The following is a 1,000,885-nucleotide window of genomic DNA, read 5'->3' on the forward strand; positions in this document are numbered from 1 at the left end:
ATAAAACCATGTGAACATTTGAACAAAGCATCGCACTGTAAGCATTTTACTTATGAGCCTATTTTTACATGCTGCAGTTAAAGCACTTTCTCCAAAAAAAACCACTGGACCACAGACTCTCTGTGCATGTGTCTATCTATCTATCTGTCTGTCTATCTGTTGCCTACTGGCAAGTAGCATTCCAGATTAACCTAATTTAGTGTAATTAAGGCCATTTAAATTTGTTTAAGGTAGCTGATTTGATGTAATTCATCTATTAGCTCTGCATATTAGCTTAACAGTCTCACCTAAATTATAAATCATCAGAAGTATGCACAATGTGTCAGCTTTGTTTGGTTGCAGAATGCAGTTAAACATTCTGATTAATACATTATGATAATCATTGCGTGTGTGCTAAGCAGTCAGCTATGTAATATTACAGAGGGAAGCCTCAGGGATTTAGTCAGCAGATGATTCCTTTTGTGTGCGTTTAAAAAATTTTTCCTGGTTTTCCCTCTGTGACAAAATACAGTGATGTTCAAGAAAATAGCGGGTAAGCCATTTCACTCATGAACTGCTTGAGAATATTGGGAGCTGTCCAGAGTTGTCCTTTGTTATTCTGAGGATGAAGTCTAAATGATATTTAAATGGTACATAGCAATTTAAATGATAAAAAGGTTACATTTGGACTTTTTTATTTTATTTTGATGGCTACACATTTGGTATTTACTTTTGACCAAAACCTACAAATAATGACAACTAAATAAGACATGTCTCAAGATGGTTTTTCTAAAATACAATTCCAATATTAACCCCTCTGAGCTAATCTGTTAACCAAAAGACCAGCGATATGATGACACAGGAATCTAATTTTTATAATGAAATGCAGTCACCAGCCATTTTATTATTGTAAAAATGGTAAATGGCCTGCATTTGTATAGCGCTTTACTCAGTCCCTAAGGACCCCAAAGCGCTTTACACTACATTCAGTCATTCACACACTGGCAATGGCAAGCTACATTGTAGTCACAGCTGCCCTGGGGCGCACTGACAGAGGCGAGGCTGCCGGACACTGGCGCCACCGGGCCCTCTGACCACCACCAGTAGGCAAACATGGGGTTAGTATCTTGCCCAAGGATATTTGACATGCAGCCAGGAGGCAGCCTGGAATCGAACCACCGACCTTCTGATTAGTGGCTGACCTGCTCTGCCACCTGAGCTACAGCCACCTACACACACAACTTGGTAGCAACAGGTTGGACCCCCTTTAATTCTTCATGGCATAGATTCAACAAGGTACTGAAAATATTCCTCTGAGAATATTGACCCACCACCTGGGTCTGCCAGTCCAGGGGTACTGCCCCTGATCTCCATGCAACATTGCCATTCAGTCCTTATATGACCGTTGCAAGAGCTTGGTCCGCATAGCCAGCAATAAGTCAGACTCATTCCTGATAGGTGATGGGCTCCGCCAGGGCTGCCCTTTGTCACCGATTCTGTTCATAATTTTTATGGACAGAATTTCTAGGTGTAGCCAAGTGGCGGAAGGCTTTCACTTTGGTGGTCTCAGGATCTCAACTCTGCTTTTCGCAGATGATGTGGTCCTGTTGGCTTTATTGGGTGATGGGCTACAGCTCGCCTTGGAACGGTTCACAGCCGAGTGTGAAGCGGTGGGAATGAGGATCAGCACCTCCAAATCTGAGGCCATGGTCCTCAGCCGGAAAAGGGTGGAATGCCCACTCCGGGTCGGGGATGAGTTCCTGCCCCAAGTGGAGGAGTTTAAGTATGTCAGGGTCTTGTTCACGATTGATGGGAGAAGGGAGCCGGAGATCGACAGACGGATTGGTGCAGCGGCTACAGTGATGTGGACGCTGTACCGGTCTGTTGTGGTGAAGAGAGAGCTGAGTGTAAAAGCGAAACTCTCAATTTACCGGTCGATCTACGCCCCTACCCTCACCTATGGTCACGACCTGTGGGTAGTGACCGAAAGAACGAGATCGTGAATACAAGCGGCAGAAATGGGTTTCCTGCGAAGGGTGTCTGGCCTCTCCCTTAGAGATAGGGTGAGAAGTTCGGCCATTCGGGAGGGGCTCAGAGTAGAGCCGCTGCTCCTCCACATCGAAAGGAGCCAGTTGAGGTGGTTCAGGCATCTGACAAGGATGCCCCCTAAGGGGGACTTCTGGGCGAGGTTTTACGGGCATGTCCCACCAGAAGGAGGCCCCGGGGCAGACCCAGAACACGCTGGAGAGATTATATCTCTCGACTGGCCTGGGAATGCCTTGATGTTCCCCCGGATAAGCTGGAGGAGGTGTCTGGGGAGAGGGAGGTCTGGGCTTCTTTGCTTGGGCTGCTGCGCCGGATAAGCGGAAGAAAATGGATGGATGGATGGATGGATGGATGGATGGACATTCTTTTTCCTTTTTTTTTTTTGCCTGTCCCATTTGGTTCTTTAGCTGTCAGAATTGTTGTCTGAAGACCAACAAGGATACCCAATGGATTTACTTTGACAAATGGATCATCACGGCCTTGCCAGCTGTGCCAGAGTGAACCGAGCTGCAGGCTCAGATGCCGGAGGCCCAAGGGCCCCCTTTGCCCCGGAAGAGGCCTGACCGAGCAACAGGCACCAGGCCCCGCCAAGTAGTCACCGGGAGTGAGCTGGTACATACCTGAGCGCCCAGCCCCGGACACCAAGAACCACCAACGCACCAACCCCTGAGGGCATCAGTTACCAGCAGGGAGTGTGGTGAGGGGAGATAGGCCTTTGGAGGGCCTGGGAGTTCCCAGAGAGGTGGAGTGTAAGACCCGACCTGACATATAGACACAGACAAACAGGCACACACAGAAACAAACAAGCATTCCCACCCTAATGCACCCATATACAAATACTCAGCACTGACCCAACGTAGGGATAGACATACATGGACACTGTACACACAATCACACTCCCCAAACAAACTCTATACCCCGGGTCCAGGTACCCTCGCCCCTGGAGGGGGAAACGGCACCTAGACCCAGGAGATGTTACCCTTTTCCCCGGGGTGGAGGCAAGCAGACTGCCCCAGGCTCCGCAGCAGCAGGGAGGCCCCGCATCCCAGATCCCAATCGGATGGCCAACTCCTCCCCTGCACCCTGGTGACACACCCGCACCCCAAGGCCCTACTTGTGTGGGTGGGTGTGTTGGAGTGAGAAGAGGGAGGCAGCCGGGGATGGGGAGGAAAAGAAGGGAGGAGCAAGATGCCCCTCCAAAAAACCCCAAATCCAAACCGTGGCTCCGCTCCAGTGAAAACAGCGCTCTGCTCCTGATTTGGGTTTGACACAATAATCCAGCATCTACTGAAGCCCAGCCACACTGTTAAGTAGAGAGGCTCCTGATGAAGGCAACCAGTTACAGCTGGTGACGGCAAAACCTGAGCTAGGCTTCAGCGCAGGAACTCCTTTCAGCCTGACGGTGCCTGTAAACTGGCCTTCTGGATACACACATACGCACACACAAACACATGCACACACACACACACACACACACACACACACACACACACACGGGAGCAGAGCGCTGTTTTCACTGGAGTGGAGCCATGGTTTGGATTTGGGGGTTTTTGGAGTTTTTGTCATTCACCTTTAACCTCCTAGGAACTGTCGTCCACATATGTGGATATCACATTTTGGGTTGTCTAGACCAAAATGCTACATTTTGCTCTACAAGGGCCTGATATCCACGTACGAGGACATTATGCTGCCACTGTTCTATTGAAATTTTAAACAAATATCCTCATAAGTGGATCTCATTTTTCTCAGAAACAAAAATTAGGTTAAAAAAATAAAAATCTGGTAATTCTTTGTTTTTACATTCATCAGGTGCCAAGCAGCCCAAATATCAAAGAGAAATTTAAAATGCATACCATGGAAGAGTTCGGGTCTTAGCAGGTTAATGGACACTTGCACTGTGTGGGATTTTGGCAGAATCACCATGGGAGCCACAGTGCGAGGACTGTCACCATTGGCTTTTGTTTTGTGTTTCTCATCACTGTAATTAAACTCACTGTCTGCATCGTAAGAGCCCTGCGTTTGGGTCCTACTTCAGCCAGACCCTGACAGGTGTGTGCCTTTTTAAATCATGTCCAATCAACCGACTTTATCACAGGTGAACTCAAATCGAGCTGTAGAAACATCTGACAGATGATCAGTGGATGTACCTGACCTCAAACTGTTTTAACTTTGTTATTATGATGTGTTGTGTGTTGAATTTTGAGGTGAAAAATGAATGTAATCCATTTTGGAATAATGCTGTAACACAACAAAATATGGACTAATTTTTACCTTTGGTTAGTTGGCTCATTTACCTACCTTGTCTGAGGTTAATATCCTTTATCGTTAGTTGTTATTTTGTCTCATAGTGACACTTTAATGTTACACCAATATAATGGATGTATATATACAGTTTAAATATAAATCATGTAAACAAGCCACACTGTGTACCAAGGAAAAACATAACACTGTATAGAAGCCAAAGTTTATAGCCCTAAGTATAGAAGATAGTATTTCTAGCTCACCACTCATGTGCAAAACTAATTAATAATTTCTCAGCTGATGTCCTCCATGAGAGACATCAGAGGATTGAATCACGTCACTGGGTCTCTCTTGCGTGGATATTTCTGCCAGCACAGTTAAGCAAGGCTTTCCCAAAGACCTCTAGGCATTTCTGTGTTTGATGAGATTCTGTTAACGAAGCAGCTGTGAAGCAAAGAAATGGAGACTGCAGACAGACTGCAGCAGTATGAACCTTGTTAAATAGGGAGAAATGATGAATAATGTGACATATATTTTACATGTTAGATTAGTCAACTGTACATCAACAATAAGAGAGAGCAGAAATGCTTTAATCCATATAATTTCAGCTATCAGTCACAAGGAATCCTGTTTTATCTTTTCCCACAACATTGCTTGAAGTTGCTTCACAACTGATGATCTGCATCATTCAATACAAAATACATTCAATGCAGAGTGGCCTTTGAAGACACAAATCACAATTTTGTGGTGACTGTGGCTCAGGAAGGTTAGGGGTTTGATCCCTGACTGCTTCAGTCTACAAGTATCCTTGGGCAAGATACTGAACCCCAAGTAGCCCTAAATTCATCTGCGTTAGAATGTATGTGAATGTTAGACATAAAGTAGTTAGGTGTAGAAAAAAATACTTGTATGTGTTGCATATGTATACGTGGGTGAATGGGGCATGTTGTATAAAGCCCTTTAACTGCTCAAATAGAAGAAGAAGTACTGTTTAAGAAGCAGTCCATTTACAGTTTTCTGTGGGTTTGTCTATGCACTACCAACTCCTTTCACATTTATAGATTTATGATCCATTGAGAAATATCGATTATTTCTTGTTTAAAAAGTGACCTGTTGCTGAAGGTAATGCTGAGCATCAAAAACAGCTAGTAACTGATTATGAATGAGATCGCTTTATGTGAACCAATGAGAGATTGAAACATTTTGCTGTGCTGAAAATATCAAACAGTGAAGCTTGCAGCACTTTGCTATCGTAAAAAAAGAAAGAAAGAAAGAAAGAATTAAAGAGATTTTGATTGTGATCACATGCGATTACAAAAAACTAATAGTTATACAATATTCTCCTGCTTCTTGTTTCTGCTGTCCTTTTCAGCTCAAACTGTTCTTTACAGCCACTAATATTTGTGACTTAAATTCTGAGATCTTATTCAAATGAACTTGGATGGGATTAAAATTGAAAAGCTTCAATTCCCACATGGCTGACATTACAAGCAACAAATAATGAAGAGTGCAAAGTTAGAAGTCACAGCATACAAACAACAGATGTAACAAGTCCCAGTGTCCCCAGAACAGGCATAAGCAAGCTGGTAAGCTAGATCTGGCCTGCTAACATTTCTTTCTTACCCAAGCTTAGCATGGTTTGTATAACTCCTGAAAATATATGCACAATTAAAACCACTAAAATCAATGAAGAAAATATGAATATTTTGATAAATGAATATCCTTCATAATCTTGCATCTAAGAAGAGAAGGAACATAAGGTCACACTAGTATGTGTGACCTTATGTTCCTTATGTTCCAAATGTTGAAGGCATTAAATACGATATAAACAGACTCAATTTAAAAAAACAACTGAATTTTCACATGAACGCGATGGCTAGCAGACATTTTAAGAATAAAAAGTTTGACTCAAAGATCATGATAAAATGAATGGGCGTGAATGGATGAAATGAATTTTATTCACAATCTCTTCCAACTCACACAGATGACACAGTCTGCCCTCCTCTGGGACTTAATGGAAGCGTCCAGTTTCCACAGCTAGAGGCAGGATGCCAGGTTTTAGCTGAGCACAAACAGACCACTGAGCTCTGCCCAGGTTCAGGGTGACATATTGCTCAGGATGGTAAATGTGTGGAATAAACACAATATGTTCTCAGTTTGCTTGGTATTTCTTCTGAACATCTTTCTTAATAAACACTACAAATACTGCTAATATGAATCCCTTTCACTTCTATAGCTACTGAAGCAACCCCAATAAAACCTTTGCTTAGTGAGTAACTTTATTATCATGCAGTAAATAACAACAGTAAGTCACCCTTCATATGGTTCCCAGATCACTGTATACAAACTCAAAGTTTGTTCAGCTATCACCTTCCAGCTGCAAGGATCTTTACAGAGCTAACCCTTAACAAAAACAAACAAATAAACAAAAAACCAAAACATTATACACCCATAAAAACAGTTACAAACCAAGGTAAAGCCTAAATATTTAAAATGACCCACTGAAATGCAATTTGTTGTCTAAAATGCATGATCTGACCCATTTACTAGCAGGAAGTAAACTGTTAAATTATTTACATGAAATCCAAAGAGTGTAGGGGAAAGCACAGGCAGTCTTTACTCATTAATTTGCTTGATAGCTTTTGCAGCTTTATAAAGTATCCAATCAATACCAGATTTCTGTAGATTGAATGTCATGATTTACACTGTCAATAACCTTCAAATCCATAAAGCAAAAAGTCAAAGTCCCTTCCTGCATTCTTGCATGAATGATTGTGCAGAGTATAAACTGATGAGAGGTAACAGTACACTACCTGCTTAAGACTGTGTTGTCTAGCATCAGTTAATGCATGCAGAAAAATGTGAATAGGTTGGAAATTATTCTGGGAAAAAGCTCAGCCGCAGTGTTCAAACGACCAAATGAATGAGAGAAAAGATTGTTGCTTTGCCAAACTCCCAAGTTACAGACAGCCCTGATGGCAATACCAGTGCTAGTTAGCATTTCTATCTGTCCCTTTCCAAAACTGATGATACAATTTAAGGAAAGAAAGAAAACAAAACATAATAAAAGTGCATCTTTTTATGTTTGTTACTCTGATAGGTTAAATTTAAAATGTTTATTCTATAAATCAATGTACCAAGAAAAAAAAGACACATTTTTAAAGGCAATTTAATTTATATAAAAAAATGAAAAGAAAATTAAAATTAAAATTGCATCAAATATGTGTACTCAACAATCTAACTACAATGTAAAACCTGAACTGTTGTCATAATCTCTATTAATTTAACTGTAATAAGAAAGAATAAAAGTCGACTCACTCTCTTCTGCTTATCCAGTTTAGTTGTTGCTGGAGACTATCTCAGCTGCCACAGCGTGGTGATACACCCTGAACAGATCACCAGTCTGTCCAAGGCCAACAAAGAGAGACAGACAACCATTCATGCTCACACCTATGGGCAATTTCACTCGCTGGGCCCATGTCCTCATTTTAGGTTTGACAGTGTTTTAGTAGATGAAGGTGTACGGCTTAAACATAGAGCTGCGATTTGGGAAAGGCCTCAAAGGGGAGCTCCTGGGCCTGGCAGATCCCAAAGAAGGCATCCCTTAGAAGCAGAAATGACTCTGCGTTATGAAGGTCAAAGACCTCTGCAGTAATAATAATACAATCACATGACCCCCTATGAGCAAGCACTTTGGCGACAGTGGAAAAGAAAAACTCCCTTTAAACAGGAAGAAATCTCAGGCAGTACCAGTCTCAGGGTGGGGCAGCCATCTGCCGCGACTGGTTGGGGTGAGAAAAGGAAAACAAAACAAAACACATTTGCGGAGAGAGCAAACGCCAAGTGACATCACCACCCAAAGGAGAGGAATATAACTGGTAGGCAGGCTAGCGAAGATAAACAGCCCATAAGGTGGTCAAGGATTCCATAGAGTGGAGTGGAAAATTAGGAAGGAACGGCGGGAGAAGAGATCAAGGGAAATTCGAACAATGAAAAACCTTAATAGATGAATGAGGGGAATCCTTAGTCAGGTAGCGATGTGGCTCGACTCTGAACTGAGCTCTGACAGTGACGCATGCCGGGATTTTAAGACGGCTCATAAAAGCTTATGTAAGTTGGATGGAGAGGGGGTGTCTAGCTGGTTAATTCACTTTGGGTAAGGTAGTGATAATTACTGTGCCGATTTCTGAAACGAACAGAGGTGATGGTGAGCAGTTTTGGAAGGGTTGGTTGAATTGAAAGACTGATTAGAGGAGAAACGCCTTTTATAATGATAACCCCCAAAACCGGCAGACAACAGATTATGATTCCACCAAACCTCATAGAACACGTGTCAAACTGCTAATGTGCTAATGTGGCTGTAATTAAGGAATTTAATTTAAGATGGCACTCCGAGACAAAACATCAGGATAAGCTGAAAACCTTAAATGCAGAGCAGAAGCTACAGAAAGTAGAAGAGGTAAAGAAGAATCTAACATTTCAGCAGACATTTGTCACCAGAGCAAAATCACAAATGAAGCGGTTGTGAAAGCAAGTTTTATTGTAGCAGAGGAGATAGCCAAATCAGCCCAGCCATTTACAGAGGGAGAGTTTCTGAAGAGCTGCATGATGAAGGTGTGTTATACCTATACCCCAGTGTACACATGCGAATGCTTTGGGAAAGGGAAACCACCACAGGTGCCTAGCCTCCCACAAACGGCCGGACCTTCTCCAAAGAAAAGGACAAAAGAATTACGCAAAACATACAACTCAAATAAACAACAAACACGGACTCCATCCTAGAGTCTCCTTTAAACACACTTTAAAACATCACCATCAAGCGTAAAATACCATCACACTAGGGGCAAATAAATGCCAACCCTAGTTAGGTATAAGCCCAATTATGGATGGATGGATAGTAAAAAACAATTAGCTAATGTTGTTCAAAAGACTAGTGTCATCTCACTTTGGTTATGTAAATATAATATGGCCACTATTAAATTTATTATTATATTAATTATTTTTATTTATAATAGCATAAAACTCAATCTCTGAACTCAAATACTGAGCTTCAGTAAAGATTCAAGTTGCATTTATTTATATTTCCTATCACTTTATATCTTCACTCAAGGACAAGTATCTTTTACAGTGTATTTATAGTTGTATTATATATAAGAGACAAATATTGTTCTTTTAATATGTTGGCATTACATAAAATTTGTCTGAATGCTTACATTCTGTGATAATTGTTTTAGATAAAATGAAGAGTAGACTAATATAATAAATATTCCTTTATTGGGTGAAAAAATCATACCATGTCATAACTGCTTTAAGTCATACAGAATAGATATCAGAGCCTTATACAGGCTGACTTCTGCTAAATGGGCAGAAATGATACAAACACATAACAGCCTTATAAAATATGATGCAACACTATAGATCAACTTACTCAAAATATATAGAGCATATAAACATTTACAGCAATATGATGCAACAAACACAGCAGTACTCCAAAATACTCCATGCTTCATATAACTGAAAAAAAAATATGGACATTTATTTTCAGGTAGACTCTGCTGCTAATACATACATACTTTAAGTTTCTGAATATAAAACTTTTTATTGCCTTTCATAGTGTTTAACTTAAAGGCCCTGAGTACTGAAAACACTTGAATGGAAAAAATATTTTAACATTACCTAATAAGACTGATTCAAGACAAATAGTTATTTTAAATTTTTCTAGCAGTCCTTCACAAAGAGGGAACAGTCTGTCTATTCTCTCCATCTCTCAGCTGGTGCTGGCCCTTCCTCAGACACTGCTGAGTTTGTCCTGGTGTATCATCAGGGGTGCAAAACCTCACAGATGATGTGCAGCAGTGGTTTCTTCAGTCCGTCCTCACTCTGGACACTTGCAGTTCTCGCACATGGAAATCAAATGTGTGATAAGCTGCAGGATTCAAACACAAGTTCCACTTATAAATACATTTTCATGCTTTTATTAAACAATCCGATAGAAAGAAAAAGAGAGAGTACAGGACAGACAGAAAAGTGATGGGTGGTATACACTATTACAAAACTGCAAAGGAGAAGGAGTCTTTTCTGTTTGTGAATTAGCAGTACTAAATAAGTAGAGTTCCCAGCTGGTACAGTGGCCAAGTTTGATTCCTATGAATAAAGCACCTTTCTTTTAGCTTAACGAGTGAACCGTCACCTTTAATAAATGTTGAAGTCCGTTTGGCCACCGAACAGAGGCCGCAAAATAACCAAGCTAACATTAACAGTGCAGTGAATCCTACTTGTGCTGTGATATTCAGGACTGAAAACCAGGCAGCATTCACATACTTTCATCTTGTTCTGTCTGTAGATATATTACTAACTTTAATTATCCATGAAATTGTCACAGTTCATGTTTTAAAGTAAAGGCTTTAAAACTAAGTAGAACCTGAACCGCGTTAAGTACTAACATCACTAAAATCAGATTACTTTACCAACATGTGGCCAACAGTGATCTTTTAATGTTCTTCGTTATTAAAACGTTTGTATCACCGCATAAATAAGTGACATAAAAGTCAGTACAGTGGTCCCTCACTATGGCGCGGTTCACTTTACACGGCCTCGCTCTTTCGCTGATTTTTTTTTTTGCAGGCTTTTTTTTTTGTCTTTGTTAACAGCGCATTGTGTTCTGCATCCTGATCGGCTGTAGATCATTGTCAATCAATCTCCGCCGTGCTGTGTCTCCTGTACAGTACAGAATGCATTCAGCTTATCAAATTTACATAAATCTTCGATCTATCGCAGTGTGACTCTGAAGTGCTGTACTGTATGTTTTATAAGTTTTCTCCCCAACAAACACAACAATGTCGACGAAACGTTTTGCACCATCAAAGACACCTGCGGTAGCATCCAAAAGGCAGATGAAGATGCTAACCATCGCACAAAAAGTTGGACTTCTGGACATGCTAAAGGAAGGTAGAAGTTACCGTATTTTTCAGACCATAAGCCGCATCAGATTATAAGGCGCATTAAGCGAAATAAAACAGTCAGATAAGTCAAACTTTACTCAGCTCATTCTTCTAGCTCCCTGTACTTCCGTACCATTGATTCATTAATGTTGCTCAAATAGCTGCTATATTCCCATGTTCTGGACCTGAAAATAGGGTTTGATCTTTGGTTTCATTCTATAATACTGGACACATTTTTCTACTAAGGTTTGAACTTTGAGGGTGTTTAAACAAGAGAGAAAAGTGTGAAAATGTTCATGCCTGTCTGAGAAAAGTGTATAAAGTGTGTACTGAGGGGGTTTACAGCCTTAAAACATTTATAATAATTGTAAAAAGTAAAGTTGGCTACTTCGCAGATTTCACCTATCTTTGGTTATTTTTTGAACGTAACTCCCGCGATAAATGAGGGACCACTGTACTTTTAAAAGTTTACTCTTTGGCTGCCCCACTTGAGCCATTCCCCATTTTTTCTAAAAAAAAAACCCCAAAATGCGGCACTATGAATCCTGGGATAGGTTGGGCCACGAAGGATACACCTGACCAATCCTTCAAATCCAGGGAAAAGGAGGACGCATTTGTGGGCCGCATTTGGAGCAGCCTTCATTGCCTGGCTTTGACGTAATCGGCCTTTAAGTGGGCCCTCCGAAGGTTGTGGCCTATGAATTGGGACACAGCTTTTATCTCCAATTAGAATCACTAATCACTAAGTGCATGTCTTTTGGCTGTGAGGGGAAGGTGGAGTACCCAGATGGTGCATTTGAACCCAGGACCTTCTTACTGTAACAGTGCTAACCATCACACTGTAGCCTGGAGATATTTAAAGGGGCTAAGTTTTATTTCTAATGTACATGTACATCTATATATGACTAGTTCTATTTGTTCATTTTTGTATATCCATATTAGTGGAAATTAAGTTTGTTGTTAAGGTGCTTTTATTTTGGAAGAAGAGGTCAAATGGAAGAGGAAGCAGAGACAGCAGGCCGCAAAAAAGGAGAGAGAGAGCGAGGAAAGAGCGGAGCCACGAGGGACCGGAGTGAGATGGAAGAGCCTGTGGTTGGATGCCACTAGCATCAACTAGGACACTTGTGAGGGACAGTGAGGATAACCCATCTCACGTCTACAGCTAAGGAACAGAATAAGGCAGAATGTGAGTTAGTGCAGCTTGGACTACCTTTGTATTTTTGCCCAGTAAACCAGTTAGCGGCTAGCTGGCTAGGGTAACCTAACCTACCGCTGTTGACATCATCCTTTGCAGTAAGATCGTAACGTGCTGTGTTTCATTTGAGAGAATACAACCCTGTCACAATTTACTCATGCTAAAGTAATTTTTGTTTGGATTTATCTTCAGGCAATGTTGAACCGGAGGTATTTCAGTAGGGAAAGCAATAATGATGGTCAAAGATGCAGATAGAATACTGGTATAATTTATAGAGGCTACTGCAAACTATAACATAAGTGAAATAAGCTGTTGAACTCTGTTGAGTTATCACAAGTGTTTTAGTGAGCAAGCTGCTCTCATAAAGTGAAGACTTGTTCGCTGCGCGTCTGCTCTGGACCAGAACTCTTTTTGCCCTCTAATGATGAGAAGAGCAGAGGATGTTTAAAAAGCAAACCCTGCCAAGTGAACCCACATAAAATATTTAATTATTTTAATTCCCACCTCTGTATGAGCAACCCATTACCTTCAGTTATGGGGCAGAACATGAGGTTTTATGAGCGTAAGGCCAGAAGCAGCAGATATATGCAGAAGTGCGTGTTTCATATGAGGAGGCCAGCTCTAATAAAGAACTACAGAACTACAATAAAGAATTTCAGTGACTCTGGCCAATTGCACGTGTTTTCACGTCGAGCTATAGGTGGCCCATGATGAATTGGATGAGATGGTGGAGTAAGTTATCACCCAACTCTTGCAAGCTCAGTTAGTAAACTGCTCGCATAAACTGTGCATACAACATACAGACACATATGGCGTAATAAGTGCTCAGTAAAAGACTATTAAATATTAGAATTTCACCTACCAAACTGATTTATTCTGTACAAAGCAACAATATTATTATTAGATGTTACATTTAAAATGCTCTGAAAGGCACCAACTGCCCAAATATGGTGGAAAGATTCAGATCATTAACTCACATCAGCAGGGGTGAGGCCAGCAGACATTTATCCATTGCAGCTGCCTCCGTTAGGATACCACTTTTCTTTTTTAAATCATGGCTCTAAATACCCCTTTTCATGCTGCAAAGTTGGAAATTTTAACATGGAACTCTATGAAAAATGGACTCACTTTTAGGGCTAGCCCAACATGGCAATTTGATTGTGTTTTTGTGTTTAAAAAAGTTGATTGAGGCTAGGATTTAAAACTGTTGGATTATATTCATGTTAGGGTTAGGGTTAGTATATTCAAGAGAAGGTCATCTACTTATTGAAAGGTTGGTGGTTTGATCCCTAGCTGTTTGAGTCTGCGTGCCCTGTATCCTTGGGCAAGACACTGAAGGACACAACTTTGTGTTCACCAGTGGAAAAAAAAATCAGTTTCATCAAGTCCCTTTTTATTTTTTGTATTTGTATTTTTTTATTTTTTGGAAGGTGTCTCATAATTTTTCTTAACATACTCGGATTTTTTGACTTAAGGACCTGAAATCTACACAGATTATTTTTCCTGCTTTACAAACCTCTCGAAAGCTGAATGTGACACTTAAATGGGTGATTAAGACGGATGTGTTTGGAGCAACGTGTATACATTTAAATAACATTCAGCGCTAGATATTGAAGTTATAGGAGGATCAGCGTCACTACATCTCCTAAAGCTCAATTATTTTTCAGCCGCCTCTCTCACACACTGAACCCTGTCTCTCACCCTCATTTCTTCTGTCCATCATTCAGCACCTATGCGTCATCCTCTCTTTCTTTGAAATTCAGCTCACAGGCAGTCCATGTCAAAATGACTTATCATACATGATAACTAATATTGGATGCATAATTAACTGGAATTCATATGTTTTCGCACTATTTTTAAGTAAAAATTGTGTTTGAAGCTTCACACCAGCTACATTTCACATGATGCATATCAATTTTCAAACATCTGCTACGTGCAGACACCTGTGAACACTGGCTGCATGGACAGAAATATAGAACAAACCATTCTGTCTACTTTAAAATGAGTAAGCATCACCTTTGTGTTCTTCCTACTAATAAGTGCAAGAAATCTGGCCTGTAGGGTGGTGGCCACTAATAAGTACAAAGTAACAAAATCCAGTGACATTGTACACTCTTTCTTTACCCTGAAATGTGTGGACTGAGTGAAAAGGAGGCTTTTGCTGTCAGTGTGAACAAGAGAACAAGAGAAAATCTGCGTCACAGTGATGCAGCACTTCTGTAAACTTATTTAAGCCTTCATTTGAGTCAGAAAGAAAGACATAAAAAGACAAAAAAACAACTGTGGGTTGATTAGGAAGCTTGAATTCTGTATAATACTTTAAGACAGAAAACAGAAGATTTGCTTTAGTAAATTGATAGTTTAGCACTTTGACAAACTCTTCACTCTCTAGATTTGATGATCAGCACCATGTCTATACACCAAAAATTAAACCAAAGGCAGGAGCTGATTAGCTTAACTTAGAATGAAAGCTGTTAACAGGGGAAAGGGCTAGCCAAACACGTGTCCAAACACGAGCTAGCAGCACTATTAAAGCTCACGAATTAACATGTTAAATAATCTGTTTAATGTGTTCACAACCGTGATCTGTTCCCATCAGTTTGACACTGCCAAGCAAACACACCACAGGAAGTCACAATAATCAGCCAAGAACTTGTTGCCACATGTTACTCACAGTGAAACCCTGGCTTTTCATTTTCACATTTCCCTTTGTAGATTAATCCAACACATTCTCACAATTCCCAGTTGCTCGCATATCATACTTAGTCAGGATGTTTTAGCACCGTTTCAATGCACGGGTATCCCATTTACAATTACATATTGATAGACTGTAGTATGTGGCTGGATGAGGACATATAGAAAGCGCTCACAGATGCTATTCCCATCCAGACAGGATGGGAATAGCATGGACCACACTACTTTCAGAATGCATTATCTTGTTTAGGACCACCCCTTTTTCTACTTTGACTTCACAGTCACTGTTTGGTTACGTTTAAGAAAAGAGGTTAAAATACACGTTAGACCCACAAAGCATCTGCAAAAAGTTTTATCATTAACAGAGCTTATATCGCCCAGCTCTACATTAACATGGTGTTGACTATATCCACAGTACCAACAGAAAACCTGTGGCTACAATCTCATTGCATCTGTCTCAAAAGTCAGTCTATCCACTATTCTTTGAGCATTCCTGTTTTCACTCTTAACCTCCTAGTACCTGGCATCCACATATGTGGACATCACATTTTGGGTTGTCTAGACCACAACACCAAATTTTGCTCTACAAGGGCCTGATATCCTCTTCTCAGAAACTACATCAGGTAAAAAGATAATTCTTTGTTTTTACATTCATCAGGTCCCGATCAGCCCAAATAGCAGAGAGAAATTAAAAATGCATGCCATGAAAGAGTTCGGGTCTTAGGAGGTTAATGCTAAGTTGGGCTACAGCCTTAGTCACACAGGTCTAGAAATCGGTTGGCCATTTCCTGGTTGCCAGCAAAAATGTGTATTGATTGACCAGTTGGCAAGTTGCTTGAAGTTGCTGGCTGTCAGTCAGTGAAATCAGACACAAAGACGATTCTGCACCAAAAACCTCCTTGTGATTATTTTTGTTACTAGTAGATTGCCACAGTTACCTTTAGTTTACATGGAAGTTGCTGACTTGTCTCCAAACACTTGCCACCTGACTGCCCCTTCCCCAGCCTACTTCTTCTGGAAGCTTCTGTCACGGCGGGGTGCGCCGATGTGTGCGGAAACAGGGCCAAAAAAAAACCAAAATGTCCATCAAAATCACAGGAGCGCAGGGAACAGTTCATGACTCCTCAGGGGGCCGACCCGGAGGGTGATGGTCCAGAAAGTCATAGTCCATGTGATCAGGGGGCCGGCCCGGGGGGTGACGGTCCAGAAAGCCATAGTTCATGTGATCAGGGGGCCGTCCGTGCGGACGGCAACGGCGGCGACACGGAAACGGTTCAGGGGGCCGACCTCGACGGCGGTGACGTGGAAACAGTTCAGGGGGCCGGCCGTGCGGAAGGCGACGGGGCGGAAACAGTTCAGGGGGCCGGCCGTGCGGAAGGCGACGGCGTGGAAACAGTTCAGGGGGCCGGCCGTGCGGGTGGCAACGGCGATCCGGGGGCCGACCACGCGGAAGGCAGCGGCGGCGACGAAGGAGACCACGGAGCAGTTCAGGGGGCCGGCCGCGCGGAAGGCAGCGGCGGCTCCCAAGTGTCAGGCGTACCGGCCGAGGCTTGGAGGGCACAGGACCAGGCGACGCTGAAGCAGAGGCCGGCCCAGGCGACGCTGAAGCAGAGGCAGAGGCCGGACCAGGCGTAGCAGAAGCAGAGGCAGAGGCCGGACCAGGCGTAGCAGAAGCTGAGACCGGACCAGGCGTAGCAGAAGCAGAGGCTGGACCAGACGAGGACGAAGACTCGGATGAAGCCGGACCAGACGAGGACGAAGACTCGGATGCAGCCGGACCAGGTGATGACGAAGACTCGGATGAAGCCGGACCAGGTGACGACGAGGTGGCCGCAGGTGGCGGCTGAACGGTCCCCTCGGACCCTCCAGCTGACGAGGCATGAGGCTGGACGGGCTCCTCGGGCCCTCCAGCTGACGAGGCAGGTTGCTTTTCAAGTTGCAGCAACACACAGTCTATAGTGGGTGAAATGAGTTCGTATGAGTTCTCAGACTGAGGTGTGGCAGAACCAGGTGAGGCGTCGTCCTCAGGCTGAGGCGTAGAAGCAGCAAGCAGTAGCGCAGCAGGTGGTGGTCCTGCAGGCGGCGGCACGGGAGCCGCAGGAGGTGGCGCTGCAGCCACAGGTGGTGAAGCAGAAGGTGGCCAGACGGGCTCCTCAGGCCCTCCAGCTGACGAAGCATGAGGCTGAACGGGCTCCTCGGGCCCGCCAGCTGACGTGGCGTGAGGCTGGACGGGCTCCTCGGCAGTGGCGTGTCTAGAAAATTTTTGTTGGGGGGGGCCAGGTAGGGGCACAGATTTGGAGAAGGGTGGCAGATTTAATTGGCAGATAATGTTTAAAAAAAAAAATTCTACCAACCATTAACCATAATTCAATAATCCTATAAACCTAATAACCAAATGCACTTTTAACTCTTATTAGAATGAGATTTTAACCACTACGGTGCAAAGTTTTTAGATACTGCGTTGATAAAGTACAAGAGATACAATCAGTGCTTTGTCAGTGTTTACTCAGCATTCAAGGACATCAATATTTGCATAGTATTTTTACTGACATATAGTGCACATATGTTTTGGGCAAAAACATTTTTGAATATTAAAATACGAACATTTGTAACAAACAATTGACAAATTAGCCAATTCCAATGTAAAACTTTCTCTGCCTGTTAAAAAAAGAAGATAATCTTCTCACAAACTGGTGTTTGATTTTGAAACAGGAAAAAAGTGGAGAAACAACTGAAAAGACTAACATTTGAATAAAACCTGAAAGCAAGTAAATACTTTCTATGCTGCCTTATGGTAAACTTTGGTAATATTGATAAAGAACAGCACTGGCTGATGATGAAATACAGTCAGCTGGCATGGTGACACTGCCAGTATAACCTGCAGGGCTGGACTGGGACAGAAAATCGGGCATTTTGACTACTGACCGGCCCACCAGGTAGTAAAGCCATAAAGACTTTGAATGAAAACAAACGCTGTGGTGACAGTGATGTACAGTCTTTTTGGTATATGTATGATTTCTATACATTTTACGTCAGATAAAAACTTTGGTTGTAAGATTTAGATAATTATTTAATAAAAGCTAGATATTTAAATTGAGAATAAGAAAGAAAAGTATGTCTTTGTGCCCCCTTTCCCTGTTAATGCCCTACCTGGCCCCCTGGCAAAACTTTGCTAGACCCGCCCCTGCACAGTTACCAGCTGTCAGCTACTTAGAAAAGGATCCTGGTGTTATTTGTCTCTCAGAAACAGTTCATAACTTCCCTTCAACTCATTCATGTCACCTAAAAGGTAAACCTGTTTCTCCATCACCTGTTCAGCTCTGATGATTCAGTAAGGACATCTCCTGGTTTCATGTTTCCCTCTCACCACATATACAAACAGACATCATGACCAGCAGCTTTACAGCTGTGGCTCCAGCAAACATCAGCTGATACTAGAAATTAATATTAAATAAATTCTAACAACAGCTGATCAAGCTTAAACGTGCTGCTGTTGTTTAGCGCAACATCTGCTGGTTTCCTGTTTCTGGCGCAAAGTGGGCGATAAATAAACAAGAGAGAAAAGCTGATCAGCTGATCATTGATCAGTTTCATGATTGAAGTAGCAACAGGAGAGGCAGGGGAGAGAATGAGAGAAGAGGCAGCTGTGCAGCGTAAAGACAGAATAAATCCAGCTTTGTGTCTTTTTCCATCCTAGCTGAAGTTCGGGACAAACTGCGTCTCTTCTCAGCTCAATACAAAACGTGTAATATTTTCTCTGAATGAGGGACCATTCCATTTTTTTAAGGAGCCGTTGGCAACTCTACTAACTAACCTTATGAATAAAATAAAGTTCACTATCAGTAACATCATAGCAACCGAACAGCTGTATAAAAACTCCGTCAAGCTGGCTAGAACGCAGTATGAGTTATTGCAACTGACAGTAAAAAGTCAGCACAACGAAAATAAACTCCACCTAAACTTGGTTTATATCTGACCCAGATAGACTGCAGGTCATGACTTCTTACCTGAAGTTCAGTTCACCTGACACTCGGACTGGTGGCTGCCTCGGGGCTCTCCTCCTGCCTCCCCTTCCCTCATCCACCTACTGCCTCTGTGTAAGCCCCGCCATAGCCACCACCAAACAACGGAGTTATTTCTACACATCGACCTGCATCTGGCCAATCCACCACCTCTCATTGTTCATGCCGTTACAAAAAAAATAAAAAAATAAGTCAAATAAGCCCGATGGCCAGTCCAGCTATGTTAACCTGCAACCAAATCTGCAGCTCCATACAGCAATGTTACGACTTAGATTACATCTTATAACTCATAACTCTTATGTTAGCTCCCCTCAGTAGTATACTGTCAGAAATATTCGACGGCTGCAATAATTCTTTAACACGCCACTGGGCCACTTCGAGTATTTGGTTATGCCATTCGGCTTAACTAACGCCCCTGCGGTTTTTCAGACGCTAGTGAATGATGTGCTCCGAGACTTCCTGAACGTGTTTGTTTTTGTATACTTGGATGACATCCTCGTTTTTTCCAGGACCATGGAGGAGCATCACGTTCACGTCCGGAGCGTCCTGCAACGGTTACTGGAAAACAGACTGTTTGTCAAAGCAGAAAAATGCAAGTTTCACGCCTCATCGGTTTCCTTTTTGGGCTATGTCTTAGCAGGAGGACAGGTGAAGACGGACCCAGCTAAGATCAAGGCGGTTCTGGAGTGGCCAGTCCCGGATTCGCGGAAGAAGCTCCAATGCTTTCTCGGGTTCGCGAACTTCTACCGACGTTTCATTCGAAACTACAGCCACGTCGCCGCGCCTCTCACTCGCCTCACTTCTCCTAAGGTACCTTTCACCTGGCCCCTGGAGGCCCACACAGCGTTCACCAAATTGAAGGCATTGTTCACTACAGCGCCCATTCTGCTCCACCCCGACACCACCAAACAATTCATCGTCGAGGTGGACGCGTCCGACACCGGAGTCGGGGCTGTTCTCTCTCAGCGGTCTGGACCTCAAGGTAAGCTCCAGCCGTGCGCCTACTTCTCTCGCCGGCTCACCCCTACTGAAAGAAATTATGACGTAGGCGATAAGGAGCTCTTGGCCATAAAACTCGCCTTGGAGGAGTGGCGCCACTGGCTGGAGGGAGCCGAGCAGCCTTTTCTCATATGGACGGACCATAAGAATCTAATTTATCTTAGGACTGCTAAAAGGTTAAACTCTCGCCAAGCCCGCTGGTCCCTGTTTTTTTACACGCTTTAACTTCACTCTCTCGTATCGCCCAGGTTCACGGAATGCCAAGCCAGATGCGCTCTCCCGCCAGTACTCCCCAGACACGGAGACATCGTCACCAACCACCATTCTCCCCCCAACCTGTGTGGTGGGCGCCCTCTCCTGGGATGTTGAGGAGGTTATCCGCCAGGCCCTCCCGGGAGACCCTGACCCGGGTACCGGACCCCCCGGACGGCGTTTTGTCCCCGCTGCTGCCCGCGGAGCGGTAATCCATTGGGTCCACACTGCACGTTTTTCGTGTCACCCTGGCGTGAGCAGAACTATTGGTCTTCTCAAACGGCATTTCTGGTGGAAGACTTTACGACAAGATGCGAGGGAGTACGTGGCTGGCCGCCAAAAACATTCCGCTGCGTGTGTCCTCCTGGAAGCTGGCCCCCCGCTTCATTGGCCCGTATGAAGTTGATGCGGTTGTTAACCCGGCGGCAGTTCGGCTCAAGCTCCCTACTTCCTGGCGCATACATCCCACGTTCCACGTTTCCCAGGTCAAACCCGTCCGCCGCAGCCCATTGTGCCCTCCGTCCGAGCCCCCTCCTCCCGCCCGGCTTGTCGCCGGTCACCCGGCCTATGCGGTCCGGCGCATCGTGGCTGAGCGCCAGCGTGGGCGTGGGTGGCAGTTCCTGGTGGACTGGGTGGGGTACGGTCCCGAGGACCACCTCTGGGTTCCGCGTTCCTTCATTCTGGACCCGTCCCTCATCGCTGATTTCCGCGCTTCTCTCCGCAGGCCGCAGGCCGGTCGGTCGCCTGGGGGCGACCCTTGAGGGGGGGGGCACTGTCATGGTCTGTGGAATGCGTGATGCTCGGGTAGCCACACCCCCGGGCTGGGCCATCACTAGCACACCTGCTCTCCATCCCGGTGATTACACGGAGATCCACTTAATCCGGCGCTGACGGATGCTCCACGCCAGTCCGTAGTCATCCCCACAGTGGTAACCAGACTTCCACGAAAAGTGTGCATTCTCTTCTGCTTGGAACTTTGTTTAACCTGCCTACTTCTGTCCAGATTTCTACTCGGCGTCTGCTACCTGCCTGTCCTCCAGCTCAACTGGATCTCGCGGCGCTCACCTGGCCCACTCGCCATTCCACGGACTTCCTGCCCCCACGGACTGCCACACTTCCCTCCAGAGCTCCCACGGTTCCGTTCTATCGTAAGCCCCTACTCTAACTCAGTCCTGATATGTTCTCCCCGCTTCCTGGCTCCCTAGTAATCATCTCCCCTTTCTATTGCAGCCCCCCGCCGTCCCGATCCCGGCTTCCTCGTGTCATTGTTTCCCCGGATTTTTAGTTTCTGTTTTGCTCTCTACTTTCCCCGGGTCGCCTTTCGTTGTTTTAATAAAGTGTCTTTTTGTTAGCTCGGAGTCTGCGCCTGGATCCTTTCGTGCCCGCGCACCACGGCGCATGACAAAACCTACACCATCCTCCCTATTCTGGTATTTTAAAGAGTACTTAGCATAAATATTAAGCAACCTAACTAATAGGGTTCCAACTCCCAGCAACAACAAAAATAAATAAAAAATGGGGAACCACCCCAACTTTGGGTGTCAGATAATTATTTATTAAAAGCTAGACATTTTAAATGAGAATAAGAAAGAAAAGTATGTCTTTGTGCCCCCTTTTCCCTGTTAATGCCCTATCGGCCCCCCTGGCTAAACTTTGCTAGATCCGCCCCTGCACAGTTACCAGCCGTCAGCTGCGTAGAAAAGGATCGTGGTGTAGAAAGTAATAATAAATAAATTCTAACAACAGCTTATCAAGCTTAAACGTGCTGCTGTTGTTCAGCCGCTGGTTTCCTCTTTCTGGCGCGAAGTGGGCCAAAAACAAACAAAAGAGACGGACTCGTGACAGAAAAGCCGATCAGCTGATCATTAAGCAGTTTCATGATTGAAGTAGCAGCAAGAAGAGGCAGTCGCTTGTTAAGCTTAATGCAGGAATGCTTTACAAACATTCAGAGATGGACTTACACACTTGCTTTACTTCTCTCGGGGATAACTTTGTCGGAGATGAAATGCCGGGTTGCTAGCGAAGCTCCAAATGCTATCCAGACCACCGACAGGTCCTGCATGCCACAGCCGCTCTATCACGTGATGCATACTGCTCCGACGTGCTAACGTTCTGAGGTGAGTTACGGCGTGTTGCAAGTTTTGTGAGGTGCTTTCGTGATATTTAATGGATCGGATTACATTTTTTATTTTTCTCCGATATCCGATCCAGTAATTTAGGTCAGTATCGGACCGATACCGATACGTAATATCGGATCAGTCCATCTCTACTACTGTCTACTGAAATTTACCTACAACCATAGGGTGGACTAAAAAGAGAAAATATCCAGTGATCGACAGTTCTCTGGGTGAAAATACTTGAGTCTCAATTTCTGCTGCAACGTTTAGATGGTACGGTCAGAATTTGGTGAAAACAACATGAAAGCAGCCTGACCCCTGAATCAAAGGTTCAGGCTGCTGGTGGTATAATGGTATGGGGTATGGCAAACTTCGGCATCCTTAGTAACGATTAAGCATTATTTAAAATGCCAAAACATGTCTAAACTCACCTTAACCCAGCTTTTTCAACAGCAAAAACCTGATATACGTAAGGTGTACCAAGGGGCAGGGTTACGCTTTACAAGTTAAAATAATAGTTAATACTCACAAAGTTGAGAAGAGTGATAAAATGCTGAAAAAGCTTGAGCAACACAGTTATGCTTTTTCATTTAATTACAGATAAATAGATGACAAAAAATAGCCATAACTTAAATTGTTCTTTTAGAACAGACAGTTTGGCTTCATCAACTTACCTTGGAGATATCGCCATCGTGGCCTTCTAAGGTTGCAAGACACTGATGTGTTGCTGTACTGAACACTCTTGCTGTCCCTGAGAGTTTCAGGAAGAGAGAGAGTTTTCAGCACACAGGCACAGCTTACAAAATTATAAAAATGTTGCTTTTGTTGTGGAAAATCCAAATTTATACAACCAATAAAGCTTAGGTATTTGTAGAAATCTTTAAATGCAGAATCTTAAATTCTGCACAAGTAGTATATTTAGGGTACGTTTGTAATACCGTGCTAGTACAGTTTTACTCGGAATGTAATCTTTTGACTGAAGTGTTGTCTCACCATCAGCTGAGGCAGTAGCAATGAGTTGACCACTTAAATCAAAACACACATCCAACACCTCTTCTTTGTGTCCAGTGAGGGTGGCAACACACTTCCCACTGACAGTCTCCCAAACCTGCGAACACATTTACACATGTCAAAAAACAGAATTATACATGCACACAGGAGCGAACTACATAACTGGAGCATGCATTCATCATGGAGCATGGAAACACCAAACTCATGAAGTATGCATTTGTGAATGTAGCATTAAACTCTGAAGTGGCTTTATTATGGCCATCTCCCTCAGAGGAATGCAGCGAGGTGGATAATTCTCACTTGTGAGCGTGACTCATCTTGGTGTAATTAAGGAATTAGGATTTAATTTTTCTCCACAGACCTTAGACACAGGAGTTTGCGAGAGAGTGGGAAATTGAAGACGGTAAATACAAACAGACATGTTTTCAGCCTCTGACAAGAGATTTTGGGAACAAAAAAAAAAAGATATTTGGGCTTAATGATAGCTTACTTTGCAGGTTTTATCCATGGAACCAGTAACAATCAAGGAGCAATCCCAGTTAAACTGAGTATTGCTTATTTCTCCCATGTGACCAATGAGTGTGTGGACCCGTCTAGGGGAAAAAACAAGGAATTGAACAGCAATTAATCAGTCTCACAGCTTTGTAAGGCAGAATCGATAAGTGTTACATTCTCTGTGAAGTATAAATGATGACACATGCACAAATGGATGCATAATATTGATAACTTCTGACCTTCCTGAAGCAACATCCCATATAGTGACTGTGTGGTCGAAGGAACCGGTGACAAGTTGACTACCCACTGTGTTAAAGCACAGCGAGAGGACCTCTGCGGTGTGACCCTGAAAGGAGATGGCATTATCTCTCACTGTCTTATTTCGTTTCTCCCTCACAGCCACTCACATTATGGATGAAAAAGTGCATCATAAAATGCAAATATTTACCAACCACAACAGTGTGGCTTATACAGCTGATTATTTTCACCGTGTGTGTGTGTGTGTGTGTGTGTCCCTGCAGAAAAGTGGGGCTGTTGTCCTAGAAGGAACTACATCAAAGGCAGCTTTAAGAACTTTGGCAGGTGTTTATGTCTTACTGTCCTTGGATGGATTTGTCCCAACAGTGCAAAGTACAGCCTCCAAACTTTAGAAGTGTGTATTTAAGATCAGAATGAGTTTGAAGGTAAGTGTGGTCCAATTCATAAGTGGTGGCTCGCACCCACTTTGATCACCTGTCCCTCATTTATTTTACTTTTTAGGGCTCATTTGAGGTATTTTGTGCATAATGTTTAATGTTTTCAAAGGCGTGTGCAGTCTGGCAACTAAATGGTGTCATAGCTAGTGTGAGCCCCCCCACATTATAGTCTCCTGAATTTGTTAACATAAATACACAGGTTAGCCTTACCGGTAGATTTATAAAATTGAAGTTAACTTAAAAAAAAAAAGAACAGATTAAAGAATCTGCACTCAGTTGACTGCATTACTGATTCTTCATGGTGTGAGAAGCTAAGTGAATTGAGAGGGGCAGAGAGTTGCTCCTTGCTGACACAGATTCAGCAAGTCACACTATAAACCCACGTGCAGTCTGCACATTAAAGAGGTCTCACTACTCCCCTTAGAGAGGGCTATCAGTGCCTTCTTAAAGAGTTTGTCACATTCCTATCAAATGTTGGTCATCAAGAGCACTTGACAGCATTCATGTCACTTTCACAAGTGACTAAAAAGTTAATGAATCATCATTAATGAATGAATGTGGGTCACAACACCAGGATAAGAAGAGCAAGAAAAGCAATGGGACAGAGTTTGAGGAAAGGGTATCTCACAGTCAGTGTGGCCACTTCCTCCCCACTCTCCACATCCCACAGCTTGGCAGTGGTGTCCATACTGCTTGTGGCGACCAGCGTACTCTGGGGGTTGAATGCAAGACACACCTACAAAATTTTTTTACTTAGGTTGTATTGTATTCTGTAGCAAAGCTGAATAGTATATGGCATATGAACTGCTCTAAACTCTCGATTTGAAACAGTTGTTTCTATTCTTGGCTTGATATGGCAATTTACTGAATATGGTCATCTCACCCATATGCTTACAGCAGCCCAACCCAACCTCTTGTTTGTGAGTCAATCACAGCCAATCAGAAAAAAAAAGCTCATTTAGAGAGCAGATGGACTTAATGGGAGTAAAATATCTTGCCTCAGACAGAAGATGAAACAAGCTGCCCAAGGCTCAGTCTTAGATAAATGGAGATTACTTGTAAATCATGCAAAGCTACTATGAGTCCAAGAATAAAAATGTAGACAGTAAATAAAATTATAGGTCCTGTTAAAGTACTAAACACAATACCATAGCAGAACCTTGTAGTTTAAATGCTCACATAGCTTAAATACTGACTTGTGTTTCAAATATGAATCAGCAATCAACCAAAAACTAACACAAATGAAATTCATTTAAAACAAATCATTATACATACTATTTCTCCCATGTGTCCCCGATAAGTATGAAAACATTTGCCAGTCTCGGCACACCACAGTTTGCAGGTCTTATCAAAAGAGCCAGTCGCAATCTTGTCTCTAAGTTTAATAGAGAGAAAATAAAGCAATGAAACATTCATTTTTAAGATGAAACACTGATGTGAATCTTCAATTGAGCAATGCGACCCTCCCATGTTATAAAGGTTTTCCTAAAACAGCTCATTACCCATAAGGGTTGTTGAACGCAATTGCATACACCACGTTTCTGTGACCCTCTAGCACGTGCAGCTCTGTGCCTGAGGCTGTGTCCCAGACTCTACATGTCCTGTCGTAACTCCCAGTTATAAACCTGCAGTGTGAGAGAAAAGGGGGAATTGCACAAACTGTAATTTCTCCTAAACAACAAAGTGGCAGGTTACTCAGTGTTAAAAACTCACCTTGACCCAGATTTGTCAAAGGCAACATTTGTCAGTGGCAATATGTGTGCCTTGAGCTCCTGGAAAAAAAATTGAAACTGGTCTGAAAAATCCAATTTAGTTATTGACTACATTCATCTACATTCATCTTTAAAATTACCCATGTAACTTCTGTATGTATAATTCATTTGACTATAATGTAATGTGAAGGCTTCTTCCTCCTGGCCCACCACTGGTGGAATAACTTTCTGCTCTCATTAAGAACAGAAAGGTCTCCCAATTTTTAGATGCAGGCAAAATAAATTCAGTAACCTCTGATCTCCAGCAATGCAACTGACCCTGACTTCCATTTAACTCCCCTAATACATGCGCATGAAGCACTAGCGACTTAGTAACCCGATCACTGCTGCTTTCTAGTGCCTCTCTAAAACAGTAGTTACCAATTTCACAAATCACATTCCACATATGTAAATAGCATCTGCTAATCGCCGAGCTAATGGATTGTGCCCGTTTATTCATGCTGCAAAAATGTTACTGTTCCAACAGTCTGTGTGGAATAAAAGCATTAATATCATAACTCAATAAGCAACACGTGTGCCATGTTTCACAGACAAAATAAACTTTAGTTCATAAAACCATTCTTTCATTAAAATCAAGGTTACAAGGAGCACCAAATAACTTTCAACAATGTGAGGGAAATAGATAAATGTCTTCACTAGCAGGAATTCCTTGTAAGCGTCATGTCTACATGTTGATTTATTTACTGCTGTTTTGTGTCTGACCTTGGAGAAACAGAACCTGTGATGGTCCTGCTGGGTCTGTTTCTTCTGAAGTCGAATAACCAGCTGTTTGACCTGATCAGCCTGAGCCTTTGTGACCAGAGGCTCTGATTGTCTGATTTCTTCCACCAACTCATCTGGATTTGTTCTACAATTTTAAAACATAAAATGTGATAAGTCTTTTTGTAATTTTAGGTAGCTTGATGGCAAAAGAGAGAAAAAAAATGTAAAAAAAAACAAAAAACAAAAACAAACCAAAAAAACCCAAGACATTAGGAACAGAAAAGGGAAAGAAAATGGAAACAGAAAGGGGGTTTAGGATAACAAATACAGCTTAACAAAGATTACATTTACTCTACAATTTCACCAAAGTATGTTTAATGTGTGTTAAAATATCACTCCCCGTGTTGTCAGATTTACACCCTTGTGACTGCCAGTAAGAGCTGAAATGAGTAATGTTGGTATTCCTAAAGTAAATGGGTCATTTAAAAGAAATCTCTAGTCTAATGTAATGCCACATTAAGGAATTGCAACTCCTCCACAGTCCAACTTCATAATAAATGCAACATGGTTACAAAGTGTTTTTAAATAGGGTTTTAGTCTGCAGAAAGTCGTTTTTTTAGTGGTAATGTAACCGTAGGTTGTAACAGTTTGTTATTGACATTATCTTCAGTGCTGAGATCACACACACACACACACACACACACACACACACACACGCAGAGAGAGAGATCCTAACAGGTACAACTCACGCACTCTGGAGTCAAATCCAAAAGATCTATTGATTTGGTCCTCAGAAATCCTCCTTTCTCGTATTCAAGGATTATACCTGACAGCATAAAAAAATGAAAAATAAAAGAATTAAAGAGAGGCTGACATTACAACACCTGGGTTCTAGTTAACTTAACCTGTTATGTCTTATAATGACAAACTATCTAACCCTTCTGCCGATTTGAGTTTGAAAAGCGTTAGCTAACTAGCTAATGTCAGACAAACTTTAGGCCATAACGATTTAATATGAAGGTTAGGCACAGTCATATGACCTCCATGAGAAGCAACATTTTAGATAGGACTACAAACATAACTTGTATTACCTGGCGGATAATATCTGAGGAGAAACCGCTTGAGTTTCATTATGACTTCTAATAAGGTCCTATCACATCACATAGAAACAAACCGTTGTTATGGCGACCGGACTCGCGTCCGTTGTATCAGGCATGCGTACCGCGCATGCCTAATACAAGCCTTAAGTGTTATTTTTTTTCCTTGGTATTCTAATTTCACCGAAGTTTACTAAACTCAACAAACTTAATATTACTTACCGGGACATTTATTCTGTCCTCATTTTCTTTCACCGAAAAATTGTTTCCTGTAGTGCCGTGTTTCGTGCTTGGCTCTCCTACCTTTGCTAACGTGATGCACATAGCGCAGAAGCCGATGCTGCATTCACTTACACTCGGATATCTGAGCGTCACCATGAAAACATAATCGGACATTTGATATTTGATTGAATTTTATTGTTTTGCCTTTGGGGTGGCACCTGGGGTGGCCAGTCTGGTTGGGGGGGTGGCCTGTGCCCCCCCAGGCCACCCCGCTGGACACGCCATTGCTCCTCGGGCCCGCCAGCTGACGTGGCGTGAGGCTGGACGGGCTCCTCGGGCCCCCCAGCAGACGTGGCTTGAGGCCGGAAGGGCTCCTCGGGCCCCCAGCAGACGTGGCTTGAGGCCGGAAGGGCTCCTCGGGCCCCCCAGCAGACGTGGCTTGAGGCCGGAAGGGCTCCTCGGGCCCTCCAGCAGACGTGGCATGAGGCTGGTGCGGTTCTCCTGAACCCCCAGCAGACGTGGCTTGAGGCCGGAAGGGCTCCTCGGGCCCCCCAGCAGACGTGGCTTGAGGCCGGAAGGGCTCCTCGGGCCCCCCAGCAGACGTGGCATGAGGTCGGAAGGGCTCCTCGGGCCCTCCAGCAGACGTGGCATGAGGCTGGTGCGGTTCTCCTGAACCCCCAGCTGACGAGGCGTGAGGCTGGACGGGCTCCTCGGGCCCTCCAGCTGACGTGGCATGAGGCTGGATGGGCTCCTCGGGCCCTCCAGCTGACGAGGCATGAGGCTGGATGGGCTCCCCGGGCCCTCCAGCTGACGAGGCATGAGGCTGGTGTGGTTCTCCTGAATCTTCAGCAGACGAAACATGAGGCTGGCTGGATTCTCCTGAACCTCCAGCAGACGAAGCATGAAGCTGGCTGGATTCTCCTGAACCTCCAGCAGACGAAGCATGAAGCTGGCTGGGTTCTCCTGAACCTCCAGCAAACGAAACATGAGGCTGGCTGGGTTCTCCTGAACCTCCAGCAGACGAAACATGAGGCTGGCTGGATTCTCCTGAACCTCCAGCAGACGAAGCATGAAGCTGGCTGGGTTCTCCTGAACCTCCAGCAGACAGAACATGAAGCTGGCTGGGTTCTCCTGAACCTCCAGCAAATGAAGCATGAAGCTGGCTGGGTTCTCCTGAACCTCCAGCAGACGAAACATGAGGCCGGACGGGCTCCCCGGGCCCTCCGGCTGACACTGAAATTGGCTGCACCAGCTGTACCTCCGTCTCCGGCTCCAAACCGGCCTGGATAGCAGTCCCACAGCAGCTTAGCTGAGCCTGATGGCTAGCTTTTCCAGGGCAAACAGTCTCTGTATAGCCGGGCTCATTAACCGGAAAAGTAGTGTCAATTTCAACAACTTCCTGAGAGAAAACATGAGGAGCCAAAATGTAATCACTCACTTGCGTTTGTGATACGGAGCATCGGTGGCGCGCACGCCGCTTTTTCTTAGGAGTGGAAGACGGCGGAGCGATGGGTGGAAGTCCCTGGTAACTCCGAGGTCCCCCGAGAGCCAGTCGAGTTCCCCGGAAAGAGTGCTCGTGCTCCGGAATGAGCCACGGCTTCCACCGGAGCTCCTCCTCCAAGAGAGCGCAGAATATAGACTGGCGCTCGTCGTCGTCCAAGTCTATGGTGTGCGGCGCTTCCTCGCGCTGAACTGTGACAGGAGTATGGCGAGACTGTGATGAGGGCGTGGAAACTGGTGAGCTGAGAGGTGGTGACGCTGCGGCGAATCTCAGCGAACCGACACGAACACACTCAGGTTCCGGAGGCAGCAATGGAGATGACTGATTGTGGGGTTGTTGTGACTGGTGGGTGCTGGAAGCCATTTCCTGACTCGACAGTCCCTGAGCCTGCAGCATCTCCTTTATCCTCGTAAAGGCATCAACTATGGCAGGTGAGTCCGGGAGCTGGAGAAGGCGGGGATCCCTCTCCATAATAGCTTCAGCAACGTTAATCATTACCAGCTTGCTCTTCAAATCGGGCGCTGTAAAGATGCGGTCGAGGATCGCTTGGATCCGAGCAGTCTCCTCCAGACACTCGGTGAGAGCAGAATCCGCTGGGTCCATGACTGGTCAGTTCGTTCTGTCACGGCGGGGTGCGCCGATGTGTGCGGAAACAGGACCCAAAAGCAGATGATGACGAGGAATAGTAATGATTAACAGAAAAGTGAATCTTTATTGCGATGACGGCAGGAAATGAACCAAGAGACCAAAGCAAACAGGCAAAACACTAAGAAACAAAACACTAAGCTGGCAAAACACTAAGAAACAAAACACTAAAGGTACTAAGACCAAAAACTATAACTATGACTGAGGTGGAAAATAAACAGGCTAAGGCTAAGACTATGACTATGACTGTAACTCTGGTGAGATAAACAGACGAACTGACAATGGCATGAAGAAAACAAAAGGCTTAAATACAGACATGAGGTGATCAGGGGAAGTGGCGACACATGGGGGAAAACAGCTGACAGACATAAACCTAATGACAGGACCAGGAGAGGAAAGCTAAATACAATGAACAAAGAACACATGACATTGTCAGAATAAAACAGGAAATGACAACACAACTTAACAGACCTAATACGTGATGAAATAAATAGAAAACCCCAAAACATAGAAAACCCAGGAACAATAACTGCCTAAACTAAAGGCAAATAGGAAATAACACAAACTAATAACATATCAAAAAATACAAAGAAAACTCAGAGTGCTGGGTCGGAGACCCAGCCTGTGACAGCTTCTTCCTGTTGAAAGGGAGTTTGCCCATCCCACTGTTGCCAAGTGCTTGCTTATAGGGGGTCTTGTACTATTATTGTAGGGTTTTTGCTTTACAATACAAAACACCTTGAGGCGACTGTTGTGATTTGGTGCTATATAAATAAAACTAAATTGAACTGAAAAGCAGTCGTGCATAACTTTTATTTTGAAGGTTTCACTACAACTTGGCGAGTAGTTGGTGTCAATGCAAACTACAGGCAACAGTGGTAACCAAACTTGTCAGGGAATTTACATTTTTTCTACAGACAGGCGGTTGCCAGGGGATCACCAGCTGGTCTGTAGGCCTGTGAGAATGCAGCTATGTGGGATCTTCCCATGTGACAAAAAAGAGAAAAAAAAGTGGTATTTCCAAAAACTCCTTGAATCCCCAGAGCCTGGGATACACACCAGGCTACAAAATATCAATATGAAGGCCAGTGAACTTTTTCCTAAGAATACTTCTTCACAGGAGACATTTGGAGTTGCCACTGAATAAGAAGAAAGTGTCTTAAATTTTGTCAGGTGCCTGGTTCATTCCACACAAGCATTCTGAAACGAGTATTTTCAGTCATGCCTTTGCCTTTTCTCCCATGCCAAGTCAAAATAACTAATGAAAAACTAACATTTTACAGTTTACATTAAATACTGAAGTTAATCTGTAAAATATTTGGAAAGTTTTGCATAGTAGTAACACAACAGTTCTTACTGATAGCATTAATGATGCCGACTGGACTGTTAAACTGAGGCAGCTAAATGGAACAAACAGCTAAACTTACTTTGTGTTTTTCCAACCTTTTCTTAAAAAGAAAAAAGGTCTGCTATTTTGAAATCACGTTAAGATATATTCGGATGAAGTGGACTTTTTTCATTCAGTAAGAAATGAGTACAAAGTTCCCATAAATCCTATTAGGTATTTTAAGGGACCATTTTGTGTCTCTTTCTTATGGACATTATTTTCTTTCTTTCTTTCTATGCAATTTAAGAAAATTGCATAGACAACCTTTAAATGAGAGTGAAATATAAAAATAATCGTTTGTAAGCCCTCCTGGCTGAAGGATGAGTCCTAATATATTTGGTTTCTTTAGCTAAATAACAGGGACAGGAATAGCTTAAGTGTTATGAATGAAAATTCCACACTGTCTAAACTGTGGTGTGTCATACCCAAACAATGTCACTAGATGCTTCTAGCAGTGAAAATACAGTCAGCTATTAAGTGGGTGCCATAATTAACAGTACATTTATTGTACTATTCGGAAATAAAGACCTCGGGCCTTGGAGTAAACACAGGCATGGAAAGCGCTCCAACCCTAATGGTGTTAGGTGGAATATGGAAGGAATGCTTCATCTGTCTCCTCAGTCAGGTTGAAAGGAGGTATTTAAGTGTGTCTAACATTGTTTTGCATCCTGAATGAAACATTTCAGCGACATTTACGTTTATGTTATCCTCGCCGAGTACAGCCAGCACTGAACTGGTCTAACCCGGACTACTGATTAAGGAAAGGCATCCTTGGACTGGAAACTGATCTATGTAAGGAAGACATCCGCACATTTCAAAGGTTATTGGTCATCATGATGTTAAACATTTCAAGGAGGACTATTAATGAGGTGTTCAGGGAGGTAACAGTCCTTTCACATTGCAGCTGCATAACTTCGAGAGAGAGAGGGAGGAAGAGAGAAAGAGAAAAAAAAACTGTTTCCAAATTCAGTTTTATTCACAATGGTATCTCTCATTCCTTGTCTTCCTTTCTGGTTATGTTTTCTTTCTGTCCCTGCCTTCCTCCTCCCCTCCGTGTTATTCTCACCTCCAGCTCCCAAAACTGCAGCCTGGCTGACTCATCACTGGCCTTGCTATTAGGCTCCTGCCAACACTCACTGATTAAATCATAAAGGAAGAGAAAAATGAGCGTTATTGAACACACTGGGCCCTATGCATGTGCCAGTGATAAATAAAGAGAATACAGTAAACAAGGTAATAAAGCCAGCACAGGCAGTGGGGAGTGATATGTTTAAAGCATATTTGACAACTTAAATTCTCTCATGTCCGACCGGTACATAACACACATAACAGATGTACAGCGAGAGGATGGCAGAGTATAGACATGAGTTTCATCTGTGTTATTTAAACTGTGAGCTCTACAATTTAAGTTATAATAATATATTTATTTTCCATTAGAGGGCAGAAGAGTTCCAAAACGAGCTGAGAGACACAGAGACCTCAAAATGTTCTCACCTTGTAAATATGGCAAAGCGTAGCTGACTCATGTTGAAAGATTAGACATCTACCAAACACTGGACAACATTACGATCCCATCATAGTGCTTTTTCTGACTCGTGGCCTTCAAATGGAAACACAATTACTGATGTGACACCCCCTAGTGGCAGCGCACCTTAATTTGTAAAAAAAAAAATTTCATTTTTGGTATAGGTAAATAGTTAAAAGTTGTTGGGAATCTGTTTTGCAGCAGTATAGTTAAAGAGGAAGGAACGACTCTTTTTATGTATCAGATGAGGTTGTGTAATCTGCATTCACACGATGTCGGTTGCTACATCAGCCTCCAACAATTTAAGGAAGGATTACCACCTCTCTTGGTCTCAAAAAATATGTCTGTTAAACTATGGGATAAGTGAAACCTAGAAAACCTGATTTTGTGAAGGACTTTTTTTTTGTGTGTATTTTATTTTATTAATCTGTAAAATGTATGGATGGCAGAGGATAACACAGCATGCTAGTTCTGTTAGTTACCTTGTAAACATGAACTGTTCTCTGAAAATAAAGAATTAGAAAAAAGCACACAGATAATACAGATACAAATACAGAAATCTGTCAGTAAAAAAATAAATTAACATAATTTAACAAAACAAACAAAAAGGAAAAGCAGCACACGATAACAAATGACAAGTAGAGATTAGCTGAGGTGTATCCTGCAAGTGAAGTTCAACATAGCCAGGTTTTCTTTGAGTTAGCTGGCTTGAGAAAACCTAAACACCTCAGTCAGAGATAACAGATATCACAATGGTGGTTATCAGCTTTCTTTGTTAGTCCAGGCTTTCTGCTTCAGCTTCTGAATAAAATCTATCAATTAAGCATCACCTACTCCAATCAGAGACATTTTCAGATAAGGACAGGCTGGAGATGTATAAGCGCATAGAAAAATAGTTAAACAGTAAAATGTGATGCTGGTACTCCAAATAAAGCAATGCTGCAGAAAACAGTTAATTTTGGTAATTTGTTTCATTTATCTTACTAGCATAAGGCATGATCATTGGTAAAATAGATGCATTAATCTCACTTGGTGCTGCTGTTTAGTTCTAATGTGACAGCTTCACTTTCCAGCTCTGAAACTTCGAACGTGTTCACTTCTGACTCTGTCCCACAGCCTAATGAAGCAGATGTAGAAATCACATTATAGTGTGTCGCCAAATCATAGGGAAATTGATTTTACCGATTCAATCTTGTCAGTGATCAATAGCCTACAAATGCAACTAATTCATTTTTTTTTTCAGCTCTGTGTTCTATTAGCTGTAATTTCAGCAGTGTCAAAGAGACTTCGCATCAGATTGGCGCCGAGCACAACGCAATGGACAGTTTGTGATTCTGTAACTTTGCAGTAATGTCTCGTTCAGTGCACAGTAAACAAAAGCATAATGCTCCGGATCAGCATAGGTACTATAGTAATCTAGGTAGAAAGGTAAAAACACAAAACTCAGACTTTAAAACTTTGATTTTCAGGTCATTGTACCTTCCTAGCCTAATAATCTTGCTTCCTAATAGTTTAGGATTTAGAAGTGGTGAACATGAGATGATTTTCCTCTTTTTGCCCTTTCCCATATTAACTAAAAAACAGATGCTGTGATCAAATTATATCTTTTTATGTCTCTGGTGATTCATAAAGTGCATGCCTTCAAAACCATTTACTTTCAGTTCCACTTTCTCTCCGAAGACATCGCTCTAATGTTGCCTGACCTTCTTCTTTCCTCCTGTCTTCATAAATATAGCTGTCAAATCATCTTTTCTCCTCAAGACCAACATATATGAATATATCCTCAGGCCACTTGATGAATTCCTTCTGTTTTTTTAACTCCGGTTTGGTCTCTACCGATATTTAAAAAAAAATCTGGGTCTCCAGGAAATGCCAGTTTCTATCTCATAGACAAGAATCTGAAAATAACATAGAATCACGTCATGAGCCCGCTGAGTAAACATATTTCATAAAGACTTATTGAGACCTATGACGCCAGTGTGACGTAAACAGAGGGTGTGTCTCAAAGTGAGAGGCACTTTGATTCTGGGAACACCTCTGGCTCCTCACATCTTTGCGTCTCAGTTATGATCTGAGTAACATAATCAACAGCCCCAAAATAGCAGCTCCCACCTCTTTCCAGGGTATTCTGGAGCACTGATCCAACAACCTGCTTTAGCAGGATTTAGATACATTATTCTTCACGTCATCTGTGTGCTATGTTAAGGATATCTTTGCCGCAAGGAAACTGCACCTAACAGGTCGTCTCTTCCTGACACAAGACACTGACAAAGATCTTTTGGGCGTATAAACAGGGGCAGTTTATAATCAATCCTTCTACCTTTTGCAGTGACGTACCCATTTCATTATAAGGTGTGTGCAGTAAAGTAATCTGGTAGTCCGACGACGGAGAGTGAGTGCTGCTCTCTGTAATAAGGCAGTGGGGATGAGTCATCAGCGGAAGTGAAGCTGGGAAATAAGGAATGTGAAGACTGTGGCCTCTGGCTGAGATGAAAACCTCTGGTTCTAAAAGACAGACACACTTTACTCCTGTGCAGCAAATGTGACCCACAAAGTCCATATCAGTGAGTCTCTATTCACTTACAACAAGTCGATACAGTTAAAAGTCCACATGGGTCCGACAGTGTGTTCACTATTTCAGTGCTGTCTTTTAAATCATGGATGCAGAAGTGCAGATGACACTTTACTGACACTTATTTTTGCTGTTCATTGATAGGCTCTGTATGCTGTGTAGTTTTCAAAGATATAAATGGAAATAAAAACTGCCAGCACAGCTGATGTGAAGTGAAATTCTTTGTTATATTTTCCACTATTTGTTTTACCATTAGAAATTATTTTGATTGAACTCAAGGTGACAGGTACTATAATAAAGAAAATGAAACTGTGTAACAAATAAAATGTCACGTTACGAACATGGCCATCTTACATTTGAAGAAGCAAAACCAAATAAACTTGGATTCAGTATATAAAACATATGATTAAACACATGATTAAATAAATAAAATCAGGGCTTAAATTTTCATTTTACTGAAAAAAAAAGTCCCATAACTGAAACTGTATATACAGCTGATTTTCAGTTAAATTCTTTTAAAACAGTGGTTTGCACCCGATTGTTAATGACGTCAACATGCGTAGTGAAAATGGACTAATACATTAACATAATAATAATTAAAAATAATCATATTTTACAAATCACCAAGGTACACAAAAAGGTACAAGAAACAACTATGGATTAAAAACAAAGGTTAAAGGTGTGGTTAAAACCCAGTCATAGCTTTAATGGTGACCAGTGCCTCCTGGAGTTAACAATGGTAACGTAAGGAGCTAATTAATGTCTCTTTTCATCAGATGAGGCCGCCCACTAAACCAAGCCATAATCATCATGCTTGTTAAACTCCCATCTTACATGGGTTGTTGCATACTTATAAATGATATACACTGTATACATGCATTATACATTATTATATACATTAATTAAATTCTAAAGATACGGATTATGCCTACATGTACAAATTATTTCAGTGTTTCAACACACCTAGATATGTTGTAATTTGTTTTCTGGCAGATTTTCTCTGCATCCTTGTTACCATTAATACAACCCCTAAATAATTAGCTTTTCCTGTCCATCTTTGATGTTTTCATTATCCTTCATTTCTTACAATAATATGTAAATTCTCTGTCAGTCTGTGTGTTTGTTTGCTTCTTTGTCCAAAAATTCCCTCTAGACCATTGTGAGTTGAATGACCAAACTTGGCACACAGGCACATCTCAGATCCCTGATGGTTCATATCTATATCAGATGTTATGATATCATCGTGTTGCTTAGCAACCACCTAGCAACACCCATTTTAAACCTTTATGCATGTACAATACCTTAGGAAAGTATCCTATCATTTTAATTTCATGATTATAACATCATTTATATCCACAAAAGTTGAATGATACATGTCTGGCTTTACTTTTAATACAGAGATTAAGTATATAATTTTGCCAATAGCACACAGGGCATATATTTGTTGTAATAATTTATGGAGGCATTTTTTCCTAAATATACTTATTAACCTTTCAGAGATTACAAACAAGCATTATTTACTAACCGTACTACACTATTGTTTATGTAGTTTCAACAGATAAGCCAAGACAAAGTCATTGTGTTGTTAAATCCCATCTCATATGGCAATAACTACATGTAGACAGAAGCAGGTTTGTATTGTATTGTATAAAATATTTACAAAGCGAGTAAATCATTAACTAAATAAGCAATCTCTAAAACTGTAGAATATGTTTGTATAATCTGCATCTTTCTGTCCATTTTTGATCCTTGTATTATCCTGTTTAACTAATAGCCTTAAAAATAGTCTGAATAGTAGTTTGAGAAGTTTGACAAAAGCTGAAGTAACTACACCAATGAAAATGTATAGCTGTTCATCCAGAAGTGAAGCTCGACCTTAAGATTAGACCTTATGACCTTAAGCATAAAATTCACATTATTCTTTCATTCACTAATAAATTAGAATTTGCAGTACATACATAGACTTTCCCTCTAAAGCATTTTTGTGCACAGACATACCAGTTCTCTGACAAAATGTTGCTCCATTCATTCTCAATAGTGTGACGTCAGTCTCTAAACATGCCTGTGCTCTGTCTCGGAGTGACTTCAGTCGACACCACAGCCCCAGCGAATATAAATAAAATTGAACTGGTTCTTTTCATTCATCATGCTTGGAGTATCCATACTATGCACAGTATTTTGCCAATGAACAGGCTCCAAGTCCTGTGAATGTCATTTATAAGAAGAGAGTGAAATGATAAACAAAGAGTGGCCGGGGGTTCGCCCTCCAACCTTTCAACATGACGATCAAGGTAATGTGATAAAGGTTTACTATGAGGATAGAGGGCCTGGTGAGTCATAGGTCAACAGTAGGTGAGAACATCGCAAAACCTCGGGCGTTTAGGGAGATAATGAGGCCTCATGCATCTCCCAGCTGACCAACATTAAGAGTTATTACTTCCTATCCTGCTGTAGCTTCAAGCCTCTCGTTTCATTCACCGTCTTGGTGCAACTGCTGTAATTGCATACACGCGTGCAAAACGTGCATGTCATCAAAATCAAACACACATGCACCAGACTTCACACACAACCTGCTAAAACAGCCTGTAGTATTTACTTTGGTCTAATTTAATAAAGGGATTATTATTTTGTAACGTCAGTTCACTAAATCGCTCATGTCTCACGTTTATAAGCTTTATCCAAATGCAGGTCAAAGCAAAGCATGCTCTCGCGTTTCACAATCTGCCCTTCAGCCTGTTCGTTTTCACAGCTCCATGTGCTGCAAATAGTGTTTTAAAAAGATCTGAGCCAGAAGAACCTTCTGCTTATCTGTATCTGACATTATACCAGCAATTAAAGAAACATAGAAGACCAGTCAGTACATACGTCATTACTCTGATGTAAGTTGCATCCAAGGCCATCTTTGCAATGATGTGGTCCTTTAAAGGCGTCAGTGCACCACCCACTATTTCTTTGCTTCTGCTGCACTGCTGCAGCTCATATCATTTAGCATTTTATGAATATCACTTTTGTCTCAATTAGGAATACTGAGTCTTGTTTTGTGTTTTGTTTTTCATGATATCAGTGTCCTTAGAGTGTTTTAGTGGATTAGTGTTTTAGTTGTAGTGTTAGGTTTCAGTCTTTTACAGTAAAGGTCAAAGGCTGGTTAAAGTTAAATCAATTTCATGAATTATATTATAATGTTACATTTATCCATACTTTTGGAAATAATATTAATTTCTTTCCCTGTCTTTTTTATGCTATGTTTTATGCTATTTATATTCATTGGAGTTTTGTATTTATAGTGTAACTGAATGTTGTAAATCTTGCTTGTGTATTGTGAATGTAAGAACCCAACAAGGGACAAGAGTTGAAGTTCAGCAATAATTATAACCTCTATGAATTACATTTAAGAGTTTCACGCTCCACATCAGAACTGTGTTGAAATTCATTGTCCCTTTTAAATAATTAAATTTAAATTTGACCTTTTTGTACTTGGTTTATGCATCTTTCCTGACAGCTTGATCCATTCACTAGACAATTTGGGATATCTAAAAAGGGTGGAGTGATACATTAATCAGCTAATGCTGGCTTGCATGGTCAGCAAGGTGCATCCAGCAGGTAAATGGGTGCACCACACTGAGTTGTGCAGACACAGATGCTTGCTCATAAGAATCTATGTAGCAGAAATAGCAGAATTTCACTCACCAAAACTAGTACGCAAACTGCAAAAGGCACCAACACCACAAACATGGTCAAATAGTCCAGTTCAGTGACTCATATTAGCTGAAGTCAGCACTCACATAACACTCATAATATCCTGCATAACTTTAAGCACAAATACAAATAAATTGAGTGAGTGACATTAGATTTTCTGAACTGTGCAGCTGCAGTTCATGATTGTTGTTTCTTCCACCAGGTTGCAAATGTGTTTATTTCTCCTTTTAAAGTGGGCAATGTAGCATGGGGGCCAGCGTTGTGTGACTCACTTTTGCAGCCAGCCTCAAGTGGCGCCTCCAGAGCACTGCAGTTCACTTCTGACTTGGCTTCATTTTCTAGCCTGCTGCTTAAAGACATCACAAAGAAACAGCAGAAAAATACCACAAAAGAAATATGACCAGCAGTCGTAGGATGAGCACGCAGTCTTAGGTGGGAGTGGGTGTGCTTGACATTTAGTGAAGCTTGTAAAACAAAAAAAAAAGTTACTGGAAAGTCCTTACTTACTGAAACTCGTCTGGCTTACAGTTTTATTGAAGTCAGTGAAATGCTCCACCGAGCACACTCCACTGTGATGTGTCCTTTTGACCCCGCTGATGTAAGATATTTATGTGAGAGTCACACGGAGATATGTTTCCAACAATCAAAATATGTAAACTGCCATTTGCCATTGGTTTTGACTCCTGTTCCCACAGCAGTTCCTGACAAGTTTCAATATTTACATTTTTCTATGCCGTCAAAATGCAGCAGACTGAACAAAGGGAGGATGAATAGGGTGCAGAGCTCTTGCTTTGTTCTTCAAAGGGAAACAGTTCCTCATCCCCAAAATATCTGAAGCGCTGTCACATGGACTCAACGGAATTTGAAGCATTTACAGGCTCCATCTTGTAACTGTCAAAATGCTAAGTGTTGAGGGTAAGTGTCGTTATTGTTTTGGAATGCCTGTTCTGCCATCACTGTCTCTTCCTGTATTTTCATTTATGTAAAAAGTTCAATAAAATACATTCAGGTGAATGGTGCTGCTCTACTGATCTAATTTCATATCCAGTCATTTTATTCAAAACCTTCTGAAAGTGTATTTTAATAATTGTTTGGTGCCTGTCCTGGTTTGGTGAAAAATAAAAGCATCTTAGTTGATCTTGACGGAAAAACAGAGTCTGATGGTACTTGGGGGACTATTCAAGTGGCTGCAGGAAAAAAAAGAAAAATAAAATGCCTTGAAAAGAATAAATATAAAAAAAAATTTCAGCATATATGAAGCAGATTTGCCTGCAGGGAAACTGGATATCGTGGGTCACAGAGAATTGTGTAATACTGCTGGCAGGCTGAAGCAAAGGTTTTCGAGATTTCAAAATTGGTCTTACTTGATGGATGGTTGATAAATATTTAAGCAAGGGGTTTGTCTTTCCTCTTTTTGTAAGGCATGCCCTCCCACAAATATTATATTTCACAGGTCTTTCTCTAACTTTTGTAAAGTGTATCCACAGCCGGGAACTTCAGTCTTTTAGTAACAACTGTCACAACGACAGCGCAACTTTGTATATGTCACCACTGTTTGGTTGCTGGTCTTGTTATTATTATTATTATTATTATTATTATTATTATTATTATTATTATTATTATTAAAATATGTTATTTAAAAGCAAGCATAAATAAAACATTCTGTGAGGGATTTAAAAGGCACAGTTTAATAAACCTTGGTATTTTTTTTAACTTTTAATCATTTACTAATAAATTAATAAATGATATTTACCTACACCCACTTTATGCTGCATATGCACACAGATGTTTTCACCCCCAAACCACCACCATTTGCAAGCTACATGCAAAGCCAGTGGGGTCGCTCGGGTATAACTGTGTGACTTCATCATTCCATCACATCACATCACATCAAAGTAATACAGACATTTTTTTCTTTAGTTGCTGCAGAGGGCCAAAGTGAAAGCAGGTCTATGTAAAAGTTTTAGACTCACTAGAGGTTTTGGGTTTTTTGCACAGTACCATCAGGGAGGTCAGTGTGGTTCCCGATTAATTCTGCAGCATGACAACTACCCCAAACATGCAGCCAAAGTCATAAAAAACTGTCTTCATCCACAAGGAAAACAAATAGTCCTGCAGCAGATGGTATGGCCCCAAAGAGACCTGATTCTGAACATCACTGAGTGAGCCTGGGCTTGCATTAAGAGATAGAAATCCACAAACAGTGGCTAGTTGTCTTAATATTTTTTTGAAGAACTTGTGTGCAGATTATCTGGCAAACCGTGTGCAAATGTATTTTGTGTTTTATTTTATGTTTTTTTTTCTGTTTACTACCTATTGTATTATGTTAATAGATAAATAAAAACAATTGAAACTATTATTTTTGAAATCACAAAACTAATAGTTCCAGAAAGATTTTTAAAAACCCATAAAACATAAAACTTGGAACAAACATGTTTTACTCTTCAGTTGTGTGGAAAGCAACTAATACCTAACTCTAGATTTGTTTTCCTCTCCGTGCTTTGTTTTGATTAGTTGTGAATTTCCGTGCCTTATGGGTGTCCTGGTGGATGCTGATTCCTGGAGTGAAGTTTCAACAAGAAACAGGCCATGAGTGGAATCATGTCCAAAGGCTGAGGATCACATCCTCTTGCTACAGGGAGGTATGACCTAATCTCTGTGGGTTTACTACAGAGAAATTCCTTGGAAGTTGGGGGGCAGGACAGCAGAGACGAGGTGAGGTTCAGATATGAAGTTTGAGTTTGAGACACTGAAGGACTATTGTTGCATTAGAAATGTTAACTACACTTCCAGTTATCTTTTCAAACACCAAAAGAGAGTTTTGTTATAATATCCACAGGGGAAGAATGAATCAAACAACTCTCAAAAAATAAACTAAAATAATAGTCTTGGTGCAAGTTGCTGAAAAAAAAAACACACCCACACCCACCGAGGACAGTTAATTTACCTGAAGCCAACTACAACATGATAAATGTACTAAGAACAGAGTGATAACAGAAGCATGTTAAAATCACCAGTGTGCTCTGTGTCTTACTTCAGTCATTTATCCTTTCTTCGTCTCCTGATCAATTCTAAGTTACCATTAACAAGACTTAACACTTAAAAGCCTGTAAGTGAAATTTGGTATGAAAATTGAGACGAATCGAGATTAACACTGTAATTAAATGGTTTGCACTGGTGTTGTCAGCCTCTGGGGTTTCGCTTGTCTTTCACCAGTTTCACTCTGTGTGAGAAAAAAACTCCATCTATCTGACTATCTATCTACTCTAAGATGCATTTAAATATATATATATATATATATATATATATATATATATATATATATATATATACACAACTCATAATAAATACAAACTTAATTAATAAAGAGATGGATAAATGATTTTTATGTTCTGTACATTTATTTAAATAAAACATTTTTAAATAAATTAGTGTTGTGTTCATAAGTGAAATAGAATTTTTAATCCAGTCATTAATTTGCAGAATACAAATATAAAAACAAATGACTTCAAACAAATTCATCAATAAAATATGTTTTATATGATCCCCTTGGCATAACTCGGTCTCCATCACTAAAACTACATTTTATGTTGTGAAAGACATGTTATGTGATTAGATGTGCTGTGACTTTGTAAGCGAGGAGTTGTGTCGTGTGACGTGAATGAAAACCTTCCCTGATCTGTGTCACTGTTCGAATCAGTCTGCCTTTGCGTCATCTCTTTTCCAGCTCCACTCACAGCTTTATTCACTATTCTGTAGTATTAAAAGTAACCAAATATTTTCTTTAATTAGTACCTCATTATCAGTCCACAGTTATTCATCCAGCAATTGAAGACGTTTGTTTTTGTGGTAATAAAGAGTCAGTGTGTTAATGTGCCCTCCTACCATTCTAGACTATGACTCATATCTAATCCTCACTGCAGAGAGTTATATGTGAGGTGAATACTTATGAAGGCAACAATCCTAAACTTGTTTCTACACTTCAGCCTTGTAAACCTGTATGTCAGCAGCATGTACTGTTTGCCTTTCATATGTATATGGAAAAATGCGCACAATGCTACATATAACAGTTTAACGACACTGTCTTTAAAAGAAACAAAATCTGTTTAAAGAGAAATGAAATGGTTATTGGAAATGCTTTTTTTGGTCATGTCCATTTGGTTCTTATTTTTGCTGCATTTAAAATTGTATACTTACATAACTCCTTATGCACGGCAGGATTGTTAATATGAGGAACCATATTACATATTAATCTTATGTGTTTCTGGATTGCTAAGAAATATCTTAGTGCTTTATTTTTTTTTAAGCCTAAAAGTTATTGAGTGTGTTTTGAGAGGGGAGGGGGACTGTTAACTGACCAACTGAAATAACTGTCGTTTGACGTCATGATTTTATTTTTAGAAGGTAATATATGGGTGTGGAAGTGCCTTTTCATGTTAGAATGAAAATACAAACACGTAACATACACACGCTGATGTACCCATGTGCAGAGGGCAGACAGTGTGTGTGTGTGTGTGTGTGTGTGTGTGTGTGTGTGTGTGTGTGTGTGTGTGTATTTGGATGAGAGTTTTGCTGCTAATACCAGAAATATGTATTCACACCTGCTGATGAGCTATTTTTATTTGCACATGTACTGGTCTGCACTGGCTCAAAGGTTTGTGCTTGTGCTGTGTTTATTTGCGTAAGCCATGTCGAAACAATATAAGACCTAAACTTTGAATTGCATCAGATGAGGAAGGATTTCAGTTTAGTTTTTTTGCCTCTCACCTGAAATATCCTCACAGTGGGTGAAAGTATTAACTTGGATTGTTCAGGCTGAGTCCTAGTTTGCCACTGATATCCAGATCCCTGTGGTCACTTGGACATGTGCACTCTAACATGGTAAAAAAACAACAACAACAACAAACAGTAAAGGTAAAGTGTGTGCAACAAGAACAACTAAAAAAAATGTGGATGAAGGTGGACAGAATAATATTGGACAAATACTATAACTGTGTGAAAATTTAAATCAGCAAAATCAAAATATGGTATATATAAATGAGTAGAGAGTCAATAGAAGAAAAAAATGAAAATATACCTATCAATAAGGCTACAAATGAAATTTCAAATAGTTTATTTCAATGTATTTACTTTTTAAGTTGTTTTTTTGACAATTCAGGACATTTTTCATTGTTTCTTATGCATTTAGGATTTGATCAAATTGCCTTTCATTGAATGCTTTGAAGTAAGATATCTCAAGAATGAATTCTGAAATTTTAAAGATTTTTTTAAATGACACAGTCATAAAATAAAGTAGGTAAAATAAAATTTTAAAAAAAACTGTGTCCACAAACACAAGAAGGAAACTGAAAAAACCAATAATAATTTAACAATGTTAAATTATTATTGGTTTTACTTGGTTTTAAACTGTAAGGTTTTTGGAACTGTTCAGTCTAGGAATATTCATAACCTTAGTTTTAATAATTTTAATGTATTTAATAAAACCCTAAGCTAATATAGTCACTTTGATTTATAGCTGAGTTTAGTGGTTAAGAAAACATTTAAGCTGAAAAACAAGGACCCTTTAAATATATATTCTTCTTCTTGTTGTTGTACATTAAATTAATATTAATATTAAATCATGCAATATCCTCACAGTGGGTGAGGATATTGCATGATATACTTTGCCTCGTATCTTCAGACTTATCCAAACTGCCATTAAATTGTTTGTACTTCCATCCATCTTCATCCGAGGCCGGGTCGCGGGGGCAGCAGCCTAAGCAAAGAGGCCCAGACCTCCCTCTCCCCAGCCACCTCCTCCAGCTTATCCGGGGGGAATACCAAGGCGTTCCCAGGCCAGCAGAGAGATATAATCTCTCCAGCGTGTCCTGGGTCTGCCCCGGGGCCTCCTCCCGGTGGGACATGCCTGGAACACCTCACCCAGGAGGCGCCCAGGGGGCATCCTTGTCAGATGCCCGAACCACCTCAGCTGGCTCCTTTCGATGTGGAGCAGCAGCTGCTCTACTCTGAGCCCCTCCCGGATGGCCGAACTTCTCACCCTATCTCTAAGGGAGAGGCCAGCCACCCTTCGGAGGAAGCTCATTTCTGCCACTTGTATCCGCGATCTCGTTCTTTCGGTCACTACCCACAGCTTGTTTGTACTTAATAAAGTTAAATGTAATTAGTTAAATGTCAGCATAAACTACTTGTTTTTTGAATGATATAAAAGAAATTTAAATTTACAAATGTGACTATTTTTCAAATTGCATCAGTTTCCCCATAAATATTTAGGTAGTCATAGGCCTTTTTTAAAAAAAACAAACAAACAAACAAACTTATATACATCAACTTTAAAATGTTGTTTTGTTTTTCTCTACAGTAAAGTAGCAATTGTAAAGTAGGCTGCTTGACAGAATACCACAATTCAGTTTGTTTAAAGTATTTAGTCAGAAGATGTTTATATTTGGAACTTGGTCCAGTTAAACTCCCTACAAAGAAAAGCTTGTCAGGTTAATAGTTCTAAATTAAGACCTCAAATAGTTGGAGTGAGTAACTAGAAAAAGTTAATAGGATAAACCTACTTTTTGTTCCAGCACCTGCATTACTTAGCTACAAGCATGCTAGCAAGTCTAAAACTGTCCTAAAAACTGCAGCACCTAAATAAGCTAAATAAAATCTTGCTAGCCTCCTGCCTGTTTCTGCTCTAGGGATGGGTATCGAAACCCGGTTCTTGTTGAGAACCGGTTCCCACTGTTTCAATTCCTTGGAATTGTTTGCCATTTTTGCAAACGATTCCCTTATTGATTCCAGTCGCCCCGAATGACGTCACCACGTTGCGGAGCGTCATTTACCTGGCAGGAAACACGGCGCCTAAGCGGCTCAAACGCTCAAAAGTTTGGTTACACTTTACGAGAACGGATGACAACAGGGCAACTTGCAATACTTGAAAAGTAGAGATTTCATTTAAGGGAGGAAACACTACGAATATGCAAAAGCATTTGCTCACAAAACACACGATGACCTTAAACAAATGTCGTGTTTTTAATTCTGCTCCAGACTCATGAATCTCAACCCAGTAGCAGCGTTAACGTTTGCACGTCCTCTTCCGTTAATGCGGCAGGTAAATAATCAACTAACAGTGCATATTATGTTAGCGCGATCTGCCTTATTACAAAACCTGCCATTACTGTGCATTTAGGTGACCATGATGAGAGAGACAGACAGAGTCTGGCTCAGATGCTGGCAGTTCTCGCTGCAGTCTACTGTTAGCGTCTCCTTTCAGGCCAGGATAGACGAATGTCACCGAGCAGTGACTAAGTTTGTGGTCAAAGGCTTGAACCTATTTGCCACAGCAGATGCCCCCGATTTCACTTTGGTAAGTGAATGTGTTTAATTGTAGGCAGGGACATTACTGGATATTCTTGTGTAATTGCTACAGAATAATTTATGTTATACTTTGTTATTGCTACAGAAGAATATTTATTTTATTATTTTACATTTACAATTTTTTTTCCTGGGGACCCTGTGACACCCCATTGAAGAGCCATAGGCTGGACCTCTTAAGATCTCACTGTTGGGTTTGTAAGGTCATGTTACTCCTAAATTTCTATCTTGTTCAAAGAGAAGATATAAAACAAAGTTATAAGCGAATCGACCTTAGTGTTCTCCTTTTTTAAAAAGAATCGAAAATGGAATCGGAATCGTGAAAATCTTATCAATACCCATCCCTATTCTGCTCCTCAGTTCACTTGTCACCTGCCTGTTCCTGCCTCTGTGTTGGATAACCACAGGCCTGCTTGCAATGACCCTGACAGCCTCTAGCGACTTCTTGTTCCTGAGTGCCTCGTGCCTGCTTCCACCCTCAACGACTCCCACCCATCAACTATCCCAGGAACCCTGCTAGCACTTAAAATGACTCTCACAGCATCTGAATGACATTGAAGGTCTTGCTTTCTTCTGCTGTCTGTCATCTAGCTGCTGGTCCTTTTTCGAGCTCTTGATGCATTTAGCTGCCAGCCAACCAGTACTCGTAATCTGTTGGTCTGTCTGTCTCCAGCCTGAATCAGTTTCTATGCCGGACAGGATGCCTCTCTCTGGTTGGCCAGTGCAACAGCACACAATCAGTGAACTTCCTGGTCCACCTATGGGATTCCTTTCAGAGTAGCCCTCCAGAAGGTTATATAGCTTCCAGACTATAATCTGTTCAGATCCTCATTGATACTAGTCCCTAATGTCAAGGAAATCATTCTGCTCAACACAAAAGCCAATGGTGTGGCTAGTGGCCCAGCCCATGTCTGGTTCATGCTTCCTGATCAAGAGTCTACTGTCTCTCTTAGGCTACGTCCACATGTACACGGGTATTTTTGAAAACTGAGATTTTCCGTTTTCGTTTTAAAAAACTGACAAAGAGCGATTCAGAAGACCCTTATGAAAAGAATATCGAGGGAACAGTTTACCCTGCCCGGGATAGGGTTACCGGGGCCCTGCCCTGGAGCCAGGCCCGGGGAGGGTGCCCGAGGGCGAGCGTCTGGTGGCCGGGCCTTAGTCCATGGGGCCCGGCCGGGCACAGCCCGAAGAGGAGACATGGGCCCATCCTCCCGCAGGCCCACCACCCGCAGGAGGCGCCATAGGGGTCGGGTGCATTGTGTGCCGGGTGGTGGCCAGGAGCGGAGGCCCTGGCGGACTGACCCCCGGCTGCCAAGACTGGCAATAGGGACATGGAATGTCACCTCTCTGGTGGGGAAGGAGCCTGAGTTAGTGCGTGAGGTTGAGAGGTACCGGCTAGATATAGTCGGGCTCACCTCTACGCATGGCTTGGGCTCTGGAACCAGTCTCCTGGAGAGGGGCTGGACTCTGTCTCAGTCTGGAGTTGCCCCTGGTGAGAGGCGGCGGGCTGGGGTGGGTATTCTAATATCTCCTCGGCTTGCTGCCGGTACGTTGGGGTTTTTCCCGGTGGACGAGAGGGTTTGTTCCCTGCGCCTTAGGGTCAGGGAATGGGTCCTGACTGTCATCTGCGCTTATGCGCCGAGTGGCAGTTCGGAGTACCCAGCCTTCTTAGAGTCCCTGGGGAGGGTGCTGGAAGGTGCTCCACCTGGAGACTCTGTTGTCCTGCTGGGAGACTTCAATGCTCACGTGGGTAACGACAGCGAGACCTGGAGGGGCGTGATTGGGAGGAACGGCCTCCCTGATCTGAACCCGAGCGGTGCTTTGTTATTGGACTTCTGTGCTAATCACAGTTTGGCCATAACGAACACCCTGTTCGAACATAAGAGTGTCCATAAGTGCACGTGGCACCAGGACGCTCTAGGCCGTAGGTCGATGATCGATTTTGTAATCGTATCACCAGACCTGCGACCATATGTTCTGGACACTCGGGTAAAGAGAGGGGCTGAGCTGTCAACTGATCACCACCTGGTGGTGAGTTGGATCAGGTGGCGGGGGAGGACGCTGGACAGACCTGGTGCACCTAAACGCGTAGTGAGGGTGTGCTGGGAACGTCTAGCAGAGGCCCCAGTCCGCGAGATCTTCAACGCACACCTCCGGCAGAGCTTCAACAGCATTCCGAGGGAGACTGGGGACATTGAGTCCGAATGGACCATGTTCAGCGTCTCCATTGCCGAAGCTGCTGCATTGAGCTGCGGCTGCAAGGTGGTTGGTGCCTGCCGTGGTGGTAATCCCCGAACCAAATGGTGGACACCAGAGGTGAAGGGAGCCACCAGGCTGAAGAAGGAGTCCTATTGGGCTTGGTTAGCCTGTGGCACTCCGGAGGCAGCTAACAGGTATCGACAGGCCAAGCGGAATGCGGCTCGGGCAGTGGCTGAAGCAAAAACTCGGGTGTGGGAGGAGTTCGGAGAGGCCATGGAAAAAGACTTTCGGACTGTCTCGAAGAGATTCTGGCAAACCGTCAGGCGTCTCAGGAGGGGAAAGCGGTGCTCTACCTGCACTGTGTATAGTGCTGGCGGAGCGCTGCTGACGTCGACTGAGAAAATTGTCAGGCGATGGAAGGAATACTTCGAGGACCTCCTTAATCCCACTGACACGCCTTCCGAGGAGGAAGCAGAGTCTGGGGATGAGGGGAATGACCCGCCAATTTCCGGGGGCGAGGTCACTGAGGCAGTTAAACAACTCCTTGGTGGCAGAGCCCCTGGTGTTGATGAGGTCCGCCCCGAGTTCCTGAAGGCTCTGGACGTTGTAGGGCTGTCCTGGTTGACACGCCTCTGCAATGTTGCGTGGAGATCAGGGGCAGTACCTGTGGACTGGCAGACCGGGGTGGTGGTCCCCATCTTTAAGAAGGGGGACCGGAGGGTGTGTTCCAACTACAGGGGGATCACACTCCTCAGCCTCCCTGGGAAAGTCTATGCCAGGGTGCTGGAAAGGAGAGTTCGTCCGCTAGTCGAACCTCGGATACAGGAGGAACAATGCGGTTTTTGTCCTGGTCGCGGAACACTGGACCAGCTCTTTATCCTCTCCAGGATACTTGAGGGTGCATGGGAGTTTGCCCAACCAGTCTACATGTGTTTTGTGGACTTGGAGAAGGCATTCGACCGTGTCCCTCGGGGTGTCCTGTGGGAGGTGTTGCAGGAGTATGGGGTGTCTGGCCCATTGTTACGGGCCATTCGATCCCTGTACAACCGTTGCAAGAGCTTGGTTCGCATTGCCGGCAATAAGTCGGACTCGTTCCCGGTGGGTGATGGGCTCCGCCAGGGCTGCCCTTTGTCCGGTTCTGTTCATAATTTTTATGGACAGGATTTCTAGGCGCAGCCAAGTGGCGGAGGGCTTTCGCTTTGGTGGCCTCAGAATCTCATCTCTGATTTTTGCGGATGATGTGGTTCTGTTGGCTTCATCGGGTGAGGGCCTCCAGCTCGCACTGGAACGGTTCGCAGCCGAGTGTGAAGCAGCAGGAATGAGGATCAGCACCTCCAAATCTGAGGCCATGGTTCTCAGCCGAGTCGGGGATGAGTTCCTGCCCCAAGTGGAGGAGTTCAAGTATCTCGGGGTCTTGTTCGCGAGTGATGGGAGAAGGGAGCCTGAGATCGACAGACGGATTGGGGCTGCAGCTGCAGTAATGCAGACGCTGCACCGGTCCGTCGTGGTGAAGAGGGAGCTGAGTGTAAAAGCGAAGCTCTCAATTTACCGGTCGATCTACGTCCCTACCCTCACCTATGGCCACGAGCTGTGGGTAGTGACCAAAAGAACGAGATCGCGGATACAAGCGGCAGAAATGAGCTTCCTCCGAAGGGTGGCTGGCCTCTCCCTTAGAGATAGAGTGAGAAGTTCGGCCACCCGGGAGGGGCTCAGAGTAGAGCAGCTGCTGCTCCACATCGAAAGGAGCCAGCTGAGGTGGTTCGGGCATCTGACAAGGATGCCCCCTGGGCGCCTCCTGGGTGGAGGTGTCCCAGGCATGTCCCACCGGGAGGAGGCCCCGGGGCAGACCCAGGACACGCTGGAGAGATTATATCTCTCCGCTGGCCTGGGAACGCCTTGGTATTCCCCCCGGATAAGCTGGAGGAGGTGGCTGGGGAGAGGGAGGTCTGGGCCTCTTTGCTTAGGCTGCTGCCCCCGTGACCCGGCCTCGGATAAAGCGGATGAAGATGGATGGATGGATGGGTTTTAAAAAATAATCCCGTCCACATGTAAACGCAGAAATGAAGGAAAACGCTGCTGTTGTTCCTGTTGATGTTTCAGAACAGAAAAAACATAATTACTAAAACCAATATTTGTCATGTCTTTGTTTTTCATTAAAAGCTTCATGTCTGATAAAGGCAAAACAAAAAGAAATTATGAACCCATTTAATCCCAAATTTTTTCCTTAAGTGTATGCATTTTACTCCTTAGACTTCCCCTAAACACAATAGGTTTAATTTTTTGTTAATGTAATAGAGGGTTAAAATGGCAGCTATTGTTGCCGGTGGGGTTAGATGGGTTAATAAAGTAATTTTAGTTAAAAAGTGCAAATATGCATGAATGCTGGTCTTTGGAAACATGTGAATCTACGCGAATTTCCTCTGAAAATATCAGAGCTTTTCAGTCAGCAGGGGGAGAAAACACTTCATCCCACTCTCAGTATTTCAAATCTTGGTCTCACTCTTTCTCTCTCTCTCTCGCTCTCTCTCTCTCTCTCTGCCGACTGAGTCTCCCTCCCCCACTGTAGGCAACACCATGAGTCAGAGAATGGCACACTGGCATAAGTGCCATGGCCAGCTTCAAATATACTCAAAGATACACCTTGGACTTTTTTTCATTGTCCACATCCTGTGAAAATATGTCCTTCTTAAGCCTAAGTTACCTTGTTTGCAGGAAAAAGCTGGATGCCGTCAAAGTCTACGACAACAGCCTCGGGGACTTGATCAAGGCCACAAACTGAAAGATTTTCAGGTCAGATGAGCAATGTTTTGATTCTTTTGTTAAGTACTAAGAATCAAACAAGGGTCATATAGGTCACAGAGCTTACACATGTTTGCTTCTGAGTCTATTTACATCTCTGTGGACAGAGCAAAGTGACATATTACACAGATTACTGACTAAAATTAGTTACAACAGTGAAACAGGGATGGTTTGTCAACTAATTAAAGGTCGGGCTTAGTTAAAAGTCAGCTGAAAGTGAATATAATTAATTCTGACTAACTATGCGTCAATCCAAATATATTTTATTCATGGGAAGAAATGTGCTAAATTCTAAAATAGATGGATGCACCTGAACCTAATTACATGCCAAGCACTGAATAGTTTGGAACCAATTTCTAAACTGCTGCTGCAACTTCTGTGCAGTACTAACATGTTGCAAAAGAAGTAATACTATACAACATAATTTCTAGGTGATAATTAACACAAACCTGCTTTAAATTAATTTATCGCTTGCAACTCCTGGTCTGACTAAGGTATGGAGCATCACATTTAAACTAATAGATTTATGTTTTTGTATATTATATACACTTTGTCTCATTATTCCTATTGTAAGCCAGTTCTCTTTTACATAAAGGTTTGTCCCAGATTCTAACCATAATATATAACATGCACTTACCCCTCTCAAAGAGTATTCAGAAGTATCCTGGGAGGTCCAAAGGCTAAAGGCCAGGATGCAGCAACTGCAAAGACATTGCTGAGGTCAGGTTAGGTCAGTGGCAGGCCAGCACGCAGGGTAAAAAGGGAAAACAGAGGACACGCTTGGCAAGTTAATGAAGCCAACATTCATATTGCTTTGATGGTTCAAGGGTTTGCACTCATTAAAAACACCTAAAAGATTTCCCAGTACATGTCAGTTTTTTGTCATGGCCAGAAGTGATAGCTATGGTTGCTGCTGTCATTTGATATGTGTTAGTTTACAAATGAGCAGGGTTTTCATGTTTTTTTGTGGTTGCTCTTGGTCCCCCAGTGGGCCAGAGGCCATCACTATGAGCTCTCCAGGCACATCCATCATGGACTAGTGTCTCTAGCTGTCCTCAGATATTCACAAATGTACATAGGATGTGCTAGAAATCCATCATGAGCATCATTGGTATAGTTTATCATCACCAGCAGTTGTTTTAGTCACTGCCAAATGTCTTGATGCTGTTAATGATCTCAGGCCACCAAATCTGAATAACATTAAAGAGGAAGGTACTGAGGAAATTATGGATTTTCTCGCCAATCTGAACTGTAATGTTTTGCACCGCTTTCTTATTTACAGTGCTTCTAAAGGGGTTTTCAGAAAAGACATGGCATGTGCCAAGCAGTGTTAAGCACACTGACAAAAAAATCTGCTTTACCTCCATTTTGCCTGCCTTGCTAACAGCTGCCAGTGCTAGCGCTTTGCTTGGTACAATGCACGAAACTGGAAATAACAGGCGTCATAGTGCAAGGGTGCTGTTACTGTGCCCAATCTGAAAGAGTCTTTAGATGTTCAAAGATCTCTGTCCTGTTAGTGCTTTACCTCAAGATAATGAAGACTCTGGTGATAGTGATCAATGGGGGCTCGCTCTTCCCCATGTGGATGTTGAGGTCAAAGACTGCTGAAGTTTTGGCTCATTGAATTACAAGCAGAAAAATAGATTAGATTAGATTAGATAGAACTTTATTAATCCCTCGGGTGGGTTCCTCTGGGAAATTCGATTTCCAAAAAAGCACAGCACCGACAGAAGTTACAGAGTTACAGAATATTATATATATATATATATATATATATATACACACACACACACACACACACATATATATAAATACAGAGACAATATAAATAAAATATACGAAGGGGATAAATAGAATAAATAGGAATAAAAATAAAAATAAAAATACAAGTGAATTGCACATTTCAAGTATTGCAATCTTTAAAGCATTTTGGAGAATGAGAACAGTTTTAAAGAATTCTGGGAAATATCCTCATTTGCTTTATTGCTGTCTAAATATAAAACTACTGTTAGCATCTTACTTAGCTTAGTTTAGCATAAAGATGGGTGAAAAACTGTTCAAAAGTAACAAAATCTTCTTAGGAGCGCCAAGCAGTGATTCCAAAGTTTGTTGGGTCCCTTGGCAAAAAAATTCCAAGAGGCATCTCCAGCAGGTATTCATCATAATTATGTTATAAATAATCTGACACCAACAAAAAAATTGGGTACTCAACTTACATTGTGGCTAGCAGAGCTTGACACTTTGCTTGGTAGGTTAGTTAATGTTAAACATGAACATAAACAACAGAACATAGAATGCAAATTAAAAAATGGCATTATAGTTAGCCATTTATTAATATTCTCCACCCTCCACTGTCTAGCTTTTTTTCTTATTTGCACTCCGAGGGTGATATCTCCTCTATATTTCTATGGAGGGCTTCTTTTGTTGTCATTACATTTCTTTAAACTGGATCATGCTGACACTTACTGTGCGAGTGAGTGGAGTCAGGTGGTTAGGACCCTGTGAAGAGGTCAGTCACTCCTTGGGGCTTGGGGCACCAAACAGTTGCCTCCTTTTCCTGGTGGCAAGTGATGCCTCTGCCAGCACCACTCACTGATTAATACATTAGAAGTAATTTGTTTAATTTGTATTATAGACATTTTTTTTCATCACTGCAGGTCAAAAAAAATCATTTTTATCAATATGGTTTGGGTTTTTTTAGTTTTTTTTAGTTTATTGTTTGGTTTGGACTGAAGACTTGTTTAATTTTTTTAACTGGAAAACTTTACAAATGCTGAGAGAAATAGGAAAGGAAATTCTTGATGCCAGAATAGCAGTCTAACCTAACCTGCTGCCTACAGCTGCATAATTACGCTACAGATTTCCACATCTCTCTCTCTATAGATCTACCTATTAACAACATGGGATATAAAAAGTGGAAGATTTTATACAGACACAGGTAGATAAAATGAGAAAAAATTAATAAGGTAAGGAGTAGTTTAATATTTTTTAAATAGTAATACCAATAGATAGATATAAGGAGTGAAACATTTAAAAAGCAAAAAGGCTAATGTTAATTTTAAAAGGTAATGAAAGGCAATACATACAATAAAACACATGTTACAAAATGTTATTGTTATGTTCACTTATTATCAATATATAATCAGCTTATTTTGAGAACTGCAGTGACTTCTTTTTTCTCTATCTATAATACACAAAGGCACAGAAAGAGACACTTTCCAGATGAAGACCTGATCTTAACATCTGGGATCTGTGTATAGTATCCTGAGCATGTTTGCTGTGATTAGTTATTTGGTCAATAAGCATGAATATTAACGACGGCACAAGCTTACCAGATCATTTGACTTTTTTATGATGAATAAATGTATGAAACTAAAGCTATCTTCTGCTTTACTCTTATCAATAGCTGTTTGTTTGTTTTTTGTGATTTACATGAATTCAAAAACATATCAAAAATGTGAATATTGTTAGCATTGGGGAACAGCAATAAATGAAAGAGAAATGAGGCAGTTGTCATGTTAAAGAATGATAGATGGGAAAATACAATAGCTGAATGCACCTCATAACCAATCAGAAAGAAAGGGCAGATGAGTAGAATTTTTTTAAAGAAATGAGTCACGATTTGTATTCCTGTCTTCACCGTATATTGGGAAATGCACCCTAAATAACATAGAAGCTATATATAGCAAATGTGTAAATCGCATCACACACAGATACACACACACAGACAGACACGTTGTGCATTTTAATTGTCTCACCGTTTGAAGTAACTCAAAGTGAATATGTGATTTGTCAATTGATTCTTTTTCTCCCAGGCTATGAATAAAATGCTTTAATTATTGATGTACTGACGTCAGATGTTCGCTTGAATGTTGTATGTGGTGCAGACCTCTTTCTCCGGGCAAGCTACTTCCACCCACCCTGTTCTCAACCCAACAGCACCCCACCACCACCTCTGCCACCACCCCTCCCCAAGCAGACACCCTCATGCTCCCCCTAGCTGATGCCTCTACCTGGCAAGAGTGAAACTTGAACACGTTGCAGGCAGCTCACAGACAGGTGTCAACCAATGCAAAAAATTAAGTCAGCATCTCTATATCTGCCAGCCCTCCCCTGAATCTACTGCAGTCTTACCCACGAGGTGTGTGTGTGTGTGTGTGTGTGTGTGTGTGTGTGTGTGTGTGTGTGTGTGTGTGTGTGTGTGTGTGTGTGTGCCATGCAATCGGAGCACTGCTGCTCTGTAGAGCAACTGGTATATCTGGAAAACTGCATCCAAAAAGTGAAGGTGGACATGTGTGGAAATGCGGGGTGGGGAGGCTTAAAAAAAGCTATTGTAAAAGTTAAAAATAAGTAAATACATAAATAGATCCAGACGAAATTCTGACAGTTGCTGATGTCATAAATTAAGATCTCCGGCCCTTTTCCAAGTGTTTTTTCCTTCAGCAAAGAAACTCCAATGATTTAACTCGGCTGGCTTTCCACACACCATCGAAAAAAATAAACAGCAGTAGCTGTATCAATATTTTTTTTCTTTTCTGCCCTACAGTGTCAGTTGTATTTGTTTTTAAAAAAACAGTAAGTATACAGGCAAAATGTACACCCTTTAATTAAGAGAATTTATTTAAGGTGATTGTTGTGGACAAATGAAAGGGATTGGAGTTGAAACTATTTTTTTCCTCATCAAATAAATTATCTGATTTAGTAAACATAAGAAAAAGATATCCCATCATGCCTGAATTGACATCTTCAAAACAACAAAGTCCATATAAACAAAAAAACTGTATTAGATAAAAAACTAGAACTAGAATGTCTGTTATTTTATAATTTATTGATTATTGATTAATTGACTGAGAGTTTTAGCTTTGTTGTGACCTGGGACCTTTCTATGCCTGCCTGTTAAATAAAAGCAGCCATTGGAAAACGCAGTCGCTATTGCAATACAAGCATTGTCATTTGTACTCATTTACAGACATTTATTTATTGTATGATATTATTTTTGCTGTTAGCTTTCACATTGTGACCTTTACGTGTAACATCTTACGCGTTACATAACGTTAATGTTAATGTCAGAGAAAGGTTCTAGCTTAAATGCTACTGAATGAGCCTAGAGGCATTAATGATCTAATGTCTTGATGCATGCTCAATCATCCAGGTAAGTAAAGCTTCTGTTCATATGGACGTAGTTTTCAGTGGAAGAATAATGATCTAATGGTTTTTTGTTTGTTTGTTTGGGTTTTTTTTTTTTTGGGGGGGGGGGGGGGGGTTAAATCTATTTTTACATTTATTCTTACACTTTACCTCCACTCAGCGATCCCTCGCCAACTGCTGTTAAGAAAGCGCTCAAGAGGTTTGTATCTTTGTATCTGGGCAGTTCAACGAAAATATTTTAAGTGTTTTTCTGCAAGTGATGGGTGAATCATCCCAGCTCTGATGTAGCAGCTCCTGTTCATCACTAACAGTCTTTTTTCTGCTTTAATGAACTCCTTATAAGCATAAACCTTCACTGCAGAGCTACAAAAGCATTTGCTCTCTTAACCTGAACACTGTTAGGTCTGAAAGATATTACAGGCTGCTGGCCTGTTGTGCTGTTCTTTGTCTCGCAGTGCAGAGAAAAGGTGTGACTCACTGCGTTTCCACCACCGAACTGTGCTATTGTCTGAATATTATCAATACAAAGATATCACTTTCACATTGTCAAGATATCTAAAAGAAAAAGCAAATCCCTTTGTACACAGCACAGGATGACAAAGCCTGGAACTTCTCTTGAACGTCAACTCTTTTATTTATTATCCTGCATTTTTGACTATATATATAATTTTTATTTTTATTTTTATTTTTTATTTAAAGCTTTTATCATAATTAGAAATAAAACATTTCATGCTTGATGAGCACCCACCCCAAAGGTGTGGAGAGAGACAAAGATAGACAAGCATAGCTAGGACTGGCGTATGCCATGGATGTGAAGAGATCCTCCTGAGGAGGCGGAGGGATGGAGGGAGGCAGAGGCACATTGAAGCAGATGCAGAGAAATGTGAGAGGGTGTCAGTGAGACTGGTGATGACGCGCTCATGGCTGCGGAGAGCTGGCGAGGCCGCGGCCCTGGCTCTGACTCACCTCATCCCCACGGGGCCTCCTGGTTGACGTCACTCAGTGTGCGCTGTGGCATTTCTCTGCTTCAACTTCTTTGTGTGCAGCAGCCACACTTCAGCCTTTCTCACATCTGAGAGAGTCTGAAAATCTGCATTTGTCTATGTTTACAGCATCCATCTATCTATCTATTCATCTAGCTATCTATCTCTCTATCACTCTTTCTGTCTGTCTGTCTATCTATCTCTTTATCTATCTAAATACTCTACAAAAGCTTTTTATTTTGGGCAGTTTATTATCCGTTAGTAAAGCTGAAAAACAGTAGCACACAATAATTTATTAGCACCACTGATACTGCTACTTTTTACATATGCTAGAAATATTCAAGAGGCATCATAGGATTGTTGATATAACAGAAAGTCCTATTGGTAATCTCTTCCTACAATCTACAAACCATGTGAGTGTTCCTGGATACCTACTGCAGTGTTTTTTACTTTGAAAAGAGTAAAAAAGAAAAAAAAATCCTCACTAGGAGGAAGGTGGGGTGATGGAGACAACACCTGCTGTTTACTTTTGTTTTCACCTGCTGTTTGTTTATGATTAGACACAAAAATGACTTGGTTAAAACAATTTGACGACATGTCTGAAAGGAAATTGTTAAGGTTACTAATGTGCTGATTTCAGCCCCAATAATGTGGACCACATTGTACATGCACTGATTAACATGGGCGTTAAAGATCCGTTTACTTTAAAAAATAAGTATGGGCTATAATAACAGCATTTGTTTCATACAAACATCCATGTTTTCTCACTCCTGTCCTCCAGCATCGATCTACCTTTTTTTAACCCCCCTTATTAATCTCTCTCGCTCTCTTTCTTACCTTTTTAATAGTGGCATGGCCATCCTCTGGTTCGCACACGCTGCCGACTGACACACCTGCAACCAATCTCCACTCATCTCCTGCTCTTAAGCACCAGCTCATCATCTTGTTCTCCATCACATCGTTCCATCTACTTGTGTGAAAATCTCACTCACACTCACAGTTACACTTAGTAAAACTCTAGTTCTTGTTACCTCAATGATCCTGCCTCAGACTTACCTTTGTCTCTCGCTCTTTTCACTGTTGCAGAGCCTCCCCTTATATTTGAGCCGCCATCTCAGTTCTCAAAGGTGGCTTTTTGGAGTCACTCTCACATACCTGTAAAGTGCTTACCTGATGCTTACCGCATGTATGCGTTAATACATCTGCACTTTATATGCTAATTGTTTTCCAGTTGTCACATCCTCCTTTAAGGACAAAAACAAATAAGTGACAAGAAGAAATTAAGCTAAAATTGTGAGGCAAGCAATGTGGCCTTTGAATTGCTTTCAGGCTTGGCTAGGTTTCACTAATACTGTGTGAACATTGAGTTTCATTCTGTTAAGAAGAGCACACTGAATGCTCTTCTGGACCAGTTTTATGCATCCAAGTGAAACTATAGCATCATCATGAACTTCAAGCTGATTTATTAAATGAATGAGCCTCAGTTAAGCTGCATATGCTGTTGCCCTGAAGACAGAACAACAGCACCTTGGGTTTGTACAGCCACGGTGCTAAATTGCCTTGTGTCATTTTGACCATATACAATATAACAAGCAGGAAATTTTTTTATTTAAAACAAAATATACAGATAATTATCATCGGCATAGCAAGGGTATATATTTTCCTGAAGACTTTGTCGCCAAATCTGTACATTAAAAACAAGACGTGCAATTTTGGGGCCGTTACTCAACAAATCTGTATCCTAATGAGAACACACAAGATCTTTCTTTTGGTGTTTCAATTTTAATACAAAGCCGACAACACAAAGCATAGTTTAAAAACAGTCCAAAGGTACCTCAAAGGGATCGCCACACAGATTGTACTGTCGAAACATGTACAGGTAGAATTGGATGCTACAAATCACAGCTGTTGTTTCCTGCTATATATCGAGCTCTGGCTCATGGGCTCGGGTTGGTATACTCTTAGGTCTAACATCACTCTAGGCTCTTAGTTATTTTCGTGTTATTGTTGCATGTTGTTTGTGCAGATGTGTTAACTTTATAATGCAGCTGTTTCTGTCCTGGCCACATTTTGCACTTTTTCATCGCACTCTTGTTCTTTCCTGCAATAAAAATAAAAATAATGCCCATATATCCACTCCTCAAAAGTTCTAGACGACGCTGCATGTTTACTCCTCTCTACATATTAACTGAAATCAGCTGGTTGTAGTCTAAGCGTGCAAGAAAAAAAATGCATGTTTGATGTTTTTTTTCTTTCTTTCTGTCCTTATCTTGCAGATAAATAAATAAGCTTTGTTTGTAACTGTAATGTAATTACAGTAATTAGTACACGAGTACATTACATCACTGGATTACCAAGAAATGTGAAGTGATTTAGAAAATGTTACACCCAACATTGGGCATTTGTAAACTGAATTTAGTCAAATGAAGCATCAGCCCTTGTTAGACAAGAACATGCTTTTCCCCCAACAGTTCCCCTGGCAACCATGTTTTTACTGCTTTAAAGGTGCACAAGATAAAATTGTTGAAGGTGGGTGATGTGATTTCAAAATTGCCATCAGGTCCAAACTAAATTTTTTTCAGCCATGTTGATGTTGTGATAAATGACAAGTTTTTTGACTTGACCTGAGGTTTTGACTTTTCAGTGCACATGCAACCATCGCTGAATATTCAGAGTTGATACAAATTGCACTCGTGTCCTTGTTCATACAAACAGATGTAAAGTTAACACAGTAATATGAGACTTACAACATGTTTGATTTGAAGGTAAGGAAAAGCTTTATTTATTTTTTATTGTATGTAAGATTAAATTGAGCCTAACAAGTATATAATGTATTGCAGCTTTTCAGGCATGAGGCCACATAAGAATGAATAATTATGAAGGCTTTAAGATGCTGGAGCAGGTCATAATGGTAATTAATTTCAACATGTAGCGGTTGAACCTTTAGCTACAAATGTTGCACAAAACTAAATGTCATCCAGACAATTTGAAAAAGAAGAACACTGCAAGAGTCACTTCAACTTTAAACTTTTACAGGTAGTTCACTAACCTTTGTGAGTAGACACTTTTAGCTTTTTCATTTATGTATTGTTGTTTCTTTGGTGGTTTTTGTTTATTTGTTCACATGAAGGAAGTGTTTTGGGGAACAATCAGCTTGTTAAATCTGACATCATTAGTAATTTCTGGGTCCAGATGCTACTTTGGTTTCCAAAATCAAAGAAACAAAAAAGCACCACTGAGAGTCCAAATTATGTCAGCTCCAATAAAAAGATCCACGAAAAAGAGGACTAGGTTTAGCTGAGTTGGAAATTAGCAGGAGGTTAGCTCGCTAGTGTGGAAAAAAAAAAATGAACTTAGAACTTTTTGTCAGAGTTTCTACCAGAAAATGTGTCCGAAAGCTCCAGAAAAAAAATATTTACATTTTATTCACCAGCGCTAAGACAGAAAGACAGACAACCATTCATGCTTACATTCATATTTTGAGACAGTTTAGAATCACCAGTTAACTTAACGTGTTTGTCTTCGAACAGCAGGAGAAAGCTGGAGTGCCCAGTGATAACCAATGCAAAAGCTCCAGCCCAGATTCAAACTCAAGACCTACTTGTTGTGAGACAACAGTGCTAATCACCACATCACTGTGCTACCAGTACTAATAGTTGTGATATAAAATTAACTGTCATGCTCAACCTCACATAGGATTTATAATTGTTTTGTAATTGTTGATATTTTCTGTGAGGAAATTGACTTGAATGAACTGAGTTAATAGCTGCATGAAGTGTTCCATATTGAAGTATTGGCACACTGAAGGTTGAGATACTGAACCCCAAGTTGCCCCCAATATATCCATTGAAGTGTGAGAACATATGTGAATGTTAGATCAAGTGCTCTATGAATGAGTGGATGAGGTTTATATGAAAGCACTCTATAAGTACCAGTATTTATCATTTAAATTACCAAAATGTAATGAACCCTGAATTAACAAAGTGCTGTGTTTACATTGCTACAGCAGCACACTGATGATATACCCATAAAAAATTGGAGAGCACCCATTAAAGGCCTGAGTGAAGGTGTCCTGTGTTATGGAGTAATTTACACTTGCACAAACTCCATCATTTTAACCCCAGGGTGACTGTTCAGCGCGTAGCCTCGGTTTCTCTGTCAGTGTAGAAAGTGGTGCCTCAATAAGAGCCAAATGGACAACTGCTGGGAATATTGCAGGCTTGTAACCAGACAGGCAATTTTCCCTACGGTGGGATAATGGCAGAAAATGGGGGGGTGGAAAGATTTAGTCATATACTGTACACCTACTTGGAGGGTGGTGATTTTATTCCACTGCCACCATCCAATATATCGCCTCATTGGTGTTGATTACAGACAGTTCCTGGTTTCTATGGTTTCTAGGTTTTGCCATCTCACCTCCTACAACCTGATTTAAAGGTAGTTTGGGGGGGGGGGGGGGGGGGGGGGGTTGTTGTTTTCTTCCTTGCAGTGTGATTTTACCTCAGTCTTATTTTGTTATTTTACGGCAGTACAGAAAAAATGGCAGTTATTTTCCTGGAATGAAACACATTTCGGTGACAAGGTATGATCTAAATTTAGGACAAAGTGAACCATGTGTGTTTATGACGAATATAGATTCAAGTCAAGTTGATTCTACACATTTTTTAAAAAAAAATCATTCTCGTTTCACATCTTCGCTGGCATTCAGAGATGTAGCTCTGCATCTGGTTTTACTGTGTCTATAACAAAATCTGGTCTTGGGTCTTTGTATTCACACGTGGTGCTAATATGCATACACATTATCTCAGTTCTCTCCACACTGTGACTCAACATGTAAATTAGACCGGCAGAACTGGCAGTGTTATTAGCAAACATAGAGCATGAAGGTCAAGTTAACTGATGTGGGACAATCTTGAGGGACTATAATGGCCTGCAAGGGCGGGTGTCATGTGACAGACAGAGAGACAGCTGAAATCATCCCAAAACCACTTTTCAGTTTGCTAAAGTTACTAATCCTGAAACAAGGTGATCAATGGTTTGTTTGCACCAAAGTTAAATGTCCTCCAGAGTGTCAGCTGCACAAAAGACGAAGCATAATAAAATATCTGTTAAACCTTTCCTAAAAATCTCTATGATCCCTGGAATTGGTTATGTTCGGAGTCTTCTTAATTACTATATTTGAGTTTGACTTTGGGTTTTTTCCCCTTTTATTCCAGTGTTTGTAATTTAGATTTCTGTGTTATATTATGTTTTGGTTCTCTGTTAAGTTAGCCTCCCCTGTGTTCCTACGCTTCATGTTCAGTATGTCGTCTTCTCTGTGTGTTTGGTTGGTTTCCTTTTGCAGTTTCCTGCAAACGCTGTCACTTGTGCTTTACTTCCTCCCCTGTGATTGTCTGGATTACCTGAGTCTTGTTTCCCTAGCTGACTTCACTTCTCTAACCCTACTAGTACACACCCATGCTACTTTGTTGATTGGCCTGTTTAGGTGGTTGGCCATGAAAATAAAATGATACAATGATTAGATAAGGTGTTATAGATTCATAAGTACTAAAGCAATTCTTAGGTGTTTGCTAGAAAACATGATATCATAATCATAATCATAATCATAATATATGATATCGATTTTTTTTAAAACATGAAAAGGCCTAAAATATACTTGAGGGCCATATTTGGTTCCTCCTAATCGTGTATCAGGAGTTGGCAGACAAAGAAACAAACACACAGATAGACAAATGTGTATAAATAGTCCAATTATTTTTCTCAGTCTTTGTCATACCGTCTGTGTACTTCCTCCTTGTGCTCCTCATTTTATCTTGCTCCCTGTGAGAATTTGTTTTAGGTATCTGTTGCTTTCCATGTCGTTCCATGTCCAATGTCGTTAGAAAGCACTAAGTGTAGATAAAGTGCTTGTGAGAATGGGTGTGATTGGGTGAATGAGACATGTTGTATAGAGCGCTTTGAGTACTCCGTGAGAATAGAAAGCGCTATATTAGAATCAGTCCATTTACAACATAACAGAAACTTACATAATACCAAATACATCACAATCATCATCATTATTATTATTATTCTCAGGTTTGCTGTAAGACTGCTGCACTTAAATATCAAAATAGATGATAGAAATAAGGAGGTATGTCTTTGAAGGTTCTCAGTTATTCATGTCATCGTAGTCTAAGGAGCATGGAAGGAATAGCGTCTGGAATTCTTTACGTTTGCTTGAAGACTTTTCACCTCTCATCCAAGAAATTTCTTCAGTTCTAAGAGCAACTGGTGGAGAGTCCCAGATTTTAAGTCCTATGGGAGTGTCCCCAAGAGGGTCATTGACCCTCTATTGATCCTCTACACTTTGGCGACAGTGGGAAGGAAAAACTCCCTTTTAACAGGACGAAAACTCTGGCCGAACCAGGCTCAGGGAGGGGCAGCAATATGCCATGACCAGTTTAGGTGAGAGAATGAAGACAGGACAAAAGACGTGCTGTGCAAGAGAGCCAGAGATTAATAACAAGTATAATTCAACGCAGAGGTCTATTAACACATAGTGAGCGAGAAAGGTGACTGAAGAAGAAATACTCAATGCATCATGGGAATCCCCCAGCAGCCTACACCTATTGCAGCATAACTAAGGGAGGATTCAGGGTCACCTGATCCAGCTCTAACTACAGTATCTCACAAAAGTGAGTACACCCCTCACATTTTTGTAAATATTTTATTACCTTCCATTTGAGGATGCACAGATGCTCAATAGGGTTTGAGTTTGGAGACATGCTTGGCCAGTCCGGTATCTTTACCCTAAGTTTATTTAGCATTCACTGGTCTTTTTGGAGGTGTGTTTGGGGTTGTTATCATGTTGGAATACTGTCCTCTGGCCCAGTTTCTGAAGGGAGGGGATCATGCTCTGCTTTAGTATGTCACAGTATTTGTTGGCATTCATGGTTCCTTCAATTAACTGTAGTTCCCCAGTGCCAGCAGCACTCATGCAGCCCCAAACAATGACATCCCAACTCCATGCTTGACTGTAGGCAAGACACACTTGTCTTTGTACTCCTCACCTGGTTGCTGCAACACACACTTGACACCATTCGAACCAAATAAGTTTAATCTTGGTCTCATCAGACCACAGGTAATCCATGTCCTTAGTCTGCTTGTATTCAGCAAACTGTTTGTGGGTTTTCTTGTGCTTTATCTTTAGAATAGGCTCCTTCTGGGATGACAACCACTCAGACCAATTTGATGCAGTGGCTGACTGTGTCTGAGCACTGATGGGCTGACTCCCCACACCTTCAACCAATGCCAGCAATGCTGGCAGCAATCATGCATCTATTTTCAAAAGACTACCTCTGGTTATGACGCTAAGCATGTGCAGTCAGCTTCTTTGGTCGATTATGGCGAGGTTTGTTCTAAGTGGAACCTGTCCTGTTAAACTCCTGTATGGTCTTGGCCACCATGTTGCAGCTCAGTTTCAGGGTGTTGGCAATATTCTTCAAAGCTTTGTTAGCTTAGTGTCAAATAAGTTACAAACCGTAGGTAGATGTTGCAACTTTCTGTGCTTAGCCTTAAATAATCACCAGTGTTGGTTAGTTAACCTCTGAGTATAGGCTGTATGTAAAAGATGGGACAGTTGTCCACAGTCTAGAGGTCCAGTTAATGTTTGGAATTAGTGGAGATGAGGAATCTATGCATGCACTTAGGGGGTGGACTTCAAAGAAGTATAATAGGAATGGAACTCAGTGTCTCCAGCAGACATCGAGGTTTTACAGTCCCACAGGCCTAGAGACTAGTTGGTGGCCACCTAGCACCAACGAAGGAAACTGGTTGCAGTGTGGTTAGAGTGGGTTGGTTGCTGTCGCTAGGGGAAACTGGTCGCAAAGAGGTATATGGTGTTGCACCAAACTCCTCTTTGAGATTGCTTTTGTAGCTTGTAGACTGCTGATTTGTCTGCAAACACTCACCAACCTCACAGACCAATGGCCTTCAAAGAAAATTTGTGCCTTTTCAAATGTGTTGGTTTCATGAGTAAGCCACAACTTTTACTTTGAAGGCAAACAGCTTACACTTCTGGTTTGTGTTTCCAGCCACTCAGTTAGCACTTGTCTTTAGACAGATAAGTGTCTTCCATGCAAACTACAGGCTACGACAGTTTTTGGTGCCACATCGTCTTTGTGACCAGGTTCACCAAGTGACAGCCAACAACCTCCAGCACATCACTCGCCACGCAGGTGGTGAATACTGGAGTTTATACTATCACTGAAGTTGCATTTTAACATGAGAGACTGTGGTGATAGATGCTCAAGAGAGTACGGACTAGCATTTATATATCACTTTTCTAATCCTTCTGATCATGCAAAGCACTTTTAGACTCCAGGCCACACAGATCCATAAATTCATACAGTGCTTCATTTTCCACACTTTTATCTCTTTATCTACCTCACATCCATTTAGAGTCACCAATCACACTGCATGTCTTTGAACTGTGGGAAGAAACCTATGCAGGTACAGGGAGAACACGCAATAAGACACTGTGTTGCTGCAAGGTATCTAACCACTACACTATGGTCATGATGCGAAGTCTAGCTAAAATAAACTAATTGCTAAAAAAAACTGTAAATTATTTAGCTATTGATTAACATTATGCATGCTTTGCAAACATGTAAACATGTCAAAAAAGTTTTAAATATAAAAAGAACATGTGTATTTGTTGTATGTTACATATGCATTTGATGAATTTCATTTTAACTTTTCTTAGCAAACCTTTGTGATTAAGTTTTCCCTCCAGAAATTGAAGCCATAGAACACATACGGCTGAGGTTAAAAATCCTCTGTAACTATTATTATTACTATTAGCATTCACATCAATCCTGAGAATGAGTCCTTACAGCATCTTATATGAGAAATGAATCACTTCTAACATGTAAACTTTTAAAATGTGGCCCATCAATTTCAACCAAACATCTGCATTGTTTAAGACTTCTTTAATCCCATTTAGGATGACAGAAGTAAAAATCATTATACTGTAAAAAACCGGCAGGGGTTTTTATTATTATTATTTTTTAACATTAATAGGGACTTTGGACAGTACGACTGCGGCAGGGTTTGTTATAGCCAGACAGAAACAAGCAGGTGCAAAAATCCAATTGGCTGTTACAGGAGGCAAGAAAACTGGTGTTGTTGTCTCCTTCAGTTTGAGATTCTGGAGTATGTGAGCTGACATCAGGTCACTCTGTACACTACCTGACACAGCAAGTGGTAGTCTGGTGACAGGTGTAACATAATGAAGAGGCTGTGATCAGCTTACGCTCAAGAATGAACTACACACCAACCCAAAGGTGACAAATTTGAGTAAGTCTTAAAAAGGGTTTGTTTGTTTTTTTCAGTGCTGTGGTATAATCATTTGAGCTGAGTTTCAAAACTGAACCTTAGTGGTTGGATTTCCTTCCCACGAGACCTTCAGGGATTGTGTCAATCATGAAAATGATTAAAACAGTTTTGACCTTAGTATTTTGCCGTAAGAAAAATCTTGCAGCACGTGGAGCAGCAGAGATGGGCATGCAGTGAGAGTAAGACAGAGGAGTAAAAATGTAAACAGAGGATTCTGAGACTGTCTTAGCCTTCAATGCTGTGAAACACATACATTCTTCAGTCTGCTACACATGGAGCCACAGACCAACTTATCTCTCTCCTCACACTGAAAGGTAATGGTCACAGGGCCAAGATTACATCTCTCTGCCAGAGAAGGTCAAAAAACAAAAGCTACAATTAAAAAAAAAGCAATTCTTTCAGTCTTCATATATTTAGCCTTGTCTCTTTTGATTATGCCCCTCACAACGGTGGCAGCTGTGGAAAGAAAGCTTTCAAGTCGTTTTATCCGTGTCTCTTGAAAGTTGTGGAAGCATGAATGTTCACTTTGACTGAGGACACTCTTGCATTACAGGTGGCGCTAATGCAGTTTTTGGAAGTGATGTCTGTGTTGCCACAATACTGTTAGTGACAGATCCTGGACACAAAATTTTAATATCTGACTTATCTCTTTAAAAATATCTTTTCAGCATCAGAATGTTTGATATGTGACTTAAGGAAAATGTGTGCATTATATATGGCAGGACACCAAGGACCTGCTGTTAGTATGCTACAGCTATCTACTTGACAGTCAATTTATAGAGTCCAAGTCTTTAATAACATCATCACCTTACCATATATTTACTGTTATCTGAAGATACCGTTTCCATGGTAATGGAGAGTTTGCAGTCATAGATAACAGTAATTTGTAATTAGTGCTCCTGTCTATCAGTCTCTCCTGCACTCGGTAATAAACACCAAGTGATGAACTTCAACGAGTATTTTGTGCATTTACCTGCAATCACCCATCATGAAACTGCTCACACTCAGTCTCAAAAATAAACCGTCCATGAAAGTCCATGAAAACAGCAGATCTGAAATGATGAAAACTCACACTGTCTGAAGCATAAATTATAGGTTTATGAATGACTGCAAAATAACAAAGCAGAATATCGTTTTCTCTTATGTGAAACAACAAATACACAACAGCTGGTTACCATCAGATCAGGGGATTTTGTTCCAATCTTCTTTTGTCCCATTTTGGTGAGCCCTTTTGAAACTGTATCTTCAGTTTCCTGTTCTTATATAAAAGTGGCACATGATGTGGCCTTGTGCTCCTGTAGCCCTTCTGCTTCAAGGTTTGAGAGGTTCTGCATACCTCGGTTGTTACAAGTGCTTATTTGTGCTAATGTTGCATTCCTTTCAGCTCGAAGCAGCCTGGCTATTCTCCTCTGACCTCTGGGATCAACAATACTCAGACCAACCATTTGGGCACCAACAACTATGACACATTCAAACTCACTTAAATCACCTATCTTCTCCATTCTGATGCTCGGCTTGAACTTCAGCAGGGTGCTATTCCATGTGATTGGCTGGTTGGATATTTGCATTAATGAACATTTACATATATTTGCATGCTGCTAACGACCCCGCAAACTGCTAGTGAGTCCACATCTTTCATACTCCACACTTAAATGATGTGTTTTCCCTTTTTTTCAAAACTGCAGCTTTAAAGTCAGTGTTAAATGTTGAGCTACTTATCAGATGAATTAGAAAATATTTCAAGTTCATCTTAATTTTAGTCATGCATCTATTTTCATGACTGCTGTAGCTAGACTACTTGTGGTGAATATGATCCTCCTGTGATCTGCAGATGCAGAGGTAAGGTTACAATATGCTGAAAATAAGAACGCACACAATAACATGGCTTCGTACTGTGTACAGTGATAACAGAAGAAATGACTGCTTTAACCCTTGTATGGTGTTCGGGTCTGTGAGACCCGTGTTCAGTTTTTTTCAAAAGAAAAATTAAACAATTAATTATTTTTTCACGTGTAAATGTGTTGTGTCTTTCCACTCACTCCACTTGATTATAACTGATTTATTTATAACATTTTATATAAAAGAAAAACGAGAAGCACATTAATTCATAAATGTGATCTAACAAAGGTAAAGGGAAAAAATTAACCATGTTTGCTGTTCATATGTCTTGTAATTGGGATGAAGTAAACATCTGTTGAGTAATTTAACATAAAATTGTTTGATAGTGTTAATTTGGAAAGCCAAAACTCTAGCGGGTCCACCAGACCCATGAACACTGGCTGAGTAACAAAAATACGAACACCACACAAGGGTTAAAAGGGCAAGAAAACGTCAGAAAAAGACTACTATTATTACTGTTCAAGGAAAATGTTTACTCAGAAAAAAGTGCATCTCATCTCCCCTATCTGCTGCTTTCTTCATCCTTTTGCATTTATATGAACGCTGTCACGTGTCAGTGCGAAATGAAGTCGTGAGTCTAAGTTTCCTACCCGTGTTCACCTCCCGACACACGATCAACAGTTTGATTCAGTAAAGAGTTTTTGGCCATAAAATAGAAACAAAGTATTCACAAGCTCAAATGTTAGGACATGTTCAGTCAGCAGGGATGGTGTTTTGACATCCACTGATGTCAAAAGGGAGGGACAATCAAACTCACGATGCAGCATCATTTCATATTAGATTAAAACAGCATATAATTTTAGACACAGCTGAGTGTTACTTGCGCCATTTAGTTTCCAAGGTAACGAGAAGGGTATATTTAGAGAGCACTAAACTGAGACAGAAGAGAAAAAAAAAGGTGCTAATAATCTTGACGGAGCAATTACAATTAGTCAAAGTCAAATAGTAAAGATCAAAACACCTCATCTGCTTACAGTTGAAGGTGAGAGAATGCTCAAGAACAACCACCCAGCTCATTCAGCACCACTTCTGACACTTGCGTCATTCAGTATTTTGTGGCGTTACTGATTCATGTGGTACAGTAGAGGTCTCACTCAGCCAGGGAGGTTCAGGGAAAATACAGACGTCAATGAGAGAAGGTGGGGTTTTTCTTTTTGTTTGTTTGTTTGTTTTATATGTTGAGCTACTTAGCTACGGTGACTGTTTAACATGCTGTCAAACATGAGCAGTGTAAGAAAGTATATGCTGGATTAAAAAAATTGCCAAAACATAAGACCTTCCTTCACTTCAAACACAGCATGGGATCATTGCAGCACTGGTGGAATGAAAGGAATTGATCAATAAGGACAACAAATACAAAAACAGACAATAACTTTATTTGGGAATAAAACTTCAAAAATGGCCAGCTTCATACAAGTCTGTGCTGACTGTTTCATCTTCTATGTTAAGCACATTGAGTTTGTGTGTAATTAAACATGTTGTTTATGTGCCATTGCTACTGTTGTAGCTTCTGTTTGATCTTGGTAACATGCCTGCACCAAGAAGTATCATTTAATCTTATCCAGGTATAACTTCAAGGTGAACCCCGGGGTTTTTGTATCACTTCTTACAGAGGTATACCAGTGGTAACTTATGCTACAGACCTAACCTGCACAGAGCAGGTTCAGGTATGAAATCATCACCTACTCACCAATAACATCTCTAGAATATGGCGTCACCATTCATGGAAGATTTTGCAGCATTGTTGCTGCAGAACTTATGCATAGGTTTTCAAAATTTACAATTTACATTTGTATTTGAAGTTATGAAAATTATTCATTAAACATGTTTGTGGTTGTTACAGTAAAAAATATAGCTTTCTCTACTAGGATGTTATGTTTTTTGTCTGATTTTAGATCAAATGTGTTAATACAGTATGCATTAAAATGAAAAAATAAAGAAAAATTCAGACATGTGAGGTTGTGCTGAAAAGAATGATATAATATTGTAACTCAGTTACTAACTTAGTTACTTTTTTGAAGCGGTAACTAGTAACTATAACTAATTACTTTTTCAAAGTAACTTTCCCAAAACTGCTGGAACTGTTGTCCATTTTTGTTAACTTCCCTTGCCATCCATCCCCAAAAGTACTCAATTGGATTTATATCAGGGGAACACGCAGGATGGTCCAAAAGAGGGCATTGTGTACTGCAGCATTGTCCTGTTGAAAAACCCAATTGTTACCTTACAGACAAGGGCCTTCAGTCATGATGAGGGATGCTCTCTGCAACATCTGGACATAGCCAGCAGTCGTTTGACGCTCCTGCACCTCCTGAAGCTCCATTGTTCCACTGAAGGAAAAAGCACCCCAGACCATTATGGCGTCCCCTCAGGTGGGATCTGCTTGTCATGCCAGTAACATTGGAAATCAGCACCTTGAGGCAACTGTCGTTGTGATTTGGTGCTGTATCAATAAAATTGAATTGAATTGAGTTCTTTTAACTCTAAGTATCAGTAATGTGGTAACATCTGGACTGAAATGTTTACAGACAGCGTTTTAATCACGAGTTTAAATGCTGTAGGTTGCAGCCATTGCTCTAACACTGTAAAAATGTAACAGGGCTCAGTTGCTGGTTATAATACTCTGAGCTGCTTCAAGCTTTATTTGTGAAGAGCACATAGGCTTACAAAAAAACCTAGCTAGCTTGTACTGTAACGAGGTAACATTTTCATAAGCTAAGATTGTCTTAAAATAACGGGGCTACAAGCGGTGATTCTAGCGTTAGCCATGCTAGCACGTTAACTTGAACAGGTGGTCAGGCTGAGTCCCCAGGCCCACACTCGGTCCTTCAGCACTCCGTTTCACTGCAGAGCCCCTTCATTCTTCACATATCCATGTCGGGCAGAGTATAAATCTCGAGGCTGAATGGCCATTGTGCAAGCACCCACACTACTTAGTGGTGCAAAGCTATGAGCACAAACAGCAGTATATAAAATTCCAGGCAGCCAGCCTGTGTCTGTCCAACCAATCAGGGAGCTCCTTACATTGCGCTGTGTGGCTAATTTGCATTGCTTCAGGATTTTGGAAATGAGATAGCTAATCCAATAGCTAATCTGACAGCTAATCCAGTAGTTAATCTCAAAGCTAATTCAACAGTAGAGTTAGGTGGATCAATCCAAATATCGATGCACTGATACCAGCACTAGTATTGGTATCAGATAGATACTAGCACAATTGAATCGATACTTTGTTTTTATCCTTCAAGTTCAGTATGTAGCCCACTGTACTGTGTTAATTATATATTTGGAAAAAACAAACCTCAAACACGCACAATGAAAAATGTTTGAACCTTTTTGTGTGCTTTAGAGACAGAAATTTTTACATTCCTGGACTCCAAAAATCCAGTTTGAAACACATGAAAAGCTGAAAGATGTGTTTTGTTGTGTTAAATAATTATTGTGGAAAGTAACAATCAGAGTGATATAGTGGTGTTTAAAATGTGTTCAGGATTTGCAAATTGAATGGATGAATGTTGAAAGTTTTTGTTGAAATGTCCAGGCAAGTATATACATGTTAAATGACAACATATATGTGTTCAAATAGCGTCAATTAACATACAACTTCAGGTTTTTATTCCTATATAACAATTCTTCATAATTAAACAATAAGAATACCCATATGGAAAAGAAATAGAAAAGACTTATAAAAGACTTGCATAAGATTTGGCTTGCTTCATATAGTGAATCATATAAGGCTTATATCACCGGTCCCCAACCCCCGGGCCTCGGACCGGTACTGGTCCGTGAGTCGTTTGGTACCGGGCCGCGAGAGTTGAGGCTCAGGCGTGAAATGTATGGATTTCAGGGTTTTTATCGGTTTTCAGCGTTATTTTGTTATCGTTTTTATCGTTAACTCGGTTTTCCTGGGTCTTTTCACGTGTTATGAATAAATCTTTTTTTTTTCTTGGTACCGGTACTAGTTTTATTTTGTTGTATTTATCTGCGACACGTTAAAGGCCAGTCTGTGAAAATATTGTCGGACATAAACCGAAAACATAAACCAAGCATAAAATGCTGGTATTAGCTTATTCATGGTAGCAAGCTAGCCTGAAGCTAATATTTGCTAAATTTAGGGACACCTGTGTCCCTAAATTTAGTTGGAGGCCGGTGTTTTAGGAGCGGCAGAAGATCTCATCAACAGGCAGTGTTGGGGAGTAATGTAATACGTATTTAAAATACAAAATATGAGTAAATGTATTTGTTACAGTTACCGTTTAATAGGTGACATTTAGAATACAGTTACTTTGCTGAAATAAATCGATTATATGGCGGTATTTTCCTGTTTCATATGTTAGGCTATGGTCTCTCTATTTTTGGTAATTCCACGCCGGTGGAAACCCAAACAAAACACACAATAAGAGGATCTAATGCCTGTATCTTGCAGTGACATGGGCCGCGAGATATAATAATAATAATAATTTTTTAAAAATTATTATACAAAAATTATTTAATATGAAGGCAATAGGCAGAGTGTTACAGGCATAGCCCTAATGCATGTAGTAGCCTTATGGGCAGTGTAGTCCGTGCTGCAGGAAGAATGGACTGCCATACCCGTTATGTGTCTGTGAGCGAGGGAGGGAGAAAAAGGAGAGTGGAAAACTACAAGCTGTCACCGAGCAGAAACGGGAGCTGGAAGCATGTAAATATAATAATAACCACTGCAGCCAAGAAGAGTGCCTGACGAGCCCAGTTGTAAGTAAGCTATTAAGACTCGACTGTACACCGTGTTCGTGTTTTCCTCTGAAACAATAAGTTCCGTTGGAGCAGCCTTTCAACGCCTCTCTCTGTATGTCGCTAGCAAACTTGACCCAGACAACAAAGTAAAGCTAGTTTTCAGCTACGAGCCCGACACGAACCCGACATATTAGCCAGAGGTCCCTTTACTACGGTTTGGAGCTGCGGACCTGTTTTATATATGCGTGGAATAGTTTTCTATACAAGATCGCTGCAAAAAGTGCAGCCTAATGTCCACCCTACTGTTACTCATTTATATTAAGATTTAAACATCTAGTTGGTATTGGTATGGCGAGTAGCCTTCAGTAATAGTAATAGATCACACAGCAATAGTACATTCATGTAGTTGTAAACTATTCAGAATATGTTACTTCTGTAATCTTTAAAAGTAACCTTCCCAACACTGTCAACAGGTTAGCACCTCATACCACAGTGCAGCAAAGCAGTCTCATGAGCGCTAGGAAGGACAAGCCCAGAGCCCAAAACAGACAGTGCAGGAGATGACAAGGTTAGTAATTGTATGGTGAAAATTATACTTTTAGTTATCTTGATTGGCAAAAGAAAATTAAATACAAAATCTGCTTCTCACATATAGGGCATTTCCAAGATTTTTTTCAGACCTTCTTCCCTTTATTTCATTACAACAGTCCTGTGCCAGATGTTCTGTTGACCCACAGTGAGAGACATCATTTCAGAAACACCAGGAAGACTGAAACTCATCGCAGGGATCAAGCAGGGCTTGTGATCTTCACCAGCAGCTCCCTAACAAGAGGGATAAACCCAGCATTTCATGAACACTGATGGAGACCTTTGCTTTGTGTAATGTTAGAAGTACTCAGACAATCCTCAGAGGGTCTGGATTTTTACATAATATAATATCTTTAAGTCCTGTAGAAAGTTAAATATATGTTGTGCTCTCTGGTTACTCTGGTATGAATGACTCTGAATTACTTTATGATAAATAACACACTTTTGACAAAAAACAATGAAAGAATTCCAGATCCAGATTCCAGAAGTTTTTAGTTCAAAATACAAGTAACAACCTTTGACTTTAATCAGGTTTTATTTAATTGTGCTCTTCATGTAGCTGAGTACATTCAGTGGATTATAGATAATCTATATGGATATAATCTATATGGATTATAGACCCAGTTTTGAGATCCCTTCCCAGACGCCTTAACGCCCACTAACATCCTGGGCCATCTGACCTCAGGAAATCACATGACAGGGTGGGGCCAGGTTTCACAATGAGCTCACCCAAAACCCTGGCTGATTGGGACCTACACCCGCTTTCACACCTTGGCTCATGTGATCAGGGGGTCCTTTTTCCCTGTTTGGGGGGAAACTCCCACTGGGTTTAAATCTGGGACTCTCCACCATTTGACCCTTAGAACTGAAGAAGCTTCTCGGATGAGAGGTGAAACGTCTTCAAGCAACTCAAAGAAGTCCAGACGCTTTTCCTTCCAAGCTCCTTAGACTACGATGACCTGGATGACTGAGAACCTTCATACATGAAACTATGAACAACTATGAAACGCAGTGTGAAACTACGACAAAGACTATGAAGACTGTGGTGGCTGTGGTAAGTATAACAGACGACCTGACAATGAAACACAGAAAACAGAGGACTTAAATACACAGCAGGTGATCAGGAGAATTGAGAACACATGGGGAAACAGCTGACTGAAATTAAACAATAACATCACAAGTGAAACTAAACACAGTGACAAAAGAACACATGACTCTTTTAAAATAAAACCGGATAACATGGAAACGTAGACATGATAAACCTATTTTCTGCATATTCCAGGACAAAAAATTGTGTTTACACTCACTCTTTCAAATAGATGCAAATAAAACACAGCAAAAATAAAATAAAATCAAAGATTCAGCAGCACCAAGTCCTGTCGCTCTTAAGTCTATTTTCACCTGTTTGGCAGGAACTTTGCCCGGTGCCACAGCGGTCAGGTTTCTCTTTTAATTTCACATTCCCAAGGCAGCGTGCCAGGCGCTTGCTCAGATGTGAAGTTTAATTTATATGCTGGAATATGCAGAAAACAAATTTCTTCTAGAGAATGTTGCATAAAGTTAAAAGACTAAAACTAATAAAAACAATTTTTAAAAAGAGACTTTTTCATTTGACTCAATTTTATATGATGGATTACGCAGAAAAAAAATAGAATTGGGCTGAAAGGTCTATTTCTTTATAATGCATTCAGGTTGTGCATCATGGTTTTTAAAAAAAAATAAAACTAAGTAACTAATTACTTTTGAAAATAAGTAATCAGTAAGTAATGGGATTACTATATTGGAGAAGTAATCAGTAATTAGTAACTAATTTCTATTTCCAAGTAACTTGACCAACACTGTTTAAGCACAGAATTCTTTATAGCTTACTTACAACTGGACTACACTGCCCATGAGGCTACATTCTTTAGGGCTATGCCTGTAACACTCTGCCTATTGCCTTCATATTAAATAATTTTTTGAACAATAATTTTAAAAAATATTTCGTCACGTCCTTATGCGGGCCGCAAGTAGAGGTGACATAGGCCGCAAGATTGAGACACAGACATTAGAGCCTCTTAATGCGTGTTTTGTTTGAGTTTCCACCAGTGTGGAATTACCAAAAAAAGGACGGGACAGCCTAGCATATGAAACAGGGAAAGACCGCCGTGTAATCCCTTTATTTCAACAAAGTAACTGTATTCTGAATACCACCTTTTTAAACGGTAACTGTAACGCAATACAGTTACTCATATTTTGTATTTTAAATACGTAACGGTGGTACATGTATTACGTTACTCCCCAACACTGCCTGTTGATGAGATCTTCTGCCGCTCCTAAAACACCGGCCTCCAACATGTATTCCGTTACTCCCCAACATTGTGGGTAGTACATGACTCCGGTAAGGCAGACCGAGGTAACAACAGTTGACTAAAATATAAAGGCTAAGCACTTATCAAGTTCCCTCCACACGGTTTAAAAAGCGTCTTATTTTCTGTGACATCAAATGCGAAGATTACAAGATTACTTTTTTTTTTTTTTTTTTTTTTTTGAACTTTTAATTGCAAAGCAGGGAAACAGCAGTCACCAGCATATACACACACAGGACAAAGATGCATCTACATGTATAGCAGGACGTGGGAGGCAGAAAGAGAAAGCCAACAGCAATATTCATAAACAATGAAAAAGGTTAACAATCGTCCCTTTGTTGCCAGGCTAAATCCCGTAAGCCCGATTTCAACCTCTGAGCAGAAGGAGTGTTCAAGTGGGCCAAAAAAGGGTCCCATATGCGATAGAAAAGGAAAGGTTTGTCCTTAAGTGCTGTAGAGAAGGCTTCCATTGGCATGATACATATCACAGACTGTAGCCACTGGTTGACAGATGGGGCCTTATCAGAAATCCACAGTACCATAATGCACTTTCGAGCGTAGTGTAGCAGTATGTGAAGGAGATCTTTGCTGCGAAAGCCGGCAGGTAGCTCATCGTTCAGTCCTAACAGGCAAGTCCTTGGACCCAGATGCAGTCGGCAATTAAATATAGTACATAGCTTGTCTATGAGTGATCTCCAAAACTGTAGAATAACAGGGCAGCTCCACAGACAATGAAAAAAGGAACCAACAGCAGACTGACATTTGTTACAGAGATTAGGCAAAGCTGGAAACATTATGTGTCTCTTCTCGGGTGTAATATAAAGCCTATTTATAAGTTTAAACTGCCTTTCCCAAATAGAATTAGATGCCAAGGCTTTAAAAGGACGACAACACAACTCATCCCAAGCTTCAGCATCTATAGCGCCTACGTCTGATTCCCATTGGCCCTTGATTTTGTTAGAGTTATCCATTCTAAGATCAGACAGAATGTTATAAATCTTTTTAGTGATACATTTTAGTTGGGTAGTTTTTACCATGAGTGATTCTATAGGAGAAAGACCGAACCCTCCATTCAAATCCTTCAATTTAGAAGTAATATAGTGCTTTACCTGAAAGTACTTCAAAAAATCCTTATTGGTCAGACCAAACTTGCTTTTCAGTTGATTAAAAGTAAGAAGAGAGTTCTCATGAACAAGATCACCCACTGTATTAATCCCTTTTTGAGACCAGTCCTCAAAACCAGCCCGAAGACCAGGTAAGAAGTCAGGGTTTTCATGAATAGGAGTAAGAAGGGAGAAACAATTATAATATCCTTCCAGGCGCCTGACTTTGCGCCAAATAACGAGCATATTCTTTAGCACCATATTATCTTGTGTTAGAACTGTGGCTTTACCTGAGGAAATATATAGCAGGTTCCACAACGGAATGCCCTTTAAAGAAGCGGACTCAGCGCTGAGGTAAATAGAATCCGGATCGTCCATAAACCATTCTGTAAGAAATTTAAACTGTGCAGCCAAGAGGTATTGTGGGAAGGAGGGAGCGGCAAGACCACCTTTCTGAACAGGCAAACACAGAAAACTGTATCTCAGCCTAGGTCTTTTCTTACGCCATATAAAAGAAATAATTGAACCATTTAATTTTGACAAAACCTTTTTGGACAGAGCAAGCGGTAACATCTGGAATAAATACAAGAGGCGAGGGAGGATATTCATCTTGACCAGATGAATACGACCTAAGAGAGACAGAGGGAGGCTGCACCACCTACCCAAATCGCGATTGATGGTCTGAATTAAAGGGGTGTAGTTCAGACTATACATTTCTTTTAGATTCGGTGAAATCTTTACCCCTAAATAAGTGAAACCAGAGGGAGACCAACGAAAAGGCTGAGAAATGTTTGGATCAACCTCATTTAGAACAGAGAGGGGCATAGCCTCACTTTTAGAAAAATTGATCTTGTAGCCTGAGAAGGAGCTGTATTGGGAAATTAACGCAACTAATCTAGGAATTGAGTGAGCAGGAGAATTTAGAAAAATTAAGACGTCATCTGCATAAAGTGAAATCTTATGTTGAGAATTGTTCAAACAGAGTCCTTCAATAGCAGCATCCTTCCTAATGGCTGTGGCAAGGGGTTCCATAGCCAGGGCGAATAACAAAGGGCTCAGCGGACAGCCCTGCCGACTGCCACGTTCAATACTGAAATTGTCCGACCTATAACCATTGGTAATCACTGCCGAAAGAGGGGAAGTATAAAGGATCTGAATCCATTTAACGAAGTTGTCACCTAAACCAAATTCTTGAAGTGTGAAAAGAAGAAACGGCCATTCCAGACGACAAGATTACTTTTGATTGGATCACTTCCCCTAACTCCTCCCACCTTCCTAACAAGTTAATTAATTCTGATTGGACCTCGTCTCTCCAGAATATTTTCATCCATTTTTATTCATTTACCAAAGTGTTAATTAGGGATGGGTATCGTTTAGGTTTTATCCGATACCGGTGCCAAACCGGTACTTTTGAAATGGTGCCGGTGCTTAAACGGTGCTCAAACCGGTGCCTAAAGAATGAAGAACACACACTTTGTCCAAAAACCTCTCATGTTTAGCTGTTTTCCACTTTTTTTTGGTCATTTTAGCCTTTTTGCCAGGGTGAAGGGAGTATCTGCCATCAAACAGGAAGACAGCCGCATGCAACTACAACGGTGTTTGCTAATTCACCTTACGTTCATTAATTTAATAACATGGTTAGCCTACTCAGCGGAAATTACACACGAACAACATTAAGCTACTGACCCAGAGAAGAACGGCTGCTGCTGCCATCATCATCGGTCATCATTTCTGCTACACTGGCAGGGCTAGGGGCCAGGACTCTCCTCGTTGGGTTTTTGGGGGATGTCGCTAACTCCGGGTCCGATAACAGGCAACCCACCCGCAGTAAATGTGCTCGATGTGAGGTCTCGCAGCAAGCTATCAAATACGGTGCATTTCTCAGCTTTTAAAAAACGCTATGCGTCGCCAGGTGTTTCATCGGATTCGAGGTGTTACCTCCTTTGCACAGTATCACCTTAAAGCACTTGTTGCAGGCTGCTGAGTTTGCATCTTTTGCTGTGAAGTACAGCCAGACTTTTGACCGCTTCGCCTTGGGCATTTTTAATCTGTAGCACTGCTCTAAAAGAACGTACGTACCTGGGCCCGCCTACTACGCTAAGGTAAAATGATTGGTAAAATGATTGGCTGGAATCCAAAGTGTATGACATCTCAGGGAAAAAAAAGCACCGAAATAAAGCACCGAAATGTGCGCTGCTTTTTGGTCTGGTTACTACCGTTTATGTCAGAACCGGTGCCATCATGGCACCGGATACCGGTACCCATCCCTAGTGTCAATACATTTCATCACAGTTTTTGTCCTCGTGCATTAGTTTTTCTTTACTTGTTTTTGTCAGAAAAAAAACAGGTTGTTCACAACAACTAGGAATATGAAAACAACACTGGTAAACATTTGTTCCATTTAATTCAGAATTTTAACTGTAAATTAATTTTTTATGTTCCTTACAAAGCAAATAGGAAACAGTACAATCACCTCATGTCTAAAGTCCACTTAGTAGCTTACAGTAACACACTGATCTCCAGAGGTGGGACCAAGTCATTGTTTTGCAAGTCTCAAGTAAGTCTCAAGTCTTTATCCTCAAGTCTCAAGTCAAGTCTCAAGTAATGTCAGGCAAGTCAGAGTCGAGTCTCAAGTCACTGGTGTAAAAGTCCGAGTAAAGTCACAAGTCTGAAATTTTGAATTTCAAGTCCTTTCGAGTCTTTAAAAAAAAAACAAAAAAAAACGAAAAAATAATGTTGCAGTTATATGCTAAATGTAAATATTAGACCATGTAATTTTTTAATCTGTGTTTTTCTCAACACATGACAAAATAGTGAACTTAGAAAATATACACAAATTGTGAAATTGCACCTCTTTAAAATGCAGCTCAATTAAACCTAGCTCCAAGAATAATTTTCACCGACAGTTCTGAGATAAGCTGCATGTTATTCTTGGATGCGGTTGTAGGACCGGCTTTAAAATCGCATGACAAAAATATCATACATATTAAAAAAAACTGCATCACCAACGTAGCCTGGACAACATTTGCTAGTTAGATGAAGTCAGCTATCTCATTGTAGCATATTTATATGCATATTTATAATTATACGGTTCTTGGAGTGAGTGCATACACTCATGAAGTTTAGTAACTTCAGGTCACTGCAACAAGCCCAGGTACAGTTTACCAGTCTCACAAATCGTCTTCATAAATACACATTCGTTAACAGTTTATTAATAGGACCTTTGAGCTCAACGATAATTAATTAGTAGTGGAAATAATTTCTGGTACGCGTTACAGAAATGTAGCAGTGACAATAATACTGTATGCTGTAATCGTACTGGGCAATTAGTGATACAAAAAACCTGTTTTATCCTGTGAATAAAAGTATATGTTTTTGTCAATGTACCATAATAACAGAAGCGAAACACAATATTGTGTCAGGACAATTCACTATTTATGCACAATAAATAAAGGAGCATAGCGCGACAATTTCTGTTCAGCGCCAGACTTGCTTGTAACCTATATCACCAATTATGTTATGAAAATGACGTATTAACTACTAAAAAACACTGACCTTCGTGTAAATGCTTGGAGCAGACTAACCTGTGAGCTGGAGTGTTCTGGGACGTTATATTTGATCTTTGAATGGCTGCAATCCAGTCGCGTCTTTGTTACTTCGGAAACATGGCTTGAACAATTTCTCTTCAACGACGTAATCCGATAACAACCGATCTCTTTACCCGTCGGCTTCCCGTGGCTGTCATGCGACCGGCTATTGCAGTTAATAATACAACAGCTTCTTGACATTTTTGTGTTTCTTTTTATCGCTGTGTGACTGATTTCAATTGAAAGCCTGCGTGCGCTAGTACCTCTTGCCACGAGTTCCCAGAATCCTTTGCGGTTTTACCCCTGAATGACGTCACATTTTCAATCTCTATATAATATGCATGTTAAATTTTATATTTGGGGTAAAATATCAAGTCTTTTCAAGTAAACCGGTTCAAGTCCAATTCAAGTCCCAAGTCATTGGTGTAAAAGTCCAAGTCAAGTCACAAGTCTTAGAACATTTTTTCAAGTCAAGTCTAAAGTCATAAAATTAATGACTCGAGTCTGACTCGAGTCCAAGTCATGTGACTCGAGTCCACACCTCTGCTGATCTCTGCTGAGCTCCTTTGTTACAAAGTGATACCAAGTCTACTGAGATTTAACCCTGAGTCTTTGTAGAAGTTTAATGTTCAATGTAAAAAGCTCCAACTTTTTTTCTACAACTTCTATTGTCTTATATTTAATGTTCAATAGTTATCGTCTGAGTGCTGCCCTGAGTTTGGAGGAGCGTCCTCGAGGATTCTCCTTAACGTCGTCTTTTTCTGGAGTGATCACTTTTCTTCGCAGAGGAAGCCAATAGACACTTCTGTCACTTTTTTCATGCGATAGGTTTTCCTTCTTGGTACCTTGCTTCCTCTGGCTGAAGTGATCCAGATTAGACAAGTCATCTCCCCGGAGGAAACGTTTGACCAGTCTATCTTCTAGTGAATGAAAGGTGATAACACAGAGACGTCCGCTGGGTTTTAGCAACGTCTGGGCAGCACGCAGGCCAGCGTGAAGTTCATTCAGCTCATCATTCACAAAGATACGCAAGGCCTGGAAAGTCTTAGTGGCCACGTGTGCAGGTCTGTTGAGCCGGTCTTTACGTGCATAGAGAACTGCAGGAGGAAACGATCCTGGAAACAAGAATTGGTCAGAGTTAATCTTACAATTTTAATGGTCCAATAATGATTTATTATAGCATTATTGCATTTTAATTCCAAATAAAAACAGAACAAATTAAACTAATAGTCTTACTAATTTGGTGATAACTTAAAGGCAGAGTTACACTTCTATCCAGTAGAGGTGAGAATCACTATACATCCCACGATACGATATTATCACAATACTTAACGCACGATACGATATTATTGCAATTTTTTTTAAAATATTTTGCGATATTCAGATTCTGTACATAAAGGTAAACTTTATCAATATTCATTTTATCTAATATCAAAGTCTCACACTCAGTCTTTCTCTCATTTTAGTCAGTTTTATTGTTGACAAACTGAACAGCTTGTATTACAGTCTAGTCCAACTTAACTGAATGCAACCATCTGGTACAATTATAGCTATTCTGAACTATGCAATTTATGAAAACTATGCAGCCCATTTAGCAACTGAAGAACTTGAAAGTAAATTAAAACAAAATATAATTTTACATTAAATAAAAAAGTTTTAAACTTAATTAACATAAAACATGTCTTAAAGTAAAATAAGTAAACTGTCATGTTTATTACTGCCAAAAAAAAGTTAAACACATTTGGACAGTGAAGGAATGTCAGGATTCTTGCTCAGAAAAAGGATCAACATGCTCTGAGCACAAAAACCTTTTTTGTAACAAAATATCGATTTCTGCTGTCCCTGTATCGATACATTATTAGCAAACAAAATATCACGATACTACACAGAATCGATTTTTTCCCCCACCCCTACTATCCAGTCACAAAATTCACACATTTTTATGCAGTTGAGTCAACTCTTTTAGGAAATATTCCTGAAAGGTTATAACAATAAATGTTAAAAAAAAAATTTTTTTTATAATGACCAGTGGCAACCTTCAGAGCCATGCAGAAGTGGAAAACAATGCAGTTCCTCTAGGCCCCAATTGAGGCTACTTAGAGACTTACATGTCAAAATGCCTAATTTTACTGCATAAAGAAAAATCATATTGGTACAGATATAAAGAAAAATCTATATTTTAAAACAAAGGCACCTGCGGTTGCCTTTGACGGTGCAAAACATTTCGTAGACATTGGGGTGTGTGTGGGGGAGAAAACTTACATACAGTACAGCACTTTAGAGTTACACTGCTAGCGATCGAAGATTTATGTAAATTTGACAAGCTGAATGCACTCTGTAGCGTACAGGAGACACTGCACGAGACTGATTGACAATGGTCTTAAGCCAATCAGGAGAAAGGACAGAATGCGCTGTAAGAAAAATAAAAAGCATGCAAAATTGCACCAAAAAAATCTGTGAAACAGCGAGGCGGTGAAACGTGAACGAGGGACCACTGTATAGCGAGGGACCACTGTATTTTATTAGTACACCACTAAGCACCAAAAAAACATGTCTCTATGTGGCACCCATATAGTATATGAATGCAGCTGCTGACCAAGCTAGCTAACATTAGCTGATAATTTGGCAGTACAGGTCAACCGTCTGGACTGACCAGACTGGAGGACATGGTTTTGAAAATTTGTGAATGGTGTTAAACAGACGAGCAAAAAAATGCACATGGCAGCCAGTGCAACCCCACAGCCTCCTGGTTTGAAAATTATAGGCGCTTTATATTAGTTCTGGTGGATTATGCAACGTAATACATAATCCACCAGAACTGACCATTTATCAGTACATATCCATACAGCGCTGTACACAACGGTAGACTAGTGCGTAATAATCAAGCGAATAACGCAGAAAACAGAGATTTGAGATGGGAAACTGTTCCTTAGTACACTGAGAGAGAGAAAAACGTGTGCAGGAAGTGTGATTGTATTGTGGTGGAAGCAAAACAGTAAAGTAAGCAAGAATTCATGACGATGTTTTTCAAACGTGGAGCATAGTCTTTATGTTCTTTTGCTGCTGTTTCAGTGAATTATGTTCGGAGAGTGACAAAAGCTGCAAGTTTAGAATCTGTGAGATGTCGGCTTTCAGCACCGACGGGTGAACGACACTCGCTTTGTGTTTGCATCTTTGTGTGGAATCCGTTTACCTGCTCTCATTTGCTGTTTTAGCTGTTTGGTGGTTGCTGAAATAGTTTTGTGAACTCTAACCTGAGATTCTGGCATTTCTGCCTAAATACATTTATATTTAAAAATAGATTCAGGATTTAATGAGTCGATATTGCGCTATTCAAGCTAAAATCAGTTTGATTTGATATTTTAAACCCACCCTTATTAGTGACCAGTGGTTCTCAGTGGTCTTTAGGCCTGTGTGACTGGGAAGTTGAACAGACAAGAGAAATACTGACAAGTAAAGCAGATCAAGCATAGCATCTTAAAAACAGAGTGGGTTCATGCCATACTACTTATCTGCTAACACATTACCAATCTACACACTGATCGTTGTGACTTCAACAGCCCTAAGGTGTTATCCTTATGAGAATAACACTGGAAATGTTAAAATAACTCCCGGTATCCTCTCTCTTCAGGAAAATAAAAGAAACCCGTTGAATGAAAACATTTCCTAGAATAAAATAAATCAAGCTGCCGTAACATTTCTGCACTCCTGAATAATTTGCACCTGACATTCAGAGGAAGAAATCTTTTTCTTACAAAACTTCTTGTACCCCTTTAATTTATTTGAGCCTGTGGTCAAAATGCATGTGCCATACAGAGCATTGTAAACGGCAGACACTCACCAAATATTTAAAGTTTCCAGAGCAACTGCACTTACCAAACTGTGCACGAGTAACATATACAGGGTGCAGAATGCACAGAGCTAATGTGCAAATCAGTCATGTCAAATCAATCAAATCATGTGGGTATTAAAGCAAAAACTAAAAACTGATTATTTGCTGCATATTAAAGTTTCAAAATCTTTCTTTTTGCATTAAAACAAGTGAAGAGCTTTTAGTGCCTCTAACCAACCAAAACACAGAAGAGACAAGAACAATTAGACACTTACATAGACCAAAAAAGAAACCGCAATAAATAGAGAAGTGAGTGATGTGGCATTTCTCTCCTCCTGCACTGAACAGCCCAAGGTGTGACTCACACTGCAATCAATACAATGCCTGCACAGCAAGGACCAGCCCAGGGCTAGCCTCACCAAGCCATGTGCACCCTCTCTAATTCATCTTTCAAAAGGTCCTGAAGACAGATCCATTGAGAACAGAAGAGATTATGATGTGTACATGAAGGAGAATCAGGTAGTTAAGAGTGAACCAAAGCAATGTTAATGTTTTGGCAGATTTTAAATCAAACAATCAAAATGTGATTTAACTACAAATTATCGATTTTGATTTAAGAGGTTTATTAAAAGCATTGCATTAGGTTAAGAAATTATCATAGCCATTCTTATACACACTTTTATACACAGTGTTTTTTACAGTAAGCTGTTTATACAGTTTTGCAGCATTTGACTGAATCTGACCAGAGAGTGTAGCCCTCTACACACAGTTCATCCTGCCTCCTCTATCAGCAGTCACATTATCACTCGGTTTCATCGGCAGCCACACATGCCCGTGCTATAACATTGACTCCACCACGTTTGACAGATGATGTGATATGTTTCAGATCATGAGCTGCTCCTGTGGGAAACAAAGAGCGGGAGCGATTACGCCCTGTAGCCATGTCGCAGCTCCAATACGACGCAGCCACGCCCCGTTCATTCCCGGGCTTTAAATGTCACTTAATGTTTCTTCTATCAGCTTGTGCTGCTTAATGGCCAATTTATGCTCACCACATTGGTCGCTTTGTGCACTGACGTGATGTCATCACACAACCATATTTATACCTGTCATTACAGGAGCTTTGTCCATTTGCAATATTTTCTGTGAATCCCTGTGCTCTTACATATGTGTGTCATATCAATTCAATTCCATTCAACACAAATTAAATTTTAGATATACAGCACCAAATCACGATAACAGTTTTAGAAAGCATTTTTAAACCTCTGTCGTAAATACAACAACCAATCAACTCTCAATCTAAAATCTAAAAAACAAAAAGCTTGTTGGAAAAATAAGGTTTGTATATCAATTTATTAGTTAAAATAAATACATTTCTAATTCAAAATTTATAAAGCTGAAAAGATCTTATGGTTCTGTTTGAAAAAGGAGGCACCTTTGTTTTTGATTCTTTGATTCTTTTTGATTCTTTGTTTACCTATTGCTATAAAATTTCAGTAAATTAATGACTGAAAACAAATGAAAGTTAAAAACATTCTGCAGAACTTATTTGTTGTGTCCATGTAAAAAAACAAAAAAAACTTTAAATATATTTGTGTATTGCTGAGTAATGTCCCACATTATCCCTAAAAAAGAAAAGCATAAGCCCCTCGTCATTTATTCTGAAAATGATGCCGAGTATCACTGCCACAACTGGTCAGAGAGCTCCCCCTGGAACTTTCTTAAAAAAACCAGACCTCTTAGATTGTTCCCAATAAACACTGGTGGTAGCTCGCTTTGCTCTTCAAAAAGCATCAAACAGCTGCTCTTACTCACACCTGTTCTCCCAGGGTGACACTGACGCACATACTGCTCTGTGCAATAACTGTTGCAACGACATCTCTCCCATTCAGCATCTCAAATGTGGAGTCATAAGGCTTAAGAGGAAAAAAAAGGAAAAAAAACAATCATCGAAGACAAATAATCTAACCCCGGTTGTATGCAACTCGTGTGTCGTTTGTGAGTGCATGTGGGTGTTTGCATTTGTGTCAGGTGTATGTCTGTATTTGTGAGCAAAGAAAAGACTGGGAAAAAAGAGGGGGAAAGAAAACAAAAAAGGTAGGCAGTGTGGAAGGAGAGAGATGGGCTCCTGCATGTGAGTTAGGCATACATTTTATTCCAGCCATCTACAACTCAGTTTCTGCCTCATCTTTATCTCTCCAAGGATGGTGGAATAAAAACACCCAAAACAGAGGCAGAAGAGAGGATGATGACTGAGATCACAGTTCACATAATTTTCTGAGACACACACATCCCACTGGGAGACAGCCTTAATAACTCCACTCCTTTTTTATTTTCCCTTATAGCCTCCTGAATGCTGCAGGGAATTAATCAGGGTGGTGTCTATTTACCTGCAACCACACTGGCCAACTGCTGTGTCCGGGTGATGGGGCTGACACGGCGTGCCTCCACAATGGCTGAAGCTATTTTCCTGGCGTGTCTTTCTTCCCCATATGCAGTGAGGATGGATGCAAGAGCCTGTTGATCTAAGGTATTCACAACGTCAGCGGCGCAGGGCATGTCGGGGTACCTACGCACAAAAAGAAGCCCAATTAAGTCGCTTGACGTCATGTCCTTGCTGACAGTGGTGAATCCTGACAACTCTGAGCTACAGCTGAAAACCTTTATGACAGTCATGAATAGAATGATTGTGAGGGAAGGAAAAGAGAAAAGCAGCTTTTGCATCAGCTTGTAAAGGAGTTTCTTTGTGGATTATGCTGACATTTTAAAGTGATGCAGAAATGTTTCTGAAAATATTCGGGAAGGAATATGGATATTTCTATAAAATAATATATAAAAACTGACACATTTTAGATCGATAAATGTTAAACATACTTTGTCTGCAATTAGGTTTCAAATCACAATGTAGTACATTTTACTACTTGGGAAATACATACTTTATTGGATAAGACCAAAAGGGAGAAATTGATCTTTTGGTTTGGAAAATACAGTTGTGGTCAAACATTTACATACACTTGTAAAGAATATAATATAATGGCTCTACCGAGCGTCCCGTTATTTCTAAAACTCTGATTTTTCTCAGATAGAGTGATTGGAACAGATACTTCTTTGTCAGAAAAAACATTCATGAAGTTTTGGTTGTTCAATGACTTTATTATGGGTTAACAGAAAAAAGTGATGACATTTGCTGGGTCAAAAATATACATACAGCAACATGAATTAGCAATTTTGGTGACTTAGAAAGTTGTCAGCGAACTGAGCTTCATAGCATAGCCTCTTAACTTCTTGTGAGTGATTATGAGTGACTACAGCTGGTGACTTCTCTTAGACCAGTTAAATAGGGCTCATTGGATACAAACGCCCACAAACGCTACAATGGGAAAGTCAAAGGAGCTCAGCATGGATCTGAAAAAGCGAATTATTGACTTGAACAAGTCAGGAAAGTCACTTGGGGCCATTTCAAAGCAGCTGCATGTCCCAAGAGCAACAGTGCAAACAATTGTTTGTAAGTATAAAGTGCATGGCACTGTTTCGTCACTGCCAAGATCAGGAAGAAAATGCAAGCTATCACCTGCTGCTGAGAGAAAATTGGTCAGGGGGGTGAAGAGTCAACCAAGAATCACCAAAAAGCAGATCTGCCAAGAATTAGAAGCTGCTGGAACACAGGTGTCATTGTCCACAGTCAAACGTGTTTTGCATCTCCATGGACTGAGATACTGCCGTGTAAGAAGGAAGCCCTTGCTCCAAAAGCGGCACCTTAAGGCTCGACTGAAATTTGCTGCTGATCACATGAACAAAGATAAGACCTTCTGGAGGAAAGTTCTGTGGTCAGACAAAACAAAAATCTAGCTTTTTGGCCACAATGCCCAGCAATATGTTTGGAGGAGAAAAGGTGAGGCCTTTAACTCCAAGAACACCATGCCTACAATCAAGCATGGTGGTGGGAGTATTATGCTGTGGGGCTGTTTTGCTGCCAATGGAACTGGTGCTTTACAGAGAGTAAATGGGATAATGAAGAAGGAGGATTACCTTCACATTCTTCAACATAACCTAAAATCATCAGCACACAGGTTGGGTCTTGGGTGCAGTTGGGTGTTCCAACAGGACAATGACATCAAACGTGGTAAAGGAATGGCTAAATCAGGCTAGAATAAGGGTTTTAGAATGTCTTCTGAAAGGTTTAGGTCCCAGGCACATGGACGTAAACAGGTCGTATGGACGTAACAGGTCCTGGAGACAACAATTCACTGAGGAAAAATGGAAACATAAAATAACAGAGCTTTTCACCACTGTAGCCAACACATTTTAACACGTTTTTGTGTGCCTCTGTTCAGTTTCACTACAACTCAGAACGTAGCTACAGTAGTTTGTAAACAAAGTTTCCCATGGATACTAGAGCCAACCATGGTAATCAGTGCATAACCACAGCAATTGCACCATACATCTCATTGGGACAAATTTACCTTGTGACTGCCATCAACCACTCACCAATCAGTCAGGGAACTCAAATGTAGCTAGCCCAGTCGCTAAGTGTGACCGAGGTATTAGTACACTGATGCTGACATCTGTGGAAGAATTGAATGTACTGTGGGTTTTTTTATGTTAGCCCAATCACAATCTCAGTGAATGAGTTCCTTGCTGAGATTGTGTAACATGGGTATGTTAACGTCTACTAATTACAGTAAATTATCTAAAGGGTATAACTACAAAATTACCAAATTAAATCGCAATGCTAGCTCCCTTCTTACATATACCATCAGTTTACTTTTTGCCCTGTTACTGTGTACAAGTCCCGAGCACATCTAAGATAAACAATATAAAAAGAATAGAACTTTTGTAATGCAAAGTGCTTTCATGCCTGGCACAGCCAGTTTCATTGATCAGATTGGAGGGTTAGTTTTGCTTCACAAACACTCTGCAAATGTTCAATGTAGGAACAGGACAAAAGTTTTTTTGGTGAACGCTTTCTTTAACATAACCACTAGAGGTCGACTGAAAATGGGTTTGTTTTCATTGTTTAAAAAAAACAAACAAACATTTTTTCACGCCTTCAGGTCATCACTTATAGGAGAAACAAATAACATTAATTGGACCCATGCTGTTGGTAACCCATTTTAGGTACGCCTTTTTGTACTATCTGCACTTTCACATTATTACACTGATTAATACCGCACAAGCGCTTCTGATTATCCAGCATATCACAATAAGCCAACCAATGTATGTATCAAATCTTTTACCTGTCTCCATCCATTCTCATATCCAATGGTCCATCTTTGCTCAGGGAGAAGCCTCTTTCTGCCTCATCCATCTGCATGGAGGAACAGCCAGCATCCAACAGGACAGCATCAATGCTGCCTGGCTTAACGTTCATGTTTGACAGCAGGTCTTCAAGCTCACTGAACCGGCCAAGCATTGGTTTCACACGACCACTGAGAAAGAATTAGGGAACGAAATAGTGTATTTAGAGACAAAGACAACTGAAGACATGATGGCTATTAAAAGACTGGAGAATATGTTTCGGTTACATATAAAACATATGTAGTCGAAATCTAGAAAAAAATATTTTATAATGTAATACAAAGAGATTATATTTGTAACCAAAGAAAAAAATCCATAGTAAATTGAAGAAGACCTACCTTCACAAATGCTTATAATGTGGAGACAAATGAGTATTTCTAATACTATTGTGAAATGTGTTCCATATTTTACAAAAAGAAGTTGTATTACATCATTTTATATTCTAAAATGTGTCTATTAACTAGGGCTGCCACGATTAGTCGACTAGTCACGATTACATCGACTATCAAAATCGTCGACGACTGATTTAATAGTCGACGCGTCGTTTGAAGCTTTGTAAGCTCACAAAAGACGCAGGAATAAATAGTAGGATTTAAGAGTGCAATAACGGACTGAAACAGAAGATGGCAGCACTGCATGTACAAGGATGCCAGCTGCCGTTAAACCCCGAAGAAGAAGAAGCTGTGTCCCAGAATTCATAGCGCAGCCCAGCTCAGTTTACAACAATGGCGGCAGCTAGTTAGTTTTAATATTACTCTTATTATTCTTTCTGGGTCACAAAATAAACATTTAACATGTGTTCAGGCGAGAATGTAGCTGTGTAAACCTCAAATATCTGCTCAGTTTATCAAGACACCACATATTTTCAAAAATTTTCAGAGACGTCTGTTACCCACTAGCTCGATAGCTAGCCGGGGGCAAGGCTCACTAGAGCCCGTGAGAACACCGGACTCCCGGCAGATCATTTTCAAACCAACTGCAGTCTTTCGCTATTCAGGTTAAATATATATGTCACTTAGATAACTTCAAAATGTTATTGTTTGGCTTTTTTAGTATTTTATTTGTTCCTGAGTAAATCGGTTTGGCTGAGATTAAAGTTATAGTTTTTACACAGCTGAATAAACATCAAGAAGACAACTGATTATCAGAAGTGTGAGATGCTCGAGAATATACTCCGGTGTCCTGTTATATTTTAGATAGCAAGGAGTTTATTAAACTTCACCGAAACAATCTGCAAATTTCATTAAAATTTAATAAACTATCATCTTGTCTTTATTTTTAGTTAGCACATACCTTAAACACTTAAAACTGTAAGCTAATGATAGTTATATAAGAGCAGACACATGCTGGTGCAATAAGCTGTACGTTTTACGTCCAATGGATGCATGATCTGATTAGTCGACTAATCGCAAAAATATAGTACAAGTATACTACAAGTATACAGCAACTGTAACCCAAACCCTAAATTTAAACTATCAGCATTTAAAATTTTTGTTTTAATTCAACTGTTTTCCTAAATCTCAGCAAGCAGCGAACAACTAAATTCTTCATTCTGACTCCCATCAAAAACCATTGAAATCTTTTCCCCAAAAGTTCATTACTGCCTTCCAAAACTTAGGATTAAATTAGGTTTAGCACTAGGGTTGTAAATGTTATTTTTCCTTTCTTTTCTGATTTTGTTCGTTTTTGGGAGGTTTTGTCACACCGGTCAGAGGCTAGAGGTTGTACTTACCCTTAGTCTGGGCTACGACCAAAGTAACTGGCACAAACAAACACTGCTCTCTTTTTCTCACTTTATCAGACCTTAATGGCACAACTTCATCTGGTAAGAATGATTAACAAACGAATCTTGCAAATCTTTGGGGCATAAACATGAATACATAAAATCTTAAAACAACCCGCACACACAACATCTGGAGAGTGGTTGTTTTAAGCTGCCGAGTTCAAGAGGAGTATGACATACCAGCGAGTGACTGGCAACACATAAAAGCTTGAGTAGTTTTTTCGTGAACCTTTTAAAAAATGAATCAGTTATTTTTACCCCCTTGGAGGCCGACCGTCTTAGCTAGCCTACTGAGATCCTTCCCCTTGTCTGACAGAGGAGACTCTGTGTACCGACTTCCTCATGCACGAGTGGTAAGATGCTTAAGCCATCTTCATGCATTTTTCATGTGACCTTTTAACATTGTGTGAACAAAGATGATGGCAGAAAAGAGCAACAGGAGTTAGCATCTATACATTAGGGGCAAAAGGTCGTATGCAGCCTTCGTCAGCTCCCAGATATATGAAAATACATTTCTAGTGAAGTCATTACTCATCAAAAAAGCAACCAAAATGTCAGATTGTCCTTTCCAAATGACAAAAAAACAATTTTGTAGGTTGCAGAGTAACAGCAAAAAGCTAAGCAGCTCAAAATCTGAATTCATATGTTTCATACCACAAAAATGGAACGGCTGCTCCACTTCTCTAAATCTCAACCAATAGTTTAGAATCAACATACTGCAATTGTTGCAACTGCATCTCTCCTTCTTGATTTAATTCCTTTAATGGTTTACATTTCCTCAGTTTTATTTATTTATTACACTTGCCGCAGTTACATAAGCTACCAATGTCCATTTATTAATGTTTGGTTCAGACTACATACTGGAGGGCATCACTTGTAAAACAAATGAAATTATCTGGAAAACTTTGTAGTTACTGAACTTGGTCTGTTTGCCTTTCTCTATTCCTTAAAAGGTATTGAGTATGAGCATCTACTGGAAAAAAAACAAACATTTTGACAACTCAGAAGAGAGAATGTTGGAATTATTGGCCCTTAGCAATCACACTGCAATAATATTTCAGTGTTTCGATGGTTGGGATAGCGTCAATAAGCTACGCTGCCCAGATTCTTTTTTTTTTTTGACAAGCCTTAATGTTAGCTAGTGAAGCAAGCCTCTGCTCTTAAATGCATGCAAAGCACTTTCAAATGCCTTGTTAAATCTGATGTCTCACCCATCTTTGAAAAAAATCAGCAACCTGTGCACAAAGACTGAGTCACTGCTCTCAACACACGAACCTCCATCTGGAGAAGGATGGTTAATTTCAGTCTATGCCTGCCATGTGTAAGCTATACATCACAATAAGTGCTCACAGCTAATCAAAAACAACACGCTATTAATTTTTCCCGTCCCTCCATTTGTAAAGGACACATTTTCAACACGCATTGGTGCACTTAGGTATACATTTTAATCCACATAATAAAAATGCATGCTGATCAAAGCCTTGCAAGAGTGTTTTTTTGTCATTAGCTTCCCAACTGATGCTGCTGCTCTTTGGTTCCCTATAATTTTTATTCCATCCATCCATCCATTCGCTTCCGCTTATCCTTTTCAGGGTCGCGGGGGGCGCTGGAGCCTATCCCAGCTGTCATAGGGCGAAAGGCGGGGTACACCCTGGACAGGTCGCCAGTCTGTCGCAGGGCTAACACATAGGGACAGACAACCATTCACACTCACATTCACTCGCACATTCACACCTAGTGGCAATTTGGATTATCCAATTAACCTATCCCCACAAGCTGCATGTCTTTGGACGGTGGGAGGAAGCCGGAGTACCCGGAGAGAACCCACGCAAACACGGGGAGAACATGCAAACTCCACACAGAAAGACCCCGGCCTGATGGTGGAATTGAACTCAGGACCTTCTTGCTGTGAGGCAACAGTGCTAACCACCGTGCCACCGTGCTGCCCACCGTGCTATAATTTTTATTCATTTTAGTTAATTTGCTTGATGTTTCCGAGACAGTACTCTTACAACACCCATTCATTACCGTTTATAAAAACCAGTTTATTTTTAATGACGATGATTATTATCAAATTGTTAAACAATCAAATCGTTGGACTATTTTCTATACAGGATAATCCGAGAGTGTTGTAAAAGTATGTATCAATAACATTATTCAAAATCTACATTGATGCAGTCGTGGTATTAATGACAATAACAGAAAGTCTATATAAACAAAATGTAATTTGTTTTTGTCGCCAGCTCTGGGTGTGAGATTGTGAGGAGTGTCAATAATAAATCGGATACTGCCGTAATCTGTGTAGTAACTGTTTATGTTTGCATGTATAGTATTGATTGATTGATTGATTGCAGTATTTTCACTACTACTGATTGCTGCCTGTAAGCTAAATTGGCCCTGAGGGGGCAATAAACTCTAGTAAGATAGTTTACTCAATTAGAAACTTGCTCTTTTTAGGTACATTACAGACTCCACCTTCCTCAAGATTAACTAGGGGCATTAAAAGAAGGAACACAAATTGACAGGTCCTCTATTTCAAAACCCACTGAAGACAAAATGGCAAGGGAGCATCTCACCCACACAGTCAGGGCCTTTCTTTGCTTTGCTGTTGTTATTCACTATCCCGCACAGTGATTAATTTGTTGGAAAATCTATAGTAAAGGCTTTGTTGTTTTCCCCCATCACCTGCACAATCCCTTTTTTGTTCTGCCTCCTCAGTAGCACTCTACCCACCATCTCCAATTTCTACTTTTTTTTTTCATTATTTAAAGTTGCAGTGTAAATGATTTGGCAAGAGTTTCAAAACTCTTACAGTTAAGTTCAGTGGAGAACAATGTGGCACTGTTTCAAAGCTATTTGCTAAATTTATCTGCAAAGGCAGCATATTAGGTGGCTATTTTCTCCATATGTTTCTCCATATCTTTGAGTAACTACATTACAAAGTTACTTATCCATCCATCCATCTTTATTATTATTATTGTTACATATTATGTATGAGCAGTGACAAAGAAAGTAGTGGCTTAAAAATATTAATATAAGATCGCAACATTTACCCATGACAACTATATTTGACCTCGAGGTCAACATAACAAAATAATTTAGGCACATTTTATGTGACTATGTGACATGATTATGTAATTTGCTAATGACATGCAATTGTTTAATTGATCATCAGCAAGTGTGCACAGCTCTATACCAACAGAAGTTTTGGTAGTTTGCAGGTCTGGGGCATTCAGGTGTGTGTCAACACTAGAGCAGGGCGATATGACCAAAAATATTTATCACGATATGCATTTGAAAATTTGCGATAACGATATAACTGACGATATAATTGACACTAGACAAAATACTTTACAACTCCACAACTTTATTAGTGCAAAAAAAAAAACATCAATGTATTTTCACTTAAACAAGCAGCTGTTTTTTATGTGCATTAAAGTTATATAAAAATGTAACAGTGCAAATGCAAATGCCTTGCTGACAGTTTAACCAAAAGGCATTTCCAGTGGAAATTGGCCGACATATCCTCAGCATAACCATGTTTAATATCCACAAAACTTAAAAAGAGGTTATACACACACACAATACGGTAATATTATGTTGAAGCACAGTACGTATCACTCCGCGAGGCTCCTGCCTATGATAGCTGTAATGCTCTGACAATCCATCGAGCGGTGCGGCGTCGTAGGTTAGCAAAGTCGTACTAAAATATTTGACAGATTTTCGAGCGCCGTGTACCAAATAAAATTGTTTCAAGGTCAGTAAACACAACCAGAATTCATACATAAGGCACACGGGATTATAAGGGGCACTGTCGATTTTCAGAAAAATCAAAGGATTGATTTTAAGTGTGCAGTATTTCCAAAAAAACACGGTAATAACGACGGCCCGCTAGCATGCGCTACCAAAAATAGTGCTTTGTTGTGTATCTGACGGATGAAAGCTAAACCAGTGCCACACCACTGAAATTGCAACATTTTTACAAACCAATTCTGGTTCATCCGTTTCATTCAACAATCCGCTTTCGCCCTTCTCATTCTCCGTCGCCACCGCCATGCTTTTTCTGCCATGTGCGTATGAAAACAAAGGCACTGCGGATGCGCGTTTTACCCATATTCTATCGCGATATTTCATTTTCTTATCGTTGCCCAACATTATACCGGTATTACCGTGAACGGTATGATATGACCCAGCCCTAGTCAACACAATGCCAAAATCTTGCCCAGAGTGGACATCCCAGCAAATTCACACCAAGGCCAGTCAGTGCAGTGTTCAGAGAAAGTGCAAAAATCCAACAGCTACATCTAAGACTCTACAAGCCTTAGTTAGCATGTTAAAGTTCATGTCAGTAGAATTTGAACAACACTGAATAAGTATGGCTAGTTTGCTAGGGCTGCTAGTTTTTACAAAACTTTGACCTGAACAAACCACAAGGCATCTGGAACAATATCCTCACAGATGAGACATATGTAGACATAATGTACAGTGGCACATTTGCTGAAAACCAATCATGGCATATCAGCACCAACCACCATGCAGTCACTGAGTAGACCATGAAACCTTCTATACACCAAACTACATTCTAGACTCAAAATATGAGGCCATTTGAGAGCTTAACAGCGTCAACGCGTTTGCACAGTTAGCTCGTTAATGCGTTAGTGCCGTGCAGGATTTGCACGGGCCAATCCACGTTAACTCGCTAACGGGCATTTGCCGCGTTAATGCGGTTATGGCGTTAACATCGTATTAACGAGATTAATGCTGACAGAAAAAGAAAAAGTTAGGTTTTTTGACTTAAAACCCAAAAGTTAACATAACATAGCATAACCCTAAAAACATTTTTTCCCTCTAGGTTTTACCTCCGCATCACATGCTACTCAAGCCATGGCAATACAGAATTTACAACTCACTCTTGGGTGACTACACAATCAAGATTTCTGGCCTATCCCACCAGAGCATTTGAACAAATGTCATGCTAATTCACATTATGGTTACAGTAAGCCAATAAAAACAGTATACTTGCCTACATCTTTACTATAACAGTAGATGTGCCTGTCATCTGTGGTGGTAGACTTCCGCAGGCACAAGCATTCTCCACTGCAACCACTGAACATCCAAGGTATGGACATTGAGGCTGTGGACAGCTACAGGTACCTTGGTGTTCATCTGAACAACAGACTGGACTGGACTCATAACTCAGACGCCCTCTACAGGAAAGGGCAGAGCAGGCTGTACCTGCTGCGGAGACTCAGGTCGTTTGGAGTGGAGGGCCCACTCCTGAAGACCTTCTATGACTCTGTGGTGGCTTCTGCTATCTTTTATGGTGTGGTCTGCTGGGGCGGCAGCATCTCTGCCGGGGACAGGAAGAGACTGAACAGGCTGATCCGAAGGGCCAGCTCTGTTCTAGGATGCCCTCTGGACCCAGTGGAGGTGGTAAGTGACAGGAGAATGGCGGCTAAGCTGTCATCACTGTTGGACAACATCTCCCACCCCATGCAGCAGACTGTGACAGCACTGAGCAGCTCCTTCAGTGGGAGACTGCGGCACCCACGGTGTGGGACGGAGAGATTTCGCAGGTCTTTCCTCCCCACTGCTGTCAGACTCCACAATAAAGACTTTAACTGATCAAACACACACATCCACACATGTGCAATAACACTAAGTGCAATAATCTTTTCTGGCATCGTTGTATTTTTACTCAGTTGTATATAGCATTTGTATTCTATTTTTATCTTATTGTATATTTTATTCTATTCTATTCTACTGTATATAGTATTTTATTTTATTCTATTCTGTACAGTTGTGTACTGTATTTATTCTTATTGTATTCTAATTTTTGCTTCATGACTTTTGCACTGTCCACTTCCTGCTGTGACAAAACAAATTTCCCACGTGTGGGACTAATAAAGGTTATCTTATCTTATCTTATCACACAGTTGAAATTATAGTGAACTTTAACTGTGTAATTCCATCAGTGCAACAACAAAGTTGACTCATATGTTTCCCGGGCTGGCTATTGATTGGCTCTTTAGCTTTCTCTGGGTTTTATTATGTTATAATGTTTTGCACAAAGTATTGAGAGCTGCTGAAAACTGTCTGATGTAAGTGCAGTTATATGTCTCTACCTCCTGCAGCTTCTGCATCCTTTCCAGGTGAGTGGCACTTCATCTTAAGTGACCCATTTACCTTTGTAACAGCTACCATGATTTCAGGTAGAATTCTCTGAAAGATTGTCTTATTTTTGCCTTGCATTTTTTGAAAAAAAAAAAAAAAAAAAAAGGAAGAAGAAGAAGAAGAAGAAGAAGAAGAAGAAGAAGAAATAATAAATACTGGACTGCTTAATGACTGCATGCCTGTTTGGAAAATTTTCACTTTATTAATTTCACTTTGCAGCTTATGTAACTGCATTAAATTCAGTTATACTGTGAAATAACTTGCATCATCTTGTGCAGCAGCAGTGCTTCCTCTAATCCCTGGGGGGGGAAAGGCATGAACTAGATTAGAAATGTTGCAACTATTACCTAAGATGCATTTAAACCTAAGGTTTAACCTAAGTATGTATTCCCTGCCTCTCTCTATCTGTAAAGCAAAGTTGTGAAGAAGCAAAGCGTAAAGTAAAAGGATGACAGCAATGCTAACCTGCACAGTGATGTGCAACAACGTTCTGCATGATTTGATTAATGAAAAATGTGATTAATGGTTTCATAGAAAATAAAATAAACATGAAGTATTTATTTGGCCAGTAATTAACTCTTCCCACAAGAGTAAACTCAGTTTTTAATTGTTTTCTGTCTTTTATTAGGTTAAACGACTTGGTTATCAAACATAATTTGGTTAGTTAACAAAAATGAGCTATGGCTATATCCAGTGTTGGGGAGTAACGGAATACATGTACCGCCATTACGTATTTAAAATACAAAATATGAGTAACTGTATTCCGTTACAGTTACCATTTAAAAAGGTGGTATTTAGAATACAGTTACTTTGTTGAAATAAATGGAATACACTGCGGTACTTCCCTGTTTCATATTGTCGCGGGTCAGGACTGTTTGGGTTTTGTTTGACAGCTATGTTCTGTTGTTCCAGGCGGCAGCGTTGCGGTTGCCATGGTTACAGGGTGACGCTCTCTCTCTGCGTGTTTCTTGGGTGAGAGAGCGCCTTTTTGTTGTTGTTGTGCTAAGCTAATAGGCAGAATGCAGAATGTAGCATCATGGGCAGTGTAGTCCGTGCTGCAGGGAGAATGGACTGCCATACTCGTTATGTGTCTGTGAGCGCGAAAAGGGAGAAAAAGGGAAAGCACGAGCTGTCATCGAGCAAAAACGGGAGCTGGAAGCATGTAAATATAATAATAACCACTGCAGCCAAGAAGAGTGCCTGACGAGCCCAGTTGTAAGTAAGCTATTAAGACTCGACTGTACACTGTGTTCGTGTTTTCCTCCGAAACAATAAGTTCCGTTGGAGCAGCCTTTCAACGCCTCTCTCTGTCTCTCGTTAGCAAACTTGACCCAGACAACAAAGTAAAGCTATTTTTCGGCTACGAGCCCGACACGGAACCCGTATTAGTCAGAGGTCCCTTTACTACAGTTCGGAGCCGCGGACCTTCAGTAATAGTAATAAATCACACAGCAATAGTACATTCACGTTGTTGTAAAATGCATGATAATATGTTAAGTAATCCAAAGTATTCAGAATACGTTACTCTCATTGAGTAACGTAACGGAATACATTACAAAATACATTTTGGGGCATGTAATCTGTAATCTGTAGTGGAATACATTTTAAAAGTAACCTTCCCAACACTGGCTATATCCTATTCCATTGTATGTGTGTCAAGACAGCAAACTCTAACTGGAAAACTATGCTTTCTTTAACCCATTTCAATTTTCTGTGTGAGATAAAAAAAAAAAAAAACTACAAAGAAAACTTGACCTATTTAGTCTTGCTCCTTAAATTAGGGCAGAAAGCACAAAAGGTTGCAAATTGACAATAGGTCAAAAAGAGTGACATTCTCTCCCCCGAATGCAAATTCTACAAACGTTGTTCTCTTTTTAGTCCAGCCCCTAACTTTTTTAGACCGCTGCCCCTGCAACCAGGTCCAGGATAAGCAGCATGACATGGATGGATGGCTGGATTTTAAGGTGTCATTTTTTTAAAAAACTGTGTTTTATAATCAGTATACTCTAGGCCCACTAGGAGTGGATCTTTTTCTTTTTTCAAAAGAAGTATTTCAATGCCAGTGTTTCCTTTTAAGTTCAAGGTTTGTTTTCAATGCCAATTTTTAGTTTCTGCACCAAAATTGACCATCACTGTGCTGTTGTTCTTTAACGTGTTTTTATAAGCCAATGAAGGATTTAAAAATATGCAAAACAGTTACATAAGATTTCTAAATTATTAACTTCTTTATGTGGCTTAGACAGAGTTGGAGATATAAATGCCTTATGTAAGGTCTTATATTATTAAAGAGGACAAGTTTCAGTGGTGTATGTGCTGAGGTTCAAGTGGGCTCATAATTGCTTAAGAGATCTGAACTATTTATAGCTGTAGCATCGTACAATATTGACATGCCTTTGTTTTTTGTTATTCTGGCATCTCAGTGGATCAAGCTGAACCCATTATGCATCATTTTCAGTTCTATAGTAGTTTTGCATTATTGACAGTTCTAAAATTCTTTATTTATCTTATACATGGTTGTAGTTCATATCTTCTGGTAATTCTTTGCTTGAAACAAGCAGTTTAAGCGCCTCTCCTTTTAATAAGGGAACCATCCCTTTTACATTCTTATGAGTGGCTGCTGATTGTAAGCGAAAGGTTTGAAAAGTAAGTGGATGGGGTTGCTTTGTTCACTGCTAAACGCCTTGTGAAGATACATCCACTCACCGGCCACCTTATAAGCCCCACCTGTTCCAACTCATCGTTTATGTAAATATCTAGTCAGCAGTGTTGGGTAAGTTACTTTAAATTAGTAACTTAGTTACATTACTAGTTACTTCTATCAAAAGTAACTCAGTTGCTTCAAGTTACTCGTTACTTTCATTTATTTTCATTTATTTTTCATTTATTTATTTATTTCACACTTGGTACAACAATTCAAACAAACCAACCACACTTTCTATCAAAAAGCACTACAACCATGTGTGAAAAGGAGCAGGAAGAAGAAAATATTCTTATTAAACCCTGCCCCCTATCTACAATCCAATTTATATTACAAGTGGGCACCAAAAATCAGGGAACAAACTAACATTAACATTTATCTCTGGTCCTAACCCAAACCAAACAACAAATTTACAATCAGAATATACCACTCCACATAGTAACAAGGAGAAAAATAAAATTAAAATAAATAAAACAAAAAATTATAATGGATCCTTTTTCAATGAACTCCAATTTCATTCACATTCTTCATATTGAGTTATCGTTTTAAGCATGTACCACTTTTTAAAACAATGTAAATTTATACAATTCTTTCTTTTCAAAGTAACTAGTTACTAGGGAAAGTAACTTTGGTTTTTCTCAGAATTCTCTTGTTAATGTGTTGCTTCCGTAGCTGGATACCCAGCAAGAGTGCCAGTCTTCTAGCTTGCTTACTTGCCACAAGTGCACTGTGCCACCTACCAGTAGAAAAAAAAAAATAATGTGCACATTTCCACGAGAGAAATCCCACGCCTGGACCGTTGTTGACCGCCGCCATGATTCTAGCCTACGTCACAGCGTCAGGTGCGCTTTTTACATCCAACACAAAAACTGCAGTCGTGGTGCTTTCGATTGTACTCAGAACTCGGAAATTCTGCCTTCCGAATAGGAAGATGTAGGTAACACCAGACTGCAGATGAGCTGCATACAGGGCTGGACTGGGACAAAAAAATCGGCCCAGGCATTTTGACTAGAGACCGCCCACCATTATAGGAAAAGTCATAAAGCCTTTGAATGAAAACAAACGCTGTTGTGACAGTGATGTACACTGTTTTGATGGTATATATGTATCAATCTATCAATCGTTTGTTGTAAGATTCAGATAATTATTTTTTAAAAGCTAGATATTTTAAATGAGAATAAGAAAGAAAAGTATTTCCTTGTGCCCCCCTCTGATGCCCTACCTGGCCCCCCTGGCAAAACTTTGCTAGATCCGCCCCTGCACAGTTACCAGCTGTCAGCTACGTAGAAAAAGGATCCTGGTGTTATTTGTCTCTCAGAAACAGTTCATAACTTCCCTTCAACTCATTCATGTGACCTAAAAGATAAACCTGATTCTCCATCACCTGTTCAGCTCTCATGATTCAGTAAGGACATCTCCTGGTTTCATCTTCATGTTTCCCTCTTACCAGATAACCAAACCGACATCATGACCAGAAACTTTTACGGCTGTGGCTCCAGCAAACATCAGCTGATACTAAAAATGTATATTAAATAAATTCTAACAACAGCTGATAAAGCTTAAATGCACTGCTGTTGTTTAGCGCAACATCCGCTGGCTTCCTCTTTCTGGCGCAAAGTGGGCGATAAACAAACAAGAGAGAAAAGCTGATCATTGATCAGTTTCAACAGGAGAGGGAGGGGGAAAGAACGAGAGAAGAAGAAGCAGCTGTGCAGCTCCAACTTTGTGTCTTTTTCCATCCTAGCTGAAGTACGGGACAAACTGCGTTCCTTTTCACCTCAATACGAAACGCGTAATATTTTCTCTGAATACGAGATTCTGTTTTTTACGGGACGGTTGGCAACTCTACTAACTAACCTTATGAACAAAATAAAGTTCAACATCAACATTATAGCACCCATCCAGCTGTATAGAAACTCTGTCATGCTAGCTAGTACGCAGTACGGAAAAAGTCAGCATAACGAAAATAAACTCCACCGAAACTTGGCATATATCTGACCCAGATAGACTGCAGGTCATAACTTCTTACCTGAAGTTCAGTTCACCTGACACTCAGACCAGCGGCCGCCTCGGGTCTCTCCTCCTCCTGCCTCCCCTTTCCCTCATCCACCTGCTGGCCTCCACCACTTGCTAATGTTACTGAATCTGTGGAAGCTCCGCGATAGCCACCACACGAAGAAACGAGTAACAACCCCTATCTAAATCCCACTAATGCGTTCCTGATTTTGGCATAATAACTAGTTACCGTGCTCGTTACCACAATAATAACGTAGTTACTGTAACGCGTTACTTAATAACGCATTAGTCCCAACACTGCTAGTCAGTCAATCACATGTCAGCAATGTGAAGCATTTAGGCATGTAGCCATGGTCAAGTTGATTTGCTAAAGTTGCTGAGAATCAGAATGAAGAAGAAAGGTGACTGAAGTGACTCTGAAAATGGCATGGTTGCAAAACAGAGCTTGACAACAGATAACAGATAAACAGATAGTTCATGCCAGATGGCTGGTCTGAGTATTTTAGAAACTGCTGATCTACTGGAATGTTTTTTGCACATTCTACCACACAAACATCTCTAGAGTTCACACAAAATAGTCTGAAAAAAGGAAGGCAGCAGTAACTCAAATAACCACTTGTTACAAGGTATCCAGAAAAGCATCTCTGAATGTGCAAGACTGTGAACTTTGAGGCGGATGGGCTACAGCAGCAGAAGACCGTACTAAGGTTCACTCCAGTCAGTCTAAGCTTTCTGTTCTTAGCTAAGAGTCACTAAGACTCAGCAAAATTTGACAAGAGAAGATTGGAAAATTATTGCATAAACAACATAAAAGCATGGCTCCATCCTCGCTTGTGACAATGGCCGAGGCTGGTGCTGGTTATGTAATGGTGTGGAGGATATTTTCTTGGCACATTTTGAACCAACTAAGCATTGTTTCAACGCCTACCTGAGTATTGTTGCTGACCATGTCCATCTCTTTAGAATCATCCTGCATTAACCAGGACAATGCGTCACTTCCCAAAGCTCAAATCAACTCAAACTGGTAACCAAAACCTAAATGTTGTCCAAAAAATAGTGGCTGGTGATTGCATTTCACCTCCAGTCATACAGTAATAATATAACAAGTCAACTTTAATTAGAGTACAAAGAGTACAAACAAAATATGAATTGTCACTTTGTGTGTGTGTGTGTGTGGGGGGGGGGGGGGGGCGTTTGTTTTTTTGTTTTGTTTTGTCTTTTTTTTTGGGGGGGGGGGGGGGGGGGGGGCATTAGAGATGAACGAAGTTCGGCTTGTGCACTATTCCCCTCCAGTATCTCAGCTTTTTTCTTATCTCTCTCATTCTAATGACCGCAATATGAACCATATGGGGTTTTTGTTGAAGCTGAAACCTCATCTTCTATATTTTATCCTGCCAGGTCGCACTGCCCTGAGTGAATTTGCATCTGATCGCGCCTTTTCATTTCACCTTGTATCCATTCACACCATCTCCACGTCTTCCTTGTGTTCTGCCTGAACACAAATGGGTCTAGATTAAATCCCCTTTAAGATCTTTTCATGTTGTGTTTGACAAATATGCACATTTCAGTGAAGAAAACAAAAAAAGTCACGCTATGGTGAAGCTGAATTTGAATTACTTTTAGTTATCCACTTACTACTTTTATAAGCTCTAAAATGTTAGGGGTGATATTAAGAGCACCTTATGAGTGAGTCATTTCCTTTAATTAATTGAAAAAAAATAGGTATACTTTTCTAATATTATATTTAAGTTCTTTCATAAAATACTTTCTCAAAACGCTTTATACTGTATCCATCAAACTGTCAAAATAGGTGGCAATGATATTTTTCTTTCTGCCTTTTCTGAGGTCAGTACTGAATCTTTTTTTTCAGAAATCATTCCTTCACTAAATATTTAAGGCTACCATTGGTGAGGACATCAGCAGCCTTCACAGTAGCCTCAGTCTGAGCGCATGCTCATTCAGCATCATGCTGCTTCTTCACAAATCAAGCCTGAAATATTCCCTTGTGTTGACCTGCTCAGTTCCTTTACCTGCGTCACTGAAGCCTAAGACAAGATGGTGATTGATTGCTTTCAGCAGGGGACCGGTGATGGAAATATCTACAGTCCAGTGGAGGAAAAAACCGAAGAGGGATACAAACACAGAGAGGCTAGCCTTTAGAAATGACTCTTTTATTTTTAACTAAATTACCCCAGATGACCCAGAGATGGATATAAAAGACTTCTCTCTGACTTATTTATGTACTGTTAAAGCCACGGGAAAATATTGAATCGTGAAGTTTGTCCTGCCCCCCTGTTTCCCCACTTTAATTTCATCATCTTTACTTCCTGGCTGACAAGCTCATTTCTCCATAGTTAGGAAATGCGAACACGACATGAGTTTCTAAACATGGAAATCAGCACTTCCCTCCATGTTGTCTATGATGTACGACTGATTGATTGATTGAGGTTATCGCTCGGTTACAAAGAGAACTGCCGACGTGTGGGCTATACTGAGCAATGCAAACACTATTACACTTAGCTGGGAAGAGCAAAACAAGAGATGACATGCAAGAATGAAGAGAGAAATTAAAAAAGATTTTTTTGGAGCCAATTAACAGCCATTATTATTATTATCATTATTATTATTAGCAGTGATACCAAACATCTTCTTTGGCATGGTTTGCTGATGGAGGTAAAAGTAGGTCTTTGTGGCAGTCACTCCTTGTATATTATACTCTAACTAACATTTCTTATTATAAGTAGCCTGAGAACATTTACATCATTTACATTTTACAAACACTTGACCAAACCGACAGCTTGGGTAGCTTAGAAGGACGTAAATTCAAGTTTGTGCATTTTATGAATTGTGAAGTGTTTTGGTGAGTTGTATGCATTAAATGCATAGCACTGGTCCTTGCACTGTTGTAATGCAGGACTATTCTCCCAGTAAGCTCTGGTTGACTTCACCCATGAAAAAAAGCAACAAAAATGGCAAAATGCCTAGATGAAATCAATGTAGGTCTCCAAGGTGTTGCTATTTTTTTCAGTAATAAAATAAACCAAACAAAAGTCAGCATGTTTTATATTGGTTAAAAATTACACCTACGTGATGCTGTTGTGGGGAGTGGTCTGTGGCGCCGCTGCGGGGAAGCTGACAAAACAGAGCGGCATCAGCAATTACGCCTCACCTGCATTGAGGAATGAACTGGGTTCTATTGTTGTGTACCTGTGGCTGGCAGCTGCAAAGCTTCAGCTGGGTGTTAATCTCGAAATTTCTACTTTATTCCCAAAATGACAGTTAATATTCAAACTCAAACACCGAGCTGACAGCACAACTGAAGCGGCCTCTGCCAAATACAAAATGCTGTGTCTGTTTTTTGGACACTTTTTGTAGTTTTAACGACCAAAAGTAATACTGCCAATCTGTTACAACACTAACAAACAAAAATATCCTGTCTGTGTGTGGGTTTGTTTGTTCATATTCATTAATCCTAATTGAGGGAAAATGTTTCATGAATTGTCATTTTTTTTAACTTAAAGTCATATCACCCAGCCTTAGCTGTAGCTGAAAACATCTGCACCAACCAGTACTGTTGTAACTATTGTTAAAAATGGACGCCTCTTAAATGATTGATTTTAATTTTTCCCCCATTGCATTGAAAATTGTAAGTATTTTCCAGGGTATCTCTACCGTTTGAAATTCTAGTATTGTAAAAACCCTAAAGGAAAGTGCCAAATAATTCATCAACATGTTATTATAGGCTCACCTTTAATTGCAGATCTGACAAATCTCCAATGTAAAACCTTTAAATATAATTTCATTTCATGCAGTGGTCTTCAAACAAACAACAAGAGTAAGAAAGAGTGGAATAAGAGTGGAAAGGAAAAAATAAAAGAAGGATCGACTGAATAACAAAAGCAGAAAAGCGCTACAGCCTTAGAGGAGGGAAACTGTTCTTATGAAAACATTTTAAATAAGCCAAATAAAGACAGAGAGCCAATATGTGCAGGCAAACTCTAAGAAAATGGGCTTCATGTGTCAAAGCATTCAGAGCCTACTACCCATGATGTGACAGGCAACATGGCATTCGGTGTAAATCAACAAAGAGCACAGAGTATGCAAACAGTTCAGATCTCACTTCATATCAGTCAGTTTCACCATATATGTACATGTAAATCCAATGTTTGACTTTTCAATGACGTGCTGTGCCTTTTCAGATTTATAACATGTACTGTGGGCACAACTACTGCAGAGCTTCGAGCGGAGGGAAGTCATAGCAACAAGAAGAATGATGCAGAGAATAGCAAGGCTCAACATGCAGGAGACAAATCCCATTAAGTACACGGGTGAATATTATTCAGGGAAAAGAGATTTACCTTCATAAGCTGACGATTTTGAAATGTTTGGACTTGAAATTGTTCTCTTTGTGCTGTAAAACTGGGTTCAGACTGACACCGAAACTCAACAGTTTGCACTGAGGTTAGACTTTCCTCAAGAAACAGGAGTGCAGAGGAGAGAGAAAATCCTCTAACCCTGTTGTGTGGATGCACTGCGTGGGCTGCCAGGGTCTTTTACTCAGGCATCCAATAATATTGGTTAATTGCTAGATTTCTCTAGCCTCTCTCAACTTGCATCACGAGTAGGCGTGGAAGAGTTTACAGCAGGGGTATATTGCTGCTGACAGAATACAGTGTTCTCATTCACTCTCTCTCTCTCTTAATTGTCATTCCCCGCTCACAGGCACATTTCTCTGGCAGATTCCCTTGAGAGAGGTTTCCCCAGAATCTACGTAAAAGGATTCCTTCCCACGCCATGGTCTTAGGAACATCTTATTTTCATCCACCCGCGCTTTGCTCATGCACACACACACACTCCCTCTCACCCTGGCATTGTGTCCTTGTGTCTCCCTGCTCTCTCTTATATTTTCATTTTCTCTCTCTCTCTCTTGTTTTTTTTTGCCTCTCTCTCTCTCTCTCTCTCTCTCTCTCCATTTTTAACCCCCACACCCCCCACCAGTAACTTATAGATCCTCTGTGGGAGGTAGCATCTCCCTCACACAGCAGGCGTGGGCCCTTACTCTGACAAATTACATGCTGGGCCCACCAGCTTTGCGTGGGGGGAGAAAAGCTTTAAGTTAAGAAGAACGAATGGCTCTGATTGGACAGTGGAACTCAGGGGCTGTATCTTGGCAAGCAGTATTTGATCGGGCTCAGGGAAGAAGTGAGAAAGTACAGGGAGAGCTGCAACACCGTATATCAAACCCACAGTATCCTTTAAGAAATGACCACAAACCACACACACTGCTTAAAACTGTCAAGCTGTCAGCTATAACAACAAAAACTGATGGCCAAACATTAGCCATGATAAGGTATAAACATTTGTCTCAACAGTGTGTAGCTTGAAGCTTCAACTTTGGTCTAGTTGATTTTTCTCAATAAATCACTTACAAGTGTTCCTTGGCTAACTGCTGGGCCAGAGAAATTGCTGTGGGATCTCGATCTAAGGCCAGGACCGTGACTTCGGGAACTGTGCTCAGAATTGCTTTGGTATGACCACCACCTCCAAATGTCATGTCCAGCACCACCTACATGTGAGAAAGCACAAGAACAGTTCTCACAACATGACTCCATATACGTGAATCATCTTTTATCATCACAATGTTAGTTCATCATTTAAGTGTTTAACTCACGGTGGTGCACTGACATGTGTCATGCATAGGCACCCACATTTTCACACATTGTCACCTTCCATTTTAGTCTGTGACACCATCTAGATCTGTATGGTAAAAAGTTCTGATTGGGGGAACTCCCCAGCCTCTTTATCAAGTTTAAAGTCTATACCTCAAGAACTATGGTACCAACAACAATAGGTGAAAGAGTGTGTTTATCCACATAACTTTTGAAGCACTTACCTGATTTTTAAAAATGAGGTCCAGGTTTTATATCATCAAACACATTTTAATACTACACAAAGATTACCATGGTAAATACAAAATGCAGTTTTTTACATGATGATTTTATTAATTAATGGGGAAAAAGGTTAACCCAACCCACCTGGCTCTGTGTGAAAAAAGTAATTGTCCCCAAAACCTAATAATGGGTTGTGCTAACCTCAGAGGCAAGAACTGCAATCAAGGAGTTGTTCATAATGTGCAATGAGTCATTGAGTTTGGCCCCATTATCCTTGCAGAATTGTTTGAATTCTGGGTAGGGGGAGGGTTTTCGATTAGGAATGGGCTGTTTAAATCATGTCAAAACATCACAACTTGATATAAGTCTGGACTTTGACAAGGCCACTCCAAAAGACTTTATTTTGTGTTATTTTTCCATTGAGAGATGACTTGGTGGTATGTTTCCCTTCATTGTTCAGTTGCATAACCCAAGTGTGCTTGAGTTCAGGAAACAAACTGATAGCTGGACATTCAGGATTTTCTGGTAGAAAGCAAAATTCATGGTTCCATTAATTACAATAAATCGTCCAGGTCCTGAAGCAGTAAAGCAGTCCCAGACCACACTACCATGTTTGACTGTTCAAGTTTTGCCTCATTGTTCCCAAGAGTATTTTCCCAAAAGTTTTGGCGATTAACATTTGGTCAGAAGTGGATTTCTACTTGAAATGGTCTCATGAATGCCATTTTTACCCAGTCTCTTTCTTATTGCAGTATTATGAACACTACCTTAACTGAGGCCTCCAGTTTTTGTTGTTCTGGGCTCTTTTATGACCTCCTGAGTCATTGATGCACTCTTGGAGTAATTTGGTTGGCTCCTGGGAAAGTTCACCAGTCAAGTTTTCTCCATTTGTGTATAAGAGCTGGAGTTCCGAACCCTTAGGAATGACTTTGTAACTCTTTCCAGACTGATAGATGTCAGTGACTTTGGTCCTTTTTTAACATCTTTTACCCTTCACTTTGTCAGACAGGTTCTATTTAAGTGATTTCTTGATCCAACAGATCTGGCAGTAAGCAGGCATGGATGTGGCAAGAGAGATTGAACTCCATTTTACAAAAATGTGATTAGTCACAGTTAATTCATAACTACAGGGGTCAATTACGTTTCACATAGGACTAGTTTGGATAATCGTTTTACCTTAATAAATGAAATTATCATTTTAAAAGACTTAACAAAAAACAAGAAAACAGGAAGGGGGAAAATACCTTTTAACAGCACTGTATGAATGCATTATAGCTCAGACCAAGCCTTCAAAAGAATTCATTTGAATTTTTCACATTCAGTTCGGGGCAATCAAATTTAGCAATAAAGACGTTAAAAAGGAAGTGATTTCACGATCATTACAACACACTGAGGGGTGTTGTAATTAATAAAAAGTATTTTTATTTCATGGATTAACAACATTAAAGCTAAAATTTACATAAGCCGTAAGTTCAAGGTAAACATGCTCAGTATATACATATAAAACTAACATTTATCCAAGGTATCCTGTACCTGGACTTGTTTCAAAGTAAGGTTTGGCGATATGTAAAAGTTTTCCAACCGACAATCGTCAGTCCAATAAATGACGATAAAGGCATGTGCAGGCGCACATGGGTGGAGCAATGTAATCATGCGTGGATTTGTGCATTTAGAATTTATACATTTTGTTTGGAGGGAATATTTTACCTTCTTTTCTTGTTTGTTTCAGTATTAATATAGCTACTTTTCGGATTCTTCATTTATTTATTTATTTAAGAAGGCAGTTGCTGTTTGTTTCCCTCCCCACCATTGTGTTGTTGTTTTTTTATTTAAATAAAATGTTGTTGTTTTTTAACATAGGCTACTGCCTTTCTTTCTTTCTGTTATGAATTTGAGTAAATGAATCGCTGCATTTGGGTGCACTCTGAGGAGGGTGCATTTGTTTGCAGATGGAAGAGGGTGCCATTAAAGAGCCCTATTATTTTTTCCATTGACTGCTTCTCTTAGCTTCAACCAACATTATTAGCAAACATACTCATGGGCAAATAAATAAATCGCTCTTCTAAAAACAATCGGTGAAAGGCTCAGCCTATCGTAGATAGTCGATATATTCGTCCAGTCGCCCAACCCTTATTTTAAAGCCACAATTATAAAGGCCTATAAGTACCAAAGTACCTCCTGATCATAATGAAATAAATGTAATTTCAAAATGTCTCAAACTAAAGGGCAAAAGCTGGCCAAAAACCGAGACAGACTGCCCAATATTTTACCATATCTTAACCTTAATGTCGGCAAATATCTCTCCAAACTATGTCTGAAAAATGTAGCTTATTGAACAGTTCGTCATGTATACATTACAAATAAACAATACAATATTTCCCCCCAAACCTTCTGCAACTTTCTTGGCTGTGACAGGGAACCCACACTCAGTGCACCAACAAGCCTGGGAGCGCAACCTAGCCATTCAGCAGGCAAAATTTTTCTTTAGCACAGTCTTTAGCCTGTGGCAATAACGCTGTGTAAACTGGGATTGATTGACAATTTCTGGTAAACTTAGTGGAGCTTTTATTAGAAGTTTAATCATTATGAACGTGGCGGTTAGCACTGTCACCTCACATTAAGAAACTCCTGGGTTTGAATCAAGGCTGGGACCTTTCTGTGTGAAGTCTAGGGGTGGGGGAAAAAATCGATACTATGTAGTATCGTGATATTTTGTTTGCTAATAATGTATCAATACAGGGACAGCAGAAATCGATATTTTGTTACAAAAGAGGTTTTTGTGCTCAGAGCATGTTGATCCTTTTTCTGAACAAGAATCCTGACATTCCTTCACTGTCCAAATGTGTTTAACTTTTTTTTGGCAGCAATAAACATGACAGTTTACTTATTTTAATTTAAGACATGTTTTATTTTAATTAAGTTTAAAACTTTTTTATTTAATGTAAAATTATATTTTGTTTTAATTTACTTTCAAGTTCTTCAGTTGCTGAATGGGCTGCATAGTTTTCATAAATTGCATAGTTCAGAATAGCTATAATTGTACCAGATGGTTGCATTCAGTTAAGTTGGGACTAAACTGTAATACAAACGTTCAGTTTGTCAACAATAAAACTGACTGAAATGAGAGAAAGACTGAGTGTGAGACTTTGATATTAGATAAAATGAATATTGATAAAGTTTACCTTTATGTACAGAATCTGAATATCGCAAAATATTTTAAAATATTGCAATAATATCGTATCGTGCGTTAAGTATTGTGATAATATCGTATCGTGGGATGTATGGTGATTCACACCTCTAGTGAAGTCTGCATGCTCTCACTCCGTCTGCGTGTGTTCACTTTGGGCTCTTGATGTGAATGTGAGCGTGGATGGTTGTCTGTCCTGTGCCAGACTGGTGACCAGTCCAGGGTGTACCCCGCCTCTCACACCATGGCAGCTGACCCAGAAATGGATGGATGGATGGATGCTAATCCAGAAATTCCAGATGAAGATCTGGACTGCATAATGCATACATTTTATATAAATATATAAATATAATATATATGTTAATAAATAAATATAAATGTTACTTAAGTTTCACTGAAACCAATAGCTATTCTTTTGCTTTTAGTCCCAAATTCACACAGAATTATCACCTGACTTTGTAGTTTCAATCGGTTTTACAGAGGGCTTTTAGTCCACAGCATCTTTAGTCCACTGTTTTGCTTTGACGGCTCAAAACTTCCCTGAACTTTAGTTCACTCCCCCTGCAGGAAATCAGAGTCATTTTAAACAGCAGGAGGCAGTTGTTTTCAGCAACAAAGCTCTAATAAACTGGATGTGACGATGTGCTAATGCAAATGTATTCATGTTAGCCTTAGAGCCTAAATTATACTGTAAGAACTTTTTTGAGAAGCTTTTTGATACCTGCAGTGACAGAAATGCCTGAAAACAAATATAAACACTTCACCAAATCCCGTAATTCAAGGTAACTGAACCAAAATTAATGGAAGTGCTGTTATTATGTTAATGCACATGACCTTAATCCTCACACAACAGACTCTTTCATCATATAACCGCCTTGATGAAGAGAACACTCCCAAGTCGCTCCCATAGGAATCTTTCTCATCTCTACCAACCTTCTTATCAATCCAATTCAAGAGATTACCTGATTAAATAAAAACCATATATGTACTGTTTATCAGTGGTGAAGCAAACTTGACATGCATCATCATTTCAGAAGCTATAGACACATTCAGCCCCCAGTTTCCAGTTAAAAGGGTTACTCACTGTTTTGTCTGTCCTAAAGAGATCTTTACCTCAGTCTTTTTTTTTACTTATAAACCTCTTTGCTTTCTTTTCCCTTGATATTGCAGTGTTCTGCTGATAGACAATAATTGTGTCATACACACGCACACGCACACTAGTGCTCAGCATGCATGTACAAGACACCATCAGACAGGCCCTAATGGATCGTGTCTCATCATCAATTTAGTTGTGAAGTCATGGCCTTAACAGTCAGCTCAATCGCTGTTAGTGTGCTCTTTGTTTCAAGTGCAGCAGGGAAGCACTATAGTAATAAGGCTGCAGGAATCCCTGTAAACCAGAAGAGTCAAACTCAGTTCACGGGCTGCACGCAGGCCGATTCGATCTCCACCACTCCTTTACAGTATGCGCTGTTTTAACAAAATTAGGTGCAGTTTCAACAATATGTGCTATAATGCATCAGCAGGACACAGTGGTTTAACCACCTTTCTTTGGTGTGGTATGAAAAACTTCTTTGTCAGTAGGAAGACTGTAAAAGTGAGGATGATTCAGAACTCTGACTCGGATTAAATTAACAGTTCAGACAACCAATCTCATAATGTCATCCATTCTTAACAACGTATACCCTCCTTTCTGCAATTTTCACACTTTTCAGAGCCAGCCTGGGGACCAGATTGGACCTTTTGGCAGGGCAGAACTGCTGTGAAGTCAGCATACACTACCTGCAAACTGTTTCATCGACGAACAGTGTCTTTCAGTTCTTGATGTAAAGAAAGACCAAGTCAGAAAGATGAGAAAGTGAAAAAAACTATTGCCTTGATTTCATTGTGATGTTTCTCAGTTTTTTAGCACACAAGTTTCTGTTTGCTCCATAAACCAACTCTTATTCTATTTTACTTTTTTTTAAAGCACTGTAAGAGAAGACAAACGAAGGGAAAATGTGTTTGAACGTTTGTTAAAAATATTAATCATCGACTTCAAAATAATCTCATATGTGGATGTCAGTGTTTTTTTTTATTTTATTAATCAAGTATTGAGAGCGGGGCAGTCAGGAAATGTTTTACGCAGGATATATGTAACGCTTATCGACCATTCTGCGGGGTCTTTGCTGTTACCAGCTGTAACAACTGAATAAGACATGCAAAAAAAAAAGAAAAGTTTTCCTATCCAGACATTTTTCCTTATATATTCTTGACTGAGCCTGCTACAAAAAAAGGAAAAAAAGAAATCACAGCATGTTCAATCAGTCTGAATGGTCTGACACTGTCTGAATAATTCGCTAGATTATCTTTTACTTTTCATCTTCTACATGTCTGCTCTGTGATTTATTATAATGTCAGCAAATGGTCGGGAACAGATGTAAAAGGACACAAAAAGGAAATGCCAGCTATTTCCCACAAAAACATTAAACATGTCGATCGATAGTGACGTTGAAGGTGGGGTGTGTGCGTGCATGTGTGAGGGAAGAAGTGATCAATGGCGGTTCCCTCTCCTTTCCAGCGCACAGCAGCAGATGGGGAGGGGGTGTGGGCTAGTGGGATGAGTCACACGCATAATGAACTTGCCTGTTGTGCTATTCAATACAAAAAAGGAAAACGAAAACAGAAACACAAACAGCAAAAGTAGGCTGGCTTTTATCAAACAGTCGACACAAGCAAACGGGAGACAAACTGGTCCTCTGCTGGAGGGTGAGGCACTTGTCACAACAATCTTTTGTCACATCTTGAGGGAGCTGTGGCCGAAAGAACAAAGGTAACGCTGATCTATTTCACCAGTTCAAATGACAGACAGACAGCTGATGCTCAATATTCTTAGAGGCAGTTAGCTGGAAATGCAAATGCTGAGTATTAATTCTTGTTTGAATAACTACTGCACCAAGCACAGACACTCCATCTGTACAAGGTTCAGCGAAAGTTTCGCCTCCTTCACACACACGCACAAACACACGCATGCACAAACCAAATAAAGTAACCTAAAAATTGAGTGCATGTCCAAAGGGGAAAAAAAGGAAGCCTTATGTTTACAAGGTCATTTACAAGGTAAACTAAAAATCTGGTTCCTATGCTGGAGGATAACAAGCTTTTTCAAACGACCTGAATGCTGCTGCAAAAAAGAAAGAAGGGAAAAAAAACCTCCTCCCTCCCTTTAAAAAAGAAAAAGAAAAGCAAACCTGCTACTTCTGCCACCAGATGGACACAAGAACTTCTTGAAAAGATTTGGTGATAATAGGTTTGGCGTTTGAAATGATGATTAACACCAAACTTGGGAATGACTCATTCACAATATTTTATACCGAGGGGTTTTCAGCAAGGCTTTCACCTAGGCCATGCCTTTTGCAGAGAATGCGGCAGACTGGAATCAAACCAGAGCAAGACGCAGGTGATTCTCGGTAATGCAATGCAAAGAATGATCTTTAAAACAAAATTACTTACTCCAAGTCTGCGTTTTGTACTTCGTCTGGAGTGTGCAATATCTGCCTTTCCCAGCAGAGGGAACAGGAGAGTTAGGAGTGGCCGAGTGGTGCAGTCCAACAGTGAAGCAGCAAGGTGCTATAATGCAGGACACCTCAGCAGTCATCCCACAGCATTTTTAATGAGCACTTTTTTTCTCAAAGTAAAATGACAAATGCTTCATCAGTTCATATGTCAAATCAAAGAGAGATATTTTACATACATATCTAAAAAATAAAGCTTTTGCATCAAGCAAACAAAAAACAGCTCGTGCACCAGTATATGATATCCTGGCCATGTGGAAAAAATGGGCCTCATCTGGAGCTTTCTTATGGCTGAATTCATTAGGAAAAGACAAACAGGAACCTGAGAGAAGCCTGAGTACTCACCTAAATCCTACTTGTGACTCCCCAGCCCAGGTCAGTTACAGTGGGGGATCTAAAATGTCATTGAGGGGAGTTTTTTCAGATCTTGTTACACTAACACACAGACCATTTGGGAGACAGATACACAGGTACAGGATCGCTTTTCTTGTCGCGTCCGTTGCCATGGCAAGAGTGGAGGTAACCGGTTTGCATTTCTTTCTCTGTCACACAAAGTTCATGGCGAGACACAAGTGTGCCCAGTTTTAGCAGGTTTGCAGGATGAGAGCACAGAATGATTCGTGTGGAAACCCTGATATAATCAGTGGTAATAATGCGGGATTTGGTGGCTGTAGAGAATAGTCCGATAGCTACACATCTGGCCAATGTGAACTTGACTGGACATAAAATCTCACTGCTATGTTCCAACTGTATCTCACGCCCGAACCTCCGCAGCACAGCCTCAAACTGTCTGTTTCATTACTGCTTCCACACACGTTTTGACTTTAACTTCACCAGGTAGGAGGCAAATGTGTCCAACACAGATGGCCAGTGAAAGCAGACATGATATTATCTTGATGGTGATCACTCATGTCTGACACACATACATGACTCACCTACCTAAACTTAAAGTGGACTTAACATATGACAAGTGGACTGAGAGTGAGTAAAAAAAAAAATATATATATTTTTTTTTAAAGTGTGGGTGAATGAGTGAGCGAGTGAGAATGAACAAGTGATAGGGAAGCACAAAACTGTTGACAAAACTCTTTGCCAGAAGTCTCCTGCCTCTGCGTATGTTGAACTAATCTCTCTTTTGTTAAAGGAATGCTGCAAAGTTACAACAAATACTTTAATTCCTCATCTATTCAGCACCGCTTGCCCTCTTTTGGCACAAGTTTAAATAAATGTGCTCGAGGAGGTATTTGAGCTAGTTAAGACAAGACACGTCTATGCACGCAAAAACAGCAGTAGTTCATCTGCCAACAATAACACCCGTCTCAAGTTTGTAGGTCATTTATAGCCTGAGAATGAGCAAATCAGGTTAGAGGCACTTAGAAGACATCAAGAAGGCCAGACTTTTTCAGAAGTGCCTATGCAAGGTTAAGTATCCTTTTCAGAAACACAAATTAATGATGGGAATTTTGTAAAGAAAGGAGAAAAAAAAAAGTGGCACAGCAGGGGACAAACTTTGTCAAAACTCAGGCAAGGAAATTAACTCATGACGCTATTCCAGTGGCATGAGGTTTCGGTTTTGCTCTTACTTTTAAAGGATTAAAAGCTAAAATATAAACTATTACAGTTCTGTTTGCTCCATTCCCTTGCTTACATCTAGCATCTAAAAATGTGAGAGAAATTGGATCCTTAATGGATGACCTTTATGCACAGCTGTTCAAACCTGGTCTGGTCTAATCTATTGGCCAAACCCTCGGTCTTCCTGTGGTCCACTTCTGCCCAAAGTTAAACGTCAAAATGAATAAACAGATTATCTCCATTAAATCTTGCTGATAGTCCTGAAACAATGAATTCTACTTATCTAAATGTCATCATTTGTAAATGTCTAGATAGTATACAAATAATAGAAAATGACTAACAAGGTGAAGCGCATGTAGAAGTACTAAAGTACTTCTCATTTACATTTAAGAGACATTTAAGAGACATATCTTATTGTGACCATTATGACTATTCTAAATTCCAAAATGACTACATGGTGTGTTTTTAAATACACTGATTTGCTATTTGATTAGATACACCTCTATCTAGGAGAATGGTCAGCCTGCTTTGAGCTGATAGAAAGGCAACGGTAAAGAACTACTTATTACAAACTAGGTATGCAGAAGAACATCTCTGAGTACACAAACATCAAACCCATGGCTACAACAGCAGAAGACCACATCAGGTCCTGCAAGCTAACAACAGAAAATCGATGCTACTGATTTGTCCTGGCTCATCAAAACTGGACAATAGAAGATTGGAAAAAACATTACCTGGTCTGATGAGTCAATTTCTGCAGCCAGATTAAGATGGTAGAATTTAGTGTAAACAACATGACAAGGAAGGTCATTAATATATCCACCTTTGTATCAGTGATTCAGGCTGGTGGTGTAATGGTGTGGGACATATTTTCATGGCACACTTTGGTCCTGTTAATACCGACTGAACATAAAAAATACATCACAATCCAACTGAGTATTGCTGCTGACTATGTCCATTCCATTAGGACCATAGTGTCTGATTGCTGCTTCTAGCAGGATAGCGCAAAGCTCAAATCATCTCAAGCTGGTTTCCTGTACTCAAATGGCCTCCACAGACATTAGATCTAAGTCCAACAGAGCACCTGTGGGATGTGGTTGAGCAGGAGATTTGCATCAAATCTGTAGCAACTGTGTGATGCTGTCATGTCAATGTGAAGTAAAGTCTCTGAGCAAAGTTTCCCTGTTCAATCTATGCACAAAGAATTAAGGCAGTTCTACAAGAAAAAGAGGGCGCAACCCAGTACTAGTACAGTGTACTTATTGAAGTGGTTGGTGAGCATATTATCTGAATATAGTCAATCAATATTATTATTATTGACTCAAATTATAAAACAAACCCATAAATGGGAAAAAAAAGCACTAATAACAAGAATGTTTATTACATTTTCATAACTGTCACCATTCTACTTTTGTTTCCTCAGCACCAATCTGGATCCAATCAATAACAAAATACCGCTGAAAAGATTTGTGCAGAAGTTGCAACATCAACTCAAAGATATTCCCCTGGGACAAATGTTACTGGGAAAAAGAAGAGATGAAGAGTCACACAGTATCAGAGATTAGCATTACCCTGCACTGCACAGACACAGTGCTTGTGCTGTAGCATTCAGTGTCAGCCATGTATACTCAAAGTGAAGATAACTGAGTCAAAACCCACTATCAGAGTTTTAACATAAATAAAGTCTGAAAAAATAGCTTCACATGATAAATGTTGGACTTTTGTCAAATTCTTTCTTTCTTGGGAAAGTTGCCAACTAAGACATTAATAAAACAACATTCTTGGGTTGTTTTTTAAGCCAATTTTTTTTTTTTTTTTTTTTTTTATAGACATCCCTTTTTTGGAATAGCTGCTACAGGGCATGGCTATTGGTCTACAAATGTGTGTAGTTGTTAGTGCTGCACAAGGCAGAGGACATACTGGAAAACTATCTAAACAATTTCAGGAAGCTGGCTAGTCTGTTTGTCATAGTGTCTCCCCTCACCATATATAGCAAATTTTAGGCACAATCTGTCCCTGGATGGTTAAGTGGCTTTATGTTCTTCCTTATGTCACCTTGCTGTAAGGCTGGAAAACTGCCATTAATGTTCATAAAGCCATGAACACACAGCAGCTTATTTACGGAATCTGTAGAGAAAAATGAAATCCATGATACATTGACTCTGGAAAGTATTCACAGCGCTTCACTTATTCCACACTTTGTCATGTTACATTCTTATTCTAAAATGGATTCAATTCATTTTTCACCTCAAGATTATACACCCAATACCACACAGTGGCAAAGTTAATAAGGTTTGCTTGAGATTCTTGCAAATTTATTAAAAATTTAAAAATTAAAAATATAACCTGTACATAAGTGTTTGTACATACATACAGTCTTTGCTCAGTACTGTGTTTGGCTGCAATTACAGCCTCAAGTATTTTTTAAGTATGATGCTACAAGCTTGGCACACCTATTTTTGGGCAGTTTCTCCCATTCTTTTTTGCAGAACCTCTAAAGCTCCATCACATTGGATGGGGAGTGTCAAGCCATTTTCAGATCTCTAGAGATGTTCAATCGGGTTCAAGTCTGGGATCCGGCTGAGCCACTCAAGGATATTCATAGAGTGGTCCCTTTGTTATCTTGCCTGTGTGCTGTTGGAAGATGAACCTTTGCCTCAGTCAGAGGTCCAGAGAACTCTGGAGGAGGTTATCGTGGAGGATGTCTCTTTATGTTGCTGCATCTTTTCTTCAATCCTGACTCCCAGTTTCTGTTGCCAAAAAACCCACAGCACGATGCTGTCACCACCATGCTACACTGTAGGAATGATATTGGACAGGTGATGAGTGGTGCCTGGTTTCCTCAAGACATGACACTTGACATTCAGGCCAAAGAGTTCTGTGTTTCATCAGACCAGAGAGTTTTGGTAACCAAGCCGTCATGTGCTGTTTTCTCATTTTAATGCGTTTGTCTCCTTTCGCTTCTAAAGTACTTCGAATAGCTTGCCTTGCCTTTTACTGAGCACTGGCATCTATCTGGCCACTCTACCATACAGGCCTGATTGCTGGAGTAGTACAGTATTGTTGTTCTTTTGGAAGGTTCTCCTCTCTGCAATGACCAACACCGGAGCTCTGTCAGACTCCCTGACTAAGACCCTTCTATCACAATGGCTCAGATTGGCCAGGCAACCACATCTAGGACGATAACCGGTGGATCCAAACTTTCCAAACTCCCATCTACAAAAGTATGTCTCTACTCTTCTCCATATCCGTACCTCGATACAATCCTGTCATGCACCTGAGCACAATTCTTATGGCAAAGGCCGTGAATTTAATTAACTTTGCAACATGACAAAATGTGGAACAACTGAAGCACTGTGAATACTTTCCAAATGCACTATATTTATCAATATAAAATATTTTGATAAACACAGAATACAATATATTTATTAAGTTTAACATTATTCTTGCAGTTTTTACACTCACATCTTTGAGTTGGACACATAGAGCAACACACTGCACACTGTAATATACAATAAAATGCAGTCAAATACAAAGACGAAGCTGATGTAAACAATAGACCAGTTGCCTCCTAATAGTAATGTATGCTTACTTAAAATGGGATAATCATTCCGAGGAGGAGAGTGAAGCTGGTGGGCTGATAAAGTCAAGAAGAATAACACTGATCTGTACTTCTAGAAAAGTGCCCTCGCAAAAAATCTCTAGACCAATAATACTCTCAAATTTCAAAGTTTACAAACCAACAGAAGCAGCAGTTCTTTAGACATGTAAAGAGAAAAATCACACAATAATCTCAAATTTTCCATCAACTACAGCACAACTGCCAGGAACAGAAAATTCCCATCCAATATAAGACTTCAAAAAATTGAAAGTCTATATGTAATAAAAATTAAATAAAGTGAATATTTCATTTAATTAACAATTTAATTAGTTCATGGCAGCAGTGTACTCAAAAATTATGGGTGTCCCTGCAGCTTTCCTTCACCAAATAAACCATCTCTACATTTACTGTAACAGATCAATCATCATTAAAGTCAAAGCTAAACACACCAAATGATTATGTGGCTAATTTGCCAGTCAAAAAATAAGTTTGCAGGACAAAATTGAAAAGGAGATAAAATTGTCACAAATCAAATTAGAATTGACAAACTGTCAGAACCTTCTTGGAAAAAAACAGAAAGGGGCAACTCCTGGAAACATCCTGCAAACATCCTGCAAATGTATAACAAAAAAAAAAAATCAAAAACAAAACAAAAGAATAATTTGTTAGATTTTATAAGACACAAGCAAAACCATGTTTTTTTTTTTTGGAAGAAACCACTACATAACGTATGTCTCAGTCACAAAGCCCTAGACCCCCAGCAAATGTGTGCTTCCCAGCCAGTTGGTGAGTGGTTGACATAAGTTACTTGATGTCACCAGGGGAAACAGGTCACAAAGAGGATACCTTCACTGAAAACCTTGCGATGTTTCTGTGGTCACCAGTTATTGGCAAGGAAGACGCTGACTTTCGGCAAATACTTGGCATTTACTCTCCAAGCTGTAGTGAAACTTGAAAAAGTGCAACAGAAACTAACAACACAAATATTTCTGCCTTTGGAAAGGCAGAAATGGAAAGCATTCACCTTCAAAGTAAAATTTGCACTTTCTGAAAAGTGTTGGTAGCAGTGGTAAGGCACACCTTCTGGTTTGTATCACACTCAAGTTTCAGTACCACTTGGCAAGCAGTTGGCAAGTGTTTGCAGACAAGTTCATGTCTTCTATAATGACTCTAATGACTGTGGAAACCTGATAGCGAACAAAGCCATTACAAGGTTTTTGGTGCATTTATCTCTTTGTCACCAAGTTCATTCTAGTGACCACCTCTAGCAACCACTCGCCAGCAGTTCATGGAATACAAACCTTCCTCTAGTGCCTGGTAGTTACCAGGAGGGGTCACTGACTGGTCTCTAGATGTTCACTGTGACATCAAGCTACCATCAACAACCACTCACAACCGGTCAGAGAATGCACACTTTTCCCTGGCAACTGGTGGTTGTCAGATGGTCAACGACAGGTCTGTGTCACTTAAGTATTTGAGAAATTTATTGTCATATTACTGAATAACATTAACTTAATAACATTTATTTTTTAATTCATATGACTTTTAATTTTTTTCCCGTTACGATTCCAATAATGGGACCAGGGTTCATATGATTTTATGTGTCTTGAGTTCCATGATGATAATAAAATAATATTCTGATCAGTTGTGGTAAAGGTTCAGGAGTATTAATTGATCTTTGTGCTTCCTAACCATGTGGATATAATTTTTTTAAATTTTATTTTACATTGTCTTCATAACTTTGTCATGATCGCTGTCCAAGGTGCTGATCCTGGGACCACCAGGAACGTCCCCTAGTTCAGGTAAACTAAACAGGTGGCAAAAATTGCTGTCAAGAAAGCATAATTTAGTACATTTATAGAAGGCAGGGCTCCGAGAGGCTGAGGATGTATTTGGAAACAGTGTGCAGAATCCTAATTACCCGATGGTGTTATCACCCAAAACTGCACTGCAGCAGGCCATGAGCGCAGAGCTGGGATTAAGCGCGACTATTTAGGGTCACAGTCACTTTGACATCACGTTGCTTCTTTTTTGGATCTCATCTTTTGGGATTAATGGTTTTAACTAGAGTAGTTTTAAAGCTTCGTGTACAGCTGCCGATTTATGGAGGTTCTTGTAGTACTCTACCCACCTCGTCAAACACCATAACATTCCCAAAACCTGTCACAATCTCTTAATCTTCCCACTTTATTTGGTCTTCTTTCCCCCTCACTATTACTTTCACATAATTCATGCAGAGTCTGCCTTTGTTCTGTATGTACATTTGTTAAAATGTTCAATAAAAACTTGACTGCAAAGAGGAAAACCCCCAGTCCCTGTCCTCCTCTACATAAAGCTCATAAAGCCCATGTCAAGCATCCGCTCACTTCAAGGAGTCCCGAGACTGGCTCTTACACTACAGTTGTGCTGGGTAGCTCTCTGGAGAAATGGGGATAGCAGACACTTGTATCTTCTCTCAAACTATGAGACAATAACTCAATATTTACTGTACGTGGGCAACCCGGTGCAGCGATTAGTCTCTCTGTTGGGTTATATGCTGCTTATGTTTTGAAGAAGTAATCTGAAAGCAATTAAATTTTAAAAATGGCAAATTAATATAGCTTTTTTCCCAGTGTTTTTCAAATCAAAACATAGTTTTATATAAACATGTCTATGTTTATGAAGTAGCAATTTAAACTTTCATCCTGAAGCACAAGGAAATTTATTTATGGATTTTTGAGTCAAATTTTGTTGGCACAACATAAACAACATGTCCAGGATTCACAGGACTATTACGTGTATTTCAGAACAATCATATTATCATGCTACAATCTGTGTAATAAAATGATGTGAGCTGCATTGTTTCTTACCTCAAATGTTCTAGACCTTGCAAATAAAGTACATAAGGCATTGTGAGGATTTGATTTGGAGGCAGTGAGTGACAGCTGTGAAAAAAATGATTGGACACTGAAAAAAGTGGAAAGGGAGGGACCTCTACTGCGTGCATGAGTCATCACTCTCCACCCCCCACCTCACCCCCAGCCAAACTGTCTGTTTTTTGTTTTTTTTTCCCTGCAGGTTGGAGATTTACTGAGCAACATTTTCTCAGCTGGTAAGATTCATTTTTACATTAAATTTATGGCAGGTCTTATGCAAATTAGTGAGAACAACATTGTGGGTCAAAACTGAACATAACAAGCTCAAGCTAGTGTTTAAAAAATTACTTCAGTAAAACAGTGCAAAATCATACATAAGGAGATGTGTTTCTATTAGTTAAGTTAACAGAAACTGTTAATTCTCTAGCCAACTACTTATTCTTCTACACACTTAGCAGAGAGGCTCCATACAAAACAGGCTTACAGTCTACACAGACTATGGCCTTACTTCGGTGCCATGTAGCTATGGGAGAGAGTGTTCATAATAATTAAATTAAAGCTTCTCACAGTCTGGCAGGTCAGTTTTGGGTTGAAAAAAAGAGGGGCAAGAGGGTTGTAATGTGTAAAACACATTGTCACAACTCAGCTGTTATCTAAATATCCAAGAGGGCTATATCTCTATATAATTACACAGTTTTATCAACAAATTTTGTTGCTATTCATTTATTTTATGAGTGTGCAAAACTCTTGAGCCACCTCTCACTTCTTTATATTTCGCTAGGAAAATATAATGTTTGTTTGAAAGTTTGAGATCTTTGGATGTCGGCTGCCTTTTGTTCAATTCTCTCTCAATTTGATCCCAAAAAGCTTCAGTAATGAGGTCCAGGCTCTGGGGAGGCTTTAGGAATGACTTACAGCTACTCTTTTACTTTTACAGATGGATCACTTGAAGGTCCAGCTAGGTCTTTTCCAGATTTTTTCCTGCTTCTTAAGATCATGAGTTTCAGATACTCTTCATCTGCTGTAGGTAGTTTTTTAGGTCTACCACTTCTTTGTTTGTCCTCTACTTGTCCACTTTTTTCATTTTTTAAAGGACACACTGCACAACACGCTGAGATATGGCAGGTTTTCAGCTAATAGCTCTTTGGGAATCATCATGTAGGTGTAAAAATACTACATTTTAAGCCTTTCAAACTGATGTATTTGGCATTTTTCCTTGATTCAAATAAGGAAATGGGAACAAATTGGGTTTTTTCATTTGGTTTTGTTGTTCTTTGTTTTGTTTTTTGAGACAGGTCACCAGCAAGAAAGTGCCTAAAGACACAAATTAAAACTGTTTTGCTAAGTTGTCTGTTATGCGTAGACACAACATTGATTCATCACTTGAGTTAGGCACGTTTTCTATGCTTGAATGATTCACAGGTTAGTGTTAAGTGGCTTAACAAAAAACAACAACAACAACAACAACAACAAAAAAAACACTCCTCTGAAAATGATAAAACAGAAAGAGTGAAAAGGTAGCCAACGAAAAACTCTGAAAGACCTTCAGAAATCCTGGAGATAAGTTATACCTAGGGATGGGTATCGAAAACCGGTTCTTGTTGAGAACCGGTTCCCACTGTTTCAATTCCTTGGAATCGTTTGCCATTTTTGCAAACGATTCCCTTATCGATTCCAGTCGCCCCGAATGACGTCACCACGTTGCGGAGCGTCATTTACCTGGCAGGAAACATGGCGCCTAAGCGGCTCAAACGCTCAAAAGTTTGATTATACTTTATGAGAACCGATGACAACAGGGCAACTTGCAAAGTAGATATTTCATTTAAGGGAGGAAACACTACGAATATGCAAAAGCATTTGCTCACAAAACACGCGATGACACGCGTTTTTAATTCCGCTCCGGACTCGTGACTCTCAACCCAGCAGCAGCGCTAACGTTTGCACGTCCTCTCCCGTTAATGCGGCAGGTAAATAATCAACTAACAGTGCATATTATGTTAGCGCAATCTGCCTTATTACAAGACCTGCCATTACTGTACATGTAGGTGACCATGATGAGAGAGACAGACAGAGTCTGGCTGGCGCTCGCTGGCAGTTCTCGCTGCAGTCTACCGGTAGCGTCTCCTTTCAGGCCAGGATAGACTAATGTCACCGAGCAGTGTCTAAGTTTGTGGTCAAAGGCTTGCACCCATTTGCCACAGCAGATGCCCCCGATTTTTGGTAAGTGAATGTGTTTAATTGTAGGCAGGGACATTACTGGATATTCTTGTGTAATTGCCACAGAACAATTTATGTTATACTTTGTTATTGCTACAGAAGAATGTTGCAGCTTTAAGGCAGGGATGACTCCTGGAGTTGCTTTCTCACTGCATATGCTTTATTTCACAATCAGATCGATTCGATAACAAAAACATACAGCAGCTCCTCTCCTACTCCTAGCCCTTCGCTGCGGTGGAAAAAAGAACGACTTCAATCCCCTTCAAGGAACATACGTACAAAATAGTTTTCCTGATACACCAATGGGGCGTTCAATGCCATCTTGTAAATATGAGTACTCTGGCAGAGTAACAGTTCAAATGAAAAATACACCAGAACAAACAAGCAAACAAAAAAAGAAGTGTGGGGTACCTTTGAACCAATGAACAAAGTATAACAATTTATACTTTTTAACATAACCCGACCCCATCAATATGTGATATGTCTCACAAGAATATTTATTTTATTATTTTACATTTACAATTTTTTTTCCTGGGGACCCTGTGACACCCCATTGAAGAGCCGTAGGCTGGATCTCTCAAGATCTCACTGTTGGGTTTGTAAGGCCATGTTACTCCTAAATTTCTATCTTGTTCAAAGAGAAGATATAAAACAAAGCTCTGAGCTAATCGACCTTAGTGTTCTCCTTTTCTTAAAAAAAAAAAGAATCGATAAGAGAATCGATAAAGAATCGAATCGTTAAACAGAATCGAAAATGGAATCGGAATCGTTAAAATCTTATCAATACCCATCCCTAGTTATACCCATATCTATCTGCTGATGACGAACATTTCCCTGTGCTCATAAAAATCTGAATTTAGCATGTGTATTCACTAGGGATGCAACGATACTCATATCGATATTGAACCGTTCGATACAGTGCTTTCGGTTCGGTACGCATATGTATCGAACAATACAAAATTTGTAATTTATTTTATCAACTTTCCTTCTGACGATGCTGTCTGTGTTGAGCGCTCAGTGGATCTCCGCTCGACAGTGCAGCCTAGGCGGAGTAGTCAAACGCAGATTCACTGAGCGCAGGGCAAGCTAGCGAGACAGAAGTTAAGCTCTCCTTGCAACATGGCAAATTGAACCTCCCCCACCCTCAATCAGATGTGGCGTTTGGAATTATTTTGGTTTTCATGTGACGTATGACCCTGAAGGTAAGCGCGTCATGGACTAAAGTAAAACAGTATGTTGGATGTGCCACGCAATGCTCAATTACATTGGTGGGAACTAGTGTGTTAGTGCAGTTAGCCCGTTAACGTGTTGGCCGTCCAGCCCCATGCACGGGGCGATCCGCGATAGCTTGTTAACGGCGATTTGCCGTGTTGTGGCGTTAACGTCATTTCAACGAGATTAACGCTGACAGCACTAGTGGGAACAAAACGAATATGACTGCACATTTACACCGACATCATCCTAGTGCAAAGACAAGTGGAAGCAGACAAAAACAACAAGCACGCATGCTACAAACTTTACCCGAGTCATTTAGACAGCCGTTAGCACATGAGTCTCCTTATGGGGACCTGATATGTTTAATATGCTGCTGAGAATATACCCCAGAAGAAGCGTATAGTATAGCTTTTATTTTGGAAAGAGACATTTCTCTGTAATAAACTCTCTTTTCCAAAGATGAGTGATTCCTCAATCATATATATATATATATTTTTTTTATTACTTTGTTGTTTCAGCAACATTAAATTTAAAAACTGTACTTTTGAGTAAAAATATATATTTATAATTTTAATAAATGACAAATTAAAAAGGCATGAACATTTTTTTTGTATCGAAAAAATATCGAACCGTGACACCAAAGTATCGAACCGAACCGAACCGAACCGAACCGTGAATTTTGTGTATTGTTGCACCCCTAGTATTTACACATAGGTGTCATCACAACAGATTGAAAATTGAGCCTTGATCCAATACACAGCTTAAACAAAATGTGATTCAAAAACACAAATGCATTGAGAATTCACTCTCAGTGATGCAGGAGACATTTAGGCTACGTCCACATGTACCCGGGTATTTTTGAAAACGCAGATTTTTCTATGCGTTTGCACCTTTCGTCCACACGTAAACGGCGTTTTCGGTCACTGAAAACTGAGATTTTTAAAAACTCCGTCCAGGGTGGATATTTTTGAAAACGGCGTTTTTGCATTTACGTGTGGACGAGAAAAACGGAGAAAACGCAGCGTCAAAGGTGTGCGCATTTTTTGACGTCACACTGCGCCACATTATTGTTTCGGTGAAATGAATTTCTACAATACTGTTACTGTTAATTGTACTCTCTGCAGTGTTTAAATGCTTACATATACACACACAGTTACTGTCCCTCCACACATACGACTCAGTTCTGCTTCTATGCCCCATCCTTGTTTACTATTTCCCACCGAGACTTCTAGACTTCTGATTGGCCAACATTTCTACACGGTTAGGAATATATCGCCACCTGCTGCTTTGGCATGTTACTAGCATCGTTTTCCTTCATTTCTGCGTTTACGTGTGGACGGGATTATTTTTTAAAACAAAAACGGAAAATCTCCGTTTTCAAAATCAGGATCGCCAAATAGTAACTGTAATGGTTTTGTGCACAAAATGGAATAAATAAACCTAATCATGGTATTCATATAGAGATGGGTGAGGGCTACATCCATTTTGTGAACATTGCAATCAGACCAATCCTCTTGCAATAGCAGTTCTTGTGAATTGAGAACAGACATCCTATCATTGCATGAGCTTATAGATCCTTACCTGCATATACTAAAAATATGTAAACCAATTTCATAAAAATCAGACCAGTTTGGACTTCTCCAGTACTAAGAATCTGTGAATGAGATATACCAGCTATACCAAGTCTATATGTAAGATACTGCCATTGTGCTGCACTTTAGACAAGAAATCACAAAGCAGAGTATTGTGTACCTTTAGTATCAGCAGCAAATCTGTTATTGATACTGGAGTAAGCAAAAAATTATCGGCTATTATTAACTAAAAAGCCATGGCAATAGACAGTGCCAATGTTATGGCTAAATTTAGGTACCTACAACATCTATAAATAGGTTGTGGAAAGATAACCATGACAAGTAATATAAATCATCACTGAGTGTGGGCTGAAGAGGAGGGGCAAACCCTGGTCTAAAGTATCGACAGAAACATGCCTCCCTTTGAGTGTGCTCGCCTTGTGTGTCAGTCTATCTGTACATGTGTCACTGAGACTAAACACTGGCAGTCTGAGCTGAAAAAAAAGATGTCTTCTTTTTCTTGTCAGAATCAACTCAACTGAAAATGGAAACAGTTTTCAATCCTACTCTGACAAGCTTCTTTAGAGGTCATTCTCCTAGATTCTGGGGAATGTTGCCCATAAACACTGATTGTTAAGCAGTAAAATGTCTTCTAAGATATACAAACACACATGCACAAACATTCCGGTCAGAGGGCCCGGTGGCGCCTGTATCCGGCAGCCTCGCCTCTGTCAGTGCGCCCCAGGGCAGCTGTGGCTACAATGTAGCTTGCCATCGCCAGTGTGTGAATGTGTGTGTGAATGGGTGAATGACTGAATGTAGTGTAAAGCGCTTTGGGGTCCTATGGACTAGAAAAGCGCTATACAAATGCAGGCCATTTACCATTTACCATTCCAAACATCTTTTTCTGATTAAATTTTAATAATAGCAACGAAGCTATCTGCTAAAGCTGATATATTTACAGTATATGTGATAGGCCAGTATTGGCCCTTAATATTTGTAGACTATATATCAGTCTGATTTAAAATACAAAGAACAGACTGCTAACTTCTGCTGGATGGTAAATACAAAAAACCCTATAAAAAACAGAAACTGTAAATCTGTGTTTTGAAAGGAAATGCGAAATAAGGTCAAATCTGATGCCCTGGATCTATTCAAAATGATTATGTGCTTCATTGGTGCCTGCTCTGAAAGATTTTTCTTAAGTGTGACACCACCGTCAATGCAGTGTGCTAAGGAAACAATGCAAACTGCATAAAGCCCAAGAGTAAACACAAGTGGAACTGAAAAGAGGGGGTGAAATCATCTTAACTATATTCACAAAATGTAAAGAAGCATCAGGAAAGATGGCTATCTCTCCTGAAGGTGAATTTCCTAGCACTAAAGGAAGACAAAAGAAGAACAGGGCCAAGTCCATTAGGGAGTGCAAGGAAGAATTGAGCTAAATGAAGGCTACATGGTGGCAGGCTTGGTAATAGGGAAAAGACATCTAGAGGCGTTTATGAAGATGCTTACTGTAGTTTCAAGACTGGGTTGACAATGTATGAAATAAAAGGAACTAGGTAATAGGGTGGAGGAGGGCAGTGGAGGTAGCTTGATGGAAAGCTTTAGAAGGAAGCTTCATAGTGCAACACACAGATTTTTGATAAAGTTGCCCTGGGCTGTTCCACGACTGCTACTATAATCTGTCCACCAATGTTTGGTACCTTCCGTGCTTATTAAAAAGTGACAACACATTTCAATGCATTACCCTGAAAAAGTGACAACACATTTCAATGCATTACCCTGAAAAAGTGACAACACATGTGACTGGACAATCTGTATTAATTCATTATCAATTCACCATTATTCTGTTTGGGATGGTGCATTAAGCCTAAACGAATAAGTAGCAACAACACGCTCAACAACATGCCGGCTCATTCCGACCTTAGTCTTGTGAACTGGATGAATATGCTCAATAACATGTTGCTGTATTGATCTCATCTCCATTTCTGGTTATTCTGTGGCGATTTTTAGTGACTGTTTTACAGATTCATCCAAATCAGATATCTGAAACCACTCTATCATGGTAATAACACTTCACGCCTGACATATTTTTAATTATTTTGCTGTCTATACGGTCAAACTGTCTAAGCATATGGATATAAATGGCCAAAGTTCTGGGTGAGCTTTTGCCCTTCTGCCCCATGGGAGGTTACTGTCCTCCCTGAGCTTGCCTTATAATGCATGCATTACAGTTTGACAGGTGTACTGCTGCAGTCAAACTCCCCACCTTTCCGCAGAGCGTGATGTGCCCAGTGGGTGACACCAAAAGCTAGAAGCAGACTGGGGTTCCTGTCCCCACCTCATTGGGTTAGTGAAGAAATAACAAGGTAAAAAGAAAAGAAAGAGAAGGTAGAACAGTGGCGCAGTGGTTAGCACAGTAAGAAAGTCCTGAGTTCAAATCCACTGGCTGACTGGGGCGTGTATGGAGTTTCTTCTCCCAAAGTTAGTCCAGGGTGTATCCCACCTTTGGTTCTGTGACAGCTGGGATACGATCCAGCACCCCCGCAACCCTGAACTGGACAAGCAGTTAAGAAAATGGATGGATGCTTTAAATCTGAGGCATGTAAGTCTTTTGGGGGGTAGTGGTCAGCATCACAAACCATAAGCTGCCCAGAGGGTACGTGTATGCTGCTGCTGATATAGGGTAGAGATGGCACGATACCACTTTTTTATGTCCGATACCAATATCATAAATTTGGATATCTGCCGATACCGATATTAATCCGATATAGTGTGTTTTTTAATCAATAAAACTAACTAAGTTCACACTCAAGTTAAAAAAAAAATCAAAAAACACTAAAGCTATTCTGTTATACCTGTATGCAAAAAATACACTGCACCCAAAATATTTCATAGTTCAGCAACACTGATCAATCTAATAAACTTAAACCTACTCCATCCTCCCTATTCTGGTATTTTAAAGAGTAAGCACCCTAACTAATAGGGTTCTAAAACTCCCAGCAAAAAAAATAAATTAAAAAAAATAGGGAACCACCCTCCACCTCATGATGCTTAATTGACGTAATCAACTTTAATTTGATGCAGTGTGAAAAAAATGCACAGAAATCAATTATTTTTCAAGAATAATTAAATAGATTCAACATCTTTCTTCAACAGAATTGCAGACTGCACAGATGGTATCTTCCCAAAGGAAAAAGTACTATAGCTTACTAGGGTATATTAGACTTAACAGTTACTATATACAGTAATGGACTTCTATACATTTTACATCAGATTAAAACTTTGGGTGTAAGATTCGGATAATTATTTATTAAAAGCTAGACATTTTAAATGAGAATAAGAAAGAAAAGTATGTCTTTGTGCCCCCTTTTCCCTGTTCATGCCCTATCGGCCCCCCTGGCTAAACTTTGCTAGATCCACCCCTGCACAGTTACCAGCATCAGCTACGTAGAAAAGGATCCTGGTGTAGAAAGTAATATTAAATAAATTCTAACAACAGATTATCAAGGTTAAACTTGCTGCTGTTGTTCAGCCGCTGGTTTCCTCTTTCCGGCGCAAATAGGGCAATAAACAAACAAGAGAGATGGACTCGCGACAGAAAAGTCGATCAGCTGATCATTAAGCAGTTTCACGATTGAAGTAGCAGCAGGAGAGGGAGGGAGAGAGAAGAGGCAGTCACTCCATATATCGGTTGTTAAGCTTAACGCGGGAATGCTTTACAAACATTCAGAGATGAACTTACACACTTGCTTTACTTCTCTCTGGGATAACTTCATCGGAGATGAAATGCCGGTTTGCTAGCGAGGCTACAAATACACACAGCCGCTCTATCACGTGACGCATACTGCTGCGACGTGCTACGGTTCTGAGCAGAGTTACGCCATGTCGCAAGTTTTGTGAGGTGCTTTTTTGATATTTAATGGATCGGATTACATTTTTTATTTCTCTCCGATATCCGATCCAGTAATTTACGTCAGTATCGGACCGATACCGATACGTAATATCGGATCGGTCCATCTCTAATATAGGGATGCTGCGATTCACTACAACTGGGTGTGGTGCCAGTGTAAATACATTTCCTTCGGGTACACATCAGCAAAAGGTGAGGGGAAAGCATAACTGGCCTCTAAAGCATTAAATTTAGAAGTTGCCCAATGTCAAGAGGACAGGGCGAGACTTGTGGGACTTGATGTTCGAACTGATGCAGTAGTCCTCAGAAATGCCTTCCTACAAATATTTGAAATGTGCTCGCTGTTGTGTTCATTAAGTAGGTATTTTTAAAACTGTGGAGGTAGCTGTGGCGGGGAAGTTGTGTGAGCATAAGTGGGAAACCTCTGCTACTGGTTTAGGTCTGTAGTGTCATGTAGTGTCGAGCGGACATGGTCTTCCCTGCCAAATTAGTCAGGGAACAGGGTTTGCGAGGAGTAGGAGCACTCCAGCTGAGAACAACAGCACTTCATCTGGATGCTGTGGGAATATAGATAATGTTAGTTACACAGATAAGGTCACTGCAACTGACTTTTATCAGAAAAGGCACAACAGTAGTTTAATAAAGCTCATTTAAATGCAGGAACACATGCAGAGGAAGATCAGTAAAGGAGTACACAAAGAAAGCTGATTTAAATCATCCTCAGTTTGAATAGGCCACATGACCTAGGCTAATAATACTAACAGAGGGGATTCTACAACTACTGTCTTAACTATCAGCTTTCAGGTGAAGAGTAGAATTACCCCATTTAGGGTTCAAAATAGTTTGTCCAAATTACAGGAATTATGTCTGCACATTTTGAAGCCCTTACAAAATAAAAACGACGGGAACAACTTCATGTAAGACAGATTCAAAAAAAAAAAATCACAGTCAACAAAGAAAAGATAAATGAGCTAACCAAAGGCAAGCTATAATAATAGATTATAGATTCATGCTGAACATATTTAAAAGAAAGACCATTCAGATAATGTACTTGGACCTCACACAAACACCATATGAAGATGTGTTGCAGGAATGAGTCATCTCAATCCAGCTGTCCACAGGGCATGTATCTGATTTGCATACCCACACTCACACACCAGGAACAAATGTAAATATTGCAATAAAACCTGCTATAATAGCTTCAATTCGACATGAAGGAGAGTTTCCAGTGTATTTTTGCCAAGTTTAACAACATTTGATTCGTGTGAGTTATACAGTGTCAATAATTGTTATTAAAACTATATGCAAATACAACTCAGGAATTGATGTTGTAGCAGAGCACTCCCCTCCGATTTATGCTGCTGTTCTGCGATTTTACGTGTGCGTGAGTTGTTGGAAGATTTCTCTCACACACCTTCTGCCTCTCCCCTTTCCCTTCACCCACTTGTATCCACACATACATGCACACGCGCAGTTTAAATTGTCTTACCGTGGTAAAGCCAGTCAAATAATAATAAGGTCCAACAACTAGGAAAATTTTCACTTCGAAGGGAGTGTTCAGATTCAGGAGCATAGTGTGCCAAAAACTGTAAGATAGTTTTGTAAGCGATGCAGCAAAACTGGAAAAAAAAGAGCACTTAGATTTTGGAAGTTGGGAGGGGGAAGGTTTCATTAGTTAAGCTGTAACAGCGAGGCACACTAAAGAGTCTTCTTTATTTGTTTGTTTATTGTTGTTAAAGTGAACTGGCGGCTGAAGAATGTGTAAGATGAAAGGACGAAAACATGTCTACAGGACAGTGCGGTGCGGCACCCACAAAGGGGTTGTCTGCTCAGCAAGGCTGAACGATTTGGCGCTCTGTAGACTGAGGCACCCCATTTGGCTAATGAAGTCCCAGACTGTCTTCACACCACACCCCCACCCACCACTCCACTATGAAATGTTCTACTCATGAAAGTAATGAGGCAGGGAGGGAGAAAGACTCTTCTGGCCACTGATAACCTCAGACTAAACTTGCAACCTTACGAGACAAGGGCCTAATATCTGGCCGTCAATCAGCCCCAGCATCCCTGGCTGGAGTGTTTAATTACGAGGATCAATTATTTACCAGCCTCGTCTTTCACTACTCAGTGCTTCCAAAAAAGGAGTGTAAAGGAGAAAAAAAAGAAAAAAGAACACCAGCATGACCCAGAAGACACTGTGGCAGCAAATTAAGTACAGATAAAATGGTAAGCTGACTTTGTTGATGTTGTTTTTAAATGAATGACTAAATGGGCACAAGTGCTCGCAGATTAATACACACCCAACTACAGAAAGTGATAAGCTAAAAAAAAAAAAAAAAAAAGACAAAACTGCAGGGATACTGATAAAATGAACTTCTGACTAAAGTCAAGCAATGTCTTGAGCTAACTACTAGTCAAAGTCTTTTATAAAATTAATGAACCTTTAATAATATGTTTTGCATGTCCCAACTGTGTTCTAAGGCTAGTTACAAAAACAAAACAAAATTTAAAAAAAAAAACAACATTTTCACCGTCTAACTTGTCTGACTTGGTGTACTTCATATTTATGTTGACTGCAACAGCAACTTCAATGGTTTTAACAAGATCATATTACCCCTTGCTTGTATGCTTGTGTTGACAACAGCAGTTCACCTTGACAATGGACTGGATATACTGGATATATTTAAAAAAGAAATCGAAAGAGAGATTTCATATTAGTTTTAAAGTAAACTGTACTCTCTGTACTGTGGATTTGTCCACATGGGGATTTCTCTTTTTCCCTAAGGAGGTCCAGAATTCATCTGCAAGACTTTAAACTAATTTAGCGAGACAAGATCATATTAGCCTCAACTATGCCCTTCTTTCTAAGTTGGTACACTCAGTACCTAGTAAAAAAAAAAAGGATTGTGATCTATCATTACCTTAAACTACAATAAAGTATATACAGATCAGCCACAGATAATTAAAAAACTACTAACAGGTGAGGTGTATTAATAGTGTTTATCATTATAAGAGTCCTTGCATTTTTGCAGATGTTTGTTTGGGCACATACAATCATGCCACTCCCTGATGGGAACGCCCCCTCCCCCAAGCATACCGCAAAAACTGCACAGGACTTGATTTAAAGAACTCGACAAAGAGCCCAGGATCCAAATTCAGATTGCGATCTGACTTAGCATCCAAGGGATGCTCTAAAACACATTCACTTAATGTGTTTTAGAGCATTCACTGCCAATGTCCCACTGCCAGACACCGCAAGATACCCCAGAGGTGCTGTGTCCATGCCCCAACAGATTGGAGGTGTTTTTGGCAGCAAGACTTGGGACATACACAGTATTAAGCAGGTAGTTATTATTCTTAAGGCTGCTCAGTGCAAATTCTAAATGCCATCTGGTTTAAAAATTATAAATTAAATTAAGTTAAATTAATGCTGTTAAATGTCATTTAACAGCTTGTTTTTAATCACACAGGGGCACGCTATATTTTTTTCTGTGTTCTGTTGTTCTTCAGGGGCGATCGTGGCCCAAGAGTTGGGAGTTCGCCTTGTAATCGGAAGGTTGCCGGTTCGAGCCCCGGCTTGGACAGTCTCAGTCGTTGTGTCCTTGGGCAAGACACTTCACCTGTTGCCTACTGGTGGTGGTCAGAGGGCCCGGTGGCACCAGTGTCCGGCAGCCTCGCCTCTGTCAGGGTGGCTGTGGATACAATGTAGCTGCCATCACCAGTGTGTGAATGTGTGTGTGAATGGGTGGATGACTGGATGTGTAAAGCGCTTTGGGGTCCTTAGGGACTAGTAAAAGCACTATACAAATAAAGGCCATTTACCATTTTACCATTCATAAGAAACAGCTGGCAGTGTTTTGTGGTCACCTTTCCCAGAAAGGATTGCCTCTTCATGTGTCCGAATTCTAGCAAGCTCAATAACCCAAATAACAAAGTGAAAAACGCAGCACTCAACAAAGTCTGCAACGATTCAGCAACTTAACAGCCACAACACCTGTGGTTTGCCTGTTTTGTTGTATTTTTGTGCTACATTTCTATTGTCGTCATGAGTCTAGCCTAATCTGCGCTATTTATGGATCGCAAGCACCACATCGGTGGCCACCTGCTCTCTGCTCTTCTTTACAGTTACCCAGAATGGCTTAATGCACTTCTTTGGGACACTTAATCAAAGTTTTTATATTGATTATTTTTACTTATTGCTGCTGCCTTGGATTTGTAAAGTTGTAGGAGTATTAGTACTACAGCCATGTTACAGCTGAACAGAAACTGTCAATAGGATGATAATTGTGTTAACCTAAACCCACCACCACCTAAATCCCAACACGTTTGATACAGTTTGATATTTGACCCTTGCTATAGATGACAAAAGAATAATGTTATGCGATTTAGAGTTATTTTGTTGTGAAATGGTGCTCAATATTTAATTGATTGCTGAAGGACTGATATTGAGGCAAGGTTAACATGGCCTCGTTAATTCCACAAGGGGGAGTGTGTTGAGGCTGACATCTAAGAGTAGGCAGCTCGTTTCTCCTCCTACAGCAGCTCAGGGTTTTTCTCCTGGACTCTCAGCTGATGGCTCATTAATCTATTCTAGAGGAGGGCCCCTACGCAAACAGATAGCCTGCGCAAGTGTACAACTCCATCCTTTTAAACTTTTTTTTAACCACGTGAAAGCACTGTAACAAAGAAAAGTTTAAAAATGAGTACATTTGTTTTAATTAAATAAAATACAACTCCATCTCTGTCTGCACACAGTGGAGTTGAGTCACTCCAGCTCTCATCGGCGTCTCATGAAAAATCTGAGCAGTCATTCCCAACTCTTAGCTGCCAGAATCTCTATGATTGCAAATTGCCATGATAAACTCACTCAGCGCCGTCTCAGGAACAATACCGCAATCGCAGTTAGGGGTGTTCTTAGTGCCGAATTGTCGAGTCAGTTACACATTTAAAAAAAATAAACAAATCTGTGACTCTAAAGTAGGAAACACTAAGAAAACTGTACAAAAGTGAAGTAAATAATTTAGCCTGTGACACCGCTACCTCTCTCTGTCTCTGTAGTCAGAAGATAACAGACTATGCCCCGCCCACTGCATCGGCAACATCAGATTGGTATACGTCCCGCGCAATAGCTTATCAGCAGAAAACAAAGCAACAGAAAAGAAACATATGCAGTAAGCTAACAGAAAAGCGTTTTGAAGGTAAAGATGCACATGGCAAATATAATCCTCCATGCCGAAAGTTGCAATACTGCATTCTTATAACTTTCAGATCTTAGTAAGTACTCCGGAGGGTGCAGTAGGAGGAACAAGAGGAAGCTGAAGGCTAAACTTGAGCAGAAAAGCACGAGGGATGTTTCGAGTGGAAGGAAGAAAATCACTGGCCTCCACATCCCCCCCACCACTGTCAGTGATTTTGCCCTTCTTCTGGGCAGGTTAGGCATCAGCTGCAGAAAGTACATAATGGAAAAGGAGCGAAACCCGATAGTAACAGCACCTAGGTTCAGTTGACCTGTGCAGTTGTCTGTGATCCTGAGTCACATTTACAACCTGAGTCTGAAGTAGAGGAAAGTACAAGTGTTGTAAAATATTTCCTGTCTGGTTCCTGTAGTCCAAACCATCAGAACTTAATGAGCACCAATGATGATCAAGGTGCTGGAGAGACTAGTCTTAGCCCACCTGAGACCACAGGGAGACCCTCTGCAGTTAACAAATCAACATAATCTGGGAGTGGATGATGTAATCATCTACATTCTAGAGAGACTGCACTTCCGTAGATATTAACAGCTGCACTGTGAGAATCATTGTCTTTGAATTTTCACATCCATTTAACATGATCCAGCTGCTGCTTCTCAGGGAGGAAATGGAAAAAGTCAGCAAGCAAGTGAACTTGTCCACCATCTCATGGATTACTGCCTGACAGACAGGTAGGTATGTGACACTGGACAGTGCTCTGTCTGATTTGGTGCTGTGCAGGAGCTCCATAAGGGACTGTGTTGTCTCCTACACCTCAGACTTTCAGTACAACTCCAGGTCATGTCACCTACAGAAACACTCTGATGATTCTGCAGTGGTTGGATGTATTAGTGAAGGGCAGGAGGAGTACAGAGCACTAGTGGGTGAATTTGACAGGATGTTGATGTGGTGGAGGAGTACAAGTACCTGGGCGTCCATGACAACAGGCTAAACTAGAAAACACAAATACAAATTCTGTATACAACAAGGGAATGAGCAGGCTCCAATTCAAATCAACTCAAATATGGGATAAATAAAGTACTTCATATCAGCTGACCATCGTGTCTAATTACGTCAGAAACATTATATGGGAGAAACAAAAACACTCAAAGAATATTGAACACATATATCCCAGCCCTGCACCCCAAAGAGCCAGTTAACAGCCAAATCGGGAAACATACAGTCCCATTTTTTTGTTGCACTGAACCATGCACACACGGTGCATGGTTCAGTGCAAAGGTTTTTCTTAGCTTGCTGCATTCATAATGCAAATTAACATGGCATGGCATTGTTCAAATGTTTTGCTGGGTTGAGCCAATGATGTTGATTGGCGCCACTGGAAGTGATAAATAAAGTCAAGGAACTTGTGCGAATATAAAAACTTTTTAAAGTCAACTTTGGATAAAGTCATTAAACCTTTTAACCAGCTGTTATTAAATCTGACTGGTAGCTCCATATATGTAGTTAAAGTCATGGTCTCTATCTATTCAACTAGGTAGGGCCTTTAAAACATTGACCAAATAACTGACCAAAGCTAATACGAGCTAATAGCTAAGGCTAAGGCTATCGCTATAGCTTGCTGTCAGGCCATCTAGAGTGCCCTACCTAACTTTAAATAAATACATAAAAAAAATACAACTGAAATCTTTAACCTAACAGTTAAAATGTTAACTTACGTTAACCGTTGGCTACATAGCCACAGCTTAACAATCTTGTTTTCCCTGGCCATCACATCCCTCAGATACATCACATACCATATTTCAGATTTCTCTGGTGAAAAAAAAAAAAAATCAAATAACAGAATTAACATTTGTTAAAGGCCATTTTAATTTATCCTTAGTGTACACAAATAATCTATCTACTGAGATATTTCAGTCTATATCAAAGTGGAGGCCTGACACACCAATTTAAATATCCCTATAACAAAATAGTTAAAAAGGCAGAGAAAAGAAAATATCACCTTAGGTTTAGTCCTGTCCCAGCAAGCTGTTTCACACAGACCTGCATTAAACCAAGGAAGAAAAGCCATCATATGGGGCTTTGAAGGCAATTCATGGTGAGATAGAGTGTTCTTCATTAAGCAAGGATACAATTTCAGACAAGAAATATGACAAACTATCAATCAAGACCCAACAAGCATGATGGCCATTTGTAAAACTGAGAAAATAGAGCGCAGGCTACCACTGCAAATTAGATACCTGCATACAGATTTACAGCCAGACGTCCTGTGTGGGAGGCAGCAGGGCACTGAAAGCCTCCATTTACACACTTCAGTTTAACTGCAGTATTTGCTCTGATACCCATCATCGTGTAAGTCCTCCATTCATACAAACTCTTCTTCAGCCAACAAGAGCAATTACATATTAGTGATTATTTTTATAAAGCCCATTTAATCTTTAATCGTTTGGACATTTGTCTGCAATTAAGGGCAGGTTTTCCTCCTCAAAGCAACTGATCTGTTACTGACAACACCACACGCCCACTACAAATTTAAGCACTTAAATGGCAGCTCTGTCAGAGCCATGTCAGAATTCACATTTGATTCCCTGACAAGTTATAGTTATATTTTTGTAGTTATGCAGTTATATTTAGCCCTGTAGATATATGAATACGAATGACTATGAGTCAGCACTACGATAAGGTTGGTCTTTATCTACAGCAATGTTACAAGTTCATTTGTAACACTATGTTCTCACATGAAAGAACAAACATCTGCAGTGAAGGAACACTAAAGAAAGACTTCTGAAGGTAATCACACATCATTTCCACAGAACGTCACACCAAGTGAGGTCTACAGCACATACTGTACAAAAAAAAATAAAATCTATCAAACTGTTTTTAATAGCATCTGATTGGCAAGCTGTCTTGGGACAGTTGGCACATGGGCGGGTAGCGGAGGAGTTTAGAGGTGCTAAAGTTCAGGCAGGAGCGATGCAGCACCCTGTGTCCTGCCAACAGACTTACAGTGGCGCAATTCCTGACTAAGTTGTTGACCCATGGCCCCCACCTGCCTTGACCATCCATTATCTGAGGGGTGGAGGGGGCCATTACTTTTCCCTCCTTTCCTGCCTGCCACGCCAGAAGGCTTTTGACTCATGCCCATCTGTCCTGGTAGTACATACATTAAGTGAAAGCCAAGATACTGCCACCCTGTCCAACTCATGAATGCCTTTATAACAACAAGTTGTTATGTAGTGTGTGAACAGAATTTTACCTTAGCAACAAACACCTTTGTGAAGAGGATGGTTAATCAGGAAACAGGTCATTTCAATCCTCAAATCACAATGAGAAGAGACCTTTTTGTAAACCTCAGTAGCCGACACAATGCACGCAACAGCCTGCCAATAACTTGCTTTCAAAAGCTCTGACACACATAAGAAAATCAAAATTTGGGGACATGAGAAACACCTCTCAGTATGAGTTTGCATGCCTATGCTATTACCACAGCAACCGAGGCAGACCGGATAACAATCCCTGAAAACACAAATATGATCTAATCACTTGCAAATATTGTCGGCAGTCAGTCTGGAGATTCAATTTAGTCCTGCGTCAGATTTGCCTACAGTCTGAGCACATTCCAGGGCCTTTTTAATATGGAAATACACCAGGTAAAAAGGTTCAATTGGAAATAATGTTAATAAACACAAGTAAAAAGTCAACCCACTGCTACCTGAATGCCCGCCTAAAGCCCTCATTTTGTCCGAATGAATATTTGACATATTTCTAAAAGAATGGTTAAACAAACAGACATGAACTTTATTAAGGACACCAAAAATTGTACCTGAGCTGGTTGAATGTCTAAGTATTGAAGTACCTCTTTCAACATGACAGGCATGTGAGGAGGCTTTTCAGCTGAAACAGCAGACGGGTCTTCGGATCTGTCCTCATGACCTGGACCAGAAGATGCACCAACGAAACAGGAGTTCAATCTCGGCCTTAGCCTTCTCCATGCTCTCCGCGCAGCCAGATGTGTTTTTCGCATCATTGGGTAAGAGCGGACAGTCATGTGGAAAATCATGATCGTTATAATGATCTGTGGAGAAGTAAATTAGCAAAGTTACATGATGAGAAGAAAGATGGAAGGTTAAGCTAATCAAGAGGAACTTGGTGTGTAGTACTATTTTAAAGTTGACACTCCATCATCATGAAGCTGTGCTCTGGAGAAGCTTATAGTATACTCCGGGGTTTATCCAGTTTAACAGCTGCACTGAGACCAAACAGGTGGGAACAGGAACAATACAAAACTATGAATTAAAAGCTATCTTACGTTACTTGGAAGAGGAAAACATTACGGTTCTAAATTCAAGGCAGATGCAAAAACTGTTGACTGACTAAACCTTTCCAATAACACACTTCATTTTGAATATATTTAAAGATGTGGCCATGATTCTCAGTTCATGATTGCAGTAATATTGTGAAGCATTCTATACACGTCTATACATACTTTACAGCAGTGGTTCAGACACATGTGAATTCATGTGTGTGAAAAACCTGTATTCCATCTCACAGCAATATTTCTTTTTATTGTCAATTGACGGCGCTTTTTTATCTTGTGGACCTAGGAAAACACCTATTATTGTTATTATTATTATTATTATTATTGCAATGAGCTTCATTAGCAGGTATCTAAACTACATGACACCATGTTAGCACGAGTAAACTCCTCCAGGCAAATGACGTCCCCATTTCAGCTTCAGCCATAAGACATGAAGTTATCTCAATAGTTTCTATTTACAGTTTTTCCCTTTTTATGTAGGTGGTAGGCCATTTGCTCTGCTGACACTTGCCTGCCGGGACTCTATTCTTCACCTCTCTTGTGCACTTTCTATTGCCTTGATTTGCTGACCCAGGTATTGAAACTCATCTATCTTCACTAACTCTGTCCTTTGCTGCTTCACTGTTACACCTGTTTCCCTCTCATTCACACACGTAATCTGTCTTGCTTCACCTGACTTTCATTCCTCTTTTCTCTAGACCATACCTCCACCTCTCCAGGCTCTCTTCCACCTGTTCCCTACTCTTACCATAGATCACAGCGTCATCTGCAAACATCATAGGCCATGGAGACTACTGCCTGACCTCATCTGTCAATCTGTCCATCACCACTGCAAACAAAAAGGGGCTTAGAGTTGATCCCTGATGTAATCCCACCCCTACCTTGAACCCATCTGTCATTCCTATCACACACCTCACTATTGTCTGTCTGTCCTCAGATGCCTGTGATTATTTTGTATTTTATAGCCTACAACTACAATAAGAGTTGTATTGTAGGGAAAGACTGATGCAGATATTATTGTGTAGTTTAATAAGTAGGTCCTTTTTTCTCATGAACCCCCCCCCCCACACACACACACACACACCTACCTCTTCTTGCTGTTTACTAAACGTTAGCTGCTATCCTTCAAGCTAGGAGTAGGAAGGTCGTACTAACTTATCTGTAGGTTGTTAGAGGTTAGCAGTTCCCTTAAACAAACATGTGCCATCATTTATGGTGATATTTAGTAGCAACTCCCCACACAAAAACAGTATTTTGGTGTAAAGGTTAGCTATCTACCTAGCTAAAAACGCCTGAACATGGAGCAGATACAAAAAGGCATGCACGTGTTTGACGTGGCCATGACTGTAAAGCTATTATCTATTAAATTTTGAATGTTTAGCCCACCCTAATGCTCTGTAAAACGTGTATACAGGCTATGATATCAGCAGAGGCTGGACATGTTACATCTAAATAAAGCGATGCAGAGGATACCGTTGCTATGCCACCATGTTGGATGACCGCGCTTCATACCTACAGAGACTGTCAATAAAATATACTGAAAAGGACCCGACGGTGTAGTCAGGTCCATTTAATCAAGTTTCACAAATGTTGAGCCAGACAACCGTGCTTATGCACAGAAAGCGGCAGTAGCTTACCGTAGCACACCACGGAGTAGCGCCACCTTCCGCAGCGTGCACTGTGCGTCACCACGGCCCGCCTAGTGACGCGCCCCTCTCGACCTATCAGATGCCACAGAGGAAGACGACAGCTTTTTTGAAAATATTGGCGGCGGTTGTGCTAGCGACAAGGTTAGCGAGTTTATTCACTTAATTCGAGCTACTTTTAAACCGAGCGTTTGATCTGAAAGTGTCGCCTTAGTAGGGATATGGACGATAGTCGTTACTAACAAAAGGTAAGACCGAAGATTGCATCGGAGACGAAGTAATCAATGCCATCTTACTGTTAGTGACTGTACTACAGCTAGCTAGATGGCAGGGGCTGGCCAGTCCTGCTGTATTTACGTTGGCAGGATTGTCATCACATTGTAACGTGTGCTCGACTTCGACTGTTTATTCCATTTAATAGTACTGAGCTAGCTGTACCTGAAAATTGCGTGTTAATACATGTTAGACAGCATTTGATTATATTATGCTGTTATTAAAGTGAATCCCCGGTCCATATATATATATATATATATATAAATATAAATAACACCCAGCACGCCCCTGCGGGCGGTTTATCCTTCAAGCTCGGGGTCCTGCGCAGTATCTTAGCTGTTCCCAGGACAGAGACCTCCGATGTTATTCCCGGGATCTGCTGGAGCCACTCGCCTAGCTTGGCAGTCACCGCACCTAGTGCTCCGATTACCACGATATATATGTATGTGTGTGTGTATATATAGATATATATCTTTATTTTATTTTAATGTCACTGAAAAATGTCCATGAGTATCAGTCCCTGACCCAAAACGTTTAAAACACAAGTGTAGGTTTTTGTTGTATTATTTTTTTTTATTTAAAGATTATTGTTATTAGTTTTGTGAAAGTTTCAGTATCCTTATGTACAGTTGTGGTCAGAGGTTTAGATAGACTCATCATGTGCATGAATGCCATGGTAATTTCATGTCATGGTAATAAATCCTAAAAACACTGTACCAACCGTCAAGCATGGTAATGGTAGCAACATGCTCTGGGGCTTTTTTCACTCATAGTGATACTGGTACATTACACAAAGTGGAGAGAATAATGAAGAACAAGGACAACCTCCAAACAAATTCTTTAACTTTATCTCAAATAAACAGTTAGATGGTTGAAATATGGTCACAGTTGGGTGTTCCAGCAGGACACTGAGCCCAAGCACACATAAAAACTGCTTTTGGAATGGATAAAGCACTAAACAGTAAGCTTGTGGAATTGCCTACCCAAAGCCATTTCTGCCTAGAAGATTGATCAAATATTGAGCCAAAATTATGCCAGAGGCTTGTTGATGGCTACCAAAATCATCTAAGGTGCAACTTACTAAGGGACATTTTACCAAATATTAGTGTGGGGGTGTATTTATATATTTGAACCTGTATGTATATGTTTGACCCTGTTTGGATTCAAATAAATCCCAAATAAATTCAAACATGTGCACCCAATTCTTGTTTTTTTTAAGTAGGTAAAGATGTGTCCTGTACAATCATTTCACTCTAGAAAAAGAACAGTCATGATGAGTGTATGTAGACCTCTGACCACAAGCTTTGCACAGCTTTGACTTGCTCTGATTTCAAATGTTGAAACCTTGCTCTACACAGAGTGCATATTGCTTGTCTGGTAGTTAACAGACAAGAAATATTATAAATTACAGTGAGACCTGACCTTAGTCTGCACTTTGAGACGATGGAACTGGAAGTTCAAAAAAGCTAAAGTGTTTCCAGTTTTTAGGACTCATTCCTGTGGCATTCTGTATGAAAACACTTTTAGGCTGTTCGCTTACCATAAAACAAGTTCAACTCTGCCTTCAAAGTCCTCAGACCATGTTTGAATTTTATCAGCATATTTTCAAGATTGTGAAATCCAGTTAACATTTTATTTGTTTGTTGTCTTGTTTTGTAATGCTTCATTCCTTGCAGGGAAACCAAGATGGCGAGTGATGTGTGCAGCCATGTAAAGGTTGTTGTTCGAGTGAGGCCGGCCAATGACAGTGAAAAGCGCGAAAACTGTCGAAATGTGGTCCAGGTCGTCGATAACCACATGCTCATATTTGACCCCAAAGAAGAGGACTTGTCGTGCTTTGGGTCACAAAGAGTACGAAACAGAAACATCAATAAGAAGGCTAACAAAGACCTGAAGTTTGTTTTTGACCTAGTCTTCGACGAGAATGCTACACAAGTCGACATTTTTGAGAACACCACTAAAGGAGTGCTGGATGGGGTGATGAATGGATTCAACTGTACAGGTGACAAATTAATGAGTACAAGCTGCAGCTACAGTCTGTCTGAATTAGTCATGATGTCTGCCAATTATAAAAAGATGTGGAGCTGATTAACTCGTTCTGTAGTGTGCTAGTTATTTATCTGTCTGCAGCGACAAATTACCCTCACTGCTGTGAAGGGGATAGACCTTCAAAGATACGATTTTATTCCAGGGCTGGATAAATGGAGTGCAGAGTGTTATTCTTTACCATATATTTTGGTGCAATTGACTAAGCCAAAAAAAAAAAAAGAAAGAATTGTATTTATTTCTCTAATGTGAATTTAAAGCTTGAGAAAGTATTACTTTGTATAGTTCTGTACTGTGCATAAGTCTTAAACCACCTCTCATTCCCTTATGCTTTGCTAATATAATGGGAAATATTTGCAGTGATTTATCGAAGCATCTGTAAATATTTATAAAAAAAAACAGTATACCAAGTAAAAGTGGTCTTCAGGAATAGTTCTCCAGGCTTCTCAAAACACATTCTTTAGATGTTGGTAGATCAATCCCCGTCAAGGGGATCCTACACTGCTTTAATAATGTTGAGGTCCAGACTCTGGGGAGGCCAATCCATGACTGATCGTGTTCCATTGTGTGTTCTTAGATCCAGGTATACTTTTACTGAATTGACTGTAGGCTTGAGATTATTGTCATGCTGAAAAATGAAGTTGTTGCCAATGGAATGCTTTCCAGGTGGTTTTGCATAGTAGGTTGAAATTTGATGGTACTTTTCTGCGTTCATAATTCCATCACTTTTAACAAGATCCCCGGCACCACTGGCTGAAATGCAGCCCCAAACCATGAGACAGCCTCCAATGTGTTTTACAGATGGTTGTACATGCTCAGTGTTGTCAAAATGACAAAGTGCCTAAAGATGCCATCTATAACTGTGCAAAGTTCTCTCTTATGTGTTGAGAAAACACTGTTTCATCCCTTGGGTTAGGTGCTCTTTTTATGAATGAGTCATATAATCGGTGTTAAGTGGGTTAACAACAACAACAACAACAACAAAAAAAACATTCCTTGGAAAATTGTCAGCTGGAAGAACTGGACCAAAAATAAACGAAAAAGCAGTGAATGTCCAGAGAAAAACTGTGTTTGCTCAAGAACATATAAAAAAAACAATTACAAAATTTCTTCCTTGGAAGAAAAATTTTAAACATTGGAGGCTGGCTTGAGACTTTTAAATAGTGTAAGTTCAGTTCTCCTTTTGGATATACTTGATACTTCCATTGCTCACATTCCAAGTTTTTCACATTACATGTTTGGTTATGCTCTTTTCTAAGCAAGCTTTATGTTGAAACTGTTTTTGTAGAGTTTTCTGTAACTCTTAATTACTTTTTCACTTGCAGTGTTTGCCTATGGTGCTACCGGAGCAGGCAAGACACATACCATGTTAGGTTCACAAAATGACCCTGGGGTCATGTACCGCACAATGAAAGAGCTCTTCAAACGCATGGATGACGCCAAGGAGGAGAAGGAGTTTGCAGTTGCATTTTCATATCTTGAAGTGAGTATTGGATTCTTTATTTTTACCTTTATTTTTACTTTGCTTTGTTCTCCTTGTTGTTTATGGAATGTTGTTTCTTACGTTGTTTGTTTGTGCAACATCACTGTGTCAAGTCTGGATAGTCAGACTTGTACAGAAGACTTTAAGTTGTAAAATGTGTTCTCAACCTACACTGCTTGTATGTAAAGGTATCGCAGCAGGTACGCATTCATGATTTCTACACCTTGCAGTATCATTGTGTCTGCAAGCTTTTACCTGACCATACATTTTTGTCTTTGTGTGGTTTCATAGTGTTTTGTTGTATTTGCACGTGTTCACAGGTTTACAATGAACAGATCAGAGATTTGTTGGCTAATGCAGGACCTCTTGCAGTCAGGGAGGACAGTTCTAAAGGAGTGGTTGTACAAGGCCTCACACTGCATAAGGTCAGTACTACCATCTATTATTAAAATAAACACACACAAAAACACTTCCATGCATGCACTTCTGTTGAAAAATGCCCGTCCTTTTAAAAACATTAAAAAACTGCATGAAAGTGAGCAATATTTGGGTAAAAGCAGGTGGTGCTAGCTCATTGTATAATAAGCATGAAACCTGTGTAGCTCATCTTGGGCCAGGACACAGGAGCAGGTTGGAAAAAATAATTGTGTGGATGCTTTAAGCATCCACACTATTGAGTTCCTTCTTGGTGTTTCCGTACACTTTTCGCCGTGGATCTACTTCCACAATTTTTGTGCTATTTTCACCGTTCAAATTTTAAACTATTCTGTTATTTCTGCTAATGATGGCTATATCTTTTGGTATTTTTCACTATTATACTTTTTAAAATATTAAGCTTTTTTCCTTTAATTTGAAATGAATGGGAAACTTCTGCAATTCTGCTAAATTTTCTTGTTTTTGAAACTTAACTACTTCCTCATATTTTCACGTAGAACAACCATTCAAACTTTAAAATGTTCTCAAATTATTGGGCTATTCAGGTATAAATCAGCTTTTTCAAATCTTTTACCGCTTTACTTTTATCCCTCTTAAAGTTTTGAGTTGCAAAATTGTGATTTTTCACAAAATACATGCGTTGTTATGGTTGCTATGCTCTTGGCTTCCAGTGTGCCACTGAAGGTTTTGCAGTCTTCTCTTCATGTCTGAACAACTTCTTGCTACTTGCTCAATTTTCACTCAACTTCCAAAAATTATACATCAAAATGTAGGTATTTGTGCTGGCTTTCAGGAAATGTCACTATCATTGTTGTGGGACTTATAGAATTTTTGCAAATCTCCTCAGACCAACACAAAGTTGGAAAACTCTCCATAGAAAGTCAATGGAGAGTTTGTTCAAAATCACCGCTTGATTTCTGTAATGAGCGGCATATTCGAATCGTCATATCTCTTTAACGAAACAAAGTTAAGACATGAGGCTTGTCCCAGTATATCTTCAGACACTCCTGACGCTCACAATTCAAGAATTTCTTTCTCACCTATTACCGTTCTGAAATGAGTTAGACTTGTTTGAGGGTAGGAAATTCGTCCTTCGCTCAGATTTCTTCAGATTTCAAACTCTGGAAATGAACCACTTTTTTCTCTCGTCATAACTTTTTGTTGGATTTCCACAGAGACCTGAAAATTTCCATGACTGTTCACCAAAGCCTGCTGTCTCTTACGGTGAAAGAATGATATTGATACTCCAAATAGATTTAGAGTTAGAAAGCGTTGTTTGAGGGCAAGTCAAGGCAGTTTTTGCTTCGCCTCTACTCAGTTATGGTGCATTACAAGTCAAATATCTTTAATAATTCATATTTTAATGATAAATTGTCAACACTTGAAGATTACCCCATCTCTTCTGAACAAAACCGTGTAAGAATGACCGTTCTAGCCCCTACGGTTAGGAAATTATGGCCATTTGTTTGAGGGGAGTCCTCACTATGAGAAATAGACTGCAAAAATCCTGTGTCTCTCTGTGCTGCGTGCACCTGTTTTGGCGGGAAAAAGTACACAGCCTCTCTGATTGGTGGATTCAAATTCAGCAGGTCCCAGTCTGCTTGACTGAGCTGGAAACTTACACACACACAGGGAGAGAGATGTGTGTGTGTGTGTGTGTGTGTGTGTGTGTGTGTGACAGAGAGAGAGAGAGAGAGAGAGAGCCTTTTAATGGGATGATCTCATTGTGATATTTAGGCTGGTTGACTGAATTGAATTTTGTGTGTGTGTGTGTGTGTCTCTGTGCATGTGTGTTTCCTTATGTGTACATATTTGTGATTGTGTGGCTGTTATATATATTTTTTGCTGATTTTTTTCATTTAACAAGTATATTTGAGGGACCCTCAGCATGTTCAGCATTTTTTCAGCTGTCCATTTTGCTTTTCCAATTTTTCTGTTTAAGTTATTACTATTGTGCTAAATCATACTATTTCTGCTATTTTATAAGATTTGTGCTAAATATAGTATTTCTGCCAAATATAGTATTTCTGATTAATTATAGTTTTTCTACCAAATCATAGTACAGTATTTCTGCTTTTTATAGGATTTGTGCTTAATATAGTATTTCTGCTAAATTATAGTATTTCTGCTTTTTATAGTATTTGTGCTAAAACATAGTATTTCTACCAAATCATAGTACAGTATTTCTGCTTTTTATAGTATTTGTGCTAAAACATAGTATTTCTACTAAATGTAGTATTTATTCTTAATCATACTATTTCTATATTAGTGATGTGCGGATCGATCCTGAAATATCGATTCCTCCGATACCAGTCATTTATGTTCTAGAATCGATTCTCACATTAAAATATCGATATTTTAGTAATTTAGGGTAAATATCTAGTTTATCATCAACAGGAACACAGTGGAAAGAAACTATAACATTCGGATTATCTACATTTGAAGGAACTACTTCCTCTTCCGCCTTTCATAGTCATGTGCGAAATACGGCTGTATAAATGTCTCGCAGCCCCTTGGCGTGCGCACTTGCGCACTCAAAACAATGGCCAAACGCAAGCGAAGTCATGTGTGGACATATTTTACCTCCACAAACAGCCAAGACGCGGTTTGTGATGTATGTGGCAAGACAGTGAGGTGTTGTGGCAACACCTCAGAATTAATCATAACACAGAATATGATGAGGTCATGTCGAGGCGAACCGAGGAGAGGAGAGGGACAGGTGCTGCTAGGGCGAGACAGATGTCTCTCGCGGAGTCCTTTAGTGCTGCAGGCAGGCACTATCCAGGTACAGAGGAGGAAAATGCTGGGTACATAGGCTAGGTCGCATTAAAATATACAGAGTACTTGCAGTAAAACAGGCATTGTAGTCTTTAAAACATAAAAATTCAGTTGAAGATTATTTCATAGATAAGAGAAACGTTTTATAGATACTATTATTATCTATTAGCTTTATTATTATTTTCACTCAGTTTAATTTTTTTGGCTGAGTTATTTGAATATTTTAAAATGCAGGTATTGACAAACTTATTTATTCCTTTAATTATGTATTATACTGACAATTTCATTCACACAGCATTCTATGTAAAACAGCAAGTATATGTAAACTATCAATTCCTTTCCCCTTAGGCTATTTTAACAGACTGCATACATGACTCTAAAAAGATTAAACATTCAGTGCAGTATACCCCATCTTTTGTTTTGCCCTTTGTATTTTATTTTCTTTGTAGATGATTCCCCAAGAGCAGCAACACTCGCAAGATGCCTTGTAGAGATGATTGTGAAGGACCTCCAGCCTCTGTCCATAGTGGAGGACCAGGGTTTCCAGGGATTTGTGAGCGCTCTTGACTCAAAATATAAACTCCCAGGAAGAAAATCACTGACTGAGACTCATCTTGTAAATTTGTTTGATGAATGTAAAGGCAAAGTAAGAGCATCTTTGCGAAATGCTTCCAGTGTTGTTCTCACCACTGATATGTGGACCTCAGTGTCCACAGAGGCATATTTGACTGTAACATGCCATCTCATTGAAAACTGGCAAATGAGAGAATTTGTCCTGGAAACCCACTCTTTCCATGGGCAGCATACAGCAGATAATATCAGCTCAGCACTTAAGCAAATCACAGAAGAATGGGGCATAACTGAGAAGGTGGTTGCAGTTGTCACAGACAATGGTGCAAATATGGTTGCTGCAGTGCACAAAGCTGGATGGAGGCATTTTCCATGTTTTGCACACACACTGAATTTAGTTGTAAAGGACAGTGTAAAAGCTGTCCCAGAAGTGGTGCAGGTGCTGGAAAAATGCCATGCGATTGTGTCCTTTTTTCACCACAGCACAAAGGCTACTGAGAAGCTTAAGGATATTCAGCAACAATTGAAAGTGGCAGAGCACAAGCTAATTCAGTCAGTAGATACCCGCTGGAACTCTGTCTTTTACATGTTGGAGCAGCTCTGTGAGCAAAATGAAGCCGTGACCACAGGCCTCTGCCTTTTAGGAAAGAATCAACTATGCTTAAATGCGGGAGAATTATCCCTGATCAAGGAAACAGTTGTTGCACTACGGCCGTTTGAAGAAGTAACACAGGAAGTTTCATCTGAAAAACATGTTTCAGTCTCCAAAGTTATTCCACTTGTGTCACTCATTCACAGGGCTGTAGCAGCCTGTGAATATCAGGACAGCTCCCTTGCCACACAGCTGGCACAGCAATGCCAGCGCAGATTCAGGGGTATTCAGAGCATTCACTGTCTAGCTGCAAGTACATTTCTGGATGTTAGGTTAGGTTTAAACACCTTGGTTTTTGTGACAAAGACAATGTTGAAGTATTAAAGAAACATCTCCACACTGAAATGCAAGAAGTCTATCAGACAGGACAGTCTGCTCCCACTCTAACTGTAAGCTCAATGCCTGCTGTTAGCTCTGCCTCAGGGCCTTCTACTTCAGGGTCTATCCCAAGTCCTCCACCCGCAGGTCCAGCTGCAACAAAAGGAGGGATATGGACAGATTTTGACATGCAGGTTGTGTCAAGCCAACATCACCGGTCAGCTTCCAGTGATGTACTCATTGAAATACGCCGGTACTCAGAGGAAAAACTGATTCCCCGAGATAAGGATCCATTGGTTTGGTGGCAAGAGCATGAACAAACCTTCCCATCCCTAAGCAGACTTGCAGTGAGATACCTAGGAATCGTTGCTTCTTCTGTACCTGCAGAGAGAATCTTTTCAAAAGCAGGAGAGGTTGTGAGCAAAAAACGGAGCAGATTTAGAGGGAAAACTGTAAATATGCTGTTGTTCCTAAACAAAAACCTGTGAATAAGGGAAAGTGTTACTGTCAAATGTTTTTGTTGACATGTCCAGACAAGATAAACGTTAAATGACATGTTAAATTGTGTTGAATATTTTTGTTGACATGTCCAGACAAGATAAACGTTAAATGACATGTTAAATTGTGTTGAATATTTTTGTTGACATGTCCAGACAAGATAAACGTTAAATGACATGTTAAATTGTGTTGAATATTTTTGTTGACATGTCCAGACAAGATAAACGTTAAATGACATGTTAAATTGTGTTGAATATTTTTGTTGACATGTCCAGACAAGATAAACGTTAAATGACATGTTAAATTGTGTTGAATATTTTTGTTGACATGTCCAGACAAGATAAACGTTAAATGACATGTTAAATTGTGTTGAATATTTTTGTTGACATGTCCAGACAAGATAAACGTTAAATGACATGTTAAATTGTGTTGAATATTTTTGTTGACATGTCCAGACAAGATAAACGTTAAATGACATGTTAAATTGTGTTGAATATTTTTGTTGACATGTCCAGACAAGATAAACGTTAAATGACATGTTAAATTGTGTTGAATATTTTTGTTGACATGTCCAGACAAGATAAACGTTAAATGACATGTTAAATTGTGTTGAATATTTTTGTTGACATGTCCAGACAAGATAAACGTTAAATGACATGTTAAATTGTGTTGAATATTTTTGTTGACATGTCCAGACAAGATAAACGTTAAATGACATGTTAAATTGTGTTGAATATTTTTGTTGACATGTCCAGACAAGATAAACGTTAAATGACATGTTAAATTGTGTTGAATATTTTTGTTGACATGTCCAGACAAGATGAACGTTAAATGACATGTTAAATTGTGTTGAATATTTTTGTTGACATGTCCAGACAAGATAAACATTAAATGACATGTTAAATTGTGTTGAATATTTTTGTTGACATGTCCAGACAAGATAAACGTTAAATAACATGTTAAATGGCGTGTGTGTGTATGTGTATGTGTGTGGGTGACAGAGAGAGAGAGAGAGAGAGAAAGACTTTTAATGTGATGATCTCATTTTAAGATTCAAATTCAATATATTTAGGCTGGTTGACTGAATTGGATCTTGTGTGTGTCTCTCTCTGTGCATGTGTGTTTCCATATGTGTCCATATTTCTGATTGTGTGGCTGTTATATATATTTTTTGCCGATTTTTTTTCATTTAACAAGTATATTTGAGGGACCCTCAGCATGTTCAGCATTTTTTCAGCTGTCCATTTTGCTTTTCCAATTTTTCTGTTTAAGTTATTACCGTACTATTTCTGCTATTTTATAAGATTTGTGCTAAATATAGTATTTCTGCCAAGTATAGTATTTCTGATTAATTATAGTTTTTCTACCAAATCATAGTACAGTATTTCTGCTTTTTAAAGGATTTTTATAGGATATTTATATTGCTTAATATAGTATTTCTGCTTTTTATAAGATTTGTGCTTAATATAGGATTTGTGCTTTTTATAGGATTTGTGCTTAATATAGTATTTCTGCTTTTTATAGTATTTGTGCTAAAACATAGTATTTCTATTAAATGTAGTATTTATGCATAATCATACTATTTGTGCTTTTTATAGGATTTGTGCTTAATATAGTATTTCTGCTTTTTATAGTATTTGTGCTAAAACATAGTATTTCTACTAAATGTAGTATTTATGCTTAATCATACTATTTCTATATATTACTGCCAGGTCCCCAGGCAGCCAATCCTCTGTGAGGCCTGAGACATTCAAATTTACATATCAGGGCCTGCACGGCTTCCCAGCCAGCCAATCATATCTTAGGGATGAGACATTCAAATTTACAAATCAGGGCCTGGACTGCTTCCCAGCCAGCCAATCATATATGTGGGTTGAGGCCTTCAAATTTGCATATTGGGGCCTTCGTGGCTTCTAAGCCAACAAGTCATCCATGTCATATATCTCTAAAAATCCATATTTTAATGATAAATTGTCAACACTTGAAGATTCCCCCATCTCTTCTGAACAAAACCGTGTAAGAATGACCGTTCTAGCCCCTACGGTTAGGAAATTATGGTCATTTGTTTGAGGGGAGTCCTCACTATGAGAAATAGACTACAAAAATCCTGTCTGTGTGCCGCGTGTGTGCACCTGTTTTGGTGGGAAAAAGTACACAGCCTCTCTGATTGGTGGATTCAAATTTAGCTGCTCCCAGTCTGCTTGACTGACCTAGAAACTTGCTTCTCTCGCCGTGTGTGTTTGTGTGTGTGTGAGACACAGAGAGAGAGAGAGAGAGAAAGCCTTTTACAGTATTCTGCAAACTTTTATGATTTTACCAGCTTTTCTAATATGGACCTCACATTCTTGTTAACACTCCATGGCACAAATACTGTTCCCTTTAGGCTCTGTGTGTGTGTGTGTGTGTGTGTGTGTGTGTGTGTGTGTATCAATATTTCTCCCACTTTAAAGTATTACTCCTCCATAATTGTATTTCTGTTAAATCAAAGTACTTGTACTACATCTTAGTACTTCTGCTCAATCATAGTATTTCTGCTAAATCATAGTATTTTTGCCAAATCATGGTTTTTGTGCCAAATCATAACATTTGTGTTATGTTATAGTATTACTACTAAGTGGAGGAATTTCTGTCATGTTACAGTATATGTGCTGATTACAGTATTTCTGATAAATCATACTATTTCTACTATATTATATTTTTCTTTCTAAATATGGCATTTCTGCTATATAATTGTATTTCTGCTATGTTATAATATTTTTGCTAAACCAGAGTATTTGTGCTGAAACATAGTATTTCTGCCAAATGATAGTATTTCTGTCAAATTATAGTATTTGTGCTAAAACATAGTATTAATTTAAAATTACAATATTCATACTTCATCACAGTGTCTCTGGTAAATCACAGTATTTCTGCTATGTTGTACTATTTTTTTTTAACTCATGTTGCAGAAGAAGGAACTCACAGGGGATAAAGGCAGGGGAAAGCAAATCACGAAGCTAATTAAATGAATTGCCTCATTATTAAGACTGAGAAATAATGATATTGCACAGAAACACGTGGGAAAAAATGTAAATGTCTGAATAAAAGCATGTTTAGGTGTATGTTTTATTTTGTCAGGGGCAGATATGATGTATCACAGATTATCTTGCAGTATTAGACTGCGTTTCACTTAATTATCGTATCATGATTGCTGCTGTGCGAAATGTATTTTGATGGCAGTGCACTGCAAGTTATTTTTCCCTGTGTGGCGTCCTGTTTATGTTCACGTCTTTGTTTTTGTTTTTACTGACAGCCCAAATCTGCAGAGCAGATTCTCGAGGCTTTGGATTCTGGCAATCGAAACAGGACACAGCACCCGACTGATATGAACGCCACCTCTTCTCGTTCCCATGCTGTATTTCAGGTAAGCTAAATGACCAGAAATCATCAATAAATTAAGATATAAATACTAATGTTAAATATAAATAGAAAAGTTATGTTTTTTTAAAGACTCCTTATCGCTCCAATCATGTAACAGTGTATCAGACTTTAGTTTTTGATAACCTTGAATGAACTTTGTTCTATTGTTTTCCTCCAGATATATTTGAGACAGCAGGACAAAACTGCCAGCCTCAATCATAATGTATGTGTTGCCAAAATGAGCCTGATTGACTTGGCAGGCTCAGAGAGAGCCAGTGCCACCAACGCTAAAGGGGCACGCTTACGAGAAGGCGCTAACATCAACCGTTCACTCCTCGCCCTGGGAAATGTCATCAATGCTCTTGCTGACCCAAAGGTGAGTGAAAGTGAATGTACAAGGGACTACTTTACAATCACAGCTGTTTCTGAGAGCCATTTAAAACCTTTTAAAAAGCTTAAAAAAACTTAGTAACATTAAAAAAAACAATGAGTTGATAATATTGTTTCCTAACTGGCAAATAAAAGGTTTGGATGGTTACTATAAGGCAGCACCTGATGTTTTAAAACTGTAATATTGCAGTAAACAGAACCCTTAACTATAAGTATGCTCAACTCATTGTACACGTCTCGGCTTAAGCGGCTGCCATATTGCAGAGTACAAGGGTTGAATATGTTTGTTATAAAAGGAGACATTTTTGACCTCAATTCTCAAACCCAAAAATCTATACAGGCCATAAAACAGCCTTTTAATGCCAATTATATTAGATATTAGATTTAGGATTGTTTAATTTTTATTTTTTTTAAAGAAAATAATTTCCAAATTTTAAGATAAAGTATACATTTCTTATCTTACCTTACTAGCCTTTTAGGTTATATATATAGGCTCTATATATGTTTATTAACATTACTAATAGGGCTGGGCGATATATCGAGTTTTTTAAAAATATCGATATATTTTCATACGAGATATAAGATGTGACAATATTGTTTATATCGATATAGTATATGTTACGTTATAATTATACTTGTGGAGCCGCAAGTTTGCCTCTCTTTCGTCCACTTTTGTCTCTACGCAACGTTACTCGGCCTCGCCTCTAGTGATGGGATTTTTTTTTTAGAGAACCGGCTCTTTCGGCTCCGAACCGGCTCTTCAGGTTGTTTTGTTGCTTTAATTAATTTATTATTAACAACAATATAAAATTATGCACAAAAGGAATTACTAATGTAAAAAAAGAGTGGATTTATTTAGATATGTTTATATATAAATATATGCGGTGGCCCCAAGAGACAAAGCACGTACAAACTCCAAAACACATTTATTGCGTTAACTGAACTTCCAAAACAGAGCTACCTAGATCACTTATATTACACAATTGAAAGCATATGTATATTGTTTTCACGTTCTTCTGAGTTTTTACGTGTTTTGGAGTTTTTATGTGTTTTGTCTCTAGGGGCCAAAAGTAATTATACTTTTATTTATTCACTCCACATAAAATGTAATATTACAAAAAACAACTATTCACATTTCTATTACTATTTAAATTTTCAGCTTTTTCCTTTTAAACAAATTTAAAGTGAAATAACACAAAACACTGCAAACCACAACACAATTAAATATCATCCGCAACTGAAAATAGTTGTGGATCATCACTATACCTTTCTAATGCTGGGCAGACACTGTGCGATTTTTTTTTTTTTTTTCTTTCCCCAGTCGCGTGATTCAGCTCCTGCTCAAACTGTACGATTGACTCGCAGGGGTTAGAAGTTCATAGGTCACGATGCAGGGTCTCACACTATACGACCCGATGCTCTGATGCGACCTGAGTGCTCACACTGTGCGTACATAAAATGAAGGTTATAACAGAAATGCTGTCGCTCGCTCTCCCTCTCTGTCTTTCACTCACTCACACAGACACGCACACCACCACCATCAACTTTGCTAAATTGCTAATGAAAAACATTGATCAGGCAGCTGTGATTGAGCAGCAATGTAGATCCAACTATTTTCACGGTTGTTGTGGTCGTGATAATTTTGTGAGGCCACATCGAAAAGGCTCGGATGAGCTTTCCAAAGTTCTACAAGTTGTGCCTCCATCGCTTGTGTCCAGATCACACGCTGCACTGCTGTGCTGCGCCGTCTTTTTCACTGACATTTGTGTGAGAAACTGCGGTGACACGCTCCTCACAACCAAGCGATTGATGATCGGGAGCTGGTCGTGAGGTGTTAATCGCTTCTCGTTACCCCACGTATACTACACGACGCACAATGAAGGCTAAAATCGGGCCGATCGCCAAAACGGTCGCACGACTCAAAAATCGGCTCAAAATGGGCCAAAAATCGCACAGTGTAAGCCCAGCATAATGTGACGTTGTTGACCCTGGCTCTCTTTCTCTCTCTTTCCCTCCCGCTCTGTTCCTGTCAGTGTTGGATAAGTTACTTTAAAAAAGTAATTAATTACTTAAGTATGTTAAATACAAAAGTAATTAATTACTTAAGTATGTTAAATACAATATTGATTATCTAATTACTGTGTCTGAAAAGTAACTTAATTACTCAATAAGTAATTTAACTACCGTAATTGTCCAGCTATAAGCCGCTACTTTTTGCACAAGCTTTGAACCCTGCGGCTTTTAGTCAGGTGCAGCTTTTCTATGGATTTTCCATGATTTTTGTGATATCGTAAGACGATTTGTTTTGTTTGTTCCGCTGTTGTACGGCACTACGTTGCCTGGCGGAAGGATCGGGGTTCAAGAGTGGTATGTTAGTCACATGTCCGTCCGCCAGGCAACGTAGTGCCGTACGAAGTAGCGCGAAAAACAAACTTCAAAGTAGCGCTACACGTTCAGCGGGAGGCGTGGATGACGAGCGGCGATAAACTTGCGAAAAGCAAGTTATGCCCAACTCCACCGGTGGATTCTGACAGCGTGGAAAAGTGCGAAAACATCCACGATCACCAACGGATTTTGAAGGGCTGGACTGCTGCATGATGGAGAGGAGGACACCGCCACGGCCCTTCTGAGGGTGTTCGACTCTGACACTGACAACGAGGATTTCTTTGGTTTTGAAAGTGATAACGAAGGAGAGAAGCGGAGAGTGGATGACGAAGCCATCCTGAGCCTGTTCGTTTCCGACATTGGAGGAGAGGACTTTGGTGGTTTTAGAGCGCAGGAAGAAGAGAAAGATGGTGAATGACTGACTTTTCTTCTTGTTAAAGCTGTGTCACTGCACCTGAGCCTAAAAGGTAGTCCGAATCTATTTTTCTGGTGTGCTGTAGGTTACTGTTATGTACTACATGTGCAAATATGTACCCATAACTTGTTTTTCAAAATATTAATAAAAGGGGTGTGTCTCCAAACAGCCATCTCTTTCCCTTTGTGCACATTCTCTTACATATGATAAGTCAACATTGAAACACCTGCGGCTTTTAGTCAGGTGCGGCTAATGTATGTACAAAACAGGATTTTCCCCTGATTTTAGCTTGTGCGGCTAATATTCAGGTGCGCTTTGTAGTCCGGGAAATACGGTAAATACTTCTTAAAATCCCTATAAACCTTGAGTGGACAAACAATAGAAATTAAACTCTTTAAATAATACATTTTTTTTTTTTTTTTTAAAAACATACGAGTCAACATGAAATAGTTTAGCCTTTTAGCTTTCTGAATCATCTTTATTACATTCTATAAAAAAAAAACATTCTTTAATAATTACATTTTTTGGTAAGAAATGTAACTTTCTTTAGCAACATATCTGAATAACAAAAAAGCTTAACCTAACAAATGTTAAACATGACATGTATCACGCTGTAAACATTAAAATGTTTTAATTTTCAAAGCAATGAGTAACATATTCATACATAATGTATGTAATCATGTCATGTGTTTCAACAAAGTGAAGTTAACTCTGACCTTTGGTTAACAAACAGAATTCCTCTGAAACTTCCTCAAACCAATGAGCACCATATTTCCTGCATGCTGTATGCACTCACGTTTTCCAAAAACCTTTTTGTACTACTTAGTTGTCTCGTTTTTGAAAAACTTGTTTTATCTCATTAATGTAAGTCTCTCAAAGCGTTCACTTGACAGTCTGTTCCTTCTGGGTGTAAGCACAAGATTGCTGAGGCTAAAAAGCCTTTCTACTGGTGCGCTTGATGTTGTGGCTGTGTTGTACCTCAGTGAAATGTCCTTAATCCTGGGAAACTGGCTAAGAACACCCAGCTCAGACCCAGCAGATTTCAAATATTCCATCACCTCTGTTTCAGCAGAGTAGATACAGTCGCCCTCCTCAAATGAAAAAAAGTCATCAGTGGAGTCAGCAGGGTTCTTGTGATCTTGAGCAGGTTGTTGTCCTTCAAGAGACAACCCACGGCACTCTGTAGTAAGCATTGCCCTAACCATGTCTTTTTTCTCTTCTTCTCTGATCCAGCGTAACTTAAATTTAGGTAAAGTGACTGCAGCCAGGAGAGCTTCTTTATTGTCCATCATTGAGGAAAAGCGCACCTTGATCACCTATGAGACAAAAATACGTCAGACACTTCACATAAGAGCATGATAAATAAAACAAAAATTTATTTTAGGGTAAGGCCACATATATATAAAAAAAAAAACACCCAGCACGCCCCTGCGGGCGGTTTATCCTTCAAGCTCGGGTCCTCTACCAGAGGCCTGGGAGCTTGAGGGTCCTGCGCAGTATCTTAGCTGTTCCCAGGACTGCGCTCTTCTGGACAGAGATCTCCGATGTTGTTCCCGGGATCTGCTGGAGCCACTCGCCTAGCTTGGGAGTCACCGCACCTAGTGCTCCGATTACCACGGGGACCACCGTTACCTTCACCCTCCACATCCTCTCGAGCTCTTCTCTGAGCCCTTGGTATTTCTCCAGCTTCTCGTGTTCCTTCTTCCTGATATTGCTGTCATTCGGAACCGCTACATCGATCACTACGGCCGTCTTCTTCTGTTTGTCTACCACCACTATGTCCGGTTGGTTAGCCACCACCATTTTGTCCGTCTGTATCTGGAAGTCCCACAGGATCTTAGCTTGGTCATTCTCCACCACCCTTGGGGGCATCTCCCATTTTGACCTCGGGACTTCCAGGTTATACTCGGCACAGATGTTCCTGTACACTATGCCGGCCACTTGGTTATGGCGTTCCATGTATGCCTTGCCTGCTAGCATCTTGCACCCTGCTGTTATGTGCTGGATTGTCTCTGGGGCATCTTTACACAGCCTGCACCTGGGGTCTTGCCTGGTGTGATAGACCCCAGCCTCTATGGATCTTGTGCTCAGAGCTTGTTCTTGTGCTGCCATGATTAGTGCCTCTGTGCTGTCTTTCAGTCCAGCTTTGTCCAGCCACTGGTAGGATTTCTGGATATCAGCCACCTCCTCTATCTGCCGGTGGTACATACCGTGCAGGGGCCTGTCCTTCCATGATGGTTCCTCGTCTCCCTCCTCTTTCTTGGGTTTCTGCTGCCTGAGGTATTCACTGAGCACTCGGTCAGTTGGGGCCATCTTCCCAATGTATTCTTGGATGTTCGTTGTCTCATCCTGGACTGTGGTGCTGACACTCACCAGTCCCCGGCCCCCTTCCTTCCGCTTAGCGTACAGCCTCAGGGTGCTGGATTTGGGGTGAAACCCTCCATGCATGGTAAGGAGCTTTCTTGTCTTTATGTCAGTGGCTTCTATCTCCTCCTTTGGCCAGCCTATTACCCCAGCAGGGTACCTGATCACGGGCAGGGCGTACGTGTTGATGGCCCGGCTCTTGTTCTTACCATTCAGCTGACTCCTCAGGACTTGCCTGACCCTCTGCAGGTACTTGGTGGTTGCAGCTTTTCTAGCGGCCTCTTCATGGTTCCCATTCGCCTGTGGGATCCCCAAGTACTTGTAACTGTCCTCTATGTCTGCAATGTTGCCTTCTGGTAGTTCAATCCCCTCAGTTCTGACTACCTTCCCTCTCTTTGTTACCATCCGACTACACTTCTCCAGTCCGAACGACATTCCAATGTCATTGCTGTATAGCCTGGTAGTGTGGATCAGTGAATCGATGTCTCGTTCACTCTTGGCATACAGCTTGATGTCATCCATGTACAGGAGGTGGCTGACAACTGCTCCGTTCCGTAGTCTGTATCCGTAGCCAGTCTTGTTAATGATCTCACTGAGGGGGTTCAGGCCTATGCAGAACAGCAGTGGGGACAGAGCATCTCCTTGGTAGATCCCGCACTTGATGGTGACTTGTGCTATGGGCTTGGAGTTGGCCTCTAGTGTTGTACGCCACATCCCCATTGAGTTCCTGATGAAGGCTCTTAGGGTCGCATTGATCTTGTACAATTCTAGGCATTCCAGTATCCAGCTGTGGGGCATTGAGTCATAGGCCTTCTTGTAATCAATCCAGGCAGTGCACAGGTTGGTCAGTCTGGTCTTGCAGTCTCGGCTGATTGTTCTGTCTACCAGTAGCTGGTGTTTTGCGCCTCTGGTATTCTTGCCAATTCCTTTCTGTGTCCCGCTCATGTATTGACCCATGTGCCTGTTCATCTTATATATATATATATATATATATATATATATATATATATATATATATATATATATATATATATATATATATTTATTAGGGGTGCAACGATATTCGTAACGATATTGAACCGTTCGATACAGTGCTTTCGGTTCGGTACGCATATGTATCGAACAATACAATTTTTTTTCAATTTTTTTTTTTTTTTTTTCAATTTTTTTTCAATTTTTTTTTTTTTTTTTTTTTTTGTGTCCCGTTTGGATCTATAGCCATCAGAATTGTTGTCTTGAGGCCAAGAAAGATGCCAAGAGGATTTATTTTAAGTGGATCATCATATTGGTCCATTTGATTGACCTTTATTATAATTATGAATTTATTTTATTTTCAGTTGCAAACGGGACAGACATGACTGTGGGATAGGACAGGGGGAAAGAATGAAAGAAAGAGGGGGAGAGAAAGAAAGAAAACCAAAGGGGAGAAAAAAAAGAACAATACAAAATTTGTAATTTATTTTATCAACTTTCCTTCTGACGATGCTGTCTGTGTTGAGCGCTCAGTGAATCTGCATTTGACTACTCCGCCTAGGCTCGAGAGTGCAGCCTAGGCGGAGTAGTCGAACGCAGATTCACTGAGCACTCAACACAGACAGGATGGTCAGAAGGAAGAGCGCAGGGCAAGCTAGCGAGACAGAAGTGGACCTCCCCACCCTCATTCAGATCTGGCGTTTGGAATTATTTTGGTTTTCATGTGACGTATGACCCTGAAGGTAAGCGAGTCATGGACTAAAGTAAAACAGTATGTTGGATGTGCCATGCAATGCTCAATTACATGGGTGGGAGCTAGTGTGTTAGCGCAGTTAGCTCGTTAACGTGTTGGCCGTCTAGCCCCTCTGTATAGGGTAGCTCGTTAACGGAGATTTGCCGTGTTGTGGCGTTAAGGTTATTTCAACGAGATTAACCTGAAAGCACTAGTGGGAACACAACGAATATGACTGCACATTTACACCGACATCATCCTAGTGCAAAGACAAAAACAACAAGCATGCATGCTACAAACTTTAGCCGAGTCATTTAGACAGCTGTTAGCACAGGATTCTCCTTATGGAGACCTGATATGTTTAATATGCTGCTGAGAATATAGCCCAGAAGAAGCGGATAGTATAGCTTTTATTTTGGAAAGAGACATTTCTCTGTAATAAACTCTCTTTTCCAAAGATGAGTGATTCCTCAATCAGATACAGGGCTCGCAATATCGCTAGCCCGACGTCCCATGGCTATCTCTCCCCTGCCTGTCGGGCTATTGTAGGAAGGAAAAATATATGTCAATGCTTTTGCATTCTTTCAGAAATGTAGCTGGGTAATTATGTCATTGGGTGAGCCACTGTCAATATGTGACATATTGAAATCGTGTTTGAATTTGCGCTTGTTTTTTTGCTTTCACTTTGCAATCGTGCGAACTGTGTATAGAGAGCGACAGCACTGATCTGTGAGTGATGATAATTTGTGCACCAATTCCTCTGACATCGTCTTATTAATCGTTAGCTTACTATGCAAACATGACAAGTGAAATCTCCCGCAGCTTAAACATGTGAGAGGTTGATCGCGCAGAGAATCGCTGAGCTTATGTGAGTGCGGCAGGATATATATTTCACTACGATGACCTGGATGATTGAGAACCTTCACAGACAGATATATATTTTAGTTCTGCTGAGCCAAATAAGACAGGTCAGGGTGAAGAAGTGACAGCCAAAGAAAAGCTTACCACAAAACGGAGAAGTTATGACAAATCAGACTATAAGGCAAAAAGAAAGTGCAGCTTTATGGTTTCATGGACAAAAGAATTTCTGTGGCTGCAATATGACGAGCTAAAAAACAACACGCACAAGGGTTAGGGTTAAATTTAAAAACTGTACTTTTGTGTTAAAATATATATTAATAATTTTAATAAATGACAAATTAAAAAGGCATGAACATTTTTTTTTTGTATCGAAAAAATATCGAACCGTGACACCAAAGTATCGAACCGAACCGTGAATTTTGTGTATCGTTGCACCCCTAATATATATATATATATATATATATATATATATATATATATATATATATATATTGAAACAGTTACTATGAGTTTTTTCTTGAAAAAATTATCTACTAACTCTGAAGCAACAGAAGAACAGTTTGCTTTTGTCCACATTGCAGAACACTTTGAAGTTGCACTTCTGTAGATGAATTTTGCCTCATTTGCTTGAAGCCATTTCTCAACATCATGAAAAATTAAGTTCAGTGTGTATGATGCACACCTTAAGTGTGGAGGGAGAGAAAACTGTCCTTCAGATTCTGTGGAGAGGGTCTGCTCTTCATCTTCTTCGGATTCCTCATCAGAGTCTGATTTTTGGAACATTCTAAAAGCTTTGATAAAATTAGAGTCCAGTCCATAAGCCGAATGTACTTGCTCAATTTCATTGCAGATGACATCATATGTGTGTCTCCCTCAAACTCTTTTACATGCTAGCGCTGCATGTCCTCATACAAAAGTAGAAGGATCAATCCAATGTGCCCTCATTCCGAGAAAACTTTTGTTATGGTTGGTCCAAATGTCAGCAGTTTGGAAATATATTCCAAACTCTCGAATGTCCCTTTAAGCTCCATTTCCATGTTAGCATAACACTTATCTAAGTAAGTAGAAAACGTTTTTCGATCGGGCAGTGCTACTTTTTTGCCACACACAGGTATTTTGTTTAATATGCACCTAAAAGACGGAGACTCTACAGTACACAGCGGTAGCATCTCTTCTGCAATCTTTTTTTTTAAGCTCACCTTCAGACACTTTCTGTGCTGCTGAAGTAAAAAATTTTGCCTGCTTAGCAGGAGTTGCCGCGGTGTTATCCATGGATGATGAACAAGAATCACTCAGAAGGGTTTGTCTGTGCTGCCGTGTCAGGTGCTTCAGTAGATTACTCGTGCTATTGACAGCGGCCGATAGTTTTTTCTCCCCAGGACATAGTTTACATATTACTGTAATGTTCTTGTCTGCTTGTTTTAGAAAAGTGAAGTGACGTGAATATTTCCATTTCATACAGTGGGGCAAAAAAGTATTTAGTCAGCCACCGATTGTGCAAGTTCCCCCACTTAAAATGATGACAGAGGTCAGTAATTTGCACCAGAGGTACACTTCAACTGTGAGAGACAGAATGTGAAAAAAAAAATCCATGAATCCACATGGTAGGATTTGTAAAGAATTTATTCGTAAATCAGGGTGGAAAATAAGTATTTGGTCACCTCAAACAAGGAAAATCTCTGGCTCTCACAGACCTGTAACGTCTTCTGTAAGAAGCTTTTCTGTCCCCCACTCGTTACCTGTGTGAATGGCACCTGTTTGAACTCATCATCTGTATAAAAGACACCTGTCCACAGCCTCAAACAGTCAGACTCCAAACTCCGCCATGGCCAAGACCAAAGAGCTTTCGAAGGACACCAGGAAAAGTATTGTAGACCTGCACCAGACTGGGAAGAGTGAATCTACAATAGGCAAGCAGCTTGGTGTGAAAAAATCAACTGTGGGAGCAATCATCAGAAAATGGAAGACATACAAGACCACTGATAATCTCCCTCGATCTGGGGCTCCACACAAGATCTCATCCCGTGGGGTCAAAATGATCATGAGAACGGTGAGCAAAGATCCCAGAACCACACGGGGGGACCTGGTGAATGACCTGCAGAGAGCTGGGACCAAAGTAACAAAGGTCACCATCAGTAACACACTACAACGGCAGGGAATCAAATCCCGCAGTGCCAGACGTGTTCCGCTGCTGAAGCCAGTGCATGTCCAGGCCCGTCTGAAGTTTGCCAGAGAGCACATGGATGATACAGCAGAGGATTGGGAGAATGTCATGTGGTCAGATGAAACCAAAGTAGAACTTTTTGGTATAAACTCAACTCGTCGTGTTTGGAGGAAGAAGAATACTGAGTTGCATCCCAAGAACACCATACCTACTGTGAAGCATGGGGGTGGAAACATCATGCTATGGGGCTGTTTTTCTGCCAAGGGGACAGGACGACTGATCCGTGTTAAGGACAGAATGAATGGGGCCATGTACCGTGAGATTTTGAGTCAAAACCTCCTTCCATCAGTGAGAACTTTGAAGATGAAACGAGGCTGGGTCTTCCAACATGACAATGATCCAAAACACACCGCCTGGGCAACAAAGAAGCATTTGAAAGTCCTGGAGTGGCCTAGCCAGTCTCCAGACCTCAACCCCATAGAAAATCTGTGGCGGGAGTTGAAAGTCCGTGTTGCTCGGCGACAGCCCCAAAACATCACTGCTCTCGAGAAGATCTGCATGGAGGAATGGGCCAAAATACCAGCTACTGTGTGTGCAAACCTGGTAAAGACCTATAGTAAACGTTTGACCTCTGTTATTGCCAACAAAGGTTATGTTACAAAGTATTGAGTTGTATTTTTGTTATTGACCAAATACTTATTTTCCACCCTGATTTACGAATAAATTCTTTACAAATCCTACCATGTGGATTCATGGATTTTTTTTTTTTCACATTCTGTCTCTCACAGTTGAAGTGTACCTCTGGTGCAAATTACTGACCTCTGTCATCATTTTAGGTGGGGGAACTTGCACAATCGGTGGCTGACTAAATACTTTTTTGCCCCACTGTAAAACAGCCACTCGCTTCAGCCGAGTCCGACATCTTCTGCTTTAGAATACGACTATGCAGCAAACTGGCGCGAAATGACGTACAGCTGTAATACAGCGATGTTAAAGCGGCAGAGTTTACTTCTACGTTTAGAAGATAAATTATTGAAATTAAATAATGATTTTCAGCGAGTTTAATTATTTTACAATGTAACGCAAGTACATTGTAAGTAACTGTAATTAAAATACCTAAAAATGAACAGTAATCAGTTACTCTACTTTTTCAGTGGAAAATTAATTTAATTACAACGCGTTACACCCAACACTGGTTCCTGTGCTACTGCAAGTGTAACTACCGCCCCTCCCCCCTCTTCCCAGCGCAAAGCACAAGGCTCGCGTGCGGAGTGAAGCGGAAAAAAATTGTGAGAGAGAGGGTGAGAGAAAGAAAAGAAAAGAAAAACCCATGGCTCGCGATAAGGAGCCGGCTCTCATCGTTCACGTCAAAGATCCGGCTCCAAGAGCCATTTCGTTCGCGACCGACACATCACTATTTTCCGATGAGCTGTCATTAATCACAGGCTATAATGCTGCTGCTGGTACCTTTGTTTCAATAAATTCACGCTTCAAAATAAGAAGTCTCGGTAGCACTTGTTATATTCTTATTATGATGTCACACTATTAAGCATTAGAAAGGTATTAGTACGGTATTAACAAGTGCTTAATTCATCATTTATATATCATTACTCCTCCTTAGTATTCCATTTATAAATACAGATATGTTTATCCATCTGATACTGTTGCACCATGTACAGCTATCACTGCTACTATATCACTGCTAGTAATAATCATAAGCATAGTCATAATAATATATCTGTATTCACAAATGGCATACTGAGGAGGAGTAATGCTATTTAAATGATGAATTAACCACTTGCTAATACCTTAATAATGCTTAATAGTGTGGCATTATTTTAAAGTGTAAATTTATTGAAACAAGGTACCAGCAATACTATTACATCCAGTAACACAACATAAGTCAAATATAAGCACAAAAGTATTCTAAGTAGTGTTTTCCCTGCGAATTTGAAGCAAGTATAAAAGGACAACTTAACACTTGAGTTTAACAATAATTAGAGTAACTTAATAACCATGTAACTCTGGAGCTGAAGAATATTGTTGCATAATAAAACAGAAAATAATTTTCTACCTGGGATGTTGTCTCCAGGGTTGAGCTTTTTAACCAGCTGCTTAACGCCCTGCTTTTCCCACCATATAACTGCATTAGTAATTTCCATCCACCGTTTGCTCTTCCCGTTATATGCACTACAGCTAACGAGCCCTCGGGTGCAGTCATTTGTTTACATCTGGGTAGCACATCCCTACCTCTGAGTATCTCCTCTTTCAGAACCTGGTTGTACTGGACAGCATTTTTGTCTCAAGTGGTGAAACAAGTTTGCTGTTTCCACCTTTAGCAAGTATTGTGCTGCTTTGGAGGCTGTTGTAAAGGCATGGTGTTGCCATAGCAATGATATTGAGATATGGCATTTTTATATCGCATAAAGTTTATACTGGTATTACTGTGGACAATATAATATGCCACAGCCCATGGTGTAAGTATAAAGCTGTATGGGCCACATTGAATCCTAACTTTATTTGTTACAAATCAGTTTAATAGTAGCTTATTCTGACACTAAACAAAGAAATTAATACCGCCTAACAAATGGTGCATGTGGCGCAGGACACAGGATTGAGACCTTTGAGCTTGGGAAAGAGAGGAACTACTGAACAATTTTCAACTTAAGTGAGCTATACCAGCATTAACAATTATGCTTAGGATAGCATGCAAGCTAATGTTTTTTATTTGTTCGTTTTTACAGGCTTTTTTGTTATTTATAGTTTATGGGTGCTAAGTTTCCCTCTTCACTATAACAAAGTTAAGCATTATGTGTTCAGAGGCACAAAAAGTTGAAACGTTCACAAAACGACGTAGTTGGTGCAACAGTCACAGACGAACGTAACTAATGTTAAATGCTGTTTTAACTTACAGATAACACTAACCCATTGAAGTGTGTACAACTAAGTATATAGTGTACAAAATGAAGGTGTGCTAATAGACTTCTCTAAACTAGAACCACTAAGAGTATTTCATTAGTTTTGTTTAAAAATGTACAATTAATTTGTGAAACTGATATCTGGCAACTTTTTTTTTTTTTAATAGAAATTTTGTGCAAGCATTACATTTAACACTGGATCTACATCTCTTTGGTTTAGCATTTCAGAGGAATATACTGAGAAAACACATACTTTTTTTTTATGACTTACCACCTTTAGCGAGTATTGTGCCAGGTATAAAAAAACTGGTATAAAAAAGTTACATTAAGGAGTATTTATAAAAATGTCTTCATTTGGAAACCGTAAATACAAATAAATAATACAATACAATTCAGTATTTTAAACAATACTATAATAACTAGCAAGACTAAAAGAAAATGCAGTTTATGTCATGTATAGTTTACTTCAACAGTTTTACATTCTGAGTTGGCTCTATTGACTTCACTTACGTAATCATCAACAACAGACTCTACAACAGTGTTAACAGGTATATTTATTTATAATGTTTATTTATAAGGTTTATATGTAGATGTCTCCATAAATAGAAACGGATACAGTGAACATAAAATATATTTCAGAAGGTCAAACTTTTAACCTTATTATTCCTTTGCTGTTCTGTATTTATAAGTGAAAAAAATAATGTTAAGATTTTTGTGGTTGTAGGTACATAAAGTTAACCAATAGTCTCTATATGAAACAGAGTGCCTGTGAAGTACAGAGTCAACTGAGTATTTGGGTATTATTTCATTCCAGTTGCATACATTAACCTGTCAAGCAGTGTTCTCGTTTTACACACAGTCTCAAGGGACGAGGCGTAAGCAGGCCACATGCATTTAGGAAGCGCTGTGCAGATCTACCACAGCCATATTGAAATGTGATCCAACTTCAACAGGTTACTTCATACTTGAGTTAAAGCAGTGTCCTTTCATGGGCGCTGTCCAGTTAGAGTCATACCATCCCATAGAGCTGGGCGATAGAATGATAACGATATGTATCGCGATATAACTTTTACTCGATAGAGAAATTAAGCTATCGCGATAGACCTCGCCGCTCTTGTCCTCAAAAAAAAAAAAAAAAAAAAAAAAGGTCAGCCAATCCAAATTAAGTAGCGCAGAGCCGAACCAATCACAGCCGCAGCGTCACGTCGCGTGACTTGTTACGTACAGCACAAGTGCCAAGCCGCACGTGTGTTTGTTTGGGAAGCAGCCAGCGGGTAATGGAGCCAGCGCGTAATGGAGGAAATGAGTGTGCCGACTAGATAAATCAACCGAGCGTGACCGAAGAGAAAACAGATGATGGTTCCAATGCCGGAGAGATTGTCGAACGGAAGAGCCAAAGAAGGTCCGTAGTGTGAAGGTATTTCGGCTATTTCAAGTCTGACAAAAAACAGAGTAGCGTGCACTGTAAATTGTGCCGAAAGCAAGTCTGGAAATACAATAAACCGGTGCATGCATCACACTGTGCGCCACGTTATTGTTTCGGTGAAATTAATTTCTACAATACTGTTAATTCTACTCTCTGCAGTGTTTAAATGCTTACATATACACACAGTTACTGTCCCTCCACACATACGACTCGGTTCTGCTTCTATGCCCCAGCTTTGTTTACGTTTTCCCACCGAGGCTTCTAGACTTCTGATTGGCCAATATTTCTGCACGGTTAGGAATCTAGCGCCACCTGCTGCTTTGGCATGTTCATAGCAGCGTTTTCCTTCATTTCTCCCTTTGTGTGTGGACGGGATTATTTTTTAAAACGGAAACGGAAAATCTCCGTTTTCAAAAATACCCGTGTACGTGTGGACGTAGCCTCAGTCTCTGACTGGAAGCGCTAATTCGTCATTCGGCTTTTGTCAGACTAAAGTAACTGTTAAAACTGTTTGAAAAGCTCAGCTATACAACAAGGAGAGATTGAGAATTTCCTTTTAGTTCTCAGTTTATTTGATATTGACAAAAGTTAGTCAGTTTTGTCTGTTCTTCTGTAAAACAAACTAAGATTTATTTTTAGAATTAATATTTTGTTTCTAAGTGGAATTGACAATTTAGTCTGTTTCGTTTGTTCTATTTTGAAACTTAAACGCTTTAGTGGCTGCCTTTTGTGTAGTTTGCAATATTTGCCTTTATTTATCTGAAAAAGTCTCATGTTCCTTAAGTACATCTACCCTGTTGAACTTATTATGGGAAATAAATATTTAAATAAAAACAAGCTGCTGATTATTTCACATTTTACTTGTGAGCAACGGCACATTTAAATCTTACAAATATAGTTATTTGGCTTATATCGTGATAGATATCGTTATCGCCTGAAATGAAAAAAACATATCGTGATATGAAAAAATCTCATATCGCCCAGCTCTACCATCCCACCATTTTTGAGTGTTGCAGTCATGCCTACAATGCCCAGCATTCGTTTCACATCCTGTCGCCATGGTTATTGGTGTTTCACTGTCTGCTGCTGGCAGATCAAGAATTCATGTTGTGGCCATTGTTTACAGGAAAGAATGTCCTCACTTGTGTCTGGGATGACATGCCATTTGTTTGAGTGAGAAGAATGTGTGTACTTGCATTTGGGCTGCTCAGTGTGTCATCTTCATGCTATGTTGCACAGAGGTTTTTGTTGTAAGTTGTTTGCCCTAGGCAATGTCCGAAGTAATTCAGATACATTTTACGATGCACCCTACTCTCCAGCTTGGCCTTCTATCTACACAAGGCCACTGTTTCGTGGTCATGAAAAGGGGACTTTCTGAAACTGTTGTAGAATATGGATATATTTGAAAGTTCATTTCTCGTAGAAGGGCAAAGCTAGGCTTTATTAAAGTGTTGACATGAGCCAGTTAGGGTATGTTGTAGCGGGGTACCTTACTATCAACCCTAGCTTTTTTTTTCTTTTTTTTTTTTCTTTTTTATTACAGAGAAGGTGCATCCTTTGTCAATTTTTAGCTTTTAGATATAAGGATATAATCAAATATGATCTAGTAGGGTTGGGCCATATCTTACCATTCACGGTAATACCCGTATAATGTTAGGCAATGATAAGAAAATGAAATATTGCAATTAGAGCAGGGCGATATGGCCAAAAATATTTATCACGATATACATTTGAAAATTTGCGATAACGATATAACTGACGATATAATTGATGCGAGACAAAATACTCCACAACATTACTAGCGCAAAAAGACAACCTTCCATTAATTTTCACTTAAACAAGAAGCTGGTTTTTATGTACATTAAAGCTTTATAAAAATGTAACAGTGCAAATGCAAATTCCTTGCTGAAAGTTTAACCAAAAGGCATTTCCAGTAGAAATGGGCTGACATATCCTGAGCATAACCATATATAATATCCACTGAAGTTAAAAAGAGGTGCTTTGCAACATTAAACTGTAGTGTGCAGTGCGTATTTTTTGGACCATAAGGCACATTGAGCTAAACAAAGCTGTTAGATAAATCAAACTTTATTAAACTCATTCTTCTTGCTTCCTCCACTTCTGTACCATTGATTCATTGATGTTGAATTCTCTGGCAGCTGCTCTATTCTGTCTTGTCTTAATGTTGGTTTAAAATGGAGCACTGTAACAAAAAATAATTTCCCCCAGGGATCAATAAAGTATTCTGATTCTGATTCTGATTATTCCCATGTTGTTGCAGTATATTAATGACTAGCCTTGTATTGTGGATGGATTATCTCAGTTGTTCTCCTGACTGACGTTTGGTCCGTTTACAGCATCCTGCCATGCGATTGCATTTGTCTCTAACCATGAGGAACCTTAGTGTTCATCCTCCAGCTTCACTGTTTATGTTATGCTAACATAGCTGTGTCGCTAGCGATCACGTAGCACATCATTATATACCAGCTAGCCCAACTTCAGTAACCCTACAAACGTCACTGCTGTTTAGTTTCCTGCCTTCATTTATGTTGGAAGTGATAGCAGAGCTGTACGTTTGAATTTTTTCAGAAATCTCTCAGTCAGAACATGCTATATCATGCTTAGGTAACTAGCGAAACTAGCGAGCTAACTTCCGCTAGCTTCCTGCTAACTTCTAACTCCGTTAAATGTAATAAATTTTGTTTTCATGGATGCCTGGAAGTTAAACTGAATTGTTACACCTGGTAAAGCAGCAATGCTGATCGTTTTATTAAAGATGAAAGAATTTAGACAGTTAACTCTCAGTGATGCTGCAGTGTTTGTTTGACCTGAAGTGTACTGAGTTTAGGACCCAGATTACTCCCAGATTTAAGAGCATCTTAGTCCGACAAATACGACAATAACGACGGCCGCTTGCATGTTCTGCAAAAAAATGTGCTTTGTTGTGTATCTGACGGACAAACACCAAACCAGTTCCACATCACTGAAGTTAAACCATTTTTACAAACCAATTCTGGTTCATCTGTTTCACTCAACAATCGGCCATGTGCGTATGAAAACAAAGGCACTGCGCATGCGCGTTTTACTCATATTCTATCGCGATATTTCATTTTCCTATCGTTGCCTAACATTATACCGGTATTACCGTGAACGGTATAATATGGCCCAGCCCTAATTGCAATAGAATATGGGTAAAACGCGGATGCGCAGTGCCTTTGTTTTGATATGCACATGGTGGAAAAAGCATGGCGGCGACAGAGAATGAGAAGGGTGAAAGCGGATTGATGAATGAAGCAGATGAACCAGAATTGGTTTGTAAGAATGCTGCAACTTCAGTGGTGTGGAACTGGTTCGGCTTTCGTCCGTCAGATACACAACTGGCCATTAAGGTGTCGCAGTTAAATACAACAAAATAAAACCAGTACTGGTACCATAACAAAGAAGATTTATTCATAACACATGCGAAAAGACCCAGGGAAATCAAGTTAACGATTAAAAAAAAAAAAAACGCTAAAAACCCTGAAAACCATTAATTTCACACCCGAGCCTCAACTCTCACGGCCCGGTACCAAACAATTCCGGTCCGGGGGTTGGGGGCCGCTGAAGTAAAGCACGCCGCCACTGGACTCTATAGTGGTACAAATTTGATCTCTAGACTGATAGATAAGTAAATTACCAAATGTAAAATTGGTAAAGTTGACAAGGGATTATGCTGTGGGACAGGAACTGGGCTACGTCATTTCGTTGTAATGAAAGGAACTCGTAATGCTTCAGCACATCAAGACATTTTGGATAATTTCTTGTTCGCAACTTTATGGGAACTTTTCGGGGATGGTCCCTGTCTGTTTCAACATGACTGTGCACCAGTGTACAAAGCAAGGTCAATAAAGACATGGATGACTGACTTTGGTGTCGAAGAACTTGACTGCACAGAGTCCTGACCTCAACCTGCTAGAACACCTTTGAGATTAATAAGAGCGGAGGCATGCAACATCACTATCTCCCCTCACAGACGTACTTCTTGAAGAACAGTCCCGTAAATTCCCAATAAAAACATTTCTAAACCTTGTGGAAAACCTTCCCAGAAGAGTTGAAGCTGTAGCTGCAAAGATTAAGCCGACATATCATATTAAACCTTATGGATTAAGAATAGGATGTTACTCAAGTTCATATGCATGTAAAGGCAGACGAGGGAATACTTTTGGCAGTATAGTGTAGTTTAGCTTCTGCGACTCAGACACCTGTAGCAGCAATTGCTTGAAGTACTTGTTTTCTATATAAATTTATCGGTCTCACGTTATTTTGGAGGAATTTCGGTCCACTTGGCTTTTACGATGTCGCTTCAGTTTATTGAGGTTTGCAGACATTAATTTGTGCGCAACTCTCATAAGGTCAGTTTGGGCCAAGCTGTAGCTATTGGACAGGTGGCCTCACATTCGATTCAGGAATACTTTAGTTTATAGAAGTGTTCATGTTCGACTCAATGACTACAGAGCGCCCAGGTCTTGTGGCTACAAAACAATGCTGGACAGTTGGTATGAAATATTTGTGCTGATATGCCATGACTCTGTGTATTATGGCCAAACATTTCCACTTTAGTATAGTCTATTCAAAGCACATTGTTGCAGATGTCTTGCGCTGTGATCAGATGGGACTTTGCAAGCCTAATTGTGCTGCCACATTCTTTTTAGAGAGAAGATTCTTTCTCTTGGGAACTTTTCCAAATAAGCATTATTTTATTGTCTTTTTCAAATTGTACTGTCATGAATTTTAACATTTAACATGCATGTCAGGTCTCTGACCAGAGTTAACATGTCAAATGTGTGATTGGGAAATATCTTGAGTGTTTTCAGTGGAATGTTCGGAAATTCCCAGTTTGATTGGCAGCAACAGTTGCTTCTTTAATGTCATTATTGATTTTTTCCTCCTTGGCATTGTGTTAAGAAACACCTCACCTGCTAAGAAGACGTAAAACGTTTGCTTTTAGAGAGGTGCTCACATTTGCTGATGATCATTTAATCAAATGCATTGACTGGCAGCACCCAGCTGCTACTTACTGTTTTAATTCATACGGAAACTGTAAGGGTGGACTGTTTTTCGCGCACTGCTGCTGCATTTTCGTTTAGTTTTAAGTAAATAATGGTGAAGTGAATAATATGTCATGTGTTCTTGTTCATCTGAGGTTGTTATTAGCTAGTTTTAAGACCTAGCAAGAACCACATGATTTTTATTTAATTATGTGGCTGTACTTTTGTTGAACAATGACTATAATACCATTTTACCATTTTGTAGCACACCCAAGTGTAGTGGATGGGTAGCTCTCTATCAGAAGTGCAAAAAGTAACAGCTGCCCCCAGCTTTCTCTCCCAGCTCATGTCATTATTATGCACACATTACACTTTGCTTTGATACAACCTTTTTAACAGACCTCCACATATGGGATATGGATCGTCTCCACGTATCCCATGTAAGCAAACTTTTTCTTCAACTGTGTTTGTATGTGTTAAAGAAAAGAGATGGATCAATAGAGTGACTGGACCATGACTTTTTCTGAAGGATATTGTATTTTTAACAAGAAGAGCCTCGGCTAACTTTCCTGTTGTTTTGATATGTAAAAGGTGTTGGCTTGTTTCCAATCCTGCGAATGTGAATTTGGTGTTATTTCGTAGCTACTTGCAATGTTTAGATGAGTTCAGATTCTTATATTCACCTATAAGTTGTGGTGATCATTTTGCACAGACTTAATAATAATGAAATAATGAAATTAAAACAAACGGTTGGAGTTTGGCTGACATATTACCTTCTAGATACTGACTTTGGAACAACTTTGAACTCCTGATCTTATTAAAACGGTGATTTTGTTTCCCCCCCCAAAAGGCACGGTTATCCTGAAACTCCCAAGACCTGACATGAACAATGGCTGAATCCAGATGTTATCTTTTTTTTTCTTCCCAAAGAGAAGTGGAGGCACAGCTGTGGTCCCTAAAAGAGACCATTTTACACTCCTCTTGCTAACTCGTCTTTAATGTGACTTTCTGCAGTCCCAATGCTCACGAGACTCTGACTCACCTAAGCAGCTGTAGTTTATCTGCTGCCATTATTAAGACTTGAGCTATGTTCACAGACCAGCTGAGAAAGATTTCAAATCTAAAATGAACACTCCGTGCTGAATTTTGTTCCCTTTTAGGTTTATTGGTCCCCACCAGACAGTGAAATGTCAATAAGATTTTCTTGTGGCGGGTGTCCAGATGGAGATGCATCCTAGGGCAATTCCCATGAAGGGTTATTACTCTGCATAAAGTATAAATAAGGTTCAATCAGGTTTATTTTTTGTGTTGTTTTGTCTAATTAGTAAAAATCTCAATTCTGAGTTTGTTCCTTTTCTTTTTTTATTATCATTTTTTTAAGTAAGCACAAGCTTGGAGAGTTTCCTGTGTTTTCTGGATACTTGTCTATCTACATTATAAAGAAACCTAACCCTTTTTGTGCCAACCCTGATTTTTCTCATGTGTTTCAGAGTAAAAAGGCTCATATACCGTACAGAGACAGCAAGCTGACGCGGATACTTAAAGACTCCTTGGGAGGCAACTGCAGGACGGTTATGATTGCCAATGTTAGCCCCTCTTCCAAATCATATGATGACACCCATAATACCCTAAAGTATGCCAACAGGGCTAAGGAGATCAAGTCCTCGGTTAGTGTTCAAGTCATATTGTGTTATGGTCACCAGTTGTAATCCTAGCTGTGATTCTTGGACCATGAATATACAAAATGACATTATATTAGCCATCCGTTTTTCTCTCTACCTTTACCTTGACAGCTGAAGAGTAATGTTGTCAGCTTGGACAGTCACATTGGCCAGTATGCTGTGGTCTGTGAGAAGCAGCGGCAAGAGGTAAGACAAAATAACAAACAGGACAACTAATTACTTTGTATTTGGACAATCGGACATGGTCATGATAAGTCCTGACTGATATCAATGTTCTATTTAATCCCTAAAGATCATGCAGTTGAAGCAGAAACTAAAAGAATATGAGACGAAGAGCACGGGGGCTGGGGCTTTTAGCACAATCTCTTCCCAGAAGCAAGAAGAGTTCAAAAGGTAAGCAAGTCCATGAGCGTGACTCAGAGTGTAACTTGTTACTTTATGTGTCATAACCACTTTTATTGTAAAGCGTGTAACTGGAATGAAGACAATGATTCAGGCAGAGAGCTTGTGGCCTGCATTTGCTAATGTATCGGACAATAATGACGCATTATGTGGTTTTGTAAATGGTTCTGGCAGCTGTAGATCCATTAGATTCTATAAAGAAGTGGAACAGGGAACGTAAGGTGTAATTGGGTGTAGTGGGTCAGGTTGTATAATCAAGAATGATATCCCAATTTACAGCATTTTTAATGTGGCCCTTTGTCTTTGTTCATTGGCATTTGTGGTAGATTAAATATTATGAAATTAGCTTATAGCAATGAGCCTTTTATTAAATCTGCTCAGCAGCTTGAGAATATATTGAGCTGCTTGATTCAAGATTTATACTAAAACCATCACTTGATGGAATAAAATGAGGTCAGTGGCATAAATATGCTGTCTTGAATTGGTATGCATCGTACAAAGCCTTTATATGAGTTGCTAGATCTGCGTTATTTAATGTTTACATTCACTCAACTTTTAATCAGCGTTGGCTCCAAACTTATTGACAGCCTGTCAAAGAAGTCTCCAAGGAGGCATTCTGAAAACTTTGCAGACAGCACCCCACAATTCAAGAACCAACATGGCGTGTTATTTAAAAACAGCATGAGGATGTTCCAGTTTTTGTGTTTAACGAGTCTGGCTTTGAGTGTGGGCATATTTCAGTATCTTTGATCTAATGGCCAAATATAATAGCAGGCATGTTCAGCCATAACCCTGATGCCTTTGGCCTCTTTGAGTAGCTATGAAGTCTCCTCTGTGTTCAAAATGAAACCATTATTATAGACTTGTGAAATTTATTGCTCAGGACATGAGACTCATCACTGTTATTCTCCTATAGGGTGCAGTTCTAGTTTAAGAAGTCTTCTAGAAATGATGGTGCATGCTCGTTGTTATTTTATAATTTAATAAATAATAATAACATATTTTGTTTATTAGGCTATTAGGGTGGGCAGGTGTAGTGTATTCAGGTGGGTTTAGCTAATCTAGAGCTTTAAAAACAAAGCAAACCACCAAAAAACAACTTTAAATAGCACGCAGCATTGTTCAAAGATGAGGTATGAGTTAAGGTGACTACATCCCTACTAAATAGGCTATTAAATGACATGTAACGAGGATGGTCATTTCCACCTCCATGTGGGTTTTTTTTCCCTTGGACTCTACTAGAGTAGTTTTGCATCACCTACAGGCCTCCCTTTAAGCTCACTGTCTTCTGATTGGCTACTCCTGTCAAACAGAAGATTTTAACAATAGATAGGGATTCAGGTGCTCATAGTCAGGTAGGTGGGATGACCGTATGAAGGAAGCTCTTTTTGATGTCAGAAATATCCAGGAGTAGAAAAAATGTGAAACAAGTATTAGTCTGAAGCCTGAGCTTTTTATTAACGCAGGGATTGCTTGCACATGCACTGACTTTGGCCATCCACCATTAGCTCCACTTTAAAGACAGCCACTTTACAAAAGGTACCTTTGAACACCAGACCTCGGAATCACAGTTCTGCATGAACAGTCGAGCAGTTTTTATGTAGCTGTTGTCTTGCGGCCTGTTTTGCTCTGTGTATTTTCTGATAATTAATCTGGGGTTTTGTAGCCGATTAAGAAAAGTGGTGTTTAGTTGCAAGACATCACTGTCACCTTTCTCCAGTACTTCCGGAGGGTTTCTCAAGGCATTCCCAGTCCAAACAAGATTATCTAGAATTCCTAAAGCTTTGTTTGGGTTTGCCTTTGGATTTAATCGGAGACCCTAACAACCTCCACAGGCCCCTTTTTTAAGGAAAAGTGGCTGGTATTTAACTGCAGATGCATTCTGAATGTCTCCACCCCTCATCTCGTTCTTAAAGGAAGAACCATGTGACGAAAACTCCTTCTGGCACTTTGCATCTGTAATATCATTCATAGTGTCAGCACGTGGAGCTCCTGACAGTCAATTGCAAGACTCGTGTTACTTTATCTAACATACCAGTCTACCTGCCAGTCTCCCAAGCAAAATTCACCTCAGTGATAAACAAGAAGTAAAGATATTTGATTTCCTTCTTTTGGAGAGAAGCAAGTAGTTCCTAAATAAATTTGTGCTGTCTATCTTTTCCTAGCAGAGTGTAGAGGAACACACCCGAACTACTGTGAATGAAGCTAGTAAAATCCACATTTTAATTGTCTTTCAACGGTCACCAGTGACAATTTGTGAAATGATACAGGATGGATTTGTGACGGCACAAAGTCTATGAAGAGCTTGTCCTCAAGTTTTTCCTAAACATTATCCCAAAGCTTAAATGCACTCTTAAACCAGGAGTGGCACTTTTCATGTATCGCACATGAAAACTGTTGCTAAAATAGGAGCAAAGTGACTTTGTTTGGCCCAAGGCAATCCTACATGCTTTGTATGCCGACATAATGTTGGTGTGCAGTGGCAAACACCAGCTGCTGTTTATTTATTTGTATGTGCCTCCATGCGTATATAATCACACTTAGGCCTTTAACAGAGTTTTTGAAAGCTGACCTGTCCACAATGTACTGAAAACAAAGTGTGTGAGCCAATGATAGCAGTCCTGCTAAATTCCTAATGAAATGAGTCCAGCCCACCTTGTTTCCCTGATCATTTTTACTTTTAAGCAGCTTGTTTTTGTTACTCCCATGAAATGCTGTCCCTTGAAATCTGCGCTTAGGCCTCCTGGAAAACTGTTACTTCCTGGAAAACAGCGCGTCTTCAGTGATGACCTCATGCTGCACTAGTGGGTATAACAAGTCCCATTAAAAAAACATTCCGCCCAAATAGCCTTTTTTCCCTCCTCTTTACTGATATACCACTGGTTTAATTGTTGGGATTAAATGTGTAATGTATAGTGTAGGAAATGCATCAGAAAAAGACACAAATACACTTTCTCACAGCATTTAGAGAGAGTTCTTTATTTATTTTTATGGGCTTTTCCCCCCCTTTGGATTAAATCTGCAATATTGTACTAGCAGATACAAGCAAATTTAACATCTGCAACATTTCCTCGTGATTATTTACCTTTACTCATCCCTGAACTCAGTGCAAAGGATATGCATTTTAATAATAATAATAATAATAATAATAATAGTGATCGACAGTGTGACAGCAATTAACTGAACTTTCAAAAGAAAGCAGAATAAGTAAAGGGCCCACTTGGCTCTACATTTAAAGTAACTAACTAAATATTTGTTATTATGTGAATTATGATTATTTCTATGCAGACATTTTATCTGTCGGGATTTGAAACTTTTGGCACTGGACAGTTTTGTATTCTGAAACATGGATAAAATTACACAAATATGCAGTTAGTTGGTGTCTCCTGGGACCAAGTTATGCTAGCGCTGATTAAAATTGCTATAATCCACATTAGATAGATTTCTTCTTTAATCTTGAGTCTCGAATGACAGCCGTGCCTCCAAAGCCTTTTTTTTTTTTTTAATGAAATTATATATGCACATTTATTTATTTTAATTTGGAAAAAAAATTTCACATCATCACCATCATTACATCTAGTAATCTTTCAGGCATTAAGCGGCATCTGTTGGGGTACTTGAGTTAGGGGTAGGGAGGGGGGCAAGGAAAAGCTGAATGAGTCTCCCTCCCACACATTTCATTCACTGGCATCAGAATTCACAACTCGCACAGTGAGAGGCTCTGAATAGAGGCTGCACGCTTCTCACACTATTAAAAATTCAGCAGTCTAGCAAGGCCACGACGTCTCCTACGTCACTGGAGTTGCATTGAAGAGTGCAGTCACATTTCAGCGACAGCTCTCCAGCCTTATTTACCTGCATACCTCTGCTATCTCTCCTCCTGAACTAGACAGCCCTTTGAATCCAACCTGGACATCACCTCAGCTCTAGTCCAGGAAGAAGCTAAGAAGATCTTACGGTCGCAGTGCAAACAGAAGTGGCATGTTGTGAAAGTTAATGATTCGTGTTAACATTATAAGAGATGGCTGTCATCAGATCATATACTTTCATTTATTAGCTGTATTATTGCATTTGCTAATGTATCGGACAATAATGACGCAGATTAGATGTGTTGTGAAAATATTACATATCTCGTGGCCTTTTAAGGAGCTATTAGAAACTTTTAAGATCCTTTGGCACTGCAATGTATTGATAGATTGATAGATTTGCCCCTTTACATGTTGCACACACAGCAGCTATTAATCACATTTGGCTCCAAACCCTCTGGTGGTGTTGTTTTATTGCATTGGATTATACTAAGAAGTGTTTCTAATATTTTGCCCCCATTCATCTATGTGAATCGGAGGGAACCAAAGCAACTTGCAGTGTAATATTTTCCCAAAGCTGCAGCGCCACGGCCTCAAAAATCACGAGCGTCTCTTTGACATTACCAGCAAAACTGAAACCTTTTAGCTTCACACTTGCATTGCAAGCTGTTATCACTCCTGTTATTGATTTTTTTTTTTTTTTTTTTTTTTTTTTAAGGGCAAATCCACATTTGCCCATTAAAAGTATACATTACAAAGTATACACCTGCTCTGACTTTATGTAATTACACACCAAGTGGGTCAATTCATATTGCTTTTTTAAAAAAAAAAGTTTGGCATTTTAAGCTGAAGCTTCTAATGAAAAAGTCTCTGTCTCCAGGGTGTCAGAAACGCTGCGGCGAATCTTCTCGAGCCGAGCCCAAATCAGGCAAGAACAGCTGGATTTGGAGAGACAGCTGAAGGAGAATGAGCTGCGCCAGCGCTACAGTGAGGAGGACAACCTGCAGGTCCAATACCTCTGTGCCAAGGAAAAGACTGAGAAGGTAGCTGATGCTTACTCTGCTATCCACAGTTTTCATCATCCCTGCAGAAAAACAGCTGCTGACTCATCGTTTTACTTCTCCGCTCCCTGTAGTTGTCTCAGTCTCTCATTTACGCCACTACGGGAAAGGGTCACTGCTCATCAGTGCCTGGCTCTTTTCTGTCATGTGTGTGTGTACCAGTGTTATTCTCAGCTGTGATAGCATTTTAAATAGAAAAGAGAATTCTTAAGAAGTGTTTAGTACCACACCTGTGTACTTGACTATGTGCGTATGTTTTTAGTCTTTTATTTTATTCAAATTGTTGACCCAACTTGTTTCCGACATTGGCTCAAAACCAGAAAACCCCAAAAAAACAGCTTGTTCGCAGCTATAATTATTCAGACCACGAACACAGTTAATGGTGTGTAATTCTAATACGAGCACAACACAATCCATGTTACCGTTTGATGTGTTTTTCAACAGGCCACTTGTAAGCACGAGCGGAAGATTGCCAGCTTACGGACTCAGCAGCAACACATTTGCAAGCGTTTGAAGGAGGCAGAAACGCGTTTCCTGGAAAACGACGGCTGGCTTCACCGCGTCGAGAACGAGATTAGGTTGTTGAAGTCGAACGATCAAACCACAGAGGTGAGTTGAACTCGTTGGCCCGTTGTTTGTTTGTTTGTTTGTTTGTTTTTTTTTGGGGGGGGGGGGGTTGTTTTTTAACTGGCGGTACGAAAAGAGCAATTCACTGGCAAACATGAATCAACTTCTATCTTCCTTTAATTTGTTTATTTATTAAGTATTTCTGATCATTTTACGCAATCAAGATTGTTAATACTTGTCAGTCTTTGATCAGTAGAGCCAAATAGTAAGTAACACTACCTAATTACATAACTTGGAAGACAAGTGAGCACGATTATATGAAGAGAAAAACTTTACAATGTGGGTTACATCCGTCAAAACTCACTGCTTGGTGTTTTTTTGTTTGTTTATTTTGGAAGGTGGGCTGTGTCTCTACTGGTGTCGTGACTGTCTTTGTTTTCTTCCCATCTGTTCTCCCAGTAATTAGAACCGTGCTCATTTTATTTCTCTAGCTCACTCGTGGATCACTGAAGAGAATAAATCAATACCCTTTACTCATCCCTCACACAGCAGCCAGTTACCTAAAACCATGTCCATGTTATTTTTTTCTGCTTTATCCTTTCTTCCAGGAACTGACCCAGAACTATGACGCATCCACCCGGTCAAATGTTCTCTCTGCTGTTGTTTCGTAGTTTCTTTACGTCAGAGTTCCCTTTTTTTTCTTTTTCTTTTTTTATTCCCCATCTTTTTCCCCTCCCTTTCCTTACCCCGAGTTGACAGCTTTTCTGGTGAAACATGGATGAACTTTGTGTCTTTTCCCTAGTATCCTAACCCCTCTGCCATCTTTTTTTTTTCTTGGTTCTTCTTCTTTTTTCTTCTTCTAATTCTGCCCTCCAGAGTACTTATGTTAGAATGGCTTTTGACTTGTCACTTCTGCTGTCTGACCTCAATTCTCCCCTTGGTTTAGGTGTTAGAGAAGAAGCTACACTGCCACAGATTTGAGCTGCAGGTAAATGATCTCAAACAACACATCAAGCAGATGGTCAAGCTCACCAACCTGCAGGATCAGGAAAACAAGCGCATGCAAAAGTAGGTTGGGCCAGAGTGAATTCACTCTGAATTAAGTGAACTCTTACTGCGGCACACCCGGAGAAGTTTGAAAGATCGTTTTCCCGCTTCTTTTCAGAATGGTGAATATCTTGCTGCCAGCTTATAGTCGGCATTATTCTGCGCTGCGTGGAGCCGGGCTGACCACAGAAGCTGACGAGACGGACAACCAAGAACTCGAACACCTTGTGCTGAGGGAGAGGGGCGTGGTCTGGGCTGACCAGGAAGGGGCGGGGCCGCAGCAGAAAGGTGGAGGGATTTGTGTGGAGTCACAGGAGACAAATGAGGCAGGAAAAATTGGACTCCGCAGCGAGCTGGCACCTGTCCTCTCTTTCACACATCTGCAATACCACCAGAATAGCCCCTGCAGTAAGTCATCACACTTTTACCACCCTATTCACTCTTTGGCTACTAGGTTGCATACGTGAAGAGGAGGGCAAGTAATGCTAATGAACGTTAAATATGTTTGTTTTTAGTTCACCGGGGAATACAGAAATTATGAACAGCACAAAATCCAGTTGGAGAAATAAGGGGAGATACATTTACCCAGTTCTTCAGGTGTATTTGACAATCTCACTTCTACCAGAAGCAATCAAAGAGAGCAAGAGAGAAATAAAGAGAAGGGTTTTGATGCTAAATGAGCCTGTGTCAGTCATTTATGGGAGGAAAAGTTTTGTGTTATGAAAAGGAAGCTTCTAGGTTTTTTCATCCACATCTTGTTTGTAATTACCACAGCACCCCTTCAGTAAATCCATACAGGAGTTTTTTTTTTTTATGCCAGAAGAGTGTTGGGGTGTCTCAAGCTGGATTTACACTAATCAATCAAATAGCCAGTATCAGTTTATTGACTTAAGATACTAAGGTAAGTGCGGACATGTAACATCTGTGTGAAAGGTTTCCAGTTCAGTGCGTATCATTATACAGTGGGGCAAAAAAGTATTTAGTCAGCCACCGATTGTGCAAGTTCCCCCACTTAAAATGATGACAGAGGTCAGTAATTTGCACCAGAGGTACACTTCAACTGTGAGAGACAGAATGTGAAAAAAAAAATCCATGAATCCACATGGTAGGATTTGTAAAGAATTTATTCGTAAATCAGGGTGGAAAATAAGTATTTGGTCACCTCAAACAAGGAAATTCTCTGGCTCTCACAGACCTGTAACGTCTTCTGTAAGAAGCTTTTCTGTCCCCACTCGTTACCTGTATGAATGGCACCTGTTTGAACTCATCATCTGTATAAAAGACACCTGTCCACAGCCTCAAACAGTCAGACTCCAAACTCTGCCATGGCCAAGACCAAAGAGCTTTCGAAGGACACCAGGAAAAGTATTGTAGACCTGCACCAGACTGGGAAGAGTGAATCTACAATAGGCAAGCAGCTTGGTGTGAAAAAATCAACTGTGGGAGCAATCATCAGAAAATGGAAGACATACAAGACCACTGATAATCTCCCTCGATCTGGGGCTCCACGCAAGATCTCATCCCGTGGGGTCAAAATGATCATGAGAACGGTGAGCAAAGATCCCAGAACCACACGGGGGGACCTGGTGAATGACCTGCAGAGAGCTGGGACCAAAGTAACAAAGGTCACCATCAGTAACACACTACAACGGCAGGGAATCAAATCCCGCAGTGCCAGACGTGTTCCGCTGCTGAAGCCAGTGCATGTCCAGGCCCGTCTGAAGTTTGCCAGAGAGCACATGGATGATACAGCAGAGGATTGGGAGAATGTCATGTGGTCAGATGAAACCAAAGTAGAACTTTTGGTATAAACTCAACTCGTCGTGTTTGGAGGAAGAAGAATACTGAGTTGCATCCCAAGAACACCATACCTACTGTGAAGCATGGGGGTGGAAACATCATGCTATGGGGCTGTTTTTCTGCCAAGGGGACAGGACGACTGATCCGTGTTAAGGACAGAATGAATGGGGCCATGTATCGTGAGATTTTGAGCCAAAACCTCCTTCCATCAGTGAGAACTTTGAAGATGAAACGAGGCTGGGTCTTCCAACATGACAATGATCCAAAACACACCGCCCGGGCAACAAAGGAGTGGCTCCGTAAGAAGCATTTGAAAGTCCTGGAGTGGCCTAGCCAGTCTCCAGACCTCAACCCCATAGAAAATCTGTGGCGGGAGTTGAAAGTCCGTGTTGCTTGGCGACAGCCCCAAAACATCACTGCTCTCGAGAAGATCTGCATGGAGGAATGGGCCAAAATACCAGCTACTGTGTGTGCAAACCTGGTAAAGACCTATAGTAAACGTTTGACCTCTGTTATTGCCAACAAAGGTTATGTTACAAAGTATTGAGTTGTATTTTTGTTATTGACCAAATACTTATTTTCCACCCTGATTTACGAATAAATTCTTTACAAATCCTACCATGTGGATTCATGGATTTTTTTTTCACATTCTGTCTCTCACAGTTGAAGTGTACCTCTGGTGCAAATTACTGACCTCTGTCATCATTTTAGGTGGGGGAACTTGCACAATCGGTGGCTGACTAAATACTTTTTTGCCCCACTGTATGAATACTAACCTTTAAAGAATTCAGTATATTGTGATTTTTAACGTAACATTGTCATTATTTAGTGTAACACATTTTGAAAAGGGGATGTAAGGTTCACATATGTTAATGCTTATCCCGTACCTCCCCAGTTTGTCTTACAATTGAGCGTATCCAGTGTTCGGATCACAAGTTCTTCTGACACCAAGTCTACATGTGTGACACCTAGAAGCAAGTTTTTATTACAGCATCAAATATAAAAATTCAGTTGTGCTATAAGGTAGTTTGGTAAGGGGGAGTGTTTATGGCATTAGTCCAGGTCTATTGTGTGTGGCGGGACCCATGAGACGGCACAGTTCATTTTTAACTGTCATCTCTGCATGACCTAGCAGCACTGGGCCCTCGTGACATATAAGCCATGACAGACAGTGGAGCATGAACTGAAGCCGGCCAACAATATTCACTTACTTTGATGGTTGTCTGTTGTTTGTCATGCAGTAAATTTTGACTTGGCTGTCTGCGCCGCTGCTTGCATGTTCAGTATCGTATTACTTTTCGTTTTTGGTGACTTTTAATGAAATACGTCGACAGTAAAAGGAGGAATCCGATCACTCGTGAATAGCGGCGTTGCAGCCTCTCTTGGGTTATAGTTTCGGTTGTAAATGATTATTAGGTGTTTTTGTACACACGCCAAAACACTTGAAGTTGTTCTTTGGGGAATTCATTATGAATAAAAGTTGGAGGTTTATGCCGCTATTGTTTTCCTGACTTCACATCTCTGCCACATTCGTGCATCATGCATTGGCTTTGACAAAGTTGTTTTTTAAAATGTTGTTTGTCCTGCACATTTTACGTTAGCCAGATTGCCTTTTTTTTTTTTCTTCCATGATAGAATCACGATTTGTTACTGACTGAACATCTGCGCTGCCTTCCCAGAGAAAATTGGATAAGAAGCGCTCACAAATGTTTCACCTTCGTATTCTTCTTTGTCACGAATGCATTCAGTGAATCATCTCACTCAATTTTAAAATATATATCCATGTGATTTTACCAAAAAACTTGTGAAAATGTTACATTGTATGAAAGAAAATCTAAGAAAATTGATCCTGTAGTGTTTTAATGACACTTGAAAGTTTTATTCACAGGTTCAGAGAGGCACGCGAAAAGATTGTGCAATCCTTCTCCATCACCAAAAGGTAAGTCAGCTCTGCTCTCTGGTTAGTAATTACTCTAAAGTCCCTGCGTACTTGTTAATCCTACTCACTTTTAGTCATTCACCTATTTGTGCTCCCCCTCATCACCTTTTTACCATCAATTACTCAAACACAAATTAACAGACAGTTTTATGTATAACGGAAGCAGAAACCAGTTGGTAAAGTGTTTGTTTTTTTTAGGGTTTTTTTGTTGTTGTTTTTTTATTAATTACCATGTAAACTGGAAATTGATGTGTTCGCCTTCATTTCTACCTTGCTGTGTTTAGCTGTGAAGAACTTGTTCAGAGCCATAAAATACACAATAAAAATCAGACACGTAATATAATGTGATTTATAGTTGCGCCGCTGACCCTCTGTCCCGGCCAAAAGTTGAATAATGAAATGAGCTGAATGCTCGCAAGCTGTTTTCTAGAGGGAACTCTGTACATGCAGAGCCTTTAGGGGAAAGTCACACAAAAATCTTTGTGAAATATGGCTGTTCAAATTGCCTGTAATGATATTTACTGCAGGTGGTCTACATTTCATTGAAACTTATTGTGGGAAATGTTACGTCTGAAGAAAATACTTCTGCCAGATGACCAGAGTTTCTTGAATGGAAATGAAATATGGAGGCATCAGGGAGTTTGTCACCACCTCTATTAAATTTCCCTGCAATATATTGTAATAAGTGAGCTCTGATAGTGCACCGACTTGTTTTTCTGATATAAAAGGCTCCACTCTCTGCTTGGTCTGTCTGACCATGACTAGTCTTTATACTTTGCTGGTCAAACAAGGTTTTATTGTTCTTTTTTCCATTTGCTCTTATTAGTTCCACATAGCAGCACCTTTTCCTGTCTGCACACATGCTGCATTTGTTTGACTTAAATGGACAACCTTTGCCTTTTAATGCTTTGTTAGACACAACCAGAAAACTGTGGGTACATCTAATGGAAAAACTCCAATGGATACAGTTATCTTTCTTAATTGAGTATATAACGATGCACATAGCAATGAACAAAAAACAGGAATTTTAGGTACATTAAAGTATCTCGAACCACTAAAGTCACTAATCCGTCAGTGCATACTCGCCAGATCCTTTGGGGCGTGGCTTGTTCTGGTGCATTACACAAACGGCCGATGGGATCAGGGTTTCGGGAGTCCCAGAGAATACTTGGACACTGTGTTGCATGTCTTCGGCTTTTCCTGATGTGGCAGGCTGTATTATTTTCCAGTACGCAGCGGTCATCTGGGAGCGTCGCTGCAAAGGGAGGGGATTGAGCTGGGCCTGCGGCAGTGTTTGGTTTGATCCACTAAGTAGTAACCTCTGAGGCAGAAAATGTGAACAAGAACACAATCATAGTAACAGATACAGGAAGTTTTTAGACTTAACCTCGAGTACTGCAAGTTAGTAAAGTGGACGTCACTGCTGTGTTTGTGTCTTTCTGAAGAATTTTAGTAGTATCCAAGTAATGTTATGGCTTACATCCATCCACTAAAAGCAGCATCAACCCCAAAACCCAGGTTTCTCAGCAGGACATTGCTTTGCGAAGAGATGATCATTGGGCTCCACGTCACCTGCCAGTGGATTTAATGTTCTGACTGACAAGTAGAGGTGTGCATGCAAGCCTTTTTGAGACTAACCAACAGCTTGATTGGCACCACTCACATGACACATCATATGAGTGGTGTAATTTGGGTGCTTAGTAACTGCATCACTATTTTTCTTTCATTTGTATCATGTACAGTTTGCAATTTCATCTCAGTTCACTTGCACTTACTGACGCACACTTGCATCCTTCAAAAACAACTCTGCCCATCTTGGATTCAGTCCAGAGGCAATAGTCGTACATGCATGTCATATATGCACGCAGCACTCGTGTTATATACACACGAGTGCTGCACAAAAAGCATTTTTCCAGTTTACAGACATAATGATACAGAGATGAAATGGCACAGGTTTTTAAGTTAAGGTGGCTTATTTTTAGCATTCAGACAAAGTGCTCTGATCTTCTCATGGTGCTGTTTGTCAGTCCCTCACTGCTTCCTCGGCTCTTAATGGAAGTCACTGCAGCATGTTAAGAAAAATAGCTCCACCCTGCAGCTCGCAAAGCCAATCAAATTTCATCGGTTTTAGAGAGGGTTGTGGTTTCAAAGGAGCGTTAACTCTTTGTGGAGTGCTTTATAGCAGCAATTTACACAAACGTGATCACAGTAAAAGAGACTTTCAGCCTTTTACTGTTAATAATTATAAGACCACAGATGCATTTATTAATAGTTCTGTGATTTTTCATTCAGCTATCTCCCACTGCCTCCCACAGGCTGTTCTTTTTATATCTTTCTGTTCGATATTGTTTCTAAATTCTCCCATCTACTCTTTTTTTTTTTTTTTTTTTTTTTTTTTTTTTACCCCACCCGTTAGATCCTTTTTTCTTCAAACATCTTTCAGTGTGCCCCCTCCCTCCATTCTACCTTTCTTTCCCTCCTACCCTCAAATGTTTTTCTGTGTCTGTCTAGCATCTAACCCTCCCAATCCCTCTTGAGCTTCATTCATGAAAATGCAGATCCACAGCAGGGCAGGAAAAAACGTCAACAGACGTAAACTCCCCTGCTCCACCAACCAGAAAAGGCGCACTATAAAAAACAGGCAGCAGCAACCAGGCGACCCTAATTCAGTGCAGCCTCCACCAGAAATAGCAACTCATGCATGTATTAATCCCCTACAAGCCAAAAATATGTGATTGAAGGAACTCTGCTGCCATTTATTGCTGGGGACAACTTCAGCCACAGGAAAGGTCTATTTATCACCGTTTCCTCACTCTGTGTGGTGTCTGAAGTCTGACTCACATTTGCTAAATATTGCATTTGATATTTAGGGGAATGTATAAATCAGTCATTCACCTTTGCATTTAGTGTTCTCGTTTCCTTTATGTGCTGGCTTCTTTCCCTTTTAGCCTCCTCCCTCACCCCTACCACACTGCTACAGGAAATGCCATGAGTGTAACTACTGCTAATGGGATGCAGACACCTTGATTTAACCTCATTCTGCGATGGAGCCTGTAAAAGTTTTTGTTCTTGCTGCTGTGTTTAAATGCACCACTGTGACATGGATATACATCAATGTGACAAAAACGTGCTTCAGAAAATATCATCTGTATAAACATACTTGATATAAAATAATATACAACGGGGGGGGGGGGGTGACCATATTTGGATAAAAAGGTGGACATATGTTAATATTTAGTCGAATTCACATCAGCATTCATTTCAAGGTTGATTTTCACAGTGAATGAAATACTACACAATAATAGTTATTATAACAGCAAGTAACCCCCTGCAACAACTCACTAACTGGTCAGGGAATGCACTTTTTTCTCCCCAAACAGTCTCTAGGCCCGTATTGACTAAGGTTTTCAGAGTCACTCTTCCAGCGAACACCATCAGCCATCCTGGGAGGGCTAATTTCTGGTTGACATCTGGTCTCTAAACCCAATTGACCAGAATCTGACACATTTAACCCTTCGTATTAACTAAGCATCATACAGGCCGCTTCAACTGTTCACCCAAATTGTGTTTCAGTTGAGGTCATTGTCATACTTTCTGACAAGAATCGGTACTCCTCTTAGAGCATTGGTCAGGTTCTCTCACAAAATACTACACGTTTTCTCAGAATGTAACTTTAAATCAATTTGTTAAAAACAAAGCAGAACAACACCAGCAGTTGTAGCTACTGTTATGTGTTTAAGCTCCACGTTTTTAATAACAATGCACGCCTCAGTTTTGACTTTGTAGAGTTAATGTTTACAGGTTGGGAACTGTGCATAATGGCTCCAACACCAGTGATCACATTTTTAGTGTAACTTAAGGGAACGGTCTAATTTCTCTGTGACATTATTTAAATTGCACTCTTTAGCTCAGGGCTTACTCTTAAGCGCGTATAACTGATAGAGTATTGGGGACTGCATCATTTGGGAAGAAATGTGTTTACCGTTAAAGTGGTTTAATTTGCTTTCACTTCCAAGGCCCGCAGTTGTGAGGAACACGTTGATAAGAAAGGTCGAAATAATGTCAGCTTATTAGTTGTTGCCAATCATTTCTCAAGGACCAAATGTGGGGCAGGCCACAGGCTTGAATTATTGTCTAAGAAGTGATACAAAGGTCTATTGACAAAATAGTCAACAAACACAGTAATCGTCAAAGGTACACTCAGTTGCTAAGTGTCGATCAAGTCCATACGGGGGGAATAATCTTTCCGTGCGCTTCCACGTGTGGAAAATGGTCGAATGACGCTGCAAAATGTTCAGTTCTAAAATATAAATAACCTATTGCAGAGGTGGTTTTAATACTGTTAGCAAACATTGTAGTCACGGAATAAAATGGGGACATTGCTGACATACATCCTCTTCCATCATGTGACCGGCTGAAAACACATACGGCATCTGGAGCAATAAACTCTGGATACACAGTGTGTGCATAGGAAATGAATTCAGGAAACAGGAAGCAGTATACAGGGGCATTCCACTTTAATTTTTTCCACTTTCTCAGTCCAGGTTTGACCATCTGTGACTGTTCAAATATTAGTTTTTTTGATAAGAATCCGTATATGAAATGGGTTGGTCCTAACAGTCATTGAAATGTGTTGGTCTCAACAATTTTGAGAAATGCTTTGTACAAAATTTGACCAAATAAGCAACAAAGTTAAAGTTTATTTTAATTATATTCATTAAGAGTTCCAACAGTTTAAGAAAAAAAAAAATCAATCTGCTTTCAAAGGGCTGTGTGGGTGTGTTTTGATTAGCACTGACAGTGCCATGCATAAGCAACCAACCCGCAGTTTTCATCAGAATCTGATCAGATATTTGCTGAGTTGATAGATTGATGCAACACGCCTTTTTGTTTTCTTTACTGAGTCTGGGCGCTTTTAAAGATATCAAAAAAGATATCAGTAAAACAGAAAAAACAAATATATAAATAATTAGATTTGTTTTAAGAAAATGTTAGGCCCCTGATAAAAATAAGAGCAGCCATTATCTTTCCTGTTGGTGGGAATAATGTTGTTTATTATTGTGTCTTCTGATTTGGACTGATTTTACTGCTGCTGTTTGGTTTTCCAGGCAAAGGAAATCAAACAGATGTGGCACAGGAATCACTTCCCAGAATGCCCATCAGGAGAAATTTATCTGCGTTACTTCCACCGCAAAGCCCCCGCACAGTTGCTGCTAGCCAAGAATTTGAGGAGGACATGTTTCCTCTCCAGTGCACGCCAGAACCGTGTCAAAAAAACACCCAGGCCCAGCTGCTAGGCTCTTCCAGTGCCATGGATCCAAACATGACCTTTGAAGTTATAGACAATGAAGACCAAGCTGCAAGTAACGCAACCATCATAATAAGCAGCAGTAGTCCGTGTCAAGCATCAACGTCCACAGACGTCTCGGGTCAACCTAACAAAGCCATGGAGGGGAATCAGATGACCACCAAACGGTAAAATAAAAAAACAAAAAAAATTAATTTTAACGGCAAATGTTTGTTTCAGCTGTTATCTATGCTTTCAGTGAGTGTATCTTACAGTAGAGCTTAATTTTTTATTGTATAAGACAGCAAAACAACTTCAGCATTCGTGCTACGGCAACTCCCTGGTGCAACATTCAGGCACATTTCCACATTAGGTTTTTGCACAGTTTGCACACGATTTCTCTTGCTAGTCTTGAGTGAGAGCTGAAAAAATACTTGATCTATAACCCCTTTATTCATCCACCAAACAGGTTTTCTCAACACGAGCTGGTAATGTTACAAAAACAGAAGCAGAAGCACAGTGGGTTAAACTGTATGAGTCAGACTCTTAACAGAATTAGTTAAACAAATTACATTTTTAAAAGCTGGTTTACAAGTACTAATGCAGCCTTTTAATTCTTTCCACAAGATCTTTAAAATCATCCCCTAAATGTTTCAAAGCACACGGTAACTAAACCACCCACAACTGGTAAATCCTTCAGACTTTAATCAAAACAAGATAGAGAGTAGAGTTATTCTCACCAGCACCAAGTCTTCAGAGTGGAACATTGGGCAAAGAGGCTTAAGTCAACTGAGCTGAGCAGTGACCTTGTGTCTTCGGCTGGAAGTGCCAAACAAAATGAGAATCGTTCTTACTTGTTGGATAAATTTGTTCCTGACCAACCTCAAAAGCAAAACGCATCACCTCAAACAATGAAATGGCTCCACAAACAATCTGCCTGGTTTCAAAACATCTTCACTACAGCACAAATACACTGCATCATGACAAGCTGTTTTTTCCTCAAATAATAAATATCATATTGTGGGTGGCTGTAGCTCAGGTGGCAGAGCAGGTCAGCCACTAATCAGAAGGTCGGTGGTTCGATCCCAGGCTGCATCCTGGCTGCATGCCAAATATCCTTGGGCAAGATACTACCCCCGTGTTTGCCTACTGGTGGTGGTCAGAGGGCCCGGTGGCGCCTGTGTCCGGCAGCCTCGCCTCTGTCAGTGCGCCCCAGGGCAGCTGTGGCTACAATGTAGCTTGCCATCGCCAGTGTGTGAATGTGTGTGTGAATGGGTGAATGACTGAATGTAGTGTAAAGCGCTTTGGGGTCCTATGGACTAGAAAAGCGCTATACAAATGCAGGCCATTTACCATCATTGCTAATCCAGCCTTTAAGAGAGCACTTGCCCTCCAGCTGCTGCTAGATGGAGGAAAAAAGACCAGAGCTTTACGTATGGTTAATGCAACATCCACAATTAATTTGCCATATATGAACACCTTAATAAAAGCAGCGCATTCTGGTATGCATTAACACAACATCACAATCTTCCCCGCTGCAGACCTCGTCGTAAATTCACCCCAACGTCAGACTGTGCAGTCTTTAGTAAAATTGCTACATGTCAGACTCCACAGGCCTCAGTTAGCATGTTAGATGTTAAAGATCATAACAGTACAATTAGAAAAAGACTGAACAAATATTACTTGTTTGACCAGAACAAACCACAAGGCTTGTGGAACAATGTCCTTAGAACAGCTGAGACCAAAGTGGCGAACTTTGACCATTATGCAGAAAGCTATATTTGGTGAAAAACAAACACAGCATATTGGCACAGACACCTCGTACCAGCTGGCAAGCACAGAGGGGCGATGATTTGGGTTTGTTTTAAAGCCACACGACCTGTTCACCTTGCAGTCACTGAGTCAACCATGAACTTCGAAGTATTCTTGAGTCAAATGTAAGGACATCTATCTGTCAGCTAAAGCTTGGCCTAAACTGGGTTAAGCAACAGGACAATGATCCCAAGCACAACAGCAAATCTCCAGCAGAATGACTGAAAAGGAAAAATCACGGTGTCGCAATGGCCCAGTCAAAGTCCAGACCTCAACCTGAAATGATGCAGAAAGACCTTAAGAGAGCTGTGCATAAATGAAAATCTGCAAACCTCAATGAAATGAAGTGATGTCGTAAAGAAAAAGAAAGATCAGTTTGCCACAAGATTACAGAGTCCTGTTTAAAAAAAAAAAAAAGAGCCACACCCAACCAAAAATCATTGATTTACTGTTGAAAATGAGGTAGGATGCTCATTTTGCATAAGCCAACTTTTTGACAGCAAAGTTGGTATATCCAAATTCTGATTGCATGCACACCAGATATCAAGCTGAGAAATACACAACAAAAATTAAGATAGGTGAGGTGGATTTGAAGGGAAATGTGCCAAACAGCAGACTTGTCATGTAACATGAACCTTTGCTCTACAGACAACAGATCGCACCGCTCCAAGAAGCGAGACGCACCAACCCGACCTACATGAGTATGACGTCTGCTGCACAAGGGAAGCGAAAGTTTAACTGGTAATATACCTCTCTGTGTTTTTGGCCAATTAAGCTCTTAAAGCTGTTTAAAATGGCCACAAAAGTGACAACAGACATTTCTGACAGGACAGTGCTGAGTTTCTGGCCCTGATTACGTTTTCTGTTTTTCTTTTGTTTTTTTGTTTTTTTTGTGCTGTAGCAGCTTCAGAGAAGAGTTAACACATGCAGCAAAGCGCGTAAAGAAAGACTCCTTGGTGGCCCAGAGGCCACTCAGAGTGCATCGTTTTGTTGGTAAGTGTCAAAACAGGACATCCACAAACACACACTGTAAAGCCAGAACATTGAATGCCTGACCCAGCAAACGGTCACAGTGTATATTGACACCAGATATTGCTTTGAAAGACCAAACGCATTTATTGACTTGTGCATCTCTCTCATAACTCCAGAATTAATTCTGCTCTACATGTGAACCAGAAGGATGCTTTGATTTCATCACATTACATATGAATTTAGCGATCAGTAACCGAATGCTACTGAGATCCATCGGGAATAGAGGAGTACAGTTTTATTTATTCTTGACCATATCCTCTGTTTGGTGTTTCTTCCTCAGGTTCAGAGAACAAGCCTCGGAGAGTTGTGAGGAGCGCTTCTGAAGGATATCTTAACCTCATTGAACCGCAGAAACCCAAGTCCATTTTCTATAAAACATCTCAGCAGCTGAAACGAGTGGCTAAACGCATGTGAGGCAGCACTGAGCTCAAGTCATATCGCCTTTAAAAACACTTTCGACCCTGAACCTTTTCCATCCTCATTGGTGTTTTTAGAAGATCTTTTTTTTCTCCAAAGCTTAGAAGAAAGTGCTCAATCATGCAGAAATGCTAAATGTAATTGGATAAAAGTTCTACTGAGTTGCGTTTTATTTCCTTTCAGCCTTGCACTGAAGTGAACTTTCACTTGTACATAAGCATTGTATGGGCAGTTGTAGAACATTCAGATTATTCTTGATTTGTATTAGTTTGGAGCCTTTCTTTGTATTTTAACCTGTATTATTAAAGTTATGTTCACACTAACAGCAAAAAGAAAAAAAATGGATAAATCACTGTGTGTCCTGCAGATATTTTTGTACATTATGTACTTTGATCTATTTTCAAATGGTGATCAGCTTTTAGGTGACCACATTAACCAGGGCAGCTAATAACATCGAAACTGCTCGACTCTGAGCTGTTTGTGTTTCTTATTTTTATCCTGTACAGGTAATAACATGGGTTTATAGATATTTCATAATAAAAGTGCTTGTAAGAGAATCTGTGGTTTTTCAATAAAAAGATCCTTTTCATCAAAAAAAAGTAAAAAAGAAAGTAATATCTGCTTTTTGTGCCATTGATGCTGCGCGTGAATGTGGTTCTCAATGACGTTTCAGTTACAAGATGTTCCAACACTAAGTAAGTGACATCAGACGGCCTCAGAGAAGGTGAAAAATACAATGGCAGGCGAAATTGAACTGAGCTAGGAGTGAGTCACACATAACTCTTATTGTCTTCCTATAACATTCATATGCTTTTAGGAAAGAGATCGTGATTCCAGCGATGCTATCTTTACAGATGAAAGTACTTTGGTGTTGTGTTTGGGTGTTTTTTGCTCTGGTTTTTTGTTTTTGTTTTTTGTTCAATTGCCAAAAATATGTTTAAAAAGAACACATGGAAAAGGTGGAGACTGCCAGACCATTTACAATTGTCCTTCAAAGCGTAACACAATTGTCACATTGTTACTGTTTGGAAGTATTGGCTGTAAGGAGGAACAATGCACAAAGTTAGGCTGCACTCCAACACCAATGTAGGCAACTTAATTCAGGCTTCATACAAGTAAGGCAAATATGTCAAAGTGGCTCTCATATGGGGTTTAAGCACCACTCGCAGCAAGATAAGGCATTCAACCATATGCACAGAGAGCACAGAACGGCCCTAGCATGGATTTGAACAAGGGACCTTTGTGCTGTTAGGGTTAAATCACAGGATCAGAGAATTAAGTTTCCTTACCAAAGAGGTCTCTCTGGAGCATTTATAAATAAATAAATCTAACAGCTGCAAATAGGCATGTAAAGCAAAGCTGTCTGTAAATGTTGATATATGACTACTTTTTTCTTTCATATTTGGGCCATCAAGTTTTCTGCTTATGTCAATATAGCTGCTGATTTCCTTTATACTGAGCAAAAGATCCCCAGGTGGAGATACAAATCACTTTGGTGTTGCCTCATATATAAAAAAATAAAAGTCTTTTTCTTATACAGAAGGTATGTTAGAGTGATAGTGGTCAATAAAGGAATCGTGGTGGACTGCATTGAAAAGAAAACTACTTATCAGTTTACTGTCATGCACTAATTCATTGTAGGCCTCTCTTGTGAAACCAGCTCCCAGTTTGAATTCAGCACAGACACCCTCTCTACTTTTAGGATAAGACTTAAAACTACTTTTTTGATAATGCTAATAGATAAGGTGACCCTGAATTCTCCCTTAGTTACACTGTAATTGAAAATGCAATAGGTTTCTTCTTGACTCACTATGTTAGTGCTATCAGCATTAATCTCGTTAAAATGACGTTAACGCCATAACCGCATTAACATGGCAGATTTCCGTTAGCGAGTTCACGCGGATTGCCTCGTGTGTGGGGCTGCACGGCGTCAATGCGTTAGCGCTGTGCAGCGCCAATGCACTGTAGGCAATTTTCAACTTGGTTCTGTACTTGGTTATTTTCTCACTTTTTAAAATGATGCACATGTTTTGTGAAACCTGTGAAATCGTTTCCTAAATTGCTTGTGTTTTCTTTATTTGTGTCGAGCTCTTTTAAACAGCTACAACTAATGAATAAATTGTTTAGCTAAGAATAACAGATAAATGAGCTTAAATTCATTAAAAAAAAAAAAAACAAATGGCTGAAATAGATATGTAACAGAGAGACTCAGGATTAAAGTAAAAACGAAATAAGTATCCAACGTTTGCCACACCAGTTTTTTTAAGCTAAATACAGCATAGATATATATAGATATATATCTATATATATCTATTTTTTTTTAATTAAGAGACATACATTATAATATACTTGAGCATGGTCTTATAAGAAGCTACTTTTTTTTCTTTTTTTTTCTTTTTGGAAAGTACTGCTAAACGCCACTTTAAAGTTGTGCCTTGAAGATATTTTGGGCTTCCCTGTGTTACATTTTTAGACTGATGAAATGTGGTGAATCACTGGGAACAGGCTTCTGTTTGAAATCTATACTAAAAACCAAAGACAAAAAAAACTGCTGGATCTATTATGAGGGTGGGACCTCATTGCTCTGTCTGGAGAGAACTAGACTTGTCACTTTGAATTCAGTCTTGCAACTTCCAGTGGCACAGCATTCGGTGTGATCTTTATTTTTAGCTCAGGAGCTCAATGCATATATCAGCACTGTACTGCGCAAGCACTGACACCCTCTCATGCTCTCATTCACAAGAATCTCTTCATTGTGTGTGTGTGTGTGTGTGTGTGTGTGTGTGTGTGTGTGTGTGTGTGTGTGAGAGAGAGAGAGAGTGTGTGTGTGTGCGCACACAGGGAGGCAGGTTCTGGCTAAAGTTTATTAACTTTCTCTTAGCCAATGGGACGCCTTGTGCGTTTTTCCTGCTGACCAATGGGACAGATTGAGAGGTTGGAGGTGGGTGTTGCTTAGCAACTGCAGGTAGAATCTCAGATCATGTCGGACCCATTGTTTTATCTCGCCTCCCCGAGAGACATTACATGCTATGTGTTGTCATTTGTTAGTAAAAGACACCCCTGTGCAAATGCGTCACAAAGTTGTTAACTCTATTTTTGTTACTGTTAAACGAAGATGGCAGGGACTTTAATAGCATTTTGCCCTCAAGAAGGAGTGCTTTCGTTTCTTTTCTTTTCTTTCTTTCTTTCTTTCTTTCTTTCTTTCTTTCTTTCTTTCTTTTTTTTTTTGATTGATTGCCATCATGTTATCACCAGTACCTGTCTTAGTCTCATCACCAGACTGACTGGAGCACATACAGAGGAATTTAGATTTTACTCCTTTATTCATTGCTCCTCATTACAGGCATAATAACCTTCAGTGAACCTCATGCAGAGTCAGAGGTGAGTGATTAAAAGCAGACAACAGACAGGGCTGCTCAAAGCAAAGATGCTGGCTGTCCATGAAACATTTGCCTGTGAAGCATTTGCCACATTTAACCTGCTAACCCCCCCCCCCCCACACACACACACACACACACCATCTCACACACACAAATCACAATTGCATTTAATATGATCCTTAATACATTTTTGATTGGAAACCTTCTGTTTTGTGTGGCTGCCATTATATGAGCAGACCGCTCAGTATAAAAGCAAACCGTATGATCTCTCCTGCAATGTTCCTGACTCCCACAAGGCCGCACGTCACAGCTGTGAACTTTTCGCCCCCTGTCTAATTAGATGACCTGATATCTTAAAGCAATATGTCAGAGTGGAGCGCTGACCACCAGTGTCTGTCCTTTTTTGTTTTGTTTTTGTTTTTTTGGTTTTTTTTTTACCACTAATCTTTTTTTTGGCTTTTGTTTTTCCTCTGTTGGCCTTGAATCACATGGCTGTGACACCTGGGGGGGGCACAAGAAAAATCTGTGACCTCTTAGTCATATATAGCATAAAAGAAACTTTCATTCATTCAATTTTTTTCATTTCTTTTTTTGAGACAAAAACATAGCATAAGAAAAGCACCAAAGGTTTGCGTTTGCTCGTTGGCCCGTCCCGTGATGCCTAATGCAAATATTTAAATGGGGTTTATGGAAATTCCTGGGATGCACCCAGGTTTGGCATGTAAAACAGGGATGTGAACATGGTTGTTTACACCGTGCACATTTGTGTCCAGTAAATCCCACTGTGGGAAGCAAAGGAACAGAGATTTAACAACACAATAAACTCGCCTGTATTGTTTGTTGAAGTGTAGCACATTTGGAGACGTGCTTCGGTTTAAAAGGTGGTTTGGTGTAGTACTCTAGACAAGGTAAGAGTTTATAAATGTATTCATCAGGTGCTCTGAAAATTGTGAGTTTGATCATTTGTTTAGGTTGTTTATCCAAGACTGCACTCTGGCTACTCCAGTGTGAGCATTTAGTGCTCTTCTCTCTTTCATTTGAATGGGTCCTCTTGGTTTAATTGTAGGCACTATTGCACTATTTTAAAACATTTAAGGGACTAAGCAAGTTCATAAACGGAACATTGCGCTGGACACATTACAAAGTGCTGGGGTTTGAGAGCTGCTGATTTTGTTGACTTTGTAAAGCCTGTCGATTGATCATGTTGGAGCACAGAGAGGATGATGGTGATGGTGATAAGTGCAGCAGAGATTTATCTGATTTTATTTATATATGGTTATGTGTTTGTCATCCTCGCTGATCACCCAGCAGTTGCAGAACCGTTTCATTTCTGACTGCAGTTGATTCAGCCAGCATATTTTGCGAGGAAAAGAGAGAGAAAAAAGATGTGACAGCAAATATCTGGCTCTCTTTATCAATACACATCTGACTGTTGACAGGACCTTGTGCGGTGGTAATCGTGAGGGAAGGGGAGGGGAAGGATGGGTGAGATTTACAGTTTCCTTTACCAGGTAATGTCTCCTGTTGTGAAACAATGTGACAGAAAATCAGTACATCTGTGATGGCTCAGCAGTGTTCTTTGCCCCTCTACATTCTCCTCCAGGAGCTTATCCAAAGCTCACCTCAAATGTACTGTATGTAGCCTGTGGATGACTCATCCTCGGGAGAATGAGCTGCAAGGTGCAGGTAGCCTTGCAAATAAACATTTCACGATTTGCAGCGTCTTCTGAAGTACTTTGCTGACTTAAAGTCTGATCCTGCAGACTGCAAATACAAACTCTGACAAACCAATTCTGCTTCATTCTGTCTGTGAGGCACACCGTGTAAAATGTCCTGTGGTGTTGATGTGCCCCTTCAGTGTAACACATGTGACGTGTGCATCAGTGAAATCCTGACACACACACGCACAGAGTTGTGGATTTTTTTTTCTTTTTTTGCCATTTTGTTTATTGAAACAGAAAATTTGTCATCATTGCAGCAATTGCCATGGAGACAGGGTTTAAATCCCAAACCTAGTGGTTTTATACACTGCATGAGTGTATGCTCGTTACCGTTTACCGCAACTTCCAGGAAGACTGCACGCTGGGTGGATGGGTGACTCCGCCTCTTGTGGATGGTTGTGAAACATGCGTCCATTCAAATCATCTTCGATTCCCGGCAGCCTTTCACACACGCACTGTTCCCCTAAAACATGTAAAATTCTCCCTTGTTTATCGTTTACTTTGCAGCATCCTGTTTTTCTGGCATATTAGCGGATACGGTTCGTACCATAAAGTTTATCACTGATGACCAAGCAACGGGAGCCACTTTGCTGTGATTTAATTGTACTTTATACTTCACCTATGGTGAAATTGGATTGAAGTGGTTAGGGGGAAAGTTCTGGGTTCACCTGGAGTCTTTCTGTGTGCTTCTGTGGGTTTTTCCACCTCCCTGCTACAGGTCAACCATTCAGGTTAGATTAATTGGTGATGCTAAACTGGCTGTAGTTTTGCTTGTGTGTGTGTATTTTTTCCTGTGATAAGCTGGCACGCTATCCAAAGAGTATGCTGCTTTTCCCCCAGTGTTAGCTGGGATAGCTCCCAGTCAAGAAAATGGATGGCACGTGGCCTCTTCTTGGGGGTAAAATGAGAAGAACTGTGTTTTCTAACATTCTTGTTCAACTAAATTGACACTATATCCACTTTAAGATGTTTGTCACCAAATGAGTACTGTTATGGCGCGGCCAGACCACAACATAAAGGGTGATCCATCCCCGTCCAACCCCAAGCAGCACGTCACACACTTAATATTTCGTGACAGTGATTTATTTACAACGAGTGCAGTTAAAAAAAGGAAGGGAGCATACCATAACTTCAGGGTGAACCCAAGGCCAAAACAACAAACAAAATGTAGCCTATCTCAGGAAAAAACACAACTTACCTACTCAAAAGAACTAAACCAAACGACAATCACTTTCCTCCCTGCCTAACAAAAACAGGAGAAAACTGATCAAACAAAAAGGCGGTCCACCCCTACATGGTCTTACATTAACCAACATAGTACCATAGTGACACGGTGAACGGTCTGCCGTTTGGGTTGGGTCGAGGATGAATGACATGGCAGTCCCTGGCGGTCTCTTCTTATTCGCTGCCTCCCGGTCCTCAGCCAATCGGTGCGAGCCATCCACCCTGGATGCACCAACCACGGAGGAGCACCTGCGCACTCAAATTTACATATGATTGCGATCACAGTCGTAACAAGTACGTAAAGGGGTTATAACCTGGGCAAAGGGCATTAAAACATCGTTGACTGCTTTAGGCTTCATCCAGATTAGGTACAATTAATATTAGGCTGCGCCGTCAAAGAGTAAGAATGTGCCACCCAACAGCTAGACAGCATTCACTTTTAATGTTTTGGACCTGTCATGTTTATGAGCATGTTTGAAATGTTGATTCTAAAGCCAAGACCAGGTTTGCCATGTCTGATGGCAATAAAACAGAACAATAAGATGGAGTTAGTCTGCTATCAGTTTCCAGTTGACTGGGATCAAATTGTCTGTTTGTGATAATATTAGCTGTAAGAAATCAGTGAAAAGGTGTTGCCATCTGTTGTCATCTACATACGTATATAGAGTCTAGCCAGGACTTTATATTCCTCCAGAAATACTGATGTAGTTGCTGCAGGACAGCAATTTAACCGCAAATTGTCATAGGAGCTCAGAAACCTGGTTTATATAGGAATATAACCAGGACAAAACCGGTTTGCAACCGAATTGACTTCCCTGCTGCAAAGAGACGCATTGCAGACAATTTGTGCTCATTCGCGGAGACTGACTGTAACGTGTTGACAATCTGTTTGTATTTTTAAATCTGACTGCAATTATTTCCAAAAATTCACCCATCTGTCATGATTGTGTGACTAGGAATGACCCACGCAATCAAAATGGGATCAAAAGTGCTCACCAAATGTGAAAAAATTGAAAGCAATCACAGGACAGCCACCAATTTTTCTAAGCAGGCTGCCATCTTATTTTCACTCTAGTGTGACTGAGCTAATATTTACTGCATCTAGTACACACAATGTGGGCCTGACACTTTTATATTCTCATAAATTATCCTGTAAATTACAATGTAAAGTAAATATTTGAAGAAAAAGTCCTGCTAGCCATTTTTAATGCACTCCCAACCTGGAGCTGGGAAAGCCTGTATAGACCAGACAACTTTAATCTTAACCGAGAATCCCCCGTCTGAGTATCACCAGTAAACACTCAACAGCCACACTGCCCATTTAGTAAAAAATGTATGTGCTCACACAGGCTGGTTAAAACAAGCTTGTGTTAAGATTACACTGGCCTTCCCCCTGCAGGTAGTTCTTGCAGGGGGAAAGCCAGTAGCCTATAGTCTCAACACAACACCACGGGCCATTTACACTTCCTGACATCCTTTTTATCGAACAACGGAGCAACTTTTTATTTGGGTTTAATTGGTTTTGTTTCAAATAAAGTTAGAGCCACATCCATGTTACACCCACACAGGTGTTTTCACTTTCTTTGCCTGATTAGAACTCCTCTCAGGACTGTGTGGGTGTGTACAAACTGCTCGATTCACATTCGTATCACTCTACTGTTGGTTTCTTTGCACTTGTTATGTTAGTACAACTTAAAGCCTTTAACATCCTTATTACTCTCACACTTGTTTCTCCTTCAGTATTAGGGTGCACATGATTGTTGCAATGTTTTAATTATATTTCATCTGCAGTTCCTAGAAATACGGGACACATTATTGTTGGGAACATAATATCTCACCAGTCCAATCCCAAACGACAATCTGATTGTTATTTGGAGTAAACTGATGAAGGTTTTGTCAGGTTTATCTTTGGCTGGAGGGCTGCAACAAAATCATAGGCGCTTCCTTATTGAAATTTAAAGTTGTTATGTAAACAGCTAATAACAAATCTATAAATATATGTTTTAAAACAGTACCTCCTGCTGATGATTCCTATCTTCCTGAGGTCTTCATGCGAGAAACAAGATCAATATTGGTTTTGAAGCTTCAGTGCAAGCTTTTTCATGTTTTGTGTATTTTCTAAAGCCATAAGTTACCATGTTTGGATGAGAAGGTGGATTGCTAAGTGATCAGCTAACTAGCTGGCTTGGTTGGCAGCTGCTTGCATACACTGCATAGATGTGATCCACCTGCTAATTGGTGCTCGGGTAACAGGTTTGTAAAATAGAGGAACTTTGACTCACCACAAATGAAGCACAGATTTCTTGGATGTCTGTACCACATAGAAAGCGATAATATAAGTTAGGCAAATCTTTAAAGTGAACCAAAAGCACATTCACATACATGAGGTATAAAATAATTTAATCCACTCTGAGTTTTTATGAGATAGGGGCTGCCATTTTTATTGATTGTTTTTTTTTTTTTTTTGTGCAAAATGTAAAATTTCTGTAAAATGTGCTTTTTAATCCCGTTAGGTTGGTTCTAAGAGGACACGTTAGTCCTCTTAGAACCAGCCTAGTGGGAGGTAGAGGAACAGCGGTTTTGGGGACTTTTGGTTTCATTTTTGAGGTCTGAAGGTAACTTCTTGATCAATCTTTGTCAGTCCCCATAGACTGTTATGTTACAGAGTTAAATGTTAAATTAATTCAGAGACCTGTTTGTCTGTGTACACCTGTCCAGGCTGCACTCACTCTCATATCTTAAGGTTCAGAGAGTAGGATGATATGTAGTCATTTATACCAATGCTAGCTAATATTTTTAATATTACAGTGTGATGTGGTGTTGGTGTTGCATTGTGGAGATTTTGTGTTGTCAGAGGCTCCAAAATTTTCAAATTGTTTCTCCCTTTGTTTGTTTACATAGCATTACTTTAACACAAAGTCTGGGAACTGATCCAGAATATTGCCACACAATACACATGTAACCCAAAACCTATTGAACCTGTTAAGCAAATTATATTAATCCAAGCAAATGTGCACTTACCGAGTGGCTTTTACTAACCTGTTCTCACTACTAAACCTTGATCATGCTTTGGCAAGAACCATCACATTTTAACCCCATTTGGGTAAATGGAAGACTGTTGTGGTTAACAATAAAAAAAATGTTCAATTTAACCAATATCATGACCTCTTCGTAAACCTAACCAAAATGTTTTATTGCATAAACTTAACCAAGCAAGCATAAATGACAACAATGACAGACCAGCATTCTGGAAATCAGTGAAAGCTTATAAGACCATGCTGTTTATACTTTTATTTATTTGGAAGCATGAGTTTATTGTGAAGAAAAGTAAAAATTTAACAATCAGATTTTTCTTTACAGTTGCCTGCAGATCACATAAACCTTAGTCCTCACCTCCTGCATTAAACTTTTCTAACGGCCGTTATGGCAGTGGATGAAAAAAATGAACTGCTCATCAGAAACTACCCTCCTCTTCTAAATGAAAATAATATATAAATGCACCGGTTGTGCATAAAATGGGACTTCAGCAAAAATTTCAGAAATTTATGACAGGAGTTATTGTGTACCATAACTTACCGCCTTTGCATACCTTATTACTGCTATGGTTGCTCCAAGTGGATCAGCTTTACCCTGTTCACCTTAATGGTGGTGTGATGTGGTATTTATGTATATGGAAATGTTGTTGTCCGCTTGCTTTAGTTAGCTATTTTCCAGATATTTGAAGGCTGTGTTGCTTTGGGGTGGTTGTGGTGTTTCTCAAGCTCTGTCTGGATTGTTTTTGTAATTGTTACATGTGGACATGGCCACATGAATGCCAAGACCTGAAGCTTCCCAGAGTAATAGTTAATTGTACTGAATTGATCAGCACTATTTAGTATATCAGACCCTAGATTTAATAGCACAATGGGTGAAGTGTCACTCATGTTTTATAGGCTTCTTCACTGTCAAAAACTGTTCTCCAACTGACCCAAAGTTTTAGAAAAATGTTGTCGTTGGACTTAGCATTTAGCCAATTAAGGCTGCATTTCTGAATTAAATGGCACTAGCAGCAATCATAAAGTTAAATTCATGATCAGGTTTCCATGAAAGTGTAATGCCAGCCTTATCCACACCCTTTCAAATGAAGTGTTACCATGGATATAATTCTAGCTGTATGTGGGCTGGATTTCTGCAGACAGAGGTTAATTAAATTTTCTCCTGTCTACCTTCGCCTTTAATTTTAAAAAAAAAAATTGCATCTGCTTTGTAGAGATGAAAAATTCTTACTTAAAACCACCCCGCCATATCTCCTCCCACTTTCTGCACGTGTGCATGTGAGGTCTGAGAGGCGTACTTCACTACTGACACACACAGGGCTTCTCTGTCAGTTGACAGGAAGCTGCACTTCCAGGCCAAAGCGCCTGTTTGATAAATAACACGCGTGTCTCCGGGCGCACAATGTATCTCAAAGACTCTAAATGTGGCCCTCAGTCTTTGTCTCTCTGACACACATATTGCACAAAGCCACACACACACTCGTGCTTCTGCACTCTTTCATGCATACTGTGCACAAAAACACTAGGTCTCTCTTTCTTACCCTTTCTTTCTCTCTCTTTGCTGATTAGAAAACAATATCCAGCTTATAACTGCAAGTTAGGCAGACACCCACACTCATTTGCAGTGAAAGGCAAATGACCCTGATGATGAGTCATTGCATTCACTCAGATTTTTTTTTTTATTCAACACACTGAAGTGAAATCTCTTAAGGCAGAGTTAAACACTGGTCCTTGCCATTATTTTTCCGAGTGAACTCAGCTGTACTTTTGTGTTTTTCTCAAATATATTTACATGAGTAAAGGTCAACTAGAAATAGTACATAAAATCTTTAAATTTCAGTCCACTTTTTCCACCCATACACACACACACACACACACACGCACACACACATCTTATCTTTGTAAAATCATTAATCAGTGTTCCTCTAAAATGATTTTCCTGTCTTTGTACTGAAAGGAATCAGGAATTAGTTCGTTTCATGCATGTACAATAAAAAGAAAACTGCAAAGGCTTTGCTAGGAACTCTCGATAATTAAAGCAAATGTACTATTAGATTCAATTAAAGATTTAAAAATCTATTTTTTTTTTAGTAAATACAGTTTTGTGCAAAGATCTCAAGTCACTCCTCATTTCTTTATGTTTTCCTAGGAAAATTGGAAATAGTTGGAGTGAAAATGTACAAATGCACATGACAATACTGTATAATACGTGTAATTCTAACAAGCTTTAAAGTCAATATTTGGTATGACCACCTTTATTCTTCAACCCAACCTGAATTCTCTCTCTCAAACATTCAAATCTTTTCTTTGGATGTTGGCTGCATTTTGTTCTGTATATCAAGATGATCCCACACAGTTTCAATAATGTTGTAATCTCTGCACTGAGGAGGCCAATCCACGACTGGTAGTGCTCCATTGTGTGCTCTTCAAATCTATCTATCTAGCTTCTACTGCATTGGCAGTCTGTTTGGGATCACTGTCATGCTGAAAAATTCCAGATCTTGTGTGGCCTTTTCTCCCAGTTTCCCTTCCTCAAGAATGGCTTCTTGACAGCCACCCTTCCACTGAGACCATTTCTGATGAGGCTTCAGTAAACAGCATCAGGATCAACTGAAGGGCCTGATGAATCTCTCATGCCATAGATAGATTTTTTTCAGATACTGTTCATCAGCTGTAGATAGTAGTTTTTAGGCTTGCCACCTCTTCTTTAAACCTCCATTTGTCCAGTTTTCTAATGACAAATGGCTCTTTGGGAATCATCTTGTTGGGCAAAAATACTATATTGTGACTGTCAAACTGTGCTATCTTTTGCATTTTTTATGGATTCAGCTGAAGAAAATGGAATAAAATATGTGTTTTGTGATAGACTGAATGTAACAAAGTGCCTAAAGATATCATTTAAAATTGGTTCTTTGCTATGTCTCTTATGTGTATACACAATGCTGGTTCATCCCTTGAGTTAGGTGTCTTTTTATGGTTGAATGATTTATAGGTCAGTGTTAACAAAGCAACAAACAAAAAACACACAAAATAAATTCTTCTGAAAATGTCCAGGTACAAGAACTGGACTGAAAATGAGTGAAAAAGCAACCAGTCCAAAGAAGACCTTGAGAAAGCCTGAAGAACTAGTGCAAAAACATTGGAAAAATGAATTAGTATAAAGAAATAAGGGGTGACTCAAAACTTTTGCACAGTACTGTAAATCTTTGTTGTTAGATCTTAAAATAAAGCAACGTTTTTTAGGTTCAATCAAGATATATCAGTAACATTTCTACCAAAAAGTGATTTTTCCCTTTACTCTTTTTGTTTGTTTGTTTGTTTGTTTGTTTGTTTGTTTGTTTGTTTGTTTGTTTGTTTGTTTGTGTTCTTTTTAAACTATCTTCAAGGCAGGAAGAGGCAACACTCATTTGATCAGTATTTTGAAATACAAAGGTTACATACAAAGGTTTTATAAACATAACTTTAGGTTAACAGTGCAGCTTCTTCTGTCCAGTTAATTATCTGGATTACCTGGATGATACAGGGTGGTGTAAGACGTGGGTTTTAATTGAAGCACTGTAAGGAAAAAATAACATTTAGTTCATGAAAGACTGATGAAAGCAAGAAAGCAAGTTATAAATGATACACACGCACTCATCTCACTTCCTTCTTCTTATTTGTTAATAGCATGGAAATATTTTGTGAGCGATAAGAATTTATTTTGCAGGACTTTAATATCTGGCAGATGTTAGAAGAAATCAAACAAAGATTTGACGTGGCCATGCAGTCTGACCATAGTTTGTAAAAAAAAAAAAAAAGAAAAAAAAAAAAAGCCAGAATGAACCTGAGACTCATTTTTGGACATGAGGCCTGAGGGCTGCAAGTGTTATCTGGCTGCATCAAGTTTACTTTGTTTAAGGAAAGAAAGAATAGTGGAGTGTATGGGGGAGGGAGTGTAACGAGAGTAAAAGGGACTGAAAGGATTTTGATCCAGTGATATTATATATCTGTCCTGGTCAAGGGCACACAAAAGCACACAGCAAACCACCAGAGAGCAAAGCATGTCATCTGAATAGTATGTCTTCTTTGCGGTGTTGTACATCCAAAGGCTTTGTGCGCCTGAATTTGGTTGGTAGAAGACACAAAGGAGGCAGTTTGTTCGCCCCTGACAAGTGTGCTTTTATTTGTGTCGGCCCTTTGATGTATAGAGAAACTTTGGCTGGGATATCCCTCTCAGACAAATGCACAAGAAATCCCACTCCTTTGTATTATCCTTAACAATTCCCTCACCAGTCACTGCAAGGCTTTTATTCCCTTTAAGACCATTATTTTAAACTTTGTGCCTACTGTCTGTCTGTCAACTGTAATGGGGTATCTTGTCTGGCTTTGGGGGATGGATGGTGGGGAGTGGGACTTTGGGCATATATGCTTAGTTGCTGTGCTGTCAGGTCAGGGCGTCAGTTTAGCTTAGTAAAACAAACTGGAGCAGGTTGGTGCTATTTTGTCCGCTTTGTCACCATTTTAAACTTTACAAATATAATATGATGTTGTGCTTATTGCAGACACCGCACGTTAAAAACAAATAAAATCTCTAGATATTCAGTATTCTTCATAAACATAGACAGCCATTTACTCAGTATAAGCCTATTCTGGCAAGTCATCCAAGTACTAAGAAAGCAAACAACAGGCAAGATCTTTAATTGCATGACAAGTAGACAGATCCACTGATGAAGAGATATCACGGAAAGCTCCAGATCAGGTAGTGTATGGGCTTTGTGGAGCAAAAGGTGTTGTGCTCAAGGGTGAGCTATAAATCTCAAATGTTCTGAGGCTCTACCTTTAGAATAACAACCTGTTTAAGTAGCTGCTGCACATGTTGCTTGATGCTTAATCAGCGAGCATTGGCCTTAATTTGAGCTTGATTCAAATCTGAAAATGAGTCCAGACAAGGTGAAGAGAAAGCTCACGCGCTCACATCTGCAGCCGCAGCTTTTACACTGTTGTTACCAAACAGCTGGGACTTAAGTAACTCCACGCAGCCGCCCTTTGACGAGTCACTTTTGAAGCAGAGTGCAGCGTTGCTTTCCTACACAGCTTTTGTCAGTCAGTCCAGGGATTTGAACTGCCAGCCGTCCAAGTCACGAGCATCCACCTCCTCTGCAGGCTGCTGCTGTCTTTTATAGCAGACGACCAGTAAAAGAGCTAAAAACTCTTGACCCTTCCATTCCTGGGGGCGCCCACAAGTGCTTAAGCAGATAAAGATTATATTCATCGCATAGACATTTTAGTACGGGGGTCAGAAAAGGGCTTTTACATAAAAACAGATTGTTTTACAGAACGAATAATGCCGATGTGAGTTTAGACTGGTGGTACTGCTTATGTTGGCTTACGCTCAACTGTACTGTAAGGAACTGGTGGCTATACTGGAAACCTAAACAATGAAAAAAAAAAGGTTTTCTTTTCTTGCAAATAGAAGAGGATGCCTGTGAACTCAAAGTCGGACTCAGAAATCCATTACAAGGTCAACAGCCTGTGCTGCTTCAGTCCACCTCACCGGTGTCCGGTTGAATCACACAAAGTGAATATCTGAGAAGACAATCTACCTCCTACTTCCTGAGTATGTGTGCAATATTACTGTGGAATGACTTCTGTACATCTGTAACCTATAAAAATAACCACACACTTGATATTTTTATTTTATTCTTTTTTTTTGTCACTACCATCGTTTCCTTCCTTTTTTGTTACATTCCAGCATGTCTGACTACATATCGGCCATCAGGGTTAAATATTAATGACCGAACCTGCCAAATCCGCCTGAACATTCACAATACTTTTAATGCAGCTGCACTTATTTTACTGTGTCTCCTTTTTCTCATAGAGTTCAGAAGAGGAACCGAAGAAGCCAAGGCAGTCATGAAATGTGAACATCTGTGTCGACAAGTGTTACATGTATGCGCTGCATTGAAGGTCAGTGGCTCATACTTCCACTGTGCAATATCTGGCTGATCATAAAGGGGCTACCATTTGCAGGGTTGCCTTGCATGCAAAATTTCAGGTCACGACCACTGGGAGCCAATAATGCCTTTGGCTAAGCAACAAGATGCAAATATATCTATTCAAATTCGCACCACTCCATACACATTCAGGGCTTACACAAACACAGACGCACACACACACAATCTCATCTCAGTGCAACGAGCCCTCGTTTGATCCATGAATAAGTCACAGTCCTGGGGCAATATTTGATCTGAGACGACTTCAGATCCATATTTCTGTGTTCACTTTTCTTGTTGACCAAGAAAGGAGACTGAGCTTACACCTTCTAGATTATTTTAGTCATTTTCATTGTGCTCGCTGTAGTTCAGCAGCCTCTTAGTCCAGTGGCAGGCCCGGATTACACGTCTCACCCAGGGCAGGAATAAAGATAACAGCAGACAGGCAGCACCCTCCACTCCAGGCTGTTGAGCAGACGGAAGTTAGTCAGAGTTAAGACATCAGTGTACTTCTATGTCACACTCGGTGCTCCAGATTCCCCCTCCGCCTCCGCCTCCCCGAAGCCCTAAAGGCAGAGTTTACACAGTCACCTGGTGTTTAACTGGTCACAAGAAGATGGATGACAGTGTAGGCAGCAAAGCTAGATAGAAACCCCCTCAATGTCACAGCAGCTCATTCGGTTCAATTTCGGCCCCTGCTTAGCCACTGGGGCAACCCAGATATCATTCATTCTAACACTGTCCATCACACTATACATAGACCAGCGAAATTAGCACAAACGCAATGCTCGCTATCAGTGTGAAGTATGGTGGCAGTAGGGGCGATTATTTACGGGCTGCATTACTTTCTGAAGACCTGAGCTCTGAGTCATCGACCGAGCCTGATAATTAATTCCACGCGCTACAGAAATATTATGAAGCTGCACTACAGAATGACAGATGTACAGCATGAAGCACATTGTCAACAGGGTGACTGTATTAAGCTATTTTGACTGCTTCGTTATGAGATTGTGCGTTCCTGTAAAACAAATCCGTAGTTTTCATTTTTAATACTTGGCACTTTATTTTCCACAAGTTGTATTTTGTTTTCGGTAAACAGAGGAGACAGGAGATCCGGCGGTTTGATGTACTCATGTGTAATCAGACTATTTGTTGTTTTCTGTCTGCTCTTTGTTTGTCCCAGAGCTCAACTTCCTGTAGATACAAGAGGTAGAGATACACTGGGATCTGACAGTAAGAGATAACCTGCCATCAGCGAGCCGTCTATTTTTAACAGCAGGTACGAGTAACGCATGACGTGGGGCTCTTGTTATCAATATTTATGGGACAAAGATTAAGACAGAGTAATGATACACACAGCCCTGACTGGATCCATCCTCGCTTAATAGTTGTCATTACGGCGAGGGGGAGGAGGAAAGTGCTTATAGACTCAAAATTTTTAGGCTGGCACTCTGCATTTTAGTAATGATTCCAGAGACCACAATGGGCCCCAAATGTGATTAGCAGATGTCAACAGGGGTGTATGATGACTGCAGTGTTAAAATGGCTTTAACAATACTCCCCCCCCCCCCCCCCCCCCTTTCTTTTTTTTTGGTGATTAATTTTTCTACAGTTGTCATTTGAGGAGGTGGAGCTGAGAGTCATTTTCAGGCATTCACGGGCAGATTGTTGGAAGCTCCTTGGGAAAAAGGTTGGACAAAATCTTACACACAGTTACATCTTAAAAGCTGCGTGCAGCTCAGGAGGTTAAAAGACAGGTTTACAAAAATACAGAGCAACAACGACAACAACAAGTGGTAATGAGCCAATCACAAAAGAGATACCACGACTGCTTCTGCTATAATTGTGACATCCTACATCTTCTTTGCTGCATTGCCTGTATCCGATTAACACCAACACCTGTACCTCCTAACAGACCTCGAAAAGGCCGGAACAGTGCACATTCTTCCCCCGTGTTTATCCCGAGGTGCAGCCCGTTGGCCACACATTTTAATAACACTCCCTGTGCCAAAATATATTTCACTCAAACTCTTATAAGTTCCAAGAGTAAGCTCAAAAGAGGTGAAGTATCTTGGCAGACCATAGAGCAAAATGCCATGCAGTCATATGCAGCCCAGGGGATGAAGTGATTGATCTATGACCTCGGACTCGGATAAGATATTGTGCTGAAGAGTGCGGGGGAGGACACGGATAGTGGAAAAGGGACGAGCATGAGTCAGTAACAGAGTCTGCGAAAAGCTGTGGGAGCAGAGGAAGTGTTAACAACATCACAAGTAGGAGCAAGTCAAGTTACCACGTCAGGAAGCAAAAAGGCCTGAGAGTAGGATGATGGTAGGAGCCTGCGAGGTGATGGGGACACATACATCCTAATCATTTAATCATGTAAGGTGAAAAAGAAAAGAGGGGGAATTGTTCGTGCTGTCTTCACCCGGGCTGATATGTGTTACCTCTCTCTTCATGTCACTGCCTTTTATTAGTCGCCTGTAATGAGTAGCCCCCTGTGTGAAAAGCCTGCGAGGACCGAGTTCAAGGATAATAAGCTATGTGTGGCTCTTAAGTCCAGCACTGCTTGCCTGTTTGGTACACGGAGAACCACATCTTTCTTGCCCAGTAATAATTATGATTAAACACACATATATGTTTTTTATTTTTATCTAATTATGCCATCTTGTGTCTTTGAGGCAGAAATGTATTGACACAAACCACAAAAAAACTTCTCTTTTTTGTTTTGTTTTGTTTGTTTGTTTTTGGCCACTGCCTCTACAAGCAGGCTGACACAGTAGCTACATGCGTAGTCAGACCAGATTAGAATCAGCTGCGCTCGCCAAGAAAAGACTTTTTGAATGTGTCAGAAGTTTTGGTACAATATTGACAAGTGCCACTGACAACAGAGAAATGTGACTTCAGGTTCAATATTAAAATCAGTGCGTATTTTGGCACATGTACTCCCCTACGTGAAGGCGAACAGCAGTATCAGAGCAGCAGGTGTGGGTGGGATGGCATCCAGGTACCTGAAACACTTTGATGAGCAGCTTTTGTTTTTGTTTTTGTTTTTTTTTTTGGGGGGGGGGGGGGGGGGGGGGAATTTAATGCTTTTGTTGTTTGTTTCCAGAGAAAAGTCCAAAGATTTGTTAGATTGGTACTATTGTCTCTTTTTTTCTTTTTTTTCTTTTGAAGAAGCACGCCTACAGGTTCCAATAGCGCGCCACCCATGCAGCGTTATTTCCATAAGCTATGACCAAAAAAAAAAAAAAAAGACGAAAAAAAAGATCATAGCACAGAATGACACTTTTCTTACACACGCACTCAAAAAGTTTGGGATGTTGGCAAAGAGTCAGGCATCACCTATTACTCATGTTACTTAGTACATTTGGGGCTTCACTTGCAAGTACGGCGCTTCGTCACTGCATAACAATCAGATGGCTGAGTGTTGGCAGTGTAACTGATGGAATTTTACTGAAAACAGATTTCGCCTTTGAACTTCCAGATATTCCTGATCGAAAAGTATCATCCGTGACTTCACGCACTGTGGTCGCTTCTCTCGGTGTAATAACGCTTCCGGAGGACGTGGATTAACTTTTTTCACATTTATTTCTGTCCTGAAGGGGGGAAACGCAGCACTTCAGCAGAGTTTGACAGTGTAAGTATATATGTGTATATATATGTAAATATATATATGAGAGAGACGGAGTGTGGTCCAGCAGAAAAGGGGGAAGAAAGAAGGAAAGGGAGGAAGAAAAGGGCGGAGGGGGGTTTCGTTTTGAGCAGCAACAAGTTCCTCTAGAACTTGACAAGCAGACACCGGGGCGCTGTAAATGTCTATTTGTTTTGTGAGGGGGGGGGGGGGGGGGGGGGGGAGAAAGAAAGACAAAAAGCCCGCTGCGCATCGCCCGTAAGAACAATCTAAATGACCAGTTGTGCGTATGCGTAATAGGCCCATGGCCCTTCGCCAAAGAGGGAGTTAACAGTCTATTACACAAACACGTGAATCGAGAAATGTCTCAGAAGTTTTTATGTCTCTTTCGTTGTTCCTCGATGCGGATTTAAAGATTTGAGGCGGTGAACGAGGCGATCAGTCAGGAGCGAGTGCCCCCCATAAACTTGTATTGCCGTCGCTTATTTCAATCACGTAAGACCCCCTAATGGCGTTGTCCTGGCGAGGGTGTTACGTATATCTGTACAAGCTTTTCTGACAAGCCAGCCTTGTTGATATTTGTCTTTACTGTAGAGCCACCAAGGTGTTGCCTAACAGAGTTTAAGCACGCCGATATTGCAAAGGGTTATTAGATTCATAAGTCAGCGAAGTGGTGGGCGATCTACTGAGCACAGCAGAAGTTCTCATATGATGACTTCAAACAAGACACATTACCTACCAGCATCTGTTGGAGTGAGTGGATATTAAGACACTTCTATCTCCAGGACAGCGTAGGGGAAAATGGTAAGTAGCAATGGAAACACACAGCATATAAGGGATGATTACCAGCAAATAGTCGTGCTTGCTGTTTAGTCTGGCAACGCATTGCTGGAAGGGTTGGACTCTACTTGAGAAACTCAGTATCGAGACCCATGTCTGATGAGGCTGATGTTGACAAAGCCTGTGTGAGAAAGGATTGTGTGGCATTTCTCTGCTCAGGATATGCCGGTACAGTGAGAGGGGTAAGGAAATATTACATTGTGTCTGCGCGCTGTGTGTGGATGTGATGTGGGCTGTACAGGCTGCCTTGGAGGGCTGAGTGCTGGCAGAGAAGGGTTTATATTTTATGCATGCATTTATGTTGCCTTTTGCGAGCGGTGGCCATGCTTGTTTAAATAACATAAGCAACATGTGCCACTTGGCTGTCACACTTGTCATAAGCATGACATTAAGAACAATGGGGCACAGTATCAGCGCTGCCGGTTACAATTTGGCGTAAGAGTGTAGCCTTTCTGTGGCAAGCGAACTGAGCCGGCGTTTGTGGTGTATAGGTGCTGTTTATCTGGGAGGAAATGTCCGACCAAAATGTGATCAAATATTAAGAGGACTGGTTTGGCAAGGGGTGGGAAAATACACGTGACAAGACGCGAGGAAGCAAGCTGAGTAGGGGGGTGAAAAAGAGCTGTTTAAAGTGGGCACTCAAAAAAAAAAGTATATAGCTATTTTCTTGGCCCCTCATAGTTACCCTGGCTGTGTTATGCTTTCAGCACGTTGGACAGAGGCACCGGAGTCGTGCATGGACTAAAACGCCGAGTGGACGCCAACTCTCTTTCTCTCTTTTCCCAGCCCCCCTTTGCCAAACCTGGGATTGTTTTTTCAACTTTTGGTAAGCTTATTCTGAAGGAGCCTGTGATCTGTAAACGGAAAATAAACCGGATTCTAAAAAGAAAGAGAGGGAGAGAGCAAGAGAGAGAGAGAAAACATTTTAAAAAAGGGGGTAAAAGAAAAGCGCTTGCCATTAAAAGAGCTCGTGCTTCAGATGTGTTTTTTTTTTCTTTTTTTCCCCTTTTTTTTGTAGAGCACTGTGAAAGTTGAAATGTTAGGGCGTCTGGTCTTTTGCACATCACATTCTCGGTACCTATAAGCCCCCCCACACTGCGTTAAACTTTGGGACATGCAAGTCTTGGTCGCGGAGATCTAACCACGCACATAGTGGTTGTCAGCCCTTATAAAGGTAAGAGCACAATCCATTGTTTTTTGTGTGAATCCTTTCTTCCTGTCGGCTTTTTTCACGAGGCTTCGGCTGGCTTTTTTCCGAAATGAACTTAAAACTACAGCATGCAGCCCTTCGTCTTTTGCAGTGTGTTCATTGTGGACATGAATAACCGAAATAAGTCCGAAATGAAGCACGATCCAGGTGACCAAGACCCGGCGGAGCATATCCTTCTTTCTTTCTTTCTTTCTTTCTTAAAAAACAATCCTGAACTTATTGTTATTTTTAAGATTTTTTTCTTTTTTTAAATAAAATATAGGTGCGTGCACGTTCATGCGGGGAGCTTTGCGAAGCGTTTTTGGAGTTTCCGAACACTGCTGCAACACAATTTGCGTAATCGTTGCGTTGTGCCTAATCATGCTCCCAATATGGGACTTAAGACGCTGCAGTGATACTTTCAGCACGAACTGGAATACTGATGCTCGTGCACATCATAAAATATCTACCTATCTGTCTATCTGTGCTTATTTTTCTTGTTTGGTCTGCTGCATTCATGTTTTGTCTTGATGTCAAACCCTCCGGATTTTGTTATCGACCAAAAATAGCCCTACTCCCCCCCCCCCCCTCCCGCGCCAGCACCCCCCCTTTTCCCTCCATAGCCCCCCCTCCCGTCATCGCCATCAAATCACTTGTGTTTTTACTACGACCGCTCCACGGTTTCATTCATAAGGTGCTTTTCACTTCACCTGCTACCCTACCCCCCTCCTCCTCCCCTCCTCCTCCTCTTTGTCCGTACACGGCTCTGTGTCGACCTGTCAGACTGCAGGCTACGAATGAATAAAAATATTAGTGATAATAAAAGATAAATAAAGCCTTAAATGTAAGAAAAAAAGCGAAGGGCGGTGGGGGTAGAATAAATAATTCCTCGCCCCTTTTAGACTCGTGTGATTTGCTGCCAAAGCGAGGCTCATTTACTGTGTACAAATTGTTCGCTTTATTCTTGTGTGAAATTACAATAAAGATGGGCGTGGTCAAAGTCCATCCTCTGACAGATGTTATGGCTGAACGTTATGGTGAGAGATAAGATGGCTTGAGAGGAAATTGCTCGGGAAGCATCGCTTCTTTCTTTCGTTCTTTCTTTCTTTCTCGCTTGCTTTCTTTTCTTCTTCTTCTTCTTTTTGTGTAATTTAAAATTAAAGCAATCAGCATCACTCATCTCGCCTATTTGATTTACATGATCATCACCCAAAACTGCCCCGAGATTTTATTTCTGTGCCCTCCTGAAGGACTTGTAGCCTTAAAAAATTCGTCTCGCACCAATGCAGAAGCAGTGAATATTGTCTACCCCCCCCCCCCCCCCCCCGGCTCTCTCACTCACACCCCCTTTGGTCAAAGATTTAAGATTTCTGATCCAAGTCGAAGCAATTGCATGGCAAAACAACAGCATGGGAAGAGAAAAGCCCCAACGCCCACTGGCAGTCCTGTTTTAATCAAGACTTCTCGTGCAGGGGGCTGCGATTTCAAATAAATACTTCCAATATGAAAGTATCCAGTAAATCCCTAATTACATTTGAATTATGGGACACCCCCCTCCTTTTTTTCTTCTTCTTCTTCTGCTGGCGTTTTCCGTAATTTTAACCCAGCAATGTAATGCGCCCAGATCGGTTTCCGCATATTATGACCTATTACTCCTCATTTTATGAGACGCTGAAACCCAAATAGATCACATTACTTATTAGGCTAACCCGACATTCATAAAAATGCTCCTTTAATAAAGGCAGCGACGCGACTTTAATAGCCACATTCCAGGCATCAGTGCCACAAAACCCGCTGATTGCACAAATTACGACCAATCATTAATTTGCCGAACGAAACGAAAGGAAGGGTTCATTGGATGACAGATCGGGGGAATTGTGACAGTTTAAAGAAATTTTTGGCCTTATGTTTTTTTTAATTCACAGATGCTATCATTGTCTCACCTTTTTTCTTTTCTTTTCTTTTCTACTGCACCATCTTTTTTCCCCTCCGACTGCACTGTTTATAAACGTAAGCATTTTTTTCTATTTCTATTTTCTGGCCGTGGCTTTATTTTTATTTTCTAATTTATTTATGTTTTGTTTTTTTTTTCCATCGAGACGTGGGATTAGATGGTGTGGGCGTGGGCGTGTTGGGTGGAGGAGGAGGGATGAGCGGAGGCGGGTTAGGAGGGGTCTGTGGGGTGGCACGACACACTTTGTATGTATGAAGGTTTTTTTATAGCACTTTTCTGCAATGTACGTCAGCGGATCAGTCCATAAATGGGGCTGCGCGTGTTTGTGTGCGGGCGTGCGCCTGCGTGCGCTCGCGCCTGTGTGCGTGCGTCTCCGCGTGTGTTATCTTTACCGAGAATCTCCCCTCTCTCTCTGCACTCTCAGCTCTGCAGAGTTGGGGTGGGCGTCAAAAACAAACCTGATGGTAGGTTTCTTTGCAAAAAAAAATCCGATGAAATTCTTTCGGATGGGCCTTTTTTAAATTAAACGGGGAAAAAAGAAAAAGAAACGCCCTGGGTGGAAATAAAGATAGCATTATTAACGTGTTAGATTGTCTCGTGCAGCTACTATTTTTTTCTCCATCATGTAATTGTTGGTCTTTGTGTGTCGGTTTTTATATCCTTTTTTTTCTTTTTCTTTCTTGTTTTACCCCGACGCCATTAATTCTGCACTTTGTGGAAAAATCCGGATTTAAATGCCATTTTCCCTATATAGACATGGGCGACGTTTGTCCCCCAGTAAAACTCGGATTTCGGATTTTTTTCCACCCCCCGCTTTCATTCATGAAATGCAATCGCTTGATGTCTGATATAAATTATAAATAGGCTATTGATTATTATTTTTCTTTTATTGGGGGCAGGGGGTGTATAGATCTCGAAAATCTGGGTTCCGCAGAGAGGCGGACGTCACGATATATTTAGATTGAAAATTAATCATCTTAATCATTATGAAAATGTAGGCTACATCGCCCGCCGCCACCGTCGCTGTCCCCGCTGCTGCTCCTGCTTTAGTCACCACATCATCGTCATCTTCATCACTGGCACCTTCATCCAATTAAGAGGCTTGTTTAAACAAGTTCTGGCAGGAGGCGAAGCCTTGAACCTTTATTCCGAACATTTAATTACCAGTTATTCGTCATTCAGCAGCGTGACTGTGGTTTCGCAGCGATGAAGCCCACGATGAGTTATTAATACATAGTTGGAATATTCTTACTGTAAAGACATCTTATATGACGGACCACTGCGGGACAACAAGGATGCATGACGCGGCGTGACAGGAAATGCTCGACGATTCCGGCAAACCATTCACGTGTGTCTCCCAGCAGTATGTGAACATGCAGCACATCAGTGATTTCAGACAGCTTCCAGAAGCCATCAAAACAGCTTTTTTTTAATGCTGTTTCCTGAGTGCCAGTTAGACGGAAAGTGAGCCGGCTTTGGCCCGTAAGGTTGATTTAAAGTATCTAATTTCAGGCCTTTATTCTGAAAATTGCGTTTTTGCTTCCATATGGTGGCAGGAAATCGCTCTATAGCAAATCAAGGCAGGGTTTTAATTTTGTGCATCCTCTCTTGCTTAGCATTTTTTTAAATTCTGCTTTCTTTTTTAAAATAGAAAATATTTTATTATAAGCAGTGAAGCAAACATTAGTGATGGGGGAGTGTGGTGTTGGGGGGGCAGAAGGCAAGAAAACAGACAGAGGCTTCACAGGCTATGGAGTGACTTGCAGTCTGCCACTATAGAAATAATGTATCAGCTGAATGAGGGTGTGGGAAGGAGGAGTCTATAGGCCATATATGATCCTTAGAAACCCAGTCTGCTGTCTGCTTCATGATCACATTAAAGGTTATTGTCATCACAGGAGGGATGACATTAACTCCTCACACCAGCATCTGATTATTTCTTTTTCAAAAAAGGCCCTGCACTGACTTTATCAATTTAGAGTTTTCACTCAGCTCACTCCTCGTCTCCTTTGACGTCACACAACCTCCATCCAAAGAAATGTTTTCTCAGTTGCCTCCTTGAGGAGCAATGCAATTTCCCTTTGATCAAAATACCCTCATCGCCTTGCTTTATCCCCGGTGAAAATGACATTTCGCAAAAGTCATTTCGCCTGTGTTACATGGTCCCCTTCTCTCATGCAAGGAGGCATAATTCTACTTGTTAAGTGAAGCTTTCGGCAGTGTGGACCTGTCAGCATTCGTGTTGCATTTGGCGAGAGAAGCTTTGAAAGGTTATACAAGTGGGTCGTGTTGTCAGGTCTTGTGGTTGTTTCTTCTTCTTCTTCTTCTTCTTCTTCTTCTTCTTCCTGCAGCCCAAACAGCAAAAAGGGTCGTGAGCTGGGAAGATATAAGGAGAGAACTACCCAACTGCTACTTCAAATTACATGTGTTCGCCTGTCATTCTGATCACTAAAGCATATGAAAAGTTGCCATACGACATCAAAAGAAGATTTCATCTTCAGAGATCTCAAACCTCAACAAGATCCAATGATGGTTTAGTGGTTTTCAAATCGACCTCATGGGTGACTTGTATTAGGTCAACAATGTCATGCTTCAGTCTGGTCCTCAACTGGAGGAGTCAAAGGGCTTCTAATACTCCCCACTACCCCTTATTTCCTTGCAGATATTAGGCATTGTGTGGATTTCATTCAGAAATCCAGCCTCAAACACGTGCAAGCCATACAACTTCTCTTGATAAACCACCTTCAGTTGTGCTGTATTTGCAGAAATGAGAGAGACCATGTTGTTGTTTTTTGCTCCTCGAATGAGATGCCAGGTGATGTATTTATGAATTACTTGTTTGGAACAGCCCCCTTGTGCAGTGTGCATTTTTTTTATCCTCTTTGGAGTCATGTCGCTCAGTGATTGCTGATGCAACTCTTTGTCATCTAGAGTTTGCCCTCACCTCCTGTGAGCCTTCGGGGAGGGCTATATCTATCTTGGCATTTCCCTGGGTGTTGGAGGTGGGAGTGACTCATTAAGCAGGTGTGAGCATCCACTCCCATACAGCTACATGCCAAACATGAGCTCTCCAGTTCATAAGCTTGTGCAGGGAAGAATCATTATGGCAATATAGCCAACACATCACAATAAATCTTTGCACTGGACCGAGGCCAAGTCACAAGGATAATGAGCTTCTGTTTCTCCATTATGCTCGCTCTCGTATTCATCAGAGGTGGAATTTCCAAACGTTCATCACCCATTGAAAGGTTGTGCCTCGGCTGACATCTTCACTTGAATTCTGCCTCATTAAAGAAAGTGAACCAAGGGGAGAAACAATATCAAAATCAGCCTCGCAGTCCAAGATTTCCCTGTAAATATGATGTGGTTTGCTTAGGTTAACATTTTGGGAATAATAACCCATGAAAGCTGGTTACTACACTGCAGAGCACCTTGCAGGGGAGCCATCCATCTGTTGTAGAGATGGCTCACTTTAAAAGCAAGGAGGAGAACTGCTTTCAATAAGTTCTCATCTTTACCTCCCTCCTGTGCCTGTTAGCATCCAACACTGCCATTTTACAGCAGCTAAATTATAAGATGATAATCCTATACTGGATTTGGGTTTATTCTGTGTATATAGCATCAGAATTACAATCAAAATCTAGTTTATATAAGAAAATGAGAGGGTTCTTCATATGTTATATCAGGGATACTAACACAAGATGGATTAAATGATGCGAAAGGGGCACGCAAATGGCTCCTTCACACAAATACTTAAGCTTTCTTTGATATAACTTACCCAGTCTCGACACTATTTCGAGACCCGTAACAGAAAATGCTTATTTTTAATTTTTCCGATGTCTAATTTTACACAAATAGGCCATCTGTAAATGGCACGCAGTGTATCACGACTTGGTGGAGACGCGCTGTTACGCAAAACCTTCTAAAAAAAATGCCACCTCTTTTAGGCTGAGTACAAAAAAAATACGGAAGAAGGAGGCTTCCTTTGCAGGCTACGGCTTATGCAGATAAACAATAATAATACATAATGCACACTGAACGCGCATTAATAGTTCCGCCTCGGGGCTTTTTAAACAGGAGTTTGGATGCGACCAGGCAGTCAGCCAGCGGCAGGTCACATGTTGCAGCGTCATTCTGTAGTAAAGTTACTGTAGTTGCAAAGAGGCTCCTCATTTCAGCTCCAGAGGTCTCTCATCTCCGTGGTGGTGCTGCGGCGGCGGCGTCTCGGCATGCGACAACTTCAGTTTCAGGCGATCTCCAAAGGAGCCGTGCAGCCATGGGAGTGCATTACCTCAGCCATGCAATTTCCACTATCAATAATTTAATCTATTTGCTCCAAAGCTGAAGAGATATCCTGAAGCTTGTCGGGAGAGAGGAGTGTTTTTTTTGGGGGGGAAGGGGGGTCAGAAATACCGCTTAAGTAAATTACTCGGGGAGTTGTCCAAAACATCCCAGATGACACTACCGTCCTGTTGAATGGTCTGTTTTACGACTGGGCACTAAAAGGTATGTGTCTGCTTCTTTCTGATAACTTGTTTTAAGCACTTTCGCCGTGTTTGATGCTGCTAGTGGAAAAGACAGCTGGTGTGTGTGTGTGTGTGTGTGTGTGTGTGTGTGTGTGTGTGTGTGTGTGTGTGTGTGTGTGTGTGTGTGTGTGTAGGGGGGGGGGGGGTGGACTGGGTAGGGCGGGGGAGGGGGGGGGGGGGGTCTAAAAGTAGCTCGATCAAGCCCGGTTATCCTGCGAACAGACAGCGCAGCAGCCCGAGAGGGGATATGTGTAACCTTATCCTCGTGTTCATTAATAAAAAACGGAGTTATTATGTTGATTGGGTTTCCAGTGGGGAGCACGAGCTCAGCAGATGTAATCTCGAGAAGAAGAAGAAGAAGAAGAAGAAGAAGAAGAAGAAGGGGGGGAAAAGGTCTGTGGTTACATTATTGGAGCAGCCAGTGGTACATATAGGTAGGCATTTCTCCATAGCTAGCAAAGTGGAAGCCGTCCAGTGTGCATCTGTGTGGCTGTTTTTAAGGAAACTTTACGCACATAAATTGCTCAATAAACTCTCTCCTCCGGCTGTTTGTCTGCATTTGTTCGTCCAAGCTTGGACCCTCCTCCTTCTCCACCTCCTCCTCTGTGAGAAAAGAGACAGAAACACTCCAGACAGTTTTTGTTGTATTGTTGTTTTGTTGGAGGGAAAAAACTTTGATGAACTCATTAAGACTTTATAGGAAACCCGAGACCTAAACGCCTAGCTCGGTCGGCCAACACACACTGTTGGGTTTTTTGTTTTGTTTTTTGGCGGTGTGTGCTCGTGTTGAAAAAACCCAAAACCTCACAATAATTATGGATTCAAACAAAGTGGGAGGAAACTGGCTCATTTGCGATGTGAAAATATGTGGTTCAAGAAGTAATCTCAGATTAATAGATGGTTTAATGACGAATTTTTTTTTTTGATGAACCATTCTTGTAACTAAACAACATCCAACTTAACTTTATAGATGTCTTGTATGACTATGCCCTGGAAAAGACAATGTCTGTCCTATCTATCTATCTATCTATCTATCTATCTATCTATCTATCTATCTATCTATCTATCTATCTATCTATCTATCTATCTATCTATCTATCTATCTATCTATCATGGGGAGGAAGGAAAAACAGGAGAGAAAGGTGGAGAAAGGGTGGAAGAAAACGAGCTCAGACTATTTGACGGTCTCATATGCCATCTAGTGTACAAAGCTGGGCACAGCAGCGCTGTCAGTGTGCAGCCGCAGGTCTGTTGGTCATTCATGGGTTAAAATGAGGATTTCTTCGCTAAGCTTACAAGAACCTAAGCACATCAGTAAGGATTTCACCATGCTGTATGTTGCTGTTGTATCCTCTAAAGTGCCCACTGCTGCACGCAATGTGGGAGGGAGTTAACAGCTCTTTTGGGTAGCATAAATCACTCAGCAGGTATTTGAATGCTGGGCTTTCTGTGGCAGTGGCTGGGGTTGGCCTGGCGGCCAGGTATAATCCTCAGTGATGCTCATGTATTAGTAAAACGTGCTCTGATGCTGCATCAGATTGAAAACAGATCTCAGTTAGCAAGCTTCCACATGTGTCAGCCATTACTGCAGACAACACAATTAAGTCTAAATGCCTGTTTGTTTTTTTTCTTTAAGTGCTGCATTGTAGTGCACAAGGGGTCCTATGGTAGCCATTTTGATAATATTTGCTGTACTTTTCCTGCTCTCAAACGGAACATTTGGCTTTGTGTGTTATACTTATTGAGCGTGATAAAACATGTTGCCAGGTAAACCGTATTCTTGAGGAATTTAACAAAGATGGGTGCCTACGAGGGAGCAGAGACAGAGGCAGAGAACAAATGTTGCCATGGGGTCGCAGATTTCCATTCAAATGTGGTAACCACACTTCAGATCTCCTCTCTATATGTTTTTTTTTTTCCCCATGCAGTGGTTTATAAGATATCACGCCTGCCGTTAGTAAAGATGAACCCATAAAGTGTGCAGACATGTGCGTGGAGGCTGGGAACGTTACTGTAGTGTGTAATAACACTAGCCACGCTAGTCCTTTCATGCTTTAGGGAAACTTTTCAGCGTCTGTCAGAGGAGGCATTTATCACTTTAATCCCCACCTGGCACAAAGAATAACTGCAAGGGTAAGTTACATATCCCTGCCATACAGCCGTGCTCTCAAAGCAGATGAACAGGTGGTCATCTGGAGCTAAACAGAAGACAGAGTCCATACACTCACCTGCTGCTATTGTTCGGGGTGTTTCACGCTCTAGGCGTGCTGTCATGAATAAAGGCATGTTTGAGCAGCAGTTATTGTGGGCTTTATTTTCCCTCGTTCATGTTATTAGCTCAGTTCTCAGCATGTCATGTTTAGATGGCTGTGCATTCTTTAAACAGTCAGCTCAGAGGAAACTGCACCTTTCTCAAGCACAAGTTGCCACAAAGCTGAGAACTAGAAGCTCCAAAGGAGTGTGTGTGTGTGTGTGTGTGGGGGGGGGGGGGTCTTATTCTTCCATATGTAATCCATCCCTCGCTTTATTATTCATTGCTCATCCTGTTAATGCTCGGGCTGCTTTTTTATTAACTGTGAAATCCACATAAAATCTTCAGACACTGGATGTTGTCACATTTAGCCTCTCACAGATATAAGCCAGAGATCCTCCGCCGGTCCCACAGCAATTAAATGATTCATTGGCTTTATCGCATTTTAACAGGATGTTGATTGAGAGCATAAGCCATATTGATTGTACTGATGGAAACAGGAAATCAGCGAGATAGAAATAAAATCATCTGTTGTTCCCGGTGTGACGATACACGGGGGAATGGCTCTGCAATTGCACACTGTTGAGTGGCATTACCCCCAGCAACCTCTCCCCCCCTCTCCTCCACCCCACCCCTTCTCTCCATTCTCTCCCCTATGGAGACCTGGAAGAGACGTCATCTGTGGTTGTTATGCTGCGAAATGACGCTGGCACTCTCTCCACCCCCTGCTACTGCAATATTACCCCTGTGGTCTGTTACGGAAGATGCAGCACTCTTCGTCTGCACCATTTCCAGCATGAAGTTTGACGCCTAACAGTAATCAGCCCTCTGCCTTCATTTCCCTCTTGTGGAAGTGGAACCATTTGAGCGCGATGCTGATAATAATATCAGCCTAAATGCATCCTACACATAAAGCTCGTGACTGGCCTCGATCCCGTAAAAACCTACACGATTCTCAGTGCTGGGAAGCCTCGCAGATATCATTTCAGATATCATTAACCACAACCTTCACAAAACTGAAGGGTTAATGAGCCATAAATGGAATTTTGTTAACAATATCCGAGTTGACAATTAGCTCTTTATTCTTGGCTTTGTCCCCATTGTAGTTGGTAAGAGGAAAAATACCCACCCCACCACCAGCACCACCATCACCACCTCACTGCAAAACACATACAAGCCAGCCCCTCCCCATGCCCTCCCTCTAACACGCACACTCACACACTCCGGAGGAGCACGTCACTGAGCTCAGGGAATGAGTGGCTCATTAAGAAGAAGGATGTGATATTCTGAATAGAGACTGTGAGACTCCCAGCACGTCTATTTTTAGACGAGATATCTCTATGGCAGTCACCGTGGTGTCGGTTAATTGCAGCCACAGCCCCAGATACCAATTAAGAATGAAACGAATGCTTTTAAGGTGGGGTTTTGCTCCTCCTTATACTGTAAAGGTCCTTGTGTCCATTCTGTGAGTGGAGGCTGGAGCAGGGGCTCGCTCTCGCCGTGTTTTCCTGTGTCAGGCTTGGACATGCAGAGTGCAGTCAAAGCCTCGGCCGGGCTATTTTTAAATTAGCCCCTGTGGTAAGCAAGATCTAGATTTTTTTTTTTAAATTATGGGTGTTTTAAGATCTATGTCCTTTGGATTCATTGATTTGCTGTGAATCTTAGAGCTTCTCAGAGGTAAGGGACGCACACATGCTCAGGTAATTTTACAATATATATGTACAGTGTTTCAGTTTGGTTTTGCGTGTGCTTTGAGTTGTTCTCCAGAGCCTCGATAGCAGTGCTTTGCACGGCAGGATGTCAAATCATTCTGTCATTCAATTTCCTGTTAATTCATCCCGCAGTGCTCTCGCCTTCCACCTGCCGAAAACAAACAGTGTCCCTCAACAAACCCATAGTTCCCATTCATGACTACAAGGTGTAGTACTGACCAGTTTTTTTTTTGTTTTCTCTTTTTAATAAAGTAATACTGGAGCATCAGTGTTTGCCAGCGCTGACACAAACACACTGACTCTGTTAGGTAGTGCTGTCCACACCGGAGGTTCCCGAAGTGTTAATACCGGTGATTTGTTTGTACGGTAACGTCACGGTCGCGTATTCGTAACGCGGGTTGGGGGGGCGGGCATAAATCCATCCACAAGAATTCAACAACTACAGGATGAAGTGCAAGAATGAAAATCCTCAATTTCCTTACCCAAAAGCAGGGGGCACCTGTGAGCTTTTAGTACAGCCAAATAAAAAGAAAGAAAGAAAAAGAGCCAATTATTCCAACAGAAAGCCATGATTGGACTTTTAACAGACCAGTCAAAAAGCTGTTAGGATGTTTCCACATCTATTTGTGTAATCTTATCTTTTGTAATAAGCAGCCGCTTTGATGCTCAGCACAGCTTTTGTGCATTGCTGCCAACAAATAGAGATCTAAGCCAGACCTCACATAGGAACAGAATGATTACAGTTTGCAAACAATTTGAAAACACCGATGACACAGTGCCAATATCAGTTTAATAAAAACATGTTATGATTATTCCGAAGCTACTGGCTCCAGTTTTTTGGCTTGCAAAACAAAGAGTGGAGGGTGGAAATAGGAGGAGAGGCTTACATGGTGCATTATGGATCAAAAATAAGCTAACTTTGTTGAAGATGCTCTTTGACTGACCATCTCGTTCTCTCGCCCTCCCCCAACCCTCCTCTCTCCTCTTGTTTTCTTTCTGTGTCTCTCTCCCGTCCCTCCAGTTCCACCAGGTTAGAAGAGTGATGACCATCCTGTTCCTTACTATGGTTATTTCATACTTCAGTTGCATGAGAGCTGCGCCCCTGAGAGATGCCCCGGGCATGCGGGGCCATCGGACGGAAGGCTACTTGGGCGCTGCTGCAACGGCCGAAAGAGGCCACGGGACTCCCCAGAGCGGTGGAGGCCCAGGCCAGCGTGGGGAACTGCCCTCGCTCACAGACACGTTTGAGCAAGTGATAGAGGAGTTGCTGGAGGTGGAGGGCGAGGCGGCGCAGCTGGGACAGGGGGCCGATAAGAGCCAGGGAGGTGGTGGCCCATCCTCTGTGGTCACCACGGAGGCCAAGGATGTCGATCTGTACAACTCACGGGTGATGATCAGCAACCAAGTGCCTTTGGAGCCGCCGTTGCTCTTTCTCCTGGAGGAATACAAAAACTATCTGGATGCCGCTAATATGTCCATGAGGGTGCGGCGACACTCCGATCCCTCACGACGTGGAGAGCTCAGTGTGTGTGACAGTATTAGCCAGTGGGTGACAGCTGTGGATAAAAAGACTGCAATAGACATGTCCGGGCAGCAAGTTACCGTCATGGAAAAGGTCCCTGTCCCCAATGGCCAACTGAAGCAATACTTTTATGAGACCAAATGCAACCCCATGGGGTACACAAAGGAGGGCTGCAGAGGAATAGACAAGCGGCATTATAATTCCCAATGCAGGACAACCCAGTCCTACGTGCGAGCGCTTACCATGGATAGCAAAAAGAAGATTGGCTGGCGGTTTATAAGGATAGACACTTCATGTGTATGCACATTGACCATTAAAAGAGGGAGATAGTGTATAAAATGTATAGATTTTATTGAAGAGTTTAAAAAAGAGAATAAAGAGAAAATATCTATTTGTATATATACATAACAGGGTAAATTATTCCGTCAAATGAAAATTTTATGGACTGCATGTAAAAAAAGATGAAGTTTATACAGTAAAAGTGATACTACAGTCTATTTATTGAACATATTCATGACCTTGTAAACAATTAAAAAAAATCTGATCAGTCATTTGCGCCCAGTTTAAATTACTATATCACATTCCTCAAGACATTGTGATTTGTTTACGTTGCCAAGAATTAGAAAAGGAAGGAAAAAAAATTAACAGGCAAGAAATGAGCGACAAAGAGGGAGACAAAGAGGGAGACAAAGAGGGAGACAAAGAGGGAGACAGAGAGGGAGACAAAGAGGGAGACAGAGAGAGCGCGAGGACAGTTCCATCTTCAAAAGCTTGCATGCTGCTTCAATTGTAAATCGATAAATTCTCCACTTACAGAAAAAAAAGGATATGATGCTGACCAAAAAAAATTATTAAAAAAAACATTCCGTTTACATATTCAGCAGAAAACAATTTCCTCTCAAGTAATTTATCTGTTTACTGTTCTAAACTTCTCAAGGTAATGTTGGAATTACATACTATGTCAAGGTGCTGTTGTCAAAGCTTTGCTGTTTATTTTTTTATCCCCACCAGAGGACAAGATATATATATAAAAAATTATATAAATATATATATATATATAAAATTTATTCATTGACATGTTTCTGGGTTAATATTATTCATTTTGTATGTTGTGAAGTTGTTTGCAATATTAAACTGAAATATTTGAAGAAATAAAAATGACTATAGGCAACTGAAAAACAAAATCAATGTCGATAAAGTTTCAACGGTGCATTTTTAGGCAGAGTAAACTTTATTATACGGACAGTCTGCAGGCAAGGAGGGAGGAGGCACATATGCACACATGCATGCGCACAAACCGCCACACGTCCGAAGCATGAAAGAGCAGAAATTCAAATCCTGAGCAACAAGAAGTGATGTTTTAAGAGAAGAAAACGAGACCTTGCTTTGGGTCACTGAAAGATAACGAGTGTTAGAGTACAGAAAGCAGCTCCTGGTGTCATTCAGCTACTTCAGGAAGGAAAAGAAACTGGAGAAGGAGAGAGGAGGTGCCCCTAAACCGCTTCCTGCTCTCCACCAGCACATTTTTTCAAAACACATTTATGTGCTTTGGATCTTTAGTGTTCATACACAGGTGTTCAGAGCTTTTGCTCCAGCGGCATGTGTGATGTCGCACAATTACGAGACCCTATTAACACAAGAAAAGCGCCTACACGTTCAAGTGCAGACTAGTACAAGTGGGTACACTGCCTGAGCTTGACAGTGATGGATTCAACCACCCATACATTTGTGTACATTAAAAACGTACACCCAGTGTTTTGTTATTAGTGTGCTGTAATCCCAGCTTTAACTCCTCCACAATAGGACAATCACCACTGATTTTTTCTAGCTCTAAAGTCACTGCGATCAGAAGGAGAAGCCGATCTCCATAACTGGTTTGGCACCTGGGTTAAAAGAATCAACTTTCTCCCTCAGGCAGCTAATAACTCATTGCAATGCATGCCTGCCAAGTCTGGATTCCATAGCTTAAGGTTTTAGTGGGAATACAATAAAATATGTTCAGCGTCTCATCTTCGTTACATGAAACATTTCTAGAACATACTGCAAAAAGATTAAAAACAACAACAAGAAAATGAATATACAAAATTTCTTCAAAACACCAGCGATCCCTTATGAATGAACACAATCACCTCATTTTACCACGCCTCCATCAGCCTGAAGGTAAGTGCGAAGACAGCCAGATCTGAAGATGTTGAAGGAAGGATGGGCCAGCTTCTTCACTGCCCTGCTTGGACCCTTCACAGAAGGCTGATGATGATGCTGTGAGTTAATATCATAAATTAAAAAAAAGATACAGAGGTTTCTGCAACACAAACAGTGGGAAGACGAACAATATCATAAATGATCTGGTCTTCCAGAAAAATCCACCTGAATGACACTATCCCGTCCTCAGCACATAGGACAATGAATCAGCCATTCAACATTTTAGATAAGATGATAAGGATGTGTTTTGTTTATCATGAGCATGAGCCTTAGGCTATTATTTTTTACAAAGATCAAAAAAGTAATCTGCCAATTCAACATTTAATAAAAGAGTGCATAAAGGGAGGCAGGGTGAAGCCCATGGTGTTTTTCGGTGTGACCATAAATCAGGCATATGAGTGAATCCTACAGTATAATGTGGTATTACTTTGCTGTTGCTGAGGAAATAAAAACAAGAAGAAAAAATATTTTAGGAAAACGATGGGTCTACTGTGTTAAGAAAAGAACAAAAGCTGCTGCTCACCAAGTCTTTCCGTGTGTCTGCTTTATGCCACGCCCACATTTGTGATGTCACGTTAGGTATTTTTCATCACCTGTCAAAAGATTTGCGTTCATCGCCCACTGGGGTGTGGTCAGGAGTGAATCATGCTCGAAACTTTCAGGATACAGAGAAGCAGTGCAGCTGCAGTTTTCTGCATTTATGGAGGCTCAAAATGTGATGCAGCTCACCAGTAGGGGGTGGCAGAGAGAGCGCTCATATCAGACGTCAACAAAAAGCCAAATAAAGTTTCCTCTGGCTGGCCCTTGTTATGACAGTACATATTAATGTAATCGTCCTTTGAGCTATGTCTGTGGAGGCTGAGAGAAGCTGTTACATGGAGAGTTCTCCGCCCCTCAGGTTGGTAAATGGTGATATGGAATCTAGGTTTGGATTCTAGCCAACGAGACCTTCAGTGGGCTATATGCATGGCACAAAATATCCCTACTCTCATTGTCAGCATCAGCAGTAAACATAATAAAATCAAACCTCTGTGCTTAAAACTAAATATGGCATTACTAATATACAACATTTGAAGCTGCTATCTAAGGTGTACGTTTGGACGAATTAAAGAAAGGACATTTGTACACTAAAGCGAGGTGGAATATTGGTAAAGCTATGTGTCTTATGTATGTATGATATATCATAGTTTTACACGAGTAGTCGTCTAGTAAAAGGATAGGGTAACAAATACACACGCAGTGACTTTAGAATGTGACTGAACATTCCGAGTTCACAGTTTTACGAGGTTTCCCTGAATGCATCACGACACTGGCAGCTAGCCTAGCCGGCTAACTTGGCTAATCTGATTTATCGTCTCAGTTAAGCGCACATAACGCCAGCCAGGATTACCAAATTTAGTTTTCAGTATTTTTCCTTTTAGCTAACTATCTCCCTAACGCCAAACATCCTCCTAGTTCAATAATGGCATCGCTTGGGGAGCCCGTGCGATTGGAAAGAGGTGAAGTTAATTAGCTAGCTAGCTTTAGCTTAAAAATATTTGTTGTGATATGCGGGCGACATAAACCTAGCCTAGCTAGCATTAGCTCATTAAAGCAAGCGGTTTATTTTTTTGTCTGTGTACTCTGTTTTATGGTGGGATAACGATAGAATAGACATCTTGCGGTTAATTCTTGTATGATTATGTATATATAGTCACCCAGCTAAAGCAGCCACAGCTATTACGGCTACATTTTTGTACTTAGTACATTAGCCACCTAGCTAATATTAATGACAACAGACAGTGATTAGTCAATCTGGCTGGTTTGTTCACTGTATCTTACCATAAAAGAAAGAAGATTTTACAGTTACGCTGGTTGTATCATTATATTCATTTTTGTGACCTGTCTGTAAATAACAAGTTCTGGGTGTGTGTTGCTGAAATGTGCAGAGGAAGCCCAGATTTGTGTGATAGTTTAAACTTACGGGTTACACAAATACACACGTAAACCTTCACGATTAGAAATATTTAATAAAATTACAAATGCTTATGAATTCATTGCTATTAACGTAAGCTGTACATTCACAAAAACAAAATAAACAAAACAAAAACGTGATGCCTGGTGCCTTGAATTTACTTCATGTTACTCTGAGAGTTGCTTTATTATTGCATTATAGCGATTTGTACTAATTGTAGTATGTTCTGGTGACCGTGGGAGTCAAGCTTGTCCGGAGCATATCTATAATCAGAACAAATGTAGTGCAAGTAAATGTGCTCTGACACTGATGTGGGAAACTCTCACTGCCAATGCTAAAATCTACATTTGCAGGCCTCAGTAATGGTTATGTACATGTTCTTGTTGACAGATATCAACCGTGCTATTGAATTGCTTGATAAACTCCAGAGGACAGGGGAAGTGCCTCCCCAGAAGCTGCAGGCACTGCAGAGGGTCCTACAGAGTGAATTCTGTAATGCTGTCAGAGAAGTGAGTCTCTTTCGTCTTGTATCATTCACTTATCAAACACTTAATTAAGAGACATTAGTTCACAGTTTGGAGCTTAACCCTCTGCATCCCAATAGGATTCCCAATAGAATACTCCAGAATTAAGAAAAAGAGTGGAAGTCTGGTAAAAAAGTTAGTTTAAATTTAATGTCCAGCTATATATGACCATTTAAGATTTGTACATTTATGTTTTCAACATCTCTTTATCATTACTTCTTTGTCCTCCTCTTCTTCATCTGGCACATCCACCCCTCCTCTCTGCTCCCTAACCTCCAACTCATTCTCGTTTTCCTCACCTCACACCTCATCCCCGCAACTGAAATTGAGACTCTAACATAATAAAACATGCATAAACATACTTATTCGTTCCCGATAATATAACTAACTAAATAACTAAAAGTGTACTGCCACTTTGGGACAGCTGATAGCCAGACGGCTATAAGAACAAAAGCTAGTGTATACCAGATAACATTAAGCTAGAGAGTCTGAACAATCACATTTCCCTTTGATAAACATTTTCACATCATATAAGTCCCCTTTTACAAAGTTTTGCAGCCTCCTCGAAATTGATGTGATCGAATGCTGTAAATAGTGGACTGACAACCGACACTGTTTACAGATGTACGTCAGCCATAGTGTGAAATAAAATGTAAAATATTGCAAAATACTTAAATTGCACAGCCATTTCTTTTTTCCCCCAGATTTATTCAAATTTTTAAAGTATACTGTGTCCAAAAGTGTTTGTGACAGTAGTAGAAATATGCTGGCTGCCCACAGCTTTTATGGGTTATAGAAGATTAACCCTTTGGTTTGGTTTGAATTCTTTGTGTTCGCCGGTTGAAATACTGTCCACTAATATCTCCTCAGGTCTATGAGCATGTGTATGAAACGGTGGACATCAACAGCAGCCCCGAGGTCAGGGCCAATGCCACAGCAAAGGTAGACAGTTGTCAGTTACTGTCTGAATACAAGATTTGGTCTTTTTGTAATCTTAATTTCAGACATTTAATTTCTTAAAATGGGTAATTTTGTGCTTTGACTGCAGTACATACAGACGAGATATCTAAACACCACTTTCCTATTTGTAGGCTACAGTGGCAGCTTTTGCAGCAAGTGAGGGACACTCACATCCACGAGTTGTGGAACTGCCCAAGACAGAAGAAGGGTTGGGTTTCAATATAATGGGCGGAAAGGAGCAAAACTCACCAATTTACATCTCACGGATCATCCCAGGAGGCATCGCTGACCGACATGGAGGCCTGAAAAGAGGGGACCAGCTTCTCTCAGTGAATGGAGTGGTGTGTGTGTAATTCACAGCATGGTTTACATTTTAGACTGAGCCTGAGCAAATTCTCTATTTCAGATTTTATTTTATTTTTTTAAACAGACAGATATTAGAAATAATACATTCTTCAAAAAAAACGAATGCACAGCTAGATTTTGTTTCAGGATTTAAAAAAAAAGGAACTGCAATCACCGTGCAAAAATCTGGGTCCCATCTACTTGTAAAATCGTTGTTTATTAACTTGTTACACCATAATTTATTAATGAGAACTTTAAGGCAGGTCAACAACTCTCCCGCTCGTTAAACTCTTCTAGTAGTGCCTTAAAATTAAGCTTATTAAAGCCTAATAAACAGGGGAGTGCTATAAGAAGATATCAGCTTGTAGCTTGGAGTTGTTGGCAACAGTTTGTCCATCATAGGGACTGACAGGATTCAATCAGTGGAATTTGGATCAACAAAGAAAACCAAAAAAATCAATAAAATCCCCTTTGCTCACCTGTGCTTTTTTATTTTCAGACTATCATCATCATGTTGGTTCATTGTTAGCCATAGAGTCTGACAATGATGGCCATTTACCAGCTAAACCTTCTTCAGTAATCCATATTACCAGTGAGCTGTCAGAAAAAAACCTCAGAAACCCTGTGGAGTCTTTGGTGTCTTCTTGCCGCAATGGAAAAGCATTTCCTTATGTCAGTGACAGGAAGCTGTCAATTGTGTACGTTTAGAAATAATACTAATAATAATAATAATAATGATGGTAGTAATAGTACATTGATGTAAATAATGAAGGTGTCAGGTTCCTCTTGTAAAGCTCTGGAAATCTTAATGTGTTCAACATGTTTATTATGGCTTAAAGATGGACACAGTGAGTACTGATGGAACACTGAATGTAAACGTGCCATGCTATTGTCTGGAAGTGTAAATCTCAAAGTTCAGCCAATAGCAATCATCCAGTTGACTTTGTTTATTGCTCAGCTTGTTCCCTCATTAAAATTTCCAAATTGCAGGCTGTTTTATGTGAACAGCTGCTAGAGCTTATGTTGGAACTACATTCACTCCAGTACATATAAAACTCTTGTTTACTCCAAAAGTGGCCACATACCTCGTTGCTCTTGTGTTTAATAATTGGACCCAGTAGGTTAATCTGTAGAGATCATGGACTTTTATCTGTTCCTGGTGAAATCGTAAACTCAATTTCTTTTGCCTTCAGAGTGTGGAAGGAGAGCACCATGAGAAAGCTGTGGAACTCCTCAAAGCAGCTCAGGGCACAGTGAAGCTGGTAGTAAGGTACACCCCCAAAGTCCTAGAGGAAATGGAGTCACGCTTTGAGAAAATGAGGTCGGCGAAGCGCCGGCAACAGAACAACTTTCCCAAGTAGGATTTTCCCATGTTGATGCCCAGCTCCCGTGTCTCTCCTTCTTTAGCCTTCTGGCCATCTGTTCTGATCCCTTTCTCATCTCCCCGCCCCTGAAAAAAGAACAAAAAAAGAACACGCTCATGTTTAGTTTTAGCTCATACATACTGTATATTGCGCTTCTGCCCTTTTCTTTAGCATTTTGATATTCAGCATCGTGTATTGTACTAGACACTACAACTCTAGACGAACACTGGGAAGATCACGATTGTCAGTGTGTGTCACACCATGTGCATTATTTTTGAATTGACAATTTGAATGCAACTTCTGAGACAAACTATACAACTGCTTTGACTGAAAAGGTAGTGTTTTTCAGTGATTTATCAGAGCCACTACCAAGTGCCTCAGGGCAAACACATTTATCTTATGTACTGTTTTTTCGTTTCTCTTCTTTCTTTAGCCGTTTAAATTTCTGGAAATTAAACTATTGTGGCAGGAATTAATTCATGCTTTTCACCTGTTTTCTCAGAGACCGTAGCTTTAGAGGTGCTGACGACAGTCTAAATTAGTTAAAAAGTGATAAGTTGTTAGATTGGTATTATGGCTACCCTACAAAAAGTAGCAAAAGTGCTGGATTATGTTTGAGCGTTCTCTAGGCTTACCCTGCAAGACTTTAACATCATGCCACGCTATAAAAAGCTCCAGTAAGTGATGTAATGGGGTCTCAGCAACTTGTGAACTAAATAGCTGACACCACAAAGACTCGCACATTTATCAAAAAAAAAATAAACCCTCGAAACTCTGGAGTCAGTATGACATGAGATGAAAGTCAGTTATTTTGTTTTGACATAAATGAGGAATGTACTGTGTCACATTTTTACTCTGCCAGTGACAGAACTTGATAAGAAGTCAGTTATCCAGTGACCATCAGAATAAGATAAAATTAGGCATTTGTAAAATTCAGCTAGTCAGATGCCTACAGTCTCTGTAAGGCCCTGGTCATGCAAGCCTAGAAACCAAGCTGTGACCCCCTGGCAACCACCGATCATTAGGGAAAAATGTATATTATCCAGCCGATTGGAGATTGTTTGCTGGAGATTGCTGGCTATCTGTGAAATCGACTGCTACAGCCTCAGTCACAAAGGCTCAGAGGCTTGTTAGCAAATCCCTGGAAACCTCTGGTTGCCAGGGAAAATAAGTGTGCTCCCCAACCAGCTGGCAAGTAGTTGCTGCCAGCGACTACGTGAAATGATTAACAAAGAGGTTTGGTTGCTAGCTTATTGCTGTGGTTACTTACAGTTTGCATGGATAATACCAACTTAGCTCCAAATACTCGCCAACTGTTCACTGAGTGAAATTTCAAAAACTGTGACACAAACCAGAAGCTGATCCATTTGCGCCTTTTAAAACATGTTGACAGCAATAGTAAGACACAACTTTTACTTTGAAGGTGAAAGTTCTCCAAACTTGCACTCCCTCAAGTTTCACTATCGCTCAGTGAGTAATTGGCGAGTGTCTGAGATTTTTGGTGCAGCGCCCTCTTCGGAGCTCATTTCCCCCTGCTTGCAAGCAATCACCAACTAGTCAAGGAATACACGTTTTCCTCCTAGCAACCAGAGGACACCAAGGGGTTGCCAACCAGCCTCTAAGCCCGTGTGACCAAAACTTCAGTCACATTAATGCAGCATGTGAGTTTTGATCACTTGTTCAATGAATGAAATGTTAGTACACATACTGTATATAACCTCTACAGTGTTTGGTGTATTATGCTGTAAATGTGCTGCAGTGACATATATCTATTTGTAATCTTTCATCAGTTTTTTTTATTACATTTTGTAACTTAACATCTAGCAAGGGAGTCGTAAATCAAACATTCGCTTAACCTGACGTTTTTTTATTCACATATCGCATTCATGTTAAAGAACAAAAGACGATACAGGTGCTTGGGTAAGATCTATCGACAGCTACTTTTAAAAAAAACATTTTTGATGCTTGTAAAATGTTAATAAAATGTTAGTAAAGCCCATATTTCAATAATTTACAGCAATAATTTCAAACTTGGTCTTGCCTGCATGTTATTACCAATTCATTTTCCATTCATCTTTGCGCAAATAAGTTTTTTTCTTTTTTCTTTTTTAGGTGGGTTGGGCACAAATGTACTCATATATAATATACAAAATGCATATCATAAAAATGAGAAACACTTTATTACCAAATACTGCCAAACAATCAAGTTTGTTCTGATGTGAATTGTTAAGCAGGCAAATCACAAAACAGTCTTAATTGTCTACTGTATATTTTAATGTGTAGGCTGCCACAGTTACACTTATTCATGTTCCACATTTTATAGTTATGAAGTGGCTGCATGTTTAGCTACTGTGTTGATAGTCATCATAGGGAAATCTTCATTCAGCATCTCAGTCAAACAAGTCCACAAGTCTTGGTTTTCTCTTAAAAATAAAATGTATTGTTTAAATTAAAAAAATCAACTCACTAGATGTCTAATCATCCACCTTTTTTGGCAAAATGTCTACAGGACAGATTTAACTTCAAAGATTTATTCCTAGAGGTTTTTTGTTTGCAGGGTAGTTCTAATAATATGTGTACAGAATTATGGAAACCAGGCTTTTGCTGACTAAGCCATACTATTGTCCAGTCTCAGGATCAACACCTGGCATTATTGAGACAGGAAGGTAGTAACGTAACGGTAGTGATTCCTATCGGTGTAGATTAACCATCCGATGCCAAACTGTTCTTCAGAAGCGAACCGTTTTATCGAGAGGGAGTCTTATGAGCATGCCGCTGATTGGCGTGTGCGGGCACAATAGATGTGTGCTGTCTGGTTCTTGTGACCATGTCATCTGAAATGAGGTCACTTTGAGTTTCCGTTTGCCTGGTTAGCTGCTCCACAGCTGTTTGTATTTCCATCTGTTTCTTTTATTACTTTATCCACCGTCTCCTGGCGTACTCTGATGTTCCCCAAGTTACTAACAAATCATAAATGGGATGTTCAGAGGTCCATCGGTACTGTTTTTGGGAGGATAAAATCTAAAATCCGGCTTCTGAGCTTTTGGTAATCGATCCTTTAAGTTTTAAAAGACTCGTAAAAAGATTACTGTAGATTAAATCCGTTGAAATGAATCACTGGTTAAAAAGCAGTACCTTTTATTAGTTGAAAGTGGCGTGCTAGTGTTGATGATTTGAATGTCTCTGCACGTTTCCCTCACATCAACTTGCTCAGCTGTTGCTTTGATTAGCAGGTTTTTGTAAGTCAGTGAAAGGGGTCATCGACTCTCATCTGATCGTATGGTACTTAAATAATGCTTTAAATATCACAAGAAATGACGACACATGACGAGTACAGGTAAAATTTGGTGGGTGAATCCCCTGTAATCCATTTATCTTTATGAAGACAGCTGAGTTGAAGGTCAAAGTCTCAAGTAAAACGCGCTGCAAATATGGAATGCACATCAATTATCTATGCAAGGTCTTTAAAAAAAAACCTTTATTGGTGCAAAATAGTTGTCATTTTCCTCCAGAATGTTATTAAACTTACAACAATAAGGCTGTGTAGACGAATGTCTAATGAAATATGACATTCAGCAGGATTTTGAGAAGAGTTGCATGTAATTGGATGATCCTATGAGATGTTTACAAATTTTGGGAGGTTTTTTGTTTGTTTTTTTGATGTAACATACTGATTACCATGAAGGAGTCAAAGAAGGCAATTGGCAAAACTTTGGGAGATGGCTCTCTATTAAACATTCATAAGCAGTAGTTAACAGGCTATAATGTAGTTGTAAACTAAAAGTTGTCATCAATGTGATGTATTCTCAAATTGTGACAGGCAATAGAATAAAAATATTTAAAAACATTAGAAATGTTCTTACGTGTCCTTACAACTACAGTATAGTGTGGTTTTGTTGGTTACTTGTACACTGCTGTACACACTAAAATGCTAAATAGTGGGATTTAAATAAGCGTTCCTGAATAGTTTCACGTAACAGTTTATTTAAACTACATTGATTATGCTTTTGTTTGGAGGCAGAACATTTAGCACAGCAGTCGGGGTGTACATAAAAGACTTAATATGATGTATAGTTTGTCCCTTGATTGTGTTTTAACTAACATTAGCTAGCTAGATTCACTTCTCACGCACATACAAACATGTATAGTAAATCAGGAAAAAAATGTAATGAGACTTGGTATTGATATTGCACACTCTCCACTGAATGTCACTGACTATAGTCTGATTTTAGTTACAAACCTTTGGTGAGGTAAACCTTCAACTTTCTACCCGTTTTCATTGTGTATTGGTCAATAGAGTATTTTTTTATAATGGTTTTCTTTTTTTGATATTTTTCTCAATTTTTATAAGTGATTTTCCTAAAAAAAAATCAGATACCAGGAATGATTGGTACTTCCATTTTGACTGTGTACCAGGGCCATATCAGCGCAGCGTCTCTGAAAAGCGGGGCAGATGTGGGACAGATTAACTGTCACAGATCAGCTCCTCTTTTCTGAGCTCTGCACTGATCTCTCCTTTCTTTCTAGGACCGAGACCAAACTTAAAATGTTGATACTGTTTTAGTCGTTGCTTATTTATGATTGCCTGTAGATAGTGTTGTGTTATTTTATGTTCTCTAGTCTGTTTATCTAATTTACTGTGTTACATTGATGTGGAATGTAAAATGTTGTGATGTAGAACATAATAGTTGGACAGGAGGCTCAATAAACCGTGCTTAAGTTTATGACTTTTAAACGTGTTTTTCCACTATCTGTTACACGTTACATTCATTTTTAGAAAGAAAGACACATCTCTGTCACTCTTGTGGTACAAGGTAGGTGTCAAAAAGGTAAATCTATAAAGAAAAGAGTAGTATGGCAGCAGCGCAGCATGAAAAAGGTGGGTCATGTGATCAGAAATGGTAACATGGACCCTTCAGGGAATTCACAAGGCAAATTTGAAAGTGCTGTTGAGGGTGCTGGAGCCAGTTGCTAGTCTATTGCAGGCCTAGCAGAGAGAGAAAGACAGCCATTCACACTCCCATTTAAACTTTGGGCCAATTTAGTCATCAGTTAACCTAACATGCATGTCTTTGGAGCTGGAAGGCACAAAGAGAATGTGCAAGCTCCACGTAGAAATCTGTTCATCTCATCTGCAAATGATTTCTGCAATGCGGATACTTTCTAAGAGCAAAGACACAGGGAATAAGGAAAACTCTGGAAGATGAACTGATGGTTCCTGCTGTCAGAAGAGGTGCAGTCTCAGCAGGTTTTAGCTGCTTGTGTTCTGCTAACCCTGCATGCAAAATAGTACAAAAATAATGAAGCAAAAATAACATCATCTTCTTTCCGTTGCTCTCTTCAGGGGTCCGCCTCCATCTCACCCTATCAAACATCCTCCAGTCCACTGTGTGTCCTTCTTCACTGCATCCATGAACAATCCTCCTTTCCTGGTAGCTCCATCTTAAACATCCTCTGTCATTTCTTATCCTTTCCATTATGGTCACTCCCGTCTTTTTAACTCTGCCACCTCCAGCTTACCCTGCTGTTTTATTGTCAGTGCCACCATCTCCAAACCAAACCATACATCACAGCAGGTCTCATCTTATAAACTTTCACTTTTTCTGCTGTCCTTCTCTCACACTCACCCCTTTTCTACACCCTGCCTGCACTCTCCTCTTCACATCTCTTGTGCGATTAAAATCAATTTAATTAAATTTTATTTATATAGCACCAAATCCCAACAACAGTTGCCTTGAGGCGCTGTAAAGTAAAGATTCTACAATGATAGCTAGAGAGAAAACCACAGTAATCATAACCCCCCTATGAGCAGGCACTTTGGTGACAGTGGGAAGGAAAAACTCCCTTTTAACAATAAGAAACCTCCGGCAGAACCAGGCTAACATAAGGACGGCCATCTACAGTCTCCAGTGGAGGGTGAGGGGAGGAAGACAGGACAAAAAACACACTGTGGAAAAGAGGCCCTGTCCGTTGCTTCGGATGGCCCCTAGGTTTTCAAACTCAACTGAACTAATGCAGTTACACTGGTCTCATTAAGCATTTTTAGTTGATAAAACTAAGTATTTGAGGTATTTTTAATTTGGAAATTTAACCTCGTCTGCTTACTTGTTCACTAGATGGAAAAATGTCCATTGCATAAGCAAAAAAACTGTAAATAGAAAAGCACTGGCCTTTCTATCAGCTAAAAAGAAGAGACACTAATCAACCAGCATGAGTCAGTGTGGAGAACTGAACTATCAGTGGAGGAAGCAGCTGTGATTTCCCAGCTCAACAAAACAAATGTAGGCCTGGTGATCTTTATGGACCCTGGCAATATTTATGTTTTTTTTTATTGCATAGTTGTTGTTATTTCTCTCTTTTCTTTCACTCCAGGATGTTTAATTATTTTTTGAAACATGTAGCACTACTTGTTATGGCATAGAGGAAATGGTCAAATATTTGATTTCACATACTTCCAGATCATCACCAAAACTAAAAGGTAAGGAAACGTGGTCGGAGCATTATGGAAATACCCAAATGGATGTGAAAGTAGAACATAAAAATAAAATCACAACCATGACAATCATGAGTAAGTTCAGAATTCCATTTAAAACTGTATTAATCATTAGATGCATATAGAAAAATCAAGTAGCATAGAAACTGGAAATTCGTTGTCTGAATAAACGGCTTTCGTGTGAATGTGATTCATAAGCCTTTTTCACAGCAGCTATTTTGACTTCTCTAATATAACCAACTATGGCTCTATGCCACAAACATATAGACATACTATGTGGCAGGTTGAAATTAATTTCTGACGTCACACAATCACACAAAGAGAGACACGGCCATCAGGGGTAGAGCGAAATGCATAGGATAACAGAGGGGAACAAAGTAAAGGAACGAATGACATGACTGCGTGAAGGTCAGCAGTTCTTTTGTGTCCATCGTTTTCCTTTATATTCGAAACATATTCAATATGAGTCATCTCTGTGGGCTGATTGCTCCAGAGGGCGGAGGAGCTGACACTCATTGATATCCAGAGATATTTTCTGTTGGCTCCTTCCACAAAAAAGGAAAGATAAAGTACAAATCCATAAAACAAGTATTTCCTAAGGTTTTTTCAATGCAAAGATAAATTGTTAACATTCACAAATATCAAGGCTAATAATACACTATACAGACAAAGGTATTGGGCCACACTTCTTAATCTTTGAAATTTTAAAAGTAAACATTAAAAGGTTCTATTGGGGCTTGTAGTAAAAAGCACCTAAGCCACCAACACTCTGCAGACTCAGAAACTGCAGCGCTCCAAACCTCTGGCATTAACATCAACATGAAGACTGTGCACAGGTAGCTTTGAGGTACAAATCGCCATGAATGATGAAATCCAGAAATAAATGCTTACTCACTAAATGTTATACATCCAAGATCGTTTAAGACAACAGTCTGCCTATCTGACAAGTATCCCTCTCAGGTAACTCCTGCAAGTTTGCTGCTCTTGTCAGTATTAAGTAGTCTTTGCACCCCATCCAGACTGTATATGTCTGAGAGGAAGGAGGTCTGTAACAAGAGCTCGGGCCTGTTCTCCTGGAACCAAGCAGCGCACGTGACAGCGATTCATTAGAGCTGGTTGTTCACACTACAGCTTGAGAGCACAGCACAGCTGCTGCCTTCTCATGGCATTGACGCCATCCGTCGCAGGCTCTCATGTGTGGATGGTTCACTTCGTCTCTTCTGGCAACTGAAATCAATCACACCCAGGACCAAACGCAGCAGCAGCGGGGACAGAAGAAGAGGCAGGAAGCCAAACCGGACCAGGAGCCAAGTGAGCAGTAGCAGCAGACAAGGAGGAAGAAGCTGATTCATGTTCATATACAGTGTAACACACACTGAAATGGTTAGAGGAGAGCTGCTGCAGAGTCACGAAAGCACAAAGCTTCATGTGCAAAAAGATGCAGATGATTTATAGATATTATCTGATTATTATCTTATCTTATACATGAGTATTGACCCAAATAATGAGGTGGGGATGGACTTCTGCAAACAGCACCAGAAGAAGGCTGATAAAAGTCTCCTGGATGAGATACAAATATGGATTCCCAGTAACCTTTGTGGATCATTTAAGATTTTATTTACTTTTCCTGTTTAACTGGACAGAGTGCAAATTAAAAAACAAGCGAACTATAATTTAATGTTGCACTATGCTGAAATAAATCTCAGAGGTTCGTTCCCACCCATCTTGAAAAATCACAAGATTAAAATAATACATCTACATAAATGTCTTTACTGCTTTTCTTCTTGTTTAGTTCCTCACTATCTAACAGGGTTATGATTAGGCTTTACAAACGTCTCTAATACTGTATTATTAGTTAATTAGCAATTGATTACTATTATGCATTATATTAGGCACTATGTTAACAAAAAACAGCTGTGTTTTGCGACATTGATTTGTCCATATTGTAACCCTGGCTCACTGGAAGTTAGTTCCAAAGAAACTCGGCCCACAACTTGTAAACTTTTACATTTATTCACAGTTGGTCAAGTTTCATATATAATAATTTATAATCAAAGAAAAATGTCCACAGGATGTCCACTCTAGGCCTCCAAGTGTCCACAGCCAAACCACTCACATACTCAGTACAGGAGCCTCTCAAGGTTGCGGCTGGAGCCCTTCTCTTTACTCTACATACTCTGTATGCATATGACTGCACACCGCGTTGTAACACAAAACCCAACACTGAGTCCACAGACAATGCCATGGCGGGGCTGATCAGTGGAGGAGATGACTCTGCCTGCAGAGGTTCAGAAGATGACAGGCTGATGTGCTAAAAACAAGTTGGTTCTAAATACCAACAGGACCAGAGAGCTGATAATTGATTTCAGGAGAAGTCAGAATGGCCACTTACCACTGAACATACAGTGCTGTTCTCAGGAAACAGTCTGTGTTATGCTTATTTAATGAGGCGGTGCGTGTTGTGTGTCCATGTGAGGTCCCTGAAACCGGAGACTCTCTAGACGCCCTTATGTATACAGTGCTGTGAAAAAGTATTTGCCCTCTTCCTGATTTCTGTCTTTTTTTCATATTTGTTCACAACACATATATGGAAAAGGGTTGGAGAGAGTGTCAAGTTTCAGGGGCCTCACACAGACACACAACACACACTGCCTCGTCACAAAAAGTACAACATAGACTGTTTCCTGAGAACTCCTGAGAAATTAATTTTCAAGGAAGTGTAGTGTCACTTTTTTTTTTTACACAGCGACATTAAAGTAACCTTGATTCTTGTAAAAGTGACATTTCATCCAGCGCTTCATATCAATAAAGCATGTAGTTACAAGCTCCAAATCTTTTATACAGGATATGAGTACATCAGAGGGACAGCTTAGTTTGAACGGTTTGAAAGCAAAGTTAGAGAGACAAAGGATGTTGAATATGGAGATGCCAGTTAGGAGCAAAAGAGTAAGACCACAAAACTGATTCATAGAGTGAGAGATGGAGGACATGGAGAGGATTGGTATACCAGAGGAGGATGCAAGACATAAAGTGAAATTAAGGCAGATATTCAATCCACGGTGAATCCAAGATCAAATCCAATCCAAGAAGAAGAAGAAGAAGAATGTATTTTTTGTGTAATATTTCGCGTTAGGTAAAGTTTTTACACCGAGGTTGCAAACACACTCCTGAGCAGCAGGCCTCGCCTCGGTTCCTGCTTACTTTTAATGCTTTTACGAAGAAGAAAGGCTACTTTGCTTTTTTCCGGTGACGTAACTTCCTTTCTGTCCGTGCTAACTTCAGAGTGAACACGCGCTCTCCTATCTAGCTCAAGTAAGTTTGGTTTTAAAACATAAATAACGTATTAAACACTGAGAAAATAACTGAGCCACCCAGATAAGCATGTACACTTTCAGCCCAGGCATTTTAAGAATATTAAAGAGCGTTTAGCCAACATTAATTCCTTTCTTTGGCTCCCGGAGCTTACGCTAGGTTGGCTAATGGTAGCGGAGAGCCGCATGGGTGTTAAAATTATGCCGTGTTTTCCCACATTGTCGCATTTTTGAGGATTTATAGAGGTAGAGAAAACAGTATTTTAGTAGAAGCATATTCAATATTCGAAAATATGTAGTTTTTAGATGAGTGGACGATGGGTATCGGCTGTAAAGTAAAGCAGCGAACTTCTGTTTTACTGAAAATCGCCGTAATAACTCAGAAATGCGTTGGGATCACAGTCCTGTAGCTGTCTAAACCCAGGAAAAAACGGACCCCTAAAGGGGTCGACCCTACGTCTTTTGATGTTTTTTGTTTGTTTGGGGGTTTTTTTGTTAAATGATGCACTAACAAGGACAGCATTTAATATTCCCCTGCTTATAAACTGTAACATTTTCACATAAAAATCAGAGATTGAGCTTTTGAGGCATACCATAACTTTCTCCAGGCTTTGATTTTTATATAAAAATTTAGCATATGCTGATAATGAAGAAAAATTAACATGTTGTATGAGTTGTTGTGTTTCCACTTTTGTTAATGCAAAAACAGATTGTCTGAACTTTAGACATAACTCATTTTCCTGTGTCCATAAAAACATCCCGCATGGTTACTAATGTTTCCAGTAAACTTGGTGTTTCAGGATGCGTTACGTTGCTGCTTACCTGCTGGCTGCCCTCGGTGGCAATGAAAACCCTGATGCCAAGGACATCAAGAAGATCCTGGAGAGCGTTGGCATTGAAACCGATGACACACGCCTCGACAAGGTACACAGCCACCTGCTCCTGTTTGTGTTTTATTACTGTTGTGGCTTCAGTTTTTCCCGGCAGCTGGTTCCTACCTTTAGGTTATGTTTATAATTGCGTCTATCTTTCTCTCTCAACAGGTTATCAGTGAGCTGAAGGGCAAGAACGTGAATGACGTTATTACCACAGGTGAGTTTCCCACAGTTTCATTTATGTGTGTGTGAGACCATGATTAATTTTGGTTTACAATTTTGTTTGGCTGAAATGTTGTTAGGTCTGAAAGTTTAGAATTAAATGGCTTCAGGCAGTATTTTAATACTGACATGGACTCCCTGCAGGGGTCTGAACTAGTTTATGATGTTGGATACTGTGACTAGTGATAAACTCATTTGACGCACAGGGAAAACAGATTTAAGGGTAAAAAAAAAAAAAAGAGTTATTAAAAATATGAGTGAACTAAGCTCTCAATGCTGGATTCCTCCGTAATGGAGGATGGCACACTGTGTATGGACCACAGTTATACTGGAGAATTTGTTCATTGAAAATGGTTCATAAGGGTATTGTGTATAGACAAATTACTTATTGTATGCACAAATTATACTTCTTAATTAATTTTTATTAGTCATCTTACACACTCAGTGCAATAGGAGTAAAAAACAGAAACCCAGTAGCAAGTTTAAAAGACTAAAAAAAGAACTCATTACTAAACTACTACTAAAAAAGATACAGCGAAGAACAACAGAATGAAATATAAACGTCATAATGTAGAGTACTGCAGATGGGCAGAAAAGTGGCACAGTGTTAAAGGGTTAATATCAGTGCTACTGGTGCATGCAGCAAGTGATACTTGTAATGCAAAAACAATCCTAAAATACAGTTGGGATGGTGTGAGTGCAAGTTGCAAAACATCAATATTTGATTTTCTTATTTGGGTCTTCGTGATAGCTGATCTTGCACCCTATTTGTGGGCTGAAATAAAATATTTCCTGAGTGTGTCATGGTGCATTTGCTGTGATAATGAGTTTTCTTGCCATAGTTTCTATAAACCCGCAGGGCATGATATCTCACTGGACAAAGTGAATCGATTTGAATATAAGATAAGAAAAAAGTTGTATTTAATCAGATGTGTAAAGTCAGACCACATGTAATGATAACGGACCGTTTCTGACCTCTGTCTTGTTTCTGACTGCTGAGTGTCGATGTTATCACTTGTGCTTCATGTCTGCCAACTCGTGTCTCCTCAGGTTACGGTAAGCTGGCCAGCATGCCAGCAGGTGGTGCCGTAGCCGTTGCCAGCTCTGCAGCTGCTGGCTCGGGCGGAGCCGCAGCTCCTGCTGCAGGTGAGCATTGCAGCTTAGCACCTTGTTTGGCACCATCAATCATATTTGCCACTTTGTGATTTTGCCTTCACCTTGTATGCTTGTACGACTACATGGAGCCAAATAATGATCTGTTGACATGAAAGATGCATCTACACAAGTTAATCTACACAAAATCCGCACTATACTGGGTAAATACAGTGCAGGCATTTAAATTTATTCTACGGTTTTAAGTTGAATGGTTTTAGAAAAGAGGCTTTTTTTGTTTTTATATTAATACAGCAGCGTGTAAGAAACGCTCAACAAAAACTGGGAAATTCCAAAATAAAAATCAGTTGCATTTAAATATATTTTAAAACAACCGTTATATTAGGCAACCACGTGAGCAGGTTGCTGTGTCATGGTGATGACAGCAGGACGTGATGTCAAGTGCTTTTTGTTTTTCAGCTGAGGAGAAGAAAGAGGAGAAGAAGGAAGAGTCTGAGGAGTCCGATGACGACATGGGATTCGGCCTTTTCGATTAAACTCCTTGAACTGATCAATAAAGTTTTTACAAAATCCCTCTTATGCAGCTTTTCTCTTTACTTTAAAACTTGTGTGTGGGGGGGTTGTGTAATTTGACCTGATCGGGCCTATTCTTTGTTCGGGTATGTGATCTTATTCAGTTTAATGGAGAAAAAAAAACTGAAAAGGCCCTGGCTGATGAGATTGAGCCCAGTGTTCAGTAGATGGCGCTGTGGAGCCTTTGAGCGCTAAAGCAGACGACACCAAATCCTTCATTTTTGGGCTTTTGTTCAGCGGTTTGAATTATCCACGAGCTTAGACGCAGATATCCACACTTGACACCTGTGAGGCTAACACTTAAATTATTAACAGCTAGGGACAAAGTGTCACGTGACGGCGAACTGCTGCCGGCACGGCTGAAGCTGCACGTAGTCCTCTGTGCGTCAGCAGCAGTGAGCCTCAGAGGGGGAAAAGCAAAGTTGCAAAAAAAGAAGTATTAGTTTTGAGGAAAAGAAAGGATGCTGCTGCTTCAATTGCATAGCGTAAAGGTAAATAAGACAGTTGTGTAAACGATAAACGCTTCGCCGATTGAGTGTCGGCAGCCTGTCGCTATGACAACTTTACACATTAGTAAATATCTATTCGCATACATCTTAATGTTTTATAAAATACATATTTAACAAGTAAGAAGACTGTTTTGCAGTGCTTGATGTGAGTAAAACGTAAAACTACATGTATGTAAAATTCGAACGTTGGTCTAGAAATGATACTTTTATGGTTAATTCATTAGATTTTAGCAGGGAACAAACGGTTTTACAAAACAGCTCAGGTGTAATAAGCAATAATAAAATTAAAACAAACACTCTCCTGAAAGCATATATTATCAGCGTGTAAAGGTCAACACCCAGAATGTAAATTATTCACCACAGTATAAACCGCGCAGGCGTCCAGTATCAAGAGCGATTTTCTCTCATTATATGGGACCAAACATCACATGTTGTTTTTATTGACTGGGAGTTCTACTGAATGCCTCTTCCAAGTATCTAGGTTGACAAGGTGTCCTGCTTCACGTGGAGCTTAACAGCATTTTTATACCTTGAACCCTTGTCCCACATATTAGGACATTGCTCTATATTTGGCTCTTGTTTAAAAGAGACAGATAGCTCCCTAGAAAGATTTGGCTCAAATATGGATTCGTTCCTACTGAAAACTAAAGATCAAATGCTGAAATATTTGCTTCCTTGTAAAAAGCTTTAACATTTTAATTTAAAAACAATTACAGCACATTTGTTATTTTTTATGATCTGTGCCAAAATTTTAACCGAAACACCTTGTCCGTGTTTACTTTTCAAGTTAGATACATTAAAAAAAAATTCAAACAACCTCCAAACTTTAGAAATGGGTTCCAAGCAAACATACACTCAGTGGACAATTTGTTGGGTGCACCTGTTCAACAGCTTGATAATGTAAATACCTAAAATCAGCCAATCACACCGCAGCGGCTCAGTGCAAGTAGGTTTTTAAGGATGGTCACAATGACTTGCTAGTTCAAACCAGTTCAAACCAAGCTATCATCACAATGGGGGAAGAAAGATGATTCAAGTGACTCTGAACGTGGTTGCTGGTGTCAGATAGGCTGGTCTGAGTGTTTCAGAAACTGCTGATCTATTGGGATTTTCCCACACAAACATTTCTAGGGTTTACGGAGTATGAAAAAGAGAAATTATGCAGTTTCTCTGGATGAAAAGCCTTGTTGATGTCAGAGGAGAATTGCCAGACTTGCTTCAAACTCTGGAAAACAACAGTTACCGAAATAACCACTCATTACAACAAAGGTGTGCAGAAGAGCATAACACTGGATACACAAAACCTGAAGCAGTTACACAGCGGACGACCACACTGTGTGCTACTCTTGTCTGCAAAGAATGGGAAACGGAGGCTACAATTCACACAAACTCACCAAAATTGTACAACAAAAGACTGGATAAATGTTGATCTCATGAGTCTAAATTTCTGCTCCCACATTCAGAATCCTGATCAGAATTTGGTGTAAACAAGATGAAAATACTGATCCATACTGTCTTGGATCAGTGGTTCAGACTAGCGGTAGTGGTGAAAAGATGTGGGGATATTTTTCACCATGCTTTGAGCCCCTTAATATCAACTGGGCATTATTTAAACACCACAGCCCACCTGAGTACTGTTATTGACCATGTCCATCCATTTGTGACTACAATGCACTTATTTGTGGATAGCTACTTCCAGCAGAATAATGTGCCATATCACAAAGCTTGAATCATCCCAAACTGTTTTTTTGAAGATGACAATAAGTTCACTACACAAATGATCTCCATGGACACTAGATCTCAATCCAGTAGAGCACCTTTGGGGTGTGGTGGGTCAGGAAATGTACATCATGGAGCGAGTGTGTGATGCTGTCACATCAATATGAACCAAAATCTCTGAGGAGTGTTTATAGCACCTTGTTAAATCTAGGCGATGAAGAGTTTAGCTGGTCCAAACTTGTACTAGAAATTGTGAGTGTACTCTAGATCCCAGTTTGTTGGCATCTAAGTGAGGAAAACTACACACAATGCTCCAACAAATACAATACTTAGTATGTGCAAGTAGTGTTTATTTTTTTCTCTCATTAAAAACAAAAAGTGAAGAAACAAACAAAAACAACCCTAGGGAGAGCTGGTTGCCCCTTTGGGAAACCTTGCCTTGGTAATGACACAACAAGCCTACGCTATGGATTTTTACCAAGGCAACTCCTGTGCAGGGTGTCATAATGAACTTGTTAGTCATGTTCTGGTAAGTGATCATGAGACTGTTTCTTAACCTCCAATTTTCTGGAATGTTTTAATGACATAGTAAAAAAAAAATAAAAAAATAGATGAATCATTCCACGTGATCAAAGGTGAGTCAGCAGATCTTGTTACAAACCACAAACAGGACCAAAGACGTATGAACTAGTTAGTATTATCACTTCTAAGTTGACTTTGTTCACATGTGAATGAAAATGATGAAAAGGATGTTTTGAAATTAAACAAAATAAAGTCAAATAGGCTCACTAACACTGGGGTACGTGCTCTGATGTTCTGCCTCTTGGCCCCTCCCACACCCCCGCCAGGTGACGTCACTAAGTGCTAATCTACAGGCGCCTGAGTCGAAACATTCAGTCGTGTCTCTCGTTATCGGACAGTGAAGGTTACCTGCTTCAACAGTGCTTGAACGGCAACCTTTCAACTGTCTTTATACAGCACAGCACGGGACCAGTCGCTCCGATACATCGAGTGAATTTAAACTTGAAACATTAGCTAGCTTAGTCAGCCTTGAAAACCACCTAGCTCAGAAGCTAACTCTTTGTTTTGCTAACAACGCACTGCTTCGACCTCCTCTCAACAAGACCTGCCACTGAAATTTGGTAAGGAAACGTTCCCTATGTTTTCTTTTCTTATCGTTATGTTTGATTATAGATTCCAGGCTGCCATTGGCTTTGTAGTTTGATAATACTGGTTCGATTTATCCGCTTCAGGTCGCAGTCAGTGTGGGCCTGTACGCATTTGGCTGCCCAAGCTTTGCGCAGTGTTTTCAGCGCCATGTGTGGCTTCCTTCAAACACATCGTACTAAATAAATATTTACTTTATTTAAACAAGTCGAGCTTTAACCAGATTCATACTTTACGTTGTGACTTATGTAATTGTTAAGGCCTGTTTTAATGGTAAAGAGTGCAAAGTTTAGCAAATGTTTTCATGAAACTTTTTTTCCCCTGATTTTTGCCTTACGTAACGTACATGGCCTAGCCCAGTGATACTGTTTGATGAAAGAATAACGTTCGTCAAACATCAAAAATACTGAGCAACACAATCAGTATTACGCAGCTGTTATGAGGTGTGACACTTATAAGTCGAGCTATTGTCTGAGGTTCGTGGGCCAAACCCCAGAAATGTATTTAAACACAGTAAAAGGAGCCTATTTAAAAAAAAAAAAAATTAATCAGAACCTTTTCACTGCTCTTGAACTCGTCCTACTCTAATCACCTTTGCAATTAGTTACTGATATAATTGTGATTTTTATGTTTCAGAACCATGAGTTCCCAGGTCAGACAGAACTTCCACCAGGACTGCGAGGCTGCAGTCAACAGGCAGATCAACCTGGAGCTGTATGCCTCCTACGTCTACTTGTCTATGGTAAGAGCAATCCATGGTGCACGGTCAGATTAAAAAGGGTTATTGAAGGACAGCTCAGTGGAAAGTACCAGTCTGTAACATCTGGTGACATTTGGGTAATCGTGCTCAGAGAAAAGGGAAGTGTGAGTAGATTTTATTTATAATCAAGAAGTGATTTTAATTCCTTTTAACTAGGCTGCTATGTGGTATAAGTGCTGTGCTTGGTTTCAGTCCAGGTACAGCCATTGAGCTGAGAAAAAGGCAGGGGAAGTGGTTTCGGAGGTGTTGAAGCAGCCTACTGCCATTTAAAATGGATAAATAAATAACCCACTATCAGAGCAAGCTGCTTTTTAAACAGGATTAGTCAAATATAAGGGAGGTTTTTAAACTGAGGGGATATTAATGTTTAGGTATTGAATTAAAAAAAGTTGAAGTTCCTTTGAGTATGTATAAAGAACAGGCAGGCAACTATGGTTTCTGTCCTCTGTATGACAAGTCCTTTTTGTTTGTAATGGTTTTGGCAGGTAGATTTTAAAAACCTTACCTAAAGTTTACAAACTTTCTTCCTTACAGTCCTACTACTTTGATCGTGATGACCAGGCATTGCACAACTTTGCCAAGTTTTTCCATCATCAGTCGCATGAGGAGCGTGAGCACGCTGAGAAGCTAATGAAACTGCAGAACCAGAGGGGTGGAAGGATCTTCCTCCAAGACGTCAAGGTATGAGATTTGTGAAAACAAATGGACTGTAACTTATGTTAACTTCTGGCTGAGTGTGAGATTGTTCTGGGCTATCTTAAGCTTCACATAGGGACAGAGAGATACCAAGGGCGTGGGCGTGCAGAGTCTCTTATCGCTTTCGGGCGTGCAAACATGACCGCCAGAACTCGAGTGAAACGTTAAACCGCAAATCTGCTTTACATATTCAGGAAGCTTGTTTTTTAGGTCAGGTTGGTGAACGTTTATCTTTCATTAATAAATGTCTCACTTGTTTTTGGGTTTTGTTTTTTTATGATGCTTTAATTGCAGAAGCCAGACAGGGATGAGTGGGGCAGCGGTGTCGAGGCTCTTGAATGTGCCCTGCAGCTCGAGAAGAGCGTGAACCAGTCACTGCTGGATTTGCACAAACTCTGCTCTGAACACAATGACCCACATGTGAGTACTAAAATATGATGTGTATGTTACACAGCAAAGTGCAGTGAGAAGGAACACCAAAATTAAATTGTGAACACACGTAAGGCATGCTGATTGGTTGTACACCTGCAAATCTGGAAATCCATTTTATTTTTTGTGTAATATAAAAACATAGGTGACTCTGATGTGGCCTGTATGACATTTATTTTTAAAGTGTACGTATAATGCAGGAGATGTCTCTCCTTTCTTGGTTTTTTTGTTTGGTTTTTTTTGTTTTGGTGTCGTCTTATTAAACCAAACTGTCTCTTTCAGATGTGCGACTTCATTGAGAATCACTACCTGGATGAGCAGGTGAAGTCCATCAAAGAGCTGGCTGACTGGGTGACTAATCTGCGCCGCATGGGCGCTCCCCAGAATGGCATGGCAGAGTACCTGTTTGACAAACACACTCTTGGCAAAGAGAGCAGCTAAATCTCTCACACCACATTTACTACAGCTTATGTGTATTTGTATCTTGCTTCAAAATGAAAAGCCATCTGCATGTTGCTGGTTAGACCTTTAAAGTTATTACTCATGTTATTATTAGAAGCCCCTGTGAGTTTGTTCAAACCCTCCCTATATCTTGCATGTCTCTCTACAATTAGAAATGCTTGTCATTGCTACATATTTGCTGTATTTTAAAGCCTGGAGGTGTTACTCAGACCAAATAAACCAACCCTCTGGATTCTGAACAGTTTTTTGTCTTTCATGTTTCTGTGATGGTAAAAGTGCAAAAAAACCTGCCTACACCAAACATCAATCTGTTTCAGTTCCTTCTCCAGAGAAAATAAACTGCAGCTGATTGCCTTCAGATAAAAAATTCACACACGTTGGAGCTAAATGGCACAAATGTCAGGTCCGTTTAAATTTTTCAGCAACTGGTAGTTTAAAGTCTGGCAGCAATTCTTGTTTTAGCATAAACAAGCAAAATAGTCAGTTTAGCTGAACGTAAACAGTTTTCAGAAAGCCTCAATTCTCCTGAAACGTACCCACCAGAAATCCCAAATAAGCACCTTGATGTTATACTAATTGGCAGTTTGTTGTCCAAGTTTTTCAAATTTACGTTCTCAAGCTCCCTCAGTATTTTATTTTATTTTTTCCCTCAAAGTTTACGAAACTAATCTGGGGATTTCCAGCTTGAGCAAAGCTTGTACAGGAAATCAAGATGAAATGTCCGAGAGTCTATCTGCGTCATCAGCAGTTCCCTCTGTTTTGCAGTCGCATACATGTTTTCTTCCAAGGATACAGACTGTGCGCTCTGGTATTAATTGTGACTCCCTCCAGTGGTGAGTTACAGCCAGCAAGACTAACAACAGCGTTGGTGGCAAGAGTAAAGGTGTCAGCAAGGCGGAAGAATGCCTTACAAGCCGCCATAATGGAAAAAAACTGCAAGTTACTAAATGCAGGATAATGTATGCCAGGGAAATGTGTTAATTAGCCTAAATGAAATGAACGTATTTGGGCTTCACCTAAAACAAACTTAAGATTTATTTTTTTATGGCTTGATTTGCATCCATCCATTCGCTTCCGCTTATCCTTTTCAGGGTCGCGGGGGGCGCTGGAGCCTATCCCAGCTGTCATAGGGCGAGAGGCAGGGTACACCCTGGACAGGTCGCCAGTCTGTCGCAGGGCTAACACACAGGGACAGACAACCATTCACACTCACATTCACTCGCACATTCACACCTAGTGACAATTTGGATTAATCAATTAACCTATCCCCACAAGCTGCATGTCTTTGGACGGTGGGAGGAAGCCGGAGTACCCGGAGAGAACCCACGCAAACACGGGGAGAACATGCAAACTCCACACAGAAAGATCCCGGCCTGATGGTGGAATTGAACTCAGGACCTTCTTGCTGTGCGGCAACAGTGCTAACCACCGTGCTGCCTGGCTTGATTTGCATTTAAAAATATATTATCAACATATTTTATTCAGAACTAGTTCAAAATTTAAAGGGATTAAACAGTAATCAATGCATCAGAGTAGTCCAATTTAAACCATGTCAGTCAAAATGCAAAAGTGAATTCATGTTAGTGAGAAAATCAAACTTACTCCCACCTGAAGCTATCCTACTTTATATGCACCCATTGTGCAATTTATCAGGAAAACCTGTTCAGCTGCTTCCTACTGTAAATCTTACCAGCCAATCACGTGGCAGCAACTTATGTAGACATCGTCAAAATGACCTGAGGTTCAAACTGAGCGTCAGTGACTTTAAACATAATATGGTTGTTGGTGTTAGATGTGGTGGTCTGAGATTTTCAGGAGTTGATCTACTCAATTTTCTCTCAAGCTCTCTTTTCTTTAAAAGCATAATTGTCTTCATAGACGTTGATATTGATAGTCTGTGTTCTCTATTTATTTAGGTGCTAATTTTATCTTAGCGTTTTCCTCTTACATACTTTGTAAATGCACTTCTGTCTACTAGTGAAGTTAAGTAAAGTCTGGATATTTACATTACAACAAATCCTTTAACTATGAATGCTTTAAGAATTTTCTGTGGGTGAAAAAAGTCCTAATGCAAGAGTTCAAAGAAGAATGACCAGAGTGCTAAGGCTGCAATTCACAGGCTCACCAAAACTGGAAAAACATTGCCTTTCAATTTCTGCTTCAGTATTTAGATGGTAGGGTCAGTATTAGTTGTTCAGACTGCTGGTTTTGTAACAGTGATGGAGAGATTTTATTGGGACTCTTTTTACCAATTGAGCATCTTTTAAACACCAGTGTGCCATCGTCTGATGGCTGCTTACAGCAGGATATCTTACATGTCGCGAAGCTCAAATTATCGCAAATTGTTTTCTTGAACATCACAGTGAGCTGACTGTACTCAAATGGCCTCCAGAGTCACCATCCAGATCTCAGTCCAACAGAGCACCTTTTGGATGTGGTGGAATGAGAGATTGACGTTGTGGATGAGCTGACAAAAAATGCTATCATGTCAATATGGACCAAAATCTGTGACGAATGATTCCAGCACCTTGTTGAATTCATGCTCTGAACCCAAGAGGAAGTCCAACCCAGTGCTGTATCTAAGAAAGCCACCATTTACTGTATGTCACAAATTAGCAGATATGGGAAATATCAAATTTCTATCACAAACACTTTAGGGGAAGCTGTTAGAACAACACACCGCATACTAATACATCACATGTTAATGTACCACATACAACTTTATTCCATACAAAGAAGAACTGTTTTTCCAAAAGCAGAAGTGCTATAAGGATATCCCCGCTATCACTCTGATCATCAAACTGCCTGGAAAACTCTCAGTCAACAGCAGGATGTGATGTTTCACGCTTCTTCAAGCTCCACCAGCACACCGTCACAGTCTTTAGGATGGAGAAACATGACCGGTTTGCCGTGAGCACCTATCCGCGGCTCCGCCGAAAGCATTCTGATGTTCTTGGTTTTTAGGTCGGCTATCACAGCGCTAATGTCGTCTACCTGCAGTCATAGGGGGAACAAAACATTATTGTTCAATTCACTTGTTATCATTAGGGTTAAAAATGATCACAACTGAGTGTCAACTCTCATAACACTGCAAACTAACGCACAGGCCCCCCGTGCTGAGTCACATAATTTGGGACAAGCTGTTACTGGATTTATAGGACCAACAACAACACTGACATTTGTTGTCTGACATGAACACATAACACTAACAACAAACTCTACTACACTCACACAGGCCCTAGATAATTATTCCTAAATACTTTTTAAGCTTCGATACACGTAGTAATTATGATTTCTGCAAAAGCTGAACTGCTTTTTTAAAAAAAAAGTTATTTTACTTTATGTAATTTAGTAAATTCATAATATTACATTAGGCCATTCTCATGGTCAGTGATGACAATTATTTTTCAGTTTTTAGTGTTTGAAGATGTTCATTTTTAGATTAATTTGTTAGTTTCCGTCTTTTAAATTATTACCTTATGATGGGTATTTGTAAATTCAGAGTAGATCTTAAAATAAAAACACAAGCAAAGATAATCGTGTGGTCATCCCAGGTCATATCATATGTATTTATATGTACCAAATAGCCATACTACTACACCGGTTCACAACACAACAAATGCAACACAACAGTTTCTTATAAATACCATGTCACAGTCTGAAGGAAAGCATGTTTTCTTTGGGCCATTCTGACTCACAATCCTCATAAAACACGAGAGAAAGATTTTGCTGCAGCACATCCTCAGAGCAAAAGGAAAATGAATATGAACCAGAAGGCAAGGATTGTCTCATAAAACACTAGTGCAACTAATGCTTTAAACCAGTACACTCATTCATTATATACACGTCACAGTAGACGTAGACAAGAGGAAGTACGAAAATGAACAAATTCTGAATTCAGTCTCGTGAATTTGGGGTCACGTGAACAGATAAATGAAGCAGAGCCATGCAAAAATGTAATAAAAGCTCTCCCCTGTCATCGCCGTCTCACCTCGATACAAATGTGATGCATTCCTCCTGACTTGTTTTTCAACAAGAAGCCCGAGATGGGGCTCTTCTCTCCGAGAGGATGGAGCAGCTCCAGCTTGGTGTTGCCGAGCTCCACGAACACAGTGTAGACACCATGATCGGGCAGGGGCACCTTCTCACTCACCGTGGCCCCCAGCACGTCCCGATACAGCGCCGTGGCCTTCTCCATGTCGGGGACAGCGATGGCGATGTGGTTAAGCCTGCCCAGCTTCCACAGAGACGCGGGAACACCCTGATGGAGGGGCACCGTTGTTGAATGTGCCCTCCGGAGCGCGACGCGAGAGCATCTGGAAACACCCGCCGCTAAATATGAAATTAAAATACAAAGAGATCAGCTGTGTTTGTTGTTTCTACTCGAGTAGCTTTGATGTATGCTGTATATTCTGGACCAAGTCCCGAGTTACATTAATGATATTTAAATCCTATGCTTCCTGCACTCCCAAATCTGTTCTCCTTTGTGTGACTGACTGTTGGTTTTAGATCATATAAATAATAAATAGACCAATCTTTACCGTTTGGTGTTCTGTTTGATGCTTGCTGACTTAATGTAAACATGAATAACACTAATTTGTGAAAGAAAGACTTTTCAAATTAAAATGATTAGGCTTCCCTTCCTCCTACGACCAATCGACAGGGCAATTCCTTAAAGACGACTTTTTAAAGTAAAGTGCTCATACTGAGCATAAAATAATACCCTCATTTTGGCTTTTCTGCACCTTACCATTCATTCAACTCAATAAAGTGTTTCATACTTTCAAATGACTTTATTGAGTTATGTTGTAAAATAAACCTACCGTCTCCTTATGAAGACATAGTTTTTTACTGATGATACTTAGTTTTTTATTTTAAAGCTGAAGTATCAGGAGAACATATCAATAATCTTTGTTTTATTACTATAAGAGCAATCTTTTGTTTCCCAGGCCATAATCTTGTTTTTGCCTTCATTGGAGGTCATCTTTGAATTCTTCTCCTAGTCTCAGACAAGGCTTAATCCCTGTCTGGGAAACCTGCTGTTTATGTACTGAACATATACATATAATTAGGTTATTAGGTCAACCCTGTGTTTCAGAGAGTAAATAACAGTACCCATATAATTTTACACACATCTCCTTGCCATACAAAAATCTTGGAATAAAATGCTCCAGTGTGAAGTTACTTCATGGTATGGCTTTGGCTTAAGTTAGTAGTTAGGAAGTTAATAGGTACCTTGGCCAAGCATCTCTGTCTGTAAACGCAACAGCTTGAAGTGAATGATAAAACTTTGTAGGGGTGTAGCGTGGGGTCATGTTAACTTGGCTTACATCCACCAAGGTCAGCGTAATGATTTATTGGTCACAAATTCACAAAAAGCTTTGTAACTTAGAAACTATAATTCTTATGATTGTCCTGTGTATTGTAAACATGGAGAAAGCAGATTGTAAAGATTTCAAATGTGTCACCTTCAAGGTCAATTGATTGATCAATTGATAGCCTGATAGACTGAATTGATTGAGAGGTGATAACAACGCTATGTGGAGCTATTTTATTGGAAAACAAAAGTAAAAACTAGTTTGATCAAAGACTTTTTTCACCTGACATGTATTGCTAAACATTTTAGGAACCACTGAAATAAATGCTACACATGTACTATATCCACATAAAAAATGATACTCAAAATTATGCCAACTATATTCAAATGGGTTTCAAGGCGGCAAATAACAAAAGCCTTTTTGCTGCACTACAAACTTCCTAAAGTATATTTGAAAAGAACAAAGAAAATAACTGAATATAGAGAAAATACAATACTACTCCCTTAAAAGTAAATACTGTATACAGAGTGAGCTGCCTTGGCGGAGGTTTGCGCTTTTTGAGTGCTTCTGGTTCATGATGTAACGTAAACATTGTTTATGTTCGTCAACTTTGCGGGCTCGTTTGAGCTTCCGAAAAAAATTACAGCTCACTATAACGAAGCTTAGTATCATCGTTTATCGTTTGCAGAACAGTGAACTTAATAGCGAAAATTTCGAAGCTGAATAATTGTTGACACAGACCTGCAACCTTCAGCACGGCGGACGCCATGTTCGTTCCCCGGAACCAAGTGGCAGGTACAGAGCGGTTTCTCGGTGAGCCTGTTTACGTGCGACACAGACAGCCACACATGTGGGGACAATCATGGCTAGTGGAGATGTGCTCGGTGTTCTGGAAGAGTGTGTAAAGAAAATAAATGCCAACACAGCACAGCCAGAAAACTTCCTCGGGTAAGTGTTTGTTGTTTGCGTTGAGTAATTTTTTTTAAATCTTTTGAAGAAGCTGTTAAATATTTTTATAAATTCGCTCCAGCTAGCTGAAGCTAACTGTAGCGTTAGCACAGCATTAACACATTTACCTGACAACACGTTTATACGTCGAGGTTTTGGTAAGATATAAATGATTAGGCGAGTTTCTCCTTTTTGCTTCATGTAGAAACATTTAGTCGCTTTATGTTCCTAAAATCAGCTGGCTCACGCATTTGGGGATTGCTACACCTTTAAACAGATCTTCATGGTATGAGCGTATCCAACTGCAGTAACATTTATGCTCATAAAATAAAAGTTAGGTCATTACTGTAAGCTGTCTGTAGAGCTACGTAAAAAAAAAATAAAGAAAAGAAAACAAAGATGATGTGCTTGTAATAACTGACGTGTGTTAGACTACCAACTGCTGTGACACACCAGATGTTTATTCATTGCATATCATGTTTGTCAATCCTGATTTAGACTCAGAAAGTCCACACCTGTTAGAAAATGTAAAACTTCAAATGTCTTGAATGAAGTAAATATCTAGTACGGTATATGCATTTGTGCACACAAGTCTGTGTTACCGTATTTCAAATGGGGGTTAAGACCCCTCACCAAACGGGAGACAACTTGTATGAATAAAATGGTGGAGAAGCCCTACTGAATTTCCACAATCAGACAGGGAAGTTTTTCCCAACAGAACAGGACTGATTCCACAGGTTTGCCATAGACGGCACATCTCAAAGCCCAGTAGTCAAAAAAGGCCTGAGCTCTTGGTGCTGGAGCTGCTTAAGCAGTTTAACAAATAAGCACAATGCTGTTTTGGTGTGGGAGGCCTGGATCTCACACACACACACACACACACACAGAGCACAGCTTTTTCTTGAGGAGCCCAAAAGTCGGCGTAATACAGGAAAATTGTTAATCAATCCCAAATTGTGGCATTTCATTGCTTTTTGGAGTGGCAACTGTAGTAATTTATGTCGAATGCTACTGCTGCAGTCATAAAAATATGATTTTCTGTATCAAATTTTCACTTCATTCTGAGCTACTGAAACAAGAGAAGAAAATTGCTGAAAAGTGGCAAAACGTGCACTTCTAGACTGTATGTGGTATAGTAGTGATCTTAGAGCCAGCCCAAAACCACAGGCCACATCATCCCATGGCAACTAAATCAATAATTTGAAGGATGAAACAGTCCCATGGGGCAAGTTGCTGCCCCAAGTGGAAGAGTTTAAGCATGAATGAGGGGAGGAGGAGACTGGCAGATGGATTGAAGCGGCATCAGCAGTGATGCGGATAGTCTGTCGGTTTGTTGTGGTGAAGAGAGAGCTGAGCCTAAAAATGAAGTTTGGATTACCGATCGATTTACATTCCTGCCCTCACTTATGGTCACGAGCTCTGGGCAGTGACCGAAAGAACGAGGTCACGGATGTGATTGCACCCATCTGGATAAGCTGCAAGAGGTGGTGAGGGAAGTCTTCTCTGATTAGACTGCTGCCCCTGCGACCTGAACCCAGATAAGCGGTAGAAGATGTATGGATGAAATGTAGTGGTTTTGTTTTTGTACCAACACATTAACAAATAAACCACAGATTTTCATCCAATTCAGTTATTTAATAAAAACAACAACAACAAATTTCCCCCCCAATATCGCATCATAAGACATACCCGACTAATTCTGTGTCTTTTCATCTTTGCAGCCTTCAAGATGAAGTGGCAACAGACTTTACCTCCATCACTAAGACTCTGTATGACCTCCACAAAGCTCAGGAACCTGGACATTATACAGGAAGCCCGCTAGCTCAGCTGGTTGTGGAAAATTTTGATGAAGAACAGATTTGGCAGGAGCTAGAGCTGCAGAACAAAGCCGTACTGAAACACTTTAAAAACACCATAGACGAAGCTTTAGCAGATGAGACGTTAACTGTGCTGGAGGAAGAGGAGCAGGAAGAGAGTGGTCAAGAAGAAGAAGGAGCATCAGCAGATAATGATGACGATGAAGAAGAAGAGGAGGAGGAACAAGAATTGGAACCACCGAGACGGACAAAGAAAATGGCTGTGGAGGAAGACGATAACACAGAGGATGACTCTGATTTGGATTTTGATGTGGATGCTCTGGAGAAAAAAGAGAAACAGAAGAAGGATACAGGAAGGAAGGCATCCAAAGCAAAAGTGGTGCCCTCTGAGGTTGATGATAAGTTCTTTAAACTGTCAGAGATGGAGGCATTTTTGGATGATATGGACAAGCGCGAGGGAAAGGAGGATGAAGATGACGTAGACTATTTTCAGGATCTGCCCTCAGATGAGGATGATGATCTTGACCTAGAGCAAATCATTTCCACCAAAAAGCAAAAGAAAAATACTGTATGTAACTTATCACACATTTTCCACTCATTTTTTTTTGCCTCCCAATAGTTCAAACTACAGCAAATATGTTGATTGTTCTTTATACCGACAGGTGAAGAGCTCCAGGAATCTCAAGTACAAGGACTTCTTTGACGCCGTGGACAGCGAACCCGCTAAAACAGACGACCCGTCAGATGGAGAGGATGACAGCGTGGATGAAAGCCAGGAGGAAGGTGAAGAAGTAATAGATGACGACTATGATGGCGAAGAGGAGGGTGATGATGAGTAAGTGCAATCAAAAATTATAAAACTGCACGTTTTATAAGTTATGTGTGGGAGAAGTCAATTTCACCATGTTCGTGTCTGCACTTTGGCAGGGAAGAGGAGAGGGGTCAGTCTAGGTCGTCTCATAAGAAAGTGACCTTTAATCTCTCGGATGATGAAGACAGCGAGGGAGAGGATGTGGAGGACATTTTGGGAGGAAAAGCCAAAGGCTCAGCCAAGTCTGAAGCAAAATCATCGTTTGAGAAACGGCAAGAAAAGGTAAATGAAATGCAACTGAAACGAGGTTTTAGATGTCTCTGGTTTGATTAACATATCCAACACAGCAAGTTGGAGCAAGTTTTTTAATTTGATTCCAATTTATCCCTGTTTGACTTAAGAGGATGCAGCTGTAAGCCCTCCAGAATAATAAAAAGCAAAATAAAGTGTTAAATCACAAGAGGACTGAGGGTGTGCTCACACTAAGTGTGGTTGTCTTGTATCGTGCTTGCTCTTTCATGCACGTAAAACTCTTAAAAGTGCTCTTGTAGAGCACAGTTCATAATTCTAGGATGCATGTGTCCTCTCACATGTGTTATAGATGTATTTAAAAGGCCCCATTAAACTTGCATTCTTTTGAATGGCCCCCAGGTGGCATAGTTGTGGTTGCAGAAAGACTTAAAATCCTATTCAAGTCTACAAGTAAATGAACCTCTGTAAACACTTTGCTGATTAATTTTGGTCATTGTGTTTGTCAGAAAGGAGAATTATCCAGGTTATGCTCATTGGCTTGTGATTGACAGCTTATTAGGCGATTTACTTGTGGTTTCACAGTCAGATCCACCCCTCATCTCATCTGGTTTTAAAACACCGAGATGGCAAGGGTGAAAACTCTCATTTCGAGGTATCAGGAGTTCAGAAACCAGTGAATGATGATGTAGTAGTTGCATCCATCTGTATCAGGCCTGAGTTGAACTAAACAGTGGGGAGCAGCGATCACACTTGACGAATGAACTAGAATTTGGGGGTTTAGGCACGATACTGATTGCTTTGTGTGAGTACACTCTTTAAATCTGCCGGAGTGCTAATACCACTTTTTGTTTGTTTGTTTATTTGTTTTGAAATCATAAATTTCAGATTCTTGCACTATAGGTGATCCTATAGTGTAAATTTCCCAACGTATCACATTAGTGAACGGCGTCCTTCACTCTTGTTGGTAGTTGCTTCAGAGTGGAGATTAGTTTAACTCCTTACCTGCCTCCTTCGATTGAATGTCTCACCTGTACCTGAAGGAGCACAGATCATGGGTACCCAACATTGACCCAACAGGGCTGATTTTTAGTTCACTGTTTGTGACTGTGCAATCCTGCATTTGCTGTAACCTGCAGATGTCCCAGAAGATTGAAGAGCTAGAGAAAGCAGCTTTAGCAGAGAAACCCTGGCAGCTGTCCGGAGAAGTAACTGCACAGACCCGTCCTGAAAACAGCATGCTGGAGGAAGACGTGGCGTTTGAGCAGACGTCCAGGACGGGTTAGTGACCACCCAGCACCTCCCAAACTCCCACTCTGTTTGTGCATGCTTTAGTTTGAATAATTAATAGCAGCCTTATTATGTCAAATCATAGAGTAAAATTTCTCATTTGTTTTTTCAGCCCCTGCAATCACAGAAGAAACTACACTACAGCTGGAAGACATCATCAAACAGAGAATTAAAGACCAAGTTAGTAACAGTAACCAGTATTTTTTTATTATTATTATTCATTTTTTATATTATTATAATGAATAACCTAGTTACTTATACTTGTGTTTCTGGAAGGCTTTCGATGACGTGGTTCGCAAAGAGAAGCCTAAGGAGGAGGTGTTTGAGTACAAGAAGAGGCTCACGTTGGACCATGAGAAGAGCAAGCAGAGTTTAGCAGAAATCTATGAGCAAGAATATCTCAAGCAGAATCAGGTTTGACTTTTTTTCTTGTTTTCATTAGAACTTTGACACATATGAAGCATTTCCTCAAATATTCATTGTATTATTATTATCATCTTTTGTAATTTCAGCAAAAAACGGAGGAGGAGGAGAACCCAGCCCATGTAGAAATTCAGAAGCTTATGGACACACTCTTCCTAAAGTTAGATGCTCTTTCCAACTTCCACTTCACACCTAAGCCGGTGAGTTTTTCCTGCTAGCAGTGACTAAAACTAGATACTCTGCAGTTTCTCAGGTGCATGGTTCTTTAAAAACCTGTCCCAACGTGATTGTAGTCTTTAATTTAAGCTGTAATTATCGTTGGATAAACTGAATGTATATTTACACAGTGCTGTACTGTGAAAGGTAAAAGGTTTCTGATTCATTTTGTATTCATGTTTGCTTTTGTCCATAGCCCGTTCCTGAGGTCAAAGTGGTGTCTAATTTGCCATCCATTACAATGGAGGAGGTGGCTCCTGTCAGCACTAGTGATGCTACGCTACTCGCACCAGAAGAAATCAAGGTTAGTCTTCAATCCATGTACAGAAGTCCATTATTTTCATATGAGGATTTTGTCTAACAATCCTCTCCTCCAACCAAAGGAGAAGAACAAAGCGGGAGATTTGCTGGGAGCGACAGAGAAGACATCAACAGACAAGAAACGTGAGAGGCGCAACAAAAAGAAGGTTAAGCGATTGAAGATCAAAGAGAAGGAAAAGAAACAGAAACTTAAAGAGGCCAATAAAACAGAGGAGAACAAAAAGCCATCGAAGGCTCAAGTGACAGAAACCCTCAAGAAAGTCACAAAAGGAGGCAAAGCGACGATACTCAAGGTGAGTGCCTGATCTCGCTTCACTCTGCTGCTCTCGGTAGGAAGTCGTCATCAACCTGCTCAGAGTTCTGTCAGATCAACGTTATAAATGTTTGGAAGTGCTTTAAAGATGCACACAGGAGAAAGTAATCATTATTCATATGATACAACTAAGTCTAAATATCACTAAACACCAATGTGATGCTTTTTTTTTTTTTTTTTTTTTTAAACAAAGGAAATTAAAGGATTTTAAGTGTGCCTTCTAGTCAGAAAAATACGGTACTGAAAAAGTTATTGTGCTTAAGGTGCTTCGCTGACATCATCTGAGAGGTTCTACCCTTGACTACCTCAGATTGGTTTAGACCATGATTTGGGCTCAATGTTGTCTGCTGTTGGCCACACAGAGACTTTCAGAGATGTGGAGACTTTTTTTTTTTTTTTTTTTAGTAACTCGAACGCCTGGTCGCACCGGTGCGACCTAGGATGTTTTTTTTAGTCACACCATTGAGAAATTAGGTCACATTTGCGACCAAATTGGTCACACTCTACAGCCCTGTTTCATGTTGTTTATAACCAGCATCTGTGTGATGCAGCAGAAATCAAGACTCATCAGACGAGACAACATTTTTACAATGTTCTGTGGTTCAATTTTCTTGAGCCTCTGAAAACTGCAGCCTCAGTTTCATGTCCGTACCGGAGCAGCACCCAGTGTGATCTTCTGCTGCTTCAAAGTTCAACGAGTTGTGCGTTCAGAGATGCTCTTCTGCATACCTTAAGCCCCTTTTTCCATTAGTATCTACATGGATCGACTTGCCACTGTTCGCCACGACTTGATTGGGATCGACTGGTTTTCCAATACAATAGAGTACCACCTAATGTGTGTGGTCATTGTCATAGCAACATGGCCAAGCATCCCGTGATTAGTTTGAGACGTGAACCCTACAACAAAGGTGGATGTCGAGGCAAGAATATACCTGCTACTCGGTCTATGGCTTTCCGTCAGACTCGGGAGGCACCGGCATTATTTGTAGCCATTTCCCTCCTAGCTGGGTTTAAAAAATGGCAGTTTTGATTTTCATGAATGAGATAATCTAATGACTCATGGAGTGACCCCCTGACAGGCCAATCGGTGGCATGTAGTCTGACGACGTCACACTTAAACTGTGGCGAACTGTTGCGAGTCGATCTGAGTAGCTACCAGTGGAAACGGGGCTTTAGTGGTAGCGAGCAGTTCTGTGAGTTACTGTTGCCTTCCTACCAGTTCGTTATCCTCTTACATCAACATGCCATTTTCACACATGGAACTACTGCTGACTGGATATTTTGATCTTATTCGGACCATTCTCTGTAATACTAGACATTGTTTGGGGAAAATCCCAGTAGATCAGCAGCTTCAGAATATTCTCAGAGTCAACGACTGTGTCACGTTCAAAGTCACCGGTGTTCCTCATTCTGATGCACAGTTTGAACTTCAGCAGGTTGTGCTCTATGGATTAACTCATGTTTTAACTATGTAGTGCCATCACAGACTGGGTAATCTATTTTTAGCAAACAATTAGTCAGCCTTTTCCACTTCTCAGACACACCACACCTTTAAGGAAGGCTTTTGTTGTAAACATTACACAAATTCCTACTTTATGCTGCAGATGTTCCTGAGGTGACTTTACTAACCAAGTGTTCCTGTTTCAGGACGAGGGGAAGGACAAGGCTCTGCGGTCCTCTCAAGCGTTCTTCTCTCAGCTGCAGGACCAGGTCAAAAGTCAGATCAAAAGCGCAAAGGACCAGCCTTCAAAGAAGAAGAAGAAAAACAAAGAGGTTTCTGTTAGCAAACTCAAGTTATAATAGCTGTGATGGTTTGTTAGGGACTAGCAATGATTTATTGTATATATTTTTATGAAAATGCAAAATAAATGTTATGTCTGAAATTCTTGTAACATTTTGATTAAAAATAATCAGGATTACAGATGTGCTGGTGCTCTGTTTGGTTTTTGCTCATTTCCCATATCCCTCTGTATGAATAGAGACTCCACCACATGGCTTTAGACGGTCCTCTGAATATTAAGCCATTTTCTAAGGGAGTCTTATCTCTTTACACTCTTATAAAATGTAAGCTAGTGATCCTCTGAATCATTCTGGGCAGACAACAACTGGGTATTGTACTCACTCTGTAGTGTGGGAACTATGCAAATAATATAAAATAGCCTCTAAACCTTGAATAAAGTAGGTACTTCTCTCACTAATGCATATTAATTGATATCTTTTTGTAAAGACTGTATTTATAGATCAAAGACATGTAATTTCCCAGACTGGAAACGATCAATTTCACAGTGAAAAGCAGCTCATTTTATTTTATTTCAAAAGTGGAATTCAAGTACAGGGAGTGCAGAATTATTAGGCAAGTTGTATTTTTGAGGAATAATTTTATTATTGAACAACAACCATGTTCTCAATGAACCCAAAAAACTCATTAATATCAAAGCTGAATGTTTTTGGAAGTAGTTTTCAGTTTTAGCTATTTTAGGGGGATATCTGTGTGTGCAGGTGACTATTACTGTGCATAATTATTAGGCAACTTAACAAAAAACAAATATATACCCATTTCAATTATTTATTTTTACCAGTGACACCAATATAACATCTCCACATTCACAAATATACATTTCTGACATTCAAAAACAAAAACAAATCAGCGACCAATATAGCCGCCTTTCTTTGCAAGGACACTCAAAAGCCTGCCATCCATGGATTCTGTCAGTGTTTTGATCTGTTCACCATCAACATTGCGTGCAGCAGCAACCACAGCCTCCCAGACACTGTTCAGAGAGGTGTACTGTTTTCCCTCCTTGTAAATCTCACATTTGATGATGGACCACAGGTTCTCAATGGGGTTCAGATCAGGTGAACAAGGAGGCCATGTCATTAGTTTTTCTTCTTTTATACCCTTTCTTGCCAGCCACGCTGTGGAGTACTTGGACGCGTGTGATGGAGCATTGTCCTGCATGAAAATCATGTTTTTCTTGAAGGATGCAGACTTCTTCCTGTACCACTGCTTGAAGAAGGTGTCTTCCAGAAACTGGCAGTAGGACTGGGAGTTGAGCTTGACTCCATCCTCAACCCGAAAAGGCCCCACAAGCTCATCTTTGATGATACCAGCCCAAACCAGTACTCCACCTCCACCTTGCTGGCGTCTGAGTCGGACTGGAGCTCTCTGCCCTTTACCAATCCAGCCACGGGCCCATCCATCTGGCCCATCAAGACTCACTCTCATTTCATCAGTCCATAAAACTTTAGAAAAACCAGTCTCGAGATATTTCTTGGCCCAGTCTTGAAGTTTCAGCTTGTGTGTCTTGTTCAGTGGTGGTCGTCTTTCAACCTTTCTTACCTTGGCCATGTCTCTGAGTATTGCACACCTTGTGCTTTTGGGCACTCCAGTGATGTTGCAGCTCTGAAATATGGCCAAACTGGTGGCAAGTGGCATCTTGGCAGCTGCACGCTTGACTTTTCTCGGTTCATGGGCAGTTATTTGGCGCCTTGGTTTTTCCACACGCTTCTTGCGACCCTGTTGACTATTTTGAATGAAACACTTGATTGTTCGATGATCACGCTTCAGAATCTTTGCAATTTTGAGACTGCTGCATCCCTCTGCAAGATATCTCACTATTTTTGACTTTTCTGAGCCTGTCAAGTCCTTCTTTTGACCCATTTTGCCAAAGGAAAGGACGTTACCTAATAATTATGCAAACCTGATATAGGGTGTTGATGTCATTAGACCACACCCCTTCTCATTACAGAGATGCACATCCCCTAATATGCTTAATTGGTAGTAGGCTTTCGAGTCTATACAGCTTGGGGTAAGACAACATGCATGAAGAGGATGATGTGGACAAAATACTCATCCATCCATCCTCATCCGCTTTGTCCGGGGTCGGGTCGCGAGGGCAGCAGCCTAAGCAAAGAGGCCCAGACCTCCCTCTCCCCAGCCACCTCCTCCAGCTTATCCGGGGGAACACCAAGGCGTTCCCAGGCCAGCCGAGAGATATAATCTCTCCAGCGTGTCCTGGGTCTGCCCCGGGGCCTCCTCCCGGTGGGACATGCCTGGAACACCTCACCCAGGAGGCGCCCAGGGGGCATCCTTGTCAGATGCCCGAACCACCTCAGCTGGCTCCTTTCGATGTGGAGCAGCAGCTGCTCTACTCTGAGCCCCTCCCGGATGGCCGAACTTCTCACCCTATCTCTAAGGGAGAGGCCAGCCACCCTTCGGAGGAAGCTCATTTCTGCCGCTTGTATCCGCGATCTCGTTCTTTCGGTCACTACCCACAGCTCGTGGCCATAGGTGAGGGTAGGGACGTAGATCGACCGGTAAATTGAGAGCTTCGCTTTTACACTCAGCTCCCTCTTCACCACGACGGACCGGTGCAGCGTCCGCATTACTGCAGCTGCAGCCCCAATCCGTCTGTCGATCTCCGGCTCCCTTCTCCCATCACTCGCGAACAAGACCCCGAGATACTTGAACTCCTCCACTTGGGGCAGGAACTCATCCCCGACCCGGAGTGGGCACTCCACCCTTTTCCGGCTGAGAACCATGGCCTCAGATTTGGAGGTGCTGATCCTCATTCCCGCTGCTTCACACTCGGCTGCGAACCGTTCCAGTGCGAGCTGGAGGCCCTCACCCGATGAAGCCAACAGAACCACATCGTCTGCAAAAATCAGAGATGAGATTCTGAGGCCACCAAAGCGAAAGCCCTCCGCCACTTGGCTGCGCCTAGAAATCCTGTCCATAAAAATTATGAACAGAACCGGAGACAAAGGGCAGCCCTGGCGGAGCCCATCACCCACCGGGAACGAGTCCGACTTATTGCCGGCAATGCGAACCAAGCTCTTGCAACGGTTGTATAGGGATCGAATGGCCCGTAGCAATGGGCCAGACACCCCATATTCCCGCAACACCTCCCACAGGACACCCCGAGGGACACGGTCGAATGCCTTCTCCAAGTCCACAAAACACATGTAGACTGGTTGGGCAAACTCCCATGCACCCTCAAGTATCCTGGAGAGGATAAAGAGCTGGTCCAGTGTTCCGCGACCAGGACGAAAACCGCATTGTTCCTCCTGTATCCGAGGTTCGACTAACGGACGAACTCTCCTTTCCAGCACAAAATACTCATTTGCCTAATAATTCTGCACTCCCTGTATATTGATCATTTTAATTATTAACCAATCATGTCTGTAGATTAGTCTGTGTATTTTTTAACATGTTTGTAGTTGTTTCGGCTTCCCAGTTATTTCATTTAAATCTATGGTACAATGTTTACTTGGATACTTAATTTTGAGGTTTATTTCATTTAATTTATGCTGTGATAAACCACCTTTGTCCCCCCTAATTTTATCAACTGGGTTATCCCACAATTAAATTATTTCAAGCAAAGGAAAAAAACAAACAAACATTGTAATTAGCCTCCACCTAACTTAACCTCTGTTAACTATTAACTTTTGGAGTTTTCTGTGTTAGGTAGCATTTAAACTGATTGGTTTACCCTGTACTGTGGACAGCTGCGGTATTTCTAAAATAGCATGCAAACTGTTTTATTTATCTATAAGAAGAAGTATTAGGGCCATATTTAAAAAAAAAAAAAAAAAAGGAAAAAGTAACGTCATCGGCTGACAACTGGGTCACACCTGCACCTGTGATTGACGCTCCTTTGATTCGGACAGCAACCCCGCCCCTGGGTTATTCCCCATGACGTCACTGGAGATAATCACGGAAGTGAAGTGAGCGACGAAACAAGACTCAAATAAGTTGGTGTGTGCGCTCGACTCGTATTTACAGGTAAGCTTCTAGCTTTTTTTTTAACCTGTTAAACTATTTCGAAACTATCTGAATTCTTAAAGTCTTTCAGTGTATTTGACTTGGTTTTGTTGACGTTAAACGACGGAGCTAGGTCGGTAGCTAGCACAAACGATAACAGAAGACTGCTAACAAAGCAAAGGCTGTAGCTAGCAGATTTGTTCACACAAGCACCGGCTCGGGTTTTTAAAAATGAATGATTGTAATGTTAATGGATAAAACGGTACTGGACACGATAAGACGGTATCGTTTAAAGTAGCATGGTTGGCCTTCTTGTTACCTGTTCTCGGCGTCAAGCTAAAGCTAATGTTTTGAGTCGTTGGTAGTTTAATACTTTGTGTTGGTAACTAACTTATGTTTATTCCTGACCTTGTTTACGTGTGTGTTTGTGTTGTGTTTCGCGTGAATGTGCGGAGTCATTGTGTTACGATGGGTTGGTCATGCTCACATGATTGAGTGACTCACTGGATCAGAGATGGTAAGTTAGATGGGCTCCATAGGTCGTCTTCACTTATTTCCCCTCTCCTCTCTCCTGTCCAAAGGCTGTCCGTCATCATGCTGGGAGGAGGTTTCAAATCAGAGAGGCTGAGAGTCAATCTCCGACTGGTCATCAACCGACTCAAACTCCTTGAGAAAAAGAAAAGTGAGTCACTGTGCTGCTCTCCAATAGCTGAAGTGGCTCTTTATTTGTAAAGTAGTTCTAATGTTTTTTTTTCCTTTTCCCATATTGCCAAATTTAATATAAAGCTGAGCTTGCTCAGAAGGCCAGGAAAGAGATTGCAGATTACCTGTCATCAGGTAAGGATGAGCGGGCACGGATCCGTGTGGAGCACATCATCAGAGAGGACTATCTGGTTGAAGCCATGGAGATCTTAGAGCTTTACTGTGACCTGCTGTTGACTCGCTTTGGCCTCATTCAGTCCATGAAGTGAGTACTGAGCATTGTAAATTCCTTACCTTCAGTGTCCGTCCTCGTTAACACGGTTGCTGTTTATCCATTATTAGAGAACTAGATCCAGGCTTACAGGAAGCAGTGTCCACTCTCATCTGGGCAGCTCCTCGTCTGCAGTCAGAGGTGTCTGAGCTAAAAATTGTAAGTTCTATCTAAAAATTTGTCTCCAGTGATAATAAACACTTGGTATTTACATCTATTCCTTTCAAGTCAGTATTGACAATCTTGTTTCTAAAATCTTCTTTCAGGTGTCTGAACAGCTGTGTGCAAAATATAGCAAGGAGTACGGCAAGCTATGCAGGACAAACCAGATTGGCACAGTCAACGACAGGGTAATTTTTTTTCCCCAGTGACTGTCCACAAGCTTGTATAGGAATGTATGAACCTTTTGTCTAGTGTGCTCTTAGCGACATCTAATCAAATATCTGATTTCAGCTGATGCACAAACTGAGTGTTGAGGCTCCTCCCAAGATCTTGGTCGAGCGCTACTTGATAGAGATCGCAAAGAACTACAATGTCCCCTATGAACCTGACGCCATGGTCCGGGTAAGCAGCAAAGAATCTGTTGTTACTCAATGTGAAAGTTGGAAATTTTGCCCTCTGTTTGTTTATTTACCATCCGCTACTTCTCCGGATAGCCCGAGGTGTGTACTGGGGAGGAGGCAGACCTGATTGATGTCGACAATGACAGGAAGTTTGGAGGAGGAGGTGGTGGAGGATTCACAGCTCCTCTAGCTCCTGGAATCCATATGCCTATGCCCATGCCTATGGCTATGCCAATGCCAACAGCTTTCAACTATCCACCTCCCAATGGAGCTGTAAGAGTTTCCTTTTAAAGACGATGATTTAGTTGAATAATATTGTGTTGCTTTTTACTTTCTGTTACAGATTTAACGTGAACATTTCACTGATATTAAAACAAAAACACTTTTTTTAACTTTGCCTTGTAATGACATGCAGATAATGTTATGCTCATTTTCAGGATATTGCTACATGTGTATCTGGATGGAATTTTGTTTTTGGTTCTCAGAACATCTAAAGAAATTAGCAAATTGTTACTACTGGCAGTGACCCCTCAGCTTTTCATCCATTTCTGAAAGGCATAGATGGCATGGAGCATTTACAGCACTTGTTCTAAAAAAAAGTATATTTTGTTACATTTTAACAGTATGAAAAGTCCTTCACAGCTGCTTCTGACTTTTGAAGCATGTTGTTTTGAGGACAATTTAATGGCAGTAAGATCACCAGGATGAAATAGATTCTAGTTTGTTGTATTTACTCTGTATGAGAACTATACACTATATTGATAAAAGTACTGGGCTACCTACACCTATTGGAATCAATCAAGACCCATATCATGAAGCTCCTGGCACGCAGTTTTTGGGCTGATGTTAATGCCAGATGTTAGAACTCTATAGTTATTGAGTCAGCAGTCTTAGTGACTCATTTAACAGCCTGACTTGTTAACCTGGTAACATTGTATTACAGTACCTGTTCAGTGACAGTGAATGACCCATTCATTCATAAATGTTCACAAAAGGGGTATGGCCCAATACTTTTGACCTTGTAGTGTAATATGTACTACCTTCCTCAAACTTGTTTGACTTTTTTCTTTTTTTTTTCTTTTTTTCTTTTTTTTTTTTTTTGCTTACCCCCAGGAACCGTTTCATGCACCCGTTGGAACCTACAACAGCTTCCAGCCCCCCATGGGAGGAGGGCAGCCACCTCAGTTGCCCACTTCTCCCCCTACATACGAGTCTGTAAGTCTGTACGACTGAACCCTTCCCCTCCATCCATGCCCCCTTCATGTTTCCAAAGATGGACAGACGGACAGGGCAGGGAACCACTCAGGGAAGAACTGTTTATTCGGCTTGCTTACAGTTCTGCCTGTCCTCCATACTTTAACATTATTTCTCAGAGTAGGCCCAGATTCAGGTTCATCTGCACGGATGTAGGTAGCTTGAAATTGGCCAACTTTAACCTACTAACTATGACCTGATCAGCTTTTCTTAGCGGGACTGAAAGAAGCGATAACTGAGGCCCTTTACCAAAAATCATGTTTAGTGTTGCACACTAAAGGTGATGGTTTCCATTTTTCTTTTCTTTTTTGTTTTTTGGTTTGTTTTTGCATCTGCCTTTTATAAATGAAGTATTAATCAAAATCTTATTAATACTAACAAATATATGTATATATTTGTTTTTGTTTTTAAATATGGGGATGAGTTCATCACGAACACATTTGTTTGTTTCAGATTGACGACCTAACTGAAAAACCTTCTGTTCCTTCCCAGGGCGTAGGTGAGTTCTGTCAACAATCAGCAGCACTTAAATGATGAGAGGGGAATAGTTTGTTTTCTTATTGTCAGCGAATCAACTGAAATAACTATAACCCACATTGTGCCAGTTAGTCTTGAATAGCATTTAAATCTTTTAACTCTACCCACATGAAATAATTTTTTAAAACATTTCATATATATACGTAACTCTTTGACAAAATTATCTTGTAATTTATTGTGCAAATTGAGCATTATTAGCATGCCAGTGTGCTTGTTGGAAGCAGATTTGCTGCTTTGATGTGTATTTGCTGCAGAAGGATGGTGAGGCTCATACTAATGAAAGCAAAGGTTACAGAGTGCAGCTCACAGGTGGGGGAGGTCTGTGGAACAGACCTCGTTTGTTTATTTATTTTAATCTGTCTTGTTTGCAGTAGATTTTAACAAGGTGGGAAAATAAAGTAGGGTAGGACTTAAGTTATCCTTAAAATGCTCACCTGCCAAACATTTTCCTAAATAATTAATGCCTGTTACTCTCCAGGTCCCGCTCCTTCGGCTCAGATTTATGACAACAACGCTCTTCCAGAACTCCCATCTGTTCCTGACACACTCCCAACATCCTCCTTGGGCAGAAGCAACACCACCTCGGATGACATTGACTTTGATGATTTGACGCGGCGCTTTGAGGAGCTGAAGAAGAAGACCTAAATGCTTTAACCTGATATACATAAACAGGCCTGTGTCACCTACACAGCTCAGAACAGGAAATAGGAATTGTTCAAGGCTCTGAATCAGATTTGGGTAGCTCTCCTCCCTCTTTCTTGGTGAAGTAATTTTACACAAATATTAAACATACATGTAATCTATTACCTCATTTATATAGCTGTGACCAGCTAATGAGAGAGAGTACTTTTTAGCGCCACATGTTTTCATTTCTTCTATTTGGCACGTTGGATAAAATCTTAAACAATCATGCGGGTATTCACCCCTTCTCGCTCCTTATTTAAAATCGCACTGAAGTTTAACCTTTTCCATTTGTCTGTGTGGTAATTAATATGTTCACATTTAGATCTTAAGTGTTGATTTTTCTGAAGGTTTTGGGTTTGATTGATATTTATAGTACATGCCTTTATTCTACTTTGGACACACTGTCGCTGTGATCTTTGCCACTGTGTCGCTCAGTCCCGTCTCAGACCAGTTTGACAGGTATAGCGGGCTGCGCCACCTCTGTGGCGAACAAGCTTTTACGCATTAAAATCACCATTTAGTTTCCAAAGTGAGGCTCCAACAGTAGTGAGGTTTTTCTCAGCTGTACCGGGACACATAGAAGCCATATTTTCAGTGTGTTACGCAGTTTTTCTCACTGTGGGATTGTTAAATACTCATTATTACCGAGGTTCTCAAACTTCAAGGTGTATTTGTATCAGAAAAATAGTATGGTTTCAAACCTTTTCCGTTTGAGGGCGATGGGACACAGATGTAAAATGACAACATGTATGGAAATCTGTAATTTAATACACTTACAGCAATATAGGTAGACTTATGTACATGAATGATTTAACTGTATAGGAAAAGGAGTTTGGCAACCGGGAGTTGTTCAATATTTGACAAATCTGTTTTATATACACTATCTCCAAATAAAGTTTTCTTTTTGCCCTTTTGAATTTCAGTTTTACAAAATACCTGCACTTTTTTTTATGACTGAACAAACAAATTTGCAATTAAAATCCTGGCAGGCAAAAGCAGCCAGCCAGCAAACTGATTTGATTAGATGTAAAGTTTGAGAGCAGAGGAAAAAGTTCGTGCCATTGTGATCTTGTGCATGGGTCTTGTACTGTATGTTCACCACTCCATTTGCCTTACCTTTCACCTCTCATCTGAGGCCTTGCCAGTCTGTTTTAGGATTAAGCATCTGTTATCCACCAAGACTGGACACATAATGCGTTTTTCAGTTTCTAATTGACCTTATTTGCGTTACACTCCACAGATTCTGAGTTTTAATTTGCTTGATAGATTAAAAAAAATCTGTACAGGCATTAGAGGTAGATGTTTCTAATTATTGTAATAAGTGTAGTGAGAGGTTTTTGTTATTGTTCCTGTAACCTGACTACACCGGGCTCTGCTTGCATGGCAAATAGACGGTGGCCTTGAATAATATGACTCAGCGCTTTGAAAAGCTTCCCCACTGGGTTATACGTGCAGTTAATTAATAGTTTTACATGAGCTGGGAAAAAACAGAGAGATAATTAACCCTACAGAACTGTGATCTGCTCACTGTCTTTTATATGTTCGATTGTTCTTTCATGTTAAACTTTAAGACACAAAATAGTGTCTTGTTGCAAAAAATAGTTCCCCTCCCCCCAAACAATGTATACTACAATAACAATTTAATAAAAGACTATTTGGAACTGGAAAGCTTGTAAGGTCTGCACATAATTTTCCATCAGTTTTTCTTTTTAAAAACAACCTGTAATGCTCAATGGTAACCAGCAGAGGTCGCTAATATTAAGGGAAAGCTCTGAAAGGGAAATAATTTTTTCAATTATGTAAAACATACTGTGATTTAAGTTAATGTGAAACTAACCTCTTTACATAATGGATCCTTTCAGTTATCGCAACATAGTCTTGCATCAAGTCATAGTTGACTCATTTTCTGTTTGACACTTGTGATCAATACAGGTGTGAGTTAAGAGCGGCTCAATCATGTGAAAACTCATCCTGTTAAGTTTTAGTGATCATTTGGCTTTGGACAGTCTCCTCTTTGTTCTTTCTTTGAGTTTCTAAAAGTAGGATGAGAGGCAGAGCCTTCAGGTATCAGGCCTCACTCCAGCTCTCAGTTTGGATTTGGGGGAGAGATTAGGCTTAAAATTTTACTTTTTCCTAAAGCTCATGTTTTCTCTTTCATAGTTTGTTTTATCTGTGTCTCCCTATCATCTCCTTTTTTCCTTTTCTCTTTTCCCTCCCTGAGCCTGGTTATCCTGGATGTTTCTTCCTGTTGAAAGGGAGTTCTTCCTCCCCACTGTTGCCTAGTCCTAATTATAGGCTTGTTGTTGGTTTTCTATCTAATATTGTAGGATCTTTACTTTACAATATAAAATGCCTTGAGGTTGCTGTAGTTTTGAATTGGTATGAGATGAATTTCTTGAGTCTTGTAGTCTGTGGTCACACCGTTTTACACACTTGTGATAATATTTGTGTTTTTCTGTGTGATTGAGCCGACTGTTTTTTAAACTGGTGTCCAAAAAAGACTCGAGAGTTCTGTTTCCAAGGGTTGGGATGCTGTTGAGATGAGTAGATCCCAACAAACTAAATGCGGGAGTGTGTTTGTAAATAGTAAGTGGACTGCTTCTTATATAACACTTCACAATTCACACTCTGACGAACGCATCAGAAGCAACCTGGGGGTCAATGTTTTGGCCCACGATACTTTGGCATGTAGACTGGAGCAGCCAGCCACTGAACTCCCAACCTTTAGTGGACAATCTGCTCCACCTCCTGAGCCTCAGCCAGGGAAAATGTGGATGAACGTGTGTGGGAAGTACTAAAGCTGGGAGGTAGTTAATTTCTTTTTTTTATATTGAACTTATAAAATCATACATACAAAATTTGCAAGAGGTTTAGCAGTAATCATGCAAAGGTCTCAAATACCACCTTTTGGTTCCGCTTTCCAGGGTAATCTGGTGTGATAGTCTTTGTGCACTGATTATTTTACTAATGCAATGACTGTTAATTGTTATGTAAGCTGCTGGTCATCTCTGGGATTCACTAGGGATGCATACACAGATCAGCACATCTCTTTTTGACCTGAGTTCAATTTTATAAATCATTTAAACATTAAACATCAACTAAGCAACTGCAGATTTTACCAGAGAGCTGTTTATTGAAATTCACACATATAATACTACTGTATGACACCAGTGAATAAATTGTTTAAATCATTTGTGATTAAGCACAGAAGATCTAAGACAGGACAATCAGCTGTCTGAAGAACAGCTTGTATTCCCAAACCAAAAGCACAAACTTGAATGAGATCTGTTACATAAGCCTTTTAAACTGAGGACTGAATGAATCTCAAAGATGCAGCCAAGAGTGATAAAGAGGCATGAAACACACTTTCAGAATCAATTACAGTGACAGGAGTAAAATGAAAAATGTAATCAATTAATCATTAGCTCCCAGATGGGCAGCAACATAAAAGCACCTTCGCACTATTTCACACAACTTCATTTACAACTATTAACCGTTAGAATCATAGGGAAGCATTTAAACAGAAAGCTGTGTTAAAGTTACTTTGCAGGTTTTTTTCTGTTGAAATTTCTCTTCTATTTCTCCTGGATCACTACTTTATTGGATAAAAGACAGCTTTTTTCACACTCGATGATAATAGTTCTTAACGTGTTTACATATGTCTGAATCTGTATATGTGTTTTGCACTAGCATTAAATGAATGTATCAACTGTTTTTTTAAAAAGGAAAAAAAATCTCTTTTTCTCATACGTAATCCTGGTGAATTTCACATACAAGAACAGTTATTTAATTGCCCATTATTATGACTCACAACTTCAAAAAGATTCTCATAGGCACTGGAACCTCTGTACACATACAAAACACCATGACGTGTAATGCAACTCTATATCCAGAAAGTAAAACTTACAATAAGTGCAAAAGATTTCCTAAGAAGCGGGGGGCGGGGCATGTGTCGCAGCTGTGCATGTCAGAGGAGTCAGCTCATGTCGTCAAATGCAGTAACCTCACATTGTGTCCCTGCCGCTGTACTGTCTGCACTTTTCCTGTTGCTCTGTTAAATGGAGAAGACACAACTGTAAGACTCAAAGCACTTATCTTAAGCTCCGCAAAGGGTACATGGATACACAGATGCACGAGAGAAAGGTAACAGGAAAAGAAAAGGGTCAGTCCTTTATCGCAGTCAACAAAATTTTGGGTGTGTGTGATCTGCATGATTACATCAGAGCTCTCGGCAGCCAAGCTGAAAAAAGGGGAAAAGGCTTCCTTGGTCTGCTTCGTGAAATATGAATGAGACGGTTGCAGTAAATCTTTCCTGTGTGTTGAATAATATTTAGACACTATCTCAGGTTAATATGAATCCATATAATCTTTGCATGTTGGTAAATAAATTCTTCTAATTTGAAATATGAATGATTATTTTTACATGTACACGCAAAATAGGTTCATCCAACCTGTTTCATTTTCTGTGAATTAATGAAAACTTCATATTTTTTGATTTTAGGACAGCCTGGTGACCACCTATCTGACCCATTGTCCTCTGACAGGAGCTACAGGCCACAGGAATCATAATGCCAAGGCCATTTGGACTCTAAGTCAGTGCAAACATGTAAAATGAAATCAGTCCACCACAATTTTGCTTTTTGCAACAAATGCATCCTTGTTGCATCTACTAATTTTTATATATATTCATGAATCTAATTGTTTACATTCAGTTGTATAAGACTGATACATACACAGATGCATAGTGTTATAGTGGACAATATGTTAAGAACTTTAATGCACTAAACAATAGCAGCTCTCCTAACATCATTATATTTTAGTACGGTGACAATAAGGCTTTCTAATTTTTTTTATTTTAAAAAAAGTACTCCAAAAAGAAAAGATACTGATTATACGCTGCTGAGAAAAACGTCACAAGTAGCACAAAGAGGTCATTAAAGAGAGTAACAAAAGTGACTTGTTATTACTAATACTACTAATGATTATTATCAAAGAAAAAAATGTTTATTTAATTTTAATATCTATAGTAAATATCTATAAAATATTATAAAAATATTTATAAAAGAGAAAAAATGGGTACTTTTTTGTAAATATAAAAAAATTATTCAACAAAAACATCACATCACAGTATATACTTAAAGCTTTGCACTGACCTGTTCTGGCTGCACAGAGACTACAGAACAAGTTTTCTTACCTAACAGGACTTGCTCAACTTCTTCACTCTCGTCTACAGCTACAGGTTTGAGCAGCAGGGCGAAAATCACAGCAACGCCTATCACCTGTGAGAAAAAGCAGACCGCACAAGAAACGAATAGTGTTGCATACACGTTTGCAGAAATTTCAAAAACAGAAACAAACTATAACATTCTGTAGAAACCCAAGTATCTTCAAATACATACATCATCTCAGAGTGTGACATGCAGGAAACACTTCAGATTATCAGCCAAGCGAATTGACTTTAAAAAAAAAAGGATTTATTTTACCCACCTTTAGAGGCTGCAGAATAAAGATGCTTTCGAAAAGGGAGAGGCCCAGAGACATGACCCACTTGATGGACTTCTCCTTGCCGTACTGAAAGCCATACAACAAGGTGAAGAAAGTTGAAATGCCGCTGATGGACAGCAACAGGAACCAGCCTACAAACACAAACCACCATGGCAGCCAACAGCCCAGGATGGTCGTTGCCTTCTTCTTTGGCTTCTTCGCAGGAGGTGGGCTGGGTTGGGACGAGATGGACAGAAAAAACACACGCATGACGTACCAGTTCAGTATAATAGCACAAATAGCTCTGCAAATATTTTTGTCTCACTGGCAGTTGGAGTACTGACCAGTAGGCCAAGTGGCTGCTGAAGACCATCTCAGTCTTGTGAACCAGTGCGTTGGTGTAGTTGAGGGCCTGCTGGTACTGGTCTAGAGTCGCAAAGTATCTGAAATCCAGTTTCTCCAGGCACATCAGGAGATGACAGAGACTAGCTAGGAGAAACTTGCTGCAGTACACCAAGTGATGGTCGCTCTCACTCTCTCCTGAGAAAGATTTATATTCAAACATATACATAAGGTAGTTACATTTCTCTTGAAGTTACCTCTTTCTGAGAAGAAAGGTAACACTACTGTCACACTACACAAGGCAGAAAAGTGCTGCTGCTTGGCCTGATCAGACAGAGGAGAAGTTATTTGCCTAAAACTCAATTTGAATAGAAAGAAATAGGTCCTAGCAGTGTGCTACATGGAAATCTTTAAAAGACACGTCTGATGGTATTGATGTTTTTTTCCTGACAACATAAAAAAAAAAGAAAATAAGCCTTAAATACAAGCGTCATGTTTCTCAGCACTGTTGTTTCTTTGAGATAGGTCTTTGAGATAGTTTTTAGATTGTTTGAAATAACTGTTGATGGGGTGAGAGCAAGGAAATAAGCGTTCACTAGCCGTCTTATTGGTTCTTCTCAGTTAGAGTAGCAACAAACTGCTGTATTCATAAGCTTATGCATCTTATGTACTCTTTTATTAGTTTAAGATCACTAATAGTATGTTGCTTATGTGTATTCATGTTAATTTGAGTATATTATAAACATTTTATCTGTCTCTTTTTTCTTTCTTTTGCTGAGATTAAAGTGAATGAAATAAAACTACCTTGCATGTGCTGAATTAATTCATTCAACCTGTCCAAGGCCGAGAAGAGATCAACAACGGACTCCAGTCTGTGCATCTCTAACATCTTGTTTCTTGGGCTCTTGCTCGCCAAAGAAATGATCTGCTCTACATCCTGTTGCAGGGAAGAACAACAAGTACTAAATTATACATGAGCGGTGCACTGTTTCACTGCATAGATAAGTATGTAATAGTAAAGGAGAAACCAGAGCTACACGGACTATGACATGGACTATATTCAAAAAACATCTCAGGCTTGCAGGTTCTGTGATGAGTACGGGTCATCTGACAAATATAAACATGTAACGCACCCTCAGCACAGTCGGTATGTTGAGTATGGGGGGTTTCACGTTCTCCTCAGGGTCAGCTTTTTTAGATTTTGGAACTATGCGAGGTTTGATGCTTCGAAAGATTGTGATGATGAGGATGTTGATTGGGAACATGAGGAGACCGGACTGCACGCCCACCATGAGGTCCTGCCAGGTCATCTTCATTGAACCTGGACAGACACAACAAAGGACACGGTGATGATGATGTGAAGCAACTAATACAGCTCCAGCTAATAACACCCAAATAAACAGCTGCAAACAGTAATGCAATGTTTTACTGCAGGGTTCTTTCTCAGTTGATTTTAACAGAAAGCTGTGTGCGACTGTTTGCTCTCTGACCTCGTGGAATCAACTTTACATTATTTCAGTTTGAATATTGAATATCTATCCATACAATAGAAAGGTGTGACTAAAGGTCACATCAACAGAAGATCCAAGTGCAGAATGTAAAAACTCAATAACACGTAGATCTGCTAAGAAAGCACCAGTTTTAACAGTGTTTGGCCAGGTGGAGTTAGTAAGGTTCTGAGTTTGGTGCACATCTGGATGCAAATGTGTTGTAGGTAATTATTAAGAACCAGTCATGTTCACCTTCGGCATGCAGCCTTGCTCCTAGATACAATCGCTTGTGAGCAGTAATCCTTATCCAAACACTGCTAATATTAGCACAAAGAGCAGGTTCCCCTCCTGAATTAAACTTTGTTGTTTGATGCTAAGAAACAGATGTAATCAGTAATCAAACAATAATCTAAGACTTTGTAATCACCAATTGAAAAGAGTACTGTTGAGTTTGGATCCACAGGGATGTTCCAGAAGGCGATGTTGATGGCCATGGTACAGAGCAGAAGGCACATGCAGCAAGAAACCCTCTGGGCACGTGTGAACGGGCTGCGTGAGGGAGGATCCACGATGGACACCCAGATGTGTTCGTCTCTAAAACCAGTCGATGTCCTGGTCTGGAAAATGTTCCTGAGAGAGGACGGAGAATAAATAATCACTTAATTTAAGCGATGTGATGAGCAATTTATTTTCAGCAGTGTAAAGGGACTCTAACCTGAAGCTGGCAACCTCGTTGACTTTTGCAGCATTGAAGGTTTTTTTGGTCATGCCGTCTCCGCGCTCAGAACTCAGCCAGCATTCACAAAAGAAGTGCCACATGTGTCGCGTTTGGAGGTCCTGTACAGTCATTTTGTTTATGTACCTTTAAAGAAAAAATATACAGAAATGAAAGATGACACATTTAACATTTACCTAAGGAATTAAAATCATGGAAATAAAAAGCAACATTGCAAACTAGGAGCACCAAAACAGAAAAAAAAGAATTCAGTTATTTAACTCGCCATACCATGTGAAAGAAACACTCACCAGACGTCATTAGTAGAACCCAAATCTATATATTCATAGCCACACTGTAAATCATACCTTGCTTTATCATCTATTTTACTCTAAATAGAGTCACAGTTAACAAAATGAGCATTATATTGCATTAAAGGAGACTTGAAACGAATAAATAAACCCATCAGGAAGGTATTTAAAGGCATTTTTAAGCACCTTAATGCACTAGTCCCTTTTGACTAGTCCCTTACCTGTATAATACCAAATCAATCCAAGTATAAAAAAAACACACAGCTGTCTGTGTAGTATAGTAGTCTTTAAATAGTTGCCAACTTTTCAACACGTATGAGAGAAAACATTCTCATTTCTGATGAAAAGCACTTCATCCTGATCTGACGTAACGCCAAACGATCTACTTTTTGCTGCTCATGTCCTTACCACGATGGATGACCTCCAGAGTTGTCGTGCTGCAGCCTGATGGTCTGCACTTCACCCAGTGGGAAGGGTGTGGTCAGCACGAAATAATCAACAGATCCTCTCTCAAACACTGGCTTCTCTGGGTCTGTGAGAGTGTGTACGTTACTCTCTGCTTCTGAGCCAATCAGCTTCACTGTGACCTGCGGGAGAGCACAGCGTACCGGTGAAGTGACCCAGACTGTATATACAGGGAGTGCAGAATTATTAGGCAAATGAGTATTTTGTCCACATCATCCTCTTCATGCATGTTGTCTTACTGCAAGCTGTATAGGCTCGAAAGCCTACTACCAATTAAGCATATTAGGTGATGTGCGTCTCTGTAATGAGAAGGGGTGTGGTCTAATGACATCAACACCCTATATCAGGTGTGCATAATTATTAGGCAACGTCCTCGAACAATCAAGCGTTTCATTCAAAATAGTTAACAGGGTCGCAAGAAGCGTGTGGAAAAACCAAGGCGCCAAATAACTGCCCATGAACTGAGAAAAGTCAAGCGTGCAGTTGCCAAGGTGCCACTTGCCACCAGTTTGGCCATATTTCAGAGCTGCAACATCACTGGAGTGCCCAAAAGCACAAGGTGTGCAATACTCAGAGACATGGCCAAGGTAAGAAAGGCTGAAAGACGACCACCACTGAACAAGACACACAAGCTGAAACGTCAAGACTGGGCCAAGAAATATCTCAAGACTGGTTTTTCTAAGGTTTTATGGACTGATGAAATGAGAGTGAGTCTTGATGGGCCAGATGGATGGGCCCGTGGCTGGATTGGTAAAGGGCAGAGAGCTCCAGTCCGACTCAGACGCCAGCAAGGTGGATGTGGAGTACTGGTTTGGGCTGGTATCATCAAAGATGAGCTTGTGGGGCCTTTTCGGGTTGAGGATGGAGCCAAGCTCAACTCCCAGTCCTACTGCCAGTTTCTGGAAGACACCTTCTTCAAGCAGTGGTACAGGAAGAAGTCTGCATCCTTCAAGAAAAACATGATTTTCATGCAGGACAATGCTCCATCACACGCGTCCAAGTACTCCACAGCGTGGCTGGCAAGAAAGGGTATAAAAGAAGAAAAACTAATGACATGGCCACCTTGTTCACCTGATCTGAGCCCCATTGAGAACCTGTGGTCCATCATCAAATGTGAGATTTACAAGGAGGGAAAACAGTACACCTCTCTGAACAGTGTCTGGGAGGCTGTGGTTGCTGCTGCACGCAATGTTGATGGTGAACAGATCAAAACACTGACAGAATCCATGGATGGCAGGCTCTTGAGTGTCCTTGCAAAGAAAGGTGGCTATATTGGTCGCTGATTTGTTTTTGTTTTGTTTTTGAATGTCAGAAATGTATATTTGTGAATGTGGAGATGTTATATTGGTTTCACTGGTAAAAATAAATAACTGAAATGGGTATATATTTGTTTTTTGTTAAGTTGCCTAATAATTATGCACAGTAATAGTCACCTGCACACACAGATATCCCCCTAAAATAGCTAAAACTAAAAACAAACTAAAAACTACTTCCAAAAACATTCAGCTTTGATATTAATGAGTTTTTTGGGTTCATTGAGAACATGGTTGTTGTTCAATAATAAAATTATTCCTCAAAAATACAACTTGCCTAATAATTCTGCACTCCCTGTACTTGAAGGACCGCACTATTTTTGGCCTTGTGCAACAAACTGTGAAGACTTGACATAACCGGTGACCGAGGTTTCTAGAGGGATTTCATATGTAATTTCAAACCGGCTTCCATTAATTTAAGTACCTTCCCTCTTCTTGTAGATATAATATTAGTGCTTGACAAAATAATGTTAGGAAAACACAAGTTAACAATATTCTTTGACATGTAGTCCTTAGGAATTTCTTTCATACTTCTTCATTTATAGTTATCATAGTATTGTTGTTATAGTGAGTGACTCTGTCAACCTATCCAGTAATCCAGTGTCAGTGGGAAGTTGTGAGTTGGCTGTAAAATAGTCTTATTCATTAAAGACAGGTATGTCATCCTGTCTGAAAACAACACTAAGATGCCTGTCTGAGCGTTGAATCGGGTTTGTTTTCTGTAATCATCTCTTATCCGCAGTGATTGTGGTTTATAGTCTTCTACATGTAGTAAAATTTAAATGAGCCTATCCTTTAGGGAGGCGCCCATATTTACATAGTCCTTTTTCCGATGGCCGTGTTTGCTTCTTGTTTGCCTAAATGGAGCTTTTTTTTTCTTTTTAACAAATATATTGACTTGTTTTAAATGTAAATGTTCTTTATCAACTAAATTCCCACTATAAACTGAACTGAATCCACTGCCTGTCTGTAAGGTAGTGATTGTCAGTGCTGCATGATACTGCAAATTTTGGTATCAATCTGAAACCGTGTAAATACAGGGCCAGTATTGTGAAGATCGACACTTTGCAGGGGAAAGCAATGGGTCATGATGTATCAGATGAGTCATCATCAATTTGCAAATTCTAAACACATTTTAATGACCACTAAAAACTGTGATTTGTACTTTTCACAAAACTTAGTTAATGCAACAAAGCAATGCTTCTCAGCTTTTTGTGTATTTTGAAACTGCGACCTGGAATGTTGATGTGTCTCTAAAGCTATATTGTGCCATCAGCTACAAATAAAGACGTGACCATCAACACGAAAGGCTTCAGAGATTTTTAATAGAGCATGTTTGAGGTATATTTTTCATTAAAAGAATATTTAACACAGTTCAGTGGACTACATACTGAACTTAGAGGATACAAGCAAAGTATCAATCCTATTGTGATAGTATCAATAATACTAATACCAGCACTTGTATTAGTATTATTGATACTAAGCGCCTTGAGATGACTGTTGTTGTGATTTGGCACTATATAAATAAAACTGAGTTGAAATGATATTTTGATTGATCTGCCCATCTCTGCTGTCAGTGGAAAAAAGACTTACATTGGCACTGGTCCCAGCATTTCTGCGGCGTCCAGTTTGGATGCCGATCAGGTAGCTGTACTGTGCAGCTGGGTGATTGTCCTCCAAGAGTGTCATCTTTCTCTGATGGTTCAAAAACGTACAACATTGTGATGTTAAATAACATGAAAATATACATGCAAAAAAAGGCTGGATTTATGAAAACTGGCGGGAGACAGGCTGACCCTTGTGCGTGCCCTCCGGTCAGCATAGCAGGCCCACAGCAGTGTCATCAGGTAGAGTCCGAAAAATGCACACAGCAGGGCCAGCACCACATAGTTCTGATTCACAGTGGCAAACAGCTCTGCAGTGCGGGATATGTCGACGTAGTTTGGCATCACAAAGAAGGAGCTCCCAAAGATAGTGAGGTGATTACAGAGACACTGCGTTCGGTGTGGAGTGCTTTCTTTCCCCACCTGAGGAAAAACACAACACATGACTGACTGGTACTCACCTATGCTAGAATATTATAGTGCATGCAGAGCCAAATGATCAGATTTTATCCAGGGGAAAACATACCATACAGCCTTCAGTGCGCCATTCCTTTGCGTCTGTGTTCCAGTACAGGCACTTGCTCATAAAAGTGGTGATCTTCAGGTTCATGTCTGGCTGCCATTCAGAATCAGAAACTCTTGTATCAATATACCAAATCCCAGGAGTCTTTTGTAACATCTCTGGTGTTATCATCCAGCGAAATCCCTCTAAAGCAAAAAAGCAAAACCCCCCGAAAACAAAACTTAAATATACTGCATAAATAAGTGTTTTTGCTATGATCAGTACATATAAATAATACCAGAGCGAGGTGTGGCCATTCTAGTGACCTAATTTGACTTTGCTGACAGCTACCTGTGCGGTTCAGTACAGTTCTGTTGCTGTAGTTTGTGTTATTAGGAGGCAACCCATGAGACAAGAGGAGAACCAGTGACACATTCACATTGGGCTCCACGCCGAAGAAGATCGTCACATTAGGGTCTGAGACATTGAGTGTAGTCACCGATTTTGAGTTTTTCTCTAACACGACAGTAGTGTTGATCAGAGCTGCAGCATTTGGACGAGCCAAAAAGATCTGGTGAAAGGAAGGAAAGAATTTGTGGCATGAAGAAAAACATCTTATTTCAGTCTGGGTTTTAAAATTAAATATTCAGATGTTTTTGTTTTAAAGCAAGCTTCCTAGTATTAACCGACCCATCTTGATTCATATTTAATCGGTTATTTACTAGTTACATATTAGAAACGATTAAAACTATAAACCAGGCATCACTGAAAGCTTTACTGTACTTACACCTCCATTCTTCTAACTGTAGCTACACTAAGAATGTAAAAGTCACCTCCTGTGACAACTGACATTTGAAACAATTAGCAAATGAAGGAACTGCTGGTATTCCTTATTCAAAAATTAAATAAAACAAAAAAGTAAAACTATGACCTTAAATCATGTTATTTTAGTAAAGATAATTGACACTAATCACGATGTTTAAACAGTTAATTATTAACGTCATGTTATTGATGCATACGCATATAATTGATCTCATCTAAGTAATTGTGCCTTTGTGCTTCCAGTAGGTTATTGTGCACTTTCATACCTCCCGGTACTGATATTTTCAAAACTGACAATAAAACAAGATTTGCGATTAGATTTTTTTTCTTAATTTTTCTATAGCTGTGATGTCACTTTTGTAATTGCGTTGGGTGTGTTGACTGTGCGGAGAAATTTGATATTGGCAGGTGTGTTGGCAAAGAGGAGTTCAGGAAGACAGCATGTTTGGAGTACACTGAGGATGAAGGCTTGAAAAACAGTATGTAAGTTAAATGACTAAACATTATGAATTTTTGGACTTTGTATGTGATTATTTTGAACCGTTTTTATGTTGTTTGTTTTGTTTTGTGGCTTCATTGTCTGCGTAAGCATCTCAGCATGTTTATTATGTTTTGTCTAATTGTGTATTTATTTTTGTTTTTCTGTCTTTTTCTACTACAACTGCAAGACACTGCAATGTCAAAATGTCCACTGTATAATGAATAATGTCGACTGAGCTGTTCTCATACAGTAAGCAGTAAGTTGGCTGTACCTCCACCATCTCTGTCAGGTTTGCCACCTTAATGTCCTGCTTTCCATCACTAAGTGAAAGGCTGCACACACTCCCTGTTATGTTGTCTTCAGATGGATAGGGATTTTCATTGAACGTAGTCATCTAATAGTGACAAATGCTCAGTTAAACAGGCTGTGGATGTCAGCAAAGATAAAAACACTAATGATGATAACACACACACATACTCAGACCTGAGAGATGATGTTGTTGTACTTATTAAGCACTGGTCCAAGCACTGAATTTGAAGGGAGCTTAGCGGAACTGCCAACTTTTTCTGAACCCAGCACTGAATTGCCAATGTCAGCAGGTTTTTGTCTGATGGAGGGGAAAATTAATTTTATATGTAAAAGTTTTTAAAGCAGAGGCAAGTGACATTTTAAAGCAAAATACCCACGTTTTCTGATAAATGGTGCCCATTGGGTATTGCATGACAAATTCGTTCTCTCCTGATAGCAGGTTAGCAACTTTCGCAAAAATCTTAAAGACATCTCCAAACAAATCCTGGAGAAGAAAAAACATCATTCCAGTGTGAGAGCTGAAACAATAACAGAGACATTTATGTTGCTGGTGATGTAGTTACGTGAACTTACTTTAGGGTTTGGGTTGTTTTTAAGATCGCAGTTTTTCAGTGACAGACTCAGGATGGCACTGCTGCAGTTGAGGATGTGATTGAGTGTCTCGGTGTTGTTCAAAGCAAATGAGACGTTCAGTAACGCAACACTTTTCAACAAATTACTCACGAATGCTTCCTTTTGGAAGAAAAAGGAGGGAGAATTTAGCACAGCATGAATATAAAAACATGAGAATAAAACAGTAATGATGACAATATGGGCATATCAATGGAAATGTAGCAGCTCACAGAGCTGGAGGGAATTTGGGTGGAAAACCTGATAAGATATTTTATTACACCTCACCAAAAATCTCACTATGAAGGTAACCCTCTCACTTGCTGGAGAAATTGTGGAAATACAAATGCAAATCACTATCATATTTTCTGGGACTGTCATGTTATTAAAACTTATTGGAAGGGAATACATGCAGAAATACAAGAGACATTTGGAAGATATTTACCTTTGAAGACTAGAGGAAATATAAGTTATATTAATGGAAACAGAAACACACTCCCTACATGCCTTTTTTTTCCTTTGTATTTTTTATTTATTTTTCTGTTTTGCTTCTTTTTCTTTTTTCTTTCTTTTCTTTCTTCTTCTTTCATTCTTTTTGTATCGATATTTTAGTTGTTTAAATACAGAAAAAGGGAGGAGGATGTAGTAACAAATTGCTAAAGTTGATGGTATGGTACAGTGATTCCTAAATGTCAATTAAAAAAAATAACAGTACAAAACTAAAAACAGTAATGATGAAAGTGTTCTTGCTTTCGTAAATAAAGGTACCCACCCTGTTGCTATTTGTCGGTTCCCTTGGTGTCACGTCCATCGTATTTAGTACTCTGTCTGCATCCTGTCTCAGAAACAAGGGACAGCTTTTAACTCTGGGGTGCTTTTTTATAAAAAAAAAAAAATTGTAATTCAAAGCTCCTCATAATTTATAAAAAAAAATGTTGATATGTAAAATGATTTGTCTCACCTTGAGAAATACGTTAATGTTTGAGGTACGCAAAGCTGTTTCAAGGATTGTTTGGATCGTTGAACCGTCAAGGTTTGGAAGTAGACCCCTTTTGTGCCCTGGAATCAAAGAGTATGTGATGTTTAACAAGGTCCAGTAAAAAAAAGAAAAGAAAAGGGAAAAAATAAGCGATACAACACTAGATTTATGTCATTTAGGGTGTTGAATAAGAAGACACAAATAAAGTGCATTCTAACTTACGAAGTTTGGTTGCATGGCTGGAAATTTCGGTACACTACAAAGAAAACATGAACAAGGTGGACAATATGAAAGCTGAGTCTTGGAGGCTTGCATGGCTTATTACTGCCTGTGAAATTTATTTGTCTTACCTTTGTGTTTGAGGGAGACTGTAAACCTTTAAAACACAAAGTTATGTTATGAATGAAAGAGCACAAATGAAGAATGAAAACAAATCTGGTTAGGTTAAAGCTCGGATCAGAAAGCTTCACGTACTGTGGGTGCAGAGGAAGCCTCTTTTCTTTTTACAGTCAGACGTTACGAGCTGGAGAGGATTCAGCTTCATGTATGTGCATGAGGTGTTTTCTGTTGAAAAGAAATGGCATTAGGAAAGGTTAGTTTTTGAGACAAAGGTTTAACAACGAGACAACAACTAACAGGGCTGCAACTGTCAATACACGGTTAATTATTTACAAATCAATAATCTATAGGTAAAATGTAAACAGATGATCCCAGAAGCCACATAAAGCCATGTGTAAAGTCTTCTCATTTCTTGCTTTATGTAATTAAAAACACACATTTGAATGATCATAACACAGGTGGATGGAGCAGATTTTCCTTTTTGATCCTGGTAGTGTTGTGGGAATCTTATGAGGCAAACATCTCATCGTAGAGATAATCCTTCAGGTACGGAAACTTATTTCTGCCACCATAAGTTAAAATTTTGTATTATTATCTAAACATTTTGACCTAATAACTTGAAATTTCAAGCTGTTTTCTCAACGCTTGAGAAACACAAAAAGTTTTCTTTGTTACAGATGTGGAAACAAATTTCCATATTCTGGAGACATGGGTGTAAAGCATAAAATATATAATCAAGGAGAAGAGTTATCAGCACAGGTGTTCATTTAGTTTTGAAGGATTTCATTTCACAGAGATTTCCTTATACCTTCATTCCTTGTCTACATCTACTTTCACTTCTAGACAAGAGAATATGCGCTCTCCCACAGCTGGACAATATGCAACCAGGCTATCCTCGAACCCTCTGCAGAAGACCTGCGGTTAGCTCATCGAGCTTTATTCAGGCTCTACCAAGCCTGACTCGTCTCACCCTCCAAAGCAGGCCTCGCATAAAGACGCAAAGTAAAAAAAACCTTAACCTAATCCCTCACAGGAAGCAAATAGTGTTGGAAATCTTATTGGGTAATTTATTTATTGTGATCTGCAAGTTTGTCTTATTTTATGACATGAATCTTCTTTAAAAAGCAAAACAAAACAAAAACAAAACAAAGCATTTACACACCCAAGGGAACATATTCAAAAATATTTAAATTCAATTGGTGCTGGTGACATGACAAAAATTCAAATGAAACCCAGCCTTTTCTCAGCACACAAACGTCATCAACCTCTCTTACATTTATGTCAATTTATTGTAATGTATAATTATTTCTTCTTAACGATATAGTGACCTGAACTTACTTTCAGGTCCTGGTTGATTTGAAAATGGCAGTATTTCAGTGAGAGACTCATGATGACACTGCCACAGTTAGTGAAGAGATTTGAGGGTTGTTTAAAGCAAACAAGACATTCAGTCTCTTTTTTAAGATTATTTTTATGGCATTTTGATTTTTTAGATAGTGGAGCAGTGAAGACAGACAGGGAAGTTGAGTGAGAGAGAGAAGGACTTACTTGCTCACAGAGTGGGCTAAACTGACAATCGACATTCAGTATCTTATTGCTTGCCAACAAAACTATTGTGATTAAACCATTAGCAACCCCCCCCCCCTCCAAAAAACCCCCCCAAAAACCAAAAAAACCCAAAGCACTGGTGATTGATCAATTCAAACAGACAAGTATTACTTTTTTCTTTTCTTCTTTCCCAACGTCTGTCAGACATGCCTTCACTTGAAAACTCACAGGCCACAAAAGCACAATAACCTGTGCAACAGAAAATAAAATTACGGCACCAAAATGCATGTTGTGTTTGTGTATTTTACTTACTATCGGTGGATTTCCAGTTATCCTCTCCAACTGTCTTTTCAAGCCACCATGTGTGATTGAAGTTGGTGTTCCAGTCTTGAGTTATGTTGTCCAAGAAGATTTTGGTTGGGTTGTTCATCACCTTCAGGAGCTCTCCTCCTTGCTTTTCACAGCTGCTCCTAGCCTGGGAATAGGTTTTCGGTTCTCCAACAAACTCGAAACATACATTTCTGAAAACAAATTCACAGTTTGCCGTGAAGTTGTTTCCTGGACAGTTCTCGGTTCTTTCAGCTACACACAGAAATCCAGCTGAAATCCACACAAAGACAGCTGTCCGGAGTACCGTATCCATTGTTATTGTTCTGTGGAGAGCACGAGCGCTTAGTGCTGCTCGAACTGTGGCTGGAACAGATACTGAGCAAGGTCACTTCAATCCATCACATGAAAATCAGAGAGCTTTCTCCGGAGAAACCCTGCATATGTTCTTAATACATTAGGAAAATCACCCGAGACACTCAAACAAGATGCAAACTGAAGGAATCACTCGGTGTCATTAAAGGCCAGTCAGGCTGACCTTCTAAGAGTAAGGACAATTCCATTGTTTGATTTGCAGTTAACAGTAAAAACACTTTATTCCATTACAATGACATTTTTCCCCCAAAATAATTCTTGAATCAACGCTTGCCTGTCTTCGTGTTGACTTTTTGTGAGAAGCATCTTCTTATTAGTCGTTTGCATTTTCTTTTCTTTCTTTGTCTTCTTTTTGCTTTAGCTGTCCATTGTTATGATCCCTGTAGTCTACTGTTGTTCAGTATTACCCTGTTGTTACCAGAAGTTATGAAGTTTCATTCTCATATGCACAGTGGAGATAAACACAATGGTTTACAATGTACAGTGAAATTCTTATTTTGTCAGTCTCCCTTCACACAAAACAATTATAGCATTCTAATAAAATAACAATAAAGATCCAAGAAATTTACAAAGGAAAATGATTTATTACTTATGATAATGATTAATTAATTAATGATTTATTATTATTTATTACTATTAAATAATTTATTACTTATGCTTATAAGTAATAAATATGCAAAAAAATTTAAATGAGTTTAAAGAAATGCCTTGAGCTAGTCTGGAAATATATCTGTCCCAGCAACAGCAGAATATCAGAATCAGAATCAGAATCAGAATACTTTATTGATCCCTGGGGGAAATTATTTTTTGTTACAGTGCTCCATTTTAAACCAACATTAAGACAAGACAGACAATACGCTAACTAAGAATAGTACAATATATACATATATATACATACATACATACATACATAAGTCACTTATAAATAAATAGTTGGAAAAGAAACATGTGTAGTTGTAGCAGCAAACAGTGTGTTAAGTGGATGCGTTGTACAGGGAGATGGCCACAGGCAGGAATGATTTCCTGTGTCGTTCAGTGGTATATAATATAATAATTACAGTAGCAGTGAACAGTAGTGATGGGGTGGGAGAGGGTTGTGCTGACATATTCAGGAGTCTGATGGCCTGTGGATAGAAGTGAGAGTCTTTTAATCATTCATTTCAGCCTTCTGTACAGTTTACCTGAGGGCAAATGTGTGAACAGGCTGTGTTGTGGGTGAGTATTGTCTTAACAACCCTGCTACTGTAAAGTGATGTACTGTGCAGTTTTTTTACCACATGCTTTCCTGAACAGTGTACATCTGTAGAAGTTCCTGAGGACTTTGTGCAATTTTTTGTGTTTTTTTCAGTGGAAAAAAAATCACACTGATGGTGTAGAAGTCTGACAAAAACTGTATGTATCAAATATGATACACTAGGGGTTAAGAGGTTAATACTTAATCAGGTCTCTCTTCTTAAATTCCCTGCCTATTCCCTGTCTAAGGCATTATAGTTAACTAATACTAAACTAAAAAAATTACTTAATTAAATAAAAATAAAAATTTGACTTTTGAAAAAAATATATAAAATCAAAAGAGTTTGATGAATTTGGAAAACTAAAATTCAATTCAATTAAATTAAAATGAGGAAATATCCTGAGTTTTATTTCATGTTAGTCTGGTATTAATTTTATTACAGTACACCTAATGAGGCTTAGATGAACATGTTTATTAAGACTTTGTGTACAACAGACTTGAACTACTTTCAAGAAATTCTGTGTTTTTATTGTACTGCTTTTCCTAAGTCTTGTCCCCAACATATGCTCTCCATACAATAATAAAGCATAAAAATTAAATAAGATTAAAAAAATAATACTAAACTTTTTCACAACAATAAAAACTAAACTGAAATGAGAAAATCCACTCTGGAAACCAACTGACACTAGACTGAATAAAAAATAGAGGCTATTAAAAAAATAATTACCAAAAAAAACCTGTATTAAATCTAATACACACGTAATGTAGTGTAATGCACGTCAACTTTAATCACCCGTGGTATCTGAGAATGTCACTGTCCGCCCGCCCATGATTGAAATATCGCGAGATGATGTGCCGGAAGTTAACACCGCGTGGGTTTGTGTAACATGTTAGGAAATACATTCAATGCCCTTTATTGCGAAGGCAAAACTGCGTCTATGGCGGGATTGAAGGTAACGTCAGAGACCGTGGACAACAGAGTTTGTCTGGCAGGGTTTCAGCGTCGCAGCGATACTTGTGCTCCTGTTTGCTAGCTCGTTTTCTCTGCCTGAAAGTAATATTACTGTAAAACACTCCAGGTCGTCTCTTCTCGTTTTACTGCGTAAACACAGGCATGCAATGAATGAGTTGTTATTGGGTTTATTTGCATTTACTCTAAGAAAGCTGAACAAAGTCTGCTGTTTAAGTTTTTTAATGCGTATCTTGCATCTACTACTGACAGGGACCAAACCTGACCTCAAAAAGTAAAACTTTTATTTTATTTTATTTTTTTACTAATAATACTTTATTTTTTGTCCATTTGAAATGCATTTTCGTATTAAAACACACATGAGTGAGGTATGTGTTTGATACCACACATACTTTTATTTGTATTGTGTCTGTTTATTCAACCCCAGATTGTGTCATTGTAAACAGAGTGAGTAGTCGTATTGAACTCTTAGCAGTCTGGTCACATGATGTTTATCACCGTTCAACAGAAAAAGTTAAAAGAAGCCGTGAAGGTCATCAGCTCAGGTAGCCTCCTGTTCGCTTCCTACCTCACTGTGACTGGAGATGAGCGTTTCTATGCCAACCAGCTAATGCCCCTGCTGCAGAGGATTGTGGGGCCTGAGACAGCCCATGTGCTGGCAGTGAAGATGATAGGTTTGGGTCTGGTACCTCTGAACCGTTACCAGGACCCTGCGTCATTGGTAAGCATGTCACAGGGCTGTCTCCTCAGTGGGTTGCATGCGCTTCTGGACTTCTCTAAGGGTTTGTTCTGTTTGTCTGCAGGAAGTCAACGTCCTTGGGTTAAAGTTCAAAAACCCGATTGGGATTGCGGCCGGCTTCGACAAGCACGGAGAAGCCGTTGATGGCTTGTACAAACTGGGCTTTGGCTTTGTTGAGGTGGGGACAGTTACTCCCAAACCTCAGGAGGGGAACCCGAAGCCACGCGTGTTTCGCCTCACTGCAGATAATGCAATAATCAACAGGTGAGGTTGGAAGTGCTGCACCACAGTTGGTGCTTTAAAAGGCCTGTTTTATGTCTTTAGGTTGACATACTTAGCTGAAAGTAAAAAGTGATGGCTCATGGTTCTGTGTGTGTTTTATGTCTAATAACCTTATCTTTAGTTGTAAATAGTCTGTAATCGACAGGATTTATGAAGGAGTTTTACAATTTTTTGGATGAACATCTTTGTAGAACTGTTAAGTTTGTTAAGTTCTATTTGTTGTCATTCCTGATGCCCTTTTGGCTGGATTGCTCTTGAAAAAGAGATTTTAAATCTCAGTGAGACTTAATAAATAAAGAATATATTAAATCTCTTTGCCGAGCACTGATTGCAGCTTTTATCTTGTGACAGAAATGTCCTTTGTTGTTCAAAATGACAACATGTCGTTCATGAGCGATATGAGAGATCATTTGCAACTGTTTAAACACAGACAACACTGCCACTGAGGTTGTGGGCAGTATTCTCCTGAATGGTAGGTGTCGTAAATTGTCCAAAACCGCAGCATCAGTGTTGGTGTGTGACGTCACTTTTGGCGTGCGCTTACGACAATGATGACGACAACAGGTGTTGTGTTTTTGATGCTGTTTTTGGCCAGTCGTGTACCTCACCACAGCCATGTCGAAGACACGAGTGTATGTTCATGTTGGTTTTTACCGTCATGTCAGTGAGTTTCCCAAATTATTCAGAGGGCAATGATGCAACAGCTAGGAAAGAGAAAATCTTTTCTCTGCTTTTTTGACTTACATTAGTGCTGATGCTGAGGTTTTGTCTGTGTAGTGACACCTGTCATTCAGGACGATACAGCAGCAAGTATAGGACACTCAGCGCCAATATAAATAATATCACTGGCTTGTAAGTAACCTGTCGAACTCTTATGTAAATGCACATCACACTGACATCAGAGGTGGGAAGTAACAAAGTGCAAATACTTAAGTAGAATTTTCAGGTACCTGTACTGTACTTGAGTATTTATTTTTCAGACAACTTACAGCTTATGTGTAATTTGAATCACATATTGGATCTGTATTTGATGTGTTTTGCAGTAATTTGGTGAATTAAAGGTCTGTGTTGGACTGGGCCACAGTGGTGCTCATGCTCACATTTAGGTTACATAGCAGAGATTAAATTGCATTTACAATGAGGATACTTACATTAATTCACTGAATGAATTAAGCGAAGAAAGTCTGTACTTTTGCCACATCTGCTGTTCATATCCTTTAGTGCAGCGGTCCCCAACCTTTTTTGCGCCACAGACCAGTTTATGCCCGACAATATTTTCACGGACCGGCCTTTAAGGTGTCTTGGATAAATACAACAAAATAAAACTAGTACCAGTACCGAAAAAAAGAAGATTTATTCATAACACATGTGAAAAGACCCAGGAAAACCGAGTTAATGATAAAAACGATAACAAAATAATGCTGAAAACCGATAAAAACCCTGAAAACCATGCATTTCACACCTGAGCCTCAACTCTCGCGGCCCGGTGCCAAACGACTCACTGACCAGTACCAGTCCGAGGCCCAGGGGTTGAGGACCGCTGCTTTAGTGCATTTGCCAGCCTAATCCGGAAGCAGAGGATGTTTGCTTGTAGAAAATACTAGAAAGGTAGAATGATGTCAAAAAGTAAGCCAGATATTAGTTATACTGATACTTGCACTGGATGTTTGCAGGTCTGAGCATATACAACAAACAAGCATTAGTAATTCATCACTGGATTTTTTTGCATTAAATTACATGTTTCTGAGATGATTATAGGTTTTTCTTACATAGGTAGAGATTTCATGCACTCATGATTTCAAAGATGTTTAATATGATGTCGAAATGTCAAAGGTCAGCTTGACTGTCACATTATCATGTCTTGTACAAAATTACGTGCCATAACAAACCTATAGTTTTTTGACTGTATGTGACATTTGGTCAGTTAATTACATTCTTTACTAAACAGGGTGTGTGTGTGTGTGTGTGTGTGTGTGCGTGTGTGTGTGTGTGTGTGTGTGTGTGTGTGTGTGTGTGTGGACAGACATGATTTTAACCCTCTCCAGGCAGACGTTGCAGATTTGCAACAGTTAAGAACTGACAACCTGATTACCCCACATACTTATTTTATGAGTTTCTTTTACTCAGAAGTACCACTGCAGGACTTGGTTGTGCATTAGCAACAAAAAACTTAATTTGGGCCTGAGAGGGTTAAGCTTCAGTTTGTCTGTTGGTACGTGCATAGAGTTTAAGCCAATGTTTTAACAGGGTTTTTTTTACCCCCTCTGTGTGTAGATATGGATTCAACAGCTGTGGTCTGGCAGAAGTACACACGAGGCTGAAGGCCAGAGAAGAAACGCAGCAAGGGCGAAGTAAAGGTTAGCAGATTCTCTTTGTATTCTCTGAAGTACTGTAAATGTGGCACCAGAGATTACATAGTTCACTTTCATTTAGATCTTACATACTTTTGTTTTTTTGGTGGCTTGAGATGTGGGATGTCAGCATTAAATTATGTATAAGGTTAAATATGTTTTTAATGATCTTGACCTTTCCTCATCTTGTATTTTAATCACGCCTGCATACTTACTTAAATCTCATTTAGCACGTCAGCAGCTTGTGCCCCAGTTGAGTCATGTGCCTGATGATGCAACCTGTGTCTGTGTTTTCTGAACTTTCCTGTTTGTGTGTGTGTGCATGTTTGTTTATAGCTGGCCTTCCCCTCGGCATCAACCTGGGGAAGAACAAGCTGTCACAGGATGCGGGGACAGATTATCTGGAGGGCGTGAAAGTGCTGGGCCCGCTGGCCGACTACCTGGTGGTCAACGTTAGCAGCCCTAATACACCAGGTCTCCGGGATCTACAGGGCAAGGCTGAGCTTCGCCAGCTTCTGCACACAGTAGGACTACAGAAGTGATAATTGAATTGCAAACACTGAGAAGCACAAACAAATCCTCACCGGCATATTGGTGCAGTGATTAATGGACGCATGCCATGTAATACAGTTTATAAGACAATAACATTTCTAAGAAGCAGTTCTAACAAGCCTGAAGTTGATAATTTGGTATGATCACCTCTATTCTTCAACATAACCTGTCTATCTTTACTAACCTGTAGACTACACTCTTGAAAAGTGACGATGAGGATGCTATTCAAGGCTGAAGTTATAATCCACAACCTCACTGCTAGATGCCACTAGGTCATATGTGCTGCTCTTTTGACGTAACAGTTTGTAGTTTTTTGTAACTTGAACACAATGCTTTGAATCTGACCTGTAGCCATGTGCTAATTTTGCCTTTGTGTACTGAAAAATGGTTTCAACAGTGATTTGTTCAGCTGATATTTGTATAATCGATAGTATTTCTCCCGTGTTGGTTTTGCTTTAACTTCTACAGCTTCCCCAGCTGTAGTATTTCCCCCCCACACCCACCACCACCCTCCTCCACCCACACCCCTCCAGTGAGAAGCAAATGTTGTTTTCCCTTGCAGCAAAAGGGGAAAATAAGTCAAGGACAGGGTTAATGAATGTCACAGAACTGCGACATCTGTGATAAAAGCTTCATGCCCCATCAGCACCAATTTGAGTACTCATTGGCTTCACTGGTTCAGATTGGGTAGTGATGGGTAAGAATGGAATTTTAAAAAAGGCATTTTTATAAACTCCCCGTTAGGTTGACTGAAAATAATTAGAAAGGCATTCAAGTGGATTTGATGGGTATATGTTAGGTATTCAATGTAATAAAATCTGTAGCTCCAAAGTCTCTTTTCTGTACATCAGTTCTTGAACCATAGGCTGTATTTTTAGCCCTTCCTATTTCCAAGGCTTTAGATCTTATGCCACAGTAAACCATCTTTCTAACTAGTCTCTCTACCTCATCACTTGCACTATCTGCTCAGGTGCAGAAAGAACGTGATGCCCTGCAGGAACAGCGTAAACCTCCCGTCCTGGTGAAGATTGCTCCTGACCTAACTGCCCAAGACAAACAAGACATTGCTGATGTCGTCACTGAGGTGGGAATCATTGTTATGTCTAAAGTAAAACATGCTTTATCTAAAAACTAAAAAAAAAAAACAGCCTTAACTCTGCGTAAAGCTTCACATGGCTCCCTTCCTCCTCTGTGCTCGGGTAACCTTGTCACTACTTCAGTAGGTTTTTGTGCTCATTGGAGCGGTGAGGAGTTGCACTTTAGTAGATGTGACATTGAGGACGGAACAGAAAGCGAATCACACTTTGTCTCTTTCTTTGTCACTGAGTATTTCACATCAGAGGTCACTCGCATACATACATCAGTTCTGCTGCTGTAGGTGCCGCCACCTGTGACACCTACTTTCTATCTCTGCTTATGCTCTGTGTTTCCAGCTGGGAGTGGATGGTTTAATGGTGTCTAACACCACTGTGTCAAGGCCAGAGACACTTCAGGACCCAAATAAGTCTGAGGTTGGAGGGCTGAGTGGAGAACCTCTCAGAGACCTCTCTACTACAACTGTCAGAGAGATGTACAACCTCACCAAAGGTACGGAGTTATGTCCATCTCCCTCAGTATCGACTGTGCATATAAAGTAAATTTCCTGTATGTTGTTATTATTGTAGGTAAAATACCAATTATTGGGATTGGCGGTGTTGCTAGTGGGCAGGATGCAATGGATAAGATCCGTGCTGGTGCATCATTGGTTCAGCTCTACACTGCTTTGACCTATCAGGGTCCACCTGTAGTGATAAAGATAAAGCGAGAACTGGAACAGCTTCTTAAGTGAGTATGAAAATAACCATTAAGGCCGAGTTCTCAAGTGAAAGGTTTAAGAATTTTTCTGGTGTTTTTAATAGTTTATTTTAAGAGTTGTTCTTGTTTAGGACGCATTTTTCTTAGAACTATTGGATGTTGTTCCTACTGTTTATAAATTTTAATTTTAGTGTAGGGACACAAGAATTGTGACTGTCTGGGCTGATATGCAAGCTTGTAGAAACAGAATAGAGGCTTCAAGTACAACTTCACTTAGTTTGAAGGTGAACATAGAAGGAAAAATAAAAAATCTGAAGATGTTAAAGCTCCAGGAATGGTTGTAGTATGAAGAAACACAAACTTGTGTGTTCTGTATTAACACCAATGAAGATTGTATTCATACTATAAGTTTTGCTAAAGGTTTAAACTCTTTAGCCAATATCCATGTTGAAATAAGAGTTTGGCGATACTTTATCGTTCACTCCTCCCTGTGTGTTTTAAAACCTCTTCATCCCCCCCCTTTTTTAAAGCCAGTGTAAAGGTGTGTTAACATGATAACAGACATACAGCAGCCAGTAGATGACATCTTTTTTTGCCCACTAACTACTCTACTATGTAGCCAGGCTGATGTGATATACCGATATTTAGCTGCTAGGTCGGAGGATCCTTATTTATATATGATTGTTTAAAGTCTGAGACAGCAGCAATCACCAGCCCCCAAAAACTTCCCTTTCATTGCATTTTCAGAAGAACTTTTGTACATGCATACAGCAACCATTTAACCAGACTGTATCACTCCTCAGTTTTATCAGTACCTTTGTTGGCACACCTCAGCAAGGCATGAAACAGCTGTGCCTAAAATCTTATGTTATTACGGGATACAAATTTGGAGCACAGGCTTCCATCAGTTTATTCCGGTCCTTTTGCTTCTCAGGACAAATACTTATAACCTACACTGCTGTGTCTGCTTCCACAGAGATCAGGGTTTCAGCAGTGTGTCCGAGGCAGTTGGAGCTGATCACAGGCAGAGCAGATGAGTCGACTCCTAAGCAGAGCCCACATCGGGAGATGGGGGATTGCTAACGTAGCCAGCCGTGGCTCCTGAACTGGGGTGAATCCGGAGTATTTATTATCCGTCCATCTTAATTTCCAGGGTGGAGTACACATTATGGTCTGAAATCACAGTAAAAACCAGTAAGTGAGTAATGATCAGTGTTTTATGTTGTCGTAAGTATTAAGAACCTGAGATCTGTACCTTGATTTCAGACATTCAGACTTTGTTACAGTGTAACAGCAGTTGGTGTTTCTCACATGCAGGCCTAAACCTTTCAAGCCCCACAACTGATTTTTAATGATGCAAACTTTTCTTCAGTGTGAAGAAAATCATTGTTTGTGATGCAGAGTATATGACCTTGAAACATATTTGTAATGGTATTGTGTGAAAATAAAATCAAAGACTTTAAAGGCTCAGATACCATCAAGTCATTTATTTTGCTCTGAAACATCACAGGAGCATCCTTGAAGGACTTGAACTGTTTCATGGTGGAGCTTCAAGTTACAAAGAAGAATGCCCTGAACCTGACAACATGCACCAAGTAAAACGGATAGTTTTGTTATTCATTTCCCTGCTCAGAGAATGTCGTGATTTTACTTCTAAGTGCAAAACTAAAATATTCAGTAACCAATGAGCCACAAAGACCAGTATTCAGGAATTGCTGGGCTGATAAATTTTCAGAGCGCTTGTTTTGTTCTGGTGTATTCTGAATATGTGCTTTGAAACGTTTGCAGGTGACGCATTAGAAAGATTCTAGACTTATTTCTGATTCAGTGTGTAAAACGTACCTTTTTCACTTCAAAGATCAAAACCCAACTTGTGTTCTGAAAGGTAACCACTACTGAAAGCCCATGTTTATCACTATCCAGAGGATTCAATAAGCTGAATGTGTTGACTTCTCATGCTAACAAAAATGAAGTTTTACGTCATCTTAGAATCTGTTTTCAGTGCTGTGATGCTCCTCAAAGAATAAACATCTTTCAGTTTCCTTTAACAGCCTGCCTTTAGCCTTCAAGTAGATTAAATACATCACTACATTTTGCTGTGTGTGTGTGTGTGTGTGTGTGTGTGTGTGTGTGTGTGTGTGTGTGTGTGTGTGAGAGAGTGATGGGGATTGGAACTGACTTAATAAATTGTTTTGGCATGTTTTATATAAATGTGGAGATATAAAGGTCTTAATAATGGAATAATTCATGTGGAGTAGAAAAAAATGAAGGTGCAGCAACAACATAAAAGGTTCACTCTAGGAGGAACTGTGCATATATGTTCTATTATAGATCCATACATGAAGTGTTTCTTGTGATTGAAGTAGTTTCAGACATGAAAGGACTCTGAGTTTTCTGTGTTCTTGACAGCAACGCATGAAGCCCTTAAGTCATGCTCCTCTCAGCTGGACTCCCACTCCTCTCTGTTCTATTAGCGGTGTTGCATCATGGCCTCCCATTGGTGTCGGCTGCTGCTTTTATAGTTATTATTGGATTTCTCACTTATTGACACTTTGAGACGCCTTTCTATCCCGTCACAGTACTGCCTGTTAATCCCAGAATAGACGGCGGTCATTAGGTACAACCAGTGAAGCCAGAGAATCTGTGAGGATCAGCTGTGAGCTGCCAAGCGCCGCCTCCTTCCTTTCCTGAGGCTACTCTAGGTCCAGACTGGGTTTTATCCCATGTGTGGTGTTAGAGGGGCAGGAGAGGCGAATCCTAGCCTCCAGACAAGCAAAACTAAAACTGAGGGCCACTTACATGTACTCTTATAACTTTGATTGTAGCCAGGAGGCAGCACTTATCTGTCCCTGAGATGGTGTTTGTGCTGCGTTTTTTAAAATCTGAACACTAATAGGAAAGGCCAGGTACATCATCTTCAGCAAGGATTAACCAAATATTGTCTTTTGTAGATAGTGTTGTACACAAGGCCAATATGTGGATGTAGAGCGGAAGCATTTTTTTCTTCTACTCAATACTGCATGGATCGTACTATTCTCCGTGGAGGGCATGTCCTTGTAATAGGACAGCGAGGGAAAAAAGAAAATTGCTGAATGAAAAAACAGTCAATTAGCACAACGCGCTCATTCAGTCTTAAAATCTGTCTGCAAAAACGTTTAAAGCTCTGCTAATGCGGTAGGAAGCGTGGAAGAAGAGTTCCAAGGTTTATAATTTTGTGAAATTTCAGGGTTGCAGCTTTTTTTCACTGGTGTAGAAAGCAAATCATTGTTTTTGAATGAAGTGCCTAAATGTCAGATAATTATGAAAAATGCTCCAGAGCACAAAGTAGTTTTCACAAATTGGCTGTTTTACATGATTTGATCAAACCCAAAAGCAGCTAGCTGTGTGTAAAATGGCTAAATGTCACACGAGAAAAAAATGTCATTACAAAAAATGTTTTATGAACTGTTAAACGAGTTGCTTGAAACTTTGGTACAGGTTGGAATGGTCCCCAAAGATGATGGTGCCGGCTTTTATCACTATTTCTCCAGCATCATTGTGAAGTTTTGGTAAATGTCTCAAGTGTAGTAAACATTCAACTTCTACACATCGGGCTGATTGTCATTAACATCTGTGTGCTCAGAGTTGCTCAGATCTGCTGTAATGCTTCGTTACATAGATTCAACAAGCTCCCTCAGAGATTTTGTTCCACACTGGTGTGACTGGATCACACAGTTGCTGCAGATCTGTTAGCGGCATATCAGTGATACAAGTCTGCCATGGCATAACATCCCAAATTTGCTTTATTGGACTGAGATCTGGTGACTTTGGAGGTCATTTGAGTGAAGTGAACTCATAGTCATGTTAAAGAAACCAGTTTGAAGTGATTTGAGCTTGGTGACATGGTGTTTTATCCTTCTGGAAGTGGCCATCTAATGTTGAATTAAAGGAATAAACATGGTCAACAAATAAGGAACATGTTCTTCTCAAATCCTGCTGGTGATGTAATCTCAGTTGGATATTTGTATTGACATATTTTTAAGCTGAGCGTGACTTATCAAAGTTACATTTGCTGAAAGATTCACTGAAGGTTTACACATTTTATAGATATTAGTTGTTTATTATCTTTTGGCTAGTTTATTACCTTGTTAAATCATGCGCGTGTTGTTACATTGGTAGTCAATCCAGTCACAAGAGTATTTTCTAGAATATATATCTTTCAAATGAACAGAGACCAAATTAGCACTTATAGTACCAGTCATTTATGTTTTAGAGAAAAAGTAGAGTTAAAATCATTGCTGATTTTATCCACATCCACCGACTGAATTGAAATGAGTGCCTTTAATCTTAATATAAATATTAAAAATGAGTATTAGTATGTTGTAGGATGGTGTCTGATTCAGGAAAAGTCTCTGACCTATGTTATCCGCAGTATTTATTCATTACGCAGTTCTCGGTATAGGAAACATCTTTTTTGATGTCCACAGTGGGCACCAGCATTACCACACCCTCCTCGTCTTTCATACATCATTGCATTTCATGCAAACAAGAGCTTTGTAGAAAGATTGTTTCCAGGATTTTTACTTTTTTTGTTTTTATGGTGTGCCACAGGAGAAAATGCATATAAATACCAAATAAATGAACAATCAGACACTGCTGAGGAACATCTGCAAGGTGATGGAGATAAGAATTCCAATTTAGTGTAATTGGATACAAAACACATGTATTAAAAGAAGGGTGGAAAAGGAAGATGGTGGCGTGAGCACTTTAAGAACTTTGTTCATTTTGAACTTGAATGCTCCATGTTCGCACTGCAGCGTGACTGAAGAATAAAGACAAGTGTCCTTCTGCAGATGGCTGTTATGAAAGCTGGTGAAGCCTCTGGCTACAGGAAGTCACAGGTGTGGTGGAGGCAGAGAGAGCTATAAATCACACACCACCCTGCCCAAACCGATTACAGCTGATGGGAGGGTGTCTATACATACAAAAAAAAAAAAAACAACCCTAGAGAGGCAGGAGGGAGATACAGCCCTGTTAGATGATCTAATTTGCATGAAATGTATGTTATATGGGTGCTCTTTGCTTTGTACTACCAAAGTTATTTTGACACAGGTTTAGTATTTTTATATAAATATTATAGCCTGGAAAATGCCTTACAATAGCTTGCAATCAGCAGCAGTTTGACTTGAAAGTGTTATCATGCCAATATATGCCTATATATATATATATATATATATATATATATATATATATACAAAATCCCCACTCGCCCCTGCGGGCGGTCTCTCCTTTAAGCTTGGGTCCTTTACCAGAGGCCTGGGAGCTTCAGGGTGCTGCACAGTATCTTAGCTGTTCCCAGGACTGCGCTCTTCTGGACAGAGATCTCAGATGTTGTTCCTGGAATCTGCTGGAGCCACTCGCCTAGCTTGGGAGTCACCGCACCTAGTGCTCTGATTACCACTGGGACCACCGTTACCTTCACCCTCCACATCCTCTCGAGCTCTTCTCTGAGCCCTTGGTATTTCTCAAGCTTCTCGTGTTCCTTCTTTCTGATGATGCTGTCATTGGGAACCGCTACATCGATCACTACGGCGGTCTTCTTCTGTTTGTCTACCACCACTATGTCCGGTTGGTTAGCCACCACGATTTTGTCCGTCTGTATGTGGAAGTCTCACAGGATCTTAGCTCGGTCATTCTCCATCACCCTTTGGGGCGTCTCCCATTTTGACCTCGGGACTTCCAGGCCATATTTAGTACAGATGTTTCTCTATACTATGCCGGCCACTTGTTTATGGCGTTCCATGTATGCCTTGCCTGCTAGCATCTTGCACCCTGCTGTTATGTGCTGGATTGTTTCAGGGGCATCTTTACACAGCCTGCACCTGGGGTCTTGCCTGGTGTGATAGACCCCAGCCTCTATGGATCTTGTACTCAGAGCTTGTTCTTGTGCTGCCATGATTAGTGCCTCTGTGCTGTCTTTCAGTCCAGCTTTGTCCAACCACTGGTAGGATTTCTGGATATCAGCCACCCCCTCTGTATATATATGTGTGTGTGTGTGTGTGTGTGTATATATATATATATATATATATATATATCTGTGCCACAACTTTAATAGCACCAACCATTCCCATGTTATTACGGTGTTTCCATATAAATGGCCCACCCTGTATATTGTAATGATTCTGGGACTTTTGACCCAGTGTTTTGTGTTTTCTATTATTGTGATGTATTTTGGTTCTGGTTTTCTATTTCTTTGGGTTTTGGTTCTGTTCTTCGTCAGTTTAGTGTTTAGTCTTTTCTGCCTGTGTATTCCTGTGCCATGTCCGCATTTCTTAGTCTGTCTTTGCATGTGTGAGTTCCTGTTTTATTTTGTAAGTCTGTGTCTCTCATCAGTGTTTCTAGTTTCACTTCCCTTCTCTCATTATGTCCAATTATTCCCAGCCGTGCCTCCCTCCTGTTTCCCATTCCCTGATTGCCCTGTGTGTATTTAAGCCCTGTGTTTTCTTGTGTGGGTTGCTGGTTCATCTGCGTATCTTCTTCCGTTGTCTCTCCCTGCATCTACGTGTATCTACGTGTGTGTCTCTAGGTTTCTGGTTTGTTTTCCATGCTTAGTTTTTCCCAGTTTAGGTTTTACTGAGTTCTGTTTATGCCACCCTCGCCTTTTTGTATATTCACCCTCCATTAATAAAGCTCCCTCACTTCAATAATGTCTGCATCCTGGGTGCTTTAATAATTTACACACAGCTTGCCCCGCAATCCGGCAACAGTGGTCCCTGTGGTAATTGGAGCACTAGGTGCAGTGACTCCCAAGCTAGGCAAATGGCTTCAGCAGATCCCATGAACAACATCGGAGATCTCTGTCCAGAAGAGCACAGTCCTAGGAACAGCTAAGATACTGTGCAGCACCCTCAAGCTCCCAGGGCTTGGTAGATGCCAGGAGAACTTGTCTGACTGTGTTTGGTGGAGGGGAGATTATGGTGTTGGGGTGTTTTCCAGGAGCTGGGCTCGGCCTCTTAGTTACACTGAAACTCTTAATGCTTCAGCATACCAAAACATTTTGGAAAATGTTTTGGTATGCTGTTTGGTTGAGTTGGGGATCCCCAACTCAACCAAACAGAACACCTTTGGGAGGAATTAGAGCAGAAATTGTGAGCCAGACCTTCTCTTTCAACATAAATTACTGACCTCATGAATGTGCTTCTGGAAGAATGGTCAGAAATTCCCAGAAACACACTCCTAAACCTTGATATGGTTATAGCTGCAAAAGGTGAATTCAGATAATCCTGCTGCAATACAGTACATATATTGCTGCAATCTAAATAGAGTTAATTTGTTTACATTTCCTATTAATGACTGGTTCAATACACACAGAATATTGAAAGTATTAGGCAAAAGAGCAAATGACCCTGTTCCAATTTTTCCTAGCTTGTGTGACTTTTCTGCTTCTATTTTTAATCTTGTCCTACAGTTGGTTTACATAACTCCCACTTCCAAAACAGTAAGTAAACAGCCACTCTCTCTCAGCCATGCTGTATAGCCATATGGGACTTCAGTTCTCATTAGCCCAGGACAGCATAAAACAAGCTGGCTGAAAGGCATCAGAGATAACTGCCATTCAGTAAATACGCACACTAGGTGCACTGGAATCAATCAAAGTGAGAGATAGAGAAACTAACGGCAGTGTTTTATTGCAGTGTAACTAATAAAATTTCTATTTTTAAGCAGATGCGAACAATGATTAATATTTAAAAGGCATGAAACTTTTGAAGTTCATAGTGTACTTTTCACTTGAAAACTGATCACGTCATGAGCAGCAGATGTTGTCTTTTCATCGCACCTTTTTCAAACAGGGTAAAATCTCTGTGTTAAATATTACAGGGCACCCTCTCTGCACGAGGACAGGCTGCAGTGACAGGAACACTCAAGTTAAGTGCACTAGTGAGCTCACTGAGGAGACTGGATGAACTGTGCAGGTTTGTGTATTTATAGCTGACAACATAAGCGGGGAGTCCAGGAAGACTAAAGGTCTGTGCATACGTGCGCTGGCAGGTCAGCTCACCGGGGCCACGCTGTGATTATGGATGAATAATCTAGCTGACATATCAGCATGATGTGTGACTGAGCAGCATGGATGGGTGGTGATGGCGCTGGGGTTTTGTTTGGGCTCTTAAAGGATATTTTGCTCTTTTTGACCCTGCATGAATGATTACTTTAATAATGCCAACCTTACACTTTTCCAATTCTCCCTTCAAGCTGTATGCAGCACTTCACAAACATCACCAATAAACCAGTAAACAGGGAAGCTGTTCACTTTCCAGAGTATGTAAATTACATATGAGAGATGGCAGGCAATCAGATCTGGATAAGGACCAATTATCTCTCTGCAGCTGAGTGAATAGTTGAACTCCCAAACGTCACTATAGCAGTCTCCATGATAAGTGTACAGCCAGGTCTTCAGAATATTAACAGACCAGGTCAGGGACACGCTGACAGACAGTGGTGCATTGAACACCTTGCTGCAGGAAACTTTCTCACATGACTTTAACTGCTGCAAAGCATAGAGGGATACAGAGATGAGGGCAGTCCCAGTTGTTTTGTATCATCTTACAGATTAGTTTAATTCATGTGAACCCAGAGTGGACAGTGGCTTGCTGTTGCCCCTGCTGGATTAAGCACCGCTCCCACGCCCCCCTTCCATGTCACCCCTCTCAGCCATCTCTGCCTTTGCCCTTTCCTCTGTTGAGCCAAAAACAGACACCAGCCACAGGTGGTCTCTGTGCTTTATTGGTTCTGACACACATCTCTTGCCTTAAGAGCTTAGAGAGACAATTAAAAATTCATTAGGACACTGAAACGAGAGAGGGGGCAAAAATAAATAAATAAAAGAAACGGGACAAACAAAAATATATAACCTTGCTGTGGCTCTAAAGATCTCTGACCTACCATTTACAATATGTCTCGCTGGCGGTATTATTGTGCACGTCTGTGTGTGGTTTCGTTGTAGTGTAACTATAGAGATACAGCGCTTGTCTAAAACAAAAAAGAAGGTTGCCCTGGTGCTGCCCTTAGAGTCACGGGGGAAACGGACATTTTCTTTAATCTCTACTTGTTTCAAGCCGTTGATTAAAGTCTCTTCTGTGTTTAAGCAGTTCGTTTCTCACTTCTTCAGTCCATCAAAACAAAGGTGGGGAATATGACTCAAGTACACTATCGTCAGACATTTGAACACATTTAAATGATTCTGAATAACAAATATTTCCCTCATGTTTTTTTCTTTTACTTGCAAATTAGCCTTTACTGTCACTCTATAGCTTTTTTTTTAATAAGGAACTGAATTTGTTTTTCTCCTTGACGTATCCTTGTTATAACACACAACACCTTTCAGAATCAGAATCAGAATACTTTATTGATCCCTGGGGGAAATTATTTAAACCTATTCCTCCTGTTCCCGTGTAATCATTAAGTGTGCATATCCATGAGTGGTGATTATCAAGCTAGTGAGTCTTGAAGGGCTTCCATAGTCTTTTGTAAGTAATCAAGTAGAAATAAGACCAATGTACTTTTATTTGTTTTTTAAGAAGCATAATTACTGTGTACAGTGTGTTAAAGACATCATGTGGACTTTTAAGCCTACTAGCATGATGTTTTGAAAGATCTAGTTTCCTTTTTATTTGCATGAACACACAAACACTCAGGACTGTGAAGGTCCAGCAAAGACAGTGGAAAAAGAACAAGTAAGCAGCAGACGTTATAGCATAAAATCTTTTGTCAGGGACGATTTTACTATATGAAGAAAAGAAATAGAAAACATATTCAGGTAACAAGTCTTTTCATTGCTGTTGAAAATTAAAATGATATAAACTTATGGTACTGTAAAAAAAAGTATTTACCCCTCTTCTCCAGTTCTTATGGTTTTTTTTTTTTTTTCATATTTGTCACACTTACACATTTCACATCATTAAACAAATTTTAATTATCCAAACCTACCGAGCCCTGTTTGAAAAATAACCGTCCCTCAGCCTCCCGCTCCTTGTTGACTTATAAATAACAGTAATGTACTAAATTCAGATCCAGATAAATTCACACTGCAGTTCTATCATGTGATTACTTGTCTTACAAAGATTCTGAACGACAGGTGAATAGAAAGAAAAACAAAACAAAACATGAAACGTGACTTTTTCCTCCTGCACACTTCTGCTTCACACATGTCACAATCTGAAGAAACAGGTGACAAATGAAGTCACTGACATCTATCAATCTGGACAGGGTTACAGACTGGCTTTTGGACTACACAAAGCTTGTGTCCACAAAAGGTGAAAACTTGGAACTGTGGGGAACCTGCCCAGGAGTGGCCAGCCCACTGAAATTTTATGAGTTTTGGGAAGCAATGTAAACAATTTAGAAGGTTTGAGTCCCATTAAATCAGACATGTAATTAAAAACAGCATTTCATAAAAATAACATCACACAAACAGTCATGTGTCAATCATAGTGGTGGTAGTATGATGGTCTGCAGCTGCTTTGCCGCTTCAAGATGTGGACTTGCCGTAACTGATGGGATCATGAATTCTGCTGTCTACCAGAAACTCTGTCTGGGAATGAGTTAAACGTGAAAAAATCCTCGAGTGTGGCTGAATTAAAACAGTGCTGCACAGAAGAATGTGTGTGAATGTGTGGATGACTGGATATGTAAAGTGCTTTGGGGTCCTTAGGGACTAGTAAAGCGCTATATAAATACAGGCCATTTACCATTTACCATCAAGAATGGGGCAAAATTCCTCCACAGCGATGTGAAAGGCTCATTGCTGCCAAGGTTGGGAGAGCAGTTACTTTGGATAGCTTTTTCATCTCACTAAATTAAATCATCATTTAAAAAGGGAATTTTGTTTTTACTCAAGTAATCTTTGTCTAATATTAACATTTGTTTCATGAGCTGAAGTATGCAAAAAAAAAAAAAAAAAATCATGAAGGCAAATACTCCACGGCACTGATTTATGTCTGTAAGATTGACTTGACAAGCTGCAATAGTTCAAATATGTCTCAAAATGCCAGATGCAGCTTTAAACATGCCTCGTGCTTTGCAAAAGTGTGACTCACAAAATATAAAAAACAACAACAACAACTATAACAAACCCACCATTAATCCACCTGCAGCAAGTATGAAAGCATGCATGAATGATGCAGTGAGTCAGTGCTCTGCACAATGAACATGATTCACAGGACTGTTGTGAGGGTACAATGTACTGATTAATGAGTCCACAGCAGAAATACAGATCAAATTCATTTATTGTACTGATTATAAATGACATATGAGGCTACTGGCTGCTAGATGCCATTCCAGAGTACATGATTTGTTCTCTCTCTTTATTGTTTCTACCCATTCTCCCGATATCTGTCGGACAGCTTTGTGTTTTTCATCGTTGAACTCAATTACATGAGCAACCAAATGTCAGCTCATTTATCTTGTGGTGGGACTGGTGGTGGAGTAGACTTCTATCATGTCACTACTGATAGAAGTCTACTGCTCTACACTTCCGTCTCCACCCAAATGTCTTCCCACATTACAAGATTGCGCTTTAACCGTGTAAATGTAAAATATAAACTCTGTCCCCATCTACCCAAATGCACACACACGCAAAATACAATTTAGGTCACTCGGTTTTAGGATCCTCTTCTCTAGATGTAAAGATGCGAACTCGGTCTACCTAATTCTGCTTTCTCTCCTGTACACAGTCAAAGAGTCCTCCATGCTAAGTATCCAGGTGTCCCATAGCGTCACTGCCACTCCTTCTTCTTCACATTACATAATGTGACAGCCCTTCAATACTCAAGAGTAACTGTGGAGGTTGTGAATATCATCGCAGTAAACTGAGTGCATTACTGTCACACTGAAACCTATTAAAGTCACAAATGATGTGTTCACAAACACATTTATTGTTACCAAATCTGACGCAGTCACCACTGAGGAATTATGCACTACTCATACAAGTTTATAGTCTCAGTAGTGCAGTAGTAGTAGACAATTTGACCTTTACACTGAGCCCAAGATGATTGAAATGCTTTTGATTTGAAACCTTGCTGTGACAAATTTTTAAACTAGAAGATAATGATAGTTTTTCCTGGAAAATGTTTTTCATTCATTCATCCATTCTGTGAGATCTATGATTTAAATGAGTAGTTTGACAGTTTGCATCCATCCATCCATTCCGCTTATCCTTTTCAGGGTTGCGGGGGGTGCTGGAGCCTATCCCAGCTGTCTTAGGGCGAGAGGGATGGATGGATGGCTGGATGGATGGTTAGTTTGACAGTTTGGTAAGTACATTATTAATCTTCTTACTGAGAACTGAGAAAGGTAAAAATCCCGCAATTTGGTTTAACACAAACACTGGACGGCGGGGCAAACTGCTAAACTGGTCTGTCCAAAGGTAACACAATCCTTCCAGCCCCAATAAAGCTCATCCTAAAAATTATGTACAAATTTTGGGCAAGTTTTTAAAATTTGTGCGACTGTAAATGTTTTATAATATATACAATTGCATGTCTATGGTGTTTAATGGTGTTTGGTGTAAATAAATAAAAATAAAGTGTCTTTGATTTCATTTTTTATGGTTTAACCCTGTCATGCATGAATTATGACAACCTCAATCAGGACTTTTTTTTAAGTGTTTTTATTCATCTTTAGGCATGAAAAGATGAATAAAAATACGTAAGAAAAAATCCTGATTGAGGTTGTCATAATTCATCCATGACAGGGTTAAATAACAATATTTACAATGAAACACGGCATACATCTATAGTAACATTAAACGACCAGAGGGTGGCAGGGTATGGAGTGACACATCAGTGTCCAACGTAGTGGTCTATGTGCAAGTATACCATCAACACTGACACAAATACAAGAAAACAGTCTTTGAATAGCTGCTCACTGTAGCGACCACTATGCGTGAAAGGGTTAAATAAATAAAACATATTAATTGTGAGCTTTATATTTGCTGGCAGGTAAATTCTTATTTTATCTTACGTCGTCGTTTTCTAATATTTTCCCAGCTACATGATTGGCTTATCCTTTTGTCTTTTTTGCAGTTTTAAATCTTTTATCCAAATATGCAATCACAAGCTCCACAGATTCCTCCAGTTCCCTGATTTGGGAGGCTGATTTATTATGTAGTGTATTTTAGAACTTGTTTTCAGACTTACCTCTAAAATCTAACTTGCCTATCAGCCATTACAATGCGAGTGTCCATTTAAAACACATTAGCATCAATCAAATGTTTCTTAATATTGCCAAAAACAAACTTCCATGTACCATATGTCAGCATATTTGACATTAAAAACCAAGGTACTTGTGTGTGGAATACCAATTTCTTTTAAATTTCGTTGCTGTGGTAAAGGTGACCAGTGAGCTAATAAATGTACTTTCCAAATGTCAAACAATCACTTCATGGTAAGTTACAAAAAATGTTTTCACTCTTATGTCAATCGAACTGTTGGGTTGCTGTTTATGGATTCACAGAATAATCTGTAAACTGCTTACAGCAGCAATGGCAAGAATAACCTCCTCCCTGCATTCAAAGGGATCTCAGTTGTGACAGAATAGCTCAAATTAAGCTATTCTGTCAAGAAATAAATTAATGACATTTTATACTTCAAAATTCTCATTATTTATAAATATAATTAATTCGTACAATACAGAATTAAAATAAGTACACAAGAAACACATTATTTCATGTTATACATTGTATGTTATACCCTGAAAAGATAGACCGAGGGTCCGCTATATATCATAATGTTTTTATTCTACATCTCAAGTGGCTGGAGTCCCATTCATTTAGTCAGTACTGATTTAACCCTTGTATGGTGTTCGGGTCTGTGAGACCCGTGTTCAGTTTTTTTCAAAAGAAAAATTAAACAATTAATTATTTTTTCACGTGTAAATGTGTTGTGTCTTTCCACTCACTCCACTTGATTATAACTGATTTATTTATAACATTTTATATAAAAGAAAAACGAGAAGCACATTAATTCATAAATGTGATCTAACAAAGGTAAAGGGAAAAAATTAACCATGTTTGCTGTTCATATGTCTTGTAATTGGGATGAAGTAAACATCTGTTGAGTAATTTAACATAAAATTGTTTGATAGTGTTAATTTGGAAAGCCAAAACTCTAGCGGGTCCACCAGACCCATGAACACTGGCTGAGTAACAAAAATACGAACACCACACAAGGGTTAATAAATACACAGATCATTCTTTAATATGCAGACAAAATACAAAGCTAAAAATAAAAATCTGTCCAAAATAATATTTGTGTCCGACACCTGGCACAATGGAAATGGCTCATATAGCAACTGATAAAGTGCATTTCTGATACTTGAGGCAGACTGTTATCAAAATAAACTGAATTAATGGATTTTAAAAGTAACCTTAACTGTTTCCTATGAGGAGGCTGTAACATGATTTCTAATTACAAACAAACCCCATTATAAATTAACAGGTGACAAAAACACTGCTGTCATTAAAAAACAACACAAAAACAAACAAAAGATTAAAAAAAAGTTACAAATAAACTACTCATTATGCAGTTGTGGCTGTTGTGGCTCCTTGACATACTTTTTTCTCTGAAATTTGTGAAAGGCTCATTAAAGCCCTTTGAAAGCAAGGTTTAGATTTGGAGAGAGGAAACAAGGACACCCGGGGAGAGGATATGGATTTGTTGTGGCAGTAGACTCACTGCAAGGACTTGCTGTTGTGCAGTTAATGACCTTTTCAGTCACGATCCATAATATGTGGACAAACCTGAAAGCGTTTTTTAACTTTTTCAGAACTTTTTCATTTAAAGTTTTATGTGTTTCCATTTGAATGGCATTTACATTTGACTTATGGGAACTCTTGAGCCTCGGCTTTTTTGGAAACGTGTTAGGTGATGAAAACACCTCAAATTAGCTTAAACCAGGAAATGGCTTGGTCTAAAAACTGGATACAAAAACAAAACTCTCCGCCTACCAGCACCTCTAAACCTCACAAAGGTGTTACTAAATTGTTTCTTTGTTGACACCAATAATCGTCTAGAGTGGTTACTTGGCAACTGTTTATTTGTTGATTTATTTTTTACCCTGGACATGAACCACAGAAACTCACATTAAAAAAAAAAAGAAAGGTAAGGAAACTTTCTATGTGTTTATAGGCAGATTTCATCATGTTTGTATAAACCCAGTCCAAGAGACAACATATGGGGCTTAATAATGAAGGTAATGCTTAATGCCAAAAACTGCAGTTCTTCAAATGACCACTTGAGGCTGATTTAAAAAGCAAGTCAGTGGTAAAATGGTCAACATCTTAGCAGAAATAAATATGTTTACTACCTGTAAAAAAAAAGCGACTACAAAGACATGACTTATTATGCCCACAACACCACAACAACTTAAACATGATGTAATGTAGATATTTAGTTTTTTTTTAATAAAAAAAATAATAGGCCACCATTGTTATTTATGGTGCAGGTAGGCTAGATCAGCGGTCCCCAACCCTTTTTGCGCCACGGACCGGTTTATGCCCGACAATATTTTCATGGACCGGCCTTTAAGGTGTCGCAGATAAATACAACAAAATAAAACTAGTACCGGTACCGAAAAAAAGAAGATTTATTCATAACACACGTGAAAAGACCCAGGAAAACCGAGTAAACGATAAAAACGATAACAAAATAACGCTGAAAACCGATAAAAACCCTGAAAACTATACATTTCACACCTGAGCCTCAACTCTCGCGGCCCGGTACCAAACGACTCACGGACCGGTACCGGTCCGAGGCCCAGGGGTTGGGAACCGCTGGGCTAGATAGCACATCCCATTCAACTAAAATCTGAGAATGACATAACTGAACATGAAAAGACTGTTGGCATAACTCAGAATTAAAAAACAAAAAACGAGGATGACCTTCTCCCAGGTTGAGCAGGCAACCATGTGCTGAAAGGCTAAATGCATTTAACCAGATTTGACTTTGAACCGTGGCCCTTTGTGGAGTGTCTTCCACCACTCTCTCTTCCTGCTTTCTGTTTCCTCTTCACTAAAAAACCCCAACAATGAAGACGATCACAGAGCTGAAGAAGCAAGCATGGGACAAAATCCTTTTCTGTGCAGCCACTTGAGAGGTGTGAAAGGGGAGTGTATCAGGTTATGATAAAATGTCTTTCCTAACCTGTAATTTCAGCCTACCATCCACCTTTTCAATGTAGTCAATCTCTCCTCAAGACACTTTATGTTTATAGACTCTTAAACACACTTTGGTGCACTTTCAAAGGCAGCACCTGCCATAAGTTATATTTTGCTGCCTGCAGAGCATCTTTACATTTAATACTTTCTGTTCCCAGGCTATCTTAAAGTTATTTTCACTTTCACTTGCTGTCTGCATTTTTGGGGAGACAAATTATAGGTGCAGCTTTTGGTCTTAGCTTCTGCTTCTCACCAACAACAACAAAAAGTGTTTGTGAGCTCTAAATTAATCAAATGTGTTAGTACAGAAGTGTCAAGAACACAGCTCGGGGTCTTTTGGAAGTTGTCTTCATCCGCATGTGCCCGATCATTTCCCTTTCTCTTGCTATGGATGAGAAAACTGTGTAGATTAATATCTCTTTTCTTGTTTCCTTTAGACATTTCGTAGCGTTCATACATTATGTACTTGGTTGTGAGACTGATGTAATGAGTCGAACTCGTTTCCATCATCAATCCAGAGTGCATTGCACATGTAAAATAATCACAGCCTTTATAGGTCATAATATGGAATAACGTTGCTGCTTTTTTAATGGATGAAATTCATATGTTTTTAACATAATGCTTTAGCAAGAGAGATTATTGATGGCATATTAAGGACCACAAGTTGAAATAGGCAGGGTTCCTTTTTTCCTCTCTTTGAAAACAGGAAAGGGATGAGAATCTTTTCACAGAGTAAGCGAATAAACCCATTCTTCACCTTTCTCTACTTTTTAAACTATTCCAAGTCATACTTTGGGTCACAGCCACAACACAGATTTACGCGTCTCTTAGTTCTTCTCGCCATGCGGGGGGGATTGATCTCGTTGAAACAGCAGGGTCACACCCTTCCTGAAGCGGTGGTCCCTGACGCTGTAAATAATAACATTACAGCAACTGTTTCCTGTCAGAATCCAGAAGGCAAAAAAGGAGAAATTACACCAGGTGTATCCCACCACGTTCCCGAGCACAAACACTGCAATGGGCGTGAAGGATGCTGTAAAGGCAAATGTTAATATGCCAATTGTTTTGGCTGCTTTGATGTCTGAAAAAGAGGGCCTGTGAGGGCATCCTCCACCTCCTCCTCCTCCATCGCTCAGACTCCCCTCTGAGAGTAGTTTGCGTTTTTGGGAGTACCGCCGAATGCTAGTGAAAGACACGATATTAACAGCCAATGTGCCACCGAGCAGTGTGAAATCGAACGCTGGGAATAACAACAAGATGTTGGCATCAGGCGGGAGATGGCCTCCAAGCATGAGTGGGGTGTAGTTACACATGCGACTGCACTCATTGTACTCCAAAGTGAAGTTTCTGCTGAAGATGAGAGGCGCTAAAGCCAGCAGAAAGCTGGAAGCCCAGGAGAACAGGATGAGGAACAGAGTTCGTCTTCGGGTCACCAAGGCGTCCTTTTGGAGTGGCCACAGGATGGCCACACTGCGCTCCAAAGTCATTAGGAAAATGGTGCTGATGGAAACAAATGTGCATCCAGCAAACACTGGACCAATCAGCATGCAGGGCTGCCATGGGCTTACTAGTCCACCACGAGAAGAGGAGTTGGCAGGGGAAGTAGAAGTACCCTGATACCAAACAGGGGGCGTGGTGGTTACCATCAGAGAGATTTCAGTGTAGATGGAAAAAGGAACCACGAGGACACCGACCATCATATCTGCTATGGCCAGAGACACTGTCACAGAGAAGAAAGAAGAGGAAGATGTCATGTTGGATAGCTGTATTTAGTTTTCCTTATTATCATTTACTTAGCATTTTACCATTAATCACAAGAACTGCTTTATTTGCAGAATTTAAAAAACAACCTTTCTGATTTAGGTTTTCCATAAATTTAAATGAATCGGTTGTGCTGAATGAAACTATTTAATATAAGACATAATGTGGATTGCACAACACTGGTCACTATATTCTTCATTTCCAGTTAATACTTGTACAGCTGCTGTTATTGTGTATATATTTATTTATTTATTTATTTATATTTCTTCATACATTCTTATATAGTTCTATATTGTGTATTGTGTATTTTGTTGTACAGTTATTTTATTTTCAACTTTAATTTATATATTTTATCTTATTCTTCCCAGTTAAATTTACCCTTCATTCTAAATTGTGTTGTACAGTTATTTCATTTTTAACCTTAATTTATATTTTATTCCTTCCTAGTTAAATTTACCCTTTTTAATTTTTCATATTTATTTCCTATCTTATTCATAGCCTTTTTTTTTTTTTTTTTTTTTAGGTCACGAGCAGTTGTCTAAGCATTTCACTACATATCGTACTGTGTATGACTGTGTACGACTGTGTACGTGACAAATAAAATTTGAATTTGAATTTGAAGTTGATTTATAATACTTTATAATCCCTTCTGGTCACTGCCACCTTGTGAAAGGAATGCAATACTTATACATTATACATATAATACAATTTACAATATATTTATTGCTTAAAATTAAAGATTCTCTTATATCTCTCTAGACTGAAAAAAAGTCTTCTTTAATATTACTGCATTTTACAAACAGGAAATTAAATTTTACTAAGGAATTGTTTTTTGCGTTTCTTGAAATTAGAGCCCTACCAATATAATGTTGAGGGACGATATATTGCCCAGTAATATCTATGTGATATACCAGAGGATAAATTAAAATACAAAAGGAAAGAAGAGGTGGAACAAACTCTTATAATCTTGTTGTTAGTATTAAGGTTGCATAGTTTGTCCACCAGAGGGCACTCTACAACGTTCCTGCATGTGTTTGGAACCACACAAACACAACAGCCAGCAGATACAAGAAATGTAAACCAGTGATCTATGACTTAATGTAGCAATATGAACAGAATCGTTATATTATATTAGTAAGGAGTTATAAATAACTGCACATGACCAATGTCAGGTAAATCTGTTTATGTTTCCTGTGCCTGAAAGAAAAAAATATATCAGCTGATATCAGATTTCATATCAAATATCGGTAAATATCTGATGTTGGTCGGGCTCTACTGGAATCAATCCATGAAACTTGATTTACACTCTAGATGTACATGTTAAGATGTGGTGATAAAGCAGTTCAATTATTATTTTTTAATTCAATTCAATAAATGTTATTTATATAGCACAAAATTACAACAAAAGTTGTCTCAACACACAGTTCACAACATTTACCTTTCAGGTATCCCTGTGGTGTTCTCGACTGTCTGGTCTGCACAAACACTGTAAGTGTGACCACGTTCCCAACCACGATGGCAAATGCTAGGCTGACCATGAATGCCACTGCCAAGGTGCGATTGAGAACCCCACAGCAACACACGGTACATAGTGGGGCCAGTGAATGGCCTGACCCCAGTCCTGCCTGAGCAGCTGCAGTCAGGTTAAACGGACAGTCAGTGGTCACCAGCAAAGCTGCCGTACTCCCAGGAACACTGACGTTGGGAAGCAGAGCAGTCATGTCCCAGGTTAGACTGGTTTTAAGGCTTGTGATGCAGTGGTGGCGGGACCACTCAGGAGACCATGTCCTGGACTGGGAAACTCTCCTAATGGGAAAAAAATAGGTAAGCATTGAAAACCTTATATCACATAATAAGCACATTATGTCCAACAGTTAACAGTCATGGTATTTCTCTTTTTGATGGCCGAATTGAACCAATGTTTTTTTTTCTAATTCTCTATTTCTAAAAAGATTTTCTAAATGCAGTTGTTAAAAATCGCATTAAATTTGTTATTTCTCATGATTTCAATAGAAATTTTATTTTTTAACAAATGTCAGATAATTTTAGGTCGTTCATACCAGACACAATAGCACTTTTGCAGCACTCAAAATCACATCATTTAAAGCTTTGAATCGGTTACTGCAGTCAGTAGCAAACCTTTTAATATATATGTATCATCTGCAAATTTAGGGATGTTTGATTTTAACCTCTGAAAGCCACCATAAGACATAAGTGTGTATACTCTATATCTTTGCTGCCATTCAAACAGTGGCATTAAAACAGTTCTTACAAACATAGCTTTTAATATAAATTGAAGCATGTAATCCAATAATATGCTTGACTCAAAGGGTTTGAAGTGCTAAAAGTCTGTAGTATATGACATGTGTAGGGTAGAGAGGTTGTGCTTATGTTGCAGTACAGATATGTTACACTAAAGGCTGAATAAAAAATAGCCTTACAAATCATAGGTAGTCTTCTTTTTCTCCAGCTGGAGAGTATTGGCACTGAATTTATTACTTGTGTGTACCAGCTACGTGCTGTTTCTGTGCCCTAACACTGTTGGAAGCACCTCGATGCTGTCAGTTCCCATGCTGAAACTCTGAGTTCAGTACCAAATGTCTGTCTCAGCTGACAACTAAATACACGAGTCCTTCAATCATTTATGCTGTTCACTGGGCCAGAGAGCAGGAAGGTACGCACAGAGGACGAAACAAAAGGTAACAGGAGTGGACATATTCAGACCAGAGCAAAACCAAATCAAAGCCTGCATTTGCTGTGCAGCTTTGTGTGCAGAAACATGGTCAACAAAACATCACAGCTGTGGCTGAAGTCCTTTCACTAATATCAGCAGGGAATTAGAGGTTCTTGAGAAGCAAGGGAAACACTTGTGTATTTTTTCTGTGACTGGCTCATGGTTCAGGGTTGAATTAAGATCAGATATGAAAGACCCTCAAAGCTTGTCTGGAAACAAGGGCCAGATATAAAACAACCTGACGTTTTACTTGTTATTAGCAATTTAGTGAAGTGGGTTTGATCCTGGGCGGAGACAAAAAAAATTATATGATATCACGGAAACGATATCACGCTAAATATCTGCTAAACGAAACACGTGGTGACCCTTCGTGAATAAGGGATCAGCTGAACGTAGCTTTATGAACAGAAAAATAAATTTATATTTATAAAGCTGATAAGAAATTTCATCATTTTGAAATTTTGGTCACTTTGTTATTTGTTTTAATTAAGTGACTCTTACTGAGATGTAAGATTTTACAAACAATAAATTAGATTACACAGATGCACCTTTGGTACAAGTGACTTTGGTACAAGTGGTTGAACGTCTGGTGTCCTGGTGCAGCCACAACAACCTGGTGCTGAATGCCCAGAAGACAGTGGAGATTATTGTGGACTTCAGGAAGCACACAGCCCCACTCCCCCCCATCATCCTGACTGACACCCCCATCACCTCTGTGGACTCATTCCGCTTCCTGGGTACCACCATCACCCAGGACCTGAAGTGGGAGCCCACCATCACCTCCGTCATCAAGAAAGCCCAGCAGAGGATGTACTTCCTGAGGCAGCTGAAGAAATTCAACCTGCCAACACGGACGATGATGCAATTCTACACTGCAATCATCGAGTCCATCCTCACCTCCTCCATCACCGTGTGGTACGCTGGAGCCACTATCAGGGACAAACAGAGACTGCAGCGTGTTGTGCGCTCTGCTGAGAAGGTGATTGGCTGCAGACTCCCATCTTTGCAGGACCTGTACACCTCCAGGACATTGCGGCGTGCAGCTCGGATCTCAGCTGACCCTTCTCACCCTGGACACAGTCTGTTTGACCTGCTCCCCTCAGGCAGGAGGCTCTGGTCCATTCGCACCAGAACCTCTCGCCATAAGAACAGTTTCTTCCCCTCTGCTGTTGGACACATGAACAATAACCATATGACTGTTCCCGCCACTAACACATGACCCTACGCTGTGTTCACTGCATCATTCCATGTTTGGCACTGATCACCACCTGCACTCATGTATATATCTTTCAACGTAGCACTCTTAATTCTTACTCTCATGTATATATCTCATGTATAGCTCATGCACATATCTTTCTACGTAGCACTTTTAATTCTTATCCCTACTTTTATTTTTTCATGTCTATTTAAGTGCTATTTATGACACTATGTTTGCACTGAAGCACCGCAGCAATTTCCTAATGTTGTAAACCTGCTCAACATTTGGCAATAAACCCCTTTCTGATTCTGATTCTGATTCTGATTCAGTCTCCAGCATGTGTGGGTCAATCGTTTACTTGCTGGAAACACTTTTACTTCCTGCTAATGTTGATAAGGCCTGTCAGATTGCAAATGTCTAGATGTCAGTGGTGTGTTCACACTTATCATCTGAGTAAATTATAAACAGTGATCTCATTATTGGAGGTTTTCCATCCCTGGTTATCTTGAAACGAAAAAAAGACATTTGGTTGTCTGACATTTCTGTTTTTCATGTGACAAAAAGATTTTGGATCACTCCTAACGCCTTAATTTTAATTTGTTATGTTCTGTATTGGCTGCTTTATCTCATTTGCTTTTCAAAATACTAGAAATCCTAAGTATGTGATTACTTTTCATGTTTACCCATCGTTTGCGTATGCTTATGAAACAACGGGGCATGCTGTTCCTCATAGGTACAAATGAGCTTTCGTGGTTTTCTCACCTTTTCGCATTGTAAAATAAAGAGAAAGAGCTTTATTTGTCTTCTTGTACTTTCAAAGCAAGGCTTTCCTGTCAAGCTCTCGTCACTTCTGATATTTCTTCCTCTGAGCTCATCTCTTTCATGTCAACCCTGCCTCAAAAGACAATTACGAATCTTTCGTTTTCATGGTTATGTTGTGCTGAGAAATGCAATTGCTGCTTGGATTGTTTAGAGACATTTTTTCAGAGCAAACGATGTTCTACATTTATACGTCCTGGCCACAGCAGCAGTCATATGAATGCAAAGGATAGACATGTGAGTCCAAAGTGTGAAGAGCGAGCACACTCCTGTCTGTGATTAATTTTGGGCAACAATACCAACTCGGTCAGGGTGGTATTGTTGTATTGTTCAGTCTCTTTCTGCATAAAACTAGAGTGCAGTCTGATGTGTGCTGACAGTGTCTCAACACAAGCTTAAAAGTATGTTGAATACTTCAATATTAACATTGTTTGTCTTTATCCTAACAGAAACATAATCTGGTTGGCCCCATATGCCTCCATGAAAACATTATTGTTGTTACAAATTAGCTGCACATAAATAACAGCAGACACATCCAGTGCATATCTGTAATGTTTGTTTTTTGGTATCATGTTCCTGAGTTTCCCAAAGACCCCTCTGCTGCTCAAGCATGCTTAGGAAAATGCACAGCTGTGGCTCTCTGTGGAGTTCTGTTAAAATGAATTTTACATCCTCGCCGTCTCACAAGCCCCACTGTGGTGCATCTGAAAGCTAACAATGGAAAGTTGTCGTCAGTGAAACCCAAACTGTCATTTAGTTGGAGTCAAGTCTCTTTCAGCTGCGGTTCACAGCAAAAACCAAGGGGCAACTTCCAGGGTTTTAAAATTAGGACAATGGAGAAGTGTCATTAACTGCAGCTCCTTAAAGGAAGTCAGTCCTCCCAGACCTGCCATGATAAGATTACACTTTAGAGCAGAAATAAGCAGTCGATGGATGATTTTATCATTTTTCTGCTTTTTGTTGTTGTTGTTTTGCACACTTAACACTGAGCTACAGTATCGATCATTCAAATAAAAAAGGCACCTTACTCAAGTGATGAACCAGTGTTGTGTTTACACAAAACAGACAACTGAACCTATTTTAAATTGTGTCTTTATGCACTTTGTTAATTTTAAACTTTTGTTCACAGTGTCATTAATATATGCAGAGGAGCTCAGAGAGGTAAAACTGTGAGTGTTACAGTGAGCCATCTGTAAACACAGTGGAGGCTCTGTCACGGTTTGAGGCTGCACTTCAGGCAGTGGTGTTGGAGATCTTGTCAAAATTGATGGAACGTATTGTTGGATTTGTATCCAACATGCAATACTATCTGGAAAGCATCTGATTGACTACGATCAAAAACACACTGCTAGTGCAGGAAAAATATGCTTGGGCAGAAAAACACATCATTTAGGATGATCAGATTGGCCTCCTAAGAGCCTGGACCTCAGTATTATTGAACCAAAACAGAACAAGGCAGCCAACATCCAAGGAAGGGCTTTGAATGTTCTTCAAGAAGCCTGGAGAACTATTCCTGAAGACTACTTCAAGAAATTACAAGAACACTTACCCAGGGAAGTGTTGTAGAATAAATACTGATTTTCAAGCTTGTTAAAAATGTGCTAACTCATTTTCCAAGCCACGTATAAAGAAACTTGAGACGTTTTCACAGTGCTCTGTAGTCTATGCTGTATCGTGCCAAAAGAAAGATCTCATTTCATTGCTTCCACCCTTGTAAATTAGTTTTATTTAACACAAAATATGACATTTAAAGCTATAAACAATTATTTTTCTGTATTTTTATGACTTTATCAGCGGCCAGAATATTTCTATGTTTTGTTCTTTTCTTAAACAGATTTTTCCTCTTTTACAGATTATACTAGATTATAGTTTATAAGTCTCAGACCAAAAACTTAATATCCCTGTCATTTCAGTGCTGCAGTGGCCAAAGGCATTCATTTTATTAGCCAGATATGTTGAAAATCAATTCTGAGCTTCGAAGAATCGTTATCTGTTATTCAGTTCAGCAAAATTCAGATTGTGAGAAAATCCATCTGCCCTTTTGATTTTCTCTAAAGCTTGATATTTGCTCCCCCTCTGTGTCGGTAACACTGAGCTGCAGGCACAATGATAACTCAGCCTGAACAAGGCCAAGAGAGTGTTTAAAGAAGACTGTTTTCATTTTACAATTTATGAAAGCAGCTCTTGAAAATCTAAAATTCTTAAAATGGGTAGCAGCGAATGGTGAGGAATTATGACGTCAAGCATAGTTCAGCCTTTGACTGTGTTTCGTCTTTTTATGAGTGCATTCTTTTGTCTGTGAAAGATACAGTGTCATAGGGGTGTTTAAAAAAACTGATTCTAGTCTAAATTATATGCTCTTAAAATCAACAGGATTAGACAACTGCTTTCAAGTCAGAGTAATTATTTTACTTTAAATTTCCTGATGGTGCTGGTGGTAAAACAAAAGGAAAATTATTTAAGGGAGGATGGGAGATGAACCTCATTAAGGGGCTTTTTGCCCTTACCTTGAGTGAAGATGACAAGTGGAAGCCTTCCCTGTGGCAAGACCTCAGGCACAGTGAGACAAGCAGCTGACAGCAAAGACCGCACACACACACACACACACACACACACACACGCACGCACACACACACACACGCACGCACGCACGCACGCACGCACACACACACACACACACACACAACAAAATAGGCTGCATGATGATTTACATACGAGCTTTTTCACAACTTGAAATTTCAAGTCCTCAAGACAAAGGTCATTTATTTTTTATGTCTCAGTAGAAATCAGTTCTGGACCAAAGATCCAACATCTAAACTGCTTAACTATCAACAGTTACCCTGCGCATTTGTTTGTGGGCGTCACGACTGCTGTTTTTGTCGTCTTGTGCGACTGATGTGCTTTTCTTTCCTTTTATAAAAAGCCCTCCATTGCTGTGTCTTAAATCTGAGTAAGAGTGTAATAATTAGAGTGTGCAGATTCCTGCATGGGATTGGTGTGGATGTTTACAGCTCAAAGATGGCCGCCATCGAGAGAGGCTTTGTACACCTTTTCTGTTACCCACCACAGATTTACTGGATACTTTATTAGGTGCACTTTGCTGCTATTTCCCCACATTTTCTCCAACATAGTTCTATATTAGGTTCTTTATAGTTTGAGGAGATAACAAGAGGTGTACTGAAAAGTCTGATTTTAAATTTCCAATCAAATTCTCTCTACAATTGACTTCTTATTCCCTCTTGACAGGTTTTGCACAACTCTTCTCATATATTATCTGTGATTATAACATTTAATTCTAGTTCCCATCTCTCCTTAATATAGCCTGTGTTTTGGCATGACTCCTTTATAATCCTTTTGTAAATATGAGAAACATGTTTCTTAGCTGGGAGATGTTTTTCCATAATATTAATAAAGTATTCTTCTATGCTGTTAGGAGTTTTATTAATCTTTTTCTTTATGATTCAGGTATCTATAGCAGTCTTTAGGGGGGAGTTAGAATCGTTCCTGAAGTTCCTCTGTTCCCTGTCTTGTCATGGCACAGATTCAACAAGGTGCTGGAAACCTTGCTCAGTGATTTTGGTTCATATTGACAAGATAGCATCACACAGTTGCTCAATATACAATAATGCTTAGTTGTTACCAAGGGGCCCAAAGAGTGGCAAGAGAATATCCCCACACCATTACAATACCAGCCTGTCACTTCTCACCCTACTACCTGGTTTGCAGCAGAAGTTGAGACTTCTCAGACAACATTTTTCTATCTTCTGTTGTCCAATTTTGGTTGACCCATGGAAACTTTACTCTTAGTTTACTGTTTTCAGCAGACAGGAAAGGCAGCCGGTGTGCTGCTGAAGGTCATCTGCTTCAATATTTGACCTATCAAGCATTCAGAGATGCCTTTCTGCATACCTTGGTTGCAACAAGTGGTTATTTGAGTTACTGATGCCTTCCTATCATTTTGGAGCAGTCTGGTCATTCTCCTCTAACCTCTGGCATCTACAAGCCATTTTCACTCAAAGAACTCGATATTTTCTTTTTCAGACCATTCTCTGTTAGAGATAAGTGTGCAGAGAAAATCCCAGGAGATCAGTCGTTTCTGAAATACACAAACCAGCCCGTCTGAGACAATCAACCATTTGAGTTATTCTTGCCTTCCTATAAACTCAAAGTAGTCTAGCCATTCTCCTCTGACCTCAACCTGATTCAGACGATTCCCCATAAACCCTGGAGATGGTTGTGTATTTCAGTACATCAACAATGTCGGAAATACTCAGAACAGCCCATTTAACACGAACAACCATGCCACATTCGGCCATGTTTCATCTATTCTGATGCTCGGTTTAAACTTTAGCAGGCTGTCTTGTTCATGTCTACATACGTAAATGCATGGAGCTGCTGCTGATGTGAAAAGCTGATTAGATATTTGGATTACTTTATTGAGCAGTGGAGCAGGCATACTTAATAAAGTGGTTGCTGAGTGTATGTAGTGTGACTCTACTTCATAGAGTAGTTGGTGCTTTGTTCTCAGATCTATTTTCTTTGTCTGTTTTCTGATGCACACAATTTCACGAGTATGTTTTTACTTTTCTCCATTTTATATAAAAAAATCCTTCACATTTCATTTTTGCTTCTGAACATTTCTTACTCTACATTGTTTGCAGAACTCTTTAGTCAGGAAGGTTTTGATGACTCAGACTTTAAAGAGTGGTGAACTATTCAAGTTTTGAAAAATGTGAATGGGGTTTTGATTGTTGCAGCTGACTCAGGTACTATGTAAAATTCAGTAACTGCCAAATCGACTGAGAAAAACTGTAATGATCAGTTGAGCAGGTGACTGTATTTTGAACAGTTTTCTCAGGTTTTTGTGAATGAGAACGGCGTCACTGTCTTTTGGTTTGTTTCTTTTGCTAATACTATGTTGGTTGTGATTCGTTACATAGATATATGTTTATTTCATCTCCAGTTTTAATGAATCTTATCATTAATTACATCATATTAACTGCAAAAGTAGTTGCAGTGGCTGATAGGCACTCTGCCATGTCCACATTTTAGCACATAGCAAATAACAAATAAGTCTTCACATAATGACGATTAGTCATGCTCAGTCTCTGTCAACACTTCTTTAATTGATATAGACTTTGCAGGGCTGTCTACTGTGTAGTATGTTTTAAAAAAATATTTTCAAAAAATTCAATGTGCGTCATGTTTCTGAGGTATGAAAGTAGTAAATATATAAGCTACAGTATCAGTTCTTTGTGTGTATTCGAGTGAAATTCTCCTGTTTCTCACCTCTTTTGGTCTTCAGATCTTCCCCGATTTTATTTATTTATTTTTTTACTCAAGAAATAAATTGTTGAGTTAACAGCCATTTACAAGACTTGTTATCAGGTCTTTTTCTACAGGAATGTAGTGTTGACAACAGTGCAAACCGATATGAGGAATAACAGTGAAGATGATGGCCATTAGAATAAATAACTTTGGAAATAAAGATGCCTCTGAACCCTGTAAAGCCTGAACCATGAAATAATTGCCAGACACTCTAATTTTTTAATTTATTGACATTTCCGACAGATTTAAAAAAAGTTTGCGTTTGCATGTGTGAGTATTAATTGGATAGTTTTTGCTACATCTAACGTCTTTAGTTTTTTCTGGAAAAACTTTTTTCTGACTAAATAACTCTGACTTAATAAGTCATTTCTAATTATTTATTCGATTAAGTGTTCATTATTGGTTTCTAAACACATGCACAGATAAAACTACCCGAAAGAAGCTCCAGTAACAATGCTGTGCTATATGGAGTCCTTTGTGGTGGAATAGCTGCATTTAGGTTGTTGTTCTTGCATGCAGTGAACCTTCTTTGACAGGGCTGTGTCTCTGAGTGACAGATAATGTAGGAAGACCGTGGGGGCCCGGTCAGGGCTCTCGAGCCAGGTCGCCTAACGCACACAGGGGTCATCTGCAGTAATAAGTGGGTCAGAGTCGCCTGAGGCCGACTGCCACAGCACATGAGCAGAAATACAATTTTGTCTTCACATCTTGGCCTGTCATTCTGTCTGTGTTTGTTTCACTGTGTACAGCAAACACATCCAGGCACACATTTAAAAAGGGTTGTTTTATAACCCTGTTCACAAAAACAGGGTTATAAAAAAAGAAGTGGGGACACTATAAAATGTGAGAACCTTATTAAAGGTTTTACTTTATTTAAAATAGTACAAGACTAACATTTCTAATGTTTGAACGCAGAAGTTTTGTTGAATATGATGCCAGCAACGTCCAAAAATTGGATGGACAGGAACATCACAGGGTTAGGGTTCAAAGGATTTAAAGAGCATTTAAAGAACACCAGGTGAAGGCACTGCTGTGGCTCACCTGGTTGAGCTGACCACCCTCCTGACCATTCTAGGAAACCAGTGCCAGTCTCTCCAGTCAAAATATGAAAAAAAAAAAAGTGATTCATTTATAAAATTGACAAAGATCCATCTCATATCCTTTTGCCAGAGTATGAGCTGCTGTCCTCAGACTAATCTATTTAAGCTGTAAGCATCTAATTTCCCATCCACACCTGGGATGGTCTGAGCTTCTGCAGTGCATGGGCTCATCTGTGTAGGCACCATTATTGCTAAATGATGTTGCAGACTTTGGAGTAATGCATGATGCCATTTTACAAAATCTTTCAGGGAAGGACTCCTAATTTCACACACACAATGCCAAATCGCCTTCTGCATGTATTACAGCACCATGGCTCATCACAAAGAGTCTGCCTTCAGTCCAGAGTCGTCCCCAACTTAAAATTGCACATTATGAAATGATGAAAAAATGTGAGAAAGGAAGCCCTGGATTGTTTAGTAACTAAAATATCAACTAATAAAAGGAAAGGTGTTTATCTCTAGAGTTACAGCAGTCAGTATCCTCAGTTCCCAAATTGAAAAACAAGGAGGTGATGAAACGTGTGGTAAACATGGTCGTGTCCCAACATTTTTAAACATGTTGCTTTCATAATAAATGAAAGCAAGTGTTCAAAAAACAAAATAAAACAATTATCCTTGTACTATTTTCATTTAACTTTAGAGTCTGAATGATCAAATCACTGCAGTTCAGTTATATAGTTGTATGCAGTTTATAAAGCATTGAATTTTTTTTTAAATGAGTTCACATTTTTGCCTTTGTTCGTGTGTTTTTGACATCATTGGGAATATTTTTGCTCTTGTTCTGTCTGAAAAAACAAATCTCTGGCAGTGTTTGTTGTCACTTCAGTAGTTTCTCATTCTAGCTTTTCTTCTTTTTATTCCATTGCTTAAAATGTCTTAACATTACACTTAAAATGATGATCTGAACACTGAAAAAGCCCCTTTTTAACATATAAAGATACCCTATATGGAGAGATCATATAAGACATTCAGGGTGTACCCCCCTTTTTTATGGACTGCAACATCTGGAAATACTCTGGAAGTCCCTCAACCCTTTTTAAACCACTTAAATTAGGTTTTTCTTTTTCTGTGTGTGGTCTTTGCTGTGCATTTAGGGTAACAAATGAATACTTAGAGAGTACAAGAACAACAAGAAGAACAAAAATAGTTTAATAGGATTTTTAAATGATCCCAAACAAACTGAATAAAAGAAACTGTGCATCACAGACTTGACATTCTGGTATTTAACTGTAAAAACATATCAAACATTTGACAAATGTCCAGTTTACGCTTTTACATTTACACCCTTCTTCTCAGGTTTGTTTCCCGGGAGAAAAAAATAGAAATCAATAATTTATAAATTAAAACCTAAAAAGGGGCAGGGATAGCTCAGTAGGTAAAGTGGTCGCCCCATGATCGGAAGGTCGGCGGTTCGAATCCACTTAACGGCTACCCTGAGGTACCCCTGAGCAAGGTACCGTCCCTACACACTGCTCCCCGGGCGCCTGCTTAGTGGGCTGCCCACTGCTTCACTGAGTGAATGGGTCAAATGCAGAGAAAAACAAGTAATTTCCCCATGGGGATCAATAAAGTATCCATTATTATTATTATTATGTTTCTTTAAAATTACACTACAATTTCTAAAAGCTGTTTCTGTCAGTGATATCATGGTTCTCAAGGATTGCTATTGCCTTGTTTCCCAGTAATGGTATTTAATAATGAACTAAATACATTTGAAAAGTCCCATTCACCCACAAGATGATGAACTTTTTACATCAGAGCATGTGTTTCTGGACTTGTCCTTATATGTCTTTACATCCTGTCTGTCCCTATCGAAATTATGCACAGCTAACAGACATCACACCCACCTCTGGACTCAGCCAACAGCTGCTGCATGCCTGAATGGTCAGACACCAAGCATGATACACCTGACAGATTAGCAGGTTAGTATGAAGCGTTTTCCCCAATACAAAGCACTGAAGGTTTGATTAGGCTGACACTGCTAGCTTACACTGATTAAGATTTCTTAAAAAGCTTCCAACTGAAGAAATTTTCTTGTTTAATAAAACAGAAGAAAATAAAAACACTAAAAACAACTGTTGTGAAAAATATCATTGAAATTGAACGAGACACGTATCTGTGTGGCCGCAGAGACTACTCAATGTTTGTGTCCAATAACAACCAGCAAAGAAAAATGCAATGGGACTATTTAAAATATAAATATTTTGGTAAACTTAAAGTGAAAATATAAGTCTTATGCTTCAAATAATTATAGTATTTTTCTGAATGTTACACATTACAATTTAATTCTGTTAAGTGAGTAATTATGAGTTAATATTCAGAGCTAAATGCATACAGCGTGGGGATTTAGCCTTATATTATCAAGAAATTGTGTCAAAATAAAAGAGCTGCTGTCATTTAATCAAAACACAATTTACAAGAAATCTAATGAGACAATCTTACCGGCATTTCCTCAGAGCACTTGGCAAGACAGAGGTTGAAAATCCAGTATTTAGATGCTGACTTAGTGGAAATAAATTCCTGTTAAACACCGTCCAGTGGAGAAGAAAGTGGAGCTGTAGTCCTCATCATTCATTCTCCCGAGAAGCACACATTAAGCACAAAGCCTCTCACACACTCCGGCTCTCTGTCCATGTGATTCAGCCTCTCCCCTCTCCTTCCTCCCACTCTCTCTCCTTGCATTGAGCGCTTAATCTCCAGTCCCCACTACTTCACTGTTTCCCCTCTCTACAGCTTATCACATGCACACGGTCTTTCCCAGAGCTTCAAGGTAAAGTCCACAGCAGCACTTTGCTCCCTTTCTCTTTTTGTTTCCCTCCCATGTTTGGCCTCTCATGTGTCTCCCCCCACCCTCTCTCATCTTCTCTCTTTGGTCCTCGGTGCTCTGAACATCTGTCATGCTGTTGTGTCTCAGAGCTTCTGTTGCTGTTGAATTCTCACTTTCAGTCCACGCCTCATTATCTGCATAGACTCTTTGTCCTCAAGCTTATTGTAGTTTTCTTACATGCTTTCACTTTTGAACTTTTCACGTGCCTGTGCTGCTGAAAATCATCTCTAGCTCCATTTCAATGGCACCCATCGTTTGCCCCTAGTGGTCTGGGCCCATGTGCAAAGCTTGTCTAGCTTGAGGGTCACATCCATCCTCTGTTGTTTTCCTCAGGGAGAAAAGACTACAGCTTTCAAGTGAGACCTCCTACCTTCAAATATGATTGGAAACACTGAACATCAGGTTTAAGTACACAGCACTGATTTGTTCTTGCCTTAACAAAATCTCCACGAGACGGGCTGAAGTCATTCAACAGCAAATGCACTGAGATTGAAATGGAAATTGAAGCATTCGGCTGAAGAAATGTTGATGAGGCCTGAGGAATAAACAACAGTGTACGTGCTGAGCAGCTTTATGTAACTTAATCCTCAAGGGGTTTGTAAATCTGCCAAATAAATAGGACATATCCCATGTTATAGTCAGGGAGCTATAGCCTGGTTTCTGTTCTGGTTGATTACATTTGGAGGCCTACCAACCTGAGTGACAGGTCTTTTGATGGTACAGCACTGTCAGCTATACATACTGTATCTATTGCTGTGTGAAGCCTGCAGACAAACTGAATGGCTCAAGCTCTGGTGGGAGTCACACTGTGAATAATCCAACATAAAACATGCAGTATTAACCTGAATGAAGTTCCTATAAGATCAGGGACAACACATGTGTTAGTGATTTGTCAACCCTTCCTTTCCTTCTTTTTTACTTTGTTTCCACAATCAGAGGAGTCGCCCTCTGTTGGTCATCATAAAGAATGCAGGTTTAACTTCTGTCTGTGTACATTTTTCCTGCCATTCCCACATACTGGATTGATTCATAGCAACTTTACTCAACCTTGCCTTCCAGAGCAATGCCGCTAACAAAGCTGGGTAAAGAACAAACATTTGTGACATTTTCTGTCCCAGAAAAATATTTGCATGATCTGAGTAGTTTGCACCCACTGACACGGTGATGAGGTTGAAATGTGGACTTTCAGAGAACAGAAGGGCTTCCTAAATGAACAGCTCTGTGTCTGACCCAATTAAAAGTGCACTCGCCTGAGTGTCATCTCCTTAGCACCGCCGCCATAAAGTGACTTACCCTGACATTAGTGTTAGAGTTTTAGGGTTTTGCTACCAAGTTATGTTCTTAAACTGATTACCCTTAGGAAATGTTTCTCAGGGCTCCCTAGAAGTCAAATCTTCACACCCAATTAGACTATATTTTAAGTACAGAGCATGAATATTAAATCTATCTAGTCAGTTACTGATAGTTTTTAATGCATGACTGAGAATGAGAGCATAATGGCCTCCACACATTTTCTGTCAGTACTCATAAAAAAATGAACACAAAATAAAATGTGTCAGGCCAGCACAAGCTGCCAAAACAGCTTCCCTTCAGTTTGGCATTGATTCTGCAAGTCTGAACTTTACTGGAGGGAAGAATACGATTTGTCCATAAGCAGTTCCCTCAGTTGGTCTTTTGATGATCTATCGCAGTGGTCCAAAAATCCTCAATACGTGTTGCAAACACTATAACATACAAGACTAATTCTGTGTGGCATGTAAATAAAAGCGGAATCCAATGCAAATCTCATATTTTATTTACATATCAAACATTTTTTTTTAAAAAGTGTCATTTTAAGGAACATATTGAGTCTAATTTGAATTTGATGTCATTGACATGTCTCAAAAAACTTGGGACCGGGCCTGTTTACCACTGTGCAGCATTCCCTCTTCTTTTAACAGCAGCCCATAAATGTCAGGAAATTGAGGACAGCCTCGTCTGATATAGGATTCTAGTCCTGGGCCTTCTTTGCCATATTTTTGTTTGATGATGCTCCAAATTGTTTTCAGCTGGTGAAAGGTCTGGACTGCACGCAGGTCATGCTGTTGTAATAGATGCAGTATGTGGTTTACCATTGTCTTGCTGAAATATGCAACGCTTTCCCTTAAAAATAAATAGTGAGAGCATATGTTGCTGTAAAACCTGTATATACATTTCAATACTGATGGTGCCTTTTTCACATGTGCCAATACTGCCAATTCCAAACTAATACAGCCCCATACCATCAGTGATGCAGGCTTTTGAACCTAGCACTGTTAGTCCCTTTAGAGGGTCACATCTTCCATGTTTTCCAAAAATAAATACGAATTTTGTTTTATCTGACCACTGAACACTTTTCCACTTCAATTCAGTCCATTTTAGATGCGCTTTGGCCCAGTGAAGATCGTGGCAATTAAAACATATGTTCACATATGTCTTATTCCTTGTGTCATAGAGCTTTAACCTGCGTCTGTGGCTAGCATAGTTAACTGTGTTCCTGAGCACATGCAATGATTTCCATGACAGAACCATGACTATTTATAATGCCGTGCTGCCTGAGGGCCCAGAGATCATAGGCGTTCAGTATCGATTTTCGGCCTTGTCTCTTGTGCAGAGAGATTTCTCTCAGAGTCTTTTTATCTTATTGGGCCCTTTGCCCATCTTTACTTCTGAAAAACTCTGATTTCATTTTACACCGCATCGCAACATTTTAGGCATTAAGGCTGTATGATTCTTCCTCTTGATAGTTTCAACCTTGGTTAGACCACTCCCAATGCGAAATAAAGTTATAATCACTAATAAGAACATTGTAGTGAACACAGACGTGTTTTAATCGCACGTCTGAGTAACCTCTACACAGCCTCTGTTAAATAAATGCCCAAAGCCTCAATTCTGGACTTCCCACCATGAAACACATCTAAATTATTCCAGCACAAGGTAACTATTTACTTCCATGAATCTGATGAAATGCTGCGTTTTTGTTCCCTACAGACAAACCCATTCATCTGAACCTCGTTTTGTGTAATAACAAAATAAACAGAACACAGTGTTGCAAAATACTTCTCATCCACAAGTGATAGCAGTGTGTCAGAATCCGTCAGCACTGTTTATCTTTAGTAAACTATGAAGTAAATCTATGACCAAAGTACAAACTGTTATACTTTGCAAAATTAAAAAACACAGAATTACAAAACCTGCAGTTCGTTAGATCCACTGCTGAGCTAAAGTGTTAAAATACAAAAAATAAAAAAATAGACTAAACCAGCAGAAATTAACACGTTTTACCACTGTGCTATGGTATTTTGCCATTGTGCATTTTTATACTTAATTTAATTCAGTTTATTATACAACAAAATATATCATATATATTAACAAAAGATGGATATGCCCCAGATTGTATGCACCCTGACTCTAGTCTTTAGAGAGCGTCTGAATAGAGGAATAAAAGTCAGATTGCACAATTATTTATTTTAGATTTCAGGAATCGATGTTTTTGTTCTAAACAGAAATTTCCAGAGCAGAGGTGTTGCCTCTGAGCAGATATAAATACTCCCAGCAGAAAAATGCACAACACACTCGACAGAAGAGACTTAGCATTGTTGAAGAAGATGAATATGATCCACAGAATGGCGTAAGTTGGATTATTTTTTGGTTTTCATCAAATCTCTTAATAATTACAATCCATAAATCAAAGCATTGTTTTACCATGAAAGGTTTTCCATTCGTCATCTATCATTTCCTACATGCTGTAAATCCAATGCTGATATATCGATCTCAGTAATTAAATAACTGACTCCTTACAGTTTCTCATTCTATTTTTTTATCTGCTCCCAGCTCCACCGACCCACAGAAGCAGGGGCATTTAATTTTTATTCATCATTTCTCTCTCTTGTTGTCGTGTGAAGGTTTTCTCTGACTGTGGTCGTCCTGGCTGTGTGGGCCTGCCTGGCAGATGTGGCTCATGCTGAAGAAAGGATGAAAGCCTCTGTGTTAGGTAACACATACTCTTAATTCGAAATAAGCTTTTTACTTCAATATTTCATGTAACAAAAAGGTTTCTGCATGGTATAGTATTTGACCAGCCAAGCATTTAAAAAGCAGCCTTAAAAAGCAATGCTGCTTTGAGTCAAACTGAGACGTCAGCACGCTAACTGGCTCACCGTGACAGCTGATATTTAACAGATATGTTTATCATGTCATATCTTGCTTTATAAGTAAGCCAGTGATGTAAATATCCATGTAAGCATTCTAACAATTGACATTAATTAGCACTTACTACAAAAAGAAGTCATTCATTTTGCAGATTGTAGTAACTTGTTTTGAATGTCAGCAGAATAATCAGAGGTTATCACAGCTAAAGATCAGTCAGCCAGTATAGTAGGCTCAGTTGGCCTCGAAATAAGAAATAACAGCATAAAGTCAAATAATTCAAACAAGGATAGTTAAAAGTATTCAAGCATCATCAAGTTACCCTGAAAGCTGATTCTCTTATCTCAATGTTGCGTTTTCAGTTGGAGAAGCATTTCATCGCTTCTAAAAACCACAAGTTAAAAAAATCAAAATCAAAACGCTTGCAGTTTAAATATGGGTCTCAGTAAAGTTCAGTAAAGTTTAACCAAAACTAAACTAAAAACTACAACTATATGTCAAAAGACATTTTTGTTAATTACATATAAACATGACTTTTAAAAATAATTAACTGTAACTAACTGAACTGATTTTGTAAATTCGGAAACGTAACTAAAACAAAATGACAATATACAGGGAATACCCCTGTGATATTGTTGTGTACATGAAATTTTATGGTAATCCATTCCAGCTTTGTTCCGATAAATGAGTGTGGAACAAACCGTATTTTGACTTACTGCCATACTCTCAGATTACTGTGACATTTACCACTGCACTTCCTTCAGTATCAGCAGCAGCAGCCGCTTTTTCACTTCAACCACCCACAAAGTTCAAAGCTGTGAAAAAAACAGTTTTCACCAGCTGTGTCAAACGTAGAAGTGGGCTGTGAAAGGGCTCCAAATTATGCCAGTTGGGGGGGCTTGCAAATTACAGTAACAGCTGCAAAAAATTGTTTGTTGTTTTTAGACTTTTTTCCTATATTGTTGGTCTATTTTTGCAACCTAACACATTTGCATACCACAGTGTGGTGTGAGAGCTGCCAAAGTTGCTTTTTTTAAATGCAGGCTGTTCATCAATTCTGTAAATGGGTATACCATTCAATTTGATTACTGCAATAAAGCTCTTATACTTCTTTAAACTAAAAGGGAAGAATTTATAAATATCAGGTTATTAAATATGAGTTTAGTGGTCAAACCCACTTGAGATGAAATTGGGCTTCATGTATTCCTTGAACTAAAATGACTTTGACACCCTTGGGTTATAACGAAACCTCCTCTGCAGCTGCTGTTCAGACAGATAACTCCTGCATTAAATGACACGTGCTTTCCTGAGGGATCTGAGGACTGGTGACTTTTTTTCCCTTCATTTGGCTCTGAGGCTACTGCCTTTGAAAGGGAAATCTTCTGCTTCCCTGCTTCTCCCCAAACAGCTGATAAAAACTTTACAATAATCCAAACAATCAGTTTTTAGTGAAAGATAACTGAACCCACTGGAGACGTGATGAAAAAGACATTTTTAATAAGACAAAGGATGCTATTGTTTACTAAAAATATTAACATAATGAGACAAAGAAAACAAGAAATGTAGCACAGATACTAAATCCATTCATTGTTGCTGTGATGTGTTAAAATAATAAGTTGTTCATTTCTTGTAATACATTATGTGCTGTACTTAATACAATAAATGAACAAAATATTGGAACTCATTCTTGGTATATTAATTCTGCCAGAAGGATGTAAAATTAGAAGAAAATTGATGATAGTCTTTCAGTGCTGTACGGAGCTATCAATACATTAGTCAAAGCGGTCTTCATGATTATGTCAGCCACACAAAAGACTAGTGGATGAAAAGCACAGAGAACAGATTCCATATTTTGCTCCATGATACATTATTTAAAGTCTGTTGTTTTTGAAAAGGCTTTTTAGAGCAAGAAAGTGTCGTATTCAGATGGAAAAGCTCTGCTGAAAAAGCAGGAAGAGATAACAATATTCTTTAATGACTGAAGGGCACAAAGTAAAACGTGACAAGCCTGACATCAAGCAGGTCATGTTTTATTAATTAGGTTTAAGTTCTACTTGAGGGAAAATGGGAAAGAGCAAAAGTGCTGTTAACAAAGCAGAAATGCTCAAACTGACAAAGTGTCCTTAAGGTCTACGCCTAAAACAAACATGTTCTAAATATCCGTTTATGCAGGAGGTCTCATTAAGACAGAGAGAGAACAAATTAGAAAGCAGCAAAACAAGATGAGCGAGTCAAACATAACATTTGTGACAGTTTCAGGCAATGAAAAAATTGCAAGCTGTTTTTTAAAACAACAACAACAACAACAACAACAAATGAATTAGAATTTATGGGAATACCAAAAAATTTGTGCTTCATTAAAAAAGATAATAATTAAGATGACAATAAAAGTCATCTCAAAGCACTTTATACTATAAAATGAATGAAAACAAAGATACTACAGGACAACAAATCTATACTCTGTACTTGCATTTGACCAGATGCCATTGAATTGAATGGTTTACATTGTGTTTATGTGACAAAATTACATGGAAAATGTACATGTGATCACATTACTTAAAGTCAGCATTATGGGCATAAATGTTGTTTTTTGTGCAAATTATGTAGGGCTAAGAGTTGCAGCAAAGCACAGTAGTTTACTTTAAATGTTTAATTTCAACCAATTTGAATGGATGGATATATTTGAAAATTTGCGATGACGATATAACTGACGATGTAACTGATGCGAGACAAAATAGTTTACAGTGCAAAAACCCTCCATCAATGTATTTTCACTTAAACAAGCAGCAGTTTTTTATGTGCATTAAAGCTATATAAAAATGTAACAGTGCAAATGCCTTGCTGACAGTTTAACCAAAAGGCATTTGCAGTGGAATATATGGACATATCCTGAGCATAACCATGTATAATATCCACAAAAGTTAAAAAGAGGTGCTTTGCAACATGAAACTGCAGTGTGCCAAATAAATAAGTCAAATACGTATTTTTCAGATCATAAGGTGCACGGGATTATAAGGTGCATTAAGCAAAAATAAAGCAGTCAGATAAGTCTAACTTTATTCAACTCATTCTTCTTGCTTCCTCCACTTCTGCACCATTGACTCATTAATGCTGAATTTTCTCGCAGCTGCTCTGTTCCCAAGTTGTACTGCGTGACGCCTTGAGTTTAAAATCCGCTTAATACGCATGTCTCTTAACAGGTGCCATTTTGGGGTCCTTATACACACACAATACAGTAATATTATGTTGAAGCACAGTACGTATCACTCCGGGAGGCTCCTGACTACGGTAGCCGTAATGCTCCAACAGTCCATCAAGCATTGCGGGTTCGTAGCTTAGCAAAGTCGTACTAAAACATTTGACAGATTGCTGAGCGCCGTGTACCACATAAAATCGGTTTGAGGTCAGTAAGCACAACCAGAATTCATACATAAGGCACACGGGATTATAAGGTGCACTGTCGATTTTTGAGAGTGCCTTATAGTCGGACATCACAGGTAAAAAATGTATCCTTTTTTAACACAAAGTATTTTAAAGAGGTTGATAATGAGTTTAAACACTTTACTGAGCAGAATTAAAGTATGAGGTGCCGGTCGAGTATAACGTCTAATGTCCCAGTATGTGGATAAATGGTCTCCAGAGGTCAATAGTTTTTGTAAAATGTGGATGGCGAAGCTTTTTTGTGATGAACTAAATTGTGTAAACTTGAACTGTAGGCCAAGACAATATTTGACAGGATCGACAGGATTATAAATAAGAATGTCTGCGTTAACTTCCCAGCCTCCAGGACAGCATCTGTCCGCTCCAGGCGAATGGTTGGTGGGAAACTGGCTCCTCATGTGCCCTGGCAGGCCATGGTCTACATTGCTGAGAGCATGCTGGATGGAGGTTATGCAGGCGGTGCTCTCATCTCTGACCGCTGGGTGTTGACGGCTGGAAGAAACCTTTTTGTTAGGAAGAGTCGGGAGGACATTCAGGGACAGGAGCCTGTCATCCCTAAAGTGTACCTGGGAATTAGAAAAAAGGATGATGCTAAATCTTCCAATGAGGTTGCTGTTGAGAAGGTGAGGAAAGGAAACTGTTGTAGAGTCAAGAATTATATTATTTTACTATATGTTTGTTTTTCTTTTGTTTTCTTGTTCTGTCATTTCTATACACACCATGTTTTTAAGGTTCCACAAGTTTATAAAATAATCAAGTATGTGGATATCTTTTTCATTAAAGTCAAAGTTAAGTCATGAAAGGATTGCTTTTTAACACCACATAGTTGCTAGCATTTCTGAGCTTAAAGAAATTTGTTCAAACCTTCAGGGTGAGTGATGTGAATTCTACTGAATGAGACCAAATGATTCATGTGAAAATATATCACTTTTTATGAACTTCTTTGAAATCTGGCATACTTACGTGTCTTTAGACCTTAAAATTTATTATCAACGGGAAATTTGTCATCATTTTAATGGCTCTTACTTCATACTTCATTACACGTTTATTCTGTGTTAGGAAGCACTGCTTGAAAGTGAAAAAAAAATACAAAGCTAAATGCAACATCAAACTTAAGAACAAACTTTTGCATTTCCCTCCTGCAGGTTGTTCTCCATCCAGGCTTTCAGAATCAGTCTGACTGGAACAACGACCTGGCTCTGATCCAGCTGAAGCAGCCTGTCGTTATAAATGATAAAGTGACCCCCATCCCATTACCAGAGAGAGGCCAGGACCTGGCCAAGGCCGTGCGTGGGTCAGGAATTATCACTGGATGGGGCTGGGGACCCCTTCTCACCCCTTCTCCCTTTCTCAAACACATCGTAGTCCCACTGGCCAATCACTCTGAGTGTAGGGCTGAATATGAAAGTCTTGCACTCACGCCAACTGTAGATGATGACATGATCTGCACTGCTGCCACAGAATATCAGGAGAATGTCTGTTTTGGGGATGCAGGTGGCGCTCTGGCTGTCACAGATCCTGAAACTGGGGACATATATGCTGCAGGGATCCTTTCCTATGATAAATCCTGCACTAGGTACAAGCATGCAGTGTATATGAAGCTTTCCTCGTATTTGCCCTGGATCCACAGCATTATGAGAGGAGATACAGACACATCAACTGCTGTGCGCTTTGAAGCGATGTCTGCGATGTACAAAAGGCAGTAGTAATTCGGCTGTCCTTTAAGTGTTGAGGAGGTGTTTAATCTGTGATTTGTTTTTTTTTTTTAAGTGCTTGTGAAGTAACACCTGTTGTTTTGTATCATTTAAATCTGTGAAGAGAGGGAAAAATACACTGAATATTTTTTTTTTAAAAGAAGAAGAAGGAACAGACATTAAAATGTACCACAGTAAAAGCAATCTCTCTCCTTTCATCTTGGACAGTGATGTCATAAAGCTCCTCAAATAAAGGCTATCTCATCATCATCATCATCTCAACTGTCAATTAATATGTGTATCCATCATTTACATACTGCCTTCTTGCAACTCGCTGAAAGTTGCGCTTGTTTCATGCTCATAGGAAACGGCACCTTTCTCTGTCAAACCAGTGTGTTTATCTCCCGTTAAGACTCAAGCTAAAGCTAAAATGCTAGCAGATTTTTTTTCTGGTGGTTTGCACATGTTCCTTGTGGATAAAGCACTAGTATTTCACCGTTAACTAAGGAAAGACCAGTATACAAAGCAAGCTGCCAGTGTCTCAGCTTTTACTGCTCTGGGATCAGTTATGATTGCTGCTTCATATGGAAACACAATGACCATTAGCAAGTAAACAAGCTTCAGTGATATAGCATCGTAAACAAAGGAGTTTCATCTTGCTAACCACTTTGTCCAACATGTGCGATGTAAAATTTGAAAAAATTGTTAATAATTCATTTAATACATTAACAAAGAAAGCTCTGATGATGTGAGGTCTAATAAAATACAACAGCTCAGTTATCAAATTATGGAAGTGTTCACGTTATGTTGTGCCAAGGTTATAACAGAAATCCATCAGCTGCTATGGAGCTCTACTCAAAGACGGTATAATAAAGATGTGACATTAATATTACCCACTGCTATCTGACTCTTTATTTTGGGACCATATTTGGATGAGTGTTGTGCTCAGTTATTGGCTAGTTAGTGTTAAGAAAGAGACTCTAGACCTTCACTCATCAAAATGTAAGCATAAACTTATTCTTAAATGGGATTTCTTGTATTTGGCAATAACCAATACTACTAGAAGGCTAATCATATTAAGTCCTCCAAAAGCACAAGTTACTCAGTAACTCTAATTAATGGCCATACATCCACTGATACACATGCATATTGTAGCTGGCTGTGGGTAGTTTAAAGAAGGCTGACCTACTTTTGGAGCTGCAAGTGGCCATTTGAGAAACATTGGCATTGGCATAATTTTTTAGCCTTGGAGGTTCCCATTTGGCTCAATTTTACATTTTGAACTAACACTTGCAAGCGAAACACAACTCCACAACACTGGTGAGGAGTTCTGTCAAGGAAGAGAATGCTGCTGCTATTACAGCTCTAAAATGGTAAAACTGCTTCCTTTTAGCTAAGCTGTCAGTCTGAGACTTTTGGCTGGTTATGTGGTGAATAGATGTTGCCAATATCAACTAGTTATGAAATGATGTAAAAGGACAAATGGGTGCACAACCTTTGGACCAGTGACTATGCAAATATGGATGTAGCCACCAAGTCCTGCTGATCCATCTCAGCTTCTTAAAAAAAGAAATTATGAGCATGGGTCAGATTTGTTTGTGAAACCAATAACCTTTTATTGTCCTCCTTGATGTTTCTAAAAGGGCCATAATTTATGAAAGAAAAATTATGTTGTATTCAGAATGCTCCGTATCATCTTTTACTGACTTTCAAAAACTGAATTTTATTTTGTCTACTTTCCTTAAACACAATGATGTGAGACATCATTGCTGATACAGGTGTCAGATTAATAATGTGTCCTCATGAGGAACTGCTCTGCGCAGACGTGAAGTTTCCCTGTTGCCCATTCTGAAAAGAGACTTAAGAGCTTCAAAGGTTGAGACTACATTTCATCATGTGCAGTCATCAGCGTGAAAGCAAAAGTTAACAATAAATCAAAAGAAAATAACCCAATTCAGAATTTGAGGACTTTAAGTGTTGCCTCCACATTTTTTTTCTTTCACCTAGAGCAGCAAGACTTCAAAGATATTTTTGTCTGGCAGGTGTGTTCACTCTGCCACAAATCACGAACTGTCTCAACAACAAATGCCCTGAACAGTGATATGACGACAGCCGCCTGTCTAGTTGATTCAATGTGATAGCAAAGATAAAACAGAAGGAAAAATCAAAGTGTGGAGGAGAGATGATTGATTTTATACCTTGGAATCTTTTTCATTGTATTGTAAAGACAAACAAGTTTAGGTCAAGGAGACAGGCATAATGAGACTGATGGTCTTTATTACTATCATCTCAAATATATAAGTGAGTCATTTCATCTGCTTGCTATAGTCCCCAGCCTCCACGATGGAAACTGCTGCTGGCTTTTATAAAATTGCTCAAGAAATGAAATACTGTGATTCTCTTCCTTCTTCTCATTTCTTCCTCCATGCATTTCTAATTATGGTGATTTTCTTTAGTTACTTTATCTTAAAAAAGGAGGAGAGCAGGATTTTACCAGGAAAAAAAAGAAAAGAAAAACTTATAAATCAACCCAAGACAGTCAAAAATCATATTCTCTCCAACATTTCCAATAGAGGCATCCAGGAAGCGTGAAGTGATGCAAAAGTCAGTCTAATCTCCATGTTTTTTTTACCTTGTTTGTTACTTCCTGTTTTATTTTGATAGCCTGTCATCTAATATACCAATACATACATGTGTTGCCACACTGCCCTTATATCCTCCCATGTTTTTAAGCCCTCTGTTTGCTTCTGTTTTTTGTTGAGTTCCCCATCAAGCTATGCGTTTTCATTTAACAAATCCATTTGGGGCCTTTTCTGCTGAACACTTTGATGTCTAAACAGTTTGAAATCAAAGCAACAACTAAACTAACTCTTATGTTTTGGGTGCACAGATGTGACAGTGATTGCTCAGCACTGCTCTTCCTCTCTGGAATATCTTTTTATCCACTGCAAACCGTTTTATTCTCCGCGGGAGTTTGCTTCATTCATCCTGGCCGCTGTTTACATCCCGCCAGACGCAGATGCGCAGGCAGCTCAGTGCGCACTCGCGGAGCAGATTCTCCACACGGAGCGGACATTCCCGGACTCTTTCATCATTGCTCTTGGGGACTTTAACAAAGCCAATCTGAGCCATGAGCTTCCAAAATATAAGCAGTATATTAAATGCCCGACCAGAGAGGAGAGGACATTAGACCACTGTTACAGCACGATCAGCGGGGCCTATCGCGCGGTGCCCCGAGCTTGACTTTCTGACCACGTCATGATCCACCTAATCCCCGCGTACAGACAGAGGCTGAAGCTCTCCAAACCTGTCGTGAGGACTAAAAAACTGTGGAGCAACGAGGCTGTGGAGGAGCTTCGCACGTGTTTGGATACCACAGACTGGGACACATTGAAGGCTGCTTCTAACAGCTTGGACGAGTTTACGGACACTGTCACCTCCTATATCCACTTCTGTGAGGACAGCATTGTGCCATCACGCACCAGGGTGAGTTATAACAATGACAAACCCTGGTTTACTCCTAAACTCAAATAGCTGAGGCTGGAAAAGAGAAAGGCGTTCAGAAGCGGAGACAGGGACTGCTACAGAGAGGCCAAGTACAGGTTCACTAAAGAAGTGGACGTTGCTAAACATCAGCACTCTGAGAAGATGCAGCAGCAGATCTCAGAGAATGACTCGGCCTCTGTGTGGAAAGGTTTTAGGAATATCACAAACTACAAGCCTAAAACCCCCCACTCCACTGATGACTTGCTCTTAGCCAATACCCTTAACGACTTCTACTGCCGTTTTGACGAGCCATCAGGCAGCCTTCACACCTCCAACGGCCCCAACAATAGAGACACTTTGGACACTAATTCCCCCACCTCTCCCCCCTCCATAGAGCCATCACCACCTTCAAACCGTTCACCTACAACACCCCCCTCCTCACCCCACACAAAAGAGGATTTCACACCACCTCCTCCCACCACAACTCTTCATATTCATGAAGCAGATGTGAGGAAGCAGTTTAAGAACCTGAATGCTCGGAAAGCTCCCGGCCCAGACGGTGTGTCTCCTGCCACCCTCAGACACTGTGCAAACGAGCTGGCCCCAGTGTTTTCTGGCATTTTCAACTCCTCACTGCAGGCATGTCATGTGCCTGCCTGCTTCAAGTCCTCTACCATAATCCCTGTCCCCAAGAAACCTAGGATCACTGGACTAAATGACTACAGACCCGTGGCTCTGACATCTGTGGTCATGAAGTCTTTTGAGCGCCTAGTTCTCTCCCATCTCAGGACCCTCACGGCCCCCCTCCTGGACCCCCTGCAGTTTGCATACAGAGCCAACAGGTCTGTAGACGACGCCATCAACATGGCCCTACACTTCATCCTGCAGCATCTGGACTCCCCAGGAACCTACGCCAGGATCCTGTTTGTGGACTTCAGCTCTGCCTTCAACACCATCCTTCCAGACCATCTCCGAGACAAGCTTTCCCAGATGAATGTGCCTGATCCCATCTGCCGGTGGATCACTGACTTCCTGACTAACAGGAAGCAGCATGTGAGGCTGGGAAAGAATGTCTCGGACTCCCGGACCATCAGCACCGGCTCCCCTCAGGGCTGTGTTCTTTCTCCTCTGCTCTTCTCCCTGTACACCAACTGCTGCACCTCCACCCACCAGTCTGTCAAGCTAATCAAGTTTGCAGATGACACCACCGTTATTGGACTCATCTCGGACGGGGACGAGTCTGCCTACAGGAGGGAGGTTGAACGTCTGGTGTCCTGGTGCAGCCACAACAACCTGGTGCTGAATGCCCAGAAGACAGTGGAGATTATTGTGGACTTCAGGAAGCACACAGCCCCACTCCCCCCCATCATCCTGACTGACACCCCCATCACCTCTGTGGACTCATTCCGCTTCCTGGGTACCACCATCACCCAGGACCTGAAGTGGGAGCCCACCATCACCTCCGTCATCAAGAAAGCCCAGCAGAGGATGTACTTCCTGAGGCAGCTGAAGAAATTCAACCTGCCAACACGGATGATGATGCAGTTCTACACTGCAATCATCGAGTCCATCCTCACCTCCTCCATCACCGTGTGGTACGCTGGAGCCACTATCAGGGACAAACAGAGACTGCAGCGTGTTGTGCGCTCTGCTGAGAAGGTGATTGGCTGCAGACTCCCATCTTTGCAGGACCTGTACACCTCCAGGACATTGCGGCGTGCAGCTCGGATCTCAGCTGACCCTTCTCACCCTGGACTAGAGATGGCACGATACCACTTTTTTATGTCCGATACCGATACCGATATCATAAATTTGGATATCTGCCGATACCGATATGAATCCGATATAGTGTTTTTTAATCAACAAAACTGTTTTTTAAATATCTTGCTGCATTTTGTATAAGTTCATACTCAAGTTTAAAACAACAACTACACTAAAGCTATTCTGTTATACCTGTATGCAAAAAAAATATTTCATAGTTCAGCAATACTGATCAATCTAATAAACTTAAACCTACACCATCCTCCCTATTCTGGTATTTTAAAGAGTACTTAGCATAAATATTAAGCAACCTAACTAATAGGGTTCCAACTCCCAGCAACAACAAAAATAAATAAATAAAAAATAGGGAACCACCCCTCACGCTCCACCTCATGATGCTTAATCGACGTAATCAACCTTAATTTGATGCAGTGTGACAAAAAATGCACAGAAATCAATTATTTTTCAAGAAATATTAAATAGATTCAACATCTTTCTTCAACAAAATTGCAGACTGCACAGATGGTACCTTCCCAAAGGAAAAAGTACTATAGCTTACTAGGGTATATATATATATATTAGACTTAATAGTTACTATATACAGTAATTGACTTCTATTCATTTTACATCAAATTAAAACTTTGGGTGTCAGATAATTATTCATTAAAAGCTAGACATTTTAAATGAGAATAAGAAAGAAAAGTATGTCTTTGTGCCCCCTTTTCCCTGTTAATGCCCTATCGGCCCCCCTGGCTAAACTTTGCTAGATCCGCCTCTGCACAGTTACCAGCGTCAGCTACATAGAAAAAGATCCTGGAGTAGAAAGTAATATTAAATACATTCTAACAATAGCTGATCAAGCTTAAACGTGCTGCTGTTGTTCAGCCGCTGGTTTCCTCTTTCTGGTGCAAAGTGGGCCAAAAGCAAACTAGAGACACGGACTCGCGACAGAAAAGCCGATCAGCTGATCGTTAAGCAGTTTCATGATTGAAGTAGCAGCAGGAGAGGCAGTCGCTTGTTAAGCTTAACGCAGGAATGCTTTACAAACATTCAGAGATGGACTTACACACTTGCTTTACTTCTCTCGGGATAACTTTGTCGGAGATGAAATGCCGGGTTGCTAGCGAAGCTCCAAATGCTATCCAGACCACCGACAGGTCCTGCATGCCACAGCTGCTCTATCACGTGATGCATACTGCTCCGACGTGCTAACGTTCTGAGGTGAGTTACGGCGTGTTGCAAGTTTTGTGAGGTGCTTTCGTGATATTTAATGGATCGGATTACATTTTTTATTTTTCTCCGATATCCGATCCAGTAATTTAGGTCAGTATCGGACCGATACCGATACGTAATATCGGATCGGTCCATCTCTACCCTGGACACAGTCTGTTTGACCTGCTCCCCTCAGGCAGGAGGCTCTGGTCCATTCGCACCAGAACCTCTCGCCATAAGAACAGTTTCTTCCCCTCTGCTGTTGGACACATGAACAATAACCATATGACTGTACCCGCCACTAACACATGACCCTACGCTGTGTTCACTGCATCATTCCATGTTTGGCACTGATCACCACCTGCACTCATGTATATATCTTTCAACGTAGCACTCTTAATTCTTATTCTCATGTATATATCTCATGTATATCTCATGCACATATCTTTCCACGTAGCACTTTTAATTCTTATCCCTACTTTTATTTTTTTCCATGTCTATTTAAGTGCTATTTATGACACTATGTTTGCACTGAAGCACCGCAGCAATTTCCTAATGTTGTAAACCTGCTCAACATTTGGCAATAAACCCCATTCTGATTCTGATTCTGATTCTGTAGGAGGTGAAGACGTGGTACCAGGAGAGAACTCAAACTCTTTGGTACCTCTGCTCTAAAAGACTGCAGGTGATAGGAGGTTTAAACCAAACTGCCTCACTGTACCAACATACTGCCCCTGAAACGAGACATCAAAGATATTTATCCTTATTACTGACACCTACCATTCATCGTACCACAAATGTAAGGAGCTTCCCATGGCCAGGACTTTCCCTTGAAAGCTCACGATTAAGAGAAGAAAACATGAATTTACAGTCCTTTCTTTGGTGGTCTGACTGTTTTTATACTAATTCCACGTCTGTAAATCACTTCACGATCTTATAACAGCTCACTTGTCTGGCATGCTGACAGTCCTGGGCAGGAACAATAGAAAAAGAAGTTCTACCCCTTAAGCTGCTCGCTGAAGTGTGCGCAAAATCATTTAATGCTTTGACCTTTTTTTAGCTGAAATAAAAATCCAGAGAGTTAAAAAGTACTTTTTTTTTTTATCTGATCTGCAGCAGAGTGCAAGGAGTTCTTCTCCATGGCTGTTAAAATATTAATATCCCTGTCAAACACCATTACTCTCTACCAGTGTCAGGGAGTGCTCTGTCTGACTCCATCACCCCTGAAAGCACCAGCATAGGTCACAGCTGTAGAATTAACATGGACATTTTTTTTAAATGCATACTTACATTTTTGTTTAGTTTATACAATCATATGCATTAGTTCTTAAACTGAATTCAGTTTTTTTAACTGCATCTACAGCAGAAGTAGACTATCATTCATGTTAAAATATTCACTGCTCTCAACTGCCACTTTACTGAATATTTGTTACCCAAGTTCTGTAAAAACACCAAACTTTTAAAGATGAGACAAGATTTTGGAGGTTTATATGTCACATCTGATGAACTGTGGGGCATGAGGCCAAACGAAAAGAGGTGTCACACGTAAAATTCAGTTCAAAGTTTTAGCAGGTCCTGAACTCATATGGGTTCATCTTGACAGGAAGTCATTATTGTTGTCGTCTAGTCATTTTTATTCAAGCTCTTTATTCAGACTTCCCAACACAGCCCTGTTCCTGTAGTTCCCGTCCTGCTTATTTGTCACAACAAACAGGAACTCAGTTTCAAGGCAAATTTACTCTGTAAATTTAATCTTCATGGGAACGAATGGGTCTTTGTGACACCAGTTCTGCAAAATAAAGCTATTTTCTAAGTCAGTCAGTCAGTTAGAAGTGCGTTGTGTACTCAGCTGCTGGTTTGTGTACTCTGTTGTCGTGGGTAACTGGGAAACAGAATCCTTTTAGGCTTCACTGACCATTGCCATATTCACTGCACTGCACGTTTTTTGATAAGGCAATAATAGAGCAGGATTTTTTTTCCTGTCATTTGTTAATCATAGATAGCCTTATTCGTGGTAGACGTGCTTGCTTGGACACTTCCCTTCAGATTTTATCAGGAAATAATAGAGTCAGCCATCAAAACAACTGTAAGATTAAAATATAAACCAGTCTTTGTGCTGAAATGCCAGTATCTATCCTCCTGATTTCTCTTTTTTTCAGAATCATTAAAATCCATTAAAGAGTATCCATGTCTGTATTCAGTTTTTACATATATTCTTATACGTGATAATTATCATGCTTTACTGACACCTCGACTGAATTCATCAAATAGATATTTTAGTGCTGGAGTGATGTCATCTAGCCTGAATCTCTTAATAGAGCTGAGGTCAAAGGGGATCCGGCTTTTGCAGTTACAGCCACGAGACTGTGGAACAACCTTCCGCTCAATATTCATACTGAAAAGTCTCTACAGTCTTTTAAACTCTGTCTTAAAACTCTATTGCTTTGTAGTCAACCTTGTTGCTTTTAATTGTGCTATAGAGATCAAATTACCATGGGTAGCCCCTTTTTTAATGCGTTGATGATGCCTCTATTGAGTGGAGGAAAGTAACTACATATTTTCACTCAGGTACTGTAGTCAAATATTGTGACATTTATTCATGCTTGTATGTATTTATGTTTAAACATATGCCATTTTGAATGTAATAATCCAGATAACAATGTACCATAGGTTAAAGGTCATACAGCTAACATTTTTAAATCATAAAATAAACAAATTATTAAATAATATCAACAGTCCTGGCATTATGTCACTGGTGACATATGGATTGCTCTCATGTAAAAGCATTTAGGAAACAGGCTAAAAAATACAGTCATACTATGACAACAATGTAGTAATTTAGTCTACACTAAAACCGGTAATAGGAAGAATAAGTCAGGAAGAGGTCAGGAAGTCGTTTATTTACCAAACACAAAGTAACTCACCTGCACATCTGAGACTTGGTTCAGTTTACCACATCAACATGTGAGGCAGAATCCCCACTTCCACACTGCCAGAGTAGTACAGACCTTTCTGGATCAGGAGCACATCCAAATACTTCCTTGGCCAGGATTTACTCTCAGTAAGCCTCCTACTGAACATGCCTGGGAGATGCAGCGTCAACATGTTTAAAGAAAGCCACAACCAACCAGCATTGCACAGCCGCATGCTGCACTCCTCCAGGAATGGAGGCAAACTACTCAAAAACAGATGGTCCATCTCATAACATCCAGAGCAGGCCATAACTCATGTTAAACATCTTGTATATAAGTAGATTGTCTATAAATGTGTCTATAAAATCTTTGATCTAAGAACAAAATATAAATCTCAGAATGTGTGGGCTAATTACAGCTTACAGCAACCTTTGTATCAGCCAAACATCTTGTCCTTGCCAAAACACTCTGCCATCATCATTGATAATGATTAATATGAGGCTAAATGAAGAAAAATCCAATTTTTTAAAAGTCCTGCTGTGTTTAAACCGTTTAACACTGGCAGCAGCTTTACCCTTCAACCTCTTTGCCCTCAGCAGAGTCAGAGAGGGGTACGAGAGGTGTGAAGTGAATTCTCACATGACCAAAATGTGTGAGCCTGTGTGCACAACAACAGCTCGAGAGCTTCAATCACCGGTGTTTGCATGTGGGGCTGTGTATGGGGCTTTATCAGCAGCTGATATAGCAGCACATGTGTGCCCTTGTCAATTTGAATATTCAGGACGTTGTGACAAAAATCAAAATAATCAGTGACAGAAGGTGAAAGACGAAGAAGAGGCCAGCGTCTTTTATAAACAGAGGGAAATGTGTATCCCTAATAAATGGTAAAGATAAATCAATCCAAAATTTATTGAATGTTCTGCAAGACATATTTATCTCACAATCAAAGGCAGAAGGCCTAAGCATAGTTTTCTTTCTCTCATTTGGCTCACTTTCCAATAAACCTCCAACAAACCTTAACTGCATTCAGAAGTGATGATTCTTTCATTAGGGGGCTTTCACAGCTTCAAGGTTTTTCAAGCTTGAGTTTGAATGGTTTCTTTCAAATCAGGCCAGATGACGTCTCGATTTAAAGGTGCACGCACTCAATGAAGTAGCCAAAACGCAGATTCTTGCACACTAACTGTCATGATTCGGCTGTGTGGCAGGCAGGAGAGGACCCAAACGCACACTCACGGGGACACGAGGAATAAACTCAGAGAACACAGCTTTATTGCTGGAAAGGCAGATCACAGGTAATACGAAACTAAAGTGGGAAAAACTAAATATAAAGCGCCCCAAGAAACACAGGGAGAATCACACACAGCATGAGGGAGAACGCGACACCGAACTGAGGGAGATGCAGACATAAATACACAGAGGGTTAACGAGGGAAGTGGGAACACACGGGGAACACAGCTGACACAGATAACCATAACGAGACAGGGCAGGAATGAACACAACATGACGCATACTGACGAGAGACTGTCAAAGTAAAACAGGAAGTACACGGAGGTTCAGACAGGAGGAGAGAGAGCACGGGGAGAACACAGACATAACGGGCTGGGGAAAACATGGAATAAAACACAAGGAGAGACGAGGGCTCACAGATACACAGGGGCACACAGGAGGTAACCAAATAAGGAACATCTTAACTAAATAACCTAGGAACCAAGGCATAAATAGGGAACAAAACACAAAACACACAAAAACTAAGAATACTGGGCCAACATGGCCCAGGACCATGACATCAACATGAACTGCACAGACAATCACCTGTGAAATAAAAAGCACGCTCAGTGGCTGCTCATGTTAAGTGCTGTGAGTTTCAACATCACACACTTGTTACACAGACATAAATACATACAGACTAAAGAGACTGCTTAAAAAGTCTAAAGCGTGGTTGTGCTTCAAAAATTCAAATCCAAATCAAACAGATACCTGATGTTTGAATAAAATTACTTTTTTATGCATATAAATCTGCTTAAACAGAGGTGAGGTGTTTGAAGTAAAAGGACACACAAGGACGACTCAGGCATGGGGACAAAGAGCTTTATGTTAAACCCTGTCACCTGGACTTCTCCCTCTGCTCTTTGTTGTCATGGTTACGTAACTGTCAACTTCTTAGCCTGAAGTGTAAAGTGCCACTTGTTTTGAACCAAGGAAACAAAAATGACATGACACATTCAAGCATATAAGCTTTATTAATCTATTTATAACTTAAAAAGGAGAAAAAGAAGAAGAAGACAACCTCAAAAGCATCACTGTAGGTTTCACATGAACAACATAATTAAAGAATTCAAAACATAATTATCACAAAACAAGTGAAGGGTTAACATATACTGTAATCCACACATAAATGATTAACTAGTTTGAAAGGGAGCAGTTGATGTGATCTATACTCTCGTGGTCTGTAGGACCACTACTCCCACACAAACTCTAAAGTGCTGTTCTCCATCATCTTTGAGGTGAAGACGGTTTCAAATTTTCTACTGTCCTCCTCTGTGAACATGTTTTTCCAGTCTCCCACTTTACCTGCATTGCAAAAAGGAAAGACAGAGAGAAAAGTCAAAATGATCTTTTTTTTTTTGTCCTGTTTGGTTCCTTAGCCATCAAAACTGTTGTCTGAAGGCCAACAAAGACGTGATTTTCAAATATAAATCAGAAATGTATTTTAAAAAGGGATTTGGTTATAGTTTACTGGGTAGTACTGTGTTTTATATTAAAGAGTTATCATTCAGTTGAACCTTTATGTATGACAAGACTGAATAGGACTATTGAAGACTGAATAATTACCTCGTCATTTTATGCTACTAAAAAAGGGACAATTTCAAAAATTCAAATGTCTATAATTGAGTCATTAAATATTAATTGAATAGTTTCACAGCCAGAAGACCAAAGGTGATATTTCTGTATATCTCCTTCTAGATGGCGGTATTGTGAACAGGTTGCGGTTAGGCTGGGTGAAGTTGTTATTCAGTTGAAAGGAAATTAAAAACACTTAGACCGTTTAGTGTGAACAGGAACGGTGAACTGTGCAGCTAAACCAAACAGACAGTTTTTCTCTCATTACTTATTTTGAAGATAATTATCATGAAGATGAAATGATGCAAAAAGCAAAGCTACTGAGAACATAAATTTTCCTCCATTTCCTTTTATTTTCTTGAGACCTCTAAGATTCGTCTATCATGCCCTATGACACACTGATGAGAGCTCTCAATGTGTCATAGGTTACCAAAAGTCTGTCAGTAGATTATCAGCAAGTTGCATTTTTGCAGCTACTATTTTGGTCACATTAAGACACTCTCAGACATCTAATCTGCTTACAGTTCAGCAGAACTTGCCTTTTCTCATGAAGGAGCCCTTGCTGTGGTCCATTATTTCCTGAGGGACGAGAGTGTAGTTGATCATCTTGTTTTCCTTCATGCTGCTGAAGCTGCAGTGTTTCACGCAGTTGTTGACCTCGTCCTCCACCAGGGGACACTGAAGGAACGAGCTTATTTTCTTTATGGTGCCGTGCAGATCCTGGCAGCAGGAAGAAGAGTGCAATTTAAATTTCCTCACTTCACTGACATGAGAGACCTCCTTGAAATGCTAAATAATTATGTAATGAGCCATAGGGTTCAGTTTGAAGAAGTGTACTTCCACTTTTCAGACCTGCGTCTGACTTTGTGACCAGGGAACAAAGCAAATGAATATTTTACAGGGGATAGTGTGCTTAGCTGTGATGCAATAATTTACCAGCGACATTTCTTCATAGGTGATGTGAAGCAGATTGCTATTAATCTGACTGGTCCAGCCTTTAATGTGGTCAAACCAGGAACCGAAAGAAACTGAAACAAACAAGCGTGTGAAGAAATACTGCACATCTGATCAGATTGAAACTTGTAGCTGCACAATGATACAACAAGCAAAACAGTCACCCTCACCTGTTTCATCCAGGAATCGGTCCAAAAAATCTGGAAATGAATGAGGCTCAGGGAGGAAGTTGGCCATTTTGTGGAAGTGGTAAAAGGACACGACCACATCTTTAGGATTTCTGCTCACATAGATGACCTGTGACATGACATGTGTTGTTAAGTTTACTCACAGTTATGTCCATAAATATTTAGTTGATCCTTTTTGTGGTAATCTTTCCCTCTGTGCACAACCACAGAGGATTTTAAATCAGACTATGTGCTTTTACTCCAGGAGTTTCACAAAAGTTTTGCAATAACTGTAGAAATTTCAGAGACCTTTAAACATAGTCCCCCATTTTCAGAGATTTTAATTTAACTGGACAACTGACCCACAGTGTCATAGCTGGGTGTGGTCTCTTTACTTAATAAGAAATTATGCTTTGTCCTTTACGCTCAAGAAATCATCCCTAGACTTCTATCAGCAGTCAAGATTGTTAAGTAGAATTAGACGCTTTCCCACAATGGAAACAAAAACAGAAAACACAAATATTTATCAGTTAAATTCATGGCACCTAAAAGTCTGTCAAGTCTGGATGACAGTGCTTTCTCAGAAAAAGCTGTCAATCTTGAAATGTTTCTCTGTGATTTGTGTTTTTGCTTTAAAAGAAAAAATACACAATTACTGAGATACAGCTTAATAATGAGATTTACAGCAGAAAAATCAACTAGTTGTGTTATCTGACAGACAAAGTGTAAATAATACCATAACTAGTAAAAACAACAACAACAACAAATAAAAGTCAAAACTCAGCTTACTGTGTACATCAGTATAGGGTATCTGTCAAATCAGTATATAAACCAGCCAAACCAGTGGAGTTAAGTTAAGCTTCCACACTACAGTCAACTGGACACTCTGCCTGATCAGATAAAGAAGTGTTGTTTGTTGTTCGGATCTACCACAAAATAATTAATAATGTCCTGTAGGAATTATTTTTAAATGAATGCATGACATTACAAATTGGACATTATTTGGCTTGATAAATGTATTAACTTGTCTCATTGTGTTAAAAATACACATGCACATTTTAAAGATCTGATGCTGGCACGTTATGCTTTCAGTATTAGGTCTTAAATAGTCAGTAGAGTCAGTAGTTTTATAAATCCCCTTATTAGACTAGTTTGGTGCGGCAAACTGCTAACGTCAGCCAGGCTGCAGAGAGCAGGCATGGGCTCAGTGGGTAACAGCCTCCAACATTGGCGAATGTTTAGAATAAATCTATCAATTAAATGTGCACTTTAATGACCTTGGTTTTGGAGTGCTGGAGGGCAGGGCCCAGCAGGTGATGAGGCAAGTGTGTAGTGATGACTCGAGCTGTAGTAGGTAAGGCCTCCAGCAGAGCAGAGCTATAATAGTGCTCCAACCAAGGAGCTCTTTTCCAGTTTTCAACAGTCTGGGACAACCCTGGGTTCCCTCTGGTGCGTATGAGAGTCACAACTTCCTGTAGCCATGTGGTACCTGTTAAGAGGAATGAGTGAGAGGCATTGATGAGCCCACATTGATGAAATTCAGTCATATAAACCATAGAAAGTTACTCAAACTCAGCGAAATGCTTAAAATGAAAAGTAAGAAGTTATTATGTAAATTGCTAAACTCACCACAATCTATGTCACCATGTTTTCACTGAGTTGCTTAACATATGTGTGTGTGTGTGTGTGTGTGTGTGTGTGTGTGTGTGTGTGTGTGTGTGTGTGTATCTTTGGAAGTTTGTTCTCTCTTACCTGACTTTGGATAAGACACTATGAGAATATCCGTATCCAGAAATGGAAAGCTGACAGCATATTTCAAGGAATCCTGAGTGTGCAGGTGTCCAGGAAACGAAATGCCATGAAACATCTCTGTGACATCTAACCTGGCCATATCCACCTTCAACAAACTATTTACTGCTTTTGATATCCTTTCAGCTGCCTCTGCTCTAATCTCCTTTTTGTGATCTGCTCTGTAGCTCTGTCTGTCTGTAGCTCCGCCTGCCTCTCTGCCTCTATGCTCTCCTGTTGTGTGTCTTTCTTGTTGAGAACACACAGACAATGACCACACAGTCTGAAGCAGAAAGAGGAAACGCTAATTAACGTGTCACACAGACAGTGGGGGTTACTTGCAGTAATTTCCAAATATCGTATGCAGGTATTCACACTGAAAGAGGAAATAACAGCTAAGTCAGCAACGTGGGAAAATCTGTACATGTTAAAAAACAGAGACTGATGGGACAAAAGAAGAAAAGTAGTACAAGTGGTACATTTTCTCAATGACTGCTTTCAAAATGTACAATGGGTTTCTTTTATAGCTTTAAATGTATGAACTACTTGGACACAAAAGACTATATAGTATTACTCACCACTGAAAAACACTCCATAAGCTGCTATCAATGGCCTCCAGTCTTTCAGTCTCTCTCTCTCTCTGTCCCTCTCTGTTCCTCTCTCTCCCTCTCTGTTCCTCTCTCTCTCTCTCTCTCCCTCTTTGTGCTGACAATCAAGCCAAACACCAACATCATAAAATATACAGTTGAAACTAGATATTAAGTTAACAAATAAAAAACATATTTGTTAACTTTAAGAGTAAAGAGAGAAACTATCTGTATTTCTTAATTGTATTCCAAATGGAGCCACACACATTCTTTTCCTGGTGTTTTGGTTGACATCTCTTGATTTTCCCATGTCACAGAAACAGGCTCTGTGTTTTGCCTTATATCCACAGGTGTGCCACCAATTTACTCACATGGACTCTACTAACCTATCAGAAGCTTCTTAAAAATAAACTTAGTGTATATGTACTCCTAAATCTGATGAAAGTGATAAAAAATAGACAGCTCTGTCTCTCTTTATTCTGACATTTAACGAATTCAAAAGATATTTCAATATTTATTTATCCAAAACAAAACAAGTTTACTCTAAATTGATGTTGTACAGTAAAACAATGTTCTTGTGTTTTCCATAAAGTGTATGTAAATATCTGGTTTAAACTGTGAATATACTGCTGTGTGTTGAAATTCCTCTTGTTTTGCATAGAAATATACTGAACAACATACAAAGCATAATATATAAAATAACATCTACCAGAGTTTTTTCTTTGAAAGAAGCTCCTTATGTCCATTCTTGTATATCACTGCATTACTGAAACCGATTTATTTAGCCATGGAGGGAAACAACTGAAAATATGAAATAAACACACGTAAGCTAAGACTCTCTAAAGAAACAGCATTGTTGTTGTTCAGCTTTTCATTTCGCCATTTGTTGATTCACTTGAAGAGCAAGTAATGTAATATGGGTCAAGTGATCAGTTTGATATCAATCTGCTCTCTGGCAGGTAGCTCCAAGCCCTCCTGGGTTTTAAATGCACCTTAGAACACACATGCATCAACATTACAATGAGCGGGTGGAGGGAGGTTCGGAGTCTTCTCTCACCCCCGTTCTCTGCGACCTGCTGGAGCAGGGGGGCTAGGACTAGGAGGAGGAGTTGGCCGTCCGACTGCGGTCTGGAGTGTGGAGCCTTCCTGCTGCTGCGGAGTCGGGGCGGTCTGCCTCCCCCCACCGCAGGGAAAAGGGAAACACCACCTGGGTCTGGGTGCAGTTCCCCCCTCCAGGGGCGGGGGCACCTAGACCCGGTTTGTAGAGTACGCTTGGGGAGTGTGATCGTGTGTACAACGTCTCTTTATGTCTGTCTCCACGTTGGTTGAGTGTGGAGTAAGTGCATATGAGAGCATGAGGGTGGGAATGGATGTTTGTATCTGTGTGTGCCTGTATGTCTGTGTCTATATGTCAGGTTGGGTGTCAGGCGCCACCTCTCTGGGGACATCTCAGGCCCTCCAAGGTTTGGAGGCCTATCTCCCCCTACCACCACTTCCCCTGCCAGTGGCGGACCCCCTCAGACATCGGTGCGTTGGTGGTTCTTTGTGTCCGGGGATGGGCGTCCAGGTACACACCGGCTCACTCCTTGGCGGCCGCTTATCGGGGCCTGGAGCCTGGGGCTTGCTCGGGCCACTTCGGAGGTGGGGTGCCCCCGGCCTCTCGGCCTGGGGCTCGGTCACTCAGGCGCAGCTGGCTGCCGGCGGAGCTCACGGGCGCGTCACTGCGACTCCCCCTGGCTTCTGCTCCGCGGCTGCTGAGTGAGCCCTCATCTGGGACTCTCCTCAGCTCTTTCCGGGACAGTGGCGCAGCTGCCCCTCTGTTGGTCTTCCTTGGTCTCTTGTGTTCTGGGGGCCTCTGGATGTCTGGAGTTTTGATCTCCTCCACACCTGCTTCACGCCCTGGAGGACGGGGCTGTGGCCCCCCCACACCCTCTAGCAGATTATTACATGAAGGAACCTTTTAAAAAAACAAAAAACAAGCGCGTCCATGCTCACAGGTGTACACACGGGTGATCACACCCACAAACTACACCCTTTTTGGCTCCTACCTCAAAGCACACTGTGTTCTGTTGATCTTATGTGCTGCACAATAATGTTTAACATTTAGTATTTACTGTCATATTCCCATATATCATTGTGATGTTGTTTATTCTATTACTCTTGTTCTCTTCTGCTTGCTTTCTTTTTTCTTTCTCAGCAGGTGATCCAGGTGATTGATATATGCATTTTTTTTTCTCTGCCCGTTCTGTTGGTTTTTGTCTTTTGCCCTTCTCCCCCGTCCCTCTTCTCAGCTGTTTCTCTTTCCCTCTTTCTTTCTCCCCTTCTTTCCCCCAGTCAAGTCTGTCCCGTATTCAGTAAGTGAAAATAAAATAAACAATAAAAGGTGAATCAAATGGACCATTACGGCAAGGCTGGGATGGTCAGTTTGGTAAAGTAAATCCGTTGGGCATCTTTCTTTGCCTTTAGACAACAATTCTGAGGGCAAAAGAGCCAAACGGGACAGGCCAAAAAAAAAAAAAAAAAAAAAAAATCAAATAAACTGAGAACTAAAAGGAAATTCTCAATCTCTCCTTGTTGTATAGCTTAGTTTTTCAAACAGTTTTAACAGTTACTTTAGTCTGACAAAAGCCGAATGACGAATTAGCGCTTCCAGTCAGAGACTGAGGCTACGTCCACACGTACACGGGTATTTTTGAAAACGGAGATTTTCCGTTTTCGTTTTAAAAAATAATCCCGTCCACACATAAAGGCAGAAATGAAGGAAAACGCTGTTATGAACATGCCAAAGCAGCAGGTGGCGCTAGATTCCTAACCGTGCAGAAATGTTGGCCAATCAGAAGTCTAGAAGCCTCGGTGGGAAAAAGTAAACAAAGCTGGGGCATAGAAGCTAGTGATGGGATTTCCGGCTCTTTTTAGAGATCCGGCTCTTTCGGCTCCGAACCGGCTCTTCAGGTTGTTTTGTTGCTTTAATTAATTTATTATTAACAATAATATAAAATTATGCACAAAAGGAATTACTAACATAAAAACAAGTGGTTTTATTTATATATGTTTATATATAAATATATGCGGTGGCCCCTAGAGACAAAACACGTACAAACTCCAAAACACATTTCTAGCATGAACTGAACTTCCAAAGCAGAGCTACTAGATCACTTAAATTACACAATTGAAAGCATGTGTGTATTGTTTGTGTATTTATACACAGGCACTCATATATATATTCAAATAATTTTAAAAAAAAGTTCATTCACCTGTTATTACCACACACCAAATCCGGTTGTTGGTACTTGCTGGCTTGTGTAGCCACAAGATAACAAAGGCTCAACACTGCGCCCAGCATCCTGGAGCACTTCTGTTGTCTTTTGTACGTGTTTTGAGTTTTTATGTGCTTCTGAGTTTTTATATGCTTCTGAGTTTTTACGTGCTTCGGAGTTTGTACGTGTTTTTTACGAGTTTTTACGTGTTTTGGAGTTTGTACGTGTTTTTACGTGTTTTGGAGTTTGTACATGCTTCAGAGTTCGTACGTGATTTGAAGTTTGTATGTGCTTTGTCTCTAGGGGCCACCGTAAATATACTTTTATTTATTCACTCCACATAAAATGTAATAAATAAATCATATAATACAAAAATCAACTATTCACATTTCAAGTTTTAACTATTTAAATTTTCAGCTTTTTCCTTTCACAAATTTAAAATGAAAAGAACACAAAACACTGCAAACCACAACACAATTAAATATAAATTATAATATGAAAACTAAAAGAACATGCATATTCTCTGTCATATGGACCTGCATGAATAAACTTTCTCAATCCTTTATCATCTGCAACCGAAAATAGTTGTGGATGATTACTATACCTTTCTAATGTTGTTGTCCCTGCCTCTCTTTCTCTCTCTCTGGCTCTGTTCCTGTGCTACTGAGTGTAACTACCGCCCCTCCCCCCTCTGCCCAGCGTAAAGCACAAGGCTCGCGTGCAGAGTGAAGCGGAAAAAAAGTGCGAGAGAGAGGCTGAGAGAAAGAAAAAAAAAAAAACCCACGTGACGGCTCGCGATAAGGAGCCGGCCCGCGTCGTTCACGTCAAAGAGTCGGATCTAAGAGCCATTTCGTTCGCGAACGACCCATCACTAATAGAAGCAGAACCGAGTCGTATGTGTGGAGGGACAGTAACTGTGTGTATATATGTAAGCATTTAAACACTGCAGAGAGTACAATTAACAGAAACAGTATTGTAGAAATTCATTTCACCGAAACAATAACGTGGCGCACAGTGTGACGCATGCACCAGTTTATTGTATTTCCAGACTTGCTTTCGGCACAATTTACAGTGCACGCTACTCTGTTTTTTGTCAGACTTGAAATAGCCGAAATACCTTCACACTACGGAACTTCTATGGCTCTTCCGTTCAACAATCTCTCCGGCATTGGAACCATCATCTGTTTTCTCTTCGGTCACGCTCGGTTGATTTTTCTAGTCGGCACACTCATTTCCTCCATTACGCGCTGGCTCCATTACCCGCTGGCTGCTTCCCAAACAAACCCACGTGCGGCTTGGCACTTGTGCTGTACGTAACAAGTCACGCGACGTGACGCTGCGGCTGTGATTGGTTCGGCTCTGCGCTACTTAATTTAGATTGGCTGACCTTTTTTTTTTTTTTTTAAGAGGACGAGAGCGGCGAGGTCTATCGCGATAGCTTAATTTCTGTATCGAGTAAAAGTTATATCGCGATACATATCGTTATCGTTCTATCGCCCAGCTCTAGGCCAATATTATAGTATTGTCAGATTATTATTCTATATTGTGTATTTTGTTGTACAGTTATTTTATTTTCAACTTTAATTTATATATTTTATCTTATCCTTTCCCAGTTAAATTTACCCTTCATTCTAATTTGTGTTGTACAGTTATTTCATTTTTAACCATAATTTATATTTTATTCCTTCCTAGTTAAATTTACCCTTTGTAATTTTTCATATTTATTTCCTATCTTATTCATAGCCTTTTCCTTTTTTGTTTTCTTTAGGTCACGAGCAGTTGTCCAAGCATTTCACTACATATCGTACTGTGTATGACTGTGTACGTGACAAATAAAAAAATTTGAATTTGAATTTTATTATTTATATATATATATATATATATATATATATATATATATATATATATATATATATATATATATAACCAATAACCTGCCTCAGTACTACATGGAAGCTCCTGTCAGGCATCATATCGGCTAAGATGAACAGGCACATGGGTCAATACATGAGCGGGACACAGAAAGGAATTGGCAAGAATACCAGAGGCGCAAAACACCAGCTACTGGTAGACAGAACAATCAGCCGAGACTGCAAGACCAGACTGACCAACCTGTGCACTGCCTGGATTGATTACAAGAAGGCCTATGACTCAATGCCCCACAGCTGGATACTGGAATGCCTAGAATTGTACAAGATCAATGGGACCCTAAGAGCCTTCATCAGGAACTCAATGGGGATGTGGCGTACAACACTAGAGGCCAACTCCAAGCCCATAGCACAAGTCACCATCAAGTGCGGGATCTACCAAGGAGATGCTCTGTCCCCACTGCTGTTCTGCATAGGCCTGAACCCCCTCAGTGAGATCATTAACAAGACTGGCTACGGATACAGACTACGGAACGGAGCAGTTGTCAGCCACCTCCTGTACATGGATGACATCAAGCTGTATGCCAAGAGTGAACGAGACATCAATTCACTGATCCACACTACCAGGCTATACAGCAATGACATTGGAATGTCGTTCGGACTGGAGAAGTGTAGCCGGATGGTAACAAAGAGAGGGAAGGTAGTCAGAACTGAGGGGATTGAACTACCAGAAGGCAACATTGCAGACATAGAGGACAGTTACAAGTACTTGGGGATCCCGCAGGCGAATGGGAACCATGAAGAGGCCGCTAGAAAAGCTGCAACCACCAAGTACCTGCAGAGGGTCAGGCAAGTCCTGAGGAGTCAGCTGAATGGTAAGAACAAGATCCGGGCCATCAACACGTGATCAGGTACCCTGCTGGGGTAATAGGCTGGCCAAAGGAGGAGATAGAAGCCACTGACATAAAGACAAGAAAGCTCCTTACCATGCATGGAGGGTTTCACCCCAAGTCCAGCACCCTGAGGCTGTACGCTAAGCGGAAGGAAGGGGGCCGGGGACTGGTGAGTGTCAGCACCACAGTCCAGGATGAGACAACGAACATCCAAGAATACATTGGGAAGATGGCCCCAACTGACCGAGTGCTCAGTGAATACCTCAGGCAGCAGAAACCCAAGAAAGAGGAGGGAGACGAGGAACCATCATGGAAGGACAGGCCCCTACACGGTATGTACCACCGGCAGATAGAGGAGGTGGCTGATATCCAGAAATCCTACCAGTGGCTGGACAAAGCTGGACTGAAAGACAGCACAGAGGCACTAATCATGGCAGCACAAGAACAAGCTCTGAGCACAAGATCCATAGAGGCTGGGGTCTATCACACCAGGCAAGACCCCAGGTGCAGGCTGTGTAAAGATACCCCAGAGACAATCCAGCACATAACAGCAGGGTGCAAGATGCTAGCAGGCAAGGCATACATGGAACGCCATAACCAAGTGGCCGGCATAGTGTACAGGAACATCTGTGCCGAGTATAACCTGGAAGTCCTGAGGTCAAAATGGGAGATGCCCCCAAGGGTGGTGGAGAATGACCGAGCTAAGATCCTGTGGGACTTCCAGATACAGACGGACAAAATGGTGGTGGCTAACCAACCGGACATAGTGGTGGTAGACAAACAGAAGAAGACGGCCGTAGTGATCGATGTAGCGGTTCCGAATGACAGCAATATCAGGAAGAAGGAACACGAGAAGCTGGAGAAATACCAAGGGCTTAGAAAAGAGCTCGAGAGGATGTGGAGGGTGAAGGTAACGGTGGTCCCCGTGGTAATCGGAGCACTAGGTGCGGTGACTCCCAAGCTAGGCGAGTGGCTCCAGCAGATCCCGGGAACAACATCGGAGATCTCTGTCCAGAAGAGCGCAGTCCTGGGAACAGCTAAGATACTGCGCAGGACCCTCAATCTCCCAGGCCTCTGGTAGAGGACCCGAGCTTGAAGGATAAACCGCCCGCAGGGGCGTGCTGGGTGTTTATATATATATATATATATATATATATATATATATATATATATATATATATATATATATGAATGAATGAATGAATGTCTTTTATTCGAGCAACCAAATAATAAGGTTATTGTAATGTACAATTACACAAAAAAAGAAAAAACAAGTTTAGCTCGAAAAGGAGTGGGATGAAGACAAGCTTTTTAACTCCCACCCCTACATATATATATATATATATATATATATATATATATATATATATATATATATGACTTTCAGCTTGTTGTGTTTGTGGATATATGACTGACTTTAATTATTAAACATTCGCACATAAATAAGTGACGTCATATTCAGTACTTTTGACAGTTCACTCTTCGGCCGCTCCATCTTATTAATTCCACATACATAAATGTCAATTTCAAGACTCAACCCCATCATTTAATTTGGTTTTGATTGAAATTGAATATTACTTAAACTCTCTTAAATTAACTTCCAATATAAAAGGTTTATCATTGATTGAAATTCATTCAGAAATGTTTAACGAATGAGCTGTCACAACTTTCAAGTACAAAGTTGTTATGAAGTCTGTCACATCCTCCCCCCCCCCTTTTTTTTCTTTTTTCTTTTTTTATCCTTTATTTATTTATCCTTCTTATTTCATTGTACTGTATATTGTTACTCTTATTTGCCTTGTATGTCTACTGTACAAACTGAACTGGAATGATTGACTGTTCGCTTTATAAGTTCAATAAAGTTTGGAGAAAAAAAAACCCTCTTCGGCTGCTCCCTTCTGCCGTATTTTGCGGCAAAATTATCCACACCCACCACCGCGCTATGAATTGTGGGATATATGGGACCACGAAGCGTGCACCGGACCACGCTTGATATTTGGGGAAATCGACGGCGCATTTGGAGTATGCATTTGAAGTAGGGGAGACCGGGGATAGTTGTAACGTGGGTCAGTTGTAACACTTCCAATTTCTCCAATCAGGGCTAAGTTTCAAATGATGTGACTCATCCTGTGCATGCCCAACTCAGTTCTGCTATCACATGTGAAAAATCAGCACATTTTGTCAAACACAGACAATTTAACACGAAAAAAAGTAATTTGTATGGCAAAAAGTAAGTTTTTCTACTTTATTTCAATTTCTAATAGCATTATTTGCTTTTCAGTTAAACTCATCAAACTTAAATTGTGTTATTTGTATGTCTGTGGGGATATATTCTGTGTAGGTCTTTAGTGCTAATGTTTTAGCCGTTGCCTGTAATGTTAGCTAGTTCATGGCTATAGGAGTCTGGGTCAGTTGTAACAGCAACAGTCTGGGTTAGTTGTAACAATAATGCAGATGTTACAACTTACCGCACTATTACTTTAACTTATATTAAACAAGTTGGGGCAACGACATCAGCAGAGAGAGGTTCACTGGTTTCATTTGTACATGCGGTTAATGCCATTGGCAACACAATTCCTCCACTGTTTGTGTTCCCACACATACATTATGCAGACCACTGTGTCAGAGATGGACCAGTAGGAAGTACTGGTAGTGGAAATAAATCAGGATGGGTGCAAGAAACAGATTTCCTCATCTTTCTGAAGCACTTTGCAAACCACGCCAAGGTAAGCCATGATAAAAAGTAATGGAATTGCGATGCTGGTGAACAACTACATTTTTCCAGCTTCATTGTTATGTTCAAAATTGGTGCAAGAGTTGTAGGTTATAATGCCCACTGAGCCAATGAGGCCAACCTCGAGGAAGACCAACCAAAATTAATGAAATATTCAGTTGCAGAAAATTCCATAACTTGTCTTTTTTGGGGGGTTGGAATATGTTCAAAAGCTAGATTTCTGCATTCTGTCACACACACAAATAGCTACATAAATGGCTCTAAGTGCATTCATGTGTTGAATAAACAAAGATTACATGTTAATGTTTTGTTAGTACCCTTATTTCATTGTGTTACATTTCACCCCAGGATATGTTACAACTAACCCAGACTATGGGGTTAATTGTAACATTTCACTCTTTGTGTTTGAGGCCATACCATGCAATGGGTAATTGTGCTGCAGAGAAAATAGCTGCACTATTTAATAGCCGAGACATGTAGATACTTTGCATTACATTTTGAATCCACTACCTTAAAAGAGCTTCAATTTACAGACAGAAATGTCAAAAATGTTACAACTATCCCCGGTCTCCCCTACACGACAGCCGTCGTCGCGTGGCGGTGACCGCACTTAAAATGCGTACTTCAAGCGTGCAGACCCTGAATTGGGACACAGCCTCAGTTTACCTGCATGCATCCTCCTCCTCCTCACCTGTCAGCTGTTTAACACCTGCTGCTAATTCAAGAAACACGCCCACGTTACCTGGTGATAGTAACAGTTTAACTGGGCAGCCGGTGCTCGATATAACGCAATGTCGGCGCATTTTTCTGCACAAGATAAGTAAATATAGTTTTGTTTTTTTTCCGAGAGCACTTTATAGGCGAACCCACTTTATCAGCAGCTGATGTCCAATCACCGGCACACATCTTTGAAACCTCACCTGAGTTTCAGCTCTCAGTGGTTAAACACTGGCCTTAATTCACTCAGGTTTTGTTTGTCGCTGTTTTATTTACAACTGAGCAAATCGGTTTGGCTGAGGTTAAAGCTACGTTTCATAACTGCATAGTTTTACTGAAGTTTAATAGTTCACTGGCACATGTGTTAGACTGAACCGTTCGCTTTTCTTTATCTGGTGTGTTTTGGATTTAACAGTGAATTTTGAGACTAAACTGACCTTTAAAATGTTTTATACAAAGAGGAAAGAGAAGGCGCATTTCCACCGAGAGGAGCAGAGTTTGCAACAGCGTGTTCATCATGGAGAGTGCTGCACTTGTGTCAAGCCAGCCTCCAATTCGAGACTTGCAGTCAAGCCAGCCTCCAGTTTGTTTTACGTTCCCTGTGTATTCAAAGTATTACGGGAATGGATGTGGAAACCGGATTTCAAAATAAAAGCCAACTTCGAGTGAATTAACAGATATGTTAAGAACATAATAACATATAATTTAGGCTTTTTTGAAATATATTTTGAAATCACTGAAAGGTAGGTCAATTGTGGACAATTTGAAAAGGCTTTTACTTTGGAAGGCAAAATCAGAATGACTTGATATTAATATGGTATCACTGTGGGGCTGTATACTGTTGATCTGGAGTGGAATTACCCTGTGGAAACAGGAAATTTCCATTTTAGAGCATTTTGAAGGGGGGGGGGGGGGGTTGTTGGTGTTTCGGTCATGTTATGTTTAACTGTCAAAGGCTTGTTAGAAACTATGAAACACATCGTGCAGACTTCTGGATGTTTGAAGAAAACTAATACTGCTCATGAATGACACTAAAGGCAGGAAGGTGTCCTTTAAAACTAAACATGTTAATAGGACCTCCCTATTTATATCATAGTTTATGACAGCACGTGTATTTAAGTAATAGCCTACTGACTTCAGTGCAGTGGTGAACAGTCACACAGCTCACGTGGGTGTTAAGTGTGATACTCTTTAACTATAATTTATCCAAGTTAACGTCAGTTAACCTTCAGACAGTTCTTTTGCAATGACAACCATAAACACTCATGTCGCCGGTAGGTTTCTGCTGTGCCAGCTGTTTAGATTACAGCTGATTATGCAGTAACCATGGTAACCACGGACTCTGAGCGACTGGATCGATGCAGGTCAGACAACAATTTTACATGTATGATCTTAAAACAGGACACAGCCACTATACACCCTGAGCTCATATCAAATGTGAACACAGGCTGAGTCTATGTTTGACGTTGTTTTCTATCTAATCTTCCTCTCAAACATTTAAACAGCAGCGAGTCTGCAGCTGAGGGAACACAAACTCAAACTGTCAGAACAGATTTGCTCGTTTCTTGGATTCATTTGGTGATTTATTAAATGTATAACTGTTATTCTAATCTGCTGCTGAGTCTCTTACGCTGATGAAAACGCAGATGACACAGATCACGAACACCTGTTCAACCAATCACTTTCATTCCACTTTGATCTGCGACAAACGGATGCGTTCATCTCTGTTACAGTGTTGCGTTAGACTGCTATATTTTTTTTGTTCTTTATGCTGTAGATTTTCACGTCTCTGGAATAGTTGGCAGTAATAAGGATGATTTTCTGTAAAATCATTTTTGATATGACCCGTGAATTATACGTAGATGACAGTTAAATTACTCAGCCGGGAAACTCTGTGTTGACTCAGAGAGCTGAAGATATCGTGGACATGCTGACCTCGCTCCGTGGTGTACAGGTCCGTTTACCCTCATGATTAATATTCACAATTAAAATATTAGCCGAACATCATGAAGTCTGTATGTGTTTCATAGTGTCGAACAACCTTTGTACAGTTAAAGCCAGCAGTTACTACATGACGGAAACACCAACGTTATCTCTTTTCTGCGTTTATACGCAGGTCACGCTGATTACTGAACAAAAACCCAAAGATCAGCTGTTAATCGAATTTATTTGGCGACTGAAACACGTAGGACACATAAGAACATCAGGAAATAAAAAGCCGATAAATATAACGTCAGTAAAAGAAGTCAGTGTCAGCGGGGGTTATTACAGCTGTGTCCCGGGCCTGCGCTTTGTCGGTGGTAATTACAGCTCGATTGCTTGCGAGGCGAGGCGAGCGGGTCTATCGCTTCGCCGTGAGACTGGGCAGACATCTCCGAAATCATCGAAGCACTTTTGCAAAGAGGCTGTATCTTGACAAACCGACCAGACACATGAAGATTAAACCACTACATTCTAAAAAATATTAAAACGGTATTTGGTGACACACAAACAGGGTTTTTCAAAGTTCAGTTCTGTTAGTTTCCACATGCCGGTTGTTGTGTGCTAAAAACAATGGCCATCAGGCCAAAGCAATGGTTTTGACTCGATCAGCGGTAACCCCGCCCCCTGAGTTTGATGGGTGAGTTTGACAGATAAAATTATTTCATGGTGAGACCTGAAGGTGTCAACTGTGCCAAAATGAATTGATTAAATACACCATTAAATAATTATTTAAATGTGGCAATAATTAATTAATTAAATGTGTCAAAAACATTTTTTAATTATTTCCCATTTTAATTAATTATTTAATGGTGTATTTAATTAATTCATTATGGCAGTCCTGGCGTTTCATACCATACTAGAGGGACCGAATAGCTGAAGGCTCTCCCTCCCAATCTGCTTTTAGAAACTCTGCACACAAGCAGGCAGTCTGAGAGTAAAGTACTATTATGTCTTCAAGGTATAATAATGTGGAGAGATGGATTTTAAATTCCGTTCTGGATTCAGCGGTCAGCCAATGAAGAGAAGCTCACAAGGAAGCTCTTAATTTGTCTTAATTTGTTTGTTTTATTATTTATTTATTTATTTATAACTGAACTTTCAAATTCAATCAAGCCAATTTAGTAGTTCTTGTAACCTTTTATCCTTTTATTTATTCCGCATGCTGATGCAAAAAGACTGCTGTCAAAAGGTTTTGTTGCTCAAAATGTGCACAATAACGATGGAGAATTTTCAATTCAGATTTACTTTTATAGCGGGGAATCACAATAGTAGTTGCCTCAATGCGCTTTAAGATAAAGACCAGACAATAATACAGAGAAAACCCCACCAATTATATGATATGCTCTCTCTTTCTAGCCCCTGTCAGTATACTTGCTGCACCATTTTGGATCATCAAGAATCTATCTGTATTGCTCAAATGCAAGAAAGCAGTCCTACATATTTGTGTAATGTGCACACTACTGGAATCCCAGATTTCTCACAGTGTTAAAGGAGATAATGGTATCTAGAGTAAGCATTTGGTTAGATACAATGTTTCAAAGAAAATTTAAGCCAAATGTAGTAACCTCAGTTTTGTCTAAATTTAGTCATTTTTGTCTTTAAAATAAGCTTTTAGTTTAACTAATTGAATTTTGTTAAATAAAGCCGGGTCCTCTCCAGTTCAAGGGGCTTATTATAGACTCATTGAACAGCATTCATTATAGCTGACACCGACCCAGCGTTCAGTACCAAAAGACAATCTTTATAGTTAATTTCTGAAAAGTCTAAACACACATACACAAAGGACACAAGGAGTTAGACTGGGGCCGTATATGTTACACAGAGGTGTTATTTGGGTTTGGACAGAGACGAATAACAAAAACAGCTGAAGACTAGAAAAATTTGCATTTCCTGCGAAAATGCTGTGTGGATGCCTTAAGGGCTGAAGATATCTGCTGAAAAAAGCTGAAAAAGTTGGAAAAAAAAAAAAAAAGCAAAAAAATGTTGCTCTGAGCAGGATTCAAACCTGGCCCTTCTGGTACTCAAGGCAGGTTCTCATCTCACTTCGCCAACGTCTTTCTGACAAAGAATAGGTGGAGAGACTGACAATTGTGCTGAAATGAGCAGAAGAAGCTGAGAATTGTGCTGTTAAGAGGTGAATCAGAAGAATTTCTGCTGAAAAGAGTTTAATCAGCAGAATTTCTGCTGAAAAGAGTTGAATGAGCAGAATTCTGCTGAAAAGAGGTTTTTGCTGAAAGCAGCTGAAAAAGCTGGTATTTGTGCTGAAAACTGGTGAAAAAACTGAAAAATGTGCTGAAAAGGGGTGAAAAAGCTTAAATTTGTGTTGAAAAGAGTTAAAAAAGTTTAAGTGTTAACTGAAAGAAATGTTGCCATAAGCGGGATTTGAACCCGGGCCTCCCAGTCCGAGAACGGATGCTCATCTCACTGAGCTAAAACACAGCTCAACCCGGCAAGGAAAATCAGTGAGGCCACTGATAATATGCAAAAAAGGGCAAAAAATATTGAAAAGAAAAATCAATATCTCAAAAAGTATAGAAGTTATGAGCACCAAAAGTCATAGCCGGAAAGAGCAGAAAGAGCAGAATTTTTTAAGATTTGAACGGTGAAAATAGCACAAAAACTGTGGGAGTAGTTGAGTGCCAAAAAGTGTACGGAAGCAACTAGAATAAAGTATAAAGATTAAAGAGAAACAGGAACTCAATAGTGTGGATGCCTATTAAGGCATCCACACAATTAAGACACTCAAAGGGAAAAGTAAAACACCAATTGAAACCAGTTTTTTTTCTGCTGTCAAGCTTCAACAGTCGTGTGACCCCCTTATGACCAAACAACAACAGTGGGAAGAAACTCCTTTTTTACCCAAACGAATCCTTCACCAGTTATAGGCTCAGGAAGGGGTGGCCATTTGTTGAGGGTCAGGGGAGGAAGACAGGACAAAGACACACTGCGGAAGAGAGCCAGAGATTAATAAGCTACTGAGCTGCATTTATTATAGCTGGTGCTGTAAACTTACTCAGCACATAGGAGGAGCAAAGAGTAGTCCTGCAATAAAAGGTACTTCGAGGCAGCCTTTGTAGTGATTTGGCACCATATAAACAACTGAAAACAGAAAGAATCTGGAGCGAAAATCTGTAAAGATCCCAACAGACAAAGGACTGAAGGACATTTAAGTAAGAAATCTGCTCAAGGACTAAGATTAAGGTCAAAGAGAGGCTCAGCCACTGCAATTTTTGATTTAGTTATCAGGATAAAACCAGACAAACAAAGAGTAAGACAGGAATCTATTTAGTGCGTTTAAACTTTAGGAAATGCTGCACAGGGTAAATTTGGCTTCATGCTTGGTGCTCTGGATCACTTCCTGCGCCATCACCTTGGCTGTGGATCCCAACGATTACATGGCCAGAGCCTTGCAGTTAATGTCAGAGACGCCACTCATTGATGGGTAAGTGAAATTTTATTTGTTTATTTATTTATTTGTGATTAGTGTGTAAATATCTGCGATTGAAGTCTAATGCTGACCCAATAAAACAAGTTCACTTCTTTCCTGATGTGATCTTTCTCCTGTGCTTTGTTCCAGTCATAATGACTTGCCTTGGCAGCTTCGGTCACAATTCAACAATCAGCTGAACAAAGTGGATCTTAACACACTGGCAAACACTCACACCAACATCCCTAAGATCAAGGATGGACGACTGGGTGCTCAGGTACACACGATGGAAGAATTATTAAAGAAAAAACATAATTTCAGTGTCAATGTGCTCCTTATTCATGGGCTCCCACAGCTTATCTACAAACCTTCCTCACTGGAGACATCTCACAAAATAACATAACTGAATCAGACTGATCATTTTAAAAAGTCATGTTACACTCTCATTTTAAATATATTATTAGCAGAGAAGTCAGCCATTTCTTCAAGAGATTAAAAGCATCTCAAAAAATCTATATCTGTCAATACATTTTGTTTTTAATTGCAGTTGTACAGAGTTGTACAAGGAGTGCACAGGAGACGGAGTCCAAAACTAAAAGGCAAATATTGATAGTTAATTTCTAATCTCTAAAAAGTCTACACACAAAACACACACAGGACACCAGGAGGAAAACTGGGGCTGTACATGTTCACATTGACGGCTTTATTTGGGTTTGGACAGAGAAGGGTAACAAAAACAGCTGAACATAATTAAGATACTCACATGGAGAAATAAAACAAAACAATAAAATAATATAATAAAAATAAATCACTAATGGGAACCGTTTTTCGCAAAAGGAACAGAAGATGTTGAAACTACCATAACTGAAACAAATAGACACGAAATATGAAGCTAAAAACTAGTTATTACTTAAGTGATTAAGGAGGGAAACAAAAAACAGAAGGAAGGTGTTACACCATGTGGAGGGGAAGGAAACGGGGAAAACAAAGGGCACTTATATTGATACAGAGTGAAAGAGCTGGCACTCATTCCAAGAAAGCCCAGAAAATAAGAATCTAAATGAAAGATTCAATAATACTCCTTTCAGGCAACTATCACTAGAACGAAAATGAAATCAAGACAGGGATTCAGAAAAGCCAACAGAAGCCGAGCATTTGAAACACTCAAAAAATTAAAATCCCCCAAAACAATAAAAAAGAATTTTTTGGGGGGGGATTTGTTTTTTGTTTTATTTATTTTTTGTCATAGTTAATTTCTATTAAAGTTTCTTGAATGATGTCATGTGCATTGCGCAAGAGGTGTTGGCTACATGGGGCGTGATACAAACAGTCATTGCTAGGAAGACATGCATTCACTGACTGGGTGGTTGTGGTCTCGGGATGTTGCTGACTCAGAACGTACACAAGTCTGTCACTTCCATGCAAACTACAGAGGACCGCAGCAATATCATAGTGACCAAACCAATCACCAGGAAATTTTAACCTACTGGTTAGGATGTGCACACTTTTCCCTAGCAACAGGTGGTTACTGATCTGTAGGCTTGCGTGACTTGGGCTTTAGCAATCAATCACTTTCCCAGTGACAGTCATTAGCTTCCAGCAACCACTCACAATCAATGCCATGAAAAAGAAACACGCAGCCGCCTCCACCCACACCCACAAATTAAAATATGAATTAGCCACACCCTGCTGAATCAGAGAATCATGAGGGGGGCAAATACCTTTTTTACAGCATTGTGCATATGTGTTTGAGAGTATGATTGTATTTTATTCATCTTTGTTTAACTTTGAAAGTTAATTATACATAGTATAATCTTTGCTCTGGTCCTCAGTTTTGGGCAGCATACGTCCCCTGTGACACTCAGTACAAAGATGCTGTCAGACAAACGCTGGAGCAGATAGACGTGATTCACAGGATGTGTCAGAAATACCCTGAAATCTTCATGTTTGCCTCCAGTAGCCAAGGTGAGACACTGACTCCGACAGTTCATAGCTGTCCTTCTCCTGGTTGTATCACACATCAACTGTCATATCTGCACAGACATCTTGAAGGCCTTTAATATGAATAAGACCGCCAGTCTGATTGGGGTTGAGGGTGGTCACTCACTCGACAGCAGTCTGGGGACCCTGCGCACCATGTACCAGCTGGGGGTGCGCTACCTCACACTCACCCACTCCTGCAACACACCTTGGTAAGACCTCAAAGATCAATTAATTTGCTGTTACTTATATGAAGAAATCTGTTTGAATTTTCAGAAGAATACAAACAATGAGTAGGTTATTTTCATGTTTCTATTGATTGACTATAATGCTGCGCAAAAGTCTTGATAAACACATTGTTTCGTTATATTTTGCTAAGAAAATTGAAAATAGCCGTAGTGATTTGCAAGGCATGGATCGAGCCTGGTCACAGACAAAAATCAATCGCAATGACAAATTCAATCAACATCTTCACTGAAAAGTGTTTTTGAGAACTAGTCTGGAAAACTGAGCCTCTATATTTATATGACATGTGTTTTCCAGGCAGAAAATATAGTAGCTATTAGTTCTAGTTCTGTATTTTCAGCTGAGTTAAATATGCTCAGTCACATGCCTTCACTTCCCCATTCAGATGAATGTTTATCCAAATTACAACTACACAACATTAAACAGAAAATGCAGAGTTAGGGGCTGTGTCACTGTGTGACAGTTTCAATAATAAATTCATGTGAAAAAGAATCAAGAGACGTCTTATGTGAAGAATAACTTCCTCTGGATCGTGTTTGCACTGTTTCCATTCATTAACTGAGCCGACAGTAAGGTTCAGATGTTGCATTGGAGCTGTGGAGAGCACGGGGGATTCCTGCAGGCCCACTCAGGCAGCAGTATCACATTCACTGGCAGGTGAATCTGTACTGATATGCTTTACCTCAACAGTGACCCAACCAGGTGCAACCAGCAGCTGGTTAAATTTAGGAAACAGAAAGAGAATAGAATGCCTTTTGTGTCACGATACATGTGTACAGAGAATTTAGAATAGCCTTTATTGTCATTGTACAGAGTACAACGAAATTGGAGTGCCACTCCCTTGGTGCAAGTTTCAATAATAAATATAAATGTAAAATATAAAAAGTACACAAAAACAATCGTAAGTACTCAAACAATAGTATGTACAATATATACAGGATAGCAGCATTAATATAATGACAGTATGAATAGCAGCATAATATAATGACAGTGACGGTATGGAATAGGTTCAATTGTTTTTGTGCTTATTTACTACGGTGATAGCTCTGGGAAAGAAGCTATCCCTGAATCTGTTTGTCCTGGTTTTATGTGACCTATAACCGTCAGCCTGACGGTAATAGTTCAAACAGTTGGTTGCTGGGGTGAGAGTGGTCCTTGATGATATTGCCAGCTCTGCTGAGGTACTGAGAGTTTGCAGAGCATCTCCTACTCAGTGCAGCTCAGGATCCAGGATCCCCATGCTAAACAAATCAAGCTCTGGAATGGCGCGGTTACGTCTGCAGCTCGGACACAAGGATTTCACTACATGTTGTACTCTGTATGATTGTGTATGTGACAAATAAAGTTTGTTTGTTTTTGTAAAGGTTTTGTGCAGACATGCATGAAAGAAAGGGAGGTCTGCACCTCACCATGTGAACATCGGCCTCCAGGAAGATGTTAAACTATATTACTAAATTCTTTTACCAATTCTTTTATTTTTGTTTTTGTTTTTAGAATTGGGAAAACGGTGAACTTTATATAATCTGCTACGTCTGAAATCATGGAGAAAGACCTTAAAATATCTCTGTACATCTTCGCCTCTGTCAGTGCGCCACAGGGTGGCTGTGGCCACAATGTAGCTTGCCATCACCAGTGTGTGAATGTGTGTGTGAATGGGTGGATGACTGGATGTGTAAAGCGCTTTGGGGTCCTTAGGGACTAGTAAAGCTATACAAATACAGGCCATTTACCATCTTTCTCAATGTTTCATTAAATGTTAATGAACACTTCAGTTTACTTTAAATGAGTTCCAGATTGTTCGTTGTCTTAAGTTTTGCATGTTTACTAACACTTGCTTTTTCATTCACAGGGTAGATAACTGGCTCGTGGACACTGGATCAGAGCCATCGGAGCATAACGGCCTCTCTTCTTTTGGCAAAGTGAGTGATGCAAACGTGGGAAATCATTATTTCTGGGAGTACTATGTTACACATTAACATCTTTTGTGTAGCTTTATTCCTATTCCTCTTTTTTCATTTAACCTCCTAGGACCCTGTGTCCATATGTAGACATCACATTTTGGGTTATTTAGACTAAAATACTCAATTTTGCTCTACATGGGCCTGATATCCACTTACGAGGACATTATACTGCTACTGTTCTATCAAACTTTTAAACAAATATCCTCATATGTGGCTCTTATTTTTCTTAAAAACAAAAATAAGGTTAAAAAAAATCTGGTAATTCTTTGTTTTTTCATTCATCAGGCCCCAATATGCCCAAATATCAAAGAGAAATTAAAAATGCATGTCGTGAAAGAGTTCAGGTCTTAGGAGGTTAAAGCTGACCTTCTTGTGTATATGGTAAATCACTACTTTTCAAATGTTTAAGAATCTCTTTATGTTAACTATTTAAGAGGCCTTTTACACAAGAACTGGACTGAAAATAAGTGACAGCAGGCCTGAAGGAGAGATTTGAAGTTAAAATTGTTGTTTTATATGCAAGTGATCAGGAGAGAGCTACAACTCAGACTGCTGACAGCCATTTGTAAAAACCATGACCTCATTAACTCGGAAAAGAAGCATCAGAAAACACTGACAGAGCATCAATAAAAAAGTATTCCGTTATTATGTTTTATAGCTTAACGACATTAGCCCAAAGTTTCTTCTGAGGCACTTCAAAGAAAATAACATTTATTGCCAGAGGTTATATTGGTGGAATTGGTGTAAAAAAACTCTGCTGTTGATAACACGCACATGAGCTTAGTGAGGTGAGGTGGAGGGAGTGTTGGAGCTGTTTGTGATGGAGTTAGATAACGGCAGACTAATAAAAAAAAAATTGCTGACGCATGATTACATAAACAAATTAATGTGTTGTTGAATTTAAAAAAAAAAAAGCCTGAGAAAAGCTTTACAGATTTTCTTAAATCTTACCTCTTAGCATGTGTGCTACATAAAATAATACTTAAAAAGATCAAAGCTGAAACACTGGGCACATCCTCCCAACCCTCACTGAAACTAACTGAAACTAATATATAAATAAGGAGCAATCAGAAAATATAAAAACAATAACAACCACAGTGGTAACCAAAGTGCATTCACATTACAGCAAGTAATTGCGGAAATGAACCGCCTGGGGATGCTGATCGACCTGGCTCATGTTTCTGAGGAGGTGATGAACCAGGTGCTGACCCTGTCTAAAGCTCCGGTCATCTTCAGCCACTCCTCCGCATACGCCGTCTGTCCACATAAGAGGAACGTCCCAGATGACGTCCTGAGACGAGTGGTGAGTTCACGAGACACAACCGAAAGAAACAGCAGGTCAACCTAAAGGCTGAGGACCTCGTGAAGATCAGCAGTATATGAATAGTTCACATGGTTATTGTTTGATTCTCTCTCTTATTGCATCATCTTTGGTGTTTGCTCCTCAAATAGTTGAAACCATCTGAAAAGTGGGAGTAAAAGCAAGGAGTCACAATGCAAATAGAGGGTTTAAATTATAACAATATATTGTACTTTAACAAGTTAGCATCCACAACCTTTTGCCTGAAACTTTCACATCAAATTAATGGAGTGGAATAGGAATAATATTTAGCTCTTTCCAGCTCTTAGAAATAACACAAAACTGGGCCCAAGTGCACCACAGATGTTGTAAGTGATCTGGATGTGGGGGAGCAAAATGCATCAACAGATCACCTGATCACAGTAAAACACGCAGCCAGCTGATATTGAACTGCTGCTTGGGGTCTTAGATAACGCATCCATAAAAGCTCTTTATGCAACAGATGAGCTGCAAATGGCTGTAAATGGATCAAGTTAAATGATGCGTAATGACAACTTCCCTCCTAAAGTCAATAAAATAAGATAAAAGCAAGAAAGTTATTGTACAGCACTGTAAAATGATACACGTAAAGTTATAACCAGGAAACGTAGCAGAGGTCAGTGCACTCATGCGGATCATTGGGACGTGCATTTTGTGGCCCGGTTGATGCTTTTCTTGACTTTGTCATTCTCTGCAGTAGATCAGAGCCATTTAACACTAGTCTGTCTCTCCAGAATGAAACTAAAGGAATTGTGATGGTCAACTTCTACAATGACTATGTGACCTGCAGCAAGACGGCTAAATTGTCTGATGTCGCAGGTAAATTACTGCTGTGACCATGACATCTGCTGTAAACCAGTCAAACATTAACATTTATCTTTTCATTCTCAAAGCTATCTTCTGTCCATTCACTTCATTCTCAAGTTTGTTGCTTTCATTATAGATCATTTCGACCATATAAAGAAAGTGGCCGGGGCAGACATCATCGGCTTTGGTGGAGATTATGATGGCGTTCCCAGGTGTGTTCCCACATAAACTCGCTGAAATGTGAAGACATTGGCACACCGTGGAGAGATGCACCAAAGTTTTTTTTTTGCTAATAGCTCTTTGGGAATCACCTTGTTGGTGCAAAAACACTTTCTTCTCCTGTCAAACTATTATCTTGGGTATTTTTCAGAGATTCGTCTAAAGAAATTGGAACAAATGATGTTTTTGTGCTACTAACAAAGTCTTGTTTTTAAGTGTCTATACTGGTTCATCCTTTTACGTGCCTTTTATTCTTGAATGATTGAAAGGTCTGTGTTATACATGGCTTTTAAAAAAAAGCAAAGAATATTCATCTGAAAATGGTTAGGTACAAGGACTGGACTGAAGATGCATGGAAAAAGCAGCCAGTGTCCAAAGAAACACTTTGAAAAACATTCACAAAGCCTGGAGAACTACTGGTCAAGACCACTTTAAAATATTGCAAGAAAGTGTGAGTCGTTGGAAGGAAAATATGATGAAATGAGGAGTGGTTCAGGATTTTTCCACAGTACTGTAACTTTGCCCGTTGGGTAGTTAGACTCGTGTCATATTCAAAATTGTCTTGATGAAGAAAAAAAACCCACCAACACTTTTCTTTACATTTTGCTTCCAATGAGCTGGATTTTCTTGTAATTTTTCTTGATAAAAAAAAAAATTGTGTTTGTTTGTTTTAAATATAGTACTGCTTTTTGGAAGTGCTGTATAAAAAAAAATCCACTCAATTTTACATCACATGTAACTCGCTGGTTGTAAATTTGTCCTTTTAGAGTACCTGAGGGTTTGGAGGATGTGTCCAAGGTCCCCAATTTGGTGGCTGAACTGCTCAGGAGAGGATGGACTGATGAGGAAGTCAAAGCTGCTCTTGGAAATAACCTGCTCCGTGTCATGAGTGAGGTTGAGAAGGTAAGGAATAAATGCATGCACACAAACACACACAAGTAACCTAAACCTCGATGCACTTCATGGGTTCATGTATCATTTGGAGAGCTGTGTGAAGAAGCTTGGTCAAGTTGGTTGCACACGTTTGATTGATTGGCTTGTTCAGTGGTAAACATATTTACCTTAGATGCAAAAGATCTTCAGTTTGAAAGTAGAGGACAAAGCTAGCGTACTCCCAGTGCTGATCCCAAGCCTGGATAAATGTGAGGAGGAAGGGCACCTGGCCAAATCAAACATGCAGATCTGTTTCCCCTTGGGAAATTAGAGAGAGCAACCAAAAGTACCTGTTAAGACGTTTCCTCACTCCATCCATTTAAACCAGCGTGACAGAGATATCAGCCTCCTTATCTGAGGATCTGCAACGATAAGAAAGAATTAGATACTCAGCACACCTTAAAGCAATAAAATCTGATATAGCAGTTGTTTCCGGATTGTAATTCTGAGCTGGTTGATGAAGTGACTCTAGTAGATCTGTTATTCCATTAAAAACCACCAAATGAGTGTTTCCCACCTAACCCCTCAAAGTCAGGTTTTTATTCTCCACCAACTGTGAAATCATAAAATGGACATTTTCTTTGTTACAGGACCAAAAGTGCACAAGGTTGGGCTGAAATTTGGGTCCTTTTAAGTCACAGATTTTTCCACTATTTTTGAGCACCACAGAGACCAGCTGCATGACATCGTCAAGGCTGAAGAGAAAAAATCATTTCAACTAAATCAATTTTATACCAGCTGCAAATGTCTTAAAAACCAAAATCCATGATATCAAACTCTGACCATCAATATCATGGGATATATCATCAACTCAAGAGCAACACTCCTCCAAGTTAATGCCTGCAACAAAAGCTAGACTGGATGTTTATCTGTAACAACTTAAAACGGTGCATTACTGTGCACATTCAAGGGAAGTTGATCAGGAGTGAGTGAGTTCTTTGCATGTGTGAGGCCACTCAAAGACCTGCTGTGGGGATCCGAGTCATCATGTTGGTTTCCTCTAAAATGGCTCTGAATGCAAGGTGTTTAATAATAATTCCTCCAATCACATCCATCACAAAATGTTTTGCACTAGCTGGTTTCTGCAGGTTGTCTTGTGACAAATGTCCTTTGCGACAAGTAGCAATTCACAAAGTCATTACCTAACCGAAAACTTAGATGTTTACGGTTAGGTAATGACTTGTCGAATTATATCTGCATCTCAGCTGACTTTACAGCACCAGATAAGCATCTGCATAATGATGGGGGGGGGGGGTTATAACATTTAACTATTGTGAGTCATTGTTCCTCATCCCCAGAAACCACACCTTCTACCAGTTTCTCTGCATTATTATCGTTTTTCTTTGATCAAGTAGACTTAAATTTAACAGCACTATAGATAAACAGATGAACCCTCATGTGGATCACTGGGACATATGCCTGAATACAATCTCTAAGCTATCAATGATCATCTAAAGACCACTGAGCTTTTTTAAAATGTGTGTGTATAAGTAATGTTGGTGTTGACAGCTACTCCGTGGCTACATCAGGTTTTAAACAATGTCTTTGAATAGCAGATGGGCTCACAGTGAATACACCCCATTAGTGTTTTTGTCTCCTGCCTGACGATGTCATCTTTGTGTGTCAGGTCCGCGACAGCATGAGCAACGAGATCCCGGATGATGTTCCCATTCCAAACGAAGATGTGCAGAACCCGTGCAGAACAAGCTTCGGATACCCCAGCACTACCGGCTCCAACGGATCAGCCCAGTCGCTCAGTACACTGGCGCTTCTGATTACACTGGTTCTCCAGGCTTGGATTACATCAACTGTTTAATGGGTGACTGTAGAACCTACAGTATGTAAGTCCTGAGTTACATCCTGAACTGTAATGCTATACCGCTGAGAGAAACTACTGCACAACTTTCTCCCCTCATGCAGTTTTTAAAGCTTTAAGACTCAATTATATTAACTAAAATGGTATAAAAGATGGACAAACAAATTATGTTATTAAAGTTTATTTAAACCTGAGTCAGAGTTTCAATTCATCCATTTTATCTCATTTAAAACAAAAACAGTAGTAAAGGTGCCTTTTTATGGGCAGGACTGTAAACAGGGTTTTTTTTTCCTAGTTGAATAATGAAGTCACACAACTATAATCTGAGTAACACACCTGAACATTTTCACTCCAAGCAGTACATTTCTTTGTTTTGTAAAGTGAACAGGGCCATCTAGTGTTCAGAGAGAGAAACACCATCACTGAACATTTTTAAAACAAGTTTTGTCGATTTGAGTTTGCTTTACAGAGAAGTAAAAAAAGATTTAGATTATTTTCCTTAAAAAGTTAACACTCAGCTTTTGCACATTTTACTTTACAAAGAAACAATAAAACATTAGGTTTTAAAAGCTTACATCACCAACTGTAGTTCCAACACAAGCACCTTTGTTTGCTCACTGAAGGTAAAGTTATGTATTCACAAACAGTAAACTATCACACAACGACACTGACGGCTGAAGACATGATCTCATCTCACAGTTCGAACTAAAGGCTTTAAACACGTAAAACATCCGCACTAGTAAACATAAAAGAACATTAAACAAACCATTTTTTTAAAAAGAATGTAAATATATAGGTCTACTGGTTCCACAACGTTGTTGCGTTTTAGCTGAAGCATTCCAGACACAGACGCACTTTTCGCTCAGCAGCTGCTGTGGTTAGTGCATCTTGAAATTTAGCCACTTCCAGTTTTTAAGTAGAAAACAACAAGACAGTTTTTAATGCAATAGTTGGTAATAGATGTGGTTTATAGAAGGAGCATGAAGACAGAAAAACGTAATGGTAAAGAAATGGTTGTGTTTATCCACACTGATCACATCCTAACATCAGAAAAAGGACAAATGAAGCTTGTTAGTTGCACAGGAAACAAAAAGCCTTAAAAAAAAACAAAAAAAAACTAATTGATCATTTTTAGTACATCATCAGCGCCCCCTGCTGTGCTTCACGAGTATAGTCTTGGGTGTTCTGGTGATCTGTAGCTCACTCAGCGCTGCTATCTGCTGGTGAGTCAGGCAGACAGACTTAATGAAGAACTGTGTTACTGAGAAACGCAATCAAAGAGCTTTACATGACAGAGCTCCTCTGGTAACACTGGAGTGTGCCAGTTTGCTTTGAATGCCTACCACAGACATGAGCAGTGTGACCCCAGCTGCACTGGGAATGTACCAACATATTCCTACATCTCAAAAAAGGCTGACAAAACACAGCAAAAGGAGGCCATCGTCCCACAGCGGTGGACCAGATCCATGCATAGTAACAAAATGTAAAGAGACCAGATGGAAATATTGATGAAAACTGACAAAGTTGGAGCCATTGCTCTAAAGTGCATCCAGCTCTCCAGATGAGTTATGAAGAGCTAGTCACTGACCCTTGCACTGAAGGCTTATCATAGCCTGTCAGAGGTAACATTTCGGCTCCTCCCCTCAAGCTAGAGTGTAAAGAGGAGGAGAAGGGTTAAATTTAAGACACATCTCTCAGAGTTTCTGGTTCCTGTGTTTCATTGTTTGACAGCAGAGGGGGATGAGCAGGAACACCGATCCTGTAAGGCAAAGAATCTTTAGTCAACATCTTCCTGGTGGCAGACACCAGGAGGGAGTAGTTATCCGGGTTGTACTCCGACAAAGGGGCACGCGCGTGCAGTAGAGGGAGGCTGTCTCTGGTGGGCTGCGACAGGAAGAGGGGTGGTCGCCTCTGGTTCTCGCCGTCCTTCATGGAATCTGGGAGCGGTTTCCGTTTGCTTTCAGGTAGGAGCATTATGCAGAGGACGGAGAGGACAGCGAAGGAAGCGAAGACAACATGATGGAGGAAATAGCCACCATTGTTCTGGAGCTCCATCAGGGAGGAGGCGGCCCTGCCAACACAACCCAATGCCAGCACCAGGCCAAGGCAGCCACCTCTGGACGAGAGAGAGGAAGCACAGGAAAAGGAGAATAAATCACCAAGGTGAAAAGATCGCACGGTACTTTGTTTCAACCCATTTTTTTTTTCTTTGTACTTTAAAACTTCCTTTTGACTTTGCAGCAAATGGGATCAATACGTCCCATTTTCAGTTTAATCAAGAACAAAGAGACATTTACCGAACTACAGTTGGCATCACCTCACAGGTGAAGAATGCACTGAGCATGGCGAGAGCCTGAGAGAACAACAAACCCACAACGGAGAGCACCAGCACCAGGCCACCCTGCAGGTCTGTCAAACACAAACGTCAATAAAAGAGTCATTAAAACCAGAGAGTGAAAAACTTTCTGGGATGTGATCCAAAACTTTTTCAAGGAAACTCTGAAGGGAATTTACAGTAGATCTTATGGGCCTGTGTGGATGTTACATACATGGTGTAAGGGCCAGCAGCAGGAGTGAAGACAGTCCAGTGATGATGGCAGAGAGGAGAAGCATGCCACGTCGGCCAAAGTGATTGATGGACAAACACAGGAAGATGCAGGCGAGCGCTCCAGTTACCACCCGGAGGAAGTAGCTGAAGTAGAACTTATTGGAGAAAGTGTGCAGGTTTTTGGTGAAGCAGTACTGGATGCCTGTTCCAATGAATCTGGATGGCAAAGGAAAAAATAAAATAATCAGGTTGAAAGCGGGTACCTCAAATCCTAAAAATTACCCGTTAGGGAATATCTCAGTCCATCTAGCTCTGGACCTGTCGTGGCACTTGGTAATCAGTTTTGTGGTTTAAGCGCAGCAGATATTGAAAGCATGTTGTACATTTCCTGCCCTCATGGTTGATGCCATAGCAACACAAACAAAAACAAATGAATTGTTTCCCCTTTAATTTGACCTCTTCTGTAACAAAGTAACAAACCACTGATGTGTACAGCTGATGACAAAGTATTTCCCCCCTTCCTCATTTTTTACTTTGACATATTTCCAGGATTTCAAATTTTCAGGTCAAATTTTTTTTTATATTAGACGAAGACAACCCAACAAGGAGGAAAAAGCTAACAAAACATGCCTTTCCTGTGTGGAGAGTAGATGCCCTCCTTGCTAAATCATGAACTAACTCATACTTTGTTTTGGTTTAGAAAGCTTAGTTCAATTTCACCAGCCACACTCAGGTCTGATTACTGCCAGTTGGATCTCGACATCACTTAAACAGGAACTCGAGTCCTCATTTGAAGTTCAGAGTTCATGATTCAACAATAAGAAAGACTGGGCAAAACATGGCACCATGGGAGCGATCCAAGGAAAAAACCCACTACTGAACAAAAACACCACAAAAAGGTTTTTTCTCACTTCTCCTCAGTGTTAAGAAAAACTCAGTATCAGTTATCAAACACTCGCCTGCAGTTCTTGTTCGTTTTTGTTCAACCCACTGAATTAAAGCTGAACGTCTGCACTTCAACTCCATCTGAGTTGTTTCATTTAAAATGAATTCTGGTGATGCACAGAACCAAAACTGTCCAAATATTTATGGACTTCATTGTAGCGCCCCTGACTCGGGACCGCTGATTTCATGAAGAGAGGAAACTCACAAGGTGAAGCCGAGTATGAGGCAGTTCTTCCAGATGACGTGAGTCCGACGCAGCTCCAGAGCAGAGTGGTATCGTGGCTGACTGTCCTCGCCGTACACTGAATCAATCTCTGTAACCACAAACAGGGAAATCATTTAAACTGATGTCCCAACAAAGTTAAACCCCACTGAGTTTGATTTGGAAATACGTGTTGCTTCTACCAAGGAAATACCAGGGTTTAGAAATTGGTGAGGTCCAGATTTTTCTTCTCTTAATGCATCACGTTTAAGGTTTAGCGCCTGTGCTCCAACAACCAGGAGAAAACTGTACACGCCTACAGAGAAATCCTAGAGGTGTGTGTGTGTGTACCTGACAGCAGGGTTTCGCCAGGGTAGAGGTCGTCTTGTAGAAAAACACAATTTCTTTTAGAGAAATCCTGAAGGCTCCTCTTCGCTTGAGGAATCTGAACTGTGGCCAGCAGCCAGCGAGGAGACTCTGGAAATACCGATGCACAGCTGAAGGAAAAAAACAAACAAAAAAAACAGTTATTATCCATCACAAATATCAATAGCAAGTCAAAAGGCTTTGACATCTCAAACAGCAACATCATAAGTGCTTTAGTCACCATGTTATGGCCAAGTAAGTGAAAATCTGTATTAAAGTGTTTTTTTAAACTTGATCTTATGAGTGGGTAAAAATGAGAAATCATACGGTAGGCATACTCTGCTTTATAGACAAAATATAGACATTGGGGTCATTTTTCTTCCCCATTGACTTCTAAGCAGTGTACAAGGTAGGAGTTGCCCCCTGCTCGGCATTAGAGAAAAATGCATGTTTAAAGTTTTTTGCATTGGCTTCACTTTCCAGCCTGAAAGCTCCATCCATCTTTAAAATACAGTACACTGTTTACAGCTGGGAATTACAGACACGTTTATATACAGTTCCCCCCTCCACCTGAGGTTGGAGTGTAATTAGACAGATTTCAAGGACGTGTGCGGTCTACATCATGTGCTCAGAAATTCAATAAGACTTGAGATGATTCAATTATTGTATTTGTAGTTGGAAGCTGTTGCTGTGACAACAACATGGTGGAAGTGAAATAGTCTCCCTCTTCTGGGAGGAAATTTTTTTAAAATAATTAAAGAGCAGAAACAAGATCTAAACAATTTTGATGCCGTGTCTAAAATACTTTAATTTGCCTGCAGCATTTTGTATTGCTTGGAGTACTGACAGTTTTCCCCCCCAAATCTAAGCTGGTAAATATGGCATTTCAGCCATCTAGCCACGATGACACAAATGCATGAACAATTTTTAGCCCAGAGCACACCATGTTAGTTTTGTAGATTCCCCATGCAAAATAAAAATGACACAGCCTCTCCTGAGGCCTTTAAGCTGTTACCTGGCAATTTTTCAGAGCATCTGAGTGAATGATAACACTTGTTGTTATAGGGTCTCATGTAAAGACCGTTTGAGTGAGGACTGGGTGTTATCTACTAAAATATCCCAGATAACAATTAAACAAACATGGAGATTCTTGTGAACTGGGGTGTGGCTTGCTTGAAGAGGCCTGAGACAGGAACGAAGATCGCATTATGTTATGGCGTGAGGACGGCACATAGAGAACCGCTGGGGAAAAAAACAGCGTGTTTACCTGTGCGCCTCCAAAAACACTACCAGCTGACTCACCACCAATAGGACAGCAGAAGAACTAAAGGCAAAGTGGCCACCGCCTGGAGGACGGGCCAATCACGGGACAGAACCGCAATGCCTGGCAACAGCAGTTCTGCCAGCACGCCGAAGAAACCACTGACCATAGCAACCATCAGACGATGGGGAGGGTCGCAAAGCTCCAACCCTAAGGGGATAAGAAGAAGAAAAAAAGAAAGCATCAGAGCACAGCTGAAGGAAAGCAAACCTATTCATCCCGTTGCTATGGCAGCCACCTCGTGCCTAAAGCACACTGTAGCACATCCTCAAACTTCATGTCAGCACAGGTCATGTAGCATGTAAGGGTGAAAGCCCCGCCTACCTGCACCTCACTGTACAATACCTTGTGCAATACTTTTTGTAAATAGTCAACAGTGCAATAGACTCAATACTTGAAATGTGCAATTCACTTGTATTTTTATTCCTATTTATTCTATTTATCCCCTTTGTATATTTTATTTATATTTGTCTCTGTATTTGTGTGTAATGTGTAATATATATATATATATATATATATATATATAAATAAAAAACAGTTCTGTAACTGTAACTTCGGTCGTTGCTGTGCTTTTTTTGGAAGTCGAATTTCCCAGAGGAACCCACCCGAGGGATTAATAAAGTTCTATCTTATCTTACCTTCACCCCCTGTTTGGTTTAAGAGAAAAGGAAATGCCAAATGGAACAGCCAGGAAATTTAAAAGTCCCATTTTAGGTGATTTCAATAAGAATCAGTCTTGTTTTTCTAATTTAAAGTTAATTCCTCAACATCTGTCCTTTATTTAGTTTTTATTTACACTTATCACTTTCTAAATCTTTGATAGAGTCACCCACTCATCCAGGGTTCAATCGGTTTAACTCCTGTACCACCATTAAGACTGCTTTTAAACCCTCATAGGCAGAAAAGGAAGTGGCTTATCTCAAGTGACTCCTGCCATCAAAGACCTGACCTCCCAATAGGGGAGACCTGAAGTCCACCCTCGTGCAAAAACATGAAAACCAGCATTAAAACATAGAATCTGCTCTCAAATTGTCAAAATAAAATTTCAACATATTAAGTTTAAAAGAAAAAAAAAATTTATAAAGAAAGAAGGATGAAGTGGAACGGTTTTCAGTGTGGACGTGGTCGTTAGGGTAGTGAGGAGCTCACTTCCTGGTTGCCCTGCCTTCAGTCCTGTCCTGCTATTATATCCTCCTGCCTATAGCACCCCCCACAAAAAAAAAAAAAACCCAAACAAAAACAAAACATTTTCCCCTCTCAGCCTAACCCCACACAGCAACATAATCGGACAGTCCAAGAAAAGAAAAACAAACAAACAAACAAAAACAACGCCAAAACAAACCCTGGAGTGAATTTCGACCTGACCTTGCAGGAATGTGGGAGTACGCCTCCCACATTCCTCCCATTTCTCATATGCATCTACAATCTCCACCTTCGCTCACTGCGAATCACTACCAAGCAGAGAAGTTTTGCTGAATCTCCTGCTGAAGACTGAAAGCTGAGGACTTTTCATAGTGGGGTGGCTCACTTGTGCCGTTTGCCCCACAGAGAGAGGACAGCTGAAGTATGACCGACCTTCACACCTCTTAGCTCAGCTCCAGTCACCTGCCTGCTGTCAGTCACAGCCTGGTTTCTTTAGTTACCAATATAATATCCATCTCCAGTGTGCCTGCTACAAACAACTGAAGCTATAATTCTAATAACAGAAAAAAATTCCTGCTCCCCCCCAATAGTCTTGAATGGTAGCATATTTGTACACCTACCAGTCACTGGGTAAGCCTGTGACTGGTACTAGGGTTGCGCCCACTTTTGCCTTCAGGACTGTTTTAAGGCTTCATGACAGATTCAACAAGATGCTGGAAACATTTCTCAGAGACTTCGGTCCAGGCTGACATGATGGCATCACAGATACTGCAGATCCACCACATCCCAAAGGTACTCTGAGGCCATCCGAGTTCAGTGAACTCAGTCATGTTAAAGAACTGTAGTGACTGGACCAAGTGGACCACGGTCACTGCTCAGGTATTTATTACATATCGACATGTCTCTGTGCATTATCCCTTACACTGTCAACAAATCAACTTCGCTCATTCTGATTAATGACAGTCTCCTGCCACAGCCTGTGAGCAGGAGAAAGTCCACAACTAGCTGGTGAACACAGTAACATTTAACAACAAAAGAATCAACTAGATATGTAGGCAGGAGGAAAAGAGGAAGACCTCAAGAGGAGATTCATGAATGTAGTGAAGGAGGACATGCAGCAGCAGATCTGCTGTCGGCGACCTGAATGGAGCAGCCAAAAGAGGAAAAAAGAAAGGGAATTATGACCACAATACGTAATGTCTCTGCACGACTTGTATATTTTAGTCTCCTAATAAAATTATATGACCAGACAAATGTGGAAGTCTGTCTGACGGATGATGTGATTTCATGAAAGTTATTTAATTATTCCTCATGTTATCAGAGGCTTCATGATGGAAGCTGAACTGATTAGAGACACTTGGTGGTTATATTTATCTACAGCCTCTCTTTGCAAACTACACAGTTTAATGAATACGGATAATAGAAATGAGCAGTGATGCAAATGCTCCAAACAACTTTCACAATAAAATGCTGTCAAGTTTAGCATAGTTTGAAGCATGAACGCATCTTAACTAATTTGTCTGGAGAATCAAACATGAAGCACTGCAAACGGTGATCTATCAAAGATACTGCTTTAGACTGAAGGTGAGGAGATTTAGTTTAATGCAATGCTGCAGTATATCCTTTAATGCATGAATTTCAGACTTTACTATGAAAGTATCAAGTCTCATTTCAGGACTCTCCACAAATAAAGATAAGATGGGCAAGATTGACCTGCTTCTGTGGGGACAACAAGGGCTTCTATCTTTTCCACTGATAAGATTAGTTCAGCACAGCATGGTGTACAGATAATTAGCTGGGCAAATACATTAACATTATTTAACTTTTACACGACATCAGATTTTTCTCAATAGAAAGATATAGTATCAGGTATCATTGCAATCTCTTGTTCAATGATTTAAGAAGGAAAACAAAATAAAAGAGAGACAGCAAGCTGATTAGCACGCTTTAAAGTTGAAACCATAACCCCGGAGAGCATGTCAGGCTGAGGGATTTTCCCCTCAATGACACGGCACGCCATGACAGATGCACAGTAACGATCATGTGCCACTTGTTATTTACCCTCTGGCCTCTTATGTGTGTAAGTAAAATGTGAACATGTGACCAGTCCATAAAACCTTTTTCTACTTCAGTGAGAAAGCTCGACTGCCAGACATCAGCTTTAAAATGTGGATACAGATTACTTACGGGCGATGTAGGAGGACACAAACAGCCCAGCGAGTGAGGCGCCTTGAGACAGACGCAGCAGCAGAAACACCACCACACTCCTGGACAAACACAGAGCTACACCCAACAGACTGGACAGACCGACGGACAGGAGGAAACCTCGCCGACGACCCAACCTGAAGACACAGACGTAAAACATGCACGAGTGAAACTTCACAGCCTAAACAGTCAACACACACACAAAAATGATGATCTAATGCAACCGTTTTAAACACATTTATTCTGGTGTTTATGTTCTTCATATCTTATTTAGAGTTACATATCAACTGAGGTTATTACTCACCAGTCACACAGGGTGCCTAGAAATATGTATCCCAGAATCCATCCAGTCATGAAACAGATATGCTGCACGGGGATTTTCCAGTAGTCACTGCAGACCAGGTTCCACTGCAGGGGAGGAAAAAGCAGCACAAACACTGATGAATGTCATGAGTTTAAAAGGAAATGTGAGACAATAATTCAATATTTCAGTGCTCTAATGTCAGAGTTCTTGAACAACACTGTAGGTATACACGAAGACTTTTAGGTACACAAGTTTAACTGCTTGTTAGCACAAATATCTAAATCAGCCAATCACATGGCAGCAATCCATCGCATAGTCAAGTTCAGACTGAGCATCAGAATGAGAAAGGTAATTTAAGCAACTCTGAGCGTCCCATGGTCATTCCTGCCAGACAGGCTGGTCTGAGTGTTTTAGAAACGACTGATCTACTGGGATTGTTCCCACAATCATGTCTATGGTTTACAGAAAATAGTAAAAAAATAAAAAATAAAAATGTTCTGAGGCTGTGATGAGTCTTGATTTCTGTTGCAATATGATGGTAGGGTTTTTTTAAAGCATGAAAGCAAGGATCCGTCCAGCCCCTACGAGTTCAGACTGGTGATGGTGATGAAATGGTGTGGGGCACATTTGAGCTCTTATAATCAAGTGATCATGGTTTAAACGGCACAGCCTAAGTGAGTACTGTCGTTTACGTCCATCCGATAATGCACCATGCCACAAAAGTCAAATCGTCTCAAACTGGTTTCTTGTACATGACAGCGAGTTCACCGTGCTCAAAAGGCCTCCACAGTCACCAGATCTCAATCTGATGGAGGTTTTTGGGATGTGGTGGAACAGCAGATTCACATCATGGATGTGCAGCCATCACTTCACCTTGGACTAAAATCTCAAGGAGTGTTTCCACCACCTTGTCGAGGACAGATCAAGGCTAAAGGGGCCCAACGTGGTACTATGCATGATTATAAAGGTGCTCATGGGTCCTGACAGCGAGCCATTTTCTGGCTAACCGGGTCCATCTACTGTTTGTAGTGTTGGTGCCTTTTGAAAAGTTTGGTAATGATATTTAATGTGTAGTTAATTCTAGCAGCAGTCCTTCCAACATGTTTATGCTCCAGTTCTGATGAGCATTTGCAAGCCAGTTTTCCAGAGGTACTCCACATCCAGCTCCAAAATGGTGAGATTTTAAAAAATAAAAAAATAAAAAGTCAATTTCTTCATTTTAAATTGCAATTGGATGAAAAACAAGTGACCAACTAAAAAGGTAAGAAATCAAGCTAAACGCCTACACTGCAGAACCTCAGCACGAAAGGTTTCAGTCATACCAATGCAATTATACTTTATGTATAAAACATTCTATCAAAGACTTAAAAGGCACAAATTAGAGCTGCTCCCAACATGCTGCATACATCATAACCTGACTATGTAACATGCCGAGAATAGCAGTTGAGTCAAACGCACAGAGAGCCGTCTGTGGGGGAATCAGGAATGTAGATCATGTTGTTTGTAATCGAGTTAAGATGCCTGCTGACAGTGTTATTACATTAGAATAAAGTGCCAGCAGCTTTACGCCTGGTTAGTACCAGTCCCTGCCTGTAAGAAAGATTCTCATCTACTTTCCCTCCAGCCTCATCTCCTCTACTTTCCTACAGACACCAGTCATGTTTTCTGTATTTTACAGATTGATCCAGCCGCACAGTGTAAAGTCAAAGCATCAAAGGAAACAGTGAAGAAAGTGAGAAGAGCTCAGAAAGGAGCTAAATGAAAACGACTGACTACGTGAGGTCACTTTCCAATGTGCCGAGCACATTTTAGGGTTTGCCTAGGAGGTTCCTGGGGGGATCAAAATTGTAAATACGGCTGAGAGACTGGTAAGTGGCATCAAATTGCTAATACTTAAAGCTAATACAGAGACGATGCCTTCTGTCCCATCTCCTGGGACAGACTTCAGACCCCCACCCACACTTAACAAGTAGTTAAGAAATCTGATCATCTTGAGTATTTTTTCACTTAAATCAACAAGCCAACAAATATTGGTTCTTCTGATCAGTGCGTTTGTTGTTATTTTGAAAATAATGCAGTTTAGAAGTGGTACAAAGATGCGCTCAGGTGTGACCGGATCGCTTGACCAGCATCATGTGGAGTGAATCACATTTAAAACAGAGGCCAGGAGGGTCATTCAACTGAAGGTGATGGGACATTTGATCATTAACAGCTGTTCATTTTTGTTAATCTGTCAGCTGAGTAAGTGATACGGTTTTGTTGTAAACCAGTTTAATCAGGTTCCATGATTCATGGTTCCAGTTCAACGTTTCTTGCTCTTTAACAATAAGATCTTTAGGTGTGATCAAGTTTTTTGTAAATATTTGGTAAGGATTTACAAATTTCATGCAATGTCAGTGGTGTCCAATTGCACCTGGCCTTAGACTCATATGAGTAATTCTATGCAGACCCGCGATAAAGTGCACCCGTACCCCTTCCATAGAAATGAAGAGTCTACATAGCAACCAGGTGCTGATAATCAAATGCACTTGATTAACTGATCATCAGTAAGTGAGAGTTGTAGCAGTTGCAGGTCTGAAGCGTCAAAGTGTGCGTTAATATGATGCAACAATCTTCCCAGGAATGGACGTCCCAGCAAATTCACCAGAAGGTCTGACCATTCAATATTCAGAAGACTGAAAAACAAAACAGAAAAGCCCAAGAGCTACATCTGAGACTCTACAGGCCTCAGTTAACATGTTAATGTTAAATTTCATGACAGTACAGTTAGAAAAAGACTGAAGCAGCGTGGTTTGTTTGGAAGTGTTACCAGAAGAAAGTCTCTTTCGTCTAAACAATCAGCGCTGCACAGGTACCGCACAGGACGGGCACACGGCAGTCGACCATGAATTCCTCTGTGCACCAAAGTATTCTAGAGTCAAATGTGAGGCCATCAGTGCAAAAGCTAAAGCTTGAAGGAAACTGGGTCACGCAACAGGACAACTGAATGACTAAGACAAAAAAAAAAAAAAAGGAAAAGAATCAAGATCCAGTCAGAGTACAGACGTCAACTGTAAGAGAGCTGTGCATAACTGAACACCTACAAACCTCAATGAGCCAAAGTAACTCTGTAAGGAAGAGTGGGCCAAAATTCCCCCACAGTGATACGAGAGGCTGATGAAGTAATGCCTTTTTTGTATTACTTTGAGTTAAAGGTGGTTCCTCAAGCTACTGAATTATGAGGCACACATAGTTTTTCCTCTTCTGTTCTTTTTCACATGACTGTGTGAAATAGTAGTAGTGAAAACAGGGTACCAAATAAGATAAGATAGAACTTTATTAATCCCTCGGGTGGGTTCCTCTGGGAAATTCGGTTTCCAAAAGCACAGCACTGACAGAAGTTACAGTATGTTGTTTGTTTGTGTTTTTTTTTAATATATGTGTATATCTCTATATCCACACACACACCCACACACACACACACACACACACTTATAGCAATTTTAGATGAGCTTTATCTTGCCAAGTTAAAAAGAGGACTCTTCTATTAAAAGTAAAGCCATTATGTCAATATATGTGCTGAAACTAAGGTAATCGCAGCGGCACAAGCATTTTTTTTTCCCCCAAAGGAGGAATCCACAACACAGATAATTTCTATCAAGGTTTCAACCCTCTCCTGGAGTTTTTCAGTCAAAATAAAATTACATTTTGAGGGTATACGGGACACAATTGTCTCTCTTTGCTAATGTTTTTATTCCCACTGGGTCTTGTCGTTAGGATTTCCTACACAGACTTATTTTCCAATTGAACTTACCGTCACTTATTTCAAGCAATGACGACTGACGGCACATGAGAAGACAAAGAAGGAACAGTGATGTGAATTAGACATCTGATCCGATTTACTTAATCCAGGTTACTGGAGCAAACATGAACTGCTTGAACCTTTTGATCAGTCGGGTCTCCTCACCAACTTCCAGCTGCCTACAGAAGGTAAAAACTAAACTCCTCTCTGTGCATTATTTTATATAGGAATATCATCTGGTGCCATATTTGCTGCATGGTCATTTGAACAAACGCAAACTCATTTCAAAATATGCACTAAATAATCAGTGTGATTGCAAAAAAGTTGCATACAAATTAAGGGCCCTTTGGAAGCCTGGACCCTGCAGGGTAAGCTCCTCAAACATTAGTGGCCACAAACGTGAACATCCGTCTCTAAACTTGATAAAGTTGGTTTATAGAGGAGAGTGCTGGACAGCTATGGTTAGTGACTGTTATTCCACCCAGCGCCCGTGTTGTACTCTGCTCAGTTTTTCCGTTACTGGAGTGGTCCTTTGTCTTAGCGAATGACGACATGAGTGGAGGAAGCCGTTGTGTTCAGGGTCTCAGGAAGGAACTGGAGGGGGGGGGGGGGGGGGGGGGGGGGGGGGACGACTTCTAATTTCCCCACTGCCACAGTTTGTCATAGAGGCCTCATGATAAGGCACGATACACAGATGATAATCTGAGAACAAGCTCAGGGGCAATTACCCATAATGACTGTGTCCTGCTCGTATTACCCCCCCACATCAGCTGCTAACAGCCACAACTGTCCACATTTTGATATTTGTTTTAAGATACTACAGCACAAAACAGATGTAGTGTGATTGTGTAGGGGTGTAGCACAGAACTCTGTGGGCCCCTTTTCCTTCCCAGATCCATATCTGTCACGCATATGAGTGTTTTTTAACAAATGATTGAGCTGTAAACAACAATCTGTTCATTAGGATGCTAATAGTGAACTGTCCATGAACCACAGTTAGCTAAAACATCTATGACGTGTCCATACGTCTGCGCAGTTTGAAATCTCCCATGTCAACCCAGATGTCTTAACATATGGAAATCTGCAATTAAAATGAGTTTTTCCTTGGAGTACCAAGCTCTAGAGTGTGTTGTTTTCTTATTTTTTATTAAAGTATTTATAGTTCCCAGGACAAAAGAAAAAAAAAATGCAGTCCTAGTTTTGTAACACTTTTCTAAAATGCTATGTCTTCCCATCACCCTCGGGGTAACCTTCATTATCCTCTCTCCCTTTACTTCCTCATCACATCCTCTTGCTCACACAGGACTGACGTGAGCCTCACACAGTTTTCAACCTGCCTGTTGATAAGGCACCTCAGAGGTCAAGCCAGATCACCAAGATCGTACAGTAATACATTCTGTCAGAGGTGTCCTAAAATACAAACCACGTGTGCTGGGAATTTACCCAGTGGGCTTCACGCTAACACAGAAACAAACAAATTATAGGGCTTTGGCATCTCTCCGAGCTAGGAGACCTAGGTGAATTGCACCATACTGGAAGGGCATGTTTGCTCATTCTATGAAGCAGTGGATAAAGGGACTTGGTGCTGGTCTGGAAAGACTAACGCACACAGCTAAAAGGAAAGAAGTTTGTGCACCTGCACTCATCTGTAAATTAATCAGTTTGTGCAATTCTATTTTGAAATAATGTATTTGATTGGTACGTCATTTGTTCAACGTTAATGAGTCTCTGTGCACCTGAATGATTTTTCGTTGATTTAGGACGCATTACTGTGGTCCAGGTGTTCATTTAAGTTGTTTTGCATTTGTTTTAATGAAATTGTGCCTGTATATTATCATCATATCATTATGTAACACGAGGTTTGTTGGTGTTCCTCTGGTGAAGTTATACAGCAGGACATACAGCAGACAAGTCTGGATGATTTACAACAGATGAAAACATTTGAGAGTCATGCCAAAACATGGGTGTTGGCAGCCTGCCTCACAGTGCTTCAGCAGAAGTAGCAAAAGCTAAATGAATGTGTCCATTGTCATCCACCTACCTGCAAGCTTACGTTTAATTATTTTATTTAAAGCAGTGTCACTGTGGGATTTTAAGATGCCACGTCATCAGCTTGAAACAACGTAGCTTCCTCAAAGTGTCCTGCTTACCTCGTGGCACCCTGGTTGAGAACCACTCGTCCAACATACAAAGCTTCAAGCTGCTTCACATTAGTGTTGCTGAGCTCTATGAGCCATATGAGCTCAGCTTGTATTACATGATTTGTAAAAAGCACCGCCTGCTGCTGATGTGCTCTCTCCAGCTGTTTCTGAAATTAAGTAGTGCACGTTTCATGCTGTTAAATTGTGCTAGGACTCAATGGTGGTAAAGGAAGAAACTGGGACTGCTGTGGAGATCCACAGCAACATGTTTATAAAGAGGTCAAATTAATAATGAGCAGAAGTGAGTTCAGCTTCTAGTCCTCCACAACAGTCCCAGTTTCTCATGTGTGGGTCGTTCTGATAGATTTAGGATCACATTTGACATTAAGCTCAACGCCTTTAACAGAGGCTTACGAATTCTCCTTGGAAAAAACAAAACACCTTGACAGATAACCTTCTGTGCTGAGAAGGCCAGTCCCACTGTGGGGTGGACTAAAACTGTTTTGCAGCATTTCTAAGGGGGCGACAGTGCCATCTATAATCAAAGTTCAGTCATCCAACTGTTGAAAAATATTTATGTCGGAAATTACCCAGAAGTTACAGAAAAGGTAGGAAACTAATGCAGATGTTTATTTCAGGCTTGCAAGGACCCTGGGTTTTCCCATGTAGAAGGCCCCTTGTTCATGGTTTAGGGGTTTGTGAGGTCATGATGGGATTTTTATTTTTTATCTTTTGGGATGACTCCAAAAGCAGGAGAAAAGCTTAACCTCCTAGGACCTGGTATCCACATGTGTGGACATCACATTTTGGGTTGTCTAGACCAAAATACTAAATTTTGCTCTACAAGGGCCGGATATCCACTTATGAGGACATTATACTGCCACTGTTCCATCGAAATTTAAAACCAATGTCCTCATGTGGATCTCATTTTTCTCAGAAACAAAAATCGGGTTAAAACAAAAAACAAAAAAATCTGGTAATTCTTTGTTTTTACATTAATCAGGTCCCAATCAGCCCAATTAGCAAAGAGAAACTAAAAATGCATGCCATGAAAAAGTTCGGGTGTTAGGAGGTCAAAGTCAGAGTTCACGCGCTGGGTTAAAAGACAGTTAAACCCTGCTTAAAAGCAAAAGTGCATGTAGGACTGCATATTTGAGTGCCAACCTGCTTTCTTGGAGGCAAATTATCATTATACACTTCTTATATGAACTATGAAGCATTTGTTCCCTGGCTGGCTGGCCTCTCATCTTCGTTCCCGAGAAGCCACGGCAGATAAACGACAGTCAGTAAGATTCAAGCAAACAAGAAAGTGTTAACTGCTCAACTTGAGTCAATATTGACTGAAAGCTGCCCAACAGTCGTGTTCGTGACACAGCGTGCCTTTAAGCAGACAGAGCAGCTCAACGAAACAAGGCCAGAAACGAGCACGTGAAAGGAAACTGCTTCACCGGGTAAGAAAATGTAACCCAAACCCACAACCTGTTGTATCTCTGCCTCCTAACTCCCCCACAGATCTGTATATTAACACCAGGGCTAAACGTGCGTCTTACCTCAGTGACAAAGTTGCTCTGGAGGCCCGCTACATGAGAGTACTCCCACCCTGTGGTGCAGGGCACCCTCTCTCTGGGCGCGTTCTCGGAGAGGTCCGAGGAGTTGGGGGGGTACTTATAAAGTTCACAGTGGCTCCGACCGGAGCCGTTCACCCAGGGGATGGTGAGGTTGAGGTACCCTTGTGTGGAGAAGTTGCTTAGGAGGAACGCGGAGGGCAGCAGCGTCGGGTCTGGCTTGCAGTGGTACGAGTCCGGGATGAGTGTGTAAAACACGTCGCTGAACAGATTCAGCGTGACGGCGAAACTGGGGAACCAGCTGAACACGACCACGATTCGGTTATAGCGCCCATAGCCCCCGGTGTGAGGGAAAACCTTAGTTTCATAATCCATTTGAAGTCGACAGCTCGTGGTAACAGACGGTCCGAAGACTTTTACGCAGTGAGAGCGCACAGCCGCACGACGCTGAAGCAGGCAGGCAGGGGGCGGATCTTAGGGTCACACAGCCCCGGGGATCGACTTTTATGACACACCTGCTACTTGGAGACTGAGTGACTAATTTCAGGGTAATCCCCAGACAGCGGGAGTCCAGGGAGCTGTCAGTAACAGTCGATGCTTTTGATGTCTCCATGTGACTCACAGCTGGACTTGACATGAAGACAGCTACCCTGGTGGAAAGCTCACATTAATTTTCAAATTTAAACCTCTGTAATTTCATCGAAACGCTTAACTCACAGCTATTTTCAGGAATTTACTGTTTAATTTTACAGAGGTACATTTTACTCCACTTTGAAAATCTTGTTAAAACACATCAATATTTGTGCTATTTATACAATTTTACACAATATGGCTCCTCAACCACTTAGTGTATTATTATTACAAGTTAGACAGGACTGCATTGGAAGCGGGCTTATTTTTTCAGCCTGAACTTGCTGTGCAACAGTAGAACAGAATATATGTAATACTTTCAAACCTCAGTTAAAAAGATTGATAATTAGTTTTGCCAGCATTGGCTTTATTCTGCTGTTGCCATGTTGTTTCCCTGTTGTACAGGTTTTCTGGTAGTTTTTGAATGTATTTTTTTTCTGTTTTTATTTATTTATTTTTAAATAATATTGATATTATATATATTGTTTTGTTTTTAAAATCAGTTCTGAGATTTAAATTGACATATGGCTAAGTCAACTGCATTTACAGCAGTGCTTATTAATGTACACTTTCCCTGTTAAAAAGATTTATTTTTTTAAATAAAGAATATTTTATCTCTTATACAACAAGCAGTGTTTGTGACATCAAAGGAAAATGATTTGTTCTTACACAAAAACATAAGATTATGCTGGGTTACACAATGAACTGATTTAAAGTTTGTACGATCTGAAATGTTAATATTTCTTTGAACCCATAAAACACAAAACTGCACTTTGATGCCTGCAGTGTGAGGCACATTTAGAAATGCCTTGCACTTCTTAGATGGGATAAATTAACACAAACGTCATTGATCCTATAGTTGGGAAATTCTTCTTTTGTTACTTCAGTTGTTTACTGTTATCTGAACAGCAGGAGTAACATGTGGGAGAAACATCTGTATTGCTTTAGTCTGGTGACTCATAAGACAAACAGGCTTCTTTTGCCTTGTGACTGTGCAGCTCACCTTATCAGCTGCAATGAAATCCATAAATAGGTGAGGCAGTGTTATGTAATCTGTTAGCAGACAGAAGTCCTCTGGGCATGAGTTAAAGGAGGGCTGGTAATTAAGGTAAAAAAATCTGATTTACACAGAAATATTAAAGTTGACTCAGTGGACTCTTCCAGACTATGAGTTTAACTAAAGCACGAAATCCACCACTAGATAATTCAGACATTTAGATTGTGAAACGCTACAAAGATTGGACACCAAACACGTCATCCTGCTATCAATAGAAACACATCTTTGGAGTGAAGACGAGTGGCGTAACCAGGCCTTTTGGGTTGTTTGTGCAACTGCTCTGCCTTAAAGAAAACAGACATGCTTGTTACCTTAAACACTTTCCTGTTAAAATTTTTTTAATGGAAATTTAAAAACTGCCATTTTTTATATTTTTAAAAAACCTTTGTGATAATTTTAGTGTGCCATTATGCAAATATTATTCTGTACTTAGGAGGAGCTATTCAAATATGAAAGGATATTATTTCAGTATATTTCAATGTAAATGTTAAAAACTAGATGTGACAAACTATTTTAGTAAATAAAAGCTAATAAGTAAAAACTAAAAATTTTGTGATCTTGGAAATGTCATTATAATAAAAATGATATTATAGATATTATTTGACTTTAGCATTTGTTAATTTAGTAAAGATGAGGCTGATAAAGATGCAATCTGCCTGATGAAGCTTTGATGGACATATTTGACATTTTGCATGTCTCCAAGTCTGTGAGTGAACCGCACAGATTTTCCAAAATCCTGCCTCTGACATCCTCCACAGAATAATTAAATATATGAATTCAAATAATAATTAAAAGAACAATCTAACACTGAAAAATACTAAACTGACACTCATTGTTTTCAAAAAATAAAAACATGAACTGAAATAGTCCAAAATGAAACAAAAATACAAAAACAACAACACAAAACTACAATATCTCTGGGCAGCTCTATGAAAACACAAAAACCAAAATGCAGAGAACGGCTGGTAATATTTCAAAATTTTATTAACGAACATAATCTCTGAGGAACAACAGCAGTTCTCGCGCTCTCTGTACATGCAACTGTAGAAAATAACAATTTAGAATTTTTACTTTTCAGTTTTAGTCTCCCCCCCGTCCATACTCACTTTCAGTTTCTCTCTTTTTTGTTTTTGCTTTTTTATTAAATTTTTTGTGTCTTTTTTTCCACGTTTAATTTTTTTTGTCACTTTTTTCTTTTTTGCAGGAAATCAACAACAGCTAGAGGTGAAAGTACTGGATTTCTGTTACAGCACTGACGATAGCATCAACAAACCCATCGTGAACCAACCCTCCCCCCTTTAGCTGCTCCATCAATATGTACACAAATAAACTACATTGTACAAATAAAAAAAAGAAAAAAGAAAAAGAAAAAAAAAAGTTACATTGTTACATCATAATCACCTGCAGCGAGCGCGACACGGCCCGTTGCTGTTAGAACCCCACATTCTACGCAATTTTTCAGACTAGTACAAAGAGGAGGGTGCAAAACGTCCTGGGAGGTTTTATTTACAGAGCTATGTACAGTATGTCTCTTTCACACATTACAAGGAGGAAAATTTACACAGCGGAGACCAACTTCAACTCAAAACATACCACAGGTGCCAGAAAAAAAAAAAAACGAAAACAAAATAAATGATAATAAATAGGTTATTTCCCACCATTTAAAAGAGTAGTTCTCCATGCTTTTTATTAGTCATAATCCATTCTAAAAAATAAAATAAAAAGGAACAAAGAATTTAAAAAAACAAAAAGGCTTGAAATCGTGATTCTACATAATGAAACTAAATCATGTATATTTTTATGTCCAGTAAGAAAACACAACAAGTCTAAAAACAAACATTATGAGCGAATGTGAGTAGAGTAGAGGTAATATGTTGCTGACTGAGGTGGTGTCAGGCTAGCATCTGTATCACCACGGCCAAGAGCTCTACTATGCATCTGCTGTGTGTCTCTGTATCTTAGCCAAATATTCACGCCGGATGATCAAAGTGAATGGATGTGTGTTTGGTCTATTGCTCTGGGGAACGGAAGGGGGGAGGGAGATCACCTGTCGGCTGTGTCGACCATCACCATTTCAAGCCTTTGTAGGTTGTTAAACATACGAACGATGGCAGAAGTACGAACAAAGGCAGGGCTATGAAACTGTTTTTATGTTTTGTTTTCAAAAAAAAAAAGAAAAGAAAAAAAAAAGAAAGGTGCCACTCAAAACGGAAACGCTCTCGATGTGTTGTAAACAATAGTGAGAGGGTGTCGGTCAGGGCGTTGTAGCGGTATACATTCTGCTCAATAAGCAACGTGATTGACATGCCACTGGTTTTTATACAGAACAGAACCCCTCCCCCTCCCTCCCCCAAAGATAAAACACAACAACATTCAAAGCTACATACACTTTTTGCTAAAAAACACACAAGGATTCTTGAACAAAAGACACCCGCGACCCTCGTCCCCAAAACTGTAAGAAACCAACAGTAAAATAAAAACATGAGTTTTAAAAAACAATTTTTCCAGACTTTTTGTTTCCAAACATATACCAAACCAGGGTGTGTGTGTGTCTCAAAATTAAAAGAAAAAAAAATAATACCCAGGACAATACATCTAGCCACCTTGTCTGCACAGTGTAATAGCAACAACCATTGCACTTGACTAGACATACCATACACAGCTATGCTGACTGACAGTGTGTAAATAACTTAAAAGTTTAGGATCAGAATATTGCCATCAGGATACGTGAGCAGCTTTCACACACAAGACCGTGTGCGTGGGGCAGGTCGGGAAAGCTTTTCAAAACCCACTAAAAACAGAGAACCAATACAAGTCATCACAAATCAACGGTTCAATGGGATCCTTTAGTTTTTAAAAGTCAGTCTATTCAGCATTAACCTATTTCTTCCCCCCTCCACTGCTTCTGTTGACGTCTGTTCACTTTTTGGTTTGTTCTGAGAAGATTTGAGTCTGGTAACCTGTCTCCTCGGGCCTGACACAAGACACCACACAACTGAATAATAACAGGAAGTAACCGAAACATTTAAAATCCCTGACCACACTAGCCCCAGCCCCTTGTAGGATAAAAAATAAAAAAGGAGGACAACGTGACTTGGTTGTTGAGCCTATTCCCGTGATTTTAAGTGGGTGTTGTACTGGAGTCCTAACATGGAAATTAACACCTTTAAAATCTACTTTAAAAACACCCGTCTAAGTGGAAGGCCTCAGGTCTGCTGAGCCATGAATAAGTGTTTTTCTTTCTGACACACTGGCACCACCTAGTGAGTAAAAGTTGTAACAGCACCATGAAAATAAGCTGCTCACCAGTACTGTGACATAAGGGGCTGACAGACTGACAGTGTTTTTAGGAGTCTGTGAGGAATGAAAATGTCTCTGTGCCTGTTACAACTCTTCAGTCAGTTCAATGTGAAGTCAGACACTGGGAGGACAGGACGAGTAGTGAAGCGCTGAAAGACCCGTGTCTTGTTGGTTTTAGACGGTGACGTTGTGCGATGATTCATAAAAAAAAAAAGTCAAATTGTTTTCTTTAAATTAAAAACAAGCGAAATAATAATTTCAAACAGTTCTACACTCATATGGTTTTGCTTGTGAATGACATCTCTCTTCCATCCCACCCATATATATATATATATTTATTTATATACTTCTGTGTGACTTTGCCCAACAATGAGTACATTTTTTTTTTCACTGAAAAAGGCATTTTCTTGGTTCGAAAATTTTCAGATATAATTGTGTAGTAAAGCAATGAATAATAATCCTCTGTCTATTCTTTAAATAAATCCTCAACAACTATTCTGCTACATCTGAGGGGGCTGTATGGTTGTCGGCCCGTGAGAGGCCCATTTGAATGCAGAAGTGTTCTCTGTCAGCTGCTTGTGTTGCGGTGACTCGGGTCCAGGCGAGCCGCCTCACCTAACCCCGGATCGAGTCAAAAAATGGGATTATACAACTGTGCACTGGAGTCTTTCAATACTGACAGAATCGTGTACATGTTTTGGCCCATGGATATGAAGGGGGAAAGTGCTGCCCAAAAGTGAACTGTACATAAAAAGATAATTTTTATTTCTTTTATGTTTTTTTTTCTTTACACTTAACTGAGTGATATTACAGTACATAGGTTATTTACAACTGTGCAGTAATGTGTGGCAAAATAAATTATCTAGAAGGCAGCAAGAATACATTGGTTAACGAATATAAAAACTGTACATAATTTACGGAATACAACTTTTTTTCAGTTTTCTTTTGTTTGTTTTTTCCATTAAACTAATATTGGCTCTGTAGTGTTTCAAGTCACTTCCTCAGAAACAATGAAATGCCCAAGTAAAGAAATAGACAAAAACAATATTTCTCTCCTGCCAAAAACCACAATTTCTCAAATAGTCTCTTTGAATCTCAACATTCGTTGTGTTTGTTTCTTCTGTCCTGTGTGTGTGTGGTTTCTTTTTTTTTTTTTTTTTTTCCTTTTTTGCAGTCCATGGCGGTCTGATGTGTTTTGTGGTGGAACGAGCGGGATCACTGAGGAACACTCCGGTCTGTCCTCAGAGATCCGTTCATGTCCTCTTTTGTTAAGCCAGGCTGAGAGGCTGCACGAACGGTCTCTTCCTCTCAGACACTGGGCCCTGACGTGCACACACATCGTGACCCCCACCCTCTCTTGCTTTGTTCCAACCTGCTGCAGCCTTTGTTTCACTACTGTTTAGCCAAGCTCGGTGCAGTGTGAACAGAGAGGGCGTCCTCTGGGTATCTGGGTCTCATAGCCCTGAAAGTGGCTGCTTCTAACCTCCTGGATCAATTTAAGGATCCACACAATTCACCACGGCTCCACTGACTGCATCTGGGTCAGCGCTGGACTCTGTCAAGATCTCCTGGCCCATGTGGAGACTCGTGTCAAAAAGAAGGAGGCGTCTCCTCAGTCCTCCCCCAGGACAGGCACCACTCTGTTGGGAGAGCTCTTCTCTGGTAGATCCCACAGTAGCAGCGGTGGTGGTGGGTACTGAAGCAGGAACCACAAACGAATGCAGAAAATAAATCTGTCCTCCGTCTCACCAAAACTAAGCGATGAGGAGGTGTGTCCCAGTGCCAGAGCCTCAAAGCAAAAACTGTTTCTGCTTCTCTCGCTCTGATCAAACAAACGCATAAAAACTTTGAGGATGAAAGTGCAAGTTGTGTATTTTCTTTTCCCCCATTAAAAACATTTTTTTCTTTCTTCACGGAAGGGAATCGAGAGCAAGTTTTTCAGCTTTATTCTTTTTCTAGAGAATAAATTTTTTCCCCCTCTATGGTCCTCTCTCAAACTTGCTAGCCCTTTCCATTCGTTCGGTTCAACGAAGTCTCCTTGATAAGAAGTGATTGAGACTAAGTTTTCTCTCTGTGGGAAGCGGTATGTCACGCGGGCAGCAGGACAAAGTCGTCGTTGACATCGACCATTGGCACGTAGAAGGACGGCACTTCGTTGACGCACAGGGATTTGTGCCCCGCTGGGTCCAGTTCTTGGACTTTCAGCTGCCACTCCATTCTTTGCACCGCATTGAGAGCTGCTGCCTCGTGCTGCTGTCGCATCAACAAACACGTCTGGGGAAGGAAAAGCATAGCATGAATATAGTGACTATGCACACAGGTCATGGTTCTCATATGTAGAGATGTACCATTAAATATGTAATATCGGCATCAAGATGGCATTTAGCAAAGTCAGTGGTTGTTACTTTGTGCTTCTATTATCAGTTATTTTGTGCAAAGTGCCAGTATTTACCTTCATGCGGTCGTATTTATCATCCACGTCCTGGATCCAGGAAATGAACTGCCGCGCATTGAAGCGATCTCTCACAGATTTGTTCTCATCACCCTAAGAATGCAGAAAAAGTAAGAATGTGGACTAAGTAATGGACATAGAAATACTTAACACTTGTTTTTTTGAGATACTGATACATTTCCCACCTGGCTCTCCGATGGCATATTGTACACTTCAGAGTCCAACAGCATGGTGCAGGCGCTGAACGGCACAGCCTGATTGGCTATTGTCCTGGCTGCCCTGCAGTGGACCCTTAAAACCTCCTGTTCACATGAAACAATCAGCTTCTCCTGTGAACAGCAAGCACAACACAGAAAGAAATAAACATTGATGATATGAAGAGGAACATCATTGCGTCAAACAAATGGCTGTCATTCAAGTAAGTGAGATATATGAAACAGATTTGTTCACTTTGGCTTCACCAAGGCGTGGGGACTATGCCGATTTCACTTGCATTTCCATTTAAAAAAGGCTTTGATCTTTTATCAAAGAAGTGCTCCCAGCGTTTGGTGCACATGTGTATTGTTGATTGTATAAAAAGCAGGGAAGGAGTGAGGAATGAGTGAATTTAGGACAGTGAATGATCCTGAAGTATAAATGACACTTTCTTACCCGTTCTATGCTGTGTTGCAACCTAAGCTTGCCCCTTACTGCCTCTTGTTGCCTAAAGAGCTCCTTCAGAGGTTCTGACAGTGATGGAGGTGGAGCAATCTGATAAGCAAAACACAGCACAGCATTAATACCATTACATTGCAGGATAAGATTATTTTGAAATGGTGCAAAGACACCAGAACTTACCACAGGGATGTGCAACTTGCTGAGAGGCTTGCCATCGAGCAGGTAGGAGCCAGTGTAGGTTACATATTCAGCGTAACACTGTGGAGCCTGAGGCGTGATGTAGCAGAGAATCTTCCTCTTTTCCTCAATCTTCTTCCTAATCTGCAGATAGTCAAAGTACGGGTTGGAACGTTCGCTGCGGTAGGGTTCAATGTCGTCTAGCTTGATGGCATTGACCACTACAGCTAAAGTCTGCTGTATCATCTCCCTGGTCTGCTGCATGGCTGTATTTACCAGCTGAACCTGGACTTGCTGCCCTGTAGAACGTGGAAACTTCCTCTTCCGTGGGTGCTGGGTTTGAGATTCCTCTTCGTCGACAGGAAGAGGACGACCTTTTGTTGTCTTGCTGAGAACCACCGTAGAAGTCGTCACAGATACTGCTGGGGTCAAATTAGAAGCAGTAGACGGGACACTAAGCCCAGAGTCTTTCTCTTTCTTCAGAGCTGTAAAGGAAGATGCTGAGGTGGGTGTTGGGGTTCTAGTAGGAACTGGGTTAATGCTCACCACCGGACTGGTTGTCACTGAGGTGGCAGCGGTAGATGAGGTTATTATGCTAGAGGTAGGAGGGGTGGCAACGGCAAAAGCAGCAGCTGGATTGTTCTTGGCGCGATTTCGGGTCATCCTTTGCGGGATTTCATCCACCTTCTTGGGAACATCTACAGGGGTGGACACTGTGGTCAAGGTCACCAATGTTTGCTTGGATGTGTCCTGAGTGTCCTGTGGCTCCATGGAGGTGGAGAGGGTGACCACTTCTGGGATCTGAGGAAGAGGACTGCAGGACACAGGCTCTGGTACAGCCTCAGGCATCTCCTCCTGTCTCGTGTCCGGCTTGACAGCAGGCACAGAGTCCAGGGTTATATGCAATGACTCAGAGTGCGAATGCATCTGTATATGTGGTTGCTGACTGGCATCTGATTTTACAGATGTATACAACATGCTGGGATCAGACTCATCCGATCCCCCATAAGGTAGTTTTCTTTCCAAAATGCTGCTCTGTTGTTGGTTAAGTCCCACTGAGCTGTTGACAGGCACACTTTGAGGCTCGGGGTCCAATTCCTGCTGGAAAGGGGCACGTGGTGATGGCACAACAAAGTCCTGTCTAGCAGATTCCCCTAAGCCTAAGTCTCCAGCAGAGCGTGAGGTCTTTGCTAGGGTTGGCAGGTCTACTTCCATGATGTCCAGATCCTCTCTGTCTGTAATAGTGTGTCTAATGTGGGTCGACACACTCTTGTTGTGATCAGCAAGTTCAGGTTCCCCAGACTCAGCTTCTTCTGACTTGTCTGGCAGTGGAAGGTCAGGCAAGGAGAAAGGTCCCAGGTCGTCTTCATCAGCTGAAAATGGATCTTCCCAGGGAACCACAGGCTCAGGGCCCACAGCTGGAGCCATGTGAGTTTCAGCGGCAGCACTGAAACTGTGTGTGCTCTGTCTGCTGTCTGGTTCCACACATGTTGTCTCTGTCTCCACCTGGTGTCCCTCTTCGATGCTCGGCTTGTTGCAGTCTGGAAAGAAGGACTCCAGCCTATTGGAGGAAGAAGAGTTGTTTAAATAGTTGGGGTCCTCATCCATAGCAGTGTCTGGCCTCTCTGGAGAGGGTATATCAGCCACAGCCTCCTTCTGCTCATCAAAGTCCTCTGGGTCATCTTTGTGCCACCTGCTCCAGGTAGCATAAGGGGAAGTGACAGAGGGGTGTCCAGACAAGGGCTGCATGTCATTATCAGAATGGGAGTAAGGGCTGGTTATTTTGGAGACAGCAGCCTCTATTTCTCCATATGTCCTGTGGGGAGATTTCATATCCATGTCATTGTTCCAACCCATGTTGTGATCGAAACAGTTCTCTCCGTGGTCAGCTGCAGGATGTGTGGGGGACAGTTGGTGGACTTCTGGCTCATGCTGGTCTGGAGACTCTGCAGGCCAGCTCTTCTGCAAAGGATCCTCAACTTGAGGAGAAAACGAGCATGGCTCCCTTGTTTGGTCCGGCTCATCCACTGCACAGTGCTCTCCATCAAGTCTCTCATCCATGTCGCCCTCTTCCTCCTCCTCTTCCTCCTCCTCCTCCTCTTCTTCTTCTTCCTCTTCTTGTTCTTCTGTGACAGATGGAAGATTTGAGACGACCAGATTAGGCTCGCTGTGGTGGTGCTCCGTGATATCGTCGATATCCAAGGGTGGCAAGGCAGCTGGAGCTGGAGTTGGTGGTGCTGCAATGTCAAAGCATGGCTCCTGGGGGTCTGGCCTGTGAACTGGTGTCGACGGTTTGGGCAAGAAATTGTTGTACACACTTTCAGGAAGGTGTTCATTACCGTCGTTGCCAGCAAGAGTTGGTGTTGCTGCATCTGGTGTTTGATAGGATGGCTCTCGCCGAGGTGACGGTACCCTTATCGGAGGAAAATACGTAGACATCAACTCCAATCTATCCAGAGTTGCAGATTTGTCCTCGAGAGGCTGACAGGCAGACGTCTGATCAAATTCCGCCCCTGGATCATTCTGCTGTCGAAGAAACTTGTTTGCCTCTGCCTTGAACTCATCTTCTAGAGGGCGGCGGACATCAGAGGATGCAGAACGACTGACAAGGGGGAGCTGGAGGTTCTTCGCAGGGGTAGGACATGTGCCCTCCGGAAAAGTCTGGGGGTTAGAGTACCTGCTAGTGGACAAAGAGAAAAACAAAACATTAAGCCTCAGTCCAAAACAATCAAACTATAACATTAGTAACATGCAGTGTGTCTGAGTATTAAAATACCTTTCAAAGAAGGATGGGGAGCAGGCATTCATTGACATAGTCATTGCAGACGAGTTCTGACAGTCCAGCGGATCCAGCATAATGTCAGGGTAATCCTCTGCACTACAGGATGGTGTACGTGGAGTTTGCATTACGTCCTCGAAGCTGGGGCATGACATGACAGGTGTAGGTGTGGGAACACCAGTTGGCCTGCTTTGATCTGGCCTGGGAGAAGCAGGGAGGTTGTCCTTGATTTGGTGGCCAGGGAGCCAATCCTTTGAGTTCTGATTATCAGTAGGCTGGAACTTTCTGCCTGGAGACATCATTTGGGCCGGGAGACCAACATCCTTCAGCTTCTTCTCTTTAAGACCAGACTCAAGGCTGTTAGATTTCTTGGATGATAGCTCACTGCGGCTTTTCCGTATTTCCTCTGTAGACTTGGTTTTGTCTTTTAGTTTTGGGTCGCCAGACTTGGGTCTAAGCTTCTCCATCTGCTTCATTTTTTCTCTGTATTTCTTGAGCCGCTCTTCATTCTCTTGGTCTTTCTGACTCAACATCTGACCAAAACTTGTCATCTGAGAATCCCCATCAACCAACAGTTTTTCACGTGGTCGATTATCTTTCCTTGCATTGTCTTTGGGCTGAGAGAGCTTTTCATTTTCATCCTTAGCCTTAGATTTATTGTGGTCCAGTCTGTTGTCTTTGTCTAGCGTATCCCGATTTCTGTCTTTTTTCATATCAAATTTAGGACTGTCTTCCTTTGACCGGTCCTTCAGAACAGTGACCTGTGGGCTGTCTTTCAACCCTGACTTTGCGTCATCTTTGGAGTGTTTAAATGACCCAAAGCCATCGATATATTTATTCTTCTCTTCCTTAATTTTTTCTTTATGCTTTTCCTTTTTCTTTTTGTCTTTCATTCTGTCACTTATGACGCCAGTTCCTTTGTCTTTGTCCTTTTTGGACATCTCCTTCTCAAATTCTAATGTCTTATCGAAGTCGTCCTCTCCGTCTCCCTTACCTCCGTATGGGAATGTGTAAGGGTCTGCCTCTAGAGGCATAGGCTCTTTCTCAAAAGGCAGGCTCTCTCTGCGGCCGTAGGACTCTCTAATTTCTTCTGTTTTGTCACGTTTGTCTCCTTTGTCTTTTTTTGTCTTTTCCTTCTCCTTGTCATGGCTTTTCTTGGATGAGGACGAAGAGGAGTGCCGATGCCTCTCTTTCTCTCTGAACTTGTCTTGTGGCGTAGATATGGACAGGGAGTCTCTTCTGTCCTCGGCCATATCAGGCAGGCTGATTGAGTCATAGTAACTGGTGAGGACCGGATCGTGACCTCTGTCAGTGAAACTGTCGGAGGAGATTTCACTGTTCTTGTCATTGGAGTCATCCTTGTAGTCATTCATAGCCTCCTCCTCCAGTTTTTCTAAGAGAGACTTCTCATTCTCCCCGCTTCCTTTCGAGGGCTTTCTTTCCTTGGAATGGTCCTGCTTGTCTTTATATTTGCTCTTGGTTTTTTCCTCGCTCGTGTCCCTTTTGTCCAGAAGCTTCTGCTTGTTTTTCTTCTCTTGGTTTGAGTCCACTGACATCCTGTCTTTCCTCTCCTTATGTTTTGTATCTACCGGGTCTTTCCTGTCCTTGCCGTGTTTCTCCTGGGAGCCTTTCCTCTCTCTACCTGTGTCAAATGTGGCCTTATCCTTCTTCTTATCTTTGTGCTCTTTGTCTTTTGCCTTTTCTGTGTTATGTTTACTATCTGCAGAAGATTTTCTTTTTTCTGAAGGGAAGTGATCCAGCTCATCTTGATCGGGTGTCGAATCTTTTCTGATGGAATCAGACACCAGTACCCCACCGCTGTAGCTGTCGTCGTCATCATCGCTTTCATCAGTGAATATGTCGGCTATTTTGTACCACGTTTTCTCCCGGATCTTCTCGGTTTTTCTTTCCTCTTTCTTTACCTCCAAGAAATCTTTCTCCCGATCTGAATGTTTGTCTTGAGAGGCCTTCTCTTTCTTTTCCTTTGTCTGTTCTGAAGACATCTTTCGATCTTTGTCTTTGCCATGAGAGTCTTTATGTTTGTCTTTGGCCCCCTCCTTCTTGTCTTTGGTACTCCGGTCAGCATCTTTATCCTTGACAGTTTTTTCTGTGGAGCTTTTATCACTCTTGTCCTTCTCCTGATCAGCTCCTCTGTCTTTTGTTTTCTCTTTGTGCTTGTCAGCTTTTGTCTTTTCCCGTTTCTCCATTCCCTCACCCTTCTTTTCTTTCTCCTTCCCAGAGTGGTTCCTTTCTCTGATATCACACGATTTACTGACAGGATCAATGTCTTTGAAGAAAGTATCATTGCCATATTCATCTCTTATCGATTCCTGCTTGATTTTGATATCCTTTCTTTCTTTCATGAACTCATACGAGTCTTTACGGTCTCGACTGCTGTCCAGAGAATCCTTGTCTTTTTTGTCCTTGGCTGCCTCTGTGGACTCTTTCCTCTTCTTTTCTTTCTCAACTGAGTGGCTGGAGTTTAATTTTTGTTTTTCTGACCAGTCTTTCTTCTTTTCGTTTGTCTTTTCCGAAGGGTCCTTGTCTTTTTTCTTAGAAGTAGCCTCCTTTTCTGATCTCTTCTCATTGTGGTCTGATTTCTTGTCCTTGACTTTGTTTTCTTTCCTCCTCGTCTCCTCCTTAACAGTCTCAACAATAAGTTTAACAGAATTATTGGCTTTGTAGTCCTTGTACTCTTTGACAGGAGCATCCCAGCTGTCGTCACCATAGAGGGAGGAGTCAGAGGACATCTCAGAGCCCCATCTGTCATGATGGTCATCGGAGGCACTGAGTTTTGTGTCCTCCAAGTTGAGGAAACGATTAACGTCATAACTTTCGTACTCAGACTCCTCTTTCTGTACTTTGTCTTTTTTACACTTCTCCTTATCCTCCTTGGCATTTTTGTCCTTTTCCGCCTTCAGATGTTTTTCCTCTTTCTGCTCACTTTTCCTGTCTGTCTTTGAGGAGGACTTCTCCTTAGACTTTTTCTTTTTCTCCTCTTTGTGAGCTTTTTGTTTATCTTCCTTGGGTTTCTCCTTCTCTTTGACGTTCCTCTCCTTGTCAGATTTTATAGGCTTTTCCCTCTCCTCCTTATTTAACTTGTCCTTGCTGGAGTCCTTTGTTTTCTTGTTTTTCTCCTCTTTTGTTGTTCTGTGCAGGTCTTTTCCCGAGGACCAATCCTTATCCTCAGACTTTGTTTTCGAAAACCTGTCCTCCTTTTTCGAATGGTCTTTTTCATGTTTGGATAATTTGACTTTGCTCTCAGCTGGTGATTCTGACTCAACAATTAGGGACTTTTGCCTCGAATCATCAAAATCAAAAGAATAGCTCTTAACAAATTTCTCATTCATATCTTGATTAAGCACTAGACTAGGAGCTTTGTCCTTCTCCTTATTTTTGTGCTTGTGCTTCACTTTATGCTTTTTCACCACTTTGCCATCCACGTCAGTTTTGGAGATGGTGCTCTCTGTATTTTTGTAGAGCTCTGAGTTTTTCTTTTCCACAGTGTTACTGTGCACGTTGTTATTCTTCTTTTTGTTTTCCTGCGCTTTCCTCTTTACTTGTTTTATCGACTCCACGCAGGAATCTTCAGCTTCAGAGGAGTAGTCAGACCCACTGGACAGTCTAGTTCTGACCGAATCTGAGAGCGAACTGACGTCTGACCATGTGGGAGACGAGACGGTCTTCCAGTTATCCGTCCTCCACTGCTTTGGATGCTGTTCTGCTAAAGACGGCGTCTGTTTCTGAGAGTTCAAGTTTCCATGGGAGGAGGAGGAGGAGGAGGAGGAAGCATTAAAGCCTGGAGAGTCTTTCAGGTTTGCTGCAGAAGAGTCTTTTATGCTATTTGAGCCCTTATCGTCCTCACTCTCCAAATCCGCGCAATCGGAGTCAGACGTACAGAATTTGTCGTTGACTTTACCAAACCGGACTTCTTTACTGACACTATTTTTACTGTCCTTCTTTCGCTTCTTCTTGACTTTATTCTTGTCTTTTTGTTGTTTAGAGCTCATGCTGCCAGAGTCTCTAGTCTTAGTATTTGTTTGCTGGGCTTGTTGCCGTGGCGTAGGCGCTGGCGTGAAACACAACGTCCTATCATCCTCGTCTGAACTATTACTGTCAGAGATGATCCGCCTGCCAGGTTTCTTTGGTGTGAGCGAGTTGCTTTTGGAATAGGTTTTAACCTCCATCTTGGGTATAGAGATGAAGCTGTTGGTCTTGCTTACTGAGTCCTTGCGGAAGTCTTTTTTCAAGAGGTGTTTATCGTCTACGGGAGGGACGCGTTCCTCCTCGTCATCCTCATCAAATTCGTATTCATCTTTGACAGGTGTGGCGGCAGATTTAGGAGGGTCTGCGGTTTTCCCTTTTAACTTCGGGCCCTTCTCAACATCTGAGTCTGTGTTATTGCCATCAACAGAGCTGGACGGGGCAAACGAGGGGGCGTCTTCCTCCTCTGAAGATTCTGTAGAACATAAAGAGCACAAAGAGGACACAATTAATTTACTACTTATAGCCTCATGTATTTGAATAACTTTTGTAACAGTTGTGCAATTAGGTGACTCAAAGATTTAAGATTGAAAATGATACCTGATGAACTTTCTTCACTTGAGGTGTAAGTGCCTTTCCCCAGCAACAGATTGAGCATAGTTGGAGAGTTGGCAACCTTCAGTGGGGTTTCCCCTCTCCTGTTGCTTTGACGCGGGTCCCCTCCATACCGTAAAAGTAGCTTAACCACCTGAAAAGGATAAAACTTTAATGATTTTTTGCAATTTTAAAGGTAATATCAGCAACTTCTCAAGTGGTTCAAAGCTTAATAGGATAAAGAGTACAGAATTAATCTTCCACTTCAAAGTTGTTATTTAGTTACGACGAAGCTAGAGCGGGATTTTTGATGGACAGAACTTTTCCACACCAAAACCTCCAGACTTTACTGACAGCAGACTGGGTGATGTGGCGTCTCTGCAACCAATTTTAGTAAAATGCCAAAAGCCGTGTAGAGGTGAGAAAGTATGATGGTCTGAAGCTGCTTTCAGGCCAGGAGAATCAGAGTGAGACAAATTCTAACATCTGCAAAATAGCACCAAGTAAGGGGTGGTCTTCAAAATGTTTTCTCAGTGGGGTTGTCTAAAAAAGATTCTCAGATACTAATCAATACTAAATGTTTAATTGGATCAATTTGCGACAGCATTGATACCAACAGTGCCATCTTAACCTCACACAACACTGCTGCAGACAGGCAGGAACACTTTATTGACACTGGTGGTGATTAGTCTTGGATGTCAAAGATCAGCAGCAAAATTAATTTGATTATAAATCTGATTACACCATTACTTCCAGATGCTCCCTGTGGACACCTTTGTGGCCAAAAATGTCTCATTGACTTCTATTAAAACAACATCAACATCTCATTTCAATGCCATTACAGTATAAAACCATGCACGGCCAGCATTTGATTTTGAAGAAAAGTAGTGAGATTTGACATTTTTACTGTATTCCACTGGTGCGTGTACCTTTTTGCAATGAAGGTGTTGAAAGGGTAGAAAATTTGAGGACAGTTCAAGAAAAAAAGACTAGTGGTACGATTCAATTTAACCTGGTATTTAAACAAAACCACATCTAAACTCACTCTGTAGCCATCTTCTCACTTTTAAAACTCAGATTTTAATCTGACAAACTTGTTTTGATGGATCACAAATGGGCCACTGATCATTAATATTTTCATTCTTCTGAAGCCTGAAAACCTATTTTGTTCTTTACTATTAGCAACAATGACACACGACACCTTTGGCGGATTTATTTTTACCTTGAAATGTCCATTATTCGATGCATCATGTAGAGGGGTGTCATCATCCAGCCCCTTGGTGTTGACCTCTGCTCCGGCTGCCAGCAGCTGTTTCGCCACATCATAATACCCCCTGTTGCATGCTTCATGCAATGCAGTCCAGCCTGAACACAAGAAGAATTATAGTCAGAGAAGTGTAAACTCTAAATGAATCAATGGTACACTGCTACACACACAAAGCAAAGGCAAGCATAAAACAAAGATGCCCTTACCTGCAAAGTCTTTTACATTCACATCAGCTCCCTCGCTGATGAGCTCCTTGATGCGGCGTACCTCTCCACGGATTGCTGCTCTGTGCAGTCGAGTCTCTCCTCTCTCATTCCGTTTATTCACTTTGTCTTTGGTTTTAGATGCAGAGTTTGGCGTTCCCTTCTGACCCAGACTGGACTGTGACTGATGCTTTGGTGTTGTATCTGTAGGTAAGACATGCATATTTCACTTCAGTGCTGCAAGAGTCAGTCACACTCTTCTGGGAGAATTTACTCTAACTGTTTTTGTTTTGTTTACTACTTCTACTGTGAACAACAAGGTGCTATAACTGCTTACAGCCAGAAGGGGGCAATCCAACTCTAGCAATAAACAGCACAATTGCTGAACCTACTTTACTTGAGCTTATTTCATCACATTTACAAGATTAAATCCAATCCTTAATCACATTTACATTATTGAGTTTGTACAGCTATTGTCCCAAATGATATTTGAAACACACTCGCTTAATCTATGTCCATGCCCACAGGCAGGCAACAAAGAAATTAACATACAAATAAAAGCAGTTATAAGGTAGGATCAAACTAATTCAGTCTCAAATGTCAACAATGAGGGGAAAAAGTACAAACTTGTAACAATAGTTATATTTCACAAGTCTGAAAAACTTCCAGCTAAATTACTGTCGATCAAAAATAAAGTACAATTTTTGCAGAAATGGGAAGGTAGTAAACTTATAATAAGAAAAATAATCATCTAACACCAGAAAGGATAACTCAACACTTTCTCTGTTGTCATTTAGCCCAAATAGTGAGATTACGCCATCAGCTCCAGACGCAGTACAAACAGAAAAGCTGGTTTCATTTCCTTATGTACGGAATTTTATAAAAACAACTCCACTACTGTGGCGGCACGAATATGCAACCATTAAAGCAGCTAAAACAAAACACATATCACTGACATCAGAGGTTTAGATTCCAGCTAAGATGTGAAATAATTTTAACAAAGTGGTTCTGTTTAGAGGGACAGTATGACTGAGAAAATGCACAAAAACAATCAGCCCCAGCCTACAGCCCACCCTCACTGGTCTGCCATGCATGGATTCTACATATAAAGCTCCCGCCGATCCTTTTTTTCCCCCAATGTCGGCTGTCCGTCCACAGAAGACGTGGCCTAAATGATAAACACGCACCTGGACTGTTGACGGACTCCTCAGCTGTCATTTGCATGAGCAAGGCCACCTGCTGCCGCTCGGAGAGGGGGTACCCGGCCCGGATCCCTGGCATCCCCATTCCAAACGGCAAGCTTGCCTTCCGGGTGTTGGTGGGCTCTTTTTTAATGCGTTTCCGCTCTGGACCTGGTTTCTCTGTAACGAGAGAGGAGAGAAGCAAGGTTAATATCGCTGCATGTGCAAAAAGCTGCATGATCATTCATACACAGACACACACAAATCTAATCTACTGATCCATGTGGTCAGGGAGAGTAACGGGAGCCTTATTAGTGCTACAACAGTAGAAGACATTAACTGTTATGAATTGGCAATTTTTAAAAGAACACCAAAGGCTCACAGCAGTAACACCACTTTCAAATGTTTCTAAAAGACAGATTATTAAAGTTCATAAATCAATAAATAACTAGTAAACATTCACTATGACACATCTCCAAAGGTGTTTTATGACTTTCCAGATCAAGTATAGAGTACTGTAGATCAGCACTGAGTCCAAACAGCTTCTTTACTGTTGGCATCAATCAAGTAAGTGTCATGTATATGTGAGAACAGCTACTTTCATAAATGAAATTCAGACAATGTCAACATAATCTGACCGAGGGAATCAGATGTGGGCATTATCTGAAGTTGTCCTTTGTGACATGGTCAAACTGGAAATACCCTGCTTAGTTTTGGCAAGGACTGGCACCAGTGTACAGAAAGCAGGAGGCGGCACACACGACGCCCACACACTCCCATTGAATTCACTCTTTTAAAAAAAAGAAAAACTACCTGATCTATTCTCACAAGCACTAGACTGGTCAAGACTGGCTGCCAGGTAATTCTGAGGAAAGTTCAGGGCTGCACTGCTACGTGTGAATAGAGATTTACAGAGCGATAGAAGGTACTTTATTCTTCCCACAGGGAGGCATTTCTATATACCAGGGGCAATCTTTCAGTCACCAAATGAGCAACAACAACAAAAGCATTTTGTCAAACCAAAAAACAAAACCAAAAAAACAAAACCAAAAAGTATTAATTTTTATCAATAATCAATGGGTTTCTCCCTATTTATTTCACACATTTTATCCTCTTTTTGAATTTCCATAGCAAACCCTTTGCTACTTTCCATGACCTAAACGGGCCTCTGTGAAACAAAAACAAAAAGAAAACAAAGACTTGCTCGCTTACTGCATTCTGTAAATGCAGCCGTATGTGTGAGAGGTTTGTTGGCACCAGTGGGCGACTTTTGTGTTATTACCCAGCTGCCCTTAAAGAAGGGAGGGGCCAACAGGCAGTGTGTTTATGTCTGTCTGTCTCCAAGCCAATCAGCCAGAATGGACGAAAAAAGGAAAGAGGGTGTGACTTGGCACAACCATAGTTATTACGAAATAGCTGGTGTACATTTCAATTCAACATGGCCTTGCCAAGGTCACCACATGCCTGCCTGCCTGCCTGCCTGCCAGGATTACTGGAGACACAGTGCTACTGGACAAAAGCAGCTGCTCCACAAAGACACACCCAGCAATTATTTTCAGTGGCAACATACCATCTGATGACCCATACAGAGGGTAACGCTACACATGACTGCAGCGCTTCATTACCGAGGGGGTATCAAACCTCACAGTTATAATTCAAGCAACAATACAGGCCTCCGGTCATAGGGAGGAAGAAGCAAATTCAGACGTGCGTGTACAAAGACGCTGTGGACCAGTAGAAGGGTCTGAGTCTGATTTCTGAGCAACTTCTCTCACTCCCAGACTGGAAGCACTGCAGGCCACAAACACAAGTAAATAAGGCAAGAAGGAAGCATGGCAGCGCAGCCTTCCGGTGTCTAAAAACTTTCCAGGAAAATATTTTTCCACTCGCAAGTACAGGGCTGATGAACTTTCACTAACATCTGTGAATACTTAAAGCTAATGTACCCTCCACCCCTCTTTGATACAGTCTCACGTTCCCCAAAGCATTTGCCATTTAGACACATTCCTTCTGCTAAGCCTTTAACAGCAGGGACCACAGAAACAGCCCAAACATGTTTTTTTCAGCAGCAGAACAGAGAAAGAGCTAAGCTAGCTTTTCCAAGCTATGTTTATTAGACTGAGAAGCAGGAAGGCAGTTATTACCCAGCTGCACTTAAAGAGATCTGCTGCTAAACATACAAGACCCAAGTCTCTAATACAACCTTCATCACCAGTGGCAAAAAAACTGTCCTTCTGCGATACAGATCAGACTCTAGGCGACCACTCTAAACAGAAAAGAAGCACTTTCTATAAATCCATGCTGCATAATTATAATCAAATACAGCAGTTGCAGGAGGTATGATCACCATGTTAAAGGGAAAACTACAAAAGAAACACTAGCGAAGCAGCAATAATTATATTGTGAGAAATATGAGCATAAAAAATATGCTCTTTCCATTCATGAAGGAAGGAATGTGACTTTGCTTTCACTACATTTTTGTCTGGTTAATCATCGTGGGAATTTTAAGGAAAGATACGGATCAAAATATTTGAAGAAAAAAGCTCGGTAAAATGCAACTGTGTTAAATTATCACCACACAAATCAAATTAACATGTCACATGTGGATTTCTGAATTAAAGAAATTAAACACAGTATGTCTGTCTGCTGGATGTCTATTTAGGCAAAACTGCAGGGCTTTTATGTGGCTTAGTAAAATGATATTACTCAGCTTAAAGACAGGGTTGAAACCTTACTCTCCTCACTGCCTGAAACTTGACTAACAAGATAAAGGAGGAGGAGACTGAAAAAGGAAGGAAAGCTGGGTAGGGACTATCACCCCATGACTAGCCTGCCTACCTGAGCCAGGAGGGAGGGAACCACATCAAACACAAATGTCGGGATATAATGGGGGCAGATTCTGATATGGTAGACAGACAATATGACAGTGTGAGCTAACGCCAAAACAAAGAGACTGTCTGCTTCACTTAGCCAACAGACACCATGACAAGAAGAACCGCTCCAACCAGCCAGACCAAGTCTGACCGTAACGCGGGAGCATCGAGCAATGTTCTGTTTAACGACCCAAAAAGTCGCATAAACAGGAAGCTAAGGGAGAAGAGGCAGGAAGTGGCCAACAGGATGTTTTCTCAATGATTCGCACTGAGCAAGAGAAAGTCAGAAATGTATAGAAAGAACATCATGTGGTGCAGGACGCTCTGTTTGTCAAACAGATGCAGTCAGTGAGTGCGCCTTCTGTCTTTTGTTTTTACTCATAAACATCGTGAATCTGGGAAGATAATCTATGCGTTATAACCAATTAGCGAGAATACATGTGTGCACTGAGGATCCTTGCACACCACTATCTGTTTTTATGACCTGTCTCAGCCAAAGCTTCTCAGACATGGCAATAATTAATATCTTAGAATGCTGCCAAAGAGGACAAAATGACTCAGTTTGAAAAGAGTAAGGTGAGCTGAAATTTCAAAAACACAAACAGAACAGCTGATTGAGATAATGCCAACCACCCAGTCACATATCTGCGTCCTTTAAGTCTGCCCCTTTTTACATCCCCATCCCCAAAAAGGTAGTTGCTCCTTTTTTGCATCTGCCAGTAGCTGCGTATACTAATATCCCTTTTTCATTAAGACCTACTTGGCTTGACGTGACACAACTCAAGTCATGTAACTGATGCGCGTGGGGTAATTATAGCAACTCAGCCAAAAGTTGTTATTCTTATGTGACACAACACAACACAACACTGTAGGGCGTCGAGGTGATGGTATACCTGCCGCTCTGCCTACAGCTTTTTTCCCCCCAGACTCTGAGACCATGGTGTTGGGCTTAGTGCTGCCAATTCCCTCGTTGGGTTTAAAAAAAAAATTGCAGTTTTAATTTTTGTGAAGGAGTCGCTCTCATGTCATATTTTCACCTCAACTCAGATCGCCTGGAACCTGGGCTTAGTGCCTGGTACCAGACACTACCACCTAATGGAGCCAAGCCCAGCAGAGTAGGTACTAATTGAAAAGGGTTATAACTCAATGCCCAGACACAACCGTGTCAAGCACTTTTGTTGGTTACATCGTGGACTCTACAGAGGTTTACAGCAGAAGAAGAAATTAAACATCAGAAGATACAAATTGTTTTCCAGTAAAAAGAGCAGCAGCAGGAAGAAATTTGGTATTTTCCTGCCTGCCCGTTACAATCCACGAGATTGTAACGGGCAGAGAATCCACGAGAGACGTGTGCGGACTAACTGAAAGACGTAGGCGTAGCTGCAGCATTGTGCCCCCAAAACACACTGACAGACCCTGTGCTTAGTGGGTGTATTCACAAGAGCTCCACCCCCAAATGATGTCATATTTCAAATTGTTTGGAATAGAAGGTCTGTGTATTTACACAACGCTGAAAATGCCTGCAGTGAAAAGATATTCAACAGCAGCTGAGCCGTGAGGAAAGTTGATGTAAAACTGGGCTAACTGACAGAATGCCATCACACAGTATACTATCGAATGATATTAGCCAGATGGTAATGGTCAATACTGATGATTATAAAAGCAAAGAAGGGATGGGATACACATAAGACACACCGTGCCTGAATAAAAAAATAAACAAAGACACAAAAAAGACCCATACTGGGTGATATAATTTTGATTGGAATATAATAGAAGGGTATACTGTACGAATTTTAAAAAACGTATTAATCGTGCTCTCTAAACAGCTATATTTATCCGTCACCAGTGTGCAAGCCACAAAGGAAATGAGCATTGGAAGAGAGGCACAGATTAAGAAGGGTGGGGGGGGGGCTGTGACGTGTTCGAGGTGTAAAACTTTGCAGAGAGGTTAAAAACAGTCCCAGTAGGGTCAATTGAAAGGCCACAGACTACAAAACACACATATGTAGAAACGCCAATTTTCATGCAGGTGGAAGTCCAGGTTAACAACACACATTTTACTGCCCCCATATACTACCTGGGTAGCTACCGCTAACAAAAATAGGTCTGTCGCTATGACACAATGCAACCTAATAAACTTCTCACGTGACTGGAAAGCGTGCAATGCCAGGAGCCAGCTAATCTTCAAAGCTTGTACAGTGTGTAAATCTTAGAAACTAACACAATATAGCTCAGATCAGAGACAAAGAAAAGCAAGGCGCTGGAAGACAACATGAAACTATTAGTATACTAAAAGAATTTCCAGCTAATGTTCCCGTCTTTAGATTTCGCATCTCGTGTGATTGAGGTAGGGTGAAGATTATCTCAAGATAAAAAAAAACTAATGGATAAATAAAATGAATTCAGCAGAAGAGATTAGAATATTAATGCACAACAAGTAAACATTTGTGAAGAAGAACATGAAATAATCTTGCAACTTAAATGGAAGTGAAGAACACACATACACAAATGTCCAGAGATTTAAGACATATTACAGCCTCTCAAACTTTTTAATTTATTTATAATTTGCTTAAGTTGAGGAGTAATCACATACAACATTATGTGTTTACAAAATACTTGTCCAATCTTGCTAAACACATCCTCATGCCCTAACAGTCATCTGTTGCATACTTGTAGTTTTCCTCTTGTGTGTGGAGAGGAAAGGTTTTTTCCCCAAGTGTAAACACTGAACATGAACCAATTTAGCAACTCACCCAGTGCTGATGAAGACTGTTACCAAAGCCTCTAAGCTGGACCATTATCAACAAACTAAATCCTGAACCCTTAAAGCCCAAAGTCAAACAAGCGTGAGGACTAGTCCTTCTCTCCCTAATTAAAAGAAAACAGCTGGAGCCTTACCAAACCCAGGCCTGGTCAGGCTTGTATGTTGCCCAAATCCCCACTTAATTGGATCATGATTTTGTGTGGTCTTCCTCTCCTTTTAGACTATGATTGTAGGTACAAACTCCTTGATTCTCAAACAACCAGCTAATTCAAAGTTGGGAGCACTTTCACTTCACATAGGTCAAGCCCTGTTCGCACACCAGTGCTAACTACTCTCCGTTCTCTTTGATTTCCGCACTGAGTGCTCAGGTAGAGTAGAAAAGCGCTATATAAGAACCAGTTGAGTCTATACAAAGTCACAAGGTGATCGAGATGCAGAAACATGAGCGTAAACACACAGCAATACAGCCTTACCTGAGTCAGAATCTTTCTGGTCTCCATTTGCTCCAGCAGTGAAGGGCAGCTTCCTTTTAGAGGCCTTTTCTTTCATCTCTTTGACCCCATCATTGCGATCCAATTTGGGAGTCTTGTTTGATAACACCTTATCCTGTGAAAGCAACAAAACACTGGGGTGAGCAAGTGTCTTCATCAGAGCAGTGCACTTTATTTGTCTACCTTACTTTAAAGTCCTAGAAGCAATTCCTGACTCAGCTGCCACCTTGAAAACACCCTCAGGCACATTTTGAAGCATTAATTAAATTAACTTTAATTTCAATGGTCACCAGGAAATAACATCTGATAAAAGACTGCACAAGTTTGCTGACCGCAAACTCCGTTTATAAAAAGCTTTTCCCCCCTGGAGGTTATACATCTACCACCATATTTTTAAGTCGCCGTGTCCCTCTTTCATAATGTCTCTGGCTATACCTTCCTACTGAATTCACTGGCCTGACTCTTCTAGCTATTAAGAGCTTCTCAAAGCAAAAGTTTTTCCAGAGTTTCCTCCTAGATTCCTGGCCACAGTAAAAGAGCCAGGCACAGGGAGAGGAGGCTAAGCTGACGCCGGCTTGGCTCTGTGGTCTACAGCTGCTGGAAACAATCACAAACCCCTGTGTATCTGCTATCAACAGATGTAAATACTTATGTGTTTGCCCAGCTTAACTTAACGGTTGTTCTGTGTTTGGGTGCTCATGCAAACTAATTTATCCAGAATACCTTTTTTAAAAACAAACAAAAAGACCCCCACAGACCACAAACAGTGGAAGATGACATCATAAACAACTTGTAGACATCTTCATAATAGTTTCTTGTGTGGTAGCAGTAAATAATTATTCATTATTAAAGCTACTTTATGTTGGTCCCTTTCTTTAGGAGTCGCCACAGCTGATGGATGCACATATGTGATTTGGCACAGATTTTACGCTGGATGCCCTTCCTAATGCAGCCGTTTCATTTATCCAGGCTTGGGAATGGAACTGAAGCTGGGTTTGTATCTCTTACAATGAGCTACTAACAATTATTCATTATTAATTTATATACATTTTTAACTAGAATACACAGAATTCAACACAGAATTATTTTTAAAGAGGAAAGCAGTAGCTTCTCACTGAGCAAATATATGAAGTCAAAGCCATACGCTGCATTCCTAATTGCAATACATTAGGAATCAATTCAAAGTGGACACTTAGAGATATTTGTAGATGACAAAAACACAATATTAAAAGACAAGTGTTGCATCTGTGTAACAAAAAATGTTTTTAACGTGTCCCCCAGTAATGGACCTATTATGCTTGATATTTTGCGTGCTGATTTTGACATCACATAGTGTGTTGTGTGACACTTTGCAGCGCTTTGGCCATTTGTGCACCTCAAGATCTTTGTAACCTGGCACGTTGTGCCGTGGCTGCCGCAGCTGGGTTGAAGACACGAGTGTACGATTGTGTGGAAAAACCTTTGCAAAACAACACCCGACAAAGTCTTTGCTTCCGTGTTTTGACTACTTCTTCTGTGGCGATATTGTCTGAGTGGTGACACCTATCGCTCAGGAGAATACTGCAGTGGTTTCCTGCGCCTTAACGGTGGGTATAAATGTGAGTGACTGTGAGACAAGATTGGGGCCGTGATCATTGCGACCACTGTGGTGGGTTTATCAGGGATTTAAGTCATGACTCATGTATTTAGGTTTCTATATTTAATGTACTACATGCTTATGCTAAGGAGGTAGAGGAAGTCAGCTGCTGATTGGAAGGTTGGTGGTTCGATCCCTGGCTCCCCCAGTATGCATGCCAAATATCCTTGGGCAAGATACTAACCCCGACTTGCTCTCCAATGCATCCATCGGAGTATGAACACGTATGAAGGACAGTAATGCACTGACAGTATAGATTACAGTGCTTGGGTGAAAGGGTGTGTATGGGTGAATGCAGCGTGTTGTACAGAGCACTTTGAGTACTCCAGGAGAGTAGAAAAGCGCTATAAGAATCAGTCCATAAACAACAACAAAAATAAAATGAAACAAAAGAGAGCTGATACTGTTTATATGCTAAAAATGGGACATTGTTGTGGCATTAAAAGGATACCATGCTTTTAAAGGATCTTTTTTTTTTTTAATAAATGATATTACCTAAAAAGAAAAGTGTTTTTCATAATTACATTATTTGTCATGTAAGGTTCTGGTCGGTATCGTGAAAGTCTAAATGTACTCTCTTACAATACAGTAGTCAATACTGGAATTTCAGCAATGACTCCATGTATGATTCAGACGACACCATCATCGTTTGACGACTCCGTTAACTACACAGGTTTAAGGACTCATAACGTAAGATGCAAGACAGAGGTGAGATAACGTACAAACAGACGCTTTAATTCACCTAATTTCTCTGTCCTATCTTCAGTACCCTGCTCATCTATCTCTATCCTGAGGGCAGGTTTTCTATTATGTATCAACTCTTTGAACTCCTCCCCCTGCCCTGCCCCAGTCATAAGACCATGATGTCATGGTACAGTAGAGACAAACAGTGTAGCTACAATGAGCTGATCTTTCTGTCTGCCCGTCTGCATCCCCGCTCACTCCCACAAAGAGAGAACACACCATTTGAGCGAAATTATGATGCATACGTTTAAAGCTACAGTACATCTTAAGCATGGAAAACACTATGTGAATTATTTCTTAAAGCAAACAAACAAACAAAAGAACCATCATATAGCTCTGGTTAACTGGACTGGGGAAAAATGGTCAATTCACCAACTCAAATCTCTAAAGTTCAACCGGGTTGATTTTGGAGAATTAAGTGTAAGCAAAGCTTTGACAACTCAAGACTTTCCTCTGATCTGCCTTCACACGACACCCTGTTTGGTGGTCTCCTAGCAATGCGTGCTCTCTTCGTCTCACTCAGTTTTCCACCCACCCCTGTTCGGTTCTTTCCCTCCCTCCCTCCATACCAGAGTCTGATGCAATCCTTTGCAGAGGGTTGTAAATCCATGCCTGCATAAGCTGTACCTCTGCTTTCTACACCTCTCAGAGCTGCTGCTGGTAGCTGAACAGTTAGTACACACATGACATCATCAAGCTGCGCCCAAAACTTTGTTCCAACACAAACAGTGACGACAGTATCTGTGTCAAATTCAAGGTAGTGAATACGTCATAACTGGGCAATAAGGTGACACCAATTCAAAAGCACTTCAGACATGTGACTTAGGGCTTTTTAAGACAACAAACACTGAACCCAAGTCTATTATGCAATAGTCCATTATTTAATTAAGCATTTGTGCTGAAGTCAAATGCAAGAACTATAGTTTAATTAAAAGGAATCTCCGTCGAGCTGTTATCAATCATTAATAACTACAAGATACAACTGAGAGTAAGAAGATTACGCAAGTACAAAGACCTGCGCAGGTATGTTGTATTAAATAATAGCTCAGTCGAAGATGTGGCAAGAAGAAAACAAAATATAGCAAATATGCAGGACTGGTGGAATAAAGTATTCATACCACAATATATTGTATCATTTGTCTTGCAATACAGTACACATACCAAATGCAAATTTTTTATTAAAGTAAGCATGCAGTCTATATAGATTCCCCTACTAAATCACAACTTTACACCACTTATTGTGGCGACACTTATAAAATCTGTACAAGTCAAGTAAAGAGACATTAACCAACATCAACAAGAAAAAAGTCAGGGAGGGGGAATCACAACCTATCATGAGTTGATGACTAGTACATGCTGGTGCCCAAGCTACAGTATGGTTTGGTCTGTGATTTTAGTCTGTTGTTTGGTTGCCAAACCAAGTAACATGAGTGTAATGCTTTGTGGCTATAAATTAGATGTTACCGTTATGAAATTAAAAATAATGGGATACTTTTATTAGGTGTTACATATGATCTTAAAAAGGGTTGTTTTAGCCTGTTGGTAAGTGGTTACTAGGTAGCATGTTAATGTCATAATATGCAATAAAGAAATAACCACTGGCAGGGACCTGAGATAAACCATTTTCAACTTCAAGGCAAGTGAGTCAAGCAACTACTAATGAGAGTAAAACAAACTGGTGTTTAACATATGACCTGGTAGTAAAAACATATAGGGTTATCAAGGGAACTAAGCACCAATTTCAAAGTTTTAGTGAACAGTGTGGATGCAGATTAACGTTCATCTGTGTTGCAGGTTTCGTTGCTGAACTCCTGATTGTGCAAAAAAAGACAGACAGAGATTTGATGCCTTATAGTAAGCTTCCTACGCCTGATATATAGTAACACTTAAACATTTTAGGCAGTAAGCTAAAGTGAGTTTGAGAAAGAAATTTTATTTAATTTTATTTTTGTATTTTAAAAGGTACTCGTCAGGGAGGTTTTTCTTGAAAAACCTGCAACTGTTCCTCAGTGGATTTAGGACATCCCATTTATGTCATCCCAGACTGACTTTAGTGTTCTAACAAGCTCAAGATGTAAAACACTGCACTGATGGGAAAAGCCCAACCTAAAGAGCATCACCTTATTAACATACATTATAATGTATGTACAGAAAGGTTAGAGAGAAGTCTGAAGTCCAGAACTGCATCACATGCACACATGAACTTCTCAAATTAAAATTAAAAAAAAAATCTGCTTCATTCCCATTTTTCTGTTTGATTTAACTTTTGCACATACCAGTACTTATGCATTCATGTGATTTGAACATACCTATTTTGATAGCCCATGTTGTCAGAGAGGGGACAGTGCATAACTATGCACAGGTTTCACTTTTGCCCCATTTCCATGTCATGGAGTCAAATGACATTTGCAAAAAACAGAATAAAAACCAATCAGATATCTTACGTTCTTCTACAGTACCCTGGCTTTGGGTATCTGCTGATACCTAGTAGCGATCCAGTGAGTGTGTTGAATTATTACACTGTATTTTTATACTTGGGAAACAACTGGGGATCTATATGTGTAAGGCAACATCAGTCTTGAGTCAACGCTATCTTTTCCGACTTAGAAAAATTAAATGCAACAAATAAATACATCCGCAACTATAAATTAGCTGAATTGGCTGTTTTTAGTGAAATAACAAACAACAACAGTAAAACAGCAAAGAGATACAGTGGGGCAAAAAAGTATTTAGTCAGCCACCGATTGTGCAAGTTCCCCCACTTAAAATGATGACAGAGGTCAGTAATTTGCACCAGAGGTACACTTCAACTGTGAGAGACAGAATGTGAAAAAAAAAAATCCATGAATCCACATGGTAGGATTTGTAAAGAATTTATTCGTAAATCAGGGTGGAAAATAAGTATTTGGTCACCTCAAACAAGGAAAACCTCTGGCTCTCACAGACCTGTAACGTCGTCTGTAAAAAGCTTTTCTGTCCCCCACTCGTTACCTGTATGAATGGCACCTGTTTGAACTCATCATCTGTATAAAAGACACCTGTCCACAGCCTCAAACAGTCAGACTCCAAACTCCGCCATGGCCAAGACCAAAGAGCTTTCGAAGGACACCAGGAAAAGTATTGTAGACCTGCACCAGACTGGGAAGAGTGAATCTACAATAGGCAAGCAGCTTGGTGTGAAAAAAATCAACTGTGGGAGCAATCATCAGAAAATGGAAGACATACAAGACCACTGATAATCTCCCTCGATCTGGGGCTCCACGCAAGATCTCATCCCGTGGGGTCAAAATGATCATGAGAACGGTGAGCAAAGATCCCAGAACCACACGGGGGGACCTGGTGAATGACCTGCAGAGAGCTGGGACCAAAGTAACAAAGGTCACCATCAGTAACACACTACAACGGCAGGGAATCAAATCCCGCAGTGCCAGACGTGTTCCGCTGCTGAAGCCAGTGCATGTCCAGGCCCGTCTGAAGTTTGCCAGAGAGCACATGGATGATACAGCAGAGGATTGGGAGAATGTCATGTGGTCAGATGAAACCAAAGTAGAACTTTTGGTATAAACTCAACTCGTCGTGTTTGGAGGAAGAAGAATACTGAGTTGCATCCCAAGAACACCATACCTACTGTGAAGCATGGGGGTGGAAACATCATGCTATGGGGCTGTTTTTCTGCCAAGGGGACAGGACGACTGATCCGTGTTAAGGACAGAATGAATGGGGCCATGTATCGTGAGATTTTGAGCCAAAACCTCCTTCCATCAGTGAGAACTTTGAAGATGAAACGAGGCTGGGTCTTCCAACATGACAATGATCTAAAACACACCGCCCGGGCAACAAAGGAGTGGCTCCGTAAGAAGCATTTGAAAGTCCTGGAGTGGCCTAGCCAGTCTCCAGACCTCAACCCCATAGAAAATCTGTGGCGGGAGTTGAAAGTCCGTGTTGCTCGGCGACAGCCCCAAAACATCACTGCTCTCGAGAAGATCTGCATGGAGGAATGGGCCAAAATACCAGCTACTGTGTGTGCAAACCTGGTAAAGACCTATAGTAAACGTTTGACCTCTGTTATTGCCAACAAAGGTTATGTTACAAAGTATTGAGTTGTATTTTTGTTATTGACCAAATACTTATTTTCCACCCTGATTTACGAATAAATTCTTTACAAATCCTACCATGTGGATTCATGGATTTTTTTTTCACATTCTGTCTCTCACAGTTGAAGTGTACCTCTGGTGCAAATTACTGACCTCTGTCATCATTTTAGGTGGGGGAACTTGCACAATCGGTGGCTGACTAAATACTTTTTTGCCCCACTGTAAATCAAATGAAAAATAAAAATGTATTTGGGTCGTTCTTTTAAATTTTTTGCACTAATCTCATTAGGTTGCTGCATAATGCTCTTACAGCTGCACTGGTTGCTCGTCTTCCTGCACATACATGCGCTTACCATGAGGCTGACAGGATACGGCTTAAATGAAGCAATTTTTATGATGTCTCTTTGATTGAACTAAAGACAAGTTTTTAGCTGTATCAACTCACTTGACCCGTTTGTGGTTAACTAAAAAACTTTTGCAAACATTTATAAAAAACAAACAAACCCCAAAACAACAACAACTATTGGTGTAGCAAGTGTAAAATACTTCTAAACCATATTGCTTTGCTTTTAAATTCACTCTGGCTAGCAACCAACACGCTACAGCTGAGGTGTGGCAAAGCAAAGCCTGAACAAGACCACCAAAGATCACCAAAAACCAGTCTGAAATATGGGAACAGCACACCCCTAGAAACATACATCAATATTTATATTTCCATGGAATGAGCTGGGACAGAGCTTACCATACAATCAAATGTGCAAAGAAGAATCTTACTCTTTTTAATTATTTCATTTACACACTACATTCTACTCATTACTTTGGTTGTTAAACTAAAAGTAAATACCTATAAATTGCAGAGTGATGCAACACATACATTGCTCTACTCCACAGTACATTTGAGATGAGCTCTGTAAGCTGACAAGTCAGAACCTGCCTCCAGCTGGTCCACAGAGCCAATGCAAAGCATGGTGTGACTGGTAAACAACAACATTAGTTTGGGACAGAAATCTTTTTGATGTTGCGTAAGGAACTGTCAAGCTTACGGAGATAAACTGGTAATTACTAAATAACTAAACTGATGTGAGCGTCTCAGGTTTATGACCAAAAGGTCAGAAAGTGCTGTTTAAAGGGAGTAAATGATTTCTGCTGAAGACCACGTGTCTTTGTCATTCAGTTCAATGATGATCTAAACCCCAATCTAAAACTAATTTTGTCATTACTTTAACTCATGTTTCTCCAAGTGAAACAGGCTTTGTTGCTGTGCACTGTGTTTACTGTATGCTTTTCAATCTTACCTTTTTCCCACCTTGCTTTTCCACCATGTCGGTGTTGAGTGGGAAGTGGTCCAGCTGGGGGGTTTTAGAACCCCCACCTTTGGGCATCGTTCAGCTCTCCCCACGCCAAGCTTCATTCACGCTGCCATTGCATCGTCATCAACCGTCTGGAACAAAGAGAAAAACAAAATGGTGTGTGGATGGAGGGGAGGGGGAGTTTAGCACCTGACGTTTCATTGAAAACACATTTACACACTGCCAGACGATGCAGCCATTAGTGGTACATCAAGCACTCCACTTTCAACCATTACACCCCTGGCTCTGGAGGAAGAGCATTTAAAGAGGGAGGAGAGCTGCAGCTGTGGCAGGCAAAGGGCTTATCTGTTCACCAGGCAGAACCCAAAGAGCAGTAAGAGCCGCCTGAATACTTAAAAAAAGTTGTTAGAAATCTCTGTTAAGTGTAAACCCAATCAAAGTACAATTACTTTTAACAGAGGCATGCTATTCATATCAGCTACATCTTAAGTGCTGACATACTAGAATTTGGGAATGACAACAGGGCAGACTATGTCCAAGATATTGCATAATGCACATGTTGTGGGCCTTGGAACAGCTGAGGAATGTCTTTAGAAATTTAACCGGCACGTCTCAACAAAAACCCAAACAGCTACTTACCGCCAAAGCTAGCCAGCCCTTGTAATTGTGGGCTTTACCCTGTACTAATTTATGGCATCCTTGCCATAGTGACTAAGGAAGGTGATCCATTGTATTACAGCAACAACAACAAAAACAATCATCTCTGGTATAAGTGGTTTTATTGTAAATTCACAATAAACCATGAGAGTTCTGTACAGTTTATTGTCCTCTGTGTTCTTAGTGTCTACTTTGCCTTACGTGCAAGTACACAACAATATGTGCATTACTATCCACTGCCTTTCCTTCATGGCCGCCTGCTTCACAGGGCCATGAATTAATCATACATTCCTTTCCTCAATTCTCTCCTCTGTAATGTACTTTCTCTAAAGAGTGCGTCCAAATGTGATCATCCCTGTGACTGACTGAGTGAGTGAACAGATGAGGCCATGGCTGCATTATTTTTTCCCTCTACTTTGAGACACTGGCACTCCTATCTTCCCTGGCGCCACTTCCATCTCCACTCCACTCCCCTCCCCCCACCCTTCTTCCCTTCGCTCTGCAGTTATCCTATTCAAAGACTGCTATTTATATCCTTCCAGGCAAGTCAGTCAAGTCAAGACAGCCAGCCAGCCAACCAGATAGGCACACAACTGCAGTGGACGTGCTGACCCCCTTTACAGCTGTAAAGAATAAGACATGAGAAACACAGCAAACCACAGGCACCTTCCTCACAGTTCATTGTTAGTCCCTCTTTGCTACTGGTAGGCACTTGCTGCAATCTCCCTCAACTCCCACCTCTCACCACACCAAACAAAGTGACAGGAAGGTCGACCGCTCTCAGAAATAAACAAACACTGCAGCCACGCACAGACACACACATTAAACTGGGTCAGCGAGGCTTCTAGAACAATAATCTGCACTATTTTGGGACTACTATGATAGATGATAATAGCAACCGAGCATTTCGCTGATATGTGAAACACAAGAAAATGCTGTTTGCAAGCTTGCAGTCACACAAAGGCACACATGGAGAGGAAACCCTGTTCAAAACCAAGGGGCATCATTTCCTGTGTAATTTCATGCCAATAACAAGACACCCAATATCTGCTGACAGTGTGTCTGTGTTTCGCCGCTGAACAGTTGATTAATTTCATATGTCCATTTATGAGTGTACATACAAGATTTCTACAAAATGTCACTTTGGGATGTTTTACAACCAACAGACAAAGTCATTTTCTCCAAGAACAAACTGCAAATTCATTCAACATTACTAAAGAAAATGAGTGTTTGATTAACATTACACTATTTAGTTTAATTTCAGCCTTTATAAGATGATGTGTAATGGAAACCAGACATTACTAACTTGGCAACCACTGCAAAAACTACTCCCACTCAATTACTTGGTGGGTTTTATCTACATATTCAGAAATGTAAGTGATCATGAGCTTGCATATAGTGGGAGTGCGTTAAAGTGGTGCTGAATAGTAATCTAGGCCAGCGAACAAAACAACTTTCAGGTGTTAACGGTTGAAAAGAAGTTTAAGCATTTGCTATCTTTAAGGTGCCAGAAACATTGGTGACCCATAAGGAATGATCAGGATTTCTACATTGATTAGTCATAAAACGCGGCCTTCAAACCGGAGACAAATGCAATATGATAAAACACACTGAGAAATTCCACACGGTACACTTTTGTGCCACTGACTTTGCCTAAACCTACTTGGTGTCAGGTGTTCCAATTAAGGAGATGAGATTGTAAGTGTGGCTTAAGAGGTGTCACTCCCTATAAATAAAGGCATACAAAGTCTGATTACTGTCAAAGCCGTGTCTTTTCGAGAGAGATCAGTTGATGTGAACCATGGCAAGATTGCTACTACATTTTCAGGCTAGAAGCATTTACAAATGGCTAGAATTCAGGTCCACTACCTGGGAATGGGCGTCCTGTAAAGAGCACACCAAAAATAATCCCAAATTAGGTGAAAAAAGACCAAAAGGTAACAGCAGAACAACTGCACAAATCTCGACAACTTGTCCACAATAAGAAGAAACACTGAATAAGAATGGTGTTCATATCAGGACATCGCAGCACATCTGAAAAGACTCTCCAGATATTTCACAAGACTTGCTGGATAATGTTGCTAGATAATATTCTGTGGACATGTGAGATCAAAGTTAAACTTTCTGGCAAAAACCTAAGGGACTTCCAAACTGGAAGAAGAAATTTTTTTTTTTCAATGGAATGTCACGACACAAGACCATGACCTGAGTTTAAGGCAACGAAAGACAGGGTTACAGAGCACACAAGAAAGTTAATAATAAATTAAAAGGATAATTTTAGAACAAATCCCTTAGCTACTTGTGACATAACACGAAGAGGGCTGTTCAACCAAAACATCCCAGAATTATTAATTAACGCACTCGATTTGTAGTGAGGAACCGTCCTCACGTCTTCCTCATCTCTGTCCTGTTACTCATAAGTAGCTGCAGGATAATCTGAGGGTTTTTGTTGTGGCTGTATGAGTTACTAAATTCAACAGTTCATTTACATTTTCCAGCCTAGCTTTTGTTTGTGTTTTACAAAGTTTTGTCAAATGTGTTTGTTGTAACGGTGTCCCATTTCAATTCTCTTCTCTTCACAACTTTTGGGTTTGCAAAGTAGATATATAAAATATGCATTTCAGAGACAAATCATCTGTAGTTACATTTTTAATCAACGGGGCAATACATTTTAAGTTTATAAGCAACCAATTAACTGTTGCCTGCTGACTCGCTCCCTGACATCAGGGGTAGGGAGAAAGAAACAAAAAAAACACGCACTGCACTGTTGAGTTTTAATGTATTATGCATGACGTCAGCCAAGTTAGACGTGGCCATGGAGATAACTGCAGAAAGGAGTGGTGAGTGTTGAGCCAGAGAAGCAATCTCTTCTAAATGAAGGACAGGACCTGCCAGTACTACTCTCCAAGCTTCTCTCACCCCTGAATAAACACACACACCATTCTTTCTATGCCCCCTGTCCCTCTCTCTTCATCCTCCTGTAGCATCCTCTCTATCCCGAGCCACTCCCTCTGCGGTCAGATGGAGGCCAACACTTCAGCATATTGCAGCATACCATGTGCATACTTGCAGAAGCACTGGGACACATCACAAGCACACTTGCACTGGCATGAGGTCAACTTCAAGAGTTAGTTTACAATGGTTTCAAAGCCTACAAGGCAGATAAAATAGAAGAATGGACATAAATGCAGTAGCATTTAATAAAAGGGCACACAGCTGTGAATTTATTTCTTTTAAAGCACAAGGGACATTAGTGTGCCCGCTCATACAAAATTAATGTTCTATTTAAAGATAATGTGTACAGTGACGCACATGGAGTTTTCTTATCAAGCATATAAGAAGTGCCGTTATATAAATGAAAATGCTATTGCATATATCTGCTGCAATAAAACTGCAAAACACCTCAACCTCAAAGGCTCACAGACCAAACTCTACCATAGCCAGCACAACCAAGCAGCTGCTCTAATACAGACAGACAATTTTGATTATGTATGGGGAAAACAGAGACATAAAGACACAAACAACTATAGCAGAGGTACAGGTGCAGATTTGAAAAGCAATTGTTTGCCCCAGCCCCGCGCCACTCCCAACTCTCAATGTACACACAAAAACACACCTCAAATTTTCCACTCTGACAGCTGAACAGTGCAGCAGCTGCACACAGGGATGGGCATGTTGCTGTGTCTGCCTGTGCTCGTGTTTGTGTGCGTCGTGCGTGTATCGACCTCGCTGCATATTGCACAATCAGATACGAATCAGCACCGCGCACACAAACACACACACACAAACTGCCAAGCAGTCAACTCGTATCTTGATGTTGGCTAACAGATGTGCCATGACTTCTCCATTGTATCATAAATGGTGAAACAAGTGTTATGCAGGTCAAATGTCCTCATAGCAGAGATGCTCAGGAGTTGCAGTTGTGATTCTTTGCATTCTGGATCTAGAGCTCTAGTAAGATCAAGGCCTTTCAAGTGTACTCAACCAAAGACACCAGTTCAAAATAATGCCTAAGAACAGATACTGACACAGCCTTGATTTAGCATGACTCACCCCTAAATACTGTGATACGTTAGAGGATTACACAAACTGGTAAAGCAATACAAACTCCCTTTGGCAGAAATGTAATGGTGAAAAACATCTTTTAGCATCTATATTTAAAAGATAATAAAGATCTTAGTTGGGAGCACAAATCCTCATATCTCCTGCTAGGTTATCCATTTGACAATTCATGGTGAATTTACCAGTTACAATTCCACATAAAAAGTGCTGATGCAAAATACATTTTCAGCCCCAACCTATTTACCTCAAATACAGATTTCTCACCAGTAAAAAAGCCACAGAGTTTTTCCACACTTGGTAGTTATTGGAAAAAGCAGACCACTTAATTTTGAGTACAAGGAGAAAGCATCTATGTTTGTTTATAATGAAGAACTTTATTTTCTTATTAATTTTGAGGGTGCAATAGGAATTTAAGTTAAAATTTAACACCAAATAATCATATTTATTCTGCCTCGCTTCCCATTATTTAGATTTGATATATATTATTGTATTTTTATATATATATATATATATAATATTATTGATTATTGATTATAAAGCATTATAAAATCTTCAAATTATAGATAAAAAAACAAGCAAACCCCCCCCCCCTAAAAAACAAAACAAAACTGTACCAAATCATTGTGCCCTAGTTTATGTATGTGCTTACCCTGCAGTCTATTGACATGCTATGCAGCAGATAAATCTACAGAAAGACAGCAACAGCAGCAGCAGCAGCTAGCTAGCCTGTTTGGTGTGCAAATAAAACCAGCCTGGCTCGGCTGCTGTATCCTGGCAACCAAAGCCCAGCTTGGCTGCTCAGTCCCTGACCTGGGCCCATTCACTTCATTATAAACGTGTGTAGAGAAGAAGAGAATGACACATGAACACGCACACACGCGCACAATCGGGCGATCGTGGCTCAAGAGTTGGGAGTTCGTCTTGTAATCGGAAGGTTGCCGGTTCGAGCCCCGGCTTGGACAGTCTCGGTCGTTGTGTCCTTGGGCAAGACACTTCACCCGTTGCCTACTGGTGGTGGTCAGAGGGCCCGGTGGCGCCAGTGTCCGGCAGCCTCGCCTCTGTCAGTGCACCCCAGGGTGGCTGTGGCTACAATGTAGCTTGCCATCACCAGTGTGTGAATGTGTGTGTGAATGGGTGGATGACTGGATATGTAAAGCGCTTTGGGGTCCTTAGGGACTAGTAAAGCGCTATATAAATACAGGCCATTTACCATATGTGCTAATGCAAAAACAAGCACAGAGAGAAGATGCATTATGCGAAAAAAGAAAATACATGCCTACAAAAGACGCAGAATTACTTTGTGCATAGTGCTGTATTAAAGAACTGTGATTATCTCTGCTTCTGCGGGTGGAGGCCAAGCTTCTACAGTTTTATTAAAAAAGAAAAATAGAAAATCACACATGAGATATGCTAACTACTTTGCATTTTCAGCAAAAAAAAAAGTTTCTGGTAAAATACGACGTTATGAGATGTGAATCTTTTGTGCCTTCTCTACTTTAAAGTCAATGTTATGCTTAAATGCTGATTTGAGGATGACCACATCTGGATATGACAAAATATATCTGAAATGTGAGTGGGAGTGGTCCTATTATCTAGGAGGAGAGAGAGCCAGGGAGCAAGAGAGGAGTGAGATGTGGGGAGGAATCCAATCACTGTCTGATTTTCTATTCTGAGCACGTCCACTCTCCCTTACACCTCTCTGTTCCATCCAATAACAGCTCAGGGCTTGCTGCCTGCCTGCCAGTCTGGTAAATCACGCTGTCTTTGCCAGTGACCTCGCTAAGATAGTGGCAGGCCTGTATATATATGCAGCTCGGCTGCAGGAAAGGCCAGCGACAATCTAGTGCATTTTGGCTCTCTCCTCTCCAGTCCCTCAGCTTCATCAGTGCTCTGACTCATTCTCATTTCTTTCCTCTCACCTCTCTGAGTACTTCTCTCTCATCTGCCTTTCTCTCTATTTTCAACATCTCCCTTTCTCCCCCCCTCTCTAAAGCCTGACATTGCCACAGCAACGTGTGAGCACACATGCACACGCGCACACACACAGAAGGCCTGTTGCCTAGCAACTAACAAATGAGACAGATGCAGGCCTATCAGAAGCCAGTGAAAGAGCTGTGGACCGAGAGAGGAAGCCTATTGATAGAAGAGTGCCTCTGCATATCAACCTCAAGCAACGAGGTTTCAATCCCTCCCTGACCTTTGGATCCTCATTTGATCAAAAAGAGATGTTTCACTCAGACTGATATGTGCTAACCAATGCCTCTTCTAGCAATTACTTGTATATATTAGATATTAAATTAGATATTGTATATTACATTGACATTTGAACTAGGGCTGCAATGATTCGGCGCCATAATCCATGACGTGGACTATAAAAATTAGTTGACGCCGAATTTCATCGTCAACGCGTCATACTCTAAAACCACGTAAATGGATTTTTGTAACTGCAGTACACTACGGGAAACTATAGGGGGAGGATCGCCTTTGTCGTCTGCCAAGACTGCACTCAATAGTAACGAAGAAGAACGTAGCACGAACAGCAAACCGAGAGGATGTAAGAAAATTGAGATAAAAAAAAAACCGCGAAAGCATTTCACAGAAAACAAACAAAGCTAAATGCAGACAATGAAAGCAGAGCTTTGCGTCCATGACAGCTCTACTGCAGTCCACGAGCATTTAAAACGCCGGCACCTTGGAGCTGTGATGTTGACTCTGAATGGATCCGTTTTAGAGAGTTAAGTTCGTGTGTGGCCTTGATATCTTTTTCATCTTCATGTTTGTACAGTAATATTTATGTTAGCTCACTTGTCGGAAGCTTCTCAGGATGCTTGCTAAGCAGTTCAGCATTTCAGTTTTGTTAGCTAATGATTGAAATGCGATAGTTAAACAGGAGTAGCTACACTGCCTCCTGTTTTTTTTGTTGTCCACATGTCCTCTGCAATTGTGAATTCATCTGTAAACTTTGTTGACTTGTAATTTTGGACTGGAAAATAAAATCTTTTCGATTTAATTTGAAGCTTTATTTGAAATAATGGACATAAGCCATAAGCCATTTAGTTTCCCATTTCCACATTATTTTTGTGTCTAGATACTACTAGCAATTTAATTTGTATAACCTAACATTTTAATTAATTTCATTTTTATTCTGACAGTCCTATGGAGTAATGTTAAAAATACATTTGATTATTTTCAAATTCATACGTTTCCTAGGTCTTTATTCGTAATTTGCTGTGGGACAGAGCAGCAGGGTAATATTCACAAGTGGGCAGGCTTGAGCAGGTGATATACTGGACCCTAGAACAGGAGGTATGCGTGCAGGAAGATGAGATAAGAGTTACTGAAATAAGCATTGAATAATTGACCAATCAAAGAAAAATTAGGCCGATTAGCTGACTATCAAAATAATCGGTAGCTGCAGCCCTAGTTTGAACACTGCAAAATAGTCAGGAGAATAAAAGGGGGAGAAATAGGGAAAACATTAATGCATTACCTATCAATATACATTTGCAGATCTATCACAACAATGACAAACACCCACAAAAGTGGCACAAAATTATCAATATAGCATGGCATTATTTATTTTCACATGTCAAACCTCTGACTGAGAGGTTGTTAAGCAGGATGGATGGAAATACCAGTATGTTTGGGAATCTCATGCTCCCATTAAATGAGGCCAAAACAACAACAATCCATATTAAAGTCCTCCTACTTATCAAACTACTTACACTATGAAGACAATTTCACACACAACCAATATGAAGCAGCAAAATATTTACCACTTCAAGGTATATGTATATGGATGTCTGCTTGTGTGGAAGGGATTTTGTCTCCAGAGCGTAAACACTAGCCTCCGCATTGGGCATCCACACGCCATCTACACAGCTACATGCGTCCTCCAAGTGGGGTTGAAACCCCCCGCCAATGACGACAACAACAACAACAAAAAAAACCCCAACTAGACAATGCCCCACAGTCGTCTGTGTGTAAATAAAATCACAGTCTGATGCTACAACCATAGTGTAACAGTTCATTGAACTTAAAACTCAAGACAGCAGTGGTCAAATGTCAGATTTACAGTCCCGCATTGAAGTCTGTTTGCGTAGTACTCAGTCTATGGATAAAGAGGTGTTATGTAAATTCAACCAATGCAGAGGCTACCAAGAGTTTAGTGTGGAGCCCTGGAAAAAGCCAATGGTGTGTTGCTAAAAACCAATGATGGCATGTGTAGGTTTGGTCTGAATAGTTTTCTTGAACAAGACAGGGAAAGACCATAGATTGTACCACAAACGTTTATTTTGATAGTCGACTAGTCACCGATTTTTTTTGCGATTAGTCGACTAATCAGATCATCATCCATTGGACGTAAAACGTACAGCTTATTGCACCAGCAGCATCTGCTCTTATATAACTATCATTAGCTTACAGCTTTAAGTGTTTAAGGTATGTGCTAACTAAAAATAAAGACAAGATGATAGTTTATTAAATTTTAATGAAATTTGCAGATTGTTTTGGTGGAGTTTAAAAAACTCAGCCGTCTGCTCCTTGCTTTCTAAAATATAACGGGACACCGGAGGATATTCCCGAGCATCTCACACTTCTGATAATCAGTTGTCTGCTTGATGTTTATTCAGCTGTGTAAAAACTATAACTTTAATCTCAGCCAAACCGATTTACTCAGGAACAAATAAAAAAACTGAAAAAAGCCAAACAATAACATTTTAAGTTATCTAAGTGACTTATATATGTTTAACCTGAGTAGGGTTTGAAAACGATTTGCCGGGAGTCCGGTGTTCTCACCAGCTCCAGTGAGCCTTGAACCCCAGCTAGCTATCGAGCTGATGGGTAACAGACGTCTCCGAAAACGTCGGAGCGCTTTTGAAAATATGTGGTGGCAGATATTTGAAGTTTAAACAGCTACATTCTCGCTTGAAAATATGTTAAAAGTTTATTTTGTGACCCAGAAAGAGTAATATTAAAACTAACTAGCTTCCGCCATTCTTGGAAACTGAGCAGGGCCGCGCTATGAATTCTGGGATAGGTTGGGCCACGAAGTATACACCTGACCCATCTTTCAAATCTGGGGAAATAAAGGACGCATTTGTCGGAGACTTCGAATTTGGACAATCTTCATTGTGTCGCTGTAACATAATTGGCCTACAAATGCGGGCACAGGAGGATGCGGTTCCTGAATTTGGACACATCTACCATCTTCTGTTTCAGTCTGTTATTACACTCTTAAATCCTACTACTTATTCCTGCATCTTTTGGGATCTTACAAAGCTTCAAACGATGCGTCGACTACTAAATTAGTTGTTGACGATTTTGATAGTCGACGTAATCGTGGCAGCCCTACCATAGAGTACGCTACAAACTGGAAGAAATCACAATGGCTGTTTTAATTATATTATTTTGATATTACTTCTCTCAACTCCACTTTGTGAGAAAGATAGCAGAAACACAAGCAAGAGTAGCCCAGTATACCTGCTATTCCATGTTTTTGATGTTGAACATTTTAGATGTAGTCTTTGAGAAAGGTCTGTGAATTACCCATCAATGCCTGGACAATTGCACACACACAGACATACACGAGCCAACACAAGTGCTAAATATTTTACAATGTAAGCTTTCCCAGTTAACAATAATTCATGCAACACAGTCTGTCTTTCAAAACCAAATACAAACCCATTTATCTGCAGGGTTTGATTACTGGTCAAAAATGGGCCCTAATAAGAAAACCAAAAAAACCAAAACAAATTTACAACATTAAAGTATCAAGAAACACCTTTAATCTTTCAGAAATTCTGCTCCTGTATTGAATTCATACAACAGACTGACAGTATGCCAACTATACTGTCAGTTTGATTTCTATCAAATCTTTAATCTACTGGTGACCGCAACAAAGTTCACAGCAAAGTCAAGCTACGTCAGCTAGCAGTGTATGTACAGTATTCCTTGAATGAAGGTCACCCTATTCCTGAGCATGGAAATGAGGCAATGTTTCAGTTACAAACAAAGTAATGAGCAGCACAAGATTCAATAAAAACAGCATCTGATAAGCAGAAGTGTGTAGGCAGAATTAAAACAATATGTTAAGTGAAACTACTGTGCAACATATCACATGTAAACAAAAAAATCCTCACTGTGCTACGCAGAGCTATAGTAACATGAACACTGACTGAAAATAACACAAGAGATGCCAGTAAAACAGGAAACTATGACCAAGCAACTCCAAAGTCATATTCACGAGTGTAGTTTCTTTAGATTTAATTTAAAGCATCACAGCAAGCACCGGGGGTTAAGACCACATGCTGAAGTGCAGCCCCTCCCTCATACATAATGCACAGCGTTTTGCATTCCCTTCATCAGTTTAAAACTGCATGGGTTTAATGTACATTGCTTAGGGTGGTTACTTCATGTTAGGGATGCTCAATTTCTTTCTTTCTTTTTTTTTTTTAAGCACATGGAATGGTTTTCCTACACCACAGCATCAATAATAAATTGGCAACGTTGGTTGCGCGCGTTTCTCAAAGGAAACAACTTCTGCAAGTATCGTTTGAAGTATATGATTCCTGTTAAACTTATCATAAAACCACTAAAACCGAAGATTTGCTGCAGATGTGCTATAATGACGTGTAAATGCCAGCTTGGTTTAAAGTCAGATGAATTTAATGAAGTCTGCTTTCTAATGGATTTCCTGAGTATCCGTGTAGAAAAATGTTAATTAATCTTCTCTTACTCAAAGCAGTTTTACTACTAAATAACAAAAGGGCCAGGTCACATAACCTAGACTGCAAGGGAAAAAGAATAGTGACATTTTTATTCCAGCATTGATAAGATCAATGCAGACTTATTCTACGGTTCTCAATTTGTGTCCACGAAAAGCCACGACGGTACCACATAAAGTGTCCGCTGTTGATTATTTGTTAGCTTGGGCCATCTGGAAAATGAGGAAGGTGATGAGTGAGGTGTCCCAAGCCAGATTGGAACCCATGACATGATGGCTGTGCGATATAAAATTTAGCTCTAAGAGAAATGCAGCCACCAGGATTTATTCTTATAAAACGCGCAGCACATTAAGATGTGCGTGACTGAATTTATGTCTGCCGTGTGCCTGCGTGAGAGCACATGAATGAATGAGTGTATATGTACACAAGTAAGAGTGTACGATAGTAAAATGTGAGGCACGGTGACTGGATCTACATTAATTAAGGATTACGTGAGGAGGTAAAAATAAATGCAGAGGAGAGGGAGTGAGCCTGGATAGATAATGAACAGAGTGGGAGAAAGGAAAGGGAGGAGAGGCACAGAGGGGGGATATGACCTTTCCACAGATGAGCATCATTATGTCTCACACACACACACACACAAATGTATAAACTGTCATCTGAAAAGTGTTCCCAATTTAAAGCGGTCTGAATGCCGCAATGCAACTGTGATAAAATTATTGAAGAAGCAGCTACGGGGCAGATTACACAGACATGTGACTGTGTTTTTGGCAGCTACTGGATCTGCCTGCTGTAGGACTGTAGATGATTACAACAGTAACAGTTTCACTGCACGTTCTTTATTTTGTGCACTTGAGACGGTTTTTTGTTTGTTTTTTCCAAGTGTGCCTTTTTACATCACAACTTCACTGTTTCGTGTTTTCTTAACATAAAGTGCCAAAAGGAATCAATCTTCATTGATTTAAGTGAAATTAATTTTGTTTTCTACACTTGAACTGGACACCAGGGTTAAAATGTGTTTCTGTCACATGTAAAAATACTCCAACAAGCCTCTGTCAGCCGAGCAACAAACAACTGCAGAGTTCTCCCTCTAAACATGCATGCGCACATGCTTGTTTGTTGCAAAACGAATACAAAACCTCCTATTTGGCTTAATTTCTTTTTAAACCAAGCTGACGAAGGCTACAGCCTGAAACATGTAATTTTCATTCTGCTGCAATGCAATTTCTGAAGCATTATATACATTTGAGAGAGCTGACAATCTAATTAATATTTTTGGAGTATTTAGTGCGTCAGCACCTATTAGACTGTTTACTAATTTATTTTTAAAACCTAAAATAAGCTCCTACATGAAAAAAAAGCTGTGAATTGCTATTTAACTATCAAGTTACCAGAGTACACAGCCTGTATCGTGAGCTGCTAAAAAACTAATAAATCAAATATAGCTGGACAGCTTTTTTAATCTTACAAATTACTTTGGCACAAGAATTGAGGCTTTTCTTAGACATGGTTTGTTCCACAACATTTAACATCAACCATTCAATGCCAGGTCTCCACAGCATTAAATTCACAAGGTAATCATTTATCAAGATGTTCTCAAGCTGTGCTTAAACATCCAATATTGCACTGAAATAATCAGATGTTATGCTTTAGCTGCATATATTAGCAATTGAATGCAGCATTTTTCAGACCTACTCTTTAAAATATTAGCTTGTTAAAATAATGATCACTACCTCAACATGTCAGTTAAACTGTAAATTAGCTGCTTTGCTCTTCGGTGTATGTGGTGTATGCGTCCTTTCAGTTTTGGCACGCAGCAAGACAAGCAAACCTAAGCTTAAGAGCCAAAAGCTTAACTGCTACAGTACAGCTACCCCCGGTAAGTTTACATTATAGCCACCTGAAAAACACTAAAAAGATGCAGAGAATGGATTCTATGAGAAGTACATTTCTAATGGAACCAGAGCTTCTTGTGAAATAGGGTAACTGGGAGCGATGGTGACGCATTAATAGGCTTGTCTAAAATTCATCGGTGACTTGTCGTGCTTTGGTTTTGTGGTAAAGGTATGAGAGGTTATATAGTACTGGGATAAAAACCTTCTGACACAAAACGACTAATATATATCATAACTGTTTTTTTAACCAATGAGCTGTACTGTTTTCTACAGCGATCAGAAGGTGGACCACCATCCGACTTAGTACTCCATTTCCTCTGTCTTCATACGTACTAATAGAAAAGAGCAGAGACAGACAGCCCAACTTGATTCCCACAATGACAGAGGACAGTAGCAAAGCCGCAGACAAACAAGCACATACAGCTACAATAATAGCCGTTCCAAGTACAGCCCCACTGGCTAGGCCTAAGAATCATTCCTCAGATTCATAACACACACGTGGGTGCAGCGTAGCTGGGGACCAAACAGAATGCTAATGCTGTCCTGGTGCAGAGTGTTGGAGGGAGGCAGGATCCCAGATGAATTATAAATCACTGGGCAGGGCCGGATAGAGGGATGGAAGGATGGAGGGATGAAAGGCCTGCTACTGCAGAGCACAGCCAGCTGAGGGGTGGGGCGGTGCCTGCTTAAAGAGTGGGGAAGGAAACTGATGCCACAGTGAAGCAGTGGTGAGGGCATGTGCATATTCTTCATGAGTATGCTCAAAATCACAGCTTCTTATTATGCACATGCAGATTTTGCTGTGCAGCTTTGTACATCTGTTTACATTTGGATGAGAGTACTAGAACTAAAAAGTGTGGCCTATGCCACTTAAAACAATCTTTCATGGTACCCTACACTGTCATCATTCAGAGTTTTTCAAATAATGTAGTTAAGATAATATTTAAGAAGACATTTAAATTAAAAACTGTAGAACGCATTCTCTGGCTTCACATTTCAGTGTAAGCTTTTCTGTATTTTTCCCCCCACTCTCATCCAAATACCTAATTGTTCTGACAAAGCAAGACATAGTAGACGTCGTGAGTTTTCCTGTGATTTTATATGTAGGGAACTTAACATTTTGCAGGTTGTATTGACTTGTACACTTGTAACAGTAACAGCAGTGCAACTAAGGCATAGCCAATTGCAGTGTTCACTACAATGATAACATACTCTCTAAATAATTTACTTAATCCATGTAGGGCTGCTCGATTATGGCAAAAATGATAATCACGATTATTTTCACTGAAATTGAGATCACGATTATTTGACGATATTTATTTAACCCTTTAAGACCTACCATAGAACCAAGTCCGCGAGAGCTTATATTATTTTTTTACATGTTGTAGTGCCATTTGTGGGAGCATTTCAAGTTGCTATACATCAATACAACTATTATAGCCCATATTTTAATAATATGTATGTATTAAGTCCATAGTAACTACATTAATTGCAAAAAAGTGCAATAAACTAGAAAAAAATTGAAAATCGTTTTTGTTTTGTGTTTTTACATATATTTCTACTTGGAGAAATTTAAGAGGCTTATCCCTCAAAACTTTAAATACAAAAAAAGTTGCAAAAAATAGTTTACAACAACAGGAAATTTATTTTGAGTGTCTTCATAGTTTTATTTTGGAGATACAGCAATTTTTATATACTGCAGGAAAAACAAAAAAAAAAACAATCCTATGATGCAAATTTGCAAAGAAAACAGCAGGTGCATCAAAATAAACTATTCCCAGCAGGGCAATTCGAGTTCTAAGCATCACAGAAACTATTCAGAAAAGTCAAACATGACTTATAAAAACACCAGTATAGGCTTTTAAGGCCTACAAGTAAAAAAAACCTACATTTTCCGCGAAAATGACGTCACTTCCGGTTTCGGGCAGGAAATGCGATAGTTCGCGTTGACGTCTTTTTCAATGTGGGAAGTGTTACGAACAGCTGATCGGATCGGCAAAGCGTGTTTCTGGAATATTATGTTTTTGTTCCTGCAAGCGCTTTTTATGCAATTTTTGCAAAGCTTTATGTGGAAGGAAACCGTGACCGAGGACAAGCTGATGGCAAAAGATGTAAGTACAACTCCTCCGGTTTCATATGGAAAAAAATTTATTGCGCTAGCTTAGCAGTTCAGGTTCTACAGGGATTTAAAAATAGTTACACAAAACAGAGCGTGCTGCTCTGACCGGCTTTAAAGGGTTAACAATAACAATGTATTGAACAATGACTTTAAAAAATAATATAAAATAGTGTGCAAATACTGATAACAGTGCAAATGTTTGCAATATAAGAAATAAATGAAAAATGTAAACATCTATGTTTAGTGAACTTTGCAGTGTTGCTCTGTGGTGCAGCTACGACACCGTAGCAAAGTTTACACACTGTGTCTACTTGATCCACGTCTGACTCCGCGAACCCATAATGTTTCCACACTAGGGCTGCCACAAACGATTATTTTGATAGTCGACTAGTCACCGATTATTTTTGCGATTAGTCGACTAATCAGATCATCATCCATTGGACGTACAGCGTACAGCTTATTGCACCAGCAGCATCTGGTCTTATATAACTATCATTAGCTTACAGCTTGAAGTGTTTGTGCTAACTAAAAATAAAGACAAGATGGTAGTTTATTAATTTTTAATGAAATTTGCAGATTGTTTCGGTGAAGTTTAATAAACTCCTTGCTATCTAAAATATAACAGGACACCGGAGTATATTCTCCAGCGTCTCACACTTCTGATAATTAGCTGTCTGCTTGACAGTTTTAGCTGTGCAAAAACTATAACTTTAATCTCAGCCAAACCGATTTACTCAGGAACAAATAAAATACTAAAGAAAGCCAAACAATAACATTTTTAAGTTATCTAAGTGACTTATATATATGTTTAACCTGACTAGCGAAAGACGGCGGTGGGTTTGAAAACGATTTGCGGGGAGTCCGGTGTTCTCACGGCGCTAGTGACCTAGCCCCCGCCTAGCTAACGAGCTAGTGGGTAACAGACGTCTCCGAAAACGTCGGAGCGCTTTTGAAAATATGTGGTGTCCTGATAAACTGAGCAGATATTTGAGGTTTACACAGCTACATTCTCGCCTGAAAATATGTTAAACGTTTATTTTGTGACCCAGAAAGAATAATAAGAGTAAAGTTAAAACTAACTAGCTGCCGCCATTGTTGACAACTGCGCTGGGCTGCGCTATGAATTCTGGGACAGAGCTACTTCTTCTTCGGGGTTTAACGGCAGCTGGCATCCTTGTACATGCAGTGCTGCCATCTTCTGTTTCAGTCCGTTATTACACTCTTAAATCCTACTACTCATTCCTGCGTCCTTTGTGATCTTACAAAGCTTCAAACGATGTGTCGACTATTAAATTAGTCGTCGACGATTTTAATAGTCGACATAATCGTGACTAGTCGACTAATCGTGGCAGCCCTATTCCACACCACCGAAGTTTTTTTTTTATATCTCTTTTCAACCAACGGCAGTCACTCTTCTCTCCAAATAACTTCTGCTTAGCTTTCCGAGCTTCCCTCGGGTCCTCTTAATTGTTGTGACGCGTGTTCGAAATGCAGAGCGGTGCGCTCGATTTGCCACACGGAGCAGCGCGAGAGTAAAGCATGAGGGAGGGGCTAATAATCGGCTCAGTCATTTTTAATGATCGTTGAAAACCCAGATCGTAATCGTGATTAAAATTCGATTAATTGAGCAGCCCTAAATCCATGTTTAGTAAAGTTAGACAAAGAGGAAGCAAAAGCATCAATATACACACACATCCGTACAGCCTACTTATCAGCTCTTCAAACACTTTAAAAATACCTAAATGTCTCATTTTAAACAGCCTACGGACACATGGGAACACTGCAAGTACTATTTGCTATACATCTTCAAGCCTCAAGGCAGCACTGCATTAAAAACAGACAATTCAATAATAGGAATGGGCAGAACGTGGACTTCGAAGTAACTCTGAGACTTACAGTCAGTGAACAGAGTTTAATGTTTTATCCATAGAAACAAGTTAAAGCCCTGACAAATCAAAAATCTGAAATTATTTTCAAAAATTGGTGCATGTCGTGCCCATAGCACGAAAGAGAAGAGGGACCATCTGTCTCATTATCCATGCAAAGTTCAAAAGCCAGAATTCGTGATGGCATGGGGTGCACTAACGCACATGGCATGGGTAACTTGCACATCTGTAAAGGCTATATTAATGCTGAACAATACACACAAGGGTTAAACCGACATATGCTGCCATCCAGATGAAATCTCTTTCAGGGAAAGCTTTGCGAGAACACATTCAGCTACATTCCTCACGCCACAACCATTTATGCTTGTATACCATTAATTCTTGTTGTGGAACGTGAATGATTTCAATTCATTAGTTATAGAGCTGTTCATTTTAATAACACAGCTGTATGTATGTAATGCTGACTGATTGTGACTGCAGTACTGTCTAAATGCTTTATTTATTTATTATGTAAGTTTTTGTTTTTCATGAAGACCACCTTTTCATATTTTGTCTGCATCTTTTCTTTAACTGTTCAATCCTTTTCATCAACATTCGCTTTTGCATCAGTGTTAAATCCTTTTTTAACATAGAGGAAATGCAATCTATGTGCGAAGAGCAGTACAGATTTATCTGAAATAAGGTAATAGAGCAGGACGATATGACCAAAAATATTTATCACGATATACATTTGAAAATTTGCAATAACGATATAACTGACAATATAATTGAAACTAGATAATACTTTACAACTCCACAACTTTATTAGTGCAAACCCCCCCCCCGCTCCAAAAAAACATCAATGTATTTTCACTTAAACGAGCAGCTGTTTTTTATCTGCATTAAAGTTATATAAAAATTTAACAGCACAAATGCAAATTCCTTGCTGACAGTTTAACCAAAAGGCATTTCCAGTGGAAATTGGCCGACATATCCTCCGCATAACCATGTATAATATCCATAAAACTTAAAAAGAGGTTATACACACACAATACGGTAATATTATGTTGAAGCACAGTACGTATCACTCCGCGAGGCTCCTGCCTACAATAGCCGTAATGCTACGACAATCCATCAAGCGGTTTGGGTTTCCGACAGATTTCCGAGCGCCGTGTACCACATAAAATCGTTTCGAGGTCAGTAAACACAACCAGAATTCATACATAAGGCACACGGGATTATAAGGGGCACTGTCGGTTTCAGAAAAATCAAAGGATTGATTTTAAGTGTGCCATATTTTCCAGAAAACACGGTAATAACGACGGCCCGCTAGCATACGCTACCAAAAATAGTGCTTTGTTGTGTATCTGACGGACGAAAGCTAAACCAGTTCCACACCACTGAAGTTGCAGCATTTTTACAAACCAATTCTGGTTCATCTGTTTCATTCAAAGATCCACTTTCGCCCTTCTCATTCTCCGCCGCCGGCACGCTTTCTCCGCCATGTGCGTATGAAAACAAAGGCACTGCGCATGTGCGTTTTACCCATATTCTATCGTGATATTTCATTTTCCTATCATTGCCCGACATTAGACCAGTATTACCGTGAACAGTACGATATGGCCCAGCACTATAAGGTAATACTGATTAACTGTCTTTATTGATCTTGCTTATTGGCAAGTGTAGTCACACTCCTAAGGACTTAAACTATGGATACAATGACTGAATTACTTCAGTTGGCTCCTTTTCTTGATGGCAAAAAGTAGCAGCTCTACGATGTGGGGAGTGCCTGCTGGTTGGCAACTCTCATGTTTTAGTACTGGAGTTTGGTGCTCCATCAATAACTGAGTCACAAAATACCTTTACTACAAGACAACTGCCATAACACTATTAACATAACTACCCCTCCCCTTTTTGTTGCATTTTTAAATGTATTAATAGAAGATGTTTGACAATCAATTTTTTCGCCCTCCACTTGTGATGACACATCACAAGGTTCCTCCAGTCAAATACTCAATCCTATGATTCTCTTCTGTAATATTTATGTAGTACCAGTTCATGTAAGTGGTCTTGAGGTACTTTGTATTATTTAAAAAAAAAAACAAAGAAAACAAAACACTACAACAATAGGATGTTACCCTACAAGTAAGCACTCAATGTGCAGAACAGCACCTTGGCTAGGTAACTACAGCTCCTATTTACTAAAAAATTAGACCTTACTATTAAGCCAAAGAGCAAAAACACAACCAGCCGGATGCAGTTTTGAATCAGCATCTGTTTAGATCTTAGGGTAAGTGTGTGTGTGTGTGTGTGTGTGTGTGTGTGTGTGTGTGTGTGTGTGTGTGTGTGTGTGTGTGTGTGTGTGTGTGTGTGTATACATACGGGATCTCCATCTTTGGCCAGAACAGAAACTACAATAATTGAAAGAAGCACGCCTGGGGGAATTGTTCTTCCGGTGTTCACAAGGTATCACTTCTTCTCATCTAAGCTTGCACACAGATGTGCTCAAACACACGCGCACACACACTCTTCCAGAAAATAGTTATCAACATATGTATGCAATTTAGCCAATTATAGTTTTAGCTTAAAACCCTCTGGAGCCCTACCACAGCAGTAACACAAACTGCTTTCATATGAGAAGAGAAAAGACAATGAATAAAAATAAAAAAAACAGAAACCACACAGACACACACACACACACACACAGACACACACACACACACAGGTGAGGCATATATCATTAGAAAACAGCAGTGGTTTTCACTTCTTGGGCCATTTCCCTTTTCAATTCCCCATTTCATGAGGCCAAGTACGTACACATAACTTTGATAGAAATTTAAGCACCAATGTCATCCTTTAATGGTAATGTCACATGGTGTCAGCGCCTACTGTTTGCTCAGTGACGTGTTCTTTGTGCCGTTATAAGAAATTTATGATACCCCAGTTTTTAAAACCAATGCATATCATGCAGATTATGTGAAGGACATACCTGTATTTTATTGTGAAATTTCCCAAAAATTAATGGCACAAAAAAGGTACTGTATCTGTCAGGAATTTCATTAATTAGTCAATAAAACAACCTAGGTATTTCTTGTAGTAAAGTGTAATATCCATTTATTTCACCGCTCCCATATGAACAGATTATGTAATGCACTTGATTGCAAACAGAGTAATATCATGGAAATTCCAGATGGAGAGCAAACAAAATGCAACTCAGGTTAACTAGCGGTGCTCAAGCTCATGCTCTACTACTAACTCCAACATCAAAGAATGCACTGCAGCAAGTGTAACAGTCATCTTAGCTGTACAGAAATGTGGAAAATATGCTGAAAATAGCAATTGTTCACACTGGGGAGCAGGTTTCACCAACTCAAAAAGAAACTGCTTACAAACTAGCCACAAGGTTCATTTCTTCACGTAGATGGGGGAATGAAAGAGGTTTAATAACTGTTTTTTGGGCTGGATGTTACCCATGTCATCATTTTCACAGCACTTTTCATATACAGTACTTTTGCTAGGATATAAAACACACTTGAAGGCAATGCTTTTGGACAAATGTTTATGCTGGAATTTGGAAGATAACAGATAAAAAGTTAATAAGTTCAGTTTTTTCCCCTCTAATAGCTGTAGAGTATTCTGAGCCAAATAACTTAAGGTGCAGTCGACACGTGTGGCTGTAATCTAGTGTATGTCTGTTAAATGTGACAGCATTACAGACAGTATAGAAGATGGATCTCTGAAACATGCTAATGTGTTAAGCAAAGTAATATCTTCCCACCACGGTTTACCTCCTCTAATGTGTCAATCAGTGAAGCTTACAGAATATAGTACACAAAAGGTTTATCTGTTAAACGTTGTATGTCCATTTACATTACTTTGGCTAATTACTTCATAGTCTAGGCCGTTTACTTTTATTATTATCAAAGCATCCAACTGTCCTGAGCTGTTCTGCAAAATATCTCATTAATTTTTAACAGATTTTTATTGAGGAAATATAGAATGATTAATGATTAAAGATGATTAGTAATTGTTAACATGGTCCTTAACTGATTCAGTAAATGACTTACAGAGATAAAAGCAATTTTAAAAAAAACTCTGGGAAATACAGCTATCTGAACAAATTATCTGGAGAAAAGTATTTAGAAACTTAAGCGCAGTAGTGGGTGATGAAAGTTTGTCCTCTCTGTAGCAGTGATGAAGCTAAACAAGGAATATGACCACAAACAACACAAGGATGTTCTGTGGAAAATAAGGAGGCCAAGTGTAGAATGAGCGCTGAGGTTAAACTGGTTGGCACCCCCCCCCAAAAAAACCTCCCAGTGTGAAGAAAGGTTTGAGCAGTCATTTGATGGAAAAAATAGTATTGAAGACTGGACTGGCATTTAAATAACACTTTGCTGGTCTTTACGGACCACTGAAAACACTTTACACCTCAAGCCATATTATACCTTTTCCCCCACACACAAACAGACACACACACACACATCATTTAACCTGGAATCACAACATGGCCAATTCAGGATAACCAATTCATGGTTATGTCATTGGACTGTGAGAAGAAGCTGGAGCACCCAGATGTAAAACACGCAGCTATTAGAGTATAGTAGTGTTTTGTGTTTTTAACTCAATGGGCCAGAGGGAGCTCATATACAAACCAAACCAGTCAGAAGCTGTTGGGTGCTCTCATAAAGCTGGCAACAGAATCCTGATCTTCCTCACTTCACTCTCAGCCATCCCCCTACCCCCACGCTCCGAGGCTGGAATTTCCTGTTGATGGCCCAGTGCAAACGCCCACTCTCTTATGGAAAACTTACTTTGAAGATGAACAGGAGAGACAAATGAACGCAAAAAGTAAAGAATAGAAAACTGTGTTATAATAGTGCCTTCTGGGGGAAAAAAAGAAGAAAAAAAGCAGCTGGCGCACTTTTTATTTATCCATGTCAGAGAGTCAGGCTACTGCTAAAAATCACACATGAACACTGGTAAAGAACATACAAATAAAAGAAAATCAGAATCTGGTGACCATGTCATAGATGATACTGGCCAGAAAGTCTAAAGGTGGGCTGCAGAACAGAGGATTAAACCAACCTAAAAGCTAAAAGTTGTCCTAGTCTCGTCAAGTTTTCTGGTAATACTCATACAAGACGGGCTGCATGGAGGTCCTTGTGGTTGGGCAGTTCGTAAGACAAGGGGTGCATTGAGGTTAGGGAAAAAGGATAGATGATACAGGCTTGTGAATGTACAGCCCCAAAACCAAGCCGGGTTTCCTCCACAAAGCTTCCATTTTACCATGGCACCCCTCCCCCCCATCTTGCAAACAGATGCACATCCCTCCTCTGCCCTTTCCTTATTGTATATCCCTGCCAATTTAAACTGTCGCTCAGCTTAGTAATTTATGTTAAGGCATAACGCAGCAAACAACAGATGACTACTTTAAGAACCAGTATGTACACTAATAACTGCCAATCCTCCATGCATGTGATGTAATATTGTAGTGTTTTCAGGGAGCACTGCGGGGGGGAACCAGGGTTGCAGAGCATTGTATTTTTTTCCCTTCACCCCTCCTCCTGGTTTTGTTCGGTTGAGTGACTCATCAAAAAAAAGCTCCTGTACGCTCTTTTCCTCCCTCCAAGGTCTAGCCAATATGAAAGCACCACTGGAGATTGGAGGACAAAGGACACACATGTGACACACTAAGGCCTTTCGAGATCTGGGTCAGGAGCGTGAGTAGTCATCAAAGCCAAGCTCTCACTCTCTCTCTCTCTCTCACACACACACACACACACACACACACACACACACACACACACACACAGGTAATTCACAGTTGCAAAAAACTGTTAGTTAACGCCTGTGAACTATGATGACTTCTGTACTGATACCTCATAAAACATTGTCTGATTTTTTCTAATCATTGCTCTCTACATTCTGTCATATAAAGACACAATGTGACTACACTATTAACACACGCAGATGTATTTTGCGTGTCATTATTTAACACACTGCTTAAGTATTCAGGGTAGATGTGCAGGTGCAGTTTTGAATTTAGTAACCTGTAGAAACTCCAATGCAGCAGCAACCTCAAGACGTTTCCTGTAGCTACTTATGAGACTTGCACAACATTGAGTGATTACAAATGTGATTTAGATGACGATCAGACCATATTTTTTACCAGTATTTAATACACAAATCCAAGTAATTCCATAAATTTCAGCAACTAAAACTTAATCTCTCCTGCCACCTACAACTGAAAATGTTAAAGAGTACATTTTGGATGAAGCACACATATGAATGCATGAGTGCACACACATGTGCGCATGCACGTCGAAGGACCCCTGTGCTTAACATGGAGGGTTCTTCGGTGTCAGAGCATCGAAGCAGAAGGCAGCATTCATATGCAGATATCCTGCCATGTGTGCAAGGAGCACAGAAGAAAGGGCTTCCCTCCTTACCATAACGAGGCTGAACAATCCCTCATAAGGACAAGTAACATAGGCTCACACAAACAGTAAGCTTTCCAACCAACAGGTAGCAGGACAGAGGACAAGCAAAAGCAATCAGCCACAAACAGATGTGCAGTGTGCACTGGCCTAGATTTGACCCTAATGGATTGTTAACATAGTCACGCATGTCCTCAACGGGTCTGGGATTTAACAAAACAAAACAAAACAAAAAAAAAGAGTAAGGATATGCAATATTAATGTAATACAGTATGCCCTGAAGGTGGCTAGATGGTTAAATAGTATAAATTTAAAAAATAAAATGGTGAAACTTGGCCAATAGCATGAAAGAATACAAAGAAAGACAAGACAATGTCAACCTATCACTTTGACAGCTAACTTAAATCTGGAAATAGGCCTAAGCATTTTAATTCTGACGCAATACTAAATCTGCTTGCTGCAGCTGATGGATTCTGCATCTAGGTCACAGTCAATGCATTATACAGACAAGAACCGAGGCAAGCAGGATTGGGTGTTTTAATATGTACTTGCATAGACTTCTCTCTAGAAATCACTAACCCCCCCCCCCAATAAACAAACAAACAAAAAAAACGCAACAAAAAAGCTAGAATGCTAACAGAGAAAACAACAAAACAAGATCATCACCAATGATAACACTACGGAGATTTAAAAAAAAAAAAAAAAGAGAGAGAGAGAGAGAGAGAGAGGGAGAGAAAAACAATGTCAAACTTAGAACGGCCATCTGCAACTCGCCTGCCTGCACACTCTGTCAAACACACTTCTCTTACACAACCATGAACGTGAGAGGGCTCAAGATAGAGCTGAACTGAGCAGGGATCCGGCTTTTGAAGCATAAAGGAGTGAGTCATGATGACCTACATAGGCTGTGAGGAGAGTGAGAGAGAAAGAGAAGGAGGTGGGGGTGGGAGAGATTCCTTCCGCATATCAAAGTGTTTACTTGGTTCTGTATGCGCCTCTCTCTGGGAGGGAGGGAAGGGAAAAAAGAAAAGCAAGAGGGGGGTAAGATAACGCTAGGATGGAAAAGAAAATGAGAGGACAGGAAAGAGGGAGTTAAATAATACAATGGCTGCCACAATGTTATTGTCTCCCTTCATCTGTGCAACACACGACTTTGTTTTGGAAAGCCCAGAGAAGATATTTTTCCTAAATTTACCATTGAAGAGAAATATACAGAAAGCTGGACAAGCAAACACACAAATTTCATGCTGTACATCTTTATGGTGTGAATACACAGGGGAAAAAAATATATCAAATGGCAACCCAGCATGTATCTAATGCATGCTGGGACACAAGCGTTGTCTTACATGAAACTGATAAGCACCGAGATTTAGGGAAGTGCAGCTTCTTCATGATATCTCAGCTAGAAATTCACTACAACACCAAGGAGACCAGCCACATTCCTGGCTGATCAATAAGCACTGCAGAGAGATCCAGTTCCCTTTGAAGGCAAGCCATGGATCTGGTTTCCTAATCACCTCCACCACTGGACCCTGTTCCTCCTCCTCTTTTGTCCCTCCCACAGATTTTCCAATACAATGGAGCAGTTTTCACACTGCATGTGGGCCCGAGCTGGGTCAGCCTGTTTGGGAGAAGAGAAGGGGGAGCAGGCGCTTTACGGAGAGGCACAGAGGGAAGGCAAAGGAGAACAAGGAAAAATGGTAAGCACAGAGGCGAGGGCTATCACAGTCTGCATTATGTGTAGCCGATATATCTTTAAGATTATATATTATATGTCTGAGCCCCTTACTTCAAACTAGGTAGAATAAGCCTTTGGAGGTCTTAAAGCAGCTACACAATTATTACGCAATAATCATGCCTTAAAGTAACTTATTTTATATCTTAATAATAATATTATATATTGGAAGTAGTTAGTGAATTTAAGCAGCAGATATTTTAGTAAGTTTGGTTGTAAAATATTATAATTCATGGTTTGGGGAAACAAGATTAACTAGCTTTTAAATAAATACTTTGCTAGAGATTCATACAGACAAAGTACAATTTCAAGAACTCAATTACTGAAAGTGAAGGGAACAGTAGGTCTCCTCTCCCTCCGACATCTTTCTCCTTTCCCTTTCTGTTTTGTGCTGCATCACTGTTAAATGCGGCCATGGGAGCTCTGCCAAAGAGCTGTAAGACTGCCATCCGCAAGAGAATGGTTGCAACCAAAACAACCAGCTACGTCATCTGTCTGAACACATTTCCGTCCACTAGCCCTTTCTTTTTCTCTCTCTCTCTCTCACACACACACACGCACAACTGTTAATTATCTTGGGATATGTCTCTATTATGAATCCTGATAATATAAACTACAGAAATGTCTGCAAGTATGGAGATGGACAATAGCCTATCTTGGCTGGGGATGCTGTAAAACGGGTTGAAAACAGGGAGGAATGAAGAATGAGGTGTGTGTGCTTTCAGGGGGTGTCTTGGAGACGAGGAAGGGGGAGATGAGGTTAAGGAAAAGACAAGAGGACAGAAGGGGTAAATGGGAGGTGATGTAAGGAGGCGGGGAGACGCACTAAAAGGACTGGTGAATTATTGATGAGAGCCAGAAGGCTGGCCCTTAGTACTAATGTGCGCACACACACACACACACACACACACACACACACGCATTTACACAGAGCACGGATATTGTTTCACATTACATCAGCCATGCCTCCTCCCATCTCTTCCTCCTTTCTCCAGCCATCACAGACAACCTCATCCTCAATTTAGCCCTCTGTCCTCTTGTCCCTTTCCCTTAGCCTCTCTCCTGTCCTCCATCACACCACCCCCATTACAAACCCCTCCCCCACATACTGAATGCTATTGGACTTTATCTAAGCGATTACTTCTATTACGAAAATCATAAACCAAGCAAATGGTGTCTATCAATTAAAAATAATTCACACATGTGTGTCGATATCCACGGTACACACTTTGCAACGTGCAGACCTCAAGATCTGAGTTCATGTAGAGGCTAGGAGCCATGCAGAGTCCCCCCCTTAACAACTCTTACAGGCCAAGCACAATACAATGCTGCTGGACAAATCCATTCCTCACAGACACAAAGGGGGGGAGGGGGAGAGGACTGAACCAATCTGAGCACCACCCCTACTCCCAGCTCTCTGTGTCTCTGTGTACGTGAGAGAATTGAAAGAGAGGGAGAGTATGTCATGAGGCCTGCAGGAAATGTTGTGTCTGTGACTGGAAAGCGAAGGAAGGCGTAAGGCCATTTAAAGAGGTAAGGAGAAATGAAGAAAACAGGGGAAAATAAGGCGTGAGAAATGATAAGCCTTGTTTAGTCAGCTCCATTTTCTGTACTTGTCATAAAATGAAGGCAGTAGCCCCCCCCCCCCCCCCCCCACAGCGCGATGTAGTCGGAATATTAAAACTAGATCCCAGGAGAGCCGCAGTAATCGGCTCAGTCATTTAAGAGACCCCTCTATCTCAGTCTGCAAAGTACAAGACAAGAACATTTGTCATGTATGAATCATACTCTGCCAATAGTACAGAGGTACCAAAAAAGCAACAATTGCATTCACAATCTTGGAAAATCTGTATCCATGCAAAATGATGAGGTTAGGCACTTCAAAATATTAACTTTTAAACTGATAATGGCAGCTCTTACATTTATTATCATAATTTAATGACAGGAGTATTTTTATAAATAAAGAAAAAAAGGCAAATCCTAAATCATGTTAAAGTCCTGTCTTACAGAAATTTCTCAAAATTCTTCACGATGATTAATGTTATTGTTGTCAATATGCAAGCTAATGTAAGGCAGACAGGCAGTCTTTACTGCCTGTAAACATTCACAGCTGATACTGGCGCACAGGCATATATTTTAGGGTTTTGTATATGCACATGCAAATACAGCAGTGCATGCTGAACCAAAGAGAGCAAAGCTGAGCTGCATACAGAGCTGCCTAGCTCTGCTTCAATGTTGTTGTTGCCTGTGGAGCTCTGGTCTGCCCTTCCCCCACCCCACTGTCTCTTACTGCTTGCTCTCTCTCTCTCTCTCCGTCTCTTTCTTTCCCCTCCCCCTGACTGCGGCAGGCAGGCAAGCGGGGCAGATGGTATCCTAGCAAGCAGAATGACCCTGGTGTTCCTGCCCCTTGTTTTGATCCTGCAGTCCTGATTGTCCAAGCCTAATCCCACACTAGCCAGAACTGCTGGACCGATGCCAGCACTCTTATTAAGGACACAAAAGCTTTTCATTTCAGCTTGGGTGCTAGCTAGCTCATCAGCCTAGACCAGGGGTAGGCAACCTTTCTGATGATGAGTGCCATCTAAAATTTCCTCAGAAGTCAATGTGCCATATGATTGCATTAGCAATAAATTTAATAACGCTCTATATTAACAGTTACGCACTATATAGAACAACTTTATAGAATTATATTTGTTCGCAGATGTTGGCAGCTATCAGCGAATAGTTATCAGCTATTTTGAAACACTTTTTATCCATAACAGCAAATGAACTGTACAACAGAAAATGCAAATGCTATTTATGGTCTCCTCCCAACAATGATAAGAAAAATAAACTGGGCCAATATGGCATGTTTGTGAATACAGAGATACACATGTTAATGTGATCTCTGGTCTCCCACTCAGAGACGCAGGTCTCCGAGCGTCCAGCGTTCAGACGGCTACCTGAGGACACTCGTGAGAGAAAACCTGCTCACACAGATATGTAGAGCCAAATACTGTCAATAAGGCCTCTGCAATGTTCTGAAGACAGTTAAACATGTCAGGTAGTAATGTCCAGCAGGTGAAAATGCAAGCTCCATGAACACGCACAGCTGTGGATTCCAGCTGCGTCTCTAGTTCTAGCAAACTTTGACCCCCACTGAGTCGAGGTTTTCAGTTCAATCGGCTGCATTTCGATGTCCTCTGTGTCCAGCCAGTTAATGCGAGACCAACCCAGCTGCTCATTTAACCTTTCTGGTTTGATCAGAAAAGAAAACATTGGTCCATACACCTGAAAGCCCTGAAAACGCATTGTGAATTCTGTCTCGAGTCTACGGATGTATCCGTGTATTTCCGTGGTGCTGATGCTGTGCTGAGCGGAAAGCTCCTGAAGCATTTGAAGTGTTGGAATGTGGAAATTTCAACATCGCTTGAAAAAACTGCCAACTAGCAACCTAAACGAAAATAAACAACACCTAAACTTGGTTTATATATGACCCAGACGCACAGTACCTCTGTGTCGTCACTCAGCTACTTCCCCAACCTTATTACCCCCAACTTGTCTCTTGTATTGCTCACTGATGTATGCTTTAATTGGAAAAAGCCCATTTTGGTCTCAATGCCTTGTATCTTTCCGCATTTATGTTTGGCTTGCTTCAAGCCAAACCTTCATATCCATCTCACTGCTTCTCAAGTTTGTTTTCCTACGCATTTAGATAAGCATGCGAAAAAGCAATTCAATCGTAGACATTAGGGCCTGTGATAAATATTAGTATAATAGTTACAAACTATGACAGATAACACATTTGAACTCTGAGAAAGTGAATCTGAATAGCATTAGGTATTGAATGTAGTGTGACCATAATGCTTTAAGCATAAGTGTATCAAGGTACAAAACAAACCAGTGTAAACAAGGCAGAATAATGCTGTGATGATATGGAGTGAGAGCAAATATTTCATGGAAATATTTAATCAAAATGTGTGACTGGGACCAACCTGACATGTGATGTAGGAGGAGACTTTGTGATCTATTTGAGTGCAGGGTTTATGATGGGGGCAAAGTCATACTACAAGATAAATCATCTGTATCCACTGAGTTAAACAACTTCAAAGTCACCTTTTTAGCATGGCTCCTTTGACCAAAGGCAAAAAACTCCTTTCTACCACTTAATGTAAATGCCAAGCCCAGAATGAGTTTGCTTCATTTCTTCATACTGCACTCTCTCTCTGTAGTACACCCAGTGACAGTCACAACAAATTGCTTGAATACTGTTTATGTGCTTGATGAACATTCCCATTTCAAATTCCATAAAACGGAATGACTGGTTTTCTTCACATAAGCAGCAGGCAGACAGCCAAATTCAACACTGTTACACTCCTCTGTACACTTTGCATTCATGACTAAAAATAAGTGTGAGAGAGAGAGCGAGAGAGAGAGAGAACAACAACACACAAGCAGAACTAAGTCACAAGTATGGGATACAAAACTGCTTTTGCAAAAAAACAAAACAAATGAAAGTGTGAAGATAATAAAAGCAGCCATTAATTCAGTGCAGCTTCGGTGACAGTACTGCAGCTTGTTAAGGACCCGAATGTTTTTTTGCAGAGGGCTTAGCCGTGCACTGTGAAACACTTGCTCATTCTTGCTTCCTCCTCCACTCTCTCCTTTCCGTCTCTCTGAGCTAAAAATCAAAGATTATGACTGAGAATCCTACTGCACGTTGCCTAGCAACCTATACAAGAAAGCCACACTACATCAGATCACATGAGGGGCATGTGTATGTGCACGCACACCCACGTACGCAACAATATGGGGCTGATGCTTCCCTGGAGCAAGATAGAAAAACGACTGAAAAAAGAAGAAACACTTGAATATTTTCTATTTTGATAACAGAGTAAAAAGATAATTATATCTAGGTAAAGGGCAAAGATAATGCTTATTTTGGACTCTTCCAAATCTGCCTATGAAAAGTGGCAACCGCAGTTTTCAAGGCTGAGCTATTGTAAGTCCTTAGAAAATGCTGTTATTTGGCCCGGATAACTGTTGTACTAAAGCATGTTGCTAGGTGAACGACAACAGAGAGATATGGTGAGAACAGCACTGAGGAAGGCAGACCCTCATTAGTTTAAAGACGGGTCATAAAGAGGGGCAGCTTTACACTTTTACAGCTGGCATGTTTACCAACACAAAAAGGTTCAGTGCATAGTCCAGTTCAGCCATGCTCAGCTTCACCACATGTCATTTACATCCTTTCAATTTCAACTGTACACTTTCACACATAACCTTTCGGCTACAGTTTTGTTTTTTTTTCTTTCTCCCCCTCATCGCCTGCTGCCGGCAGACTTGCATTAGTGATTCTCTGAAAGCACGAGCAGGTTGACTCAATGCAGATGATGTCAGACAGCTCCAACTAGGCTAGCCAACCTTCTGTACTTAAGAATCCATCAGGCTAAGCGATCAATAGGAATAGGCCCCGGCTTTGTGCTGCAGCTGCCGCATTGCAATAAAACCCTCACCTGGCAAAAGCTAACACTGATAAAGAGGCCGTGTTGGATTACTGGAAAACCCTTTCCTCTATTCCCCTCACTTAGCTCACCTTAACTGTAAATTTCAGTCACCTGCTGCTCACCTATCTTGTACACACCACTTATCTACAATATACTACAGTCGTAGCAGAGAAAGAAGAAGCAGAGTTGTATTTGTGCATGTACTACATCTAAATTTCTTTTAACATTTCCTCATATTCCTCTTGATAAAGAGCTTTGAAAAATCACATATTAGCACTGTGCAACAAAAATAAGCTTCCTGATAATACAAATCAGGAGTGTGTGCATGTGTGTGTGAGTGTAACTGTCACCATCTATGTAAGCATCATCTTTATTACCAGCTATGATAGCACAGCGGATATTGTTTTCACCTTGTGAGTCTGTGGCTGAGAGAGATGAGGGCCTATAGACACATGCTATAGCGAGAACTACCACAAAGAAGGTTTGGTGTAGATTTCGTCAACAGATGCAGCCAAAAACAATTTACAAGCGCGCAGTTACGATCAAAAGGAAGGCAGAATATGAGTGTGGTCTGACCCGGTAATCGTTCTTACTTTATCACATGAGCACTAGGTACTCATGAGTCTGCAAAGATGGCCTCTAGTTTGCTTTTATCATTATTTATAAGTATTCTTGCTTTTAGCCAGCTTAAAGACCAATAGAAATTGAAATCTCTTTTTCAAGAATTACTTTGCCACGGGGGGAAATATTACTGCAATAAACAAACAACACAGACAGACAAATGCAACACACTACAAACACACACATTCATTTCATATGCACTGAAAGATCAAAGTCAAAAACTATTTAAGCGCAAATTTTTAGAGCAACCACATCACCAAAAGCAATTTTCTCTACGCCTTAACACAGACTTCGACTGCCCTATAATAACCAGCTTGAACAGTTTCAGGTCCTTATGTAAATTATTTAAAAGCTTTTTCGCATTTCATCCTGCTGTGCAAGACGACCAAGCAGGACAGTTCAGTCAAGCAATTTATCAGCGTCTGTTTTTATGAAGATTACCAAAGCAACAAAATTATGATAAATTTGAGTGAATGAAAAGTCAACATGACACAGAATTAGTTTTTCCCTGCATACATTCAAGAATTAGAAAAAAAAAAATCAAGGTACCTGTCATCTCAACACTGACAGGAAGGCCACTAAAGTCATTTCAAAGAAATTATTTTAAATTTTGGTTCAGTATAATTCTATAATAGCCTCAAAAGGAAGACAGCTACATTATCTATAGCTAGAGAAATATCTAAACAGAGCTCTTTGCATTAGTCTTTAGTTGAATTGTGGGAGAGCCAGGCCATGGCTATCAAACCAGTACTGAGTGCTGTCTCTCTAAGCCTTGCAGTTTTACCTTTTCCCTGTTTTCCTCTATTTGATTCCACGGCCTGTGACATCATCACCGCTCCAAAGAGCCGCTCTATATTTAGCTGCTCACACCCCTGCTGTGCCTCACTACTCTGTCAATGCCTCGGCCGAGCTTAAGCTCCCTCCCCTCTATGCCTGAAATCTTCCCTGTTAGCTGGAGAGGCTTGGTGCTTATTTTTCTCTAAAAGGGAATGGGGGTGGGGACAAGACTAGAGATGTGGAGAAAGGGCTAGAACGGGAGTGAAAGAAGATAAAGAGGAAGATGCTCACTGAGAAAGACAGAGGGGATGGGTTTAGAGGTACAAGCAGAATAGTGTGAATAGCCGTGCTGTAAATCAGCCCCTCCATAAAATCTCTGTGTGAGAACAGCTCACGTGTTGCCTCGTTCTGCCACGCTCTCACAATTGTGTGCTGGCACACTCACACACTTTATAAAAAAAGAAAAAGAAAACAAAAACAAAGCAACAACAACAAAAAGCCACACTGAGCTCTGCAATACTAGACTGCACTCTTCCACTCATTCTCAACAGTACACTGAAAGAGACAGTGTGTTTGAAAGGAGATGGGGGAGGTTGCAGTGAGGCTGTGACTGGCATTTCAAACATCCTCCCAGCACAAAATAACATCCTGGGAAGATAATCTGTGAGCGTGTGACAATTTATTCAGGCTCACGTTTCTGCAGAGTGTGAAAGCCACCGAGCGATACAGGGGAAGTGCAAGAGACCAATGACTGCTCGTTACGTCTGCCAAGCAACACCCAGCCAGTGGCTTCAGCAACCACACAGAAAGAGGACGACACTGCTTCATCTCATTTATTCTTCGATATTCGGCACCTCACTCAATAGCTTCAGCGCTGTGCAATTTTCAGCTCACTGCTTGTTTTGTTACACACATTGCTGCTCAATTCCTTGCTCTTTAGGCAGGGACTATACCCTGCTGCGGATGTAGACATGGACAGCTGCGGACACCGCGGACGAGTAGTCATTCCTGTTACACATTTTTCAAATCCCGGTAGAGGACGTATGTGGAGTTGGTGCATTGTAGTGTGGTGTCTTAAAGACCAAAAATGAATAAAGGCAAGCAAGCAGATACCACGTACAGCACTGCACATGACAACTGATGGGAAAAGTCACACCTGGACATAAGTGCACTGTCAAACGCTTGCGGGCCGGAAGTTTAATACTAACTGACAACAACCCTATTGAGAACGTTTTCAAGAACAGAAAATATTGGTACTCTTATATGGAGGGAAATCAGCTGGTCAGCAAGCATAGTCTACGCTCAAAACCTGTCAGCCATCCTTACTGACCACCATGATGATTCATTTATACAACTGCTGTGGGTCTGGGAGTGTTCAAACCCTGCCAATAAGAGTAAAATATCCTAGGTGGTATTAAGAAAATTCTTTTTGTGGATAAAAAGAGTGACTGGTTAAGTAATAGTAAATATGAGGTTTGACTCCCTAACACAAACATATCTTTTAGAGTGCAATACGACAAACTTCTGAATGCAATCAGCAATGCACACACGTATCATTTAATTGTTGTCCTGTCCAGTAACCCGTTAGCTGCTTTACATTCCTAGAATCACACTCATCCGCACATACACACACTATTCACCTCCTCAGTAATGTGGTAGTGATTGAAGTGGGAACGAGAGGCTGTACTAACAGGTGGGCACACATGCTGCTAGGGAGATTCATCAGATTATCCGACCAGCACTCAGAGCAGGCTTGCCTTGATACACTGTGTGTGTGTGTGTGTGTGTGTGTGTGTGTGTGTGTGTGTGTGTGTGTGTGTGTGTGTGTGTGTGTGTGTGTGTGTGTGTGTGTGTCCTCTCTACAGGACAGGTGAGGAGCAGATCTGCCTCATCTCATTCCTGCTCACGTACACATCTAGCTCCATTAAGACCCCACTCCCCCCTCAATCCATCCATCCGCCCACCCACTCGCTTACTCACATATACACAAACACATCTATACTCCTACTAGCTTTGTGAGGACCCTCATTCACATAATGCATTCCCTAGGCCCTTTTGCTAACCTTAGCCATCACAGATAAACCCATTTCTAACATCACCCCTCAAATCAAGTCTTATTTCTTATGTAGTCCTTCACAGCTGTGTTAAACAGGGAGGGTCATCCAAAATGTCTTCACTTTCCATAAATGTACTCACTCCCAAGTTATAAAACTCCCTCTCACAAAGACAGATGTGCAAGTACAGCCTCCCACTCCAATACAAGGCAGGTGGTTTTCACTTTGTTTCCTTCCAAGTGCACTAGTGTAAAGTTTTGCTTTTATACTACCTGTCTGTACACAAAGTGAATTTTCCTGTCTTTAAGGAAACCTGTGAACACTTTTCACCTGAATTTTCTCAAACAGTTTTATATTTTTATGTTACGTTTAGGGCATTATGAAATTAGTCACCTGCTCATTTTGCGCTGTGCATTGTAGACAATTTTTTGTGCCTGAACATGCACAAAACCCACACTATGACAAAGTGGAAATTTTTTGTCAAATTTATCAAATATTTAGATTAAAATAAAGTTGCTATGGTACTCGAGATTGTAGTCAGGTGCATCCTGCTAGCCTCAATTATCTCTGAAATAGAACATGATTGTAGTCCACTTGTGCCAAACTGAAATAATCCAAAATAGAATAAAAAGTGACATCCTTGCAAATAAAATACAGGTCGCACAACCCACACAGCAAGTCAAAAATTATCTATGATGTCCAAAAATTCTCTACAGGCCAACAAAATTATGGAAAGGCCTCTATCAGGGCACAGGTATCAAACTACTTCTATGTATTTGAGGGTTACCAAAAGCACAGTAGTTTCAATACTTCTGACTTGGAACCAGAAGATCTTTTCCTTGAGTTGGCTGTCAGTGACATGACCAGGATCAGAATGTGTAAATAATATTTCTGCATCTACAACAGATTACACAACACTAGAAAAACACGAGACTAGAGAATTGGGTAAAGAGTGCTCCTACATCAGTAGTGGTTTTCGATAGCCAAGGACCAAAAATATAAATAACTATTATTCATGCACAGGATGGGGATGTCTGTCATCTTCTCTGCTTCTAAACAAATGGTTTGCACTTAACTTTCAAATCCTTTCACAAAGTTGATAATTTCTCTATCCTTGACACAATGTTTGTGCATGTGTTGAGTCATATCTCTCAACGCATAAACCTCTATCTTGGGGAGAAAGGTTGTTTTTTTTCCTCTCTAAGCCAAACACATGCATCTCTGGCATATATAGACAAAGATTATTTCTCTGAACTTCTCAACAAACAGTAAAAAAGATGATCACTTGAGCTAATAAATAAAGGCACAAACTTGTCTAGCTATATTAGGAATGGCAACAATCCAGAACCCTGTAGAGACATATTATCTATAGCAGCTGCAGCTCAGGTCCAACTTGGAGTAATGTCAGTTTAATCCTACCAAAACAACAACAACACTTTGGCTTTGATTTGTAAGATTGTTTTTGTAATAGATTCATTTACCTGAACTTAAAATACACTTTTCTTAATCAACCAACCAATCAAAGGGCCAAAGAACAAAAAAAAAAATCCACACTGTATGCAGATCAGTCCTCTTTAAATGTATGGTCAGCCAAATCCCAAATGCTCATTCTGAGTCAGGATAACTCCTAACTGTGGAGTTAAAAACCACATTATCAAAACCTGGGTAAATTGTGCAGCTCTGCCTGCTAAATAAAAGAATACACACGATACATGATACACAATTAACCAGAGATGCATGTAGAGAAAACACTGCTGGTAAAGCATTGTCCTCTTTTGTCACTCAGGCATCTGTGACAGGTGCTGAGGATTTTTTCCAACACTATACAGGACCTCATTTCTCTGTAGCGTCAATATTGGCTGTGTGAGGCCCAGCCCTGGAAAGTTGGCAAAACCAGTGCCAACTGGGGCACAGGTGAACTGAGCATGAGGTCATAAACATTTGTGCAGGAAAAAAGAATCAAATAAAATGGCAGACCAATGATGAAACTTAACTGGTCTGAAAGAAAAACAATAGCCTGGTGTAACTGTGTAATACCTGCACCTTGGCTGAACTCAACTGTGTGGGAGGAAATGCACAGACAAACATAAGACTAGCAGCTTTCCCTTGTTAATTAATGACACAGTGTTGGCAACTATGTTACAAATGCCAAAACTTTGCATTTCACCTTGCTCTGAGCAAAAGATGAAACAATGTAACTCGGGGAGAGAAAGAAAGAAGAAAACGCACTTCTTATTTCAGCCTTTTTAGGTCCAGCCATATCACCCAATACTACAGGGGCAGACAAAATATGTTCATGTAATATACAACAGCGTGTGATCTACTTTACAGTTTCAGATATATACTTTAATTTGAAGTCTGCTTAATATTTTATATTTCCAGTTTAGCTGTTGGGAGTAACATTTTGATTTAGATGCTAGCCATCAACCCACTGCACTCAGTGTCACAGCCTTGGTAATCAAACATGAAGGTAAATCAAACACACTGAGTGAACGAACTTTAGACATAACGAAACAAACACAAAACTCATAATGGAAGCGTACACTTAACATTTAGGCAATCCTCTGACACGATAATCCTGGAACTTCCCTTCCCTTACACACCCTCTTTAGGACGTTACAATATGAATGGGAACTGGAGATTACTAAAGACAAGTAGGTGTTTGTACTGTTTGTTTATGCAGGGTATTCCCATGGTTCAGTGCTCAGTAACATTATGGCTGTTGTTAAAAGCAACAAACACAAAGGAAAATAATATGAAACATGCGGCCACTTCGCATAAACTTACACTGACTAAATTTGTACCAGAAGATCAGCTGGAATTACAAAAATACATCATGATAAGTTTAATGTGTTGTGCTGTGAACAAATTCAGATAAGAGGAGGTATACAATCAACACAGACACCAATGATTATTGTTAACTTTGGTACCTGAAAATGTAAAATATGGTTAGAAATTTATTTGTTATAGCGATGTTATGGACTTATGGCATTAAACCACGGCCATGATCATTTTACCTTTTGCTTAATTCATTATATTTGTTTAAAGACATTTGTGTAAAATGTTGTTAGTGTATGAATGACTGACCTGCAGTCAAAAACTATTTTGTGATGTCACAGTGACCTAAAACCAATCAGTTTGTCATTAAACCTGAGAGGATATTCCTGCCTCCAGTCCCTCCAGGTGTTCACGAAACATGTGACAGACAAAAAAGAGCAATGAGCCTGATGTTTGTCGACCAAAATCCAACTAGTTAATCTTCCAGTGAACGCTGTACCAAACTTGAAGCGAATAAGACCGAAGTATGGTAGTGAAACACACAAGGCTATGGACGAAAAATGCCAACAGATGCCAATATCAAGGATAAGGTGTCCCGATTGAACATAAAAGGGCTTTAAAGGGTTGATTTAATCTTATCATAATTTAAAACAAAAAAGTGACAGAGCACCCAGCTATGCTCAATACACAAATTCAGCAGCACCTGGGAAACATGGCGAATCACGTCAATAAAATAAACTGCTAGACACAAAGCAAAAGAAAGCAACATAAATAAGAGTGCCAAGTGGGGCAAAAAAGCAGCAGCAAGAACATACGATTCAGTAAATATCGATTTCTTTTATACACCAATCAGTTCTAAGTAGGTCTACTTATTCTTAGACCAAGAATGTGACAGCAAAGCTTTTGAAGGAGGGAAGATTGTAGTGGGAGCAGTGTGGTGTCAGGTGTGACTGTGTGGCAATGGCAAATGTTTTACATGGCTCACAGGTCAGACAGGAGGGCCTCTAAGCAGAATTTTGCTTAGGGGTCCTAGGAAGTCCGGGGCTGGCTCTGGGTCAAACATGTTATTGGTAAAATAATAGACTTGACTATAAGTAGAATAAGTATTCCCAGCGTTCTTTACCAAATACGGCAAGGGTAATAAAAACAATGTGGGAAGAAAACTTAAAAATAACTTAAAATCTCCTTAAAATAGTTTCAAACCCAGTGAACCCAGACAGCAGAAATATTTTCCATTATAAGAACAAGGTGCAGCCCTAATGGTTAAAAAATAAATTCTGTCTTTATCGTTTTCTGGAAATTGAGCACAGATCCATCCATTTCCACATCTGTCAAGTCACTTGTTTATTTATGTGAGAGCATACATTTCCTTCCAGGCTTTTTACTGTGTGTGACAGGCATGAGCAGAATAATTTACTGTTCCAGTTCTGGTATTCAGCCACATCAGGGGACACTGTGAGCAGCATCGATAACTACTGGATTCTGACAGAAAAGCAGCATAAATCCATACTTCAAATTGAAATGTCTATATCAGGCTGGAGTTGCGTGTCATTAGAGGCTTGAACTATAAAACACATCTGTAAAAAAAAAAAAAAAAAAGAAAGAAAGAAAAAAAAAAAGAGGAAATCTGAAGGACTTCTTAAAAAAAAACTGCAATAGGTACCAAACAAAGCTGATGTGATGACTTCCCCAAATATGATTAATAATCTAAAAATAAAATGAAAATAAAAACACTGCGTTTACGACACACTCACACACTCATGCTTCTATGACCAATCCAGTAGCATACAAACAGTTGTAATTCACCATTGTAAGAGGAAGGAACACTTGAACCCTTTTCACTAAATGAAACACAGAAAGAGAAAATAAAATGCAACATTTAATCAACTACTGACCAATCAAACTACAGACACCAACGCTCTGTTCATAATCATTCCCATTTATTTATACCGTGATGTTATTAATTACACAAATAATACATAAAAAGTTCTGTACCAGCAATACCAATTCAGAGCGAATCAGTGCATCATTATTTTTTGACACAAGAGCTCACTTTAAAAACAAAGCCTCTTCATGCTTCTTTGGCAAGATTATTCTACATTTACAACTAAATGCCCTTAGTCCTGTGTGACAAAGGAATATCTTTTCTTTATTTATTTTTTTACATTTCTGTCAGTGAAAAACAAAACTTCAGGACCACAAAGGAGCACTTCAAAGTCACCATAGATCTGAATCAACTCCTGTGAGACACAGTCATAACAGAAGTGCACGTCATAAGCTTTGCAATGTTGGCACTTTGTTGCTTTCAGCGCCAACACACAGATACAAACTACTGCACCAAGTGCGAAATTGGAGCTTTTACATTAGTATTTCCATACAACGGCATACAGGTTTCATATGAACATTAAAGTGCTACCTACAAAAAAGAAGCCATCTGAAATCAACATTATAGTCTGCAATGCAGTAGACTATACTATATTTATTTTCTTAGATACTTATATTATATACTATATTTTACATGGAGGGCACTATAGTCAAGATCACCGAGTACTAAAAATGATACCATGACATCAGCTAGAAAAACTACAGATTCAAACGCAGTTTCACCTTATTTAGACTTTGGTGACTCAGATGACATCCATGTATGGCAGTAGCTGGTGTGTCGTTTCAATTCTGCAGGGACTGAACATTTAAAGATATTTCAGCTCTTCATCGCACTTAAAACTGCTGTTACTTTTAGAATCAAGACATCCTTGTTTCCCCTGACACAAACAGGTTAAGTAATTAACAAAAATAAAACCAACCAAGCAAACAAAAACACTCGTATCGGTCATTTGTTATTCAAAACATCTGGATTGTTTCAGAATTTCATAACTGACACATTCACAAAAATTTGTGACAGTGCTCTTGTACACAAAAACCCCAAACAACTTCAAGTATGGTTTTCAAAACACTCCATGATGAGGTCATTTTAGCCCATTGGTAAGTGGCTTGCCAGGCAACACAATAGTGGTATAATGTATCATGCGTAATTCAACTTTCATGGACCAAAATGCTTTTATAAAGTGTAGGTGTACAAATGCAAACAATGGCTCATTTTATTCCATTACTATATGTCTGCTAGGCAACACTACGATATATCTAATATAGGTAAAAATGGTCAGGGGATAAGCTGAACCTGTGCATCAACTATGCTTGCTCAACTCTTCGTGGTCCAAGAGGAGGGGACACACGGACACACACAGCAGTTTTGTGCATGGGACTAAGAGATATAAAATAGCTATTGTTGTTGTGATTTTGTGCATATAATTCAACACTTGCCAGTCTACAAACACTGTGGTTAAAATGCAATGATTTTTTGCCATTTCAATGTCAATATCCATATAGCAGACTGTAGAATGCATGGTATTTAATTCTGGACCTGGAACAGCACAGCCATCTTCTGTGGTAAATTTCTAAGAATTAATACAATAGGCTTTGCAAATACATATGTAAATTTAGCTCAACTATTACTCAATTCACAATCTCAACTTTCCAGTTTCTGCTATGCAAAGGAGTTCAAAGAACAGTCCTCTGTTCTTTGAGGTCAACAATGTTGTTGTTGTTGATTTGCAGATCATCGCTAATGTCTCTTGAAAAGACATTACACATCTGTCAGTCATCCCCATCAGGTTTTGACAAGCTCATCTTCCTCTTTTCTTTTTTCAGCAGCAAAGACCTTTGTTTGTAAAAACTTGAATACTGCACAACTGGCTAAATTCACTAAGCGTCACCAGCTCTTTGCAATGGCATAATGGTACCTGGAAAAAAACATTAAAAAAAATGTGTACAGAGGTAGCAGCTTGGACTGTTCGTTATTTACATTATTTTATCATTTTCCTTCTCACTTAGGATTTAAGGGTACACAGCAGGTTATAGCTGACTGACAAAACCTTACATGTTCTGTGGCTGAGTAAGTTCTGTGATGTGGCCAGGAGCAACAGATAAAGGTGGAGGACAGAAAATAGACAGTAACCACACCTCTGATGTCTTATCTGAACACATCACTGTCACACGTATACACACACACACACACACACACACACACACACGGCACTAGCTCCTCATAAGCACACAAACCCTCTCAATGTGAGGGTGGATGAAGTGAGTCACTCTCCCTTCTGGCCATGGGGGGAGAAAACAAAACAAAAATCAAACAAAACGGCAATCTGTGGCTCAGACAAGGTTTTAACAAGTTTGCTTTCAATAGATACAAAATGTAAAATGTACTTCAAGAGCAAAGATAGGTCAATTTGTAGCTTTTGTAAATGTAACATCTGTTAAGTCGTGTTAATCAGCCTAAAGCTTTCTCATCAGACTAATCACTCTCAATTTCACATGTTCTATGATATTCAGCCCCAACTTTGCCTTTGACTGGCTAATCCTCATAGCTTGGTGAGGTTAGGGCTGAATAGATAGAGTGAGACAAAAATGTCAGGGTAAGAGCCAATCACAGGTAAAGTACGGGGATTTGGGAATATGAGCAGGAAATAAACAAATGAAAGTAATTGTGTTCGCTGTACGTAACACCAAAATGGATAAAGACACGACAAAGCCTATAATTGGAAGGTCTTTTGATCTTTCTGTCTTTTGACTCACCGTATTTTTAGTGTTTCATCATTTAAGGCACAATATTTTATAAACGCTAATCAAATTAATTCATTAAAAACAGAAGACTGAACAAAACTGTGTTTACATTGATTTACTAGCTTCACAAGATGGGTGCATTTAGCAGTTGAAGACAAGGAAGTATTAATGAGGTAACACATAATCACAGTCTTAGGGAAAAGGTGGCAGGACCAGAGGGATTATGTCCACGGGTTTGTGTAAATAATTTTTTAGTTGCCCTGAGCTGCAGTTCATTAAAACCAAAGGAATAGGCCATCGACTATCTTTGATAAACAGAGTGTTGGTTTCCCCAACAACACTTCTAAATATAACCCTCACAACTGGAGCAAATGTTGAATAATGAAGTGGAAAAGGAATACATTGCCGGGAAAAAAAAAAAATCAAACCCACAAATTTAAATGAAATAATTCACTTTTTCCCCTTTCAAGGGTCCCAGCCAAACACATGGAAACCTTAATATGCCATGTGACACACCTAAGATTCCCATGTTCTCCTTCTTTATTCATCCTTATACATCTGAAGTCTTGCTGTCAGACCTCAGAATTCAGGTTGGTAGGCAAACACACACACGCACACATACGACATAACATAAAGAAGAAAAAAAGAAATGGTGCCAAATAGCAAAAGTATAAATCATACTGGTCCTCTACGTCTCTAAAACACCTGATACATCAACATACACTACTTAATATTCTCCAACTCAAAGGGCATGGAGGCAAATGAAAAGAGGCACTCTCAAAGTTGGTAAATACTATCCAAAACAAGCAGTGTACCACACATACAGACACAAACTGACATAACTGGAAGGTCATCTTTGGAGGACCTACGCAAAAAAACACGTCTAATTAATCAGATGGCATTTCTATTAAAAAAAAAGAAAGGGAAAACATACACATATTCAAACCTACATATATATGCGCTTACACTACTACGAAAATAAATAAAACACTGAACAAAAGCAATACTAAGGCCCAACTGACTCTGACAGAGATTAAAAAAAAAATATCAGTAGTGTCACAAGATGAAAGAGGTACAAAATAACTTGCATGAACAGAAGAGTTTTGATGGCTGCTAAATAAAGAGATCAGTACACAACCCTTCTTTGGGTGAAACAAGTAAAATAGTATAAAAAGAAATATAAAGCACAGCTAGCAGTCTTGCAAAAGTCCTGAATATATCTTTTAGATCAGAGGTCAGGGCCTTAAAGACCATCCTTCCCAACCCCCACCACTCATGACCCCATAAAAAAAACAAAACAAAAAAACAAAAAAAAAAAAAAACCACTATAGACTTGATAGCTTTCAAACAAAAACCTCAGTGCTCCACCCCTTTTTCTAGTTGACCATGGGTCTCCTGCTCTCCTTCTGTTATGGTTATCTACATCTCTGAGAACAATAACATTGACTCAGTGAAGCCCAGAGAGAGCTGAAGAGGAAGGACCACAGATGTCTGTCCCGCCACCCACCCCCATGCCACACTCAGCTCTCGCTTCTATTGGTAGATGACAAAGGGGAGGAGAAAGGGGGAGGACACAGTGTAGCTTAACAAAGGTTGTTCTGGTGGCAAAAGGTGCGTAGTTGGTAGGCCTGCTAAAGGGGTACCAAAGCTATTGTTAACAAATGTGTTCCTTTAGAGAAAAAAATGACACTATGTTACAGAGAAGCCAAGATAATACTTAAGACAACTGTGTGTTGTCCTTCAAAACCTGTGGCACAGCTTGACAGGCAAAAAGACAAAGTCAACCAACCTGCCCAACCACTCCAACGTGACAAAAAGTGTTGGTGGCATGTTTTTAGATTCAATATGATACACACACACACACACACACACACACACACACACACACACACACACACACACACACACACACACACACACACACACACACACACACACACACACACACACACACACCCTACAAGAAAAAACATCTCTTTCACAGAGTGAGCTTCCCTCCTTATCAACAGGCAGATGTGGTATTGATCCTCCCCTGGGGTTTTCTATTTACAGTCCGCTGGTTAACACAGAGAGCAGGAAGGGAGTCTTCCAGAAACTTTACTCAGCAACCATCGATTTGCCATTAAACCAGGACCTCACATTCCTTCATCAAATTTGTGAGTCCAAAACAACTAAAACAGAGGGCATGTAGTCCCATATTTTGACATGACTTTATACCCTAAACACAATGGAGAGGGCAAAGTGAAAGGAAGTGTTTCCTGTTTTATCAAAACAACCTAAGGAACATTTTTAGTAACATGCTGCTGTTGGGAGTGTTTCTGGAACTAAAAGAAAATGAAAATGCTTTCAAAAACAATGTTTATTCTTCAGTTGACGTCACACACAGTGTAGTAAACAAAGCTTAAAATTTAAATCATATCGCAGTGTATGGATGTGTACAATAACAAATTACCAGTCTAAAGAGCAATAGTGAGTCTAATGGAACTGATAGTCTTTTCTGAATGTTTAATCTATGACCAACAACTGTCTATTTGCTTGGGTGTTACTACACAGGCAGAAAAAGCATTACATTGCTTGGTGCATATCAGTAGAAGTCTGCTTTTTTTAAATGACTATTTTGAGAGTATTTGTATTGATAGCTTATAATAAATTTTGGACATTTGCTGTAGATTTTGGAATAACTGTGGGAAAGTCGACAAAAACTCAGGTCACATGCAAACCCTCTATGGTTATGCTTGTAGACAAATTGGACAGGCCAATGCAGTATGGTCACACTGAAACCACTTTAAGGACATACTCCTGCTTACAAGTGCTGAACAAGTCAAGCTTACAGGAGATAGCGATGGATGCCTGTCTGCGGCAAATGGGTTTTTATACACAAGTGTCAGAAATTATATATTTGCAGGTGAAATCGCCATCAATGAAAGATGGCCTGAGCAATAACACAGACTAAAACAGTTGGAAGAGAGCCGAGGGATCTCACAAGTTATGATGACTTTATATCCCAGAAAAAGCAAAATAGTCCCAGGACAAACAAGCTAAGTGCTGGTTTGGCTGAGAAAGCAGACAGCAAAGTGCACCAGGGAGGGGAAAGAGCTGGAGGGAGACAGCAGTGGACCAACATGGAGGCAGGAGCCATGTGTTAGCACAGTTCATGACACACAAACTGTGTAACTAAAAGTCTGCAAAGGCACAGTCTCTCTTTTCGCTCTGATTTGTGTCCATCTTCTTTGCTTGCTGGTATTAGCATCAGTGTGCATCCCATCCCCCCGAACTCCATGCACACCCACAGTCAGCTACTCCGCTCCCTTCCTTCTGCTCTGCAGAGAGACGTGCAGGTTTGGCGAGGCCCAGAGGATGAAGTGGCGTGGGAAGGGTTAAGTCCAAACAGATCCATCTGCTTCCTCGTCTGTCCTCCTGGCTGGCTGCTGGCCCCAGCCAAGCTTTTACACAGTCTGAAGCCTGACGCAAAGCATACACAAACAGACACAACTGGACTGCACACATCAAAAGCCACCATGCTGACAGGTATGAGTATTTTTGCAAAGCACTTTGTGATTTACAGGGGGAAATGTTTTCCAGATAGCAATAAACAAGATACTAATGCTCTTTTTTCTGTCCCTTTTTATTCAACATTTGAGAATATCTTTAGTTTCACTAAATTCACTTAGAACATACGAAAAGACAGCTACAAGAAAAACTCCAGACCTATTTACTATATTTTTATAACTATATTTTAAAAATGTTTAATGTTTAGAACAGTAAAGTTAGCCTGTCACAGAATGTTCATCGTTATTAAATGGGCATTTTTGCCCATTTTGGTTGGACTCAAACCTGGTGCCCCCTGCATTTCAGCCATATAGCATTTGTCTTCCGCTCAATCACTGAACTAAACTAGTGGCCTGAATTTTTATCTAAGAAGTGATTCTGAGGACCATGTTTGATATCTGTCCTTGGCTGAGAAGTTAGTTATAAAGGCCAGCATTTTATTTTTTCTTTCACGGTGCTGTCAGTAAAGTATCTACAATGATACACCCACTCAGAAGCCTTGAAGCTAAAGAAGCCTTTCTAAAACATCTCCAACAATATTCAAAACACAGCACAGTGAAGCTAAGGACGTTAATGTGAACTAGATGAATGGTCAGTCACACAGAGCTCATGATTATAATCACAATTAGAGTGCACGTAAACGCTGACCCCCATTTTTTTGTAACCACAAGTGAAAACTAGGGGGTGTTTAGTGTCAACAATAACACTAAACACCAAAAGCACAGAAAGAGTCAATATAAAGCAAGAAGGCTGAAGTAGAGAAATAAGCTTAGTAGAGAAGCATAAAAAAATCTCCACCTATAAAAACTCTTTCAGTTGTGTTCATGTTCGGACCCGTCCATGCCACATACACAGCCGAACAGCTGCAGGAAATCAAAGGCAGAGACAGAAAGGAAGGGGACACCCGTGTGCACTGCTGCACGCACCCTTATAAAAAGGATGCGTTGTCACTGAGAGGGACAGGCTGTCTGATGAAGGAACACCTGGCTAGGGAGAGGCCCAAACCTGCAGAACCTTCGCAGTCTTGCTGCATTTGCACTGAAACAACACAACAATAGAGGGCTACTCCTGTGCAGTATACTATTCTGCATTTGCAAAGGTGAAGTTAACACAGAAGGACTCTGTTTAGGCTGTTGACACTGAGGTGTGGGAGAGTGAATAGGAGAAAAGACAAGAGAGAGATAGAGAGAGGGGCGTGCAGACTTACACTGTGTCAGACAACAAGGTCAGCCCATCCCCGGAGAGGTGTTGGCTTTCTAACAGAGCATAGCTACTTGAAACCAAGGTCACTGCTCTGTGGCTGTGAGAGGGACTGGAGAGAGTGGGGCCAGACAGGGACAGCTTTGCCACATATGTTGTGCGGCCTCAGTGAGTGAGTAACTGGGATTTCGTAGGTCTGTTTGTGTGTGAGCATGGCTTGAATGGATGAAATTCAGATCAGTGGCAGAAAATAAATAAATAAAAGAACAAATAACATATCTACACCCACTCAGGGCTAAATTTCCTGAAACCAGATGCTTTTCTGACATAAACAAATCAGAACACAGTCCATTATCGGTGCTATTATGGCTAGAAACTGTAGAGTACGGATCTTAGCCGCTCTCTGCACTCATTCAACATTTAATGGCCCTTTGCTTGCCTTTTTTTTTTTTTAAACTGCTGTTCTAGGAGAGGAGATTTACCGAGTAGCACAGATTCTAAACACAGTAAAACATATGGTTAAGTTTTGCAATTTATACCAACTCTTAATCCAGGTTAAGCCATTACAACTGACACAGAAGCATGAAACTGAAAACAAGACAACATGAATCGCTTTGTTATCTTTCCACTGTCCTCACTTTCAATAATAAATAATAAGGGTTATTTCTGCTCACAATGGGCGTTTGGAGGGTGACCATGCATATCTGCATGATTAGTCCACGCCATTAAGGAAATGTGTCTGTGTTACCCGACATAAAAGCAGTTGATGCTTTTTCCTGTTCTGCCATTTAGTAAGTACTTTTTAAGTATATTAAATCCCACTTACAAAAAGCTTCCTTTTGGTGGAAAACCAAAAACCTCTTTTTTAGCACCAATTTTGAAGTTCGCTTAACCAATTATACAAACAATGTTGGCACGCGACAGCATGTGTCATTGCTTGTGCTCTTGTCAGTAAGATCTAAGACAACATTTGAGAGCTTGAAAATATGAATACGATTTAGGCTTGCACACACTATCACCACCACCCAGCATTTCTATTTATGCACAACAGCCACAGGGGCTGAAAGAGGGTTATTGGATGGACAAACAAAACCAAACTGTGTAGGGAAGGGAGGACTACTTCAATGTTATCTTATCCTCCCCCACCTTGGACAACGGCCTAGCAGCTCTAAAATTAGCCGTCACATCTAAACACAGTCTTTGGTGTAGCAGCTACTCTTTGATGGGAACTTGGCTCATGGCTGACACACTGAAAGCGCACTCAAGCCTGTCTCAAAATGTAGAGATGAAGCCGAGATAGTACACAAATAAAAACCAGACGAGCATAGCCCTCTCAATTTTTACAAATAATCTAGAAGAATATGGAGGAAGTTATTATTTTAACTGATTTCCCCTTAAAGAAAGGATGTAATGTAACAATTGTAATTTTACAAAATGACAAGCATCTTCTAACAATAAATAAATCCAACAATAATTATACTGCCACATGACAAAAATGAAAGTGAGCTGCTATGATGTGATGTTTAAGATCAGTTCGAAAAACAAGAAGTGAAAGAAGAAAATGTGACTCAGCAAGGAGACTTTGTTTTTTTAAATACAGGGTTCCGGCTGATGATAGAATAAGTAGCTGGCAATTCATAGACCACCAACATCATGAAGCAGCAGTGAGCCTAAATCAGTCTAACCATCAGGTACACTTCCTCTTTGTGCGTGCGTGTATTAACATGTACTTTAGCTTGAGGAAAACACTGCCTGAGAAACAACCATGACCTCCCAGCAAGAGCAGATTTAAGTTTTTTTTTGTTTTTTTAAATAGATGAAAGCAGACCAACATCCTGTGTTCATAGCTATGCAGTGATACCACTATTTTGTGTGTTTTTAAGCAAATATAGGAGCGGGATTAGATATAAATGCTATGTTTACAGTATTGAATGCGTTGGCCACTCACACTCTCTCTCGGTGTATAACATTTTGTATACGCATGCATTCTTTAACAAATATATACAATAAAAAGACAGAGAGAAAACCCTAAAGAACAATAAATTAGAGAAATGTCCAATCTGATTGCACACAAATGCAGTATGAAATATACCAGCATGCAGTGATGAGGGGCCAAGCAGTTCAGCAGGTTACAGTCACCATGGCAACCAGATCTGAATTGTGTTAAAAGCGCTGAAAAGAAAAAAGTATTTATTTCCCCTTTTTGCAGTACCCCTTGGTCATTCCTAATGGAAGGGTGTTTTTGTTTTGTTTTTTTTTGGGGGGGGGGGGGGGGCAGGGTGCCTGTGGTCTGTGAAAATAACCCAATCACCCAATTGTAAAGTCAAGGTGGCATGTTATCAAACATAAGACCACATTGCTCTTGTAGCTTCCAACAGAGTTCAAATACAGAGTTGTAGAATTTCATTTTAACAAAAAAAAAACAACTGTGTCAATTTTTCTGTGAGTATTGAAAAAGAAAAAACAAAACAAAAACAAAAACTGGACTACATGTTGATTTAATACCTTCCAAAATGGCTGAAATTGGTGCCACGAGCTGATGTGAATTCTGCTTTCCTAGGAATTCATAAGAGTCCTTTTTTGATAACCAAGTGTAATTGCACGTGGTTTGAAAATCACACGCATAAATGAACACAAAATAAAAACCTACTGGCATAGCTAGACTGCTTGATATAGTGACACAAAAATTAAGTTAGAAATTATGAAAAAAAAAACAAGAAAACAAAAACGATGATCTATGAAAAGAAGTAGTAACAGTTGAACTTCTTCACCCCCAATTATGTGTTGGTTCGCAAATATGGTGTCAACTGTCTCTAAAGACGTGCTATTAAATTCTTACAAACAGAATAAATGGATTTGCAATGTCCATGGCTTCTAAGAGTCAATCATGTTCTGCCAAATTACTTAAACCACTTTTCACCACTGAAACAATCTGTTAACTATCCCAAATTCATGGCAGAAAAAACAGCAGTAATAAGGAGCAAGCTCAATGCTGCAAGATGTGTTTATGTGCCTTCCGCCATGCGATGCTTTGTATTCTTTTCACTCTCACGCCTACGAGTTACTTCCACTCACTCATAGTGCTAAATGGTCTGAACCTTCGTTACACGGAGAAGACTGGCCTCCCACTCACTACCCACTAGAAATGGCATTCTGCCACATGGGGAAGAGGGTGTCTGTGTGAGTGTGCTAAAAAAGCACAGGACAATGACACAAAAACAATAAGGGAGTAGTTAAACTCTCTCACAGCCTGTCATCCTTGAAATATTTCACATCAAATGCAAGTCAAAGTCCAACACACTGATATGGAGCCGCTGGGTAGGAAGCTAAGCTTAGTACTGCATTCCCCCTCTTCCCATTTTCCTGAATCTCAACAATCTATAGCGGACCTCAAATTCCTATGCCTAAGATGTGAGCTCTCTGCCATTCAGTGTGGCTATTAGCGTATTTCTCCAAACTCTATACCACAGTGCTTTGCCTGTTCCCTGTAAACAGGCTCCTTCTATACAGCATCAGTATGCAGTTTGCTTCAGGGGGAGGAGGAGCAGTAGCACAGGAGAGGAAAAGGGAAGGCTGGGAAAACAAAGCCTCTATGGTCCTCTCTCCAGCCGGGCCATGCCGAGCCGCAGTAGCGGGGGCGAGTTATGTAATGTGACTGGCAGGGCCCACTTCCCTGTTCAGAGCTGCCGCTCACACTAATCCCCACTGAGGAACAAGCCCTGCTTTGGAGAAGGAAGAGGAGATAGAAGGGGAGTTGTGAGGGAGCCAGTGGAGGAGGTGTGATTACAAGAATTTTTCCCTTTCATCTGCACCAAATCGAACACCCAGACATCTCCCCTCTCAGCTCCTCTTTTGAAAGATAAAAGAATTATATCAGCACTGCTGATGGCTGGCTACAGCATAGACTGAGACAGAAGCCATGCAGTAAAGACACGTTCCCATCACTTAGGAATCTTTCTGATGACTAATTTATCAGTTGTTTAAAGCAGAGAAAGACTAAAAACAAGAAAACATTTGAAACAGGATACAATCATGTGCTACATGTGAATTTAGAATCTTTCGATAGTCAAATCATATTTTAAATGCTGCAGATCTGTGTGGTTCTTCCTGTCCACACAGAACGTGGTTAATGGCAACCTACTGGCCAGAGACCATAAAGTCAAACCTGACTTCAGGCGACAAAAGGCATATCAAAGAATGCCTCTGATAATGGTTAATCAGTAATCAAATCTGGAACTGCCACTGGATAGACATGACAAGTCTATCACTTCATATGTGGGTGGGGCTTCAGCTACACCACTTCGGATTAATTTATCTAGTGTGCCAGCAGCCTTTCGTTGTTACAGGTTAGTGTCCACACTGCCTGTGCAGAATACTGCTACGCATGTGTCAGTTTACTCGGACACAGCCAATATACAACCGCTCATTTTCTACAACAAAGTGCTGCAGAACTGGCTGCTTCACTCAGCTGTCATCTGCTTACTTTTCACCTTGCTTGTTTACAATTTCCAGACATAGAAGGAAAGAGGGGCGCAGCCGTCTGTTGAGGCTGCTAGTGGTGGGTGGCATCAACCAACAGAAAACTGGAATTGCATATAATAAAAACAAACAAACAAACAAACAGAAAATTGGATTAACTAGCTGGTATTTCTGGTGGTTACTAGTGAGGACAGACAAATGGTGGTCATAGTTCATACGCTCATAAACGTAGTTCTACAAACATATTAGTTAAACATTTCTGTCAAAACGCAGTATGGATGCTGATTAATAAAGAAGTCAGCGCAGGGGCTTTGGTGCACCGTAGTAGAACCTCTTCTTTCAGTCATGATATGAAAAATCTGTGCTCGCTATGCAACCCATTCAGCTACACAATCTTGATCAGGAATCTCTACTTCAGGCCGAGAAAAATGAATGTGAGAAAAGATAACGCTAAAATGATGTCTGTACCATATGTACGAGCAGATCACTGTTAACCCCACATAAAACTCACGCAGACAACTCATGCAGACATGACACCAAAACAGTCATGTTGGTAATAATAAACACACAGGGCAGAGAAAGGAACAAGTAATCACCAGGAACCTCAGTCAATTCTGCTAACCACGGAGACCAGGTGGAGGATTTAAAGCGGTTAAAAATAAAAGTCTGATTCTGATTTACTGAGCTGCTTGCCTGGAAACCATGTGACCAGCATCACATGAGGAGAGGGAGGAGGAGAGTGGCAACACACACACACACACACACACACACACACACACACACACACACACACACACACACACACACACACACACACACACACACACACACACACAGCTCCACTCCTGGTACGATAATAAGCTTTGTGATCAGTTTCCTTGGTTTCCACTGACAGTAAGCAGATATAGGCAGCTCGGAGAGGTAAACAGAAGCTGCTCTTGCTAGTGCACGGCCACAGGCGCAGGGACGCGAGAGAGGCGGATGGGGAGGAAACAGAGAGAGATGAATTTGTGCAGAAGAGGTGCATAGGCAGCCTCGCAGCTGTTGGGTGTCGGGCAGTGCAGACAGTCCAGACGCTGAACCTTCAGCAGCTGAGTTAAAAAAACAAAACCAACTATTTTTTGCCCTTTCATTTCAATCTCATCTGTGAATTATATTTAACTGCTACCAACTTTACTGCATTTCCTGCCACAAGGCAGTGCGTGTTTGTTGATAGAAGTACAGTAAAATGGGTTGTGCTCTCAGCTACTCGCATTAATCTAACATAAAGATGTGTTTGTGCGTGTGCAATGCATGTGTGAGTGAGACAGATAGAGGGTAACGGAGGGCTTTTGTTGGACACATGCTAGTTCTGCACTACATGAGCTGTGACCTACTTTTTTACAGTCTCACACACACACACAGCCTTTGACAATGGGACAGGAAAGCAGAGGTTAGGCTTGCACTAAGCCCTATTCTTAATACATGCATTCCAATGGATAGAGCTCAGGGGCTGCTGAGCTTTCAGCCTGCCTGTTGGTACAAGCATCTCCTGCACAGTCTCATGCATGCCTAACAATACAGAGTAAATCCAACTACTTGTAGCATTTAGGCACATATGTGCATGTAAAGGGTCTAATGATAAGTAGAAAAAAAGAGCATTTTATAACTGATATATATTTGCAGCCAAAGTGAAAATTCTGAATAACAAAGTTTGCTTTCTAAAAATAAAACAAACCATTGGTAAGTATATAAGCTGCACTGCAACAAAACATGTTTGCCCTCATAGAAACACTTAACACAATTGTGATGTTTATTTCAATTTAGTCAGTAACGCATTAAAACATACCATATGATGATGCCATAGCACCAGTGGAGCTTTGATAGGCTTCAGGGGAAATAAAAAACTGCAAATCCCATGAAAATGACATCTTTTCCTATTTTTGTAGTTAGCGGTGAGCATGAAACCACATGGAGGTTCATGCTAGGGCTGCTCGATTATGGCAAAAATGATAATCACGATTATTTTCACTGAAATTGAGATCACGATTATTTGACGATATTTATTTAACCCTTTAAGACCTACTATAGAACCGAGTCCACCAGAGCTTATATTTTTTTTTTTACATGCTGTAGTGCCATTTGTGGGAGCATTTCAAGTTGCTATACATCAATACAACTGTTATAGCCCATATTTTAATAATATGTATGCATTAAGTCCATAGTAATTACATAAATTGCAAAAAAGTGCAATAAACTACAAAAAAAATTGAAAATCGCTTTTGTTTTGTTTACATATATTTCTACTTGGAGAAATTTAAGAGGCTTATCCCTCAAAACTTTAAATACAATAAAGTTGCAAAAAATAGTTTCCCACCACAGGAAATTTATTTTGAGTGTCTTCATAGTTTTATTTTGGAGATACAGCAATTTTTATATACTGCAGGAAAAACAAAAAACAATCCTATGATGCAAATTTGCAAAGAAAACAGCATGTGCATCATTTCACTGTGGGAAGTGTTACGAACAGCTGATGGATCGGCAAAGCGTGTTTCTGGAATATTATGTTTTTGTTCCTGCAAGCGCTTTTTATGCAATTTTTGCAAAGCTATATGTGGAACGAAACCGTGACCGAGGACAAGCTGATGGCATCAGATGTAAGTACAACTCCTCCGGTTTCATATGCAAAACAAATTATTGCGCTAGCTTACACAGTTCAGGTTCTACAGGGATTTAAAAATAGTTACGCAAAACGGAGCGTGCTGCTCTGACCGGCTTTAAAGGGTTAACAATGACTTTAAAAAATAATATAAAATAGTGTGCAACACCACTGAAGTTTTTTTTTTTTTAAACTCTCTTTTCAACCAACGGCAGTCACTCTCCAAATAACTTCTGCTTAGCTTTCCGGGCTTCCCTCGGGTCCTCTTAATCAGCGGTCTCCAACCTTTTTTGCGCCACGGACGGTTTATGCCCGACAATATTTTCACGGACCGGCCTTTAAGGTGTCGCGGATAAATTAGGGAGGGGCTAATAATCGGCTCAGTCATTTTTAATGATCGTTGAAAGCCCAGATCGTAATCGTGATTAAAATTCGATTAATTGAGCAGCCCTAGTTCATGCTGACAACTTGATGCCGTATATGCCAATGTAGGAGGTGCTCTGAACAGCTGATCAGATCGATAAACTGTTTGGATTATGTTTTTGTTGTTCCATGCACTTTTTATGTGATTTTTGCAAACCCAAATTAGGAGGGCGATATGACCAAAAATATTTATCACGATATACATTTGAAAATTTGCGATAACGATATAACTGACGATATAATTGACACTAGACAAGATACTTTACAACTCCACAACTTTATTCGTGCAAAACAAATATTAAAAAAAAATCGAGGTGTTTTCACTTAAACGAGCAGCTGTTTTTATCTGCATTAAAGTTATATAAAAATTTAACAGCACAAATGCAAATTCCTTGCTGACAGTTTAACCAAAAGGCATTTCCAGTGGAAATTGGCCGACATATCCTCAGCATAACCATGTATAATATCCACAAAACTTAAAAAGAGGTTATACACACACAATACCGTAATACTATGCTGAAGCACAGTACGTATCACTCCGCGAGGCTCCTGCCGATGATAGCCGCAACACTCCGACAATCCATCAAGCGGTGCGGCTTCGTAGCTTAGCAAAGTTCTACTAAAACATTTGACAGATTTTCGAGCGCCGTGTACCACAGAAAATCGTTTCGAGGTCAGTAAACACAACCAGAACTCATACATAGGGCACACGGGATTATAAGGGGCACTGTCGATTTTCAGAAAAATCAAAGGATTGATTTTAAGTGTGCTGTATTTTCCAAACAACACGGTAATAACGACGGCCCGCTAGCATGCTCTACCAAAAATAGTGCTTTGTTGTGTATCTGATGGACAAAAGCTAAACCAGTTCCACACCACTGAAGTTGCAGCATTTTTACAAACCAAGTGTGGGTCATCCGTTTCATTCAACAATCCGCTTTCGCCCTTCTTATTCCCTGTCGCCGGCACGCTTTTTCCGCCATGTGCGTATGAAAACAAAGGCACTGTGCATGCGTGTTTTACCCATATTCTATCGTGATATTTCATTTTCCTATCATTGCCCGACATTAGACCAGTATTACCGTGAACGGTATGATATGGCCCAGCCCTACCCCCAAATGGAAGAAAACAGTGGTCTGGGACATGTTAAATCCGGTATATCCAAGTCCAATTCGTCTGGTTTTAGATGCCAAAAGAATTATTACTCTAGCTTATTTGGTTATACCTGGATTTCAAAATGGATGTTTGATAGTAAAGGGCATGTTGGGAATAACACGGAGAGACTGTCACACCGCACCAGAGCTGGAGTTATCCATTTTTTCATTTTTCTTTAATAGAAACTGGTTTTACACAAGATCATATCAAACAAGTTTACTTGCAAAATATCCAAATCTAATTCTTGGGGGGCTCTACAAATATATCACAATGAAATTAGTCAAGAACTTCAGGAAAACAAGCTATGAATATAGGGTCACCTAAACTAAAGAGAGGTCAATTCAGAGCTAACTCTTCAATCCATAGCAAACACCTGAAAACTTCTCCATGTGAATATCATTTGATTCCTGTGCTCTCCTCGTAAAGAATGTCTTTGCACACAACATGCATCCCAATCCCAAAAAGCCCTCAAAAGAAACAAACAGCCATAAAACATCTTTTTAAGAAGAAACTTCTCGCTAGTAGAGGTTCAGTGAAAGAGGCCTAAAAAGACCAAGTAAAAAATTATTTGTGTCAACATACCGATTCCATGGCTGTAGGAGAATGTCAGTGGGCTAAAATCCAAATAGAAAATACACCTGCTGCTGCAGAATCCACGAATTCTGAAAAAGGATAAAAAAAAATATATATATATATATATATATAATATATATAAAATTATTGAACAGAAAAACACAAACAGTCTCACATTTTTATGCAACACATTCAGATGGACGGAGAGGGTAAAATTTATCCTCAAAGGATCTCTTAGTTATTTAACTGAGAAAAGCAGTGAAGCATTTTGTCCCCACATTTGCTCCTCCAACTAAACACTAGATACTCCCATCTTTGTCCTATCAAAAACATGTTACCTCATGTACTTCAAAGTGATTTCAATATGTTACAAAGATAAACTTTTCCTTATCCTTAACCTTCCGCGCCTGGACATGTCATGTCCACGCAATTTGAATTTCCATGCACCAGTATCCTTTTTATGACTGTATGGTTTGCAAGTCTGGAAAAAAAAAATTCAACCTCTGAACAACAAGTGACTATATGAAATACGTCAGAGACAGGTCAACGAGTAATGGCATAAAGAGAAATCCTGAAGTCAGTGTACTGCTGTTGGCCCTGCCCCCAGTCCAACCACACAATGAGGACAAGGGTTTATCAGGATTTAGGCAGCGGGACATGGGAGGGTATTTAACAGGGGCCCAGTGTTGGGTTTGGCATTCCGGTGATTTTGGGACAAAACTCCAATCTGAACCCACACGTATTACATCATTTCATATGCTTTAATGCATTATAACAGGGCTAAAGGGAAAAATTCAATAGCATCTTGTTTTCAGTTTTAGCACAGGCAGGGTGGCAAGTGTGAATGCAAGACAGGATTAAGGTCAGACCTCCCTAGGAGGGCCTGAGTGGTAAGGAGGATGATGGTTAGATGTGCATTTGTGTTTGTACTGGAGTGGAACCTGTGGGGGCTTTCCCAGTGGGAAGTACAGGATTGATGGATTGTTACAATCCAGACAGGGAGTACAACACCACCCTCCCAGAGTTTGTAATACAGGATAAGGACAATCCATTTTATTGATCCCAAAAAAACAAAACAAAACAAAAAAAACAACCCGCCAACAAAAAACCAACTGACAAAGACCATAACGATGAAACCAAAGCCAACTTTGGTAGATAAGGTTAATCGGTCGAGTCACATTATAGTGCTTAACACACCATATTACTAAGAGTAAAAGTGTTTGAAATTTAACAACTGTTATCTGTACAATATAGTAAAACACTGCATTGTGTCACTCCAGAGACAATGAAAATATGTTCCCTTATTGTTAAAAAATAAATTAAAAAATAAAAATAATATCCCCATTCCTTTCCCCTTCAGCATGACAACTCAGACCAGCTATTTGTACTGTTTGACCAAGTCAGACAACGTGTTGCACAAACAACTTGTTTTGAGCGTGATTCAACCACTACTACCTTCTCCAGAGACCTTTGTAAGATTTGAGATTTTTTGTCAGCTTTCTACAAAATGCTTCTGGACATGCATATTTTATTCTGCTTAGCCTGTATTGCAGAGTATGTCAAAGAGAGCAGTGTTTTATATTTTAATTATACTCTGTTAAACAGAAAAAAAAAGACAGCCGACCTGTCCCTTTGCACAAATTCTTTTAGAAGAAACTGCTAAGGAAATACAAGTGACATAAGAAGTTCAACTATGGTGCAGAACAGATGACAGATATCCATCTTCAGGGAGATAGTCAAACAGGTGCCAATGAAATAAGCAAGAAAGAAAAATGGATCATCATCTTTGTGCACAGCCTATGAAATCAGCTCACATGAAATCTGCGGTGAGAATCACAAAATATGTGTGCATTGCTCAGGGAACAAAAGCCAACTAACACCAAGGTGGAACGGTTGTTTACCTACTGGAACCGACAAACTTCTTACTGATGCTTTCGTCTTAGATAAAGAGCGTTGACTAAGCTACACCAGGAGAGCATGAGAGAGTGACGCATATGTGCTGCACACGCACAAAATCTACTGAACAGGCAAATTTAGACAAAACATTAACCCGACTGACATGAGTCCCATAAAAGCCTAACTTTTGACTGTAGAAGTCTCCAAACGCTGACACGTTTCTATGTTTTCTATACAACTGTGTAAGATTTGTTTCTATACTAATACAGGTCAACAGGTTGAAACACCTGCTTAAAGTGTGGCTCCACTTAACTCCTCTTCGTAAAAAGCCTCGCCTTCAAACTATGCAGAGCTGACTTCAAACATTTAACATGATCATGCATAATTAGAAGACATTTCTAGCTCTGCATCACCATGACAACAGGTCTGCATATTCACTTCTGCATCTTCACTGTCACCATTATCAAGCTGCTGAAATATCAGCAGTGTTTTTCAGATTGCTTCACCAACTTTATTGCAGCACTGCAGGTCACATGTCAGCGAGGAACAGAAGAATATGTGAGGCACGGTGCAATAAGCTACAACATGTGTGCACTTCTAGAAGCCTTTCTAAATCCTGCTCCAAGGTGAGCGAGCTAGTGAGACCAGCCCTGGTTTTAATGGTGACCTTCAACAAGAATCAGAGCCCGTCTTTGATGCTGACAGACTATGACTGATGAAAGAGATAAATCTCTTCACTGGAGCTTGGAGAATAGAACTGCGCCTAGACTGACTCAAACATTTGGTTGCAGCAAAAGAAAGAAAGAAAAAAAGACAGAGGTATAGTTTAGAGAGCTTTACTTACCTAACCATCTCATCAGCTGTATCAACACTGCAAATGTCCTGCCGTTTAAACTTAAGACTAGACTCACTGTGTGCAGTGAGGACAGAGACCAACAGTTCCATGTGAATGACCACTAATGGCACCTGAAGTGCGTGTTCTCTTTGTGTAAAGAGAAAGGCCTTCTCTGGATGTTTTGGGATTATGTAGGACAGGCAAGATTTAACACAGGTTTCAGGGCACAGATATCTTTTTGCTTCACTTTCTGCAAACCTGAATCACTACTTGTTTTCCATCAGAAGTCTGGACCATAAAACACAAACTCAACAGTGCTCCCCAAGGCTATAACGCACCTCTTCAGTCAGCTCTGTGTCTGGCTGTCCTATCATAGAGCAGATCAGAGGCAGCTGAAAGTCAACCTGGAACAACAGCTCAGGCCCTTGTCTGATTTCATAAAGAGTGTCACAGGCCACATAGGCATCGTGCAAGGGCATTCAGACCAGAAATACTGCAGGACTTTACCGAGGTAAGAGACTGAAACAAAAAGTTGTGTTTTTCTTTGATATCACAGATGCTGTACTGCAAAAACTAGAAATAATGAACACATGGAATGGGGTGAACCAATGCTAGTGCATCTGACAAAAAAAACAGACATCTCAAGAGCTATGTATGGAGACTTAGATCATCAGAGACAAAGAAATAACCAAAAAGCAGTATGCAAATTAGGGCTGGGCCATATTATACCGTTCACGGTAATACCGGTATAATGTTAGGCAACGATAGGAAAATGAAATATCGCGATAGAATGGGAGTAAAACGCGCATGCGCAGTGCCTTTGTTTTCATACGCACATGGCCGATTGTTGAGTGAAACAGATGAACCAGAATTGGTTTGTAAAAATGGTGCAACTTCCGTGATGTGGAACTGGTTTGGTGTTTGTCCGTCAGATACACAACAAAGCACATTTTTTTGCAGAACATGCAAGCGGCCGTTGTCATTGTCATATTTGTCGGACTAAGATGCTCTTAAATCTGGGAGTAATCTGGGTCCTAAACTCCGTATGCTTCAGGTCAAACAACACTGCAGCATCACTTAGAGTTAAAAACTGTCTAAATTCTTTCATCTTTAATAAAACGATCAGCATTGCTGCTTTACCAGGTGTAACTATAAAGTTTAACTTCCAGGCATCCATGAAAACAAAAGTTATTACATTTAACGGAGTTAGAAGTTAGCAGGAAGCTAGCGGAAGTTAGCTCGCTAGTTTCGCTAGTTACCTAAGCATGATATTGCATGTTCTGACTGAGAGATTTCTGAAAAAAATCAAACGTACAGCTCTGCTATCACTTCCAACATAAATGAAGACAGGAAACTAAACAGCAGTGACGTTTGTAGGGTTACTGAAGTTGGGCTAGCTGGTATATAATGATGTGCTACGTGATCGCTAGCGACACAGCTATGTTAGCATAACATAAACAGTGAAGCTGGAGGACGAACACTAACACTTTTCCACTTATAAAAGTTAACGTGAAGGTTCTTCATGGTTAGAGACAAATGCAATCGCATGGCAGGATGCTGTAAACGGACCAAACTTCAGTCAGGAGAACAACTGAGATAATCCATCCACAATACGAGGTTAGTCATTAATATACTGCAACAACATGGGAATAGAGCAGCTGCCAGAGAATTCAACATTAATGAATCAATGGTACAGAAGTGGAGGAAGCAAGAAGAATGAGTTTAATAAAGTTTGATTTATCTGACTGCTTTGTTTCGCTTAATGTGCCTTATAATCCCGTGCACCTTATGGTCCGAAAAATGCGTACTGCACACTGCAGTTTAATGTTGCAAAGCACCTATTTTTAACTTCAGTGGATATTATATATGGTTATGCTCAGGATATGTCAGCCCATTTCTACTGGAAATGCCTTTTGGTTAAACTTTCAGCAAGGAATTTGCATTTGCACTGTTACATTTTTATAAAGCTTTAATGTACATAAAAACCAGCTTCTTGTTTAAGTGAAAATAAATGGAAGGTTGTCTTTTTGCGCTAGTAATGTTGTGGAGTTGTATTTTGTCTCGCATCAATTATATCGTCGGTTATATCGTTATCGCAAATTTTCAAATGTATATCGTGATAAATATTTTTGGCCATATCGCCCTGCTCTAATGCAAATAGTATTGCACCTCAAATGCACAGAAGCAGCTCAAATTCAGGCATCGAGATCTGGATTTAAAAAAAAAAAAAACCAAAAAAAAACAATGAATTTCTCAACTTTATATTAACAACATATCGTTAAAATGTTCTAATGTGAACAATTTGGGAACATATCATTTATGGAAGTGGTATAGACTGGGGGTGCACATAAGTGGTCCACAGGTGCGCATTTGCTGTCAAAATAAAAGACGCGCACCAAATAAGAAGTTGCAACGCGCGTTTGCATACATATAAAAGGCACTGTTTTTGTCCGCTAAAGTGGGATTTTCACGGCATATTCTGCACCACATCTCTGTGTGTTCATCATTGGTTTGAAGCCAGCTCACCTCCTGCAACCATACACGCTCCTTCTGACATTTCTTTGGAGGTGGAGGAACACCAAAGTAATTGCTTAAAGGAGCTTGCTTCTTTGACATCTTTAAGAGTTCTAAACAAATGTCTGTCCTCTAGGGCTGCCACAAACGATTATTTTGATAGTCGACTAGTCACCGATTATTTATGCGATTAGTCGACTAATCAGATCATCATCCACTGGACGTAAAACTACAGCTTATTGCACCAGCAGCATCTGCTCTTATATAACTATCGTTAGCTTACAGCTTTAAGCTTTTAAGGTGCTAACTAAAAATAAAGACAAGATGATAGTTTATTCAATTTTAATGAAATTTGCAGATTGTTTCGGTAAAGTTTAATAAACTCCTTGCTATCTAAAATATAACAGGACACCGGAGTATATTCTCCAGCATCTCACACTTCTGATAATCAGCTGTCTGCTTGACGTTTATTCAGCTGTGTAAAAACTATAACTTTAATCTCAGCCAAACCGATTTACTCAGGAACAAATAAAATACAAAAAAAAAAAAAAAAAAGCCAAACAACAACATTTTTAATTTATCTAAGTGACTCATATATATTTAACCTGAGTCGCGAAAGACGGCGGTGAGTTTGAAAACAATTTGCCGGGAGTCCGGTGTTCTCACGGCGCTAGTGACCTAGCCCCCGGCTAGCTATCAAGCTAGTGGGTAACAGACGTCTCCGAAAACGTCGGAGCGCTTTTGAAAATATGTGGTGTCCTGATAAACTGAGCCGATATTTGAGGTTTACACAGCTACATTCTCGCCTGAAAATATGTTAAACGTTTATTTTGTGACCCAGAAAGAATAATAAGAGTAATATTAAAACTAACTAGCTACCGCCATTGTTGGAAACTAAGCTGGGCCGCGCTATGAATTCTGGGACACAGCTGCTTCTTCTTCTTCGGGGTTTAACGGCAGCTGGCATCCTTGTACATGCTGTGCTGCCATCTTCTGTTTCAGTCCGTTATTACACTCTTAAATCCTGCTATTATTCCTGCGTCTTTTGCGATCTTACAAAGCTTCAAACGACACGTCGACTATTAAATCAGTCGTCGACGATTTTGATAGTCGACGTAATCGTGACTGGTCGACAAATCGTGGCAGCCCTACTGTCCTCCTCCAGAAAATCTTATGTACGCAAATATACGTTGCAACTTCTTATCTGGTGCGCGTCTTTAATTTTGACAGCGAATGCGCACCTGCTGACCACTTATGTGCATCCCTGGGTATAGAGACCTGCACATCAAAACAACTCCAGCACAATGGCCAACAAACAACAGGTCAGTTCGTCCATCTGTCATTTCATGTCTCAAAAAAAGAGAACTCTACGAACAATTTTTGGATATATGCGATCAATATTTCAATCACTAAAAACAGCAAGGTCCTTCCAGAGTAGAGCAGGGCGATATGACCAAAAATATTTATCACGATATGCATTTGAAAATTTGCGATAATGATATAACTGACGATATAATTGACACTAGACAAAACACTTTACAACTCCACAACTTTATTAGTGTAAAGCCCCCCACCATCAATGTATTTTCACTTAAACGAGCAGCTGTTTTTATCTGCATTAAAGTTATATAAAAATTTAACAGCACAAATGCAAATTCCTTGCTGACAGTTTAACCAAAAGGCATTTCCAGTGGAAACTGGCCGACATATCCTCAGCATAACCATGTATAATATCCACAAAACTTAAAAAAAGGTTATACACACACACACACACACAATACGGTAATATTATCACTCCCCCAGGCTCCTGCCTACGATAGCCGTAATGCTCCGACAATCCATCAAGCGGTGCGGCTTTGTGGCTTAGCAAAGTCGTACTAAAACATTTGACAGATTTTCGAGCGCCGTGTACCACATAAAATCGTTTCGAGGTCAGTAAACACAACCAGAACTCATACATAGGGCACACGGGATTATAAGGGGCACTGTCGATTTTCAGAAAAATCAAAGGATTGATTTTAAGTGTGCTGTATTTTCCAAAAAACACGGTAATAACGACGGCCCGCTAGCATGCGCTACCAAAAATAGTGCTTTGTTGTGTATCTGACGGACAAACTCTAAACCAGTTCCACACCACTGAAGTTGCAGCATTTTTACAAACCAATTCTGGTTCATCCATTTCATTCACCGATCCGCTTTCGCCCTTCTCATTCTCCGTCGCCGGCACGCTTTTTCCACCATGTGCATATGAAAACAAAGGCACTGCACATGTGCGTTTTACCCATATTCTATCGTGATATTTCATTTTCTTATCGTTGCCCAACATTATACCGGTATTACCATGAACGGCCTCTGGAATATGGCCCAGCACTATTCCAGAGGGTCACTTATTTACATACGTCTTGTGGATAATCACTCCACTTACACTAGAACCGTTATGGCTAAGCCAACATTAGGTAGGTACTTTACATAGATTCATGTGAGGTTATTTTCAGGATCACTGCAGAGAGAATAGCAGAGCAGTAGAGACAAATGGTAAATGGTCTGTATATAAGCAGTAATATTAGACTAACTACCCTATGTTGTAAATCTAATTAAACCTTATTTTCAGTTGTCCCCAAAATATTCTTGCAGCTTTAGATGATCCACCATTCACGAAGAAGGAGGGTTCATAAGGGTGGGTTAGCTTTTAGCTGCAATACTGCAGGGAGCTGTGATCAAACTAAATGGCAAGTCATTAGTACATTTAACTGAAAGTACTAAGTACTATGATTAAGCATCATGTATATAAATATTTTTTAAATCAAAGCCACAATTAGATGAGCCTCTTCACTTAGTAACCTAATATAGTTTTACCTGTTCAACAGACATCTGCTCACGTACATCCACAAATTCCACACTGTACAAAGTTCAGGAAAAGGGTAAAAAAAACCCCCAACAAACTCTGTCACCCTCTCACCCACTGTGTCTGCTGTTTCGTCTGTGGCACATAGGGCTGCCACGATTAGTCGACTAGTCACGATTACGTCGACTATCAAAATCGTCGACGACTAATTTAATAGTCGACGCGTCGTTTGAAGCTTTGTAAGATCCCAAAAGACGCAGGAATTAGTAGGATTTAAGAGTGTAATAACGGACTGAAACAGAAGATGGCAGCACTGCATGTACAAGGATGCCAGCTGCCGTTAAACCCCGAAGAAGAAGAAGCTCTGTCCCAGAATTCATAGCGCGGCCCAGCCCAGTTTCCAACAATGGCGGCAGCTAGTTAGTTTTAATGTTACTCTTATTATTCTTTCTGGGTCACAAAATAAACGTTTTAACATATTTTCAGGCGAGAATGTAGCTGTGTAAACCTCAAATATCTGCTCAGTTTATCAAGACACCACATATTTTCAAAAGCGCTCCGACGTTTTCGGAGACATCTGTTACCCACTAGCTCGATAGCGAGCCGGGGGCGAGGCTCACTAGCGCCGTGAGAACACCGGACTCCCGGCAGATCGTTTTCAAACCCACTGCCGTCTTTCGCTACTCAGGTTAAATATATATAAGTCGCTTAGATAACTTAAAATGTTATTGTTTGGCTTTTTTTAGTATTTTATTTGTTCCTGAGTAAATCGGTTTGGCTGAGATTAAAGTTATAGTTCTTACACAGCTGAATAAACGTCAAGCAGACAGCTGATTATCAGAAGTGTGAGATGCTGGAAAATTTACTCCGGTGTCCCGTTATATTTTAGATAGCAAGGAGTTGATTAAACTTCACCGAAACAATCTGCAGATTTCATTAAAATTGAATAAACTATCATCTTGTCTTTATTTTTAGTTAGCACAGACCTTAAACACTTAAAGCTGTAAGCTAATGATAGTTATATAAGAGCAGATGCTGCTGGTGCAATAAGCTGTAGTTTTACGTCCAATGGATGATGATCTGATTAGTCGACTAATCGCAAAAATAATCGGTGACTAGTCGACTATCAAAATAATCGTTTGTGGCAGCCCTAGTGGCACACAATTACTGTTTCACGGGTGGATAAAGCCACAGTAATTGAATGTTACATTAAATTGCAACCCACCCTACCCTGATTCCCAGTCACAGCCACCAATCCTTAATGACTTTTCTGGTGGAAACCCTGGAATAACTATCTGCAACCACCATTTTGCCGAAACACACCTGATAAAAAAAAAAAACAATTAAAAAAAAAAAATTGGCTTGTACTGAAATAAAGTCTTGCTTTGCCCTTGAGGTGGGGGTCCCCATATGGACGTAACATCACATGTAAACCATTAATAGCATCTGAAGGGTGCCTGGTGTTGATGATAAACCCGTGGTTATATCGAGTTTGAGATAAACAATATGAAGCAACAGCAGCTCAGCAGAACAGCCCGGGTTCAGCCTGCAGTATGTCAAAGGATCAGGTATCAGGCCTTATTGTAATATTTTAACTAATTAGATTCAGTCATCTGCTCCTCTATGCGCAAGCACTGGAGGGGAAACCTGATACTGGAGGGTGTGGGTAGACAGCTGTGGGGAGGGAGGATGGGCCAAGGGGAGGAGAGAGAAAAAGAGATGCACACCGCACATCTCCTCTTCAAAAACATCTACATTATTGATAAAGGCTGGTTTCTGCAGGGAGGGACCAGAGCACAGCGATCCTACACATCTCCAGCACGAGCCACCAATGCATACACCATCATTTGAAGCTTTATTTAAAAAATAAATGAATAAATAAAAAAATATAAACACCACATACACTCATGCTTCAGCATGGAAGAACGGAGGAAAAATAAACAGAATAAGTGGGTGAATAAGGAAGCAGGGAGTTGGGACAAACTGCTTCTTTAGAAAACATAAGAAGGAGAGTCTGTTGGAGGGCTGTGAAGGGTGGATACCAGCTGAACAACAAACCAGCTATATAAAAGCCTGATTTCAAAAGAAAGAAGAGGAGTGAGGGGAGGGGGAGAAGGGCTGCAATGAGAAGGCAGCAGCAGCAGCAGCACTCGTGACACAGTTAGCGACAGCGCTTGTTTGTTCGGCACAGCCATGCCGCGGCAAGCTCAGCTCACACGCTCGCACGCTCAGCTCCCTTCACTACGGCTCCACTGCTGTTGTCAAGGTAACAAGCTCTCTGGACTGAGGGAAAAAAAATCCTCACATTCAAAATACATCTTTTCAAATGCTGGACTCGAGATGTGTTGCATGTGTTCTCAATATACAGCTAGGGCATATACAGGGTGGTCTTCAGAAAAAGAATGCTTCTCGTTTTACTGTAAAAACCGATCATTTCCAGTGAGCCTTTTATCTAATATAGACAGAATTAAAATGAAGGACCGCAATGAAAGCACTATAGCTGTGAAATTCATATTTCAGAGGTGCTTTTTAAAAATTAAAATAGAATCCAAGGTCTCATCACGAGAGCAAAGATTACGGCAGAGGACAATCTTATCTCACTAGGTGAAACATCCACGGGATTTCAACTGGTTAATCATCACAGGGATCCATATAAACAAAGGAGAAAAATAAAAGAGCATGCAACTTGTGCTCATATGTTACAAGTGTGGGTGTGAGAAAAGTAGACTGAGCAAGATTTGTCCAATCTAAAGCTAAAAATAGCCACTTTTTGCAGTCAGAATGAATACTAAACATTACTAGAGTTCAGTAGTTAAAGACATGAAAATGAGGAGCAAGGAAAGTCTTATGTTCCTAATAATTTCTTAATATACAGCTGCCAAAATCATAACAACATTGCAAACAGGTGCTGTAGGGAGTCATGGTCACATACATCCATTTCACACAGTGACGGATTTCAAATACGTTAAATCCAAAACACGTTTTCTTCTAAGAACCCTTGCTATATTTTGCAATATAAACCTGCACATCGGTGTCAACATGGTGTAGGCTGGAGTGGGTGGATTTGCTGGCCTGCCACTGTCCTATTTTACAGCAGAGGCACTGGTTGATGCTCCAGAAAAAACTGCCAAAAACAGCAGTGCCTTTCAGACCCATTCTCTCCATCAGTACATTCCAACTACGCTACACTTGTTTCTTCTCTTCCTTTCTTCATATCATGTGATTGATATGGAATGCCATTTAAAAGGGGGTTTTCATAGGACCAACTTCCTTAAGCTTAAAATTTCAGACACACACACACACACACACACACACACACAGGATCCTTCTATTGCAAACACATACAATAAGATCACATTACACATCACACTAAATCTATAGTCTGTAATATGAAAACCAGCATTTTACTATTTGTTCATCTGAAATATTTTTGTTCCATTTATTAGAAATGGCTTTTCCTCACTTAAAGCTATAGGCTAGTTTAACACAAATATTTCCTGCTCGCCTTTTTCAAAAGACGCACAAAGCCGAAAATTGCACTGCAATGTCTGATGGACTACACACACTGCTGTCTGCAAACATACTAAACTAAAAGAGCTAAGATATGGGACTGCAAAATGAAAAATGTATTTATTGTGCCGCTCGTGTTAAACAATAGGATTGTAGAGTAGGAAAAGGCCAGCCATGGTGTTCACTGATGCAGTTTACACAAAAAAAAAAAAAAAAAAAAAAAAATGTTTAAACCGAGAAAGCTTGCTCAGCCATTAAGCCTCGCACACAACCTGAGCATTTCCACAGTTCTGCCATTTGTCATTTTCTGTTGCCATGGTTTCAGTGAAAGACAGAGCTCTATGAATATTGGAAATGGAGGAGTAGCAGCACATGGTACATAAACACCCGCAAATGCTCTAACACCACAGAACGAGTCAACTGTGCTGGTTCTAAAAGCCTGCAGCCATCCGCTCACCCACACATTTCTTAGCCAGTAAAAAAGCAGGCATTTAATAAATATCTCCAGCTGACACACATTGTCTCAACACATACACTAAATCAAATATCCAGCTACAAAGCCAGCTTGCCAGTTCTACACACGGTTATTAAATGGATTTCTTTAAACGCACAGTCTGTTCTCCATAAAACAGCATGCCTCTCTAGAAGATGCAGATAACATGATAAGAACAATTATTGGACAGTACAGAACTGCAGCATTGATTGCAGCATTGATGTGTGATAGAATTATTATTATTATCCACATTATCCACAATGGCTGACATGAGCCATTGTCAAATGCACTAAAACCTACACATTAACTGACAACAGAGTAGGGCTGGGCGATATGACCCAAAATTCATATCTCGATATTTTTTAGCTGGGTGGCGATTTAAGATATATATCTCGATATTTTTTTAAAGCCATAAGTTAAGAACAAAAAGAGTTCTTAGTCACACTGTGTCCCAGATGTCACACAGGCATTTTTATTTACATACAGCATAGATTTACATGAAGAAATTACTCAAAAATAAATTATCAGCATTTATTAAATAATCATGCTCCATAAATAAAAGAAAACAATGTTGTTTTTGTGCATAACAAAAAGCTCATAATTGTGCAGTCAAAATGTAAACTAACAGATGCTGAGCATAATAACAAAGACAGATTTCACAGCTGCTCTGTTCCCAACTTCTACTGCGTGACTGACACCCTTGAGTTTGAAATCCGCTTCGTAACCATGTCTCTTAACAGGTGCCATTTATGGTCCTTATACACACACACAATACGGTAATATTACGTCGAAGCACAGTACGTATCACTCTGCGAGGCTCCAGACTACGGTAGCCGTAATGCTCCGACAATCAATGAAGCGCTGCAGGTCCGTAGCTTACCAAAGTCGTAAAACATTTTTTTGACAGATTGCTGAGCGCCGTGTACCACCTAAGATCGGTTCGCGGTCAGTAAGCACAACCAGAATTCATGCATAAGGCGCGCTGTCAACTTTTGAGAAAATGAAAGGATTTTAGGCCGTGCAGCCCCTGTGGGCTGCATGTCGTTAGCGTGGTTAGCTCGTTAGCGCGGTTAGCTCGCTAACACGTTGACGCCATCCAGCCCCACAACTCGCTAACGGAGATTTGCCGTGTCCATCTGGTCACTGCCTGCAGGTGAAGCTATGGGGGAGGGGGAGTTGTATTCAGTGAAGGAGACGCGAGGCCGAGTAACGTTGCGTAGAGACAAAAGTGGACGAAAGAGAGGCAAACTTGTGGCTCCACAAGTATAATTATAACGTAACATAGACTATATCGATATAAAGGATATTGTCATATCTTATATCTCGTATGAAAATATATTGATATTTTTAAAAAACTCGATATATCGCCCAGCCCTACAACAGAGCATGTAAAAATGCCAATGTCCATAGAGGTTTTATATCGGGATATGAGATTTTGGTCATATCGCACAGCCCTAGATGGCCGCATCCTATGTGAAAGTGCCTTAAGATAACATCAGGCTTGACTTAAACGCAAAAGCCTGTAGCAAATAAAGACATCCAAAAAATACGCAAGAACTAAATTTGTATTTATTAGAAAAATAATACATCAGAACACAGTCAAAAGTCAAAACAACTCTACAAGTCATAGTCATCAAGTACTTACACAGACACACAAACAAAATTGTGGAGCTAAAATACTGCAATAGTGAGATTAAGGGGTGTATCAAAAAGAATCATCCCATTTAGAAGTGCTTTAATTCTGCAGCCTTTCATCAGATATATGTGCTAGTAGAAAGAAGGGATTTCTGAGTTTGACAGTATGTAGCATAACAGCATTGGCTACATAGACTCCAAACATGCTTGAAAATGTAGTAAAAGAGTCTGAATATCGTATGGACATACCGAGTACATACAAAGGGCCACAGCATATGTGAATGCTGTAAGTTTTGTAAGTTAAACTTTATAATTAGACATGTATTTTAAAATGTACAGCAATTCTCTACATCTTTTACTTAACAAACAAAACATACACATTATATTAAAACTATACTATTAATAAAAGCTTCCCAATTAGTACTAAAAGCATCTGCCTATTAAAATATCTGACTGAAGAGACTAAGAGAAGCCAAGGCATCATCGCTGGAGCTTTTTATTCATGACCCCTTTGACGTTCCCACAGTTTGCAGTTAACTAAAAAACTTTTGCAAACATAGAAATAAAAGTTGGTGAAGCAGGAACGAAATATCTCTAATCTGCTGCCTCTTTGCTGTTAGCTTCCTCTATGCTTCATTAGCCCTCCCATGAGCTGCATCTGACATGTGACGAAGTAAACAAGGAACGACATAGAACTTGAGTCAACAGACTGGCCCACATTACTGGCAATACCCAGTCAGATTTTTGAATCAGGATTAGACCAACCAACATGCATTTCAATGAATGCCTAGTAACCCAGGTTATTGTAAGTTAGAAGATGAACACTCATCATGGAGCATTTTCAGTATTAGATATCAGATTAGGTCTGATAGGAAGCATCTCCTGTTGTGTGCTACATGTGAGTGAAACAAGAATCATGAGTGAAAACAGGTATGAAGACACGTCCTAGTTTATATACTGGTAAGAGTAACCGCACAAAACCACACAATTCACAAGAAGCCATTTCAGACTTTCAACATGTTCTGATGAGTTTACTGGCAGCATCCCTATGCAGCCACACACAAACACTGTGTTTCTCTTAGATTTCCCATTTTGTTCCCATTAGGAAGCTGTCTAAGCACCAACACACAGTGTGTATGTGTTAAAGCAGGGAAACTACTGGAAAGCGTGGAAGAAACAGCTACATTAGTCTCTGGCTATATATGCTTCTGTTAAGCAAATACTACCCTCTAAAGATCTGTCACTGAAGCTAAAAATGCTATGACAACACGCAGTATCCCGATAAAGGATATAGATCATGAACACATACACCCCACGAGCATTGTGTATTTTTTTTCCTTCTCTTACTCCTAAGACGCAAGAAGACAAATTGCACATGAGGTTGCTGCAGAGCACTTTAATCTCATGGATGAAAACCAAGCTACTAACTCTCTCCACTCTTTCTGTGGAGGTATGACTGCCATGCACTCACTAGAGCAGAAAAACACAGCAGTTTGGATAGTGGCCATTTAATACTCAAAAAAAATACTATTAATACATCACCAAGAGAACAGCAACGGCAGTATTACAACACAGCATTTTATTTATCAAGGTGCACTTGTACGCGAGTGAAAATTGTTCCCCTCACTTCACACAAATCTTTCTACCTAAAGCTCCCTATATGAAGCAAAGGTAATTGATTTTAAGAAAACAAGACACATACTCATCCTGTAGAAATATAAAAGTCAAGAAATGCAGAAACCTTTAACTGCTCTTGGGCAACTCTTTATACTTACATTCTGATTATATTATGCTCAGTAAAAATGAAACAGTCAGCTTTACCCTAAGTTTTATATAGTGCCTATGCTTCGACATCGAAATCCACCAGCCTTTTGACTTGCATTCCTGTAAATTAATCCTGTTGGTGTGTGCTTATAATTTACTATCGACTGTTGTCATGGTAGGAAACAAGGCAAACAGTTAGGTTCAACGCCCTTAGCCTCCTGCACACAGTGCTTCCTGAGGAACCAAGGCTACTGCATAGAGGTGGAGATGGGGGAGGAGACTGTCAGAGAGAGGGTAGATGAGCATGTGAGGATGCAGTGTGCAAGCATATTTCTGGGCTCTGAAATGCGAAGGAAATGGTGGCTGAGGCAAAGTGGAAGCTGGAGAGAGGGGAGAGAACAGAGGGCTGGGATGTGGAAAGCAAGAGGACATGAGTGGAGTCGAGCCAAATGTGTGAGAGAGCAGCATAACAGCGCACAGCGGGGCTGAGTTCAGCAGACAATATCATCTATCCAGGAATCACAGAGGGCAATATGATGAAATTAAACAGATATGTTGCACGTGAGTATGACAAGCATGCATTTGTGGCAAATGGCTACATGAAGAGCATATCCATACAAGTACAAATCAACAATCGAATTGAGGAAAATTACGTTACGCTGGCATGGCAAAGGAGGCAAGCAAGACATTAAACCTTTATTTATTCTGAAGGACCAAAACCCCAGAGAAGCGACCATAAAAAAGAAAAAAAAAGAAAACACTCACTAGCTTTAAAATGAATTTACTATGCTTTTCATTATTTTCTGTCATTATTTACATGCAATTAAATTGCCATTGTCAAATAGTAAGGTGTGTGTATGTACAAGTTATAAATAATAAATCTCATGGTTTAGACTAATCTAAACCCTTACTTTCAGAGTTTCTCTTTCTACTCTTTGATTTAATACCAGTAAGACAGGATATCCCTAATGACAAAAGCACACAGCTCTCTCTAAGCACAGCAGCTCCATCCATTCACTGTTCAAACCTTTTGTTTGCAAGGTGCAACCAATCAGAAGATAGACAGCTTAAAGGAAGCTAATATGTTTTGTTTCAGACAAAGGATGAACAGAGGACCTCTACCTTTAAGCATGATTTTGAACAACGAAGTATGCAAAGCTAGATTCCAAAAATAAAAATATGCCGCAGGATATTGATATTGATAAGTTTATTTTTTATATCCTTCTGCAAACACTCTTTTAACATATATAACAACGTCTAATGATCCCAAAAGCTTACCAGTTATAATGACACTCTGAAGTATCAATAGTTTCTGACAAAAATTGCAGGAAATTAAACAGGCACTTTAAAATAGAAGCACATTAGAAGTTCTGGAGATTTAAAGATTTAAGATTTAAAAACAATTAAGGGTTTGGCATCAATATCAAAGCCTTGAGAGCTCGCTTGCTAAATAAAAAAAAACAAACAAAAAAAAAACAACATATTTTGCTACATGTCTTAGAGGTGCTTGTTGGAGGATGAATGTAATTGGGGGGGAGGGGGGGGGGGGGGGGGGGTTGCAGTTCAAAATCCCACAAAACTGTGCTGTGCTCACAAAACAAATGTAAACAGAATCCTGCAAGATAATTATGCATTGGAAAATGAGGCAATAGGTTTTAGAATTATATTAAAGGGAGAAGCAACACGATCGCACACATGCACAATTTCTAGTACAAGTGCTGAAACTTTAAAGCACTAATGTGGTCCTCCTCCAACACCTTTCTCTAAAAAAAAAACAAAAAACTGTACATTCAAAACAGACTAAGCTCTGATTGTGGGTGAAAACTGGCTTTGCATAAGTAATGAGGAGGAATAAAAGACTGCCCTACATCCACACCAGAGATTACACTGCTAGCTGCCGTTTCTATAAAAAGATTCAATGCAGGGAGTATGAGTGACACAGTCTCTCACACACACACACACACACACACACACACACACACACACACACGGTAGTATATTTATAGGACAGAAGGTTTTAGCATAAAAAAAAAAAAAAAAAGGATCAGTCTCTGGTTAACTGCAGTCATCCAATCACAGATCTGCGACTGTTTCAGGCTTTGGAAGACAAACACAGCGAATGCTGGAAAGATTAATGGCTGCTCCAGACCAACTTCAAATGCCTTATACATTTCCTGTTCTCCTGTTTTCCACTTCTCATTTAGACTGCTTCCTTTTTGGGCAAAAAACAAACATCTATGAAGTATCACAGTGTGTGACACAGAAATACAATGCGGACGTACAAGCCCAGTCTGAGAGCCAAACACATGTTAGCCTGTAGCTTTAAGAAACTGCTCTGAGCTGCCACATATTCAGCAGGGAAAGTCCCTGTTGCAGGCTGACTGAGATGATGTGATTTTCCATTGCTTGATGACAGCTGGGTTAAACACATTAGCTACTGGTTTCAGGGAATTTTTTTGTTAGCCCCAAAAGATAATTCCCTCTACACTTAAAATGTTGAAATAAAAAAATGAATCAGATTTGTTATGTACTTCAGTATAATTGACTTTTGTTTAGAATATGTTAAAAATGTAAACCCCCTAAAAGTGCACAGCTTTATGTCAATCAGGTTACAAATATATGTTCCATAATATTTTTGTGCTCTGTGTCTGCAGCATAATAGGCAATCATATTAACTACAGTAACCAGTCACCCCTTCCCCCCAAAGGGACATTTTAAGGCGGGAAAACCCCTTGCTACTTAATTCACTACTGGAGAATGAGCAACAGTTTCAGTTTTTTGGCCAAACTGCAGGGCATTAATGTCAGGATTGGCTGATAACAGAGAAATGGGATTTGAGGGAATTTGAGTTTATGTTAAATGAAACTCAGTACATAAGCAACTATATCACGTGGATTAAAATTTGCTCTTTGTTGTGACCATTACGGTGCATCCTACTTTTGCAAATAGGACTTGAGATACTTCTACAACTTGAGTGGACTGTGTTTGACTAAAATACTCTGGAAAGGTTGTCTAGATATCTAGAGTTTATGGCATATGTCAGGCTAAGAATGAAGCCATGAGGTTGAGAGAAATGTTCCTGTGAGACTGGGTGGTCTCAACATACAGATCTCAGGAAGGATTAAAATATATTCTGCAGCACTTGAAGAGCGGTGCGCAGCAGCCTCAATCATTTTCAAATGGAAGCAGTTTTGAACCACCTACAGTCACCCTAAATCTGTCCTACAGACCAAATAATTAATCAAGGACAAAAGGCCTTTGTCAAACATTTAAAAAAAAATGGCTATGTCTGCCCAGCACATTATGTCCTAATTATAATGAAAGTAATCTGGATCCTTACCACGGTTTAATGGGGTTCTTTTATTTCTCATGTTTAACCTCTACACTAGGTTACGTATCAATGGGTCTGCTAGCTTTTCCATTTATCCAGAAAGTAACAGAGACAAACCAACAAACCTCAACAAAAAAATTTCCCTCTATGGAGGAACTGCCTCCTTGTGAATGTCAATACTGACAAAAATAACTTGCATTTCTGGTATATTTTAGAATTAAGTCATCATAAAAAGTGACTTTGTCTACAGGAGCAGCTTTGTCCTTTTTCCTTCTCGCCAGCCTGTGTGTCATGTATGGTTTACAAACCCTGTGGGTGCACCTTCAGCTGCAAACACGTGGACAATAGAAATGTGGTTATGTGAGATTGCACAAAACAGAAAGTGACAAAGTTGTGTTATCGTTCTACCTCCCCAAACTTTCATGATAAGCTCCAGACATATGTAGTTTATGTACTGTCCCGTACACGTGACGTCTTCTCACTTGTCCTAGCTGTTAACTGTTAAGAGCTTCACTAACAGCCTTCATGTACCAGTTCAACAAAGTCACAATAAAGGTTTTACCGAACAGGAAATGTCCACAAAATGTTCTAAATTTGGTCTCGGGTGTAAAATTAGCAGAGTACCTTAAATAGGGATAAGTAACTCTTTTGTAAATAACAGAACCATTGTACAAATGCATATAATTTATTCATTTGAATAATCGTGAGTAGGTCTCTCCCCAATAAATGTGCAGTTAAACATATATGAAAGGCCAATGATGTATATTTATTAGAGGATGTTACAGTGCGCTGTGAGAAAGAGTTCAGGCTTTCATCTGTGTTTTTTTCATGCTTCAGACTGAAAAGCCTGCAGTTTTTGATGCAATGCTACGGCCAGTCTAAGCATGGCTTTAACACATTCCCCCAATATCCTTCAACAGTGTCACATGCACAACTACGAGGACATCCAAGTTATCCTGGAAAGCTAGAGGAACTGACACAGTGTTGACACAGTGGCCTCATTTGTCTGAACTACAGTTTATGTCTGAAGCCCCTAATGAATAATGGACCAGGCCTCTTCTACCAATAGAGCAATGACCTCCATTACAGCAAGCCAGAAACAAGAACTTGAAACTTCATGGCCCATGCAGGATCCATAAATAAGCTTTGACAAAGTATGTCACACAACTGAAGGCAATTACCAAAAAAAACCCCAAAACAAAACATGAAGAAGGCAAAGTACAACAACATTAACAATAGGTGAAGAGAAGAGTAACATGTAACATGGACAGTGTCGAGAATCACAAGCTCTTTATAGAAACCAGCCTGATTGTAAAGACAGAAAACAGCAGAGTTGTGAAAATGCTTGTACTAGTCAAAAAGGGTGCTCAGACCCTTTGTGTTACATATACTACCCCGCAGCATTGGGGGTAGGGGCGGGGGATAATGGATGCATGTATACGAGCAGATCTTGTCTCTCTGGTATTTAGGTTTGCCTTTACTTTTCATTCACATCCCACCGGCACAGCCGCAGAGGCCCATCTCCCTGCAGCCATCCCCTCCCCCCTTCCTGTTGTTGCATTTCAATGTAAATGGGCGCATGAATGGCTGCAGCTGGCCCATCAAAAGGCCAGCACTGCTCCTGCGAAAGGGTCTCTGTGATTGAGATTCAGCCAGGCCACCCCACTCTACCCTCCCCCACTCAGCACATTGTCCTAACCCCCTTACCCAAGTCTAAGCTTATAGCTTAGTCCCAAAATAAAGAGGGCACTACAGGACAGCAGAAAGCTGATATAGCTGTGGGCCTCTGAGCATAATTGTTGTCAGAATGAAACCATTTCTCAACTCGGCAATAAAACCAAAACATATTTTATTTTATCAGAAGATGACAAAGGTAAGTAACAGACAAAAAACAAGATCACTGCAGAGAACAGAAAGGAACAGACCCAAAATGTCTTTCATATAGAGTGCTTACAATCAGTGTGGCATGATTCTTCTATTAATATGTCATGTAGAAAGAGAAGGCTGTCAACACAACTTTGAACACTGATGGGAATTTGCACAGCAAATCCAAATAGTTTCTCTCCTCTTCTCTGTTCCACTGTGCTTACACTGGTATATTGCAAGCTCAGCAGTACAGTGGTGTATTATACGTTTCTAAGTATGAAAGGTTCCACTTTGGTCTGGGTAACATAACTCTTGAGAAGGTCCACATTAGGCTTCGTGCAGACGGCTGCATGCCTGCCAATTTGCTATGACCACACTGGCTTGTCTATGCAGAAGCCACCAACTTCCAAGTGTACATCTGTACAGAAGAACCACATTACAGGCAGCACCAACGGCTCTGACAAATCATCTTTAAAACAGTGATTTACACAAAAGCCATTTAAAGAGCTAATGGCATTCACAAAAGCCTCTGACTGAGAAAACACAGCTTTTCAGAGGGTTTAAAACCACAAATGCATCATTTAAGCTCTGGAAGGACATGGAAAAGCCATTTAAAATAATCTGTAAATTAGAAGGGAGAAACATAGAAGGTGAGAGATCAGATAAGCACCCTGTCATGTCTTTTCCCCATGTGTCAGAGACAATCTGAACAGACCAGGACAGCGGTGCCCAGAGGGACGCATCACACAGACTGTCTGCGCCATTAGCTTAGAGACCTGGCCGACTAACCTCAGGACATTTCCAACCCCACATATGGATAATACATCATTCCATGCAGTCTACTGCTCATCCGTACACTCAAACACCAACTGTTGTCTCCAGATTTACAACACCCCTAATTCATGCCTGCCCAGATTGAAGAATGCAGCCATTTGCCTAATAGTGTTACCAATTCAGACACTTTCAGTTTGAATGGACAAATGAGATGAAGCTTTTTATAGCCAAGACTTTCAACTATTAATTATTCCTTAAGACACACATGGAGTCATATGAAGAATGTGAACAGTAGCATATCTAGAAAAACATAAAAATGAAACTATGAAGACATGCTCGTACAAACATTAGGTTTACTTTGTACCTGAGCCTCTTTGGAGTCAATCAGAATGGAACTAAAAGTGTGACTAAACATTGGCCTACGCACCTACAGATATCTTAGCTAGAAGGCAAACTATCCAAGGGCATAGGTCAGCTCACGCCATACAGCATTTATGACCTCTAAATAAATCGAACCCTGGAGTATACTACTGTGTGATAAAAGTTTTGACATTTTCTGCATGTCTAAAAATTATAATTTAGCATATCAATAGGTTTCCCTGGAAAATAAGAGTGAAAAATATTCCATTTTCAAGCTTCGATCAGAAAGATCAAAAGCCAAGTCTGTGGGGGGAAAAAAAAAAACATTTCTGGAGAAGTAGTAGCATGCCAGAGTAGAAAACCTTTCCCCTTTGATGTGCAGAGACTCAGGGAAGAGAAAATATTATCAAAAGTGCTGCAGCGGAAGGCTAGCAAGTAAGCAGAATCTAACACGAGTTAAAGACTCCATCAACCATCAGGACCTTCTAAAACCTGAAACGAGGCTCTACAGTCCCTGAGGGAAACAGCAGCATTGGGGCCCGCCATTTTGTTCCATTTCGCTTCGAGGACAGAGGAGGGGGCAAAGGACTAGACTGAATTTCAAAGGGCTTCCGATGCCATTTGAGTATCCACTGAGATTGTACTGTTAGAACAGAGCAGCTATAAAAGATTTACACAACTCAAACAGGGAGGAAGAGAAAAAAACTAAACATGAAGAAAGGGGGGGGCAGACAGGCAGATGCAAGAAATAGGAGTAGCCATGCTTGTTTACCTAAAAGGACCACACTCTCAGTACAAGAGGGGGAGGGGAGACGCTGCATTGACAGAAGGCAGGCAGAGTGAGTGCTCGAGTTGCAGCTAAAGGCTTCTTTTCTCTCTTACGACCAACACAACTGTTTTATCCTTCCATTTCAGCTAAAGATGGATCTGCAAAGAGTACTGCAACACTGCGCCAGGCACCTTTGAATTGCATTATTATATAACACATGAGAGCAGAAAACACACGACCACTCTTTTTTTCCCCTCAATGCTGCACACATAAATGTTGGCAACGGTGTAAATATCACAACATTTTTTTAAGACAACCCCTTACATAAACAAATGTGAAATTTAGCCATATATTCTATTGAAATAACAGTCATACACCACTTTCTACAAAAAATAGAATCAGCGCCACAAACTTATACTGCTGTACACAACATAATCCTATAAATTTAAAGTGTACTATAATCACTCTACCCAAAACTATAGGTCAAATTTTGTCAAATGTTCAAAAAAATACACACACACACACAAAACCCCCTACAACCCCCCCCCCAAAAAAAAAAAACCAAAACAAAAAACCCAATAAAAAAAAAAAAAAAAAAGCACGGTATACACACACAATTAATTTCAATAAGTACATGTTCAGTACAGCTTCTCTAAAAAGACAAAACTGAAATTGAGCAGTTAAATAGATTTGCAGGGTCAATTAGTAAACACGCACAATAACAACCTGCAAACCACCGCAGTCATTTAAAGGAATATAGTAAAGCATGTTGCTGAATAGTTATTAGTACTCAGTCATATTTTTAAGCATAAGGGCTACTGAACAACTGTCGCTGCATTTTACCTTTACTTAGCTTGAGTTTTCTTGATAACTAAGCATAATTCATTATTCTGTACTTCTGACGGGTTATCACTTGATTTGCTAACAATAATAGCCTGGTTGTCTGTCCTGTGCAACAGCTACTGTCAAGCCAGCCAAACAGAGCAATCAAGCAGGTCTTGTTCTCTTCCTTGCCATTCTGTTGTTTGTGCATAATACATCGACTTGTTCACCTTCATACCAGCTTTTCATCATTAACAAAAAACAACAAAAAACAAAACAAAACAAAGGTAGTCCATCTTTGAATGAGACAGAAGACTGAAGAGGAAAAACAGAGCACTAAGGTTTACAACATGCTTAACAGCTGGCCGATATCCGTACACCTCAGAGGTTGAGTAAGGTTGCATCGACACTAATCTCTGTCCAGACAAGTGTTTCAGCAAAGTTTCAGATAATCTCTGTCTACACAAACTGCCCGTGAACACACAACACACGATTAATCGCAAACACTGTGCATGAGTGTTTTTATAAATCAGGTAACACACAAATTTAAGGCAATCGTGCTGTCAGAACACAACATGAGCTTCCGAAGCAACTAGGGACGTAGTAATTTGGAGCAGGTATTGGTCAAAACCAGACCAAAAAAGCTGAGATAGATATTCATGTTCATGCAACATTCTTGTCAGCAGTGGTGGATAAGCTGCTAGCATGGGGGAAGGTAAAAGCTTTGTCACTTTCAAGATGGTATGCCAGCAGCAACTCTTTATGTTTGCATTGTTGTTTGATATAACCGCACTATTCAAGTGCGCTGCAATGACTGAAAAGTGAAGATGATGTTGATGTATAGGCTGTTGGCATCTCTCACTCATTATGCTCTTTGTGTGATACTTGTTAAAAAAAGATGTTTTTACAATTATGATAAAATAACATGGAATTAATTCACTTCACTCTTCTCCTGCCAACATGCATCCTGAGTATGTTGTGCAAGTTTGTGTTACATTATTGTGCGAGGTGCATTCACAGAAACTCACTAACAGAACTATAAAAAGCACAATATCCTAAATACACACTCGTCTTAAATGTTAGATACTGTAGGTTTTGTTTTTGCTTTTGTCACTGTGTTATTTATTATTTTACAAATAAATACCAAATGAATAAATGTATTCTTGGATGTATTTATCTGGTACATTTTATACTGATACCCTGTGAAACATAAAAGATCAATTACCAGTCTGTTCCCCACAATGAAGACCACGGCTTACTATTTAACTCTTCAAATCAGCAGATGCTCTAAGCCAATGTTTTAGTGTCATACTGGAAAGAAAGAAGTTGAACTGGTGCATGCCTAATGGAAATAATGGTAGTGACAGTATTATTATTAACAATGTGAAAAGTAACCACACCAAGAAGATAAAGCTATTAAATGTGTATGTAAGAGATGGCTTAAGTTTAAATGGCCTGTATTTATATAGCGCTTTACTAGTCCCTAAGGACCCCAAAGCGCTTTACACATCCAGTCATCCACCCATTCACACACACATTCGCACACTGGTGATGGCAAGCTACATTGTAGCCACAGCCACCCTGAGGCGCACTGACAGAGGCGAGGCTGCCGGACACTGGCGCCACCGGGCCCTCTGACCACCACCAGTAGGCAACAGGTGAAGTGTTTTGCCCAAGGACACAACGACCGAGACTGTCCAAGCCGGGGCTCGAACTGGCAACCTTCCGATTACAAGGCGAACTCCTAACTCTTGAGCCACGATCGCCCGGTTAACTTAAATTTGTAATTGACAGTAGGGCTGCACAATTTTGCATAAAATGAGAATCACGATTTTTTGGCTTAGAATTGAGATCACGATTCTCTCACGATTTTCTTTTCTAGTATAAATATTTATTGCACTTATTAACTCCACATCAACTTCGTAACAGTTGAGACTGAACATAAAAACAATAAATAAACCTAAAAACAACAAATGTCTCACGTTTTGTTGTTGTACTGCTTGAAATTCCGTCTCCACCGTTGCTCGACACTGTGTGTATAGAGCAGGTAGTGCAACAATAGAAAAATAGTTGCGGGACGGCACAGTGTAGCATTTGTCGAGGGTGTTGATCATTTTCCTAAATCCCTGGTTTTGCACAGTGTTGATGGGAGCCATATGTTTGGTCAGGTGATAAGTGATAGCCTCCGTAATTTCTTTGTGCCTGCGGGAGTTCGACGTGTATAGGGAAGCGCTGTAAGGTTCCCGTTATTGATGTTTGGGTGGTTGACCGGGACGGATTTTCTCCTGTCACTTTCTCGTCATCCCTGACGTGCTCTCCGTTGTTTTTTCCCTGCTAATTTTAGCATCACACGGCACAGCTTCTGTATCACGTGGTATAAGGCTCCGCCCTTGTCATTTGTTGAGCAGGAAGAGTGAGCGCTTGTTTTCATGCAGATTACGTCCCGGATCAAAATGCGGTACAATCATCGTCGTCGTCTTTTTAAAAAAATTTTTATCGTTGTCATTTGGAAATGAGATCGCACATAAGTATGAATCGAGATTTTCTAATAATTAATCGTGCAGCCCTAATTGACAGGATCAGAGACATGGCACGCAAACGTTCATGACTCTATAGGAGAATTCTGTAACAGGAAAAGAGCCAATCAGCATCCAAGCTGGAAATCACATGAGCCAATTCCAGTTGATAAACTTGCAGTTACGCACAGCAGATTTACAAGTGTCAGCTATGTGTTGGAGGCCACATCTACTCATCGTAAAGATATAACAGAGTGCCCTTATCACTTGATCAATTAAATCTGTAACCAGAAAGAATCAAGGCATGTGGTTCAAGTGTTCTAATGGGATTAGCCAGAGATGCTGACTGAGAAACTGCATACAGTCAGCATCACAACATACACATACAAGTACATGCATATCTTACGCGAGGGGGAAAAAAGGAACAGCTCTTCAATTCTTATTTTAGAGTGAATTGAAATCTGTATGAGCAGGGGATTCTGTACATTCTGATTTTGTTCCAGTGACTACTGAAAATAAGAGCTCAGACTTGTTCTACAATTATAAAAAGGGGCATCAAAATAACTGCCCAAATTTGTTAACAAGATGGCTGTTGAGTGGCGAGAATTGCTTCTAGGATGACTTTGATAAATCGCTGTCAGAAGGGAAGGTGCTCATCTGTGGTGGCCTTTTCACAAGTTTAAGTATCTGTCTGTCCAGACCAAAACACAAGCCCAGAGTTTTAAAACTGGGTCAGCAGAAAGCTCCATTTTATTGGTCCCAAAACGCCACAGTAATGAGAATGCTAGTGGAAAACAAGCAACAACCTAGGGCTTAAAATGAAAATGGATTAGTGGGGATGGACACACAGGCAAAATTATTTTCTACATTTTGGGGGACCCTTGAGATTATTCTCAGACATGAAAACTACTCTTGGGCAGCAGAAGAGCAAAATCACAGAAGTCAGCCTGCCTGAATCCAGGCTCATAACTTATCAAAGCCCAGCCCACTTCCTGTTACAGTGAGAGTATATGTCTTGTTTCCTTGGTAGCAATTTTAGAAACAGAGGCATCAGTAAGGGGAACCAGACGGGACATGCAATTCAGCTGAATTCAACCAGGATGGCAGTTATCACTAATATCTTTGAACAAAAAATTCAAATACAAATCAAATGTACAAATCAAAGTTCACAAGGAAACAAAGGAGAACATACACAAAACTGACAAAGTCACTGAATGATGGTCTGCCTATGCTCCAAGGCAAAAACATATACACATACATTTCTTAAAGGCACGAGAAGTGCAATAGTGTCTCAATGAAATGGGCAGTGAGGCTCATACATGGATCAGACGTGCAACTAGAGCTGGGCGATAGAACGATAACGATATGTATCGCGATATAACTTTTACTCGATAGAGAAATCAAACTATCGCGATAGACCTCGCCGCTCTTGTCCTCTTAAACAAAAAAAAAAAAAAAAAAAAAAAAAAGGTCAGCCAATCCAAATTAAGTAGCGCAGAGCCAAACCAATCACAGCCGCAGCGTCACGTCGTGTGACTTGTTACGTACAGCACAAGTGCCAAGCCGCACATGTGTATTTGTTTGGGAAGCAGCCAGCCACCGTACAGCCCGGGTAATGGAGGAAATGAGTGTGCCGACTAGGGAAATCAACCGAGCGTGACCGAAGGTTACCGAAGAGAAAACAGATGATGGTTCCAATGCCGGAGAGATTGTCGAACGGAAGAGCCATAGAAGTTCCGTAGTGTGAAGGTATTTCGGCTATTTCAAGTCTGACAAAAAACAGAGTAGCGTGCACTGTAAATTGTGCCGAAAGCAAGTCTGGAAATACAATAAACTGGTGCATGCGTCACACTGTGCGCCACGTTATTGTTTCGGTGAAATGAATTTCTACAATACTGTTACTGTTAATTCTACTCTCTGCAGTGTTTAAATGCTTACATATACACACAGTTACTGTCCCTCCACACATACGACTCGGTTCTGCTTCTATGCCCCAGCTTTGTTTACTTTTTCCCACCGAGGCTTCTAGACTTCTGATTGGCCAACATTTCTGCACGGTTAGGAATCTAGCGCCACCTGCTGCTTTGGCATGTTCATAGCAGCGTTTTCCTTCATTTCTGCCTTTATGTGTGGACGGGATTCTTTTTTAAAACGAAAACGGAAAATCTCCGTTTTCAAAAATACCCGTGTACGTGTGAACGTAGCCTCAGTCTCTGACTGGAAGCGCTAATTCGTCATTCTGCTTTTGTCAGACTAAAGTAACTGTTAAAACTGTTTGAAAAGCTCAGCTATACAACAAGGAGAGATTGAGAATTTCCTTTTAGTTCTCAGTTTATTTGATTTTGACAAAAGTTAGTCAGTTTTGTCTGTTCTTCTGTAAAACAAACTAAGATTTATTTTTAGAATTAATATTTTGTTTCTAAGTGGAATTGACAATTTAGTCTGTTTCGTTTGTTCTATTTTGAAACTTAAACGCTTTAGCGGCTGCCTTTTGTGTAGTTTGCAATATTTGCCTTTATTTATCTGAAAAAGTCTCATGTTCCTTAAGTACATCTACCCTGCTGAACTTCATCCATCCATTCGCGGCCGCTTAATGGATGAACTTATTATGGGAAATAAATATTTAAATAAAAACAAGCTGCTGATTATTTCACATTTTACTTGTGAGCAACGGCACATTTAAATCTTACAAATATAGTTATTTGGCTTATATCGTGATAGATATCGTTATCGCCTGAAATGAAAAAAACATATCGTGATATGAAAAAATCGTATATCGCCCAGCTCTACATGCAACGTGACCAAAAATCCAACATGTTAGCAAAGTATGACTCATTCAACATTCACTTTACCAGCTCTGCACTCCGTGTAGAGCTGGTAAAGTGCTGCTCAAGAGAAATGTTAACTAGGGTTAGTTAATTGAATCAGCTACTTAAATCCAACATTTTCAACTGCACTTTCTGTCATTGCGTCTTTTACAATAAAGTAAGCATTCATGATATGACAGAAATGGTATGGAAGAAATAGTCTGGAGTGTATTGTGCGTACTCTGAAGGATGGCAATGCTTCAGAGGGTAAAAGCAATCGCTTGTGTTAACTGCCTTTGTGGAAACAACGCAGCTGGCAGTTTGTTCTAACTCTTCTTTTCAATCGTACCCTCATCTTTTGACCCTTAGTCTATGTCCATTGGGGTGCCACTTCAGTAACACTGTTAACTGGATTTTCATTAACAGTTTTCTGTAATAATTTTGCATTTTATCTCGCCAAGCGCTCCTAATGTGCTAGTGTGTATAGTTGCAGTAGCCCAAACAATAGCACATGAGTTGCTGCTCGCTGCACATCCTATGCTCTGTGTGTCAACCTAACCTGATGTGGACGTAACTCTATTTCAGCCACATGACTGGTTCAGCATTGTCCCTGGCTTTTCATGTTGTCCGTGATTTCTATTGCTCGTATTTCAATGATCTTTATCGCCCAGATCTACTGGAGACCAAATTTGTTTACATTTCTGCTAAGGCACAAATTTCACACATAAATCCTGCACATCACCATCTTCATGTGGACATGAACAGTCTGTGCTGTAACAGCAAAGGAACTGAGGCTTTAACTATAGCACAGACAAACAGAACCTACGCAAGCTCAAGGGAGACAGATATGCATCACTGCCTCTGCAGTGTAGTCAACATGAACGCCCCAACAAGCTTCAACACTCGGTATAAAACACCACCAACGGCACTGCAGTGTTTTCCTCAGCACTGGTACTGCACCAAAGTGGCAAGCTTCTCCTCCATATTCAATTTCCTCAAACCCCACCATGTTGTGTCTTTCCTTCATATTTTTTAAAGGAGGTGGGAAGGGGGGTGTTCCACTGAACCGACACTGCCAATTTAGATAGTTATCCATTCATACAGTTAGGCTCCAAACTGTATGCAAGCACGTAGTGATAAAATCCGGGCAGCCTGTGGACCCGCAATGCATAAACAAATCCTCTTCACTGGTTTCAGCTTTGACTATGTCTTTCATTGCTTTGTTTACACACAGGGTTGTACAAATCCAAAGCATATCCAAATGCATAAGAGCTAGAGAATTAAGACGCTAACCTAACTGGAAAAGCTGGAAGACCAGTATTGCGTTAGGTCACCAGCTAAACGAGCAATGCTACTGTGCCTTTTGAAAATAGGTCAACATTTGGATGTTACTGGTGCACTCTCTTGAGTAATGTCATGTTAATTATTGTCTGGGATATAAAGGTGCCCCTTAGTCTTAAAGCATAAATATACAAATAAGCCAATTATTAGCCTAAAGACCGCGGACAGTTTACATCAAACCACCTTTGCTTGCAAAAACCTTTCAAAAACACACGCACAGCGCTACTCTGTTAGTAATGCCACACGTGGGCATGGGGTACCAATGTTTGCAGTATTGGCTGCTGACTAAGATATTTAGACTTAATTTTAAAGAGTCAACACATTGACAATCACATCAAGCTCAAAAAATGATTCACCACAACTAAATAAATTTTGCTTCAGAGTGTAGACGATTTCTCAATGTGTATCTAAGAGAAGGGATTCCTTCTTTCAAACTCGGATCACTTGGGAGGGGGGATGAAGAGGATAACCCCTCAATAAAGCTGCACTTGAGAAGTAATTCTTAATATTTTAAGAGGAAAAAAACAAAAGTACATGTAGTTCAATGGCGATACAATGTCAAAGCGCTGGTCAAAAAGAGTAAATGCACGAAAACATTGCACATTCACACCATAATAACGGGTTAATCTCGGGGACAGCAGGAGTCAGTTTGTTGTTGTTGCCATGTTAGCTTTGCAGGGAGAGTAAAAGCACACCTACCTCTGTCTGATTCCCACAATTTCAACCAGTTACTGAATCTTTAACGTTTAGTCTACGCCGTGGTGTTTTCCGCCGATGCTGGATGGTCCCATTTGTCGCCGTCGGTTCACTATACACTGCTCCGGAGACATCCGCATAAATTTGCGACGACCATCGCAGCTCATTCGAGTCGAGGCTAGCGCTAGCTTGTTAAAATCGTGTAGACCAACAAACAGACGTCCACAGAAAAAACACTAAAATATCCACGAGAATTCGTTTACAGCGTTGCTATTTCATCTTCTCCAAAAACTACGGACCTTTAACGGTCCACCTATGTAGCTCGAGGCTAGCTTGGGTAAATATAAGCCATCAAAAGATGTTATTTTTGTTTCGCTTTAATCCTCTCCGCCAAACCATTCGAGCGGTTTTCGAGCGGCCTTAGCATACAGTGTGCGGGGACGCTCGGCACGGAAACGAGTCGCGGATGAAACGCGAGCTCTGATTGGCTACGATGCTGTAGGCGGATACCTTTGCAGTGCACTTTGAAAACGACGCCATTTTGGATCAGCCCAACCACCCTATCCACCCTTCTGTCCAAGCTTGAGACGTGCCCCAACGTGGCGGCCCATGTGTCACAGTTTCAAACGCCTGAGACAACGCTCCATTATATAGTTGGAGGACCACGAAAAGGAAATGGAGTACGGGCGTTGGGTGCACTCGTTTTTCTGTCTTTATAAAAACCCATTGCCAGCTCGCGTGGTACATGTTCCTAGACACGTTTACGCCGGTTGGCTCGCATCAGTAAGTGGAAGCACTTGTTTATGACAAAATAGTTCAGACAGACTTTGTCGCGCAGGCGCACAGACATTCGCGAGTTCGTGTTGTCTGACCCTGATGTGAGCTATTTTGCGACACTTATTGAGAGGGGGGGGAATCCCTGTGATAATTAAACACCTGCAGCTTCACAGAATTACCTACAGGACCTCGGTGTGTGCCTCTATGCACACTGCTATTCTATAACCAATCCGTTTAAGTCCATTTACCACTCATTTAGTACGAGAGCAGTAGTTATCCCCTCTAAGTCTTTTTAGCTTAGCTATACTGACCTTCCTGATACCATTGGGCCTGGTAACCCGCAAGAAAAAATTCTGTATCATCATAAGTCATAGTAGTTATACATACATCATACTCGCTGGCATGTTTTTTAGTATTTAAGAATTTATTAATGAATGTAAAATAATTTAAACAACACTATCGGCGGTTTGGGGTTGATACTTTGAAATTGTAAATGATTATCCTTGTGAAAAACGCTCTGGAAAACTTTTTATTATAATTCTTAAGATATGCATGTTTCACGGCCTTTTATATGTCTAATGACGTGATCTAAGTGCAGCTTTCGGCTGATGAGTCTGTGAAGAAACCGGAGCGTGCTGGTGAACAAACCTGACAGACCCGTGGTTAAACTGATACGTGAACGGATGATACGAATGCTCCTATTGGCCGAAAGGAAAACTCCAAACTCTCATTGGGTCACTTTTATGCCATTCAATCAGACCTGTACATACAGTTCCATACAGTCTGCGTTTCTACGACATTGTTTTCATTATCCACAAAGCCTTTCTTCTTTCTTCTTACTTGACTGAAGCTTATTCACATTAATAATACCGGGTATTATTATTATTATTATTATTATTATTATTATTATTATTATTAAACTGGACCGAAACACAAAAGCACCCTGCTCTCAATCTAACCCCACGTAACCAACATTGTCTGTTTTCATATGCATTCATTTTGCTAAATCGCACCGTACCAAAACAGCTCAATCATCTTAACCAACAGCGCTCTCTGGTGGACCAGTGATACATCTTTGACTGAAAAATCAAGTAAACAAACACCCACAACGCTTTACTGCAGGCTTCACGGGAAGCAGTAAATTTGCTAATTTAAACCGTTTACATACATTACACACATTTTTCTTTTTTTAATTCTTTGAAAATTGCGGTTAATTTCGCAACAATAAAGAGGGGGGTAAAGGTAACTGTACTCTCTGATGTGTCGTAAATGTGCTGCTTTAAAGCTGTTTTGCGTAAATCCTGCGCAAACATATGCGCAGCTTGCAGGTCCTTAAAGATCGACAAAGAAAGGTTAAAGTTCAAAGTTCGACTTCCGAGATGCGTTTAACTGTATTATTTAGCATTCTGCACATACTGAACACACAATGTATCTCTAACGAGGATTATTAAATAATGAAATCCGATTTTTTTTAAAAATTAAATAGTCTTTGTGAGTTTCTCGCGCCGAAGTAGGTCCCCGCAGGGCTGCCGTCTTTGCCCGGCTGAGCGGTTGAATAACAACGAGCTCGAGCTCCAAACCGAGCTCTAAACCTCCGAGGAGACGGAGACAGCTATGTCGGTGCATTAGCTCCGTTAAATGTTCGCTTTCGACTAACGACAGCCACTATGTCAGCTTTGTTGTTGCAGCAAAGTGCTGGTGTTTGTCGCAAATACAGCAGAGGTTTATTGTGGACGCTGCTGAAGCGAAACTGTTATGTATTGGAGAGCAAGCCATTATCCAGCCGCGGTGTTCAAAATGTCCCATCTAGGTGTGATCACGTGAGGAAGACGCTTCTTACAAAGTCAGAGCGGACTCTTACAGATCAGCAGCAACAGAAACTCATACAGGTAAGAGTGAAGTAACTAATAGGATGAGTGGCCATGGATGGCCACTTCATTCGGAGGAAAGGTGGTTTAAATGACTGACGGTTGTTGATGCCAGACAGGAGTATTTCAGAAAATGCTGTTCTGCAGGGGGGTTTCTTCTTGTTTACCGAGAATGGTCCAAAAAAGAGGAAATATCCGGTGACCTATGGTTCTCTGGATTAAAATGCCTTGTTGATGCGAGAGGTCAGAGGAGAATTCCCAGATTGCTTTGAGCAGAAGAGCATCTCTGAGCAGCTGAACTTTGAAGCAGATGGGCTATAGCAGCAGAAGACCACTCCTGTCAGATAAGAACAGAAAACTGAGTCTAAATTTCACACAGGTTCATCAAAATTGGACAATAGAAGATTGGAAAAACATTGCGTGGTCTGTTGAGTTGATTTCTTCTGTCACATTCAGATGGCATGGCCAGAATTTGGCATAAACAACACGAGAGCATGAATCCATCCTGATCCGTCCATGACTCAGCTGTGTTGCTATCATGTCGATCTGGACCAAAATCTCAGAGAAATTTGTCCAGCACCTTATTGGATCGATGTCACAAAGGATTAAGGCAGGTCTGAGGACGAGGTGTACCTAAAGAAATGGCCAAGAAATATCTTTTTAGCAGAAGGCTCAACATGATTGATTTTTCAACACTTGATCTATAAGTAATTTTATCTCCCAAAACAGTGCTAATAGCTTTTTTGGCATCAACTGAGGTTGATATCTAATAATAAAATAATCAGAAGTATCCATGGCTCTAGTCAAATTTCCTTCTCACATGTCATTCTAACTTCATGTAAGAAAATATTAATCTCTCTGCACTGTTGTTACTGAGATTTACTTCACATATATGGTATAGTTTTATTATAATGATTTAACTTGTTAAATTTGAAAGTGTCAAATATGATCGCCTTAATCACTTGTCTAGCGTGGAAAGAAAAGCGTCTGGAATTTTTCAAGTTTCTTCAAGGAAACTTAAAAAAAGTCCAGAGGCTTTTCTCCTTAGACTATGATGACCTGGATGACTGAGAACCGTCACAGATGCCTTAATAACTTATTTTTATTCTACTCTGGAAAGTCTTCAGTTTGAGATTGTGACATTGTCTGTTGTTTTTCCTTAAGTTGTAAACACATTTGTTGATAATAAATTTACACACTTTTGATTTAACTAGGTTTTCTAGTTCTGATTTTGATTCTGATTTCTTTCCACCTTTTTTCTCCAATATTCCCATAACAGAGTCTTCTCCACAGACCTTTGGGGCCTAGCTTGGTGGGACTTAGAAAAGAGCTAATTAGGAACAACCTGCTCAGGAACCCTGTTGGTTTGGCAAATTTACTCGGTAAATACTTAGTTTACCTTCATAAGTTGTTTAAAAATTCACTTATAGCTGCTTTAAATTAAACTGTTTGATTTCAGGGGCAACAAATCTCTTCAGTACATCTCAGTCTAATCAAAACAAAGATAAAAAGAATGGGCCAAAGGGGAAGACGCCAGAGGAAGATGAAGGTAAGCGATGCATATTTTTTTGCTACTTGATGCAACTGATAAATACCTGCACCACACCTGGTTTCTTTGTCACGTCATTTACTTTATTTTATTTTTTATTTTCGGCCTCACCTTTCAGAGGAGAAGAAACGTCGTGAACAGGAGGATCAGATGTACCGGGAACGCCTGCGAACCCTCTTCATCATAGCGCTCATCATGAGCCTGCTGAACTCCATTAACACCAGTGGCGGTAACATCTCTTGGAACGACTTTGTGAACGAGATGCTTGCCAAGGGGGAGGTGTCACGTGTGCAGGTCGTTCCCGAGAGTGACATTGTGGAAATATACCTTCATCCCGGAGCAGTCATCTTCGGAAGGCCTGTATGTTGTACATGATTTTCTGCACACACACACACACACACACACACACACACACACACACACACACACACACACACACAGTTAACACACTCAAAGTAGTGCAGGAGACCCTCATGCTTAATTCTAATTTCCTGCTACGTCTCATGCTTTGCAGAGGCTGGCGCTTATGTACAGAATGCAGGTTGCCAACATTGACAAGTTCGAGGAGAAGCTGAGAGCTGCCGAGGAGGAGCTGAATATTGACAGCAAGGACAGAATACCAGTGTCCTACAAGCGCACTGGATTTTTTGGGAAGTAAGAAAACAACTCTTATCAGAGCAGACATTCTAAGAAATCGTTTATGAGGTGCCTTCCTAATCTTTTCTGAGGATTAAGAAATAATTCAAGGCACTGCTAAAATCATACAGAGCAGATACGACAACAAAAACAAAATTATGGCTTATTTTGCTTTTCATAAAAACATAAGTTCAGCAGTATTCATTTATTTATTTATTTATTTTCTCCTCATGAATGCCTGTGTGCCAGAAACATGTTGGGAGTTTTTTGTTGTGAAAATAAATTTTAAATTTAAATTTTATTTTGAAAAGAAAATGCCTTGGAGTTTTTTTTTTTGTTTTTTTTTCTTTTTCATATTTTATGCTACGTGTATCCCTGCCAAACAGCACTTCCAGTAGAAGTTGTTTGAATCCAAGAAGCGCTTCTTTTCAAATCCATTTGAACTTCATTATTGTTTCTTAGACTATGGGCGTATGCATGCAATCAATGTGGTCATAAATGTTAATATTTGAACTACAGGTTTGTCGTAATTTCAAGTTAAAAACAGCCTTTTTCCTCCCTCTATTCTTGTTTCAGTGCAGTCTATGCTCTGGGCATGGCTGCGATCGGTGTGGCGATTCTCTGGTATATCTTTCGACTTGCTGGCATGGGTGGCAGAGATGGCGGCTTCAGTGCTTTTGTAAATGAAACACATTTTAGCAAACTGACATCTATGTTGTTTGTTCTGTGGACTAACTCCACATTCCAACTTGCCTAACAGAATCAGCTGAAGATGGCCAAGTTCACCATCGTGGATGGGAAGTCGGGTAAAGGTGTGAGCTTCAAAGATGTGGCAGGCATGCATGAGGCTAAATTGGAAGTAAAGGAATTTGTTGACTACCTCAAGGTAAGAAACGTACTCAAAAGTTAAAATATGTTCATTTTGCACAAGTGAAGCACATTAAATATTTGAGATTTAATTAAGAAAGCCTTGATCAACTGAATCCTCAAACCTCCTCCTCTGCGGCTTAATACTCACAGCACTAGCTTTACCTTTTCATAGAGTCCTGAACGATACCTCCAGCTTGGCGCCAAGGTGCCCAAGGGTGCATTGTTGCTTGGCCCTCCAGGATGTGGGAAGACCCTGCTTGCTAAGGCTGTAGCTACGGAAGCCCAGGTGCCGTTTCTGGCTATGGCTGGCTCTGAGTTTGTGGAGGTCATTGGAGGTATGGACACACAGCATGAGCATCAACATGATGCTAATATTCACTGTGTGAGTTGATGATGTTGTTTATGATCATCATATAGATATAGTATTGGGTTTTACTGTAGTGAAAGCTATCTGATTTACTTGAGCCTGTAAGAGCGAGTGCCCTATTTTTTATATGTATATGCGCTGTAACAGTGATACATAAAAAATCCCAACAATCACATGACCAGCTGTGAACAAGCACTTTGCGACAGTCCCCTTTTTCAGGAGGAAACCTCCAGCAGAACCAGATCATGTACAGCGATGTGTTTGTTTGTAGGCCTGGGTGCTGCTCGGGTCAGGAGTTTATTCAAGGAGGCTCGCACTCGAGCACCCTGCATCGTCTACATCGATGAGATCGATGCTGTGGGAAAGAAGCGCTCCACCAACATGTCAGGTTTCTCCAACACTGAGGAGGAGCAGACTCTCAACCAGCTGCTAGTAGAGATGGATGGTGAGTAAAACATCTGGTTTTAGAGCAGCCCATTCGCTTTTCAGGCAGAATACTAACCTCCTCTTCTTTTGCAGGCATGGGAACAACAGACCATGTCATTGTTCTTGCTTCCACTAACAGAGCAGATATTTTGGATAATGCTCTAATGAGACCAGGCAGACTGGACAGACACATCTTTATAGATCTGCCAACACTGCAGGTATCATTGGGTATCTTCCAAATGGGTATCCTTGTCATTTGTTGCTGAGCATTTAATAACAACTTAACCTTGCTGCTGTGCAGGAGATTTGGATTGGTTTGTTTCATTTCGATTGTTTTCCAGGAGAGGAAGGAGATCTTTGAGCAGCATCTGAAGATCTTGAAGCTGACTCAGCCAGCGAATTTCTACTCCCTGCGTCTGGCAGAGCTCACCCCAGGCTTCAGTGGTACGTGCACATTTATGGTTCTCCTTAGGGATGGGGATCAAGAACCAAAAAACTGTCCAGTCAATCGTAATCATCAAGCTTGTTAGCTTATCTTCTGTGTAGGCTTGCTCAGACAAGAAATCAGGAATCAATAAAATAATCAGTATTGGTTTAATAAGTAGACTCCCTCTTGGCATTGGTATCATTTAAAGAGCATCATTCCTAGTCCTAACTGAAGTCTATGAACATCTTTGGGCATACTAAAGTACTGGTCTATCTGCCTCCATGAAGAAAGAGAAGTTCTAAATCAAAAAGGATAAAACATCTCAACACTGCTGATGTTGAAGTGTTATTCTAACGTTTGTTATCTCATGGTGTCTCTGCAGGTGCAGACATTGCAAACATTTGTAACGAAGCTGCTCTGCATGCTGCCAGAGAAGGGTACAAATCCATCGATACCTTTAACTTTGAGTATGCGGTGGAGAGAGTTATAGCAGGTACAATAATGCACACGCTAAGTTCTGGGAAATAAATATTTCTCATGTGTCGGTGGCAAAATCTGACAAATGTGTGTCATCAGGAAGCGTAAAGAAGAGTAAGATCCTGTCTAAAGAGGAGCAGAGGGTCATTGCCTTCCATGAGTCTGGACATGCCTTAGTGGGATGGCTCCTTGAGCACACAGAAGCAGTTATGAAGGTACTTGAAATGTGACGCATTCTATATAAGTAAATCTTTCCAGATCTAATTGTCATGTTTAGCTTTCATCAGATAAGTCCAAAGTGTTCCACAGAGCGTGTTGAGAGTAGGGTTTCATTTCAGAGGAGCACTTGTTTCTCCACTTCACCACTGATAAGTGTTTTGGCAGTTTATACAGATGCCTGGATTATTCATAATCCTGGGTCTCTCTTCAGTTGCTCCTTTTCTGCCTCTTATACCATTTGCTGTATTAGACTTTCACACATCTGTGTATAAAAACCCAAATGGATATGCCGCATGTCCCACACAAGACACAACTATGAACAAGGACTGTGGAGGTTATATGTTGATCTAGAAAAGCATACAGTTTAATAGGCTATGATACAAATGTAAATACTCTAAAAAGGCAACAGTGCAATTGGTTAACCCTTAATCTGTACAATTCACCTTTTTATAAACCTTTCATAAACTGACAGATCATGTGATGTGTTTCAGGTTTCCATTGCTCCACGTACAAACGCAGCTCTAGGATTTGCCCAGATCTTACCCCGTGACCAGTATCTCTTCACCAAGGAGCAGCTGTTTGAGCGGATGTGTATGGCTCTAGGAGGAAGAGCTGCTGAAGCAATCACCTTTAACAAGGTTACTACAGGTACCCTGCAACTAATCTTCACACGAATCAGCTGCAATGTTAAAACCACCTGCTTGATATCGTTAAGGTTCTCTTTTTCTGACACTAAACCAGCTCTGGCCTGTTGGAGCTTACAGTCAGGCCTTCTTTGCAGGTGTCCTGTGGGGTCTGCTCCAGGGTAATTTTAGAGGATCTTTTGGGTCTTGTGGGAGGCTAACCCAGCTATCATAGGCTACGTTCACACTGCAGGTCTTAATGCTCAATTCCGATTTTTTGATCAAATCCGATTTTTTTTGGTCTGCTCGTTCACACTACAAATAAAATGCGACAGCAAACGCGCTGTAGTGTGAACGCTTAAAGCGGCCCGCATGCGCAAAAGAAGACGTCACACACAACGCGCTCTGTTTAGACCCAGACCAAACAGTATTGTTTGACTGATGGCCCTTAATATAAAGACTTCAGACTTTACATTTCCCAATTTTTGCTTTAAGTTATTTTGTTATTCACATAATAATGTAAATAACCTAATAATTATCCTTATTGCTGTTTTAGAGGAGCGGTGCTTCAAAGGGTAGTTGCAGATTTCTGTCAGAATCTGCAGATTATACAGTACAAATAAAATGTTCACATTTCTCCAACGTTGTCTTCCCAACAGTTTCACTGACATCTACACTGGATGGCCAGGAAGCGTTCGCGATGTCTTCTCTGGAGCTGATAATTGGCGTCTGTCTTGTTTCAGTGACGTAAAAGACGGATTTAATGCGACATGACCGATCAAACAGCAGTCGCTTTCTGAAACATCAGACATGTATCGGATTCAGTACCACATACGAAAGTGACCCAGATCGGATTTGAAAATATCGGATTTGTGCCGTTCACACTGTCACACCATGATCGCATATGGGTCGCATAGGGTCAAAAAAAATTAGATTTGATGCGCTTTCGCCTGCAGTGTGAACGTAGCCATAGGGTGAAACTGGTTGGCACTCTGTTGTAGGATCTGTGTTTCAAGGTTGTTCCTGTACACCTGGATATTCTTACCAAGCAGTTTTTGTGGTGTAGAGAGGTCCATTGTCCTCCTGGAGTAGACTGTTATCATCAGGGGGAAATGTTGCTATTGGTGTTTAGTGTGATTAGTCTCCAACTGTGACAAACTAACACACAGAAGAAAGCCAGGATCCAAGGTCAGAGAGCAAATTGTTACATTAACATGACTGATGATTTACACCCATGTTTATGGTTTCTATTTCCTGTAATCACAACCTACCAGTGAACACTTCTCTTTTTTTTTTGGTCATACTGCTTACTTTAAATACATTTTCTATTATCAGTCAAATATCTAATTGCTGGGCAGCCAAATAAATATTCTCCCTTTTGGCAAGTTTGGTTAAACCTGAAAGATGTGGGAGTGGGCTTTAATTAAATTTAAACATTAAGCGTCTTTTTTTCTGTGTCCCCAGGAGCTCAAGATGACTTGCGCAAGGTGACGCGTGTGGCCTACTCCATGGTGAAGCAGTACGGCATGTGCGACAGTGTCGGGCAGGTCTCGTTCCCAGAAACAGAAGAGCAAGGTGCCATTGGGCGCCGTCCTTTCAGCCAGGGCCTGCAGCAGCAGATGGACCATGTGGGTTCAAAAATCGGATTAGTCCTCTGTTCTCAGATTAGCACTGTGAATGTTGAAGTAATAAGCTAATATTATTATGCTAAAGTATACATTTGTAGCTCTTGCAGCTGTTAGAGTATGTACGGGACATTTTCTGAAGGTTTGGACGCTTTGCTACAAGCATCCTATTAAAAATAATATTTTTTTTATAATCATAATATTTCTCAGTTTTAATGTTATTTGTATTCATTCAAATGTAATCTTAAAAGCAGTTGCAAATCATTGACATTTGTTTTAAAAGTGAATTGGTAAATTTGAATACATCTTTCTGTATTTGCAGGAGGCTAAGATAATGATAGCTCGTGCATACAGACAAACGGAGAAGCTGCTCCTGGACAACAGAGACAAACTAACACTGGTCGGTTGTTTTCTTCTTTATGCGTTTTAATCATGTGAGGCCAATTCTTCTGTATTGCCTTTAAAAACTCGCTGGGTCTGTCTTTCCAGTTGGCCAATGCGCTGCTTGAGCGTGAAGTCGTGAACTACGATGACATTGAAGCCTTGCTGGGTCCACCACCCCATGGGCCCAAGAAGATGATCCTCCCACAGAGCTGGGTGGAGGCAGAGAGGGACAAACAAGACACAGGAGAAGACGAGCCTCAGCCGCCTCCACCCCACAAGCAGACAGACGAGGACATGAACCCTCAGCTGGTGTGATCTTCGAAATGTACAGCGTATTTAGTCCCTTCTTTAGTGCTTTATATTTCTAACAGTGAAAGTTTATAAAAAACTCTGCAGTCCGTGCAAACTTTCGTGCAAATGAACATTTGCAGTTGTCTCCACTTAGCTAATGTGTGTGATAATCTGCAACTTTCAGAATGAATATTTTTGGGGAATTCCATCATTTCTCTCGTGTGCTTGCTGCCGAGACATATGATTATGCAATGGTGACAATAAAAACAAGTGTTTTTAAACAGGTTTACAAACAAATACAAGTGCTAACAGTTGAGAAAAAGCCTCTGAACAGTATTTACTTTTTGCACTTAGCAGGTTTATGCCAACATAGGTGTTGATGGCTCCAGTAGATGTGATCTTTTTAATTTAAAAAATATAATAAATCATTTTCAGGGTTAGCTTCAGATATTTCTTTGGAAAATCTGTGTTATTTTAGATGGCAGAAGTGAAGCTGCTTGAGCATTTGTAACTGGAGTTTTTCTTTACTGAAATAATCTGTACTGTTAGGTCACATGCACAAAATATATTGGCACTGATGTTTGTGACTGGGGTTTTAAAAACTCATCAAGGTGTGCATTAGTCTGTAGTGAGCTGCAGTTAGACCGCTTAGACCTGAAACAGAGGCGGTGAGGAATAACTGTTCTGAGGAAACCACATTCTGCATTTTGTAAAACACCTTTAAAGCTGAGATTTCAAAATGTATGTCATGCTGGTGATGAAGCAGCAGATTTTCCACCACACACTTTGGTCTTTCTCTCATCTTGAATCAGTAATTAAGTAGGAACAGATTAGAAGGTGTTTCTTTTTTGAGAAACGATGTTTGTCAGGGACTGCACGTTGGTTTTATTGCTAGAAGTGAATATAAAGCTCCAAAGAATGGTTTTGCCAAATATTTAAATAAAGTTTTATTTAAACATTGTGTTGTTCTTTGTGGAACATCTAATATTAATGGTATGTATTGATGATGATAATGATAATAATAATGATGATGATAATAATGACAAGAAACACAGTAAAAAGGTTCTGGTTTATTCATTAGACACGGGTAGAATCGTGCATATATGTAAAAAAAATCTTCACTTCCAAAAAGAGTAATTACAGAATATTTTATGGTTCAGTATGTTTGTTGACATGGCTTCCAAAAAGATTAACAGATGCTGGAATGAAGGATCAGTCACCAAAAAAGGCAAATTTAATATGCAAGAAAATTAGTCTTATAAAATAATCATGTATACAAAAACAAGAACATATTTAAAATCTCAGGCTTGTATGAGTCATTACTGAGCCATCCAAGAATGAGAGCAAACAACGCCAGACATGAACGCACATTTTAACACATTTTTTGCCCTGTAGCATGCACACCTCGTTTCCTCGTGACTGATCCTTTCAACTCAAATTTCTCACTGTCTCACTTTCTTTTCCTGAGCTAACCACAAAACTTAGCAGTGAGCCCTTTTGTCAGTGTGTCCACTAAAACACGAGGCACATTAGATCTAAGGCCTGTGCTTTTACAGCATTCGTTTTACCTGGACACACTTTAAATCTTGCTCTGGACATTTCAAATGTGCCCAGAAAGAAAAAAACAAACAAACCTCCAAAGGCATGATCTGTGTCCTGAACTGCTTGTCAATCACACAGGCATCCTTTCTGTGGCATACTGTTCACCCTAACGCGGGTCATACATGTTGGCAAGTTTCTTAAAGCGTGGTCCCCAGTCATTAAGGTAGTCATAATCCTGATCTCCATCAGAGCTACCCGAAGCAATAGAGCTGAGGCTTCCTGCAAGAGAGCCATCTCCTTCATAGTCATATATGAGGGCGGTGTCGTATGGAGGCACATTTGGATCATGGTCAGCAGCTTCCAGGCCCTGAGGAAAGAAAATGTTTCTTAGCTGATTAGGTTAAATAAAAAAAGGCTATGGGAATGCTGTTTAACCTGTAAATGGGAGATGTATATAGCTGGGCATCATCTGCATAGAAGTGCAGTGTTTTCTAATAATAGTGCCTAAACGTAAAATATAAATAGTATTGGTGCTATTACAGAACCCTGTGTGACAAAGACTTCCCCTTTACGTGCTCAAATTGGAATCTATTAGATGGATACAGCTCAAACCACTGCAGGACATTTCATTTAATACCAACAGTGTGTTCTAATCTCTGCTGTAAATGATCGTGTCAACAGTGTAAAATGATGCACTGAGGTCTAACGAAACAAGCACAGAAATGGGGCCAATGTCAGAGTCCATAAGATCATTTGTCACTTTCAGTAGTGATGCACTGTAAATCCTGGTTTAAACTCTTTAAATAAACCATTCCTCTGCAGATGATCATGTAGTCGTTTTACAACTACGCTTTCAAGAATGTTTGAAATAGCAGCATAGTTGGAGATTAGTTGGTTTATAATCAGCTACTATAGTTAGGCCAAGTAAAGGCTTTTTAAGTAGTGGTTTATTTACAGACACTTTAAAGCCTGCAGATTTCAATTCAGTTTTATGTATATAGCACCAATTGAGTACGACAGTTACCTCAAGACACTTTATATTGTTTGATAAAGACCCTACAATAATAGACAAAACCCCCAACAATCAGACGACCCCCTATAAGCAAGCCCTTGGCAATTAGTGACAAAAAAGTAAGACGTCCTAGCTAACCCTGTCAAACCTCTCGAATTTGTTGTTTTCTCTTTCAGATGAGCAGCAATATCCAGCGTCTGCATTGTGTTGGCACATGACAGTGAAGAAAACAATAAAGAAGGAAGCACTTAAAATTTCATTACAGCACTTTCAGACAGATATCTGCTGTACTGAAATTGTTTTTCCAGTGTAATCCATTAGTGTAAAATTAAATGTTATTAAGAAATGGTCAGACAATAAAGGGTTTTGGGGGAAAAGCATTAGCCTTAAGCAGAGATGAGAAGCAGGAACACTCTCAAAGAAAAAAACATAACTATAAAGTAGATAATAATCATCTACTTTAAACTTGAAACTTACTTTAAAACTCATGAAATTCACCCTTGAGTGTATGAGTCTTTCTGTGCTATGGGCATGCCTTTATGATTACACATGTAAACATAAGAAAACACAATCCAGATTTAGTTGTGCTGTGTTTGGTTGTCGTTTAGAATACCTGTTAGTAACTTCATTAGTAAGAGTTTTGAAATCTAATGATGCATGTTTTATTTTATGTAGATTTGGATTGAGTTTTTGCTTCAAGAGCAAGTTTTTCTTTTATTTATTGTGTTAAATAAATAAATGGTAGGAGCCTCTCACGTCATTAATGTAGTCCTCGATGTCAGTAGGATCTGCAGGAGGCCTCCGTGGGTAGGTGGGCGATGGAAGGTTATGTGGGGCGTCCTTTCTAAGGGGCTGCTTCCCTCGAGGAGGAATTCCAGACCCTGGGTAAAAGGACCCCGGGGTGGGGGGTGCATCATGGGGATTCCACAGCAGGTCAATATTAAAGGCGTTCTGCATTGTGAGAGAAAGAAGTCAGACACACTCAAACCATCAGTTACAATGAAATATTATTAACATTCAATTACATTACAAAGAGTAAGACTGTCTTCTGTACACGTGCCACTGTTTACATGGTCTCCCAACCTGTGTTTTAGCCTTACCTCATCCTCCTCGCCTCCACCTTGCTCATCATAGTTGAAGACATTGTCACGTATGTCGTCTTCAGATTCCCCGATGAGCAGTCCTGTTCCTTTCTTGATGTGGTGGCGTCTTCCACAGGCGGTCACAGCAACAGCCAGGAGGAGAAGCACTGCAAAAATGAATGTATTAATGTTTATCTGATTATTCATTATCGGTGTTTTTTGTATCTACATTTTGCTTCAAACATAAATGGTCAGTTAACTAATCTAATTATTGCAGCTTTATTTTGTTAATGCATGCTGGGATTTGGATACATGTTTTGCCTGTTATTCTCATGGCTGGATCATAAGTCTTTGCGATTATGTGTGCACTAAACTGCATGCAAAGCAAGTCACTTATTGCAGGTTTTAACCTATTGTGGCAAACTTTTTCACTAAAGCAGCAATATGGATATGGATTATTTTGCACGAATAACCCATCCATCTTGCTAAATCTTTTTGCTTTAAACATTAATTGAAAGGCTGAAATTACTTACACAGCAGGAGTGCAGTGCTCGCCGCAATGATAATGAGTGCGATGAAGTTGATTCCCACACTGGAGCCTAAGATTGCCCCTGCCTCAGACTTGCAGTCTCTGAAGGAGTCACAGAGACAAACAGTGACATTGACCTGAGCCTCAGCACTCAGAGCTGGGCTGCCGGAGTCCGATACCTGCACCATGACAGCATAGTCTCTGAACTCCAGGTCTACAAGCGGCTGAAGCATGGCATGAGTATCTAAAAAAAAAAAGAAAATTTAAAAAGAAAATGAGAGGAAATAATATTTGCAAGCTCCTAAGTGAACGACCATTAATTCTGCTTCTTGTTGCTCTTTACCATTTACTTGAGTGATGGTCCAGTTGGCTGACAGATCGTCAGGTATTTGAAAGAGGAAGGGTGCAGCTTGCGGAGGAAGGTCTTCATCTACAGCAGTCAGAAGCAAACCTTTACGTGACCTGCTGCCGCCTCTGCATACAAAGCCAGTCAGGGGGAAAACCTGAGGAGGGAAGTCATTCGTCTCTTTGAGTGTAATCGCCACTGTAGCAGTGGCTGAAACACCACCAGCATCTATGCAAGAAAAGATAAATACACAATGTGTAAATCAATAGCAAAACAACAAAATGAATCAGCTTTGAATGTACATTGATTTTTTTTTATGCTAAAAGTCTAGAATGAGTAGACGTGCTGACCTATAACCTTCACAGCAGCAGTGTAGATACTGTTTTTCACATGTGGAGATCTCATGTTAAACTTCCTCTTTGCTGTAATGTCTCCTGTATCTCTGTTGATGTCCAGCCAACTCTCAGGATCTCTGCTAATCTCATACCTATCATACAGACAGCAGAGGAAATTACCCCGTGGTCGCATATTTATTTATTTATTTTAGGAAATAGGAAAACATCTCTTGTTTCACTGCCATATCATACCTCAGATCAGAATTATCAGGGTCAAAGGCAATATTGTTTTTCAGTAATGTGCCAGGTTTCACAGACTCGAGGACCTCAATCTGTATGGGCTCCTCTCTGAAACGTGGGGCTTCATTCTCATTCACAACGATGACCGTAACTGTGGCAGAGCTCAAAGTCAGCCTGGAAGCCTTGCTGCTCGGAGGATTAAGATTTTCCACGCTCAAAAGAAGGCGGTATTCGCTCTGCGCTTCATAATCCAGGGGCTGCAATACAGAACAGGAGAGACTTAAAGTATAAATGAACTAAAACAACAAATTCAGTCATCTCATGTAATCTGAAACAGGATTTAACATCTGATTGGAAACACAGGCCTATATTTACAAAGTATGTTTTTTAAGAAAAATGAAAAACACACACAAATGTACGTGAATGTAGCAAATTCAAATTAAAACTCATATGTGGAAAATTAATATGAATTTTTCCTTTAATTTGTCAGAAGGTTCAGCAAATATATTAAATTTTCTGGAAATTATTTCATGATTCAGGCTTTAAAGCAGGGGTGTCAACATAAGGCCCGGGGGCCAGAATCAGTCTGGCAACACTCCAGTCTGACCCACTGAAAGGCTTCAGAAAATGTGGAGGAATGCATAGATTTTCAATTTTTTCCCCTGTAGACCTCTCCATCACCATTCACAGCATAGGAAAGTAAACTAAAAGATAAACAATTAAATGACGGAAAAGTTCCTGTTTTAAACCATCAACTGGAACATTTGTCTGGGCAATGAACTATCAGAATTTTTAGCATAATTTCCCACATTTATCATGTAGAAAAACAGAGGCTTATTGATAAAACTGTTCTTCTTTTCTTCATGTTAAGACTTCTCAGGGACTAAATGTGTACCTAAATGTCTTTACACTTATACAGAGTAGAGTTTGACTTCTCTGGCCCACTTCAGATCGAGTCTAAATGTAAAATTACATCTCTGCTTTAAAGTGGATCTGAGCACAATGTAGTTTGAATACAATCCACTAGATGGTGGTGTTTGATAGAGTATGACGGTCTCAATGGCCATGTAGATTTAAAGGGTGATGTCAGTTGTTTATGTCAGTATTTTTGAGCATGCGATTTACATTACCTGGAGCAATGCAAATAGATCTCTACAATCCAGAATTGATTTATGGTTAATATCTTCTCCATGTTTACATTTTGTTTCAGAATCTTCTCATGATTTTGCTCCATTAACTGATCACAAATTGATCACAATTCACTTAGTTGGCAATAAACAAAGTCAAAGTAAACGACGTGGTTTTTGGAAGCTAAATAATAATTTATTGAATGATGATACATTTTGTAGTATAGTGGAAAAAACGGCAGATCAGATATTCGGGGATACCAATATGAATCACACACTAAAATGGGAATTTTTCAAATTCAAGGTAACGGAAGCGGCAATAAGGCGAAGCAAAGAAATTAAAAAAAGACATGACACTAAAGAAATCAGTATTATGAATGAATTAAACATATTAATGAAGAAAGATGCTCTATCAGATGATGAAGAAATTAAATTGAAAAGACTAAAGGAATAAATAGATAATGCATATATTAACATGGCTAAAGGGGCTTTTATAAGGTCCAAAGCAAAATGGCTAGAACTAGGTGAAAGAAATTCTAGTTACTTTTTTGCTCTTGAGAAACGAAACCAAAGAAGAAACAATATATCTGCTCTTAAGATTGATAATAGCATAACCACTAATTATTTAGATATCTCAAAACATGTTGGTTCATTCTACAAATATATATACAAATCAAATTGTAATATCAATGATTGTGATAGATTTATCGAGTCAGTTAAAAATTTTGCACCAACTATCTCAGAAATAAAATCAGAAATTTCAGAGGCAATTCGATCAATGAAAAAGGGCAAATTTCCAGGTAATGATGGTTTGTCAGTGGAATTTTATTTACAGTTCTGGGATATCATTGTTGATCCTTTATTAGAATTATTTAAGGAATGCCTTGATGGAAAAGAAATGTCCACAAGCATGAAACAGGGTATTATAACTTTAATTCCTAAACCTGATAAAGATCTTCTTGTTATAGAAAATTGGAGACCTATCACTCTTTTGAACATAGATTATAAGATTATCTCATTGGTCTATGCCAAAAAATTAAAGAAAAATCTTGATGAGATCATAGCTGAAACGCAAACCGGATTTATGACCAACCGCCATATCAGTTCAAACATAAGGCTTATTTTTGACCTATTAGACTACTCTGACAATATAGATGATGATTCCCTTATTGTGTTTCTTGATTTTTATAAAGCTTTCGATACGGTAGAACATTATTTCTTATTTAAAGCACTCAAAACCTTTGGTTTTGGTCCAAACTTTGTGTCAACTATCGAAATGTTTTATAAAAATATTGACAGTTGTGTTATACTATATCCAAATACTACTAAAAGATTTCCAGTCATGAGATCTGTTCGCCAGGGTTGCCCAATTTCACTCTTTTTATTTTTGATTGCGGCTGAACCACTTTCATTACACATTTTAAATATCCCAGTCATTAAAGGTTTATCTATTTTTGGTAAAGAAATCAGAGTGACCCAACTAGCAGACGACACCGTTTTATTCTTAAAAAACAAAGATCAGATTGAAAATGCTATTTCATTAATAAATGATTTCTCAATTGCCTCTGGTTTAAAACTAAATAAATCTAAATGTGAAATTTTAAGTTTGTACCAATCAAATGTCAAATCCTTATATAATATTCCTGTCAAAAACTGTGTTAGATACCTTGGTATTCATGTCTGTAAGAATGACACAGAGCGTCAACAACTCAACTTTTCTCCCAGGATGGAAAAAACTAAAACTATACTGAACTTATGGCTCCAGAGAGACCTATCAATTTTTGGTAGAATCCTTTTGACTTAAGCTGAAGGTGTTTCCAGATTTGTGTATCCAGCCCTTTCCCTTAATGTGTATGATTCCACATGTTAATAACTTATTTGTTAACTTTGTATGGAAGAATAAGCACCATCATCTAAAACAATCGTTGCTTTGTGGACCTAAAGATAAAGGTGGTTTTGACCTTCTGGACTTCATGGATCTGAACTATACATTTAAGGTGAAATGGGTAAAAGAATGCTTAAAATCTCCTGGATCATTATGGCATTTCATTCCACATAACATTTTTAGAAATGTTGGAGGTTTACACTTCCTATTGTCTTGTAATTACAGTATATCAAAGTTACCAGTTAAAATGTCTGCATTTTATCAACAGGCATTGTTGGCTTGGAAATTATGTTATTCACATAACTTTTCTCCACATAGATCTATTATCTGGAATAATGAATGTATTACTAAGAGGAACAAATCACTATATTTGCAGAATTGGATTGATAAAAATATAATATATTTAAAAGACTTATTTGACTCTGAAGGCCAGCTACTTAGTTACAATGACTTTATTACAGAAAAAACATTCCCTATCAAATTTAAAGATTTTAGCTCTGTAATAAAGTCCGTTCCCAGCGGACTGACTGAGTTGATGAAAAGCTACAAAACACAGAACACACCACATGCATCCGTTAACAGTCTTTATATAAATGGTATTGATTTCTTAAGCAAGAAATGCACCAATAAACATATTAGAGAATGTTTGTATAATGCGAAGAAAATAACTCCAAGAGGGAAGTTTTTTTGGAATGCTAGTTTTGATAATATCAACTGGGATAAAGCGTGGCTTGTTCCTTTTAGATTTTGTATTACAAACAAAGTTAGAGAATTACATTTGAAAATATTACATAACATATATTCATCCAACACGTATGTTTCAAGATTCTGTGACATTGATAGAAAATGTACCTTTTGTAAAACTGAACTTGAAAGTGTTACTCATTTGTTTTATGGCTGTTCATATAGTGCTACATTTTGGAGAGAGCTTGAAAATTATATACTGTGCAAGACAACATACGAAATCAAAATTGAAGGGAAGAACATTATCACTTATTTTGAAACTAAAGGGAAAAAAAATGTGCCATTGTCAATCTTAATATCTTATTAGGGAAATTCCATATACATAAATGTCAATTTCAAGACTCAACCCCATCATTTAATTTGTTTTTGATTGAAATTGAATATTACTTAAACTCTCTTAAATTAACTTCCAATAAAAAAGGTTTATCATTGATTGAAATTCATTCAGAAATGTTTAACGAATGAGCTGTCACAACTTTCAAGTACAAAGTTGTTATGAAGTCTGTCACATCCCCCCCCTTTTTTTTTTCTTTTCTTTTTTCTCCTTTACTTATTTATCCTTCTTATTTCATTGTACTGTATATTGTTACTCTTATTTGCCTTGTATGTCTACTGTACAAACTGAACTGGAATGACTGACTGTTCGCTTTATAATTTCAATAAAGTTTGAAAAAGAAAAGCATGCGATTTACAACAATCCTGGACACCAGAAAGATCTTCTTGTCTTGTCATGTCATTTTTTTCTATTATTGCTATTTTTCTATTCTATTACAGCTATTGCTGTATAAATTATTAATGATTAAATTATCAAATTTATGTAAGTCCCCAACTTTTACCTGTTTATTAATGTTCAATATTTAATAAAGAACCACATTGTTGTCCCTGTTTCTGTGAATGCTTTGGAAACATTCCCTCCCCCTCCCTGGCTTTACCTTCACCACTGTGAGGACCCCCTGGTTGGTGATGGGATCAGTATGGACAGCAAAGTTTCCTCTGTAGTCATTTGAAATGAAGTATCTGGCCTTCCAGTTTTTCGTTCCAGTATCGTCTCTGTCTGTCACATTCACTCGTCCGAGCTCGTAGTCGTTCCTGTTCTCCACCGCTGTCATGTTGTACTACACGCGCCACAAACAGAAAAGAAATCACCGATCGTGATAACAAATTGAAGTGACAGGTTAGATCCTAAAATTACGGAAAGTATTTTCCTGAGACTTCTGAGACTTACTGAGTCAGGGCTGAACTGCGGTGCGTGGTTGTTGATGTCAGAAACATGTATGATTGCCACACCTTCACTTGTTAGTCCCATGCCCCCCATATCAGCCACCTGTAGTTTTAACCTGAATTCTTTCACCACCTACGGGACGCAATACAGCACGTTAGTGAAATAAAAGCATTATGATGCTCTGCAAAAGCCCTCCTCCTGTTTACCTCTCTGTCCAGGCCTACATCTCTTGTGTAGATGGCACCTGTCTTGTTGTTGATGCCAAACATGATCTTGGTAATGGCGTTGGGAGGAATGCTCTCCTGGTCAATGATGGAGTAGCTCAGAACAGCGTTTTCTGTCATTGGGTCGTCTACATCTGTGGCTGTCACTGTCATTACCGATGTGCCTGTCGTGAATGATTGAGAGCTCAGGTCAGCGGGACAGATCTCATAAAGTCCCTCAAAAGATCCATCAGAGTGGATCACGGATGTGTGGCGTTGGTGCTGAGACTGCAGGACTTCATTGAGAAAATGTCCAACGTTACAAAACGCCGTGCCTTTAAAATGGACTATTAGGTGAAAAAAATAGTTTGCTTGTTATTATCTAAATGGGTCATATATGTGTGTACCTGGGACTGAGAACTCAGAGACAGTGCCCACAAACGGGCTGTGAGGGAAGACAGGTCTATTGTCATTCTGATCCAGCACTAATATCTCTATGGTGGTCGGATTCTCCAGTCGCTCTCCACTGGGGGACAACGCGAAGGCTTTAAGCTACACACACACAATACAAATACAACAGAAAATGTGTTAGAATCAAATATCACTGTGCTTGCCACAAACATCCAACTATGGAAGCATGATCGGCAGAGCTAAGTTGAAAATTGAACTTGAATTGAACTTATTTTCTCAGAAGTTTTAAATTTTGACTTATACATGGTTGGTTTTTTTTCCAGTGGCAGAAACAATCTTCCATATCCAGCAATCCCCTCAAGGTGTCTTTAGACTTTTACATTATCTGAACACAACATGTGTTGGCAGAAAGAAAAGAGCAGGATGTTTGGGTCAGGGTTACATCACAAGTCATATGATCTCAAACATTCAGAAGTCCTTCCCGAGATGCTCATAAAGATCCCTGGAAAGCTGACCTCTGGCTTTGCTTTGTTTTGCTTTTTCCTGTCTGCTTTAAGGCAGAAACATGCTCTGGAACACACGGGAGCTCTTAAACAGCACGTTGTAGCTTGTGTAAGTTAGCACTTCTGGCGACCTGTGCTTTAAAACTTAACTCCCATAAACGCAGTCTTACCGTGAAGTTGCTGTACTTCTCTCTGTCCAGTGGCTGCTTGCTCCTGATCACCCCTGTCTTGTCATCAATCTCAAACAGGTTCTTGGGCTCCTGGTCAACCCCCTGTCCCTCTAACTTGTAGATTACCTCACCGGTGAAGATTTTGTCAGATTTGATCTGGACAGAAAGATTAGAGAAAGCTGATGATCATCAAAAACTTCAAATGAGTCACTTTGTGGACAATTAGGGCTGTGAGACTAATCAATACAACAAGTTTGTATTTTTTTTATGTAATAATTTTTCTATAAAATGGCTATTTCTCAGTGTAAGGTATGATTTGTACATTTAGGTCATGGGAAGTCTGCAACAACGGCTCTATGTTGTGTGTAATATGTTTGAATGAAATTTACAGTCAGTGTTGTTCAATATTAAAGAAATCAACTTAATAGGATTCAGTCCTCACTAATTAACACAATTAGCGTGGACTTAGTCTTTAGAAGGAAGTCACCAAACTCTTTATTTACTGCACCTGCAAAAGTTAGCATCTTGTTGGGAAATCTGTACAAAGCCTATGAGTGTGCAGTGCCCCTCAGTTTCTCAGATGTCATTATGCCTGGTTTCAAAACAATAAGCAAATGTCTTCATGAATGAAGCTTATATATAAATTCAGTCAAGAAGCTCTGTATTCCCTCATCTGCATTGCATTGCTGGATGTGGTGGGGGCTCCTAGTCTCTTTTTTACTCCCCCCCTGCTTTTCCCACGGTGTCGTCATCACCCTGGCCCAATCATTTTCTTGTCTGCCTTTTGCAAGCCAGTCAGCCTCAGTCCCATGTGCTTTAAACCTCACTCTCATCCGTGCAACCCCCATCCTCCCCCAATCCACCGCTTCCGTGCCAGATAGAGATTCTCGTTCAAATCTCCACCTGCTTCGCCTCTGCTAACACCAGTGTCTGGACTCTGGAGGGTTCTGGTCTCCTTCCTAACACGGCACTGCTTTGCTATGTTCACTTCTGATCATCAAAAAGTTTATTACTCAGACTTTATATTTCAATAAATCACAAATCATGTTCAGTTCTTCAAATGCTCTCTCCTTATTGAACTGGACTTTACCACCCAATGCGTGATGCCACCATGGTTACTACCTGGATGTTTTATATTCAGTGTATAATTAGTAAAAATAGATTTTTTTATATGGAATATGGATTTATATTTATTAATGACCATGCCAAATAGGCCTGTAACAAAAACCTGAAAAGCGGTCCGGTGCTTGATTTTGCATGAAAACCACAGACCTGGCGACCCATGAGAGAAGATGAAGAAGAAAAAGAAGAAGACGAATGCAGTGATGAATCGATGTGAAAAGTTTTAATTTGGCATTTACCTGGACAAGGTCTTCAGGAATCTGCTTGCTATTCTCTGACACTCTGATTGGAGGAATGATCCAGTCCCTCTTTACTCTGATCAGCCCTTTGCCTCTACTTCTCCATGGGTGAAGGACCTGAGGATGCAACTCTTTCTCACTATGGTGAGGTTCTGCAGAGCTCCACACCTGGAGGAGGGAAAAAAAATTACAGCATGAAACTCACTGGAAAATGAAGTTAGACATTAACCACACACACACACGCACACACACACACACACACACACACACACACACACACACACACACACACACACACACACACACACACACACACACACACACTGCTTCCTACTACTGAGCTGTAATGGAGTTATAATGTGCAGCAGTCAGATCACATGTAAGTCACCTTCATGGAATACACACATTATATCATTACATTTGCAGCTGTTTAAATCAATGTTGAGAGTCTTCCTCAGAGCTCTAACGCTCCCTGTGGCCTGATGGAATGGCAGCGTAGAGCCGAGGCCATCTGTGATGTGGAGTTTGTGGGATTGTCTGGGGGCTGAAGGGGAGCAGGGCCGCAGATTCAGGTTACACCCACTAACATGTCATCATCCTTTGATCTGGGTGCAAATTCATCTCAGGACGAGGAAACAAAAACAGTCCTGCTCATTTCACAGGCTCTCCTTCAGCACATTGCTCGTCCTGATTGTGTACGCCCCAAAACACCCACACACACATTACATGCGAGCAGCCCACTCACACAACAGCTGTCGACTATGGATTTAGATCCTGTGCTTTCCCACCCGCATTCCTGCTCACACTCACAAATTCCCCTTTATGCTCAGCTCTGCACCTGACTGGGAGTTTGGGGTCACCTTACGGATCTGTTCGGCTGTAGGAATTCCACAGACACGCTCATATACATGATTTCCCCCCCACTCATATATGCACACACATAGAGACTGACATACATGCATGTGCAGAGACCAAACACCCACCCCCGCATAAGCTTATTTACACATTTCTGTAAGTTGCTTCCTGCTTCTCTTTGGGATTTGACTGTTCTCAGGATTACTCCTCATATGTTTAAGAGCTCAGAGGCTCGACCCACAAGACCAGAAATAAAGGCAGATCTATCAGCTATGCAAAAGGCTTTCTCATATATCTCTCTTTGCATTTACACACATGCAGTACATGTCTAACTATTAATTGTTAACCTATTTCATGAAAGTTTTATAGGGTGCGTAAATATGCTGAGTAATGGATAAAGAAAATTGTGAATATTTTTTAAACGGGCTGTGAGCCCATCCTGTCTCTAGGGTGAGTGATCTGCTATACTGATCCTCTGGTATGCTGCTGGGACAGTGAATGGAGGAATGGCAGCCACTGCTGGCATCTGCAGGTCGAGTCAGAGGGCAGGCTAATCTTAGACCGTTCTATATTCCCAACGCCTGGATACCTATTTAACTTTTTGTAGCCATCAACATCTACACACTGGCAAAGATGTTTACATTCAGATTCCAGCAGTGCGTGTCACCCACACCAAATCGCTTTGATAGTTATCTCCTTTCATACTAAAGACTTCCGATATATGATCTCACAAACTTCTACAGGCATAGCACACATACTGCATTGTTGGTTAATCTTAAAATCAACAACAGCTGCATCACAGTTGCTCCCCTCCTCTCCAAATACAGAACTTTCTAATTTTGTCTGAATTGGTCACATTTAAGAATGCACACACGGCCAGCTGCAGTGAAGTCAGTAACAATGCAAGTTCATGCAACTGAAAAACTTTGCAGAGCTCATCTCGTCTGCTTTATTTAAAAGACTGAAAACAGGTTTGTTGGACAAAGAAACGATTTTTGTAGCTTTTCCTCTGTCAGGAACCTGCTTACTTTTCTCTAACACTCCACTATGGTGGTGGTCTGCGTGCAAACCCAGTATATTTTAAATAAAGCAAGAAATATGTGATTGAAGTGGAGACTTCCAGCTTTGATTCAAGGGGTTTAAATTTATTCATCAACCATCCACTTTCTTCCGCTTAAATGCAAAAACTGAAGAGAATGCACTCTCAGGAAGAGCATGCAAACGGCACAAAGAAAAGCCTTGACCAGATGAATGAACTTAGTAACTGTGTAGGAGAGGGTTATCAAAGATAAGGCCTAAGGGCCAAAATTGTCCTGCCAAAGACTCCAATCTGGCCTGCTGGATAGTAGTGGAAAATGTGAAGGAGGACTTTTAACTGTACTTTTAACAAGTTTTACAACTTTTCCAGCTGATAAAAATCTTCTCCATGGCCTTTTACACTAAACCAAAGTAATTAAGGTAAACTTTTTAGTTACTTAAATACCTATAGTATTAGAAGTACAGTTAGTATGTTAGTTAAGCTTCTTGACTGACAGAAAGGGGCGTGTCAGTGGGCCGACCCACTGAAGATCTAAGTTGGCTGTAGGTGGCCCATGATGTAAATGAGTAGGACTTACAGCCATTTTAATACCGTATCTTCCATTTCTCTATCAGAGGCTTGAAATTTTTAAATATGAGGCCCATAGATGAGATGTGTAAGTAACGCATGTCATAGGCTAAAAAAAACCCCCCCAACAACAACAAAAAACCCCCAAAAACAAATCTATAGAAAAAGCGACTGATTCATTCTTTTAAAAAAATGAATGCACTCAGAAGCTCAGCAACACAAAAACGCCGGACAAATCAGAGAAGACAGTTAAAGTGGATGATGATGGGGTTATTTCCATGGTGAAGAAAACACCATCACAACATCAGCAACAAGAGGTTTTCAAACATGAACCCCTGATAACAAATCGACATTTAACTTTTTCTTTCTTTGTTTCTCTTTTTAAACACTCTGAATCACTGACTTGTCCCATTGCTTCAACTTAAGATGAGGCTGTGTTTTGGAAGACAGTGTCTCCATCAGCACTGTTAAAATGCTTTTACCAGACCGAAATGCGGCAGCACCAAAGTGTCGTGTTACCAATTAGACCGGCGAGTGCCTCTCCTGACAGGCTGAGCGACGACACCACACACAGATTAACTGTTTTTAGAGGCTTTTCCCAGATACTTTTACAGTTTGGCCTTTCACCTCGGACCCTCACAGGACCACGGACGCCTCGTTTGGGGACGACGTGCCTTCACAGCAAGAACCATTAAGCACTCTAAGGAGTCTTTAACAGGTTCGAGAAAGTTTGACTCTAACTCACTGATGCCGGCTTCGGAGAAAAAAGCATACCATCACACTGTGAAGAGTACTGAAATACTGTGAAGCAAGAGATGGATATGTGTTATGTTGCATGTGGTAAGTTCCACTGGGGGAAAATCTATTAGGTTTTCTGTTGCACATAATGTTTTCTAAGTGATGTAATTTGCAGTAAAAACGAACTTTCTTAAATTACTTTAATACTTACTTAGTATTAAAAGAAAAGATACGCAGACACATATCTGTTCCATCCAAACACAATGTCAGGCATGCATACCAGCAATTCATCATGAGGCGATTACTGTAAAACTACTGCCACTATTGTCAACCCTGCAAATGCACTCAATCTGAGACATTCCGTCACAGAGCCCTCTGAGCTGTCCACCTTCCAAGTACTGTTACTGTTACAAATGCATTATTTGTTGGACATGAACCACTGTTACAAAAAAGGCAATGGAAATGTATGCCACAGGTTGCAAAACAATGTTTTTTCACACAATATGGGAGTCATCTGAAATATTCTGTAAAGTAGAGACACAAGTTACAAGGTGTAAAATAGTGAAGGATAACAGGGAGAGATTAAAAGCAAAAGTAAGGCTTTGTAGTATTTAAAATGACATTATATTGATGAAGTCTTGTCCCTGACAATTCACCATGTCTGTAGTGAAGTCAGCACCTCTGTTTATCCTTGCACCAAATCTCTATCAGCCTGAGTATCTTCTTTCTGCATGCATTTGTGTAACAGTCGCACAAATAGCTCAAGAAAACACTGAGTGTTTGAGAAGCCATGCCTGCAGCATACCAGGGAGTCCCCCCGGCTGCAGGCTAGAGGTCACACAGGTGTCCCTCAGGTCACTTCTGTTACCGGACCTCAAGCACAGACTCTCGACCGCTCAGCCACCAGCAGTACTGATCCCACAGCTCCACTCTTTGCTAAGTCATGATTGCCTGACATGGGCATATATACCCTATTTATGGTGGCACAACAAGTGTGCCTCCCCCTTAGAACAGATGTCTGAGCTTTAGGAATGCAATGCAAGGCTGTAAAATTCAGCTAAAAGTAGATTTGTTAGGGGCAAAAATAAGCATGGAGTTACTAAATAATAAAATTAAACAACGTGATCTGTGAAGTGTTGGGTTATATTAAAGTGGCCAGTACAATTATTGTACTGGCCACTTTACAATCATCCACACAGAACTTCACACTCAGACTGCAGGCTTACTTGTGGTTCCTAAGATAAAAGTAGAATAGGAGGCAGCGCTTTCAGCCGTGGACCCAGCTCCCAGGTTGGATTCAGGAGATTCAGGAAACAGACACCCTCTCTACTTTTAAGATTAGACTTAAAACTTTCCACTCTGATAAAGCTTATAGTTAAGGCTCGATCAGATGACCAAGAATCCTCCCTGAGTTATGCTGCATCAGGTCCAGGCTGCTAGGAACCACTCTGCATTTAATCATTAGTTATTAATAATCTCAGGCTCGACCACAGCATGTCTTTGTCCCGTGATCCTCCTCTCATCCCCAAAAAATCATGGCAGATGGCTGCCCCTCCCTGAGCCTGGTTCTGCAGGAGGTTATTCCTGTTAAAAGGGAGTTTTTCCTTCCCACTGTTGCCAATCCTTGCTCATAGGGGGTTGCGTGATCACAGTCTTTACCTTTAATATAAAGCACCTTGAGGCCTTTAGTAAAGAAAATGCATTGTACAAATCCTATTAACTGGAATATATAAAACAACAAAAACAGTCTATTCATCCTCAAGACCTCTTAGACTCATTGGAGGTGGAAGCATCACTGTAAGCTTATACTGTTGGGAAATATGTGATTAAAACCTACTTAGTGGAAATTTAAAGTTTCCAGGAATAAAAAAACATTATGCAAGATAAAAGTCTTGGGCTTGAATTATTCACAATATAACAGCCACTAAATTCAGGAACATCAAAACAAGGAAACTCAAAGTAATAATTCTCATGAAAAAGAAGTTATGACAGTATTTAACAAACTACTCAGCAGTTTTCAAGAAATGCTGCATGTGTCCAAGTCATTTGGATGTCCTTTTAACATCTCTGTATGTGTTAATTTATGATTTCACCAGGGATACAAATGGTCCATGGTAGAAACCCATCATAGCACTGCTGCTGAGTTATTCTTGAGGGTGCGTGAGTATATGTATGACCTCTAAATTACCAACTGTCACCACACGGCTTTCCACGTCTCAGTCTGTAAGAAAGAGGCAACACAAAGAAAAGGAAATTGACTTTACTGCTTAGCTGAATCTTTTTTTTATGAAATTGAAGTTGTATTTTGTACCCTTTGCTCTTTCTGAAACTCTAGCTAGCGCAAACAGCCTGCAGGTATCCACACCCAGCAGGACCTGTGATTCAGACCCTCTGACTGATTGTTTCCGATGAGTGAGACCTCAGCGCCAGCTGGCCAGCCGCTCCACACTCTTGATTTGTACCCGATTTCATGGTCCAGATGCGACGCACTCCTCTTTCCGCAAGGGGGGATTACAGAGCGGGACAAATGGCATCACATATGCATCTGGGAACAGCTGTGGCTGTTGCCCTCTCTTCGCCACAGCGTACCCAAAGCAGGCACCAACACTCGAGTTCAAACAGCTTACTGAAAAATTAAAACACAACTGAAAGCTATCAGGTGACACTAGTGAAAGCCTTTGGAGTGGCCTGACAACCGCTGATGGTTCAATTAATTTTACTCTGATTATTTATGTAGCAGAGACCTTGACAAATTTCTTTCACTTGTGAAGTGTACACAGAAGAGAAACAATGCCCAAAATGTTTGTGCATTTGCCCAGCGTGTCCATCTGTAACGTCTTAGGACCGCTGGCTGGGATTACTTTGAACACATTTCTTTTTCATTCAGATTGAAGATTTAGGGTAAGTTGTTTATATGCTATGTGTGTTAATTCGGTCTGTTGTATACATTTATTGCTAAAATAGAACCGTTTGGCATGAGCAAAAATAATGAATACAAGATGCATTTGTTCTCCTTCCTTCCTTTTATTTTACACCTTTGACTCATTCATCCTAGAAGATGGATGTCTGTTCAGCTCAATCGCTGCTGTAAGATTTGTATTAAAAGATTTTGTATTAAAAACAAGCTGTCTCCGGAAAACTGCCTAAACTTTGAAGCAGGTATTTGTGGAAAGGGCAGAAGTGTGTGTCCAATTACACATTTGCATTTTTACAGCCCTTTTTATAGGTTTTATGCACAGACAGGCAGACATACTCAGGGAGAACGCAGCTAAAGAGTAATCAGTTTGATTTGTTTACGTACTTCTCTTCTGATTGGTTTATGGAACGGTTTACTCCACACATGGGCTTTACATCAGTTTCATCTTGTTTGCTTTGGTTGAAGGGTTCATGCGGTACATTTCTATTGTGTTTGGGCATTTAAACCAATCTCAATCAAAAATCAGTCATTACAGCAGTGCAGAAGAATAATATACTTAGAGTTTCTAGACTCCAAGCTCATCGCTCCCCAAAAGTATGATACAAATACAAATTAGGGATTGATGAGGAAACAACTCCCTAGAGTTTTGAAGTGGATGCTGGGCTGGTGTAGAGGTCTACACAGGAAGCGGCAGCCAGAACAGAAATCTGTATCTGCAATCTTCTTAAACGTTTTACTGAACTGGATTGGTGACATGAGGAGATTGTGACACGTATGAAGGCTTTGGTCCAGCGTTGGAAGCTGCATGGCAAACCACAACATATATCAAATCCGAAATAAGGCAACAGGTATTTGGGAAGTTCTCATATGTGAACAACAATTGCTTACGTTGTAATTGGACCAATACTTATATAGCACCTTTCTACTTAACTCAAAGGAAATTCTACCAAAAGTCGAATTCACTCACTCACACAGTACAGTCCAAAGTCATGAGGTTAGGGCTACTGGTCATTCTAAATTGGCCATTGGTGCGAATGTGTCTCTGTGTTAGCCCTGCGTCATACTGGCAACCAGTCCAGGGTGTACCCTGCCTCTGGGCTATGGTAGATAGGACAGGCTCCAGCCCCCCCGTGACCATGGTAAGGATAAGCTGAAGACCATGAAAGAATGATTTTAGCATTGGACACCGACCACTGTACCTACCATAAATCTGCTGCTCCATGTGTGCTAATAGACAGTTTTCAGAAGAGCCATAAATGATTGCTTTTTTTTTAGGTTATATTGTATTATATGGATGTTTTACTCTCACTCTGGGACTTGTAACACCTCCAGCGTTTGAAGGAGCAATGTGATCCCCTATCACCCTCTACACTCAGAGCCTAAGCAGCTGTCTGATATCAGACCTGAGGACTGGGATCCTGAACTGTAAAGGTCACTTCAGTGTTTACTGAGCTTTCAAATCATTTACAGGATTATTTATGTGCATGTGAAGAGTTATAAATAAAATGGTTACTGATGTCCTGTGACAAAATAGCTTCCTCTGTAGCCGGTGTCAGTGATTTATCACACGCGTGACCAAAAGAGACAATGTATATTATCTCATTATTATTAGTTACCGAATACCCAAATGATCCGAGCAGCAGATCAGAGAAACCGGCGGAAAACATGCGAACCGTTCATTTTGATAGCTTTATAGGATCAGCCACATTTATAGTGAATTATAAAACATCATGGCAAGACTTCCCTCACGAAACCTGGGCTGCATTACTACTCCAAACAGAGAAGAGGACTGATGGTGGTTGGAAGGCAATAAGTCAGTTTACATTGTCCTCCATTATAGATTTCATAATGGTGTCTGCTGACAGGGGCTACTAATGATGCCATGAGCCCTCTGTACACATCTGGAGTCTCCTGTTCCTCAAAACACTCCATCATCCTCCTCAGACTTGGATGTAATGTTTATATCAGGCCCGATCTCTGATTGCAGAGCCGGTGAATGGTGCGTCTATTGATGAAAATGAGTTACTGCTTGGCCAAGGACACGTTTCAGGTAAAAACATAAACTGTATATTTAAAGAGCAGAGCAGCTAAAGGTCGTCCTCTAAACAAGAGCACGAGCAGGAAGCAGAGAGGTTCTTGGAAGCTGGCCCAGTGTAGATCCGTACAGATTCACATGGTCACAGCCAGTCTGATACATGCGTTCAGTTACTTCTCGCTGATATTTTTATAGCATGCAGAAAGTGGAGCACATGTACTCCCTCCAATAGCTCAGGCACCTGTGCACTGAGTTTAATATTCACCTCTCAGCATCTGCTACAAAACTGCTATAAGTCAGTGCGACCAGTTTGGATGTTTTAAAAACTGGCTGCCTTTTTAATCAACTACACACACACACACACACACACACACACACACACACACACGCACGCACGCACGCACGCACGCACGCACGCACGCACGCGCACACACACACACACACGTAGCCTAAAGCTCCAATAAATCATGAAAGTTTGTTCATCTCAGTCAACAGGTGGTATGAGGAGACAAAGATTTTTTCTTACCCGACAAACCAACGTAGCGAGCGCGCACACCATCAACATCCGGACCGCCATCCTCAATTCCTACACTCAGAAACTCAGCACAGACAGATCTCTGATGACTGAAAAATCTGAGGGTCCACACAAAGAACCGGGCTGCTGAGCGGCTCCCCTGAACAAAACAGGCCTGACTCTCCAACCCTGAAACCCGTCCCTCTCTTCCCTTCTCTCCAACCGCTCTCAGACTGTCTCTCTCTCCCCCTTTTCCTCTCACAGCATCTGTCTCTCACAGCTCCACCCTGTCCATAGCTGGGGTATGTCTCACAGTCATGGAGTTAGAATTTCAGAAGCAGGCCTCCCATGTATCCCAGCACATGTGCTGTCACTCACAAGTCCAGTGAGAGAGAGAGGGGGAGAGGGAGAGAGAGCCAGGGCAGCTGTTAGCGGTGCAGACAGACACTGTGTCTTCACCAGTGAATGAGTTTTAAACACTTCAGAGACACAAAGCAAAAGAAGTGAATGAAAGAAAGACCAGACGGGATGTAAAACAATTAAAAATGCATTATTAGTTCTGTTGCATTAAACTGCAGAACTAATCGCTATGTTGATTCTTTTTAAGCTGATTTCTCCTCTAAAAGTCTTTTTAGTGATTACAGCTTGGAAAAGAGTGAGTCTATAGGAGAGAGAAAGTTGAACCATTTCCAGTTAATCAATCTAATGTAATACCTGCAAATCCACACCTCAATTTTATAAAGCAAGGGTGTCAAACATAAGGCTCGGGGGCCAGAATCAGCATGCCAAAGACTCCAATCTGGCCCACTGGAAGGTTTTGGAAAACGTGAAGGAGGGCTGAGATTTTTAACTATAGCTTTTCCTACTGATGAAGACCTCCTCCACTGCCATTCACGCAACACCAGTGTAATTAAGCAATAGATAAACAATTAAATGGCAAATGTTTTTCCATGAACTACCATAGAAATGTCTCCACAGTAAAAAACAAACAAACAAATAAATAAATCTATTAAAAAAACAATTTTATAATTAAAATAACCGAGGCACACTGTTAAAAGTGCACTCCTTTTTCTTATGCTCAGATATTTCAGGGATTAAATGAGACCTTAAGCTTCTTTACACTGACAGGATAGAGGAGTTTCATTAGTCTTGCACACTTCAGGTCAAAGTGGGCCGGATGTGGCCCACAGTGTAAAATAAAACCGCTATAAAGGGCAAGTGAAAAGATGACTTTAGTGGAAGATTTCTTCAGAATGTAAAAAGTGTTGTCATATGTGTGCAGTGATATAGCATCTGGAAAAACTGTGATGGACACTGCGGAGCTATGACAGCACCAGCGCTGCGTGCGGGCAGACCGCACCTTAATGAGCTCATGAGGAGGCATTACATGGATGATGATGCCGTAAAGATTTCAGGCTCTCAACTGCTCAACAGCTCCGACTCAAATATTGTTTCAACACCAGTATTGCTCCACTTACAAATACGTCAAAAAACAAACTCTGCATGTCCTCCTTCACTTCCTGTCTTCCTCTTTTCCTTCTGCCTGGCAGCTGTCCGATATATCCACCATCCCTCCTCTGTACATGTCAAAACCATCTCAGCCTTGCCTCTAACTTCATCCCCTAATTGCTCTACCTGAGTTGTCCCTCTGATATACCCATTAATCTTGTCCACCCACTAACGCTTAAAAATATCACATAACTCTTAAAAGCTTGGCTCATTTTTCAAAAAAGTATCTCACAGGGCAGATTGAGCAATTTATATATTGCTTTCCAGAGCCAGGTTTTGGCAATAATAAACACACACGCACAAATGTTGCATTCATAAACATTTATAACTATTTATGTTAGAAGATGAGCTGTTTAAAACTGAAGACAATTCGCTGCTTTGCGGTTCAGTACAAAGATCGCGTCTGATATGTGCAGCGTTTTTTGTGGAACTTCTTCAGCTGAAGAGGTTTCGATTGTGGATAAAATGAAATACTTTCGCAGTTTGTCGGGCTTCAAACTCTAAACTGGTGCTACAGCATCACATGTCTCATGCCAGCAAGCAAGGATCACTCCATTGTAACAGTCAGACAGTATTACTGCATTAACTCATACACTTGTTACATCAGGACATCTCTAAAGACAAACTGCTGAAGAAATCCCAGAGAGCTGAATAAAGCCCATTATTTAGATGGTGTGTAACACATGTCTCAGCACCCACGATACGCATTTTACTGTTAATCTGTAGTACTGAAATATAAAATTGAGCTTTTAAATAACTGCAGATTCAAGCTGTTTAGAATTGTAACTACCTTCAGGCAGAGCAGGTGAGCTACTTTCAACCTTTAACTGGTTGTATTGACTTTAGCCTTAAAGCGAGCAGCAAGATAGCAATGTCGTATTAACCTGATATAAATCACTACATGAAAACAAAGAGGTGTTATTCTAAATATTCTACACACATATATTCTTTCAGACTGTTTTCTTTACATTCACAGCAAATAGTTACACCAAAGAAAATGTCTTAAGTACAAAAAAGCCTGGATGATCTCTAATTTCCATATCAATCTAATAGAGCTCTTCACTCTCAGACTGCGGGCTTACTTGTGAATCCTAGAGTATTTAAAAGTAGAATGGGAGGCAGAGCCTTCAGCTTCAGCTCCCAGTTTGGACTCAGGAGACAGACACCCTCTCTACTTGTGAGATCAGGCTTTAAACATTCCTTTCTTCTACAGCTTGTAGTTAAGTGCTTGCTCCAAGGGGCTTGTTTGATTGTTGGGGTTTTCGTTCATATTATTGTAGCGTCTTTATCTTACAATATAAAGCACCTTGAGGTGACTGTTGTTATGATTCAGTGCTTTATAAATAAAACTGAACTGAATTGATGATTTGGATAAAAATATGCATAATCACACACCCATGGTGGTAAATTATATCAGCAGGTTACTATCATTTTTCCTGTGTAAAAGTAAATACACAAAAACCAGCAGTTCATCTAAATGCTCTCCATGCTTGATGGTAAACCCTTGATGACTTCACTGACTGCTGCATAAACAGAGGTAAATATTTTAGCAGCGTCTCCACTGACAGCACCACACGTCTCTTTCATTCTTTTCTAAGCCTCTCTTTCTATCAAAGCAGAAGACAAAAAAACTGCGAGGCTCTCTGGGTGATATCGTTTCTGTCATTTTAAGTGCGACTGAAAGGCTGCAAAGTGTGTTCCAGCCGACCGTGTTGGCCTTAAGAAGGGGCTATTGTCGTTCAGGGTGGAGGCGTGGAGGGAGAATTGAGAGTGAGAAAGTTTATGGGATGGCTCAATGGGGATAATGGAGTATTTGCAACCCTCTCAGCAAGTTTGTTCACAGGTCAAAGGTCGACACGGATCTTTGGAAAGCAAACAGCTTCGGACCACAACGACTGCTCCTTCGACACAAAGACTGCTTTACTCAAAATCGAAATTGAAGACAAACTCGGACATCGAGCGTGGGTAAAATGAAAAAACGGGTTATGAATGCAGAGCCACACTTGCGACAGAGATACTGTTGATACCACAGCCATGAAACTCTCATGCTAGAAAGTAGAGCAGTGAAATAACCGAGTGAATTGGCAGGCTGTGTGTGCTGAGTGGGTGTCTGCATGCTTTCATGTGTCACTGTGTTCATGAATATGTGTGTGTGAGAGAGGGGTCTTGTATAAAGGGGCGATTTTACAGCACCTGTCTCTGTCATTTCATCCAGAGGCAGTTGGCAGGAGCCACCCTGATGTTTCACTTCCTTCACTTCCCCTGCCCCCCACACACGCTTACAGCAAGCGTTCATAAGAGAAATTTCAGGTATAGAAGACAAACGCTCATCTCTCAGGTAGCTTAGATCGATGTTTTGTGTACAAGAGTGATTCTTATGAATGAGAGCAGAAGTGGTGCTAAAGTTTAAGAGTTGAACCAATTGTAGCAATTTTCAGATTCAGATACAGTTTGCTGCTGCTGCCCACTGTTGGCACAAATAACTGTTCACATTGAAATGCAAAGATCAGTAACTTATTAGTATTTTTTATTTTTTTAAAGTTGTACCATTTTTACACATCATAATCTGTTATAAAATAATACTTTACCTTGAATGGAAAGGCTTTGGAGAAATTACAAGGTACTTAATTTTCTGAGTTTAAGCGCTCAGTTAACAAATTAAAAGCAGACATTCTATGAAATCATTTATTCGGGACTCAAAGGAATGGACAAGTTGTTCATGGTGATGGCGTCTTTGCCTTTGTGAAGTGATGTCAAAATAAATCAATATAAATATATATCAGACCAAGCAGAAGACATTATTAGCTTCAAAGGCTTGTTCGCACAGGATCCCACTGAGGTGATAATAGCAAAGAAGACCTGTGGTGCTCTTAAAGCTGGAGTCAGGTCACGATACAATATTCTTGTGAGCACGCAGGTGGCTAGGAGCCCCACTGATCAGGAAATAAGAACCCAACCTGGTACTGCTTGGCTCACCTGGCAGACAGTAACACCATTAATAATGAATATTGGAAGGAGGCATATGAAGCCTGTTCTTGGTTTTCACACTACATCGTGGATGTCAGTGACATGTATTGTAGCGAAACATTTGCACAGTTTGATGGTTTCTGGTCTTCTGTAGTTGCCATAGAGATATTGTTTCAGTTGTGTGTTTTCATTTTGAGCTTTTTAAGGTGAAAATCTTTAACTTTGAATTTCATTTTTGTGGCTTTGGAAGACTGGCTGCTTTTTTCTTTGTTTTAAGTCTCGTCTGAATTATTTAGGCATAAAAAAAGCAACTAACTTAAGGGATGAAACAGTGATGTGTACACAGATAACAGACAATGTAGCAAAGAACCAGTTTTATCTTTAGACATTCTTTTACTTGCAGCCTGTTGCAAACTCAACATTTGTTCCCATTTTTTCAGTCAAATCTAAGAAAAATGCCAAAGGTGGCACAGTTTGACAAACACAAAATAATATTTTTTTCCACCAAAAAGATGATTTTCAAAGAGGAATGTTGGCAAATATTTGAGGAAACTGGACAAATAGAGGATAAAAAAACAAACAAGCATAAACACACTGGCTGGAACACACAAAAGTACCGTCAGATTACCGTCCACTAACACTATCTGGAAAACAGGCTTCATTTTTCACCATGACTATGATCACAAACCATCAAGAAACCTGGAAAACTATTCCTGAAGACTACTCAAAGGAAATGACAAGAAAGCTTGCCTGAGAGAGTTTCTGCCCTATCTATTCCCATGTGTGTCAACAAACTGCTGCATCTATTTTTCATTTTTCAAGGAAAATATAAAGAAGGGTGCCTCAAAACTTTTGCACAGCACTGTAAACCCAGCACTGATAATCCACTGGTCAATTTTAGTTTCCTAATTTTGTTCAACCATGACAAAAATGTGAACACTCCCTCTACAGAGAAGCTAAGTACTTGTTACTATAATGTGGGGGCTTGTATTATAATCAGGATCATCTGGCTTCTTTGCCTTCTCGACGGGAAATCAATTCCAAAGCCAAGAAAGCCTCTAAGTAAGCAGCCAATTAAGCCAAAAGCCCTAACACTTTTAAAATTGCCTTGCAAAGCACTAATATAATTTCTGCATGTATAATGTAGAAGTGCCACCTTCACTGTGAGTCACTGATCAGCCAACAAAACATTTACAAAGATTGCAGTTTTTCAAAAAAGTTGGAGATTAGATTAAAAAAAACAAACTTATGGCACATTTTACCCATTAGAATAATTTTAAAGCAAAACAAAAAAACAAAAAAAACAACAACAACCCCAGAAGCATATTATATTTCTGCACTTACAAAAATACATACTCTTCCTACTGACAAATGACAAGTTAAATGGCAAACAAAGATCAAATGTATCAGTAAGGTTTTGGACCACCATGAGCCACAGCTTCAGTGTGCCTTTACCCTGATCTTCAGGTCCTTACAACAACACTGCAGAGAAGTTATTTGTTACTGTGTCTTTTTTTAAATCTTTATACAGCACGTTGGCCAACATTTTGTTGTATTAAATGTGCTATATAAATAAAGTAAAGTAAAGTAAAGTAAAGATATTTCACAATTTACACTGCCATAGGAGCTCTGCTGCCCTAATATTGACCTGCTTGTGCTCTATGGATGGAGACATTGTCATCTTGGCAGTGACCGCCCCTATGAGGATGCAAATGGTTCATCCTCAGATAAAAATGATCTTTTTGAATACCTTTAAACTGATTCACAGTGACCCTTCCCTTTGAGGGGACAAGTGGACCCAAACCATGCAAGTAAAATGAGTCCCTACAGCATAAGAGAGCAACCAGAGTGTAGTGTGAAGGCCACGCAGGTGAAAAAAAAAGCCAAAAAAAAGTGGAAAATCATATATTCATATAAAAACGCCAATCTGTAAATAAGTGCCTGTTGAGCTCTCTAAATTTCTCCACCTTTGTCATCCATCTACATATCGTGCTTGACCAGCTAAATATGTCTTATTTCGCTTTATGGGCTTATTTTCTCCTTTGTGCATAAGTGTTTTGACTCTGCACGCCTGTAGAGGGCAGTGTTGCATCACATAATCAGTGAACTGGAGAGACGAGGTAGGAAACTTGAGATAGTTAAGATCTGTCTGAAAAACAGAACAAATAACGACCCTGGGGATGGAGAGCAAACTATAAAGCTGAAAAAAAAAACAGCAGCCTCACATTGTGCAGCTTGAATGCAAAGTGCAGTCTACTAATCAAAATAACACAATCACGGGCACAAAAGCCTTGTAAGATGCGCATCTGTACACTAAAATAATAACGGCATTAAAGTGGGCTCGTCACCTTGCTTGCTGCTCTGAAAATACATCTGCATCCAAACTCTTTATAAATCTGTAAATTCTCCATCAGTGCAGACAATATGTGTGACTCAAAAGCTTCAAACGGCACAATATATAACATCTGCAAAGGCAGCAGTGAAAGAGGAGAGCGCATGAGAGCATTAGGTGTTTGGGTTACTGCAGCTCTGCCTTCGCACCAGTCAACCTCCACCAGGGCAGGTTGCCAATTAGAGGCAACATATATGACACACTTGACTCCCCCGCTTGAACCATGGCTGGAGATAATAGGCCTCTTCCTGCAGCTCAATCGATGACATACTGTCCCAGGGTGGATGTCTGCCTCACTGTACACATATTACAGCCAACACATATGTGCTCGCTGTCTTCCTCACCTCTTCTCCTCTTACGTGCTAGAGAGTAAAATGTCAGCTTTGTGTTTCCTACACAGAAAAATACAAGCAGCACACAGACAAAGGCTATCCTGTCCTATGCTTTTTTTTTTTTTTTACCAATGACTTCCAACTAGAAAAACGGACCCTTATTATCCATTACTTGTCTAGTTTACTCCACACGACAGATCCTGGCTTAAAAACATCACGGCAGTGGATATCTGTTGTGCAGATTTGTGCGAGTTTGATCTCAGTAGCTGTGTCTCAACATTATAGTTTCTGACTTGAATCTTGGTTTATTTTTTAGACTTTTTTTTCACTACAGAGCTGGCCAAACAAAAGCATAAACACTGCATCGCTCTGTAGCGATATTATTATTACCATTATTATTATTTGGGGGGTAGTCCTCTGTAATTTTGCATGTATGCACTAACAGGACTAATGGGGATGGGGGTGTCTGAGAGTCAGTGCTGCTTTCAGTGCTGCCAGGGGGAGGAAGGATGGGGAGAAGCAGTTGAGGAGTGGAGGGGGAGAGGAAAAAGGCTTCTGCATGGTGTTTTGGATGGAGGGGTAGAAGCAAGGAGAGGGGGTGGATGTGTATGGATGCGAGGGTGGGAAGTGGCTGGCAGTTGTGTGTGTGTGTGTGTGTGTGAGAGCCTAGTCTGCCTCCATCAACTGTCAAGAGTTCTGGATGTCAGGCCTACTCGAGGCTTCTGGTCCTCCCTCTCTCTCTCTCTGTCCCTCCCTCTCTTCCCTGGCAATGTCATTTTGTCAGCACACATATGCTTGTCTGCAGTAGAGTGGGGGTTGTTGGGTTGGGTGGAGGAGACATAGGCACATGGGCAGCCTCCGTCTTTTTCCTGTCGCCGTTGACACTTGACTTCTTGCTTGTGTGCCGCTGCTGACGGTGTTCCCTTTAACCCCTTCAGCTCCCTCCCGTCCTCGCTCCCCTCTCTGGGCTGCTGAATTCAGATTTACTCTCAGGGGGCTTTTACTTAAGCACGACTTCCTGTCCCTGCTGGTCTCTTTTTACTTAATGTTACAATGCACTTTGTGGCCTCTGTAATTTGGGCAGCAGGGTAATGGTTTGAGGACGGAGACTTCAGAGAATTTATATCCAACAGTGATACTGTTCTGCAGAAGTGTCGTTAACTCAGTTTTTTTAGACTGCTCACTGTTCAGTGCTTTTAACTTCCCAAGCAAAACTCACCTGGCTTCAGTATTTTTTTTATTTTTTTCAAATCATGATGGAGACAAAAAAAATCTGGACAAAGGATTTTTTTGGCGTCCGCAAGGAGCGTTTTTGAGTAAACGCTCCTTGACTTTTCAAAGCAAATAATCCAAAAGGCACCGCTGAGAGTTAAAAGGGCTCGATGTTCTTTTAACTAAAGAAAAAAGACAAAAAAATCAGTGTAGTTGTTCTCCCACGTGTTGCACTCAAGTGTAGTTCCAAGGATCCATTAAAAAAACACATAAATGAAGATGAAATACCAGTGAGAAATGCTGGTGAAGTTAAGCTAACTGACATTTAACAGTCACTCTGTGGCTAAGCTGTCTGTAATGTTAGTGCTAGGGTTAATACATTTTACAATAAAATAATGTCAGTAAGTGAACTCCAGCACCCGCAATGCCTGATGGCAGTACTTACTGTAGGAGTCATCATAATGCAGGTAGGAGAAGGTGAGTATGTCTGCGGTGACCCCATCCAAAACATGAGACCAGTAATGGTAAGCAACACATGTGTTAAACAGTCATAATGTTGAGCTTAATTCCATTAATGAATCTTGGCTGGTTTAGCATTTCTGAAGCATTAAAACAGTGATTGTCTGAAGACTCCAGTGTACACAGCGATGTTTTAAATGCTGATCCTAACAGTGTGCTGTCCCTGATTATTGCTAATAATGGCTGAAACTGTATCATAGTATCGCCTTTACGTTATCAGCTAACAATTGGGAGCACTGTCCATCTTTCCGGATAGCAAGAGTTGGGATGGAGGAGTTTTTGATGCAATGAGGCTAAGCTACTTCTTTAAGAAGTTTATGTTAGCATTGCTCTGAGAGGTTGGTCCACTGAATGCCCATTATCAGGTGTTGTGAGTCCATGGTACAGGGTTTAGAGAAGCTCATCTTTACTAAGCTTTAACTGATAGCTTACCACCATCACTTCTTCACAGTTCCACCGGAGGTCTCCTTCCTGACCGTGACGAATAGCTGTGACCACCCTCTGTAGCACGTACTGGACACGCAGCTGAACACTTTATCCAACATCTTTGCTATAGGCTCAGCTGCTTTTTATTGTAGCCCACATGTGTCTGTACTCTGCATTCTTATTATTGCTTTGATTTTTAACATAACTGCACAGTTTTGTATAATTTTGCAGCTTTGACGAATGAGTTTTGTGTCTGTGGAGCCTTTTAACATCCAAGCAAAGACAACAGATGAGAAACAGTTACAATTTCTGCACTGATCAATCTGAACTGTCCCTGAAAATATAATACTGTAATAAAGCAGCCTCTCTTCTCTTTTGAATTCTGTCAGCTTTAAAAAAAAAGAATTTTTTTAAATTTCTTTATTCCTTTTTCAGATCAGAAACCACTGGGAATGTGTACCGAGGAGCAAGCGAGGCATATGAAAACAGCAGTCAGGCGTTTAAATCTATATGGGTAACAGTGCTCTCGCCCCAGTGACCTGGCCTTGGCACCTGCCACAAGGGGCTTTGAGACTACCTGTCAATCAAATCCAGCCTCTCCCTCCTCCCCCTTTCTTAGGAGTCATGGCGCACATCTTAGCTAACTCATTACATCGCATCCCTCCATCTCTGACCCCCAGTTTACCACACAAAGATGATATCTTTATACGAGCCCACTGGAGCACACTGCCTCCTCGTCTCAGCATGCATGTTGCATGTTAACCATAAATGCCATGTACCATATGCCTGCAAGATATGATTATTATGCTGTAGAGCATTCAGCTGCAGTTTGTAGCCGTGGTTCTTGAGATGCAGCCCCATCTGAAGATGTCTAGTCTGTAGGATAATGACTTAGAACGCTTCAATCAGGTAGAGGTCAAGTCTGACATTAAAGACGTGCAGACGGCTTTTGAAAAGAGTGATTCGTATAAATTTTTTTAAAATTAGAGCGCTGTGGTTCCTTAAGTGCTTCTAGAAACCAGAAAAATGTCAGCCAGAGAGACATTTTCTAATTAATGTTAATATTTTGCCTTAGCAATAATATGTATGATTCATGAAATGTGATCAATGGCATGAAGCTTTCATGAGCAGCTCTTGCGTGCATCAACATTAAACTTTCACTCTCACACCTGCACACGAGCAAAGAAAACACAAATGTGCTGAACGAAACCCATCTCTGCCAGCACTGACACAAACACACGAGCTGACTGCATGTGCTCTCCCTCTCTCTCTCTCTCACACACACACACACACACACACACACACACACACACACACACACACACACACACACACACACACCCCTCCTGGCTATGAGTACCCTTGCCCCAAGTGCTCCCTTGTTGCAGTCTCCATAGCAGGCAGGGAGACTGTCTGAGTGCTTTATGTTTGCTGTAACACAGAATCATCACCGACAGAGCCATTGATTTGTCAACAACATAGTGAGACACTGTAGATGGATAATGGCCCATCTTGTGTTGCACTTTTCTGGACAGCTAAGAAGCATCTGTTGTTGTATTTTTTTTTCTTCCTCCTCCCTGTTAAATCTCCCTCTGTCCGCCCACACTAACACAAACACAGACACATCCGTGCAGTTTGAAAACAATAAAAGAAAAGCGATGTGTCTTGCTCAGCTACTAAATAGCTGTCTGGTTTGTGTCTCCTGAGGTGGCTGCACATCAGTGGCTGGCCCATCTATCAGGCCAATGCACGGCCCTCAAACCTCCAGGTATAAAGATGATAAATACCCCCACCTCTGGAAAAGGGCAGGGGGTGGGGGGGTGGGGGAGACGGACGGATGGATGTGGAAAGAGAGAGGCGGTTACAGATATCGAAATGGAGTGACTGAGGGAGGAGTTAGAGAGCTATTTGGTGCAGCTCACGACACTAACACTGACTCTGTTAAACAACAGGAAGCAACTGACCTGACAAAATGCTGCTGATTACACATGTAAACTGGGAAGAATTTCAAATAAAATTTCAAAATAAATTAAGTGAAATTACACATCAGAATTGTGTAAAACATAGTGTAGTGTCTCAGCAATGTAAAGTGCTTTGAGTACAGCTACAACCAAAGCATATTTATTCAACTACAGACAAAAAGAACACATACAGTTATACTGCCATATCACATCATTCACACTACCACTGGTATAAATTTTTATGGGATATAAAACGGTTACATCACCATAACATTGCTATAGCAATGTCATCCATTCAAGTTCCCTAGTGAACACAATGAGAGGAGCCTGGGCATGTCTGAGAGCGAGAGCCGTGTGTCAGCCTACAAATACTGGTATCGATCGGATATCAAGAAAATGCAGGGGCAGATACCAGTACTGGTACTTTTAACCTATAAAGGCAACTCATGTATTGGGAGCAATGTGTCATGACTGATTAACAATCATTAATTTGCAAGTTCTGACCACATTTAAATGATCATTGTGATTTCTATTTTCCACAATAACTGGTTAATACAACATAGTGCATGTTTGAATTAGAATTTTTTCGTTACAAAATAATATAAATTTAACAGAATTCAGAGCTACAGGATAGACCCGCAGGATCGCACTAGTTTTGATTTAATAACAATACCAGCGTTGGTATTGATACTATGAATAATTCCATTGGTCCACCCAACAAAGACAACCAACATAGCACAGCACTCACATGCTTATTTTATCACTTGATCTAAATATAAACACAGTTAAGTAGAACCAGGCTGTGAAGGAGGAAATACTAGCAGCTGGCAACCCAAACGTGAACAAATGACCCCCACCGAACATCGATGGAGGACTTGCTAGCTGAGCTCCAATGAAGGAAGAGCAAATGGATGGATGGTGGTAAAGGTGGGCCATAAGGAGATGGTTAGAAAGCTGTTCAAGATAAAACATCCCAGATAGAAAATGTTTGTGACAAGTTTGTGCAGGCTGCTGAAGACTTACATATCTACGTTAGTGTTACCTTAGAGTTTTAATCATTTATGTTATACTTTTACTTAAATTTTAGGGAACACTGCCCATTCCTATTCATTTTGTGCTTTGTCACTGAATATAATGCTGTGTCATTACTATTACTGCACTGTAATGGTGGCACCTTGTTACTAGAGATGGACCAATCCGATATTACTTATCGGTATCGGTCCGATACTGACGTAAATTACTGGATCAGATATCGGAGGGAAATAAAAAATGTAATCCGATCCATTAAATATGAAAAAAGCACCTCACAAAACTCGGCTAATAACGGTAGCACGTCAGCAGTATGCATCATGTGATAGAGTGGCTGTGCGTATTTGTAGCCTCGCTAGCAATCCGGCATTTCATCTCCGAGGAAGTTATCCCAGAGAGAAGTAAAGCAAGTGTGTAAGTCCATCTCTGAATGTTTGTAAAGCATTCCCACGTTAAGCTTTGAAGAAAGCTTAACGTGAAACTGATGAAAATGAAACTGATCAATGATCAGCTGATCGGCTTTTCTGTCGCGAGTCCGTTTCTCTTGTTTATCGCCCACTTCGCGCCAGAAAGAGGAAACCAGCAGCTGAACAACAGCAGCACGTTTAAGCTTGATAAGCTGTTGTTAGAATGTATTTATTATTACTTTCTACACCAGGATCTTTTTCTACGTAGCTGAGTTTAGCCAGGGGGGCCGATAGGGCATTAACAGTGGAAAGGGGGCACAAAGACATACTTTTCTTTCTTATTCTCATTTAAAATGTCTCGCTTTTAATAAATATTTATTTGAATCTTACACCCAAAGTTTTAATCTGATGTAAAATGTATAGAAGTCCATTACTGTATATAGTAACTATTAAGTCTAATATACCCTAGTAAGCTATAGTACGTTTTCCTTTGGGAAGATACCATCTGTGCAGTCTGCAATTCTGTTGAAGAAAGATGTTGAATCTGTTTAATTATTCTTCGAAATTAATTGATTTCTGTGCATTTTTTTCCACACTGCATCAAATTAAAGTTGATTACGTCGGTGGTTCCCACACTTTTTTTTGCTGGGAGTTTTAGAACCCTATTAGTTAGGTTGCTTACTCTTTAAAATACCAGAATAGGGAGGATGGAGTAGGTTTAAGTTTATTAGAACGATCAGTGTTGCTGAACTATGAAATATTTTGGGTGCAGTGTATTTTTTGCATACAGGTATAACAGAATAGCTTTAGTGTTTTGTTTTGTTTTTTAACTTGAGTATGAACTTATACAAAAAGCAGCAAGATATTAAAAGTTTAATTGATTAAAAAACACACTATATCGGATTCATATCGGTATCGGCAGATATCGAAATTTATGATATCGGTATCGGACATAAAAAAGTGGTATCGTGCCATCTCTACTTGTTACAGGAGATTTAGACTTCAAATTAGGAAGTGTTACATCTGTGACAGCAGCTCATTAGAGAAGAAGGATGGAAAACGCTCATCGTTTACTTATATTTATAAATAATGCTGCCTGCAAGCTGCAAGCATCAGTGAAACATCAAGTATTTTTAAAGTATACAGGCAGAAATATCTTTATCACAAATTTTCTTGAAATATCTTACACTATATTGCTCACCCATAATAATATATTTAGCAGTTACAGCCTGTGACTCAGTAGTAACTTCCTGTTTTTAGAGCTGACTTTGTTTTTACTCTCTTCAACAGAGCAGTGCCACAAATACTTGAACCAGTGAACATTTAAGGTTGGTTTTCATTTAGTCAATCACTAGTTTGAAGCTAGCTGGTAGTTTGCAAGAACTTAAGAAAGCCTTTGCAAACAAACCTAGTGGTGGATTTATGAATATATGGTACAAACCTTCCAGGCTCCCTGCGCTCATTCTCCATTCCCTCCACTGTTTGATTAAACAGTACTAACCCCCCCCCCCCCCTTATCTGAGCTGTCGCTGCATGAAGGAGCTATCTGCTGTGTGACTGGCAGACTGCTGCCTGCTGCCTCTGATAGCATTCCACTTTGGTTAGGTAAATAGGAACTTAACTGAACTGAGACAGTTTAAACAGTCTAAATGTAAGGAGATTAAAACTGGTCAAACAGTGGTTGAGCATGGGGATGCATCACAGCTAGTAATGCAGTGCCGCGAGAATGGGAAACACACGTGCGGGCTTGCGTGTGGCACACACACACAGACACACACACACGCGTATTTCAAAAAGTCAAAGAGAAAGACACAAGCACCAGAGACGGTCAGGCAAAGGCACACAAAGCAAGAGGCCACACAGAAGCAGCCCGTAGTTGTTTTTCGATGCCTTGGTGCCCTCTGACCTACAAAATCACGCTCCATGCTTGCAAATTCTTGCACACAAACAGATACAAATGGCACGAGGCAGGCAAAGCCGGATAGACCTGGGGACAAGTTTCCGCCTGAGTGCCCTCATTTCCAAGCCCTGCCCTGCCCTGCTCTGCCCATAGGCCTTTCCAGACTGGCCAGTGGAGTGAGCGACCTACCCTGAGCCTAACACTGTGTGGCAGGGGGGACCTAAAGACAGATGTTCCCTGCCACTGGCATGGTGCTGAAAAGGGGACAGCATCCCATGGGGACACAGTATATATGTGTGTCTTTGATAGCAGAGGGAGAGGAAGATGGAGAAAGAAACTGAATGGTTGGATGGCGATGTCGGGAGGAAGAAGGAGGAGCAGCGCTGGGTGGGTTGCGAAGGTGTCGAGGGGGGGGGAGGGGGGGGTGCTTGTAAAAGGAGAAATAAATCAACTCAAAGCCATTGGTGGCAAACGGCTGCTGCAGTGTCATTAGGAATCCTGTCACGCAGCAGCTCCTCTGAGCAGTCAGCAGACGCAGGTTGACAGCAGGCCAAAGAGGAATTTTAATTTTACCCCCTGTCTCACAACTCCAGCCTCACATACATTTTCTAACTATTGACCCACCCTGTCAATAGTACCCTTCAAACTCATCAACCACTTGCATCCTTGCATTAAATGTGCTCGCAATATTACAATTGCAGCCTGTACATTTCAGTTACAGATCAAACTTGATTCACACAAAACTTCAGGATCGATATTTGTCAGATATTGACACACGCACACATAATTTACCTGATTAGTTCTACCTAATCTAGTATTTCTGGTGGGCATGACACCTGACACAGAACTTGTGTTAGTTTATTGTTTTTCTCACTTTGCCTCAGCCATTTATCTATGGCCGTTCAACACTTCTCAAAAACGACCCTGACATGGTGCACGTTTCTTTCTTCAGATTTGAAATGTAAGAGTTAACCGAGTAACATAATGAAACTGTCAGCAATGTGATGCTGTAGCAACTGAAGAAAGCACATTTTTAAACTAGAAAAAACTGAAACAATGAGCCCTTTCACCAAAAACATTCTCACACAAATAATTCAAAGTATTAAGACTGAGGTGAAATGTTACATTACGTTACAGTTACATCATACACCAATGAGGTGCGACCACTTACCTACCCATATGGAAAAGATATATATAAATCTTATAAAGTTTGTATCTGTCTTGTGTGAAACTTGTATGAAAAGCATATAAGAGTGAAAACAGATATAAGATCCCTTGGAAAATTATATAATGAAACTTGTATGTTTTGGACACTTACTAAAACAATGTATGAAAGTAATGCGAAAGTGGCCACTTTCATGAGTAATCACATATAAGTTTTTACTATTTCTTTTCCATATGGGTAGTATTGTGTTGGTCACCCTTTTGCTTGGACTTCACTAGACCCCCAAGGTGTGCTGTGGTATCTGGCACAAAAGACCTTTGCAACAGATCCTTTAAGTCCTCTATGACGTCTAGCGCATCCCACAGATGCTCGATTTGATTGAGATCGGGGGAATTTGGAGGCCAGGTCAAGATCTCAAACTTGCTGTTGTGCTCCTCAAACCACTTATGAACCATTTTGGTTTTGTGGCAGGACACATTATCATACTGAAAGAGACCCCAGCCATTAGGGAATACTGTTTCCATGAAAGGGTCTGCATGTTCTGCAACAACACTTAGGTAGGTGGTATGTGGCAAAGCAACATCCACGTGGATAGCAAGACTCAAACAGAATATTTGATGGATGTCAAACTCACGTTACATCACGAGCCGTGTTACGCCCACTTTGATGTTAAGTGAACTGTATCAAAGAAACTCCCCTTTCTGTCAGTCTAAGGAAGTTAAAAGTCCAAAATTCATGCCCTCTTTCATATTTACCATCTGATTAGAATCCTTGCCGGGCCAATTCTGACCCCCGGGACTTGTGTTTGACATCCCTGCTATAGTGCATCCTGGTGCCAGGTGTTCCACAGGTAAGCGCTACACCTGCACCAAGCAGGCCATCCCCGTGATGTAAAAGAAAACATGATCTATCAGATCAGGCCACCTTCTTCCATTGCTCCGTGGTGCAGTTCTGACGCTCACCTGCCCATTACTGGCAATTTCGCAACAATGGGCTGAAGCCTGACTAGTCTGCAGCCATGTAGCACCAGACCTGACATTTGCTATGCACTCAGTATTCTGACACCGTTCAATCACAACCGGCAAAATTCACCTTAAGGTTTTCTGCAGTTTGAGCTACAGCAGCTAGTCTTTTGGATCAGACCACACAAGTCAGCCTTCACTCCCCACGTGCATCAGTGAGAAATTCGTGGGTCGCGAACGAAACGGCTCTTAGAGCCGGATCTTTGAAGTGAACGACGCGAGCCGGCTCCTTATCGCGAGCCGTGGGTTTTTTTTCTTTTCTTTCTCTCACCCTCTCTCTCGCACTTTTTTCCCACTTCACTCCGCATGCGAGCCTTGTGCTTTGCACTGGGAAGAGGGGGGAGAGGCGGTAGTTACAGTCACAGTAGCACAGGAACAGAGCGGGAGGGAGAGACAGAGAAAGAGAGCCAGGGACAACAACGTCACATTAGAAAGGTATAGTAATCATCCACAACTATTTTCAGTTGCAGATGATAAAGGATTCAGAAAGTTTATTCATGCAGGTCCATATGACAGAGAATGTGCATCTTCTTTTTGTTTTCATATTTTAATTTATATTTAATTTTGGTTTGCAGTGTTTTGTGTTGTTTCACTTTAAATTTGTTTAAAAGGAAAAAGCTGAAAATGTAAATATTTAAAAGTTGAAATGTGAATAGTTGGTTTTTGTATTATATGATTTATTTATTACAGTTTCTGTGGAGTGAATAAATAAAAGTATATTTACGGTACCCTAGAGACCAAGCACGTAAAAACTCCAAAACACGTAAAAACTCCAAAACACGTAAAAACTCCAAAACACTATTTTGTTTTAGGCTAGGCGCAGTGTTGAGCTTTTGTTACCTAGGGGCCCACAAGCCAGCAAGTACCAAGTTTGTACGTGCTTTGTCTCTTGGGGCCACCGCATATATTTATATATAAACATATATAAATAAAACCACTTTTTGTTTTACATTAGTAATTCCTTTTGTGCATAATTTTAAATCATTGTTAATAATAAATTAATTAAAGCAACAAAACAACCTGAAGAGCCGGTTCAAACCCGAAAGAGCCGGCTCTTTTTAGTGAGCCGAGCCGAAAGAGCCGGTTCTCTAAAAAGAGCCGGAAATCCCATCACTAGTGAGAAATATATCCCACCCACAAGCAGGTGCCATGACTAAGAGATCATTAGCGTTATTCACTTCACCTGTCAGTGGTCATAATGTCGTGCCTGATTGGTGTATTATGCCATTCAGCTATTCATCAACTTTTTTCCGCATACACATGGAGAAAAAAAACATCCCAAAGAAACAGTATATGACATAAGTAGAACAGACCCATTAGTGATATGATACAAATCAGTGTTAGGAGAAGACAAGCGGCACAAACACACAGAGATGTTGTGTTTCTAGCGACGTGCAGATATCAGGAAGTAGTAATAATGCTACTGGAGCAGAGCAGGGCAGAGTAATGCTGCACATTTCTCCTCTTCTCCCATCTCAGCTGCCACTTTAATGAGCAGACAAAATGGCCTCTGCTGAATAATTAATATGTGGGTCCATTAACACGACATTAGAATGCATTCTATCTCTTATTGATTTTCTCCTGTCTTTTTTTTTGGAAAACTTTTACTCCATCCGTAGACCACTCTGCGTCCAGCACTGGCGAGAGTGAAATATTGCTGCTGCTGTTTAAATGTCAGCTTTGTAATTACACATGGAGCCACGAGCTGGGCAATCCCACCGCCTGAGGGCCGCTGATTTATAGTCAGGCGCTGATGGCAACAACACAGACAAAATGCATTCACATCCTTACACACATCAAACGTAACTCGTCTCACACGCCTTTTTTATTTACCGTACAGAGTTAATCTGTTATAGTAAAAATGTAGTGAGTGCAGACCGTGCACTGCTCTGTTTTTAGGGGAAAAATTAACAAACCTAAACTGTTAATCTAGAAATTTTGCTCCAACAATGTGAACAAACACTGACTGCATCAATCTACCAATTATGTAAAACCTACAGTTATTACAAATGCCATATTTTCTGCACTATAAGCCGCACTTAAAATCCTTAAATTTTCTCAAAAATTGACAGTGTGCCTTATAATCCAGTGCACCTTATGTATGAATTCTGGTTGTACTGACCTCAAACCGATTTTATGTTGTACACGGTGCTCAAAGATCCGTCAAAAAATGTTTTAGTTCGACTTTGGTAAGCTACGAAGCTGCACCGCTTGATGGATTGTCGGAGCATTGCAGCTACTGTAGTCAGGAGCCTCGCGGAGTAATCTGGGTCCAAAACTCTGTCAAACGAACACTGAGGCATCACTGAGAGTTAAAAACTGTCTAAATTCTTTCATCTTTAATAAAATGATCAGGGTTGATGATTTACCAGGTGTAACAATTAAGTTTAACATCCAGGCATCCATGAAAACAGAATTTATTACATTTAACAAAGTTAGAAGTTAGCAGGAAGTTAGCTTGCTAGTTTCCACCTAAATATATATAGCATGTTCTGACTGAGAGATTTCTGAAAAATTCAAACGTACAGCTCTGCTATCACTTCCAACATAAATGAAGACAGAAAACTAAACAGCAGTGAAAGTTAACGTGAGGGTTCCCGATGATTGGGGACAAATGCAATTGCATGGCAGGATGCTGTGAATGGACCAAACTTCAGTCAGGAGAACAACTGAGATAATCCATCTACAATACGAGGTTAGTCATTCATATACTGCAACAACATGGGAATAGAGCAGCTGCCAGAGAATCCAGCATTAATGAATCAATGGTACAGAAGTGGAGGAAGCAAGAAGAATGAGTTGAGTAAAATTGGACTTACCTGACTGTTTTGTTTCGCTTAATGTGCCTTGTAATCAGTATACGGTAATAAAAATATAGCCTACACTTCATGGACAAAAAGCCATATCTTTGAATTCAGGTCTTTATTCAGTCCAGAAAAAGGTGAAAAAATGGGCTCACTGAATTTAAGTGCAGTACTATAAAAGGATGCCACTATTCCTACAAGTCACTTAGTGAAATTTCTCCCCTCCTAGTTATTCCACGGTCACCTGTAAGTGGTACTATTGCAGTGTGGAAGCGACATAATCACCAGGAGTCCATAAAAGTCACCAAACTTTTCACACTCCCAGAAGGATAACTCCTCCTGAAACTGTTGCCATTAAGTTTGACTTGACAAAATAATGAAGAACATTTGCAAGGGGAGTAAGTGGAGACAGGAGGGGGCCCCTCAAGGAAGTTAAGTCTCTTCTACAATAGTTTACAATAGTTTGTCAGGCCTCAGGGGGCTTCAGACTGGCCCGGGGCCCCAAACAGTTGCCTGCCTTGCCTGGTGCCAAGTGGCTCAGCCTGTAGGTGTAGTGTCTGAGCGCCTCAGTGCTCAGCGCTGTATGGAACTGTGTTACTTCATCTCATTTATAAACAACAACCTTGAAACTAAAACAATCTTTAACAGAACATTTGAGTTTGAACTGCAAAAAACAAGAAAAGAAAGTAATAAGTAATGTCTGGTTGTTGCTCCAAAGTCTGTATATACTCTATGGCAGTATTCAGAATCAGAATACTTTGTTATTAATAATAGTTAGAATTATATAATTGTTAACATATAGGGAATTTCACTTACAATATAGACATGAAAGGTAGAAAATGTAAACTCTCTATTTTAAAAAAAAGTAAAACCAAGGCAATCAAAGTGAAATGTTAAATTAAAGTTAAATATACCAAAGTTAAATCTATGTACTGTACAGACAAGATATTACAGGTGATAATGATGCCTTTACAAGTGCACAAACTGTCACTGCTAATCATTTATTTTGTCGAGTTATGTTGTTATTGACACACAGGAAAACAGCCCAGTGTTATTTCTATTTAAGGTAAATTTCACCTGAGCTGTGTGTCATGGAAATGTGTGAGGAAACACCAGAGCAAATGCTCGTTAAAAAAATGCCTGCCCGCATTGTGTTTACACACCATTAGTGCTGAGACAATAAATCAATCAATTGATCCACTAATCAAGAGAAAATGAGCTCACATCTTACGTCAATGATTAGTGTTTAAAATCCTCCACGAAGCACTAAATTTATTGATTTGCTGTTTGCTATTTTGGATTTAATCCTATGGAATTTCCACTGTGGCTAAAGGGGAAAAAGAGCAATGTGCAAAGGAAAGCTTGTGATAAAAAGCCTTAATATGAGGAATTTTACAGAATGAAAAGTTAATAAATCTAGAAGCAATCAAGAGTGTAACTGATAATAAAAATGATCGTTGCAGGCCTGCACACTTTAATCTTTACCACTACATCGATTCACAAACTGATAAGAGCGTCACTTCTCTGCTCAGTGTCTTCTGGGAACGGGCGTCTGCTCTTTTTGCTCAGTGGCCTAACACACTCTAGTGGCACGCGGGACACCCTGGTTCAATACACCCTCCCTTATGCACTCCGCCCATCAGTCAGATTCTAGGCACAGATACCTGCTGGGAAAACCAATCTATATCTGGATGAATGGAGGAGGAGAGGCAAGGCCAGATCAATGTACAGATATTGATAAACGCAGCCATGCAAGGAGACTATACTCCTTCTGAACTCATTCACTCTCTCTCTCGCTCTCTCCCTGTGAAAAGATTAGGAATCGAGATGAACTGCTGAGTAAGGTTTGCGGGTGTATTTGTGTGTGTAGATGACAAAAGAGACACTGTAGCGTGCTGGCAGATACTACAGATAGAGCAGGGAGGGAGAGGATAGGAGAGAAAGGGAGTCGAGATACATAGAAGAGACACAGATTACCACCACAGAGCTCAGTAATGGTGTGTAAGGGCAGCACGTCAATAAAAAAATACCTCCCGTTGCAGCGCGGTGGACTGCTGCCGCAGCCTGTACGGCACGACACCTGCTGACTCCCTGATCTACCTCAAATTACAATGATGCTCTCACACTGAGCTTCTGTGAACTACAACATCCACTGGCTGTATCAAACACACAGATAGATACCCAACATTCATATCCACGGACACATGCATAAAATCCCACATGCGGCTGCAATGCTGATTTCATTCAGAGGTTCAGCATCAGGGTTTGATCCCCCTCCTGCGATGCCCTGTTGGGGTGGTGATTTTTATATATATATATATTTTTCCAAATCTCCTTCCCCTCCCTCTCTTCAAAGAGACGAGGCTTGACATCCAGGTGTTTTATAGTATTTGTGGCTCTGATCATCCATCAAGGCGATCGATCACTCTCCCAGCAGCTTTTATTAATGATCTTGTCAGCCAGCCCGCTCTCGGGTGCAGCCGCTTGTCCAGAATGATAGATCATTAGCTAGTCTGCCTGCTATTTATTCTCTCATGACCTTGTCTCTCTCCATTGTTGAGTGGGCCGAGTTATGAGCGCCAGAACATAATTCACTATTGATTCTGTATTTTTTTCTTTTTTCTTTTTTTTTTTTTAACCAAAAAAAGTTTTTTTGTTTAAAGCAAAAAAAGTGGTGAAGCAATCTACACACAAACATTCACTCCAAAACAAGCTGCTAATATCTACATGCTAACACATTACTGGTAAAGTTAAGATGTGTCAAAATGTGTTTAGTTAACTAAGCTAGCTGGGCACATAGAGTACAAATACTGTAAGGCTGAAGTTAGTTGATTGGATAAATCATTTTTTGGGGTACTGCGTTTGGAATTTGTTTCAATAAGTAAAAAAAAACAATTTCTGAATTGTGTTGTTCTTTCTTCCTTTTGTTGTCTTGACTTTAGAAACATACAAAGACAATGACAGAGATTCTGATCATGTATGAGCAAAAAGTTTTACAGGACTCTATGCAAGACTGTGAAAAACTGAGTTCATCTCATGAACTTGTAGAACTACCTTTAGCAGCAATAACAAGAAGTATATGTAACTGTATGTGTATGAGTCTTTACAATGTTTCTTTTTTTTATCATTGAGGTTTGTTTATCCACATCATTTGAATCACACTGAGGTCATTGCATTGACCTTGACCATGCTGTTAGAGATTTGCTGCTGTGCTTGGGATATTTGTCCTGTTGTATGACCCAGGTTAGGCCAAGCTTAGGTTTTCTCCAAAACGTGGCATTGTGCATCACGACCGACTATCTCCACTACCAGAAGTCTTGTGGTCTGGTCAAATGTAACATTATAAACCTAAGCTATACTGCTATTGTTGATTGTTGATTCAATGACTGCAAGGTGCCCAGTTCTGGAGGCTGCAAAACACATCATACTTGTTTAGTTATTTTCTAATTGCACCATCATTAACTTTTATATTTAGCATGCTAACTAAAGTCTGCAGAGACTGAGTTATAGCTCTTTTTTGCAGTTTCTCTGAGCATTGCGTAGTCTGACTTTAGGGTATGTTTGGTGGGATGTTCACTCCTTGGAAGATTGGCATCTATCTTGACTGTTTTCTACTTATAGAATGACAGAATTCAAATTGTTTGGAAATTGCCTAAAAACTTTTACCAGAAGGATGAGCAGCAACAACTGTTTCGCTAAGATCATTGCTCATCACACACCTTCCATCCATCCATTCCCTTCTGCTTATCCTTTTCAGGGATGCGGGGGGCGCTGGAGCCTATCCCAGCTGTCATAGGGCGAGAGGCAGGGTACACCCTGGACAGGTCGCCAGTCTGTTGCAGGACTAACACAGAGACAGACAACCATTTGCACTCACATTCACTCCCGCATTCACACCTATGGGCAATTTAGATTAATCAATTAACCTATCCCCACAAACTGCATGTTTTTGGACGGTGGGAGGAAGCCGGGGTACCCGGAGGGAACCCACGCAAGCACAGGGAGAACATGCAAACTCCACACAGAAAGACCCCGGCCTAATGGTGGAATGGAACTCAGGACCTTCTTGCTGGCCTAAAAACCTTTACCAGACGGATGAGCAGCAACAACTGTTTCGCTAAGATCATTGCTCATCACACACCTGACCAGCAAAAATCCCCAAACTTCTAGTTTTATAGAGGTGCTCACACTTGGTAATGATAATTTAATCAAGTGTATTTGATTAGCAGCACCTGACTGCTGCTTACCCTCTTAATTCATATGGAAGTTGTAAAGATGTACTTAGTTTTTCTACTTCTACATTAGTAAATATAGTGCAGTGGAGATCTGGCACTGTATAGGCGGTGTTAATTAGACAACTGTGTTGTGGAGCCCATGCTAGGTAAGCTAGCTGACCTTCACATGCACCTCAACATTACTGGTTTGTTACCCTGACCATTTATTACAGTTATCCCTACCTGTTTGTTTATGTAGAGAAGAGTTCACTTGGCTTTTCATATTTATGTGGTATAAATAATTCAAAACAGGTGGTTTTGTGTTCATTTAACCAGAAGAGTGTGAGCTTGAGGGAGCTGTGCACATGGGCTATCGCTACACCTGACTATTGTTGGTGGTTGGAGGTGGCCAGCTGGAACATTAACATATTTCTCTTCATCTGGAAAGAATGAGTTTGTGGACATAACTTGATGGAAATCCTTCTTTTGAGGAGTAAGGCCTGTTTCAGAGGAGGGGATTTGTCTTGATGGTGGGAGAATCAGAAAATCAGCTCCCCTGGTTCTTCACAAATTACAGTCTACTAAATAGTTGTTGGGATAATTCAGTCAATGACGTGATGGGCAGACAATCCCTTGAGTCACGCTGCCAGTATGGCTGAAAACATGTTGTGGAACATCACAGTGAGACTTAAGATAATTAACAGATAGTAACGAGGGGCAGAGAAGAATAGAAAGGAAGTGACTGTAACGGAATAAGAAAGAGGGGGGGAAAGGGCAGCAGAGAAAAGGGCAAAGAGAAAACAGCAAGTTGGCAGGAGTTTCACAGGAGCAAAGCCCGAGGCCGAGCCAGTGAGGTGTAAGTAGCTTCAGAATAAACATGAGCTCCATGTAAACAACAACCTGCCACTACAAGCGTCGGATACGCACCCACACAGGCCTGGTGGGGTTCTGGATTCACTGATGTGTGTTTTCATGTGTGTGTAGCGAACACTTGGGTGTCCCTGGGGCTGAAAGCCTTGCCTGTCATCCTCCCATCACTCGTCTCTCTACCCACTTACATCCATAAGCCTGTCATGTTGATCAAGTAGCCGCAGGCCCAGAGCCTTTTGTGACTGTCAAAAGTGTGCACGTGAATGTTTGACTGTATAATTATAACCCGATTTTCAGTCTGTGTCTGCAGCGTACAGAACAGAAGAGCAGCGAATTAAACAAAAAAAAACACTTTACCTTGAATTCAGAGGCTATTGTGTTTGTGTGACTCACTGCTTCAGTCTGACCTGTTTATTATGCAGTCAGAGTTGAGAGAGAAGAAGGAGGAACTTCTTTCTCCTCCAGATTTATTCATGATGAATGGCTTTCATGTTCAGAGCAGCATGGCGGCTGAGACTTCTATGGAGTCGGAGTGAGAGAGGATATGTGTCAAAGTAGGATACCATGTGCACAATCCTCAAAGTACACAGAGCGCATACGGTGTTGACCAATGTGCAAATGCTGCGTTGCGTCAGAAAGAGCAAATATCCATTGCTTATTGTAAAAATCTGGCATGCCAACGCTCTGATTCAGACTATCAACACAATTAATAAAGTTAAGCTATATATACATATATATATATATATATATATATATATATATATATATATATATATCCAGCTGCATCTACGCTATCCAGCTATCCAACTTGAACTACCAGAAGGCAACATTGCAGACATAGAGGACAGTTACAAGTACTTGGGGGATCCCGCAGGCGAATGGGAACCATGAAGAGGCCGCTAGAAAAGCTGCAACCACCAAGTACCTGCAGAGGGTCAGGCAAGTCCTGAGGAGTCAGCTGAATGGTAAGAACAAGATCCGGGCCATCAACACGTACGCCCTGCCCGTGATCAGGTACCCTGCTGGGGTAATAGGCTGGCCAAAGGAGGAGATAGAAGCCACTGACATAAAGACAAGAAAGCTCCTTACCATGCATGGAGGGTTTCACCCCAAGTCCAGCACCCTGAGGCTGTACGCTAAGCGGAAGGAAGGGGGCCGGGGACTGGTGAGTGTCAGCACCACAGTCCAGGATGAGACAACGAACATCCAAGAATACATTGGGAAGATGGCCCCAACTGACCGAGTGCTCAGTGAATACCTCAGGCAGCAGAAACCCAAGAAAGAGGAGGGAGACGAGGAACCATCATGGAAGGACAGAGCCCTGCACGGTATGTACCACCGGCAGATAGAGGAGGTGGCTGATATCCAGAAATCCTACCAGTGGCTGGACAAAGCTGGACTGAAAGACAGCACAGAGGCACTAATCATGGCAGCACAAGAACAAGCTCTGAGCACAAGATCCATAGAGGCTGGGGTCTATCACACCAGGCAAGACCCCAGGTGCAGGCTGTGTAAAGATGCCCCAGAGACAATCCAGCACATAACAGCAGGGTGCAAGATGCTAGCAGGCAAGGCATACATGGAACGCCATAACCAAGTGGCCGGCATAGTGTACAGGAACATCTGTGCGGAGTATAACCTGGAAGTCCCGAGGTCAAAATGGGAGATGCCCCCAAGGGTGGTGGAGAATGACCGAGCTAAGATCCTGTGGGACTTCCAGATACAGACGGACAAAATGGTGGTGGCTAACCAACCGGACATAGTGGTGGTAGACAAACAGAAGAAGACGGCCGTAGTGATCGATGTAGCGGTTCCGAATGACAGCAATATCAGGAAGAAGGAACACGAGAAGCTGGAGAAATACCAAGGGCTCAGAGAAGAGCTCGAGAGGATGTGGAGGGTGAAGGTAACGGTGGTCCCCGTGGTAATCGGAGCACTAGGTGCGGTGACTCCCAAGATAGGCGAGTGGCTCCAGCAGATCCCGGGAATAACAGATCTCTGTCCAGAAGAGCGCAGTCCTGGGAACAGCTAAGATACTGCGCAGGACCCTCAAGCTCCCAGGCCTCTGGTAGAAGACCCGAGCTTGAAGGATAAACCGCCCGCAGGGGCGTGCTGGGTGTTTTTATATATTAGGGCTGGGCGATATGACCCAAAATTCATATCTCGATATTTTTTAGCTGGATGGCGATATAAGATATATATCTCGATTTTTTTTTTAAAGCCATAAGTTAACAAAAAGAGAGTTCTTAGTCACACTGTGTCCCAGATGTCACACGGGCACTTTTATTTACATACAGCGTAGATGTACATGAAGAAATTACTCAAAAATAAATTATCAGCATTTATTAAATAATCATGGTCCATAAATAAAAGAAAACAATGTTGGTTTTGTGCATAACAAAAAGCTCACAATTGTGCAGTCAAAATGTAAACTAATAGACGCTGAGCATAATAACAAAGAGACAGATTTCACAGCTGCACCACGTCTCTGAACAGGTGCCATTTGTGGTCCTTATACACACACAGTACGTATCACTCCGCGAGGCTCCTCCCCGGTAGCCGTAATCCTCCGACAATCCATCAAGTGGTGCAGCTCCGTAGCTTAGCAAAGTCATATTAAAACATTTTTTGACAGATTGCCGAGCGCTGTGTACCACATAAAATCGGTTCGCGGTCAGTAAGCACAACCAGAATTCATACATAAGGCGCACTGTCGATTTTTGAGAAAATGAAAGGATTTTAGGCCGTGCAGCCCCTCCTGGCTGCATGTCGTTAGCGCGGTTAGCTCGTTAGCGCGGTTAGCTCGCTAACACGTTGACGCCGTCCAGCCCCACGCACGGTAACTCGCTAACGGAGATTTTCCGCTTTCATCTTGTCATTGCCTGCAGGTGAAGCTATGGGGGAGGCGGAGTTGTGTTCAGTGAAGGAGAGGCGAGGCCGAGTAACGTTGCGTAGAGACAAAAGTGGACGAAAGAGAGGCAAACCTGCGGCTCCACAAGTATAATTATAACGTAACATAGACTATATCGATATAAACGATATTGTCACAGCTTATATCTCGTATGAAAATATATCGATATTTTTAAAAAACTCGATATATCGCCCAGCCCTAATATATATATATTTATTATAGTACAGGGTGGGCCATTTATATGGATACACCGTAATAACATGGGAATGGTTGGTGATATTAAAGTCCTGTTAGTATATGTGAGGGGGCAAACTCCTCAAGATGGGTGATGACCATGGTGGCCATTTAGAAGTCGGCCATCTTGGATACAACTTTTGTTTTTTCAATAGGAAGAGGGCCATGTGACACAAACAAAACCACCGCTAATGGTCTGACACTAACCCACATTGGATGGATCCCTCCAAGACTGTTGGAACAACAAAAGTGATGGTTTGGTGTGGTATATGGGGTACAACGATAGTGGGTCCATTCTTCATCAATGGAAACATCAAGGCCACTGGATATTTGAAATTGCTACATGGTGATGTGTTTCCCTCTTTATGCACTGAAGTTGGCACGTTCCCTCAAGATGGTGCACCACCACATTATGGGTGCCAGGTCCGAGCATTCCTAGATGAACAGTTTCCTGGAAAGTGGATTGGTCGTCGTGGGCCAGTTGAATGGCCCCCAAGGTCTCCCGATCTGACCCCCTTAGACTTTTATCTTTGGGGTCATCTGAAGGCAATTGTCTATGGTGTGAAGATACGAGATGTGCAGCACCTGAAACTACGGATACTGGATGCCTGTGCTGGCATTTCTCCTGCGGTGTTGCTATCAGTGTGTGAAGAGTGGGAGAAGAGGGTTGCATTGACAATCCAACACAATGGGCAGCACATTGAACACATTTTATAAGTGTAAATAACTCATGAATAACTCATGAAAGAATAAAGTTACGTTGAAACCAAGGAAAGGAAATGTCTAGAGATCGTGACTTAAATAACAAAAAGACTGGAGGTGGCAGAGTTGAAGATGTTAAGACTTTCATAACAAGTGGACAAGATTGGCAAGACTAGAAATGAATACATCAGAGGGACAAAGTTTGAGAGGTAAGGCTGAGATGGTTTGGACATGTGTAAATAAGGGATAGTGGATATATTGGACAATATATTGCTGGTAGAAGAGAAGACCAAAGGGTTTGTGGATGCTGTGAAGCAGGACATGCAGAGAGTTGGTGTGACGGAGGATGACGCTCAAGATAGGGTGAGATGAAGGCAGATCTGCTGTTTCTAACAAATTACAGTGGAGTAAATCAGCAGTGATGTGCTGGAGCTGCACTCTGTTTTGATAAAAACTAACTTAGCACCTCTATGAATGAAAACAGTTTAATTCCCTCTTAAAAGGTGAGATGATGGAGAGCAGTTGATGTTGACCTGCTATAGCATAGTATGGCTTTAATTCTGGAAAAAGAAAAGCTTTGTCACTTTTAATTTGAAAGTCTCAATATACATGATTATGTTTTTTGATTTGGTTTAGAAGACACAGCTGATTGCTTAAAGGTCTCCATCCACCCTGAAGTGAAGCTAACACTGTCTGCCATCAACGAGACCCATGCTGGGATAGGTTTCTGAAAGGCAAGCACAGAAAATGACGCAGTGATTCAATCATTTGGCATTTGATTAGCGTACCTGATGCAATAAGAAAAGTTCATATTAATAGGAAAAGGAAGCTAAATATGCAGATAAGTTTACATAAAAAAGTCAAACTGTGAAAAAAAAAGGGTACAATCAGCATAACATGAACTCTGTGTTAGCTTCTTTGTACCATCACCTTTGCCACAAACACTGTTTGTATCTCAAATACACAAACGGTCTCATTGGTGTCCCCCATAACCCACCCTCCAGGACCCTGGGGCCCAATAAGCAGCCATCTGCAGACAACCTCTTCCACCACGCTCTGGCAAACATGGGCGAGTGCGTGCGTGTTTGTGTGTGTGAGAGAGAGAGGCAAAAAGGGGAGGTAGAGACAGTTCAAGGGCACGAGTACTCCATCAAGTTGAGTCCAGGGAATAGCCACCACCTTCCCTGGCCCCTCCCGTGTGTGCACCAGGTGAGCACCGAGACCTGTCCTTGGTGCTCGCCTGAATACACACAGTACGGTGCACTGATTACTTCACACCACACGCGCTCTTCAGTTTGAATTTGACCCTCTGCTGCTTCGCTGCAGCCTCCGTGTGGCAGCCCCAGTCTTCTTGCCCGTGGCCCCAGCTGACTCCCGGCTCTGGCGTGGGTGGTTGGGTGGGGTGGCGTGGGGATTTGGGGGCACTGAAGCTGTCCTCTGGTGCTCTTGCAGCCCTGCCTGCTCATCCATCCTAGCCTGCCAGCCCACAGATCGATAGCTCTGCTCTCTTAATCAGGTCTCTGGTGACTGTGGGCGGACGAGTGCGTGTGTGCGTGTGTTTCTGTGTGTGGACAGGTGGTTGTATCAGCTGGGGGCTGCACTTGTATTTCTTTCTATCTTCAGTCCTCTGACTCTTCACCATGACTGTTTATCTCAACCGTATCGCCTTGGCTTATTCTCCTCGTTGCTTATTGCCCCGGCCGTATCACTTACTTCATGCCCTTTGCTGACTTTATTTTTTGCATATTAATTTCTTTCACCCTCATTTTCACAGCTGTTGTTAGAAATCCAATCACTGTGACAGTCCTGCATCGTATTTTTGTCTTCTTTCCCTGGCTTTACTTACATCTCTTCACACGCTCTCTGCACACTCTGGCGGCACGCCAGGGTTCATCCGAGAAGAGTCTCACAGTCGAGTCGGTCCCGGTACCACTGCAATTTGTCGTAACTCGTGATGAAGACAGAAGAGGTTAGACATTGTAGGAATGGAGATGAGAACCGATGAGAGGTGAGAAGAGCGAGCGGAGCGAGAGGGTTAGTCAGATGGAGTGCAGGGCATCCAGCTGTGGTGTTGTGCCTTGCTAGAGAATCCGCCTTCAGGCTCTCATTGCACCTGCATAGCCACAGCTGCACAGACACAGTGTAACACTCTTTGGGGGGAAAAAAACTTCCAAAACACTCTTTAATTAAAAATTTCCAAAACTTTTTAATTTTCATATGAAATCTGTTATTCCAAGTGCATCAGTGTGTTTACAAAACTAAATCAACCCAACAGTGTTCATCGTCTTTCTCCTGATTTACCACCGCACCGGATTTCATTTTGTTTAGTGCAGGTTTAATTAACCATGATCCTTGATTCTGGTTACACCACTCTACCACAAAAAGCTGTCATTGTGCATTCTCTGATCACACCATTTTCACTAATCAAACATCAGAATATTTCAATAAGAGCACATTTACCAAACGCTGCTTCTGGGTTTGAGCATTTTTTTAGTGGAGCATTTGAAAATCCTGGTCATCACGATCCATGCACACCACAGCTAGCTGTTCCCCTCTCATTAATGCAGATTGAAGAGCGGACCCCTCAGTTTCGCTGGGTGCAAAACACTTCACAAAGTGTTTGAAATTTCATATTTATTTTTTGTTTTCCAAGAGCTGCCACAAACATTTGCAACCGATTCCCTTTTTTTTTTTAGCTCTAAAAAGGTCCTCTACGAACCTTTCATTGTGGGAAAGTAGCATAATTTGAAAGCACACTCACAATGGAAGTGTTTGGTTTTTTTATATGATAAGTACTTCAGTAGAAGACAAAGGGTCTTCTTTTTGATTCCTGAAGACAAGAAGTTCCCTCAAGTTTGAATCAAATCTTTTGGACCTAAGTCATGACCTGGAAAACAGCAAACATGTACAGAAACACTGTTTATACCACACCTTTTTGAAGCTAATATGGCTAATTTTGTGTCACTAACACTGTGTCTCCTTGCAGAGGTTCTGTTCAATACTGCCCTAAACAAATATCAGACTGATGATTTCCACAGTTTTCCAATGTCACAGAAGAGTAAAAAGTGGTAGACAGTAAACATGTTTGCCCAGTGACTGAACGATGGTACTACTTGCTCACTGCAACTACTTGCATTTAGTTAGTTACAGATTGCAATGTGACTCCACAGGCGACCTCCTAATGGGAGGAAACCTGTCTCCCAGCAATCATAGACTGACTACACTCACTCTCAGAGAGATTGGCAAATAATTAATAACAGGGTGAAAACGTATTGCAATCAATCTGCATCAGTTTCCACCAATGGGCACAAACTCTTTGTACTGGGGACTTGAGTCACCTGGTTGCGAGCTGGCTGTATTCTGGTTACATAGTTAAATCACCGTAGCAACAACTACTTTGTGGAGGAATTTCTGTTTCAAACCTGCGAGGTTCTGCTTGGACTGAACGTAAGAAGTTAATGTGAATTTCTGTGATCTGGCTTTCTGTGTTTGAAGACAGCAATGTATTTACCATTTTTCCTGATACATCTGATTTTTGCATTTATTTGCCAACTTGACCCCATTCACTCGCAAACTGTGAAACTGGCTGTCTCCTTTTTATTTGCCATTTTATCAGTCTTGATGCACCAATGTTGTTTTGAAGATGGCAGCTGATCGCAAGTGGTTACATACCTGTTCAAGGTCACGAGGTCACAAGTTCATTGCACACAGTCGCAAAACCTTTGATTATGATGTGCCCTCCGCTGTGTATTACATTTTACATATAAATTATATTTATAGTGTATTTATAGTTGCGAATAAGTTTCCTCAAATGTTAGCTTCCACGATGTTCCATGATGTCTTCATCTACTTTTCTGCCTCCTCTCTGTCTACCTGTGTGCAGAGAAACAGCCGTGTTTCTCTCTGCTGATGTACACCTGCAGTTCTTTATCCAGGCACCTGTATGTTGTCATGCAACTTTTCCAGTCATGAAAAGAATAGTCGCAGGAGGTCCTTCTTGTTGACCTTGCCCATCTGATTCCTCGGCATCTCCTCTACCACCACCAGGCCTGTAGGTATGGTGTAGGGTGCCATGTGCTCCCTGCAATAAACACCACTGTTAATATGGATGCACACACAAATACGCAACAACAACAACAACAAAAAAAGAAAAAAGAAAAAACAGCAAACAACTGCAAAACAAAGGCTAGGCCTGTGGCGGAGTAGTCGAGATAAGGAAACGTCCTTCATACGTTCATACACTCTGCTGTTCTTCTCCCTTAATATCCCCAATTCGCCTTCCAGACACAGACAATCCCCCTTCGTACAAAAACAATATAATCACTGCAAGATGAAATAAAAAAAATAAAAATAAACAAATAATAAAAAGGGAAAACAGAAGGCTGTGATAATTAAAAGTGTTTTATTTTTTTCCGTTTTGAATGCCTGGTTGTTACGTCAAGTCTTGAAGCCCGGAGCTTTTTTTATTATCTTCTAACCTAGTTTGTTTGTTTGTGCGGACGTGCGCGTGCTTTGGTGTGCAATCCAGTTGTGCGTGTGTGCGAGCATAATGACTGATATGACCGCCATCAAACACTCCTTTCAGCAGATGTCCGTGTGTTTCTGACTGAGTGAGTGAAGTGTGAATATATACGCATACGTACACGTCTCTGTAACGGGGGCTTGCGTGCTTGTGTCGCCGATTTCTCCAGGGCAATGTGTTCCTGTGTGTCTGCGTGCACGGGTGCGCGCGCACAAGCCTGAGCGTTCGAGGCGGTGTGAGGCAGTGAGGGTGAGACAGAGATTCAGACTGACAGCTGAAGCCAGGGCACTGAAGAGTGAGCATCCATCTACTTGTTTATGTCTCATTTTATCTCTTTCTCGCTCTCCCCTACACCCAGGCCTCAGCAGAGGGCTGTGTGCTGGAACTGTCTGTCTCCTGGGAGGACCCCTGGCTGCAAACACTGTGTGTGTGTGTGTGTGTGTGTGTGTGTGTGTGTGTGTGTGTGTGTGTTAACCTGAGTCACAGGCAGTAGTTGTAATCTACCATACTGGACCAGCAGGCGATAGCAGTGGGATCTAACATCCATACACCATATGGAGCTCACAGCAGTACACACACTCACACACACACTGCGCTCTACAAGAATTCAGTGATGTAAATAAATGACACTGGTGGGTTGTAGAAAGTGTGGAAACAGACTGGAGGAGTTAAAAAAAAAGACTGTTTGTGTCACTGCAATGTGGAGGGTGAATGTCACCAGTAACCGTCTCTAGCAGACAAAATAAACTCAGCTGACATTTAGGAAGCGAGGTGAAAAAAAACAAACTGTTAGGTAGCAGGACAAAGTCCTCTGTAATAATCATTTGTTTGCTTCCCCCACATCTTCTTCCTCTTTTTCATCTCCCTCATTAGTCCATCTATGGCCTTTCTTTCTCTCACATCCTTTGCTATTGATCTGGGGACTTGAAGGCCAGTCACTGGGGATGTGTGTGCTGCTCAGAGACCCACACAGTCTGAATTAGGTGCCTCCATTTGGTCCACTAAACTACATAAAATTGAACTAGTAGTTTAGCTTTCAGTTCTAAAGGCTTACAAGTCAAGACATAACGAAAAAAAATCCAGCCCTTTCCAGGTCCTGAAATTAGGCAATGACAATGTCAGATGAAGAACAAAACATGACATATTACACCATGTCATTATTTATTTAGCAAAAACAAAGTGCAATAACCTGAAGCAATGGTTTTCTGTATGAATTTATCAGCCTCTCACATTATTGTGGGAGAACTCATAGCCCTCATCTTTACAATGCTGCTTCAGTTTATTGAGGTCAGTGAGCGTTCATTCATGCACAGCTCTCTTAAGTTCCCACCCCAGTATTTAAACCAGGGCGAAGCATAGACGTTGGACCATTGCAATGCTTTCTTTGATCTTTTCAGTCATTCTGTTGCAGATTTGCTGCTGAGCCCGGATCCCTGTCCTGTTGCATGACTCAGGATGGGCCAAGCTGTCAGACAGATGGCCTCACATTTGACTCTAGCAGACTTTCATGGTTGACTCAGTGCCATACTTGTTGAGTTTGCTCCTAATTGTACTGTCATGAACGTTAACATTTAACATGCTAACCGTTCTTCTTTTTTTAAGTTTAGGAGTGATTCAAGCAGCTCAATTCTTTTCTCTATTTAAATGAAGGATTTTTTACCTTTACTGCCACACAAATGCATAACACTGACTACCTCAGCTGAGAAGGCCTGATTAGGAGGATTTTATTGCTACAATGTTACTTTTTGTTTTATATTTTATATATTTTTTATTTGAACTATTTCTTCAAAGCAGCTTTATATAACTAGATTTATTCAGTGGGTAGTTTTATTTTAGATCAATTACTTCTAGTATGAAGTAATAGGTTAATTGCAAAGCTATGCCTTCAAAGTAGTTTCCCCAGCACTGAGCAGAACTGACAAAGAGCTGTGAAGATTGTCCTTTTAAATCAGCTTAAGAAGACTTAACAAAAACATGGTCCTGTAATAATAATGGGATACGATGCTCTTTTTGGAGTTTGTTTTTGTGGATTCAGGATGATGGATTAGTTGTAAGTTATTCAGGTCACAATCTCCACTGGTGGTATGAGCTTGGAGTCCCCCTGGGCTGCAAAGCACTTTTAAAGGTGGCAGGTGGTCCAGTGGCTAGTGGTGTTACATCTCTGTTTTTTCAAAAGCAACACTTTGCTTGAAGAAAAATCAAAGCTTTGCTGTTTAAAGTCCAACACCAGTTGAAACACCAGTTTAAAGCAATAAATCCATGTTTTTTCTCATATGACTGGGGTTCTCTCTGTAATACTGCAGTGTCTTTGTGTTACAATATCATTCACAATGCAAAGTCCCTGTTTTAATAAAGTCTGCTTCCACTTGGACGTGTTTATCTGGTGAACAGAGTCCATTCCTGCAAAAGCAGAGCCACCTTAAACTTTTCTGACAGTTCACATATTTGCCTGAAAGAAAATACAGCATGCATTTTCACGCAGTGTGGATGTTAATATCAGCATAGCCTGATAGAATAGTACAGGTTCATGCAAAAATGTGGAAAATATCCCTATATTTAGCCTGTCAACAGCAATGTATTTGCTGGATATCAAAATAAAAGCAGGTATACACACAGTGACGTTCACCCTGTGACAGCTGAGATAGGCTCCAGTCCCCCCCCCGTGACCTGAATTGAATAAGTGGGTAAGAGAGTGGATGGATTTTATGCACATAATGCTTACTTTTGTCTGCCTAACATGTTTGATTTGGCCGACTTTTTAAACCGGATGCCTTCTTGACTCAAGCTCAAAGGTGTCAGTATCTCCTCACCGGAGCTTGCTCACTTGCTAGGTGAATAAACCACAACACCAGTTGGTATGTGCATAATAAGAGACAAAATTAATTAGAAAGCTCCAAAAACAGTGCACAAAGCAAAGGTTATTCAGCTGAAAGTCACAGTACCTTGCCCAGGTCTTCAATTCTGGCAAAGTCATGCTCTTGCCCCTCTTCAGCTGCACTACAGCAGTGACTTTTTGACCCCACGTGGCATCTGGGGCTCCAATCACAGCAACATCTACAAGGTTAAATATGACAAAAAATCAGACAAGCTGCAGGTAAAATTCAGCTACTCCTTTATTTTTGTCTTTCTCTACAGCAAAAGGACACCAAACTCATTTTTGATGAGTTACCTTCAGCACATAACTGCTGGATATTAACAGTGATCAAATGGTTGAGGTGCTGGTTCAGGGCTTTAATTACATGTGTCTTACAGCGGTGACATTACTTCATTCCACTTACCCGTGATGTCTGGATGAGCCAGAAGGTGACGCTCCACATCGAGTGCGCTGATCTTGTAGCCACCACTCTTGATGATGTCGACACTGGTGCGACCCATGATCCAATATACGCCGTCTTTATACACAGCGGTGTCTCCTAGAATACAGACAGGCCCATACAAGAAAGACAATGTGATGTAAGGGAAACACAGGGAAAAATACAGTCATAATTTTCTGGAACACCATTTTTATAACAAGAAGTTATTAAGCCCAATTACAATATATATACCTAAAAACAAGGCTGATAATGAACTCAATTAAAAAAATTAAGTAATTTTTTTTATAGCTAAGAATAGGGAATGTAGGGTATGTAAACTTGTATCTGTGTGTAAGAGAGCGTGTGTGTTTGAGACACAAAGTCAGATAACAGTGGATGGATGAGTGTTTAAGTTGCCCCATCCTCCAGACATACATCCTCCACAGACCCACGCACACTCATGCATAAGTTTCTGGGGGACAGGTGTGGGGGAAGGCGAGTACAGTATGTGGGATGAGGGGCGCAGCTGCGCTCGTGTATGACGAGCTGGGGAAATGGGTCAGTATGGATCAGTGGGGAGAGATTAGGGAGAGAAAAATGGACGGAGGAGGGAAGGAGAGGAAGCCTGAAAATAAGGATCAGGAATATATTCTTTAGCAGAATTACATTGGGGCTGTCCACAGCTGAAACAGAGAGTGGACGCAAGTGTGTGAGACACTGTGATGAAGTGATGCATAGCAGTTAAGTTTGGATGAATAGGTTAAAAGGTCAGCGAAGGTCAGGGACTGTTCAAATATGCAAAGTGAACCTTTACGTCTTAAAGCCAGCTGTGATGTTAGAAAATCTGACTCTTTTTCACACATTTACTATGACAACTTTTCACATCTTCCAGTTATCATCATGCTCAGCTGGGTTTTTTCTCTATCCAGGAAGTTGGTAGGTGTAGTTGGGAAGCTTGTTTGCATGAACCAGCAAGATCTGGGCTGAGCAGAGAGCAAAGTGCATACAGGACTGCCATCTGGGTTATTTCTCTCTCTCCTTGGGCTCCTGGCCTCTTTTCCTCGTCTGTCTTTGGTTTGCTCTTCCAAACCAAAGACACAAAGACCCATGTATACACTCAGCCCTCAATTAAACACACTACTGGCTGACGTGACTACTTGAATATCTCATAATTTCAAAACTGCCCCTGTGGAGTTTCTAAGCAAACAGAAACTCTGGGAATTTTCTACTTTCTGCCAAGAAACAGTCCTCTCAGTAAATGCTCTGTAAAAATGCTACACTCTTGATTTTATTCGTATTTTTTCTATTAGCATATTCATTAGTGTGTTTTAGAGGTGCTTATAAACAGATTTAGCACTTTGTCCTTTGGATGTCATGAGCTCAGATTTTCACTACATAATTATTATGACCAAAAGAATTCTCTATAAGGACATTATTATGATGGCCATAGAAATCTTTAATTTACTTTTCATGTGTTTAGTGTCCTAGTCACACTTGGCTGGGAACACCTTGGCAACTACCAGGGTTGGTATGGAAAAAACTATAGTTTCCATCTGGTTGGCAAGTGGTTGCTGGCAGTTGTTGTGAAACCAATTTCAAACGCCTCAGTCACACAGGGCTTGGTCAGCGAACCCTCCAACATCCACAGGTTGTTAGGGAAGAATCTACAGGTACATTTGATCACAAAGAGGTAATACAGCCATGCCTTGAAAACCTGCATGTGATTGCTTTTTTGCATATACTACGATATACCCGCTACACATGTGTCTTTCCGGTGTACTCTGCACCCGAGACTTAGGAAAAACACAACTTGGACACCAGTCATTCAGTCTCCACAGCATCTGTGTACACAGCTTGCAAGTTAGTATAAACCTATCCTTAAGATGCCACACAAATTACATATGATGTTACTGCACATGATATCACACGTTAGCCTTTCCTTTTGTTCCTGTTAAAGTAACTGGTTGCTGGCTGGAGCTTCATATTGATTAAAATTGTGTCAGCAGTTTAACTCTCAGTAAAAAAGTGCACAAAGCAAAATCCTTAAAGGCATGGTTGGACGTTTATTCCCCAAAATGCTGAACAATTCTGAGGGACATAGTTGCACTTGTAAGCTTTACACAGCACCCCTCAGCATTGCAAAAAACCTCAGTGTTGCTCAGTTAAGAACATTTAAGGTAAAGCTGTGCGTGTTTGCAGACTGTAGCTGAAAAATATGGAGTCAATAAAAGAAAGCAACTGCACCTGCCTCACCTGGAATCAGCACGCAGCATTGTAGGAGAGGGATTACATTTTGATGGTGGTCTGTTTTTACTGCCATCTTCCACCTGTCCTCTATTCCATCATTTAGTCTGTACTGCTAACCCCATATCCCTCCATCCGTCTTACCTATACGTCCATGTTTTCAGCTTCTCCAGCTCCAGTGCCACACAAACACAAACAAACTATGTTTTCTTACGTTTTCAATTCTATTTTTATGCTTCATTTTTTTTCCAACTACCTCTCAAACATCTCTCATCACATCTTCTGTTTCCTTCTCTCCACCTCTCTTCCTGTCTCCTCTTCCCCCCTCTTGCCTCTCCACCTCAGCATCAATAGAGGGCCCATCTGTTCCCATACATCATGCACTTCATTTCAGTTTATTAGCTGGGATAAATCATAAATATTTCATTATACATCACGGGCGGCTGTCGCCTGCACACCGACAATTTATCACCGCTGCCCTCTCTGCCGGCTTGCCACGGCGGCTATAAGCTTTCCAGTCTATTAAACAAGATTGATACAGTGTGTAAATTTAGATATTGGGAATTTCTTCACAGACCACTGCTCCGCACTGATAGGCCAGGGTAACAGGAGGGAGGAAAGGGAGGATGGAGGGAGAGGGGGAGAAAGTAGAGAGGCGAGCAGAGGAGCTGGTTTGGTGTTAACACCACTATCAGGGTAGTTACAGTTCCCCCTCTTTAAGATGAGGGGCAAAAGAAGAAGAAAAAAATGATTTGGTTTCAGCCATGTAGCTCTCTCATCTTATGCAAACAGATATGGAGAAATGAGCAGTTTACGTGCACACTGATAAACTGTTTGTGTATCCTGCGTGGGCGTGTGTGTGCGCGCAAATTGAAACAGATAAAAACATACAATAAAATCAGTACATCTAGCTGTAGCGTCAAGGAAGAAAAGCTGCATTAACGAAGCAAACGCTGACAAAAGGGTTTGAAAAGGAACGCTCAGACAACATAGTTGAATTGAGTTTGAAGTACTTATACAGGACTCTTTGACCTTGTCTCTTTGAGGGGAAGGAAGTAACGAGGGATAGAACAACATGTTTGGAGAGACGCACAAGTGGGAATAGCGATTGGAGAACACAGACTAATAAAAGAGGAAAGAAGGGCGGGAGCGAGATTGTTGGGAACTGTGTTACTAGGACGTACATTTACACACACAAATATACACACATGCGTACTGTATGTACTCACACACAACACATGCGTACGCACACACACGCACACAATCACTACTTCAGGCATCAGAGACTCTCCGCCATTATGTGTTATGGCGTCTGAGGCAGATATGGCCGAATGGCTTTCCTAATTAAAACGATAAGAAGCCTAATTGCACTGGGCTTTCATCTCATTCTGAGGCATTAAAGAAAGTGAAGGCACACAGTGTGAAAAAAAGAAATAAAAATAGATCAAGAATTTAACTGAGGATGGAGGGTCAGAGGAAACTTCCACAGTGTCTTTCAGAAAACCAGGAAAATGACATTAGAGGGGTTCGCAGAAGCAGAAAAGAAAACATCAAATTATTTCAAACCAATAACAAGAAAAACAGCATCGTGAGGAGAGGTGAGCTATGAGCAGCTGCAATATTTCCAACTATTTAACCAAGATTACAGTAAAGCAGAAATTGCTTTTGGAAGGTGACTCATTTATTTTAACAAAAATGAATCGCTTTCACTCTTGCTGTGATATTTTTGCAGAATAAAAAATAAGCTTTTGTCGGTGATATCCTTGACGCAGGAAAACCAAACATATTATACTGAACAAACTGTAGGAAAAAAAGTGGAGAAATGAAGGGAAACTGTATAGTTAAAACAAAAGCTGGTGTATGTTTTTGATGGTATGATACAGTTGACAGAGCTGATATACACTGTATGGACAGGCTGGGGTTGGTCGGGGCCCCTTAGTTCAGTCACACAGGCCTGCAGTTGCTAGGGAAAAATGTGTAATCTGAGATTGGCTGGCAAGTGTTTCCTGGAGACTGCTCGCTGTTCCCAGGTGATTGGCTGCAAAGTGGGTATTACACCAAAAACAGAGAAAGTTTTTGTCTTCAGAGTAAAAGTTGTGCCTCACCACTACAACCAACACATGCCAAAAGCTGCAACTTTCACTTTGAAGGCAAGCATTCTCACACTTTTCAGACTCTCACTACCACGCACGATGTGGTAATGAAACTGAGACCAGTTGGTATCTTCCATGCAAACTGCAGGTGATCATGTGCTACCGAACAAAGCAGTTTCAAAGCACAGTTTCACTAATAAACCGCAGTAATCACAGATTCACTGACATCTGTTTAGACCTTTATGAATGATCTCACAGAGCTGCCACTTACAAACCTGTTAGGGAATTCACATTTTTCTGTTGTGGTCGCCAACAGGTCTTACCTGACGCCTTACCACGATATTCGAAACAATTCTGTGTATCTAACTTCATGAGAACAGTTTACCCTTCTCTGTCTCAGTATGACTGTTGGTGTGTTCCTAAAAAAGCTGGAAGTTGGAATTTCTGAGTTCTCAGTCAGAGCTGAAATCTGGAATTCCCCTTCGACTCGGATTTCCCACCAGGAAAGTCGGAAAAGACCCAGCAACCCCGAGTTAACAATCCAAGATGGCGGCACTGAACAGCCATAAAACTATAAAACTGCTCATCTGCACTGCCAGCGTTGTGTATTTATGACTGCCTAAATAAGCAATAAACAGCGCACTGACCAGCCTCCATCCATAATGTGCTGCAGCAGTTTTTAAATTAAAAGTATAAAAAGAAACAAGTATTATGATCCTATTTTTATATAGGATTATATAATCCTACTTTTACTTCTTTTTTCTGGAACATGCTAAATTGGGAGTGGTGTCACTCCCGAGTTATTTGGAATTTGGAACACAGTGTGTGCCCCAGTGCACAAAGCAAAATCCTTAAAGGCATGGTTGGATGAGTGTGGTGGTGAAGATGAACTTTACTGCCCCACACAGACTCTTGTGCAACTGCACCGAACATCTTTGGAAGGGGCTAGAATGGCGAATGCAAGCCAGGCCATCGTGAAAATTTCAAAGAAATCCAGCAGGATGGTGTCCCAGAATTGCGAAGCTGTTACAGATCGAAGAGGAGGAGGGGGGTCACATCCAAATTTGCCTATGAATGTAGATTGGGATGCCATAAAAGCTGCTGTAGGTGGCTAAATATTTTTTGTATGTTGTTATAGTTCAAGAAAGACAAAGGGCACATTCACGAGGACATGTAGTTATGTTTCACTAAAAATGAAGTTAATGCAGTTTACTCAGCCTGGAGCTTAAATTTTGGTCCAGGAAGGACAGGAAAGGCCCTCCTGCACAGGGTTGTTGTCTCAACCCATCGAACAAACTGTTTGCCTCTCTTGCAGAGTACCCACTCAACAAACACTCAGTGATGACAGGGAAGCAGAAAAGGGGCTCCACACTCATCTTCCTTACATCAGGAAATGTGACAAGATTCAACAGTCTCTTCTATTTTTAAAACTTGTCCTAAATTATTATTAATCCCCCTCATCGATGCTGCCTGTGCCTTAAAAATGATGCACTTGTATTACGCCCATTTTTTCCACACAACAATCCAGAACGACACAAAGACACACAGACAAAGTCTAGACGTGTTACTTTTCTAAGACAAAAAACGTGCAAAAGAAAAGGTCAGAGTGTGACATATGACAAAGGCCAACACTGCAGAAACAGTTCAGTCTGCTGCCACTAGCTTCACTGCGAGAGGTGCCGGGGAATGAAAGAATGAAAGAGAGAGACAACTAAAATTTCACAAAAACAGTTTCTGTAGAGGTGACAGAAGTCATCTCTCAGCTTGCCAGCACCTTCTAGCACCATAAGAGATTTCTGCTGCTACGGGAACACACAGAAATAAGTGTTTGCAATTCAGTGTGGTTTGAGTGCGACCTTGATCTAAGTACCATGCACTTGTGTTTGTGTGCATGCCCCACTCAACCCTGGAGATGTGGCTGGCATTTCACTTCCTGTAAAGTGTACACTTTCAGTGATAAGATGAAAATGTGTTCACATTCACATTTGAGCCCATTCTGGCTTGTAGTTTATGCTTTAAAAAAAGTATAAAAACACAACAACAACAGAACGTGAACCTTGGGAAGGGTATGGGATAAATAAATAAATCTTATAGACATTCACACTCTCAAACAGCCTGAGCTTCTGGCTGATAGGGGCTTACTTGTAAACATAATACTGACTTCAACATTAAAAACTTTAGTCATGTTAAATATGAACATCCAAGTCATAAATGGATGGACACGGTCAGCAGCGATACTCAGGCACACTGTGGCATTTAAATGACGCTCAAATGCCGAGCCTATCATCTGAATGTCAAAGCAGACAGACTCATCAGAAAAAGGAAAATCTTTTCCAGTCTTCTGTTGTCCAATTATTGGTTTCTTTGTGCAAATTGTACTCTTAGTTTCCTGTTTTTCTGCTGCTCTGTTTTAAGGTTCAGAGGTGCTCTTCTTCATACCTTGGCAGCAACAACTCGTTATTTGAGTTATGGTTTTGTTCCTATCAGCTTGAAGAAATCTTGGCAGTAATTCCAGATTTAAGCAAAATATAGAAGTGAACCGTTGGGATAGTTAATGCTGTAAGTGACATGAACTCAGATTCAAGTCTGATGTTTAAGGTGATAAGAATACTTACATTTCACCTCGATGTCCTCATGGCTGAAAATTCCACATGCTGTAAAGGTGACGTCTTTAGCTGCCCTCTCTTTGACCTTCTATCTTCACTATTTACAGCCACCAATAGCCACTAGACAGGCTGCTCTGTAGGTGTTACACCTAATTAATTTTAATTGAGTGCCTTCAATCTACAGCATAGTCCCATCCTCTGTATATCTTCTGAATACACCAATGTAGGCGGATGCAAACTTAAAAAACAAACAAAACAAAAAACAGATATAAAATTTCAAAAAAAGACTCCAAAACTCAGAAGTGTTTTTCCTTCTGACATTTTTTTGTAGAGCTGTTATTTGACAGACATAGAGTGTTTATACATGCCTCTACATGAGCATCGCTGAAGTGCTGAACATGAGCCTGACGAGGAGACGCTTCTCCTCTGCGGGAAGGTACAAGTGGAGTCAGGGTCTTTCAACCCATTCAGCACAACCTAAACTCTCACACTGCGGGTCAAAACTAAGCACCCTCCATCACCGTGGAGAGGAGAGCCTTATCTGCACAAGATGAGACAGGTCTAAATGTGTCATGCCTCTTCAGAGAGTGACTGTAAACACTTAGCATATATGAATATTAATGTTCCACATTAAAGCCCCAATGCCTAGATGGAAGTCTTAATGAGGATAAATAACAGACAGCCAAGCACCGAAATCTCAGCTCTGACATTATTTATCATCCTTAACTTTTGTCACAGCTCCTTTTTTAGTAATTAATATCATACAAGAAAGCACTTTGCACTTGGATGAGTGATCTAATTTGTTTAATATAATGCAATTAAAAGAGCTTGAATTGCTTTATGTTAATGTTACTGATTATATTCCTGGCTGGACTGCCTTTCTCAAAGAAGATAACAGGCTGAAGCTGAGGATTGATGTCTGTCTCAGATCTGCCACGTTCATCAAGGAAATTTAACCGCTGTTTACAAGCATCCACACAAATGTCACACAAATCTAGTCTCATTCAAGACACAGTTTTGCCTTTGCCACTTTGGATTCATACCAACTCTTGCCTTTTTGCCTTTCCCTGGAACAGACAGGTGAACGAGGTAAGAAAAAGAATCAGGAGGGAACTTTAAAAATATTTTATGCATCTTCAGTTTACCAAAAACCCCAGAAAAAAACCCATCCTGTACACGATATGGTGTTTATTTACCTGCAACTAGTATTAATAAAACAATGGCCAACATGCGTCGACGTCTCAGCTGTAAAGCTGCACGGATGGCTGTTTGATCGAAGTGCTGCGGGGAGCGGGGCGTTGGATGAATCCCGTAGGGAGCACTGACATTGGAGTTAGGAGGACACGATGTAACTTGGGGTGAAATATGACATTGGGAACACAGAGAGGGATGGAGGCAGGGAAGAGGAGAGAACAGCTGGAAGCAAAAGACCAATGCACAAATGACTAGTGAAGGCTCTGCAGGATATGAGCCACACTCCTGTTTGTCTGTCTGCTGAAAATTTCCCCCGCAGATCTAAAGCTCACCTTTAAAGCTGAGGTTACATCTCTCTTGGTTGCACACAAGCACACACAAGCACACACAAACACACACGCACACCCATACTCAATCAAATGTGTCCTAACACTCATGTTTGGTGAAATGAGATTCTGAAAAACGAAGCCCTGCATCATAATACAAATATGGTAGATGCCAAAAAAACCCCAACCAAGTCCAAATTCATATTTTAACCACATTTGCAGCTTTTAAAAGAGCCATTTACCTCACATTAAAACCATATTTCAAGCAATTTCGCATTAATGTTGCCAAATGAAAGACCAGACATCATGAAAGGATTGAGAGGCAGTAACACAACAGGACCATCATGAAAGACAGCCTCTCTCAAACCCTCCCCCCCGATGTTTCTGCAGTTATTCTTCAGCTGCTAATTTTGAGGTGGAAAATCTTTGCTGCAAAAAGTGGAACCTGCTGATGGCAGACTTGGAAAATCTCCAAGTAATCCAGTCTTGTGAACAAAAACAGCTTTGATAAACTGAATGTTTCAGCTCCTCAGAAATCACAGTGAAATAAACAAAGACGTGCTGGACTGAATGATCAGCTTGCTATATGGTGGGTCAAAGTCACTAAAACATATCAATAACAGAATAGACTGATTTATTCATTCAACCATTCATCTCTTCATGCCTGTCTTTAAGGGGGACACCAAGGTGTTCCCAAGCCAGCTGAGAGATACAATCTTTGCAGCATGTCCTGGGACTGCCCCGGGATTTCTTCCCAGCAGGATATGCCTGAAATACCTCACCTACAAAGCATCCTAGTCAGATACCTGAGACACCTTAATTGTCTCCTTTCCTTTTGTGGAGGCGCTACACTGAGTCCCTCCCGCATGACAAAGCTCCTGACCCAATCTATAAGGGAGAGCCCAGATACCTTTTAGATTAAATTCCTTTCCACCGTTTGTATCTGCGGTCTTGTTCTTTTGGTCACTACTCAGAGCTCGTATCCAGATCACCGCAACAGGCTGGTACATCACCCATGTTACTACAGATGCCACACCAATCTGTCAGTTAAATTCTTGCTTCGTGGATGTCTCACTTGTCAACAAGACCCTATGACGCTCTTCCACTGAGGCATCAACTCATCCCCAACCCCGAGTGGGCATGCCACACTTTTCCAGTGTGTCAGCCAAGACAGCCCCACAGCATCCAGAGCCTGAAGAAACCTAAATCTCATCCAGCCCAGGGGCTCAGTCAACAGGTTATTTTTTTTTAATTTGATGTTTTTATTTTACTACTTGGGTTAGATATGGCAGCTGACTAGTTTGCGTGTTTGTTTTCTGTCACAATGTTTAAAACGATTCATACAAAAATCTGTTTTTGTATCTCTGAAAAGCTGCTGGGAGCTCATGAAAGTTGCCCTAATAAACACCTTTCACACAGTTATGTAATTAAATAATTTAACCTCTCTGGGGCTAATAGTCAGATTCCAGGCTCAGTTTTATCCCAACTGCTCTCTGCAGCACAGCCAAACTTCTTATTAGTGAAATAAAAAATTCAAAAACAGCTAATGCTTAAGCTTCTCTTTCTTCCCATGAGTTCTGACTAATTTATGCATTCATAAATTACTCTTGGAGGAGTTCTGGGTTTTGTTTGTTGGCATCAACTAACGACTAACGAGCAAATCTGAAGCAACGCCTTCAGTCTCTCTTCTCACTGCTTCCATTGCCTTGCTGTATCTATATGAGTACAATAAATGGAACAACAAACGCTCTTACAGGCTTACTGGGTCAAGATGAGCTTTCTTTTTAGCTCTGGACAGCAGACAGACTGTATTGTAGAGCACAAAAGGAGGGCTAAAAAAAAGTGAGAAGGGATCAATGTGCTCAGAGATGTTTGTGAAGATGAGTGGAAAGAGAGAACGCTTAGGTGACAGCTTCCCTATCGAGCTGTCAATCACGCTACACAGCACCTGTTAACTCTGGAGAAGACACCTTTGGCCAGCTAAGAACCTATTGATCTAAACTCCCACTCGTTCTCTGCTTCTCAGATTTCACATTTCTTTTCCCATCTCTCTTTGCTTTTGTCAGTCTCCCCTGTTAGCATTGTTTTTGCAAAGTTCAAACAGAATTTTTTTAAAGACATTTTCTCCTCTTGCACAAAGCAATTGTGGCTAATCTAAAAAGTGCATTTTTTCATTATGAATATTGAGGGCTGGTGTGCGTATTTTTCCTAACAGTCTTCCTAATGAGATACATTTAATCTAAAAATAATGAACCCAACAAAACACTGTACATTAACTCTATTGCCTTTCGACCTACACGACGTCTAATGCAAAGTTATTATCATTTTCTATTTTCTTATTCATTTTTATTACATTTTCAGTTCAGGTTCAGTTAGCTGCCAGAGTGGATTTTCGTTTTTGTTTGAAAAATATTGAATTTTTTACAAGTTTTTATTAGTTTAGGCATGAAGGCTTTCACACACCGGACGTGTAAAAGTAGCGTGCACATTTCATTTGCAAGAAAATTTCACAGGATGAAATAAAACATCTGGATTTCTGTTCCTGTTTTTGTCTGCAGCAGATTATTCAGATCGCGTCTTCTAAAATTTGCCATTTGCAATCCACTTTAAAAGTTTGTACATCCACGTTTTTACAGCCCAACTCCATAAAGAAAATCTTGGTAAGAAATTTCGGTTAGCAGCCACCTTTTCCCCCAACCAGGCAGTTAAATCCCAGAGCATATAGAAAAAGTGAGATACAGAAGGCCGCAAGAGATCAGCCCACTGTTAGCAAGCGAAAGATGGAGCGTGAGATTGAAACTGTGAAAGAAAAAAGTTGCTGTGTGAAACGTGGAGCAGGTGTAAGAGTAAAAAAGGAGACAGTGTGAGAAATTAGTTAAGAAGCTGGGAAGGAAGATGAAGTGCACAAGGTCTTCATCAAATTTTTGGACTTTGTCTTTCCCCCTTCTCCCTGCCTGCATGTGTATGACCTCATACCTGCTCAGTAAACCCACATCTTGGATATAGTTTTACTTACTAAAAATTCATATTTCAAAGTTTTCTATTATTGATATTTCAAATGTTCCAAAAGAAAACAAATAAACACAAGACAGAGTAACACTAATATAAGTTTATGTTTTTATGTCACTTTGGTGTGTTAAATAAATTCCTCAGTACTAAAGAGAAGAACAGAAAAGAAGCAATCATTTCGATGTAAACAGACAAAATGTTACTGTCCAACATTTTAAATGCACATCTCTTAATGACTGATGAGGGGATTCATATCGATTCAATAAATATTCACCTAAGTCGAGCAGGCACCAGGATAAAATGGCAAGCCTGTTTCAATCTAAAGCTCATAATAAACCTACCAGTATTAAATTCCCAGTAATAAACACAAATCTATAATGTTTTAATTGTTTGACTTGTTTTAATATTGCAGATTTCAATCAGCTCTGGAACCACAAAATGCTTCAAAGGCATTTGTCATGCATGCAGGAGGGCTGCCAAATAGGGCTGGGCCATATCGTACCGTTCACGGTAATACTGGTATAATGTTGGGCAACGATAAGAAAATGAAATATCGCGATAGAATATGGGTAAAACGCACATGCGCAGTGCCTTTGTTTTCATACGCACATGGCGAAAAAGCATGACAGTGACGGAGAATGAGAAGGGCGAAAGTGGATCTTTGAATGAAACGGATGAACCAGAATTGGTTTGTAAAAATGCTGCAACTTCAGTGGTGTGGAACTGGTTTAGCTTTCGTCCGTCAGATACACAACAAAGCACTATTTTTGGTAGCGCATGCTAGCGGGCCGTCGTTATTACCGTGTTTTCTGGAAAATACGGCACACTTAAAATCAATCCTTTGATTTTTCTGAAACCGACAGTGCCCCTTATAATCCCGTGTGCCTTATGTATGAATTCTGGTTGTGTTTACTGACCTCGAAACGATTTTATGTGGTACACGGCGCTCGAAAATCTGTCAAATTTTTTAGTACGACTTTGCTAAGCTACGAAGCCGCACCGCTTGATGGATTGTCGGAGCATTACGACTACTGTAGGCAGGAGCCTGGCGGAGTGATACGTACTGTGCTTCAACATAATATTACTGTATTGTGTGTGTGTATAACCTCTTTTTAAGTTTTGTGGATGTTATACATGGTTATACTGAGGATATGTCAGCCAGTTTCCACTGGAAATGCCTTTTGGTTAAACTGTCAGCAAGGAATTTGCATTTGTGCTGTTAAATTTTTATATAACTTTAATGCAGATAAAAAACAGCTGCTCGTTTAAGTGAAAATAGGTTGATTTTTTTTTTTTTTGCATTAATAAAGTTGTGGAGTTGTAAAGTATTTTGTCTAGTCTCAATTATATCGTCAGTTATATCGTTATTGCAAATTTTCAAATGCATATCATGATAAATATTTTGGTCATATTGCCCTGCTCTACTGCCTAAGACCTGTGAACACACTGATTGGTAAAATCTGGATTTTTTTTTTAAAAATGTACTTGAGTTTATTCTCGAGCTGAGTTAAAACACAAAGAAAGCAAAACAATGTGAATTTCCGACACAGTTGCTCCTGTTTGAATCATCGATTCACCGGAGAATTGAAGAAAATCTGAATTTGAAATTTGAAGGAAAAAAAGCTGCATGTGTGTTGAAACTGGCATCAGCGAACACAGGCAGGGCAGGTAAGGTGTTTGATAGCTTCCAACAGAGTAGTCCACAGTGTGTGTGTGGCTTGAGGGACTGGTCTGTGGGGAGCTGATTGCACAGGCTCTCATTATGTGGCCAGTGGCTGTAATGGAGTGTGACAGCAACGTGCTGTGCTCTGGATCTCTGTCCTTCCAGCCTGCAAAGCCAATTAAACACACTCTGCCTTGCCCTGCTTCGTTCTCCATCACTCACTCCTTCCTTGCTGTTCCCCACTCCCGCCTCCACCACCATCGGCAGCTCCCGATCGCTACCTTCTTGGTCCCCAGAGTCAGCTTTGCAGCTGACTCTTTCTAACCCCCTCCAACACATCTCCAAGCTCAATACTTCAAGCTCCTTCCCAAATCTTTTGCTTCCTCCTCTTATTTCCTGTGGTCTACATGACAATTCAAAGCTCTGATTGCTTCTGCCCTTCTTCCTGCACTCCTCAGCCCCCCCCCTCAAAACTAACCGAATGCCTGCCTCTCCCGCTGGTAAAGTATGGGTCTGTTTGGGGGGGGCACAAGGGGAGAAGTGCTGGGCTAGAGAGAGGAACATCCTCTGATGACAGCTTCCCTCTATGCTACCACACACACACACACACACACACACACACACACACACACAGAGCAATAGTTGGTTCTTCAGGACCTGGAGCAGTCACAACCACTTAGGAGGAAAAATGCCCTGCAGCACCAAAAACACACATAGTCCATTTATCACTCCCTCATAGTTCCCCAAAATGTGCGCGCGCACACACACACACTGTCTGAATGTGTGACTATGTGTGTGCTTCCAGCATTGGACTCCTGGTTTTTAAGTGTTTAAAATCATGTCATCGTGCCCCGAAAGTACAGTGTGCAACACTGATGAAAAAATCTTATGACATCTTTCATCTCCTGTGAATCCCTCTGACAGTACAAACCATAAATGGTAGTGAAATGCACTCGCTATGCATGCATACTGCTGAGGAAGATGAGGGTTTGGTACCTGTCTTGAACCAGCCATCCTCAGTGAAAGACTCTCTGGTCTCCTGAGGTTTGTTAAAGTACTCTTTAAAAACAGATGGCCCTCGAACCAGAAGCTCCCCCTCTTTCCCCTCCAGACCAGGTCGTACCTGATGCATATACATGGAAAGAAAGGAAGAAATCAGGATAAATACATCACCGTGCTTAACAGCTGGTATGAGATGTTAGTCCTGATATACTGTGTTCGTTTTATATACTATCATTAAAAATCTACACTGATTTTGTTTATCCAAAGGACATTTTCCCAGAAGTCTTATGATTTTCTTGGATATAACATAAGCTGTGCCGCCATGTTCTTTTTAAAGAAAAGTGGCTTTCTCCTGGCAATCCTTCCAAGCAAACGACACTTGTTCAGTCTTTTCCTAATATTACTGACATGAACTTTAACATTTAACATGCTAAGTCAGGCCTGCAAAGTCTGAGATGTACTTTTTCTTTATCCGTCATACAGTCTGACCTTGGGGTCTCACACTTGTTGGTCATCAGTTATTCAAGTGCATTTCATTAGCAACAGGAACAGGATTGCATTGAGTCTGATGCTAAACCTTTGTTTTCACATGATTTTACCTGATGACACCTATATATATTGAACTTATGGATTACCTGAGTCTCTTTGTGAGTGCCTTCCACAATGGTTGTATTAATTGTGTTATTCATAACAATCCGAACTTCCACACCAGGCAGCGGCAACCCAACAGCTCCTGTCAAACACAAAGAAAGCCCATGAACACAGAGAGAAGAGAATACACTTTGTCGAAGCAGAATGTGGAACACATATTCTGGCAATAATCAGTGAAAAAGCCATCAAAAGCATTCAGTGAGAGATTTTTAACACAAGAGTCATCTTCTCCAAGACAGCATTAGCCTCCATCTGCAGGCCAAAACTGGCCACTGGCTTGCTGAGCTTGTAAAACACTAAACTGAAAGCCATTCGTCTCAGTCACCACAAACCAGCTTACACGGACAGTAATGGGGATTTCTGGGCAATGCCTGATGCAGCCGTTTGCACAAACTTCAAGTAAACGTCAAGTAATAGAACTGTTTTTAGGTGTTTGTTTGCACTTTCAACCTGTTTCTGAAGCCTCCAAAAAAACAAACAAAGAAGAAACAAGGACTCAAGGGTACAGCAGGATTTAGTCCTTCAGTCTAATTTACTGCTGAGCACTTGACATGTTTTATTAATAAAGCACAGCAGCATGAAATGTTATAACTGAGCTGACAAGTATTAAAATACAGTAAGAAGTCTGTGTTAAAAAATCCAGTGTTCATAACTGTGAGGTGCAGTAACGTTTTAGAGAAAACTGTTACTAAAAAAAGGATTTCCACATTTCCTGACATCACCTGCTGTCTCCACAAACTGTGTGCAAGTGACACCTGGCGAGTTAAATAATTAAAGCACAAAAAAAATTCTCATTGGTCTTCTGTGTGCATTAATATTTGCACCTATATTTTATTTTATAGCCTGGTTTAGCTGGAGGTTTCTTCCTGCTAAAAGGGAGTTTTTCCTTCCCACTGTGGCCAAGTACTTGGGTGTTGTGTGATTTTTGTGGTTTCTCTGGATTATTGTCGGGTCTTCGCCTTACAAAAGGAAGTTCCTTGAGGCAACTGTTGTTGTGATTTAGTGTTACATAAATAAATGAAATAAACTGAATATTTTATATCATTTTGCAGACTAACATTTGCCCAATAAAAAGACCGTCAGGTTTTGAAGGATTCTATCAATTTTTATACAAACGGGCTTTTAATTAATTTTAACTTGTATGTCTGATCTTATTGTAAAGCACTTTGTGATTTTTATCTGTGAAATGTGCTATATAAATAAATTTTACTTACTTACTTACTATCAATTCAAACTGTATGAACTTTGGCTTGGAAAAAGTCACACCAACCCACACTTTGCAATCCGTCTCCCACCAAGGGCAATTATAACACTGAAAAAGTACACCTTTTGAACCTATTAAATGTAATCACATTACTGCAGCGGTATCTAATAATAGCATCTAAATGTTGGGCATCAGGAGAAAAATCCTGTAAAAATTAATTCCTTATCTCAAGATCCTTTTTGTCCTTGAAAATGCAAGTGAAGTAACTCTGTACTTCTTACACAGGTAGAATGAGAATCCTACTACATCCTATTTATCATCACTTCATTCATTTTCTAACTACTTATCCGATTTATGGTCATCGGGAATAGTGTATTAAAATAACAGTTTTCAGATGCTAGCATGATTACCCTTAATTCACTAAAACTGAAAATGGATCCTTTTGATTGATAAAAAAGGCTGGGGTGTGAGAGCTTTTGTTTTGGCTTTTTAAGGTGGGGAAAAAGCTATGAACAACTGCTTTTATAAGACTGCCGTATCTACACTTTCTCTGTGAAAATACAGGGAAAAAAAGCCTGAAAGGTGGGACAAAAAAGAATCAAAGAGATGAAAGGGGCAGCAGCGTGAGATAATAATAAGATGGGGGGAAAAAAATGAGGATGATCTCATATGTTTACATCTCAGGACGGGCAATATGACCTAGAAAGACACTCAGCTTTGTTAATATGAAGAGCTCCAAAAGTGTAAGCACCACAGCAAAATCAGGATAGTTACATGGCCTAAATACAGGAGAGAATTACTAATGAAACTGCTGCCAATAAGTTGTATTAAGAGCTGAAATGTCATCTGTTTAGCTGCTGTGGGGCGGGGGGGTGAGAAAGAGAAGAAGGTGAGAGTGAAAGAGAGATACCACTCCACTGCTCTTCTGAGAGTGTTTCCTGTGGTTGCTATTGATCCATTTTAACCTACTTAAAAGGCAAGATAGGAACACGCCAACTCAAACAGGCGCAGCCTCGTGCCTACATGTGCTCACACCGTCATACACACACACACACACACACACACACACACACACACACACACACACACACACACACACACACACACACACACACACATACACATACACTTACACAAATGCTGAGAGGAAACATCAATAAAAACGCAGGCCTCTTGAAGCCATTCTTAATAATCACCTGAGAGGAGTCGAACGCAGCCTGCTCGGTTCATGCCAAACATTCAGTGAGCAACAAACAAAACAATACCCTGACAAAACAGGCAGGCAGAGGATTACCAAATCCACTTGCAAGCTAATTAGCTCTCCCTTTAAGAGGAAGTGTTGTCTGGGGAACAGGAAAGGAAGAAGACGGTGGAAGAGAAAGAGAGGGAAAGAGAGAGAGAGAGAGACAGAGGAAGAGGGGATGACAGGAGAAGATGGCAACCGCCACTACTCTGACCTCATTTCCAGACCTTGCTTTTGTTTTTGCGTGTGTGAGGGAGGTGTAGTTGGGATCATGGGGTTTTACCTGACATCACGCCAGAGACAACTACCTTTGATTAAAGCACAACGCGTGAAGTTGAAGTACTCACTCAAACTGATGAGGGAGGGTCGAGCAACATCAGAGGTTTTTGGATTATATGTGAAGTAGAACAAAATTTTTGAGAGCATTTTCAAAGTGTAGTATAAACCGGGAACACTGGCTCAATTAAGCAAGGTTTGCTTTTTAAATTATTATTATTTTATGTCGTTCTGTTAAACCACACTGCCTTTCTATGTTTCCAGGATAAAGATTTCTAATATATATGTGTATACTTTTAACATAGAGTGGCAGAAATCAGTGATTGCAAGTTTGTTGATTGATAATCATACGTTACCAAATTGTAAACAGCAATGTCAACTCAATGTAGAGCTTAATTACTACACACAGGGAAAAAAAGATAATTACCCTCTTTCCTACAAATCTGAGACATTCGTTTTAGAAGAGAACAACATCCACAGTCACAAAGGCAACCTTGGTTGACTGCCAACCAATCAAATATTCATCATCAATGAAACTGTGACTGACAGACACACTGATGGCAGTATGCTTGGCTAGTTGTGCTGTGCAGTATCTCAGTATTTGGTACCAAAAGATAAATGCACCAAATGACAAACTGATCGAGGGTTGGCCTGATTTAAAAAGAGAGCAGAAAACGCTGCCATTGGTTTGTCATTAAGGGTTTTCAAGAAAGATGCTGATAATCAGATGCCAAACCGATCTTTAAGAGGTTATCTGTATGGCCTCATTTCCTGCCATTGCTTCAGCAGCTGGTTTGTAACCTGACCATATTCTGCTTGGAAGAGCACCAAGACATGCATTTTATTATCAAGTTAGTATTTTGACACCTGAGGTTTCACAACTTTATCGTTATGCAAAGGGATAAAGGAGTTTTAAAAAAAAAACATACGCAGCTGGCGCCCAAACTATACATGTATCCGGTACTGACTTTGACATTCTAGACAGGTTTTTAGAAGATAATTGAGAATACAGATTTTTGGATGAAGCTAAAATTGTGTAATGCAAGTTTATCTAGCTGAGTGGCTCCAACCATTGTTTACAGGACTCTGCAACAGTGACACGTGGCAGATAAGAAGATAGTGGTGCAAAGTTAAGCAACGTGCAACGAGTTGCTGACTTGTTTGTGAAATACTTTGCCGGAAAGTTAACTAATGATCCCATGACTTCCCTTTTTAAGATAAGTAACACACATACACATGTAAAAAAAAAAATTTCTTTCTTTACTCATATGTGTGTAAGGTGTGAGAGTACAAGTGCATCCACTTAGTTCAACCTGGGACGCGTGGGCCCTTGAGAGGGTTGGACAGCGCCATGCCGATCTCAGTCATGCCGTAGCGTTCGAGGAGTGTGTGCCCGGTAATCTCCTCCCAGCGCTGCAGAGTGGGAAGCGGGAGAGCAGCCGAGCCTGAAACCATCAGCCTGGAGAGAAAGGGACAGGCATGAGGGACACACGCCAAAAAACACATCTGCAGTTTATATTTTGCCTGAAAAACCTGTGTGAAACATGTAAATTATCTAATTGTTTGCTAATTAGAAACATCAATTTTTGTGCATCTTCTTACACGTCTCCAAGGACCTGATTTGTGAGAGTCAGTAAGCATAGGGTTGTGCCTTACAGTATTCTAGAAACTGCAGACTGTTTATGAAAAATATACAGAATGCAGCATGGGAGAGATGATTGGCAGCACAAAGGAAGCAAAATAAAAACACAGATGCCACACACACTTGTAAAAGAAACTGTGGCAGTGAAAATTATTAAGAAGCAAAACATGTACTGGAAATGTGGTGTGACATTAATACACCATCCACAAAGGTCAAAAGATTATCAAGTAGCAAGAAAACATAATAATGTAATAATAATGCATGCCACGAGTGCATACACACAGAAAGGTGACAAACAAATTACAAATGAAAAGAACTACAAGTGTCTCAGGGCCAAAATAAACTTTTAAAAACAGGCTTAATGCTTCTTGGGACTGACTTTGCTTCAGGTTTGAACACTTCAACACTTCTGGGGAGGAGCGCAGTCTGACACGCACGTCAACCACACCTTCATGTGGTTTTCAGCTCGGTAAAAGGAGCAAAGATGGCAAGAGAGGTGAGTTGGACAGGTACATGTTGTTGCTCCAAAAGCAGCTGAAATTGTTAACTGTGGTTTGATGCATAGATCATGTTTAGACACCTCCGCGGTCAACAGCTGCAGCTGCATCAGTCATTGTTACACAGAACTTGCTGAGGTAGTTGAAGCACTGAAAAACTTCAATTTGTCTCACAAATGAACTTTATTTTCCAATTTTGCTTTTTTGTCTTCTTTGAATGTGAACCGAAAACACTGCCAGGATAGGGTGATGGTCAATGGGCCCAATTGCTAATCACTAACGCATCTGTCAGTTAGCTGAGCTACTAACATACAGATGTTTGGAGCCCAGAGACTGGCTTACAGCCAAACTCAAACGTTTGTGCTGTCATATCCTGCTCTGTCAGGTAAAGTCAAGGCTTCAAGTTGAAGGAGTTTCACCAAAAATACTCTCCATCAAAGTCATCTGGACATAAATAAATACTAACAGGAATGATGAAGAGCCCAAAATGAATGAACTCCATAGCAACATAAAATTTCCTCTTTAAATTGCCTAAAGCATCCAACTATTGGGTGATTAAAAAAGATGATAATCTCCCAACTGATGACAAAATGCATTAATATTAACTTTAATTAAGCTCTATACATCCCTGTGAAAAGGACATTTAGGAAACACTGCATAAAAACCCTGCATTAAACCATTCAGTGCTACATTATAGTTGCTCTGTTCTTAACCATTTTGCCACCAATCAATATGTACTCATACATACATGGAAGTATTCACAAATACAGCTACTTGTGAGTAAAATCTTGTGGCACAGATTCCACAACCAGTACCTTATTCTCTCTTTGCAGACTGCTTTGACAAAGTCCTTCACATGAGGCTGTGTGAAGTGCTGATCATAGTACTGGATCAGCTTAGAGTAAATAGTTGGCACGGCCATGAACACATTAACCATGGGAGCCTTGGAGCTCAACAGCATCTCCCACACCTGTGGGGGGAGAGAGGGAGAGAGATAAGCACAACACATAACTGAAGAAGGAAGGAGGAGGAGGAGAGATAAGGAAAATAAAAGCAGTATATCTAACAGTGGGGCATTGCAGACTAAATTATTAAATCCAGATTCATTCCATTAGTTTTAGAGGGGAAAAAAAGTGACATTTTTTCATTTATTTGATGTAAATGGCAGAATAAAGTCCAGACAGCAGCCTCATATTAAACCTGTCAACATAATGCAGGAAAAAGACAAGCAAAAAATGCCCAGATTTCTAAAAGGTCAGGAGGAAGAAAATAGCCGGCTGCCCCGGACTGGAGCGGTATTGCCGGTCAATTAAAAGACCTCGTGTGCAGCTACTTTTGACAAATGTGCTTTTCGACTGCCACAAAAGGAGCCGCTCCCATCCTCAGCTGCGTCAGACGTGCCGCCTTCAACAGCGGCGGGCACTAATGGACGCAAACATGCGTCGCCAACTACATGCACATCTAAACATACTGTATGAAAATCACATAAACTCACTTGTTCAAGGACAAAGTCATTTTACACACCCGGCCCCGCCCACTCAACCTCATTCCTCACACACGCTCACACATTGCAGTAGACGGCAGAAGGATAGGACGACAGCATGAATTAAATGAAGGTGAACGACGGCTTCTCTAAGTCACTCCCCCCGCACCACAGCCCACCACCAGTGCCCCCCTCCAAGCTGTCTCCTCTCAGGCTACTCGATCTCACTTCTTCTTCATTCATTCTGCCTCTATTTTCCAAGTGCTCCGCTTTCACTCTACTTTCATCTCTGACCCCACATCCTCCCTTCATCCCCCCCCCCCTCCCTCGTCTCTCACCCCCCTATCTCACATTCACTTACCTTCTCTCTCCATTTCGTAATTTCCTGCTTCACTGCCTCTGCAGTCTCTCTCTCTCTCAGACACATACACACCTAGACACATACTCACACACAGAAAAATGCACTCTGTCCCATCATTGCGCTCACCTGAAGTAACACCACATCCTTCTTAATGTGCCAGCAATTTCTAAACTCTTCCTTCCACTTCTCTTTTGTGTGACCCTCACATCACAGACTCACCCAATCTATTATCTACTAAACTATCTTCCAATCACTTCCTCTGGCTCTAATAAAAACACAAGTCAAACACACAGACAAATACAGCTAAGATGATTAAGATATGCCAACAGTACAATTTAATCAAATCCCAATCCAGTCTCCCAGAGTAGCGTTACAGGCCGATCTAAAAATTGCAAGTAACCTGCGGTTCACGCGAAGAGATACAGAATAAAAGTTTGAAGAGAGAAAAGGATGATTAGCTGAGCGTGCCCTGACCATACTGGGTGGTGTCTATCAAGTGCAGTGAAGCGCTCCCACCAAGCCCACTCTAGGCGGGAGAGGAAGGCAATTTATGTCCGTCAAAGAGCTGGCCTCCACCTAGGGGACAGGATGTGGTGAGAACCGAGAGCTATGGCCTGCATCCTAAACAACTTCATGTGCCCTGCACTCAACGTAAGACCCGAAAACAGTTCTTCCCGAGAAGGCCCGATTGTTGAATGTCAATGTGCCAGCAGTGCTGATTCCTAAAAACTGTCAGGTAAGTTCACTCAGCTCGTCTGTCTCAGTAAAGAACATGTCTTTCAGTTTTAAAGTTTTACGTACTGGGAAAACATTTAAAATAATCTGGTCCTTAGTGGATCTAAAAATTGGGTAAATAAAACCTCAGATGAGCAACAATATGTGATCTTCCACTGTTTCATTTAATAAAAAAAAAAAAAAACGAAACCAAACAGCAGAATCAGTGTGTGAAAAACTAAGCACAGCCTTACAAAACCACAGGAATTAAGAGCGTAAGTAGCAGCCAGATGCTGCTAATCAAATGCACTTGATTAAGCAGAAATTTTGGTAGCTTGCTGGTCTGGAGCATTCAGGTGTGTGTTAACACAATGCCAAGGTGGGAAGACATCAGCAGTGATCTTAGAGAAGCAACTGCATCGTGTTTTAATGTTCGAGCATTTCACTGACCTTACAGTGGAATAGACCTTGTTTTAATAGTCAAGTCATTAACATAGTAGTATCAGCTATGTAGTTAGCTAAGTTTTTAATTAGTGTTTGCAGGTTCCTACAAACAGACAGCTTTTTTATATTCCTCGTGGATAATAGCTTCAGCTGTAGGCAGATTACCACAGTCCTTGACAGCAGTGTCACATTATCGGTGTCGTAAATGCTTCATGTGAAGCAGAGGTGAAAAACATCAGTGTTCAGGTTGCCAGTGTGTCTGAATTAGCAGATAATAAAAGTTCCTGCTATTGACGTTGATAAGTAGTATCAGTTCTTATATAAGACTTATCCTAATAGTTGACTCTTCCTAGAGAAGGCTGACTGTAACAGAGAGCAACCAGCTATACAGAGTGGCATATGGATTCTTACAGCCAAACACTTTCAAAATGCTTTATCTGTCTGAACTAGACAACTGGTGTATGAAACATTATTTTTAAAATGTCAATTTCACTTTGAATTACAGAACAGGCAGTTGTGAGTATTTCCAAGCAGCATTCCCATCAATCAGGCTACTTAAAAAAATGCCCTTGCCTGTTAGAATTTAAAAATTGATGCCTTAGCCATCCCTCTTGAGGAAAAACAATGACAGTAATATTACATTTGAGTAGTTGCTGTGATGAAGCAGTCAATAAGAAATCAAATAAATTAAAAAAAGAAAAAAAATCCGAGCAACGCTGTTTGAAACCCAGGAACGCTATCTGCTCCCGTCAGTCTAATACAGTACACTTGAAAAAGACTTATCTGTGATTTACTTGATCACAATTCCTGCACTGAAAATTCCCGACACCATCTCCAGGCAAAATCAGAAGAAAAAGAAATCAATGCTGGCCTCTGCTGCCTAGGGTACCCTTCAGAGATCTTAGGGGATAGAAGACGATCGATCACTTCATCAATGTACTGTAACTTCAGGAGGAGGAGTATAAAGGCTCTTTTTTTTCTCTGAAGATGAGAGAAGGGGTTTTGTGGTTTGGCACACAAGGTCAGGGATAACAGTTGAATACTGATAGCTATATTCGTCTAGCAATACCCATGTTGACAGATACACATTTTCTTTAAGGTCGTTTCTTTTTCATTCACCTTAAGTGTCATGAAGTGGTAGACTTCCTGACGTACAAACAAAGAGAGCAAAAAACAGAAAGGCACACACACACATACATTAAAAATTGTGCATTTACACTTCAATACAGCTACACTTATATACACACACTTAGCACCCCATCTTCCCCTCCCTTCTCAGGGCCAAACAAGCACTATCATCCTTCAATGTCAGCTCATCGATTGATCTGCTGCTTAAGTCCCTGCCGTGTGTCGGCATTGGTCAGATACAAAGCCACACAGGGCAATTCATCACTGAGCCCCAAACACTTAGTTTTGACAGTGTGAGAGGGGGAAAGAGAGGGAGATGCAGACGGAGAGGAGATGAAGCGAGAAGAGAGGAGCAAGAACAAAAGAGCAAAGGGAAAGGGAAGCACCAACTGAGAAAGAGGGATTCATGTGGAAAGAGGTAATGGTCTTTTTTAATCCATCAGGGTTGTCTGCAGAAGACCTCTCAATCTGAAAACTGTCTTTGCCTTATGATTAAGTTAGATGGAACCCTAAAAAAAGCCACTTTTGTTCACGGGGGATAATAAAAGACACTGTGTACTGTGCCGAGAGACAGAAGAAGAAGAAGAGTGCATCTCTGACCTTCTGAGGATGGAATTCGGGAAGCATGACACAGGTGGCGCCCACCCAGAGTGGGCACAGCAGCTTGTTAACGACGCCATGAACGTGGTGGAGAGGCAAGGTGTGCAGGATGACATCATCTCTGGACCACGCCCATTCTGAAACCAGACACTGGACCTGAGGGGTGGGCCGGAGTGGGTTGTTAAGATGTCATATTGTCTTTACAATAAATTACCTCAGTCAGCTTTCACTGCTACAGACATTTGTTACAATGATCTCCCCTAAGCTGTCGTTTGGTGCACTTCCAGATGGCAAAATTGATTTTTGTAACTTATTTGAATTCTTCCCCATTGTCACAGTGCGCTATATGAGAGGAGACCAACAACAGCGAGGTTCAAATGAAAGGTTTTATCCTCAGCATACATGTTGCTGTTAGTAACAGGAGTATCAGGATCCCTGTTTTAACAACCTTGATCTTGATCCCTTTTATTGTATTTGTTTTGTTTACTGCATTAAAATTGGGAAAAATAACTTTTAAAAAGGCATTTTATTAAAAATAACATATAATTACGTGTCTGATTTACTGTATTTTTTGTGATGTTGTTTACTTGCTGAACTTTTGGCACCCAGCTAATTTCCACCTGTGCACGTATGAGGTCCGACAAAGTCAAGAGATCCCTGTGAAACTGGTTACAGCCAAAAAGCACAATAATACTAAAAATCATTATAACCTAACCCCACTCCACTCCACTGAGGTGGCTGCTGGTGTAGAAATCTGTAAACACCTCATCAACAGTAATTTCTCCCTCTGTGCTGGGCAAACAAAACACAAAAAAGAACAACATATTCTAAAGTTTATCATCGATGCTCTGCTGCTCTTAATTAAGGGTAGCTTAAACATCAGTGCAAGTCCAACATATACAGTTAGGTCCATAAGTTCTTTGACACTGACACAATTTTATAATTTTTGTCTATTCACATCACCACAGATGACCACAAATGAGACTGAAGTGCAGATTTTCATCTTTAAATGTAATGCAATCCCCCATTTTCAGTGACTCAAATATAAGTGGACAAACAGACATAACACCGCTGTTGAGCTTTATTAATATTAAATTCTGAAAAAAGGAAAAGCATCTAGTTTTTTAGTCTATTAACTTTACTATAAAAATGATTAGTACTTTACACTTTCCATAATTCTCTTTTTAGTTTGATTTGCTCAAAAAATTTCATTTGAACAAATCTTTTTCTTATATGATGCTTCAACGCTGAAAGGCAAAAACATTTCCTACAATCACTCTAGTAATGAAACCATCAGACTAAGGACCTGCTTAGCATTACATGGAAATGGCCACGGTCATGTAAACAATACACACACATAATTTTTAAACTATGCCACCAATAAAAGTATTATTATTTATTAATTTTGTTAAAATGTTTCAAGGTCTAAACTTTGTGAAACCAGGACTTAAATATAGGTAAAAAAAACCCCATCTAACTTCATATTCAGCTTATCTATTATTGGTTATATTGACACAAATCTCAGTGAGAACATCACAAAACTAACACATGCAGATCTATAAACTGTATCTATGATTTTCTTCTTAAATTAAAGAACTGTTTAGACACCCCCAGGAGACATATTCCCTGATTAGCATCACCCTCGTTTTTTCCCCACTGTGCTTCCTGAATAATCACTAATTTATGCCATTAAAGATCTCCTGAAGTTTTTCTGTGCAATTTTAAGTGAAACTGACCTACATGCCTGGCAGTGTGGAAAATTAAATCACTCTAAAAGGAGGCAGAACTTCACTTGAATCTGGTCGGTCTGGAAAACTGAGTGAGTGAATAATTAAGTGAGTCTGTCTGGTTTTTTGTTTTTTTATTTTTTGAGAGGTAACGTGAGGTTTTTTTGAAAAAAAAAATGCCTGCAGTGAATGTGATCACTACGGTGCGCTGTGTCCAACATATTGTGCATAATGGTATTTAAAGAGATGAGCATCATGAACAGTGTCAGAGTACTAAATGTCATCAGGGCAAAAAACAAAAGACGTCTCCTGGTCGTACATGGCTGCTGGCTTGTGTTATGACTCTTTGAATCATTAAATTAATTCTGACATTTGTGTACATGAGCATCACCAACATGCATGTAGAACACTGAATCTGGTTGCCTGTACAAAATAACGTAAACAGAAATTTACCTTCACGTCTCCCCCCCTCACAGGAACTTTAATTTTCTATGAAGTCACATTGATGGCCAAAAACATCAAATGATTTAAACAGATGCACTTCTGTAGTTTAATGCCAAACAAAATTATTCGTCAGGCCTTCCGTCAAATTTATTTTTTTCCCAATAAATGAAGCTTAATTAACCTTTTCTTTGTTTAAAATTTTCAGTTGTATAAATAAAACTGACTTTACAAAAGAAAAAATGTAAACAGAAATCCAGCAAAAACCTTCATTCCTTATAAAAATAATCTTTCCAAGCAACAATTATGAAATCTTACAATAAGATAGGACTTATTTTTTATTGAATACTGTTATTAAGGACTTATACATTAGAAGAACACAAATAAAACCTAAACATTTAATAAATAACTGACATAAACTGATTTTAGTTGTACATTCACATAGCTTACAGCAAACCATGAATGCACTGTTAAAAGGTCTAATTTAAGAGACCCATAACCCTATGATAAAAAAAAAGAAAAGCTAATAGCTTAATTTACTTTGGCTCCAGTGTAATTAATAGACATAATTTACCATTGCTTGGACGCTGCCGTGTGTATGCAGAACCCCTTTGGGTCGCCCTGTTGTTCCACTGGTGTAGATGATCATAGCTGGTAGATCAGCCCAGTCTGTGATGGCTGTCTCCTTCTCCTGTGCGTCTTCCTCACTTAAAGCATCCAGGTCAGAAGTAGGGGGCAGCTTCAGACACGGCAGCCCGAGCTTCTGTGCCAGAGGTTCGAGGGTTTCAGTGTAGGGGTCCGCTGCCAGCAGCAGCGAAGTCTGGGAATCAGAAATGATGTACTCCAGTTCTGCCGGTGGGTGTTTTCGGTAGAGTGGCACCGCCGTCCCACCACTCATCCAAGTGGCCCACTGTGCTACTGTATAGGAGGCATCATTAGCACACAGGAAGGAGACGCGTTTTCCTTCCAGACCTCCAAAGTCTGAGTTCAGAGCTGTACCGATTCTATTTGCAAGACCTAAACTGAAGCAGTACAGCTGCTTGTAGCTGTGGCTACCACTGCTGTCTATGACTGCAAGCTTTTCTCCATACACTGGAGCTCTGGCAAACACCGGCTTCTGGTTTAGCCTTGATGAAGGTGCTGTAGTCCAGCTATGAGCCTTTCTCAGACCTGCCTGTCTTAAAATCCATTGCCCTGGCTCCAATGGACAATAAGTTAAGGAAAAGGCAGGTTTCCAGTGAGGCAAAGTCCACTTCAAATAGTGGCAAGTAGCGGTTATACATCCTGGCAGCATGTTTGACTTTTAGTTGTTTATACGCTCCACAGTTAGAAGCTCATTACGGCTCCATCATCAGTATCTTACATCTGCTCATAGTGAATATCTGTGGGTTGAAGTGAAAAACATTTGCGCTTAGTTTGATGAAGCAACACACAAAGTCATAAAGCCAATTAACTTTGATCACCAGGGATTCTTTCTGTGACAATTAACCATCTGATTAACCACCAGTTTTGGGTTTTTGTAGATCTGCTGGTTGATGGTTACGAATACAAAACAAGCGCACTGATGTGGTCAGCTTGATAAAATAAATAACTGTTTAATTAAGGAACAAAGAAGATGATCTGGTTCCACCAGTGTTTGAATTTTTCATATATTATTTCCAAAATAATTACAGGAATCACTCAGAGATACAGACAGTCACTGGCTGAATTACATCAGTACTACTGAGCACCGTTTCACTCAGTGCCAAAGTTTGGTAGCAGAACACATCTGGGATAGAGGAAGAAAGGGAGTGAGACCACGTGGCATCACTCAAAAAACACACAGCACTTTAGCACATCTGTCACCAGCGTATAAGAAATTGAACCCGTGAATGATGATAATGAAATTTTTAGTGAGACATCGACATTTTCTTCAGATCATTAATTAGGCAGTTGGATCGGTTGTTGTCAGAGAAACGGGCCTTCTTTCACTGTGTTGGCTGACATTTTAACGTGGCATTTTTACACTGGCTGCACTGAGATTTCTTATCAGCCTGGTATTTACAGTAAACAAGCACGCTGTGTTAGATAGTGTGTCTGCAACCTTAGTATCTAAGCATAGACAATGCTATTTAATATTGCAGCGTGCAAGAACTGTGACAGTGACAGCCTCAGACACTATCAGACAGTTTCAAATGGTGTTGGTTTGACGTGTAAAATGTTGTGAATAAATAAAAAAATGCTTTAACTGAGAAGTTTTGACCCATTTTGTGAGATACATTTTTGAATGTATTATTTCAAAATAAGTAGAGTCCTGAAAAACACGCTGTGAAACCGCAGACGCTGGGCAATTTCAAATACCTGAGGCTAGTAACACAACCACTCTTATAAAAAAGCTCTGAATGACTTTTGACCTGAGGCCTTTAATCCTCGGGGACTTGTACTGGGACACCACTCAGAGCTTTCTGACAGGTTGCTTCACCACATGGTAGAGCAGTAACAGCAGGGACTATAACATCCAAGAAAGGGTGGTGGCAATGCAAAAAATATAACTCATAAAGGATCAATCTCATTCACACAGCAGTCTGAGACAAACACACAATGAACATTAACCTTTGTACTCTATATAGTTAATGGTTTATGGGTCAATCCATGTCAGCTGACCAAATACTTTAAACTACAAGAATATACACTCTGGGATCATGAATGCTGCCTGAACATATGAATTAAACTAATGTTAAACTAAACATATGACTCTTTCTAAAAATTATTTATGGGAAGGGGGGCTGAACACCACCACAAGTTTTAGACTACAAGACAAAAGCCTTTCTAGATTTTTTTAGGTGGTTTTATATTTTTGGAATATCACAATAACTTGTTTTTTTGTCATAAAAACAAGAAAACATGACGAAAAATATATTATTATTAAACAGGCAATACAAAACCAATTCATGTTTTCCTATGAGCCAAGTCAGAGAAATTATGGAACATTCACACACTAAAACGACTTTTTTCTTTTAAGGAATGCAAATAAATAACAACTACAACTGGAATTAAAAATAAAAATATTTTTTTCTATAAAACTATGGTTGAGAATTCATCAACAATAATGACATATTAGCATAAAGAACTGATTTTGATTTGATCTTTAAGAAATTATGATTTGAATAGTTTCATGGTACAGAGTACACCTCATATGTGGAAATCAGTGTTCCCAATTTCAAGGCCTGGGTGTTTTATATTGACCTTTGCTACAGATTTCCCGTCACAGTAGCGGATATTTACCCGAATACTTAAAATTACTCAAGGAATTCTCTAGATGCATCTATTTGAAATGGCTCCAACTGATAGAAAGAAAAAGCTTGAAAATGCCCCTGACTTCAACAGAAATGACTTCTCCAGGCTGGGGATTTTTCTAAAATTCTAAAAATCGGTCAGTTAAGCTTTCACTGTTATAGTAGTTACTTAACATATATTGCGCTATTATTGTAAATTATTATTTAAATTATTATTTTAATCAATGATTAACAACATCGTGACTCTTTAATAGCATTAACATCATTCAGTCACTTGTCGACTTAAACAGCTTTAAACAGCAACACCGTGAAGTTACAGGAGGACGGACGATGACGAGGATGACCACCGACCGAAATAACCTCTTCATCTTAACGCCACTGTGCTCAGTCCAGGTGACTCCGACCGTCTCTGACTTTCACTTTATTCAGCGAGGACAGGTGACCGGACATCAGCCATGACATGAACGGTACACCTCCGCGTTTGACGGCTACAAACACAACGATATCTCGTAAAATAACACCCAGTTTCACTGTCTACACCTTTCTCTGTTAACTATTTCACTTTCACCTTACCTACAATAATAGTCGGCATTTCTTGGAGTGAAGGACAGTGCCACAACATTACGCGTCCGGTTTGAAACAATAGTGGTTTAAACAGTTCCCGTCTCGTAAGTACACAGCACAAAGCCAGTTTCTGCAGGGTGGTTGACACTTTAAATACGCAGCTTTAATAACCCTTGAACAATGTTTTAAATGATTTTTAATGATCTTACTTTATTAGTCTACAAAATAAAAACTTACATAAAATAAAATGACAATCACACATTCAAAGCATGTCTGGATATAGCAACGCAAAACCTATGATCTTGTCTCTGCCTATCACTGTACTGCTGCTTTAAAACTCAATTAATTTTCCTATTTTGATGATTAAAGGGGCAAAACAATAATAAGAAATGAGTTAAATATCAGGCCAACAAAAATATAGTTTCAGATAACTAAATCCTTAATTATAAACAAACTAGCATGAGCTGTGTTTTTCTGTCATCCCGTGGTTATTAACTCAGCTTGGCAGTTGTTGGCATAACCTCCACCCACTTTACTGAGGACCTGCAGATCCAGTGGAGAAGCTGCTCGCCAGAGAGGAGGACACGGGAGGGGAGAGCGGGACGTATACGCAGCCGCTCCACACAGTGCTGTGTTTTAGATCACGTGCCAGTCCCATCACGCAGTGTGCCAACTAGCTTGGCTGGCTTCATCATCACAGTGCAAGTGGGCACATTCAGCCGCCAGCTGGCAGTCGCGGGCCTCAGATAAGAGAATGGTACAGACATGGCACACGTTCAAAAAGTTTTCACTTCCCTCCCCAAACCCCCTACACTGCAAACGAGGATGGCATGTTCCTAAAAACTGGAGCCTTTGTTTCTCAGTGCTCCCCTCCACTCTCAGGAATAGTGGCAAAGACCACTCGTTCCCATTCGCAGGGAAAATGCTATTGAAGGGAATGCTATGCTACCCCAGCAACTATGTAATTTCCAGAGAATCCTTTATTTGTAGGGAATTTGGAGTCTTCAGTGTTTTTCTGACGCAGATGGCGCTGCCAGATTTTCGAAGGATTCAACTCAAAAATGACCGAATGTCATCTCTGATGTAACGAAATAAGGCGCAGAAGACCCGTGTTTTTGGATTTGTTTCCTGGAAGTTGGCCATGTCTTCGACGTGTGTTATGTGGGGACGGGAATCTGAGCCAGAGATTTATTTACAGCTACTTGTGACATGCAGGGATGGATGAACAGGGGAGGATAATAAAGACACGCTTGTCATGTAAGGACGAGACACGGCTATCGCAAGGAGTTACGGTTTTGGCTACATTGCGAAAAACGAGGGTTAGATGCAGTATATAGTAAGCAGAGGCTGGCATTCTGCTGTGGTGGCCTCCTGCCAGCGCGCCATTCAAAAAAGAACACCTTAAAGGATCTCGCCACTGATGGGCAGGATGGCCGCAAGCAGGCGCCAACTCTCATCTTGGCAAGGGACGGCATCAGAGGAAAAGAGAAAAGAGGGGACCCCCCACAGATCTGTGAGAGTGGCTGAGATGGTAACACAAACCGTGGGGAGTACCCAGGCATGTGTCAGGTTGGCATCAATGTGAGAATGTCTTGGCAAGCGTGCCGTTCTTTCCCCTCCCACCCCAGCTCACACACAAACACACTGTTGCCCTGCTTGGAACACATGGTACATCAGCAGCGGCATCTGGCCACGCTGACTCCTGGCAGCTGCGCTTCGTCTTCGCCAGTTGGGAGTCTTGGCACTGCCACTTCATCAACTACCTGTGGCTCCTCCTGGGTAAAAAAGGCGAGCGATGAATTATTCCGAGGCTGCAGCTGCAAACTTGACTTTCATCCAAGAGATTGGATGTAAACATATGACTGCCTCACGGAGCACATGCCACCCACATGCTAATGCACGGTTGACGACGTTGCTTGTGTCCTGCGCAAAGGGACATGGGTGTCCTTGCGCGATGGTGCGGTTCACTTTAAGGGAAAGTTAAAGGCTTGTGATAGAAGCAGCAGATGCAACTGGAAGCTTTTGCTTGACAAAAACAGATTTGAAAGCTTCAAAATAAGAAAAACCAAATTGAGAAAAAGACACATTTAAGAGGCAGTGACACAGCTTTCTGAAGGACATAGGAATTTGAGCTTAGGGATCTTCATACAGCGGAATCAGCATGTCTTATTGTGTTGGGAAATAGCGTTGAATAGGCAAATCGAAAAGCCAAGGATTACTCTGAAAGGAATCTCACTACCATTTTGATAATGAACAAATGGACCTTTCAACTCTACAATTACCACCTTACATTCCAGTTCTAATGGAGGTTTTGACAACTGAGGGCATTTATCTGAGGTTTTTTGAATTCATTTCAGCTGTGACATCATGGATTGATGGCAAAGGTTAGGAAGATTACCTCCAAATGGAAGTGGAAATCTTTGGGAGATGTGATCATAAAGCCGATAGACAGTATTCCCTGATGTTAATTTGTTTAAAGCTCTGTAGTTTTTTTTAAACTCTTGTCACAAATCATATCGTCTGCTGTTTCATAGCTGAGCTGCATTTAATGCCAGCTCTTCTCCATCATTCCAGAAAGGTTTGGGGGATTTCCTGAACTCTCAATTGATTTTTCTTGCGCTGAACACCTCGTGGCAAAAACCCAAATGTTTCAGTTTATCCCAAATGTCAGCTCTTCTTCCATCCAAGGCTGTTAGTAGTGATCCAAAAAGAAGAAGAAGATGAAAAAATTACATTGTGTTTACAACGAGCCTTGTTGAGTTTTAATGACATTATGGGCACCCAGTCAAGTTATCGATCACATATTTTTTGTTTATGTTTATACATTAGGTAAAGTGAAGGCAGGCAGAGAAGGGAAGAGACATTAAGACGGCAAAAGGCCAAATGAAACACGAGGAATTCTTGCTATCCCCTCGCTTTCTGCAGAGTTCATGTTCTTCTCTCGGCTACTCGAGAACTGCCTGACCCAATTTGAATTCAAAACTTGTTGTGTTAGTATTTTTTCATCCTTGTTTCGAGAGCAACGTTGTTGGCAAGCTGTTAAAATCTGTCAAAAGTTGAATAAATCACTCACTAGAACACATACAAACACACACACACACACACACACACACACACACACACACACACACACACACACACACACACACACACACACTCTCACTTTTTTTTCTGTGGGTGTTAGTCATCTGACAGTGACCCAGTGGGAGTTTTTTTCTCCATCTGTGTCAGTCTGACCCATTTTTGCCCTCGGCCACATCCAACTGTTCCATGTCCCAAACATATGTGTGGTGGCAGGGGGATAAGCGAACCATCGCCGCGCGGGACCTGCAGACACACTGCAGATATGACACTGGACCCTGCTCTCCTGTCTGTCTGCTTCCCATAGCATATGTCATCACTGCTTCTTCTGCTTCTTTTCCTCCCCTGAGTCAGACGTGTTTCATCAGATTTGATTATCTGATGACGTGAAATTAATTTGTGCCTCCTTCTTTTCTATACTGGCCTCAGTTTGTCATCCTGAGTCTGCATCTGTCTCATTAACTAATTTTTATTGAATGTGCACCTAGGGCTGGGCAATATGGCCTAAAATCCATATCACGGTATAATTTGAAGCATGTGCGGTAACGATATATATCGCGATATATTTTTTTCTTCTGTATAATGTATTTTACACACTGTAAGGCACACTTAAAATCCTTTCATTTTCTCAAAAATCGACAGTGTGCCTTATGTATGAATTCTGGTTGTGCTTACTGACCTCGAACCGATTTTATGTGCTACACAGCGCACAGAAATCTGTCAAAAAATGTTTTAGTTCGACTTTGGTAAGCTATGAAGCCGCACCGCTTGATGGATTGTCGGAGCATTACGGCTGTCAGGAGCCTCGCGGAGTAATCTGGGTCCTAAATTCTTTAATAAAATGATTAACGTTGCTGCTTTACCAGGTGTAACAATTAAGTTTAACATCCAGGCATCCATGAAAACAGAATTTATTACATTTAACAAAGTTAGAAGTTAGCAAGAAGTTAGCTCACTAGTTTCCACCTAAATATATATAGCATGTTCTGACTGAGAGATTTCTGAAAAATTCAAACGTACAGCTCTGCTATCACTTCCAACATAAATGAAGACAGAAAACTAAACAGCAGTGACTTTTGTAGGGTTACTGAAGTTGGGCTAGCTGGTATATAATGATGCTGCGCGATCGCTAGCTACACAGCTATGTTAGCATAACATTAACACAGTGAAGCTGGAGGATGAGCGCTAACTTTTTTCCACTTGATGAAAGTTAATGTGAGAGTTTCTGGTGGTTAGGGGCAAATGCAATCACATGGCAGGATGCTGTAAACGGACCGAACTTCAGTCAGGAAAACAACTGAGATAATCCATCCACAATACAAGGTTAGTCATTAATATACTGCAACAGCATGGGAATAGAGCAGCTGCGAGAGAATTCAGCATTAATGAAAAAAAACAAAACAAAAAAACAAAACTCACAAATTTCCAAAATGAGACATCGAAATCTAGCACATGCTTTGATGAGGGGTAGGGAAGTGGAGGAAGCTCAGGTTTCGGCTTTCCTCATTTTCCAAAAGTCTCTTTGCTATTACTGTCGCCCAGCATAATTTGCAGATGATGTTGTTTGTAGCCGCTGCAATGCTTTCGACCAAAACAGGCGCAGCTTAATGACACCATCAACATACGCTATCGTGGTAGAGCGGTATAAAATTTATATCGTTTCTACCATATACCGTTTATACCTCCCACCCCTATGTGCACCTTTTATATTTCTTCTGTTTCTGTTTCTTCTGGAGTGGGCCCTTGACTTGGTGGACTGACTTCATTATCTATGCAGATTATAACATTAGCCATTTAAGTTGCCCTTAAATTACCCAAGTAGAAGAGGGATTGTTTTTTTCCTTCAAGTTGTCCATGTTGGCAGATGAGATGGTTTCATTGCACAGAGCCAGGACTCACTGGGGACTAAGGGGTGTGAGGCACATATGGCCAAACAGGCTGCTGATGAGCTGCTTATATGAGCCTCTCATCATGGCCTTAGAGAGTGATATCTCCACCAGAGGATTTAAAGTGGCTGTGTGCGGTGGATGTGCATTGTGTGGTTTGGCACCACAACTTGGACTCATGCCTCATGGAGAGCAGATATGTTTGTCTGCATAGATGTTCTCACTCAAAATATCGAGCTCCATCCAGGGGGTGAACACTGTAGAACAGAAAAGGGAACATAAAAATGCCCGAAACTGGAATTTACACGTTCTCTGAATAACCGAGGGAGACGGTGCGGTCAAATGGACAGAATAAAGTTGATTTAACTGTAGTCTTAAGCTTACTCACCCTCTAAATAAATTCTATCTAACTTCCTGACCTACTGGCTGTAATAGGCTTTAGACTGCTCAAGAATTTTTTGATAGCTTTCCACTAATGCCTTATTGATTCTCCTCTTTCCCTTTTAACTCTCTCATATGGAAATGGAAACTATTCTGCTAGACGGACAATCAGGGCCTCGGCCTGGCTTTCTCATTCACCTCACTCCCTCTGTCCTGCATCGTCAACATTACGCTGCCTGCAAACATTCAAAGTGTTAAATCGTCTCATTCAAACAAGCGTAACATGCTGTTGTGCTGTATTACAACCAGATGTAAACTGAAATCATTTTCTCTTCAGTCACCTTTTTGATTAGAAACATGCTGATAAGGAAACTTGGATAAAAGTAGAGTTCACACCAGGAGGTGGCTGTTCGCATTGTTTCCCAAAGTCTGTAAAATGTTTGCCATGTTGATATCTGTGTGGTTTAAGTGACTGCGCAAGAGAAAGATTTCCAATACATGCTTTCCAATAGGGTTTCTTTGAATTTATTTTTCTACTTGGCAGCCATCTGTCTTGCTCCATCTCCTACAAACATGCCCATAGCACAGCATAAGCAGCTACACACACCCTCACTTGCCCTACACACATAACATAGACACAGGGAGAAACGCACACACGGAGGCTGCCAGGATGCTTGGGTGGTGTGTTGTTCTCTGGGAGACAGTGCCATATGCTGTCTAGCCTCCCAGGGAGGGCAGAGCCTGCCGCTGTACTGTGTGTCCTGACTCTTAGGGAAACCCACTGCAGTGCAACACCTCACCTACTGGTAGTCCTGAAACTCAGCCCATTTATGTGCATTCAATAGATTTTTCAACTTGAAGTCTACACAGAGACTGCAAATGTGAGATATTGAGTTAGTTTATCTCAATGACTAAATTTGTTTTATTTCTTTTAACCAAAGTAAATGTGAAGATTTTTATTTTGTTGTTAATTTTATGGAGTTTACTCAGGGGAAAATGATTTAAAACAACAAATGTACTCTTTTACAAAGTATAATGTTCCTTTTATTTATGTCATTGTGTCTTAGCGTCTCCTTTTATTAGCTGTTATAGCACTTAATGTTATTTATTTTAGTCTTTTTGTGTTCAGTGCTCTGTAACTGTTTGTCTTTGAAAAGTCTACTTGTTTTTGTTACAATCTTTATGAGAAAGAAAAGAAATAACTGACACGATACATACAGAAGAAAGAGATCCACGCAGGGCAGCCTCATTAGCTTTTGTTGAAGTCTGTTTCTGATACCTGTGGAAATAATCAACGCCTTCAGATTTCTTTTATTTTAGTTATTTACTTTATATACTTGCCTTTACTTTTTTTTTTTTACACTTACAAAAACAAAACAAAGCAGGGTAAAAATTAAGAAAACTATATGGTGAGCCCACCAAAAATCTAATGTCAACCAGAATTTTTATTTGTACAATTTTTACAATTTTACAATAAAAAAGGAGTAGGTTCTGTAGAAACACACTACATGTGTGTGTCTCTATCTTGCTGGATGATAAAAAGGGCTACCAGCAGCACAGCAAACACTTCTAGGGGTAAAGAGCTGCTGAGATGGAGTCTAGACAATGACTAACCTTAAAGTGAGAGCACCTGTCAATGCCTCTGCACATCTGCAGATGAGAAGTCTTGAAAATTCATTATAGCTTGAGAGAGTTCAGTTGTGATACACAGGGTCTCTTAAAACCAATGGATTTGTGCTTTCTCCTCTTTCTGAGTGAAGGTGAGACAGATGAAATACAGATGGTAAAATCACAGAGTGCAGCACGGTGGAAAGAGTGTTTGGATACCTTTGGTCAGAAGTGGCGGTGGGTGTGTTTGTTGAAAGGGGATGCAGGAAAGAGTGGGTGTAAGAGTGCGTTTGTGCAATGACTTGAGGGGTAGGGGACGCGTGTTCAGAATTTATCTTATCTGTGTGTTCATTACTACTTTGCATTTTAGGCAGAGAGCTTGGGTGCTCCACTAAATCGCAGGAAGGATTGTTAGACACGCGTGTTATTAATTTTTTCAGGGTCCCTGTGGCGTCTGTATGAATCTTAATGCTGCTGACTGGGCTGCAGCTCTATCGACTTTCTTTAAAATATGAAGAAGCTTTGCTGGAAGCGCCTGGGGTCATTAGCTGAAGAGTAGGCGCAAATCCCTCACCGAGCCTGCTCCGGCTTCGCCATGTTAAATGTGCTCTTAAAATATTCATAATCATACTCTTGCCTGCACTCACATACACACACATGCATACACACGCGCGCACACACACACACACACATACACACACACACACACACACGCGCGCACACACACACACACACACACACACACACACATACACACACACACACACACACGTATGCACACAGACAAAGCACCAGAGACATAAGGGGATCAATATTAAAATGTATTCCTGTTCTGGTGTGCGGTTAATTAGCTGCGGTTCTTTTAAACCATGAAGTTTGAGAACAGATTAACAGTATCTTTTTGTACACAAGATAATATTTACTTGTGCTCCATCTATGCAGGCATATATGAAATGCACATCAGAAGATGTTGACACATAAAAAACAAACACACACACATCTAGGGATTGAGAGTAACGTAGTTTCTATTCCCTGTATGTCCTGTACATGTGGCAGAATTGACAATAAAGCTGACTTTGACTTTGACTTGACTTTGACACAGATTTGATTTTGTGTTCGCACTTCTTTCATGTAATCATATGAGAAATACGCAGTGGCTTCTGTTTCACCGAGATGCTGCTATAATTTCTATATTTGTGTGTTTCTGTATTTCAGGGTGGCTTTGCATGAAATTTGCATTAAATGCTCACAAGCTGCCATTTGATCCACTGTACTTAAACAGCAGTTTCAGTTAGTTTACTGTCTGTTCTTTCTCTTGCTTTTATTTCCATATGTTTTTATGTTAAAATGCTGGTTTGCAATAACTAGACTCAGGTATGGTTTAATTACCTGAATGAGTTTACAAACAAAATCAAAATGTGGACATTTTACAGCTTAAAAAGACTATTTTGATCATTCAGGTACAGACCTTTGAGTGTTGGAAACATACATATTAATAAAACAAAGTGCAGGTTAGAAACTGGTTTACATACCAGCATGAAATAACTGAAGTGCAGCTCTTATTGCTTCGTGTGTTCGTGAAAGTTTAACCTTGAGCTGCAGCATACTTTCCTGGATTTTAGGACAGTATTTTATTACAGTCTATATAATCACTCCATCCACTTTCTGCCTTCTGAGTTGGAAACGTGCAAATATTCATTTAGAAAAAATGAAAATGTATTAACCCGAAGTAACATAGCATGGTCCTGTTTAGGCCGGTAAATAATTCAGGTGACAGTTAGTATCAAGGGTGAGCAGCCTTCTCTGTTATGGAACCCACTCTCTGAAACGAGCTCCCCGGGGAGATCAGATCGACAAGTTCCCCGTGATCTTTTATATCTCTCCAAAAGACGTATTTTTAAAAGTCGATTTTCCAGTTTAAGCTACTTTTATGTTGTCTCCTGTTATGTTTCATCATCTCTTCTTACTGATTATTTTGAATTATTTCATGTTGCTTTTAATTTATTTGTTTTTAATTTTAAATGTGTCTATTTATTGCTTGTGCTGCTAGTTTCCCCCTCCCTATGATGTATAATTTTGAAACTTTTATTACAGTCTGTTTCATCACGTCTGTCTTTGAAAGGTGCCTCGAAAAGTTGTTATATAAATAAAACTTATAGATGTTCACATGGCATAAAGAAGAGAGGAGGTTGTTTAACTGTAGTGGTACGAGTTTCTTGAATTAATTGTGTTTTGGTATATTGTGATTTAAATATTGCTGATATTTAAAATCCTCTTTTGCTTTGTCAGCAAAAAACAGAACATGATATCAGTCGTCAGCAATCTTTTCTCTTCTTCTACACTGAATTTCATTATAACACTTGTTAAACACAGGTCATACAATAGGCGCCTGAAGTAGATGTACTTTTCTGGGACTTGACACATTTACAGGCCAATTTAATGAACACAAATAAAGAGTAAATCTACCTCTGTTAAGATCTACAGAGAAACGGGTTCCTCTGAGGTGTAAAGCAATGACCATGAATTGTAAGTTTCTTCTGGTTTGAGTCCTTTTTTCCCCATCCTTTCCTGTCATGTCTCTTCTGGAGGCTCTCTAATAAAGACATAAAGTGTCCTTAAAGTACTGATAAAAGAGAACATTACTACAGGTCAGCCACACATCCTTAAAAAGCCATGACACTAAACCATGTTATTTAAACAGCTTTGACACCATAAAATTAATTCCAGGTTCCCTGCTGTCTAGTAGCTGAAATTACACATGCTAACAGTACACAGACTCTATCATTTGCCACAAAAGAACTGAACTAAGGTAAATTAGCTACTCCCAGTCTTCTATTCGCCAGTCCCCGCATTTCTCTTTCGCTCCATTTCTTGTCTGGCAAATGTTTAAAATGGCAGTAATGATTGATTAGATGATGAATAACAGTGGAATGAGGTCAGATTACTTAAAGGTTCTGTTTTAAAGCTGTGGACATTGACTGGCTTATGTGATAATTATTTTTAGCCTGGTATTAGCTATTGGACATCGAGTATGACCATAACATGATAGCTTTCATTAGGCGCCCTGAAACCAGCAGTAATTTATATGTGCAAACAGACATGTATGATGATGTCAATAAAAAAATGGTGCTAGTATTATTTCAGTAATAATTTGTACAGTAAAGAGATATCAGCTGTGCAAGTCATTAGCTGAATGTGACCTGCGTGGCACGTGCTATTTTTAACCCCGTTTGATTTGAACAGGGGTTAAGTTACGGCCCATCAAAGGACTCCAACATGTCCGAGACAGGTGCTGCAATGGAGATGAGATCAAAACAATCATGTTGCTACAGAAAGGCGGCACAGCTTGCTTAATTGAGGCCTGTTTGTGTGGCACGCTTCTGGACAATGGATCAGGACTGGCAGATGTATTGTGGAGAGGGGGGGAGTTGAATGACACGCACAAAGCCACTGAGAACAATACTGCAGAAATAATTGGGGAAGGCAAGTCTATGTGTGTTTGTGTGTGCGTTTGTCTACGAAGAGACAAAAATCAGGGGACTCATAAGTCTATAAGTTACACACATTCTGTTATTTAGCAAAGTTTGAATACTGCTATTAAAATTAAATCCTATGTTTTTAAAATTACATGAGTGACACCCCTAATTTCCTTACATGTTGTTAACAAAATCCGAAATAAATGCAATGACTTATTGAAACATGTACAAACATGGAAATGCAGAATGTAGGACAAGAGCCAGTTCTAGCAAGCTTAAAAGTCAATATTTGGTATGGTACCTTTTTGGTACCTTTATCCTTCAACACAGTCTGAACTCGCTCATCATTTCTTTAAGCAGTCTTCAGGAATAGTTCTCCAGGGTTCTTGAAGGACATTCAAAGCTCTTCTTTGGATGTTGGCTTCCTTTCTGTCCTGTTCTCTGTCAAGATGATGTCACATTGCTTCAATAATGTTGAGGTCCGGACTCCAGGGAAGCCAACCCAGTACTTCTTGACAGCCACCCTTCCACTGAGACCATTTCAGATGAGACTTCAGTGAGCTGATAGATCAACTGAAGGGCGAGTCTTTTGTCAGGTCTTTGCTGGATTCTTTCTTTTTCATAAGGACATGACTTTCAGGTGCTCTTCATTAGTTTTCAGGCCTGACACTTCTTCTTTTGTCCTCCAGTTCTCCAGTTTCCTCAAATTTTTAAGTACACATTGCATACCATGCTGAGATGTGCCAGAGTTTTGGCTAATAACTCTTTGAGAATCACCTTGTTGGTGTAAAAACAACTTCATGCGCATCAAACTGCATCATCGGCGGCTTTTTTGTAGATTCAACTAAAAACGGGGGAACAAATTATTTTTCGGGACAGGCTTCAAGTAACAAAGTGGAGAAATATACAATTGAAAGTTGTTTCTCAGGTAAGAACACAACAGTGTGCAGCTGTTGTGTAATATGTAGACACAACACTTGTTAAGGTGCGTTTGTCATGCTTGAATGATTCACAGGCCATTAAATTAAAAAAATGTTCCTCTGAAAATGGTCTGAACTGAAAATTTACAAGAAAATCTGGCTACTTTGAAGGAAAATGTGAAGAAATGAGGCATGACTCAAGACTTTTTCACTGCACTTTATAGAAGAGTGCATAAAGCCTCTTTTTTAGTTGTTACCTTTATAAAGTGGTTTGATACAAAATGACAGCTACTCACTAGTGGCTGATGTGCATTATTTAGATGTGGCCGCACGTGGATGAAATACACCATTACAATGCTGCTTACACTCAGAATCATTAATATTTAACAACTTGAAAGGAACTGGTCTTTTACATGAGTCATTATAATACATTAGTTAAATTTACAGCTAATGCTTCCTCAATTTTCGTCAAATAAAGTTTGAAAGCAAGAGTTTTTAATGGACTGTTTGTACATTGTGGTGCTGCCACTTTTTCTTAAGTAGCCTGGGATGTGAATGTTTTTTTCCCACCACTTTACAGATGATAAGCATTTGTGGCTAATATATTATGAATTTGCTGTAGACTTGTGGTTTGCATGTAACCCATTAAAGTCTAAACAGATGGTGTAAGTTGCACACAGTCAAAAGTTTCTTGACAAACTGTTTTGTTAGGGTCATTTTGGAACACCCAGGGAATAAAAAAATCTGGCATTTCAATAAAAGAAAATATTAGTAAATAATGTAGCTGTCCTTGTTTTCTTTTTTGTGTCACCTCTTTGGGAGTTTTGACCACTGCTGTAGCAAACATTCGATTCAGGGACGGTGTAGCTAATGTTACACAACATTAACGAAACTCACACAAGAGGCAAATGTGTTAAAAGATTTCTTATAGTGGAATAACATTTAAACTTTCTCCAAGGAAAGGCTTAATCATGGCCTTACTCACGATCTCCCCCTTTCCAGTGGTACGTATTGATCTGTGTGTAGCTTAATGTTGGTCTTTATGGCTACACTGCGGTCAGACAAGCCAGTAGGAAAAACTACTTACTCCAGCCCACTGTTATAACTGAATCAATCCATTAGGTGAATATTGAAACTGTGGTCACTCTCCACAATGTGTAGTGATTATATATGGCTGCAAATTGAATTATTCAATATGCGATTCAGTTATGAGCAGCATGTAAAAAAAACAGATAGAGATGAATGTTTTCCTCAGGCTGCGGCGCATTACATCTATACATAAAATTGAAAATGGGGAACCATGACATTAGGCCATGAGACATAATTACAGGCCGTTCAAGAACAGTAGGGAAAGGAAATAACTGTGTGTGTGTGCTTAACAGACTGAGAAGTGTGTGTGTGCTTCTCTGGGAAAGTGACTGCTGTTTGGCTTGGCCCCCTGTCCCCTCTTCCAAGGGACTGTGAAATCAGAAATTAAATGCCTCGCCATCGTGAACCAATTCAGCCTGATACATCTTCCTCTCTTGTAATTGTTTGTTTATTGGACCTTGTTCAAAAGCAATATTGTGAAGGTCTCTGCAAACTCTAGGGGGGCAGCTTGTGTACTGGAGGGAGGTCACACCATGTCAATTAGCAAGCCTGCCTGGGCATTAAGAAAGAAAGTAACACAAAATACAAAAAGTCGCCAAAAAACCATCATTTTACATTCAGACATTTAAACATCTATATCTATTCTAACATTTTCCTCATAAGTTGTAAAGCTGCTATGACATGAGAGGGAGAGATGACCTCACTAGCAATAACAAGCATATGAGGTGGTGGCAGCACAGTCCACATTGATACTAAATGACTACAGAGGTCATGACCAACGCGACCTTTTAACCTTTTACTTCAGTGGTCTATTGTATACTTTCATTCCAGTGCATTTGCTCTTCTTTGCTCTTTCTTTGTTCCAAATATTGAACAATACGGGGAGGGGATGAAGAACCATGGCCAGGCATAACATTTCTTTTTAAAGAGATGACAGGGAAAAGAGACATTAAAGACCTGAGCAAGAAGATACAGCAATTTAATGTTTCAAGGAAAAGAAAGAAAAGGGCTGTTGAGGTCAGAAACAGCAGGACTGTGAAGCAGAGACAGTTGTTACCCAGCACAGGAAAATTCTTCTCATCTACTGAGAATCTAATGAGTTAGATGAAATAGATGTCACAAATTAAGTTATGATTTGTTATCGTGACTGTAACAACATGAATAGATATTAATGTTTCTCCTTTGACCTACTTTATACAATTAACATATTTAAAATGTGCTTACTGACTTGTTTACTTTGAATCATTCTTGACTGTCAGTAAGAGCTGTCTGAACAACATTAGCAGATGTAGCTACTTACTTAACCTTCCAGTGTCTGGCTGTAAAAATCCTGCAAACCTAATATGAATTGAGAAACAACAAAAACACTTTTTAAATTACTAACCTCTTTTATTGCTAATACATTAACATGTAAGACATGTAGGATTATTTTATAAGATTTAAAGGCCTGGACATGTAGAATCCATGCTAATAGTTTGTGCGTTAAAAATATTTTTTTTGGACTCTTAGGAATTTGCATGATTTTTTTCAAACCAAGTTCAATTTTTTTGGATCCGAATAAATCGATCTGACCAATCAGACCGCTGCACTTGGCAACAAGTGTGCTGTACCTTGAAAGGTACTGAGTATACAATAATAACGGAAATAGTAAAATACTATTTTACCTCAAATACACAGTCATGTGCTGCTGGTCAGTCGGCTCTGAAATTATTTCTCTGCCTCCTCAGATGTGCGATGTGCGCTCACTCCGCAACAACAACGCAAGTTCAAACTGTTCCACTGACATCCTGAAATACGTGATAAAACTTCAACCCCTAGATCAATTCATGAAATTCTCCCTGCTGCTGAGTTCTCTTGAGAATTGCATGAATCCAGAATCTCTGTTTCTTATTTTTCTTGTTCAGAAACATCAGGACAACCTCATCGTGATTTCTTTTTACAGTGCATTTTTTGAGGATACTGCGTTCGGTGTGCATATACGATACACGGCATCTTCGGATCCGACAGATTTGGAATTTCGTTTTTTTTTCCCACAAAGCCAGGTGTTTAATTAAGTTAAACAAACCTTAACTCAGTTAATCTGTAAAGTGACTCAGAATTAAAGCTATCAAACATATAGTACAATAAATAGAGTAATAGTTACTGTAAAACACAGTACCTTAACCTCCTAAGACCCAAACTCTTCCATGGCATGCATTTCTAATTTCTCTTTGCTAATTGGGCTGATTGGGACCTGATGAATGCAAAAACAAAGAATTACCAGATTTTTTTTGTTTTTTGTTTTACCTGATTTTTGTTTCTAAGAAAAATGAGAGCCACATATGAGGATATTCGTTTAAATTTTGATAGGACAGTGGCAGTATAATGTCCTCGTAAGTGGATATCAGGCCCTTGTAGCCACCTCGCAAAGAGCTAAAGGTTTTAGCATTTATAAACCTATAACACGCTGCAAAACAATCTTGTCTTTTTCATGTCACCGCAATAACGTTGCTTTTCTATCCACAAAAGCAAAATTATACATGATTGTATTTGACCTCATTACCCCATTGCTTGGTGGTTGCCACCACATTGCACCAGCTTCAATGATGAATAATCTATGATCGATCACGTCCATTTTCTTTATTTACTTTTTAAAATATGATTAAGTATATCAGTTTTTCAACAGCACAAACAAGCCCAACAACACTGTAGCATAGAGCATGTTCATGTTAATATGAAGTAGAAGAAAACAAAACGTCGTACCTAAAGTGCCTAAAAAAACGAACAAAACAAAACAACAAAAAACAAGTGACGGTAAATAATTTAAGTAACCTTAATTTACATAATCTATACAAACCTCACTGTTACAGTATGTTAACAAGTATTTTAACTTTAACTGCAATGTTTCAATGTTTACCTACATTTGCATTTAAAAAAAAATAGCTGTAATATGTTATATCCCAACAGATAGATGGATTGCATGGTGACAGCTGCAGGGTCTGAGAGCAGGTGAGATGGGATAGAAGAGACTAATTTAGCCATGCACTAGTGGTGCTAACAAGACCTCCACAATGTGAACACACACACCCACACAAACACACACACTCATGACATGGAACCAATCATCTGTTCTCAGCCCGGAGCACTTTCAGCTCTACTTGTATGTGTGTGTATCCAGGCACACATGCCATATGTACTTGTAGACACCTGTCAGTTGAAGGTAGAAAAGAATGGCAACATCTGATGAATAATTCAACCTAAGCAGCAAGTTCACCTGAACTTTCACAGCTTGAGTTCACAGTATGTGACATTTTCTGGACTTTTCTGTATCCTTAGACAACATTTTCTTTTTGATTCTTTGCCATAATCGTCCTGCAGACAAGATTTCTGCAGACAGTGCATTCGTTGCTTAGATTTAGTCTATTGTGAACGATTAGGTGAGCCTCAGAAAAGAAAATATTTAAAGTACTAAAATCTCTGGTGAAATACATGTGCTGATAATCTTCGTCTGTCATTCAGTGGAACTAGTACATGTGCACTGGACTTTTTTTTTTTAAATGATGTAACCAAAAATGAAGATTTTATAAATAGAAAGTGGGCTATGATGACTTTACTATTGCTAAAATGGAGGTTAATAGGTTTCAGATTGCTTCTGCAAAGCTGCACTTTTGGATGGGGAACATAGTTAGAAAGACTTAATTTGGGGTTATTTGGACATTATTTACCTAGTTAGTTATCACATTATTGAGAGTTATTTATTACTACTAGAGAATTACTACTCTTTTTGGTACTAACCTACTATGTACTGCAAGATCATAACACATGAACAACTTTTTTTACTTTCCAACAATAACTAGCAATTTGGAGGCTACTGGGGAAATTTTGTTATTTAAGTATTTATTTATTTGTTAAGCTGTTAAAATACCTCTTGTAAAGAGTAATAGACTACACATAAGTATGATAATAAGTAGCTAAATATTGTTAATCTCTGTAGGCAAATCTGAAGCTTTATTAAAGTTTTAATGCTGAATTAAAATCGCCTAATTTAGCAATGACTAATCAACCTGTTTGGGAATATTAATCATCCTGAAAACTGATAACATACAGCCATTACTTTCAAGTTCATTTAAAAACTATAGAAACGTTTTAATAATTAATACAGAATTCTGAATGCTGAAAATAAATATTAAAAACAAAAAACTAAATATAACAAAAACAGCAATTTATATGGCAACAAATCCACACAGCGAGACTCTGGGTTACTTTTTTTTATCACAAATATTCCACAGTGACACAAACTGTGTGCCAGTCAGCTGTATCATGTGTGTAGCACCCCTCTTATAATATATATTTTATTTATGATTTACAATTTAATGAAGATCATTAAAGTAACTGGTAGAGCTCTGACAGAGCGCAGCTACAGCAAATGAGAATAAAGCAAAAGCCCCTGCACACTGAATCTATATTCATTCTTCATGGCAATCTAATATCACACAATACATGCTAATGAGTTGTCATTGTTTGAAGCCTGAGCCATGGAACCGAGCTCACACTGAGCGGAGATGTGTGAGATGAGTGTGAAATCTTGTAGAGGAAACAGACAGACAGTCAAGAGTCTGAGCCCCAAGGCCTCAAGATCTCACCACAGCAGATATGCTGAACGGTGAGGAAAATGTGTTGCTGCAAACTGTGCTAGTGTGTGTGTGTGTGTGTGTGTGTGTGAAGGGTTAGCCTAGGATGGCAGATGTCAGACCTCTCAGCCCCACCCCGACTATGGGACCACCTGTTGGACTGAGGCCATCTGGAGGGTGGGCCGTCTCTTTCTGGTGTGATCCTGCAAGGGTCTGACCCAGCATGCTGACCAACGATAGATGATCACATGATCACACAGAACTTTCTGCATGTCTGAGTCCTTCTGTCTGTCTGTCTCCTTTATTCTCCTTTATTTCTGTTGTCTCCTTTCAGCTGAATATTTGGTGTTACTATGAAGAAAACTGAGATCAATACAACAATAATACAAATATTTTCAAGTAATTTCTTAGCAGCAAAATCGATAGTCGCCAGCTAGAAATGAAAAGCCAACAAAAGAAACCAAGAACCCATTATGTAAAAAAACAAACAAACAAAATCACAAGAAAATTAAAAGGTAAATCTCCCTCATCGCTGTCACAGGAACAACACCTGACAGGTCAGTGTTACTCATTTTAATAAAAAATAAAATAAAATGCCATATCATTTTTTTTTATCACTGCAAAGATAATAAATGATAATTCCAGAGTTTTAAATTAATTTAATCTGCACATTTTCAAGTCCAGAAAAGCAAATTTCACTAAATGTTTTCAGTGTCAGCAGAGACTAAGAATGATTTCTGCCACATTTTATTATTAAACAAAAGGTTACTTAGCACCCTCTCACACACATACACTAGTTACCTTTCTCCTAATTTCACACACTTGATGTCTCTCTCTCCATCCCTTCCTCCTCACCTGCGACTTCTCCTCACCTTTTCTGTGCTGTTTTTATCTTATTTTCCCTCTGGCTCTGTCAGTTGTCCTGCCAGCCTCACCATGCCTGACACAATTGAGATTTACATTTTAAATGCTGTCCCAGCTTTTCTTTCTTTTCTTTCTTTCTTTCTTTCTTTCTTTCTTTCTTTTTTAAACTGGGGTATATAACAATATTTTCCCTTTCAGTGCATTTAATGTGAATATTGGCAGGTGGCAGATTGGTGGCCTGTGATGGACCCACTATTCGAAAGGTGCTTAGATGGCTGCACCAGCTTTAAGATCTCCATCTGTTAGCACTTTACCTCTGTTGTAACACACTATAACTGAGAAAACGTTTTTGTCCAGCAAGGAAAAAATCACCAGCATCTTTCAGCATTTAATAAACCAGCTGTGGTGCACAGTAACTCCAATAAAAAGTGTGTTTACAATACATATTCCCAACAGTCAATTTACTGTTAATGCAAGTGGTGGTGTAATTTTCACATTTGTTTTCTCCACCTTCTAGGGGCTCAATTCTTTTTATGTCAAAATTAACGCAGAGAAAATGGAAAGTTGCTCAGCATAATGAAACACCTGTTTGCAATAGTTTCTATTATTTTACCTTGGAGTTTTGACGGTGTTAGTGAGTTCAGAGGCTGAAGTGTTAGTGAATATTTGTCAAAGTTATTTGTCTGATCTCAGAATAGTGTACTGGTGAACAGTGTTGGGAAGGTTACTTATTCCGTTACTCAATGTGAGTAACTTATTCTGAACACTTAATATATTGTCATGCTTTTCACAACTACATGAATGTACTATTGCTGTGTGATTTATTACTATTACTGAACTGAACATGATTATTTGCAGCTAGCAGGTTGCTAATGCTATCCATCAAGTATAACAGTCTGCAGCCTATGAGCTAACCTCAGCTAACGCCAGCTAACAATGTTAGCTCGGTGAAGAGTAGCCTTCATTAATAGCAATAAAACACAGCAATAGTGCACTGAAGATAGTGAAGTGGCACATAACCCAGGTAGCTACCACAACTAAAACAAGGTAGTTGCAGAAGGCTAATGTTAGTTTTTAAAAAGAACTTACTTCCAGATGTTTCTTTAGGTTGGAGGTGGAGTCTTTTGATGCTGAGAGCAGCTTGGTTGCTGGCAAACAGAGTTTGCATTGCACGGTCAGATTTCGCCCATCCCTTTCTTCTTTAAATATAAATTGGTGTTGGAATTTCCAAGTAAGAAATACATTCCTGCCCGTGCACTGCTGGCTCTGTTGTGCTGGCTCCAGGTCCACTGGCAATGCGTGGAATTACCAAAATTAGAGAGGGGATAGCCTAACATATGAAATAGAAAAAGATCACTGTGTAATCCATTTGTTTCAACAAAGTAACTGTATTTTAGTTATCAAATATTTAAGTGGTAACTGTAACAGAATACAGTTACTCGTATTTTGTATTTTAAATAAGTAACGCTGGTACATGTATTCTGTTACTCCCCAGCACTGCTGCCGAACAATTAGGTGGTAACCTACACAAACTTCCAGTAGTTTAACATTAACTGATAAAGGAGTTGGCAAGTGGCAAGCTAGCCAATCAACACTTATAATCAGCCCTGCAAGTTGATGTTGCTGCAGGACCAAATTTCGATATTCTGCTTGCAATACTGCATGACAGCTGTGTGTGTGTGTGTGTGCTTTTAATGCATATGTAGTGTTTGTGTTGAAGCCCCTGTTGTAGTTAATGGGTTTTGCTGACATTAAAGACATTTTGTTTTTCAGCTGGTTTTAGTAGAAACATAGAAGTAAAAATAGAAGTAGAAAATGAAGCTCTGAGAAAAGGCACATAGGAATGAAAAAACACCATACCGTACTGTCTTTTACACATTGGTTATTCAAAGACAATTTATAGGCAACCGTTGTAGTTGGAGAAAAGTTCATTTTAACAGTTACAGCTATTCACACATAACATATGGTCGGTAAAATTTAATACAAGAATAATGTTTCATATTTTAGACAAAATTCAAAAGCCAACAACAACTGTTTGCCAAAGGCACTTTACATTGCAAAGTAAGTACCCTTCAATATTATAGAGAAAACCTTAACAATCAGATGACCCCCGGTGAGCAAACAATTGATGACAGTGGGAAGGAAAAACTCCTTTTCAACAGGAAGAAACCTCAGGCAGAAACAGGGTCAGGGAGGGGCAGCCATCTGCTGATGGGGAGTGAGAGAAAAGAGAAGAGAGCAGAGAAAGACAGGACAAAAGACACCAGAGAGCCAGAGCCAGAATTTTAAATTAATTATTAATAATTAAATGCAATAGTGGTGTAAAAAATATATGGAGTCTAAAAGAAAAGATGAGTGAAGAAGAAACGTTCAGTGCATCATGGGAAGCACCAGGAACCTAGTTGCAGGGTAACGAGCAGAGGCGTCACCATCACCTGATCCAGCCCTAACTATAAGTTTTAAGGTAAATCTTACAAGTAGAGAGAGTATCCGTCTACTAAATCCAAACTGGAATCTGGTTCCACAGATGAGGCTCTGCCTCCCATTCTACTTTTAAATACTCTAGAAACCACAAGTAAGCCTGTAGTCTGAGAGCTAAGTGCTCTAATGGGACAATGAGGTCTTTAGGATATAATGTGTTGTTATTCAAGACTTGCGTCTCCTTTTCAGTGTTATCTCCTTGTGCATTTCAGGACTGTCATCATAAACATTTCTTGCAATTTTTGTGATCAGTTGCCGGGTTGTTCACTGTGAATTCATTACCCACTGCACGAAACACAATTTCCCACAACATCTTGAGGCTTCTGCTGCCATTGTACCATATTTGCAGTGTGTGAAAATGTGTGTCTGTGTCAACAACCGTGACAGGCAAAATACTTCCACATAAAAAAACCTAGGTACTAGGTTACCATTTTCCAGAAAGTAAATTTAAGAAAAAAGAAAGTATAATCTGTGCTGACTACCATCTGTTCTGACTGTGGTAGGATACAAAGCGATCTGCTGATTACACTGTGGGCCTAAAAGCATGAATATGATGGCAGTGTAAAGGAGGAGATCAATATAAGTGAATTAACATGCACTGACAATTTTTTTTAAATAAATTCTTACAGGGTGGACCGTTTATATGGATACACTGTAATAAAATGGGAATGGTTGGTGATATTAAAGTCCTTTTTGTGCACATTAGTATATGTGAGGGGGCAAACTCCTCAAGATGGGTGGTGACTAGGGATGGGTATCGTTTAGGTTTTATCCGATACCGGTGCCAAACCGGTACTTTTGAAACGGTGCCGGTGCTTAAACGGTGCTCAAACCGGTGCTTAAAGAATGGAGAACACAAAATTGGTCCAAAAACCTCTCATGTTCAGCTGTTTTTTTGTAAAAAGATAACAATGTTAGCCTTTTCTGCAGCTATGGGGCATATATGGTATCATTCTTGGCTGGAAGCAGTGCTTAAACAATGGAAAAAACACAAACTTTGTCCAAAAACCTCTCATGTTTAACTGTTTTCCACTTTTTCTTTGGTCATTTTAGCCTATTTGGCCAGGGTGAAGGGAGTATCTGCCATCAAACAAGAAGAAAGGCGGCATGTAGCTATGATGATGTTTGCTAGTTCACCTTACATGCATTAATGTAATAACGTGGTTAGCCTACTCAACGTAAATCACACACGAACAACATTAAGCTACTCACGCAGAGAACGGCTGCTGCTGCCATCATCATCCGTCATCATTTCTGCTACACTGGCAGGGCTAGGGGCCAGGACTCTCCTCTTCGGGTTTTTGGGAGATGTTGCAAACTCCGGGTCCGATAACAGGCACCACACCCGCAGTAGATGTGCACAGTGTGAGGTCTCGCAGCAAGCTATCAAATACGGCGCATTTCTCGGCTTTTAAAAAAAACGCTATGTGTCGCCAGGTGTTTCATCGGATTTGAGGTGTTACTTCCTTTGACAGTATCACAGTATCAGCTTAAAGCACTTGTTGCAGGCTGCTGAGTTTGCATATTTTGCTGTGAAGTACAACCAGACTTTTGACCGCTTCGCCTTGGGCATTTTTAATCTGTAGCTCTGCTCTAAAAGAATGTACGTACCTGGACCCGCCTACTATCCTCGGAAACGTAAAATGATTGGCTAGAATCTAAAGTGTACAGCTCAGGAAAAAAAAAGCACCGAAATGTGCACTGCTTTTCGGTCTGGTTACTACCGTTTATGACAGAACTCATCACTGAAGAAAATCTTCTGCGTGAACTGAGGGTCCTGCTCCAATTTGTGTTTTGCCCATTCTGCAAATTCTGTGTGCCGATCTGGGTCATCCTCGTTGAGATGCTGCAGTAGCTGGAGTTTGTAAGGGTGCCATTTGTGAGTAGCCAATATCCGCCGAAGGGATGTTCGACTAATGCCACTCTCCAGTGATATGCGGTGAGTGCTATACTGTGGGCTCTTGCTGAATTCAATTCAATTCAATTTGATTTATATAGCGCCAAATCACAACGAAAGCCGCCTCAAGGCGCTTCATAGATACAGAGAAAAACCCAACAATCATATGACCCCTATGAGCAAGAACTTTGGCGACAGTGGGAAGGAAAAACTCCCTTTTAACGAATGAAGCTAGGACAGCCACTGATGTTTCTTCATTAGTGACAGTTTTCTTCCGTCCACATTTTGGCAAATCCAACACTGAACCAGTTTCACGAAACTTAGCAAGCAGTTTGCTAACTGTAGCATGGGAGATGGGTGGTCTCGTAGGGTGTCTTGCATTGAAATCTGCTGCAATGACCCGGTTACTGCGTTCATCAGATATCAACACAATTTCGATCCGCTCCTCACGTGTTAACCTCTTCGACGTGTCAATGGCTGTGAACAAAGAGAAACTTGTAAATAACTCATGAAAGAATAAAGTTACGTTGAAACCAAGCACACCATTGTTTTTCTTGTGACATTACCAATACGTTTGATGTGTCACATGGCCCTCTTCCTATTGAAAAAACAAAAGTTGTATCCAAGATGGCCGACTTCTAAATGGCCACCATGGCCACCACCCATCTTGAGGAGTTTGCCCCCTCACATATACTAATGTGCCACAAATAGTACTTTAATATCACCAACCATTCCCATTTTATTACGGTGTAGCCATATAAATAGCCCACCCTGTATATTAAAAGGGATGGATGTGAATTTTGCTGCATAAATATATTTTGCAGTATATATATTCACCTAGAAAATGATCAAACCAAGCTTCTATTATCCAGCTATTCTCAAAGAATGCTTAAAGAAGCAGTCTGTTAGCTTATCTTAAGCAGATTCAGCATTTCGTTAAAACTGATACCCAGTTTAAATAATAACAGCAACTACTATGAGAGCACTTTATGTTCAAATACAAAACAAATTAAGGCCTTTATTTCAGTTCCTGGACTATTTCTGTCCTTACCTTTGCATCTATTCAGTGACCTATGCCATTTCAAAAGTAAACCCTAAGAAGCATTATAAAACACTGATCTAGCTTATGAGCTGGAAACAATTATGAGCTGATGCGGAAATGCCTAAAACATACATTGTGTTTAAAGGCCACCAGATGGCGATAGCTGTGGTTGCAAAATGACTTAAGCTCCTGTAGATGTCTTTCGGAAAACAGCTGACTGTCTTATCCTCTGTAAACACTTTACTGCTGTATGTTATGAGTTTTTATAAGTTATTATAAATTCATGGGCCCATTCACTTATCTTTTTTCACTTTTCTATTTTGTTAATCTTTGTCATAATGGTCGTGTCCAAATTCATGGGCTGCATCCTCCTGAGGACCCGGCCTTCGTGGTCTACGTGGGCCGGGTCCTCAGAAGGTCGGGTAGGCCGGAAGTAAACGGCTGGGGAAATTGGACGGTCTAGCCTTCTGATTAGCGTCACCGCTGTCTCGGTGGAGTTTAATAAACTCAGCCGTCTGCTCCTTGCAATCTAAAATATAACAGGACACTGGTGTAAATTCTCGACTGTCTCATACTTCTGTTTAATCAGTTTTCTATTTGACGTTTAGTCAGCTGTGTAAAAACCAAGGAGGAACCCACCCGGGGGATTAATACGTTTTATTTTATCTAATCTAATCTAATAACTTTAATCTCAGCCAAACCGATTGACTCATGAACAAACAAAACACTGAAAAAAGCCCAACAATAACATTTTTAGGTTGTCTAAGTGAATTACATATTACGTTTAACCCGAGTAGCGAAAGTCCACGGTGATCTGAAAATGATGTGCCGGGAGTTGTGCCGTTCTCGGACGCATCAGTGACCCTCGAGCTCCCGGCTAGCTATCAAGCAGGTGGGTAGCAGACGTCTCCGAAAACGTCGAAGCACTTTTGCAAATATGCGATATCTTGATAAACCGAGTAGATATTTGATGTTTACACAGCTACTTTCTCGCCTGAAAATATGTTAAAAGTTTATTTTGTGACCCAGAAAGATTAGTATGAGTAATTTTAAAACTTAGTAGCGGCCGCCATTGTTGGAAACTGGAGTTTGGCTGGGCCGCGCTATGAATTCTGGGATATGGTAGGCCACGAAGGACACACCCGACCCATCCTTCAAATTCGGGGAAAAGGAGGACGCATTTGTCGGCTGCATTCGGAGGAGTCTACGAATTTGGACAGCCTTCGGTGCGTCCTCAGGAGGATGCAGCCCATGAATTTGGACACGACCAATATGTTTGCAAAATGATTACCTGCAGTATGACACTCCACACTTATTGGCTAATGACTTCCTAGTCACAAGTTATCAGCCAATGGGCGGGCGGATCCACAGTCAGACCCTTAGTCACACTTACATGTGTTTTTTGCAAGATGGCAGAAATGTTCACCACAAGGCTTCAGAACCTAGCGAAAGCAATGGGTGGCGTCCCGATAGCTACATTTATCTTTTACGCTGTCTGTGGATTTTAATGGCACATTTTGCATACTCCAGACCTGCACCTAGTTCTATTAAACTTTTTGAAAATATATTTTATTACTGGCTGATTGACTGAAGTGATTTAGAAAATGGAATAATATAATGACTGTAATGATTTTAAATGATTGTAGCGAGGCTGAGGCTTTTTCAACTTTGATAATACTATAGTCTATATATTTTTTTTTTAATCCAAAAAAAGCTATATGCAGGCCTACGTACTCATATGTTCAGTTTTATATCTTCAGCTGTATCTTTAATTGTTTAAATATTAGGATTGATTTTTAGTTTTCCCTCCTTATGAGTATAATTCCCCACTTTGTTTACCTTCTCAAGGAACTCAATGAAATTTTAACGTAACTTTAATTTAGCTAATGTTGGCACCCTTGTGGGGACTCTGTTGAGTTAAAAGCCCTTTTGGTCAAGAGGGCTTTTAATTCAGAGCCCCTGCAGTGTATGTTTGAATATCATTCACACTACTGTCAAAAATAAAACCAGATGTTAGGCTACATGAATACCTTCTGAACAATAGCAAGCCATTTGAATGAATGTTGAAAACTGCCACGGCTCTACTCTTTTTTCTCTTTCTTTTTTTTAACAGCTAATGTTTTGTAGAGTAGGTTTCAATAAGAAGTGGTGCATCCATTAGTCACATGTAAAGAGAGTTTTATTATGTGATAGGCTTGTAATTATGTGGCATACGTATTTTGATTCATTACAGGAGAGGTGACAAGCACAGCGATAACAGTCTGCATCTCTGGGCTCTGCTTTATTTATCAAAACAGTAAATCATGCCCACGTCGGATCACTCTGCAATCACAGACTATAATGTGTCACAGATATAATATGGCTGAATATGCTGATCGGGGTGAGACAGGATGTTATACGACTGAAAAAGGTTTCATATATTTTGATTCACACTGAATACTGAATCTAAGCGGGAACATTAACAGATATGCAATCATCCATTTTCCTGGGGATGTATCCAGTTCAGGATCCAACCTCAACCTAGGATAGGTTATTTCTTAAAAAACACTGCTCTTTTTTTTTTTTTCAAGGGTTTGGGCTTTTCCAGTGCCAGTATACCCAATGATTGTCAAAGTATGTACACACGTACTTAAATCTGAGACAATCCAATCATATGTCTGTGTGAACCACGCCTGCAAGCGCACTGTACATATTAGGGTATGCTTTGCATATGTCCAACTCCGCCTGTGTGTATATTGCTGCTTGTCTATTTTAGGGTCATATTTGATAAGCCCTTGAGTGATGTGGCAAGATAAAGTGACAGTTTGTCAGAAAGCGGGTCATGGGGCAGTCACTGTGGAGGCGGCCCTCTGCGCCTGTGTACCGGGTATAATTAGGCACTCATTACCATATCAGTCAATTACCAACAACCACTCTGGCTGCTTTCTCTCAGGAATCTGTCCTTCTGGACACCAGCTCCGAGAGAAGGACAGATTTTTCCTGGCTGCAGAAGTAATTATTTTTCCTGTCTTCCTCCCTCCTTCCCCTCATTATGATTGCTACTGGTAAAACAATGGCTTAGGTTTTGTTGTGTTGTGTTCCTGCGGGCACCATCTGTGGTGGTGAGGGGGAGGCACAACAATACCCGTCCATATGGTCAGGGCATCAGCAACGGGCTATCTCTGCTCATCAAGTCCTGTCATTGTCATCAGCCACTGTGCTCATACACTAGTCCATGTTCATCTGTCAGACATGCACACACACACACACATGCACACACACAGACATGGAACAAGCACAGCAAAAATACAGTGGTATACTTTTTATGAAAGAAAGATGAGGCTGGATGAGCAGCTGTCTCGTTAAAGCAAAAACAAAAACAAATTCTGAATATTCCAATCATAGTCCTCATTATAAATGATCTTGGTCTTTATGCTGTCTTTCCTTAGATTTTAAATTAAAAATTTTTTTTTACTAAATTTTACTTCTGTGGTTTGATTTTGATAATCTTGTAATCAGTTTTTATCTGCACTAATTAAATAATTTGCCACCCTAACATCAATCCCAACCTGCAACTGCTGATTGGTGTGGGGAGCTTGGGGCTTTTGTAGACATATCCATCTGCTGTCTCGCACCTCCTAATCTGCTGCACACACACACACACACACACACACACACACACACACACACACACACACACACACACACACACACACACACACAGTGTGTGAGTGTTTCCATCCATCCATCCATTGATTTTCTTCAGCTTATCCACGTCCAGGTCAGCGTTTCCTACTACAAATAATGTAACTAATTACACATGCTTGATAATAAATCAAATATCCTTGTCAATATATATATATTTGCTCCCCCCTTTGTCTCTCTCTAACTTCAAGAAGCAATTGAGGAAGACACGACCAGAGGACAGGAAACAACTAAAGCTACATTATTTATACCCAGCTATACCCTGCAAAAATAGGTGTGTTAAAATGTTTAGATGGTGAGATATGGTTATTAGACGCAACATACCAATAAGCATGTTATAGTGAAAGACACGAGGACATGGGTTTGGAGAAAATGAATCAGATTACTTGAGAAAGATCGAAAAGTGATAGACATGCAGAGATAGAAAGTGCGGGAAGGAGGGTAAAGGAAGGACAAAGCTGAAGGCATGTGAAAGCTGAGATAACTGGTTATCCCTGCGTCATCTCACTCTACGCTTATCTCCGTCTGCCTCTAGCTGTATCTCTCCTCATCTTGCTGTCTTCCCAAATAATAGAAACCTTGAAACAAAGCCCAGTGTGACTGCGGTTTTTAATTGGTCTTCAGAATCCATAATTAACACAGTTCCTTAATGTGCAGAACAACACACTGGCTGCCATTACTTGCGGAGTGCTCTCACATGTAACACTTTGCTGAATTTTATGAAAGTTGCATTTTGTTCTGCTCAAACGTAGGCTTAAAGATTATTTATTCAGTGCCTTTACTGATCAGACAACTATTTTAACATCCATTCTTTAAGGGGAAAATGAATTAATTAAAGTAAAGAAAGCATTAAAAAAAGAATGTAGTGGTTTCAGCAAGGAGAACAAAATGTCCAGAAGGTTTTATAAATCTTTAACTTTGGCTGGTTTGTCTTGGTGTTAAGGAGCGAGGCCCGTATGGACAGGCTAATACGCAGCAGATAACAAGGATTGGGATATCGGTTAAAGGATCAGCTGAACAATAGGCAGGGGAGCTTGCCTCTTCTCTCTGAATCTCTATTTTGCCTCTGGCATTGTGGAAGACAGGCCTATCTGCTTCAGTCCTTCTGCTCCTTCAAACTAACACTGCTCCCCATCTTGACATCTCCCTTCCTGCCTTTTCACCCTCTGTTCCTGTCCTTTTGCACTCTTTCCAATCTGTCCCCTTCACCTCCGTAGTCAATTTCAAGTCCCGCTTGCTGTTTTGGACCAATCGTCCCCCAGCTCTGTTTGCCCTCTGGTCACCTGGCTCAACACCACAGCAGAAGAGATTTCAGGCTGACAGTTTAGCCTCTGGCGAAGGGAAGACAGACTCATGGACAAAGTGGAGGGAAGAGGGGTGGGGGGGTTACATGGCCGCCTCAGTCAGTTCCAGCCCTGGGAGACAGCTGGACTCCCTCTCACCTCCTGGCTTGTGGGGGTCAGCCCTGTTACCACAGCCATAAGGACCAAGTCCTTAGAACATGACTAAAACCTATAGGACTTGGCCAAGAGAGAGGCCTTCTACCAAAGCCCAGTTTGATCAGGGATTACAGTCCCGTAGGTCACTGGAGTATGTACAAAGACTGCCATGGTGCTGTTTATAGTGGCAATAACTGATGCGACTTAATGAATACAAATGTGTAAAATCTGAAAGGAAAGCTTTGATGGTCATAAAAGATTAGAGAAATCAGAAATTAGATAGGAAAAATTGACAAAACCCAGGCAGTCAGGACCCCGTAAAACTTCTCCGCTTGATAGTATCTACTTTTTAAGACTGTAGCACAAGCTTGGCATCTCAGATTGTCTTACACATATTTCCTTTTTATCAGATTTCCTGAAAGGTGTAATTATGTCGACCCCCTTGAAATATCCCCGGCGTGTTCGCTCGTATTCGTGTGGTGCTCAGCACATATAATTTAATTTGAATTCATTACTCCCCCTCCTGTCAGTTAATATATTCATGACTTCCAATTCCCTCAGAGCTGTCCAACCACCTGGAGTGTCCTCCCTCATCTGTGTCACTACTTCCCCCTCCTCTTTCCCTCACCCTTCCTCCTCCTCCTCACCCCTCCTGGCCCTGCGGGATCCCTGGGGGCCCATGAAGGGGTGTTAGGGCCAGGGTCACAGAAGCTGGGGGGCCTGCTGTCATTAGGGTGCAGTGGAATGTGTTAGCAGGGACCAGCTGGGACCAGCCGGCTCTGTCCCGTGCCTTTTCCGTGCTGGTGCTGCTGGTGTGGGTGTGTGCGTTTACGTTATGTGTGTGGTGGCAGGGAGACAGTGACACCTGCAAATAACAATGATGAAGCGCCGTTGGTGGATACTGATGCTGCAGAAGTGGAGAAACAGACTGTGTCTCTGTTCAGTATGTGAAAAGTTGCTGTTGGGAATTCTGATTTGTGAGCTAATGTTCCTTTCTCAGATGCACAGTTGAAGTCTTAGGATTCAAAATTTTATATTAACACCCACATTTGATGCTTAAATTCAACAACAAGGCCTGAAGCATTGTTTGAGCATCATTATACTGTTGGGCTTTGTTCTAAATTTTCCATAGCGTGGAGTAGATTTTAATCAAAAATATAGATGATTATAAAGTAATAGAGTATGGGTCTTGTTTGGATGACAGTGAGGACCCTTTCATATTTCATCTGCGCCTTCTTCCTCCTCTTCTTGTCTTTCCTCCCGCTCTTTGGGAAAATGATGCATTATTTATCCCTTGCCAAAATATTACATCATCAAATAAAATGCTAACAGAGTAGTCATGTTCCTTTTCGGTTTGATGATTTCAGCTTCAAACTGCTCCGCTCCTCCTTTCATATTCTCTCTATCTTTCATGTTGCACCTTTGTACCAAGCTCTCGACCAACACTGACTGAATATGTCCCTTCTGTGCGGTAAATATTTCATGGCAGGGAGCAGCTCGAAGTTTGATCGTTGCAGGGTGCTGCTGTAGGAGTTCAAAGGAGACGGTGGGCCTTCTGACAGCCAGCCAGAACAGAGCGGAGGAGGAGGAGGAGAGACTGGGGTAAGACAAGAGGTGGGGTGAGAGAAGTGAGGGGAAGAGGGGAGTAAGGAAAGGAGGCACTGTTGTGTGCTCAGTTTAGATTCAGTACCACCAGTTTCCTGGACAGCTCCCTCGGTCTTCAGCAGAAATCTGTTTTTTTTTGTCTGGATATTCTGAACCGTTTAAGAAAGAGAGAGACCTAAAGAAAGACTTTAGTGCCCGTCATGAGATAAGCACGTGTGTGTGTCTGTGCATGCACGTGTTACTATATCTGCGTGTGTGTTAGAAGAAATAGAGGGGGGCTTCATTATTAATCAGAGCCCTTCCCTAAGTGTGAGAGCTGCTCACACTCCATGGCTTAATGACTGAAAATGAGCCGTAATTATGGGCTGTCAGTCCAGACCCTGGCACCCTTTATGCTCTCCCATCTCATGGGTCCATGTCCTCCCCTCTGCTTCACCACACCCAGACTGCCATCACTTACTACCATCACTTTCAGATATATCAGTGTGACTTACACCTACATGATCCCCAATCGACTATTAGGCTAACCTTCCAATCTTTGCCATTCAAACTAATTTTAGGGTAAGATCTAGAGGTAAATGTAAACAGTGCTGTCTTTCTGGCCCCCGTGCACGCTCCGCGCCTTATATTAAAATGGATCAGTTGCGTTTGTGGTTAAGAAAATGGATGGTTGGATGTATTCAAAACAGGACACATGCATAACATATGTGAACTGTTTTCAGGAGGCAGGGGTTAGTAACACATCAAGGATAAATGCATGGTGGTTACCACTGCTCTCTATACATATACCTTGTGTTTTTCCTTAAATCCTTCCCCTTTCCTCCCTCTCTCTCTCTCTCTCTCTCTCACACACACATCCTCCCCTCCTCTTGCTCTGTGCACTTAAGCTCATCGTTATGCGGCGTGTGGTTTGTCAGAGCTGATGATGAATTTGTTTATGAGTGGAGAGAGCTGATTTCCCCTGAGTGGTCTTTCTCCCTCTTCCCCCTCTCTCCCTCTCACTCTGCTTCTTTCTCTCCTTTTCTCTCTGCATCAGTCCACCCAATCAAAGAGAATCTCTTCCTCCCTCACTTCCTCTTCCAGCTCTTTCCACCTCTGCAGGGGGCTTCAGCTGTCTGACATTCAGATTTAATTTCAGACAGTCTTGAGTTGGATGAGTTACTGACCAAACAGACACGTGAAAATAATTGAGATCTCTTCTTTATTTAATAATATATATATTTTTAAAGTTTATAGTAAGAAAACCACTGGTCGAATGCTCTCAATCATTCACAGTAGTTCAGTAAATGGCATCTTTTGCCTCCTGTTGTAACAACCATAGGAGAAAACACCAAGTTGTTAGATGAATAAATTGCATGCTACATGAAGAAAAACAGACACAGTGAAAAAAAAGAAAGGAAAAACCACACACGCGCGCGCGCACGCACACACACACACACACACACACACACACACACACACACACACACACACACACACACACACACACACACACACACACACACACACAGTGCCCCAAAAGCTCTCATACATGAGTAATGTGTTGCTTGTTTAAGTCTTCAGCATCTCTTACAAGATGGAAAGTTTAAAAATGTAGGCATGTTGACGCTACAGACAATACAAACCATCTTGTCTGACAGGTCCCCCTCCTGGGCCTTTCAATAAAAGCATGCTGTTTGCGATCAGGATGCGTACACACATGTGCTGCAATGCATATACACATTCACTTTCACACACACGCGTACACACACTAATGTCCCTGTTGGAGGTGGTGGAATTGCCAGCTATTATCAATTAATCTTTGCTGTGTTTTTCTCTTGCAGAGAGCGCTACCATATGGTTCGCTGTCAGCCACTGCTTTTAATTTACTTCTTGCGTCTGCTGTGAAAGCAGACCAACATTCTATCTAAATTGCTGATTCGATACAGAGAGCATGCACTGTACCGAAATGTACACATAATATGAATAATACATATTTTGCATGGAATAAATTGATGAAAGTCTGAGGTTACACAACTAAAATGTATTCATATAATCCAGATATTCGTAAATTTGTTGTTTTTGTTGTTGTAAATAATTGGTTTATAATCATTAAGAGATTATTCCAGGAATTTTTAAATACAGAGGCAAGGAGCAAATGTAGAAACAGCTATAAAATTCAAAACCAAGATATGGTTACATGTAAATGTACATGTCTTCATCACGCTGTGGGAAACTTTTTGCTGGTATCGTCTCGGTCTAAGAGGTTGCTCTAAAGGGAAGAGTGACCATAATGATCATTCTCAGTGGTTAAATCTTTATATTACACTGGTGATGCTCTCTTATGAGATGACAATGTTCCCATAATAGGAATAGATAGACCCCTGAATGGTCTGATGAACATTAAAAAATAATGTTTTCTATGTACCAGAGCCTTCACAGCCACTAAGTGAACACCTATGGGACAGTTGTGACCAACATGTTATACAGAACCACCCACCATCAAGGGAATATATTTGAGAATGTATGGGGGAATATAATTGGAAGAATGAGGTTTCATCCATTTGCACTTGGAGAATTAATGCGAAGGTAGGCTACTCTACTGTCCTGAACAGAATGGAGAATTTAGACTTGCTAATACCTTAAAAGACAGCAAGGGTAGAAATTTGAGACTAAAATTTCTTGCATTATTATTACTATTATTCTTTTCCATTTAATTATCTATGTGTGATTGTGTTTCTCTGGTTTTATAGTTATCGTCTTTTGGATTTCTTTAACAGTCCCTTGCACCACTTATTCTGTATTGTATTTCTGTACACTTGAATCCTTAGTTGAGGAAAGCGAAATGGACTGAATGCACTATATAAATAAAAAGTGACTTCACTTATTGTGGCAAAAGTTCAGTACACAGACAAGACTGCATGTCTTTGGGTTGTGTTACAAAAACAGATGAAGGTTTGCGCACTGCTGGGCTACAATCCAGTCATTTCAATCTCTTTTATAACATTCTTACAAAAGGCAAGAGCAATGTGCCCAAAGAAGATTCCACATACTGAAAAGTTGCCTTTGTAAGTATGCATCTGAATAAATACTGCACTGTATTCTCTTGCCTCTACTTGACTGCTAACCAAAAGCGATTTGATCACTCGCTGCACGCTATGTTTGTGGAACTTTGGCTTCGATGAACTATGAAGAGCAACATTCACGGTAAAGTATTGAATAGTTTCTATGAAAATCCTTTCATTTAATGTGGCTTTGTGGAAAATTTAATCAAATTTACAGTTTTGTTGTTTACAGTTATACGACTCAAAATAGTTTTGACTTCGTTCTGAATAGCTCAAGGTTACACCCAACTACACTCGAGTGCCATGCACCACTCACATTTTATGAAGCGCTGACAAAACCATGGGGGTCGGGGGAGCAGACCTGATCCTGCTGTGTGTGGGTGTTTAAAGGGGAGAGGTGAAGACAGAGGGATCACCTCTGTTGTGGAGGAAGGGTTAGGGACAGATGTTTGTCTGTGCGAAGGTCTCAGGTGGAGAAGTAAATATGTGAGTTGGAGTGATGGCAAGGTGAATATGGTGTGTGATGGATGGGGTGCGCTAATGTGGTCGCTCACCGCAGATATTATGGTCAAACAGGCAATCCATCAGTGAATACTGGACCAGAGGATTCCTCCACTCCCATCAGTCCTGCATGCTGTAGAGCAGACATGTAGTGTGCTCTCTATATGCTCTCTGAAAACCGTAATACGTCAAATGCTTTTCATGATGCATGCTACATTACATGCATCATGAAAATGTATCTAATGAAAATCCAATAGATCTGACAGTAAACTTCAGAAAAGATTAGCGCCAATTTGTCAATGTAAGAGGAACAGGAAAGAAGTAAATAAGGCCAAATCAGAGTGTTTTATCCTCACTTGGTCGCGAGGCCGACAGCATCTAACCATGCTGATTTCATTAGTCTTCCTTTGAAAGACTGTAGCTCAGGAGGTAGAGCAGGTCATCCACAAATCCCCAGCTCCTGCAGTCTGTGCCACATAACCCGCCGAACGTGCTGGAAAAGGTTCAAAGATTTTAATGAACAAATTCAGATTAATCACAGGTGAATGTTTGTAATACTGTTCTCTATTTCGTCGTAGAGATGGGTCCATAAATCACAAGATGGTTTGGAAGGTAAGTGGTCACAGCTTTCACAGTGGGTGAAAGCTCTAATAAGTTGATACTGATTTTACTGGTGTAGTCTTAGGTAAGTTCTTACTGTGTAGTATCTCGCAGGTAAGGACATATGTGAAACATTTCAATATGTGAAAGACATATTTTTTTATCAAAAAAAAAAAAAAGACTTGAAAACAAATAAAACTAAAAATTTTGTGAACTTGGATATGATACAGTAGCTTCAGTGTTCTCTTATTGGTAAAATTTTTATCACAATTTCTCTGACGAGGGTTTGATGAACATGTTTCTTGAGGCTTTAGATGTCTACAAGACAGCTGGTTTCAAAAAGTTGTCTACATTTTTGTAATACTGTACTGATTTTCCTAGATCTTGCCATTGGCATATGCCGTGTATACAATAATACTTAAAATACTGTAGCTTGCCTCCACCAGTGTGTGAATGTGAGAGTGAATGAATAGTGGAATTGTTAAGCGCTTTGGGCGCCTATAAAAGTGCTATATAAATGCAATCCATTATTAAAATAACTAAAACTAACATCAACTAATTATTTTCTAAACAATTAAAATGAACTGAAGTGAGCAAACCCACTCAGGAAACTGACTGAAACTAAACTGAGTTCAAAAGTAAAAGTGAAAAAAATAAAATACAAAGCCTATATTAAGTCTAGTACTGAATGCTTACTTGAGTGTCCTCTGGTTTAACAGGTTTGAATCCAGGTGAGTTTCTCTTCATGGGCAAGATTGGGTCAGCCAGGCTGTCACATCAAGACAAAATCAGTCAATGCAGTTCAACAATCCAGTGAGGAATGGAGAGGAAATCAGAGGTTATACACTGCAGGTGAGTGTAAGTGCAATCACTGTGGAAATCACACTCATACCTGCGACGTGGTAAGCATAGTTACCCAACACACATGCGCACACATGCTAGAGAGAGAGAGACGGTGGGTCAGGATCTGACAACACAAAAGGAACCAAGACAGCCTGCATGTTCGTGTCATTATGCAAGATACAAAACCTAAAAACTGCCGTCTGTGCATTCATGCAATAGAAAATGCCTTGTGTGAAAGGATGAACGCATCTTGTAAGCTAAAGTGGTTTCAGTCAATAGGAGAAGACGTGCTATATAAAAGCAGTGTATTCATTTGTCAGTCACTGGTCACATGTATGTGACCCAGCAAAAAGTGGAAAGTTAAAGACAAATCAAAATCTAACAAAACAATATTTAAACAAGGAGACAGAGCCTATAAGCTCCTCTCATATAGACCAACTAGACATATGGCTACTGTAAAATATTTTCGGACATAGAAAAAGAATATTTAGTATCTGTGTGTTACTTTAAAAAAGCTTTTTTTAAAGGCAGTATTTACTGTAATATACAATATATGTGCAAAATTGCTGTCCACACCTCTTAATCTTTGACTTCAGGTCTTTTTCACTGGTGTCTAAAATCAAGCACATGCCATGCAGTCTGCCTTTTCAAACATTTTTGAAAGAGTAATTCTAAAGAACTCAGTGACTTCGACTGTGGTGCTGTAATAGGAACCCACTGTTGCAACAAGTCAGTTTGTGAAATTTCTTCCCTTCTCTAAATATTCCACAATCAACTGTAAGTGGTATTATTACAAAGTGGAAGTGTTTAGAAAATACAGAAACTCAACCACAAAGAGGCAGAGGACATAAAGTTAGAATGTTGCATAAAGTTGTAAAGTGCTGAGGTGTATAGTGTGTAAACGTTGCCAGAGCTTTGCAGACTCAATAATTTCATAATTCCAAAGCTCCTCCGGCATTAACACCAAAACAAAAACTGTGAGATTCATGACATGGTTTTCCACAACCAAACAGCTCCTGAAGGTAAAATGAGGCGAGTCAGTACTCTGTACCACATAAACTTCATCAGTATTGGACAGGTGACACACAGTGTACAATAAAATATGTATATCCATAGAAAAGTTCCACAGTAAAAATGCTTTATTTGATTTCCGAATGATACGCCTACCTGAAATAAACACACTTGGAAGTACTGTCCAGCTGCCATAATAATGAAACCTTCTGAGAGGCAGCATAGCAGGCAACAGCAGCAGTGTTATTGTTAGGAAAGAGCCAAGGCAGTGAGTAGTGCTCAGGTGCTTGGTCTTGAGGGCCAATCTTCACAGGGTTGGGTCTATCTAATGAAGGGATCTCCATGATCTGGTATCCAGGACAGGGTACCCTGACCCACATTCACCAGTCCAGTGCTGACCTCTTCTCATACAGTCTTTTAGGACTAAAATCAATTACTTGGCAGGGATTTAAATACTTGCATTCTCACATCTCACATCTGGAAAACCTAATGTGGTGCAAATTACTCTTCCAATAAAAACAGCTTTATTAGCTCAAGAAACTGCACAGACAGTTCATATACCTTACCTATAATACCCCTGGTTTTAGAATAAAATGCTAAAAAAAAAAAAAAAGTGGCAGAAGATAAATAATAAGCTAACTGTTACATTGGGTGTAGGTTTTAATTCAACTGTCCATCTGCTGCCCATACCCACAGACAAGGAGCCAATGGAGGCAGCAGACAACACACTCTGTGCACCAGGTAGCAGAAATAGATATGAATGAGACTTCATATCACTTTTAGCATTTGTTAGTTTTACAATAAACATCACGTCGCACTTCTTCATATTTTATTTCCAAGGATCCAGACTTTCTTGTCATTTTTAAAAATGGTCTTAAGCAATAGTTCTTCAGGCTTTCTGAAGGTCTTTCAATCCAGCGAATGTCTTTGGACATTAGCTGCTTTCATTGATTTTCAGCTCAGTACTTTTTTCTTTGTTTGTTAACCCACTTAACACTGACCGATGAATCATTCAAGCATAAAAAAGGCATCTAACTTAAGGAGTGAACTACCGTTGTGCCAACCTATAACAGGCAATTTAGATTGCCTGTTTTTATTGCTTTAAATTGTATCTTTCTGCAGCCTGTTGCGTTTGTTCCCATTTCTTTAGTTGAATCTATGAACAAGACACCCAAAGATAACACAGCTTCACAGGCACAACATGGAATTTTTACACAGACAACTTGATTCAGGAAGATGTGTTAGCCAATGTTTGGTTGACCAGTAAGTTTCATCATACTTTTCTGATGAAAACAAGATGATAAGTCAATTAAAAAAGTATTGCAAAACGACAAAAAAGATTATGAAATGCACTGGCACTTTTGACAATGAACGAAAAAAAATCTGGAGGGACGGGATCCAATCAAAACCCCTTAAGCTGTGTAGAAGGGCGGGACGAGTTCCAGTCAAATCCAATCAGAAGGAATTTCTAATACACACGTTTCACATTTAATGTCATGGATATTAAGTTGCCTTGCTAACTGTGAGGAGCAATCCTCACCAGTTAGTCAACTAAATCAACTTTCAAATGTAGTCTTCTATATTCTGCAATATAGAAGGATTTAAAAGGATTTAGATCTTATGTTCAAAAGTAAACAAGGTTTTTAGACAAACAGCTCTGATGAAAACAAAAGTTTCTGTCAAAATACAGTTCATTTCAATTGTATAATTGTATAACAATTGTATAACAGCCATCATCTCAAAGTACTTCATATTGTAATGTGAAGACCCTACAATAACACAGAGAAAACCTCAACAATCAAACAACCCCCTTTGAGTGAGCTCGTAGTGACAATGGGAAGGAAAAACACTCTTTTAACAAGTAGAAACTAATTCACTAATACTGTTAGTGAAGGTTACTAATGACTTATTTGATCAGTCTTGTAGGAATGAGATTTTAACAGTGATAAATATTAACTTTGAAACTCATTAGAACTGTACAAACTCTGTTTTTTCCTTATTTACTCTACTTTCATTATATTTTTCACACGTTAAAACAAATTGCTAAACCTATTTCCTATTTTCCCACCAAAATATAAAAAATGAGGGATGTCTGAGGCCTTTTGCACTGCTCTGTAGCTTAAAAGTGTAACTGATGGTGATTTGCATATATGGATTTTAGTAATACAGAGCAGCGACGTGGAAAACGGCTTGTAAAGGATAGCTAGTTATCATGTAGCCGATGTCCCACCTTTGAGTCACTGTTTCACACTTATTGTCTGAGAACAGAAACGTGTAAATGAGAACAGCTGTACTGGAATTCTGTTTGCATTAAAATACAGTAAATATGTGAGCACCTAAGAGTTGGAGAGAAGCAAACAGATGTAAGGGCTGACAAAAGCCAGCTGAGTTTTTGCTGATGTACAAAAAGCAATATGCAAACACGACAAATCAGTCTTTCGCCACTTTCCTCAGCATTAATGTGCAAACTGCTAATGCTAATGCTAACTAGTGCTATTTGCTGACATTGATGACATTGTTGACATCAAATGGATACCCATAGGCTCTTTAGTGCCTCAGATGCTGGGACTGTAAAGGCTATCGTTGTAGATCTTGAGGCTAACAACAGAATCTTGTGTACTTTACCAGAAACACTTTAGAGTTAGTGGTAGCAGAAACAGCTTTAGCAAAGAAATACTTGTAAATAGCAATGGCAGACTGCAGCTTCTCACCAGGAAGTTGGGAGGGTGGGTCTGTGCTATTTAGTAGTTGAATTCATCACAAGAAAAACCCCCAAAAACAAGCCACCAGTTATTCGTTCACTAGGACTGAATATCACATTAGCTTTTATTAAAAACAACAAAATAATGCCAACATACTGACAAAATTAGTAAATAATAATACAAAACAAGTGAGGTAATATAATCTAGATGCAGATGGCAGTAGCTCTGACAGCACCCGCTGGAACAGTACCTGAATGCTGCTTCTGCTTCTTCTTGATTCCTGAATGGCAGACTGATTAAAAAGAAAACACGAGAGCATTCACATAAACTCACAGATTTACAAGACCTGAAAACAAACAACACATTTTTTTTTCACTTTGACTGAAAGTCACAAGTGGAATCACAATGACTCAGACAACTTAATTAATTTCAACCTGCTCTCTTTTGCTTCTTGGACAGTTGCTTTCAATGCAAAGACATTCTGTGCAAGGTTTTATAACTAACCTTGCAACGACTGCATTGCAAAAAAAAAAAAAAAGGGGGGGGGGGGGAAGGCTGGCATTCTTATGCTTAAATAGGAACGTCAAATGCTTTCTAAAGCAAAAAACCTTGAGGTGTTTCATTGTGGAGAACTTCATCATAACATTCAGAGCAATCTCTCACTCTCAGAAAATTAGGGTTTGTTCACTGTAATCTCTTTGAATCAGAAAAGGCTGGAATGACTGCAAGGAGAACCTTTCACTGGATTCACAGTGCATGCATAAACTTGGATGTGTGGATGTGTTTGTAAGCAATTTTGTTGGTGTGACTTTGTGTTTGTGACCAATTTTAATTATTTACATTTCAACAAGTTGCTTAATGACAAAACAGGTTATTTTTCAGTTCTCTGAACACTCAGATAAATCAAAAATATGTTTTCCTTCTCCAAGGTTAAAGAAGAATTAAACCAATACTGTGTGCTTTAAGAGGCAAATAGAAAGTTACTACAGCACTGAGTCTGTCTTCACTCCAGCATTTGGCCTCTCCTCTATAATGCTCTTTTCACTGAAGATGGGTCAGATATAGCGTGCATGTCATCATCATCCAGTGAGAAACACACTTGTGTATTTGTGTTCATAGAGTAAGAACGTGGTAAACAAAATATATGCTGGATCTTCATGAGCTTTAGACCTACAGTGTCAATGTCACTCCTTATAATCTGGTGAGTGAGGTCAACCTGTAGTTTAAGATACATACGCGTGTTACAGCTATTTGGAATGTACAATAAGACAGCCATAATTTTTATTATAGTGCCTAGTAGCAGCAAAATTGCACAAAAAATAAAAATCTTATGTGTTGTGTATGTAATTCATATATACTTGGCTTTTAGCTTAGCGAGAGAGAAAGCATTTTCACAACAACTGTCATGGTCCGCGGCCCGGCGTCCGAGGTGCTGATGGGATGCCCACTCCCGTGGGCGTGGCTGCTAACTCCACACCTGCATCCCATCCCGGGCGATCACCAGGTGGACTATTTAATCCTGCCCAGCCTGCTGCTCCACGCCAGTCCGTAGTCGTCCTTCAGCGGTAACGTACACCTGCGGGAAAGCCCTTATGCAAACCTATCCGTGTGAACTAACACTAACTCTGCCTTGTATACTCAGATCACAGCTCGGCGTGTTTGAGCCACCAGCCTGTCCACCTGCCTGTCCGGAATTTGGATCACAATCAGCCCCAGCCGCCTCGACCTTTCTGAAGCTTCTCCCCACGGACCCTCACCCCTCCCTCCGGTTCCCTCGGCCCCGCTATCATCGTAAGACGCGTACTCTACTTCCCCTCGTATGCTGCCGTTTTCCCCGCATCCCAATAATCCTTTTTTCCTTTTTCTGTTTCAGCCTCCCACAGTCCCGCTCTCGGCGTTCCTGCGCGATTCACCTCCCGGTCCCTCGGTTTTTCTGGTTCCGTGCGTTTTTTTCCCTTCTACCCTCCCGGGACACCCTCAGTTATAATAAAGTTTATTTTTTGTTCTCTCGTACCGCTGTGTGTGTGTTCTGCTCCTGGGTCCAGCTTGTGCGTGGAACTTCGGTTCATGACAACAACAGTCGTCTCATGCCTTTCACCGAAAGGGAAATACCCGCAGAAAGGGTCCGGCTCAAACTATCACCTTCGTGCTTAACCTGGTTCCTCAGTGAAAGACCCTGATAACTGGCAGCTCTGTCTCCCATTTTACTTTCAGAAACTCTAAAAAAACAAACAAACAAACATAAGGGAGCCTGCACCCTGAGACTGACGCGCTCATTCGTGTAATAGGATACTACGGTCTCTAAGGAGACAGGAGGAATATACGAGTGATTGCAATCGTTAATTTTTTTTTGTCACTGCAATAAATGATACCAAGCTGTCATGCGCAGATAAAGTAAAAAGCAATAGAAAAAATGGCATTAAACATGAATTAGGCTCCTACTGAATGTACGTCAAGGTCTGCGTTGACATTCATTCCCGTCAATAGGGTGATCTTTCTGCTAAGGCCAGTCAATCACATTCATTATGTAGCTATGTAGCTGATTTGATTTAAAGTGTTCTCACAAGGCTACAGCCATTGTGCCACATTTTGCACCCTGCCACATGTATTATGCTCATGACATGGCTCTTTACCATCTTCACATTTTCATCCCGATAGCCACTGAGCAACACTGAATACAGCTTTGCATGTTCAACCTCAAGCTATGGAAACGCAATATACAAAAGTGCAACTTGGAGAGTTCTGAAACATGCAGTGCGCTCAAGGCAGCACAAAATTAAATAACTCAGTCTCACTGGACAGCTAACTATCCTTAGCTTCTTAGTTTTCAGTGTGCAAACATGCCCCTCACATACAAATGCAGCGTGAAATACGTATTTGATCAGACACAAAAAAAGACGGGATGACCCTGATGTTTTGCGGTGCAGGATTTATTTTGTGTACTGTGAATTTATTCATTTAGTTTGTTTTGTTCTTGCTGGGACCGCTGGTCTTAAAATGAAATTAGCAAAACAAATCAACCATATGATGAGCAGGCTTGCTGATTGCTGCTGTTTTTCCCCCTTATTTTTATTGGCATTTTTGCCCTCCTTCCCTTCTTTCCTCCTGAAGTTGCAGCTTTCTCGCCACAAGGGTCCCTGTGGACTAGACCAGATGTTCCAGGCAGCACACTTCCCCACTCTCTGCCTCATGGAATATTCATGGGCAACCAGGCACCACAGCACAGCACAGACCAGAGACCATTTATTTATTTATTTCATCACCCCGCTGCCTGCCTGTATAATGCACAACAACAGTTCACCATACAAGAGCGTCCTCTCACCTTCCCGTTTCTCCTCAGCCCCTTCCTATCATTTTCAGTGTTTTCCTTTCCTTGACAGGATAAATAAACATGTCTTGGTCTGTATTCACTTTGTTTTTCTTACCTTCCCTTACCCTGCTCTTGATTTCTCTGTCTTTCTACTGAGCTTCTCCTGTCTCTCTCTGTCAGTTTTATTAGGCAGATGGGTGGGGCGTGAAGAGAGTGTTGAATAACTGATGTTTGTGAATCCTAATGGTGGTGCTTAAATACAATGCCATTATTTACAACCCTGCCTAATGCATTTGGACACTTAAATTCTTTGTTTGGTGGTGATAATTGGGCTAAATGCTCTACAGTAATGCATCCTGTTAGCGGCATGTTTTTCATGATGGATCAGCTTGTTGTTTGGACAAAGGTTTGGAGGCAATTATTTATCGATAGAAGCCCAAGTAACATTTATAATCTGCCTCACTTGCAGAGTGATGGTACTCCAAATTATTACCCAAGAAACCAAGAAAATGCACCGATATGATGTGCTTCTTAACCAGGAAAAACAAAAGTGTGTGGAGGGGGGTGTAGAACTGTTTTCAAGGAAGCCTATTCCAGGATTAGAAAACAAGCGCTAAAGGAGAGAAAAAGAGCCTTTTCTTTTTTTTAGATGTGCAAAGACAGACCAGCTTTCTGGGTACAAAAGGAGGCAGGAAGGCAGGGAGCCAGGCGGTACCTCTGCTCCACTTGACTGCGGTCCAAAATGACAGCTGACGGCTGCCGCGCAGACATCATGGACGAGCAGATGTGGCGGCAGCTTTCCAAGTGCAGCAACACTTCATCCCTCGTTTCTTTCTCTCTATTCCCCTGTTCTTTTTCTTGTTTGCATTGTTTCCCTCCCTCTTCTCTGGTTTAAAATAAGAAAAAAAAAAACAGGCAAGTCTATCTGGTTGCTCCATTACCATCTCTCCCTGCATGCCTCATTCATCTTTTCCTTCTGCAACAGTTTATCTACGTGTTTAATTACACACTTCGATTTTTCCTTTTCCCTATACAGTAAAAATTGTGAAAGACGTAACAAGACGACGCCTGTGTTTAAGTAAGAGATTCTTCTGAAGCCGAGCATTTGTTTAGTTTCAGAGACAGATCCCCCTGCAGTCTCCCAGCATGCACCTGTGGTAAAGAGGTTATTCAGCTCTCTGCCAGCTGAGGCACAGCTGACTACTCTCTGGCCCACATCCGGCACCATTTCCACTCTAGCTAATCAAAATTGCTTTTACATTCTCAGCTAATTAGCTGCTAATATAATTTTTCAATTATTAGCTACAAACATTGCAAACATTTGGCTGTGAATGCTACATTGAATGTCCTTCTCTATCCCCTGTTTTTTTACTTTGATTTTCTCTGCCTGCGTGAGCGTGCGTATCTCTATCGCCAATCTCTTCACAGTTAGACTTTCTTGTGATCATTCAGTGTTTGCGGTTTCCTCGGCTCCGTAAGATATAAACCCCACACGGCAGCGGGGAAAGAAAGCAGGGATCCTCAGCGGGATGAGTTTATCGGGAGTGTAGGTCAACTAAGCCAGTTAATAATGCTGTTATCTGGGAGGCAAGGAGGAGAAGGAGGGAGGCAAGACGATGTGGGATAAGAGGGGGAGAGGGACCGAAGAGTGCAGGGAGGAAATAAAAGCAAATAAAAGAGGATGATGAAGGATTGAAAAGGAGGGAGGTACAGTGAAGAGAGGACAAGAAGAGGGGGATGCAGGAAAGGAAGGAGGGAGGGAATTAGCCCATGGTTCAAAAAGAGCTATGCCCACAGAGAGAGAGAGGGAGCACTGCTGGGTCTATGCAGGGGGCGGTGGGGCAGGTGAAAGTCTGGAGGGCTGTGTATATGTGTCTGTGCGAGTGTATGCACGCATGTGGCTGTGTTTTCTTTGTGTGCAGTATGCAAAGGTAGGTCTGCCATATTCAATATTCCCGTCAGCCAGGACTTAGAATACCAAAACAACCTGTCTGGGAGTATACAGATGCTCCTGCCTCTCTGCACCTTCCTCTCCCCACCACTCCTCCTCTACCTCCTTTGCTTTGTTTTCTCCCTTTGCACCGCTCACGCATATGGCTCACCATTTCAGCTGCTATCCCTCTGACAAAACAGATATTTGCTTCTAATGGGAGGGGGTTTAAGATTGAATCAAACATTTGTTTCAAGAGATCATAACGTGGCGCGCTAATGGATAAATAGTGCTAGTGCAACAAAGGCGACATAGATCTCAGCAGTTGCACAGATGTTGACTGTTGTAGCAGAGACAATTCACACATTTTGATCTATGTCACTGCTGGCGAGTAAAAGTAAAAGAGCGTTTGTCGCTGAAGGCACAACTTTGCGGAGATAAGAAAGCAACAAGGTTTGAGATCTCTTGTGTACAAATGTGAAAAAACAACAAAACAGGATTTGTTTTGCACTCGCACCTACTGTGGGTTTGAATAGGGGGAAAAACAACATTGTATCATTTCTGTGGATTTCTCATTTCTGCTCCCTCTCACTTTTAGAAAACCTCATAAGATATGCTTGTAGTGTTGAGAAGAAGGCATGCTCCGCAGAACAAATGGTGTTAATTTGCCGCGCCTCTCTGAAGCTGCACATTAGAGAGAAGCCTTCAGGGAGAGAGTGAGGGAGGAGGAGATATGGGGTTGAGGGTGGCGGAGGAAGGTGGGGAGAGGATGGAGGGAGGAGGAGGAGGAGGCAGCAGCTGTGCTGGAATTAATGTCTGCATGCCAAATTAGAAACACCATGCATCTCCGTCAGAGACTCGGGGAAGAAAAAAAGGAAGAAAGGGAGGGAAGGGAGAGAAAGAAGGAGAAATAGAAAGGGAGTGAGCAACAGACACAAACATGATAGATAGATAGATAGATAGATAGATAGATAGATAGATAGATAGATAGATAGATAGATAGATAGATAGATAGATAGATAGATAGATAGATGCCTCTGTCCTGTCTGCTGCATTGGGAGGTTGAGTCTACGTGTTTGTGTGTGTGAGTGAACTGATGTGTCGTTGATGGAACACTCTTACAACAGAGGTGCAAGGCAGGTGGGGGACACCAGTCCCAGTGGTGCCCTCTAGGGACAGAGCATGCATTTGATTATCAGGCAGGGGATCAATAATGAGAGTACAGGCTCTCTCTAATGATAGCTGCAGGCCACGGGGCCAGAGGCCTCAGGGTACAGAGCTGGCAGAACAGTCCTCATGAATACAGGATCGGACTGGAGTAAACTTTGTGTGTGTGTGTGTGTGTGTGTGTGTGTGTGTGTGTGTGTGTGTGTGTGTGTGTGTGTGTGTGTGTGTGTGTGTGTGTGTATGGGCCAATATGGTTGAGAAGTATGTCAGATGAAGGACACAGAGAGCAGATGGCTGGTTGGAGCAGTATGAACACCTCACCTCATCTCTGCCTGTGCATCATTCAATGTGAAATTTTTCCTCTGCAGCATGACTCAATACACCTCACTGCTCACTCCCTTCTCGACTCCACAGAACCGCTGAATCCCAGAGTAAACTCATGTTGAGCCTCTGCATTGGTGATGTGTGCACAACGCTTTCGCTACCCTAAAGTTGTCTCTAAAGTTTTAGATTTATACCTTTTTCACCGAGTGATGGATCCCTGCTATAAAAGCACAAATGCATGCCTGCTTAGCGCTTTAATGCATTATTTGAGTGCAGGTGTCTAGTCAGAACTTCACAGATCCTCACAGATACGTGCTGCAGCAGGTCACATAGCAGAGGAAGCATATAGAGAGACAAGAACAACATACTCATTAGCTCATTTCTGTTTTTTTCCCTGTTTCTCCACTGAGCTAAATTAACCATCCCATTTCTCTTCTTTGTGTGTCCTCTGCAGAAACAAAGCCATGTTGCCCCCCCCCCCCCCCACACACACGCCCCTCCTCCCATCACCCTTCCCTCCCACCCTGCCTCGCTTTCCCTCTTTACTCCCCACCCATCCTGTCATTGTGAGATGTGCGTCTCCTGTCTGACCGTGTACTCCCCCTCTCCTTACCCCCAACATCACACCCCCCTCTACACCCCCACCCCACGCCTCCAACTATTCCATTTCTACCTTACCCCAACCCCCTTTGCTCCCCAAGCACCCCCCCTCTCTCTCATCCTCTCTCTCTCTCCCCACCCTGCCTTCCAATCACCCCCCGGGAGGTGACATCTGCCGGGATGCGCTCGGCTGGTTCCAGATGCACCGCTGCCTCTTCCACCACCGCCGCAGCCACCGCCACCCGAGCGAGTGAGTGAGCGAACGACACCCCAGCACTCATTTCAATTCCATCACCCTCTCCCAATCATCTTGCCTCTCCCCAGTGCAACATTAACGAGCCTCTTTCATTTGAATACATAATTAGCCGCCCGAGCACTCTGCTTCACTAATTTTGAGACAAAAGGATGGAGGAGACGAGGGGGTGGGGGGGTTGGGTGGGATTTGAGGGCGAAAGGGTGGGGGTGGCATGTGGGATGAAGAGGATGAGGCAAATAATGATAACAAAAAAAAAAAAAAAGAAAAACATTTGCATTTTAATTTGAAAGCAGAGGGGGGACTGATTTTTTTTCTTTGTCTTTGTCTCCTTTCTTTTGCCCTTGCTCTCTTTATTATATCTGCTTTTGGGATTTTAAAATCCGTTTTCTTCTGCATACTATTTCACACTATTTTAATGTGACTACACACACCTTTAAGTTGTTCCTAGTGCTCTCTGTATGTATCTGTAAATGACAATACATGCGTGTGTGTGGGTTTGTGTGTGTCTGAATCCATCACCAGCCCTTAGGGCATGCAGCACTCCCAAGCCAAAATAAACCTCACTTACTCCTGCACAATAAATCATTCTTCTCAATGAGCTGAAGCCAGCTGAGACACCCCTTAGTGCATTACAATATCATCTAGCTACATTCAATAAACATTGCTCCTATTGCCCTCACTGTGGGTGATTTCTGTTTGCTAGAAATAGGGGCCTTGAGGCTTTTCCAGTAGACTGACAGCACATTCAAATACAGAGGAACATGCGTCAGGGCTATATCGTAGTAATCCTGACTTACAATTGAGTTACAATTATGAACTGGAGCGCCATTTGCTCTTTTGTATACTGGCATATGTTTATGTAGAGAGAGTATATTAGACGTGCCTATAAAGGAGATCGAAGGGAGGAGATAAAGAAATGAAAGAATGTGAGTTAAAAGCAAAAAATACAGGGGGTGGGGCAGAGAAAGAGACAGCAAATAGAGAAGATGATCAGTTTTACTCTGTGTAGATGTGTCCTGTGAAAGTGTTGTCGTCTCTCGCTCTTCCTTCTTGGTGGTGTGCCAGGGTTGGCCTCCTGTCAGCCATCGGGAGAGCCAAATGACAGCTTTGATCCTATTAGGATCAGCGCCAAATCAACACTTTGCTCATTAAGAGGCTGCACACGCCAGCTAGCAACGCACCCGCCTTCAATGTGGCTCTGTAGCCGACCCTCTGTGCCAACCATCCATGCCCTGTGAGTGCCAGACTCACCTGTCATCACTGGGTGAACCCGACAGCATGGAGGGAAACACTTTGCTGAGTCAGTGCTGATTCAGCAGACTTTAAATTACACAATCTGCCTCCTTTCTTTGTGTGTTCTGTGTAGAAAATGTGAGGCCAGTAAGCTAATAACAATAAAAACCTTTTCTTGTTCCCCATTTCTCAGTGTATGTAGTATATTTCTCATTTCTCCATTCCTGCTCCTTTCCCCCTACAACAGAAATGTGTTCCTAGCTGTACAAACCTCACCCATCCCAAGCTTTTCCCAACACTCCCCAAGTCTTGTAATGTGTATATGTCCAAAGTACAGTGGTGAGTTCAAATGGACTGCATCTTAAGAAAACACCAGTAAATACAAAAAAAATAAAAAAAATGCTGCAAAAGGACACAAGTCAAGATCAAAATAGAAAGAAAAAATTCAAAATTTTTAAAAAGGTCATGAAACAAAACGGAAGTGTTTTTGTGGAGACAGTAATGTGACAGAAGGGCAGCTGAGAGCTTACAGAGATCTACAGCATTATATGAATCATGTGATTAAAAGACATTACCTTGTATCTTTTTCTCCCTGACAACTCCAATAAACCCTCTGCTCCTTTTAAGTGGGTCTCATTATAATCCTTTGTATGTTTTCCTCTCTGCCACACACACACAGCTGTCATAGTCCGTCATGTTATTGTGTCCCCAGAAACACTTCCGCTGCGTTTTCTGAGATTTTCTTTCTTCTTTTGTTGTTTTTTATCCTTTTCCTGCTGTGTTTTATTCAACTTCTGATATGGGTTTTTTTGCGCTTTCGCAGACGTTTTTCTATTTGCTGGTGTTTTCATTCATACTCCATTTGACCTTTCAGGGCCACTGTAGTAAAGCTGCTACTCCCGTGTGAAAATAGAGCAGATTTTTGGTTATTTGAGATCACACTGACACAGCTACAAACAGTGGTGAAAGAGCTAAATCTCTTCTTTGTCCTGTTTTGATTTGAAAGGAACAGACCCATCGCAACAAACGCTTTAGTGTTAATTAGCGATCAGCACAGATTAAAAGCAAGAAGGGATCCATTGCTCGTTACGCCATTTTATCACTGCACTCTTTGACTCATCCATATCGGTGCTCACAGATGTTTGCACAAGCTTCCCTATGACTCATCAACCAATCTGTCCGCTAATGGAAAACTGCAGGTGACTGTGCCTTTTTATTGATCAGTATTGGCTATTGACAGGCTGAAGGCTAGATCAAGAAGGTCAGGGCACGGAGTTCCCATTAAGATGAGAGACAAACAAGTGTAGAAGAAATGAAAGCTCAGCTCCACCTTATTCACTTCCTGACCCCAATCTTTATTTGACACACCTGACCTCTACCTGAGCAATAGACAAATAGATTGTTGCTATTTCACTGCCCGACTGAGCGTTAAACGCTGCTGTCACATAGACCATCACTCAAGAAAAAAGTATATAGACACTTAGCCCAGTGATTCAGATTCAGACTGAAAAATGTTTTTAAAAAGAATCCAGCACAGACTTTATATGTGAGACTGGGTTCTGCTATTTTTTTTAGCAATTCATACTGTGCTGCCTTGTCAGTATTACTGAGGTAACCATCCATCTATCCTAATTTATATTTTTATACATAAAAAACACACTCTGTCACTCTATCTCTGTTATTCACTGTCAGTTTAGCTATGTTTTGGAGTTGTCTTTGTTAATAATTTTCACTTAAGGATTCCCCATATTGTTATGAAAGGGTTAAGTCCATTTTCAGTGTGTTGTCTGCTCCGCATCAATGTACATTATGTACTCCTAATTTGCATACTGCAGCGCGAGCTCAATTAAAATGAACTTTTAATTTCTTACAAGTAAATTAGTTTTGCATGCGATGCGTGCAAATGTCGGGATAATGGGTGCTTTTTAATGAGCTCACAAGCTGAGTGCACCCGATCAACTCCCGGGGTGGAGGAGAATGACGCGAGGGACACAGCACCCAACCACCTTACCTCACTGTCACCCCCCCTTCCTCCCCCCCCCCTTTTTTTTTAGCATCACCAACTATGTTACAGACCTAGCTTTTGTGTTGCTCCCTGTCTTCAGCCTGTTCTTACAGACTTTTCTCCCGCTTTCTGGCACATCATACCTCTGTCTCCGTGTGTTTCTGACCGAGGCTTTCAACTTCTCTCCACGAACTCTCGCTCTTTCTTACCTCTCATCACTGGATGCACTTTCCCTCCCTCTAGTCCGCTCCTCCCAAAGCCCTAATTCATTTTCCCCTCCTGCTGCTCCCCTCTAGGGTGCAGAGGTGGTCTTTGTGTGCTGAGTGCTGCTGATGTCAGGACTGCTGAACAGGTGCGCAGACAGAAAGAGTCCCGTTGTTGTGGCACGATGGCTGCGTAAACAAACGCACCAGAGGTCCATGCCACATTGTCCTGTCACACACGCACACACACACACGCGCACACACACACACACACACGCACACACACACACACACACACACACACACACACACACACACACACACACACACACACACACACACACAGATTCAACAGAATCACACCTTCAGATATCTAACATCTCAGTTCAGAGGAGAAGTGCAGAATTGAGTTTAAGATGGCTTGGAGCGGGACACACAAATCTGCTTCACAATGATGAAGCCACACACACGCACAATCACTGGCGACACACAATGATGAAGCGACCCACACATCCACCTGCAAGCACACACGCTATTAGAGCAGAAAGTGTGTTGCCACGGTGTGACCCTCGCTGTGCTGCAGGTGCTCTCTGTATGAACAGCCACAGGCCAAGAAGCTGCTGAAGGATTATCTGAGAGCCACTGCCCTCACCACACACACACACACACACACACACACACACACACACACACACACACACACACACTGCTATGAAAACTTTGCGATCAACTCCTTCATTCACTTTTCTATTCTCACTTTCTCTGCCCTCCTCTTCTTTGTTATGTCTCTTTCATCCTCTCTCCTAGCGTCAGTTTCTTTTCTCAAAGTCTTCTTCTTGTCTCACTAACATCCTCTCTTCTTATCGCCCTCTGGCTCTCCCTCTTACCCTCCTTCCCTCCCCTCCATCTTTTTCTCCATCCCTTTCAGCCCTTCTCCATCATCCCATTCTGCCCTTACTCTCATGCTTGTTTTCCTCCCTTCCCTCCTCCACTGTGCTGCACAGCTGTGCAGAGGCAGATTAGTGTGTTAGTACCTGTGAGGCAGAGGCACGGCAAGCTGCATGCTAAAACCCAATCAGCTAATGTTGATAAAGGAGGCGGGGTACGGACATCTGTTCACACAAAACACAAAACTCATTTGAATCACAAGATGAAATGACTCACATCTGCTGAATTGGAAAATATCTTTTTTCCCTCCTTGTTTTAATTTGGGTGGAGGCGGGTGTACTCCAGATGCCAGGGTGACATGCTGAGTGACAGGCGCCCAGCACACAAGAGGAATATATCTGTGTGTTTATGTCTGTGTAAAAGTATGTTTGTGATTTTCATGAACATATTTGTATGTTATTCTCAAGATTTTTTTTATAGAACTGGTGCAGCTACTCACAACAAGACGAACATATTTTCACGTTGAGGAATGTTTTCTATCATGTGTAGCCTGTGTGGGTTTATGTCAATGCTGAGTGCAAATCAAACAGTGATGGTAAAAAAAAAAAAAAAAAAGAAATATTCAATTAATCTTTCTCTGGAGTTGAAGGCTACAGCACTTTCTAAGAATTGATGCAGGAAATCACAGATATCACCTGTTATAGCTTTTAAAATCATAATAATAATCAGAGATTGGCAGTAACGTGTTACTGTAATCTGATTACTTTTTCAAGTAACGAGTAAAGTAAGGGATTACTATTGCAAAAACGGTAATTAGATTACCGTTACTTTCCCGTAGGAACGCTGCATTACTGTAACTTCTGTCGGTGCTGTGCTTTTTTGGAAATCGAATTTCCCAGAGGAACCCACCCGAGGGATTAATAAAGTTCTATCTAATCTATCTAATCTAATCTAATCTAATCTAATCTAATCTAATCTAATCTAATCTACTAAAACCATGAGTTTTTTGCGAGAATGTCTCATGACAGTGACGCGACATTCGTGACAACAGCTGTGTGCAGATCAACAATGGATAATATATCGAGTGCGGGAGAGAGTATGAGCGTGCAGCCTTTAAAGCGTGGAAGTACTGACCTTACTTTGAGTTTGATTCCATAAAAAGTGACAAAAACATTAGTGTCCGTTGTGCGTGGGAAGAAAACTTCTTTTTACAGGGAAAAAAAACCCCTAAACTTCCAAGCAAGCACCGAGTGCGCAACGACGTAATGGGAAACTCACAGAGAAACTCGCGGATTCTTCAACTGACCGCGGCACACCTGCACCAGGGTAAACCTCCGCCTACCCTACTCCTGTTTTACAGGTGAAAATAGAGCAACAGGACCGCTGAGTCTTTGACTTTATTTATTTTCTGCTGTGTTTTACTTGCATCTATTTGAAAGAGTGAGTGTAAACACAAAAAATATTTTATTTTATGTGCTGGAATGTGTAGAAAATAGGTTTAAATGTTAAACTAATTTATTCAAGTCAGAGAATGTTGCATATAATTAAATTTTTGCTTGATGCATAAAGTTAAAAGATTAAAACTAATAAAACAAGTTTTAAAAAGAGACTTTTCCATTGGATTACATTTTGTATGATGGGTTATGTAGAAAAAGTAGAATTGGGCTGAAAGATCTATCGCTTTATCACCTATTCAGGTTGTAAATCGTGTTTTTAAAAAGTAACTAAGTAACTAAGTAATTAATTACTTTTGAAAATAAGTAATCAGCAAAGCAACGGGATTACTTTTTGGGGGGAGTAATCAGTAATTAGTTACTGATTACTTTTTTCAAGTAACTTGACCAACACTGATAATAATACAAAAAACGAGAACCTCAACGCATGTCACGGTTTGACTTGACTGGATTTGGGTGTGGTAAGGTACAAGCAGCTAATGTAGCCTCACGACTACTCCAGAGATGACGGGAAGGCTACAAGAGGCTGAAAGATGAGACTGGCTCCAAAAGCCAATCCCCATAGATCCCCATTAATGTGACAGCTGCTTAGTTCTATTATGAGAGCAATAAATCACAAGAGCATGAAATATGAATTAAAAAATAAAAGAACCTGTCAAAAAATAGATGACCCTTTAGATATGCAGTGTGATGTTTCTGTCCTTTGATTTATCTGATTGTAAAACATCATATTCACAACGCTTTTGTCAAATCAAAGGTCTTCCCAGAGTATTTTTGTGAATGTTTTCCAACCATAAAAATGATCAACAGTTGTCATAACAGTTGTGAGGAATGCTTTTTTAATACTATCGTCTAAACAAGGATGATTTTGTTTGATGTGTGCAATGAGTCGGACCTGCTCAAGACGGCAGAGTCTGCGAGTTGGTGGGTGTTTCACTGCAGTCCTAGCAGATGTTAGCATAAAGTGCGTCTGCAGATGTTTTGAAAATATTTCAAAGACATTTGTTTATTAGACGTTTTTATTGGCATTTTATTGTCAATTAAATCAAACACTTAAAAATAAAGACCAGAGGGAACAACAAGAACTAAGAAACTTCTGAAATTAAACTTTCAGTTTTTGTGTAATTAACTATTAAAGATCTGCAGCATAGTTATTATTTTGTGTTGTACTCTTTGGATTATGGATAAATATCTGCACAAAGACAGCCAATTATTAAGCGAACGATAAATAATGACGACAGAGTCACCCGAAGGAGCAGAGCAAATATTAAATAACAACCCTGCAAAAACATCTCTGAGCAGCTAAACAAGACACAGATCATGAAAAGGGGATTTAATGTAATCACAAGTTGCCTTTTATTTGACAACTGTGAGTCATTCTTAACTGGATTCTAGTATATAAATATATCATTAATGAAAATGTAGCCTCACACAGCTTTATTAATACAAATAAAGTTATAACCATTGAAAATATTGTGTGTTAAAAAGGTCCGTATATCTGAGACTACTTGCTGCAGTACGGCTGTCAGATTTTTTCCTCTTGCTCAAGGTCTTCTTGTTTGTTCATGCATTTTGCATTCATGTCTGTATCTGATGGTTTTCTGATGGCTTGTATGAGCCGTTCCCAGTGGACGCACGCGAGCTCGAAGCACGCATATTTCCTTCGTACATGAATGGCGATTGCCGCAGCTCTTCCAATAACTATAATTTACATTAAATTTGAAATTAGTTTTGCAAATTTTTTTCCCTCTCTGTAATTATGACAGCAGTTGGTGCGAAGTCAAGCTGCACACATTAATTTTAAAAGCTTTTTACTTTTAAATCCGTCTGAACTTTATTGCAGTTTTTCTGTTGTTAAGCATACATGAATTTATTGCCCCAGAGGGGGAAAAAAGACACTGACCGTGATGTGCTACAGTGTCAAAAAGCAATGACTGGTCTCTCAACCCATCTGTTCATCCAACAGCAGTCTTTTTCATGCACTTAAAGATTTTCATGGCAGTGTGTTTTTGGCACCAATAGACATTTTGATGCATCTTCTACAATCCAGGTAAGAAAATCCCAGAAAGATCATTCAGTTCATTTAGATTCATCGTTTTCAGTGGAAGAAACGTTTCATCACTCATCCAAGTGACGACAAATCTACGCCATAGCTTATGGTGTGACCCCTTTTATGCCTTAGCCTTTCATGCCATTCAATCATTGCAGGCTGTATCGAACCGACGTGTAGAAACGTTTCATAGGAGGTGCACGTCAGGTTACGTGGAATTTTTTGGTTTAAAGTTAAAAGGTGTTTCCGGTTAAATCATAATTTAATAACGCTCAAGTCTAAATTAGGGATTAACCTGTGGCTTAACCTAACCTAACTTGCATCACCCTAGAAATGCAACTACATGTCACGTCCACATTACTACTGCAGCTGGGCTGGTCAATACCATCCACTCCCCTTGTTAATTTCAAGCAAATTTCAGTTTCAGTGACATAATACAAGGAATAATAATCAATGTAATGAACAATAATCAAGAACTGAAAAATGTCCTGGAAGGCGATTGCTGAAACTTTCGGAATAGAAATGAAGGAATGTGCTAAGAACCTGGAAAAACTAGAGGGACAAATTTGTTTGCCTCCCAGAAAACTGACCACAACCTATTAGGGAAACAATTTTCCAGCCTGTTACTTCTTTCTATTTTTGTGCAAAGCTACCTGAAGCTTGTGCTATATTAACATAGTGATAAAATAATATCAGTAGATATTATTCTCTACTACAAACTGTAGTTTAACGTTTTCTTGAAAAATAATTATACACAGCTTGAATCTGAAGAAAAAGAAGAAAAATTAAAAAAAAAAATCTCTATTTTCTGTTGTCTACATTTTCGAGGGCGACTTTGCCTCCAAACAGGAAAATGTGTACAGTTGGGGGTTAAAGTGGATTCAGCAGGTGGGGAAACCCTTAAAATTGGTTGTAATGGCTCAGGGTGGGGAAAAGAATCATAAGTCAAAATAATTTCTATTGAGAGCTCCAATAGATTTTCTTAGCGTACAGGCTGTGATCAGCTGACCTGCTGCTCTTTGTGGATTTACACAACTTAATTAAACCAGATGGCAGCAGATGTTTCATGAATTGTCCTGGCCGATTTCCATCCTCTACACTGACAATACACTGTTTCTACTGTCTTTTTTCTAGTAGATAGTTAAAATTTACTGAATGGATCTCAGCATCATCAGCTACAATTCATGAGTCTCAGCTACACTTGATGTAATCTAATTCTGATCATGAAACCACAGCCACTCTGCATGAGTCACGCACACCGTTCTTTACTTTAAATCCATCACAGTACAGCAAACTAACCTGTTTATCTTGCACTAACATGCAACCTTTAAATAACAGTTGGCGTACCTCAGTTTGCTTTGGTGCTTATTTCACAATATGAAAAAACATAATGTTTTATGTACAGACCCAGTGTCTGATTTAAAAACATGAGGACTTACCTGTAAGCTTTAAATTTCCAGTTTATTAAATACCACTGAGCAGTTCTTACCTTTAAATCTAACCTCTCTTCTTCCTCTCCAATTCTGTGTTTCTTATCTTTCTCCATCTCTGAGTGAAGTTAGCTCTCTTTCTTTTCTCTCCCTGTGAAATACAGCAGCTGGACCTTTAGCTAGCAACACACTGTGAGACAAAACGCACACAAACAGTTTGTGTTTGCTGATGTTTGTTGAGCTCACAGAAACGCTGCATTTCAAATAATCTGCTACTTTAAAAAGTCACTCCCTTTATGCTCGCTCCTCTTCAGTAGGGCTAGCTAGATGCAGAAGTACCGCAGCTGCAACTTATGGAGACCTGCAGTCATTCCACTGTTGTGCCAAAAAAACAAAACAAAACCCCACTACTGTCCCACTTTTAACCCCTGACTTCGGCAAACGTCATCTCTATTTATGTGATATTCTCTGGTGATTAATACACGAACCGTGTTACTGTTTAGGCTCAAATCGGTTTGATGTTTGGAGGTGTAATAATACTTTCCTCAAATGCATTAGTGCAAAAGTAATGAGTAAGTAGTCAGAAAATAATACTCAAGTACAGATACCTGAAAACTCTACTTAAGTACAATACTTTGTTACTTCCCACCTCTGCACAAGGTCATACACATTTAAATACACATTTAAATACCGGCAACGATAACCACCACTTTTGTAGATTATGTCATAAGCTCTACAAAGATTCATTGCAGATGTTTATCAATCATAATGGTCATATGTACTACACACAGATAATACAATTACAAGATTTTTTTTTGGGGGGGGGGGGGGGGGGCATCTTCATCATTGAAGGAATGGCTGCAGGCCTGTAGGTGTAAATAGACTGCAGAGTCTGGGACTGATGAGGTAGCTCTTCTGTGTTGTGCAATCCATTTAGCCAGAGGTGCTTTGGTTTCCTCAATGTATAATTCATTGCAATCCTCTTGGCACTTAACATACGACATACACTATATTGCCCTGTTTCTGCCAGGGGACTCTGCTTGTGTTGGGAGGACCAATTTTTGGCATAGCCAATTTTTGTTGTTTGAAAGCCAAATGGGCATGGTGTTTTGAAAATATGCATCTCCGCTGTACTTACACTTAAGCAGCGGTTGTCCGTCCTCCCTTTTGGGTTTATTTGTGCCACTCCAAAAAAATTATTTGTGTCCACTATAAAGGAGAACATCACAGCCTGATACCTGCAGGTCTGACAGCAGCAGGTGTGTCACTCCTTTTGCTACCAGCAGTCACCTCACTGTTCTGACACACAACACAAAACTATCCACAACACTACACACTAACTACACAAGACAACACATTAACTACACACTCCAAACACGCTAAACGTCACAAATCTCTCACATCTCAAAACTTTCTCTCTCTCTTTTTCTGCTGTCTCCCTCTCTCTCTCTCCCCCTCTCTCTCTCTTTTTCTGCTGTCTCTCTCTCTCTCTCTCACTCCTAAGAGGGGGGGGGGGGGGGGGGGGTGGTTGCTCATAAGCAGAGAGTGATTGCTGCGCTGTCCTTAGACAGTAAACGTGACAAAACGATTGAGGAAAAAACGCCGTGTATATATTGTTTATCATGACTCTGGTTTTACGTGGCCTATCAACACAATTTATAAACTATATCACCTTGTTGCTTTGTCTTTAAGTGGTCATGTGATTAGCTTACCACAACTACTTTATTCTTCCTCAGCCAAACAGCAGCACTCATGTTATTGTTTTGCCCCCTGAGCTCCAGGTGTTGTACCAAAAACAGCTTTAAGCGCGCAGCTGCTTAAAGTAGCGCCCAGATTACTTACAGCTACTTCCGTGCAACTGATATAAGATGCGGTAAGCTGAACACAGCTTCTGTTTGTTGAAAAATAGGACCGTATTTTCTTGTTAGTAACTGCAACGGCGTTGTAACGATAGGAATAGTAATTAGTTAGATTACTCGTTACTGAAAAAAGTAACGCCGTCAGTAACGCCGTTACTTGTAACGCTGTTATTCCCATCACTGCAGAGAACCCAGAATAACCTTTAAGCATGTTGTAACTTTAGTGGGAACTAGACTCTTGCATTTCCTCTGGAGCCTCTGGTAGAAGACGTAGTAGATTCAATCTTTCATAGAAAGCAGTGCAGAGCTGTCAGGTGGGAGATTGGAGTTTAGATCTTGCATGAAACTTGAGGTTAATGTAATCGTTTTGTTGTTTGCACAACCTTTGTGCTAGTTCATAGTTCATAAATGTATGATGTTATATTCATTAAAAGTGTATATATATATAAATTTGTTAGAAATAGAGGTTTAAATGTCAAATATGCCAGTTAAACCCTTTTCATCTCCCAAAATACACTTTTTTTAATAACACAAAGCCATTGGATCTTTCACAATATAATAATACAATACAACAATACAATAATAAACACAATAATATTTACTAATGGATGATCCCCATGCAGTCTGCTATCTGCTTTTCTCCTTATCTCAGTCTCACTGTTTTAAAGGCTTTAAAAATTGCACCTGGTAGGCCTCCAAACCCCTGTGCACTAACAAACCTCCCTGACCAGCAGCAGCCCTGCATGGGTTCATCTCCCTGCTGTGCTGAACATTTGACTATTTACCACAGACAGAAATGTATCTGTGTGGTCATTGTGCTTGTTTCACTGTGTTTATGTGTAAGAGAGACACGAGGAGAATGGCAGAGAGAAAGGGACGAATTAAGAGGCAAGAGCCAGAAAAAGCTGGGGAGCGATTGAAAAAGATGGAAAGAGAGGCGGGATCACGGGGTCAGGATTGAAGTAGTCAAGCTCTCATCTCCACACAGCAGGGGGTCCATGACCAGCAGCCCTGCAATTACATAGCCATTTAGGACAAACACAGAGGGGGGGGGGGGGGGGGGGGGCAGCCCCAACCTCTTAAAACTCTCAAACCGGAGGCTTCAGCTTTACAGCACATAGCTTAAAACCAAGAGCCCTCCTCAGAACACATGTTAGAGGACCAGAGAAGGGCTTACATCATGTTTACACTAATGCTTGTAAGTCTGAGAACTTTAGTTTTCACTAATGCAAATCTTTTCTATCACCTAAATCAGACACTGTTGACAGCCATCATAAAAATAGATCAGTTTTGACACACTGGTCTCACATTTTAGTGTGAATATGGAAAATTACTTTATATATAGTGGATGGATCCATTAATGTATTCAGTTTAAATGTATTAAAAGTCAATTTTTAACCCCATGCCTGCCTGGTTGTATTAAATCACATCACATCTGCACACAGGTGCATTATCCATCCATCCATCCATCCTCATCCGCTTTGTCCGGGGCCGGGTCGCGGGGGCAGCAGCCTAAGCAAAGAGGCCCAGACCTCCCTCTCCCCAGCCACCTCCTCCAGCTTATCCGGGGGAATACCAAGGCGTTCCCAGGCCAGCCGAGAGATATAATCTCTCCAGCGTGTCCTGGGTCTGCCCCGGGGCCTCCTCCCGGTGGGACATGCCTGGAACACCTCACCCAGGAGGCGCCCAGGGGGCATCCTTGTCAGATGCCCGAACCACCTCAGCTGGCTCCTTTCGATGTGGAGCAGCAGCTGCTCTACTCTGAGCCCCTCCCGGATGGCCGAACTTCTCACCCTATCTCTAAGGGAGAGGCCAGCCACCCTTCGGAGGAAGCTCATTTCTGCCGCTTGTATCCGCGATCTCGTTCTTTCGGTCACTACCCACAGCTCGTGGCCATAGGTGAGGGTAGGGACGTAGATCGACCGGTAAATTGAGAGCTTCGCTTTTACACTCAGCTCCCTCTTCACCACGATGGACCGGTGCAGCGTCCGCATTACTGCAGCTGCAGCCCCAATCCGTCTGTCGATCTCCGGCTCCCTTCTCCCATCACTCGCGAACAAGACCCCGAGATACTTGAACTCCTCCACTTGTGGCAGGAACTCATCCCCGACCCGGAGTGGGCACTCCACCCTTTTCCGGCTGAGAACCATGGCCTCAGATTTGGAGGTGCTGATCCTCATTCCCGCTGCTTCACACTCGGCTGCGAACCGTTCCAGTGCGAGCTGGAGGCCCTCACCCAATGAAGCCAACAGAACCACATCATCTGCAAAAATCTGAGATGAGATTCTGAGGCCACCAAAGCGAAAGCCCTCCGCCACTTGGCTGCGCCTAGAAATCCTGTCCATAAAAATTATGAACAGAACCGGAGACAAAGGGCAGCCCTGGCGGAGCCCATCACCCACCGGGAACGAGTCCGACTTATTGCCGGCAATGCGAACCAAGCTCTTGCAACGGTTGTATAGGGATCGAATGGCCCGTAGCAATGGGCCAGACACCCCATATTCCCGCAACACCTCCCACAGGACACCCCGAGGGACACGGTCGAATGCCTTCTCCAAGTCCACAAAACACATGTAGACTGGTTGGGCAAACTCCCATGCACCCTCAAGTATCCTGGAGAGGATAAAGAGCTGGTCCAGTGTTCCGCGACCAGGACGAAAACCGCATTGTTCCTCCTGTATCCGAGGTTCGACTAACGGATGAACTCTCCTTTCCAGCACCCTGGCATAGACTTTCCCAGGGAGGCTGAGGAGTGTGATCCCCCTGTAGTTGGAACACACCCTCCGGTCCCCTTTCTTAAAGATGGGGACCACCACCCCGGTCTGCCAGTCCACAGGTACTGCCCCTGATCTCCACGCAACATTGCAGAGGCATGTCAACCAGGACAGCCCTACAACGTCCAGAGCCTTCAGGAACTCGGGGCGGACCTCATCAACACCAGGGGCTCTGCCACCAAGGAGTTGTTTAACTGCCTCAGTGACCTCGCCCCCGGAAATTGGCGGGTCATTCCCCTCATCCCCAGACTCTGCTTCCTCCTCGGAAGACGTGTCAGTGGGATTAAGGAGGTCCTCGAAGTATTCCTTCCACCGCCTGACAATTTTCTCAGTCGACGTCAGCAGCGCTCCGCCAGCACTATACACAGTGCAGGTAGAGCACCGCTTTCCCCTCCTGAGACGTCTGACGGTTTGCCAGAATCTCTTCGAGGCAGTCCGAAAGTCTTTTTCCATCGCCTCTCCGAACTCCTCCCACACCCGAGTTTTTGCTTCAGCCACTGCCCGAGCCGCATTCCGCTTGGCCTGTCGATACCTGTCGGCTGCCTCCGGAGTCCCACAGGCTAACCAAGCCCGATAGGACTCCTTCTTCAGCCTAGTGGCTCCCTTCACCTCTGGTGTCCACCATTTGGTTCGGGGATTACCACCACGGCAGGCACCAACCACCTTGTGGCCGCAGCTCAATGCAGCAGCTTCGGCAATGAACATGGTCCATTCGGACTCAATGTCCCCAGTCTCCCTCGGAATGCTGTTGAAGCTCTGCCGGAGGTGTGCGTTGAAGATCTCGCGGACTGGGGCATCTGCACACAGGTGCATTATGATCATATTATATTATGTATATTAAACAGGTGAAGCAGGTGGGCATGCCTTTCATTTACAAAGGAAGGGAACATTATCGGCTTTCTTGAGCCATCCAGGCAGCTTTTATACCTGATGACTGATATCAGTCATTGAAATTCGAAGTTGCCTACTGTTTTCCTTCCATCTGCTTCCATGTTGTGGGGTTTACAGCATGTGTCCCTAAGATCATCACTTCTTTCCTCATTTATTTAAAAAAAAAATTTCCTGTGTTTTTTCTTCCTTTGATACTTTCTGCATCTGTTTCTTCAACGTTTTCCCCTTTTGACCGTATTTTCTTAGCCTTTGTCTTCTGTTTGTCTGCATGTTCGTTATTTGTCACTATCACTTGTCTATTCTTGTTTTGGTTTGTTCAGTTCTTACATTGTGTGCCATTTAATCTTACTTCCAGTCTTTCTTTTTTCTCTTTTTGTCAGGAAAGAATTACTTAGTTTTGTATTCAATCACTCAGTGATCCCTCTGTGTATTCACAGTCCTCTCCTCCTTCTTGTCAGCTTGCTTTCTAACCTCTTTGGCCTATATTTGCGTTTCTTTCCATGATTCTCATCAGTTCCAATTGTGACATATAGTTTTTGCTCCCTTTACTTTATTATTATTATTTTTGGTGAACCTGTCTCTTAGTTGATCTTCTCATTGCACTTTGACTGACAGCTTTTTATTAAGGCCTCAGTCACACTGGCCTAGATACCAGTTGGGAACCCTCTGGAAACGCCTGGTTGATAGCGAAAAATGAATTTTCCCTGGTTGGGTGATGCAAACCAGAAATTAACTATAAGATATTCCTTCACTACTGAAACAAACACGTTTCAAAACAACGAAACAACTTTTAGTTTGAAGGTGAACAGTCTCCATTTTGTAGTTTCATTACAGCTTACCAAATTCTTGTAGTTGTCAAGTTTTTGCAAACATTATAGGTAATACAAACTGTAACTTGCTAGTGCAAAACAGGTTTTCAGTGCACCACTGTACCCCATTGGAATAAATTTCACCTAGCTAAAACAATCTCCTGAAACCACTCACCGAGTGACCAGTGGTCACCAGGTGGGTCACTAAAGCCATTTTTCCACCAGTACCTACTTGACTTGGTTTTTAGGGTTTTCCATCAGGTGGAGGAACCTGGTACCAGGTACATTTTTAGTACTTGCTCAGCCAGGTTTCCAAGCCATCTGAGGTACTCCGCAAGTATGACGTCAATAGACTGCATGCCACTCATTGACCAGTCAGCGGTAACTCCATCACGAAAATCAAAACCACCATTTTTGAAATGGCTGCACAGAAAAACAACACCATGGTCCCCAAGTTTGACTAAAAGACATAGACTGAGGAGAGGGGATACCATCGCCTCGACGTTCCCCATTGTTGTATTGTACAAATGATGTCATAGGACGCTTGCCGGCATTGCTGTAAGAACAATTGCTACTCAATTGTAATGGAAAACAACCAAAATCTGACTCAAATTGAGGCAAAACTGTTCTCTAAGCCTGCCTGACTGGGCCTTTAGGCAGGGATTATACTGTCCACACTATCTGTGCGGGCATCTGTGTGCCTGCCTGTTTTTTGTGACCAATACACCAATTATCAGGCAGCGGATTTGTCACACCAGGCCAGGAAATATTTTTCCTTATTACACATTTAGTTACTTTAGTTGTTATCTGTTGTCCTGCATTTGGGTCCTCATTTTCTTCATGCCCTTCTGGAAACATTTTAGTAATATATTATTTGTTGATGGTATAAAGTTTTACTTATGTGGGAATTTGATCGACCTGATTGAAGTTTGAAGTGTCCGGTTGGCGGTTTTATAGACTGTCTTCTGTGACATAGTCCAATTGTGGGGGCTTGTGCCTTTAGGGTTGCAGTGATGTTTGTTTCTTACACAGACTCATTTGGTGAATACACAGTACAGCCTGTATGACTGTCAAGTTCAGTTTTTGCTTCTCTTTCAAAAAGAGAGATTCAGAATCATCCAAATACTTTATTAATCCTTAAGGAAAGATGTTAAAGATTAACACACTGAATTTTATTTCATCTCAAAATATCTAAATCATCTTTTCTATTTTCCTTTTTTTCTGCTTCCTACTCTACTCATCATCCATTAGATCTTTGTGTGTTCATGTATATGAGAGTGCCACAGCGCAGGTTGATGAAGGAAGGCGATCCTCTACTTCTTCTTCACAGGTGACTGGTCAGAAGGCTCAGTCGTAACCACTCAAACTGAAGATCTATTGATTAAAAGGGTAAGAAAATGAGATTCTGATGTGAGTAGTGTGGGGAGGGAAGTCTCACAGAAATAAAGCCCAGGTGATAATGTCTGTGGCCTTTTCTGCCCTCTCTGTTTGTCTTGTCTTCTTGATTCCATTGTCTCTAAGCATCTTCTCCAGGCCTCCTGCTGCTTTCACACTCTGTCTGTCTCAGATAAACACCCACTCATTCACACACCAGCCACCCTTTGCATGTCCCTCAAAATTAGTCACAGTTACTTTAACAGAAATAAAGCAGCAGGAAAAATGCTGTTCTTTTCTATTATCACCAGATTGCTGTATTTTCATATCATACAATGATTTTAACCTCAAATTCAGTCATTAAAATGAATGCAGAAATGAGCAACTGAAGCTAAATTTCACATATAAATCCTGTGTCATACATGCAGTGGGACTGCTGCATTAAACATTAACCCACATCCAGGAACATTATCAACATTTTGACATTTTGGCTTCTGTTCCTTACATCAGCCACAAAACGGTCCTTTTGCAGGAAGAGCATTTCCTACAATCTGTCACTGCATAACACATGAGTTTGCATTAAAGAAAAAATAAAACAGGATGAACTGAGAAAACTGAACCTGTACTATTGCTCTACAATTCCTAAAATTCCTAATTACAGTGCCTCGTAAAAATATTATGAAATATTTAAAAACAATCTCTTCTACCTGATGGGAAAAAAACAACCCACCTATGCATGAAGTTTTGTGGAACAAAGGAAACGCTGACCAAAAAAGAAATTCATTTTTGATCAATTAGTTGGCCGTTTTTATTCTGCTGGAAAGTAGGATACAGTTTAATATTTGTCTTTTATGACATTAAGCACCAATTACTAATAAGAACAATATTCATAGACTTTATTTAATCTTTATTTATTTAACTTATTTAATAAATAAGAAAACTTGTCTACATATAAAGGCATTATGCTATAAAAGGTACAAACACTATATATTTTAAAACACACTGACTTTTTTATGTGTACATAAAGTGCAGTGTTTATTCTGTCAGGTTACTCTGACACAGGCTGTCTGGTATTACCATTCGGGACTCAAGACATGTCAGTTGAGTTGGTTTTTGCATTAAATCAGGACGTTTTGTTTCATTCTTGGTGCTGAGATGTTTTGAACCAACCATGTCCAACTTGGTGGAGACCCAGATGCTGAGGCAGAGAGCACTAGAAGGATTATCTTTGGCATGACATGTTTTGGATCCCAGAGAAGGATAGTGTGCTTATTAAGGGATGATACAGGCGTGGATAAGCCTTTTTTTTCTGGGACATCAGTTTGAAAAGAAGGCAGCAGTGCTCTGAATTATTTTCAGCTGAATCCTTTGGCCTTTTATCTCCTACCCTGTGTCAGTTTGTCTTGCTGAGACTACAGTCCTCAGGTGAAACGATACCTACACACTCCTGGAAACATTTCGTGCTGTGCCGTGCGTAACATGCATTGAAGTTTTTGTGTGTGTGCCTGTCTGTGCGTATGATTGTGTGTTTTGTTTTACGGTCTCCCAGATGATGCTCAGCACACCAATGGATCCTAAAGGAGTCAGCTCTTTGTTACAGACAATTAAACTCAGCACTGGTCTGTCTCCCTTGCCAAAGAAGCAAGCATAGTTGCAAAGACACACACAGACACACACATACAGACACATTGGATAGACATTGTAACCACAGAAGTGAGGTTCAAATACCACTCAACCTCACAGGGGAGACTGGTGACCTTTACCACAGCAGCACATAATGTCCCTTCCCTTCTGTCACTCTATAGCGCTTTCCTTCTCTCTTCTCATCCACATACACCTTATCAGGCTTCCTCATAGCTCCCTCTCCCCTGAGAGCTCTGCACCTCCCTCCATCCCATCACTGACATCCCTTCACCTTCACATCTCTCTTTTATACCTTGAACCTCCCTGACAGCGAGGGCACATTTTCCTTTAGCCATCCACCCATCGTACAGTATCTGTCACCATCATTTTACACCCTCTACACAACTGCTGAGAAAAGAGGCAGAAGCCAAGTGACTAACCATCTTGCTTGCAACAAAGTCAAGAGGACAACATGAGAGAGGAAAAATGAGTTAGCTTTGAAACTGAACATGATTGTGATGCAAATACATTTTTTGTTGTCTGATCCTTGAATGATAAAGACAACATGGATTACACAAAGTAAGACCTCTCAACACTTGTTATCATCCCTCCACAGCACCCCCATCATCCCAATTAATCTGTAGCTGATGCACAAGACAGCACTTTTGGGTAAACATAGCTGAGACAAGAATAAACAAGACACAGTATATTCAATCTGCTGGTTCACCTCAGTCAAGGAAGATTATGAATGTGGAAAAGGATTTTTGTACTGAAACGTCATTTTAAGATATCTGCTGCAAGAATCAAGATTTGTAGGAGTGACTGTGCCCTAAGACTGAGACACACTGCTTTTGTAGCCGTCACAAAGAGCAGTGTGTCAAAGTGTTGAAGACACGAGTGTGTGATCATGCTACCGTTTGTATGAGTGAGCTATCCAGGGTCCTCCTCAGCCTCAGCATCCCATAATCCCCTCTGTTTTCTTTCTAGGCAAGTTGACATTGACAATACCCAGACACTTATTATTAGCTTTAACCATTGCAAAAACCAAAACAAACAAACAAAAAACACACTTTTACTTAACTGTAAAGACAGAGCAGAAACAACAGTAAATCGGTGGTTATCTGATCCTGACAATTTTGACTTAAACTTTAAAGCAGAATTTGGTGCAATTTGAAGTACCATGGTACTAATACTTCATTACATACATACTTTTGTCCAGTGTATTAACCATTTTCCCACAGCCATCATTTCGGTGTTTACTCGACACTTATCTGTGGCCAAACAGAATATAATTACATTGGTGATTTCAGTGGGTCTTTGTGAGTTGGATGCACAGTACATGCTGCCTTCCATGGGCATCTGAGTTGAAGTTGGACGATACGTGTTAGCATTGGGCTGTTTGTCTTGACCTTCATGCATTAATGATGCTGCGTTTTCTGATGTATGGTGTTCAGGCTATGGAATAAACTACTTGTATGATTTGTCCTGGGTACCATATTTTTCCTTAAACTAGAAGTTTTTCCAAACAGTGGGTAATGATCACTTTGAGAGACAATCTCTTCACCTGCTGCTGTGCCAGACATTTGGCTTTTGTTGTACATCTGTCTTTTAACATAGTGTTACTCATCCAGACTAGTCCAGGAAACATCAAGCTGCGCGGTGCAGGGAACAGTTGTGATTGGCACATCGGGCGGTAATTTAGTGAGTGCTTGATTTGCTTTTGTTTTGGGTTCTGTTGTTGGAGGATGCATTTGCAATATCGCTTGATCTTGTTCATTTAATTGCGGGTAGCTGAAATCGTGATTGAGATTAAAACTCGATTACTTGTGCAGCCCTAGTTCGTACCACACCCTGCTCGTGAGAATCTGAGGAAAGGTGAGGACAGTCGAAGAGAGATGGAAGAGGCTATGAGCAAAACTGCAAAACAGGCTGGGAGAGGATGACAAGGACTCAGAGAGATGGGAAGAGAGACGGGGTGCAATGAGGAGGAAATGGTGGGGAGGAAGGAGGAGGAGTTGATAGTTTGAGGGGTCGAGCACCACCTGGTATTCCTTTACAACCAAGGAAAATGCCTAGAGAAATGATAATAAAATAGAGAGAAGTCGCAGAGCCTTCTGTTGCTGACAGGAGCTGTGTACGTGCCCTGTGAGAGGCATGTGTGAGTGTGTATGTGCATGTGTGTGTGATGAATAATTCATGGCTGTTCATTAAAGAGAGAAAGTGTGAGTGACTGATTGTGTACGGGTGTGTGCGTACATGTGCACCCTTCCTCGCTCTGTGCCACATCGCCTGCCTTGTGGCTGCCATCTGGCTTCACGCCATCAGAGTGCCACCCTCCAAAGCCCTCGCTCTTGCAAACATGGCAGGAGAGGAGGGGTGGAAGGAGGTGGAGGGGTGGAAGGAGGAGGTGGTGGTGGTGGTGGTGGGGGGCTGGTGCTGAAGAAACGAGGGGGTTTGGAGAAGCAGCGTATGTAAGGAGGAGGGATGGGGAAGGAGCCGCAAGTTAACTTCTCCATTTCACTGATATCATGTGACGTCCACAGTCTGGTAAGGAGAGCCGTGCAGTTGGATGTGAACCATAATGACAGTCCGTCACATATGATGCGAAGTGATGCACTGTCAAGTCAGTTAATGTAGACCTCTCCCTTTTCTCCCTTGCTTCATCTTACATAGGCTCCTTTGATAGAAATCTGCTGCTTTGTCTAGAGCTGGTGGAAACATTTATGCCGATTTCTCTTTTATGTGGTACTTTTTAATTACTGTGATAACAGATCATTATAGGGAACTAAACGTCCCCAGGTGGGCAAAAACTGATATTTTTGAGCCTCGGTGTCTCATTATTCTCATTCATGCATATTGATATACATGTTTCAGAAGCTGTATCTTGACACAAGGATTATTGAACTTGCTTTGTAGTCATGCTGACAATTACATCAGCACACACCTGTTTGCAATGTCTTCCTGTCCTAATTTGCTTATTCTATATATATTTTATAGATTTGATCTCTTAGCCACAGAGCTTACGATGTTGCTCAAAAATGTATTTGAAACATTAAAAAATAGTTTTAGACTTCAGGTTTGAGCTATATTACCTTTTTCTAGGTTTGATCATCCTTTCAATCAGCAATAACATTCACTTCCCTTGCTCCTAGCTACTTCCTGAGTGGCCATGATGGGTGATTGAGAATTTGTAAATGAGGTATACTCAGTTTGTGGAGTCAACACCACCACTTAAAGCTGTAAGAAGTATTCTACATGAAGATGGCAGGCGCTTTTGTAGGTGCGTGTGTAGATGTGTGTATTTGTGTGTGTGCACATCCATCTTGAGGGTTCCTTGGGGTCACAGTAATCTGGTACAGCAATCTTGCACTGTAATCATCTCAGTGGTCAGCAGGTGGTCCCGTAGAAGGATGGGGAGCAAGGTTTTTGTGCATTTTCTCTTCTCTTAGCCACCAAAGGCTATTCCGCTCCACACAACTCTATGATCGGTTAACACTGCGCATGCGGTGTACTGTAAGTATGCCATGTATGACTACTACCACAAAATTAAATTTGTGTGCAAAGATAGATAAAGTTCAATATTAACCAGGTTACACTGGACAGAATTATGCAAATCTAAATGTAGGGGAGTATTTTTCCTATCTCATTACTATCTGCAGCGGTCAGGCGGCTGTGTTGACAGTGCCGTCCCCCGTTATAGTGCACTTGACACTTTCCCATGGCGGGTGCACGTGTGGAAGTGCAAGGTGCCAGAAGTGGCACAGGAATGGTTCAGTCAGCTCAGGAAGTACAGCAGGAGGTCGATGTAAGCAGGAACAACAGCCATTGTTGTAGCACAAAGTACGAGAGTGTGTCCTGACTGCATCAGAAAACATATTTCCTGATAGCTGTTTGCCTCCGGGACAAAACCACCTTATTCTCCTGTAATGGAAAGGTGACAGATAACAGAGCAGAGAGGATAATGATATATATTCCACTCTGGGTTCCTTTTTTTTTTCTATTCCACAGTGGAAGGTCTTAGCTCAATAGCAAAGCTATTTCAGGAGATCCGGGCCTTATCAAGCCACCACACACAGGGATAATGAACTTGTTCAACCCTGGTACATTAAATACATGTGAGTGTGTGGGTGCATATGTGTGTGTTCTGTTTTAACTCAAGAGGACAGAATGTGTGTGGTTACATAGTGATGAAGGGGGCTTGTTTATCTCTACCTGGTACTCTTATCACATCTGCACATGTGACACCTTTCAATAAGCCTCAGTCTGCACCTTTCACTGCGCCCTAAAATGGGGGCCGGAGAGATAAAGAGCGAGTGTATGTATGTGTGTGAAGTAGTTAGAAGTACAGAAATGAGGAAAAAAAGCATTATAGATACTTACATTATGTGGTTCTTAATACTTCTATTCCACTAAGAAAAAAACACTCTCCATTCATAAGACAGTCTCTTGGACAAAAGAGCTCTGGATGATACAGTTACACTTAAATGACTGGATGGTGTGTAGCAGCTAACATACTCACAAACTGCGTGACTTCATTAGAGTACAAGGAAAGTAATTTAAACTGCCTGTGTAACAACTAATGTCTGAACGGATGTTGATGGATGTTATAAGGAAGAAAAAACAATTCTGCTATTATTGTTATTTTGTTATTTGGCCTTTTTTCTTTCTTGCTGGATAACGTCACCTCTCTGGGTCTTGTTTTTTTTTTTAATTGCACAGAATTGTTTAATTCAGTGCAATTAAAGCCATCTGGAAAAGGCCAAAACACTCCAGCAACTATTAGATATCTAAAGCACAGGTCAAAATATGTACTTTATGGAGCTTTACTTAAATAATAGACATGACTGCTTGAGACAGGTGAATAGAGCAGAAGGGGATGGCAAAAAAAAAAAAAAAGTAGAGCAGGAAGTTGGAGGCCTAGCTCTACAGAGTGTGAATGGGCAGAGTGTTTGGAGCAGAGAGCTAGGCCTGTTGGCCAGTTTCCAGCGGGGATAGTGGGTGTCCCTGTGCCAGCTGGCAGCCTGTCTCTCCCATCTGTGGAGCCTAGGAGAGTGTGCAGTAATCTCCTGGAGACAGCGGCTCAGCTCAGGCCAGATTTAAAGGGATATGGCCAGCTGGCCAGGCATGGACAGGTCTGTACCACAGAGAGAAAGGAAGGGCAGGAGAAGGCCACAGAGAAGGGGATGAGTAAATGAGCAGTGATGAAGCAGGTCAGGCGTAGTGGGGAGGATGATATGGGAGCTGAGGATTGGTGGTCAGGGAGCAATAAAGAGCACTGGTAAGAATGATTATAGTCCAGCTGCCAGCAAATTATGGAACTGTAATGTAATGTTCATGCCTGTAACCGTAAATACTACAGCGGGCCTGTGCCAGCTGCAGTAATGTGACATGTACCTGTGTCAATCCTGGCTTATGTACTTCACTGCTCTGCTTCCTTTTTCTCACCGCTCTGTGTCACAAAATTAATGACGCTAATTGAAGAGAGGCTTTGTGCTCAGTCCAGAAAAAGAAATAAAACAAGCTGTAGGCCAAGTAGCTCTGCTTAGCTCTTGGTTTACTCGTCTCTGTGATTGTTGCATATGGTAATCAGACCCCAGCTGGCTTGTTGGCTGCGGTTTGGGCCAGCGCTTCAAAATAAAATCAGACTTAGCAAGTGATTTAATCCAGTATTTAACCTTATTTTTGGTGGGAAAATTTCCAGTGGTATGAGATCATTTCACTTAAGAATTTCCATCGTTTTTCTTTTCTCTCTCTAGAAATTCTTAGTGAGCATTCTTTCAAATTAAAGCTCTACAAGAACTAGTTGAACATTTGTGATTGATCCTGTGTTTTAGGAAAATGCAGGTTTCGTGACTGAACACGAGGCTTGACAACCTGTCAGAGTGGCTTTTTTTTTACGCCAGTACAGGTGCCAGGTGAGGAAATGCGAAGGATAAGATGAAGACACTGAGTGATTCAAGCATACAGCTGTGGTCTGACTCCGTACACACAAAATCACTGCAGGCAAACATGTCTCAAAACATAAAGACACTCTCACGCACCTATTGCAGCAATCAGAAACTGGTCATACAGGTACATATCAGAACTATATCTGAAAAGGATGTTGTGTACACATGCAAGCACAGGTGTCATCAGCTCGTACACACAGAGACCTGCACACAGGCGTGCGCGCGCACAAACACACACACACACACACACACATGCCTGAGGCAATCTGAGAAGAATAAGCGAAGCCATGCAAATCCCCAGATGTGCAGGAAGACGGGGGGAAGACAGGGAAGAGAGGATTGGGAGAAGTGGAGTGCCTGGAAGGAGGGGAGAGAGAGGGATTCTGATGGTGAGAAGGGAGCGAGGGGGAGAGAGGGAGGGGACGAGGCGAGGAGGGCTGGGTGTTTACTACTATTTAAAAGGCAGTGGGTGCTGTGTGCAGATTAATAAACAGGAGGTAATAGCAGAAGGACTCTATATTTATTTTTTATCTTAAATGTTGCTTGTTTGTCGGGCTGGATGAATATTGACTGTGAAATTGGGATCAGGGGCGACACATGCCAGCGCTCGGCCTTATCTCTGGGATGCAGGCAGGCCTGGGGCCGTTATCGCTGTGCCACAGTGGCGTGCCGGCACTCCAGCGCTCTCAAAGCCGCCACATTCCCTTTGTATCTGCCTGGAGAAGCCTGTTTACCTTTCACTGGCTTGATATTCCTATTAGAGCCGCTGACTATTTACTCACTGCCTCCTCCTCTCCCTCCACCGGGCATCGTGCTGTCTCTCATCTCCTCCTCTTTCTTTTTCGCTCTCTCTGTTTGGCTATGCCTATCTTTCTCTTTTTTTTTACTGTTTGTCTCTTTGCAGTATACCTTTTTGTCCTGCCTCTTCTTATGACCTTCACCATGACATAAAGTTCTGGACATGGCTTTGCCTGCTAATAAGCAAGCGGCTATGAACTACAGGGACCACTTTTATAAAGATAATATAGACAAAATGAGGCACATTACATGACAACATGCACAACTGGCCCAAACACTTTAAACCATGAAAACATCAGAGTCCAAAGTTGACGTTTGTTTCGTTTAACGGTGACGTTCAAACTGTCTTTGCTGCCATGGTACCCAAGAAAATATGAATAGTCTCATTCTTCCCTTCTACACAAACAGCAGTGATTTGTGTCGCTGTCTGAGCACTGCCATAATGCAAGGGAAAACACCTTCTATAGAGGCACAAGGGACTAAAGCTGCTGCTGCTTTTCTGTTCCTTTTTCTATCTGGCTCGTGCAGACATGCTATTAGTAGAGCTAACAACAATATTAATAAACGTAATAATAATAGGAGGAGCTGTAGATATAAGTGTAGTCCTTTTCTTCTTATCCTCTTCATCCCATAGTGGGACATAATACCACAGCAACTTCCTTTCATTTAACCCTCTTTCCACATAGCCTATCTCCTTTTGCTCTGCCATGACACTTCTCCTCCAGGTAGTGCAGGGTGTGTCTGGCTTTCTTACGCATGTTGTAGTCATAAAAAAATGCCACTTTATATGCCTATCGTGAATTAATATAACTGGATGCTGTGATAGATTTGAACTGCTGCTGATGTAAGAATGAAGCATCTCGTGCACGCAGGATTTCAGAGTTATCTGACCTTGTTATCATTTAAATGAATTAATAGCGTCATTTTGGTTGTCTTTATCCACGCACACACAAAAGTACAAATAACTCAAATTTATTTGTACACCACAAATGGTCCTGCGACAAGTAGAGCAGTTTATCAGTTAAAGGATTGCATCTTTGAGGAGAAGTGTTTTAACAATAAAATCCAACATAAGGCACGGAAGAATTTAAGACACATCCGAGTTTTAAAAAATGTGTCTGCCAAGAGGCACCAGATGTGGTGAAAGCCCCAAAGGGATGATTCCTTTAAAGAACTCGCCCTACTATCACCAGGCAGCTGTGTGCACCAGCTTTCATTGCATCACAACCTGCAGGCAAGTACAAGTAAAGCTGAGAGGAATTGAGTTTGGCAGCCAATCAGTTACTTAAAGCTCTCAGAGATTTAACTGGCACACCCACCGATGAGTGAAAAATTAAAGAAACTGCAGTGAGGTGATCTGCCGCTGCTGTTTTGATGTGGGGGACATGTTTGGTTTTGGGTCTCAGAAGAAAGGGTCACAGAAATCAGAGCAAAGTTGTTTCATGCTTTAGCCTGTGATAAAACATTCAAATTCTGATGGGAACAACACCCCAGTCCATAAAAGATGAGAGGTCACTAACTCGTTTGATGACTATTAAAGTTTTGTGACTCGTGTACTGTTCTCTTTGTGGTCACCAGATCTTCATCCAACTAAACACCAATGGGAGATTTTTGTCACAGTCATCTTCAAAACACAGACTAAGTGAATATTTGTTTCAAGAGGCTTTTTCAATGAATGCAAAGGTGCTCTATAGCTGTTCTTGCAGCACATGATGGACCAGCACCTCACTAATACCTTTTAATGTCCTTTAATCTGTCACTTATCCGTACGTCAAGAACATCGACGAAAGGCTTGAATTAAGTGACATTGAAATATCCACCATTCTCCTCTCTTCTGCTCTGTTATTCTCTCTTCTCCTCTCCAAAGGGAAGGACATTAAGATTCTCAGAGTGATGACTGCCTCTTCTACAACTGCAATCTTCATGGCAGTTTTTTGTTTTTTTTTGTTTTATCTCTCGCCCGCATGCAGGATATGCTGAGGGGCTTGAGGCGCACTATGCCGCTTGCCATGCCACGAGGTGGGATAAGGAGCAAACAAACACATGGGCAGCACAGAGCAACCCTGATCAAAGTGTCTGCCAGGGTCCTGATAAGCTGACGGGCAGGAGAGGACAGCAAGAGGTGGAAGGATTGGGTTGTGTTGTGGGGACGTAAGGCTGTTGACAATGGAGAGTACTTTCGGTGTCTGAGCACTAATGTCCGTGACTATCATGCCACGTAGACTTTCTTTTTGGAAAGCGCTGCTGCACAGAGTAAGAAAATACTTCCTGAAGACCAAACTGATCTAAATCTGCAGCAAACAATCCAAACTGTACAACTGTTGTTAAAACATGCAATTATTTAACTTATATTAGCGATATTTATTCAAATATACAGTTAGCCCTGGGACTGGAGTAATCACATTACTGTACAGTGTTACCGAACAGTGCACTCAGAAATGCTGGCTCGTTCTAAGAAAAAAGTGACACAAATCAAGAGTACAGGTCTAAAACCACAAATTGGTCATTCATATTTTTACCCTTATTACGTAATGGGCTGCATGCTTCAAGTTGTGCCCGTTTTACCTTTTGTGGGGTTTAATCCTGTCTAATCCTGTTTAATCACTTTTTGGACACAGAATTTCACAGGACCAGATGATATTACCTTTTTCCCTTCTTTGCAGAATTCAAAATTAAAACAGAGCCTTACGGTTCGAGATTCATAAAGATTAAGTAGTGCACCCTCTTGGGGTATTACAGGATGTGTTTGGTTTGTGTGTATGTGTGTGTTTTGGGTCCTCAACAACCAAAAAAGTGATTTTTTAAGTCTAACTATCTGAACATCTGCCGGCCTTTTTGATGGTTGGTCAATCCATCTGTCTGCTGATTAGTGCACAGCTGTCTGTCTATCCATCTGCCAGTTTTTGGAGCCAAGGTGTAGGGGACATGAGCAACATTAGGGTACCGCCCTGTTATCCTGCAGTTGGAGAGAAGGATGACGTATAGTGGAGTAAATAAAAACACCTGCTTGTCTGCTTTAATAAAAGAAGACTGACAACAAACCCTCTATGCACTCCCAGACACACATTATAATTTGCTGTTACCTGAGAAAACAGTGATTCCACCTTTGGAGATAGCGTGAGGAGCTCAGAGTAAAGATCCTACTCCTTTGCTTTGAAACGAGTCAATTTAGGAGCTTTGGGTATCTGACCAGGATGCCTCATGAGCTTTTCCTATGAGGTGTTTGGGGCATGTACTGCTGGAATGAGACACCCTGCAAAAATAACATCTCTCTGCTTGCTTGGAAAATCCAACTTCTCCAAGTGGATAAGTGTTATCCAGGCAGAGTAAATTTTCAAGGTGCATAGACAACAAAATAAATTCTAAATAATAAAGTGTGAAGAGCTCCAGCAACCTTTGCAGTAAATAGACGAATTTATTTATTGACTGATGCATTTTGGCTCATGGCCTTCTTTAGGGTCAGCATAAAAACATTCTGGATAATATTTTAAATGGGATCAACATACAAACCATGTAAAACAGCCAGTCATATACATCCACATAGATTTCCACTGGGATATTACTATGTGGTTCTTGAAAATCTCTCTAACGGTGATACAGTAATAAAGTATTTGCATGCGAGCCTATTTCTGTTTTAAATGTTAGATAATCATCTTTATCCTTTTCAAAATAAATAAAAATCTCCTAATCATGAAACTAGATTGAAATAATAATCCTCCTTCTTTTCAAATGCAGTATTTCTGACTACATATATTAGAAATTTTACACAGGGCCAGACAGTGTAAGGCTTTTATGGCTTTATTGCTCAGAAACAGTTCCGGTTTGCTTCTATTTATCCTGCTTCCAGTTTCTGTGATGCAAAACAAAATAACTGTTGCTCGACGCTTCATGTTTGCCCCATAGACACGAAGGTGGAGTCAGTCTTCTAACTCTTGGCAAGAAAGCAATGTTTTATAATCTCAAAATGTTCCTTCAAAAACAGAAGACATGCAGTGCTCTCTAACACCATGTTCTCATTATTCATCATCAGTAAATAGATTGCCATGGGTAGGTAATGTGGGTAATGCTATCTCCTATCTCCACTGAAAGGTTTGACAAAAGTAAATATAAAAGGATAAAAGTAAAACACCTTGGACATGTGTTTATTCTGCTACGCTAACCATATGGTGGTGAAGAAGAATAAACAAAGCAAAGAAAGTCTTTGCAAATATTATTTGACCCAACTCCGTTTACAGATCACTGAGCCTTAATTGAAATTGTCAGGCCACACTCACTTCCATGGTACTTATTTCAATACTGAGACAATAACAACATCATGGAGTTCAATGGCTCGCGTTCGTATGTGGCAGTAATATCTGGATCCCTCCTTCTCTCAGTGCAAATCAATGGAGTGAGATGGCCTTTGGCTTCATTTTTCATCTTTAATATTGATTGCTGCTCTACTTTGGAGTGCACTGTCAGTCCAATTACAGAGAATTTAATTGATTTTTCTTCACAAGCTAGGTTAGATTGGATTGGTTTATGTAAAGCAGATCAAACAAAAGTACTCCCTGGACTCACTTCTACTGGTAAAATACAACTCTAATGAGCGGGAGCACCCCGACACTCCACCCCGTACCCCCTCTCCCCTCAACAAAAAAACAACAACAGCTCAGTGTAACAACAGCAGCAGCAATTATTGTAAGAAAACCATTTTGATGATGGCAACAGTGTCACATGACTAATTTTCTACAGTAAAAATGTAATTGCCGAGAATTGTTTTGCTCACTAGAATGGATGGGAGAGGGAGCTGAAACTTGGGCAAAGAGTTGATAATACATACAATTATATGTGATGAATAAAGCAGGTGTCTCTTCATTTGAAAATTCCACAATGACCTTTACAGGAAGCCTCCTCTCATGAAATATACATGACCCTGAACACAATATGTCAAGACAGCTAGACAAGGCTAATTAGCTGCAGGTAAATTCTGAAGGCCTTGCAGACACACACGTGCACGCACACACACATGCAAGCGTGCACACAAACCTTTTTCAGAGTGCTTGGATTTCTGTGCCACGTGATGCTGCCTCACAGCTCTGGTAGTATTGACCTCACTACATTTTTAAATAGTCTTAGTTGCTGGTAGGCTGAAACTACTGTGGTTGGGATCATCCACTTCACCTCCTCCACCTCATGAACTCAGAATTTTTGGATCTTCCGATTAAAGCTAACAGGGTTACAGTCTTATTTTTGCTCTGCTGTGACTGAACCATTAGTGGTTATTATCCAAAAAAATAACCTGAAGTTCAAAGTCCTGACTCCAAAGATGGAAAAGATGGCACAAAACATAAGCTGAAGGTCAAGCCAAAAAGGTCAGGTCCTTTTTTTTACAACCTCCATCACCTCCATCACCATCCCAAGTAATTCAAAATTCTATCACCTTATGATTACTTCTAATTTAAAGAAAATAATATTGTATGCTTTCTTATACACAATTACAAAATCAGTCTTCATTTCCGATAAAAAGGCTCTGCAGCAGCAGCAATGCAATAAACGTCAGTACATCTTTTATTACTGAGAGTTAAATATTTAATTTTTTATCTTTCAAAACTTTTTTTGATGACGGACTAAATCCTCTCCAGAGAAGACCTTTTCAGCTGCTCTTTGCTGGTTCTCTTGTATTCAAGCCAGACAGCAGACATTTTTTTCTTCTGTCGAGACTCATAATTTAGCCCTGTACTTTAATTCATTATCATACTGGAATATTCACCTTGTGCAAAGCTTCTGGAGACTGGGAGTCAATTATCAGCCACTACTCTTGCATATCCACAGGCGTTTACTGTGCCAGTCATTGTCATCACCGAACACCTTTTGCACTCACACAGCTCCAGATCATCAAACTCCCACCTCCCAGGAATATGCATTAATACTGGTAGTCCTCGACAGGGTCAGACCCAGCGTGGTTGATTCCACTTAAATCTGATATGTTTACTGTATTTACAGTATAGGAGCTGCTTCTATGCAATGTCTGAGTGTCGCAGAAACTCAAGCTCAAAGTACTTGAGATAAATTGCCCAAGTAGAGCTCTCTCCATGGTGTAATTTGTGTGGTACTATGGCTCATTAGATACCTCCTGATTACTTCCACAACTGTGTTACCACCGATTTTTAAATGGTTATAGATCTTTGTGTGTCTCAGTGAAGCGTTCAGATATTTCTGCTCCTCTGGCAGTGTTTTTCCTTGTGTGGCCATCATGCTGACAGGGAGGCAAAGTGTATAGATCAAAACTGAGAATGTTCTGGCATTAACAGCTCACTTTATAACTGCAGCCAAGAAACAGGCGTAACAGGAATACTGAAGGTGTGCTTAATTCTGTTTTACTCATCACAGGGGCTTTCTAACTTCTCTATCTGTGAGGTGTTGTCATTGTGTTTTCCAACTTTCAGACCTTTAGTCTTTTTTAATGATTCATGAAAATGCAATTATTGAGAGGTGATACAATGTTGATGTTACAAAGAGGTGTTACTCACTTCTGGTGCCTACTTTAGGCAGTGTGCTTTGACTAAACTCTCCCAGACTTATATGTAAACAAGAAATTTGTGTGATATTTAGCTATGAAGACTCAATATTTGGACTCAGCATGGTTTAAAAAAAAAAACTGCCACAAAGTGGTACTTAAAAAAAATGGACTCTTTGGTAGGTGTTTGAATACATACAGTAAATGAAGCCTTAATGATAAATAGTTCTTGATTTACGCTTATTTTCAGACTTCAGTAATTACACAAACAAAATGTAGTGTGTTAGTTAACTGGTGGGAGTTAAAAGTGGTACAACTTTCTACATCACCATTCGTGACTGAAGGACTGGCCAGCCTACTATCTCATGGTCTCTTGGCAATATTATTACCTGAACAGTTGAATGTTAAACAGATAAATTCATAAAAAATGAGTTATTTATTTAATATCAAACAGAAGATAGAAGTGGAGCATTTTAACAACCTTATTATCTTGGAAAGTCCAGAATGGAAACACTTTCTCTTACAACAATCATATAAATGCTTTACACTCAGAGCCAACACTACACACTTCCCTTTACTTCCCTTTCATTGTCATTTACTGGAAATTATTACGCTAATATTTAATGTATGAGTCTTTAAGCATGAGTTAGTGTGTCTGTTTGTTTGGTTGCCATAGAGCAGTGGAAATGTGTTGTGTTATAGCTGTCTATCGCTTGTCTCCTCACTTAAATCTCCACTTTCACATTCCTGGAGGCTAGTACTGGAGCTCACACCCCTCCTCTTTGCACCTTTGCACAGCCCGTGTGAGTACATGTGTGTGTGTGTGAGTGTGGTGATGGGTGCGTGGGTGAGACGGAGATGGTGCTGTCTTCTATTTCTCCGGGTGCCCCTTGCTGAGCTGTCATCACTCCCTGGCACCGGGTACACTGCACAGCTGCAGGGGAACCACTCTGCGGGGAACCTTCGTTTCCATCTGTCTCCAATTCACAGTGGCACCTATTTAGAGCAGCTCAGCGGCTGAGCCACAAGAAGAGAGAAGGAAGAGACTGAGTTTAGTGGGGTCAAGAGAGTTGGGCATCAATAGATTACATATTTGTGTGTACAGCAATAAAAAAATGTGGTTATATGTAGCTGGGACACAATAGACTTGTTATATATGACTAATTATAGTAACATATTGCACTTTTCAAAAGCAAATTTCCTGATGTAACACATCTGTCAAAACAAACTGACCAAAGGAAAAAAAAATTAGTTAAACAGGCCGTTGAAGATAATCTAAAACACCGCATGCAGTCCATATCATAATCTATTCAGATCAGCTTTCTTCATATAACGCCAATTCACAACAACAGTCACCTCAAGGTGTCCATATATCAGCATCCACATGTGAGCGCACTTGGTGATGTGCGTCCAGCTGCACATGTGTCTGCTGTGTGTATTCCTGAACTCGTGCCTCTGTGTCTGTGCGAGTATGAGGCCCGGCTTAATTTAGCAGGTGTGCTTTGACAGTTCTTGAATGAGTGCCAAGTCTGCTGTAAGAAGGATAAAAAAAGAGGAGGCGCTCAGTGTGCATCTGTGTGGAGCTCGACTGTGACAGATGGGGACGGTTTAACTTATAGAGTTCTGTTAAGATCTGGAGGTTTTTCTGAAGCTGTCTCTGCCAAACAGGTGTGTATTCTAAAAACACCACCGAGAGAAAAGGCGAACAAGCCTCGACTGACGTATTTGTCTGGTAGTGGTGGTGGTGTTTCCACTGATATGAGGAGGTTGTCGGCGTATACTGTGTTGTTTTCTCTCTTCCTCACACTGGTCCAAGATCATTGTAGTTAGTCTCTTTTGGAAGACACGCCAGCCTTGAGTGTTCTCATTCATCCTTTTATCACTGCTTGCAAGTGGAAACAAATTCCCATGAGCTGTGTTTACTGTGGGTTCAGTGGGTATCACTAATGCTGTCAGTTCCGGTACTTTATGAATTTAGATCATCGAAGTATAAACACATGAAGCATTTTATGTTCAAGTTGCTATAAAAGTAGCTTCATAGCAGTGTAACAAACCCAAATTTCTTAGAAGGTTTAATCTTCAGTTAGTGGTGTCAAATTAAAGTTGTGTGTTTCTGCATCTGCGCACAGTCACTCCATTAGAAGAACCTTGTTCGGTCAAAGTGTGATAAGGACGGCTGCAGAGTTGAAAAGTTCAGCCAGTTAGTGGTGGCCAGGTGTCTCACAGGCAGGCGAGCCGCTTCACCATATGGCTGCTTCTCGCCACCAGACGCCAGACGTCCCAACCACTGACTTTCACAAGCTTCACTTTTGTTGCACAAGGTGAAAAGTTGCACTTCGTCTAAACCCTGACCAACATGCTGAAAGACCTCTGTGTGTGTTTGCGTTCTTAAGGCAGGGGAACTGGAGCTGCTGTTGCGACGAGACAATTAATAACCTGGCTAGAAAACAACAATCGCAGTTTTTGTGCGTTTCCTCTGGATTTCTGATACGGCAACAAAGTTAGAGATTATTTTGCTTCTCTCTCTGAATGCTGATTGGAGTTTTAAAGAGGTAATGAAGTCCTGGTGTGTCCTCCTGCTGGGGTTGTATTTGGCGAGGGGTGCCTGCGTGTCGCTGATAGAGGGATCTCTCTGACACGGCTGCTCTGGCCCGCCGCATCTGGGAGCCAGCAGTGGCAGCCGCTGGGGGGAGATAAGGCGAGGCTAGCCGCTCGTCTGTAACTCACGTTTTGCCCCCCTCTGCCCTGTTCTCTTCTCCTCTTCTGCTCCTCCCTTCCAACCATCCTCCCTCGCATCATCCCCCTGACCTTATCTCAGGGGAGAAGGCACCACTGGGTCGCTACTGTGATAGCACCTGCCAGAACCAGACCTGGCCTCTGGTGATTATGGGGGAATCATTATCTCGCTCTCCCCCAAAACTCATTTTATACCTGCCAACATCTGAGGGGAGGGGGGCAGGCAAGAGAGGAAAGGCTTCTCTAACAGGTAACAGAGAAAACTCTGTGTGTGTGTGTGTGTGTGTGTGTGTGTGTGTGTGTGTGTGTGTGTGTGTGTGTTCACATGTTCACATTGAGGCACACAAAGCAAAAAGCCAAAAATATGTTCAGGAAGACATTTAGTGTTTTTTGACATAGGATAGGATATAAATAGGATAGGATAGGGATTACATTTAACGGATACTCATCTGTTTTCTGCCCATTACTGCTTCATGCTTATGTATATATAATCAAGCATATAGGCACACGAAAGGATTACAATCAAGAAGATTTAACAGTTCAGTCAGAGTTAAGGAACTTAATAATTTAGATGTTGTTTGATGTTAAGTGAATAAAGGTCTTTTTGTAGGTTTTGCGTCTAAATCACTTTCTTTTATTCCACTCGGTCTTATTTGATCCTGTTTATTTCTTCATCTTATTTCTATTTGGATAAAAACTATGAATCACAGCACAAAACAATCCAAAGAGAAATCTCTTTTGTCACACATCAAAACTTCCCTACGAGAGCTAATGTAGGGCTGATTTCTGCTCTTTTTTCAACTTACCCCATCTTCTGGCCCAGTAGCTGTTTGTAATGTGTTTCCAAACATATGATCAGCGTCCCCTCCTCATATGTTCTCCTCATATGTTCTCAGGAGCTGTCATATCCTCCAACAAACATAAGCTTTCATTTTCATTTCACTGACGGGGCTCTTTTATTTAACCCCCCTAAAAATCCATGCCAAAATGCAATCATGTCGTCAGAGAATCAACTCCTAAATGAAATGTAACAGCAGTTTGATTGTTGCTATTATTCAGAATTATATCAGCTTTAAAACAGAGTGCAGATGTTCTGTGTTTGAATACCTGTGACTGGGAAATCACCAATGGTTGTTCTAATAAAAATACATTAAAAAACACCTAAATTTCATCTTCTTCACACACTGTTGGTTTATAGAGAAATCAGGTCTCTCTCTCCCTCTCTCTCTCTCTCTCTCCCTCCCTCTCTCTCTCTCTCTCTCTTTCACACTGTTTGTTCCCCACGCCCAAAGTCAGAGAAAGCAACATGGGTTTCTCTCACTTCCTCTCTGCTGATGACCATCTGTGTGTTAGTTTCAACCAGGCACTTGGCACATCTGTGTACTCACATCCCCTCTCACTTCTCTCATCAGTAAACGACATGCACAAACATAAATTGTGTGGAAATGTGTGTGTGTGTGTGTAGCAGCAGTGAGGGTTAATGCTGGGACTCTGTGTTATGGTTATTGTTCAATGAGCCCCCAGGTCAGAGGCCAGAGTAGGTAAAAGTCGATGTCTTTGGTTCCTGTGTGTGAGAGCATGTGTCCTGTTTCAGCATGTTCTTTCCCACTGCAGCTGTAGTCCTACTTACTTTCTTTCTACTTTGCAGCAACAGCTTCATGTTGCTCACACGTAGTAGGAATGAATAAAAAAGTTAAAAATATTAGTGACAAAACAATTATCATGTCACGATCTTTAATTTGGCTGATGTCAACGACACCAGAAAGCCATTGAGGAAGTATGAAGTGTATACAGACAGTCAGTAATCACAGAGGACATGAGTTATAAGCTTTTTATTATTTTGGACTAATATGAGGCAGACATATGCATGTGTCTTTTGGATAAAGACACGCCATTTGTCTATCAGTGGGGAAAAAGAACTTCCACAGGGAAACCCTTCATTTATCGAAAAAAAAAAAAAAGAGAAGTAAAACGTGGATTTGGTCGGTTGGCCTGTCCACTCAATTTCTGGTGAAATGGTTAGTGAAAAAAAGAGAATATTGAAGTTGTTAACTGCATTTTTATATTTCTATTATGACCTATTATGGTGCTATAATGGTAAATATGAGTTTTGACAATTAGTATGCTACTTTAATATTTATATTTAACCTGAAATCAAAGTATTTCTTTATTAATTAATTGAAATAAACACATTTATTACGATTAATATTATCACTGGTCAGGAGAATTGATGGCCAACTTCTAGCTTTTTAGTCCTATGATGTATATTAAAAATAACAAAATAGATAGCTGTGTCCCATAACTACTTTGACTAAATATCTGTCTACCATGAACCAAGTCAGGACTAAAAAGTCCTGAGCATCTACTTTTTAGGAGTTAATAAAAACATGGATTAATATTATAAACTTTTGAGATACATCTCTGTGTGTGTGTTGGTATAAGAGCAGATTATTATAGGAAAGTCAGCTGGTTAATTGATTTGCTGTGTTCCAGTTCTGTGTACAGTTTGATAAACAGTTACTTTGGCTTTTGTTGTATTTCCTGTTGTCCTGTTCTGTAAACTTCCATGAAATATACAAAAACGAAACATCCAAAGTTTTTTAGTGTGTTGTTTTGCAGCGAGGCAGAAGAAAAATCCCGATGATGAAGTAACTGGTTTGAATCAAAACCCAAAAATTAAACAGGGGGAAGAACAACAAGGAAGGATTTTGAACAAGGGAGCACAGACGGCATCATTATAGCCACCGGGCAAGGTGCACAGAAGCAAAGGAGGGCACCTCTGAAGGGAGGATGCAGTAAGGGAAGGAGCGGTTTCTGGCCGACACAGCTGGTTCCTGACAGAGGAAGCCCAGACTGAGGCCCAGGTCCTGCTGCGTGCTGCTGTCTGCAGCTATCACCGCAAGCAGCACTGCTGCCTGGCCTCCCCAGGGGTGTTAGCCTCAAGACAGAAAAAATAACCACACACACAGATAGTGTGACATCCAAGCACTCACTTCTCTTTTGAGCTGTTGTGGCAGGCAGGAGGAGGAGGGTTCAGATGAGAGCACAACCCCTCAGCCAGAGCCACAAGACAAGCTGACCTGCCTTTGACACTCACACACACACTCTTGATTAACTCCCACACACTCTGCTGGGGAGAAGAGAAGAGCGACTGAGAGGATCGGGTGAACCAAGAAGAAGAAAGAAATGGGGATTTACATGCAAGATGTGCCATGTTAAAGGGAACAGCGGTTAAGGACAAAGACTTACTTGTGAAAAAACAGAATACAACTACAATCTATTTCTCTTTCCTGCACGCAGGCAAGAGGCAAAGAAAAAAACACCAGAAGATTCCAGGAATACTTCAACCAGGATAAACTTATTCACTGAAGGAATGAAAGGAATATAAGGAAAGGCTGGCTGTTACTGTCTATTTCAATTTTTGGAGCCTTAAGTGAAGCTAAGTCCGTGTATGTGTACAACAGCTCAGCGGGTCACAGAATGATCCACTGGGCCCTCAAAGGCAAAACTAGAAATTGTAAAGAAACACATGGAAATCCTCAAGTGAAACTGAACGAGAACATTCAGCAGGAAAGCCTTTGGAGGTAATACTAACTTTTAGTGTTAAGTGTGCTGTTGCTGCTTCCACGGTTGAACCTGCAAGCTGCCAGTGTGCGCCAGAGAGTTTCAAAGAGCATGTCCCTCATGCTCCAAGCCTCTCACCTCTCAAATAAACAGGAAAGTCCGAACATGTCTGCTGAGGTCCATTTGGAGCGCCAGAAGAGGGCTGACCTGAGAGCTGTTCCAGCGTTTGCTCCACGTGTCCCTACCGTCACACTTATCAGCCACCGCGAGCTGAGGGATAAATTCACTGCCCACATACTCCAGCCTGGAAGCCTCGATCACAACCTGGTGGCCAGCAGCCGTTACAGATATAGCGAAGGTATGAGCTTGTCATCTTACAGGACCTTTTTTATGAAGGTCTTTTGGCATCGTGTTAATCGCGATGAGTGACGGAGGGTCCCGCAGCGGTCTGATCTGCTCATTAAGTTCAAGTGATTGACGTATAATCAGTTTGTGTTGACTTTGTGCTACATGCTATGTGGGGTTATGTGAGGTTTCTTCATCTTGCTATTTGATGACTGAAGCAAAAGGATTCAAGGTTAGAAGGGCATCAAAACATGGCCTTTTTTGGCCTGTTTTATAACAAATAAAACTGGTGTTAAATTGCTCTCTTAACGCTTTGTTTTTTGTCTGCGTGCCCCCCCCCCGCTTCCCCCCCATTTCTTCATATTACCAGTCTAGATTGAATAAACTTGTCCTTGTTGTTACCAAGCCCAGTGGAGCACATTTATCCTGTGGGCGCTGGAAAGGAAAAGGAAAGAGGTTTTTAGAGCTTTTGGTGGTTGGGTGGGTGAGCCGGGGGTGTCTTCCTCTGGGCTTCCCCAAGCAGCTAAAAGGAACAGAACCAGATTCTGGAGTTTCACTGTTGAGCTTTAATGGTTTCATAATACACATGAAGGTCAAAAATGGTGAATGACAGATGGACAGGTTTAAGAGAGCAGACAGCTGAGGAATACATGAAAAGACATGTGAGGTTAAAAAAAAAAAAGTAAAAAGAGAAAAAATGTAATTGATTCATAAAGAAGTGAAAACACTGCCTTTAGGTATAAAAATGAAAACCTTCTCTTAAATCAGCGAAGGGTTTGAAGAGAGAGATGCATTAAGAATCAGACATTAAAAGCCTAATTTTATAGACTCTAAATATGTAGAAACGGTAAGCCAGTGCGAGGACTAATACCCAACGTGGTGAATTACCTGCAGCGCATACCGTCTCTTGGCAGTAATGAGCTTTGTGAACGTTGCAGCGATAAGGCCTCTATAATTAGGCTTAGTCATAAGCATCCCCCCCTGTAATTCAGTGATAAAAACCCAGTAGAACTCCAGCGTTGGTGCTCCAGCCCATTCATCACACACACACATGCACACATGTGTAGACTGAGAAAAACAAAATGTGCCATTGAGAACTATAAACACAGCTCTTTGTCTCATGTAGTTTACCTGATGTAACTGTGTGTGCGTGCGTGTGTGTGTGTGGTGGTGGGGGGGTACAGTCCGGTAACATGTTCTCACTGTATGGAGAAGCAGGAGTAAAGTATGTGTTCATGCATGTACATATGTGTGTGTGTGTGTGTGTGTGTGTGTGTGTGTGTGTGTGTGTGTGTGTGTGTGTGTGTGTGTGTGAGGGAGAGGTGTTGTGAGCCACAGCATAGGCTTCCTGTGAGGGAGCAGATGTCGCAGAGCTCAGGCACAGCTGCGACAGGCGATAACCGCGGTGGCAAGAATATGTCGGCATGCTGGCTCTTCTCCCTGGGTCTTATCAGTCGCACACAGCATACAGACTCACACATACACACAGACGCACACTCATATAGACACTGTACAATAAGGAACTGCCACCCAGCGCTCGCACAACCTCGCAGCAGGCCCAGATAGAGCCAGTAAGGCAGTGAGAGAGATGGAGAGAGGAAGAAGAAAAGCAGCAAGGACTAAATCAAGGGTCTTTGATGAAAAAGGTGCAGAGAATCCCTAACAAAGCCTTGGCTCATGTCTGCTGTATCATAGACTTTGTAATTTTGTGCCAACTCTAATCCTCTATAGCTATGAAGAGGCTATTCTTTACAATTTTCTTTGACAAAAACAGGCATCTCACCAGTAATAAGTTTCGTATAAATACATAAGCACATAACTTTGTTGCTTTCTTTGTTATCCGGCTTGCCAAAGACCTGTTTGCACGATTAGTCATCTAACATAGACTCTAAATAAAGCTTTTTAATTACGCTTCATAATAGTCATTTTAAATAGTTAATTAAAACGTTTTACTGTCACTGTCAACACTGAAATACTCATTAATAGAATAATGAGTAATACTAATAACTGTATTATAAATCATGTGTGAGCCGCCACGTGTTTGTTAAGTTGCAGCTGATGTTTATAAAACTTTTTACACGGTAATAAATACTATGTGTACACCCACCGGCTATTTCATTAGTTACACCTGTTCTGCTTCTCTGTAAAGTGTAAATATAATCAGTCAATCATATGGTAGAAACTCAGTGCATCTAGGTTTGTGGAAATGGTCTAGATAACCTGCTGAAGTTCAAACCGAGCATCATAATAGGGAAAAAAAATGATTTAAATGACTTGGAACAGGGAATGGTTGTTTCTGCCAGATGGGCTGGTCTGAGGATTTCACAAATTCTTGTTCTCCTGGGATTTAACCTCGGTTTTGAGCCCAGAGAAAGACAACAGTAGTTCAAATAACTACTCGTTACAGCAAAGGCATGCAGAGCATCTCTGCATACCTTGATTCAAATCTTTAAGCAGACACAGAACGCCACAGTGATCAAAACCTGTCATCTGAGAACGGGAAACTGATGCTACAGTTTACACTGACCCCCTTAATATCAAATGACCACTATTAAACTCAGCTTCACAGCTTAAATGAATACTGCTGCTGGCCATGTCTAACCTTTTATGACCACAGTGTGCCCATCTTTTGACGGCTGCTTCCAGCGGGATAATCCACTGGGTTACAAAACTCAAATCATCTCAAACTGGTTTCTTGAACATGAGTTCACTGTACTCAACTGGCCTCCACAGTCACCAGATCTCAGTCCAACAGAGCACTGTTAGGGTGTAGTGGAGCGGGAGACTCATCGTGTATGTCAAGCTGATAAATCTGCAGCAACCGTGTTATGACAATCTGGACCAAAATCTCTGAGGACTGCACGAGGCTACGGGTGACTAGAGGCTTTAATAATAATCTTATTGATTGTCAAAAGCAAACTAGGTATTGACTAAAGCTTAATTAACTATCCATTTACAGTTTTGACTTTAGGATTGGAAAATCAACCACATGTGCTTTTGTTTAGTTTTAAGTCTGTGGATCAGTTTATCTTTTGTCCTCCTTCTTTGTAAATGCTTGGTCTTGCGGTTTCGCCATGTCACTCTTTCTTAGAAGTCCAGCTTACATAATTGTTATCGCATCTAGAACTACGGGACATATTTTGTAATAGTATTTTGAAACTTCATCTACATGAAAAATATACCATCGGCTGTGTGCACTTATCCATTGCTTAATGATTACATCACTGGATTTCCAGCAGAGATATGAGAAAATAAATGTGGAATGGATGATCAAAAATGTTGGAAAAACATGGATGCTGATAGTGATGCAAGAAGAGGTAAAAGTACTGAGTAAACAAGGAGTGGAAAAAAGTGAGATGAGTGTGTGTGTGTGTGTGTGTGTGTGTGTGTGTGTGTGTGTGTGTGTGTGTGTGTGTGTGTGTGTGTGTGTGTGTGAAAGAGAGAGAGAGAGCAGTAGAGCAGTTATCCTCTTTATTTCCTCAGTACCAGCTTTGTGGTTTCTATGAGGAACAGATGTTCACAACTTGATACAGCGCCTCATCCCCCTCTACTCACTATCTCCAGTGCCAGCACCACCAACTGTCTGCTTCCACACAAACACACACACACACACACACACACACACACACACACATATTGTCTCTTGGGAAACACAGACATACTTAGCACTGACTTTTTCATGTGAACGTATGGGACGCGTTCACCTGCCTGCAGACATTTTACTGGCTGTTGTCCGTCCCCCCTCGCCTCGCTCAGGCTGCATATCCTGCTCTTGAGTCAACACTTGATTTGATCAGATGTCACTTCCTCTTTTGTAAGTTTGCACTTCTCTTGGTCAGATATGACCACGTGTACACATAGCCTAGCACTCTGGTTAAAGAAAACTTCATGCCAGCGTGTAAGTCCTCTGAAGCCATATTTGGTTGTAACACTATGAATGAAACACATCCCTGCGATACTCGTGCCAAATTTCACCATCTGAAATGCAGAATTTAACCAAAGCACATAGAGTGGGTAATTAATCAGCTTCATTGCATATGCTGGAGCATCTACAGTAATGCCGTAATAGATAGTACTCTTATTAGTTGAAGATGACAATACTGGAAATGAAGTACTTGGTCCAAGAGCATGGATTGAATTTACGATTCCCATCATGCCTGGATGATTCAAACAGGCGATACTTTCCTGCTTGATTGCAAACAAAATGTCAGGGGGTCTATGGGTGCAATTTGTAAAAGCAGCATTCCGCCGTGTGTGCTTGAGTGGGTGGGTCAATGATCCGTTACACCACGCCATATTACAGGAAGACTCTCTCTTTCATAATATGATGGAGCAGCTGGAGGACCTGCACACATTTAAGATGCTGGAATACAAAGTGAGAGATAAACATCCCGTTAAGTGCTTTATCAAAGAAAATAGAGTTTAAAGTACACGAGTCATATTCACAAACGATGCATGTGACTCAGAGGAGAGGAGGCTCGGTATGATTCTAATCGTTTCTATCAAACAGCATAACTCGGTGCAGTTAACCCCCCCCCCCCCCCCCCCCCCCCCTTTGATCAAAATGTGCTCTTTCCTCCTTCACGTCTGCCTGGAGCCTACACTGGTGACATTAATGGTAGCTCCACGAACGTGTGGTCTGTTGAACGCGCACGACAGAGGAAAGGATAGCAGAAGGGAGAAGAGCGCAGGGACACAATGGGTCTAGCGTTCCTTTCAGCCGGCTCAGGGCCTTATCTCCTTTCAACACACTAGCCTGTGACTGCCACTATAGGAAAGGATTTACAATGTGCAAGAGGAGGAAATGCTGCAAAACTTCTCTCTTTCTTTCTTGCTTTTAGTCTGACACACACAAACAGAAATAGTCATTTCCAAAGCAGCACAATGACCGAACTGAGTTCTTCTGTCTCAGTTTGTGCTCAACTACCCAGAAGATGCTGCCAACATAATAGAATCCAGAGCAATGGTTGGAAGGTGGAGGGTGGGGGTGTTTGTGGTGTGACAGGGAGATAGAGAGTGAAAAGGCGGGGAAGACAAAGCTGTTTTTGTCATTAATGCCATCAAAGGGACTTCCAGTCACAGTATTATGCCACAGAGAGTTCATCGAGGCGAGTTCCCACCTTGCGTGAGTGGGTTTCATTGTGCAGTTTATCGGACTGGCCACATGGAGTGTCAGAGCTAACCCGGTGACCGCTCAACAAAAGGCCAAATTAAGAGGAGTGAGAGGCTGTCGTACAGGGAGGCTGACAGGTTGACTGACGCTGTTCCCGAAGAGAATAGCATCCTGTCAATCTCCGAGCTGTCACCTTGACAGGAATCCTTTCTTTGGATGCAACCCCCATCGCCTACCTTTCTGTCACTCAGGGCCACACAGAGACACACATATCTCTTCCTTTCTCAGTATTCTGCAGAGAGCAAATAAGTCACCAATGGTGCGCACACACACTGCAACATGCATGTATACAGAGCTGCTTTAGGGCCAAAACTCTGAAGTTTAGCGCTAGCTACCCAGTCTGTGGGAGATTCACCCTTGTAATGTCCCATGCATCAGTTTATGTGTGTAATCTTGCGGTGTATTTCTCCTGCTTTTGTTGGTTTGATCACATTTGCAGCAACAGCTTGATCAGATATTGTGGCTTGAAGAAAAAAAAGAACATTGGCACCTGGTGCTGACGTTACCTGAAGTTATTGCCTCTCATCAGCCGTGCAGGGAACTGTTCCAGTCAGAGAGGAACGGGGCTTCCCCCCCTGCGCACTTGCTCACATTATTTAATCAGCAGTGGAGGGCTTTTTCAGAAGTCTCCATACGACGGCAGCATTTGCGTTCAGTGCTGGCGAAGGCTGGTGAGACTGGAGTCAGGGCACAGCAGCTGTCTGTGTGTACTTTACAAGCTGGTTCTGTTTGTTCTGTCGACGCAGAAGGGGTCAGAAGGGTGTCAGCTTTGTCTTCTGTCCCCTTCCATGGCTATGTGTGTCTGTTGGAGGGAGAGAGGGCAGGTGGGTGGGGCAAAGAGACTAACAGACCAGTGTGGACAGGTGGAGGATTCTCACTATAGAGGAGGCAGATGTACTGTACCTGCCTTTTTTGCTGTCGCTCTTTGTGTATCTCTGTCTGCCTATCCAGTGTATTTGTTTACCTATTTAGGACAATGCATTCATATTACTTTATATATTTATGGGTACTTAATATTATTGTTTTCAGATTTAAAAGAAACCTAAAAATAAAACTGCGTTTTCTAAATAAATAAATGAAAAAGTTTGGGATTGCTGATCCGGAGAGCAGAACATCTTCTTGCTTCTGGAAACTTCCGATGGACATTTTTCACCGTTTAAACTGCTGAAATTTTATTGACGTGCTAATGAATTGATTAAAAAAAAAAAAAGACAGATTAGTCCATTTAAAATAATTGTTATTTTTTTGAATTGTCATTCGTCATCCTCGGACAGATGTTACATCAAATGAGAAGGATTAAAGGCTGAAGCAGTCATCATTCATGAATCCATTGCAAAGTGGGAATACTAATGTTGCCACGTGTGATCGCAGTTGAAACAAGTATATGGGTGGGAAGATATGGGGCACATTTATAGAGCTCTTTTACAAGACGAATCGTCCTGCTATCCTTCTTTACAACAATCCACTGACTTGACTATTAAGGACAACACTTGAACATAAAGGGAAACTGTCACTTTTACGAGACGCGTTGCGTTTATTGGCGTATGGTCACATGCCGACAGACGCATTCTTTTGCATTCATTCAGTTCTCAGAAAGCTTGTGGTTTCCCCCCCAAGTGTTAAAGTAAATATAATCTGCCTTCCTTGTCGTCCCCTCGTCCTGATATGAGGAAACAGCGGCCCCCACGGGCAGACAGCGGGACGGTAAAAGAGTTGTATTTCACTCAGTCTCAGAGCTTTTGGATTCGAGCTGTTTAGCTTCTAAAAAAAAACTTCTAAAAAAATATATAGGTAGGAAAGGATAGGCTATATATTACAAACCATACAGCCATATAATGTCATTACGATACATCTTCATCCAGCTTATTATTATTCATTTTTGCCTGCATTTTATTGGAGAACTGCAGATGTGGGTTTTTTTTTAGCAAGGTTTTACTGGTTAAATCGCATATTTTTAATAACTTTGGACAAATGCGGGGTTTACAATGTGCAATGTTGGATCTTTTTCAATTTAGAAAGGATTCCTGCACAATAGCTGCCAGCTCTCGCCTATGATGGTACCCGAGAGAGAGAGGGAGAGAGAGAGAGAGGGAGGGAGAGAGAGAGGTTAGGAGCTCCAGATGGTGTTTAAACGCAGACAGAAGGCTACAGCGAGGACAGAGAGAGAGAGGAGGAGGAGGAGAGAGCCGCGGTTACTGCGCACAGTGGCCCCGCCAGCTCCACTCATCAGTGAAGAAGACAAAACAAGTCTGCAAATCCCAAATTGTGAATCCAAAGGAAAATAAACCGTCAGATCTGCTCAGCCGAATGTGATTTTCTTTTTTGGAAGTGAAGCTTTTTTTTTTTTTTTTTTTTTGCGTTCCTCTTTTTTTTTCTTTAAAGACCACAACACTGAAAGACAGCGCGTCGGAGAAGTGCCGTACTGAGAAGCGTGGTGGTGGCGCAGCCTGTCCACGGGCTGTAGGGTGACTGTGTGCTTAAACATTTTTAAAAGAGACAGAAAAAGAAGAAGGTCACTTCGTTTCGTCGGATGTACAAGGAGTCGCTCCTGACACCACGGACTGTGGCTTAACTGTGAAGTTAAAAAAAGGAGGGTTTTAAAGTTGTAACAGGAGGAATAATAGACGCACCCTGCCGAACAGAGGATCCGCATCTTTATAATTTCGGGGGGTTTTTGCCTGGGAGATGCGATGATTTCTGCAGTAGCGACAGGTTAATAGTTTTGTTCGCTTTAAAAAAAAAAATATATAGATAGATAGATATATTTGGGGGTTTTTTGCAGGTGAAACTCGGCTGTGTTTTTCCTTCTTCGATCTGGGATGGTTAAAATGAGCAAGAGTGCGGATTTACATGCCTGGGACAAGTTCTGATTTTTGCTTTAAAAGAAAAAAACAAAAACAACAACTCAGACTGCAAAAACCAAAGACATCAATCTGCTTAAAGACCCAAGAGCTCTGGCTTTGATTTTATTTATACGTTTTTCGATATAACTGAGAAGTGAAATACCTCATAATTTATTAAACCTGGAAAGTCAAGACCCCCTACTGAACACCCAAAGGAAAGTTAAACCGTCTGTTTTTTCCTGCTAGACTCTCGCTCTTTCCTCTCAATATTTCAAAGACAGAAAAATAAGGAATAAGACCGCGACAAAGCTTTATTATTATTATTATTATTTTCAAATGATGAGGATTGAGATGACATATAAAAATCGGTTTTAGAAACTATTTGGTGTGGATTATCTCCGCTACTGTTACCTCAGCTTGACCTCGACCTTCATAAAGTAAGTACAACCTGCAAAAGTCAGTTTTGAGTGAAACTACGGCAAAACGCCTTTTAAAAAACATGTCTATTATTATTTTTATTGGCATGCATTATTTTTAATTCCCCTTTCGATGTTTTAAATGGAAAAGCTTTAAATACTAAAATATTTCAAGTGTAAACTTTCACATTATTGTAAGCATTCAATGTTTTGTGTGAAGGTGAAGATCAGGATACTGGATAACCTTTGCTTTTGCCTTTTTTTGTCGCTTTGCGTGTTATGATGTCTTTAGATGGTTACTGCTGGGCCACTGTAGGATGTTGCCTTGTAAATATAATTGAATTGAATAACACTGGTAACAAGAGACAGTTACAGGGGCAGGAAAAAGTGACTCTAATAATATTATTGTTGCTATTAATATCAGTAGTGCTATATGAACTTTTCTCTTTTCCTGTACTTTTAATTCTTTAGAGCTGAGATTAGACATAAAAAGACAGAGACACTGAAAGACAGAGCAAGGGGAGGTCATGAGTTGTTCGCCACATGAGTCTGTGCTACACATCAAAGTGATGCTGAGACAAAGTGGTGACACAAAATCTTTGGTCTCTGTGAATTTGGTCTGGATGAAGGCAATGGGTGTGAAGGGATACATTTAGGCATTTACCCTTAACTGAACTGCTCGGTGCCCCAAAACAGTGTAGTGCAAGGTATGGTGTCACGAGTGTTTGTTTATGTTAAGATTTGAACAGCTTTGAGGGATAACCTTTTACGTGTCACTGCGGTGAGACCATTCTGTGGAGGCACTAGAGAAGTGGGTTATAAAGGACTGGACGGCTCATAATAACTCTTGTGAGTGTGGAGACACTCCCAGCGAAGAAAACAAGTCCAGCCAAAGGTTTCTGAGCCCCACTTGAACAGCCTCAGCAGCGCACTCTTCCGCATGCAAGTGCAACAGTAAAACACTCCGGCCATTTTCTCTGCAGGATGTGGCCCCGTGTAATTGGCCCTGGTAAATATCATCTGAATAATTGAACAGTTGATAATAGTCTTGAACAATAGATGGGAGGTTGCAGAGGTGAAACCGCAGTGCAGACACCCTGCCTCACCGCACATTATACTTCCATCACCACCAAGTGAGCATCTCGTCCTCTCTCCTTCCCAGTGCCGGCTGCCCAATCGCTCAGACCAGGAGGGCCTGCTGCCTGCTAGGGCAGATGTCCCCACTTCATCATTAAGTAGCTCTCTTAAAAGGCTGGCCATTCATTATGACCCGAGCCTGCAGAGTGTTTGTTCAGTTCCCATCTACTACAGGTGCACGGATAGGATGTCTGCTGTTTTATATATACAGAGGGAAACAACCACAGGTTTTGAGTAATAGGACCACTTTTCCTCAGAAGAAAAGGCATCAAGCAAAACCACAGGCCAGTGTACTTCACTTCCATTCCCTTCAAGATGGCTTTCTCTTTTGTTTGTTATACCTCATTAGTTTATCAGTGAGTTACATATCAGGCATTCAACAGCAGAAATGGAGATGATAGAAGCCTTCAGTGTCTAACAGAGAAAAGGCTCTCGCTTATACTTTGACTTGATGCCTCAGCTTATGTGTTTGTTATATGGGTGTGTGGGCTTGTTGAGTATGTGTCTGTGTGCGTTTGTGTGTGTTAATTATTGGGATCTAAATGCAGGCAGTGCAGGTGAAACTGGCTGCCTCCTAATTAATGAGTGGAGCAGATGGCCCTGGGTGGGCGGGAGCTGCAAGCACACAGCGAGCCGGTCAGGTGGTCAGCACAACAGAGACACCTGGGCCATCACAAACAAGACAAGTCAAGCGGCTGACACAGGCCAAAGATATAAAACCTGTGTTTGCGTGTGTTTACATATCTTTCTCTAGTCAACAAACATTTATAGAAACCCTCATGCTGTAGATGTATTAGCTGAAAAATTTCAAACACAGTGTGTTGAAAAGGAAAATCGCTATTCAGCAAAGAGAAGAAGAAATAAACAAGACGAGGCGGTTTGAGAAGATGATCTTTCATTTCTTCCTCTCTTTTCTGCAAAGTTTAGTCAGTGGTACAAAAAGAAAAAAAATCGCAATCCCAGTTTTGAAGATGTTTTGATGGGTTTATGTGTGAGTGATTTCCTCATTAAACGGAGGAGCTGTGTGTACTATATCTAATTAATTAAGAAGCAAAACCTTATATGAATAACACACTATTCTTAATCAAACACTATAGCAGCAAAGTTTATGGTGAAAATAAGTTGAAGTAGTTCATATTTGTGTTGTTTGACATATGTACACTCCCCTGATTGTCTTCTTCTTTGTCATACAAGTTGTCGCTCACCAGTTGCTCTGATTAGCTGATTGTAGGAAGTCACATGGCCTTGCCTTTAATTTGAGAAGATTATGCATTAATAGATAAAGAGAAAAAAACACAGCACTTATGGTTTCAGTAACTCTAAAACTGCAAATTGTACAGAAGCCAGTCACTAGTTGTTGGTTCCAGTTGTTGCAGCCCTCAGTGTATATTTGCGTGTGTTCAGACTAACAGGGGAGTTATACTGTACATCTGTGATGTAGAGAAACATCCAGCTTAGTTGACTTTTGCTCTCTGGCAGTTCTTTGCAGAACTGTTGCTCACAGCAGAGGAACAGTGTGCTTATTACACAGTTGAAGTGAGATCAGTGAGAGCGATATGAAAATTTGTGCTTTTTGTGTAAATTTATGAGAGCAAATGATGAGGTGCAGCATCTCTATAGTTTCGGTGCTGTTTATCCTGATGCACACTGGGGTAAACCAGCGTGGTTCTGGATGCCTGCTGCTCAGTCCTCTGTCTTTTGTGTGTGTGTGTGTGTTTTTGGTCGGCCGTTCTCTGGTCTGCTCCACATGTGTTTGACATTACTGTGACAAGGCTGCCCAGCCTCTCTGGGGAGATGGAGAATGTCAGAGACTAGAGTCAAGAAGCGAGCAGCTTCCCAACATCTGATGGAATGAGAAACACACTCGCTGGATGGCTGGCCTGCTGACGCCACAGCGTGGGAGCAGAGCGGTGGGTGGAGGCCAAGTAAAACCCCAATTGTGTGTTTGAAATATCACTCTTTCTCTCTTTTCCTTTTGCTTTCTCCCAAATGTGCACATATCCACTCATATTCTTAAGCGCCACAGCACACACACAGGCATATCTAGTAATAATACTGTTTTCACTGGAATTATCAGGTGTCTTTTCTCCAGCTTTCTCACAGCAGGTGAGATGCTTGAATTACTTTATCTGGAACATTCATGGTTGAAAACTCACCCTTTATAGCTAAGCATTTCTGAAAATTATTTGTTGAATTGACTCTTCAAAAATTCATCAAAATATAAAGCATTCACAAATTGCACCTTCAATTATGCATTTTTCAAACGAGGCGCATTTGTAGCTCACATAAACACCCGGTTGTGAATGCAGGTTCAAACCAGTGTCACCACAGTATGTAGCTGAAATGCTGACAGCTACAGTCAAGAAGAACAACCTTCCTCCTCCTCCCTTCCTTATCTTGTGCCTATTTCACCTCCCGCTATCCCTCCTCACCTTTTTTTACTTCCTCGCCTGGTCACTCACCTCTGACCTTCTTTTGACCCCTTTCTTTTCCTCGTCCCATTCCCACTGCTACATCTTGTCACCTCCCACCCTTTCTACTTCATTGTAGGAAATGTGCTCAGATCAGACTCTTACACAGGATACAGCTGGGCTAATCTACAGTAGCACCGAGCTGTGTTTTAATCACGCCAAGCGAACAGGCCGGCAGAGAAAATGGGAAGTGCAAATCGCCACCGCTACATGATATAATGAATCCCTCCCTTTCCTTCTGCCCCACATCGAGCCCTTTATCACAGGCGTGGGATAAACAAGCGCAAAGGAACACAGACTGAAGTTATTAAGGCCTCCACTCGAAAACACGTCCTCTCTGGACGTCTGGGGAAGTGCTGCAACGGGGCGACCGTGCAGACAGAGATTGGGAAGGAAGGCATGTCTCTCACATTTGCGCTCTCTCTCTCCCCTTACAGTATTTGTGAAATTAAAAATGTCGTTATCTCCTGGAAACAGATCCTGTGCCACACAGATGGTTCCGTCCCTCTTCAAATAGGAGGCTGAGCCACTGAGTGTGTTACCAGCTAGTTGTACAGACCTTAATCTCGACTTCAGCCTTCCTTCCTGTGCATGTCTGTCTCTCCACACACGCACACACAGGAATAGAGAAACTGTGCCCCTTCAGATAAAAGTGTTGCCCGTGTAAAGTTCTAATTTCACTTGGAAATTGATATTTCAACCTTTCAGAAAACAGATATATTTGAAGTGTAGAGAGAGGAAGGTTAGAGATTTCCTTGATATGTCAAAGAGTAGTGGTGACTTTGAGGAGCGGCGCAGTCACGTCTGCAGGGTGTAGAGGTTGTGTTTGATATTTCAATTATTGCTTCCAACAGAAATCAGCCCATCTGTAAGATTTCTGAAAACTATGTTATGTCTTTGTGGAGAAATCTATAAGTTCCTCCAGAGACCTTCAGGTAAAGAAATAAATGTGATATGAGAAAACATAAAGATGCTTTGTAGGACCACAAAGTTTGTGATATGGTGAGCTGGACCTGGTGAAAAGATCTTTTAAAAGGTTTAAAGATTATTTTTGAGTCTGTGGCAGAATTTCATCTCATGAAACTTAATGTTATGCATTAAATGAACTGATAATCACCTGGTAATGTTTTCACTCATATCACTTTCTCCCCTGAAACTATGATTGATTCCACAGCGTCTCTCTTTTTATGTAACATGAACGAGATGCACTTGTAATAACAGAGAAGAACAAAGCATAAGGAGACATATGAGTGGATAATTTTGTGACATATACAAGACTGAGATTATCTTCCCTGGATTAGGCTTTATTTTTTCCTAAAAAACTGTAACTTAGTAAGCATGCACTAATATAAACTATATAGATTTTGTTTCCTGTCATCTCTCCCTAGGAAGATTATACCAGTGTAAGAGTGCAGATGTTTTGTTTAAATTTACATAAATTTACACAGTTCCCTTACAGTGGCAGTTTTCCCTCCACCTTGACCATCGCATGGCATCAGGTCATCTTAATTTCCCAATTAGCTCACATAATCACCATGTTATTGGCACAGCGGGCGCTCTCCTTCTTTAGCCACTCGCTCTGTTTTTGTGGCGGCGTCCTGTAGTCGGCCTGCGTCCCAGAGGACTTGCTGGTATTTATTTCTGCAGCTTCCAGCATGAGCTGGCTGTAGGCTAAATGGAGAAACTGTCAAAGCTTCCCTCTAACCTGTCACATAAATGTCTCCCCCCCACCCCGCCTCCGCCTCCTCTGCTGCATTCTTGTTTCTTGTGTGTCTGTGTGTGAAACCTATGGGGTCCTCCAGAATAATACAGAACACCCTCCCCGTGCCTGGCTAATGTCAGGAGCTTTTGTTACTGTGCCCGCGGGGCAAATGAAGAGGTATGAGAGCGCTGGCAGGCTGGAGAGCAGTTCAGGCTACAGACAGTTTTGTCAGCGCTGACACCTCCATAGTGACAGAGCAGACATTTAACACAGAATGAAATGAAATACAAGACATCAAGCAGGAGAATGACTAATCTGCTGTTTGTTTTCCTATCTTAGCTGTAAGTGACAGCTCAGTGTCAGGTTTTTAACGGTGCACAAAGCATAAGAGAGAGGGGAGACACGGGGAGAAGAATAGGCAGCCGTAGTTCACGCGCTCTGTTAACACACACTCACGCAAAGAGTTTATGGCAAAGGATACACAGCGATGCTGCATTTGCTGTGATGTGTGCATGTTGCCAGGGTCAATTCTAAGTCTTTTGTGCTCCATAAATCAGCAGGCAGCAGCAGTGACGTAAGAACAAACAGAACTGCTCTCTGCTGCAGCTGGCTGGAAAGAGGGAGATACAGGAGAGAGGAATACAGAGAGGGAAAGAGAGCGCAGGACAGCAGCTGTCAGGCCTCCATCGCACACCTGTCACACAGGAAGTGAGCGCTGGCCACTGTTTCCTGGATACACCTCCTCAAACACTGCTCCTGGAAGAAATGGAAGGGGGGACATCTGCTGTGAGGGAGAGGCACGAAGGCGGCCTCTCTGATACGGTAAAACATGGATGAAGAGTAAATGCCAACCACTGTAGCAGCAGGAGAAAACAGATACAGAATTCCTCCCCCGCTGCTCCGACTGTTTTCATATCAGCTGCCTTGTAGTCATATTTGCATGTGAATGTGTGTGTCCAGTTTGTACAGTTTAGAGGATGTTTGTGTTATTGCAGAGCTCTGTGACAGACGGGTCACTGTGGAGACTCCAGCCCAACTCTCCCACAAATACACTAAGCCTGCATGCCCGAAATTTAACAGTGGGACATTCCCACGCTAGCCCCTCTCACCCGCCCCTCCAGCACCAACCCACCCCAGCCCTTCGCTCTCTCTCTTTCTCTCTCTCTCTCCTGTGACCATCATGAACTAATCCAGATGTGGTGTGGCTGCTCACAGATGTCCACATAACTCTTTGTACAAGGTGCTGCTCCTTTCTTCCTTCAGATTCTTCTCTTTCTCTGCATCTCAGCTTGCCCCAGCCTTTCACATCACCCAGATCATGGTCTCAGCCTCTGATCCGAACAGGAAGTGACATCACAGTGCTGATAATAAGGCACTTGCAGCTATTTTTCTCCCGTTTCACTTCTCCTCCTAGGCTCTAGAGTAGTTCTGTTGTGGCTGTTGTTGGTAGAATATTTCCTCTTTGTTTGTCAGGCTTGTCAGGCTGGGTCCTCAGGAGGCCCCCTTGCCCTATTCCCAGGCTGCCCTTCACGCTGCCTGTATGCAATTAACAGAGTAATTAAAAGCCTGATGAGCTAATTGGTGCTGGGTGAGCCTGCAGGTGTTTGGATCGGGGAAGTGCGCTCACCGTGAACATACTCTTTTCAAATATGTTTTGTCTTTTGGTTTTATTCCCATTGAAGTGAAATATGAAGCTGATATTGGTCGGCCATTAAAGAAATCGGTACTAGATGCTCAAGATGATCGATAAGGCGGTAACGTGATTTCTCAATAGAATTTATTTACTGAATCCTGTTACCTAAAACAAAATCAGATGCCTAGGTAGATGCTGTGTTTACGCTTCCACTTTACTGTGATACCAATCTTGACTCCATACATTCCACAAAAAATGTTTTCTGCTTCAGCAAAACTGGATTTTACACGAGTGCACTCGTTGCAAGGATGAATTATGTCACTTTTGAGGAAGCCCAATAACTGGGCTCATCAGAAAGTGAAGACAACAGAAAGTCTTATCCGATGATGTTGGCTGCCTGGGGCTGAGCTCTCCGCTGGCAAAATTAGGTGCATGGCTGACAGGATGAGGGGAATAAATGATGTAGATGAGCAAAAACAAACAACAGTTTTCATGCACGGCAGAAGCTACATGTAGATTTTTCTGCTTTTGTTTGTCTGCCTGCCTGCTTTGCTGGTCCATTCCTAGATGTACATGCACAGTCACTTCCTCATATCTGTGACTCTGTCTTGTCTCCCACTTCCTCCCCCACATCTCTGCTCTCAGTCCTTCTCTCTTTCTCTCTCTCTCTCTCTCTCTCTCTCTCTCTCTCTTTCTATAACCCCATCCCCTCCCCTCTCTGTGGCAGCTGTGCTGGTGATGGCTGTGTGCCCATGGTGCAAGCTGGCTGTGGGGTCCCAGGTGGCTCACATGACAGTTATTGATGTTCAGGTGTTCAGCTCCTCTCACACAGGGACCCTGGAGCCACACAAGCACGCACACAGGCAAACCCACACACATTTGCACACATGCAGAAGCACAAAACACATGCGTGCACTCCGATGCTGTTTACATACCTACACAGAACGCATGCGTGTAGTCATGTACTTGCATAATTATCCATAAAAACCTGTGTATTTCCCTGTTGCTTCTGAGGAAGTGTAAGCAATACAATAACAAGTACAACTGAGAATTTGTGCCTGCAGCTTCTGGCATGTAAGGAGAGAAATTTTTATGGTTTTTTGGTGATCTTATATGTGGGACCATTTTCTGTGTGTGTGTGTGTGTGTGTGTGTGTGTGTGTGTGTGTGTGTGTGTGTGTGTGTGTGTGTGTGTGTGTGGTGGGATAGCCAGTGTCAGTACCAGTGCCCAGTGCAGTCCTAACACACTCCAGATGTGTCTGGCTAGCCAGGGAGTTGTTCTTGGCACAGCCTGTCTCGGCCAAATGTCACAAATACTTTCCTTTATTTAGGAATGGCTCTGAGTTAGTGGCTGGAGAAAAGAAGGAGGTGAGGATGGGCGGGTGGTGAGGGAATGAAGAACAGGGCAAAGGGAGGACAGGTAGATTTAAAAAAAAAAAAAAAAAAGCTCAGGGTGGGGGAGAGGTTCGGGGGGGGGGGGGGGGGACTAAAAGAGGAGATGTAGAAGGACAGAAGATAGAGAGGGAGGAGTGAGGGAAGCGGGAGTGAGGCAGAAACAGTCTAGCATCTGGATTTTATTAGCAGCCGTTGGGAAAATCTGAAAAGGAAGTTTTTTCTCTGCGAGCACGTCGGCAGCAGTGATATGCTGCACATAACCACTTCACTGCCGACGAGAGGAGCCAGGCCCTCCCAAAGGAGAACAGATGGTCGCTAGAACTTCAATACAATTACATCAACAGCTTTCACAGATATAAGCAGTGTATGACAGCATCCCTGCAGCTTTGAGAGGCAGAAATACGGCTTTTCTAACCTTAGCACCTCTGGTCCTGGATAAATTGTCTTTGATCTGTCCTCACCTTCTGCTTGTCCTGTAGTTATTCTTACGCTTCCCTCCCCAGTTTGATCATTTAAAAGAAAATGGAGATGTTTTCGACTTTGAAAAGCTAGGGAATTGTCAATGATCTGCTTGTTGTAATCTGATCAAAGACAGCCCGGCTGTTGTCAGTGCTTGAAGACAACCAGTCCTCCCCCATCCTCCCTTCCTTATTCCCCTGTTTGTTATTGGTCACCGTGTTTATTGTGCCATATGCTGCACATGTGTAATATCACAGCGATTCTTAAGTAACAAAGGGCAAAATGTCCATGTTTGTGTCCACAGCATGAGCATACGTATTTTGAAAACTTGTAAGCACGTGTGAAACCATCTGTGCATCTGTTTATAGTGTGTGTGTGTGTTTGAGAGTGTTCTTGAGCAACTGTAATCTGAACCGTAGGAGTGAGGACATTGCTATGAAGTTACCTTCAACAGGCAGCTTCAGAGTTAAGACTTAAGGTTAGAAATTGGTTTAGATTAGGCTTAGTGCGATGGGGACAGGGAATACACTACTTTAACGTGAGTCCTCATAAAGATAGATGTACAAGCGCGTTTGTGTGCGCACACACTGCACCGGCCTGCCTCCCACCCTGTCATTAGTGAGGGCTTTAAAGCCTCTGAACTCTAAATCAGCTCAAGATGAAGCGGAGTCTGGGATCTGTCTGCAGGAGCAGCCTCGGTGCAGACTCACAAATATTTATGCACACACGCACACACATTCCTATCTTACCTGTGGCGCGGTGCACCCTGATAACAAGGTAAATGTCAAAATGGAGAAGCAGGCACACAGACAGAAACAAATACATTGACTTGCTCTAGGTTTTGGGAAGATGACATTAATTGTGTGCTAATGATGTTCACACTCCTTTTTATTTGAATGATATTTGTGCTGGTACTATAATAATGGATTGTACTGTAGGTGCTGTAGCCCTTAGTCCCAGGTCCAAAAAGCAAGGCCTGCAATCCCCAGTGTTTTGATTCTAAGGCCTGGTGGGGGTCTGGGGGCCAGGGGCTTAGGCTCTGTTTGTGTGGACTCCACAGCGGCGTGATAGGGAACAGATGTGGAAAGCCAGGCGGCTGGGCAGCCAGCCAGAGCAGCTGGGAGAAATTAAAAACAACAGCATTCCTGGAGACTAGGGGAATTACAGTGGGAGGGAGGGAGCGAGAGACAGAGAGAGAATTTTAGGGCTATGTGGTCACTGACAAGAGTCTCTGTGGAGTATGAGAGACTGAATAGACAGGGGGGATTTAAGGGGACTGTTCTGCAGTGGTTAGCTAAAGCTAATAAGTTTCAGCCGCATTTCCAGTGGAAGAACAAATGCCTAGATACACATACAGTCAACACGCGGGCATATGCATACGTAAAATGAGACCACGCTGCACAACCAGCATCTGAATGACCTTCTAATATCTTATCATTACATGGTGGTCGTCATATCTCTATCTGCGCTCGTCTTAAGGAACTAAAATGAAAACATGTGTCTCCGAATCTATAATGAGACCCTCAAATGACTTAGACAAACCACTGCACTGTGCACATGCCCGCGTACAGTATGTTATCTGTGGTTTTGTGTGTCTTGCAGTGAATTGTTTTTCATCTCGTTTCATCATGGCACAAGGAGAGAACAGGAGACAGAGAACATTTTTAGACTGAGGACTGTTTCTTTGGTGAGCAATCTTTTAGCCCTGATTACGTCAAATATAGAGAGATACAGCTGTTCAGAGAGTCTGAGAAACAGAGGCAAACAGCCTCAGAGAGGAAGGTAACGGTTGTATCGTGCCGTCTAATTTTCAGCACAATATTCAGAGATATTTTGGACCAAAAAAAAAGATGTATTTGTCCCTAAAGTGGCCTTCTTAGTAGACTCAGATGTGTGCAAGTGAGGGAGAAATAGCATAGTCCAAACCTGAATCTTAACCACAGGTCCACTTCACCTGCCATGCCCAGCTCTCTTTTTATACTTCTTTTGGTATAAATATTTTGTCCTTCAACACGAAGCACAATTGGAGCACAGATGGCCACAGATGGGGATGCAGACCTTGCAGACTTCCTAATGTATTAAAAGTAAAATCCAGAGCATGGTGTGTACGTGTGCGCCCTGTCTCTGTAGCTGGTCAGATTAAACAGCTGTCTATAATCCCACGGTGGGAGCAGACAGACTGAATGGTCCCCTTATCCTCGTCCTCTCCTCCTCGCCTCTCATCTCCTCTCCTCTCAAAAACTAACCGTACACACTAGAAAAGATCTTGTACAGAGAGTGACATAATAAATTTGCTCAAAGACGAGGTTTACTGAAACATATGGCTGCATCTATAAAGGAATAAGACCACCAATTCAACAGCATGTAATGTGTTTTTACATGTTTAGTGCTGTATAGAGGAGCATCTATTTATACAAACCAGCCTCGTTTGCCTCTATCCGCAACCTTGTGTGTTTATGTTTAGAGCGTCTGGCATCGGGCAAACAGCAGAGTGCCCCTCGTGTTCTTGAGGATCAGTGTGTCAATGGCTCTCACACTGCACACTCCAGTGTGGCACTCTTTAAATACAGACACCAGCTGTTGAACGGAGCTCTCAGAAATAGGCTAACACCAAGGACCGAGGCCAACTGAGGCAGGAGTTGTGTGTAGGAAAACATTTTGCAGGAGTGAAATGAAAAACACATTATGTGGTAGTGATTTGATATATTAGCTGATTACTATACTCCAGCTACACACCAGGGTAAAGGTACAAAAAGCCCAGTGAGTGTTAAACATTATGCCTCAGTAGCGATGCTGGTAGAGGTTTTATTAGCTCTTTTTGATTAGCAGAAATGCATTACCAAACATTATCTCTAACTGGTTATGTTTGGCTCAGGATGACATTAATTTATAAATCAAAAATACGCATTTGTAATGGCGTTCGCCACACGTTTCTTACATCAACAACATCCTCAAAGCACACAGACAAGATTCAAACATAGACAAACAAGGAAAAAGCAGCACGCAATGTCAGAGAGACAAAGGAGAAACTTCCAGACTCTCTTAAAAATTCAAAATGTGTGTGTTTTTACGGCAGGGGAAAGTTCGTAAACTTAGACAGTGAATCATACGCCTAATCATTTGTCCATTCTTGTGAAACTGGCAAAGCGATGTGTAATTTTTTTCCTTTGTTTGAAAAAATATTGTCTCGGCATGTTGCTGTAACATGGTGCAGGCTCCTCTGTGCCTCTAGTGCATTTTACCAGCCAAGACAAGCAGCAGATATGTGTGAACACACTGTTTAAACAGATTTCATCTGTTGCGCTATTTTGTGTCATGTTTAATGATGGTAAAATCCGATATTTCAAAACCATCTGCTAAGGTAAAAGCCCCCAGACTACCTTAAAGAAGCTGACTGTGAGTTATTGAGTCAAGGGACACTTTATTGACTTTGCAAAAATGCTGTCTGTGGCAAATAATTATTTGTCTCCTCCTCTAAATTTGGCAAATATCTTCCAACCTTTGGTCGTTGTCTTCTCAGAGATACTTATTGTCACAAATAAGTTAGTCTCACTTACTGTGCTTGCATTATAATGCAGTTCACATCCATGATGTGCACATGAATGTGACATCAGCTCTGATATTGGCAGCAGGGATGCTTTAAACCAGTGGTATTATTTAACCAGATCATAAATGTGGTCTGATATTGTATTTTGGATGGTAACAGTAGAAAACAAAATACATCAACTGAGCCAAGAAAATTAAGGAAAGAGAGGAAAAGAAAGGTTTCTGTTGGCCCCTAAGTTGGTTTGCTTATACTGTTCTGCCAACTATATGAAGATCTATGAAAGCTACTGTGCTCACTTGTTTGGGTTCTCTGTGTTAGTGAGGAAGGACAGAATTATTATTACTTTTTTTTTTAATCCAATGATGACAAGACAGATGAAAATAAGAAAAAGAGAGAAGCTGAGGGATGGGGTAGGAAGCATTGAATGCCACATAAAGTCTACAGTGTGCTGCTTTGCCAGAGTAGAGAAGATGGGCCTCTGTCTTAGGCTTTGTTCATGAATAGATGGGTTTACTTGAGTAATAGAGTTTTAGTACTCAACCGTATGCATAAACTGAGTGTTAATAGTGATTTTATTGTTTCTTATGACATGGTGCGCATTCATTGTACTTTGCCAGTCACACACATCATTATAAAATATCTTCTCAAGCTGAAAAAGTCATCACACTCTCAGCTCAAGTTTACATTGCAGAAGGATCCAGCAGCTGCACTGACAGTCAGGCAGAAAGACAACGCTCTATAGATAGCTAGATAAATAGATACATCGACTTAGTGTTTGCAGTTTTTCACATGGCCGTGTTTTTGTGTAAGATTTTTTGTACTACGTGAGGCCCTTTGCCACTAGTGTACAACGTAGCGCATCTGTCCACGCACATGCGTGTGGCCATGTCACATAAACCACGTGTTGTGTTTTCTTCTCATGTCCGTTGATGTACCATCCATTCCCTTCACACTCCAGAGCTTGGCCTTGCCTTGTTTGGTCCTGGCAGGCTGTCTGGCAGAGGACAGTGAAGCCTCTGGTAGCAGGACAGAGCCCCGCTGAAAGCCAGTCCACAGTGATGGACAGCAGCAGATCCAGCTGCACTTGTCACTGGCTATCAAGCCGGCTGTCTGAACTGGGGAACGAGAAGGGACAGGCGGGGGGAAGTGTGTGGGTGTTGGAGGTTACAGTGGAGGGGGTCTGATTGGGATGTCACAGCTACATGGATTGTGCATGGGTGAAGGAGAGAGAGCAAGAGGGAAGCGAAAGGGGGCTCTCAGTCAGCAGCAGCTGAGCTAGTGAGCAGGTGTTTTATGTCTCCCAGGCCCATGAATTTCCATCGGGAAAGACAAAAGAAGTTTGGATTCATTTCCACTTGCTGCATTGATTTGTTTTTGTTCTGTATATGTGGGGCTTCTGGCTTAAGAAAACATCTAATGGCTCCCAGGTGAAGATGTCAGTGCTCTCTTTTAAACCACCAGTCTCCACTTTGAAGTTTTAGGTATACATTTTTTTTGTTTTTGTAAAGCTGGAGTTCGTTCTTGACAAACTGTGTCTGTCTTCTCCTTTCATATTGTAGGTAGCAGAGTGCAGAAGGTTGGAACAATGCCAGATTCACCTGCGGATGTGAAAACCCAGCCCAGGTCCACCCCACCCACCATGCCTCCTCCACCCCCGGCTGTCAGCCAATCAACCAATCGCAATGCTTCGTTCACCCCTACCACCAGTAAATCAAGTAAGGATCCTTTCTATCTATTCCATCCTATTTTTAAGTAGGAAAAACAACACGTCCACTTTATACTTTAACATCTTTAGTCCGTGATTTATTTACTATGAGCGTCATCTAGAGTCCAAACTTTTTGGAATAAATTAATCATAACCCACTGAGCGCTTACACGCTGTGAGACGGGTGTAAGAAAAACACTGACTGGTGTGCTGCTTTGGTGACTTTTGAATGGAGTCGCTCTAAACCTTTATCTCATAGTAAACAGGATGTGGCTGTATGCGCTGGTGTCCAAGGCATTGTAAATGCTTCTTTACAGCATAGATTAGGTAGTTGGTATTGGGGTAAAAGCTACTTTACACCAAACTGGACCAGTTTGTGGTTTAGCTGTTAATATAGATGTCATATTTTAATCACAATGTCTATGATTTGTTGTGACTTTAGCCTTATTGTGTCTTTGCTAGGACTTAAAACTCTTCCTTCCTTCCCCTAAATTTGCCATGAAAACGAAAGTAGGGCTATTCCAGTAAGAATAAGAAAAATTCATTCGTTAAGACCTACCACATCCCGATCAGACTCTTCACAAATCCATACATTTTTGCAATACCTTAGCAGCCGTCTGCGATGAACTTCGCAGCCATTTGTTCTGCTTTTGTCATGTGTCACTCTTTACGCTTGTGTAAAGGAAGAGAAATTCCAAATATGTGTTTCTTCACTGCTCTGATGAACAAGTGTTGAAGTCACTTGTGCGTCAGGTGTGTTTCCCTGCAGGCGTCCGTGTGTGCTTGTGTCTTTTGGAGTGCATAACGCCCTTGGTGGTGGGACAAGGGTCTTTGAGTGTCTATGTAAGTGTATGGCATTGTGTATGCGTGTGTGCCTATGTTGTTTACCAGCTGGTCAGGCGGCAGTCGGTTCAGGGTACATCGGCCAGGATGGTGTTTCAGTGTGTAGAGTGCTTTCTTCCCTATATAGCAATGGCAGACTATGTTGTTTCACCTGTTGTGGCGGGTGGTCAGGAGTGTAGATCTCTCCTTGCACCTCTCCCTCGCTCTCTAAAACCAGAACACAAGTGCAGCCTATTAGAATCACATGGGTTAGTCCATATGTGTTCAGGCCCTCGTTCTGTGGATTAGAGCAACAAGCATGCCTGAGAGGAACCAAAGCAGCTACACACCAGTGGACATTGGAACTGCCTATAGTCTTTGCTTTATCAAAATATGATGGAAAAGTATCATACCCGACAGTAGCTCACTACAGAGCCCTAAAAATACACACTGAAAAGATTACGCAGCTGGTTGGATGCTGTGCTCACTGTAAGTGCTGTCATATGCTGTTATCGTGAAGTTTAAGCTATATACAGCTTTAGAAATTTTAGAAATCAGGTATTCCAGCAAACACGCAGCATTCATACCCAGACGCAAATATATTTATTTAGATTTGGTGAGACACGGGACTGACCGGAGAAGAGCATTTCAGGGGAGAGGTCATACGTGTTTTTGTTTTTCTCTGTTTGTTTGTGCCTGCATTAAGAAAAATACGCGAGTGAGTATAAATGTGTATGAATGCTGTGCCTATTCTGAACCTCAAAGCTGCAAATGTACTTTCAGCTGGTGGACATGTGCGGGCCCAGATTTAGCTACACACCTGCTACTGGAATAAAAGTAACACAGGCCATAGGACTATTTTTGGCATCTCTTTAACAAGTTCCTCATATAGTTGTGTCCTAGTGAGTGAGTGAGTGAGAAGCAGGGCGAAATAGACGGATACAGAGGCAGATGGATGGGTCGGGGTGGGAGTCAAATGGTACCACTTGTGAGACAGCTGAAGTTGCTGCAAACACACACTCACGGCATCTAGCAGAAAATTGCATCACTACAGTTGTCATTTACTGGAGGCGTGGTATCGACTTTAAACCTGTTGTGTGCTTTATTTAATTCATCTCAGCCAAACACTCTTCTGTCAGCAGGATTTAAAAGCTTCTGCCCTTGTCATGCCCCTAGATCTGTCAGATGCCCCTCGGGCCCCTCCGAAACTACTGACCCAGTTCACGCCGCCTCCTCCTCCTGTCTGTTTATCTGCAGTGCTGAATGGGAGCAGCCACTCTCCTACATCGCTAAACGGTGCTCCATCCACTCCTAACGGCTTCAGCAACGGGCCGGCCATGTCCTCGACAGCCTCGTTGTCCAACCAGCAGCTCCCGCCGGCCTGCGGTGCCCGGCAGCTCTGCAAACTGAAGCGCTTCCTGACCACGCTGCAGCAATTTGGCAACGACATATCGCCTGAGATTGGAGAGAGAGTGCGCAGCCTCGTCCTGGGACTGGTGGTAAGTTGTGATTATGCTCGTGTAGAATTTGCCTGATGAATCTTTTCAGTAAAAACGTTTTGTATAAATATCTGAAGCTACATTAAGCTCTTACGTGGAACTTATTGTGTTATTTACTCATTGAGAATCAAGAATGTGTGCACAGAATACAAACAGATATAAGCACGTGGAGAAGACAATAAGGAAATGGCATGTGTTGGAATGATTGTGCGAGTGATCTATAAAGCATTAAAAGCACTTTTTTCTTCTTGTTGTCTTGGATAGAATTCCACTCTCACCATTGAAGAATTTCACTCTAAACTTCACGAGGCCACCAACTTCCCTCTGAGGCCGTTCGTCATTCCTTTCTTAAAGGTAAATGTCTGCACATTTCAACAAATCAAGCCTGATGTCCTCTAGGTAAATGCACAAACTTTACTTCTCACTGTGGTCAGCGCTCAGGACAGCATTTCAGTGAAAGTATTCAAAGAGCAGTAAAAAGGGGAATCTATATGTGTACAGTGTGTACATGCGGTAGACATCATACTGTACATAAACAGTGGTAAGACGTGCATGGTAATGTCTGACAAAAAGGGTGAGTGTGAGTTTGTGTGTGTGAGTGTCAGACCTCCTGGCGTGCGATGATCCTCCACATCTGGGACATCGCAGCAATAGCTGTGTTATATCAACCAGACAGGTCTGAGAGAGCTATTTGACAGCACTGTTGCACACACATTCACACGTACACACACAGATAAAAGACACACAACAGCACACCCCGGAGAAAGAGAGGGAGACACATGGTAGAGGAATGTGTCAAGGGACCTGTCTTATCTCATCCTGTCTCTTCATCTATCACTTTCTTTTTCCTCACCCTAATCTGGCATTATTTCACTCTCACCCCATCTATCTGTGATTCCACTGTGAGTTTCTAGCTCTTTTCCTGTCCACTCAACAATCTATGTTCCTACAGGTTCAGTAAATCTACAGCATGTCCTTCCTATATCAACTTACATACTGTCTTCCCTCTTTTTTCCACTGAAGGCAAACCTGCCCTTGCTGCAGAGAGAACTGCTTCACTGTGCCAGGTTGGCCAAGCAGACCCCAGCTCAGTATCTGGCCCAACACGAGCAGCTACTCCTGGACGCAAACGCCAACTCACCACTCGACTCCTCCGAGATAATGCTGGAGATGAATGAGCATGGCAAGAGAAGGACCCCTGACAGGTAACATCTCTCTGTTTAAAAACAAGAAAGCACGACTTCAGAAATGAACATGCAGAGTCTTACACAGACTGTTGTAAATGAATTATTTTAGGGTATTTCAGAATGCCAAGCGACAAGGGGAGGCTATAAATCCTCTGTGCGGGAGGCGGAAGTCTGGACAGCCCTGATGCCAGACTGCCTCTGCCAGCTGTCTGGGAGGGAGGAGAGAGATAAATGCAGCATAGGAAAAGAAAAAAGAGAGACTGAGAGGCGAAAGAAAACGAGATCCAAAGGGGAGCGCAGGGAGCGAAGTACAGTACATGTCCTGAACATTATCCAAAGACAGACAGGAGGTCTAACAGAGCTATTGTCCCACATTTCTCCCCGGCACTCTGATTTATTCGCTCAGCTAAGAGGATAACACACGAGAGAATTAACTGACGTTTCCCTTTTTCATTTCTTCCTTCTTCTCTTACTGGCACTGCCCTTATTTTGCATTTGACTTCTTCACCCCGCTCTCTCGCTCCCCTTCTTACATCGCCTGACCTGCGGGCTCCCGGCCGCTGTCCATATGTCAGAGACGTGTCCAGATGGCGATGTGCTGGCCACAATGCTGAGCACATCCTAGGCAGGGTGTGGGGAGACAGGTGGTGGCTATGGTTTTGAATGGGACTAGAGGTTGGAGCTGGACATGCAATCCCACTGTAATCCCCACACATCCTCTTCACAACCTCTGGCTTATACGCAGCAGGCAGGACTCAGAGGACGGGAGGTGGGGGTGTACAGCTGGGCCAAGGCCTACGTCATGCCAGCTATACCTCTGATTTGCTAGACAGTACAACCAGGGATGTGTACGATTATAGCTGACATGCACAATAATATAGACACGGATAACTGAGAACGAGTACGCACACACATAAACACACACCATCATCATCAGTGTTGCATTTATTCGCCTTTGATCCCCAGGATAATAAAGAGTGATTTCCATCTGAATGCCTAGCTATTGCCATCCAGCTAAACAGATTAATATCAACACTCCCATTTAAACTGTCCAGATGGCTTGAAAACACAACCTCTCGCACACACACACACTTAAAGTACACAGACACAAATGAGCGTCACTAAACATCTGCCAAACACACAGCATTCAGCCCATATTGCCCCTTAAGCCCAAGAGCAGGGTGGGAGAAATACTTGCAATCTAAGAGTAGGCTGAGGGATATTCAGATTAAGAGCTTGAGATGCAGGGTGTATGCTTGGACTTGGTTTTGTTTGGTTCATATGGCGTACAGCTGTGCAAAAGCTTTGCAGAGGCACTGACTTACCGCAGTTGAACAACAAGCACCTCTCAGCAGGGATACGCAAGATGTGTGCGTGAGGATGTATGTGCGCTGGCATACACCATATGGTAGTTGCTCAACTTTAAAAAAAGACAGATTTGTGTTCCTTCCTGAAGCCTCTTCAAACAGGTTTAACTTGCAATACTGGAGTCTTCATTTAATAATTATCCATCAGACTCTGCTGTTACCATTTGATATTTAACCCTTGTATGGTGTTCGGGTCTGTGAGACCCGTGTTCAGTTTTTTTCAAAAGAAAAATTAAACAATTAATTATTTTTTCACGTGTAAATGTGTTGTGTCTTTCCACTCACTCCACTTGATTATAACTGATTTATTTATAACATTTTATATAAAAGAAAAACGAGAAGCACATTAATTCATAAATGTGATCTAACAAAGGTAAAGGTAACCCATGTTTGCTGTTCATATGTCTTGTAATTGGGATGAAGTAAACATCTGTTGAGTAATTTAACATAAAATTGTTTGATAGTGTTAATTTGGAAAGCCAAAACTCTAGCGGGTCCACCAGACCCATGAACACTGGCTGAGTAACAAAAATACGAACACCACACAAGGGTTAACCGTACACCAAATACAAAGACACATTAGAAGACAGACAACAGATAGCTATCATAAAAGGAATCACATCTACATGTTTAGAGCTAGTCTTTTCTCCTAAAAGGAGATTCTGGCTTTCACTTTATTTTGCTCTCCTGAACTCTGACATAATACATTGGCATTGGATATCAATGCTTGCAAAGCCATCCCACAGTTTCCATATTAGTCACTGTGGTCTGGCAAGGCCAAGGATGGAATAACAAGAGAAGCATGTATATATATATATATATATATATATATATATATATATCTCGATCTATCGATCTATCGATCGATCGATAGATAGATAGATATAGATATATATGAGATGAATAATAATGAGTTTTGTGTATTTTTAAGCATTATGACACTTGAGATAACATTGGAAAAAAGTTTTAAAGGCTTAAAGCTCTCTAAACTTAACTTTAAATAGGATACATTTGCAATTACTTTACCACTGATGACATCCAAAAAAGGAAAAAAGCAAAATAATTTGTGGCTATGCCGCTAAATCACCGTTTCCAGGCCATCTGGGCTCAGAAACACTGAATTAATCCACCACCCTGTCCTCTTTCACAGGACCAAAGACAGCTCTGAGAGAGATGGGTTGCACCCGGAGCACCTGGCTAAGAGGCCCTGCACCATCAGCCCCAGCCAACGCTTCAGCCCCAGCACAGGTCTTCCTGCTCACCCTCCTCTCAATGGACTCCCCACACACCCTCCCAATGGCATCCCCCACCCGCCAAACCCCCAAGTGGGACCCCAGCACTATCGTTTAGAAGACATGGCTCTGGCACACCAATACAGAGATGCTTACAGGCATAACGAACACCGCGAAGTCCGTGACAGGCACCGGCAGACAGGTAGAACAGCTGCAAAGCATTCATTTGGTTAGATAAGTCAGTAATACCACAGTGACACTACACACAGTTTCACGGTCAAGACCGAGCGAGCTTCAGTGTATATAAATGGGGTGTATGTAGAGAACAAAGGCCACCTGTCAGTCCAGTGTGATAATCCTTGTGGCACTGTGTCTATAAAAAGACCACAGCCATACATGCCCATGTGGTCACCTGCAGCAACCATACATGCCTTCCTTCTGGTTCTTATACAAACAATCTCACTGATTAGATATGAGCGTGTGTTTTATTATAAACAATGTATAGACAATGTTAGAGCGTGTTTCAGTGACTCTTCTAATTTGATTTGTGCTAAATTTGTATAATGCAGCGTCTTTATATGCTTTATTATGGGACTTACATTAAAATGCATACAGCAGGAGTTGTACAGGAAATATAAAAAATCAAAAAACAAGAAAATTAAAGCAGTGCGCTCAGCTAATGGACAAAGCTAACAACTGCTGCCTTACTGACATAGCTAGTAAGGCCTAAGAAATAAGTCAGGGAGTTTATTTCATTATGTCGACACAGTTATTTAAAAAAAATGAGTTGATGATGTGTGAAGTCTACATGACAATAATGTGGCACAAACTTCTTTGTGTTTGTGGGTTTCTTTTTTTATAGCAGTCCACGGAGCTCGCCAAGAGGAAGTGATTGATCACCGTCTTACAGATCGAGAGTGGGCAGAGGAATGGAAGCACCTCGATAATGTACGAATCTGCAAAGCAGCTGTGTTTAATGACAACCACCTTTTTACTTCCATCCATCCATCCATCTTCATCCGCTTTGTCCGGGGCCGGGTCGCGGGGGCAGCAGCCTAAGCAAAGAGGCCCAGACCTCCCTCTCCCCAGCCACCTCCTCCAGCTTATCCGGGGGAATACCAAGGCGTTCCCAGGCCAGCCGAGAGATATAATCTCTCCAGCGTGTCCTGGGTCTGCCCCGGGGCCTCCTCCCGGTGTGACATGCCTGGAACACCTCACCCAGGAGGCGCCCAGGGGGCATCCTTGTCAGATGCCTGAACCACCTCAGCTGGCTCCTTTCGATGTGGAGCAGCAGCTGCTCTACTCTGAGCCCCTCCCGGATGGCCGAACTTCTCACCCTATCTCTAAGGGAGAGGCCAGCCACCCTTCGGAGGAAGCTCATTTCTGACGCTTGTATCCGCGATCTCGTTCTTTCGGTCACTACCCACAGCTCGTGGCCATAGGTGAGGGTAGGGACGTAGATTGACCGGTAAATTGAGAGCTTCGCTTTTACACTCAGCTCCCTCTTCACCACGACGGACCGGTGCAGCGTCCGCATTACTGCAGCTGCAGCCCCAATCCGTCTGTCGATCTCCGGCTCCCTTCTCCCATCACTCGCGAACAAGACCCCGAGATACTTGAACTCCTCCACTTGTGGCAGGAACTCATCCCCGACCCGGAGTGGGCACTCCACCCTTTTCCGGCTGAGAACCATGGCCTCAGATTTGGAGGTGCTGATCCTCATTCCCGCTGCTTCACACTCGGCTGCGAACCGTTCCAGTGTGAGCTGGAGGCCTTCACCCGATGAAGCCAAGAGAACCACATCATCTGCAAAAATCAGAGATGAGATTCTGAGGCCACCAAAGCGAAAGCCCTCCGCCACTTGGCTGCACCTAGAAATCCTGTCCATAAAAATTATGAACAGAACCGGAGACAAAGGGCAGCCCTGGCGGAGCCCATCACCCACCGGGAACGAGTCCGACTTATTGCCGGCAATGCGAACCAAGTTCTTGCAACGGTTGTATAGGGATCGAATGGGCCAGACACCCCATATTCCCGCAACACCTCCCACAGGACACCCCGAGGGACACGGTCGAATGCCTTCTCCAAGTCCACAAAACACATGTAGACTGGTTGGGCAAACTCCCATGCACCCTCAAGTATCCTGGAAAGGATAAAGAGCTGGTCCAGTGTTCCGCGACCAGGACGAAAACCGCATTGTTCCTCCTGTATCCGAGGTTCGACTAACGGACGAACTCTCCTTTCCAGCACCCTGGCATAGACTTTCCCAGGGAGGCTGAGGAGTGTGATCCCCCTGTAGTTGGAACACACCCTCCGGTCCCCTTTCTTAAAGATGGGGACCACCACCCCGGTCTGCCAGTCCACAGGTACTGCCCCTGATCTCCACGCAACATTGCAGAGGCGTGTCAACCAGGACAGCCCTACAACATCCAGAGCCTTCAGGAACTCGGGGCGGACCTCATCAACACCAGGGGCTCTGCCACCAAGGAGTTGTTTAACTGCCTCAGTGACCTCGCCCCCGGAAATTGGCGGGTCATTCCCCTCATCCCCAGACTCTGCTTCCTCCTCGGAAGACGTGTCAGTGGGATTAAGGAGGTCCTCGAAGTATTCCTTCCACCGCCTGACAATTTTCTCAGTCGACGTCAGCAGCGCTCCGCCAACACTATACACAGTGCAGGTAGAGCACCGCTTTCCCCTCCTGAGACGACTGACGGTTTGCCAGAATCTCTTCGAGGCAGTCCGAAAGTCTTTTTCCATGGCCTCTCCGAACTCCTCCCACACCCGAGTTTTTGCTTCAGCCACTGCCCGAGCCGCATTCCGCTTGGCCTGTCGATACCTGTCGGCTGCCTCCGGAGTCCCACAGGCTAACCAAGCCCGATAGGACTCCTTCTTCAGCCTGGTGGCTCCCTTCACCTCTGGTGTCCACCATTTGGTTCAGGGATTACCACCACGGCAGGCACCCACCACCTTGCGGCCGCAGCTCAATGCAGCAGCTTCGGCAATGGAGACTCTGAACATGGTCCATTCGGACTCAATGTCCCCAGTCTCCCTCGGAATGCTGTCGAAGCTCTGCCGGAGGTGTGCGTTGAAGATCTCGCGGACTGGGGCCTCTGCTAGACGTTCCCAGCACACCCTCACTACGCGTTTAGGTGCACCAGGTCTGTCCAGCGTCCTCCCCCGCCACCTGATCCAACTCACCACCAGGTGGTGATCAGTTGACAGCTCAGCCCCTCTCTTTACCCGAGTGTCCAGAACATATGGTCGCAGGTCTGGTGATACGATTACAAAATCGATCATCGACCTACGGCCTAGAGCGTCCTGGTGCCACGTGCACTTATGGACACTCTTATGTTCGAACAAGGTGTTCGTTATGGCCAAACTGTGGTTAGCACAGAAGTCCAATAACAGAGCACCGCTCGGGTTCAGATCAGGGAGGCCGTTCCTCCCAATCACGCCCCTCCAGGTCTCGCTGTCGTTACCCACGTGAGCATTGAAGTCTCCCAGCAGGACAACAGAGTCTCCAGGTGGAGCACCCTCCAGCACCCCCCCCAGGGACTCTAAGAAGGCTGGGTACTCTGAACTGCCACTCGGCGCAGAAGCGCAGATGACAGTCAGGACCCGTTCCCCGACCCTAAGGCGCAGGGAACAAACCCTCTCGTCCACCGGGAAAAACCCCAACGTACTGGCAGCAAGCCGAGGGGATATTAGGATACCCACGCCAGCCCGCCGCCTCTCACCAGGGGCAACTCCAGACTGAGACAGAGTCCAGCCCCTCTCCGGGAGACTGGTTCCAGAGCCCAAGCCATGTGTAGAGGTGAGCCCGACTATATCTAGCCGGTACCTCTCAACCTCACGCACTAACTCAGGCTCCTTCCCCACCAGAGAGGTGACATTCCATGTCCCTATTGCCAGTCTTGGCAGCCGGGGGTCAGTCCACCAGGGCCTCCGCTCCTGGCCGCCACCCAGCACACAATGCACCCGACCCCTATGGCGCCTCCTGCGGGTGGTGGGCCTGCGGGAGGATGGACCCATGTCTCCTCTTCGGGCTGTGCCCGGCCGGACCCCATGGACTAAGGCCCGGCCACCAGACGCTCGCCCTCGGGCACCCTCCCCGGGCCTGGCTCCAGGGCGGGGCCCCGGTAACCCTATCCCGGGCAGGATAAACTGTTCCCTCGGTGTGCTTTTCATAAGGGTCTTATGATTCGCTCTTTGTCTGGTCCCTCACCCAGGGCCAATTTGCCATGGGAGACCCTACCAGGGGGCAAAAGTCCCCAGACAACATAGCCCCTGGGATCCCTGGGACACACAAACCCCTCCACCACGATAAGGTAGCGATTCATTCAAAATCAAACAATGGGGGGGGGGGGAGTTTGTTTTAGTGCAATTGACGGCATGCAGATGACAGGGACAGGAGCTGCTGACAGACAGTTGACCTTACGAGGTCTGCGACAGTGCGGTGAATTAACAACAGACACACACCTATCTGGATTCCTAGCACTCAACTCTATGAGAAACCATGTAGGCTAGAAACACATACATGCACACACAATGCAAGAGTGAGAAACACAGAGAGAGAGAGAAACAGGGCCCCAGATGGAGCTCAGGACCCAGCAGAGAGCAGCTCCAGCTGGGGTGAGCAGCTGAGACAAGAGCTGCAGTCATGGAGAGAAACCGGCCAGGCCTGGACCCCTGCCAAATTAGAAACACTTCACTGAAATAAATATAGCTAACTCAGAGGGGAGGGAGGTGGTGGAGAGGCAGGGGAAAGAAGTCAGAGATGGAGAGAGGGAAAGACGAATGGGAATAATGATATAGATTGAATGTCAACCATGCTAAACCCATTTAGCAGATCTTTCTATGTCTGGAAAGACAGGGCACTTTGGAAAACAGTTACACTGGTTACAATAAAGGGGGAGGTGGAGGGGGAAGGAAATCTGTTGAGCTGGCAAGGAGCAGAGCAGAAGGGTAGAAGGAATCGGTTCAACACTGTCATCAGCAGCCCAGCTGTTAAATTAAATTATCATCGTTGCGTCATCGTAATGCTGTCAGACGTTCACCAACAAGCACGGAATTCATGAACAAATAGGTCGAGACACTAACACACACTGCTCGCAAGCACACGTCTGGTTTTGGGACAGGAAAAGTGGCTCTTAAGTTTTGGAGAGGTTTTGTTCTCATGAGCTATTAGGAAAAACAATCCATTTAAAAATCTGGTCCCTTTCAAAACCTTTCATTTGAAACTTCCCTCCCATTAGTTTACTTTTTTTCTGGGGCGGAGGGGACCAGTAAACGTCTCCTCTTGTTCATTAATCACTTTAAGTAAATATCATTTGCCTTTGCAGCTCCTCAACTGCATCATGGACATGGTAGAGAAGACAAGGCGCTCTTTGACAGTGCTGCGCCGCTGCCAGGAGGCCGACCGGGAGGAGATGAATCACTGGATCCGGCGCTACAGTGACGTGGAGGAGATGAAAAAAGGTGGGAGCAACGGACAGCACTGCCTTCCTCCTCCTCCTCTTCCTCCTCCTCACCACAACTCCTCCTCCAACACAGCTAGCAGCAGCGAGTCACTGCCCGTAGGAACTTCCTCGGCTGCTGAAAGGCAGACAGGCAGACAGACAGGTAGACAAACACACGCAGGGTATGTTTGGCAAAGCAAAACACTCACGGCAAGGTAGGGCTTACTTAAAATGCTGGAAACGCCGTAATATATCAATTTAGACACAGAGAGTCAGTCAGATGATGATATTTACAGCAGATTTACAAATTTTAGCTCAAACTGTGAGGCATACAAAACATCTCCTTGCAATATCCTGGATCTTTAACCAGCTGATTGCACCCTTATGTCGACAGCATGCTCATTCGTAATTAAGATTTGTATTCACGTCTAGCTCCCATATTCCACTTCCTTCCCACAAATAGTTGGAGAAAGTCTATGGCAGCCTGTTTACTGTACTGATGTTGCCACATATATATATACACACATTTTACCTTTTTATACCTTTTTATCGATTCCAAAAATAGAACTGGAAACTGTAGGGCAGTCATGGATGGATGTGTGTTCGAGCAGATCAACAGTTTGTCTCCATGTGCATGCAATCGACACTGAGTGTGAGCCTGCGTGTGTGTTTCAGAGATCCATCGAGACTTCTTACACAGGCCTCCCTCAGGATACCTCCCGGAAGAAATCTGGAGGAAAGCTGGTAAGAGTCAAGCATCTTCCTTCTTCTTCTTCTTTCTATTGTCTCCGTGATTGACCTCACACAGACTAACAAAACACACACACAAACACTGTCGTCATTCTTCACGGCCCTCACCCCGGCTGCAGACAGACAGAGCAGAGGCCTTACAGCTGTAGGTCCATCAGGCCAGAGGATTGGACGTCCTCTGTGTCATTAGGATAAATGCCCTCCATCTGTCACCACCATGAAAGGCCACTGCAGTTAAAGCTGCAGTGAAAATGCAGTCAGTGGGCCTACGGTAGGCCGCGGCAGCACAGCACAGCACAAGGTGGAGTTTTAACTGGTCTCCATCATCGGGAGCACTTGAATTTTTATCCCACTTTTTCCACTCACATTTCATACACAGACCTTTGACTGAAGGGAATAAGAAACAAACTGCTGAGATATAGAGACAGAAGAAGAAGAAATCCAAAAAAAGCTTTATTTTTGGCTAATTTTGCCAAAAGGAAGCAGGTGGGAGCGTTGCACCGCATGGGACCTGCATGTTAGATAGAGCCTGTCCCGGGAGCGGTCTGGTTCAGCCCTTGTTCCACCTCAGTCCCAGCACCATTATTCTGCACTCATACTCCAATACTCTGCGGAGGAATAGATGCTGCTGCTGTCTGCAAAATACTGTGCTGCATTTTCACCGGCAGCAAAAGGCTCTTTTAATTGCAGTTGTTTTTCATACAGGTACTACAAGCATCCCGCTCTCCCCAGCACTAAAGCACCTCCAAAACAAGCAGGGTGAGTAACATATCTCACTCCCAGCATCTCACCTCCAATGTTTGTGTGCGTGTATGTGCATAAGTGTCAGCTCTATCTCAGCACCCTGGTAGTCTGTGCTGATGTAGCTGCGGCACCTCTCGCTTTTTTTAATTAAAACCAGACACGTGTTCTCTGGTCTGGTTCACATTGAGAGACTGCATTGCTTTTGAAAAATAAGATCTGAAGTGTGAAAAAGCAGACAGAAATAACACATCTCAGGGACTTGCCAAATCCCTGCAGAATTAAAACGTTAATATTGCCGCCCCCGTGTTTTCCATTAAGTGCTAATTGCCCCAGCATCTGCTATGCAGTCTCCTTGATAAGAATTAATTAAATTTGCAAACTAATCTTAGTGGTGCATGCATTAGGCCAGATAATTGAGAAGCTTGGAATAATGCAGATAGTGTTTGCAAGGTAGAGAAGAAAGAAGAGGAGGAGAAGGAGGGGTGTAGGGAGGGGGGGGGGGGGGGGGAGTAGGAATAAAATGAAGGTAGTGAGGGAATGACAGGATGTGGGACAGGACAGACACGTGTGCCTTAAGTGTAACTATATGTGTACAGTGTTGACAGAATGCAAACTTTTTTTTAGCACAAGAGCGCTGAATTCACACAAGCTCACATAGAGCTCCATGCACACGCTGCCATGCGCATGTACACAGCAGCAAAGTGTGGATAAGGCTCCCCCTCACTCCCTATCTTTCTGCACAGTAGTTTGAAACAACTGGAGTGGAGCGGCAAGGAAAAGTGACAGTTATTTATGAGTTCCCCTTCAAACAAACATTGACTGGAGGAAATGTTGAGCAGGGGAGAGAACTGCGTCGTCTAACCCGCCTAGCAATCCACTTTAGGGTGTCATTTGTGTCTTTATGCGTGTGCGCACGTTGCTATAATTGGGTCATGTGGGTTATCTGGAGAAATATTATTCAATGTATGAAAATATTGCTGTCTTTGCTGGTAGAAAATATGTTAGAGGAATTCACATCTTGTCATCGCAACATACCACATTAGCATTTGAATGCTAAACAGTGTGTTTTTGGCAAACTATTTCCGAGGCGAATGAAGTCCTACGGGAAAACATGTTGTGCGCTGCGAGGCCAGTAATGAAAGACCACAAAACGTAATCACTTCTGCTTCTTACTGAGAAGGAACTACAGGAAGTTTCTATTTTCGACTGCCATCTGGAAAGGAGTCTACCCACCTGCCTGTTATAAAAACAAAGCCTCCTAACTCATATGGTGGACTCCTGCTGGAAAAACAAAAGACCATGTGATGAAGCCTACATTGTAGGAAGTCAGCCGGTGGAGATATGTGTGCCGGCTGCGGGGGGAAATTATTCGCCCTTTACTGTAAACTCTTGTCAGTTTCTGGTAAAACTGTTCTTGTGATAGGATGACAATTCATTCAGGGTGCTTGATGAACAACCGAGTTGGTGACATCTGCTGTTGTCAGCTCTGAAAATGATTGTGACCAGACGTGTTTGAATAAATTATTGAAGTCTGGTTTCTTTTCTTTTTTTCACACTTCTCCTGGCATAAAGTTTTAAATCTTGGATGATGTACATCTGTTTGCCACGTTACAACAAGACGGCAGCTTAAAGAGCCTTAATAAAGGATGACAGACAGAGCAGGCTGGATGGGACGATGGCCATAAGCACTAACACTCTCTCTCTTTCTCTCTCTCAGAGGAGGCAGTGAATGAGGTGAAGCGACAGGCGATGTCGGAGCTGCAGAAAGCAGTGTCAGACGCTGAGAGGAAGGCTCATGAGATGATTTCTGCCGAGCGCTCCAAAATGGAGAGGGCACTGGCTGAAGCCAAGAGGCAAGCCTCTGAGGATGCATTAACAGTCATCAACCAGCAGGAAGACTCCAGTGAAGTGAGTATCACAGACCCCCTACCGACATATTGCCTCATCCTTCTCTCATTGGAACTTTAAATTCCTTAATCAGTCATCAGGCCCTTTGTTTTAAGGCTTTCTTGATCCATTACCCTTTGCTCCCCTTACCTGTCACGTCCGCAGTGGCAGACGAGTGGAGGTTGGACGTAGGACCCAAGATGCAAGCACTGACTTTGATGAGAGTGAGCTTTATTGTGACGGAGATAGAACAAACAGCAAAGGAGGTGGCAAGTGCTGAACCTAAGATTAACTAAACTGGGAAAAACTAACACAAGCAGACCTGAAATGGCGCTGCAGGGAGACTCAGGGAACCAACATAGGGTGATGCAGGGAAATAACTGCAACAGGCAGGAGAACACACAGGGCTTAAATACACACAGCAATAATCAAGAGATGAGAGACAGGAGGGGAACACACCTGGGAGAAATCAGAGCTGACGAGACAGGGGAAACGTAAACTGAACACACTCACATACACAGAGAACCAGACAAGACACTGAACTTAACAGACAGACTCACGGGCATACAGTGTGACACCATGGACAGAGAGGGAACACGGAGAAGTGGGAGCAGGCAGGCATAGAACAAAACCCTAACAAATGGCAAACCTTAACAAAAGATATAACAGAATAAACAAGAACACAGAATAATATAAAAAAACACAAAACACTGAGTCGACAGACTCAGGACCATGACATTACCTTGCATTGTGTAATCCATGCAGCTGGCTTCTCTCGGTTTGGTGCAGCAGCAGCATGTTGTCATCATTACTGCAGAAGCAGTCCAGTTGTCTGTGTAAATAAAAGCAGACAGACCCAGATGGTTGGAGCAGAGTGCCAGGCTGAGGCCATTAGTGAGCAGTTGACCACCACCTGCTGGTAACACAAACCAGTGGCCTTGGACCAAGAATTAAATCCATAACATTGAATCCCCATGCAAAGAGGAGCAGACAAATTGTGGATGACACACACAAACTGGCTTGTAAATGCCACTTAGTTTAGGTTTTAACATGTACAATGTGAGAAATTGTTTTAAAAATACAGTATTCTGAACTGTAATGCATTGTTTTTGATGAATAAAGTTAAAAAAATGCAAAAGCTGATGCCTTTGAAGAACATACCTACTGTGCAGTCTTGTGGTATAATATAGTTGTTGTTTTATTTTCATATCACCCGAATGACACACTGTGTTACATCGTAACGATACTGTAATATTTTTGGGAAAAATAACCTGCATAGTCAAGTAGTCAAGTATTTATTTATTGTCATTGTCAAAGAACAATGAAATTGCGTTTGGGGCTTCCGTACAACCCGTAAAAAACAAAAACAAATACCCCTTAAAACCCAAGTGTAAATATTTAACCCAGTGTGACTTCAGTGCAATGAGACAATCCTTAGCAACAACATGAGAACAAGACAGGTAATGTTCATAGGACATTCAGACAAAGACCTGAGAAACATGACAAAATGCAACAATGCAACCCGTTCAATATTATTGTACTGTGAGATATGATGGTTGTCTATTTAAGAAAGAGGGGGGGCAGGGGGGGGGAAGAGAATAAAGATATAATGCACCAATGCAGACCAGTTCAGTGCTATTAAGAAGTTGGATATGGTTATTGTCTGTGAGAGGGGGGCAGAGAGGGGAGGGGGGCAGAATTCAGGAGCCTCACAGCCTGTGGATACAGGCTGTTGGCCAGTCTGGATGTTCTGGCCTGTATAGACCTGTACCTTCTCCCTGAGGGCAGCAGGTGGAAAAGGTGGCGCGCAGGGTGATGTTGGTCCCGCAGGATACTGTGCACCCTCCTCAGACAGCGAGTGGGGAAGATATTACTGATCTCTGGCAGACTTGTTCCAATAATTCTGCCAGCTTCTTTCACCACCCGCTGGAGTGCTTGCTGGTCGGCCTTGGTGCAGCTGGGGAACCACACTAGAAATCCATACGTCAGAACGCTGCTGTTGGCACAGTTGTAGAAGTTCAACATCAGAGGTCTGGGAATGTGTGCGCTCCACAGTCTCCTCAGGTAGTAGAGGCGCTGTTGGGCTTTCCGTGCAACTAAGGTGATATGGTTGCCCCAGGACAGGTCCTCGGTCACAGTTACCCCCAAGAATTTAAAACTGCTCACCCTCTCCACCGCCTCACTACCAATGAAGAGAGGCAGATGGTTGTTATGACCCTTCCTCTGGAAATCTACAATGATCTCCTTGGTCTTTTTGGTGTTTAAGACCAAGTTATTGTCGTGGCACCATGACTCTAGTTGTTGCACCTCTGTCCTATAGTTTGTCTCATCATTGTTGGATATAAGTCCGAGCACTGTGGTGTCATCGGCAAACTTAACAATGAGATTGGACGCGCAGGAGAAAATACAGTCATGGGTGAAGAGAGTGTATAGCAGAGGGCTCAGAACACACCCCTGAGGGGCACCGGTGTTGACCACAAGGGTGGAAGAGGTGTTCTTACCCACTCTGACACTCTGTCTACGGTTAGTGAGGAAGTCCACAATCCAGTTGCACAGAGAGGAGTTGAGTCCCAGTTGGTGGAGTTTGGGACGGAGTTTATATGGCCCGATGGTATTAAAAGCCGAGCTGTAGTCTACAAAGAGGAGCCGTGCATAGGTGTTCCAGTGTTCCAAGTGCTTCAATAATATGTGCAGCACTGTGGCGATCGCATCCTCAGTTGACCGGTTCTCCCTGTATGCAAACTGGTGCGGGTCCAGAGATGGTGGAAAAGCAGCTCTGATGTGTTTAATGACCAGTCTCTCCAGGCATTTGGCGGGAATGGGGGTGAGTGCCACAGGTCTGAAATCGTTCAGACATGTGACATTTGACTGTTTTTATATTAAGGTAATGCAGTGGAGAAATAACATATTTCCTGCTGGCAAATCTAGACTCTTGTTGCAGCGTTAGGAAGTGTAAACTCTGCTTGGTTGAGTACAAAATAGACTTATTTTTATCGACCCACTCTCTCCCTACTGTCTCAACAGAGCTGCTGGAATTGTGGGAGGAAAGCCAGCGAGACGTGCAGCGGCTGCAACACAGCTCGCTACTGTGGCTCCTTCTGCCAACACAAAGACTGGGAGAAGCACCACCACGTCTGTGGTCAAGGCCTTCAGGGGCTGCCAGGGAGCAGCAGTGTCCCTCTAGGAACCCCCTCCTCCAGCTCCTCCGCCTCCTCCAGCGCGCCCCCAACTCACTCCGAGCGCACTCCTCCAGGACCCCTGTCACTCGCAGCCCAGAGCAGTATTGCGGGAGGGGCCGGCAGCGGCAGCGGAAGTGTTTCTGCCAGCCCCAAAGAGAGCAGTTCCAGCAGTGCCTCTCGCTCCACAACTCCAGCCACCCCCGCACTACTGGATGCCACCTCTCGCTGACGTCTGAACTTCGTCCCCTCCCTGCATACCGAAGTGACAGCGCTCACACTCCACACAAAACCAAACTGAGGAATCTTCATCGCAAACTGCTCCAGTCCCCTCCTTTACCTCTTATTTCCCTCATATCCCGATCTGTAACATCTTCTCTTTAACCTGATGATGGACTTGTTTCCTCACCTTCCTCCAGAATACTTTCTCTTTTACAGCCACAGATACAAAGATTGTGGTCTGGGGTTCAATGTAGTGTAAAGCATGACGAGTGCAGTGTCTCCTTTCTCTGTTGAAGAAACATATCAGATGTGTTTGCTGAGAACATGAGCTTTGACTTGAAGATTTGCCCTCAGTAACGTAAGCATGGTAAATAATGTCCACTATAAGGGCTGTGAGGAGGCAGCATCAATGGGGGATGACTAGGCCGATTAGCACCTGGATAGGATTTCCCTTTAATTTAGCACCAATGAGATGAGCCCTGAGATGTGCACTAACAGTCCAAACAGTTTCCAGATGTGGGACTTTTTCTAGTATCCTATTGGAGAAAGGCAAGGAGCATAATACCTTTTTTGTTATTTTTGAGGGAAGGGGTAAAAGTTGGGATGCGATTAATTCCTCAGAAACACAACTTAGTATTTATTAAAAGTTCTTTTCTGGCTTTAAGGGAAAACAAAGAGAAGTCCAAATATTCTAAATAAAGAATAATAGCGATGATGCTGATGTTGATTATGATAACAGTAATGATATGAAAAAAATAACTTAATTTTGAACTGCTAACTACCTTGCTAGCGAGCCAAGAAAATCTACACCGGACTCACCTCTCTGCACCATTATGAACCCAAATGATTTCAAAGATGAAAAATAACATGATCCAAACCTTTGTATTACACTGCCAAAGTGAGTAAGTAAGCGATAAAGAGAAGCACTCATCTTGTAACCAAACACAAAGCAACATCACCTCCTCAGCAGATAAGCCAGCCCTGAGACGACCGGGCTGCAGAGGAGCTGCAAAACGGGACCCAGAGACAGCAAACTGTGACCTGCTTTGATGTGCAGCTGCCTCCTGCAGTCTGGGTAAAAGTACAGCGATTCCTCAGAGACGGCCCAGACTAGTGAATATGGACAATGCTCTGAACTTACCTACAAGAAAGACTTAATGAAATAGATGGAAACCCTGCAACAGTGTGTTTTTGTTTAAATGGTAGAGAGGACAAAGAGGAAGGAAAAAAGCTACACAGCCTCAAAGGAGATGATGGTGTGTACATGGCAAAGGAGCTGCCGAAACAGAAAAAAAACCCTCAACACAAGCTTGAAAACATTGTCCAAGATGGCATTACAAACTATGGAGATACGTGGAAGGATTGTTTGTAAGTTTTTGTTGTTTTTTGTTTTGTTTTTAATTTACGCTCCACAGCGAGGAGATCTTTGAAGGAATTACCTTTACATTCACTCCCTCCTTTTCCAAAGCATGATAAACACAAGACAGAGCCTAAAAAAGGGCGGTGTAGACTTTGTTCTCCTTTCTCTTTCTACCTCCCCTCACCCCTCTCCTCCCTTCCATGTTCTTCCCCAACTACTTGACTCACATGTGCCCTACCCCTCCGCTGGCTTTGGACAGAGAGCCACAAAGCAAGCCCCACGGGTAGGGCTGAACCCGCTTGTAGATATCGTTCCTCTCTTCATTTTTCAATAATGTCTCTTGTTGCTGATGTCCACACGTGCTGCCCTTGTGTATATCCGGAAAGACGGACTTTTGTTTTTGTTTTGCTACCTTTCACTTTCCTCCTTTGAGTTCGGGTTGAGCAGTGAAGACAGAGCAAGGACGCTTTTGTTTATGAGAGGAAGGCCTGCATTGTACTTATTGTTTGATTTGTTGAATCTATATCAATGAGATGGAAACCCCTCTTGTAGAATATTTTGTATTGCTCGCATTGTAAGACAGTGAGAGGACGGAGGTGCAATATGAAGAGAATTCAGCTACTGAATGGAACCTCAGCAACTGCCCATAGGGTGTCATATAATATAGATACATATAAATATATTTAAAGTAACATCAGTAACTTAATGTGAATGTACATAGTATTTAAAGAGGTCCAAAAATGTGTTTGCCAAATAACAGAAACCTTTAAAGTTTAATGTCCAGATTTTTTTTCACAGTACATTTGTTTTTAAAATTGATCAAATTTCTTTTCTCTCATACAAGTTAAACACTTTTTCAATTTTCACTCAAATCAAAGTGTCATGTGACTCCGAGTGGAGGAAACTGTTGGCAACAGTGGCAAAACAGCTCTGCATCCTGCAGTAGGTGACTCAACAGTGTGTATTAATAGAAAGGCTCAGTGGTAACTCAATTAGTTTGTTTTTTTCTTCTCATTTACACCAATTTTTGGAAATGTCATACTTGACACATCACGTCAAGCACTCAGTTTCTTACCAGCCGTTTAGCTCCAGCGCCCCTGTAGTGATCCTCTCTCTCTTGGTCCTCATCAGTCTGCGTGCATGTGGTTAACAGTGTTTGTTTCTCCCATGGTGCAGGATTAAGCGATACGCCAGTGTTAAGCTACAGTACATGACAAATCTAATTTGATACCCAATCTTTAAAATGTTGTTCTTTACTCCTCGCTGCTTATTGTTCATTTGTAAAGAAACAATTTGAGTATAAGCTGCTGACCTGGGGGTGGGGGTGGGGTGGGGGGCAGGTCTTTAGTTTCAGGCCAAGAGAGTAGCACGACTTCTTTCGCGCTGTTTTTTCTTTTCCAGGCTTTCCCACACGCCTCAGCAATAAGGTTAACACGAGAATACTAAACAGTCAAAAAGCCTTGAAAAAAATGTGTGTGCATATTTTATATTGATTATTGTATAGCTTACATGCTTGGCGTCCTTTGCTTGGACCAAATGGGGAAAAAAGAGTAACTTTGTTTTTGCAGTTGGGGCATGGGAAAACAAAAACTCTTTGTTACTTTTTAGTTTTTGTTGGATTGATTTTTTTTTTGACTATCTGAGACCATATTTCAAATGACATAAGCTGCAAGGTACCCCTTCATTCGTGTGTAGCATTTATGTATGTGTGTTAGAATTACCATGTTAAGGCGCTGACCTCAGCCTATTTTCTTTTTCTGTGACTTGTTCCTTTTACCCTGATGTCGAATTCCTCCACTACTACCACAAACCACTGCTCACAACCCTCCCTTCACACTAGCTACCTCCTGTGACCATACAGCTAACCACCAGGAGAGGTTAACCTGGACTTTGAAAAGCTGGGTTGAGAGCAGACATGGACACACACACACATGCCCGCTCAAAAGTCGTCATAAAAGGAAATAGCGTTGTAGAGAACTGTCTTTACTCATAATGTTTAAATCTATTTATTCCTCTCAGACCCTAGTGTCTCTCTTTTTCTTTTCTTTTTTAAAACACATCCCACTAAAAAGCTGATACTGCTAGAATTTAGTAACAGGCACACATGCAGTCAGACCTCCGTATTACCAAACCGATCAGAGAATTGACCATGACATGCCATTTGTTGTCCAAAACCAATAAAAGCACAGACCAAAGTACTCCTGTATTGCCATAGTAGGTTCTGAAATGGTGTGAATCAGCAGACCAGAAGTAATAAAGGTTAGAGCTCAGCTACACCAGTTAACCAAAGTGTCTGAAATACACACGCTCAGAGCCCAGGAGTGAAGACCGCCCTCAATGAACCGGCTGAGTTTCAGAAGTGTAGAATTATTATTCAAGCAATCAAAGCGCTTGTTGTCTACATACTGAAAAGTGCTTCTGTAAAAATAATAGAAGCCTCTCCTTTCAAACAGCCTACTGATTGCGTGTTCTTACAGTCACAAAGCCTTGCAGAGATAAAAATGAATGCATGGTGTGTGTGCGTGTGTGTGCATATGGTTGTGTGTGTGTGTTTTTGTAAGTCTTTTTTTCTTTATGTCTCTGTACAAACTACTTGAAACCTTCAGAGCTTTAATGAAACATCCCAGGCCGTGTACAGTGGCACATTGATTCACAGTATGTAGCAGCAGCTTTTTGCAGTACAGTGACACGTTTTTCTATAACATCCACATCCACGCAACATTGTGGCGGCAGTTCCGTTCATCTTTCGAGCGCGCTGCTCGTGTGTGTGCCTCCATGTCTGTGAGTAAGCCCTCAGATAAACGAAACAAAGCCAAACCCAACAGACCATTATAAATGACCAAAACACAACCAAAAGCTACAACCATCTCAGTTCAATTTCGCTTTGGTTCTAATTTTTGTGTTATGTCCCAGCAGTAGAGAACGTCAGCTGTGATTGATTGCGTGAGATATGAGACTGCAGTTCGAATCTGCACAGGAAAGAGCAAAATTGTCCTTCACTCCTCCTGGGTTCAGTGGACAGTAGGATACAGAAGATCAGCTGGGGTAATGAAACAAATGCAATTAGTGCATTAGTGCTGTGGTGTCATTTACTTTTCTCTGTGAAGATATTATATATGGCAAACACATAAGGGCTCTGCTGTTGTGAATACCATCCAAGGGTCTCCAAACACTTTGCATTGGCCATGTGTCTTATTTGTTTAACTATGTACATGATATGGGCAAAACACATGTTTAGAGAAGACAGATATTAGCAGGTTGGTGTTTGTTCCTCCCAACTCCAACCAGAGAAGCTTCAAAGCTCATCAGATGTGACGCTGACTTGTCCTTCCTGTGAAACAGGCTCCAATATATAGCTACAGTAGAAAGCTAAGGTGGCAAACAGTGGATACAGAACTTGTTTTCCCAAAAGCCATGGCTCAGGATGGTCTTGTTTTTATCTTTACATAAACTGAATAAAGGTTTATGGTTTTTTATGTGTAGGGAAGCATTCTATACTGTAATGTGCAATACATTATTACAGAAAAACATGTTTCTGTAGGAAAGGATGGCGCTTTGAAGATCTTTTCCCTTTTGTTTAATTTCCCTCTTCAAACGGTCCTGTTGCCATTTTTAGATGAAGTAAACTGTGCCAGAAGAATTCAATTCTTATTTGTATTTATTTCTTGCATGCTTTCCTCCCTGTTGCTAATACCGCTCTTTAACTGTTCGCTCTGTTGGATGTGTGAAGCTGTAAAACATTCTAATTCAGGTTATTGTCTGTGTTGAACAATGTAACTGTGTAATTAAAACATGAAATGAAGTATTCATTGCTGTTCTCTCTTGTCTTTTTCAAATGTGGGAATATTCTAAGATTACATGCCCAGAAAATGAAATTGATCCATTGTTATTAAATAATTATTAACACAGTGTCATCATCCCAAATGTTGACATATCACCAAAAAATCTAGACATACCATGAAGATTATGTAAGTATATTACAACAGTGACACACAAAAACATTACTAAACAACTCTGGTCTCATGTTAAAATCACCTCTTCTACTAATTCTTCTTCTTTCGGCTGCATCACTCCATCTCCATCTTTACACCTGCCTCCATTGACCCTATTCATAGCATTTCCCCCTGTCACACCAACCCTCTCCATGTCCTCCTTCACTGCATCCATGAATCTCCTCTGTGGTCTTTTCCTCCTGCCTGGCAGCTCCATCTTCAACATCCTTTGTCTGGTCTTCCTGTTTATTATTTCATCTGCACATGTCCAAATCATCTCAGCCTTGCCTCTCTAACTCTCTCCAGACTGCTCAACCTGAGCTGTCCCTTTCCACCCCACCAGCTGTTTTTTTAGGTCTTTTGTGCACTGTCCGTTGGTTTGGATTTTATACTAAAGTAAATGTAATAGTCTGAGTAAATCTTATTATATTATACGTTTAACCTCTTCTGAATCACCTGCTAGGTTTTTAAAAAAAAATCAATTTCTTCCCTTCTTATAATGAGGCACACGGTGGACTGGTCTGTCAACAAATCTAATATTTGCCCAGGTTCAACAACACAAGAGACCAATCAAATTGTAGTGACGTCATAGTTTTGTAACGTGGAAACACCATAACACCACATACGAAACATAAGCCTAATCCGATAGAATCATACTATAGCCCAGTAACCCTAAACCCATTCATGATCACATCCCAACCCCCATCCATAACCTTGACCTTAACTGACCCCGTTTTTGGATATTTTTTTTCCCTCAGTGGGCATCGGCAGGTTTTTTCCAAGTTGCAAAGCTATGACACCTTAACAAAGTGATTGGTCAGATGCAATGTTGATCCTGGACTTGCCTCCCTACATCTAAACCGCTGAACTTTATTTTACATTTTTTAAGGTTATCCAAACCTTCCCAGGGCTCCTGTAGAAATGACATTAATGACACTCCATGTGTGAGTTTTTTCTTCCCTCCATCACCCCCAACCGGTCACGGCATATGGCCACCCCTCCCTGAGCCTGGTTCTTCCTATCTTGCATAAATCGGCTGTTGATCTTCTTTACTCATTTCAGTTATTATCAAGCAAAATAGTTGCATGTTTAATCATCTGGGAATTTACCCAGATTTATTTATTTATTTAGACAGAGATCCTGACCCCTCCAATGTTCAGCACAAAGTTGAGCGGATGTTTCTTCCTCATACATTGGTGTTTCTTTTTGAGACACTTCAGGACAACAATGTGATATTGTTGTTATTAGAGACACCAATAGAAACTACAGTTAGGTCCACAGTTACACATTTTTTCCCTGTATTTTTGCTTCTGTATAGCACCACAGTCAAGTTATGGTTTAAGTGCACATTTTCAGTTTTATTTTTCAAGGGGTTTTGCAAGAAATATTGCATTATCTGTTTAGGAATGACAGCTTTTTTTTATACACAGTCCCACATTTTCAAATTGTTAAAAGTAACTGGCTGGCAGGCTGTTTCACTGGTGAAGTCTGTTCCCTTGTTAATTTATGAGAAATTAAGCAAAACCAAAATTTGGAGTTAATACCAAGTGTTGAACCTATTTGGTAACTTGTCATGGGAATTTTCCATGTGAGATGTTGTTGCAAGTGAAGGAAGCCATCAAGCTGAAAAATAGACAGAGAGATATGAAAAACATTAGTGGCCAAAGGTGGGCAACTTTATTGTCTGGTACAGTCTTTAAAAGGTGCACTACTTAGCACTGCTTAGACGCCTGGGAGACCACAGAGTATAACCAAAGCAAATGATCGCAATATTCTGTCAAGAACACTCTCAAGGAGGCAGGTGTATCATTGTCAAGGTCTACAAACAAGAAGTGCCATTATGAATGGAAATACAGAGGGTTTATACTAAGGTCCAAACCACTGAAGAACAGGAGGGTCAGAAAACATCTAACAGAGCCTGAACATTTCTGGAGAGATGCAACCAAGATGAACTTGTAAAAGAACGATAAAAACAGAAAAGTATGGAGAAGGAGAGAAACAGCTCATGATCCGATGACATTACCTGTCCAATATGGTTATGGTAATGTTATGGCATGAGTATGTGTGGCTGCCAGTGGAACTAGCAGCAATAGTTTTTACTGATGATGTGACTCCTGATAGAAGTAGCAGGATTAATTGTAAAGTGTACAGGGCTATACTCTCAGCTCAGATTCAGTCCAGTGCTGCAAAATTGATTGGACAGCACTTCACGGTGCAAATGATAATGACTAGAATCATATTGCAAAAGCAACCCAAGAATTTCACAAGGTAAATAAATATGATATTCTTCAATGACAAGTCAGTTGCCAAATATTAAACAAGTAGAGTATGCTTTGCAATTACTGAAGACAAAACTGAATGCAGAAAAACCCGCAAACAAGCAGCAACTATGTATCTGCAGTAAAGGCTTTAGAGAGTATTTCAAGGGAGGAAACACAGCATTTGGTGATGTCCATAAATTCTAGACTTCAGGCAAACGCTGTTTGCGAAGGATTTTCATCCATGTATTGAAAACAAACCTTATATTTAAAACTAGGTCAGTTTTTATAATTACATTTGGATGGCAGATTATGTATAAAAATTGCTGTAATTCCTTTACTTTTGTGAAAACCTTTGAATTAAATCTAAAAGTCTTCACTTCAATCACATCTTGATTTCTTGATTTAAAATCCACTTTAGTGGTGTACAGAAAACTGTCAAACCTACCTAACTGTATATAAAAGATGTGACATAACCCATAGGTTTGGGGGCACAGTTTTGATGCCTCTAACGGTCATCACCACATCTAAAAATATTTGGACTTATATGTTATCAGCTAACACTAACTAGCTTAGTAAGGGTCACCTGAGCTGATTGTACCCAGTCCAGATAATACTCCACCAAATGCAGTGGAGTATTTTGAAGCTTTTTTGAAGCTTTCTAGAAGTAGCTCTCTGTTCTGTAAAATGTTATTATTTTTATTATTTTTTAATCTGTCCTGTCCTGCAGTTTTAGCAAGCAGACATAAATGCATTGTTATGCCAAATACATTTGCTTTGCCAAGAGAGGCACTATAGAGTCTCTAAAGGCTCATCTTTAAAGTCTTTTTCTTTTCATTCTTTGTTTTCTTATTCGCGTTATTTGTATAGTTATACAGTGGTGGAGCAGATAGGGAGTGAGGGTGTGATTTGAAGCAATGCGAAGTATGGAACAAAACTGGATTGGAGATGTGATTCACAGACACAAACCTGGAGTGTTCCTGGGGTTGGACTTTATATTATCACGTAGGCATACCTGCTAATCAGTGAAAACTTATGAATAAAAGATTGTTAGAACTTCACTCACTGAAAAAAAACAAACCCTGAGGACAGATTTCAGACTTCTGAAACAGATAGGTTATAAATAACATTTAAAAGAGGAAAGCTTTGTCGGTTAGCACTCTTGCCTCACAGCAAAAAGGTCCCAGGTTTGAATCCACTATGTGGATGGGTGCTTTCTGTGTGGCGTTTACATGAGCTCCCCGATTCTCTCTGGGTACTCTCACAGTCCAAAGACATGCAGTTCTTCAGGCTTAGTTAACTGGTTTTTCCCTGGTGTGAATCTGAGTCTGAGTTGTTGTCTGTCTGTCTGTCTGTCGGACCTGTCCAGGGTGCACCCCGCCTCTCAAACTATGGCAGCTGGGATAGGCTCCAACCCCCTGTGACCCTGAATTGGATAAGCTTAAGAGGATGGATGGAAAGCTTCGACAGATAATCACAGTTATAATAATCCAAAAGCCACCAACAACAGAGAGAGGTCAGGAGGGTCACTTCAGATCAGTAACTAAAATGAACTAAAATTATAGTTATAAGACAGATATAGAGACACCCAAGTGTTGCTCAAAGGGCCCCCCGTACATAAAGTTGAATTGGGTGGTTTATACATACAGTTATTATCAGGGAAAAATAAACTACAGAGAGCTTTATTTTTTAAAACCAAGCAATAAACATGCCCATTTCTGCTAAAACAAATGTAAAATGGGAGTCTAGCGGCCTGTGTAGCTCATTATTAGAAACTTCTAGTGATTTCAAATGTATAAAATAAATCTAATTTTACAATGAAGAATGGGATGCGCAAATATCATTTTACAGGCTTTTTGTAGTTATAGTTTTACTAGTTCACTCGTGTGGGTAAACTGTGGTGAGGTATGCGTGTGTGTGTAGTGTAGGGGGCAGCCATGGCCCCCACGTACAGTAGGTACGCCACTGAGAGGAAGAGCCTCCACACAAAAGAAAAACCGCGCTCACGTGCGCTCGTCTGTCAATCAGTCCCGCGCGCCATGCGCCTCACTCACAGGTGATATCTATTAGGTTACCTCAAATTGTGCAGTCGCGTTTGTTTGCGGACCGTCCACCGGGTTCCTCCCTGTCAGGGATATTTTTCTGTGGCGGTTTTGGCAAGCTGCAGTCAGCTTTGCAGATGCTATGTGTGAGCAGTAAGCATGGCGGAAAATCATCTGGAGTACGGCTACCTCGAGGGCGAGTCCATCGGAGAGCTATTCACAGAGGACCCGGTGAGCATGGGCTATTATTGTGCTGGCGGTGGGCAAAAAGCAGGTTTGACACGGCTTATTTGTTTGCTTGTGTGCTATATGTCGACGCGGTGCAATAAACCAAGCTCGTCACGCTAGGCAAACGAGCGCAAACGCAGTGTCGTATTGTATATCCCCGACAAACGTTGTGTGATAAGAGCACCACTGAGCCACATCTAAGATGCAGAGTGAAAAGCTGGGCCACTCGGCGCATTGTAGGTCCGGGTTAAGTGCGGTTATAGCTACGTTTTGTGCTGCACTTCAGGCGTGATTAGATTACGTTGCTGCCCAGAAATATCAGGACAGCTCAATTTGAACATGTTTGTTTTTTTCAGGGAGATTAGTTCATGTATATGTAAATATGCCATAGATATTGGGAACATAGGAGGGACAAAAAAAAATAAATCAGTATCTTTGTATCACAAGTCAGATAACAAGCCTACTTTCAGATCAGTGAATCTGGGAAGGTTCCCAACTAAAGTTAACCCAGTAGGAATAAGCAATGCCCTCTAGCCTCCAGAAGATGCCAATGTACCTTTTGACAAAATCTGTCCGGCCTCTAACCTCAAACTGCAAATGAACATAAAAAAAAATGTTTAATTTTGTTTTAATGTCGCTGTTGGCGAGCACTAATTGTACTACTACCCATAAGATTCAAATGTTTCTGCATCTGTTTAAAAGTTTTTTTGTTTAATTTGCTATCATTGCTGAGCGTCTTACTTTAGTCCAAAGTTTCTTCAAGTTTACTTTTTTGGTTGTGTCACAGGAGCTGCTGGCCATCAAGGCCAGGGTGCAGGAGCTGGAGATGGAAGAAGAATCGGAAAGACTGAAGGAGGAGAGGTGTGATGCAGTGGACATGCAGCTCCTGACCAGCAGCCCTCAGTCTGGTGAGACAGCTTGCATCTCATCTGTGGAGCGGTGCTTTATTGTACCACATTGTATAGCTGCATAGCTAAATGCATGCAAGAAGCCTCAACAGTGTATTTTTAGCCAGGTGTGTGTAGCATTACAGCCTCCAGGCAGGTGAGATAACCACATTCTTCTCCATCTGGCCAACACCTGGGACGCTTCACAGTGGTTGCGAGTGTTGTGCCTCATCACTGCCCAATGAGACGAAGCAGTGAGCCCCAGAGAACCAGAAGTGTCCTCCTCGCTGCCTGTGGCTATTTTCTGCCTCTGTGCGTCTCCCTCCCCCCCATCCTCCTCTTTGGTTCCTGCTCTGAGCAGAGATGCAGTCAGAGAAGAGCCAGACTGAGATGTGTATTGTCAAAGAGATAATATTGGTGAATGTAATCATTGTTAGTTTCACCTAGCATGACTCATGTAGACTGCACGTTCCCTGTGTTGCATGTGCAAAAGCAGTGGACAAAGTCTGTTTCCTCCACAGGACCTTTCTACAACATGACTCCCGAGGAGAGGATAGACGCAGACAACAGGTCTATCTATGTTGGAAATGTAAGGAACTTTTATTTCTACACTTGGATATTTTTGGGGGGTGTCACAGTTTTGGTCTAATACACTGAATAAATCTCAGGTAGACTATGGAGCCACTGCAGATGAGTTGGAGATCCACTTCAATGGCTGTGGTCCTGTCAACAGAGTAACCATTCTGTGTGACAGGTTCTCCGGCCATCCTAAGGGGTGGGTTCAGTCTGTATTTATATATCTATATTTTTTTTTATTTTTTGCAGCCTAACATTGTTTGATCATAGCATACACCTACATGAAGGTTGGCTCCATATCTAATTGGTGCTTTTTATCTTTTCTGATCTTCACAGCTTTGCTTACATTGAGTTCTCCGATCGAGATTCTGTACAGAGTGCCATTGGACTGCATGAGACTCTGTTCAGAGGAAGAGTCTTAAAGGTGAGGGAGTACTATGCTTTTTTTTTTTTTTTTTTTTTGTCCCCCCCCCGGAATACGTGCAGATTTCAGGTGCACAATAATGCCAGTCAAATCTCAGTACATTTGTTGTACATGCACAGCTTGCAGCACCATAAGAGGGAGAAGATCTCAGGTGGCATCAGATTCTACCAAAATAACCTTCTTGCTTGGGAAGAAACAAATTTGTACTGTTCTTGGTTGGAACAAAGTTACAGTTGTTTTGCTTAGCACAAAGGAATAGACTGGGAAAATTATATTTTGCCGTGTGTACTGGACATAACCCCACTTCCTGTTTGGAAGTGAAAATAGAACACCAAAGGGTCTTGGGTGTGTTCAGTGTTTGTCTTTTTAACCAAATTAGTCCTAACCAGTAAAGAGCCTCCTTTGTCTTGCAGGTAATGCCCAAGAGGACTAACATGCCAGGCATCAGCACCACTGATAGAGGAGGGCACAGAGGCGCCCACTCCAGAGGCAGAGGTCGTGGCTACCGTCCACCCCGATACCATAACAGCTCTCGAGGCAGGTTCCGTTACCAGTCGAACAGGCCACAACATCAAACACCCCACCCTTACTACGGAGGAGCCCCAGTGGGGAAAAGACAGTGGGGACACATGGACTACCATGAGCAGACATCTAAACGTTACCCATGTCTGCTGCTTATCACGCCACCATCAGAGGAGTTAGGGGCAGGGTCGAGTGGACAGCACTACCCCCAGCAGCGCTAGGTCTACCCGCAGCATAAAGTTGGAGGATAGAAGTGACACAAGTCATTTTAAACATTCTTCCATCCATTATCAAGTTGGTAATTATGAGAGGTGCATAAATGACCACAGTGATGAAGGTGAGATGTGCATAATTCAGAGATGTCGCTTTATTAGCTTATGTTGCTGTGAATGCATGGGACAATCCTCGAAATGTTATGCAGTTGCATCTGTTTTTACAAATTGACGAATGTTTTGTGTTGCTGCCTGCAATGTAATCTACAAATTTTCCCCTTATGTATAACTTAAGTTCTTTGCTATGTATGTGAATAAATAAAAATGATCTGGTGTTCCACTTGTAGTAAAATAACACACAGTGATGTCTAACAGTTCAGTTTTATTACAGTTGTATTTCATAATTAAAGAAACAAGTAAATAAAATAAAGGGTGTGTATGTACAGTGGAGGATCAGCAGACTGGGTAAAAGATTCATCAGGCAGTTTGTACCATCATTCCAGAAACAATCCCATCGAAGGCCCTGGAGGATGATCGATTATTGGTTAAACATCACTATAAATGGGGGACATCAAATGCAACATCAGCGTATACTCACTTGGATTGAATGGTGTCTCCAGGATTGTGGAACGGGTTACACATAACGTCAGTAAACGAGTTGTGCAACTTCCTGAACATCTGAAAATGAAACCAGCGTCCGTTGTACAGAAATGTTCCAATTAAGTCCCAAAAAGTTGATTATGTTCATCTCGACAAGACGTAATCAAGTATTGTGTTCTAGTTGTGTACAGTGCATCCTAAACTTTGAAATGTAAGGTTAATTGTCATCAGGATTCTATTTAATCCAGCTCTGTTTGAAAATGTGTAGATGCTTAGCAAACTCAACTTACACTTCTTATTTCATTATCCCGCAAAGATGTATTTGATGAGTCAACAACAATTACAAATTTCACCTTGGAGTTGGTCACATACCCATATCTATTTTACAAGTCAAGGATACTGTTTTCTTCAGGAAACATTGAGACCAAACATTCCAGCTAAGACAACTTCTGCTTTTGTAGAATGATAAGAGAAGAATCTGGAAGTCTGGTTTATAAGGATTTCAGCATGGATCCACCCATTATTTGCCACACAGTCATCTGAAATGGTTTTGGTGGAAAAGTGTTTAAAGATGATTACAAGAAAGGTTGTCTAAGGGTTCAGGCTCTGATGAAGAATAAACGTGGTCATACAAAATACTGACTTATTAATAGCTTGTTAGGATTTTCCCAGCAAAATATAAAGAAATGGGCGTGGCCAAATACTTCTGTACACTATTTTGAAGAGTAATGGTTTATTTATATTTTATGTAATAAGATAATTAGTCTAAGGTGAGATCATACTCTCACCTTATGTGTCATTTCACATCTTTCACGTTTCTATCCTTAGTGAAAGAAACGTGATGTAAGTACACGGATAGCTCCCACCAAAACAAACAGTAAAATTACTTAAAAGTAAAGGATACACTTTATAGTCTTCTGTTGGGTAAAGCAGACCCAGGTACAGCTCTCTCTGGTCTCCCAAGGCTTTGCCCACAGCTGAGATCTTTTCCTCCACCACATCCAGAGAGGTGTGTACTGTGTAGTGAAACTTCAGCTCATTTTGAGTGGGAACACTGCGGATATATAGCGGGTAATTCTGCCAAAAACACATACAAATGTAGAGAAGAACAAGAAAAAAAAAACATTAAAGGCATCGTCTTTGTAGCACTTGCTCGGGAAAGATTCAGAAAACTGTAACAGCAGGTAATCTAGCTAATGCTAGGCGATAGCCATGTTGGTGCATTTAAACTTGCGTTCAGACAAAGCTAACATGTGCTTAGATACGTCTATCAATATAAGGTTAACCTATGGCCAAAACACGGAAATAAAACCTGTGATATATAACAACAATCATTACCTCTTTTGCGATCACAGCTATGCACACCGCCATGTTAGTGTTCATCTTGTGAGCTGTCTGATGCGGTCACGTGATACGTTGCATTCAGTTATAACCCGTAAAGCAGGAGTAGAAAGCAGCCCCCCATTGAATGCCAGTTTTTCCTGTATGATGTATATACCGTGTGCTTAAATAGTTGACTTATAATCTTTATATAGTAATATTTCCATTTGTAAGATAAATTATATTTTATGAGATTAGTTTTTTGTTATTTATCCGAATATTTTGAAATTTAATTTCGTGACAGTCAGATTTATCAGCAGTCATTGAATGCAGCATACTCCAAAAAGCAATTTTTTTGTTTATTTAATAACACAATATAAAGCTACCGTAGTCATATATAAGAGAAATTAAACTAGAAAAAGATGAAGCGATTTCAGTGAACTGTAAATAAATCCCAGCAAACATCTTAAGAGTGGCTGTTTCCTGTATGCGCAAATATTGCGCTGAAAACTTGCACGAAGACAAACAAAACACTTCCTTGTAGCGGAGGCTCATATGACTTCTGCACAGCCATGGGAAGAATGGTTGCTCTAACTCTGATAACTTTTTTTGCAGCAATAATATGTTGTTCCTGGACAAAAAACCTACCAAACGCTCCAACTCCAAACATTATCATCATGCTCATGGATGACGTGAGTTTTTCTCTTCTTCTTTCTTCTATTGGTTTGTATGTTTAGTTACAATTTTACCTCAGATTGCAGTACTGTAAGAGACAGGCTGAGCTGCATATTTCTCGTTAAACCTGTGAGGTTTTATTCGGGTCGTTCTGTGCTGGCTGCAGCTGCTATTCAAGTAACTTATTCACCTTTACTTCGTGTAAACAGCAGGCTGTAAACTCTAATCTAAATGTGACTGCATATGTATGGAGTGAGTAATAAACTTACCTCTACTGTTCAGATGGGCTGGGGGGACTTGGGGGTGTTTGGCCAGCCTTCTAAAGAAACCCCTAATCTGGATGCCATGGCAGCTGAAGGGATGCTCCTACCAAACTTCTACACTGCCAACCCTCTCTGCTCCCCCTGTAAGTCAGCAGATGATGTAACACTGACATTTCTTGTTTTAGTGGATAATATAATTTCTTTCCTTCCAGTCTTCCTCCCTTTAACCCCCAACCAGTCATGCCAGATGGCTGCGCTTCCCTGAGCCTGATTCTGCTGGAGGTTTCTTCCTGTTAGAAGGGAGTTTTTCCTTCCCACTGTCACCAAGTACTTACAATAAAAATCACCTTGAGGTGATTGTGATTTGGGTCTATATAAATACAACTGAACTGAATTGATCAGTTGTGCATTTTTAACATTTTGAAAGACCAATTGATTTACAGATTGAAAGTATGCATGTATCACAGAACATTTATTTTTTAAATATTATAAAATATGTTGTGCAAAACAGAGTATACAGAAAATCATAAATGTTACTGCAACATCACCAGTTTGGTAATTTTAATGACAATGCGCTTGCATTTCTCAAGAAACGTTTTTTCAAATGTCCACACACTGAGCATTGTTAATATTAACTAAAAGAGGACGTCAGTAGTTGCACAAAACAAATTCGCAATAAACTAATGTACACATCACGCTGGAGGCACCATTTTACAATGGCAACTGTATTTGTTTATTGCATTTAAGAGTTTATCCAAAATACTAGCTAGACAGTAAACCATTTATAATCTCAATGTGGGCCATTTCCATTGGAGCACATTTCACTCTATCTGTGTGTCAGAAAAGTAAAATGCATACTCAACTTGTCTAATGACATCATTATTTTTCCACAGCTCGAGCTGCACTTCTCACCGGGAGGCTGCCCATCAGAAATGGTTTCTACACTACTAATGCCCGTGCCAGAAACGGTAATGTCTTTGTACAGGGTTCATAAGCACTGTGCAATATTATGGATTTTCATTTTCAGCAATGTCAAAGTCTGGATAAGTGTGGAAAATAAATGAGCATGAAAACTTGTCTCGATCATGCAAGCAACATTTTTTTTTCTTAACTGTGTTTAGAGCAGGAAGCCAACATGTCCAAAATGTTTGCAACTGTGTGGCAGAGGCCATGACAGAGCAAGCTTGATGTGATTAAGCAAGCCATAAATGTGGTAAAAGACTGAATGCACATTGTTACTCACCAGTACCTCACACACGGTTAAAAAAAGGCTCTGCTGCTAATGCCTTATAACTATTATATATGTTTGCGTCCAGATAAGATGAAAGAAAAAAGCCTCAGTATTGGTATATTTACATAGCATAACAAATAAACACATAATAGGTTTGTCTGATGTGTAGACTGTAAATAAAACATGGCTATAGTCTCTGAATATTAAAAAACTTTAAACTAGGGCTGCATCTTTTGATAGTTTGAATTGATTATTGACTGTTCCATGGATTCATCAGGTAATAAGATGATAACTAGTTTTGTCTTATTAATGAGAAATAACAAATATTCCAAAAAATTCAGTGTATTTACACGCTATATTAAAATAAAATAATTTTTAAAGAAAATATTTTATTAAATACCCGATGAGAAAACTTTGTACCTGCTACATCCACTGCCATTTTTCTTCACAACGAAAAATCAGCAGTAAGCCTCCAGAATTTGTATTAAAATATGCAGATGAACTGTTAACTTAGCCTGATACCAGACTGTTTAAATTATACAGCTTCCTGTTGGCTGACAGCAGCCGTCCTATTTTCCATGCAGTGATACCTGCAGCAGACAGGGGTGAGTCTAAAGGGGGGCATCAGGTGACCTAGACCATATTAATTACAAAACTTTTGTGACATTTTTCAGATTGATAGTGAAATAATATTAAATATTGTGTTAATTAATATTAATACATTAATATTTATATAATACATTAAAATTATACCATCATGCACCATATTAACATCTGTTAAGAGAAGCACAAAAAACTAGCCTCCAGCCCCTCCAATTTATTATTGCTCATTAACAAAGCAAAAGTATTTCTTATCCAATTACTTGATTAATCGATACAATAATCAATAGATTACTTGATTACTAAAATAAAATGATAGCTTCAGTTCTAATCACAAATACTCTAATAACAAAAAAGGTACACACACAACCTCAACTGAAACTTTGGTCTGCCTTCTTGACCAGCTTTCTTACATTAGTAAGAGGTAAAAAGATTTCAGATAGTATTGTATTTTCTGGATGCGATAGATAAGGTGTGTGTTCAAGTGTATGTGTATTTGTGCATGTGTGTGTCTGCATGTTTAAGTGGTGAATGACTGAGCATGTGGTGGTTGCAATGAAGAAAAGCGAACATATCAACATTCTCAGAACTAAGACTTGACCTGCACTTTGATGCAACGTTTCCTGCTGCTGAAAACAGATGTTCCGAAGATGTTAATAATTAATGTTAATAATTGAAGTTAATTATAGCCTAAAGTCCCACTTACATCAGTTACATCACCTGGTTTTTCAGTCAGAGCCACGGAGCCACCCCAATGCCCACTGCATTAGTTTAAATAGCCAATAGCTTGGAGGCTTCAAATCAGGAGTCCAAAAATGGACAGATGTCATAGGGGGTAGAGCCATCTTTTAAATACAGTCCGATATGAAACTATTATTAATAATAAAAAAAGGCTTACTTTGTAGTGAGTTTCTTAGTTACAATATAAAATAGACTAAAAGATATGCGACGGGTGGGGTTGTTAATATAATATTTTAGTTTTTAAGCATAGATCATACAGTAAGACAGCACTTGTACTTCACTTCCTCTTGCTGTTCGTCCTTGTTGCTCACTGGTTTAGTTCTGCAGCTTGGTGTTAAACCCAGACAAGCTCACTGCAGCCACCCTATCTTGAGCTGCAGTCCTTAGATAATTATTTCACAACATAACAGCATGTTTGGACAAAATGTAATAATAATGAGACAAAGAGGAAGAAGAAATAATTTATTCATCCCAAAAGAAAAACAACAACTCAATAAAATAAATAGAAACAAAGTCGAGGGCGAAAAGTATACAAAAGAAATAGCTTATTTACACAGATATTAACAAAAACCTGAAGTAATTAAATAATAATGAAGTAATAATTATTAACTAACAATAATAATTAAGTCATTATTTCAAAATCTTCAATAAAAAGCTTCTATCTAAAATGGACACAGGCATTGTGGGATGAGACTTTCCACATTTATGTGCCAGTGGAGCCCAAATATGCTAAAGAAAGTGCTCCGGGACATTTTTCTAAATGTCTTATACCCATGTTGGGACTTGGGTTGTAGAACCATTTAGTTACATATATTGAAAGGTAGTTGTTTTGTTTTGTTTTTGTCTAAAAAGTCTCCCTAGAAGTTTGGAAAGTGGAATAGTGAGTGCATTTGCATTGTGCAAATAATTTCTTGCTGATTTCTCACTGCATTATCTATACTGTGCAGTTTACAGTATAGTTGCAGCAAAGGAAAGTTCAGTACCTTAAATCTGGATCTATTTTTTGCAGCATACACACCACAGGACATAGTAGGAGGTATATCCAAGGATGAGATTTTGTTACCCCAGCTGCTGAAGACAAAGGGCTATGTCAGCAAGATAGTTGGGAAATGGTGAGCTCTTTATCTTTTCTCAGGTTTTAAAGTCTCTGAAGGTTTAGAGAGCAGTGATCAGTTGTGGAAGGAGTGCTGGTGGAAGTATATGGTGCAGTATATTTGCAAATATACAAAAAAGAGTGTTTATTTTCTTATTTCTTCTTCTTTTCTTTAAGTAAGATTACATAGACTTTCTGTGCAGCTAAGATGAGAACAAAGTCTTCCTGATGCCACCATCATATTTTGTTAGTCATTAAAGCAGATGCACAGTGTCAAGTTTTAAGCCTCTAAAATGTGAAAATTTGTCTACATAGTATACTGTGAAGAACTGTAAGTATTTGCATCCAAACAGAAAAAAAACTGCATTCAGCCTTTAGAAAAAAAATATCAGGGCAAGAATATCTGACTTTATAGCTAGGGCTTAAGAGTAAATATACAAAAACATATGGGTTGATCTTCAGCTACACTGATCTTAGTGTGTGAATGCACTTTATTTGTCGCTATAGGCACCTGGGCCACAGACCACAGTATCTTCCTCTGAAGAATGGTTTTGATGAATGGTTTGGTTCACCAAACTGCCACTTTGGCCCTTATAACGACCAGTCGATACCAAACATCCCTGTCTACAACAACTCTGAGATGCTCGGCAGGTAATATCACACACAAACACACAGCAAGGCTGAAAATCTATATACAAATCTCCTTCCCCATGACTCAGTGGAATAGTTTGGCTATCTGCTCCTCAGGATGAGTTGAGTGTCTTCCCCCCCGCCCTTCTTCCTTCTTTGTACCAGCTGTGCTTGTGTATTCCATTTTCCGCCCATTTGTTTTCCCCAAAACAGCCATATGTGTATTCAGGGTCATTGGAACTGGCAGCCGGGCGTGTTTTTCGCTTAGCCATGGGTTTAATCAGCACTGCATACCTGGGCCCTGGACAGAAGCACACACACACGTAGGCACATATACAGGGAGACACACACATGCCCTCAAGAGACGGCAGGTTGCGTTGGCTGTGTGCGAGGACACCTGGAGGAAGTGAAGCGTAAGAAAGAGATGCCTGTCACTGCTTCTCTGTTTGCCGCGCCACGCTTCAGCAGCGCCTCATAACAGTTCCCTCTGCTCAGCTTCGCTGACACTTCCCAAATATGGCTTTCACCAAAATTTCCTGCAAACACCCTCAACAGGAGGGAAATTTACTTCCTTTCTCCTAATCACATAGTCCACAGTAGTTTCAGTCAGTTTGGAGGCAGACTGATGACACAATCAGGTTACTGCTAAATCTTTTTTTAACACAGACGATAAATAGGCCAGCTTGACCTTAGCTATTATTCAGATGGGACGAAGGTGTTGTCAATGAAATGTATACATTTGTTATTTTTTTCAGATTCTATGAGGACTTTAAGATTGACAGAGAGACTGGAGAGTCAAACCTCACACAGATCTACCTGATGGTAAGCAAAGGATCACCTGTTGTTGCTGTCTCAGTGTGACATACTCATACCAGGTACATCACATTTTGATGCAATGTTTTGTAAAGCAGTTGACAGAACGGTCCTGCCTGTGTTAAACTAGCAACTTGTTAACCCACCTTTTGTCTTCTGGGAGCCTATCCCAGCTCTCATAGGGCGGGGACAAAATGTTACTGCCTGCCAGAATACAGAATTTTACCTTGGCTCACCCAAATATGAAAAAATTAAAAACATATAATTGAAAATAAATAATGAATGCAGGTAAAGCCTAATTCTGGCCTTTAATAATTACTGTAATTTAACCAGAGGAAGTGCACTGATTATCTCTGCTGCGGCAGTCCTTCCCATTCAGTTTGGAACATGATCAAAACCAGCATGCAGAGACACACTGCATGTTGGAAGGGTGTGTCATCACTGGAAGAGGGCGGTCCTGTGAAAGGCAGCATGTCTTAAAACTTGGTGAACATTAAGCAAAAATCAGATTTCTTTTTGTAACTGTTAAGTTTTGTTTGGATAACTGGCAAATTTGCAGTCATCTACTGTAAAATATTTATCTGTGTGCAAAACGATTGTCTCTTTTTGTAATAAAGAACAATTGATGCAAATGTAAGTGTCTGAAATGTAGTTAGCAAAGCGTTTTAGATTAATTGTAACCATCCTTTTCCTGGGTTACAAGCTCAGTTTTCAGTGTTTCAGTGTTAATAAACTGCTAAAACTACAATACAGTATTGTGCCTACATGACAGTTAGAATGTGTGTTTTTGTTGAAACTGTTGAAACTGTTTTGCATTGTATCAAGAGATGTTCCTCAGTTTGCTTTTATTGATTTCAACAGGCTAGACAACACGTTGGAGACTCCTTAGTACAACAATACCTAAGAAGGCTGATGAGTCTCTATCTAAAACAGTTTAAACAAAAACTGAACTCCATGCTCTCTGCTTGGAGGCGGTTTTATTGAAGGCTTGTCTGACGCACTGCTTTACTTGAAAACACTGTTTGAGTGTTTAGTGAGTGAGAAAGAGAATTCTTCTTACCTTAACTGCAATGCTGTGAAAGAGGCTGCAGTAAGTCTCCTGGCTTTTGTATTCCCAGTGTAATGACGTATTCTTCCACCTCTGCAGGAAGGTCTTGACTTCATACTTCGTCAAACTAAAGCTCAGCAGCCCTTCTTCCTCTACTGGGCAGTCGATGCCACTCACGCACCCGTCTATGCCTCCAAACGCTTCTTAGGGAAGAGCCAGCGAGGCCGGTACATTTTATCCTGCTGACTCTCCTATTGACGCAAAGACAATGTCATGCAAGTGGTTATAAATGATTGTATCAAGGTGAAAAACGTGATCTGCCTTTGTGCTGCAGCTATGGCGATGCGGTGATGGAGCTGGACTACAGCATCGGTCAGATTTTGAAGTGGCTGCGAACTCTTGGTATTGACAATAATACCTTTGTCTTCTTCACCTCAGACAACGGTGCAGCTGTTATGTCTGGCCCCAGTGAAAGTAGGCAATTATTTCATAAAGAAAGTGCTTTTTTTTATCTAATTCTGACTCGCTTTTGTGTCCCGTGTGATTGATGCAGGTGTTTTTGTGGTTTTTGACTCCTCAGGTGGCAGCAACGGACCCTTCCTCTGTGGGAAGGAGACCACCTTTGAGGGAGGCATGAGGGAGCCTGCCATTGCTTGGTGGCCTGGGCACATCAAAGAAGGCTCAGTAAGAAAGCCCCAGTCATTAGAGCTTTTACCAAATAAAGCATGAAAAACCCCACAATAAAATACAACACGTGCTCTCGAGAGGCTAGTCTAATCTTAGTCCAGGCACCCAGAGGACAGCTTATTATTCTATGCTTTGTTGTTCCCTGACTTTCTGCCAATCAGATTGTACCAGGAGCTGAAAATGTGAAGCAAGTTATGTATAAAGGAATTATTTTACTCGTTCTCTCTTTCAAACAATCATTGTAGCTTTTTGTTTATGTATCAATTAGCTATTTACACATACACAATTTGATCCACTGGCGTCAATTAATCCCGACTGTGTCCAGCTTCTGTCAAACAGAGCCGAACTCCAGAAAGCCAGACTGTGATTTTGGCCACAAAGCAAGTGGGAGCCTTTTTCTACTGTTTCCTAAAATATTTCTGGAATTAATGCCCCAAACCCCCCTCCTCACATTCCCCAATTTAACCCCCCACCCACACTGTGATCCCCTAAGCCTGTGCGTTCTGCAAATGACTTTTAATTGTATTAGGGGCAGCTGTGACACGGGGCTGTGACGCAGAGGGATTTTGTGGAGGAGCAAGCGGAGGCTGCAGTCTGCAGTAAGCCTTGCCCCTGGCTCATCTCACAGGGTTGTGCTGGGGCCTGATAGCACAGCAGAGTAGCGAGGGAGAGGGGGATTGGGAGCGTCTTAAGCGGCTAATCTGTTTGTGTGTTTGCTGAGGTTGGATTGAGCCGTAATGAGGACTTCAGTATCTGAATATGCCAGGCGCTCAGGATAAAGGAACGGGAGGGGGTGGGGGGGTTGGAGGGAAAGAGGCAAGGAAGAAGTAAAAGAGGTGGCTGGTGTAGAAAAGAGAAAAGGGGGAAGAGTGCTAAAGATTGCAGCACTGCCACACTGCCAGGATGGTTTTAGCGTTTGTAAGGCTTTGCCTGCACCTGTGCCATGTTATAATTGACCAGTGTGCCTCTATATGCACATGCAAGGGTGCAGAACATGTCGGTGTAATTTATGTTAGCTCCCACACAACTATATGTGCACGTTTGTTTGAATGAGAGAGAGCTTTCTAACCTTAAAACACCTGTGTGTGTGTGTGTGTGTGTGTGTGTGTGTGTGTGTGTGTGTGTGTGTGTGTGTGTGTGTGTGTGTGTGTGTGTGTGTAGTTGTAATGACTTGACTCGAGTTTTAGTAGAAAGGGGACTGTAGATCCTGAAATATCCAGGGATGTGATGACAAGGCTATTGTGCTGGAGTTTCTGTGCTCTATAGCTCTGGATTTATCACTTTGTGTCACTTGGGAGGAAGGATAACAGATACAAGATTGTCCCCCTGTCTTTATTTTGTAGTCTTTTCAAATCTCTGTTGATGGGTGCTTTGAAAAGTCTGTAAACCCTCTGAACAAAATTCTGGAGACAAATTACCAAGCTGGCAAGCTTTTCTTAAATGGGGGGATTTATTAGGTTTATTGTAGTGACCCAACACAGAACACAGGAGAAAGTTTTTGGAGCATTTGGGAATTGGAGACAAAAATACTATTTCAACAGTTAGCATTGTGTCTGCTGTCATCTTGGTTTATTTATTTATTATTATTTATAAAGAACATGCGATACCAGAATTTTAATTTAGTTTAATTTATTTTTATTGATAGAGCGCCAAATCACAACAACAGTTACCTTAAGGTGACCACATTAAAAACTCCAGATGGCACAAACATTAAAACAGTCAAGAGATCCAGTTCAGTGAGTTGAACTGGTGGAGGTTAAACCCAGCAGATAGACAGCAGACTGGTTGGCTGTAGATGGAGCATAGCTTTAGGCCTTGATACAGTTCAAACAGGCGAGTTCAGACACATCCTGCATACAGTTATCAGCCTGTTCACATATTAAATTTTGCTAGAAAGTTAGAGATGTTAATATGGCAGTCCACGGGGATTGACTCGGAACCGCAGGTTTTGTAGGGTTTTTCCATTGGCTTCATTTACATGAGCTTGGTATTTCCATGCCTATTAATAGAAAATAAAGCCTGTTATCAGTGAATGAATATGAGTGATGACTCAATTAAACTGACACGAGTCTGAGTGCAGGTGAATGTTTTTGATTAGTCATTCACTTACTGTATATTTTGGAGGATGGAAGGAGCAGATCTGAGATGAGGGCGCACGGGTGCTCTGAAGCATTCTCCTTGTGCCTGAGGGCAGGTGAGGGGCTGCATGGTGGCTACAGGAACAGAGATTGGGAGGTGGGTGGGCTGACAGTGCCACAACATCGTTGAGCATCGCAATCCCCTTCGGTGGGTTATCAGGCTGCAGACACACTGGCAGAGTGGCAGAGATGGGGATAGAAGCACTGCCTCCTCAGATAAACACTGCTTACAATGGAGAAAACAGGAGAATGTGACATTAATAGGGAGCAAAGAGTGGGACAAAAGAGAAAAGAACAAAGGGTGATTTGGAAAAAAAAAACCCCAGCTTAGACTGCAAAAGAGAGCAGAGCTAATAAGGGAGGAAATAAAAGATGGCAACTCGTGAGATAAACTCTGTCAGACCAGTCCGAGTTTTAAACTTTCAGTTTTTGGAGACGCAAGTTATTCCCAACTAAATGTCAGTGCTGCTTCTCCTCTTGTCCTTTTGTCCTGTCTTCTTTAACGGTCTGTGTGTGTCTGTATTAGAGGGACTTAAAAAAGAAAAAGAAAAATGAAATAAAGCACCAAATCTCTCCATGTTTGTGTACGCGCGCACGAAAGAGAGAAAGAGCGTCTGGATGTGCAGATAGATCATGGAGTGCATTGCAGAGCCCTTTCTGTGGCTAGTTCTGTGGATACAGAAGAAAAGGGGAATTCATTTCAGTGCTTAGGAGCTTGTGTGTACGCCTGTATGTGTGCTGGCTGCCGATAGGAGCACAGCGGCACATGGCGGTGCAGCTGCAGAGGGCTGATAGCGCTATCTGATTGTGAGCGTGCCGTCTCCCTCTAAGGCTCGCTCAGGAGAGAATGGAACGGAAGATCAAGGATGACAGCGAAAAAATGGCATTTTATCTCAAAATAGTTCAAAGTTTATAAATAAAATAACGCTTTTCACTGGGACTGGGAGAAGGAGATAAAACGCCAGCTCGCTCTAGCTTCAGCCACCTTCTCGCCAATGTCTTGTCCTCTCTCTACTTCCTCTCCTTTCCTCTTTTTTTTTTTGCTCCTCCTTTTTTCCCCCTTTTTTCCCTCCCAAAACTAATTTAGAAAGAGAAGCATTTTGGAGTTGTAATAATAAACCTGCATGCAGAGGTTAGAGTGGAGGCTGTTGAAATGCATCTCTTTTCCTGCGTGTGTACACACAACCACACTTGGAACGAATGCTTGTCATGACTGTGCATTGTTAGCATGTTGCCACAGCTCATTCTTGATTTCAAGGACTTCAGTTATCAAGGAGGACATTTCAGAACCCGTGAAAGATGTGAACAAGCGATCAAAAGACAAAACTCTAGTAGTGTGTTTCTCTGTGGATGGTCCTCAAACAAACATGCTTTTCTGTGTGTGTGTGTGTGTGTGTGGAACATCTTATTTTACTAGACCTGTTTATTTTCTTCTCTTGTCTATAGGTGAACTTCCAGTTGGCCAATGTCATGGACCTGTTCACCACTAGTCTGGTTCTCGCTGGCATCAACCCTCCTGATGATCGAATCCTAGACGGACTGGACCTAACACCTGTTTTGCTCAACTGCTCCCAGCCACTCAAAAACAGGTGAGCACACACACACACACACACTTTTGTTCTTCCTTAACTCCTCAAGAAAATATCCCCTACAACATTACACCAACACCAGTCTAAATTGTTGGATAAATCAATGCTTTCTTTTTATTTATGCCAAATTCTGACCCTTGCATCTGAATGTTGCACCAGAAATTGAGACTCACAAGACCAGGCAGCGTATTTGAAATCTTCTATTGTTCAGTTTCCTTTTTTTAGCAGACCATCTGCTTCAAGGTCTGTTGCAGATTTAGTGATAACAAGTGGTTATTTGAATTACTTATGTTTCAATTCTGAGATGGTTGTGTTGGAAAATCCCAGTTGATCAGCAGGTTCTGATCTACTGGTGACCATCTGACCCCAACAACCATGCCAAATATATAGTCACTTAAATCACCTTTCTTCCCCATTCTGATCCCCGGTTTGAACTTGAACAGGTCGTCTTGCCCACGTCTACGTGCCTAAAGACACTGAATTGCTGCCATGTGATTGGCTGATTAGTAGGTGCGCCTAATAAAGTGGCTGACGAGTGTAATTGCCTCTACAATGAATCTTAATGTCTTTTTGCTATATGCTATGAAAATGTTGACATTTGAGGGCTTCATACAAATGCATAAAAACACTGTACAAAGGTTCATGTGTCCATCAGGATGATATTTTTTGAAAACTGTGTGGCTCCCACAACTTTTGCTTTCTGTGCCATTATTCACTCCTTTTCTAGTGACAGACTCTTAATTTTGACCAAAAACGGACATTCACAACAGTCTGAGTGATTTTTAGGGAGTTTACGTTCCTCCACATTTTCTAAGGCAATTTGATGTTAATATATGCAAGTTGAAGTAAATCTGAGCTTTATTTCTGCCTCTTCTCGCCATCTTCAGGCCAATATTTTATTACCGTGGGAATGAACTGATGGCTGTGAGGCTTGGAGAATACAAGGCACACTACTGGACCTGGAGCAACTCATGGGAGGAGTTTAGACAGGTGAGATTCTCTCTGAACAGTTCAACTCTGTTCCTCAGTTCTTCATTTGCACTGCCACATCCTCCTCCTTTGTCTCTCCTAATCGCACTCAAACACACAAACACTTTGGCTGTTGCTGGTGTTATCTTGAGAGCGGCTCATCAGTTGACTGCTGTGTACATCAGTGTAATGAATATTAATGAAGAGCCCCCACATAAGCGAATGTACATCATTCATCAACCAGATGACTTGTTTGTTCAAACTCCAGTGGAAATAACCCCCCCCCCCCCCCCCCCCCCCCCCCAAATTTACATATCGTCATTACCTGCTTGTTCTTTTGGCATCATAGCGCTCAGGCATAATTACATCAACTCAGTGCGGATTAAAAATATCAATAGAAATGTGAAATCTGGCACCTGAGAAGCTAAAGTATAGTGCGTTTTCTTTTTCTTTTTCTTTTTTCCCTGGCTACCCCGGGCCCATCTATAAAAACATGTCCTTCTGTCCTCCCTCCATGGCTATGCCTTTCCTGTGATCCAGTTTGTTTTATGCCCCATCGGTTGCTTAAATTGCTCTCTCCTTCAGGGCCGCTGAATCAATAGTAGCCTCCTTTATCAACTCATGTGAACTGAAGTGGAACTTCACAAATAATGGCGTCTGATTGCCTGTGAGTTGCCTATCGATTGGTATGTGTGTGTGTGTGTGTGTGCACATGGGAGAGAGAAAAGACAGAATGGAAAAAAAACATGCACATACATGTTCGGGCTTCTTTGTACAGACGTGCGTGTCTAGTCTGTTTCGCTGACTGACGGTTGAGCTCCTACAAGACAAATCTCCGATGTCATTATGAACTCCTAAACTGTTTCTTCTTGTGTTGCCCACATTCACTTTTCATACATCTGCTTTAAAGGTAATGCTCTACTTTCTTTGGAATTGATCATTCCTACTAAACTCATGTTAAAGATAACCCACCCCATATACACTGAGGATTAACCCGTCTCATGATAGTGATACACAATGAGATCCACTCCTCACTGAAATGAAACGTGTATTGCTGCTTTGTAAGTAATGTGCTGCAGTACAATTTGGCTTTTTTTGTGCTCCTTGCTGAAAAATAAACAAGGAAGGAAGATGTGTGTCTCTAAAGAAGAATGAAATTACAGGTTAATGGCTGGGAGACGTGTTGCTCTGTCCTGGCTGAGTCTGTGCTGCTCAGCCATGAGGAAAATGAGAAATTTCACAGGCTTAAATGCCTCTCATCAAATTCTTTTGAGGCAACGTATTGATGTTAATATTGTGAAACATAGTTTCTCGTGACTGTGTCTCCCTTTTATCTGGATTGCTGAGTAACCTATGCAACTGTGAGTAGCCTTGCTGAATGCTTCATATGGCAAAAACTGAAAAAGGAAGTTTTTTTGAGACAAGTGTACTGGGAATACCTCTTTCTTGGCATCACTGAAACTGAAGAAATTGACAAGAATTAGGCTGTGCCATAGCTGATGTACTTTAAACTTGAATTATAAGTTTTAGAATTTGTTTTTTTTACATTAACACACTTTAATGCACACTGGTGAAAAAAACACAATCAGTCTTTAATTTAGTAAAAGTACTAATTCATAAATGAAAGAATGAAAGCACATATGATGGTGTCCAAATATTTCCAACAATGTTCAAAAAAGAACCTGTCACATCATTTTACACTCTCTGGTTACTCTAACACCTGTAAACACTTGTTAATAATGGTGACAATAAGCTTAAAGTAATTCAAATATTCACTAAGTTATTCTGAGCATCGGATATAACATTAGCTCAAGTAACAGCTTAAGCAGTCAACTCATCTGATGCTAGGTTAGCAGTTAATGTTACTGCAGCTAATGCTACTTGTTGCCTTTTGATCTATATTAAATAAAAGATTTATTAGAATAAAAAATAGTGTGAATGAAACTGTAATAAACTCAGCTCAAGTCACATCATTTCATCAGAAATGTTGAAAAAGACAATAACTCCCGTGATTCCTCATAGCATCATGTTATTGTATTGACTGACAAACCCCAGGCAGCAGAAATTATTGTTCATTCAAGTAAAAGCACAAATAAATTATCATACTTGGAGCTTCCCTCCAGTCAGTAACGTGTTTTGGTTGGAGTTGTTTCTTTTAGATGTTTTGCCTTCATTCTGCAGAATGAGAACAGTAAAGCACACCCTCTTTAAATTCAAAGGTTTTACAAATCAGGACATAATAAAAATAATCTGGTCCTTAGCAAGTATTAAAGCAAGGCAACCACATATGAAAAATAACACATAGCATATTACACTTTTGCCAGTTTGCACGTCTTGAGCATTCTGGTGAGTGTTAACACAATGCCAAGGAGGAAAGATATCAGCAATAGAGAAGCAATTATTGCTGCCAATCAATCTGGGAAGGGTTAAAAGGACATTTCCAAACAATTTGAAGTCCATCAATCTGCACTGAGAAAGATTATTCACAGGTGGAAAACATTTAAGACAGCTGCCAATCTTCCCAGCAGTGGACGTCCCAGCAGATTCACCCCAAGGTCAGGCCATGCAATGCTCAAAGACCAAAAAATCTGCAACCTACATCTGAGACTCTACAGGTCTTAGTTAGCATCTTAAATGTTCATAACAGTACAATTACAAAAAGGCTGAACAAGTATGGTTTGTTTGGAAAGCCTGCCGTGGAGAGAAAGTCTCTTCTCTGTAAAAAGAACATGGGAACACAGCTTAGATGTTAAACCTGAACAAACCACAAGATGTTTGGAATAATGTCAATTAAACAGACAGCGCCAAAGTGGAGATGTTTACCCATAATGCACTGCACCACATTTGGTGAAAACCAATCACGCCATTACCATTACAAATACCTCATACCAGCTGTCAAGCACGGTGGTGGAGGGGGTGAGGATTTGGGTTTGTTTTGCAGCCACTGGACCTGGACACCTTGCAGTCACTCCTCTGTATACCGAAGTATGTCAAATGTGCATGCATCGTAATGGCCCAGACAAAATTCAAACCTCAGTAAAATGTATAAATTCACATATATGAATTTTAATAAATCAATAAATGAATGGCTGCAAACTTCAGTGAATGGAAGCAACCTTGTAAATAAGAGTGGACCAAAATTCCTCCACAACAATGTGAAAGCAAAATGTTATTGAGAAGGTGTAAAACCACCTATAGCAGCAAAACTAAGCTGCTTCTTGCAAGAGGATGGATTTCCTTTAAACAGGGATTGTATTAATTTTGTGACAGTAAAACTAGGATTTTGTTGTAGTCCAATCATTTATTTACATGAATCCAGCATAGAAATTCTCCTGTTGTGTTAGTTGAAGCTCTCTTAATCACTCACAACTGATATACATGCAAAAATGTCCTGTTTTAGCTCAGTTTCGATGCTTGTTAAGATAGAGCAAATGCAAATACTCCAGTCAACTTAAAGTTAAGTTGTTTAATATCACCAACTACAATGGCCATAACACAGATCTGAGGGTTCATGAGAGGTTTGATTGGTATGAAGGAAAAAAAATTTTTTTTTTAACAGTTTTTAAATGTTTTTTTTGTCAAATACATTTTACTATCTTTACCTGTTTCTGTTCTTTAAATTGCTGTTCAGATTAGTCAAATATTCAGTATGTGAAAGAAAGAATATATTTAAACATTGTCCAGTCTACATAAAACATTCCAGCCAAATCAAATACTTTTTCCTCATTCCCATCCCCAAAATCCACGCTCCCACCCATGGATGCTCCTGCACCTTATCTTGTAATGACAACCACGGTGCTCCAGTTTAAAAGCAGCCTTGCTGTATCCATAGCATTAATGTCATGTGAGATATGGAGTTCTTGCTCTAATATCTTGGCTACAAGAGAAAAAGTCAGACAGATACACACAGCAGGCCTTTCTTGCTGCTCCTCTGGGATGTTTTTTTTTGCCCCCCTGATTCTTTTCTGCATTTCTAAGCAGTTGACTTTAAAAGGCAGGACAAGTCTGGATCAGTGGAAGCTCTGCAGGGCGGGGGGTATCTATCTTCACTCTCACTCTTTCTCTCTCTTCTATATGTATTTTGAGGTGCTCCGTTGAGTGATCTCAGAGGGGGGGCAGCAACAGTGTCTTACAGATGAATGCTTTTTCAATATTAGTTGTGCTCATCAAAAAAAAACCCAAAAGTGTGAGTTTGTTTGTGCGTGCGTGTGCTTATGTGTGTATTAAAGGAGGAGGCAGATCTCCAGGGGGTTCTGGAGGAGTGAGTGTGACTCAATCAGGCTGCGATCACTGCCAGGCTCCTGAGAAATAGAGTCAGGGAGCAGGAGCGAAGGCGTGGAGAGATGAAGAGGAGGCAGCAAAATTTCTCTGTTTTGCGAGAAAGCCTTCACGGTGTACCAACAGGAGCACAAATAACACAGCAGATTGGAAGACAATATGCATATAACCCATACTACAATGAGATTAAGCATTCAGCTCTTGGCAGCAGGTGGCTGCAAGCCTAAACCTAAACACTCACATCTCTCCTGCCGAGCTTAGTGCAGTGTTTTTTGTTTTTTTAATTGGACATGATGAAGCGCATAAAAACATCTTTAACCATCAAACTTAAAGACAAATTGTAATCACATTACTGAGATCCATATTTTCACGATGTCTTAAGTGTCATTTATGTGGTGCAAAACGAGCCAAAGCAAATATTCTATTTCTTCTATTTCTTCAGATATTATGTTTCATGTTTAATTGAGGATAGTATTTCAGGCAGGTCTGCTTTTTGTGTCATAGATTAGTCTTCTACAAGAATAAGCACAGACGGCAGCGGCCGTGATTTGTGTTTGGTGAACTGATGCTTCAGCAGGCATATAAACTGGAAAATATAGACAGAGGAAAGGTTCCACTGCTTTAAAATGTTGATTTTAAAACAAATGGAATCAATTGTAGAATACTTATTCTGGGGTAGATTAAAGTACAGGCAGTCTAGGTGAAGGACTTTACCTGTAGCTCAGATCAGTGTGTTTAATAACACGTGTCATATGTTTTACAGGGCATAAACTTCTGTCCGGGTGAAGAGGTGCCAAATGTGACTACTCACGAGCAGAAGGAGCACACACTCCAGCCACTCATTTTCCACCTGGGGCGGGATCCTGGAGAAAAGTTCCCTCTCAGGTCAGTACCTTAAAAAAGTTCAAATTTGCTTTTAGCTGATCTCCAGGAAACGGACAGAGAGGATCAGGGGTGAGGTGTGGAGAAGAGGGGAGTCAAGCAGGCTAACAGGGAAAAAGCTGTGGGGGAAAAAAGGGAAGAAAGCAGGGATAAGAATAAGAAGGTTGTTTGCCCGTGGTACTGAATGTGTGCAAGATCAATGAAGATTTAGCAGCATGAAAAAAAGAAAAAGGCGGCGGATTGATCCACTCAGCCAGAGCACGCCTGATTACACCCTTCTCTTTGTGATTGCAAACAGCTCCTTAAAGATCACTATCGGGCCCTCAACCCTTTGGTACATCGCTGCAGGTTAAAATTGCAAGATAAATTGTTCAGGTCTAAATTGAGAGCTAGTTCTGTTTAATGTGTTTTGTGTGGGTCTGCCTCCTCTCCAAGGAGAGTTAAGAATCACGGAGACAGGATGCAAACGGCCAAGGTTGAACTATTACTAAATAAGGTTGAAAAGATGAATGAGCACCGTCTTCTGCTCTGCCTGGACAGCGCGAGATGTTCAATGTGACCATGTAGACTTTTTTTTAAATGACAGAGTGACTAATACATTAAGATAATCTCAAAATGCTTTCAGGAGAGAATTTTCTGTGGCTCCTCTTGTCATAAACCCTCTTAGACTGACCTTTCTTTTCTGCCTTCTGCAGCTTAGCCGTTCATACTTTTTTTGCTCTAGCCTCATCTCCTCATTTGCTTCCTGCTTGTGCTCCTCTCTGTTCTGGAGCGAGATTGGATGATAAAACATTAATGCTGTTTTTCGTTTGCCCACCTTTTAGCCTTGCTATTCACTCGGAGGAATAAAAAAAAAAAGGCAGAAACCAATCAATATGCAGCCATGTGTTGTGCTGAGTGCTAGATGTGCACACACACACACATCCACACAAACCAAAACTGCCCATTTATTTTATTCTTTTACTTCTGCACAGAGGGGTTAGTGAGTTTGTCTCCAAGGTCACGCCCCCGCCAACGCCAAGCTGCCTGACCTCTTCACTGTTCACGCGCCGTTCTTCTTCGATCCGTTTTAATCTTCACTATAAATTCTCCTTCTTCGCCAAACTTGTTTTCCCTTCTCGCACCTTCTCCCTCCACCTACTGCTATGCATCTCATCTCACTTGTCGCCTCTCAGCTGCTGTCCCTCTGCATCCGCCGGGACTGTGCTCCTCCATCCACACGTGTGTGTGTGTGTGTGTGTGTGTGTGTGTGTGTGTGTGTGTGTGTGTGTGTGTGTGTGTTTGTCTGCACATGTGCATGCTTGTGTTTTGTCCGTGTGCTCTCAGGTCCCCCAGCTGGACCGGCTGCCTGGCCATCATTAATCTTAGTCAGCACCTAAAGAGCCACTTAAGATGATATAGGGCCTGTCTGTGCACATACCTTCACTACTGTCGCAGGCTGTGATGTAGCAAAGAGCGCACACATGTACACGGTTTCTGTTCCTGCACAGTTTCATGTCATTATGGAGATTTTTGAATTATTTCCTTTTTTTTTAAGTTCTAGTTGTTTCCATTTTGCTTTGTGAGAGCAAAAAAAACGCCTTGCTGCTATTGTAAATGAATGTGGGCCTGGGGAGGATGACAGGGTCTGTGTTGGTGGTCCTTCTGTCCAGGATGAAACACAGACCCATCCAGGTTTGCATCAGCCTAACTCGATGATGGCTACGCTGGACTCTCAAAGCCTCTCTCTGCCTCCCACATTACCCTTCGTCCCTGTGACCTAGTGCCCTGAGATTAACACATCCTACTTCCTCACCACCTACCTCGGCTTTTGTCCCCAGAGCCCCCGGGTCATGTGTGGTGTAAGCCCCAGCCCTAACACTGCAGGCAGCCTTGCTCAAGTCTGGCCTCATCTGCTGCCTGCCACCATGCTCTTCTGTCCCCAATCAATAGTCCCTCACTGAAGTGCTCAATTTCCACCGGGGTGGAGAAGATGGTGGAGGGGAGGGGCAGGCAGGACAGATGTATCTGATTGTCTCCTCAGTTCCCCCACCTTCTGCTACTGTGTGGTTGTTTGTGTGTATGTGTTCCAGCAATAGTGTTATGAATCAGTAATCAGAGCGGTGACACACCTGAGCTATGCCCCCATCCCCCTTGGGTGCCATACATTATAAATCAAAAGACTCCATTTGCATACAGCCTGCTTATTATTCCAGATTTTGCCTCTACACTAGTAAGCTAAGGGTTATAATCATGATAATGAGCTGTGCTGACTGTGGGCTTTTCATTATTTGTTTGCAGAGGGGGTATAAACAAATGATATTATTAGTTTTTGATTTAGAGCTTCTGCACTGTAAGATTTTTGGCGCATAGACAAAACAATGGAAAACTTTGCGTCTCGTGCAACTTTCTCGCGCTTTGCTTTACTTTGCTTTGCACACTTGCACGGAGAAATTGAATACTTACAGCAGCCTGATAAATCTCCCTTACATTTACTTCTGTTAAGCTGCTTCATCACTTATCGCAAAATGAATCGCAACAATCAGGAGCCGGCACAGATAGGAGGGGAATGAAATATCCCTCTTGCTGATCGAGATCGAGCAAAAAGCAGAATTTGTGATTTCAGATAGCTGAAGCAATTTAATCTGAATGCTGGATGTTTAACGCAGCGGAGCAATCTGGTTTTTCCCTATCAGCTAGGGTCACAATGCATAGATAGTTAGCTTATGACAAACGCAGCGCACAAGGAGAGAGACTAATTGCAGCGAGCGCTACCAGTCAAGTAATTGCAGGAGGAAGTAAAGAGTGAGTATCAAGGAAAGGAGCAGGTGCTGGTTGATGGAGGAAGCCTTGCTGCCCTGTGGGAGATCTAAGAGGGAGGGTAGGTGTGAGCTGGACAGGGCCTGGGGTTATTACTCTAATTGACACTTCACCTCACACACATGCACATGTTCCCCAGGGGCCAATCAGAGCATTGCGTTTGCAGTGGAGGGAGGATGGAAGGCTGGCACAGGTGCTGCCTGCGAGTGTATCAGGGGTGTAATTGCACTGCTGATATTTGTCTATCCCTGTGTCACGCCACCAGACGCTCACTCCCCCAACACACACACACAGAGCCCATTAACCCTACAGGTCCTATTGAGAGCAGCGTTCCTTTGAAAGCCTTCAGGGCCCCTGTGTTTTACACTCTGAATATAATAATGCACAGAGGTGCCCAGGCTCACTGGTGTCCAACAACAGTAATTGAGAGACAGGGGATGTGATGGGGGTTACATAGTTCATCCTGCTGAGCGTGCCTTCCCAAAGGGTACAAGAGTGGACAGCCTGTGTGTGTGTTTATGTGTTTAGGTTTCTGTTTTTGTCATCGAAAGCTGCGGCTCGTCTCCCCACCAATATAATGAGTAACGCTCGTGGGCTGCAGTCATGTTTTGTCACTAGATACATGAACAGAAAGGCAGAAAAATGGGTGATCTTTATTCCGTGTGTTTCAAACACAAAAGCAGCCTTGCCTTTCTCATTTGTACTAATATATGTCCAGAACATAAAACAACTGGTTCCATTCAGGATTAACTGTTCAGATTGCTGTTAAAGAAAATTTGGTATTAAATATATTAAAATCTGATTTTATTCTTTGTAACATTACTACAAGATGATGTCATCAATTAGTCAAATATACTTTGCATCTCTGTTGACAATCATTCAATTTAAAGCACAAAATTTTCTCACATGTTAGTTTTTATCATGTTTCCTTGTCATGCATCAATATACATGAATCATTTTTGGAGTTTTGGAGCTTTGGTTAACTAAAATGATAATCATTCACTTGAAAGTGCTCTGCCGATAATACCCAGCTGTTTATTGTGTTGGCAGTGTTCTTTCTAAGGAGTACCAGGACGCTCTGAGCAGGATATCTCCAGTTGTGCAGCAGCATAAAGACACTCTGGTGCCCGGCATTCCCCAGCTCAACATGTGTGACAGTGCAGTGATGGTGAGACACAATATAACTAAATATATCTCTTACAGTCATGTTTAAGATCAGTTGTCATGTTGTAAATCCGACTACTAGATCAGGTGCTCTTCTCAGCTGTATACATCAGATAAATTCATATGTAAGTGACAATGATAAACCCTTTAAGGGCCAGAAAGAATTAAAAGTCTATGGGAGAACAAGCTAAAATAGAGAAGGCTCCTGGCCTTGCTTTGAATCAATCGTAGCTTTTATTTTGTTGTTTGTGTGCTAACTTTACATATCAGTGTGTACCGATTTGATGACATCCTCCCCTTCTGTCTGGAACTTTCTCTTTCAGTGTTATTGTAATGGTATTATTTAAAAAGCAGCCTGGCTTTGTCTCCCCAAGCGCCCACCTTATTTGTGGCATGGCACTGCCCCCTGGTGGTCATTCAAATAAACATGCTACATTGCGTCCAATTCCTGTCTTTGATAGAAGTGTGATAATTTAAATGCTTAAAAGCCTGAATTTTTGCATCTTTTTATTCTGCATTTTTCATAAGGAAAAGTACATTTTTTTTTATCTTTTTAACATGGTTTTGTCATGAGGACTTACTTTTAGAGTAATGGTGCACAAGAAAATGTGCACAACCTAGTAGGTAATACGACCGCTCAAGGTCAAACTGGTAAATTTGAAGTAAGAAGACATTAAAATTTCATGGCACCACTTCAGTATTTGAAAAATACACTTTATGCATGGTATGTATTGGGAAAGAATAATCAGTTTTTCAATCAGTTAAGTTTTTTGATGAAAAATGTTACACAGGGATAATATGAATTCATAGTTTAACATTTAAAAAATGTTAAACTATGACACAGGACAGGAAACAAATATTATCTGCTGCTTTCAGCCTAGTGAAGATCAGTTACGACTTTAAAAAGCAGCAATGCATTGTACTGCAGAGCAATCATATATTTGATACTTTCATTTTGCTGTACTTACTGTGTGGACCTCTCTGTTTTATAGAACTGGGCCCCCGCTGGCTGTGAGAAGTTGGGAAAGTGTCTGAAACCGCCCGAGTCTAACCCCTGGAAGTGCGACTGGCCACACTGAGAGCAAAAGTACTGGACGCCAACATGAGGAACTAAAACCTGAAGATGTGCCAAGCCATAGAATAGGACACAGCCTCTGTGTGTAAAGGAATGTATTTTTAAACTCTTTGTGTTTTTGTACAATGTTTGAAGAAAAGAGCATTCGGTCAAATCAGGGAAACGTGTTTGCAAACTATGATTGCAGTTATTTTTACATCTGTGTGTTTTAATCTGCCAATTCTATTTCAACTTGCTATGGAATGGATAAAACAGATTTTATTGGTGTAGATCAAGGATGCCAAACTCATTTTACATTGTGAGCCACATACATCCCACTTTAATTTGAAGTGGGCCATACCAGTGAAACTTCCCTTTCTGTCTTTAATTACAGATTTAATCCTTGAGATATCTTAATATGAGCAATAGAAGTGCAATTTCAGCTGCATTTATCAGGTTTTTTTCTACGTGGTAAAGAAATGCTGCTCAAGTTAATGAAACAAGTCTGTCAGCACTCTTACACTGTAAGAAATAAATTGTATGGGCTTAAATTGTGAGAAATAAAGATGTAAAATTGGGTGTAAAAAGAAAAGGTGTATTTATGTGTACAGTGCATAGGTTTAGTGGATACACAGGGTATCTTGTGAATCCACTGTAAAACACACACACACACACAAAGAAATTCCTATACTATATTTTCATTATTTCATTTTTTATGTATGTTTAACTTATGTGTCAGGTCATCATCAGTCAAAATAAAGCTGTAACACCTATAAACATATAGTTAAAAGGGCAACAATTGCACCTTCCTTCACATTTTTAAATGCTTTTCAGTTAGGCCGGATTAGAGTCTCTGCCGGGGTGATTCTGGCCCCCGGGCCTTGTGTTTGACACCTTTGCTGTAGATGGTGGGTCATTGTCATTATTGTATACTACTCAAACACAGGAATCCAAATTGAACACAGCGTCATCTTGCTGGGTGACCTTTTTGTTCAGGTATAATACATACCGCGCCCTGATGGTCTCCCTAATCGGTCCAGCCACATACATGCAGTGGGATCCACCAGAGCAAGCCTATTGCACTTCACAGCATGCAGAATCCAAAGGTAGTGTCACAGCCCAGTCCAGAGTCTGTGTCCCAGTAGGGCAGAACTGTTTTGGTGGCATAAGGGGAAAGGGCTTCATACACTATGTGCTCATAAAGGATTTGTTCCTGTAGCCAAAAATATCTGATGGTAATTTCAAGAGTCAAGATTAGCTGTATTTCTCACATACATAATTATACAAGTAAAATCTGCAGTGAAATGCTTATGCACCAATTCTAAGGAGCTTGGAAAGAAAAGCGTCTGGACTTCTTTAAGTTTCCTTGAAGACGTTTCACCTCTCATCCCCTCTACCTAATCCCACGAGCCAAGGTGTAGGTCACAGTCAGCCGAGGTTTCGGGTGAACCCACTGTGAAGCCCAGCTTCACCCTATCATGTGATTTACTGACTTCAAATTGCCCAGGATGTGATTGGGCGTTAAGGCATCTGGGAAGGGATCTCAAAAATGGATTATAGATGACAGACAGTTGGTGTTGTAAGCCACCACCTCTGTTCAAAGACGGTTGTTCACAGTGGACATAGATGTCTTCTTTCACTCCTCTTTCAAACCATCTGTCTTCTCTGTCCAAAATGTGAACATTAGCATCCTTGGAAGAGTGACCTTTGTCCTTTAGATGCAGATGGACAGCCAAGTCTTGTCCCGTCAAGGTGGCTCTTCTATGTTGTGCCATATGTTTATGAAGTGCCTGTACAGCCACTTCATAAACATATGGCAGCTTGCGGACAGCTTGGGGACACTCCCATAAGACCTAGAATCCGGGATTCTCCACCAGTTGCTCTTAGAACTGAAGAAGCTTCTCAGATGAGAGGTGAAACATCTTTAGACTAGGATGACCTGGATGACTGAGAAGCTTCACAGACACTTATGTACCAATCTGGCTGAGAATAAATAAGAGGAAGACATAGCTTTTTAAAATGGATTAGCCAACTGGTAGCACAACCATAGTCCAAGTATGAGTATCAGAGTAGTCAGGGTGTAGGCTTATTAGGTCATGGTTTGACTCTGCATTTAACTGCTGAAACAGAAATCTTCAGTTATTTCCTGTTGATGTTCAACATTTACTGAAGTTGATGAAGATGTTAATTATAATCTTATCCATCCTAAAAGCAAATATGATGTGTTACCCACAGTGTAAGGTAAGTGTAAGGTTTCTGTTGGAGCCAGAGCTCATTTTTACTTGTGTTTTTTCCCCCTGAGCAGTTATAAGTAGCAGTAAGTGTGAAAATACAGTGTCTATTCTTGTGATCAGTCATTTTCTATTTCTATCAAAGGAAATTGCATGTTTCAGGAAACAGACTGAGCGAGTTCTCTGTTGAAATCAGATCATCATGCTGTAGAATGACAACAAAACATACAGCAATGGAAGTAGACACTGCTTTTCTCAAATCCAGGAGGGGGATTGTGAAGGTGACAGAGATGGTGAGATATTTGCTTATATCCTAACTTTGGACATTTGGCGTAATGTGGTGTAAAACAGCTGATACATGCCGTTTCGCTGCCTTGTGCCTGTTAAAAAGGGGGAACAGAAACAGAACATGGCGCAATAGCTTCACAATGCTATATGCTTTAGCTGGTAAATGTTAGTATGTGATTTAAAGGCTGTTGCTGAAGTAGATCATGACCTGTTTAATCTTTTTAAATGTCATGAGGAAAGCTTCTCAAAATGACAGTTCCTGTTTTTCTCTCTAAACTGAGAGGTGCAACACGTTGCAAAAAAAAAAAAAAATTGCGAAGCAACCAGTGGACGAGAAGGAAGGAGACCTCACAGTACACAATGCAGTTTTAAAATAAGCTGTTATCAAACATCACAGTGTTTTTTTCTTGGCTCTGTTATCTCAGTGACAGTTTCTCTTTGCAATCTCCCCCTCTCTGCTGTAGGTGACTCTGTTTGTGGCTTTTGTGTGTTTTGCTGTAGCCTCGACACCCAAGTACATCGCAGCCACAGCGTTGGAGTTTTTCATCACCTCGCTTCTGCTGGTGCTCTACCTGCTCAAACTCAACAAGAGGCTGACCTTCTTCTTTTGGCCTCTAGTTGTAAGTGATGTGTTACAGCTTTGGACATAGTGAGAGAGAGTGAAAAAAAAGTGTGACTGCCTGTTGCATGTTCAAGCTCTTGTTCTTTTCTTTTTGTTCTCCTTCTTCAGGATGTATTGAATTCAGTCTTTGCAAGCGTTTACTTCATCACCTTGAGCTTGATGGCTATGACTTCTTACATTAACACAGGCATGCTGATTGGAGGGGTGAGATGTATTTAAGTGTATATACAGTATGCTCAGTAACATTAAACCTTCATGCATTGGCATAGATTCACTTCTGGAGCACTACTCTAAGTTTAAACAAGCCTTTACCCCTGAATGACTTGTTTTCTTGTTTCTCAAAGAGAGGCGAGTCCTTAAAGTTTGACTGTGTAAAAAACGTAAAAACACTCCCAATATGAGTAGCCTACATACACACGAACACACACATGTGGAATGCAATGGATGTATGCTGAGATGTACCCTCTTTTTGCAGATCATGTGTTTCCTCTTAGCTGTGCTGCTGTGCGCTGAGAGCTACATTCTGTTCAGTATCATCACATTCAACAGGCCGAGGACTGAAACGCAGAATACATAAAACAGACGAACTGCAGCAAACTAACGACAACGTGTGCGCATGAATGACCCCAACCCGCTAACTGCTTTTGCATTCTGTGCGTAGTTTAAAGGTTTAGCTGTAGAAGTGTTTGTTAGTTTATTCACAGGCATATTTGATTCTGTAACTAAGCATGGTGTGGCTGTTTAAGATTTCTAAATTGTAAAGGGAAAGAGAAAAAAAATATCAATAAAGATTTTTTTCTTTGTGACATCATGAGTTGTATATTTCCGCCGTTGTGTGCAGCTGGGGGCATCGCATTTCACATCTGGAGAAAGCAGATGTTGCACTTCCTTTTTTTCTGGCGCTCGCGCTGCATTTCCGAGCTTGTCATTGTTTCCGCTTCCACCTCAGAGAAGCCTCACGCCTCCTCATATCTCATTTGAGTGTGTGTGTGTGTGTGTGTGTGTTTATTTTGCACTAAAATCGCTGCAGTACTTGTAGTTTGAGCAGCCCGGAGCTCGAGGAGAGTTTTTCTTTTCATAACAATGGGGGACATCGAGGCTCCCAGCTCGAACCGGCCGCCCCAGGCTGTCCTGAAGTCCATTCTTCCCAGCAAAGAGTTCGTCACATCCAGGAAAGGAATGCTGCTTATTGCTGAAGTGGTAAGAAATGACCCGATGAGCCAGGCCAGCAAATCTGAGCGCCAGTGGACCGTTGTTTCACCAAAGGCGCAGAGTTGTGGGTAGTTTCTGGCAGTTTTTGCAGACACTGCACTGTGTTGATTTCAGCGCACATTCAGAAATAACTTTAAAAGCTTGGTTAACTGTCATTTTAGGTTCACTCGGTTTCCGTTAGGTCTCCTTTAGAAACGGAAAGAACAGTAAGTTTAAAGCAGCCGTGAGACAAGCTTAGGAAACTCTGACTGACTTTATACTGGATCGTACTGGTTTGGATGGACACGCGGTGAAAAGCCTGAGGTAACCACTGTTGTCCACGCTGTCAATGATCCAAGTAAACCACGGTGTAATTCCAGGCTCTCTTTTGTGCACAATTCATTTCAAGTTCAAATATATTGAGAAGAACTTGGGTTTTTATTGTCGATTTCAACAAACCAAATACTGAAAAAAAACTTGCGCCATGGTGTTAGTGTGAGATTACCAGCATCGCGAGTTATTTGTGGGAAGGGTCTTCTCGCTGCAAACCCTCAAACTGTGTCATGTGACATTCGGCTCATGCTGGGCTGTGAGTGAGCAGTTATCTTCCCCGCAGTCACATCCTTTTCTGTATGTCGCCTGGAGCACAGCTCTACACTCCCACACAAAGCGCAGTCTCTTTACTGCTGCTTCACAGCGTGGAATGGCCTGTAACCCACGTTAAACAAGACCCAGATAGTAGTGTGCAAAAGTCTTTAGCCAACCCTAATATCTTTATATTTCCTATATTCTTGAAGGAGCCAGAATTTGTTGTGACCAGTAGTGCCAGGCTTGTTAAAAGTTTTTCTTTGGACAGCCCCAGTAGTTAAACATTTTCAGATTTATTTTACTTAAACCACATAATACTCAGCCAAGAAACAGTTGTATCTTTAGCCTCTTTGTTATTAGCAGCCTGTCGCAAAAATACATTGTTTCGATTTCTGTGGTCGAATCTTTAATAATGCCAACGATAAGACAGCTTGATAGAGATAAAATTAAATTTTTGCACAAACAAGGTGATTCTCACAGAACTATTGGCTGAAAGCTTGGCATATCTCAGCATGATGTGCAGTGTGTCCTTAAAAAAAATCTCAGAAAACTGGACAAGTGGTGGACAAATGAAAAGAGTGAGGTATGCCAAATCATGCAAGAGGTGGACTGAAAATCAGTGGCAACAGGTCTGATGTAGTGTTAATACCAAACTTGATATTTTTGGTTGTTTAAATGGAAGTGGGGAGGAGAGAGGTACAACAGTGAGTGTCTGTGAAACAAAGTGGAGGCTCTGTCATGGTTTGGGGCTGATGTTGGAGAACCTGACCAAATTGGTGGAATTATGAAGAGAGAAAAGTACCATTAGATTTTGATCCACCATCTGCAAAGCATGTGACTGGCAACACCTTCATTGTTCAGCATGACGATCACCCCAAAACACAGTGCAGTAAAATCATACCTGGATAGAAAAACAGACAATGAGACACTATCAGTCCTGGATTGGCCTCGCAGAGCCTTGATCTCGACATTTTTGAAGCCGTGTGGGATCATCTTGACAGAGAACAGAAAAAAAGCCAGCCAACATCCAAAGACTTAAAGAAATGACAAGAAAGCTTGCCTAAGAGAGTTCAGCCTGTTCTTAGAGTAAAGGTGGCCATATCAAATATTAACCTTCAGGCTTGTTCGAACTGCACAAACTGTTTTTGCCTTACATACTGTATTTCCATCTAAATCACATTTTGCTAGCAAAATATAAAGAAATCAAGGGCAACACAAGACTTTTGTCAACAGTAGAAGTCAGAAGTGTGTCCTACTTGGACTGTAGGTGAGATACCACGCCTGGTTTAGGCTTATTTTAGGAGATTTGTGATATACTATGCAGCACTTCTGTTCAGTGAGTCCATTCCTAAACTTTTCACAAGTGAAGCATGTCAGTGCATCTCGCTGTATGTGAGTGGTATGCTTTGCAGGATTTTCAAGATTTTAAAATCTGTTTCTTATACTTTCCAACTCTTTGCTTATTTGATTTTTGAAGCAACTGTTTAAATGCCAAACAGTTAAAAATGTTTTCTCCTTCACCTCAGCACCACAAACAATAATCCACCGGTATAAAAATGAGGGCCAAGTCTGAATGAAGGGTGGCCTTTTCAAATGTTACGTTTTTATCTCAGTGGTAAAGGTATGATACGAGGTATGAAGCTAAATTCATTTGCTTTAAGTTGCTGTGTAAGCTAAACGTCCTTGCAGTAGTTGGGAAACCTTTGAATGAACTCACACATCTGTGTGCGATTGTCTTTCTGATTAAAAAGATTTCAAATAATACGACACAAGTCCACAGTCGCTGAACTCAAATGTTACACACGAGGCTTCTAAAGAAAATAGATCATACCATAATACCACTGTTGCGCTGCTTGGACATATCAGGCAGGCTCATATATGCATCTGCTGAGCATGCAATACCGTACATAGTGTGTCAGACCACTGTGTCTTTCTGTGTAACCACAGGGTCTACATTTAATGTGCAGTAAAAGACAGGACTGTGTAGTGTTTGACATGTTTCCAAAATGCAAACAAGCTGTTAATAAGAGGCACATGTTGAGGCAAAGCGTGCCACCTAAAGATTGTGAGGCTTCTCAGCTCGGTACGTAATGCATGATGGATGTTTTTGAGAGGTTACAGATTCACACTCACAGGAAATAAATGTCTTCCATAAATATCTCATGGCATATTTGAATAATTTTTCTTCTTGGATGTTGTCAGTGTTTAGAATGAAACTGGCCAGTATAGGTTGGAAAAGATTTGTTAATTGATAATCTATTAATCAGTGTCTTTTTCCCAGTGATTCTTTTTAATTTAACTGTAACGTTTCTTTTTAATTAGTTTTACATAATTATAATCGAAACAATAATTTTTTTCTTTTTTACTGACACGAGTCCAGCCACACTGTAACAGAATATATTCAAAACTTTACTGTTAAGTGTTGCCTTACAGGAAAGTTTTACATCGCTCGGTAGCAGCATTTTTATAGCTGCAGGAGTTTGGGTTTAGAGTTCCTACGATCAGGCTAGTGTGGGAAAACTGACTGAGACAAAGACAAGATGGCCGTGGCTGTTTGAGATTACAGCGTCTGGGCTCGCCTTCATTTGTGCTGATGTGGTGTGTCCAGCTCTTCCTGTGGGGAGCTTCAAAGACAAGGCGGGCTCGGCCGTCTCGTCTTTATGATTAATAAAAACCAATAAAACATTTTCCTTTATTTTAGCTGCGTTTGTTTTGTGGATGTTTGCACAAGCATACATGTGGGAGGCATACAGAGAAGGGTGACGGAGTAGAAGCCTGTGTGAATAGCTTTTAACAGCTGTATCTCCTTACAGGAAGTGGGCCTGAAGCTGTAATTCACACAGACTAACAGCTTCGGGGCACTGCTACAGTTCATTATTTAGATCTGACTTGGAGAATCCTACTTGGAAATAACTCCACACCATCTGGCGTCTTAAACTTTTTATTTCAAATGCCAAAGAGTTGTCTTATTTTCTATTTCTCTTTGTTTTGTCTTGCTCTTTTTAGGGTCTGTCCTTTATATCATTCGTGTGCTTCGCTGGATCCTCGGCAGCAGCATTTGTGACCGTCCCCCTGCTGGCATTCCTGGCTTCTCTCTTCTTGCTGTTTGGTTACTCCACCAAATTCAACGAGAGGTTTAAAGGTTTCTGCTGGCCTCTAACGGTGAGAGCAGCTGTTTCAGAAAGAACCTTGAAACTTTGCCCCGCATGATCTTGCGGCGCTAAATGAAGAAATTAGTCGTGTAGTGTTTGATTGTGTCTCTGAATCAGCTCCGGTGTTTTTCTCTCAAAGGATTTCATTAGATGCGTGACTGCCTCCATTATCTTTTTCATCATCTCAATAATGGCAGTGTCCAGATACTCAGACGGTTCCTCAAAGGCTGCTGGGGTAACGCTGTCATCATCATCAGCATAGTCCATAACTGAATACATTTGGCATTGTATTCACATTGTATTTGCCTCTTTTTGCAGATATTTGGGTTCATCGCCACCATTGTTTTTGCCGTAGATTTTTATTTCATTTTTAATGAGCTGGCCAGTTTCTTGAAGCAAGGAGGGGAGTCCAACGAGGAACCGTCAAGACAGCAAGGTAACAAAGTCACCTCATGTACATATAAGTACATGTTTAATGTAGTTTCATAATAGGAGAGAAAAAGGTAAAAATAAAATTAGTTTTTATGCAGGCTCTGAGTACAGGTCCATTCACTGGTCACTTTATTAGTTACACCTTGGTAGTTGTGTTTTGGACCCTCTTCTTTCTTCTTTGTGGCAAATGCTTGAAGCATCCATCAGATGATGGACACTGTAGTTATAAAGGGATGGAAATGATCAGCAATAATACTTGATAATATTTGTAATTCCAAGCAGAGTTATTATAGTTACATTTTCTAGTTAGTCTTTATTTCATTTCATTTTGACTTTTTGCTTGTCTCAATCCAGTCTCAATCCAGTTACTTTCCAGAGTTGAACTTCTTGTTTCAGTTTAGCTTTTATTGTTATAAAATAATGAAAACAATTAACGGTTTGAAAGCAGTTGACTCACAGTCTTGTAGACAACCTGAATCTCAGTGAACATATCCATCATCGCCTCATCAGCCAAGTCGTTATGAAGTTTTTAACTAAACTAAACTAAACTAAACTAAACTAAACTAAACTAAACTAAGCTAAAACAAAAACTTTGATTTTTCATTTTTTCACATCTAGTTTTAGTTTTTAGTTTAGTTTTAGTAAACTATAATGAACTTGCTGCTAATTGTGCCAAGAAAATATCTCCCTCACCATTACAGATCCAGCACCAGCCTAAATCGTTGATTCCAGGCAGGATGAGTCCATGCTTTCATGTTGTGTAGAGACTTATCAGACCAGCCAGCATTTCTCTAATCTTATATTGTACAATTTTGGTGGTCTGGTGTCAACTGTAGCATCAGTTTCCAGTTCTTAGCTGACAGGAGTGATACCCAGTGTGGTCGCCTGACCTTTGGCATCAACAAGGCATTTTCAGCCAAAGGATATTTTCTCTTTTTTTGAACAATTTTCTGTGAAACCTAGGGATGATCTAAATAAATACCAACAACCATAGCACATTCAGAGTCACTTAAATCAACTTCCACCTCACTGTGAAGGTTAGCAGGTCACCTTGACAGCGGGCTGCCCCCATGTGATTGAACAGGTGTACCTAATAAAGTGGCCAGTGAGAGTATGTGCCTTGGAGTGATTATTATTGCGATTTGCCACTAAATAAATAAAACTGAATTGAATTGAATGACACACCTGGACCTGTAAACTGTTCAGGTAAACATGTTTTTAATTGCATGCTTTCAGTGCCATAACTGAAGTATTTTGTTTCCACACTGAGGTGGCAGCACACATTCAGAGATGGATCATTTATAAACTTCACTTTGATGTCTGATCCCACTGTGCAAAGCATTTTGTGCAAAGCATGAACCAACCCTTTCAACAAAAAAGTTTCATTTCATTCCTTAAAGCGTGCACTCTGTTAATGAAAACAAAACTGGCACCCTTAGACAGTTCTCTATGTTCAAAAGATAAAAAATGCCTTTCTCCAAGTGCACCATGTTTTGTGCGCTTGTTATTTTCTTCCTTATTGATGTAGCTCGTCCACAGAAAGTGCACCCAGAGAAGTGATACTCCGTCTGACGCAGAGTTTTCTTCTCTTTTTTTGTTTTGTAGATGAATTTTCAGACTCTGACTCAGACTGAAACTGTGGGGATCTTTGGCAGAAGATGTGTGATCATGCAGTCTCAACCTTTGTAGTAAAAATCAACACTGCCGAGCAGATATTTGCAAACACCTGCCTGGTTTTGTGCAATAGAGTTACAGAAGGACACTGTGTATCAAGGTCAGACTCATTGTTGGTCAGTTTCAGGTCGCCGAACACGAACAAAGAAGGTTTTAGTGCAATTCACACATTAGAAAAAATACTTTTTAAACTGATGCATCAAACACGCCAGCCTTCTGTTTTATTGGTTGTTACACAAAGTTTATAAAACATGTTCTTTTCTTTTTTCATGTTCAAGTTTACTTCCAGTGTCTTAGATCATTTGCCACAAATGTAAGAGCTACTATCACTCCAACACTTTCCTGAAGCTGTGAAACTGTTTCTGCTCATGTTATGGAGAAGCAGTTATTAACATCAAAATGTGCATGCATTATGTCTAAATCAGGGGAAAATGCTCTAGCCCTGTTTACATGTTTGCACACTAGAACACTGCAAAATGCCTTATTGAATAAATGTTTACCAATGTACTAATAATGTAATGATGCTGTAACAGGAATTCAGACCAGGAGGCCTGCTTAATTATCCTTTATTAAATTGACAGCATGTTTATAACCCTGTTTCCTATAAAGTTTGCACACTGTGTAAAATGCAAAGATATACAAATCATTTAAACCCTATATTTAATTTTAAGCATCAGATGCTGCTTTCAGAATTCTTCTTATTTACTTGAAAGCAGTAGGCTCATTTAGAGATTGATTACAGCAAAGCTTTTCCTAAAAAAACTGTAAAGGGGGCGTGTTTACAACTCAGCTGCGTTGCATCTGCTCTGTAGTCTGTTAAAAGGGACCTAAGGAGTCAACTTGCTATGCTTTTGGAGATAAATTGCTTTCCCTTTGTTACTTTCAGAAGCTTAACAACTCCTTTGTTGTATTTTTGTTTTCTAGTGCTCCAAATGTTTTTAATAGATGTCAGATCTGGTTTACAAGCAGGCCAGTTCACCAACCAAAGTCTTTTAATAATGGATTGCATTTATATAGCGCTTTTCAAGGCACCCAAAGCGCTTTACAATTCCACTATTCATTCACTCTCACACTGGTGGGGGCAGCTACAGTTGTAGACTGACAGAGGCCCGGGGAACGAACCGGCGACCTTCCGGTTACAGATGTGCTTCCCAACCCCCTGAGCCATTAGGTTGCCCCTAATTTAATATGTATGTACAGAATGTGTTTTAGCCTAGTCTCGCTTAGTAATGCACGGCAATACCTGACACAGCTGGATGTAAGAATGTGTTACTCCAAAACCTGATTTATCGTTCAGCATAAATGATGCCTTCACAGATGTGCAACTATACCACTAGGGGAGCCCATAGGCCTGCCCCAGGCTCCCTTTTGACTTTATTTTTCCGATTGAGTCTATATTAAATGAACTATGCTTATAGAATGCAGAAACATTTTTTGCCGCTTGTTTGAATGTTTTTTTCTTGCTTTGTGTGCTAAATTTTTGATTATTAGTGTCTACCCAAAGCCCATGCATCGATTTCCATTATAGAACTAAGGATCACAAACATTCGGTACAGGTTTCCAGCCTTGTCCAGATTTCTCTGGATCAGGTGAACCCCTTCCTAACTTTACTTCTGAAAGACTCAGTTTCTCTGGGATGCTCTTTTCATATATCATGTTACTAATTAACCTAATGTGTTGAGCACCAAATTTCTTTCTGGATTGCACAAATTTACAACATTTTGCCATCTATTGTTGCCCCTGTAATGACAGCTTTGTAACATTTTACTGGCATCAAACTCAAAATGAGCTCATGTAAAAAAAACAAAAGTTGTTTTTAAATTAAAAATCTAAATTAAATAAAGCTAATTTTGGCTCGTGCCTTATTTAAGAGTGGTTACCAGAGCACGTAGCAACGCATGCTTGATTTGGTAGGTCTCTTTTTGTTTTTTTCTTGTTGTAACCCCAAAAGGTTTGTGTCTCCTCCTTTTCAGAGTTTGAATGAGTTACAATCAGTTTCATTCTAATTTGATTCGCATTTTTCACAGTGTTTTGACATTTTAGGAAACAAAGTTATAAAAAATTTTGTAGCCTATATTACAAGAAGAGAATGGTTGGCTGGTTACAACCTCTGTCCAACTGTGGTAGATTTATAAAAGCCTATTTTACAATCTGAGGATAACCTTTGTTTATCTTATGTTTATTTCCTCATATGAGTTTCTGTGATGTGCTTGAAGACATTAGAAATCATGCTACTTTGACACACTTACTAAGGTAACACACTTTGTCGACTTCCTGCTCTTTTGTTGTTTGTGTGCTATTTCTTCATATGTGCATATGTGTGTGCAGTTTATTAAAACCATTTAATGCAGTATTACTTTGAGAAATTCTAAATATCTGCTATATAAATCATTGTATGTGTTTTTTTTATTTGCATGTGTGATGTATGATTTCTCTCCATCCACTGCCACTACTGACAAATTAGATGCACTAGAACGCCACAGTGACTGTTAATGAAATCTACACGAGTGCTACAGCAGCACTGAATTAAAAACAAATGACTGGGAATTGGCCACCATGGCATTTCCCGCATTTTTCAGTGCGGTAAATTTTATGGATCTGTTACAGCTGTAGCTTCATGTTTTAAAGTTGAGTGGAAATAAATGAACAAAATGAGAAAAAGACCTTGCAGGTCTATGCAAAATAAGAGCTAAGATTTCCATGAACCCGTCTGCAATGATGTTATAGATCGTTTATACCCTGTGAAAAGCAAGAATGTCAAACTCATTTTATATTGTGGGCCACATAGAGTTCACTTTGATCTTATGTGGGTTGGATCGGTGAAATTCCAGTTTCTCTGTGTAAAAAGTGTAACTGTGGATTCACTCATTGAAATATCAACACAAACATAAACAATTTAAAAATTATGTCTCAGTTTTTCTACATGGTAAAGAAATGCTGTTGTATTAAATAAAATAAGTCGTTCAGCACGACTCTTCCAGCTTAGATTGTAAGAAATAATGTGTAAAATTACAGAAATCTGTAATTTAATTACTTTGGTGTAATGTGACTGGCCATGGGTAGGAAAAACTGTAAACTGTGTTCTTCTTCACATTTTCCAAAGTCATCCAGCGGGCCTGATTGGGGTCTTTGCTGGGCAAATTCCAGCCACCAGACCTTATGTTTGACACCCTTGTCCTAAACCTTAACTTTAAACAGGCTTAAAAAGGTAACACGGGTACAGACATTGTGAAAGTGCACATTTCAAACATTCCCAAATGGTTTTAAATGATTTATTCTTTCCAAGAAGTAGGAGAACCTTCAGTTTATTTGAAACATTCGAACAACATCCCCACACAGTACCATTTTATAAACGGGTACCTTTGTAAAACCAGTGTAGATGTATGTTGCCTGCTTGTTTAGTTTTTGTTTGGTTTTGGATTTTTTTTTGCAAAAAAAAGTTTGAATAAAAACCTGTCTTCATTTCAATAATGTCATTATAAACCAGTGTGAAGTCTCCACACTTCTTCGTGATCGGATCATTGTTTGCCGTTTATGTCACGACCTGCAAACCAGCAGAAAGCCTTTTCTTTCTCATAAATACAAATTTCATAACATATTGCAGCACAGTCGTACACAGAGAGAGCTGCAGCTTGATAAGCGTTTGACAAATATGGTCGGTTTATATGACCAAATAGCATAATGCAATAGCGTGATTTTGTTGCTGTACAAATTCTTAAGTGAACATGGTAATAGTATTACTCAAAAACAAATCCATCAAAGTAAGTTACACACACATAAATACGAACAAGATTGTCTTCTCATACGTCTATGTCAATCACCAAACCAAGAGAAACAGCATTAAAACATAAGTTATTTAAAATCTAAGAAATGCCTGGTTAATCAAGCATCTTCAGGGCATTTATTAGTCTTAATTTAAAAAAAAAATCCACAGTCAAATACATTTCTGGTCCTTCACTTATAAACACACTAATGTAAAATCATCTGACTATACACCCGATCCACTGACGCAACAAAAAGATACATTTCATATAAAGACCAGAAGAGGGGGCCATAGTCAACTTGCCCGAATAAGGTTCAGGTCTTAACTGTAGTGTACATTAAAAGAAGATCAGATGCTAAATAAGTAGACAAAGGTTTAACTTCCTGTTTACTTCAGGTGCACTGACCAACTGAAAAATATTAAAGAGAAATCAGTATTGGATGGATGGGCTTTGCAGAGGCTGCTATAAGGGTAATGAAGGATAGGGATATCATAATACATGAAATGTGGGATAATATCATTGTAGATACATATACAAACATTTCAATCAACCACAGATTTGCTAAATGTACCATGTTTCCACCCCACAGACTCATCAAGTCTAATATTTAGAAAGGCATTAGGAAACACAGTGTTTAGGTCGAGGCACCCTGTGATTTTTTTTTGTAATATAGGAGGGTCAGTACCTGAGAAGCAGTGTCTAGGCTAATGACATTGGTCTCAACCACGCCATCTACTGATGTTTGCTTTAAAATTAATCTCACTGATGTACTTTTAAGATTTGTGTTACCTGAAGTGTTGGACGTGTGCAAAATTAAGATACGGATTACCTTATCATTGCTTGATATAACCTCCTCCAGGCTCACAGTGTAGACCTAACACACATCTATAAGGAAAACTTTTTAAGCTCTGCTGAAAATTATGTCCCTGTTATTGTGTCAAACCAACTGGACTGGACTGGTTATTTTTTCCCCATTTTAAGTGTTGTGGACTAATGTAGTGAATGTAATCTGCACTTACTCCATAAATGCTGACAGCAAATGCAGCATGGCAATAGTGGCTAAAAGTCATCTGTAAAAGTAAGATGTGTAAGATTAGCCAAGACAAGGACAAGGAGACTTTCATGAGCGCATGTATAATTAAAAAATTAAATGTCAGGCTTGCTCAAAGGTAGAAGGTAAAAGCTGTGAGAAAGAACAATGAAGTCATGGTTGGACTGCAGGTTAGGGTTTGTTGCTGGTCCGCTGGTTTCTTCATTTCATGATCACATTTATTACCACAGACTTCAGCGGCATGACATAAGCAGACTGTACAAAAGCTGACCTTGTTTTACTGGACTTCATTCACAGTGAAAGACAAAGCGTGCTCAAAAGTCAACACATATACTGGAGCCAGAGTAGGTGCACAGCTGGGGAGAAGTCAGGCTTTCTTTTTGTAGCCTTTCAGGGGAAGTTGTCCTTCAAAATGCTTTAGAAAAACATGTAGATGAAGGGTTTTACAAAGCACACCGTCAAATGTGACCAGGGTTTTCTACTTAAGTGTTTATGTATCAGCAGGAGCAGCCAGGACGGCTGCTGAACAAAGCCACGGAGCCTCATTCACAGCTGAAGTGTTGTGATGAGAAGTCAAAAGCGTGCGGTGAGCCGAAGGTGGCTGTCTCACTGGAGTGGAAATACTGTTCTGAAGGCAGAGCTGTTTCCATTAGAGTCAGCTGCTGGTAGCATGGCTTTCTCTTAGTCTTCCTGATTGTCTGCCAGCACTCATGCAAGCTCAGGTCGTGGCTCCACCTCGCCACGCGATGCCGTGCGTGCCCGAATGTAATCGCTGGCCTGAGTCACCCCCTGACACCCAGTGCCACGGCGCCACTTCCGCACTGCCAGGAAGGTGTTTATTCCGTACACGACAGTCACCAGGAAGCCAAAAATCTGCACACAGGTGGAAACGGGAAGCAGAACCATTTACGTGTCAACAAATGTCAAAGCTACGTGATTACAGCTCAATAAGCTGATGAGGTTGTCTGATATATCAAAACTTCTACAAGTGCATAAATTAGTGTAATTAAACACATATACAGAACTGTGCAGTGGTAGGAAATTTAGCAGCCTGGTCAGTAAGAAACAAAATCTATGGACATCATCAATCAGTGATGCTGCAGTAAAGTAAGGCACAAAAATAGCATCCATATCTACACACGTTTATGCTTCCTTTGTTATAGATCTAGGCAGGATGCCACTGGATGAAGTTCAAAGAGTCAGTACTCACCACTGCTGCTATTTCAGCTCCAGTGTTGTGATTGATGCAAGCAAGCACGAGAGATGACAAGAAGAAAAACAGGGTGCTGGCACCTGTGTTAACGAGGTCCTACAGGAAGACAAAAACAAAGATCACAGCTCTGAATTAGTGATGTTATATAAGACTGGGATCACCTGTGATTTAAATCAACAACAATGAAATGTTGAACACAGGATGTTTTCAGTACCTGGCAGTTTTGGGCAATACTAAAATAACATATGAAGTAAATGTATATTTTGATAAAGTACATTTTAACATAGTATGTTCCCCATTGTTTGAATTTATTTGAATGCATTCACGTGTGGTCTACGGCTCCACAGGTCCTCTTTGGTTTTCTCTGTTACGAACTTTGAATTCTTGTTGTTTTTTAGTGTTCTGTTGGTTCTCAGGTTTTCATTGCTGTTTATTTTTGAGTACTAGTTCCTTGTTTCAGTTTATAAGTATTTTCATGAGTATTCTGCATTAGTCTAAGGAGCTTGGAAAGAAAAGCGTCGGGACTTCTTTAAGTTTCCTTGAAGACGTTTCACCTCTTATCCGAGAAGCTTCTTCAGTTCTAAGAGCAACTGGTGGAGAGTCCCAGATTTTAAGTCCCCAAGAGGGACAACGGACCCCTTGATGATCCTCTACCTAATCACATGAGCCAAGGTGTGAAAACGGGTGTAGTGCACAATCAGCCAGGGTTTCGGGTGAACCCATTGTGAAGCCTAGCTCCACCCTATCATGTGATTTCCTGAGGTCAGATGGCCCAGGATGTGAGTGGGCGTTAAGGCATCTGGGAAGGGATCTCAAAACTGGATTATAGATGACAGACAGTTGGTGTCATAAACCCCCGCCTCTGTTCAAAGATGGTCGCTCACAGTGGACATAAATGGCTTCTTTCACTCCTCTTTCAAACCATCTGTCTTCTCTGTCCAAAATGTGAACATTAGCATCCTCAAAAGAGTGACCTTTGTCCTTAAGATGCAGATGGACCGCCGAGTCTTGTCCCTTCAAGGTGGCTCTTCTATGTTGTGCCATATGTTTATGAAGTGGCTGTTTGGTCTCTCCACTCTTCACTGAATTTCCCGGAGGAACCCACCCGAGGGATTAATAAAGTTTCATCTAATCTATCTAATCTAATTTAAGTCTGAGCATTTCCCGCTACACTGTACATCATACACTAAGTTGTTAAGTTTGTGTTTAGGAGTTTTATCTTTGAGATGAACCAGGTTTTGTCTGAGTGTGTGGCTGGGCCTAAAGTACACTGGGATGTCATGCTTGGAGAACTCGCCCGAGTTTCAAGCTCCTTAGACTACGATGACCTGGATGACTGAGAACCTTCACAGACATATTCTGCATTAGTTTTTTGTTCTGTTAATCCTTCCCTTGTGGCCCTTTATGTCAAGTCGGTCATCTCTGTGTAGTTACTTCCTGTTTTTTTTTGGTAGTCTTTTGTAACCTGTGCTTTTACATTGAGTTCTACTTCCCTTGTCTCATCATCCTGATTTGTTCCTCCTGTGTTTCCCATCTATTTTCCCCTCACTGACAGATGACAGGCTCAGTTCTACAAATTTGACACAGAGAGGCACAAGGGCAAGACTAATAAAAGAATAGACTATACAAAATAAACCTGAAACAGAATAATCATGAAAATAACCAGAAACTAAAAGAAAAGAATTAGGACTCAAGATATTTAGAAACATGGAAAACAAGAATAAACAACAATGAACAACCTGCGAACCAACAGAACGTTAAATAATAACAAGAATTCAAAGTTCGTGACAGAAAACCATTGATCCAAAACTCCCTTGTTTTTCCAAGAGTAGTTGATGATTCATTTGGAGTTATTCTTTGGTGCTCCTTGTCTTCTTGTTTGTTTTTTAACCTCCTGTTGGGAAGAATTGTACGGTCGTGGTAAAAAGAAAGTACACCCCCTATCAGTTCTAAGGTTTTACATATCAGGACATATTTCTTTCTTTCCATGTCTTGAATACAACCTGAGCTGAATGACAGCACATGACACACTACATCATCATGTCATTACTTATTTAGCAGAAACCAAGCCATGATTCAGTAGCTTGTAGAAGCAGTTTTAGCAGCAATAACTTGAAGTAATCATTTTCTGCATGACTTCATCAGTCTCTCACATCGTTGTGGAAGAATTCTGGCCTGCTCTCCTTTGCTTCATTTCATTGAGGTTTGTGGGCATTTGTTTATGCGACGGCTCTCTTATGGTCCAGCCACAGCATTTGAGTCTTGACTTTTTTTTTGCAATTTCTCTGAGAATGGCACAGTCTGACTTTGGGATGAATTTGCCTGGATGTCCACTTCTGGGAAGACCATCGGCTGTCTTACCTGTTACTACCACTTGTGAATAATCTTTGTCATTGTGAATGATGGACTTTAAATTTGTTGGATTATTTGGCCTTTCCAGATTGCTGGGCAGCTTCTCTGAGATCATTGCTGATCTCTTTCCCCCTGAACGCTCCAGGCCAGCAAACTGCCAAAACCACTGCTTTTATAGACCCTCTTAATCCCCATGGAAAGGGTGTGCCTAGTTTTGTTTTGTTTTGTTTTAGTTTGTTTACATGCTGCTTCTGCATTTGGCTCAGTTTTTTTGTTTAATAAATAATGACTCAGTGTAATCTTGATAGATAAAACCTTAGAATTAAAATAGTGTGTTCTTTCTTTCACCATAATTGTACCTGCTATTTATTTCTACACAACATCATTAGGATACTTGTTATTTTGGCTATTTCTAGACTTGGTAATAAGAAGGCAGAATTCCTGAACTTCCCTCTTGACATCCTTCCTCTTAGACCAACCTTGGGTTATAATAACAAATAAAAAATATCCACTCCTGGTGTTTTAACATAAAACTTCAATTTAATCTACTTAAAGCACTCACGGCAACAAATATCCTACAGCTGCCTCTTGCTTTTACATTTAAATAACTTTTAAAACAACAAAAATACATTTTAAATCACAGCACAACATGTTTGTTACCCCAAAGCACACCACTGAAATAACAAACTAATGTAATGTGAGCTCAAGATAAAACTGAGCTGTCTGAAAGCTGCTGCCAGTGATGTGCATTAGTTAAACCCCACAAGACTAATAAAAAAAAAACTGGCACAATGTAGCCTCCTATTAGTTTAAGGACTGAGCACATTGTGGCTGATGTTGTATACTGAACAAACAGAGCTTGTTTGCACTCTTCTAACCAGCCAGACTGCATCCTGGTGCTCCATATCCAAAAACCACAGGAGAGCAAAGAAGCCAACAGCACATATTTTTTTAAAAGCCACCTAGCACCTCATTCATTCAATTCAAACAAACACTCAGTCCACACATGTAACTAACTCCATCCCCCACGTTTTTACACATAGGAAGTAATGTGAAAGAGACAGTTGCTTTTCAAGTACCGCTCTCCTGTTCTTGGCACGCCAAACTGTGGGGAGGGGGTTAATATTGAAGGGCTCAGCGTGGCTGGGGCACGGCCCTCGTGATCAGAGGCGTGATTATAATCATTGCAGACATGGTCTCTCATATGACACGCATGGACCATACAATAGCAAAGTCAAAAAGGCTAGCTGGTCGCAGACTTACACATATGTGCATGCACATACCTCAGCAGGGCATAAAAAGTGAGATAATGTGCCACTGATCTCGTGGTTTAATCAGTAACATAAATACAGAACCATATCTCTACATGTTAACTGGGAAAGTCAATGAACACCACAGTTATGATCTTAACCTTCGACCGTAATCTTAAACCCACTTCAAAGGTGCACACTCAGCGTACTGCAAACACTGCTCGCATTACTCATGCACTCCCATCCAGCTTGTCAAACTGGTTAAACGAGACACAGCCAACCAGATATTCCTGTTCCATTGTGCTCTTTCATGTGCACAAACGATTTTGCACGTTTTCATGATGCCACTTCAATCCCACAGTCAGTTCAGTTGTTTCTCAACCTCTCTGCTTTACCTTCGCCCAAAAGTCACAGATCACACATGTGATTATATTCTTTCCTGAATTTTACCATATAGGTCCAATAGAAAAATGTGCATGTAAACAACTAGCATGGAATTTCACAGCCTATGAAAAATTTAAAGTCTCCATCTCGAAAGTTGCGCTCTATCTGACCAGCAATAATGGTAATTGCCTGAATGCAAACATTTTACCAGGAAAGGAAAAGAATAAAGTGGGATTCTAAGTGACTGTTGTCTCTACAGTGCTGTTTGGAAATGCTGTTTAACAGCTTACTGTAGTGGAACAACTCAGCATCCAGTTGTGGGCTTCCACCCTGAACTACTTACTTCATTCATGTATTAACTGTGATGAGATACTCTCTGTTCTCAGAACAAAACAACCAGAAAATACTGGCAGGGCAATCGAACGGCCACTCTCCCTCCAACGAGAGAATAACAACACTATTATCTGTCTCTCCCTTTGTGTCTTTAGTTTTGCCTCATTTCTGTCCCAGAATCCCCCTAGCATGACCCACAGCTATTTGGCTGTGAATGAGGAAAACAATGGACCGAATTATCTGCCTTCAAAAACTAAATCCTCGAGTTTAATTTAATCACCTAAAGTTACAGAGTAGCTTTACAAAAGAGTCCTAGGACTGCATTCATTTCCATTTGGAAGAAGGGGAATAGGGTCAAGGCCTGTGTTTCCCCCTCTGTGCTGCCAAAGTCATCACAGAGGGGGAAGTGGAGGAGATGGGATCGTATAGCACGTAATTGTTAGATTAAGAACCCTTCTACTGAGAGTTTGTAGTTGGGAAACAGAAAAGTCAGCAGAAGGTTTAACAGTTGGTTAATACTGTGAAATGCTCACTCGTGGTAAAATTCCCAGGGGACCAATGTGACCGGAGCAGCTTTGACTACGATAGACATAAACAGCGTGTGGCTGAGCCCACACCGTGGAGTGCGTCCAAGGAACGTGGGCTCGTCAGCTAAGCAGTTTGGAGTGAGAACAAACACTGTTAAATCTGCAAAGTAACACATTCGGTAAACCTTTGTTTGCAACATTTTGCTAACCAAAAAAGTCCTTCATATTTGACAAATTCACCTTTATTCTTTTGCATAACAGCATAAAGTCCAGCAACACCAGTGTGCCAAACCACAGGCCATCAAACTCCAACCTCTTTGTGTGAACCCAATGCCAACTCCTGAGCTCAGGCTTAAGCACACAAACACACAGTGTACATGCTAATTAAACATTTCATTATTTAACCATTAATCTCCTAAATGGAAAAATAATAACCAGGCAGAAGTGACAGGAGAAACGCCAGCGGGCTTAAGACGAAAAAGAACAGGCAGTCTTGAAAAGAGCAAACAGAAGGATTTTGGATTATATGGACAGTAATGGTTACAGGTATCTGGTAAAAGTTCCTAAATCAGCACTCTTAAATTAGCCCTGGCCTCTATGGGACTGTAAAACGCTTTCGTTCGGTGTTACTCTGCCAAAAGCAGACGCCAAAGGCACACCCTCTCTTCATGTTTGAGGTGGAATACTGTACTAAGGATACCGTAGAGCAATCTGATAGCTGTGGTTAGATCTGAACATCTGGCTTAGCATCCACATCTTTACTACAGTATGTACTGTAAGCTGGAAGTATGGTCAAAGAAATTTCTTCTACACGTGTCTGTAAAAGACACTTGGCTGCAGATCAGAACTCACCACCAACTGCTTGTCAGGCAAACAGTGAGAGGCAGCCAGTATCTCCTGGAGAATACCCACCAGCTCATTTTCTTACAGCTGACAGTGCACATCCTGGTAGCAACATGGAAACTGTAATGACTTTGTGCTAGATTTTATTCTAGTGCTAAATACAGAACAATATTCAACAAACAGAAGTTCAAGTAAAGCTTGTTTCAATTTCTTACTTTAGAAAGAAACTAAGTTTAAATGCTTTGTTTAAATAATAAGCTTAAATCTCCTTGCATAAATGCTAAAACAGAACAATCATCAAGAAGATAAAAAAAAAGTAAATCCGTTGGGCATCTTTCTTTGGCTTTAGACAACAATTCTGATGGCAAAAGAACTAAAAGAAGAAGATAAAAAAAAGGCAAAAAAGGAAAATCACTGCCTGGCTAATATTAGCTAACCTGGCCAATATTAGCTAACCTGGCTGATATTAGCTAACCTGGCCAATATTAGCTAACCTGGCTAATATTAGCTAACCTGGCTGATATTAGCTAACCTTCCTGATATCAGCTATTGGTAGAGCCTGACTGATGTAAGGTTTTTTAAACTGATATTGATGGCAGACAGCCACCATGCGTTTGTGTATTTTTATTATTATGCATGTTTATTTTCAGTCAAGCAAAAAAATGTGATTTATCAGCTGATATTTTTTTCTCTTAGGAAACAAAACAGAAACAGATTTCACTAATATTTGCTATGTGTATCTATTTGTGAGTCCTTACTAAGATTACACAAGAATCCTGTTTAAAAACGAATCTTGTTTTAATAGTATGATTTGCTCTGTATAGTTTTTATTATCATTTATTGGTTGAGCAGGCTGAGTAAATCAGCTGATACCCACTATTTACCAATATACTGGAATGTGCATTTCTAAATAACATTTCTAATTAAAAAAGTAGAGATCGGAGAAACACCCTCCAACAATGGTGTGAGTGTTACTGTTGTTGTAGTTTGTCCACCAGAGGGAACTCAGCAAGTCATGTTTGGATTACCAGAAGCACAACAACCGTCTGATCCTAGCATCTAAACCAGTAATCCACGACTTGTCGTTATAATAAAACAGGATCATTTTTAACCCACACTGCCATATCATTGTAGTAAAGACTGCACTTAACAACTTTTAAGAAATGTTTGTGTTCTGTGTCTGAAAGAAAGAAATATCAGCTGCTATATCAGACTTTTAAAAACAAATATCAGTATCGGTGAATCATATATCTGTCAGGTTCTAGTGAAAGTAAACATAATAACAAGAGACACATCAAGCCATGCCAGCCTCGCTGTATTTTACTGCTGCTTAACAGCTAAACTGAGTTAAATGCTAACAAGCCTCTTAAAATGATAACAGCTCCTTAAATAGAGCTAAAAAAAAAAAAAAACGTACAGGGAGTCTTTACTGCTGCTAATGTAGATAAAATTAATAACTGTACTGGTCACTGGTCTCAAGAAGAGTAAAAACCCAAAGCTTATAAATTTAATGCCATGTAAACCTTTACCTGGACCACTGCATTATTATCATAAGGTGAGCATATCGATAGATTTACACATGCAGCTAAGCATTAAATTATAAGCCAGACTGTCGCTAAATATGACGAGAATAATGCAAAATTACTGCTGTGTAAACCAGTAAGGTTTCAGAGGGCAAATTTAAACCCTACTCTTCTAAAATGTCATGTTGCCTGATTTTAAATTGATTTTTTTCAGGATTAACTTCTATATTTGGGAAGGCCTGAAAATGCACAAGCCTCAGGGGAGTCTTCAGGAGTACGATGACCTCTGATGCTGAGGAGTGTTTTGACTCTGCTATCAGCCACAAGGACATGACAACCGATTGTAGATAGTGAACAGACATAACATCTTTCCATATCTGGAGAGTAAGGGGGTTCATGTGTGAGATTAGAACTTTAAAACCGGATGCCGATGCCGGCTGTAATGCGTGCATGAAGATGAAATTTCATAGTGAATTTATCTAAATGCTGTACTATTCATCTGTATCTCCTGAGGAATTATCTCTCCTCAACGGCAATCCAAGTATCATCATAAACTGCATTAACATTAGTCATCCTGTTCTTTATTTAGAGGTTCAGCAGTACATTAGTGTACATGAGCTATGTTAACACTCTGTAGTGTGGACGTACCGTGAGGCTCCAGTTTACGTGGGGCACCTTGGTGTGGATGTTGAGGCAGAAGATCAGGAGGAGGACTCCTGTCACCACAAGAGCACTGCAGCTGACAAACTCAAAGAAGTAGACCCCTCCACAGGGGGAACACATCATGATAGTTTCTATGCAGATGAAGCCGATGAGTGAAAGGACCTGAAGTGAGAGGGAAGACGACAGGAGAGACAAGAGTTAAAATAAGATACAAATAAGATACACTTTGTTTATTCCACAGGTTGGGAACAGCTTATCTCAATAAAATAAATACAATATCACAAAATCAAATAGCCTGGAAAGATAACGAATGGAAAAACTTAACAGAAAACTGAAAAAGTGCAGTGTTCAAATGAGCTTAATAAGAGACATCTAACAGAGAAATGCAGGTATCGTGGTGTGAGATGGTAAAGATTTTCTGTATATGTCCTTGTGGCAGCAAAGCTGAACCAGATGTTAGAGGAGGTCTTTAGCTGGTGCAGAGGGTGGTCAGGGTCTATCAACATCCGTTCACCACAGCCACAGTCATGCTGATGACCTCTGCATTGTTAACTGGGGAATCCAAATACTGTATTGATTCAAACTGGATCCAAACAAGAACTGTAACGATGGGAGAAAATTCCCCCGACAAGCGATATGGACACAATCCCAAAGCTAGAAGTTCAGTATTCAGGCCATAGACAAACTCCTTTACAGTACTGCACAGGACTACGCCGTCTTTACTTATAACTGGTACACTGATTGCACATTTTATCTTATTATGTGCAGCAAGGAGGTGCTTTGGTTAGCATTGTCACCTTATTGCAAGAAAGCTTCTAATTCAAAGCACAGCTGGGGTTTATGTGTAATTTGCAAGTTCTTTACCAAAATACCAGCATTTATATGTTAAGACTTCACTTTATAATCCATCGTTTCTGCACGCCAAAGACAACTGCTGGTTCTAAATTTGGCTATGGATGACAGGTAGATAAAGTGCTCATATATGATAAAGCACTGCACAAATTTATGTTTAAATGTAGTCTCAAGCACTTTGAGTGCTACTATATCACATTTACCACTCTGAAAAAAATCCTGCAGCCAGGTACAGTCACACTGTCCAGGAAGCATGAGTGTGGTGCTAATAGTGCAGGGATATATAGAATATATTATGCCAACAACAGGTTAGATAATTCACTGGCTGATTAGTGAATCATCTCTAAAAACTAAAAACTAGGTCAGCATGAGCAGTCTGCATTCATTATCCTAGAATGGAGTTCATTATTCAGTCTCTTTTCTGAATAACTGTGGGATCCGTCAGACCTTTGACAAAATATGTCTGACCTTCATTTCTGAAGCTTGGACAAATCTGACAGTGAGTCTTACCAGCGACGCCAGTTAACAAATGATACGCCAGCACATTAAATACAAAGTATATAAAAACTTAAAATATATACATGCCTAGTCAGTATATTGAATATAAGCATAAAGAATACTGTAAGTTATTTCTGTAAGATTATGGGATTGAAATGTCAAACTTTCCAGTTCATAAAGCGATTGTCCTATGAATAGACCAGAGTCTGTGATCCCATGAGTTCTGCTCCTGGCAGTTTGTGAAGATGCCCGCTTCCAGCCAACAGCCATCAACAAACCACAGTATGGGAAGAATTCTGCTACTTAGGTGTTCTTCTGCCATCTAGACCCCGACAAAACCACACACAGATTGCCAACTGCCTAGGAGCAGTCCAAAACCAAGAGGCATAGCAAAACCATGAAAATGCAACATAATACCGACCTGAAGTAGCTAAGAATCAGTTTTCTAATTTTATGCAAACTGCAAAGGCCAGTTTTGCATGAGCAGACGTGAAGGATGTGATAAGAGACTCCAGTTTTCCTTTCTCTTTCATTTACAAATGTTACCCCTGAAAGTCTACGCAATGTTAGTGAAACTTCACTCAAGGTCATTTAATGCAAAACAACAGCAATCACATATCAGACATATGCAATTTACAGATCGAACACAATCTGTTTGACTAATAATTCACACACAGTCATCTCATCCACGCTCAACAAAATGCACTCAAAAAAAAAAAAAACTTTGCCAAGGAACAGCTTCCCACTCCTCAGTGTTACTTGGAAGATATCCTTTGAGCTGATAAAACATCATCTTGCAAGCATCAACCCAGCAGCAAAGCGCAGCGGCATAGCTGAGTATCGTTAGTTGGTGCTGCTTTACTGCCTCTTGGCCTGGACGGTTTTCCATCATTGAAGCAAAAATGAATTTTGATGTATTGAGATATAATAAGAGCCATCGCCTACTGTTTGCATCTGTGTTTTAGCAAACAAGACCTATTCATAAAAGATCTAAGAAGCACAATGGCTTGCAGGATCTGTGCTTCATTTACTGTATGCGGGTTGGTTGTGAATCACAAAGCCCATATTTGAACATGGAAAAATAAATACTAACTTTCGTGCTAAACAGTTTCTGTTAAGATGATTTCGGATTATTGTAATATTCCATGCAGGAATGGCTTTTTGTCCAAGTTGTTAAAACATTAAACAAGGAGCTGCGCTCAAGTAGCAAAGCTTGAAAGGTAAGATCATTTTTTGCTTTTCAAAGAAAGTTACTGAAGAAACTGGGTCAAGTTTGAGGCAGGTATTTTTTTTATTTCACTACTTGTCATTACTAACAAATCTATGCAGTTTAAGCGCAAACAGCATCCCCTTTTCTTTGGCTCTGGCTTATTTTAGCTACTCAACTGTCTCTGTGTCTTCTGTTGCAAAAGAAAAATGATCACTTTAACAGCAGATATTTGTCCTTTAACTACATTTTACATTAAAACAAAACATTTGTCAAAATAACATCATGTACAGTAGTTTATACGAGTATTGAGCTAACTCGTATTTATTTTTCTTCCAAGGAGCCAGGCTCTTGGGATTTCCATTTTTGGAGGAATTTTGTTGTTGTTGTTTGTTTGTTTACCTACTCCAGCTGATGAACCAGTGCTGTGTCTGCACATAACAGACCACTTAGCAAAGAACCTATTTTAAATTGTATTTTTAGCCACCTTTGTGATAGCCTGTCAATTTGGTATCTCTCAGCATCTCAGTATGATGTGGAGTGTATCAGTATCCATATTAGTATCTGAACGTTACATCCTTAGGAAACACACAACAGAAAAAATCCAACAGAGACCTGACACGCGACCTGAGAGACGCCCCTGTCCCGGTCTGGGGAAGGATGAGTGTCAAAAAGCCATTCTTAAAGAAGGGACGCAGGAGGGAAAGGCTGAGGAAAGCCAAATCAAACAGGATCTGACCTGAACATCCGGTCTTATAAAGTGGCGAGTGCACGGGTCAGAAAAGGGGTACAACAGTGAGTGTCTGCAGCCATCTGTAAGACACAGTGGAGGCTCTATCGTGGTTTGGGGTTGGATTTTAGATCTTTAAAAAGATCTAAAAGATGTTTAAAAACTTTTAAAAGATCTTTAAAAACTGATGGACGAATGAACGCAGAAAAGCACCATCAGATTTTCATTCACCATGCAATATCATCTTGAAAATGTCTCATTGGGAATGGCCTAATTTTCCAGCTTGACAGTGAACAAACACACTCATCTAATGCAGTAAAAATATATCAGGATACAATAAAGGTGGTCATACCAAATATTGACTTTCAAGCTCATTAGAATTGCACCAACTCTTTTTCTCCTTATATACCTGTACTTCCACGTATGTTTTCACGTGCTTCTAGAAATCACTGCATCTATTTCCCATTTTGCTGGCAAAATATAAAAGAAGGAGGGATTGCTCAAGACTTTTGCAAAGTACTGTAATCTCTGAGTCACAATTGCAGCTTCACAGTGTTGTGCGGGTCACATGAATAGCTTATTAAATCCCACAACATTTAATAAATTTACCCACATTGTGCTTGTGCTGGCACACCCAGTCAGTTCAGGCACATTAATTTAAACAGCCATCCATTTTATTTTAACTGCTTATCCATCGCAGGGTCACAGGGAGTCTACTCCAGTATCCTGCTAATGCAAAGACCATTTAAACTTTAGAACCATCATCTAACCTGACATGCACGGCGCTTGTAGCACAAAGCTAGAGCTTAGCTAACTTGTGGGACTAATTAAGTAAGGTCCATGGTAAATATGTGCATGTAGGATACTGAGCATTCAAAGAACTTCATTCATTTAGACAGCATTTTATTCTCGACTATCCCACACCAAGTGCAATATGGGGTCAATTCGGATTCAGTATCTTCCCCCATGTGGGCTGGAGGAGCAGAGGGTCAAACTACCGAACACGCGATTAGCGGACAATCTACCCTCCCTTCTGACACAGCCAGTTTCTTGGACTCTCGATTGTAGATAAGTGTTGGTTAATCAGTGAGATGAAGCTGAAATAAAAGAACTATCTCTACCACTACACTCCTACACCTTGTTGGCCACCCATCCCTCCATCCATCCATCCATCCATCCTCTTAACTGCTTATCTAATTCAGTGTCACGGGCCGGCCTGGTGGGTGGGTGTTATGTTACAAAGAAGCAAAGAATAAACTTCTAAATGCTCAAACATGTATGTTTCTACACTAGCATAACTAACAAAGAGCAAGTCTAGCAGATTTTATCTCAGAAAACGATCATTTATTCAACCCTGTTTATCCTGTTCAGTGAGCAGAGCTGTTGGATGACTGGCACTGGTAAAGCATAAGGGGAAAACCCTCCACAGTTTGTCAAACTCCAGTCTGATCATTTAAATCTCTGTCTGTGACATTACCTCACAGGAAACCGAAAGGAAGAGAAAATAAGTCGACTGGGCAGACTATCGTTAGGACAACAGTTGAATTGTGTGCAGTTGCCGAAGCCTCATTAGAGTGTGTAGCTGGATAGCAGCCTGTCTTTGACTGAAATACAGCTGAAAGGGTCACACCCAAACAGGAATGAAGTGCACTGCACTGGGAGATGATGTAATGTCTCTCAAAGAAAGCATATTACTTCCTCCATGCCCCTGTGTAGCAGGTGTCAGGCAGTCACAGGGGAGGAGGCGGAGAATTGCAAGCACCACACTGGATAATTTTGTAAGTATTGATTATACGTCAACCTTCTCTCTTGTTCAGTCTATTCATCACGCATCGTATGTGCAGGAACAAATGTGTCAGCTTTCTTTCCCTTCTTTCTCCTACATGCAAACAAGTCCTTATCTCAGGGATTTAGCACATTATTAGTTGCCTTAAGGACATCTTGGATGCCGATCCCCTTCTTATACGCCATCTGTTGTGAACAGATAATTAAAGGAGGAGAATGGGAGGCTTTATTGTTGAAACTTTGCAACACTATGTGCAGGACTTCCACACTGTACTACTTCATGCAAAAAAAACACCTTAAAAATGACCCAAAAGATTGAATGTGCTTTAGCAGGAGCTCACAGTCGGGTATGAGATGGAAAATTTACCCTGAATGCTGGTTAAATTTCACCCCAGAGGAAAAGTGTGTTGCTGCACATATGCAACAGCATACATGTCTCCCCTCGTGCCTGCACAACATTCCTGTTGTCTTTATGCCATCCTGCAAGATCCAAATAAGTCGTGTTTCAACCACACGAGAGTAAAGCACATGGCGTCTCTCTCGGTTAAGCGTGTGCTGACATTTGGGAGCATATGGTAACTTCATTACACAAGATTTGGAGAAAGAACACCTCTCCTTAATATTTAACCTCCACTTGTTAGAATATTACTTTAAAAAAAGGGCAGGATACACACCATAACAGAAAAGCTGTTATTTATCATGAAGGCATGAGCCTTGCTGGGAAACAGTGTGATTGATAGGTGTACTATAAGGCCCAACAAGGTATCAAATTCCTGTCACTATGTCGACGTGCATGATGTGAATATCAGCTGGACTTTGTTGACCCGGTCACAAAGAGACAAAGACAAACCTGCTGTCAGGATGGGCGCACCTCGATCAGGTTACCTGCCACTGAGAGTTTGTACTGCTCAGTGCAGGGCCAACAGCAGCAGCATCACATGTATCAATTCACCCAAGATATGACAGGTGACTGGCCCCCTTAAAGATTTTGTAAATGCATATTTGTGAAAAAAAGGACGTATGAAAAAAGGAAGGTTTGAGGGGATTAAACCCAACTACTTTAGTGTCTTTCAGCCATTTATTCAACTGTTTAACACAGTCAAACAAATTTATAAAACAGGATTCCACTTATAAAGCCCTTTAGGTTGATTGGACATAACAGATAAAGGCTGCCGTCAGCAAATCTATTCTTACTTGCCAATAAACAGATGGCAGATAACGAATAAATACCTAGTCGATACAGACGTCCCAACCATAAACTGGAGCATCGAGTGTACTGCTGACAGTAGACTGCTGCCATTTGCTACATGATGCCCTTTTGCAGTGCATCTCCTCCACATTGTTTTGCTTGTTTTTCCAGCTCTGAAAGATCATCACTGCTCCTTGGCTGGCACAGAGTGAAACAATTAGAGGAGAGAGCAGTAAAAATGAAAGCCGATGAAGCCATTAATGCTTGGCAGGATGCCTTTAAAGGCCTCTTCTCTCAAGGCCTCCTCTAAGGCACTGAATATAAACTTGGATGACTTTGACTGGTCCTCTCCTTGTTCACAGAGGAGAAACGTGGCTATCTGAAACTGCAAAAGTACTCCCACGCTTCTGAAGTCTAAAGTACAAACTGAAGATTATTAATAGATATGAGATGACGCTTGTTCTCTTGTACCCACAATGCCTGTAATACAGATTCTACTTCAAATACCTCAACTGATTTTTTTAATGAGTTATTTATGCGCTATTCATGACTTGGCCTATTTTGGGGTATCACAACTAAGTACTTTTTCTGGAATAGAGCAAAATGAGACTTTGAAGTATCACAGATATTTTTGTAAACAAATCTAGAATTATTTTTAGGGCAAAGTCTTTGCACAGATGCTTGTGTTTAGACAAAACTTAAGACATAAGGAGTTTGGCTTAAATTGTTAAATGAGAAAGAAACTGCTATTCAGGTAATCTACAGGCACACCTCCCAAAAAACATACATAGCATTTTTCACTTTGCAGGAGCAGAATCATATATATATATATATATATATATATATATATATATATATATATATATATATATATATATATATATATATATATATATATGCAATTACATTAAAACCACAAAACCAAGCACCTGGATGTTTGCACAGGTGGAGAATGTAATTTTATGGTGTCTTATGTCTGGGCAGAGGATGTGGCTCTGTGGCTAAAAGTAAAAAAACCAAAAGAAATTAATTAACCAGCAAAGTCTAAGGCAATACTCAAACATTTCCGGTTTGCTATGAAATGCGTGAAGATTATAAATCTAATACTTTTAAGTTACCGCCTGCTCCAAACTTCTCCCACGCTGATGACAGAAGGATTCCTAGCCTTCCTTCCCACATACAGGTAAACATCACAGGTGTGCAACAGACTGTGAGCTTCTCTCAGACCACTGGGACACTCAGCCACCCACAAGCTAAAAAAAAAACAACCTTAAAACTTTTTCTGCATAAGTTTTTAAAGTATTGCAGAGAAACTGCCTCCCACATACATTGTTCTCCTCCGTGTTGTTGGGGATACACTCCAACATGTGTATGAGTGTAGCCCCGTAGTGAATTTTTCTTGGCAGAGGAAGAAGAGAAATGGTCCCAGTTTGATAGATGTTTCCTCCTCTGGTGAGTTATCAGATCTTTGGGACCCTTTCATTGTGCTTTGTTGTTGCCTCTTATCCCAGTTCAGACATCTGGTTTGGGTGAACTGATTCAAAAATTCCATCAGAAATGTGTTTTCCACTGACTACAGCGTGAAAAGAAATGGTGATAACACTTTTTATCCTCAACAGCAACTGAATGGGTAACACATACAGGTTTTCCCAGGTGCCTCACCGAGTACAGCCGTATTTGCACACGTGTTTAAGTGGTCTGGAGCAGCAAACAGCCACACAGTGAAAAAATGGAACTACTTGCAAATATGCAAGTGGTAACTAAAAGTTATCAAGACGTTCAAGGAGTGCAAGTGGCAAATGGCAGACATTATTAAACACTATAAATCCCTCTGGAATAGTACCCTATTATGTAGGAGCCATTATCCATTCAAAAACAAGCTCGCCTCTATACATTCACTAGTCATGGGGTGGGCATACTGTTGAAGTGACCTCTAGTAGGGATGCAGTGAAGGTTAAGCCAGGACCGGTGTGGCTAACTTTAGAATGAAACCTCGGGGTTATTATTGCACATAAATAATAAGTAAGGTATTAATGCTTAGCATACAGCGAGTTTAACAATAGCTGCACTTTATCGTGTTTTGCCCCCTGGAAGTTGAGTTTTCCTCCACATGTTAGTTGCTGATCAGTAGAAGTTATGCACCAACGGTGCGTCACAGCTTGGCCACTTACAGGAAGGCTGGACATCTCTGAGTATTACTGCAACGATGTCGCCATGCTTTGACTTACCACTTCAACCACCTTTAAAATCCCCAAGTATGACTTGAGGTACTCCATGTCGCACACTATCCCCCCAAAAACGTTCCGCGAATGGACGGGCTCGGTGGTGGGCTGGTAGGGACTGCTGGCCCCGGAGATCATGGAAGTGTTGGAGGCCTCGCCGTCAAAGCCCTCCGTCTCCTCGGTGGTCCTCATGATTTCTGGAGAAGCTGAACTCTTTTTTTTTTTAAGAGAGAGAGAGACAAATGGAAACCGACGCTGCCAGTCCTCCTGGATCTACCTCACTGCGCGGCTTATGTGACAGAGAGCACACTTTGTTCCACGCAAGCTGGGAGCAGATGGGGAAAACAAACCGGACAGTCCACTTCTCGTAGCCACCCCGAGGTGAAACCGCAACGGTAGTTGCTCTTTAACATCGCGTGCAGGACTGGTATAGGATCAGTGCAGCCACCCCCTCCACCTCCAGGCGGTTCCTCCCGGTTCCAGTGTTGCGCCTCTCTAAAACAGCCGCACTTAGAACTATGTTAGGTGGGTCACTTGTTCGAGTCCTTGTGCCACTCACTTTACCACGGACGACTCCGGTTAGTTCGGCAGATCGGGGGGAAATGCCTGCCGTGCTGTGAGACCGAAAAACATTCACCCATTGTGGCCCAGAAGAAGCGAGAGAGATCCGCGCTGTCTCCTGTTGTAAACTTAATTATGCAGCCTCCACAGCAGCAGCAGCAGCAGCGCGCAGTACGGCTGCGTACGGACGCCGCTGTCCCTCGCTGTGGATGGAAAGCAGGCTTGTCTCCGCCCTCCTGAAAACTGCACATTCTTCAGAGTAGGCTCTGCGCCCGGTTTAAGTGCTCCCAAACAGCCTGCAAAACGAATCCAGTCGGAACCACGCCGACAGTACCGAGCCCTTCTCACACACTCACATTCGTCGGTGTGACCGTGCAGCATTTGAACACCAGCCAGGCCTGGTGACACGATTTATTTTTTCCCAAGGGGATTACAGTGTATGGCTGCTTGTCTTTATATGGAGTTTAAAACCCACTGAATATCACCATCATGATCCACATAGCTTTTTTTTCCTCTTACGTTTTATATGTGAACATGTCTAATACAAAATACAGACATATTTCAAATTACATGTTGCCAATTCTCTGCGTATAAAGCAGGTTGGTTTCACCGAGTTATTAAAGAAGTCAATGCAGGTTAGAAATCGTACCATATATGTAAAGTTAGTCTAACTTCAACAAATGAAAGGATAGGCCTAATTTTTTTTCAGGGGCATAAGCTGTGCTGTAGAGCCCCCCCCCCGTACTTTACTGCTCTCTCGTGGCGCTAAGCAGCATTAAAGGTTGCCTAGGTAATTGCAGAAGTCCAAAGATGCTGGAAATAACATTTGGAATAAAACATAAAAAACCCCGACACTATGCATGTGACTGGTGTAATACATTGAATTACAACTACAGTATAAATGTGTTGTAACCCTGAACATGGTGAGAAGTTATCACAATGTTTTAGAGATAAATGAAGCACTTCAAAAAAAAAGAGCGAAATAAAATCTGAAATATTGATTTATTTCTGTCCCCTTATTGTCGAGGATCAAGAAAGAAAAATTTCCAATGCCAAAAAAAAAACCAAAAACAAAACAAAACACATTCTTATAATATAGGGTTAGGATTAGGGGTATGTAGATCTCACAGGTTGATGTGTGTGACTTAAAGTTGTAACCGTTGCTTTCTCATCACACACAACTCTAATCAAATGTTGTGTACACACACACACACACACACACACACACACACACACACACACACACACACACGGAAGCCAACAAAAGTTTGGATTCTTGGTTTTATTGAAGCCAGGGGTCTGATAAACATTTTCCTTATCTTTGTCGGCATAATAAGCTAGAATCCGCATGGCAGCTTGAAGGCTACAGAATTTGTGTTACAGACATACAATCAAGCTTCTGAATTATCCCAGGGCACAAAAGTGCAGCCAGCCATGTGCTTACAATGTTTTGATATCCTGAATACAAAAGGACTGGAAGCAGAAGCTCATAGTCTCGTATAGATGTAGACTGTCGATAGTGGTCGAAGGCAATTCAGTTAGGATGAGAAGAGGAAGTTGCTTTCCACTGAATTTGTGTACCAGAAGAAAACAAAAATCCATCTTGGGAGCAAAAAGTAATCCAAGTCCAACTTTCAAGCACAAGCAGCAAGAGAGCACTTCATTCCACTCAGCTAAATGCCAAATTTAACAAGTGTGGCCATATTGTTGACAAATTACAGTTCAAACTTCTTTTAAACATAAGTGTGATATGACGAATCTCTGTATTCTGAAACAAAATGAAAAATCATGACCAAAAATGCCAAATGTGCAAACAAATGGGGGTTTATCCGTAGTTTAGCTACAGTGAAAGCTGTACTGGCAGCAATTGTTAGAGGATTTGTATTAGTTACAATATTGCCAGCAGAAATGTGTTATTCCATAGTTAACCACATGGGGCCCATTTAACAACCTCAGCAGCAAAATGGCAATTTCTCTGTTAACATCTTGTTTCATTCTGAAATGAGGCAAGGCAAAAAGAAAAAGATGCACTCTGCATCTGCAGCTGTAGCAACAGTGTCCAAAGAAAAGTGCTTATTCCAAAATGCGGCCATGCTGCTCCTGGCTGTTCCGAAATTGTGCTTCATCCACGTCGGCAACGGGCCCTCGAGTGCACGTTTCCCCCCAACCAGTCACAAAAACAAAGCAAAGTAAAAACAATAAGAGCTTCATTTTGTTCAAAGTAAACCCAGAACTGCTGTGTTGAATCACTGTGACAATGCACGAAGCAGACGGTACACTGCTATTCCCTTACAGAGCGAATGTTTGAACAAAAAACCTGCTGACTGTTCAAAGACCAGTTTCAACAGCCAAAACACAATTATGGTACACCCCCTTCTGTCTGCTGAAACTCCAGACACGGCTTAATAGAGAAAGACATTTCTACCATTTTACAGGGTGTTACTTAAAAAAATGTTATAGGCCAGTCTGAGGTTTGGAATGCAAGGGCTCTATGCAAGAGTTGGACAAAAGAAACAAACAAAAAAAGGCCGCTGGTTAATCTTATGGATGACTACAAATGCAGATAATATGCATCTTTGGTTCTGTTCCAATTCACTCCAGTTTTCATTTTTCTTTTTTGGCTATTTGTAGCAAATAGCTGCTCTCCTATCACTTGCCATTCATTCTGCAAAAGTTACTGAAATACACCATCCATGGGATTAAGTAGGGCCTTGTATAGAGATTTAAGAATGAAAATGTACATTTCATTTTGATTATGGTATCATGAAACCATAAATATTATACAGACAATTTGATATGGTACAGTATAATTTTTGATTAAAAAAAAAAAAAAGCATAGAAATGACACAAGACATTTAAGCAACCCCTTAAGGACACACAAATTAATTAGGAGTTTTCCCGTGAAGGCAGGGTGCCTGTTGTGATAAACTGTTAGCTGTACATTGAAGGCAAAGGTTGTCATCTTAAATGGGCACTAAAAAGGGCCGGAAAAAACAAAAGACCTGATCTGAAAAACAAAACAAAAACCCCGAACCAAAACAACAACAGGTTTTCTACAGGGATGAGCTTCTACAGCTACTTCACGTAGAAACTGGGAATGTTTAAACTGACATGCAAAACACAGCGAGAGCAAAACATGTGAGACCAGAGGACGACAGTGGTGTCTAACACTGAATGTTAGAAAATCTCATTTTGTTCAAACCACAGCAGGTAATTTTGTGTGTGTGCCTGTGTGCTTTGGCTGCAAATGAGTGGTTTCAACCACAGTAAGTCTGGGGGACCCAAAGGTTCCATCGTGTGGTTCCTTCTCAGTATCAGCAGCCTTACAGTTTTTATGAAGGCATTCAATCTCTAAACATTATGAACTAGGCCACAGAAATCGTATTTCTGAAGAATAGAAGCGACCACAGGCTTGTTGTACATTTAAAAAAAAAAAAAAAGTAAAACGAAATAAATTATTTGGATGACGAGAAATTGATAAAAAAACCTTTGAACCGATGGTGCTACAAGTGCGTTTCCTCCTGTGCAGACAAGCACCTCTACTATGACACAAACAGCTAACTGTGCGAGGCACTTAGGAGTTATAGTAGGAAAGATGCTGCCCCATCCCCTCCCCCAAATATACCCACCTGTAGCTAAAGAAGCAATTCTGCTGCGACCTCTAACTTCTTGTCAAACCATTTTATTCAAAGAAGCTATCTTAAGAATTTGGACAAAAAAAGCGCTTTATACAAAATCAAGTTAACCTGAATAATTTTTTTTGTATTCGTATTTACAGAATCCTTCGAGATGACTAGGGCGACTGATATGCTATCCGCTAACTGAACATGTCATATTAGTGTCATGGTGTCAGTGGCATTTTTACATGTTACGATGAGCCTTTTCTTTAAACCGATAAATGGTGCACAACATGAAATAAAAAAGGAGGAGGTTTGTATAAATACATCAGTATCATATCCAACATTGTTTTGTAAATATTACATATGCTTGCAAGTATTTGAATTTATTAATGAATATATTTAAATACTTTTCCAAATGCAACCAAATTCCTTCAGTATGACAAGCGAAACCAGAGGAACCAGTATATTGCCACTCTTAAACCTATGAGTAGAGTGTATGAGCCCAGAATCTGGGGGGCCTTCAGCCCAGCAGGTCAGGCTGACTGCCAGGGAGTGTGCACACATTTCCCTAAACTTACAAAATAACATTTACAGTGGAAGAGAGGATAGAAAAAGCCAAGCCTTCAGCACTTATTTCATTAATACCTCCATTTATGTTCTCTTTCTCTTCTCATCTCCACTCCCTCTCCAACCTTCTGATAGCCTTTGAATCTCATTCAGTGAAACCACTGTGTGCTGACTGATACAGGCGTTAGGAATTTGGTCAATTTTTTTTTGTTTTGTTTTTTTATGCTCACATGTACATATATTTTTCCAGAGTATTAACTGGACGATGCAGCTGTTTTTGTTGCCTTCACGCTTCGTTCTCTGTCTGCGGTGGTATATTGTTAGCTGAAACCATGGAGTCTTGCTTGCGAGTCATCCGGTCCAACTCAGCCTGGACATCAGTCAAACCCGGCTTCTGCCCTTGGAAAAAAAGACAGGAGACAAAGCCCAAAAGTAATCTCCTGTAGCTTCTGCGCCTACTCATAAAAACAGCTTTCTATGGCAAGCAGATGGATGGATGGATGCGGTTTGAATGGTGATGCGTTCCCATGCTGGAGGTTGGTGGCTTGCTGCCACAGTTAACACGCACACATGCAAAACTAATCATCAGACAAAAGGAACATGCATTATCCTGTTGCAGAGATGTTAACACTGCTCAGCGCTGGAACAAAGAGTACATGTTAGTGTTCTCAGGCAGAGATGAGTTATGCAATCATTTCTCTCATGTTTCACGGGGTACAATCAAGCTATCGCACAGCCAATATTTGACTTTGTTACATTTAATATAACAAAGAAAAAAATGTTACCTAAGTTAAAAAAAAGATTAATTAATAGAGCTCAAAAGCGGCAGGACAAGGCATGGTGTGAGTGAGATGCAGTTATGATGGGTGGGATTATCAATACAGGCCTGCCACAAGTTTCCTCAGCTGTCAGAAGTTCAGTCTAAGGACAACTTTTTTCTCCTGCTTTAACCTTCTCACTCAGGCTGTAGAGATAAATCTCCAGACAGCAAAATGGTCCACAGTCTCTAACAAGTGTTTGTAATTTAGAGTGCACGCACTCTGTAACACACAGCATCCTATAATCCTTACTGCTTTGGTAAGAGATCAACTGCTAACCTATGAGAGAGAAGGGGTTAAATAATCGCCAACTTCTGTTTTTCACTGAGATCAGAGGTGAAAGCACTGGAATTAGAGGTTGTACCTGTTTTCTTGGCAGAGCCTTGCACTCCAGCTCCCACTGCTCCAGCTCCTGGGCTCCCAGGGGCTCCAGTCTTTTTACTCAACAGACTGTTGAAGAAGTTAGCCAGCACTCCCTCATTGGCAGCTCCCGCTGTAGGAGAAATGAAATGGTGGTGGTGGTGGTAAGGGAACTTGTTTATAAATATACACATATAATCCACTTTGTTTTTCCCCCCAAAATAAGTCTTTCTTGTGTAATTGAAGACAAAAGCTCCTCACTGCCCATCACTGAGTGGTGTTTGGCACCAATATGGGAACTATTTATCTTTCTTTTCAAACAAAATATTCTACAATATTTTATTTTGAAAGAGTTATGTTCCTACAAACCAAGAAAAAAAAAAACTATTCAATATAGTTAATAGACTGACATTAAAAAATTAGAATACACTAAACCCTGACTGTATATATAATAATGGGAAATGTGTGACCTGAACAGTTCCACCATTGTGGGAATTCTTGTAGTGTTACCTCTAGAGGGCAGTACTTCACAACTTGCTCAATGTTCATACAGCAAAAACATAAGTGAAAATCTGTTCTTTTTCTTTGATTTCAAATAATATGGATGACAAAAGAGAATCTTTAATACCCTTTCTATCTCAAAAGTGAGTCTACATAACAAAACATCAGAAATTAGGGTGTACTGGAATGTAAAGTGTGATTCTCATTAATTGACATTTGAAATTGTATTCCTTTCAAACATACGTTTCATGTTAGGGTCAGGCTTCTTGACAGAGGTCATTGGTGAGCCACTGGCTACGGCTGTCTGTCCGGCACGGCCTGCAGGCCGTGGAGACCCTGAGGCTGTCCGTCCTGGAGACTCCTAAAACACAGGCACCAGAATAAAAGCGTGGCCACAAAAAAAAAGCAGCTCACGTTTTTCTATCCAGAGAAAAAAAGAAAAAAAAAGAATTAAATTTCACATTTGAGGAACCTTAAGACACTTACCGTTGCTCCTCTTGTTGGTGTGGCTGGCTGCTTTGCTAATAAAGACTAAAAAAGAAAAGAAAAGCTTGAGTTAGATGCAATTTCTGTTATATTACTAGTATATCAACAGGTTTTCCCTATCCTTTATTTTCAGGTAACATATTTTGATACAACTTCTTTCATTCTGAAAATATCAAAGACAAATGTATGCAAGAAAACTGTGACAAATTAATAAATAAAGGGGGCATTTAGTGCAGTAGAAGGAACTTAAAGCACTGGGCAATACTAACCTGCAACTTCAGTTACGTTTTTTTAAAATTGTCTTCCTGGTTTATTTTTTTCTCACAAAATAGGAAGTGAGGGTAATGTTTCATATCATGTGACAGTTTCATATCAACACGGCTGCAGTATAAAACACTGTTTAACAGTGAAAGCAGCAGATCACTGCAAATATGTTAGAAAGGACTGATCCTTTTTTTTTTTTTACCAGTGAAAGATATCTGACCTGATTTTGAGATCCTGCTTAGATCAAAATCAGAAACTAACAACAAACAAACGCATATCAAGCTCACTGGCTGGTGACAGAAATCATGATAAATGGGGAGAAGGCCACATCTACCTGCTGCTTCATCAGGAAAACCTGCTCATCCTCTGCATTTATCTCTTTGTCATGAACCAGCTGTTAAGAAGAGCAAAGGAAACAAGAATGCCATTAAAAAGGAGAAGAACAGAGCAAAAAGCTCTGGAATACTTCTGCATTTTTGTAACTTTTACGTTTGGTCAATATTTGCATTTTTATACCTTTCGTACTGGAGGCTTTGTGATAAAATCTTCAAATGGATCTTCTGGTCTGACTGTTGTGAAGTTTTCATGCAAAATACCAATTTTCTTCTCGTTATCCCATCCGGATGGACTAAAAGAGAAGGAAAAGATTTTTAAATTGTTGTTCAAAAAGATCTGAAGACAGATGCCAGCACAAACTGTTTGCTAAAAATATGACAAACAGGTTTTAATATTTGGGACAAGGTTGACTAGTTTTACTTACATGAACACTGCATCCTTCTCCACCACTAAGGCTGGTGTGACGAACTGAAAGTCATACAGTTTATGTACTATATATTTGTAAAGCAGATCCAGGTTCTTCTCCTCTTTGACTGAGGTATAGATCAGACCTGCTCCATCTGTTCGGTTAAGTTAAGGCAGCAGTTGTTGGGTTAGTGTCATATATTAATTGATATTAAGCCACATACAGAAATTCAAGGTATGGCAGAGCTCAAGAGTAAAAAAAAAAAATTTAATAAAAAAAAAAAGACATGCATTAAAAACAAGGATACAATGTAAGCAAAATCGCCTGATGTGGGATTGGATGAAGTCGAAATGCTCGTCTCTGTAGTCGTGCTCCTTCTCTAGTACGCTGACTGCATCACACTTAAGAATTGAAGCAAAAATTATAGATATAAAGAAAGAAATAGAAGATTTTAGTGGCAGACAATTAAAACCAAATAACACACTGGTTTTTAAAGTTAGTCAACCATTTGGCCAGCCGTCTAATCTGCGATAACAGATATCTGAGGGACAGATAACTGAGCAGAGTAGAGTGGTACACTCCTGTGAGTGTAGGCGAACGTCTTGTTTCATAACCTTTTCTCTGAGAGTTGGAGATGTTGTGGGTTGGAGAAGAAAAGACATTTTGAGTCTTTTGAAATATCTTTGAGATATCGAACAGACATTTTATCCAGATTTAGTAGTTTTTCCTCTGACAAGAGCTATTCAGAGGCCCCAATGATAAAAAAAATTAATTAATATAAAATAAAAAAAAAGGCACATTCCCCATGTTCCAGCCACAGCTAGCATGTGAAGCTCTGCTGATGGCTACCTTGTGCTTTTCAGCACCCGTCTTTGCCTAGAGGATTAACAGGCAAGTATAATGGTAACTTTTTATTAGTAAATACTGCCTCACAAAGCACAGCATAAAAGTAAGAACACAGATAAATGCATCAGTGGGGATGGTCTCCACATGGGATTTTAGGCCAAATATGCTCACTAGTGTGGGAATTCAATCACATAGAACAGCTAGAAGAACAGATATCAGGGTGTTAAAGAAGGTTTCCTTTGCCTGTTTATGGCAGACGACTCAGTCCTAAATAGAAGGAGCTATTGATCTCCTGGCTGTGATACAAAAAGCCAGTTTAGAAAATCTATAGATCACGAACACAGGTGGCTACAAACAAAAATCATGGCAGCAGCCAAGGACAGGATGCTTCTGGCATTATCTAGAGATTGTCCAAAATAGCTTAACCTAAAACAGGTATCCTTAGACTTTTCTGAGGACACAGTTAAATTATCAGCATGTTAAGAAGCTCCTGAATGAAATGCATCCATGCCCTCAACAGAAATCAAAGCCTCGCTGGGGAAATAGATTGTACGGTAAGTTTAACTCCCAAAACTGAAACTGTAGAGGCACAGACGCAACAAGTAGCTTTTTAGATGACCAGCAGCTGTTCCTTCTTGTGTAGTAAAAGAAACAATGTTGTAATACATTACCAAGATTAATTATCATTAAGATTCCAAGTTTTGGCTCTGTTACATCTCAGAAACAAGTACTTCTAAAAAGCTTTTTATAGCAACATTTGTAAACGGCTTCAAATGTGACATTCTGGTTGGTTTAAGCGGTTTATACCTTTGTGCAAACTATTAGCACTGGAATGCCCAGGTTGTGCGTGAGTGTGTTTTCCCCTAGTGGTAACACAACATCCTCATCCTCTCCTGCTGTTGGGGCTCGTCTCTGTGGGGAGGATGGGGTGGCATCCTCTGGTTCTGTGTACTCTTGGAAGGCTTTTATCACTAGAAGACAAAATAAAGGGGAAAAAAGGGTAAATTGTGTGTATTAGTGAACGCAAAGCTCCAGATCTATAGAAATAAAGAAAATTAGTTCAGTATTCAGTGTCTCGACCCACTGTTTTTATTTTTTCCTTTCCATTCTCCTCGCCTGGCATCTAGCACTTCAGCACTGACAAAAAAAGCCCTAAAATATAAACAACACTAAGGTGACAAATGTGGTCTGACCTCAGGGACTCTGTAGCACTGACAGCATTTTATAGGTGCACATTATCTTTGCTTGTAACTTTGGAAAGAGCAATGAGCCACTTGCAGCTTCTTCAGCACTATAAACTTTGTTTTATAGCAGTTTTAATTGCTGTGCAAGGCCTCAAACTGTGTTCCTCAGATTAGATCATAGAGTCAACACAAATAAAGCTTAGTGGTATATCAGGATAAGACTATGTCTGCCTAGTGACAGTCTAAATTTAAATGTTCACACAAGTAGTCACTGCTGTGTATACATTGTGTAGCATCACAGAAAGAAAATTACAATGTTACATTTCCAGTTAAATAACATGCCTTGTTCAAAGACAGAAAAAGACATCCTTTATTTTCCTCTTGTGCTGATCCCAGCTGTCCAGACATTTACAAAGCTGCAGTGTGAAGGGTGGGGGTTTACGCAGGAAGCCATGGCCTATTTCCTCAAAAGCTAAAGCCAGATTGACTTGGTGTTTAGAGTCAAGCCCTTTACTTTCAGGCAAAGAATTTTATACAGGGGATGAGAACTGGTCTGAAAAGCTACGAGAACCCTTCTTAAGATGCACAGCTGCACAAATCCAGTACGTATGCACAAAAAGTTCATAGGCCAAATGGGACTACCAAAGGATCCAAACATTCCAAAATGTAGTAAATTTATTGAAAAAGACCTGATCACACACTTGGTCAAAGCAATGATGAATGCTGTTCACATTGTGCTTGGCCTATACTGGAAGACTTTGAAAAGATAGATTCAAGCCTCAAACCCCTAATGCTTTCATATATAAAGACAATGTTTTTTTTAAGTCTGAGTTTTAAAGGCATAGATAAGATAAGACAAGACAAAATAAAAGACAGCAATACTAAACATTTTGATTTTATCAGAACACAGGAAAGACAAAAAAAGCCTGAATTAGGGCAGCTTCAAGTTTTATGACAACCATGCATGCAAGACCCGAGATAATGTGAGCCGCGTCTCAACTTTCCTTTGTTTGCAACACACACACACACAAAAAACCCCTTAAAAGTTATTTGGTACAACTGATTAAGGCTGAGAATATTGTAAGTAAATGGAAAGAAAAAATATATTACTTTGGGCAGCATGTACAGAAACATGACATTTTGCAGTGATTTCAAAACAGCAACATTTAATGCTGAAAGGAGAGATGATTGGTGGACTGTCACTTTAAAATAAAAACATTAAAGAGACAGACTTTGCCCCACTAAGACCTACTTATCTGTTCCACAAACAAGGGTGAGGTCAAAATGCATCAGCGGTCTTCATTAAGGACTTTTCAAATACTTTGTGTGTACTACATTTTAAGTACTGCAAAAGCACCAATCAGTATATATTCTTTCTAAATTCGAAGGTATACACTTGATAGCAGTAAAAGTTCAACTTCAGCTAAAAATAAAGTAGTCTTATGGCCAGACTAATTTCACCTAATAACATTTGGTCTTGGATGCTATTGTTAAGTCAAACTGAACTTCTACAATGCTCTTCAACTGTTTATTATATACAAAAACTGCCTCAAAACATAATTACTGCAACTGCAGATAAACAAGCCTATTACTAACAGAAGTCATGGACGCAAATAGTTTTCCATTCAACGAGCGGTAGAGAAGCAGTAGGTTTATCCTGTTATTTAGTTTGAGATGATTCCAGCAGCCAGCCTACTTTATTTACAGCAGAACAGAGCACGAGTCAGAACGTCCAGCCCACTGAATTTTGAGTTACGTCCCTTCCTGTCCCTGACGCTGCTGTAAGAGGGGAGGAAACCATGATGCAAGATGACTGCAAGACTCCCTGGACAAAAGCCACTCACACACTTCCAGTCTGTCGGTCTGACTCTCACTCAAACACTCGTGGTCACACGTTTAAAATCTGACTAGTCCTCACCATCTGCTATTTACATTATCGTTTACATGCCAGAAGATCCTTTATTTCGTTGAGAGGCCTTGGCTAAATTGGACAGGGATCATCAAAAATGAAATGTTAAGAGAAGTCTGACAAACAAGTCAGTCACCCAAAACGGACCAAATAGTAAACACAACACCACCACCACCAACAACAACAGCAGTCACAAAACAGCAATCCACACAGGGTATGAGGTCTACATTCCAGGTAGGAAAGCTTTCTGCTACATTATATCAGCCAATTGTAATTTTATTCCAATACAACTACTCAAAGCGAAAGCAAACTTGTGGGCTAACTGAAAGTCATTAAACCAATTATTAGTGGACAAAATGACAGAAAGCAATTCAGTGCGCTTTAGTCATCAGTTATTGAGCAGCTTCTCTTTTCTTTTTCACACGTTTTTCTGCAGACAAGGCTACTTGTGTTGGCATGTTACACAGTGACAATCTCTCTGAACCTGTGCTGTCAAACTCATCTAGCATATAACCAGTTTTACTTCTCTGTCCAATCTCTTTTGGCACTTTTAAGAGCAAAAGCAGCAGGCAATGTTTGGGAGCTGACAAGAACATTGAGCAAACCCTGGAGGCTGAAATAAACTTATCTGAATACCAACAATCTTTCCAAATACAAAAGAAGCGTTCATAAGCATGAGATGCCCCAATTCTAAAATTAACAGGAGAACAACATCTGAGTGCATCACAGTCATTGATCTGCAGAACTTGCCTCCAGCAAGAGCACACAGCTGAGGATCATGGGCCTCTCTGATGATGACCTGGAATCCACCTCAGCAACGTGTAATAACATACAGTCCTTGCCTTCGATGCTATACAGCAACCAATCAGCAAGGAGTCCAGCGGTTATTATGTAACACTACCATTGCATCCACCATGGGATGCTTTAGGCACATTTGTTTTTTTCCTTTACGTTTTCGCCTTAAAGAGTCAGTTCAAGTCAGATTTTTGCACTTTGATATATGAAGGAAAATGACCAGATTATAACAAATCGCCATTTCAATAAGTGGATCTGCTTCAACAAAACAGATCTATTTGGAGATATGCTAGTTATTGATATTTTAACAATCTGAATGTGTCTTTTGAAATGCTCAACCATGACCGATGCCAGCTACTTGACCAAAATGTACACATTTCTAATGCTGAGGTTTCAGGGGATGTTAGTTTTTCACTCTATAAGCTACGTGCATGAATGCAGGTATGAATGTAAAGCTAGATCAACAAGAGTGTATGTGTGTGTGTGTGTGTGTGTGTGTGTGGGGGGGGGGGGGGGGGGGGTGTTCTAAATACAAGCCTTGCGTTTATTATTGCTGTATATGCATTTATTATTGGTGTATATGTAACTTACTCTTCTGCTCCATTTCTCTCATGTTCTCAGGTGGAATCTTGAGCTTGTCCACATGGTCGCGCAGGACACTGGCCCACTTCTGCAGCGACTCCATAGTGGTCCAAGGTCGTGACATATCCACAACAAACACAGCTAGACAGTCAGGTAGCGACTGAGCAGTAACAGCAAACTTAAGAAGGCCTTTGTGGTATAGGTCCCCATCCAGGATCCACACATTACAGCGTGTAAGGTCTGCAAGAAGAAAGTAAAATGCTAGTTAAACACAAGCACTAATAATAATCAGTTTTAAGGTGGAATTATTTTATAAAGGTTCCTGCAGATTAATGACAGAGACCACATTCAAGGTTCATCAGTGAATCTCACCATCCCTGTCCTCATCGTGGACACTTAAGTACAGATACTCCAGTCCCCTCCCCTTCTTGTTGTGCTCAGCTCCTTGAAGTTTGGCCATGAGTGTCGTCTTTCCTGAACCATCCTCACCTGCAAAATATTTTATTCATAATACAGATAAATAGATTATATTCGTGTTATTTTTAAACAACAAATTATATGACATAAAAAAATGCACAAATGCATTTCCGTTCCTTTCAAGGAGGATGTCTAGGCTTTCCACAATGTACACTCTCTCACACAAACCTGCCTGATGAGAAGCAGCATTTCTCACATTTTCAGAGGGCCTGTTCGAATAAATATGACCCCACCCAAGAAGAATACCCTATATTCTTCTGTTTATTATGTCTGTCTTTAGTTCAAACCTCAGCCCGGGGTGGGGGTTAAGCAGCTCAAAGTGCAATTCAGAAACGTGCAATCATTAGATTTTGCAGCTGCTTTGCCCTCTTCTACCTCTCAGGGTTGACCAGCACAAATAAACTGCAGAAACTTCAATTTTCACACATGTAACCAATACTCACCAAATATCAGGATATTTTTTCCTGAAGGCAATTTTGAACTCGATCTAGTTGAAACTTCACTCAGTATTGAGGACCTACAGATAAGAAAAAGACAGGTAGATTTTTATATACAAGTCACACTGACTGTGATCAGACTGACAGCAGCTCCTCATCTCAGAGCAGTCAAACGTGGTGTCAAAACTGTTAACCGGTAACTAGTTGGACACACCTTAACTTCATTGATTACGATCACTTTTTGACTCTTTGAGCCGGTCCAATGATGACTCCAAGACAGCACAGAAGCAGGAAATGATAATTCGTTTCCATTGACCGGTACGACAGAATTAAGTAGCTCAATCCTGGATCCATGAATTTACCGAGGAGCAACTATTATCTAAAGACGCTATCATGTTTTTTTTTTTTTTTGCGTTTCTCTTTAAGTTAACGGGTTTCTAAGGTTTACGTTACTATTAGCTTACTGTATCCTGCATCAAGACGCTAACTAGTATTTAGCTCTTATCTTGACATAAACTATCAAGGTACTAGTTATTTGAATGGCGCCCTGGAAAGTGTCTAACGTTCACTGTATTAGTAAAACTCTGCTAGGTAACTACAAGGCAGTGTTAGCTTAACATCAGGAGGAGCAGCAGCAAACCTGCTAGCCGATGTTAGCTGATCTGCTAACAGACTGACCGCTCATCTTCAGTTAGTGCTAACGTTGGTACTAGCCGGGCCGGTGTTTGATAGGGAAAAACCGGCAGTGACAAAGCAGAACCATGGCGGCTGTGCTGTTCTGAGAAGGCCCTGCGGAAGCATGAAGTCGTTAAAATAGTAGCAGGACTTGCCAGAGAGTTTGCCCTTCTTCCTCTTCGTTGTTGTTGTCTCCTGTCCCAGCTGCGCCCGGGAGCTGTTTCTCCAAAACGGGAGCCATCTTCTCTTTCTACAACCACAAAGGCAAGGCCCTGCTGCTTGGCCACCAGTAGCACCGCCTTCATCCGAGTGGCCAAGGGTGCGTTACATTCTTCGTCTGCCGCGGCCCGCCGGAACCCCGTGTTTCTCCTCTGCTATTTCACTTATTGTAATGTGCTTTTATTCATTTGTTTAATATTTATTATTGATGAGGACCGCCTTTATTGAATAAACTAAAACTTTTATTGATATATATGAGTGTAAAAAAGTTTGCACAGATCAGACTGTTTTATGGCACTGACATGGGGTCAAAATATCTAGTTGTCCTTCTGGCCACGTTCCAGTAAGTGACGTAATGGCAGTTTTTTCTTTCTTTAAACAGCTGATGGAGAACATTGTGATATCAATAATTGACTCGGGGCAAACATTTTACTGGTTTCTGTCATTTACACTTACTATTCGGTGTTAATTTAACCTATAATTCCTCGTTTTTAGCAACAAATGCATAATGAGTGTATATTTTAAAAATATAAGTATTACTGATTTTACCGAAGTTTTAAAGTGAAAAGTGAAAATATAAGTTATACTATTTGATTGATCAGGGTTTTATTATCATTATTATCATTATTGTAAATACATTTGTGTCCAACAATAGTGGTATTTAGCAGGTCTCCAGTAGATGATGCTATTGCTCAGAAATCCGTCTTCACCACGAGGTTATTACGGTTAACCAAAATGTAAAAATAAAACTAGATGTGGAAAACGGGCATTCCAGTTAACTAAAATAAAATAAACGCTAGAATTTCAGAAAAATTAACAGATAAAATTAACTGAAACGGTTTTGCGATGTGATAAATTAACAAAATGAAATAACAACATTTAGTAATAGGATTTGTTAATTTAGTAAAATATGTTATAAAAAAGGGCTTTGATGGACATGTTTACTGAGTTTTTAAAGGTCTCCAAGGCTGTGAGTTAACTGCTTTCAAAAATATTTTAGATTTTAACACCGATACCGATTTTCCAGTATCAGTAGGTATTACAATAACACTGAACTAATAAAAACGAAACTAAAACTAAACATTTTCAAACAGTTAAGCTACACTGAAACATGGAAACTCACTATGGGAACTAACTTAAACTAAAATGAATTGAAACAACAAACAAAAACTAAATGAAATAAGATCTCTGTCTCCACTAACGCTTTGGAAATTCTAATAGTGAAAAAACAAACTTGCTACCATTTCTGTTTGATTTATATGGTTACAATTGGGTCTAAAGGCCACAGCCACAGCACAAGGAGTGATCCAACAAAGGCTTAGATTGGGAAGGTTTTGTTGATCATTATTTATCCATCTGACATCCCAAAACTTAAATCAGTGGGTGGGAGAAGATGCCGTGTACTGTGTAATGTGTACTCTCATCCAAACTCCTGCAACTCTGAGGCACATCTTTACAAAAACCAGCCTGTCCCGAGGCTGCTACACCTGTACACACAATCAGGTCTTGCAACAACTGGTGATTATCCTAGAAGGAAAGTGAATAACCACAAGTGTCTTCGCTCCCCCATTCCCTGGACCATCAAGCATCTGGTCATGGTCGTCTTCTCAGAAGATGTTATAGTTCCTGTAAGATATAGTTGGAGAGGCAGATAAACTTAAACTATGCTGAAACAATTAGCTTACCAAGGCATCCTTGTGGATGTTGGGTGACATCACCCTTCAAGAGGTGTTGTTGGAAATAAATCAACAAAACACTCAGGATTGGACCATCACCTACCTGACAACCCCAATGAAGTTGTTACCACTCTTCCACTAAAAATACCAGGCAATAAACAGAGCTGATGTTGTGGTCTGTAAAGACTATTAATGACCGTGGTGTTAAAAATCTTGAAATGTTGAAAGGCCCAAAGGGCTGCTCGGGCTTCCCTTTCAGTTGTATTATACTCACACCAAGCAGGAGGAAACTGGGTGACCAGTGCCGAAGGAATCTTCCTGTAACAAAACAGCAGTAACTCCAACTCCACTAGAGTCAACAGACAGCTTGAATGGTGTGCAAAAGTCTGGAGCTGACAGAACGGGGGTGCTACAGAGGAGAGCTTTATGGTTTGACAGGCCTCAAGCCACACTACAAGATACTGGTTTGGGCAAAGGCAAAGGCTGAACACAAAGAAGGACATGACACAGGTTTAGATTCCGATTAATACCATTTATTAATAAAATGTTGAACAACAAGGCTTTCTTTGTGAAAGACTAGAGAAAGGGAGTTTAGGAAGAAGCCACATAAATCAGCTCAGCCCGCATACTTCACAGGTCACTTGTTATCAAGGGAGATAACTGGATCTATGCCTTTAAGATCTATTACCTTTAAGGCATAGAGCTCACATGCACATATGATTTAGAAAATAAAAATGCCAGAGTAACATAATAACAGTATTTATCTAGAGTTCTTACATATGAGCAATTCAGGATTGCCAAATAAGAATGTTTCAGTATCAGAATAGATGATTGTTCATAAAGCGCAGTAGTAGCCTGTTTGAATTTGTCATATGAGGAATAAAGCACCCCTTTGTATTCATCTGAATGGCTGAGGCATAACACTAAAACTCACTTACTCATAACTGACCCCATTTGTTGTCACGGTCCTGGGTCTCTGGCCCAGCGTTTTCAGTTTACGTTTTGAGTTCTTAAGTTATTCCTTTATTATGTTGAGTAATTGGATTATCTTTTGGTTGCCTTTAGTTTATTTATGTTTCACTTAGGTCTTCTGTGATAGTCTGTCATGTTTCTTGTCTTCTTGGCCATGTTCAATGTCAATTCAATGTCCTGGATCCTGTGGACTTTCCTCCTCTGACGGCTAGCCCTCGCCATCCCGCTGTGTCGCTGAGGTCTGCGCCATCTCCACCACTACGCCCCCGGAGCCGCGGCGGGCAACCCGACGCTGTGGTGCAAACTCATCGCGGAGAGCTGTGCTTTACCCCGGCTCCTCGGAGAAGAGGACCCACGGCGCGGCTACCTGGGAGTCACTCACGCAGTCCGGCTGGCGCATCTCCATCTGAACACCCCCGGTGTCGCGGCGCGGGCGTCTCAGATGGCCAACAGCCCTCGGTGGCACCTCCTCTCTCCACGCTGGTCCTCGGGGATTCCATCATCAGGAACGTGCGGATGAGGGGGGCGCTCACGCTGTCGTTCCCGGGAGCCACTGTTGTTGACATAGTGGACAGAATTCCCAACATTCTGGCATCCCACCCACAGGTTAACCGGCTCATCATCCACATCGGCACCAATGACATCCCCAAACAGCAATCTGAGCTGCTGAAGTTGGACTTCCTCGAACTCTTCAGCCTCCTTGGTCAGTTGCAGGTGAGTGCTTTTATCTCTGGGCCCACCCCCACCTGTGGCAGAGGGATAGGCCGTTTCAGCCGGCTGCTCAGCCTTAACACCTGGCTTTCCTCTGCCTGTATCTCCCACGGCGTGGGTTTTATTAACAACTTTGATGCCTTCTGGGAGAGGAGGGATCTTTTTGGGGCAGACGGGCTCCACCTCAACGCCTGGGGACGCCGTTTGCTGTCCGCCAATTTGGCATTTGGCGTACAGCACTCCCGCACATCGCCACTGTCTGCCACTGACTGATGTTCCCCTGGTCCCAGCTCCTATATTTGTTCCACTTTTAACAGTAATACACAAAACTCTGGACTAGGACCTTTCTCTCCCACAGTCAACACAATACCCGTCATAATCACAAACAGAGAGCAACAGAATTATCATAAATCCAGTAACTCCAAAAACATTAATAACCTCCGGCCTCTTCAAAAATATCAACATCCATCCAACTCTATTGTCAAAAATCCACCAGTCTCAATCAGTATGGCACTTTTAAATGTATGCTCTCTATCGAACAAGTCTTTTATTATCAATGATTTAATTTTAGATAATAAACTTGACTGTTTATTTTTAACTGAAACATGGCTGGGCTCGGATGCACCAGTTGTTCTCACTGAGGCCTCCCCACCAAATTTTAATTTCTCTTTTTCTATTAGAAGTGGTAAGAGAGGTGGTGGGACTGCATCTTTAGCCAACAACACACTCACCACCAAACAAATTTTATTTGATCATTTTACCACTTTTGAATTCCATGCTATTGTTTTCAGCAGCCCTCCAGTTTTATCTGTCACAATTTATAGACCACCTAAAGACAGCGCTGCTTTTATCAAGGAATTCTCAGAATTTTTAACAAACATACATTCAAAATATAATATGATAATTTTAACCGGTGATTTTAACCTGCACATAGATAATCCTTCTGACCCTGCATCAAAAGAATTCTTAAACATTCTTCACTGTTTGGATTTTATCCAGCACGTCACGCAGCCGACTCACAACAGAGGACACACTCTGGACCTGGTCATCACCCATGGGCTGTCCACCAGCGTGTCCTCTGTTGTTGACTTGGCTGTCTCTGACCACTACTGTGTGTTTTTTAACATCACCGGTTTTATTCAGCGGAAGACCTCGGTGCGAACTGTGAGGAGGCGCTATCTAACCTCTGAAGTGGCTGCAAATTTTACCAGGGTTTTAGTCAAATGCCCCCCTGTAATTTTACCTGCACCCTGCGATTTGATTTTTAGTTATTTTAACAGCAAACTGAAGAAAAGCCTTGACTCCGTTGCTCCACTCACCACCAAAAAGATTAACGTAAAACATACATCACCCTGGAGAAACGAAGAAGTCAAAAAACTCAAAAGAAATTGCAGGGCAGCAGAAAGGAGATGGAGGAAAAATAAAAATAATATCAACCATCAAATATTTTCCGAGCAACTTAAAATGTACAATAATACATTAAGGAAGTCAAGAAATTCATACTTCGCCAAAATAATCAGTATTAACAAAAATAATCCCAAGGTCCTCTTTTCCACCATAGATCATTTATTTAACCCTGATTTTAAAAGCTCCAAAAGAACCCCCACAGACTCGCTCTGTGAGCAGTTTGCAGACCACTTCAGGGGAAAGATCAGCGCCATCAGATCTGATATTTTATCTAATCGCGATATAATTGTAAACACATCTGAGGGCTCGATTGTACCTGAGGAGACACTGGACAGCTTTGTCCTGGTTAATGCTGAGAACTTTCAGAAGGTTTTCTCCACAGTGAGACCCACCACATGTCTTTTAGATCCAATTCCTTCTTCACTCTTTAAAACACTTTATGGATTTTTTGAGGCAGAGCTTTTATACATGATGAATTGCTCTCTTCAGTTGGGTGTCTTCCCTGCTGCCTTTAAAACGGCGGTGGTGAGGCCCCTTCTGAAGAAGAGCAATTTGGATTGTAATGATTTTAATAACTACAGACCTGTATCCAACTTACCATTTTTAAGTAAAGTCTTAGAAAAACTTGTTTTTACTCAGATTACTGATTTTCTCAATGATAGACAGATCCTGGAGATATTCCAGTCTGGATTTAGGGTGAACCACAGCACAGAGACTGCTCTCCTAAAGGTTTTAAATGATCTTAGATGTAACTGGGACTCCCAAAAGCTCTCAGTCCTGGTGCTACTGGATCTAAGCGCAGCCTTTGATACAGTAGACCACGCTATTCTTTTAAACAGACTGAAACACATGGTAGGCCTCTCTGGTGCTGTACACAACTGGTTCACTTCCTATCTCTCTGACAGATCTTTTATGGTGAGTATGGATACATGCTCCTCTAAGATCCATAAAATGAAATGTGGCGTGCCTCAAGGGTCGGTTCTAGGCCCTGTACTTTTTAATTTGTATATGTTGCCTCTCGGCAGTGTCATCAGGAGGCATGGAGTGAACTTCCACAGTTACGCTGATGACACGCAGCTGTACATCTCCGTGTCTCCTGATGACACCAGACCAATGGATGCCCTTTTTAACTGTATCTTGGATATAAGATCTTGGATGGCAGAAAACTTTTTACAGCTTAACCAGGACAAAACTGAAGTTTTAATTGTCGGTCCTGAGGCTCAGAGAGAGAAACTCTTGTCTAAATTAGAGGCATTTTCTCTATGTCCTTCGCTACAAGTGAAAAACCTGGGTGTTATTTTTGACTCTGAGCTTGGTTTTATCCCACATGTTAAACATGTAACCAAAATTGGATTTTATCATCTAAAAAATATAGCCAGAGTCCGCCCTATTCTCTCTCGGGCCAACACGGAGATGCTGATGCATGCTTTTATTACCAGTCGCATTGATTACTGTAATGCCCTGCTCTCTGGTCTTCCTAAGAAGAATATTTCAACTTTACAACTCTTGCAAAACTCGGCAGCTCGTGTGCTGACGAAGACCAGAGGGCGGGCCCACATTACACCGGTTTTAGAATCGCTGCACTGGCTCCCCGTGTGTTTCAGGATCGATTTTAAAGTTCTTTTATTGGTTTTTAAATGTCTTAATGGTCTTGGGCCTTCTTATCTCTCAGATCTGCTTTTACCATACGAACCCTCGCGGACCCTGAGGTCCTCTGGTACTGGCCTTTTGATTGTCCCTAAAGTCAGGACACATACTCACGGAGAGGCAGCTTTTCAGTGGTATGGTCCTCGTCTGTGGAACAGCCTGCCGGAGGAGCTCAGGGCCGCAGAGAATGTACATGTTTTTAAGAACAGGCTCAAGACCCACCTTTTTAATTTAGCTTTTACTTAGCGTTTATTTATTTTTTATGCTTATTTATTCTATCCTGTTATTCTATTATTAATTTAGGATTTACCTAATATTTCTTGATTTTATTCTTATTCATTTTTTAATCTTCTTACTCTATTTATATTTATATTGTATCCTGTTCTTATTTATTTTATCATTTTACCCTGTATACATCGTATTGCGTCATATCTCCAGTGTTTCCTCGGATGGCGCTCTCTGCACCGGGGCTGTTATTGACCGTGGCTGCTGGGTCTCTGGGGTCCTCTCAGCCTGGTTGGGGGGCTCCTTTGCCTCCCTCCGGCTGTGTGCCCAGCCCGGAGGCTGCGGTCTGTGACCGGCTCCCGGTGCAGATGGCTCTCTGTTATAATGTTTCCTCACTTGGCTCATGCGAGCCCAGCCCAATTTTTACTCTTTAAGTGTGCGCGTGTGTGTATGTGTGTGTGGTTGGGGGTGGGGGGATATATGTGTATTGAGAGTGTGGGGAGTGAGTTGGAGGGTGGGGTGGGCTGCTTTTAACTATGTAAAGCACTTTGTGCTACATTTTTTCTGTATGAAAAGTGCTTTATAAATAAAGATTGATTGATTGATTGATGTTGTGAAATTGTATTGTCATGTGTGCTTTCCATTCTGTTTCCTGTTTTATTTTGATAGTCTCTGTCCTATGTCAGTGTAGTCAGCTTTGCTTCCTTTGCTTCCTTTGTCTCGTTATGTTTCATGTTTTTCATGTTGTTTGTTTACTTCACCCACTTTAGGTTAATGTTAGTTTTGCTTCAGTTTGCCTTGCCCTTTGTTTGTACCCTTTTTACCAGCCTCATTAAACGGCTTGCTTTTTGTTAATACCCAAGTTTTGGTTCCACGTTCCTTTTGTGCCTGCATTTTGGGTCCTCTTTACAAATTCCTATAGTGTGCCGCCGCATACTGTGACATTTGTGTTACTGTATCACTCAAACTATACCCTTTACTTACAGGAAGAAAATTACCTGGGACAACGTTTAACCAGTAACAACAACACTGATGACATTTTCACTTGGCAGAGCACAACAACACACCTTTGAAAAAAAAAAGCACAGTGTGAACATGTGCAGCACAGGTGTCACCTCACTTTGGTAAAAGAATCTAGTTCCTTATTGGTGAGACACTATAGGGTGTCATTATGTCTGTGTGCCACACCCTCTGCTCGATAGCTCTCATTACAAGGTGAACTTTCTCTCAGGTATGTTTGGAGAGTTTCAGGTTTTGAGAGTTGAAGTGCTCAACATACAAGGACACCTGACTATTCTGAAATGAACAAATATGTTTTTGTTTGTTTTACAGGTCAGAGTATTGACTGTTAATTTATGCATAGGAATGAAAATCTAATATAATGAAAACATGTCCAGAGTTTTCCCTCTCTTACTGAACTGTGGCTTTTTGCACTCTTGAGTGGAGAGCTATTGACCCGTATCATGTTGTAGCTTCCAAACACCTGTTTCTTTATTTCTCTGTGTTTCTTTCATTTTTTCAGTCTAGCTCAGCTGAAGCAGGAGTTGCAGACAGATGAGCTCTGGACATTAACACAGAAAGTCTGGGGGATTTTCCCATATGTCTTTGAGTCCTGGCTATGTGGAGTAGAGTGGTTGGCTGGGATGGTGGTTATTCTCCAGGGAGTGCATTCCAGAGCTTTTGCATCATGTGAAAGTCAGCCTTTGCTGCCCCTTTGTCACTGTTTAGCTTTGCTGCCAGGAGGAAAAACAAACAAGATTGATTTTATTTTTTGTAAAGCTTGAAAGCACAACTTCGTCCTATTTGGAACAAGTATGGGACAGAAGCTATTTTCAACTGCTCCTGTATTCATAAGGGGTCACCACAGATAGCTCTGCGTGTTTTATTTGCCAGATTTTCTTTTTCTTTTTACAGCTGATGCCCTTCCTGACCAAACCCCAAAGAGATTTGTGTCTCCTCCCGGGATCAGTGGCAGGATATATTTTACAAATTGTTCTGTCATCTCTTTGAACAACTTGTAAAATACTCAAATGTCTGAGAAGATTGAGTACAGAAGATAGATTTGCTAGGTATATTTCTGACAGTCGCATATGTTTAATTTAATTTTATAAATCTGTTGAACGTCTATTGAATTTGTTATAAATTCTATTAAAATCTCATAAATGAGCAAATAGCTTTATAAATATCTGCATTAAATATTATTTTCATGCGCAACAATGTGTCTGTGGCTGCAGAGATGCTGCCTTGTGCTATCAGCTTTTATGCCAGGAGAGGGCGCTGTCTCCTCAATAATGTGGTCTGTCCTTTGAAAATCTACGTAAATCTATTTATTTAGAAAGCCGTTTCTGTATTGAATTAAAGGATTAAAATAAGAGTAAAAGGGCAGAAAAACATATCTGGGATACATCACATGCATCACTGAATAAATGCTGACGGATTTTTGGATGTTGTGGCAATAGAAAAAGCCCATTGATACATGGGTTGATGCCACGTGCATGAATTAGTTTAAATGAAGGGAAATTCAGCCTCGGTATAGCCTAAACAGGACCTACTAACCCGCCTGGCTGCTTTTCAGATGATTTGTGATTAAATAGCAGTTTGGGGACTTTTGGATGATACAATCAACATGGCAGCCGCATTTCGCATATGAGTGGTAATCCCTTTCTTTCAGTTTCAGGGAAAGAAAAAGTAAAGATAAACGTGTTTGTCATAAAAAGAACAAATCAAGTTTTTCTACATGTAATTCCTACAGCACCAAAAGATGAGACTGTTTGGCCAAGCATGCTTAAGCAGTTTAATTAGATACAGTACTTTTTAAAACTGCTAATAGTGATTCAGTCCACAGCTTTTGATTGATGTTGTTTTAGAAAAATTAAACTTCATTCTTAAGCCCCAGTTTCACCTGACACCTGCGTCAGCATACCAGCGTGTCAGTGGCTGACAACATGTTTATCTGAACGGGTCATTTGATGAATTTGTTAAAGTCAGTCACACCAGGCTTGTCCCATTAACACTTAGAAGAAAGATAGCTAACAGACTCAGTGCTTCAGTGTATATTACAAAGTGTGGAGTGGACTTCTCGTACTCTCTATGTCCCCACTTTATGGATGGATGGATTGGTGGATGGATTTAGCCCACAGTGACATACGTGAATAATCATGTATCAACATTGCAGCGCAACTCAAAAACACAGAGTTTTATAGATTCCTGACCGTGTAGCCCTAAAAGTTGTGCTTATTTCTGTGATGTGCAGTATAATTTGCTGACAAACTGGCAAAAGAAGAGCAGGGAGGATTCTTGCTGACAAAAAGGCGGGGAAAAACATGAAAGAGTCCTTTTCCATGAAGTGTGTGTGAGTGTGTGTGTGTGTGTTGCGCTTAAGTGGTTTTACTGACACAAAGCTTTCTCATGCATAATTTATATTACACCCATACTTCTGTGAGGGGAGGTGGGCACTAACTTGATTTTTTAGAATTACTTTTTTGGCTGAGGAAAAGCAGAGGACACACGCACACTCACACACAGATGCAGTTTCTTAAAGTGTAATAAGCGATGGTCCGTTAATAATCATTCTTAACTTCCCAGATGGCTTTCTACAACAAATTCGCCAGAGTGGGTGTGCGAGGGAGGAGGGGTTAAAGACTGGGAGGGTGTAGATTGCAGACAGAGCGGTAGTGGGGTTGGCTGGATTGTGATATCGACAGATGTCTAGAAAATTGTGTGAGGGGCACTCGTCGGATAGTCTACAACACACGGACCCCAGGCTGCACCTCGGAGAGCAGGGGCGGAATCTGCAGCTGTCACTCCAAAAAGCCTTACCTCCATTACCACATCCAGCCACAGATTGCAAAAGAAGCCGAGCTGGTTACGCACTAGAAATACAGGTAAGTGTCGTCACAATGATTTTTTTAAAAAATGATTTCATTTTTTAAAATGTTTTATATTGAATTTCGAGCAGTGCGATGTTGTAAAAAAGAAAGAAAGAAAGGTCTTCCTACCTGTGATGAATCTAGTTTATCTGCTTTTATCATTCCCGCTGTGCTGCTTTTTTCTTTATTTTTATAGACTGCAGCTGAAAATGTGTTTAATAAAGGGAAGACTTTTTTTGTTCTCAGTTGTTGAATCAGCGTCTTCCAGGCAAGAAGCGCTTTTTAAAAAGTAGGCCAGGCGCTTGAAATCCTTCTGCCATTATAACGAAACCGCAGAACAAAGTTGTTAGTGTGGACGCAGTCAACACATTGTTGTAGAGAATTTCGTATTTTTTTGCACGCTTATGTGCACGAGAGGCATTTTCAAAGCAGCTGGACACACAAAAAAAGAAGAAGGGCAGAGCAGCTGAGGGAAGCGGTGGGTGGGTGGGTGGCTTTGAAAAGGGGGGATGGATACCCCTCTATAGCTTTTATCCTTCAAATCTTCCAGCATAACGTTAAATCCACCTGGTTATAGCGACTAATTGAAGTCCGCACTAAAGTAGGTCCCGAGCCTGGGGTCGTCTTTTTTTCCCCTGTCAACTTTGTCCAAACCGTTACTTTTATCGGGATGTAACGCCTAGCGAGGAATCACAGTCCTTTGTTACCGGCCGGCACATGCTGCCGGTTACATGCACGCCTCCTTTATCTTCCCGGTGTTTTAGCGTGAAGAATTTTATCTACTTTTTGACCAACTGGAAAATCGGCTTTACACAGTAATAAACTGTTACATTGGATTATTTCAGTGGTCTGAAATATGAAGTCTTCCCACATTATAAAATTTTGCTTTGTCTGACTGGGAGGCCCCGTGACACTGGGAACATGAATGGGCGAATTAAAAATAAATAAATATCCTCACGAACACGATCAGGCACATAATACAAGTAAGATAGAAGCGAGTGGAATAGAATTAAAAAAAAAAATAAATGCACTTTTTATTTTTTATTTTTTGTTGTTTTAATTGGAAGGTTTATAGAATCCAAATTGCTATATTGGGTTGGCTCTCCGGTATGTGTCGCATCCTGTCATTAATGCCCTCCTGCAGCACTATGGACAGTTCCACTATGGTTGTTCGTACCTGTGCCAACATGCTTCACTGCAGGTGAAAACTCCAGCATGTGGCAGTTTTGCAGGAAAAAAAAAATCAATCAATCAAACAAACAAACAAGAACGCTGAACAGTATTTCTGCCTTATTAAATGAAAATGTTCCATGTAAAAAAAAATCTGTCTGTATCTTTAGTGGGAATCAGGGTGTTTAAGTACTCCACTCTTATGAATAATTTAGGCCTGTATTCAGAAAGTCTGCAAGGTTCGCTGAAAACCAATTGCAGGGATGAAACTGAGCTCCCAGTTTTGCTTTAAGGAACGTATGTGGCAATCATTACACTTCACTTCCTCCACAGTCAAAGCATGATCACACGGAAGTACGTGTCTGTAACATATTTTCTGTACTGGCAGAATGACAGTTGTGGTTTGTGCTGAAAATCCACATTTTTCAGCTAGTTTAGATGAATGGATATAACTACAAACTCTGGGTGATCGCTGCCTGCATGCTGGGAAACTTATGACGCTACTGAGGGAGAAATAGTTGTGCATCTACATCATAGATGTTCAACTCAGACTTGTGGGTTCACTTGGCGCTGATCCTCACCACGCATTCCTTAAAGGGTAGTGGGTCTGCTTGGTTGCCTGATCTCACTGAGGTTCCCATGCGCTGACATTGGTTTTCCAGACAAATTGCAAATGGCAGACATCATTTCCTAATTGAACTTCTGGTTTACTTTAACATAAGACACTTCTTTACTGAAATGAAAGCGCTTCTTCATTTAGTTCTCCTTATATTCCCTCTAGTCATTTAAATGTAATTTCATTAAATTTAGAACACTATAGAACATTATATGCTTCTATTAGATCTAAGAAAAGCTTCAAAACTATGGCATTTCTGCTTTCCGTGTATTTAGTCTAGACATACTAGATTATTTTCATCCATTTAGTGGAATGTTTTAGTTTGTATGGTTTCCTTGTGTGTGCAAGGACTTTTGATCCACAACCCAGGGATGGGGTCACATCTGGGGTACTGGGAACATGAACATATATTAGACTCCCCCTGAACATGAACTTAACATTTACGACTAAATAAAAAGGCCAAAAACCAATCAATTTCTTATTTTTTCCTCTAGGAAACATCATGGGAGGCAAGCTGAGCAAAAAAAGAAAAGGATATGATGTGAGCGATCCAAAAGACAAGAAGGATGAATCCCCTGCAACAGTTGCAAGTGCAGACAACTCTGCTAAAGGGGAAGGTGGAGCCCCGCCTACAGGAGAAGAGACAACAGCAGAGGCAGGCAACGTAGAAGACGAAAAGGCTGTGACAGCAGAGGCAGCGGTACCTCAAGAGTCCGAAGCACCTGAAACATCTGAGAAGGAACCAGCAGCACAATCAGATCCCCCAGCTGTGGAAGAACCAGTAGCATCCACTGTTAAGGAACCAGTTGCAGCAGCAGCGCCAGAGGATGTAGCTCCAGTTGTAGAGGAACCAGTCGTGGCAGCAGATGAAGCCGCTACAGTAGCAAAAGAACCAGTTGCGGGAGCGGATAAAGCAGCTCCAGTTGTAGAAGAACCAGTTGTGGCAGAGGAGGAAGTAGCTCCAGTGAAAGAAGAACCAAGTGCAGAATCAAAGGGGCCAGCTCCAGAAAAAGAAGAAGCAACTGTAGTATTGGAACAAAGTGCAGCAGTACAAGAGCAAGCTCCAGAAGACCTTGCAGTGGCTGCTGTAGCAGAGAAACCTTCTGCCCCAACATCAGAAGAATCTGTGCCAGTCGAAGCTGAACCCAAGTCTGAAGAGGTCCATGAAGAAGAACCTGTTGCAGTCGCTGAATCTGTGTCAGAGGCCACCAAAGAGCCAGAGCCCATCCCAGAGACTGAGCCTGAAGCTACTGTGGAGGAGACCGTGGTCTCTGCAGCTGTCCCTGAGCCTGAACTGGTGGCTGAGCCAGCAGCTGAACCAGTGCTGGAGTCAGCCACAGAACCAGAGGAAGAGCCCAAGCAAGAGCCAGAGCAAGCAGCAGAGCCAGAGGCGGAGCCAGAGAAAGAAGAAGAGCCTGAGCAAGTACTGGAGCCAGAACTAAAACAGGAACCAGAGCCAGAGATTGTGGAGACAACAGAACCTGAGCCTGAAACAGAACAAGCCCCAGAGGCAGAGCTGGAACAAACATCACAGCCAGGACCTGAGCAAGAGGCTGAGGCTTTGAAAGCTGCAACAGAGGATCAAGTGGAAGAAACTGAAGCTGAGCCGGCTGTAGCCACTTCTGACGTGAGTGAAGTGGCGACTGTGGGAGGAGACTCTTCTGATGTCACGGAGGCTACTGCAGAGGATACCCTCACTGATCAAGCTGCAAAAGAGGAATCTTTTACACCAGAAGCTCCCAGCACTGAGGTGCCAGATGAGCTCAAGGAAGCAGAACTTGTATCTGAGGTTGTCATCGCCTCTGCGTGCGAAGCTGCTGTCGAATCTGAAAAGGCAGCTGAGCCCTCCGTGGAAGCAGTGCCTCAAGCAGAGCCGGAGGTGGAAAAGAAGTTGGAAAATGGAGATTTAAAGAGCCCCTCTGTTACCGAGGATGCAATTCCATCTGTGAATGGGGAGTGTAGAGATCCTGACACTGCCATGGCCACACAGGCAGAGGAATGTGTTAATGGGGGTGAAATGCCAGAGGAGATCCCTATCAAGGAGCCGAGTGACCTTGAACTGAAAAAGGACTTGAACCTGAGTGGGGATGGTCCAGAATTTCCTGATGCAGTCTCAGACATGGTGGATGGCCTGAGCACTGAGGTCACTCAAGAAGCTTAAAAGCAGGAAGCATCATTCAAATCAAGTATAATCCCCCCCGTGGTGCAAGAAAACCGTCGAGGTATCACAAACACAGCTATGCTTTCTGAAATGCTGTAATCACTGCAATCTCTTTAGTGGCAACTCAGGCAAAAAGGATGCTTTCTCTTGAGTAACCAAAAACGAAGCCCAACCACTTGAGGATAGAGGGACACAGGGAGATATTTATAGTGAGATGGAAGTGCCGTGAAGAGACTGAAGTTTGGAATTCGAGTACTGAAAGGCAGTGAAGCTGGACAGCTTGGCAAAAAAAAAAAAAAATACTGGACAGCAAAAACGACATTGTTCACTAAAATAAAGGAATGTGTCTGTGTGTGTGAGGCCGATGAATATTACAAAGTGGCTTAATGGAAAATCTGTCATTATTAGTATATTATTTGATTTTAGAAACTCAAATATCCTTTCTATTACTATATGCAAAGACGTGATGTGTTTTGGCCTTTTATAGTAATGGTACCTGTAAGGATTGTTTAATTAAAACCAATTGTTCAGAATAGAGAATAAAAAGAGACTGTTTTAGTCTACAGTGATCTTCTTTTTCTTTCAAACGTTCTCTCAGCATCAAACGCATCTGAGGCCTTGGGTTACTAATATTAATAGTACTTTAAGCTGTGACTCAGATCATCCGTCATTCTTCTTTCTTTTACTTTAAAAAAAAGAGAGTTAGATAACAAATATTACGCTTGTGGATACGAGCCCATTTGGTTTGTGTGTCACAAAATCTACTTCGAATTCAATTCAAAGACTTTTTATGAATCATTTGCCTCAAATGGAAATGTTCTAGACATCCATTACATAATTTCATGCATTTTTTTTTTAAAAATATTCACTCTGGCCTGGTGGAAATGTTGTAATTTGCAGCTGATTTCTAAATTTCTTTTAGGGTTGAGCAAGGCACTGACCCAACCAGCTCTATAAAAATCTATACTTGAATTGTAGTTTTGCTGCATTTGCAAGAGCGGCAGAGCATCAATATTTACACAACATCAAAAGGGTCCGTTTATTTAGGCTCCGCCTCTACAGGTCAGTGGGTTAGAGCTCAGTCGATTATTTATGTCCACACAGGGCAATGTCCTTTAGGTCACTAGCTGGTGGAATATTTTCAGTTATTGTATGCAACCGGCACGTCACAACTGAGCAAATAAAATGATATCACCGCACACGGTCTATCTTCTGAGTTAACTGTTGCCTCTATCTCTCTGATGTCACCATGGCTTTTGCTGAGGCCATACCAGCACACCCGGCTAACATTTCACAGATCCATACCGGCAAAAGGGGAACTAAAGAAGGGGGGATGGGCAGGGATACTTGCAGGAGGCAGAGAAAGGGAAGAGGGGGAAGGGGAAGAGTGTTGTGGGATGAAAGCCATTGCTATCATGAAGGGGAAAAAATGGCATTCTCTGCTTTTTCAGTTTGTAGTTCACATATTAAAATGACCAAAACAATAAATTCAGGGCAGGGATAAACGTGCTTTGACACTTATCGGAGGCCTTCTTGTAGAAAGCTGCCCTCTCCTGCTGCTCACACTGTCACACCAGACAGTTGTTGCCGTGCAGGTGTTAACGCACATACATTAACATGAGGCAGCAAAATGAAATTAGCGTTTCTGTGCATCTGTCAGTACATGCATGTAAAGTGAGGAGGAGGGCGAGTATGTGTTCTGTGCATGCGGAGGGGAGCATTAGTGGAGTATAGTGATCCAACCTTGGAATAACTAATGGACTGTGGGTCAGAGCATGAGAAGAGATCTGATAACAGAAGCTTCCCATAAAAGCAGCTCCTTCAAGTGTCCATCCCAGATGTCTCTAGACTGTTAGAAAACAAATCCAGTATACTCCAAGGCAGCAAATTTATGATAGGAATGCTGTGGAGTGGGTTTGGGGGTATAAATTGGAATTTGCTGGCAGGTTTTTTGTCTTCCTTGTGGAAAAATCAGGTCAAAATACCATTTATAATATTTATGACTTTTAAAGTAATTAGTACAACTCATGATGTATTTCCTAAAAAGACAGTTTGGCAGGACCATGACTGACCCCTGCTAACCTCCATGGATAAAGGTTTGGGGGAGGCTGACAAAGAGAATGGTAACAGCAAAATTTAGACTTCTATTACTGCATATTAATTAGTATGACTAAGGATTTACCAGATTTCATGTTTGAAACATTATCCCAAAGCCTCATCACTTCCACATTTCCCTGCAGTTCACTTTCCTTTTCTCGTGTGTGTGTTTGTGTTGAAGAACAGGGTACTTGTCCTTTGCATGTTGATTTAAACACTGCCTTAAAGTTGCATAGCCGTGAAAGGCCAGCTGCACTGCCTAGTTACCCAAACACTATGGTCTCTATACGCAAGGTCCTGCACAAAGCTCGGACTGTGTCTCAGCTTCTTTTTTCCTGGTGTGAAGACTAGCCTCCAGGCTTTATCTATCCCCAGCTGAGATGCAAAAGGAAGAAGGAAACAAACTAACTAAAAAGGCCTAGTCCAAAGGCTATATTATAAGGATTTCCATGAAGCACCAAACTACCAGGTTTAAGTGTTGTTGCATGCACCCATATACTTTATTTTAATGGATGTTTTGTTGTTACATCAAATTGATGGAGGAAGGCCAGCATTAACTATACAACAATTAGCATAACTTCCTCATGACTTTATTGTGGCTGTGACCCTTCAGATAAAGCGGCGTCCAGATTTTTGTTTAAAACTTGGCTACTTAGTGTTATCAGCAGGAGTTCATTAGAAGAAGACTGAAATAAATGAAGATGGCATTATTATTATATCATAAAAAACTCAAAGATGTAAAAGACCTTGAAAACTATACTCTTTCCCCCCATGATCCAAAAATGGCAAAAAGAATAAATACATGAAAAGACGTGTTGATTTTGACTGTTTAACCCTCGTTGATATCCATGCTATACGCTAAGCTTCAGAGACAAGAAGCAAGAACCAAGTCACCACTTTATCTGAAAGGCCGCAAACATGAAACCACAAGGAAGTTATGTTTAGTTCATCGTGGTAGCAACATTTGGTATTATAGGCCATTACTGCCATTACTGCTGAGTTTTTTTTAAAGCTGGTTCCATGAACTAATGATGAATGATGAGCTCATTCCAGCCTGGATGTCCTCAATGTAAAGTATTAATACATTTGTGACAGAGTCAAGTACAAATGAGTGCCATCGTGATCATTTTGGCTTAACTTGATTGAAGTCCTTTACATTATGACTGGATAAGCATGCAGTCATACTGCATTAAAATTTTAGATATTTAGATAATTAATGTTAAATTAATTTTCATCATGTCTTTTTTGGAAGCCTCTTAAAACGTTTTCAGATCTGTAGGATTTTCCAACTCTGGTGTCAATAATTGGACAGTCAAGAAGTATTGGCTTGCTTTACTTCAGTAAAAGTAGCAATATCAAAGTGCCAAAATACTTATAATCACAAAAGTATTTTACTGAAGGCTAAGCACTTACGCACTGGTTTAAACAGTACATGGCAATGTGTGATCTTCTCATTTGTTTGTGTGTAACCAAAGCTACAGTGTGGTACAGTATCTCTCAAATGTAGTAAAACAGAATGAATCCTGTGAAATAATACAAAACTATACATAAGTATAGTTGAGGAAATATAATGCCAGATATAAGTATCTATCTAAATGTATGTTAACCTATAAATCTATGTAGCTTATATCACCTCAAACCCTGGTAATATATGGCTGTGATTAATATATTTAAGAGCCTTTACTTTGCATACAAACATGTCTGACTCTTCACAGACTGTCACTCACGACAAATTTGCCTGAGGCAATATTTAACAGTTTCCACTCCTGTTCCTATCTAGAGGGCAGATATATTTAATGACTCCACTGTTCTGTGTGCTTCTGAGACACAATCTGTCTTTTAATTACCAGAAAGAGGATGTGAGAGTGTGACGGAAGACAACTCAGACTTCTGAAATACTTTGTGTCTGAGAGATATTCTTTTCCTCATTCCATTCACTCAGCTGGCTCAGAGATAACATGAGTCAGGTGGCCAAATTACAGCGACAGCTGATCACTATTTATTATTCAAACACCAGGGCATCAGAGCAGAAGTACAGACGGGAAAACATACACAAGACAAACAGTTCACTCTTCCCTTTTCACTATCTCTCATCCCACACACACACACACACACACACACACACACACACACACACACACACACACACACACACACACACACACACACACACACACACACACACACAGAAAAGCATGTTTGTTTGAGGACCATCCACAGAGAAATACACTACTAGAGTTTTGTCTTTTGATCGCTTGTTCACATCTTTCACGGGTTCTGAAATGTCCTCCTTGATGACGTTTGACGTTTGACAACATGTTGCTGCCTTGTGCGTAGATTTTTTAGATCTGTCAAGTCCAGCACTTCACAGAGTAGATATTTAAGGACTCACACACACACACACACACACACACACACACACACACACACACACACACACACACACACACACACACACACACACACACACACACAAATGCACACAAATACTGTTGTCTACTGCTTTTACAATTATGGCTGTACAGAGACTTCCTCACTTTCCCTTTATGTTCTCTAAAAACAGTCAGTCAGGAAAACATGCACTAACTGAAAATGCAGCTTGCTTCAGACTCTGCTGACATAAGCGAGCTATGATACAGTATGTCCATTTTTCTGCTGCTCTCTTGTTCTCTCTTTTACTCTCACTGTATGTCTTGTGCAAATAATCGGCATTACTGTCTCCTCTCCTTTCTCCTCTGGACCTGCAAATCCTTTTAGCCTTCTCATCACACACTCTCTCTCTCTTGTTCTGTCTCTGGTTCATCCTCCTACCCCCAAATCCATCCATCTGGACATGTGCCCTAATGCTGTCATTGTATCAGGGCGGCCAGAAGCCTATTAGACAGAGCTTGGTGGTAGTAAGGATCAATATTGATCCATGAGGTTAGTCTAATGGGCACTGAGAGCACCAGTGATTCCCCTCTGTCTGCTCAGAGATCCCATCACCCCTAACTCCTCACACATGCACACTTTCTCTTCCTCTCTCTCAACCATGCACACAGACAAAAACGCTGCTTTCTATTCTACTCTGCTGATGCAGCTGCTGCGCTGAATGAGCACTTTACAGCTGCCCATTTCTGCCTGTGAGTGTGTGTGCATGTTTGAGGAGTAAAACTGACCATAAAGATTTATGTAAACCCTAGCTACATAAACATATAAGGGCATGTGGTTTTTCAGCTGTATCTAAATTTATTTCCTTTTAACAAACATTCCAGACCTTTGAGACAATAACAACCGGAAGATTTAGAGCCCCATGTGGAAAAGCTGCTCTAGTACCACGCATAGTTTGACAAGAACTAAAACCAGCACAAAAACAGAAACCTATTTAGGCTATGACATCACAAAATAAAGCAGGCATCAGCATCAATGCCATCTCAATTTTCATTTTGGCTCAACCTCTGCTGAAGTTTTTACTGCTCAGGCTGTTGAATCAGCAACTACTCAGGGCTGCCGTGCTTGCTGGACAGCACCAAAATTAAAATTTGGGTGGTATCACTCGTTCCGGTGGTAAAGTGGGTTGTCCACCAGTTGAAGGTTGGTGGATTGATCCTCGGATAATCCAGTCCGCATGTTGAGGTATTCTTTGGCAAAATACTGAACCACGAGTTGCACCTGATGCAACCATTGGAGTGTGAATGTTAGATAAAAGCCCTTAAGCATAGATAGAAGATAAAAGTGCTTCATGAATGTGTGTGTGAGTGAATGAGACTTGTAGAAGGAAGTTCTGAGTGCAAAAGTAGAAAGGTACTGTATAAGCACATATCCATTTAGCATTTAAACACCACACCCACCCAAGTGTTTTTGCAGACCATGTAAGAATCTTTATTACGACAGTGCCTTGCAACAGAAGATACCAGATATCAGAAGATGGTGAAGAAGATCTGAGCTTTGTGACACCTTGCCACAAAGCTCAGATCATGTCACCAAGAGCCCTGAGCTGACTGTTACTTTGATTTAGAGCTATATAAATAAAATTGAATTGAACTGAATCTCAGACTGGTTTCTTCAACATGACAATGAGCTCACTGTACTCAAATGGCCTCCACAGTCACCAGATCTCAGTTCAACAGATCAGCTTTGAGATGTGCTGGAAAGGGAGATTTGCATCATGACTGTGCAGCCAGCATCGGTAGCATCGTGTGTTGCTATCATGGCAGTATGGATCTCTATATTTAGGTGATAACACAAATTTTAAGATCTGCATTTATAACTCAGTTTGAATTCAGCTGCTGTAGAAGAAGCACTTCAGCATGAGGTGATCTTAATTATGTTTTAAGTTTTGTGCTGTAAAACAAATCTCAATATCAACTTGCTTTTAAATAACAAAGTCATAACTTTGACGTAAGTCATGAAAATACAAATAAAAAGATAAAATGTGTTCTTATGAAAACAACAACAACAACAACAACTGTAAGCTTATTTATTTTCCATCCATTTTCTTCTGCTTTTTTAATTCAGGGTCATTGGTGGGTCGCCGAACTGTCGTAGCGGCAACACACAGATGCAGAAGCATTCACACCACAGGTTAACAAGATGCATGTCTTTGGACTGTGGAAGAAAGCTGAGTTAAAGGAGAAAACATGCAAACCTCAGAAACACCCCAGAATAGATTTGAACCCAGAACCTGAAACAACAGTTCTAACTATCACACTATCACATCCCTGTGCCACCCATTTAGTTTCCAGTAAGATGAAAATTAACCACCACCCAATGTAATATATATATATAACATTTCTGATCTTTGATACCAGTTGTTGGTAAAAAAAAAAAAAAAAAAAGCGTTTTATGTGGTCTGTTATATTTCCCTAATTGCCTTTTAACCCTTTAAAGCCGGTTGGAGCAGCACGCTCTGTTTTGCATAACTATTTTTAAATCCCAGTAGAACCAGAACCACGCAAGCTAGGGCAATCATTTTTTTTTTTCATATGAAACCAGAGGAGTTGTACTTACATCTTATGCCATCAGCTTGTCCTCGGTCACGGTTTCCTTCCACATATAGCTTTGCAAAAATTGCATAAAAAGCGCTTGCAGGAACAGAAACATAATATTCCAGAAACAGGCTTTGCTGATTCCGATCAGCTGTTCATAACACTTCCTACATTGAAATAGACTTCAGTGTGAACTATCGCATGTCTGCCATTACCTACCCAAAACCGGAAGTGATGTCATTTTCGCGGAAAATGTAGTTTTTTTACTTATAGGCCTTATAAGCCTATACGGGTGTTTTTAAAAGTCATGTTTGACTTTATGCTTTTTTGAATAGTTGCTGGAATGCTGAGAACTCAAATTGCTCTGCTTTAAATAGTTTATTTTGATGCACATGCTGTTTTCTTTGTAAATTTGCATCATCGGATCGTTTTTTGTTTTTTCTGCAGTATATAAAATTGGTGTATCTGAAAAATAAAACTATGAAGACAAAACTATGTATTTAAAGTTTTGAGGGATAAGCCTCTTAAATTTCTCTAAGTAGAAATATATGTTAAAAAAACAAAAACAATTTTCAATTTTTTGGTAGTTTATTGCACTTTTTTGCAATTTATGTAGTTACTATGGACATAATGCATACATATTATTAAAATTTGGGCTATAACAGTTGTATTGATGTATAGCAACTTGAAATGCTCCAAAAAATGGCACTACAGCATGTAAAAATATAAAGTAAGCTCTGGCGGATTTGGTTCTATGGTAGGTCTTAAAGGGTTAAAAGGACATAGGCCCAGCTTCAGACTTCTCTAAAGAGGGTGAATAGAGATGGCCAGTCAAACAAAGCTGGTTTAATTGGGACTCCATCAGCTGTGGGACATAGTATATGATAAATAACATCATACCGCACATACATAATTATAACCAACTTAAATACATACATGCTTTACATAAGAGTCACATGTGTGACTTCTCCTGAAATCCTTGTCAAAACACAGGAACAGAGCTTTAAACTGACCACTCTTCCACCACTTATCTCTCTTAGTCATCGAAAGAGAGTTTGCATACAAGGAGTGTACACAGTGTGTGTTTTAGATTAGAGATGGAAACTTCTTCTGTGTGCATTCACCTTGATGCCTCTAGGCCCTGCAAGTTCCAAGGAAACACAAAGTGAAGAGTTCATTCATTGTTTTTGCTTCTCTAACCTTCCCCTGGTGTAAGGTACACTTTACCCTGTTGGAAATTCTCCTCTTTACTTAAATGCTCACATTAGTGTTCATCGTTAAATTTTGACAAGCGTATAAAAATATCGAGGTGGCAGGAAGCTTTTGCAGTTCTATTTTTATAGAAAAGTCAAGTACTAACACAGTGTTTGTGCCCTTGTAATAACATTTCAATCGTAAATTGTTTCAGAAACAGCCGCCATGGCTGCAGAGGAGTGTCCGCTGGGAAGACATGACCTTCACTGTTCTTTTGGTGAAAACCAAAGCAAAATCAAAGCAGCTGTTTAACACAGAGAAAGTGCACTGGCTCTATGGCCAGTGTACGATTGTTTATATAAATACAGCAAGGATAAATCAGAGGAGAAAAGTGCAGGGGCAGGCAGAGAGAGTGAAGTGCAGGGACAAAGATGGGTTTTGCTGTATGTTCATATATATATATATATATATATATATATATATATATATATATATATATATATATATATATATATACATATATATGCTAAAAAAAAAAAAGGAGAAAGAAAATAGAGAAATAAAGTGAATGCTCAGCCCTTAGGAGAAGCAAGTAAGAGTTAATGGTTAATGGAGTTATTTTCAAACCTGCTGGAGGTTTGCTTGTGCAGGCTGTGTATGTTTATAGGCTTGTGGATATACAACTTTGAAATAAAACTTTTGCACCTGTTTTTAGAATGGCAGCATTATCCCCAGTTTTGTTTTGTTCTTTACATGAATATTTGAAGGTTAAAAGTTAGTTTTGTTTTAGATAAGTTGTAACAGTAAGAGATGAGTCCAGCAAATGTGATAGCTGAGAGTACAGAGAACTATAGTCTGTATGCCGTATATGTAAGTATACAAGTGTGTGTCTGACTGGTAAAATCTAACATACTTACACATAGTATAGTCAACTTTAATAACATCCATCTGAGTGCTTGTCAAGCAGACATAACACACACCAGCACACTCTCCTGCAGATTCCATTAGTAAAAATTAAATTATTTAGAAGTGATTAAGACTAAATGCAAGAAATGAGTCAACGGCAGTGCTGAAAGTTCAGGCTTCTCAGTAAAATTGAGCTGACAGCTCAGATCCATGGGTACGATTGCCTTTGGCTCCAGATGCCTGTGTTTTTCTCGCATACTATTAATCAGTATTGACACTTATCATTTCCTCCTGAACATGATATTCCCCTCACAGTAACCTTGTGGTTTCAGACTTTGGACACGTGGTATTCATAACCATTTTAAAAATAACTGGGTGATGCAGATCACGAACACCCTAAATGTTGTTTAATAAATCTTATACACCTCCTCTTCGTCCTCTCATTTGCTTTTATATTGTTGTAGGGCTGGAAAAGCAAAGAGATCCAGCCGGAACTGAATATGGTTTGCTCTTTTTTTAACCCGAATATCTCGGTTTCACATGTACCTGCGGTACATTTCATAATGAATTAGGACAAATTTCCATCTTTGCAAAAATACAGATTACTTTAATTTACCAACGCTGTCAAAAGAAGTTATATTGATATTGTTCATTTAGGTATTTAAACATCAAAGGTCATTAGTTTGAATCATGGCACCATTTTCTCATGGCATTAATTTGATATTTGTGTTTTTATGGCTCCATTACTTTTTAAATAAAGCCTGAGGTCATTTTATAGAATCCTGATGGCGTACACTTATCTAAATCTGACACGTTACCTCTGTTTTGTAAGTAATCTTGTTGTTTTGCCATTTTAGTCATTGTTTCACATGTAAGTGGTTTTTCAGGTCAGATAAAGGTGAAGAACACAAAAGGCACAGAACGTAACAGGAAGGAAACATGACAAGGGGCTGTAGGGCAACATTTTTACATGGTGACTATAAGGAGACTGATTGGCACGTAGGGCAACATGACAGTCAGCATTCTTCTCCAAAACATACTTATAACTCACATGTACACACAAATTTAAAAGGTCTCAAAAATAAGGTAACATTAATTCATTTCATTTTTTAGAAATAACCCATTTCTACTTATTTCTCTCCAATGAGCCAAAATTTCTTGTGATCTTTAGTGGTTGTTAGCAGTAGATGTCAAGGCTCGGCTGTGTGGCAGGCAGGAGGAGGACCCAAACGCAAAACTCACAGACACGGGGATGAACTCAAAATCACAGCTTTAATGCTGGACTGGCCGAACATAGGAAATACAAAACTAAACTGGGAAAAGTAAACTAACATACGCGAAGAGACACAGAGAGATCCACACAACATGAGGGACGACATCACACTGAACAGAGGGAGACGCAGACAGAAATACACAGAGGGTTAACGAGGGAAGTGGGAACACACGGGGAACACAGGTGACACTGATAATCATAACGAGACAGGGCGGGGTGAACTGAACACTGACGGGAGAGGTGAAACAGGAAGTACAGGAGGAGAGAGAGCACGAGTAGAACACCAACGTAACAGGCAGGGGAGACATGGAATAAACACGAAAGGGGACGAGGGCTCATAAATACATAGAGGGCACACAGGGGGAAGAGAGAGCACGGGGAGAACTTAGACATAATGGGCAGGGGAAGCATGGAATAAAACATAAGGAGAGACGAGGGCTCACAGATACACAGAGGGGCACACAGGGAGACATGAAGGGCAAGGGATCAAAACTAGAAGCCATAGAATAAATCACACATAAGTACAATAATATGAAAATCACAAAGAACTAAAAACGCTGGGTCAGGAGACCCAGGACCGTGACAGTAGATCTATTTTGTCATTCATTTTCAGTCCAGTCCTTGTGCCTGTCCTTGTGTTAACTATTATCCAAAAACTTGGCAGATCTTAGCATGATGTGCAGTGTGACCTTCACAAGTAATCTGGACATGTGGAGGACAAAACAAGAAATGTCAGGTATACAATCTCTACACCAAACAAAAGTCACGTCTTAAAGAAATAGGAATAAAATCCAGTACCTGAGAGATTCATCTTGTACAATTACACAAGAAGTGGACTAGAAATCAGATCTTGTGGAGGGATGAATGCAAGAAATATCTATCTGTACCAAACTGATGCTCTGTGATGCTTTGGGGCTTCATTTCAGCCAATGGTGGCATCTTTTCAAAACTGATAGAAGTATGTTACATGTAACAATAGTGATCCAGCATGCAATACCATATGAAAAGTGCTTGACTGGCATTGGCTTTAATTTTCTGCATGGCGATGATCCCAAAACACAATTATCACAAAGAAGACCTCTGAATGTCCTTCAAGAAGCCTGGAGAAATATTCCTGAAGACTATTTGAAAACATTACAAGAAAGCTTACCTGCGAGCGTTCATCCTGTGTTGAAGAATAAAGGAGGTCATACCAAATATTGACTTAGTGGCTTGTTAGAATTGCACAAACTCTGTTTTTGCTTTTAATAATGTAGTTCACTGTTCGCAAGTTTCAGTAAATCACTGCACCTATTTTCCTTTCAAAATATAGACAAACTAAGGAAGGCTCAAGACTTTTACACAGAACTGTATATCAACTTTACTTTATTTCTCAACGTGAAAAAGTATAAAAGAAAACATTTCCAGTGTTTTTTTGATATATACCAGCCTCAGTGTACTACACCCTATGTTCTTCTCCAGTAGGTTAGTGTATCGGGTACTGGGGATTGTTTTGTGGCAGGTAGCTGTTAAAGCAGTCAGCTGGAAATACCAGCTTAAAGCATCTATCACCTACAGCCAGTTTTCACAGTCCTAAAGGAACATGACAAAAGGTGCTAATTAAAATGGTTTGTTTTTCTTTTATTTGCAAGCTTTTTTTTTTTTTTACAGTTCTGGCACAATTTACAGTGGCACATTAAAACTGACTCCACTCAGTTGCACAATGGTGTTTCACCACAGTGGTTGAGAAGAGTTTGCACTATAGAGAAAGGCTCCAGAATGGCTCCATAAATGCATTCCTGAAAAGTTACAATTGAATTAGCGAAAGGCATGCATGACTCAGTATCTTGTACACCAAATACTTGCACATCCTAAATAAGCTGAATATTGTTTTACATCAGCCATAAAGTGTTCTTTGTATTCCCTTTTGTTTTGGCCTGTCATCATGGGTTTAAGTGTGGAGAAGTCTAAAATGACATGGCAGATTATCAGCCCATCTTTTCTCATCCAGCTCTGTCAACAAAGAGGCAAAGGAAGAATGAGACAGAGAGAAGAAAGATTCATTTCTATTCAAATAACGGAAAAGTGAGAATTTCAAACCCAGTTCCATCAGTGTTTGAGCACGAAGGCTAACAGAAACAGGAATACTACAGAGAAATGTATTTCCTAAAAAATCAAAAATAATTTCCAAAACCAATTATTACTCCAGCTCAGTAATACTCCGTGGTATAATATAAAAATTATACTCCATTACAACAATTTCCTAGTATTCGTTTAGTTTTTCATTTGCTGAGAATGGGTTTTCAGTCTATTCTCATTGTGTATACACAACTAAATTCCAGCTCATCTATTTTTTCAGAGTGAGACGGATAGACTCAATAAAAAGGAATCCATCCAGCCTGGATACATGTATAAACACTTACTCCAATGTAGACAGTAAATCTGAGGTCAGAGTCTTTCAGTTCAGCCTCCCAGTGCTCACCGTTGTTATTACTCAACATTTTAAATTGTCAATTGCATGTGTACTTGCTTAAATAGGTATTTTTTCTGCCTGCAATGGAGGAAAAAAAGGATCTAAGATGCACAGAGTAGATAGGGTGGGGTTTTATTGTATTAGAGAAACAACAGCTTCGCACTGGCGCCTCCTTAACAGAGGCTCACTGAGCAAGTGTTGGGACCTCCTTTTATCACTGACCCCGTGCATGCCTCATTAAACCTCTAAACTCTGTCATAGATCCATCCCAACACACACTCACTCACACACACACACACGCTACAAAAATGCCCCGTGCCTCCACCCCCCTCATAATGCCCCAGGCCCATGTAGTTGCCATATGTCCATCGACCAGGCACTGGCAGCTTTGCACTACTTTGTACTCAGCACACACATTTAAATCTAAGACCCTGCACAATGTCTGCAAGGCATCCACAACACCTCAGGCTTTTGATCCCACTGTTGAGACAGTTGGTTTGGTTTTGACATAACCTAGAGCCATCTGATGTAACAGTGTTGCCCACTAAGAATCGAAAGTGTCATGGTGGGTTTGAGAACATGAGTTTATGGATCAACTATTTCATTCTGGGGTTTCTACACATGTTTTCCAAGCAGTGTCTGTTTCCTTTAAACATTTTAGACAACACAAACAAATTGCATTGAAAACCAAGAGTCACCCTAACATTTTATTTGACAGCGCAAAGTATTCATGCCCATCTAAGATTTCTTAAAGATTAATATATAACTTTTCATGCCTCTTGCTGTAGTTGTGTGTAAAGGAAATGACAAAACTGGATTTGTATGAGGACTGCAAATTTGATCCTAACCTTTTACCCCTCCCTGATCCAGTCAAATCTTACATGTCACAGTTGGATTCACACTGCATCCTGTGAGGCTGACATATTTCATACACATTTCTTTTTTTTTACCAAATAAGTGAAAAATAAACTCCCCAAAGGCCTTCCATGGTTTCCAAACGCAGTGGAAAGACAGGTAATCATTTGACGGAGCTGATTTTCTATCATGCAGGTCATAGTCAACCATTGACAGGCATTCAGTGACGTATGTTGTCATCAGCAACCTTGTCTCAGGGTCAGATGAGGATTGATTGTTAATAGTTAGATAGTTGCACACCATGACAGCTTCGTAACTAACTATAACACCTTTACTTGCAGAACAATTTGTGTTGCATGGCTTTTAAGAGTGACATTTATTGTTGATTAGTAAAATTTGTCAAACTAAGTGTGGAAAAGAAATATTTCATGTTGTACATTGGAGCTTTGATTTTTTTCAGATTTGGTAAAATGGTCACATTTTAACTAGATATTGATAGACAAAAAAAAAGTTCTGAACGCCTTGAATCAGACTGACTACATTAACCTAATTAATTATTTAAAGTACTGACATATTGCAGCAGAGAACAGATTATGAAACAGTTGGACAACTCTCAGCTTTGGTTTCTCATTAAGAAGATTTGAACTGAGAAGCTGTGAGTATTTTGACAGATGAGCTGAAATGGTCAAGTCAAATAAAGAGACAGGCTTCAGCCATTAATCTGGTTCGATATTTGACCACTCTTCTTGGCAGAATTGGCAGAGTTAATTTAAATTGGTGTGTTGGAAGGTTTGGTTGCTACCCAGCTTTTAAGCATATCACAGAAATTTTCAACAGCCCTCGAGGTTGGGACTTTGAGAAGGTTATTCCAGAAGCTTAACGTTTGCCTTTTTTATCCACTGCAAACCCAGCTGATATATATATTTGGGATAACTGGCCTGTTGGAAAACCCAGCTGTGTTCTAGTTTCAACCACATAGTTATGCATTTAAGGTGAAGTTGAAGACTTTGGAACTATTTCTTCTTCTTCGTTATTCCATCCAATTTGTGCAATGTATCAGTACCACTGGCAGAAAAACAACCATAGAGCATGATGCTACCACCACCATGGCTCACAGTGTTGGTACAGTGTTCTTAGGTTTGAAAGCCTCACCTCTACTCCTCCAAAACACCTCATTTTGCTTTTTAACACAGGCAGCTGCAAATTTCAGTTGAGTTTAAAGGTGTCACTTTTGAAACAGGGGCTTCCAGTTTCCAGTTCATGGCAGGCTGGAGCCTTGGTGGTTCCTGGGTTGTACATGAACATTCAAAATAATTTCCTCTCATTCGAGGTTGACAGCTTGGACCTTGGCAGACTTTGGTATAGTGGTGCCAAATTTTGTTATTCTGCTGTTTGAACTGATGACCCTGGAATCTGCATTTGTTTAGGAAAGGATAGAAGAGACTTGCCCAACTTGTGAATCTACAGTCCTCGTTCTTAGAGCTTCATTGGTTCCTTTTGATTTTTCCCATTGTTCTGAGTATTGGTTAATCCAGTGTTGTCAAATCCTTTTTATACTGCCAAAGAAAATGGACTAGTTGTTGTCAGTCATGAGAACTAATGAGTTAATAGGTCTTGGGCTTGTCAAGATAAAGGACAAGGTAAAGTAGAACCTTCGGCACAACTTATTAAAAGATGTCAGGATATGTATATATTTGTGCCCGTACAAATAATTTTAAATGTAAATTAGAGAAAATCCAAGATAAATTAAGGCGTGTGCACCCAATGCTTGTTTTTTAATGTCATTAAAGATGTATGCTGTGTAATCATTCAACGTTGAAAAAAAATCATTAAAATCCCCAAATTACCATAACATAACATAACATAACATAACATAACATAACATAACATAACATAACATAACCATGGTTAGTGCATTACTTCTGACCACAACTGTAGGTGGAAAGTCCGGATTAAATAAACAATGAAGATGGATTTATCTCCCCTTCACGGGGGCGCTCTGTCTTCTGACAAAGCCTGACCAGTCGTTGATAGCACAGTGACTCAGCATTGGGCAATGGGACGTGACCCAGATCCAAAACTGCTGTGTGTTTCTGATCGAGAAGTGTCAGGCAGTGCAAGTCAGGATCTGCCATCACTCCAAAGTATTACTGCCACTCAGAGTAAAGGAAGGAACAGCTCCCCTGGCATTATTTAACAAGAAAGCAAACTCAGCTAATGCTCAAAGGAAAGCAGAGAGGGAGTGGGGTCGAAGGAAAGCTGCGCTGCATGCGTTCAGTTCATGTAACTCTGAAGAGGTAACCTCCCACAAAAAACCCAATAACCTTCTTTCCAAAAAATAACAATGGTTTAACTTTCATATAGCAGCCGTATGGCTCCAAATGCAAGCAAAGGACTTTTGTTTGACCCCGATGCTGTGCTAATTGAGCATGCAGGCTTAGAGAGAACGATAACATTAGACAGATGCATCTGCAATAATAGATCAAATTACGAGATTACAGCTAATTTACTTTGTTAACTGTTCATAACATCTTAATGTAGACAACTAAAAAAACAGCTCAAAGCAGCTTCTCCAGAAAATGGAATGTAAAACTCTCCTTTGAGATGAGACTCTGTTTTTCTTCAAAGCGTTCCTGGCGGTGGATGGGAGGGGGAGGCTTGTAGTGTGACGTTAAGGGGAGACAGAGACTACAGAGTGAGCAGCGGCGGACAGAGCACCCTGGAACTGATACTTGGTGATTTGCTGTGCTGGAAACTCACAAAACAACAGAAGTCTCCCCTTTGGAGACTTTAAACCAGGGGCAGAGCGTGGGGGTGGCTTACTGGGCTTAAGCCCGGGTTATTTTGTCAGAAGCCCGGGGTCTTTTGGAGTGTAATTTTTCATAGTTAGATGCCTGGCTGACAACTGTATAAAACAAAAAGTACACACAATATTCGAAGCACATAGTGCACACTGTGGGAATTTACGACTGTGCGTGAATCCCCCCTGATATTGGTATGATTCGAGCTCAGACACTAAGCAACTGAGCGAGGGGGCGGGACAGCTGCTGCCAGCAGTGAGTGCGCTGTTGGAGAAACGGAACCAGCCATACTAAGGAGAGCTTAAGTTTGACCAGGTACCAAAGAAAATCATTCGTACTGTACAAATAATGTAAATATGATGGTGCATCACGAAAGATTGATATCAAACTGATCACTTGACCAATATTACGTTACTTGCTCTTCGAGTGAATCAACAAATGGCGAAATGAAAAGCTGAACAACAACAATGCTGTTTCTTTAGAGAGTCTTAGCTTACGTGTGTTTATTTCATATTTTCAGTTGTTTCCCTCCCCGACTAAATCGGTTTCAGTTATGCACTGAAATATAAGAATGGACATTAGAGGGTTCTTTCAAAGAAAAAACTCAGGTAAATGTTATTTTATATATTATGCTTTGTATGTTGTTCAGTATATTTCTATGCAAAACAAGAGGGATTTCAGTACACAGCAGGATGTTCACATTTGTAACCAGATATTTACATACACTTTAGGGAGAAAACATAAAACATTTTTACTGTACAACATCAATTTAGAGTAAACTTTTGTTTTAGATAAATATTGAAATATATTTTGAATTAGTTAAATGTCAGAATAAAGAGAGACAGAGCTGTCTATTTTTTATCACTTTCATTAAATTTAGGAGTACATATACACTAAGTTTATTGTTAATTAATAAGAAAACTCCAGACGATTCCATTCTGAGCTGAAGAAGCTTCTGATAGGTTAGTAGAGTCCATGTGAGTAAGTTGGTGGCACAGCTGTGGATGCATATAAGGCAAAACACAGAGCCTGTTTCTGTGACATGGGAAAATCAAGAGATATCAACCAAAACACCAGGAAAAGAACTGTGGAGCTCCATAAGTGTGGCTCAGTTTGAATACAATTTGGTGCCATTTGCTATTAAGAAATACAGATAGTTTCTCTCTTTACTCTTAAAGTTAACAAATATGTTTTTATATTTATCAATCTAAAAAAAAAAACATTTAGTCTGATTTGATGTTACAATTAAAAAAGTGTTTTTATATGAAGAGTAAATATCTGGTTTCAACTGTATATTTGATGATTGTCAGCACAAAGAGGGAGAGAGAGGAGAACGAGGACAGAACAGAGATGAACAAGAGCAGGTGAGACACACATGTTAGTCAAATGGTTGTTTACCAAAAGTATCACCGTATCATAGGTCCTCATGTATCTCGTACCTAGTGTTTCTTTTTAGGTTTGTTATTTTTCAAATTCTGTATTTATTAAGTTCTGCAGGCTTGTTTGCACAACAAGGCTAAATAATTATATAAACTTTTCTCAATCTAAATAGTGGACTTTGGTAGAATTAAAAAACAAGTGTAGTGCAGGTCTATGATGATTTTTAGTGCTATCATCTAGTTCTGATTGTGGTTCTGTCTTGGTTAAGTCCTCAGTAGTCCTGATTTTGAACTGTTGTAGTCCTGTTTTAATTCTGGATCAGTTCTGGGTCTGGTTGAATTGGGGTTTAGTCCCTGTGTCTTGATACAGCCCTGACCTTGTTCTGCCTTGCTGCTTAATTAAAAAACTAGTTTAAGGTGTCCTGCACATGTGATATATATTTTTCCCTATATGAAGTCATTCTTTTTTGAACAAAACTCAAAACAGAGCCTATTAATCTTTCAGTCATTTCTACACCCCCCCCCCCCCCCCCCCAAAAAAAAAAAAAGAAAAAAAGAAAAATCCCACATGCATACTACCCTTTGGGCTAAGCCCCGGGTGTTTCAAATGTCTGGCTCCGCCTCTGCTTTAAACTAAATTCAATCTCTTCAAATAAATAGCTCTAGTTTCAGAAATGTTCTTTTTCACGTTCTTGCCACAACTTATTTCAAAATTTCACCCCTTCAAAATGAAAATCTAAAAACCAACTGCTCGGAAAAAAAAATCCCACACAGCAGAGGAAGTAGAACAAGTACAGCAAGCAAGAGCTGAGGCAGCAAAATGTCTGTAGACGATTGTGGATGTTTGCAGTGTGAAACAAGTGTTGTTTTTCAGCCTCGAGATGGAAGGAGAAAGTCATATACACAGGGGGAGAAGCTTTTAAAAAAATACCAGTAGATCAGCATCCACAGCTCTCTGCCTGAGTAGTTCTGTTTTTAACTTTGAATTTTAATCAGAATTCGGTGATTAAACGTGAATTTGCGTGCACGAGTATGTCTGCTCCTGTGATTAGATAATATTCTTACAGCTGCAGACATCTTCCCCAGTGTTCTGCCAGGCCACAGACTCCCGACAAGGCTCTCCCCACTCCCTGCTTGAATCTGATTGCACCACGCACCCCCTGCTGTCTAATGAGAGGATTAGACTCTACATATTTGCTGCAATCCCCTGTTGAGGTTACCCCTTCCTCTCCCTCTTTCTGTCTCCTCCTCCTCCACCCCGCCAGGGCACACTGCTGCATTTATGGGTCTCTGTAGTTTCTCTGCGGCTGGAGTGTATCCTGGACTGCTGACACATGAAAGGCGCAAGCATTCACGTACATAAAACGCCCCCCAAACCCCCCTACAGTCTCTAAACACCAACAAACACCCGTACACGTGGGCACAGAAGTTAATGTGTACACATACACAAGGCTGAGAGGTTTTTTTTTTTAATTTTACAAGCTGATTATTCTCTATTGTATCTTTTGAATCTGTATATGATTGCATGTGTGTGTGTATGCGATGGAGGTTTTTTTAGGAGGATTTTAGGATGATCTAAACCATACCCCCATTTTATATAAAGCTGAATCAGGCCTGCCAGTATAATTACAGAGAGGAATCTGAGTAATGCTGTGATCTGAACTGTGGATGACACCATGTACAGGCTCCCATGCAGCGTACTTACTCACTTAAAGAGCATGTCTATGTGTGTGTGTGTGTGTGTGTGTGTGCATCTTGGGGTATTGTACTGCGGGGATTTTTACTTTGGTGCTACTGCTACCACCTTTTGCATTCTCCTAAGCATCCTCCAACAGCAGAAGGCTACTTATTATAAAGCTGATCTTGCAATAAAGGACTTGTATGTAATCCATGCATATGGTTAGAATTAGAATTAGAATTAGAATTCAACTTTATTGTCATTGCACATGCACAGGTACAGGGCAACGAAATGCAGTTTGCATCCATCCAGAAGTGCTTAGTGATATAGATATATTACAATATATATTAGCAATAATATAGATATGTAAGTATATTACAGAAATGGGTCTATTATGGTATGTTATAATGTACACGGTATGAAGTATGTTGTGAATATTCTATAACTATAAGTATGTACAGGCTGTAGTGAGTACAAGCTATGTACAGGATATGGACAGGATATAAATATGAAAAACTATACAGAATATGAAATAAATAACTTTACAGGAATCTGAGATATACAGCTATACAGAAATGGGAACTATGCAAGTTGTAAACAGTTGTAGGGTTAAAAATTATCGTATGTACAGAATGATTATTACAGAGCTATACAGTAGTGCAGTTAAGGTAAGTGAGGGTGTGGATAATTTCTACAGAGGCTATATAAAGTGCTAGTGGTTGTGAGTGGTGGTTCACTCCATGTTATTATTGTGTGTTTGAGGGTACAGTTGTCCATTGTGTGTGTGTATGTTCAGTCCATGAGTTAACGTGGGTCAGATGTCAGGAGGCAGAGTTCAGGAGTCTGACAGCTGTGGGGAAGAAGCTGTTCCGGTACCTGGTGGTCTTAGTCCGGAGGCTCCTGTAGCGCCTCCCAGAGGGCAGGAGGGTGAAGAGTCCATGTGATGGGTGACTGGGGTCTCTGATGATTTTCCCAGCCCTTTTCAGACACCGCTTCCTGTAGATGTCTTTTATGGCAGGAAGTGGTGCTCCGGCGATGCGCTGGGCAGTTTTCACGACCCTCTGCAACGCCTTCCGGTCCGAGGCAGAGCAGTTCCCGTACCAGACTGTTATACAGTTGGTCAGGATGCTCTCGATGGTGCAGCGATAGAAGTTCACCAGGATGTCTGAGGACAGGTGGTTCTTCCTCAGAGTCCTCAAGAAGAAGAGGCGCTGGTGAGCCTTCTTGACCAGCTTGGAGCAGTTGGTCGTCCAGGTGAGATCCTCGGAGATGTGGACTCCCAGGAACTTGAAGCTGCTCACACGCTCCACAGCCGTCCCCTTAATGTGGATGGGTGGATGTGGGTCAGCATTCCTCCTGTAGTCCACGATGAGCTCCTTGGTCTTCTCGGTGTTAAGCAGCAGGTTGTTTGTGTCGCACCACTCAGCCAGACGATCCACCTCCTCCCTGTAGGCGGCCTCATCGTTGTCACTGATGAGGCCAATCACCGTGGTGTCATCTGCAAACTTAATGATGGTGTTGGAACCATCAGCAGGTCTGCAGTCGTGGGTGAAGAGGGAGTAGAGGAAAGGGCTCATCACACAGCCTAGCGGTGTATACTAACCATATGCACCGCTACATGTATGCAAGAAGCTATGTCACGTATCTGAGAAATTCATCCTGAACATGTCCTCTTCATAAACACTACCCTGTGGCAGACGCTACTCCTTCTCGGTCTCTTGCTTTCACACACACACATCACTCTGAATTCACATGGTGTGCTACCAGTTTACTTTAGAAGTAAATGAAACCAAAATCTATGCAAGAGGCTGTGGAACAGAAACAATACCCATCATCCAAGTCATGCATGCCACCTGAGACTTCCTCACTGTAAAAACTCCTCTTCTAGCCAAGATGATCATATATCTAGCCGCGGAGCCTTGTTGATCTTGCTTTGAGTTTAATATTCTACACAACGGTGCACCGTGTAAGAAAATTGTGTTTAATTTCTCTTGCTTACTTGATAAAGTTAAACGTTTAAACACGTCAACATGAATAACTGTGAGAGAAAGATTTTAAGCCCCTGTGAGTTACTCCCTTAAAACTGCTCTGGTTATTATTAATATTCTTTCATCTTTTTCCTGGAAATCATTTTTATTGAAATATAACACATAAAAATCCCAGGACAAATCCAAATAAAAGCTCTAGCTGTGTCCTAAATGAACAAAACATGAAGTGTAGTTTTATTTTTTTTTCTCTACTTGCAGTATTTTAGAAGTAGATGCTGGAATAGATCTTTGTTTTTCTGTTGTTAATGTTACCAGACCTACTTTATTTATTGAAACCGACTTAAAAAGCATGAGTCACAACAAAGAATGACTTAATGTCTTTCTTTACATACCAACTCATGAGAAAGGAATAATATCTGTCGAAATTCCTTACAAAGCAGCGCTAATCTCTTTGCCCACCAAGCCACATCTCATCTCACCCCTTTGTCGGTATTCCCAGAAACCGATAAGGGTCTGTTGAGGTAAGACATTTTTTGTCTTTACCTCACTATGACAGATCCCCTTCTGATAAAACATAAAACACACATAGATATGACTGCATAGAGTAACACTGTTTTTATACCAGCGTGGAATTCAGGCTGCCTCGTTTCCGTCTGATCTCAGCGATGAGGAGAATGTCAGAGTACGACGACAGAGATAAGAATGGCTCTTGGAGAATGCACTCTGGAGCACGTTTCATGTACCTCTGAAGTAAACTGTCTGCAAACGCTGTCGTACGTTCAAGAATCTAAGATATTTACACGCAAGCATGTCAGTAACTGTTAGGAGGACAAATGCAAAGACATCTGTGCACTTGATCAATTTAAAACAGGATGATTAACCATCCATCGTGTATAACAGTTATCAAGCTGGCTGTGTGTGTGTGTGTATGTGTGTGTGCCTCCCCATTTGTTTATGCATTTTAGAAGTGTAAGGTGACACCCAGGTCTTACATAGGGGGTGGGGGCTGAATCTCTGACTCCATCTGGATATGCCTATTTCCAGACTCCCTGAAGTCCTACCCAGTAATGGAACATAAATCCAGATGAATAGATGGTAGAAGAGGACAGACAATAAACAAACATACCCACCCTCCTATTAATCTTTACCAAAGGTAGTTGTGATAATTGTTAACCATGCAGTGGGCTGTCAAACTCTCCAGGCTGTATCCCGGCTCTCGGCAAGTGACAGCTGGGAAAGGCTCCAGCTGCCCAATGACCCTGAATTGGACTACCAGAAGAAAGTGGATGTATGGATGGATGGTAACTGTGACAAGTGTTTATATGTCCATCTGTTTCTCTGTGGTTATACTCACAACCTATGTCAACAAATGTGCACAGTATTCAAACGTCTTTACAGATGTATAGTTGTTGCTTTTCCCCACTGGTCAGTGCCTTTTGCATTTGTAACTCCCTGTATGAATTATCATTATCACAGTTATTAGGATGAGTGTGGTCTCAGAACTCATCTGCTGATGTGGTCACAAGATAGTTTCTATTATTACCATCTCCACCAAGAAGTTTATGTAATAGGTTTAGTTCTTCTGTTTCATAATTTGCCTGTTTGCTAGAAGGATAACCCAAATTTTACTAGAAGGTGCTCGGAAGAGAAGTGATTAACTTTCAAAGTAGTGGATCCACATCCTGGATTTGATCCGTTAGTTAGTTAAATATCAAAGACTATTCTATTATCCAGATATCCTTCAGAATTCAGGGGCTCAATTTAGGTATTGCGTGGAGGTCATTTTCAGTCTTGCTAGACCTGTGATTTTCTTACTATGACAAGTCAAGTTGAGTTAAAATCACTGGTAATCTGACAGTGTTACAAATCTCAGATCGCTAGTGACAACTGGGGCTTCTGACCTGTACCAAGTTTATCAAGATTGTACAGCCACAACAGTCAGCTGCATATCAGATGTGTTGTAAGGTTCAGTTTGGCATATTGTAATGTTGCCCTTCTCTAACACACAGATGAACATCTTAGAAACATCAATGACCGCATGTTTAAGTTATGTGGAAGTCTCGTCAGGATGTTTGTTATGATTTCATTCCAGTGTACTAAATCATAACAGACACATCCGATGATACCGTTGATCTGTATTATACTTGAGGATGCACACTGGGAGTTTTCTCAGCTTAGCTCCTCTTAATTGATAATGTCCACCAGTCTTTAAATAATAAAAATCAAATCTAAATCAGGACATGCTGATAGCAATATTTAGATCATAATAAATATAAAAACCTCCCTTAATTAGAGTTTACCGTTTTAGATTGCAAAGCTGGGAAAGTAATACAAACACGCTGCTTGGTCTTTTTAATGTAAATAGTCAGAGCCAATTACATGACAGCAACTCATAGGCATGCAGACATGGCCGAGATGACCCGTAAAGTTCAAATCGAATATCAGAATGAGGAATAAAGGTGATTCAAGTGTGTTTGAATGTAGCATGGTTGTTGGGGCCAAACAGACACTGCTGATCTACTGGGATTTTCCCACACAAGCATCTCTAGAGTTTACAGAGAATGGTTCGAAAAAGAAATTATCCAGTGAGCTCTACTCTTATCGCACATTTTTTCAGATTAATGCGTTTGTAACTCCCAATGTCAGATATCCTTATCTTAACATATAATATTTAATACTAGTGTTTGCTTGCACCTGTGAATTTGTGTAGCCTGTGTTTGTGTATCTTCATGGTAAAATATTGTTCTGCAAACTCCTACAACACAAAGACTAACACACAAGATTGAATGTTTATACGTCTGCCTGTCTGTGGACTCATTTTGTGATCACAACAGTGTCACTACCGTATGAAATAAAGACAGAAAGCGTTCCTACTGCGGTTGAGAGCAAACTAAAGGCAAAGTTTGGAAAATCTGTGTAACTCACTGGCATACCAGCTGGTGTGATCACTCACCACATGCTCTCTTAGGTTTGCATTTTAAGTTCAAAAAGTGGTCAGCAAAATCAAATTGCAGAGCTTTGGATTTCCTAGTAGGTTTTGTAGATGGCAAATGTATTCTCTAAAGATGCATTTGTGAATCTTGAAACTGTTTTGAACCCCATTCATCCACTTTCTTAACCACTTATCCAACTCAATGTTCTGGGTAGGATGAGGCCTATTAGAAGTGTCATAGGTAAGAAATGGGTACTTTGGACAGATGGTCCATCCATTACAGAGTGAACACAGGACAACCATACACACCCATACATGCTTGTCACCTTTTATTCTGATCCTGATATAATCACCAGTTGACATAACAAACGTGTTTTTGGGCTGTGGGAGGAACCAGAGTGCTCAAAGAGAACCTAAAGAGGTTCTTCAAAAAGAAAGGCCACGGCTGACCATGATGTTTGAACCAGGAACATTTCTGCCATTGGGAAACTGTGCTAAACATCCTGATCACACGTCATGCAAGGAGACTTCTTCCGAGTCCTCCACTTTACTTTGTGAGGCAGCTTATTTCGTGCAACATCACAATAAAATAGTCTACCTCGTGAGGGACCAATCTGTGTCCTCTCAGGAACTACTGACCAATAAGGTCACAGCTACAGTGACAATAAAGTAGACATGTTTCCTGTACTGATGCCAACTTTCTATCTTTCAAACCTCCCATTTCTCTTTCCCATTTTTCACTTTCTGTGGTTCCTTAAGTTAGCTAGTACACACAGATAGACTAATGGTTGCCCTTTTCCTAAAACCTTTGAAGGAACACACTGCAGGTGGTTCTGTGTAACAAACCAGCTGGCTGTTTCCAGGAACACAATTGCAAGCTTGCTTTACTCAAATGAACAGGCTTTACAGCTCCTTCGTCAAAAAGGAGCCGTTTACACCAGTCAAATCAACACAATACTGAAATATAAGTTAGGTACATTCTTAAGAAAGCAAAGGTGTTAAATCCAAGCATGCAGCTCCTTCTGTTTAGAGGAAGAATGGAGAGAACCCTTGGCAGACCTCTAGGAGGTTTAAAGCATGCCGGCCTCCTGCAGTCCTCCTGCAAACACATTCAACACTCCGCTCTGCACTGTTTTTAATTCAGCCCAGGTCTCACGAGGAGGTGAACAAGTTGGATATCTGCCAGGTAAATCATTCAAAGTAACAGCCCTGAACCATCAGAGAACATTATTCTCGAGTGCTGCAGGTTTTTTCTTTCACCGCCTTCACTCTTCACTCTGACTTTGTTAGTGACGTGTGTGCTAAATGCAACCTTTTATCCAGTGACATATTATGTGACAAAGGGGACACTGGTCCCTCGTCCGTGTGGGGGATGTGCCCGTAAATCTGCCATCTTTACTGTGCAGTTTTCTTCATTTCCTTACGCTGACTCATACAGTTCCCTCCGCCCTTGCTCTCCATTTGTTGCTAGAAGCTTTCAGCCAGAATCCTCATTGGCAGTGCGGCCATTCTGCAGACTTTGCCACTCATTTACAGATTGATTTTAGCGTTAACGACCACCTCCTTTGACCCACGGCCCCTAACACACTCACGTCTCCAGTGTGGGGCCTCTGCTGTAGCTTCAAGATAAAGCACTTGCAAGCTGAGGCCAGTAATCAGTATGTGCAACAGATGTGATTAACTTCTGATCTTGTGATCACATATTTGTTTGCTACAGTGTGAGGGGTCGCTCTACCCCTGGGTTTATGTTGTGCTTAATATGTGTTTCAAGACTAATGTGCGTTTGCACTTGTTTCACTCAACCATATTTAAATAATGCAGTTTCGGTTCTTTTCAAAGCCGTCAATCTCCCAAACAAATCACTGGCAACTGAAAAGCAAACATGTTAGTTTGCCTACAACCACTGCAGAAGGAGGGCTGCTTGCTGTGTGTGTGTCAGTGGTAAACAATGACACAATTACAATCTGCACCACTGTTAACAAAACTGTATAATCAACATTTTTTAGGGATCTCGTGATGAAGCAAAGGTGATATTTCTTACAGGACAAAGTACTACTTTGACTGAAGTTGACTTTTTGTCATTTTGTTTCTAATATTTATTTAGGTAGAAGTATTTAGTTGGATTTTAAAGCGGCTTTACATGATACCCTTCCCTTTATCATAGCATAATGTCCTGCAATTTTTACTTGAATACTTGATTTTTTTTATACTCTGAGTCCTTCAATAGAGAAAAAAATAGGTTTAAAAAAGACAAACGGCTGGTCTGTTGCGTCAGATAAAAAGCTCTTCTTTGCTTATTCGTTTCTGTAATCTCTTATCAGTCGACATCCTTACATGAGTGGGGGCCTTGGGTTACAAGAAGACACATGAGTTACTGTTGTCACTCCGACAGTATGTAGCAGAAACGAAGACATCCTAGTATAACCAGCGCTGAACATGTTCGGATGGATACCTGTGAATAAACTGAATTTATTTGTATATATTTTGCATATCTTATATTTCTATTGTCTTTTATTGTACTTAGTGTAGTTTATAGCTGTTTCTATTGTTTTGAAATTATCATTTACTCTACTTATGTATTCTGCGTGGCATCTGTGGACAGCAAAGAAAGAATTTCACTGTACAGGGGACTGTTACAGCGTGGTACTCTTAGAGGCAGCGGATGGATGGAGCTGTGATAATCTCTAAGAGGCAACGGACAAATTCTTGATTTAGAAAATGGCCAGAGTAGTTCTTGGCAACCTGCTCTATCCTTCTCAGACAGACGGTGACGGGGGGTATGAGAGTGAGAGTCTCTGACAGATATCTACATGGGGAGATTTGGAGAGGAGAAGAGGTCTGCTAAGGTTAAATTTCCATCCAGCTCAAGTCTGGAAAAAGAAAAAAAGCAAACCTTACCCTGTGCACCAGTTATATCACATAACCACCTCTCAAGGCTGTGCTACATATTAGATCGCTCTCAAAAGAAAGACCAGTGTGCTCCACACTGCACAGTAGGTAAAAAGAGCTGGTGAGAAACAACACACTGGTTAATCATTAACACTAAAGGTTTTTTGTTAACATCCTACCTCTGATTAAGTCAAACTCAGTCTGTATCCAAAGGTCAGCATCCAGGTACTGGTCACTGTGTAGGAATGTTAAATAAACTTGCAACTACATGATGACCAACAAATGGTAAAAAAAAAAAAAAAAAAAAAAAAAGAGGAGTGCCATCTAGTGTTGAGTAAAGATAATGTTAACAAACCCTCATAAATATACCACGGCGGTTTCATGTGGATCTTTCCAGGGGTCACATTACAGGCCTCAAGAAGCTCACATGTTAGTCATCAAACATTTATTCAGGATGAAGAACTGAAATCATTGCAAAACAAATCAAAAAGTCACTTTAAGTGTTTTCCAGAAGTGAACCCATATGTGACTTAGGTTTACTGATAATAAAAAAAAAAAAAAAAAACCACACAAAAACCCCCAAAACACATCAAATAAAATGTTTAATGTTTTATCGCAATACAAGACAGTTCAACGCTAAAGTTTTACATAGCTTGTTCCAAATACAATAAGACAGTTGTGACTAATGTATACAAAGTGCCACTACACTGTAATACATCATCCATAAATGTTGAATTTCAAATGAAAATACTACATTGAGGTTTGGAATCTGACAGTTTCATTTCTGGCTTAAAGGTCCGCTTAACAGAAAGTGTGTGATGGGTGATCTCTTGATTTCCCGAACTTTGAGAAGAAGCTGAAACACTATGAACTGACAGTTCAGTCTAAAATGCTTCTTCTCAGTGAGAAGCACTTCTAGGTTTAAGTATATGCATGTTTGTAAAAATCAAATCCCAATGTCCAGTTTTACAGTTTGATCTCTTACACTCCTGTTTATCCTTGTGCCATTTTTCTCTCATTTTTTCCGTAAGCAGCTTCAGTAATCGTACTCACAAACGCAACGTGGCTGACGTCTGTGACATTGCATTGTAAAGGAAAGTGTTGTTAAATGGCACAAACTGGTGGCTGATAATCTTTATGGCCTCTTGAGCAGCTGATCCTAAAATAAAACGTAATGAAAGATTTGAACAGATATATCTTACTCATCAGCACTGTTTCACAAAGAAATGCTGTAGGAATCAATCAAAACTTTACCTCCCAAAAATGCAGAAACTGTGTGTGGCTCTGCCGCTCCATATCGACAGCTGCAGATGTATAAACAGAAAGCAAATATTTACTTATGTATTTTTGAAACAATTACTCAAAACAGCACATCCAGCTTTGGCCTCGACTTACAACTCATGGATATAGTCGTCTTTGATGTTGACATTGAGGCTGTACTCCTGCAGTAGGCTGTTCACACAGACCTTCAGTTTGCTAATGTCTTCCTCCACCTGGTAGTTATAAACGCCTAAAGAGAGTAAACACAGGGGGAAAAAGACATGAGAATAAAGAAATCAGTTCTGTTTCTGTATTCTGGCATCAGCAGGAAGTAAAATCAGACTGTAGCATGCACTTACTGCCCACTTTGTTAGGTACAGCTGTTCAACTGCTCATTAATACAAATATCTAACCAACCAGTCACATGGCAGCAATTCAGTGCATTCAAGCATATAGATATGGTCAAAGTGAATTGCTGAAGTCCAAACTGAGCATCAGAATGGGGAAAAACAAAGGGGCTTTAACTTTAAAAGGGTGTGTCAGCTGCTGATTTACTTGGATTTTCCTGCACAATCATCATAGAGGGTTACAAATAATGGTTTTAAAAAAAGAAATATTCAGTGGGCAGTAGGCTGCTGATGTGAGAAGTCTGAGGAGAATGGCCAGACGGCTTAAAGCTAATAGAAAGGCAATGGTAACTCAAATAGCCATTAGTTGCAACCGAGGTATGCAGAGAAGCATTTCTGAATACACAAAACTTCAATGCTTGCAGCAGATTGGCTACAGCAGCAGAAACCACAGCAGGTGCCACTCCTGTCAGCTTCACACGGGCTCTCCAACCGGGGACAACTGAAGTGGTTCTAACATGTTTCCTGGTCTGATGAATCTTGACTTTTCTTGCACCATTTGATCGCACCAAATTTTGAATCTAGCAAACAACATGCTAGCATGAATCCATTCTGCCCCGTTTCAACAGTTCAGACTAGTGGTGGTAGTGTAAGGATGTGGGGGATATTTTCTTTGGCACACTCTGGGCCATCATGTCAATATGATCAAAAATATCTGAGGAATGTTTCCAGCACCATTTTGAATCTGTGCCATGAAGAATGAAGACATTTCTGAAGGCAAAAGAATTGTCCAACCTGGTGAAAGCATGGTTTAACAAAAGACGAGAAGTATTCTCGATAAACCCTGCAAGCCTCCCCCCCCTCTTTTTAAGACTATAGCTTAGATGCTGACTGTATACAAACTGGATGAGATTCTTAATGTTGCAGCAGCTATTCTTTTCTTAATGGTCAGTGGCCACATTAGTATGTATTTACATATCCAAAGCTTGATCAATATACCTTTCCTCGTTGAGGAAAGCTTAAAGCACTTCATACCTGGGTAGCGAGAGTGCTGCTGATAGAAACGATCAACAGCTCGAAGCATGAGGTAGAAGACCATCTCACTATCCGGACTGTCCATGCAGGAGGCTGTGGGGAGACGGCTGATGTTAATACAAAAGTAGGCTTTGTTGCAACAAGAACATGACGTGACTCCAACATAAAAGAGTTTACTCTAAGAGAAAATGAATCCCCAACTTACTGATTTCATCTTTGTTTACTGTATCCACACTATATTCTTCAGCCAGAGACCTGCAGCGCACCACCCGCAGAAAGGATGCATTCTTACCTAAACACAAATATCTACAGTTAGGAAATGATTAGCCTCACATGAAGCAGGTGTCACAAAGAGATCATATCACGGTTCACTTCCAATGAGAGGAAAAAGTAACAGAATAACGTGCTGAAAATGGCCAGGCTCAGAGGAAATAGAGACTCTGATATATAGAAAATATATATCAGAGAAAATATCAGTAAAGCAACACATGACAGACTTTCATTTTTACAAATGAATGTATGGCACTGTGCAGCTTTGTTTCACATATGTTAATGTCATATGATGTTAATAAAGCTCACTGGAGGGCATTAGTAAAATCAATAATAATTAAATTACCATTAATAGTCATATCTGAAAGCCATGTTATTTGAAGTTCATCAATTATAACCAACTTCCAGGTTTTACACAACACAATTAAACGGGGCCCAGCTGAACAGCAATAAAAACTGGGCCCCCTCAAAAACACACAGTATTTATCCCTCTTGACACGCACGCACGCGCACACGCACGCACACACAGAGTGAATGGTCGTTGATAAAAGAACATAGTGCTTACAGAACAGTTTGATGTCCTTCTCAGGAATGCTTTCTGCTGGCTAGTGGAAAAAACGTAAGCAGAATTAAGTACTGTAGGAATCCAGTTTTTAGTCAAATTAAATGGTGAAACTGCCATACTGAGCATGTGAGGGCAAACTCTATAGAATTCTATAGCTCAATCATATCATGACTCCCTGCCCGACTAAAGAGAAAAGACACATGATGGAGATATTAGGTTCTAGTAGAAAAAGCATTAACTTCATCACTCTTGGCTTTGCTGATGAATTAAACTTATTTGGATGGAGATGAAGGATCTACAAATGTACCTGTGATAAACACGTGCTGTGATATGACTTTTTAAAAAACTGTACCATATACTTCTCCAGACTAGCACACTAGTCTGATTGCTGCACTGTTTTCAGCACACTAGATGTTAATTTCATTATTAAATTACATTTTTATTTATATAGCACCTTTCAAGACAGAATCACAAAGTGCTGCACGTAAGATTACAAGTCATAAAAAGGGTTAAAAAAGAGAAAATAAAACAGGCAAAAACTTAACCAAAAGCAGTTTTAAAAAGGTGAGTTTTGAGTCGTTTTTTTTTTTTTTAAAACAGCTACTGAGTCCACAGTTCTTAATTATGCATTAAATTTAGAAATATAAGCTTTATACTGACTCCACAGCTTTGCGCCATACCTTTCCAACAGACTGTAACAGAGATTCTACATGTTTAGAAACAGCTGCTGCATCCTGCATGGCCTTTTCCCTGTAACTGTAACAAAACACAAATAAGAAGTCAAACCACCCACAAATGGCAAGTATGTATCAATAAATGCAGAACTGTTGAGTTGACCTCTGTTGCTCTTGTTTAATTAAACAGTGAGCACCCACATATTTCCCCACTTACACATTTTGAAGGTTGATAAACTTCTGAGAATCTGCAATCATGTCAGGTATGGTTCCTCGTACGGGTAGGCTTCCATTTCCCTCGTTGTGAACAAATTCTTTGACAGCTCGCAGCATCACCCAGAAGGATGGACTCTAAACAAACACATTCAAGAAATACTTCACAGATTAAAAGCAAACAACTTAAAATATGTATTTTTTTTATAGGAAAGATTGGGCAAAAATTACAACCTGTGCTGTGATGTTTTTACACTGCTCACTATTGAAGATGTCTTCAACAGCGCTAGGAATCTGCAGAAGCAAGAGATTTCACAAGTCTTAATAGACTAAACTATGGAGGGTTGGGGGTTAAAAGTGAGATATGCTGTGTGGGACACAAGATAGCTCTTAAGGAAGCCAAGAGCTTTTAAATTTTGTCACCTTGGTAGGATTTAAAGCAGTATTGACATTCTTAATAGCTTCCTCAAAGTTTTCCTCATCCTCTGGGACACCATTCTCATTCTTCCTGATCCCTGAAAAAAAAGAAAAAAGAAATAGTATACATAAAATGAAGAGAAAAAGTCCACAATTATCTTCACAGGTCCACAAGTACCTTCCCGAATGAGCTGTCTGAAGGCCTCCTTCTCCTTGTAGTTTTTTGGTGGCTGACCATTATGCTACAATGACAAAAAGCAAAAGCAGAATTATATTCTTCTGCACAGCAACAGAAATGCTAAAGAAGCTGTCAGACATTTTGGCACTAGAGAAGCAAAAGAAAAATGTAATACTGCACCTCACTGAGCCATTTCTCCAGGTATTTAGCAACAATGATTATCCACGGTGTGTGACTGTGATCCTACGGATTAAATAAAGAACAGAAAGGAAGATGATTGGATGTGTAACCCTGGCATCATTTGAATAATGTGCATGCACAAATGAAACGCATACCTTCTTCTCCATGCTGTCAAGATCATATGACTTAATGTGGTTCTGAAATTCAGCATAGGGTTGGTCCAACCTTAGATCCTCCAAGGCATTGTCTGGGTGAGATTCAATCACTGAAGAGAGATGCAGAAAAATTCAATATTAGTGTCATGTCAGTACTCTTAAATATACTGTGTAACTTGTGAAATATTAATACATAAATAGGCTATGTTCCTACCAAGTTCACTGTTCACGAAAAATGAACTTATTGGGTTAGACATACCAACTGTAGAATGCCAAGACTATAAAAAGGATTTAAAGAAGAAAACTGCTGCTAAGAGCAACTTACCTGTATGCTCCTGCACCACCAGTCTCATGTAGCCAATGAGGCCGTAGGTCTTACAGACTAGGAAAGGTACAGAGGCACTGCAAAGAACTGAGCCGAGCCTCAAACACGTGCTGTTGGATTGAAAAGATATTTGGACAGAAAATAAAACCAGCAAGAAAATTAAGTCAGTCCTGAAACTTTCTGCAAAAAGACTTAACATTTTACATAAAAGGAAAAAGCATATGTTAAAAGCAGCCCGACAATGATGTTTAATTTGATTGGAAAATCTTGCAATAGATATGTATGAACGTTCTCTAAGAATAAATGACTTATGGCCTGCCGTAGTTTTCTTCATCAGCTCTTTTTTACAGTATTACAGTACAGTGGAAAAGGCTTGAATCATTCTTCTTCCAAGGAATCAGACTTTCTTGTATCTTTCTTAAACAATTTCCAAATCATTGTAGTTGGACCTATGAAATGCCAAAGAGTACACAGTTTGACCAACATAAAAAAATGTTTTTGAACCACCAAAGTGACTTCAAAAGTGCCTAAGAGTCCTTGAAAAGTGCCGAATATGTCCAGGTGGAAGAAGGCAAGAAGTGACTGTGACAGCAGATAAACAGTATCTGAAAGTCATATCCTTAGGAAATAGGGAAAATTAGCATCAGCTTCCGTTCCTCATATTTCAGTGTGACAATGATCCCAAACACACTGAACTGTAGTAAAAGCAAAACACACAATGAAACACTATCAGTTGGGGACTGGCTTACCCCGAGCCCCGACCTCATTATTGAAGCAGTGTGGGATCATCTTCATCATTCAAAGCTCTTCATCACCATGAAATTTTTTTAATGTGCTTCAAGAAGCCTGGAGAACTATTCCTCAACTACTTAAAGAAATGACAAGAAAGCTTACTTAAGAAAGTTCAGGCTGTGTTAAAGAATAAAGGTGGTCATACCAAATGTTGAGTTTCAAGCTTGTTAGAATTGCACAAACTGTTTTTTCCTTATACATTGCATTTCTGTGTATGTTTGTACATTGTCTCAAAACACTGCACCAATTTTCTATTTTCCCAGCACAGTATAAAGAAATGACAGGTGGGTCAAGATTTTAGCACAGCACTGTAAATGAATGCAAGGATTAAGATGATCTCATACCTTTCTGGTAGCTGGACACCAATGACTATGGTAAACCTGTGGAAAAATTCTGAATCGTTGTCCAAAAGCTTATCTGGACCCTGCAGGTGTGACAGAAATTACAAGAGGCTTCAGAGTGGCAAAAGTCATAAATTCACAAACCATATGTTTCATTCATCTGAATCAGAGTTAGGTTTATTGTCAAGTTTGTGGAATTTGTCTTGGTGTAATGGTGGAGAAAGATCTTCATTTCAACATCACAAACACTGCGGATGCTTAAAATTTCTACTGAAACATTATTAAGGTTTTGAAAACAGCTGGAAAAGTTAATGTGGCATGTTGTCAAATAATTTCACCATACACTTAACTATTGCTCAGACATTGACCAAGTTGGTAAATCTTGTTATGATCTCATGATCTTTAGCTGAAAACAAAATAGCTGTGCAACACATTTAAATAAAAATAGCTGGATACAGCCATAGTGATAAGTTACATGAAATTCATTTTGGTAGTTTTTTTTGTGTGTGTAATCATGCTGCCATGTGATTACAGACAGTACACGTGATTACAGACAGCCAAGACTGCCTTGGAAAGGAAGCAACACCAACCTCCTCGACAAAGTTTCCAGAGACATCACTGTTCAGCTCTTGCAGCAGTTCGGTGGCAGCCTGTGCTCTGTTCTGCAGCACAAAAAGTACGATAAGAACTCAAACAAATATGGAAATACACTGCTTACTTCAACAAAAGAACAAAAGAGATGGTTGGGAGAAAATGGAAACTGCCAGCAACGCATACCTTTCCTATGCTGTCTTTGCTGAGGAAAAAGCTGCAAAAGGAGAGGTCAGCTGCAAGCAGGCAAGTAAAACTGATAGAATAAAAATACTTTTAAGCTAAACATGACCACTTACTTGTTTCCAACATCTTCACCTGTGACTGTGTGCCCATCTACTATAGTGAATGCTCCAATACCTGACACACAGAACAATTCATTCAGTCAGATGTTTTCACCATCACCTGCAGCAAGGTCACTAACACTGAGGAAAATCTGTTCACCTGGAAGTACGAGGTTCTTCAGTATCTCCGTTCCCGTCGCCGTGGCGTTGATGAGACACACGTGTGCATTTTCCAGTGTTTCCTGGCCGTGGTCACCCCACAGCCTGAAAGCACACAGCACAACACGGACATTTGTTGCCATTTATCATCACTTGCTATACAAACACAGTGAGCTACTTTTCCCAGAATGACTCGGCTGCTGGTAAGAAAGATTCACCCTCATCGACAGCCCCTGCCCATCAAGAGCTGTTCATAAATACGTTCAAACAGGGTGACACCTGAGCCCTCACAGAAACAAAGAGCATAACATCACATCAGTCACATCACTCTTACGGCTTACTAATGCATTAGCTCGCCGGTGCTTATTTCAACTGCAACTCTCATAGCAAGCTAACGCTAGCTAGCTTCAGCACTTTTGCCCCAACAGCGTTGCTGCTGTGACCTCTCATGTTTTCACACGCTTAGCGAGAGGGATATTATTTCTTTGTGAAAACTACGCTGCTGTTTAAACTAACCTGAGCTGCCGGTCGTATTTTTGCTCTTTCGAGGCTTTGGTGGATGCCATGATAGCTATGTGTTGAGTGACGTTAACGAACGTAAATTGACTTCCTCAGCGCCAGATTCGACACAAAAGTGCCCGCTCGAAAATCCGCTCTTGCACTTTCGACACAGATCAACAGCGTTATAATTAATATTGTGTTAGAAATAACACATTTAATGATTCCAAATCTGAATTTTATTCACTTTTATATTTGTATATTTATATTGTGCATATTCAGCAGACCGCCTTTTATCTTTTTATCTTTCTTCTCACTATTTTCTGTTTTGTTTTTTCCCCTTTGATTTCGGTTAGCTATCAGGGATTTTAATGAATTTGTCTGTTTAAATGTAGTAGTTACAGATGACACATTACACCTCTGAAGCCCTTTTTGTTTACTATGGTGATGAGCAGGTTGACAGATGAGGTCAGGCAGGAGTCTCTGTGGACTATGCTGTTTTCAGATGACATTGTGATCTGTGGTGAGAGCAGGGAGATGGTGGATGAGAGCCTGGAGAGGTAGAGGTGTGGAGAGAAGAGGAATTAAACTCAGTAGAAGCAAGACCGAATACATGTGTGTGTGTGTGTGAATGAGAGGGAGACTTTGCATATGTAAAGAGTAGTGAAGTTACATGAGTTTAAATACCCAGAGTTTAAATACCCGGGGTCAACCAAGGTACCAAACAAGTGCACAAGAGAGGTGAAGAAGAGAGCGCAGGTGTTCCAGATCAACTGGCGTTTAGATCAACTGGCGTTGGTCGAACAGATGTGTGGCAGTCTTGCGTTTCAGGAGCTCCTACCGACAAACCAGCAAAAAAACGCCAAATGTGTCACCTGTGACACTTGTGAGGTTGTCTCAAACACACTCCGTCAGTCTTGATGCTGTTGAACAACAAAATGTTTAAAAATGTGGCGAGTTTACCTGGTGATATCCTCATGCGCGACGCGATCGCGAAAACAGCAAACAAGTAACACCACGCCGATGTTGTTCACAGGACAGCAAGAGTAAACGATCGGGAGACTCTTGTCGTCGTTATCGTTCCACTCGCACGGTTTATTTCACCGAATTCAGCGTTTTTGCTCCACAACTAAAGCGAGCAGTTTGCTCTGTGCACCAACATGGAGTCGAGTCAACCAGCGCCACCTCTGGCCAAGTGCCACAGCCTACAGCCAGATCAACTGGTGACACACATCTGCAGCACGTTTGAATTCGTGTCATGCACATTTGTACCTTTCAATTGTGTGTTTGTGCGTCATGCAAATAAACCTTTGAAATGAATGAAATGATATCATGTATTTATTATCAGCCTACATTTGTACAAAATGCCAAATGACATACACATAAGAATCACCATCCTGATATCAATACTTTTGCCCATACGAAAAATGTCGTGAACACACTAATATTTCACCAGTGTTGTAACATCACATGTCGTTAGCGTAGTCTGTCTGTGTCTGCCCTCTGCAAACAAACATGTTAGAGTTGGTTGTGATATACAGTCTGCATAAGTGTGGTCAATCTAATAAACATTTATAAGGAGATGGCAGTTACTGTGAATGTACAGCAGTTACACAGTGATTAGTAATAAACAGTCAGACAATGACTCTGACAATCTCATTCAATCTTGCAGATTGCACCTTCTGTGGAAAGTGGTACCACACGGTGTGTGTGGACTTCCCCTGTGCAGAAGGCGACTACAAATGTTGTGGGTGCTAAATAAACAGAAAAAATTGATCCCTGTTGTCTTTGCTTACCGATTGTTTTTAGTGTTGACAATCCACATTGCTGGCATTGCATCTTTCAACATGTTTGTGGGTAGATTTGGATGTACCAGGGGTAAGTGCAGCCACTCAGCCTCTACTCAATGTGATCATAGCAGCAGGTGCAGATGTGTCACAAGTTAATCTAGTAGTGGGCTATGGTCATGTGTTAGTGGTGGGAACAGTCATATCCACTCACTCTCACTGGCTGTTTATTACTAATCACTGTGTAACTGCTGTGAATTCACAGTAACTGCCGTCTCCTTACAAATCTTCATTGGATTAACCACACTTATACAGACTGTATATAACTCCAGCCATGTTGATGAATTGCCTATATTGGCTGGAAATATTCATTTTCAGGGAAAAGACACAGGCAGACGATGCTTACAGGATGTGATGTGACAACACTAATGAAATATTGATGTGTCATATTTGTCCAAGGTGTATTTCATTGTTATGGAAAAAGAGAATATTAAAATCATGATGACCAATTGGAGTGGTGATTTCTATGACTTTGTGTATATAATTTGGAATTTTGTACAAATGTAGGCTGATAATAAATACATGACATCATTTCATTCTTTCCAAAGGTTTATTTGCATGACGCACAAACACACAATTGAAAGGTACAAATGTGCATGACACGAATTCAAACGTGGTGCAGATGTGTGTCACAGGTTGATCTGGCTGTAGGCTGTGGCACTTGGCCAGAGGTGGCGCTGGTTGGCTCGACTCCATGTTAGTGCACAAAGTAAACTGCTCGCTTTAGTTGTGAAGCAAAAACGCTGAATTCGGAGAAATAAACCGTGCGAGGGGAACGATAACGACGACAAGAGTCTCCCGATCGTTTACTCTTGCTGTCCTGTGAACAACATCGGCGTGGTGTTACTTGTTTGCTGTTTTCGCGATCGCGTCGCGCATGAGGATATCACACTGCGGTCAAGTGAGCCCTCACTTACGAAGTCGCAGTCACTCACTGGATTATGACTCTGGGTGACCCCCACTCTGCACCCTGTGATCCACAGCCAAAATTACTGTATGGATTTTGAGAAAATTCATAGCAAAATCTTCCCATTTTGCTTTACTGTACTCCACATATTGACATCTTTGAGCTCTGATTACAGGAAAACTGTAAGAGGTGACACAGATATTTCACTGGATTCTGACTCTGGGGGACCCCCACTCTGCACCCTGTGATCCACAGCCAAAATTACTGTACGGATTTTGAGAAAATTGATAGTAAACTTTGCACAATTTACTCTACTGTACTCTATATATTCTCATCTTTGAGCTTAGATTAAAGGAAACTGTAAGAGGTGACGCAGATATTTCACTGGATTATGACTCTAGGCTGTCGCCACTCTGCACCCTGTGATCCACAGAAAAAATTACTGTACGGTTTTTGAGAAAATTGACAGTAAACTTTGCACAATTTACTCTACTGTACTTTTAATATTCTCATCTTTGACCTCAGAGTACAGGAAAACTGTAAGAGGTGACGCAGATATCTCACTGGATTATGACTCTGGGTGACCCCCACTCTGCACCCTGTGATCCACAGCCAAAATTACTGTACGGATTTCTGATAAAATTAAATCCTATTCCATTACCAAACAAAATGAGTTCATTGAAGTATTTGCTTAACTACAAGAAATGTCTTTCCACACACAATTTAAATTTTTCAAAATGTCATTCACACACCACCTCAAGTATCAACTTCAGTTTTAGACATTATTTATTCAGTGCTTAATCACAACAATAGTCAACTTAAGGCACTTACATAATAAGTTAAACCTTACAATAATACATACAGAGAAAAACCCAACAATCATATGACCCCCTATGAGCAACAGTGGGAAGGAAAAACTCCCTTTTAACAGCAAGAAACCTCCGGCAGAACCAGGCTCAGGGAGGGGCGGCCATCTGCCTCAACCGGTCAGGGTGAGAAATTACATTTCTCAGATTACTGATTTCTCATATTACTACTACACAGTTTAGATACACTCAACAAAAATATAAACGCAACACCTTTGTTACTGCTCCCATTCCCCATGGGATGGACGTAGAGACCGAAAATTCATTCCAGATACACAATATAACCATCCCTCCCAAACAGTGGTCACAAATCAGTCCAAATGTGTGGTAGTGGGCACATCTGCCATATTGAGATAATCCATCCCACCTCACAGGTGTGCCACATCAGGATGCTGATCTGACATCATGAGTAGTGCACAGGTGTACCTCAGACTGCCCACAACAAAAGGCCACCCTGGAATGTGCAGTTTTGTCTCACAGCAAAATGCCACAGATGCCACAAGCAATGAGGGAGCGTGCAATTGGCATGCTGACAGCAGGAATGTCAACCAGATCTGTCGCCTGTGCACTGAATGTTCATTTCTCAACCATAAGCCGTCTCCACAGGCGTTTCAGAGAATATGGCAGCACATCCAACCAGCCTCACAACCGCAGACCTCGTGTAACCACACCAGCCCAGGACCTCCACATCCAGCAGGTTCACCTCCAAGATCGTCTGAGACCAGCCACCCAGACAGCTGCTGGAACAATTGGTTTGCACAACCAAACAATTTCTGCACAAACTGTCAGAAACAGTCTCAGGGACGCTCAACTGCATGCCCGTCGTCCTCATCGGGGTCTTGACCTGACTCCAGCTCGTCGCCGTAACAGACTTGTGTGGGCAAATGCTCACATTCGATGGCATCTGGCACGTTGGAGAGGTGTGCGCTTCACGGATGAATCATGGTTCACATTGTTCAGGGCAGATGGCAGCTGAGAATGTCCCAGTTCTTGCATGGCCAGCATACTCACCGGACATGTCACCCATTGAGCATGTTCGGGATGTGCTTGACCGGCGTATACGACAGCGTGTACCAGTTCCCACGAATATCCAACAACCTCGCACAGCCATTGAAGTGGAGTGGACCAACATTCCACAGGCCACAATTGACAATCTGATAGACTCCATGCGACGATGTGTTGCACTGCATGAGGCAAATGGTGGTCACACCAGATACTGACCGGTTCTGGGTCCCCAGACCCCCAATAGTGCAAAAAAACTGCACATTCCAGGGTGGCCTTTTGTTGTGGGCAGTCTGAGGTACACCTGTGCACTACTCATGATGTCAGATCAGCATCCTGATGTGGCACACCTGTGAGGTGGGATGGATTATCTCAATATGGCAGATGTGCCCACTACCACACATTTGGACTGATTTGTGACCACTGTTTGGGAGGGATGGTTATATTGTGTATCTGGAATGAATTTTCGGTCTCTACGTCCATCCCATGGGGAATGGGAGCAGTAACAAAGGTGTTGCGTTTATATTTTTGTTGAGTGTATCTAAACTGTGTAGTAGTAATATGAGAAATCAGTAATCTGAGAAATGTAATTTCTCACCCTGACCGGTTGAGGCAGATGGCCGCCCCTCCCTGAGCCTGGTTCTGCCGGAGGTTTCTTGCTGTTAAAAGGGAGTTTTTCCTTCCCACTGTTGCTCATAGGGGGTCATATGATTGTTGGGTTTTTCTCTGTATGTATTATTGTAAGGTTTAACTTATTATGTAAGTGCCTTAAGTTGACTATTGTTGTGATTAAGCACTGAATAAATAATGTCTAAAACTGAAGTTGATACTTGAGGTGGTGTGTGAATGACATTTTGAAAAATTTAAATTGTGTGTGGAAAGACATTTCTTGTAGTTAAGCAAATACTTCAATGAACTCATTTTGTTTGGTAATGGAATAGGATTTAATTTTATCAGAAATCCGTACAGTAATTTTGGCTGTGGGTCACAGGGTGCAGAGTGGGGGTCACCCAGAGTCATAATCCAGTGAGATATCTGCGTCACCTCTTACAGTTTTCCTGTAATCTGAGGTCAAAGATGAGAATATTAAAAGTACAGTAGAGTAAATTGTGCAAAGTTTACTGTCAATTTTCTCAAAAACCGTACAGTAATTTTTTCTGTGGATCACAGGGTGAAGAGTGGCGACAGCCTAGAGTCATAATCCAGTGAGATATCTGCGTCACCTCTTACAGTTTTCCTGTAATCTGAGCTCAAAGATGTCAATATATAAAGTACAGTACAGTAAATTGTGCAGTTTACTATCAATTTTCTCAAAATCCGTACAGTAATTTTTGCTGTGGATCACAGGGTGCAGAGTGGGGGTCACCCAGAGTCATAATCCAGTGAAATATCTGCGTCACCTCTTACAGTTTTCCTGTAATCTGAGGTTAAAGACGAGGATATTAAAAGTACAGTAGAGTAAATTGTGCAAAGTTTACTATCAATTTTCTCAAAAACCGTACAGTAATTTTTGCTGTGGATCACAGGGTGAAGAGTGGCGACAGCCTAGAGTCATAATCCAGTGAAATATCTGCGTCACCTCTTACAGTTTTCCTGTAATCTGAGCTCAAAGATGTCAATATATAAAGTACAGTACAGTAAATTGTGCAGTTTACTATCAATTTTCTCAAAATCCGTACAGTAATTTTGGCTGTGGATCACAGGGTGCAGAGTGGAGACAGCCTAGAGTCAGAATCCAGTGAAATATCTGTGTCACCTCTTATAGTTTTCCTGTAATCTGAGCTCAAAGATGTCAATATGTAGAGTACAGTAAAGCAAAATGGGAAGATTTTACTATCAATTTTCTCAAAAACCGTACAGTAATTTTGGCTGTGGATGACAGGGTGCAGAGTGGCGACAGCCTAGATTCATAATCCAGTGAAATATCTGCGTCACCTCTTACAGTTTTCCTGTAATCTGAGCTCAAAGATGAGAATATATAGAGTATAGTACAGTAAATTGTGCAAAGTTTACTATCAATTTTCTCAAAATCCGTACAGTAATTTGGGCTGTGGATAACAGGGTGAAGAGTGGGGGTCACCCAGAGTCATAATCCAGTGAGATATCTGCGTCACCTCTTATAGTTTTCCTGTAATCTGAGCTCAAAGATGAGAATATATAGAGTACAGTAGAGTAAATTGTGCAAAGTTTACTATCAATTTTCTCAAAAACCGTACAGTAATTTGGGCTGTGGATAACAGGGTGAAGAGTGGGGGTCACCCAGAGTCATAATCCAGTGAAATATCTGCGTCACCTCTTATAGTTTTCCTGTAATCTGAGCTCAAAGATGAGAATATATAGAGTACAGTAGAGTAAATTGTGCAAAGTTTACTATCAATTTTCTCAAAAACCGTACAGTAATTTTGGCTGTGGATCACAGGGTGAAGAGTGGCGACAGCCTAGAGTCAGAATACAGTGAGATATCTGCGTCACCTCTTATAGTTTTCCTGTAATCTGAGGCCAAAGATGTCAATATGTAGAGTACAGTAAAGCAAAATGGGAAGATTTTGCTATGAATTTTCTCAAAATCCATACAGTAATTTTTGCTGTGGATCACAGGGTGCAGAGTGGGGGTCACCCAGAGTCATAATCCAGTGAAATATCTGCGTCACCTCTTACAGTTTTCCTGTAATCTGAGGTTAAAGACGAGGATATTAAAAGTACAGTAGAGTAAATTGTGCAAAGTTTACTATCAATTTTCTCAAAAACCGTACAGTAATTTTGGCTGTGGATCACATGGTGAAGAGTGGAGATGGCCTAGATTCAGAATCCAGTGAAATATCTGCGTCACCTCTTACAGTTTTCCTGTAATCGGAGCTCAAAGATGTCAATATGTAGAGTACAGTAAAGCAAAATGGGAAGATTTTACCATGAATTTTCTCAAAAACTGTACAGTAATTTTGGCTGTGGATCACAGCATGCAGAGTGGGGGTCACCCAGAGTCATAATCCAGTGAGATATCTGCGTCACCTCTTATAGTTTTCCTGTAATCTAAGCTCAAAAATGAGAATATATAGACTACAGTAGAGTAAATTGTGCAAAGTTTACTATCAATTTTCTCAAAAACCGTACAGTAATTTTTGCTGTGGATCACAGGGTGCAGAGTGGGGGTCACCCAGAGTCATAATCCAGTGAAATATCTGCGTCACCTCTTACAGTTTTCCTGTAATCTGAGCTCAAAGATGTCAATATATAAAGTACAGTACAGTAAATTGTGCAGTTTACTATCAATTTTCTCAAAATCCGTACAGTAATTTTGGCTGTGGATCACAGGGTGCAGAGTGGAGACAGCCTAGAGTCAGAATCCAGTGAAATATCTGTGTCACCTCTTATAGTTTTCCTGTAATCTGAGCTCAAAGATGTCAATATGTAGAGTACAGTAAAGCAAAATGGGAAGATTTTACTATCAATTTTCTCAAAAACCGTACAGTAATTTTGGCTGTGGATGACAGGGTGCAGAGTGGCGACAGCCTAGATTCATAATCCAGTGAAATATCTGCGTCACCTCTTACAGTTTTCCTGTAATCGGAACTCAAAGATGTCAATATGTAGAGTACAGTGAAGCAAAATGGGAAGATTTTACTATCAATTTTCTCAAAATCCATACAGTAATTTTTGCTGTGGATCACAGGGTGCAGAGTGGAGATGGCCTAGATTCATAATCCAGTGAAATATCTGCGTCACCTCTTATGGTTTTCCTGTAATCTGAGCTCAAAGATGAGAATATATAGAGTATAGTACAGTAAATTGTGCAAAGTTTACTATCAATTTTCTCAAAATCCGTACAGTAATTTTTGCTGTGGATCACAGGGTGCAGAGTGGGGGTCACCCAGAGTCATAATCCAGTGAAATATCTGCGTCACCTCTTACAGTTTTCCTGTAATCTGAGGTTAAAGATGAGGATATTAAAAGTACAGTAGAGTAAATTGTGCAAAGTTTACTATCAATTTTCTCAAAAACCGTACAGTAATTTTGGCTGTGGATCACAGGGTGAAGAGTGGCGACAGCCTAGAGTCAGAATCCAGTGAGATATCTGCGTCACCTCTTATAGTTTTCCTGTAATCTGAGGCCAAAGATGTCAATATGTAGAGTACAGTAAAGCAAAATGGGAAGATTTTGCTATGAATTTTCTCAAAATCCATACAGTAATTTTTGCTGTGGATCACAGGGTGCAGAGTGGGGGTCACCCAGAGTCATAATCCAGTGAGATATCTGCGTCACCTCTTACAGTTTTCCTGTAATCTAAGCTCAAAAATGAGAATATATAGAGTACAGTAGAGTAAATTGTGCAAAGTTTACTATCAATTTTCTCAAAATCCGTACAGTAATTTTGGCTGTGGATCACAGGGTGAAGAGTGGAGATGGCCTAGATTCATAATCCAGTGAAATATCTGCGTCACCTCTTACAGTTTTCCTGTAATCGGAGCTCAAAGATGTCAATATGTAGAGTACAGTAAAGCAAAATGGGAAGATTTTACCATGACTTTTCTCAAAAACTGTACAGTAATTTTTGCTGTGGATCACAGGGTGCAGAGTGGGGGTCACCCAGAGTCATAATCCAGTGAGATATCTGCGTTACCTCTTACAGTTTTCCTGTAATCTAAGCTCAAAGATGAGAATATATAGAGTACAGTAGAGTAAATTGTGCAAAGTTTACTATCAATTTTCTCAAAATCCGTACAGTAATTTTTGCTGTGGATCACAGGGTGAAGACTGGAGATGGCCTAGATTCATAATCCAGTGAAATATCTGCGTCACCTCTTACAGTTTTCCTGTAATCGGAGATCAAAGATGTCAATATGTAGAGTACAGTAAAGCAAAATGGGAAGATTTTACTATCAATTTTCTCAAAAACTGTACAGTAATTTTGGCTGTGGATCACAGCATGCAGAGTGGGGGTCACCCAGAGTCAGAATCCAGTGAGATATCTGCGTCACCTCTTTCAGTTTTCCTGTAATTTGAGCTCAAAGATGAGGACATTAAAAGTATAGTTGAGTAAATTGGGTAAATTTTATTGTTAATTTTCTCTGAATCATACAGTAATTTGGGCTGTGGATCACAGGGGTGAAAGTGGAGATTAACCAAAACTGGGTGTGGATTGTGAAGTAAAATAGTGTCAGGACAGAAAACACTGCGTTTCTAAACCAGTCGGCACCTATACCGTAATATGCGTAAGAGTAGTGCAACAACATTTTAGGTGCGGCTGGCGGGGCGGCTAGCTTGACTGCGACTTCGTAAGTGAGGGCTCACTTGACCGCAGTGATATAACCAGGTAAACTCGCCACATTTTTAAACATTTTGTTGTTCAACAGCATCAAGACTGACGGAGTGTGTTTGAGACAACCTCACAAGTGTCACAGATGACACATTTGGCGTTTTTTTGCTGGTTTGTCGGTAGGAGCTCCTGAAACGCAAGACTGCCACACATCTGTTCGACCAACGCCAGTTGATCTAAACGCCAGTTGATCTGGAACACCGGCTGGGTGGAGTGGCTGGAGACGAGTGTTGGGGTGATTTATGACAGAAGGATAGCAGAAAGAGTGAAAATGAAGGATTACAAGATGGCAGTGAGACTTGCTGTGATGAATGGTTTAGAGATGATGTTACTCACAAAAAACAGTTAGTTTTATTACCTGAAAAGTAATGCTACAGAGGAGTTTAAACATAATTATTTGCACAGTTAAATAGTCTTTTAGTCTTTTAACTTAAGTAAACTTATTATTAGTGCAACCTGTGTAAAAATCAAAATATATTTTCAATACCTAATACCTCACTCATATAAAATGGCTTCTGTAAGAATCATACAGATTATATCACTGCAGGTGTTTATGATTGTAATTGCTTGGGTCTTCCTGGGATCTATAACAATTTAAAAAAAAAGTAACTAAAGCTTTAAAATAAGTGGTATGGAGTATAAAGTATTCTTCTATATAATAGATTATTACAAAATATAGTATATAGCTTAGAGTATAAAGCTGAAGCAGAAAGAAATACCTAAAGAAAAAAGGGGGATTACAGTACATCTGTATGTTAGTAAAATACTCAAATGTGACATTAAACCTCTACGGGGCCAAGGTTTCGGATGAATAATAATACATCTAATTAAGAATTTGACAATTTTTTTTTTAAATTTAATAAAGATCCCAAACCTACAAGCAGCAGCAATTAACAAAAAAAATATTGCACAAACTAAATAATATTGATTTGGCATGTCTACATCATGGAAGCAGTGCGAGGAAGATTTCTCAAAGGGCACCTTTTAGTAGATCACATTCTTGATTTCGCTTATTTTTCTTTTTTTCAACGAGGTGTCTATTTTAGCGTTCAATGGTCGTGCGCGCGCCCACACGTGTGGGCGTGGCAAAAAGAGGTACCTTCCCCATTGCCAGTAAACTTGTTGAACAGCTGTACCCGCTGATGTCCCTACCTGTCCTTCACGTGCGCAACGAAGTGCCGCTTGGTCCGACTGGAACCTGCAGACAGGGACAATGACGGGACATCACTGGGGATACGGGAAGGAGGACGGTGAGATGTTCCAACCTGCAAGCTCCAGGCACTGTTTTCCTGCGTGGAGGCAATTAGCAATTTAACTGGAATAAACGGCCTGTTTGCGGTGCTTCGTGTTTTACTCAGACGTTAAAGACAGCCTTTAAATCCCGATTAGCCCTACGCTTAACGGGATAAACGGTTTCACCTCAACCTGACAGTCCAGTCGAATTTGCCCTGAGTTACAGAGAGTGTAATATTTTTAATTTTGCTCTGTCTAATGTTCTTAAGCAGACTTATTCTGTGCTGTGCTACATTGCCTTAATGTTATTGAGAAAGTCTATCTGAATTCCCCGATACCTGTTTAGGACCAAAGTTTTAGATTATGCCACCAGCCTTTAGTTGTGGCCTGGAGGGAGAAAGCTTCATTAGTTTAGTTGCAGGTTTATTGTTAGGTGACACACTAACAGATCTGGTGCAGATCATTGTAGTTGCAGAATTGTGTGTGTTGTAAATGTGTTTGTTTTTGATTATATTTGTTTCTCCCATAGGTCCCTCTTCATGGTATAAAAACTACCCTGTTGCGGAGGGGAACCGGCAATCACCAATTGATATCGTCCCCAATGAGGCCTCACATGACCGCGATCTAGGCCCTATAATGACAAATTATGACCACTGCACCTCCATTAACATCTCCAACAATGGACACTCCGTAGTTGTGGAGTTCAATGACTCAGATGATCGTTCAGGTGAGAAAATAGTGCTTTTGTTTTGTTTGTTTGTTTGTTTTAAATTCACTTCAATGATATTCTCGTTCCACTTTACCTGTTGTAGTTATATTATATGTGTTATATATGTATTATATGTGTTACAAACATGCCCATATCTGTTTTAGAAGTTTATATAACTGCCGTGCAACTATAATAGCAGCCGAAGACAAACTTGATCTTCAGTCTGACATCTGCTGCCAGTTACATGAGGGGGAAATCTGTGCTAAAAGTTTACTTCCAGTAATCCTTCCCTTGATTTCTCGAAAGCAAAACCACGTGTAAAGCTGATTATTATCACAGTTTGCAAATAAGCCTCTTATTATGCTGCAGGAAAGCGTAAGCAGCACTTATCTGCATGACTGTCTGTCTGCTGGACAAGAAATATAATGATGTTGGATGATCTCAGTGGTTATGATGACAATATTTGTCTTTATCACTGGGTGGATCTGTGTTAACCAGCCAGACATTAGCATGAATGATAAGCTCGGAAAAGTAGGCTGTTTTGCTCTGACGGTTATCACAAAACAGCCAAATGGCTGTTTGCTGAAATATCGATAATAACGATGAAATAAAACACCCTCAAAAAAACTGCCATCAACTACAACCTTAGCACGATTTCTCTGTATTTCAAATGTTCTGCACAAATCCTCTAAACCCGTTGTTTGTTTGCCATTACACGTCTTCCTCAGAACTCACTTGGATGAGTGACAAAACTTTTGTCGCACTGAAAACGCCACATCCAGGTGAACAGAATCAACATTTTGGGAATGCCAAAAACAGTTATACTGAGACAGGTGCACACTGTTAAAGTTGTTATAATAAAACAGAATTATAATAGCTAACATGATTCATAAGTGCAGGTGGTTTATGCTCTTCTTTCCTCAGACAGATATTAACAGTAGCGTTACGAAGGTCAGGATTTACAACATTGCTACCTGACTCTGCACATTATTCATTTATACATATTTATCACTACAATGTAGATGGTGTAAAATGATATCTACATATTATTAACATTAATATCATATTGTTGATCATTGTTTCACATTTTGTGCCACTCCTACACAGCTAATGTGACCTTGAATCATCTGATCCTTTTTGTCACAACGATGTCAGCAGCATCACAATGAATAACAATCATCATAACAGTGGAAAAAGTCCACATCCAGCAATGCATACCACAGCCACAAAGCAGTCTGCAGGGTCTCCTGTTCTCATCGTGGCATAGATTAAAGTTACTATTTACCCTTGTTAAAACTGAAAAACAAGTTCAAAATATCCTAATCTTGATTTTGCATGAGACTGGCAATTTGCATCTGAAGCTTAAGCTGGTGCCCACAGAGGTCTGTGAAACGTGACATTGGAGACTTTGCTTCTATATCAGCTTTGACTGCAAAATTCGATGATTTGAAACCTCCTGGGTAGGGATGGGTACCGGTATCCGGTGCCATGATGGAGACCGAAAAGCAGCGCACATCTCGGTGCTTTATTTTGGTGCTTTTTTTTCCCTGAGATGTCATACGCTTTGGATTCCAGCCAATCATTTAACCTTTGCAAGCGTAGTAGGCGGGCCCAGGTGCGTACGTTCTTTTAGAGTAGAGCTACAGATGGAAACGCCCAAGGCGAAGCGGTCAAAAGTATGGCTGTACTTCACAGCAAAAGATGCAAACTCAGCAGCCTGCAACAAGTGCTTTAAGGTGATGCTGTGCAAAGGAGGTAACACCTCGAATCTGATGAAACACCTGGCGACACATAGTGTTTTTTTAAAAGCAGAGAAATGCACCGTATTTGATAGCTTGCTGCGAGACCTCACACCGAGCACATCTACTGCCTGTTATCGGTCCTGGAGTTTGCAACATCCCCCAAGAACCCGAAGAGGAGAGTCCTGGCCCCTAGCCCTGCCAGTGTAGCAGAAATGATGACGGATGATGATGGCAGCAGCAGCCGTTCTTCTCTGCGTGAGTAGCTTAATGTTGTTCGTGTGTAATTTACATTGAGTAGGCTAACCACGTTATTAAATGAATGCACGTAAGGTGAACTAGCAAACATCATCATAGCTACATGCGGCTGTCTTCTTGTTTGATGACAGATACTCCCTTCACCCTGGCCAAAAAGGCTAAAATGACCAAAGAAAAAGTGGGAAACAGTTAAACATGAGAGGTTTTTGGACAAAGTTGGTGGTTTTTTCCCCCATTGATTAAGCACTGCTTCCAGTCAACAGTGATACCATAAATCCCCTATAGCTGCAGAAAAGGCTGACATTGTTGCCTTTTTACAAAAAAACAGCTAAACATGAGAGGTTTTTGGACAAAGTTTGTGTTCTTCATTCTTTAAGCACCGGTTCGAGCACCGTTTAAGCACCGGCACCGTTTCAAAAGTACCGGTTTGGTACTGGTATCGGTTAAAACCTAAACGATACCCATCCCTACTCCTGGGTGTTGACTAATGATGTCAGACGTTCGTGTGATGCTACACAAAGGATAGTTTGTGATGTGTTCTCATGAAATGACATTTTCTAATGCCTTCGCAGATATTCAAATTCACTTTTATTTTTATTTATGCATGCAACAAGTCATTTTAGGGCACTATGGAGTGACATAGAGAAGGTTAGATGGAGCTGAACTAAGTCTTCATGGTTCTAGAGAAAGCATAGAACATGTATGAGGACAACAAGGCAGCGGTGAGGCGTCTGCTAGGAGTCACAGATGGATTCAAGGTAGATGTGAGATCACATCATGGATTGTCTCCAAACCCCTTCTTGTTTTCTACACTGATGACAGGTTGACAGATGAGGTCAGACAGGAGTCTCTGTGAACTGTGATATTTGCACAGTTCACAGATTACATTGTGATCTTTGGTGACAAAAAACAGGACTCAGAGCTGGAGGTGGAAGTATGGAAGATGTTAAGATTTTCACTGAGATTATACCATATGAGAATCAGAAATGAGTACATCAGAAGGAAAGCTCAGGTTGAGCATTTTGGAGACCAAGTTAAAGGAAGACTGAGATGGTTTGGGCATGTTAAGAGGAGGGATAGTGGTTCTATTGGACCAAAGATGTTGAATATGGGACTGCCAGGCAGGAGGAAGAGACCTTAGAGGTGGTTCATGAATGTCGTAAAAGAGGAGACAAGATGTAAGTAGAGCAGAGAGAAGCAGAGCCTCTGCTGTAGCGACTCCTGAAAAGAGCATGCAAAGAAGAACATTTTAGGGCTCTAAATTTTGTGAGGCAGAGACCTGCGAAGAGAAATCAAACAACAAAAGGTATGGGGAAGTGCTTGCACGGAAACACCAACACTTTTTTTTTTTGTTTACCTCTACAGTACATCTCTCTGTATCTCCCACAGTGATCAAGGGAGGCCCACTCGATAACCCCTACAGACTGAAACAATTTCATTTCCACTGGGGTGGAAAAGGACATGGAGGCTCTGAACACACTGTTTCAGGAGAAGGCTTTGCATCTGAGGTAGGTTTCTGTTGAGTTTAAATCCTTTATCTCAGTATCTGATGGCCAAATGCAGGTTAAGAAAACTTATATAATTATAATAGGGTGTGTGTACTGGTAAAAATGTATATGGTAACAGGTGGTGGTGCAGACTTTGCTATAAAAAGATATTTATACTCATAAAAAGATACTGATATTCTCTTATTTCATAGCACACAGAAAGGGCTGCAATGTGGTATGCATGACTTCATTTATTTACCTTATTTTTCTTATTCTTTTTGTTTCCTCGCTTGTAGCTTCATTTAGTTCACTGGAATGCTGTCAAGTACAAAACGTATGGAGAGGCATCAACTGCGCCCGATGGTCTTGCCGTTCTTGGTATCTTTTTAGAAGTAAGACATTTCTCTCAATCCCATCTTCTGTCCTCATGCCCGATAATGATAGTATGAAACCATCTTAGTGGAAGTTAATAATATGTGAGAAACGTGGCGCATGCATGTGTGTGTAAAAATATATCTATCTGTTATGTAAGACAGGTGATGACCACAGATGGCTCCACATGATAACGGATGTTCTGTACATGGTGAAGTATAAAGTGAGTAGCCTAGCTGTGATTGTTGACTTATTTTATTGCATATATAAAAAAAAGAATGGTCTGTGAGTTGCATTTTTGCAGTGTTGCAGCTATATTGTCTTTATGTTTCAGGGCAGTATCACAGATTTCAAAGGTTTCAACCCCAACTGCCTGCTTCCCAGCAGTCTTCACTACTGGACCTACCTCGGCTCTCTAACCACACCTCCGCTACACGAGAGTGTTATCTGGATCATCCTGAAGGAGCCAATCGAAGTGTCTGAAAAGCAGGTGAGTGCTGCAATTGTGACCACTTTACACACCCAGTTTCTAACTTAGGCAGTGCTTTTGTTTTGCATTAGAAACGTTTTCTGTTCTACAAAATGGAGACGGAGAAGTGTGGCTATATTGTCATGACATGATTGTGTTGGGGATGAATCATTAACAGTAAATGAGTCTATACTCCACCAATAATCTTATCTGTAATAGATAATGATTATTCCACGTTCTGTTATACAGCCACTCAGAGACATCATTAAGTAGTACTCAGCAGTGGGTAATGACTCTGGCAAAAGCTCTGTTTTACTAAAGTAGAAGATCTACAATCGTTGCTTCAGAAGAAGAATATCAGGTGTGATCGTTTTTTCATAGCGTTTAGTTAAAAAATGAACGTATTAAACAGAACCGTGAAACTGTCAGAAATTGTGACCTACATTCATCTGTAAGCCAGTATAGCTTGAGGCATTGAAGCGCCAGTTGATCACTCAGTTGTGACAGCCACGAGTCTTCGTCTGTATTATGGTTGGCTATGCTCCACTGGTCTCCAGGGAGTGTATAGAAAGAAAAAAATAGCCTTTAGGGGGAGGGGTGGTCTAGCACATAAGCACAGAGCCTTATCAGAGTCTTTGTTTTGCGGTCCTGGCGGTGTAGGGTCTGACCTGGTAACTCCAATGAGGCAGTGGATGTTTGGATGAAGCCAGGACTTACAGTCAGCAGACAACACCTCCGGACAAAGTGGTTGTAGTAAATCTGGCATTGGTAATGAAGAGGATGGAAGGGGTGATTTGTGTTGTTTTCGCAGCTGGAGCGATAGCAAGCGCTCCATCCCTACTTTTCTCTTGCGTTTCCTCTCCCCGTGCCGTCTGCATTGCTTGCTGTTCCCGACAGTAAACCACAGAGGACACAGTGGTCTTGCAATCTCAGGTGGGATACTGTTGGTCCAATCCGAAGTAAAGTCCAGGTTCAAAGCTGAGACAGATGTCTGTTAGTTCCTGAAGAATGAAAGTGATCAGTAGATTGCAGGAAGACTCAATGAAAAGGTGTAAAAACATAAAAGGTGCACAATAGTTGGGAGCGCTGTGCCGCTGCATACGTCCATATGTGCTGCCATCTTTGCACCAGTCAAGGTTTCCTTTGTTTTCAAACCACAGTTCATAAAGATCTTTTTTTTTTATTTTTTATCCACGCCTCTTAGCACAGAATTTAATCAGAAAGTTAAGGTCTGGTAACTGCAGGATGTCAAAATTAACTAACTGGATGCCTGCACACGCCTTCCAGGTCCCCCTGTGAGTCTCTTGTAGCCACTGCTGGCCAGTCTCAGGATTATTCTATTAATTTGTTGATTTTTTTTTTCCCTTTATTTTCTCTAGTTGCCTGTTTTGCAAATCTATAATTGTACATGAGGAACCAGAGGTTTTATTGGTGGAGGCACTGTGGGTGTTGGTCATGAACTATCTATAAACCCATATCTGTAGCATTGCTTGGGGTGAATGTAAGACAGGCAACTGGCCCCACAGACTATAACTCCATTCCTCAAGCCTTTGATCCCCTCCAGCTGATTATCCTGATGGGTGACTGGATGGGTACAGGGATTTAATTGAAAACTGCTTACATGGAGACCCAGCAGGGAAAAGCCTTTATATAATAAGGAATTACTCCTGTAGGAATTACTGTTTTTCATTTCCCTACATAATGGTAGACACAGAGTTAGAGAGGAAGTGCCAAACTCTAACTTGGTTTTGTGGGTACTTGTAAGTTTAGGAAGCTGTTTTATCTGTGCCATGGAGCTGTATTAAAACTCATCAGTGAGCCACAGCTTTGCAGTGAGAAACACTAGAAGGTCATTAGAAAGTTCTAAATTGATCTAAGCTGATCCTACGTGTGTTCTGCTGTCAGTGCAGCATCAAACTGCCTCTAAAAAATTTGCTAAACCTGCTGCTGTTTGAGTAATTATTGCAGAAAACTGCCCAAATGCTGTAGGCAATTGTTTACAGAAATCTGTTTTTGAATTATGACTACAGTATAAGTGTGCTTGGAGATGGGAAGCCAGGTTTGCTTTAGAGATGAGCATATGTTGTTGATTATTGGACCTTTCATGGGATTTGTTAAGTTATACTCTGCATATTTGTCTTATTATAGCATCTAATATGGAGGAAGGGTTGTGCAGGAAATGAATGTCTTTTCCAGAGTTCATGTTTCTGTCCCTCTGAATGCAGCTGGGGATGTTCAGAATGCTTCTGTTCACCGAAGAGGACGACGATCAGAAGATGCGGATGGAAAACAACTTCAGGCCTCCCCAGCCTATCAAAGGGAGGAGAGTGCGTTCCTCCAATTAATATGACCTCTGGAGGTCTGAAGTCATAAATAACCAACGCTGTTTTTAGACAACAGTAACTGCAATAACATGAGAATACTTTCACCTCACGATAGCTTATCTTGAAGGGTTTGTGATTGTAGGTAAAACAGAAGTAAAACGTTGCAATAATTGTCATCCCTGGTGGTGTACCCCCCACCCATGTGAAACTTTAATGGCAGTAGAGGGAATTATTTTAGGGGCCAAAAAAAAGGATTTTGTTAAGTTTACTAGGAAGTAGAATAAAACCAGCATTTACAGTCATTATTATCATTATCACAATCACAAACTGTAAGTTTAATAGGTTGCACCAATACTTGAACCAACGATTAAGGAAAACAAGAGGGCACAACAACAAGCACAAAACCTTTTCACTCCTTTTATCATATATACCTGCTAATCCCATATCGTTGTAGTCTGTAGCTGTTTCCAGACTAATGCCATATCCCTTTGCTGTCTGCAGATCTAAACCCCCCGTACTGATTGCCATTGATTCCTTGTTAATCCAGCCTGGATTCCCAGTCCTTGTGGCTATAGATTCCTTCCAGTAGGGCCAGTGATGCTTTTATCTCAACTGCTCCGTGGACCATAATTGAGTGCATGAAAGTCAGGCTGTTTACAGTCCACAAATGCTATTAATCCCAAAACATGGTAAATGTTAAGGTCTTATTAAACTTCAGGAGTCCAAACAAGGCCCTATTTAAAATCTTTGAAGCGTTCTGTGATGATCAGATCATTATTAATTCTGTCGGCAGCATCACACGATGGTTATTATTGTGCAGGATGTATTATTATTATTATTATTATTATTATTATTACATCTATGAACCAGCAACAGGGGGAAAAAAGTTATAGAGTTTTCACCTAAAATCTGTGTTCGTGTTCACCATTTGAGTTGCTGTAACAGTTGCGTGACTGTAACCTTTTACCTGTTATCCAGAATTAGGTGGAGTAATTAAAGCAAATGTTTAAACTCTATCATTGATTAGAAGAGGCAAGAGTTCAAGGTAATTAGTAGCTAGGTTGAAGAGCAGTGGGAAATCTGGGCTGTGATTGGTTAAATATTTACCACCTGTGTTGAAGATGTCTAAGAATACACTGCTTTGAACAACTAAAAATACAAAATGTTAAATACTATAATGTTAAAATGTTAAGAATCAATGTATTAGCAAATATTTTGTAAGGAGAAGGACTTAATGTCAGAAAACTGTAATATATGTTTCAGTATGTATTACTACCAGACTGAAAATATAGTACAGCAATACATAAACGTGATAACCACCATACTTGGAGAAGTCCAGTAACATTTTAGAATACAGAGCCGATTTGTTTTGCTGTCGTATATTTATCGACATATATCTATGGTCCGTAGAGTTTAGCTACAATATTTGTCCAGCAGATGGCAGGTTTGGCTGTTTTATTAAAGTTCTAGACTGAATTCTTATTTTTCTGCTATTCATCAAAAATATTTTCATAAAATGAAATTTATATTTACATGTCTGTTTAAACATTTAAATGGTTATTTAAAATATGTAGCTGTTCAAATACTGCTTTATTTAATTTAATGTATCATTAAATAAATGCTTTTTTTTCTCTCCTGCACCTTGTTTCTACATTCTTAAATTGTTATTTTCTTTGTCAGATTTATTTTATTCTCATTCAGATTTTAGTTACCTATTTATTTGATCTCTAGCATATTCAGCTTGTGTTTATCGTCCTGCAGGTGGCAGTGTCTGCTCTCATTTGTATCAAATCCAGTAGCTACTGATTTGTTTTACACTGAACGTGATAAAAAAATTCACAGAAAATAAATAATTTACAACAGTGCATAGAAACCAATGGTTAAGTAAATTAAGTGATGCATTACTGGTAGGAAAAATACAACATTGTCATCAATGGCATATTTTATCTTACATCGGAGAAAATAACTTCGATAACACTTGACCTTGTCATTGCTGTCCTTTGTCACTGTGTAGGTGTTCAAGAGGTTGCATTACCTCACCTGGTTTCATTTCCACCTGATGTCTATGGAAAAATTCTGCCTCCTGGCTAATGAATAAAAAATGAGAGTAGGCGTATGAAGTATATCTGACACATATTCTCAAGTAATCCCTCAAAAATAGCATCAGTGAGCTTTATTGGGACTGAGAATACCTGAGCGGGCACATCATCTTCAGCCACGATCGATATGCCATGTAATAAAATACTACAGTCAGACCTCAGAAATAGTCGATCACATGTATTTTTAGCACCAGGATATCTACTTGCTTGTCATAGTGATTATTTTGCCAGACAGAGCAACATCTTTGCAACACTGTGAAATACAAACCCGCGGGATAAAAAGTTGTTGTTCAGGCAAAAGAAGAAAGTTGTCTGGAGAGTGTCGTGACAGTCCATGTATTTGTGGAGTACAGAGAAATGTGCGGTGCTGGGGCCAATCATCAATATTGTTTTATCAGTGCCAAAAGTATTTTGACACATACTGCTTTGTTAAAAAGTGGTACTAGTAATAAAATGTACACAAAAACTAAAGGTAAATGTGGTAAAAGTGGCCTTGTCGGTGTGCTTGTACTTAAGTGTATTGAATAAAGTGCTTCATGAACATATGGTTAAATGTGTTATATGTGCTATATACATGGAAGTACATTATGTATCTGGTTTAGTGTTTTGGCTGCGGTAACACAGGAATTTCCAGAGTCCTCAGGTAAATAAAGTATTTCTCATCTAATCTTACATCATGATTTATTATGCAACTGTTTTCAAACATGCATGAGAAACATTTTATATACACTTAAAATCTTTAACAATACACTATTTTCAAAAGCTCATAAGAGAATCTGTAAAACACTATGTTGCTTGTCCAAAAAGTGTAAAGCATAAAAACAGATGGAGTATTTTCTATTAAGTGAAGCATTAAAATGTAAAGACTCAAGAACAAATGAATGCATGAATGTGTACATAATGAATGTGTATGTTTCACCAAAACTTAAGGGTCGCACAGCAGTTTGAGAGAAGCAGAAAGAGAGTAAGGGATAAACAGAGGATGTTATCATTTTGGACAATGGTGAGTGAAGCATCCAGTGTTTTTGGAGCCTGGCTGATATTAGAGGGTAAAGGCTTCTGCTGCTCTAGCTTGTTTTTTATACAGACTTTCTTTTTAATTTATTAACCTCTTTCTAATTCTAAATTGCTATATTGCTATAAATTGCTATATAGCCCTTTTTAAAATGAACCAGTCTTGTTGCACTGTTACACAGCTGTGTTATGATATAAATTAATTCAGTCTGTAGCAAACCTAATATGTACCCCATCCAAACCAAACTACTACAGTAGATCTAACCTTCTAAGCATTTTCTCTAACCTTTTTCTTATGATGCACACCGAGTCACTTTTTCTGAGCAGTAAAACTAAACCTGAGATGCTCCACTCCTAAATCACTTTAAGGACAGTGTCTCTATCTGGCAATCAGGGGACACAGTCACAGTGCAGTTTCCATGGATACAAACAGCACATGTAGCACAACACAAACGCTTGGCCAGCTTATATCTCCCCTACTTGTGTATGAGCCAGTGATCCATCGCCATCACCCTGTCAGAAAATAAAACCGTACTACAAAAATATCTAACGCTTCTTTCCCCTTATGACACCCCCCCCTCCCTCCACCACCACCACCACCTCACTCCTGGTGACACGTGTGTGTTTCTGTATTTAGCTTTATTTAGCTGCGTGTTATCTGGGATTATTTTGTGTGGATTGTTAGTGGTTCCCCGCTTATTCCAGCCACACACAGCACCTGTCTTTCCCAGATACTAATATCTGGCCTACACCTATTCTGGTTCACGGTCACGGTCATAGCAACTTGCCAAACAACATACACATTTAATGGGTTGTAGATACACACCAAAAACATTAAGGTTGTCGGGCAGTGGCCTTGGTTTGCTGAGCGTGTTATAAATCATAGCAGGAGAAGAGATGAAGTTCCCTCTCTGGGTCAGACTGTTGGTGGTCTGTTATGATATTTAAAGAAAACAGAGTGTTGCTGTCACGGGGAGAGGTCACGTAATGTAATTCAATACTTGGCTGTCAGCTTCTACACCACTTTCAGAAAACAGCATTATGTCTCTTCATAACTTGGTTAATCAGTATGCCTAAGTTGACTTATAAACAAATTTTTATTATGTGAGCTGGGGTGACTGAGTGGCAGTCATGCTCTGACCCTAGTCTGACATCTGATCTTGACAGTGTGGGGCTGCTCAGGAGGGGGTCATGACAAATTCTCAGTGGGTGACAGACACCTAAATGCTCTTCAGGGAAATTACTTTACTCAGTAGCTCTTAGTAAAGCCCCTTTTGTCAATGTAAGACCCAGTGTTTGTCAAGAGTTTCTATAGCAACACAGAGTCACAGCTAATTCAGAGCTCAGTCAACCCTTATTCATTTCCTGCACTCCTGTTTAAAATCAGTGTCACAGACATTTGGCTGGCCGGGTAGATATGTAAAACCAGTACACTTCAGCATCAGAGCTTTACATCCGGAGATATTTTAGTCAAAGAGTTATTATAAGTTGCCACAAAATTGATTAAATATTAATAAAAAATTATCTAGAGAGGCTTTTGGTTCATGAGATGGAAATATTAATGGGCCGAGCCGTTTTCCAGGTTGGATTGTAGAGAGTGGTTAATACAGTACCTAAGAAGTGAAAATTCCCTGGCTCTGTTTCAGGAGGAGACACAAATCCCTTTGGGGGCAGCTGGAAGGGCATCCAGTGTAAAAATCTGCCGAAACAAACATGCAGAGCTACCAGCTGTGGAAATCCTGTAATGAACAGACAGCAGCTGAAAGCTGTTTTTATTGTAAAGAGTTTTTTTTATGTATTTCCTTGTTGCTAGTTGCAGGTACTAAAATAACAAATATGGTAAGAGAAGCTTCTCATTTAAAAATGGCCCCAGATTTATTGTCAGACATCATGTTTTCATAATATATGCTGGGTGGTTGTGGATGATAGAGCTGGTGGAGTGGGTCGTCCACTATTAACAGGACTGGTTGTTGGTTTCATCTGCAAAGTCTCTACAGCTTCAAATATCCGTGGAGGGTGAATTTAAGATTGCTACTCATGGCAGGTGAGATACAAGGTAAAAATGTTTGGGTTAAGATAACTCTTTCTGACACACTAACATTCAATGTACATTTTCCTGTCACCTGTCAATCCACTGGACACACTAGGAATCTATGTAACGCCATCCTTTTGGCCTGGACGTGCGTTTATCTCAATATAACTGCACATAGATTAAAGATAAATCTGGTAAGATTGCTTATGAATTGAATTAACTGATATTTGAATACCCCTGCTCTATTATTACCTTTAAAGCTCATGGAAATACGAAGATGGTGGGTCCATTAGCACTGTAAATTGATGTTACTGCGATTTGGTTTGATCCATCGATCCACAGAACTTCTTTTGCGCATCAGTTAAGTTTTGTGACTCAGTGCTACTATCTTCACTGATAACTTTGAGTATTAGTAAGGTAATCAGTATTTTTTTTAATATATCTGTGAGGCTGTACTGAATGTAATGCTTTAATAGCTATGCAAATAGTTTATGATTGATCAAAATATGGAGAAAACTATCACTTTAAACCACACGAACACAGTTTTACTCAAGTTGTCTAAAATCTGTAGTAAATCTATGGAAACTGCTAAATACAGCAAGGAAGTTATTTGGTGCTGGGAGATAGAAGAATCCAGTACTGTATTTGCAAAAAAGTATTTGCCCCCTTCCCAATTCCTTATTATTTTGCATTGTGAGGTAGTCTGACTGGAGCGTCAGTGAAGGTGGTAGGTAGGGAGACTCATCAGACATTTGTGTTCCCAGAGATGAGTAATTTATTTAGAGTGACCTCCATGTGAAACTTTAGAGAACTCCCCCAAATTAACTTAATTAACAAAACTCAAAAGCACATGGATTTGGTAACACAACTCTACTCTCTTCCCTCATCTGAATCAAGCAAAGGTTGACTATCAATTTCCCTTCAATCAGTCTAGCGTACCACTAGCTCAAGCTGAGGAATTTTAAACTTAACACAAATGACTGAGAATTACATAAAGCTCCCCACTCTTCTGATTAACACATTTACACAACTAAATGGCTCTACATATGAAAACATATTCAACAAATCCCTTTGTATCCCGAAACAAACAAGAAGTAAAAGAAACCCCTTCTCTTGGTTTCACCTGCTGATGTCAGACATGACATCAGCAGTACTTTAAAATCAGGAAATGCTGGGCGGGCCTTTCTCCACACCTGACCTACATGAAGACTGAAAACAAAAAACAGTGTAAGTATGCACAAATGACTTAATTTTCAACATAGTAAAATATAAAGCTACAAGAACTTGAGTATTTTCTTTGATTTGCTAAATGTTTGTTTTGCCAGCATCAGTATGCTTACACAAACAAACCCGGGATAGTATGTGCGGCAATGTTACTTTGACAATAGCAAATCATAGCAAATAAATATAGAAAGAGAATAATGTGCAAAAAGTCAATAATTCTGGGACAAGTGGAGAGTCTTGCTCATCCACATGCATATTTAGTCACAGTTGTATGTTTCAGATCATCAAACAAATGTTCACAATTAACAAAGATAACCTGAGTAAATACAAAATGCAGCTTTTAAATAATGATTTCTTTTATTAAGAAAAAATGTATCTAAACCTACAAGGCCCTGTATTTAAAAAAAAAATCAAATTGAAAAAGTAAAACTCACAAAGCATTTTATAAAATATCATCATACCAACAGGTGGCAGTTTGATGGCCAGCTTTGCTGCTTCAGGACCTGGATGAGTCACCATAACTGATTAAACTAGAATGCCTATAAAAAATATTCATAATTCTTCAATGGTTCACCCTTTTATTGCTTTAATAAAGGAAAACATGGTCAATATAATTAGTCTGTTTTTTGACAAAAAATGTGCTAAAAAGGCCTATTGCATGTCAAAGTGAAAACAGAGGTTTTCAAACTAATATAAATTATTTAAAGATATACGTAGTTGAGTGGAAAAATCTTGTTGGACATGCAACTGGCTGAGGCTGTGAAAGCTGTATGGGAGTGCAACAAAGAGAAAGGCACTGCTGAAAAAAGCTTCTATTAAATCTCACCTGGAATTCTCCCAAAGGTTTGTGTGAGACTCCAACATTGATTGGAAAAATGTTCTTTGGTCTGATGAGACAAAAACTAAACAGTATGTTTGGCAGAAACATACATGCATACATTCATTTATATTTATATATTTCCCAGGTCTGACAGGAATAGGCCGATGTGATCATCCCTCTGTCATTTTCTCTGGATTGTCTCCAAAAACATCACAGGCCCTGTGCCAGTTTCATCCCTGCCGCATCTGCTATCTGCTGCGACTCCCACAAACAACAACCACTGACACGTTCAAGTCAGAGGGGTCAGTCATGCACCCAGGATCATCACAAGTTTCCAAGATTCCAACCTCCCCATGTCCACTGAGTCAAAAATAGGCTCAGTTAGCCTTTTATAAATCTGAGTGTGTCTATAAAAAGCATTTGGCTGACCAGAAACCTCGGCTGAAGCGACATAACCCTATCTTTAGCTTTATTTATGTCCTGGTGTTGACAGCGCCACTTGCAAAGCTTTCCAGTCACTGTTCAATAGGTCACATGTGTGCTGGGACCCAGGTCTGATGTTGGAAAGCACCGCCGAGGGTAATCAGAAAGCCCACGGCACTGGGCAGCCTGCATCCCTTACAGAAACAAGCCGCCTAACAGCTGCTGAGTTAACGGCTTGATGATTCTTGGCCTCAGATTCTTTCCATCTACTTAGTGTTTATGGAGCTCTCTTCTGATGACAGATAAGCATGTCCACTATTGTGAATTGAGGATTGGCACGTTTACAACGGTCACACGACAAGAACAATTGTAAAAATAGAAAGCCCCATTAACCGTGGCTTTATTATACTGCAGTAAGTCAATTATATTTTGCTGAATGCCTTTTGGTTATACCCGGATCTTGGCGTTTTGAAAGTCATCTGATACAGAGCCTCAAAAAGCACCCGGGATCATTACAAACATATTTATAAAAATAATGAAAAGATATAACACAGATCAAAACAGACTGCAAATTGCCAACAGGTTAGATGAGCCACTCAATGTATTTCACCGTGTGTGTGTGTGTGTGTGTGTGTGTGTGTGTGTGTGTGTGTGTGCGTGTGCGCCTGTAGGATGTATCTGTAGGAAATATGATTATGAGTGCTTTTAGAAGTCCTTGGTCAATTCATCAAATAGTAAAAGCTATAAGAATATGGAACTCTGGGTTAAAGAAGTTAATATTTCAACTAACTTCCTGGGATAAAAACATGTCATTAAGACACATCTATATGTATGGAAATGAATAAAGTAACAGGTCAAACATCAGTGCAACACAGTATTTAAATGTAAAGGAATAAAATTGTGATCTAGCAATCTTAGCTGTGACAGTACAGTTTAGACTACATCTGCTAAAAGTCAGACTCTTTCAGGACATCGGTCAGTCCTGTGCACTTCACATTAAAAGAGAGGAACAAAGTGTCTTCAAGATTTCCAGTGGAAAAAACAGAGCATCTTACTACTCCACTCCAGTCTTTTCTCTTCTTTCTCTCCTTCTAACTCATCTCTCGTGTTTTATCAAGAATAGTTCAGAGCAAGTTTGCCCACACAAAGACAGTAGGTCTCATCCCACTCAAGCTTCAGTTCATGACTGATGGCCACATTCGCTGTGAACAAAGATGGTGTAGGTGGACAGTGTGTATGTGTGTCTGCATCCATGTCTGCATCTCCGAGATTGTGCCACTGTTATGCCAGCGTCTTAGACCTTTCAAATGTTAGGGCAGCAATGTGAGTGTCTTTTGCTCTTCTTGTGTCTCTTATTAAATAATTATTTCAACCGTGGAGCAAATAAGCTGACATTATTTCTATATATAAAATGCCTTATTGCCTTGCATCTATCTATGTTGAGTCTGAGGAGAGCAATCATGTAAATGTCTGTGCCAAGAAGGAGATGTGTCAGTGCTTGTAGATGATATGTGTGGGATGAGTGAGTCTGAGAGGAATGAATGATTGGAACATTTTCATGAAATTATTTTTGCTGCTGTTTTTGGCTGCTGTCACTTATTGAGAGTAAATTTCAATAAGTGAATAAGTAAATCTGTGGATGTTACTGTTCAGATATAAAACACACAAAATTATGTGTAATTCTTTTTTATGTCAGGATCACTCCCTCATTAGAGTTAACTGGAAATCTCAAATTTTACCTCAAGTTGATCTGGTTTTTTTTTTTTTTGTATGGCAGGAATATCCAGGAGAGTAAATAAATTGTATCGCTGATAAATAGTAGCAATATTTTGATGACTATTTCAATCATTTAATTGATTATAAATAATATGTAATAATACTCTATTGTATATATTAAATCTATAGTATACATTAAATTTTTTACTAAAGTACGTCACATTTAGGAATACAAGTCAAGGGGGCTATTGAAGCAGTAATATAGTATAATTTATATTATATATTGAGTATTGCACTACAATATCTGTGTTATGCAGAATAGTGCCAGTAACTATCTATTATTGACAAAGCAAGTTGTAATATAATTAAATTACATACACTGATGCGTATGTATAAATGATAAAATGCAAATAAAAGTACACATATATATTTTAGATTGAGAACTTTAACTTCGTGAGTGAACATTAGGCATAAAGTTTGCAGAAACATACACGTCGGAACATTGGAAAAACCAAACAACAGGCAGGACAGCACAGTGCTGCAGTGGTTAGCACTGTTACCTCACAAGAAGAAGCTCCACTGGCCAGCCGGCACCTTTCTGTGTGCACTTAGTTATTAGTCTGTGAGCATGTTCTCACTGTGCCTCTGTAGGATCTTTTTGAGTATTCTGGCTTCCTCCCCAAAGATATGTGTGTCAGTTTAATTTGTCATTTTAAGTTGTAGGTATGGGTGCGCTGTCTGTGTCCGGCAACTACCGGCAAACCTGTGCAGAGCATACCCCATCTTTCACCCTGTAGCAGGGATATGGCTCCAGCCCCTCCTCCTTGACCCTAAATTGGACAAATCATTACGACTGATGAAAAAACAAGGGCCAGATTTATGGATATTGCTGTATTTGAAAGACTTAAAAAAGACCATGGAAAGAAAGCTATCGAGGGCTTTTCTTGATTTCTTTTTTTCAGACTCACTAACTGACCTACAATATTAAAACGATTCTTCTCAAGTTTATTCAGTCTTACTTTATTTTTGAAGAAAACTTTCACTCTTTGCTCTTTAGTTGCAGAGCACATTTTATACTGTGACTCCACTTAAAAGTCTTACATACAGTAATAGCTTACAAAGAATTAATACATTATCTGTTTATCTGCTGTTATGAAGTCTGATGAGCGGTGTTTGGTTTAATTACTTAAAATAGAATCCTTCTGGTATATAATTATATTTTCTTGGTGAATAGATTATACATGATATACATTTAAAAAAAAGACTCAGTTGCTGCCCGAGTACGCACCAGTAAGCCAAACAGTTGAACTCAGTGGCATATTACCTCACTACAAAGAACACAGTGATCTCATCCTGCTGTTGTAAACACTCACTTGTGCTTTAATCTGGGGCTGAAAATAACCCCAGCATGCACATTTTCTAAACATTTGCTAGAAAGTACCAGCTGTTTAAGGAAATTTTTAGATACTCCTTAAATATGAACACAAATATTGGGGCTTCCGGTTGAAAAACACAAGAGTGTAGGGAAGTCTAAAAATATGCAGCTCACTGCTTGTGGTCTTTTCGTTTTTTGAGTTTATAGATTTGCAGAATATTAGAAGTTTTAACCTTCAATCATTTGGATATTTATAATTCTACACACAGAATACATGTATGGAGGACATGATCACATATTTTTGATTTCATTTGTTAGTGATGTTTGTTTACCTATTTTAACACGAGTTACAATCCTGCTGCTAAATGCATAATATGCTAGTAAGCCAGCAAATGAATATACAAGAAAAAAATAACAGTGACGAAATAAAGTGAAACAAATCAGACTGCTTCAACAAGCCAGGCACAACCAGCAAATCTACAGTTTCTTTACTGCAGAGCTCCTCTACAGGTTTTCAAACTCAAGCCCACAGGCAACACTTACACCGTCTGTGCTATTGATTCTGTATTGCTCATGTGTGTGTTCCAGCTGCTTCTTGAAAAAGACTGATGATTTTCAGCTTCCTGCCTTGATAAACTAAAATGTAAGAGTGATTGCAGTCTGAAATGCCATAAATAGCAGGAGTGACGCACACGCTCTGTCAAATGTCTGTTTCATGTGACAAGCAACTTAAATTATTTTCCTGTTCAGAACATCAAATTATCGTATGAATGGATAAAAGAAAACAGAGCCCAGTACTATGACCTTCCTCCTTTAGGGCCTTTTTTTTGGTAAACATTTCAATCCTCATTTAAAAGAAAAAACAAAACACTATTCTGAGGTTACAACACTGACAACATTATGCTATTACGCAGTATTAAAAGCCCAGGCGACCTTGCTGAAGTAAAAGTGTAAACATTTTAGAAAATGTAAGACAACAATTTAAATCTCCAGTGTCCACTTTACAGTTTACTACTCAAATACGAAGAGAGCACTCGAGCAACTATTTGATTTTTAGTGTGATTTTCAATTTACCTTCAGTAATTTCTACTGAGGCAGCACGGTGGCACGGTGGTTAGCGCTGTTGCCTCACAGCAAGAAGGTCCTGAGTTCAATTCCACCATCAGGCCGGGGTCTTTCTGTGTGGAGTTTGCATGTTCTCCCCGTGTCTGCGTGGGTTCCCTCCGGGTACTCCGGCTTCCTCCCACCGTCCAAAGACATGCAGCTTGTGGGGATAGGTTAATTGGATAATCCAAATTGCCACTAGGTGTGAATGTGCGAGTGAGTGTGAGTGGTTGTCTGTCCCTATGTGTTAGCCCTGCGACAGATTGGCGACCTGTCCAGGGTGTACCCTGCCTTTCGCCCTATGACAGCTGGGATAGGCTCCAGTGCCCCCCGCGACCCTGAAAAGGATAAGCGGAAGTGAATGGATGGATGGATAATTTCTACTGTTTCTACTGACCAACAACATATCTATCAGGAAAGGTTTTCACCTTTATGGTTATATTACTTAATATACATATAACTGAGTGCTGTAAAATTATAGGAGATGTTAAACAGCAATGTACTGCTTGGCAGTGTTGTGATGGCCATTTTGGTTGTTTTGTGTCTCAGCTTTGATGATTGCTGTTGTTGCTCTGTGTGGTAAAGAGCAATGTTAAGTTTAGCTAGCAATGAGCCATCATGACCAAAAATGACCAAAAATCAGTTTCAAGCACTTCAGAATGAAAAGTTAATTTGGAGAATACAGCATCATTCCCACAAAGAATCCCAAACACAAAAAACAGAATTCAGGACACATGCATGCAGACTGAATCAGCATTTCCCATTCATTGTGGAAATGGTGCTTTTAAAGATAGTGAGATACTGATCTACAGTAGTTAGAGTAGAACGATAAAGGGTTTAAACAGAGAAGAAGATTAAAATCAAGTTATTAAAATAACATTAATACAAAAAATTAAAAACTACTAAGAAAAAAAGCTGCTGACAACACCACTTCTTAAAAATCCTTTTTCTATGGTTAAAAAACCCTGTTTATGCAACTTAGTGTAAATAAACCATCTATTAACATCCTGAAGCTGGCAAATGTAGCTGCTGGAATTACTATAATTTAAGAGGGAAAGTGGTTATAGCAAAAATCCCGGGGGTTGAATCCTGTTAGGCAGTATCTGCATAGTGTTAACTGCTATTGACTTCACTGTAAATAAAACACACTGAACTTTTACTTTCCTAGTCCAACATTTGAGTCCAGCCTTGCTATCAGCTGTGACATCTTTGTTGTAAGGTGAATGTAATTTATCCAGTTTTATACCACTAAAGTACCACCAACATCCGATCCTTCATATCAAGTTATGACACTGTCATATATTGGGTTGCCTGTGTTCAGCGGGTGGGCGTTGCGTAGGTTGCCATAAATGGCAACAAATGTGCAAAAGGTGGGGTTACATCGCCTTTCAGTTCTGCCTTGAATTTGTAAATGGAAAATGAAGCAAGAAGTGCTCCATGTGCAAATTATAGTCTCATGGAAGACAGTCCCATTGTTTAGATACAAAGTAACCAGTTAAATATGTATCATAGAAAAAAATGCAATGTTTCCATCCAAGCTGTTGTAAAGAAAAAAAGTGACAGAAAATAAACACTGAATTCTTTCATAACTACAGTACTTAAGTAATTGTATTTATTTGCATTCCACCACTGCATGAGCAGAGCTGTAACAAACAGGATTAAGAGTTTCTCACGCTGCCCAGTGACAGTGTTATGTGAAACAACACAGCCTTGCAACCTCTTACAATCACAGGTCGTCTCCACTCACCCCAGTTTTAAAGGCGAAGGCTGGAACATGCAGTCCTGTTCGTTAAAGTGCCACAGTGAGTCCCAAAGCTCTGCCAAAGCAGCTGTTAAAGTGGGGTTACCATAAAAGTGGACAGCTGGAGCACATCGGTCACAGTGATGTGCCGTAACACACCAATGATTGTGTTGCTGTTATGCAGCACAATTCTTGTCAGTGAATCAATTCCCTGTCCAAATGGAAAACCTCTAACCTTTCTCAACTGCCCCTTAATTGCAGGCAGTTTATATTGGTCAAACATAATTAGCTGAAAGTGCACAGAGATGCTGACACAACTGGCTGCAAGTTTATTCCCACACTCTGCAGACCATTTATTGTCACATTTATTGAAGTCATTTTGCAGGGAGAAAGTCAGTGTTTTTGGCATTTTGGAGTTTCCATTAGAACAGTGCCAACAGGATGCAGATGTTGAACATGCTCCTTTTTCCAGATTGGTGGAAGTTTTTTCTATTCCAGAGGTATTTAAAAGGAAGAGTGCAATGCAGTCAGTGGTGTCAATGATTAAAAAATAAAGAAGGCAAAAGTGTTACCCTCCAGGTGAAATGCAATCATACTGCAATCAAAATTCAAATGAGCACATTATAGGAGTAGGATCTCCATACTTCAGCGGTGTGTGACGGTATCATGAATCACTCGGATAAACATGAACTGGTCTCTTTTTCCACAGCCTCTGAGTATAGGCTTTTAATACTCTAAGTTGTTTTATTATGTATGTTGTATTCTTGTACAGCACTTTGGTCAACGCTCCTGTTGTAATTAAATGTGCTATATAAATAATTAAAATATTAAACTATTATTAAACTATAGCTGCATCACAGCAAATACAAATTGGATTTCATGCCTAAATCTTCTCAAATCCACAGGAGACTGAGATGTTTAAATTGATTAAATGTGCATCAGATACAGACATTTTAGGCTTATAATAGAAATAGATGAAAAATAGAGGATTTCTTGTTAACTGACCTTTGGCTGATCTCTGCTTAAGGGACATGTCAATAAAACAAAAGATATAAATTTTTAACTATCTAACTTTAACATCTTTCAAATTATTTTCAATAAGATGAATGGCAGCTTTAAAAAAATGTTTATTATTATCGAAACATTATTATTTTCTTGTTATGACCATGCTATAAATATCCTAAAATTAAGAAGAGTGAAAAGTGCAAAATAAATGAAGTTGTTATTTTATCCAGCTAAATAAATGTAACAGTAACTAGCCTGTTGCAGCATGACACGACAACGCTGTAATATTAAAAGCTGTATTGTGTTGCTTTGAATGGTTAAACCCCTTTTCAGTTATAAAAAGTGTACACAGAAACTAAGGCCATGCATTATCTTACAGTATACAATTACACCAGGGATTATAACATTTAGTCCTTTTACTGAATATTCTGTGAAAAAAGTATCCTTTGGCATTGCTATAGCAACGCCATGCTTATGTTCCCGGATGTGCACTACACAAGCTCAGACATGTCTGAGAGCAAGAGCAAGATGTCAGACATGGTAAAGGTAATAGCTCCTGGTAATCAAAGGAACTATTTCGACAACCTGCGGCCCAACAGTAAACAAAGCTCCACTGGTTAAAAAACTCGACCCAAAATACAACAACCCAGGTAGAAATAAGTTAAGTTACTTTGGTTAAAGTGTTAAGCATTGATGTTATACTATTATTTTAAATTTCTGGGGAAAACACCTAGGCTACTTTCATGCTGTGTCACTGCTACTTCACTGTAATGGTGCTGGCACCTTTTTTCAACAGATTCACACTTTGTATTAGTAAATGCCATCAGTGACAGATGCTGACTGGAAAAGAAGGATGCAAAATACTCAGGTTAGACTTATGAATGCTGCTGCCTGCAATCTGAAAGCATCAATAAAACATTGTTCAGTATTTTTTTATTCTATTCTATATCGTTAGCAATATAGTCAACCCTAATATTTTTGAAATATGGTGATGTCATTTTGGGGGGCTATATTGCCCAAGCCTGAGAGAAACTAAAGCCAGTGCGGAAATGTGTGAAACCTGCATTCTTTCTTAGTGTCCAGCAGAGGGCGACTGCTCTGTCTGCACATTATAAAGAAAACAACAACAACAAAACCTTTTTAAATTAACTAGCTGATTAGACAGTTTAGTTTCAGTTGTTAGTTTCATGCCTTACTACAGTATCATGTTAATTTGTAAATTATTGTATTGTGCAGCATAAAATAAAGACAATAAATCAGGGTCTAATTTGAGGTTTAGCAACCTTGTGTTTGATGAGTTGCCTTTGAGCCTGCAGTGCCCTCTGTTTTTTTCTTTTTTTTGGCTGCAGAACCATAATAGAAAAGAAAAAAATGAGATGGTGAAAGCCAAATTGCCAAACTTGAAGCTTCAAAGGAAGAGTCCACAAGAACAGCTGATAGTGGTTATGCCTAGTTGTGTGTATTTGTTGCAGGAATAGTTGTACTTGGACTTGTGTTTGTCTCCTTCTCATAAAAGAAGGATCTCTCATGAGATGTTTGGCTGTGGGAAATAGAGGGCTCTTAAGCACCTAGCTCCCCCATCAGACTGTCAGAGCTAACTAAAAGCGTAAAACTGTGGCAATAACGCTAAAATAATGAGATGACAGATTTCTAATTAATTAACTAACCTTAGCCTAACTGCAGAGGTGTTTGTTTGTAGCCAATATGTGAAGCCTCTTCACAAAGACCTCTTCAGCAAGAGCACAAACATATTGCATCAAAATTATAATAATAGAAGACTGATACACACATAGCATGTCTAACAGCTACAGATGGGGAAACTGTTAAGTTTGGATCCAAAGTGAACTACAGTGATCTTAAAACAAGCTTAAAATAGCCAAAGCTGTGGGGAAACTCAGACCAGAGGGAGGAGGGATTAGGAAAAACACTCGACTGTGTCGGTAACTGAGCAATGGAAAACCGGCCAGCCACTTGGGGAAAACCGTCCACTGCTCTGCACTCTTTCTGTGCTTTCCTGTCTGTTTGTATGCAGTGAGTTATCTCTCGTTTCCCAAGATTGCTTGAAGTAATTTGAAATCTCACCCCACATCTTTCCGTGGCCTTGCACTCCAAATCATCCAGCTGAGCCATCCCTGACATCTGAAGATTTACGGGAACACATCAAGGCTAAAGTTGAAGGCTATTACCACCTAACGTTTGACCCCATGTCACAAGCTAATCCCTACCCCACTTCTTTCTCATCTGCCTCAGGGTGGTTGTCAGTTTTTTGTTTTCTTTTTTAACTTTGAGCTTGCTTTGATTGGAACAGTTAGCCAGAGATATAAACAGACTAATATAAACGCGCAGTGTGTGCGTAGGCCATCGTAAGCATCGTCTGTGTATCTGGTGAGTCAGTGCACATTGAAAATGTTTAGTTAGGCGAGCATTCAGTTTTTATACTCGTGTTTTGATGGAGAATATGTAATTTTTGGATTTATTATCAAGTTTTTTTTCTATTGTTGCTGTATTGTCTTTAAATTTCATGATGCCCAGAATACTAAATGTGTGCAATTTAGTTCACAATAGTCTACCATCTAACCTGGGAAACAAATTTAAAACGAAAACAACTGCTACTGTAGAAATGTGTATTCCATTTTTATTTTCTATCTGTCATTTTTAAATTCCAATATACACATTTCATTTAGTGAGAAAATAACTGTATTTTCAGGTATGTGTACCTAAAACATATATATTTTCCAGCTGAAAGTGACTCACAAGATTAATAACGCAGTTCTTAATCAGTTTGATGGAATATTTGGTCGCGTCTAAATAAGCAGTGCAGCATCTTTTTAAAGATGTAAAGCTTTGTCTTTTGTGAATGAAAGCTGGGTGACTTCACTGGACTCTCCTGCATGAATGTCATACAGTGGACCTTGCTGAGCTATTCATAGCAGCACTATGGTCTGAATATAGCTTTGCTTGCCGGTTTGTTCGTCTAGGTCAGCATTTGAAAAGCCTCAATTACAGAAACTGGAGCATGCTGCTAATGCAGTTACAGTCACAGGTCAAATTTAGGCTGTCTCATGAGATGAAAAGTGGTTTGGTTTATAACTTGGAAGACAGTATGTTGCCACAGGAACTGGCTGATGATTCATTCAGGTATAAGAGGCTCGTATATGTGAATAATATAATATCATACTAATAGAGCTAAATACATACAATCCTAACTGCAAAAAACTTGGGACACTGTGGAAATTGTAAATAAAAATCTAGGAACTGATGAGGTGAGCAGTTGCTCAACTTTTTAGAGACAAATGTTGTCTGATTTTTGTGTGATATCGGACTCTAACTGCTTAACGGTCCTTTGCTTGATTTTCTTTTTTCTTTGCGGTATTTTTTTTTTTTCAGTTGGTAAAAGGTCTGGCCTGCAGGTGGGCCAGTTCAGCTCCTAGAGCAGGGGTGGGCAATCTCAGTCCACGAGGGCCAGTGTCCCTACAGGTTTTAGATGTGTCCTCGAACCAACACAGCCGATTTAAATGGCTAAATTAGCTCCTCAACGTGTCCTGAAGTTCTCCAGAGGCCTGGTAACGAACTAATCATGTGATTCAGGTGTGTTGACCCAAGGTGAGATCTAAAACCTGCAGGGACACGGGCCCTCGTGGACTGAGATTGCCCACCCCTGTCCTAGAGTCTTCTATTACAAAGCCCTGTTGTTTATCGGGTTGTCTAGCGTTGTCTTGCTGTAATATAACAAGTAATGTAACAAGATTGTCTCTGAAAAAAGACGTCTTCTGGATGAGGGCACATGTTCCTCTAAAATGGTGCTAAGATGGTGCCTCTCCAGATGTGCAAACTTCCTGTTCCATAGTTACACCCACGCAGACTTTTGAACTAAGCACTGTTAACAAGCCAGGTGCTCCCTCTGTTCTTTAGTCTAGAGCAGGCCTCGAGGGCCGATGTCCTGCAGGTTTTAGATGTGTCCTTGAGCCAACACAGCTGATTTAAATGGCTAAATTACCTGCTCAACATGTCATGAAGTTTTCCATAGGCCTGGAAATGGATGAATCGTTTGATTCAGGTGTGTTGACCCAGGGTGATACCTAAAACCTGCAGGACACCGGCCCTTGAGGCCTGGAGTCTCCCACCCCTGGTCTAGAGGATGTGGTATCCATGTTCTCAACCCAGCTGGTCGCGACACAGGTCCACCCCTCCCTGAGACTGGTTCTGCTGCAGGTTTTTTCCTGTTAAAAGGGAGTTTTTCCTTTGGACTATTGCCAAAGTGCTTGATCATAGGGGTTATTTTGTCTGTATGTATTACTGTAGGGTCTGCTTTAGGGGAATGTTGTTGTGATTTGGTGCTGTATGAATAAAAATGAATTGAACTGGAAAAAGAATTTTCATTTTAGAATTCCATTAATTTAATAAATTCACTGTTCTGTGGTCAGATTCATCCGATAGCTTTCCACTCTGCTTCATCCCATTTTAAATGTGCTTTGGCTCAAAGGTGTTTATGGATCATGATCACATATGGCTTCTTCTTTGCATGATGGAGCTTCAACTGCCTTTCTGGATGGTACACTGAACTGTTGTTCCTGAGCCCATGACAGAATCACGCCTATTTTTAATGCTGTGTTGCCTAAGGGCACAAGGATAACAGGCATCCAATGCTGATTTTCAGCCTTGTTGTTTGCACACAGAGAATTTTCCAGAATATTTAAATCTTTTGATGATGTTATGTACAGTAGATATGATGAGATGTTCAGTGTCATCACAATTTTACATTGAGGAACATTATTCTGAAATTGTTCCACAATTTGTAGATGCAGTTTTTTGCCTCTCTGAAATGCCCAATCATGTAACTGATTGCTGTTTTTGCTTTTTAGTTACGTATTTACACTCTTTTTGCAGACTTTCATTGTCCTGCCCCAACATTTTTGAGACATGTTGCTGCCATCAAATTCAAAATGAGCTAATATTTTTCATGCAATAGTAAAAAGTCTCAGTTTAAAGATTTGTTATGTTTTCTTTGTGGTATTGTGAATAAAAGTTGTATTTATAAGATCTGCAAATGATTGCATTCTGGATTGGGGTGTAAATAAATTATGCAGATATACAGCACTTAAAACATTTTTTATTTCTACTCATGTGTTAAGTAACATAAAATCACATGTCAGCATTGAGAGGCACACTTTCCCCACACTTTTGTATTTCCAGCAATTTTTTTTATAAGATTCAAAGAAATGGCATCATAGTTTTATGATCAGATGTGTTTAACATAATGAGTAACGTGTTACAAATTACAAAAGCGTAAGATCAATGTTACAAAATAATCCCTTTTAGAAAAATGTTACTCTTTCATGTAACATTATCTTTTACTTCTTATGTTTTAGAGAGATTTTCCAGCACAATTAGTAACTTTTCTTGTTACAGTAACTGGGCACCATTTTAAGAGATATTAACCGCTCTACAGCAATAACAAAAGACAGACAAACTTAGAAGATAAACTCACATCATGTGCAAGCACAGACCTAAGCACGTAACATACATCAGAGCTCTAGACTAAACTAAAACATAGTTTGCATACATATGAACTTAAAACTGCAAGTGAAGTGTACATTCATTTTAAAGACATTCACGGTCACGTAATGAATTTATTGCCCTGAAACAAGATTGTCATGTTTGTCCCATAAGTAGGACAATACAGTGTAGTTAGATTGACATCTTAAGGGGAACTCTCTCCTGGTTAGTCTTGCTTGGCTCTTTGGGGTTCTGGTAGGACAGTCTCACAAATACAACAATGAGGATCACTCCTGGAAGGGCAAAAAATCAACACTGCATTTACATCACAGTTTTATTGCTAATTTAGATGCAACTCCAAGACCTCTCAAAGATGATTAAATCCTACTTTTCTAGATTTTATAATAAGGCATATATTACATTCCCACTTATTTTTAAATAGACTTTAATAGTAATCAAACAGCTTTTGTCCTGCTTACCTATGACTGCAAAGGTGCCAAACAAAATGCCGACTGCAGACTGTATAGTTGGCATGCCCTCCAGCTGCTTGGCAGCCATTTTGCAGTTTCCTCTGACATTGCAGGGGCACACAGTCACTAACAGGAGAGATAGCAAACACACAACTCACAAATCAGGGATTTTTAACACATCAAAACAGGGTTTGATTCAGGATTGATGTGTCGTCTTGTGATTCCTTGACAAAATTTAGGTTATGCATAACGTTTTTACTATAAATACAAATACTGGATGTTATAACCAGTGGATTTAGATAGTCAAATATCAAGCAAGGAATCACATATGGCATTCATTAAAAATAGTGCAGGTGTATTAATGTAATATCTTCATAGGGATTTAAAGGCTCATTTTCAGCAACCATTACTCAAGTTCCTAATCCCGACCTATCATATTTAAAGGCTGACTGGCCATTTGAGAAAGAAAAGAACTATGTTAGCACATATTGAAGATGCAGTAAATTTATCTAGTTGCTTGTGAGGAGCATAAAGTTTTGGAGTCACTTGATAATTTCAAAACAACCCATTATAAACCAAATTTTCTTCTCCAGTTATATTGTGTGTGAAAAAGAAAGATTTCACAGGTCTCCATGTAGTCCTGTGGGGAAAGAAATTATTCAACAGCTTGTAGAATCACAGCAGCAATAACTTGAAATAACCATTTTCTGTATGACTTTAACAGTCTCTCGCATTGCTACACATATTATATACACTATTTCAGTTGGGTTACAGTCTGGACTTGGGTCACAAGACAAGTGCTTGGGATCACTGTCTTGTGACCAAGTTTTAGTCACATATGACCCTAGAATGCTTCATCTGTTGTGAATCCCCTGGTCCTCCTCTGCCAACCTGCCATTTCCTCTCTGTTGTGTCCTGTTTTTTCTCCCTCTCTCTCCTTTCTGTGTGTATTGTGTGTATGGCTTAACTCTATCAGTTTGTTTTAGAGGGGAGGCTCTGCCGTGCTTCCCTCCTCTGTATGCAACTGGCTGTTGCTTTCCTAATACTCAAGGCTGAAGAAATCCCTCAGTCATTGCCAAATCATTGCGCTTACCATGGTGTTTGACTCTTTTGGTCGTCCCTTGTGCAGATGCTCCCAGTCCTGAGACTCCCTGTGATGAGCCTCGAGTGGTTTTTACCCACGAGGAGAAATCTGTGGCTATCTTTGTTTGCCCCTCCACCAGCTCAACTCAGACATAACTACCTTGCATAAATCCCTGTTTACTTGGAAACCAGCAATAATCCTGCTGAACTTTTACCTTTCTGTTTGAGTCCAGGTCTGAGTCTGAGCCTTGACATCATCATCCCTCCACCACTTTGCTAGACAGCTGGTATGAGATGTTTGTGCTGATATGCTGTACTTAGTGTTTACCAAATGTGGCACTGTGTATTATGGCCAAACAGCTTCACTTTGGGCTCATTTCTCCAAAGTACACAGTTCCATAAGTCTTGGAGTTTACTCAAACGAAGTGCTGCAAACATAAGCTGAGCTATGTTCTTTTTAGAGATAAGAGAATTGTACTGTCATGAACATCAATATTTAGAAGAGTTTTAGCTCTTGCGTTTTTTTGGAGTTTCTCATAACGTTGCACAGTCTGACCATGGGAGGAATTTGCTGGTACGTGTGTGTCATTGTATTAACACACATGTAATCTCTCCAGACCAGCAAGCAGGCAAAACCTGTGCTTTTATAACGGTGCGCAGATGTGTTGATGATCAGTTAAGTGCATTTGAGTAGCAGCACTATGGAGATGTACTTAGCTTTCCACAGTACTGCATAGGCTCATGTGAAAAATTTCTTTTTCATGTGACTGTAGTTTATCCTAACCAGTGTGCAAGATGTGTGATGCTGTGTTATGAAATGTCAGAATGGTTATATTAGGCAGAACACAATCTTAAGAGAGCTGTGTAATCACGAGCCTGGAAAAATCATTTGTAAAGCACCATTGCATCATTAATAAACAAGAGCAGCGCTAGGACAAGCTGGCACACTGGGGTTGATCTCTATTGATTGTTCCAGCACTCTTGTCCCAGAACCTCTATGTACTCGCTTTAGCTTATCAGCAGAGGTGTCAGCATTACCTGGCAAGTGTATGAAGGTGCTCCTGGGAGGAGAGCTGCTGTCAGAGATGGTGAAGGGCACGATGTAGACATCAGGGGGCAGGTATGGGATATTTAAGGACAGGTTGGTGTGAGTATCTGAAGGACAAAACACTTGTTAGTTGGTGCAGAAAAGTGATAGAGACTGTTTTATACATCACATTTATGATGACTTAACAAAATAACAAATGAACCTGGTACTTGTCAGCTGTGAAAATCTGTTCAATTTAAAAGCCTTATTTTTCTGTTGCATCCAAAAGTGGTCAACAACAACTATTTTTATGAAAAAAATGATCACATACAACAAGTATACAAGTACTTTTTAAGTTCTAATAACCGAAGGAAGAAAAACCCAGGCCAAACACATCCATACAACTGTATGAATAAAGAGCAAGCAGAAAGACTCTGATGGGGCTCTGTATGGAGTGGTCTGGAGCCTGTGACTCTTTATCTTATCTCTGTAAATCAGGCTAAAACACAAGCCTGGCTGCATGACGTAAGAACCCTGTCCTGTAAAGAGAAGCATATTATCAAGCTGTTTGAACTCTTATCTGATAGTCTTAAACTGTCCGATTGCACCTTAGCATCATCCCCCTTCATGTTCCATTTGTCAGGTAGGGAAACATGACCTGTGCAGCACCTCTGCAGAGGCTGTTAATGTCGATCTATTTATCCTCTGCCTGCACTGTGTCAAATCTGACGTGACATTTTATAAGTTCGAAGTGTGACCAGCCACCTACCCCGACCAGAGCTATTCTGAAAGCTTGTGATGAAAAAGCATTTCCCCTTACAGCTATGAACAGCCATTAAGAGCATGCGAAAAAGGAACATGAACATGCCGTTTGATTAACTGAATGTCTTCGGTGAAAAGAACTGTCACTCAGCTTCCCAAAAGACTTGAGATGAATGGCTGTACTACTCATGCACACACAGATCTGCTCTTTCATTCACTGGAGGTTGATGTAATTGTAATTTAAAAGAAAATAAAAAAAAATAGACACGTTTGCTGCAAAATCAGACAGACAAAAGCACACATTTATTGCTAAAACCATTACTGACTATGACCAGGTGCAAAGCATTCTGGGAAATTCCTATTTTAGGCTCCATTAGTTGGCAGGAAACCAGCGGTGACGTGAAAGAAATTACAGACAAGATATAATTACAGCTGGGCTCAATCAATACCAACAGGAACAGGGGAGTGAAAAGGCTAAAAAAAAACTGAGAGGGAAGCGGTTGAGCTGTGTGAATGACTTAATGACAGACGTCATTGCAGTAAATAGTTTGTATTCAGTGAGCACAACACAAGCAGTTACAAAAAAAAAGGATAATTATAATATATTATACCTAGCATCTCATATAAGACTGGAGATAAATCAGGGCATTTTGCACATCTCTACTCTTGATGGCAATTCACTGATTTTGATTCATGTAAGAAAAATAATGCAAAACATTTGGCACACTGTGGAAAATTAGATGTCCACTGGCTGTATTCAAAATTCGATTTATCCCCTTCACAAGATCCATTTGGCTGGAAGGCAATAACTTGTCCTCTCCAACAAATTAACTTCCTTATGCTCGACATTAATCAGAGCAGATTATCAATTTACACAGACAAGAAAGACACACCATTCACGTACACCTTCACAAACTGCCTGATAGGGTCTAATTTTTCCATGTTATAGAACTCAGGTCAGCAGCTTTGGCTCACATCGTCTACTGTTACTAGATAGAGCTTTTTCAAGGCTGGTAATCTGACTTGTTACTTTTGGAAAGGGGGTTTAGTGGTGATTCATTTCACTTAGTGAAGACTCTTTTCAGTTATGATTTGTGGGCCTATTTGAGCTCACTGTTACATCCACTCTGGCTCACTTTCAGACCATGTTGGCAACTAAAATCATCTGACTTCACCTTTCTGAAAAAAAAAGATAACAGAACAACTTTCAGTCCAAGTTTGGAAGGTAGAAAAAAACTATTTAAATTTTTTTGAGTATTTTTGGTTACATACAATTTATCAGAAGCCGCTTAGGGGAGTTTCTTCTAGCAGTAGTACATTATTTATTCCGCCTGTCTTTTCACTGTGAATCACATTGTATGCTGTGCGTTGACTGGACCTTTACACAGTTTGTGTTCACCCTACCATTAATAGGTGTTAGCTTCCAGTTACGTCGAACTGTGACATCGCTGCGGAGGGAGAAATTAAGTCGTCCTCCATGCTGCGGTCCATCACTGTCCCGTGATGCAAGCACCAAAGCTTGGTCCTCTAAGCGAGGTGTACACAGGTACTTCCAGGAGTAATCTCCTACCAGCACTGGACTGTTGTCATTCACATCCAGGATATAGACAGTCACCAGGGTGGACGCAGACAGGGAGGAGTTTCCTAAGATGTAAAAAGATGCTAAAAAACCAAACTGTTGTACACTAGACTTTTTAACATATGAACATCAGGTTTCCCCAGACATGAAGTAAGCCTTAAAGAAAAAAATAATTGACTATATCTATGCCTTGGAAACTGAGTCTGCCTTTAATCAAACCGTTGTGTTGCATACTCAATGATGGAAATGATCTTACGTCCATCCACTGCAATGACCTCCATGGTGTACGTGCTGTTCTCCTCCCTGTCCAAGGCCTGCACAGTCTTTAGCTCACCAGAATACTTCCCAATTGAAAAGTATTTCTTGGTGTCCCCTTGAAGAGAATATCTGTACCAGGAAACATCCATAGCTCTGTAAAATTGAAAACATGGAATTTCACACCCCTCCCAGCTTAAATTAGTTACCTTATTGGGTGAGAATCGGGGTCGTAACCTCGGATGGTGGCAATAACCCGTCCTGGTTCTTCCCCTTCTCTCACAGTCACCTCATAATGGCTTTGAGACAAGATCGGACCCTCGTTCACATCGTCAACATAAATGGAGACCGTTGCTGTGGATGCGGGGCCGTACCGGCCACGGACTAAGGCAACTGGATTCTGGGCACTGAGCACGAGAATGTACTCACTCTCGCGCTCAAAGTCCAACACCTGTGAAAAGATGCGTGCACACAACAAGTTTCACAAAGTGTTATTTAAGTATTACTTAATTTAACTCACAACATTGCATTAGACAACTACCTACACAATAGAAGAAGCAGAATTTGCAAAGTACTGCGTAAGCAAAACTTCACAGAAAGAGAAAGCAATAAACACAATCACATTCAGAGTGAGCGGAAAGCCAATTTCAGATCATTAAGAAAGAAATCAAGAATATTGATTACTGGATGAAGCATGGCAGCAATACAGGTAAATGCAAGGAGAAAGAAGAGATAGACATATTTGTGTGGTCTATCCTTTTCTGTATTGATTTACATGAAACAAATCAGTAACGAGGACTCTCTGTTAAGGTGTTTGTTCACTGCAGCTGCGTCACTCAAGCCCAAGTTTCTCAGTCACTTTTATAATAACTTTTCTGTTTAATAAGCTACATGCCGTTCATCCATCCATTTTCTTCTGCTTTTCTTCAGCTTATCCAGTTCAGGGTCGCTGGGGGTGCTGGAGCCAGGCCTAAGTGTCGTATGGTGTGACGCAGGCATTGATATATTTTAAAAGTATTAAGTGGGGTTTTTTTTCAGTTCCAGGTTGGTCCTTGAGTTAAAACAGGCACTGCTGATGCTGTGCCCTACATTACTCTTTCATATGAGCCTAAATGTGATAAAAGTAGATTTATTTTTGAAGGTTCAAGTGTAACCACACTAAACAGAGAGTCAAAAAACAGCATGTCCTTTTTGCCAGCAGGAGAGGGACACAGTACACCCCCCTTGTGTGTCTAGTCCCCTTATCTTAGGCCCAAGGAAACTGGATTTACTGGCAGTGTTACTATATTTCTAGACAGTGTAGATACAGAGGGAAAAAAAACAATTGATTCAGTGAGCCACCAGTGAAAGATTTTCCATGATGCTGTTTGAGCAACTAGGGCATGACAGTGGAAAAGATAGTACATTATAAACTGAACACACTGCTTTATTGTTGAAGTTAAGACTTTCATTCTCTAAATTTATGAAAGGGGATAAAATTAATTTAATAATAATTTAAAAAAAACCAAAAAACCTAGCCATGAATATTAACAACTTTGTTTTATCCTCTGGGGTGACAGCATGTGCTATTTATAGGTCCAAATATTGGAAGTAGCAGTTTCACAGTGATAGGATTACCATAATCTGTGCACTAAAATAGTAACTTGAACCTTCTGACTCTGATTGTAGGATTCAAAAAATAGTTTCACAGTGGGATGATGAAAAGATGGGAAAAGACTGTGATTTTACAGATTTTAGAGGCAAAACAACCCAGCTGAAGGAAAAACGAATCCCATCCCTCAGTCTTTATTACAACTGGGCACAACTGATTTCATTCGGTGTAATCTTTTGAATCCTGCCCTGAAGCTTGTTTTTGTTGTCAGGATTTGCCAGTAAACATGTTTTCTTTTTTCCCCATAAAACAAGACATCGGCAAACTGGCACTGCCTGACATCATCCTGCTGAGTACACGTGTCTTTGTTACCAGGGAGAAAAAAAACGCACACCTTGGAGAATAGATGAGTACTGCTGTTAACTGGAAGTGACACACCAAACTGCTCAGTGTGTGTCAGCGCATGAGAGCATGTGTATGGACCCTGGCGTTACTCACCTGATGATGCTACTCTTTTTTGAATTAAGTGCCTTTACAGTAGCATCATGTTCTTGCTGTAAATAGTTATTAGCTTAAATTACAGTAATACACAATATTTAAACACCACCAAAATAAATATCCTCATATGTTTCATAAAAACATCAATGTCTACCACATTTGTGTATTTGTAATAATTTGATACACATATTGATATACATAAAACTGTAAAAGCAACAGTAGTGTATCTCTCTTCAAAACGTGATGGGTATCACCATTTAACTACACATTTACACATCCGTTTATTTCTTCTGTCTTTACAGGCTAAACTCTTGAAGGGATAACAATGTTTACTAGATAGTTTTGATGCTATGCAGATAGCGAGATAGATTTTTAGTCTCTCTTGGTGTAAGAAAAATAGTGAGGCTGGTCAGAATGAACTGTTTTGCACACATACATACCTATACAATGCCCGGTCACTTTACTAGGTACACCTAATAGAGACGTCTGTCCAACTGCTCATTCACAGAAATAAATCAACCAAAAACTTTGCAGCAACTCAGTGTATTTGAGCATGTAGACATAGTTAAGACGACCTGCTGAAGTTCAAACTGAGCATCGGAATGGGAAAGAAAGGCAGTTTAGTGACTTTGAATGTGGCATGATTGTTGGTGTAAGATGGGCTGGTCTGAGTAAACCAGTAGCTGCGGATCTACTGGGATTTTCCCACGCGACCAACTGTAATGTTTACAGGGAATGGTCTGGAAAAGAGAAAAATCCAGTGAGCTCTCTGAGTGAAAATGACTTGTTGATGCCAGAGGTCAGAAAAAAATGGGCAAACTGTTTTGAGCTGATAGGAAGACAAGAGTAACTCAGATACCCACTCGTTATAACCAAGGTATACGGAAGAGTATTTTGTTAAACCTTGAAGCAGATGGGCTACAGCAGCAGATCACAGTGAATGCCAACTGTGTCAGCTGAGACGAGGAAACTGAGGCTACAATCCCCACAGGCTCAACTGGATATGCTGTAGAAAATGAGAAAACATTGCCTGGTCTGATGAGTTTGGGTTTCTGCTGTACCATTCGACTGAACATGAACATGAAAGCATGGCTCCATCCTATTTTGTATCAACAGTTCAGGCTGCCGGTGGTGATGTAATGGTGTGTGGTGATATTTTCTTGGCACAATTTGGGCCCCTTAGTACTTCAGTGCTACAGCCTACCTGAGTATCGCTGCTGAAAATGTTTGCCCTTTTATGGCCACTGGTTTCTTGAACATAGCGTCGACTTCCCTTTACTCAATTGGCCCCCACAGTCACCAGATCTTACATCATGGATGCAGTACCAACAAATTTGCTGCAACTGTGTGATGCTGTCATGTCAATATGAACCAAAATCATACTTAAGGAATGCTTTCAGTGCCTTGTTGAATCTTTGTCGTGAAGAATTAAGACAATCCTGAAGGTCAAAGAAGGTCCAACCAGGTATTAGCTAATGATGTGGCCAGTGAGTGTATATATTTATGAAACCAATAACTCAAACCTCTGATAGCCCAGTCTCACGTTAATTTCAACAGAAGTTCCAGTTTCTTTTACAGACTTTTTATGATTCATTTTTTAATTCAATGCGATGTCACCAATTTTTTCCACACTGATTTGATCCCATCCCTTTTGTTTAGTTCGTTCACTCTCCAGCCTATGTGGTAAAATGCCATTAGTATCTGCTCACATAATCTAATTATTCATTTGGCTTTGCAATTTCTAATAATGAAATCGCTCTGCTTTCTAGTGCTGACCTCACCCTGTAATCTGGTGAATTAAAGGATTTGCTTAAGTGCATTTTAATCCACTGGGGCTTTACTTGTGGAAGATTTAAGCTTTAATTTTTACTACGGTAAGCTAACTAATCTACAGTATCCTTTCTGGTGATGCAGCGTTCGCTATAGTGATATCTCACAAGGTCAACGTAAGAGCTACTCATAGAGACAGGAATTTAAACTGCATGACATCACTTTTGAAAACAAGCCATTGTCTGTTAAACTGAAATAATAGATCGAGATCCATTTTTAGCTTTTGGAAATGCTCTGCTTTATCTCAGAGGGGCCTGTGCAGCTCACAGTTCAATCACATTCATCAACTCCCACAAGAGGTTGAAAATAATAGACTGTCGCCTGCCTGGCCACTCACAGAGTGCAGACCATTAGAGTATAGACACACACAGACACCACATGCCTCCCTAAAATGCCCTGTAGGATTATAGGAGGCAGGCGAAGGGTGATGCACCCTGGGGACAGGAGAGATTACGCCAATGTCGTGCAGGACTCTTTTTATTATAGGCATGCAGGACTAGAATTTTGACATTTCTGAAAATCCTTTTCCAACTGTCTTTCAATGCATAATATCTACATAGGGTGATATTAAAATCATGCATTTATAAAATGAGGTTAGTTTTCTGTGACTGTGAGTGAATAATCTCTTAGGACATGCACATGCTGCAAGGACAGATACAAGCAGCTATGCCAAAAATTGTCCTTGGCATTAATATCTGTGTCCCTAAGAGGAAATGATCTTTGTATTGTCTCTCCTCTCAAAACAGAAAAAAAAAAAAAAAGGAGTTTCATTCAGACTGATGGACCTTATATCATGTTTTTAGCTGATCTTGGTAGTCAAATGTATGAGTGTAGAGCTTCAGTGTAGTTGGTGTTGTTCACCTTCGACAGGACAAGTGTGACCTCATTGGTCTGCTTATCTGTCACTAATGAAAAGACGTCCTCTTCATCTCCAGACTCTAAACGGAAGTCCACCTGCCAGCTGTCTCCACCTCGAACATCTGCATCCCTCGCCAGCACAGCTGTCACTGTCGTACCCACCAGGGCATCCTCTGGGATGTGAAAGGGTCCGTACTGATGGCGAGAAAACACAGAGTGAATGATCACTAAGAAGAAAAAGACTATCTTTTAAAAAAGTGAAAAAGTGTATGGAAGCATTTTGCATTTTTAAAAAAAAGCAGATCTCAAATGTCTCAGCTCACACTAGTTTTCACTGACCTGACCCTCTTTAAGGAAAACCTCCCCTGCAGGAGTGCCTCTAGAATAGTTTTATAGGGGCGGCCATATAAAAATATGGTGGCACACCAAAAACAGAACTTTGACAGGGGCGCAACGAAGGGGGTGACGACGGGAAATCATGAGGGACATACAGATTGTTGGGTTTTTTTTCTCTAGTATTGAGGCACCAGTTGTTGTGAATTGGTGTTACATAAATGAATCTGGCTTTGCAATAACAGCCCCAGCGAATGCTAAATAATGATAATGATTATTTATTTCTTGTCAAGGCCACTGCAGCTTTTGCCAGCAAGTTGTTGATGTTAAGATTGTGCGGTCACCAATAAATGCCAGTGATGACCGATTGCCCAATTTTCTATTGAGACGATGGGTGACTGCATGTGACAATATACATTTGCCCCCTCTTGCCCCCCTGGTGTGAGCTGACCTTTATTTGTGAACCTCTCTGTGTTTAGACAGCCGTTTAATCTGCCACTCCTGGATGTCCTCTAGAGAAGCAACCATGCCTGTGATCTGGCTGCCCCATCCACAGGGTTGCTGAACCCAGTCCTGTCACCACTCACCTCCCACATCACCTCCTATAGGGCTGCACTGCCATGGAAAAAGCTGCACTACTCAGGCGTGACCTGTTCAAGAGCATTTTCCACCTCTGTGTTTGTGTGTCTGTGGTAGCGATTATCTAAGCAAGTGTGCATTTGTTTTTAACAGCATTGTAATGATCATCCAACAATGTTTGAAAGCTGTTTGATTAAAATCCCTAAGTGTCCATTACACTGGGCGTGGATGTAAAGAATAACACGGTGTCAGGTGTTATGTCAAATCTTTGATTGATCTGGACATTGATGTCAAAGCTCTGCAGTCGATTGGTTTCTGTCCTTGACCAAAATTAAACCTTCTTTCATAGAAAACCACTGGCCAATTACACAGTGGGCCTGGAGCTGCATTATTTATGATGCCATCCTCACAGAACTTTCTGTGAGATTGTAATGGCTAAGATAACACTGCTTCTTATACAATTTCTGCCATGTTAACGACACTGGATGGAGCTGTGTAATCGTGATGTAGCCTGCTGTAGATAGACCTATAAATAAATGAGTGGAAATTTGTCTCTAAAGAAAGCTTTATCAGATTAAACTCTAAAAACACTGTCCACTTGGAGTACAGAGAGCCAAATAAAAGTCTTCCAATAACATAATGCCATCTATATAAGCCTGAGATTAGTATCATATCTAGTTCCCCGCCAGGAAAATTAGATCAGTGACCTGCGAAGCGCGTTCACAGTCCAAAATCCACAGATGATGTTTAGCCTGCTATTTTTCCAAAGCTATTGTTTATATTGCCCCAAACAGATCAATGCGTGAAAGGCGTCCTAATCTCTGTGCGCAAGTAACTGTTTGAACACGTGTTCTCGTACCTCGTGTTGGGAGAACACTGGTGGGTTGTTATTCTCATCCTGCACCGTCACAACCACAGTGCAGGAACTGTTCAGACCTGCCAGGGACAGGATCACAGCTTCTGTTAGTGACTCAGGTCAGCCCTTCTCACAAATTAAGAATGCTGAAGGAACAGCAAGTACCTCATGTTAGCCTTCGTCACACCCTGAGTCCATGAGTCATGCAGATCACATCATCTGTCACCCTAGAGGCTAACATATATACATCTCCTGGAAATCTCAAGGGAGGCTACTGACACACTTGCTCACAAAAGTAATTAACTTTTGCCTATTATAGTCATTATGAAAGATGAAATGTTTTATATATAATTGTCTCTGATGCACCTGTTTGTATCACTGCTATACTGCCTCTCTTTAACTCCCTAAAGTACAAGATAAACACCACCTTTTCATGAAAATTGGGTTATAGCTAAGGTTGTATTTTGCCTTATACATAGTCACCTTTGGCATCCTCAGCAGTGATGGTTAGAGTGTACTGCGGTGCCGTGCCCTCCATACTATCCGCTTGGACCGAGATGACCCCTGAGTCACGGTCCACTCTGAAGAGGGCACGAGGACTCTCTGGAATTTGTCCGACTAAGCGGTAGAAGATTCGTACATTGTCTGTCTTAGGGTCATCATTATCAGCCGCTTGCACTGTCAGGATTTCTGTCCCTGCAGGAAAAAATATATGAATAAAGAGGAGGAGGAGGCTTTCAGATTTATCATCAGAAGATATTTTCAGTTAGCTCTATAAAAAAGGGTTTTCTACACTGTTTAAAAAATGTAAAAAAAAAATGAAACAAAAAAATCCATGTTTGTTTTGTTTTGTTTTTTTAACCACAAATAGAATTTGACCATTTGACCATTTTGAAAATTATCTTTACATTTTATGTTTAAAAAATATGTATAATGCATATACAATATATACATTATTATGTACATGCTCTTTTTCTTTGGCAAATTTCAAATCTTTTTCAAGTTTGACTTCTCCTTTTCTCTCTTTTAACTCTTTTGTCAAGTAATAACAAGAGAAGCTAAAATGACAAGTCTCACAGCACACTGATTTAAAATAGGGAGAGAGTACAACAATAGCTTTCTCATATAATCCTCACTCAGTGATTCCATTTAGATTAACAGATTGCCCTGTGTAATTCATTTCCCCGAATCAGAATGTTTTAAAGCACCAACAAAAGCTTTTATGCCAAGGACCTGATACGTTACAACCCACCGTGTGCTTTTTAGGAGCACAGGAGGGGTGTTGGTGCTTCCCCTGTGTCCTGGCAAAGATCCCAATCTGCTTTCACAAAATGTATCTGGCGCTCTCCACCCTTTCATCACAACAACATTGCATCCAGGCTGTGTTTTTGCACTAAGCTGTGAAACAGTATAAAATAATTCTAGAAAATGACTATTCAAATTCACTGTGTTGCTTTATTATCATCATAATTTGTAAGATGAGTTTCTTTTAAAGATGTTTTACATGCAAGATTGTATTTTGGCCAAAGAAATAGTATTGTTCTTCCTTGGTGTGTGGTCTCAAAGCACACAGCCTGTGTGATGCAGTATCTAAATATTCCACTGTAATCTGATTAGTAGGACTTGCATGAGTGAAAACAAACAAACAAACAAACAAAAAAAATCATCCAAAACCTATATGTTACCTCGAGCAGCCAGTTCTTTCACCACAGTATGGTACTGTGCCTGTGGAAATGTGGGCCTGTTATCATTAGCGTCACCCACCATCACCCTCAGCTCCACAGGTTTGGCAATCTCCCTGCCGTCGGGACGCTCAACCACAATGCTGATATGAAACTAAGTAAGCAGAAAAGGTGAAAAAAGAAGAAAAAGCAGAGAGGGAAATATCTGGTCACATGTGGTACCCTTAACACTGTGGGTTACGAGTCACGCAACCCACGCTCCCATCAACTTTCTAGCAGCAGACCAAAAAAAAGGGATTACATGCCCAGTAGACTACTAACGACTGTAAAGTCTTCCTCTGTGCAGAGCATGATAGGATACATTTCTGCAATACGAGTAAACATTTACTTTTTGATCCTGGTTATACTCACGGATTTTGTTGAGATTCTGGTTTCCTAGTTTCTGTCTCATCTCATATCAGCCAATTTTTGCACATTTCCAGCTCAACCATTTCAGATTTGTGTAAGAATGTTATGGTCCAGTGAACATATACAATGAGTGCTATGAATTTTTTTTTCTTGCTTGAAGAAAGCAAAGGGAACTGAAGTCACATTCAATGTCTGCGTGCACAAATAAAAGATGATTCTGATTCTCATTCAACTAGCTTTTTGGTTTTTTTTGAAAAATTCTTTCACTTTCAGACTGTTTTGGAAACAATGTTTCAACATGAATATCTCAAAAACTTTTAAAGACAAAAACATGAAATTTTCACTGATCTTTCTTATCATCAAAATGAACCAGAATATGGAATTTGGGACAGATTCATTCAAAAATGTCTTAAGTATTGGCTAGATAAATATTAAATGTTCAGCATTTGTGCAAAGTCCCATATTGTAGCACACACTGATAAAAAAAAAACTGCACACTGCAATTCCTGAATGGTATTTAGTATGTATAAAAGTATGTAGAATAGATTTCAACAACTTAGTGACAAAAATGAAGAAAATACTATTTACTATTAAATAATAGCGCAAAGCTGTATTCAGATTAAGAGTCTTCTGGCATTTTGTGGTTCTTAAGCACTTTTCACAACTCTTAAAATCAAATATACAAATGTATCTTTTCTAACTTATTTTACCAGTGGTAGCAGTACACCAAACAAAATTTTACGTTTTTTCAAAGCCTTGTTGGTTTTCCGTAAATACTTTAATATATATAACCTTAAAAAACGTGTAAAAAAAGTCTTGAATAAATATAAGGGGAAGTCATCATATCAGTTTGAGCTTCCTGTTTGTGAGAGACTGTATTAAACCCATGAGACACCAGTTTAAACTTTCATTATCATTTTCAAACTTCCACTGAAAGGTCAGTGAAGAAAAAGACAGGGTAATGTGCTAGAACACTGCGTTTTAACAATAATCACATCACCCAATTGTAGCTCAGTCTTTCTGTGCTTTTCTTTGGTGCATCTGTGCCAGAATATTCTGCTCACTGAGTCATTCAAAGCTCACAGGAGTTTAGGTTGTCTGCAAAGCTTGAGAGCAAAATGCAAACACATGGACTTTAATTTGTAATCCTGATACAAAGGATGATCTTTCCTTTGATCTAAAGTGAGACAGATTTGCAATGAAGAGTTTTAGATTCGCGATCTTTAAAGCCATTATACAACAATCCTCTTGTCACAGGCAGAATATGTTTAATGAATAGAGCACTTTTCAGGTTTTGGTTTGTAATTAGGCTGTGACTCAGTGCTCAGCTTTGCTGAAGTAATGTGTACCAGGGTTCCTACAATAAAAAAGCCATTAAGTTGTAAGTAATAGGAGAGTTAATTAAAAACAGGGACTTTCTTCCAATGAACAACATAAGAACCCTTTTAGGGACAATAAGCCTGGCACTTCTCATTGTTCAGCTTTTGAATTAATAATTTTGTCATCAGATGGTGAAAATACTTGTGAATGAATCACATCATCCTGCTAGTTTAAACATAAATGAAATGCACCTGTATGAAGAGTTTTTAAATCAGGGCAGTCTTTATAAACACATCAGCTGACAAACACACATCATCTTTGATATCAAAGTTTTCACGTACTGTGGGTTCAGAAATTGAAATAAAGGGCTCAATCTTTAATAGAGGAATTTTTGACTCTAATCGTGAAATTTCATTTATTATGAGGTGCTGGAGATGTTTGGCTCAAAGTACAGACCTGGTCTTGTGTCTCTCTGTCCAGCGGGGCATTGAGATAAATGACTCCTTCTCTGCTGATGGTGAAGAGCATCTCTGGAAACTCCCCCTCCAGACCATACTCTGCCTGACTGCCACTCCATTTGACCTAAATTAGCACAGACAAATGTATACAAACATTTTATGAGTATTCAGTTTTACATATCTGCAAGTGAATTAAACGCGAATATGGTTTCTTATCTGGGCGTAGCAGGAAAATTGAGCGAAAAACTGTAAACATAGAAAGCTTTGCGACCGAGCGTGTAAGATGTATAAATACCGAGCTAAGCTACCATTTGTTTATATGATACGGAGCCAGTTAAATGCGCTGACACTGATGGGGAACAGAGAGCACAGCCAAAACTAACGATGAAGGCTGAAGGGGATTTTCCACTCTGCTTTACAACCCCCTAACAGAGGGCTGTGCAGATGGGCTGAAAGGGCCCTAGTAGCAATCAAACAGCACCCAACAAGGACAAGAGCCCAGTTGTATCACAGCTGATGCAAACCCAGGGCATGTGCATCTCCTCAGCTCACTGTCAGACACTCGTCCCTTGTTTTGGATATAACTGCCCATGTGCAATGCTTCTGTATACACAAAGCCACTTCACACAGCTGGCCGCCTTTCAGTGTTATTGTGTGCTTTGAGACCTTGCAACTTTAAAGACATGTGATTGATGAGCACTGACTCTTTTGTATAGAGTTATATACAAATCATCTATGAAATCATCTGTTTTGCCTCCATCCATGTTTCAGTTTTCCAAGCACGTGCTGTCTCTGTGATATCTTGTGTTTGAGCTTGGTCAAGAGTGGCTGTGCGCCTCTTGGCAGCACTTGGGGCATGATGCTAATCAGTACTTGAATAACGTCAAGTAAACCTCCCAAATCAGGCAATGTTATAATAATAAAGCTGAAGCTAGTTTCTCATTATTTAATAAGCTGACAGAAGATAAGTGTTGTGCAAAAGTCTTGAGACACCCCTCATTCCTTGATGTTTTATATACAAAAATGCAAAATAGTTGCAGTGATTTCTTGAAATGTGCAAACATTGAAATTCAGTAAATAATGCAAAACCAAGCTATGAATCAATATTTGGTACGGCCACCTTCCCACATAGCAACCAGGTCTGGCTCGGATCTGGTATCAAGCCGGCACTGCTGGCTGACTTCTGGCATGATAAGACGGATGTCATCCAGATATGGGCCAGGCCTGGCATAGATGGCACTGTTTATGTGATGGCATGCCATATCTGGCTCAATTGTGGTTTGGTTTATGTGGCCCAGGCCCATAGAAAACAGGTCTGGCCCGGATCTGGGCTTCAAGCTGGCAGAGTGTATGTCAACCAGATGTGCGCCAGGTCTGGCAATGATGGCACTATTTATGTTCCTATTTTCCTGTTTTAGTTAGAAGACCCAAATGCCATGTTGCAATACTATACTACTATAGTAGCTGGCTGTAGCTCAGGAGGTAGAGCAGGTCACCTACTGATTGGAAGGTTAGTGGTTCGATCCCTGGCTCCTTCAGTCTGTATGTCAAGAGTATGAATGTAGTTAGGAAGCACTCAGTTAAGAGAAAGTGTGTGACTGGTGACTGTGGCATGTTGTATAGAGCACTTTTCGTGGGAGACTAGAAAAGCGCTATATAAGAATCAGTCCGTTCACTGTCTGAACGGAGTCATGTTACTTTTGCACAGTTTTGCATGTTCTGGCACATGTTGTTATTACATGGCTTGATTAAGGTACACATTAGGCTGACACCTGGGCCAGAGCTGAAACTGTTCTGGGCCCGCACAGGGCCAGCAGTCTGTCTACAACTCATGGCTCATGGCTGCACACAAATTACACGTGGCCCACAGCAGCAGGTTGATTTCGGCATCTGTCACACCAAGGACGGTGTCAGCATGTAAAACACAAGATTTGTCACAGTTGAGTAGATGCCGACATGACTGCTTCATTTATCTGAGACAGTAGGGGAGGTGGGATGTATAGAGTGGGTTCTTGGACACGATTCTCTATGTATGTGTCATAACAGCAGTTAGCCCCACCACCTACTGAGCACAGCAGTATTAGAACACCGCGTGGGCGCAATAAGGCTTCCCCCAACTAAACACCATGTTAATCTAATCCGGTTTTGTGTGATTTTAGTTACTGTTCACGTAGATGATTCAGTAAAGAAACAAGAGGGCTCATTTCACACTCTACTAACACATTTTTCATTAGGAATTAAAAGAGAAACACACAGGAAATCTGCTCATTGAGAGATTTCCAGACAGCCTTGTTTACATATAGAGACACAGATGCTATGTGTTGATATTAAATAATAAAAAGGTCACCGAGCCGGAGTATTACATTATAAATAACTACTAAACCTTTACGATAAAACTGTAGACTTTGCAGCTGATTTGAACTGGCTTTTGAAAATATGACAAAAAAGAAATCAAATCAGCCCACGCTTGTGAATCCACACATTTTCTGTGGGTGGCAGGGGACGTTGGAACAGGAGAGAAGAGAGACTGAGGGCGAGTGTGAGGGGGAGGTGGGAGAAAACCAGAGGAGGGGGAGGTATTGCGGTGTACCTGCTGGCCAAAGCGATTCTCACAATTTGATTGAGCTTTATATTCAGCTCTGCAGGCCCCATTGTTTCCACAGTTCTCGGAAGTGAATAACTAAGATTAGTTTTTTTTTTAAATGCAGGTGTAGATTTAAAAGATTTCCTGACAAAGGGTAACTACCACCGCAAGCAGATTTTTTTGCCATGTGTTACATTATTGAGTTATTAATAGACATGTAGTAGATATGGCAACATTATAAAAAGCAAAGGGTTAGAAAAGACCAGGCTCAGACACCAACCTATAAATAGAAATTACATAGATACCATGAGATGCTTTTTGGAGTTAATCCAGTGTGAAAAAGGGACCGGCTCTGTGGGATTGTTGGCTTTTTTTGAAGAAAAGATGGCAATCAAAAATTTTCCATGGTATTTCAAGTTTCAGACATGAAATCGTACTCATATCTTCATGCAATCACCAAAGTTTACTTTTGATTTCAACACTCCTTTGTGAGGCTGCAACACTTAGATTTCTTTATCAATTCATCTTTCATTGCTTTTTAATTAGTATTTACTTAATTTAATCAGAAATGTCATGAAATCACAAATGTCTCTTTACAAGCTGATGGCTTTGGATATTTTGTTGTGGACAACTAAAGGTGTTAAAACTCAAAGATATTCAATTTACAATAAGTCTCAGTTGGATAGAAATACTTACACAGTAGTTTTTAAGGTTACATCACAGCAGCAAGAAGAAGAGAAATGTGCCAAAAAATAATAGGAATGACTTTCTATTGAACTGGATATTTCTTTAGATTATACAAGATATTCAAATATTTGTAGTAAGCCGTACAATACGATTAAAATTGCACTCCATATGTTCTGTGTATTTGAGTTTAGATTTTGGCTTAAAGCTGTAAGATTTGTGTAATACCCCTCAGAGTGATGGTAGGTTTGTGGGCGGGCAGCAGTGAGTGAGTAAATATGGGAGTTAAAGTGACTCAGTCAGGAGGTGGCCTGAAAGGATCCATGGCATTTGAACAGCCTCAATAATTTAGTATTTGGTCACTTAGAAGGAAACACTAAAAACAGCAACAAGCAATGTGAGGCCACTTTACTCAGACCACACTACTGACAGCGTTTGCTTGATTGCAACATGATAACATCTTTTTACTACATTAATAATGCCGCACCATTTAATTGTTTTTTTTTTAAAATCATGTACAAAGGGCTTTACTTTAGATGGTGCATACAGTGCTAACATGGTGCATTTGTGTTGAACTGTTGCTGAGTCAATACAATCTTTTTGGTGTTTTGCTGTCTGACCTGTGAGATGGGTATGGGGTAAGGGCCCGGAAGATTTTCCTGAAGCCGTACAGGGTCAGGTGATGCCCAGGTGTTTCCTGTCACCTCAACAGTAACAATGCCAGCGGAGAAGAAGGCATCTGCCCTCCCAGCCATATCCTTCACCATCACTGAGAGCTTGTAACGACCACACATCTCTGGGTCCAGAGTAGAGGCTCCTGGTGGTGACAGAGGCATAAATTATACAAGAAAGCCTACAAGACTTTCTACAAGACAGCACTTTATTGGAACATATGTTTTACTTTCCAGAGTGCAAAAAGGCAAAAGTCCTGAAAGCTAAACAAGCAAACACACCATAATAACATAAAGACACTCCAATAATCAAAGCATTAACATGTCCTCACATGTCTGAGTGCTCCTTCTATCCGTTCTTTTGCAATTTCTTTGTTAAATGGAAGCAAAATAACATAAACAGCCGACTTGAAGTGTAATTGTGACCAGGTAGCCTAAAGAAAAGGTGCAAAAATCAAGGAGGCAATTTTCACTGCTGCTCATCTTGTGGAAATCATCAGCAGCGTGGGCCAGAAAGGACCGGCAAGTGTGAAAGTCATCCAGCTCCTGCCAAATCGTAGCAAAGGGCAATTCCAAAGCTACAGAAATAGCACTGGCACACAAGAATTTCTCGCATGTGTGTCCGCTGGACTAGAAGCGATATCACTGAATAATGTTATTGTAATACTTTTGTATCAAATATTTATACATTACTGGCTTTTTTGTGATGTCAGGCTTTTCCAAGACTTTTCATTATGTTCACATTTTGATCCTGTTTTAACAACTTCAACTTGCGTTTCTCAGAAGTGTTTTAAAGGTTCTGTACATATGTCTGCCTCTATGATTAGAAACTGACCACCAACAGCTTTTTCAGGAAAATATCAATAATAAAAATATTTCCTGATATTCTTTGTTTTGTTTTATGGGGGAAAAGGATTACTTGGTGTGAGTATTGTGCTCTTGCAGACAACATATTTGGACAATAACAGATTTCCTTTACTTAAGCACATTCATGTGGAAATAAATGAGATATTACAGAGAATTTACTTTTTGATTTTAATATGGAATTATTTAAATCACTTATTTAAATAAAAGAATTGTGTTTTAGAAACGTTTACACACACTAGATGTTTAAAGGTTATTGGACACTTGGATGCTAAATCACTGGTGGACTGAAGTGCATCGTTTCAGTGTTGATATCTGCAGAAAAGAGCTCACAGCAGCTCATACATGGGCTACAATTTAGATTCCATTGTGACAATGAAGAAGATAATAATGAGGTTCACTGTCAAAGAGATATAAAAATAGTTTGCCATAGTCAATATCTGGATTTTTTTTTCAAGCAAAAACTATGCATGCACATGAAATCTAGACAATTGCTGGCAACATAGTAGACCAATCAGTGCAAGTCTTGTGCATGATGGTGAAGATAAACCTGTTTATGACTGCAAATCAAGTCAAGAATGCTCGACATTGATGATGGTGAGCATGTTTCCCTCTCTGTTTCAAGATGCAAGCAAAAACTGAAAAGCCAGATTAAGGGTCTCTAAAGCCTTAACAGAAAACAGTAAGGTTGTGTAATGGTTTTGTGGCCTTGTGAAATGAAGTGAAAGTAAAGAAAAGAACTGCTCATGACCCACAGCATACCAACACAGAGCTGCTTCCGTTTGTTGCTTTGGCATGCGTGACTGCTAGTGCATCTGATTTCATTGCTGAATGGAGCAACGGGATGAATGAATGAGGTAGAGGAGCATCCGGTCCATTAGAATTCACTGCATGCCATTTCATCATTCAAGAGGACAAACTGTCTACATGATAAGCTCCTAAGAAATAAGAAAGCAATTTTTAATAAATGTAAAGAGTTGGCCTCTCAAATTGCAGAAAGTTAAACCTACATTGTAACGCTGCACTCTAGGTGACCCTCCACGCTGATTTGTTGGGAAAATATATGTTGAAGATTCCCTTTATGGATAAAACACTCCCCACAAAATTATCTTGACTATTTCCTTTCAGCGGCTGGTTGAGACTGACCTTCCTCAGTGAGTGAAACCTCCCCAGAGACGGCATGGATGGAGAACATTTGGCTGGAGGGAATCCTGGGTGTTTGTTCCATCAGGCTGAAGCGCAGATCAGCGTGGGGACTGTTGCGGTCATCGCGATCTAGCGCTTCCACTTGCATGAATGGTATTCCTGAGAGATACGGGTGACACAGAATTAAAGAGTGGGACAAAATGTCTCAATTTCCATCCTAACTATACCAAGAAAACATGCTGATGTGAAGGCAAAAGAACAAAAACATGGGTTGTGTAACAGCAAATCTTAAAAGTTAAAAGATGAAAACTCTACAAAATGCCTAGTCTGCACAGACAGAGTAAAACAGTAACAGAATTAGCTTCAGTGAGTTGACCTTTGTGGGAAATTCAAACAGAAAGCTGATCAACACAAAGGTGTATGTACCATCATGGTTTTCTTAAATGAGAAATACATAAAAACATAATTGAGTTAATACTATGAGCTAGACCCTGTGTATATCGAAAGGACTTCAGATGGAATACACTGGGGCCTTTGTATCAAATAAATGTGATCACCAAAACCCATGACAAAGTCTTTTTGTGTGTGTGTGATTGAAATGATGCTGTTTGCAACGTTATTAAATCTATTTATACTGATGTTAAGGTTAAACTGCCGTTTCCACGGAGATATGAGGCATGTTTTTTCACTGTTGACGACATTCAGCATATTTCATAAATCAGGACTGACGAATGTGACCCAGCCTTAAATTGGCTGTGTAATACGTTCACATCTGAGTGCAAGGTTCTCGTACCCTTGAGAAGCCCGAGCTGCACGCTGCCTCTCATGCTCTCCTCTATGAACGTAGGCACGTTGTCATTCTTGTCGATGACACACACTTCAACATTGAAGCTCTGATGATGCACTGACGTTCTGAAGGACACCTGTGACGCGAACACAAACATGTTCTGTAAGAAACACACGCTGGAGCCCGCGTCCACCCTGTTCATGCGAATCGTTTAGCAGCCCCAAACTGCTTTGAACAACAGCACGTGATCATTATGAACAAGATGATGAACAAGAGTATAAAAATGTATTTTCTATGTGAACTATCTGTATGGCACATTGGAGAAAGTCATTCATTAGCCGAAACATGACTGAAAATTGCTTTCGGTGCACTATGATCAGAAAAGAAATGTTTTTATACCTGCAGAGAGTAAGATGGCTGCTTTTCCCTGTCCAGTGGTTTTAGGGCGTACAGAAACTGAGCATCGACTCCAAATATGCCCTCATCATCTCCTGTTACCACCAGGTCACTATAATTAGATGGCAGGCTTTGAAGCTGTGGGGATGAAGACAAAAAGTATGCATGAAAACAATCAGTTTGTCATCCTGGTTAATGGTTAATGAACTTGCACTACAAGCAACTACACAGATGCACCTGCATTTAAACTAGATGACATTGCAACAAATGCAGCATGATTAAAGTGCAAGCGATAATCTGCTCTTCACGTTTTATCCTTTTCTGGTAAGTTGGTTAAAATTGAGCTTTTTTTACTCTCTGCCGTGTTCACTAAGAGACAATAATTGAGCTCCCACAATAGCTGACCACCATTTGTTCCATGTGCCTTATGAGAAAGCAGAGCTGTGGTTTGCCAACAAGCAGCAACATTCCTTTGGGCTTCTTGTGAAAAAAATAACATTCAAATACTTGAATAAAAGATAAAGGAAATTCTCAAAGTTGAATCTAAATCCGATGTCTTCATCTGGAGGCTACGCGTTTGTCTCTCTTTATTCACTTTGTTAGTTAAAAGTGTGCTAATCTGCTTAAAATAGCCCCAAAAGAGCCACAAAGTGTACTTATGTTTGAATAAGATAGAGTTTGAGTTAGACTGAGTAGGACATCTTTACTTCTTCTTCGCCTTCTTTAGACACCTCCCTTCAGGGGCCACCACAACAGATCATCTGCCTCCATCTCACCCCGTCCCAGCTCTCACATCATCCTTCACTGCATTTATGATTTATTTTGAGGTCTTCTGGGTGGATGAAAGGGCATTACCAAAGCAGGAATGGACCAACAGGCTGATTTGTTTGAGCTTTTATAAGTGTTTTATTGACAGTAAAATATGCTTCAGAATTTCTATTTACCAGCCTCCTGCCATTCAACTTCCCCAATGACGAAATTACTTGATTACAAAAAATCCATACAATGTTGCAGTGCTTAATGAGAGGACGCTCATGGATGCTTTGAAGAAAAAATATAGCAGCGTCTGAAAAATCTACTTTAGAGCAGACGCTGAAACTGCGTATTTACAATAATCTGCGAGTTTAGCCCTCTCTGACGAACGCAACTTCATGAAAAGGTTTTTGCCTTAAACGAATGTGAAGCAATTATTATGTCTATTCCATTTATAACACAAAGTGGGGTTATTATCCTCCATTGTGGCCATTAACAGGCTATTTGTGTGTGAGTCAAAATGACACCCAGACTGACATCAAAGCCTAAATATATTCCTATGTTTCATACAAGACGTGACGACACCACAGTCCAGCCCAATAAAATGCCAACATTCATGCTGTTGCATAACCCAGAGGAGGTCTGACTGACAAGTATGAATTAAACATCCTGTCTGCCACCCAGATGGACTATATGCAGAGACTGAGGCTGACACCTGACAAGCATTGTGAACATGCCAATTACCAGGTTTATACACTTTCAGGTCTGAGTGCAGGAAAACACACAGATCCAGCTTTGGTTTGCAGCATAATTTCCTTTTCTATCAGTTTATTTTTCAACATGTTACTGATTACCGAATGATGATTTTAAATGTTAAATCTTGATTAAATTTTGCATTTCTGACTTTTAAATAGTGAAAGGTCACGCTTACAACACAGAATTCTTACTAAAGTGCATTTGAAATCAAATCAGCTTGTATTTCTGCTTAGATATATAATTACCTAATCGCCATGATTAAAAAGGTTACGTTTAGAGAAACACATCTGCTTTCTTGGAAAATGAGCACAAGAAGTACAAGAAGTTTTAAGTGCCTTACCTTGGTTAGATACCATGGGAAAATACCATCGTAGTTTTCAGGGACACCAATTTTAACATTCGTCCCAGCACATGGTGCAGATGTATAAAGTACTGCCCACTGTGAAACAAAATATTGTCTTGGTAGCAGCTAAAGGTTCATGCAATAATGTTATCTTAGTATGAAAGGTTAATGTAATACAAAAAAATCTGCTTACTATGAGAGCTGTGAAGAGCATTGGTGTAGCTCCTCTCTCGGCCATGTTCCCCCTTGCAAACGGGATAAATGTATAATAGCATTTCAGACCAACTGGTCTTAGCACGACAAACACTTTGTTAAAGAGGCACCACTTACGAGAGGATTTCACAGTTTTTAAATGAGCAACAGCGTGCACTCAAATGCACAACCACCTATGAAACCACTAAATGCCACATTTGAGCCCACACAGTGGACAACAAGAAAGACACTTTTGATTGGAAAGCAAAAGTAAATTTCTTTTTAGGTTAATCTAAAAACAAAGCGTATTTCATCATTAATGCCTGACAAATATCTTGTAGCTGTGTAGCAGTACCCAATCACTCTGAATTATGGTCATGGTAATCACTTACAAACTCCTCTAGCTGCAATTAAAGCCTCCAAAGTACAAAAGATAAGCTGTGGGTATACTGTAGCTCGACAGTAATTACGATAGGAACATGCAATTAATAAAGAAAATTAATAAACAAACTCTATTCTCTAAACAAAAATGTTTCATCTTACCTTCTCCAAATGATGCGTGTGCTCCCTCTAAGAGGTGTGAGAGGAGTTTAAATTGGGTGGAAAAACTGAGCACTTGTACTCCTTTTGGTGGATTAATGGTTAACACTTTGCGAGGAACATGCTTAACTGCCTGTTTTCCTTCCTGCAAAACCAGTGACCAGTGAGGTTCCATTGCACCGATAAGATCAAATGAATATTGATGAGGATGTACGTCCACATTTACTCAATTTCTGCTGCGTTACGCTGAATGCCTCGGTGCCTTGGGATTAAAGACAGAAGGCAGTTTATGGATTGTTTTTTATATTTTATTGAAAAAGGAACTCAACGTAAAAAGAATTTTCAAATCATGTCAAAATTCACAAGACTAGTATAACTTATTGCTTTACTCAGACATTCACAACCTGAATTCAGCGTTATGGGAAAAAAAACATAGAATAACAGATGTTTTGAATAGTCCTCAGTAACTCTGCCGAGGCACGAACCTGCGTACCACACTTCAAGTAAAATATGACTCCAGAATACCTATCATCATTATCCTTTGCCTTGTCTTACAATACAATGAGATGTATGTTGCCTTCAGCGTGACTCAAATATTAGTATATACATCACCCCCCACCCCCTACCCATTTAGTTAAAGGGCACAACATTAACCTAACCGCAAGGCAATTTCGCAGCACATAGAAATAACAAGCCTTTGTGGATTTTTTTTTTCATACATACTGATGACAATGTGTTTAAGGCAGACAATAAAATAAATGCAGGTTATCACCATGATATAACTCAAACAACATCAGTCATTTCATTAACAATAGCTTCTTTTTGCTTTTGGTTGATGTCTAGAAAACAAAAATATATTTCAGTACAGTTCTGTTAGTCCTTTTGGGTTAGTGTTAAAACACACAGCATCTGGTCTTCAGAGGCCAAGGGTCAAAAAATTGTCCTTCTGTCCCATCTGTCACTCAGAGAACTGTTAGGTCATGGCAGGACTTTGACTTCTGCCTGAAAGCCATTTTCTTGTTCTTGCGTGCGACCATGCGACCCAAAAACCTTTTAGCCTTCTTGCCGATGCTCTCTCTGCGTCTGCAGTTGGCCATGCGCCGGGCGTTCTCCTCCTTGCTGTCTTTTCTCAAACGGATCTGTCTGACGATGCCCTCAAACAGGTCCTGCACATTGTGGTGAAGTGATGCAGACGTCTCGATAAACTTGCAGTCGAATACCACTGCACAGGCACTTCCTTCTGTAATGCAGAACACAGGAAAGAAGATTAAAACCCTGAGAAAGTTCACACTGAAATGGAAAACTGTAAGCTTAGAGATGACGAATTAGCCCTAAGTCATGAAAGCGGCAAATCTCTGGCAGATTGCTTGAGCTGCAGAGGAACCTGAATCAACCTGAGCAGTCAGCTGTGAAAAGTGGATTGACCCTAGCAAAATCAGTGAAGCTCAACCATCTGTCAGATTCTGTCTTGAAATGCCTCAAGCAAGGCTTTAGTCAAGTGGATTCAAATCTATCTCCCCTGACTGCACATTTTAAGATCGAGTTTATTAATCTCACTTACCATCTACGGACACCTCTCTGGACCGCACCAGGTCACTCTTGTTGCCCACAAGGATTATGGGAATGTTCTCTGACTGTCTGGCACGGCGCAGTTGAATGCGGAGCTCCGATGCCTTCTCAAAGCTTGATTTGTCTGTCACTGAATACACAATGATGTAGGCGTCTCCCATTCTCATGCACTGGTCCTTCAACCACTGGCTGTTATCCTTCAGGAAAGAAACAGAGACTAAATTTAACATCATACATGGCTGAATGCACCTTTTACAATTTCAAAATCCCTGAATCAATGCAAATGGACAAACACTTCATTAATAATATATAAGTCTCACCTGTTCCCAGATGTCATACAACACGATGGATGCCTCTTCTTCATCCACCAACATAGATCTATCGTAAGTGTTTCCTAAGGGAGGAAAAATAAATATTGTGTTACACACTGGCAGGGAGAGCAAAGTGTCTTTTATCTGAGCAATCGTGTTTGCTGTCAAAGTGTGTTGCTGCTATTTTTTTTTCCACTCTGATTTTTGGCACTTTTTTTTCTTTCTGAGTCTACTCATTAAACCAGATCACAGTTTGTGATCACGCCATCACTGGCCTTTTGTAGGTTCCCTTCACATAGTGCTATTGGGTGTGCTTCTGACAGCTGGTGCCGCACTGTATGTGGAAATAGCAATAATCAATGCATGCACAGTCCTCATATAATACTGAATTGTACAGCTTTAGTGCAGCCTTTCTGTAATTTAAAAAACTGCAGCATTTGTTTTAAATCTACTGGAAATAAGTGTGGTGATGTAAATTGTAATAGTGCACTTAAAAAGTAATATTACTTTAAAATATGTTATAACCGTCCTTCTATATATTTTAGTGTTTGTTCAGTATTGTATAAAATTAAATAAAGCAGCCGTTGGCATGCCCATTTATTACATATCTTCACAGACAATGAAACATCTTCATTGTGTGTGTCTGAGAGTGTGGGTTGCTATGGTTGATGACTCATCCCCAGCATCACCATTTACCTGCTTCATCGCAGTCGTGACTAGCATCCTCAACTCCTCCAAAGACGCGCGCCAGGCTGGACTTGCCGACACCGTGCTCCCCGAGGAGAACCACTTTGTACACCTGGGAGTCCGCTTCGCTGCTGGTGGAGATCACCGAGTCGGAGGAGTCTGAGGCGTAGCTGCCACGGTGCTGCTCGCTTGGGGAGTAGGACGTGCACCGCAGTAAATTGGACAGCTCGTCGGTCTGTCCCGTCTGTGGCGTCGTGGCGCGCAGGTCGCGGTCGTCCACGGGCATGCTTCTCCTGTGTAGATTGGGTAAATTCATTGGGAAGGGCACGCTTCCTCTCCTCTTGTCCATGTTCCTCAATTTGTCACCCTTGTTCAAAGTCATTGTGCTTCTATCGAGGATCTGTGGATAGATGTGCCATGCGTAAATTTGCGATCATTTCAGCCACATTTAAAGAAAGAAGCGCTATCAAGATCTGCACAGAAATACAGTGGGAGATCATTTTACAAATATGTTTACCATTGTAAGTCATATTGTAAAATAAAAGCTGTTATCCCACATTTAAAGTAAATATATATAAAAATGGTCGACCTGACCTGCCCACATGTTTATTCACAAAAAAAGGTCAAAATCTAACCAAAGCTTGAAATCTCTCCCCAGCGGCCCCTTAAAAACACTTACTCGGTGCTGAAAATTAAATCCAACGAAGGCAATCCAGTAATCCTTGGTATAAAAAGTTGCTGTAGCCGAAAAGCGGTTTTTGCTCGAGTCTGATCAGAGTCGCTGCTCGGGTTATTTATACAGGAGTAGAGTGACGTAGTAGGGATTCGCCCCGGAGACTCGCGTCTCCGTTTATTGTAGTGGTGCGTAACGGTAACATCATGCTGCGGAGGGGGTGTATGATTGGAAGAGCTGAGGAATCTCCCTTCCGCATCCTCAAATGGAGCTTACTTCTGAGGGGGCGGCCAGAGAAGTCTCGAGACTTTGAAGAGGGGAAACCCACTTAAAGCTGGAGTATAAATATTTGATATATATCTAGGAGATGGTTCTAGGTGGGATGTTATAGCCTCACATCGTCACGATGCAAGTGTGTTCAGGTTCACACACTAAATTATCTTAACGAAATGTGTTGTCTGGATCCAACTGATCTGATCTATGAGCAGTGGCCACAGCGCGGTGGTCAATGCTACATGTATGTAATATCATGAGAATGATATGTTGTTATAATATAATATAATACAATATAATATAATATAATATAATATAATATAATATAATATAATATAATATAATATAATATAATATAATACATACTTTCTATAAAAAGCTAAATATTTGTAATTAGACAAGGGCTTCATACAACCACATTTAAATAAAATTTTCGGAGCATTTTTAAACGGTGCTATAAATGCATAAAATTTTAATACACTGTAGGTGGTGGATTATACTCCATATATCCCACCACCTTGGTCTTTCCACGATGAAATAAATGATGCAATCATCAAAACCGTCCTTGAATTTGTAGACGCCTCCTCTTAAGCAGCCAGGTCTAATCTTTATCCGTTATTCTGGTTATACTGTTTGACTGTGCAAAAGGCTTTAAATGGTGTGTGTGGAGACTATTTCTAGTGCTAAAGGAGAAACACAGAAAGCCTTAGTTTTCTATATTTCACGTCTGGATGTATTGATATGCTAAATATGGATCCAGCATATTCTGCATAATTATTTGGCTGAATATCAGGCCAACAGCATGACGGCACGGCTGGTAGTGATATTGTTAAGTGTCACGTTCAAGTGGATATTGTAAACTCTGAATGGTGCGTTTCTGCCCTCTTGTGGTTACGTGCAGGCATTACAGTTGAACCTTTTGAACTCGACTATAGTGTGCCAGGTGTTTAATATTATAATACTGCACAATGAGTGTGACTTAAGTATTACTTAAGTATTACTTCTGCTGATGTTTGCATTTTTCCACTGTTTCACTATTAAAGAAACTAAATCTTTCAACATTACATAATCAAGTATAGTTTAGTTCACACCACCCTGAAAAAACAAACCATCACTACACCACCCTGGATTTATACTCTTTTCCAGAAAATAGCTGATATTATGTAACTGAATGATGTTTAAAACACAAATGGAAAAAAATCACATACAGTTAGTCACAAATACTTAGTTTTTAAAAATTAAGTCCAGCTTGTTCTCATCATATTTCAGCTTCTCCAACACAATTTCCATATTCTCATGTATTTCTGTTAACTGGACAGAATGAACAGTTCCCACGGATGCAGAGTAATTGCCGCTTTTAAGTAGGACACCTTTTAGACTGGCATTTGTACAGACAAGGAACAGCCTCCATCACTGGATGTAGTGAAACATTCAAAGATATAGAAAAATATAATAATAAAAATATCTGGATCGTGTTTCTAATTGCCACTTGTGAAACAACAAAATGAGAAAGAAAAACTGACATTATTTTTTAAATCAGCAACCCAAAATGTGTAAATAACATGTACAGCAAATGTGACACATGCCTTTCTCAGATGAGACATCATGTCGCCATCTATTGGCCATAACACAAATACAACGAATTTGTATAAAAAATAAAGCCATATAAGATGCATAGATTTAGTAACTGAATAAACATTAGTAAAATAAATAAATAAATAAATAAATTTCAGTAAAAACAGTACAGAACTTTGGATTTGACAGAAAGTTTTTATAATGCTTCCTTCTGAGGTGATTTCTGATATTCCTGTGTTTTTCATGTCAATTGTCTGTCAGTTGCTTATATTGGTAAGTATACTGTATCCACCACGATTTACGAAAGAGTTATAAGATACATGAATTACCAGTTTTGTTATCTTAATGACTCTGCGTTTTTTTTTAATCTACATTAGCATCAACCAAGTACTTTTGGCGACTTAAAATATATTTATAGAACTCTTATCTTACGTTTGGTGCAATTTCTGCAGCCGGATCATATTTCTCAGCCTGATCTCTCTTGAAAAAATTTTTTTTTGCTTTTTTTTATGTGAGTGACATTTATTAAGGGTCAGTACATAAAGTCACTTTGCCAAAAAGTAATTGCAGTTTCTACCATGTAACAAGAATTTTCTTCTGGACGAAAATGCATTGATATAAATCATGAGAGATATATTTGAGACATATTTGACAGATTATACGCCAACAAGTCATTTACAAAAGTTTTAATGCCGGTGATCAATTTGGCAGATACCGGAAATCACTTTTTTCCCATGACACCGGAAACCAACCAATAAATGTGACACTGCACATGCGCAAGCCTCTCGTGCGTTCGACCTCTACTGCAAACCGGTGAGTGCTAGCCTCCTCTGTCAGAAACTGGGTTTGAATTAAATATATGCTCTTAAGTGTTCTTTGTTGCTCCGTATTTTTGTAGTCTATTATTCACAGCGTCGTGTAGCTCGTCTGATTTTCAGCTAACTTGCCTTTAGCGGTATTGTGCGGTTTTTTTTCTCCTCTTGACCTTAATTGCGTGTCTACCTGATTTTTGCAGACTTTGTACTTGGTTGTTTAGCAAAAGGCGCAGTGTCAAATAGCTAACGCTTTGGTTTTTTTGTGTTTCATGTGTTTTTATCTGTAGACTTCGGATAAACTCCAGCTGCTGTGGGTGACCTGACCAGAACGTCCCATCGTAATGTATGCCTGCTCTAAGTTCGTCTCCACGCCCTCTCTGGTCAGTTTGATTGAATGAATGAAAACTGATAATTGCTAAACTGCGCCTGTTTACTGATTGAGTATTGTTAGCTGCACTTCCGTCATTGTAAATTATTATAAAGTAGGCTGCTAACACTGGCTGCGAAGCAGTCTTTGACCCTCTGCTAAAGTTAGCTAATGCTCATACCTACAAGGACGTCCTAGCTTCTAATCAGGAGGAAGCTCACTGTTTTGGTTTTCCATCATTTCCTCCAAGTCCACAAACTTAATCTAAAGGATATAACGTATTCCATGTAAGGCTTGAAAAGAGAATCAAGAGAAACATTTTAATGGGTCTCTGTTATTGACTTGTAGTGTTATATATATGTAAAAGCTTTGTCACTGCAGCTGATGTAGGTCTTTCTAATGCTGTTCTAGCATAAATTATGGCGAATCATGTCAAAACAATTTCCCCCCTCTAACACAGGTCCGTGCTGGATCCAGGGCGCTGTACAGACCGCTCTCAGCAGCAGTAGTGTCAGACGGCAGGAGAGCAGAGGTGAGTTGCCCGCAGAGCACACCATTCATCAAGTGACATTTGTCATTTTCTATATTAACACTGTGCAAAAAATAGAAAAGGTAAAATACGGATTTATTTTATTTTAAGTTAAATGGTAGTAGTAGCAGTAGTTGTATATATTTGAGATCTTCTAACAAAGAAGCACATTGATTGTTTTTATTACCAACAAATAGTGCCACCCTGCTCACATTATCCCAAAGAAACATTTCTGCAGGCTGAACTGTATATTGAATTGTTAACTGTGGAATTATGGCCACATATCGTAATCGGGTAGATTTAACATGCTGTCTGTGGTCAGAGCCAAAGCAAAAATGACTAATTCATTGTTATGAAAGAACAAACAGAACGAGAGTGTATGAAACGTCTTCCATTTTGTTTTTGCAACCCTACACACTGTGCATCTGTGTATTTCTGTTATAAATATACAACTATAATAATCTTCAAATGGGGAAAACTCCATGTGGGGGTTATTAAAGTTAAATGAGAATCTCAATAACTAGTAACTAAATTTTATAACGGTAAATCTTCATGTTCCCACAAAAATGGGCCATAATGTGATGAGGTACGATTAGAAGCTAGATGTAGTACATCTTAAAATAAGTTTTCTTTAGAGAGGTCTTATTTGATGGGTCTAAATTTTTAGCAGAAGTAATGCTTGCATTAGAAGTAAACTTTACCGTGTGGGAATTATTGTGTTTGATACTTTGGTGGTTGTTTTTCAGACTGCTTCGCTTCTGGCACCACTGAGCGGCGGTGTCTCCCAGCAGCAAGTGGCATTGCGGGGATTCCAAACCAGCGCCGTGAGCCGTGACATCGACACTGCTGCCAAGTTCATTGGAGCAGGAGCTGCCACTGTGGGAGTCGCTGGATCTGGAGCCGGAATTGGGACAGTGTTTGGCAGCCTTATCATTGGATATGCCAGGTAAATTTAACAAGTCCCCTGTAGTAGTAATGAGGCCATTTATTTTATTTTTTTACTGTCGAGAAGAGAACGTTTTAGTCTTGTTTACTTAATACCCAAGTTCTCAAAATAATGTGACCTAGTGAACAGGTAATGACAAAAGAAAGAGGAGACCTGAGTAGATTTCTGCCATTTGGCGATTAATTATAAAACCAAAAGATACTTGGCATACTTCATTCTAAATGGCATCACTTAAAATCACTGGGAAAGTGAAGTTAGAGGAATAATGTTTGTTCGTGAAAATAAGATATTAAAGACTTATTTAGCACTGACTAATTATTGATTGTGCTTTAAGCCAAGTCAATCATGGAAAACTTTGGTCTAAACATGCCTCATTAGCTGTACTTCTTAGGCATCAGCACTACTTGATCTCACTGGCCCCTCTGTCTTCACAGGAACCCCTCTCTGAAGCAGCAGCTGTTTTCTTACGCCATCCTGGGCTTCGCTCTGTCTGAAGCTATGGGTCTCTTCTGTCTGATGGTTGCATTCCTCATTCTGTTCGCCATGTAAAACCAGCTGTGAAAGGATAACTCACAATGTTAACAAGAATAAGCAGTTTGAACAGCTGTGTGATTGCTGGTTATCATGTTTATCTTTGTGTTCTTGAAAGATCTGAATCCATTCACGTATGAAACTCTGGCAAAACATTTCAAGGACTGTTGTGTCCTCGTTGTATATTTAATCAGCAGTTTTTGTTAACAAACATGCAACCAGTAACAGAAATAAAATGTTTAATTCCTCAAATGTTTTTGTACATTTGTGAGGGGAGGTGGGAGGGCTTTCAATAAACATAATGGGGGATACCTGGTAGGATCATGGACCTGTTCCCTTTTAAAAGAAACTCGTACTGTTGTAATGCCAAGCTGTGGAATGAAGTGATTTAAAAGCAAATGTAGCTTATTTATTTAGATTATGCCCATGGAAATGGGTGCAGCGATTTATTGAAAATGTCTAAACCTAAATGGAAATACAACACAAAGGCAAAAAATGTTGAGGTCCGATCTCTGGAGAGGCCAGTCCATGATCGACAGTGTTCAAATTCTGTTTTTTCTATCCAGGTATGCTTTTACTGTGTGTGTGTGTGTGTGTGTGTGTGTGTGTGTGTGTGTGTGTGTGTGTGTGTCATAGTCAATTAGATGATCAAAATCTGACTCAATTCCACACATCTATGGATAAACTGAACCCCCAAACCATGGCAGAGGCTCCACCATATGTTATAGATGGTTGTAGAACTGCTGTATTGCGTCTATTTGAAACGAAATAATTCGACCCTCACTGAGACTAGATAAATCCCTTGGATTATGCTGCTAACAGAGTTCCTAAAATTTCCATTTAAAATCGGTTCCTTGACATTGTACGTTATGTAGACACAAAAGTCCTTCCTCACCTGGGTCTAATGCTTTTTTTTTTTTTTTTTGCTTTTTTTTTTTTTTTTTAAATGCTTGGATATTTTGTAAGTCAACCTGTCTCCGCCAGGTTTGAGTCCATTATTACACCCTTACCAACGACAACAGTTTTCCGGTTTAATAGGTGGAACTAGAGCACCGTTTTTGTAGTGAGGGGAAGGATTTGAGGAACGTACTCGTTAGTTTTTAGTGTTCGCCTGTGTTTTTTGTGTCAAATAGATTTGAACGTTGCCGAAAATAAATTCGGACGTGTCAGCTGTGCAGTATCAATAAGACGGGCTAAATAAATGTTTTCAGTAACGCAGTTGTGCCGTATCTGGAGAAAATCTAGCTTTAAAACTAAGAAGTTAACGCCGACACGTTTGTGGCGGTGTCGCTGGTGTAACTGTCACACAGACCGCGATAATGTATCTCAGCAGCTTAATCCAGAGGATCCCCGAAATAACCAGGTAAACAAACATCAGGGAATATGATGTATCCTACTCCCCCCCCCCCCCCCCCCCCGTGTTTGTCATTTACTTTTTACTTTTTTCAACAAAATAGAAAATTCTTAATTTAAATTTAAAAATCTATTATTTGCATGTTTTCAGGGGGAATAAAAGCAGCGTGGTTATTATAGTTTTGTATTTCATTATTTATTTTTAATCAGATTTTTTAATTTCGTCTTGGTTTTTTTTTTTTTTTTTTTTTTAACCCAGGCTAGTTTCAGTTTCCAGAGTGTGCTTGCTCGTCCCAATTAAAATTTTAGTTTTTGTAAATGTTAATGTTAAATAAAATGTTTTAATAACATGTTTTTTATTAGTTGCAATGCTAGTTTTCGCGTTTTTAAATATTGTTGTATTTACTGCAATAAAAACTCATAGCTATTTAAACCAGTTGACTCAGATTCTTGTAGTTATTCAAAGTATCAATAAAGATGGACGTCAAAGCCCCATCAGGCTAGTTGGGATAATAAATTTGACCAGATCTACATGTAATACGTACAGTCAAACCTCCCAGGGTTGATTTTACACTGGATATCCACCAGGGGTAGCTGCTGTATAAGACCCTAGTTCTTCTTCTTTTTTCTTTTTTTGTAACTTCACTCTTCCATAACCTAAAGGGAACATCAGCAAAACTTGAATGTACATCAGTTATTTTTGTACATTAACTATTGAGCTGGAAAATAGAATAACAAATTAAAAATTGTACATTTATCAGTGTATGTAGTGTTTATTTAAGATGTGTTTCCTGAGATAGTGGTCTAAAAAAGTTTTTACCTGAGTGGGACTTTCGACGTCTAAGCAGAAAATGTGCCTAAAGTGGATTTTAAGTTTACTTTGTATAGATTTGCCTAATTTTATTTCTGCCTGGTCTTCATGTAATAGGTAACAAAAAGGCACAAGAAGCAAAGAACTTTGTGTCAACCAGTGCTCGATCACTTTGACCAGCAGTACAGTGAGGAACTTGGTGACTTGTGGCCATATGCAAGGTAAATTTCACCTGAAGTAATCATTATGCACGTGGACAGTAATTCCACCTTTTCCAAACTGAGATTAATTCTGTCCCTCAGAGAAGTGCTGCTGGACCCTCAGTCATGGCAGTATGGCATCATGCTCAATCGCTTCACTGCAGTGACAGGCATTGCACAGATTCTTCGAGCCCAGGGCTTTTCCACATTGTTGCCACAAGCATATGTCTCAGTGCTGCATTCTAATGGTCCCTCCACGGTGTTAAATTCTAAATACCAAGAAGGAAAAGATACTCTGTCAACTCTCTGCATTTCCAAGGGCTCTCCAGGTGACCCCCATCCCCAGTCTGACAACAGCTCCTTTGCACTCGGTCAGGACTCTCAGTCAGAACCCGCCCTCAGTTTTCCTCCTCCTTCATTACAGTGCTACATCCACCCGTCCCCCCTGCGATTTCCCTCTCAGGCTCACAGGCCTGGCCAGCTGAAGCAGTACTACCTCCTCAATGCTGCATCCTTGCTTCCAGTGCTGGCTTTGCAAGTCAAAGATGGCGAAAAGGTTCTGGATCTTTGCTCTGCTCCTGGGGGGAAAGCCTTAGCCATAATGCAAAGTGCGAGCCCAGGTAAAAGAGACATTTTTAGAAGACTTTATTTTGATTTTATTTATACTTAATCGGATTAAAACAACCCCAAATGAATTACTCTATTAGTAAAGGGATGTTCACAGTGTAGCCTTTTTTCCAGATTATGTGTGCTTGGTAAAAAAGAACTTGGGGGAAAAAGAAACATGTTGGCTTTTATTTTGAATATTAAACACACACTTTGCATCTAAGTCGCTGCAGATGATTGTAAGGAATATTTTTGTCTGCTGCGAATAACCCATTTGCATTGAATAATATAATCAGTAATGCTGCCCTGTGCTGTGTTCCAGCGCTTCTCTGCTGTAATGAACCAGATCTTCACAGACGGGACTGGCTTGCCAAAACCCTGGAGTCCTTTTTGCCTCACTCACTAAAAAGCAGAGTGATTGTGTCTGCACAGGACGGACGGTCTTTTGGGCAGAGCGAAGCGGGTTTATATGACAAGGTTGGCAAAGAAATCCTATCATGTTTATGGCAGCATGTGATTTTGTCCTGTAAAATGGGGTGACACTTATTTTCCAAGGCCACAGCTACAAATGAATGAGGACAGCAAGCCTTTGAACAGAAACTAATAAACTCAGCAGAGAGGAAAAAAAAGAAAACTGTTTATTCAAACTAGGAGCCAAGAAGAAGCAGACAAATAGCTGGGAGGAATCAAAGAACTCAAAGTGACTCATATTGGAACACAATATTGAAAAAAGGAAAAGGGCTAAAAAGAGTTAGAGTAAGGCACCGTAGGAGGGGAAAAAGGCTGAAAGGTAATAGAGTGCAAACAAAATGCAGAGGAGCTTTTTTGAGGGATTTCCAAAATCTGAGAACAAACTTGTTGAAAGGTTCAAAGTTCAGATGTAAAAACTTCAAAGCTGTTGTCTTTTATTCAGTTTTATTTAAATGGTAATGGTTTGGTTTTTAGGCGAAATTTATCTTCCACCTCCACTGACCAAAATTGGTCTGTTGATGGCTCAGGTGCCGTGGGGAAAGTGACATTTATGTGGATTATTTTAGACACCTGCAGCATTTTTCATTTTCCTTACATTTTTTTATTCCCTTGCTCTTCCTCTTTGACATGGGCACCAACTACTCGCATTCCTTTCTCTCGCTGCCGTAGGTTTTGGTTGATGCTCCATGTTCTAATGACAGGAGCTGGCTGTATTCGTGCAACAGCCAGCAGGGGGAACAAAGATTGAAGGAGAGAGCCAGGCTTCCTTCACTCCAAGCACAGCTGCTTAGGTAAGCACCCATTCTGACATTGGAAATTCCTGCTTATGCATTAGCCTTATGGTACTCTAATATCTCTACAGGTTGAGAAAAAAAACATTCACTATCCTAATGAGCACGCAATTAAAATGCACTGAAGGAATGAAGGGAAGGTACCGTAGTCCAGTAGTGAATACAAATGAGAGATAAGTTCTAAACTTGTAGATCAAGAAATGAAGAGTAACTGGATTTAGCAGAACTGCTGTGGGAACATCGTTATTAAATAAGTAATTAGATAATCAAGAAAGATGAGAGGTGAGAAAGGATCAGTCAGGGAGGAAGTGATCCATTACTTAACCGGTTATCCAGCTGGAGCCTGTCCCAGTTATTATAGGGCATCTACAGTCAATTTAGAATCAACACTTAACATAAGAAGCATGATTTTGGACCGTGAGAGGAAGCCGGAGAACCCGGAGAGAACACAAACTCCACACAGGAAGATCCTAGATGTCTCTTGTGTTCAAACCAAGGACCATTTTACTAAGAGGTGACTTTGCTAAACACTGCACCAACCGTCAGTAAAATTACAAACTCCCTGAAAAAAAGATTTCAGGTAGATTGGATGGTAAATAAACTTTGTTTCAGGTCTCCAACTCAAAATAGCTTGGAGAGTCAAGTGGAAGCTGTAGCAGTTGCAGTTTTAGTTGTAGTTTGCAGATCAGACTGCAGTTAAATCAGTCGAATAACACCAACAAGCACAATATAGAAACAGCATATACAGTTTTTTAAAGTGAAAATGTGTATTGGTTGGTTGAATGGTTACAGCATATTCTTTGATGCAATTTAATTCTAGCTGAGGTCTAAGGTGGAATATTTGTCTGCTGATTACAGGTCTGCACTGTTGGCGGTGTGTCCAGGAGGCACTGTGGTCTATTCAACCTGCACTCTGTCCAGCTTTGAGAACTTTTCTGTGGTTGAGACGGTGCTGAAGGACTTTCCTGAGGCTGAAGCTGAAGACCTGTGGGAGGAGATTGCCATTCCTTTATCTAAATACTTTACGTTCAGCTCTAACCCCGGACATGGACAGACAACTCAGGAGGCAACCCCGAAGACACAAGACGCTTCTGTGTCCTTTTATCGCCACAGACTTGGCATTCTTGTGGTCCCTCAGCTTGGCAAGTCATGGGGACCCATGTTTTTAGCTCGGATTAGAACACGGAAATAAAATCTTACCATGCACGGGGACAAAAAGTGAAATGGCATAACTAAACTTGCACAATAACTTTGTGCAAAACACCAAAATTTAAATTTAGATTAAAAACACTGCAAATACGCACAGTGCCTACCTGTGCCAATTATGCAAGAGGAAATAAGCAGCAGCAGTAGTTTAGACACGCAGATATAAAGACATTGGTGTCAAAACAAACGTGGTTAAGAAAGTCATAAATGCTCCTGTTTTAACAGTGCAACACCAACCATCTGCTAAACTATAAGTGCTGCAGCTACAGTTTTTTGTTGTTTGTAGCTGCTGGCTTCTCTGTGTGTGTGTGGGTGTGTTGCAGGAGATTTAAGCAAATAAAAATAGAACGCTGCTCACATCAGTTAAACTCACCTCGAGCTATCCGCATCAAAGACAGAACTTAGACAATATTCCAGTACTTAACACATGTGAGCAGTATTTTATGGCAGTTTGTGTGAAATAAAGAGAAAATGGCATGAAAGCAGCCACCTGATCACTCACGAGTTTCTTTTTCCACAGGTCCGCTGCCCCCCTAGGCTTAGGAAGGCTTTATTTTTTATTTCAGCCAGTTGTTTACTTGTCCACCCTGTATCTGTATCATTTTGGTTCATTTTCACTGTTTTCACACCATCAGCTCTTTGTCAGTAAAATTATCTAATTGAAGCATTTAGCAGCCTCAGAGGGCGATGGTTAACTTGGAAGTGACTCAATGCACATTGAAACAAGAGTGAATACAGGACTTATTATATTTAGTCAGCAGCAATATTGCTGCAGAAACTATATGTAAATTAGCAGCAGTCAAAAAATTCACCGTATAAGCTAAAAAGCTAATAAGTTAGTGCCTCCCAGTGACCGCTGCAACAATAAAAACAAACTGAGTTTTTCTATATTAAACATTAATGTATTGTTTACCTCTGAATCCACCTTCTTTCCATTCTGCGGTTAACAAGGACGACCACCTTGGTTCAGAGGACATGCGCACACATCAGAAAGCTTGTAAATCTGTAACGTCGCCGTGTTTAGAAAATATTCTCCACTCAGCTGCTGGCTAAAATGAAAATACAAACCCAAACAGCACTCACACACTCAGACAGATATTAAAAAATGAAGCAACAACACACATTTCCTGCAGGAGGAACAAAGCTGTCAGAATTGCAGAAACTGTTGGCAGGTCTGTGTCTGAGTCTGAACTGCTGCTGTTATTTTCTTGGAAGTGCAGGCGTGTGTCGCAAAGCGGGCTGCATGGCCATGACAACAAGGGAGGCACGCACACATAAATACCAATTAAGAAAATGTTTATTTAGGAATTACGAAATCATGATAGCTTAAACAATGGTGAGTGTAGTAAGCGAGTGAATTTGTAAAGAGATGGCAGATGCAGTTTTGTGCTGCTCAAGCGGAGAACCACATAGTAACTGAGTGGCTAAGGCTTTCATAGGCCAGGTGGTCCTAGCCTCTCTGATTGTGGACAAACCCTATTAGTATGGGCAGAAAAGAAGCTGCCACCCAGTCAAGCGAAGGAAACCAAGATGGAGAGAGCTGATGATGTAAGAGTTGTGTTAAAAACACCTGCACAGTTTAGTCTGTTTGAAGCGACTTTTTAAATTCCCTTTTAATGGTAGAGAATGGGAGTTGACATAAGAAGACAAGCACCACCGTCTCCAAGCCTTATTTACTTTTGACACAAGTCCTCAAAGAATTTTTCAAGTTTCTGTCTAAACACCCATACTCAATGTGAATGTTGGATGTTGTCAAAGTAATGCAAAAACAAGTCCAAATGTTTGCCGACTTGACCAGAAACTAAAGTTTTTCTGTCTGAGAGATTTGTTTAATAACCAGGAAGAGCAGTAATGATCAAATTAACACACAGTTTCTCTGTTTATTTCTGCTATTGCTCTACGGCACTGTCCAGAAATAATCTCATATGTGCTGTCATACACCCCTTTAGTGTTACTGTTGCATTTTGCAGTGATGTATTATCTGGGAGGACTTTTCTTGTGTGAAAAGTAGAAATTTCATGAAAGATTTGTAGCTTCTCATCACCCTGTGATTGCTCAGATCAGAAGAAAAAGGTGTATTGGCAGTAAACACAGACAATAATATACAAAAAGTCATATATTCCAACCTTTCTGCACATAATGGAGTGACAAAATAAGCTCTTGCAAAGGCAGTTATGTGTGGAAGCATCAAATATATAAGGCCGGTGCTTCCGAGCAACCCTCCGAGACACCGTCAAAGACATCATTGCTGAGATAGCGTTGCACCGGTTTCATCCGACTACTCCGTGTGGCCATAGACACAAGCATTATTTGAGTGCATTTATATGGCTATTTATACTGGCCGCCCTACTTCTGCTCCACTTTTGAGTGTCTTCGAAAAATAGCTCCAGTCTTTGATATGAGCGAATCATTACGCTACCATAACATCAGCACAACTTAAAAGTGGTGAGATGTGGAGATGAAGTGGGGCTTCATTAGGGTTAACCATATTGCTGACCTTTGTGTGAACCCTGGTTTGTTGACGCTCCCCATATTGCAGTGTTTCCTCAAGGGGAGAATCTCTAAGCAGCTTTTCCTCCACTTCAAAGGGAGAGAATGTAGGCCTGCTTTGCATAATCAGGTGGGGAACAGCTTTTTGCCAGAGAGGCAGGAATTAATTTGTGACACCGCCAGATATAATCATTAAAACCCTAGTCATTGACAATAAGGAGAGAGGAGGAGGGAAAATTAGAGGAGGAACTGTAGAACAGTAGATAGAATGAAGGAGAGAGAGATGTGGAGCATAGGATAGTCCCGAATGCCAGAGGACACTATAGCGAAGCAGACTAATCTGGTCTGAGCTCTGTAAAGCTAGAAAGCCATTTTTTTTTAGTCTAGCTACACTCAGCTCTGTCACTCTGTGTTTGGACATGGTGGCATGAAGTTAATACTTACTTCCGTTACCCCTTTATTTATTTTTTTTTACAATTTTTATGTATATCATCATTTTAAAGTGATGGAAACATGATGAAAAATGGATTTGAAATTCCAGCTATAGCATGCAAATCAAACTGAAAGCTCTTCAGCAGCACGCTGTATGTGTAAGCTATAAAGCTACAACCACAATCTACAAATTTACCTCATGTTTCAGTCTCATTGCTGCCATTAACCCAGTTTCTTGGTGCAGCAAGCAGTTTTCAGCAAACAACGTCTGAAACCCACTCAATCAAGCAAAGGAAGTCAGCAACTAATTTATTTTTTTGCTTAGAACATTATAATATGATATTCTTTATATTACAGCACCGACTTGAACAGGCCAATTCATTATTTCTGTAAAATCCAATTAGGTTGTGACCAGAAGAAACACCCTGTAAAACAAATAAATGTCTAACTTAAGGATTTGACAATGAACGTGTCGGACAGCTAACAACTGGGTCTATAGATTCAGTGCCGTTTGGGGTATCCATCATTCATTTCAAACATCATCATCTGCCGATACTCCATCAGTGGAAGGGAGAGCAGGATTGCTGCTTTTGATTGATTGTTTCGCGACTAATCTCTGAGGAGCGATGTCTGAACAGAATGAAAAATTGAGGTCAGCCAATGATTGGTTTTTGTTAATCTGCATTAAAAACACATGTTTTCTTAATCAGGCTCTATTACAGAACACAAAAAAACATGCACACATACTCCTGCCAGGAAATGAGCAAACTGGCTCCCCCCTAAAAAGACAAACACTGGCAGACTTGAGCCTACAAAGTAGTACACACACACACACACACACACACACACACACACACACACAGACAATAAAAAAAGAAAGAAAATGTCCAAACTTCATCAACTTATTGTGTAATCCAAATGCAGTACATTTCCAAAAATGTTATGTTTTATTTGAAGACTTACTGCATATAGAGTAAAATTTGTCCTTATGTACTTTTTGGCTTGGAGAAACACAAGGTATCATCACTGTCAGCACAGACAGACAGTGCCAGAGGAAAATTAATGGGATAGAAGTGAAAGTGAAAGCAACAGAAACAACTTCCAGATAAAAGAAGGAAGCACAGATATTCCCACTCTTTTATCTACAAGCGTTTGTCATACACACAGACTCCAAAGGCAAAAGAAACTATAAGACAAACAAAAGTAAAAGTTTTCTGCTCTTAGAGGCTGACCAGTGAAGGTGAGGGGGAGCTCACTGTGTTTTAACTTTTCATACAATTCTTTCTACCTCTTCCTTGTTCTTCCTCTGCCACTGGGCTCTATGGCAGCCCCTAGAGCCATATCTTTAAAAGTTTTGACATTTGCACACTGCATTGGTAGAGCCCGCTGATTTTTATTTTTTTTTTACCATGTTTTGTGTCTCTCAAATACTTAAGCGCCATCAGTAGATCAAAGCTGGAAAACTTAAGGCTGGTTTTTCTAAAAATTAGGTACCATTGGATACCTTGCAAAGACTCTGATGAATCCTATGATCTCCTAAAAAGGTTTAAACACAGCTTTCCCTGGCATGATCTAGTCCAAACCTTACACAGATGATGCTTGCAATCACTTTCTTTAATTAAGGCCAAACTTGGTGCAGTACATAGTCTCGAGTGCCGATTTGGCTGGTGGATTTGACTGAGAAAATGAAGGATGCTGCATGCTGTAAAGCACATCCTGTTTTATCATCTTCATCAGGACTATAAAAGGTATAAATTCAAAATTCAAATTCAAATTTTATTTGTCACGTACACAGTCATACACAGTACGATATGTAGTGAAATGCTTGGACAACTGCTCGTGACCTAAAGAGAACAAAAAAGGAAAAGGCTATGAATAAGATAGGAAATAAATATGAAAAATTAAAAAGGGTAAATTTAACTAGGAAGGAATAAAATATAAATTAAGGTTAAAAATGAAATAACTGTACAACACAAATTAGAATGAAGGGTAAATTTAACTGGGAAGAATAAGATAAAGATAAATATATAAATTAAAGTTGAAAATAAAATAACTGTACAACAAAATACACAATATAGAACTATATAAGAATGTATGAAGAAATCTAAATATAAATAAATATATACACAATAACAGCAGCTGTACAAGTATTAACCGGAAATGAAGAATATAGTGACCAGTGTTGTGCAAAACCAAAGTCCAGAAAGTCCAGTGTGTGTGTAAGAACTGTATGTGTGGGTCAGTACTGTGTGGTGGTGTGATTGAGAGACCGTATCGCCTGCGGGAAGAAGCTCCTCCTCAGTCTCTCTGTGTTGGTCTTCAGGGAGCGGAATTGCTTTCCTGACCTCAACAGAGAGAACAGTCTGTTGTTGGGATGGCTGAGGTCCTTCACGATCTTCCTGGCCTTGGTCCAGCACCGCCTGCTGTAGATTGAGTGCAGGTCAGGGAGCTCGGAGCGGATGGTGCGCTCAGCTGACCGCACAACCCTCTGTAGAGCTCGTCTGTCCTGCATGGTGCTGTTCCCGAACCAGGTTAAGATGTTTCCCGCCAGGATGCTCTCTATGGTGCACGAGTAAAAGTTCCTGAGCACCTTGGAGGGCAGTTGGAAGTCTCTCAAGCGTCTGAGGTGGTAGAGACGCTGTCGGGCCTTTTTCACCACGGTGTTGATGTGACAGGACCATGACAGGTCCTGCGTGATGTGAACTCCGAGGTATTTGAAGCTGTCCACTCTCTCCACTGGGCACTCGTTGATGACGGGGGTCTGGTAGTTCCTCTCCTGCTTAGTGCTGAAGTCCACTATCAGCTCCTTTGTCTTACTGACGTTTAGAAGGAGGTTGTTCCTCTGGCACCAGTTCTCCAGATTCCTAATCTCCTTCAGGTAGGCCTTCTCGTTGTTATCAGAGATCAGGCCCACCACGACGGTGTCGTCAGCAAACTTAAAAAAGCCAGGGTGTTGATTTCGCTCAGTGGGTGAGCAGGTGACCACATGCCATATGGCCAGTGCAGCAGTCTAAGTTTGTCCAATCCATGGCCCTTAGCTGGGTGTCTTCTGCATCTTTTTCTCCCCATTTTCACTGTTCCACAATGTAATAAAGGCAACAAAAAAAAAGCCACAAAATTGTCCTGGATGTCTTGATGGACGTAACTAACTCAATATGACCCTCTGACTCCTATTTTTAAGCCTCATTTCTGCTGTTGGCGTTTGGTAAGCAAACCCCCCACCCGTCCCCCCAAAAAACACAAAAAGTAATGAGGCAGGGCAGGTTTGACTGTGAAGCTGCTACTCATTGGTTGATGACATTTGACTGACAAGCCATTAGCCAATGAGTGTGCTGCTTCATATCACGCAAAATCTTCCATTTCAAAACATAATATGACAAGACTCTCAAAACAGACATACATTTTTAATTCAGTATGACCTGAAATGGTAATTGAGCCTATAAACTCAGCAGGAAAGGGCTTACAGGGGTCAAGACCGAAAGCTTTTTTCAACCACAGCTATCGCCATCTGGTGGCCTTCAGATAGAATGCAGGTTTAAGGAACTTCTGGAATGGCTTTATATTTATTGACACAGATGCTCCGTCCAGCTTTGACATACAGTTTATGGTTCTTACAAGCACACTTTTGGATGATCCGATTGAGCTTCTGCTCTCACCTGCTAAACTGCTTGGCCATTGCTACTTGCAACTTTATATGTTGTTGTTTTGGAGGAGAGATTTAGTGGAGAGTGAGACGATCCAGCTTTATTTCATATTCTAAGCAATAGGTGATAATAGTGACATTCAAATGGAGAGTAAAAATCAGTGTCCTAGAGGAGAGCTAAACTCTCCTGTACTCTCTAGAGGAGAGCTAAACTTGTTTATAGATACAGTAGTTTAAGTAATACTTGAACAAAATGTAAAATTTTGCAAAGCAAGATGTTTATTTCATACCTGACCCAACTTTTTAAAAGCTTTTCCACAGTTTTAGTTTAACTGGAAAAGCAGAGCACCGCAACACTGACTGACTATACCAACAAGAGGAGTGTTTTGGGTTTTTTTTGTTGATCCTTGCTCAGACCTCTCATGAACCTCAGCAGCCGTGAGGAAGGAGAGACATCCATAACAGCTGTGCATGAAGACAAAGAACAGGCTTAACAGGCTGAAGGCAGGACAGATTACCCTGGCCTAGACACTCATTTATCCAAAGAAAAGACAGAATTGATCTGGAGATATAAAACGAAAGCCTTTCAGCAAAGTGGCATTTGAAAGAAAAGTCTTTTCTGTTTTAAGTAATGAGTCATCACTTATCCACAAATTCTATGCAAATTGGAAAGCAGGTCAGAACTGGGCACAAATGTATGCCATTTTCAGATGTGAATTGATACTACTGACTACTTAAACATTACTAAGAATGGTTCACAATCACTTTTGAACCCTCTGTCAGGCTACAGAAACAGAATGGTGAGCAATACCAAAAAAATAAAAAAGCCACATTCCTCTAGTTTTCCTGTTTGAGCATAGGTATTAAAAGGACTGGGTCTAACACAGGTCCAAGGGAATTATCTATGCCAATTCATTAACACATTCTAGTTTTCTAATTCAGCACTTAAGAAACATGCTCCCTGCCTTGTAGAGAAATAGTACACTTAATGGATTTATCTTAATGCCTGTCCATATTCTGAAATGCTGACTTTGTGGGACCTTTATTATACCCACAAAAAATGGTTAACTATTTAAGTGACATTAAAAAAAACATGTTAGTGTGTGCTGTTTTTATATACAAATCTTACCTAAATTTATTGTGCCCACTCAAGATGTGCTAATTACACTCTTAATTCTCATGCTAATCACATCTGTTGTTTCAATCCATCAGTATTCACCTTTGAGATCACCTTTGAGTACCCTGTCTTCCGCCTTTTGCTCTGTGTCAGCTGGGATTGGCTACAGCCCCAAGCTGGGTAAGCAGTTAAGTAAATGGATGGATGGATGAATCAGTTTTGGAACACATACCTAAGATCTGACTGTTCATCCGGTAAAGGTGTCCTAGATTGAGATGCATCGTCGCGTTTTTACTTCACTTCTGTTCAACTTTCCAACTTCAAACCTTGTTGGAGTGGACACGCTTTGACTGAAGGAAAAGCATGAATAATAGATTCTTCACCCAAAGGGGAATGGAAGTCAGATGAGAGAAGTATGAAGCAGCTGATTAAAAACTGATATTCTTCATATCAATGATTTTAAAAGTTCATAAAGGAAAACTTTAGGGGGTGAGGGTATTTAAAGGATCGAATAGGTGACACTGCCATAAAGAACATATTTTTGCAGAGTAGTTTGAGGTAATTCAGGAATAATGGAGCCTTCCTGGAGCCTACCTTTAAAACGCTTAGATTGGATATTCAATAGTCTATTCATCATATTTTATGTTAGCACTTAAGCACTTACACGTAATGTATTTATTATTCATATTCAGCCAGTCACACTGAAATGTGTGCTGCAGTGTGTAGTATCTCTTTCGTGTCTATTTTTCTGTCTTATTTCTATTTTGATAAAAGTTGGGCAGTTAGGAGTTACCACTTAGTGATGGGATTTCTGGCTCTTTTTAGAGAACTGGCTCTTTCGGTTCGGCTCACTAAAAAGAGCCGGCTCTTTCGGCTCCGAACCGGCTCTTCAGGTTGTTTTGTTGCTTTAATTAATTTATTATTAACAATAATATGAAATTATGCACAAAAAGAATTACTAATATAAAAAAAGTGGTTTATTTATATATGTTTATACATAAATATATATGGTGGCCCCTAGAGACAAAGCACGTGCAAACTCCAAAGCACATTTCTAGCATGAACTGAACTTCCAAAACAGAGCTACCTTGATCACTTAAATTACACAATTGAAAGCATGTGTGTATTGTTTGTGTATTTATACACAAGCACTCACATATATTCAAATAATTAAAAAAATGTTCATTTACCTGCTACTACCACACACCAAATCCGGTCGTTGGTACTTGCTGGCTTGTGTAGCCTCTAGGTAACAAAAGCTCAACGCTGGGCCTAGCATCCTGGAGCACTTCTGTTGTGTTTGGTACGTGTTTTGGAGTTTTTACGTGATTTGTCTCTAGGGTACCGTAAATATACTTTTATTTATTCACTCCACATAAAATGTAACAAATAAATCATATAATACAAAAACCAACTATTTACATTTCAACTTTTAACTATTTAAATTTTCAGCTTTTTCCTTTTAAACAAATTTAAAGTGAAACAACACAAAACACTGCAAACCACAACACAATTAAATATAAATTAAAATATGAAAACAAAAAGAAGATGCATATTCTCTGTCATATGGACCTGCATGAATAAACTTTCTGAATCCTTTATCATCCACAACTGAAAATAGTTGTGGATGATTACTATACCTTTCTAATGTGACGTTGTTGTCCCTGGCTCTCTTTCTCTCTCTTTCCCTCCTGCTTCTTTCAATTTTCTTTCCAGATGTCCTCAGTAGAGTCTATTAATTGCTTAATGGGAACTTGGTGGAACAGAAATGTTTTCACTTTCTAATCAGGCATTATATATGTACGATTATGTGATTATAGAAAATACTAGTATTGTTTACAGTTAGGTCCATGTACTGGTTTGAGATCAGGTGACATTTATGAATGTTTCATTTCTTTCCTTTGAGAAACACTTGGGCTGTTTTTGAAATATGCTTTGGATCATTATTCATTTGCACTGTGAAGCTCTGTGTGATCAGTTTTGCAGCTTTTGTCTGAATCTGAGCAGAAAGTGTGATCTCGTCGCAATGTCACAATTCATCCTGCTACTTCGATCAGCAGTCACCATTAAACTTGTTGCACTTGTACATCACACCTTCCTGTTCTTGAGTTTAACCAACTGTTTTCCACATTTCTGATTTGGCCTCTCCTGAAATTTTTGCTATTTTCCTTATAGGTTCATATTTTTTCAGCCTAAACATGTCCTTAATTTTATCAGGAAATACTGAGGAAACAGGGTTCACCTGACAAGGAAGTGCTTGTCAGTAAATTATCCAGTTATATATGAGCCTATACCATTATAGCCACTATAACTGGCTATAATGGTCAATAGTTAATGGAATAGTTTTATTAAAGCATTTAAGTTTGAAAGTTAAGATTGTACTTTAATTGTACTTTTTTCACCTTTTTTCAGTTTTCATTGAAAAGAGGCCATGTACAATATTAACATAAATACTGACATTTCCATTGTACCAGAGCTATTTTACGTCTGCAGTCCCCTTGCCTCTTATATACAGCAGATCACAAAAATGTCATGTAAAAAGTCAAGCACAAAACACACAATACATCCACATACCTATAAGCCCCAAACAAGAAAAAACAGACATCAGTGTTTACAAGTCTGGCTCTCTTTCACAAAATTTTCAGCCTGTTTTTAGAGGTGTTGATAGACCACAGTTCTTAATGATTTCAGTCAGGGCGTTGGATTCAGCTGAGGTTTGCAGAGAGAATGCTGATCGTTTTAAAGTGATTAAAAGATACAGTACAGTATTTGTTTGAAAATATCCTTGTACTGTAGATTCTCATGCATGAAAGTTAATAAACTTGATTGTTTGATTTGAGCACCGCAGTAGTGGAACACAGAGGCAAAACTAAAATCCAAAATCTTATGGACCTGTGTAAAACCTCGTTATGGCTCTCTATGTGTAGCTTAACCATATTAGGTAGCTTGAGTGTAATTACAGTGATCTATGGCTCTTTTTGTTACTCACATGCCATATATGTTTTTTCCATCTCTGTAGAAATGTAGTCCTACATCGTTCTTTGAGGAAAACATGATCACTGCAGGCTTTTTCCCCCCAATTAGCACAACTCAGTAGTCAGTGTGCTGACCAGACAAGTTCAGCGCCCGTCTTGTTTCAAGGGTTTCACAAGATTCACAAAATGCAGAAGGTGACATGGAGGCCAATGCGGCGCATAAACTGAAGTCAGCAATAAGGCAGGTGGCAGAAGGGAATGTCTTCTATTTATCCTCCCTGTCGATTTTTTCTTTACCTGCCTTCCTGTCCCTTCTGTGCTTTCAGAACTCGCTATTCTCTCTGTCTCCTTGTCACTGGATGACTTTTTCCTCTCCCTTCCTCTGTGTCTGTGTATTCTGGCTGTCTTTCTCTACCCCCTCCTCTCTCTCTCAGAGTCAGCCTTTGATCTTGCCAGTCCTAGCACACAGGTAGACAGTGATGCTGCATGGCTTTTCTCAGCCTATTAATGTCCTAACTCTTGCTCTGTCTTTTGCAGGGGGTCTACTGAGACATCATCTCCCCACACCACACTGCCTAATAACAGGACCTGGACACCTGTAATCACAAGTATAGTTTGTGTGTGTGTGATGGAGAGGAATAAGGTAAATGTAAATGAGGCACAAAAAGGTCTGAAATTCCCATCAGCTGATATAAATGTGGTGACAGCAATAACACTTCATATCAACGTCCATATCAGTGGCAAACAAAACAAACCATAGCCTGTTGTTTGTCTCCACAGATAATACACAGCTCACACAGGCCGATTGTAATATGAAGCTAATAATGATTTTGCTGCATATTAGAGATGGATACGATAAAAGTCTGTGAAAATATAATGACGCTGAAATGGAAAAACTGTCAGGAACGTATGAAGATTGATTTTGTAATTGTCTATCTTGTGAGCAGATGTAAATCCGGATTGAAATCAGCCTAAACTTTGAATCATCGGGGCATCATTGCATCATTCTATTGCCTTAAATTTTAAAATCGTTACTGTTGTAAGAGAAATGTGAAGATACACATTTCTCTGTGGCAGTAAACAGGTATAATTAAGATAAATATCGATGGTTGTGGGTGCTGAGATTGCTTTCCCAGTGTCACCCCAAAAAATAAAAAACAATGCAAAGAAGTTTGAAGAGCTGCTGGTTTGGAGAACTGGCATTACAATGAAAGATGCCCAGCCAGGCTGACAGTTTTACCCTGCATATAAACAAAAAAGTTAAACCTGACCAAAACAATAATACATTTAAATATGATGCTGCATACAAATGTGCTCAAAGTAGCAAGTGTTTCCCTGTTAATTAAAAAACAAGTACTCAATGATTCACTGTTGGGCTATGATGGGGAGCGTTTTTTTAAAGAATCAAATAAATTAAATACTCTGCGCACTTTTCTTTTTTGTCAAAACCTGGCACCTTCCTTACCCATTGACTGCTGGGATAAGGTGCTGTTGCTATAAGGTAAGATGAATTCACATGTATTCAGTTTGAATCTTCTTGTCCAGTGACATGAATCGTCACAATTAATTTGGTGCACTCTTTTACTTTATGGTGTCAGAAACCACAAGTGACACACTCAAAAATGTTGCTCATGTAAACAAACTGCCTGATGAGGTAGAGAACGCACATCTGTAAAGCGTGTCATCAGCTGACTGCAGGTGCTATTCATATAGGTTCAAGTTCTGCATGCATGTGTGCACATGCATCACAGGATCTGATGTAAGCTGCATATAGTTCTTCACAGCCTTGTGTGAATCTGTACCCTGTACTCTTTGATGCATTAAAAAGCAAAGCTGTTTTTGTGTGCTTCTCTTGTTTATTAAGTGGTCTCTATTTTGGTATCTTTAAGTTTGGATGGGAGAACTGTGAGTGAAGGTTATTTATATGTTAATATTATAAGCTGAGAAACTAAGATGAAAGTTCTTTTCAGTCAGTTAAGTCTTTTTTTTAGTAAAAACTACAGATTAAAATCTAGAGGACAAAATAATGTGACAGAAATAAATAAATTCTGCGTCTAAAATTGCTTTAAGATTGCTCAAATATGCTGAACTAAATACAGCCACATGAAAAATCAAGTACACTCTATGATTCATTCATTCGATTCAATCCATTTTTATTCATACACCACCAAATTCCTACAATAGTTGCCTCAAGGCGTTTGATATTTTAGGATAAAGACCCTACAATAGTAGAGAGAAAACCTCAACAATCAGACGACCGACTATGAGCAAGCACTTGGCCAGAGTGCCTCATTTTTAAACTGATGGGACGAGTTCATTGAGGTTTGCGTCATTCATTTGCTGGTTTATTCATACTTGTTATTAATCTCTGGCTCTCTTCCACAGCATCTTTTTTATCCTGTCTTCCTTCTCTCACCCCAACCGTTTGCGGCAGATAGCAGCATCTCCCTGAGCCTGGTTCTGTCGGAGGTTTCTTCCTGTTAAAAGGTAGTTTTTCCTTCCCAGTGTCGCCAAAGTGCTTGCTTCAGACTTTTGCAATATAAAGCGCCTTGAGCAGACTGTTGTTGTGATTTGGCACTGTATAAATAAAATTAAATTGAATTTATACACAGCTCTCTGACGGTCCTGACACAATATTTAAGCCAGGTAGAGGTATGGACTTTGACTGAACTAGTGCCACACTTTGATTCTTTTCTTTTTCAGTCACTGAGTTGTAGATTCGCTGCTGTACTTGGGATCATTGTCCTGTTGCGTGACTCAATTTAAATGTGAGTCAACCTGGCACCTTTGGTGCTAAAGTGTAACTTGAGTCAAGGTCAAGGTCAAGGTCAGATTTATTTATATAGCACATTTCCAACAGCCGATGCTGCACAAAGTGCTTAACAATAACAATAAAATTAAAAACTACAGTGTAATACAATAATAACAATAGAAACAATAAAATAGAAGAATTGAAACAATACTAACTAATTCAGATAAATCCAAAATGCTTGGGTCATAATGTGTTAAAAGCCAGAGCGTAAAAGTGTGTCTTTAGTAAAGATTTAAATTGCTCAAGAGTTTGAGCAGATCTAATATTAAAGGGGAGACTATTCCAAAGTCTGGGACCTGCCACAGAGAAGGATCTATCACCACGAGATTTGAGGTTAGTCCGTGGAATGGACAACAATAGTTTTGAACTAGATCTCGTGGGTTTTCCTGGAGCATAGGCAGAGAGGAGCTCTGGCAGGTAGGGGGGGGCTCGGGCGTTGAGTGACTTAAAAACAAAAAGTAAGAGTTTAAATTGGATCCTGTAGGGGACAGGGAGCCAGTGTAAAGAGGCTAAAATTGGGGTTATATGCTCTCTCCGTTTGGTACCAGTTAGCAGGCGAGCAGCAGCATTTTGAACCATCTGAAGGCGATGGATGGTGGCATGATCTAGGCCATAATACAATGAATTGCAGTAGTCCAATCTGCAAGTAAGAAAAAGGTGGATGATACGCTCGAAGACGTCAGCCGGAAGGTATGGCTTTATCCTGGCTAGCTGTCTTAGCTGAAAAAAACAAGACTGAACTACTGCACTCACCTGCTTATTCAATTTAAAAGAACCATCAATGTAAACTCCGAGGTTTTTTACATGTGTTTTACAATACGAGGAGAGGGTACCCAACGTGCTGTCGATATGATTGAAATTGCCAAAAATGACAACCTCAGTTTTGTTTTCGTTTAACTGTAAAAAATTTAATGATAACCACTGTTTAACGTCGTCAAGGCAGCGTAATAAGAGCTGCGGTTGATCTGATCCTGATTTTAAAGGTAGATAAATCTGTAGATCATCCGCAAAGCAATGAAATGAAATGCTGTACCGCGAGAAGATGGAGCCCAATGGCAGCAAATAGAGTGCGAAGAGGGCGGGACCCAAAATAGAGCCTTGAGGAACGCCGTATTTAAGAGGAGCTAATTTGGAGTTGTGGGGGCCCATATTGACATAAAAGAACCTTTCTGTCAAGTAGGAGCGAAACCACTGAAGGGCAGATCCTTTTAGGCCAGCATGCGATTCTAGCCGTGATAACAGGATGTCGTGGTCAACTGTGTCAAAAGCTGCTGACAAGTCCAACAGTAAAAGGGCAGCAGGGCTGCCAGAATCCATAGTTAAGAGAATATCGTTAAAAATCCTTAAAAGTGCTGTCTCAGTGCTATGTAATGATTTAAAACCAGATTGAAATTTTTCTGAGATCATATTAAAATCGAGGTGTGCCTGCAACTGTAGATAGACCACTTTCTCCAAAACTTTAGATAGAAAAGGAAGCTTTGAGATGGGCCTGTAATTAGACAGAACAGTTGGGTCCAGGTTTTGTTTTTTAAGAAGAGGCTGAACTACAGCTTGTTTGAAGCATAGTGGGACGCAGCCTGTAGTAAGGGACGTATTAATCAATTTCAGAATAAAAGGGCCAACAATATTAAAAGTGTTTTTGAGCAGACTCGGGGGAAGAGAATCAGAGGGGCAGTGTGATGATCTTAGGCCACTAACTATCGCGGTCAGGTCCTTAAGGGAGACGGGATCAAACTGCTCTAAGACAGCTGAACACACAGGTGGAGGGCTTTGAACTGAGACAACAGACAACGAAACAAGGGCCCTAATCGATAAGATCTTGTTATTGAAAAATGCTAAAAAATCATCGCACATACTTGGTGAAGAAGTAACTCCAGGATTATCGCATAAACTAAAAAAGCGATTAAGAATGTTAAAAAGTACCTGAGGCCTATGACCGTTTGCTGATACTAAGTTTGAGACAAATTGTGTTTTTGCAGTTTTTACAGCTTCTTGATAAGCAGAGAGACAAGTCCTTAAAATCTGTAAGGAAACATACAATCTGTCCTTTTTCCATCTCCTTTCAGCGCGTCTGTAGTCGCGTCTGAGGGAGCGGGTGTAATCGTTCAACCACGGTTCTGATGAATTCTTAGCGCGCACAGTTCTGAATGGTGCAATAGAGTCCAAGATATAAGTGCAAGTAGAATGAAGAATAGCCGAAAGGTCCTCAACATTTTTACAATTGGAGTTCAATATTCCAGAGTCCATAAAGGCAGCAGAAAAGGCAGGTGCTGTTAGTACATTAAGCGCTCGCTTTTTGCGCAGTGGGGCATTCGACTTGTCCATCGAGCAGCGCAGTGTTAGAGTGAACAACACAGGAAGATGATCGGAAATGCGTAATTCGGATATATCCGTAATGCACACTTCCAACCCGTGGGAAAGCACCAAGTCCAGTGTGTGACCTTTTTCGTGCGTGGGACCAGAAACCCACTTGGTCAAGTTAAAGGAATCAATAATATTTAAAAAGTCCTTGACCAAAAATTTCGAATCACAACAGACATGAATATTAAAATCGCCAAGGATCAAAAAGCTGTCGTATTTAAGAGCGATTCCAGCCATAAAATCAGAAAACTCTTTGATAAAATCCTTATTAAACTTGGGAGGGCGATATATAAGGGCACACAGCAGAGGCGCAGCAGGATTAAGGTGTAACTCAAACAGCTGGAGTTCAAAACTAGAAAATGAGTCATGCTGTAATATTTGATGGCAATGAAATCGAGGATTGAACACAGTGGCTAGGCCTCCCCCCCTGCCAGAGGACCGAGGGAGGCTGAAGAATGAGAAATTGGGAGGAACCAGTTCCGAAAACGCTACAGACTCACCGGGTTGGAGCCATGTTTCCGTCAGAAATAGAAAGTCCAACTGTTGTGACTTTATGAAGTCGTTTAATACAAACGTCTTGTTTGCTAATGATCTTACATTTAGCAAAGCCATTTGGAATGTGTAGATCCTAGCATCGGACGCTCCAGCTCGGTTAAGTGTGCGAAGATTTCTGTGGTCCACACCGCATCCACGGGTCCGAGGCCGCTTAGGAAAATAAAAAGCTGAGGACGAGGGATCAAGTGACGTGGAAGTTCCAGGGACAATAGGCAGGATCCATCTCGAGATGCACTCTGCTGGTCCAGTAGTTCCGCGAGAAGCGCGGAGAACAGCTCGGAGTTTGATGAGTGTACCAGCCCGCTTTCCTCGTTTCCTCGGACGCTTTTTCCAGGACGTTGTGAAGGTGTGTTGACACAAGTAGGCCGGGATACAGGGCTCTAGGAGTGGTGGAGGAGGCCCATAAGCATTTCCTACCACCGATTGTTTAAGAGCGAGGTCATATGAAGCTTTGATTTCAAGGAGTAACTGGCGATTATACACACGCAGAGCGAGAGCATTTTGGGATAGAAAGGAGAAGGATAAGGCTAGCCAAAGCCAAAGCAAAGTTAGCAGGGTTAGCGGACGTGTCGCCGTGCATACTGCTGGCGCCATCTTGTCCACAATCCTGAGTGTTATACTATGGGTAAGGAAGTTGTCAGACAGATGACTTCACATGTGACTGTAGACTACTTTGATATATAGAAAAGTTCTTGGTCCACTCAATGACTGCAGGGTGCCCAGGTCTTGTGGTATTGAAACAAGTCCAGATTATCAGCCTTTGCTGTGTTTGGTATGTGTCAAATATAGCACTGTGTACTATGACCAAGCACATCCATGCTCATCTGTCAAAGGGACATTGTTTTTGAAGTCTTGTTGTTTGTTTTAATGCATCATTGTAACCCGAATTTGTGCCGCCATGTTTGTTTTAAAGAGGAGAGGCTTTCTCCTGGCAAACCTTCCAATTATAGTCTCTTAAAATTGAACATTTAACATGCTAACACAGGCCTGTAGAGTGAAGACCTCTGTTTTCATAAAGATGCTCACACTTGCTGATGATCATTTAATCAAGATCATTTAATTACTTGAATTATAGTTCTACTATTAATTCCTATGGAAGGCTGTAAGGGCGTGCTTCACTTTTCACTGGATTACATAGTCCTGTGAAAACTTTCTTTTACAAGACTGTTATTATTCACAGCTGTATGTGAATCAGCATGAGCATATATACTGAACTCCTTGATGCATTATAATGCAAAATAGTTTTTACGTGTCTCTCTTGTTTGTAAAGCATTTTTCTTTTCTTTGTATTCTGGATTTTTATTATTGTGTCTCTTGGTTTGGAAAAGAGAGCTGCGAGTCAAGGTTATTTATATGTTAATATTATACCCTGACAAACTGTGATGAAACTTCTTTTTTATGCAGGGTTAGTCAAATATAACAGGAAACAAACAAGGCGAAGAAGTGTGGATTAAAATCAAGAGCACCAAAGTAATGTGCAGGTTGGGAAAAACAAACATTTGAGATCTTAGTGTGGCATCAGATGACTGTGCAGCATGATAAAGATGATGCTTTTGTTCTATTTTTAAAAACAGTTTCTGACGATTATTTTCCTATAATGGATTAACTGTTTTAGCCTAAAATATCCATAGAATTTTGTTTATTACAGTCTCAAGGTAATGTCTTCCAACTACATGTTTTACTGCTGTATAGAAATAGAAATATGACTTAAATCTATCCATCCATCCTCTCCCACTTTTACTTATCAGGGTCACGGGAGGGCTGGGACCTATTCCAACTATCATAGGACGAGAGGCAGAGTACACCACCACCCACTTACATTCACACCTCTGGTTAATTTAGAATCAGTCTGTGGAAGGAAGTTGGATTACCCGGAGAGAAGCCACGCACACAGGGAAAACATGCAAACTCCAAACAGAAAACTCTTGGATTTTCTGAAAATCTCGTGAAGGCAATAACTCAAAAAGTAAGTTACCTAGGATTCAAATTTATAACCTTTACTAAGCAAACAAACATCCATGTTTTCAAAATGTATCCTAAATATAATGTCCAACCTCTAAGCCTGAATTTAAGATTCTAAATAGATTTACTGACACTTTAAGATTTTTTTTAAATCCAAATAATACACAACCCTAAATTTGTTATGTTTTTTTCCTCAGCTGGACAGTGTCTAATTGCCTAACCTTTGCACCACGCAAGCTTTCAAGAGAGTGAACACATAATGAAAAAAAAATCAGTTAGCGGGAAATTTGTTGCTAATTTTACAGGTTCAAATTAAGAAAATTTACGGAACATCAGTTTGATTCCTTTCATCTCACTCCGTGAGACAGTTTTACTTCATGTCACTTTTTCTCCCTTCTCACTCTCCCTCTCTGCTGTCTATTCATCTTTCTCTCTTTCATGGAGTGATGGCTCAATTACCATTCCTCACACGCAGGCTTCAAAAGTGAACAAAATGAAGTAGGATTTCTTGACCATAAAAAAGAAAAAGAGAAAAGAGAGTAAAAAAAAGTCTTTTAATTTTCCCTTAATCCCCTTCTCTGGCTGTCAGAGTTCACTCAGCTCAGTAGTGAATTGTGACACCAGTAATTTAAGAGGTTTCTGGGTTGGAGCTGAGCTTTGGATCGATTCAGTGAACTCAGTGCTTAATGAAGGAGGAGGGTAAAAACGTCTGAATGAATGTATGAGGGAATCAATTAGTCATAAACTCTACCTCCTATAAAAACTAATATGAACAATGTAATATCATCTAGGCTTTGTATTTAAAGATCACCTGGTTTGAACAGTATGGAAGTCATGGCGGAAAGTCATTTGTCCAAAGCTTTTCATTCATCTATTTTCCTAAGTGCACATCCTTCTGCTTCCCTTTATATCTTCATCTCCCTGTTTCTGAAGTCCCTCCTTTACTCCAGCCTTAATCCCTTCTTTCCCTAAGTGCTAGCTCCCAGCCCCGAGCCTCGGGGATCCACACGACTTGATTGTGTTTTGATGTTCTTGTGAAACCTACAAGTGCACTCAGCACTCAAGACCTATAACATACATTTTGAAAACCGCTCACCCTGTGGAAAAGAGATGGAGGAGAATCCAAGAGTGTTTACCATTATTGTAGTGAGCACAACGTAAACACTAGCGGCTGCATAAATACTCACAAATCCCTATACATGCAAGAGGGAGAAAACATCCTGTAGTGATACCGATTCCTTTGTATCCTTCCTTTTTCATGTCATGAAATACAACCCCCCACCCCTCCCCGCCTTTCGTTAATGTCAGGGAGTGATCTGCTTTAAAACCATGGAGAGGCCACGGTAACTTTAGATACACTTTTAATCATTGTAGTTAATTCAAAAGCACAATCATTTCTTAACCTTTACCAAAGAGTTCCACAAAAATGAATTTTGTCAGCTTGTCCACTGTTTGGAATCCAAGCACATGGGTGGTTTGAATTACTGAGGTAATTTTCACATTTATCCATGTTCAATTCACAGTGGAATTACTTTAATTATAAGTTGTTCTTCTTGAAAATAGTCATGAGGGATTTAATAGTTATTATTAGACACTGGCTCGGGCATTGCTATATGGATTTTGTAAGTTCTCCCTGTTCTTGCGTGGGGTATCTTTGGGTTCCTCTGCATGGGCCCTCTCCTGAAGACCTTCTATGACTCTGTGGTGGCCTCAGCCATCTTTTATGGTGTGGTCTGCTGGGGTGGCAACATCTCTGCCGGGGAAAGGAAGAGACTGAACAGGCTGATCCGAAGGGTCAGCTCTGTCCTAGGATGCCCTCTGGACTCAGTGGAGGTGGTGAGTGACAGGAGAATCCCTGTTGGACAACATTTCCCACCCCATGCAGGAGACTGACAGCACTGAGCAGCTCCTTCAGTGGCAGGCTGCGGAACCCACAATGTGGGATGGAGAGATTTCGCAGGTCTTTCCTCCCCACTGTCAGACTCTACAACAAAGACTTCAACTGATCAAACACACACAGACCCACACGTGTGCAATAAGACTGCTATAAGTGCAATTCTTTTTTCTGACAAAGTTGTACTTTTGTATTTTCTTACTCAGTTGTATATAGCATTTGTATTCTATTTTATTCTGTTGTATATATTATATACTGATGGTTCCAACACCATCATTAAGTTTGCAGATGACACCACGGTGATTGGCCTCATCAGTGACAACGATGAGGCCGCCTACAGGGAGGAGGTGGATCGTCTGGCTGAGTGGTGCGACACAAACAACCTGCTGCTTAACACCGAGAAGACCAAGGAGCTCATCGTGGACTACAGGAGGAATGCTGACCCACATCCACCCATCCACATTAAGGGGACGGCTGTGGAGCGTGTGAGCAGCTTCAAGTTCCTGGGAGTCCACATCTCCGAGGATCTCACCTGGACGACCAACTGCTCCAAGCTGGTCAAGAAGGCTCACCAGCGCCTCTTCTTCTTGAGGACTCTGAGGAAGAACCACCTGTCCTCAGACATCCTGGTGAACTTCTATCGCTGCACCATCGAGAGCATCCTGACCAACTGTATAAGTCTGGTACGGGAACTGCTCTGCCTCGGACCGGAAGGCGTTGCAGAGGGTCGTGAAAACTGCCCAGCGCATCGCCGGAGCACCACTTCCTGCCATAAAAGACATCTACAGGAAGCGGTGTCTGAAAAGGGCTGGGAAAATCATCAAAGACCCCAGTCACCCATCACATGGACTCTTCACCCTCCTGCCCTCTGGGAGGCGCCACAGGAGCCTCCGGACTAAGACCACCAGGTACCGGAACAGCTTCTTCCCCACAGCTGTCAGACTCCTGAACTCTGCCTCCTGACATCTGACCCACGTTAAACTCATGGACTGAACATACACACCCCCACAATGGACAACTGTACCCTCAAACACACAATAATAACATGGAGTGAACCACCACTCACAACCACTAGCACTTTATATAGCCTCTGTAGGAATTATATCTCACTTATCTTAACTGCACTACTGTATAGCTCTGTGTAAATAATCATTCTGTACATTCAATAATCTTTAATCCTACAACTGTTTACAACTTGCATAGTTCCCATTTCTGTATAGCTGTATATCTCAGATTTCTGTAAAGTTATTTATTTCATATTCTGTATAGTTTTTCATATTTATATCCTGTTCATAGCCTGTACATAGCTTGTACTCACTACAGCCTGTACATACTTAGTTATAGAATATTCACAACATACTTCATACCGTGTACATTATAACATACCATAATAGACCCATTTCTGTAATATACTTACATATCTATACTATTGCTAATATATATTGTAATATACCTATATCACTAAAGCACTTCTGGATGGATGCAAACTGCATTTCGTTGCCCTGTACCTGTGCATGTGCAATGACAATAAAGTTGAATTCTATTCTATTCTATTCTATTCTATATTATTCTATTTTATTCTATTGTATATAGTATTTTATTTTATTCCATTCCAGTGTCTTCTAATTTCTGCTACATAACTTTGCACTTTGGCTGTAACAAAACAAATTTCCCACCTGTGGGACTAATAAAGGTCATCTTATCTTATCTTATCTTATCTTATCTTACGTCATGACTCTAAATTGGCCTGGTTTGAATGTGAGTGTGGTTTATTAGTCAGACTTGTAAACTTCTGCTGTGGCTGTACCCTGCCTCTTGGCCAGCAACAACTGTTGTAGGCTCTATTTTATCTACTTTTCTATGAAACTGACTAACAATAATACAAATAAGCAAATTAGATTAGATTGTTTTAATGTCACCAAACTCTATGGCAAGCCTGCTAACTGGTCTACCTCACAGATGCAAACAATAAGCACAGTGAGAATGTCAGTGGACTACGGATGTATAGACCCTTCAGCTGTATTAATTCAACTGGTAACCATAAGCAATGACAATACTTTAAATGCAACAAACAAGTTGTAGGTTGTGATTGTATCAATGTAAAATAACAAAAAAATTAAAATTATAAACTCATTTAATGTTGAGTCATAAAGGTTACTGAAACTATAGGAGTTTTAGTGGATTTTTGTCTCATTACAATCAATGTAATGTAAATGGTGCACATACTCCCTGGAAATGTTTTGACTAGTCACAGCAGAAAAGCCTCCATTAAGCTGTACCTTGTGACAGCGAGCCAGCAAAAACGCTACCAGAATAATTAAATGTAAGTAGGAAAATGGAATTTAGACATTGGTAATTGAATCATTCATAACTGTTCCTTTTGTGGCACATCAAATTAACCTCAGTGAAAAATCTCTTAGGTGACCATTTAGTAATCCCATTGCTGTAAAGCCTAATATGTTTAACCATAATATGAGTTTCCCAAGTTAATAGCAAGTACCAGTAACAAGTAGGTAGTGAAATATAAAGAAAAAACTTACATCCAAGTGATTTTCTTTTCTAATCCTCATCTAATACGCATATCCCCATGTGTAGCTCTGTCATTTGATTATTAGTCACAAAGGCATCCCTTGCTTAAAGACTGGTTGTTATATGAGGCACAAATATCACCATGTTCTGAATAACTAATATTAAGCGTAGCTGTTCTCCAAAATGTTATAATCAACTGTAACATCCAGGAAACAGTAATAAAGTGGATTTCTAAAGTTGAATGGACTTAACAAAATCATAGTTTCTAATATATAAAGATTAATATGATCCATATTGTTCCATTGTGCCTGGTAACTATGGAGGCCATCTGATTGTCATAATCAATAAACCAGTTTAACATGATTTGAGCTTTGTGACTTAGTGCATTATTATCCTGCAAGCAGCCATTGGAAGATGGGTACACCGTGGGGGGGATGGACAAAGGGATGGACATGATCAACAACAATAGTCAGGTAGGCTGTGGTGTTTAAATGATACTTATATTGTACTGAGAGGACCACAGCCATCAGCTGCTACCTGTACTGTTTCTACTAGCTCTGTTAATTTATGTTTTCTTTAATACTGCCCTTCTCTTCGGGTCTACGACTTCAAATCGCTGTTAAACATCCATGCCACTGTCGAGGAACAGTACCGAAAGCCCCCAGGATGTGAGGATTTCCGTGTTCCACCTGTGGTAGAAACCATAACTTTGTTTCTCCGCCGCTATCCACCTAGCCTTCCCCTCAGGAAGAAACACCACAGAAGGCGAGGGAAATGAGCCGGAATACTGGTCAAATTCATAAATTGTGTGGCGGCATGCATGGTGATATTTCCGGTGACTAATCCTTGTATTCTTCTTAAGAACCTTGCCCCAGACAACAAATGGTTTATCTCCTGGAGCTCCCTTGAATCGGCTCCCCGTTGGATTATAACGGTGACTCCACATCTTAATATCCAGCACCCTCGGCATCCGTCCCCACGTCTTCGCAGAGCGGGAGTGGATAATCAAAACCTTCTCCCCCTATGCCGATCATCCCGGCCAGCGGGGCATTCCACGCTAGGTAAACTGGCCCTGGTTAACGTTAGATCACTAGCCAACAAAATCTTCATTTTGAATGATTTTTTCACCACTCGGAATTTGGACTTTCTCCTGGTAACCGAAACTTGGCTGAACTTGGGTGAGTTGAGCCCGTTCTCTGAACTTGTTCTTGTTCAGTCAGTCTAAGGCTCAACTCACGAACACGGTCATACCCTGGATCTTGTACTCTCTTACTCATTGACACTGAAATCTGTAAAACATAAATTTTTCAGACCACATACCTGTCCTATTTGAGTTTCCCTTTTTGGGTCAGCCTGGTAGATCTGTTGTGCACAAACTCCGATCTCGTACGATCAATTCGGATGCAGATCGCTTCGCCCGTTCCTACAAAAATCTAAATCAGGCATTACCTACTAACAGTACCACTCATTCGACCACTGATTGTCTGCTTTCCCTGTTCAACTCAGCTTGTCTGGAAATACTGGATTCCATTGCTCCTTGTACCTTGTAAAACCTAAAACGCAACTGTGGTTAACCCTTGTGTGGTGTTCGTATTTTTGTTACTCAGCCAGTGTTCATGGGTCTGGTGGACCCTCTAGAGTTTTGGCTTTCCAAATTAACACTATCAAACAATTTTATGTTAAATTACTCAACAGATGTTTACTTCATCCCAATTACAAGACATATGAACAGCAAACATGGTTAATTTTTTCCCTTTACCTTTGTTAGATCACATTTATGAATTAATGTGCTTCTCGTTTTTCTTTTATATAAAATGTTATAAATAAATCAGTTATAATCAAGTGGAGTGAGTGGAAAGACACAACACATTTACACGTGAAAAAATAATTAATTGTTTAATTTTTCTTTTGAAAAAAACTGAACACGGGTCTCACAGACCCGAACACCATACAAGGGTTAAATAATGACACCAGGGAATGCAGACGGGCATGTAGAAAAGCAGAAAGAAAGTGGAAAAAGGACCGTCTCCAAGTGTCGTTTGAAGCACTTAGAGAATCCCTGTCAAGTTACCAGAAAGCTGTAAGAGCAGCTAAAACAAAAATACTTTTCCAAGATCGTGTCCAACTGTAAGAGCAGCTAAAGCTGTAAGAGCAGCTAAAACAAAATACTTTTCCAAGATCGTGTCCAACAACTGTCATAAACCTCGGATTTTATTTGGTATTACAAACTCAGTTCTTAATCCTCCCACCGCTGATCCTCATATAGCAGTGAACATAACAAGTGAGAATCTAATGAAATTCTTCATTAATAAAATTGTAGATATTAGATCCCACATTATTCCTCCCATTTCTGACCCAGGTGTTTATACACCAACCTTGGCTGTTTTTGATCACTTCGAGCCAGTATCACTTTCATTACTTAACAAAGTAGACAGAAACTTGAGACCTTCAAAATGTACCCTGGATATCATTCCACCTAGGTACTGAAATATGTTTTTGACACTGTTGGTACATGTCTGCTTTCTGTTGTCAATAGCAGTCTTAAGTCTGGGTCTGTTCCCTTTGATTTTAAACATGCTGTGGTGGAACCCATCCTTGAAAAGCAGAATCTGGACTCAACAGTTCTATCAAATTACCACCCAATCTCTAAATTGTCCTTTTCGTCAAAAGTTCTGGACAAAATTGTCCTTCTGCAGCTCCAGACCTTTTTAGACCAACACAACATTGGTGAACTATTCCAATCTGGTTTTAAAACGTACCACAGCACTGAAACCACTCTTTTAAAAGTTTCTAATGACCTTTTAACTTTTACCAACTTGGGAGATTCTGCTATTTTAATATTATTAGACCTCAGTGCTGCTTTTGACACAGTAGATCACAGGATTCTTATCTCTCGACTACAACAATGTGCCAGAATTAAAGGGTTTGCTTTGGAATGGTTTAAATCCTACTTATCTAATACTTTTACAGACTTTCTCTAAAGACAACCCTTTTTTGCGGGGTTCCCAGGGCTCTATCTTTGGTCCAGTCCTTTTGTCAATTTATATGCTCCCGTTGGGATCTATTTTTAAAAAATATGGAATTTATTTTCACTGTTACGCAGATGATTCTCAGATTTACCTTCCACTAAAATGAAAAACTGTGACTCCTCTGAAGGGACTGTTTGATTGTCTAGAAGATGTAAAGGCATGGATGGCTCTAAATTTTCTAAATCTAAATGAACAGAAAACTGGTCCTTCTGACCATTATGACTTTGCCCCCTTAGAAAATTATAAAAAACCATTTGCAAGAAATTTAGAGGTGATTTTTGACAACAATTTAACATTTGCTAAACAGATAAATAATATAATCAAAACCAGTTTCTTTCACCTTCGCCTAATTACAAAAGTTAAGCCTTTTCTCTATTTCAGAGATTTTGAGAAAGCGATCCATGCCTTCATCTCACCTCGCCTTGACTTCTGTAATAGTCTCTACTCTGGTGTCACCTCTTCATCAATTGGCCGACTGCAGCTAGTTCAAAACACTGCAGCCCGGCTCCTAACTGGCACATGCAAGCAAGATCATATATCTCCTGTACTTGCTTCACTATACTGGCTGCCAGTCAGCTTTCGAATTGACTTTAAGATCCTAACACATGTTTTTAAGTCGTTGCATGGACTAGCCCCTACATATCTTGCTGATCTCCTAACCTGGTATTCTCCTCCAAGATCCTTAAGGTCTGCAGACCAAATGCTTTTGGTTATCCCTAGGTCCAGATTAAAACACAGAGGAGACGGGGCATTTGCTGTGACTACCCCCAAACTTTGAAATACATTGCCTTTGCATACCCGATCCTCCCCAACACTGGATACTTTTAAATGTCGTCTAAAGACCCATTTTTATTCTCTGGCTTTTGATTCATCGTGAGTTTGTTACTATTATTCTTTTTATGATTTTATACTCTTCTAAAACACTATTCTGTTTTTTATGTTTATTGCCTTGTCCGTTTTATTGTACAGTACTTTGGTCAACAGCTGTTGTTTTAAAAGTGCTATATAAATAAATGTGAACTTGAACAATGTGCCAAGAAAATATCCCCTCACCATGGCAGGATGGGGCCATGCTTTTATGTAGTTTACGTTAAATTCGGTCTCTGCCATCTTGGTGTTACGGCCAAAATCGAGACTCATCAGACCAGACAACATTTTTCCATTCTCCTGCCTGAATGAATCATTGCTTCACATTCATTTTCTTAGCTAACAGGAGTCACTCCAACTTTGGTCTTTTACTGGTGTAACTTATCTGTTTCAACATGATATACAGCAAAGACATCAGAATGTCATTCAGACTGAATAAGCGGATGGTAAGAAAAGAAGGGGATCGCGCTGCCAGAAGGCATGAGTGTCTCAGGGACGTGTTTACGGAGCCTGCACCTGGTGAGACAGACCCCAGCCTCTATGGATCTTGTACTTAGAGCATGTTCCTGTGCTGTCATGATTAGTGTCTCTGTGCTGTCTTTCAGTCCAGCTTTGTCCAGCCACTGGTAGGATTTCTATAACCCCCCATGCTAACCAAGCCTACCTTGGGTATGAGTGAGAGACAGAAAAATTAAGCCATACCAATTCGGACGTTGCCTGGATTAACATCAGGCGTTGAGGAACCAGGACAAACTGATGAGAAGTGGGCTACTGGAAGAAGAAGGCATAAGTGGGCAACATATATATATATACACACATATATATATATATATATATATATATATATATATATATATATACATATATATATATATATATATATATATAGTACTTATTTGGGAGTGATGTCAGTCCAAAATCCAAAAAGCATTGGGCAAAGCCTTGCATTAAAACCTTGAGAGTCCCAGCCAACGCAGTAAAGGCTCGAATCCAAAAACAGCCCTGATATTTCAAAGGTAACCTGCCTAGCACCACTGCTCCTTTCATATTATCCATGGGGACTGTTTCCTTGTTAAAATAAAGCACCATGAGACTCTAAGTAATTGGGCCAATAATGACAATCATAGCTGAACATTAGCTGAACTGCACTGTGCACCAGAAATTAATGTTCTTGCGTACAAAGAGGTAGAGAGAGAGCGCATATCATGGACTGTGTACACCAATGTAGACGTGTTTTATTAAATTAGACATGTAACAAGTGCCTAATCAATAATCAAGAAGTTGTCACCCTTTCAAACTACGTCCTGAACTGGCACAATCAGAAATTTGATTATTTCTTAATTTATGTCAGCAAAAATGTGCCAACAAGCAACAAGAAGCGTAAGTGTGAAAGCCTTTCGGGAACTATCGGTCCAAGATTGAAAACAGACACAGACAGCCTTTTCTGTTGTTGCTGCTTTGCCACATTCATTATGCACAGCAAGTTTAAATGAATAATGCAGGTGACTAAATGGTTCTACAGAAGTAGTTCAATTATCATCATGAATAATAAATTTATTATTAAAAGGTGCTTGGAGATTTTAGTCACACTGTGAAGCAGTGTATAATCACTTTCCTAGACTTGTGTGTCAAATTAGCTCCTCTCCAGCATGACCTACACCAATTACAAACCCTCAGAATATCTCTTTTAACGCAGAGGGCAACATTTTCAAAAGTAAGATATTTACACACAAGAAAGAAAAATTACACTTTTAAAAAGGTGGCAGATGCATCACGACTGCTTTTACAGTCAGAAGCAGATTAGTTTACCTCTGAAAGAAAAAAAATGTTACAAAATTGTGAAGCAACTACGACATCAGGATGTCTGAAGCAAAAATCAGGTTTATAGTTGTGAGAAATGGTCTTATTTCTTTTTCCTAGTTGTTCCTTTCCCAATTAAATGATAACATAAATCTTTTATCTTCTTCTACCATTTAAATTCCCTTCAATCCTTTTTCCTGGCCATGTTTTGTCCACTCCTTTGCCCATCAATAATCCGAAAATTAGAGGGATTAAATTATTAAAGAAGTTCCAGCTGTAGTTTTAATAGATACACGTTAGCGTTCCACATCACCCATCCATCATTTTGCATACTGTACTCACTTAATGAACTCACTGTCAGAAATGCAATTCAGGTTTTCCCAGCATGCTTTTAGTAAGAGAATGGGAAATGTGAGTTAGACCTTGTCATGTCAAGTGTCTTGGTTAGAACTTCAGCGCATTATCTTGGCCGTATCTACTTGCCTAAATCCACTGAGTTGCAGGTATACCTAATAAAGTGTATCTTCAGTGTATATTGCTTAACCAGTATAAAGTTATTGTTTTGCTTTGCCAAAGGCAGCCTAGTCCAATTATTCAAATCCAACACATTTAGTCTGATACACAAAATGTGTTGGATTTGCATTTTGCCCAATTAACACCTAATTAATGAGCATAATATAAAAATCTCAGTCTTCAACATAAAGTGAGGATGTATTGCAGTGCAGTGAAACATTTTTTTTCTCTGCTTTGTCGGATGCATATGTTTCATGAACATTACAAAAAAGTCCAGCTGGAGAAAATAACTGGATATCACTGCAAATGTTATATTCTGAATCTTTACTCAGGCATGGTACAATGTATGACACTTGTTAAAGACAAATTGCAGACAAGTAAGGTTAATCATGTTAACTAAAAGGTAATGAGGTGGAAGATAAAGCGGAAAAGAAATAGCTGGCAGGAAGCAAAAAGAGACAGCGGGTCAAAAGAGCTGCCAACCTTTATTGCAACCAGTGAGCCAAAAGATGAATGTAAGGAAGGTGAGAGGAGGGCAAACTCTTATATGTTAGACTATACAAGAAAAACTGAACAAGTATGATGAAAATGAAGGCATTTTTTAAACAATACTAAGAGCTGCTAGCTGATCTTTATGCACAAAGTACTCAGAACCACAATCGCAAAGCTCATGTTAATGCTGCATTACATGTTAGAAGATCAATAAACCCTGTATGAGTCATCCTTCTGTGAGCCATAATTGCCCATCCATAAAGTAGATGCTGGGATTCTTCTTAGGATAAATACGAATTTGCACCGCTTACTAGAAGAGTCAGAGGTTCATTAAATTCATTAAGGTTGCTATGCTATAAATTATGAATATCTGTCTAAAATTTCATAGCTATACACTCAATACTTGTTAGAGATTTGAACCAAAGTGGCAACCAAACAGCAGCAAACATCTGACAGTAATATATCACATACAGCTGGTTGTTAACACAAATATCCAACCTGCTAAAGTTCAAAATGAACATCAAAATGGGGAAGAAATTAGATTTACGTGACTCTGAAAGTGACATGTTGTTAGTGACAGACTGGCTGGTCTGAGTATTTTAGTTCTGTTGATCTACTGATATTTTCGCACAAAACCATCTCTAGGGTTTACAGTGAATGGTCCGAAAATGAGAAAGTATCCATTGAACAGAAGTTTTCAAGGTAAAAATCCCCTGTTGATGCCAGAGGATGATGGACTGACTGCTTCAAGTTGACTGGAAGGAACCAGTAACTCAAATTAGCACTCGTTATAACAAAAGCCTGCAGACAGGTATCTCTGGTGTTGAAAAAAACTGAACCCTGAAGGATATGGATGATGGCAACAAAAGAGCACCTTTGGGATAAAATGGGAGATCCTCATGATGGATGTGCAGCTAACAAATCTGCAGCAACTGTGTGATGCTGTCATGTCAATATGGACCAAAACCTCTGAGGAATGTTTCCAGCTCCTTGTTGAATCTGTGCCATGAGGAAGACAGCTCTAAAGGCAAAAGGGGGTCCAACCCAGGCATCATGTATCTACTAAAAATAACTGAGAACTCAGAAGAAGAGACAAAATCCATCCATCCATTTTCTAAACAGCTTATCCAGGCGGGCCGAAGCCTTCGACAGTTCCCCAATCACAGAGTCGTAACATCACTCTCAAGTCCAAAAAAATTAATGGTACTATTGTGGTGGACCACTGGAGGGCTCCACTCACACCCAGTTCTCAGGAAGTGTTGTTGCTGTGTTTTGGAGGGAAAGTGTTCAGTTCTGTGGTGATGAGTAATAAACGAGCAGTGTTTATCGAGAGCTCTCGTGTCGTCTGTGTTTACCTCCACATTGGTGACCCCTGACTCGAACATGCTGCAGTCCGATGGTGGCGCCGACTCCGCTCTGGATGCATCAGCAGCCGCCAGCTCTCTGTCTCTGGTTGCAGCTACGTTTGCTGTGGCGCTCAAGCTGCCGTACTTTTGGCTTCACGATCCCCCGTCGTGGTTCGTGCACGTCGAGGCTCAGTTCGCCCTTCGTGGCATCTCGGCTGACGACACGAAATATCACCATGTGGTGGCTTCTCTCGACCCGCTAGCCACCCGTCGTGCGTTGACTCTCCTCCGGGACCCACCCACCCGAGGGAAGTACGCCGCCCTTAAGGAGCTGCTTCTTCGGCGCTATGCCCTCACCGACGCAGAGCAAGCCGAGAAGCTCCTCTCCCTCTCAGGCCTGGGTGGCGGTACGGCTCTCGAACTGATGGAGCACATGCTATCCTTTCTCGGACCGGACGATGGGGGATTCCTCTTCGCCCACATCTTCCTCCGACAGCTGCCGGCAGCCGTGAGAGCCGGCCTCACCAACTCTCCGCTTCTGGGCACGAAGGATTATCGCTCCCTGGCTGAGGACGCGGATCGTATTCTCCTGGCTACCCGCACTTTCCACGATCACCACCTAGTTCCAGCCTCGCCGGCGCCGCCTTCCACTTCCCCGCTGACCTGCCACGACGTACCCGATCCTTCGCTGACGGCAAAGATCGCGGCACAGCGACACCACGGACGGGACCTCTGTTTCTACCATCAGCGTTTTGGCGCCAGAGCGCACCGCTGCCTGCCGCCTTGCGCTTTTCCGACCCTGGGACATGGACCCTGCCAGCGCGCTGTAGCGGCCGCGACCGCTGGCGACAAAGAAAAACTGCTCTTCATAGAAGACTCGCGCTCTGGGAGACGTTTCCTGGTCCTTCCCCCGTCCGGAGCCGACAGTTTAGCAGCAGGCTGCGGACCGCAGCTTATTGCGGCTAATGGCTCTCCCATCGCAACGTTCGGGGAAAGGTTCGTGACTGTTTGTTTTCATGGTCGGGATTTCCAATGGACCTTTGTTGTTGCCGCTAGCTCTGTACCTATTTTGGGCGCTGATTTTCTTTGTGCCCACAGAGTGCTGGTCGATGTCGCTAACAGACGCTTAATCGATGCACTGTCTTTTTCTTCAATGCCCTGTTTCACTCGCGCCATCGAGCCCCTGAATCGGGCTAATTTAGTGACTTCAGGGAATGTTTTTCAGCGTTTGCTCTTGGAGTTCCCTTCACTGACTGTTCCTAATTTCTCGAACACGGCAACGAAGCACGGGGTTGAACATTATATTCCGACGGTCGGTCCCCCGGTGTTCGCACGCGCGCGCCGCCTCGACCCCGCAAAACTCTCCGTCACTCAGGAAGAGTTTGTCGCAATGGAGCGCCTCGGCATAGTGCAGCGCTCGAATAGTGCCTGGCCTTCTCCGCTACACATGGTGCCCAAGTCAGACGGTCGGTGGCGGCCGTGTGGGGATTTTCGCCGTTTGAATAACGTCACGGAGAATGACCGTTACCCCATTCCCCACATCCAGGATTTTTCCGCCCACCTCGCCGGCACCTCGATTTTTTCTAAAATTGACTTGGTGCTGGGGTATCACCAGGTTCCCGTGCGCGCCGAAGACATCCCCAAAACTGCCGTTATTACCCCTTTCGGCCTGTTTGAATTTTTGCGCATGCCATTTGGCCTGAAAGGCGCCGCCCAGACTTTTCAGCGGTTGATGGACTCTGTTTTGCGCGGGCTGCCTTTCGTCTTCGTGTACCTTGACGATATATTGGTGGCCAGCTGCTCTGAGAGTCAGCACGCGTCCCATCTGCATCAGGTTTTCCAGCGCTTGGCGGCACACGGCCTGATCGTCAACCCCTCCAAGTGCCAGTTCGGCTTGCCGGTTCTGGATTTCTTGGGCCACCGCATTTCCGCTGACGGTGTGGTTCCGTTGCCAGACAAGGTCCGGGCCGTTTCGGCTTTTCCGCGTCCTGCGTCCGTTAAAGCGCTGCAGGAGTTCTTGGAGATGGTCAATTTCTACAACCGCTTTCTCCCTAGAGCTGCGCACCTGCTGCAGCCTCTCTATGCTGCCTTGAAGGGTAAAACAGCTAAGGACCCGATTGATTGGCTCCCTGAACGCATCCAGGCATTTTCTGGGGCCAAGACCGCGCTGGCAAACGCCGCCCTGCTGGCCCACCCGTTTCCGTCGGCGGAGATTGCGTTGACCTCCGACGCGTCGGACTTGGCAGTGGGCGCAGTGTTAGAACAGCGGGTCTCCGGTGTCTGGCAACCGCTCGCTTTTTTTAGTCGCACGCTTAGAGACAGTGAGCGCAAATATAGCGTTTTTGACAGGGAGTTGCTGGCCTTACACCTCGCCACACGGCATTTTCGTTTTTTTCTCGAGGGTCGGAGCTTCACCGCGTACGTCGATCATAAACCTTTGACATTCGCGATGTCCAAGGTCTCTGATCCGTGGAGCGGGCGCCAGCAGCGCCAGTTGGCAGCCATTTCCGAGTTCACAACGGACATTCAGCACGTGGCTGGTAAGTCCAACTGCGTGGCTGACTGTCTATCCCGCGTGCTGGTTTCTCCTGTTTATGTTGGCATAGACTTTGAGGCTATGGCCGCTGACCAACAGGCCGACCCGGACGTCCTTGCCCTTCGGTCTGTGCAAACGGGCCTTGTACTGGAGGACAGACCCATGTGGAACGGCGGGCCTAGCCTGCTTTGCGATGTTTCCACCAGCCGTCCACGCCCTGTAGTTCCCCTTTCATGGCGTCGTCGCGTACACGCCCTCTCTCATCCAGGCGTCCGAGCCTCGGTCAAGCTGGTCAGCTCTAGGTTCGTTTGGCCGGGCCTTCGTAAATCGGTGAAAGACTGGGCAGCCGCGTGCATCCCATGCCAACGCGCTAAGATCCATAGGCACACACAGGCGCCCCTCGAATCCTTCTGCGTTCCAGGGAGGCGTTTTGATCATGTGCATGTGGATCTGGTTGGTCCTCTGCCGCAGTCACAAGGTTTCACGCACCTTTTGACTGTAGTGGACCGCACAACCCGCTGGCCTGAGGCAGTGCCTCTGGCGTCCACTACAGCAGCAGCAGTGGCCAGGGCATTTTTGTCAACGTGGGTTTCGCGTTTCGGTCCCCCCGCCGACATTACCTCAGACAGGGGCCCCCAGTTCGTTTCCGAGCTTTGGTCTGCCATGGCTGACGGCCTGGGGGTCAAGGTCCACCGCACCACTGCGTACCACCCGCAGGCCAACGGGATGTGCGAACGTTTCCACCGGTCGCTTAAGGCCGCGTTCCGTGCTTCTCTCACAGATGGCAACTGGGTTGACCGCCTTCCATGGGCTTTACTGGGGTTTCGCTGTGCGGTTAAAGAAGACCTTGGGGTTTCCCTGGCTGAACTTGTCCTTGGTCAGCCCCTCTGGGTCCCCAGGGAATTCTTGCCTGAGAGCCCACCCCCGTGCTTCGCTCCCTCTGTGCTGTCTCTCCGTCCCCCAAGAGACTCATTTTCTCTTCCTGGCCCAGTACACCATTGTGTGCCTGACACCTTTGTTCCGAGGTCGTTGGACTCTTCGCAGTTTGTTTTTGTCAGGCATGACGCTCATAGGCCTCCGCTGCGTCCACTGTATGACGGCCCCTTTCGGGTTATTCAACCGGGCCGGAAGCATTTCCTTTTGGATTTTGGGGGTCGGCAGGAGGCTGTTTCTATTGACAGACTTAAACCAGCACATGTGCTTCTGGATGACCAGGTGGTGCCGGCTCAGGCCCTCCGCCGTGGCCGCCCGCCTTCCACTGGACTGGACAACCCTGCTTCTTCCTCTGGAAGCGCCCCCCACCTGGCGGGGCCCGAGCTATCTTCAATTTTTCCTGACTGCCCGTGCCAGCCTGGCCCTCAGGCTCGTTTCCCCTCCGCCAGCTCTCCACCTCCCCAGTTCAGCTGTTCTGGACGTTTAATTAAAGCAAGGGTTCTGGACTAGGGGATGACCCTACTGGGTGTTCGGGGGGGGCATGTGTGGTGGACCACTGGAGGGCTCCACTCACACCCAGTTCTCAGAAAGTGTTGTTGCTGTGTTTTGGAGGGAAAGTGTTCAGTTCTGTGGTGATGAGTAATAAACGAGAAGTGTTTATCGAAAGCTCTCGTGTCGTCTGTGTTTACCTCCACACTATGGTACTTTTCTCTCTGGTCAGCAAGAAGGCACAAGCCTGATGACACTTCTTTGCAGTATCCCCCTGGAGGACTGATACATGGGTCCCACTGGCTCAAACAGGGCCTGAGCTTAATCCTAAAAGAGAGAGAAAGAGAGAATGAGCCAGCGAAGGAGCTTTTCATAGATGTCAAGCTATTAACAATTTATCCAATAGTGCTATTTGGGCTTGAATAAACAGACAGTGTTACACAGGAACATGCAAGCTGCAGGCCATCCTGGAAAATTGCTTTCAGTCTGACAATTTTAACACAGATGACTTCTGTTCAGAGTTCAGTTTTTGTGCTGTCTGCTATATTGAAGAATAGTGTGTGCAAACCTGTAGCTATCAAATACTTTTGAAGGGCATGAAGCCTTTCACATCCTTTAATCACTCAGAGGATTCTGCATCCCACTGGGCCTCTTAGACACAGCTTCAATCCAATTCCTAAACCACAAATCTGGGCTTCCCCTCCTGCCACCAACATCGATCGTGTAACAACAGGTGTTCGTAGGTGCTCAAATGTGGTCAAGCATCGACTAAAAGCCTTTTTGAGCTTAAGAACAAAGGAAATTAGCTCAGTAGGCAGCGAGAGGGGGAACATTGCAGTTTATGTGATGTCCTCTAGATGTTTGATATCTCACCTTCTCTTTACTCCTGAGATGCTGAGCTGAATATGTAACACGTATTTGAAAGGAAATTGAAAATTTTGTGAGCTCTAAACCAAAGAAAGGTCTTTTTTTTTTTTTAGTTGACAAATTTGAAAGTTTTCAGAGTATAAAATATAAAGATTGCATGCTGGATGCACTGTTCGAGATCTCAAAGTGGTCAAGTTAACATAGATGTTTTCATTAATTTAACTTAGTATTCATTTATCCTGTTTATTCCGTAATTCATCACTACATAAGACCTGTTGCCACTTCCACTTCAGTGCCTGTGTAATTTAGCATATCTCAGTCTTTTCTCCCTTTTCTCCCCCTTCCACTAAGACCATTTCTGATGAGGCTTCAGTAAACAGTAGATGGATCGGATCTGGATTTGAAGGGACAGATTGATCTCTCAGGTCCTCTGTCAGGGCTTTGCTGAATTTTACTGTTCATCTGCTGTACATAGTTTTCAGGCCTGCCATGTCTCCTTTGCCCTGCATTTGTCCACGTTTTTTAAGGATACTGTAATTCTACCACTTCCACCCACACCTTTAATCAAAACTCTGAGCAACCCACACAAGACTAAAATGAAGCATTTCTTTTTGTTTTAACAAATTCTCTTAGATCTTTCAGATGATTTGCTTGTTGAAGTTGATTTTCATTTAAGTGCTTTATGTTCGCTACCTGATACACAGCGCTCCATTTTCAAGGGTTTTTTCCTTGCTTATGCGGAGATATAAGATCCATTTTTGTTAAAAAATTATAAAAAAGAAAACCAACAGAATTATAACCAAACCAGATATCGTTATTACCCCAATTAATTAGTTTTATCCAGTGTTTAACCTGACATAAAATAAAGGCTTAGAAACTCTGATTAAAAAAACAAACAAAACAAAACAAAAATAGTAATTATATCCCCTCACACAATAAAGATAAAGCCTCTGCTTCTACTGACTCTTAATGCTGTCACAGTGTTATTCAATATCTTAGAGAAGTTAAGGTCAGACTCAGTGTAGCCAACTTTATTAACACTCGTCTGCGCAAACTTTGTGATATTTCTTCTTTGGCGATGTGGCGATGGTGACTGATGTGAAGAGTGTCCTGTTTTGCATGTCTTTGAAAGGGCTGAATGTATGTTATCTGTACCATATCTATTTATTTTCACAGTTATAATTATTTTCCCAGGATCACACAAACATGAACAAGATGTTAATTGTGACCTTTCTGCTTTTGACTAAAATGAAACTTCCCCCCTAAGGGGAAGTGAGATTTATCAAACATTACAAGCCTGCAAAAGGGCAGAATGAGCCGAGAATGGAAATTAAACTTAACGTACACATGACTTTATTTTCATAACCCCCTTTCTTTCAGCGCAGAGCTGTTTATTAGCAGCGGTAACTCGCTAAAATGTTGGTTAATAGTTATAGTTAAACAGTCCACTAAAGTGTAATGTTAAAAGTTGGATATGTCTGATGGTTTTATAATTTGTAAGTTCTTGGACTTGCAGGTGTAGATAATATTTTAAGTTTTGCAATACAGCCACTTCATAATAATTAAAATTTTCGAAAGGAATAAATGTTAATGGAAAATGTAACAGAAAGGGCTGTGACTCAAAATGAAGAACATTTTGTTCCGACATAATTAAATTCATGATCTATAAAAAGACTGAGGTGCATTCAAAACAATGTGTAGAGAGGTGACACGGCCTTGGCGTGATCTGATGAAATAAAGAATAAATTTAAAAGAATAAATAAATAATAAAACAATCGAATCACTTTCTTGACATTTCGGTTTATGCACAGGTTACAGAAATGCAGAATTGAGAGTAGAGCTGGGCGATAGAACGATAACGATATGTATCGCGATATAACTTTTACTCGATAGAGAAATTAAGCTATCGCGATAGACCTCGCCGCTCTTGTCCTCTTAAAAAAAAAAAAAAGGTCAGCCAATCCAAATTAAGTAGCGCAGAGCCGAACCAATCACAGCCGCAGCGTCACGTCGCGTGAGTTGTTACGTACAGCACAAGTGCCAAGCCGCACGTGTGTTTGTTTGGGAAGCAGCCAGCGGGTAATGGAGCCAGCGCGTAATGGAGGAAATGAGTGTGCCGACTAGAAAAATCAACCGAGCGTGACCGAAAAGAAAACAGATGATGGTTCCAATGCCGGAGAGATTGTCGAACGGAAGAGCCAAAGAAGTTCTGTAGGGTGAAGGTATTTCGGCTATTTCAAGTCTGACAAAAAACAGAGTAGCGTGCACTGTAAATTGTGCCGAAAGCAAGTCTGGAAATACAATAAACTGGTGCATGCGTCACACTGTGCGCCACGTTATTGTTTCGGTGAAATGAATTTCTACAATACTGTTACTGTTAATTCTACTCTCTGCAGTGTTTAAATGCTTACATATACACACAGTTACTGTCCCTCCACACATACGACTCGGTTCTGCTTCTATGCCCCAGCTTTGTTTACTTTTTCCCACCGAGGCTTCTAGACTTCTGATTGGCCAACATTTCTGCACGGTTAGGAATCTAGCGCCACCTGCTGCTTTGGCATGTTCATAGCAGCGTTTTCCTTCATTTCTGCCTTTATGTGTGGACGGGATTATTTTTTAAAACGAAAACGGAAAATCTCCTTTTTCAAAAATACCCATGTACGTGTGGACGTAGCCTCAGTCTCTGACTGGAAGCGCTAATTCGTCATTCGGCTTTTGTCAGACTAAAGTAACTGTTAAAACTGTTTGAAAAGCTAAGCTATACAACAAGTAGAGATTGAGAATTTCCTTTTAGTTCTCAGTTTATTTGATATTGACAAAAGTTAGTCAGTTTTGTCTGTTCTTCTGTAAAACAAACTAAGATTTATTTTTAGAATTAATATTTTGTTTCTAAGTGGAATTGACAATTTAGTAGTCTGTTTCGTTTGTTCTATTTTGAAACTTAAACGCTTTAGTGGCTGCCTTTTGTGTAGTTTGCAATATTTGCCTTTATTTATCTGAAAAAGTCTCATGTTCCTTAAGTACATCTACCCTGTTGAACTTATTATGGGAAATAAATATTTAAATAAAAACAAGCTGCTGATTATTTCACATTTTACTTGTGAGCAACGGCACATTTAAATCTTACAAATATAGTTATTTGGCTTATATCGTGATATATATCGTTATCGCCTGAAATGAAAAAAACATATCGTGATATGAAAAAATCTCATATCGCCCAGCTCTAATTGAGAGATTGTTTATTTTCCATCCTGGGATTAGTTTTTTCCTCCTGGTGCATGTTTTTATAATAAACTACTGGCCACCTGCCTTCAAGCACCAACTTTAACTTTTACTAATTGACAATAAGTGGACTGAGGGCCAATAACAATCTATTACTAAATGGTCTGAGACACAGCTGTGCTACATTCAGCAGACCTGATACCATGTTATTAGCACAACATGGTATCAGCTGAAGCTTAATTGTAGCTGTTTGTCTGTAATGCTGTTGAATGGAAGAGTCTGGGATTAGCAAAGTTACTATACAATTCATTTTGTGGGGATCACAAATGCATGTGCAACTGTCTGTCACACAGTTGTTGAACTCTGGAATAAAGTTACACAACGTGACAGTGCATTTCCATCTATTTACTTTTTCGGGGGGAATCAGAGGCTGAAATCCGGCCTGTAAGGAACCCATGGATTACCCATGGATGACCTAACTGTATTCATTTGGATTTAATATGCCATTATTTCTTCAGTCTGCACACTGACTTTAGAGAAGTTTATGCATTGTAATTTCAAATCCAGTTAGGGGGAAATTAAATTTGTCTTTCTAAATCATATTTCCAGTACACAAAAATTGTTCATTTGTATGATGAACAAGTAAGAAACTTAACCTTTAAAGCATTTACGCACACATTCACACCTGCACCACAATCAATTTCCGAGCAACTTTTTTCTCCTAATCATAGCCAATAAAAGAGTGTTGTCTCTCTGTTTCTGCGTCTGCTTCCCGTACATCAGGATAGCTTGTCATTTCTCTTTGCTGAGTGCTCCTCCTCCTTCCCCTAGCTCCACTTCTTCTTCTTCCCCTGTCCTCACTCTTCTGCATGACCAGTTCCATGTCAGCTCTTAATTGTGTTTTGATGTTCTTCCAGACCTGCAATTGAGCTCCATTCTCGCCAGCCAAAACAGAACAGACATTTGTCAATGCGCAGCTAACGTGATATTCCCCACTCTCTAACACGTTATCTGCTGCTATTATTCATTTCATCCTCTTTTCCTCCTTTCTCCTGTCCCAGTGTTATCCAACTTCTGTCTGTCTGTCCATCTATCTTCCTGCCTGTCTGTCTATCTATCTATCTATCTATCTATCTATCTATCTATCTATCTATCTATCTATCTATCTATCTATCTATCTATCTATCTATCTATCTATCTATCTATCTATCTATCTATCTATCTATCTAGCAACACTTCAGAGTTGTGCAATGAAGCAGTAAGATCAGAGAAGGATGAAACCAAAGACCTTCTTCCCCCTCTGGGGCCAATGTCACATGTAATAACTGTTACTTATAAGGCAAACTCTCTCTCTCTCACACACACACATGCACACACAAACACACACACAGTGTTAGACTGTCCTAACACTCAACTAAGCTCGGCTTGAGGAGTAAATATTTGTGCTGTGCAAGCTCTAGACATAGGAAGGCTCCTCACCTCAGCACTGTGCCACCAAATCATAAAATATTCAGAGAGAGGAAGACGGAGGAGGGGAGAGAATGAGGGAGTGGGAGAATGAGAGGAAAAGAAGGATAGAGAAAGAGCGAGAGAGAGAGAGAGAGAGAGGGAGAGAGAGAGAGAGGTCACACATAACAGAATGAGATGGACGGAGGGGAAGAAGTGCGGGCGTAGGTGGCTCGGTAAAACAGCACAAGATCTGAAGGGAAGGAGTGGGTTGTTTGTGGAAGGGAGGAGAAAGGGGAAAAACAGAGGACATGGTGAGGGAGGCAGAGGGAATGAACAACAAGGCTGAAGGGAGAGAGAATAAAACACAGAGAGGAAAGGCGGAAGAGTGTGACAAGACAGAACGAAGGCTAAAGGAGGAGAGTTGGAGAGGAGGAATGGGTACTCTAAAAGTAGAAGACAAACAAAAATGTAGCCTGACAGGCAGACAACATTAGGAATAATCACACAGCACAATGTGTGGTGTCCTACAGCAGAGGAGATGTGTAAGAGTAAATGGATTGCGGGAAATGATGCTCTAAAGCTCTTAATGGTCCCAGTCAGTCTGCAGCTGAAGAGTGATAATCCCTATCCAGGACTTAATGAGGGTTTATTCTTTCACAGGTCATTCTGTCCTGGGATCTTGAAAGACTTCTCACTGTTAAAGCTGCTCTATTCACAACCACTCTGCTCACTTTGTGACTTTGAGGAATCACTACACCACACTGCTATCCTTTTTGTGGTATTTGTTCTTGTGACTGAGTAATGTCTACTTTGAGTTAATCACAGTAATTTTACTAAAAAACAAACCAAGAACTTTTAGCCATTTTCAGCCTTTATTTCATAAAATGTTATTTCCCCAACAAGGTGAGTCCCGAGGCAAAGGTGATGCCAGTGCTGCTTGTTGTTATTGTGGACCCTGTAGTTGGCTGATATTCATGAAAATTAACACACAGGTGGAGCATTGTCAAAACAAGAACTAAAATTTCTGCAAAACTGCACTGGCCACACACTAGTGATTTACAGTTTTTAGCTATGCTGTCACAGCTATGGGTAATAAAGTCAGCCATTTAGATGGTAATACAGTATCTCAGCAACGATATGATGGATATTCATAACATTTTGCCAGTTAGATCCCCATGAATTAAAATAGCAGGTGCTTTTTCCGCTGCTGTGACCCTCAGTGGTTATGCTACGAGGGTCCGTCGGCAGTAATCAAGAGACATGGGTTTGCTTGATTAAAGTTATCATGACTTTTACTTTTAAAAATCACCTGCTGTACAACAACAGCCAAGTACTATTTCTTTCTATTCACACTTCTTCATTTGGCAGGTGCTTTAGTGTATAGCCACAGCTGTGCTTTCGATTCAAGGTTGAATTGGTTGTGTGCTATTTTTAAAGTTAACACACTAAAACCATGTGCGGCAGGTAAAAGGTAAAGTTGAGAGGCGTTAATGATGCTGCTGTTACAAAAGGCAACAAGCCAATATAATTAAAACAATCACAACAGTGACATTTGCTGAGATAATTTGCCTTTGCACACATTCATTTGGTATTTATACCATTTATGTATAATATAATAAATCTACGAATTCCCCGTATGTGCATGAATGTTGTTTGCACTTCATTCATATGATCAATGTCAAACTTGACAGGGTTGTTGCTAGATATCATCAAATGTAAAGGTATGAACTGATAAAATAATAGTTTAAATAGTTCTTTAGGTTCATAAAGCCCCATCCTTATATAAAGCGATTCCCTTTCTGCCCATCACTTTTTAGTAGAAAACAAGTCACCAGTGGACACTCCGTCATCTGTCAGTCAACAATATCTAGTCATCAACGTCACTTCAGAAGCAGTTATTTCACCTGTCGTTGCCACATGTCTCCAAATGTCATTGACATCTCAGGGTCTCTGGTGGCTACATCAGCGCTAGTCTATTCCTGTGTGTACTCCCCTTTATGCTTGATGTCTCACTCCTCTGGTGCCTGCATACCGATGTCAGACAACATAGTTTATAGATTAAACCTCCACTCACTGTGACATCTAAATTCGCAGTCGCAAACATGCCTGTAACAGTGACAACTGCAATCGTTAGGAAATATTGAATATCTGCACTAAATTTCTGGGAAATGGATGATTTTAATGAGGACTCATTCTTTGAGAAAAAATTGTTTGTAGGAAAAATGCACTCACTCCGTTTGCTTATAGAGCAAAAATAGAATCATGAAAATATGGAAAGCAGTTACATTCAATTCCCTCTGCGGGAAGTAAATGGCTTAAAATTGACCGTTAGGATCAATAGCCACTAGTCTTTCAAACAGCAGTTCAAATGGAGGATACAAGAGAAAAACATAACGCTGAAAACAAGTGCAAATACTTTACTTTTTTTCTTTTTCTCTTTTTAAAATATATTGTAAAATATGGTCATTTTCAGGTTTCACTGTCTGTGAGATTCAGGGGTGTTTCCATCATTTTTATGTGGTTGTTGTCAAGGAGGCTGACACGACTCCCAGAGACCTGCAGCAACATTATCAGAAGGCTTAAACTCTGTTGACTGGCAGTGTCCATATTATGTACATTACACTTTATAACGAACCAAGAAAGGCTGCTGTGTACAGCACTACTGTATCGTTAGTGCCGAAAGAAGCAGGTGATGTTACACTAGGTAACCACTTGAGTCATAGCCAAAGAACCAATGAGCTCTATATTTGTTATAAAAACAAAGTTAAAGAAAGGGAATCTAAAAAAGTTGATTTTGAAAGTTAATATTTTTTGTCTACTTAAAATTGGCTAAATTATCTAGAACTTTAATTAAAAGTAAATGCATTCTCTTAAACAAGAAGCCACTGACAGCAGATGTTCTCCATTCAGGATTCATTCAGTTGCCCTTTTTCCTGATAAACAACTTGATTTAAAAAAACTAACAAAAAAAAGCATTCAAGTTGCTTTGGGTTATAACAATTAGATTTACTAAAGTTAGTCTCAGTAATCATGGACAGGTTGTCAAACTATCGCAGAGCTAACATCGAGAGACAGACAACCATTCACACTCATAGTCAGTTTAGAACTGCCAGTTAATCTAACGGCATGCATGTCTTTGGACCGTGACGGGAAGGTGGAGTACCTAGAAAAATCATACAGGGAGAATATGCAAACTCCACTAAAAGGCCCCAGATTGGAGCACATTTACTCTCCCTCACCTGACCTGTAACTCTGGAGTCCATACGGTGATTATATCATCCCTCTGTCTGCAGACTCTAACAGTTGTTTCCACTATTGTGTTACAGCTTGAGGCTCACAGGCCATTAATCAGGATGGGTCTTTGGAATCGAGATGAAGGTCTTCTCTACACATGTTTTATCCAGAGCTTACAGTGTAACTGTAAATCATTAATTTGGTTCATTTCTATTAAGACACCCACTGCAAGATCTATGTGTGTGTCTGTTTGAGTGCACATTCAGTCCATCATACTCTGTATTAACTTAAACCATATCTGTCTGCTTTCCTTCCTCCCTGCCACCATAAATAGAAACTGCCCCAGACACATTACTATTCCAACAACATAATCCAATGCAGGTATAACCTACATCACAGCACAGAATTGATACACTAGTCTAATAATGGCTTCATATTTCCCTCTATATCCCCTAACGTCCCATGGAATCAATACCACAGCAGAAGCCGATGGAAATGACGCATTTTACATGATGTAAAGTGAGAAATGAGGTCACACATCAACAAGAACAAGTTTTATTTGCTTGCAAGGACTTGGCAGCTGAATGTCTGGTTGTGG

General features: G+C 40.6%; 37 protein-coding genes and 2 long non-coding RNA genes across 83 annotated transcripts; 22 read left to right on the top strand and 17 right to left on the bottom strand.

Annotated features, from left to right (window-relative positions):
- Positions 1 to 16,156: 16,156 nt before the first annotated feature.
- On the bottom strand, positions 16,157 to 28,613 carry LOC309703739 (dynein assembly factor with WD repeat domains 1-like). 6 transcript variants are annotated; one of them, XM_082528649.1, is made up of 12 exons: positions 28,253 to 28,352; positions 27,915 to 27,987; positions 27,162 to 27,306; positions 26,401 to 26,459; positions 26,190 to 26,312; positions 25,963 to 26,062; positions 25,316 to 25,399; positions 24,232 to 24,338; positions 23,988 to 24,090; positions 23,480 to 23,594; positions 23,161 to 23,237; positions 17,157 to 17,348 (listed from the first exon to the last, which is right to left on the bottom strand). In XM_082528649.1, the coding sequence occupies exons 1-12, from the start codon at positions 28,290 to 28,292 to the stop codon at positions 17,250 to 17,252; spliced, it is 1,125 nt and encodes a 374-aa protein (XP_082384775.1). In that variant the 5' UTR covers positions 28,293 to 28,352; the 3' UTR covers positions 17,157 to 17,249. The 6 variants fall into 6 exon arrangements, with proteins under 6 accessions (XP_082384773.1, XP_082384775.1, XP_082384774.1 ...); XM_082528648.1 differs by having other exon boundaries at positions 25,316 to 25,423; XM_082528651.1 differs by lacking the exons at positions 27,915 to 27,987; positions 28,253 to 28,352 and adding an exon at positions 28,481 to 28,613 and having other exon boundaries at positions 25,316 to 25,423.
- A 52,925-nt stretch (positions 28,614 to 81,538) lies between these two features.
- mettl15 (methyltransferase 15, mitochondrial 12S rRNA N4-cytidine) lies at positions 81,539 to 144,478 on the bottom strand. Of its 5 annotated transcripts, none has more exons than XM_082528645.1 (7): positions 144,438 to 144,454; positions 143,549 to 143,629; positions 142,339 to 142,557; positions 109,144 to 109,280; positions 90,983 to 91,174; positions 88,136 to 88,314; positions 81,539 to 83,028 (listed from the first exon to the last, which is right to left on the bottom strand). In XM_082528645.1, the coding sequence occupies exons 2-7, from the start codon at positions 143,549 to 143,551 to the stop codon at positions 82,607 to 82,609; spliced, it is 1,152 nt and encodes a 383-aa protein (XP_082384771.1). In that variant the 5' UTR covers positions 143,552 to 143,629; positions 144,438 to 144,454; the 3' UTR covers positions 81,539 to 82,606. The 5 variants fall into 5 exon arrangements, with proteins under 5 accessions (XP_082384771.1, XP_082384768.1, XP_082384770.1 ...); XM_082528642.1 differs by having other exon boundaries at positions 142,306 to 142,557; XM_082528644.1 differs by lacking the exons at positions 143,549 to 143,629; positions 144,438 to 144,454 and adding exons at positions 143,889 to 143,987; positions 144,313 to 144,329 and having other exon boundaries at positions 142,306 to 142,557.
- Positions 125,944 to 127,173, top strand: LOC309703883. The gene is made up of 2 exons (XR_014276067.1): positions 125,944 to 126,341; positions 126,420 to 127,173. It is a non-coding gene; the product is annotated as an uncharacterized lncRNA (long non-coding RNA).
- Positions 144,479 to 144,513: 35 nt separating the features above from the next.
- Positions 144,514 to 197,962, top strand: kif18a (kinesin family member 18A). Of its 4 annotated transcripts, none has more exons than XM_082528466.1 (18): positions 144,514 to 144,590; positions 146,396 to 146,721; positions 148,091 to 148,248; positions 148,569 to 148,673; positions 156,792 to 156,902; positions 157,077 to 157,274; positions 178,044 to 178,220; positions 178,347 to 178,421; positions 178,528 to 178,628; positions 183,324 to 183,486; positions 183,949 to 184,113; positions 185,018 to 185,139; positions 185,237 to 185,526; positions 188,807 to 188,857; positions 193,966 to 194,332; positions 196,605 to 196,697; positions 196,858 to 196,949; positions 197,269 to 197,962. In XM_082528466.1, exons 1-18 carry the CDS (start codon positions 144,529 to 144,531, stop codon positions 197,400 to 197,402), a joined length of 2,790 nt encoding a protein of 929 aa, XP_082384592.1. In that variant the 5' UTR covers positions 144,514 to 144,528; the 3' UTR covers positions 197,403 to 197,962. The 4 variants fall into 4 exon arrangements, with proteins under 4 accessions (XP_082384592.1, XP_082384593.1, XP_082384595.1 ...); XM_082528467.1 differs by having other exon boundaries at positions 196,861 to 196,949; XM_082528469.1 differs by having other exon boundaries at positions 144,530 to 144,694.
- On the bottom strand, positions 161,511 to 366,357 carry LOC309703671 (uncharacterized protein; the record flags this gene model as incomplete). Its single annotated transcript, XM_082528621.1, has 2 exons — positions 161,511 to 162,777; positions 366,284 to 366,357. 2 exons carry the CDS (start codon positions 366,355 to 366,357, stop codon positions 161,550 to 161,552), a joined length of 1,302 nt encoding a protein of 433 aa, XP_082384747.1. The 3' UTR covers positions 161,511 to 161,549.
- Positions 217,352 to 231,062, top strand: bdnf (brain-derived neurotrophic factor). Of its 5 annotated transcripts, none has more exons than XM_082529318.1 (2): positions 217,352 to 217,393; positions 229,865 to 231,062. In XM_082529318.1, exon 2 carries the CDS (start codon positions 229,886 to 229,888, stop codon positions 230,693 to 230,695), a length of 810 nt encoding a protein of 269 aa, XP_082385444.1. In that variant the 5' UTR covers positions 217,352 to 217,393; positions 229,865 to 229,885; the 3' UTR covers positions 230,696 to 231,062. The 5 variants fall into 5 exon arrangements, with proteins under 5 accessions (XP_082385444.1, XP_082385448.1, XP_082385446.1 ...); XM_082529322.1 differs by lacking the exon at positions 217,352 to 217,393 and adding an exon at positions 217,725 to 218,037; XM_082529320.1 differs by lacking the exon at positions 217,352 to 217,393 and adding an exon at positions 218,057 to 218,385 and having other exon boundaries at positions 229,865 to 231,061.
- On the top strand, positions 233,852 to 242,438 carry lin7c (lin-7 homolog C (C. elegans)). The gene is made up of 5 exons (XM_082529358.1): positions 233,852 to 234,066; positions 234,912 to 235,030; positions 235,916 to 235,987; positions 236,137 to 236,346; positions 237,544 to 242,438. The coding sequence occupies exons 1-5, from the start codon at positions 234,030 to 234,032 to the stop codon at positions 237,709 to 237,711; spliced, it is 606 nt and encodes a 201-aa protein (XP_082385484.1). The 5' UTR covers positions 233,852 to 234,029; the 3' UTR covers positions 237,712 to 242,438.
- rplp2b (ribosomal protein, large P2 b) lies at positions 247,410 to 250,300 on the top strand. Its single transcript, XM_082542984.1, has 5 exons — positions 247,410 to 247,519; positions 248,319 to 248,442; positions 248,562 to 248,610; positions 249,666 to 249,761; positions 250,188 to 250,300. The coding sequence occupies exons 2-5, from the start codon at positions 248,320 to 248,322 to the stop codon at positions 250,262 to 250,264; spliced, it is 345 nt and encodes a 114-aa protein (XP_082399110.1). The 5' UTR covers positions 247,410 to 247,519; position 248,319; the 3' UTR covers positions 250,265 to 250,300.
- fth1a (ferritin, heavy polypeptide 1a) lies at positions 253,379 to 256,282 on the top strand. Its single transcript, XM_082534657.1, has 5 exons — positions 253,379 to 253,671; positions 254,333 to 254,438; positions 254,991 to 255,137; positions 255,447 to 255,572; positions 255,864 to 256,282. The coding sequence occupies exons 2-5, from the start codon at positions 254,337 to 254,339 to the stop codon at positions 256,020 to 256,022; spliced, it is 534 nt and encodes a 177-aa protein (XP_082390783.1). The 5' UTR covers positions 253,379 to 253,671; positions 254,333 to 254,336; the 3' UTR covers positions 256,023 to 256,282.
- Positions 258,745 to 262,171, bottom strand: mcee (methylmalonyl CoA epimerase). Its single transcript, XM_082534668.1, has 3 exons — positions 262,103 to 262,171; positions 260,035 to 260,375; positions 258,745 to 259,037 (listed from the first exon to the last, which is right to left on the bottom strand). Exons 1-3 carry the CDS (start codon positions 262,128 to 262,130, stop codon positions 258,885 to 258,887), a joined length of 522 nt encoding a protein of 173 aa, XP_082390794.1. The 5' UTR covers positions 262,131 to 262,171; the 3' UTR covers positions 258,745 to 258,884.
- mphosph10 (M-phase phosphoprotein 10 (U3 small nucleolar ribonucleoprotein)) lies at positions 262,129 to 269,672 on the top strand (the record flags this gene model as incomplete). The annotated part of the gene is given in 12 exon segments (XM_082534645.1): positions 262,129 to 262,195; positions 262,198 to 262,309; positions 264,031 to 264,694; positions 264,789 to 264,961; positions 265,054 to 265,219; positions 266,326 to 266,467; positions 266,589 to 266,656; positions 266,753 to 266,890; positions 266,989 to 267,099; positions 267,312 to 267,419; positions 267,499 to 267,729; positions 269,397 to 269,672. Coding segments are annotated over 12 exon segments (2,133 nt in total). The 3' UTR covers positions 269,550 to 269,672.
- ist1 (IST1 factor associated with ESCRT-III) lies at positions 273,414 to 279,192 on the top strand. The gene is made up of 10 exons (XM_082528739.1): positions 273,414 to 273,534; positions 274,095 to 274,195; positions 274,300 to 274,480; positions 274,558 to 274,645; positions 274,753 to 274,836; positions 274,940 to 275,050; positions 275,143 to 275,322; positions 276,163 to 276,264; positions 276,757 to 276,802; positions 277,319 to 279,192. Exons 2-10 carry the CDS (start codon positions 274,108 to 274,110, stop codon positions 277,483 to 277,485), a joined length of 1,047 nt encoding a protein of 348 aa, XP_082384865.1. The 5' UTR covers positions 273,414 to 273,534; positions 274,095 to 274,107; the 3' UTR covers positions 277,486 to 279,192.
- On the bottom strand, positions 280,644 to 295,519 carry pkd1l3 (polycystic kidney disease 1-like 3). The gene is made up of 23 exons (XM_082543275.1): positions 295,150 to 295,519; positions 293,425 to 293,514; positions 293,301 to 293,326; positions 293,173 to 293,206; positions 292,933 to 293,030; positions 292,744 to 292,806; positions 291,936 to 292,094; positions 291,740 to 291,846; positions 291,537 to 291,660; positions 291,325 to 291,447; positions 290,102 to 290,321; positions 289,775 to 289,956; positions 289,441 to 289,671; positions 289,238 to 289,339; positions 286,275 to 286,453; positions 285,556 to 285,702; positions 285,268 to 285,470; positions 284,484 to 284,671; positions 284,155 to 284,287; positions 283,353 to 283,548; positions 283,012 to 283,240; positions 282,719 to 282,803; positions 280,644 to 281,575 (listed from the first exon to the last, which is right to left on the bottom strand). The coding sequence occupies exons 1-23, from the start codon at positions 295,478 to 295,480 to the stop codon at positions 281,529 to 281,531; spliced, it is 3,297 nt and encodes a 1,098-aa protein (XP_082399401.1). The 5' UTR covers positions 295,481 to 295,519; the 3' UTR covers positions 280,644 to 281,528.
- On the top strand, positions 297,622 to 304,946 carry dhodh (dihydroorotate dehydrogenase). The gene is given in 10 exon segments (XM_082530437.1): positions 297,622 to 297,726; positions 298,252 to 298,464; positions 298,547 to 298,746; positions 301,039 to 301,121; positions 301,452 to 301,639; positions 302,638 to 302,751; positions 303,101 to 303,254; positions 303,332 to 303,491; positions 304,438 to 304,486; positions 304,488 to 304,946. Coding segments are annotated over 10 exon segments (1,284 nt in total). The 5' UTR covers positions 297,622 to 297,660; the 3' UTR covers positions 304,545 to 304,946.
- Positions 317,670 to 335,285, bottom strand: LOC309708944 (trace amine-associated receptor 13c). The gene is made up of 3 exons (XM_082537319.1): positions 335,036 to 335,285; positions 322,853 to 323,220; positions 317,670 to 321,373 (listed from the first exon to the last, which is right to left on the bottom strand). The coding sequence occupies exons 2-3, from the start codon at positions 323,133 to 323,135 to the stop codon at positions 320,481 to 320,483; spliced, it is 1,176 nt and encodes a 391-aa protein (XP_082393445.1). The 5' UTR covers positions 323,136 to 323,220; positions 335,036 to 335,285; the 3' UTR covers positions 317,670 to 320,480.
- hp (haptoglobin) lies at positions 339,001 to 345,614 on the top strand. Its single transcript, XM_082539326.1, has 4 exons — positions 339,001 to 339,069; positions 339,344 to 339,432; positions 343,368 to 343,651; positions 344,174 to 345,614. The coding sequence occupies exons 1-4, from the start codon at positions 339,002 to 339,004 to the stop codon at positions 344,732 to 344,734; spliced, it is 1,002 nt and encodes a 333-aa protein (XP_082395452.1). The 5' UTR covers position 339,001; the 3' UTR covers positions 344,735 to 345,614.
- On the bottom strand, positions 356,318 to 365,264 carry sult5a1 (sulfotransferase family 5A, member 1). 5 transcript variants are annotated; one of them, XM_082528695.1, is made up of 9 exons: positions 364,808 to 365,264; positions 361,143 to 362,390; positions 360,425 to 360,551; positions 359,811 to 360,129; positions 359,336 to 359,547; positions 358,062 to 358,188; positions 357,874 to 357,965; positions 357,477 to 357,657; positions 356,318 to 356,667 (listed from the first exon to the last, which is right to left on the bottom strand). In XM_082528695.1, the coding sequence occupies exons 3-9, from the start codon at positions 360,440 to 360,442 to the stop codon at positions 356,555 to 356,557; spliced, it is 1,062 nt and encodes a 353-aa protein (XP_082384821.1). In that variant the 5' UTR covers positions 360,443 to 360,551; positions 361,143 to 362,390; positions 364,808 to 365,264; the 3' UTR covers positions 356,318 to 356,554. The 5 variants fall into 5 exon arrangements, with proteins under 5 accessions (XP_082384821.1, XP_082384820.1, XP_082384819.1 ...); XM_082528694.1 differs by lacking the exon at positions 361,143 to 362,390; XM_082528693.1 differs by lacking the exons at positions 361,143 to 362,390; positions 364,808 to 365,264 and adding an exon at positions 364,295 to 364,495.
- Positions 366,358 to 371,055: 4,698 nt separating the features above from the next.
- Positions 371,056 to 384,684, top strand: dpep1 (dipeptidase 1). Of its 3 annotated transcripts, none has more exons than XM_082528591.1 (11): positions 371,056 to 371,266; positions 375,205 to 375,327; positions 375,463 to 375,589; positions 377,145 to 377,277; positions 377,354 to 377,504; positions 379,388 to 379,457; positions 380,626 to 380,802; positions 381,573 to 381,657; positions 381,782 to 381,857; positions 382,632 to 382,767; positions 384,425 to 384,684. In XM_082528591.1, exons 1-11 carry the CDS (start codon positions 371,229 to 371,231, stop codon positions 384,611 to 384,613), a joined length of 1,305 nt encoding a protein of 434 aa, XP_082384717.1. In that variant the 5' UTR covers positions 371,056 to 371,228; the 3' UTR covers positions 384,614 to 384,684. The 3 variants fall into 3 exon arrangements, with proteins under 3 accessions (XP_082384717.1, XP_082384716.1, XP_082384718.1); XM_082528590.1 differs by lacking the exon at positions 371,056 to 371,266 and adding an exon at positions 371,279 to 371,856 and having other exon boundaries at positions 375,191 to 375,327; XM_082528592.1 differs by lacking the exon at positions 371,056 to 371,266 and adding an exon at positions 371,823 to 371,856.
- A 94-nt stretch (positions 384,685 to 384,778) lies between these two features.
- slc22a31 (solute carrier family 22 member 31) lies at positions 384,779 to 401,805 on the bottom strand. The gene is made up of 9 exons (XM_082528531.1): positions 401,120 to 401,805; positions 393,648 to 393,751; positions 393,326 to 393,480; positions 389,977 to 390,145; positions 388,660 to 388,805; positions 388,312 to 388,420; positions 387,163 to 387,377; positions 386,911 to 387,022; positions 384,779 to 386,729 (listed from the first exon to the last, which is right to left on the bottom strand). The coding sequence occupies exons 1-9, from the start codon at positions 401,507 to 401,509 to the stop codon at positions 386,294 to 386,296; spliced, it is 1,836 nt and encodes a 611-aa protein (XP_082384657.1). The 5' UTR covers positions 401,510 to 401,805; the 3' UTR covers positions 384,779 to 386,293.
- A 1,982-nt stretch (positions 401,806 to 403,787) lies between these two features.
- On the bottom strand, positions 403,788 to 521,126 carry ankrd11 (ankyrin repeat domain 11). 2 transcript variants are annotated; one of them, XM_082528284.1, is made up of 14 exons: positions 519,962 to 521,126; positions 489,194 to 489,273; positions 433,313 to 433,458; positions 425,526 to 425,658; positions 419,422 to 419,595; positions 418,238 to 418,438; positions 417,987 to 418,129; positions 416,771 to 416,918; positions 412,184 to 416,645; positions 409,411 to 412,084; positions 409,225 to 409,323; positions 408,759 to 408,902; positions 408,574 to 408,666; positions 403,788 to 408,395 (listed from the first exon to the last, which is right to left on the bottom strand). In XM_082528284.1, the coding sequence occupies exons 3-14, from the start codon at positions 433,397 to 433,399 to the stop codon at positions 408,210 to 408,212; spliced, it is 8,544 nt and encodes a 2,847-aa protein (XP_082384410.1). In that variant the 5' UTR covers positions 433,400 to 433,458; positions 489,194 to 489,273; positions 519,962 to 521,126; the 3' UTR covers positions 403,788 to 408,209. The 2 variants fall into 2 exon arrangements, with proteins under 2 accessions (XP_082384410.1, XP_082384409.1); XM_082528283.1 differs by having other exon boundaries at positions 409,411 to 412,087.
- Positions 521,127 to 521,955: 829 nt separating this feature from the next.
- spg7 (SPG7 matrix AAA peptidase subunit, paraplegin) lies at positions 521,956 to 531,442 on the top strand. The gene is made up of 17 exons (XM_082528501.1): positions 521,956 to 522,624; positions 523,883 to 523,985; positions 524,063 to 524,152; positions 524,271 to 524,512; positions 524,667 to 524,806; positions 525,365 to 525,467; positions 525,549 to 525,674; positions 525,831 to 525,993; positions 526,297 to 526,470; positions 526,545 to 526,669; positions 526,793 to 526,895; positions 527,261 to 527,371; positions 527,455 to 527,570; positions 528,066 to 528,222; positions 529,662 to 529,825; positions 530,145 to 530,222; positions 530,312 to 531,442. The coding sequence occupies exons 1-17, from the start codon at positions 522,403 to 522,405 to the stop codon at positions 530,519 to 530,521; spliced, it is 2,427 nt and encodes an 808-aa protein (XP_082384627.1). The 5' UTR covers positions 521,956 to 522,402; the 3' UTR covers positions 530,522 to 531,442.
- A 110-nt stretch (positions 531,443 to 531,552) lies between these two features.
- Positions 531,553 to 568,497, bottom strand: cdh15 (cadherin 15, type 1, M-cadherin (myotubule)). 2 transcript variants are annotated; one of them, XM_082528513.1, is made up of 14 exons: positions 568,449 to 568,497; positions 543,210 to 543,377; positions 541,849 to 542,004; positions 541,172 to 541,316; positions 540,768 to 540,949; positions 540,565 to 540,693; positions 540,272 to 540,454; positions 535,596 to 535,840; positions 535,359 to 535,495; positions 535,006 to 535,236; positions 534,667 to 534,906; positions 534,152 to 534,300; positions 533,808 to 534,002; positions 531,553 to 532,406 (listed from the first exon to the last, which is right to left on the bottom strand). In XM_082528513.1, the coding sequence occupies exons 1-14, from the start codon at positions 568,449 to 568,451 to the stop codon at positions 532,206 to 532,208; spliced, it is 2,364 nt and encodes a 787-aa protein (XP_082384639.1). In that variant the 5' UTR covers positions 568,452 to 568,497; the 3' UTR covers positions 531,553 to 532,205. The 2 variants fall into 2 exon arrangements, with proteins under 2 accessions (XP_082384639.1, XP_082384638.1); XM_082528512.1 differs by lacking the exon at positions 568,449 to 568,497 and adding an exon at positions 551,887 to 552,080.
- A 14,134-nt stretch (positions 568,498 to 582,631) lies between these two features.
- Positions 582,632 to 637,897, bottom strand: acsf3 (acyl-CoA synthetase family member 3). Of its 6 annotated transcripts, XM_082541370.1 has the most exons (11): positions 632,758 to 634,045; positions 632,394 to 632,431; positions 615,388 to 616,195; positions 612,646 to 612,801; positions 608,731 to 608,885; positions 607,090 to 607,235; positions 603,038 to 603,135; positions 602,397 to 602,523; positions 588,251 to 588,385; positions 587,915 to 588,026; positions 582,632 to 584,531 (listed from the first exon to the last, which is right to left on the bottom strand). In XM_082541370.1, exons 3-11 carry the CDS (start codon positions 616,105 to 616,107, stop codon positions 584,417 to 584,419), a joined length of 1,764 nt encoding a protein of 587 aa, XP_082397496.1. In that variant the 5' UTR covers positions 616,108 to 616,195; positions 632,394 to 632,431; positions 632,758 to 634,045; the 3' UTR covers positions 582,632 to 584,416. The 6 variants fall into 6 exon arrangements, with proteins under 6 accessions (XP_082397496.1, XP_082397495.1, XP_082397497.1 ...); XM_082541369.1 differs by lacking the exons at positions 632,394 to 632,431; positions 632,758 to 634,045 and adding an exon at positions 618,662 to 618,770; XM_082541371.1 differs by lacking the exons at positions 632,394 to 632,431; positions 632,758 to 634,045 and adding an exon at positions 618,666 to 618,737.
- A 20,828-nt stretch (positions 637,898 to 658,725) lies between these two features.
- LOC309712449 lies at positions 658,726 to 659,323 on the top strand. The gene is made up of 3 exons (XR_014278296.1): positions 658,726 to 658,981; positions 659,059 to 659,207; positions 659,290 to 659,323. It is a non-coding gene; the product is annotated as an uncharacterized lncRNA (long non-coding RNA).
- A 43,283-nt stretch (positions 659,324 to 702,606) lies between these two features.
- On the top strand, positions 702,607 to 744,426 carry cbfa2t3 (CBFA2/RUNX1 partner transcriptional co-repressor 3). Of its 10 annotated transcripts, none has more exons than XM_082533830.1 (13): positions 702,607 to 703,161; positions 703,295 to 703,499; positions 725,821 to 725,976; positions 727,965 to 728,287; positions 728,552 to 728,641; positions 729,311 to 729,492; positions 731,992 to 732,275; positions 732,936 to 733,021; positions 737,416 to 737,695; positions 738,208 to 738,276; positions 738,988 to 739,041; positions 740,744 to 740,934; positions 743,938 to 744,426. In XM_082533830.1, the coding sequence occupies exons 2-13, from the start codon at positions 703,307 to 703,309 to the stop codon at positions 744,319 to 744,321; spliced, it is 2,292 nt and encodes a 763-aa protein (XP_082389956.1). In that variant the 5' UTR covers positions 702,607 to 703,161; positions 703,295 to 703,306; the 3' UTR covers positions 744,322 to 744,426. The 10 variants fall into 10 exon arrangements, with proteins under 10 accessions (XP_082389956.1, XP_082389955.1, XP_082389953.1 ...); XM_082533829.1 differs by having other exon boundaries at positions 702,607 to 702,784; positions 702,885 to 703,499; XM_082533836.1 differs by lacking the exons at positions 702,607 to 703,161; positions 703,295 to 703,499 and adding exons at positions 709,238 to 709,330; positions 710,675 to 711,371.
- A 9,452-nt stretch (positions 744,427 to 753,878) lies between these two features.
- pabpn1l (PABPN1 like, cytoplasmic) lies at positions 753,879 to 757,152 on the top strand. Its single transcript, XM_082527233.1, has 6 exons — positions 753,879 to 754,194; positions 754,979 to 755,099; positions 755,600 to 755,667; positions 755,747 to 755,853; positions 755,991 to 756,078; positions 756,492 to 757,152. The coding sequence occupies exons 1-6, from the start codon at positions 754,123 to 754,125 to the stop codon at positions 756,819 to 756,821; spliced, it is 786 nt and encodes a 261-aa protein (XP_082383359.1). The 5' UTR covers positions 753,879 to 754,122; the 3' UTR covers positions 756,822 to 757,152.
- A 22-nt stretch (positions 757,153 to 757,174) lies between these two features.
- Positions 757,175 to 758,837, bottom strand: trappc2l (trafficking protein particle complex subunit 2L). The gene is made up of 5 exons (XM_082527246.1): positions 758,751 to 758,837; positions 758,317 to 758,489; positions 757,703 to 757,790; positions 757,411 to 757,490; positions 757,175 to 757,335 (listed from the first exon to the last, which is right to left on the bottom strand). Exons 1-5 carry the CDS (start codon positions 758,793 to 758,795, stop codon positions 757,290 to 757,292), a joined length of 432 nt encoding a protein of 143 aa, XP_082383372.1. The 5' UTR covers positions 758,796 to 758,837; the 3' UTR covers positions 757,175 to 757,289.
- A 422-nt stretch (positions 758,838 to 759,259) lies between these two features.
- On the top strand, positions 759,260 to 781,972 carry galns (galactosamine (N-acetyl)-6-sulfatase). The gene is made up of 14 exons (XM_082536946.1): positions 759,260 to 759,424; positions 759,690 to 759,813; positions 760,564 to 760,638; positions 763,252 to 763,354; positions 763,843 to 763,986; positions 764,721 to 764,787; positions 765,926 to 766,053; positions 766,161 to 766,300; positions 766,407 to 766,510; positions 770,098 to 770,240; positions 771,128 to 771,230; positions 776,251 to 776,372; positions 780,219 to 780,336; positions 781,325 to 781,972. Exons 1-14 carry the CDS (start codon positions 759,305 to 759,307, stop codon positions 781,409 to 781,411), a joined length of 1,578 nt encoding a protein of 525 aa, XP_082393072.1. The 5' UTR covers positions 759,260 to 759,304; the 3' UTR covers positions 781,412 to 781,972.
- Positions 781,973 to 783,441: 1,469 nt separating this feature from the next.
- Positions 783,442 to 785,333, top strand: LOC309707392 (chemokine-like factor). Of its 2 annotated transcripts, none has more exons than XM_082534700.1 (5): positions 783,442 to 783,627; positions 783,763 to 783,910; positions 784,370 to 784,525; positions 784,636 to 784,731; positions 785,003 to 785,333. In XM_082534700.1, exons 2-5 carry the CDS (start codon positions 783,830 to 783,832, stop codon positions 785,102 to 785,104), a joined length of 435 nt encoding a protein of 144 aa, XP_082390826.1. In that variant the 5' UTR covers positions 783,442 to 783,627; positions 783,763 to 783,829; the 3' UTR covers positions 785,105 to 785,333. The 2 variants fall into 2 exon arrangements, with proteins under 2 accessions (XP_082390826.1, XP_082390827.1); XM_082534701.1 differs by having other exon boundaries at positions 783,814 to 783,910.
- An 81-nt stretch (positions 785,334 to 785,414) lies between these two features.
- Positions 785,415 to 793,412, top strand: LOC309707383 (CKLF-like MARVEL transmembrane domain-containing protein 3). The gene is made up of 5 exons (XM_082534693.1): positions 785,415 to 785,727; positions 789,313 to 789,468; positions 789,598 to 789,693; positions 789,777 to 789,894; positions 791,496 to 793,412. The coding sequence occupies exons 1-5, from the start codon at positions 785,611 to 785,613 to the stop codon at positions 791,522 to 791,524; spliced, it is 516 nt and encodes a 171-aa protein (XP_082390819.1). The 5' UTR covers positions 785,415 to 785,610; the 3' UTR covers positions 791,525 to 793,412.
- Positions 793,413 to 794,822: 1,410 nt separating this feature from the next.
- Positions 794,823 to 815,036, bottom strand: cmtm4 (CKLF-like MARVEL transmembrane domain containing 4). The gene is made up of 4 exons (XM_082534684.1): positions 813,957 to 815,036; positions 805,453 to 805,629; positions 797,590 to 797,688; positions 794,823 to 797,252 (listed from the first exon to the last, which is right to left on the bottom strand). The coding sequence occupies exons 1-4, from the start codon at positions 814,140 to 814,142 to the stop codon at positions 797,088 to 797,090; spliced, it is 627 nt and encodes a 208-aa protein (XP_082390810.1). The 5' UTR covers positions 814,143 to 815,036; the 3' UTR covers positions 794,823 to 797,087.
- A 738-nt stretch (positions 815,037 to 815,774) lies between these two features.
- dync1li2 (dynein, cytoplasmic 1, light intermediate chain 2) lies at positions 815,775 to 829,108 on the bottom strand. Of its 2 annotated transcripts, none has more exons than XM_082530179.1 (13): positions 828,930 to 829,108; positions 828,106 to 828,179; positions 827,558 to 827,674; positions 827,195 to 827,425; positions 823,523 to 823,686; positions 822,177 to 822,270; positions 821,888 to 822,023; positions 821,644 to 821,755; positions 821,462 to 821,521; positions 820,864 to 820,908; positions 820,621 to 820,738; positions 819,881 to 820,009; positions 815,775 to 819,092 (listed from the first exon to the last, which is right to left on the bottom strand). In XM_082530179.1, exons 1-13 carry the CDS (start codon positions 829,013 to 829,015, stop codon positions 819,076 to 819,078), a joined length of 1,383 nt encoding a protein of 460 aa, XP_082386305.1. In that variant the 5' UTR covers positions 829,016 to 829,108; the 3' UTR covers positions 815,775 to 819,075. The 2 variants fall into 2 exon arrangements, with proteins under 2 accessions (XP_082386305.1, XP_082386304.1); XM_082530178.1 differs by having other exon boundaries at positions 815,775 to 819,097.
- Positions 829,109 to 839,133: 10,025 nt separating this feature from the next.
- LOC309707845 (uncharacterized protein) lies at positions 839,134 to 844,010 on the top strand. The gene is made up of 2 exons (XM_082535409.1): positions 839,134 to 839,515; positions 841,781 to 844,010. Exon 2 carries the CDS (start codon positions 841,789 to 841,791, stop codon positions 843,445 to 843,447), a length of 1,659 nt encoding a protein of 552 aa, XP_082391535.1. The 5' UTR covers positions 839,134 to 839,515; positions 841,781 to 841,788; the 3' UTR covers positions 843,448 to 844,010.
- A 27,276-nt stretch (positions 844,011 to 871,286) lies between these two features.
- nae1 (nedd8 activating enzyme E1 subunit 1) lies at positions 871,287 to 879,437 on the bottom strand. The gene is made up of 20 exons (XM_082532955.1): positions 879,161 to 879,437; positions 878,646 to 878,749; positions 878,501 to 878,561; positions 878,388 to 878,418; positions 878,201 to 878,272; positions 877,614 to 877,693; positions 876,478 to 876,587; positions 876,153 to 876,262; positions 875,998 to 876,060; positions 875,818 to 875,881; positions 875,646 to 875,737; positions 875,457 to 875,516; positions 875,227 to 875,360; positions 875,016 to 875,091; positions 874,336 to 874,375; positions 873,706 to 873,792; positions 873,501 to 873,593; positions 872,254 to 872,368; positions 872,113 to 872,162; positions 871,287 to 872,017 (listed from the first exon to the last, which is right to left on the bottom strand). Exons 1-20 carry the CDS (start codon positions 879,208 to 879,210, stop codon positions 871,908 to 871,910), a joined length of 1,602 nt encoding a protein of 533 aa, XP_082389081.1. The 5' UTR covers positions 879,211 to 879,437; the 3' UTR covers positions 871,287 to 871,907.
- A 9,558-nt stretch (positions 879,438 to 888,995) lies between these two features.
- ca7 (carbonic anhydrase VII) lies at positions 888,996 to 898,832 on the top strand. 4 transcript variants are annotated; one of them, XM_082532971.1, is made up of 7 exons: positions 888,996 to 889,075; positions 890,841 to 891,038; positions 894,407 to 894,525; positions 894,801 to 894,896; positions 895,037 to 895,099; positions 895,211 to 895,366; positions 897,571 to 898,832. In XM_082532971.1, exons 2-7 carry the CDS (start codon positions 890,948 to 890,950, stop codon positions 897,688 to 897,690), a joined length of 645 nt encoding a protein of 214 aa, XP_082389097.1. In that variant the 5' UTR covers positions 888,996 to 889,075; positions 890,841 to 890,947; the 3' UTR covers positions 897,691 to 898,832. The 4 variants fall into 4 exon arrangements, with proteins under 4 accessions (XP_082389097.1, XP_082389094.1, XP_082389095.1 ...); XM_082532968.1 differs by lacking the exon at positions 888,996 to 889,075 and adding an exon at positions 890,112 to 890,328; XM_082532969.1 differs by lacking the exons at positions 888,996 to 889,075; positions 897,571 to 898,832 and adding exons at positions 890,112 to 890,328; positions 896,006 to 897,551.
- An 18,480-nt stretch (positions 898,833 to 917,312) lies between these two features.
- Positions 917,313 to 943,055, bottom strand: cdh16 (cadherin 16, KSP-cadherin). Its single transcript, XM_082539246.1, has 18 exons — positions 943,027 to 943,055; positions 942,485 to 942,536; positions 942,289 to 942,387; positions 940,443 to 940,577; positions 940,050 to 940,179; positions 939,257 to 939,415; positions 937,196 to 937,392; positions 933,306 to 933,431; positions 931,125 to 931,275; positions 929,923 to 930,135; positions 929,443 to 929,519; positions 927,675 to 927,866; positions 923,104 to 923,345; positions 922,896 to 923,026; positions 922,465 to 922,704; positions 920,310 to 920,426; positions 918,198 to 918,314; positions 917,313 to 918,011 (listed from the first exon to the last, which is right to left on the bottom strand). Exons 2-18 carry the CDS (start codon positions 942,527 to 942,529, stop codon positions 917,911 to 917,913), a joined length of 2,472 nt encoding a protein of 823 aa, XP_082395372.1. The 5' UTR covers positions 942,530 to 942,536; positions 943,027 to 943,055; the 3' UTR covers positions 917,313 to 917,910.
- A 262-nt stretch (positions 943,056 to 943,317) lies between these two features.
- rrad (Ras-related associated with diabetes) lies at positions 943,318 to 946,433 on the bottom strand. Its single transcript, XM_082527267.1, has 5 exons — positions 946,270 to 946,433; positions 945,600 to 945,990; positions 944,913 to 944,986; positions 944,585 to 944,789; positions 943,318 to 944,263 (listed from the first exon to the last, which is right to left on the bottom strand). The coding sequence occupies exons 2-5, from the start codon at positions 945,970 to 945,972 to the stop codon at positions 943,986 to 943,988; spliced, it is 930 nt and encodes a 309-aa protein (XP_082383393.1). The 5' UTR covers positions 945,973 to 945,990; positions 946,270 to 946,433; the 3' UTR covers positions 943,318 to 943,985.
- Positions 946,434 to 948,814: 2,381 nt separating this feature from the next.
- On the top strand, positions 948,815 to 951,551 carry LOC309706982 (ATP synthase F(0) complex subunit C3, mitochondrial-like). 2 transcript variants are annotated; one of them, XM_082534043.1, is made up of 5 exons: positions 948,815 to 948,924; positions 949,214 to 949,306; positions 949,754 to 949,825; positions 950,569 to 950,768; positions 951,203 to 951,551. In XM_082534043.1, the coding sequence occupies exons 2-5, from the start codon at positions 949,268 to 949,270 to the stop codon at positions 951,315 to 951,317; spliced, it is 426 nt and encodes a 141-aa protein (XP_082390169.1). In that variant the 5' UTR covers positions 948,815 to 948,924; positions 949,214 to 949,267; the 3' UTR covers positions 951,318 to 951,551. The 2 variants fall into 2 exon arrangements, with proteins under 2 accessions (XP_082390169.1, XP_082390170.1); XM_082534044.1 differs by lacking the exon at positions 948,815 to 948,924 and adding an exon at positions 948,953 to 949,066.
- Positions 951,552 to 951,901: 350 nt separating this feature from the next.
- On the top strand, positions 951,902 to 957,231 carry nsun3 (NOP2/Sun RNA methyltransferase 3). Its single transcript, XM_082534026.1, has 6 exons — positions 951,902 to 952,662; positions 953,581 to 953,684; positions 953,766 to 954,283; positions 954,592 to 954,746; positions 955,410 to 955,531; positions 956,390 to 957,231. Exons 1-6 carry the CDS (start codon positions 952,501 to 952,503, stop codon positions 956,721 to 956,723), a joined length of 1,395 nt encoding a protein of 464 aa, XP_082390152.1. The 5' UTR covers positions 951,902 to 952,500; the 3' UTR covers positions 956,724 to 957,231.
- The last annotated feature ends 43,654 nt before the right edge of the window (positions 957,232 to 1,000,885 follow it).

The sequence above is a fragment of the Aulonocara stuartgranti genome (assembly GCF_965226115.1).
Source record: "Aulonocara stuartgranti genome assembly, chromosome: 1".
Lineage (NCBI taxonomy): Eukaryota > Metazoa > Chordata > Actinopteri > Cichliformes > Cichlidae > Aulonocara > Aulonocara stuartgranti.

What these genes read in the sequence shown, in the direction of transcription:
- mettl15 (XM_082528642.1), bottom strand. An exon ending in TAGACATTCAACCAGCTCAG is followed by an intron (nt 109,281 to 142,305) that starts GTACAATTTTTG and finishes TCTCACATGTAG; the next exon opens with GTGGTGCTGGACATGACATT. An exon ending in CAGTTAGCCAAGGAACACTT is followed by an intron (nt 91,175 to 109,143) that starts GTAAGTGATTTA and finishes ATTCTTTCTCAG; the next exon opens with TGGTCGTGTGAAACCAATGC.
- kif18a (XM_082528466.1), top strand. Translation starts at nt 144,529, where the DNA reads ATGCCACAGAGGAAGACGACAGCTTTTTTGAAAATATTGGCGGCGGTT. An exon ending in CCAAGGAAAAGACTGAGAAG is followed by an intron (nt 183,487 to 183,948) that starts GTAGCTGATGCT and finishes GTTTTTCAACAG; the next exon opens with GCCACTTGTAAGCACGAGCG. An exon ending in TCCTTCTCCATCACCAAAAG is followed by an intron (nt 188,858 to 193,965) that starts GTAAGTCAGCTC and finishes TTGGTTTTCCAG; the next exon opens with GCAAAGGAAATCAAACAGAT.
- bdnf (XM_082529318.1), top strand. Translation starts at nt 229,886, where the DNA reads ATGACCATCCTGTTCCTTACTATGGTTATTTCATACTTCAGTTGCATG.
- lin7c (XM_082529358.1), top strand. Translation starts at nt 234,030, where the DNA reads ATGGCATCGCTTGGGGAGCCCGTGCGATTGGAAAGAG. An exon ending in TCTGTAATGCTGTCAGAGAA is followed by an intron (nt 235,031 to 235,915) that starts GTGAGTCTCTTT and finishes ATATCTCCTCAG; the next exon opens with GTCTATGAGCATGTGTATGA. An exon ending in TTCTCTCAGTGAATGGAGTG is followed by an intron (nt 236,347 to 237,543) that starts GTGTGTGTGTAA and finishes TTTTGCCTTCAG; the next exon opens with AGTGTGGAAGGAGAGCACCA.
- rplp2b (XM_082542984.1), top strand. Translation starts at nt 248,320, where the DNA reads ATGCGTTACGTTGCTGCTTACCTGCTGGCTGCCCTCGGTGGCAATGAA. An exon ending in ATGACACACGCCTCGACAAG is followed by an intron (nt 248,443 to 248,561) that starts GTACACAGCCAC and finishes CTCTCTCAACAG; the next exon opens with GTTATCAGTGAGCTGAAGGG. An exon ending in AGCCGCAGCTCCTGCTGCAG is followed by an intron (nt 249,762 to 250,187) that starts GTGAGCATTGCA and finishes TTTGTTTTTCAG; the next exon opens with CTGAGGAGAAGAAAGAGGAG.
- fth1a (XM_082534657.1), top strand. Translation starts at nt 254,337, where the DNA reads ATGAGTTCCCAGGTCAGACAGAACTTCCACCAGGACTGCGAGGCTGCA. An exon ending in TCTTCCTCCAAGACGTCAAG is followed by an intron (nt 255,138 to 255,446) that starts GTATGAGATTTG and finishes CTTTAATTGCAG; the next exon opens with AAGCCAGACAGGGATGAGTG. An exon ending in CTGAACACAATGACCCACAT is followed by an intron (nt 255,573 to 255,863) that starts GTGAGTACTAAA and finishes TGTCTCTTTCAG; the next exon opens with ATGTGCGACTTCATTGAGAA.
- mcee (XM_082534668.1), bottom strand. Translation starts at nt 262,130, where the DNA reads ATGGCGTCCGCCGTGCTGAAGGTTGCAG. An exon ending in CGCCGTGCTGAAGGTTGCAG is followed by an intron (nt 260,376 to 262,102) that starts GTCTGTGTCAAC and finishes TTTCATATTTAG; the next exon opens with CGGCGGGTGTTTCCAGATGC. An exon ending in TGCATCACATTTGTATCGAG is followed by an intron (nt 259,038 to 260,034) that starts GTGAGACGGCGA and finishes CTATGACTGCAG; the next exon opens with GTAGACGACATTAGCGCTGT.
- ist1 (XM_082528739.1), top strand. Translation starts at nt 274,108, where the DNA reads ATGCTGGGAGGAGGTTTCAAATCAGAGAGGCTGAGAGTCAATCTCCGA. An exon ending in ACTCCTTGAGAAAAAGAAAA is followed by an intron (nt 274,196 to 274,299) that starts GTGAGTCACTGT and finishes TTTAATATAAAG; the next exon opens with CTGAGCTTGCTCAGAAGGCC. An exon ending in ATCCACCTCCCAATGGAGCT is followed by an intron (nt 275,323 to 276,162) that starts GTAAGAGTTTCC and finishes GCTTACCCCCAG; the next exon opens with GAACCGTTTCATGCACCCGT.
- pkd1l3 (XM_082543275.1), bottom strand. Translation starts at nt 295,480, where the DNA reads ATGGATACGGTACTCCGGACAGCTGTCTTTGTGTGGATTTCAGCTGGA. An exon ending in ACATTAACGTATTTCTCAAG is followed by an intron (nt 292,807 to 292,932) that starts GTGAGACAAATC and finishes TTTCTGAGACAG; the next exon opens with GATGCAGACAGAGTACTAAA. An exon ending in AACGAGGTTGCCAGCTTCAG is followed by an intron (nt 285,471 to 285,555) that starts GTTAGAGTCCCT and finishes GTCCTCTCTCAG; the next exon opens with GAACATTTTCCAGACCAGGA.
- LOC309708944 (XM_082537319.1), bottom strand. Translation starts at nt 323,135, where the DNA reads ATGACTGCTCTGCTTCCCAACGTCAGTGTTCCTGGGAGTACGGCAGCT. An exon ending in ACCACAGGGATACCTGAAAG is followed by an intron (nt 321,374 to 322,852) that starts GTAAATGTTGTG and finishes TCTCTGTGACAG; the next exon opens with TGTCTCTGGCCATAGCAGAT.
- hp (XM_082539326.1), top strand. Translation starts at nt 339,002, where the DNA reads ATGCACAACACACTCGACAGAAGAGACTTAGCATTGTTGAAGAAGATG. An exon ending in AATATGATCCACAGAATGGC is followed by an intron (nt 339,070 to 339,343) that starts GTAAGTTGGATT and finishes TGTCGTGTGAAG; the next exon opens with GTTTTCTCTGACTGTGGTCG. An exon ending in ATGAGGTTGCTGTTGAGAAG is followed by an intron (nt 343,652 to 344,173) that starts GTGAGGAAAGGA and finishes TCCCTCCTGCAG; the next exon opens with GTTGTTCTCCATCCAGGCTT.
- sult5a1 (XM_082528694.1), bottom strand. An exon ending in CCGATTCCTGGATGAAACAG is followed by an intron (nt 357,966 to 358,061) that starts GTGAGGGTGACT and finishes TGTTTGTTTCAG; the next exon opens with TTTCTTTCGGTTCCTGGTTT. An exon ending in GGGCTCCTTCATGAGAAAAG is followed by an intron (nt 356,668 to 357,476) that starts GCAAGTTCTGCT and finishes TTTGCAATGCAG; the next exon opens with GTAAAGTGGGAGACTGGAAA.
- dpep1 (XM_082528590.1), top strand. Translation starts at nt 371,830, where the DNA reads ATGCTGACCTCGCTCCGTGGTGTACAG. An exon ending in GAGACGCCACTCATTGATGG is followed by an intron (nt 375,328 to 375,462) that starts GTAAGTGAAATT and finishes GCTTTGTTCCAG; the next exon opens with TCATAATGACTTGCCTTGGC. An exon ending in GCCTCTCTTCTTTTGGCAAA is followed by an intron (nt 379,458 to 380,625) that starts GTGAGTGATGCA and finishes TTCACATTACAG; the next exon opens with CAAGTAATTGCGGAAATGAA.
- slc22a31 (XM_082528531.1), bottom strand. Translation starts at nt 401,509, where the DNA reads ATGGATTATGAAACTAAGGTTTTCCCTCACACCGGGGGCTATGGGCGC. An exon ending in TGTGTCCTCCTACATCGCCC is followed by an intron (nt 390,146 to 393,325) that starts GTAAGTAATCTG and finishes TTATCCCCTTAG; the next exon opens with GGTTGGAGCTTTGCGACCCT. An exon ending in GTGATGCCAACTGTAGTTCG is followed by an intron (nt 386,730 to 386,910) that starts GTAAATGTCTCT and finishes TCTCTCGTCCAG; the next exon opens with AGGTGGCTGCCTTGGCCTGG.
- ankrd11 (XM_082528283.1), bottom strand. Translation starts at nt 433,399, where the DNA reads ATGCCCAAAGGTGGGGGTTCTAAAACCCCCCAGCTGGACCACTTCCCA. An exon ending in GGAGTCCGTCAACAGTCCAG is followed by an intron (nt 418,439 to 419,421) that starts GTGCGTGTTTAT and finishes TCTTACCTACAG; the next exon opens with ATACAACACCAAAGCATCAG. An exon ending in AAGTGAAGAAAGTTCATCAG is followed by an intron (nt 416,646 to 416,770) that starts GTATCATTTTCA and finishes TATGTTCTACAG; the next exon opens with AATCTTCAGAGGAGGAAGAC.
- spg7 (XM_082528501.1), top strand. Translation starts at nt 522,403, where the DNA reads ATGTCAGCTTTGTTGTTGCAGCAAAGTGCTGGTGTTTGTCGCAAATAC. An exon ending in CAGTCATCTTCGGAAGGCCT is followed by an intron (nt 524,513 to 524,666) that starts GTATGTTGTACA and finishes CATGCTTTGCAG; the next exon opens with AGGCTGGCGCTTATGTACAG. An exon ending in AATTTGTTGACTACCTCAAG is followed by an intron (nt 525,675 to 525,830) that starts GTAAGAAACGTA and finishes ACCTTTTCATAG; the next exon opens with AGTCCTGAACGATACCTCCA.
- cdh15 (XM_082528512.1), bottom strand. Translation starts at nt 551,937, where the DNA reads ATGGCGGTCCGGATGTTGATGGTGTGCGCGCTCGCTACGTTGGTTTGT. An exon ending in CGCAGTTCAGCCCTGACTCA is followed by an intron (nt 540,455 to 540,564) that starts GTAAGTCTCAGA and finishes TGGCGCGTGTAG; the next exon opens with TACAACATGACAGCGGTGGA. An exon ending in GAGCACTGCACTCCTGCTGT is followed by an intron (nt 534,301 to 534,666) that starts GTAAGTAATTTC and finishes TCATTTTTGCAG; the next exon opens with TGCTTCTCCTCCTGGCTGTT.
- acsf3 (XM_082541370.1), bottom strand. Translation starts at nt 616,107, where the DNA reads ATGCTGCCAGGATGTATAACCGCTACTTGCCACTATTTGAAGTGGACT. An exon ending in GCACTCACAAAGAGACTCAG is followed by an intron (nt 602,524 to 603,037) that starts GTAATCCATAAG and finishes TATATGCATCAG; the next exon opens with GTACGACCTGGTCTGGAGGG. An exon ending in GGATGGCTGGTTCAAGACAG is followed by an intron (nt 588,386 to 602,396) that starts GTACCAAACCCT and finishes TCTGTATTCTAG; the next exon opens with GAGACACCGCTGTGTATAAA.
- cbfa2t3 (XM_082533827.1), top strand. Translation starts at nt 703,253, where the DNA reads ATGTCCCTCATGCTCCAAGCCTCTCACCTCTCAAATAAACAGGAAAGT. An exon ending in CCCTACCACCAGTAAATCAA is followed by an intron (nt 725,977 to 727,964) that starts GTAAGGATCCTT and finishes TCATGCCCCTAG; the next exon opens with ATCTGTCAGATGCCCCTCGG. An exon ending in AAGAGAAGGACCCCTGACAG is followed by an intron (nt 729,493 to 731,991) that starts GTAACATCTCTC and finishes CCTCTTTCACAG; the next exon opens with GACCAAAGACAGCTCTGAGA.
- pabpn1l (XM_082527233.1), top strand. Translation starts at nt 754,123, where the DNA reads ATGGCGGAAAATCATCTGGAGTACGGCTACCTCGAGGGCGAGTCCATC. An exon ending in AGCTATTCACAGAGGACCCG is followed by an intron (nt 754,195 to 754,978) that starts GTGAGCATGGGC and finishes GTTGTGTCACAG; the next exon opens with GAGCTGCTGGCCATCAAGGC. An exon ending in TCAGAGGAAGAGTCTTAAAG is followed by an intron (nt 756,079 to 756,491) that starts GTGAGGGAGTAC and finishes TTTGTCTTGCAG; the next exon opens with GTAATGCCCAAGAGGACTAA.
- trappc2l (XM_082527246.1), bottom strand. Translation starts at nt 758,795, where the DNA reads ATGAACACTAACATGGCGGTGTGCATAGCTGTGATCGCAAAAGAG. An exon ending in CCAACAGAAGACTATAAAGT is followed by an intron (nt 757,791 to 758,316) that starts GTATCCTTTACT and finishes CTTGTAAAATAG; the next exon opens with ATATGGGTATGTGACCAACT. An exon ending in GGGATAATGAAATAAGAAGT is followed by an intron (nt 757,491 to 757,702) that starts GTAAGTTGAGTT and finishes TTTCATTTTCAG; the next exon opens with ATGTTCAGGAAGTTGCACAA.
- galns (XM_082536946.1), top strand. Translation starts at nt 759,305, where the DNA reads ATGGGAAGAATGGTTGCTCTAACTCTGATAACTTTTTTTGCAGCAATA. An exon ending in AGCAAGATAGTTGGGAAATG is followed by an intron (nt 763,355 to 763,842) that starts GTGAGCTCTTTA and finishes TTGTCGCTATAG; the next exon opens with GCACCTGGGCCACAGACCAC. An exon ending in TATGTCTGGCCCCAGTGAAA is followed by an intron (nt 766,301 to 766,406) that starts GTAGGCAATTAT and finishes TTGACTCCTCAG; the next exon opens with GTGGCAGCAACGGACCCTTC.
- LOC309707392 (XM_082534700.1), top strand. Translation starts at nt 783,830, where the DNA reads ATGACAACAAAACATACAGCAATGGAAGTAGACACTGCTTTTCTCAAA. An exon ending in TCTTCTTTTGGCCTCTAGTT is followed by an intron (nt 784,526 to 784,635) that starts GTAAGTGATGTG and finishes CTCCTTCTTCAG; the next exon opens with GATGTATTGAATTCAGTCTT. An exon ending in CAGGCATGCTGATTGGAGGG is followed by an intron (nt 784,732 to 785,002) that starts GTGAGATGTATT and finishes CTCTTTTTGCAG; the next exon opens with ATCATGTGTTTCCTCTTAGC.
- LOC309707383 (XM_082534693.1), top strand. Translation starts at nt 785,611, where the DNA reads ATGGGGGACATCGAGGCTCCCAGCTCGAACCGGCCGCCCCAGGCTGTC. An exon ending in GTTCCTCAAAGGCTGCTGGG is followed by an intron (nt 789,694 to 789,776) that starts GTAACGCTGTCA and finishes CTCTTTTTGCAG; the next exon opens with ATATTTGGGTTCATCGCCAC. An exon ending in GGAACCGTCAAGACAGCAAG is followed by an intron (nt 789,895 to 791,495) that starts GTAACAAAGTCA and finishes TTTGTTTTGTAG; the next exon opens with ATGAATTTTCAGACTCTGAC.
- cmtm4 (XM_082534684.1), bottom strand. Translation starts at nt 814,142, where the DNA reads ATGAGGACCACCGAGGAGACGGAGGGCTTTGACGGCGAGGCCTCCAAC. An exon ending in TTTTAAAGGTGGTTGAAGTG is followed by an intron (nt 805,630 to 813,956) that starts GTAAGTCAAAGC and finishes CTCTCACTTCAG; the next exon opens with GTCCTTTCACTCATCGGCTT. An exon ending in ACGTAAACTGGAGCCTCACG is followed by an intron (nt 797,689 to 805,452) that starts GTACGTCCACAC and finishes GTCTTCCTGTAG; the next exon opens with GACCTCGTTAACACAGGTGC.
- dync1li2 (XM_082530178.1), bottom strand. Translation starts at nt 829,015, where the DNA reads ATGGCTCCCGTTTTGGAGAAACAGCTCCCGGGCGCAGCTGGGACAGGA. An exon ending in CCACGATGAGGACAGGGATG is followed by an intron (nt 827,426 to 827,557) that starts GTGAGATTCACT and finishes TTCTTCTTGCAG; the next exon opens with ACCTTACACGCTGTAATGTG. An exon ending in CAAAGCCTCCAGTACGAAAG is followed by an intron (nt 821,522 to 821,643) that starts GTATAAAAATGC and finishes TCTTCTTAACAG; the next exon opens with CTGGTTCATGACAAAGAGAT.
- LOC309707845 (XM_082535409.1), top strand. Translation starts at nt 841,789, where the DNA reads ATGGGAGGCAAGCTGAGCAAAAAAAGAAAAGGATATGATGTGAGCGAT.
- nae1 (XM_082532955.1), bottom strand. Translation starts at nt 879,210, where the DNA reads ATGGCATCCACCAAAGCCTCGAAAGAGCAAAAATACGACCGGCAGCTC. An exon ending in TGTTACAGTCTGTTGGAAAG is followed by an intron (nt 874,376 to 875,015) that starts GTATGGCGCAAA and finishes TTTTTCCACTAG; the next exon opens with CCAGCAGAAAGCATTCCTGA. An exon ending in GACGACTATATCCATGAGTT is followed by an intron (nt 872,163 to 872,253) that starts GTAAGTCGAGGC and finishes ATACATCTGCAG; the next exon opens with CTGTCGATATGGAGCGGCAG.
- ca7 (XM_082532968.1), top strand. Translation starts at nt 890,292, where the DNA reads ATGACGGGACATCACTGGGGATACGGGAAGGAGGACG. An exon ending in GGGATACGGGAAGGAGGACG is followed by an intron (nt 890,329 to 890,840) that starts GTGAGATGTTCC and finishes TTTCTCCCATAG; the next exon opens with GTCCCTCTTCATGGTATAAA. An exon ending in GAGAAGGCTTTGCATCTGAG is followed by an intron (nt 894,526 to 894,800) that starts GTAGGTTTCTGT and finishes CCTCGCTTGTAG; the next exon opens with CTTCATTTAGTTCACTGGAA.
- cdh16 (XM_082539246.1), bottom strand. Translation starts at nt 942,529, where the DNA reads ATGGCCGAGAGAGGAGCTACACCAATGCTCTTCACAGCTCTCATA. An exon ending in TGCTCTTCACAGCTCTCATA is followed by an intron (nt 942,388 to 942,484) that starts GTAAGCAGATTT and finishes TTTGTTTCACAG; the next exon opens with TGGGCAGTACTTTATACATC. An exon ending in CCCGATTCTCACCCAATAAG is followed by an intron (nt 923,027 to 923,103) that starts GTAACTAATTTA and finishes TTCCTGGTACAG; the next exon opens with ATATTCTCTTCAAGGGGACA.
- rrad (XM_082527267.1), bottom strand. Translation starts at nt 945,972, where the DNA reads ATGACTTTGAACAAGGGTGACAAATTGAGGAACATGGACAAGAGGAGA. An exon ending in TGTATGACATCTGGGAACAG is followed by an intron (nt 944,790 to 944,912) that starts GTGAGACTTATA and finishes TCTTTCCTGAAG; the next exon opens with GATAACAGCCAGTGGTTGAA. An exon ending in CAGAGAGGTGTCCGTAGATG is followed by an intron (nt 944,264 to 944,584) that starts GTAAGTGAGATT and finishes TCTGCATTACAG; the next exon opens with AAGGAAGTGCCTGTGCAGTG.
- LOC309706982 (XM_082534043.1), top strand. Translation starts at nt 949,268, where the DNA reads ATGTATGCCTGCTCTAAGTTCGTCTCCACGCCCTCTCTG. An exon ending in TCGTCTCCACGCCCTCTCTG is followed by an intron (nt 949,307 to 949,753) that starts GTCAGTTTGATT and finishes CCTCTAACACAG; the next exon opens with GTCCGTGCTGGATCCAGGGC. An exon ending in CAGACGGCAGGAGAGCAGAG is followed by an intron (nt 949,826 to 950,568) that starts GTGAGTTGCCCG and finishes GTTGTTTTTCAG; the next exon opens with ACTGCTTCGCTTCTGGCACC.
- nsun3 (XM_082534026.1), top strand. Translation starts at nt 952,501, where the DNA reads ATGTTTTCAGTAACGCAGTTGTGCCGTATCTGGAGAAAATCTAGCTTT. An exon ending in AATGCAAAGTGCGAGCCCAG is followed by an intron (nt 954,284 to 954,591) that starts GTAAAAGAGACA and finishes GCTGTGTTCCAG; the next exon opens with CGCTTCTCTGCTGTAATGAA. An exon ending in CTCCAAGCACAGCTGCTTAG is followed by an intron (nt 955,532 to 956,389) that starts GTAAGCACCCAT and finishes TGCTGATTACAG; the next exon opens with GTCTGCACTGTTGGCGGTGT.